General features: G+C 41.9%; 4 protein-coding genes, 1 long non-coding RNA gene and 1 other non-coding gene across 6 annotated transcripts; 5 read left to right on the forward strand and 1 right to left on the reverse strand.

Moving 5' to 3' along the window:
• Window positions 1-137,405: 137,405 nt before the first annotated feature.
• CACNA2D3 (calcium voltage-gated channel auxiliary subunit alpha2delta 3) lies at window positions 137,406-926,433 on the reverse strand. The gene is made up of 38 exons (XM_068557675.1): window positions 926,312-926,433; window positions 925,563-925,644; window positions 756,487-756,603; window positions 689,608-689,667; window positions 609,658-609,820; window positions 555,820-555,951; window positions 550,090-550,150; window positions 549,845-549,995; window positions 538,368-538,442; window positions 511,468-511,557; window positions 503,026-503,139; window positions 414,119-414,197; window positions 402,698-402,831; window positions 362,903-362,920; window positions 342,152-342,223; window positions 340,611-340,691; window positions 331,497-331,571; window positions 306,304-306,387; window positions 301,711-301,782; window positions 301,392-301,453; window positions 299,953-300,020; window positions 295,896-295,941; window positions 295,639-295,736; window positions 293,981-294,074; window positions 290,936-291,031; window positions 287,480-287,601; window positions 284,727-284,807; window positions 219,958-220,019; window positions 218,587-218,631; window positions 212,213-212,275; window positions 208,735-208,805; window positions 196,437-196,512; window positions 193,734-193,786; window positions 192,176-192,231; window positions 185,035-185,146; window positions 142,339-142,451; window positions 142,036-142,118; window positions 137,406-137,517 (listed from the first exon to the last, which is right to left on the reverse strand). The coding sequence occupies exons 1-38, from the start codon at window positions 926,431-926,433 to the stop codon at window positions 137,425-137,427; spliced, it is 3,276 nt and encodes a 1,091-aa protein (XP_068413776.1). The 3' UTR covers window positions 137,406-137,424.
• LRTM1 (leucine rich repeats and transmembrane domains 1) lies at window positions 253,475-269,931 on the forward strand. The gene is made up of 4 exons (XM_068557771.1): window positions 253,475-253,601; window positions 254,666-254,726; window positions 263,278-263,894; window positions 269,498-269,931. The coding sequence occupies exons 1-4, from the start codon at window positions 253,475-253,477 to the stop codon at window positions 269,929-269,931; spliced, it is 1,239 nt and encodes a 412-aa protein (XP_068413872.1).
• Window positions 891,681-891,753, forward strand: TRNAD-GUC (transfer RNA aspartic acid (anticodon GUC)). The gene has a single exon. It is a non-coding gene; the product is annotated as a tRNA-Asp (tRNA).
• Window positions 926,434-1,017,407: 90,974 nt separating the features above from the next.
• On the forward strand, window positions 1,017,408-1,064,091 carry LOC137773134 (uncharacterized). Its single transcript, XR_011075653.1, has 3 exons — window positions 1,017,408-1,017,442; window positions 1,023,442-1,023,523; window positions 1,063,856-1,064,091. It is a non-coding gene; the product is annotated as an uncharacterized lncRNA (long non-coding RNA).
• Window positions 1,064,092-1,109,577: 45,486 nt separating this feature from the next.
• SELENOK (selenoprotein K) lies at window positions 1,109,578-1,115,309 on the forward strand. The gene is made up of 4 exons (XM_068558502.1): window positions 1,109,578-1,109,685; window positions 1,112,993-1,113,083; window positions 1,114,526-1,114,609; window positions 1,115,219-1,115,309. The coding sequence occupies exons 1-4, from the start codon at window positions 1,109,667-1,109,669 to the stop codon at window positions 1,115,307-1,115,309; spliced, it is 285 nt and encodes a 94-aa protein (XP_068414603.1). The 5' UTR covers window positions 1,109,578-1,109,666.
• A 1,984-nt stretch (window positions 1,115,310-1,117,293) lies between these two features.
• On the forward strand, window positions 1,117,294-1,131,193 carry ACTR8 (actin related protein 8). Its single transcript, XM_068558554.1, has 13 exons — window positions 1,117,294-1,117,518; window positions 1,120,771-1,120,941; window positions 1,122,679-1,122,789; window positions 1,123,413-1,123,517; window positions 1,123,800-1,123,973; window positions 1,124,491-1,124,584; window positions 1,124,802-1,124,934; window positions 1,126,232-1,126,385; window positions 1,127,170-1,127,265; window positions 1,127,776-1,127,916; window positions 1,128,845-1,129,109; window positions 1,129,848-1,130,011; window positions 1,130,837-1,131,193. Exons 1-13 carry the CDS (start codon window positions 1,117,396-1,117,398, stop codon window positions 1,130,978-1,130,980), a joined length of 1,875 nt encoding a protein of 624 aa, XP_068414655.1. The 5' UTR covers window positions 1,117,294-1,117,395; the 3' UTR covers window positions 1,130,981-1,131,193.
• Window positions 1,131,194-1,132,936: the final 1,743 nt, after the last annotated feature.

Raw genomic sequence — 1,132,936 nt, forward strand, 5'->3', positions numbered from 1 at the left:
GGTGTCAAATGGAAACTGGGCAAGATATATCATCCAGTTCACTCCTTCAACAGCCCTACTTTTCCTCTTGATCCTGAACTTCAGCTGAAGTCTGTAAAATTTCTTCTTTGAGTGAGACCATTTTCTTCTTGGTTCTCAGTAATTGTAATAAACTATTAACCATCTGTTTGTTCCCTGAAAATAAAGCTAGCTGGTTTGGGTGACTCTTATCTATTCACAATCCAGCAGATTTTTTAAACCCAAGATTTCCTGTGCAAATACATTGTTTTGGATATTTCAAAGCCTCTTGCCTGAGTGATTGCAGAACTGCTGTTTTAATCAGGGGCAGTGCTCATAGAAACTATTTTAGTGGGACAAATTATATCTACAAACACTTACTGGGAAGTATATTGCATACAACGCTGAGTATTAAGACAAATACAGAAACAAATACCATGTTCTAATTAGGGAGACAGAAACCCTGTCCTCAAGTAGCTAATCAAGTACAAGGCAAAAAATGCTGGCACGTGACTAACTAGAAACATTCTTTGTTGTTTATAACCAGCTTGTGTTAGGAATTTATGGCATCCTACAAAGAAACATATAATACGGAAAAAAAAAAGAAAACACGAGTATGAAAGATCAGGGAAATGGAAAACAACGTTAACTAGTGACAAAATGGAGGCCAATTTACAGAATATACCCCCTGGAAACTGCAGAAAAGCAATAGCCATCTCTGCTGTGTGCACAAAGATATTCCCAGCGAATTGCACAGTACATGGCACATAGTAGATATTCAATAAACAAAGGATACAATGGGCATGTCTTCCATTTTAGGTTTTTTTGTAGCACCTCTATTAACTACACCAAAACCACATTTGGAGAATCCAAAATTTGAGACCACCTTCTCTGGACCAGACTACACTGAAAAGTTTGAAGCTGGAGACCCTGCTGCCATATCTTTCAATCTGGGATGAATGTGTCTTGTTTGAAGAAAGAGGCTGGAGGAATATGTTTTATAGTCTTATTGCACTGGTCTAGTGGCTATGACCTTTCTAAAGCATTTCTCTTGGAATGCATAATTATTACATTTTATTTTGATAGATAGGGTTTTTTCTCCATGTTTATGGCTTTCTTCTTCCCAACTGAAGACACCTAGAGAAGAGGAAACAGATAGTCTTCAACTATGCAAATTTCCCTGTTTCTTGAGCATATAGTGCAATACCTTGAATGTAGTAGCCATCTAATAATGACTTTAAATTTTTTTTATTTTGAATGAGGATTGGTTCAAGATGGCAGAGTAGAAGGACATGCGCTCACTCCCTCTTGCGAGAGCAACGGAATCACAATTAACTGCTGAACAATCGACAGGAAGACACTGGAACTCACCAAAAAAGACACCCTACATCCAAAGACAAAGGAGAAGCCACAGTGAGATGGGAGGAGCGGCGTAAGCACAATAAAATCAAATCCCATAACGGCTGGGTGGGTGACACACAAACTGGAGAACACTTATACCACGGAAGCCCACCCACCAGAGTGAAGGTTCTGAGCCCTATATCAGGCTTCCGAACCTGGGGGGTCCGGCAATGGGAGGAGGAATTCCTAGAGAATCAGACTTTGAAGGCTAGCGGGATTTGATTGCAGGACTTCAACAGTACTGGGGGAAACAGAGACTCCACTCTTGGAGGGCACACACAAAGTAGTGTGCGCATCGGGACCCAGGGGAAGGAGCATTGACCCCATAGGAGACTGAACAAGACCAACCTGCTAGTGTTGGAGGGTCTCCTGCAGAGGTGGGGGGTGGCTGTGGCTCACCGTGAGGACAAGGACACTGGCAGCAGAAGTTCTGGGAAGTACTCCATGGCATGAGCCCTCCCAGAGTCCGCCATTAGGCCTACCAAAGACCCCACATAGGCTCCAGTGTAGGGTCGCCTCAGGCCAAACAACCAACAGGGAGGGAACCAAGCCACACCCATTAGCAGACAAGCTGATTAAAGTTTTACTGAGCTCTGCCCACCAGAGCAACACCCAGCTCTACCCACCACCAACATTCGCATTATAGGGGTCCCAGAAGGAGAAGAGAGAGAGAAAGGACCCGAGAAAATACTTGAAGAGATTATAGTCAAAAACTTCCCTAACATGGGAAAGGAAATAGCCACCCAAGTCCAGGAAGCACAGAGAGACCCAGGCAGGATAAACCCAAGGAGAAACATGCTGAGACACATAGTAATCAAATTGACAAAAATTAAAGACAAAAAAAAATTATTGAAAGCAACAAGGGCAAAACGACAAATAACATACAAGGGAACTCGCATAAGGTTAACAGCTGATTTCTCAGCAGAAACTCTACAAGCCAGAAGGGAGTGGCATGATATATTTAAAGTGATGAAAGGGAAGAACCTACAACCAAGATTACTCTACCCGGCAAGGATCTCATTCAGATTCGACAGAGAAATCAAAAGCTTTGCAGACAAGCAAAAGCTAAGAGAATTCAGCACCACCAAACCAGCTCTACAATAAATGCTAAAGGAACTTCTCTAAGTGGGAAACACAAGAGAAGAAAAGGACCTACAAAAACAAACCCAAAACAATTAAGAAATTGGTCATAGGAACATACATATTGATAATTACCTTAAGTGTGAATGGATTAAATGCTCCAACCAAAAGACACAGGCTCACTGAATGGAGACAAAAAGAAGACCCATATATATGCTGTCTACAGGAGACCCACTTCAGACCTAGGGACACATACAGACTGAAAGTGAGGGGATGGAAAAAGATATTCCACGCAAATGGAAATCTAAAGAAAGCCGGAGTAGCAATACTCATATCAGATAAAATAGACTTTAAAATAAAGAATGTTACAAGAGACAAGGAAGGACAATGCATAATGATCAGGGGATCGATCCAAGAAGAAGATATAACAATTACAAATATATACGCACCCAACATAGAAGCACCTCAATACGTAAGGCAACTGCTAACAGCTAAAAAAGAGGAAATTGACAGTAACACAATAATAGTAGGGGACTTTAACACCTCACTTACACCAATGGACAGATCATCCAAACAGAAAATTAATAAGGAAACACAAGCTTTAAATTACATAATAGACCAGATAGATTTAATTGATATTTATAGGACATTCCATGCAAAAACAGCAGATTACACTTTCTTCTCAAGTATGCACGGAACATTTTCCAGGATAGATCACATCCTGGGTCACAAATCAAGCCTCAGTAAATTTAAGAAAATTGAAATCATATCAAGCACCTTTTCTGACCACATGCTATGAGATTAGAAATCAATTACAGGGAAAAAAACGTAAAAAACACAAACACATGGAGGCTAAACAATACATTACTAAATAACCCAGAGATCACTGAAGAAATCAAAGAGGAAACCAAAAATACCTAGACACAAATGACAATGAAAACACGATGATCCAAAACCTATGGGATGCAGCAAAAGCAGTTCTAAGAGGGAAGTTTACAGCAGTACAAGCCTACCTCAAGAAACAAGAAAAATCTCAAATAAACAATCTAACCTTACACCTAAAGGAACTAGAGAAAGAAGAACAAACAAAACCCAAAGGTAGTAGAAGGAAAGAAATCATAAAGATCAGAGCAGAAATAAATGAAATAGAAACAAAGAAAACAGTAGCACAGATCAATAAAACTAAAAGCTGGTTCTTTGAGAAGGTAAACAAAATTAATAAACCATTAGCCAGACTCATGAAGAAAAAGAGGGAGAGGACTCAAATCAATAAAATTAGAAATGAAAAAGGAGAAGTTACAACAGACACCGCAGAAATACAAAGCATCCTAAGAGACTACTACAAGCAACTCTATGCCAATAAAATGGACAACCTGGAAGAAATGGACAAATTCTTAGAAAGGTATAACCTTCCAAGACTGAACCAGGAAGAAATGGAAAATATGAACAGATCAATCACAAGTAATGAAATTGAAACTGTGATTAAAAATCTTCCAACAAACAGAAGTCCAGGACCAGTTGGCTTCACAGGTGAATTCTATCATACATTTAGAGTACAGCTAACACCTGTCCTTCTCAAACTCTTCCAAAAAATTGCAGAGGAAGGAACACTCCCAAACTCATTCTACGAGGCCACCATCACCCTGATACCAAAACCAGACAAAGATACTACAAAAAAAAGAAAATTACAGACCAGTATCACTGATGAATATAGATGCAAAAATCCTCAACAAAATACTAGCAAACAGAATCCAACAGCACATTAAAAGGATCATACACCATGATCAAGTGGGATTTATCCCAGGGATGCAAGGATTCTTCAATATATGCAAATCAATCAATGTGATACACCATACTAACAAACTGAAGAATAAAAACCATATGATCATCTCAATAGATGCAGAAAAAGCTTTTCACAAAATTCAACACCTATTTATGATAAAAACTCTCCAGAAAGAAGGCATAGAGGCAACCTACCTAAACAGAATAAAGCCCATATACGACAAACCCACAGCAAACATCATTCTCAATGGTGAAAAACTGAAAGCATTTCCTCTAAGATCAGGAACAAGACAAGGATGTCCACTCTCACCACTATTATTCAACATAGTTTTGGAAGTCCTAGCTACGGCAATCAGAGAAGAAAAAGAAATAAAAGGAATACAAATTGGAAAAGAAGAAGTAAAACTGTCACTGTTTGCAGATGACATAATACTATACATAGGGAATCTTAAAGATGCCACCAGAAAACTACTAGAGCTAATCAATGAATTTGGGAAAGTTGCAGGATACAAAATGAATGCACAGAAATCTCTTGCATTCCTATACACTAATGATGAAAAATCTGAAAGAGAAACTAAGGAAACACTCCCATTTACCATTGCAAAAAAGAGAATAAAATACCTAGGAATAAACTTAACCTAGGGAGACAAAAGACCTGAATGCAGAAAACTATAAGACACTGATGAAAGAAATGAAAGATGATACAAACAGATTGAGAGATAGACCACGTTCTTGGATTGGAAGAATCAATATTGTGAAAATGACTATACTACCCAAAGCAATCTACAGATTCAATGCAATCCCTATCAAATTACCAATGGCATTTTTTACAGAACTAGAACAAAAAATCTTAAAATTTGTATGGAGACACAAAAGACCCCGAATAGCCAAAGCAGTCTTGAGGGAAAAAAACGGAGCTGGAGGAATTAGACTCTCTGACTTCAGGCTATACTACAAAGCTATAGTAATCAAGGCAATATGGTACTGGCACAAAAACAGAAATATAGATCAATGGAACAGAATAGAAAGCCCAGAGATAAACCCACACACCTATGGTCAACTAATCTATGACAAAGGAGGCAAAGATATACAATGGAGAAAAGACAGTCTCTTCAAAAAGTGATGCTGGGAAAACTGGACAGCTACATGTAAAAGAATGAAATTACAACACTCCCTAACACCATACACAAAAATAAACTCAAAATGGATTAAAGACCTAAATGTAAGACCAGACACTATAAAACTCTTAGAGGAAAACATGGGAAGAACACTCTTTGACATAAATCACAGCAAGATCCTTTTTGATCCACCTCCTAGAGTAATGGAAATAAAAACAAAAATAAACAAGTGGGATCTAATGAAACTTAAAAGCTTTTGCACAGCAAAGGAAACCATAAACAAGACGAAAAGACAACCCTTAGAACGGGAGAAAATATTTGCAAACAAATCAACGGACAAAGGATTAATCTCCAAAATATATAAACAGCTCATGCAGCACAATATTAAAAAAACAAACAACCCAATCAAAAAATGGGCAGAAGACCTAAATAGACATTTCTCCAAAGAAGACAAACAGATGGCCAAGAAGCACATGAAAAGATGCTCAACATCACTAATTATTAGAGAAATGCAAATCAAAACTACAATGAGGTATCACCTCACACCAGTTAGAATGGGCATCATCAGAAAATCTACAAACAACAAATGCTGGAGAGGGTGTGGAGGAAAGGGAACCCTCTTGCACTGTTGGTGGGGATGTAAATTGATACAGCCACTATGGAGAACAGTATGGAGGTTCCTTAAAAAACTAAAAATAGAATGACCATATGACCCAGCAATCCCACTACTGGGCATATATCCAGAGAAAGCCATAATTCAAAAAGACACATGCACCCCAATGTTCATTGCAGCACTATTTACAATAGCCAGGTCATGGAAGCAACCTAAATGCCCATCGACAGACAAATGGATAAAGAAGATGTGGTACACATATATAATGGAATATTACTCAGCCATAAAAAGGAATGAAACTGGGTCATTTGTAGATACGTGGATGGATCTAGAGTCTGTCATACAGAGCGAAGTAAGTCAGAAAGAGGAAAACAAATACCGTATATTAACACATATATGTGGAACCTAGAAAAATGGTACAGATGAACCGGTTTGCAGGGCAGAAATACAGACACAGATGTAGAGAACAAACGTATGGACAGCAAGGGGGAAAGTGGCGGGGGGTGGGTGGTGGTGTGATGAATTGGGAGATTGGGATTGACATGTATATACTAATATGTATAAAATAGATGACTAATAACCTGCTGTATAAAAAATAAATAAAGTAAAATTCAAAAAGAAATTTATTTTATTTTATTGACCATCAACAAGTGGTAACTCGGTTTGAGATGGGGCTCTGCTGTGCAAACAGTGATGATTTTCTGCGAAGCCCTATTGACAGTTACATATTGACAGCTAGTAGCGTCCAGAAAGCCAGCATAAAGAAAAGATAAGTCAACGTGCACCTGTGCATCTTATCATTCCATCAAACAGAGTTCTTTGGCAACATGATTCGAGACTTTTGTGATACCAAATTTGGAGTCTGGGTAGAGGAAATTAAGATCAGAGTGTCAGGAGGAAGGCGGATGTGATATAAAAGGCAAAGACTAAGAGGTATAGGTTGCTGGACACAGTTTTTGATGGAGAGTATGGATTGGGTGCGGTGGCGGGGTGGGAGCTTTCAAGCAGCCATAGGGTAAAAAAGAAAGGAATAAGCAGGATAATTTAAAAAGTATTAGCATGGATTATAAATTAGATCTTAAAAATGTTCTTTAAGAGAGACAAAGTTAGATATATATTTTTAAAATTGTTGTTAATTTTGGCTCCTGTATCATGTTTGTTCAAACAAGAAATCACACTAGGACTAGATCACATGTGACCAAGGAACTACTCAGGTTACAAAAGTGATGCATTTTTACTTCAAAACACACACTCTTGGTTACACCAAGTCATAATTACACATTTAGTGATTTAGGGAATCATGTAGCCAGGAAGGAGTAGAACAAAGCAAAACTCTTCACACATTAATTTTTTGTAAAAGTAACTTAAAAGCCTAAAAAGTAATACATTTCATTAGTCAATTCAAAAAGCGATGAAATAGGGCTTCCCGGGTGGCGCAGTGGTTGAGAATCTGCCTGCCAATGCAGGGGACACGGGTTCGAGCCCTGGTCTGGGAAGATCCCACATGCCGCGGAGCAACTGGGCCCGTGCGCCACAACTACTGAGCCTGCGCGTCTGGAGCCTGTGCTCCGCAACAAGAGAGGCCGCGATAGTGAGAGGCCCGCGCACCGCGATGAAGAGTGGCCCCCGCTTGCCGCAACTAGAGAAAGCCGTCGCACAGAAACGAAGACCCAACACAGCCAAAAATAAAATTAATTAAAAAAAAAAAAAAAAAGAGATGAGATAGTATTTTCACCTAGCAAATATTTTGGAAAGTATCTACACATAGGAAGTGAATTCTAAGTTTTTAATACCCAACCCTCCCAAAACTTAAAAAACCATATATTACTTGTTGGGGTTACAAGTTGAGTCAGAGTTTTTGGAAGATAATATGGCAGCATATATTAAGAGACTTAAAACTATTTGTAACCTTCAGTGGAATTTGGAACCTTTAGTTCCACCTTTAGTGGAACCTGAAACAATAATCAAAAATGGAGTCAGAATATGGCCTATTATATACCAGTTGAAATCAGGTTTCAATAAATATGTAAAAAAGTAAATATCCATATATATAAAATGACTTCTATTTTGTAAAAATATCTATACTATAAACCCACATAGACAAAAGGCTAGAAGGAAATACTCCAAATGTCAAGTTTTATTGGACTGTTAGAATTAGGAATGAGGGTTTTTTTTTTCTGCTTTTTAAAATAAAATGTGTATGGGTGGGTATGGGTTTAATAATGTGACAAAAATAAACATTTTAGGAAAAAAAAAAAACTAGTCCATAACCTAAGCCAATCTCATTCACTTGGCCTAGCAAAGGATTCTGCTAAATTTTCTACCAAAGAAACTTGACATGCAGACCTATCAAATAGATTTGTCACTGTCTCTTCAAAGGAGGGAATTCTGTTTCAAATTCATCCTTAGCCCAAAGCAGCTAATTTGATTTTATCAGTCATCAGCAAAGCCCTTACATTAAATAATTTGTGCATTTCTTAGCTCCATCCCTACAGCGCAAGATTCAGTACTTAATGGAAACCATCACACCACTGGACTGTTAGAGCTCATCTAACATGTTGGCTTTGAGAAGCCTCAAGCCTGAAGTATTGAGTGGTCACTTAGAGCATGTTTATTTGATCTGACAGCACTAGAGAGGAATGCGGAGGTGGAAACAAGACAAAGAAATCACGATGTGTACATATCAGCCTTGGGATAGAAGGTCTGGAAAAAAAATGCAAGGACATGAGTGGCAAAAGCAGGTGCAAACATGATTGTCCGGTGGATGTCCATGGATGGGATATTTTCATAAAAAATTAGCTAATTGCCAGCACCAAAGTACCTCTTCTGGCTGCAAGACATTCCCAGATCAGCCTCCTCCCGAGCGTCTGCTGTCTTGAAAGGTCTTCGAGTATCTGTTTCTCGTTAACGGTCTAACTCATCTCCAGCCTTATCTAAAATCATACCGGGGCTTGCTCTTCTGTGCCTCTTCATTTCGCTTTCTTTCTGTTCCTGGCGTTAGAACTGAATTTAATTTGTTCATTGTTAAAGGGCTTTTCATCACTAGATTTCTTGGGAAGTTCTGACACTTGGTGTTTATTCCCCTGACAAGTCGGTTCTGAGGATGAATCAGATGTAGCTTGTCAGGTGCTTTGAAAACAAATCTCCTTGCAGCTAGGGAGTTGCTATGAGTGGTGTTCCCGGCTTTGTTTCAGGATCCAGTGTGATTCTGAGACAGGTAGGGAAATGAGGAGCCATTTTATTTCTAGAAATACCATCTCAGTTTCATGTCTGTTGGCTAGAGTAGTAACAGTAAACACACCGCAGGGATGCCTTAGAAGTACACGGGCTCCAGGGATTCAGGCAATGGTCTGTATTAAGAGAGACTTGTAAGAAGCTGGGATAAAATACAGATGCTGGAATAAAACCTTTCTACAGAAATGGCAGAGAGGAAAGGGTCCATTAGATACCTTAACAAGTCATCTCTCTGGTTCATCTACAGTCTGCATTTCACCCTTTTACCAGGAAGTATAAAATCAAAGAAGGTGAGGATACAAGCTTCTAGTTAGAAGACGAAGTTCTGGAAATCTAACATTCAGCATGGTGATTATAGTTAACAATAATGTATTATATACCTGAAAGTTGTTAACTGAGTAGACCTGAAATGTCTTTACCACAGAAGAGAAATGGCAATTATGTGACATGATGGAAGTGTCAGCTAACACTACAGTGGTAATCATTTTGCAACATATTAATTAAATCAAATCAACACATTGTAATCTTAAACATTGTATACAATGTCGTATGTCAATTACATCTCAATAAAGCTGGAAAAATATTTTAAGTGAAGAAGGTGAAATCCAATGTTCCACAGCCTTTATCTAGCTAGAAGAGGCAAGAGGGCTGGCCACAATCTCATGAGCAGCTTGCCACTTCTTTGATACCCTGTACCAAAAGTCATGCTGTAGGTAGAATAATATGAATTAAACACACATCCAACATGTAGAGATAAAAAAAGCATAGAATCTTTTTTGTTCTAGCAATTCTCAAATTTCAGGCATCTTTCTGGCGTTTCTGAAATCGACAGTCCACGCAGCCTTCCCTGTGGCTTGGCTACTGCTGACAGGACATGCACCACCCTCTAATTCTGTGATCCAGCTGTGGACGCTCACCTCCATTCACTGCAGCTTCATCCAGGGGGACCAGCCCAGGGGCACATGTTTCAGCTTATATCATGTCTTATTTATTCATTCGTTCGTTTGGGTTGTTTAGGGTGGAGTGAGGGGATCACCTTATTCATGGGCTTTAAAAAATTTTTTACCCATGCCATGGATTTGGGCTGGATAATAAATATGTGATTTGGGCTCCCCAGTGAGCTAAACTTCTTGTCAGTGTTACTCAAACATATTCCGTCGCTATGGCCGTTACCGTAAGCGAGGAGCGTGCTCTACTCACATCTTAGTGCAGAATCTTTCTCTAGCTTTGGTATGCATCCCAGTCAACGGTGGCTTGTTAAAAATGGTCTGAAGTCTGGTGCAGGGATCTGGACTTTAACAGGATTCCCAGGTGATTCTGATGCAGGTAATCTCTTTAATTTGCCCCAATATTGGCATAGTGGTTTTAAAAATCAAAGAACAGGGGATCCACAATTCTTACTGTTTTATTCTGAGAGCAGTTCTCACACTCTATCTTGGTGTCTCATCCCTCTGGGGTATTTTCTGCAACTGCTGTGCTCCTCAACCCCCAGGAATAGCTCATTGTCTTTCCTCCCATCTGCACGTGGGCATTTCTTAACATGGGCTGTGCCCTGCCGTTTCCTTTCTATTACCACCATAGCCCTTGAGATTTCTTATATTAAATGCGAGAAAATTAGGATCAGAGAGTCCTGAATTCAAAACCCAGCTCTTTTACTTTCTAGCCATGCGATTTGGGCAAGTTCCATAAGCTTTTCCAGCCTCCTTGTCTGTAAAACGAAGAATAACAACATTATTTACCTCATGGAGTTGCCGTGAACTATAAAAGAGTTACTGCATGCTAATATTTGCTGAATGAATAAAAGTTTGGCACAATGAAGACTCCATATACTAACTAATCATTTTCAATATTCTTGTTGTTTAATTCAATAGGTGTGCATTCAACTCTTACTATGCTTATTATTGCCTGTGAATCGCCCTTTAGGGGAATTTGTCATTTTCTTCCCAGGCAGAAGTGTTTTTAGCCTACATTAACATTTCCTCTTACCTTAATGTCTCCCTTTTGGATCATTGTCAGTTGTTTCCATCTTCTCTTATAGCTTTTCCTTTAAATTATTTTGCTAATATTTTTACTCTTTTTCCTTCTTCTTCCAATTCAGCATATCCCCATTCTTGCCACACGTGCTGGGAAGAGAACAGGAACTTTTAGTAAGCAAGTGACTGTGACGTATACAAGGTACATTCTTTCCTTTCAATTAAAAGGCACTCAGCTAGGGCCTCCTGCTAATAGGGAGGTAAATCAGTCACATTTCTGAGAAACAATTAGTTACACTTACATTTTCGTTGAATTTTCACTCCTCCAGTTTCATATATGTTGCCTGCCACTTTCCTTTTTGTTACCTCGTGCTTATGTAATTTTTCCCCCTTTTTTTCACCGTTACCTTCTCTTTTGATTTAAATTAAGCTTGGTTGGTATTTCTTTGAAAAGAAAACACAAGCTTGCTGGCTTGGGAGGTTTTTTCAAGGCCTCTCTGCTCTAGTAAAATCCTACATACGTAGGTCCTGCAAACCAACATTATTTTTGCTGTACAAACACCACGTGCATGTTCTAAGACACGAGCCCTCTGTGTAAGATCCTTTCACACATGTAAAAACAGCTGACATGTCAGCACTTCCATAGAGTGAAAACAAAAGGATCCTGGTTCAGAAAGGTCAGGGCTATTCTCCTGGGGCTGGTGCATGGCGTACCTTGACCTTCATCCCCAGCGTGAGCAATATGATGCTGGATATTCCAATTTTATACATTCTTATACATAGTCTGCTCCCAAAGATGTGCCTCAAATTGTGAATTCCTCCAACAGAACAAGTGTTAGTTTTCTATTGTGATGTAATTATACTACTACAGACTTAATGGCTCAAAGCAACAAACATTTATTATCTCACAGTTTCTGTATGCCAGGACTTCGGGCATGACTTTAGCTGGATCTTCTGATTAGTCTCAAAAGACTTCAGAGTTTTGGCAGGGGCTGTGGTCTCACCTGGGACTTGTGTGGGTAAGGACTCACTTCTAAGCTCACTTAAGTTGTTGGCAGAATTCAATTCCTTCCTCTAGTAGGACCGAGAGCTTCTTGCTGGCTGTCAGTTAAGGATGTCATCAGCTCCAAGAGGCTGCTCACAGCTCCTTGCCACATGGGGTTCCCCAGCATGGCCTCTTAACACCTCAAAGCTAGTGAGGCAGAGAGAGAGAGAGTGAGAGAGAGAGGAAGGTAGGGAGGAAGGGGGGGAGGGCGGGGGAGGGAGAGGAGAAATGAGCTGTATAGTAACAGAAGCCTATAAAACTCAAATGCTTTATGATCCCATAAAGTGTGTTTCAGCAAAAAGAAAATAAGACTAGAAGATCATACTTTTGAGTGCTAACAGTGGGTATATCTGGGTGATAAGTTATGAGTAATCTTGTTTACATTTTTACACATTTTTACATTCCAATGTTTCCAATAAGCATGCAAGAGCTTTGATTTTAGTTTAACATTCAAACTAATAGAAGCATATATTTTAAAAAGTAAAATATCACCCCAAGGCTTTAAGATAAAAGCAGCAGTCTTCTGCAGCTCCCCATCTCATCTCCGAATCCCACTTCCCAGAAAAAGAATTTCTTCTGGTGCACTAAATAAGATAAATATAATGCTATTTCTTTTTTTTTTCTTCTTTTTTTCAGTTTTAGATATTATCCACTGACTTGTTAGAAAGATGAAGATTTAGTTCTCCTTCCCCATTCACTGCTTATATGCATATATTTCTCTTCTCTCCAAATCCCCAATAAGTAATATATTTATGCATGATTAAATATAATAATAATTATTATCATTATTATTATTGTAAGTGCTGTTCATTGATAGCATATATGGTACTATGATTATGTGATTTTTTTTCTATAGAACTCTCTGTTTTTCTTGGAATTGATAATTGCCTCACTTTTCCCTATCTTTTGTTTTCTATCTACCCAGCAATAATTCATCCTCACACTCTCTAAAAGAACTCTTTACCTTCTCTCAACATGGCCATGCACATCAGCTAAATTGATACCTAATCCTCCAGTGCTGCTTTTAGAAGACTAATGCCATTCTGACTGCTGATTCTTTATGCAAGACTCATTATTCTGTCCAGAAGCTTTTAGGATGTTTTCTTTATTGTGATGCTTCAAACTTCACGATAATCTACCTTGTTGTGAGTCATTTTGTATTCATTTTGTTCAACACTAGATGTCCCTTTCAATCTGAAAACTTATACAGATCTAAGAAATTTTTCACATTGTTTTTAAATATTTCTCCTCTTCTTTCATTAACAGGCCTTCAGGGTTTTTGTTTGTTGGATTGGTTTGATATAGCTTTGTTTTTACTCTTATAGAAATTCTGCAATGAACAACCTTGGGCATACTTCCTTGTGCTCACTGGTAAATTTTGCTGTACAGTAAATACTGAGATACAAAGTAAAATTTCTACATTATAGAATATATATATTTTCAAAGTTTATGCAGGAAATGCACGCTTCCAATATGGAAAAATAATCCTCAACATAATTAGATAATTTTTTCAGTGCTTAATTACAATACGTCCACATGACAGTATCATATTTTGCTTTTTATAATGCTCACAACTTCATTTTTGACACCCTCCCCCAGCCAGTTTCTGAATCTCTCTTTTACAGAGGAAAGAGCAGGTAGAGCTAGTTCATAATCCTAGCTCTACCACTCCTTAGCTGCACGACTCTCAGCAAGGCCCTCTCTGAGCCTCAGTTTCTTCATGTGTAAAATGGAAATAATATCTATTTCCCAGTGCTATTGAAGGATTAAATGAGATGCATCTAGCACAGTGTCAAGCACACAAAAGATACTGAAAAATATTAACTCCCTCTCCTTAATTATCAATTCTATGCATTTAGAGACAATGGAATTAGCACCTGTGTTTAGAGATGTAACTTAAATCCCCACCATAACTACAACAGGAATCTACAATGACTCCAAGAAGACCCAAGTCTACATGTCAAAATCCAGATATTCCTTGAAGGTCATCTAGAGCCTACTCCAAACCCCGCCCCAAGAAGTAGAGCCTGGACAAGTCCCTTTAGAGTGGACAACCCACTTTGTATGTCCTAGCACCCTCCTACTCCCTGGAGGGGTTTGGGATTGTTCCTTTTCTACCCTGATGGACCTCCGTATATTTTTGAGCCAGAACAGGGGCTCATAGTCAGGGAGAACAGCTTCTATTCCATAATTCCTTTTCCTGTCTCATTATCCAATCCATTTTTATGAAGCTTCATGGCATAAAGTGACAATGAATTAAATGATTATTGCTTTTTTGATTATATCACGACTCAGGTAACAATTATTTCTTGAACACATGGGACTTGAGCCTGACTTTGTAAAAGTGAGTTTCCTTTCCTTCCCCTTCCTGACCCTTTCTTCCTTCCTTCCCCTCCTTATGCTATTGAATGGCATGCATCCCTTGCTTTGCCTCTAGCTCTCTATCCATGCCAGTGGCAGGGGCTAAAGTGGAGAGAGTATGGTGGCATCTTGCCTGTTTACTGCTCATGTCTCTACATCTTTCCCTTGACCTTGCCCCCCCAGAATGTCCATACAGAGTCTGGCAAAGAAGCCAGATACCCAGTCCCACGTTACAACCTTCATTAGTGACTTATCCTTATGCTGAGGAAGTCTGATATAAACAGGCCAAACCAGAGCAATTCCCACAGGAGCTTTAGGCAAGATCATAGGCCAGGATACATGGTGAGGATGGGTGCATAGTGACAACCTAGAACTGACTTGATCATACCCTGTGTTCTAGAATGTCTATCTGTTCATCTGTGTTTCTTGGCTTAACAAGACCAGTGGGATAACCTTACTTTTTCTACTGGGTATTTCAGAAAGTAGTCAAAAAACATTTGCCAAGTGAAGCTCAGTCCCAACTCAATGTACTGAAAGACCTGATCTATGTGATTCATCCCTTGAGAGAAATTTATTGAATACCTCTTATGCGTCAGGTATTGCACATGGGGTTGGGAGACCCTTGTCCATGGTACATTCCCCTCCCCGACTCTCTCAAATCCACAGTCACGCCTATTTCTACTGCAGTGATAAAGATTGAAATTCTAGTTTATAAACTAATAAAAGCTGTCATTTATTGAGCATTTATAATATTTCAGACACTATGCCAAGTACTTTGTCTACTTATACATTATTTCATGTAACCCTCATCTAAGCCCCTTGAGATAGGTACTTTATCTTCATTTTAACAGATGCAGAAAATGGGTTATAGAGAGGTTGAATAAGTTGGCCACAGACACACAGGTAGCAAGTAGAGATGCCAGGAAATGTGCTTTCAGTTTATGCCTGTAATGACCACCTGATTCGCCTGTCTCAGAGATCCCATTTCTCTTCAATACTAAAATTATAAGGATTCTCTTAATCTTAGGGATTCTCATCTCTTTCTAAGTTCTGCTTAAGAGACATATTTCTCTCAGAATCTCTATTTTTCTAGGTTTCTTCCTAGATCCTTTTCCCATCCTTGAGTTATTTCTCCTCCAAACCTTCTCTTCACTAAAGCAGGATGGGTTTTGGTAACTCATGGGTAATCTTATTCTTAACAAAAACCATGATGGTTCTTTATATAGGATTTCCAGGAACTGAAGAACATTCTTTTGCTAATCAACTTCTTGACCACAAGTGGTTCTGTGCAGGTATGCCTTTTTAAACAATGAACTGGCAGTTCAAAAATAGCTTAAATCAAATCCCACACAAGCAAGCACAGTTTTACACCTTGAGATCATTCTGTTGTTTGTCCTCTCTGCTTTGCGTAGAGGCATTCAGAACCTCAAGCCTGGGGGGTTTCCATAAGTCACCCTCACACAAAAGGATGACACTCGAAAATCACTCTGGCTCCGCGTCATCCATTACCTGGCTTTCAAGGTAAAGAGGGGGAGAAAAGGAGGGGAAACAAATCATCATTGATTCATTTCAAGGCATGTAAGCAGAAAAGTCAGACTCCTCCCATTGCCAAGTGTGGGACAGAATTAAATCTGAAGCCTAATCTTAAATCTGATAAAATGGCACTCATAAGCCCATCTGTTTGTGAGGAAAACACAGTCCATCGAGATGCCCCCAGAAGTGCATAAATTCTCTGACGCCAAAAGTAAGAGTGTGTTAGAAAGATCTAATTTTTTCCCTTGTATATGGGTCTAGCCTAACTGACCCCCACCCACCACCAAAAAACAAAACAAAACAAAACAAAACAAAACAAAACAAAACCTCGCAGTAGTTCACTTGTTAGTCCCGGCTCCATTTATCTATGGGACAGTTTGAACAAGGGCACGTTTTGCCCCGTTAATCATATACAGGTTACTGTATTTATTATTTTCTTTACGAATCCAGTTTTAATACACTTGTCCATCTCCAAGGAGCCTGTCACTGTGTCTAATAGCCTTTAATAGTCCCAGGTCACAGGGCACCTTGTTTCCAATTTTTGCATTATCCTTCCAACACGGCATAGGAGGGACATCTGTAGTCTTTGGGAATTAGCAGCCTAACAGAATTCCAAAGTGTGTGTGTGTGTGTGTGTGTGTGTGTGTGTGTGTGTGTGTGAATGAAAATGATTTTCTCCATCCAATAGCATAATATCTTGGTTTAATGTTACCCACGTAGGGAAACAGGAAAGAAATCGATGGATGAATTTATTATCACAGTTATTATCAAGTAACCACAAGCCCAGTTCTGGTTTCATGACCAGTACTAAATCTATACTTGGCAGGGTTTCATCACCAATGGGAAATCTGACAAGCAGGCAGAGAAACCAATAGTATTTTAAAATGTTTTTTGAAGTACCCTTTCAATATTCAAAAAACAGTTTATCTAAAACATAGTAAATCTTATCTTCTGCACAAACTTGTACTCATGACTTATTTCCCATACGCGTGGTAAATTAGCAAAGCATGCTCTACATTTGCTGACCTTTAATAAAGATAAATTCTCCAGGGGGATAGGAATGAGCTCTCCTTTGAAAATCCATTCCTGGGTTTCTTCTGGCCTGGAATGCAAACTGGGTGCCTCTCACATTTACATGCAATTGTTTGTGAGGGCCCCTAATCATGAAAATAAATCAAAGGAGGAAGTCCTATATCTTTATAGAGAGAGCCTTGAATTAGCATAATGCTATACTGATTAGAAAAGGAAAACATATTTTTCTTAATTTTCTCTCTCTCTCTCTCTCTCTCTCTCTCTATATATATATATATCTATATATACATTTCCCCACCCACCCCCAGTGAAGTCTGGCTGAAAGATCTCCTTACACATTAAGTGAATCCAGTGGGGAATAGGTCTGGCTGGAATGCTTGCTGGAGTTTTGATAATGAAACTGCTGCTGTGGCTGCATTTTGTGAGTTTCCTGTTGGGTCTTCAAACACACAAGAAGTCACCTAAAGAAATAATTTGAGGGCTAGTAAAGCTCAAGAACCAAAGGACCCTCAAAAGGACTCAGAGCTTGAAATTTGCAGGATATATTTGCATTAGTTGTTTATTTGAGTTTTATGTCACTTCTCTGATGTAGATGCTGCAAGTATTGTTTTTCATGTTTTACATGGGAGGAAACTGGCTGAAAGGGGACCAGCGGCTTGTTCCAGACCAACTCTACCAGTGGTGACAGAATCACAGTTAGAACCTTGGTCTCTCATCACAGATGTCTCAAACACACAGAGGAGGTCTTTGCAATCCAGCAAAAAGGAACAACCATCTGTCTAATGCATCTTAGTATCCCCAGCTTGTAGACTGGAATAAGTGCTCAGAAAACAGTTGCTAAATAAATGAAAGAAGCAGCAATTTGCAAAGAGGAGAAAAAAGCAATTATGGCCATGGTGTGCCACGTTCTTAAGCCTCTCCTCCATCTACTGCAGCCTAACTCATCGTCACTCACATGGCTAGTTTAAGGAAAGCATGACTGGCCTGGTGTGTTGTGGACTTTGTCATAAAACACAGACCTGCTGTTTCTAAACTGTCTTCCAATGTCCAATTCTCAAGCTTCAGGCGCTCACTCATGCGTACTGCATGTGAACCATCAGTGACACTGACATGGACCAAGCTGGGAGCTGTAATTCTCATCAGCACTTACTTCCAACAGCCATTTTCATTCAGCCAAACAGAAGTGCTAAAACACATTCGCACCTAAGTGACTATAGGTCCACCAGTTAAATGTCAACAGGAAGTATCAGACAGGGATTAACATATTACAAACTCTAAGCAAAAAATCACTCAGATTTCATGGGACTTCAAGGTGGGAGAAACAATAGCTATTCTCTATTATTATTTATGGCTCAAGAATATGTAATATGTGATGCCATTTCTTGAAAGGGCCTCAGGTCAAACGCCCTAGAAAGTGAACTCTATGCAGTAGATACTATAATTGGCTGGAATTTTCATTATTAATATATTTCATGTGTCAGGATGGAAGTTTGAAGCTCTTTACCTGACGCTGGTTCCATTTTCATTATTAGTATACTGCTAACCCCATTACCTAAGAGTAATGCTATTAGGTAATGAACCATAAGGGAAAGGTGGGTTGTACAAATAAAGAAAGGTATCCTGGGATGAACTATTACTACATTTAAATATAAACTGAAACAATCCACTCCTTTTTCCAACCTCTAGACCACAGTCAAATGTTTTTTTAAAAAAGTGACTTGTAACAAAGATTATTTTAAATAAGCATGTCCTTGCTCAACAGTCGAAAGCTTTGGCTGTACCACCCATTCATGCTCATGCCCTAAATTCCAGGCGTGAGCTAAGAATATTATAACTCACATGCAAACCTCTCCCTTGCCCACCATTAGAATTTTAAGTCCCAGGTGAAGACTAGCTCTCTAGTTGAGTACAAATTTCAGCAGGATTTGGAAAAATCCTTTAAATAGATTTTTATTGGTTTTTAAGAACAGGGTTATTTTGTGTTAATAATGGGCATACATTAGGCTTTAGATAATTGCTTTATGTAACTTAGAGTTTTGGCTTTCAGCTAAATAAACACTCTATGTGTTCACAGGTGTATTGTCCTCAAGGGCACTCCGCCTTTAAGGGTGGCAGCTGTTGCCAAGGTGTTGCTGATACAGCTCAGCATAATTTATTGGAAACAGGTGCTAGCTCATGATGAAGATAGACAGGAAACTAAAGCAGACAACATGTTTAACCACCATTAAAAAAGTTCAGGTTCAGAGAGACAATGTGTCTGAGATGTTTGGGGGATGTTGCCAGCATCCCAGTGCAAGTTTAAAAGCTCCTGCGGATCAGCATAAGGAAGAAATTGTACATGAATTTCAAGCAGCCCAGCTTAATGAGTGCCTGATGCTATGCTGCCAGATTTAATTGATTACATGAAAAATTTTTAGTTTGTGTAAGGCTAGCAAAAAATTATGAAATACTTTCCTAAGCTAATTGTTAAAGATTACTTTCAAATGAGGTAATAACTGTTACTTTTCAATGATCTGGACAGTGGATTAGGCTATAATATGTTTTCTTTATGCACAGAGTATTTGTTTTGGATTCTGTGTGTGGATCCTTGAGTGTTGGGAAAAGCCCAGGATTCACGTCCACAGGGCATTGGTACAGGTTAGGGCAATGAGACCGGAGACGAGTCATGAGATACAGATGCTCACCCTCTTTCTTCGGATATTACTCTGCTATGGAGCCGGTCAGCAGGCTTGGGGATGGCTGCCACATTCAGTCTTCTAGCCCCGTGGATGAGTGGGAATGGCCTGAAGTCTCCTCACTCTGGGAGTGGGCCGTGGGGAGCAGGGTTTGCCCCAGGGCTACCTCTTACTCCCTAGTAAAAAGAGGAGACAAATCAACTCACGCACTGTAAGACATTCCCCCCGTGAAGAGGCATTTGTATATTTTCCCAACTAATCTCCAGTCTAATCGGCGTGCTTCATAATACACACGTGCAATAAATATGCATACTAAATACAGCTGAAAAAGAAGTTGCTAAGAGTGCGTGCACAGTTTTTCAACCTCAAAAACCTAAATATCTTGGCCATTTACATGTTTAAAAAATACCCACAGGCATTAGACCACATTACGGACTAATGGCCTGCCAAATTTCATTTTTGGGAAAAGATTCTACGTTTGAGTTACAACACACGAGTGTAAAAAGAGCAACTGAAACAACAAAATTTGGTTAAAAACATTTCTTGACCCCCCAGGCTCAGCCCCCGTGTGCCAAAAATGTTGACAAAAATTTATACCAACACCAGCGGGCATGCACAGTTTAATATCTACTTTATGTGAAAAATCATTGACAATTTAATGCTTGCATTAATTTGAAAGAATTTTATGCAGTAGGTAGAAACTTTTACATTACCATCCCTAATCTCTACCAGCCGTCTTGTTCCCTTCTCAAAGGGAAAGTGACTGACAGGGCTGAAAAAACCAAATCTGCTGAAGGGCCCGGGCAGCTGCTTTTATCACCCTTCCAACAGCCCCAGCCCGGCCTGAAATGCAGGAATTCGGTTTGCATGCTGCTCAGAGCCTTCAGCTGAGGTTTAGCATAGGAAAGCAAATAGCTGATGTAAAAATAAACCTTTATTTAAAAAAAAAACTTTATAAGGCCCCTTTATTTAGAGGGAGAGTCACTCAAATAAATACACCGTTAACAAACTTCTATAATGAATAATAATATATACTGTAGCAAGTGATGAAATGGAATCCCACAAAACAAGTGCTGAAATCCGATGATTGATTATCAAACCTATAGGATAAATAAACCTTCTCCAATTAATAGCTAGTCTCGGGGATGAGTTTCTGGAGAAATGTCCTGCAAGGAAAAGCACCAGTTGCAGACAGTCAAATTCTGAATTCAGCTGGACTGGGCTGAAACGCGGCTCTCTTTCCAGTGTCGTTACGAGCTTGGTGTGTCATAGTGAGATGAGTCCAACTCACTGATGGAGAAAAAAGCTTTCTCCATCTGAGCTAATGAATTACCCAGCCCATTTGGGACCCACGTGTCTAACTATCAGAAGAAGCTACTTTTAATTTATGAAAAAGGGAATTGAAAATCAACCTGGTTTCCTTGAATGTGTTTCTTGCCAACAAACCAATGAAAGCACCCATTCAGAAATTTTTATTCTCTAGCTTTGGTTTCCTAACTTTGCATCCTTATTCTTCTTTCCGAGTCGATGCAGATAGCCCAGTCAGAAGTTTCTTATTAATTTTGGAAGGGAACTGACTTCATGTTTTTAACCAGCCATGATTTGATGTCTCGGCAGCAGAGTTATGGGGAATAACAGCTAATGTGAAATCCCAGATGGCCAGCTATGTTCCTACAATCTCCCTCCACATCATTTAGCAGGGCCTTCATTTTGAAGCAATGGAAGAAATATCTATCCAGGGGTTGCATGAATGCCACTTTGTGACTGTGCTTTATCCTTGATCTTCAAATAGGGAAGTTTCCACTGAAACAACCATTCGTGTTAGACTAGAGCTATGGACGTCAGGGAGAATAAACCTTACATATCTATTGGTCCATCTATCCATCCATCCATCCACCCATTCAACCTAATTGTGTCCTGTTTGCTCAGTTTCTTCTTATAAGGACAGCCTTAAGCCTACTCTCTTCTAGGGTGGTGTATTAGGCATGTCTTTTTATTTTGATTCTTTGACATCTTGGGGCCTTGTTGGCACTGGAAGGGACTGCTCCTCCACGGGTTAGCTAATTCCTAGCTATGGCAAACAACTCATCAGAGAATGCACCTTTACATGCAAATCAACCAGTGTGAAGCCCATACCTCAACCACTTCTCACACTGGGGCCACTATCCTCCTGCCCTAATCACCCCAGGGGCCAAGTATCAGACAACTAAGGACAGCCCCAGTGCCCCAGAGTTCACCAAGATTATTCAAACTAGCCAATCAAAAACCCACTTAGCTTCCTTACCCTGCTTCACCCATTCCTTCCCATGGAAACACCAATAAAGTTTCTTGCCCACTTTTTCCCCTCACTCCCTCTGCCTCCTGACTGACCCTGGTGCTTCCCTATGTAGCCCTGCATGGTATGGCATATCCCCTCCTCTTGGGAACTATAAGTAACAAACTATCTTTTCAATGGCAGCTGTGTCCTGATCTGTTTGCTTCATCATACCTGAATAATAATGAAACCTACATTTCCAAACAGGTGGGATAAATACATATAGTTTCCTTCAGAGCCTCAGAGAAGTTCTGGTAGAACGGAAATAGCCCTGAAATCAGAGGTCAAGAAACCTAGTCCTGGCTACATCATATGCATAACTGAGTGGTTTGGGCCAAGCCATTTGACCTTGCTAAGGTTCAGTTTCCACTTTCATCAACCTGGACAATTCCCATTTTGCTAGATTTTTATAAAGGTCACACAGATTTGCATACATGAAAGACACAGGCATGTGATAGGAACAGAATTGAATCTGTTATTATTCCCTCAAGAATCTTGTTCTTTCTTGCTCAAGTTTTATAAACACTGCCCCCCTTAGGACACTCTCCCTGTGCATTTTGCTGGTGGGGACCACAGGGAGGCTCATTTTTATGCTCTGAATGAGTAGTAGAGTTCAGGATAGTGGCTGAGAGCACAGAAAGTCCAGTCAGATTTCTTGGGGTGACTGCACACCTCACTGACTGGTGGTCATTGGAAAGTTACTATGCTTCTCCGGGCCTTGGTTTCCTGATCTGTAAAATGAAGATAAAATTCCCTACTTCATAGGATTGTTTTGAAGATAAAGTGAGTAACACACTTAGAAAATAGTGGGTGTTCTGTGAATATGAGTAAGTAGGAATAAGAGCAGGTATGGGGTAGTAACAGTATCACAGGTAGAAGTACAAGCAGACCGCTCATGACTGTAAATCATAATATACTCCTTTTGTTGCCAAGATGCCATTTCTTGGGTCAACTGCCTTATAGGCAATGGGGCAGCTGATTTAACCAGGCTACTTTTGACATAGACATGACACACCTCTTAGCTAAATCTAGAACTCAAAGATTATATGTTGATAGAACTTCAGGCCTAAACCATTTTACTGTTATGAATGAGATCTTAAAAACCAGTACCAAGTCCTGCAGGTTTATGAAATGGCTATACTGGAACATCTGAACAGTTTTTTAAGAAAACCTGATATTTGAGTTGAGTTTAACTGAGGCCACTTTGACTGTCCTTCCATTCAATTATGAAAGCTGAGCTTCTTCTCCCTTGCTCACTGCTCAATTCTTTTTCCCCTCAAGCAACTTCCTCCTGGTAGATATTTTCAAAGTATGCTGGGCAATAATGATAAATAGTTCTCATAAATACTGGAATAATAACCAACAGATAAACAACTGAAGTGTGTAAACGCTGATTGTAGCAGAAGCCCGTGGACTTCAGAGTTAACCTGACCTGCTTTTGAATTTAAACTCTCGTTACTTTTGCACAACATTTGCCTTCCCTGAGCCTTGTTTGCACACCAATAGAAAGATAGTAGCAGACTGAGCTTGCAGGGTTATAACCCCTGGCCGCATAAGAACAGCAATCACGACAGTTAATACTCACAGAGCACTTACCACTAGCCAGGCGCTGTATTAATTCATTTTAACCCAAGCAACAACCCTGAGGTGGTTATTATTATTATCATCATCACAGTATACAGCTGAAATTCCTCAGGCACAGAGAGGTAAGGTGACAGCTGCAGCCAGGATTTGAACCCAGGAGGCCTGGGCTGGAGCCTGTGTCCTTATCCACCCAACTATGGGGTCTCCCAGGAATATCTCCTCAGAGTGGTCAGTGCACGTTTTTCTTGGTTTCAAGTTGTTTTGGGGGCCCCTCTGGCACAAGGAGTGTGAAGACCCCTCCCATCCCATCCCGACCTTTTCCTCTCATGGCTCCACTGCCACCCAGCCTCACTGCTAAGCCCCTTCTGTCATCAGCTCGTATCTCTGGAAACACAACACTCCCTACATTTTCAAATTCAGGCTTTGGGAGCTGGTGAAAATGGGGGAGTCCAAAAGGCCAGGGAGGGAGACGGCTGCCTAGAGAAGGGGCCCAGGGAAACTTGGAAGCAAGGCCAGTATGAGTCAATCAGTCAGCAAGTATTTATTTAGTGCTAGGCAGCTTGGGGGATACAGAGAAATTATAAGACGCCATCCGGTCCCTGGCTGGATTTCTGGCCGGGTTCCCCGAATAAGAACCAGGCCCGGAGCTGGGGCCTGCCCAGCCCGTGGAAAGCTGCCATGGTTTGTGAGGCGGGCTGCCCCGACGAGCAGCCCCCAGGGCTGGGTAAGAGCAGAAGCTGGGAACAGCGGGCTGAGGAGTCCCTGTCCCCACCACGCCACACACCAGGAGCGAGTCATCTCACCACCCCGGACCTCGGTTTTCACAATGTAATCTGGGAATAACACCAGGACTTGCCCAGTCAGGTGCGGCCAGGTATGGATAAACTGAGGCATGGAAAGTGTTTAGCCCAGGGCCGGCACATAGTATGCTCAACACATGTGGTTTCCTACTAAGGGGCAAGGACTGCACAAGATGGCAGAAGCAGGTGTGCTCTGGAAGCCCTTTGGGCCCCGCCTCACGTCCCCAGTCACTGCTGTGGCAGCTGCTCAACCCGGCCGTACCTGACGGTGCTTCTCCCACATTCTGCCCGGGGGCTCCCCTGACAAGGTAGGGGTGGTAGTGGGAGAGACTTAAAACCTTTGGGGACCCTCGACCAGCAGGGGACAGAGCTGGTGGAGAAACACTCCCCCTTCCATCCTTCAGGTGGGCAATACTGAGGTGTGTTCCACAGGCAACTCCAAGGGTCTGGCTGGGTGGGATCAACCCCACCATGGAGGCAGCTGGAACACACCCTCGTATTTGCTTTCCCCCTGTCCTGTTGTACTCTTCCCGCTCCTCCCACCTGTTCCCTGGGACCACTCTCCAGAATGAGCCCCCTTTCTCAGACTCTGCTTTCTGTGGAGGAAGGTGGAGGGGAGTGGGTGTGACTTCATGGTGTAGCAAAATGGTCAAAAGTTGGCTCAGACATGGGTTGGATCAGACCTGGCTCTCCCAGCACTGGCTGTGTGACAGAAACCAAATGTCCCTGACCCTGTGTTTCGCCATCAGGAAAATGGGGCTATGGATAGTCCTGACTTCATGCGGTTTTTTTGAAGATTGGAGGAAAGAATGCACAGAAAGTACTTAGCCTGTGCCTGGTGCAGAGGACTAGCTTCTCCAGAAGCAGAACCTGAGACCAGGATTCATGGGAAAGTGATTATTGGGAGGCCATCCCAGGAAAAACCAGAGGAAAGTGGGAGAGGGAGGGGGAGGAAGCTAAGCAAGGATATCAAGCAGTTACATCAAGGGTAATACTGACTAAATCCCTAAGGAGCTTTGGAGACAATGTGGACACACCTCAGAGGGAGGCGGCACCTCACTGCACGTGATCAAACATGTGGACTCCAGTAGGCTAAGGGCAGCGCCGAGAAAGAGACGTGGGCACAGGCTTTGGGAGGCACACTGGACACTGTGTGCAAAAAAGGAATAAAGGAAGGAAATGATAATGGGATCCAAGGAAATACGGCAGACACTGACCATGTCAGCCAGAGCATACTAGTGGTGGTGGTGTTAGGGTTATTATACTTTTGTTTTTTAAAGAAAAGCCTTCTGGAATAACAGAAAAGCCACGCTTTAGAGCACGTGAAGCACCAGTTTCCCTCAGGCCCTTCCTTCCTGGAACTCATCTTCCCTAAAGTTCACACAGTAATGGCCTCTCCTCTGAAGTCCCAGCCTTCTGCCATGGGCCTCCTGCCATCTGTCAACAGAAGTTCAAGGATTTCCCAGTCCCCCAGGGCATCAGGAGGGCTGCCTTGAGATGCACCAAGGATGGAAGCAGTCATGCTTTCTCTCTCTCTCTGAAGCTTCACACACTAGATTCTCTCTAGGTCTCTGGTAAAAACTGAGCTGGAGGTGGCGGGGGTGGGGCTGGGCAAGAAGTGCAGCAGGGGGACCAGGTTGGAGCTGGAGGTAGCTGGAGTCTTTCAGGGAAGAGGTGATGTGGTCTCAACACAGGCAGAGGTGGGAGGAAGAGGGTCACGTGGGTAGACTTCAAAGTTATTCACTGATCGGTTGGATAGGAAGAGATGAAACAGACAGGAAGCATTGAGGACGATGCCCTGGCTGCCATGTTTTCCACTTGAGCCAATGAGGAGATGGTGGTGACATTCACTAGGATGGAAAACCAGAGGAGGAGGTTTAGTACTGAAAGAGAAGAACAGTTCGGGGACCTTTTTACTTGAAATATATGAGAGACAGGCAAATAAAACTGTCATTAGGCAGATGGCTCTGGGGGTCTGCAGCTCAGGAAAGGCAACTTGGTGAAGCCACACATTGGAGTTCTGAAAAGAGTCTGAGCTAGGTAGGACCTACCCCCGTGGAGGAGCAAACCTGTGGTGCAGCCTGGCCCACAGTGGGACCTGAGGGATGAACATGACTGCCAGACACCTCTGGCTACCATCTCTGTAGCTGAGAGCCTGGACATTGCTCTACATCTGCTCTACATTGCTCCCTCCAAAGTTCTTCCACAATCTTAATGCTCCTGGCAATGGAGTATTTAAAAAATATTGTTGACAAGGCATCCCTTTGGGAAAATGTGCTCAGGGAAGGGGGAGGAGGCGGCTACTGCTCTCCCTGCTCCCCAACTTCTCCCACCACCACTTTTCCCCTGACACCGCTGGGGAGAATGGCCCTTCTTGGGTCTCTCTGGCGGAGAGCTCAGGTACTGTTTCCTTTCATGTAGTGAACACTTTCAAATTCTTTAGTAGCTCTGTGACTCTCAAGACCTGGTTAACCTCTTTCGTTACTATCTTGGAGCTCTATTACTTTTCTTAAAATCATTGATCTCAGCTTATAATTATACTCTCCTTCATCTCATTACTTGGCCATCTTGCCTACTAAATTTTAAGCTCTGCTTTTGCTCACCATCAAATCCCCAGGGCCTTGCATGGTGCTTTCTGGCATGGTAGAAATTCAATAACTATTTATTGAATGAATGAGTCTCTCCTCGTTCCTTCTCTACTCTTGAAAACTTAGGTCCCAAACTAAGAATAAAGATTCTCAACAGTATAAACCATCCTGCTTCCTTATTCTTCTAATTAAAATCATACCAAAAGCATCTACTACTTCTCTTCCCGGTTTCTCTGTTCGGTTGTATGTGCCGTGGCATTCTTGGTTTCCAATGTGTTCCGAGTTTCCTGTTGGGCAGCTCGGAGGCCTACCTCTCCTCAGGTAGCCTTATGAAGCCTGTAGGCTTTCTCAGTAGCTTTGGATATGGATAGTCAACGCTAATCCACTGCTCAGTTGTCAGAGCCTGAAGGAACTTTAATTACAGAAAACGTGAATATCACAGAAGATGTTTCTAAGCTTTTCAAACTATAGGTCTCATCTGGAAAATTTCAAAAAGGTTGTCCATGTGGTATATTCCATGTTACATAACCCATGCCCAGCACCCTTGCTCATGTTCCCAGACACTCCACAGAAAAAATGTTCAGGACATTTTTACCCCAAAGTATCTGGAGTCCTTATGGAAAATCTTCTCAGAATGTTCGTGTTTATGCCCAAATTCAACATGTGAACCTTTTCCTTTGCTTTCCTCTTCAAACACCCATGTGGGAATAGGATCTTATGCTGTTTGAAGATTCCTTTAGTTGTTGGCCTGCCCCATGTCAGGTGGTAATCACCACTTTAAAACATTGAGATTAGTGCAGTAAAAAAGATTTATGAATATTAATTCATTTTATAGCAGGCCATAATGTGAGCTGGAGAACAAACAGAGTATGGTTTCATTCCAATGTTTTACTGCAAACAAGAATGGGATTGCGTGTTGTGGAAAATATTAGTTGGAGATGCTGGTTTGAAAACCAGTTTGTTCAGAGTCTTTGGCTATAATTTGCCAGACACCCTGAATTTGTGGAGAGTCTGTTCTGGAGAGTAAGAATCATGCAAGTTTATAGCTGTCATGTTTTTCATCATCGGCAGCATTCTCCAAAGAATTTTTAAAAATATATTCTTAAAATGCAAACCACAAAACACTAACGTGCCTAGAATTAAGAGAAAGGATGAGTCCTCCTCAAACTCTCTAGAGTTGTAGTTTAAAGGATTGAGCTGTCTTGCTTGTTGGTCACTTCTCCACAAGTCAGCACACCTCCGCCTGAAATAGTACTTGCAGAAGTCTCTGGAGGGACACATTCAGTGGTCTCTCCTCAGCATCCTTGCAGTACTTGACATCCTTGGCTCTTCTCTTCCCTATCTTGCTCCCCTTGGCATCAGCATGGAAAATCCTGAACAGCTGTGTAACCACAATTATGGGAACAGATTCTGGATTTGGCCAGGTTATCAGGGTTCGAATCCCAGCTCTACCCTTCACCAGCTACGTGACTTTAGACAAGTTTATTAACCCATTGTCCTCATCCCTAAAATGGGGGTAACAATAGTACTCAAGAAGAGTGAATGATTCAACATATATAAAGTACTCAGAACAGTGCCTGATACATAGTAACTGCTCAATTAACACTCTCATTGGTAAACTGATGACATTGCAGTGTCAAGAGTAAGCCTGACCCCTGCTGATAACTTTGTCTATGGTGTAATTTTGAGGGGAAATCTTTCATTTTGATACCACACCCATTAATTTATCTCTTTGGGGTTTATGTGTTGGAGTCTGGATTAAGAAGCTTCTCATATCCCAAGGTCATAAAGATTTTGTCTACATTTCCTTCATTAATTCTATTCTTTTAACTTTCAGTTTAGTTCTTACTCCATATAGAGTTTATTTTATTTGGTATGAGGTAATGATTTAATTTAAACTTTCCGTAGAGTGAGGCTATTTTTCCCATGCTATTTACCGAATAATCACTCTTTTCTCCCACTATTTTGTGATGCCTTCTCTGTAACATGCCAGGTCCCAGAGGCACCAGGAGTCGATGGGGGTGCTCTAATCTGCTCCCTTGGTCTACTGTCCTGCTCCTATTTTATTGCTGTACTGTCTTAATTACTACTGCTTTTTAATATGTCAATACCTGGCAAGAAGGATCTCCCTACTCTTCTATTTCAAAATACTCTTTGCCATTCATTAACTTTTATTCATCCACATATATTTCAGAAAACATTTTCCAAAAAAAAAATTCATGCTTGAATTTTTTCTTGGAACTGCATTTATTTTCAATGAATTCAGGGTATATTGATCGATATCATTTCAGTGTTTAATTGACCCAAACCTTAGGCAGAATATTTATGCACATCATTATTCATGTCCTAGAATAAAATTTAAAAATTTTCCACAAAGATCCTGTGCAATCTTTTTAAAATTAGCTAATAGATAATTCGTAGTTTTAGTTGTTATTGTACATTTTTTTATCATACTTTCTAATAGGAACTTGCTTTAGCAGGTGCCCACTACTGGTTTTTATAACTTAACCTTGTTTCTGGAAAACTTGCTGAACTCTCTTACAAATTCTAATGGTTTTCTCCTGATTCTCGTGGATTTTTATGTAATGAATATTTTGTCTTGTCCTTTGCAATTCAAAGGAAATTATTTATTTTTGTGATCTTATTGCTTTTCCAAATATTTGGAATAGCAGTTGTTACAGTGGTTAAGTTTTGTCTTGTTCCTGACCTCAAAAAAATGCTTATAAAATTTCTTTATGAAAGTGATGTTTTCAATGAATTTTGGATGATAAACTTTATCAGATTATTTCTACTTTTCTAAGATTTTTTTTTCTTTCAGAAGTGGATATTGATCTTTATCATCTGCTTTTCTCTATTTCTATTGTGACCCTCCAGTCTTTTATTCTATTTTTTTAAGGTGAATTATATTGCTAGTTTTTCTAATGTCGGGCCATCCTTGAATCATTTTAATATACTTTTGGAAATAAATAGGTAATATTTTATTTAATATTTTAAAAACTAACTTCAGAACTCAAATTATAGCACTTTTTTTGTCTTGAACTCTTTTCATCTGGTTTAGCTATTAAAATTATACTTGCCTCATGAAATGAGCTGCCCAGACTTGCCCCCATTTTCAACTTTCTAAGACAATGTATATAAGTTAGGAATTGTGTATTCCTTCCCTCATCTGTAAAACCTTCTGCAGCTGTCATTTATGTTTATATTGCCATCTTTCTTGTTTCTTTGGATCTGCTCTGTTGTCTTTTCCCTCTCATCTTTAGATGATCATTTAGCTTATTTATTTTTCAAATTTTTTATTTGTAGAATGTATTCATAGCTATAAATTGCACTCTAGGAACTGCATTAGCAACATCAAGCAAATGTTGACATGTACTACTTTTGTCATGTTTAAGCTGTAGAATTTCCCCTTTTGTTTTCTAGTTTCCCCAAGTTCTACCTGATAGTAAATTTTTTTGTTTCATTTTTTCTTAGTTTATAAATAAATTGATTTTTATTTTTAGCTAACTCAGTTTTATTAATTTTAAATTTTATTACATTGAAGTTAGAGAACATTTTCTGTTTGAGACTTAGAAATATATTGATATTTTCTTTTTGTCTCTAGTATATGATTTCTTTTAATGACCAATCTATTCTAGAAAAAAAAGTGTGTAGTCTATGTCTGGATGCAAATTTTAATATAAAGTTATATGCATAACTTCTTAATTATTTTATTAATGTCTTCTATATTCTAGTCTATTTTTATTGGATTAGGTACATCAGCTTCTGAGAGCAGTGATTTTAAATCTCCAATAGCTTTTTACCTCTCTCTTTCTCCCATTTATTTCATCTGTTGCTTTATGTATTTTGCTCTTATTATTATCATTGCTTCTGGATATATATCTATATCTATACCTATATATAAATGCAACATCTCTTTCTGTTCTTTATGATTTAAAAAATCTTACATATATTATTTCCATTACTCTAGGAGACAGATGCAAAAAGATATTGCTGTGATTTATGTCAAAGAGTGTTCTGCCTATGTTTTCTGCTAAGAGTTTTATAGTATCTGGTCTTACATTTAGGTCTTTAATCCATTTTGAGTTTATTTTTGTGTATGGTGTTAAAGAATGTTCTAATTTCATTTTTTAACATGTAGCTGTTCAGTTTTCCCAGCACCATTTATTGAACAGACTGTATTTTCTCCATTGTATGTTCTTGCCTCCTTTGTCATAGATTAATTGACTGTCGGTGCATGGGTTTATTTCTGGGCTTTTTATCCTGTTCCATTGATCTGCATTTCTGTTTCTGTGCCAGTACCATACTGTTTTGATTACTGTAGCTTTGTACCGTCTTAAGTCAGGGAGCCAAATTCCTCCAGCTCTGTTTTTCTTTCTCAAGATTGCTTTGGCTATTTGGGGTCTTTTGTGTTTCCATACAAATTAAAAAATTTTTTGTTCTATTTCTGTGAAAAATGCCATTGACGATTTGATGGGAATCACATTGAATCTGTGGATTGCCTTGGGTAGTGTAGTAATTTTGACAATATTGATTCTTCCAATCCAAGAACATGATATATCTTTCCATTTGTGTTATCTTTGATTTCTTTCATCAGTGTCTTATAGTTTTCTGAGTACAGGTCTTTTGTCTCCTTAGGTAGATTTATTCCCAGGTATTTTATTCTTTTTGATGCAATGGTAAATGGGGTTGTTTCCTTCATTTCTCTTTCTGTACTTTCATTGTTAGTATATAGAAATGCAACAGATTTCTGTGTATTAATTTTGTATCCTGAAACTTTACTGAATTCATTGATGAGCTCTAGTAGTTTTCTGGTGGAATCTTTAAGATTTTCTATGCATAGTCTCATGTCATCTGCAAACAGTGACAGTTGTTTTTTTTTTTTAAACATCTTTATTGGAGTATAATTGCTTTACCATCGTGTGTTAGTTTCTACTTTATAACAAAGTGAATCAGCTACACATATACATATATCCCCATATCTCCTCCCTCTTGCATCTCCCTCCCACCCTCCCTATCCCACCGTTCTAGATGGTCACAAAGCACCAAGCTGATTTCCCTGTGTTATGCTGCTGCTTCCCACTAGCTAGCTATTTTACATTTGGTAGTATATAGAAGTCCATGCCACTCTCTCACTTCATCCCAGCTTACCCTTCCCCCTCTACATGTCCTCAAGTCCATTCTCTATGTCTGCGACAGTGACATTTTTACTTCTTATTTTCCAATTTGGATTCCTTTTATTTCTTTTTCTTCTCTGATTTCTGTGACTAGGACTTGCAAAACTATGTTGAATAAAGGTGGTGAGAGTGGATATCCTTGTCTTTTCCTGATCTTAGAGAAAATGCTTTCAGGTTTTCACCACTGAGTATGATGTTCACTGTGGGTTTGTCATATATTTTTATGCTGAAGTAGGTTCCCTCTATGCCCACTATTGAGAGAGTTTTTATCATAATGGGACCTAATTAAATTTAAAAGCTTTCACTCAGCAAAAGAAACCATAAACAAAACAAAAAGACAACCTACAAAACGGGAGAGAGGGGCTTCCCCGGTGGCACAGTGGTTGAGAATCTGCCTGCTAATGCAGGGGACACGGGTTCGAGCCCTGGTCTGGGAAGACCCCACATGCCGCAGAGCAACTGGGCCCGTGAGCCACAACTACTGAGCCTGCGCGTCTGGAGCCTGTGCCCCGCAACAGAAGGGGCCGCGATAGTGAAAGGCCCGCGCACTGCGATGAAGAGTGGCCCCCACTTGCCGCAACTAGAGAAAGCCCTCGCAAGAAACAGAGATCCAACACAGCCAAAAATAAATAAATAAATAAAGTAGCTATTAATTAAAAAAAAAAATGGGAGAGAATATTTGCAAATGATGCAACTGACAAGGGATTAATCTCCAAAATATATAAACAGCTCATACAGCTCAATATCAAGAAAACAAGCAAAAAGTGGGCAGAAGATCTAAATAGACATTTCTCCAAAGAAGACATACAGATGGCCAAAAGGCACATGAAAAGATATTCAACATCACTAATTATTAGAGAAATTCAAATCAAAACTACAACGAGGTATCACCTCACACCAGTCAGAATGGCCAACATCAAAAAGTCTACAAATAATAAATGCTGGAGAGGGTGTGGAGAAAAAGGAACCCTCCTACACTGTTGGTGGGAATGTAAATTGGTAAAACCGCTATGTAGAACAGTATGGAGTTTCCTTAAAAAACTAAAACTAGAGCTACCATATGATCCAGCAATCCCACTCCTGGGCATATATCTGGAGAAAAACATAATTCGAAAGGATACATGCACCCCAGTGTTCATAGTAGCAGGATTTATAACAGCCAAGACCTGGAAGCAACCTAAGTGTCCACTGGCAGATGAATGGATTAAGAAGATGTTATATATATATATATATATATATATATATATATATATAAAATATTTATATAGTGGAATATTACTCACCCATAAAAAAGAATGAAATAATGCTATTTGCAGCAACATGGATGGATCTAGAGATTATCATACTAAGTGAAGCCAGACAGAGAAAGACAAATATATGATATTGCTTATATGTGATATCTAAAAAAATGATACAAATGAACTTATTTACAAAACAGAAATAGACTCACAGACATAGAAAACAAACTTATGGTTACCAAAGGGGAAGGGGGGAAGGGTAAATTAGGAGTTGGGGATTAAAATATATACACTACTATATATAAAATAGATAACCAACAAGGACCGACTGTATAGCACAGGGAACTATACTATTACAATACCTTTTAATAATGTATAATGGAAGAGAATATAAAAAAAGATTACATATATTATATATATAATATATATTATATGTGTGTGTATAATTGAATCACTTTGCTGTACAGCTGAAACTAACACATTTTAAATCAACTGTATTTCAATAAAATTTTTAAATTAAAGAAAATTAAAATTTAAATAAATCTTACATATATTACATTTCCTTTTGACTCTTATTTGTGTGGTACATTTTTTTCTATCCTTTATTTTCCTCGATTCTCCACCCTGTTATCTGAAGTGTATCTTTTTTAAATATTGTAGAGCTTGGTCTTATTTTTGTTTTCATTTTAATTCAATCTGGGAGTTTCTGTCTTTTAATCAGTGTGTTTAATTTATTCTATTTTTACTTAGTGTAATGTTGAATACATTAAGAAATTTTTGCTGTTTAACACTATAATTTTTTATTTAACATTCTTTATTTTTACTTTCAAGATTTTTTCCCAGTTTTCATTAGACAGTTTTTTTTTAGTTATTCAATTTTATTTTGCTCCAAACTTTCTAAGCCTCATACTTAATTTTTTTAAAACAATGCTTGAAGTGATATTTATATATTTTCCTTTTACAAGTGACTAGTCCCGTGTCATCTACTTTAGTCTCTCTCAATTCCCATTTTATATCACCCCTACAGGGAACTGCAACTGAAGAATTTCATTAATTTTGAATTATACTATAGTTCCCTATAGATTCATCTAAGTCCATAGGAGAAGATATCTTCTCTTTAATCTTCCCTTATAGTTTAACCATGCATTACATCTGCTTAATCAAATTTGTTGCGAGAGTAAAGTAAGAAAATTGGTATAAGTTATTTAAAACAACTCCTGGATTCCAGTAAGTGTTCTCACAACTGCTTATTAGTATCAAGCAATTTGTACAATATTTAAAAGCATATCACGACCCAGATGTCCCAATGGATTAAACAAATGGTGGAATCTCCATATTGAGGAATCCTGAATGAACTCTTGGTACATGCTACAACTTGAATGAATCTTGAATGAATGAATGAATTATGCTGAATGGAAATAGTTTCAAAGGGTTATATATTGTGTGATTTCATTTATATAAAATTCTTAAAATGAGAAAGTTATAGAAATGGAGAACAGATTAACAGTTGCCGGAGATTAAGAAAGGCATAGGGGATGGCAAAAGCATGGGTGTGACTAGAAAAGGCCAACGTGGCAGACAGTACTTCAGGATGAAGTACTTGGGAGGTACTTCAGGGTGTTTTGGAGGGGCAGAACTGGTACCCGGGAGTGCACCACCTGGAGTCAGGATCACGGTCACTTGGGAGTTAAACACAAATATGACCCCATTTTATCATCACTGGCTGATGAGGTTTGATAATTTGGTATATGACTACACATGTTTATTATTTTTTTAGTAGCTACAGTAGTTCCAGAACTTTGCAAGCAATAACTATAATCCTTACAAAAACTTTGTAGGACAGATATTGTCCCCATTTTACATATAGGACTATGGAGGCTCAGAGTGTTTAAGCAGTTTGCGTGAGGTCACTCAGCTACTTACATGGCAGGTCTGTCCGTTTTCAAAGGCTGGGCTTCACTGCCTCACTAGCTCTATACCAGATTTCCATTTCTGGGCTTGATTCCAAGGAACACGGGAATCCTGCAAATCAATGGGCATGTCACACTTTGAATCTCACTTAGATTCACCTGAGGGATGGCTCTTGACTCAGGCTGGCCAGTTATCACACTTCATCCTGCAGGGCTAAGGAGAGGAGCACTTGCATGACGTGGGGGAGGAGGAGTTTCCTAAGGGTGGTGATGCTCTGGGCAGACAAATCCATACCTGTCCACTGTATCTTCCTACCTGAGGAGAAGTGACATGTAATTTGGGGCTGTGGGGGTCATATGGGTGAGGAAGATTGCATTGTGCCCATGCAGAAGGTTCTGAAGGCTTGCCTTGCAAATGATTCATTGCAATTATCTCCAGAACGCGAACCCCTGAGATGGAGGTCATCGTCTCCTTGACAGGAACGGATAACAACCTCGTTTCTCTCCAGACCTGACACCTGAGACCAATCTCAAACTGACCACCCCTTCCTTCCCCTGACCTGGAAAACAGTCCTCATTGATGGATAACGGGATTGCCAATTCCAAGGACATTGATTCTAATCTGCCTTGTCAGTTTAACCCAGACCGATTTCTTTGTTAAAAAAAAAAGCTGCTCAGAAAATTGATTTCTTCTAACAATTGTATAGCAAGCATTTTCCATTCCCTTCAAAGAATAATGCAATAATAGAAGTCAGAGAATGGGGATCTACATAATTTTTGCTCCCCCTGTTGTAGGCAGTAAGAGATAAGAGACTGGGCTGGGGTGACATACAGTGTGTATTGCCTACATAGAAGTGGCAAGTTTCATTTAGCTTGAAATAAACGGTTACCATTTATAATTAAACTTTCAAAGGGTTGTCCGCTGATTGAAAAACATTATCCCCTGCTCTTGTTTCCAGCTGTATTTGGAGCTGATTGGCTAATTTAGGGGCAATATGCCTTTGATATTTGAGTCTGTCGTTCACTTTAATTTGAAACAGACATGCTGAGAAGAGGAAGTTAGGCTGGTGATGTGCTAATTCTTGTTTGTGATTTACCCCGGAGGATCTATAAGGAACCTGCAACTTGTACATTAAGAAACGAAACTGGAGACAGTCACATCTGGTTTGTTGGATGCCCCCCTCCCGTTTTAAAAACATAAAGCAGTAACCAAAAATGCTTAAGCTAGATAGTTTGATTAAATGGATAATTTACCATGGATAAAAGGTTGGAGACTAAAGTGCCCCAGAGAGAGAAGCTGAGGACATTGCAAGAAGGGTTATAAGCGTCAGTAAGTGAATGGAAATTTAAAATTACATATTATGGAGTTTCTCAGAAACAGTATGCACCAAGGTAAAGCTTTTAAAACGCATTCGTGTTTTGCAGTTGAAGGGCCAAGTGGCTCTGAGCCACTGTGGGGCACACTGCTTGGTACAGTTTTGGTCTCTCATGGGGTCCCAGGTCCTGAGGGAGAAGTGGGGATGTGTCGGAGGTAGGAAGTAATCAGCTTCATAAGGGCCATGTTGTGATCTTTGTGGGCCCCCCTTCTCTGTTAAAAAAATATTAAAAAGTATGTTTTTGATTATGTTGGTATAAAGACAACATATTAAATGTATTATATATTAAAACATTTAAATAAACTCAGTAATCGAAACACATAATAATTTATGCAGTATTTGTTAAAGAATCAAGATTAATGCAAAAACATCCACAATGAACAAAATACAAACATTTTAAATAAAGACAGGATCAGCTGTACCTTAAAGCTTTCTGAAGCCCCCAGCTGCATCCTCGGGATTCCAGGGAACATAGAGGAGGCACAGGAGGGAGGCTGGTGGTGCAGAGGGAAAGGTCTGGAGTCGAATCCTTGAGTCTGGGTCCTGCCTCTTTCTTCCCCATTCAGAAGTGTTGGGTATGATCTGACCTTTTTCTACCTCATTAACAAGTGATATTTCTGAGCAGTGATGGAGGAAAATATTCTTACCACTGGTGCAGCATAAAAGTTACTGGTAAAAAAAAAAAAAAAAACAAAAAAAAGTTACTGGTAGGTGGTATACAGATGAATTTTTAAATTTTATTTTATCATTTTTTCATTTAGTTTAATGTGTGTTTAGTTTCATGTATATTAGAAAATCTGAAACTAGCACATTAAAGAGAAAACAAAGAGCGAGTTAAAATAGTTAACAAATCAATATCTCTTAGCAAAATTGCTGTCAGACACTCTCAGAGTGTTCTCCTAATGACTTCCCAGTAAGAACCGCCTGGATGGGACAATGACTGAGGCAGGCGGGGGAGTCACACTGCCGGCTTCCGAGCCCAGCTCCCCTCTCCAACTGCGTGGCCTCGAGCGTGTATACATAACCTGGGAGGGCCTCAGTGTCCTCACATGTAAAAGGAGGTCCCAAATGATTGTACCTACTCCATGGAGCTGTAAAGACGAAATGAGATAACTCCTCCAAGGCATGTGGCCCAGGCCTGGCACAAAGTAGGAGCACAACCCCTGTGAGTTCTGTTATTATTATTGCACCAACGTATGTATTGACTTTGCTCTTATAGGGAGAAAGAGAAATAAAGCTATTTTTAACCCCTTTCTCCAGCACTAAAAAATGAAATGCATAAATGGTAAGCCAAGGTAGTGGGGTAGATTAGAAAGAACATGGGCTTTGGAATCAGCAATGGTTTGGTCTTGGCTCTGCCATTTGCTAGTGTGTCCCTAGATGAGACAGATAATCTAGCTTCTGTGACCTATCTAGAAATTAAGCAAAGTACCAGTGCTTAAAAGAGAGCTGTGAGTATTGCTGGCAGAAAACAAGTTTGTTTCGTCTGGTCAGGTTTAGCAAATTCATATTTCCCTCCCTTCTCTGCCCTCCCCTCCCCAACCTCTCCCCTCCTCACGGCCCCTCCTGCCTCCCCTCCCCCACCTCTCCTCTCCCATCATCTTTCCTTTCTTTGCTTTTGGTTTTGTCTTTCCGTAACATTCTACACAGTTTCTTATTCCAGCCACCTCAATGTCTTGCCTGTTCTGTTTTTTTCACTTGCCTTTGAGATGTTCCTTTGACGTTAATTAAACTCAAGAGCCTGGAAAATGTATTCAGTTCTGTCCAAAAAAAAAGAAATAGACAAGTATAATTTCCAGGTCATTTTCTTTTTCTTTTTCACCTCCTACACTCTTTTTAGGCTCTCGATGACTATAACCTCTTATTTCATACACTTTTTCTCACCAAAGTCAGCCAACTTGGCCTCTAGTCAATTCGACGTTGATTTTTTTTTTTTTTTTTTGATGCTAGGGATAAAGAGGCTGAACAGAATGAAAAGCATCCAGTGGCAATCAAAATGAATGGCCCCACATTTTTAGCCCTTCTGAAAATGATTTTTCATTTAAGAGATGCTTTTGACTCTAGTCCAGATCAAAACAAAGCAAGGTCAAAATTTCCTGAGCATCACAATGTAGTGAAGCCTGGGAATTATCAGGAAAATCTCTCATGATGAGATTTCCAGTTCATATTTCCAGGTGTGGAAAGTATTTTCCCAGAAGTTTAATGACAGAGCCAACAGAGTAGGTACTTGCCTGATTCAAACAGGTAAATAGATTTGTGGTCTCGCATCACACGTGGGTTTTATTGATTCTACTGTTGTTGGTGACATGGGATTAAGAAGATGTGGAAATGAACTCACCAGGCGCAGGTCCTAGAGAGACAATCCATGACTCACATGGATGAGTCTTAGCAAGTGTGCTTGGCTGCAGGACCGTGTATCTCCTGGGAGTCTCATAGCTTGGAAAAGAAGCCTTTCCTGAAGAATGGGGCAAAACATTTATGAAAAGTCCAGCCTTCATTAAGGAGCATAGGAGAAGATGGTGCAGAATAGTGAGAAACCAAATGGTTAGCAAAGGAAAGAAGTTAACATTTTCTGAGCTTCCACTGTGTGCCAGGCACATCACAAACAGCATCTCATTTCATTACCTCAAGAGGTCCCGCAGGAAGAGAGAATACCACCACCAATTTCACAAATGAGGAAACTGAGATTGGGAGTCTAAACAACTTGTCCAAGTTATATTCACAGTTGGTAGGTGGTGATGGCTAGATTTGAGATCAGGGTCTGAAGCTTAATATATGCGTCTTTCCACCATCTGGTGCTATACTGAAGAAAAAAAAAAATTACTGGAGTTTTTTAAGGCCAAGAAATAAAAACAAGAGAAATGGGAACTTATAACTCTACAAAATATTTTGACCGTAGTCTGGGTGGAAGAGGCTCTAGACTAAGGCAGACTTTGGTTCAGTTCTGGTTGGGCTGCTTAGGAGTTCTGTGACCTTGGGTAAGACAGTTGACCCTCATGAAGCTCAGTCTCTTCATACATGAAAGGAGGGGCTGGTGCCACTTGGGCAGCTGGGGGGTGGCAGGTGGGGGAGGGGGTAGACAGATGGGGGAGGGGCGCACCTATGGTGAGGATCCTGCTATCAGCAGTCTGCTCTGGGCATGTTGTCCCTCCACCTTTCTGGGCTCAGCACTGCAACTGCCACAGCAAAGCCTTCAAGGGGACTTATCATCATAAAGATGACATTCATCACTCCTTAAATGAAAATAAACCAGGGAGAATTATTAACTATTGCAATATCACATATGTTGTGTCTAATTTAGAACTCACCAGAGACTAAAACCACTGTTTACTAAAATACTCTCTGGGTGCCATGTACTTTCAATGAGATTCCCTATGCACAGCAAAAACACAACAAGCATGTTTTCTATTTGAATGCCAAACTGGAGAGGTTACCTTGTTAAAAATCCCAGTTCCCTTGTTTATGTAAATGCCAGGTGTTTATAAATATAATAGTTCATAAATATTCTTTCTATTGAGATCATCTCCTACTCACCCCATGCCTTTAACATGGTACCAGGAAACGTGTCAGAACTTGCAAAAGCACTTCGAATGGAGAATAAAGTATGGGTATTTTTTTTAACCAACCTAAAAACTCCTGAGAACCATGGAGACAAGCCCAAAAAATGGACTTGGAACCATGGAGACAAGCCCAAAAAATGGACTTTAGGAGCTTCCAGTGAGAAGGAGAATCCTCCACAGGGGCTCTGAAATGGGAGAAAAATGGTTGAAAATGGAACCAAAGGTTAACTCCTTCTCCAGGAGCCAAGCCAGGCCTGGAGGATAAATGGGAGACAGTCTTTGAATCCGAGCATCTATACCAAAGGCCTCTCAAGATGTGTGAACTAGTCTGATCCTCTCCCCTCCTGGAACGTGTTTTCGCTTCCTGTGTCTCCTGCCCTCCTCACCCCCACTCTAATACACCTGTGGAGTGGGGTAGGGGGTTCCCTTTCAGAGCCTAGGTTTGGCCCCAAGAAGGAAACTGTGTAAGAAGAAAGTCACTCTGGGCTTGTCTCATTAAGAACCTGCAAATTAAGCCTGACCCTGTCTTCCAGAATGGAGAAAAACTGGGGGGGAGACTTTGAACACCAACCTAGTTGAGTGGTTCTCACAGTGTGGTTGCTGGACCAGCACCACTGACATCATCTGGGAGTTTGTTAGAAATAGAAAACAGGTGGGCGTCAGACTTACTGAATCATACTCTTGGGTGGGGCTCCACATCAGTGTTGCAACAAGCCCTCCAGATTGTGTTGATGATGCTGATGTCACTGAAGTTTGAGAACCACTGGCCTGGGTCCTTGGGTAATGGTAACCACAAGGGCCATTGCTGACTGATCCTATGCATCCGTTTATGGATTGCTGACTAGCCTTTACGCATTTCATTGAGTTCTTTCTACAACTTCTGTGGTTGGCGCTAACATTTTTCCCATTTTACAAATGAGGAAACTGACATCACAGATGTTAAAGAGATGACTCAAGCTCACTCAGCTAGTAAGTGGGAGGGTCAAGGTTTAAATCCACATCTATCTCATAACACTCTTTGCATGCATTATGATCCTCTCAACACTGGAACTCCTGTCGCCTCAGAAATATCCGCCTTGTAAAAGGGAACTGCAAGAATAAAGTAAAGCCTAACACAGAACATCAGATTATAGACTTGGAAGAAACTTTAGAACTCACCCTTGGACTTATGCATAAGTTCTTTATAGCAGTGTCCTCCAAAGTGTGTCCCATCGACCACTGGTTTCACAGAACATTAATAGGCAGTTTTATTATAGAGCTCTGGGGCAGATAAGTTTGGAAAATGGTGGCTTAAATCTTGCCAAATTAGTTTCTTAGCAGCAGGACTTAGTACTGCTACAGAATCCAGTCAGGTACAAGGCGACTCTCCAAGGAGAGTGTGTACGGCATGTCTCGTTCAATTAGTTACAGAATTATTTTCTCACGGAGCATTTCTTGGATCTAAAAAGGCCACAGAACGACACTCCAGAAGCCCCGCTCTACAGTATGCTTTGGAAAGCAGCATCCAGGTGACTGCTTCCTTGGAGGTGTTCTATGCTGAGTGCAAACCTCCTCCTCAATAGCTGTCTGACATTGCTAATTATTCTTTCTTTGGCAGGACTGAGGGACGCCAGTCCCTCTTCCACATCCTCGCTATTTGGAGATAGGAAGACAAACACTACATTCCCCACAAAGACTTGTTTCTCCAGGGTTCAATTCCCAGGGCTTCCAGACATTCCCCCATGGCTCTATTGTCATCCCCTTTAGGCTGGACTGTTGCAGTAGCCTTAGAGCTGGCCTTTCCCCTTCTAATCTTGTGCCTCCTCTAATCCCACAGCAGCCAAAGCAAAGATACAGAATGGTCCTATCTTGCCTCTGCTTAAAACACTCCAATAGCTCTTCATTGAACTTGGATTGAAATCCAGCTCTCTAAAATGGCCTAAATGCCCTGAGGCATCTTCCTCCTTCTCACCTCCAGGCCTTTGCCCTTGCTGTTCCCTCTGCCTGCATTGCTCTTCATCACTGGTTGAGAGGCTGCCACCCACTGACCTCTTCTTAGGTCTCAGTTTAAATGTCATGTTCTTACAGGTCTTCCCAGAGACCCAGTCTAACCTAAGGATCCTGTTATAACCTACATCACCACTGTGTACTTTCCCCTCGTGGCACAGCCCATGTTTCCTAATTCTATGTTTGTGTAATCATTGATTTAACGTCTGTATACCCTGCTCAAAGGTAAAATCATTTGCATATCCAACAAAGACCACTGTGCCTTGCATATGGTAGGGTCTCAAAATTTTTGGATAGATGTACAGCTGTTGATCTCCAGACCTTTCATATCCTTCACTTCCATCTTCTCAGATCCTGGTGTGTTCTGCCTGGGTGGGTTAAATGGAACTGTCACCTTCCATGCCCTGGATATCATACTTCAACTACTGTAAAGCCAAAGACCAAATGAGCTTTTCCAGTGGCCACCTCCAAACTTGGGCTCACATCAGACTTACATTAAGTCTTCAGACACACCCCGTTCTTTCCATAGGTGTTCTCCTGTGGTATGATGTTCCCAGGCTAAACATACGCCGCAAATCCACAGGCCTCAGCACATGTCCTCCATCTCAATATGTGTCATCCACTTCTCTTTTTTTCAAGCATGAAGTCATGGCTCACACCTAATGGAGTCACTGATAACTTGCACAGAAGTATGTTGAGGAGTGAGCACTGGGCCCTGTGACCCAGGTCCTCAGGGGCCTCCCACTAGATTAGCACCATTCTTCAGCGATAGCTCCTCTTTCAGTGGAGGGCTAATGGTGGCGCTTCAGGTGTTATGTCATCTGATGAAAGGAGAGCTATTTGGGCAGACCCCCTACGTAGACTGACACTGACGGGGCCCAGTTTGAGCAGAGAAACAATGTCCCTCCATTCTCACTGGCACTTTCACTCCACCCATTTTAGGTCCTGGATCTCCTTTTCTGCCGCCTATCTTGGGGCATATATCCTGACCTCCTTGTTCTGGACCTTTCTGAACTAAGTAGATTTTCTCCTTCCACATAGTCATTTTTTAATTTAAAATGCTCTCTGTGTTGTCTTTAGTATTTACCATAGGAATTGGATTAAGCCGAAGAGGAGGAATGTAGTGTGATAGTTAATGATTCATGACTAAAATTGTGATCTTTAGATCCAGACAGAATTGGGTTAGAATTCTGGCTTCATCAATCATGAGATGTGACCTCAGGGGAGGTATTTAACCTCCTACAAGCCTCAGAATCCTCACACATAAAATGAATAGTTCAAATGCACCTTTCAGAACTGGGGCAAAGACCTAATTGGCACTGTGCTTGGTAGGATAAAAGGGGGCTGGAGCTGCTGTTGTTTCTTCTACTGTTTCTTCTTCTACTGTTTGATCTCTGGTAAGTCTTTCTTCCATAGCTAGTTGTTCTCTGAGAGGAGTGAACAAACTTTCTGTGGAGGTATAGGGATAGTAAATATTTTAGGCTTTACAGGCTATACCGTCTCTGTTAAAACTACTCAACTCAGCCATTATAGCAAAGACTTCCAAGGACAACACATAAACAAATGGCCACGTCTATGTTTCAGTAAAACTTTATTTACAGAAGCAGGTTCAGGTGGAATTTGGTCTACAGGTTGTAGTTTGCCAATACCTGTCCTAGGACATCACTTGTAGCTGCTTATTTGATTGCTTTGGAAATTGGACTCCAGGCTTCTGCACCACTTGACTTCTGGCCTGAGGGGAGGCAGGAATCCTTGTCACCATGATCATGCAATCTTCAGTTTTACCGGATGAATCTCTGTGCTATCTGTGGGAAACCTTGCAGATAGTCCAGGAAGAATGACTCCAGTCAGCCAAGAAAATACCCTTCTTGGGAAATATCATGGAGGCAACAAAACCAGTTTCTGGAAGGAGGACAGGAAATTTGTCCAGTCAGTTGAAGTGATAAGGATAAGGGCCTACAGCAAAGGCCAAATTAGAAGAGACTCTAACAAGTAGCCGTTTGTGAAGAGGAAGAATTCTAACGTAGCTTGCTGGGTTTCTTGGCTGGCTCTAAATTCTCTCCATTAACGAGGGTTGCATTTGGCTGCTTGTAGCTGAAATCTGACTATAGCAGCTGAATTAAATGGAGATTTAATATTGATAACCTAATGGGAAGTCTGGATGCAGCAGCCCAGGGAGGTATAGCTGGTCAAAGTTTCAAATATCTTGTCTCCTCCTAGCTTCCTGTCCTGTGATCCTTAGAATAATGGCTCTTGACTTCATAGTCACAAGAAGGCTGCTGTGCCTCCAGGCGTCAACTGCAAATTTTAGGCTAGAGAAAGGAAGAAGAAGCAAGGAGCAAAGGCCTGTCAGAATTGTCTGTCCGAGGAGCCTTAGGCATGTGACAAGGGAGTCTGAAGCAGTGAGTGTTTTTAGCTGGGTACACTGATACCTCAAACAAATCTGGGGTTTTCCTAGTGAGGAGAAAAGATGGGTGAATTTGGGAGAGACGATAGCAGTGCCTGTCATGTTCTCCAAAATGGCAAGTCTGGGCTGCACAGTCGCTAAGAGCAGGCCTCTAAAATCAGTTTTTCTCAGCCAGGTTTCCTCATTTCGGAAGGGGAGTCATAGTATCTCTACAGGGTTGTTCTTAGGATCAGATAAAACAATTCATGTAAAGTACCAAACATTATTGTCATTATTAGTTGTATTGCTACTATCCCCCTGACCTCAAAAATTACATTTTTCTTTGAGGTAAATTGTCTGATTCCATAATAGCCCTCCTGTGAACTTACCTAAGAAGGAAACCATACTGTCACCACATAACCTCTTAGCCGTCATGACTTTCAAAATAAAACAGTAGAGAATGCTTGGAGACACTGAGTAATTCTGTTTGCAAGAGACCCAAGGAAACACTTGAACTAGGTTCTGAAAAATAAGTAAGAATTTGCCAGGCAGAAAGGAGGGAACCAGAGAGAGCATTCCAGAAAAAGGGAACATCATGTACAAAAGCCTAGTATCAAAAAAGAGCGTTCTGCCTCATTATATCACCAAGTGGCAACCACTTCTAACTGCAGAGTATCAGTGGACTTTTTCCAACAGTCCCAAAGGCATGGCTAGAGGCCTATTAGGCAATTACAGTGTCGCCATGATCAAAGATGAGCTCTTTGTGAAAGGCTTATATTTGTCAAATGGAGATAAGCAGAAATTTGGGGCCACCCGTTCAGAAGCTTTTAGACCACATTTTATTCTGCACTTGTTATTCCTGTCCTGGAGTTAGTACTCTACAAACACCTTCACGTTGCACCATTCTGATAACTTTCTGAAGTAAGTGTTATAATCCCCATTTCATGTGTGAGCAAACTGGAGTTCAAGCAGGTTAAACCATTGCCCAATTCACCCAATCAAGAGCATCTGAACCTATGCCTGTTCTCTCAACCACAAATCTGTCATCTCTTCAGGCAAGCCACCTACCCCCTCTGTCATCATTTTTATATCATCTTTGTGTAGGAGATGGTAGCAAGGTTTCTCAAGACTTAGAATTTTAGGGTTAGAAGAGCCCAGGACTGCGCTATCCAATAGGATGGCTAACTAGGTACATGTGACTATGGAGCACTTGAACGTGGCCATGTGGCTAGTGCAACTGATGAGCTGAATTTTGAATTTTATTTCATTTTAGTAAGTTTTAGTTTAAAAACATTCAATTCAGATATTGGAAAACATTTAAGTATGTTCAGAATAACTTGGGTATGGGAATCTACTTTTTCACCCATAAACATTATGAAATTAAATACATATAAATATGACTGATAAAAATTTAGCCTCTGAATTGAGATGTGTTATAAGAGTAAGACACACCCTAGATTTCAAAGATATGGTGCAAGATGTACAATATGTCATTAATAAATTTTCACATTGATTCTATGTTGAGATGATGTTTTGGATATATTGGGTTAAATGGAATATAGTATTACAATTATTTTAATCTGTTTCATTTTACTTTTTAAAATGTGACTACTAGAAAATTTAAAATTACTTCTGTGACTCCTATTATAATTCTATTGAGCAGTACTGTTGTAGAGAACACATCTCACTTTTCAGGTGAGGAAAGCTGGCTTCTCTCTGTCTCAAAAAGAAGTTGACCCCTTGACAGGGATAGATTCCACTCACACCTTTGTCTCAAGTGGCACGACCTTGGGAAAGACACCACGCTTCCATGGACCCACTTCTCAAAAACTGGTAGAATTCTTTCACACTCCAAGTGTCTATGATCCCATGAAAATCTTCAGAGTTCCAAAGATATTAATCATCATAGGTTTACATAAAGAAAATCAGAATTTAAGATATAATATAGAAAACTGCCTGGTAATGAGTTATGCTAGTATTATAGACTTGATTCAAAATTTAAATTCATTAATAATTATCCTTGTTGGATACATACATATTACATACATATATATATATATATATATATATATATATATATATATATATGATTCTGTTCTTATTTCCGTATTTTAGATAGGAAAATGATAAATAACTTGCCCATAGTCACTCAGCTAGTAAGGGGTAAAGCTAGGATTCAGGTTGTGGTCTATTTGATCCTAAAGTCTGTACTCATACCAACTACCCTGTCATGTCAGCACCCAGAGATTCTACATGGCAAACCTCTTCAAAATGCCCTTTCCTTTTAGCACCCAGCTGTACACCCGAGGACCACAACGGGGTCTGTACCAACATGGGAAGGAATTTAGAGTCTGGATGCCCTGAAATCTGCACAAAATGATTTCAGGGAATTTCGAGGCGGGAGGTTATGAATTAGCCTCCCAGACCAAAGGGAGGGCCGCCCATTTGTTAATTTGATTTTGTTTAGGTTACTGAGCCATGATTCATCCTTAATTGCATTGTTTCGAATGACTAAATAGTCTAAATATTAACAAACTGCTAAGTCGTTGCCCAGCCTCAGTTTAACTAGGACATCTTCAGCTTAGGAGTTATTAAAATCAAAATGCTGTTGGCCCTCTGCTGGGTACTGGGTGATCTGCCCACTGAATGATGGCCCTGGAGCCTGGGGCCACAGAGCTCCAGCAGACAAGGAATGCATCCCTTTTGTCGCTGTTGCCCGGGTGGGATTTGGGCTTCCCCCTTCATTTGGGGTTGAAGATTCCTACAGAAGGAATGCCAGAAGAGAGACTAATCTGATTCAGTAGCTCAACCTTCCTTCTGACTGTGGACCTTTGCAACGTGCTCCACCAGAAAAGTTTTGAAACATGATAAAGCAGAGCTAGACTTCCATGTTAAAGGCACTCTCAGAACATATTCTACTGGGCCTCGGATTCCTTACTTACCAAATAGGAATAATAAAGTCAGCTCTGCCCTTTACTCCTCTAAAGTGAAATGATCTCTTAAAACGGGCTTTGGAAACATTTTTCAAACAGATTTTCAAAACAAAAAAGATCATTGGCTTAATACTAGTCTTTTCCAGCACATTTGTAGGTTTCAGTCTTTGAACATAGAGCTCATCTATGTTTAACTTCATATCACATTTCCAGCCCTATATTTAAAACAAATAATTTCAAAGTATCCCAGCAACTTGTTAAAGACTATCAGGAACTGAGAAAGGATGTAAACTTGGGCTCCATTTATGGTTAAGCTTCCAGAACACAAGCGTTGAAGGGAAAAGAGGTTATCATGGGAAAGATGGTGCCCCGTCAGTGGGCAAGCTTGGCTTTAACTATAGTTTGAGGGGATGGCACACCCCACACCTTAGATCAATGCTGCTCACACTTCAACACGCATGAAAACCATCTGGAGAACTTGTTGAAACATAGATTCCTGGGCCCGATGCCTGGAGACTAATTCAGTGGGTCTGGGATGAGGATGGAGAAAGTTAGGTTCTAACCCAGACCTAGTGAATGATGATGCTGTCGGTCCATAGGCTGTACCTTGGAGAGGACCGTCCCAGGTGAATCCTGCAGATGGTCACAGCTACTAGGGCCATTCTAATCAGCCTCAGACCCTTTCTCTACCTGGACAGCTGGCTAATGGCCCCTACCCCCAAGGAACTCCCTTATCCCAGAAATAGCCAAGCCCAAACTTCTCCCTTTCCATTTATCCTGAGTGAGTGCAATGGCCCCTTGAGTAATCCCCCGTCTCAGAATGATCTTACAACCACACATAAATTTACTTAAAAATAAGCACAGGCGCAAACATGCAAGAATCCACTTAACATGAAGACTGACAGATTTCAGAATAATGTCCTTGTACTACAAATACTCCCACCTGAGGATGGATTGTGGAGGTCTTAGAAAGGAAAGCCTGGATGGATAGCCACAGCTGTGAGCAAGAAAGGGAGAAAGACTCCGTCATTCCACCCGCTCACAATCCTTTGCCTGCTCATTGTGAAAGGGAGGTGAACTGAACGGCAGATCTGTGAAAAGAGCCCTTTTGACTCCTTCCACAGTCTGACTCCTGAGTTGGGCTGGTGTGCTGCAGACACAAGAACATTCTTAAAGGCAGAACATCTGAACGGGGCAAGAAAGGGATTGACCACATGTACTGGTGGCCGGCTCCAGCCGCCTCGTAGGAATGAAGATATTTCCTTCTGGAGCATCGGAGTAATCTGAGCATGGTGCAAAATGAGTTTTATTATGAATTTGAATATAAGTAAAATGTCCTTAAGTCAACAACATAACGAATTGCCACCAAAAGACTATGACAATAAAAATTGATGAGGAGGATGGTGTCTAGGAGAAGACATTGCAGTAAATTACAACTATGTTAGCAACCTCAAGCTCGTGGTGGAGCGTTTGGCTATGGGTTGTTTTAATCCAGCTAAGTATTAATATGCATATCTAAGTTCATTCACTATCCAGATTAGCACAGTATCATATTAGTCTATTATAGCACTATCCTAATTTAATACAGAAGTATTAACTCAGGGGAGTCCTTTCAAGGTAAGGTATATTTCTATAGCAACTTAGTATTTTATTGGTCTGAAACAATGAATGCAGTACCAATGTGCTTCTGTCCCAAAATACACCCTAATAAACATGGGCTTCTTTGTTTCCTGCTGTGGATTCAGGGCAGCCATTGGACAGACAGAGGATAAAGTCTTGGTCCCTCACTGATCAAACGTTCTGTGTCTGCATCACTGTCACAAGCTCCCTGGTATTGTTGATGATCTGTTTGCATACCTTTCTCTCTTGCCCAAGGGGAGTCAGATGGGATGGTTAAGGTCCTTCCCGACTGAAATCAGAGCTATAACGTGCCTGCTATATCCCAAGACAGGAGATGATTTCACCCTTCTGGTCTCCCTGGAATCCCTGTGGAACTAGGCTTCCGTTGCATTTAAGTGGAAAAGTACAAGCATGACTGAGAGGAAAATGTTGGTCTGGGTCAAGTCAATGTCAAGGCCCTAGAAGAATGCTGGAGGTCATTACAGTTTTCCCAGAACAGAAGCTTGCTGACCCATTCCCCCAGAGCAAGGCCCCTGCCCTCCTGCCCCTACCTAAACACAGTGTGAGTCTGAGACTCAGAGAGAGGCCATGCTGGCGTTGACCATGAGAGATGCTGGCAGCACCTGCCACCTGTTGGCTTCACCTCGCACAGAGACTCCTGCACATCTCCTCCTTCCAGGCCCCTGCCCCTGCCCTTGGTCAAGCCTTCATTAACTCTTGCCCAGGCTTTTGAAGTAGCCTTTCGATTAGGTGTCTTTGCCTCCAGTGTTTTCTCTTACAATCCAGCTTCTGCCCTGCTGCATTATAATCATTTAATGGTACAGTTCTGGATAATATACTCCTCTACTCCAAAGCTGTCCATGGCTCCCCATTGCCTTCAGAACAAGATCCAGGAATTCTGTCCCTTGTGCCTTTGGACCACTATTCAAACTTCGAAGGTAAGTTCAGATTCCCTCTTCTCCAGAACATTTTCCCCATGCCACCCATTTAGAATTAGTCACTTTCGGCCTTCTATTCTGCTTATATGTGTACTTGTCTGGCCTCCCCCATAGACTCTGTAGTCTTAAGGAAAGGGCCTTGTCTGGGTCATTTCTCAGCAAATCTAGCACACAAAATGCTCACAGTAAATCTATGGAGGCACATAAGCCTTGTACCTGCTCCATAGAAATTATTCTTACATGCCTGCACAGATTTCAATTACTTCTCATGATCTTCTAGACATCACTCGTGTTGAATATTGAAATCAAATCATTAATGCAGTCCTGATGGCTGTTTAGAGGTATTCAACAATGGTTAGGCAGAATCTCTGAGATTATGAAAGGAAAATTTCTCTGTTGTGTAGAAATTACCTCTGGATAACTTCTGTCTAGCATGAAAAAGGCTTTATGTATTATTATTTATGTATTATTGTTTATTATCAAAACCTTGACCTTTGACTCTACATGAGACATGAGGGTAGTGAAATACTGTGGTGAATACTGAAACCTTGGTCATTCCCAACAAGACTGCCTCACTATGAATCACAGCTCCGCCAACACTTTCTAGCTCTGCAAACTTGGTAAACTTATTTTACCTCTACGAGCCTGTCTCCTCATTTTTAAAATGGGGCTATAATAGCATCTCCTTCGAGGGCTTTTCCGAGGAATAATGATATCATGTATACATAAAACACAGAAGAGGGCTTGCCATCTAACTGATGCTCAGTAAACACTAGCTGTTGTTACTGTTATTATTTATTATGGCCATCATCATTACTGATATTTTCAGCTCACTCTAAACTAATGCTCCATACATACATGACTATCTTAGCATGGATAGTTATAATACTCAATTAGAAAGTGTGCAAATGACCCCCTAAACGTCCCCATATGGGCCATTTGCTAAATATCATGTCACTTAATTTATTTCTAGTCTCTTGTACTACTTAAGTATCTAAAGTCTGTAGCCTTTTATATCTTTATGTCTTTGAAAAAGTTATCAATTGTTTCCAAATAATATTTTTGCCTCCACAGACCCATAGAAGGTTTAAGCAAGAGGGATGTTAGCAACACTCAGCGAGTGTAGGTGATTGCATTTGGAGCTACATCCCTCTCTGTACCCAAGGCAGACACTGATAATCAATCATGGTGCCCTTTCCAATGACCCCAGATGCAACTTTCCTATCCTTCCAACCCAGTGCTCAAGCAGCAGCCGCTCATCAATCAGAACTGATATCCATTTGCCATCCCTTCTCTAGTCCTCAGCCCTCATGTTCTAGTTTCCATCCCCTTCCCCTTTAGGGCTGGCATTGCACAGAACTTCTACTGGAGGCCCTTGGGAAAGGTCCATGCTGCAACAGTTGAAGTTTTCCCTTCTCCTTTGGAAGCCTTCAGTAACTATATAGATTGGAGTTTCGACAGAAGGCTGATTTTCTTCTATTGAGATGATGCACCTGGTTCTCCTTTTTTGTTTTTTTTAAAGGAAACTTTTTTTTTTTTTTAATTATTATTTATTTATTTATTTTGGCTGTGTTGGGTCTTCGTTTCTGTGCGAGGGCTTTCTCTAGTTGCGGCGAGCGGGGGCCACTCTTCATCGCGGTGCGCGGGCCTCTCACTATTGCGGCCTCTCTTGTTGCGGAGCACAGGCTCCAGACGCGCAGGCTCAGTAGTTGTGGCTCACGGGCCCAGTCGCTCCGCGGCATGTGGGATCTTCCCAGACCAGGGCTCGAACCCGTGTCCCCTGCATTAGCAGGCAGATTCTCAACCACTGCGCCACCAGGGAAGCCCTGGTTCTCCTTTAACTCAAAGAAAACTCAGCTCAGAGTCTAGTTCAGCCAATTTTCTTCATTAATGAGGCTAAAACGAGATGGTGTGGGCTCATTTTCAACTTTATAAGATTGACTTGAGCCCATAAATGCCACCTTAACTCTTAAAACACTGAAGATTAGGCAGCAAAGAAGTTTTCTCCCTGGGTATGAAACTACCAGGTTTCTAATAGAGGAAGGAGCCAGTTTAGAAGAATTTTACAAGAACGTTCCTTATCTTTTCTGAAAATTCTACCTCCAGGTGTGGAAAAGCCCAGGGCTATGAAGGAGCCAGTGATACCTCCGAGGTGTGCTCAGCCCTGCAAATCAGAGCCGCCGGGAGGGCTGGGCGCACTCACTGGCTGTTGTCTCTGAAAGTCTCCATGAAGCCAAGCTCTTTCAAGTAACATGGCATGAGCAAGGCCAGAAAGAGCTATTCCACCAAATACAGATTTTCAACCATGTCCTGTGGTACTGGGCATAGAGGATTCTAGACAATTGTTTCCCTTTGTTTTGGCAAACCTGACAACCATGAATCATACTCTGTTGATAAACACTATGTTGATTCACACTAGTTGATCCATTCAGAGCCAGACGAGGCTTATGTGCTTGGAAATATGGCGATGATTTGCCCCAGAGAAATCCCTGTCCATGGAGAACCAATCATGGTTCATGGAATCAATGCATGAGCTAGTGACATTCACATTCAGGATTTCCAGAAAAGGACAAAGATCTAGGGCTTCTAACACCACTGCAATATTGCTTCCCATTGAGGTGAATATAGGACCTCCTCTGCACGCACCCTGCTTGGCTTCTCCCTTCCCTTTCCCTTGCTCGCTCCCATTCTAAGAGTCACTGCCCTGTGTACCATCTCCATGTCACCTCCTCTGTTACTTCCTGCTTCCCCAAACTGGTGAGCTCTCTCTGTCTCTATACTTACCCCTTATTTCCAAACGCCTCTGCTCTCCTTGAAATAGCACCTGTCCCAGCACCTGTCCTGCTGACCGTTGTCACTACATCACTAATATGTTGCTGCTGATACATTGTAATTGCTCGATAAATAAATTGCTGCTGGGTGAATTGAATTGGGTGAATGAAGCTATTTAGAGAAAACTTGAACTTCAGGGGGAAAATATTAGCTGAACTGCAAATCATTGAACTATCATTCAATTACATCTCTCTGCAAAAGAAAGACAAAGAACACAGTACAGAAAAAAAAAAACCACAAACATATAAATACTTCTTAACGTGAAGTTTTTTTGCAACTTTACAACCTGAATCTTTTCTTATCACCCTTGGTCAGAATTATCCTTTAATCTTATGCAGTTTGTCTGATCTTCTGTAGCAGGTTGTGTGTTCCTCAATGTCGGGGACTGGATATTTCATTTCACTCACAGCACCCTCTGAAGTGGAATGATCACATGTCTTTTGCTACAGAGTTCTTGAGTCTCTCTCTCTCCCTGTCTGCACAAGGATCTCAGTTAAAAAGTAAATGAAATGTGAGCGTTCAATCCTTTGGCTGGACCTGTTGACTTGTGGTGCCAGGAAAATAGCTTGGTGGCTTTTCAGATTGGTTTTGTCTTTTGTTCTCTGAATTTAGCATCATGTGAAGACAGAGCATAGCCTAAAGGTGTACTTAAAATGTCATCCTGTTCCTGAGCTTACTCAGACAGGCAATAGAAAATGGTACCCTTGATAATTAATGCCCTTAAAGAAATTCAGCACAGGCTAGCAACTGTAAACAATAAGTTATTAGTCAGGGAATATGCTTACAACATGAGCATGAAATTCTTATGCATCTTCACAGGGCAGGAAAGGGAAAATGCAAGACTCTCTGGATAATTTCATTATCATTTTTGCTTAATCATTTTATACACAAGCAGACTGTTCATCCCATCACCCCCATCTCTTCTGCCAGCTTGAATTCCTCAATTCATTTATAAAACAAAATTGGAGTGTTGACTGCAACCTTTAAATTTGGTCCACATTTTTGTTTAATTATAGATTCTACATAAACTATTCTAGCATTACTGGAGGTATATAAAGAAGGGATAAAAGATTATTATCTTATTAAAATGCCGATTAAAAAAACATTTTTTTAAAATGTACATTTATATCATGGGAAGAGACTGGGTTAAAATCGCCCAAACTCACAAAATGAGTTTTAAGAATGATGCCACTGCACTGCAGAAAGAAAAAGACAAAACTGGTTGAACATAATATTTGAGTGGTTGAAATATGGTTTAATTTTTTTTTCCTTCTAGCCCCTTTTCCTCCCTTTGTAAACTGATAAAAGATTTTGTATTTTCTAAAGAAATCAACCTCATTTTTAGTTTATTTTCTAGAAGCAGAGAGGTCTTTACATGTGTTTGAAAGTATGTCTGTCAAACCTTTGGAAGACTTCTCCACCAGAGCGAAGAAACCTATAAATACATATCTTACCAAACTGTTTGGGGATTTTCCACTTTTATGTGTTTGGGCATTTTTCCCTCTTAAACATCAAAACTTAATAATAGTGGTGGAAGGTTAAATATTTTCCATACTTTGTTTCTGAAATTTATTCCTTACAAAGAGCATATGGGGGAAAAAATTTACACACCCAATCTATTACTGATGATTTCCCTTAGGGTTGGGGAGTAGGATTGGGTTTGGGGGCAATAAAGGAGGGTTCTCACCTCTTTCTCTATTTTATTTACAGTGAAAATGTACACTTGGGTCACTTGTATAATCTCTATGGCTTTTAATAAAGAAGAAAACCTTGTATTTAGAAAAAATACCTATATGGCTAATTTAAAAAGTGATATGGTATCCCTGGTTTGAACACTGTATGTAGGGTTCCAGGATGGAAGAGCAGAGAGGAATTACTGTCTGCTCTGCTGGTAGCATCCACCCTCTAAAACATTTCTGTATATAAAGATTAAATAAAAATAGGGAAGGGGGAGCAGGCAGAAGCAGAATGAAGAATCTGATATCCAGAATGGAAGGTTTCTGTTGGGGAAAGCTTCAGGAATTAACACGTTGATTAGTTATATGGAGATCACATTGAATTCATTTTCCCTAATGCTGGTTTGCTTTAACTCAATATCCTTAAAAAAAAAAAAAAAAAATCCAACAACTATGCCTTTATGACATCATCATTCCATTTCTTGGAGCTTTAAAACAGAAACAAAGTTTACACGTCACAACCAAATTCTAGAGTACCTTATTTAAATTCTCAATTCTCTTAGGAGTTAGGAATGAAATGTAATGCTAATTTAATTTAATAATTTGTTCTCGGGACTTCCCTGGTGGCGCAGTGGTTAAGAATCTGCCTGCCAATGGGGGACAAGTGTTCGAGCCCTGGTCCGGGAAGATCCCACATGCCGTGAAGCAACTAAGCCCGTGCGCTACAACTACTGAGCCTGTGCTCTAGAGCCCGCGAGCCACAACTACTGAGCCCGCAAGCCACAACTACTGAAGCCCACGTACCTAGAGCCCATGCTCCGCAACAAGAGAAGCCACCGCAAGAAGCCCCCGCATCACAACGAAGAGTATCCCCCGCTCGCTGCAACTGGAGAAAGCCCGCGCACAGCAACAAAGACCCAACACAGCCAAAAATAAATAAATAAAATAAAAACAATAATAATAATTTGTTCTCTTTCCACCAAAACACACAATCATTGCTTGTGAAAGCCTCATCCCTTCCTTTCGTTTTTCATCAGGCTGTGATGGAACTAAAAGCTGATTTGAAGAGCAAAGTCCAGTGGCATCCCAGACCCTGGTCTCCAAACATCCAGGGTCAAGGGATATTTCAGGACCATGGTGTAACCATCATTTTATTTTCCAAACATGGGCTGTGGAGGTTTAATTGGGTGGAGCTTTTTATTCTGCTCCACCCCATTACTTCTGAGATTGAAAATTATGTATACATAAGCAAGCAGCTGGCACAAGTCTTTTGTGTGCGTGTGTGTGTTAGGAGAAAGAGTTGGATCAAATGAGTGATTTCCTGTTCAGAGCAGGACAAAAATTTCATTCCATGAAAGGAAGTATAATTGATTCCACTTCCATCAGCATATCAAGAGGATGGCCCCAACTGGGGGATGATGCGACCCAGGGGAAGGGACCCTTCACCAGGCCAGGGATGGGTCCTGGCTGGCTAGAGAAAGCACACACCCACGTGGCCCCTTGCCTCTCATGGTCCCCCTGGAGTCTGTCAGCATTTGAGTTCTGTCCTTTTTCCGCTCTTGGGAGGACACAAAATGTCCCTCCAGGTCCTACAGTCTGGGTTTGATTAAATAATTATAAACTCCCAGCAGCAGATCTATCATTTATGTTCCAAAATATGCCAGCATGTGTCTTTTGTGGCCATGCCAGCCAATCATCAAGCCACTCTTGTTATTGTCACTGAGAATGCAGCGGTTCAATGTTTGTGCTAGTTCCTGGATTTGGGCGATAGAATGTTGCCCAGCAGTGTGCTGGTGCCAACATCACTACAGAACTTCACAGTAAATCCTTTCTATATTTACTCAGTCCACCACTCTGACACTGAAAGTGCCTTTTATGAGCTTATGATTGGAGGCTCCCATTTTCCACTTCTAACTCTGGGAGATTATATATTCTAACAGCAAAGACGTCAAGGCCTGTTGTCTGTACGTGCAGCATGGCGCAGTGGCTACTAGCTGGTTGGGGAAAGTAGGAACCTGAAAGTGTGTAAGGGCTGATCGTTCATCCCACACAAAAGAAGCACAGAGACCATCTCTTTAGTCCGTTGGGTTAACATGTCTAAAATTTTCCACTTCCTCCACAGCTGAAGCCCAAAATAAAGTAGCAATATTTCATATTAATGTTATCCCCTACAAATGCACAAAGGGAGGTGGGGGACTCCTAATTGAGTTCAAAGGACATTTAAGGAGATATTTTTGGCTCTTTCCTTAATTGAGACACAAATGATCTCTAAATTGTTCCCATTTAAAGTGTATAATATCAGCCATCACTTGGAAAATAATCAAAATACCTGAATAGGAAGTCTCTACTTGTTGTGTACATGAATAATCATGCTAGCAATAATTTCCATGGCCAGAATTACCTTTCTATCCCACTATTCCACCAATGATAACACAAGAAGGAGCTTCGAGAAATGATGATGTATACAAACTTAGTGATGAAACACGAGCTATGTTCTGGAAATGGAAAGATGTGTCTTCTTTTGTTTTGCATAATTCTGTATAATAAAGGGGTTCAGAAAAACACTAACACACACAGCTCACGTGTGTTTTCATCTTTGAAAAATGATCAAAGTCACTCACCTATTGAAAGGAGTACAATGAAATGAGATAATACAGATTAGTGAGAAGAAGCTGTATAAACCAAGGGGAGAGTGCTAGAATCACAAAATCAAACTCACCCATCACTAGTCCATCATCACTGCCTTTCATTTGCCTTTACATGCACTGAAATGCCATGGACCTGAATTAGCACATAGAGGAAATGTGAAACTTGAAAGAAGAGTTTCTTTATCCAAAGGTATAATTGACTGAGGGTTGTATGTTTTTGGTTTTACTGCTTCCTTTTAAAGGATGATTAAGACATTTCCATTTAATGCAGAAAACGCAATATTCTATCATCACAGGAAAGGCTTCAGATATTTAATTTTATTTTTAAGGGAATGGGTTTTAGGAGAATAAATATTAATGAAAGATATTTAAAATATGTACAATTTGACATCATTTTTCCCAGATGAAAAAGCCTTATTTTCAAAAAAATGTAAATTGTTATTGTTGCTTTGTTATGACGATTGGAGAGCTAACGTTTTTCAGTGTTATAATTCCTGGTGATATCACATTCACCTCAATGCTCCTCAAATAATGTTTTATTATTTTTGAAAATGAAGTCTGCTATTCTTTTAAATAATCTTACACTTCAAAAATAGATTATTTCCAAATACATCAACTTAAAACTACGCTACTATCCCCTGAGGCAAACTCAGATTGGAGAAAAAATGGATAATAAAGACATTCCAGTGTGAAATACGTAGTAGTATCTCATGACAGGTTCTTTGGGTGAGTGTTCCTGGAGAAAAAAAAAAAAAGGTCAGGAAAAAGCAAAACCTTCAAATAGAGTAGTAAAGAGAGAAACAGAAATACGCTTTTGTTCTCCCTTAGCTTTACGTAGGAGTTCTTATGTTTGTAAACATAGAAAAGACAAAGAATTATTAAAAGAGAATACATGTTTCAACTGTAGAAGTTTTAGCCATTTGTGAGAAAAGCTGGTTTTTAAAAGTCCTTTTGACTGGTAATAGTGCTTAAATAGAGATGCATCCTGTGCAGGACTGTTTCCAGTTAAGCATTTTGGATGTGCTGACCAAGGAGAGACAGAATCGGTAACTGGCCACTAGGGGGCCTTCCTATTGGTCCTTCTTTAAAACAGGGAAAGTAATTAATAAAAAATTTAAACAAAAAAAACGCTGCAGGATGTACCACCAGTATTTTCTATAATACACATAGAAATAGCTGGTTGGGAAGTAAAAAAAAAAATCCTGTCATATGGCCATTCACATAATATGAAACGATTGATTTTCCCCTTCACTGAACAGAACTTTTTTTTTTTTTTAATCAACTGCTGGGTTTTGGTTTGTTTGTTTGTTTTGTTTTCCACTTCAAATAAGAGTTGTTTTACCATGCTCAGAGTTTGCTGTGTCATTTGTAATGCGTGGATGTTAACAGTGCCTGCTCCCCCTCCTTCACCAGATTCTGGGAGGATCAAATGAAGTGATTTATTTGAGAATGCTTTATAAAGGGACATTCAAAAGTTATGTGATTGCTCAAAACAACCAAAGATTTCTATTGACTGAATTCTTGACTAGAGTACTTTGATGGATAGGAGGCATTCTTTGTCCCCAGGTTTTAAAATATCTAATGATTTATTAGCCTGAAAAAATATTTCAGTATATTAAGTTAAAAAGATTTTTGTAAAACAGTATCTTTTATTGTAATATGGATACATACATGCATAAGAGGGTTGGCAAAGATATAATCCAAGGTTGATATTGCTGTTTAAATTATGAGTATTTTAATTTTTTTCCTAACTTTCTTACTTTCTGTAACTTCTGGTTTTCTTCAGTGACTCTGAAATATTTTACAATAAAATAATATTGTATTAATTAAACAAAATAGTAGAGAAAAAGAGATATTGCTAGGCTGGTGAAAAAATTCCATTTTCAGCCATGATGAAATTTTTCCTTGTAAATATTTTGTTAAACATTTATATGAAGAGACTTTCATTAAAATTTTTAGATAATTTATAAATCAGAAAAAAATTAGTATCAAAATATTTAAAAGATTTATATGGAATTATCCTTTTATAACATAAATATCTCTTTCACTGTCTATTCATCCCAAAAGGGAAATTTATAAAAATAATGAGTTATTTTCAATTTAAATATATATATTTGTTGACATCCATGTTAAAGCATGTTCCTTTAAGATTTGTATTTAGAATAGGTAGCTCTTCCAAATGACTCTGCTTCCGCATTGGATTTGGTGCACTTAGGGTGACTTCTGCTAATTTATATCACATTCCAGAGTACATTTGAAAAGTGCCCCCAACTGTACCCTCTCCACATCTCTCTGATCTTGTTTTAAGAGGCATTTTGTGCACTTCCACCTTGCTTTCATAAGCCATGCAACTTTGATCTATTACTCATTTTCTCTGTTTGAATTCAATTCCCTGGATGGGTTGAAATTTCTTTGACCTTTTACTTTTTTGCTTATTTTTGAGAACACAAGTACTGAAATAATTCCTTGGTTGTTAAAAATACAAATACGTCAGAGAATGTCAGGTTTCTTCCCTGCATTTTATCCTCTTCCCAGAGATCGCACTGTTGTAAGCGCGTTGAATAGCTCGTTCTGCATCAATTGAGATGATCATATGGTTTTTATCCTTCAGTTTGTTAATATGGTATATCACATTGATTGATTTGTGTATATTGAAGAATCCTTGCATTCCTGGGATAAACCCCACTTGATCATGGTGTATGATCCTTCTAATGTGCTGCTGGATTCTGTTTGCTAGTATTTTGTTGAGGATTTTTGCATCTATGTTCATCAGTGATATTGGCCTGTAGTTTGCTTTTTTTGTGACATCTTTGTCTGATTTTGGTATAGGATGATGGTGGTCTCGTGGAATGATTTTGTGAGTGTTCCTCTCTCTGCTATATTTTGGAAGGGTTTGAGAAGGATAGGTGTTAGCTCTTCTCTAAATGTTTGATAGAATTCACCTGTGAATCCATCTGGTCCTGGACTTTCGTTTGTTGGAAGTTCTTTAATCACAGTTTCAATTCCAGTGCTTGTGATTGCTCTGTTTATATTTTCTATTTCTTCCCAGTTCAGTCTCGTAATGTTGTGCTTTTCTAAGAACTTGTCCGTTTCTTCCAGGTTGTCCATTTTATTGGCATATAGTTGCTTGTAGTAATCTCTCATGATCCTTTGTATTTCTGCAGTGTCAGTTGTTACTTCTCCTTTTTCATTTCTAATTCTGTTGATTTGATCTTCTCCCTTTTTTTCTTGATGAGTCTGGCTAGTGGTTTATCAATTTTTGTTTATCTTTTCAAAGAACCAGCTTTTAATTTTATTGATCTTTGCTTTCATTTCCTTCATTTCTTTTTCATTTATTTTGGATCTGATCTTTATGATTTCTTTCCTTCTGCTAACTTTGGGGGTTTTTTTTGTTCTTCTTTCTCTAATTGCTTTAGGTGTAAGGTTAGGTTGTTTATTTGATACTTTTCTTGTTTCTTGAGGTAGGACTGTATTGCTATAAACTTCCCTCTTAGAACTCTTTTTGCTGCATCCCATAGGTTTTGGATCATTGTGTTTCGTTGTCATTTGTCTCTAGGCATTTTTTGATTTCCTCAGTGATCTCTTGGTTATTTAGTGGCGTATTGTTTAGCCTCCATGTGTTTGTATTTTTTATAGTTTTTTTCCCTGTAATTGCTATCTAGTCTCATAGCGTTGTGGTTGGAAAAGATACTTGATACGATTTCAATTTTCTTAAATTTACCAAGGCTTGATTTGTGAGCCAAGATATGATCTCTCCTGAAGAATGTTCCATGTGCCCTTGAGAAGAAAGTGTATTCTGTTGTTTTTCGATGGAATGTCCTATAAATATCAGTTAAGTCCATCTTGTTTACTGTGTCATTTAAAGCTTGTGTTTCCTTATTTATTTTCATTTTGGTTGATCTCTCCATTGGTGAAAGTGGGGTGTGAAAGTCCCCTACTATGATTGTGTTACTGTCGATTTCCCCTTTTATGGCTGTTAGCATTTGCCTTACGTATAGAGGTGCTCCTATGTTGGGTGCATAAATATTTACAACTGTTAATCTTCTTCTTGGATTGATCCCTTGATCATTATGTAGTGTCCTTCTTTGTCTCTTATAATAGTCTTTATTTTAAAGTCTATTATGTCTGATATGAGAATTGCTATTCCAGCTTTCTTTTGATTTCCATTTGCATGGAATATCTTTTTCCATCCCCTCACTTTCAGTCTGTATGTGTCCCTAGGTCTGAAGTGGGTCTCTTCTAGACAGCATATATATGGGTCTTGTTTTTGTATCCATTCAGCCAGTCTATATCTTTTGGTTGGAGCATTTAATCCATTTACATTTAAGGTAGTTATCGATATGTATGTTCCTATTACCATTTTCTTAATTGTTTTGGGTTTGTTATTGTAGGTCTTTTCTTTCTCTTGTGATTCCTGCCTAGAGAAGTACCTTTAGCATTTGTTGTAAAGCTGGTTTGGTGGTGCTGAATTCTCTTAGCTTTTGCTTGTCTGTAAAGGTGTTAATTTCTCCATCGAATCTGAATGAGGACCTTGCTCGGTAGAGTGATATTGGTTGTAGGTTTTTCCCTTTCATCACTTTAAATATGTCCTGCCACTCCCTATGGCTTGCAGAGTTTCTGCTGAAAGATCAGCTGTTAACCTTATGGGGATTCCCTTGTATGTTATTTGTTGCTTTTCCCTTGCTACTTTCAGTATTTTTTCTTTGTATTTAATTATTGATAGTTTGATTAATATGTGTCTTGGTGTGTTTCTCCTTGGATTTATCCTGTATGGGACTCTCTGCGCTTCCAGGACTTGAGTATTTCCTTTCCCATATTAGGGGAGTTTTCATCTATAATCTCTTCAAATATTTTCTCAGTCCCTTTCTTTTTTTCTTCTTCTTCTTCGAATGTTGGTGTGTTTAATGTTGTCCCAGAAGTCTCTGACACTGTCCTCAATTATTTTCATTCTTTTTTCTTTATTCTGCTCTGTGGTAGTTATTTCCACCATTTTATCTTCCAGGTCACTTACCGTACTTCTGCCTCAGTTATTCTGCTATTGGTTCCTTCTAGAGAAGTTTTAATTTCATTTATTGTGTGTTCATCATTGTTTGTTTGCTCTTTAGTTCTTCTAGGTCCTTGTTAAGCGATTCTTGTATTTTCTCCATTCTATTTCCAAGATTTTGGATCATCTGTGCTATCATTACTCTGAATTCTTTTTCAGGTAGACTGCCTATTTCCTCTTCATTTGTTTGGTCTGGTGGGTTTTTACCTTGCTCCTTCATCTGCTGAGTATTTCTTTGTCTTCTCATTTTGCTTAACTTACTATGTTTGGGGTCTCCTTTTCAGGCTGCACGTTCATAGTTCCTGTTGCTTTTGGTGTTTGCCCCCAGTGTGTAAGCCTGGTTTAGTGGGTTGTGTAGGCTTCCTGGTGGAGGGGACTGATGCCTGTGTTCTGGTGGATGGCTGGATCTTGTGTTTCTGGTGGGCAGGACCGAGTCCAGTGGTGTGTTTTGGGGTGTCTGTGAACTTACTATGATTTTAGGCAGCCTCTCTGGCTATGGGTGGGGTTGTGTTCCTGTCTTGCTAGTTGTTTGGCATGGGTGTCCAGCACTGGAGTTTCCTGGTCATGGAGTGGAGCTGCGTCTTAGCGTTGAGATGGAGATCTCTGGGAGAGCTCTCTCCAACTGATATTATGTGGGGCCAGGAGGTCTCTGGTGGTCCAATGTCCTGAACTCGGCTCTCCCACCTCCAAGGCTCAGGCCTGACACCCGGCTGGAGCACCAAGACCCTGTCTGCCACACGGTCAGGTACGTGGGGGTGTTTCTTGCCTTTTGGGAAGTCTGAGGTCTTCTGCCAACGTTCAGTAGGTGTTCTGTAGGAGTTGTTCCACATGTAGATGTATTTTTGATGTATCTGTGGGGAGGAAGGTGATCTCTACGTCTTACTCCTCCGCCATCTTGAAGGTCCTCCTGGGCAGAGTTTTTGAAAATCCTTATCGTTTCTCCAACAAGCACTGAGCTTTAACAGACTGATCATTGGAATAAAGGAGAAAGTTTTCTCCCTGAGACAATGAAAGCAATGTTTTAATAGACTGTACTATCAAATATGTTTTTAAAAAGTAGCATTTCCTAGTGCAATGGATCCAAAATGTCTGAATTATGAAAGATTAAGAAGGACTTCTATTTTTTTTTAATTAAATTTATTTTAGATATAGGAAGATGAGTTTTTTAAGAAAGCAGATACATCAGGAACTGATTATTGACATCACAGAAAGATCTTCCAAGGGTTGCTTTAAAATATAATATCCCACTGATGCCCTTATATTTTTATTTAACTTTTTTAAAGTCTTTACTTTTTTTCAGTTGTGTTTAGGAAAAAAATTTGTACTTAGGATCTTTGAATCATAAAATATTAAGTTATGTTGCAGGGATGTAACAGGACATCTTAATAGTCCTGGTAATTTAAGATACTTTGTTAAAACACTTGTCAACTAATAAATATAGGGTAGAATCCATCTCTGGCTAAGAAAATTATCTGTTAATCCATTTTTGTTTGGTTTGGTTTTAATTTGGACTTTTCTATAAGCAAGTGACATTTTAAGTCAATGCCATGTGCTTTGCATGCATAGTTATATTTTCCTCCTACACCAGAGACATGGGCAATCCTAATAAAAACCATGCTTTAAAGCTTGCTGGAGCTCTCTTGCCTATGATGGCCCTTATTTCTGAGTGCAAATGTTATATAGATCTATTCCAGCCCCCAGTCTATTCATATATATAATACGTTATATCAACCACTCTGATTTACTAACAATAGTATTTTTCATTTTAATTTATGAGCAGATGGTATTTATCAATTAGTTAAATGCAAATAAAGCAGTACTAAACTTTTACTTAATGGGAAGATAATTCTTCAAACCAGAAAACTTTTACCAAAATCACGTCTGATAAATTTGTTGGAAAATATGGCTATTCTTTTGACATCAATCAAAAAAGTCAAAGATATACAAATATGCCAGTTTGATTTTTAGCACCTCTTCCTTTGGATGTAACTCACTAAGAATTTGTTAGTTATAAAACATATTCTTGAAACAATTTGGAGTTTAATTTGAAGCAATTGAGCATTTAACCTGTATCACTTTCAGGGGTAGGGAGGTACGAGTTAAATGAATTTACTCCCCAAAATGCAAATAAGGCTTCCTTTAATTTGGGCTCAGCTTACCTCTCTCCAATAGTGACCTGGGGTTTGGAGAACACACCTTTGCTCACAGTAGCCACTCCTTCCGGAACTGTACATGACACTCAGAGCCTGTTTTCCAAACTTGAGTTGCAACCCTTTGGAGATTCATATGTTGCAGACAATGCCTGAGGGACCTTGTGCAGCAAAGGTGGGATAGAGACCACATGTGTTGAACCACAGTCCAGGCCAACGTGCCCTTGAGGGAGAGGGGCTAGTATAGGACTTTGAAGGCTGGGGAGAATAACGCATCTGGAAAATGCTTTGGAAAATAGCAAAGCAGTCTACAAAGACTTTAGTTTTATGTGTGTTTAGGAAAGGCCAAACAGACAGGATGTAATTTGACATTTAGATTTAATTCTGTTGACGATCCACAGCATTGGGAACATGCATCCTAGAGTGTCCAGTGTCACTGGGAGCTGGCTGTACGCAAGAGTGGTACTCGCGTATAAGAGATGAGCTATCAAAACAATTCGCTGTACTTTCATATCCTGGATCTCAATGAAAATGTAGTGGCAAGTTTGCTAGATAAAAGAACACAAGGCTAAAAGGCAAGTCAACCTAGGTTTCCACCTTATATCTACCACTGACTAGCTGTGTGACCTTGAGCAAGTGATTTAATTTCTCTGGTCCTCTGTTTTCTCAACTACAACTTGGTGCTATTATTAATAATAATGGCTTTTTTTCATGAAAGGTTTAATATATGCTAAGCAGGGTTCTAGAAAGATGTATTAACTCAGTCCTCACAGAAAGTTTCTGAGTTTAAAATCTCTATTATCTTTTTTGTCCAGTTAGGGAAACAGGCTTGAATGGGTTAAGTAAGTGACTTCAGCTCATATAGCTAGAAAGTGCAGGGTCAACCTCCAGATCAAGCTGCCCAGATCCAGAAACTGTGCTCTGACCCACAACACTGTGAGAGGCAGGCAAGCTTCAGCTAAGGACGGGACGGGGTGCCCATCAGTCCTCCATCACTTACCATCACCTTGCCAAAGTGCAGAGCCTCACTGTGCCTTACATCCCCTCCGTGTAAACAGGTAATAATAATGGCATCTGCCTCCTGGCATTCTTGTGAAGGTTAAATGAGTTAATGTTTGTTAAAAACTCTGAACAATGCTTGGTAAGGACTAGATCGGTACTTAAGTGCTAGTATTATTATATTAGAACTCATACTCTTCAATGATGTAGATTGGAGCAAAGATTAAATAATATGTGTAAATTACCTGCCTGTATATAATAACCACCCAATACATGATTCCTTCCAGGAGATTTAGTGCCAAGTGTGACACATGATTTAGGCGCTAGAGAGAGATGAAGACCATAGGGCACAGGGCCACCTACCAGAGAGCTCACAGTCTAGTGGAAGCAAAGTTTAGTTTTCTCACCTCCAGGTATCAGAATGTTCTGTCTTTAAGCAGCTGGCTATACCTGATTTCTCACTTGCCTGTAATGATGGCGCACGTAATGGGATAAATGGGCTGAAAAGCATTCATAGGTCCATCTTGTGTCCCAGCCCGGTGGAGAGAATCCTACAGTGGGTCCTCCGTTTCTCTCCGTCAGGCATCCCCTGTGAGAGAACAGAATCTGACTTAGAGGGTGGGAGAGGCTGAGTTAGTCTCCACAATAAAGCACCCAGTGTAGGGGGAGAGGAGGGAAGAAAGGTGCCATCCTCAGAGCACGGCAGGGGTATGTTCACGTGTACATGTTGGATGTGTATGCTGTGTCCACATGCATGTGTATGTGTTGTGAGTGTGTGTTTCTGTGTTTGTTGGGGGCTGCGGTGGTTCTAGTGTAGCTGCAGGGTCTGGGGAAGGTAGAAGACAAGAAATGGGATTGTAGTAAGTATTGCAAGGATTTGCATCTTCTTTCTTATTTTCAAAATACAGGAGTAAAGGAACTCTGTTCCTTTTTATTACTTTTGACTCATTAATTGTGTTTATGCAAGCCATGCCTCTTGGAGACCAAATAGCCATGTGGTTTTATGGGGTCTGGAGCACCTCTATTTGCCAGGGGCTGTGCTGGGTCCATTTGTTGAATAGAGGCTGTCAATTCCTGCCTGTCCTTGGACATGCCCTTTTAGCAAATATTTCAGGGCTGGCTGGCCTGGTCTCAGGGAGGCCACAGCCAGCAGCCAGAAGGACTGGCCAGAGAAGGCGGGGCAAAGCCAGACAGAAGAGAGCTCAGAAGCCAAAAGAGCTTTTTCTGAAAGTCAGCCTTCATCCTCCGCTGCCTTACGAGATCACACTGGGCTCCCTCCCCTGTTCACAGTTCTGGTGTACACCAAGGGGAAGTGAGGCTGCTTCTGCCGGCCCTTTCCAGCAGAGGTGTCATTCAGAATTGGAGCATGTGAGCAGATGGGCTTATTAAGGATGGCGTTTTAGTGGGGAGGGTAGCGGGTTGATGAGGAAGAAAGAGAGACTAAAGCCAAGACAGGAGCCAGCCTGACTGGGTTGCCTGGTCCAGAGGGAAACAAGGACAAACAGGGCAGGAAGGGTGAGGGGCTTTGGCTGACTTCCCCCACACCATGAAGGCTCAGGTGCATCCTGTCTGTGAACATCGATTTTGGTGCATGTGTTTTATTTCCCTAAGAGTCTTAGCAGAAGATGCCCTCCTGGAGAGTACCTTCCTCGGGTGTGTGGGTGGGCAATGGGGATAGTTAGGGCAGGCTCCTGACCCAGTCCCTTTGGGAAGTGTATCTATGGATCCTTTGCTGTAGGGCTTCTCTGAACTTTCTATGCAGTACTCAGGATTGGGGGAGGGGGGGGTGGTCTCAAATGGGCATCATATTCTAATCTTGGAATGCAGCCACCTCTCCAACATAGGGTAAGAACCATTGACATCATGCTGGACAAACTCCACAAACAGTCGTGTACAGAAGTTTCCCAAACTGCCCTGATGACACAAGTCACATGAGGGCTTGATGAAAGACCTGATTCCTGGGCCCAGCCTAGACCAACTGAAGCAGGAATTCCAAGGGAGAGTTCTGGAAATCTGGAGTTTTAACAAGCATCATAGGCCATTTTTATCAGTAAAGTCTGGGACAATCCCGTGGATATTTCCAGCATTACAGTCACTCCCTACTCCGTGGGAAGAGAAGAAACTAGCTCTCTTTCATGTGGTAACTAAAGTTGGAGCTGAGAGATGAAGACCTGTGCCCTGAAGCAGGCGTGTGCAACACCGAAACCCTCCCCGCACTCCCAACTTAGCAGCGTCAGAAATCAGTATCTGTGAGCCCCCCATTAGTTGAGGCAGAGTAAAGCTACACCACAGACACCACTCCAGAACAGAAGCTTCTGGCTGCCTCGGCCTTCCTGCTGCTCCACCTCACACTTCTCCCTGGGCCACCTGCCTGCTGCCTCTGGGCTCCCTACCGCTGTGAACTCCTGAGGCTGGCACCCTAAATATGATACCTCAGAGCCCCCATGTGAGCTCACCACTCCATGTCCTGAGAACAAATTTCCCAACAGAAAACATCTGCATCCTGGCAGGGGCTGGGGGATCAACATGAAACCTCCTCTACTGTGTGACTTCCTGCTGAAGGCTCAGAGCACCTCTGCAATGGACCATCAGGTGTGGCTCTTGTGCCATTCTTTGACCACCCAGAACAGTGTGGCCTTAGTTTGAAGGTTACGTTATAGGTTTTTACTGAGAAATTGTGACCCTTTTTATGTACCTTTAATTGAAAAATATTGTGTGGTTTTATTAGTTTTTGACTGCTGTGCAACAGTATCACCACAAACTTAGCAGCTCCACACAGCTTACATTTAATTATCTCACAGTTTCTGTGGGTCAGAATTTCCAGGCATGGCTTAGATGGGTCCTCCAAGTAAGATCTCACGAGGCTGCAGGCAAAGTATTGGCTGAGCTGTGATCTCATCTGAGACTTGATCGTTTCCCCAGCTCATTCAGGTTGTTGACAGAATTTAGTTTCTCGTGGCCATAGCGTTGAGGACTTATGTTTCTTGATGGCTGTTGACCAGAGGCCATCCTCGGTTCCTAGCATGTAGGGTCTCCCAACATGATCACCTACCACCTCGAATTAAGGGAGGGGAAGACTGCAGCAAGATGGATGCTACAATCTTATGTTACAAAATCATATACCTGTAATCACATACATCACCTTTGTCACATTCTACTGGATAAAAGCATGTCACAGGCCTTGCCCACACTCAAGGTCACAAACACCAGGAGATGAAGATCATGGGGTCACCTAATAAGTCTGTCTGTCATTAACAGTGGTGGCCAATTGGCATGTCTGCTCAAGCCCAAAATAACACTCCTTCTCTAAGAACAGAGTCAACTTGGCAGACATGTGTGTGCCATGGGAATCCACACCCTGACAGCATTGTCTGAAGTGTAGGTAGAGATCCGGCCCCAAGTGAAACAACCGGATACTTCCTTCCAGGATTTTGACATTGGGATTTACAGATAGCAATTAGTCTGGACTACTTCCTTTCAAGGAAAAGGGACATCGAGTTCTTGGGTGGGCTTTTTCCAACATATGCACCAGGGACAGAGGAGAATGAAGTTGGATCAGAGGGAGGAATGAAATTGAGTCATAGGAAAAAAAAAAAAAATGGAGATTAGAGGTGGAGAAAAAACGCTGTCTCAGTCTCCAAAAGCTATTAGGTTGCTGGTTCTATTTTTTCGTGTAACTCAATGATTTTTGAGTTTCAGAGTTCTTTTGATATCCTGTCCATAAAGTCTCTATTTTGTGTAAGTTTGCTCAAGTTGGCTCCTGTTACTTGCCAAGGTCAAGAACCACAACTAAGTAGAGATATCAGGATGGGCCTTATTTATTCTTCACTTAGAATCTCTCTATCATCCTGCCATTAACCTGCCATCCACTAAAAATTATTTCTGTACTTTTCATTACGCACTGTCAACTTTATCATGCATTTACCATCCAGGCACTGTCCTGGGTGCTAGGCTACACAAGCAAACAAGACTCAGAGTTCCCACCCTCACCAACCCGCAATCCATGGAAGCACCAGGCATGTAAGCAGAGTTACAGGCGGGAGGTGCTGAGGAGCACCCAAAAGGAACACACACCTGAGCCTGGGGAAGAGGCCTTCCAGAAATGCTTCCTGGAGGAGGTGACTAAGCTGAGATCCAAGAGATCAAGAGGAACTAACCAACTGCAGAGAAAAAGAAGAATATTCCAGACAATGGGAATAGCCGGTGCAGAGGGGCCAGGAGAGTGACAAAACTGAGAATCAGAGAGCTGAGTGTATGTGAAGAGACCTTTTATGGAGATGGTGAGGAAGCTAACATTTTACATGTCTGTCGCCCAAAACGATTACCTCCTTGAAGTTGGGGGCTGTATTTTTAAATTATTATTATGAAAATCTAGCTTGGCACTTGGGGATTTATTAATTAAAAATTGTGCGTGGGCATTTTATTTACTTTTTATTAATACATATTAAAGGTAACTCTTCTTGACGTATAGAGCTATGACTTCTGACAAGTGCGCACAGCTGTGTGTCCACCACCACTGCCAAGATACAGAGCAGGGCTTCCTTGGTGGCGCAGTGGTTGAGAATCTGCCTGCCGATGCAGGGGACACGGGTTCGAGCCCTGGTCTGGGAAGATCCCACATGCCGTGGAGCAACTAGGCCCGTGAGCCACAACTACTGAGCCTGCGCGTCTGGAGCCTGTGCTCCGCAACAAGAGAGGCCGCGACAGTGAGAGGCCCGCACACCGCGATGAAGAGTGGCCCCCCGCTTGCCACAACTAGAGAAAGCCCTCGCACAGAAACGAAGACCCAACACAGCCAGAAATAAATAAATAAATAAATAAATAAAAATTAAAAAAAAAAAACAAAAAAACAACTCACATTATAAAAAAAAAAAAAAAAGATACAGAGCAGATTCATCTTTCTAAAAAATCTCCTCATGCTGCCATTCTGTAGTCAACCCCTCTCTCCATCCCCTTCCCTTACTGGTATTCTCTATACACAGTATTTTGTTTAATCTTTGTACCTACCTACATGATGTATATATCACGTAGGCTTCTTTCCCAGCTTCATCCAGGAAGTTGAGTGATTTATGTGTGTGAAGATAAGGGAGCCCATTCTCTCAGATCACCACAAAAGACACTCAGATTTCTCAGATCAGGCACAGGAAAAGATCAATTCAGTTCAGAAAATCATACCTTGTTTCCCAAGACTCGGGTTCTGTGCTGAAAGGATATAAGAACAAAAAACCCAGCATTATCTGTGGGTCGGGTCTGCATTTCCTGGCCTTTTGCTAAGGGGCTAAAGGCACAGGTTTCACGGAGCCAATAAAATGCACCTTCTTCTCAAGAAATGTTACGACAGCTGGCTTCCAGATCCTCTGATTGTTATGTCTTTTTCAAGAAGTATCTATTAATTATTTTTCATCATGTCTTGATTTTACCATGAAGGCCATTATTTCTATAGGCAGTTCACTGATAAACTGGGCAATGTTTTCATGTTGTTTTTCCTGGGGTATGGTGTAACTTTCTTTGTCATCAATACATACATTAAAGCAGGCTAACCCAAGTGTTTCCACAGACACAGCATATGGCTGGGTCATGCACACAACCATCATAAATCCTCCTTGACAATGGCCCAAAATGATATCGTGACCTGGTCCTGTTGGAATCCAGATTTATGAAGATCTGAATGTAAAAACTGAGTGTTAGAAGCATGGGTTTTTAAAAATGTGCCACATGAATAGGCTGGTCTCTTATATGGCTACTTGCCTCCATATGTGGCAAGTGAATGAACAAATATATGCAGAGGTAGTTGAAAAATTATTGAGATGCCTCAATAAGCTTGCCTAGAGCCAGTGCAGAGTAAGCACCCAATAAATATTCATGAGCGAGTGGACGAATGGATGGATGAATGAAGTGGAACTGGAGCGAGTTATAAAATCATCTCGTTTTGCTAGAGAGCAGCTCATCCTAGGAAGCTGTCGCCTTTCCAACACCTTTTCCCCTTTTTCACTTGTGAATGCACGCCCAGTTTTGCTCATGAAACCTCTCTAACCTCAGCCCCAGGGGTAAATCAATCTTATTCTAAGTCAGTCAGAGAATGGGACTTCTCATGGAGATATTGACTAGTCTGGGAACAGGCACATGGCCTTTTTTGACCCAATCAGACTGAAGGGGATGAGTTTAAGTTTGTGGCATTGGGATAAACTTTCCATTTCTTCCAATAGAGATGGGAAAGGATGCGTGTTATTGTATCTGCTGCCCTAGAGTTTTCCCTTCCATGCCAACAAGACCCTGTCTGGGCTACCCTACTTACCTTATGACTTTGAAGGGAATCAGCTTTGGTTCGAGGCTGATGCTCTACAGGACAGAATGGGCAAGCATCTCATCCTTGACCACATAGTTGAGCTCATGGACCTTCCTGGAGAACACCCAGATTCTGGACCACCTATTATTTGAGAGAGTAATTTCTTTCTAACTTAAGTCACCCTGAGTTGGGATTTCTACTGCTTTCCCCTGAAAACAAAAAACTAAAATATTTAAAAGTTTGAAGTTGAGAAGAGAATAAGAAAGAAGAATGAGCTGTTTTGTGTTGTTTCAGTAATAACACCAACCTCTGCACGTAGAGCACATGTGAAGATCACTTTTAGGTCTTGTCTTTCATTGCAAGTACATTGGGGGGTAAGTATTGTCATGCTGGTTTTACTTACTTCCCTCAGGTAAGGCTTGCCCATCTGGAAAAGAAGTCCTCCTCCAGTTGGGGTAACTGTGTACTTTGTTTTCCTTAGTGGTTTTGCATGGTTCCTCTGGTAACACAGATAAAAAGAGATTTCTGTCATCTCATACTCCACAACCCTCCCAAATTTTCAGCCATTCATACTCTTTTCAAGTGCTCAGTGGCCACATGTAGCCAGTGGCTACCATACTGGACAGCGCAGAGAGAGAACATTTCCATTACTGCACAGCATTGGTCTAGAAAGCCAGCTGGAGCCACAGTTTGTAAAAAAGGAGCTCAGCCTTTATGCCATGGGGAATGATGAAAGGGTTGTAAGCTGGGAAGTGATGGTGCTGGGAGGAGTAACAATTAAATTTTTTGAAGAATTCTAATGTGCCCGGTAGTGTACTAAGTACCTTTCGGGCAATATCTCATTCAATCTTCATAAGAGTCCTACAAGGGGATAGTATTATTATTATCCCCATTTTATAGGTAAGAAAATTGAGGTCCAGTGAGGTTAAATAACTGTTTTTTTAGATTTTTTTTGATGTGGGCCATTTTTTAAAGTCTTGATTGAATTTGTTACAATATCGCTTCTGTTTTATGTTTTGTTTTTTTGGCCGAGAGGCATGTGGGATCTTAACTACCCGACCAGGGAGCGAACCCGCACCCCCTCCATTGGAAGGCGAAGTCTCAACTGCTGGACCGCCAGGGAAGTACCCTTAGATAACTCTTATAGTTCCAGGTCTGTCTGACTCCAAGATGTTCTACTCTATACCATGCTCCTCCTAGTCTATATCCAAATTAGCCTGATGATGAGAGTGAACTATTCAACAGATCAGAGACTGAGGTCAGAGAGGCCTATTCAGCAGCCTTAGAAATATTCTAGGCATGGGATGATAATGTCTCCAACTGGGGGGGTCAGGAGCTTCCTTTGTAGAAACCTTCAGATTCTTGTTCTTTGTTCCCAGCCTGCAGTTTGCCACGGTTTGCTTCCCCTCCTCCCTAACCATTCATCGCAATGGGCCACATTTTCTTTGGAATCATCTTTGCTTATCCTTTTGTTCCTTGTGTTGGTGTTTCCAGAGAAACTTGTGTTTGCATTAGGTTTTAACCTAATAAATTTTTATCCCTGGGAGGATATCTCCTGCTTCATCTTGCTGCTAGGCCTCCCGCTAGAGATCCCAGGACACAGCTGGAGAGGCTGTGTGGGCCCCACCACAAGCCAAGACCAGAAATCCCATCTGGAAACGTACGTGGCAGAAGCCTTCCCTCATCTCCCAGTTCCCCGGGAAATGGAATGCACCGCACCGAAGGATCCCACTTCCTGCTGGGACAGGGTTTCTTTTTGCTTCTTTGGCCTCCTGATGTTAAAGGTAAACTTTCACGTGGAGCAGTTCTGTCTTCATTGTGAGCTCCAGCAGTCCTGAGTTTGTGACTGATTCGGCTTTAGGTGAAGCCTGTCAAGCAATGGAGATGGATTGGCCCTCCCTCCGTCTTGTAAAGAAAACTGGTCTCCAGTATTTGCTTTCACAGCTTATGGACAAGTGGATCCCCATTAACCTCCCTGAGGAAGTCTGCGAAAGAAACCGGTGACTACTGATCTACGTGTGACAGCTGGGGAAACTGAGGCATAGGACGAGGGAGAGAATTTCACATGCATCAGAATGAACTAGAACGAGAAAGAAAACCATGACATCCAGGTTGCCTGGTCATGTTTTAACCACAAGCCACACTTGCCTATTTAGTTACAACAAACACAAAAGAGATAAACATAGATGGAAGTTAGTCTAAACACCAAATTTTAGAAGTTTTTCCTCTGATGTCTAGTCAGCCATCCTGACCTTTATTGGAGGATAAACCAAGTCGCAACAGCTGTGGACAATTATTTACTGTAAGTTAGAGACTAAAGAGTTTGGATAATGAAGTGAATTCAGCATTAGAAGGAGAGCAGAGTGCTTGGTACCAGAAAGTTACCTTTTAAGTCAGTTCTTGAATTCCAAAGATTGAGATACCAAGTTCATGATAGAAGAGGTCCTAGAAAAGCCCAGGATTTGTGGGGTGGTGGGCTTTGCTCCCATCTGAGGGATGTTACAAAAATGCACAGCCACACCTGGACCTTCCTCAGCCTAGACTGGTCCAGGAAGATACTCCATGCAGATGCTACCGAGATGACATGTCCCTTGCCGTCCATTAAAGCGATCTACGGCTGGCTGTGGAGTTACCCAAGCATCTTGGCTACTCAATAAGAAACAGATTTGGATTCCCTCACTCAGGCTGTCAGATTTTACAGCCGCCCGATGGTCTCCGGCAGGGCAGTGTGGCCTCTCAGTGAGACACTGCTGAGGGGGGGCTCAGAAACATTTGGCAGTCAAGAGAGGGACAAAAGCTTTGCATAATTCAGGGGTGAGTTCAAAGCCAATAACATTTACACTCCATGCCAAGAAAGCATTTTAAAGCCAGTGAGGTGCCTCTAAGCCAATAAGGTATTATTACCTTTAAGCATATTCCTTTTTACCCTTTGATAATAAGCGCTATTTTAACGTATTTGAAAATACCATCCTCAATTTAAAACAGGATATGTCACCTCTGCACTTTGAACTTCCAAGAGGAAAAGAAGCCTTGCTTGAGGCTGATGCACTTTATTACAGGCAGACACACATACACACACACACACACACACACACACACACACACACACACGCACACACACTCTCTCTCTCTCTCTCCCCACCCCCTCTCACTGTCTCTCTTATCCTCACCTGTGCTGCAAAATAATGGAATCTGGCCACCCTGAGCGTGGCAAGAGGATCAATGAGACTAATGAATTTCCTCCCCAGGGGCCTCCTGCCTAGAAGCCCACCCACAGTACAGGGGAAGATTTACTATAAACACTCCCATATTTTGAATGGGGTTCAGCGCCATGATGCTTTTCAGAGCAAGCCCTAGTCCTTAAGGAAGAAAAGCTGAAGACTCTGTGTTCTAGAGTTTTAACTAAACAGACCACAAAACCCACTTGCTCTCAAATTGAATTCTAAGTCTGAATTTGAGAACAACTGCAGTCCTTAAAATACAAATGACAACAAGCAGGGAACATTAGCCTTGTCCTGAACAGAATTGTTGGGCATAATAGCATAGCGACCGAATAAGGTTTGAAAGAAATAAGAGCAGAGTCTAGGACTAGATGACTTGGGTTGAAATGATGGCTCTGCTATTTGCTCACTGTGTGACCTTGAACCTATTACATAATTTAGGTGTTTGGTAAATCTTTGTGGCTTGGAATTGTGACTCAGAACTGGAAGAACCCTGGAGACCATCTTGTTCAACCATTACCCCACTAGTCTTACCCAGAGACTCCAGAATCCCCAATTCTCAGCCCTTCATGACTTGCATCAGAGAAGACCATGAAGGTGTGTCTGCAGTGGCAGAGGAAGAGGAAAGGCAGGAGGCCTACTGAATCTTTTGCCAAATACCTTGGTCTACTTTGGAAAATATCTGATAGTCGTTGAGGTTTTGAGGGTGGACAACAAAACTTAAAGCTTAGGAGCTTAGGAGGCTAACTGACAGCTAAGAAACTGCTTCTTATTCCTCTCCCCCACCTCCAGGATTCCATCCCCTTATTTCCGGAGTGAGTACTACCCTGCTACATTCCATTGTTTACTGTATAAAGCATGACGTTTACCATGGAATACAAGGTTCTTCTCCAACTCTTCTGCCCTGTTCATCCAGTCTGACTCTCACCCACATATACTCTCTGTCTGACCACACTGACTGTCGCCTACCATGTCACACACATTCATGACTCCAGGCCATTCATGCTATTCCTTCTGCTTGCAGTATCTTTCCCCCTTTTCTACCTGGCAAATCTCTACTCATTATTCAAGGTCAAGGCCAATGTTAACTCTCCAGTAAGGTTTTCTCAGACATTATCACTAATTCTAATGATAGAAAAGTTGAGTACCTACTAAGTGCTGAGAACTGTGCTCAATGCTTTGTGTGATGAGCTCATTTCATTCAGAAATCCTCACTACAATTCCATGAAGTAGATACTATTGTGATCCCCATTTTAAGACTAGGAAAGCAAGTCTTACTAGAGTTAGATAACCTGCCCAAGGACACAGAGCTAGTTAGTGGTAGGGCTAATTTCAAGTCCCGGTCTGTCTGATTCTATAAGCAAGCCCTTCCCCATCTGTCAGTACAACTCTTCCAATGAACTCATGCTTTGTTTACATCATTTTCCCAGTTTAACTGTACATCTTTTTCATCCCTACTAGATTAAAACTCAGGTTGTGTGTTATTCTGTTTTAAATCTCTAATACTTAGCCCACTGCTTGGCTCACATAAATGTGAGCCAAGATGCTTAACATAAATGTGTATACATGTGTTGAATGGAGAAATGGATAGATGGATGGATGGAAGGAGGGAGGGAGGGAGGGAGGGAGGGAAGGAATCAAGGAAGAAATGTTCAGTTTCCTTAAAGGTGCATATTCTAAACAAGCTAACCTTTTCCAAGTACACCAAACATTGTGTTTCATAAAGAATAATGTTAGTGCTTTCTGAAAAATGTACCTAGATATTCAATGCATATTTTATATTGACCCTGTGCCTTATTAATGGCAGGAAATTCAAAGGAAAGTCAAATCCATACTCTGTACACCTATGGCCACAGAAAAGAAGCCTGAAAATGTTGGACAAAGTAGAAAACATCTGGACCAGGTCATAACCTTGAAGAATGAAGATATATGCTCTCTGAGTTCAGTCTTTTCACTTAAAAAAAAAAAAAAACCTTAGGTACTTCTCATGACTTCAGTGCCTTGCTTTTTGATATGTCCTCCAAGGACGAAGTCTCACCCACAGACTTCAAATAGGTAAGCTTGCAGCTGCTACAAATCCAAGTATTTAGACTACATCAACTTGCAGTTATTAGGGATGCATAAAAAGATCTAGAGAAAATGAGAACAGATCTTAGCCTTGGGCAAAAATATATAAGGTGCCAAACAGACACATTAGGGGAGGTTCAGAAGTCAGTACTTGTGGCTCTGCGTTCAAACTGGCCTGGCCAGAGTGCAAGCCTTTCCTCAGAGCATATGAACCAGGGTAGCTATCATTCAGTATTTTCAAAGTCTGTAGGATGCAACCTGAGAGGAAAAAGTGAGTTTCCCGGTAGGGATAGAAGTAGAATCAGAATTCTGGGTGACATGTTAAAATACAATCTCATGCGGTATTTGTTTTTCCTTTTCTGACTTACTTCACTCTGTATGACAGACTCTAGGTCCATCCACCTCACTACAAATAACTCAATTTCATTTCTTTTTATGGCTGAGTAATATTCCATTGTATATATGTGCCACATCTTCTTTATCCATTCATCTGTCAATGGACACTTCGGTTGCTTCCATGTCCTGGCTATTGTAAACAGAGCTGTGAGACGTAAGAGGGAGGAGATATGGGGATATATGTGTACGTATAGCTGATTCACTTTGTTATAAAGCAGAAACTAACACATCATTGTAAAGCAATTACAACTCCAATAAAGATGTTAAAAAAAAATACAATATCATGGTCTACAAGGCCTAAATGCTTTGAAGCTGCATTCATGGTTGGAACCTCTTTGGGGTAGCCATGCCCAACTATGAAGTAATTGCAGGTCAGGCTGTGATGGGAGAGCAGCCCAGGGCCCTCTCTTGGGGTGTTCTCAATGTGGAGAGGCTGACTGGTTCCATGATTGGCAGCAGAAGGAAGGTTTGGAAGCTGGATTAAGTGGAAACTTTCTGCCATCTGTCTTTGATCCCAAAGGGATAAGTTCAGATGAGCTTCTACAAAGAACTCGATGATTTAAGTTTTCTATAGCTATCTCAGCAAAAACTGCTTTAGTTTTCTTGCTTTGGGTGGACCCCTGAAGCTGTTTTCTACCTTGATTTTGTCCAGTTTCATTTTGGAAGAAGAGGCTTTTATAAATTAGGGCAATGCCCTGTGCACGTTTCCACATCCTAAATGTGAGAAGCAATAATTGCTTCCAGTTACGGGGTGTTAATTAAGTGTAAGAGACTCTGCCACTGCTTGATATGACACTGTTTCATTTAATCTTCGCAAGCAGCCCTGAGAGAGACGTGCATGTTCAACTGCTCTATGGTTGAGGATAACGAAACTTGTCTGGTCATTTCACCATAGAGATGAGACTCACTTGCGGGCTTCCTTTCACACCCAACTCCACTCTTGCTCTGATGATAGTGCAACACTACCCAACTTTTCATAGTTATTCAAGTCTCCCCTAGGTTCTTGATGACTAGAACTGGGTTTCACCCTCTTGTGGGCATCACAAAGTGCAGTGTACATACAAACAGCTAAATAAGTTGAGGAAACTTTTTTTTTTTAATGAAAAAGACAGATACAGAGTTTTTCAGATACTGAATTTTTCATGCACTGAGTCCAACAGGAATGAATTAAGAGACGAGGTATGTCAGCAGGAGAGTGGAAGACTCCTGGGTGGGGCTGAGGTTGGAGGCACCTTCTCGTATCAAGATAGGGTGAACCTGGGAGCCAAACAAAGGGCATTTGTTGCTGGAGGATAAATGTTCTGTTCACTCAGGAAAGAAGACCACTTCAAAGACCATTTGTTGGCTTGGTGAGAAACTGTTGCCGAGGTGAAGAGTCCCTATGTCCCAACTGCCCATAAACATGTCTCCCAACAGCAGGAAGGAGCTGCACAAAATGGCTGTGGCTACCAGAGCAGGGAGCAGAGCCTCAGGAAGCGGATGCATCTCCCTCAGCAGCACCGACGGAGCCAGGAAGGGTTCCATGTGCCAACAGGCCAAGATAAACACGGCCCAGCGCTGCCGGGGGTCGGGGGCGGCCATCGGGGAGCAGCTGAACCACCACAGTCATGCAGCCTCTCGAAAGACTGTGGCCACAAGAGCGCAACCAGGGCCTGTGGTTTCCTGCCGTCCTCCCTGGTACACAGCTTGGGCTCCCAGTGACTCATGGCCAATGGTGTGCCAAGACTTCACGTCCCATCTCCGAGGGAGCCCAACCTGCGCAGAGCCATGGCCGTTCCCACTGTTTCCTCCCCATGAGGAGCTTAATAAGGGGATTAACGATGACCAGGATGTGAGTGGGCGACTTCACAGGAGCAGCGGGCTGTAAAAGCGCCCTGCCCAGGCACGTGAGGACAAGCGGAGCGCCAGGAACGATCAGCTGTGCCGAGCTAAGGTTGCTGTTTCTCAACTCTGCTGGTTGAGTCGGGGGGGCGAGGGGGAGGAAGAGAAACTAACATTTATTAACGTCAGGCCTCTAGAGAGATGGTGCGGTTGGGTGGTTAAGAGTGTGGCCGGGCGTCAGATTGCATCTGGCTTCACCACGTACTAGCTGAGTGATCCTGGGAAGTGGCTCAGTCCTCTGAACCTTAATATTCTCATCCAGAAAAAGAGGGAAAATAGTAGTACCCACCTCATCCAATGGTTCTGAAGATCAAACGGAAATTATAAATGCAAAGTTTGGTAGATGTTAGCTTTTATCATTGTTATTATTCCTGCCACTATTGCTGGTGGAGCTGAAGAACAGAAAGAGTTGTTTCAGAGGGAATTAATGCCACTTATTGAGTAGAAAGCTTTATGGAAGTTGAACATTGGGCTCCAGTTATAAGTTGGCAGTACAGGGTGCATTGTGTAGACGATGAAGCCTAAAGACCCTTTGGGATCTGCATGTACCTCAGAAGAAGTAGACTGACCACAGTTACCGTCTCACTCCCCACCTGGCACCATCATTAGTCATCCAAACCCCAACCACACACGCCTGCTATTCAGTTCTGCCAAAACCTATTGAAGACTTGTCACGTGCCAGACACTGCACTAGGCACTGAGGTGGGGGGTAGGAAGAGTTAACAACGGCCCCTGTTTTTGAGACACGAGTGAGAGACACAGACATGTGTGCACACAACTAATACTAGGGCAGGCAAATCATTGCTCTGGTGCTGAGACAAACTACATGTAGGGCACACGGGGGAGAGATTGATGCCAAGTGGGGATACCTGCAGCGTCTTCTTGGGAAGGTGTATGTTTTTAGATAAGTCTCAAAGGTTGATGTGATGGGAAGGAAAGCAATATAGAGAAAGGGACCATCTTTTGCAAAAGCAGTAGCCTAGATTGGAAGGAATGGATCAACTGGAAACTGGGAAGTTGGAAAATTGGGAAAAGACCACCTTTTGTAGAGTTTTGACTATCAGGCTGAAATTTATGTTGGGAAGCAATATGCACTGGGAATATAAACTCAGGCATTGACACTCAAATGAATGTGAGTCATGGCTCTCCCTCATGTACACGACGTGACCTTGGAAAAGTACTTTGCCTCTGAACTGCTGGCTCCCCACTGTAAAGTGCGGATCACGGCAGTGGCTAATTCACAGTGTTGTAGATATTCACAGGCTGCTCAGCACAGTGCCTCAACACAGTAGGCTCTCATAAACAATTAGCTATTTTTATCACTGTCAGCAATCAGGAAGCTGTGACAATAGCTTAGCGAGAAATGATGAGCATCTGAACTAGCACAGTGGAAAACAAAAGGAAGGGATGCATGTACCTTTAAGAGGCAGAATAGGGAAGTTAACAGGCTACTGGGTATAAGGAGCAAGAGAGGAGGAGTCAGCGATGCCTCAAGGATTCAAGCCCAGGAGAGGAGTTTGGGATGGTGTTACCAAGGTGGGGTCATGGAAAATGATCTTCGTTGGGGGTGTAGTGAAATTAAACGTGGCTGGTAAATTCTTTAGGTTGTTCTTTTTCATAGGAATTTCATATGCAAAGATCTAAATTTCAGTAGAATTTTTAGGATAAAAGACTCAGATTAGGGGATTATGTATATAGAAGTAAAAGTCAAGCCTTTGGAATGACAGGATGGTCTTCTAAGGATATTTATAAGCAATAGAGTTGCTGGGAAATAGACACTTTGAAATGTGTATTTATAAAAGAGGATAGAAAAAGGGAAACAGAAGAACTAAGCAGTTACTGTGTTCCAGAAACATCATTTGATGGGGGTTTCAAAATGGCTGTGGTGATCAGCTCTTCAGACAGAAATGAGGTCACTAGTTTAATGATGCCTTCCACGAGCATCTCAAAAGAGGCTAGGGAAGAAGCTAGGCTGTAAGGCATTAAGGAGAAAACAAAGGGAGGAACATGGTGTATGTTGCATTTATAAAGAAGTTCAGAAGTTAAAGGAATGTGAGAGAGAGTGGGAAGGAGGTTAAAACCAATCTAGCACAAGGCAGGAGTGAGTTTGGGGTGGAAACTATTTGAACAGGTTTGTAGAGTAGAGAAATACCCAGTGGAGAAAAACTGAAGATGCACAAGAGGAAAGAGGTTATTGATGATCTAAGGTGAGGCAGAAAAGTGTGTCAATCACCGACTCAGGCGGGATGTTTTTTGGAGCAAACCAGGACCACATCTTACGTAAATGCCAGAGCATGGGAGAAAGGCCATGTTTTAAGGCAAAGGAAAATTTTATTTGGGTAACTGGTTTGGAGTACTTTTATCTTCTAATAAACTGTATGTTTTCCTTTAATATAATGAATTTTCATAAGTTAAAAACACACACACAACAACAATGTGGGGGGGGATTTGTCCCCTGAATTCTCTTGAGAGGCAGAGAAGGGAAGCAGGAATAACCACAAGAGTTGATTTGAAGTCAGAAGTCCAGGCTAATCATAACCTCGTTAAATTTCAATAATCTAACCTACAAAAAGAGAATGCCCACCCAGGGGACAGACTGGGGTTCCAATGAGATAATCTATGGACCTGATTGGTAATTAACTAGAGTTTGTTATTTTTCTTTATCATATTTGTTCCTGAAGCTGTTTTTGGAACTTTGACTTGAAGAGATAACGATGACTAGGACATGAGAAAATGGAAAGTTTGTGCTGTGCTTTATTTGTGCTGTAAGTAGATAGTGTGTGATGCAGAAGAAAACAGCACGTATCTGGAGGTGTCTCTGTCAAGTGCTCTTAGAAATGTGCCACTATAACACTGGGGGTGCGTCACGGACTTTCCACTAAGAGAGGCCCCTTCTCCCCCAACATTTTTCCAGTGATGTCTCCAACATGGTTTTGAATGACTCAAGCTTTGGGACTCCTACCACTTCCCTTGCTATGCATGTTTACCATTTCCCAGATTTCATCATTAGGGCATTTCCTGAAATTCAGCCCAATGTGTTCCTTTTTTCTGATTTCAAAAAGGATTCTGTTTCAAGCCTCAGCTGTCAAATGGGGAACCCAACTGTGAACAGTAGCGAATTTGACTGTGACATCAGAGTTTCCAACGGGAACCTGACTTTCCACCCTGAGATCCAATTCCCCCCTTGATTCAGGATTTAAGAATGATGCACAGTCTTCTCCAGACCTCACCAAGGAGCCACTGCTGGAGCCAGCAGCAGCAGGACCCCTAACTGCCTTGGAGGCTGGCAGCCTGCAAGGACTGTCTGCCAAGAACCCCTTTGGAAACGCATCACCTTTCCAAGACCCTGTTTTTAAGCAGATCAAAGTACTTTCCTCAGACTGGTGAAAGTCAGAGGCCCAGGTCAAGGTGAATGAGTGTGGGATTCTGAAGGAAGCTGGCAGAACATCAAAGAAGGCTGGGTGGGACCTGAATCCTTTCTTTGAAAACTCTTTTCCATTGTTTCCCAGATTTTTCAGTTTGACGCATCGTTGAACTTGCCTCTCTGCTCCCACGCCTAGTCTCTACAACTCCCCATTAGTTCAATCATCTGATGCTTACACTTCTTAGGTGTTTGCATGTTCCAAAAGCCAATAAACATACATATGTACTGATCTATATGTGTGAATAAATGTCCATGTTCACCCACACTTACTAACCATCTTATCTTAAACCCTGAACTCATAATTAAACTTTCCTTCTTTTTATTCTGTACTTAGTTGTAGCCCCGTAACACTTAATACATAGTTCCGTGGCTCCCCACCAGACTGTACACACCCTAAGGATAGCAGTTGTGTCCTCCTAGTCATCTCTGTGCTCTTCCTCAGGCCTAATGCAGGGCCTGCTGCACTTTAAATATTTGAAAATGGTTAGTGATCGCTACGGGTAGTCTCAGACTTCCTCCTAATTTTAACAAGTATCTATTTATGCCACAGCCAGGACTTTTGGGGAACTGAATTGTCACTCTTGAAGGGCCAGAAAAAAGATATATTCAAGGTCATCGCTTCTTAGATTGATACAAAAAGCAAGCAGGCACTATGGATACAATAAATAAAATCATAAATATAGCCATCACAGGTAACATTCATTGAACATTTACTATGGGTTACACATGTGCAATGTGTGTTCTGCCATATGTTATCTCATTTGGCTCTTCACGCTGGACCGTCCTGGGCTCAATCTTCACCTCTTCTCCATCTGCACTCTCCTTGGTGATCCCACGTGTCAACTATATGCCACTAACTCCCAACTCCTCCAGACCAGATTTCTCTTCCAAACCCCAAACTCATCTATCCACTGCCTTCACTTGGATGTCACAAATTCAGCACATCCAAAACTCACTCCTGATCCCCCTGCAAAAGCTGCTCTACCTTCTGCCTTCCCCAGCTCAGCCTTCCGGTTGCTCAGGCCAAAATCCTTAGAGTCATCTAAATTCTACTCCTTCTCTTGTTTCTCACATCCAGTGCACGGGAAAGTAAATTCTGCTGACTCTCTCTTCAAGATAGATCCAGAATTCTGACATTTCTAACACTTCCCCTCTGTTCTAGTCCCTTCTTCTACCCTTGTGCCCTAAGCCATTGGTCCCAGCAAAGCAACCAAAGCAGTACACATTTTGTCACATTTCAATGACTCTCCCTTTCACTCAGAGGAACGGCCAGAGTCTTCCCAATGTCTGGCATGCTTTAGGGTCCATCTGTCCTCTGACCCCATGTCCAAACACTCCCCCATTGCTCTCCTGACTCCTGCCACATTGTGTTCCTTGCTCTTTCATGAATGTGCCAGCAGCTCCCGCCTCTGGGTTTTGCTCCAGCAATTCCCTCTGCCTCAAGTGTTCTTCCTGCAGCTACTCTTGGCTAACCCCTCGCCCCTTTCAAGTCTCACTTAGGTTTGCCCAAACCACCTTCTTAATGCCACCACTTGCTCACCCCCAACAATCCCAATTCCCCTCATTCTGCTCTACCTTGTTTTTGTCCACGGTGCCTCTCACCTTCTAACATACCATATAAAGTTGCTTATATATGACTTGGTTATCTTTCTTTCTTTCCCTTGTATAATGCAAGCCACATGAGGGTACAATTTTTGCCTCTCTAGTTTGGAAAGGTCTGGTTCACAGAGTGGGCACTCAGTGTTGAATGAGTGGGTGAGAAAGAACAGATGCTCTTGGAATCAGGATACTCAGGCTCCCAGCCTCACAGCTCCAAGTGGCTTTAATAGCCCGAGTGGAGCACATCCTTTCACCCATCATGCTGCGTCTCAGACTCAAAGCCCTACACCCTCTGGTTCTCTAAATTCCCTTTCTATAGCTCGAATCTCTGCCCTGAGAAACCACTCTGTCTGCCAGAGAGTGGCAAGGCACCATTTCATTTGCTTGAAACCAAATCCAATTAAGGATGGGGAGACTTTTTTTGTCACAAATAGCTGCTTGGTGAGTGGAAGCTAATAAAATATGACCAGCATGGGCAGCTCTCCTGGCAAGCGGTTCCCTGAAGAGAGACTTACAGCCTGGCACAGTTCCTGGCAAGCGGTTATCCTCTCTTGCTCCTGATGCTTGATGAAGAGCATGCTGGGAGCTGGGATGGGCTTCCAAATCTACAAGGGTCATGATGGTAAAAGGATGCTTACCTTTGGGGGGCATAAAGGAGTGTTTTCCATTTTTGAAAAGAGGGACCATCTGTTTTAGTACCTACAGTTCCATTAATTGGTTATAGTCTTGTATAGGGATCTTGATTAAGTAATACCAACTGAACTCAAAGAACTTTAAATTCATTCAGGATGAGCGTCTTCTCATAAGCTTCCCATTAGCATCAGAGGCACTCAGCAGCCAAATTTCAAGATGAGGAATAGCCAAACCTCAGGTGGAAAACTTCCATGGTGCCTGCTGCTGCTTCTTTCCTTTTTTTCTCCGCCTCCTCCCTCTCCTCCTCCTCCTCCTCCTCTTCCTCTTCTTCTCCCTCTCCTTCCTCTTCTCCTTCCTGTCCTTCCCCTTCCTCTTCTTCCTCTTAATATACCTGAGCATTGGGTGTTATCATCCCAGTATCTTTCCTGAACACCCTGGATGGATTGCAAGGGAATTTTGCCGAGTGAAAAAAAAAGCCAACCTTAAAAGGTTACACATTTGGTTGCACAACACTGTGAATATAATTAATGCCACTGAATTGTACACTTACTAAAAAATGGTTAAGGTGGCACATTTTATGTTTTCTATACTTTACCACAATAAAAATGATTAAAGGTTACATATTGTATGATTCCATTTACATATTCTTAAGACGGCAAATTTGTAGATATGGAGAAAAGATTAGTGGTTGCCAGGAGTTAGGGAAAAGGAAGAAAGGAGGGAGGTGGCTGTGGCTATGAAAGTGTAGCACTAGGGATTCTTGTGATGCAACTGTTCTGTATCTCGACTCTGGTGTGGTGGCCATACAAATCTCACAAGTGATAAAATTTCATAGAACTAAGTAACACATGCACAAGCACGCACAAATGAGTGCACGTAAAACTGGTGAAATCTGAATCAAATCAGTGGATTTTATCAACGTCTGTTTCCTGGTTGTGGTATTGGTCTGTAGTTATGTAAAATGTTACCATTGGGGGAAACTGGATGGGAGGTATGTGGGATCTCTGTACTATTTCTTACAACTGCATGTGAATATACAATTATCTCATAATAAAAAGTTACACAACAACAACAGAGGGTTATTTCTCACTTGTGCCACATGTCCTACTTGGCACGGCTGGGGATTTTAGTCCATGTGGGTGGCACAGGCTATTAGAGCCTCCACCATCTGGAACATCACCAGTCACCTCATCGAGGGAAGGGAACATAGCAAGTTACTCCCTGGCTCTTAAAGGTTTCCACCTGGAAGCGACACATCATTTCCACTCATGTTTCACTGGCCAAAGCAAGCCCTTTGGCTCTCCTAGCTTCCCGGAAGTAGGGAAATTCAGTTTTGCCGTATGGAAAAAGGAGAGTCAAAATATTGGTGACAGCACTAATGATCACAGCTGTTGCTTAAGATTATCTAAATGGTTAAAATATTCACAAAGCATTTTACATTTACCTCATCATCATGTGACCAAGGAAACAAGGGTCTCCCACTTAATGATAAATCTAATATAGGAAATGCAAATATGAATATTATACTGTTCATTGTGGATAAAATTTTGTATTGGGCCTGAGTTTCACTGTTTAGAAAAAGTGAGAGCTTTCTGAAAAGGATAATTAAAATGCTAAAATATAATTTTAAATGCACCCATGTAACAAAAACTATTTCTCTTTGGCTTTTGTTTTTACTTCCAAGTGTATGTGGAAAATAACTGCCTATTAAATTTTGATGGAAGCAGTGCTTGCAAATGACCTTTAACTTTTCAATCTGAAGGTACAAATGGCCAATTTAAAATGCAACTCAGGTGTGAGTAAAAATTTCTGCATGTTAAGGGAGGCCATGTGGAGGGCATTGGAAAGGGTGGGCTCAGGTGGATCAGACTGATAAATTTCGAAGGACATAAGTGTAGGAAAAATACCAGAGAGGCCAGGAATTTGCTAAGAAAAGAAATAGGACACCATTAATCAAAAAATAACCAGATTACTCCAGGAATGACCAACCAAATGTTGTGGTTCTTAAAAATTAAATCAGATATTTTGCTATTATGAAAATATATCTAAGATATAGTCTTTAACTTGTACTTTGTCAGAAGACAATTATATTGATCAGAGTTGCTTAGAAATGGGGACAAGGGGTAACCTACCCTTACTGAGCATCTATTATATGCCAGTCCCTGTCTATGCCAGCCACCTTTAACCTGCACGATGCTCTTGCACTCTTGTACCATTATTAGCACTCTATTTTACAAATGCATAAAGAGTTAGAAAGGTGAAATCACGTGCCCAGGACTGCCTGACTGCAGAGTGGGGTTCTCTCTGGTTAACTGTGCCGTACCCTTCATTCGTTATCAGTTTCCTTGGGGCAGGACAGTGAACAACAATCCCATGACTAGACTCCAGCTCCTTTTCCAGACTCTGTTCAACTGCTTCCTTCTATGACCCCTAAGCTCCAGCCAGAGGACACTTCTCACACCTCCCCAAGCCACACCTTCAACATCCAACCTCTGTGCCTTTGCAAAAGCTATTCCTCCTGCCTTTTCTTCCTGACCTCTGTACCCCAAATTTACCTACGCTGCAGGTCCTAGCTCGTATGCTGGAGCCTTCAAGTCTTCCTACGTCATTGCCTTAAAATCTTTCAGATATGAGGCAAGGAAGGAATGAATGAATGAATGCATGCATGCATGCATGAATAAATGAACAAATGATATCTTCCCCTAAAAGTAATGCTCCATTCCTTCTTTCTTTCCATTGCATTTATTGTGGTTGTTATATTCTACTGGAGGTTGGTAGCTATTTCATTTCCATTCAGAAAACATTGAGTTCTTCCTATCACAAAGCTCAGTGCCAAGTAGGGTGGGGAATACAACAATGGGTAAGACCTAGCCCAGCCCCAGCCCCTAGTTGCTCACAATCACACAAATAACAGAAACTGTTTGTGAAATGAACTCAGACACACATGAGTTCCCCTGCCAGGCTCTCAGCTCTTTAAAGGAGGAAGTACATTTTCAGGGAGGGGGACATGACTTCATGCCTTTTCTAAGAGAAGTCTGACTCACATCAACATACTTGATCAAGAGCAAAGCCCAGTGCAGAATGACCCCATTCCTGGCCAAGTCAAGACCCACTAGGCTATGTGATGGATAGCCTCAATGCCCAGGATTGCAAATAGCGTGTTGCAGCTTTAGCTGGCCTGAAGTGATAAGGTTAGAAAACCAAACAATATTGTCCTGAGTGTCCATAAAAATAAGCAGAAATTAGAGAAGCCTTAGCATCCTTAAGAATTATCATTTATTATTATAACCTTGCTCATTTCAAGAGTGATCCCAGAACATAAAAAAATTATGATAAAATAAGATGGCAACGTAATACTACTATTTAAAATAAAATCATAGATTAATACCAGAAAACTCCAGACTATTACATTTAACTTCGTGTAGGGGAGTCTTTGAAATTAGGTTAAGTGACTCCAGGCTTTTTATTTATAGAAACAACTTGGATGTTGGTCTGAGAAGTGAGATACCCAAGTTTTCAAATAAACTCAAGTCACAGAGAATTGTAAATAATGAAGAACCATGTGGATGAAAAATAAATCTTTTAAATACCCTGTCTAATTGATAGGAAAAGCATTTCATATTAGATAAAACCCAATAAAAAGATTCAAAGACAGGATGTAAAAATCACATGCACACACACACAAAATCACAAAACCTGCACCACCATTCTGTATCCTGAGAGAAAAAAGGAAGAAAAAAAGCAAATGGGAAAGACAGTTGCATTGCTACAATAAAAAGTAACACCCCCTCCTCCCCCACCCACCACAAAGAGGAACTATAGAAATGGAGCTACAGCCTGGCTAAGTGCCAAGCTAGCCAGTAGTGTTCCTTTGTTTGAATAAGCAAAAGGCGCCCCCTCTGGGTGGATACAGCATTTTGAACACACGACCTGGCATGTGAAGAGCCCTTGTGCTAGAAAAGGTGCCTGGCCTCCAAAGAATGCAGTCTCACCCAGGGACTGAATTTCAGCCCCCAGCCCCCTCGTAGCAGTGCATACATTGACAGCTGACCCTACCTGCCCAGCAGCATTCTGTGTAAAATGCCTGGGGAAAAGACACTGGGTCATAGTCTGTTTTAGTTTCTGGGCTAAACTTTACCTCTCTGAGCTCAGTTTCTTCTGCAAAGTGAGAAGGCAGTGACCACTCAGACCTACCGTACAGAGATCCATTGAGCTTACTTGTGGGGAAAGGCTGGCTTAGCTGCCAGTCATCACGCAGGAATAAAATTCTCCTTATTAAATAAGCCGTGTCCCATTTACATTTCAGGGAATAAAACGTTTTCCCTTTTTACCTGCTAATGTATTCTTATTTGACATTTTAAAGTATATTCATTTTCATTTTTGTCTTCATTTATGTTTGTTTCTTCAAGTAAAAAAAATAATAATTATTATTATAATAGCAATAAACCAAAACATAATAATGATTACCATTGACTGACCACTTTCCTGTGTGCCAGGCGTTGTGCCAAGCACTTCCTATATCTTTATGGTCTCATATAATCCTCACAAGTGGGAGTGTCATTTCCTCCATTATATAGATGCAAAAACTGAGAACCAAAGGTTAAGAAAAACAAAAAGCAAAAAAACAGCACAGCTAGTGTTTAAATCCATATCTTTGTGATTCAGAGCTTCTGGTCCAAACAAAAAAGCTCTCGATGAGTTCATTGCAGAAAATTTGAAAAGAGATAAAGAAGAAAATAGCAATCACCCTTACTCTGTCACCTCTCCATTAACATAATGCTGTTCATTCTCGTGATACTGCTCTGACATTGTAAGATGACCCCTTTTACAGAGTCAGTAGAAGAAAGAGGGAATTTTTTAAACAGTCGAGGATATAGCTGTTAAGAGCTAGATGCCACTACCAGTTTTAGGAAGAAGGGAAAAAGCCTAATATTGTCTGCATTGTAACTGTTTTCTCTTAGCCACTCCAAGTGCCATTATAATTCCTAATATCATCCCTAGAATCATTTATTCATGTTAATAATTGCAGCTATAACCATTCAGAATCTCTGCAGCTTTGGCAAAGACAGTCAAGGAAATATACACTGTATTTAATTAACTCTCTACTGAGAGTAAGTGGAAGGTACTTAATCATGTTCATGAACCTGTAACTACTCTCTTATCAGAGACTCCACTCGGGAGGCCCTGTAGCTTCTTACAACTGACAGGCAAATCGTGCCCTGAACTGCACTGCTGCTGCCTTTGAGAATTATCACCGGCTACTCGTACACACCATGCCTCCAAATGTTGGGCTGTAATTGTGGAACCCACCATGTACAGTTTGTCCTGATTTCTGAAAATCTTCCCAGTATCATAACATGGGCATCCCTTCTGTGTTTAAAATATCTGATTCCCATAGGTGGGAGCAATGCAAAGAGTTGCTCATCCAAAAGCCCAATGGCTTCTCCAGTGTTCTGGATAAGTGGTGACCAAGAGAATTTTTGAGAGATTACGGTGTGCCAGGTAGTGAATTAGGCATTTCAATTATCTCTTTTAATGCTCAGACCAATCCTACAAGGTAGTTAATACCCTCATTTTGTAAATCGGAAAACAATCAGAGTGATTAAGTATTTGTCCAGGGTTCCATTTCTCCTAAGCACACAATAATCCTAGTTGGCTTGACTCTAGCACATTTTTAACTACTAAATAATACTACCTCTCAGGTTAGGCGTCAGCCCCAAAGAGAAATGAATGGCAGAGCCCCTCCTCTATCATGCCCCACTCTCAAGTGAGCCCTCTGACTCCAGTGAGTCAAAAAAGAGCACTTTTCCAATAGCATTTTTCACAGAAATAGAATAAGCAATCCTAAATTTGTATGGAACTACAAAAGAACATGAATAGTCAAAGCAATCTTGAGAACAAAGAGCAAAGTTGAAGGCATCTCACGTCCTGATTTAAAACTATATTACAAAGCTATAATAATCAAAACAGCATGGCATTGGCATAAAAACAGACACAGATCAAAGGAACAGAATAGAAATCCCAAATATAAACCCACACATATGGTCAATTAATTCACAACAAAGGAGACAAGAATATACAATGGGTAAAGGATAGTCTCTTCAATAAATGGTGTTAGGAAAACTGGACAGCAACATGCAAAAGAATGAAACTGGATCCCTATCTTAAACCCATAAACAAAAGTCAACTCAAAATGGATTAAGACTTGAATGTAAGGCCTAAAACCATAAGACTCCCAGAAGAAAACATAAGGGGTAAGCTCCTTGACATTGGTGTTGGCAATGATTTTTCAGATTTGACACCAAAAGCAAAAACAACAAAAGTAAAAGTAAACAACTGGGACTACATCAAACTAAAAAGCTTCCGTACACCAAAGGAAACCATCAACAAAATGAAAAGGCAACCTACTTAATGGGAGAAAATATTTGCAAATCACATATCTGATAATGTTATGGTCAAAATACTTAGAGAACTTATAAAACTCAGTAGAAAAAAAATCTGATTAAAAAGTGGGCAGAGAAGCTGAATAGACGTTTCTCCAAAGATGACATAAAAATGGCCAACAGACACATGAAATGGTGCACAACATCATAATCATTAGGGAAATGCAAATCAAAACCACTGAGATACTACTTCAGACATGTTAGAATGACTATTACCAAAAGGACAAGAAATAACAAGTGTTGGCAAGGATGTGGAGAAAAGGGAACACTTGTGCACTGTTGGTGGAAATGCAAATTGGTGCAGCCACTAAGGATAACAGTATGAAGTTTCATCAAAAAATTAAAAATAGAACTACCATATAATCCAGCAATTCCACTTCTGGGTATTTATCCAAAGGAAAAGAAATTACTAACTGGAAAAGATATCTGCACCCCCATGGTCACTGCAGCATTATTTACAACAGCCAAGACATGGAAACAACCTGAGTGTCCACTAATGGATGGATGGATAAAGAAAACATTACATATATACACATACATACATATACACAATGGGATATTATTCAGCCACAAAAAAAGAAGGAAATCTTGTCATTTGTAACAACATGGATGGAACTTGAAGGCATTATGCTCAGTGAAATAAGCCAGAGAAGGACAAATACTGTATGATATCACTTATATGTGGAATCTAAAAAAAACCCAAACAAACCAAAAAACTAAAAATCATAGATACAGAGAACAGATTGGTGGTTCTCAGAGGCAGAAGTTGGAGGGCGGGGGAAAATGTGCGAAAGTGGTCAAAAGGTACAAACTTCCAATTATAAGATAAATAATTCGTGGGTATACAATGTGTACAGCACGGTATAACAATAGTGTACTGTATATTTAATAAAGTTGGTAAGACAGTAGATCTTCAAAGTTCTCATCACAAGAAAAAAAATGTAACTATGTGTGGTGATGGATGTTAACTAAATTTATTTTGGTAATAATTTTGCAGTATATACATATATCGAATCATTATGTTATATACCTAAAACTAATACAATGTTATATGTCAATATCTCAACTTAAATAAAAAAGTCACTCTCTCCAATAGAACCGGTATTAATCTATTGGTTGAGTCCATTTTCTTGATATATTACCATTCCAGATCTGAGCCATAATCCTCTCCTCTGTGCCATGCTCTGAAGGCATTTCAGGAAGTAAGAGAGGAGTCACGGAGCAACTGCAATCAACCCAGCATGGTTTATTGAACAATTAAAGGACTTGGACATTCGTTTATTTGCTTCCCCTCTTCGACAGTGATGTGCTACTTAGGAACAAGACCAGAGAGCAGGTACAACTCTATTAGGGAAAAGTGGCCCCTGGCACCATTTTCACCCAGACAAATTAAAGTAAGCTTCTATTGCATCCTCACTTGAGCTATTCCCAAAGGGGACAACAGGGGGTGGGGGGTGGGGGGTTGCTCATGATTGCCTGGTCCTCCTAGAGGCAGGCAACGCTTGGGTACTTGTGGGAAATTCAAGCACTTGTAATTCCAGCTGTGTAACGGATGTCATTCTCACTTTGTCTTCCACTGGTGCGGGATAGCTGAGGAAATGCTACACTCGTCATCCTTACTTTCAAGGGAAAAAAATGTCTCCATTACAAGGCTATCTATAGTTTTCCAATGTTTTCTCAAAGAAGGCAAAAGGGGATGTGTTGAAAGACATGGCTGCCTGTGGACACTGCTGAGTAAATTTTGGCCAGTTTAGCATAGTCATGAAGCTCCAAAAATATTTTTTTTCTGGTTCAAGGGAGAAGGAGATAGTTCTACCACTCTGCTAAAGATGTGCTGGACTTGACAAAGGAGAAACCTATTCTTGTGCTTTGCTCTAAAGTATTTCCATAAGCCCAAATTTCTGGGTGGTTACAAGTAATTTGCTTCAACTTGATTTCTTTCATTCAAATTTATGGAAAAAAATGTCTGGTATAGGCAATGGAAAATAATTAAGACATCAGCTCACTGTTGAATGTTCGACAGCAAAGATACATTAGCTTACATGTCAATGTTGAATTACAGTATTGTTGACCTTAAAGGAGTGAACGAAATTCTAGGAATGGGATGACCAAATAAGCCCCTGTCATATTTCACTCTTTAAGTTCCTTGCTTTTATACTCTGGCCTTCATCTTCTCCAGTACTCGGCTGCTATCTCTTGAATGAATTGATTTTGCCAACTTCGAGGATCCTCGTTAGTAATCTACTCAATATGTGCATTCCCTTTGGAAGAAATACAGTAGTCTTGTGTGCATTTCCTATCTGCTCCTAATTTCCTATACCGTGAATTATGTCATCTAGTTTTTGTGTTGTTGCCAGTGGGAAAAGGCTGTCTAGATCAATTTGGTCAGACTGCCTCATACCCCTAGAAACACCAATTAGATCACCACAAAGTTGACTCATGCCCAAGACCAACCCCAATTTCCTCTACTGTTCCTCATTGTTTAAACATTTAGCCTTCAGAAGGCTCTTGGATGAGTCATTTGACCCACAATGCTTCATCCAAGATCTAATACCATGGTGGGTCGGATTTATACACATCTTGCCAAAGCAATGGAAATTGAGGAGATATTAAATCTAGGAGGAGATCTATTCTGGTTATGGAGAGTGGATCTTGACCCAGGTGGTATTTTGATTCTCACCCTCCTGAATTTCCTCAGAGCACCTTCAGATAAAGTGGGAAACTTGTGATTTACAGGCTGAAGACATTAGGTTAGAGGGTAAGGGGTAATGTAATACCCACATCTACACAGCAGGGAAGAGTAAAAATACTTTCACATCAAATTACCTGGATAATTGCTTCCATTATTTAGTTTGATGTCCATGGGCAAAGCACATAATTTGAAGATTTTGAGAAGTATTTTAATGCAATCTTAGCCTTTTGGCAGAATCTAGCTGAGGAGACAAAAGATTGATCTCTAAAGCTCCCTCTGAATCTAATTTCCTAAGAAGGCACACCCATAATCAGTCACGCCATCCAGGAGAGAAACCCTGACTGCATGGGTATGTAAGATGGAATGTTCAGACACACTATGTAGATGAAAGGTATTTCCTTTTCTATGTCTCCACTATTCTGTGTTAATCATTTGATTATGGATACAGGTCCAGTAAAAATTGGTCTTGTATTTAGAAGTTTTGGAAGGGGGAGGGGGAGAAGTGTGTTTGGCTGTCCAGCAGGACTGGTGGAAGCTGGTACCTGCCACTCCAGTCTGGGGAGAGCAGGCACGAATATGTTTGTGTAGAACATGAACAGCCAGCATCCCTTATACCTCTGGCTCCCAGAGATCCAGGGGTGAGAACCCTGCAATTTCTGTGCCTGGACACTCATTACAGAAGCTCCTATCACTGTTCTGGCCTCAGAAACCAAATCTAATGCAATGAACAACTATGGTCCCATTAATTCAAGGCTAAAATCTGCTTTCATCTGGACCTATTGGACAGACTTTAGCTGCACCTGCAAGAAGAAAGGAATTTGTTCCTGGACTGTTTCTGGACTGTGATAAATGAGACCAAAGGGTTGGGTTATTTCACTTAATTATCCCAAACACTTAACTTTATACACCCCCTGCTCTGGCTTTCAGAGTCTCTTGGCTACCATCAGGAATAAAGATACTCAGTGGTTAACACAGAGTTAATTCCAGAACCATCACAGATAACTATCTGCATACACCAGATGCCCCAGTGCACATAGGATGGGATGTGTCCCCATTCAGAACCATCATTGTCATGGTTTTGTTTGTCCAGTTTACATAAGTGAGCAGCTGATTTACAATTTGCTGGATCATAATAAGAGTAATGTAGAATAATAATAATAATATCAAAACCATTTAATATCAGGAACAAGAAAATCTTGGTCACTGCCTGTGGTAGGCAGAATAATGCTCCCCCAAAGATGTCCACATCCTAATCCCCAGAACCTGTGAATATGCTACCTTACACGGCAGAAAGGACTTTGGGGATGCGATTAAGGTTTTGGACCTTGAGTCAGGGAAATTATCCTGGATTCTCCAGGTGGGCTCAGTCTAATCACATGAGTCTGTAAAAGTGGAGAGCCTTTTCCAGCTTCAGACAGAGAGATGAGACATGAGAAGGACTGGCATTGAGATGGAGTAAGGAGACCACTAGCCAATGAATTTGGAAGTCTCTAGAAGCTGAGAAGGCCATCAATCTAGAGATAACCACTAGCTGTAGGACCTCAAGGAACTGAATTCTGCCAGCAACCCAAACAAGCAAGGAACAGGTTCTTCCCTGGAGTCTCCAGAGTAAGGCAGACCTGCCTAAACTTGACATTAGCCCAGTGAGACTCATACTGGACTTCTGACCCACAGACCCGCAAGATAATAAGATTTGTGTTGTTTTAAGCCACTAAGTTTGTGGTAATTTGTTACAACAGCAGTAGAAAACTAATGCACTGCCCTCATGTACCTTGCAGTCTAAAGGGGGGAAGAAGAATGTAAATTGGCAGTGACAATACAGCAAGGTATAGCTTATGGGGCGCAAATGTTTTGGCCCTGGCTCCACACTCAAATCTAAATTTGGCTTTGTTGCCCAAATGATGATACAGATACATATGGCCATTGTCTTATGAGTATATTTGTGTGTATTAAATAAACCGATTTGTTAAATTTAAACAATTTAAATAAATGATTGTGTTACCCTTTTGAAGCAATTCTCCTTCTTTTTTTTTTTTTTGATATATTGCAGATGTCAGAGAGCATGGTCTGAGCCTCTCTCTTCATCTCTTGGCATCCACTGGGGAGGTGTGGCTCCTCTCCTGACATTGAAGTGAATGAGTCTGAGGCATGGGAAAGGATGCAGGGTTGAACAGAGTTGCATGGAGGCGCGTTGATGGTGTGTTCCACGAGAAAGGAACGACACATGCCAAGTTCAGTGGTAAAGACACAAGTCATGGGCACAGAGGGTCTGAGTGGAGACCATAGTGTCTGGGGCAGTGGTGGGGCAAAGGGGGCACAAGGCGCCTGGGGAAGCAGGCAGGGCTTGTTGGTGTAGCCCTTGGGGGCTGTGCTGGGAGTTTGGACTTCACCCTACAGATAGTGGGAAGCCGTGCCAGGTTCAAGCAGTGAGGGGAGGGGAGGGGAGGCTTATGTAATGGGAGCTGCACACTTAACTGTGTCCCCTCTGGCATTACTTCCCAGTTGTAACATGGATGTTCCCATTAGCTGCCCCTTTCCCCTCTGCGTCTTGACCCTCTTCTAGCAAATGCACTTAAATTGTTTCCTACTTTTTGGACTTTTTATTTTAAGACTTTTCAGACAAACAGAAAAGTAGAGCATGAAATAATGAACATCCAGAAACCCATTTTCTATATTTAGTAATGTTAACATTTTGCCATTTTGAGTCATCTGTTTTTTTTTTTTTTTTCTGATGTTAAAGTAAATTACAGACATCAAGATGTTTTATCCTAAAATAGTTCAGTATGAATCCCTGAAGAAGGCCATTATTCTACACAACCACAAGTCAGCATCACTCCTAACAAGGTTAATAATCGCCTGATACCATCTAAGCCCAGTCTATGTTCCCATTTCCCTCACTGTCCCCAAATATCTTTTAAAACTTTTTTGTTCAGTCTAAGATGAAAAGTCATACATTTTATTAGATTATTATTTCTACTGAGTCTCTTTTCATTAGAACAGGCCCTCACCACCATCCTTACTTTATTTTCCTAAGACATTTAAACTAGTTAAAGAAATCAGGCCAACTTGTCCTGTAGAATGCCCCACTTCTAGATTTGTTTAATTGGTTCCTCATGGTGTTGATAAACTTGTTCCTCTATCCCCTCTCCCCCGTTTCCTGTAACCTGGTTTTAGAATCCCATTAGTGTTTTTGGCATGAATACTTCGTAAGCAATGCTAGGTACTTCCCACTGCCTTCCATTAGGGGCACATCATGCCTGGTGCCTCCACCACCACATATGTCAAGATCAATCTCTACTTAAGGTCATGACAGCGATAGGTTTTCCTCTTATGAGATACAAGTACCTGTAGGATCATACATTACCGTCACGTGTATATCTAGTTCTCCATCAGTGGTTTGCCTAAAGATTTTTGTATCTATTCTTAATTTTTACTTAAACAGGGTTATTTCATAGGCATTGCAAAATGGTCAGTTGCTTTTTGATACAGAGGTGGGCTAAACCATGAGAACGATCAAATTCTTTTGCTTGGATCAACGAATGTGGAAAACTTCTAGCGTCCCCCACTTTCCTTTCTTACAGTTCTGCATCTCTGAGTGTCATCTGGAAGGGCCATGTTCAAGGTTGTCAGGCCTCATGTCCCTCCCTGCAGCCCATGCATACACACACTCACCTAGCCGACAAGTGAGGCTGTCTTTCAATTATTGACAGAATTGCCGCCAGACAGCCAACTTCCAAGAACAGAAGGTGTCCGAGGCGGCAGGAAGCACGGGGCCCCCACAGGGCCTCCTCTTGCATGCATGGCTCTGTCACGAGGGCAGTCAATTGCCCATCTCTTGTTTGTTTTATGGGGATCACCCAGCCGAGGAGGAATGGTGGTAGGAGATTCATTCAGCCCCAAGGTTATAGCAAGGAAGGACGTCCTAATTTGGGACTCCAGACATTTCTCATGACAACTAGAAATATTTCCATTGAAAGGCAAAGAAAATAGAACTGATAGATGGTTCCTCCTCTTAATGGACTCCTCACCTAGTCAATGTCCCTGCCTTCTCCTCCATGACACAGGCTCTTGGCAGAGCTGCCCGGCACTTTTCTTGTGAATGGAGACTCTGTTAATTAAATACCACTGTGCTTCCGGGAGACATTTTCTAGGCAATTATTGATCTCCATTCAACCCAGTGGAAATGTCCCCACATTCCTGGGAGATCTCCCTGAGATTCCAGCCTTTCCCCCCAATCTTTTTTTGTTTTGACTTTTTTAACCTTCCTTATACATTTGGATATTATACAGTCCTCTAATAAAACTGAAATGAAAATAATTGGGTTCCTCAGTGGATTCAAGTATTTGCTCATTTCCAAAAGTGGAGACATTTTATAGTTTTGGCTGCTTTTATCCTCTCTGTGAATTTAGATGTTATCCCTATTGGCTGTTATTTTCTCTAGTCCCCCAACCACTAAACAGTTACAAATACACGGATGCAGCTCAGGGGGCTTTTATGTGGCTCTTTTCTCTGGAAAACCACTGGCTTGGCATCCATTGGCTCAGCATGTTGGTCTAATATTCTGTCTGCTAAGGTAACATTGTGGTTTAGCAAAGGGAAGGAAAAAAAAATACAGGGGAAGTGGAATGCCACACTATAGTGTAAAAGACTTGTTTTGAAACTCAGACTGGGATTGACATATATACACTTATACATATAAAATAGATAACTAATAAGAACCTGCTGTATAAAAAAAAATAAAACTAAATTAAAAAAAGAAACAACAAAATCTAGCCACAAGTCTCATAACTACTGTAAATCTAAAGGAGAGTAAATGATATTTGGAGATATCTACAACTACTGTAGTAAGAAATGAAAATATCTGTGATTACCATACTCAGTATTATGTAATAACCTGTAAGGGAAAAGAATCTGAAAAAGAATATATATATGTATAACTGAATTGCTGTGCTGTACACCTGAAACCTACATGATACTGTAAATCAACTATACTTCAATAAAAAAATTTTTAAAAAAGAAAAAAAAAGACACATCAAGGTTCAGGAGGTCTTTGATTTCAGACCCACGAACAGGGGTCAGATGACTTACAAACCCCTAGACCTCATAAGCACAGTTTTGTGGGTCTTTGCACTTGTGCATTTTCCCGAGAAGAACGGTCATGACTTTCACCAGATCCCTGGAGGGGTTCAAGATCCAACAAACTAATGTGATTTTCAGTGCTCAAAAAGACACAGGAAATGGGAAGGAACTAAAGAAAAAAGTAAGCTCCACCATGTGACCTCCTCAGACACAGCCCAGGTTTAGAGAGCTGCCCCGGCATCACGAGTAACCTCTCCTCTCACTTTCCAAAGAGTCCTCCTTGGGATGGTCTCCCTATCGAGAACCCTGGTCCCCACTCTGTTGGGCTAAGGTTCCCACCCCTCTGCAAATTGCTGACACCATCCTTTTCCCAGTACATCTGCTAATGGGACTTTGAACTAAACCCAGATCATGTCTCTTTGGCTAAAATTGTCCTCGAAATAGTAATAATGTTCCAGATTATCAGATCATAAAATCCTGCAGGGTGAGTTGGGCTCAGGACCTGGGGGCACAGACGGGGCTACAGGAAGACTGTTGTATAATGTTGTCCTGCCCAGAAACCCTCTTGCGTGGGTGCAGGTCAGGCCTGTCATGGGGCAGGTGAGGGGCAGGGAGAGGACAGAGGAGAATGAGGACCTTGAACAGGTCTTCTATTCACAAAAGGTGGTACATTTAGACCTTAGAAACAACCCTGGGGGCCAGAAGGGAAATGCAAGAGACTCTACAATTTCCTTTGCTGTGCAAAAGCTTTTAAGTTTAATTAGGTCCCATTCGTTTATTTTTGTTTTTATTTTCATTACTCTAGGAGGTGGATCAAAAAAGATCTTGCTGGGAATACCCTGGTGGTCCAGTGGTTAGGACTCCATGCTCTCAATGCTGAGAGGGCCCGGGCTTGATCCCTGGTCAGGGAGAACTAAAATTCCACAAGCTGTGCGGTGAGGCCAAAAAAAAAAAAAAAAGATCTTGCTGTGATTTATGTGAAAGAGTGTCTGCCTATGTTTTCCTCTAAGAGTTTTATAGTATCCAGTCTTACATTTACGTCTTTAACGCATTTTGAGTTTATTTTTGTGTATGGTGTTAGAGAATGTTCTAATTTCATTCTTTAAACAAAAAGACAACCCACAGAATGGGAGAAAATATTTGCAAATGAAGTAACCAACAAGGGATTAACCTCCAAAATATACAAACAGCTCAATATTGAAAAAAAAAACCCAATCAAAAAATGGGCAGAAGATCTAAATAGACATTTCTCCAAAGAAGACAAACAGATGGCCAAAAAGCACATGAAAAGATGCTCAACATCACTAATTATTAGAGAAATGCAAATCAAAACTACAATGAGGTATCACCTCACACTGGTCAGAAAGCCATCATCAAAAAATCTACAAACAATAAATGCTGAAGAAGGTGTGGAGAAAAGGGAACCTTCCTACACTGTTGGTGGGAATGTAAATTGATACAGCCACTACGGAGAACAGTATGGAGGTTCCTTTAAAAACTAAAAATAGAGCTACCATATGATCCAGCAATCCCACTCCTGGGCATATATCTGGAGAAAACCATAACTCGAAAAGATACATGCACCCCAATGTTCACTGCAGCACTACTTACAGTAGCCAGGACATGGAAGCAACTGAAATGTCCATCAACAGAGGAAGGGATAAAGAAGATGTGGTACACATATACAATGGAATATTACTCAGCCATAAAAAGAATGAAATAATGCCATTTGCAGCGACATGGATGGACCTAGAGATTGTCATACTGAGTGAAGTAAGTCAGACAGAGAAAGACAAATATCATATGATATTGCTTATACGTGGAATCTAAAAAAACGGTACAAATGAACTTATTTACAAAACAGAAATAGACTCACAGATGTAGAAAACAAACTTACGGTTACCAAGGGGGAAGGGGGGGAGGGATAAATTGGGAGATTGGGATTGACATATACACACTGCCATATATAAAATAGATAAATCACCAAGGACCTACTGTATAGCACAAGGAACTCTACTCAATACTCTATAACGACCTACATAGGAAAAGAATCTAAAAGAGAGTGGATATGTGTATAACTGATTCACTTTGCTGTACAACAGAAACTAATACAACATTATAAATCAGCTATACTCCAATAATAATTAATTTAAAAAAAAAGAAAAAAAAAGACTATGAAAATTTCTCAGGTACCATGACACCTTTTTACAACATTTTCTTTTCTTTTTCTTAAGATTTTTTGATGTGGACCATTTTTAAAGTCTTTATTGAATTTGTTACAATATTGCTCCTGTTTTATGTTTTGGTTTTTTGGCCCAGAGGCATGTGGGATCTTAGCTCCCCGACCAGAGATTGAACCCACGCCCCCTGCATTGGAAGGCAAAGCCTTAACCACTGGACCACCAGGGAAGTCCCCAACATTTTCAATATAAAAGGAATCTGAAAAAAATGAAAACATCCCAGGTCATGCTCAACCTCTGGAAAGCCCGAGACCCGAGATATTTCACTTAGTCACTCAACAAATATTATTAAGCACTTATGATGTACCAGACACTGGGACTACATTGTGAGCAAAACAGATGTGAGTCCCCCCACCCTCCCAGAACTCATGGCTTGTACTTGTGAAGGGTGTAAAGAGGTGCCACCTGATGCCAAGATCCCAGCACACTGTAGGCACTCAGTAAATGGTCATTATTATTAGTATGTGGTCCTGAAGTTAGCAGACTGGCTCTTTGCTGTGAATAAACAGGCTAATATTGTTTCTTTTATTTTTATGACCAATAAATAACTGATATTTAATTGCTGATGTTCTACCTTTTAAACGAGAATCATCACAGAATTACAAAGAATTGTTTTTGCTATTGCTACAATAATGTATTTAACAGGCTAATTTCCATCCTGTGAATATTTAGACAGATAAATTAGGCATTAAGGAATTTCCTTCAATTTATATAAAAAAATCAACTACAAACACACACACACACACGAAACAATAGAAAAGAAGGAGACAGACACCCACACAACATTTTCGTAAGGAATATTAACAACAGAGGCTTGTTTCTCTTAAAGAACGTTACAGTTACTTAAAGAACTTCACAATCACTATCATCGAATAAAATAATTCAAGGATTTTCATCTGTTTTTGTTAGTAGTATCTGAAGCTGCTTAACTTACTCTTACCTTTTAAAACCAGAAGTGTCATTTTGAAAAATGGATGGACAAGGTTTTTGAGAGCATTATTCTCTGCAATTTATCTTTCTCTTTGGAAGGAGTCACTTCAATAATAAACCCGATCTGAAATGCGTTGTCTGCACTTGGTGAAAGCACTTTGCGGGGCCACAGATTTCACAACTCTCTAATCTACTGGAACTGCAAGATCTTTCCCAGCCCAGTGTGATAAATCAAATTAATGTCTCCAATTACAGCCCAGGAAAACAAGAGACAATTGCTTCAGAATGAGCTGGCCCCTTTGCAAATCACGACCTTTTTATTTATTGTGTATATCATGCTTGCCTTTCAGGCGTTTTTATTTGAGGTGACTGTAATTAATGATATGGTTCATTAGTTGGAGAACGACTCAGGCAGCTTCACAGCACAGTAGTTCACAGCATTGTGGGACTTAACTGATTCCACATGGCCCCAAATAGTTCCCTAATAGGGCCTTAGCAGGAATAGTTTGATGTGTGCATGGCAAATGATGTATTTTGAAGCAGGAGTACACAGCGGAGGCATGGTATGCTGAATGGTGTTGTTTTTGGCTGATACATAATTAATATCACAGGCTCCTTCTATTCCTTAGGCTTTTTCCGGCCTTTGACGGCTATCAAACTTAGGTGATACCGCATTTTAGGCTCTTGATTAGAATGCCTTTGTGCTTGAGTTTCTGAGAGTAAACCTAACACCTGCACCGGTGTGAGAGGTTTCAGTTAATTGTTTTCCTTTGTATTAAATGTCCCCCAACCAGCAGGGAAAAAAAGCCTACCCAGGCCCCATGCTGTGAGAGCTCCATTTTTCTCAATGGATCCCAGCTCTGGCTACACATGAGAATCACCTGCAGAGTGCCCCCAAAACACCCCGTCACAGAGATCCTACTTTAATTGGTCTAGGGTAGGGCCCAGGCATCGGTATTTTTAAAAATCTCTCCAGGGTTAAGAGCCTCTTATGTGTCTTGACCCCTGAGCCATCTTTTTAAAACGTAAGTTGGATTAAGTCTTGATGGCTCCTCATGTGCCCTTGAGACCCTGAATGACCTAGTCCCTGACCCGTCTTCTACTACACCCCCATGACCCTGGCTGTGCCATTCCTGTTGTTACTTCAACTCACAGCATTCTCGTCTATATACAAACATTTGTAGTATAGCAATGAAAAAGCAAAGAAAATAAAAGTACCTAATTGTGTCAATAGTAACTTGAAACATTTTTGCATACACAGAGGATATTCAGAAAGTTTTTCTCAAGGATAAAAACAAAACATTTCTTTAAGGGAATCATACTCCTGCAGTTTCTTTCCTTATGTTTCCAAGAAAATGTCTTGGAAATTAATAAAGAAAATGTCAGGAATACTCACCAGACAACTCTGATGGACACTAGCTGAGAAAGGAGTTAGCTGGTATTGATGTGGATGAGGCTGTGGAAGAAGCATCCATTCCTGTCCCATTAGCCAACCAACCGCCCCACCAGGGAAGCCACCCCAGACATTTGGACTCTGAGTTCTTCATCTTCAGCCCATATTATATATATTAAAGGTAATGCAGCCAAGTTTAATGAACAAAACTCTTCATTGCCTTGATGTTTGTCCTTTACAATTCATTTTAGATACAGCAACAATATGAATTTGTGAGGAAATATTGGGTATAATTTTAAGTACCCAGATTTTCAAATGAAATTGCAAACATAAAGACTGGTGCACTTTGCCTATATCCTCATGTTCAATTTGGCAACAGATGCTGTTTCCAAGATCTTCAGCATGAGTGGCAAATTTTTCGAGTCCCAAAGCCAAATTAAAAATCAGGGACCAAGAGGGGAAAGTGGCGGGGGTGGGGGGTGGTGGTGGTGGGATGAATTGGGAGATTGGGATTGACATGTATACACTAATATGCATAAAATGGATAACTAATAAGAACCTGCTGTATAAAATATAAATAAAATAAAATTCAAAAAAAAATCAGGGAGAGGGGATGTATAAAAATATATAAATGCAGATTTTTTTTTTTTTTTGCTTAAGTTATTGCTTGTTAATGAGGATCTAACTTGCCTATATCTTCCATGAAAGAAAACACTTAATTTATAACCCTACAGCTTTGAAGAAATTTTTGCCCCCATCCCCAGGTAACAATTCCAGTAAGAATTGTTTTTCCTAATAATCCATGGCTCGATTAGAAAGGTAATCCATACACTTGTCGAGGATTTCAGATATGTTCGCTGACTTGCACTGCCCTTCCTCAGAGCTCGTACCTAGACCCCAGTACAACACTGACCTTACACTAGATGTTCACTGTTTCATAGTCACACGTCTTAACAAGTAGCAAATAGGCTTTGGTCTTCTCCAGCTGGGAAGAAGTGAGCATCCCTAAATCTGGTCTTTTCTCCTAGCCAGCTGGCTCAACCATTAGCTCTCATGTAATATTTATTTTCCAGATTTGAAATCTAGACTGCCTCTGACTCTTGCCCTTAGCACACTAAAGAAGGTTATTTTATCACATCCCCCGAGTTTTTTGTGATGTCCCCATGCCTGGACCTGAATAGTGCTATTTCAGGTTTCCTCTTGGTTTGTATCTTGATAATTCCAGGGCTGCTTCCTCAGGCATTGTTAATGGCGATTAACTGCCATGGTCCCCTGTGTCATTTTTGACCCAATGGCCCTCACTGAGTCTCTCATTAATTCTGGGGCCTCTCTTTTCAGTGAACAGTGTTGCCTCCATTGTCCGTTTAGGCATGGCTTTATACACTTGTGAGAAAGCTAGTTTTCTCTTTACCTTTATTTTGGAGTCTTTCTCTTTCGGTGACGGTAATCCTATGATGAATATCTTCCTTTTGCTGAAGGAAACTAGCTTCTGGGCATGTAGCATTTGTCTCTGTTTCAAGGTTTCACACCCCTTTGCAGTAATCTTTTCCAACTGAATTGGCAATGTTCTTATCGTCAATGAAAACAATAAAGATTAATCATTGGTCCCTTCATGGTTTTTGGTAGATCATTAATCAACTGAGCTTCTGCATTGTGTAGCATCATTGGACCCAACCTACCTATTTCCATGGGACAGATCAATCACTACTGCTTAGTGAGAGCACACTCGCTCTTCCCCAGTGACGTGACTTGCATGTAGCCATCTGCTCCGGGCCTGACTCTAATCTGAACAATCTCTTTTGTATGACCTTTTACTTGCTACCTGATATAGAAAGAGCTTGCTTTAGGACTGAATGAATGAGACACCTTCAGTAGTGTCTGGCACATGCTGATCTAATTTGGATCTGAATTGGGTATGTGTCATCTATGCTTAAGCTTTAAGTCTTCTTAACTTTTAGACCAATTCTATTATTTTCAATAATAAGAATAAAAGGAGCTCCTGTTAAGGGAGAGCTTGTGACCTGCCCTTCCTATACATATACATGTTACATTCATGTTTCTGTTTTTCATAGCAGTCCTATGAAGTATGTGTACCACAACTGCATCCCGTTTGCCTAAGGGGGAGTGAAAGTAATGAAGAGGTGAAGTGATTTTCTCAAGATCACAGAATTAGTGTTGTATTTAGTTGTTATGGAAACAACAGCAATTCACAAGGCATTACAACTGAATCTGGACCTTCCATGGATTAACCTGTATGATTAAGGCAGTCATATTGTTCTCACATATTCCTGACTTCCCCGCCCTCCTTCCTTCCTGAAATTCATAGAAATGGCTCTTTACCCTCTCCTTAATCTTGAGGGCTATCACCCTTCTCAGCTAAAGATACTAAACCAGCTGACTCTGAGCCATATGCTCATGAAATTTTGTCTATTGCATTGGGTAGAGAACTTATGCACAACTATTTCTCAGGACTTTAAATTTCATAGAATGTAATGAACTTCAAGGCTCATTTAGAGCAACTTTGATCCAACTGTTCACATATAATTAACGTTTGAAATGGGCACCGGTCCCTGAGTACTGAAAAGTTGAGAAGATGCTTATGTGGCTTCCTTTAACCCTTTTCCGCTAATAAAAGTTTTCATCTGTGATCAGTTTAATATTGCAATTTTTTTCTTCCTTTTTTCAAAGTAAAACTGGTAATAAAAAGCTGAAATGTCATCCGGACAACAAACTCTTTGACCAGTCTTCAAAATCACCCAATAAGTTAAGGAAACAGTTAATGTATTAAACAGAGTGTCGGAAGTGGACATAAATTAACTAAGCTTCTGTATTTTGTTTTAACTTTAAACGATATTATGAAGGTTGTGAGCACCCAGGAAAGAAAACAGCCAGGTGAGGTCCCTTTCCCTTCATCAGCTCTCAGAGACCCTGTGTCCTGGGAGAACTTAATTAAACCCTTTTGTGTTATTCTCACAGTTGCTGCCTCCACCCCGACTCTGTTGAAAGAAGTTCTGCCCCAATGATGGGTCAAGGCATGAGTAGGCATAAATTAAATTGTAAGCCAGCACTGGGCTCTGGAGCCTGCGTTCTTATCTCCTACTCTGAGATCTCTACTGCCTCCCATGAAAGCCCATGGCATTCCAGGTAAAGTCAGCACCTGGAGGGAAGGTATAGAGATGGGGGATACAAAGTATGTTTGGAAGATAGACCTGTAAATCTAGAAAAGGATGGCAAACACCTGGCATTGGGCTGCCACAGCCCCCTCCAGGGCACACGGCGCTCTTCCTTCTGGAAATGCATCAGCCCTAGATCCCCTCTCAAAACTTGCCTCCAGACTGTCAGTGCCAATCAGAAGTTATGTTATCCTAGGATCGACAGAAGTTCTTCACCTGAGGTCCAAGGATTTCCTGGGTTCATGTTTAGAGAACACGATAAGAATATGCACTTGTACAGATGTGTTTATTCTCTGGGGAGACAGTACATGCCTTTCATCAGACTCTCAGTAAGATCGCTCGTCTAAGAAAGATCAAAACCACTAGTTAGAAATGCTGGAGAGGGTGTGGAGAAAAGAGAGCTCTCCTATACTGTTGGTGGAAATGTAAGTTGGTGCAGCCACTACAGAAAACAGCATGGAGGTTCCTCAGAAAACTAAAAACAGAACTACCATGTGATCTAGCAATCCCACTCCTGGGCATATACCTGGACAAAACTGTAATTCAAAAAGATACATGTGTATAAAATAAATAAATAAGTAAATAAAATAAAATAAAAAAAGATACATGCCCCCCTATGTTACAGCAGCACTATTCACAATAGCCAAAACATGGAAACAACCTAAATGTCCAGTGACAGATGAATAGATAAAGAAGATGTGGTACATATATACAATGGAATACTACTCAGCCACAAAAAAGAACAAAATAATGCCATCTGCAGCAACATGGATGTAACTAGAGATTATCATACTAAGTGAAGTAAGTCAGAAAGAGAAAGACAAATACCATATGATATGACTTATATGTGGAATCTAAAATAGGGCACAAATGAACCTATCTACAAAACAGAAGCAGACTCACAGACATAGAGAACAGACTTGTGGTTGCCATGAGGGAGAGGGAGACGGAGAGAGAGGGGGATGGACTGGGAGTTTGGGGTTAGTAGATGCAAACTATTACATTTAGAATGGATAAACAACAAGGTCCTACTGTATAGCACAGAGAACTATATCCAGTTTCCTGGGATAAACCATACTGGAAAAGAATATAAAAAAAGAATGTATATATGTGTATAACTGAGTCACTTGGCTGTACAGCAGAAATTAGCACAACATTGTAAATCAACTATACTTCAATTAAAAAAAAAAGAAAGACGAGAGGAACCAAGACGGCAGAGTAGAAGGACGTGCTCTCACTCCCTCTTGTGAGAACACGAGAATCACAACTAGCTGCTGGACAATCATCGACAGGAAGACACTGGAACTCACCAAAAAAGATACCCCACATCCAAAGACAAAGGAGAAGCCACAATGAGACGGTAGGAGGGGTGCAATCACAGTAAAATCAAATCCCTTAACTGCTGGGTGGGTGACTCACAGACTGGAGAACACTTACACCACAGAAGTCCACCCACTGGAGTGAAGGTTCTGAGCCCCACGTCAGGCTTCCCAACCTGGGGGTCCGGCAACGGGAGGAGGAATTCCTAGAGAATCAGACTTTGAAGCCTAGTGGGAACTGATTGCAGGACTTCGACAGGACTGGGGGAAACAGAGACTCCACTCTTGGAGGGCACACAAAAAGTAGTGTGCACACCAGGACCCACGGGAAGGAGCAGTGACCCCAGGGGAGACTGAACCTGACCTACGTGCTAGTGTTGGAGGGTCTCCCACAGAGGCGGGGGTGGCTGTGGCTCACCGTGGGGACAAGGACACTGGCAGCAGAAGTTCTGGGAAGTAATCCTTGCCGTGAGCCCTCCCAGAGTCTGTCATTAGCCCCACCAAAGAGCCCAGGTAGGCTCCAGTGTTGGGTTGCCTCAGGCCAAACAACCAACAGGGAGGGAACACAGCCCCACCCATCAACAGTCAAGCGGACTACAGTTTTACTGAGCTCTGCCCACCAGAGCAACAGTCAGCTCTACCCACCACCAGTCCCTCCCATCAGGAAACTTACACAAGCCTCTTAGATAGCCCCATCCACCAGAGGGCAGACAGCAGAAGCAAGAAGAACTACAATCCTGCAGCCTGTGGAACAAAAACCACATTCACAGAAAGACAGACAAGATGAAAAGGCAAAGGGCTATGTACCAGATGAAGGAACAAGATAAAACCCCAGAAAAACAACTAAATGAAGGGGAGATAGGCAACCTTCCAGAAAAAGAATTCAGAATAATGATAGTGAAGATGATCCAGGACCTCGGAATAAGAATGGAGGCAAAGATCGAGAAGATGCAAGAAATGTTTAACAAAGACCTAGAAGAATTAAAGAACAAACAAACAGAGATGAACAATACAATAACTGAAATGAAAACGACACTAGAAAGAATCAGTAGCAGAAAAACTGAGGCAGAAGAACGGATAAGTGACCTGGAAGACAGAATGGTGGAATTCACTGCCACGGAACACAATAAAGAAAAAAGAATGAAAAGAAATGAAGACAGCCTAAGAGACCTCTGGGACAACATTAAACGCACCAACATTCACATTATAGGGGTCCCAGAAGGAGAAGAGACAGAGAAAGGACCAGAGAAAATATTTGAAGAGATTATAGTCAAAAACTTCCCTAACATGGGAAAGGAAATAGCCACCCAAGTCCAGGAAGCGCAGAGAGTCCCATACAGGATAAACCCAAGGAGAAACACGCCGAGACGCATACTAATCAAATTGGCAAAAATTAAAGACAAAGAAAAATTATTGAAAGCAACAAGGGAAAAACGACAAATAACACACAAGGGAACTCGCATAAGGTTAACAGCTGATTTCTCAGCAGAAACTCTACAAGCCAGAAGGGAGTGGCATGATATACTTAAAGTGATGAAAGGGAAGAACCTACAACCAAGATTACTCTACCCGGCAAGGATCTCATTCAGATTCGATGGAGAAATCAAAAGCTTTACAGACAAGCAAAAGCTAAGAGAATTCAGCACCACCAAACCAGCTCTACAACAAATGCTAAAGGAACTTCTCTAAGTGGGAAACACAAGAGAAGAAAAGGACCTACAAAAACAAACTCAAAACAATTAAGAAAATGGTCATAGGAACATACATATCGATAATTACCTTAAACATGAATGGATTAAATGCTCCAACCAAAAGACACAGGCTTCCTGAACGGATATAAAAACAACACCCATATATATGCTGTCTACAAGAGACCCACTTCAGACCTAGGGACACATACAGACTGAAAGTGAGGGGATGGAAAAAGATATTCCATGCAAATGGAAATCAAAAGAAAGCTGGAGTAGCTATACTGATATCAGATAAAATAGACTTTAAAATAAAGAATGTTACAAGAGACAAGGAAGGACACTACATAATGATCAAGGGATCAATCCAAGAAGAAGATATAACAATTATAAATATATATGCACCCAACATAGGAGCACCTCAATACATAAGGAAACTGCTAACAGCTATAAAAGAGGAAATCGAGGGCTTCCCTGGTGGCGCGGTGGTTGAGAATCTGCCTGCCAATGCAGGGGACACAGGTTTGAGCCCTGGTCTGGGAAGATCCCACATGCCACGGAGCAACTAGGCCCGTGAGCCACAACTACTGAGCCTGCATGTCTGGAGCCTGTGCTCCGCAACAAGAGAGGCCGCGATAGTGAGAGGCCCGCGGACCACGATGAAGAGTGGCCCCCGCTTGCCGCAACTAGAGAAAGCCCTCGCACAGAAACGAAGACCCAACATAGCCAAAAATAAATAATTAATTAATTAATTAATTAAAATAACTTTAAAAAAAAAAAGAGGAAATCGACAGTAACACAATAATAGCGGTGGACTTAAACACCTCACTTACACCAATGGACAGATCATCCCAAATGAAATTAATAAGGAAACAGAAGCTTTAAATGACACAATAGACCAAATAGATATCCTATAAATTGATATTTATAGAACATTCCATCCCAAAACAGCAGATTACACTTTCTTCTCAAGTGCGCACGGAACATTCTCCAGGATAGATCACATCTTGGGTCACAAATCAAGCCTCAGTAAATTTAAGAAAACTGAAATCATGTCAAGTATCTTTTCTGACCACAACCCTATGAGATTAGAAATGAATTACAGGGAAAAAAACATAAAAGACACAAACACATGGAGGCTAAACAATACGTTACTAAATAACCAAGAGATCACTGAAGAAATCAAAGAGGAAATAAAAAAATACCTAGAGACAAATGACAATGAAAACACGATGATCCAAAACCTATGGGATGCAGCAAAAGCAGTTCTAAGAGGAAAGTTTATAGCTATACACGCCTACCTCAAGAAACAAGAAAAATCTCAAATAAACTATCTAACCTTACACCTAAAGGAACTAGAGAAAGAAGAACAAAAAAAAACCCCAAAGTTAGCAGAAGGAAAGAAATCATAAAGATCAGAGCAGAAATAAATGAAATAGAAACAAAGAAAACAATAGCACAGATCAATAAAATTAAAAGCTGGTTCTTTGAGAAGATAAACAAAATTGATAAACCATTAGCCAGACTCATCAAGAAAAAGAGGGAGAGGACTCAAATCAATAAAATTAGAAATGAAAAAGGAGAAGTTACAACAGACACCGCAGAAATACAAAGCATCCTAAGAGACTACTACAAGCAACTCTACGCCAATAAAATGGACAACCTGGAAGAAATGGACAAATTCTTAGAAAGGTATAACCTTACAAGACTGAACCAGGAAGAAATAGAAAATATGAAAAGACAAATCACAAGTAATGAAACTGAAACTGTGATTAAAAATCTTCCAACAAACAGAAGTCCAGGACAAGATGGCTTCACAGAGGAATTCTATCAAACATTTAGAGAAGAGCTAACACCCATCCTTCTCAAACTCTTCCAAAAAATTACAGAGGAAGGAACACTCCCAAACTCATTCTACGAGGCCACCATCACCCTGATACCAAAACCAGACAAAGATACTACAAAAGAAGAAAATTACAGACCAATATCACTGATGAATACAGATGCAAAAATCCTCAACAAAATACTAGCAAACAGAATCCAACAGCACATTAAAAGGATCATACACCATGATCAAGTGGGATTTATCCCAGGGATGCAAGGATTCTTCAATGTATGCAAATCAATCAATGTGATACACCATATTAACAAATTGAAGAAGAAAAACCATATGATCATCTCAATAGATGCAGAAAAAGCTTTTGACAAAATTCAACACCCATTTATGATAAAAGCTCTCCAGAAAGTGGGCATAGAGGGAACCTACCTAAACATAATAAAGGCCATATACGACAAACTCACAGCAAACATCATTCTCAGTGGTGAAAAACTGAAAGCATTTCCTCTAAGATCAGGAAGAAGACAAGGATGTCCACTCTCACCACTATTATTCAACACAGTCTTGGAAGTCCTAGCCACGGCAATCAGAGAAGAAAAAGAAATAAAAGGAATCCAAATTGGAAAAGAAGAACTAAAACTGTCACTGTTTGCAGATGACATGATACTATACATAGAGAATCCTAAAAATGTCACCAGAAAACTGCTAGAGCTAATCAATGAATTTGGGAAAGTTGCAGGATACAAAATTAATGCACAGAAATCTCTTGCATTCCTATACACTAACGATGAAAAATCTGAAAGAGAAGTTAAGGAAACACTCCCATTTACCACTGCAACAAAAAGAATAAAATACCTAGGAATAAACCTACCTAGGGAGACAAAAGACCTGTATGCAGAAAACTGTAAGACACTGATGAAAGAAATTAAAGATACCAACAGATGAAGAGATATACCATGTTCTCGGATTGGAAGAATCAACATTGTGAAAATGACTCTACTACCCAAAGCAATCTACAGATTCAATGCAATCCCTATCAAATTAACAATGGCACTTTTTACAGAACTAGAACAAATAATCTTAAAATTTGTATGGAGACACAAAATACCCCAAATAGCCAAAGCAGTCTTGAGGGAAAAAAATGGAGCTGGAGGAATCAGACTCCCTGACTTCAGACTATACTACAAAGCTACAGTAATCAAGACAATATGGTACTGGCACAAAAACAGAAACATTGATCAATGGAACAAGATAGAAAGCCCAGAGATAAACCCACGCACCTATGGTCAACTAATTTATGACAAAGGAGGCAAAGATATACAATGGAGAAAAGACAGTCTCTTCAATAAGTGGTGCTGGGAAAACTGGACAGCTACATGTAAAAGAATGAAATTAGAACACTCCCTAACACCATACACAAAAATAAACTCAAAATGGATTAGAGACCTAAATGTAAGACCGGACACTATAAAACTCTTAGAGGAAAACATAGGAAGAACACTCTTTGACATAAATCACAGCAAGATCTTTTTTGATCCACCTCCTAGAGTAATGGAAATAAAAAGAAAAATAAACAAATGGGACCTAATGAAACTTCAAAGCTTTGGCACAGCTTGAAACCATAAACAAGACGAAAAGACAACCCTCAGAATGGGAGAAAATATTTGCAAACGAATCAACGGACAAAGGATTAATCTCCAAAATATATAAACAGCTCATGCAGCTCAATATTAAAGAAACAAACAACCCAATCAAAAAATGGGCAGAAGACCTAAATAGACATTTCTCCAAAGAAGACATACAGATGGCCAAGAAGCACATGAAAAGATGCTCAACATCACTAATAATTAGAGAAATGCAAATCAAAACTACAATGAGGTATCACCTTACACCAGTTAGAATGGGCATCATCAGATAATCTACAAACAACAAATGCTGGAGAGGGTGTGGAGAAAAGGGAACCCTCTTGCACTGTTGGTGGGAATGTAAATTGATACAGCCACTATGGAGAACAGTATGGAGGTTCTTTAAAAAACTAAAAATAGAATTACCATATGATCCAGCAATCCCACTACTGGGCATATACCCAGAGAAAACCATAATTGAAAAAGACACATGCACCCCAATGTTCATTGCAGCACTATTTACAATAGCCAGGTCATGGAAGCAACCTAAATGCTCATCGACAGATGAATGGATAAAGAAGGTGGGGTACATATATACGATGGAATATTACTCAGCCATAAAAAGGAACAAAATTGAGTCATTTGTTGAGACGTGGATGGATCTAGAGACTGTCATACAGAGTGAAGTAAGTCAGAAAGAGAAAAACAAATATCGTGTATTAACGCATGTATTTGGAAACTAGAAAAATGGTACAGATGAACTGGTTTGCAGGGCAGAAGTTGAGACACAGATGTAGAGAACAAACGTATGGACACCAAGGGGGGGAAACTGTGGGGTGGTGGGGATGGTGGTGTGCTGAATTGGGCAATTGGGATTGATATGTATACACTGATGTGTATAAAATTGATGACTAATAAGAACCTGCTGTATAAAAAAATAATAATAATAATTAAAAAAAGAAAGACAAAGTAAAAAAACCCCACTATTTAGAATTGAAGAAAATTCTGGGGTGTATCAACAGACAGCTACAATCAAAACTGGGGAAATACTCCATGGGTCTTTAATTCAACAAATATTTATCAAGCATATACCATGTGACAATCTTTATGCGGGGGCTGGTGGTACAGAGACTTAGAAGTCACTTCAGTAAACATCTAGGGTGGGCTAATTTGGAGCTTTATTCATATGCAGACAGAAAGAATGGTTTTGTTGTATGGTGTTGCTATGTTGTATGTTGTTATGTTATGCTGTATGGTCTGTATCTGTTTCTGTCCCATGGAGTTAGCAATTGCCCATTCCCAGAAAGACATCACTCAAAAGTTCAAGGTGTATGTTTTGATTTATACCTGGGACACGGCAATGGTTTCTTCAAACAGAATGGTGGTATCATCTTGTTGGTGGGATAAAGAACCATCCCATGTTGAACCAAAGTCACGGTTATGGAGGCAGAAAACTCTGTACCTTCCGAACTGGTATGATCTCTCATACCTATCTGCACTGAAGCATTTGAACATATGTTCATTCAGGCTTATGAAAGAAAATGGAGGCAAAGATATCTGAAAATAATCCAAGTGTCTAAACCACTAAGATGGATAAATAGATGGTGGTATATTTATAAAAGAGAATACTTGGCTTAGAACACTGGCAATGAATTTTGATCGGGGCTGCACTGACTATATAGATCATTAATATTAACCTCTGTAAATATTGAGCCTTCTGATCTATAAAACATGTATCCCTCAAGTTATTTAGATCTCCTTTAACTTCCATAATATTTTACGATTTTCCATGTGGATGTCTTGCCCATTGTTTATTTCCCCTGGCTATCGGACGTTACTTAATGCCACTACAAATATAAAGTGTTAAAATTTTTTCTAAAGTTTTAAATTCTTTTTTGTAATTTTTAAAATTACTTTTTAAAAGTTTTAAATTATGTTTTCAGTATTTCCATAATTTTAGATAGAAAAACAATGTTTCTCTTTCATGTTATCCTTGTATCTAGTAATCTTGATAAATTCATTCTAGTGGTTTGTAGGTTCTATTGGATTCTATACATGTATACATATTTTACCTGGAAATAATAATAGCTTTTTTTTTCATTCATTACATATTTTAGTTATTTATCTTGCCCCTTTGCACTGATCAGGACACTGCAAAGGACAAGGACACAGGAAAGGTACAATCCATTTACATTTTGACAGATTAATTCCCAATTCATAAAATGAGTGGGAATTAATCTTGTCTGGCTAATTCCCACTCATATCAGGACTGGGTCACATTTCTCTATCGTCCACTCTCATATCACCACTTATCCGTCCTTTGTAGCACTTAATCACTATTATAAATTTTAGATTTATATGGAGGTTTTATTGATTAATATACATTTTCAGCACCACCTTTATGCATCAATAGAATTTTTAATAAGCCACAAGGATTAAGAAGGCAGCAGCTGGACTGTATAGCCCACACTGTATCCCCTTCTAAATCAGCACATGACATGCTAAATGTATAATAAATATCAATGGAGTGAAAAATAAAAATGGATGTACGGCCAACCATGGGAGGAAGGTACCATTATGTATTCCCATTTTTCAGAGGACAAAACTGAGGCCCAGGGAGATTACAGAGCTGGTCAGTCATAGCTCTGCAATCTGCTGGATTGTAAAATCGGTGCTCTTGGCCACTGCCCCCTGCTGCCATGACAGCACTTCAAAGGTTATGTATTTGGTAAGAAGGCCCGCTGTTCAGGGCGGGCATTTTCATATTAGGCTCATTTGTGAGTTGGAATTGGATCTTTATGAGAGATAAGACATTTGAACCACTGCTGGCCTCACAACCATTACACAAGCCCTTTAAACGCTTCATTTTGTTTTTAGTAGGCAATACCAGCTAGGAGATAAACCAGATTTATTACCTTTGTGTCACAGGGGGCAGAAAATGGCCAATTTGTCATCTCTTTCTTCTTTTTGACTCACGAATGATTGCATGTGGCAGGGGCAGTTTACATTCAGAAATTTCCCTTTCACACCTGTCAGGTCAGTTTCTCAGGGTCATTAATCCCTACCAACCCATGGCAGGCACAGAGCTGACTGCTCACTCAGCCTGTTCACAGGATAAAGTCAGTGGGGGACAAGGCGAGGATGGCCACAGTGTGGCCCGGTTGGCCAGTCAGAAGTTGACAGAGCAGCTGCCTGGCCAGGCTTAATCGTAAAGCTGCCTTGACTGAAATATTCTTTCACTGAGGTTTGGCTTTGGAGTCAAAAGACCAAGTGTGAGTTGTGGCCATACCTTTTACCAGCTGGGAGACCTTGGGGAAAGTTACTTAATCTGAGCCTCCATGTTGTCAACTGTAACATGGGGATGGTTGATGCCTAATCCATCAACTTCCGAGGGTTAATTTACAGAATCATAAAACATTAAAGTTCTCGGTCTAAAGGATTGTTGTTTTAGCCTGACCAGCATCAATTCTCTCTTCTCCAGGGAACAGTGCCCCATGTTTCCTTGGGAGAAACACTATTCCCTGACACTCAGGCTATGGGTTTCAGGTAGGCCTCCATCCATGGCTCCAGGAATAGAACATATGGCTCAGGCCTGGCCAATCAGAAAATCCCATCAGCCTGACCACACTCTAAAGTGATTTCTTCATAGACAGGCTTGTGACCAAGTATAAGCAGAGTGAATCCTGGACTTGGACTCAGACGGATGTAGGTGGGGAGCTGCTGTCTGCCATCTTGTGATCATATGGACCCTGTCATGGTGGAGATGACAGAGAACTTGAAAATGGATGGCACCAGGTCCCACTGACATTATTTAAATTCCTGTATTAAGCAACACCTGAAGGCTGTATGTGGACTTTTCCATTATTTAAGCCAATAAATGCACTTTTTCAACTAAGTAGTGCTAGTTGAAAATTTTAAAGGAAATGTTGTATTGTTTGGATGGATGTAAAACATCCATTTTAGAGATGATGAAATGAGGTTCAGAGGTGAGAAGCAGTGACATGTATCTAAGCATGTGGTGAAATGTAAAGTGTCTGCATAATAACAGACTGTATAATAAAAACTGCCTGTATGGCCAGGCCCCCTTTTCCTCCCTGCACCTCTGCTCACTCGGGCCCCCCCCCATCTTGCTTTCCTTCTCCCTTTGTTCCACCTAATTAAATCCACCCAATTGTCTAAGTTCAGCTCAAGTCCCATTCTCTCAGAATGTCCTCACTGACTTTGCCTCACGATGTGTCTCACGTAGATCTGCCTTTCCCACAAATGCACAGCTTTCTCCTTGACCTGTTTTGAACTCTTGGTGTCTCAAGGAGATGGTCTGAGTTGCTCAGAGGTATAAAGGAAATTTGAGCACTATAATTCTTGCTCCTCATGCTCACACTGGGAACCATTTCTTGCTGATGGATCTAAATGAGTCAGTCACCAATGTTAAAGTGATTCTTAGCATGAAGAGTTGATTAAAATTTAATTCATGAAGAGCACAAAACCTTAGTACAGTAGGAGAGGCATAGTCAGCCTGACCTCTTTCCCATTGTGGGTCATGCTATTTTCCCCTTCTGCTGCCAGAGAAAGAAATGACTGGACTCTGTCTTGCCTTTTGGACCTTGAAATTCTATGGAAATTCAAAGTATCTTGCCATATTTGCACTTTAAAAAATATTAATGGCAAAAAAAGACCCAAGTGAATTGAAGTATAAAAATAAACTATTTTCAAAGATGGAAGAGATAATGATGACCCTCTAACCTCAGAACTAAGCAGGCTTTCCTCAGCACAGAGACAAATATAGAAACCAGAGAGAAATGTTGAGTTATAAAAAGATATGTATATGAACTCAGTAAAAACAAAATAGAACAAAACAGAAAAAAAAAACACAACACTATAAGCAGAAGTAAATGACAATGACAAACATATGTGAAAGGTGACGATTATAACTTTCCAAGCAGTATGTTCTTTAACCAATAAGAAGTGAAGAAAAAACTTGAAAACAAAATTTACAATAAAGGGGGGCTATTGATGGCCAGCACACGTAGTCAAAACACGTTCATCTCCACATGGACGCCAGTGAGCCAATCAGAAAGACAATGTGTAGTCATTTTTTTTTGCCTCTGAAATTGAGAAAAATATACTAAAATGATATCTTGTATGAATACTAAGGAATGAACCCACAAATATGTTCCTGGTACAAACTGTGAAGGGTGATTTAACAGTAAATGTCAAGATAAAAAATGTGCATTCCCTTTGAGCCTATAATCCTGCAGGAATTTATCCTGAGAAAATAATCAGAAAAGATTCCCGCAGGGGAACTTTACTTTCCTTATCTCAGCCCTTCATAATACCGAAAAATGGAAAATAACTTAAAAGTCTACCAATTGCACATTGGTTAATTAAGTCATGATAAATGGTACATTCACATGATAGATACAATTATCAAAGGTGATGAAAGAGATCTATATTCATTGATTTAGAAAAATGTTCACAATATATTGATGAGTGAAAAAAAGAAATCCCCCATATCTGCAGGATCTCAAAGAAAAAAAAACTTTGTATTAAGTATTTGGAGAATAATGGCAACATAGGTAACAAGATGATAATAGTGTTGATCTCTGGATTGCAACATCATGGGGGTGATTTTTTTTTCTCTTCTATATTTTCCAAATTTCTGTAACAAATATGTCACTTTTAAAAATTAGAAATATTTTTTTAATTGCAAGCAGCATGCCTTTACACTTATCTTCACCAAGGCATCTGATGCCGGTATCTGACAGATAGCATCCCAAAACGATCTACATGCCATTGGGTTTGCATCATGTGCCAGCACATGGACCACTTGGGCCTCCTCTTTTTTACCAGCACTGGTATTTTTCGGCACAAAGAGAGATTTGTTTACTGCCTACTCCGTCCATTCACCAACTGGGCACAGGCACCATAAACACTGTCATTTCCCAAATGGAAGAAGGTATGGCTTTGAAGAGCGGAGCCTTTAATCAGACAAAACATCTCACTTCGCCCTAGTCATTAAACTGACTTCAGAGACAAAGGCCCAAGGCCTTCCATCTGTTTAGTTTGTATAAAGACAGTCAAGTGATGCTGAGCACTGGGGATACCGTGTGTTTATATTAGGAGTAACGAACTGAAAGCCGGGCATCTAATCCTTTCCCTAGCCAGGAGGTACTTCCAACATTTTAAAAGTCTTTTATAAAGAGTAATAGAACTTTATAAGCATATTGGTCCTTTCATCTCCCAGAAAGTATATGCAAGGCATAATTCAGACCTTTACATTAAATCATATTAAGCCTAATTTAGTTCTTCAGTTCAACAAAGAGCCTGGGGGTCTTTAGGAAGTTGTAAGAGTCATAGAAGTTAAAGAACCTGCCGGTTTAAACAAACATGCATCTTTCCCATATGATAATTAATGTGTTGAATGTACTGCCTGGGGGGTCCTGCCGACATACTGAAGGGTGCGTAGTTCCAGCAACAAAGGGATGTAAGGGGAAGAGCACACCTAGCTGATTGCCTCCCACTGGATTTCCATATTTCTAGAAGAGCTCATCTTCCTCCTTTTAAATTTCTAGGCAGTGGTCATGCTGAGGCTGCTTTTGGTGAGCCAAGGGTATAGGGCAACTGATGGCCCTCAAGTTGTCAACTGGCTTGCTCCAGGGAACTGACATTTGATTCTTAAACCAGGATGCTTGCTTTCATAATTTTCATATCTGGGATCTCAGATGATAGTCAGGATTCAATTCTTTAAAATAATTTCATGGCATAAACCTCGCCAACAGATATATCACATGTGGTTCAGTAGGCATGGGCTCTGGTCATAGCTCTGGCTGTAAATCCCAGCACTCCCATTACCTAGTCTGGGACAAGTAGCTTAGCCTCTCCAAGCCTCAATTTCCTAATCTCTGAGGGGAGGGAGATGGGAATACTCACCCAGCCTACCTCACAGAGTGGAGACAAATGAGATCATGAATGTGGAAATACTTTGTGAACTGTAAAAAGCTATTATCATGACGATAGTGCCCAGTTCTGTTGTTTTGCCAGCTTCTTATGCAGTCAGGTAGCTTCAAGTCTCAGAGACTGGAGAGGAGCCATGAATGCATCGCATGGATGCTCAGAGCTAAGGCTGGGAGCCCTCAAGAAATGTCTCTGAGTATATTGTAAACCTAAGTCCCACCCGTTGTTCGAAGTCATCATTCGCTTTCCAAAGCAGCAAACTCCTAGGACACTGTGCCTTGTTGGATGACCTAGCGTTTTGTTGCAGTAACTATTGGTCAGGTCCACAAAAGCTGGCTGCTCCTCTGGGACAGGGAAATCTTTACAGAGAGATTTTGCTGGCTAATGGGATCTTCTGAAGGGGTCTTGGATAGCGGCCACCCTCCTCTGCCTCCCTTTCTCAGGCTGACTCTGCCTCTATCAGCATGAAGAGTGGAGAATTAATTGGGCTTATATCATCCACAAGTTAGCTTAGCTGTTGGAATCATCTCTCTAGTGCACATATTCCCGAACACAAGTGAGGGTTCCCATTTGCTTTTCCAGTGAGGTCACCTTCCCTGTCTACAGCTTCGATTTGTAGCTAACCAGGACTCTCACCACAGGCTGCATGGTAGCAGAGAAAATAGCCTTTCATCCAGGAGTGACAGGCCAATTTTAGGCCTTCCTTCCCCTTTCTCTGTTCTGTTCTCTTGGGCTATGATCTCTACTTGGGCTGGACCCTTAAGCCTCAAACGTAGGCACCTCTCGGCCCTGAAATGTTCTTCCCCATGCGGGCCAGGGAATGCATTTTCCTTTATCGCTCATTTTGAAGCTTTGTTTTGCATGTGGTGTGGCTCACAGAAAGCTTTTCTTTCATTGACAGGGCTGCCTGTGACTCTCAAATAAAAACACAGGATTTGAACAAAAGGGATGGTCAGCCATGGAACCTCTGGTGGCACCATATTCAGAAACCCAAGTATGCCGGAACAAGGACCATACAGCTCATGACATCAGGAACCTGAAAAGCTCCATGCTGACTTTGCAATTCCAGGTCCCACGTAGGAGGGGAGATTTATTATCTTCCTACTAGGTGCCAAGTTATGCTAATTCATGCTTATCATCTTCACAATTACCCTACCCAGTGGGCACTCTCCATCCCACTTTTAAGGTGGGGAGGTTAAAGCCCAGAGAAGTGAAGCAATTCACCTAAGAACACACAGCCAAGAAATCAAAAACAGATGGGCAGTGCCTCACAACCTCTACCCTGTACAGCTCACAGATATTGCTGGGCTGTTCATTTATTCAGTTAGTTCACAGCCACTGAGCACTCTATGCTGGCGCACTTCCACCTCCTGGGGTATGCACAGTGCTGAACAAAAGAGACCAGGTTCCTGCAGAAATGAACAAGCGACGACACATGCAGACAATTCCAGGTGCTGGCTGGACTTCAAGGCCTCTACAGTGAGGCGATCTAATAGGAAAGAATGGCAGTGTGGAGCAACCCCTTCAGCCAAGGTGGTCAAAGGTGCCCCTGAGAGGGAACAGAGATCCGAGCACAAGGGTGAGATGTCAGCCATGCCATCGTCTGCAGAAAAAGCCCAGCAAGCGCAGAGGCTCTGAGGATGGACAGGAGCAGAAAGAAGGTATGTGGGACAGCCATGGTAAGCAGGGCCCCAGTGGGAAGCTATATTTGGAAAGGTGAGCAGGGGCCCCACCATGCTCTTGCAATCTACAATAAGGTGCTTGCATCCTCTTCTGAGTGGGATAGGACACCATCTCAGGGTTTGGGGTGGAAAACTTATCTCTTGTTCTAAAGAGATCACGCTAATCTCAGTAGGTATTATGGCTCTAGGCAGGCAAGAGGGGAATAGGAAGACCAGTAAGAGATTTGGCAAACACCATGACCAAAGATTTTATACCTTATTTATATCTAATTTAATTAATTTCATATTGTGAAATGCTTTTCCTTTTTCCATGGCTATGTGAGTAGGAGAGATTGATAGTTTAAACCAACCAAGGCTTGCTCCTGGAGTTTAGAGTTGCGTCAATTCCCCATGAGCTACTTGGCTGACAATGGGAAAGAAGTGGTTTCCCAAGGAGAAATTAGGATATTGTTTTAATAGAAAAAGGTGAATGAATATTGAACAAAAAGATAAACTAGGGGTATGTTACATTAGGATAGATAGAGATACTACTCTTAAGGAGCTTATGGTGTTAAAAAAAAAGCTTTAATGCCAAAGAGCATGGACTGTGTCTAGCTTGTTAATGGCTGTAGCTCCAGCACCTAGAAGGTCTTCAATAAAAATGATGGAAGAATTAGAAGACTAGGAAATTACAAAAAAAATACATATATATCAAAAAAGTGTTCATAATTCCATAGTCCAAAGATAATCTTACTCTTAAAATGTTGGGATCATACCTTCTTTTTTTTTCTTCCTATGTAAAGGTGCTTATAGTTATTTATACTTGGCAATATAATGTTTACTCATACTTTTTACCTTGCTTTTATTTTTCCACTTAATATTATACCATATACATATCTCAAGTGATGAAAATCACTTGAAAACACAATATTTAACAACCGTGTAACATTCAATCGTAAGGATTTTGTGTAATTTATTCAAACAATATTTGACTAAGAGGTATTTAGTTTGTTTCTAAAGTTTCGCTATGATAAATAATGCTGCAAAGAACACATACCTACTAAATCTGTGTGTGTGTGTGTTTAAGAAATGATGAGTAATAGGTATACTTTTTTGTGAGCACTCACAGTCTTGCCTTCACCGTGAATTCTAAGGTTTTCGCTGTTTGATTTACTTTGCTTGTGAGGATAATGGATAGAGAAAAGAATTGGAAGAAGAGGAAAGAGCTAAATTAATTTTTTAAAAATTTAACTTCTGTAAAAATTAACCTAAAAAAAAGACAAGTGGCTACTCAAGAGGGAAAGTTGGGAAGAGCTGGCTGAAGAATGGAGACGTTGGTTTTTAGAGAAGACTTGGGTGTGAGCAGCTAAGGTGATGCATAAGACTTTAGAAGATGGATGCCCAAAGAGGATTCATAGTTTTGTCGCGTATTGCATAGTACAATTTCCCCTTTGCCATCTCTCCAAAAGGCTTCAAAAAAGCAACACACTACAACTCAGTGTTTCTGGAGTTGAGCTTATTTTTCTTTTGGAAGCCTGAATTTGACTGGGGATGAGTAAAAGATGAGAAATCACCCTCTCTGGACCCACCGTTTTTAGTCTGATTTCAGTTTGGTATTGCAGGAAGGGTGAAGAAGGGTCTCCCGCTGGCAGAAAATAGAAGTGTGTTGTGTGCTCTTTTGATAAAAACTCTTAACATTTTGGGAAAGCAAACGTCCATGTGAATTTCTTTCCAGGCATTCTGGTGTGGAGGATGGATTTTATTGACGGGTGGCAAACTCTAAACTAGGGCATCGTTTGTTTCTTGTAGGTCTCGCTCATCCTGGTTTGGGCCAAGATCAAGAAGGAATGTCGAGAACATATTATGGCTTCCATAGTTGATCTGAACCTGGACTGCACTGCCTTACATACTTGGGTTCAACTATTTTTACTTCCTGGGGACAGTCTGGATGGTTTTGGTAAGAAGAACCACATCAAGGCAGCTTTGCAGAGACTTTTCCAAGAATACAATACAGATATATTCTACCTACTGTGCCCACAGTAAGGATGGAGGAGGAGGGCTATGGGGAAAGTCTCTACCTGCTCTTCCAAGAGCTCAGGAACATCTTATCCCGAGCGTGCTCGTGATGAGGAATACAGCACATGCTCTGAAACAAAGGGAGCCACAGAGGTATCCTGAAAGAGTTTGCCGTGACTTGTTTTTCTATCATTTCCATCACCTGCTCTCTGGGAAACCCCAACACACCCCAAAAGCCCAATGACACCCACATATCCTCCTGTTTCGGGAAAAGGCCAAGCAAGACAATATGCTCCATTTTGCTGCCTAGGACGTCTGAGTCATTAGACCTTTTTCTAAAGTAAAACCCAACTAGCAATGTATGCCCCCTTCTAATCTGAAACAGCTTCATCTCAAGGCTTCCACTTGAGACAAAATGCTTTGGTGCTCCTGGAGCTCTTAGCCAGGACTGTTCTTCCTGAGACTGCTTCTGAGCCTTGCTTGCCACTAAGTGCTTCTTGTAAAATATGGTAAATGTAGGGCCTCAGAAATGCTTTCCTTGGGGGAGGGAAGAAAAAAGTGTTGTGCAAGATAGACAGCTGAGCACACATAATGATTGCCATATGTCAAAGGATTTCAAGCCTTTAAAATGGACTTGGGCAGTACTTTGCTAAGTGTTCCCATAAAACAATGGCTTTTATAGGTTTCTGAGGTCTTAGCAATGGAAAACGGATTCCTGATCTTTCTGTATCTTGTTTAGTTTTACCATTCCTTTGTTTCAAGGACTTGGGGACTATCTCCCTTTGGCACCAAGCAGAATCTGATCTGGATCATCCAGTAATGGTCCGTGAGTTACAAGGAAGCATTTTTCTCATGATATTCCCAGTTTTAGTTAGCCTTTAAAATGTAGAGAAAATTGCCCTTTTATGTAAACCTTAGGGCCCTGGGAGAAAGACTGATGAAAATTCATGAGCAAATGAACCGTTTATCTGGCTTCCCATGTCTCTTTTCTCCTTCAGTGGGAAAATGAAGTGATTAATTTGACAATAAGGCAAAAATCCTTAGGTAGGGGGAATGTACATAAATTAATAACTTCCTTTGTATCTAATTCTTAATCCTGGAAAATTCCTCATGAAGGCTTCCCCACAATCTAAAATGTCTCAGTTGGCTTCTGTATCTTAGAAAGAAGCAAAGGTTCCTTCAGTGGCCCCAAGGAAGAGGTTTAAGTTCTTCAGATCGGGGAAACTGGGCACACGGAGTGCCTCCAAGCTCTCTCCATATACCTCTTTGCACATTGTAAAGTGCTGCTTTCCACCTAACAAAGACTAAGACAGTTTTTGTGTGTGTAAAGGAGAATCGACAAAGTCCTTGTTCTCCTGAAACTTATGTCCTGGACTCAGAGACAGAAATCAGAAAGTAGACAAGTCAGATCTCTATCTCCTTTATTAAGTGCTATTAAGGAGATAAACAGAAGGTTGTGTAAAAGGGTGATTAAAGGGTGAAGTGGAGTGGTCAGTGAAGGTCCCTTCCAGAAGCCATACTGAACTGACACCTGAAAAATGAGTTAGCCATGGGAGCAAACTCTAGATAATATTAAAGGATTCAAGGTACCTGAGCCCAGAATGGATCTTTGTGTCTGAGATTTGGAAAATCAGATGCCAATAATGGAAATTTGCATCATGAGAGGTGTCAAAATTATGAGTTTGCATAAGGAAGCAAAGGCATAGCACAAAAATACCATTTAAAATTGTCCCCTCTTATACAGATCTCTCTGTTAAACCTCAGCTCCTGTCCCAACCCAATGGGTCAACATCATTGTTGGTCTGTCTCATGTTGATTGTGTAATGTAAACACTGGACAACATAAAGCAAATACAAGGCAAATTGACTGCAAAATGAAATTTCAAACTTTGCAACGGATGCAAAATTTCTTGAAGTCCTGGGAAGTTGAAGAATCAAGTTAGCTATACCCAAAGCCGTGGACCAAGGAGGATTGGGCAGAGTTAAACCAAAAGAGAAAATCAACCACATTGAGGATGTAATTGGAGCTTTAAATGAGAATGATTTGAATATCAAACAGTAAGAGAAATCAGAAAATTTGTAAAACCCTTGAATAATTTTGAAAGGCAGAGATAGACACTTTATGACAGTGTTACACAAGTTCAAGAAAAGTTGAATTTTTCTATTATACAATTCCGTCAGAACAACTGAAAAAAAAATACTCAATTCATATTATATATTTTCTAAGAGGGTGGAGTTTTAATCTTGCCCTCTATTTTGATCTATTTTGTTAAACATGAAATAAAATAAGCTTCTTTTCATGATTGCTATCTTTGTTTCAAAGCCTCAAGTAACTGTTTTTTTACAGTTTATTTTCCAAATTTAGTCCCCATTTTTGATGGATTTATGTTAAGTAGTATTTTTCCAGCACCAATTATCTTCAGATAATGAAGACCTCCTGTGCACACAGTTAGGAATGTGCTGTCTCTGCATATTAAGATGACAGCTCTGAGTCACTCACCAATGCCCGAGTACCTTGAGTTACTTCTTGAAGAAGGAGATGACTTTCCTAAATATTCATATTCTCCTCTGATCCTTCACCCTGTGTGAGGAGCTGTCTGGGAAAGGAAGAAAGCTGGGTCTAAGATCCACTGGCTTCAGCCAAGTGAGTTAATCCGCCATAGTCCAACCAGCAAAGGAAAGCACTTACCCCCAAGGGAGGGATATTTCTGCTTAGCAAGAGCTTTCAGAAACTACATTTAAAATGTCCTTGTCCTAGGAATTTTCAGATGTCTGCATAACATTGTAAAGACTTCTCAGATAGAATATATGCCCCATTCAGGAATGACAAGTATGATACAAGTACTTGAAATTCCTTCCCACACTGCCTTTGAGAATGTCTGTGGATACCTCTTCAGAACCTTCCACAGGCAGAGCCAAGAGCTTAGAACATGATGTCCAAGAGACTTGAGACCATATCCAGGTTTCTCTCCTTCCTACTTGTGTGATCTTGGACGAATAGACTCACCATCTCATTTATCTCAGCTATGAAGCTGGGCACAGCAACACTAACCCCCTTATAAGGCAGACATAAGAATTAAGGTGGACAGTGCATAGAGTGCTTAGCATTCTGCCTGGTCGGGGTAAGTTCACAATACATGTTCTCTAGTGGTAGTAAAGCAACAATACCTGGAAAGAAGTTACACCTGATAATTCTAAACTCACTATCACATTTTGAAAAGTGAAGGTATAAAACCCCTGTAAGGATTTTGTGCTCACAGTAGCTCCTTCTCAGCTTATATTGCAGACCATGGAGCACGTTATGTACCAAAGCAATGCATTTCAACTTTATCCCATAGGTTAGAAAAGCCTTGGAAAAGTTTTCATTAATGGTAAAAAAAAAAAAAAAAAAGGAACTAATTATAATAATAAGATTAGCTAACATTTACTGAATGCTTATTATATCCCAGACACTGTTTATAGCATTTCACAGATAATAATTCATTTAATTCTCACACAACCCTATGAAGCAGGGACTATTATCATTCCCTATTTTACATATGAGAAACTGAGAAACAGAGGTTAAATGGAAGAGCCAGGATTTGAACTAAGAAAGTATGATTTCAGAGACAGTGATTGTAACCATTAGTATCCCACGGGAGTGTCATCATTGTTTTTGCATTTAGAAGGGCCAAATTGGAAGGCAAGGACATGGATTTGGCTACTGAAAGAGTCCAGAGAGACATGAGGAAAACATGATCCAGACTTTGATAGTAGATGATCAGGATTTCAAACACCTGGCTGCAAGCAGAAATGAAACATTACTTGGTGCATGAGAGGACCTGAGGTGGGTGATAAGAAAGAAGATTTAAGAAGTTACTTTCTGTCTTGGTTGACCAGTTGGCTGAACAGAAAAGACTTACAAAGAAGTAGATCTGGGATAAGAGAAAAGAGGATACAAAGTTCAGTTATGGACAGCACACAAGAGGTCTGAAATTCTTGGAAACATCCACAGAGAACCGTGGAAGCATTTTGTAACCCAGACAGATTCCAGAAATTTAAGAGAGGAAGCAACATAGTTTACCATTAAAAAAACAATCAAGACAACCCAGAGATTGTGAGAAAATATTTGCAAATGATGTATCTGAGAAGGGATTTGTATCCAGGATATATAAAGTACTGCTACAATTCAACAACAAAAAGAAAAATAGTACAATTTAAAAAATGAGCAAAGGATCTGAATACACATTTCTCCAAAGAAAATATACAAATGGCCAATAAACACATGAAAAGATGCTCAACATCATTAGCCATCAGGGAACTGCAAATCAAAGCCACCATGAGATACTATTTCACATCTACTAGAATGGCTACAATAATAATAAAAAAAGATAATAATAAGTATTGGCAAGGATATGGAGAAATTGGATTACTCATACAATGCTGGTGGGAATGCAAAATAGTGCAGCCACTTTGAAAAACAGTTTGGCAGTCCCTCAAAATGTTAAATGTGGTGTTACTATATGATCTAGCAATTCCACTCGTAAGTATCTACCCAAGGAAAATGAAAATATATGTCCACACAAAAACTATATACAAATGTCCATAGCAGCACTGTTCATAATAGCCAAAATGCAGAAAAGACCCAAATGTCCATGAACAGATGAATAAATAAATGTGGCCAAGTCACATTTGGAATATTATTCACCAATAAAAAGGAAAGAAGTACTGACACAGGCTATGACATTAATGAACCTCAGAAACTTTATGCTAGGTGAAAGAAGCCAGACACAAAAGATCACATATGATTCCATTTATATGAGATAATCAGAACAGACAAATCTATAGAGACAAAAAGTAGACTAGTGGGTGCCTAGGGATGGGGTCAGAAAGAGGAGAAAATGGAAGTGACTGCTAATGAGTCTGGGATTTCCTTTGGGGTGATTTGATTGTAGTGATGATTGCACAACACTGTGAATATACAAAAAACTATTGAACTGTATACTTCAAATGGGTGAATTGTATAGTATGTGAATTATATTTCAATGAAGTTGTTTACAAAAATTAATTGGGTCCAACAATAGAACTAAATACAGCATCTACATCTCCAACTGAATTATGGTGTTTAGACTTAGAAGTTTAATTGACACATCAAGGGCAAATTTTATTTCATCTTTTTTCCCCCTTTCTCTATTATCACCTACCACCAATGTTTCATTTTCAGCAATGGGTATGCTGAGTTCTACCCTAGAGTTTTTCCAAATAAATTCTTTAAAAGATTCATGAATGATACGTATGATTATAGAAAAAGCTCCAACTCTTGTAAGTTGCTGGCAACCAGAAAGCAAATAAGTCAAATTAATTTTAAACTGGCAACTTCAAATATTTACAAAGTCCGTCTAATTCCCATCGTGTCTGAAAGTGGTGTTCTGAAGGACTTACTGAATCATGATTGCATAATGGACCCAAGTGTTAGGTTACTGGTAACTGGAAAGGACTCAACTCGAATTAACTCTAAACCCATAATCTTATGAGTTTACAAACAAAGGTTGCACTTTAATTCTGGTGTGTTTAGACATTTTCTTCCGAAGGCCTTGTCCTTTCAAGAATAGCAGCACCTTTCACCTTCCCCACACCAGCTGATTTTCTATCATCAGATCTTAGAATAATTTCATTCTTTCTAAAACCAAAAGCAGTTCTAGTTCCAAACTGCAATTCATTAGGGGAGGTTCCATGGTGTTTGTCAGGCTTTGTGCCACTTGCTTTCACCCAAATGGGTTTCATATGCTTCCATGGGGCAATGGTCTGCATTCACTTAAGATGTCTACCACATGGTTGGGAATTTTTATTTGAGATTTGAAAAGGGAGCAATGAAAGGTTCAGACAAGGCCCTCTCAGCTTGTACTTGTGTCTGTGGGTAGCCTGGATGGGAAGCACAAGAGCTGGTTCTGGTTGTTAGTAAAATTCATTTTGATTGTATAAGATCTATACCATGACTCTGAATAACGAATGATATTAGTGTGTGCTTCCTGTGTGCCAGGAACCATCTTTACACTTGACCTACATGAAAACATTTACTCCCAATAATTATCTTGTAAGGAGGCCTTTTATTTCCCTGTTTACAGGTGAGAAGATTACATTTCAGACAGGTTAAGAAACTGACTCAAAGCTACCCAGTTTACTATCTTTCTATTCACCCATCAAGCCATCTTATATTTTTATGCACTTTGAAGTAAGTTGGTGATATCAGTGCGCCTCCAGTGAAAAAAATAAGCAAAGTGACACAACTTGACCTGTCTTCTCTGAGGAAAATGGATCCAGGGGTAGGAGGTGGGCAGTGAAGAGCAGCACAGAGACCTCTGAGTAGGCTACTTCATTTGTTCTATGAAGAGAGTCTCATGGCTTGTACTAAGGTTAGTGGTAAAGATAAAATATTGTTGAAAGGTTTTGAGTATGCTTTGAAGGGATAGTCAACAGGACTTCCTGGGGGATTGGAAGAGAGGAGTCAAAGGTGGTTCACAAGCATTTGGACTATGCCACTGGGCCGTGGTGGTGGGGACAGTGAGGCTGTTTACCAAGATGAGAAAAGAGGGAGTAGCAGGACTTGAGGATAAAATACAGAGATCTATTTGGGGCATATCAAGGTTGAGATGCCTCTACTACATCCAAGTGGGATGTAAAATTAAAATAGAACAGTCTGTAGGTTAAGCTATACAAATACCATTTTTTGTCAAGTTTACAGCCAGTACAAAATGACTCAATCACAGAGAGCCTATCGTAAGTAGTAATGGCTGAGAACTACCAACATTAGAGGTAAGGTATAATTTAGGATAGAATGGTATAAAGTTGTGGACAAAACAAAAGAGTTAAAATTACCATTAATAGTATTAAAACAGAAGAAAGTAGCGGAGATCAATGCAGCATAGGATAAGATGGTAGCTTTGCTTTTAGAAAATTGGTTCAAATAGTTGATGGCATATTATATAGTAATATTATTTCTAAGTAGCTTAGTAGTAGTATTATTACCAGAATGAGTATGCGGTATTAACATAATAGTAAAACTAATTAAAATAGTAGTAACTAATAATTATTGAAATCACCACATCTTGTGCAATTAGAAGCATTTCTCATTTAGATATGTCTCATTTAAACCTCAGGACAATACTGTGAGTTGGGTTCTGTGATTAGCTCCATCATATAGTTGAGAAACTTGAGACTTACAACTACCAGGTACTTAGAGCAAAATTACGTAAGGATTAAGCTGTGAAGCTGTGACTCAAACTTATGTTTGACTCTGTCTGACTTCAAAGATCGTGCCTTATGTAATAGTCATGTATTCCTCTCGGTAGCGTCAGAGTAGTATGTTAAATGCGACATACTGTAGTTACAGCAACACTAAAACTAAAAATAATACTAATGAAAGCTAAAATAATATATGATACTCATATAAAACTACAAATTACAAATATTAGGACTCTCATGATATGTGTGGTCTTTCAGAATTCTGTTTTATTACTGTGTTAAACCAAAATGCATTATGGTATATCAATTCTGTGAATACTTACTATTTAAGTGTCAGACTGGTTGTGTACTTCTGCTAAAATTATAGATACCACACACTAGTTATTGTAGTGGCAGAATTGCTTCCAAGTCGGAAGCCAGTGTGACATGGCTTAGCAATAATATCATAACAATGCTAAAATTACAGGACTATCATGTGGAGTAGTGCAGCAAAGGGATTACTTTCAATATCAGAGCTGGCATAGAACCCACGTGATTCCTAAGTGTGTTGGGCAAATTGCAAGCTTTTAGTGATGTGAAATGAGGAAGTCACAGACCATAGTCCTGCCTTTGAGGAGCAGTGATGCTTCTTTAACTATTTCACTGAAAACTTGCAGTCGCAATGGTGGTTTTCTAGGCATAGGATATAGTACTGTATAGACCACTGGGCTCCCTATTAGCACTTTTGCTGTTTCGACTAAAACTGCAGGCTGCACTAGCACGGTAGCTGTATTGTTCTCATAACTAGAAGCAAGGTAGGACTACAAACAAGGGAGGGCAGCGTTATTGTTAGAAAAAGTACAATATGTAGAGTGTAATTGTGTTATTGCGACTGAAATGATAGTAGAGTGGTCTTTGGTGCACCATACTGTGGAATAATAATATTGCCAAATTTTCTGTTAAGACAGTACATGGGATAATACAGTAGCAATGCTGGTGCCGGCATGACTGACAGTGTAATTGACAAGTAACGTTGACAAGGTGGCAAAGTAAATAGGGCTTTGTCCATCACTGCCTGTGCGACTTGGTCAAGTCCTGTAATCTCTGAACCTCACACCTGTCGTCTCCAACATGCCCCTTCTCATGGCTTGTGTGCACTCTTACTGTGAGGATTATGTGACATAATTATTGTGAAGTGCTTTTCACAGTCAGCACTCAATAAATGCTCCCCTCTCTACCCCAAGTTTATTGCTATAGCTTGGAGAGTATGTGATAGCATAATGCAATAGCACATTCAAGGACAATATAGAGTTACTGATAAATATAAGAAGAGTATGACTGTAATTTAGGACTCTTCTTGATGCTACAGTTAGTAGTGCATATCATGTCGCTGTGACAATATCTTACTGAAAAGGTGCCACTCAAATATTTATCTCTAATCACTGGTTTACTGTTAGCCATTAAGAGCCAGGGTAATTACAATATGGTGTCATTTGGTACAGGATTTTGTGGTAGGATTTTTGTTAACAAGATTCTTGGTAGCCTAACATCATGGGATATAGCAGTATGACACACAATATTATAGTTTAGGGCCACACAGTACAGCATAGGCTGAGGGAAGTAACTGCTTTAAGACAGCCAATGCTGGCAGCAGCAATGTGATTTTATGTTTCACTTTATTGCATTTAATTGTGGGGACAGAAATGATACTGTACTGTACTGTGCTGAACTACATTATGTCAGCCTACACCCTCACCTTACAATTCGAGTAGCAGTAATGCTAGCACTCTATAGTGAGCTATGCTCTTTATTTATGTTTGTAGTTACATGCATATAAAGGCATTAGATTATACTAGGGTACTTACAGTGTCTCAAACAGTACTAGTTTGTGTGATGTTAAAGTAAAAATCGTGTGGTCATATTTGTACTGTAGAAGCTCCCATACTGTTAGTGCTGACACAATTCTAGCATGCATGCCTGTAAGTTGCAAGGATATTCCTAATTTATCACGTAATGAGAGCCTTAAGAATTGTCACCCGCAATCTTCTAAATCAAGGGGTTGACCAACATGGCCCATGTGTCAAATCTGGCCCCCTGTCTACAGTTTTCAGGCTAAGAGTGGTGTTTACATTTTTAAATACTTGAATAAACCTCTAAATAATATTTTGCAACATGTGAAAATATATGAAATTCAAACTTCAGTGCACTTAAAGAAAGTTTTAATGGAACACAGGGGCTCTCGTGCTACGGTGGCCGAGTTCAATAGTTGCAACAGAGGCAGATGACACGGCCCACAATGTCTAAAATATTCACTCTGGCCCTTTATAGAAAAAGCTTGCTGACTCTTGGTTTAAACCATCCTGCATTACCTATAATGTGCATATGAGTAGGAAGGACTGTATTTTGAATATACTACAGATATAGCCACAGTGTCATATTATTCTGCTGTTTCTAACCATATTATACAAAAATATCACTATAATCTACTATTGTATATTGCCTTCAGTGTATCCAAATGCTGCTGAATTAGAGTATCCTAAACTAGAAAGTATTGCCATCCTGACTTCCTACCTATCCAAGGGGACCGGGGTCTGCTGCCATGTGGGACTATAGTACATTGTACTGATACATATGCATATGGTATATAGTATTGTAATGGTTAAGGAGGAAAGGTGTGGCATAAGGCCCTGCCTCTTACTGGCTCTAGCAATTTGGGTAACTTGCTTATTGAGCCTCAGTTTCCTCATCAGTGAAATGGGAATAGTAGCAGATGTAGGAAATGATGACGGAAAGTCCTCTGCATAGTAACTTGTAAATAGAAGGTTTTGATAAATGGTATCATGGGGGTGGTTTATTTATTCATTAAGCAAACACTTCCTGGGTGTCACTGAAGTTGAGGAGCAATTCTCAGCATCGGGAATCCAGAAGTGAACAAGACATTTGAGCTCCCTCCCACAGGTGTGGGGAGGGGAGACTGAGAGTGAATGGGAAAATGCCAGCGTCCCATGAGTACCTTGCTCTGAAGCAAACAGCAGGCAGTGACTGAGGATTCCCAGGTGTTCAGTGGCAGACTGCTGAGGCCTGGAGGACAAGAAGGACCCCATCATCTGAGTATTTTAACATATGATATACCTGGATTGCTACTGAATTGAATCTGTACTTTAGTATCTTACACTATGTAAAGAATTCCTAGCCTCGGTGGAGCAAGCGTGCACAATTTAGATGCCACGTGGGGATCCAGAAGGTCCGTGGCATCTATTTGTAAAGACAAAAGCTGATCGATTGTTAAAGGATTAGAGCAGGGTTTCTCAACTTTAGCTCTATTGAAATGCTTGGCTAAATAATTCTTTGTTGTGTGGTCTGTCCCGGGATTTGGAGGATGTTTAACAGCATCCCTGGCCTCTACCCACTAGATGCCAGTAGCACCTCCTCTTGTCTCAAATTGTGACAACCAAAAAATGTTTCCAGATAGTGCCAAATGTTCCCGAGTGGGCAAAGTTGCCCAGGATTTGTAATCACTGGATTCGGGGAAATGATGCCTGCAAAGTCCCCAGCAGGAATTACAGCTGCTACAAGCTGGATATATAAGACAAAGTCACATGAGTAGAAATGCCCCCAACAGGCTCCCCAGCATATATGTGCCAATTAGAGGCATCTTCACAAAGCTCCCAAACTGCAGACACTGCAAATGGCCCTCAAGGGTCTGCTAAATTATAACGACCTCTAATATTGATAGTAATAAAACTGTGTTCTTCTGCCTATGATTTTAATATTTTACTAAACTATACAGTCTCTTATAACAAGAGAAGTATTATCCCCTGTAGTGCTGTACTGCTCATAATTTGAATAATAATGCTACAGTTCCTTATTTTAAAACCACTTCAGACATTAAATAGTAGTTTTTACCACTGCCATTACTATCTTATTTTAGTGTCCTATGTCGTCTTAATCCAATCAATGTATAGCATATGGAGTTGCCCTGTTGTTAATTTTAGGACAGATAAAGGTATCACACCTTTATTCTTGTCTATGCTGTGTTTTATTAATCTACCTTCAATAAATATTGCAATTGTTCTATATTTTTATGAATTTTCACATATATGAAAGCTTTCTACATTTTAGGAAGACTATTGCTAGATTGCTACACTATGATTAGCTCTAGGTGCCTTCTGAATCTGTTACCAATTATATTAAATGTCAAAGCTTATAATTTTAATAACTAATTGTGCCATATAATGCTATGTTAAACTGTATCACTTTATAGTTTATCTTAATTATAAGCAGCAAACCAAACATTTTAATAAAATGCTGTGATAGGATACCTTTGGATAGGATTGGCATCAATCATTAATACTGCAAATAGAAGTCTTCAAAAATTAGCAATGGCAGGATAATAGAGAATATGGTATTACTCCTTGCTCTCTGCAGTAACGCGGATACTCCCACATGGCACTATACCACAGGGGTATGTATACACAATCACCCCCTACGTTGGTAGCACAACTCTTACTACTACTATCTCTTGCTTACTTGCTTAAATGTTTATTGAGGGTCTGCTCTGAGCCGGATACTCTACTCTTCTCTCCTTGGAGATGAGAATATAGCAGTGAGAAAATAAAAAAACAGCAAACAAAATCCTTGCCTTCTTGGTGTTTATATTCACCTGGGGAGAGACAAACAATAAACAAATCCAATGGTGATAACTGCTATGGCAGAATACCAAGCAGGGAAGAGAGAAGGGTGGAGGGGTGTGGAAGTTACAACTGCAAACAAGGAGGTCAGGGTGGACTGCCAAAGAAGGAAGGACCTGAAGCAGGTAAGGGAGGAAGGCATGCAGATATCTGGGGGAAAAAGTATCTCACAAAGAAGGAACAGCAAGTGAAAAGGCCCTGAGGCAGGTGCCCACTTAGCATGCTTGAGGAGCAGGAAGACCTTGTGGGTTGGAGGAATAGTAATTTAAAGAAGTATAACAATGTAGTATGGTTATTCCTATAAATGCTGGAATCATTTTAGTATAAAGTAGTATCACATCAGTTTTTCTAAAATATCAACAGGATAATGCGGCCTTTTTTTAAAGAGTTTAAGTTGATTTCTCCACATGACTTTTAGATGTCTGTCCTCTAAAGAAAAGCATTCTCATTTCTACCTAGGCATAGAAATTATTCCACTTGGAATGGTTATTTGGTAGTCATGATCCAATGGAAGATGTTTTCTTTGGTTCAGAAATTTAGAAATGCTTACAGGTCTGGGTAGTTTCATATTCTGTTATGTATAAGACCGAATTTCATCTCTTGTTTATGGGGAGAGCCAGAAGCCATATTCTCAAGCAATAAGGTTGAGAGTCATTTGTAGTCATTGTTCTTTTTTCCTCCTTCAAGTCTTCTCAGAACAAATTCCTAGGATTTATGACTTTATTTCTATTCCCAAATAGTTCAACACTTTAATATCATGGAAGCTTGTGTTCTCATCCAAATTATGATTTCTACTGAAGTTCTGTTCAACAAAATTCAGAGCTCTGTGTAATAAATTCTTCTGATGTAGATGATATTTTGATTTACTTCTGTAAATATTTTTATAACTGAGAGTGGAGCATCTAAACAGTTGTTAAATACTTGTCTAGAATCTGCTTTAGAGTGAAGTCTCTGCCAACAACCATCCTTTCTTGCTGTCTGGAATGGGTGACATTTTCATGTAGTTTCCATTCTGTATTCTCAGCAGTAAAATGATAATAAAACCCAAACCAGGAGATTATGATTTTAATATACTTTATTTAAAAAGTACACAGTTTTAAATTGGTTTCAATGGGTTTCAAGCAGAAGGGACACTGCCCACTTGCAGTCCCGTTTCTGATGAAGGATGATAATAACGTAGCAAACTCACATTTGCATAACTGGCAAAGTAAAAAGATAACTTTTTTGTCAACATATCTCTAAGAGTTTATATCACGCACAGTTTAATATCATGAGATGCTGATGGTTGGACTACATTTCATGTCTCCTATGTCGCACCATATTTTGGCTCACAGTTTATCCATACTTTAGCATGCCAAGAGAACATCTCCATCAGTGTCACCTTGAGAAGAGCATCAAAAGCAGAGGGAGCAGGATAAGGACCATCTTGGCCTGGAGATTCAGCGCACCCCCACACTCCCTCGCATTCTCCTACAGGGAAAGGCAGGGTTGGTTAGAGCCGAGGTGGATCCCAAGATGCCTTAAACTTCCCAAGGTATGTGGAGTCCCCAGATCCCTCCCTGCTCTCCAGGGTATGAACAAAATCATTTGGAACCTAGATAATGCCAGGAAATGGACTTGTCTACATTTCATCACGTTAGTAATGAGAATCTCTGGTTTCACTTGTCAATGCATAAAGTATTCAAAACGACTCTTTGTATACTATTATGCAGAACATTCAAGAGGCAAAGGGCTGTTTGTTGGTAGAGAAGTCTCTTGTGATTATTTTATAAAAGCAAAATACTGACCTTCTTAGTAAAAGATCACATCTCAGGGGGCTGATCATTTCAGATACTTGGCTATGGAAGGTTTTGTGTGTGTCTTCTTTTTAATTTGGGGGAAGGGAGGCTCTGTTTTACAAAACTCAAATCATATTATTTATTCCTTTCTGTACCGTGATTTTTATCTACTAATTGATGGAAATTTCTCTATCTCCATTGTTCTGGGTCTATTTTATTCAGTTCTTCTTTTTTGTTATTGATGGTCATTCATCTTCTCATCTGTTCTCTACTGCTACAAAGAGTGCTGAATATAGGTCCTTAGCAAACAATGATACTTGCTCCTGCCCTGGCCTTAGGTAAAGATGCCCAGGAGTGACAGTGCAGAGCTAAAGAGTATTTTTGCTTTTGATGGCTATTGCTAGATATTTCATTGGTACCTGTATTTTCTGATCACCCAGTAAATTGTATATTTCATGTCCTCGGTTTATTTTTATACGTAGTTGTTTGACTTATCAATTTAAAGAGCTCTTTATGCTTTGATTTATAAATATTTTTTCAAGTTCTATAAATTGGATACTGACTTAGTTATGTTTTTCCATCAAAAAGTTATAATTTTTATATAGTTAAATAAATCTGTTTTTCTTCTATAACTCTTTGGTCTTGGATAAGAAGGTCTCTCCAATCCCTAGAATTTCTTTTTTATTTATTTATTTTTAAAATTGTATTGAAGTATAATTGATTTACAATGTTGTGTAAATTTCTGTTGTACAGCAAAATGATTCAGATACATATATATTATATATATAATATATTTTATACATTATATATATTATATATAATATACATAATATATTATATATATAATATATATATATTTTTCCATTTTCTTTTCCATTATGGTTCATCTCAGGATATTGAATATAGTTCCCTGTGCTATACAGTAGGACCTTGTTATTTATCTATTCTAGACATAATAGTTTGCATCTGTTAATCCCAAACTCCCAATCCTTCCCCCACACCCTTAGCAACCACAAGTCTGTCTCTACATCTGTGTCTGTTTCCGTTTCATAGATATGTTCATTTGTGTCGTATTTTAGATTCCACTTATACTTGATAGGTTCCACATATAAATGATATCATATGGTATTTGTCTTTCTCTTTCTGATTTACTTTGCTTAGTATGATAACCTCTGGGTTCATCCATGTTGCTGCAAATGGCATTATTTCATTCTTTTTTATGGCTGAGTAATATTCCATTATATATATACACCACATTGTCTTTATCCATTCATCTGCTGATGGACATTTAGGTTATTTCTATGTCTTGGCTATTGTAAATAGTGCTGCTATGAACATAGGGTTGCATGTATCTTTTTGAATTATAGTTTTACCTGGATATATGCCCAGGAGTGAGATTGCTGGATCATATGGCAACTCTATTTTTACTTTTATCAGGAACCTCTGTACTGTTTTCCATAGTGGCTGCACCAATTTATATTCCCACCAACAGTGTAGGAGGGTTCCCTTTTCTCCACACCCTCTCCAGCATTTGTTATTCGTAGACTTTTTGATGGTGGCCATTCTGACTGGTGTGAGGTGGTACCTCATTGTAGTTTTGGTTTTCATTTCTCTAATAATTAGTGATGACGAGCATCTTTTCATGTGCCTATTGGCCATCTGTATTTCTTCTTTGGAGAAATGTCTATTTAGGTTTTCTGCCCATTTTTCAACTGGGCTGTTTGATTTTTGTTATTGAGTTGTATGAGTTGTTTGTATATTTTGGAAATTAAGCCCTTTCAGTTGCATCATTTGCAAATATCTTCTCCCAGCCTGTAGGATGCCCTTTTGTTTTGTTTATGGTTTCCTTTGCTGTATAAAAGCTTATAAGTTTGATTAGGTCCCATTTTTTTTTTAAACATCTTTATTGGAGTATAATTGCTTTACAATCGTGTTTTAGTTTCTGCTGTATAACAAAGTGAATCAGCTCTATGTATACATGTATCCCCATATCCCCTCCCTCTTGTGTTTCCCTCCCACCCTCCCTATCCCACCCCTCTAGGTGGTCACAAAGCACCGAGCTGATCTCCCTGTGCTATGCAGCTGCTTCCCACTAGTTATTTATTTTACATTTGGTCGTGTATATATGTCCATGCCACTCTCTCACTTCTTCCCAGCTTACCCTTCCCCCTCCCTGTGTCCTCAAGTCCATTCTCTATGTCTGTGTCTTTATTCCTGTCCTGCCCCTAGGTTCTTCAGAACCTTTTTTCTTTTTTTTTTTAGATTCCATATATATGTGTTAGCATACAGTATTTGTTTATCTTGCTTTTATTTCTGTTGCCTTGGGAGACTGACCTAAGAAAACACTGGTACAATTTATGTCAGAGAATGTCTTGCCTATGTTCTCTTCCAGGAGTTTTATGGTGTCATGTCTTGTATTTAAGTCTTTAAGGCATTTTGAATTTATTTTTGTGTATGGTGTGAGGGTGTGTTCTAACTTCATTGATTTGCATGTGACTGTCCAGCTTTCCCAACACCATTTGCTGAAGAGACTGTCTTTTCCCCATTGTATATTCTTGCCTCCTTTCTTGAAGATTAATTGACCATAGGTGTGTGGGTTTATTTCTTGGCTCTCTATTCTGTTCCACTGATCCATATGTCTGTTTCTGTGCCAGTACCATGCTGTTTTGATTACTGTAGCTTTGTAGTATTGTCTGAAGCCTGAGAGGGTTATGTCTCCTGCTTTGTTCTTTTTTCTCAGAATGGCTTTGGCGATTCTGCGTCTTTTATGTTTCCACATAAGTTTTAGGATTATTTGTTCTAGTTCTGTGAAAAATGTCATGGGTAATTTGATAGAGATCACATGAAATCTGTAGATTGCTTTGGGTAGTATGGCCATTTTAACAACATTAATTCTTCCAATCCAAGAGCATGAGTCCAATCCCTAGAATTTCTTATGAGACCATCATTTACCATGCAAGTCCATTCTATACTCTCCCCTTTGAATTGAACCTTTGTCATACATAAGAATTACTATTCTGTTCCACTGACCTCATCTCAGTGGGTCTAGAAACTTAAAGTAAAAAAATACTGATTTTTTTTTAGTGTTTATCATGTATCTAGTTACCAAAGCAAATTATCTTATTAACTCGAGAAGATTTTTACTCTAGTGACTTTAGTGCTATGTACGCAGTTCTGGTTTTAATTGAAGTGGTATTATTGCTTTTGGACTATTGTTCATATTTCTATTTTCATAGAAAATAGAAAGTTCATAGAGCTTTTATTAGAGGTGATCACTCAATTTTATCAAAGGCCCTTTCAACTTATGTTGTTATTGAACTCTCCCTCAAATACAGAAGGAAACATTCTCAATAAATGCCAAATTCTTTTTAATACTGTACTGACTTTAAAATATTTTCTAGGACTTGGATAGTTTAAATAACATTAAAATTATTTGCTATTTACAGGTGAGATTAACACTCAGCTGGCTCTGGTGGCATTTTAAAAAATGAATATCTTCCCAGTCTCCCTATAGTAATTGGTCTAGGCAAGTTTTCTATTTTTCAAGGTGGGGGATGGACTTAATTTTTAAATTGTAACTTTTCTTGCCATATTTAATTTTTTTTGCCTACAACATTGAAGGACATAATTCACCTACATGGGTGATAAGTTTACCTTTCTTAGTACTAGGTTTAATTTTTCTCTGATCATCACTTTTGGTGTAAATGTAGTGCCTTTAGAGTTGTGACTTCGTGTGGTTAGGGGAGTTTACAGGCTTATCATTCCACACTTATATATTGTGACTCTTGATCTGACATTAGTATTGCCACTTTTGCATTACATGAATTTCTTATAAATAAAAGGCTGTCTAAAAGTAAGCAGGAAAATAATTTTAACTACAATTTGAAAGAAGTAAAACAAGATGGTAAGAGCCACTTTATGTGTAATAGTGGAAAGTGGCAAAATTATAGCACATTTGTAATGGGGAAGATAGTAAAGAGACTTTTAAAAAATATACATGGATATAATAAGACTATTAAGCACAGACTAAATAAGAAGGCAGTGAGAGGTTGAAAGTAGAGTACCATTAGCCTTCCTGTATATTCTTCTTTGGTTTGCCTGAAAGGGACTGCTTTCTCAAGAGTAAACTTTTGAGCTATAGTTCTTTGACTACTGTGAGATTCTCATGGTGAATCTGATGGGAAAAGAGTAGGAAGCGTTCTCAGATTACCTCAGGATGGAAGCCATGACAAGATTCCGGACGCCTTCTGATCTTCTGAGCCTTTAAACGTTCACACTTAAGGGATTCGTTATGTTGACTGTTGTTAAGGCATATTTCCAAGATGCTCCTTTTCCTTACTCTGAATTTCAGAGCTCAAAACTTGGCACTAAACTCCCTTGACAACTTCTCTCTCTCTAATAGTGGAAAGGATATCATCTCCTCCTCTCTAAGAATTCTCCCCTAGGTTTCCTTACTGTCGATCCCCCTTACCAGCTTCATCAGTAGTGGCTGGACCTACACACAAAAGGATATACCTGATTTCAATGGGTGCCATGGTGATGGGGGCCACAGACTCACAGAGGCAGCTACTGTCCACCACCACCATGAACAGATTGCTGCTTGGGATTTGCTGGATGACAAAGGACCTGTTGGAACAAGAGGCAGAGAGACAGTGAGTGGTCATTTACCATCCCTCAACTTAATAGCTGTGAGGAAAACTTTCCCTGGGGTGGGGGAACTACTGTAATGTTTTGGAAAACAAGTTTCAGAGACTGCTTTACTAGTCAAGTTGCCTCCTTCCATGAGGCTCTTCACTTTCAAACATGAAGTTTCACTAAGAAGACAGTAGCCTATAACCTACATCTATGTCCATATATAGCTCATAAAACTCACCTTGGAAAGACTGGACTTTTACGTGTATGAAACAGGAGAGTCAGAGTTGGCTAAATCACCTCAGTTTCCAGGGTCTAAGAGGTTAGGCTTTTCCAAGACTCATTTTCTTCTCCCAGGGCCTAAACATCACCCCAAGTTGCATCTGATGCTCTTTGAGGTGTATTTTTCCTTCTCCCTCCATCAAGGATAGGTTGAAGCTATGTCATATTAATGATAAAAGATGAAGTGAACTTCCTAGACCTTTCCCTGAACCACTTTGCACAATGTCTGCCCACAATGGAGGTATTTTTTGGATGAAATTAGTGCTAGTTGTTTAAGGAGATCCATCCTTCTCAGAGACCAAGTTAAGCTGGTACTAAGGCCATATGGCACTTCTGACATTCTGGGTCTATCTGTATAGCTAGCCCAACATAAGTAAGCCTAATGACACCTCTTTCTCACCTTACCCAATACAATGAAATGACAAAGTAATGTCACCATAAAAATACTCCTTGAACCAGAAATACCAGTGACTCTTTGGAGGAACAAATTAGAGAACAAATCCCGTATTCTTCTATAGCCAACAGATTAGCTAAATATGTAGCCCCAGGCCCAGAATCCCTGTCACATAAATTTTCATGATATTTTACCAAATTCAGTTTAGTCAGATGAACTAGACTATAACATTAAAAAATGGTCAATTTCTCTGTAAGTTATCTTCATTCATCTTTCTCTCAAAAAATTTGTTCTGTTCTCTAGAGTGTATCTAGTATAACAAGATATGACATGAATTTTTATGATCATAGTATACAAACTGATAGAAATACCAAAATGGCATGATGAATGCATGACTTGTAAAATATAGAGCAAAAACTCTTCAGATCTAAGCAATAACAGAATACGTCATTTTCAAACGCAGGGAACTGCAACACATTCCAAAGAGCAGAAAGTATCAATTACATGTTCTTCTTTTACATTTGGGTAAAATTAGAAATTAATAGCAAAAAGATATAAGCAGTGGAAATAAAAGGTTAAAAACACATCCAATTAATCCTTGAGAATTTGAGAGCAGCCCAGACTCAAATCTGTGCAGATTTGAGTCTGGGCTGCTTAAATATTTTTACTGGGAAAAAAATTTGCAAATAAACGAACTGTGTTTTTGAATCAAGAAACTGGAAAAATAAGAACATAAACCTGCACCTGTGCCCTATACTCATTCTCCCCTGTGGTACACTGGGCTGAGAATTGATGCCCCTCTCCAAAGCCCAGCCCTCAGGCTTCTGCAAGGATGTGACTGATGGAAGAGGAGAGAGGTGATCATTGTACAAATAGTTTCTCTTGTCTACTAGCCATTTTCTTCAGCTTACACAAAACTCTCCCTTAACTTTACCTCCACCTACCACCCTGCTTCCCCGTCCTCATTTATAGTACAACTCCTAAAAAGAATTATACACAATCCCTCTCTCTCTCCTCTCTCTCTCTTCCTTTCTCTCTACTTCCTCACTTCTCTCCTTTCACAAATCTACTCCAATAAGGCTGTAGTCCTTACCACACCCTTGGATCGGTTCTTGTCAAGGACACCAACGACCTCACTGCCTTTCTTCTCAATCTCCTTTGCCTCCACTTCCTCCTTCCTTGCTCACTGTCTTCCCTCACAACAAACTGTGGTTTCCATAGGAGGAAGGCCACATGCGTCTGCCCCTGGTTATCTTTTATCCCCAGCAGCCAGAGTTACGCCTGGGACAAAGCAGATGCTCAGTAAACATTCACTGAATCAATGACAGGATGAACTTATAAAGATAAAAGCAGAAGAATAAGATGCAGACGAAAACGTGAAGATAACTAAAAGAATCAAACTCTGGCTTAAAAGAACAAGGACATAAGTCCACTTATGGCACTCCTGATCAAGAAAAAGAAGTCACAAAGTTACATTAAAACCCAAAAGATACAGAGGCATTTTAAACATTTTAAGTGAGTATTACGAATATCATTACAAACAATTTGAAAACTTAGAGCAAACACACTTTGGGGGATAAAGTATAAATTATCAACATTTGGCCAAGCTATAAAAAACACCAGCAAACCAACTGCATGAAAAAATCCTGAAATGCACATTGAGAATCTAACCCCAAGTGAATACTACCAAGTCACCCAAAGAACAGATAACACTGTGTTCATAGAAAATCGATGTGAACCCACTGACCAACTGTTAGAACCAAGAAAAGAACTAAGCAAGCTGCCCAGTTACATAATCAGCATATAAAACCACAGCCTTTCCCTGACACTGGCAATAACCAATGAAAAAATATTTATGAAATAAAGAACCATTGATATTGTCAATAATTACTATGAAATGCCCAAGGATAAACCTAGTAAAAGATGTTTCTTTATGAAGAAAATGATCAAACTTTACTGAACATAAAAGAAAAAAAAAAAAAACCCTAAGAAATCCACAGTCGTTGTGGAAGGGAACAGTTATATATTAAAGGTGTCATTTCTCCTTCAATTAACCTTTTAATTCAAAGTAATCTCAATAAAAATCCCAACAGGAATTTTGATGGAATTTGAGGTGATGATCCTAAGATTCATTCATAAGATTAAATACAAAGAACAGTCTGGACAATTGTATAAAATTGAGTTTTATAAAAAAAAAAAAAAAAAAGAGAGAGAGAGAGAGAGAAGGGAAGATGCTTGCCCCTAATCAGTATCAAAACCCATAAGATAATTTACAGAAGAGGAAACACAGATAGACAGCTGATATGTAAAAGGGGTTCAATCTCACTACAAATTAGGTAAATATAAATTAAAATGAAATTAAAATAATGAAATGCATTTTTCACCAGCAGAATGGAAAAATTTTAAGTCTATGGTAGTATCAAATGATGGAGAGTCTGAAGAAGTGAATATTATTCTACACTGCTGGTGGGAAAGTGAATTTTACAGCCCCTATGAGAACAATTCGTTATCGTTACAGTGAAAAATCATTTAGATCCTATTTTTCCAGTAGTTTTACTTCTCAGTAAGAGGAACTATTGTTCAAGAACCCAAGAAGACATACATAAAGATGCTCTTGGTAACATTGTTCATTGAGAGGAGGAAAAAACAAAACCCACCTGAAAGTCCATCAACAGAGGAATGATTAAATAAGCAACAGTGTGTCTGTTCTATGGTCTACTTGGCACCAGATGAAAGGGTAAAAGGTGTCCATTTACCATCATGAAAGATTACCCAAAACATAGTAAGTGGGAAAATAACGTTGCAAAACTATACATAAAGTATAAATATTTAAGAATATTTAATATTCTCATCTAAGAGTATTTGATTCTGCTACAGAGAACAAGAAAAATAAATGGGATGGATAAGACTTATCAGTTAGGTTAGGAATAGATAGTATCAGTAAGTGATCCATGACTCATGTTAACATAGAAGGAATAAATGAACAAGTGGAGCACATGTGGGTAGAACACAAAAAAGGACAGAACATATGAAGTGTCTTCCTAGTGATAAAAAGGAATGAAAGGACCAAGTGAAATTAAGTATTTATAAGGCACAGATCATGTCATCTCCAGATTGACAGTTGTCACCTATATCCTCCTTAAGTCAACCCACTGGCAACTCCCATGCTCTGCCTGAGACATGTAGATAAAAGTCATGGCTGCTCAACAGATTAGAGGCAATTTGCAAACTTGACCTTCCATCTCTCCAATAAAGCAAGCATGTATTGGCTCCAGGCACCTTCTGTCTACTGAGCCCCCATCCCTACCCTCAAGTCTGGTCCTCCTACCACATCATCAGTGAGAGAGAGAGCAAGGGAGGAGGGGATGGAGGGGAGGGAACAGGATGGCAGTGGTGGACAAGAGAAGACTGGGAATAATTGTCCGGGGAGACTTAAACTTAATCTGTAACATTGGAGTTCTTTACAAGGAGAATGTGTACGTGTATTCTTAAAACATTTATAAAATGGAATGTTATGCTAGGGGCAAAGAGTATTGATTTTCTCATTTCAGAAAAGAGAAAACTGGGACTCAGAGAACGTAAGTCAACTCCTACAGAAGTTGTACGAATGAGACATAATTGCGCCCATATTAGAGATCAGGAAACAAGAGATTAACTGACTTCCTAGAGTAACAGGGGCAGAGCTGCAAGCCTCTGGAGCCCCGGCCTGTTACGGGGCTGCTACCATAGGCAGCCGACTTTCTGTCTTGTACTGGAATTATTAGTGCTCAAGCTCCTCGAGGGCAGACCCAGTGATCACTTGATATGAATGGTTAATGACAACCAGTGCAAGATATTATTCGTTTTAACACATTCACCCTCCAAGGTGAAGGCTCCCCAAGTGTTCTCATGAAGCCCCAAGGGGGGGAGAGCAAACTCCCCCCCCTTTTACCCCCAGTCCTAGGAGATGGAAATCTCTGCAGGCAGCTATTACTACAGTGGAGGAAAACACCCCCTACCAAGGATTTGCCAGCGGAAAGATTAACTGCTTTTCCATATTTTAAAGACTTACTGTCTGCTTATTAACATGTTTTTTTGGAGGGGTCTGGCCAATGTTAGCTGTTCATTTATGTGCACAATGTGTATTTATGGCCCAGGGTGCAGGGTTGAACTTCATAAAACACACCTCCATCCAGCTGGGCCCAGCAGCCAGACTGACTTCGCTGTGTAGAGGGACCGTGGCCTGTGGGGTTGGCCTGGGGGCCAAACAAGGCGGAAGGGAAATGCCTCAACAGAGAATCACAGCAGCCATTTCTAAGCAGGGATAGGTCAAAATGCATGAAATAAATTAGGTCCTCAAGGGAAACAGAGTAGGGGAGAGGGAAGCAATTTTGATCTGTCCATTGCCGGAACTGAAATAACCCAGCCCTCCCTTTTCCATTCACAACAGACTGAGAAAGAACTAGAGGAAAAAAGATGATGCAATTTCAAGACAGCCTCCCTTGACAAGAGGGACTGAGGGGGCTTTGCTACCCAGATGAGGAAGGCGGTCACACTGCTCCCCTAATGCTGCCTGGACCAGTGTGTGTGGTGGGGGGAACCCATGGCCAAGATTCCCAGAGGACCCCAGGGTGAACATTTGAAGAGCTTGGTTGGCTTGCTTTTCATTAATTGGGTACAAAACCATGGCTCAAAAAATAATCGGGCAGGACAGAATCTTAAAACATTTTAAAGTCTTTCACCTTTTATAGATTTTCAACCTTTACAAATTGTCCATATTTTTTCTAAAGATAAAATAAAAGACAATGAGTAAGTCACAGGGAACCAATTTGAATTTGGCACTGATTATGTTCTAGGTTGTACTACTCTCCAGGTGGACTGGGTATGTGGATCTCCAAAGGACCCTATTCTCTTTGGAGGTGGGCAGACGCCTGTCTTCCCCCAATGTGCCCCAAAATGCCCTGCAGTGACCCAGGCCCATAAGTTGTGGAGAGCAAGCATTTGGTGATGGACCGCTTAAATTTAAACTAGAAATGAAATACTGAGGCCATGTTCTAATCCATAGTTGTGGTACCCTGTGGCATGGGGGAGGTAAACGGGGAACACTAGCACCTACTCATGGCTCAGTTCAAACAAGGTGAAAGAATAAACAGCAGGGCCTCCCCTGCTCACCCCCAAAAGTGTCAGGCCCAGGAAATTTCACAGGTGAATCATGTTAGCATGTCAAGGCACATGTAGTTCTAAAACATTTAAGCTGCTTCAGAGCACAGGGAAAGAAGGAAATACTTCAGATTTCTTTTATCAAGGACCTTGATATAAAACCTGACCAAGATTATACAAAAAGAAAGAAAGAAAGAAAGAGAGAGAGGGAGGGAGGGAGGAAGGGAGGGAGGGAGGAAAGAAGAGCTATGGAATAATCTCTTTTTGTGAATATTGATGCAAAGATCTTAAATGAAATGCAGCAAATAGACTTCAGTAGGACATTGAAATACAGCATGCAGCAGTGAGGATTAACCTGGGAATGCAAATGAACAAGCTTATTGAGTTGTCTCAGCTTAACAGAGATAGAAACATGAAACAATTTTTTTTTTTTTGGCCATGTGGCGCAGCTTGTGGGATCCTAGTTCCCTGACCAGGGATGGAACTCGGGCCCTCAGCAGGGAAAGTGCAGAGTCCTAACCACTGGACCACCAGGGAATTCCCGAAACAATTTGTTTTAAGTCTCTATTTTCAACCCTACTGTACTGAATTCCTGCTTTCTCATCTCTAAATGATATCTTGTATAGATTCCCTAACTTTCTGAAAACTTGAGGTTAATAAAATTAGTCCAATCTAGTTTAATACTTTAATTTCATATCTAGTTTGAAGCTCTACACTGTCATTCCTTCAAGCTTCCATTTTCTAGCTTCTTCAGTCATTTGGGGTGGGGAAAATGGAGCAGCAAAGAGGCAAGCATTTCCTACTCACCAGGCCATGGTGCAATCTCTCACCACAGCTTGTAACAGCTTGGCCTTTGGTGTCCTCTGTGTGGATCCAGCACCCCAATGTGGCTTTTTTGTGAGGTTACCGTGGATTCTCCTAAGAACCAAGAGCCCCTCAACGTGGCCCCAGCGTGACCACCCACACAGCTCTTGCCATCAGCATCTTGCCCTTAGTGTGGACCTCTCCTGGAGAGCAACGCCCTTGCTGAGTTTAAGCAAGATGATAGCAATCTTCCATATTGTCTATCTGCCCCCTGGGAAACAGGCATCTTTGCTGGCGCAGCCATAGGCCACTTCAGTGCTGCTCCTTCTCCAAGCCTAGCCCTCTCCCTCTAGATCTCTTTCCCCTGCTTGGATAGGACACGTCAGCACACCTGCCACCCAGCAGACATTTGGCCAGTGCTGGACCTCCCTTCTTTCAGATACCCCCAAAATATATTAGAGTCTTGGAGAATTCCCCACCACCCATCTGGATCCCAGCAGGAAAAAGTACCCCTTGGAGGAAAACGCCTCTTTCCATGAACCTTGATCTCTTCCTTGTTAGGCCCCTCATCAGTCTTCTTGTGGTAGATTAAAGGCGGGCCAGTTGTCAACCCTCAAATAAACTTGAAGGTGGGGGTCGGGGGGAGGGTTTCCAATTCTAAATCAGTGCCAGCTAAATGGCTGTTCTCTTTAGAACCTCTGGTGCTCAGGTCCTCAGTCTGGGGCTACAAGGAAAGCCTCACTTGACATCCTGTTGACATTCTTCCAGTAAATCTATTGGTGTAAGAGACCCTATCCAGAGTTGGAAAAGAGCCAGGGCTGTGGGACCTGTCCAATAGGTGCCTACAAGACATCTGACAAAAATCCCATCCCTGAAAACAAGTGATCAAATTACAATTGGAAAACTTAGGCGTTAGGGAGTTGAGCCCTAGAAACCATCATCATGGCTCCCACCAGGTATTCCTCTGATGGCATGCCAGGAACCAGACTGGTACAGGCCTTTCCTGCTCCATTTCACTAGAGTGGGAAATGTGTTGTGTTTTCACAGCTAAGAGCTGAGATTAAATGAGATGAGCATATTGTCTTCGTTATACTTATTTATTCAAAAATGTATATACAATGGACACATTATGACATTCCACTTGTGACTTGCTGATGGGAAGTGCACACAAAGAGCCCAAGTGATGCTTTGTCTGCAGGGCACAGTGTCCCACAGTGGTATTTATTATACTGCAGAAAGAATGAGTCCAAAAGACCCATAATAATGACTTTCACTCATCCTCAGCCCCGCCAAGGATTTGTTGAGATTTATGGTGCCAACCCAGAGCTTAAAAACCACTTGGGCAGGAAGTTCTTTGGCATTATCAGCCCAAGGCAGGTGGCAAGGAAAGCTATTTTGTGTTTGAAATATGGGGGAAAGAGCCCCATAGAATGAAATGCAAAAAGGATCCAATTTTCTTTTCTCATCTCAGAAGAAGAAAATCTCAAAAGAGCTGACAACAAAAGATATTTTTAAAACTTGGCTGTTACTTTAGCTTTTCAATCCTTTATTTATTCATTTATTTTTTTGGTACTAGAGTCTTCAGTAAATCCTCTTAATTATGACATGAAACATTTTCTTCTAATCCCTTAAGAAGAGTAAGGAATTTGTTAAATATTTTCACTGGAACTATTAGTGTCTTTTCTTATAAATAATGAGAATAAGAGCTAACATTTATGGAGTATTTACCTAGGGCCAAGCACTTTTCTAAGCACTTCCCCCTTTAATCTTCACACCAACTCAAAGAATTATCATCTTCATTTTAAGGATGAAAACATATATGCTTTGATAAGTTAAACAACTTTTCCAAATCCTAAAACCCATCAAATATCAAAGTAAAAAAAGCTCTATAAAAATCTAAGTCTTTATTTTAATGATTACACTCTAATCACCATCATCACAGTCATCACCATCTACCACTTACTGAGCCCTTACCATAGCAGTCATTGTGTGAAGGTCTTTTACCTAAAACTGGTTTATTTCACAACAACTCTTCGAGGCAGGTCATATTATTCCCAAGTTATAGAAAAAGCACCTGAGATTTAGAGAATGTAAGTAATTTGGTCCCATCTTGGTTTAAGATAGCACAGGTAATAGGTATCAGAGACAAGTTCTGGATTTAAGCTGTCAGACTTTACTCCTTCCATCTTACCCCATAAAAATCAAAATATCAGATGGAAAAGTGTTTGGGGCAAATTTCAGTGATAAACTGACACCAGAGAACCTGTCCCTTGATTGGAGGGTTCACACTGACATTACTTTGGATTCACAGTTATAATCTCCCACTTTCTAGCTTTACAATGTCTTCTACAATCTCCAAGTGAATTGTTGGGTTCATTTAGCAAAATAGAACAACATCATAATGAACCATCGGGAGGTCTAAACAGACGCAAAACTAAAAAGAATTTACTGGGGAGTTGAACATCTAATTTTAACTGGAAAAGTCACATTCTACCATCAGTAATTTCCTTCTAAAAGGTTGGACATCTTGCATTATATGAAAAAGGCATTTTGTCTACCACACTTTGTTAAGAGCAAAAAACCAATTAGACTAAGTATAAGTTTTGCATAGGAAAAAAAGCCGAGAAGGAAATATAGCACCATTTAAATACTTTTACTTATCCACAGTTTATAGATGAAGAAACTAGGTAACTTGCCTGAAGTTACTGAGCTAATAAGACATGGAGCTGGGATTCAGATCCAGACTACTTGGCTTTAGAGTGTAAGCATGTAATTTCTCTGCCTCAGTTCTGAGTGGTGAGATTGCATGTGATTTTTACTTTAGTCTTATATATTTCTCTACTGTTCAGTTTTCTACAATGAGTAGAAATTGCATTTAATAGGAACCAGAACCATGGAAAAATAGCTTTCTATTTTTTAGACTATAGACATACATATGTAGAAAACTAAATCTCAGTGATCAGCATTTGCTTTACAATTTCAGTTGCTAACAGAAAAACTAAAATCACGTGAAATTTCTCCAAGATCATTAATTGAAAGAAAAAGGAAGTACCTCTTTAGTGGTTTTGCTGCCCTCTTCCATGTGACCAATTTGACTATATATCCTTGGGGTAAGTCCCCACCAGGAGCCCTCTCTGAGTTTCTCTATAATATCATCTTTAACTCTGCCTGATCTACAGTTGAAACTCAATATATTTTCACTGACTGAAATAAAGGCGGAACCCATACTTTGTTACTTTGATGCTTTCTGAATAATATATCTTGTAGCTTTGAATCAATCTCCCAGGGAGAGAGTCAGACAAATCATGTAGTTTGGTATATTTTGAGATCTGACTTCTTAAACCAATGTTGCTAATAATTCCCACCACTATTAAATAGTTTCTTATCACAAAACAGCATAGTTATTCGTTTTGAAGAGTGTTAAGTACTGAGGTAGAGACCCAGAGCCATAGGGAAATTTCAAGAGAGACAGATGCATTCCAGAAACATTATATCTAAGGCAATGTTGTAGGTTTTAAAGATTAGTGTTCACACAGATTTTTGTGACTATTGGTGATATACTCCAACACAGAAGAAAAAAAAGTGTCCCAGAACAAAAATGAAAACTATTCTCCTATATCCACATAGACAATATCAATGTGGAGTAGATATGAGGAATAAAATGAAGGAGGTGGGAATAGCAGGGGATACTAGAAAGTTGACTGGTTCAAAAGTCAGTGGAGTTGAATCAAGCTCCCAGTTTGAAATTAATAGGCAAACCACCTTGGGAATTATCCCATTCCCTCTCTCAGCCTTAGTTTTCCTACCTCAAAAGTGATTTCTAAGGTACCTCCCCAATCTAACATCATAAAGTACTTGGCTTTCACATCATTGTTTCCTCCTTGCACAAAATTCTAGGTTGATACAACAGACTTTGATTAGTTGTCACTATCATCTTCTCTTTTGTTTAGCTCCCTCCACTGCCAACTCTAAAGAGAATCAAATTTTTCTTTTTTTAAACAAAAAAAAATTTATTTATTTCTTTGGTTGTGCTGGGTCTCAGTTGCGGCAGGCGGCCTCCTTAGTTGTGGCTCAAGGGCTCCTTAGTTGTGGCATGCAAACTCTTAGTTGTGGCATGCATGTGGGATCTAGTTCCCTGACCAGGGATCGAACCCAGGCCCCCTGCATTGGGAGGGCGAAGTCTTAACCACTGCACCACCACGGAAGTCCCGAAAATCATATTTTTCTTACTAAAAAAAAAAAAAAGAGGTGTTTTGTTAAAATCCAAAAATTCTGAATGTTAAATTAACCTAGGGTGACACCTATAATTCTAACTGATGCAGAGAAATGCTATACATGATAAAGGTAAAAAGTTTTAATGAATAAATACTACATTCCAGGGCTAGGAGCAAAGATGAAACAGACTAACCAATGAAAACCTAAAACCAAGCCACCCAAAGAGCATGGTGATCCACTGGTAATTTAAATGCAATGTACAATCAAGTTTATTCTCCAAAGGAAGATAACAAAATCCAGGGCATCTACAATGTACCATCCAAAATATTCAATGTGCAAAAACTACTATACATGTGAAGAAATAATAAAATGTGACAAAACATTCAGGAGAAAAATCAGTCACTAAAAAGAGACCAACATATGACTCAGATGTTAGAATTAGTAAATATGTAGATGAGAAAATATATTTATATGTTAATGAACCTAAAACCATGGATATATTGGTCAAAGGGTTGAAGGAATTTCGGCAGAAATATGAAAACTGTATAAAATAACCAAATGCAAATCCTAAAACAGAAAGAATAAAGTACCTGAAATCTAAAATACAATGAATTTTAGTTGATAAAGAACATGTGGTTCATATACTTTATATATATACATATATAACAGAATATTAATCAGCCATAAAAAAGAATGAAATATTGCCATTTGCAGCAACATGGATGGATGATGGACCTGGAGGGCATTATGCTTAGTGAAATAAGTCAGACAAAGGCAAATACTCTATGTCATCACTTACATGTGGAATCTAAAAAATAAAACAAATGAATTGAATTAATATAACAAAACAAAACCAGACTCACAGATAGAAAGAACAAACTAGTGGTTACTGTGGGGAGAGAAAGGAGGAGGGGCAACATAGGGGTAGGGGGACTAAGAAGTACAAACTACTATATACAAAATAAATAAGCAACAGGATATATTGTGCAGCACAGAGAATATAGCCAATATTTTATAACAACTTTAAATGAAGGCTAATCTATAAAAATATTGAATCACTATGTTGTACACCTGAAACTAATATAATATTGTAAATTAATTATACTTGAATACAAAATAATAAAATAAAATAAAATAAAATTCATTGAATAGACATTGAAAGCTGATTGAGCTTTTAATGGAAGAAAAGATCAGTAAACTTGAAGCCAAGTTAATAGCAACCACCAAATTAGAGAACAGAAAGAGAGAAAAAAAGATTGAAACAAAAATGAACAGAATTTCAATAAGCGATGACACAGTATCAAGCAGTCTAACAAACAAGAATCTGGAATCTCAGAGTTGAGTAAAGAGAGACTGGGCCAAAAAAATATAGAAAAAAATATCAGGTGGCTTAAAATGAGAGAGAAGAATTGGAAGTATATTATCATAAGGTATGTACACTACACATGAAACATAATATTATTTGAAGATAAACCATGAGAAATTAAAGATGTATGTTGTAAACCTTATTACAGTCATGAAAAAAAATCTACTTAAAAATATATAAATAATAAACCAGTAGCAGGAAAAAAATGGAATCATAAAACACTCAACAGAAAACAAGGTAGGAGAAAAAGAGGAGAAAAGAAACAAAGAAGAACAAACAGAACACAACCAAAAGGATGGTAGCTTTTAAGCCAAACATATCAAGAGCTAAAGTAAAAATTAATGGCCTAAACACACCAATTAAAAGATAAAGATTGACACACTGGATAAAAAAGTGAGACCCAACTGTAACTCGTCAACAAACGTTCTAATTATGAACACATAGATAAGCTCAAAGTAAAAATATTAAAAGATATACCATGAAAATACTAATTAAAATTTAAAAAAAGCTGGAGTGACTATATTAATATAAAGAAGGATATCGCAGAGTGATAAAGGAGTTAATTCATCAAAATGCATAATAACATATATATCAAATGTTGTTAGGTATATACACATTTAGAATTATTATGCATGAAGCAAAAACTAATATACCCTGAAAGGAAAAATAGACAAATCCACAATTATAGTTGGAGACTGTAACAGTACTCTTTTGGTAATCAATAGAATTAGCAGAATAAATGGACAGAAAATTGTTCAGGATATAGAAACAATTTTACCTAATTGACATGTATAGAACACTCCAATTAACAACAGCAAAATATACATTTTAAAAAAAATGGAAACACTCACCAAATTAAATCATGTTATAAGCCATAACGCAAATCTTTGCAAACTTAAAAGAATTGAAATTATACAAAGAATGTTCCCAAACCGTAATGAAATTAAACCCCAAATAAATGACAGAAAGATTTCTGGAAGACCCCCAAATACTTTGAAACTGAGCAACACATTTCTAAATAACCTAAGTTTAAAGAGGAAGCTTCATGGAAACTGAGAAAATACTTTGAAATATTCCAAAAATGTTTAATGAAAAACAAAATACACAACACATATCAAAATTTGTGAGATGCAGTTAAAAAACTGCTTCAAGGAAAATTTCTAGTATTAAATGCTCATATTATAAAAGAAGAAAGGTCTCAAATCAATAATCTAAGTTTTAACCATAAGAAACTAGAAAAAGAAGAGAAAAATTCAAAGCAAGGAAGACAAGGGAGGTAATAAAGCTAAGAAAAGAACAGCAAACTTGAAAACAAACAAACAAACAAAAACAATAGAGAAATTAATAAAACTAAAAACTGGTTCTTTAACATGATCAACAAAACTATTAAACCTCTATTCTGTTTTTTCTATTACCAAGTGAAAAAGAGAGAAGACACAAACTAAAAGTAAAACTACCAGTAATGAAAAAGGGAACATCACTAGAGACCCTACAGATATGAAAAGGATAATAAGGGAATACAAAAACACAACACTATGACTATAAATCTGACAACGCAGATGAACCGAATTCCTTGAAAGACACAAACTACCAAAGCTCATTCAACAAGAAATAGATTAACTTCAATAGTCTTCTGTTGAATAAAGAAATAAAATTTGAAGTTAAAAATTTCCCACAAAGAGGGAATTACCTGGAGTTCCAGTGGCTAGGACTCCATGCTCTCACTGCCGAGGACCTGAATTCAATCCCTCGTCAGGGAATTAAGATCCCACAAGCCGTGCAGAGTGGCCAAAACAAAAACAAAACCAAAAAAATTCCCACAAGGAAATCTCAAGGCCCAGAAGTGTTCAATCTGGGAGAGTTCTACTACATATTTAAATAAGAAATAATATAGGTTCTACATAAAATCTTCTAGAATGTAAAAGAGGAGAAAACATTTCACAAATCCTTTTATAAGGTCACAATTATACTGATACCAAAACCATACAACAACTTTACAAGAAAAGGATATTACACGTCAATAGACCATATAAAGCAAAAATTTCTCAGTATAATATTAGCAATTTGAATCCAGCAGTATATGGAAAGAATATTATATCTTGACCATGTATGATTTACTCCAGTAATGAAAGACTGGTTCAACATTCAAAAACCAATGCAATACAGTATATCAAAAGACTAAAGTAGGAAAACTATATGATTATCTAAAAGGATGAAAAAAAAAAACTTTTGACAAACTTTTATAAGAATAAGAGGGAATTTTCTTCATCTAATAAAGGGTATTAAAAAAAAAAACCAATAGCTAACACTAGACCTAATAATAAAGTTCTAAATCCTTTCCCTTTATGATCAGGAACATGACAAGATTGTCCACTCACACTTTCCTATTCCATATCACCCTGGAGGTCCTAGTCAGTACAATAGGCAAGAATAGAAAGATTGGAAAGAAGAAATAAAACTGTCTCTGTGCATATATGACATAATTTGTCTACACAGAAAGTCCTAAAGAAGCTACAGAAAAAAAAGTAAGTAGAATTAATAGGTCAGTTTAGTAAGGTGGGAGAATACAAGATCAATATGGAAAAGTCTATATACTAGCAATGAACAGTCAGAAATCAAAATGAAAAAGTATCATTTAAAGTAGTACCAAAGGAACAGGAAATACTTAGGTATAACTCTAATAAAATATTTGAAAAATCTGTAAGCTGAAAACTATAAAACACTGATGAAAGAAATAAAAGACCTAAATAAATGGGGAGATATATCTTGGCTATAGACTGGAAGACTCAGTAGTGTTTTGATGTCAATTCTCTCCAAACTGATTATAGTCAACACAATTTCAAACAAAATCCCAGCAGGGTATTTTACAGAAATTGGCAAGCTTATTCGAAAATTTAATTGGAAAGGCAAATGTACTAGAATATACAAAGGCATTTTGAAAAAGTGGAAAAGAGGAAAGGTTATGGATTCTTATTACCTGGTTTCAAGACGTAACAGAATGCTACAATAATCAAGACAGCTTGTTATTGGAGAAAAGACAGACACATAGATCAACTGAATAGCATAGAGTGCAGACATAGACACACATACATAAGGTCATCTGATTTTCAACAAAGGCACACAGGTAATTCAGTGGAGAAAGGATAGTTTTTTCAACAAATGATAATGGAATAAGTAGATATCCATATGCAAAAAAATCCCAATATGTACCTCACACTATGTACAAAAATTAATTCAAAATGGATTACAAACCTAAATATAAAGTTGAAGAGCATAAAGTTTTTAGAAGAAAGTATAGGAGAAAATCTTTGTGATCTTGGGTTAGACAAAGATTTCTTAGGTACAAAACTAAAGCACAATCCATCAAAGAAATCAGTTAATGAGATTTCAACAAAAGTGATTTCTGTTCTGTCTGAAAACAGTCTGAAAGACACTGTTAAGAGAATGAAAAGACAAGTTACAAGCTAGAAGAAAATATTTTCAAATCATATATTTCTACAAAATACTTGTATCTAGAACATACAAAAACTTTTCAACACTCAAAACACTCAACAAAAAGAAAACAAATAACCCAATTTTAAAAAATGGACAAAACACAGCAAAAAACCCCCAAAACTTGATTAAAAAATGGACAGAGAATCTGATAGTCACCTTTTTAAAGAAGACATACAGATAGCCAACAAGTACACAAAAAGGTGGAAATGTAAATTGGTGCAGCCATTATAGCAAACAGTATGGAGGTTCCTCAAAAAAATTAAAAATAGAGCTACCATATGATCCAACAGTTCCACTTCTGGGTATTTATCCAAAAGAAATGGAAACACTAACTTGAAAATATATCTGCACCTCCATAATCACTGCAGCATTATTTACAATAGCCAAGGCATGGAAGCATACTAAATGCCCACTGATGAATGAATGGATAAGAAAATGTTGTATATATAAAATGGAATATTATTCAGCCATAAAAAGAAGGAAATCTTGCTATTTAAAACAACATGGATGAACCTTGAGGGCATTATGCTAAGGGAAATAAGTCAGATGGAAAAAGACAAATATTGTACGATTTCACTTATACATGGAATCCAAAACAAACAAGTAAAACTCAAACTCAGATACAGAGAACAGACTGGTGGTTGCCAGAGGCAGGGGTTGGGGGTGGGTGAAATGGGTGAAGGTGGTCAGAAGTTACAAGCTTACAGTTATAAAATAAATAAGTCATAGGGATTAAATGCACGGTGATTGTGTGTGTGTGTATATATATATATATATATATATATATATATATAGTGATAGTTAATGATACTGTATTGTATATTTGACACTATCTAAGAGCATAGATCTTAAAAGTTTTCTCATCACAAGACTTACTGTAGTGATCATTTCACAATATTTATAAATATCAAATCATTATGCTGTACACCTGAAACTTACATAATGTCATATGTCAATTATATCTCAATTTTTAAAAATTGGCAAAACATTTGAACAGACATTTCACTGAATAAAATACATGGAGGGCAAATAGGCACAAGAAAAGAAGCCTAAAATCATTATTCAGTAGAGAAATGTTATATCACAATGACATGCCATCGTGCTGCTCTCAGAATGGCTAAAATAAAAATAAATCAATATAAATGACAATATCAAAAGCTGGCAAGGATGAAGGGCAACTGAAACTCTCATACACTGTTGGCAAAAAGGCAAAATGGTACAGCCATTTTTAGATTTAATTTGGCAATTTCTTACACAATTAAACATACAGTCCTGAAATTCAACTCCTAGGTATTCATTCAAGTGAAATGACAACTTATGTTCATATAAACAACTGTCTGTGAATGTTTACACTGGTTCTAGTCACAATCATTAAAAATTCCAAACTGTCCAAACGTCCCTCATCTGGAGAATGGATAAACTGACTGTGGTACATACACCGGAATACTATTCAATAATAAAAAGGAATTAACTGTTGATAAGATATAACATGAATAAATCTCAACTGCATTACATTAAGTAAAAGAAGCCAGATTCAAAAGGCTACATTCTGTATGATTCCACTTATATGATATTCTGGAAATGTCCTAATTATAGGGACAGAAAACAGATCACTGTTTGCTAAGAGCTGTGCTTGGGGGATAGTGCTGACCACAATGGGGCACCTCAGGAGAATTTTCTAGGGTGATGGAACTGTTATATCTTGATTGTGATGGTAGATACACAACTGTAAGTGTTAGTCAAAATTCATCTATGACAAAAAGAACAAATTTTATCATATGTAAATTTAAAATGTGAATAAAAATACAATAAAATATACCATAAACAACATCAAGAACGAAAGGGACTAAAGAGCAAGACCAAAAACGTATGCTGCTTCCAAGAGGTGCACTTAAAAATAAAGACACAGACAAGGTGAAAGTAAAAGAACGGTACAGGAGATAACATGCAAATAGTAACCAGAAGAAAGCTGGTTTGGTATATTAATATCAAAGACTGGGAATATCACCAGAGATTAAGATGGCCATTTCTTAATAGTGAAAATAAGATAATTAATCAAGAGGACATAAAAACCCTAACTGTGTGCACCTAATAACAGAATCTCAAAATAATGAAACAAATATTTATAAAATAAAGGGAGAAATACATAAATCCACAATCACAGGTGGAGATTTTAGCAACTCTTTCTCAACGCTTGATAAAATAATTAGACCATAAATTGGGTAGGATATAGAAGATTTCAACAATGCTATCAACATCTTGACCTGATTGACATTTATGGAATACTTCAAGCAACAACTGCCAAATACAAATTCTTTTCAAGTGCATGTGGAGTATTCACCAAGATGGCAATATACGGGGCCATAAAATAAGTCTCAGTAAATTTGAAAGAACTTAAATCATACAGAATATGATCTCAAACTGCAATAGAATTGAAGTAGGAATAAAATATATTAAGTAATCTGGAAACTTTCCAAATATTTGGAAAATTAAGCCACACACTTTAAATAACACAGAAGTCAAAAAGGAAATCACAAAGCAGATTATAAAATATTTTTAAACTAGAGGACAATAAAAAGACAACGTATCAAAGTCTGTGGAATATATTGTTATCATTTGTAGAGGGAAATTTATAGATTTAAATGTTTAGAGAAGAAAAATTACCTAAAAACAATGATCTAGGCTTTTACCTTAAGAAATTAGAAAAAAAATAGCAAATAAAACCCCAAGAAAATAGAAGAATATATAAAGTTAAAACAATAATCAAAGAAACAGAAAATGAACAATAAAGGAAATTTCTAAAAAATCAAAGAATAGTTTCCTTGAAAAAGTTAAAAGCCAAACTTTGGAAAATTATTTGCAACATTTTACTTAAAACGACAATATTTCTAACATAAGTAAAAAATCTGCACTATCACTTCTAGTAAGAGATATTAAATTAAAACTACAATAAAAAGTATTTTTCAATTGGGAAAAAAACCCCCCAAAAACCTAAGAGTTTGACAATGCTCTAATTGGAAAGATTAAAGAGTAACAGGCAATCTCATAACTTTCTAGAAGAAATGCAAAATGGCACAACCTCCATGAAGGAGAAGCAACAATTAGGAAAATGATACATGTGTTTATCCCTTCACCTAGAAATCCTACTCCTATGAATACATCCCCAAATATCTTGCCAAATATTTTAAATTATGTACGTGTTAAGCTATTCATTGCAAGATTATGTGTAAAAAGAAAAGACTGGAAACAACCAAAATGTCTATCAATAGAAAGCCATGTGGATAAACTCTCATACATCCATACAACAGTGCACTATGCAGCTGTGAAAAAGAATGAAGACAATCTCAATCCCCAATCCCTGGTGCTTACCACAGTGTCTGCCACCACATGTGTGCACAGGGAACACATAATCTCATAAACAAATGCATTTAATAAATTATATTTACTTTCATCTGAAAACAGCAGGGTTGTACTTCATAGTTTTTGCTTTAAAATATATTTAATGCTAGAAGGAAAAAAAAAGACTGCTTCAGAGGGAAAAAGTCACATCACAGAAGAATTTATAAAAAGAAATAAAACATACACTAAAATGAGAGGAAAAATGTATGTCATGATACACTAAACAGTTAATTTGCCTCATCCTTTAAAGATCACTGTGGTAGTAATCTGGAGAACTCCATTCCTGTCTACTTTCTCCCCTTTCTAAATTGATGGCAATGACTTAACTTCATGCATCCTAGCTTTGGTTCATAGTTCAGCACACCTTCTTACAGGGAGGTAATACCTGCTTTCTCCAAAATTCAATGACACAAGTTCTGAAATCCCTCCTCCCAAAGTGCTAGTGATGCCTGGGTGGATTCTGTTCAGGTTTTCCTGAAGCCCTGATCCACAGCTCATTTATGATTACTCATCCCTTTTTAACTGTCACTCATTTTCCATAAACTCAACTCGAAATACTAGGTTAGCCATTTTCATTTCAGCCTGGTTGTTTTATAACCACACCTCCCAGTTACAGCCCTGAACACACAGTGGTGATAACATCACCAAAAACAACCTCTGGATCTTTGGGGAGGGGAGGTACACATGAAACTTTTGGCGTTGCCTTGCCCTCAGTTTTCTTCTCTTTTTTAAAAAAAATTCTTGATGTGGACCATTTTTAAAGTCTTTATTGAATTTGTTACAATACTGCTTCTGTTTTTTATGTTTTTTTGGTTTTTTGGCCACGAGGCATGTGGGATCTTAACTCCCCGACCACGGATCGAACCTGCACCCCCTGCATTGGAAGGCGAAGTCTTAACCACTGGACTGCCAGGGAAGTCCCTCTCCTTTTCTTTTTTTCTAAATTATTTATGATTTTTCCCCTAGTTTATGCCAGTAAGGAAAAAGGAGAAAGAATCAAACTTTTGGCAGTGAAGTCCAGGAAAGTATCCCTCATCTGGAGAACCTAGCCAAAATATAGATTCCCAGACCCACCTCCTGTAGATTGGGAATCAGTAAGTACAGGGTGAAGCACAGGAACATCTATTTCCACAAGTACCACCAGATGATTCTGATGGGCCTCATCCTGTGTTTAAAAACAACTGCTAAATATTCTGACAGAGAAAACAAAGTAGAAAAATGACATCATTTTAAAAAGTAAAAAATAAAATTCCTTTGCTCATGTTGACTTAAAAATAAATCACAAGGGATGTTCTAATAATGTAAGATGGGAGATAATTGCAATATGGCTAGCTGGATTACTATATGGTTAATTGTCTAAGTCAAATGGTTTAATGAAACTGCCCACAAGCACAGGTGCCCCCAGAAGAACAGCCATCACCTTGAACCTAATTCACTTTTTAAATAACTTTAGACCACTGTTCAGGAAACACCTGAGACTGATGTTGTATCTACACAGCAAGGTTAAGTGGAGAATTCAAGCTGACGTGTATTCAAGACCTTTCTCTTGAGTCAGCTTCATCACTGGAGCTAACATATTTTAACCTCTACCCTAGCCCATGTTTTAGTAGATGGTTATCTGAAGTCACCATTTCAGGTAACATGTAGAGACTTAGATTGAAAGTATTGTTAGAATTATCCTAAGTACCCTAACTGTACAACTCTTTTCTAGCCTGTGCAGTTTCCAAACATAGAAAACAAGGTGGTATATTATTTGTTTTGCCTCCTTTCTTAAAAAACAATTCACTTTTCAGAGCTTGAGAGGCATGCATCCGAAGCCCAAGTCCTTTATAATGGAGACATGACATAAGAATAGATAAATGGGCTTCCCTGGTGGCGCAGTGGTTGAGAATCTGCCTGCTAATGCAGGGGACACGGGTTCGAGGCCTGGTCTGGGAAGATCCCACATGCCACGGAGCAACTAGGCCCGTGAGCCACAGCTGCTGAGCCTGCGCGTCTGGAGCCTGTGCTTCGCAACAAGAGAGGCCACGATAGTGAGAGGCCCGCGCACCGCGAGAAGAGTGGCCCCCGCTTGCCACAACTAGAGAAAGCCCTCGCACAGAAACAAAGACCCAACACAGCCAAAAATAAATAAATAAATAAATAAATAAATAAAAGAATAGATAAATGGGGGAAACCTTCAAGATGGCGGAGGAGAAAGATGTGGAGATCACCTTCCTCCTCACAAATACATCAAAAATACATCTACATATGGAACAACTCCTACAGAACACCTACTAAACGCTGGCAGAAGACCTCAGACTTCCCAAAAGGCAAGAAACTCCCCACGTACCTGGGTAGGGCAAAAGAAAAAAGGAAAAATAGAGACAAAAGAATAGGGATGGGACCTGCACCGGTGGGAGGGAGCTGTGAAGGAGGAAAAGTTTCCACACACTAGGAAGCCCCTTCACCGGCGGAGACAGGGGGTTGGCGTAGGGAAGCTTTGGAGCCACGAAGGACAGCGCAGAAACAGGGGTGCGGAGGGCAAAGTGGAGAGAGTCCCGCACAGAGGATCGCTGCCGACCAGCACTCACCAGCCCGAGAGGCTTGTCTGCTCACCCGCGGGGGTGGGTGGGGGCTGGGAGCTGAGGTTCCGGCTTCGGAGGTCGGATCCCAGGGAGAGGACTGGGGTTGGCGGTGTGACCACAGCCTGAAGGGGGCTAGTGCGCCACAGCTAGCCGGGAGGGAGTCCGGGAGAAAGTCTGGAACTGCCTAAGAGGCAAGAGACCATTGTTTCAGGGTGCGTGAGGAGAGGGGATTTAGAGCACTGCCTAAACGAGCTCCAGAGACAGGCGCAAGCCACGGCTATCAGCGCGGACACCAGAGACGGGCATGAAAGTCTAATGCTGCTGCTGTAGCCACCAAGAAGCCTGTGTGCAAGCACAGGTCACTATCCACACCTCCCCTCCCAGAGCCTGTGCAGCCCGCTAGTGCCAGAGTCCCGTGATCCAGGGACAACATTCCCAGGAGAACACACGGCGCGCCTCAGGCTGTTGCAATGTCGTGTTGGCTTCTGCTGCCGCAGGCTCGCCCCACATTCCGTACCCCTCCCTCCCCCCAGCAATAACAACTGACAGTAACAACTGACATTGCAGAAATACAAAGAATCATGAGAGATTACTACAAGCAACTATATGCCAACAAAATGGATAACCTGGAAGAAATGGACAAATTCTTAGAAAAGCACTACCTTCCAAGACTGAACCAGGAAGAAATAGAAAATATAAACAGACCAATCACAAACACTGAAATTGAAACTGTGATTAAAAATCTTCCAACAAACAAAAGCCCAGGACCAGATGGCTTCACAGGTGAATTCTTTCAAACATTTAGAGAAGAGCTAACACCTATCCTTCTCAAACTCTTCCAAAATATAGCAGAGGGGGGAACACTCCCAAACTCATTCGATGAGGCCACCATCACCCTGATACCCAAACCAAACAAAGACACCACCAGAAAAATAAAATTACAGTCCAATATCACTGATGAACATAGATGCAAAAATCCTCAACAAAATACTAGCAAACAGAATCCAGCAGCACATTAAAAGGATCATACACCATGATCAAGTGGGGTTTATCCCAGGAATGCAAGAATTCTCCAATATATGCAAATCAAACAATGTGATAAACCAAATTAACAAATTGAAGGAGAAAAACCATATGATCATCTCAATAGATGCAGAAAAAGATTTTGACAAAATTCAACACCCATTTATGATAAAACCCTCCAAAAAGTAGGCACAGAGGGAACTTACCTCAACATAATAAAGGCCATATATGACAAACCCACAGCCAAGATCATTCTCAAAGGTGAAAAACTGAAACCATTTCCACTAAGATCAGGAACAAGACAAGGTTGCCCACTCTCACCACTATTATTCAACATAGCTTTGGAAGTTGTAGCCAAAGCAATCAGAGACAAAAAAGAAATAAAAGGAATCCAAAGTATAAAAGAAGAAGTAAAAGTGTCGCTGTTTGCAGATGACATGATATTATACATAGAGAATCCTAAAGATGCTACCAGAAAACTACTAGAGCTAATCAATGAATTTGGTAAAGTAGCAGGATACAAAAGTAATGCACAGAAATCTCTTGCATTCCTATACACTAATGATGAAAAATCTGAAAGAGAAATTAAGGAAACACTACCATTTACCATTGCCACAAAAGAATAAAATACCTAGGAATAAACCTACCTAAGGAGACCAAAGACCTGTATGCAGACAACTATAAGACACTGATGAAAGAAATTAGAGATGATACAAAGAGATGGAGAGATATACCATGTTTTTGGATTGGAAGAATCAACATTGTGAAAATAACTATACTACCCAAAGCAATCTACAGATTCAATGCAGTCCCTATCAAACTACCAGTGGCATTTTTCACAGAACTAGAACAAAAAATTGCACAATTTGTATGGAAACACAAAAGACCCCGAATAGCCAAAGCAATCTTGAGAAAGAAAAACAGAGCTGGAGGAATCAGGCTCCCTGACTTCAGACTATACTACAAAGCTACCGTAATCAAGACAGTATGGTACTGGCACAAAAACAGAAATGTAGGTCAATGGAACAGGATAGAAAGCCCAGAGATAAACCCACACACATATGGTCACCTTATCTTTGATAAAGGAGGCAAGAATATAGAATGGAGAAAAGACAGTCTCTTCAATAAGTGGTGCTGGGAAAACTGGACAGCTACATGTAAAAGAATGAAATTAGAACACTCCCTAACACCATACACAAAAAATAAACTCAAAATGGATTAAAGACCTAAATGTAAGGCCAGACACTATCAAACTCTTAGAGGAAAACATAGGCAGAACACTGTATGACATAAATCACAGAAAGATCCTTTTTGACCCACTTCCTAGAGAAATGGAAATAAAAACAAAAATAATCAAATGGGACCTAATGAAACTTAAAAGCTTTTACACAGCAAAGGAAACCATAAACAAGACGAAAAGACAACCCTCAGAATGCGAGAAAATATTTGCAAATGAAGCAACTGACAAAGGATTAATCTCCAAAATATACAAGCAGCTCATGCAGCTCAATATCAAAAAAACAAACAACCCAATCCAAAAATGGGCAGAAGACCTAAATAGACATTTCTCCAAAGAAGATATACAGATTGCCAACAAACACATGAAAGGATGCTCAACATCACTAATCATTAGAGAAATGCAAATCAAAACTACAATGAGTGCTGGTTGTGTACTGGGTACATTAGGCATTTTCTCATTGCCCGGTGGAGGCTAGGAAGATTAAGAAAAGGACAAATTACTTAAAATAGAAATCCAACTTCAACTTCAACTTCTCTCAAAAAGTATAACACCAATGAAAACCAAAATGGCAAAATCAAAAAGCAAACAAACAAAAAACTACAATGAGGTATCACCTCACACCGGTCAGAATGGCCATCATCAAAAATTCTACAAACAATAAATGCTGGAGAGGGTGTGGAGAAAAGGGAACCCTCTTGCATTGTTGGTGAGAATGTAAATTGACACAGCCACTATGGAGAACAGTATGGAGGTTCCTTAAAAAACTAAAAATAGAACTACCACATGACCCAGCAATCCCACTACTGGGCATCTACCCTGAAGAAACCGTAATTCAAAAAGAGTCATGTACCACAATGTTCATTGCAGCTCTATTTACAATAGCCAGGACACGGAAGCAACCTAAGTGTCCATCGACAGATGAATGGATAAAGAAGATGTGGCACATATATACAATGGAATATTACTCAGCCATAAAAAAAGAAACGAAATTGAGTTATTTGTAGTGAGGTGGACGGACCTAGAGACTGTCATACAGAGTGAAGTAAGTCAGAAAGAGAAAAACAAATACCATATGCTAACACATATATATAGAATCTAAAAAAAAAAAAAAAAAAAGGTTCTGAAGAACCAGGAATAAAGACGCAGATGTAGAGAATGGACTTGAGGACACGGGGAGCGGGAAGGGTAAGCTGGGATGAAGTGAGAGAGTAGCACGGACATATACACACTACCAAATGTAAAATAGATAGCTAGTGGGAAGCAGTTGCATAGCACAGGGAGATCAGCTCAGTGTTTTGTGACCACCTAGAGGGGTGGGATAGGGAGGGTGGGAGGGAGACGCAAGACGGAGGAGATATGGGGATACATGTATACGTATCGCGGATTCACTTTGTTATACAGCAGAAAGTAACACACCATTGTAAAGCAATTATACTCCAATAAAAATGTTAAGAAAAATTAGATGAATAGGCTAGTCAGGAAACGTTTGGAATCAATAGCGTTAGCATAATTCATTTGAGAGATTTACTATAGACTGAAATAAGCATCCTAGAACACACAGGCCTGCTCAGAGAACCGTGTGACTTTATATACCCTCAGCACTTTACCCTGTTTTAATTAGCGGTCAGCAATCTCAAAAATTTTTCATGTTGTTTTAATTTTCCTGAATAATTATAGCCATGCTCACACATTCAAAAAGTGTTTCTGAAGCTCATTTTTCTCTGACCCCTCAACAAGCCTGTGTAATATCATTTCAGTGTTGCTTATTATTAAGTTGAAATAATTAACTGAACTTGGCACCCTGCTAGAAGTCAATACCTTTTGTTAAAACTGGACTTTTAAAAATAATGTAAGGACGTTTATAAATAACTACTAACAAAAGCACTAAATGTGTAAACCTGTCTATCACTACTGTATTTTCTATTTTTCTTACATCTTAGGCTAAATTACAAACCGGCTTATCCTATCACCTGAATATGAGAAATAAAAACTTACACCACTAAGGTTTCTACTCTCAGATGGTGTCATATCTTCATGAAGAAGGTCTTTTGGAAAATAACTTCTACCTATTATCTGTTCTTTATAAAAGTTATAGCTTATGTCCAAAAATAAGTAAGAGAAAAAGGAATCAAAAGAAAAATAAACATTTTTACCTATACTATGAACCTGATTCTTATCAAGATTTATCTTAAAACGGAATGGTTTCCAACTATTTTACTTGTAGGAATAGATACTAGAATAAATCATTACATAGATACACAGAGTTTTAGGAGTAAAGACATTCATGTATGGTGGCATTGCTTATATAGCAAATATTACAAACAGCCTAAGTGGGGCTGGTTAAAAAAACTAGTAAAGTCTATATGCTGTGTGGCTGTATTTAAAAATTGTGTTGCAGAAATATTTAAGGGCAAGGAAATATGCTTATGACATTTCTAGTAAAAAAAAAAAAAGGCATGTTATCAAACAGTGTTTATAATATCATCCCATTTTTGGGAAAAGAAAAAACAAAAAACTACAGGGACTTCCCTGGCAGTCCAGTGGTTAAGATGCTGTGCTTCCAGTGTAGCAGACGTGGGTTTGATCCCCGGTCGGGGAACTAAGATCCCACATGCCGCACAGCGTGGCCAAAAACAAAAACAAAGACAAACAAACAAACAAAAACCTACAGAAAACATGAGTGGAAGTAAATATACCAAAATTTTATCAGTAGTTTTACTTTTTTTTTTAATATATAAATTTATTTAGTTATTTATTTATTTTTGGCTGCATTGGGTCTTTGTTGTTGCCAGCGGGCTTTCTCTAGCTGTGGCGAGAAGGAGCTACTCTTTGTTGTGGTGCGCGGGCTCCTCATTGCGGTGGCTTCTTTTGTTGTGGAGCATGGGCTCTAGGCGCGCAGGCTTCAGTAGTTGTGGCGTGCAGCCTTCGGTAGTTGTGGCACGCGGGCTTCAGTAGTTGTGGCTTGCGGGCTCCAGAGCTCAGGCTCAGTAGTTGTGGCGCACGGGCTTAGTTGCTCCACGGCATGTGGGATCTTCCTGGACCAGGGCTCGAACCCATGAACCCTGCATTGGCAGGCGGATTCTTAACCACTGTGCCACCACAGAAGCCCAGTAGTTTTACTGTTGGACGATGAAACTGTAGATAATTTCCTACCATTTCCATAAAAATCACATATTACTTCTGTGATGAGAAAATAATTATGATGAGCTATGTTTTTAATGCAATACATAGGATAGTTAATTTTCTTACTACATAAGCTCAATCTAAAAGTCTAATATCTTAAAAGAAGAGACTAACAACATAGGACTAACAACTTGAGAAAAATAGAGGTAAGAATATATATATGTGTGTGTGTGTGTGTATATATATATATATATATATATATATAGCCACACCACATGGCTTGTGGGATCTTAGTTCCCCAACCAGGGATTGAACCTGGGCCCTTGGCAGTGAGAGCATGGAGTCCTAACCACTGGACTGCCAGGGAATTCCCAACAGAGGTAAGAATATAAGCAAAGGGAACTATAAATGGCTTTAAGACATATGAAATATATTCAACCTCCGTCATTAAAAGAAAAGCCACAACGATATTCCATTTTTCATGTAACAGATTGGCAAAGGGTGAAACATTTTGATAAGGCACTGTGTTGGTAAGAGTATAACTAACATATATTCTCCTAAATTGGTAGAAGTGCAAATTGGTTTAACATCTCCAGAGTGCATTTTTGCAGGATCTATCAAAATTACATACCCTTTGTCCCACTGATTCTTCTAGTAATTTATCATACAGACAAATAAATTACATATTACCAAGGGATATTCCTTTCTACTTTGTTTCAAGTAGCCAACATTCTGGAACAACCCAAAAGTCCAATTATAGTCAAATGAAAACATCCTCCAAAAGGGAATCTCAGGTAACCATTAAAAAAAAAAAAAGACAAACCTATATAATGACATGAAGATAGTTCCAGATCTATCAAGTGAAAAAAGGTGAAGTATCATATGTATAGTACACTGTCATTCCTGTAAGAAATGAGTGGTGAAACATATAATATACCTGTATTTTTGTATTACCATAAGACGTCCCTGGAGGGATATATTAGTACCTGGAAACTACTGTCCCCTAGAAAGGTTGGAAGGGGTCACTGGTGGGGGAAGACTTAATTCTCACTGCACATCTGTATGTGGTACTTGAATTATTTACCAAGTTTGTGTATGATACTTTGTATTATTATTTATTTTATTTACATATGTACTTAGCTAGTTAATAGTTATTTTTAAATTATCAGATATGAAGAAGAAGCACTGATGCAGAGAAAGATTCCTAAAAGGAGCATGGGGCTTTGAGTCTGGGATCAGCTGCTCCTTCCCTGTGGGATGTCAGGAAAGTCCCCTCCTTACCCTGGACCACCTTCTCTTTCCCTAAGGAAAATAATAAAGTTCTCTTTTCCCTCTTGGGAATCTGAGCTTCTAGCTGTTTTCAAAGCACATACTTGTTTTCAAATATCACACAAAATAACAGGTGTCTCAGCTACTAGAATAACACACATCCTCTGCCCTGTTGCTCACTCTTTACAAAGTAATTATCTTGGGAAACTTTGTCTCAAGCAACAATTTTCTGAGCTATTTTACAAACAAGGCCCTATGCTAAGTGCTAGGAATATAAGAGTATAAGACCTCCCAGCTATTGAGTGCCAAGTAAATGTCAGGTGCTGGATGAAGTGTTTTTTATAATTGTACTTTGTGATGTTCACATCAACCCAGTACGTGGTAGGCTCTATTAATATCTTCATTTTACAAATGAGCAGGTGGCAACTAAGAGGGGTAAGTTACTTGCTGGCAAAGGTCACCCAATTAGGAAGTGATGGCACTGAGAAATCAAACCCAGCTCTCTCTACATGACACCAAAGCCTGAACTACTTTTAACCATTATTCCAGCCCATGGTGCCTCATTTGGTAGGGGAGGAAGACAAACAGATGCTTGACCAGTAATGGGGTAAGTGCTCTGAGAGAACCTCCAAGTAGGTCCGATGGAGATTTGCATGAAACTGGCATTCAGGAAGCATATGGCTCTTGTCCAAGTGGATGTTCGTAGACTTCTTCCCGTACGTCAAGTGAATGGTGAAATTGTCAGTTTTCAAAGCAAACATTGACCATGAGATGAACTCAGTCTGACATGTGGGCTACACAGGTGACTTGGTACCATGACAGGGAGGCATTCACCTGGATGCCACAGGAATTCTCTCTCAGGCTTCAGAGTCAGGCAGACCTTGACTCAATTCAGATCTGGCACTCAGTAGCTTTATAACACCAGTTAGGAGACTTAACTCCTCTGAGCCTCAGGTTCCTACTTGGTGAAATGCAGATGAAATGAAACAATGGAATGAAAAAGGTGGAAATGAACATGAAGCACTTGGTATAAAGTAGGCATTCAATAAACAGTAATCACATGTGAATTCTCATATAGGCTTGGATCTACCAAAATAATCCAAGATTGCAGGGCAAGTACTTCAGTAGAAATGGAATCATTTGCGAAATACATAATTTGTTTTCCAAAAGTCAGTATAGTAGTGTTTTGTTTGCGAAGCATCTGACATAAAGATTCTACCCTAAGAATTTCTCCCACTTCCTTCTGACTTTGATCATCCACACCTCTAATTACTGTGGATCATGAGTGATTCTTAGTCTCATCTTGTACCCTCCCTCTCCACCCATTTTTCTTCCAAATGCACAGAGGTGTCTGGGGCTGCTGTGTTTGCTAAGGGTCTTGGGTGACATCTTCCTAGGCATGAAAACTGTACTGAGGTGGTGCCTTTCTCAACCTTATGTTGCCAAGGGGTCTTCTTGTCAAAATCATGAGCAATCCTAAAAGGAGGGGAGTGAAGGTCACCTGAAGAAAAAGAGAAAATCCAAGTCCCAAAGAAAAGCTGATGATTAAAAAATGAATTTCCTTCTTCAGTGTGCAAAATGTCTCTTGAAAAAGTGGTTTGTGTCTAGAAGTTTTATGTCTACATTCAACGTGCTGTATTTCAAGCAGCATTTCTTCTTCGATCCTTTGAGCTCCTTTAATACATCAGATGGGTTTTTAATACCCACAGGAATATATAAACTCTTTCCAAGCTAAACAAATGGAGGGTAAGCTGGAGAATTAATAAACACACATCTATAGTTTTGGCAACTTGCTAAGCCACTTCAGGTGCAGCACTGGGAAGCCCAAGGGAGGAACACAGACTGCTCTTTGAGGTAGGGGTGGTGGGCGTCACACAGCAAACAGCCATCAGGATGGAGACAATGCACTGCAGAAAGGCCGCTCGCAAACGTCAATAGTGTGGATACATCTCTGCACTCCTCCATTCTGCATGCAAATAAACATTCTAAAAATACTCCTTGGCTCTGCTGGTCTCCTACCCTCCGGCATGGAAGAGGAAAGCCTCACTGTGTCGTGAGCCCAGCCAAAGTTACATGTGCTCCCACCCAGGTTTCCCACACATTAAGAAATGTACAAATGGGAAACTGTTGAGACTAATTCATGTCAGGTAGAGATCTGCCTAGTCATTACAGACATGTGCCCCTCTCATTTTGCATCATGGATTCTCGAGGAAAAACAGTAATTTACAACATTTCCTGTACTAAAACCTCTCCAAATATGGCTTATCAAAGAGCAAGTAAAGATAGTAACATCTATACAACAATGGCCGTTCTATCTGGAGCCTCAAAGTTGTAATCATGGCTGCTTCTGGAAATAGGGCACTTTTTTCCTTTAAGCAACTGAGAAAGAAAATCAGTGAAATCCTGTCTCCAGTAAAGTGCTTCACTGAATTGAGACTCGGAAGAATTGGTACAAAAATCAATCAGAGGTTTTAATCCCAATTATTCTAATGTTTATGGGCCACATTTTCATCTTCTGGCGATGCTGCAACAATCCAAAATAAAGCTCCCAAGATAAGCGTTTATTTCCCCCTCCTCCTTTTTAAAGTTTAAAGCCAAGATGTTTTTAGTAAACACAAACATACAGCACTAACTAGGTTGTTCATTGTAAGAGCTAATATTAAATTATTCAAGCCTAGCTCCATACCATAATATAAAACGAAGGTAGCTCTTTATTAAGGAATGAGTGGCAGGTCATTAACATTTATATGACAAATTGTTGAAAAACTTTTATATTTGATAGAATCATATTTTAAATATTTTGCGATGGAAAGAAATTGCTTTTAGAATCCAAAATTTATTCCTATACCACCATCTGAGATGCATGGGCTTGACACTGTAAAATTCAAAGGGAGGACTTCCCTTGTGGTGCAGTGGTTAAGAATCCGCCTGCCAATGCAGGGGACACGGGTTCAAGCCCTGGTCCGGGAAGATCCCACATGCTATGGAGCAACTAAGCCCGTGTGCCACAACTACCGAGTTTGCACTCTAGAGCCTGCAAGCCACAACTACTGAGCTCGTGCTCCACAACAAGAGAAGCCACCACGATGAGAAGCCTGTGCACTGCAACGAAGAGTAGCCCCCACTTGCCACAACTAGAGAAAGCCCGTGTGCAGCAACGAAGGCCCAGCGTAGCCAAAAATAAATAAATAAATAAATAAATAAATAAATAAATAAATAAATAAATAAATAAAAATTCAAAGGTATAGGAACTATTTTGATTTCAGTGATCTATGTTCTGCTCATTACCAGCCAACATGGCTAGATCTAAGGGAGTAAACGACACCAAGGGAAAACCTGGAGAAAAATAAGGTGCACAACCCTCAATCTCCAAAGGGAAGACCTTGACCCTTGGTGCTAATTTCACTGCAGAGTAGGAAGGTTGTCTTGTTTAGAACTAAACTAAGACCGTATAAAAGGGCCAATGATTATTTCATGGGAAATTGAATCACATTTATTTACACGTTTAAAACAAGATTGAGTACAGTAGTTTGGCAAGAATCTACAGAGCAGGAGATACAAAAGTATTTCAACAAATTAGTGTATGCTTGCAAATTAAGTGGTTAAAAACTGTTACATTTTAACACATACAAATTATATTATTCATGACACTAATGTATTCCCACTGGCAAAGTCTGTATCTAATTTGTGTAATGAAGTATCTGATTGCTATTGAATATGTGTAGTCCCTAACTCAGAATTCCAAATTTTTCATGAACCAAGAGCTCAAGTAGATCCAGGAAGTGGCAAAACTCCAAGATCTATATTATCTAGAACAATCTCATTGGAGCAAAAACCTCACCAACTACTTTTTCTGATTGAAACTCCTAGTTTTACCTTCCAGGCTAAGAAATCTGGAAGAGGGGACTGACTGGAGTTCTGTGGTTTTCCTACAACACTGTCAACACAGATGGGTTTGTGGACTGTGCTGTATAAAAATATCTCCAGTTTATAAAGCATTTACTCTGTGCTGGGCACTGTGAGAAATATGAGGGCTGTAGTTTTTTTTAATCCCACATACAGATCCTGTGAGACAGGTATTATACCCCTGTCAGAGATGAGCAGACTGAAACCTACAATATTTAAATAACTGGTTAAAATCTTTGCATGGTTAAGTGCTGTAGCCCAGACTGCAGCCCAATCCCAGAGCCCATCCTCTTAGTCTTTACTCCAGGAAGACACCATGTCCCCTTTATGCAGTGGGTCCACTGTACAGGTTGTACACTTGGTAAGATCCACTTGGTAAGAACACCTGCAGGGCATTCACTGAGAACAGTCTGAAGAATTTGTGGTAAATCACCCACCCAGCATAAGCCCTCAACAGGAAATTGGAGTCGTTTGTAGGAAAATGGAATCCCTGAACCATGGTTCTCTGAACTGTAGCCCACGAAACATGTCAACACAGCTTCGAGACCAATTACTTTCTTTCAGTTTAGTGGATAAATGAAAGGCGCGTGGGGAGAAGTGATGAGAGAAGAAAAGTGTAGCCACAGCTTTTGGGGCTTCCAGGAAGATGAGCAAAACTTGTGTGCAGATCCCAAAGTGAAATTGATGGCAACATAATTCTTATGAAAAGTGATGAGTAATACTACCAAAAAAAAAAAAAAAAGGACACACACATAGACACACAAAACAACAACATAAAAATCTGATCTAGTTTGACTTAGAAATTAATATCTTGCCAGCACTGACATGTGACAAGAATTTTAAAGCTCTGGCATTAAAAATGTGACACATGTTTAATTTCATTCTTGATTAATTATTTTTTAAATCGGTTATAAGTGTTTAACTCAGCAATTGATTCTCATTCCAAGGGAACCTTTGTGGATCCCTTTCTCAGCAAAGGGCAAGGGGGGGTAACAAGAAAAAAAGCAATGTACTGGAAAGTAGTTAAAACATTGCATTCTTTTTAGATATCCAATTTTGTTAAGCTTGTTGACAGTCACAAATGCCCAGAAAATATGGGCTGAGTTGTTTTAGACTGCTGTTTGAATAACAGATTAATTTAATAATCAGTGGGATATTGAATGACGAAAATTATTGGTTAACACAGCCAAACCACCAACCCTAATGACATTCTTATGTAAATTCTTATTTTCTTTTAGGCTCCTGCATTCTTAATAAACCCTATATTTTTGAAAATCCTTTTTTAAACATTGCATACTGTCCCTCTGTTATAATGTATCTGTCTATGATATAGACAGATAAATGTCCACTTTTGGAGTTGCCACTGTGAAGGTTTCTATTTAGAGCAACTGAGTCACCTCTTGATGTTTTTTCCATATAAAGCCAACAAGGGATTCTGGAAACAGGACACAGAGATGGAGCTGGGAGCAGCCAGCCTTCAAAGATTGCTGGAGACCAAAAAGACTTTTACAATATGGCTAGAACCACCTGACATAGTTTCCTGGGTTCTAGCAAGATGTTTAGGCACCAAGGTCATCTGATGTCTTCTGAGAGATGGGAAGATTGTTCATGACAGTCCACGAGCAAACTGCCCACGAAGCACGTTCCCGTGGGAAGTGCACAGTCCTTTGGGATTGTTGCTCTATGGTTTGCCATTGCTTGTGGAGGAAAGTAATCGCTGCCTTGAAAATGGTTTGTAAAGGACACAGCTTTATATGTTCCATTGCGGGAGGCGAGATGTTTTTCTTTGAAAAAGATCTTAGTGCGTAATTTTTGAAATACTGTAATTTTCACCAAACTCAGTTTCCAACTCACTCATCGCCAAATACTGTAGAATTGTGTTATTTTTGAATGTCACTGCCCCTGACCTGAAGTTACCTACAAAGCTGGTCAAAAATTAGTAACTGTCTTAGAGAACTAGTCCTGCAAAATCTCATTCTTTGCAGGTAAAGGTTGACAAATTTCTACACGCATTGAATGTAAAGCAGATAGGCAAATTTAGCTGCCTGGCTGCCACCAAACCTGTTGGCCACTGTACTGAAAAATCTACCTGCCAGCAAGAAGGGAAAGCGGACAAAAGTCAAATAACATTATTTTCCTCATTAACATATTGCATTCCGAGAATACAAAGCTCATACAAAATGTTATCTTCATTCTTTGATAAATACTCACATATATATTCTAATAAATTTTATTTCATAAAATGGAGAAAGGAAAGCCAGAGAGAATGGGATATGCAAAAAACAAGAATAAAAGAGTTCAATCCTTCAAAAGCCTTCAATGAGACTATTCTTTATGAGTCTATTTAGATTGATAAGAGCATCATATCATAATTTTATAACAAAGCCTCACAAAACTTTTCGGATTAGGAAAAAAAAAATAGTCATGAATCGACTTCGCATTTAACTACTCACCCCAGCCAACCTGTCAATTTCTAATCCCTAAAAAGAGGAGGAGGAGGAGAAGAGGAGGAGGAGGAGGAAGAAGAAGAAACAGATGAGTTTGCTCTGTTAGGATCAGGGTGTGCGTACTGGGAGGGGTACATTCAGAGGTGCAGCAAATGGCCTGTCTGAATCAGGAGTTTCTGCTTCAAAGGTCGGTCCCACGTCACCATTATTGCTGTCATTTCTCCCATCATCTGGAATCTGATCATTTTTTCTCCCTTCCTCAAAACTTCTCAGTTGTTCCATATGGGTGTCAGGGTAGCGTGTGAAGTCCTTCAAAGCACTAGTACTCTGCAACAGGATCAAAGGGCCAATATGACTGGGGCCTTACTCATTCTTTGCCTCCTCCTCATCTTGCCTCACCCCCACCTCTGTGTTCCAGCTTCCCTGAACTTCCAACCATTTGTGGAACAAACCACAACTTCTTTTGCCTCCACAAGGCTCTGCCCCCTGCCTGGATACTCCTACCTGTTAACTCCTCCATACTTGGTGGTCTTATATTGGATGCTACTTCTTCCAGGAAGACTCTCTTGATCACTCCAAGCCTCCCTTCTGTGCTCCTGTGTGACATTTACTCTCTAATCCTGGCATGAAGCAGGGAGTGTTGACATTGCTTAGTTACTTCCTTGTAAACTCCATGAGGAAGGAACCATGTGTGCCTCATTCACTGCTGTCTCCCCACAGTGTAGCCCAGTGTCTAGGATATAATTCACAATCAAGAAATGTTCACTGACGTCCTAAGCTATCTTTAATTTTTTTTCCTAAAGACCTATTTTGCTTTCCAGGCAAATTCCTTAGAAACATCCTTCAAGGTAATTTATGTATCAGCCCTCATATCTTAAAAACTAAATTGTCATCTCACAAATTAGACATTAGAAACAGGCGAAGCCAATCTGTGATGTTAGAAAACAAGAGAGTGGTTATCTTATGGTAAGTGGGGTTGCATCCAGAAGGGGGTAGGTGGGGGGCTTCTTAGAGGGCTGATGATGTTCTTTCACTTCTTAGCCTGCGTGCTGGTTACACAGAGGTGTCCTCTTTGTGAGAAAACTAATCAAGCGACAAACTTACGATTTGTACACTTTTCTGTACACGTTATATGTCAATAAAAATTTTACTAAAAAAGAAAGGAAAAGCACAAGCCCCTGTTCCTCTCCTCACTCAGACCCCAGAGCCTTTACTGTTTGCCTCCACAGTTTATGACGGAGCTGCTGGGTGGTGGTCTTAAAGTAAAGCTTTGAAAGTAAAATCTTCCCAAGGCTACGGTATCTTTTCACTGCTGCCTGCAAATTGTATATGGCCTTACTCAACTTTCCAACCGCTTGTGGGTCTTCAACCCAGTGTGGAATTTCAATTCTGAAAAAGACTAGTCATGGGGGGTACAAATACCTTCAGCATCAACTTCATTATCTTATTCATCCTTGGCTTCCCCAAAGCACTTACACAGTTTCCGGGCTGTAGCAAGAACACATTAACCTCCCATTGAATGAAAGGTAGTCTTCTCTTTAGTTTGAAACCTTTAGGTCACTTATTTTTATCAAGCAGCATTCATATCTTTGGTTTCTAACTACAAGTCAACAAGGAAAAATACTGCTTGCCCTAGCAGTTGTCCATCTTGGTTCTATTTGTTTTCTCACTTAGAATGGAAATGAGAAACCTAACTTACTCTACTAAATATGATTGCCTATCATTTGCTAAGAGATATTGGCCACCTCATGGAGTTTGTAGTTATGATAAATGGGGAGATAATATCCCTCTGCTCAAAAAGGTTCATAATCAGGACTTCCTTGGTGGTCCAGCAGTTAAGACTCTGTGCTCCCAATGTAGGGGACCTGGGTTTGATCCCTGGTCAGGGAACTAGATCCTGCATGCCGCAACTGAAGATCTCACACGCCGCAACTAAAGATCCCGCATACTGCAACTAAAAGATCCCGCACGCCACAACTAAGACCCAGTGCAGCCAAATAAATAAATAAATAGTTAAAAAAAAAAAGGTTCATGATCATTATAAAACCAGTAGCATCCGCTTCACAGAGCCATGAATAGTCAACAATCCTTAAGTCATACATGAACTTTGGTCATCTGAATTACCTCTTTCTCCAGGGAATTCTACAGTAGTGAAGTGATGTTAGACTTTGAAAAGGAACATTTACTTTTCAACAGAATGGCTTATGGATGTTAAAAACTTTTTATATTAAGTTGGTATGGTATTATGTTTGTGTTAAGTGTGGCCATTTATTGAGTACTCACTCTCTTCCAAGCATTATGCTAAATTCACAACATAAATTTTCCCACTTAATTCTTATAAAAAGTCTATGATATGCTTTACCATTATTATCCCCCAAATTACTCAGGAAGAAGTTGAGTTTCAGAGAACTTAGGTTTTTACTCAAGGTTACACAATTAGCAATTAATGGAGTTAGGACTCACACTCTGAACCCTCTGACTCCATAGCCCCAGCACTAAACCACTATACTTCAGTGCTTTCCTCTGGTGGCTCTAAAGTCCTCAGCTGATGTAGTAAACTATGACATGGTGGACTGGGCAAATACAGAAGCTATTCTGCTCTAAACACTTAGACATGCTGGATGAAATAGTAAAACAAAACAAGTGTGTTTAAATGCAAAGGAACTTACAAGAAAAGACGCTAAAAGCCAACTTGTACATTTATAACTAAGTGTAAAAACCTGATAATCTGGTACTGTCTGGGGCTCTGAATGGGTAAAACAATGTTAGTGTGAGAAATCGCAATTTAAGCATAAACTACATGCTGCTTAGGAAAAATATTTACTGTAGTTATATGATAAAGGGACTCCTAATTACAAAAACTTACATAACAATTACTTCTGGGCAGTCAATAGCAATAGGGTACATGACTGAAGCCCAAATGTAAATCTACTGTGAAGAGAAACTCGGTCTCTATTCTGTTCTCACAAAAATAATCAATAGCAAAGATCAGCTCACAGTCAAAAATGACAAAACACATGAGAAAATAATCAACCAGGAAAGAAAGTAGACACAAGAAACAACAGGATTGGTACCTTCAAAATTTAAACTATTAAAATAATCTTAAAAGGCCTTTATTATTGGTTATAGAAACTTAAGAATAAGACTTTATGTAAAAAATATACAGATTTTTAAAATAAGCAAATAAAACTTCTAGAAATAAAAAAGACAAGCTTATTAAAATCTCAATGGATTCTTTGCACACCTGAAACTAACATAGTATTGTAAATCAACTATGCTTCAATTTAAAAAGAGAATGCAGTATTTTTAAAAAATCTCAATGGACTCTTTAAGCAGCAGACTAGACACAATCAAAAGGAAATTAGTGAACTCTAATATGCTTAAGGAAATTATGTAGAATAAAGTACACAAACAGAAATATATTTAAATCTAAATACACTTCAGTGATACTTCAGAACATTAAAGAGACACACTTTAAAAGCCATGAGAGGGGAATGAAAAGCCAGACTACTTATAAAGGTGCAAACCTAAAAGTCATAAGACAATGGAATAGGATCTTCAAAGTATCAATTTAGATAGTATGAAGTTAAATTATCACTGCAGAGTACATATTAAATAAGAAATTTCAAATAAAGAATGAGATAAATTATCACTCCCAGATCATTCCTGAAAATAACTTCTAATGTACTGTAGAACCAAAAACAATGGTTAAAAACAAAGGCAGTGGTAAGTAAACAACTTGGTAAACATCTCATTTACTATAGGCAGCAATAACAGTAATAAAATATTTGGTAGGTTGAGAACACAGTAGAACTAAAATGTTAGAAAATACTACATGAAAGAGATGAGATGTAATCCAAGTTAGAGGTTCTAAGGTTTTGTTTGTTCTGGAGGAAGGAAGAGATCCTGACCAACTGAAATATGTTTAAAAGGTTAAGGGTAACTAGCAAAAGAACAGAGTGTATACTTTGCTAGTATACACTAGTATACTGGTAAGGGAAAAAAGGGAATGGAGAAGACAGAATGAATACAACAGAAGGCAAAAAAGAAAGAAAAGAAAAGAAAGGAAAGAGGGAGAAAGAAAAGAAAAGAAAAGAAAAAGCATGGGGAAGAGAAAACATAAAATGACAACAGAAATAAATACAAACTTATTGGTAAGCAAAATAAATTTTAAAAGATTAAATCTGCAATAATAGAGATAATAAAATTTCAAATCCAGCTATATTCTATTTATAATACAAAATCCTAATGCAAAATGACAAAAAAGAAAAAAAATACTTGAAAATGGAGGGAAAGGGGTAAATATGCCTAGAAAATATTACCTAAAGAAGAACTACTAATCCTATGCTATTATCAAACAAAACAGGCATTAAAGCATAAAGACTTTCATATAAAGAGGGTTATTACACAATGATAAAAGGAATGATTTATTAGGAAGCTACACCAGTCTTGAACAGAAATATCCATGGTAATATAGCTTCACAATATAGAAAGCAAAACAAAGTGAATGACATGAAGAAATGGAAAAATCCATAAGCCTGGTGAGAGCTTGACATCTAAAACAGACCAAGAAAAAAAAAGTTTGAAACACATAAACACACCTGATCCAATGAATACATATTAATCCCTGTACTCAGCTTTTAGAGAATAAAACTTGCTTTCAAAAACATGAGGACAAATGCTAGAATACAAAGCAAGTCTCCACACATACTAAAACACATGTGTTATACAGACCACGATGTCATTTAATTAGATATCAATAATAGAAAAAAAGATAGCCTCAAAACCCATATACTAGGAAATCTTAAAACACTATTTAAAAATTTACAGATCAAAAAAATGGTGAAAGTTAGAAAATTGTTAGAGCTGAATAACAATGAAACTGTCTATATTAAATTTACAAAGATAAACTGGAATGTAGAGAGAAAGTTTATATATATATATATATATATATATATATATATATATATATATATATATATATATATAAATGAAGCTGAAAAATGAAATTGAAAAAGTTAAGCATCAAACACAAAATCATAGAAAATAAAAAACAGGGTAAATCCCAAAAACATAGAAGAAAGGTAATGATACAGATAAGAAGCAAAATAAATGAAATAGAAAGTCAAAGAAACAGAGAGAATGAAACAAACTAAATGATGGTTCTTTGGAAAGAAAAACAAAACAAACCTATCTGTGCCAGTATGGAGAGGGAGGGAGAGAGGAAAGGAGGAAACACAAGAGGGTGCGAAGGAGGGAGACAGGGGAAGAAGGAGAGAGTGATTTAAAAGGGGCAAAATCACAAATATGGTAACATTTTTAATGAAGAGAGAACACTATTTACAAATGTATGCAATAAACTTGAAAAGTGAGATGAAACAGGCAATTTTCTCAGAAATATAATCACCAAAATCATTTAAAAAAGAAATGGAAATTCCAAAGAGATATTACCTAACCACTAAGGAAACTGAGTGACTGAAAATTTACTCACAATACAAAAACAAACAAATAAGCAAAAACCCATCAGTCACTGACAGTTTTATAGGTAGTTTTACTAAATCTACAAGAAAGATAATTTAATCTTACACAAAATGTTAAAGATATTAGAGAAAGAAAGAAGACTCTTCAGGTAATTCTGTGACAATAAAATGACCTTAACAGCAAAGCCCAACGACAGGACAAGTAAGGGAAAGCATAGTCCATTCTTTTTTTTGAGCACAGATGCAAATGTTCACAATATAATATGACCAAATGAATCTAGTAATATGGTTTTTGTTTTCCGTTTTTTGTGATCATGACAATGAAAGTCCATCCTGGGAAAAAGCAAGTATGTTTTCATATTAGATAACCCATCTACTATTAAAGATATTTATAATATATATGATATAGTTCATGATTTAAAAAATTTTAAATTATATTAATGTAACAACATATTTAAAAATTAAAATTATTTTAATAATGGATGTAGAAAAAGTTTTTGATAAATTTTAACATCCATTCAAGTTTCAAACAGTAACAACCAGAGCAACGAGTACACTTGAAGAGGTTTTCTTTAACCTAATAAATGGTTACCAAAAACTCATAGCAATTTAGGAAATGGATAATAATTAAGGTTGCACAACACTGGAATGTGCTTGATGCCCTTGAATTGTACACTTAAAAATAGTTATAATGGTAAATTTTATATTATTTATATTTTCCTACAATTTTAAAACCCTCTATCAAACATCATACTTAACATGGAATTATTACAAGCAATTCCTTTAATTAGGAACAAGACACAGTTGTCTGCTCTCACAGCTTCTATTCAACAAATGTATCAGAAGTCCAGTTCAATAAAACAATAATTAAGTGTAGAGATTAGAAAGGAAAATTTTACAAATGGTATTACTCTGTACGAAAAAAAGTCCAAGAGAACCCATACACAAACTATTAGATCTAAAAGAGCAGTTAGCAGTTGGATGCAGGATATTTAACATACAGAAATCAGTGAGCTTCTCATATGTTAGCAATTACCGATCAGATAATGTAGTTTTAAACATATGCCATTTCTGATAGCAAAAAACCATAAGCTGCTTAGGTATAAATCTAACATAAAATTATAAAACTGTATTGATAGGTATGTAAATAAAGAGAGATATTCAGCTTATAAGTGGGAAGGTCCAGTATCATTAAAACTAGCACTTATCTTCAAATTAATCTATAACTTACAGCAATCTTAATCAAAACCCTAGCATAATTCATCAAAATTAATAAGCTGATTCTAAAATTAATACAAAAGAGTAAACAGGCAAGAATAGTCAAGTTGATTTAGAAGAAGAATAAGAAAAAGAGATTTGTTCTCCTGGCTATCAAGTCACATTAACAAAGATATAATAATTAAAGAGATACGGTGTTGACACAGGTTTTGGCAAACCATAAAACCTGAAAACAGATCTTCAAATAGATGGGAATTCAGCCCATGACACAGGTGTCATAATATATGTATCGGAAAATAAAAAGTACTCAATATAAAGTGCTGGTTAACAGGCCAACTATATGAAAAAGGACCAAATTAGACCTTACCTCATGACACTCACACAAGTAAATTCCAGAGGGATTAAAGTTCTAATGTGAAAGGCAACCCTTTAAAGTGTTCAGAATAAAAATATATGAGAATGTATTTGTTACATTAGGGCAGAGACTACTTTCTGAAGCACAAAATGCACAAATTGAAGAGAAAAATAAGAATAAATTAGACTACATTAAAATCAAATCAAAAAAAATTTTATGTGCATCTATAGACTTCTATAAAAAGTGAAGAGATAGACCAAGGAATAAGACACATATACAGAGGAGAGAACTGCAAAGAAATCATACCTGAAACGAAAGAATGCCCAAATCAGTAAGAATAGATCCACCACCCAGTAGAGAACTGCCAACAGGAATGAAGAGGCCAGAGACCCCAAATGACCAATAAAACCAGTGAAAGAGGCCTGACCTCATCAGTAATCAGGGACACTCATATTAAGCATCCAAGAAATCATTTCCAATATGTCAGATTTGGGTGAATCCTGAAGGCTTGGTGCCTTCAATAAAAACACCTGAGAAATTTCCCCAAATAGCTGAAATTGCCAACTGTCAATTGGGAAAAAAAACCAATCAGGACTTTTTCCACCCATCTACAAACTGGACTAAAAATCTCTTATATTCTAGGATATATTTTCATACATTTGAATGTTTCCCAAACTCTAAATGATCTCTCTAGCAAAGCCAAATGATGTGTCTTCCAAGCTGATGGAAATACTTCCTCACACAAGAGGGCAGCCATGTTTCCAGCTCTCAACGTAATCCTACGCATGCCAGCCGCACTGGCCTGTCTGGAAAAGTTCTATACTGAGCAGAAAGGGGCCGGGGGGGGGGGCTTACTTGGAGCAGTCTTCACAAGCAATGTTCCCTGAGGTTTCCTTGATGGTGCGCTCAGAGACGAACGCTGGATATTCAGTATCACAAGGCTCCAGGGTCTGTTTCAATTTCTGGGCTGTAGGAGTAAGGAAAAAAAAAAAAAAATGATAAAGCATACAAGGCACAGGCTTTGTTGTGACTGGCAGCCCACAGTAACTCAGAACGCAGTTCCGCTCCTGCTGCTCTGTGATTTTTCTAGGCACAGCATAATGCATTATTTTCTAATTAGTCAAGTGATTTCATCTGCCAAGCAACTCTATAAGCTATAATTCCTCAAGCAGTTCTGCTGGCGTGATCAACTATCATTTATGCATCACAAGAATTCTACTTTCTGGGACAACATCAGTCACTCGGTCTCTGACCTCATACTTACTTGAACTTAGCAGTGACAACAACACACACACACACACACACGTATATACATCTGAATAAATGTATAAAATACAAGTTACACCACATTATTTAGGGTCATGATACAATTGCATGGTTTTATTACAGAAACAAAATTGAAATATGGAATAGTAAAATACATAATGTCTTTGAAACACAGCCACGAACCTAATCCTACTATTATGAAGTTCCTTGTCCAGTAAGATAGTACTAAATAACCCTGGCACGTGGATGAGTACATACTTGGTAAGGGCTTGGTGGTGGATTAATTAGTTTAAACAAGTTATGTCCAGTGGGCAAATTCCAAAACCTAAGCCTCAATATTTTTAAATTTGTAAATTGGGATAATATAGTTCTTTTATTAGAGGCTGATGTGAGATTTCAATGAAATAATATATGTTGAGTACTTAGTGCAGTACTTGGAACATAGTGAGTGCTAATGTCAATTAATAATAATAGTAATAGCAACAACAACAACAAAAATAAAGCTAGCATTCTAATGAAGCCATTAGGGATGACGATAATGATGACAGATACTATAGCATAGCGGTTAAGGGTAAAGTCAGAGCAGTTTGGAGTACAACTTCCTGCTTCACTGCTTTTAGCTAATCCTCAGTATTCTCATCTGTAAAATGGAGATGCTAGTAGTACAGGTACTCTTCACAGGAGATCTACTCATGAACATTTTCCCGGTAGAATGCTTGCTTATAGGTTTCCAATACCTAAACTTTGTATAAAGTTTTTGGCTGATGTTTATATAGAAATATAAATACATATTTGTAACAAAGTCTCCAGTTACATTCCAAACGCAACTGGTTTGGATGTCAGAACCACCAGTAGATGTTTTGTGGAATGTCCATCTGGGAGGCTGCCGGCACTAAGTGAGCCACCAGAGGGTTACTGAATGCAACACAACTGTTTGGTAACAACCAGATAATTGTTGGGTGATCAGGAAGCCATGTTTTAAGCATTTGCATCCTAACGTGACTCTTTTATATACAGGCCTTTTTACTGAGCTTTAATTATTTTGAGGAAATTGGTTGGGGGTTTCGGGTTGAAGAATAACACCTTGTAATTTTTCTTATTTAAAACGAATGCAAGTAGCCTCAGTCAGCTTTTTATGCATAACGTGATTTTCAGGAACTGCTCACCGACATTAAGGGGAGATTCCCATGCTAACTCACAGGGTTGCTCTGAGGAATAAATAGACTAATGCATGTACAACTCTTAACAGAGTGACACACATGCATATTTTGACACACATGTGTGCCACCCCTCCCCAGCAGCCTTCATGTTACCATCTACAAGCCAGGAGTTGGGCTAATTTGTAGTATTGACAGGTAAGAGCAATTCTGGGTGTTGTGAATTCTGCCACTGCTGTATGACATCAGGTGGGTTTTTAATTTCTCCACACTGTAGTGTTCTCATCTGCAAAATGGGAACCAACTCCACATGGTCGTTTGAAGATCAAATGAATTCATCCACTAAAAGTGGCTGGTACGTTGCTAGTGCTACTTAAGTGTTTGTGCCTACTGCCAGCACCACTTCTACTGTGAAGGTTACTTCATTGAATCCTCAGACTGTCAGCCTTTTTGAGCCACTGCTGTTTGGTTAGAATGGCAAGCAGATGGCTGCCTCCCTGATCCTGACTCCACCGAGGGTACCACGTGGGTAGTCGTCATGTCCGCAAAGGGCCAGGTCCCAAACACTGTCTATCCCCTGAGCCTTCGGTGCTAGCTCATAGGAAGTGTCATTACATGCTTGCTGAGTAAATGAATAATTCTCTTGAATGGTGTTTTTCAGGCAGATAACACAGACAAAGGAAATGGGAGACTCTCAGTCCCTAATGGCAAATTGCCTGCCTTGGGTGGAAGGCAAGGGGATTTCAGGCGGCTGAGGTCCAACAGTAACAACACGGAGGCGCTGGGTGGGAACATCATTCTCTTCCCATTTCTTTGTCAGTGTCCTCGATTTTTGTCAGGAAGATGTCTTTGTTTGATGCTAGGGAGTTTCTTCCATCTTTCTTTCATTTGCTTTTTTCTCCTTTACCCTAGAGAGGCCAAACATGAAGCTCAGAGGACCTGACTACAATATGATAACATGGTTTATTTTCAGGGTTCTTATTTTTACAATTGATTTCTCTATATGGCAAACAAAACTGACTTTTAATTTGGGAAGCTTCCCTTTAATATTTAATTTATTTAACTTTCAAAAAGTCAGTCAGTTGAAATGAAATAAAGATTAAGTAAACAAAAGCATAGATTGTAAGTGGATATGGCTCAGCATGCAGATGGCATATAATAACCCAATGATGGTAACGGATAAATTCATTAAGAAATTTATATGCCAGATGTTGTTCTGCTTTACATGTATTTATTTATTTAATAGTACAACATGACAAAATTTTAAAAAAATCAAACTGTGAGGTAAGAACAATTGTTATCTCTGTTTTGGAGATTAGTGAATGGAGGAGAGGATGAAGTGAATTGTCCAAATTCATCCAGTGAGTATGTGGCAGAGCCAAAATTTGAACTTGAGCCGTCTGGCTCCAGCACGTGTATATATATTTAACTGCTTTATGAAGTTTGGCCAATGAGAGAAAGGAAGAAAGGTCTTTGGGGCAGGCTGAGATAGGCAGCACACGTGATTTAAATAACCCTGATAATTGCACCATCTCTAATTCTAATTGTCTGGGCCCAGTTACAATGGAATGAGTCCAGCGCTCTCAATGGAGAGACTCATTTGGCTCTGATCCTTTCTAGAGATGAAATTCTTATTCCTCTGACAACTGTAGGGCACCCGTACTGATGTGGTGATAAGCCATTGAGTCTATCTGCAGTATGACTATAGATTGGCTGGAAGTTGCTTGGTACTTTTGGGAAACACACAAATTATCATATAAAACCATGGCCACATTTAATCTAAATAACATGGTTTATTATAAAGACCTTTCTTTGTCTGGGGCGCTATGGAAAACACCACATATATTTGTTGGTCATTACTGTTTATCTATGCAGCCAATACTCACTAAGCGCTTACTACATGCCAAACACCGTGCTAGACCCTTTGATGGATGGAATCCTCACCATCACACGGTGAGCAAGGCCCTGTTGCTATCCTGTTTTACTGATGAAGAGACTAAAACTCAGAGAAGTGAAGTTAACTGCTTGCCTACAGTCACACCACTATGTTATGGAGCCCAAATGCACATGCACACGGTCACATGCCAGAGCCTCCGCTCTTGGCCATCACCCTGTCTGCCTCCCACCCCAGTTATACTGGACGTCTCAGGCTGAAGCCGCCAGAACCTATCACTCACTCACAGTGAAGCACCCAATGGAGCATACACACAATTGGATTTCTTTAATTTTCCCTTAGCAACAAATGTCCCTGATGTGAATAACTGACTTGGGTTCACAGTAATTATGTGCAGACAATCAGGAATGAATAGAGTTGCCATTTGAAAAGCTTTCCTCTTCTTTTGTCTCTGTGAATGCACCCCCTTCATAACCGGGTGCCAGCAAGCTCCATTCTCTTTGTGCAGCTTCGCCAAAATGATACCTTTGTGATAATCAAGCAGAAATGGCCTTCCACAGTCCCCTTCATTAAGGAAATGAAGCAGATAAACAGTGTAATTATGGATTCCATTTTTAGTTAAACGAAGATGTATGTCTCAGCTCAGGGTCTTTATCCAGTGAGGGAAGGGTAAATTTAGAATGAAGAAACCTCTCAAGGCAATACTGTTATGGTGCTTGGAATTTTCCCTGCTTACACTGGGTCTGAGATTCACATTTACCTCTAACAAAGATTCAGATGATTGCAGCTCTGTGGGCGAGTGCATTCACCACCTGAACCAGTTTCTTCATCTATAAAATAGAAAAAGTCATAGCCATGCCCAGCAGAGGGCTGCAGGTCTGAATGAGACAATCCACCTGCGGCAGCTTGCTTAACTTGGGACTCACAGAAAGCCAGGTGCGTCTCTCGCCGTCCTCCAGCGGAGGTGGCTGGCCTTGGTTTGGGGTTGAGTCCAATTCCTATTAGCTGTCTGACTTACGTGCCTCAGAGAGACTTAGTGACACATTCTAGCAGTCCCCACCTCTCAGGTATGTTGAAGGGATCTGAAGAGAACCTAGTGCCAGCTCTCTGGGAAAGAAAAAGCACTATATATTGGCACACAACTTGCAGATGATGTAACTATTTGACAAGGTCTTTGTGCACTCTGTCGATGGAGTGAGAGGACTTGGAATTACCTACTAAGGGTTGTTTAAAAAGCTTCCTAAGACAGAAAACAGAGACCTGAAGCATCACATCATTCCTCTCAGCTAAGGTGGAGGGGGAAGAAGGGAGAAGGGATGTGAAATTTCAGAATGGGAACCTTCACAAGTTTCTGTAACTGTCATGAGTGCCAAGACCGTATCCCCCTTCCTAATTCATCTCTCCTGCCCTACACCAGGGTTTCTCAAGAGTGGCACTCTTGACATTCTGAGTCAGGTAATTCTTTGTTGTGAGGGGCTGTCCTGTGTGTTGTAAGATGTTTAGCAGCATCTCTGACCTCTAACCACTGGATGCCAATAGCTCTCTACCATCCCCAGTTGTGACAACCAAAGATGTCTCCAGACACTGCAGTGACCCCTGGGAGGCAAAATCACCCCCAGGTTGAAAACCACTGGTCTAAGTGGAGATCACAGGGATGGGCACTCAAAAGAAACTCTACAACTAATTGTCCATGTCAAGGACCAGAACAAGAGTGAGGGCAGGTGCCTGTGGCAGCAGGGAAGGGAAGCAGGCCAAGGTGAGAATGGGGGGAGCAGCAATGGAGGTTGGCGTGAAGAGGGCGCACTCTCATGCTCACCACCAAAGCCCCTCAGCCAGGGTGGGCAGGCATGCGGATATGAAGAGAAATGAGAGGAATGCCAGAAAGTGAACCACTGAAGACCACCAGCCTGCTGCCCCAGCACTGAGCACACGCCTCAGAGAGAGCCAGATGTCTTAGCCAAAAGAGACACCACCACCCAAAACTGGAGCCCCGCCCACCACGCTGGAGACTCGCTCTGTGCCCCATCTTGCACGTGGGCTTTGCATGCACGGTCTAATCCACTGCTCACAACCACATCACGTCTATTGTTATCTCTGTTGACAAGCAAGGAAACCAAAGCCCAGAGAGACCAAGCGACTTGTCCAGAACCGCACAGCTAGCAAGTGGCAGAGGAAGGCTGCCTGACTCCAAGGTCAGGGTACTTCATCTCTAGGTGAAACAGAGTTCAAAGCCTGACTGGCAAGGAGTGGTGATTTGTCCCCAGGCACTGGTGCTGCAGAGAGCAGCCATCTAACCAACTTGCCATCCATTCTCTTGGCCTCTATTGATCACCTTTCTTCCTTTTCTCTCACTTAATCTCATGTACCTTTTTTTCACCTCTAATAGTAAAATTGTGGACATGCTAGCCAAATAAGAAAAATGACTAGAAAAAGATAACAAGCACCCATTATGTAAGTTCCTTCTCATCTTTCTTTTTCAAATCATGTACAATTTTAAACAAAAGTAGGTTCATGTTATAGGTAAAATTTTATTTGGGGTGCATGAAAGTTTTCCTATTTCCTATTTTGGTTCCTGCCTATTGACTTCCCATTGGCCTGACTGCTGATCTGATTTAACTCTACATCCTCCTTCTCCCCAACCATTGGGGGGTTTTGGCGGGTATATACAACTTTGCATATTGTTTTTCTTGCTATATTACTAAATTTCATAGGTATTTTCTATGCCTTTCTGTGAAGGGGCTGTCATTTTTTTGAGGTAACCATAAGTTTGTTTCCTATGTCTGTGAGTCTTTTTCTGTTTTGTATATAGATTCATTTGTATTATTTTTAGACTCCACATATAAGTGATAGCGTATGGTATTTGTCTTTCTCTGTCTGACTTACTTTACTAAGTGTAATATTATCTAGGTCCACCCATACTGCTGCAAATGGCAATATTTCATTTTTTTACAGTCAACATCATCATCACCATTATCATGAATTAATTACAGCTACCATTTTTGAGGGCTTACTATATTCCAGTTCTATGCTCAGCATATATCATGATTTATCTTACCATTAAATGTACACATACACACAAATGATAAGAGATAAATATTTTTTATTATTTTCTCTACTTCGCTTACTGTGGGGAAACTGAGCCTTGAGGAGATCAGCTAACTTGACAAAGGCCAACCTCAGAGCCAGAATTCAAATCCATACTAATCTAACTCCACAACTCAGGCCTCTAATAGTTTCTACTAATTACTGCTCAAATCATTGATAGTTTTGAGCAGGGAAAGTAATATGATCAGATTTATATTTTATGAAGGTAATGGTAAAAAGGTAATGGTTATCCATTCATTCAGCCTGAGAAAGGCAATGTGTCTGTGACCCTTAGATTTCAGCACTGCCCACTAGCTTTTGAATAATTCTCCTGTGCAGTGTATGACCTCAAAGCCTTAGTTAAGGGAACAGGTCAAAGTGTACATTCAACATGGGCTGAATGAAGCCTGTGGAATTTTTGTTAGACTGAACAGCACTACCCTTAGCACAAAGGATGCTTTTTGCTGACAGAGAGGAGAAATCATCACTTCTTTGTCCTGGGTAGTCTTACGTGAGCACATCCCTGGTGAAAAGTAGCCAGTGAACCCCGGGTTCATCACTCTGAGCAAGGAAAGAGAAGCCAGTTGCTGCTTACCTTTAGCTGTCATATCTGAGTGCCACCAACTGCAGAGGTTAAATTCCACCAGGAACCTAAACAGGAGATGGAAAAGCCCAACGTTACTTGGTCACCCACACCCTGAATTGAAGTGACATTCTGTGTTATTCAGCATCACTCACCTCATTTGGAAGAATAACATCATCATCTGGAGATATCAAGGTGGTTGGTTCAGTTACCACTGAATTTTCACTAGGTTTTGTCTTACTTGTGAAAGACTATTTTATCACCAAGGCCAGCCAAACCCTGAAATCAGGTTCACCTAGACTCAGGGACTCTTTTGAGAAATATCTGCTTTATAGGCAGAAATTGTTTTCTTGTTATAGTCTGAGTCTATAGTAAAAAGTCAACATTCAAAGGGCTTCCCCTGCCTTGGTTCAGAAATACAAATGGAATATTCTCTACTTAGACTATGATCTACACTATAAAGGATGTTTTCAAAATTTACACTGTAACACGAATGTATTCAGTTGTGTGTGTGTGTGTGTGTGTGTGTGTGTTTGTAGGGCAGGGTGGTGGGGACAGAGAAGACAAACTCCTTTTTATGAAATTATATCACAGTGCAACTCCACAAAAATCATAATTTCTCAACTGTTAGTAAAGAATGCAAAAGTAATATAAATCATCCTCTAAATAAATGGAAATAGATCAAAATTCAGTCATTTCCTTCTCAGGTTCATGGCTGCTATCCTCTAGCAGCTCACAATCAAAATCTCACTATTACCTGTATTTTCTGTCTCTTATGTACATTTAGAACTTACTCCCCACTTGAAGTTATAACTTTGTTACATAGGTTACATTGAAGCAATAAGGAAGACAATGTCTGTTCATCAAACAGCAAGAAATCTGCCTTAAACTCACAGAACTGGAAACCTAATGGGGAAAATAAGAATAAGAGAGTTTGGTGCAGCTTGAATGATCTGGTTTCCATGCTGGTCCATGGAATTCCTCCTTTCTGTGTGACACAGTGTTTCTGTAATGTGTCCAATATCTCATCTGGAAGTCAAGCCTTTCATCTTTGTGCCATTTCAAGTCTGACCTAAGTCACAGATGCATCCAGCAGGACTGTAATTTGACAGGGTAAACAATTAAATCACACCTGAGAAAGCCCCTGACCCATGACTGCACAGGCCCCCACGCCTGCACATGCCAAGACATCCAAAGTAGCACAGTGGACAGCCTGGCAATTTGTTCTTCTGACCACAGCCCACCCAGGCTGTATTAAAAACAGCCAGACATCTATGTTACATTTAACAGTAACCACAATAAATAAATTTGGTTTGTGTATTGCAAGCTGTTAGTCTGCTAAATGGTGACATAAGGGCATGAGCAGTGACCATGAATAACTTAATAAAAGATACTTTTTTGGACTCAACGTTCAATATTTCGAGATGTTCAATCAGGTTATCGCAGAGTATTACGAATGTAATGGTTATTGGAAGCACAGTCTCCCAATTCACTTTTTAACACAGAAAAGCAATAATACTTTTTAATAAGCAATAATACTTTTTTTAAAAATGCAGCAAATTGTACTTACAAGACAAGTTCTGTCATTATCCATTTTATTGCAGCAAGGAAGGCATTATAAGGCTGAAGAGAAGAATTCAGTACATTAAAAACAATGTATCACACACAAAATTTGTAGTTTAACTAAGGCTTTACAAAAAGACAATGTTATTTTTCTAGGGAGATTGATATCATGTCAAAAAAACAGTGAAGCTCTAGCTTAAAGAAGAAAATGGTTGGATACTGTATCCCAAAACTAACATTTTAAAACTTTGAACTCCCCTGTAGTGAGATGTGATTTACAAGTAAGATAAACATGATCTAATACAGGGGTTATCTCTGGGAGGAAAAAGGAAGTTCACCAAACGATGCTTAAACCTTTACTCTCTGGGGGCTAATATTTTGCAGCCTAATGCTGAGCGGTTGGAATCATATAACTAATTTCAAATGGTAATTCACAGGGCTGCCTCTTGGAAAGGTGATTGATTCCCTGTTCTCCATCACTGTATGTCATTCATTGAAATAAGCAAAAACTGCACGTGCTTGATTTTAATGCCGCCCATTAATTATGTAGGATTTTAGCTGCGTTTTCTCATACTTACAAATTCAGACTTGAAAAAAATGATAACCATATAAATATGTGATTTTATTCTTGCAGAAAATCCCCTTCACTCTATAAGAGAAGGCACTGACGGGCTAATCTTTATTTCAGAATACTTTAATTAAAAAAAGCAGTGGGATTGTTTACTCTGTGATATTTCCTATGTGGATAATTCAATTTCCTGAATTCTGGAAAATACCAAGTCTTCCCCTCAGTCGGTTCTTTGTACCTAGGTATGCTAGATATGTGAGCGGTGGGTGGACCTGAGAGACAGGTAATGACGTTGGCAAAGCCCGAGCCCCAAGTTGCAGGTCCAGAAAAATCTCAGAACCTTCTGTGGTTGTCTTTAGGTAGCAGGGAACTGAAATGCCCAATCCTGGTTTCTGACGTGATGGCTGCTTAATCCTACCTTCTAAGCATTTGGATGATAAGGACTAGAGCTAGGAATGGGAGGATCATCCAGTTTCAAATAAAACAAGGACAAATTTATATACCCCTGACCATTCTTAAAACTTGCCTATTCAAGCCAGTAAGCAACTGTACAGAACACAACAACAATCCACTGGGGTTACTCCCAGCCCACTCAGATTTCAGACTAAATCTCTTGCTCTGATTGAGTGTGTCCTCATCATTCCCTGAATCACAGGGCTTTCAGGGTCAGATAAGGATGTGAACTTTTAACTATTTCCTAAAACCAAATGCAGCCATGCGATCCTGTGGTTCTGCCATTACACTTCTTATGGCTTGAAAAATAACCATCTTTCTTTCAAAAGGACCAAGGGAGGTCAGACCATAGGACAGTTTTGTGTCTTTGTACGTGCCAGGATGGGTAGTGACATTTCAGTGGTCCTCCATAGTGTGGGAGGAGAGAATGAATAAAGGGATTAAGGAAGGAAGAGGGGGAGGCACAGGGGCAGCTCACCCTGAGGCCTGGGGAGGGGCCGGGGTGGGGAGGGGCCGGGGTGGGGCGGGGGGCGGGGGGTGCGGCAGTGGGAGGATACTCAAGCATTCCCTGCCAGATGCTGGCTCAATGCAGGGTAAACAAAGGGATTATGTAAATACGGGATTAAAAAATTTTAATGCACATTAGCATTCAGAAGGGTAAAGCCATTGAGCTCTTAAGCCTAATGATAAAAACATATCTTGGGAACATTTTAAGTCTGGAAATACTCATGCTAAGGATAGGGAAGCTGCGTTTGGAAATATGTGTTGATTCTCACTAAAAAGTGGTATTTTTCAAATCGTCCCATTTTTAGTTCCTACTTGCCTCTCAGAAATGTCCCAGCTCAGAATCATTTCTTGCTCCCTTAGTGTAGGAGAACCGTGTTAAATATTTGGTTTTTAAATAGTCCCCTTGCAAGATCTTACATCTGCAAATGAGAAGGTGTATATTTATATTTTAAAACCAAAATGACTCTTAAATTTTGTGTTTCAAACCAAATTTTAGGTTGATTTTTTGGAATTTACAAAATGATAACATGTAAGGGTTATATTTATACCCATATGCCAGACTATGCTGAAGTATCTGTATCTGTTTTTTCTGTGTCTTCAAGTTATTGGTGACCAAATTTATATTGCTTGCACATTGTAAATTATATTTTTAAACTGGGGGTAAGTTGTAACAGTTAATTTCTGGTGATCTGAAAGCCAGTTTCTAATGATACAAAGCTATGTTGATTGATCCTCAACTGTGACATCATGGATGGAATCAGCTCCAGGGAAAATGATGTTAAAATCAGCAGCATGATTAGAGTAGAGAATCTCTGATCAAAATGTGAATTTGGGCATAGGCTAACAGCTCTATTACAAACTAAAAGGAAGGTTTCTGTTGAACCAAACCAAATTCTCTTTTATTTGAGAATGAGGGAACTGACAAAACTTCTCCCCTTTTCTATCCATCAAAAGGAGGGGGGGGGGTTGCTGCATTAATCCATCAAATACTTTAGACCTATTTATCATTCACACAATCACTGGATTTCGGTTAAAACAGAAGTGATTTTCTTGACTTGACACATTTAAATATTCATGGTTTTGAAACAGATAAACTTGATGACTCCAAAGAAAAAGATATGCTCACATGCAGGGACAGACAAAAACATGCAGCTGTTTTCTGAGTGACTGCACTGTACTTACATCCAGTAGACCATGGGCACCATCGCTGCTCTCCTTGTTGGCCCTGCACATGGCTTGATAGTCATAAAGGGTAATTCTATAGAAGAGAATGGAAAGGAGCTTCACTAAATGGGAAAACACGAGAACCAAATGATGCTGTGGACCAACCAGCAAGGTGAACGGTCACTAACACCACCAGCCAGTGCAGCAGTGACAAACACAAATCAAGGCAGGCCTAACAAAGGTGACAAGCAAGGGACACAGCCAAGTCCAGGACTGGAGACACAGTCATGTCACACTTGGAACTTAAAGAATAAAGAGAATAAAGGTATCGTTGGGATGGAGAGTTGGGAGAAGAAACCCCCCAACTTGACCAAATAGTCATTTTGGTTTGAACAACGATGACTTGCATGGACCAGGATACTCCAAAGAAATATGCTCTTTTAAACTGAATTCTGGGCCCCTGATGAAATCCACATGGACCATGTCTCCAAGGTCAAGGAGAGCTGGGAAGGGCCACTTTGAGTTAAGAAATGGCAGGATCCTCTGTCTCTTTTAAGCACTAGGAAATAGGCTTGGACCAAGATAAAGCCAGGACTTTCACACTTTGTTGGAAACCAGCTGGCTCATTGGTTGTTAACCCCCCTTCCGTTACCACTACCATGGTAGTGAATATATATGTATACTCACTACTAAGTATGCTTTCGAAAACAGTGCAGTTTATGAAACAGGAAAATGGACATCTTTTTCTCCCTTGGTGATAAAAATACAGCTCTCATCCCAGTTATGATCTTTACTCATTTGCAAAGATGTTTTACTTTATAATTTTTACAGATACTTTAGTTTCCTCTTAACAAGGTAAAAAAGAATGGCAATTTCCAGCAGCAAGTTAAGAGCTTTTAGATGGCGCGAACACCTCATCCCAAAGGAGACATGCATTTCGTCCCTCCCCCAAGCTCCTCTTCCCACTATTCCTGGCCCCCCAAAGGAGAGACACTTAAAGTCCAGCCTAAGTTATGTTAACAGCTGCCAGATGACATGTTAACACTGTAATACATGAACTTCTAAATGACTGGAAGGAATTCTCCCTACAGGAATATCTTTCTGAAATAATACAGTGCGTAATGTGAAGCATACTTAACACTGTGCTGGAAATGTACACTAGAATAGAAGTTCCATGCTGCAGGACTGGGGTTGGATCTGTTTCACACCTAGCACAGCACCCAGTATGGAGAAGGTGGTCCAATTTAAAAGGTTGAATGCATGAATGATTGCCTGATTGCATGAATCTTGAATAGTCGATGACACAGCTGAGACTGAAGAGGTCAACTGCAAAATGTGATGTGAAGGCTTTCTCCCCTAGACAATAAATTAGAGATATCACACACACGGATTAAACCAAAGAGCATCTATGGGCACCAAGTAGAAAACTGGACACTTGACCAAATTGAAATGGAAACCAGCTCCTGACCAGCACCACACAGGCATCATATGCAGCAAAGCCCAAGAGGGTACCAGTGTCACACAATCTCCTGGCAAGTCCCCCAAAGCCCCTTCCTCTTCAGGACATTTCTAGTCTTGCTGACTGTCCTCTGGCTTTTTTCCTCCCTGCAGATGCAAGCAGAACCAGTGTATACTGAGACAGAAATGAAGCCTATGAACCAGCCAAGTGTCTGGCTCAGGGAACTCCCTGAACAAGCTTCTCACAGAAACGCTCATCATTGATGTAGCCCTGACACGAATTCAGCCACAAAATCAACTGCAGGCCAGGACGGACAAGTCTAATTGGCCCCTGACTGGCCTACCATGCCACAGTCTGCATCCTCAACAGGGAATTTCGGCAGGTGCCCCTGGAAGGGCTTTCTAGGATTTGGCAAGAATTATTATTAGCTTTATCCTTTTCCTACTGCCCAACTCTATCTCTGCAGCTGGAATTTGGGTCAGAGCTGGTGAGAGGCAGCATGGGTTGAGTGGAACTTGAATGTGTTTGGGGTCTTGTAGACATGGATGCAGTGTGGCCTTGGCTTAAAAGGTTGGTTCTGCCATTTATAACAGCAGGTTGCTTACTTCTGAGGCTTTATTTTTTCATTTATAAAGTGACTTCCAGAGATGTTCTCAGATTTAACTAATCAGGCATGTGGACGTATACTGAAATATACTATGCAATGTGCTGGCCTTGTTATGACAGAAGGCCTAATTTTGTTCTTTGCTAGATTTTGGACTCTTAAAGCTACACTATTCCCAAAGGCCCAAGTGACTGGTAGTGTGACTTAATGATCAGCAAGCTAGCTTTGAAGTCAGTGACCTGAGCTCAAATCCTAACTCACCCACTTATTACAATTCTTTTTAACCCTCTTTGTGCCTCAGTTTCCTCATCTGTAAAATAGTGAGAATAATGGCTGCCTTATAGGGTGGTCGTGAGGATTAAATGAGATTATACACATGTACTGCCTTTAGCACAGTGCCTAGTACAGAGGAAGCATTCAACAGAAGGCAGGGCTGCAGCTGCTGTTATAACTTATTAGTCTGGTTTTCACTGCCATTATTAATTAATGGGGGTGGTGTTAAATGCATTGGGAATTGACTCAGGCTTTACCCAGCTGGCTGGAGAATGGGTAGGCCTCCTGGTTTTCTTAGCTCATTGGCATATATGATGCAATGTAAAATTCACACTTCTTACGGAAGTAACAGACACCTTCAGAAGTCATGCTGGGGTTATCAACAGATGATGCGGCAACTTCTGTCCATGAGCTTCATAGCTGAGGACAAGGTAACAACAGCTAATGTCTACTGAAGTCTATTTAGCAACTGTGAGCAAGGTACTCTTCTAAGCATGTCCCTACAGGAGAGATTCTAATCATCCCCATTTCACACAGGGGCAAACCAAGTCTCGGCTAGCCTAAAAATGTGCCCAAGTTCACACACCTAACAAGCGGCAGAGCCAGAACTAGATGGGGGCCATGCTGAATCCACCTCACTCTGCCTTCCGCTCAGCAGCAGGTTCTGACAAGGTCCTAGGAAATGCTTAGAATTCAGCCCTGTGCCCCATCCCAGAGTCTTATTGGAATGTCACAGGGAATGCTACCCAAGATAAGGTCTCATACTCAATATCCAAAATCAACTTCCAACCCAAGCTGAGGTGCTGTGATGGGGTCACCAGACCAGGCTGGAGTAGCTGGCCAGGCTGGTGAGAGCCCCTTGCCACGGTAACCACCATGACAAACAGATGGCTAGAAGCTCAGGATTCTCCTGGGATCATTTTTAAAGGCTCCAGTTTACTTGTTGGGTCCAAACTCAATTGCTCTAGGGCAGCTTCCAGGCCAGGGTTCCTGCCTTTCATTTCACAAATAAGCTTTCCTGATCTGATTGCCACTGAGGAGGTTACAAAACAAACCTTCTCTCTCTTCTCCATGCTTAGACAGCTTTAACTAGATGTTGCAGAAAGAGACACTTCCAGATTGTTGCCCTTTTTGAAGTGATTTTGTTACTGTTTTAAATAACTCCATTTTGTGGCTACCTGTATCCTGTTCGGCTGATTATAGTTAAAGAACATGATAATTGCCTGCTTTCTTTCGGGTCTAAAATAAGCCCTGAGCGTCGTGCCCAGCCCAAGATTGGTGCTGTACTGCTGCAGTCAGCAGCAGGAGTTTATTCTTATTACAGATAACATGCCTTAATCCCCATGACATCACCACCAGGCCACGGCAACCGCGGGCTGCTGGGGAGACCTTATCATTAACATCTCTGTGCTCCCCAGATGGGTCTCCTTGAAACTTTGACAGAAGGCAGATACAGTCTCTGAAGAAGAAACTCAAAGCAATGCAAACCAAGCATGGGCAACCCTGTGTATCCTGTACTAGGTAGAGTCTTGGGTGTCAGGCTCATGACATTAGGAATTGCTTAAATCCGTTTTGCTGATTCTGCTCTTTTCCAACTAGACAAAAATCACGACCAAGAAAAAGATTTCTCCTAAAAATTAGAAGGTTGAATTTCAAAAAAAAGGCATGAGTTCAGCTAATTTAGGCTCATTAGTAACGGTGGGGACCAGCATTTATTAAACACCTACTTTGTGCCCATGAGGCCAGGTACATTACTTGCAACAACTCTAACTCACTTTGGCTAAAAATTTGCCTCAAAACCAGTCTTGAAACAGCTTCATGTTTGCAAATATGGCCCTAAAACAGGACAGGGAGGCATCTGACATAGACACCCGCCGAGGGACATGTTTAAGCAATTTTGAATCAGAAAGTATGAGAAGCAAAAGTGACTCACTAGGGTAGCATGTAAAAATATGTATCCTTTGTTGGGCTATAAAATGTGTTCTCTGGGGCAGTTTTCAACTTGCAAGTGTCAGGGCATGGATCAGGAACATAGGAAATTCTAAACAAAGGGATTGTCACCATGGGAAGTTTACTCATTCATACATCTTAGACAGCCAGGAGAATGGAAAGCTCAGTCAGTCTGTTCCATCTGAACACTAATAGTAGATCCAGAAGGAGCTCTCCCGTCTCTCCTTTTTGCCTTGGTGGCCATCTCATCCCATAGCATCTTCTTACAGAGATTGTACTGTTCTTTATGATCAACACAGCGCATCTAACACAGCAGAGGTGGTGAGTTGAAGCTGCCTTTGAACGCTCTGATGGAAAATCGCTAAAACAAATCTAGTTTATGAGCACCCATCATTAGAAGAGAATAAGTGCCATAAGGCTGCACCAGCTGAAAGCCCAGCACATAGGGTATTGGGGCCACTCAGGGTCCAGTGCAGAACCCTGAGAGGGGAGCCTCACTCATTCTATAGATTAAGCAGAGGGTCTATCAGCCCCAAATGCTTTTCATCAACAGGTGCTGAGACTATAAAAAGAAACAAAGTCGCAGATACTGACCACATCAACATCTCACCCAGGTAATAAAAGCAGTAACAATAAGAAATAATCAATTACTTTCTGCCAGTCAAGTATTATCTCTGATGTCAAGGGCATGGAGAGGAAACTAAGGCTCAGAAGGTGAAGTCACTGTGGCTCTCCCAGCCAAATTTGCTTCAATCCTGGGGCACAGGATAACACGCACAGGTGCCTAGTAGGTGCACCTAGCCAGTGGCTTGTCTGCCCATTCAACTGCCCCTTCCATGAATATTAGCTTTCCTTGTTAAACTGAAGGGGAAAATGCAATTATGATTAATCCCACATGGAAAAGGCTAAATTTCTTTTGCTTCTTTGTTTGAGTGAGAAATAGAAGGAAACAGCTAAATTCTGCTTGGGGAATGAGTGAATGCAAAACACACTTGAGGCGGGAAACTTAGATGCTAGAGGAGCATCCTTGGGCTCTGCCAAATGCCTGGCGCCATGTGTACATTTCACAACAACTGCACCATGGTAATGCCTGAGTTGCACTTAGCACAGCGTGGGGCACGCAACTGAGGCTCAGGATGTTAGAACCTAGGGATGTTGGTGTTGCCAGTGTCATTACTATTAGTCAAACCCAACAGGTGTTATCGAGTGCTCCTGCTGTCATTGCCTGGGGTCAGACATCACTGACAGATGCATTAGATGGTGGCTATGACCATCTGTGTTCAGGACTGCACGGGCATGTGGAGTGTGGAGAAAACTAGGAGTTAGGAATATAGCCTCATCTCTGGAAGGGTTTCAAAGTGGATGTCACAGGAAGCAGGATTCAATAGTTAGAGGACTTGGGTGGTCTGAAGCAAACTGGGGCATGGTGGATGTGGCAGAGGCTGTCACAGTCTCCCGACAGCCATTCTCCTCTCGCAATGAGCAGAACACCGACTTTTTGATATGCACGTTTCCCAGGTCCTTTTGTAGGTAGGTGAGGCCATGTGATTAAGCAGAAGTATTATACGGAAGCAAAAGTATTGTATGGGACTAAGTACTTAAATAAAGAAAGAAATTTTAAGAAGAAACTTTACTTGGCCTTTTGGAGCTCCTAGAATCCTCCTGCCAGCCTAGATTGCAGAATTAATGGCTGCAGCTCAGCAGCTATCTTGGATCATGAGGTAATCTTGAGTTTAAAAGCCAACTTAGAAGGAGGTAAAGAAAAAAAAAGATGTGGTCATGCGTCCATGATGACAACATGAGGCCCCCAAATTAGTATTTTCAGACTTCCTTCACATAAAAGAGAAAAAGACTCCTATGTTCTTTCACGCTTTGTTATTTTGGAATTTCCTATTATTTCTAGTAGAACCAACTACTAACCAATACACTGGACTTCAAGTTTGAAAGACTTTTTTACTTTCTCTCAAGGCAAAACAAGCATGAATATGAACAAATATCCCTGCAGAGAATACTTTAGTCTTCTCCAACTATGGGAAAAGATGAGTGGTGACCAGGAAAACATGGTGTAGAATCTAGAATCCAAGAGACACGAGTTCAAATTCCATCTTCCCACACACTACTGTGGGTGAATTTGAACAAGTTACTAAAACGCTTAAAGCCTCCACTTCCAGTTCCTCTTTTGTCAAATGGCAATAATGATAGTAGGTATTTCATGGATTTGCCATGAGGATTAATTAAGGTAATGCATGTAAGCTGCTTGGAATAATGCCTTGCCTGTACAGCTGACCCTTGAACAATGTAGGGGTTAGGGAGCTGACCCTCTGTGCAGTCGAAAATCCGAGTACAATTTGCCCTCTGTAAACACAGTTTCTTCATATCCACGGTTCTGTATCCACAGATTCAACCAACCACAGACCGTGTAGTACTCCAGTATTTACTATTTAAAAAATCCGTGTATAAGTGGACCCCCACAGTTCAAACCTGTGTTGTTCAAGGGTCAACTGCAATTAGTATTCAATAAATGAGGCCTGCTGCTATTATGATGTAGATGACGGTGGCTATTGTTATTGTTGTAATTGGGGATCCTCAAGCAGCAGCTTTCGGGTTTTAAAGAGCAGTCCATTGGAATCCCCATGTTTCTGCATTCCAGAAAGTTTGGCCCAGAAACACACTTGTCCAAGCCAATCCGTCTTCTTGTTCCCTTCAATGCCACCTCTGACAAAGCATACTTCAGTGGACACAGTCAGGTCAACAGGAAGCCAAGAGGCCATTACATTCCTTACATGAGTTGTTGAGTATTAGACATCGGTGGAGCAGTCAGTATTAGAGAGCAGCCATCCAAACATAACAGACTTCTCCTCTAACACTCTCTGGATTCCAAGGCCAGGGCATTCGCTGAAATGTAACACAATCACCAAAGACAGGGAAAGCTCCAGTCACCCGCCATGGAGCCAGTGCAGGTCCATCATATGGAGACAGGGGTAGACATGGTCCAAGTCTTGAATCCTACCTGACGAGTCACCGTTTTAGAAAGGCAATTTAGAAGGAGCCGCCACAGGGAATTCTACACGAGTTGACTATGTTAATGAATGTGTAGGGGTGAGGTGAGGAGGACATTCACCAGGCCCCACAGGGAAAATACGAATGGCCTTGGAGGGATGAAAGCTCAGGCATGCTGCGCCATGCACACAAAACAAACAGAACAGAACAAAACAGAAAAGACACAACCAAGAGGGATAGGAATTCTCAGTAGCTCCCAAAGCAAAAACAAATTATTAGCAAGCAGTTCTTTTCTCTGCAAGTCAAGGGCCAGGTGTGCCCCATGGGTCTTTCCTTCCTCGAGCTTACTTAAATACACAAAGAACAAGGGAAGACCCTTTGGCAGAAACCACAAGGATGTTTGGTAAAAGCATGCATTATTCCATTTAACCCTCACTGCAGGTATGAAAATCACTCCTTCAATTTCATTTTGCTGCAGAGAAAACCGAAATTATGAAGTTAAAGTTGCCAAAAGTCAGGCAACTTCGAAGTTGGGCAGCACCTAGACTGGCACCCGGTGCATTTAACTTAGTATTTCTTGACCCTGACTGCACCTGAGAATCACATGGATGCTTTTAAAAAGCATAAATGCCTGGGCTCCGTCCCCAGACAAATCTAATATGAATCTCTTGGGGTACAGCTGGAGCATGGGTGTGTTTTAAGAGCTCTCCAGGGGTGCTAGCTGAGTCCAGGCCCACAGGCCCACCCCCAACACTGTGACTGCTCTGCAGTAACTACCTTTCGGGGGTCATTAGTGATTTAAAAAAGAAGAGAAGAAAATTAAAAGAAAAAAAAGATTTCAGACATTTGGAGCTCTTATCCAAGAGCTAATCTTACCTCCTATTTGTAGTAGCGTTGCAATTTGCAAAGCATTTTCACTTCTCTTATTTCAGGTGATTCTCACAAAATCCCGTCTCACCAAAATTCCTATTTTGGTGGCCAAGAAACTGAGACCCAGAGAAACTGAGGAATCTGTCCACGGCCACACAGTGGCCATTCTGAGGCTCAGCCTGAAGTCTTCATATTTCAAATCCAGTATATCAAAGAGGCCCTATCAGGAATCTTGGACTCTGCTATGACCAGCTATATATATTTTTTCTCACTTTTCCCTGGATATTTGACATTGAGTCCCATCACTGGGGGCAAGAAGGGGTGGGGAAATAAATGAATTACTGTATAATAAAAAATATTTTGAAACTAGATTTTCTCTTAGTATTGTGAGAAGGGCAAAGTCACTGCCAAGGCCAGCAAGGAGAGCCATGGACTGTGGCTTTTGAGAAATATGAATACAAGGCTCTTACTGGACATGAACTTCAGTTAAAGGAGAAAAGCAGCTAAAATGAAAAGCCCTAAATGAGTCAGGGCCACTTAGGGAGTCCATTTACTTTCCATGGTAAGAATAAAAAAGTATTTCAAGTCCTCTGTTTGAAACACAAAAAGCTGACCTGGAATATGGTATCTTATGAGAAAATATGTGAAGCCTGGGGACATGGCTTGGTTTAACAATTTATCAACTTTAGTTAAAAGAAATCTGGGTGATCTTATCACTCGGCTGGCCTCCCATCCTGAAAGTTCTGCTTGCCCAGATAAGTCACTGCTGGGCCAACGTCCTCCTTGGCTATCCTTCACTTTGTCTCCAACAAAACTGAAGGAAGTTCCATGCACTACACAATGTTACTGTACATAGAACCAGGTAAAGGGGAGAGGCTAGAAAATTCTCCCTGTGTTTAGACTGCAGGATGTTTGAATCCAGCTCCATTACACAGAGACAAGTTCTTAACCTTTCCAAGCCCCATTATTTCCATCTATCAAATACGTATATATATATACCCAGATCCAGCTTCATGGGCACGTGGCCTGTGTAACTGGACAGAACCCTGCACTTAGAAGGGCTGCGTGCTTTGTTTAATGCTCTGCTGTTGCCATCTTGAAACTCTCAGTAATTTTTGAGCAAGGGGCACCACATTTTCATTTTGCACTGGTCCTGTTTATACCTGTCTCACAAGTTGTTGGAAAGGACTGCAGGAAGTAAGATCTGTCAGTTGCAACCTAGGCCTGGTATGTTGGTAGGTGCTCTGGGAAGGTAGCCACTGCTACCTTCATTATTTTCACATTGCTGAGGCTATTGGTATGTTATTTGGCCCTGGGCACTATGTCATCTGTAAGTGGGGTGGACAGAGTCAAGTCAGAGACTCAGCCTAAGTGACCAAGAGTGACCACTTTACCTCTTAGATGGTTTGCACATGCTGCTGAAGAACTTTCTCAAAGCTCCCTCAAGTTGGTAATTTGTTCACACAAATCAGTGACTTCCCTTCCTCCCACATGGCACTGTAGATGCAGAAGTGGATGTTCTTTCCCTCTGATGGCACCTAAGTAGAATGGCCATCGGGTCACCAGGTAAGTGGCCAAACAATCAAGGAAAGAGTCCATGCCAAGTAGGCAAGCATCGCCTTGCTTTAGAGAGAGAGGCAGTGACTATGGACCACTGGAGAGAGAGATAAAAGGGAGGTTGATAAAGGGAGATGGCGTTCTTTACTTTGAGCTCTGTCTTTCTGAAGAAGATGGTTTGTAGGGCTCCTGCATATGAAAGATGTTTCTTTAGAAATGGGTGTAAGCAGACCAAATTAAGAAACTTTGTGCCAGGGTGCACTGTCCAAGATGCTGAGATGAGATGTCTGCTACGTGAATGGATCCTGAGCTTTACCAGGGCTCAGCCATGTCACCAAAGCAACTTAACCTCCATGTATCCTGTGTTTGGGGGTGGGGTACAGTTTAACATGGTGCCTGACATCTGTCCCAGGGCACTGTTACTTTTGGCTACATCCTTTCAGTGCTTCTGAAATACAGATCTTCTCTGAATAAAAGGACTGTCAACCTTATTTTCTGAGTAAACATGCTGGAAAGGGCAAGGGCTTGAACGTCTGAGTTCCAGGAGGACCTCAGTACCCCAACACTGGATGGAGACCCCATCACCAGGTGTCATGGGAAGCCCATTGAGAAATGTGTGAATGTAAAATAAAAACAAAAGCATCACCTGGTGCAAAGTAAAAGGCTAAGTCAAAGACCCACAACAACAAAAATCATAGCAGCAGCTAGCAACTACTGACCCCTTATATATGCCAGGCACCGTGTCAGAACTTTATGCTTATTATTATCTCATTAACTCTGACAGCAACCTTTGCAAGTAATTATTATTATCATCTTCATTTTCCACGTAAGGAAACCAATGCCTGGGGAGGTAACATGACTTATTCTAAGTCATGCAGCTAGATTTGAAGCCAGTCCATCTGACTCCAAAACCCAAACTCTCATTGCTGTCCTGGCCTCATGAGGGGGCCTTTCGAAGAAGCCTAGGAGGTTTGTCAAGTAATTCCCAAATGACAGCAGTCGCTGTTAAAATTTAGTAGAGAGTCCCAGCACTTCTCTTTTCTCAAATATGCTAGCTACTCTTGTGAAAGTTCTAAATTCATGTCAACTAGACTTCACCCACATTAAGGAGAAGTCTAGGAATTTAAAATTCTGCTACAACCTTTTTCTTTCTCCCACCAAACTGTTTGAAAGGAATATCTAAGAGGGAAGAGGAAAAAAAAAAAGTCATTTTGTTAAAAAAGTTGAAAAATATGCTTTCAAATGAGAAACATGTGTGTACTTATTCTTCCTCTTTTGTCTCTCCCTACCCCCACCAAGTTGAAAACAAGCTAACACAATACAAATGTACATATCCACATAAAGATACAAGAAACCAGTGGTGCCCTGGATGGCAGACAATCCAGCAGAGCAACCCGAGCCCAGCTCCAAGCCCAGTTTTCAAGCTTATGTACAACGACTCCTGGCAAAAGAAGGAAAAAAATGTACTTGAATTTTAAAGAGGGACTCAAGCAGAGGTGAATACTCAGGCAGGATGGAGAGCAAGTGTGTCAGAGATTGCAGAAGTGCTGGAGTCATGCCATTTAAAAATATCATTTCTTGTTTCCTTGCTTCTGGCACAAACAAGCTACGGAATCTCAAAAATTGGGTCATCATTTTTGAATTCCCTGCTTTCAGCACAGCACTCAGTTGGTCGTATTGACTAGCTTAAAAGTCTGATTTCCTGAGCTAACACTTCCTGGCCATTCAGCTGCGGGGGAGTAATAAATTGGGGGGACTGTCTCTCCCACTGGCAACCAATGTGCAATAGTTCTCACAGGCGAGCCTAGGTCCATCCTTGTATTTCCTGATATCATATATTTAACAGCATCATATATGTCCAGGAAAGCACCACTAATGGGCCACCATTCTCCCTGGGAGGCCAAGGGAAGGGAGACAGGTTGACTCCTGAGGGGAAAAAACTGGCATCCTGATCTCGCAGGGTGATGATCTTTCTCATTGGCTTTGGTGTTCCCAAGAGCATGGCTGGCTTGCCCACGGGGGATGCGGGGCTGTGAGGAAATCACCCTATACGAGCTTCACTTAGGGTCAACAAGAGCCCTCACAACTCAGTTGAGTGGTCCCTACCACCAATTTTAGCAATTCTAGCAACAGATTTAAGCTTACCTCCACCTGGGAGCAGGTTTTGTGAACTTTTACATGATTTTCTAAAATTATATCGAGTCTCTAAACATCACTTCCCATCCCTGAGTTCCAGATTTCTAGCAAGCTGCCCCAGCTTGTCAGTGTGAGACAAGACTCCCTCCTCCTTTTGACCAGGTGAAAATGCTTCCTGCTTCTCTGCAATCACTTGTTTCAGACCAACATAATCACCTCCCAGTGCAGGCTCCGACTTCAGGACCAGCCTCTAATAAATGCTATGCTAAGGGAACAGGGAATGCATTGTGAGCTGAGTTTCTGAGACTCTTAACACTCATGCAAAAGGCATCGAATTTCAGAAGATCTGCTGGAGCATGAACACAGCCATGGGGTCAAGTCTGGGCTTGCTTTATTTGACCTTGGTTTGTTTTATTTTGTTTAGGCAAACTTTCTCGGGGGACGCAAGGAACCATAAAATCCCTTACCTTTTAAAAGAGCCCATTGTTAACAATTTGTTCATCACAGCTCCCTCCACCTCACCAAAAAAGTCTCCAGTCTGCAGGGAAGAAAAGAAGACCCATGAGGAAGTGTAGATAAATAATGTGCCCAAACACCAGAGAAGAAATAAAAATGGACACACTCTGTGTCCTGGAGCTGACGGGGGCAAAAAAGCAGGTTTTCAGGACTACTGTTACATAACAGCGGAAAAGGTCTTAATAGCCATGAGAAGTTATGGGATTACAGAGCAAACTAATAAGCAGATGTGAATATTCCAAATACATGGCAGGGGCGGCGGGGCGGGGTAAGGGTGACATTGCATAACACGTGCTGAGTGTTGTAATTAAAACACACATGCACACGTGTGCACACACATGCGCACAAGCACACACGCATGCACCATTACTCTTGGATAGAGGGAGTAGGCGTTAATCTGCTCTCAATCCCTTGTGATTAAAACACTACTTCATACAGACAGAAACAGGCTGTGAAAGGGCTTCCTAAGCAGTAATAAAAAGAATTGTTTATAATTCCTAAATGACCTGTTTAGGGATATATAGCAGTCTTCTTCATCGGTTCTATAAATTTCCTACAGCAGAGAATATGTCCTTTCTCTAAATTACTTTCTGAGGAACACCCTCATTTTGTCCATAGGCAGTTAATACGTTGACCAAGAATGAAGCTGTCCAGCCCTGCGAAAAGAAGGCTCGGCCAATCAGACTTCCAATGGCCGACCCCAGCTCTGGGGCTGTCTTCAGGGCACTGGAGGCCTAGCAGTCCTTCCCCAGCGCCAGGCTGATGCTTCTGCAAGTCCAGTTCTTGGTGCTGGCCGAGATTTGCCAACTCTGAATGGTGGAATGAAGGATTAACATCCTCGGGCATCCCTCCAGATTCCTGGAGCCACTATCATCAGTGTCCCAAGGGCGAGGGTGTATCCAATGCAGCAGAACAGAGCTTGGAGCAACAGCCTTCCTCTGCCAACACCCTGGAAGGGGCTAGTGTAGATCAGTAGAGAACCCCCATCTGTACTGTGGGTGCTCTGAGGATTTATAGCTTATGTGGAGGTGGGTGGACGGCATTACACTCAGAGCCCAAATTATATAAATTCCATAGGCTTTGTATGATATTAACTAAATCCTGATTCCATTACAACGCAGTGACCTCAACAAGGCTCCTAGGAGTTTTCAGGCAGAAAGGCACATACAGACTTCGCCAAAAAGTCAGAAAAGAGAGGAGGAAAGAAAGAAATGACATTTCACTGACTGAAGGTCACGCATTGCCTTTTTCACTCCAGGGACACTTGAACATTTGGCAAACTCTGTGGGTATGTGCTGCTGCTGGGAGCAAGAAGGACATTTGCATTTCTGGTGTGTAAATATGCCAGTATCAATGGAACTGGTTGTTGATGAAGAAGAATTAGCCTAATTGGAGTACAGGAAACAAGACATCAAACAAGCTGAGGCAGGGCAGGCCCGCAGGCTCCCTGGGCTATTCTATCCAGAAATAAAGCACGGATCAGAGCCCACATGTAGTGGCCATAGCTTGGGAAAGGGTCACTATTTCAGTGGTTCACTTTGTTGGTTGGTCCAAGACTCACCACTGGAAGATACTGTCATGTCCTTCCTCCCCCAGGATCAGGTTCCCACCCTCAGCCCTCCATGATTATGGCAGGATGACAGAGCTCCTCCTCACAGGGGATAGATTTGGTTTCTCACTCCTCCCAGACACACGGGCATATTACTATAGGCCTATGGCCAGTCCTGCTCCCAAGAGACTGGCCTTGTTTCATGGGCTCACCTTTCCTATCTAACGTCCATCAGCTGTCCAACATCCAGTGATGTCCAGCATCTGAGGAGACCATGTATGGGCAGCTTGAGTCTCAACTGTGTAACTGTCACCCACCAAAGGTGCATTTAAAATCCCACAACATGGGCTTCCCTGGTGGTGCAGTGGTTGAGAATCCGCCTGCCAGTGCAGGGGACACGGGTTTGATCCCTGGTCCGGGAAGATCCCGCATGTCGCGGAGCAGCTAAGCCCCTGCGCCACAACTACTGAGCCTGCGCTCTAGAGCCCATGAGCCACAACTACTGAGCCCACGTGCCACAACTACTGAAGCCTGCACGCCTAGAGCCCATGCTCTGTAACAAGAGAAGCCACCACAATGAGAAGCCCGCACACCGCCACGAAGAGTAGCCCCTGCTCGCCGCAACCGGAGAAAGCCTGCACGCAGCAACGAAGACCCAATGCAGCCAGAAACAATAAATAAATAAAATAAAATAAATAGACAAAAAAAAATCCCACAGTGTTCTCATAGATAAGGGGGAAAACTGAAGCACAGTTCCACATGTTACCTGGAGCCAGTGTTCACAAAGTAACAAGCCATTTGAGCTTAGACACTAAGGAGTCATACTTAAAGACAATTAATTAATTTATTAGGCATTAATGGGTCTATCGCACTGTTGACTATTAAAACATTTTAAATGATTTAAATGACACTTCATTATAAAATGCTAGAATCCTCAAATATTAGAGTTAGGAGAAGCCTTGTTTAGTCAACCATCCTCCTTTTATAGAGCCCGCCAGGAGTCCCTGGCAGGTTAAGTGATGCACCCAAGATCCCAAAACTAGCTGAGGAAGAGAGCCTGCATCAGAAACCATCTGCCTCCACCTCTGGTGTTACTTTACTACACCACACTGCTAAACTTGTCTTGATTTGACTTTCTTTTAACATGCCAATTTCATTTCTAATTGCAGAAAAAGTTGTCAGTCACCACGTTTTAAAGGAGAAACCCGTGTTTCTCTATTACAATGCTATTGATTTTAACTCTTATTTTGATTTCCAAATATCAGTGGAGCTTTCTTTGCTGAGCACCCTAGCTTGGTTTCTGTCCATCTCTCCCTCCTGCCCCTGTACTGCACACAGCTCGATCAAATGAAAAACATTCTTCCTCTATATGTGGATTCTTGTCCCTCTGTGTTGAGAACCCAAGTTAATCCCTGAGCTCAGATAACTAATTTTTAAAAAGTAAAAACCAGAAAGAAAGCCATAAAGAATAATTACTTTGACATACATAAATACATACATATATTTGTGTGTATATATAAATTATATAAAGATAAAATATTAAAAAAGGAGGAAACCTCCTTAAAATTGCCCAAACTCTTTCAGGCACCACCATGCTCAAGGCAAAGAGCTCCATAAATTGAACATTTTATGAGTGAGGGAGCAGACCCTGGGCTCTGCACCCCTCCCCACCTCTCCTCTCCGGAGGTAAAATCTCTTTGGGGCCTGCTGAGAAGTAGGCTGTGACATTCTTAAAGGGATGGAAATAAGGTTTTATAATCTCCTGCTATTACCTCTTAAATACAGATCATGTCTCAAAGTTTCAACACCATAGTTTGTTCCCCCTGACCCAAGCACAGTCTGGGATCCTTACTTTGAGTAGGTAGAAATTTCTCACTCACTTGTGTGTAGTCTTCAGACACCAGAATAAATCCATTATTGTCTATGAGGTAACAGTTCACAGTCTAGAAAATAAAAACACCACAGTTTCAACTTTGGGTCCTCAGGCTGCTTTTACACGAAATGACATACTTCCAACCTGAGAGACACCTATTTTAGGCTGTTTTGGGAGAACTGGAAATGCCTGCTGGCTCTAGGAGTTAAGGCTATGGTTAAGCTAACCCCAGCATTTACTCTGCAAAACTAATGAACAAAAATAAAACACGAAGCAAGCCTTGAACATCCCAGATTAGGATAAAAAGAATATACATTTTAAAGTTATGCATTACAGTTTATCTTCCTTTTTAAAAACTTTTATGACCTGAGTAATATTTCCCAGGAACAAAGTGTCCAGAGGCCCCCGAGCCTGTATTCATGGTGGTTGAAGTGCAGCCTGTTTTGAAAGCAAAACGCCAGCACAATGCCATTACTCTAATGATGTATTAATGAAAACACCGTGTCAGCTCAGAAGACCATCAGGGGACCAGGTAATATTTTTTAATTTGTTCATAGACTTAGGCAGGAGGGAAGGGGCAGAACTTCTGTTAAAGGGTCCCCTCAGGCCTCCTAAAGGTTTTCAAACTGTGTTTTTAATTGGGAGCTGGATTTGGGGGCAGGGCTGTTAGCTTTTGGTAGCTCAGATTTATAAATTGTAGCAAGGTAAGCCCAAACCTCTGCTTCCCCCATGCTACTTTAATCTCAAGTGAATGATTTGCTACAGGCTAAGTCTTAATTACAGTGCTGTGGAGTTTAAATTTAAGGTTTTATTCCGTCCTTGATGTAACTCAGTTTCTATTTATTGCGGCTTTACATACCGACTGCAACATTTAATTTGTAACATATCTTTACCCTGAGCTAAATTCCCCTAGCTCCAGACCACTGCAGGGCTGGTGTTTTCTGGGACATTTACCTATCTGTGTAGTCGATTATGGTGAGGCACAAAAGTATAGCAGTAAGTTGGTCAGAAAGATGCATCCTTTATTAGTAGGCAATGGTGGAGAATCGGCAGAAAATTAAAGGCCTGCTAGCATCTTTTAGAAACGAGTCAGCTGCTTTGGTGACCAAGGGTTTCTCTCGGTTATCCCAAGGGGCCAGATGAATGACTTGGTCACACTCTTGCTGTTCAAAGAAGCTCTTAGCTGTAAGGAGACTACTTTGTCCCTGGTGGGAGTCTTGACAAACTTTCTCCTTTTTTAGGACACAGCACTACAAAAGCACTCATAGAGTTCTACTGTCCAATATGGCAGCCACGAGCTACGTGCAGAGTTAAACTTAATTTTAAGTTAATTGGGTCATATCAGACAAATCTATACCCTTGTTTATTTGAGGATCCTGATTGTCATTTTGCAGATATAGACCCTGATGCAAAGGGAGGTTAACCTCCTTTCAGTCATACATGTTGAGCATAGGAGTGGCCTCCATATTAAAATACTGACTCTCCAAATCCTTGCAGTTGCATAGAGATCCAAAGTCATCATAACTCACCCTCTATCCCTAATTATAAAGTGAGTTCCTACTCAAACATCCCTAGCCAACTGGTATTGCTGCTATTAGACCTATATCTTTGGTCAATCTCTGTTCGTCTAATGTTGTAAATATTAGACAGTACAAAGCAAATAGATTATAAAGTCAACTGAAAATCTTCGGAAAGAGGCAATATTTCATGAAGCCCATGAAAGTGATATTGGAGATCAGCTCCAATCACACAGGAAGCCGTGGGCACATCAGTATCTGTCATAGGTAACACATGAAGAAAGAAAACATCACCACAGATAACATGAAAGATGCTTCCAAAGAGAATGATTTCAAAAGCAAGGGACTAAGAGAAGCTCCTGGGGAAACTGATCAAGCTCCACTACATTTGACCTTCCTTGTGATCACTCTGTGAAAATCAAATATAAAGTGAAGGATTCTATATTGTGATTTTTATAATTTTATCAGAAATGTTATACTCCCTACTCCCAAACCAAATGTGTCCTTTGTTTATAGAATTAGAGTATGACTGCAATTATAATTTAAATTTGTTAAATAAAATAAATGTATTTTCACCATTTCCACTTTATTTAGAGACAAAGCTTCAATGAAATGTTTCATTATTTGCCATAAATGTTTGGTTCTTTCTCATTTCTTGGAAATGAGGACCTCTGTGCTCCTTATAATGGCCAGCACTGGGTGGAATCAAGGTTGGATTGGCCATTAGGAGACTCACTTCTCAGGCATCCACCTTTGCTCCCACTCTCTTCTGGTGTGGAAGGCACAGAGGGGAAAGTAAGAAACAGATATTGCCAACACTGTGAGTGACAAATCACTGAGAAAATCACAGGTCAGAAGCAAGGATGCTGTGTCATTGATGTAGAACTGGGCCCCTTAATCTGAAAGGTGTCATTTAGTTTTCATTATAGGCAATATTGCTATGTTAGGTATATTTAGTCTCTGTGAAGACTTCATAAGCAGACCTTCCTTGATTAAATTATTGGGAAGTATGGTGGAATGGAGTAAGGCCACTGGAGTAAAGTGAGCAGGGTACTGGGTTATGAAACAGGACAGAATTAGCCAGATTCCAGTCTGATAAATTGTTTTCTCTATGTCTCTTTACAATAAATAGCCAATCACCTTCTCCATACTCCCTCCTCCAGTAAAAAGAAAGAGAGGAGATATTTTCTCAGCTTTCCCTCACTGTGCTAGTTCTGCCCCAAATTAAGCCAAACCTCTCAGAAGGAGTCTGCCCAGAGCCCTGTCCCAAGGGTAGGCTGACAGGCTGAAGGGCTTGGGGAAACCAGGAGCTCTAAGTTTTGACAGATATTGTAAGCAACCACTCCACAGCCACCTGTGACAAAACATGTAAAGACGAGGCTGTTTGAAAAATGCAGAGACAAAGACAGAGTGGGTGAGAGAAGTTGTCTTTTTTTAAAAAGGCATCTTTCTTCAACTACTTGATGACTCAGTATTGCTCAGAGAAGTCCTATTCCAGGCCACAAAGGCAGGTCAGGTAGATATCTGAGGTTCAGAGCCCCAAACCAGGCCATGGGAATTGGGCAGTCACAGATAGTAAGGAAAGCTGGGGAGAAAGGGTACTTGGGGGTGAGAAGCACAGCACCACGCCTGTGTTACCTGGAAGGTTACCTGTGTTACCTGAGGCTAAGATACTAGCTTGAGAATCGGAGACTTTGACACTTGGCTATCAGTGTGACCTTGAGCAAAGCCTTTTAACGCTCCCAGTCTCAGTTTCCTTATCTGAATGATGGAGACAGCAACAACTATTTCAGAGGAGTGGTGAGAAGATTAAGTAGGCCAGTGAGTACAAAGTGCTGAGCACAGAGCAAGGTGCATAGTGAGTACCTGAAGGACCTGTGCTTGTGTCTATTCAGCAAATGATGTTTATTGGTCACCTACTATGTGCCCTCTTTATAAGTATCCTACTGCTGCAAATTGAGTTTCTCAGAAAGGGAAGTTGTTACATAGTTTATAGCAAGAGGCTGGGGAGGCAAGTCAGCTGATAAGCGTGTGCGCTCATCTCCCCTGCTAACCAGTTAACTCCTGGAGGACAGGGGCCATTTCTGACTCTGCTTCCCATTGACTCCCCGGGTGTTGGAGGTACCAGGCACGTAAGGAGGGCTCAGTAAACGTGTCTTGAAGGAATGAGTGAGTGTGTGAGAGGTTGCCTCTCAGGTTCTGAAGTTAACATTTGCTTTGTGTGGAATGGAGCTCCTTAAAGTCGTCAGTCAGGCCCATGGCCAGGCCCTCCATGAAGATGTATCTACAAGCCAGGAAGACATCTGGCCATACCGACTCCACCCACCGGCCCAGGGCACTCTAGCCAAGGCCCAGGGAGGCCATTGTTGGGAGAGACAGAGGGGCTGGAGTGGATCCAAGGCAAAGCATGTCTGATAAGTCTGTGGGAGTTGGGCCAGGTCTTCAGTACAGAGGAGAAGCCAGAAGCATGTGAACTTAATGAGCCCCCACAGCTGTTTTTAATGGGGACCTGATCACTCGAGGGCAGTTCGGGGAGTGGAGGGACATGGCCTCAAAGACTTAATTAAAAGCTATGAAAGGGGAATGACACGTGGAAAGAGTCTGCTGAAAGGATGGAAAGGGGCCTGGCTTTTCCATTTAAAACGATGTCAACTGCTTGCCTGAAGCCAAAATTTAGAGTCAAAATGGGAAATGGATGATAGTTTCAAAGTGCAAAATGAGCATCAGATCAAGTTCAGCAATCCAGCAAATTCCATGCTTAATTTTCAAAGTGTGTGAACTTTTAAAATGATATTTGAATGGGGGTCCATCCCAATGGCTGCTAAAGGAGATCATTAGTAGTGAGGAAGGCATGCCCAGTGGAAACTGTCATTGCCTGAAGTGTGTATGTGGTTGCCGTCTGAGGTTTTAGGTTCAGGTGAGCCACTACTCTAAGGGAAGAACATGTCTGCAGACGTTTTTGTTTGATAGCTAATGTTTATTGAGTGCTTACCATTCGCCAGGAGCTGTGCTATAAAGTTGTCATATATTATCTCATTCATCCTCATCATTACTCTGTGAGGTAGGTGTTTCTACCCCCATTGTATAGTTGAGGAAACAAAGGCAAGGCTTATTACTGTCAGAGTCACAGTTTGAAGCTATTCTAACTCCATAGCCTGTGCCTTTAACCACTATGCTAGACCACCTGTGAAATCAGTTACTGAACAACTAATATATATTGTATGTTTCGAAGTCTAAGTGGGAATCCATTTCCACTTATTTTTAGATATGAGAATGCACAGAGGCAGTGTGGGTTGTAGGAACACTGCCTCTAACTTTATTCATCAGATTATTCAACCAACTATTCATCCATCCATCCAACCAATCAACTAGAAACCAATCAATCAACCAACCCAACTATCCAAAACACCATCAATCACACTAGCCAACCAACCATCCATCCAGTCACCCAACTAACCAACCAACTGTCCTCAGTTCTTTTACCACAAATAGGGATTAGTAATTGTACAAGTAAAGGGCTTAACATAGGGCCTTGTGACACTGATTAATCAATATTATTGTTGAGCTGAGTTGTCTTGAGTTGAACACTCCAGTAAGACAATTAATGCCTCAAAGACAGAGGAGAGGTTTGAAGCCACTTGACTATCCTATGAATGGCATCCCCAAACTTACTGAAAGGGTGTTGATCATAAAACATCATAGGGTACTCTTTCCTACAGGAAAATTAATTTTGATCTGATGGTCAGGAAAAGTTGGGGTTTTGCTGAAAAGCTGATTGATTAGTTTTTACTCTTTGGATAGTAACTCATACAGCAATTATGTTTTTTTTTTTTTTCTTTTAAAACTGGCAGCCAGATCTTTGGGGACTGAGCATTTTGTACTTTAGCTTCACCCTGGACTCCCTTTCATATTTCTCTACTTGTCTTTGCTTCACCTACTTTTTGGAAATATACTTCTAATCTATGTTTTCTGAGTTAGAATTACGTTTGGTTAGGATTTCTTTAATCCCTGTGGTAACCAGAAGGAATATGAATGTGTGATCATTTATAAGTTCCAGTTTATGTATTGACTAATGGTTTGGCTGACTCAGAGAGAGGAAGGCCGCCTAAGCCAAAGTGAAAGGCCACTTCACACCTGCTTGATCCAAAATGTGGGGCAGAAGATACATGGGATTGGATGCTGTAAAAACTTAAATCTGATGGACAGACTTAGGACAGTGGTACATCTTTTTTCTTCTATTGCTCATGTGTGGAATTCAAATTCCTCCTCCCAAGATTGAGGGAGAGGGAGAGAGATAAAGAGAAAGAAAGAAGGGAGGGAAAGGGAGTTGTAGGAGGGAAGCATTATGCTAGAATGAAACATTCTGAGTTTTCAACTCTTAGATTTTTGGCTTATTACATGAAATTAAGCAAGTCATTTTACTTCTCTGATCCTCAGTTTCTCCCTCTGCAGAATGGGTCATACATTCCTATCCATTTCACCGGGTGGTTAAGAAGATGAAAAGAGGTACCACATGGGGAGAAAACTTTGAGAGTTGTAACATGAGTTTCAAATGGCAGTAATTTGTATCATTTTTTTATAAAATGCCGAAGTCCCAGTAGTGCTGTTCGTGGGACATTTATATCACATTTCTCTAGCTCTCATAAACTATCTGATTGGGAGAAGAAAGAAAAAGAAAGAAACAAAGCAAATGTCCTTGGGTTTTTGGAAACTGGTCCAGAGCAATCTGTTAGACCTGGCTCTGTGAGACATTCCCCCTGTGAGAAAACACCCGTAGTCATCCAACCACTCCACCACCACCCGCCTCCGCCCCTGCCACCCCCAACTTGATTAGGGCAGACACAGGGCCAGGAGGCCCTCATACCTCATCATCACAGCTGATAGAGCATTTGCCATCCAGAGAGGCGCACTGTGGGGTGAGGGGGAAACAAAAGGAAACGTGTCATTTGGACACACCAGCGTCTGCTATGGCTGCCACATAGTTACTCAAGGACAGCCTATCAAAGTCCTAGCCTGTTACGTAAATACCAAATTTCATCCAAAGGGAATGCTCCAGGATGAATTGGCCCATTCTCTCTAGGATGAGTACCAGCTCCAAACAGTAATATAAAAGACAATTTGGGGACTTCCTGGTGGCACAGTGGTTAAGAATCCGCCTGCCAATGCAGGGGACATGGGTTCAAGCCCTGGTCCAGGATGATCCCACATGCCCCGGAGCAACTAAGCCCGTGCGCCACAACTACCAAGCCTGCATTCTAGAGCCCGTGAGCCACAACTGCTGAACCCGCGTGCCACAACTACTGAAGTCCACGTGCCTAGAGCCCGTGCTCCGCAACAAGAGAAGCCACTGCAATGAGAAGCCAGCCCGCTCACTGCAATTAGAGAAAGCCCGTGCAACAAAGACCCAACGCAGCCAAAAATAAATAAATTTATTTTAAAAAAAAGACAATTTGGGGGCAACAGGGCCCTTTTTCATTTTAATTTATGTTGTCCACTTTAATTTATGCTTCATTCAATATTGATGTCTTTTTAAGACCTCAAATCTTTGAGTAACAAGAAATATAATTATGTATCCATTTAATTTTAAATTAACCCCCAGTGACTTTTTTTTAAAACTCCTGTCTGTGTTCTTGGTACATAGTTTCCTAAAGTATCTTCATTTAAGAAATGATATACCATTTCAACATTTAGAATTGGACAGATGGAGGCAACTCATGTGTTGCCATTTCTGCTGAATTACTGAACAAATACCACTGAGATTACTTAGTACAGAATGTATAGTGCAAGTAAAGAATGTTCCCAGATTATCCAAGGCAGAAGAGCCCTTGGCCAAAGAAGGCATGCTTAGTCTAACCTAGTTATGCAAAAGCCTTCAAAAGAGATTCACAAATAAGTAATTGGGCACCACAAGATTAAAAAAAAGTCACTATGAAAATCTGCAAAAGTCCCCAATACTTAGAAGAAACACTTCTCTTTTAGAAGGGCACTAGTTTGATGTCACAATTACAATTACTACTGTTTGCAGGAGCAAATTCCCTGCTTTCCCAGCATGTGGTGTCTAACACGCTGTCAGCCCTTTATTTTGCAGTGAAATGAAAGGTAATCTGAGCAGCCCAGCAGTTCATTTTACAAACATTCATCGGAAATCTGGTACTTTTAGGCTCCGGGTACTCAAATGTGAACACCTGTATAATAACAGTGTCGCTAATGCTTCAACATGCTGATTATAACTTACCTGTCTGCTGGCAGTCCAGAACTTCCTTTGGAAAAATTCAAGTTTCATCTGAATGCCTACAGCTTGGACAAATTATAAATAAAACATGGCATTAGAGATCTCTTTACACAATTATTTAAGATTATCATTGAAAATTATCTGTCAAGGTAAGATGCTGATGTAAGCACATCAGATAAAAACACTTAAAAACAAAATTTACGGTGAAGCATACAACTAAAACATTTTGTCTTTCAGGTAAGGAATTTTCAAGGTTACCTGTACTCACAGAACTCTTGACAGAACAAACTGAGCACAGTGCAGATGGCTCTTTGGAGAGATGTTACTTGAGTGTTTCTAAAATTCATATACTTGTGGTCACCACCCTCCCCAGCACAGCTGAAGACAGGAATGGAAATAAGAAGGATATTCAGAAGATCATGGTTTCTTCAGGGTTCCCACTTCTAATATTATTGCATGAACTTGCATGCCTAAAATGTGTACTCTGCATATACTTTTGAGATATGAAGCTTGAAAAGTACTTGTCCTGAGGCTGGTGTTTGGAAGCGAGTCACTCGGCCATGACATGACTTTGTTGAACTGTCCCCCAGCATCCACATCTCAGTGATCTTCTCTCCCCAGGAACTCTGGTGGAATTATATAGTTCTTTGCTTGTCTGTGGAAAGTTCCCTAGGGCAACAGTGAATGCTACTTCTAGTAAGAGAAATGTACAGAAATGGAAGAGGTTAAGAAAGTGATTTGAAACTCTGGAAAGAAGAATTCGGTGGAACCTCAGAACTAGGCAATGAACAAGCTCAGAATATTTCTCTCTATGAAGTCAAGACAAAGTAACTCTTGAAACTGTTTTCGAAAGTACTCAAGTCAGGGGAAAAAGCTCATCAGATGGTGAGAAAACTTTAGAGGAGATGGAAAGAAAGAATGAGACTCTGTGCTGGAAACACTGTCCTCCCCAAGGGGACACCATTTACCCCTGGGCAGTTTTGCAAACTTCAGTCCACTGCACACAACTTCCCCAATTTTTGCCATATCCTTATACCACCAGTATTGTTATTTATCTTTCCACATGTTTTTTCTTTTGCTGAAATACCTACAGTAACTTCAATCTACATAATAATACCTATCAAAAGAAATACACAATTACCAAAAAAAAAAACCAACAAAAGAAAACTAAGTTCACTCATATACTTTTATGTGGCCACCATGTTAGATGCCCCCCACCAACTCCCACCCTGGGTACACATTCTTCTGCTGGCTTCAGGAACTTGAAGATTTATGAAGGTCTTGGGCTGTTACCCTTATAAGTACCAAGTGCATTTCTACTTCCTAAACAAATTGTTGGAGCCAGACCTGAGAGTCAAAGTTAACTGGGATATGTACACTTAGAGAGACTCATCCTCTATCTTTGCACTTAGAACGTCAGACTCTAGGGTAAGACTAGAGCTAAGCATGGCTGCAACATGCAGAACGGAAGACTCTGCAATGCACCATTTCAGCACTCTGGGTTCATCCCGCTTTGCCCAAAGTGTCTTCCATCTTCTGGAGCATAAGCTCCCCAGGGACAGGGACATGTTCTTGCTCCCCACTGGATCCCTGCCTCCAGCAAGGTGCCAAGCACATAGATGACTCACTGGTAAATGCTTGCTTTTTTAGAAAAACTGTTCAGGTGATAGTATAGTTAGTAGATGGATGGATGGATAGATAGATAGACAAACATCAGCGTGAATTATAATCATACCGAATAAAGGTTTTTCAGTGGCAGTTCTCAACACATTAGAACCATCTGGGGGACTTCAAAAAAACATTCTGATGCCTGGTGCCTTCCCCCTCCACACTAAGACCATTTAAATCAGAATTTCTGGGAGTGGAGCCTAGGCATGGGTGTGTTTAAAAAGCACTTCAGGTGATCTATATGTGCAGCCGGGGTTGAGCTAGGCTACTCCACAGGCCTTACTGTAGACAGTAAGTTGGCTATGGAGGGCCTACCACGACATGGGCCATTTGGTCAGACTATAGCATAAACTGCTCTTCCTAGCCCTGGAGAAAATTTCAGAGGATACCTGAAGGAAGCTGATACTGAAGCCTGAAGGCTATTCACTGCAGTTTCAAATGAATCTTGTCTTCCAAAATGCCTGACGAGCCATATCCCTATTGGAGAGGAACCAACTGAGGAAGCTGTAAACCAAAGTGCTGGCTGGGTTTTTAGTCAGATCCACCAGCAGGAAGAGGTAAGAGCCTGACCTGGACTTAAGAAGGGTCTTGAAGCAAGTATCTCTGGTTCTACCAAACACAGGGAGGGATGGCAGAAAGCTGACCTCAGAGCAGAAGGCCTTAAAATTGTTGTGACATTCAATCACTGGTATCTAAGGGGAGGGAGGAAAACGAGTTTTCTCTCTTCCTCCGTGTGTATCTCTGCAGGCCAAGGTCAACAGCCACGGCAGGCTTCGAGACACAACAGGATAAAAGCAGAGGGTTCCTTGAGAGAGTCACCCCACGGTGACCTTTCTATGGTGTTTCTATTCCCAGCAACCCAGAGCTGCCCCTGGCCCACCCATCGTCTACTGAGTTCCCCCGTCAGTCACCCATGCCCTTTCTGAGCACCCTTCCCATTCTCTGATGGAGGCCCCGTTTTTACCTCTCTAATGAAGCTAGCTGCTCCCTCCTGGGTGTTTATCCATCTCACATACTTGCAGCCTGCTATCATCTGCCCCTTTCGGTCTGTATCCCAGCTCCTCAGAGTGCTTTAATCTTGCTTCATGAGTCAGTCCCTCCATCCCATTAATCATGCAGGCTGCTCCTCTCTGATCTCCCTCCAGCAGGCTGCATCCTCTCCCTGGTCCTGATGCCCTAAACTAGACACTACTTCCCTCACTCCTCACTCACTCCCTGTCTGGGCCATGAGGTCGATGCCAAAGGACTCCCAGACAGTCTTGATTATAATGGATCTGCTCCATTTTGCCCTGGCTGTGTTTTTTGTTGCCCACACCCCTTCCAGCAACTCTGGCCCATGGTTTCCCACTTCTGGGTTTGTAGTATGTTCACCTACAAGTTAATATACTTCTCTATGATTAAGAGATTCACAGGCCCATTGGTGGGTCAATTTCATGACCATTTGTTGAGTGGTGCTTTCTATGCCGGGCTCTAAGCTGGGTGCTAAGGGGAATGAGACCACATGCTCCCTCAGAGTCTATGTGGGGAGTGGCCACGTGGTAAAAGCAACATCAGAGGCTTAAACAGAGAACTGTGGAGCACAGAGGATGGGGCAGACTTGGCCTGGGGGAATCGGTAAGAACTTTGTGTAAGATAAAGCATGGAGATCTGACTCATAGAAAAAGTAAGAACAGAGGAAAGATGAGAATCAAGTGCAGAAACAGCACAGGCAAAAGGATGGAGCCTTTTCAAAGACCATACTGTCTTCTGAGGCTTGAAAGAATGTGAGTGGGGGAGATGGTTGTGGGGGCTGAGGTCAAATGGCAAATGGTCTTGAATGTCAGGCCAACACACCTGAAGAGTATCCTGTAGGCCAGGAGTTGGCCCAAGAGCCAAATTTAGCCTCTTTTTATCAATAAAGTTTTGCTGGAACACAGGCACCCTTACGTGTTTACGTACTGTCTGGTACAACAGCAGCGCTGAGTAGTTGCAACAGAGGCTGAATGGCCCACAGAGACTAAAATACTTGCTGTTTGGCCATTTACAGAAAAAGTTTGCTGACACCTGCTTTAGGGTCTGAGGAGCCATTTAAGCTATTTAAGTAGAAAAGTCAAAGGACTTCAGATCTATATTTTAGAAAGTCCACAATGAAAGCCCTGAGAAGGAAGGACTAGGGAAATGGCCCGGACAGTGGGAAATAGGAGAGTGAGGTGAGTCAGGCAGCCACAGCCACTGGGTGCGTTTGGCTAATTATCTCTTAAGTACAAATTGATTTAAAGCAAAAAACAAACAAACAAGCAAACAGCAAAAAACCCTCAAAAAACCAGAATAAAAATTCCCCTCCACAAACAAACAAAAATGCTTAAGGGCATTCCTATGGCTAATTCTATTCAGAAAAACAAATACAAGCTTCCACAAACAGAAATTTAGCTTCCTCTTGCTATTTTCCTTTGTTTTGTTCCAGTTTTATTTTTCCTTTTTTCAACTTTTATCAGAAAAAAGATCATCATTACTTCAACAACTCCTCCTCTCTTCTCCCATCCCCCACACATCCCAAATGGAACCTGAGATATTTGTCATGCCCGTCTACTTTGTTCTTTCAACATTTCAAGCCATAGCGGTATATTCTGATTCAAGTCAATCCTGCTAATTTAATAAGAAAAACAAGGACTGAAAATGCTTTAGCGAAACCCAAGTCCCAAAGAGAATGCAGAAAATTAAAACACCATTCCTGGGGTTTGAAATTTTTTAGACAGTCCAGAAAATCATCAACATATTTCTCCTGGAGTTCACGGTGCTCCTCACTTCCATTTGATTATAAAGGCTCCCCGGCTCCCTGCTAGGAACTTTCAACACAAGCATGGAGACAGAGTCCCTTTTCCATGACTGCATCTGGTGGTTCCTTACTCACCTCCCAGGAGCAGAACTGACCCAGAAGAAAGTATCTCTGGGGACCCTTCCCAGCACTCCCATATCGTGTGAGCCTCCTAGGACAATGACCTTAAGATACTAGGATGGTCTTTGGAAACCAACAAAACAGCCAAATCATCGTTATGAGAATTGCCATCCCAAAGAGCCCCAGAGCCTTTCATATGAAATATTCATGCATCTGGAGCACTGACACCTCATAATTTGCTTTGAATTAGTCAGGTTACTGCTGCCATAACACACCTCAATACTCTAAAGTATGCCTGAGTGCAGATTTTCAGCTCAGCAATACAGACCACAGAGCTTCCATGAAATATCTTCCTTCCAGTCTTCCCCTTTCCCCAACTCTCGAACTTCCTTCCTACCTACTTTTCCCCTCCCTCTCTTCGTCTCATGTTTATCAGAAACCAGATACGTGACAGGTGGTGAATGTATTGAAATGAAGACATAAGGGATGCAACAGCCATGGATGGAGGCCTGGGAGGGCAGTCAAATCACTGAAGAGAGGATCACACTTCAGGATATTCAGAGCTGACGGAGTCGAGCATCATCCAAGCACCAAAACATAATGGCACTTCATTTGCAGAATGTCAATGATTAGTGCACTGGAATTGGGACCAACAGCTGACCTCAAATGCTGCAGTCCTATGTTGTCCAAATTGGTGGCCACTAGCTACATGTAGCTATTTAAATCAAAATTAAATAAAATTAATAATTTAGTTCCTAAGTTGCACTGGCCACATTTTAACTGCTCAATAGCCACATGAGGCTAGTGGCTACTATACTGGACCCAACAGATCCAGAACATTTTCATCATCGCAGAGAGGTTAATTGGACAGTCATCACTGACAACAGGAAGGAACACAGAGAGGAACTGGAGACTGGTGTCCCTTGAGGATGAAAGTTAACGTTCCCCACAGACCCGTCCACGCTACCCACTACCTGGAGGTGAAAGAAATGAGGATGACTTAGGTATGGAGGATCTAGAGCAGAGAGACCTGCCCGTGTGAGAAGACCTGGATTTGCAAGGGGAAGATGGTAATTAGTTTGAGAGAAACCCAAAGAAATCAATGCAATATGCTCAATGTGGCTACCACCCTCAAGATTTATTTATTTTGCTTTATAAAATTTGAAAATACAAATTACATTTCCAGTGCTATTATATTCAAATGCATTCAAGATGAAATCATGCATGCATCTCATATCAGGTTAATAGACATGCATTCAAGTGTAATCCGAGACTCACCAAAGAACAATGTTACATGTAAAATTAGAAATAAAATAACTTTTTCATATTGTATTCATTTAGAAATAATTTTCTGTGGGCTTGGCCTCAACTGGCAACTTACCCCCAGGAGCACAAATCCGGTTTGTAAAACAGTGCTCACCACGCCTGGCACGCAAGCTCACACAAAACACCCCTACCTCCATTTGCCCAGTTCTCCAGCCATGCGATATACTCACATACACATAGAGAGCTCATCCAGGAGACAGAAAAACAACCCTGCCGCCATCAACAAATTATAACCAGGAAAGTGTTTACCAAGAGCTCTGGTTGTGAACACTGTTTCTAAGACAGCTGAGTGCCCATGGTACATCATTTCACTTCTCTGTCTCTACAAAGAGAGTCACACTGGCTCTAGCTTCTGAACAGCACTTTCGTGGGATGGGGATAAATGACACAAAATAAAAGGATGTGTATCGGAACACTCTAAAGGGTTGACAGTGTTGTCAACATTCATGTGATGATTTGTTCCTAGTTTTCAATCCTTTTTGCTTGTATTTCACAACCAAGTACACCTTTTGTGCCAATATATTGACACTGAACAGAAGATTCATCCACGATAAATCCATACTGTCCACTGCTACCAAGGTCCCTTAGGATGTAATGTTGGTGGGTAAACACTCTACAAAATTATAATACCTTAGAAGGGGGGAAAGGCCATGTGAGCACTGGCAAAATGAAGCAGAAAACAGAAGGCAAAGATTCCTTTCCAGCTGAGCAAGCTTGAAATGGATTTTTTTCCCTTCAGGATTAATGAAAGGTGTGCCACTCTTCAAATGCCATCACTCACCCCTCTGGAATTGTGATTATCCATGCACACTCAGGACAAGGTTAGACAGGTCAGCATATAGAATCCAAGAGGGTTTTGTCCCTGATACTCTCACCATCAGCTCCATGTGCTCATCAGCCAGCCTACCTGGTCACAAAGCTTCTCAACTGACTGGCTACTGCTGGCAGCATGGGGACAATTATTTCATTCCAGTGCTCAGGCAGAAAATCAGATCCCAGAGCTCCCCTGGGCTGGCTTGGCCCACAAACAGGAGTGTTTTCTTCTAATAGATTCCAATTCATGGGTAGGAATATGGTAGAAACCCGTATCCTTATTAGAGAAAATAAAACTCTAATAAGTTAACAAATAAAATACATGCTAAGGATTTCCTTTGTATCTCATCACTTAGGAGTGGAACAAGTTTTCTTAAAATCCAAATTCTACAAGTTCATGCTGGCCATACATTTTCTCAACTAGAAAATGAGCTCCTTTCTGGTCATATTTCTCAAGCAGGGTAGTGGCTCTTTTTACACAGCTGGGTTAATATCTCCCACCTTGTCCTCAGCCCCCCTCTGACAGAGTCCCTGAATTTTCATTCCTTTGTGCCCAACAGCAATGATGGCTTGCAGTGACAGTAACAAGGCATGGCACATTTGGATTACAACTTGCCTTAATTAACGGTCAACTGTAATAGCTGCTAGCCAAGCCACGTTTGTTTAAATGTTTTCTTCTGTTTGTTTTCAAAATAGTTAATTGCAAGTAGAACTAACAATGAATCTCAATGTCACTTTTTTGGAATATTTCATGATTAACTGGGGGTTTGGGAAAAGGCCACTGTCCTGCAGCGCTGAGGAAAAGAACTCTAACCTTCCTTACATCAAATACAAGCCCATTCCAGGGGTCTGCTAATGTCCAGGATAAATGACTTACCACATGAATAACAGTTTAAAACTGTAATGTGAATTATGACATAACTCATCTGTTAAATATTTCATGTGAAGATTTTAATGATTTGCATGATGGAATGTTGGACAAAAAACACAACTGAAATCCTGGGACTAATTTGGGCGAAACTGAGAACAGAGTATCCTCATGGAGATGAGGGGGAAGAAAAGGCAGCTGCATTTATGCCCCCCTGGGTGTCAGACTGGCAAGTCCAAAGGCTTTCTTAAAAGATTATAGGGACGGGAGAATGATCAGCAACAACCTTTTGAAAAATATTTAGATCAAAGCCATATTTGTTTATTATAATCTTGGTAAAGCCTGAACATTAATCTCCAAGGTATGGTATTATTTCAGAAATCAGGGGAAAAAAAACCATTCTCACAGGAGCAGACACACCTCATATTTTAGCCTACGCCGAGAGAAGAAATACAATGATAAAAGGGGAGGAGGTATTTTAAATATAAACCCCTCACCGATTGCATATTTCACTTCTGAAGTATATATACCCTGTGGTATTGGGGTGGAGGGGGGGTAATCTTTCTTATACATGCTTTTAGGTAACAAAGAGCTACATGATATATGTCTGTGGTGAGAGGGAGGGAGGGAAACAGGACTCATTATCACTCGATTGACAATGCGATAGCAGAAGATTTTCTTTGAAGACTCATAGCTGCAGAGGCCTGTTTTAATCTGGGACTGGCTTCCGGGAATGTGTGTAGGAAGGCCTGATCCCTTTGCCTACACATTTCTTTTGTAGTCACTTTGTTTTTGTCCTGTCAGAGCTTCTTGGGAGCAGTCACCTTTGGTAAAGTATAATAAATGACAATTATGAATGTTTCCTCCATTTAGATTCTAATTACTTGACAGAATCAATGTTGAAAAGAATTAGCAGGGCTGTGGAATGGAATAATAATTTTCTTTTCACCCCTGAGGTAATCTGGAAGCATTTTTCCAGACTTCATCTGAAGAAACCTATATTCCCTCAGCTTTCTGAGGCCACTGGAGCTGGCATCGAATAGTTTTTGTCAGATCATTTTATGCTCACAAAACTCTTCAAATAATATTATTTCAATAAGGTTTTCAAGCCAATACATTTTTAGAGTCAATTCCCATCCTTTCAAACTTTCAGAATAAAACATTTAAGCCTCAGGCTTCATTGTATTTTAATCAGGGTTACGCAAATCAATGTCCATTAAGAAAATTATAAGTTTCCAAATTATAGCTCCCCAGTTAATAATTTCTTATTAGGTCACCACCTAATAACAGTTACCAAAGAGATTATAACAAAATCAGGGGTCACATTTCCAAACATTTCAAAACCCATAATAGAATGGTCACATATATTTGCCAAACACCTCTGAGCTGGATGTTGATGACTGTATTCAATGCAAAGCAGCATTAAAATATCCACATCAGAATGTAAATTGGTGCAACCACTATGGAGAACAGTATGGAGGTTCTTTAAAAAACTAAAAATAGAACTACTATACGATCCAGCAATTCCACTCCTGGGTATATACTTAGAAAAAAAGAAAACACTAATTTGAAAAGATACACACACCCCAATGTTCATAACTGCACTATTTAGAATAGTCAAGACATAGAAACAACCCAGTACCCATCTACAGACGATCTGGTTTAAGATGATGTGGCATACACACACACACACACACACACACACACACACACACACACACACACACACACTGGACTATTACTCAGCCATAAAAAAGAATGAAATATTGCCATCTGCAGCAACAGAGATGGACCTAGAGAATATCATATGAAGTGAAGTAAGTCAAACAGTGAAAGACAAATATTATATGATATCACTTATATGTGGAATCTAAAAAATAATACAAATGAATCTATATACAAAACAGAAACAGACTCACAGACCTAGGAAATAAACTTATGGTGTTACCAAAGGGGAAAGGGAGGAAGGGAAGGGATAAAATAGGAGTATGGGATTAACAGATACAAACTACTATACATAAAATAGATAAGCAACAAGGATTTACTGTTTAGCACAGGGAAGTATATTCAATATCTTGTAATAACCTACAATGGAAAATAATCTGAAAAAAAAATAATCTGAAAAAATAATAATAATCTGAAAAAAAATATATATGTATAACTGAATCACTTTGCTATTCCCCTGAAACTCACACAATATTGTAAGTCAAATATACGTCAATAAAAAAAAATTCACATGGACAGTTCACGGAGCTGGAGGAGGGTGTCCAGTTACTCTGATTCTCCAGCTTATGTTCCAGGGCACAGAGAAGGAAAGGGACTTGTCCAAGCACACCCAGCTCATCCTAGGAATTCTGAGTCCATTCAGACCCCCCAAAACCCAGGACTGGGTGGGAACTGTGGTGAACGAGAGACCACCCTGTGCTGGTGTCAAGGGAGCATCTCCGCTCAGCTGATGCCTTGTGGGAATATCTTCTGGATCCTGCAAGTTATTCTGATGCTGCAGGAGAAGCTGAAAATCTAGAATTAATATACAGACAATTCACTGAAAAATTCACAGCACTCCGACAGGGTTGCCAGATAAAACATTTCTGATTTACTAAATCTGGCAATCCTACACTGAGGGTCACATGGCACATCCCAGGCAATAACCTGGGGTGACCTCTGTTGCATGTTTAGCCCTGAGAGCACTGAGATAGCTTGTGTTCTGCAGTGAAATATCAGGATTGGAAACCAAGGTCGCCTCCATCAGCATGACTTTCGTGATTTTACTGTTTACTACAGAAAATTCTTGCCCAGAAAGATAAGGCTATAAACCAGTAAAAATACTTTATGATTTACTTGAGAAACTTCCCCTAAATCAACTTATCTGAACAACAGACTGATCAAGAACAAGAGAGGGCTCAACTAGAGAAACTGCTCACTTATCAAACGACTCTGGATTTATCAAGACTCAAGAGGTACACCATTCTTAAAGGAACCCGATCCCGATCAGATCCCCACACTGAGAGACCCACCCAGACCCCAGAACCCTATCAATACCTACCTGACTGCCCTTTCTTGGACACTCATGAGACCCTGTCAGGGCGGTGTTCTCCCTCACTGAGATAGGGAATAAACCTGATTTTGCTTGGTCTACTGACTCTTCTGATGGTCTTCTTGTCAATAGTCAAACCGGCTTTATTTTTATCAAAGCATTAATCTGTATTTGGCATTAAATTATATTATGTAGTATTTATTGTGTTTAATTCCTACCTGGCTAGCGTTAAGCTCCTGGAGGGCAGAGGCTGTTTGTTTACACCTATATTCTCTGTACCTAGAGAAGTGCCCGGCCCAGGTAGGTACTTATGATACAGGTCAAAGGAATGACCAGGCGGTTTGATGCTGTGCTGATGGTGATGTCAACTATTCTCAGACTGTTTTCTCTCTCAGGAGACCTACCTTTGCCATCCAGGTATCTTGGGCTCTGTCCTGAGGGAAATGAAGAGCCATGAAAAGGTTCTCAGCAAGGGATGGATGTGAGATGTGAACAGATCCGTGCTTTGGAAATATCTGCAGGTGGAGGTAGTGGGCTGTACAGTTTGTGTGAGGGGCTGGTTAGGATTTGGTAGCATTCATCGAATCAGGTGAGAGATGATGGACTTCCACCCAGCAGAGGGCACTTGGGATTGGATGGTGAGGTGTAGTCTTGTTTCTAATCCCTCCTGGCTGAGTGAAGCCTGGAACCCTGAGTTTTTCCACTGGCACATCAATCTCATCTGCGTCTTGCCAGACACTGTCCACCTTTTCCACCCCAAGGGCCCATCATTTTAGCTTGGTAAATTTCAGCATGTTTTGATTTTGCTTGTAAATGAATTATTTCATGAAACATGTTTGTCTGCTCACCAGGCATGTCTTGGAATTACTGTTCTCTTAAGATAGTATTAGGGAAGTAGTCAATAAAGAGGGAGAACCTATAGGATGGGTAGGAATTCATGAGGACCTAGTGACCTGGTGAAGAGGGAGGGTGGAAACAGCATTTTAGGCCACATGCAAAACCCCAAGCTGGGAATAAGCTTGAAGTGTCTGAGAAAACTCCAAGACCATCTGCATGGCCAGTGCAAGTGAAGAAGGTACACTTCCCTAGTCTCTATCAGACAACAAGCAGGGCCTAACAGGGAGGTTCAGACAAAATCTGGTGAGCATTCTGGGGATAGCTCCTCAGAAGCAGAATTGCCCTCCTGATGGTGGGTCAACAAGACCATTATCTCAGTCTCTATCGACAACAGCAGAAACAGCCACGGGAAGAACATGTGCTTATGAATGTGCTCACGCGGGAAGGCAGCCTGCAAAGACAAGACCAGCACACCATTGGGCCTGGTTCCCTCTCACCATCTAGACCCCCATTCTAAAGTCAAATACCTGGGTGGTAACGTGTTCGGCTATGGCAAACCTGGACTAGGTCCTCCCACAATAGCTGCATACAAGGTGTTTTTGAGCAGGGAGGCAGAAGGGAATGAGAAGTACAAGAGGGGTGAACAGCATTTTGGAGTAATCAAGCCTTTTTTTCCCCTCCAACCTCTTGGAATCTCAAGAGCTTGGAATATTTGGGAATTAGCCGTGGGGTGAAGGATACCAGTTTTGTCCCATAATTTAACTAGGCAGATGTTGAGGATGGAAAAACCATTTTCTGTCATTAAACAATTGCTCCCAAACACCTACTTGGCAATACTTGAGTCTCTCGTTTGGGTTCCTGAACTGGCTTTCAGAACAGACTGCACTGGTCATGTTACTGTGCGGGGCCAGGGTGGGCTGTGGAGACAGGGTGGGTGCTTCCTCCTCTGATTTCGTAGGAAATCCAAATCCTTCTCAGCAGGGTAGAGACCACTGTAGACAGGCCTCAGTGGTAAGTAAGGCTGCCTGACCTCAATGCCCCTCAACTCAGGCAATTATTCTTTCTCCAAAGGTTCCTTGGCGCCCAGTAGCCTTCAGTAAAGGCTGACTGACTGACTGAATGAATGAACAAGCAAATGCACTATATTTCAGGCACTAGGCAGTTAATCAGTTGCCTCTTGTGCTTTCTTTGCGGGATAACACTTTGAAAGACAGTTGTTACCAACGTTCTTCCCAGAGTTTCCTGGCACACCCTGGCTCTTCTCCATTCCCTCAGCTAAAGCATTCCATGCTTAGGGCCTTGGGGAAGGGAAGCACAGAGGAACTCGAGTCTCCAAAGCTGAGGCCCAGAGGAATCTCAGGGCTGGAAGGACAATGTGGCAACTGCCCGGGCCAGTTCCTCCCCTCTCCACCCTGCCTCCAGCCCCTAAACTGACTGCATGGGAAAGAAGATCTGACTGGAAAGGGAAGCCAGAGATGTGGCGGCCCGGAGGAAAGACCTGCACCAGGACGTCCTCGTAGGTGTCAGCCATCCCTGCTCCTACCCTGGGACATTGGAACTTGGCTTCTGCTAGCCCTGCTACTGCTGCCAGAGGCTGCAGACAGACGGCGCAGCCCAAGGCTCCCTGCTGGCTTGTCAATAAGGCCCAGGGGGCTGCTGACTGACTCTAGGGCCACCTTGGGCTGGAATGAGGACGCCGTGCACGGCACTGACCTGTAGCTGAGTCTCCACATAGTTTTTCCAAGACTGATATACTGTGCATCACTCACCAATCTAAGGTGTTGCCAACCCTCCATCACAGGCCCCAGATTCATTTCATTTCCTGGCCTGGACTCCTTGTAGATTCCACGTTACCTGCAAGGACCTTGGGTTTCAAACCACTGTGGAATGTTTCATCTTTTTTGCTAAAAGTTAAACAAGTTGGACCTGGTGTAATCACAACTACCCAGAACATCTGCAGCTCTGCTGAGAGTTTGTAAAATCTGAAGAGTCGATAAAATCCTCACAGGTAGATACTGTCACTATCACCTCTGTTTTAATTCTGAGGATACAAAGGTTTCTGAGTGGTCAACCTAGAGGTCAACCACATGCTTTAGAAGCTGGGAGGGACTCTGGAGGAACTAGGATTTGAACCCAGATCTTCATGACTTCAGAGACCTTAAAAAACAAATATCTAAATGAATGAACTAAAGGGAGTCACCTAAAATTACTCAAAAAGAGTATGTATTTAATGAGCCTATCCCTGTAGAAAAGACTAACACTTTGCTTAATATGAGATTGGTAAATCTACATAATTTCTCATACATTTTGCTTTATGTTTTAATTTTTCTTTCCAATTCCTGTGACCCGATCAGTTTCCTGCAGGCCAAAAAGAGTTCCTCAGAGGCTCCTGGCATCTTTCAATGCCTCCAGGCCTTCGTGCTTGCTGCCCCTCTCTGAAGAAAGAAGACAGGAGAGAAGCCTCCTTGGAAACAAGGCAGTGGCCCAAAGGAAACCCGTACCCACCTCAGAGCAGAGACAACAGCCTTTGTCTCTAAGGAAGCAGAAAACAGAGAGAAGAAATGGCCCAGGACATGAAGGGTTGCAGGAGCTGGTCCCAATAACAGAGGACACACAGGGCACACACTGTGGGCCAGGCACCCAACTAACATTATCCCACTTAACTTTTCAGCAATCTCAGGGAGACAGTGTTCTTTCCATTTTAAAGATAAGCTGCAGGCGGTCAAGTGACTTAACTAGGGCCACGCAACTGCTAGAACTTGATGGAATTGGGATTAGAGACCACAAGCCTGACTCAGGAGCCTGCTGCCCATTTTCCTACATGCTTCTTCATGCGGCTGCATCACCCCCTAGGGGACTGTTTTGGAAGGTTGTAGTTTGATTGTCACAGTAACTGGAAGGCCTACAATTCACAAGACAGACCCCAGCAAAGCATGGTTCCATGTCCCTCAGGGCTTCAAGTGCTCTGCCCGGTATTACTGTGCTTGGAAAGCATGATCCATAGCTGGGCCTTGAACTGAATTCTGTTCTACATCTAAATACAAAGTATGTCTTGCACATGAAAATTTCTGAAAATGTAACCTCAGTCCTGTGAAAGAGAGAGACAAATACACTCTGTTTTGCCTGAAACTTGACTATTTCAGAGAATCCCATCAGCAAGGAGGCATGGTTTGTGGCTGAGAGGCCCACACAGCAGCCATTGCATTTACAGAGATTCCGTGCAAGCTTCTGGCCTCTTCCTTCTGTCTCTTCTTATAGTTCTGCCCAAACATTTACACACTAAAATATATATTATCCTCTTATAAACTACTCTCCTTTTATTTCTTGATATTATAGTGAGAGCATTCTATAGTTTTTTTGTTTTTTTTTTTTGGCAGCACGTAGGGAAACAGGTTATATTTTCTATGCATCTCATTTTGGGATAGTAAAGGGAATATTCCAAATTATTATGAAGAGGGATCCTTGGGTAAGATAGGACTGAAAGCTGTCCTGGCTTCAGTTTTTCCTTTGCCAGTGAGTCTGGTGAGCACCCCTCAACCACATACGCCCCCCCCCCACCCCCCACCCCCAAACTCCTTGCTTTTGTCTGTGGCTCCCCTCTCTCGTCTTGCCTTGAAAGCATAGATTTGGCTGGGCCAAACCTCACATGTCGCCATGGCTTCCTCTGTGCTTCCCTTCCCGTTTATTTTTGCCTCCACCAAGGTGCAAGATATTGGTATCTGAGGCTCAGCTCAATGGATGGATTTCCCATCTTGGAGGTGAGCAGTAAAGGAACAGCTCCTTCTGTGCTTCCTTTCTATCTAGGAAGCATTTCCTAGATAAGGAAATGCTTCTCTTGGGGCTGCTCTGCTTGAGTCTGGAGCTGGGCAAGTGGGCTCTGTTGCTGGTACGTTTTCTTTTATCAAGCAGTGTTGTCTCTGAATTCCAGGCAGGCTGTGCAAGGGAACGAAGCCTTGCAAATTGCTTTTTCTTTCACAAAGCATTTTAATTATAATTATTGTCAGCACTTATGTCACTGCCTTGGGAGATGAAGAGGGAAGGAGGGAATACTCTGCAATTTCACAGCATATACCAGTTTTCCCTAGAATGCGGAGGAGGGTTGCAGAGAGTAAAAGAGCAAGGAACAGAGCTCCCAGTAGATTAAAAGGGGCCTTTGTAGTGGCTGCATCTGTACATTAAAATAAATCTCTCCTAGCACTATAATAACATCTACATTCATTTGGGACAGTGCCACATTCAGCATTTAAGAAATTTGACAAAACACTGCTTGAGCATGTTGAAGTTTGCCAGCTCACAACAAAACAAGAAAGCTACCTCGGCCGCATGGAAATACTTCTCCCGGTTCCCTACTTTCACTTATGACTCCCATTTTCCGGCTGCACTTAAAAGAAAAAGACTGCCCTTTTTTCAGGTGCCAACCACTTAACATGGCCCTGAAATGGGCAGCAAATTGCCGCTGGAGGTGGTAAACTTCAACGGGAATCTTTTTCTTTTCCCCTAAAGGAAAATACTAGAGAGGCTTCATGCGTGATAAAGCCTTTAATAGCTAGAGAAACATCATCTGAGGTGGCCCTCAGGTAGACTAGACATGAATAATGCCCCATAAAAGCAATTACTTCTACCCAGAGCACAGCACACCAGATGAGTTTGGCGGGGGCCCTTTTTCCAAGAGAATTGCAGGCAAAAGAAATCTTCTATCTAGGATCCAATAGGATGGCTCTGTCTGTGGCAGAGACCATGGTTGCTTCTGTGGAGTGTGTCCCTTCAAAACCCACTCTGAACTCTTCTCAGACCCCGACCAAAAACATTGGGAGATTTTTCAGGCTGCTTTTTGCTGCTTTACAGCACAAGGAGGCCTGAAATAAGTAACCCATTCACTTGCTGAGAATGTTGCTAATGGACCCTTATCCCAGTGCAGTCCATTTGGTTGTGGCATAGATGGACAGATTAGCACAAGTTTAGAGCTGGAATGGTGGAGTGGACCATTGAAACCAACCTACTTATTACACAAATGAGTGACTAGAAGTCCAAAGAAGCTAGCAACTTGACTGAGATGATTCAGAGATGGCCCAGACTGATTCTAACTCCAGCTGGGCTGGAATAACATACAGCTGTTGCTTCTGCCAGCTGGGCATGCATGTCCCTTTTTTGGGAGAGGGGTTGAAGAGCCCCACTCCCCTTACCCACACCCACACTATTTCCTTTAGGGACATGTCCTGCCTCCAATTTCAGTCCATATGGTTTGCATAGGGTTTGCCCCACCCCCCCACAGGCACAGGAATGCATCCTCCCCTCCTCCGTCATAGTGATGGCCATCTACCCACGCTTTGCCAGTGAGAGCCAGCCCCAGAACTTTGAACTGAAACTTTCAGGAAAGAGGAGGCTTTTCTCCACCGAGTCTGCCAAGGTGGTCAGATGAGTGCTGGAGGCAGAGCATGAAGAGGGTCTGCTTGAGAACTGGGCTGACACAAGGACAAGTGAAACAAGAAACTAAGAACCCTGGTGACTTCAGCTGAGCCCTGGAGCCAACTGTATCTGAAGCCAGATATAGCTTTGGACTTTTTAGTTAAGAAACAATGAACTTCCACCCACCCCAACCAATCAAATAATTAACTTCCTTTAATTTACTGATTTTGCTTAAAGCGACTTCGAGTTTGATTTTTGTTGCTTGCAATGGATGGCAGCCTGACAAATGCAGCTGGAGTCTAGCTTGGTGTTTCCTTCTGATGGGAGATGGGCAACTTATCTTCATGTACAGAGATTCATCGCATAAGCACCTCCTTGCAGACAAATACAATCACTGACGTGGAGGGCAAATCTGTGGCATACATGCTGCCCTTCCTGACTTCATGTCAAGAATAACTAATGAATCCCGGTACTCCTTCCTAGGGAGCCTCACCATCTACCCAGTGCAGCTCCCCACGCAACCATGGCCATCGTTGAGTGGTGCCAGGTCAGCATGACCATGCTGGGGCTCATAGTAGAACCTTTACAGGAAACACGGTACCTTTTCCTAGACCAGCTGAACACTCAAAGCCCTTTAACTGCTCTCAGTAACCACACTGGATAATGAAGAAGGCAAATACGTGCATCTGCATGAAGGGCCTGGTTGCTAACCTTTCAGGAGTATTCTCATTTCTTGTCATGGGCAATTATCAAGAATCTTACAGTTTTTACTGAGCCAGGGTATGAGCTGATACAGTGAGAGAACCACTTAGCTTGCTGGGATCTCAGGAGGTCACCTGGAATGGACCCTAGGCTCACACATACCTAAACTTTCCCAGGTTAAAAGTTTCTTATCTTACCCATCACCAAGACAACCAAAAAACAGTGGGCATGTCGGTGGCGGGAGGGGGTGGCCTGGGAGGGGGATAGTGGTACAAATAGAATGCCATTGTAACTTGAGGTCACAGGAAGTTCCAGGGTATTGGTGGGTGATATTCAAGTTGACATCACCACCTCCTCCTTAGGAGGCCTGTCCTGCACTGAAGAAGAAAAGCTAGGACTGCATTTCCCAGAATCTCCTCCACTTGTGGCTCTGGATTAGGGTTTGTCAACTAGAGAGTTGTCAACTAGTTTTAGAGGCAGCAAAGAGACAGACGCCATGTGGCTTTGGAGGCAGTTGCAGGCAGATGTGCTGGCAGATGTGAAGTTTGAAGCAGCTCCCATGTGAATTCTTAAGAGCCATCTGCATGGATGCTTCTTGACCCACATCTCTCCACCCTTCAGTGATCGTAAAAGCTTCTTATTCCCTGTATTCAAGTCCTTTATACTTGGAATACTTAGAGTAGCTTCTGTTCCTAGGACCAAGTCCTGGCTGATAGATTGAGGACCTCCTATTTGCATGGGGTACAGTCAGAGCGAGGACTCCCTTTACATACTGTTAGGTCTCCACCATCTCCACACTGTGAGTAGGGCCCTTCCCCAGGGCACCAGGCAATTTGGGGGGATATCTAGCACTCAGGATGCTGTGGATCCATGCTGCTATACCGTAGACACAATGTTCTCCTGCAGGTTTTCGGGCAAAAATGCCCCAGTGACTCCTGCAAAGCCCTACTCTGTATGGGTAGCCCAGCCTGACTCTGCAACTCCTTTCCTTTCTCCCTGTCCAGCAAGTCCCAGCTACAGCATTTTGTGCTCCTTGTTTTGTGCCTCTTAGGTTTGCCTTAGTACTGCTTGAAAGATTACTCTACCCTTTTCCTGTTCCTTTAGTCTACTGAAAGAGTCAAGAGGCAGCACAGACTAATGGTGGGCTCAGGGTTAGAATCCAGCGTCTAACCTCCCTCTGCTTGGTTGTAAAAGCCGGGATGATAAAGTCAGATAGAGCACAGCGTCTGGCACATAGTGAGAATGCAAGAATTGTTAGCTTTTGGTCTGATAGTAACCCCGAGAATGGAAGATCACTTTCCTTATGGGGCTCCAGAAAGGATTAATGATGACCCTTCTGCCAGCAACTTACTGTCCCCTCCCCAGCAACAGGTTCTCAGATCCATAAGGTCCCCTTGGAACTATCTCACTATCCCCCCTCCCCCTCTCACCAATTGATCCTATAACAAAACATTGAACTCCTCCTTGAATTGTCACTGCTTAGAGCAGGCAAGAGCAAAGAGCTGCCGATTCCCTGCCTAAGGCTCTCCAGATAACTCTAATCATCTTAAATGCACTACTGTCACAGGCAGATTAATTTTTCACAATGCTTAACTATTTTTATCCACAGAGTATTACAATTACAGCTGAAGATCATTCATCCTAGAGCTCTGTTCCTTAAGAGTAATCTCAGTTGGGGACTAAGCAGTCCCAGGGATTTTTTTTAATAAACCGCATCTGCTTCCAAAGCTGCATTTCTTACCTTTTATCTGTTCCTTTGTTTCAAGTGTTTAAGAAAGGATTGGATTCTTCGCATTCATTGGAGAAGAGAGCAAAGCAAGGTGTTTTTCCAATGTTGGGCAAAACCCTTGTTCCTCCTAGGTCTGGAGCCAGTTTCCCTGAAGTCACATAGCCGCTGTCATTATTTTTTGGTATTCTGGAGCAAGGCATTAGTGCATGTGAACCTGCTTTTCTTCTTTGTTAAATTACACTTCGAATTTTTCTTATCCACTGGAATGGTTATATTCATCTTCTTTCCTGCTGTTAATGGTTCCTCACATTGCTTCTATCCCTCACACTGCTTCTGTCCCTCACATCGCTTCTACTTTTCCCCTTCTGGACCTCTTTTCATTCAACAGTGAGTCTTAGAGTTGCTAGCATATTCCCATTCCCCAAATTGGCTGGGTTCCCATTGATTCACCCAACAGTAAAGTCCACTGGTGGGGAAATTTTCAATCAGCATTTTGGTGCCTCACTGCTAAATAAGAACTTAGGCCACACATATTTGTGGGGAGACTTTAACACGAGAAAGAAAGACAGAAACCAGCAGGAAAAAAATGAGTTCAAGTTAATAGCACAAATAGCAGGAAAACAACCCAACAACTTTAGAAAATATATTCTGAGAGATCAAAGATGGCATTGTGTCCTTGGAACAACAGAAGTCTGCTGTAAAAAAGAACTCTTGGAAATTTAAAAGAAAAGTGTCAAACATGTTTAAGAGCAAAAAAAAAAGTTGGAAAAAGAAGATCTCTCAGAAAAATACATAAAACAAACAGACTTGGAAAAATAACATAAGAAGACTTCCTAGAACTGAAGAATATTCATTTCTAAATCATAAGAGCTTGCAAAATGCCCAGCACAATGAGTGAGGGGGACCCACAACAACACGGTATTTCGGGACACTAGAGACCCAGAGTACATTCTGAAAGCTTCTGGGATGGAGGTTGGGCAAACTTGGTCATATCAAAGGAATCAGAATGGCATCAGACTTCTTAACAATAACACTGGAAGTCAAAAGAAAATGGAGCAATGCCTTCACAATTCTGAGGGAAAATGATCTCCAGTGCAGAATCTTATACCCAGCCACATGATAATTATGTATAGGAGCAGAATTAGGGTGTTTTTAATGCTATAAGGGCTGAAAACATTTTCTCTCCCTTTCTAAGAAAACTACTGGAGAATGTGAGCAAAATGAGTAATTAAGTCAGAAAAAAAGGAAGACATGGCTCTAGGATAAAGAGGGTTACAGCAGAGGAAAATGGTGAAGGGAAAACTTAGGAACCCAGCTGCCCAGCAGGACTGGGGGGCAACTATCCAGACTGGAACAGGATGGCAGCAGGTGCAGGGAGCAAGGTCTCTCCAAAGAATGATGAAATAAGCAGAAAACTGAATATCTAGGAAATAGTCATAATAGGCATTTGAGATATCTGATGATACACGTGGGGAAAAAATAGGGATGGGTTGAAGGAAAACTAAGCAAATAAAAAGGCACACAGATTTTTCAGTCCAGGTAAAAATATCATAAAAAAGAAAACACACAAGAGCATACAATTTAACACAGTAGGGGATATACATACATGGGCTTAATAATATAATCATTATCTAATTAATCAGAAACTATGAGATAGGTATGCAGCTGTGTTGGTGGAATAGTGAGAAGGTAAGAAGAGCTGGTCTAAGAAATCCAAAGTACCCGGTATTAAAGGAAGTAAATGAGTAATCTCATTAAATAAATAAAACCCAGTAATTAAATAAAACCCAGTAATTTCAATTTGCTAATGAGAAATAGAGCTGCTAAGAGAGGTGGAAGCTGTTGTCTCTAGGAAGTGGGGCTAGGGGTTGGGAGTGGAGGGGGAGTGGTGGGTCAAGGGCCTGCTTTTTCTCTTTGTAAGCTTCTTTTTAGTACTATTTAATTTTTAAAAACTGTGTTCATACATTATTTTGCTATAAACCCAAGTTAATTCGAAATAAGAGTGAAACGTTAAGGGGAGTAAATAATCAGCAGATTCAGGCTCCTGGCGCAATTCTCAGGCCTGACTTAACTTTTCTCATTGTTTTTTCCTCTCTGTGCCCAAATAAGAAGAGGTGTGCACACCTGGAAGGCAAAACCGCTCTGGGAGGTGGATGGGAGAACATAGGGAGAAGTCAGTCTCTGCTCCTTGGGTCAGGGTCTGAATCTCTGAGCTTTGTCTGACTCTGCTTAGCACATCTCTGTCCAAAAAGTAAATCTCAGACATGCTGTGACCTTAGAACCCATGCCCCACACATCCAGGGACTACACTGGTGTGAGATGTACGGACACACCTGTTCGGGGATGCATTCGCAAGTCACTGCCCTATCACAGAGCCTTTCTACAGATGCTCTAGGATGCGAAGCTAAGGTGCAAATGATTGCCGGGCTCTTGCTAATAATCACACGGTAAACCCCACCTGAAGTTCGTACATGACCAAGGACGTAGTTTTTCGAGAAGGAAACTGATCCCACCAATACCACCCGTGACTGTCTCTGGGTGGAACAACTGCCAAATAAATCAAGTAAGTTTGCTGAAAGACAGCTGTCTTTGCTATGGTACCAGGCTGAAGTTTATCCCATGGTGAGCAGTTTCCATTTTTACTACAGCCCAGACAGGTGCAAACTGAGCCGTGGAACTGTGTGGCGGGGAGGCCAGCGCATGTCCCTGAAGTCTCTGCCCAGAGTCCCAGGGACACTCACCCCAACCCTCGGCATGGGCCCTTTCCCTTAGAGGTCAAAGCCATTCATTTGAAGCTGAATCGTTAAAATTCGGTTGGAATAGATCTTCCACCAAGATCCCACTAGTGGGAAGAAATTATTACCTTAATAAAACCTAATCTCGTAACGTCCCACAAGTGGTTAAATAATATGGGTTATCTTCTTTTGTCAAAAAAGACAATGAAAGCAACATGGAGTGTTGTGTGGGGAGCAATGATATTAAAAAATCCAAATGGCATCAAGACTTTATTTACTGCTCCCCCGCATAATTCCAGCATTATAAAAAGAGGAACAATGAATGAAGGGGGAGAAACGCGACAGACAAAACCAAAGTCTTAACGGTCCATCCCTGCGCCAATAAGTAGTTTGAAAATAACGTCCTTCAGGATCCATATGTTTTCTGCATGTGTAAGAACACTCTTGCACAGGGGGCTTACTTCATAACTGAGATTCTTTTTCATTTAATTCAGTCATATTAGATTATGGGGCTGATTATGATCATATCCACAAATCAGTATTTTAACAGAGTTTCCATGGAAACACTATATGCCCCTGTTTTTTAACTTTTTGGACAAGGCTTTGCCTGTTTAACAACTTGAACAAGTTTGACGAGGACAACATGTTTTGTTTAAGTTACATTAACTGGGGCCAATATTTCCTAATTGCATTACCAGGAGAAACATTCATGGCATTACTCTTACCATGAGAAAACCTCCCCTAGTCTCAGCGTTCGATTTGCTTTAATCACTGGAGAACAGGAAACATACCAGGATTGCCTTGTCTTATCAAGTTTTAAATGTGTTAACTGGTTTTAAATCTATGAAATAATCTCCCTTATTAAATGACGAAGTTAGTCTTGTTAAAAGGATCGGCATTTATGGCTATACCCATCGATTTTTCAAAATGCAAACATACAGATACCTTTAGCTCCCTGCTAGAGAGCTGATCTCATTGCGCATAAATGCATACACTTTTTTGCATATGGTTTCAAAAAAATTCCATCTCCCCCCAAAAATGGTGAAAGAATAATAATATCAAATACAGAATAAATGTAAAAGTGATGTCCAGGAAACAAGAACTTTTCATAAAACAATCTTTTTTTTTTTTTTTTTTTTTTTTTTTTGCCTTCTTAGGTATTCACACCCACACAATCAGAGACGTTTACTTCCATCAGTCCACAATTTGGGTGTAGCCTGTAGCAAAGTTTTTGAAAATGCTGCACTATATAAAGATACAGGGGAAGGGGGCTTTACGGACTAAAGTCAGAGTTCACCCTGACAGCATATAAAACATATGGCCCGAAGCTCTGTGAGATGTCTGCATGTGAAATGCTGGTGGAGCTTAATAACATATCAGCGAGGGATAGTTTAATTTTATAGCAATAGGCACCGAAGCAGTAATTTGAGTGGGGCGAGCTGTATTTTAATACATCAAAGTATACTATACTACAGGGAAGTCGAATATATTTTTAAAAGACAAATGTTCCCTATTCAGAATTACTTGACTCGAAAACTTTCCTTTGTGAAGGAGGATAAGTAGAAAAGAGTCACAGTCTCCCAAGAGCTACCTGTCTTACTTTTTAAACTATGGACATATCTCAAAAGCTAGCTGATCTGTTTCCAGGCCGACACCCTTTATTCAGGGCGTGGAGTTGCAGATCAAGCCTATAAACCAACGTGGCAAGTGTGTGGTTCTTTCTTGACCCCGGAAGGCCAGCTGTCCAGTGGGATGGCGGTCAGGTCACCGCCATCCTCTCCATCTTCTTCCTTTTTTAGAGCTGCTTATCTGCTCAGATCTGAGTCCCAGTATCCTCTCCTCTGCATTATGACCGAGAATCCCTCAGTGTGAAGGCAGTGACCGTGACACTTCTACTTTCTCCCATGCCATGCTCCTCTGTCTTGAGTCTGGATGTTTAAAAGCCAGCGTGACCAAGGGGCTCTGTTCATGTGGCTGTCCAAACAACTGCCTGGCAGAGGGGCAGGAGGAAGCCCACGAAATGTCATGCTTTTCCTGCTACCAGTCTAGAGATCAAAGGGAGTTCTCCCCTAGCTGCCCAGCGATGAAGAGAGGGTGGGGCCTGTGGGGGCAGCTTCTGAACAGGGGAGCAGCCATGACAAATACGGCCGAGATCTGACTGATAGTGCCATTCAGGGGATGGACCAGATTAACGCTAGCTCCATGCACAATGTGCCCTGCTGTCTTCACCTCTGGCCCCAGGACGCTTTCCCAGAACAGACAGGCGGCAAGCTGTCCTCTTCTCTTGGTGGCCCTTGGCCCCGAGAAGCAATGGGAAATGGAGACCTACAAAGGCAGAGGTCTTGCTGGGTAGGGGTGAGTGGATTATTCTACCAAGTCCATTGTGTCTGAGCTAAGTCTCTTTTAGGGCCCTTCCTTTGCTGATGAAGGGTAAGGGGCTGGGAAGAATAAGATGCAATAAAAGAACACAGGAGTTAAAAGGCTTTGAAATCAGGCAATGCAGCCTCAAGTCCCCACTCTACTACTCACAAACTGATCTCTGGCAAGTGACACCCTGGCTAAGATTCAGGTTTTCCTTCAGTAAGATGTAGAAAATAATAGTTTCACTCCTGGAATGGAGGAGGAACTCATGATGGTCTCCAGGTAAAGCACCATGTGCCAGAGACTTTCTGAGTCTTCTATGAGTTTTAGGTGTTTCAATTCAGCCCTGAGAATTTAGGGACTTACTGTGTCAGTAAGAGCAATTGAACTTCAAGATAGAGGAGGAACTAAACAAAGAATAAGCTGCTAATAATAACACTCTGCCGCCTCTAATGTGATGGAAGAGTAGAGAAAAAACCGGGAAATTAGATTCAGTTTCCTCTTGGTCCCAGTGTGTGGTCCAACCTTTGTTACCCTTTCAGATGGACTTCTTCTGGACCAGGTACTTCATTTTCTTAAGCCAGTGGACCTGCTCTGCTGGGGAAGTTTCAGCAAGATAACCCACATGAGCTCACTGCTGACCTGCCACTCCCAGCAGACACCTGGCAATCACAAGGAGCTCTACCTGGGGATCACCCCCATCCCCAAATTGAGAAACACAAAATGCCTGTGCCATCCCCTGACTTAATCATATTTCTAGTGCATGCCAGGGGTTTCCTGTGCAAATGCACAGACCACAAACCTAACTTCTGTTTGAGTGTGTCCTAATAATTTGTCTGTCATTTTTGAAGTCCATTTTAAAAAATAAAGAGCTTATTTTTATCACTGTAGAAAAATTACCATGTTCACAAGGACAAGGAGAAAATACCAAGTTTACATCAAGATGTAGAAGCTGGAGGGGTAGGTGGGCTCAGTCAGTAGCTTCCTAGGGTGTGATTCAAATTCTCCCCTCAGCAAATTGGCCCTTGGCTTTGTATTCCAGACTTATCAGTCACTTCTGAGAATGGCAAGGATCTGCTTCAGGAACAGCAACTAGGATTATGTTAGCAGGATGCCACCAGTTGTCTGCTCTTTGTTGTCTGTCTCGACTACTGGGCTGGAAAGGATTCTAAGGCCATGCTGGGCTCCATGGGGTTGCTGCGTGGGACCACCTGGGCCCACAAATGTTACCTCAAGCACCTATTTGCCACCCCTGGACTGCTAGGTATCACATCCACACTTACATGCACAGGATTACCCAGCAGGGAAAGTTCTGTTCCATCAAAGTAGCCTCAGTGCCCCAGCGGGGCCGACTCCTCCTTGACTCCCTGTGTGGGGAGGCTGACGACTCCATCCTGCAGCCCCTCAGGCATGCGTGGAATGGATTCGCCCACAGCCACAATCTATAAGGAAAAGCTCAGGGTTTGAGATATGTGTACTGAGATTTCATAATGCTTGCAAAATTGCAATCCTCTCTACCTCTCCCAAGAAGCATATGAAGGACAGCAAGATGCATCTCTTTAGTTACGGTGAGATGGCGGAGTTGACAAAGGACACTGCCTGTGAAGTGACAGCACCTCCCAACATACAGCATAGGGCTCAGTGCAGGACTCTAATCCCGACCCCCACAACAGAAAGCAGCATTCTTGCAGAGGGGTGTGTGTGTGGGGTGTGGGTGTGGGTGTGGGGGTGTGTGTGAGGGTGGTGGGGAGAGGGAGAGAGAGCTTTTCAAAATCAATAACACAGTAATAGTGGAAGAGGGGGGCATGGGGCTCCACAACCAGCTTCTTCACCTCTTCTCCAGGATCTGCCTGCCTGAGCTCTCCCTTCACCCTCTATGCTGTAGTCACACTGGCCTCCCAGTAGCTCTAGGGCACTGTGCCATCTCTCTGGCCTGTCAGCCTTACACATGCCATGTCTTCACCTGGAATGACTTTACCTCATCATCGCTTCTCTTTTCTGCATTGAAGTCTAGCCCATCCTTCAGATTTCAGCTGGTTAAAACATCCATAGGGATGGCTGCCCCAACCTCCCAAGTCAGATTCCCTGACTATATTCTCTTACAATGCCATGTACCTCCTCTTCCTAGCACTTTTCATGGCTGTAGTTTTTCATATATTTGAAAATATGTATGTCTCCTTGTGAGACTGCAGGGGCCATTTGGACTGTAGGTCCATCTGTCTTGCTGCCTTATTTTCATGCCCATAATATCCTCAAACACAGAGATTAACAGGTCAGGAACACTCAATAGATGTCTCCTTAATAAAGAAATAATACACAACGAAATTTATAGCAGACTTTCAGAGAAGATGAGATGAGATAGGGGTCACAATGAGAGTCCCTCAAACATACCCTATTTTTATACAAGGGTGTTTTCACTTTCAGGAACATTTAAAGTCTCAAAAAATAAAGAAACTCCAATCTCTAAGAAGTAAACACCTACATTGCTCATTCTTAGTAATGTCCCAGTAGATTTACCCATCTTAGCTCTTCATCACACACAGCAGCAGCACGCAGCTGTATTTCCAAATGCCTTCATGGTAGGAGCAACTCAGGGCCATGGATAGAAACTTATAAACATCAGCTACAGCAGTGGAGAGCAGTACGCTGAGTTTATTTTCTCCTCGGCCCTAATTAGAATCACAAATGAAATGTTGACAACACATGGAGGAGCCTGCTTGTTGAACACAAATGTTTCCACTCCTATCAACCTCGAAACTCTGATAGTCATGCTTCATCATGAAAGCTAAACAGCCCTGGGGAGATGACTACATGTTTTCTCTAATTACTCAAGGATGGGGAAAAGGGCCTCCTACCAAGGACGGACTAACTAGAGGAAAGATTGGTAGGTAAACCTTAAAAAAAATAACAGCACGTGCACATAGTAGGTGACCCAATATGGGCTTCCTGGATGAAATGAAAGGATGAGACCATTACTGTTGCACCGGAATGGGAAGCTGACTGTTACAAACCTGGATGAAAGCTGCATCAACGTCAACGCAGGACCTTTATCTTGTTAACAAAAGTCCCACATGAAGGTTGCAGTCGCACAACACCAACAACCAACTTTCTTTTGTTTGTGGAACTATTTTGATGACAAGCAGAGATACGTAGAGCACAAGTTCACTCAGACAATGATTCCAGGCAAATACACATACACATACATACATGCTTTATAATCCTAAAAGATGGAGAACTCTGTCACACAGGCAAAATGCTCCTTTGCATTTAATTTGCTTGTTTTTGTTCCAAACAGATTAGTGCAAGTAGATACAGCCTAAGTGCCTAGTTGATACATGTCATACAGACACATTAATAGAGAATGTATTGTTAGGTGCAAAGGCATTTTTTGTTAAGATTCTTACATTAAAATATTATTTAACCCTCCTTACAAATCTGCCAGTTGGGTTCCTTTGTACAGACGATGAATTTGAAGATCAGAGAAATTAAATAACTCATTCAAGGTCATGGAGCCAGTTAATGTTGGAGACAGCATTTGAATCTAGATGGTTTCACTCCAGATTCCACGCTTTTAACAGGGATACTGTTCTAAAATGAAATAATGGGGCAGATGAAGCCTGGAATAATGAAAAGGATTCCTAAAGTTTGGAATCTATAATTGGTGAGTTACAATGTAAATCCTGCCTGAGACGACTGTGTTTTCCAGAACATTTTCAAGCTACATGTAGCAAAGAGCCAACATAGAGCAAACTTTAAAGAGAAAATGGCACAACGCAGATTCATTATTTCATCACAATATACATATACTGCTATAACTTGAAAATATGAAAAACACATTGTCATCTATTTCAAAAACTGGACTTTTATCATGTTATAATAAAAGTACAAAAGCAAATAAAAAATTACCAAGAAGAGCTGCACAAAACACTCATTTTATGTGTAACATAAGTAAACAATCAAACATGAACATGAATTTGATTCCAATTTATATTCTTGGGGCAAGGACAAAAGTAGCCAATCAAAAGATCTAAGTAAAACAATGTGTCAGTGTGAGTCCTTGGCCAGGCTTCCTAAGCTGCCATATTTCTTGATCCTTTTGTTTCTTTCATTAGCTTTATATCAACCAGCATCTGCCTGTGTTTATTCCACCAGCTGTATGAGCTCACTAATTACCTCTAATCATACTTATCTGAAATGCATCTTTATCTTCACATACGTCCAGTATGCAGGCAAACCAAGTGCTGGGAGGCTGAGGCTGGGAAGACATTGGAATGGGAAGTCTACTTCCTCTAACCTTGACATAGTGGATGGACCAAAAACAAAAAAGCATCTAGGTCTGCCTCCGCTACCAGCCAAAGGACTTCCGAGACTTGGTTCTCAGAGAGTTGGACAGTGTCGGTGTCCAAGCAAGTCATGTACAGTTTTCACATGGGTTAACAGGTGCAAGGTGATGAGATGATCAGCATTGACTGATAAAATAAGTAAGAATCGCTCAACAGCACCCTCCAAACTGGTAAGTTCTTTGAAGGCCAAGAGCCAGCGTGCTGTGTCTTTCCTAGTTCCCACGGCCCCTAGCTCAGACCTGGGCTCACTAGACAAGTGGGTGCTAAGAAGTAGTCTCACGCATTCTGGCCACTGTCTTCCTTAGCTTTAGGGCGCTTGGAGGCTCACATTTCATATCCACTAGTCCACTCATTTTATCAAACATCTCAAGGCCAGATAAAAGGAATTTAAACTCTATGGATAGTCATATGAAGTAAACTGAATGACCCTAGGAAGTCCTTGAACCTGAATTTTTACCTTATCCAAAAGGCAAGAAAGAATGAGCAGGCAACACAACCAAAAAGAAATAAATAAATTAAAAAAAAAAAAAAAAAAAAAAAAGACCCAACACAGCCAAAAATTAAAAAAAAAAAAAAAAAAAAAAGAATGAGGAGGTACACATATCCTTTCTACCTTCTTACTAGAGAAACCATATGGCAGCCTTGATTTTCGACCGAATGGCTCAAAAGGAACCGTGTTTTTATCTTCTGAGCTAGTTAGAACTTCCAGATAATAAAATTTGTAGCTTACCATAAAAAAGAATGGATTGTATTTTTTTAAAGAGATCTTAAGCCATGAAATACATAAAACTATAGGTTCCCTGAATATTTTACCTAATATGGAGGCTCACAATCCATGTGTTTGCAATAAATACACTGGAGACTTTGAGCAAGTTGCTTAACTTTTCTGTGCCTTAGTTTTGTCATTCACTCATTCTACATTAATTTAATGTGCATACTACATGGTATTGCAGAAACTATGGGAAGAAATCAAAGAAACCATCTTAAGCTTATAGACTAGTGAGTTATTGTCAACTTTAAGTGATATAATGCAAATAAAATGTGGAGGCAGAGACTGCTAATGCTCTCCAACACCTGTGACTCCTCTTCTTCCAAAACACACAGCTCGACTACATTTCCCAGCCTCCCTTGCTGTTAGATATGATCATGTGATTTTATTCTGGCCAGTGGAATGTAAGTGCACTGATAAGTACCATTTCCAGGCCTGGCCAATGCCGGGTCCTCATCTTCTTCCACCATCAGTCAGCTAATGGTGAGAACGCTGAGAACTAAGAGGAAAGCACAGTGGCAAGATGGAAGGAGCCTGAGTCCCTGAATGACTGTATGGGAGCCTGGCCCCTGTCAATCTGAGCTAGACTGTGATAAGAACAATAAATAAGTTGTTGTGTGGAGCCACTGAGATCTGGAGGTTTATTTGTTACAGCAGTTGCATTACATTAAGGATTTATAATTTACCTAATATAAATCCCTAGCAATATCTGGCCCATTGTAAGCACTGAACGAATGATATGATAGCCATTTAAAATATATATTTCTAGTTCTCGTGCTATATGTTTCATAAGACCAAAAAGAAAAAGAAAAAAAGAAACAAGGAAGGAGGGAAGGAAGGAAGGAAGGAAGGAAGGAAGGAAGGAGAAAATAATACTGAGGTCTTTTAAAAAGCTCTGTATAAATTTTATACCTAGGTGCCGTTTGGTCATCCACAACCCTAGGGAAATATTTTCCAAGTGCCAAATCTCTCTTCATAATTAAGTGAAATTTCTGCATGGCTCTGTGGTACCAAGGGCCTCTTCCAGGCTATGCTGGGCTGCAGCTGTCACTCGGCCTGGCTGCCTACCCCACGTCAGATCACCACAGCACCTGCTTTGGATGGGGCCCACTGATGGGGATGGGGGGAGCACTTTGCCAAGATTTCACCAAAGCAGACATTAAAACTGGGAGAAGTGCTCCTATGAGTTATAAGGTCTGGTCACATGTGGAGATCATTTGGCAGAGAAAGACAGATGTCACTTTTGGGGCTAATCTTCCTAGAGTGAGAGGAGCTGAACTCTAAGGATGTTATTTACACATATAACACAGCTAGTCACTAGAGGATAAGCCATCTCAAATATTCCAGTAAACAAAAGGAAGCTCTTTTTGCTCTTTAACAAAAGTCAGCTCATTTCCTTTGTATTTTTAAAATTACAGATGTAATACATGTTTGTTGTAGCAAGTTGAATATGCAGAGGTATAAACAGAAAAAAGTTAATTTTCCTCTCTTTCTTCTTAAATTACTGCTGTCCTCTAGATAAGCGGTATTATCAATTTAGTGTCTATCCTTCCCCACTTACTCCATCTTCAGACAAACCAATGCACATTTTAGAGTTAATCCTTCCACCTTTGGTTTGTTTTTTTTTTTTTTGTTTCAACATAAATGGGACTATACAATGTTCATTCCTATTCAGATTGCTTTATTTAACCTAACAATTTATTATGAATATCCTCCCAGGTGGATATATTTAGCTCCAACTTATTCTTTTAAAATAGCTGTATAATATCACCTGGGAGAAAGAGCTATTACATATTTGCTGGATTTTAAGACACCATCCATTTTAAATGTTAATAATTGTTGATTTTTTTTTTTTTTTGGAAGGAGGTGAAATGTTAAATAGACCAATTTATGTGAGGAAATTTTCTGATTTAAAATGAGCAAAAGGATATAGGGAAACTTTCTGACTTAAAACGGGCAAAAGCACATAGGAAATATATTTATATAAAAATATACAGAAACTAGGAAATTCTTGAAATTGCAGTGTAACGACAGCCACCATATTCCTTTGAGGGTGTGTCTGAAGCAAGGTCTGTGTGGGGAACTGGGCTCTTGACTAAATCTTGGTACAGGAGCCCCTCACGGGAGTCGCTTGACCTCACCTGACGTGTGGTGTCACTCCTAGGTGATTCTTTTGCGTGCACAGTTGTCTTGCCACTTCTGGGCTCTGGCTCACCGAGGGAGGGAGGGACAGAAGGCAGGCGCTGCAGGTATTAGCATGCAGATCACACAGCCTCCCTTTGTTCTCTGGGCTGAGGTCAGAGGGAATAAATCAATCAGCCCCTGCATCTGAAGTCTTTCTAGGTCCAGGAGCCTTCCACTCCAAGTGTGCACTGCCCATTTTGAATCACCATTAGAGTCAACTGAACCAAAGAGCCCCTTTGGGCAGTAGGCCACTGCTCCCAGGAGCCCAGCAGTGGTGGGGGCTCTCTGCGTATTCCCAGGGTGCTCACAGATTAGCTGGGAGCCGTCAGTCAAGACTCTTTGAGGGCCGAGAAGACGCACTGCTTACAGGAGATGCCACGTCTGATTATCTGCTCTACCAGACCTGTACCGTGCACTTAACATGTACCCCTTGATCCTCCCTGCCTCCTGTGAGGTAGGCATTCCACAGATGAGGAAGCTGAGGCTCAGAGAAAGTGAACGGTTTGCCCAAGACCACACAACCTCAGGGTATAAGCACCGCGAAAGTACACTTCCTCCTTCAGCCACAGGGCCTGGCTTTAACTGCAGGTATCCTCGACTGCCTGCAGTTTTCCTTTAGGTGTCCTGGCCTCCTACGACCAGCTATGCTGTCAACAGGTACATCTTTTTCAGGCCTCTGAGTCCAGGACCCTAGCTGGGCCCTGCAGGACACGGCTAAATAGCTCTGCTGTAACCCAAAGAGACACTCAATTTTTTTGGCCAAGCTCCCGTAAAGTCTGTAAGCACAAAGCCTTTCAAGCCCACTCAAGCATTCTGACCAGAGTGACACGGTTGTAGATATCAGAGGGGCCTAAGGATCATCCTCTCAAGCCCTCTCATTTTGCAGACAAGGAGACAGGGTGGTGGATGTGTCCAGTGGGGCAGTGGCAGTTGGGGTGGGTAACAGCTGGCCGTGGTGGAGCAGTGACAGTAGCGGCTAGACAGCAGGATGGAGCAGGGTTTGCAAGCTATGGCCTGTGGGCCGATCTAGTCCTCTACCTGTTTTGTCTCTGTAAATAAAGTTTTACTGGGGCTCAGGCACACCACTTGTTTACAGATTGTCTGTGGTTGGCTGCGAGCTATAGCATCAGAGTTGAGTAGCTGCAACAGACGTCGCACGGCCCTCAACATCTAAAATATTTACTACCTGGCTCTTTACAAAAGAAGTTTGCTGGTCCCTGGGAAACACAGAGGCATGCAGGTTGATACAAGTCACTGCAAGCTTTCCAGTTCTTAGAATGAGTGTTAGATTCACAGGTGTTTGTCATATTATGACCCATTGATGACTGAATGCTACATACAAGCCGTTGATGGTCATGTATCACACACGAATAATTATTATTAAATTCTGGGCACCTGAAAGTAGACAGATAGGAAAAAGGGAGGGAAGGAAGGGAGGAAGAAAGGAACCATTTAGCCCTTATTAAGATTTAAATGGCTCTTTGTTGTCTACACCTCACTTTTCCCCACTCTATTATCAGACGCTCAAAGAACGTTGGAGAGAAGGACGAGGGATGACAGGCTGAGTGAAGCAGATTTTTCAGGAAGGAGGCAGGATGAGTGTCCTGGGCTCTGTGAGGCTGGACGGGGCTTGTCCAAAGGAGGAAAGGGATCCCAAAGAGCAGGCCGTTAAGGATAGTCACAATCCAAATGTTCAACTTCATGCCCAAGGGTACCGCCAGCGTGGCACGAGGGGCCAGGCCTCCTGGTCTTTTGTCAGGACCCCCTCCTGCCTGTGAGTCAAGGTTGAGTCGAATGCGAGCAGCACAGAAGCCTTGGAAAGCACTCTCCTGGGCAATTGTGACCATTTATTAAGGCACTCTGGGCCATGACATGTATTGCTTCACGTAATCCTGGGAACAATCTTATGAAGCAAAAACAACTGTTACCCCATGTCAGAGATGAGGACAAGGGGTTTTCAGTGGGCAAGTTACTTGCCCAGAGACATCGAGCTGGTAAACGGTGAAGCCGAATTCAAATCCAGACCCAGCTGATTCCAAACCCCAAACTCAACTGCTCTATTACACTGCCTGGGGCCAGGGATCCCACTTCACACTGCCTCAAGAAAAGCACGGGGGCTTCCCTGGGGGCGCAGTGGTTGAGAATCTGCCTGCTAATGCAGGGGACACGGGTTCGGGCCCTGGTCTGGGAGGATCCCGCATGCCGCGGAGCAGCTAGGCCCGTGAGCCACAAATACTGAGCCTGCGCGTCTGGAGCCTGTGCTCCGCAACAACAGAGACCGCGACGGTGAGAGGCCCGCGCACCGCGATGAAGAGTGGCCCCCGCTTGCCGCAACTAGAGGAAGCCCTCGCACAGAGGCGAAGACCCAACACAGCCAAAATAAATAAATAAATAAATAAATAAATAAATAAATAAATAAATAAATAAATAAATAAATAAATAATGAAGGTGCTAATAATTAAAAAAAAAGAAAAGAAAAGCATGGTTTTTTCACCACAGGCATGTGGAACATTGTGGCATGTTGAAGGGCAGCTTTGACATTGAAATCCTACCTCAGCAAATGGCGGGGCATTTGCACATTCAAAGAAATGTTCCAGTCCCTGGTGGGAAAGCTTCCAATGGCTTCAATTAGAGAACAGTCACAGTTCATTGACGCCTGATGCTCATGGGGGGCGGCTTTATTGTTTTATATGTGAAAAATGAGGAAAGAGCCAGAACCTCAGCATCAGGGAAACGATGAAAGATTGAGAAGTATTTCCAAAGGCATGCAAACCGAAAGGTCAATTCAATGAGGGGGTGAGGGCGGTGGGGTGGCGGGGAGCAAGCAAAGAAGCAGCTGAGAAGTCTTTGTGGCCCCAGGGAGAAGAGGCAGTGATGTCCACGAAAGGAAACCATGGCTATGAATTTCAGGGCATCAAGGCCCTGTCAACACAGCTAATCCCTGCGGATGTTGGCTGAATAAGCCTTCGGTGACCAAACAGTGCACTGTGGAAACCGTGTCAGCCTCCAGCAGGCCAATTGGTCCTCATATTACACACTCTGCTGGCTCTGTTGCTAGACCCCCAGATCGAGGATCCACAGCGAGTGTCCCCCAACTCAATGAGGGTTGACACAGTGTGGTGAGTAAGTCAACAGAATTCAGAAACCAGGACCGGATTAAATAGATAGTTTTATTTTGGTGCCCTGGACTTCAAGCAGATTAAATAATCAAAAAGCCTGAGCCACTGGGGTCATGTTTGAGTGCTACAGCTGTTCACCGAGGTTTGACAAACATTTTTTCTCTGGCTCGTCGGCTCAGTGGGAAAGGCAGCGATGATCCTGGGGAGGGCGACGCTTTGAGAAAGAAGCAGGGAGCACAATCAAAAGATCCTCTTACGGAAAACAATCCCAGCCAGATGGAGACAAGCTAGGGGTTGTCCGGAAAGCGACAACTGTCCTCTACATTGAAGAAAAGCACTAGTAGGATTCAGAAACAAAGTGAGTGAAAAGCTGGACTTGGAGTTTGCCATGCCCTCGGTGTGTTGATCTGCAGATTAATAAAGGTGGGCTTCGGGTTCAACGGGTAAGCTGGTGGAGACTCAGTCATGGAAGGTGAGCCATGATTAATTCCCTCGCGCCTTAGAAAGGGGGACGCCCCTCAGGAAAGTATCTGTGGGAAGCCTGTTTTCAAGTTGTCTTTCTCAAAAGACCAAACAGATGTTAAAAATTCTCTCTGATAGAAGGATTTATGTTTGTGCCATGCTGGGTCAGAGGAAGGGGGAGGGGACCAATGTACACAGTCATGAATGGGTATGCAGTTGGCCGGTCACGGGCCATTTCATAGAAAACACAGTCCTTCAGGTTGGAGTTCATATATCATCCACTTGGAGGGGGTGGGTGGGAGTGGGAAGACTTTCTGAAACTAATTAACGCTTGAGACCCACAGCTAAATTGAGGGGTGGTAACTCTCCTCTAACCGGAAGATGCTTTGGCACTGAGATTTATATTTATTTACATTATAGAAAGGAAAGCAAGGGTTTTGCTCTTTGATATGCTGGAAGAGGGAATGGGACTATGATGCTTTGCATCCCTTGAGCTAGACTAAACTGAGCAGAATCTCCTTCGGAAGGCTCTCCAAACATCTTCCCTCTTGCCCTAAAGAATTGTTCGCAGCAGCGGAGAATTGAAAGGACAAAGGGGAAAAGGCTCCATGCATTTGACAGCCACACTGTACATTTCCCCAGTTAAGGCCAAAATCAGACAAACAAATAAACCAAAAAACCTCTCTCAAGAGCTTTCTCTATGAGTAGATAACCATCTTGAGTTTTAAATATTATTGTCTGGCTCTGTGAATTCCTCTACCAATTTAACAAAATGTCCTTGATGGATGTTTGCCATATTTTGAAATTCAAGTGTTAGGAAAAAAGAAGGGAGTGATAGAGCTACATTGGAGATTGACCTAGAAGCACCTAGGAAAATGTCAACTCAGCATCCTCTCTGAACTTGGCAAGGAGGTTCCTGTTGATTCTAGAGACCCCGTACACATTTCCGCATGGCCAAAGAGCTCTGAGTAAGGATGTCTTCTGCAGCATCATTTGTCATGAAAGAAACTGCAAGAACTCAAATGCTCGTCAGTATGGGAGTGGCTAAATATTAAATCTGGCATGGTCTCACCATGGACTACTCCACAGAAGTTAGAAGGAATTAATGAGCTCTCTATATAACCATGTGGATGGATCAGTTTTGAGTGACTAGATTAAACTGAAAATTAAACATGCCCATGATTATATTTATGTAGTTTTAAAACAACCACTATGCAAAACATTATGTAGTACGTGTATGTATGTGTGTGTATGTAAAAGTATTTACAGGCAGTAAAGCACAGCAGGTAAGGACCCTGACAGACCCTGGAAGCAGACTGCCGGGTTCAAATAATGATTCTACTACTTCTGTGTGACCTTGGGCAAGTGATTTAGCTTCTCTGTGCCTAAGTTTCATCACCTTGAATAGAGGCATAATAATAGACCCCAAATTACAAGATTAGAAGGACTAAATTAATATATATAAGGAACATTCAATAGTGCCTGGATCAAAACATGAGCTATAAGGCTATTTCCAATTGTTGTTCCTCTTAAGTATTGTTTTTTTCTTAACATCTCTATTGGAGTATAATTGCTTTATAATGGTGTGTTAGTTTCTGCTTTATAACAAAGTGAATCAGCTATACATGTACATATATCCCCATATCTCCTCCCTCTTGCGTCTCCCTCCCACCCTCCCTAGCCTACCCCTCTGGATGGTCACAAAGCACCGAGCTGATCTCCCTGTGCTTTGCAGCTGCTTCCCACTAGCTATCTATTTTACATTTGGTAGTGTATATATGTCCATGCCACTCTCCCACTTCGTCCCAGCTTACCCTTCCCACTCCCTGTGTCCTCAAGACCATTCTCTACGTCTGCATCTTTATTCCTGTCCTGCCCCTAGGTTCATCAGAAGCATTTTTTTTAAAAAATTCCATATATATGTGTTAGCATACGGTATGTGTTTTTCTCTTTCTGACTTACTTCACTCTTTATGACAGTCTCTAGGTCCATCCACCTCACTACAAATAACTCAATTTCATTTCTTTTTATGGTTCAGTAATATTCCATTGTATATATGTGCCACATCTTCTTTATTCATTCATCTGTCGATGGACACTTAGGTTGCTTCCATGACCTGGCTATTGTAAATAGAGCTGCAGTGAACATTGTGGTACATGACTCTTTTTGAATTATGGTTTTCTCAGGGTATATGCCCAGCAGTGGGATTGCTGAGTCATATGGTAGTTCTATTTTTAGTTTTTTAAGGAACCTCCATACTGTTCTCCATAGTGGCTGTATCAATTTACATTCCCACCAACAGTACAAGAGGGTTCCCTTTTCTCCACACCCTCTCCAGCATTTATTGTTTGTAGATTTTTTGATGATGGCCATTCTGACCAATGTGAGGTGATACCTCATTGTAGTTTTTGATTTGCATGTCTCTAATGATTAGTGATGTTGAGCATCCTTTCATGTGTTTGTTGGCAATCTGTATATCTTCTTTGGAGAAATGTCTATTTAGGTCTTCTGCCCATTTTTGGATTGGGTTGTTTGTTTTTTTGATATTGAGCTGCATGAGCTGCTTGTATATTTTGGAGATTAATCCTTTGTCAGTTGCTTCATTTGCAAAAATTTTCTCCCATTCTGAGGGTTGTCTTTTCATCTTGTTTATAGTTTCCTTTGCTGTGCAAAAGCTTTTAAGTTTCATTAGGTCCCAGTTGTTAATTTTTGTTTTTATTTCCATTTCTCTAGAAGGTGGGTCAAAAAGGATCTTGCTGTGATTTATGTCATACAGTGTTCTGCCTATGTTTTCCTCTACGACTTTTAGAGCGTCTGGCCTTACATTTAGGTCTTTCATCCATTCTGAGTTTATTTTTGTGTATGGCGTTAGGGAGTGTTCTAATTTCATTCTTTTACATGTAGCTGTTCAGTTTTCCCAGCACCACTTATTTAAGAGGCTGTCTTTTCTCCATTGTATATTCTTGCCTCCTTTGTCATAGATTAAGTGACCATAGGTGCGTGGGTCTGTCTCTGGGCTTTCTATCCTGTTCCATTTATCTGTATTTCTGTTTTCCTGCTAGTACCATACTGTCTTGATTACTGTAGCTTTGTAATATAGTCTGAAGTCCAGGAGCCTGATTCCTCCAGCTCCGTTTTTCTTTCTCAAGATTGTTTTGGCTCTTCGGGGTCTTTTGTGTTTCCATACAAATAGTGAAATATTTTGTTCTAGTTCTGTGAAAAATGCTATTGGTATGTTGATAGGGAGTGCACTGAATTTGTAGATTTCTTTGGGTAGTATAGTCATTTTCACAATGTTGATTCTTCCAATGCAAGAACATGGTATATCTCTCCATCTGTTTGTATCGTCTTTAGTTTCTTTCATCAGTGTCTTATAGCTTTCTGCATACAGGTCTTTTGTCTCCTTAGGTAGGTTTGTTCCTAGGTATTTTATTTTTTTTGTTGCAATGGTAAATGGGAGTGTTTCCTTAATTCCTCTGTCAGATTTTTCATCATTAGTGTATAGGAATGCAAGAGATTTCTGTGCATTAATTTTGTATCCTGCAAATTTACCAGATTCATTGATTAGCTCAAGTACTTTTCTGGTAGCATCTTTGGATTCTCTATGTAGAGTGTCATGTCATCTGCAAACAGTGACAGTTTTACTTCTTCTTTTCTGATTTGTATTCCTTTTATTTCTTTTTCTTCTCTGACTGCTGTGGCTAGAACTTCCAATACTATGTTGAATAATAGTGGCGAGAGTGGGTGACCTTGTCTTGTTTCTGATCTTAATGGAAATGGTTTCAGTTTTTCACCATTGAGAACGATCTTGGCTGTGGGTTTGTCATACATGGCCTTTATTATGTTGAGGTAAGTTCCCTCTATGCCTACTTTCTGGACGGTTTTATATCATAAATGGGTGTTGAATTTTGTTGAGAGCGTTTTCTGCATCTATTGAGATGACCATACGGTTTTTATCCTTCAGTTTGTTAAGATGGTGTATCACATTGATTGATTTGTGTATATTGAAGAATCCTTACATTTCTGGGATAAGCCCCACTTGATCACGGTGTATGATCCCTTTAACGTGCTGTTGGATTCTGTTTGCTAGTATTTTGTTGAGAATTTTTGCATCTATGTTCATTAGTGATATTGGCCTGTAGTTTTCTTTTTTTTGCGACATCTTTGTCTGGTTTTGGTATCAGGGTGATGGTAGCCTCGTAGAATAAGTTTGGCAGTGTTCCTCCCTCTGCTATATTTTGGAAGAGTTTGAGAAGGATAGGTGTTAGTTCTTCTCTAAATGTTTGAAAGAACTCACCTGTGAAGCCATCTGGTCCTGGACATTTGTTTGTCGGAAGATTTTTAATCACAGTTTCAATTTCAGTGCTTGTGATTGGTCTGATTATATTTTCTATTTCTTCCTGGTTCAGTCTCGGAAGGTTGTACTTTTCTAAGAATTTGTCCATTTTATTGGCATAGAGTTGCTTGTAGTAATCTCTTATGATCCTTTGTATTTCTGCAGTGTCAGTTGTTACTTCTCCATTTTCATTTATAATTCCATTGATTTGAGTCTTCTCCCTTTTCTTTATGAGTCTGGCTAATGGTTTATCAATTTTGTTTATCTTCTCAAAGAACCAGCTTTTAGTTTTATTGATCTTTGCTATCATTTCTTTCTTTTTCATTTATTTCTGATCTGATTTTTATGATTTTTTTCCTTCTGCTAATTTTGGGGTTTTTTTGTTCTTCTCTCTCTAACTGCTTTAGGTGTAAGGTTAGGTTGTTTATTTGAGATGTTTCTTGTTTCTTGAGGTAGGATTGTATTGCTATAAACTTCCCTCTTAGAACTGCCTTTGCGGCACCCCATAGGTTTTGGGTCACTGTGTTTTCATTGTCATTTGTTTCTAGGTACTTTTTGATTTCTTCAGTGATCTCTTGGTTATTTAGTAGTGTATTGTTTAGTCTCCATGTGTTTGTATATTTTACAGATTTTTTCCTGTAATTGACATCTAGTCTCATAGAGCTGTGGTTGGAAAAGATACTGATACGATTTCAATTTTCTTAAATTTACCAAGGCTTGATTTGTGACCCAAGATATGATGTATCCTGGAGAATGTTCCACAAGCACTTGAGAAGAAAGTGTATTCTGTTGTTTTTGGATGGAATGTCCTATAAATTTCAGTTAAGTCCATCATGTTTAATGTGTCATTTAAAGCTTGTGTTTCCTTATTTATTTTCATTTTGTGTCATCTGTCCATTGGTGAAAATGGGGTGTTAAAGTCCCCTACTATTACTGTGTAACTGTCGATTTCCCCTTTTATGGCTGTTAGCATTTGCCTTATGTATTGAAGTGCTCCTATGTTGGGTGCATAAATATTTACAATTGTTATATCTTCTTCTTGGATTGATCCCTTGATCATTATGTAGTGTCCTTCTTTGTCTCTTGTAATAGTCTTTATTTTAAAGTCTATTTTGTCTGATATGAGAATTGCTACACCAGCTTTCTTTTGATTCCCTTTCATGGAGTATCTTTTTCCATCCCCTCGCTTTCAGTCTGTATGTGTCCTTAGGTCTGAAGTGGGTCCCTAGTAGACAGCATATATACGGGTCTTGTTTTTGTATCCGTTCAGCCTGTCTATGTCTTTTGGTTAGAGCATTTTATCCATTTACATTTAAGGTAGTTATTGATATGTATGTTCCTATTACCATTTTCTTAATTGTTTTGGGTTTGTTATTGTAGGTCTTTTCCATCTCTTGTGTTTCCTGCCTAGAGAAGTTCCTTTAGCATTTGTTGTAAAGCTGGTTTGGTGGTGCTGAATTCTCTTAGCTTTTGCTTGTCTGTAAAAGTTTTAATTTCTCCGTCGAATCTGAATGAGATCCTTGCTGGGTAGAGTAATCTTGGTTGTAGGTTTTCCCCTTTCATCACTTTAAATATGTCCTGCCACTCCCTTCTGGCTTGCAGAGTTTCTGCTGAAAGATCAGCTGTTAACCTTATGGAGATTCCCCTGTACGTTATTTGTTGCTTTTCCCTTGCTGCTTTTAATATTTTTCCTTTGTATTTAATTATTGATAGTTTGATTAATATGTGCCTTGGCGTGTTTCTCCTTGGATTTATCCTGTATGGGACTCTCTGTGCTTCCTGGAATTGATTGACTATTTCCTTTCCCATATTAGGGAAGTTTTCAACTATAATCTCTTCAAATATTTTCTCAGTCCCTTTCTTTTTCTCTTCTTCTTCTGGGACCCCTATAATTCGAATGTTGGTGCATTTAATGTTGTCCCAAAGGTCTCTGAGACTGCCCTCAATTCTCTTCATTCCTTTTTCTTTATTGTGCTCTGCAGTAGTTATTTCCATTATTTTATCTTCCAGGTCACTTATCAATTCTTCTTCCTCAGTTATTCTGCTACTGATTCCTTCTAGAGAATTGTTAATTTCATTTATTGTGTTGTTCATCATTGTTTGTTTGCTCTTTAGTTCTTCTAGGTCCTTGTTAAACGTTTCTTGTATTTTCTCCATTCTATTTCCAAGATTTTGGATCATCTTTACTATCATTACTCTGAATTCTTTTTCAGGTAGGCTGCCTATTTCCTCTTCATTTGTTGGGTCTGGTGGGTTTTTACCTTGCTCCTTCATCTGCTGTGTGTTTCTGTCTTCTCATTTTGCTTAACTTACTGTGTTTGGGGTCTCCTTTTCACAGGCTGCAGGTTCATAGTTCCCGTTGTTTTTGGTGTCTGCCCCCAGTGGGTAAGGTTGGTTCAGTGGGTTGTGTAGGCTTCCTGGTGGAGGGGACTGGTGCCTGTGTTCTGGTGGATGAGACTGGATCTTGTCTTTCTGGTGGGCAGGTCCACGTCTGGTGGTGTGTTTTGGGGTGTCTGTGACCTTATTATGATTTTAGGCAGCCTCTCTGCTAATGGGTGGGGTTGTGTTCCTGTCTTGCTAGTTGTTTGGCATAGGGTGTCCAGCACTGTAGCTTGCTGGTTGTTGAGTGGAGCTGGGTCTTAGCATTGAGATGGAGACCTCTGGGAGAGCCTTCACCGTTTGATATTATGTGGGGCCGGGAGGTCTCTGGTGGACCAGTGTCCTGAACTCGGCTCTCCCACCTCAGAGGCTCAGGCCTGACACCCGGCTGGAGCACCAAGACCCTATCAGCCACTTGGCTGCCAGTGTTGGAGGGTCTCCTGCAAAGGTGGGGGTGGCTGTGGCTCACCACGGGGACAAGGACACTGGCAGCAGAAGTTCTGGGAATTACTCCTTGGCATGAGCCCTCTCAGAGTCTGCCATTAGCCCCACCCTACATGACTCTTTTGAATTATGGTTTTCTCAGGGTATATGCCCAGTAGTGGGACTGCATTGTCTTTAAAAGGCCTGGAGGGATACACTAGTAAATGGTAGGGAAGAGGGGCTTCCTGTTGGAAAACACGATGTGGGTGCTAATCAAAGGGAGTTCAACGGTATCAGTAATGCACTGTTTCTTTGAGTTAAAGAAAAAAGAGATGAAAGAAATATGGCAACCCATGAATAACCGACAGAACTTTGTTATAGGAACATGGGTGTTTATTATATTATTTTTAATGCTTTTCTTTGTTTTTAAAATCTCTTGAATAAAAAAGGAGTAGAGACGGTCATCATTCATAGAATTATTATACCTGCAAAGATGAACATCAATTTGTAAGAATGCTTCAGACCTGCCCTATCCAATATGGACCACTAGCACCATATGGCTATTTAAATTTTAACTGATTAAAATTAAATGCAAATAAAAATTCAGTTCCTTGGTTGCAGTAGTTACATTTCAAGAGCTCAGCAGCCACATGTAGCTAATGGCTACCATATTAAACAGTAGATATAGATCATTCCAATCAGCATAGAAAGTTCTATTGGACAGCACTGACCTGTGGCATACTTGTAAGAAATGTGAATATCTGAACTCCTTATCATTCTTCTAAACTTCTGGTCCCAGATAATTCTGCTGCATTGTACACAGGGCATGTGCCCCCCCAAATTATTTTTTCACATTTCTACTTGATATCCTGTTTCATCTACCTTCCAGTTACCTGTGAATTTAAAGGGAAGCAAATGCTGACACCACTTACAAACTGGTTCCTATCCCAGTTTCTTTCTGTTTGTTGTAGGTGAACTGCTCCTGCTCTCAAGTATGATTTTCCTGCTCCCAGTGGTGTGCGGCTGCCCAGAGAGGTGCCGCTGTCACTCACCTTCGAATTTTGTAGACTGCAGCCGGCAGGGTCTGGCTGAAGTCCCTTCCGACCTGCCTCCGCAGACTCTAACCCTGCACTTACAAGATAACCAGATACGTCAGCTTCCGGCTTCTGCATTTAAGTCAGTGCCACAGCTCACAACCTTGAACCTGTACAACAATTCTCTTTCAAATCTGACCTCCGGAGTTTTCCATGGACTTCAGCACTTGCGGGTCTTAAACCTAACCCAGAACTCCCTGCATTCCCTGGAAAGCAGACTTTTCCATTCCCTCCCACAGCTGAGGGAACTTGATTTATCATCAAACAACATAAGCCACCTTCCCACATCCCTGGGTGAGCCTTGGGAGAACCTAACTGTATTTGCGATCCAACAAAACCAGCTTCAGCAGCTCGACCGAGCCCTCCTAGAATCCATGCCCAGAGTGAGGCATTTATTTCTCAAGGACAACCTCTGGAAATGCAACTGCCACTTGCTCAGTCTTAAACTCTGGCTGGAGACGTTTATCTATAAAGGTCAGTAACGCCTATCTGTGTGTTACCAGCCTAGGATGAACCTCATCTGTTCTCTGCATTAGAAGGGATGTTGAGGAGTGTTTGAGGGATCCATGTAAGCTTTTTCACACTGATGTCATTTCATGGTATGGCAAAAGAGGCAAGTGAGTCATTAGAGGGTGTTTAAATTCAGGTATTTAAATTCATCTACAGATACGATTCATGGAGATAACTTTCCACTTTTTTTTTCTCCCCACCCCAACTTTCCACTTTTTGATTAACAACACCATTAAGTTATTAATCTGGGAAATGTAGGCCCTTAAGAAAGAGGGAATTTCAAGCATCACCTAAATAATTACTCAACTCTGAAGTGACACCAAATTTTGATTTTCAAGTGTGATCCAAGTGGGCATGTTATCTCTCCTTAGGACTTTCCCCCCTTCTTTGTCTGCTTCTGACCATTTGACAGCTGTGAATATTCCCTGAGATTATCCATTCTGCTTTAGCAAACACCACTGTTACTGACACTGGATACAGTAGGGTACCCTCTCCAAAGGGAACTACTCTTTCTTTAACCAGGTATCAAAAGCAAAGCAAGAGATCCCAGAATATAAAAGATGAGGGGATCTAGAAATCACTCAGGGGTCAGCAAACCATAGCCCAAGAGCCAAATTTGCCCCACCTCCTATTTTTGTAAATAAAGTTTTGTTGGAACACATCCACACCCATTTATTATCTACTGTCTGTGGCTGTTTTGCATTATAAGGGCAAAGTTGAATAGCTGGGACAGAGACTATGGCAAGGCTTAAAATGTGAACTATTTCTGGCTCTTTATAGAAAAGTTTGCCAACCCCTTCTAACTCAATGCTAGCCTATTATCAATGGGAAATGGAGGCTCAGAGATGTTCAGTGACTTGACCAAGGTCACAGAGTAGAAGCACAGACAAGAGTAGAATGAGTGGCTTTAAGTCTTGGCTCTGCATTCTTTCCTCTACATCACAGTGTTTCTTTCCTCCTAACTTTTAAGTATCATTCATTCATTCATTCATCCTATACTTGAGTGAATCTTATGTGCCAGGGACATTTCTAGGCACTGAGAAAAGGCCACTGAACAAGAAAATCCCCACCATCATGGGCATTACATTCTGACAGTAGAAACATGTTAAAAAAGACAAATATATACCATGTTCAGATAGCAGTTAGTGCTAGAGGTGGGGTAAGGGGAGCGAGTAATGGGATGGGGGTTCCACTTCAGATGGGAAGGACAGGGAAGGCCCCTCCAAGGAGGTGACATGGGGGAGAACTGGAACAATGAGGGGAAATGAACCATGAGATAACTGGGGGAAAGAAAAGCAGTGGAAGGCCCTGACGGGAAAGTAAGCATGGCTCCACTGAGGGACAGAAAGAGGGACAAATGAGTGGCTAGAACAGAGGAAGGGAGTGAGAGAGGATACGGCAGCACAAGTACCCAGGAGTTGGGTCATGTTGGAACGTAGAGAGCAGGCTGAGACATTTGGATTTTATTTTAGGCGAGATGGAAATCTCTTGAAGAATTTTAGTCAGGGGAGCAATATGATCTGATTACATTTTAAAAGGTCACTCTGGTGACTCTAGGGAGAGTAGACCAAAAGCTACAGAAGAAGAAGCAGGGGGATGAGGGAGAAAGTGATTTCAGTCATGCAGGGAAAAGATGACGGTGGCCCAAACCAGAATGATGAGAAATTATCAAATTTGGGAGATATTTAGAATATTGGACTGATAGAAATTACTAATGGGTTGGCGTGGGAGATAAAGAAAAGAGAGTATATTATAGGAAATTCAATTTTGTTTTGTCCTTCAGGAGTAACCAGATAAATGGTGATGCCAGTAGCTGATAAGGGGCAGGCTGGGGAATAGGGGAAATGGGCAAGTATGTGTAGGAGGTGGTAAATCAAGAACTCAATGTGGGGCGTGTCAAGTTTGAGATGCCCATTACATAGCCAAGGAGTGCTGTTGAGTTGGTGGCTATATATTTGAGCCTATAATTTGGGAAGATATCAGAGCTCCAGACATGAATTAGGGAATCAACAGGGTCTAGATGGTTGCAGCAGTTACACAGAAGGAAGCGGAAGAGAGCACAGGAGTTCAAATAAATAATATCGAATTAAGAATCTCTCTCAACAGTATAATAGCCAGCTATCAGTATCATTACCCAGCTGATCTTCAAGCTGACCTACAACAGAGGCCATATAATGTGACAAAAATCTTTCTTATAGGAGGTTGCAAATAAAAGTGTTTACATCTAGAGGTGAAGTGGCTTCAGCTATTGTGTTCTAGACTAAATGGTAAGCATAAGCCAAAGCATCAGAGAAAGATGGTTTTCATCAATTAAAAATATTTCTTGACAAAAAATATTTCTCAGGTCTAGGATATTAGAAGCAACATAGGGTGTGATATAGCTCCCCCTACTCAGCCACAAACTCACTGGTGATCTTCAGGCAAATTAATGCCCCTCACTAGCCCCCAGTGTCACCAGATGGAAACTGACAGTGTTAAGCCAGGGAGTTCCTAAGGCCCGTTCTGGTCCTCAGATTCCACAGTGCAGTTCAACGCTCCCTCATGGCGGAGCTGCCCCGTCCAGATGACAGTCTTTCTCTGGAGGAAGGCAAAATTTACTTGGGATAGCAAGACTTGGGTGTCCCAAAATAACTAAATAAAACCCCCGAGTGAATGTAGGAGACAATCTGACTACTGATGCATTGAATAAAGGCAAAATAAGGGAATAGGTATTGGTCAGGACCTTAGTTCCCACGACAGGGGAACAAAGTATATGGAGGATGAAGCAGGGGGTTTTGTGGCCTGGAAGTGTCATTCATTGGTTCCATTGGCCAGAACTCAATCACGTGGCCCCAATCTGACCACAAAGGGTGGGGAAATTTCATCTTCCTGTGGACCCAACAGCCAAAAAACATGCTTTGATGAATACCTAATAATGTCTCCTCCACAAAAACATGCACATAGATTTCGTAATTAGCATTCCTCTCTCTCCGTTCATAACTAAACAAATCATCTTTATGCGGACAGCTAACTGTATTAAACATTTATTCTGGGCTAGGAATTGTGCTAAATACTTGATATACTTTATCCAACTGAGTCCTCAAAGCAATCTTGTGAGGTGGATTTCATTATTACCCCAGTCTCCCACTTTCCAGATGAGCAAGCAGAGGCACAGAATGGTCAAGTAACTTGCTTAGGGTTGCACAGCAAAGTAATGGTCAGACTCAAGATTTGAATCCCATTTCTTCCCAAGACAGGGGTTAAGAGCTGCTAGTGGACAGATGATGAATAATGAGAGCGCTTGGAAAGCTGGAGCTTCTTGCACTGTCAGCTTCTCTGAATCCAGAAGAGACTGAGACCCTCAAGCTATCATCTGCAGATTTGCTTCCTGGGGTTATGGCTGAGGAGATGGTGGTGGAAGGCTGGGAAGTGAGTCCTGGCTAAGGACACAGGAGGCCACGGAGCTCTTGGTGGCCATAACCCCTGCCTTCCAGCAATATCCCAGACTCTAGTCTGTGTATTCTCCTGGCTCTGTGTCCTGAGGCCATGCCTCCCACCCTAATATTGAACAGCAGGAAGCCTGGAACTGGAGAAAGACAGAGCTTACCCCTGAAGTTACTGGGTGAACCGCCCCAGTCTAGGTCTAGGTCAGCTGGTGGAATTGCTGGTCCCATGGCAGGTGGCCTTTCTTCCCCTGATTAAAGTCTCAGTGCTCTTTGGCTGGGTTAAATATGGTTACTTCTTCTCAAGCCCCCACACTTCTTTCTGCTCTCTGGCCTTTTGCTTTACAACCAGCTTCCAGGCAGAGTATTGAAACGGTCTCTGAGACAGGGATCCTTAATCACGGTGCAGCCTGATGGCGCCTTGGGCTCATCCAGAACAGGCACCCCGCACCTCTGGCCTCCTGCACCTCAGCTCAGGAAAGGAGAAAATTCCTGTTATCTTTTTCACTTTAGAGTTGAGGCTCTTGCCTCAGGGGATCACTGAAGAAGCCAGGACGGGCCCAAGAGACTCTGGCAATAGGTGACTCAGTTCAAGCAGTAAGAGCAAAAAAAGGTATGAGTTGAATTTTGTCATGGCCACTAACCCCAGTGTGACCTGGGCCACAATAACCCTTAAACTGCAGAATGGCCCCATCTACTAATACGGCCATGGTAAGACTCGGCTTATAAGGCTCAGACAGAATGGATGTGAAGGCATTCCCAAAACTCTGAAGTGTTATACAAAGGAAGGTTCTAATAACATTGAAGTGACAAGCTCCTGCACAGGAACTTCTGGTATAGTTTCATAATTCACCTACGATGTGTACAAAGAATCTCCAGTCTAACTTGGCTAAAATTGGTGCCAGGCTTCATGGGGGTGAGATTCTACTGAGGGTCACGTGTTAACTCCACTGACCTCAGGATGCTCCAGAGAGGAGGAAGTAGAGAGAGGCGGTAAGTGTAGCGGGGGAAAACTGGGATCACAGGAGAGGGCTGGGTTTCGGTGTTGATCTATCCACTTATGACCTGAATGACCTTGGATACGAATTACCCATTAGAGCAGAGTTGTGAGGACTTATCTAACAGTGCTTTATAAACTATCAAGTCAGATACAAATAGGATGTTTTCATGGCGAAAAATTTAGTCAGAGAAGTTTATCTGCCTGAAGTCAAATAGTAAATTGGTGGTCAAATTTGGCCAGGATGAAATCTGTTAGCTCAGTGTTCTTTCTAGAAAAGAACTTCTAGGCACTCAAATTCTCCCTGAACAATAGTAGTCCACACACCTGAGGAAATTAATCCCCTTAGAGAGAATGGAAATTGAGTCTAATAACCCATTAGAAAGTTCGATACTTGGGACTTCCTTGGTGGTCCAGTGGTTGAGACGCCACGCTCCCAATGCAGGGGGCTCAGGTTCCATCCCTGGTCAGGGACCTATGATCCCGCATGCCGCACGGCAAGGCCAAAAAAAAAAAAAAAAAATTGAGAAAGTTTGGTACTTGAAGTACTAAACGTTTCGAGGTCTGAGGAGACACGTTAATTGTATTTAATCCCATGAACGTAACTCATATTCCCGTCAAACCTTCAGATACACAAAGCACTCACAGGACCACTGACCTCCCGGTTTGGTATCACTGAAGAGTGTTGGTAGAGACAGAGGGTCTTTGTAATTAACACATAACATCACAACGAAAGACATTTGTTTTATTTATTTATTTTTTAGATCTCCGGTGGGAATTTGGCATAATAGGTTTCTTGCGTGGCAGGGCTCATTAGGGCATGCAACAGTGCCCTCAGGCTGGCCTCCAGCGCCCCTTCCTGTCAGCTTTTGCATTGTTACTCCCTTGGCATTTATAAGGTAAAGGTGACTTGGCCTCTAATGAATTCTTGGTCATACATAATTGTCCATTTAGTGTGTGGCATTTTTAGCATTTAGCCAATTTAGAAATCCTAAAATCATAAAATACGGTTGTTAAATTCTTTGACTCCAGGAAAAAAAAAAAAAGGTGTTTTATAAATTCCATCTGCCTAAGTGTTTACAGGTTGAGGATTTGGGAGTTTGGTTGTATCAGGCTCTGTTATCATTCTTTGCTTTTGTTTCTCAAAGGGGGAATAACAGACAGCATCATCTGTGCCTCACCGGACACCTGGAAGGGAAAGGACCTCCTTAAAATCCCTCACGAGCTGTACCAGCCCTGCCCTTTTCCTTCTCCAGACCTGCAGTCTTCACAGGTGCAGCAGCTAGGTGCTGCCCACCGGGCTGTCCCCAGGCCCCCTGAGAGCCACAGCTCAGGGGAGCGAGACCACTGGGGGTGTGAGATCAAACCCAAGCCGAGGCCAGCCAATCTGCGCCACGCCGTGGCCACCATCGTCATCGCAGGGGTGGTGTGTGGGATCGTGTGTCTCATGATGTTGGCGGCTGCCATTTATGGCTGCACCTATGCAGCTATTACCGCCCAGTACCATGGGGGACGCTTGGCTCAGATCAATGAGCCTGCGAAGACAGAAGGAAAAGAGCTGTTTGACAGCTCAACGGCCTGAGAGCTTTCATCTCAAATAGAAATAATCATTATAGGCCAGAAGAAAGTTTCTGAGTAGGGCTGATATCAGGTTCACTGTTACTGCCTCATTTTCTTTTTCCAAAAGGAAAAAAAAAAGAAAAGAAAAAAAAAAGAAGATGTGTCTGTAAAAAAAGACAATATTCCTGGGAAGAAATTTATGTTGAGATTTTTTTTAAATGCCATAGTTGAAACAGAGATGATAACTTGTGCTCTGCGCCTGAGAAGTTATGACAATATTCTATGTGGGGAAGGCTGTCCACAGAGAAAGGGAAGATTCATCTCTTTCAAGGTACTCTTCCCTGCATTAAGTTGCCTTTACAGGGCAGCAGAAATACAAACACGCGTGCCAGCATTCCTGGCAGCTTTATGGTCCACTGGAAAACTGCCCAATTTTGAGTGCCTGGGAAGAAGTTGGCAATCTTACCCAATGGGCACTGAGTGCTTCTATAGTCCAAGTTCATGCTAGACCGGTGATACTTTTAGATGTTAGGTATGTTATATATTTAGCGAAAGCGTCTGTTGGTTGGGAATCTTGTAGCTTGCCACAAGAGTCAGATTATATTTAATTTTCTAAATCAGAAAACCATTTGGGGCTTTCCAGGCCTCAGAAGAAGAAGAGAGCTCCATGACTGGATAATAGGACTCAGGCCCAGGGTCTGGGGAAGTTTTCTGATGCAAGGGTAAATAACATATAAACAAACACAAAGAGGATGGGGTGGCGGAATTCAAGGCACATATTACCCAAAGGCCATATCCACCAGGCGATTGGAACCTTCCATTTATAACTCTCACAGCAGGAATGAATTTAGGGTGGGCTGAGAGCGAGATAATGGCTTATGTGTATCCGTATCTACGTACATAGTGTGCAGAGTGCATAGGCTTGTTCAACCACACCCACACATAAACATACTCAGAGCAATCAGTTTACCCACTAATGAAATGCAGCCGCGGCAGGGTGGAAGCCAGCAGCTGTTGACCACCACCCAGATTGTCTACTCAACACTCTGGGATAGGAAGTCAGAGGAAGTCTGAAGAGAGTGGGAATTATCAAGAGGCTGGAGATACGTGGCAGCAGCCGTCCTGAACATTATTTAGGCTGGGGTTTGAAAAAATCAGGTGTGGCTTGCTTGACTCCACAGACACGGTCCTGAAGAGCTGCATGCAAAGGAAATTTTTGTAAATTGAATCATCATTTTAATGCAGTAGGGGAGCTCGCTATTTAAAGGAACCTTTCATGGAATCTTTCTGTAATGGCAATAATTGGCTCCAGATTTATGTATTTTGTAAATTTGCATTTTCTCATGCTAGGATTTCTTAAAGTAGAATCTACCTGCTCTCTCTCTCTCTCTCTCTCATGATGTCCCATCTCATACTTAGTCACCTGTTAGTATTAAAATCATTTTACACAGAGGAGTTAAGGACTTGGCAGAAGCAAAGAATAGCAAATACAGGGCAAGCTGTCCCTCCAGAGGCCTTGACAGACATCACTAATCAATCCCAGCACTCCTCCCTGAGCCCTGATGCACCACAGATGCCTTCTTAAGATAGCACTGGAAGGCAACCAGAACTAATCAACTGGAATTGGTTCAAAGGATAAAACATATTTGTCATTCAGGGTACTGGCCCTATGTTCACTCTTGCAGGCCATGTAAAAGTTGCTTGGATCCTAAATCAGCAGTCCATTCCATAACCTGGCATGTGAATGGGCGGTCCATTCAGCCTGGAATATTGTTTCCCGGTCTGATGTGGCCAAAGCCTTGCCCAACAGTATAAAGAGGCCAAGGGAAAGACGGATGAACCTACCCTAGCCTACCATGCAGGACACAGAGGCCATCTATACCTGCTCACAGTGCCTCACAACTAGTGTGGGCTGCCCACACCCACAAGTTAAAGATGGACCATCTCTTTGGAGCAGCAACTTTGCTAAATGATTCTTCTGGGGAAAAAAGTATAAATTTGATGTTAATTTTTTCTGAGTATTAAAATAAACCTGGGTACGTTAAAGAGTAGTTTGAAAAATTAGCATGGATTTTAAGATCAAAAAGAGATTCCAGAGAAAGTCAGTTGCTGCATCAGCTCCATCCCAAGCCTGGTGCCTCCTTTCTGCTCTGCTTCGTGCACCACTTCAGTGGGCGAGACTGAGCATCCGGTCTAAGGTTGTAGGGATTACTTTCCAGATGGAAAAAAAATCTTTCTTTCCCTTGCCCTGGACCATGAGTCCTTGGCCAAGAAAGCACTATGAGAAAGGAAATCGAGAAGATCTTTTTATATGTCGTCCTCATTTCACCAAATGTTTCTGGAGTTCGTACTACGTACCAGGCATGGTGAGAGGTGTTCTCGTGAACATTCATGTAATCTTGGCAACCATGCTGTGAGATCCTTGAACAGACATTACATAAGCTGGGAACTACTGAGGCCAACCACAAGAGCCTCTTCTCATTGCTGTGATTTAAGACATGCAGTGCACTGTGCTCTGCCGGAGGCCTGGTGACTGTACAGGTCAATCCCGTCCCCCTGGCCACAGTGATTACATGACAGAGCTTCCAATCCACCGCTGAAAATCCTGAATGTGGCTAGAACCCTCACTCCTCAACACCCACGTCCTATTAGATTTCTAAGCACAGATGATAACTCAGGCAAACAGATTCCTGCTTTATGAGAAGCCTTTAAGGAGAATGATTAAAATGATGCCTTCATGTATTCAGATTTCTACCTTTTGCCTATAGTCACCACAAAGAGCAGTTAACGATGAAAATAATTACCCTAAAATATCAACAATTCTCTCAGCACAGAAAAATATAAATCAAATTGTTTAGATTAACAATTCAGTGTTACCATTTGTTAATACGAGAAATGAAATGTTTTCTCTGTTAAAAACATCACAGATGAAAGACCCAATTTGCAGGGTATTCTGTGAGAACCACAAATTATCTTTCACATCCACTACAGCTCATGAGGGGTAATTTGCAAACGCCTCATAGATTATTTTCAGCTGTTTATTGCTGCTGTCATATTTATAAATTCCCCTATAAAAATGCCCTTCCATCAAAGAGTCATAGAGCCTTACTGAAGGAATACTGTGAACAAATATCACGTTTAGTGTTGATTGTTTCTGAGAAAATCATGTAAAATATAGTTTCTTCATTATATTTAGCGGAACAGTATCACTATATTTGCTTTGCCAGAGATCACAAATTCACAATAGCAGGACCCAACAGACATGAGGCATATAAAGAGGGCGTAGGAGGAATTTCTGCCACAGAGATCGTGGAGAAAGGCCTAGTGTCAAATCTATACCTGGAAAGCTTTTAAAATTAAGGCAAAAATCCTTGACCCTGGGGGAACAATCTCGTGCTTCAGATGATCATATGCCCACAGACAACTGGGTATTTTATTTTTTTCTTACAAAAATGGAAGACTGAAAAGTGAATCACAGGATTTCCTCCTGAAGGTTCATGAAAATCAAATATCATTTACTCAAGTTAACCAAGTTACCCCAGAAATGTCACACTCGTCTTAGATCCAAAATATCAAAGGAAGTGGCTCAATTTCTAAAATGATCTATCCATAGCACCCATTATCATAATTATACAACGGTTAGAAACCTGTAACTTTCTATCACAGATCAGGAAATAACTGTTTTCACTTGGGTCAAACCCACCAGTGTATCCATTGCTAAATGCTATTAGACAGAAACCTACCAGGCAAATGATATTCCAACCTCACATGGCATCACTGGGGTGTGGTTTATATGCACAACTTCAGGGAACTCTCCTGTTTTCCCTTGTGATGAAAATGTTTTATTTATTTATTTTTTTATGCGCAAAATGCAATAAAATCTCAAAGAAACCTCCCTCCCATTGGGAGAAGCAGCTTTGTAATCCCTCACTTTCTTTTCAGATTCTTGACTGGAGTATCCACACCTACTTTTCACTCCAATGACACTGAGTATTCATTTGGATGGATAGGATGTGACCCAGTTTCAAAGACTCATCAAGAAGAGCCAGAAAAAAGAAAAAGGATTGGGAGTTGGGAAGGTCCTTGGAGAGCATTTAGTCTAGGTCTGGCAAATTTCAGAATAGCTGTGACCAGCCTCCCTACCTGTTTCAGACATTGCTAATAGATCTTGGCAAACTTATCTACTGAGGCAGCTGGCCTCAGAATCCTTTTTAATCTGTTTTCTAGGTACCTACTCCTGATCAACTGGAGTCGACTTATGAGACTAAACCTATTTCTACCCTCATATAGTTCCATATTCTTATTTTACAAATAGGAATTGGAAGCATGGAAAAGGAAAGGAATTATCCCAAAGTCGCACAGATAATTAATTGCAGTTTGCAGGAGCATGGGGTTAGAATGTATAATACAACCCAACCCCTGCCATTCTTCATTCATTCTGGTGAACCACAATATGAAGACTATGGAATTATTATATTAATTATTTGGAAAAGAACAATTATAATACCACCATCAACATTTATTGAACACCCAGTTTTGTGCCAGTTGTTTTCAGTGTAGTATTTTCATTTTCCTCTAAGTCTCAAATTAACCAAAAATGTGAGCATTTTACTGCCACATGACAGACGAAGATACATAATCATTGGGTTTGGGTCGCTTGTTCAAGGTCATATCATTAATTAGTGGAGTAGGGGCTTCCCTGGTGGCGCAGCGGTTGAGAATCTGCCTGACAATGCAAGGGACACGGGTTTGAGCCCTGGTCTGGGAAGATCCCACATGCCGTGGAGCAACTAGGCCCGTGAGCCACAACTACTGAGCCTGCGCGTCTGGAGCCTGTGCTCCGCAACAAGAGAGGCCGCGATAGTGAGAGGCCCGCGCATCGCGATGAAGAGTGGTCCCCGCTTGCCGCAACTATAGAAAGCCCTCGCACAGAAACGAAGACCCAACACAGCCAAAAATAAAAAATAAAAAAAAAAATTAATTAGTGGAGTAGGAATTTGAATGAAGGATACATGGGTTTCTTCTTATGCATCTATCTACTTTTTAGTATATTCAATATTATCCATAATAAATGTTTAGAAAAAAAGAATGACTCCAAAGTTTTTAGACTGAATAACCAGATAACTAGAATGACTTAAGTGTGGAATCGATTGCATTTGATGGGCCTATTTGAGAGGCAGGGACACTGAGTAGTCAAGGGAGAGTCAAGGGAGAGAGGTCTGGCTTGGGAATCACCAGCCTACGAATGATGTTTAAAGCCTTGAGAGTGGACAGGAACCCTGGGGCCCTCTGACATGTACAATCAGGAGATGAACAAAATCAGCAAAGGAGGCCTAGGAGGGTGGTCAGTGAGGTAGGCAAAGAATCAAGTAAAGAGGTCTGCAAGGAGAACGTGATCAGCTTGGTCACGTGCTGCTCACAGACCAAGAAAAATGAACATCTGAAGTTCAATTTTGGATTTGGTAATGTAGGAGCTACAGGTAACCTTGATGAGAAATGATTCATTGTGGATGAAACCTGGCTGGAGTGGGCTCCGGAAAGCATGAAAGAGAGGAAGTGAGACGAGCATAAAAAATAAGGAATAACACAAATAAAATAATTTGATAACAAAAATAATTTTGGCTTAAAAAACCTGACTATATCAGCAAAAATCTGGAAGTTGATAGACGAAGGCTAGTGAAGTAAAAGCATATAAAATGCCCATGCACTATGTTTTCACTCTGAACTTTCTTCTTATGTTTTAAGACAATTGTACACTCCAGTCTGCCTGAGCCTGGTCACATATAATTTGGCCTTGAAGTAGGAATGACATTCAGACACTGATCTTGACCTCGTGCAGACCTTTTCACCCAGAATAGAACGTGGGAGCTCTTGGTGAGTGCAAACTGTGTGAGGCCATGGGAATCAAGAGCCTTTGATCAGCACTGTCCCTTTCCCACCACAGACTGGCAAAAGCATTTTCCATGAGCAAGAGTCCACTGACTGACTGTCAAAGCATTTATGCTGCAGCCTCTGGTCATGCCCCCTCTTCCCAGGGAGGGGAAATGTACGTCAGATATTTATCCTCTCTGGCTCTTCACTTAGCCTGAGTCATATATATCCTAATCTTCACCGAGATCAAAATCCCACTAAGGTCACTAGGAGATTTGCCTGGATAAGGGTGGCTAAATAAATCCCCAAATCTCTCATGAGCCATGTTGGGGGGAAAAAAGTATCCCAGAAACTGTTTTCCACCGAAGTATGTGAGGGCATTTCCAATGTTCTAACAAGCATTATGCTGATTACACTGTTCAGAGGTTTATAAACTAGAGCGAAGATTAAGTAAATCACTCTCTTGACTGACAAGTGAGAGCATATATTTTAGAAAGCTCAGGATCTTTGATTGGAATTTCTCTGTAACCACATATATAAAAACATTAGGCACAATGATGGATACCTTCTGATACAGGAAGCTCTGTCTTTAACATCTACTTACACAGCCTCTGATTTAAATATTCCCTTCATTTTCATAAGATAAAAAGATGGTGAAATAAGTGAGTGAAAAAATTAGCATTTTAGGTGTTTTTTTTAAAAAATGGACTGTGACATATTTTTATCTAAAGCAGGAGTTGGCAAACGTTTTCTGTAAAGAGTCAGGCAGTAAATATTTTTGGCTTTTTAGTCCGTGTGCTCTCTATCCAACATTATTTACAAAAACAGCTGGTAGATATCTGACAAGGTACTTGTATCCAGCTTATATAAAGAACTTATATCTCAACAATAAAAAGACAAATAACCTAATTATAGGCAAAAGATCTGAACAGACATTTCCCCAGTGAAGATATGCAAGTAGCTGACAAGCACATGAGAAGATGCTCAGTGTAGTTAGTTATTAGGGAAATACAAATCACTTCACGCCTACTAGGATGGCTAAAATAAAAAAGATAGACAATAGTAAACATTGGTAAGGATGTGGAAAAATTGGAAGCCTCATATGTCGCTGGTGGGATTATAAAAAGGTGCTGCCACTTTGGAAAACAGCTTGTCTGTTCTACAAACTATCAAACCTAGAGTTACCATATGACCAACAGTTCTATTCCAATTTCTACCCAGGAGAAATTAAGACATATATCTGCACAAAAACTTGTACATGAATGTTCATATCAGCATTATTAATAATAGTTAAAAAGTGGGAACAACCCAAACGTCCATTAACTGATAAATGGATAAATAGGATGCTATACATACATACAATGGGATATCATTTGGCAGTTTAAAAAGCCAGAGTAGTGACTTCCCTCGTGGTCCAGTGGTTAAGACCGCCCTTCCAATGCAGGGGGTGCGGGTTCGATCCCTGGTCAGAGATCCCACATGCTGCCCTCATGGCCAAATAAATAAATAAAATAGAATTTTAAAAAAAGCTAGAGGACTGATCCTTGCTACAACATGGATGAATCTTGAAAACATTAACCTCAGTGAAAGAAGCGAATCACAAAAGGCCACATGTTGTATGATTCCATTTATCTGCAATGTCCAGAATAGGCAAATCCACAGAGACAGAAAGTAGATTAGTGGGTTTCCTGGGGCTGGAGAGGGGAGTGGGATATCAAGAATGAAGGAGTGTGCGTGCGTGCGTGTGTGTGTGTGTGTGTGTGTGTGTGTGTGTGTGTGTGTGTGTATGGGGGGTTTTGGGGGGGATGTGACATTGTTCGAAAATTACATTGTAGAGATTGTTGCACAACCTGCAAAATACCAAAACCCAATAAACTGTACACTTGAAATGGTGAATTTAATAGTATGTGAAATATATCTCAATAAAACTCTAAAAGAAGGACACAGGTAGCACCCTAGATTTGCTCCTATGGGCTACAGTTTGTCAACCTCTGTTCTAAGGAATAGCTACATGAAAGTGTGAGCTTCAAGGTTTTACTATGAAACATTTCAAGATACTATAATGACATTCCCTACGCAAGTTTTTCACAGGGGATGGCACATGGCAATAAGCACTGACTAATGAGAGGTGGTGGGTGTAACATAAATCATTCTTACCAACGGTAACAGCTGCAATAATAATTTAGCAGCTAACCATTACTGAGCACTCAACTATAAGCATTCACTAAGCACTTTATTTATATGAATTCATTTATTTCTCTCAAAAGGAACCAGAGGGGTCCCCCCAAAGTCAGACTGAATCTGGGTGCAAGACATACTCCATTATTGGTTAATTCTTCTCCTTTTCTGTGGTGATGAAACAAATCTCTGTCTTTAAAAACTAGGCTGTTAGAAATCCAACCAAAGCACCAATCAACCTTGTTTTATAAATGTGAAAACTCAATCCCAGAGCAAGAGGGGAGAAATGGCCCTCACTCCTAAATCCTTGGCTTACATTAGGGTTAATGTCCAAACCCTACTATGACCTCAAAGAGGAGTCTTGTCGATACAGAACTCGAAAACCGGGTATAAGGACCTGTAACTCCAAAATTCTGCGGCTGATTTTGGGGTGGAGAATGTGTTGGGGCTTTTGATAAGGTTTATAAAAGGACAGTGGCTCATGGGAGTGAGTGTCCTGGAGAGTTAGCACAGAGGATCCAGTTTCTCAAAACTCTGGGCTATTTTTATTTCTGGAGCAATGATCCTCAGCGTGCTCTGTCACTGGCTACCGCAGTATGCAGAGCAGCTGTTCTACGTGGCCAACCCTAACTCAGATTCTGTTGCAGACTTGAAATACAGCATAATTGGTAGCTACGTCACTAATCCATTTCTATGAAGTTTGCTGTTGTCATTCCTACCGGCCCTGACCTCCTTTTGTCCCTTCACTGCACCCACCAGTCAACTTAAAAAAGCAAATGTCAAATATATAAAAAGCCCCACCTCATAGCTGACATTTAGAGCAAAGACTTGCCTTGGGTTCCGCACCTCCCCCTGGGGCATCTGCCCATCTGCCCATCAGTTGTGCGTTTAGATCCTAGTAAATACCACCCAAACCTGAGAAACTCATTTGGGTCTCACAGAACCCATCTAGACACAACACGTATGGGGGATCTCATTCAAGATTCCTGGAATCTTGTTCCCTCTGCCTGGAATGCTCTTCCCACAGATCTTTGCATAAAGGCTGTATCTCATCATTCTGGTCTCTGCTCATGTCACCTTCTCAGGGAGGCCTTCTCTGAGCCCCCATCCTCCCCCAATCTGGAGAAGCACTGCCTCTGTCACATGCAAGTATGAACATGAGTGTTCTTCCCTGCCTTTGCTACTCCCAACCACACTTCATTTTCTACAGAGCATTAGCCACTGCCGGAAATTCCCCCTCCCTCCCTCCCTCCCTTCTGCCTTTCTTCCTCCCATTCGTGCCACACTTGCCTGTTGTCTGTACCTCCCACACAAGTGGAGGCTCCCCTCCGCTGGCAGCAACTTAGTCGGAATGGGTCTTCACTGGGCAGCTGCCACCCCAGCCTCAGGGCGGGGATGCCAACAGCGCCCTCTCACTGCATGAATCGTCATCCCCTGACTCGCTCCAAAATGCCCTCTGGGATGCTTGTTCTCAGTGGTTATCCTCAGCATTAGGTACGCAGTCGATGCTAGATATATATATATATTCATTGAATTATTTAATTAAAAAATGAAGAAATGCAACATCTTTTCGTAAATGAGCCTATAAGGGAAAACACTGAATTTGAAAGCACCAAGAATTGAAGTTTGTCTGTCAGTTTAATCCAGCATTTCTCAGCCTCACCTCTACTGACATTTTGGACTGGACAATCCTTTGTCGTTGGGGGCTGTCCTGTGCCTTGTAGGATGTTTGGCAGCATCCCTGGCCTCTACCCACTGGATGCCAGTAGCTCCCCTCCTAACCAGTCGTGACGATCAAAAATGTTCCCAGATGTTGTCAAATGTCTCCTGGGGGTCAAAACTGCTCCTGGTTGAGAACAACTAATCAGTAAGTATTAATTTCTGCTATGATAAAACATTCCTTTTGCTCAGATCTACAGACTAGAAGTTTATCCATGTAGACTTGACACATAATTCCTAAATACTAGTTAACTCATACACACCAAATATATGAAATCCCACCAAAGGAATGTTGATAAGCTGAATATTTGCCTATAACATTTTGGCAACATTATTTACCCAATTCTAAGGAAAGCTGAATATTAAATAGTACACTCAGTTTAAACAGCACGTACCTGACAATAGCTAATGGTCACTGATGTTAAGCAATCTCTTTCTTAATCATCTGGTTAAAATGAGATCCTTTGTCCTAATATCAAGCATCCCCCTTCATTACACTGCCCAGAATTATGCAAATGAGACCACTTAACCCACATTTTCCAATTTCCCCCAGTGAATGAATCTAATGTGGTGTGTGTTCCTTGCAAAGGAATAGACCGTCAGATCGGAGCCCCCCCCCAATTTACTAGTAATCATTAAATTTTATACTTAAGACAGGTGAATTTTTGGTATGTAAATCATATCTCAATAAATCTGTTAAAAATATTAATTTCTATAACCAATGCCTCTAATGCCTATAATCTCTGTTGCTGATCAGATTAGCTATTCTAAGCATCAGGTTAGATGCTTGGACCTCAGAAAAGACATCTGCTGATGCAGGGACAACTACTGGGCTAACAGTTGCCATTAGGAATGGACACTAAACAGTTTTTCTACTCCTTAAAATATCCATATTGGTCTGTATCATTTTGCTATGGTGTGGATTGCAGTTTTAGCTGCTGAGTGACTCTCTTAGAGTTTTGGTCAAGTACTGTGTTCCTATTGTTTGGTCAGTAAACTGTGCAAGTGTATGTACCTACGGAGAGCAAGTAAAAATGAAACCCATCTTTCTCAAGTCACTTAGTCAGTATTTTGACATATTTACCACATCAGCCCTCACACTTGGCACTAGGACTAAAAAGGTAATTGGGATGGTCCTTGCTTCTGGAGAGTTTACAATTTATTCAAGAAATGAAACTAGAACATCTTAGAATAGATTTTAGATTTTGATATGCTAAAATTTACATTTTAAAGCAAATGCAAATAATTCAGAATTTATTACCTAGTACTTAAAAAATTCAGAAATATGAACTTCTTATCAAAAATTGAGATTAAGTATTTTGTATTTGTCAGAGCGAGAGTCTAGAAGGAGAATACAGAAGGTCAGACAAACACCCCAAGGAGGGGAAGAAATTCCCTGCATGGTTATACCTTCCAACTTGGCTCAATTCCTCCCCTCAATGCATTTCTTTTCTTCTCCAGGTCATTTCCACCCTAGCATGATGGAAACAGTGTCTATGACTCTTGTTCTACTGGGCCTGGTCTCTCCATTGAGAGTGGAGTGGAGAATTAACACCATGATCTAGGTAATTTATGGAACTCAAGTCAATAACAACTAAGTAAGGGCAAATAGGTTTCTGCAAGTTCAATTCAATTTATAGAATCCTCACTGAGGGTCCACTATGCTCCAGGGACTCCATCGGGGTAATGCTGTGAAGGACAGAAGATGAAAATTACGAAGTCTTTGAGCTCTAGGAGCTTCTAGATGACTGTTCAGCTTTTCAATTCACTTGTCCTGGGTAGACATAGCTTTAAAAATAGCTGCTATTTTAAAGTTCTCTGGTGGGGAGGGACAGGGGGCTGTGGGAGGAACTGTCAATTACAGGGCCCGGTTATTATTCACTTGTATCTAGAGTGCTGGCAAAAGCACGAGGTCAGGAAATATTTATTGAATAAATGGGTGAATGAATGCATAGGTATACTGCCAACTTGAAGATAAAAATGGGCCACCTCAAATCCTAGCAATTTTATACTTCCGCATATCCAGATATTTTCTTGTTTGTTTTCTCATTTTATCCCCAAATCAACCCAGAGTAAGGTGAGGGAAATAATAATCCCAACCCTGTTTTAGATAGAACTTCAGGGACCCAAGGCCACACATTTAGCAAGTTATAGAGTAAGTGACAAACCTACGTGGACCTTACAGTCCCAGGCTTGCATCTCCAATAACAAAAGAAAAATGGATTAGGGGCCTGACACACACAGCAGGTTCCAGGGCTCTGGAGAGACTTGGTGGGCCAAAGAGAAAGTCATACCACTTCTTCCTTTGCAGTGGGAAAGCAATTAAGCAAATTTAGCATGCTAGTGGCAGCTGGAGAGTTGGCAAGTTCCTCAAGAGAAGGACTGTAAGCAATGTCACAGGCCAAGAAGATGGATGGGGCCCATTTATGCACAGAGGCTGACGTATAAATGGAATCCGGCCCAGTCTGACTGACTGCCCTTTCTTCAAAGATGTCATTGACAGATGATTATCTAAATGTTTTTGTTTGGAAAAAAAAAAAAAAGAGAAAGAAGAGAATAACACACACACACACACACACACACACACACACACACACACAGATACACACACAAAACCAAAACAAGAAACTCTTTCTATCCCAAACAGACATATGTAGCCAATGAACATGAGAACACCAGATCAGATCTGGGAGCAGTGCAGGCTTTTCAAAGTAGTCCTTGATAATAAACTGCAAAATTGTACACCTTTCCTTTCAGATAAATTTCAATTTAACACAAGGATTTCATTGAAACCCCAAATTACTGCCCGTTGGCTGTATCCCATCTGCTGTTGGAAATACACTGGTGGGGGACAAGCCTGCTCACCTATTCATCTTCACCTGCCAAAACAAGGTTTCTTCCCCAATTAAAATGGGCTTTTAAATTTTAGGGTAGTAAACAATGTCTACTTAATTTGCGGAGAATACACAGAAGAAAGTGACCAAACCTAATTACCCAGTGACATGATGGGTGAGTCAGAGTCAATGAAATTTGGGGGAAGTGCTGAAGAGGACCCTCTGCTTTTGGAGACATAAAGGACCTTTTGAAGTCATTGCCTTCACGGTGTTGCATCCATGTCAGCCTTCAAGATCAAAATTGAGCAGTTCTGTTTTGTCTTATGTCTATAAGACCCAGTTTAAAAAAGAAGATTAATAATCACCAGATTTAAAAGGTAAGGACTAAATACAGTTCCTTGGATAACCTTGTTTCTTTGTCTTGCTCTGTAATTATCTTCTGAAAATGGGCACCAGTTGACACATATTGAGTCGTAGCAAACAGGAATATGTCTCTTCCACCCACTCAGGGTGGGCCAGCCATGTCTCATGACTTGCCTGTGGTCTCTGGCCAACTGTATAACTCAACAGTAGACAAGCACGCCATTTGGAAAAGTCATGGTCTTCTCCACACTGGATACACAGTGCCCAGGCTGAGTCCATGTTTTGCCCATACTCAGCCAAATAGACACTTATGAAATATAAGCCATTTGGAAACATTTGAGCACACAGTTTGTAAACTTGGACAGATGTGGCTGGGATGGGCACAGTGATCTTAGGGCCAAAACAGAGCATCCTTCATGATGACTTAATGAGAAATTCAAGGAAAAGGTTTTAGAAATAAATTTCAAACAGACAGACAGATAGTTTGGTTCAGACCATGTCGTTATCAGCTGTTGCATGTGGCCCCAACTCCAGGGAGATAACATGCCTCCAGAACTAGCTGGCTGGGTCAGCCTGGAGGCGAGTAAGGCTGACCTTTAAGCAAAAATAAATCTTGCTGAGTTAAATGATCCTGTCTCCTATTTTCCTCAAGGAACATGAGACAGTAAGAACAGCAGCCCTGAATTTTCACAGTCCTTATCTCCTGGCTGATTAGTTATAGGTCTGCATAGTTCAAGATGAGCTTACAGGCCGGATACGTAAGACTGTCTTCCTTGCTATACCCAATAACCCAGGAATAACCAGGGCACAACTGTCCCCAAATCTTTCAATCCCTGCTAATCTATGAGAATACAATTATGATGTATAGGCTATGTCAGAAATAAAGTGGGGGGAAAAAGGAATATTTCCTAGCCAAAGAACAACCACTTCAAACATGTCTGATCCATTTGAATTCCTTCCCACAAATATTCACAGTGTGTGGAGCCACCGCAGAAGCTGATGTTCAAAACCACCCTATGGTACAACTTACTGAGAGAGGCTACTGAAAACAAAATGACTCCCTTTGGTAAATCTAGCCAATATCAGGATGACACTTGGAGTGTCTCACCTACCCGTCAACCAAAGGCTCCAACAATTATTTATCAGAAATAGACAATGTGCCAGACACGCTCTTAGGCTCCATTTTCTCAGCAGCTGTCCTCAAAAGAGGGCTTGTGGCAGTTTCTGGTCCTTTAGGCCAAATACCACCAATGAAAGCCGCCAGCCAGCCACAAAAATCTACTGACACTCCTGAGAGTGAGAGAGATGGGAAAAGCCAGAGACAGGGTTTCTTTGACAATTCGAGACTCAATCATAAAATGTTTTGGCATTCTCCTGGTCCCAAACCCAGCACCTGCAGATACATCTAACTCTAATCACTCAGGGGGATTAGGGCGATGAAAATCTCACGCTCTCCAGAGAAGTGCACATTTCAGCTTGTATTTGCCTAAAACAAACCCACAATTTCCTTGTATGGCCCCTGTTATCCTAATGACATAGAAGTGGAAGATCTGGAGCTTACTTTAAGTGTTCATGGCACCTACTGTCAAGAAATGATCTTCTGCACGTACCAACAATTTCTTACTGGCTCAGAGTTTAAGAATAAAATCCTGGGAAATATTTCTGCTTTCACATCAAATTCAACCAGCTGTCAGAGCTCTCGATTGGAGGAGATGATGCTAAGATGAAGAGGAAGTAGTTTTTAATGTTTTTTACCTTTCAAAGCCAAGTTTCTGATACGTGGAAGTAGTTGACAAATGATGAATGGACACCATGCTTACTTTATATTCATTGATTGAAAACCATCATTCACCTGCCACCACGGGAGACTTCCGTTCATCCAGGAGCTGGATGGAGGTACTTGCTGTCACCACATTGCTTTTGTTGACTGTTCCTGTAAGAAGAAACAAAACAAAACATGATGACAAAATGAAGATAGTCATAGAGCTTATGTTAACAGAGTGATGGTATTGGTTTGCAGTCACCAGTTCTGCAGACTGTGCTGGGGGCTTGCTTCCCAGAACTCGGAGCTGGTCGGCCCTGTTAGGTGATAGGTGCTGGATGGGCGGTCCTCTCAGCTGAAGGAATCACTGCACCGAGTTATGACCACCCCCAATGGGGAATGTCCAGCCGCTTCACATCAAAATTATTAACCACCATGGAGGGACCACATTTTTAAAAATTTGTGGTTACTAATATCAGTGTTTACTTGTGTCAGTTTTCATATTTATATTGCCTTTCTAAATATAGCCATGGAGAGCTGCTTGAGATAAAGTTCTGAAATTATTTTACAGTGAGTTGAGAACTTTAGCTCTGATTTGTTGGTTAAAACTTTACTGATCTATAAAATTCTAATTTCAAGCCAGGTTTTTCTGAACAAAACCATTCTAAACAGGGATAGAGCTGGAATGCAATCCTTACCCCAAACTCTTATTAATGTGATAACAATATGGTATTAGTATAAAGAGATTTTTAATTACTAACAATGTTTCTAATACTCATGAATTAAAAGACGCTGAGCACAAATTCCTAATGCCCGTAGCTAATAATTGTTAGTCCAGTGCCTGCCTTTTAAAAGGTTCAATGAATGTGAGCTGAATGGAATCCAACTGAATTTAGAATCAGGGAGAAGGCAGATCTGAATCTGAATACACTTATGACCAAAGCAATTAAGAATTCTCTGGCCCGAGTCTAAGCTGTAATAAAAACCGGCTTCTTTTCCAGTGTGTACAGGTATTCAACACACAGGAGAAAAAAACGAGGGAGAGCTCCACCACAACACCTGCATGTGGTGATTTTTAACATTTTCTCCAAATCTAAAGGGGCCACGAAATCTCCTAAGATATTATGTCATCCATAACTTTACCATGAACAAGGTAAATTCCTTTTTTATTATGCGATTTCATTGAAAGTTCAGTAAAAAACCCCACCTGCCAAAAACCAATTAGACAACAACCTTAATTAATCAGAATTTTTTTCCAGACATAATTCTTTGTAGGAAAAATGGTGAATAATAACAAAGCAAACTGACACGAGGAGCCATCTCACACACACACAGACACACACACACACATACAGCACTTCTGGGAGATGCTCTCATTACCCATAGCTCCTCCTCTCTGTCCAGTTTTGGGAAAAAGCCCTTCTGGATAACCTGATGGCTCCTGTCCAGATCTAGCAAGCTAAGTTCTAGCTTTTTCTTTAGAAGACTACGAAAAAGAAAGTATCATGAGACTGCACGATAAAAGAAGACATTATTATTGACAGGTTTGCAGTAGAATCAGAAAGTCCACTGTCTCTTAGTTGATATTTTCAGCAATGAAATGTGATACAGATAAACATATAAAGAAAGAGCCTTAGTACCTGGAAATTTATATTTGAGAACACATGTGTGTGCATGGCCGTGGGTAAACACAGGCCTGTCACCACAGGAGCACAGACTCCAAGAATCTTGGTCCTTAAAGGAACCTAATTGATAATCCCCTCTAAAACCCCACCTAGGGCGGGAATTTCTACAATAACACTTGGCCTTTCCTTGAATATCTTCATTAATGAGGGACCCTCTTCCTAAGGAGTCCATTTAAATAGTTATTAGACAACTCTTGTCAACATTTCTCCCACAAATTTTGAAAGCCTTATTTCTAAAGATGTTTTCATTCACGGAAATGAGGAAGTGCCAAAACTCAGGGAGGGGCTTTTGACACTAAGCGTTAGAGAGTCTCCATTAGGGTTGACTTGGGAATGCTTGCAAGAGATTAATACAAAAGGCCCTAATATAAAACATAAGTATATATTGAACTGTCCAGAGCAATCCAAGTTTATAGAACTATGTCTTATTCATCTCTGAAGTTTCTACAATGCACGGTAAAGAGCCTTACACAGAATGAGCACCAAAAGTATCAGATGCATGAGACAAGAAAAAGCCAAGGACAATTGAAAAGATTTTCCAGTTTGTCTTGCTTCTAAAACTGGTTGAAATAAGGTAATGTTCAGTTCTTTTTTGGAGGGAGGTGACCTTAGTTTTTTTGGTAATATCGTAAAACCTTAAGACTGGAAGAATCATTGGCTACGTGCCTCTCGTTGGTCACTGCAGCTCCCTGTCAGGAGAGCACGAGGCCATACAAAATCTTAGTCCTTACTCTTGCGTGTTGATTTAAATCAGTTCTGATGGGGAATTGTGGGCCTCCAGAGTGATCTGACTTGCTGAAGGTTCTGGCAAAGGATGTTATGGCTGCATGAATTTTCTCTAAGTAGGGCCATGATCACATTTTAGATAAACAAAAATCTATCAAGAAGTTTGTATTCAAGTTCCACATGGTACAGAATAACGGTCCTGCTTCCTGACATGCTTTTTACACAATCTGGGTAAGTTACAGCTTCCTTTTATTCGGAGCAGCAGCACTTATGGAACTGGTCACTGGTTCAGAGCTAGGCCAATATTCAACATTGGCTCTCAAGACTGAATTTGGCTCCCTTAGCATCCAGGCTGCTCCCTCATACTCTGCATGCAATGCCCAGGCCAGCAGGACCAAAGGGACAGAGCCGGCCTCCAACAAGGGCACCCACCTGTGCTGAATGGGATCGAATAGACAAAGCTCCATGGAATCTGCTCAGCGGCTCTTCGGTACCAGAGAGGGAAATGGTCTGCATTAAAGATGTTCTCCTTGTCTCCAGCTTTCAGGAAGTCCCTTGAAATAGAAAAGAATAAGAAGAGCATGGCACCACTCAGCAAGGAAAAGCCAGACGCGAGTGCATGCCAGCAGCTTTTGTTGGGTAAAAACAGTGTTGGCTTTTAGAACCCCAACCTGCTTTTCTCAGTACAGAGAGGACCTGTGTAACATTGTGCAGCCCAGATTACTCGGAAATATCTTGTAGAGTCCTGGCAGTCAGACTCCAGTGGGTGAAATGATTTTTCCTAGGACATCTAGTGAACTAATAGTCTTAGCATCTGAAGCAAGCAAAGCCTCCAGAAATCACACCAGAAGACCAAAGGTAGTCAGAAAGCTTTGTCTCGCCTTAAAATCCAAACACAGAGATACATATCCTTGAGAGGATCAACATCTTAGGTAGAGCTCTCTCTCCTTATAAAAAGGGTAAAGGAGGTAAAATGGGTCCACATGGGGATCTTTGCTTCTTTCCTTCCCTCCCTACCCTCCAGCCAAACAGGACTGTTCTTACTTCTGGATACTAGGGGCTGTTGTGGTGTTGGGTGAGACAGGTCTAGGTTTTAGGCAGAGCTGAATAATCTTGGGTGAGTTACTTCGGTTAGTTACTGAGTCTCTGAGCCCCATTTGTTCACCTACAAAGTGGGAATAATAATATTACACTTACCACGATACTATCAGAATAACATAACACCATGTGTGAAGGGGCTAAGTAAACTGAAAGTGGCTCACACAAACATACGGGATTCTTAAAGCCCAAGAGTTTCTTTCATTCTCTATGGTTTAAATGGAAGCTGTGAAGTGGTAATTTCTTAGACTTAGGACTGTCTTAGGACTGACTTAGGACTTAGGGGGAGTGCAGTAACCATACAGTGGAGGCTGACATCACAGGTTGCTATATGTGTCCTACTACACGGGCTCCAAAAGGCCACACTGAAAGCACAGGATATATTAATATTGGGGATGGTGGCAGGTTACAGAGGCCATGAACTATAATGGATCTAATTCCAAAAGCAGGTGGTGGGGACAGGAGATAGAACCTCAGTGTAGGAGCCTGATGATAGTATAGCTCTAGGATGGGAACTTTATATTATCCAGACCTATCACCAATGCTTTGAACTCTTCCTTGTATGCTCTCTTTAAAAAAAAACATAGAAATTCTAAAACCTTTCTAGCCCTGGCTAATAGAGTGCATCCCAATAGTTGGGTATCAACAAATATCATTTGATTGGAGTGGGTAGGCAGGTATAAGACCCTAAGACAATGGAAGTCAAGGTGCCTCTACATGAATCAATGATAGGATTTTCCTGAAGACAAGAATTGTTTCATCCAACCAGATAACCAATGAGTATTCACTTTGAGTCACAATAATGTCACAAGGAATAGAACTCATAGTTGTAGATATTTTTAGCTTCCCAAAGCAGTTTCACATCCGAAGGTTTTCTGATGATCCTCACAGTAAACCAGGGAGATCATTAACCCATTTTTCAGATGTAACAAGTGAGGTGAACCAGGTACACATCCCAGCAGTCCTGAGTGTGGTCCTGCCATATTTCAAATCCATCACAATCACCTGTATATCAGACTAGCAAGGTGTTATGTTTTGTTGCTGTTAGTACTTTTCTTGTTTGTTTGTCTTAATCTCAAAACATACAACAGTTATTCTCTCTGAGCATTAGAAAGTCTATTCCTGTGTCTCCCTTTGCCTCTCTGGGTCCTAAAAGGAGAAGGCGATGTGTATCCCAACACTTGTAGTCCTTCCTAGGAACTTGCCTTCTGTTAAAGTAATTGTTTGGGGGTACAGGGGTAAAGAGGACTTGAAAAGAATCAAGTCACAACTATAGTCAACTTCATAAATGACAAATTTGAGAAGCTGAGGAAGAAAGAGTCCTCAGATGGGAATTAAAAGCCAGTTCATAAAACATCCAAAAATCTATGGATCTGCCACTTACCAGACCTGGTCTTAAAAGATCATATGGTGGGTGTCCGGGCCTCATCTAAGAGACACAAGAGCACAGCTAAGCTGGGCTTAATGGGACAGGAGTGTTTCCTCATTGGGCTCCTGATGGGCCAAGCCCTCTCAAATTGGTGGCCACCCTGTGCCTTGGTTATTCCCACCTCCCCCCCCCACCAGGGACCCTGAAGGTCAGGATTTGTGAAGTTCCATGGTAACCTCTGGAATCACGAACACACACTTTGCAAACTCTCTGAATCTCAGGCTCCATTCATCCCTGGCCTAATAATGTCTCTTACTTCAGAGAAAAGAAATTGAGAAAACATATTAATGGGCTCAGGAAAGACTTCCCAGGCTCACACCAGCTCTGGTCAAACACCAATTTGAAGAATTAAGACCCTGTGGCTCTCTGAAGACAGACACAGGGGCCGAGCAGTGGTTTAAAAGGGCATCTGAGGGCTTCCCTGGTGGCGCAGTGGTTAAGAGTCCACCTGCCAATGCAGGGGACACGGGCTCAAGCCCTGGTCCGGGAGGATCCCACATGCCGTGGAGCAACTAAGCCCATGCGCCACAACTACTGAGACTGCGCTCTAGAGCCCGCGAGCCACAACTACTGAGCCCGTGTGCCACACTTACTGAAGCCCGTGCACCTAGAGCCTGTGCTCCACAACAAGAGAAGCCACTGCAATAAGCCTGCACACTGCAATGAAGAGTGGCCCCCGCTCGCCGCAACTAGAGAAAAGCTCGCATGCAGCAACAAAGACCCAACGCAGCCAAAAAAATAAATAAATAAATAAATAAATAAAAATAATTTAAAAAGGCATCTGGGTACTGAACCTGGTGACACTCTGCCCACTGTCCATCTGGGTCTCTTTAGAAGAACAAGGAAACATTGTCAAACCCGAGAGCCACCAGAATGCCTGCTCCCGAGTGTGGGGCTCTACAGGCCCTCAGGCTCCGAGCTGAGGCACAGAGATTTACTAAAACGTACACAAACAAATAAACACCAGACTTGAAACACTGCTTCTCGGGACAGGCAGGAATTCCTCAGCAGACCTGCGGGACAGCTGAATGCCCTCCAGTCATTTGTCAGGAGGTGAGTGAGTCCTCCCACTGGCTGCTCCCTTACCAGCCACACCATCTCCAGAGCTGAGCGAAATGACTCACCAGGGCAGGAGAGGACTCCAGGACAGTGGACAGAAGCCAACAAGCGTGAAAAACACAGAGTCGTGGAAGGGCCAACAATGGGCAGGTGAACACACACACTGCGGCCCCCGAGGTAGAACGGAGAGGAAAAATGTCAACAGGCCTGGGGTGGCCTGAATTTTGTTTCTACTGCTGGTGGAATCAATAAATGGTAGAAGCTTCCCTTTCAATGTCCCACTTCAGGAGCTCCCTACTTACTGATTGGTGAGCTGCTCGGCCCCAACAAACAGGTTGATTCTTGAGAGGCCCGTGCGAGTGCCGAGGAAGGCCACCTCCACACCCTTGTCAGAATTCCTGAAACAGAGCAGAAGGAATCAGGGGGATTCTGCCAGACAGTAAGCAGATAATGGCTTCTGCATTTTAAGACTCATGGAATGTTTTACGAAATAACGGTCTTGAAGCCTGAAATTTTGGGAGAAATGATAGAAACATACGCACACATGCACACACAGGATGCAAACTCTTTATTCCTTACAAAAGTTTTCGTGGTAATTCTTGCCAGAAAAAGTAAGAAGTCCATGACCAAAAAAGCAGCATGAGGAAATAAATGCATCCCGAACGCTAAAGAAACACACCTTTATCTCAAGGTTCTGGGTGCAAGTTCAGAAAGAGCAGGCCAACTTTAAGGAGAGGAAAAAAAGCCTTAGAGCTAGCTTTTTGCACTGATGCTACCAAGTCTCTTCTTGGTTCTGAGACCGTTAGTGGAATCTGCCATTAGCGAAAAGAAGCAACTGAGTCACTGACTCAAGTCTGTAGTATCCCACAGCCTAGAAATGTTTAGCACTTGAATTCTACACCATTCTGGGGGCACCAACTGGTAACTTCTACTAAAGAATAGGCCTTATCCTCACCACCAACGCCAGAGGGATGAGTAAAGAAATGACTTCTGTAAATAGCCCTACAGGATGCCACACATAGGAACTCTGAGGACAGCCTTAGCAAAGAAAACTCATTTGAAAATTCACCAAAGATTTTATTCCAACATTCAAGGCAAATTTTATACGTTTGAACATGTTCTTCAGGGTTTTCTCAGTGGATACTTCTTCAAAAAAACAGCAAATGGTCTTTCTCCACAAATATACAATTTTATTCTACAAAAAAATATGAAGAGAATACTGATTCCTGAGTTTGCTTCCCTGCCCTAGATGCTAGTAGCAATTTGATTCAAAGCTTTATCCATGTCGTCTTCAGTATAAGATAATTTAGTTACTTGATCTCTGATGGTTGTCAAAGTGGTCAATACTACCTTTAAGTATTTAAGGGATGAATCAAAACAAACATTATGCATTTGTTTCTGCTTGTAGCCTACACCAAATTGGAAAGCCAGGCTGCCCAATCAGTTACAGATGTGGACTACAAAGCAAGCTACCATTTTGGAAATCCTTAGCATCTGTTAGGGGTGAATCAGCAATCTTTCCAGAGGATTTTGTGTTTCATGAGAACCTAAAAGAAACATTTCCACTAGAGAATGCAATCACAGGAAAGGCTTTGACTCTTTCCAAACCTCCCAGGGAATAAGATCCATGCAGGTAAGCAGTCCAAGGATACCCCCAAATATAATGAGAGTGGTTATATCTTTGGGAGTCCAGACTCATGTGTTAAACTACCTACCTTACATCTATGCTTAGGAGTCATTTTAACTATAAAATGTCTAGAAAAGAATTCTGGCCATGTCCAGTCCCAAACCTGCTCTTCCTTCATTGTCTCCTGTCCTAGGAAATGGCACCACTATCTACCCAAGTATTGATGTCATTAACCTGAGAATGATCCTTGACAGCTCAGCCTCCCTCCCCTCACACCATGAACCCATCACCAAGTCCTGGGGGTCTTACTTCCAAAGCATGCCACAAGTACATCCCTTCTCTCTGTGCCCACTGCCACGGCCTTGGTCCAAGTGGCAAATCCCTTGAACTGCTGTAGGAGCCTTTACTATTTTTCTTACCCCCATTACATTCTATTATCCACATAGCAGTAGAAGGGTCTTTTTTAAAAATGCAAATCTGATCATCTCCTTCTTAAAATCTTAAAATGTCGTTCTTAAAATTCTTCAATGATTTTCCAGTATCCTGAGTATAAAAGCCAAAATCCGTAATCTGATTCCCAAGGTCCTGAACCACCAGGCCCTACTGTACCCTTGTCTCTTGACATCTTCCAGCCTACCCTCTACATTTCAGTTCTGTTGGCCTTCTTTAAATTCCTCAACCATGTCAAATACTCTCTCACCTCAGGGCCTTTGCACATACTGTTCCAATTCCCCGGAATGCTCCCAGGGAACCCCTGAACTAGTTCCTGCTCAGAAAAGCCTTTCTTGTCTTCTGTCTCCACTCTAGTTCTTGTTACTGTCTACATGTCTAATTTTCCTTCATAGTTATCACAATTCTTAATCATATAGCACACTATATATCACAGGTACCATGCTGGTGAGGACTGTGTTTGATTGAGTTACCTCGATTTCACCAATACCTAGCCCAGTGCCTGGAACATAACAGACGTGCAGTCAATATCTGATGAATGAATGAATGAAAATGAGAACAGAATGAATAATAGACCTGATATAGGAAAATATACAAAAGGGAAGATAAAAAAAGGAAAGGAACTAATAAAGAATAAAAAAGGAGAGAGAACTGAATAATGTATGACATGAAGGTATAAGGAAAAAGGAATAATTTTTTTTCTTATTTTTAATTGTTAACAGCCTACTTAAAATAGTAAAATACTAGTATTAATATTAAAAATAAGCTGCTGAAGCAGTTCTCACCCTAGTCTTTGACAACAACTACCGTTGCCTGCCCTCCTCCCCCTACAACCTCCACTTCAGAAATAGAACTGCAGGGTTATATCTGACACCCTAATGAAATAGAGCTCTCACTTCCCTGTCCTCCTCGCAACCTAGCCTGGCCCAGATCCCAAGTTCCCTCTAGACGGTGAAGGTGAGAGAGCCACGGCAGGGCAGGAAGCAAAATGCTCCTTCCGCCTCCCTCTCTCTCGGAAGTGTCACCCTACCTCAGCATACCAAATTTCATGTAATGTTAAAACTCAAACAAATTATATGTCAAACCCAGGAGCTTGCCATCCAAGCCAGAGCCGCTAATCTGCTCTAGCTCTTGTGGTTTGGAGCTTTGGGGAAAATTAAAGAACTTTAACACCAGCCTCCTAAAACAGTTTAGTTCTTTAAACCATAACCATATTTCGGACGGCTTGTGGGGAAATGGCCGTGAAAGGGGGACACGTGCAACCACTTACTCAGATTTGTTGAGGGCAAGGCTGGTCCAATAGGCTTCAATGGGAGCACTCACCACAGCATCAAAAAGGACTTCTTGTATCAATTCTTTATCACCTGTTGGGAGGGATAGACTTGAGAAGATGGCTTTGGCTAGACCCGAAATTGTAGCATGAGAAGTGCTCACTGGGCTCATTTTACAGTATCTACAGGCTACTTTCTCCTATGGTGTGTTCCTGCGTTAACCTCCCACCAGCTGAAAATATGAAACAGTTCTGACACCTGATATGCTGCAATACAAGGGCCCCCAAAGCATTTGGATGAGACGATAGTAAGTTGAGAGTCTTGGGTGTCTCACGCTTCAGTTTTCTACTTTCCCTCCCCATCTAGTAGTTCATGCCATAGACCAGCACGCCAACTCTGGGATTCGGAGATCAGAAGGCAGCACTCCTCAGTTTGCTCTTTTCATCCCCATTTCTGTCCTCTATCAAAATTTGCAGTTCTTCAGGGCCCTGATCCTGGTTGTAAGGGAAAGGGATATGATAGCTTAAGAACTTCTGGGACTCTTATTTTGTCATTCCTTCCATCTAAGATTTTTTTTTTTTTTTTCATTTTATAGTAGGACATCTGTCCTTATCCAAATGAATTCTTGATAGAGCTCTGTGGAAGAGGCCAAGGAATCAGGAGGATATCATGAGTCTAGCAGAGGCGTCCTAAAGCCCTACAGCTTTATCACCTACAGCAGGCCAGTCATCACCTTAGCTGGTGGCCAAGAAGACAGTGCAGCTTTGTTGTAAAAGCAAAAACTGGAAACAACTCACCATCAAAAAGACAATGAATAAACTGAGATATATAGTTACGTAGTAGAATACTATATAGTAATTCAAATAAATGCATCAGAGCTAAATGATCAACACAAATATATCTAAAAAATATAATGTATAATGAGTGAAACACAAGTTGTAGAATAATATATATTATACCATATATATAAATCTTAATATACAAAGTAATGACAATAATGGCACATACTGTATATGGATATATATACATACATCCATATATTAGCTACTGGAACTAATTTATGCTCGTTCAGGGACCGTTCTTGCACTCGGTGAGCATCAGGCCTGCTGCTGCTCTCTCCCTGCCCCACTTTCCCTGCCCCCCTCACCAGCTACTGGCCATTTCTGACTCACTGAGCTCCCTCAGAGGGCACTCTGTAGGAGGAGGGGCAGCAGAATATACAGTGCAAGAAGCAACATGTCACAGTGGCAATCCCACACCGGACAGAACCAGGAGGCCTAGATTATGGCCTTGGATGAGACAAGTCCTGTTTCCAGCCCTTGTTTCTCTTTGTAAAATAAAAAAGCAGATATTGACAGTCCCCTCCCAGTTGAAACATTTTCATGTTACTCAGGTGCTTGACTAAATGGTTTGGGAAGGGGACAAATCCAATGTGAAGGGTTAAACTGGGATTGGGGATTCTGCATGACTCTTGGTAACCCACATTCCTTTTCCTGTTCCTACAGGAAGCAGACATTTGGCTGGATTTAATCATCTCTGCCAAAGCAAAGCTTCCCATGAAAACTGAGGGGAAATATGGTCTTGAGTTCACGCACACACCCCCCACCACCGTCTGACCGCCATAGGCACACACACATGCATCTGGAAGCACACTCACACTGGAGCAGAGGTTCTTTGCCTTTGAGGTAGAGCTTAATAGCTTCTAGTTGAGACAGATGACGGTGCTCTGGGTGTAGGTCAGTGTTGCAGTAGGACCTAGGAATGTGACATGGCCCAAAACAAGAACATGTACATATTTATGGCATCACTTTCCTTTGCCTTTGAACCAGGAGAACTGGGCAAGGGAGTACAGACAACTTGAAATCAAAGAGGGCGATAAACACCAATGCTGAGGAAGAATTGTTCCACTCTTACCATTCGTCTGCCAAGGACACATCAGGGTGTTCTAAGTCATGCAGGCCTGGAGGTCAAGGAGAAGGGAATCATGAGTAAGTACCATCTGTGTGGGGCACTGACCACCCCCCTCATCCTCTCCTGTGCTTCAAATGGGCAAGGCCATGGGGGGTGGGGGTTAAGGGTAGACATCAACCCCAAAGATATCTGCCTGAGAAAAGGGACTTTGCACATAGGAAACAAGTTCTCTTCCCAGGCAGAACCTTCCCCCCATGTCCACCTCACTCAGCCACCACTGCAACTTTCCCTGGCAGTCTCCCAGGAAAGCCTTAGCTCCCTGAAGATAAATGATGCACCAGTGAGTCCTGGGAGAGAAGCTTAGCAAGACGGTGGAGACACCAACTTTGGAGGCCTGTACAGTACAGCCTGAGTTGGGAAATTGGGTGGGCCACTAAACTCCTGTGTGATGTTAGCAGAGGTTGATTTACTCGTTCTTCATGTGCAAAACAGTAATAATAATAGTCCCTAACTGACAGGTGGTTGTGAGGGTGAAATTATAGGTTGAATGATATGAGATTGCCAATACTCAACTGTTTTTGACCAGCAAAAATTGCTAGTTGATACAGCATGCTAAGTTAAAATGAATCATCAGTCTGGAGAGATAGCTAGGAGAACTGAGGCCTGCAGGGAATTGGGGAGTTTTTATATATAGAATACCCGAGACACCCTAACTCTGTGAAATCACTCTTTTTCCTTGTGTCTTCATGTGACTTCATTTTGATGGGTCATCAGCAGACAAACACTTCTGAGTGACAACCTCAGGAACTCCAATTTTTGAGATGTCAGTTTCCCAAGTGACCAACAGTATCTTACTGCACTCAGGATTCCAGTTTCCTCCTCAAATACAAATGTACAAAGTAAATAGCAAAATACTAGAACTATCATCACACACTCCTGTTCGATTTTATAGGAAGTAGGCAATGAATTATATAGAATATCATACCATATGACCCAAGTGGCCATATCCTGGCTCCAACACCTTCTGGTTGAATGATGTTGGGAATGTCGCTTCAACTCTTTGACTTATACCAGTCAGAAGATGTGGGTAATAGTGCCTAACTCACAGACTGCATGAGAGGGTTGAATGGAATAGTGATTAGTCCCTAGGACAATCTATGCATCCATCCATCCTTTCTTCCCTTTCTTGCTCCCTCCACTCCTCCCTCCCTCCCTCCCATTCTTCCTTCCATATATTTACTGAGCATCCACTATGTGCCAGGTACTATTCTAGGTCCTGAGAACATAGCAGTGACCAATACAAAAATCACTGCTGCTCTCATGGTATTTACTTTCTAGCGGCAGAAAAGAGATAAGTAAATAAAGTTAAAATACATAGCCTATCAGTAGTGAGGGCTATGAAGTTAAGAAAGAGAATGAAGCAAGGAGAGGGGGTACCAAGAGATGGGGAGGGATGAGGGAAAGAGTTTCATTGTTAACTGTGGGAGTCAGGATGCTTCACTGAGACAGTGACTTTAAGCAAAGACCTGGAGGAGGTGAGGAGAGAACCACGTAGTAACTGAAGTGCTTGTAGCAGAAGAAACCACAGGTGAAGAGGCCCTGAGCTGGGATCTCACCTTCCTGGAATACTGGGTTAATGATATCAATTCTATATATAATATATTTCTAGTTTCTGTTCTCATCAACCTTCATCTGCAAAGCCCTCTCTGCCTATATTTCATAGGACCTATCAATGAGACCCTGAAGGGAAGATCTTTTTGACTGCTTCCTCTCTGAGTTCCTAGGCCACCAAGGAAATATGACTGTTCTCTAACTCTCTCACCTCCGATTTTGATCCTCCTGACAAAATCACACCTGCTGTTTGATTGATAATGCTGACAATAATGACATAAGCTCTAATTTATTGAACAAGTACTGTGTACTACAAATATATAAAGACAAAGTGTCAAGGAGATTCAGAAGAGAAACGATTTCAGCAGGTAGAACTACAGCCTATACCTTCAACCTCAGTAGCAACTCCTTACATTTTGAGCAAAATCAGCCTGTTCACCATCTTTGTAATACCTGCCATTGTCAAAGCAGGTTGAAAATTCCTACTGTCTATGGGAGAGCATTTTTCATGGGACAACCTTCAGAAGCGGTCGCCATCCCCAAGAAACTCCTGCCTTCTTTAAGAACAGAGCAGAATGGTAATCAAGCCATGGCCTTTACGGATGACAAGCCCCTCTACTAGTTAGCCCAGGGGAAGCAGCTTTCTCAGGCTCTGTCACTCAGCAAAGCTGGCAGGATTGGAAGCCCTCCTATTTACAGAGGACCAACAGAGAAAGGAAGATCTGACCTCATTTGTGTGGATAACCAGACACTCTTCCCCTTGCCTAGGATTCAAACTAATTTCTTGCATGATGGTTGCAGTTGGCTCTGAAATTCTCTCTGTGTGAGCTCTTAGCCTGACAGAAGATGATAGTGGCTAAAGAAATGAAGAAATGATCCAAAAAACAATGCAAAACAACTCTGTGTGTGTGTGTGTGTGTGTGTGTGTGTGTGTGTGTGTGAGGGAGAGAGAGAAGATGGAGGGTCAGGTCCATTGACTAAGGGAATGAACACAAGAGAAGCGAACAATCCATTAACAATCTCTCCTTTTACTGTTCTGACCATGAGCTATTTCCTCATCTTGACCTCAGATGGCTTAGATGTGAATTTTCTGTCTTCATGAGCAGTGACATCCACAGAGCCACACATGGCTCATGGAGCCAGAAAATTAAAGAAGTTAAAAAAAAAAATGATCCCTGAGAATACATCCTGTTGAGTATCTTGCCCAAATCACAACGTTGCCTGTTTTTTCTTGCCTGTCTCTAGGAAGAGGGAGCACATGATTGATTATCTCTGCAGTGGGCATACTCTGGGTTCTGCCCCGGTCAAGATGACCTCTTCACTCTCCTTCCTGTTCCTTAAGATCTCACAGTCAGTTGGGAGACAAAACCCAAAACCCATGAAACAATGCAGGGACACTCAGGAGTAGACCAGAAGGCCATCTATGAAACCTGGCATCTCAGGGACTTCCAATCTCCTTCTTCATTCTCCACTGCATCATCAGAGTGCGCCACAAGGCGGTCTAGCTTCTGGAAGTTCACCAAACTCATTTGTAACCAGCTCTAACACATTAAAACCCAGCTTGTAACTGACCTTCCCACTCTTGGCCACACTCCCTGAGAATACCCACAAAGAGCACGGGTCTGGTCCAACTCCTTCTCTGTCAAGATGCAAAACAGAACACCTAGGCTGGGCAAGTGACTAACTCAAGGCCACTCTGGGAGTGAAGCCTTTCAGAGGTCAGTCCTACTCCTCCTTGTGAGCTGGTGATACTGGGAAAGATAACTTCTCTGAGCTACTAGGTTGTTGGGAGATGAAAAGGACAGTATGGGGGTGAGAGCAGTTTTAAAGTTTAAAGGGCTGTAACAACTGCTACCATTTACTGGGAGTTTCCAGTGCACTGGTGCTTTATGAAGACAAGAAGAGGGACTTCCCCGGCAGTCCAGTGGTTAAGACTCCACACTTCCACTGCAGGAAGTGCGGGTTTCTGACTTACTAAATCATTTGAATGATCACGTTTCCCTTGGACCCAGGCTGCCTTGAAACACAAGTGAAATTTGTGGCTCAACTGTGTAGAAGACTAAGGCTCGCACACCTCTCTTTTCTTTTTCTTTTCCTGGGCTTGAGTTTTTACACTAATTCGTATTTTTCTTGGTACTAACTTTTTTTGTATGAGAAGAATACAGTTGGTGGATGGATGATTCCTATGAGTTGCCTCAACAACTTTGTGGATGAAAGCAGAACATAAATAAATGGAATCATAAGGAAGGCCACCACTAGTTGGGAGTCCCACCATTCTGAATCAGTCTAGGAGAGCAAGGTAACATCAGGTGGGTAAATGGTTGAGTCACATGTCCAGGGATTGGAATAAGGGTTGGATAGATGAGCAAATTCTTCAGCTAACCCAATAGCTGGCTTCAGGGCTTTCTTCCCACACAAAAGGATAAGATGGATGAAGGCAGCATCTCACCTTCTTCAATGGTTACATTCCCTCGGAAGAAATATTTCCCATGGCCTCTAGAGAGCGCCACACCTAAACTGTGCAGAGAAACAAAGCAGACCTTGAAATCCATGACATTGACTGGAATAGACTTGCAGGTGAACTTTATTTTCCGTTTTCACATTTCCATTTCATGTTCTGTAAACAATTTTTTTCAAGTTTACTTTCAAAACCCCACTGATTATAGTTGGCGTTGGTGTTTCTTAGATTCAATCAGCTGCTTCAGTGTAATTTCTGATTGGAAGTGCAACAGCAATGGGCGGCTCCCGCGTGTGTTTAAAGAGGTGTGGCAACTCCTACAAGCCCTTCTAGCAAGCCCTTCTTCTGGATGCTCTTGCAAGAGCTACGTGTCCTGCTCTTCACTACCACCTTATGCACCCCTGCCCTACATTCAGCCACACACGGCTCTTTCCAGACTGTAGAGTTTGGGACGAGGGAAAATTAACCCCTTCTCAATGGCAAAAATGAACACTTCCACTGCCACTTGAACGTAGCTACATGACTGTATGGTGGGCTTCTCTGCCCAACCTTCTCCCTTGTCTGATAGATTTTTCACACTCTCACACTCTCAAAAGTCTTGATTTAAGCTCCTTCCTTCATTGCCTAAAGTCAGAGAGTATGTTTTGATAACACAGTCTCTTCGTTTGGTAAACCCACTTAGCAGTCATGTGTTCCATCAACTGTTCTGGCTCCAAATGGAATCCACCCATGATCCCTGGCCGTATACAACAACAATGCCACATTTTTTTTTTTTTTTTTTTAAAGATTAATCTATAGTTAGTAAATTCTTTCTCTCCTTAGCTCTGCAAGGCACCAGTTCAGGAACACAGAGAAGCCCTACCAACGTAACTTTTTACGAAAAGTGTTATCACACTAAGTTAATAGCAGGAAACTTTAGAATGCCACATACACTTCTGAAAGCAGGCAAGGGGGCAAATGCATTTTTCAGGATTGTTACAAAGAGAAATAACAGGATTCAAAGGCAGACAAGCACAGAACAGTTCAGAGAAACTAAAACGGAAGCACAACATGTAGGGATGAATATGCTACCTCCAAGTGTGAAGGATCATGGAAATAAAAGGCAGCAAGTTAGATGGTTAAGGACCCTGGTAACCCTCTGAATTTATCTATCTACCCTTAGTTAGAACCCCAGAAGCTTATTTGCTTGATAATGAGATGCAAAGCCATGACAAATTGAGTGAGTTCTCCTAGGTGAGCCTGAACCATCTTCCCCCTTCTGGAAAACAAAAGCAAAAGCAGCCTGGGAAAAGCCCCTTCCTCACTCTTTCCGGCCTTTCGGCAGGGTGTTTGGTTATCTTCAGATGATGAGCTCTGAAAGCGTCAGCAGGTTTTGTACAAACACAACTGATGGGTCTGATGGAATGTCCATGTATTATGGTCAGCTCTACCTGAAAGGAGTACCCTTGATGTCTGTATAATAGTAGTCATTTGTCATCACCAAAACCCGTTTCTAGATTGAAAAAAAAAAAGTCGTAGAGAAAAGAAAACATGGTTAGTCTGCTAGGTGAAGTTTTCAGAAATAAATAAAAATAAATGGACACACTATGATCAGGTTAACAGTACTACATGAATCTTGTTTGAGATAAGTAAAGACAAGAGAAAAATGATCTCAGCGAAAGATATTTACTCCAGATAGAGCTTTCAAAGCTAATTTTTCACAGTGGTTTGTTTTAAATTAAGCGGCAAGAATGTTTGAGAAAAATGTACCCCTTTGTCCACTGTCTTCTTCACCTCCATGGAAAACTTCCCCGTCTTCCTATTCACCATGGCATTTCTTAACTAAAACGATAAAAGAAAATTGGAGTTAGTTCTTCCCAGGGTTACCATACTGTCTTGGACACCTTCCACCCTCCAGCTTGGGAGCACATTTGGTGGCTTGTGCATGACAGAGCTGGGCTGTTTCCCCATTGACTCTTGGGGTACTTTTGCAGTAAGTCTGCATACTACACTCAGACCTCTGAAATGGGGCTTCAGAAGAATAAACACCCAACCGCTCTTGTCCAGGGGGAGAGAGGTTAACAACAATAAATAAATGACCATCAACTTCAATTTGGGGTGCTCGTGTAAACCTCTGGGCAACAATGACCAAAAAAGCCTGTACAATGTTGACAAATCCTGAGAGTCAGAGAACGGACCCCCAGCAAATGCTAAAACACTCAAGAAGCAAGGGGGAAAAAAAAAAAAAAAAAAAAAAAAGCAGCAAGGGAGACGAGTTACTTTTTCAAAAAGGGTATTGGTTTGTCATGGAGAAATCATTTTTCAAAACATAATCAAGTTAAAGATATTTTCCTACACAGTAGTTTTTTTGTTTTGTTTTGTTTTGTTTTAAAAAGCCAACCATTTGGAAGACAGGGATTAGTTTTTCACAGCATGAATCATCTTCAAATACTCTGAGAAACCTGGGCCAGTGAAAGGCCTGGCTGAGGCCGATGGGCAGTGAATAGGGCGACCCTGTATTTGATTTTTGGAGGTCCCATCTGGGAACGGTGAGCCTCCCTCCCTTCCCCCACCCCTGGCTGATCTCTGCTAATCACTTGTGGCCCTTCCGTGAGTTCAGAGAAGGACAGCAGACACAGTGATGAAAGATGTGCCGTCATGGGCACCAATAGGAGACGACGGGAAAGCCATTTAATGAAATAGGAGCAAATGCTGACATGCCACAGCCTGTCAGGAAAGGCTCTTTCCCAGCCCCACGGCTTGTTTTTATTTTCTTATTTTTATTTTTTAATTCTTTCCCTTCTTTTTCTCCTTTGAGGAGCTTGAATAAGATCTGGCTGATAGAGAACTACAGTGCTTGCAAGCAACCTAAATTTGATGTGGGGCTGTCTAGATTTGGGTTCATATTCTCATCTTCTGTGAGAGAGGGTAAAAGCATAATTTTTAGCTGGAGGCACGTATAAAATAAAACATATATTTTACTCTAGATATTTTTTAACAACACATAATGGGCATTTCTGGAAATATTTTCCCATTTTAACTTTTGTGGTTTTGGATGGGGAGAGCTGGTCCTAATTAAGTCTACTTTCTAACTCTTAAGAACGGCTCGATTTATCTTTGACATGGTTTTCATTTTTCCTCTTTCTGGTGCCTGCCTAAAGCCATTTGGGACCTTCCCCTCTCACATTCCCCAGGCAAGTCAGAGATTAGGTAAGCTTCTCCATGCCTCAGTGCCACCCCACCCCCAACTCCCAGTAGCACAGAACAATCAGCGTCAGGACCTGGGAGGGTCCAAGGCCAGGGTCACTAATGCTTTCTGGAGGCAGATGCTTAGATGATTAGTCTAGTCTTTCCCTTTTCTTCAGTTATAATGGAAATAGATTACACTTATTGAACACTGAGGCAGGATAGCCCTGGAGTTCAGAAATGGACTCTGGGGCCAGAGGTTTATGATCTTGAACAAATCACTTACCCTCTCTGTGCCTCAGATTCTCTTCCTGCAAACTGGAACTAATGACAGCACAGACTGTCTCATCAAGTTGTAGTGGGAACTAGATGAGCTCATATGTAGAAGAGTGCCTGGTAACCCCTGAGCATTCAATAGATGTTACCTGTCCTGTGTCATCATCCTCACCAGCATCATCATCATCTTCATTATCATCCTCCTCCCTTTTCTTTAATGTCAGACCCCTTTCAATAGCTCAAAATATTAGGATTCAAACTCCAGTTTGTTTGACACAGATATGACCTCACATCTTTTTTGGAAGTACACAGGGTCTATGTTATAAATGTGGTCATTAAATTCAACAAGATCCTAGCTGCCAAGAGAAGTAGGATGGTCCTTCCAAGAACTTCTCTGCAGCTGGGCAGACTCAATGCTGCTTCTTCCTCAGCGGGCTCTGCTTGTCTGGTCTTTCCCAGATCTTGACCTAAAGTCTGCCCTCTGCTACTTACATGCAAACCCCACTGCTGGACACATGGGCATGTGGGATCTTGTGTAGCCTTCACAGAGATGCTTTGTATAGGTTCCAGAATTCTCTAATCAAGGTAGTGCAAATCCCTAGGAGAGACATGGTGACTTGGGTTTTCCCAATCAAGCACGTTGGTAGTGAAGGAATTCATGTCTCAGATGTACCTTATTTCCAAGGAGACAAGAGACCGAAACCAAAGAGACAACCAAAGGCCAACAGGTGAAGAATAAGAGCAATGAACTTTCTAGAGGTGTGGGAACTCTGAAGGTAGACACTCAGAACCCAGTCCTGGGAATCAGATGAAGGTAAAGAACATGGCACAGGCTGGGAATCCGATGACAAAGGAAGAAAAGGGCAAGGAAACAGAAAGCATTTGTCAAATCATTGTTAGTAAAAGGAGATACCAGCTCATGGAAAATTAACTTGGGCACAGGTGATGATGACTAGACAACTGGGGTACAGATGAGCCAAGTAATAAATCTCTTCAAGTAACTTGCAAAGGAGAAGTGCGAGTGTCAGCCTAGTGTTAACTAGCAGAGGGCCTGCTTCCTGGATGCAGGGACTCCCAAGTATGAATGAACATCAAGCTTGCCTCCCATATCAATTAAAATGTAAAAGATGAAAGGACGGAGAAGCATGTTGATGACAGGGTTCAAACCTTCTGGGAAAGAAAACAAAAAGATCCAGTGAAGTCAAAATAAAGCAGCTGATAAAGTGAAGAGGAAAGAGAAAGGAAAACAACGGAATGCACCCTTTAAAGTTTCATGATACAGTTTAGCAACTGACATTCATTAATGTGAATGAGGGTTGACGATGCTGAGAATAATACTAATAACAGTTACCACTCAGAATGCTCACTGCGTCCATGCAACGATGTTGATGTTGACACTTTTCACTATAGTAACACATTTAGTACTCACAACAGCTCTGTGAGGTAGGTACTAGGCCATCATACTCATTTTACTGAGGGAAAAAAAGGAAATAAACCAAAATTGAGATGTAGAGAAGATAATTGCTTACCTGAGACCAACAGCCAGCAAATAGCAGAGGTGGGGTCTGAACCAAGGCAGGCTAATACCTGAACTGCATTCCTCAGGACTGTGCTAGCTTGCTTCTTGGTAGAAGCAGGTTGAAAGGGTAGGACATGTACATTAGGCGCAGTACAATTCAAAGACCCAGACGTGAATCCTGATGACAATGTTTAAAGAACAAGAAGATATAAAACTCTACCAGGTCACTGAGCTGACACAACGTCAGGTCACTGGCACCTGGGAAAAGAGAATGGATGAGGAAGTAACTTTTTATCAAACAGCGAAGTTACTCTATCTGAATGGGGTTTAAAAAAGACTGAGTCCAGATGAAGAAGGAAATAAGTTAAATTTCTAAAACAGATATGACTCTTGCATTTTATAGGCAAGGAAAAAACTCAGAGATTTATGCTAGCTGAGACATCCAGGTTGCAGAGGATGTGAAGAGAAGAAAAGCAAGCAGCAAGAGGACTGTGATGCCAGACATATTTCTGAAAGCACGAGAGCCCAGCCTGCAGGTTTCAAATGGTTCCCCTCAACATCCCTTTGGAAAGCAAGACAGAGGGAGGGATAGAAACACTGCTGACTCAATGATGAAGCTCAAGAAAGGACTCCAGACAAATCAGGGAGATGCAGGCAGAGAAACATAGCCTGGGCATGAAGAATCCATAGAGAAAGGGAAGAGCAAGTGTCCAGATAGGAACACCTGGGAAGTTAGGATTTAATTAAGGACAGTCTGCCTGCATTCACAAAAGGTGGCATGTCTAACAAATCTGATCTATTGAGGCAGGAACAAGAAGACTGACGGGGCTAAGTCGTGGGCATAAGGAAAGCCTTTGATACAGTCCCACAGACTGAATCTGTGTAGGAAACAAGCATGTGTTACTGCAGTGTGGCCTGGAAAGGGGAAAGGCTGGGGCAGCCCTGGAAACAGGGCGGCCAACCAAGCAGGAGGAGAGTGGCTCTGCCAAGCCCTGGGCTGTCACCCTGACAGGTGAATTCTGGCCCTGACTGTGCAGCTGCCCGGCGAGGCTCGGCCAGGCTCCCCTGAGGGAGGCAGATCCCATTAATGGCACTGAGGAGGAGTCTGGATTAATCGGCTGCAGAAGAGACTAGAGCCTGGAAAGGGATGGTTTTAGCAGGCTGCACAAAGCAGGCAGGGTGGCTGGCCCGTTTGCAAGTGGCCCTATGGGTGGGAGCATTACAAAACTCCAAACGGGTACAAGGGCCCGTGCTCTCCGCGACCCTCTGGCGGCCAGGTGTCCCTCTGGTGGGACTCTCGGCTGGCTCCCAGGCAGCCTCTAGGTACAGAGGAGGGTACAATGGAGCTCCCTCCTCACCAGGCTAGAAAACAAATCACTTACCACATCATCGCGGTCCTCCCACTCCACCTCGGAAAGGTCAACACTACTGTAGTTAGGTTTCCTCCGCTTCTTCCCTTCTTCATACTGGCAGGAGGGGAAGAGAAAGAAAACAAATGACAAACAAAGAAAACATTTCCGTGAGATCACTGGCCAGGGCAACCTTCACCATCCGAAGTCGTGGTTCACGCCTGAGGACTGTGAGTGGAGTGTACTGGTGAGAAGCCCAGCAGCGGGGGCGGTCCTGGGGTTTCCGTGGCAGGAAAACCAAAGCCAGTCACCTGTAAACATGTGCTCCCAGCTAGGGGGAGTATACAAGCCAATTCTTTTCTCCCTATGAATTTACCTAGCGGACTCCTTACCTCTAAACATGCCAGATGCAAAGCAAAGCTTTTCCCCTCCTTGGACATCCTATGTGTGGAACGCAACCTTCCTCCTCGACTCCAACGCTTTTAAAGCCCACCCCTTCAAGACACAGGAAAGGGCATCTCACATAGTTTACAAAAAAATCTAGTTATATCCCTCTGTGTTTTATAGTTCTCCCATCCCTACCCTCCTGCCTCATACCTACCTCATACTCCTTGGCCAGGAAACAAAAGTACTGATCTCCACATTTGGGCTCAACATACTGGTTAACATTTCACAGACACACAGAATCTTCTACTTGCTATCACACTGGCCACAGGAGTGCTGAGCTAAGCACAGCTACTTTACCTGGAGCACATGTGGGTATTGGGAATCACTACCAGATTTAATGGCCATTAGGGCATTTCTCTGGAAAAGCTGATGAGTGCATTAATAACAGAGAAAGTGGTTTTAGTTTTTTTCCCCCTAAATCACTGGTGTTAGTCACCTGGAAAGCCTACATTTTATCAACTGGACAGTCCTGCGTCTGGATGTTCCTGTATCTAGGGCCTTTAATGCTGTGTTTATAATGTAGGAAAGTCTGCCCTCTGCTGCAGGCTCAGGATAAGCGACCCCTTTGCCAGTTCATGAGACATGGCTGATGGCATATTGGAAAAAATACATATGTATGTATAGTTTTTTTCTCTTTTCCTTTTATTTCTAAATTAGTCATCTTCTGATTTGGTTCGTAGGATTCTAAGTGAGACGCAGCATCACTCTAGGTGTTTTAAGAACCCCAATCCACAGGTTACCATTTTGGACACTGCTTGGCTACCATGGAGACAGGTGCTGAAGGCACATGGTGTGAAAGAGAAAATCACTGCTGGTGTACTGAACCAAACAGGTCCAAACTGGCCCCCAGTGGAATCTAGGGGAGAGTGGCCAGACAGGGTAGATCTCCCGTCACTGTGAGGCCAAACAGGGCCCAGTGGTTTTCCTGCCGTCTTGTCTTCCCTCAGGGCTGCATTTCAGGAACCCTGAGATGTCCTTGGAGAGCACCCACCCTCACCACCCAGGAAGGCTGCCTTGCCTCGAAGGGGCAGTGGGCTCTGACCACCTTGGTCCACTGCCCTTCCACTCCCTTCTCTCAGGTTTCCAATTAACAGACAGTCACGGTCAGTTTTATGACATCAGATCCACTCCAGATGAAGGGGAAGCGAAGTGGTTCCCTCAGAAGCCGCTGTAAACGATAGCGGATTCACAGTTGGATCCTGTTATGGAAAGTTCGCTGTGCATAGAAGCTTTGGTCCTCGAGAGAGTCAGGCTGGGGCTGAGCCTGTGGGACAGGAAAGAGGTCAGCAGGGCTGTCACCCTCTTCTCAAGGAGAGGAGGTGTGATGGGGGAGGGGCACATGATGCTGAGAAGCCCACTTGTCCCCCGAGGAGCTAGAGTTGGATATTCTTGGACCTCTGTTATCTGTGCTAATGGCCCCCAAGTCCCATATTGGTAAGAACCATTCCTGGGAGCCACTAGGCACCCCAGAAGTTCCTACAGCCCAGCTTCTGACCATTAAAGGCAGAACTTTCACAGTTTCTTGGATAGCCTAGTGCTAGGTATATACTGTCTTTTGGAGGAAGTTCTTCCACTGGTCACTTCAAAATCCTCCTTTATTCACTTATTCAGCGTACATTTATTGGACACCTAGCAAGCACAAGGTCCTAAGGAGATAAGTAAAGTCAATTAAACGGTGCTTCGTTCTTTCCCAAGGACTTGTTTGTCGTTTATCACTCTTAATTCTGCCTATCTACAGTCAATTTATTGCCCATGATGCCTGTAGCAAGTTAAATATCAAACTAAACAGCAAGTTAAATAAGATCACAGAGCCAGTATGGAGGAGGACACCCCGACCTACCCACAGCCCCTGACCAAATTTTCACGGCTAAGCCTCATGTCATTTCAACCGCTGCTGAAGAAATTAAAAAAGACCCCCAAGGTCCTTCATCCTCAGAGAAGGTGTCCCCCTGTCTTTGTTAAAAGAGGAGAGCACAGTGGTTCTGCCACTTACTGGGCATGTGACACTGAGCAAGGCACCCAGCTGCTCCGAGCTTCCTTTTTCTCAACTGCAAAATTGAGAAATACCTCCACAGTCAAGGTAGGTTGAGACAATTAACTAGCTACTGTATGTAAAATGGCAAGCACGTTCCCGGCACAGCATGGAATAAACCCTTAATATGCATGTAGCTAATGTGAGTCCTGAAAAAGTCATAACCTTCTTGATGAAGACACAGGCTCACTGTATACAACTGGCTACTATGTCATTTCCTTGACATGAAGGAGACCCATTCAGTAATTTGTTGGGTCACCCTTGCGCAAGCCATAGGGAGGCAGAAGATGTTTGTTGAAGATGATGGTGCCAGACAGTCACACTCATATGCCTCCTCTTGGTACATAAGATACTTGTGTAGTAAACATCAGGTTGGGACTCAAGACTCTCCTGGCAGAAAACTTCATAACTGTGCTAAAAAGCCCAAGTCCTTTTAGATGACAGGTGGCAAAAGTGGAATCCACAGAGATAGATCCCTTGACTTTTGACCATTCCTAGATATCTTTCTTCATTGTTGGTAATAACCACTCAAGAAATTCAGTACACTGCACTACTGGTATTCAAGAAACTGGCAGAGATTAGAGAGTGAGGGGAAGGAAGATTTCCCAGCACATCGGTCTGTAAGTCACCATATTCCAGCAAGTCTCTAATTTAACTGCACTGAAAGAAACACACGGGACTGGGGATAACCCCTCTGGAACTCTACTTTAGGAATGCCCCTCTACGATGTCTGCTTAACCAGTGAAATAGGTATGAAATACTTTCTATTTGGGTCTTTATTAATGAGTGAGCTCCTTTAAAATATAAACAGTAGTGTCGCAGAGTGACTACTCTGAGTAAGAAAAGAAAAACTCAGTAGGCTGTTGCACAGATAAAACAGGTCAAGGACAATGAGCAAACTCCAGCATGATGACCCTAAATCCACCTAATCTTTTCTCCCGTTAAGAAAACTTACCAGATGGCTAGAGACTAGACCTCCCCTCGGAAGACACCTGGGCTGTGGACCACCACTACCCAACCCCCACATTTTCCAGGGTAATCACCTTGGCTTTCCTACAGGGAATCCCCTTGGACCCCACACTCAGTAAATATAGTTCTAGCGAAGGCAAGACCATCCTGGTTCAGAAGGAAGCCAGTGACCTGAGTACGTTAGGGACACCCACAACTCTCCAGGACACAGTGATTGGTTCAGGATTGGGGATGTAACTCATACCAACCCAAATGAGACTCAGTCTGGTATGCTTTCCTGGATTTATCCAGAAAAAGTAGCTCTCCATCTACTAGCATCACTAAGGCCGTAGGATGTGAACTTGAGCTCCTCGTGGCCATCTCTGCCACTACTTGGAGAGAGCCTTCCTGAGAATGAAACCAGTGCAGAGAAGGCAGAGAAAGTACATGAAGAGAGTCCTGAAAGCACCGTGTGTGTCCCTGGATCAAGCTGTGCCTGAAATCTTTATACCCTTGGGGGTGTTTCACGTACCAACACATTCTCTCCACATTACCCACCTTCCCTTTTTAAAGATTGTTTTAAAGCTGGCTTGGGTTTCAAGTGTAAGTATTCATCAGAGTTCCAACTTGTATATATTTAGTATCTTTATTTTTTTCTTTTTAAATGAACCATTTTTAAAATACATTTTAAGTGACGTATTCACAAACTCTGGTACTTTAATGATTATTTAGAAACAAGTGATTTGCAAAATACCTCACTGCTAATCAAGATAGTCCACTGTGTTTGAGCATGGCTTATCCTCTGTACCTGCTTTCCCCCTGGGAGGACATAGGTGTGGCCACAGTGTCAGAGAGTGACAGAAAAAGAACTAAACCCTCGAACCTCTGACTCCCAGGCCAGATTGCCCCTCTCCCATGGGATCTGGAGTGGGACGAGTCCCAGGTCCCCCAGCCCCACTCCCTCTTCCCCTTCGTGAGGATCTCGTTACTGGGGCTGAGGCATCGGATATGGCATTTGTTAGTGTATCTATAAACTGTAACTTCCTTTGAAAATATGATTAACGAATTGCAAACGGTTTCCAAAGGTTTATAAACAGATACTTTGAGAGCCACGGGTAGGTTTGTAGTTTTTGGTGCCTGTTTTATGAAAAAAATATGTGGGGGAGAATTTAATAAGGAAAGATATTCTGTGCTATGAAATACTTTGAGGTGGAGTTTCAAATAAAGGCCAGATGTGGTGAACACACAAACCAGCCTGTGGCCTAGGAGGATGGGGCAAGAAGGACACCTATCTGAGGAGCCAGCAGGACCATCGGGGGTCTGCCGTTAAGTGCCAAAACCTTTCTGGCAGTGTTTAATTGTCTGGATGTGAGTGCCCCTTTGTGTTACCTACAGACTGACTGTGGAAGCGGAATGGGATGGGCTAAGGTGATGGCCATGTTCATGTGGGTTTGAACAAAACAAAAATGCCTTTGCTTTCTCTGTGTTCCTTTGGGAAGGACTAAAGGAAGTCAGCTACACACATCCATGCAGCCTCTGTGAAACAAATATTATGTGTGCTAATAATTGATAAACAGTACGTGCTGTTCCACGCTGCCAACAGGAAGGAAGGAGTTGGGGGTGGGAGGCCCACAACTGGAGAGGAAGAGGCCTTGCCCAAAGCCAATGCCATCTGGAGAAGGGGTGTGGCCAGGGGCTGGGAGCCAGCCTTTGTCTGGGCAGATGTTTCTCTTGGGAGGCAGTCACGGTCCTCAGCTGGTGAATACCTTCACCACCTCCTCCGAGGCCCCGAGTCTCCTCTTGTCTCAGAGGCTGAAGTGGCCATTTCAGAAGAAGGAAGGGAGGCACATCTTCTTTCCTCCATGTACAAAAGAGGAGGACCTAATGGCCACTGGGCTCTTCATCCCTTCACTCTTTCATTCAATCATTTGTCCGTACGCATATCCAAAAATACTGTTGGACACCGATTATTTATCAGGCCTTGAGCAAGGCCCAGGTGAGCCTCGGGAAAGCATGGAGAAGCTGTTTGAGAAGGATCATCTTCCGCCCTCCAACTGCAGATCACGATTCACCAGGCCAGTTAGGAGAGCAGGGAAAAGCCAGGGCCCCAGAGGGAAACTCTGGTTCAAATCAGGTCTATACCTACAGGCTGTGTGCCCAGGGCTCACCTGCACTTCTCTGAGCCTGCCTTGCTCCTCTGCAGGATGGAGGTAAGAGCACTCAGCTCACAGGGCCGCCACGAGGAGCAAATGGGCACAGAAATGGTTGAGCAAAGCAGATGTCCTGACAAACAGGGCTGGGGCAACCTGCCACCCAGACAGCGCGAGTAAGCGCTGATGTTGCCCCAACTGATGAGACAGGGCAGTGCACGTCAGCATGCTCATGCCTAGAGACGACGTTCATGGGGTAAAATGGTTGTTAACAGTACAGCTGTTTATTAATACTTCTAGTCCCTTAAAGAGGCAGTTCAGCTTGGCTCGGGGGCCCATTCTTCTCAAAGTCAAAGGGAAGGGTCTCAAACAAGGACGTGGTCCCAAGGCCAGGTGGCCAGATGGGCCTGTGACAGACTGATGGTCTCTTCCCCTAGAATTTGCAAATCAAGGTCTCTGACTGTCACAGCATGTCCTGCCCCAGAGGAGATGGCCGTAGGGAAAGGGAGTCTCAGTGGTATCAGCCCCTGCTCTACTGGCTATGGTCTAAATGGTTTAAGCGTTTACAGTTTTTTAAGATCCCCCCCACCCCGGTTATACATGTAACAACTGCTCATTTTAGAAAATTTGAACAATAATGAAAAGTGCAAGAAATGGAAAAAATATTGCGCTCGCTACCACAACCCAGGGATCGCCACCCGACATTCTGCTATCTTTCCCAAAGGGCAAGTATTTTGAAGCGGTTACTGTTTTCAGTTTTCTGAGCTCATTGTTTCTCCAGCAAGGAATTTATAAAATGTAGCAACCAATCTGTTCTGCTTTCCAACTGACTGCTTTAAAAAAAAAAAAAAAAAAAAAAGCAAATTTGTTTTTTTTCTGCTGGCTAGCTTCCCCCTCAACTCCCTATCATTCTTCTTGAAGAGGGTATTTCTTGTGCCAGGCACGGTGCTAAGCGCTGTGTGTGTATCTCCTGCAATTCTCACAACTCCAAGAGAGGAGTAATTCTTCACAGACGGGAAAGACGCAGAACCCAGGGATGTCGGTCACGCAGTGGCATGGCTAGCAGGCACTGGAGTCTGATTCCTTCCTTCTGCCTGCTTTCTGAGCCTCCAGTCTTCACCACCCTCTGCACTGCCTCCCTTAGCTGGTCCCTTCTCATAACTCACTAACTCAGGGCAATCACTGATAGCACTTCAAGTAGCCAGCATGTTAATGGTGGCAGAACCGCCTTGGAAACCAAATCCCACCAGCCATTCATGTCTCTGTTAACAGCCAGCTCACTGCGGCTGCCTTGAAACTAACCTTGATGGCCAGGGGTGCAAGAATCAGCTTTAGGTTAAGAATAAGTACACTACTGAGTGAGTACAGTAAGCTAAGGATCATGCCACATGTCTAACATACAATATGTATTTACACGATACCCAATAACCAATATCCAACTCAAGGCCTCAGAGAAGCCTGGTAGCACCTGATGGTATCACTGATAAAGGATTTCCAGCAAAAGTGTGACCCTCTGGTTGTGTGACCCCACCACAGCTCAGATAAGCACATGGTTGGATGTCATAGGCACTACGGCAGGAGAGAAATTCTGATGAATCTGTATTCAGAGCTGAAATCCTTTGCATTCATGGGAAGATGAGACGCCCAGATACACCAGAGGGAAACAGGGCCACGAGGGTGTGTATAAAGGCAGTCAGAAGGTGGGAGAGAGGCAACAAGGGCATGCTGAGACAACAAGCTTTTCCCTTTTTCTAAAAGGCACTGTGCTCTTATTAATGAATGTTTTTAAGTGTCTCGAAGACGAAAAGTTCTACATGCTCTCCTAGTGTGATTACAAAATCCTTTTGATTGCTGTAAAACTATAACAGCTCTGCTGGGGTTTTTTTAAAACAATTAACTGGCCACTTTGAAAATCCGAATGACCTTTATCTTAAACAGTGTCCTCTGAGTTGCTGGAAATGAGTCACACACGCTGTGAGTGGGGAGGAGGCGGCCAGCCCCACCACCATCGTTTTTGCAGGTCAAATGTGGTTTACTACACAGAGGTTGGATTTACATTCTCCTTCTCAAAAAGCCAGTCTGTCTTGTAATAGCAAGCTCGTCATAAACATGAACATCACGCTGAGTGGCTGGGGTGGGAAGAACTTGCTGCACTAGCAAAGGGACAGGGGACGGGGACTCTGATGGGACCGGAGAGAGGCACCTTCAGACCTGCTGACTGAGGTGCAAGAGTGATGCTGAGGAAAGACCGCCTCCCCACAGAGAAGAAAGAAGAGGGTACATGAAGGCTACATACAAAATAAAAATGCATGTGGGCGCCTGGGAGACAGCTACTCTAATAGGTTACAACACTTTTGAGACAGAATGCTCTTAAAGCTTCCTGGGCAAGGGTTAGACGCAAGACGGCATTCAGAATGAATTTCAAAGTTTCAAAAAGTTGCATCAAATTCTTTAGCATGGAAATGTGCCATGTTCCAAAGCTGATTTGATAGAAAGATTTCAGAGACCACTTGAGTCATTAGGAGATAATATCTAGGGTAAAAAGAGGACCTTTATAATTTGAGAGTATGTCTGTGACTTTTGACAAGCCACTTTTTTTTTTTTTTTTTTTTTTTGCATTTACAGAACTTTATCTGGTATTATTCCTTTGAGAAGTTAATTATATATCAAAAGACTCTTGGGTATGTGGAACCTGTCAGACCATTTTGAACACGGGGTACAATTAGGCACCACAAATTGATTCCAGTTTTGGTTTTTTTTTAATTTTTATTTATTTATTTATTTATTTATGGCTGTGTTGGGTCTTCGTTTCTGTGCGAGGGCTTTCTCTAGTTGTGGCAAGCGGGGGCCACCCTTCATCGCGGTGCGCGGGCCTCTCACTATCGCGGCCTCTCTTGTTGCGGAGCACAGGCTCCAGACGCGCAGGCTCAGTAACTGTGGCGCACGGGCCTAGTTGCTCCGCGGCATGTGGGATCCTCCCAGACCAGGGCTCGAACCCGTGTCGCCTGCATTGGCAGGCAGACTCTCAACCACTGCGCCGCCAGGGAAGCCCTGATTCCAGTTTCGAAATGGCAAAGACAATGAATTTCCTTATTCACTCAAGTAAAATCACAAATTAGTATCAACCTGCACTGTAACACAGTAATGTGTCAGCCTTCAAATGACGCTGCAGCTAACTATTCACTGTAGGGTGAGTTCTCTGTGGTGCTGGCTTTTCTCCTGCCCTCAGTAACATTCCCAGTGCCTCTGCCCAGCTCAATCACTGGGAAAAGGACTCTAGTCTCATCCCTCGTTGGAGGGATGGCAGTCGGAACAGAGAGATCTCTCAACTTCAAGGTCCTTGTGCTTACGGACATGAAGGGCAGGAAGCTGGCAATGATTTTGCAAGTGAAGTAAACAGAGGGATGCAGAAAAGAAGGAAAGGAACCATTCCTTCCAAGCCAGCTGCCATAACCCTGGACTCAGGTGTATGCCTTATGCCAGTAATGGTATCATCCTGCATCACACTGCTGAGCCTTCATCACCCGTGCATGCATGAGTGTATGTGTGCAATTTTGGGAGCTGCTTGGCAGGATAGCTTTATTTTGTTTTGCTTTTTTCCTGATAAAATTTTTAAAGATACTTGTGAAGGAGGAAAAGGCATGTAGAGATCCATCTTTGTGGCCACCTCTTCCATGGAAGTTTCTCTGATCCTCCCAGCTAGAGTCTCTTTCCCTTCTTACTCAAGGTAGCCCTCGTTCTCCACTCCCCTGAGGACACAGGGCTTTGCAGCATAAACATGCATGTGGCTATTTTTCCCACTGACCTGATCTCTGCTCTAGCCACGTCCTGACCACCAAACACAATGGTCTCATCAACCATTGGTCCACCCAGCCCTCTGGACTGGTGACTGGGCAAAATGTTTAGTTTTGATTTTTTTTTTTTTTAATATATGATTCTCAATTCTACTGATGTATCTTTAAAAGAGTGTTTCTGAATGCATGCTGGTCTGAATAAGCCCAAGAGACTTCTGATATCATTCATAACTTATAGGAAAACCAAAGGTCCCCTGCAAGGCTGACTGAGTTTTCTTATATTTGCCTGTGACAATGGAGATATGGGCAAAGGCTGGAACAGGTGACTATAATAAAGAAAGAGGCCAATGGGCCAGGCAAAGTAGCCAGGCTCATCAAACTATCACATCCATTGCTTCTACTAAGTGTCTCCTAGAATTGAATTGCATCTCTCCATCCCTCTTGCCACCACCTTAGTGTTGGCCACCATGATACTGGTGTTGATGAGGGCGCATGTCCCCTAAGCACCCATGCCTGGACTCCACCCTCCAATCCATTTTCCCAAGTCCAGCCAGGGGGATTCTTCTGCAACCCTACTCGGATTACACATCACCACTCAGTCTGCAATCCCTGTTACTTCTCATAGGATGATGTCCAATGTTCCCGAATGCCACACATCCCCATCACCCTGCCTCTGCTTGCTGCTCTGGCCTCTCACCACTTCCTGCCTCTCACCCCATACTCCCCAGCTAGACTGCGCTGACTGCTAGAAGGGTCATTGTCATTCTTGCCATCAGGTCTCTGCACATGCCACTCCATCTGCTCCCAACACCCTTCAACCCGACTCAAGGGTCAAGCGGCCACTCAGCACTCAGCCAAGACATCAGCTTCTCTGGGAAGTCTGCACTGGCCTGTCCCCAGTCAGTTCAGGTCCTTCCTGTATCCCCTTCAGCGTCCCGTGGTAGCTCTATCTCCATGACTAACACACAGTACTGCAAAGTCATTGCTTCCTTGCCCATCTCCTCCACTATGTCCCAAGCATCTTTGGGAAAGAGGCTCCTTCTTGTTCAGCATTGAACCTACATTGCCAGGAGAGTGCCTGGCAAAGAGTAGTTTCTTCATGAATATTTGATGAATGAGTAAACAGAGTGAATGAACAAATTAGGATGGGTCCTTACTTAATAAGTACACGTTATAACACCAATCACATGCCTGGCCTATTCTAGGCATTTCGTGAACATGAACCCACTTAATCCCCATAACAATCCCACGCAGTAGGCACTATTTTTGTCCTCATTTTTCAGTGGAGGAAACTGACTAGAAGGAGGTTGAGTAACTTGTCCAAGGTCACACAGCTGATAGTAGCAGAGCTGAGGGTGACCCTAGACATGTGGCCTCAGAGACTGCTCTGCTCCATGGAGAAACATGTACTGGTGAACCTCCCGTAGGTGGACCTGAGTTTGCTGCCCGGTGCCTGCCTAAGATGTGTCCTTCGAGGACACAGCAAGGGGATCATGGCAAAGTGGCCTGTAGTCGTCATCAACCAGCTGCCTAGAATTCCACCTTGAGCAGAGCTGAGTTTCAAATTATTAACTCTCAAAGGAATCTTCCCATGAAATATATATGAATGTACTATTTATACTTATATTTGAACCTGGATGAAATAGGCATCAGTTAAGGGCATCCAGCCCGTAGCACTCTCAAACCTGCTGCAGTACTGGGAGTCAGACAAATGTCTTTACCTGTCCCGGTCACACGCAAACCCTCTTCCTGGAGTGTAGCTAGAAACTTAGAAACTCCAGAGGAGGTTTTTTGGGGGAGAGTGGGGGGAGAAGCAGGCATCTGGGAGAATTAGAAAATTTTAACTGATTCTAATACCCAGGATACACTTCTGAAATCCTTACGTTTCTTCACTGGGGAGAGGTAACAGCACCCCTTGATGCCTGTCGGCTTCTGAATGTCCCAGATAAACTCTCCACAGGATTTTTTCTCCTCTTTCCTCTGTTTATCCTTCCCAATCCCAAGAAATTAAGCTTAGCTCACTGGGCACGTCTTTCTACTTGGGCACATTTCTGCCAAGCAGGGTCCTTGTCTATTTAAATCTGCCTTGAGCATTCCTTAGCAGAAGGGTTCTTGGGCTTTTGATTTAATTTGGAGTGTCTGTATGTGTGTATGTGTGTTCCTTTTAGAGGATGTTCTAGATTTGTTTCCTGCAGAGTCTGGCCACCACTCTGCATGGGTTGAATTGCGCGCATTTATCTGTGGGACTTCGGTTTTGTAGTCATTGGGTCCAAAAAGAGGCCATTGTGACAATGCTAAATGCCCCTTGACCTGCTCCTCAGGTGGTCTCAGTCCTTCCAGGGAGAGACAGGCACACAAAGCATCGAATTTCAGACTTGAACCCAGAGATCCCTGGGGTGAGGCTGGCAGGCCAGCCTGTCATTTGGGATTTCTGGCCCTGGCCAGCTGGGGCACAAAAGCACTCCATCCTATGAAATCCCCAGCCACAAACCAAAGAAATGCCAGCTACTGCGGGGGGGGGCTGGGGGGGGGTGGTGGTCACCCGGGTCCTGTCCCAAAGAGAAAGGGGCAAGTGAGGCTGAGAAAAGCTTTCAGCAAAAGCCCTGCCTGGCTTAGGCAAACTGCTTTCTGGCCTCAATATCCCAAATCCACTCGTGATTCCCTTTGCTATGAAAATATCCATGGAGAATGTGGAAATGGCACCTGGGAGGTGTTCAGAAATACATGTGGCCTGTCACCTGATTACAAAAGTTGAGTGAAGATCATAATCGTTTGGGCACCTCCTTAATGAAGGGCAACCGGTCAGTTCAGGGGTGTGGTGGGGATTAAAAGACTGTGCCCTAAAGCCCATGTTCTCAACCTTTTTATTTGCATTCTTTGCGTCTTATCATTTAGGATTATGTAAAAATGACAGCTGCTTATAATTATTTGGAGGTTTGAGTTGCAATAATTAAAAACATCTGCCTTTATCTTACCGCTACCAGACTTCACCCCTCGAGGTTGGGTCTATTGAACTTCAAAGAGGGAAGCAAAAAATAAAAGAAAACTCCACACATTACTAACAAATTTCTAGTGATTCATTTAAATGTATAACCAGTTATTCCAACAGCCTTCAAACCTTTAATTATCTCTGAAATATATATAATTTGGGACTGCTAATTAGATAGCAATCTAATGCTCTCATGGGGATTCAGATGCACTGTCTTTCTAAAATGTAAACTCACAGAGGAATCATCACTGGCATTCAAATGACTGAATTCTTCAGTTATTCAAATGAGGGTGGGCGTTTACACTGTTGAATCATTTGAATATTCTGCTGTCAGCCCCAGCTGTAGGTTTTACAGGGGTCCTCAATACACTGAGGGTGAGGCTAGATTTCTCCCAACTCTCTGGAGAGAAACAAGTCCAGCTCCTCCTCGAGGAAACCTAACCTCAGTCTCACAGGCCAGTCTGGCCTCTTCTTAGATGAAGATGGCTCTGTTTTCCTATTTTAAGGAGGAACAACCTTCCCTGGAATTCATAGTTATGAAAGCTTTAATGCTTGCTTCCCAGCATTCTTCATGCTGGTCTGCCTGCTATTGTCTGGGCAGTTAACATTTTAATTAATAACTCTCCCTACAACAGACTGCTGCAGATGGAGGAGGTGAGGGTTCCTCTTTGCCTTGAGCTTCCACTTCCTGTGTATTCCTACCCCCGTTGAGATGGTCCTTTAAATTATATAAAGATGTGCATCACATGGAGAAAAGCAATTGATCAATTAGATGACATTGGACAATGATGGAAGCCAGCTCTCGCATCTCAGTCTCACAATGTGGCTAGGCTTTGCATTCCTGAGCCCAGGCTAGTAGCTAGCAGCTGAGGCTCATTTCCCCCACAAGGGGAAGGAGGTGCAGACAAATCTATAGGAATTTTTAACAGATCATTATTCAACACATTGCCTGTAATTACATTTTGATGAGCCTTTTATTGCTAATTCATCATCCAAGATGGGGCACTCTAGATATGAAATTAATCTAGTAAAACAAAGGTCAGAGTGTGTCCAGTGAAAAGAAAAGCTTTGTCCTCATCAAATCCTTTTGCCAAACAATAAAGCAGCAGAGAATCCTATCTCTAAACCATATTTCCTTAAAGTGCCTTCTCCATTATTAACAGCATAAAGCTAACACTCCCTGGTGCTTCTCGGCGCAAGCAGGCCAATGTGAGGCGAATACACATGCAGCGCCCTGAAATAGAAATGGGAAACGTGCCTGACACCGTCACTTTAAAGCTAAGGTATGTACGCACACAGAACTGTATTTGAAGCTCTAGTCTAGAGCAATCAGTTTTTGCAGAGACATATCAGTCCACTGGTGTCTTGGCTTGAGTCCCCTCTGAAGCAGACCCTAAGACCAGGATTCAAGGGCAAGGTTTTTACTTGGGATGGGTTCCCAGGAAATGCCTGTAGAGACATGGCAAAGTGACTCAGAGACAGAGATGATGGGCAGGCAGCCAACACAAGTTGTATCATCGAGCATGTTAGCGCTGTGGGCACCCCAAGCTGAATCCCACTGCAGGGGTCTGGGAGCCAGTGTGGAGTAGGAGTGTGGTACAGGTGTGGAGCCCACCTGGGAGGTGGGAGTGCTCACCAGTCTTTGGTGGAAGGATGCTAATTCCTTGGCACATCTCGTCGGCTGCGTGCAGGAGAGGAGTGAATTCCAGAAGTCAGAGAAAGTCTTCACTAGGGTTTTGGCAGCCGCAAGCTAGGCTGGCCCCCACGGAGGTGAGGGCCGAGGGGACATGGGTGGGGCATCCACAGAACTACTCCACTAAGCATGTTCTCCAATAGGAATTTATCAATAAAACCTCAAGGCACTTTCCCTTGTCCTTTGGAAGTCTGTCCTAAATCTACCCAGATTGCATACACAACATCTTAAATCTCCCCATGCCTCAGGCTCTTTGCATACTCGGTTCCCTCAGCCTGAATTAGTCTCCACTCTCCTGGCACAGCAATTTCTTCTCCCCCTCAGGGCTACAGGGCTCAGCTTAAAATGTCGTCCCTAACAAGGGTTCTCCTTGACCATCCAAATACAGGTAGGGCATGTCCCTACTTTTTTTTCTCAGGTCCTTGTTTCCTTTGGAGAGGTTATCCAAAATGTGTAATACTTTTAATTTGCTTACTTATGAGCTTAAAAAAGACATATCTTCTCCATGACCAAATGAGGGAGGAATTATGTCTGTCTTATTACTTGATCCCCAGCATCTAAAAGAGTGCCTGGCACAGGAGAGGTGTTCGATAAATACATGCCAGATGAGGGAAGGAGCAGTCGGAGGGAAGGTGGGCTACAGCAACACAAGGAGGAGCAAGCTACACATCTAGGTGTCTGAAGAGCCTTTGGTTGCTCCCTAATGTGCCGGACTGGATCACCAACTGTGAACTGAAGCTTACAGGATGCAGACTAACTCCCTGCAGACTTCTCTAGCCGCCCCTTCCACAGCTAGACACCAAGTCCTTTTATAAATTCTCCTTCTTGTCAGTATTCCCACCCTGGTACTTAATAATATACTGTGTCATTGTGTAATCAATTTCCTATACGTGGGTCTTCTCTCCTGTTTATTTATTATTCCACTTCATCTGCTAGGTATCTCTCCAGGCCCTGGATATGCAAGGGTGAATAAAATGCTATCTGATTAGTGTCTTCAGGTTACTTGCAGTGCAGTGAGGGGACAGATGTGTCCAGGGATTTCTATAATGTAGTGTGGAGCCTAAACTCAAAGGCCTGTGCAAGAAGCCTGCTGGGATGAAGGGGTAGGGTGGTGTGGAGAGGAAAGTTTTGTGGGGTGGGAGTGGGAGAGAGGGAGGCAGTAGACAGCAGGGGTCAGAGCCACACCCAGCAATGGTTCCCAGACTTGGGGATTTCACAACTATATCAACCAGGCTGCTCCGGTTGTAAGCAACAGATACCAATTCTTTATCACGTGAGCAAAAGAGGAATTTACTAGAAGTGTATATGGAAGCTCTCTGCTCCTACCACAATGAGAGATTAATGAATTAATTAATATGAATGAATAAATAAATAAAGGACCTGATAGAGGGCCTTTTGCTCTTGTCTTTTCTTTTCCTTCCTTATTTCCTTCCTTCCTTCCTCTCTCTTTCCTTTTCTTTTAATTCTTCCTCTTTCCTTTCTTCTTTTTCCTTTCTTTATTGGCATACTAAGGACTTGAGAAGAACAAACCTTCCATGTGTTCTTACCTTCGTTATCAGTCAGGGGCCCAGCAGGGAGCACATGGCATAGTCAAGCTGGCTAATTAAGGAAGGTTTAATAAAGAGGCTATTGGAACAGTGGGGCAGGGTGTAGGAAACTATAAGAAATGGTGCAGTACCCTGAAGCCAGAAGCAGTGAGGACCTTCTCTTCCACTCTGCATGAAGGGACAGAGGAAGGAGCAGTCACAGGAGCCCACAGAGAAAAGGAGGCTAATGTGGCTTTAGATTGGGTGCAGCCAGTCCCAGAGGACACAGGGCTGAATATACAACCCCACCCCACTCTCCTCTCTCCATTTCTTCTGAGTGTGTGTCCCCCACTAGCTAAACTCCATCCATAGCCGAGAGCAAAGGAGCCACCCTGAGTGCCATGCAGGTGGTGTGCGGGGGCAGAGAGCAGAGGCACAAAGGAAAACTGTCCACAGGAGCCAAGGGAAGTCCTCTAGCCCAACTCTCATTTTATAAAAGAACCTTATAACACTGCTTCAAATTAAGGAAGTTTGTTCAACTGAATAGGTTTAACTTTATGAAAAATGACACTGTTCATAGTTGTCTTTTTTTTTTTCTCTGAAGATTGAGCCAAATTTGCTTTCTGACTGACAGAGTCCTTGGCCTAGGCATCAGTTAATCTCTCTGAAATAAGCACTAATGCACAGGATGCTGTGAGGACTTAAAGAGGCAAAACATACAAAGGTGGTAGGCACAGACCCTGGTTCTTGACACTCTAAGTAACAACTGCATTGTCACTGTTAGTCCCCTCTCCGCTAAACCCCATCTATGCCCTATGTGTCCATGTACACACCCAGCCACAGAACTTGGGGACCAAGAGGTTGTTGAGTTCTTGAGGTTTGCAGAACAGAAAGCCAGGCACCCCTCTAATCTACTTAATTCTGAAGCTCACGAGGTGTAAGCATTCCCTGCTCAGGGCTGCAATGCTTCCAATCAAGTGTCCAGACCCAGGCAGTTCCAACCGTTGCCCTCAACAATTTCATCAAGTGGAAAGCACGCAAGGCTCTGTTTTCTCCTTTGCCAAATGATGTATTTCAAAAAGAACAGGCTCGCTACGTGGGGGTCACGCAGTCTTGTTTATTTTTTCTCCGAGCACACACTCCTCTGAGCAGACACACTTACTAAGCATCTGTTCATTCCTTCTTTTAAACTAAATGGGATGGATTCAGACCTGGCGTTAAGAGGAGTCTCCTGGGCTGTGTTTTGAGAATGTGCTCAGGGACCAGGCACATTGCGGTGCCCGCGCGCCACCTACTGGCCGGTCTCGTTCAGTTCACAGCAGTCTGAACAGAGAGTGGCCTGAGATGGGATTCCAGCCTTTGGGAGCCATAGAAAGGACTATAAATGAGGCTAGGTCCCTACCCACTACACCACGACAGGCTGGGGCCAGCATAATGCATGGTTCTGAGACCAGAGAGAAAAGTGCCTGGTCCAGCCTGAGGACAGAGATCCCGGGAAGCGTGTGGGACCCCCCCCACTGAGTAGGAAGAAATGGCCTCCAAAGTGGACTGTGGATGCAGTCGGTGTGCATATCACCTCCTCTGGGAAGCCCTCCAGCATCTCAGGGCACCCTTTCTCAAGAAAAGCAGATGCTTCCCCTGCGAGCACATAGCTCTTCTTGGCCTCTCTCGCTATCAAGAACTCTTGCTTTGCTCAATGAGTTCCCTGTGGGCAGAGACATTCTTCTACCTGCTTCTATGTCTCCATCAGCTAGCACAGTGCCTGACAAGAGGAACATCTGATGAATGTTTGCAGGCCAGCAGGAGGGCAGAGGCAGGGGCGGAAAGAAAGGAGGGCTTGACCAATCACATGAGCTTCAAGTTTTGCGTCCAATGTAGCAAGGACTCAGTAAACGTTTGATGAGTAAACATGTGACACCTGCACTTCTCATTTATTGTAGGAAATTGGTACCCAGATATTTAGTCCCCAGCATCCTTCAAACATCATCAAAATCACTCAATAAATATTTACCAACCACGCCCTCGATACAGCAGCAAAGTCACAGGAAGTCACAAGGGATGGGGCAGGAGAGGCTGAACATACAGACCTTTCCCAAGAGTGATAAGTGATCCTGAGGAAACTAAAATAGGGGATGTGATGGGGAGTGATGGAGGAGATGTGTGGCTCCTTCGGTCAGAGAGCAAGGATGCCTCTCTGTGGGGGTGACATCTGAGATGAGACATGGAAGCTGAGAACAAGGCAGTCACAGGTGTATCCGGGACAAGATTCCAGGTAAAGGGAAGAGCAGGCACAAGGATTTGGAACAGAAAGGAGCTTGGTGTTTCTGAGGAACGGACAGAAGGGCCGGAGTATACCTGGAGCACGGTGGGTAGCCACACAACTCCGGCAGGTCAGAGGCGAAGCCAGATCTGGCAGGGTGCTGGGATCATGGCCTGGAGTTTGGGTTTTACTGTAAATGCCAAGGGAAGCCAGACCATCTGAGTGATGCCTGTGAAAGCCCCTGCTGACTGCTGAGTGAATAATGCTGGGGTGGGGGATGGGGTGAGGGGGGTACAAAAATAGGTGTCCAGAGCAGAGCTCAAAGGGAACTGAAGTCATCCAGGAAAGACAGGACAGAGGCCCTGTCAAGAGTGACAGAGGGGAGTGGACTTGGGGTGCATTTTGGAACCAATAGGACATGAGGGTGGATGGCATGGGGAGGGGGTCCAGAAAAAGTCAGTGCTGGAGGCCACAGCCACACCTGTTGAACTACAAAGAACCCATAGCATTTGCAATGAGTGGGTGTGGATGGGAAGAAGAAATGAAGGAAGATAGTTGAGGCATTCCTGGTCCAAAAATTACACAAAAAAGAAAACGATTAGATGTGTGGGATAGAAGCTAGTCCTTGCATGATTGAGGATCTGCATCATGATATAAAAATCACATTTAAACGTCACATTGAACTTTTTGGGAATGATACAGAATCTCCTCACATGGCCCATTGCTTGAACTAAGTCAGTGGACTTCAACAAAGATTCTGATAGCGGTCCTTCCTTTCAAGCTCGCATTTAAACTGGCGTTTGACATGCGCTGTCTGCTTAGCATTTAACATATTTACATGTGTCCATAGGAATGTTCATTTCATTCCTTATGAGAGGACTTTGGCATAAGAATATTTACATTTTTTAGCATGTTCACGTGTCAATCTGTGTTATCAATGACCTTCTGCCAGGGTCCATCTATAACCCATGTGCGATAGCAAAAGGGCACAGAAAAATGAACTGCCTGGGCGTCCATGAGAACAAAGAAACAGAATCAACATTTGGAGTGGGGCGGGGACAGTCAAGGAGTAACACAGGGACTTGCTGGCGACATCAGGCAGAACTCAGGCTGTGGGAAAAGCAACAACATTAACTTCCAGAGGGAGCGGGGCAATTCTGTAATGGGAAGATGACTGTTATCTGCAGAACTTGGGCTCGTTAAAGAGTTAAGCTGAGTTTGACAGGACAACAGAAACAGTTTGGTGTCTGAGTATTCTGATGTAGATAACCTGACAGCTCAGTCTTCCCACCCCCTGGCCTGGGCAGCACAGTTTGGTTTAGGGCATCTACATGGGTTAGGTGGGAGCCCGTGGGGCTGAAACAGGCAGAGCCAATCTGTCCTGACTATCGACTCGATGACCTTGAATTCCAGACAACTCCCGACAGCCTGGGAGGCCACAATGGAGGAGACTACGTAGCCCCTGACTGTTTGCACAGACTCCCAGGATGAAAGACTGGTGGTAGTGGTGGAGCTTGTTCTAATCCACTTTAAGGAAAGAGGAGGTGCTACCATCTGTTTACACTCTAGACTGGGTTTAAAACATCTGGTTCAAAACGTCTGGCTACACTCTAGACTTGTTTTGTTCCATAGGGCAGCCTCAAGCCACATGTGGCTCTTGAGCTCCTCAAATGTCGGAATTGAGATGTGCTGTGGGTGTAAAATATATGCCAGCTTTCAAAGATTACTATGAAAAAAATGGCCAATAGCTCATTAATAATTTTTATATTGATTGTAAGTTGAAATAATGTGACTTGGGATATACTGGGTTAAATAAAACATAGCCTTAAACTTAATTTCACCTATTTCCTTTTTAGATGTAGCTACTAGAAAATGTTAACTTACACAGGCAGCTCATGTTTGTGGCTTGCATTACATTCTTCCTGGACAGCGCTCGTCTAGACAGATTCTCACTATAATCGCCTGATGATGACCCTGTTATTCATCCATGTGGCTGCAAAGACCAGGCTTCTCGGTCACTCCATCCTCCAGCCACTCTGCCTCCCATTTCTTGAAGAACCAACCAACGTAGCACAGTGAATTTAGCACATCCAAACTGATCTGGGGGCTCCTGGTTCTGGCTCTTTCTAGTCATTTTACCACCTTATCACTTGGTGTCTCACCTTCCTGTTTGTAACGTGGGGATACGCACTGCCTCATGGAGAACCCCAGCTCCTCAGCCTGGCACCCCCAGTTGTCTACAATCTGACTCCAGGCTGCCTTCTAGACCCACCTTCCACCCAGGCCTGCCGTCATGCACACCCTTCCCTTGAGCCTCTGGGCCTTTCTACTACTCCAGCATCCTAGGCTTGCTATTAAATTAGTTAATGATTAAAAGCCTTAAGAACTTAAAACACTTTGAACAGTGTCTGCCACACAAAAAGGAATCAACGAATGTGAAAAATATGACTAAGACCAACAACAACAATAACAAATACAAAATGCATCTTCCCTAGTTGTGTCTATGGTTACTCTTACACCCTACATATAAAATCGCATCCATTCTATTTGATTTTGAGTTCTCTGAGGTGGGGCACTTCTCTGCAACCACTCCAAGCAGCTTGCTCAGCCCTAGAACATGGTGGCCATCTAGCAAACGTTGAGGGAAGGAATGAAGATTTCTCTCCATCGTTCCCAACTTCCATCTCATCCACCACTGCACCCAGTGGCCCATGTGACTGGCTAATTTTCATCCAGAAGAGAAACCCTTCAGCATCCTTCCTCATCTTCCGGGCTTGAAGATACAGAGCAAACAGCTTTTGGCAAATGTCAACGTGGGTTTCGTGGAAGTGAGTCCTAGATTTTGCCTGCCCCAGGCTCCTCTGTGGAGGCTTGCCTGTGCTGTGGCTGCTGGAAGGGAACCTTCTTTGTGTTCTCTTGGTGGTTTGACTAGGCCCACATTCCAGGCCTCCTTGGGAAAGGCAATCAACTCAGATGTCCCTTTCTTCTAAAACCGAGGGGCACATGGATTACCAAAATCTCAAAGAAAATAAGATCATGGCAAAGGTGGTCCCTGCCTAGTCTTATCTCCCTCAATGCTCTGTACGGCAAAAGAAAAAGAGATATTAGGGGCTCCACATTTTAAGAAAAATTCATAAAGCTCTCAGAGACATGGGAAGAATAAAGTGCAAGAAGAATCAATTTAGACAGTAACTCTAAGTAACTATGCTTTGAAATAGTTTTAACCTGAATGTTAAAGAGGGGCAGAGAACAAGAAAAACTTCCAGGTGTTTAATAACTACTAAAAACGCGTTCCTCAAGGTCTGACTTGAATCCTTCTTGCTGTGCTACTGTCCTATTCCCCGCCCGTGATATGGCCCCCAGCCCACGTTAAGATAGCTCCATCAGCCCCCAGTCTAACACACGGGACCCAGCACACCGGGAACCGGGTAAACGTTTGTTGAATCAACATCGGTTAGTCTACCAGAAGTCACAAGCAGGTGGCAAGGACAGAGTGGCTGAGAAACACCTGGACAAAGACTACAGAGGGCCCACGTATCAACAGAAAAGTCTTACTTGAGCAGCTTTGCCAATGAAACCAAAGCCAGTCTGCTGAGTAAGGCTCCTACATCTGAGCTGTTTTTGGAGACACTTCATGATTCACACCCAAATCATACAAGATGAAGGAAAATACTGGATAAAATCAAGCCAAATATTAAGTTTGGGGGGAAAATTTTATTAGACAAATAAGAAAAATATTGGTACTGTGCTTCAGGAAACCCACTTCTTTCCTCTGCCTGCAGGGGCAGAAACAATCTCAGAGGCAGATGGAGAGGGAATAGGAGTTATTTTAAGTGAGTCTGCTCCATCCTCTGCACTGGCCACAACCTCCCACTCGCACCCACCGTGCTAAGCTAGCAGCCTTGGCCAGAACCGAGGGGAGCATCCATTTGTAACAGGGATTCGATTATATGGCTGGGCTTGGAGAAGGCCAGTCAGGCTGGAGTGAGGATTCCCTGCCCGAGCTGGCCAAGGAAGCTGCTGGCGGCTGGCTCTCCCCAGCCGTGCGTGAGGGTCTGACCGGGTGCATTTACATCTGGTGCAGACACCGGGTTTCTGGGGGAAGCACGCCAATTACATTATCCCGAAGGAGCCAAAGTAAGAGAAAAGCGAACAGTGGCTTTGGAGGATCCCTTCATCCATTCCCCTCCTGAGTTCCTCCTCTGTGCTGAGTGGCTGGTGGTGAGGGAGAAGGAGGGATGAAGCGTTCTGCTTCTGTTGCTCACATGAACAAGACAGAGAGAAACAAACCACTTGTATGTGCCAGAGCTGGGGTTATTCCCCCCATGTGGATTGATTCTTAACTGTCATTCTTCAGTTACTGCAGCTGCTAGTATATCCTTATTGCTACTCCGAAAACAAACAGACAACAATAGCAACAACAACAAAACCCTTCAGTTTCCTCACGTAGTAGGGCTCACACAGAACATCCCAGTGTAGCTACTGTCTGCTTGTCTTCTAGCTCAGAGTTGGCCCAGAAAATTGAGGGTGTGTGTGTGTGTGTGTGTGTGTGTGTGTGTGTGTGTGAGAGAGAGAGAGAGAGAGAGAGACAGATACAGAGAGATAGAGGGAGGGGGAGAGACAGCAGGCATAAACAGGCTTAGCTGAGGTTGCACAGACTAAGTTGATACCAGGTTCAAAGTAGAACTGCATGCAGACTGCATGATTCCAAGGACTCTGTATCTATTCACTTGTTTGTGTGTGTATACAATCCCTCACCAACGTTTATCATAATAATCTGAACCAATTGAATAATAAAATGTGTTCTTTAAATCCACCCCCACCCCCAAGCGTCCACCACCACCATGTCCTCCCAACCCTTACAGCAGCCAGGCATAGTTCAATAAAATCACCAAAACACAAACAGGGTGCCGTATAACCGCCACTGTCCGCAAAATGTCCTGGGGCCTGCTTTGTCACACAAAGCTCTTTACTTGCATTATCCCATTTACACTGACAACCAGTAATATTATATACATTGGTTATGGCAAGATTACAAGAGAAAATGATGCTCAGAGAGGCTGTGTGACTTGCCCAAAGTCACACAGCTGGGATATGGTAGGACCAGGAATCAAGGACAACTTGTGTCCTGCTGAAGTGGAATTCCTTCCACTTCACCGCTGTCTTTTTCCCAGTAAGAAAATGCAAAACTCAAGGCAGGGTCAACACTCACTACTGATCACATTCATATGGGTTAGTTCATGTAATCCTCAATGGTGGGCATCACGCCAAACCTCTTCTAAATATGTCAGGGCCTCAGGGTCACAGACTGATAGATGGGATAGATGGCTCACTGACCTGGCCACTCCTTATGTTCTTATCATGGTTCAATTGCAAAATACTTCATCTGGTTTGGGCTTGGGTTCTCACAAGTGAGATGTGCAGCATTCGCTTGGGTCACCCCATTTATGGGAATTCGACCCCAGCTACCATTTCCAGTGAAATCATTCAGTGCAATGTTTCAACAGTGAGAAGAACAGAAATGACTTGTATTTGTGAGTATTTGCACTGTCAGGAGATGATCAGTGTTGACTGGTTGGCCTGTTTTTACAAGAGCCTTTTGGCTGCCCTCTCAGTGGCCACAGCTCTGGAAAGTGCATGAGATGGATTATTTGCAAACAGACCATTTGCTGCATGACCAGGAGATATAAAAGACCAGAAAGACTTCGTGAGTTGACTGTGCAGATGGGAGCTGCTCATTTCCATTGCTATAGAGAAAGGAAAGGTACCTTGGTGACTTCTGACATCTGGTTCCATTTTGTTCCTTCTTTAAAAGCTGATACATAGAAAGTTAATTCATTCACTAGCGGAAGATCCAGGTTTGATTGTTTCATTTACTCTGATCCACTCCAACTTGGAATAAATAAGCACTAGGAGCCCATACTCAGCCACACCAAATACATAACTCCTACCACCCACCAACAGGCAACCCCAACTGGAAGGCTTAGAAATGGGTAATGTGTTAAGCTTTTTAAACTTAAATATGTTTTTAGACTTAAATATCCTTAAAAAGTTAGTAGCTTTTTCAATCAGACTTTTCAATGATTCTGAGTTATGTTTGGAATTAGCTAACCAGTGAACTCAACCCTTTTTTTGATAAAAAGATTGTTGAAGTCAGGTATTACCTTAAGTCCCATCCTGAAGCATGCATATGGGATCCACATGATGTGGCCATGACTCCATTAATACCAGGGCAATTAGACCAAAGTTGGATGATGATGGAGCTAAAACATGGACTTTTTCTAAACAATGATTCAAGCGAGAAGCAAACTGGTCCCCACGATGTTTCACCAATAAACATTTGCATAGCAGGCACTGCTGCTATTTTCTAATTTTGATGAAAGGGAAAAAGACATGTGGGGTGGATGTGCGTGCGTGCGTGCGTGTGTGTGTGTGTATAGCTATAGGAAATGAACTACACTTTCTTAACATTCAAAAGCAGAGTTTACTATATTACTCTTTATACTTTTATATCTTCTTTAAAATTAGCTAACCGCAGACCGAAAGGGATGTCCTTTTTTCAACACATTATAACTAGTCCAGGGATGGCAAACATGTGGTGCACTCACTGCCTGTGCCCCTCCAGAGTCCACAGTGGACCAGGGCCTCCTATCTGACAAGCCTGGCTGCCCTTCAGAATCCTCCTCAACACAGTACTCCAGGCAGCCTCTCCCCAGGGATCAGAATGGACTGTGATATTCTGGGCTGTCCTGGATTTGACCTAACCCCACTCACTTCAGAGAGAGTGAAAACGATGCTGAAAGAAAATGGTTTACACGTCAGCTCACCAAACTATGCTACTGGATACAGCTTAGGCAGGACAAGGAGAAAATCTCAACTGTTTCAATTAAACACAAAAGGTACTGTTGAATACCTTCAAGGCAGCAGGCACTGGGCTTGGGTAATGTATTTTGGGGGCAAATCCCATCAGAATAAATTTCCAGGGATCTTGGATCTAATCTGTTGTATCAAATGTAACTTTCAATAAGTTGGTCTCAGACTGAAGTGTTAGAGACCATTTGCTATATAAAGGTATCTATTATGATAGGTTTCAAGCTGTCCAGAGTTTAAAATTTTTCCGTACATTGGCAGATGTGAAATAAATATATAAGTACATATAGATATATATGGATTTATATACAAAACCATGATAGTAAATATATTTACCCTACATTATTTACATATTTTATGTCAAAATGCTAGTTATAAACTATTAAAACAACATTTTAGAGACGGTATTATGAATTGAGCGTTTCAAGTGAAAACTGCAAAGTGTAATTACCGTAGAACGGAAGAAAATCTTTTAAAATCATAAAGGGATAAACACAGAAGTAAGTATGTCTCTTACCAGTGGTCTGAGTTCTGGATGCGTCAGGATATATCCATTATTTGTGATTGCAAAGGCATAGCCGTGAATCCCTAACTGTAAGAAGAAGTGAGAAAGAAACCTTCATTAGCTTGCTCCCTGGTGAATTCACAAAGCAGAAAGCAGCCCGACATTTAGTAATTTGCAGCTTAAACTTGGCATTCATAACCCTTATCAGCACAATATTTCATTAAAATGAATGCAAGGCACTGATCCTTGACATTTGGTGGAAATGAAGACCTGTCACAGGATAAGCTCAGCAAATAGCACAATTTAAAATGTCACAGACCCACGTTGGCATCCAAAACCCTTACTCTGATTTATTTAAAACAAAAACAATTATAGTTTTTAAAAAGCAAGTGGCTAATGTTTCTGGAGACCCTATGTCCAAGTGAACAGAATTCTGTCAACCTGGGTGTCTTCTCTCTACCTGAGATAAGGCAAGAGGGGCCTCCCTCTGAGGCACATCTAGGCTCCCTACAATTCCACACCCCTAGGGGCCATCGCAAGCATGCACTCTCCTAGGCAGTCATTTTCCATAATTCTTCAAGGATAAAAGTGTCCCCACCGGCCTATATAGGAGCCTGCCAACCCTTTTTATATCCTTTCGTCTTTAAATTGTGAGGCTGCCAAGCTTTTCCATGCATGCTTCCATCGACACAAAGCCTGGGTAATTTTCTATGCAGAGCCTCACTTAATTTATGTTTTCTGACTAAATGGGACTATGGGAAATAGTTTGAGAGCAATGAAATGTTTTACTAGCTTTAAAAAGTATGTAATCAAATTTAACACTGCACTTATTTAAATAATAATCCCAGCTTTTTGACAATATTTCTGTTACACAGTTGACTGCACCCATTGGCTACAATAAATTTACCTACAAATCATTCATGTATTAAAATGGCCTCTGGCATAGAACCCATACTGATCTCTCTCTCTGAAGAAAGAAAATGTAACCCACTTTTGCCAGAGCAGTGAAAGGGGAGAAGAAAAAGAAATCCTCCGTTTTTTTCCAACGAGTTATTTCATAGTTCTGAGCCCTCACTGTTACTTTTCTTGGAAATTCTCTGCTGCTCACATTCTTGAATATGATACTATTAAATGATCCAGACAACAGAGTTTACAAACCAAGAATGACCCTGTCTGCTTGTTAGCTTAACGTCAAGGTGATGTGAAATTAACTTCAGAGAATGTAACACCAGAAATTAAAAGTTTTCCTTGCATTACATAAAGTAAATACGCACATGGTAGTCAAGGGCAACAGGCATTTTCTTCTGGAGTTACCTTGCAAAGCAAGTCTTAATAAGATTCTACTTGATTCTAATGATAAAAGTGTATTTCATTATGCTGTGAAAGATAAACCAGCTATCCTCTGAGATGTGTATCATCTCTTTCATCTTGTCTCTTGGAAAAAATGTCAGACACAGTCAACACTGCATTAATTACCTTTATTTATGTCCCAGTTTAATATGGACTGCAGGGGTCAAAAAAGACTCAGAGAGTTTGACTTTTTCCATTAAAGGCAAAAGTGGTATTTGGTTGGAAATTCAAACTCACAATGAGACCAAACAAATAATATTTTATAGTCAACTAATACATTCAGTGCCTTCTAATTTACATTCCTTCACTTCTTGGTTTGCTTGTAGGAAGTAATACTCAAAAGAAGGTAAAACTCCATGCATATGCCCCCCTAATGCCCTCTACTTTTCTTGTGTCAAAATGATAATAATCAATTATTTGTGAGGTTGACTATAAGTAATCAAGGCATCGGTCAAGGCCTTTAATTATTTAATGCCTGTCTCCCTGCCAGAATATAAGTTCTGTGACAGCCAAGGTCATACCATGTGGTTATGGAGGGGTGGCTGGGATGGAGGGAAGAGGGGTAGAGAAAGGAGAAAGCAGAAAAGGAGGAAGGAGGGAAACAAAAGACACTGAATTGAGTGCAGATCCTACAAAGCTATCCTAAACTCTCCACTTCCTCCCTGGGATGCAGAGACTGAGCTGACCTTCCCACACAATGTCCTCTACTCACTGTTCAACTGCCATCTCTACTTCCTTGTTGCTCACTCATGCCCGACCCTACTAGAGTCTGCCTCTGCTGTGACCGAGGCCTCGCCTACCAAGGTGCCACCAGAACTCCTTTCTTTACAGTTGCCAGTGGCCTCCTAACTGCCAAACCCCATAGAAAGCTCTCTCTCTTCCTGGTTGTATTAGCCAACTGCCCCCTCCTCCTTGACACTCTCTAGTCCCTCAGCTGCCAGGACCCACATTCCCGGGTCTCCTCCCTTTCACAGGACCCTCATCCTCCACCCACCCTGGAAGCATTCATTTTCCCTAAGTTTCTGTCCCCAGTGTCCCTTGTCTGCTTTAGCTCTCTCTCCCCCAACACGATTCATTAACCACCTGGATGCTGTTGATCTCCAGATCTGTGCTCCAGCCTTGGCCTCTCCCCTCAGCGGCAGATCCCAGTATCCAAGTGTGTGTCGGCCATCTCTGCCTGGACATCCCACGGGCGCCCCAGACTCACCCAGTCCAGCATGGTGGCTCTTTCCCTTAGCGCTGCTCTTCCTGCTCTTCTCTCTCAGTCGGTGGCACCACCAACCACCCAGACTCCCGAGCTGCAAACTCCTTCTTCTGTTTCATCCCCAACTTCTTGACCTAAGTAATTACTAATTTTTCCTCCAGAAATCACTCAGATTCAACTCTGCTTCCCCACCCTACCATTCATGTAGATTTAATATAACAGATTGCCATAATGGTCCTACCTGCTCTTCCTGCCTCAAAGCTTGGCCCCAACAAAGTCATCCTTCAGATTAATCAAAGTCAAAGGTAACTCTGACTCTGTTGCTCCCCTTTGTAAAACCCACTAAAGACCTCTTTCATGTATAAGATAAAATCCATGGGCCCAGCCATCAAGTCTCTCTGGGGTCTGGCCCCTACCTAGTTACCCAGCACTGCCTTCTTTCACTCATTGCCTCTCAAGGGCACACGACAGCGACACCACCACCCCTGCAGTTGTTTTCTCCCACTCAGACTTTTACTCACACAGTGTGAGCTGCCCAGAGCACTGCTCCTTCCCACCTCCCCTGAGCTAATTCTCACCCATGCTATGAGCTCAGCCTCAGGATCTTCTCTTATAAAAGGTCTCTCCTGTTGCACCGTCCTTTCCATACCATGTCTCCATAAAACCCTGAGAATTTTTTCCATGATTACCTTCACCCTAACACATGAAAATGCTACACTTACTTTTCTGCCTGCTTCTCAACCCTAGCTGGTTGTCTTTCTTTCCTCTGCCTTGTTCTAGATAAGGCAGCGCCTCCCCCGTAAGAATGGGCTCTTTGTGGGGAAGGAATCATCTCACTCATTTCTGACTTCTCCAGTCTCTAGCATAATGTCTAACACATGACAGGTGCTCCAGTTAAGGTTTGCATGTATTTAAGACATTCACTACTTTACCCAAATATTACCTAGTTCATCTTTAAAGTTTGAGCTAAAGTAAATATTGAACATGAGCTGAAAAGTAGAAGCTGATTTGCTGTCGGAGGTACATAGTCAGTCCTCCTCAAGCCTGTACCTGAGAAAGTCTTCTGACATTCAGAAACTATCTGGTTAACATCCTTCCCAGGAGAACAGTCTGAGAAAACAACATCAGAATGTTTTGTTGGTTGGTTGATGGCATATGGATATAACCTAATGTAGATGTAAGAACAGAAACTGAGCAAATCTCAAAACACATTCTGTGGATGAGTCTCTCAGAAACCTTAAACTTGTGTATGGCAATGTCCAAAATTTGCTTTGGATCCCAAATCAATATACAGATGAAATCTCTAATTTTTGTTTCATCTGAAATAGAACCAGTCTTCCTGTCCATTCTAATGTGCAGTCCCGTGGAGTAATAAGAGAACAGATGGGACACAAGGCCTTCCAGCACTTGGGGCTGCCAAAGGGGCCCTCGTCCTGAATCATACTCTTCTGGAGGCCAGGAGCCTCAAGATCCAACAGCCCGGGGAAGGAGGTGCTTCCCTTCCAAGTGCAGAGACTTTGGGCTAATGAAGTGAACCCAATTATAAAATGGCTCATTACATTAACAGGGGCTGTGGTGTCTGGAAATTATTGCTGGGATGTCTGGAATTCTTAATAAAAAGTACAGGAAGTCCGATTGCTTGTGGGAAAATCTATGAAGCTAAGGGAAAAAAAAAGAATTCTATCTTCTGGGAAAACCCCAAGAGCAGACTCGTCTTTACAAGGTGTTAATCAAGAGAAAAAGGTGTAATTTGCACTCTGCTCCCTGGAGCGCTCCTCTCCTAGATGAGAGAGCCATGTTCAACCATGGCTCACTCTGCCTGCCATGCACACCTTTTTCCCAAGGCTCTTGGGGGAACCAGAGGAAGGATAACTTAGATTAAGGTATGTCATAGCTGGGTCTCTTGTTCCCAGACCTTAGGAAAAGCCTAAAACAGAAGTGCCTGTATTTCAGACACTGCTGGTTAATTTTCTGTAGCTGATCTTCCTCTATCCCCTTATTATACTTTGTTTCATTTATCTTTTACTAGCTGAGTTATACGGAGAAAGTTATTTCACATATCCTCATCTAAAAACGGGGCCAAGTGGTACCCACTTCATGGGAGTGTAATAAGGATTCAGTGGGAATAGTGGATATAAAGCACTTTTACCATACCAAACACACAGTAAAAAGTTCAATGAATGCTTTATTGTATTATTTTAGCTACTAATATTATTTTTAATATTTTAACTATTATTTAAACTATTACTATTATTGTCCTTTATTGTTCCTAATGGCTCTAGGGTAATAAAGGCTAAAAGTTTGGATTGCTAGTTGTGAGACTTGGCGAGATATTTAAACCTTCTGAGCCTCTGTTTCTTTAGCCAAGGGTAATAGCAGTGTCTACCTATTATTAAGTGAGATATGCTATAAAGAGCTTAGTACATTGCCTAGTAGAGGAAGCTTTGAGAAACAGACTCACAGGGTAATTGTTATCAGTTCCTATATGTTCACACTTTCTTGATTTACTGGGCATATATTAAATAGTGGCCCTATATATGGGCTTCTACATCTTCTTATATGGTGCAAGAGGATTAAGAGTGGTAAGGAAGGTGGGATGCCCTTCCTTAAACAGTAAGCCAGCAATTCTGGGCACCTAAGTCTGGGGATTTCAATAAAAGTAAAGTCCACTATCGGTAGGGGCCTCAAATACCTCCCTAATCCCCTGAGTTTCCATCTCGGGCAGCTATACTGTTTCCAACATGTGCTTATGTGAGTTTGGATCAACCAGATGTCCTATCATGCTCCGGAAACTTAACTGCAACTGTAAAAGCCTTGTTGTTGAATGAACCTGGTTGTCAGGGCTCCAGGGTGACAGTAGGAAGACTTTTGTCATCTCAGTAAACCCAATCAGGAAAGTTCTTTTGTTAAGGAGGCCACCTTTTGTAAGCCTGATTTTAGATTAGAGTTCATTTCCTCTTATCATGAAGGTAGCTTTCTAATTTGATCACCTAAATGGAATTAGCATATGGGAAGAGACATGCCTTGCTTGTTTAAAGAAGTTTCCTCTTCTAGGAGTGGAGCATTGCTAAGGACCAGCTAGGAAGCGCTGGGAAGAACTTAACCTTCTGGGTTCTCTGAGAAGCCTGGGCCAACAGGTGAGGGTGCAGCATGGGCTTATGGAGGGTGGTGATGGCGCTGATGTCCAGGGCTAAGGGGAGCCCTAGGAGGCAGGGATACATACCCCAAGTCTGAACAATCCCCTATGGTCCTCACTCCTCAGCCCTCCATCATTTTCCCATGGCCTATTTTGCTTCCTTAGGAAAAACAGTGTAGAGCGAGATGATTTTAGGTGGCATACAGGGCCTGTGTTAAACTTTATAGCCAGAACCACTAGTAAGAGTCAGCCCTTTTAAAAATTTCTTCCATCCTTCTAATTATATCAAAAAAAAAACTTTCCATTAGTATATCTTTAACATTTGCCTTTAATGCTAACTTCAAAGAAAAAGAGAGAACAGACTTCAAGTTCAGAACCTTGGAATCAATCAATTATTTAATACTATTATTTTGTTTTTATAATTTTTTTTACAATTATCTTCTATAGTGCAAATTGACATTAGCTTTTCTTTTTAGAAATGATGTGTTTCCTATCAAAATTTAGTTAAGTGAAGAAAGTTTCAGGCTGATTTACAAGTCAAGTATTAAGTAAATAATGGTGCAGAGAGTATATGAAGTAGTATGTGAATGGCTTAGATCTGCTCTAAGAACGTGGGTCTAGGCTCAAATCACACTCACCACTTCCTACTTATGTAGCCCTGAGCTCTGTGAACATAAGCCCTGCAAACCTGAGTTTCCTTATGAGTAGAATGGATACAACAGCACTGCACTTACCTGAGGAAGGTTTCACAACATGATGGGGGTAATGTTCTTTGCACAGCACCGAGTACTGGGCAAATGTTATCTGCTAATATTATACCTTGAGACATCCCATTTTGTACCACAAAATGGTGCTTTTTTAAATAGGTGTTTTCTGCACCTGTCACTTTGCATCCAGCCCTCTGAGGGGTGACCTGATCAATTTGGCTGTAGTCATCCATTTAGCTGACTTGCTTGGATAAGGGTTTCCTGTGATGCCTGGTGATCTGTTCTCTTGCTCTTACCCTGGCCCTCTGTCAAAAGGTGGACCTATCCTTGTCGTCAAACTTAAGAATCTTGCCTAACACACATGACCTTGTATCATAAGCCTTTCCCCGTGTCTTTCAAAATTCTTGGAAAACCCCATTTTCAAAGGTGGCTGAGGATCCCAGCACGTGGCTGCCTAGCCCATTGTTCAGTTAACCCATCGTTCTGTTGGGCATTCTGGGTTAGCAAAGGACCAGTGGATGTGAAGCCACAGGTGTCAAGAATCTGGGGTAGGAAAGGTGTCAATAGCTCTCTGCAAGCAGTATCCCCTGTGGAAGAGGGCTGCAGGTACCAGGGGCCGGGGGTCAAACCTGTCCTCTTGACTAGTGTGTTACCATTGCTCCTGACTGATGACAGTGGTCAATGCTTCACACAAGTCTACAAGCAGGTTCTATTGTTATCACCATTGGACAGAGAGGAACTATGGATTTGAGAGAGTTGTCCATACCCAGCTCCTCAGTGATGGAGCTGAACTCCACATGTATCTGCTTCCAGAGCACTAACCACTGCCTCTTCCTGCCAAGGCCCAGGAAGAAAGGCCTCTCACAACTGTGGTGAGGCAGGCTCAGCACATCAGGGAATGAGGTGGTAAGGGAGGGGGCCCTGCCAGTTAGCCAAGAATCTCAGATTCCCAGCCCAAAGGAGCTTGCCTCCCTCCAGATGGGAACAAAAAGAACCCTCGTCAGTCTGTGAGTGGGCCAGAGATGGAGATGGGCGAGCTGGTCGGCTTCGTGTTGGGGGAAGAGGGGACAGGTATGGTTTCAACCCTTGTGCAGTCAGGGGAACCATGTCAGTCCATGAACTCCTCCTAGGACAAGGAGCAGGGGCTGCTTTCTGCCCCCCTGCACTCCCATGCATGCATACACAGAGACGACTCCTGGGCAGTTCCATAGCACTGGGATAGGGCTTAAGGGGACCTTCCTCTTCTCACCTCTTGATTTGCCTTTCTGGGGAGCCCCCACTAGGGAACAGGTGAGAGTTTTCTGCATGGGGTTCAAGGACTCTCTGGGCCATCTTTTTAAAAGGAAAACCTGGTCATGTTACTCCCCTGGCTAACCTATGTATCAGAAAAATATAATGACCATATCTCAATTTACGACTTCACATGTGGCTGTTCAGGCTGAGGTTAGAAGAGATAATTAAGAAAAAGTGCCAGTCAAATGAAATTTAAAAAGATCTGTTCAGTAATTGTGCAGGTGGTACAAAGAAAAGACAATGTGTTACGATGGTGGGAAGCAAAAGGCTGAAGCTGGGACAACACTGCTCTAAAGGTAGTGGAGTGTGAACTTGACTTGGATGGAAACCAGGCTCCTGGCATGTCCGTTGCTCTAATTTCGTTAAAGTGCTTATTTAACCATAGCAGCCAAAGAACATAAATACCAAGTAATATCATCCCTATGGACCACAAAATGGTTACTGCCACCATGTCCCCTTCATAGCAACTTGCCACCTCCTGCACCCAGCCTAGGTGGCAGTGCAGTCTGTCACTGTGTGTGCCTGCCTGCCCCAGACAGGGCAGATCCAATCCGCGGACCTCTGGGAAATCATGTGGAGCTTGGGATGCTTGTTCTCATGGAAAGACGTTGGGCTGCGGGTGGCACTGGGATGACCCGTTAGAGCCCCTCTTTCCCCAAATGTGGAAGAACTAAATAAACCAAAGAGTAGTTCTGGGAACAGAGTGCTGGGAATATAGCCAGGTAAGGGGGAAAGCATGACCCTCTCTCCCGAGGCAGGGCTGGCCTCACACGCAGAGCTGGTTCTAGCATATCCACCCCCCGCCCCACCCTTTTCTGAGCCCTTTCCATCTAGTGTTTCTTTTCCATGTTGTTCTGAACTCCCAAGGCAGTGGCCTACCAAGGCCTGCCCTAATCTCTTTGTTCCAAAATTACCTACTCCACCCTCTCAACTATCCCCAGAACTTAAAACAAACTTACAATTCCCTTAGTGCCATAGGTTTAATGCAGCATTAGGAAAGGAATATTAATTTGTACCCCATCACCTTCCAAGATAAAGGGAATACGTAGTCGAGAGTCAGAGACCCCTTTTCTTTGTGCCTCACTGGGTTCCTGTTAAGAAGTAACAGATACTAGAGGGTCCTCAGATTGGGGTGAGTCAAGATGGGCTTAGAAAACCATCAGAGATGTGAGACCTGTGGAGAACTGCACAGACTTGTGTAGATTTCCACAGACTCACACAAACCTGGGTAGGCACATGTAGACCTAATCAGACCTGCCTGGACTATTATTATTCTAACAAAACAAAACAATTATTCTAACAAAACAAAACAAAGCAGAGCCCTCTAGAAAGACAGTAGAAGGGCCTCTCTCCTTCGTGTTTTCCTTGTCACTATGGCAGGTTGTGAAATTATCTTGTGCATTTGGCCCTTGACTATTAATTACGTGATGCATTACCTTGTATTTGGGGATGGTCTTCAGAAGTTCTTTCACTGGGACATCTGTGCCGACCACACCCAGAAGAATGCCTTTCGATCTCTGTTGAAACGAAACATTAAACAATACCAACAATGGTATGTTAATTTGGTAGAAGAAATAGAACCTCCTGAAAAGCCACACACCATATATCACTGTCTGGTGCCTTCTTCAAACTGAGAGAGATTGAAGATTAACCTGGATCTCTATGAGGGAACCTCTTCTATACCCCATCCGCTACCCAAAATATTCCTAGGCAAGAATGGTAGCTTCTCAGGCCAAACATTACCTACTGTATATCCCTCAACACACACCCATACCAAGACACCCTAAAAACTATTTTCTTCTCTCTCCTGAAAATCAAGAATCTTAAGAAGCTAAGGACTTATGATCATTAATCAGTTTCTCTTATGGAAACTTTTTATAGGAAACACTTAACATGTTAACTACTTTCTCAATTTACACTGCCATCTGGTGCCCATGAGAGAGAGACTAAATAGCCAGAGAAAGATGCAATAACCCTAACACATATTTAGCAGCAAGTTGGAATCAAGGACTAAGGGGAAGGAATAGGCCTCCAGGGTCCCAGGTCCCAAGGTCAATGTGGTGTACTAAACTTTCTAATGTCAGAAAGGGCCTTCTAGAAGAAAATACACATCGTTGTTGTCTGTTGTTTCCCCCCAATTCAAGTGTCCCCAGAACCTCAGGCTGTGTTATTTGGAAATAGGGCCTTTGTTGATGTAACTAATTAAGGATCTCAAGGTAAAATCATCCTGGATGTAGGATGGGGCTTATATCCAATGATTTGTGTCGTTATAAGAAGAAGAGAGGACAGAGAGATAAGGAGAGAAGAAGGCCACGTGAAGACAGAGGTGGAGATTGGAGTTATGCTGCCACAAACCAAGGAACTTCTGGGGCCGCTGGAAGAGGCAAGGAAGGAGTTTTCCCTAGAACTGACTCCTTGATTTTGGACTTCTAGCCTCTGGAATTGTGAGAATACATTTCTATTGTTGTAAGCCATCCCGTTTGGGGCACTTTGTTGCCACAGCCCTGGGAATCTAATTCAAGGCTGGTTCCTGTAAACCAGAGAGAGGTTAACCCACCACAATCAAGGATTCTTTCTGGGGGTTTCCTTCCCCTGGTCATTTAAACCCTTAAATTTTGGAAGAGTGCTACAAACTGTAAAATGATGCCTGCTTGAATTCCTCTCATCTATTCTTTTTTTTCTGGCTGTGCTGGCTCTTAGTTGCGGCATGAAGGATCTAGTTCCCTGATCAGGGATCAAACCTGGGGCCCCTGCATTGGGAGCACAGACCGCTAACCACTGGACCACCAGGGAAGTCTCATCTCTCATCTATTCTTGATTTCATGATGCTACCAGCAGGATTAAAAGTGAGGAAAAATTATACACCCTCCATCCTTAAATTAAATGAGTAAATAAAGAGCACCAAAGCTTGAGTCAGAGGGGGTCTGAGATAACAACGCTCCTAGCATCAAGTAGGAAATCCAGTCACTGTACTCACAGTTTCGTTCTGCTTACTAAACACAGGCATGGCGACTGTGGTCATCAGGACGGGGCCCTGATCATTGGCAAGCTGGATGGAGACAGAAAAGCCAGTTACCTGAGAATGATCTGGGATAAAGAGTGCTGGAGGCCATACCCTTTGACTATCTCATCCTTTCCTGACCAGGGGCTGTTGGGAATGGACCAGGGTCCACTTGAGCCTTTATAGCGTAGGTGGGAGTGCAACATTCCTCCACCCTGACTTGTAGGTGAAGATCCCAGCCCCTCCTCCCCAGCAGGGGAAACAACGTCAGTTACCATCAGTCACTCCAGCTGATCTGTTTACTGCATTCAGCTATTTGAGTTCAAATAAAGCCCTGTTTTAATCTCAGTGATTCATTTTATTTTATTACCACAGACTGATTTTACTGTTTTACTTTGCAGACTTTTATGTTCAATATGTGCAATATTAATGCTTCTCCTTAATCTGGAAATTGAGGATCAGAAAGCATGAGCATAAGGGGTTTTATGAGTTGCCCCTGCTGGAAACAATGGAATCTGGAAGCATTTATTCTCCCCAAGGTAGCTGAGTCATGGCCTTTTTGAACTTCTGCATATCTCTGTATGCCAGTCCCAGATGGAAAACAAACAAAATAAAAAAAAATAATTTGATCAGCTCATCTTTAAATCACTGGTAAGAAGCTGAACATCCCTCCCAGAAGAACAACCCTTGAAATTTGGCACATAATACACTTCTGTAACTCACTGAATTGCATACAAATGCATTGAGACCACCATCACACCCGTCCTTCACAACAGTGTTAGGAGAAAGGCAGGAAGCCCTACTCTGCCCCATTAACAAATGGGGAAACTGAGTCCTGGACCACAGTAGGCTTTGGTCCAAGACAAACCTCGCTCTAATTCTCAGCTTTGAATCTTTATGAACTGCATTATCTAAGCCTTCATGTCCTCATATGAAATAATGCCAACTACTCCCCAGCATTGTTGCCATGAAGATAAAATGTGAAACTGCCCAGCAAGGTACCTGGCATCTGCAGGTGCTCAAAAGATGCTAGTTTCCTTTCCCTGCCTTCAAGGTCACATGGCTAGCAAGTAGCAGAGTCTCCAGTAAGATCAAGGCATGTGGCACTGCGGATAGAGACCAAAACTGGCAAGTCTGGTGGGAGAGGTTTACTTCCTGGTTTCACAGCCCATTCAAGCTTCAAATGAAGCAATCTGTGAATAAGAATCCACTATCTTCAGTCTAGAGTGTTTTCTGATGTTTGGGCACTTCTCTGTCACTTTAATTCCATAGAAAAAGCAGATGTTGCTCCCTCAGTCTTCTTGGGAAAAGGCATTATAAAGAGAAGATCCTAAAATTTAGAGGTCCCCATGGACTGAGGTCCCCACGGACTGACTGGCCTCCTGAGAAAAGGTCATTAAACTCAGTCAATCTTCTACCAGTCTTGTTCTTCCAATAGGTTATTTGAGCAATAGGACCTCATTACTTGTAATATGGTACACAGAATGGCAGTACCTCTGGCACCTGAGGGCCCTAGAAATGCATAATCCCAAGCCCTCTCTCGATTCTCTGAATCTGAATCTTCATTTCAATAGTTAGTATGCATATTAAAATCCAAGAAGCACTGTTAAAAGGCAATGCTCTCCACCATCAATAACCATGATAGTTAAAGAGAAACTTATATGCGTTGGGAAAACTCCTAACAGGGATAGAGGAGGCCATGTTTTTATTAGTTTTACCTCTATATCAAGATGGGCCTATATTCCTCCATGACAAGCAAAACAACACAAGAATCTCAAGATCCCTCAAGGACTGGGAATTCATGATGTGATGGTTAATTTTATGTGGCAACTTGGTTAGGCAACGGTGCCAGCTGTTTGATCAAACACCAGTCTAGCTGTTGTTGTGAATGTATTTTTTAGATGCGATTAACATTTAAATCAGTTGGTTTTAGAGATGGCCAAAATGGTGGAGTAGGAAGACCCAGAGCTCGCCTCCTCCAAAAGGACACACCAAAATTACAACTACTTACAGAGCAACTATCTATGAGAACAAACTAAAGATAGCAGAAAAGATCTTCCACAACGAAAGACATAAAGGAGGAACCACAACGAGATGGATAGGAAGGGCGGAGACGTGGTAAAAGTCAAGACCCATACCTCCAGGTCAGCAACCTACAAACAGGAGGAATATCACAATCGCAGAGGTCCTCCCCAAGGAGCCAGTGGTCTGAGCTCCACAGCAGGCTCCTCATCCCAGGGATCCTACACTGGGAAGACAAGACCACAGAACGTCTGGCTTTGAAAACCAGCAGGGCTTATGTTTAGGGGAGCCACAGAGTTACAGGACATGGAGGCTCTGCTCTTAAAGAGTGCTCGCAAAATCTCACACTTTCCAGGTCCCAGCACAGAGGCAGCAGTTTAAAAGAAGCCTAGGTCAGACCCATTTGCTGACCTTGGAGAGCTTCCTGGAGAGGCAGCAGGCAACTGGGACTCCCCCTGCAGATAGAGATGCTGGCAGCAACCATTTTCAGGAGCTTGTTCCACAACAACACTGGCACTGGCAAGCCCCGTTTTGGAATCCTCCCTCTAGCCTAGAGCAACAGGGACCCAGCCCCACCCAACAGTGGGCTGGTAGCACCCTGAGCACCTTGGGGCTGTGCAGAGAGCCACATGCAGGGATAGAGCTGGAGGGGTCATGCTCCCTCATTTCAAACTATACTACAAAAGGTACAGTCATGAAAATATTATGGTACCGGCACACAAAAAAAGACACATAGATCAATGGAACAGAATAGAGAGCCCAGAAATGAAACCACACTTATATGGGTTCATTATATGAATAATTATATGGGCAATTAATCTATGACAAAGGAGGCAAGACTATACAATGGGGAAAAGACGGCCTTTTCAATAAATGGTATTAGGGAAACTGGACAGCTACATGCAAAAGAATCAAACTGGACAGTCTCACATCATATACAAAAGTAGACTAAAAATGAGTTAAAGACTTAAATGTAAGACCTGAAATCATAAAACTCCTAGACAAAAAACAGGCAGTATGGTTTTTGACATTGGTCTTAGCAATTTTTTTTGGATGTGTTTCCTCAGGCAAGAAAAACAAAAGCAAAAATAAACAAATGGGACTCATCAAACTAAAAAGCTTTTACAGAGCAAAATAAACTATCAACAAAAAAGAAAAGGCAGCCTACTGAATGGGAGGAGATACTTGCAAATTATATATCCGATAAGGCATTAATTTCCAAAATATACAAATAACACATACACTCAACATCAAATAAACAAACAACCAGACTGAAGAATGGGCACAGGACCTGAATAGACGTTTTCGCAAATTAGACAAACAGATGGACAACAGGCACATGAAAAGATGCTCAGCATCGCTATTACAGAAATGTAAATCAAAACCACAATGAGGTATCACCTCATCCCTGTTAGTGAATGGTTATTATCAAAAAGATAACAAATAACAAGTGTTGGTGAGGATGTGAAGAAAAGGGAACCCTTGTGCACTGTTGGGGTTGTAAGTTGGTGCAGCCACTGTGAAAAACAGTGTGGAGGCTCATCAAAAAACTAAAAATAGAACTGCCGGGAATTCCCTAGCGGTCCAGTGATTAGGACTCCATGCTTTCACTGCTGAGGGCTCAGGTACAGTCCCTGATCTGGGAACTAAGATCCCACAAGTCACGTAGCACAGCCAAAAAATAAATAAATAAATAAAAATAGAACTGCCATATCATCCAGCAATTTCACTTCTGGGTAATTACCTGAAAAAAATAAAAATACTAATTCGAAAAGAGATATGCACACCAATGTTCATTGCAACGTTATTTACAATAGCCAAGATATGGAAGCAAACTAATTGTCCATTGAGAGATGAACGGATAAAGAAGATGTGATATATACACACAATGGAATATTAGTCAGCCATAAAAAAAACTTGCCATTTGTGACAACATGGATGGATCTACAGAGTATTATATTAAGTGAAATAAGTCAGAGAAAGACAAATACTGTATGATCTCACTTATATGTAGAATCTAAAAAACAAAACAAGCAAACAAAATAAAATAAAAACAGACTCACAGAAACAACAAACAGTTGGTTGCCAGAGTGGGGGGCGGGTGGGAGCGAAATAGGTGAAGGGGCTGAAGAGATACAAACCTCCAGCTATAAAATAAATAAGCCACGGGGATATAATACACAACATAAGGAATATGGTCAGTAACATAATAATTTGTACAGGGACAGATGGTTACTAGACATAGTGATGATCATTTCATAATGTTTGCTAATCACTATGTAGCACATCTGAAACTAAGATAATGTTATATGTCAACTATATTTCAATAAAAAATTAGACTTTGATAAAGCAGATTATCCTACATAATCTGGGTGTGTTTTATCCAATCAGTTCAAGGCCTTAAGAGAAAAAAAGGTTCCCCAAGGAAGAAGAAATTCTGCTTCCAGACTGCCTTCAGACCCAAGACTGTAAAATTCCATCCTGCTGGAATTTCCAGCCTACCAACCTGCCCCTACAGTTTTTCAGATGCGTCAGCCCCCCACATTCATGTGAGGCAATTGCTTAAAATAAATCTCTCTCTCTCTCTCCCTCCCTCCCTCTCTCCCTCCCTCCCTCTGTGTGTGTGAATGTGTGTGGGTGTGTGTATACTTACCTTACATTTAAGAAAAAAAAATACATATATATCTCATATGGTTCTCTTTCTCTGGAGAATCCTGAGTAATACACATTGTAATCATGTAATCTATTATTTGGGACAGCCTTATTTTGGTGTTAGTATAAATAAACAAACTTGATGTATCATATTAAGAACCAAATAATATTAACTATGAGATGATGCTGACAGTTATTGTTGCCAGGAACCAAACCAACTGGTATATAACAGTTTGTGGAACCATGGTTCCAACATCTTGCTGAAAATACTTAAAGTATACTATGGCCATCAATGGGGGCATGCAAGGCCATTTTCAAAGGCAGAACCAACCCACGATAAACATCTCCCTCAGAATCAGGAATCTTCCCATATTCTGACTCCTTGATTAATCCTTAATGCTACAAAGAAAACTGAGTTGAGCTGATCCATAACCCTGGGCAACTTCCACTTTGCAACTCAAATCAAAATTTCAAGCAATGCCAACATGTATCACGGATAAAATCAAAACATACCATTGACAATAACGAGCAATGAAGCTTTTTTCCTGTAAACAGTAAAAATCAGTTATAAATCACTGGTACTTGTCCTGGCATAAATACAAGATCCCGGGAAACTAACTTCCAAATATTAAGGCCAGAATATAGTAACAACTTCACTCAGGGGCTAATTCCAAATATAATTACTGCATCGTTACTTAAAATTTTCAAAAAACCCATAATATTACATTTGTACAGAAACCACTCATTTTTAACCAGCCCCAGGTAAACAAGGGAAATGCAGTGAACTCAGTCTAGCCACTGCTAGGAGCTCACATGTTCCTCTTTCAGGGACAATTCTGGCCCAGATTTGCACTGGCTTGGCCAGAACCCTAACCTGTAGCCTTTCTGATGTTATACCAGCTCATCGGTATGGCCATGAGGGCTGGCAACACTCTGGAAATATGACTTGCACAACATGAAGATGCTCTTCTGCACCCACCAGATCCATCTTTCCCACTTTCCACTGGGTCTGGGTTCTGTGAATCTTAAACATTTTGTGGAGAGTGAACATCAAATTGAAAGTTAATTTGCACAGTAAGCACTTTACGATTGAAAGGCATTCTGTACTCCTGCCATAGGAAATAGCAGCTGGTGGCAAAAGGTTTTTTTTTTTTTTTTTAAGACCACCAAGCAGGAGTTATGCAGCAAACCACAGCCAGACACCCTCTGTCCCCACACTACAGTAGGGGGTCCCTGCTTTCCTGTGGCTCCCTAACCTGTAGTAGCCACTGAGGCAAGAGCACTGCTTATGATTCATAGACATGGCTTCCAAGAGAAACTCAGAAATAGAGTCAACATTCATTTTCCAAGGGTAGGAGTGGGAGGTGGGGTGGTCACGATGGTCCATCTGGGCAAAATCCCATTAACTTAAGTCCAAGTGGGAATCCTAAAATGAACTGCCATTCAATTACACTTGCCCAGGCTTTGAACAGGCCTCTGAAATGCTTGGTTGTGGTGTTCTGCTGTATAATAAGTGTATATTATTCCATATCCTTCATTTCCTATGCTACATAATGGAGACCATTCTGGTATCAAAGGAAATGATGAATAATAATACCAAACATCTGGTTTATAAAACACAAACTTGCTCAACAGATTGACTGCTTCCTGTCAGCTTCCCAAGTTAATCATGCATGTGGGCTCATATGAATATGCATTTGTGAGGTACATGCAGTGATGCCAGGCCTCTCCTCCTAATGCCTGATTAGTTTCCCACCAGTGGCACTAGCTCGATGCAGGCAGCTCTAGGGTGTGGCCCCAGATACGATAACAGAACCAGATTTGTGGTCTATCAATTTTGCTGCAGGTCTAGTCATTATTATTCATTGATTCCCTTGATAAACATTCCTTGAGCATCAGCTATGTGCCAAGTTCCATGCCATGTGCTGGGAAGACAACCAGGATATAAGACATAGGTCTTAGTGGGGACAGGAAAGCTAATGAGGCAAATGGGGAAGAGCTGGCTGGGGCGGGTACACTAGCTCTCGATACGTGAGCAGAAGGCGATCTTCTTTATGACCAGCCTTAACTAAAATAAAAATGTCCAGCATTTACTGATATCTTTCAGGGCTTATAGGACAAATGCAGAAGCTTTCTGAGAACCAGTTTAACAGCACTAGGAACAAGTTCCCTGCCGCACAGCAATTTCATCACTTACTCTATACTTAAAAATATTTACAAACGGAACAATGCAGGGGAGACCTTTTTAAAAAATTGCCCGGCACTTTTCTTTTCCTTCTTTTGCAAATATCAACCCCTTCCTTTAGGGAAATCTTCTTCACCCCTTCCATTCACAAGGTTTTCTTGACAGTTAACCTCTCCCATCCTGCATGTGTGGCTGGGTATCCAACCCAGGCTGTGCCAACCACAGCACTACACACACACACACACACACACACACACACACATACATATACATATATACATACACACAAAAATACACACAAACTCTGCCCAGGCCACAATGATTGGTTTATTAATTAGACACATGATTCAAAATGGGCTATTTGGGGATTTTTCCTTTTTTCCATCTGGAGCAAATAGGAAAAACTCCCTACACTCCTTTGTGTGTGGTTTTAGGAATGTAAGCCTGACAACTATGTCCCCTCCTCACAGAGAAGCAATGAGAAAATAAAGTCAACCCAGAGAGATGAGGAGAGATGAGAGAGTGTGAGTGTGAGTGTGTGTGTGTGTGTGTGTGTGTGTGTGTGTGTGTGTGTGTATGTGTGATGAGGGAAAAGCAGAAGGAGAAGGAGGGAGGAACGGGGAGAGGGAGGGAAGGTACCAGTCCTGAATGCCTTCATCCCTAAGATCAACTCCATCCATGCTTTCTGCTATTGGGTTAGTTGAGGCAGTAAGTTCTTTCTCTTTGCCCAAATGAACATGGATTGGATTTGTGACTTTTGGAGGACATCTGCTATGTTGCCTTCTTTCATATCTCCAATCAGAGGAAGGTTGCCAGGGCCAGTGGCAGAATGCTCTGTTTATTCTACAGCTGGAGACCCCTGGTGGTGAGTGCCAAGCCCCAGAGAAAGGAGGCAAGCAGGACTCCTGGCCCTGAGGAGGCATCTGAGTGAGTTAAGGGCAGCAGGCTTGGAAGCCCGTTTGAGGGCTGCCAGGTAGTTTTCAGCAGAGCCTCCTGCCAGATGTGTTCAGCCCTGGAGGCTGGGACTCAATGAGAAGGTTGTGCACAAATGGGGAACTCAGCTTAGGAAGAGAATGGCTCTAAGCCAAGAATAAAGGCCAACTCACTAACTCTCTGCAAATATATTTCTTCTATACTTTGCTCCTCCTATGTTTGTATGTTTTTCTTTTCTTATTAAAGTTGATCAGCATATTGACTACATTAATAGAGTATATCATATAAATATATAACAATACATAAATATTTTATATATGTTTATGTAATTTGTGAGTACACAGCTGCATTTCTTCTGTGTCTTCCTTCCAACACCTGGTATGAACACTAAATCGCACTCCAGGAAAAGACACTACCACCATCTAGAGGCAGTCAGGGTGAATTGCAGGCACAAGGTCCTGGGTGATAAGCCATTTCCAGAGTATGGGCCTTACCAATAAAAATGTATTTAAACTGTAACCAATGTCACTTAGTTCCCCACTGAACTGAAACACAGATAGGCGATATCAACTATTCCTTCTGTCAATAACCTTTGGTGGAAAGATGCAGCTGTGTACATTTTTAAATATCAGATGAAACATTTTGAAAGGAGAACCACTGTTTCTTTAAAGTGTTCAGGATCTTAGAATGTGATGAGGGCATGCAGGAAAAGGGGGGTTCTTTCACACCTACCTTCTCAAACACAGATTTAACAGAAGGGAAGCCAACTCCTTGGCATCCTCTCCTTTCTACATGAGCTCAAGTTTACAAATGACCTCGGAATCCCCCAGGGGCCATTCTCTGGCTAACACATGATGAGGGGCAATGTGGGTGGGACAGATGGCACCCATGTTCTCCAGTTTTCACACTCCATGGTGAGGGGAGAGCTGGAGAGTAGAAAGTCATCAGAATAACACTCTGTACAAATTAGTTGGTGAGACAGCACTAAGGAGAATAGCAAGGAAACACAGATCTAGAAAAGAGGGCATGTGCAGAGTATGTGGCTATGTAGAGATCACCACCCCCCCACCCCAACCCTCTGGTCACACACACAGAAAAGACACAGAAAAGATCCCTGGACCTTTCCACCTATTCCCAGATCAAAAAAAGTGCTCTGTACCTACTCCTTTTCAATGTCTGCCTACTTCCCCTCCCCCAAATCTCCCTCTCCTTCTACCATTACAACATCCCTTATCCTCAGTACTGGACAGAAGTATCAGGGCAAGAATATAGTAAGAACCATACTCAATGATCTGTTTTAACTTTTTGTGCTGGGTATATGCAGAAGGACCTTTTCTCTGGAGACACATATAGACACACTTCAGAGGTAGAAAACAAGTGAGACCCACTGAGACATGGAAACTAAATCCTACTGGTGCATTTTATGCCTGAAGAGGGAGCACAGTATCAACACTGTCTGCTTGGCTAATGTTAACGTTATCTGACTCTGGCTGTGAATTTTACTCTCACATTACTTAGACTGCCACAGCTATTAGTGATGATCATGAAATTTGCTGGCTATTTCAACAGTGGTTAGTTTTAAATGAGAGGATTTACATACACAGGCACATTTAAAAATTCATTTTCTCAATAATCTAAGAAGTCATTTTGAAATGAGAAGGGAAAGCAAGAATAGCTTGCTTCGGTGATAAAGCCAAAAGATTCCTAAATCACTATTGGCTCTGTGTGTGTGTGTGTGTATCTTTGATTAAGTGTTTTTAAAAAATTTGTCTCTTTTCTGTATGATTGTTTTAATAATAAGAACATCCCATAAATTCTCACTTACAGAAAACATAAATAAAACCACCCAGTAACATATGCTTGCAATGAATATTAATGCCTTAAAAATAAATAAATATAAACAAACAAATATATAACAGTAATCCTATTTTTAAAATCCCTTTTTGCATAAAGATCAAAAAGTCCTTTAAACAAACCATGGTAACACTTTGACATGGAAATGCTATCAGAATAAAGTTTTTATATTCTGGGTTAAACATATTATATTTGATTATCAGTATTTTGGATGTTCTTCATAACAAGAGATTTAGAAAAAGCAGGCATTATTATTTTTAATTGAGGAGTTGATTCTTTCAACGTAAGCAATATGAATTACCTGTCTTTTATGATACTACTCAGATGAACTGCTTTCCTTTTTAAAATCTAGACAAATTAAGAACACCAACCATTGTTTAGATTCCCATTTTGTACTGGCATTTTTCAATATTTTTGCAAGATGCCTGAACCCTGAATAATTTAAGGCATTAAGAAAGTAGCAGTGGAGGGACTTCCCTGGTGGCACAGTGGTTAAGAATCCACCTGCCAATGTAGGGGACACAGGTTCGAGCCCTGGTCCAGGAAGATCCCACATGCCACGGAGCAACTAAGCCCGTGTGCCACAACTACTGAGCCTGCGCTCTAGAGCCCGTGAGCCACAACTACTGAGCCTGAGTGCCACAACTACCGAAGCCCGCGCGCCTAGAGCCCGTGCTCCGCAACAAGAGAAGCCACCGCAGTGAGAAGCCCGCGCACCTCAACGAAGAGTAGCCCTTGCTTGCCGCAACTAGAGAAAGCCTGCACGCGCCAACAAAGACCCAACACAGCCAAAAATAAATAAATAAAATAAATTTATAAAAAAAAGAAAGTAGCAGTAGAGAATAAGAATAATAAAGAAGAAGTAAACCTTCCAAGTAACATTTCTCCCTTGCTTTGCATTTGACTGTCTTGGTAAAGTGTCATCACTCAGTCCTTGAGAATGCTACGTAAATGACACTTTGCTTTTAGCCAAAACTTTTCCTCTTTTTATTGAATCATTATCACTTGCATCTGAGATTTGGAAATCCTGAATTCTTATGAGATTCACTGTATTTTAGGTTGTCTAAATATAAAAGTAATCAGATTTCCCTCTTTGAACTTTAACTGCATCTTGTATGAACTAAATTGTTGTATTTGTTTGTTCTCTCTTTCTCTTTTTAACAACCTAAAGACAACTTTGTGAATGATACTGCTAGATAATGTCAGATCATCTGGATGAGAATCTCAAAATAACTTTCTTCTAATAAAGTTGTTATTATTCAGGAAAATTTTTATGTTGTTTCTTTTTCTCCCAGTGTTTCAAAGATCTAAGTCATTAAGCAGGGAATACATTTTATGGGTAAATATCTAGACAGAGGGAGGATGCTGTCTTTGACCAGGGACACATATATAAGCAAACCCATGGACGAGAGAATATTACAGATTAACATATCTGAAAGTTGTCTTAGGGAACTGCTTTATTAGTGTACAACATGCTTACTTCAGGAATGCCCCAAAATAAGGACAATAGGAATTATTATGGGGCACGGGACTTTGGCCAATACTCATGATCAGCTATGACACATAACTGACCCCCCATTGTGGCCAAAGATTTATATTTTCACAAACTATGGTTTAGACGCCTCCCAAATAGATGCCTGAAAACAGTGCCAACAGTCAGGGCTTCGGGGCCCTGGGACGAAACCTTTCCCTTGTTTAAAGACCCCCTGAAATGCTGCTTCCTCCATAAAACCTTCCCTAACAAAGTGGAAATGGGAACCAGATGTTCTCAAACTTCACTACAAAGATAATCATATTTACTCTACAACCTAAGATACAATCTAGGACCAAATCTGTGCAAACTGTTAATACAGCTAAGTCACTGAACACTGTGGCTGGAAGAAAAGCTGGGGATTCTGTAGAGCCTGTGAACTCCAAGGGCAGAAGTGGGAATGGTTCCTCCTTTTATCCATAGCATTTAGCACAGAGCCTGGTACATAAGAAGCACTCAGCAAATGATCCTTGAATGAATTTATTCTAATCCTGTCCTTTTATTTACTTTATAAATGAGGCTCAGAGAGGAAGAGGAGTCACAGAGAACTGGTACCAGAATCTGGACAAGACTCCAGGGCTACCGCTGTCCATTTTATGTTGTGCATCCTCTACTTGCTCTTGGCTCCTTCTCTTACTATCTTTCTTTGTGTATCTTGCCTGTGCCAGTGAGGTCAAACGTAGACTGTAACGAGAGTCTGGGAGGCTGGTACCTACGTGCAGCTGCTGCTGATAGGGGCAAAAGGTTTATGATGTCACAGAGGTAAAGGAAAAGGACTTAAAACAAAAACTGCTTAGTTGAACACTATGATTTCCTTGGAAAGCAGCACAGAGAGAAGAAATGAGCTACAGAAGCAAAGAGACCTGAAATATTCCTGAACAGGTTACTCACTTCTTGAGTCATTTGTATTTATCCATCCTTCCATTCATTCATTCTTCTATCTGTCCATCCACCCATCCACTCAGCCATATTCTATTTCCAAACATGTTTTGCTATTACCAAACATTGCTTTAAACATTTAACATCTATATAGCTTTAAATTTAACCCTGTAAAATGTCTATACCCATCTTACAGATGAATCAATTAAAGATAAAGGAGCAAAGTACCTTGCTCTAGGTCACAGAGGGCAGCAGGGTGGGGGGTTTGAGCCTTGGCCTACCTGACACTAGAGCCCCTGTCCAAATCATTCTGCCCTCAGCCTCCTGTTTTAGGGGTACAAAGACAAATGTCATGTTTTGCCTTAAGGATCTTGGAATGAAGTAAAAGAGGCAACCAAGCAAAGCATCCCTAAAATAGGAATATCTCCAAGAGTTTTGGGGAGAATTAAATAGAATTGTAGATGCAAATCATCTAATACAGTGCCTGACACATCCAACAAGTGCAGCTGTTCTCATAAAGACCATTCTAGGCTAAGCTTCTCTGAAATCCATCCACTGCTCTACCAAATTTGAACTTCATCCATCTCTGCATTCAAATTACATATACAAAATAAAAAAATACTTCTCCTTTATTCCATGATATAGACAATATGCTTTAGAAAGCAGCTGGGGGTGGTGGTAATTGTGAATATTAAAGAAGGTTGGGGAGGATGCATGTTGGGAAGGAAATTGTTGGAGAGGAAGGGGGTCAGAAAAGAAAGGACAGATGCTTCAGAAGCACCCGGCCAAATCATCTAATGTGTCCCAGGCCTGGGCAAACATGGATGGGTCCAATCCAAGCACACAGGGCTCATGATTCAGCAAGTGGTTCAATTCCATGAGTCATTTCTGGAAAAAGAAAGTCCATACCATGGCATTAGTCCTTTGCCTGACATTTTTCTACCTCATGAAACTAGGCTAGGTTTTCCAAAACCCTTCCAGTTAATTTGAAGGGATAAACATCTAACTTTCTGCTTTTGGACTTCTCAGTAGTGTTGCTGTACACGATTGCACAACTGCTCCAGTTTGCCCCAGAGGGTCATTTCAGTTGAATCCTTTGGCATGTGATGCCTGGAAGCTTGCACAGAGCCGTGCCTCCAGTTCTCATGGAACTGGGCTACATTTGGGTTTGTAATCAATATATATCCATTAATTGGGGGGTCTGACCTGGGAATAATGTGACTGGAAAAAAGATCAGGCAGCTGAGCTATGACCAGATCAACAAATACATGACGTTAGTACAAAAAACTGAAAAGGCAGACCAATTTTCCAATTTTGATGTGCAGAAACAATAAAAGTAGACAAATTCTGTTGATGAAAATTAGAATTGTTTGTATCAAAAAAATTATGCCAAAAAAAGTGAAGGAAGAAAAGGCAATGCCTATGAGTATATAGTGCAAGTGTATGTTTTCTCTTGAGTAATTCATGAGAGTTACCCACTACATCTGCCACTCAGGAAATTCCCTCCTGTGAGGAACTATATAGTCAGATTAAAATCACTGATGGTTATTTGCCATTGATTTGATATAGATTCGACTTATATTTTGACAGAGATTTAGTTTTCAAATTAGTCACTGAATTATATTGATTTTGCTTAGTCCTGTGTTGAAATGTTGTTCATTGTGTATTCTCTCTCCCTCTCTCCTTTGAGCTAGTGGAAACATAGTAACACAGTCAGAAACAATTGTATTTCTGGCTCAAGTTCACACATTCTAGGTTGCTTAATTCTTTACTTCATTAAGCTATTCCATGCAGCTGTCCTTTAAACGGTACTCTTTTCCAGGGTCTTGACCAATAAACTGTAGATTCATATACTGCTTTTTCAGGAAACACATCTAGTGTGTCAAGTGATGGATACAGGTGTTCTAAATCTATCAGTAAATACAGAGGGGGGCCTCAAAATAGCAATCCAGTTCTTTGAGTTCAATATTGCCTGAGGATCAATAAGAATGACCTACAGAATTGCATCTAGAAGCAAGGAAATCAGAACATCGGGTGTCCTGTAATACCCTCTTCAAGACTGTCCCAGGCTTAATATGGGTTATGCTGACATTAACGCCACAATACCCCCATTCATTGGGCTTTTTGAAAGAACTTTTCTCAATCCTCTGCCCTCCCTTCTATACAGAAGGAAGAAGGGTATATAAATTTCTTTGGTGCGGGTGGGGGGTGGGGAGATGTAAGAACAATTTAAGTTTTAAAATTCCACTGTTTTTATTTAGATTTTTTTTGACTTTCAAAAGAAAAGGCAATTTCATTTTAGCAATATTATGAGTAGAGTTTGTATTGTTTTAACACCTCAAGAGAGTCATATTTTATAGTTGTCCTTAATTTAAATAAATAGTAGAAGACATTCACATATCTTAACTAAATGAGAATTTTTTGAAAGAAGACTTTAAATTTCTAAGACACTAAAAAGTAAGTCTGGGACTAGAAAGCACTGATATATTAGGGATTTTTAAATCAATTCTTAGTTTTTGACTCTACAACGTCTAGTCTTTTTTTTTAAAGAACACATTATACCAGTGTTTCAAAACCATTTCTGCTTTATTTGTATCAAATGTGTCTCTTTTAAGGTACAATGGACTAGCATGATCAGTACTATTTCGTTGAGTTAAGCATTCATCGTGGGTGGGGCTTGGCAAGTGCTGCTCATGTACTTCTCGGTTGTCACCTTGCTCTTTTCCTTATTATAAAATAGTACAGGACTTCCCTGGTGGCACGGTGGTTAAGAATCCGCCTGCCAATGCAGGGGACACAGGTTCGAGCCCTGGTCTGGGAAGATCCCACATGCCGCGGAGCAACTAAGCCCGTGCACCACAACTACTGAGCCTGCGCTCTAGAGCCCACGAGCCACAACTACTGAGCCCACGAGCCACACCTACTGAAGCCCACGCGCCTAGAGCCCGTGCTCCGCAACAAGAGAAGCCACCGCAATGAGAAGCCCGTGCACCGCAACGAAGAGTAGCCCCCGCTCACCGCAACTAGAGAAAGCCCACGCGCAGCAACAAAGACCCAATGCAGCCAAAAGTAAATAAATAAATTAAAAAAGAAATAGTACATAATGCTACAGAAGTTCAAATACATATGAAAATGGGTACAAATTGGACATTTTTTTCCAGATACACAAGTAGACACACATTATGAGGTTGTTTAAAATTAACAAATTTTTTCTCTTAAATAAGAAATGCAAATAGCATCCTGCTTCCAAAATGGAGCTCCCTGGTCCCCCATCAGCCCATATAGGGGTTCAGCCAGAGCCCCTGTGCACTGTTCTGCTGGTCATCCCGCCATCAGGAAGCCATACGCTTTGAATCTGAGGGTCTTGCATTCATTTATTTATGGTCTCAAACACACAGTTGAACAGGGCCAATGGGAAAGGGACTGGCCAAGATTCACACGGCTGTGAACCTTGCAAAGTTCACCTCCTTTCTCAGCAGCAGGGCAGCTTGTCTGGAATGCCACAGATACACACTCATATGGAACTACTGCAAAGAAGAAAACGTTTGGTTCTGTAATCATCATTATGGTGGACCAATATGTTGTAATTCAGATTTCCACAGAATCCATCACACTGACCATGGGGGGAGCTAAAGTGACTGGACTTGCTCCGCTTTCTATTTCCCTTGCCTTATTCACAAAATAAATCTACTAATTTAAGATGTAGTTATCATCTTTTGGACTCTGAGGATAGTCAATCTTAACAGCCCCAGCTTGGGAACGCGTATAAAAGATGTCTGTATGGGTTCCTACAAAACAGTAAATGATGAGGAAGAAAACAGGAGTATCAAAACAAAATATAATATTTTACACAGAAAGCCAGTCAAGGTAAAAGCAAATGAGTCATAAACCAGATCCAAACGTAAATAGTTATCACCTCCCCATTTTGCACTTCATTTGCATCGATTTAGCTGGTTATATAACTGTAATGAAACACTAAAATCACTAGACCTACAGTTCTCTGAAATCAGCAGCTTTGCAAACTTTCAAATTTCTGTTTTCAATGACAAGTCAACATTTCAAAGTGCAGAAGTTAAAAGAGACAAGGAATGATAAATGATGCCCCACAATTGCTGAAATCTGATTACAGTGAGATAAGAGCTGGCCAAATACTGCTTGCATGAGTCTCTACCTAAAGAAAAAGAAAAAGAAAAGAAAAGAAAAGTCTTTAGATAAATGACTGCTTCCATTTATTCCTCCTAAATATAATATAAACAAGGAAACAAAGAAAATGCAAATGGATTCAGGATCCCATTTACACTTAGGGGGAGAAGTTAATAAAACAGTTCCATCCTGAAAGAAAAACCAAAAATCGACACTTTTTTAAGAAGCTAATTTATGCACTCCTGAGTCCTCATACAAGTTAAGCAGCACAGAATATCACAGCAGGCATAGAACAACAGATCTCAAGCCCTGCTGTGTTTGTTCAAGAAGGCAAGTTAAGCTATTCCTAACAGGAAACAAAACACACGGTCTGGCTATTAAACAGGGATCGTTTTGCCATACTGTGCAGCCCTGAATCCATCAATTGCTGTTCCAAACAGGATTAGAGATGTGGTTTTCTTTAACTATGGTTTTGAGAAAAATGCTTATGCCTGCTCAGAATTTTCAGGCTGATATTAACTAATATAGTGCCAGGCAAGACATGGAGTACCTTCAAAACTTTCAAGACACTGTCTTTGACAAATTCCAAAGCTGTTTGAAGACAGCACAAAATGAAGGGGAGGGGAAAACCTGTGTGTGGAAAAGTTAACCATGTGAACAGCCAAATTTGGAATACCCCAAAGAGTATTTTTTCCTTTAAGTATTCAAGGCTCCATGCTATAGTGATTAATCACACAGTGAACAACTGATGTTTAGTCCCCATAGACAGAACCTACGTGGATGAATACGTAGTACGAAAACTGGACTATTTTTGTGACTACTGAACCTACATTTGCAAAGGCTTTGGGTAATTCCGTTATTATTATAAAATGGAATCTCCCAGCCATTTTTGTAGAAGTCAAGTACCACGTAAGGGAAAAAAGGCAAACCTTTCCTACATATGGACCTCTCTTCATTGTTGAACTCAAGAACAACCAATCCAATGGAGAAAGTGGTTCAATTTTCACTAAAAAGAACAGTTTTGTGATGGCCTGAAGGCATCAGGTCTGTATTGCTACATGTTTTTTTTAACCAAGATTCAGGACACTGCCTATGTATTTGGTGAAAATATTTATTGGTCAAGTGTATAACCGGTTAGTACTACCCCTATTTTGTATTAAGGGTTGAAATTTATAGAGTCTAGAAATTATCTCAGAGGTGTTTAAGAATCACAGGAAAAACAAAACTTTTTTTTTTTTTTTTTTTTTTTTTTTGTGCAAACCATTATTCTAGAAAATAGCCAAAAGGGCCAAAAGAGAAGTTTTGGAAAACCCTCAAATTATTAGCATCACGAAAATGATAATTTACAGACAACAATCATTAATGACTGCTACACATAAGAGGGATACCCAAATGGGACATTTTTAGTTGTAGATCAGCCAAGAGATTAAAATAAGCATGTTTACAGAGACATAACTATTTAAAATATTTATAGAGAAAACAGTTGCAGATGATACAAAGAGAGATTCCAACAAAAACATAGCACAAATGCAGACGCCATATGGTGCAATGTATGCACTCATGACCTCATGTGAAAAGCTGGCCAAAGACAGAGCAGCTGGAGCTACCTCCCTTTTACCCCCAGAACAACAAACTCTTGGGTTTGGAAGGGACTCATTATAATCATGGCCATGGATGGGTGAAATCTATGGGTAACGTCAAAGGCTTTGGGAAGAAATCTCTCAAAACAATTGTTTCTGAAAGCCTTTGCTTTGTTGGGATTTCAAGTCCAGTCTCCATTTCTTTCTGACTCCATGTAGGAGGTACAGGCAGGTGATACACAGAGTTTTTAATGAACCAAGAGAAGCATCACATTCCTTCTAGGCTCTTTTGACATCTCCTGATTATTCATTAGGCTTGAGTCAGGACCACAAAACACTATGGAGGTCCCAGACCACCGCATCACGTCTGACTGCACTCTTCATCTGCTCTAAAGCACTGGGGGCCAAGCTGAGCAAATGGTAATAGGAACTCTAAATTTTGTGAGTTCCAGCATATGTCAGGCTCTGTGGTAGGTGCAAGTAAGAGAAATAACTCTCATGACAAAACTACAGAGTTAGTCTCTCGTTCTTGTTGAATAACGAGAGGTTAAGTGACTTAGAGATGTTACGTGACTTGCTCATGGTCACAAACAGATAAAGGCTAGAATGGAACCCACCATCTTCTTTTGCTGGTCAAGCAGCAAGACAATATATTTGAGGGGAATTGATGATTGTAAGAACCTTACTTAACCTTCTAGCAAAAGCCTTTGGTAACATTGGGGAGGGCAAGGGAAGGAACATGAGGGGCAGGGATGCTCATACATCAACAATTGAGACTAGTGGTCCTGAGGGAGAATGCCTTCAATCAGCAATGTGTCTCTCCTCAACCCTCCTCATCTTCCAGCCCGGATACCCGAGGTTTATAGTCAAACTCCTTCTCCAAAGAGCTGAATTTCCCAGAAACTATCCAAAGAATTCTGAAATCATTTCACACACGGCTCTTAATTTTTTGTTTAAGGTAAATACCTTTCTCTATTATAACAGAAGACCATTTGTAGCCATAGTGAGGAATGGGAGGCAGGGTGATTCTTTGTCATCTAGGGTTGCAGAACAAATCTGCTGGGCAGTCAAACATCTTTTTTTTTTTTTTTTTTTAACTTATTTATTTTATTTTTATCTATTTTTGGCTGCGTTGGGTCTTTATTGCTGCAGGCGGGCTTTCTCTAGTTGCAGAGAGCGGGGGCTACTCTTCACTGCGGTGGCTTCTCTTGTTGCAGAGCACGGGCTCTGGAGCGCAGGCTCAGTAGTTGTGGCGCACGGGCTTAGTTGCTCCGCGGCATGTGGGACCTTCCCGGACCAGGGCTCGAACCTGTGTCCCCTGCACTGGCAGGCAGATTCTTAACCGCTGCGCCACCAGGGAAGCCCAGTCAAACATCTTTGGGACACAGGAAAAGCCCCTGGAGCATCTTCCTCACTTCTGAACTTTCAATGATCATAATAATAAGCTTCACTTTTCAGGGCATATGATGTGAGTCAAGATAAGATATGATGATAGAAGAAAAGAGTGTGATGAGCTAAGTGCTATTGAAGAATCATACGGCCCAGCAACATTTGTTCTTACCATATTCTGTGTTGGTTTGTTTTGAAATTTGTTTTAAATTCCATGGCTGATGGCACCTCAAATTCATGAGGAATCTTTTACAAGCGAATGCTTTTGTCTATGGATCAGTGGAAATTTGATGAATAAATACTAGTAAGTTGAGGCCAGTCCATTTTTAGGCACTGAGTTTAAGTCGCTTTGCAAAGAAATTGCAAATGTGGGCAATTAAGCAAGCATGACCTATCAAAGATGCCGAGCCTTCCAGATAATGTGGAATTCTGACCATATATTTACCCTGGAAGCTGTTGCTCTACTCAAATACTTTAACTTTTAATGAAGTGTTCAGTCCTTTTGTGATGGCACTGAAGTGTAATCAAACATTACCACAAGCCAAGTCACACACTAGCATGTCTTGCCTTGTTTAAATATCTCAAATATATTTGAGTAATTGTGTAATGATTTCTGGGCCTCTGGTTGTCCATGTGGTCTGAACAGACTGTCTTTTGTAGAGCAGTTGTGATATCTCTCTTAGTGAGAAAAAACCAAATCATCTCTGATTTGGAGAGCTTAGGAGGTACTGCTTAAATTTCAGGGTGGCGCCCTACCTCAACTCTTGAAATGAAACCAACTCACATCTGGGCCCCAGAAATTACTCTTATCTTCTGAAAATCTTGCTTGTGTTTGTGAAATACACAAGAACAATGCAGCAGGCATCACGTGACATGTTTTCTGCCATAACTGTCCTTAGGATGCAGTGACATGCCAATGGGAATGATACAGCAAAGCCAGCACTGCAACCACATGGAATCTTTCTGGACAGAGAACATTCTAGATGGTGGCACCAGATCATCTCAGACAGATAATGAGGACCAGTGAAAGGGTCTGACCATTGGCAAGAACTCTGCTTTAATGCTCTCTGGGTGGTATGGGTGTTGAGGCAAGCAAAGCAGCTGTTGATTTTGCAATTAACGAAACCCAAGGTGAGTTTCAGGGATTTGGATTAAGAGCCCAGAATCTAAACATGGTTACTGGGCTTAATTAATTATTCATATTATCTGTCTCCCTAGGAAAGTATCCCAGGGAAGATCTGGAATGCTGTGTTGGAAGGAATGTGCCAAACTTACTCTTGACCTATTATTTGAGAATTCTTAGCAAAATGGTTGGGCATAGATTCATCCCCAAACCACTGGCCACCATACGGCCAGTCTCTGGTGGGACTAAGTTGGCAAGGGGCTAGTGGACAGCTAAGTCTGTTGGCCTTTCTGTTCCTGCCCAACTTCAGGCTCCCGAAGTCCTAAGAGGAAAACCATTTCACTGGTCATGAACAGTGCCGAATGCACAAGACCATGGAGGCATGCACAATTCGTGAGTTCTGGGGATGACTGGAATGTGATGGAAAAGAGTTTACCTTTTGTGCCTGAGGGAGCTGAAAAATAAGGGGGAAAAAAAGAAGAAAAAACAATCATTATATAAGAAGTCAAGAGTAACTGTAAAACTTCATTTGGCTGTCATTGGCAAATGGAAAGACCAAAACGGGGAGAAAAAGAGGAAAATAAAAACTAAAGCCTAGTCACTTCCCCATATAAAGCTATGGTGCTGGGACTTCCCTGGTGGTCCAGTGGTAAAGAATCTGCCTTACAATGCAAGGGACTCGGGTTTGATCCCTGGTCAGGGAACTAAGATGCCAAATGCCGAGGGGTAACTAAGCCCGCACGCCACAACTACTGAGCTTGCGCACCTCAACTAGAGCCCGCGTGCTGCAAACTACAGAGCCCATGCGCTCTGGAATCTGTGCGCCACAACTACAGAGCCCACGCGCCCTGGAGCCTGCACACCACAACTAGAGAAGAGAAAACCCACACACCACAACTAGAGAGAAGCCCATGCACCACAACGAAGAGCCTGTGCACAGCAACAAAAGATCCCACATGCCTAAACAAAGATCCCGTGTGCCACAACTAAGACACAACACAGCCAAAAATAAATAAAGAAATAAAAAATAAATCTTAAAGAAAAAAATTTATGGTGCTGATTATTCCACCTGCTATCTGAATCTGCTGAATCTGTAGAGTCAACAGATAATCTGTGAGTTTGACAGTGCGTGTTTTGGGTAGTTCTGGACCTGCAAAGCTAGACCTGAGCTTATTCTGTCCAGTGGCCCAAAGCACACACTATGAAGGCCGAGTTCTTTCTTCCTGTATGCCAACAGTTCCCCAATGCGGAGGACTGTCTGAAGACATGTGGGGCTGCCAAAACTGGGGGCAGTGGAGGGAGCAAAAGCTACTGGCCTCTAGCAGGTGGAGGCCAGGGAAGCTGCCAAACATCTTACAATGCACAGGACAGCCCCCACTACCAAGAATTATCCTGCCCATCTGTCAACTGTGCCGAAGTTGAGAAACTGTACCGTACATAAAGGTAAGACCATTAGAAGAATGTTGTTTTTAAAGTCAATTTTTCTTGCTTTGTAGCACAGTTAACTGTTCCCTTTATTGGTGGTTAAGGAAGCATGAACAAGGATTTATGCATTTGAAGTAAGGCTGATATTCTAAGAACAACAGAAAGGCAGTCAGTCAATCCATAAAATAAGATATAATAGCTTTCCCAATGGCACAGGCAAGGAATTGAAATTATAGGTATGTGGAGAAAGATTGAATATTTATGAGATATATTTATCTATTTTTCTATATTGAGTCTATTAGGCTGCGGTTTAATGTCACGGTGTTTGTGATTGCCATTACAGCGTGCAGTGTTTCGAAAAGCATTTTCTAATCTGGAATGGAAATAACATTATCCATATATTAAATACCAAATCTAAGAATTACATCATTTTCAAGACTTACTTTTCACAGAGACTAACAGTTATTGAGTGTGAAACTTGTCACTAGGCACTTTGTTAAGCCCTTTATTTGCATCACCCCACTAAATCACAACAACCCAATACTAGGTACTCTTATTATCCCCATTTTACAGATGAGAAATAAAATGGCATTTAGAGGTTATGTAATTATACGATGTTCCATAGATAATAAATTAGAGAGTGGGGTTTCCTGATTTTAGAACGTACAAAATCAATTCAACTCACACGTTAATAAAGGCCACAAACAGTTGGGAATTGTGATGACAAACTCCCTCTGTCTCTCTAGAGTTTATAACCCTGCAAGTGCCAGAAGATGCAAGATAACTAAACGAGATATCCTATGGTCTTCATTTGAATCTTCTGCCTTTTCCATTCTTTTCTCCCTGTGAACAATGCTCTCTCTTCACAGACACTAAGACCGGGGCTTTCTTGAACCCATCGTAAGGCCCTGCCCTGTGGATGGAGCCCAACAAAGGCTAGAAGGGATAAACGCAAACCAACAAGGTGTCTTGGATCTCAGAGACTTCTCCAGAATGGTACAGAGAATGTCCACAAAGGGCGGACCCCAACCTCCCAACAATACATTTCTAAGCTCTTTTATGCCGAAAGGTCTCCCAATTTAAGAAGACAGGAATGCAATCATGTTTTTCTGATTCTTTGCTCCTACTTAAAGCTGCCACTATTAAAAAGGAAGCTCACATGTTTCTCTAGCACTTCTCAAGAGTGCAGAAATGTATCAAGAGGTGAGAAATTGAGCCTAAAATGAAGAATCACTTAAAGAAGGGTCTCTTAAATATTAAACATCTTTTCACACAACGGAAAAGAAACCTTGGAGATATGAACATTAATAGAATGATAAATGTATGTTTCCTTAGGAAAGCATTTGTGTTGAATCACAGCTTATGTCATATGAAATGCATTGGGGAGCCATGAGAATTACAATTGTTTGATGAATTAAAATAAATACCAAAGTTAAGTCCTGCACAAATTGTGGGACTTGACAGGCCTCTTAAAAAGGAGAGCTGCCTGCCCTCTCTCTCTCTCTCTCTCTCTCTCTCTCTCAGTTTTATCTTGGTGGAGCAGGAAACACCTCTTTTTGACTCACCCGTTTAAGCACATGAGAAGAAATCCTGGGAAGGAAAATGAGAGAACAGGCCTTTGTGGTAATGTCCTCAGTTTAAGACTGCCCTCAAGTTCTCCACAAAACATATATTTTCCTCAAGAAATAACTCATGAGAACAAAGAGCAACTTTCCTACCAGAGCTTTTAAATAACATAAATTACAGCTTGCAATGCCCTATACAGGTTGCACCTCAGAGAAGGAGCCTCAGAATAGAACGTAACAAATTAAGATGCGCTCACTGGCAGCCACAGACTCTACTGCTCGGGAGTAGGCTCTTCTGATGACACAGGGTCACCGAATATTCACAGTGTGTAGAGTCCTGAACTGGGAGCCAGACCAGCTGGACGTTAGATCCACCCTGGCCTCTGGCTAGAGCCTTGAGGCATGTGCCTTCCAGCCTTTAGCCAGAGTGCTTATCCTTAAAAAAAGATGAGGGAGGGAGGGCTTGGGAATGGGCCAGTCCTTGTATGGCAAGAAAGGTTAGCCTCAAGAGCCAAGTCTTACTGATTGGTAATAGATTTCTATAGGGTTGTGTTGAGAAGGATTCTGAAATTATATCTGAGTTTTGCTGTAAAGAATATTATAACCAATTAGCAATGTCTGCTGTGGGCTCAAAATAAGGAGTGGCAAAACATATCCCTGGACACGATGATCCCTAAAGGTCTCATTGTACTTTTTCTTTGTAGTTCTGAGCACATCTATAATTTGTATGTAAGTTAGTTTAATGTCTCTCCCCTGCTAGGTCACAAGCTCCATGAGGGCATGAGGGTACCTGCTCTGTATGAAAGTCTCTATTAAGTTCTCTATTTGTGACTGTGATATGGTGCTCACCTGGTTAAAGAAGGTAACTTATTATTAGGGTACACCTAGGGTGCATGCCAGGGAAAGACAACTGGGGTAACTGACTGCAGTCTACACCCCCCCCAAACACAAAGACCATGTTGATAACCCAAGATAATGGCTTTCAAGAGAAAAAGAAATATCTCTGCCAGAAGGATGGATATGAAACTCAGATTTCAATATGCTTGGTACAGACTTCTGCAGATGTGCAGATTGTCTCACTGACCCATGGACGTGCATAAAACCAGCCTGGGAACTTCCCATCATCACTCAGCCTGAGGCAAGGCAACTTCTCTTCCTTGAAGACCTCTTCTTCTTCAAAACCACCTTGTCAGGCATTGTCAACTGGGCTCCACCTCTCTGGGTCTGTTTCCTTACTTACTACAACAGGGTCTGCACAGGCAGCTTCAGATTCCTTCAGGCCAAATGCCCCCTGATTGTATGACTCTATATCCAACTATTCACATCCTCTAGTCACTTTTTAAAAGGAAGGATAAAGAAAGAAAGAAGTTGTAGTATGTGATGGGCTTGTACATTCCTAGGGAAAATTCCAACAGTGTAGAATGCATTCATGGGACACTTCACATTCAAACCTGGAAAGACTAAGAATATGTCATCCAAGAGAGTGACAGGGATGAAAGGCACAGTAGTAACAGAAGCAGCCACTCTTGAGTGACTGCTCTCAATAGACCAGGAACTTGCCTAAGTGCTTTACCATCTTGAGCAATTTTGGTCCTCACAGCAGACCTCTGGGTTATATATTAGTATCATCCTCAGTTTATGGATGAGGAAATAGAGACTATTTAAAATGGCTAAGAACCTCGCCAAGGTCACCCAGTCAGGAAATGCTGGAGCTGAAAGTCAAGTCAGAGTCACGTCTCTCTGCAGCCCTCACCTCTGCTTTAACTGTCAGGCTCAAGGTTCTGCTTCTCATGCAGACCAAGGGCGCTAGCACCAACCCAAGGTTTTGGGGGCCTCTCAGGCCATTCCATCCACGAGTCCCCCATATGAGGAAGGGGGAATGAGGAATACTGGCACCACCCCTTACAGAAGAGTCTGGATGGAGGATCTAGCCTCCCACGCTTCTCAGCATGTAGTGTATGATGTATGGTGTAGCACAGATAGTTACCATGTCTTCTCCTGTCACAGACACACTTGTTCTTCCCTCATCTTGGAATGCTCCCTCCTACCCTCCCCCCTTGTCCAGCAAACACCTACTTCACTGGTCAGTTGTCACTGTCTTAACAAAGCCCTGTCTGACGTCTCATATCAAATGTCCTCATCACATGCCCTCATAATATCACCTATTGCCTATTCATAGCACAGTTACTGCTAGTTGCAGTAACTGCCATTCTGCCCTTTTTTGGTAACAGAAACCCACCTTTTAGCCAGGCTCAGCTAAACGACCCTATTAGAACTTGGTGTGGCTAAGTGATTCAGTTGTGGTCAATGAGATATCCATGGATGTGGTTTTTCCAGATAGTACCCTTGAAAGGACTCCTTCCATCCTGCTGCCAGGAAGGTAGATGTGATGGCTGGTGCTTTAGCAGTCATTCTGGACTATGAGGTTGTCTTGGATGGAAACCACATGCTGCGATGTTGACGACAGCAGTAATGACAGGCAGTTATAACAGCTATGGCATACTATCCACCATTCTAAGTGCTTTACCTATATTAATTTATTGCAAAGTCACAGAAACTTTATTAGGTAAGTTCTATTATTACCTCAATTTTCCATGAAACTACAAGGTCACATAGCCAGAGAGCAGCAAAGATAGTGTTTGAGAAGGGAGACCAGTAAGAAGACTATTGAATAATCTGAATGAGAGATGAAAGAGACAGTGCTGGTAGTGCAGGTAGCAGGCAGTGGTCTGACCCTAGATCTACTTGAGAGAAGAGATGATGGACTGGATGATAGATAATAGGAGAGAAGGACACATATCAAGTCTGCATCTAAGGCTTTTGGCTCAGGTAAATGCAAAAATGGAGCCTCTGTTTACTGAGAAGAAGACTATGGGAGAAGCATTTTTGAGGAAAAAAACCCCACAGAGTTCAGTTTTGTCTAAAACGGACAATTTGAGCATGTCCCCTAGTCTTGCAGGCAGAGGTGTAGGGTAGGCAGCTTGGTCACCGTGAGCATGCAGACAAGGTCACCCAGGGAGTGAGTACAGGGACTGAATCATGGGGTAATTGTGGGGCACCAGTTAGAGGCCTGTGTGCTAGGGTGGGCCAGGGAAAAGAGCTGTGAGGAGCCACAGGGGAGGCGGAAGAGATCCGAGTGTGACTGGAGTCCCTGATGGTAAGTAAAGGTGTTTCAAAACGCAAGACATTTTCTGCACCGAGGGGAAGGGAATGTTTTTGTTTTAACTTTCCTCATTTACTTCATTTCTATCTCAGAGTCCCATAGAGAGCCAAAGGGGCAAGCGAGGGGACATCCATCACTCCAGCTCAATGAACTTCTGGAGTTGAGTGGACTCTTTTTCAAAAATAAAACTCAATTAAAGATCTATTGATCAAAACAACACATTCACTATGAAATATGTAAAGACCAAATGGGACATAAAGTATTTTCCTGCCAACTGTATAAAACGAAACAAAACAAAAAAAGCCAGGTCTACATATGTTTATTCCATTTGTAAAACTGGCCCTTTGCCTTGGGCCTTATGAATGAGTGATAAATCCCTGTTTGCTGCAAAGGTTCCCTGTGTTCATTTTTTTTTTCTTTTTCTTTTTTCCTGTGCATGTTTACATTTATAATCTTCCATTCTTCTTCATTAAGCAATGTGGACAAAGATTCCTACTCCTATATGTATCAGAGGAAGTTCTGTTCATTGGTTCAAACTCCAAGACCTACACCAGGCGGAGAAGGCCTCTGATGAGCTAGGATCCAGTGGTAGAGGTTCTGTCCACATCCATCCACTTCTGCCACCCCACACCAAGCCGCCATTGCTGCTCATCCATCTCCTCGGTTTCACTCCTCCCCCTGGTCCTTCCTCTATACTGCATCCAGAACAATCTAAAAGTATAAGCCTGGTGCTTTGCTGGCCCTGTTGTCCAAGCCTCGCTTGCCTCAAAGCCTTCATGTGGCTATTCTTCTGACTGGCTGATGCTCTCCCACCATGTCAATTCCCTGACACCCCCCACGACCCCCGCCTCACTGATTCCTATCCATCTGTCAGATGTCAGCTCTGAAGGCACCTCCTCTGACAGCAGTTCCTATCTCAACCCCAAGTACCTTTCTATGACATCATCTTGTTTATTCCTGTCTTAACATTTATTGCATTCTGTAATCTTGTTTATATTTTTACTACTTCTCCACATAAGAACTCAAGATCCATCTAGGGGCCACATGAATGAACAATTTATTCATTGCTGTATCACCAGCAATGTACTGTACCTGGCCCTTGGTAAGAATTCACGAAGGAGTGTTTGTTGGAGAAAGAGAGGGAGGGAACAAGGAAAGAGAAAGGAAGGAAGGAAGGAAGGAAGGAAGGGAAGGAGGGAGGGAGGGAGGGGGGGAGAAAGGGAGGGAGGAAGGAGGGCCTTTGAGTTTAGTAGAACAGGTTTCCAATCCCACCTCCATCTCTTATGAGCTGTAAGGACTTAGGCAACAATATATCATCTCTGAGCTCTGGATTTCTCATCTGTAATATTATAGTAATAATACTATTTCATGGAATTAATGTAAGGATTACATGAGATAAATACATGTTGAGCCCCTGTGAAAGCCACTGGCCCACAATGGCTGCTGTTTTTACCCCATGACCTTGTAACCTCTAGAGTTTTCAGGGGTGCCCCAACCTGGTGTTGTGTGAGAAGTATACTAATAAGCAAGGGCCTCATGGTCCACAGATAAACCCACAGACCTAAGATCACAAACATTCTCAATGGGCCATCACTTCTTCACAGTGGGTTATGTGAAGAAGTGATAAGGCCTGAATAACGTGCTTACTCTTTACAGTGGACATGTGTCTCTTTGCTCTCACCATCAACTCCCTTCTTTCCTAGTAGTGGCCCTAGTAGTAGGGCAGTGGTCCCCAACCTTTTTGGCGCCAGGGACCGGTTATGTGGAAGACAATTTTTCCATGGACGGGGGCGGTGGGGTGGTTCAGGTGCTAATGTGAGCAATGGGGGGCAGGGATGGTTCAGGCGGTAATGCGAGGGATGGGGAGCGGCAGATGAAGCTTCACTTGCTCGCCCACCGCTCATCTCCTGCTACGCGGCCTGGTTCCTAACAGGCCACAGACCGGTATCGGTCTGCGACACGGGGGTTGAGGACCCCTGTAGTAGGGTAAGGCTCTACTCCAAGCCCCATGATGTGGGCAGTGCCCAGACCTCAGTCAATCAATTCATCACTGGCCCCAACAATTGGCTCAGGGTGGACATGTGACCTCACCTAGTCTACTCAGGACTTTTACAGAAGTAACCAAATATCAATCCCCCATCCTCCTTTCTCTCCTCCTCCCTTTCCTCTCTCCACTAGAGTCTGAGAGGATGTGCTGCTGGGGACAGATCATCAAATGGGACCTGAGAGTGAAGCCAGCACCATGGAAAGCAGGGCAGTGAGACAGATAGAACTCAGCACCAGTGGTGTCACTGGAGCCCATGTCCATCCATGAGACTTAGCTTCTAGAGGCTTCCAGCTCAGTACGAGGCATGGGGACATCCTGAGTGGACTGAGTTTTTCTCATTATTTCCACAGATACTTGTAGCTGGCCATCTCTAGGTACAGACCATGGCTACTCAGAGCTAGATTTTACTCATACAGATCAAGAGACTTATCAAAATATTTCTGTACCATTTGCTCAGCTTCAAAAATACTCAGCAGTAATTTCCTCAAAAGATTTCCAAGGGTATGTGTGAAATTTCCTTACAAACACACAGGACATCATATTTCTCCAAAAAACAGAAGCTATTTTGGCCTCTCTGAGAATATTGGGCAAGTCAGGAGATAAAAGGGTATCTCTCTGTGTCATTTTCCTTCTTAGAATCTCCTCCTCCCTGGGCTTTATCATGAGTGTCAATTTACTCCCACTGCCCCATATTCTTTCTCTAGCTCCTTAAATGAGGACGCCAGGCTGCTCCCTCTACAATCCCTAGTCCCGTGGCTTTATCTAGTCCCTTATGGCGGTGGTGAAGAAGGATGAGGAGGAAAGAGTAGGAGTAGAGGTAGAGATAGATAACCCTGCAGAGTGGAAGACAAGAACAAAAACAGGGTCAATAAAAGAAGATAAATATAACTGACTTTTCTACTTTGAAGTAATTTAAGTACCCATTCCAATTTTCCCTTCATACCCTACAAGTTTTTCAAACCTTGTTGGAAAGATCATGAAGAGAATGGTATGTATGTATTCCAAATTGTCTTACTTTTATTGGTTTGGGTATTATCTTGCCTAACCATATATAATTTAATAGTGATTTCTCAACATCTAGTTTGGGATACAGATGGAACTTTAACTTCTTTTTCCAACATCATATTTAAAGTCAAGAAAAATACAGACAGAAAGCCCCATCTTTGTAATACACATGTTGTTTAAAATGTTTTTTTTAAAAAAAAATCACACAAGCAATGCATGTTTCTTATAGAAAATTAGATATCAAAGATAAGCAAAAGAAGAAATTTAAAGCCACTGATGATGCTAACATCCACTGTTGATTTCAGTTAATGCCAATTATTCAATTATTTGAATATAAAAATATTGCTTATTGAATTCCTCATTATTAGCTATCTAGGCTGTATTCACCTTGTCACTAAATGGATGACACTGTAATAAACATCCTTGTAGTGAAATTTTTGCATACACTATCAACTTTTCAAGAAGTTGAATAATTGATCAAAGGGCATTGCGTATTTCAGTGCAAGTGTTCTCAAGGAAAGTTGTCCTGATTTACACTCTGACCAGGATTCTCTCTTTCCAATGTCAGTTTCAACACTCCAAACCAACACATAGTATTATCATCTTAAAAAACCTCCCAGGAATTTAAAAATACAGATTATATGGATGAGTCTTTTCCATGTTCCAAATGAGTTTAAAGCAGAGAAAATATTAAACTTCAAAATGCCTAAAGGGCGAGGGCTCCCTCTGTTTCAGGTCTCCAGAGAACACTGTCCTGGCCACTGCAAACTAGCATCCTCAGGTTATTTAGTAGAAAAGACGTAGACTGATAACTAAGGGTCAGGTTTTTCAAACTGAACTCTGAATGAAAAAATCCAGTTTTTTTTTTTTGCAGCAGTAGAGCCCTGCCTAGATGAAAGGCAAGCCCGCATAAATTATTCACTTGATGGCAGACATTTTTGGGGACATGGAAAATGTGGATTATTAATGGGCAGACCAGAACAATTCTCACATTACATATAGCTGAGGACTATCGGCTGGGGGAAAGCCCCAGACATTTTTGCTTGTTATAAAGGTCTGAAAATTCTCACAATAAGAAGTTATTTCTCATCAGGCATGAACTCTGCACTGTATCAGAAAAATACATTTCCAATTAAAATTGTCATTCTTCAGCCTTATTTTGGGTGGCCATCTTGCTGAAAAATTATCTGGAGTTCTGGCAATGTGGGAGAGCCCAAGGTCCTGACAGTTCCCTGTGAGAACATGGAGTTGGTAGAATCAAAAAGAAATTTGGCAAAGTTCAGATAAAACCACCACCATGATGTGCATGTATTTCCTGCTTGGAAACCACATTGTTCCACATGGCAGGCCAGGGATCAGTGTAGATTAAGGAGGATCTGATAGAGAAGGAAGCTCTTTTCTGCAGGATTCATTTTGGAAATATCTGAACAGGATGCAAACCCACTCAGACCTTCTCCTGAACTCCCACCCTACCAGTGTCACTTTTCAACATTGTGACTGCTTCCAGTTGGATACTCTAAGCTGCTGGTTTTAATTAAAACTTAATTTGCAAAAATGTTTCATAATTTATGCATGTCATGTAATTCCTCTGAGATGAACTTGGAGCCAACTCAGGGCCATATAAGGAGACACTATACTGAGAAGGATGGGGGAGGAAAGGGATGTAGGAAGAGAAGTACCAACTGGCTCAACAGAGGAAGGTCCTGATACTTTGTTTCAGCCTCCCACCACTTGGATCTGCAGACACCTCGGAGAGACATGGGCTGTGATATCTAAAAGCAGGGAGTCATTTGGCAGGTCATAGACTCAGAGAACCAGAAGGGTCAGAAATGACCAGAATGGCCCTCCGACAAAGGCCTTACCAGGGGAAATTGTGAGCCTAAGAACTTGAAACCCTCCAAAATAGATGAATGTGTTCCTACCCTCCCCACAGAAGGAGACAAAAAACAAAACAAAACAAAACAAAAAACCCTCAGAGGAAAATTAATGAAAACTCAAGAGTCTGCAATGAAACCGTTACTTCACTCAACAGATGTCTTCAAGAGAATTTGCAGGGATCTGCCAAACTGGTGAACCACAAAGAAATCTGTGTGGCAACTTAACTAGAAATATTGGGCCCCCAAGAAAGACAACTTCCCCTCAACACACATCCTTTATTAATGGCAAAATGAATGATGTGCAATCAACCTCCATGTCTGCAGTGGAAAGAGTATATGGACAGTGTTTGACATAAAAAAAGAAATCGATGGAGCCCGAAATAAAGGTAAATGAGTGGTCTGCATACTCACAAAGGATGGGCCATGTCAATGCTATATTTTTAGTGGCCAATCTGGTAAGTTACACATTTCATTGATAGATTTATTTCTATCTTTATTTCTATCTCTATCTCAAAGTTTCATCTTGGTCTGTCCATTTCCTGTCACCTATGAAAAGCTTAATAAGCTGTTAAGTAAAAGCAAGAGACTATACAGTTCTTTCATCCATCAAGCCTGTATCTCACAGAAGTGGACACATTAAATAGAGAGTCAAGGGTAAAGGTATGAGCTGTGGGTGACAGATGATCTCTGATGACATTCTCAATTAGGGGATCCTTCAGGAAACCCCGAGCTCTGTGATTCTAGTCTATGAGAAGTTCATTTCTATGAAAAATCCATGAAAATTTCCTTCTCTTACATAATTTTTTCCCCTTGGCCCATCAGTGCATATATTTTTCACCTGAACAGAGAAGGAATGGCCAAAGTCATGTGTTGAATGATATTGGTTCTCTTTTTGCATCTAAGCACTTCTCAAGTCAAGACTGGATCCTATTTACTAATGATGAGAGCTTGCACATGCTGAGTGCTCATGCTAAACCAGGCCAGGAGCTAAGGGCTCTGAATGTGTCCTCATGAAAAATTCTCAAGACAACTGTAGGGGCCAAATACAGTCATTTACATTCTAAAGACAGGAAAACTGAGTCTGACCCCAAACCCTGTTTTTTGACCCAATAGGATTAATAAGTCAAATAATCCTATTAGTCTTTCTCTTAAAACTTAGAATAATCTATTAGTGCATAATTAAGGGAATATGAAGTAAAAATAAAAATGAAACAGTCTGCTTGCCAATAGGGTAGAAGAGAGCTTTGTCCTCCACTCAAGCCTGCTGACACACTGAGCACCATACTACTTCAGGCTTATTTTTCTCATGTCTAGAAAGGAGATCTATTAATATGCTGGGACTGCTAATCTCTCAAAATACACTTGCTCCCCACCCCACCAAATCTGGGATTTGGCTATCTTTTTTTGCCAAACCCCAGATTTTTTTTGCCAAACACGTTTGGTTTTTTTTTTTTTTTTGGCCAAACACATGTTTTTCCACATTTTGCCAAACACATGTTCCTATAATATTGAAGTCCATGTGTATTTCCTAGGGCCTTTTTTTCTTGTCATCTTACAGAATGACAGTTTTACAGTTTTTTTTTTTTTGTCTTAGTTAAGAAAGTCAAGTGCTATCAGTGCCACTTCAGTTCAAATCTCAAAGAGGCCAATATGCTTCTGAAGCTCACCTTTAAAAACCAGAGAGGGGACTTCCCTGGTGGTGCAGTGTCTAAGAATCTGCCTGCCAATGCAGGGGATACGGGTTCGAGCCCTGGTCCGGGAAGATCCCACATGCCGTGGAGCAACGAAGCCCGTGTGCCACAACTACTGAGCCTGTGCTCTAGAGCCCATGAGCCACAACTACTGAGCCCACGTGCCACAACTACTGAAGCCCATGTGCCTAGAGCCTGTGCTCTGCAACAAAGAGAAGCCACCGCAATGAGAAGCCTGCACACCGCAATGAAAAGTAGCCCCTGCTCGCTGCAACTAGAAAAAGCCTGTACACGGCAATGAAGACCCAACGCAGCCAAAATAAATAAACTAATTAATTAAATAAATTTATTAAAAAACAAAACAAAACAACCACTAGAGGAATCCAAATGCCAAAAGCTGAACTATAAAATTCTGCCATTCATACTGAATACATGAGTTATGTAAGAGGATCAAGAAATCAAAAGAGAAGCATAAAAAAGGGCTATCTCACAATTAAACTGACTTAGTATAGTATCATATTTAAATAAAAATTATCTCACTGTCATATCCAATAAATTGTCATTGTCTTTACATTTATAAGATATGTATTACCTTTTGGTAAAATTAATCTAAAGCTAACATGTTTTAAATCTTGAATATGAATAAACAAACAGAACAATTTAAGTAAATAATCTTGAAGATAAAACAAACTAATATTCATGTCATCTTTTATTTCTATTTCTACTGTGGTCACAATGGAATAACTAGTACTGCATTATCCCTCCTAACACAAACAACTAGATAACTGGATATAGTACAAAAAAGAAACAAATGTCCTTTGATATTGCTCAATAATCAGCACTGACTTTGCTTCCTGAAAGAAGGCAAAACAATAAAGTGAGACTCAAGATCACTCTAATACTCTACCTGGAGGCATTTATGAGACCCCAGAGCAGGGAAGGTAATGCCAAGTAGAAACTGGAAGTTGCACTGAATTGACAAGGAATGAATCAAAGTTTATAGATGCTGAGGTGGCTGGAATTTGCAAGGTAGAGCACTGGAGAGAGAAAGCTATACAGAGAAAGAGCTCCAGAAATCTACAGAGAGGGTCTCTTAGGTCTTTGATTTAATACTAAAATGAGCTAGGGGAAGACTCCATGAGGCTGAGAAAAGCACAATTACAGGGGGTAGGAGAGGGGAACTACAGTGAAGTTGTAAGCTAAAAAAATCTATTGGGCCTCAAACAAGGCTGAGTATTTACAAGTTCCAACCAGTCAGAATAGAACACCTTGTTAAACACCTGGGACATTCAGTAGGAATCCCAGAAAGATTGTGCCTAGCATTAGAGCTAAACCAGACCTAGAGTGAAAGGTACACCATACCTGCCAACCAAAGTTTAAAAACAAGTGTTTAAAGGGCTAAGCTGATACATAAGCAAATTAACTGTCAGGACATAACTCAACACTCCTTAAAGGAAGACAACAGAATCCAGACACTCAACAACATAATGCCCACTATCATGTGTCATTATGCTTAATGCCTAATAAAAATTTACTAATATAGAAACCAAAAAAAAGGTGACTTATAAGAGGAAAAACAATCAATCATACCCAGAAGAAGAAAATGATTTATAAAGAAAGAAAATATACCCAGAAATCACATAATTGGAAAATATAAACTTTAAATTAGCTACTACAAATATAATCAAGAATTTAAAGGAAACTTAAACATTATGAAGGGAGAAATAAAACTAAAAACAATGCCAAAAACCATTAAAAATGGCTAAATATCTCAAATTTGATAAAATTTATAAACACACCAACCCAAGAAAGCTCAATGAACCTGAAGCAAGATAAACACACACACATACAGAGAAAATACCAGAGCACATTATAATAAAATTGCAATTATAACAACAAAATCATAAAAGCGACCAACAAAATAAAAGGACATAGGTAAAGGGCATCAAAGATAAGATTTATCACTGACTTCTCATCAGAAACAATACAAGCCAGATGATAAAGGAACAACTGCTTCAAAGTACTGTAAGAAAAAAAAAGGTAAACTTAGAATTCTTTATCCAGTGAAAATACCTCTTGAAAAGACAGTGAAATAAAATGTTTTCAAGTAACAACAAAAAAATTTTAAGAGAATTCATTGCCAAGCAGAGCTGCACTTTAGAGAAGATTAAAGGAAGTTCAGGTGAAGTAAAATGATTCTAGATGGAAGTCTGAATCTATACAAAAAATAAGTAGCATCAGAAATGAAAAATATGTGGGTAAGTATGAGATTTTTTCCTCACTTTTTAATTTAAGCAAAAGAAAAATAATGTATTGTGTGGGGTTTATAATATATGTGGGAGTAAACAGTATGCTAATAATAGCACATAGAATGGAAGGGGTGCATGGCAGTATACTGTTGTAAGTTGCTTCCATCATAGGGAAGTTAGACTCTGAGAAGCTGAAGATGGAAATTGTTACACTAGAGCAACCACTCAAAAGACACAACTAAGAGGTATAGCTAATAGGCCAATAGTAGAGATAAAATGGCATTTGAAACACTAAATTAATTCAAAAGGAGACCAAAAAAAGAAGAAAAATATAAGAATGTATAGCATAGTATACAGAAATATAGTATATTTGTTTATAACAATATGGTAGAGTTAAATAAAGAAGAAAAATAAAACAACAGAGTAGATACATATTTACAACAATATGGTATATTTAAGCCAAAAAATACAGATAATTACATTAAATGTAAATGATTAAATGCGCCAGTTAAAAAGTAGAGATGGTCAGGCTGGATAAAAAGGGAAAAACATACAACTATATTTTATGTACAAAAAGTACACTTTCAATAAAAAGATATGTATGTCAAAGGTAAAAGAATAGAAAATACATACCACGAAACAATAATCATAAGAAAGTTGGGGTAGCTATATTAATATCAAACAAAATAGACTTCAGAACAAGAAATATGGGAGATAAACAAAAATATTTCACAATAACAAAATGGTCAATTCATTGAGAAGACATTGTGTATATTCCTAATATTAAAGCTTCAAAATATGTGACACAAAAATTAGCAGAATCAAAAAATGAAACATAAATTTAGAATTTTCATTGGTGATTTCAATAATCCTTTCTCAGTAATTCATAAAGTAGTTGCTTTCTAGTTGTAAAGAAAATAAGTAAATATATAGAACACTTGACCAACACTATTTCAACCAATTTCATCTAACTGATTGTTCTTGAACAATATGCACAATAACTGCAGAATACACATTCTTTTCAAGTACATATGAAATATTCACCAAGAAAGTCCATATGCTGGGCTATAAAACAAGTGTCAAGAAACAAAAATTATTGAAATCATAGGATATATTCTCTGAACACAAGAGAATTCGTAACAATAATTAAATTAGAATTAGAATTTATAACAATAATGTATCTAGTAAAATCTGGAGTTATTTGAAAATAACACATTACTATAACCCAGAAGTCACTAGATCCCTAAATCACAAGTGGCATTAGAAAATATTCTGAACTGAATTAAAATGAAAACACAACATATCAAAAGTTGTGACATGTGGCTAAAGTAGTCCTTAGAAAGAAACATACAGCTTTAAAAGCTTATAGTAGAAAAGGAGAACGGTTGAATGGTCAAAGCTTCACCTAGGGCTTCCCTGGTGGCGCAGTGGTTGAGAATCTGCCTGCCAATGCCGGGGACACGGGTTCGAGCCCTGGTCTGGGAAGATCCCACATGCCGCGGAGCAACTGGGCCCGTGAGCCACGACTACTGAAGCCTGTGCGTCTGGAGCCTGTGCTCCACAACAAGAGAGGCCGCGACAGTGAGAGGCCCGTGCACCGCAACGAAGAGTGGCCCCCGCTCGCCACAACTAGAGAAAGCCCTCGCACAGAAACGAAGACCCAACACAGCCAAAAATAAATTAATTAATTAATTAAAAAAAAAAAAAAAGCTTCACCTAGAAAGGAGCTAGAAAAAAAGACCAAATTAAACACAATATAATGAGAAGAAAGTTTAAAAACTAAAAACAAGAGCAAAAAGCAATGCAACCAAAAACAGACGGAAGAGTAAAATTGGTAAAAAGCAAAGGCTAGTTCTTTGAATATATCAAAAAAATTGAAAAACATATAGCTAGATTGATAAACAAATTGCCAATATCAGGAATGAAAGAGGAGCTATCATCAAGGATCCTAAATACATTAAAAGGATAAGAGAATATTATGAACATATTTATGCCAATAAATTCAACAACTTAGATTAGGTGGACAAATTCCTAAAAAGACAAATGAGCAAAATTCATATAGAAATATAAAAATCTTTAAAGCCCTACATCTATAAAGAAAATTAATTTGGAATTAAAAACTGACCCCCCCACCACCAAAAAATCTCCAGGCCCAAATGATTTCATTAGTGAAGTCTAACAATATTCATGGAAAATACAGCAATCTTACACCAACTTTTTCAGAAGATAAAGAAGGAAATTCTTCTGAACTCATTATTTTAGATGGACATTATCATAACTTAACAAATTACAAGGAGAAAAACTACAGACTGATATCCCTGGTGAACATAAAAAGAAAGATCCTTAATAAAATGTTAGCAAGCTAAATCCAGCAATATATATAATAAATTATGACCAAAATGTGTTTATCACAAGAATGCTAAGTTATTATGATATTCTTATAATTGATATCAATCAGTACAATTTGCCACATATGGAATATTTTCCAAAGTGGGCATAACAGTATCTCCCATGCCATGCTCTATTTACAATGCAATGTTGACATTCTTCCTATGAAGAGTTGGAGTCTATGTCCCCTCACTTTGAAACTAGGAAGACCTTTGTGATTGCTTCAATCTAGAGAGTATGGGGGAAATGGCACCATGTGACTTCCAGGGACAGATTATAAACATGTCATGCAGTTCTGCCTTGCTCTGGAAACCTGGCCACCATGCTGTGAAGAAGCTCAAACTACCCTATGCATAGAGGCCACATGGAAAGATAATGTAGATGCTGCCAGTGTAGGTATCCTGCCGATAGCTCACCTGACGTCCTAGTCACCAGCCAGTACTAAGAACCTGACAGGTGAATAAAGATGCCTCCAGGTGATTCATTCCCCAGCCATTGAGTCACTTGAATTTGACTCTTTACAGCTAGGACACTAGATGTCCTGGAGTAGAGGTAAACCAGCTTTGATATTTCCTGTCCAGATTCCTGCCACAGCATTTGTGAGCATATGAAAATTACTGTTTCACATCACTATGTTTGGGGGTGTTCAGTAAGCAACAATAGTTAACAGATGGTAAATATCATGATCCCTGTTTTACAAAGGAGAAAACTACCTCATGAGAGTGACTTAAACAGATTAGGGTGGGTGGCAGTGGCAGAGCTGGGGTATCAACCCATCTTTCTCTGCAAAGTCACTGCACACCCTGACCTAGACAGAAGTCCCAAGTGTGATACCACCTCATTCACCAGGGTTCTGGGCTCAGGGCTGTAAGAGGCTTTGGCCCCTTCATCACCAAAATAATGATCTGGCCCCGGTAACGCTGCTTCTCTCAGAAAGACACTTGAAGTCAGGGTTTGGTATGCATGGGTTACACAGCCAAAACCATTCACTATTAAACCTTTAGCAAAGATATATACCCAATGTCTACATTTACAAAGCTCAAGTAGCTCAATCAGCCATGAATTCTGGGCATTTATACAAGAGTTGGTTGAAACACGAGCTTAAGAAGACTCTAGCCAAACAGCTGCAAAGAGCACAGGAAGTAAAGGACTAAAACTGATTAGAGTCTTGGCTCCCACTTTGGTGCAGCACAGGAGATATCAGGGGTTGAACCAACAAGTATTTATGATAACAGGACAAAAATAATTGATTCATTTCCCTCCTAGAAAGATGACTGATCTCAGGATGGTTGAGATGGGTTGGCATTTTCTATTTGCTGTCATCATGTCCTCTGTTCCCCCCAGACTCTCACCAGTCCTTTTTCCCTTTATACAACACGAGTTTATTCTCTGTGGAGGTGTAAGTCCTATCACCAGACCTGAACACAATCTTCACAGATGCAGAAGAAAAGTAGTAGGATTTGCTTAGATTCATAGGTCATTAGATCTGGAAGGGAGATGGACAGAACAGCTTTTTGCCTGAACAGAATTTGTCCCTTCTTTTGGTAATAGCACTTTATTTGCCTGTGAGACAAAACCCATCCCCTACACTCAGGTCTTGTCATAAGAATGGGGCTGACTCCACCCTCCTCCAAATCCAAGGGTAGACATGTGACTCACGCATGGTGAATCAGAACTCTCCATCCTATTGACCACTGTGATTGGTTCAGAAAGAGATAACACATGGCTGAAGCCATGAGAGTCAGCACCAGGGTCTTAGCTAGAACCATAGGGAAAGAGATTTCTTTCTTCTGGGGGCAAGGGGCTCCACTAGTAGGGTATAAACCTAGAGCTGCTGATGGCAGTCATGACACCACAAGGGGAGGAGAGTCTCACCTGAGAATAAAGATATACAGAGGAAAGCAGAGCCAAGAGATGGCAAGAGGCAGACTCCTGACTGCATTTGGGCATGTAGATCCAGCCATGCCTGAAGAGATCTACACTTTGACATTTCAGTTTCTCCTTAATCACATAAGTCTGACCGAGCTGCATTTCTGTCATAGCCAAAGAGACCTCATTCACTAAGACAACATATTATCAACTATCTATACCAGTGGTTCATGAACGCTGCTTTGTGGAACCCCCAAATTCTGTGAACCGGAGGCCCTGACCCCAATTTAATCAAGCTGCTCTTATTTTACATATGATTTTACTTGAATAAAATAGCTTTGCTAATTAGGAAGAAAAAAAAGATGGCTATTCAGTTCAACCACCTTATTTTAGAGGTCCAGAAAAGCAAGTTTGTGACAGGAATAGGCCTGGTCTGTACCAATCCACCCAGCACACAACCCATTATCCCCAAACGCCAGTACTGCTCACATCAGTTTTGGGTCTTGCTTCTGGGATGGAAGCAGGTCTATGGCTCCCAGGCACTTCACCCCAATACATGGGAGGGTCCGACATGGACTTCTGGCACTCCGTACCTGTACACCTTAAGAACAGAGCTGCATACCTGCCATGCTCTGAGCAAACAGTCCAGGTGTCACCCTTCCCAGAGTATATAATGGGGCCATAGACATTCAGGGAACTAACCAGTGAGTAAAGGACAATAACATCCTGAAATCATGGTAGGTTTCATTGAAACAGCCTCTTTAACTACAGTGAATGGTGTCTCCTAGAAAAGCACCAAGCACGTACAATGTTTGGTATTTTTGTACAAACTGGTATTTTTAAAGATCACAGTATTGGAGAGCTTTGTTTAGAACCACCTTCTTTGACTTGTGCTGGGCTTGTGAGGAAGTCCCACATGTTTGCCAGGGAACAAATTTATTTCTGTACCCACTGCCTGTCAGAGTAAAGGGTAGAATTTCTTTTCAGTATTCTGAAATGATGGTTTGGTTTTTGAAAAGGCTTTTGGAATCTATCTTCTTTAAAATTAAAAAGAAAAAGCAAAATCTGGTCACTTTTGAGACAAGTCAATTAATTCCCATCTGTCTCAATGTGGCTGTCCTCTATTTTGAATTGGAAAAAAGAGAGAGAGAGAGAGAATCCAAACAATAATGTCCTTTTAATTGAATAAACCAACAGTTTTTTCATTCTAATGTGCATAAACTGTTTACAGAAAAGATTTTATTTAAATTACCCAGAGTGATTACTGTTTAAATGCACAGTTTGGTTAAAAGCTACAGTCATAAATAATTAATTTTTCTTTTTAAAAGAATTATGCAAATTTAAGCCAGAAGGCTAAAAATGGAAAGTGTCTAATCACATGTGAACTGAGCTTGCATTTCTCTTCCTTGCTACCTCTCCTCCATGTTTCTGTCTTTGTACCTGCTCTGAACACAAACAATGCCTGCCCTCACGCTGCCCTGCCCATGGTCTAGGGTGGTTCCTACGCCCTCTGCTAATTCTTTATATTCCTACTGAACACTGAGTGAGACCAAGAAATGGGTGTGAACAGCTTTGGGTCATGCCCCAAATAATGCCATGTGCATGTGAACAGTAGCAAATTCTTGATAATGAAGGGAAGACAGAATCAATTGATCAGAACATGTTTCCTAAGCATCTATCCTGTGCAGGCATTCTGCTGAGTGAGCAGAGCTCAGAGGAATTAACTTCATAGACTATCCATAAGAGCAAGTGAAATAAAAATACAAGGATAAAGACTAGACAGTAAAATCTTCAAGCGCCCAGAGGCAGTGGCTGGTTAACGGTGCACAGTGGGAGACACCATAGAAGCCAGGATTCTGAGCACTGAGTGGGGGTTTTCAGGTCAGACAATCTGAGATTCCACAGTTCCTTTCACCTTGTCTGCCACTGCCTAGCAACAGAGACACCCCTGAGCAAGCCAAGTAAGAGAAGGTCCTTCTAGACAATAGGCTGCTGCCACAGGACCACAGGACACACAGAGCAGTGCCACCTCAACGTGGCAAAGGGAGCACAGTGGCAGGCAAGAACAGGCGCCAGAGGTGTGAGCACTGAGGGACATGAAGGGTGAGCTCTAAGTGCAAAGACTGAGCTGTGTTCTGCCACCATGCTCGCTGCCAGTGGTCTTGTGTACAGGAAGGGAGGTGCCTTCAATAATTATCTTCAATAATTTGAGGAAGATAGAAGCAGATTCTGGAAGGCAGGAGGTGAAGGGGGGCAAAGCAAAAGTTGTGAATGACATAGTCAGGCATAAGGAATTCCCAGCTCCTAGCAGATTATGCCCGTAGAGCTTCATTTGACCATTGGCTGTTTTCAAAGTTTTGAAATGAATACATTTAGGTGGTGCGTGCATGCTCTAGTTCACCACACTCCCCCCATCCCAACCACCATTTTCTTCTACCCAGAGTTCTCCACGCACTTAGTTCACCAGCCTGGCTCCTGAGAACATTTATGGTTGCACCTCCTGGCGTGGATGATCAACAGCACATGGATGTTAAAAGTGTTGGCTTGCAGTAGCAGTGGACAACCCTGCCTCAGCTGCCACAAAACCACCCATGAGAGGGGAGTAGGCAGGCCCCTGGAGAGGACACTGTATCAGTTATCCCTACAACATCGCAATGGGGTAGAGTCTATAATTATCCTTCTGTTACATATGATAAAACTGGAGGCACAAAAGGGTTAAGTAAACAGTCCCAGATGACACATCTGCTAAGTGGCAGAGAGGATTTGAAGCAGCCCCTCACTCCACCACTGTGTCTTCAACCAGCATGGCAAACCCCTGCCACCTCCATAAGTGACATATGCAGTTTATTAGGAAAGAAAAAGAAGACATTCCTCATTACAGTCATCCCTCAGTATCTGCGGGGAATTGGTTCCAGCCCCTGGACCCCCAATAACAAACTCCGAGGATGCTCAAGTCCCTCATGTAAAATGGCATAGTATTTGTGTATAACCTACATACATCCTTCCCTACACTGTGAAACATCTCTAGATTGCTGATAATACTTCAGACAAATCTAAATGCTATATAAAGAGGTGCTGGCACAGTAAATTCAAGTTTTGCTTTTTGAAACTTTCTGGAAAAAAATTTTTTCCAATATTTTCAATTCGAGGTTGGTTGAATCCATGGATGCAGAGTTCAAAGATGAGGGCCAACTGCATACAAGAAGTTCGATTCTTTCTCCAAAAACTCCATTTTGCAATTCTTTGGGAGAACAAAGGGGGTGGATCTCAAAATGCAGAGCAATAGGCCATGGTGCCTGACACAGTCTTTGTGCCTTCACTTTCTCAGCCTAATGGAACCCTCAAGCCCCAGCTAGGGCTCACTTTAGTCCTGACTCAAATTGGCCTCACTGAAGGTGGCCATAGCCCACTTTTGGTTTAGAGGAGCTTTAGAGAAAGCTCTAACAGCTCATGTAGCTAGAACTAAATAGCAAGTTAATGAGCAATGAGTAAATGAATCAGAGGCACAGATTAAATTTTCATCCAAATAACCATAGGTTTCTCAATTAAGAGGGGAGAAAGCTTGCTTGGCAAAACAGTTTGATTTTGGTCATAGCCACATGGATTTTCCCAGCCTATTTCCTGAATACGGCAGTGCACCCAGATCCAGGAGAACTCAGGCCTTAGGTATACTCACAAACTTTATTCAGAATCAAGCGTATGATGATAACTTTACAGTGTCAGAAATCTCCACTTGGTTATCATAAAGGAATTCCATCACACCACTCAATGCTTACGTAGAGAGCAACCCAAGGGGGTTCAGGCACAAGGCAAGTCTCTTAACCATCAAATAGGTCACTGGTTTTATTTTAAAATATTATATTCTACTGAAGAGAGGACAGATGTTGTTATTTTTTAAAACAAGTATCTCATGTGGTGCGATGGGGGTGGGGCAGCAGGATGCCCCTGACCCAGGCTGGCAACCTAGAGGCTTTCCAGTGAAGCAGATTCTGGTGTCTTCTCCCCAGACCTCGTGGAGGCTAGCTTCATTCTGGGAGTGATGCAGGAGGACTTTTACCCTCCAGTGCCTACTGTGTGCCTGGCCCATGCTGAGCACTCATGCTACTTGCCTCCAGGCCTCCCTGCACCCAGGCAGGGTCCTCACACTTTTCCCATTGGAAGACACTGGCTGGGAGTCACCAAGGCATGCCAGGCCGAAGGGCTAGAATCTCTGTAAAATGGACAGGGAAGGACCCAGTGTCTTCCTCTTCCTCGGTTTACTTCCTTGTTTGGATGAAGAACATCCTCCAGTGGCTTCCTGAGAAAGAATGCCTGATTCTGATTTTGGAGTTGGGAAGTCTCATGCTATTTTGATTCCCAACATTTTGAATTCACTTTCCCCCACCCCTACTTTTAGGACTTTCTCTGTTATCCCTGATATACTAAAACATCACAATATATCAGCATGGGTCATTTTTCATGGCACTTCATAGGTCTTTTTAATCTAACAGTGGTTTTCAAAATGTGGTCCCCAGACCAGCACTACCAGCATCACCTGTGAGAAATATTAGATGTGTTAGAAATGCAAATTCTGAGCCCCACCTCACATCTACTGAATCAGAAATTCTGGTGATAGGTCCCAGCAATCTGTGCTTTGTTGTTGTTTTTCCTGAGGAATAACTGACACATAACATTATATTAGTTCCAGGTGTACAACATAATGATTTGATATTTGTATACATTGTGAAATGATCACCACAATAAATCTGGTTAATATCAGTCACCATACATGGTTATAGGAAACTGAGGCTCAGAAAAGGGAAGTGATTTACATAAGGGCACATGGCCAATGAAGAGCAGAGCAAAAACTTAACCCTCAGTCTTCAAACTCAAAATTCAGTGATTTTTTCCCCAATTTCCATTCAGTTGTCAAGAGTCTCAGAAATTCTTCGGAGTGGTTACTGACAGCACAGTGTTGAGAAGGACAAAGGTCAGTTCCTCAGTAACCCCAGGTTTCCCATTCCTTCTCATTGGAGGAATTTCAAGTGCTTTTTTTTTTGGAGACACACCTGACTCCCCAGTGGATACTAAGAGTAAGGCAGTCACTACAGAGACATCAGGAGTCTTGAGGGCAGTGAGGTAACTGGGCCCCCCGACAGATGTTCCCCCATACTTAGACACTGAGTACTGGAGTGGAGATGGGACCTTCCTGAATAAGCAGGCAAGGAATAAAACCCGTAGAGTCCTTTCAAATAACAATGGCTTCCACAGCTCCATATTAGAAAATTTGAAAATCTATATCATAAAAGCAAGTTTAAGTCATATATTTATGAACTCAATCACACAATGAACATTCATGAGTATTGGGTATGCAGGCCACATGCAAAGATAAGGAATATGCAGGCTCATTGAGGTATCACCACATTGTCCCCAGTTTCAATATCCCGTATGTAAAATCAATCAGTTGTGCTTTTTTTTAACCATGCATAGATCAGATGGATGTGAAATTGCAAACTGTTTATCCACTGGGTTATAATTAAGTGATAAAATCATTACAATTTTTTTACTTTTAAACCTATCAGAACAAATAATGTAGTTCTTTGCTTTTTATTTACCTACTAAATATCTATTAAGCATCAGCCCTTAGGCCATGGAAGAGTGGTAGACATAAGAGATTTAATTATTACTCTGTGCTGGGATGCTACAAATTGGGGAGACATAGGAATAAACTAAAGATAACCATACTGTATAACTGGGCCATGAACTCAGAGCAGGAACGAGTCCCCAGAGGAGGCAGTACTTAAAAAGAGACTTTAAGAATGAATAAGTGTTAGGCAAATAGATTCAACTACGACAAGAATCAAATCACGTTCCTTCAAGTGGAGACTATTTTACCTATTTTATCAAGGGGATCAGAGTATACCACCCTGGAATATGACACTTTGGCATATGGATTATCTTGAGCTGAAGGCAATTGAGAAACGGCAGATGAGATGCAGGAAAAACTCTGTACCCTCCCTCTTTCTGTCTAAAGGCAGGGTATAAATTTCCTTTTGTGGACGTGTCCCCCCTCCATTCCCTCTCCCATACCAGGAATAGGAAAACAACTCTTAATCATGGTAAATGCTCTTATCACCTCAGAGACTGCATGAGACTGAGTCTGCAAAGTAATCCTTACTAAAGTAACCCTTCCATTCCATTAGTTTTCCCCTGTATATTTACCCTCCCATACTTTACCATCCCTAGAAGCCCAAACACATTTTCCTTTGTCTTGTCACTTCTCCACAAATTTACCTCTCTCTGTTAAAATGGTATATACAAATCCCATCCCATTCTCCCATCCCCAGATCTAACTGCCTCTTTGATTCTTTACTTCTTTTCTATGAAGACCTCCATATGCACGCATAGCAAACCTTTTTTCCTGTTAGTTCATTTTTTGTCAGTTTAATTTGCAGGGCCTGTATCATTAAACTTAAGAGGGCAGAGGAATAAGTTTTCTCTCCTATATACCATTAATTTACCCATCGTACTATTTGTGTGGTACTGTGTTGGATATGGTGAATACAATGGCAAAAAAAAAAAAAAAAAAAAGTCACTACCATGTATAAGTTAGAGTAAGCCAGAGAGACATAATCTTAAAATTAGCCCAAGCAATATGCAACAATAAGCTGGCTAAGTGCTACCTAGCACAAGAACCGATTCTGTGAGAGAGTAGCAGGTGGCCTCTTTCTATTTGGGAAGTCATGGAAGGGGTTTGTAATTTAAGACCCAAAGATTAAATAAGAGTCAGCCAGGAAACAAGTGAGGGCCCCAATGGCAGATGCTGGCTGGGTGCTCACCTCCAAGGAACTGAAAGAAAGACAGGGAGAAACCCAGAGGTATAATAGTGAAACCAGAAGACCAATTAGGAGTCTACAGCCATGGTCTAGTCAGGGTAGAGGGTGGATGGCACATTACAAATGGCGAGAAGGGAGAAGATTTGAGATATACTTTGGGAGCGGAATCAAAAGGACTTGTATCTCAAACCCAGTGACATAGGTGTTTGCCTCACTTGCCAAGAATAAGGAATCACAGGGTTCACTGGATATTCTGGGCCACTGTCCTTTGGTATCAACCAGGGCTGTCTTCAGTGGGCCTATCTCCTGTCAATGACATCGTTGTATAATAAGACATGCAATGCAGGATCTGCATTTGGGCTTGCTGGCTTCTGCACATCCCTACAGCAAATGATTAATGTGTTTTACTTGCCATTTAAGTAGATAACGTGAAACAATTTACAACAAAACAAGACAAAAACAGGCCTATATAGCTAGACTAATAAGTCTTAGAGATCTAGCCCAGTGGTTCTTAACACTGTGGGGAAATGATGGAGAAATTATACATGTTTGTGGACAGGTTTTGATGGGAGGGACCTCAGACTGCTTGAAATTCACTCATGGCTGGATGTCAGATTTTGAGATGTCCTGATCTCGAACAATCTCCCCATTTCTCAGTTGGAGAAACTGAGGAGCAGATGTTATATAACATGGTAGGAGATAGAAAACTTAAAGTAATATCTCCTGACCCTTTCTCTACATTTTGTAACCTACTGAACTTCTGGTAGAAACATACATTTCAGCCAAGATATTCTAACAGTGGGACTTAGATACACCTGACCCAGACCCATCTCATATTGAGGGAAGCTGCTTGGTGCTGCTGGAGTCCTAGGGGAAGATAGTGCTTCTGGATTCCAGCCACCCTTGTTCTGAGCTCCTGCTCCTGCTGGATTCGTTCTATTTGTGGACTACCTCACCATCCTACGTGCACAACCCCTCATTCCCTTCCCGGGAGTAAACGGATGTAGAAAACTGAAAAATTCCCACAGTTTCCCTTCAAAATTTCTCTGAGGCCTGAGAAAATGTAATGGACTTTTGGTAAAACACGGGACGTTACACTGCATCAGAGAAAATAACATAAAATTAAATAAGAGTTATCCCTGCCCTTGAAAAGACCTTAAATTCCTTTGCACTTCTGAGGTCAGGCCCCTACCCTCTTGCTAAGGCTGCTGTCCTCCCTCTTCTCTCAGGAAGCACGTCTGCTTTTTCATTTGTCCTATTTTCTTATACAGAACAATTTTGTTCCGCACTCTTTCATCCCAGGCTCTGCCCTGGGGCCTCTCTTTCATTTCCTAATGGTCCCAAATCCTTCCTGAGGAGTTTTGATTTGGAGGGGAACATTTGGCAGTGATTGGGCATGGAGGGAAGAGGTTAAATGTGGTCATCTTGTCTTAAAAAAGAAAAAGAACTTAAAGTTGATTTGAGGGGGTTAGAAAAGGCAGAGTTCTGAAAAGAAATGCCTGATGAGGTCACTGCTTCGCCTCCTGGCCCATCCAAAGCAGTCTGTGAGCAAAGATTCAGGCCAGAGGCAAGGTCTGAGAGAGACGAACTCTTAGCCCCAAGGTTAATTAGACAGCCTCCTGGAAGGCCTCCAGCGTGAACCACAGATCCTGTTGCTCTGGGCAACGCAGGGTCTCCTAGATTGCTCAGCTTCCTAAATCCCAAGGTTCAAACACCCTGTTATGGCCTGCCTTCAGGACACCCTGTCTAGTTCAATTTTGTATCTGAAGTTTTGATCTACTTATTAACTCACTGCTTGGCTTGCCTGACTACCCATCAAGGTGGCCAGACTTTCCATTCAAAGTCATTAGTAACGCCTCTAAGGAGTCTGATTCAGGACCCTCAATTTCCTTCAGGAGAGAAGCTATACAGATCAGGAATAGCATATCATGATTTTTGACATAGTGACAGCAGTTGGCATTATATAAATTACAGGATGTGATTACAGCCTTTGCTGTGATAACACCATCAAAATCCTTTTGTGATGTATAACACATTCAAAATGCAAATTCCAGGATATTTAAAAGCCCATCAGATAGAATTGTTATGACTCCAGATTTAAACCCAGGAATGCTGCGGTTTCTTTTACAAGTGTGATGAGCTGAGTTCTCCTTCTGTCATTTAATACAGCACAGAGAACTCTCCATGTGAGAGATGCATGTTACAAAACTTAAAGTTTCCTATCTTGGGTTGCCAATGCTATGCGGAACCTAATTCAGGATAAGTCAGGCTCCCTGTCTTCATATCCCAAAGCAGTTCCGTGAGTTTTTCAAAATTCAGTAGAAGCAATGTAACTCAGGCTTGTGGGAATGGGAAGGACATTTCTAAGCTCACATTAGGCATTTTAAAGACTTTGGCATCTGTAATGTAGCCAGTGGGGCTAGCTCCTCATGACAGCACATACATAAATGTGAGACGCCCTCCCATGCCCCATGGGAGAGAACAGGCCTCACACCCAAGCAGGCAACCTAGGGTTGAATCGTATTTGTTCCACTAATTATCCCATCTCCTTGGGCACATTCCTCAATCTCCCTAAGCCTAGGCTTCCTCATCTGGAGAATGGAGATAAGGCCCACCTGACAGGGATGCAAAAGCACTTAGTACAGGGTCTGGGGTGCATTTTAACTGCCCTAAACCGATGGCTCTAGCATTCCGGTTATTTTTACTGTGCTGCTCAAAGGAGGCCTAGCTAACTGCACTGTTGGGAAGGATGCTTCTGAAGATCACCATTAGTTTTCTCAGCTCAGCTTTTCCTCCTAAGCTTCTTGATTCATACCTGCCGGCCATAGCATGAGATTCTGGCACTGTAATTACTTCTTACTCTAGTTGTTTCTAAATGACACAGTCATAAAGACTTCTGAGACAATGAGGGGCAATGGCATGTAGACCACGTTTTTTTTTTTCTCTCTCATTCCCAAGCATGGAATGGAGCTTCCAGGCAGGACAAGCTGGACACACCACTCAGAGTAGGCATGTGGCTGCAAAGAGCAAAGGCAACTCGAGGATGCCCTTCTGCTGGGAAAGGAAATAAATGCATGACCAACTGTCTCCCCCTTTCTTTTGGAGAATGTCAGAATTTGGCAAGTCTAAAACAAAACTAAGGCAGAGTTCATTCCATAAGACTCTGTGTATGGAACAATAAATAATGTTATTTGGAATTTCTAGATAATAATGATGAGCATTTATGGAATACTTGCTATGTGCCTGACATGGTACTAAGCAGTCTTATCATTTTTAATCTTCACTCTGTGAGATCAGCACCGTTATTATTCCCATTTCACAAAGAAGAAACCCTGATTGTATATAATATACAATTGTTATGTGGTGTATAATTTACTGTAGAATACTTCAGCATAGATGGTGTGATATAGATGTGTATGCTCATTGCAATCTATATCTCAGAGGTAGTCAACTGCCCTAATCAGGAATACATATTCCAGCTAGTATGTAAGCAGAAGGCAACATATGCTACAGTTATTTATCTCTGACTAACACCAGAGGTTTTGTCAATTACCATAATGGGCATTAGAAATGATTTTCGTTGGTAAACTGGAGGTATCCATTCTTTGTGGATTGGTTCCATAGACTGCAGAGGCCCCACCTTCCTCTGCATGAACCCACATAAAGGCTTTGGGAGCTCAGCGGCCTCTGTCTTTAGGAATAGTGCCCCAGGCCTGATTGTTAAACAGTCTCGCCTCCAATTGCTGACTCCTGCTTCTTGGTCACCTGACTCCAAATAGAATGTTAAACTGACTCCTGCAAATAATGCATTTGTTCTGATGCAAGATGCCATCAGACCACCTAAAAGGATAGAGAGCTGGGGCTTGAACTTTCAGAAGTTGGTTGGCTTTTGTGCATGCTTCCAATAAATGTTCCCATGGATGGCAGAATTTGTCTGAGACTTGTGTTCACCATAGCCTGGTAGATTATGAGTGAAAGGATGGATAGCCCTTGCCCCTAAATGTTGGAGGCTGCCAATCCCTACCAAAAATAATCTAATAATTTTAAATTACCTAATTGGCTTGGATTGTTCACTGAAGGGACTTAAACCGTATTTCCTAAAAATGAAAGCTATGACACCCTAGTGCCCAGTATAGGGACTGACCCTCAGCTTAGGAGGTGTCTAGTCAATGAACTAGGTAAGCAAACATCTGGTTCCACAGGTATCCCTAGAACAAATATGGTCAGAGTAGATGATCCTATTTGCTGACAACTACAGAGAAGGAGCAATACAGCTGCATAAGAGGGTGTAGGGGAGCAAAACTTGCCATGCTAAAATGTCTCTTTGGCATGTGGATTATTTTGAGCTGAAAAACCTCAAGTCCCAAATGACTCAGAAAGAAACTCTGACTTTCGCCCTAACTGCCTAAAAGAATTTAGATAGAGGACCTGTTCCCAGAAGAGAGCTATCACTGGAGATACTTGCAAAGATATGGACTAGGTGTGGTAAGGGAAACTCTTAAGAGATCAGAGTCTATTCTGTGTCCCATTGTCTCTGCGTGGCCCAGCTAACATTTAACATTTGTTTGTTTTTCCATCTCCATGTCACTTGCTTTCCTCCCCTTTGAAATCCCAAACCACTACTCCCAACATCCTCTTTTGTCTTTAGCTGAAGATGATATTTAAGGTGAGGATTTCGGCCATTTTGGTAAGTTATTCAGTTTTCCTCTCCCATGTATCCCTGTTATTAAACTTTTGTTTGATTTTCTCCTGTTAATCTGTCTCATGTCAATTTAATTCTTAGACCAGCCAGAAGAACCTAAAGAAGGAAAATGTATCCCTCCCCAACAAGGGCCATAAAGTCCATACACTCTGAGTGCTCCTAATACAGCCCCTAGGTTGGCTTATCATGGCAAGAAAAATGGGGAATTGACAAACTTGGTCTAGATTCCATGAAGTCTGGGGAAATCAACAGACCTTCAAAAATGTATGGTTCTGCCAATATAGCAAAGGGCCGCTGTGAACCTATATATTGTGGCCAAGATATAACCCTCAACACATTTCTGCATTCCCAGCCACCAATTTTCTTCTCCAAGTTTGTTCTTGTTTGCATTCAGTTATACTTGGTTGAAAAATCTGTTCTTAATAATATTAATAGTTAAAATTAAGATTATTTTAACCTTTAAATAACTTATGTTTAACAAAACAACACTATTTTCGAAGTAAAATGACCCACACATTTTAATAACAAAATAGAGTCAGTAATCTCACTTTAAAAGGAGAGCTTTTTCAACACAATACCGTTTTTTACATACGTATTGTCATGCAGTGATCAATATTTCTTAACTTGAGAATTCCATGCTTTCACATAACAGAAAACTAAATAAGAAGCAGATTGTCAAGTGCTATGATGGTGAACAGCTGCCAAGAATCTATGATTTTTTTTTCCCTCTCATTCCCTTAGTATCCTGTTGCAAAAGTTATATTGAAACACTAATTCATTAAGCATTTCTCAGCATCTTCAGAAAACACACTACCATTCTATCATATCAGACTTTCTGGGAATTTTCCTTTCCAGTCTGGGCCAGAGTAATTAACTTGGCCTGAATCAGGACAGTAACTTAAAGCAGACAGCATTTATATTTTGATGGAGAATTGAGTGCTAATGCTAAAGAATTTCCATGGACGTGAATATTTTTCCCAACCTCTCCCAATATCAAGTTTCCTTGGAGTCCACCTAAATTATGATGATGCCCTACCAAAAAAATCACATTCCACTCTTCATCCATAAACCATATCTTTAGCAAGAAAACCACCGTTAGGAACTTTTCCATCAGACCTAAGTAATGTAGTATAAACAATATGCCTCAAGCAATCAGCCCTTTCCCCAACATATCGCTTTTAACAACATGCATAAAAAGGGAGCACTGCAGAAATCTGGTTCACTCCCGGAAGTTCCCTGTTCTTCCGTCTGAAATCAGTGACTGCCACTGAGTAGTTGAAGTTGGCATTCAGAAAAACCAGTTGCTTGAGACTTAAACTTCATCATTCAGCTAGGTATTCAAAAGGAAAGACAAATATTACAGTTGCATTTCGGGAACAATATTTTAAACTCTATCTTGGTACCACCATTTACTTTGCAGTCAATATTCTTTATTATTTCTTCCCTAATTCTTGGCGTCTCATTGTACTTTTTAAGGAGACATGTAGTGCAGAATGGAAGAAACAAACTCCAGTGAGTAGTAAAAAGAGATTGGTGATATGACTAAAAACAAACCACTTAGCTTCCCTGAACTAATACTGAGTGTGTGGTACTGTGTGCCAGGCAGAGTGCTAGATTGTAGGGATACAAGACAGACTTTGCCCCCGTTCCTTACATTGTCATTGGGACAAACCAAAAAAAAAAAAAAAAAAAAAAGATTTTTAAAGAGGGAAAAAATATCTAAGTACTTAATTGAAATAATTATAATAATTATAAATGATCATACTTTCTATGAAGGAAATAAGGATCTGAAATAGAAAGTCAATAGGCATGTGAAGGGTGACATTTTAGCTGAGAGATAGTGAACGGGAATAATTCTCCCCCCAGTAAAGGAGCAGAATGGGAGGGCAGTCTTTCCAGTTCAGAAGAAGATTGTTCAAAAGCCCAGAGGAGGGAGAAAGTTTGGGGGTGTTCAAGCAACAAAAAGGCTACGAGCATGGCTGATGTTTTGAGAGGGAGGGAGAGAGGTCGGCGATGGTGGGGCTCTGTTGATGAGACACTTGGAGGCAACATACAGGAAAGCACATTGAAAGCCAGGAAATGCAAAACAAGTATAAGGGATTATTTTTAAGGACTTCCTGAATACTCATTATATACCCACAGCCAAATATAATTCTGACAGTGCCAAAACCTTTTTTAAATGTTCCTTTGTATTTTAGTAGTGGGTAAGGTGTGAGGACAGTCCTGCCCACTGATCTCTCCCATTGGAACACCACGAGAGGTCAACTGATGAACAAGCAGGGCATTTGAATCCTGTCCTTCTCAAAGGAAGGATCCTTCCCATGGAAACATGTGCTCCTTAACCGTGGGAGAGAAAGGGACTGTGGGATGAGTACTCAGCTTTGCTTCATCTCAGGCCACCTTTAATTTGATCACTTCAGAAGAGATATCAATTATAAGAGTGCTTCACAGTTGTTTCCATCCACCAGCAAAGATGGTGATGTTCCAGATTTTTTGATTAAACATATTAGGAATTGATTTGAAAACGTGTTCCTTTTGCCTGAATAAACTGTTGCCTTTGCTTTTCCTTTCTTTGTTCAGAATAAGAGAGAATTTCCCCTTAGGAACTGGCACAGAGCCTCATGCTTGGTCTGGACATCTAACGGGAGTGCATATCATCAGCAGAATAAGATTGAAGGAGCCCCCAGTTGCCATATCATTCACAAGCAGGTGTGAAAGGCCATGAAGGAATAATTTTTAATGGCAAGAGGAAGCAAAAGAGTGGTTGTCTGCCACTGTTCAATAGCAGCAGTTTAAGAGCCCAAGTCCGTTGAGATACCCTTATCTACAGTATCTTTGAGGCATGGCCTCATAGACAATACATTTATATTTGGCACAACAAACCTTAAGTTTTAAGAGTGAAAGAATTAAATCTTTTACAGGGGGAAAATCCTGTGCACAGCAGGAGAAACTGGCAGCTGGTATCAAACCACAGGCTGATTCTCTGGGATTATTTTAATTGTTCTTCATGCTGGTAATAAGAGGAATGTGTTCATTTTAGTTTAAACCATGTCAAAGCATGAGAATCAGCTCTGAGAATCGAAGTTGCCTAAATATCTGGGTCATGAAGGGGGAAAAAAGCAGTACCGATTTGGTTGTGGTGGCCAAAATACCTCCCACCTCCCTTAGCTCTCAGAAGGCACAAGGGAGAGGGCTTCCTACCACCCACATAGCAGGATGGTGGGTGGAGGAAGGGCAGGGTCAAAGATGTGGGAGGCAAGGAGAGGACTGGGGGGCACTTGTTTGGGCATATTGGGCTAAAAGGAAGCCATGAGCCTAGGAATAAAAGAGGAAAGAAGACATGCTCCCAAGAGTTAGTATTAGAGCCCAGCTGGGGATGCAACTTACAGAAGCCTTAGATGGAAAGACAGAAATCTAGAAATGCCAACTCCTTGAGACTCCAGTCATTTCCTCCTACCCACACCTCGTTCCTACAGAATCTGCTATTCACAGCCTTGGCTGACCTGTTTCTGTCACATGTCCTTTCCCCAGCCCTGGCTGATTGGATAACGGGTAGACATCTGACCTCAGAGGAACCATGGACTAGAAAGTTATGTACTTTGCTCAGAAATGAACTCAGATACACAAACACTGAGTTGTTCTCTGTTGGGTTTGAACTGGGACATATGTAAAGTAGGACTTGGAGGAGACCATGTTTCACCCATGAATGAGGATTGACAGGAGAACTGGTCTCCAGAAAATATGAAAAATACAGCAGGCATTTGAGGAAAAAAAGCACAGACAATTTGGTTTTCTAATACAACCACAGACACAACCTCCCAATCTTTCCTAACCGAACCCAACCCAGTATCTTGTTGTAAAGGCACAGTACATAATCCACAGCAGAGAATCCCATTTTGCCATTCTCAGACATTGACTCAACAATAACTCGGTATACTACTTAGGCTCTGCAGGGTCAGGGAGGAGCAAAAAAGTGCTTCTGAGCTTCCCTAGGCATTCAGGAGATGGCCAAGCAACCAGGGTTCCATGCCTCCATCCCCCAATGTCTACAAGAGTACTCTGCTTCTGTATGTTTGTTTCTTCAACCATCCATGGAAACATTTGACTAGATAAAAAGCTCCAGTGCCTAAAAGCATGGTACCATAATGAATACCATACCGATGGGAAACACGATCTTGGGCATGGATTAGTTTTGGCTTCTACAAACAAGTTGTATGCAGGACGCTGTTACTTCTCAGTCCTTCCAGTATCAGTTCCCTTTGGGACTGGTTTCTTCCCCACTTTGTGAGATTCAGACCATTAGTTAGCAGCTCCATCTCACCTCTCAGTATGGGGTTGTGACTCAAACAGCCTATCATAGACTTGACATAGATGCTGGAAGGGAAAGGGCTATAAAGGGCTATAAAGATAATGAAAGTTAGTGGATGGTAGAGACCATCTTTGCTACTCAGTAGAGACAGTCTGCTGGGAATAAGCATATAAGAATCAAGGAACAAGTCAAAACAAATGGGATTGATCCCTAAATCTAGTCATGCCTCAAGAGAGAACTACACAGATATCTTGCTTGCAGGTCAACAAATTCCCTTTCTGACCTTTGCTACTTTGAGTTGGGTACTGTCACTTGTAAACAAAGACTGCTGAACAATCTATCATGCTAAATTATTATTCAGGCTTAGTGATTTTATTTATTTTTTAAGGGCTTATCTATTTCGAGAAGCTGCCCTTTTATTATAGATAGTTGAAAATTACTATACCATAATAGCAGAAACAACAATAAATCTAAAAATCTAAAAAAAGAACCACTTGAAATCTAAAAAAATTTTTTTCATTTTCAGCCCTAAACTTTTCTACTAGTTGACAGTCATCGATACAGGGTGTTAGAACAGCTCATCTTTCCTAAAGAAAATAATTTTATACCTTTGATTCATAGTTTTGTAACACCAACTCAAAGTAGAAAAAAAAGTGGTGCTAAAAAAAAAAATCCTATTTAATACTGAAATCTAGAATCAAATGGAAGAGGAAAATATTTGGATGAATAGAAATAGCACCTGAAATCAAGAATGCACCAATTTTTAACATCACCATCTCCTGGTAAAAAAATAATTATTAATAGTAATCTGTTTCAATGGAAATAAAGTACTGGAATATTTATGGTCTATGCCAGAGTTATAATGACTGCAGGGCCAGAAGTGAAGTGTCACAGCATGCTCCGCATGTTCTTAACACGGTTTCTAAAGGCTCTGGAGGCTATTAAATTTAATGAACCCATCTGCTATGAAACAGAGGTCCCAACATAATCAGTTTCCTCTATGCCATGTAATGCAGATGGCATTCTCTGTTCCACAACCCAGCAGGATGGTTTATGTTTCTCTTTAAGAGTGTCTTTTTGTTTTGACGATTTGAACTTCTTTGATATGCAGTGGTGTCTTGGGGAAAATACTGTGAATTCAGCTTCCAAGCCCCAACAACTTCCTTATGATGGCTTCAACCCCCTGAGTAATTGCTTCTAGGCAGTAAGATGTTGTAGCCTAAAGCAATCACCCAAACGACTCCTAAATGTCCTAGGTGCCATTCTGAGATGGGAAACCAAAACAAATGTGCAATTTATCACATGCAAAGCATTTTCTCTGCGTTGGACTTAGTGGGGGGTGAGGAGGAGGGATACACGTCCAATTTGCAAATGCAACTAAATTGGTTTGAAAGTTCCTACAAATTTCGTACTGAATTGTATTACCAGCAGAGGGGAGGGGCAGGGGAGCTTGGTAATGAATTCTCATTATTTTAAATGGTCACATTCCTGCTGTTTCTAAAAGATTTCTTTGCTTCCCTTCTACGTGTCACTGTGGTCTGTGCAAACTCCCCTGGAGGGATTGATCAGGGATGCTGATGCTTCTACAGTCTGATGCATGTTCTACTCTGCATACCAAGTTGGGTAGCATTCCCAAGATGATTAGGACCCAACTGGAAAACGTAAGTCATTTGCTTACAAAATAGAACAAATTCCATTGTTAATGATTTTTTGCTCTGCACCTAAGAGATAATGACTGTGCAGCACAACTTGTATTCAGATGAGAAGCCCATGAATTTCAGAATTCTGGTGTTCGCCGTTTTGTCAATTAATACATGAAATCTTATTAGATTAAACATAATTAATGCTGTTAACATTAATTCATTTATTTGGGCTTCACCAGGAGAGCAAATTGAATAGAACAGCCAGGCAGGAAACAGAATATTTAATCAGACTGGTAGTAATAGTCAGGGAGGATGGACCCTGAAAGGAAAATTCTGTCTGTCTTGATTCTAGGTCAGGCTGGATTAAACACAACCCTGGACTCTCATGTGCAAAAATCCTAACTCAGCTTCTGTTCACCAACTTTTATCTTGATCTTGTCCAGACCCAGAACTGTATGAATTAATGTATAATTAATAAAGAGGGAAAGTACTATACTCTTAGGTCATTACAAGCTATTCACTTAAGTATTAAATCAATTATATTATTATATTTGTTGCTGCTGGGTCTCCCACTGGATAGATACTATTCTTTTTTATTTTTTCCTCCTAACTAGTCAAAAATCTCTAGGGAAGCACTTTGAGACCATGAAAATATCCTGCTCATCATCAAAATTCCCCCCTAGATTTAGCATCCATGGATGACCTTCACCCTAATCAATCTTTACTAAAATCGTTGCCCACTGGTGATTTTCCGTCTCAGGACTCCCTCCCTCCACACCCACCAGGCAGCATCCCATTGCCCACTGCACACCGCACTCCCTCCCATCCATTTCATCATCTTAATTTAGTCCATCTGTTTGAGATTTGTTTACTTATTTAGAACACATTGATTTGTTTTATTCAAGTTATAGTCCATTACTCTTCTATTTAATTTTGAGGCTCAAATAATCCCAGAGTTGACCAGTGAGAGCCCCTTCACGTTGATTCTTGGGCCTCTTGATGTGACCTCGTGGTTTTGAGTGCTTCGTTACTGTCTGGCACAAAATATGCCAGGCTTTTTGTTTGTTTGTTTGTTTTTAACATTAAGACTCCATTACATCCATGTACCACAGTTTATCCAATTGATCTCTTATGGTTGGGGATTTAGGTAACTTTCAATATTTTGAAATGACAAGCAATTCTGCAGTGAACAAACTTATGCATGTGTATTTTTGGATTGTTGGAGGTTTATCTTCAGGGTTAATTCCGAGAAGTAGAATTTCTGGGTCAAAGGGTAAATGCACATTTCCCCTTCCTATACCCCAATTCTGTCTTCCCACAAGCATGTACAAGCGTCCCTTTCCCACAGCCTCACCAACAAAGTTAAGCTTTTCATTTCTGCCACTCTAATAGATGAGAGAAATGGTATCTCAGACCATACTTTAATTTGCATTTTTCTTACAATGTGTGAAGTTGTACATATTCCATATGTTTAAAAACCATTTTTATTATTTTTGTGTGAATTGTCTGCTCATGTCTTTTGCTCATCTTTTTCTATAGGAATTTTGGGGTTTCCCCCTTAATTTTTGAAAGTTCTTTATATATTAGGATTATTAGTTCTTTATGTGTGCTATATGCTGCATATTTTCTCCTATTTTACCATTTGCTTTTTGATTTTGCTTCTTTTTGACTGTGCTTGATTTTTTTACTTATAAAAGTTGGGTTTTGTTTTGTTTATATTTTAAGTAGTCAAACCTATTTTCATTTATATTGCATCTGGATTTTGGAGTCATTGTTAGAAAGCCATTCTCTGGACTCAGGTTATAGAGGAATTCACTAGATTTTGTTCTAGTGCTTATGTGGTTTCATTTTTTACAGTTTAGCTCTCTGATCCCCTTGGATATTTTTCTCCGGTGTGATGTGAAGAAAATAACTAATTTTATCTTCTCCTAAATAGCTATCTAGTTTTCCCAAAAGCATTTATTACAAAGCCCATCCTAGCCTTACTGATTTGAGATGCCACCTTTATCACAAACTAAATTTCCATACGTATGTGGGTCCTTTTTTTTGGACCTTCTACTCTACTGATCTGTCTGTTTATCCAGGTGCTAGTCCCATAGAGACTCTGTTTTATATTTTTTACATTGATGAAACAAATAAGGTGACAGGCCCAACTGGCTGTTCAGGGTTTGTACACAGAGCCACTGGGTGTCTGGATCAGTCTGTTGCTGGCTGGCTGCCCTCCTCCTCTCCTCTTCCCCGGCCTTACTCAACCACACATATGAGGAAGAGATGAAACCATCACTGTTGTTGCTCTGTTATTACTGTTAGTATGGTGCCGACACAAATGGGGTGGCTTAGTTATTTCACTTCCATGATTCTAAACCAAACTGGGTCAGACTCTGAACGTGATAAAAGCCCAAGGTCTCCCTGGCAACCAGAGATGGTTCTTCAGCTTAACACCCATCTCCACTCAGGGTGATTTCGCCTGGGGACGGGCTACCCCTTCCTGACAAGTTTGTATTTCCATGGTCCCACTGTGTACTTTAAGGCTGTGTGTGGGGGGTGCAGGCTGTTTTGCTGGCCCCCAAGATGGGTTCCCACATGCTGCTCCTGCCCTGTATCTGCCTGCAGCTGCCAGAAGAGCAGCAGGAATGAGAGAGCTCGTGGAGAGAAAAGCCGGCCCATGGCAGCCATTGAGATCACTCTGGAGGATGGCTGGTCTGGGTTACAGCGATTAATGTGATGTTAATCCCGACACAAATGATAGGAGAGGGGCCCTCTGGGAACATTTACAATCAATAAATGAAAAATGCCACTCCCATCAGATTCATTATCACTATGAAAAATCACCCAGCAACTACACAAGAAACCTGGCCATTGAGCCATTATTTGATGATTGGCAACACTCCTCCTTTTAAGGTAATTCGGCACCAGAATCTTTTTTCCTTGGAATTTGGCTTTAGAATGAGCCCATGGCCAGAGTTGCAACAACAATCAGTGCCTATATAACCACCACTGAAGCATTTTCTCACTTGTTCAAGGGAAGAAAAGGCAGCTGTGGCCTCTATGGTGGCTCCAGTTCACTGTCAGAACTGAAGGTGGTCCCACCTTCCCAAGCTGAGACCCAAGATTCACCCCCAGGACTGGGCCTCTCCGATGATGGCAAGGACCAAATCTTACACACCTGTCATCATTGCCACACTGACAGAACTTGTACACTTGTGAGAAGGAAAAAAAGGTAGAGAAGACAGAAACCAAAAGTGAGTTTTCTGTGCTGACCAGACACCTTCCAGAAGAACCTGTTACATTCTCTGATATTAGGAGTTGTCACTAACCTTGCTTGCTAAGAGACCAACGCAAACCATACAAATATGGAAGATGTCAGTGAACCTCGTTACTGAGAAGGAATGCTACAACCACCATCTTCTGGAATAAACCCAGGGAAACTCTCCCATGGTAGGAGGAACCCTCAGGCTCTCCCCTGGGGCTCCGGGGACTCACAGTGCTGTCGATGTACGCTTCAGTCCACACCACGTCGTGCTCCTGGTCGATGACTTTGGGCCGGCTGAGTACGTGGAGGTATTCCATGACATTTTCCTGCACATCAGCCAAGGTGGAGATCTGGGTGAAAAATCCTGCCAAGGGAGAACCACGTTTAGTAAAGACAGGAACAACTACAACTGGCGAGCAGACCTACGCTATGCCTTCTTAGCCTCTAGCTAATTTCTTTCTTCCCTTTTCCTTTTTAAACATTGTCTCCTCTCTACCATCACCCACTTAATGAGCAATGTGTTCATGTTAGAAAACAGAGTCAAGCAAAAAGAATAAAATGAAGATCAACCACAAACCCACCTCCCAGAAGAAGTCCCTGTTAATCCTTTGCAGAATCTCTCTCCAGATGTTTTCTATACATATACACATAGACTTTCTCTGGTAGATATGGGAGTCCTCTCTACATGCCATTTTGTAACCCCCCCCCCTTTTTTTTCATTTTAGTGTATTTATTTCCAATGGGAAAACTAAAAAGCACAAAATTTAAAGGCTGTCCTATTTTTATAACTATAATAGTTATAATAATTTTTTCTTTTTTTAAAAATTTTTATTGGCGTATAGTTGATTTACAAGGTTGTGCTAGTTTCAGGTGTACAGCAAAGTCAATCAGTTATACATATACATATATCCACTCTTTTTTAGATTCTTTTCCCATATGGGTCATTACAGAGTACTGAGTAGAGTTCCCTGTGCTATTTTATATATAGTTGTGTGTATATGTCAATCCCAATCTCCCAATTTATCCCTCCCCCCTATAATTAATTTTCGAGTGCTTAATAAGGGGCACAAAATTTGCTAAACACCCGATAAGATTTGCCTCATTTATTCCTGACAACATGATGAAGTGGGGATAACTTGCCCACTTTACAGATAAGATGACTGAGGCAGACCGAGCGTATGTGTTTCGGCCGTGTTCTCACCGGTATCAAGTGGCAAATACAGAAGGTGAAATGAGGCTTGAGTATCTTAATCTATGCCTTTTGCTTCTACAGAATTTTGCTCTTTGTGTGTTTAAGGCTGAAACTCCAGCTCAAACCCTCATGTAGTTACCAGACCTGCCTTTTGAATATGCTGGGTAGACGTGGTTTCTCAGTAACATAAAAAGTTCTAAACATGCTATCATCTTGTGGGTGGAGAGGCCATTTTGATCTCGAGTTCAGGAACTGCTATGCTCCTCTTCAGCTTGGGGTCCTGTTGGCTTTGCTGGGAGTTAGGAGATGTTAGAAGAGAAGGGCTGAACTGAGCACAGGTCTGGATCCCCAGGAGGGGGCCCTTCATTCAAACATTTATGGAAGGCTTTCTTGGTGCCTACCACTGGAGCAGCAGGAGTTAACTAGATGAGCATGACCCCTGCTTCCTGGAGGCCTGGGAGGTCTGAGTAAGCTGACAACTACAAAATAGCACAGTCAACATTATAGAGAAACACACAGCATGGACAGCCAATCACTTGGCTACCCTGAAGAAGGGTCAGTACAGCTGAACCCTGAAGGATGAGGACCAGTTAGCTAGAGGAAGGGGGGTTAAAGACTATGTCCGGCAAAGCAAGGAATGTAAGTAAAGGCCCAAGGTCAGAATTAGACCCATTCTAGGAACTGAAAAAAACTCAGAATGGCTGGAGTGAAAAGCTGGGGGAGAGTGAGTAGAAGTAGGGTGCTATAAGATCAGAGGAATTAGCAGAGAGACTATCACATAAGATCTTGGGAAGGAGTTTAGACTTTATCCTACAGGCAAGTAGTCATGGAAGCATTTTAAGCAGGGGGACACTGGATGGACACAGATTCATGTTTCCTCCCCATGCCTCTAAATAAGGACCTTTATAACTAAGTTTATGCCAGCCCCTACTTGCCAACAAATGAGAGAGGATATGTGTGCCTCTGAAGCCAGATCTGTCACAGCACTTGCTGTAGTGTTTATAGAACCTCTTAGTGTTTAATACAGGGCTCAGGGTAAGGAAACGCCAGCCCTTTTGTTGTCCAGAAAGGACCAGGACCCTCCCAGGGCATTTCCAAACAAAAGCCAGCTGGTTTGAATTTGGTATACCAACCCCAAACCAGGTTGGGACCATGTGGCTTCTGGCTTCCCGGTGACAGCTCTGCACAGTGCTAATTAACATGCACTGTCACTCCTGTCCACTCCACCCTCCTGGCCAGGGCCAGAGCCTCGCCCATCCCAGTAGAAACTGAGCCCCAAAGGCCTGTGAGACCCTGCTCTAGCTCAGGGCTCTGGAGCAGGGCCCATGTGTACCTTGGCACTCCCTCAGAGGCCAGGCACTACAGTTAGGGATGTCCATCTGGGTCACTGCTCACGCAAGGCTTCCAGGTGGCCCCTCTTAGAGGCATAGTGGGAAAGACAAGTTTTAAAGAAGATTGCTGGATGACAGCAAGCATCATAGTTATAATCCCTCCACAAACCACGACTGCAATCAGTGTTTGAATAAGAAAGAAAACATTTCAGCTCTTCTCTAGTAGGTAAACCTTTGGCTCTGCATGAAGGGTCTTAGAGAGACAAACATGACACAGAGGACACACCAAGAGAGGTGTTGCCACGTTGATAAGAGGAGGAGAGAACTCCATGGTCCTGAACCGTGAGGATACCTGGGTGAGCAATTCACAGTATAGCACTATTCGTACTGTGGGTTCCTGTACCAAATGTGCAGTAAACACAGCCTCTCTTGGGAGTTTTTCTTGGTTGTCTGTGTTTTCATTCTAATCCTCAAAGCCAACAGTAAAAATCCCTGATTTGGCTTTTCCAAAATAGGGCCAAGAGAAGGGAGGGAATAAATAGAAGGAGGGAGATGGGAGAGATAGATTCTCAGCATTCAAGGGGAGTGGGAAGGAAAAACAATCACACATTTGGAAGGGGATGGAGCTGAGGGATCATCCTCACTTGGCCTTGCTTATCATAATCAAAGTTCTGAAAAGTTACAAAAAGCTGGCTACAGACCCATAGCCAACAGTATACCTGACACCTCCATAAGGATGACTAACAGGATTCTCAGACTGAACTCGTCCAAAGCCAACTCCTGATTTCCCTGGCCAAACCTATTCCTCCCACACTGGGTCTTTCCCATCTCAGCAAATGACGCCACTGCCAAACTAGGCCAAACACTTAAGAATTATCCTTGATAGCCATCATTTCCTCACCCCACCCCATAGCTAATCCACCAGCATGTTCTTCTGGCCCTATCTCTAAAATATGTCTCAAGTCCAATCCCGCATTTCCACTGCTCCCACCCTACTCCAGACTCCACTGTCTCTCCCCCAGGGTACAGCAACAACCACCCTTGCCCCACAAATCCCCCTCCTTGTTAACTAGACTCCTGACAGCAGTCAAAGGAAAGTATAAAGCAGACCATCTAAAGTATAAAGCAGACCATCATCTCCCTGCCTAAAATCCTAAAACAGCTTCTATTTAGGGTTAGAATAAAATCCAAATTCCTTACCTGACCTCTAAGACTCTCCCTCACTAGGCCCCTGCCTCCCTGGATGAACTCATCCCCTTCCATCCTCCCACCAAGCTCATCCACCTGACCCTCCCCAGGAGCTTGCACCTACTATACCCTCTGCCTGGCACACCATTTATCCAGTTTTCTACGGATGGTTCCTTTGGATCATTCAGGGGTTAGCTGTCTGAACTCATTTCCTCTTGCTTCACCTTGCTTTCACTTTCTTCTGAAGATTCATCAATGCTGAATTCTGATTTACATGTTTACTTTGTTCTCTGTCAATGGAATATTGGCTCCATGAAATGTTACAAAAAGCTGGTGCCTGTCTTGTCCAGAGTGATATTCCCAGAACCAGCACATGGCTCTGTGAGAGCCATTACTGAAGCAAGGACATTCACCAAAGTCTTACTGTGATTCACACTGTCGCTCTACACTTGGGTAACACAACAGCTCTACATGTGTGTGTGCTCGTTGTATAGGGAGGAAACAGAAACAACAGAGTTTAGTAATTTGTCTTGGATCAATTCGAATACAGATTCATTTGATTCCGAAACCTTTGCTCTTAACCACTGAAGACACTGCCTCTTCCTGTAATGGCAAAGGACAGCATGGCGGCTGCTCAGACCATGGTCCTCCTCTGTAAGGACACCCCTAATGGGCTGTTTGAATCTCTGTGGCTGGGAAAGTTTGAGGCTGGGGTGGGGAAATATGTGGTTGCCCTATGAGGTTCCTGGCAAATGCACAGTAGTTAGCACCAAAGGTCTACTCAAAACCCATACCACAGTTCTAACTTATATTTCAATATATAGACCAGAAATGCAGATGTATAAAAGGTAAGAAAATCTAGAATTACAAAGATAATATTAATAATGTACACTGCAAAGCTTAATGCAAATCATGCAAATCAGATCGTCTAACCCCAACCCGTTAAACTGTAAAACTTTTCTGAAAGAGTCTCTTTTTGTTTTTAAATGTTTTTCATGTAAGTTTTAGTTAACAAATGTACCTTTTGATGGATAACAGGAAGTCGCTGAGGGCTGGACTCTTTGGCTGTAACCATAGATGCTTCCCTCCTTCTCGCTCTGCATCCTTTGAACTGGCCACTTTCCCTCCCCTTCCCTCACTTCTTTTTATTTCTTTTAAATTCTAGCTCTTGAATGTTTATTCTCTTCCTTAATGTGCATTTTTGGACTTCATATATCATGTAAGAAAACAGAATCAGCAATCTTTTGGTAATTATCAAGGAGTAATTAATGCTGAAATTAGCCACCTATTATAAATGATCTGCTCATTTTTCTCCATAACATCAATTTATTTACCTATTCCCTTACAGAATCTCCTGTGAACTCTGAGTTACAACTACTCAGTGTGATAAACCACATGCAGCCTGGTGCTTTGCATTTCTGATACTTTACTACCCTTACTTAGAGATTTCTTAAGAGTCCCTTGTCTAAGTGGTGCCTCTGCATGAGATGCTCCATCAGTACATCATTCAACCCTCCACTTTGCAATGACACCAGATCTGAGGGACCCCGGAGTCTGCGCCTCAGTGGGAGACCATGGCTGTCTACCTCACCAGTAAGGTCTGGGTAAGGTCCTCGTTCTACTTTTGGTGTGATGGGCACTGCTCCCTTGAGTCTTTTCAAAGACTCTTTTCCCCTCTGACATTAAGGCAGGCTGAAAACAAGAAAGCCAGTGATCAGGTCCCAGTCTTCTCAAGGCAATAAGGTAGGCAGTGATGTTGCTGGTGTGACCTGGTGGGCATCCTCTTACGGAACAACGGTGTTCTTGGAAGACCCTCACAATATTCTGTCCCATCTTCGTCCTCCCCATCAACATCACACACTACTGAAAATCGCTTTTTTCTATAGAAAAATGCAGAATTGATAAACAACTTTCTACCTCCATATCTCTTTGGACCATTACAAAGAACAAGTAAGAGGTCTGTTGGGCCCTGAGAGCTGAAGGGCACATGTCCGATGAGTTGGAAAGAGAAGACCAAGGAGAGAATGACCACTAGGGCAGGGAGCCCAGGGGCCTCAGTGGGCATGTGCCACCTGGAGAAGGGGGCTCCCAAGTGTGAAACTATCAGAATCAGCCAGAACCTCTGATTTAGGAGCAAGTCTTTTGTGTGTGAATAATATTACATTTTTCTCTTTTTTTTTAACATCTTTATTAGAGTATAATTGCTTTACAATGGTGTGTTAGTCTCTGCTTCATAACAAAGTGAATCAGCCACACACATTCATACATCCCCACATCTCCTCCCTCCCGCATCTCCTTCCCACCCTCCCCATCCCACCCCTCCAGGCGGTCACAAAGCACCAAGCTGATCTCCCTGTGCCACGTGGCTGCTTCCCACCAGCCATCTACCCTACACCCAGTAGTATATATAGGTCCATGTCACCCTCTCAACTTTGTCCCAGCCCACCCTTCCCCCTCCCCGTGTCCTCAAGTCTATAATATTATATTTTTAATTTCAAATTTCATGCTAGAAAAAATAATTTAAAGCAGGGGTCCCCAATCCCTGGGGACCATGGCTACTGGTCCTCGGCCTGTTAGGAACCAGGCCGAACAGCAGGAGGTGAGCAGCGGGCAAGCTAGTGATGCTTCATCTGCCGCTCCTTATCGCTCCCCATTGCTCTCTTCACCGCCTGACCATCCCGCCCATCGCTCGCGTTACCGCCTGAACCATCCTCCCCCACCCAGTCTGTGGAAAAATTGCCTTCCATGAAACTGGTCCCTGGTGCCAAAAAGGTTGGGAAGCTCTAATTTAAAGGATCACACTGTGGAGCTAGGAATGCTGGCTTGCCTGCAGCTCTATCGCTGTGCCCCATTCCACCCTGCCTCGTCTCCTCGGAGAGCCTTAATATCTCCATTTGTAAAATGTCAGAAACTGGACCACATGCCTACACAAGCTGAAGCAGGACAATTTCTGGAACACATAGGCTGGGTACAAATCCCAGCTCCAGTCTTTATTAACTATAGACCATTAAAGTCCTTTCTCAACATCTAGATTCCTTTTCCTAGATTCTCTCAAATCATGGGAAATATTCCTCTATGAACCGTGACTTTCTTCTCCCCAAAGCGAAGCAACCTCACACCCTGGTGAAGAGTTAGGCTCAGGCTTTGGATCAACTGGGCCTGAATCCTGGCTCTGCCACCTGCTAGCTGGTAACCTGGGGCGAGCTGCTCGTCTCTCTGAGTCTCAGTTTCCTTCTCATGCACTTTATACAGCTCTAATGAGGGTCAAAAGAGATAATACATAAAAGTACTTTGCACTTTACCTGGCACTTAGTAAGAAGTTTGTCATCCTTAGTTGCTATTAACAACAGTAGCACCATCTTCATCTTCACAACTATTACCCTTTCCACTCAAATTCTCAAGTTCTATGGAATCTACACAAAGAATGTATACAACTTAAGTCTCCATTAATGGAAAAATGGATTAAAAAGATACAGTGTATACACACACACACACAAAGGAATATTATTCAGCATGAGAAACAAGGAAATCCTGCCATTTGCAAAAACATGTATGGACCTTAAGTACATCTTGCTAAATAAGATAAGTCAGACAGAGAAAGACAAATACTGTATGATATCACTGGTATGTGGAATCTAGAAAAGTGAAAATCATAGCCACAGAGTTGAAAGGGGATTACCAGGGGCTGGGGGTTGGGGAATTGGAGAGCTATTGGTTGAAGAGTACAAAAAAAGAATTATACAAAGGTATCTGAATAACTGTCATTTTTGCCTTCTTCCACCTTTTCTGAAACAGCAAAAAATTTTAATTGCCAGTTTTCCCCTACTCCAAACAACCATTCTGGCCTCATAAATTTGACACTTGGAAAGGTATAGTGAGGTTAAGAGATTTCTAGTGGGAAAAGGCTGTGGGTCTGAACTTCCAAGGAGGTCTCAGGCCGCCAGTTCTCTTTCAAACAAGGAGAGACTGACCATTAGCCTATCAAAGAGGGACAGGCTGAGCAGATAACCAAGAGAGACTCATGTGGCGTTTCCATTCGATCTAATGATGACAGATAGGTTGAGAACCAAACACAGAGACCCTTCTTTATTTGCACAGCTGGAAAACACTCCATTCACCGTGATTTTTGAAGGAGAATCAGGCAGTGCTTATTTAAAATCTTGGCACACTGAACATTACAGAAGGTCATCAAGGCTTTATGGAGTATCTGGGCTAGTTGGCCCCTCTTTTCAGTTTTCCCAGTTCACTTGTTTAACCAGCAGTGTGAATGCAGAATTTTAAGTTCTATAAGCCATTCTACAGTGGCAATAATTGTTTTAATGTATTTTAAATGGTTTGCTGCTTTGCCTCATTAGGGCTGGTTGCCTCAAGATAGGACCTAGTTATGCATAAAATGAGACAAACCAATGAGCTCCAGGCCTCTCTGGATTTTGCTAGTGGATTGGAGGAGGCAGAGAACTCCTGTGAGGGCTATGAATATGCCCAGACATCCACTTCCAGAGGGCAGTGTCAGAGGTCCACCGACTGAGAACTGTCTCCATGGCCACCAGACTTCCAAACAAGAAGTTTCGCACCGATAGCAGGTCCTTGACCACTGACCCAGGGACAATGAGCTGGTCCTGACAACTCCTGCTCCTCCCTAGGGTCACTCTGGTCAGTCAGCCAACAGGCTTCTCCCTGGGCTTCCCTGGGTCTGCTCTGGTCCCTGAATGGTAATGCTTCATTTCACTGAAGAACTTGGCTGAGTCAGGGCAAAAATATGTAAGGAGGGGGGCGGGCCCTCCCTGGACCTCATGTCACTTGAGATGAAAAATGTTACGCTGCCTCCATACTATAACAATCTGAGAGTATAAACAATGATTTAATTAATGACCATAGAAGAATACTTGCTCACCGACGTTACGTTGGTCTAAACCCCATAACTGACGCAACATGAAGCCGATGTTTATGTGGGCACAGATGACTGGAACCTGACATTTTGATGGCAACTGCTACTTTGAAGAGTGGCAAACAATGACATTTTATTCCCAAGGCCCTTTAGAAGAGAAGCAGAGGAGGAAGGTGAAACTACTGTGAGGGACTGACTCTGGCAGGGAAGGAAACAACTGGATTTGGACAGGAAGAGAAGGAGAATCACTGCGGAATCCAACGGCTGGGCCAGCTAAGCAGCTACTATTACCTCCTTGGATTTTCCAAGTTGCTGCGCTCAGAACTTATAAATCTAAAGGGCTATATTCTATGGCCAGGCCCCGAAATACTCTGAGTTGACCAAATTGTCTTCAAAAGGATTCTTCAAAGATTCTTATAAACAATGACTAAAACTAAATTATGGTGTAATATTAGTTGATTAAGACAAGACTTCGATTTGAGTAATTTTCATCAGCTGGACACAGACAGTGGTAAAAACAATAACCCATGACTAAATGCATACTCGCTGATGGGAAGAATCGCAGTCTGATGTGGCAGGAATAACATGAAAACTTTTAAAAATTAAAAAATGGAAAGGAACTCTTTCTTTCAAGACCACAGAATCAAGGAAAAAATTGAGAAAGTGTAGCTCACTCAAATGTCAGTGAAGTTCCAAAAATTATCTCAATGGTCTCTTTTCTCAGAGGCAACCTAGGATCCATTCAGCCTCCATCTCCTCATGCCTACTTTCCTTCTATATTCCCCCTTCAAATGAAGCCAAATGCATTACTCTGAGACAATCAGAATTACTGATACTTTTGAGTGAGGTGAGCCATCCAATAAACTAAAATAATTGCAGAACATGTTATTTTAGAGCTTCAAGGAAATGTTCAAACCTTTCATGCAGTTCTCCATTATTAGATGAGGAAATTGAGACTTGCTTCAAAGATTTCTCCAAGTAGAAGCAGATAATAAAAGACAATGCCAAACGAAGGGAAAGTGAGGCAGAGGTTTACTTGCTTGGCTAGGCACCTATTCCCTGAGAACTTCCCGTGTCCATCCACCTGCAGAGCACATATATTTTTCTTTGTGGGCTTAACTCTGCCTACATGCAATTCGGCAGGGGAAGACCTGTCCCAGGCTGGGTGTCAGAATCATTTTTGGGAGAAGATATAAACTCTCCTTTCTCCACAATAGGTGTTACGTGGATAGATGGGTATGCACAGCGTGGGGTAGCCATTTTTGACATGCACATGCCCTAGCAGAGAAGGTCTATCTACAGAGAAGAAGAATGCCACGGAATGTAGAAAGAAACCAAGAAGGAAAAGAAAAACAAAAACACAGCCCCTGGTCCCTCATGAGACATAAGCTTCCCTTCCCACTCTGGGTTCTGACTCACTCTCCTCTCTCTCCAAAACACTCTTCTTTTTAATTTCAGGGAGCAACTTTGGTTGCTTGCAACTAAAATAACTTTGTCTTAAGTCACCAAAACTAAAGCTGAGATCTGCCAACCCTTCCCTGAGTCCTCTTTCCTCCACTAACATACATATATTGGAACTTTTATAAAGGACGGCATAACAGGCAATGTAGAAATAGACCACCTACATCCACCAATACCAATTTACTGTGCAACAGGACATATCTTCCTTTATTAGTATTTATAGTCAATTTGCTCATTTTTCAAACCTTAAAGAAGCAGCCACTCTACATAGAGTAGGAGGTTGGGCTGAGTGCTCAAGAGGAAATCAGAGTGACAGGCTGCTCTCAGGGACTGTATAGCCTCTGAGCAGAGATAAGACATAACCACAGATCAATATAACACTAGGAAATCATATGGGGCATTTCTGTGCCAGGCACTGAGCTGCCAGCTTTACCTGCATGGCCTCATTCGTGCTCACAGCATCTGTCTGGGGGCAGGTATCATCACTATCTCTGTTCTGTAGGTGATATAACTCAGACCCAGGTAGGTATGGTAACATCTACCACCGTGATTGGTATTTGGTAGAGGCTGGATTTGAACTCAAGGAGTTTGGGTTAAGACTCAAGGAATCTAGAATATACCACCTATTTGCCTCCTATGCTTTGCCTTCTTGGTTGTGTGTAGACTGAAAAGAAGCCCTTCATAAGACTGGAGGCCCTGTTCCTTCCCTCCCTGTGCCTTCCCTAAAGCATTGTTTCCAACACACATCAGGGCCTGTGAATGTAGAAAATTAACCTGTGAATGCAGAAAAGCCAACAATTATTGAGCACTTACTAGGTCTCAGCACTGAACTAGGCACCTAATCTGTACTATTTCCTTTTTTAACCCTATATTCAATAAAAATCAAAAAGAAAAGCTATTATCACCCTCTCCACTTTGAAAATTAGAACACTGAAGCAGGTTAAAGTTAACTAAGTTAATTAGTTATGTAGGTTAAGTTATGCTATGGGAACATATCAAACTGGAAATCTCACTGGCTTAACACAAAGGTTTATCACACAGACTATATATCCATCATCGGCTGGCAGATGGCAGAAGACAGGGTGAGTGGAAAGGCATCTGCTCCATGCGGCCACTCAGGAACCCAGGCTATTTCATCTATTCCATCATGTAGCTTCAGAGTTCACAGGAGCAGAAAAGAATATAGATACCACCAAACCAGCTCTTAAGTGCTTTAGCCCATAAATGACCCAGGTTGGTTCTGCTTAAAGCCTGTTGGCCAGAACCAGTGCAAGGGGGCTGGGAATGGTGAGTGAGCACATGTATATTTGGTGCATGGTAAATGGCTCTGCCATAGTAATTCTTCCAAGGTCACTCAGCTACTAAGCAATAGAGTGGAGAGGCTTAACCACTCCACTTGACTATGTCCTCAAGGTTTATAAACACATTTTGGGAGAAGTTGTTACAAGTCAGTCATAATCATTTAGAAACATCCAGACCTTATCTTAGAATTCACAGCCTTCTGGTAGAACTCTTCACTTTCTCGTGACTGTCTCTGTTTCTACACATCCACGGAGAACTTATTCAGAACTGAACCCATCCAGGGACCTACCTTTATTGGCACAGGCCATCCACTTGAGATTGTCTGCAAAAGCAGCCTCTCTTCCAATAAGGTACGTGAAGATGCGAACCTGAGAGGAAGAGGAACACCCGGATCAGTGGTTTTCACTTTTCACCCTCCTGCCCAGACCACAAGCATGGCTCACACACATGTGGTTTACCTCTTTAATGCTCCATGCTTCCCATCCTTAGAAACATATTTAAGACATTTGAAGTAAAGTCAGCTAGAAATATATTCAAAACTGGGGGCTTTGATCTTTTAACCCATATGGCACTGGTGGTGGTTGTTTTTCTGTGTGCAACTTGCGACAGAGAAGAATAACTTGAAACGGGAGACTGGCAGCATCGTGGGCCTGGGTTTGCTACACATATATGGACAAAGATCATCCAGGTCTGGACCAGATTGGCAACCATTTTCCTCATCCGCACAGGAAGTACAGAGTGTGCTCTTCTTGGGAATAAAAACGCCACCAAAAGAACTTCAGCATGCCCCCCACCCACCCAATGGTGAGAACAGGCTGCAGACACTCTCTTACTGTCTGTGGTGGTAATTAATTGGGATGAGAGGCGCAGTCTATAGCCAGGAGACCAAAGGGAACCCTCTCTAGCTTTCCTAAACTTTGGCTCCTAAAGAGCAGAGAACACATATAAAACCTTGGATCTCTCACTTTCTATTGCCTTCTCAAATTTCTATTATGAGGCCAGAATTCTTTGAAATAAAGTACAACCCACCTCCCAGAGTTGTACTTGAGGGTTAGATGGAAGAAAAACCAGAAATTAAAAGGGTTAAAATCCTTTGGTTCACATTTTAAATGGCATGTGGGTCAATACCGCACAGTCCAAACAAAATTCTTCTGGCAGGTGAAGTCAGTACTTCGGCCACCAATTTATGACTGAGTTAAATGCAGACATGGTATTAGATGAATTACATTCAACATGTGGTCCCAAAGTCTTTCCAGCTGATGTCTCCTCCACTCAGCCAGACTGGGTCAAGCACCCCTACGGCTCCTTCAGAGCCTTTATTGAGACTGTTGTTAACTAGTATCTTGGTGGTTATATCTGTGAGGTTGATCTCCACTAGACCATCCACCTGACAAGGGAAAGGATGGCTGTGCTTTGATGGGGCACAGTGCTTGGAACATTACAACTCAAGAAATGAATGGATAAAAATGTAAATGCACATAGCTGACTGAAAATTAAGATTTTGCTTTAGTTACGAGTATCCTCTTAACTGAGACATATAACTGGAAGACTAGTTCTTACGTGATGGTTCATTTCCAACTTAAAGAGATGTTTAAATATACATTATCATTGTGTAGCCTTAGTCTGTCCTCATTTGTGTTCAGTAAGGCAGTTATTTCATCCATCAACAGCTCCTGCAAGGGGGCTTCCGGGGCAGATGAGCAGACACAGAGGGCTTTGCCTCTTTCATTCCCCCAGCTCTTTTCCACACTATTCCCACTGGAATCACATTGGGAGGAGGGATTTTTTTTTTTTTTTTTTTTAATTGGGAGATTCTGACTCTCTTGGGGAAAAAAAATAGAAGATGCAACCTCATAGGCCCAAAGTGGTCACCACTGACCTTCCTACACAGAGCTGTCCCCTGTTCACTTTTCCTGCCTGGCCACTGTTGGCTTTTAGCTGAAAATGTCTGATTTAGGCGGAAACTGAGGCTCGGTTAAGTAAAGGGATTTGCTTAGTTTCATCAAGTACTGATCTAATGAGAGAGGTCTTCCATGACCTCAGGATAACACTGGGGTCTCCCCTCAATTTCCTGGAGATGCTGGTTCTGTCAACCCAGCCAGCTACAAGGCCCTGAGCCAGCACTCACGGGAGCCAGACCAGCCTCAGGCTTTTTTCTTCAAAGATCTTTACCTTTCATTTCAAATTCAATTTATTTAAAAGGAAAACATCAGATTAATAAAAACCTGCACAAAGCAAGTTCTTAACGAAGCAGAAAGCATAAAAGATAGCTCTTAGGAAGTGAAGCTGTGAGTCTATCTTTGCAGGCAAAGAGGAAAAGACCTGACGCAAAGCAGCCTATTTGTTCTGAGCAAAGGTACCTGCAGGTGCCAAACCTCCTCTGCCATCCAGGTGATGAACCTGAGGATAAACTGAGTTCTCTCTTGGAGGCATAGTTAAAACCCCAGAACAGTGCTGTGAACCATTCAGGAAAACTTACACAGTTTCTGATTTTAAAAGATGGCAACCCGTTTGGAAAACCAGTAGGATTGCACCAAACTTCAGACCAGACATGATTACACAGGAATAATGTGCTAACAGTAACCACAATCATGAAAACCAGCACCACGACCCCCTCCACCAGCACCGCTGCCCCTACTGACAACACTACCGTGGCTTCTTCAGTCAGCACCATCCCCTGGGTCAGGTATGTGCAAAGACATTTATAGCATTATACTCGTTTTGTTGGTTTGTATTTTATTTTATTGCTTATGAAAGAAAATCAGAATCATGTTAAATATTTCCATTTATGTGCAGCCCTTGGCTCCCAGTGAATTGGCCCCCTTATTTGAGTAGAAATGGCATGGAAATGACTCGTTGCCTCTCTGCATATAAAATAAACATAATCAAACAATACTGGGTTCATGCCCTGGATTTCTCACAATAATGCCTTTCAACTGGCAACAAAATGAAGGGACTTTACTCCAAAATAAATATTCTGGAGATCCATTCAACAACAGCATTTTATATTTGTAATTTTTTCAGACTCAGTAATTCTAGCTCTAGGCATTTATCTATAGCCAGGATAACAAATAAAATGTCTGTGGGGGCCAAGCAGGTAACAGAGATGACACGAAGTCATAGATGTATGGAGAATTGTAGAGTGCATATCTTCTTAAAGCCCTATAATTCGGTTTTAGACATTTTCACAAATACACAAATATGTAAAAAACAAGGACCTTCACCTTTATTATTTGTAATGGTTAAAACCTGTTAAATTCCAAGTTTCTCTTGATAGCTGATTGGCTAAAAAACTCATGGGACATTCATGTAGTGGAATACCATGCAGCTATGTACTCATGAGAAAGACATCCATTATAACTTAGCAAGGGGGAAAGCAAGTTGTGGGATACTGTGTAGCACAGAATCCTATTTTTTTCTAAAAGGGGACTTACACGTTTTACTCTGTAAACTTCTATATCCTTTGAATGTTTTTACAAATGAACAAATATTGCTTTAATAATTAAGGATCATTTTAAATGAAAAGAAAGTAATGACACTGCTACTTCCTGAACCATTCTCCAAGGACATAGGAAAAGTAAATGTATCAGTGAAAATCAAATAGGAGAAGAGATGACCTGTGGAAATTAAGTTCTGGCCTTGCATCTTGTAGGGTGGGCTGCCTTACTCCACTGCTCAATGAAATGAGTGCAAAACCTCTATGCGTAATAGAGTCAAACTGCTCCTCATTTCCATCTCTGACAGATTCTGTAACCTTTTGGATTTTATGGCCAATAATTGGAGATTTCTTTCCTAAGAAGCTCCATCAAACAAACTTTGACAAGTCTGCCTAGAGCCCAACTACTTTTACTATATGGCAAGCCTCCTTAGCAGAGACAGATGGGGATGGTTCTGAAAGCCAGGTTCAGAGCACAGATGATCATGGGAAGGGGCCATGGCACAGTGCAGACCAGGGCAGTCATCAGGACACACCAAAACTCCCCAGAAAGCCAGGCTTTTGTGCTCATCATCCCCAGGTATGAATGCATCACTTTCAATACTGCAGCACAAAGGCAGGAGGCGGGGGGAAGTCTACATCAACCTATTAGTTCATTTTGATCTCCCATTTGAGTTTGGATGGTCTTTAAATATTCTACAAACCCAATTAAGCTTAATAAAATGTTAGGATGTGGACATTTCAAAGTTCAAAGTCACTTAATTTAACTTAGTATAAAACTTCCCAGATGACACAAAGAACTCAATCCAGTTTTTCCAAAACACAGATTATGCTTCTTACTCATTTAGATACAATTCCCTCCAGAAACTTAGAGGAGCACTATTCCTCTCAACCTTTAGTGCACATAGGGTAGTTTGAGTTTGCAAAAATAATCAATCAAATTCTCTCCTTTCTACAGCCATTAAACAGGGGAAGGAGAGTGGCTGCCAGCAGAACTATAATGGGGCAACTGTACAGCCAGGAAACAGGCTGCTGCTGCCTTCACAACTCCCTTCAGCGTTGAAGGAGAAATAACCAACGCCCATGCTTTTGAGACAGTCCAAGGGTAGCATTCATCATCTGTCACAAGTAACTTCTGAGCACCAAGTATGTGCCAGGGACCGTTCTTGGTGTTGGGGATACGACAGGTAAAGAGAACAAACTCTCTGTCCTCAGGGAGCCTACATTTTCATGAGAGTAAAACAGATGATAAATGGCAGATTCATAAAACGATTATGTATTTGTTGGATTAAAAGCTTATAAAGAAAATAAAGCAGGGTTATGCAATGGAGAATGATGGGGGCTGCTATCTTAGAAAGGGAGGAAGGGAAGGCCTCCCCAATAAGGTGATGCTTGAGCAGGGATCTGGACAAAACATGGGTGGAGCTGGGGAGCAAGGCGTATGGCTATTGGGGAAGAATGTTCCAGGTGAAGGGAGCAGAAGGTACAAAGCCTTGAGATAGGAATACTCAAGGGATATTGACAAGACCAGTATGGATGACGTGGAGTCAGGTAGGAGAGATTGTACAGGATGAACCTGGACAGACAACAGGTGCCCTAATCATGTGGGCCTTGCAGCCTCTGTTAGAGCCTGGGCTTTTTCTGTAGCAAGAACAGAAGCCATAGGAGGAACTGAGTAGAAGCCTGATGTGGATTGACACATAATCCTGTGAAAGGATCATTCTGTCTGCAGTGTGGAGAACAGGCCTTAGAGAGTTGTGCTCATCCTGGCTGCCCGTTCAGCTTTCCTGTGATGTTCTTACAGTTTTGAATGCCCGGGGCCCAACCAAGACAATCAAATCAGAACCTCTGATTTGGGCAGGGCCCAACTTTTATTCTCCCCATGGAGAGCCCAATTTGCATCCAAGTTTGAGGACCACAGCCATAGGGAGATAAGAATAGAAGCACAGACACTAAGTAGGAGGCCACTGAAACACTGCAGGTGAGATGACAGTGGCTCTGGCCAGGTGGGTGAGAGGTCTCAGACTTCACTGGGCATCGGAATAACCAGTCCCCAGCACCCATCCTCCAGAGATTCAGATTAAGTAGGCCCAGGGATCTACATTTTTTGGAAGCACCCATGGTGGGTCTGAAACAGGTGGTTGGAGTCCAACACTTTAAAAACATATCACCAGGGCTCCCCTGGTGGCGCAGTGGTTGAGAATCTGCCTGCCAATGCAGGGGATACGGGTTCGAGCCCTGGTCTGGGAAGATCTCACATGCCACACACCTAGGCCCGTGAGCCACAATTGCTGAGCCTGCGCGTCTGGAGCCTGTGCTCCGCAACAAGAGAGGCCGCGATAGTGAGAGGTCCGTGCACCGCGATGAAGAGTGGCCCCCGCTTGCCACAACTAGAGAAAGCCCTTGCACAGAAACGAAGACCCAGCGCAGCCATAAATAAATAAATAAAATAAAATAAATGTTAAAAAAACAAACAAACATATCACCAAAAAGATAAGGCCTGAACAAAAAGAAGTGGCATTGGGAATTAAGAAATACTTGAAGCCATTGCCAATAAAGTGATTCTATAGATTGCAAAGGATTGAGGCTAAACTTCAAGGAGTTTACAATCCATTGGGTGGTTAAAAAAAGAAACAGAGGAGCTGGATCAAGAGGACATTTTTAAAGAAGGCTGTGTCAATCCAACAAGGCAGGAATATCAGACACCAGCTAGACTGGGCAAGCAGGATCAGCCAACTGCACTTTCTTCTTTCCCCAAGAAAGGGCAGATCTGTACCCAGATGTCTGTAGCTGCTGAGCTGGGTGTTCACACCCAAAGTATTGCTTCTTGAAATTACAATAGCCCCACTACTGGGTCCCGATACAGAGGAAAGGGCTGGGGACAGGGCACTGAGGAGCCTCCAAATATACAGTCTTTACTTTTGTTTTTAAAAACGAAGGCAATCTTTTACTTTAGAATAACATTTAACTATAAATTCAGTATCTCTACCTTTAAAAACATGCAATTTATGGATTATAAGTATAAATAAAATTTGCTAAAAGAATCATCCAGTTACATATGGTTGCCCACACCCATGTGTTCCATATTTCAATTCAGCTAAGTTGCAGCCTCTGCAAACAAGCATGTAGACTCACCTTCACATCTTCTCACCTATTTCTGTCCCTTTTGACTCACTGTCCAACTCAATTATTCCCTAAAATATACCCAGGATTTCTCAAAAATGGTATACAACTTCAGCTTTAGAAAGAAGTCTTCTGATGTCTTTGTGTTTTAAAGTCAATTGTTACTATGTTCTTAACCTGTATCTTCACAAAAAATATTCCTAACCAACTTCTATTGTTATTTGCTCATTTCTATGATTTCCGACGCAGGGAAGCATTTCTGAATAAAATCTTTAATCTCTAAGCAGAAAATGAGAGCTGGAACTTGATTAACCACAAAAATGCTTCATAAATCACTGCCAATATTTGTCTTCATGAAAATGCTGCAAGAGTAGAGGTGGGCTCAGAGAAGGTGGATGCCAATAAAAACAGTTTTATTGAGCAGGCTGCTTTAATCTAGAAGCCATCATGCTCATAATAAAAGAAGAAACATCTTTATCCAGAAGGACAAGAGAGGCAAATAAGGTAACAGTGCCCTGAGCAGCAATAAAATGGGATAAATTGAATTAACTTACAAAAGTAATAAAATTTCAACAAATGAATATCATAGACCATTACGAAAAATGGACTGTCATTTTGGGGATGCTCTAAGAGTCTGTATAATCTCCTTCCTCTCAAGCACAGTGCCTGATATCTCATGTGTGGTACTGAAAATATCCTAATTCAGAAAAAATTGCCATTTGTAATCTTCTGGCCAGGGGTGGAAGTCCAGTTTTATGGCCATGTATTTTTCCAAGTGAAGGAGATGGCTGTCTCCGGGTCACCCAGAGACTGTTAACTTAGGTTAGCACTGTGGAATAGAGATTACACACCACTTCAAGGAGCAGTAAGAAGTCAAGCTATAAATATCCTCAAAGGTGGGTGATACAACTCATTAGACTATCCAGCTCCATTAACTTCATTCAGGGGGTATTTCTGATGCTCTGATATCTGGGGACTTACTGTCCTGGAGAAACTGCCCATCCCAATTGGTTAGCCCATTTTGGAGATAGTAAACAATTTGCCTTCAAGTGCACCTTTGATATGTAAACCAACCAATCCAGACCCCATGTCCCCAACTATCTCCTTTTATCAGGTGTGCACACCCAGGGCCATTATCCACCTGCCCGAATCACTTCAGGGCCAGATAGGTACCAGACAGCTAGGGACAGCCCCTACATCCCTGAGCCCACTGAAATTATTCAATTCTAAGCCTGCTTATCCTGCTTTGCCTCTTTCTTCCCACAAAAAACACAATAAAGGCTTCAGCCCATCAGTTCCCCTCCCCACTGTCACTCATCTTGTATTTGTGCTTCCCCGTGTGGCCCTGCATAGTATGACATGCCTCTTGCTTCCAGGGGTCTATGAGTATAATAAACTTCTTCCTTCATGACGGTCATTTCCAGGTCTATGTGCCTAACTATATTTGATTAAAACGAATACTGAGTACCCTTAAAACAGTTGGGAATCAGGAGAATTGGGTTCCAGGTGAGTCCAAATCCATACTTACTGTCTTGGCAATCTTGACTAAGTTAGTGAAACCCTCTGAACTGTGCTTTCTCCACCTACACATGGATCATTCATTCATCCATTTACTGTGATCAACGGTAAATGAGATAATAAATGAAAAGACAGGTTGGAAGCAATGAGTTCCAGTCAGGTAGGGTTGCATTCCACTTGTGTTTCAGGCAGTTTGTTGCAGTAAAACCAAACAAGGTGAGCCCAGGAAAGCCAAATCTCCTATTCATGGATGCCTCCCTAACCGTACCCAGAGGTTTGATTGAAGAGGAAACTGACTTTTGTGAGTAAAGAAGAGGAGTTTTCTAAGAGAAGGGTTTTGACAAGCTAAGGATAATGAGATTGAGAGTTCCTAACACAATCAGAGTAACATCAGAGGTATAACATGAAACCTTCTATTAACCTTTGCAAAGTCATGAGATCCACCAAGAATTTGACAAGCGCTATGGACCTTCTCCCCACAAAAAAGGCTGAAGGATGTACATTCACAATTTCAGGTAAGATTCATGAGGTCTGAGGTATCTCCTCCACCAAAGTCCAAACTGGGATTCTCTAAGAACCCTCTGGATTCCAGGTTAAAAACTGCTGTCTTATATAATTCTTGTATTCTGCACTATAAATTTCTCAAAAGTAGATTGTGTTCTTTGGACAAACAAGATGGGCACTTTCATCTTAAGTGCTTGCCAAATTGAGAGAGAAGTTCATTCACTCATTTGCGTGCTTATTCTTTGATGATTCAGTGAGTACTAGATACTGGATATCCATGGTCAGATCCAGAAAAGTCACGTGGGGAATAAGTCCTCAACATGGAGGAATAAGATGTCAAGAGCCCTGAGACAGAATGGGCACCACTGTAAACCCTGAGTTTGTATGATGACATCAAGTCATGGAACCTTTGAAGAAGCACATTTAAAGGAGCAGGGATGGAATGGACAGACAGACATGACTCCTGTCTCATTCATTTTTGAATCCATAGAATCCAGCACAATGCTTGGCAAAGAGCCAGCACTCAAACACTTGTTGATTGGCAATGCCATAAAAGTCCCCTTCTGCTGATAGGAAGACTCTTGAAAAAAAACTCACCTCCCATGGGTGAGGTGAGGTCAGCTGGGAGGTCCCTCTCTGCCTCTCTTGCCCTCTTAGACCTGGAGAGATCAGGTGGTGACAGTTATTTGTTAACAAGTATGCCCCATCTTCCAAGAAGGCTTACAGATTCAATACAATAAACAAAAAGAAACTCATGTATGTAAAGTTGTTAAATTAAGCAAAACAGATCAGAAAATCCACTTATGGAAAGAGAAGCTAATTGTTCCACAAATTGGGATGGCAGTATTTTTGCTCATGAAACATCATGGGATCGTGTGACTCCCTGGGTTAGAACCCTCTGATGTCTTCCCATTGCACTTAGGATATACTGCAAACTCCTTATCACGGCTAGATGCCCTGGAGGATGTGGAAATATGACAAAACCGTTTTAGCTTTAGTCTTCGTCTCCACCTTTCCCACTGCCTGGAATACTCTTCTCCTCCCACTTTTCATGACTAACTCCCTCTGACCCCAGTTCCCCTCCTTTGGATCACTCCATTTGTCTCCTCCATGGTGTTTGATACATTTTGCAGTTATCTTTACGATTTGTTTGTTTATTTGATTTACATCTATTTCTCCCTCCAAACAGAAATATAGATGTTGTGAGGGCAGAATGAGGCAACTGTGCCCAACTGAGCATCCAGCATACGGTAGATTCTCAATCTATATCAGTCACTCACTTTCTCTTCATTTCTTTTCACAAATTTTGGAAGTCAAAAGAAGTCAGCATGGGATATACTAGAATTTATCAGAGTTAGAGCCCTTTCCTTCATTACTAACTCCATTTTAAATACTTGCCTGTTTTTCCAGACTGGTCTGCTATCAATCAGCTGAAGTTTTTACTTTCCCTCTGCTCAGTTCCCTTGGTTTCTTTTTACACTGAAGCTCAGTGATAAAACAGGAAGAAATGGAGAAATGAAAAAGCTCTGGTCTTTGTTATTACAGTCTCAGCTTTAGGGGCCATAAAATGGTGTCTTATTTAAGGCCGTCCATGGGTGGATGATCAGGTTTATAATATGTTTCTTCCTAGGTTCTGCCCCTTGATTCTAGATGAAAACCATGCAAAGATTGAAGCCAACTGTATTTTAAATTACTGCCTGCTTCAGAGATTACCTAGCAGGGAAAAGACTACATCTTAAAATAGTGATGTGACCCTTGCTATTCCAAGCAACTTTCAGTGGAATTCTCTCCTTTTCCCCCATAGTTTGTGACAGTTTGGACAGATGGCATCATTTCATGGAAAACAGAGATGACTGGGTGGGCAGGTTAGCAGAATGCAGTGGGTACAAGACAGGGTTAAGAATTAGGAATTGGGCACACCTAGTCTTAGAATCTGGGTCTTCTCTGAAGGAGCTGAAGACCGTCTAAGCCTCCTTTCCTTACTTGTAAGATACTATGGTTAACATAATAGGACCCACATGGCAGGATTGCTGTTAAATGAAACAAAGTAAAATGGTAGGGGCTGGGGTGCAAAAGAGTGTGTGTGGCGGGGGATTCTTTCTAAGAGGAGACCTCCAATGGTCCTTCTTGCCTGGACCCTAAAGAGAGTATTGATTGGGGAAAAGCCTAGGAGTGCAAAGATTGAAGACTTGACTTGGGCCTGCCTCTCTGGACCTTAGAGAAAAGCTCCTTTTTCCTTAATGTTCCTCCCCACAAGTTTGTCTCTCTTTGCCTTCCTCTACCTCTGGACTGGGGAGACTACGAGGGCCCAGATCAGGGTACAGGACCAAGGCCCACTTGGCCTTGGGCACAAGTGTGGTCCTTGTGTGTTCTCACTGGGATTTGTAGCCAAAGCCCACAGAAGCAGTAGCATGATTTGGATAGAGCACCCCCTCCACGAACCATCCTGGTGACTCAGTACAGTGGCAGGTTATAGGTCAAGGATGTAGGAGTTTGGAATTCTGCCCAAATCATTCTCAAACCCATTAAAACCAACAGCTGTTGTGAATTCTAAGCTAGCACTGTTGCTTTCTCCCAAGGTTCTTGTCACTTCTATTTCCCCAACCAATCCATCCTGTCACTAAAAATTAGTACAAAATAGCAGCTTCTGCTGTCATCTCACCTACTGCCTTCTGGGGCTTATTGTCAGTAAGAAAAGTCAAGGGCTTGTCAGAAAACTGCAAGGATATTGTTGAGGACAGGGTTCATTCCATTTTACCTGTGATTCCCCAAGAGGTAGACAGGTAGGGACAAGGCTCCTGGGGAGAGCTAGGGTGTGTGTGTGTATCAGAATCACCTCTGGGGTTTTGGCCATCTATGTATGTTCATTATCTACACCAACCTCTGCCCCCTCCAGGGATTCTGGTGCACCCTAAACCTAGAACTTCCATTGTGAGAGCAAGCCCCCAAGTTCTTTGAGGATCCTACTCTAGAGAGCCACTAAATTGACATAAATGAGTAGAGGCCTCAGGTGGACGGGACAGGAAAGTAAATGAAAGTTCCATAGGGATTGGGGAGCCATTGTCTTCTTTTTGAGAAACTCCAGGGGAAAATTTATTGTCTTCAATCAGTAAAAGTTGTATTTTATCCTAAGCAATTGTTATGTTTTATTCTTACAGACTGTGAGCCTTACAGCTGTCCTGGGTTCCTGCTCTGCATTGGCTGCCTCAAGCAGAGGGCTACAACCCCTCTGAGATAAGTTGTTTTTGGCTCTACTTTTATACCCCTGACTTTGGTGTCCCTTTTTCTTTCCTACTGACCTCTAATCTGTTTTACCTTTTCTGTTTTCTGTTTCCTATCTACCCACCCTCCTATCTACTCTTCCATCCATCAGGTATTAATGGGGTACCCATCATAGTACTAAACCCTCTGCTCAATGCTGGAGACACTATGGGGAGGAAAAAACCATATGGTCTCCACCCTCACTGAAGTTGTAAGTTTTGAAAATACATTTTATAGAAAGAGGAAGGCAAAGAGATATAAAGAAAAATAGAGAGAGAGGAGATGGGCCTGTTGTTCTGTTACTCACTACTGCCGACTTCTCAAAAGTTGCTGGTTGAAGACCCTCCCCAATTTTTTACACTATCTCTGTCCTAACTTTGTGAGCAACACTGAGGACACGGGTTTGTTTTTCTCTCTGGTTAAGGGGACCATGGTAGAGCCCTAAAAAGCATCATCTTCTTTCAGAACTGCATCACTTCTGCACTTATCCCCCTAAACAGCTTAGTTTCCTGAATAGGAAACAGGCCATCTTGAGCCCTGTAGCCCAAATGCCAGTAGATAAGGAGGAACTTGTGGGGTTTCTTCAGTCTTTTACCTGTAGTTTATTACTTTATGCATTGTACAAAGAAATGTACATTTATTTATTATTTAAATTGATAAACTAAGCATTTTTTAAAAATTTAATTGTTTTTCCCCCTGCTTCATTGAGATATAATTGATGTATACCATTGTATAAGTTTAAGGTCTATAATATGATGATTTGATAAGTGGATATATTGCAAAATGATGGCCATAAGGTTAGTTAACACATTCATCACCTCACACAATTACTACTTTTTTTTTTCTAGTAAGAACATTTATGATTTACTCTCTGCAACTTTCAAGTATATGATACAGTATTGTTAACTATAGTCACCATGCTGTATATTAGATCCCCAGAATTTATTTATATTGTAACTGGAAGTTAGCAGCCTTTGACCAGCATCTTCCCCATTCCCCTCACTCCTCTCTCCACAGCCCCTGGCAACACCATTCTACTCTCTGTTTATATCAGTTTTGTTATTTGTTTTTGTTTTTTTTAGATTCCACATATAAGTGAGATCATGTAGTATGGATATTTGCCTTTCTCTGTCCAACTTATTTCACTTATCACAATACCCTCAAGATCCATCCATGTTGTCACAAATGGCAGGATTTCCTTTTTTTATGACTGCATTTTATATATATATCACATTTATCCATTCATCTATAGATGGCCATTTATGTTGTTACTATGTCTTGGCTATTGCGAATGATGCTGCAATGAACATGGCGGTGCAGATATCTCTTCGAGATAGTGATTTCATTTCCTTCAGAAAAATTCCTTCCTGCAGGAGTGGGTACATATTGCCAGATTGCTGGATCACATGGTAGTGTACTTTTAATTTTTTGAGGAATCTCCATACTGTTTTCCATTGTGGCTGCACTAATTTACATTCCTGCCAATAGTGCACAAGGGTTCCTCTTATCCATACCCTTGCCAACACTTGTTATCTCTTGTCTTTTTGATAATTACCATTCTAACAGATGTCTTACCATAAAAACTTTCTACCCCTGAAAGTCTCTCCCTCTTAATGTTATCTAAAATAAGTCCCCCTTTTATTCTGTCTCAGCTCCTATCGGTTTTCTGCATAGCACTCAGTACAATTACATTTATTTGTCTGTCATTTAGCTATGTTCTGTTCCCTGCACACACACACACACACACACACACACACATACACACACACACACGCAGAGAGAGAGAGAAGAGTATACGCTTCATGATGGAAATACAGTACGTTTTGTTTCACCATTGTTGAACTCTTAATCCAGCACCTGACCCATAGCAGATACCCCCAAATATTTGTCAGATAAATGAAGTAATGTGGTTATTGCAAGCAATTAAAAGGTATAAACACAGGTTAAACGGGGATAACCTATCATGACATACGGAGTAGGAATGTGCCAAGAGAAATAGAGGGATTAAATGAGTATTGACGCATAAAAACTGAGGATGTTGAGCACTGGCCCTTTGCCAGATACCATACATGGTAGGATTGCAATGGGAGGGCACTATCATTATTCTCATTTAGCAGATGAGCAAACTGAGACCTAGAAAGGGTAGGAAACTGTCCCAGGTCACAGAGCAGATAAGTGACAGCTACTGGACCCTTTTAAGGCACGTGGGACTCCAAAGCTCATTTTCTTAATTGCAACACTGTGATATGAGAACACAGTAATAGAGCAAAGGACATGAACTGCCAGGTCACAGAAGAAGAAACACTCATGGCAACAAAACAAACAAAAAAACATAGAACAAAGTGTTTAAACCCACTTTTAAGCATAAATACAAATATAAATTAAAATAAAAATAAGAGTTTTGAGGTGTTATTCTGGTTTGTTTTTGCTATTAAATTGAAAATGATTTGTTAATGACAATAAAAATATTAGGAAATAGTCTTTCTACTGATGGGAATATAAATTATTGTAGCTTTCTGAAAATAACTTGGCCATATGTTTCAAAAATGTAAAATGCATATAACCTTTGACATGGCAATTCCATTTCTCAGAAATCACTTCTAGGAATTTCTTTTTTTACCACCAAGTTGAAATTTTTAATTTTGCTAAAATGTACAAATAGAATTAATGTAACAGTCCACATTTTATGGCTTTTAAACACTTAGCCAATGATGATTTCCATAAGATGATGTTGTCCTTCCTATTTTAGAAAAAGTTCAGGTGCCTTATATTCTGTGAAAGCCTGATTTGCCTTCCTTTCTACCCACCAAATTAATTTGTCTTTTCAGAAGTCTTGCTGGATATTTTCTTTGTTTGTCTCTCCATGTTGCCCAAGGACACCATCAGAGAGTGAAGCAAAGACTTAACATAAAGGATGTATGTTGCAGCACTGTTCATATTAGAGAAAAATTACAATCTAAATGTGCCCACAGAAGGAGATTACCATACATTCGTTCAATGGCCTTTAATGAAGCCATTACAAATAATGGTAAAGTTGATGGCTTAATGAGTTGGAAAGACATCAATAACCAAACAAAATAGGTTCCAAAATGCCATGGACAGTCTTATCCAATCTATAAAAAATTAAAAATACACATACATAGAAAAAATAATGGGAAGATATATGTGAAAAGTATCTAATATCATAATCTCTGGCAGTGCTTTTTTACAAATTTTCTACTGTGAACATGTAATACTTTCGTTATAAGGAAAATACTTTTCAGAAAAAGACAGTCAGAAATTTCCATTCATTTCCATTCAGTGGATATTTACCAAGCGTCTACTATGTGTCAGGCTTTGTGCAAGGCACTAGGGTTTCAATGTTGCCACAAGACCTGACTCCATACAGATGACACTCAAGTAGGAAAATGCACAGTTTAGGGCTTATGTGTTAGAGATGATATGCTATTAAATAGGTCTCATAAGTATGTTCCACTGAAAATTGGAAGCAGCACCATTCCACAGGTCATCAGAAATGGTCTGGACCAATAGCTACATGAAGGATCACCCAGAGCTGTTGAGAAAAGGCAAGCCCTGATTCATCTGTATATTTGCAGTCCAAAGCTTATTTCCATGGGTATTCAACCATCATTTCATTTTATGTTTCTCCCTTTTGGAAACTGTAAGTGCTTGAGACACTACAGCAGAGCCTCCCAGAGATCATGCCCTCTGAAGGCCCACCCTCTACATTTCTTGAATCTAAAAAGAAATGATACAAATGAACTTATTTACAAAATAGAAACAGACTCACAGACTTAGAAAATGAACTTACTGTTACCAGGGGGGAAGGGTGGGAGGAAGGGATAGTTAGGGAGTTTGGGATTGACATGTACACACTGCTATATTTAAAATGGATAACCAACAAGGACCTACTGTATAGCACAGGGAACTCTGCTCAATATTATGTAACAACCTAAATGGGAAAATGTATTGTATAACTGAATCACTTCACTGTACACCTGAAACTGTCACAACATTGTTAATCAACTCTACTCCAATATAAAATAAAAAGTTAAAAAAAAAAAATCTAGTCTGCCAAGAGGTGTTGGGAAGGTCCACCAAATTCTATGACTACTGAAGACTGCCCAAGAGGTAGGCCTGCCATTAAGAAACCAGACAAATGAATAAATAAGTCAATACAGCTTTGTAGCTGACCATAGGTTAATGCAGTATACTTTGATTTTCTTTAGAGGTGGAAAATAGAGGAGAAATGCTGGTAGGCTGCTTGTCTGTCTCCCTGCTAGAGTAGAGAAGGACTGGACGTAGTGGCTTAATAGTTACAACCCAAGCCTTGCATCCCCAGGCCTGAGGCCAGCCTCCTGCCTCAGCAGATAATGAGTTTGGCAATTTCTGACAGTCTTTTCTGGATGCTAATCCTCATCACAGAACTTCTATAATGCATAATATAATTTAATACACCTGGCAGACTCACCACCAGTTCATTCTTTTGTTATGTAATAGCCCAAAGTGAAGTCGAGGGTGGTTAATGCTCTGACAATCAGTTATTATCCCCAATAACAGGCGATTTTCAAAGGATTATTGCCGTCAGAAACCATTCTGTAATAACTGGCAACTGGAAGCCAATGTAGCAAAGTAAGACAGTCTTTGAGAGTTGTACAGATCTGTAAAGACGTTTCAAGCATCCCCCAAATGAAATAACTGCAGTTGTGATGGGATTCACCAGCCACGATAAATCACCTCCTCAGAAAAGTTAGAGAAATGTATGCCTTAGAGTTACTCTTTGGAATCTTTCTATTTTTCTGACTTTTCACCATTTCCCCTCATCTTTGCCCTTTTACAATATTCTGGCATCCTAACAGCCTGCTTCCGGGTAAGTTACAGGAGTCCTGGGAGCTATCTTATGAACTGATTGCACTCTGAAGATACTTTGCCCTTGTGTCAGGCCCTGGAGAAAAGATCAGTCATGGGACTGGATCTGAGGGATTTCTTTCTGATACGTACATCCTGACTTAATTGAATCTCACTTTAGGAAGATAATTTGGATTGGGTTATGACAAGAGAAGAATGACTTATTGTCCTCAGCATGCAGGAGTTTAAGTATCAGTTTATGGCAAAGTCAGACTTTATTCCGCACAAGGCTACCCCATTATCATAGGGGCCCTGCCTCATGGAAGATTACCTTTCAGGGAGAGGTTTCATTAGACAGGAGTCCTTTCTTAAAAGAAATGCCTATGAATGATATATCTCCTTAGGATGGTTCCCAAAAACACACTCATGTTATCCAATCTCGAAATCCAAATTCTGAAACATCCAAAAGGTGGTTTTGTTATGTCACTGCTATGATAAAAATCATCGAATTATTTGTACTTTATGCAGACTGCATAAATCCCACCTGTCTGAACTTGGGAAACGTATTCAGTAATGAAATTAAATCGACATCATCTTCCTTTATCTTGGCAGTTCAGATGGTTAGAGGCAATTGCCGCTCTGGCTGTCGGGTTAGGACCGTCAGTGTTAAAATTATTATACTGCCTTTAAGTTTATCTTTGATTAAAAATTAAATTAAACTTCCCTTTATCATTTTCCATACCCCAACAACATGCATGTGTTCTCCAAGTTAAATCAAGATGGACTAAATATTTAATACCCTGTTCTAATTAGCTACAACTGTTACCTGATTTCTCTCTGTAAATGAATGTGAAAGGGCCCGGGAGGCCTAACGTTAACCTTCATCCACTCTCGTTATAGGAGAGAAATTACAGGCTCTAATTAGATGCTTCAAATTACAAAGAAATAGAATGTTCATAACCAGCTTATTAAAATCCTAGGGCCCCTTTGGGATAGGGCAAATTGCTTCTACTCTGATCTGCTTATCCTGGTACAACACCACACAGAAGACTCATGTTGTCTGCCGTACACAGCTCGTATTTCTCCCAAATTAATGAGTACTCAAATTATTCCAGCTGCCCTCTTGGCACAAGGAAAAGTTGAAAATCTATAGCTGCCAAGTGACGTGGATAACTCAGCTGCTAAATAAAATATGCTTAAGGGGACACAGCTGCTGGGGTGCCTATTTACATTAAAATTACTAAATCCATGAACAGAGGACAAATGTCCCAAGGCAGCTAAACAGTGTTCAGCACTTGGGTTAACTCTTTTATTGGTCCAGGACCCTCAAGGTGCAAGTGTGCCACCTAGTAGGGCAGACATAGGAAGTTTTTACCAGATGACATTTTTTCCCCCAGGATGGATCCCTAAGCATTACAGTGGGAGAACCAGTGAGTCCCTGCTTTTGGAAGTTCTAATCAGTTTTACTTCCTTTGATGTCTTCATACAAGCTAATCCAAACTTTTATTCTTACTAAAATTAAACAGATCATCTATTTGTTAAATTTTGACGTTTCATAAATCCTCAATAAGATTCTCTCTTCTCTGCTCTGATCTCTTTATTGTTTAAAGGGTCCAATCAAGTTCAGATGACCAAGACATGTAGGTTTTAGGAAATGATGCCCCAACTGCAGCAATGAATCGTATCTCAAATTGAAGTACTCAGCCATTCGGGGGAGTTCTTAAGGAGGCCCCTGAATAACCAATTTACACAGAATGTGACACCATGGGAGAACAATAAAAAACAAGAACAAAGCATGAGGGGAAATGATCCAAGCAAATATTCATCACTTATTAATATGAAATTAATACGACCATCTATTACTGTCTCAAAATTCCAGTCACTAAGGGATTTTATTCAAGTGTCTCCAAAATCCCTGATCATTGATACTAGCAATGACCTAGTCCAGATCAAAACTGTTAACACAGAGTTCAAAGGCTGAACCCCTATGCAGACCCATGTCTCAACCATACACAGCATTCAAGCAACCAAACACCCCTCAAAAAATTTATCAGCTAGGACCATCTTCTCTGGTTGAATTTGTAAGTGGGTTACAAGTTATAGCCTGGGTTCTCTGGCTAATGACAAAAACATGTTCTGTTTATCGTCCTGAACATTCTGCCCTGTGCACTCTGCATTGTCCAAATCATGTAAAATTATAGAATGATGTCATCAATTAGATCAGGCTCAGAGGAAACAGATGAAGATTTTATAAACACTTTTCACCCTTAAACACATAACCTAAACAGAATACTTCCTCTCTCTATAAGAGAAAAATGGCAACAAATGAGATTTAAAAAACAGAGTGGGGACATTTGACAAACATTTGAAGATGATTAAGGAAACACAGACCTAAGTGAAGATAAGAAGGAAAATGCTGTTCTCAGAAAGAAAAAGAACGAGCCTTGACACTGAAAGAACCCAATACAAAGTCAGCTGCAATTACACAGCAATGTTTTGATCCATGCCACTGCCATGCATACTTTTACTTATACCAAACTGTTTCCCTATAAGAAAAAAAAAAAGTGTTCCCCTATATACATGAGTGTCTCCACAGAAGACATTACCTGCCTTCGAATAGTTCTGTCTCATCTAGAATCTGAGGACTCAGACATTTTTACACAGTCACAGAGTTCTGGATCCTGCTGAAAACCAAAAATTTTGGAGATGTGGGCTTTGCAGTTATTTCCCTAGGATGACAGTCACACTCCCCCTCAAAAGACAGAATTCTCTCAAATTCTTCACTGTCATTCTCATCATGACACTTCTGACTCTTCTAGGGCCACTGTGAGCTCTGGACAAGTTCTGGAGGACATGAAAAATCAGCGCACAAGGTGTGACCCTGAAGAAAGAGCAGAAGATGTAAATGACCGTGACTTGGAAAAGCATGTTTACATTTCATCTTGCCTTTGACACCTTACAGTGTAAACACAAAAGTGATCCTCAACAACTTTGGGGGTTACACAGAGTCTTAATAAATAGCTCTGATATATGGGGTCAGGCATACCTGTTAAATTAGAAAGATGGAATAAAGTGTCAATTATGCACACTGATAACAGGAAGAGAGTCATGGATAATATTAAGTGTCAGACGTTCTAAGTGTCCGTTTCAAAAAGCAGTATGACTGCATAAAAGTATACCTTTCCTAATTATCTAACAGTCAGTCTAGGAATGTGGAAAAAAGTATGTGTACACAGGTGTATGTATGTCTATATAGGCAGTCATTTATGTGTATAACCACATAAAACCACAAGACAGATTTACATGCAATAACTAACTGACTCTTCAGATTCTTTTATTTTTTGCTGAGTGGACTCTTTTAGGATAATTGCCAACCTAGTTCTGTATGGTAGATCAAATGGGCTGATAGTGTTTAAAACACAGTTCCCTATCTTTTGATGTAATGACACTGTTACTTGATCTCTTGACAGTTTCAATTTAGAAAATCAAACCAAAAGATATGTTTAAAGAGAATTTAAATTAATTTTATTTCAGTAATGCAGCAATGCTTGTTGAAAAATGTGACAATGCACTGCTAAGAGTCAGACTCACTGTGGTAAGTTAAATATTCTGTTTCAATCTGATATATTCCCTAGAGGAAGCAAAACACTTCAAAATGACCATGTCCATTAGATACTCTTTCATATCTACATGCACTAGCTAGCATTTGAAAATAGTCAGTAACCACTGGAAGCAGAAATAAGGCCCAATGGATGTCCATAGAGACTGGTCTAACACAGTGTTTCACAAGCATGTGTTCCGTGATGGTGATGGTGCGCCTATTGTGGATTCCACAGGAAATTTCAATCCCCCCAAAGGCTGTTTTCTGTCTTGTTCATTACTGTATTCTCAACATCTAGAACAGAAAAGTTGAACACATAAGTGTGAAAGATGCTGGTCTATGCCTTTAATATGCTAATACTATGGAGTGTATTTTTTTCCAAGTCAAAACTGGGGCTTTTAAAGCTTTTCTAAAAAAAAAAGCCTCTATGAACACTAATTTTGAAAACGTAGAGCACCTTTAAAATTAGCATTCATAGAGATTCATATTTTACGAAGAAGTACTTCATGACTGTATTGAGATAAAGGCAATACTCCTACCCATAACATATGAATGGAAGAAGCTGGCGTTTCTGTACTAAGCATTTCATCAAGAAAGCTGCATCTGGATGCCCACCACTACCTGGTGACTCTGTACACAATCAAATAGCAACAGCAGATTGAGTCCAGCTTCCTGAATGAAAGAACTTTTACAACTAAATTAAAAAGAAAGTGTTAACTGGAAATTCTACTTCTAGCTATGATAAACTAGCTACTGTCAGATGAATCCTAACCCTGAGAACATCTATTAAGATTGGATAAATTACAAACAAACAGCTATTTGGAGGCATCAGAGAACAACTGTGGAAACCAGGACTTGAATGTACTAGATCCTAGAGTGAAGAGAATTGCATGGAAAAAAGCTCTATATTCACCACCATTTGCCTCATCATGGCATTTGCCAATTCATGGAGCAGGGCATGTAAGCCAAACATAAAACAGAAACGTAGAGTTAGGGGCAGCCTCACTAAGATAAGGAGGCAAAATGGGGTTCAGGTCTACAGAGAAAGCCATAACACAAGGGAGAAATATCCCAAAGAAAAGGGGACCCTAGAGAAGTAATTCCATATTCAGCAGGAAATTTCTCCTTAACTTAAGGCATTTGCTAATCTCTAAGTTGTGCACGTGTTAGATAAGACTCCATGAAACTAAGCAAAGAGCAGCTGATAAGAGATTGAAACATTAAGTAGAGAATTTCACAGTTGCAAAATGCTAGGAAAACAGAAATTGAAGTTAAGGGTTCACCAAGGAGGATGGGGTACAGATAGAAAGCACAGACTTTCAGTTGAAACCTCTGAAAGGGCTATGCCCCCAAAGTAAAGACAAATCATGACTAAGTTGTAATTGGTTCAAGATACTCTGCCTGCATTTTCTCTGCCTGCCAAAAAATTTATTCCTCTCAAGAGGAAGAGTCTCCAAAGCCTCAACAATTTTTCATATACACCATCAGGCAAGCAATCAAGAATTGCTAAGCATGCCAAGAAACAGAGTCAAATAACTAAAAATGAAAAAAAAAAGAATTACAGGTGATCCAGACATTATAGTTATCACGCATGGACTCTAAAATAACAATGACTAAAATGTTAAAGAAAATAAATGAAAAGATGAAGCATTAAAAAAAGGATCAAATGGAACTCCTAGAACTGAAAACAGTGACTAAAATTAAGAATTCAACATATGGTTTAATAGAAGATTAGACACTGTACAAGAGAAGATTAATGAACTAGAAAATAAATCAGTAGAAAACAACCAGACTGAACTACAGAGAAAAAGATCATGGAAAATTTTTTAAAAGGTAAAGAATAAATATGCAGTCTGGTCAAAAGGTCTGACATGCAATTGGAATGCCAAAGAAATTGAGAAGGAATGGGACAATGACAATATTTGAAAAGAAACTAAGACAAACATTTTACAAAACTGATGATACAAATCTAGTCATAGATTCAAGAAGATAAATGCTTTCCAAGTGGGATGAATACAAAATAAAAACATATTTAGACATATCATAGTGAAAATTGTAAAAACTAAAGATACATACCATTAAGTCAGCTAAAGAAAAAGAAAAAGACACTACTCCCTAAGGAACAATAATAAAACTTACAACTGCCTTTTCAATAGAAATAAAAGGCAGACACACACATCTTTAAAGGGCCGAAAGAACCTAAGTCTCAAACTGGAATTTTATGTTGAGAAAAAGTATCTTCTAAAATGACAACAAAATCAAAACGCTTTCAGAAAATTTGTTATCAGCAGAATTCAAAGCAATACTCCAAGCAGAAGGAAAATTATCCCAATAGGAAGCATGATAATGCAGGGAGGAATTATAACACAGAAAAAGAAAAACTGTATGAGCAAATCTAAGTAAATATTATCTGTTTAACATTACAATAATCATGGTTTGGGGGTTAAAATAGCATGAAGGACACGAGAGGTTAAACAGAGCTAAACTGTTTCAAGGTATGTGCATTATCTGGAAAGTGACAAGTAATAATTTAAGGTAGATTCTAATAAACTAAGGAAATATAATTTCTAGGGTAACAACTCCAATAAATAATACAATAATTTACTACTAGCAAGCTAACAGAGGAGAAAATTGGGTAATAAAACATTTTTGTCTTTTTTCAGATTAATCAACTAAAGAAAAAAAAAAACAAAGAATAGATGGGGCAAATAGCAAGACGGTAGGTAAGCTCAAATATATTAATAATTACATTGAATATTGACTATTTTTTAGTACATTTTGCCCTATCTTTTTACTTTCAAGCTTTGTAAGTACAATGTAATTATAAATAACACTATTTGTCTTTAATAGATGTAATAATAAAAAGGCTGATTTAACAGGAAAAATGCCAACCCTAAATATGTATACTGATAATAACAAAGATATAACAATATATAAAATAAAAACTGACTGAACTAAAAGGAGAAACAGAGGAATACAACATCACAGAGGGGTATTTTAACACACCTCCCTGTAACTGACAGAATAAGCAAACAAAGCAAGAAGTAGAGACAAAGGACATCTGAATATTACAATTAGTCAGTTTGACCTAACTGACATATGTAGAACACTGTATCCATCAACTGCAGAATGCGTTTTGTTTACAAGTGCTCAAGGATCATTAACAAAAATACATCATGTACTTGTCTATAAAGTAAGCCTAAATGTATCTGCAAGAATGGAAATCATACAGAAGCTATTCAATATCTCAGTGGAATGGGCCAAAAATAGTAAAATATTAACTAGGAAATTTGGAATCCAAATTACTTCAAAATTAAATAATACACTTTAAATATTCCATGGGACAAAGAAGAGTTACAATAAAAATTAGAAAATAGTTTTCATTCAATAATAATGAAAATATGATATTTAAAAGCATGCAGGGTATCACTAAAGCAACTGAAGGGAAATTGATAACTCTAAATGCATATAATAAAAAAGAAGGATAGCTGAAAAATCAGTTATCTAAGGTTCCACTTTAACAAGCTTTAAAAATGTCAAATATATATGCCAAAGAAAGTGGAAGGAAGGAACTATAAAATAAGAATAGAAATCAATGACACAGAAAACAGATACACCATGCCAAAAGTTGCTTCCTAAAAATCCAATAAGATTGATAAATCCTTAAAAAGACAGATTAAGGAAAAATGAGGGAAAATTACCAGTTTACCATATTAGGAATAGAAAATGGAAAGGCCTAAAGATCTATTATATATTTTTTAAAATGAAGGGATTTTATAAACAACTTTAAGCCAATAAATATGAGAATTTGAGAGATATGGATACATTCCTTGAAAAGCACAACTTACCAAAGCTGATCTAAAAAGAAATTTTAAAATAGGAATAGCCTTACATATATTAAAGTCATTGAATCTATAATGAAAAATCTCCCCTCAAAGTAAACTACACTTCCTTGTGGCTTCAACATTGAATTCTTACATACAATTAAGGAAGAGATAGCAATCTTAGACAAATCCTTCCAGAGAACAGAAAAAGAAAAAATACTGCCCAACTCAATTTGAGGCCAGCTTACTGATCATAAGTTGAGAAAGGCATTACAAAAAAGGAAAAAGGCATTACAAAAAAAGAAGTCTCTTTCTTGAACAAAGACTCAAAAGATATTAAAATCACAGCAAATCAAATTCAGTGAAACGTGAATGCTTAGCATATTATGACAAAGTTGTTTTTATGCCATGAATGTACGGTTAGTTTAACATTTGAAAATTGAACAATGTAATTCACAGCATCAAAAAAAACTAAAGAAGAAAATATATGATGATCTCAATAGATGCAAAATAAGCACTTGATAAAATTCAACACCCATTCAGCTAAATTCTTACCAAGCTACAAACAGAATAGCACTTCCTTAACCTTAAAGAGAATATGTATAAAACCCACCAGCAACATAATACTTAATGGTAAAAACATTAAAAGTGTTTATCCTGAAATCATAGATAAGTTTATCTGCTAATCCTTATCCTTGCAATTGTACTGGTGGTCCTAGCCAGGCAATAAGATAAAAGAAGTAAAAGGCATACAGATTAGAAAGGAGGAAATAAAACAAGTCATTATTCAAACAAAAAAAAAAGATTTTGCACACAGAAAATCAAAAAGGATATATAGATTATTAACAGAGTTAATAAGTGAACTTAAGTGAAGTCACTGGACACAAGGTCAATATAAAACAATTTTGTTTTCATATGTTAGCAAATGAAAATTAAAAGCTGTATCATAAACTGTATCATTTATAATTGCAGCAAAGCCCTCAAATATCTGTTAATAATTCTAAAAAGGTATGTGTAGGACTTCTGACACAAAAAACTGAAAATTATTAAGGAAAGAAAATAAGTGAAGGGAAGGACCCAGTTCATGGACTGGAAGACTCAATATTGTAAAGATGTGTCAATTCTCCTTTGGTTGATTTTTACACTCAACTCAAGCCCAATCAAAGTACCAGCAAGTTATTTTGTAGAAATCAACAGATTGATTCTAAAAGTTGTATGGAATTCTAAACAACCAACAAGAGAAAAGACAATTTTCAAGAACCAAAATAATACTAGAGGACTTAACACTACCAAACATCAAGACTTATAAAGCTCAAGTAATTAAAATAGAGTGGAATTGGTACAAGCTTAAACAAATAGACCAAGAGCATAAAATCAGAGTATCTAGAAAAACACCCTACTTTTAAAAAAGTGCTATTACAATACAATGAGGAAAGGCTTATTTCATAAATGTTGCTGGATCAACTGACTATGTGGGGAAAAATAAACCTTAATTAAACTTCTAACAGAGTTTAAAAATGAAGCTTAATAATAAAGCTTCTAGAAGATAACATGGAGAATATCATCCACCTTTGTCATAGGAAAATATGTCTTAAACTGTTCATTAAAAAGTACTATCCATAGAGGAAAAGATTGATACAGTAAACTTTATCAAAAGACAGCATCATAAGAGAGATAAAGGAAGCCACGTAGTGGGAGAAAATATTTGCAGTGTATATATATATCCAATAAAAGACTAGCATCTAGAATGTATAAACAACTGTTAAAAATCAATTAAAAACGACTAATTTTTAAATGGGCAAAAAATATTAGGCACTTCACAAAAGAGCATATCCAAATAGATAATAAACGTATGAAGAGCTGATCAATATTAGCCATCAGGTAAATGCAAATTAAAATGACATACACACACACACACACACACACACACACACACACACACACACACACACACACACACACACACACACACACACACACACACACACACACACACACCCCAGAATGGCTAAAATGAAAAACATTGAGAATATCAAGTGTTGACACACAGGAACTACAACTCCCATTGAATCTCACAGACATAACCTCGAGCAAAAGAAGCCAAACATGAAAGAGTATATACCAGATGGTTCCATTAATATAAAGTTCAATAATAGGTAAAACTAATCCATGGTGATAGAAATCAGAAAAGCAATTATGTTTGGGGGACACAGTGACTGGACAGAGGCATGACAAGGGAGGCTCTCAAGGTGCTGGTAGGTTCTACTTGATCTATTTGATCTCTCTCTCTTCCACTCACATGGGAGTGGTCACTTGGCGAAAAAATCACAGAACTGAACACAAATTTTCTGTACCTTATCACAAATATTTTGAAACCTTCAATAGATGAGGTCTTTAAAAAGTTAGCTGACTATGCCTATGTAAGATTGTATCACTAGGGGAAGTTGGGAAAAGGTACATGGGAACACTCAACACTATTTTTGCATTTTTGTGAATCCAAAATTATTTCAAAATAAAGGTTTTTTTGCTTTTTATTTTTAAAGTTAACAGTATTTGTGATAACCCAGTGCTACCATCATCCCCATGACAACAAGTATAAATGATCCACAGGTAAAAAGCTGGTCTAGTGAGGAAAGAAGCTATGGTTGCAATATTTTTGCTAAAAGTGTGAACATTTCTGGGTACCTGGAAGAGTGGGACCGGATCACAGTAGCTCTAGGTGAAACCTACTAACCTGTCCAATTTCCACCTTCCAAGCATGGCCACTGCTCTCACCATTAGAAATCTAAAGAATCTTGGGGTGCACCAAGCCTATGAAGGAATCCTGAGTGTAGCTAAGAAGCAGAAAAAAGGTGGACTCTAAGGCTTGTTCTCTAAGGCATCCTGTTAAGACAGCTCGCTCGGAGAGATGCCTTGTTCACAGAGCACAGCACCATTCCACCTCCGTCCCAGAGTCAGTACAACGTGCTCCATGAATGAAAGAGCTTCAGCTCTGAAGACTTCCCTTCTGAACTGTAATCTTGAATAAATTAATGCCACTGCTAATCTCACATGTATGAACAAAGGCTGTCTGCAAACAATAGCACTCCTGTATCTAGGCCTGAAGACATTAAAATATCATCTTGTCTTTCATCATCTTTGTCTTTATCTTCAGTTATTCCCACGGTGGGATGAAAACAGCCCAAGACAAGGGATTACTTTTGCTGCATCCAGGTCCTGCAACATATCTCTTTCCAACCAAGAAATCATGGCTTTCTGCTGTCTGTCCCTTGGCCAAATTGTCATAATACACTTCAAGCAACAAATCCAGCCTCCACCCCACAAGGAAGATTCAAAAACCATCAACGCATGTGTAAAACTTGAGCAATGGCTACGTTCATTCTCCAGACAATGTTTTCATCTCCTAATTACATATCATGCAATCTGGGGAGGGACATTTAATGGAATAAATATTCACTCTAAGGTTTAACTACATGAGAATAGGATTTTTAAGATAACGCTCAGAATCCCTCTAGTTTGGCCCCAGATTAGCGAGAGAATGGCTGTCTCAACTCTAATTACTTTCAATGAGGTCCTTAGTGCATATAAAACATCCCAGAGCTATTCACATCTAGCATTTACTGCCAGGCCTTCCCTGTGCCAAGCATTTCAGCTGTGTTAATTCATCTCATATTAAGGTAGGCACTACTCTTCTCCACATCTTCCAAATGGGGAAACAAAGGCTTGAGGTCTCCCAACTAGTGAGAACAGAAGAGAAAAAATTCCAACTCCAGTGTCCATTAACTTAACTACACCCTGGACTCCAGCTCCTTCACAGGCTCATAAAATGTGATTCCAGGCAGAGTAGCTCTTCACCTTTCTATTGGCCACTTTGCTGTGAGAATAACACTATCTATTTGGATCTTGCCCAGTTTGTTTCATTCTTGTGACTCATAAAATTGGCTTTGTACAAACCACATGCTTTCTGTAGAGTCAAATAATCCCAAAGGGATTTCAGACCTTAGCGTTGGCTTTGGAAAGCAAAGTGCAGGACTCAAGGAGGAACTGGCTCTTATTCTTATCTACATCCTTTTATCATCCCTTCCAGCAGTGAACAAGGGTAGCATCAGATTCTTCCTCAAGACAGTCTGCCCCTCTGCAAAACGAATTCATTAAACAGTCTGACATAATGGGGTCAGGTCTGACATTTACTGAGCATTTGCTTATGTGACTGGCACTGTTCTAAGCCACTATAAGAGTCATCTCATTTAATCACTGCAACATTCCTATGGGATAGTGTGGGAGGCAGAACAATGCTGCTGGCCCACCCCCACATCATGTCTACATTCTAATCCCTGGAATTTGTGATTATGATGTTACAGGACACAGGGGACTTAAAGTTGCAGATAGAACTAAGATTGCTAGTCTGCTGATTTCAAAATAGAGAGACTATCCTGTATTATCCCCCTGGGCCAATGTAATCACAAGGGTTCTTTAAAGCGGAAGAGGGTGTCAGAGTCACACTGCTGTGATCTGAAAAAGACTCATTTGGCCGTTGCAGGCTTTGCAGATGAAAAGGGGCCATGAGCCAAGAAATGGAGAAGTCTCTAGAAACTGGAAAAGGCAAGAAAACAAATTATCTCTTAGAGTCTCCAGAAAGGAATACAGCCCTGGTGAAACTGAATTTAGCCCAGAGAGACCCATGTCAGATTTCTGACCTTGAACTGTAAATTAATAAATTTGAGATGTTTTAAGTCACTACATTTGCAGTAACGGTAATTTGTTACAACAGGAGAAAAAAACCCACCTAATAAAGGTAGATTTTATTATGATGATGATCTCTATTTTACAGATGAAGAAACAGGCACTGAGAGTTTTAGAATCTTGCCTGTGGGCATCCAACTAGTAAGTAATAGAGTCAGGATCTGAGCCAAACTGTCCAGAGCCCTCACTCTTTTTATACTATGGCTTCCCTCCAAGGCAGCTCCTCTTACTACCAAAATTTTCCCTATTATTTCTTTCATTAAAACAGAGGCTCTGTTTAACAAGTTTACAATTCCTTGTGTAGCATCTGAAAGGGAAAGGAGGAGAGAGAAATAACCTAAGTCTTTCACCTCCTGAGTTAAATTTATTGCTAAGGATCGTTTTCCTAATTTCCTTTTCAGATTGTTAGCACATTGTTAGTGTACAGAAATGCAACTGATTTTTGTGTATTGATTCTATATCCTGCAACTTTATTGAATTTGTTTGTTGCTTCTAATAGTTTTCTTTTTTTTTGAAGTCTTTAGGGTTTTCTTCATATGAGGTCATGTCATCTGCAAACACAGATAATTATATTTCTTCCTTTCTGATTTCAGTGCCTTTTATTTCTTTTCCTTGCCTAATTGCTCTGGCTAGGACATCTATTGATAGATCCATGTTGAATAGAATTGGTGAGAATGTGCATCCTAACCTGTTTCCTGATCTTAGAAGAGAAGCGTTCGTTTATTCACCATTGAGTATGATGTTAGCTTTGGGTTTGTCATATAAGTACGTCATTATGTTGACTTATGTTCTATACCCAATTTGTTGACAATTTTTTTATCATGACAGGGAGTTAAATTTTGACAAATGTCTTTTCTATATTTATTGAGATGATCATGTGATTTTTATCCTTCATTCTGTTAATGTGGCGTATCACATTAATTGATCTGCATAAGTTGACTCATCCTTTCATGCCAGGGCTAAATTTTACCTGATCATGGTATATAATTCTCTTACTGTGCTGTTGAATTTGGTTTGCTAGTATTTTGTTGAGGATTTTTAATCCATGTTCATTAGGAATACTGGCCTGCTGTTTTCTTTCCTTGTGGAATCTTTGTCTGGTTTTGGAATCAGGGCAATGCTGGCCTCATAAAATTAGTTTGGAAGTGTACATTCCTCTTCATTTTTGGGGAGGAGTTTGAGAAGGACTAACATTAATTCCTCTTTAAATATTTGGTAGAATTCACTAGTGAACCTACCTGATTCCTGGTCTTCCTTTGTTGGGAAGTTTTTGATTACTGATTCAATCTCGTTACTAGTTTTTGGTCTGTTCAGACTTTTTATTCATGATTCAGTCCCGTAGGTTGTATGTTTCCAGGACTTCACTCATTTCTACTAGGTTATTCAGTTTGATGGCACTGTTCATAGTAGTCTCTTATGATCCTTTTTATTTCTGAGGCATCAGTTGTAAGGTATCCTCTTTCATTTCTGCTTTTACTTAAGTCTTCTCTCTTCTTCTCCTAGTCTAGCTAAAAGTCAATTCTGTTTATCTTTTTGAAAAAACAGCTCTTAAAAACAGCTTCCAAAAAACAGCTTTATTGATTTTTTTTTCTATTCTATAGTTCTTATATTTCTGCCCTTTCTTCTGCTAACTTTCAGCTTAGCTTCTTTTCTTTTTTCTCTAGTTCCTTGAGGTGTAAAGTTAAATTATTTATTTGACATCTTTCTTCTTTTTAAATATAGGCATTTAGCACTATCAACTTCCCTTTTAGTTCTGCTTTTGCTGCATCCCATAAGTTTTGGCATGTTGTATTTTCATTTTTGTTTGACTCTAGATATTTTCTTTTTTTTTAAATTTTATTTATTTATTTATTTACTTACTTACTTACTTATTTATTTATGGCCGCGTTGGGTCTTTGTTGCTGCGTGTGTGCTTTCTCTAGTTGTGGTAAGCAGGGGCTGCTCTTCATTGCAGTGTGTGGGCTTCTCACTGCAGTGGCTTCTCTTGTTGTGGAGCATGGGCTCTAGGCACGCAGGCTTCAGTAGTTGTGGCATGCAGGCTCAGTAGTTGTGGCTCATGGGCTCTAGAGCACAGGCTCAGTAGTTGTGGCGCATGGGCTTAGTTGCTCCGCGGCATGTGGGATCTTCCCGGACCAGGGCTCAAACCTGTGTCCCCTGCATTGGCAGGCAGATTCTTAACCACTGAGCGACCAGGGAAGCCGCTTACTCTAGTTTTTTTCTAATTTTCTTGTTGACTTTTTTATTTGAACCCACTGGCTGTTCAAAAGTGTGTTGTTTAGTTTTCACATATTTGTAAATTTTTCAGTTTTCCTTCTGCTATTTATTTCTAGTTCCATTGCAATCTGGTTGGAAAACATAGTTAGTATGATTTCAATCTTCTTAAATTTGTTAAGACTTGTCTTGAGACCTAGCATGTGATCTCCTGGAGAATGTTCCACGTGCATTTGAGAAGAATGTATGTTCTGCTAACGTGGCTATACTGAATATTCTAATTACTAGTTTAAAATCACTCCTATAGAGAGATTTTCCTGGAACCTCTAGTCTAAATGATGTATTCCACTTAAAGCAAAATGCTCACCAGTCCCATTTCCTTTCTCTGGGCACTCAGAAGGACTGTGTTGTCTAAGAGACCTCTGGGACAACATTAAACACACCAACGCTCGCATTACAGGAATCCCAGAAGGAGAAGAGAGAGAGAAAGGATCTGAGAAAATACTTCAAGAGATAATAGCTGAAAACTTCCCTAACATGGGAAAGGAAACAGTCACCCAAGTCCAGGAAGCACAGAGTCCTAGGCAGGATAAACCCAAGGAGGAACATGCTGAGACACACAGTAATCAAACTGACAAAAATTAAAGACACAGAAAAAATATTAAAAGCAACAAGGTAAAAATGACAAATAACATACAAGGGAACTCCCATAAGGTTATCAGCTGATTTCTCAGCAAAAACTCTGCAGGCCAGAAGGGAGTGGCATGATACATTTAAAGTGATGAAAGCGAAGAGCCTACAACCAAGAATATGCTACCCAGTAAGGTTCTCATTCAGATTTGATGGAGAAATCAAAAGCTAAGAGAATTCAGCACCACCAGACCAGCTTTGCAACAAATGCTAAAGGAACTTCTCTAGGCGGGAAAGAGACCAGCAACATAAAACAACCTTGTACATATATAGACTGCTATATCAAAACCTCATGGGAACAGCAAACCCCAAAACTACAACAGATACACACACACAAAAGAAAAAGCAATCCAAACACAACGCTAAAGATGGTCATCAAACCACAAGAGAAGAAAACAAAAGAGGAAGAGAAGAAAAAAGACCTACAAAAAAAAAAAAACCAAAAACAATTAAGAAAATGGCAATAGGAACATACATATGGATAATTACCTTAAATGTAAATGGATTAAATGCTCCAACCAAAAGACACAGACTGGCTGAATGGATACAAAAACAAGACCCATATATATGCTGTCTACAAGAGACCCACTTCAGACCTAGGGACACATACAGACTGAAAGTGAGGGGATAGAAGAAGGTATACATGCAAATGGAAATCAAAAGAAAGCTGCAGTAGCAGTACTCATTTCAGACAAATAGACTTTAAAATAAAGACTGTTATAAGAGACAAAGAAGGGCATACATAACGATCAAGTGATCAATCCAAGAAGAAGATAAAACAATTATAAATATATATGCACCCAACATAAAAGCACCTCAATATATAAGGCAAATACTAACAGCCACAAAGGGAGAAATTGACAGTAACACAGTAATAGTGGGGGATTTTAACACTGCATTTTCATCAATGGACACATCATCCAGACAGAAAATCAATAAGGAAATACAGGCCTTAAATGACACATTAGTCCAGATGGACTTAATTGATATTTAAAAAGCATTCCATCCAAAAGCAGCAGAACACACATTCCTCTCATGTGCACATGAAACAATCTCCAGGATTGACCACATGCTGGGCCAAAAAGTGTGCCTCGATAAATTTAAGAAAATTGAAATCACATCAAGCATCTTTTCTGACCACACCTTTATGAGATTAGAAATATACTAAAAGAAAAAAACCCTGTAAAAAACACAAACACATGGAGGCTAAACAATATGCTGCTAAACAACCAATGGATCACTAAAGAAATCAAAGAGGAAATCAGAAACTACCTAGAGACAAATGAAAACAAAAGCACAATGATCCAAAGCCTATGGGACGCAGCAAAAGTAGTTTGAAGAGGGAAGTTTATAGCAATATAATCTTACCTCAGGAAACAAGAAAAATGTCAAATACACAACCTAACCTCACAGCTAAAGCAACTAGAGAAAGAAGAACAAACAAAACCTAACGATAGTAGAAGGAAAGAAATAATAAAGATCAGAGCAGAAATAAATGAAATAGAGATGAAGAAAACAATAGCAAAGATCACTGAAACTGAAAACTGGCTCTTTGAAAATATAAACAAAATTGATAAACCTTTAGCCAGACTAATCAAGAAAAAAGGGAAAGGACTCAATAAAATCAGAAATGAAAAAGAAGTTTACAATTGACACCACAGAAATACAAAGGATCATAAGAGATTACTACAAGCAACTGTATGCCAATAAAATGGACAACCTGGGAGAACTGGACAAATTCTTAGAAAGCTACAATCTCCTAAGACTGAACTGGGAAGAAATAGAGAATATAGACAGACCAATCACAAGCACTGAAATTGAAACTGTGATTTAAAAACTCCCAACTAACAAAAGTCCAGGACCAGATGGTTTCCCAGGCAAATTCTATCAAACATTTAGAGAAGAGCTAACACCTATCCTTCTGAAACTGTTCCCAAAAATTGCAGAGGAAGGAACACTGGCAAACACTTTCTATGAGGCCGCCATCACCCTGATACCAAACCAGACAAGGATACCACAAAAAAAGAAACTTACTGGCCAATATCACTGTTGAACATAGACTCAAAAATCCTCAACAAAATAATAGCAATCCGAATCCAACAATACATTAAAAGTATCACACACCATGATCAAGTGGAATTTACCCCAGGGATGCAAGGAATTTTCAATATTTGCAAATCAATCACTGTGATACCACATCAACAAACTGAAGAATAAAGACCAAATGATTATCTAAATAGATGCAGAAAAAGCTTCTGACAAAATTCAACACCGATTTATGATAAAAATTCTCCAGAAAGTGGGCATAGAGGGAACATATCTCAACACGATAAAGGCCATATATGACAAACCTACAGCTAACATCATACTCAGTGGTGAAAATCTGAAAGCATTTCAAGACAAGGATGTCCACTCTTGCGACTTTTATTCAACATAGTTTTGGATGTCCCAGCTAATTTAAATAGATATAAACAATAGTTATTTAAAATTAGTCTCATCTTATTATAGCAGGATTAGTGGAAAACTAAAAGAAAACATGTCTTTTTTTTTAAAGATATTTTATTCTTCACTTTTAAATCTTTGTGGCATTTTTAAAAAAAATTAATTTACAAGCATTTATTCTACTTTGTTTATTGTAGAAAGGAACTCTTCTAAACCACATTTTCTTTGGGAATTTTAAATGTAACATCCATAAAATACAGAAATATACCTAAGTAAAGAGATACATTTGGTATGTCAAATAACAACATGTCTTTTTAACTGATGGAGTTACCAAAAAAAGAGGGAAACTTAAGACCCAAGATTTAAGCCAAAACCAAACTGGGCTGGTGGAAATTAAATGAGTAACTAAAAGCCTGTGTAAGCTTGTTAGGACATTACTCCTCCACCATGAGCTCAGGTGTTAGAGGAAATTCTAGGGTCTCCCGGGATGTGGGCATTTAAATTATGGTCTAACTTATAAATGTGCATTTGAAAGCATTTTTCTCTCTAAAAAAAAAAAAAAAAAAAGCCATAGTTATCTGTCTTTTTAGCCCCAGCCCTCTGCCTCCCACATACTTGGGACAAGGCGGGGGGTATTCAGCTTTCACGAGTCTCTGCTCAATCAACACATATCTATTATAAACAACCCAAAGTCCACTTTGGCAGTAATCCCAAGGTTTCCAATCAAAAGAATCCTATTCAATTCCATCCTTTCGAAGAAGTGTTTATTTGGGTTATTTTTCTGTCACTTTGTCTTTGGTACCTCTATAGACTGTTACTAATCTAAACCTTAAAACTTATCTCACTGAATTGAAATTTCCATTTTTTACTAGAACACATAGGCAAAACAGTGGTGGGCTGCCATCAAATTAGATAGGACCTTTGCATATATAACGTGATACCATACAATTACTTCTTACACTCAGAGGTTATAGATCAGTGAATTGCAATGAATTATCGTGTCGCAAACCCAGAAAAGTTTCACTTGATTGTTTTATATGTTCTTCAATTGAATTGAGGCAAAGAAGATAAGGCCCCTGAGCTCCTTAAGTTATGTCTCCCACATCTCTGACTTTTGTCTTCAAATAAACAATTAGCTTTCAGGCCATAAATCTTGTTCATTGTTAACATGAACAGTACTTCAAAGCTTTAAACAATGTATATCTATAGCCTCTCTGTGGATACAGGTGGACTTGAAGTCACACACCAAAGCCTTGATTACTATAGCTGGGATCTGACTGCAACAGAAAAAAGGAAATGAAAACAGGATTTGGAAGAGCCTTTCCATCAGATGAATGGTTCCTCTGATAGACAAATAGAACATGCTACTCACTGTTTCTCACTTCCCTGCTGAAGTCAGAAAAGCATATTAAAATTCAGGTAGCAGTGTGCCCCTGAATTTCCCATCCACTCCAGCTACCCCACATGGTGAAATTCTGAGATGAGTGGACCATGGAAATTCAATACGTCTGCAAGAATCCTATGGAGAAATGCCTTTACTCAAAGGCTTTTTTATAATACAGCTTCCATGTGAACTTTGGAAATATTAGCCACACCCTGATACTAGGACTGCAAAGAAAATTCTCCAGTTGAAAGACCGAGTCAAGGTTCTTCTCTGGCCAAAAAACCAGTGCCAATCTTAACCAGGGTCTCTTTCCCATTCAAACCCTAGGCTGCTCTGTGAATCCTTTTCATATATAGGGACGAGGGTGTACACGTCTTTTGCATTGAGGCACTGGATTGATGGTATAATGAGCCTGAGTTGACCACTTTATCTGACCTTCATCCAGAAATTAAAAAAGCAATGGGGGGACTTCCCTGGTGGCACAGTGGTTAAGAATCCACCTGCCAAATCAAGCCTTGGTAAATTTAAGAAAATTGAAATTGTATCAAGTATCTTTTCCAACCACAATGCTATAAGACTAGATATCAATTACAGGAAAAAAATCTGTAAAAAATACAAACACATGGAGGCTAAACAACACACTACTAAATAACCAAGAGATCACTGAAGAAATCAAAGAGGAAATCAAAAAATACCTAGAAACAAATGACAATGAAAACACGATGACCCAAAACCTATGGGATGCAGCAAAAGAAGTTCTAAGAGGGAAGTTTATAGCAATACAATCCTACCTCAAGAAACAAGAAACAACTCAAATAAACAACCTAACCTTACACCTAAAGCAATTAGAGAAAGAAGAACAAAAAACCTCCAAAGTTGGCAGAAGGAAAGAAATCATAAAGATCAGATCAGAAATAAATGAAAAAGAAATGAAGGACATTGTTGCTTTTGTTGTGGTCATCCATGTACAATGCTTGGTGTCAGTCTATTTATCTCTCGTAAAATAAAATACAGTGTGTGTGTGTGAAAAAAACACAAACAAACAAACAAACAAAGAAATGAAGGAAACAATAGAAAAGATCAATAAAACTAAAAGCTGGTTCTTTGAGAAGATAAACAAAATTGATAAACCATTAGCCAGACTCATCAAGAAAAAAAGGCAGAAGACCCAAATCAATAGAATGAGAAATGAAAAAGGAGAAGTAACACCTGACAGTGTAGAAATGCAAAGGATCATGAGAGATTACTACAAGCAACTACATGCCAATAAAATGGACAACCTGGAAGAAATGGCCAAATTCTTAGAAAAGCTCAACCTTCCGAGACTGAACCAGAAAGAAATAGAAAATATAAACACACCAATCACAAGCACTGAAATTGAAACTGTGATTTAAAATCTTCCAACAAACAAAAGCTCAGGACCAGATGGCTTCACAAGCAAATTCTATCAAACATTTAGAGAAGAACTAACACCTATCCTTCTCAAACTCTTCCAAAATATAGCAGAGGGAGGAACTCTCCCAAACTCATTCTACAAGGCCACCATCACCATGATACCAAACCCAGACAAAAACGTCACAAAAAAAAGAAAACTACGGGCCAACATCACTGATGAACAGAGATGCAAAAAGCCTCAACAAAACACTAGCACACAGAATCCAACAGCACATTAAAAGGATCATACACCATGATCAAGTGGGGTTTATCCCAGGAATGCAAGGATTCTTCAATATATGTAAATCAATCAACGTGATACACCATATTAACAAATTGAAGGAGAAAAACCATATGATCATCTCAATAGATGCAGAGAAAGCTTTTGGCAAAATTCAATACCCATTTATGATAAAAACCCTCCCAAAAGTAGGCACAGAGGGAACTTTCCTCAACATAATAAAGGCCATCTATGACAAACCCACAGCCAACATCGTCCTCAATGGTGAAAAACTGAAACCATTTCCACTAAGATCAGGAACAAGACAAGGTTGCCCACTCTCACCACTATTATACAACATAGTTTTGGACGTTTTAGCCACAGCAATCAGAGAAGAAAAAGAAATAAAAGGAATCCAAATCAGAAAAGAAGAAGTACTACTGTCACTGTTTGCAGATGACATGATACTATACATAGAGAATCCTAAAGACGCTACCAGAAAACTACTAGAGCTAAACAATGAATTTGGTAAAGTAGCAGGATACAAAATTAATGCACAGAAATCTCTTGCATTCCTATACACTGATGATGAAAAAGCTGAAAGAGAAATTGAGGAAACACTCCCATTTACCAATGCAACAAAAAGAATAAAATACCTAGGAATAAACCTACCTAAGAAGACAAAAGACCTGTATGCAGAAAACTATAAGACACTGATGAAAGAAATTAAAGATGATACAAAGAGATGGACAGATATACCATGTTCTTGGATTGGAAGAATCAACATTGTGAAAATGACTATATTACCCAAAGCAATCTACAGATTCAATGCAATCCCTCTCAAACTACCAACGGCATTTTTCACAGACCTAGAACAAAAAATTTCACAATTTGCACGGAAACACAAAAGACCCTGAAGAGCCAAAGCAATCTTGAGAAAGAAAAACAGAGCTGGAGGAATCAGGCTCCCTGACTTCAGACTATACTACAAAGCTACAGTAATCAAGACAGTATGGTACTGGCATAAAAACAGAAATATAGATCAATGGAACAGGATACAAAGCCCAGAGATAACCCACGCACATATGGTCACCTTATCCTTGATAAAGCAGGCAAGAATATACAATGGAGAAAATACAGCCTCTTCAATAAGTGGTGCTGGGAAAACTGTACAGCTACATGGAAAAGAATGAAATTAGAACACTCCCTAACACCATACACAAAAATAAACTTAAAATGGATTAAAGACCTAAATGTAAGGCCAGACACTATCAAACTCTTAGAGGAAAACATAGGCAGAACACTCTATGACATAAATCACAGCAAGACCCTTTTTGACCCACTTCCTAGAGAAATGGAAATAAAAACAAAAATAAACAAATGGGACCTAATGAAACTTAAAGGCTTTTGCACAGCAAATGAAAACATAAACAAGATGAAAAGACAGCCCTCAGAATGGGAGAAAATATTTGCAAATGAAGCAACTGACAAAGGACTAATCTCCAAAATTTACAAGCAGCTCATGCAGCTCAATATCAAAAACACAATCGACCCAATCCAAAAATGGGCAGAAGACCTAAATAGATATTTCCCCAAAGAAGATATACAGATTGCCAACAAACACATGAAAGGATGCTCAACATCACTAATCATTAGAGAAATGCACATCAAAACTACAATGAGGCATCACCTCACACCAGTCAGAATGGCCATCATCAAAAAATCTACGAACAATAAATGCTGGAGAGGGTGTGGAGAAAAGGGAACCCTCTTGCACTGTTGGTGGGAATGTAAATTGATACAGCCACTATGGAGAACAGTATGGAGGTTCCTTAAAAAACTAAAAATAGAACTACCATATGACCCAGCAATCCCACTACTGGGCATATACCCTGAGAAAACCATAATTCAAAAAGAGTCATGTACCAAAATGTTCATTGCAGCTCTATTTACAATAGTCAGGACATGGAAGCAACCTACCTAAGTGTCCATCAAGAGACAAATGGATAAAGAAGATGTGGCACATATATACAATGGAATATTACTCAGCCATAAAAAGAAATGAAATTGAGTTATTTGTAGTGAGGTGGATGGACCTAGAGTCTGTCATACAGAGTGAAGTAAGTCAGAAAGAGAAAAACAAATACCATATGCTAACACATATATATGGAATCTAAAAGAAAAATTGGTTCTGAAGGGGCAGGACAGTAATAAAGATGCAGATGTAGAGAATGGACTTGAGGACATGGGGAGGGGGAAGGGTAAGCTGGGACCAAGTGAAAGAGTGGCATGGACATATATACACTACCAAATGTAAAATAGATAGCTAGTGGGAAGCAGTCGCATAGCACAGGTAGATCAGCTCGGTGCTTTGTGTCTACCTAGAGGGGTGGGATAGGGAGGGTGAGAGGGAGACGCAAGAGGGAGGAGATAAGGGGATATATGTATATGTATAGCTGATTCACTTTGTTATAAAGCTGAAACTAAGACACTATTGTAAAGCAATTATAATCCAATAAAGATGTTTAAAAAAAAGAAAAGTTACAAGTCAGTAATAAAATAATACTGAATTTTATACATACCCATTTAAAAAAAAAAAAAAAGCTTCCACCTGCCAATGCAAGGGACATGGGTTCGAGCCCTGGTCTGGGAAGATCCCACATGCTGTGGAGCAACTAAGCTTGTGTGCCACAGCTACTGAGCCTGTGCTCTAGAGCCCACGAACCACAACTACTGAAGCCTGCGTGCCTAGAGCCCGTGCTCCACAATAAGAGAAGCCACCGCAATGAGAAGCCCACACACCACAACGAAAAGTAGCCCCCGCTCACCACAACTAGAGAAAGCCTGCGTGCAGCAACGAAGACCCAACGCAGCCAAAAATAAATAAATAAATAAATTTATTTTTACAAAAAAGTCAATGGGCACATCCAGTGAATGTAATAAACAAACTTAAATAGAACATGTGGGAAACACACATGACAAGCTTCAAATAAAATCTCTCCTATGACCTCCAAAATGCCAAGAACGTCCCCCTTAGAACTGGACTGGACCACGGCCAATTAGGTCTGAATTCATTATACATGTTTTGGGAATGGGGCTTTTGCCTGGACTCACCCTAATGAATCACTGGGTCTTCATGGAAATGCTCTAATGACATCAATTTTCAGGAAGTTGCTGGCTTTTGCCTCCTTTCACCTGTTACCCCATAATACACCTTCCGTGTATTACTTAGATTAAGAACTTTGTAAAGGAGGCCTTTGTGAGAGAAATAACTCGGGCAACAGTGCAGCAGAGCATGAAATCCCAATCTGGATGGTTGGCTGCTTCATAAAATGCTACCAAGAATGGAGAAGCCAAAAACGGAGGTAGAGAACAGAGTGATGGAGCTCACAGTAGCTGATGGAAAGCTTCCCAACCATATCATGACAGTTGGCCCGTGCAGGGCTCTGAATGAAATCCATTATGTTGCCCACAGAGCATGGGATTCTGGCATAGTCAGTGCAAAATGTTTCCCTCTGTAAGCTTTAAAAGTTATCAAAGCCTCCTACTGCTCCTCACCCTGAGAGTAAGGGTCTAAAACTGGAGAGCGTCAGTTCCCACCATGCCCCTGAAAATCAGTTACCAGAACACTTTCTAAGGGAACCAAACACATAGCACTTCAGGAAAAGGTTCAGTCTCCAGAGGTATTGTCACTCAAGGGAAGCTGGTCTCAATGGCAACCTGCCAAGGGTCATGGGTGATTAGAAACTAACAAAAGTCCAAGCACCAAAGTTTGTGAATAGATAACATTTTAATAGACAGATTTTAATCATACTACTAATAATGTCAGCCCACCCACTTTCATTCCAAAGGGAGTTCTGGACGGAAAAGAGGTGACCGATATATAACTTTAGGCAAGCATTGGCACCTGTCAAATATGGCAACGTCATGTGTTACTTATTTCACGGTTGAAGATGTCGGGGGTGAAGCACCCTATGCAAACCTTCTGCTGAAATGTCAGTCCCAGAAACAGAGCAAGTGCACGGTTTTACTCAACCTCCATGTTAGCTGAAGAAAATGGGGGGAGTGATCTCTGTGTGTTAAAACACAGCTTAACTTGGATACAATGAAATAATGCAGTCCTGGGTCTTTTTTTTGTTTTGTTTAAACATCATTATTAAAATTTTTTCAGTAGAAATTTAGGACATACTTTGTTTACTTGAAAATCTTTTACAATAATTTTGTTTCTAAGTAATTCCTTAAATTATTATTTATCAGTGAATCGAATAAAGCAATGTTATCATTACTAGCATTATTGAATGCTGTCTTCTGCATACACCACTTCTAGAAATACAGAATGAAGACTGTGTCTTCTACAATCTTTGTATATGAAATAAAACAATGAAGGAAGATTAATCAATAGCATACATTTATCTTTTCCTTTTTGGTCACATTATATTTCCTGACAAACTATCTTTAATATGTATATAGCTAAAATGTGCCAAACTCCATAATAGGTACAAGAACTTCGAAATTTCAGAGAAGGGAGAGTTGATATTCCATTCGGAGGACTATGGAATAAGCAGATGTGATAAGATCAGAGAAGACTGGCGAGAAGAAAGTGATATTTGAGTTTAGCTTTGTAAAGTAAATGGGGGTTTCTAGAGTCAAAAACGGTAGAAAGATAATACAGAGACTAAGAATTGAATCCAGGCTCCCGACTCCTCTTCTTTCTTTTAGTAATAGAACCCGTTCTGCCATCCCACGTATCTGCAGGTTTTAACAGGGCACATGGCTCCCAGCCTGGAGGCTACATTTCCCAGCCTCCCTGGCAGTGAGTTATGGCCATGTGACACAGTCCTTGCCAATAGGATGTGAATGGGAATGATATGTACAATTTGGGGATCTTGCCTGTAAAATGATTCAACATACATTCTCAACAGCCCTGTCTCTTTCTCCCTTCTCAGCCCATCTTCTACCAGGCATTTAAGGAAAACATCCTAGGAGATGGTAAAGTAGAAAGAGAGGAAGAATTGTAGTCCCCGGACAATCTCATGGGGCAGGGCAGCATATCCACCACGGACTACCTACTACCTCGAGACTATTGTGTAAAAGAGAAATAAATGTCTAGCTTGATTGAGCCATGGTGCTTTTGGGGTCTCTTTGTTACAGAAATGAAATATCTCCTAAGAAGGGCCTTCCTGTCAGAGGAACAGAGTGTATAAGTAAATGTGTGGAGAAGAGTCTGGAAGATAGGGGACCAGTGACCTTATCATGAGATGCATAGAAATGTGAATAAAACTAGCAAGGTAGATGGAATTTGGTACTTAAATGCTAAGCTGATTTATTTAGTCCTGGGTCTTGAAGGCAATGCTGCTAGTCAAAGGAACACTGGATCCATGGAAGAACTGGACTTAAATGTGCAAATGAGGTTCTAGTTGATTTGGCTTTATAGTGTGTGAACAGGATGGTGCTTAAAACAAATGAATGAGCTAGCAATGCTGTCTTGAAAGAGGCATGAGAACTAGATGATGAGAAAAGGGGCTGTGGTCATCATCTCATCATCACTTTATTAAGGGTGAGCTTTATTATCACTGAAGTGCTTGTTTAGGACAACGTCATTGTCAGGTTTGAGCAAGACCATAGTTGTTAGACACAAATCCTCATACCAAATAGCAAACTCATTAAGTTAGGATCAGCACATTACTTGAAGCAACTTATATACTTGTACCCAGGAAGATGTCCGATTATTTTATAATTATGTTAGATAATCCAAACAGGGTTAATTCAAAGGTTTTAGTTATAGAAACATTACTTGGAAGGCTCAGACTGTTGAATTAAATAAATCTATGATCCTGTGCTAAAACACTCATTAAAAGTATTGGCCATCAATGAGAAGAGAGACTGCCTGCGTGTTCTCTGAAGCTCATAATTTCACTGATTTTTCAACTATGGAGTCATTCACTCATTCAAAACAACAAACAAACAATAACAACAAAAAACTCACAATGACCAACTACAGTGCTAGCCATGTCACCAGGGGGTGGGGAGACAATAAGCTGAAAAAGGTCAAATTTTTGTTCTCAAGGAGTGTGGAATCTGGAAAGGGCTACCTTATAACTCTATTTCAATAATATGATTCCTAAGACACTGATACAAACAATAAAATTTGGCAGCAATAAGAGCTAACTTTGCCTGGGAAAGGAAATAACATGACCCCTGGAAAAGGAGAAAGGAAGTGAGGACTTAAAATAAGGCCAAAGAGTTGAAATAAATAAGGCAAAATGTGATTATTTGCTAATTCCAGGTAGTGGGTATTCAGTACCTTTGAAATATTTCACAAATTAAAAACAGTGACTCAATCTTTTGTAGACTGATCCATATTTAGAAAGGAACAGGTAGGAAGACCTGTACACTGTACAGGTGACAGTGCAGGGGCTGTGCCAGGGTCCATGGTAGCCCTGTGCCTAGCAGAGTACGAAGAACACTGGAAGCCCATAGGAAATGCATGTTGCCTTGACTTCAATTCACTCTCCACTCTCTCAGGGATGTTTCCCTTGAAAAAAATCTTCCACTTGGCTCAAGAAAATAGAACTTTCTGGGGTGGGGTTTGGAGGGGACTGCCATTCACATCAGTAACAACCGGACTTGGGTCATTTCTTTCTCAAGATAATATAATAAGAGATTTTAAACAATGGGAAGGGAGTCTCACGGTTGGGTCACTGCCCTACACTGGGTGAGTTTTTTTGTGTGTCTTCTGGCCTAAACGCTTCTTGTTAAAGGGATTCCACCTCAGTACAGCTGTGCGATATTTCTGATCAACAACAAGTGGGTGATCAGCAGACTGTCCTCTACCAAGTCAAAAAAAAAAAAAAAAAACTCGCTTAAACATTTATTATCAAGACACATAGCCCATGGACATCACTGAGCCTGCAGCAAGCAACAGATAGAGGGGAAGGGCAAAAACCCATTTACCAGGTATCAAAAAGTAGGAAAAAATAAAGAAATGGAAACTATTTATGGACTGGGGATCCAGCATCCCCCCAGTAGAAGATTTTAGCTGTCCTTTCAAGTCAGTTAAAAATGTTTAAGAAACATACTTGGACTGCAGCATTTCTAATGCAGCTGTCACACTACACTTAATGCAGGAAAGATGTATTTTTAAATGATCTGGTTACTCTGAGGGCTTTGGCTTATAAAAGCCTTTTTTATTGAGATTCTAAATTCCAGTCTGAATAACCTTTCAATTTGTTCCAGTAATTTTTTCTCCTCCTGCATTTGCATTGGCAATACAGCTGGAGTCATTTCAAAGCCCAGGCCCTGAGCACTGAGCCTTTTGTACCAAGTCTCCCCCTTCAGCAGAGACGGTGGGTGCCAGATTTGACATTGCTATGAAGCTGTTTGCACAAGAAAACCACTTGCTTTTCAAAGATCAAGATTAAAGTGAGCTTCGGAAAAGAAAGGGAGCATGTCGTATTTTTCATCACTCTTGTGATTACCTGGGGGTTGAGGCAGGGGTTTGGACCAGGAATTAAGTCACTTCAGGATTCCTTGAGTAGTTAAAAGTGCTGCAAACAAATGTGACTTTTGATTAATATCTCTTTCTACATCCCAAAGCCCGTGTTTTCTTATCAAACCATCGCTTTCCTTTGGGGTCCATCCTGAGCTCTCTGAGTTGAACATTTTCCGACTTGGAGTGTGAGTGACACTCAGGACAAAACTTCAGAGATGTGAACAATGTGTAAACTCTACTGCTTTTCATGTGGCACCTTCTTCCTAAATGTTGACAAGAAAAAGAGACCCTTGCAGTGATGGGGAATTCATGTAGGAGTTCTAGGTAATTCCAATCAAAACCTGGTCAGAGGGTAACAAATGTTTATTAAATCCCTGCTATATGCCCAGCATTGAGCTGCACACTTTCAGGAATAATTTTGTCTAAAACAAAACACCTGAGTAACTGGTCACCATTCCAATTGTACGGACACTAGTTATTCTGAAGAAAATTTAACACCACCTAAGAATCTAGGAACTATTTTTATATTTATTTTGTTGGCGTAGGATTAAGCCTGTAAAATTCTTAAAGGTAAATTCTAGCCCCAAATGGCTGACATGAATCTTGTGTAGGTTAGTAAGAATAATGCAAACTTCATGGCACCTTGTCCACCCTAAAACTTTTAAATGACTTTTACAGGGAATAAATGTTTACGACATATAATCCCATCCTTTAAGCCCATCCTTAAGCTAGGTACACTAGGGTATGGAGAGAATGGGGAGGGAAACCCAGCAAAATCCCTGCAATATTTTTGCAAACAGTTGTTAGGCTTCTTGCACAAAGTAGGGCTCATTTTATTTTCATTAAGATCAGTAGTTTTAAAAACCTTGATGACACAAGCAGTTTTTCCTATAATTTGTTTCTGACCTGCTTTTGAACATCAGATGATCTTTTTTGGTGGGCTGTCCACATTTTCACTGGTAGTGATAGGACCAGAGATGATTTTTAAAACCTAGAAGAAAATTTCAGCTCAGTTGCCAAGCTGGTTTCGTTTGAGAACCAGAGGCACTTAGGCACTATGAAAAGGACCTGACTTCTTTCATCCACTATGGCTCAGTTCCATTTAAATTTAGAACAGAGAATTCTGCAGGCTCTGCCTTCAGAATAATTACTGACAACTCATACTTTTTGAAAACTTGCTATGACTTTTGAGGGAGGCAGTGCAAAGGACTGGTGTTAGGTAGGTCCATGTTTCTCCACTGGACTAAGAGCAGGTGATGTTCCAACCCTATAAAAAGGGACAAGTGATAACTTCTATCCCAATGGGCTGCTATGAGAATTACATGAGACAACTCCTAGAAAACACTTCTAATGCAGCCCAACACGTAGCATAAAGTCAATTAAATCAAACTTCAATCTTTTTATAGTGTAACTACTATTCTTCTACCAACTGCTTATCCAATGTCTCATAAATTATAAAAACTAAGGCTATAACCATGTATGTCAGAAAAAAAAAAAACCTCAGCAACTTGACGGTTATTTATTGAAGGCAGACCATGGAGCAGCATCGTCCAATAGAATTTTCTGCCACGACGAAAATATTATACATCTGTGCCGATATGGTTGCCATGAGCTAAACGTAACTACTGGAACCTTGAAACGTGGCTAGTGCGATCCAGAAACTATATTTTGAATTTTATTTAATTTTAATTAACTTAAATGTGAATTTAACAGTCATGTGTGGCTTACGGCCACCACATTGGATAGCACACTCATCCCTGGAGTAAGAGAAAATAGGCCGAAGAACATAAATAGACAAAGAAATACCTATCAGTGCGAAAAGCCACATTTGGATGAGAATGGTTACTTAGCACTTACCCAGCAAACATTTGAGGGATCGCATGGGTTTGGGCAGGTGACGGTGAGCTGGGAGTTCAAATTCTGGATCCACCACTTACAACTTGTATGAGCCTGGTCAGATCTGTCAGCTTCTCTGAGCCTTGGTTCCCCACCCCCGGCTGTGATTAGGTGTTGGGAGTAGAAAATAAAGGCTAGAAATGGGTTTTGCTACACCGGGAAACCAATCAGCGACAACCTTGTGTGTGCCTGTGTTACACACAGGTTACAAACACACATGCACTCATGCAAACACACAATGTAACATCATGCTTAACAGGATGGTTTGCATATTTTTGGTCATTCATTTACCAAGAGTCTAAACTGTCTAATAAGCACCCTTGCTAGGGGGTGGGAACTACAGGGATAGAGGGAAAGTTCAACTAACATTACTTAGCACATGCTAAGTACATACCCAGGATGAAGTCAATGTTGTAAACTTCACTTTACATAGACAACAAACTGAGGTATGCAGCAGTTAAACAGCTTATCCAAAGGCACACAGCAGAGCAGGGACTCAAAGCCAGTTTGATAAAGTTTCAGTTCAAAAGAACCACTGCTGAGAAGTACAACAATAAATGGAGTATGCCCATATAATAAGATGCTGCTAGTCTAGTAAGGGTAAAACAAACACAAGACACAGGGGAAAGGAAAAGAGGCCACAAGGAAATGCTGGCTTCTGGGCAATTTGGATACGGAACCAGTGGCCAAGTGAGCAAGCAGGTTGTTTTCCAAAGGAGGGAATGGCTGTGGTTCATAACGACAAGAATGGGACACTCTCTAGCCTATTAAACCCGTGTCAGCCCCATCCTCCCTCGCTCCTCCAGCATCGTGCCCAGTCTTCCTCTCCTTCTGGTCCTCTCCTGACTGCTGCTTCTCCCAAGCATCCTATCACTGTCTTGCTGTATCAGAGACTGGCCGTCACGGGGTCAAAAGGAAAAAGCAAAACTGTAAAACTGGTAACTAGGAACCACCAGCTACCTATGACTTGAGCTACTTTTTTACACCCTTTGATTTTGTCATTTCCCAGACGCTTCTGTCTTATATTCATCTTAAGTCTTTTGGGCAAGTTCAGCATCTTTTATGTTTCTAATGAAACACACTGTCACATTCAGTAATTGTTAAATGATAACAGTAATTACACCCTAAATGCCTTCCTATGGTCTCAATAATCTTCCATTCCAGTCTTGCTGAACTGCCTGCATTTACGTGGTTTTTGGTGATTTGTATAAGCTTTCACTCTCTCTCCCACACATCCTCATACTTGTATAAATGGTTACATTTTGCGGAAAAAACACAGGGTGGGAGAGGAATATATGATGGCTATTGCCCATGTATCAATTTATAAAATGCATCATAAGAGATGGAAAGTGTTAGGCAAATGTTTTTATTATTTCTATGCTGTTAACATTTTTCCCAGTCACATCGCATCTCCTTCCCCGAATGTTCTAATCATGTTTTATTCTGACTGTAAGAATTCTGCTTACTTGAAGGTTTTCATCTCTTCAAAGACGATGGCAAGCAGGAGGCAGAGGTTCTGTTTTAATCTTTTGCTTGCCCTCCCGAATGTCAAGTACTTGTGTTCAGCATTTTAAAAATCAATAGGGACCGAAAACATATCAAAATGAATGTCAGATAGTTCAGAGTAGAATATTAAACATGTCTTATGTTTTTCTAAGACAACTTTTAAAAACAGGACTGGCAACAAAGCAAGTTGAAAGTTTATGAAAACGGACAACTCTCGCTGTATTCTATTTCCCTTTGTCTGGAAGCCAGCTCTTTTGAAAGAGTTCAAAGGAAAACAGAATTGTGACTCATCTTCCATACAAACAGCACCATCCCGGTATGTCAGTAAGTTAAACGTCCCCCCAGCTCCTGATGTCCAAACTTAGCCCCCAATTTGCTATTCACATTCCTGAGACTGCTCCTTGGTTACAAACCTCCTATTGTTGCTATTTAATTCTATATCCACAAGGCAGTTTCCTGGGAAGCACCATGAGTAATCAATTGTCACTATGATCTGACAATAGCTTGAAAATATTATTTGGATTGTTTGCAGTTGATTGTTTTAAATGAAGGTAAGGAGAGAGCAGCAAACATGACAGTATAGAGTCAAAAAGGGCAAACATGATTTACTGTTTGTGGAAAGTGTTGCTAAGATAACATACTGATTGTGCATAATTTAAAAAATAAGAATGAATGACAGGCCAACAATGCAGATCACCATGCCTACCAGCCAAATGAGACTCTGGAAGAAAAAAAAATAAGTCTGGCTAAGGGAAAAAGGCTAAATGAATTAACTGCTCCAGCTTAAAGATATTTAGCAAATATCCTTCCTTCGTCCCTCCCTCACTCCCTTCTCAGCAGTGGCTTTGGCATCCATTAAAATGGATGATTTGAATTCATGGAAGGTAGTTAGGAATGGCCTAGAAGTATCTTGCCTACAGCACTCTTGCTGCAACTCCCTCTCTCTGGAATGCATGAAAAATAAGTTAAGCGTGAGAAGTGCTCCATTCCCTTCCAGGACATGGGAGAGTGGGGCACCTTGTAGCCAGGTAGAGGGAAGGAAAAGGAAAGGGGAGAAGAGTCCAAGAAAGGGTAATGGACATGTATAACTGAGAGCAAGGTCTCCATACAAGTGGTCGGAGGGGGATTTTTCCCCACAAACCAGAATCTTTACTTGTCCCCTGAAACTGGTGGGATTAGGAAGAGCTGATGCTACTGCTACCAAGAGTCCAGCTTGGAAGAGAAGGCTGTTTTTCCCAAACCTGCTTGGAGGAAATTCAACTGAGGTTGTTAAGATCCTCCCTGGAAGCACAAAGACTCTTCGAGTCTCATGGGGGGATTTCATAGAAGATGCCAGGGGTCAGGCTCCCCACAGGAGGTGTCTCCATCGCTTGTTAAAACTGGAGCTTCTCTCTCCTGTGAGGCCCCAAGTCCAATGTCCTAAGTCCAGTCCAGGTGGAGTATGTGAGAAAGGAACTGCATTGACCAATTAAGCTTATCCACTTAGGCACCATGCCCAAGAATTGGTCCCTTGACTTCTTTTATGGTTCCACATACCTGTAAATACTGAAAAGGAGGCATGAGAGAAGAGCCACATGACCTCAAAAGTGCCCCAAACCCTCATCACCCATACATCTTCCCCAGGAGGGCTTTGTTAAGGGAAAAGCAGTAGGGCCACACACCAGCTTCACAGTAGGATGGACCTGAGTCTGAAGGGGCTGGTGGGGTGACCCCGGAAGGGGGTGTGGTCCTGTTCTTACCCACATAATCCTCATGAGGAAATGACAGTGAGGAAAACCATCCCCTGGAGTTGGCACAGCTAACCCTGCAGTGGTAGGCTGGGGAGGGAGGGGCTGGCTGGCTCTGTATGCAAATGAAGGGGCTTCTCTAAAGCAGTGGGTCTCACCCTTTATTGTGGATAATTATCACCTTGGGTGCCTGTTAAAATGCAGATACCTGGGACTGACCCCAGACACAGAGTTAGAAACTTTGAGGCTGGGGCTTGGAATCTGATTTTTTTTTTTAAACATCTTTATTGGAGTATAATTGCTTTACAATGTTGTGTTAGTTTCTGCTGTATAACAAAGTGAATCAGCTATATGTATACATATATCCCCATATTCCTTCCCTTTTGTGCCTCCCTCCCTCCCGCCTTCCCTATCCCAACCCTCTAGGTGGTCACAAAGCACGGAGCTGATCTCCCTGTTCTATGCAGCTGTTTCCCCCTAGCTATTTATTTTACATTTGGTAGTGCATATATGTCAATGTCACTCTCTCACTTGGTCCCAGCTCACCCTTCCCCCTCCCCGTGTCCTCAAGTCCATTTTCTATGTCTGCGTCTTTATTCCTTTAAAATGTTGCCTGGAGAGTTTAGTCCTGGGGCAGAGAACTAGGGTCTTTCATGAAGTGGAACCACAGAGAGACTGGGTATACAAGTGATGTGGTGATGATAGGTACAGCCTGGATAAATTCAACCAGAGAAACAAAACCATCTCTGAAGGAAACATCCTATGACAAGGAAAAGCAAACAACGTGAATTATAAAATGAGCTGATGAAGGATGGCAAATGCGTTTCTATGCTCTGCAGATAGCATCAAGCCTCACAGGCACTCGGAAATAGTTTCTGAATGTCAGTGTAGCAGGAAGTAGCCTCCTCCCCTGCCATGAAGAACGTCACTGCTCTCAGAATGGGGACCTTCTCACCAACCATCTCAAGATGAAACATGAAGGCTGCAGGAGTCCTCAGAGTCTGCTGACTTGTGGAGGCACTGGCCCAAAGCACAGATAACACTAGTAATTATTTGTAAAGTTACAGCTGTCAACAGCTATCATTGAAGCTTCTAAGAAGATTTTTATCTGTATATAATGATGGAGTCACTAGAAGCCAGAAGCACAGAGATTTGAAAAGGAGCAAATCTCAAAGCAGTGGAGGAGTCAAACCAGAGAGAAAAATGACAAACAGGAAATGCACCTGCTCCTGGACTTGGCCATGCCTTCCTCCTCTCTCCCCAGAAGTGAGGAGAGAAAAGAGAACGAGAGGCAGAAAGAAGAGGAAACAAGAAAGCAAAGTCCTTTTCAGGAACTTTAGCCAAAGCAGAAGCCATAAAGGAAATAATTGATTATCTGACTCCACAAAATTTTTAAATTTTGACATGGCAAAAGCCACCGTAAAAATCAGAAGGCAAACAAAAAAGCGAGAAAAATACTTGTGGCTGATGACAAAGGTTAGTATTGTCATATAAAAAAGGTCTCTTACAAACTGATAAGGAGAAAGATGAATTTCCTGGTTTAATTCCTTGATTTAAAACAAAAGGAGGCAAAGGGCTTGATAAATCATTCACAGAGAAGGGAACACATATGACTGTATGAAAACATATTAGTAATAAAAGAATTGCAAATTAAGAGGAGGTTCCACTTATTCTGCAATTGAATTGGCTAAGGGATTTTATTTAGTTTATTTTAACAGCTTTATTGAGATACTGATATACAAAGAACTGTATATATTTAATATGTAAAATTTGATGAGCCTGGACATATGCAAACAGCCATGATACTATCCCCATGATCAAGGTTAACAGAGAAATCCAACAGTTAAGGTTTTTTCAAAGCTGAGGTTTCGTCTCTAGGAACAGCTAGTGGGTAATGGGAAGATGTGCATAGAAAAAAGGCTGGGAAAACTACATCAGGATTTTGGCTAATTAATAAGGGAGCCAGCAGAGGAGCAGGTGGGCAGAATGGATCCTCTCAGAGGGAAGGTACCCATCCCAGCCAGCAGAACCTTGGAATCTTTCTTAAAGTAGCTCTTTGAGTCTGTGAGTTTTGGCACTTTGAGTGTAAAGCATGGCCCAGCAGCCTCGTCATAGGATCTGAGCAGTAGGCCGACAGAATCCTCTCCTAACCGGTCCTGCAGTCGCCAAACGGCAACAGACAGGGCAGCCAGTCTACGAGAAGACATCTTCACCATTCCAAGGGAAGGGAGGAAAATAGCAAGAGCGTACAGAGTTTTCCATAAGGTTGAATGTATTTCATTCAAAGAACTCTTTTATTCTGAGACAATGTCCTGCCTACATTTTAGTGCTAAAACGTCCATTCTTCTATGAGATGATAGATAATAGACAATGGTTGTTCTGTTTTGTTTTTCTTAACATTCTGACCAAGCAAAATAAAACACTGCCAATTTTTCTCTTCACATTTTACTGGTCTATGAAATCCAGATATCTAGTAGACAACGGTCCAACCTATAAGCCCTAATTTAAAAGAGTTGGCAATTTCATTTGTGGGAGCAAAACTTCAATGGCTTTGTCCTTCAGGCCCTTGCTGGGTGAAGTCTCAGCAGAGGATGATAGATAACTGCCTTAGCGTTGAACAGGTTTGGCCAAGCAGAGACATCTGTGGAATAAGAGTAACTCTTTCCAAAAGGGCTGCTAGAGACACGCAAATCTGCCTGCAGAATGAAAGAACCTGGTAATTGGGCTGTAGTCCATCCTGCTTGTTGGTGATTTGAAACAGGTAACTGAGCTGAACTCCATCTTGCTTGTTGATGGGTTGTATTCAGAGAGCTGAGACCTGGGAGTTTCTAAGAAATTCTGGTAGGATGCACAGCTGAAATGCAAGCTCAGTTCTAACTACTATCTGGAGAGTCATCTGACCCTGACCAAGGTAGAAAGAAAGCAGGGAGCTTATGAGCCTGCAGCCCCGCACCCGGGCCTGCCACCGACACGGCTGTTCATGCCCCCTGCTCCGTCTACAGGTGGTGCTGGCAGTGCCGGTGCAGCAGGACAAGGAAGAGCAGACAAGTGAGGTGGTCCTCTCCTGAAACACTCTCCTGAAACGCTCTCACCAGATGGACCTGGCTTAGAAGAAATTCTTCAAGGGAGAGAAGGAAAACAAATCTGACCACAGGATTGACAGAACTTAATGTTACTAATTTAACGAGTTATCAGCTGCTTGTGATGAACGGCATGGTGGCAGCTTGTGGGCTGGCTATTCAGAGTCAAAATTAAAAGATACAGAAAGATTGATAGAGACCTCTACTGAAGTCTCACCCAAGAATCAGCTCTTGAGGCTTAAAAGAAACTCCCGCTCACATGACCATTTTACTAAGCACACAGTGAATAAATTTAAAACTGTCCTACACACAAAGACAGCAACACCCCACCCCCACTCCCACACACCCTAGAGCTGCCCCTTCTCCATGCCACAGGGATCTGAAGGAATTCACCATTCGCTCACTTTCATGTGAATAAACTAAGGACTTTGAGCTAGAGATTAGTATAATTACTTTTCTTTCTAAGCCCTCTGCTGGGAATGTACTTTCAGCACCTTCCTTTGGGGTTCTGATAACCTCTTCCTGGCCAGGCAGGCGGAACGCGGCCAGGCCTCCATCACACGCCCCTCTTTCTTCCCCTTCTCACTGAACAATCCTGTCGTGTGTGACTGGAAGCTAATTAGTGAACCCCCCAAATATGCTCTTTTGCTGATTATACCGTCGCACTACTTGTGTGGCATCTTAGAGCCCTTGGGAAGTCACCCAGCAGCGCTGAAATCTGGACAGGATACCCCAGGGAGGAGGGCAGAAGAGTCAGCCCAAGGTGGGACCACACTTTTAGCTGAGAGGGAGGCCGTATCTGTGGCCTGACGTTTATTCATGAGTATTTCAAAGCCTTGTAACGCTCCGTGATGTGGCTTCATTTTCTTTCCTTCGGGGGAAGCCATCACAGGGCTGCAGAGGGCTTTGCATGGCTGGAATCCAGTCTCTCTTCCTAAGAACTGGCACAGCCCGACCCATTAGGGTAGAGGGTTACAGTACTTGTAAAGTCATCTTTAAACGCATCACAAAAATAGGGAAAAGCTTAATTCACAAACTTTATACTTTCTTGTCATTTGTAGGCAACACAATACCATGAAATAGAATCAATCACAGGGTGAGAAAGAAGGACAGGTCCTCAAATGAGTTGGGCTTTGCTATATTACTCCTAAAAGGTAGCTTTCTCCAGAAGACTAGCCAAAATCCTTCCAGGGATTCTATTCTAGACACAGTGTAAATGAAAAAGCAAAACAAAAGAGTCAAACGACACAAAATTGTTCCATCATGCCCTGATAAATAATGCACCAGAAAAGGGGACTGAGAAGGAGAGGCTGAGGAGAGGAGGAAAACCAAGAGACCTGAGTGTCCTGGCAGCCAAGTAAAGAAAATACTTCAAGGAGGGGGAGAGAGCAACCGTGTCAAATGCTGCTGCTAAGAGAAGCAAGAGAAAGACAGCAAATTGGCTGCATGGTTTAGCAACTATCACTACAATTATTAGCATGAGTAAGAGCAGCTATAACTTCTGAGTGCCTTCTCTGTGTCAGGAGCCATGTCACGTGCTTTATGTCTATTACCTCATTCAGTCTTTACAACAATCCTTAGAGCCCATTCTACTGTCAATATAATGCAGGCTGAAAATTGAGGTCTAGAGAAGTACAGTGTATGCAGCCAAGTGGGAGAAAAAAGATACAAATATAAACCTCACTGAATCCAACCTTGGTGCTCTTAACAGCTGTGCAAACTGCCTTCCTTCTTCCTCTTTCCTTCTTCCCATATCTCCTCCCTCTCTCCTTCCTGTCTTTCCTCAACATCCACAGGAAAGAAGCAAAAGGGAAGGAAAGGAGAAAGTGAAATAGGTAACAAATAAAAAATGAGTATGTAAAAGAGGGAGGAAAGAAGGAAATAAATGAAGGGCTCTTGATGGTTACAAATGGCTTCTATTTGGGCTTAACCTCAGCAGGCTATTTGGAAGACGTAGGATATTTATAATGAATATCTGACCAATTAATAGAAGGTAAGGAATAAGAACTCAGTGCTTGGGGACAAAGAGCCATGTCTGCCATTAATAAGGATTTATCCGCTAGCCCTTGTCTTCTGTTTTTAAAGGCCAGGGTGATTCTTATAAATAATAAGAAAATATGAAACATCAGAATTTGCTTATACAACATGAAAGATAATAAAACTAGGAGGGAAATCCACACATATCATTAAGTGAGAACATTCTAGTTAATGGCAATGCAAAGACAAAAAATTCACAGAGTTTTTCTCATGGGTTAAAAAAATAGCTGTTGGACAAGGTGTAGAGACAAAGGGTGCCTGTAGACAGGAGAATCGTTCTCAGTAATGAAGTTTTTCTAGTGATTGTGTGTATCTAACACCAGTATGATTTCTACAGAGGAGCAGATTGCAAAGCACTGCTCCAAATACCTCCTTGAAAATCAAATTCAGCCAGGTATGGGGTATGGGAGAGACTCATAGCGCTTAGGAAGCCAAGTTGCTTTGTGAAAATGATTCCTACAATGACTCCTGCAAGCACACATCTTTCTGCTCAGTGTCATGTCTCCAACACATAGTAAGCATTAAATTATTATTTACTGAAGAAGCTGAATCAAAGTGATTCCTTTTGGTTTAAATAATTCTTTCCAAAATTTTTGGATATAGTTACCAGCTAGTTTTAAGATGGTTTCTTTCCTGTTTTCCCTTCTATCTACCAGAGTTTCCATTTCCTTAAAGGAAAAAACTTGGAAGTTGTTTTCCCAAGAAAAAGAAAAGTCCCACTTGAATATCAGAATATATTGAGTGTTTCTTCCTGGCATCTATAAAGACCATAGATCAGAGGTTCCAAAACTTTCTCAATTCACCATGAGCCTACGCCAGAAAAAAATTCTAATATTTTCATTTATTAAGTAGTTATGTCCTAACAACTTAATAGACATTTGAAAAAATAATAATATTTTGTATCATTCTTCAACAACTATGCATTTACACCTGATGGACCAGGCACAAATTTGCAAGTCTTGAAATCAGACGGGGTGGGTATTAACACCCTCATTTCCTGTTCCACATTGATTTTCACGTGGTACTTGCTTTTTCAGCCACAGCAACTGCCAAAAACCCATCCTCACAAAGATGTCACATCACTGAAAGGAAAGTAGTGTGATCCACTGAAGCTAGTAATTCATGCAATGTCAGTGTTGAATGTTACTGTGCTTCCCTTGGAAATTTAAAATATCCGGCAGAGCTCCTGGGACTTTGCTGCCATGCCCTCGGGTGCCCTGGCATACAATTTGGGAACGGCGGCCAAATATTAAGCTTAAATTTTAGTGTGTCCAAAACCCAATACAATGTAAATTGGGAAGACATTTAAACCCAAACCCAGTAATTAAATCTTTCTTCTATCCCCTGTTGGTCTGTAGATTCGGTCTGACTATTACTTTAACACTTGACCATGAATTTTGAGATAGGCAGACAACTTTATATCTCTGTGCACAGAGTCTGAAGTACTAGGTCTGAATCACCTACAGTTTAATGGCAAGTGTTAGGGTACTAAGGAAGGGTTAGCCTGAAGTCAACAAACTTTCTCTGTAAATATTTTAGGCCTATTGGGCCATATATGGCCCAACTACTTCACTAAGCTGCTTTGTGAAAAAGCAACCATAGACAATGTGTAAATGAATGAGGATGGCTGTATTCTAATAAAATTTTTATTCTCAAGAACAGGTGGCAGGCCAAATTTGGCCCACAGGTTGTATTTTGGCAAACCCTGTCTAGCTAGATAGGGAGATTGCTCTATTTCCTGATTTGAATTAATATAGCCCTGCTATGAGAAATAGAACCAATTCACAACCTTAGTAAGAAGTGTTTCTGTAACAGACAGGTCATTCAGCAAGTACCTGCTGAACACTACTTGGGGCAGGTGCTGCAGTGGGACACAGAGACACGAGAGCTCACCTTGCCCTCCAGCATCCCACAGACTACAAGGATGCCCAGGTAAGTTGATAATTATAGCATGAAAGCACAGAAGAGAGTGTGGTGATTTTCACCTGAGGGGCTGGAGGAAATAATCAGGTGACAGAAACTGAAACAACCCCACAAAACACAAAATGATCCAAAGGGGTGGCCTTGACAAACAAGAAGTCATTCTGCAATTGTTTGTAGTCACAGCTAACTGCCAACAATTATTAGGGAGTTGTTACAGGTCAGCCACCACGCTAAGCATTTTATATGTATTACATTATTTTACCAGAGGAGAAAACAGAGCTTACAATTACTTTTCTAGTTAACAGCAACAGTGGGATTTGAAGCCTGGTGTTCTTTCTCTAGAATTCAGCTCTTAATCGCTGTACTGTATAGCTTCTAGAAAAAGGAAGGAAATAAGTTTCTAGGCAACAGAAGAAAATATAGGAAATAGTTTCTAGAAATCAGAAGGAAAATAATCAAATTGACTGGCTCATTCCAGGGGTTGGCAAACTATGGCCCTTAAGCCAAATCTGGCCCACTGCCTGTTTTTGCAAATAAAGTTTCCTTGGAACACTACCACACCCACACCCTTTTCTTTATATATTATCTATGGCTGCTTTCATGCTATTGAATAAAATAGCAGAGCTCAGTAGCTGCAGCACAGACTGTAATGGGCGGGAAAGCATAAAACATTTACTATCTGGCATTTTGCAGAAAAACTTTGAGGACCTCTGATTCATTCATTCAATTCAAGGATTTTGTTTGTTTGCTTGCTTGCTTGCTTGTTTGTTCACTCTGGTTGTTTCAGTTCTTCTCTTTTTTTGGAGCCAGTCCATGACCTCTCAGCCTCCTGGGGTCCATCCCTCTGCACTGCCAGCTGCTGAGCGGTCCACACGCCTTCGTGCTCCAGAACACTGTCATTTTCCACATTTGGCCCAGCTGCCCAGACTCACATGCAGGAGCTGATAAATCGTAAGGTGACATTTAATCAAAATCAGGGCTTTCCTGTCTTGCTGAATTTGAAGGTGAGTAGATATCGCTGCAGATTCCTGTGCTCCAAGCAGATGGGGAGCATGCATCACAGCCAGCAAACAGAAGGGATTGAAGGATGAAGCGACTTTGCAGACCCTCCTCTTATCTGGCTGAGATTCACTCCATCCAGCTAATGCTCACCCTTATCATACTGGGCTCACTGGACTGCTCTCACCATTTCTGTAATCAGCTGAGAGCTTCTCAACACAGAGGAAATTGTTTGAACATGACAAACATTTAATAACAGTTTTTAATTTTCCATGATGTCTCCTGGGCCTCACAGGAAATGAGGAAGGTAACAGTATCTCCTGCTGTTTTATCAGATATCTCCAATATCTACTCAAACCACAAAATGCATCAAGGGAAAACAAGACAGAGCAAGTCTCATGAAGCAATTGCTAAGCAAATGTTAACACCGTCAGCAAGGTCCACTCATGGGCAAGGAGCAGAAGGTACAACAGCTCGCAAAGCAGGCGACTTTTTGAGGATGTGCCAGATCCAGGATGAAGCCTAAGATAAAGATGCTTTGTTGTATTTTGAATTATATATCCCAAAAAGGTATGTTAAAGTCCTAAACCCTGGTACCTGTAGTCCTGGCCTTTGTTGGAAACAGGGTCTTTGCAGATGTAATCAAGTTAAGATGCATTCACACTGGAGTAAGGTGGCCCCTAGTCCAATGACAGGTGAATGAAAAGGGAAATTTGGGCACAGACGTACACAAGAAAGATAGCCGTGTAAAGACAGAGGTGGAGGTTGGAGTTACGCTGTCACAAGCCCAAGAACACCAAGCATTGCTGGCAGTTTCCAGAAGCTAGGAGGGAGGTATGCAACAGAGTCTTCTCTAGAGCCTGTGGAGACAGCATGGTCTTGCTGATACCTTGATTTGGGACTTCTAGACCCCAGACCTGAGAGAATAAATTCCTGTTGTCTAAGGCCACCTAGTTTGTGGTATTTTGTTACAGCAGCCTAGGAAACTAATAAATGTTGATGGTAGTGGTGGTCATAAAATTGGGAGAAGAGGAAGAATGTCAGCAATCACTGAGGGAGAGCTTTCCATGTCCCAAACACCATGCTAGGTGCATTGTGTGCATTATTTTAGTCCTCACCACTTTTGAGATAAGTATTGGTTATTTCCACATTCCAGTTGAAGAAATTCCTCCTGGAGAGCTTGTCCACGGTCTCAGGGCTAGTGAGCAGCAAGGTCTGGATTCGAATGCTGGTCACTGGACTCTGAATCCAAGCTCATAACCAGTACTTCATACTGCTGTCCACGTCCACCTGGAGGGTTTTGGTTTGTGTGTCTGTTTCTATGTTTTTTATTTTGGGACCTAGCAAGCTGGTCGACACAGAGAAGCTCTTTCCAAGAGCCCTTACCCAGCGGAACAGAGGGTTCAGAACTCCTCCTTGTGGGGAGCCCCCCTCTCACACAAGTCATCGTCCAGCAACTTTAGGCAGGAGAAGGTGGGTGGCATCTAGGAAACTCATGGAGAAATCTGATGCTGAGTGTTCCATTTCAGAAATGAACTGCCAATTCTCTCTTTTTCCTTTTTATTCATGTCAGAGAGAAACTTTCCAGAAAAGAGTGAGACTTGAAGAGGATACAATCTATATTGGTTTGTTTGCAAGAACCTTATCTAGTTGCCTTTGCAAGGTAACCAGGATTCAATTTTCGCTTTTCATATTTTCACTGCATGTTTTGTCATAAATTTAATCAACTTGGAAGCTAAAATTAATAGCTCAGCTTCAAAGATGTCACCAGGGTTGACCCCAAGCTGTGCAGGTCTTGGGGCGGTAAGTACACATTTAGTCTCAACTTGGTCTCCCCAAGCAGGGTACAACACAGCTGGTCACCCTAATCCTGCTGCTTCGGAATTGCTACTGACAGCCTTGTGAGAAGAAGATCTAGCTTTTCAGGTTTCCAGACATGTTTATAAAAAAGGGCATATTTAAAGGCCGTTCTGAGTGCATTAACAACATTTGGTTTTTGAACTTAAAATTCTTTAATTTTATTCCTTATTGATTTCATTCTCAGAGTTCTAACAACATAAAACATAGAAGAACTTCTGGTCCACACATATAATTATGCTTCTCCACTGTCTTCTCATCTTATATGGAAATATGTTTCTTTGTCATTATTATATGATTAGGGTTTTGGGATGGATGTGTGTGTGTGTGTGTGTGTGTGTGCTGTTTTGTTGTTGTTGTTGTTGTTGTTCTGTATAAACAAGACAAAAAGGAGGCAGCACAACACAGTAGAAACATAACACTTTGCAATCATGCTCACGTGGATTCAATTCTGAGTCCCCATATGTTAGTGCTGTAACCCTGGACAAGTCACTTAGTTTCTAGGACCCTATAGTCTCATAAACTAGAACACAAAGGGTAAATTTACAAATAAGAACTTCATATAGCTATAAGGTTTGGGGGAGGAGGGAAGCCATTAGATAATAATCAAACAAGCAAACAAAAAAGATATGTTCTCTCTCTTGACATCAGAGCTCTCCCCCTTGGAGGCACCTATACCTCCCCTAGGCTGTTGCCCTATGCCCCTCGTGGCCACCACAGCTTTTGACACACAGGGAGGGAGTGCTCACTACACACTGAGGGAGTAACTGACCCAGAGGAAGGGCTCTCTCACCTCTACCTCCTGTTGATTATAATTCCATTTTTAAGATTTAACAAAATGGCTGTAACTCCCCCAAATGTCCAAAGCATTCAAAGGTCCTTACTGCAATTTTGAAGTAAATGTTCTTTTCTGTAGAAGATGGCATAATGAGATGCACATTGAGGACCACTCTGTTGGGTCAGTTTTTGCCAACCAAGAGGAAAACCATGAAGAGTGAATCCAGCATCTCGTGGTCCTGCCACTAAACTCACAAATGTCATTTTTCCCTTTTCAAATGTTTTAATTATAGTAGCATATACAGGCACAGATCAGGAAAATGCTAAGGATACTAGGACAGTAGAATAAGTTTCCTCAGGTAAGAACCAGATTGGGGTAGGGGGCAAATTGAAGAAGCCTAAGCACATTTTTACTATCTGAAAGCTACTTATAAATTCAATAAAAACTCTATTCATCAGCACAGCCTCAGAAACTTGCAAACATATAAACACACCCGAAAAATTAATAACATCTGTGTAGCCAACAGAACAAAACCTTAAGATGAAGAGAAACCTCGTTGAGCTGGGCAAGATTATCAGCTTCTCCTTTTCCACAATTGTGTGAAGGCATACCTTTGTGAAAGATATCTACACATTTGATCCAGGGATATAACTGGTGATCTTTTTTTCCTGGTAAACAATTTTTTATCCTCTAAGTGAATTTGGAGGCTATATTACAATTCCAGCCTGCCCCAATCATGCCCTACAACCCACCCTTACAAAAGTGATTTGCACGATAAAACTATCTTTTGTTCCTACATGAAAGATGAAGAACTAAAATATCTCTTCCTACCGTTATAAGCATTCATAAGGTATAGGTTTTAGAATTTAGATTAACAGCAACAAAAAATTTCACTCATATCTATCACACTGATTCAGGGTCAGACAGGCAATAAAAGATTTGATTCTGCATTTTTAAAGTTTCAAAATTTAAATTAAGACTATCCCTATAGGGCTTCCCTGGTGGCGCAGTGGTTGAGAATCTGCCTGCCAATGCTGGGGACACGGGTTCGAGCCCTGGTCTGGGAAGATCCCACATGCCGCCGAGCAACTGGGCCCGTGAGCCACAACTGCTGAGCCTGCGCGTTTGGAGCCTGTGCTCCTCAACAAGAGAGGCCACAGTAGTGAGAGGCCTGCGCACCGCGATGAAGAGTGGCCCCCACTTGCCGCAACTAGGGAAAGCCCTCGCCCAGAAACGACAACCCAACACAGCCATAAATAAATAAATTAATTAAAAAAAAAAAAAAAGACTATCCCTATAAAGGGGCCAGAATTTAATTGGGTCAGACTGACAAGCAATTATTTCCCCAGGGCATTATAAAAACTAATAACTTGCAAATTTGGCAATTGCCAAAAAGGTCGTTTTATTCACTACAGGAAGTAGTTAGATTAGATTTGCCATTTTATTTAAAAATGAGAAATGCTTTCTCCTTTGAGTCCAACTTACTTTCTCAATGCTGAGCAGGTCTCCCATTTTGTTGACCTTGAACCCACCATGAAGCACACTTTCAAGGAATGGTTTACATGGACTCCTGAATCCATTTCTTAAGTCAGCAAACTGCCAGCAACAAGAGTTTTCTAAGTGCGGACTTGTAGGATGAGTAGGGGTTTGAGAGAGAGATTAGGGGTCATCCTAGGCAGAGGGTATGGCATTGAACAAATATTTGGAGGTACACGTTTTGAGAAACCACAGGGGACTTGACCATGGCTTGGACTCTTTGCTGCTCCAACTCTCTTGGGATTGATGCATGTAAAGAGGCTCCTCGTTCCAGATTTGGAGTCCTCAGTCTCTGCCTCGACAGTCCCTGAACTTCCTATTCCCTCAGCCTCTCTCCCTGGCATCTAAGGCAGGATAAGAAGAGTGCACTTTAAAAAGGTCTAGGCAGAGACAAGCCTCTCTGAATGTAACAATACCCAGGAATATGCTGAGAGCAGGCCAGTTCTGGCAGCCTTGCAGGTCTGATTATTTTGCAGTTTTTATATTTATATTCGAGGATTCAAAGGGCCTCAAACCCCTCCACTTCCATTGTGGAGTTTAAGGGAGCATTAAGGAGGCTAAGAAAAGGACCTATGGGGCTCAAGTGCAGGGGACCCCACAGACAAAGGGACTTCCCTACAGAGCTTGAGGAGGTTCTCTACAGAGAATGACTGGCAGGTAAGTCTTGAGCCATTTTACCCATCTTCTCAACTCTTAGTGTTTCTGGCTGGCCAAATGTAAGCATCTTTCATCCTGACTTGTGCCACTCTCCACTAAGAAGAGACTTATACTTGAATTTTGAATACCTATGTTTAAGAACCAGTTTCCTCAGGATTCCAATACAGCCCCTTACTTGAGCTGCCACTGTATGTTTTCCCCATCTGATCGTAATGTCAGTGTCTTTGCCTTCAATTCCCTGTGGACTGTGGGAAACATCATCATTTATAATTTTAAATGTGAAGAAAAAGCAAATTTTCCCAAATGCAGAAACGTCTATGCAGTTAATTAACTTGTTCATCTACTTTTAATTTTGTTCTTTTCCCTCCATTGCAGTTCTGGGATTTCCTCTATGTCCCTCTTCTCTTATTAAAATCTCTTCCTCTTGAATTCTTCAACTGGCAGTCTCCCTTCTTGCCTCCTTATTCTACACAAACAGCAAACTTGAAATCACACAGTCACTGAATCTTAGAGAAGGCACTTTAACTTCTGCCATGGCCAGACCACTTCACTCTTAGAAACCTCTAGCCAAATTAGAAGGGCTTGTCTAAAACGGGAGAAAACCTACAGTCCTAGGCCCCTCCCTCCCCACTTGGGCCCCTCCCTTCCCACTGATCTAAGTGCCTAGACCTTTATTCAGATCCCTCAGATTCAGATTATCATATTCAGTAGAAGTCTTCAAAAATAAGGCCTATCTATAGCCACCTGCATCTACTCCTTCTTTTTTTTAAATAATTTTTCTGAAAAATTCTGCGAAATTTTCACCTCTTGCTTCATTTCTTTCTCTCATCACAAATTTATCAGTGAAGGTTCTAAAGGTAACTCAACTTTCACTTTTAAATACTGTGGCCCACTGCTCTTTCTCTGACTCTGATGAACATGTACTTGTTTTGTTGTTATGACAAATTTTTCTTTATTTTTATTTTTTTGTGTATGTGAACATTTTAAATAGTGGCTGTTGCTCCCTTTCCTAGCTCTTATCTCTTTCTCACCACTCTTTAGTTGTAACTCCAAAGTTAACAGAGTCATTTTGATTAACCATGAAAATGTTGCTTTAAAAGCCCCTTACTATTAGTTGAAATAAAAATATCAAAGCATACAACTTTCCAGTCTAAGAATTTGAGTTATAAAATCAAGTGATTTAAATTGATACCGATAAAACAAAACTTCCTAAGCTGCTAAAACTGTGGAGGAGTTGAACCTTGGCCTTCATTTTTTTTTGAACATATATTTTTAAGACTAAAATTCCTCTCTTTTCTCCCGCCTCCTCCAAGGCTTAATCAATCAAGCTCTACCCCTATGGACAATACAACACAATTCCAATACTCTCTTTGGTTCAGAGATTTGACTTTTTTCCCACCCAAATAATGAATCGACTGGGATAAAAACTATAGTATTTCATAAAATAAAACATCATTTGCAACATATTCCTGGGACAGAAGAGTATAAGAGAAAATACTTTGGCTACAAAAGACAATTCTTCAAATACCATTACTATAATTGTCTCAACCATTAATTGAATTTTCATCTAGTCACACTACACAATCCATAATGAACACATCACTTTTGAAGTTATGTTAAACCCTGATGCTTATTTGAAGAGAATTTACGTTTTGTCAATTTACATTTGTCTTGAAATAGAGGCCAATACTTTTTATTGAAGATAACCATTTGTAACCTCAGGTGAAGAGACATAATTTTTTTTTCTTAGTCCAAATGTCAAATTAATCTTGCCATTTACAGCTCTTGGCCATGAAAAAGAAAAAACTTGGAAGATATCACATATGCTCAGGTCTGCCTTTCCTTTTTATTTTTCCCTCTTGTAGAACTACCAAACCTAGGCTTCCTTGTATAAAATAAGCCAGCTGAGTTTACCTTCTAGCAAATGGCCGTAAGGCTCATGATAACAAGTACTGTTACTATTTTCCATTCAAGAGCATCCAAAATTTCAACAGTTTTAAGTTTAGCATGTAAAGTTACACAAGTTGGGGTACAAAAAGGAAAACACAAGCTTCTAAAGTAAATTGGGTAAGTTATGTTCTTGGGACCACATCTATTTATTTAACCAGGGGGCTGCGCTCAAGGGCATATGCATATATATACATATATATATATATGTATATATATATATATATATATATGATATATGCATATATCAACTCCTTTCTGACTCTCAAATACCACACATCATTTGAGTTTAAAAAAGAAAAAAAAATTCCTTAAGTACCACCTCCCTAAATGTGCTGAACTAGCACTAACGCAGTATGGACATCAGACTACCTACCTGATGCCAAAAACAATTCCTCTACCTCAGTCATTTTAGGGGTCAAAGTTAAATGCAAGGGAGATGGCCTCAAAATTCTTAGCTCTGGCCAGTCTATCTTCCCTCCACCTACAAGAGCAATTCCAGTCAAGGTTTATTTTTAGTTTCAGTTAATCCACTCTGCCCTCTCTTTGGCAGGCAGCTGGCAGTGCTCCTCTGACCTTCTTTGGCTAACAGAATGTCAGGAGTTCTCCTTGGAGAAAGAAGGTTGGGTCTGTGCTCACTGGAATTCCTTCCAGCCCATGGGAACGGCCATCCCAATGACCTAGATACCAAGATGAAGCAGCAAGTCATTTTCCCAGATTCCGTCCATCTGGCTCATTTATCTGAACTCCTCTGTTCTGCAAACAGTCCAGCACGTAGGGACCAGCACACACCCCTGTTCACCACCCTACAACATACACCCTGCTGCAGGAGGTACAGAGCAGCCCAACAGTGCCTAGGTATAGAGTCGGTATCTATCAAGGTCCTACCAAGACTCAGGCACAAGTTGGCAATGAAACCAATGCATCCATTCCAAACCCCCATTTACTTTTCCTTCAAACAGCTCTGTTATATGTAAGGAACACAGTTCCTTTAAATGGGTTCTAAGGAAGAAAGAAAAAATGACTCAAAGGCTAGGATATAAAACACGGGAGTAGGTGTTTGAAGTGGGTAGAGGAGACTACCTTTGGGAGGGATGGTGTTAAGGAATTTAGAAGGCAGATGATCCACCTGTGTCAATGTTAATGTCAAAGAATGACAACAAGATGGTGGAGAGAGAGGCAGTGAGCCCAATGCTAAAGTATTCATGAATGATCAGGAGGTCAGGAGATGGCATCCACAAGAGGGCACATGAATGGTCTATCCAGTCTGACGAAAAATCATTGCCACTGTCCATACTTTCTTATTGTCAATACCAAGTTACCTCCAAAATCTCAATTTTCTGTACTCAATTGTCAGACCACCAGCTCACCTCCCTCCATTGGGACCTCAAAATAGCTGATCCTCCATTGTCTGACACCTGCCTGTTACCCTCACTTCCTTCCTTAACCCACCTGAGATTCCAAGGCTCATTCCCTTTGAATCCACTCTCAGTTCCATTAACTCTCCTTCCATCCAACTTGCACCCCGACCCTGATTAAATCCAAATTTCTACCTCCTCTGTGTTGCTAAGCAAGCAGCTAAACACATCTGCAGAAAAACACATAACTGTGTTGACCAGTTCCACTTTAAATTGATCATTAAAAATCTCAAGTGGGTCCTCCCCATTGATGGGTATCCTACTTTTCTACTGGTCAGTTCTTTGCCCAACTTTCCAGAGACAAGAGCTCCCCCATTTCTTTCATCAAAATTCCATCCCCCTAACTTTCTCACTCCTAACCTCCAACATTCCCTTCTCCTCTTTTACTTACTCACTTGTGAACAAAGGAATGAATGAATGAAAGGGCCCTGTTCTCTGTGAGACCGCTTTGGGGAAATAATGCAGCAGAATAAAGGAACACTGGGGGCCATATCTATGTTCCAAGCACATTCTAAGCTTTTGCTTGCTAAAAGAGACCAATTACCCAAAGTCACCGCATGGCATTATTGCTACCAAAAAATTGTTTCAACAACCTTTGGGGATGACACAAAAGTGAAAGTTATTTATTAATGAGAAATCAACACAAACCTTTAGATTTCCAGTGTCATCCTGGCCACTTCTGTTGCTATTCCTCACCTACCATGGAAGACACAGATGCTGGCCTGTCAAGTGTAAAGACAGACTGGGGCTTTCCTTTGCCTCTTAGGCAGGCTAGACAGGTTGAGGAGGCAAATGGAGTATAAGGTGGAGAGGAGAGAGTGCAGTGTCTCTCAGAGGACAGGTCCTCAGAGCACACCAGTCCAAACAGGAAGGTTAAACATTGAGAAAGAAGTGTTTTAGCCAAAGAGTGAGCCAAATCCATCAGAATGATTTGCAACTGAAGCTGAGATTCCGAATGAAGAGTTTATAAACATTAAGGATTAATGTTTTACCAAACATTACCTTTGGTATTTTTCAAAGTTGTTCCAACCAATGTGTTCCATACATTTAAATGATGTGTGAAGCCACATCATTTAAATGTGGCTCTTCAGAAAAAGTTGCATTTCGATGAGAGGTGAAAAGTTCATGGTGGGGAAAGGGAGTCATTAAATTATCTGAGCTTTTGAGACAGATTTCAAGACTTTGGAGAGAAAGAATGGACCTTGGGAATGATCTAATTTCTCAAAGTCCATTCTGTGCAACACTAGTCTCACAAGTTGCTGAGGCTATGAAAATAAATGTATTCATGATCAGCAAGTTTGGGAAGAATGTCCCTTCTTGGAGTTTTCAAGCAGATTAAGGGTTCTGAGAAGTCCTGCAGTAAAGAAACCTGCCTCAATATGTTAAATTATACACAGCATTTCCAAAACCTACCCTAAGAATATTTTCTACCTTTACCCCCAACATCTTCTAACATTCAGCTGAACACTTCCAAGAAAACTGATCTGGCCTAACCTTCCCATGTTATAGGTTAAAAAAATAGATTCAAAAGAGGTGAATTTATTCCCAAATTACACAGCTATTTAAGGCAGCAGTGAAACATCAGAGATAGCACCATCACCCTTGATTCTATCTCTCATTAGGCAGATATCCCTAACTGATTTCAGTGTTCTCTCACTGAGCCCATAGGCAGTCTCGGAATCTTGCTCAACACCACGGAAGATGGCATCTGAAATTAAATCTATTTGTCACCTGTAAACTAGCGTCCAGGTCTTTGGACTCTGGGTTTCCAAAGTAACAATGTTGCCATCATTTTCCTCATCACCACAGTTATCATCTATTGAGTAGTTACTTCATGCAGGCCACCGTGCTATGGCTTTACATGCATCATCTGCTTTAACCCTCACAATAACCCTGGGAGAGTTAACACAAACATCCTTATTCACACACAAGAGACCGAGGCGCAAATGCCTTACGCATTTGCACAAGGTCACCCAGTTTGAAAGTGCCTTAGCTGGCATCTTGGCTATGCCAAGCTGTCACCTCCAGGACACCTCCACAGTCCTGTCCGAGCCATAAATGTGATGCTGAGTTACAAAACCAACATATTCAGGTCTGGGATGGCACAGACTATTCCCAACAAACCCTTTTTATCTTTCATTTTTATTCTAAGATGAGGTCAGAGTCCACATCAGTGCATTTTAGAGACTAGAAATGTGATCTATGATCAAGTTTTGGGATCTGCCCAGGATCTCAGGGGAAGAAAAAGCCCTTTGCAGGGTTAGAACTTGCATGGTAGAGTTAGAACATGGCAGTAAGGGTGGGGCACTGAACTGAGACCCTCAGGGTGTTTTCTCAGCTTGGCCTCATCCCAAGGGACACACAGCATCCCCTTCTCTCTCTGTAGACTCTTTTACCAAGAACTACCAACTGGTCAACCTGATTAAGAAACCAACCAATAAAAGTGCCACTTGTTCCAACAGCAAAGGTGCTAATTACCTGCTATGGCTCAGCCGGTTTCAAATGGAAACCTTAAAAAAAAAACAGGGCTTCCCCGGTGGCGCAGTGGTTGAGAATCTGCCTGCCAATGCAGGGGACACGGGTTCGAGCCCTGGTCTGGGAAGATCCCACATGCCGCGGAGCAACTAGGCCCGTGAGCCACAACTACTGAGCCTGCGTGTCTGGAGCCTGTGCTCCGCAACAAGAGAGGCCGCGACAGTGAGAGGCCCGCGCACCGCGATGAAGAGTGGCCCCCGCTCGCCGCAACTAGAGAAAGCCCTCGCACAGAAACGAAGACCCAACACAGCCAAAAATAAATAAATGAATTAATTAATTTTTTAAAAAAAGTAGGTAAACATATATATTAAAAACAAAAGCAAAAACAAAACAGTTGTGTGTGTTCAACATCCTATACCAAATGTGGTCTCCTGATACAGACTCAGCAGCCCCAGAGCCAAGCTGAAGACAGAGCAGGTGCCTCATTTGCTTCTGGGATGTTGATAAAGCAGGACGATGAGAGAACTTCCAGCTTACCTGGAGGCTCCCTTTGAAGGGTAGACTCTTTTTGCCCTTGGCAGAGCCCAATCATCTCAGTCAATGCATTAATGTCCTTCTGTGACCCCATCAAGTCTCACTAACTTTCCCATGACAGCAGAGCAGATGGGCAGACCCACTCATGGTCAATTACTGACTCCTCGAGGATTTGACTTCCTCCCCAAGTCTTGGGGTGCTGGGCCTTGGCAACCTCCCAATTTGCAAGCCACACTTGGCATTGAGTCTACATTTCCAGAACTTCTTTAGCTAGGGAGTGACCTTGCCTCCTTGCCTCCTCCTCCATGGACTGTTGCATAATTCTGCTGGGAGAGAGCCCAAAATATTCCCTGTGCCTGCCCCTTGCAGCTGTATTTCTGTGCAGAGTCTGTGAACCTCACCTGGCCATCTGCTGGGGAAAACACTGGAAGGAAGGTGTTATGTAAATATGAGGAGAGCTGAGGCTGATGGAGGAGCTCTGTTCTCTTTGTCACTTTTGATAAATCGCATGCTCCCTCACTTGCTTCTCCTCTGCCTTCCCAGTAGCAAAGTGGTTACTGAAGAGGCACCAGGCAAGTCTTTATGGAATAGAAATTGCTGGATATACTCTCCCCTCCAAGGGCTCCCAGAAACCTCTCTGTAAACACAAATAAGCAGCCCAGGCACATCCAAAGTTTCTCCACAGCCCTGCAAAGGGCAGGAACTCAGACCAACTAGGGTGGAAAAAAGCAGGGAAAAACAAGTTAAGTCTTTGACTTAGCTAGATGTAAATTTTCCTCCAATGAAAACAGATTCCAGTTACTAGAAACAAAGGAAATGATCAATATTTGTTAACTTCCAAAATGGAGGATGGCTTCCCTTGTAAAAATGCACAAACATCAAAAACAAATTCATCACTTATTTCTAGGCACTGTTTTTAATGTGACTCATACCCTTTTTTTTTTTTTTTAAATACATCTGGTAAACCTCTACTAGAGACAAGTTGATTTCCTAGCCAGAATAATGCATTTCTGTCCATCACCACATAATTAATAATAATTTCCATATTTACTTGGCTTTCGTCACACATCTCTTTGCACTGGTGAAGGAAAGCAGAGAGAAGGTGATCTCCCCTTCCTCTGCTTGGCAACAATTTCCAGTTAGCTGAAAGCGTACCTTATTAAGATAACAGAATGTAAATCAAAGTGAATGGGTCCACATGCCATGTTGCAGGTGTGTGTCTACTTGTACTGCTTGCAAAACATCCAACAGGTCTGGAAATTAAATGTGAAAAATCAGTGAAGACCCAAGGCCCATCACAGGAAGGGAGAACAGGACCCTGGCAGTCCCGCTAATGCCTATAATCACAGTGATAAAGGCTCATAAATGGCTTCATTCCACCTTGTCACTCACAGCCCTAGCTGCCACCCCTTGCTCTTGCTACCTGCAGTGACCTTTGTCATGCTTGAGCAAACAGCTCCTGCTGTGAGTTCTCTCTTACAGAGTGGCCAGATGGGGCGGTTTTGCTCCATTATTTACTTCTGTAAAGGGAAAATGCCAACAGAAAGATTCATTACGGTCCAGCCCATCTCTGCAAAGCCTCTCTGATTTATTAGGGCATAAACTACTGTACGGGCTGTAATGAGACATAAATGTTCTGGAAGGCCTATGAACTCCAGGAGGAAACGCCTTGCCATCACACTTCTGTGCCCCTAATTTATTAACAGCTTGTGCCGGCACAGCCTGGAAAATCCTGCCAACTCCGCAATCTGCAGCAGTCACCTTTGGGGTGGGCAAGGGAGAATGGGGAAAACGTGTCCAACTCAGACAAGTGACAGAAAACTTATGGGCACACTGTATAAAATGGTGACACCTGTCATTTCTCCATGAACTCCTCAGCAGATATTTGGCCAAGCTTGCTGTATGAGACAGCAAGGTTTCCCCAACTACATGATGCAAAGATCAAACTGGACATTTTGTTATTTCAGGATTTCCTTGGCCTTGCACAGGGGAAAGCGTTATATTTACTTCAGAGGAGCCCCAGTCACTGTTTCAACTTCCTCTACCATTTGAAAGATATTTTCTCCAATGCAGTGTTTGCCCCAGCTTATTACAGCACTCTTTGCAAGACAATTAGCATTTTGGCTCTCTAAACATTACCCTTTCAGTTCTAAATATAGAACAAAAAATTAACAACAGGCCAGCCCATTTTTATACTTCCTTTTATACAATCAATTATTTTTTTCTTAGAGCAAAATATGCATGTCTTTTTAATTCAATTTTGGTTGCATTTGCCAAACTTATGAAAAGAATAAGATTAAGTAGTGAGCTGCCAAGGAAATATATAGCATCCTGACTTGATATGAGGTATTAAGCATTTTATACTGCAGGCCTTAATGAGAGGAGACCATCTTTTGTCACTGAAACATTCCTTTACAAAATATGTCTTGAGCATATACCACATGCTGGAAATCTGATAGAAACACATGGCTCCAACCCAGGACCTACCATATGATTTGCAAAATTAAATTGTGAGGGCCATTGTTCAAAAAAGTATAAAGGATTTCAAGATGGCAATAGCAGAGCATTAAAGCCAAGCACAGAGCCCTTCTGAATGAGGAGCCCTGAGCAGCTGCCAGTAGCAAGCCCATGAAGATGGTCCTGCTCTACTGTGTGGAGCATACGGTTTAATGAAGGAGTCAAAGAGTAAGACAATTCCACTGATGAGAATGTAAGAAGTAGACATCAATGCTCAGAAGGAAAGGAGTACTGCCCCACGTGAAAGCAGGACAAAAGAATATGATCTAGGCAGGGGCACAGGGGACAAGAGTTAAAATCTGAAAAGTGTGTGTTTTTTTGAGTAACGAACAGGAGGATCTCCAGGGGTGGAGCAGCACCTGCAGATGCCCTCTGGGGGAGGGAGAGAGGTATCCTGGCACAGAAAAAGGCCAGGTTTGCAGTGAAGCCTGGGAGAGGTTAAACGCCAGACCCCTGCAGGGCCTTGCGGGCCACGTGAGGACGGCAGTCTTGAAGGAACGCTAAGAGCAAGCACACAACTGAGTGGTTCCTTATCAATGGTAGGGTCCTCGTCACCTGTGTCAAGTGGCTTAAGTGGCAAACTGATTTACCACCACAGCAATCTGTGAAGCTTTGGGGAAGATATTTACTTTTGTAACATCAGAAGAAACAGAATGATTTTGTTTTTAATCTAAAAGACAAAGAATTCCCCTTGCTGCAAAGCAAATGCCAGGAGTGAGCTCAGAGTACATTTCTACACCTGAGGAATAAGCCTGTGTAAACAGTGACTGAGGTTTTGTCACTATAATTAAACACAGCAAAAGGCCAAGGATGCCTCCTTGAACAATGGCGGAGCCATATCCACACTCTGACTTCATGGTTCTCCATCCCCAGTGTTGGACCAATCACCCGAGAAGCACTCCTGCTGGTAGATCCCGGCCTCCTGGACTCCGCAGGCTGTTCACACTTGATTAAATATTACTATTAATATTGTTCTGTGAAGGAAAAATAAAGACTAGGGTCTTTTCCCTCTCAGTCACATGCTAATGACACAGCATGAAAAAAGCATAGGAATTCAAGGTACTCTATGTTTGATTGACCCACTTTATTTTTTAATTAGACCTAATTTATTATTAATAATAAATTCCCTCTTTTTCCTCATAATTTTCTGTAACAATCAAATCCACAATAATATATCCAAAGGCAGACTTTTCTGAGTTAGTTCTTTTCCATCTATATCCCTTTCTGATTAAAAATTCATGCATCTGTTCAAGTACACATCTGCCCTCTCATCCAACCATCCACTCATCCACACACCCATCTATCCATCCATGTCTCCAACTCTTTTACTAAGTATTAATGTCACAGATAATGAAATTCAGAGTCAAAGAACTTATTCCCTTTGGCTTTGTCATTATTCTCTTCCTATCTCTGGCAGTTTTGTGAGATTATGAGCCTTAGTAAGGCATTGGGGTGGGGGGGGGGGAATCTTAATGTTCTAGGATTAGTACAGCTACTTTACACACGGCTCTTTACGCAGTAGATGAAGCTAAGGAAAACTGATTTTCCTAGAGGCAATAAAAAAGAGGTACATATAAAATAAGTTTGTATTTCACTTCCAAGTTCTGTGGCTGTAAATAAAGCTTCATTGGTCAAGCTAGAAGGAGAACCCCAGAGGACTGACTCAGAGCTCAGTACTAAGAGACAGATGGCTTGCCAGAGAGGTGAATGCATTTCACTATCTTGAGCTTATTCCACAGGCATAATTAGAACTCCTTTGAGAAGTCAACTGATTATGTAACAGCCAACAAAATATGTGAGGATTTCATTTTGGCATTAAGCAGAATCTATCAAACTCTGTTTTAATTTATGATTTCCTATTAGAAGAGGACCGAACAGGACAAGCTGCTTCCACAGCAATAGTTTCTGATTAGTACCACTGGATAACATAAAGGTAGAGTATATATCTCCCCCTTGGGGCATCGCTGGAGAAAAGGCAGCTTAGATTAGCCCGAAATATTATTAGACATCCCTGTTGTCCTACAGAAACACAGCTGCAGGTATATTATTTCTGGCTGGGGCAATGCTAATGTGAGGTATAAGGAGAGACATCAAATGAATAACCTGTACTAGCTGGCTCACTTTTTTCCCCTTTCTATACACAGCCTGTATGAAGCAGGGAGATCTGGTCCCAGCATCAGAGCCTACAGCTGAAGCCTCACAATTCCCAGCCCACAGCCTGCACCTCCATCTCCAGCCATCTCTCCATGCTGAGCTTTCACTCCAACAAGGAACTTCAGCAACCTTGCTGGCCTCCGGGAGAAAGCGCCAGTCTCTGGACCCTCTTGCTCTGCTTTTGCCCATCTAAAGGGGATCTCATCTCCCAGTCTAGGCCCAGGAAATGGCTTTGTCACTTTTTTTCCAGAAAGCAAGGTAAGGAAAATAACGTTACTTAACTCTTTAAATGGTAATCCTGAGCGATTCTCAAGAAAGGCAAAAATGGAGTAACAAAGACATTTTCAACAAGAGGAAAATGAGAGGCACAACCTCTCCTTTCATTTGCACGTAACTTATAAAACGAATGTGACTTTTCCCCCCAAAGCCCAAGTTACTCCTGGATAAATTAGCTTCAGATGATGTTTTAAAAAAAAAAAAAAAGGTGGCGAAGTAAGTCATCCAGCTGCTATGTGACTGCCAAGCAGCCTAAAATGGTTCAATAGACTTAAAAATTTCTAATGACAGTCTATTTTGGAACATGTAGATATGGCTTTCCAAGTCCAGAAAGGCAAGGTGAGGCCTTTGGGATATGAAGAAACCACAGAGGAAAGGGATGGCAGACATGGCGCATGAGGGCCACCACTGGCCTTCTTGTGCACAGCAGACTGCCCACTGGTCATGGCCCTGCCCCTTTTCCAGCCAGATGGGCGCTTGCAACCCTTCCCAAGCTAGCACTCCAGAGAGCTGCCTACAAAGGCCTGGAACTGGCCCTCAACACAGAACCTCCTTGCCATCTGGGATTCAGTGCAGGCAGCTGGAGTTAGTGAAAGAGTTAATGCGATTTTCCACTCTCCCTACTCACTTTGAGGGACTCTAGTGAGAACTGGCCTGATCAAATCGCCTTTAGGAAATGGAAAAATCTAACTCACCACAGAGAAAGGCCAGTGCAGAAAGGAATGCTGGAGATGAACCAAGGACGGGCTGAACAGAGCTGTACCATCAGGGCCACAAGAAAGGGAAACACAGACCCAGGGAGAAAAAAAGGTGGCAGCGAAGCAGCACCTTCCTAACTGCATATAGACGACCCCCCCTCACACGTCCACACCCCCATCCTTGGGGTACGGAGTTCGAGGCCTGGCGTGCACGTGGGAAGGAGGGGGCTCAGCCACCATTACCTTATGCGTCTCACAGATGCATCAGCTGGTATGAGTTAGCCAGGCAGTGTTCACATTTTGGGGAGAAATCATCCATTGATTTATCACAGGGGGCACAAATCATAAATGCATTTAGTTGTCTTCATCGCCTTTCTTGTCATCCTGCCCTTCTGAAGTGAAATTAAGAGGCAGATGTATTATCTGGGATCAATTCCAGATCCCGTTTGTGTTTGTAAAAAAAGGAAGCCAGGAAGGGTTTCACACAAACCTTCTGCCACAGGTTGATCAAAGTCCTGGCACCTCGAAGGCCAAGTCACCAAACAGAGAATGCAGAGAAGCTGGGTGATGGGAGGGGTAGACAATTCACCATCGCCCCTTAGGCCCAGCTGGGCTGAGGACAACAGGAGGCCCTGCACTGTCCCTAACCCCCTCTTGGGCTCACGACCCTGAGGCCTGCAGAGCTCCCCACCATGAACTGGTAGGTTGCAAAGTCAATGGGAGAACAGAAGGTGGTTGGTTGCAGCAACAGTTTTAAAATTAAGTCAGTGAAGACAATGGCCACAGCAAGGACAGAAAGGGATTCTTCCAGAAAGGTCTGGAGGACTCCTCTCAAACACTTTTGCATTCTCACATCTCAGGTCCCATATAGGTCTTTTCAGGGATCCTGTCTCGTTCACACTGCTGCCTTCCTGGAGAAGTTTGTCCAATTTCCCTCTGATAACCACAAGGTACCACCACATGGCTTTTCTAATGGTTCTTGCAAGAAAACTGGGAAGGAGCTACAACAAGCTACAACAGCTACAAGGCTGTTTTATAAATTAGCTCAGAGAGCTCCACCTCTTTCTCCTGATGTCAGGGGGCCAATTGTCCATCCCTTAAGATTACTCTCGCTGGATTTTTTATTTTTTTTTGGAAGGGTTAGTTCCCCTTTTTTAGTCCTTTTTTTTTTTTTTTTTAATGATAAAAGCACATAACAGGCCATTTCCTAAGTCCAGAGGAAGAGAAAGGATCAGTATTTTTAGGAGGGTTGAGACAATTATTCTGTGGGGGAAAATAACCACATTTCAGTTAAGTATCTCTTTGGCTCGCACAGACATCCTTCCGTTTGGAGCATAAACCGGAAAAGTCTTCTTCAAAATTCCAAAACCATCACTTCTTGTCTCTGTCCCACTGAGGCACAGAAACAAATCATGTGAAGGCAAATTAATATGATCCAAATCTTAAAAGCCCTAACATTTCCATGAGTTCTGAGGATCAGATTCATAGAACCAAGGATGAGAGTGCCAAAAATTCAGGCTCCAACCCAAAAGGCTCCAAATCCCTGCCCATAGAGAGGTTAACCCTCTCCAAAACAGAGGGCACCTTGGAAATCTGTTCCAGGACCTAATGTAGCCCCAGGAGGCTGTGGGGCCAGGCAGCTAATCCTCCCTGTACGTCTCCAGTTCAGCTGGCATTCCAATGCGACTGGGCCTCCACTTGGGCCTCTTTGCTTTCTAATAAGGCACATCAGGCAGCAGGCTTCCTGCTGGACAGTTAACATGCAGTTCATACAAGTCTCCCCCATCAGTCACCACCACCAGCTGCTTTGTTTTGTAGATGGGAATCTCCAAGGAGTGAAGAGGATAGGACCAAATCGGTTATTACATATGGAACAGTGAACAACGAACCAAAGGCAGCTTTAATGTGAAGACCCTGGGAGGGAGTGGAAAGGCTCCTATGGGAGGCTCTGAGCCGAGAGAAGTTTCTAAAGTGCAGGGCTGCAGTGACGGAACATATTCGCTAAGCCCTATAAATCTCCTCCCGTTGTACTTTTAATGTAAATCATTAAGGTAAGGGTAGTCGGATGGATAACAGGTCGATGGCCAAAATTATTTGGCATTGGGAGCCTCAGGTTTTATCCCCAGATGTTTGAAGGGGTAATGCAAGGGTCAGCCTATGGAGAATACCGGATTTCCCGAAATCTACTGGAAGAAGGAGCTTCATTTATGAGGCATAAGGGTGATTTCTCTACCAATAAAGTTAGCTAAAAACGCAAAGGGCTCCTCTGGGATGAAGACCTATCAACATGAAACAAGCAAAACGTACCAGAAGGTGCAAGGCTCAGGGTCAGGTATGGGACTGGGGATTCTTCCTGTTGGGCTTTTGGGATCAAGTTCTGCTTCTGATGGATGGGACAATGAACACAGTTACTTTCTTGGGATGTTTATCTAATACATTACAAGATGAAAAGGCTATCACCAAAAGGAAAGCAGTAACTAAGATTGCTGGAGGTCAGGTCTGTCGGGGGGTAACTTTAAATCAAGTAGTCAGGGTAGATCTCATTGAAAAGGTGTGTCTGGGCAAGGACATGATGAGAGTGAGGAGTGAGCCAATGTGGAAAGCTGGGGGCAGAGTGCCCCAGGTGGAGGGCACAGGAATTGCAGACGTCCAAAGGCCTGAGAGTAGTGGGCTCTGAGAGGAGAGAGTGGAACAGAGGTCAGAATGAATGGGCACCCATCAAACCAGGCCTTGAGGTACTCTCTTGGGACTTTGGCTTAAACGTGGCACAAAGTGGGGAGCTAGTGGAGGTTTGGAGGCTCACTGGCACAATCTGCCTCCGGTTTCCATAGTGTCTGGCTGCTGTGTGGATAACAGGCTCTGGAATGCCTACTTCCAATGAAACCAATCTACCTGAGAATTAAGAAGAGATGTGGTTTGACTGCAATTTATGTGCATGTATGAGAGTGGCAGGGGTGGAGAAGCATGCTGGCCTCCATACCTGGGTGCTCCTAACTCCCAGCACGCCAGGGCATCTTTCCCTCTTCTCAACCCTGTTAAGCCCCCTCCTTGGCCCATCCTACAAAGGAAATGCAGAAAAGGGGGCAACAGCTCACTGGTGAGACGATGAACATGCAAGATGGGCTCAGCCTGAGCAAGGCTCCCCCAGGAGGCCAGCTTCTGGCTACCTGGGGTGAGGAGGCTCTGTTGGAAGAGACTTTTGTTTACCTGGCCAACAAGTTCCCAGTCCTCAGTGCCTCATGGACCGGCTGTCAGGGGCCTTCCCACCAAACCACCTAGAGGGGAGTTTTACGAAGGGGGCAAATGAGGACTTGCTAGCCTCTGGCGCTACTCATCTGGCCCCCACAACAACCCTGTGAGGGCGGCATGGTGCTTGCCCCCTATTTCCTAGATGAGGAAACTAAGCACAAGGAGAGTCAATCACTTGCCCAAAGTCACCCAGCTCAGAAACAGTATATCCTGGACACCTGCCCAGGCTGTCTAGGCCTTCACTACCACTCTAGAAAAGGGACAAATAATATAAGACAACACTACTTTTCAGATCTCCTTTTTATGTTTCACCAAGACAGCCTGCTCATCTGTACTGAAGAATATTAGCTATTGTATATCATTAATTAATGATACTGAACAGTCAAATATATCTCAGTATATTTTCATAAGTGCCAGAAGTTTAGGTAAAAAGGATACTGCATATATATATTTATTCAGGAAACAGGTAAAATGAAAGGCCTGGAAATGTTTTTTTAAATGCAGCTGAATAGTTTAATCTTCTTATAAGTCAACCAACACACCACGTAGGAGTGATCCATATTCAAGGATAAAAGAATACTTTCTATTTTCCACATCTGAAAAATTATTGCTATACCATCTTGAATTCATCCAGTACAACTACATTTTGGCTGTAACGGAGGGATTTTAACAATGTGAATGGTTGTCAATCATGGTGACAATGATGATATAGCATCATGCAGTCTTCCCACTCTGTGCCCAGCACTGAGCTTAGTAGCACATCATCTTTAATTCTGAACAACACGACAAGGAATTGACACATGAAATTACCTCCATTTTACACAGATGGGGGGAAACAGATTTGTCAGCATCCAGATACCACCCTCTTTCCTTTAGGCAGCACTGCTTCCCTACCCCTGCCTACTCCCCAAGGGCCCTATTCAATAGTCTAAGAGAAACAAAAATGCAGAAAATAAGAACTTGACATGTCAATAGCCTGCAAATGATGTTGAACTTATTCATCAAGCTTCCACTTATTGCTGGGCGTGCCAGTTAATAAGCTAATGTGTCTCGCCACCAAATTCTCTGGGCTCTGTGAGACTGGGGCTGGAGCTCTGCAAACCACATTTCCGCTTTGGCAGCTGTTTCCAGTGAGGCTCTGCCAAAAGGGTCAGTGTTGGGGAGGCCGCAAGGATGAAGGAAAGAGAAGGGACTTGCTCCCTCCGAGTGCTCCCTCTTGGCTTCCTGGCCCCAGTGCCATCACTCCAGTAAGGCCTCTTCACCCCAGCAGGGGCAGTTCATTCCAGCAGCAGTGAATGAATCCAGTTTGCAGCGTTCCCAACACTCACAGAATCCATTTTATTGCATCCCCCTCAGAGACCCCAGAACCCCCTCCTCAAGAGTCTGGATCCTGGCCGCACAGGACCCTACTCTGGGTTCAGAGACCCCGGCACCTTCGAGCCGGTGTGTCCCCCTCAGAGGTCTGGGTCCTAGCCCTTTGAGTCCTCTCCTCCCAGCTTCTAAGTTTTAATAATGACCTTCTCTTCCCCTCCCCTCTTCTGCCCTCCCCCACCAGCCACAGGGGTGGCAGCTTTTTCCTGCAGTTGCTACTGCCATGATATCCTAGACTGTTTGCCCTTTCTGCTTAATGATTCTTAATATTAAATACTCTTTGCTAAAATAACTAGCGGATTTCTGTTCCTGATTGGACCCTGCCCGATCCACGGGGCACATAACCCAGGCAACTGGCATTTCTCAGTGGCCCCAGCTTCCCTGAGCAGAGGAGGGTCTAGGAGCCACCTATCAAAATGCCAATTCTAGGGCTAGGCCTGCAGAGAATGGAACCTAGGAAACATTTTTAGCAAGTCCCCCCAACCACGCACCCCTCAGTTTTTGAGCACAGGTGTGAACGGTCTGATGTGGATGACGATCAAAGACCCCGCAGCTTCAGAGTGGTGGGCTCCTGGGCTAGTGGCTTAATCCCTCTGAGCCTGAGTTCCCTCAGCTATGACATGAGAGTGGTAATAAAGAGTGTCTACCCATAGGGCAGAACTAAGAATTAAATGAGAAAAGCAAGTGAAGTGTGTGACTCTGCACCCAGCACGGGGAGCAGGGAGGGACAGCCATTTCCAGGAGGATGTGGCGGTTACTTGGGAATGTGCACTGTCCCCCGCCTGCCTTCGGAAGACAGCGGAGCCTGGGTGGAGGCCAAGGCCCCCACGCTGAGCCCACCAAGAGGAACAGCACCGGTGGCAGCGGGGCAGGTGCCCACGCAGTTGTTCTGAGCCCCTGACAAGAAGTGCTTTTTCAATGGCTGGCAGCAGGCACGCATCAATAGGCTTCGTTCCTAACTTGTCTCGTCATGTTCTTCTTGCTGGAGTCACAAGATGTCTAATAGCAGCAGAAGTAATTAAAAATAAACCGGGAGACAGCGAACCGTTTCGACTCTCCCTTCAGCGGTGAGGAGGGCCTGCGTGAGCTCTTACCACGGTGACTGGAAATGTCTTTTCCTGTCATACCACTGACTGACCACAAGAAATGAATGTTCCTGCTATTTTCCTAAGACAGCTGTAGGACTGATCACCCTTGAGAAAATACAGCAACGACACAAACTCACACAAAACTTTCAGACCAAAGGTGACTTCAGTTAGGGAGGGAGAGGGAGGGAGAGGGAGGGAGGGAGGGAGGAAGGGGACAGAGAAATGTAACCACCAGACTGAGCCCTGAAGTAAAACAGCAGTAAGAAATAGGCGCATCTGGGAACTTTCATAGGAAGTTTTAAAAGTCTACTACCTAGACCATCCTCTACTGAAATTATTTACGATGAGGAGAGCCAGTACCCAAACCACATGCCCAGCCCAGGGCCATGCCTCATAGGCTGACTCCTGTACATCAGCCAGAGAAAGGTTCTGACGACAACCTGCTCGTGCCTCTCCTCTGCTCAAGAGCCTGCCATGGCTCCCCACTAGCCTTGCAACACAATCCTAACTCCTTCTGTGCCCATCAAAGGCCAGAGGAGCTGGCCCTGCCTGTCCTACCAGTACCCCACCGCCCATGTCACTACCCCCAGCACACCAGGCTCAGCCAGCGGCTCTTTACCCAGCTCCTCACACACACCCAACTTCTGCTCCTCAGGGCCTTTGAAAATACTGTTCCCTTCACCCTTCCATGCTCAGCTCCTTTCCCCACATGCACTCTGCTTGGAGAGGGCTCCCCTGGCCACCCCATTACTCTGTCTCTGGCCCTTGCTTGTCTCCTTCAGAAGATTTATCGTAGTTTCTAATTATTGGTCTTCTCACTTGTTATCTGTGATGTTATCTGCTCTGTGAGATCTCCTTGAAGCCGCCACGTCAGCCCCATACGCCTTGGCTCTGGTACAGTGGCCTGGGACACAGAGGGCCTTCAATAAAAATCTGTTGAATGAATGAATTACTGCCCCCCCGTTTGGCTACTCCCCATTATATCCCCTTCCAACAGCCTCTGCCACCCTCAGCCCCCACCTTAATCTGGTTCTATGGGATGAGGAATGACAGAGCCAGAGTGCAGGTGGGTGGGAGGAGAATGTCGAGATCCCTCCTCTATGAGCAGTGGGACTTAACTCCTTTCCCAGTTGCCTGTGGTCTTGGGAAAAATCCCTCTCCTCTCAACCGGCTCAAAGGAAGGCTAAAAAAAAAAAAAAAAAAAAAAGGCTTTGTAAAATCATTTGAATGTCAAAGGGAATAATGTAGTTTAGGAAAAAAGAAAGAACAAAAAATTCCTTCCAAATCACTTAAGATTATTTAAAGGTTGCACTCTTAAAAAGATAAGCCCTCACTCCTCACTCACTCAGCTCAGGAATTTTGCTCTCCAGAGTGGCACCTGTCCCCAGAAAGATGAGGAGAGAGGGATTCCTGGGCTTTCCAAAATCACCCCAGAGCTGCCGAGGCAGAGCTAAGTCTTTCAGTCCCTCTGAGGCCACTAGGACACGGTGGGATTGAGGCTTTAGCTTCCAAATTGTGCCAAGGGAGGAAGGCCTGGGGCAAAACTCCCAAGAGAGCCCCTTCTTAGAGATCGATGTGCTACCAGTTCAAAGGACACAGATTTCCAACAGTTCCCAAAAGTGCTCCAAAGCCAGGTCCCCAAACCATTCTATGATCAAGGGCTTCCCTTTACCCCCACACCAAGAGCTGCTTGTGTCCACCCCTCCTTGCAGCCCCACCAGGCGTCTTCCAAGGCCCCTGAGTCCTGGTTGTCTCTTGAGGGGCCTCACAGCTACCACCTCCACTTTTGTTTGGGAGGTAACAGATAATAAAACAGACAACACTCAACTGAAATTGCATTCACCTCTGAGGTTGCCCTGTGCTTTTAGAAGAGGAAAATCATTTAGGTGCACCCAGACAGCCTCGTCCTAAGGCTGCACAACTGGCTTTCCTCTTACTCTCTGCGTGCAGCCCCAGTGGGTTCTGAGATCCCCAAATCTCTGACACTGCAGATTCTCTTGCACTTGGAGGTGGGAAGGCCAAGAAAACAAACTCATTGTCCTGATGACAGCATTCTCAGTATGGACAGCTCTTTCTCTGACTTACGGCCATTTTGTTTTGCTTTTGCCCTTAAGAAGTGTGCATCCTGGTTAAGGGCACAGCCTGAGCATTCAACTGCTGGGTTGTCATTCTGACTCCACCAAACACTGTTATGGAACCCTCAGTCAATTATGTAGCTTCTTGCTGCCTCAGTTTCTCTCAATTGTGAAAAAGGGATAATAATAGTACCTGCCTTATGGGGTTTCTGTGAGAATAAATACAAAAGAAACATTCAGAATGGTGCCTGACAGTCAGCATTCAGTAAGAATTAGTTTTGTTTTATATATTTAAGTACAGGAAATTGGTTTAAAACTTTCTCTTATTGATGGAGACCTGGGGAGGGGGAGTAAACTGAGCATTCTAATCCAACCTGTGTTTCTCATCACAGACCCACATGAAGCACAGACACAGTGGCATCTAACAGGTACAGAAGGGTCATTACCCACACTGCATACCCAGGCAGGGTTTCACAGTTTACCTACAGCAGAAGTGAGTTAAGACGTGGTCAGTTATGTGACAGCTGCAGTCAAATCTCTCTCCCTGAAGAATAACGCAGAGCAAAATAAGAGGTAGGAAGCCATGAGTGGGTGGATTCTGACCCCACAGTGACAGGGATTCCAGGAATTCCATTTCGTTTGGATTCAGGGAGTCTCTGGTTTCCTGGGTCTTGGCAAAAAAAGGGAATCTGATTCTCTCCAGGGTGTTCCCTCTTGCTCCAGAGAACCAAAAGCTGTGACACTCTGCCACGTGCCGTGTCACCACCAAAACGGGGTTCCAGGGGCAGTTACATCTCACGTTTATGAAGACCCGACATTCCGGGCACGGGGTGCAGTCCCAGGCTGGGTACCTGTTGCTGGCTCTCCTTCTGGACCACCAGGTCACCAGGTACTGTGCCCCAGCCCTGGGCAGCCCTGAAGGAGCAGGCAGGCGCACAGAAGGACAGAACTCACTCACGACAGAAAAAGAAAGGGTCGCGCAACATATGGGGGAGAGACACCTACAGCATGCAGAAGTATTTGCCATCAAGTCTCCCGTCATGTGGTTCGTCTCTTTATTTGAGTAGAACAAAAGCAATGGAAAGGCAGGAAGAACTCACCATTACCATCTTCTGTTGAATTCAGCCAATGCATAAATTTCTAAAGGCATCGCAATGACTCTCAACTATACCCTGGTTGGTCTAAATTTCTTCAAAGATTCCTTTAGATCAGGGGGTGGCAAACATATTCTTAAAGGGCCAGAAAATGAATATTTCAGGCTTTGCGGGCCAGATGGTCTCTGTCACAGCTATTCAACTATTTAGCAACAGACGACATATAATCAAATGGGTATAACTGTGTTACAATAATACTTTGTTTACAGACAGTAAAATTTTAATGTCATATAATTTTCACAAGTCATGAAATATTCTTCTCCTTTAGTTTTTTTTTCCCCCCATTTAAAAATGTAAAAATTATTCCAGCTCAAGGACTGCCCAAAGCAGGCAGTAGGCCATAGTGTACCAACCTCTTTTTAAAATCTCTAACTTATCATTTTCTTACCTATCCACTCTGTCTTACACATCAAGGGAGGTAATGATTAATAATTCCGAGACCTTTTTCTTTTTTTTTTTTTTTTAAGTTCACTTGAAAGAGCAACTATATAAATGGCAGGTATAGCCATTTTTCTTTTTTTTTATATATAAATTCATTTATTTATTTATTTGGCTGCGTTGGGTCTTCGTTGCTGCGTGCGGGCTTTCTCTAGTTGCAGTGAGCGGGGGCTTCTCATTGTGGTGGCTTCTCTTGTTGCAGAGCACAGGCTCTAGGCGCACGGGCTCAGTAGCTGTGGCGCACGGGCTTAGTTGCTCCACAGCACGTGGGATCTTCCCGGACCAGGGCTCGAACCCGTGTCCCCTGCATTGGCAGGCGGATTCTTAACCACTGAACCACCAGGGAAGTCCCATTTTTCTAATTTAAATGTAGAAATGTAGGCAGCTTTATTTCTGAAGCAGATCCTGGAATGAGTCCCTTTCATACTGAGGAGTTCATATTTTATTCCAAGTGTGTAAAGCTGCCATGAAGCCACTAACCAATGTATATTAGGCAAAAGTAAATGGCATCCAATAAACGAATAAATAGCTCCTCATTTCTGTTCCCAGCAGTAACATGCTGGCAAGGGACACACTGCATAGGCGATCATGATGTCGCCTTCACAGACTCATAGTTAAATCACCAGTGATGGCTTCCTTCTTCCAACTCATTCTATGTTTTATCAAGCAGTTGCCTCGCACAAGGCCCTGATTAGGTAGCATTAAAACATGACACCCACAAGTGCTCCCCTGGCCTGCTCCCCATTTCCTTCTGCTTTCCTTTCTTGGACCCCAACTGCCATACTGTAAGGAAGTCCAGGCTACTGTACTGAAGAGAGAGGACTCACAGGGTCACCTGGAGGATTAGACACCGCATGGAAAGAGAGCCCTCAGGGAAGAGAACCAAGGCAGCTCCGCCAAGCTCACAGATGAACACAGCTTCCTCAGTGACCCCGCTGGACACCACAGGGAGCAGAACCAACCACCCAGTTAACCCACAGAACTGCAAGAAATAATAGATTGTTATTTTAAACCACTAAGTTTGGAGATGTTCCATAGTATTGCTACCATGAAATGATTCTCTTTCCTTTCTCCCTTCACCTTGTTTCTTCCAATATTGATAGTTTTCTATTGCTGCATAAAAAGTGACCACAAATGCAGTGGCTTAAAATAGCACACGTTTGTTATCTTACAGTTTCTGTGGGTCAGAAGTCTGGGCACAGCTTAGCTGAATCTTCTGTTCATTGTCTCACAAAGCTGCAATCAAGGTGTTGACTGGGTTGTGTTTTCAACTGGAGGCTCAACGGGGGAAGAATCTGCCTCCAAGCTCATTCAGGCCGTTCACAGGATTCATTTCCCTGTGGCTATAAGACGGAGGGCACAGCTTTTTTCTGGCTGTTGGCTGGAGGCAGGCTGCCCCCAGTTCCTTGCCACATGGAATTCTCCAAACAGCTGCTAACTTCATCAAACCAGCAAGGAGAGTCTCCTGGCTTCAGGGAGTGTCTAATCCCTCTTTCAAGGGTTTTCAATTAAGTAAAGCCCACTCCTGATAGTATCCTTTTAGTTAGCTAAAAATCAGCTGACTTGAGACCTTGATTACATCTGCAAGATTCCCTAACCTTTACCATATTCTATTGGTTAGAAACAAGTCACAGGTGCAAACTACACTCAAGGTGAGGAGCTTATACAGGGTGTAAACACCAGTGGCCAGGAATCATGAGACTGCCCTAAGGACTCAATGCTATACTTCTCAGCAGGGACATGACAGAGTGCATGGTGGTGGGACTGGTCAGAGGTTCAGAACCTGTCCTCAAGAACTCACCAAACCAGTGAAGATCAAAAATAGGCCCAGAAGTGATTACAGTACTGGACATTAAGTTATACACTTCTCTTATACAGCTCTGAGGGAGTGTAAAGTGTAGGGCTCAGGTAAAGACAAGATGGCATCTGGCTGGAGAAGAAGAGGGAAAGCTTATGGCAGACCTAAGAGAAAGGAACAAATACCTAGAGCCTGGGTTAATCTGGAGCAGTGGTCCAGAACCCTACACCTATGGGTATGTAAAGAATTTAAGTGAAGTGGGCTGAGAGGAAATAATGGAGCGTGATGGAGGCCATGGCCAAAAGGAGCAGGCATTTGCCATTTAAGGGAGCAGCCATTCCTCAGCTCCAGCCGTTTTTTGCCATATGAGAATGCTGGCTCCAAAGCGCCATGTGTACCCCTTTATGAAACTAAAACTTTAAAATTTTATATTCTATCTCCAGATTTTAAAATCATGATCAGTAATTGACAATTTTTTAAACAAAGTATGAGCCAAGAAACACATACCTGTGCACTGAATTTGACTGAGGGAACAGGCCCTCGTAAAGGTAAACAGAGGGAAGCAGAAGTGGCAGAGCCCACCAAGTAACCAAACCCTATCCCTTGGGCTGTTTCTGTGGCAGTGGCTCCCAAGTGCAGTTCGCCCACCTGTGGCATCCACATCACCTGGGAACTTGTTAGAAACGGACATTCTCAGGCCCCACCAGCCCTAATGAATCTGAATCTCTGGAGGTGGAGTGAGCAATCTGTGTTGGAACAAGCCCTCCAGATGATTCTCATCCTCACTCAAGTTTGAGAATCACTGTTTTATAGGAATCAGGTTCCAGCCTTAAGATCATTTTACCCTCTCCATTTCCTGTTTCTATAATCTTGAAGATAGCCAACGACAGCATGACCCAACCCTCTACTAAGTAACATTCAAAACAACAGAGAAAAATGACAGCTTAGACATGACACAGCATCTCTCTTTAACACAGTGCTAAATCACATTGGGGTTTTATGTAAATTCATTACCCGCACCTTCACAGAGAAGTCCTCAAGAAGAGAATGTATATGCATATGAATGTCATGGAACTCTCCAGAATGGAGCAGGAGGGGCGGGATCCTGCTATTAATTTCTAATCATAGACAAAGGCCCTCTTGCTACAGAAAGAAAGTCTGCTTCTGCTTGATAATACTTTATAAGTAGATCAAACTGCTTCATGTAATGTTGAAATTTCCAAGACCCTGGTTCCAATTAATCCAAGAAAGCACCTGGCCTGAAGTCAATATTGTTCCTTTGGAAAGATATGTTGAAATTTGTGTTTTGTCTTTAGAGTTATGACTTTGCAGCCTTCATCCTATGCCTCTCCCAGCAAGTAAGGATAGGATGTTTAAATTCCAATATTCCTGGTCTACAGCTATCCATCAAGTATCACCAAGCAAGAGGGATTCATATGATTCAGCACATGAGTCTCACAAGATAATACATTTGGTATTAATGTAGCTGCTTATTAAAAGCCCCTTTTACTTCCTTCTTTTATTTAAGATGGTCCTAAATAATGTAAAATATCCTTCAACATGCTGTGAGGTGTCACAGCATCTGTGAACATCTTATTTGACCACAAAACGTCCATGGCCCTACCCATGTTGACTAGTGCTGTGGCCTCCCCCCCAGGCCCCTCAGTCACTCAGCCACGCCTCAGGGTTGTGCCTTAGGTAGTGGCCATGTGCCCAGCACTGTGCTGTGTGCCGCGGGGGTGCAAGCACAGCCAGCATGCTCCTCACTCTGCATCACGTACATTTACCAGGAATGAACTCTGGCCTCTACGTGTCCTGGGAAATCATCACCTGAAATATCTCATTTAAAATCACCTTGTCCAACAGTGAACTTCCATCTTATTCAAGGGTTGGATTCTAAAGTCAGTGCTTATTGTGGGAGCTGCATTCAGCCAAACTTATTCCTGGATCTCCCTCAGGCAGGTGCCATGCCAGAGTCCCACCTACTCTCAGCAAGCTCAGCACAGCTAGTTTTCCTTCCAGCTTCAGAAGTGGTGGCTTTCTCTAAGGTTGAGCAATAGGGGAGGCATCCATTTGGGGACCATGTTGTACAAAATATACATGTATCTTTAAGCACCAGAATCATGCTTGGTGAGGTGAGATGCCTGTGTTAACAGAGACACGTGGGGATCAAGAATGACTGAAAGAATGTGCAATGACAGCTCACGCTGCCTCAAGGGTACATGCTTTCTGGATACAGCTGAGTGCACAGCTGTCATTTGTCTTCTGTTTCTTTTTGCCATGGGTGTGGTTAGTTCAATTCCCAGAAATTAAACATACAGAGTTGAAGAAGCAGAACGGACTTGGTCTCGATAGCCTCATGCCCCAACAGAGACAGTCAGAGTAATGCCACTGGCACATAGGATAGGAAAGCGCCTTTGTGATACCCCCAGGATAACACCCTCTCTGACGCACCTCTTTTTCTTGCTCAAATTTCACCATTTAGTTGAGATAGTGATCAACAACTGCCAATCTGCCGATTGGTGTCCACTTGAGGAACTTATTAAAAACACAGAATCCTGGGCCACACCCTCAGAGATTTTGATTCTGTTTATGTGTACAATAGGATCCACAATTTAAAAGATCTCCATAGGGAATTCAAACTGGCTAACAGCTTGAGGAACTCTGGATTAAGGGACTCAAAAGACACCAAAAACCTTGATATCTGTCACTGATACCCTAACATATGCGTTTATCAGATAAATAAATGCTAGCTTGGAAACCAAAGAAAGAATTTGAACAGAGAACAAACAAGCTTTGACAAGAGAGAGGAACAGCACTGGGGGGATGGAAAGGAGATTCTGGATGGTAATGAGGGCCCAGGAAGGAACTATACGAACACGGAAACATAAAGGAGATGGCTACAGGGCCACCATGGCTGCCTTCACCATTCTATAGATGCTGGGTCCAGCAAGCAGCCCTGGCTCCATGGAAAACAAAAACAAAGAGAAGCACTGTCCATTAAGGACAAAAGCATACTTCACAGCGAATCTTTTCACTGAACACACTGAACCTGTCTTCATGGGTTTCTTTTCTCTTCCAAGGAAGTTTCACTTTGAAAACAAGAAAAGCCATAGTATTCAGTTTTGGTCAACCAGAAAACACAAGGCTGAGAAACCACAGGTCATGATGAGATTAAGTCTACATGGGGTACCTATCCATGGACAATCTGGAGGTTACAATGCAATACAGATTCTCCACACATGGCACTGCACGGACGCCATCAACATCGACTTACCTTTCGATCTGGCCAATTGTATTTTGCAAAGATAGTATCATAGGTGTCCACTGCCCCATCAGTGATGAGCATAATGGCCTGGCTGCAGATGCTTCCTTGTCCAGTGTGGTTGAACTGTGGAAAGAAATGAGTTCAAACTGAAAAACTCATCAGAGGGCTCTGTATATCCATGAGACTTCAGAAGCATGAGATCTTGGGCTTAGGAAGCCTCTTAAAATGAGAGCTCATTCTGCATCACCAGAAAGAACCTACAGGATAAGCCTTTCCCCACTTATGGATTTCCGTATTTGCTCTGAAAAACTGGAACTAAATATGAACCACAGAAGAGATTTCCTAAAAACACACACAAGGCAGGAAGTGAGATTCTAGGACAGTTAACCTCTCTTATCTTCAAGCATGGATAACACTTCAGAATACAAGTCCAAAGGAGTTGGCGCAAGAACCCTTTAGAAACACATTTACTGGCAGCAGAATATGTGACAGGTAACATCTCTTTTAAAATCTAAATGAGTCTAGTTTGAATGAGTCTGATGGATGCAGACTGTGCTATGTAATAAAATCAAGGAGGTTTTGTACACATAGAGAATAAAGTCAGGAACATGCCAATTCAGATTACACTGTAAGAACCCCATTTTTAGGGTTTGTTTTAAACATATATTTGTTAACATGTAACATTATATATTTGTTATGTATGTTAGTATGTACAGCATGCTGAAATTCCAAGATTGTGCCCACTGGGGTACAAAACTCTAAATTTCAACTTTCAGTTTTACATAGCATTTCAAAAGTCCCCAGCCTTTGTGCGTGGTAGCTTGGGTGACCAGACTATGGTTGTCAGAGACTCCTGTCCTTCCCCTGAATCTGGTGATGAATCCCCTTAATGAATGCTATTAATGCTACAATTCAAAGCAATGTCCTTTAAAAACCCTACAATTATATGACAATGGGGAACACACAAAATGACTTTAACCTTCAGTAGTGAAAACTCCCACCACTACAATCTGTGAAGTTTATTCATTTATTCTAAAATTATTTCTTATGTGCCCACACAGCGCTGAGGATGAAACACAAAAATCTCTTTGCTTGTGTAGTTTGTATTCTATTTGATGAGATACCAAAGTAAGTAAGTAAATTATGTTGTAAGTAAATTATGTTGTATGTTGGATAATGGTGATGCTAAGGTAAAAAAAAAATAAAGCAAGAAAGGGGATAGAAAATGCAGAGGGCCAACTTTAGAAAAAAACAGTCCAGGAAGATCTCAATGAGAAGGTGGCATTTGAGTAATACCTGAAGGAGGTGAGCATCTGGGGTAAGGGCCTTTCAGAGACAGCAAAGAGCATGTACAAAGGCATGGAGTGACAACATACAGGCACATTCAATCTGTTGACCATGACACGGGGGAAGGATGGAGGCAGCCCTTGGATTTGCTGCTGGCTCCTGATGAACCAGAGCTAAAAAAGCACTCACATTGAAGAGTAATGCCCAGTCTCCATGGACTTAGAATTCTAATGAAGAGTCTGAAGTTGCAGTAACTTGAAAGAAGACTGGATGAATGGATGGATGGATGGATGGATGGATGGATGGATGGATGGATGGATGGAATGAATTGCCTCATGGCTGTATTAGGACAAAGCAAAACCAACTCAGAACATGCATGGAATACCATAGTATAGCAGAAAATACTCAAACCCATCTCAGCACCACAAATTGGTGCCTAGGATAAGGTCTCTTTTCAGAATATCTTTTTCTCCATTTATAAGATGGCAATAACATGCTTATATGGTTGTTACAACACAGGTTATATGTTCATTATATGCTGGGCTACAAGTATTAACCTACTTAATCTTTACTACCCTCTGAGATAAGTACTATCATTATCCCCATTTGACAGGTGAGGAACAGAGGCACAGAGAGATTAGCTAACTTGCCCAAGATCACACAGCTAATATCTGTCATAGCTGAGATTTGAACCCAGGCAGTCTGGCTCCAGAATCTACTCCCAGATTCGGTACATTCTACCTATGGCGCCCCAATGATGAGATGACATTCCTCAATCCAATGGCTCCACAAATGTTCATTTCCTTCTCCTGCTCTTCCTCCCTTTATCCTTTCCAGTGTTCCAGGGTGGCACGGCAGTCACCAAGGCCACTACCCTGAGAGTGAGTGAGTGCTCCTTAAATTCTGTGCCCTTGGAATGTGCCTCACTTTAGTCTTGGCCCTGGCAGCCATCCCTGCAACTCAGACTGGACAGGTGCCCTTAAATTAATGAGCAGACAGGGCCCATGATACAGTATCAGTAGGTAGAAATACCTGAGAACTAAGGCCATCGGACCACAAAGCTTTCCACGTAACTCCTATTCTACTGTCTTTATTGACATAACTTACTATTCTAGAAAACTCTTGCTCAGGAAGATGGAAACTGCAAATAACTTTATTGCTTATTCCAGGAACTTCCTGAGAGACCCATCAACTCTTCAACAGAAAGCATCAAAGGACAATTTATACCCTAAAACTCTTTGAAACCCTGACCTCAAAATCTTCCCCTTGCTGCATCCACCAATCCTAAACTATAATTTAGGATTCGTACCCGGTCTCAACGAAGCCTCTTCCCTCTCCTCCACTTTGAAGACCCACCTCAACTAGACTTTCATAGTCTCAATAAATGACTTTGTCCTTTCCTCTCTGAGATGCTACTAAGATTCTACCAACATAGTGTAATAAGCAAGAACAGCTTTGCAGCCTTGTCTTAACAACAGGTTGTTCTGGAGATGTTTTGGAGAGCCTGCAATACAACACAGCCTTCACGGCATTGGATAAACCCAGTGACGTGCCACTGAATACAAGCGATGTATGCATTTGGTCACAGAGGCTGCAGAACGGAAAAAAATCAGGACACCCCGGGACTGTTGTTCATATAATTCATTTGAAAACATCCTGGAAAAACTCTCCCAAACAAAAGGCAAGAAAGAGAGGGAAATAAAGATATCTGAATACTGCAGACTGGAAGAAGGGGCTGCCCGGAGCTATTTACTCAGAACCACTACTTTCCTTCGTGGCTGAGTCCCTGGTTTTCTCTGCAGCAATCTGCAGTTGGAGAATTTTGAAGAATGCAATTAAATTCAAATGCTTTGATGAGTAATATCTCTTCTCTTCATATTTGTCTAGAACTTATTTTTATTGAATAGCGAGAGCGATGGAAGTGTTTTCCATAATAATAACAATGACAAGGGCCTGATGATGAACTACAATTAGCTCAGTGATTCATCAGTTAGCAGCGAAAATTTCAATGCATCCTGACATTTAGAGCATTTGGTTGTGATTAACAGTCTTTGAAATGTCACCAAATTTTATTTAATTGGCTAAGAAAAATTTTTAAAAGGTAATCACTGCAAAGATTGTATTCATCGCCAAAAAAGATAATTGCAGTTGTCACATGACAAGGTAGATGCTAAGTACTGTAGCAAACCGGCTCTGTGTTCTTAGGGAATCTAATGAATGCAGCAGAGATCAATAGCTAGGAGGGTCTCGGAAGTTTATTTGAATGCGCCTTTCAAAGCCTGTAAGTCATCTGAGCAAATACTGAAACTGAAATGCAGGTAATTGCAAAACAGAATGAACTTCATTTAGTTATAGTAACCTCTGAACCATTCTAAGCTCTAACCATAATCGTCATTTCAAATTGTGTGTGTGTAAGAGAAAGAGAGAGAGAGAGAGAATGTGTATTTGTGTGTTCAAGAAATAGCTTTTTATTTCATACTGACTTGCAAAGGCAGGCATAATACACAGGAAGAGAATTATATCACTAAAGGTCATATTGATGAAGTGGAAAATAGCTAAAGCTTCATTTTCACGGGAGATTAACCATCTCTGTTTTTCAAAGTGTTTGGCTATTTAAAAGCCCAATGGCAAGGGATGGGATGGAAATGTTTCTCTCTCTGGGATAAATGTACACTCAAAAGAATATGGTGCCAACTGTCAACGAATCTCAAGCAGGGACATTTTGTAACATTTTTGTTCCTTCCATTTCTCGCTTTCTGGAATTTACCCTCGACCCCTCAGACTTTCTGACTGGCCAGACCCCAGAGGAGTTTTACAGGTGAAGACAGAGCAAGCAGGTGTGTGGAAGGTTTCCCTGGTTCAAAAATACTTCTCTCACCAGGTTTCAAGGGAAAAAATCCACCACGTGTTGGAGATTTCTCTGGCTATTAGAGGTGTTGGGAGTGCAATACACCCTCTTAAAGGACAAAAAGATATTATGCCTGAAGGTGTGCTTGGTAAGCTGTGACTTCTACAAGATTCTATCCTGAGGTTGTAATATGATGTAAAGAGTTCCTGGGTCAATAAGTTTGAGTGCTGGTATAGACACACTTTAAAAGGTCTGATCACTGTGGGACTTCTAAGGCCTCTAGTAGCACAAGAGTATTGTGAGTCTCCAAAAGGAGGATGGCATCCTGCACCTTGACCACAACACCTATGTCGGAGCCTTGTGGCAGACCAGCATTCCACTGGGCATGCAGTGGGATCACTGACTTAGGAGTGTCTCTTTTTTTTGTTGAATTTTTTAATTTTATTTTATTTATTTATTTTATACAGCAGGTTCTTATTAGCTATCCATTTTATACATTTTAGTGTATATATGTCAATCCCAGTCTCCCAATTCATCACACCAACCCCTCCCTGCCACTTTCCCCCCTTGGTGTCCATACCTTTGTTCTCTACATCTGTGTCTCTATTTCTGCCCTGCAAACCGGTTCATCTGTACCATTTTTCTAGGTTCCACATACATGAGTTAATATACGATATTTGTTTTTCTCTTTCTGACTTACTTCACTCTGTTTGACAGTCTCTAGATCCATCCACGTCTCTGCAAATGACCCAATTTCATTCCTTTTTATGGCTGAGTAATATTCCATTGTATATATGTACCACATCTTCTTTATTTAGGAGTGTCTTAAAACAAAACTGATAAGTGAAAGGGATGGGGAGAGGAAAGGTGCCAGGGCAAGGAAAAGAAGAAAGGGTCAGATGAAGAGAAGCAGATATTCCTGAGGATTTGGGCAGGGAGTAGTACCAAAGCATCAAGAGTGGGAGCTCCTTCTAGAAACCACAGGCAACCTGGCAAAAGCTGAGGCTGCCTAATGTCTCTGTGGTCACGGAGATGGCACTTCCCACCCAACCCAGCACTGCTGAAAGGGAGCAGGGCACCACTTCCTCATGCTGAATCCTCAGCCCCCATCCAGCAGGGCCAGCTTCATGGCATGTGATGTGCATAGCTGTACAGGGCCCCACACTTGGTTGAACACTCTGCTGTCACTCTCCTAAAATTCTTTTTAACTTTTGAACAAGGGCCTGCATTTTCATTTTGCACTGGGCTTCACAAATTAAGTGGCCAGTGCTGGGTCTATTCCTATCCCCATTTTACAGATGAGGAAAAGAAAGGTAAAACCGAGCAGAGTTTTTTTCAAGGTCACACAGCAAGCTCTGAGTCAGGCTTCTCAGCCCAGCCTGCCTGACTCCAGAAGCCACAAATTTAAACACAAGAAGCATCTCCTAACTCTTCACTCCTTTACCACTTCTGCCAAAGAGCAGGAAAAACAGAAATCTGCAGGGCACATTTCCAAGCAAGGGACTCCCCAGCTCAGAGTAGCCGCCTCCCTGCACTAGACACCAGGTTTTTGAAATAAAGAGAGCCAGTTTCCCAAATGTGGCAAGTCCTTTCAATATCACCCCCTAGAAAAAGCCTGCTGAGATGAAGAGCTCGGCATCTCCCAGCCCTGAGAAGGTGCCTGCCCAGGATTCAAAGCAGAATTTAAAGATGTAACTTGGTCCTTGATTCTGGCCAGGTATGTTTATTAATTATTAACATGCTGTTAATAGGCATGTGCTGTCTCAAACACCGAGTTGTACGTAAATGCTAATTGTCTGTAGCCAACGGCCCTTTGGAGCGAGGTGAGAAGGAAGGGCCTCCAATTTGTATGAAGGAAGCTGAAATGACACCCTCCCTCCTTATTTTTCTCTCCTCTGCAGTTGTACATGATACTGGCTCAGGACTGAGATGTAAATGGCCTTCTATGTGTGAGTAGATATTATTGGTAAAAGAGTCTAGAATTAGGGCCTACCCTTGGCTTGAGAGGCCATTGTAGCCGAGTGGGAAAAACTCAAGTTATGGAGTCAGGCATAACTGACCACCAAAACAAGTGCAGTGCTGGGTGAATGCCCACCTGGAAACTGACAGCAGGCCACCCACAGAGCTACCTGGAGGCGAGGCCTCTGAGCCTCCAGCTGGTCTCCCATCTCCTGCGACACCTCAACATAGCTGTCACTTGTTTGCTTTCAGCTCCACCCCATGTGTTTTTCCTGAAAACCACATTTCCCAGGCTCTCCAACAGTTTTGACAAGTTTCGTCTTAAGGAGAACAAACACTGAAGGACACAAGGGAGAAGCCAAGGTATTTCTAAGTCATTTCTCCCTTTCTCTCTGCTTTGGGGGCCTGGGCATTTTCCAGCAATAGCAGCATCTCCTCCAAGGCACTAGTTTCCACAGGACAGGCCCTTCTCCCCAGGATTCCAGCTTGTGCTGGGCGGCCCCCTCCATGGTTTTATTCCCATCTGGACAGCCACAATGAGGAGGCTCTGATGGCATCCCTCCATCCTGTTGTCCTTCCTGCCCTAGAGGGGAGCTACCTCCTGCTGGTGCTAATCCATGGATTGTTTCATTCTTCGTTTGATTTCTCAGCTTTTCCATCCCCTGTGCAACCAACTTTCTGAGTTCAACTTCTGCTGTTTGAAATACCTAGAGTGGTTTCTATTTTTCTGCTTCTTCACATCTTAACCGCTACCTCCCTCGTCCAAAGCCACCATTATATGTCACTTAGCTAATGTCCTTCTGGCTATTGTCCTTGTTTATCAATACAGTAGCCAGCGGATACTGTTAAAATCCAAGTTGGATTGTGTCATTCTCTGCTCAGACTTCAATGACTTTCCATCCTATACAGAGCAAGAGCCAAAGTCCTCACCAGTGTCTATTAGGCTCCACATGAACCTGCTACCTCCGTGATCTCATTTCTCAGTACACTCTTTCTTCCCCACTTTGCTCTTGTCACACTGGTCTCCTTGCTGTATTGTAAATATGTCAAACATCCCTGCCTCAGGGCCTTTTCATTTGCTGTTCCTCTTGTTGGAAATTTCTTAAAGATATCCATATGGCTGCTCCTTCACTTCCTTCAGGTCTCTACTCCAACATCACATAATCAGAGAGCTCTTCCCTGACCTCACTGTGTAAAGAAGCAAGTCTTATCACACTGAAACAGTGGTGCTATTGTTCTCCATAAGGCTACTCACTTCATATGTCTCTTCCCATTAGAACTGGGGTCAGCAAACCTCTGTAAAGGGCGACATAGTAAATGTTTTAGGTTTTACAGGCCACACGGTATCTATTGAAAGTAATCAACTCTGCCATTGTAGTGCAAAAACAGCCATAGTCTGTACATAATCAGGTGGGCATGGCTGTGCTCCAGTAAGACATTACTTACAAAAACAAGATGCAGGCTGATTTGTCTCCTGGGCCATAGGTTGCTGACCTTTTCACTAGGATGTTAGGTCCATTAAGGCAAACCCTTTGTCTATTCTGTCCACTGGTGTATTATTGCCAGTGTCTGACACTAAAAAGCATGCAATATATAGTAGTTAAATAAATGATACAGAACCTGCATTAATATAGTCATTTCTTTTCCTACTGCCCTCCCAGAGTAAAAAGATCACAAAAGTTGCATGTTGTTCTAGCCTAACACAACTGCATTCGAGGGGCGGAATAACCAACCCAGGCTTCCCCAACATACTTCACAGGATGTTAACAGGTGCTACTTGAAAAAAGGATTCTTTGTTCAAAGAAGTGGGAGAAACAGCAGGTGAAGCGGGATTCTTTTTTGCAGTACTTACCGAAGCCTTGAGTGTGCACTGCATACTGTGAATCTCCAGGGGGCTGGAGGGAGGGATAGGTAGAGCTTGTAGCACTCCCTAAACACACCACACAGAGAAGCCCTTCTCCCTCTGAACAGCGCCACAGGCAGGGACTCAGTGTGACACAGTAAGAAGTGAGTTTACTCCATGAAGAAACTGAGAGTTTTTCAGGTGAAAAGAAATCTGCATTAGATGGGGCTCTAGTGTTGAGACACTGACGGCCCCAGAGTCAATGAGTGTGTCAGGTGAGTCCCCTGACCAGACTGCACCATCAACTCTGCCCAGCAGGGGGCTGGTATGGCTTCACCAGGTGGGCCTGGTTCCCCAGATCACTCATATGGCCAGCCTTACCCTCCCCCATTCTATGCCTGTGGATACTGCTCAGTGACAGCCAGGGCTAACAATAATGCTGGTCCACAACTTAAAAAAAAAAATCCCATCTATTCTCCTGGAGAAGAGAAAGGCGAATCAAAGAGGAGCTTACATCACTGAGAATGCTGAAGGCTTCATTCAGAGCTACATCCAGCATTCCGATTCCTTTGGCAAAAAGTTTGTCCAGATGCTCCCTGAAGTGCTGAAACAACAAAGCAAAAAAACCCATTAGCATCTGTCCTGTTATATGAAACACCAACCTTGAATGAACAAGCACATGCCAAGGCAAAACCAATGATTCTCAGACCCAAATGGTCATAAGTTGGCTTCTGCCTTTCAAATTCAAAACATAAGAACTTATTCAATATAAAATTTACCTTCCATGTGTATTTTTTTAGTTTTGATTACGTTTTAGGGGAAAAGAAGTTCAGATTTTGGTGAAAAGTATGTAATTTGCTGAAAATTCCTGCTTTCCTCTCCAGTTTCATCTCCCATGACTCTCCACGCTCCCACCCTCTATTTTCCCACTCTTGATGATTTTTTAAGACTCCATGCATGCCCTCCCTCCACTGGGAACACACTCTCCATCCATTTTTCTGCCCTCCCCTCCCCATCGTGATGGTCTCTCTTACCTACTTTTGGGGTCTCAGTTTGAACATCACCCCCTCCTGCCCTGGGAATCTTCCCAGAACACCCACCTGAGAGCTTGGAATGCTTCCTTGCAAGCCCAGGCTGGCACACCAGGCTCAGATCCACCATGCACTTAGCATGGTGTGTAATCGCCTGATTAGATTCTCTCCCCACTCAAGACTGTGATGTTCCTAAGACACGGCATGTCTGGTTGTCTATCGCCCCCCACATCTACCACGTTTCTGATACACAGAAGGTGCTCAATAGCCACCTCCAAAGAGCCAAAGAGTGAGGCTAAAGACTGGATCACAACATGAGAACTGTGCCTATGGAAAGGAAATCCAGGCTACAAATAGAGAGGGCTTCGAGGAACAGGCAGATGGGAAGAAGCCTCTTCAGGAGCAGCCCCAGGCCCTCCTGCTATGTCGGTTCCACAGAAGCCCAGCATCAGCTGGAAAGTAAAGGGGACAAAGAAAGTGACTGTGAAACCCAAACATTTCTGCTTCCCAACAAAGAGGCAAGAGCGGGCCCAGGCGCATGCCCAGGTACACGGGAATGTACATGATGGTCACTGGCCCAAAGCCTATGTCCACAGCAACACAGCACCTGGCATCACTTTCCAACTGACCCATTCCAAAACCGTATCTTTTCTATTGAAATGAATTATTCTCTTTCCAAAGGCATCTATACTCTTGTCTACTGGGGAAATGGCTGGAAAAGTCACTAGGAGGGAGAGGGGCAAGAGGGCTGGGTTAGTGGTAAAGGTTTGCCAGTGACTTCCTGGCCTAGGAGTGGCTTCCTTTCTCCTACTGTGCCTGAGACCCAACAGTGCTCAAAGTGTGCCATCAGCATCCACATGGTGACACCCACTCATAATGTGTCTGCCTGAGGACTCCAAAAGTGATCGAAGCATCATAGAGACTGATCCTAGGACATGACTGATGGTTCTAAGATGCTGTTCTGCCTGGGGTTTCTGGTCATCAGGATGGACTGCAGCTTTGCTGGCAAACTGGACAGGAAAGCTTGAGTGGGATCCTTATGGTGATCAGCTTTATTTATTTTTTAAAAAATAAATTTATTTATTTTATTTATTATTTTTGGCTGTGTTGGGTCTTCGTTGTTGCACACGGGCTTTCTCTAGTTGCGGCGAGTGGGGGCTACTGTTTGTTGCAGTGCACGGGCGTCTCATTGCAGTGGCTTCTCTTGTTGCAGAGCATGGGCTCTAGGTGCGCGGGCTTCAGTAGTTGTGGCGCGCGGGCTCTAGAGCGCAGGCTCGGTAGCTGTGGCGCACGGGCTTAGTTGCTCCGCGACATGTGGGATCTTCCCGGACCAGGGCTCGAACCCGTGTCCCCTGCATTGGCAGGTGGATTCTTAACCACTGCACCACGAGGGAAGTCCTGGTGATCAGCTTTAATGACACCTAAGCCTAACATGAATCAAGGCTGGATGTGAAGTTGGCAAATCCCCCTGGGGATACTCATACCACCCACAAGACCTCTTCCCTGGTCCAACCCTTCCAGCAACCATGCTGTCATGCTTACCAGAGCAGCCCCGGTTCTGGAAGCCTGCTCTGTGTTAGGTCCTTAACAAACACCAGTCAACTGGATCACAACAACCCTGTGAAGTTCCATCATCCCACTCTGCAGATGCTAAGACTGAGGTCCAGTACTGTGCCTAAATTCACATACCTCCAAGCTGCCTGGCCCAGGTTCTACCCAGGTTGGCTTCAGCTGCTCTAATGCCCTCCTTCTTTCCACTACACACCTGCTGCTCTTTTTTTTTTGGTGGGGGGTCGGGGGGATAGCCTGCATGCCAGGCACTGGCTATGAGCTTGACATACACCTGGCCAGTTTGTCTCCAGTATGGTTGCTCTTAATCCCTGCACTTGGGCTGCAGCTGAGTCTACAGGTGATTATCAAGTGGCATGCTGAGGACCAGGGACCCAGGCAAGCCACACATCCAGGAACCAAGTTTCCTGCTTCTCTGTTCTTCTTGCTCGATGCCTAAGGCCCCAGCAGGATGCCGAGCTCATGGCATGTTCTCCATGAGCACTCGGTGGACAAACCTAGGAAGTTGACTGAATCTGAGGAAGCCCATGCATCCCGCTGCAGGTGGGCAAGAGGGGATCAGAGCAAATCAGTCTGCCTTCTCCAAGAACCTCCACCCTTGGAAACCCGACTTGTGGGTGAGTGGTGACCACCAAGAGGACTTAGGCTTGGCGAGCACCACCTCAGGGTGGCCCCAACACACCCTACAGGACACAGAGCAGGATGACAGGCCCATCAGAGAGTCTGGTCTTTAACCGGCCCCAGATTCACATCCCAGTGACCGGACGCTGCCTTGACAAGTTCGTTCTATTCATTTGATGTCATTTCTGTCAACTGCATTTAATTGTGCTCAGTCACACAAGTTTACACAGTTTTTTTAAATAACACGCCAATTTTTCTTTTACTCCATGTGTAGCTGCATGTCATGTGCAGAATGATGCTTCAGGCAATGGTTGCTTTATTGTTGGACATTTAGAGTAAAATGCAATAACATGTCATGGAATTCCCCTCAATTTGCTATTATAACAAGGTCAATTATGATTTTGTTTCTTCCTGGTAGAAATTGGGTTCATATATGAGACAGAAAAAATATTTCCTCAAGTTAAAGGTTTCCAAATGATGTCATCCAGATTAAAGTTTCTCTCTTTATTTCTTCCTCCCTGCCCTCTCCCTCACGACCAAACTCCCTTTCCTCCTACTCCACAACCTAAACCAACTCAACTTCATCATCCCGGTCTTCCACGCTCTGCATTTAACCCTCAGCCCAACTCTCCTCCAAAGCGGGGACAGGGGGTCTTGCCTTCCAGGGAACCATCTCCTGCAATATGACCTCCACTAAGAGCTGCTCTGTCCATTATGGTAGCCATGAGCTACGTGTAGCTATTTACATTAAATTTAATTAAAATTACCTAAAATTAAAAACTCAGTTCCTTGATCACACAAGCCACATTTCAAACGCTCAACAGCCCCATATGGTTGGTGGTCACTGCATTGGACTGTGAAGATTAAAGAATATCTCCATCATCGCATAAAGTTCTATTGGATAATACTGACCTGGAGACACAAGGGCTAGTCTGGTCCTTCCTCTTGACTAATGGTGAGTCAGAGGAAACTCTAAGGCCAGTGGCTATGTGTGATTTTGCCTGTCCAGTATCCTTTGCCTTCTTCTGATTTTCCTTCTTCCCCGCCATCCCATAATTTATATAAATTGGATGAGGCTAACATCTCTCTCTCTCCTTCCCAGATCAAGGGGTGGGCCCTTTGATCAGCCCTGTCCAGTCTGTGAATTCCATCCCAGAGGCCACAGTTGGGCTTCTACTGGAACGTGAGGAAGAAGACTCTCTCTCCATTGAGATTACTGAGAGGTCAGGGAGGCAGGCTGGTCCTGCCAGCAGCCATGAAGCCACTGCACAGGAAGAGCTCATCTGAATAAAGGTAACAGCCAAGGAGAACAGAGCCCACAGTGGAAGGGGGTGAGATAGAGTCACGACAGCATGGCTTGAGCCCCTAGATCCAGCCATGCTTAGTTTTCTCAGGTAAGCGAGTCAATAAATTTGCTTCTTTGCCTGACCAGATTTAGCTGTATTCAGGCCACTCAATCCAAAGGACCTTGATGACCAAGCCCATCACAATAACCCTGGCTGAGACAATACCTCCCCAAAGACCCCCTTGCATTACAATGATCCTTCTCATCTCATCTATGCCCCCCTCCTCCCCTTCTTAATCACTGTCATTGCATTTCCTGGTTTGCACATTGTCTGAGTGCCCATGCCAGACAAAGACAGCCACTTCCTACACAGCACACTCGTGGGGCACAAGGATGGAACAGCCATGGCTTTTGCTCCCCATGGCCTGGAGTAACTTGCTGAAGATGAACTCTAATTGTGTGCACTCCAAGCGTAGTGTCTGAAAGGGAACGAAGGGGCCTGGCTGACTGCCCTGCAGCCTTCTTATCAATACAGATTTCTTTACCTGTTCTCAGGTGTGGCTACTTACTGTAAGATCAAAAATGTTTATATTTAATGCAATCATATTATACTTGTATGTTAGCAACTTATATGTTAGACCCCATGGACTCTGCAAGAATAAAACTGAACTGGGATTCAAGAGACTGAGTCCTAGTTCTGGCTAGTCCACTTACCGGCTATGACACCCCAAGGCAAGAATCTTTGGCTTTCAGGCCTCAGTTTTGCTCCCTATGAAATGGCGATGGGAAAGCTTCTGTGTATTGGGTAGAAAAGTGAGAGCATCAGTGCCTTAGAAGCAGCAAGCAGGAGCCAGGCATCTTGAATTCCAATTCCCACTCTGCCACTCACCCCCTCTACAAGCCTTAGTAAAGATACTTCCTTCATCTATGCCTTCTTTTCCCTCTTAATGCAAGAGGTATCAAGCTGACCTCTCACTATTATTACAGGAAAAGTCATCTGAAAGAACTGCAATGACAGAAACATGTGAGACTACTTTAATTTCATATTTGCTAAAAGAAATATTTGAAAAAAAATCCTGCAAAACTTTACACCTTAAACACCTATGCCAACTTCTTGGTTTACAACTTTACAGTCTAATCCACCTTGAAAAATGACTTATTTCACTCTTTAAGGGCCAGGTTTTATTAAATGGAGAGACGCGTGGTTGATTTTACTGACACCAAGGCCTCAGTGTCTTTCAGAGCAAGCTACCAAAGAACAGGAGGTTCAGAATTAGCCGAGCCAGGAAAACAGTCCTCAACAACTGTGTGCCAGAAGGTGGCCAGTTTCCATTATTTTTCTAAATTAAAATAAACAATTTATTGGGAATGGTGACAGTTCCATTTTATTATTAAACTTCAATAAAGGAGGAGGCGGCTGGCTTTTTATCTTTGCTTTAGGCACTCATGCAGCATATGCTGCTGCTCAGGAGAAGGCCTCGCTTCCAAAGCAATTAGTGCAGCTTAAAGCCTGGGGAGATGAACCAGCACGAGCGCCACGGCTGCCTATGCCCGATGCCAGCAGGCACGGCGAGGCCGCTTATCTCTGTGAAACAGTCACAACATCCAGGCCAGTGGAGGGTCCTGGCGAAACAACCCTCTCCCTCCACCAGCATTTGATTTAGTTGAATCACTACTGATAACTCTCTCTGTGATAATAGCAATCATGTTTTTTCCTATGTAATTATAATGGAATGTTTGAGTCCTCCCAATTAAAAGCAGGGGATTAATATAAAAAGTGGCCATCGGGAGACAAAGCAATTCCCCATCCGCAGAGTCACTGAGAGCCAGTGGTCCTGGCTGGGGTTACTTGGGGGAAAGGCTAACAACCACCTATCAATGATGCCCATCCAGGTCACTTGAGTTCAGCAGACCCAAATTTTGTGCCCATTACATCTGGACAAGGGTTGCTGCAGCCACGGGAAGGCTTTCAGAAATTGCCTCACCCAGTTCCTCCAATGGCAGCCAGCACTGGCCGGATGATAACTGTTTGCTGGGCACTGGGTATTTTTCACCCATAACCTCACTTGATCCCCCTAAACACCCCTGAAATGTACTATTAGGTTCCTATTTTACACGTAGGCAAATGGAGACTTAGAATGGTGAAATACTTGCCCAGGATGGCAGAGCAAGTAAGAGGAAGGTGGGTTTCAAAGTGCAGAGCCCCATATCTAAACCCATATGCAATCGGCCCCTTCCAATACACAGGGTGCAGCTCTCGACGTCCCTGACAAGATGCAGCATACAGAGCCCTAGGGATCTCACGCAGGGCTGGTTTCATGGGTACATGACGTATGCAGCCACACAGCGCCCCATGCTCAAAGGGCCCATGCTTGGTTTAATGCTACGCTGTCACTATCTTGAAATTCGACGTCCCTGACAAGATGCAGCATACAGAGCCCTAGGGATCTCACGCAGGGCTGGTTTCATGGGTACATGACGTATGCAGCCACACAGCGCCCCATGCTCAAAGGGCCCATGCTTGGTTTAATGCTACGCTGTCACTATCTTGAAATTCTTAATAATTTTACTGTTGAATCTATGTTTTTTGATGAGATCCAATGGAACAAGATTGTGCATGTGAGCGAAGGAGATATGGGAAGTGTGCAGGTCCCTGTTTCTTGCTGCCTGGGTCACACCTAGCATCTGTCAGTGCCCAGGGAGTGCAGAATTCTGATAGATAGCTAGAGAGCAGGTGTTCATCAAACATGCTTGGCTTTGTTAGGTTACTTTGTATTGTGGCCACCAGGTGACAAACTAAAATTAAGGAGCTAAAGGTATGAGTGCTCTGTGGAAGCTCTCCAATCTTCAGCTGTATGAGTAACAGACATGGTGCCACTCGCCTTCTCCTAAAATAGGGATACTGCTCATGTCAATATAAAATCAGACTGAATAGAGGGGCAGTGTCCCAGTGATCATGTCTGTCTCATTCTGACGCCAAACTCCTCATGGAAATTTCCAAAAAAGCCTTCACACATTGCAATGGTCGCATCACCAACAAGCTCCAAACCCAAACTGCAGCAGGTTGTTTGTCAGAGACCCAGAGGATCTCCATTCCTGCCTTCCAACCTGACTGATACTAGGCCACGAGATGATTTCATATAAATATGGACTCTTCATCATGATGTAATTCCTCCTGACAACAAACCCTCCTTCATCGCCAACCCTGGGATAATTCTCCCATGCTCCAGTGGAGTCTGAGAAATCCCCTGGCTTAATTTTACACCATCTTTTGGGCACATATGTCACGGACCTAGGGCATGAGTACTTAAGCTGAGGCTGATGTATATAAAGCACCCAATAAATACTATGGTCATCAGTATTACCTTCTCTTCTGTCTTGGGTACACTCTTTCTGCTAGGTCTCAAACCACCCCCTGGACCACCTATTTTCCAGAAACCCTTTTCTCTAACTCTTTAGGGACATATTGTGATTTTTTTTTTCTGGGGAAAGCTACCCTTTGTTTCTTATCTCCTCACTACGTGTGCTCCCCCTCTACATGCTGCAGAGAGAAGCACTTGTACATATCTTGTGACACCACTACCTCAAAGTGAATTAGACTGTCATTAGATTCCGGTTGGGAAGGCAGACTGTGAGATTGTGTTTCTCAAATGTGAAAACACAATAGCCCAATAAAGCTGGTTTTAAAGAGGCAGGTCCAGATGTTTGCAATTTGGGGGAGAAAGTACAGACCTGATAGAACTGTGTCTGAGTCAGTCCCCGTTTCTCCTTAACGGTGTATATTACAAATTGAAGTGTCTGGAGGTAGCAGCTGTTTAATACTAGCGCCAAATTAGAGACAAGATGGATCTCCTGGATATGAACAATGAGTATTAATTCATACCAGGTAGTCAGTTGAGCTACAACCTCATTTCAATGGCAGAAGCACTAACTATCCCACGTTAAGATGATGATGATGAGCCCAGAATTGGATATTCTCTGCAATCTGGAAATACCTGAAGTGGAACCGGTGCCTCCACAGAAGCTTTGCACAGCAGGGCAAGGCGGGGTCCAGGAGGACTCCCTGCCGTATCAGTTCATCATCCTCCTTGTGAGGCCTCTGAGGGAGCCAACTCTGAGAACCTTCCAGAGACTGAGGAAAGCCACAGTCCAAATGCTACTTGGACAGAAGCACTCGCTTTGTGTCTCGCTTGGCAAGATGCCGTTGTGTGTGTGTAAACAGGCAGGCCTCACTCTTCACACCTTTCTGACATTTCTGAAGGTCCAAGTTCATAAACTTTATAAAAACCTTGATTTGACTCAAGTTTGCTTCTTGGAGGAAGGAGGCTTTCATCAACTGTAGTATACGAGACCAGACAGAAGTCACAGCTTTAGTTCATTCCAAACACAATGCCAAGCTCTGGAAACTTCAGCTATGAAGAGATGTATATTTATAGTTGGCATCTCCATGAGAGAAAGGACTTCATTTGTCTTGCTCACATTATGGCCCCAACACCCTTACGGTGCCTAGCTAGCCCAAGGCAGACACTCAAATACTTGTTGAATCAATGGACAAACTAAAATATACAAAAAGCCTTATATGAATGCAAAAGTTAAATATGATTGGACCCAAGTTCAATTCTATGAATTTATTATAGGGAATTAATCAAGCAAATATGCAAATATTTATATACAGATGCTCATTACAGCATTATTTATAAAAGCAAAAAAAAGGAAAGCAAACTATATTTTCAACAATAAGGAGGTTGAAATGCTCTGTAGCCATCTAAAATATTGTAGAAGAATATTTCAGGGACTACAAGGGTTATCACAACTTGCTATTAATTTTAAAAGACATTTAAAGAAGTTACAATCCACCTTTTTTTAAAGCACATATATCTGATATCACGGCCTTCAGGATAAACACAATGGCATTATAGTGGGTTCTTTTGGTAAGATTACATGTGACTTTTAAAATTTTCTTCCTTTTGCCTATCAACATTCTTTATTATTTTGTATAATAAGAAATGTTAAAAATGAAAGCATCATTACACAGACAAAGCCTCAATGCTGTAGATGAGCTCCCTCTTCCTAGCATGTCCACATTTGTGGAAGAATTCCAAATTTTGGAATCAGCCTTGAAGCCACCTTTCAATTTGCAGAAATACCAGGTTGCTCCATACGACAGACAGACATGCTATCAAGTGCCCATTGGGTGCTTGACTCTTGACCTGGAGCAGTAGGGACAGTGGAAGAGATGGTCCCTGCCTTCAAGGGAACCAGAAAAACCCACACAATGACACCTCAGAGGGGCAGGCCCTTGAAAGAAAGGAAGAGAGTGGATAGATGAGGCAGAGAGAGCCTGGCAGATAGGAGGAATTCTTGGAAGATAAAAGAACTGAAAACAGTTGGGTGAAATAAGCAGTCTTGGAGCCTCGTTTAGGAGGCGGCCAGGGACAGCCTCTCTTCCTCTTCGGTGGAGCCACCTACCTACATTCTCCGGGCTGGGCGGATGGCAGGGCCAGTGCTGTCTCCTAGCCCAGCTCCCTAATTGATTCTGCCTGTGCTACAAATGCAACTGACTCGCTAATTAAGGCAGAGCTGATTGAAGCTTGTCCTCATCTGTGGTTATTTCTTCTTTCCACACGTTTGTTGATAGTGACACCGAACAGAGGGGGACCACCCACAAAAACCTTCAACTTCAGACAATGGAAATGTCTAAACAACAGCAGGCACTGCACTGCTTCAACTCCAGTTTGAAATCTCAGATTATGCGGCTGGTGTTTTTTAAAAGATCCCAATGAAAGCTCCTTCTGGGGTGGTAGTAAAGAAGAGATATACCTCCTCTAGTGGTCAGATAAACTTTCACATCACCACAAGTGAAGCAGAAACAAATTTAACACTGGTTCAAAAAAAAAAAAGACAGAGTCCTAAAACTCAGTCTACCTACCTCAAAACTTTGTACAGTAATTCAGAACTCTTTTCTTCTTATTATTATGTAGATGTTCTTTTGAAGCCATCTTATAAACAGGTAAAAAAAGAGGAAATATTTATTCTCAGAGCTAATAAATGAGACCAATTCCAGGGTTGGCTTCGTACAGGAACCCATGTTTAGAAGGGCCCAGGTTTAATGATCTGCGGCCACCACCTTGCAATTCTTAATTTTTGGACAAGCGGCCCCTCATTTTCATTTCCCACTAGGCCCTGCAAATTATTTAGCCAGTCCTGATGTCAGCTTGGCTTGGGGCAGACATAGGGACAGGAACTTGGCATTGTATTAGAAGACTGTCTCCATTCACAGACTTTTGTCTCTACATAAATGTCTACTCCCGTTCATCAATGCCTGGTTTTATTTCCCAGTGTCCTAAAAGGCTAAAACAAGAACACAGCATTTTATCCTTAACTGGGAACTGTACACAGAGTCCTTCACAGCTATTAGTTTGATAAGCCAGCTATTACAATTAGCTGGTGTCAAATATCAGGAAAAATGAAGAGTTTTAGAAGGCATCTCCTAACCATAAAAATATTTAATATTTTAACTCCAAAAGTAACTCATACATTTAAGTCAGGCTCCCAAGGCTTGGAATGGAAACAGTAATGAGAGATCAGAAGGTACATGCTCATGAAGCTTCCACATCCAAAAAAATCCAAGGAGAATCGCTAATTTCTGTGGGGTGACTGGAGCAAAAGTTTTGGGGTGTACTAGATCCCAATGATGTCTAATAGTAGGTTCATGGACGGACCACAACAGAAGTACCTGGAAACTTGTTAAAAAACATTCTGGGGCTGGGCTTCCCTGGTGGCGCAGTGGTTGAGAATCTGCCTGCCAATGCAGGGGACACGGGTTCGAGCCCTGGTCTGGGAAGATCCCACATGCCGCGGAGCAACTGGGCCCGTGAGCCACAACTACTGAGCCTGCACGTCTGGAGCCTGTGCTCCACAACAAGAGAGGCCGCGATAGTGAGAGGCCCGCGCACCGCGATGAAGAGTGGCCCCCGCTTGGCGCAACTAGAGAAAGCCCTCGCACAGAAACGAAGACCCAACACAGCCAAAATAAATAAGTAAATAAATAATAATTAAAGGTGCTAATAATTAAAAAAAAAAAAAAAAGACTTTAAAAAAAAAAAAAAAAAAACATTCTGGGGCTCCAGGCTGACAGATTCTAATCCAGTAGATCTCCAACGGGCTTAGGAATCTACACATTGTTTAATATTGTTCTTGGGATTCTTAGGCCCAGCTGCCAAGTTTTAATCATTCACCACCTGATGACCAGAATGGGAATTTAGAAATTATTTAGGTCAAAATGCTTTTAGCCAAATGTGACCAGTCTCATCCAACATGATATGTCCATGATGAAAATGTGAGTGAGTGGTCTTGGTCAGCTACTCTGGATCACACAAATCCAAGTGTAAGACATTGGATACACGATCTGGGCATCATCAAAAAATATAGACAGATAGATAGATAGATAGATAGATAGATAGATAGATAGATAGATAGATAGATAGATAAGCATTTGATTATCAACAAAATTGAGTGAAGAAACCTCTGGGCAAGGAGGTCCAGTGCAGCATCCTGGGAGCAGAATGACAGGGAGGGCTCCAGACATTGGGTCAGAGCTGCACTCAGTGAACTGCCCCTTCTAAGACCTGCAGCTTCCATGCACGGCTCATTAGATGTACACACGATGAAGCCACGGTGTGGGAGGCTCATACAGCTGGCAAGGAAGGAAAGCCAAAAACAAGTACAGCAGGAGGCTCCATTTATGAGGCAGCTCCCTCAGTGCCTCACAGCATACCCCATTATCTTGGGTACTCGGCAGTCTGTAGTTCCCAAAACCAAACCAGTCCTTGAGAAAAAGCCAGGAATGCAACTTTCTAACTACCCTAGTGGAATGATCATGAGATATCAGTTTCAACCAAGGCACACCGATTTGTGCTAGATGCTCTCCTCCAAGACCCAGCTAGCTGCTAAATGAGGTCAATCCAGCTCAACCCAGCAAGAGTTTGAGGCAAATACCCTAGAAAGCTGCTAGACATAAAGCAAGTCTTTTAAGTATTACAGATAGAAGAACATCTTCTCTCTCTAAAGATAAGAAGAGGCAGCTACACAAGCGAAAACACCTTCTGCTTTGTGCACTGAACACGTTTAATGGAGAGGAGACTGATCTTCAATTAGCAACAGGGCACAAACAATGTGTAAACGGAGCAAGGCTGCAGGAGCTTCCTTCTGTTAGTTTTTGGGTCTTCTACCCAAGTGTGCCATTGTACCTCACTCCCCCAGGGAGGGGACAGGTTGTATCAGACACTGCTTGAGAATGCAGAACTGGCAAGGTTCAGGTCAGACAACAGCTCCTTCCCGAGAAATGCCTTCCGTGCCAACCCTTGATTCTAAAGTGTTTCGCGCAACTAACTGGCCACAAACTCGAGGGTTGTGCACACTCTGTGCCAGCTGGCTTACACCACCAGGGCCTTGGCAGGCAGAACAGAGGGTCTGGGCCTGGCATCTGGATGATCCTCCCCAGGCTCAGTGATGCAGCTGAGGCAGAGACCCTGGCAGCTCCCTACTGTCCCCAGGCTCTGCCCCTGTGGCCAGTGTGCTAATTAATCCTCAGATGGTCTGGCATCCAGGCCCAGACCTAAGGAACGAGCACAGAGTGAAGTCATGTGGCATTAAAACCTTCAGGGGGTTTCTCATAGCTCATTTTAACCATGTTTGGCAAAAGTAACAGGTTTAATCCCTCAGAAATAATTGAAGTTAGAGGGCAGACCTAAGGGCTGCTTTCCCACACTGCTGCAGTAATCTGCATATGAAAGTCCATTGTTCTGATGACCAGGTTGTTTTTGGTTTTTTTCTTATTAATTAGTTACTTTATTTGCTTTTAGGCTCCTGTACAGTTAATTTATACATTTAATAGTGATTAATTGAATCAGCTGTACAACCTATTGGGCGCATACAGGCTAATGTGTTACACCTGAGGTCGCCTCCCAATTAACAGGGACTGGCCGTAACACCTAAGAGAAATGCTGAACTATCAGACCATTTTTTAACCTACAAAAATAGCAATTTAATAAGGCTGCTCCTAATAGTTTTTTATTCTGATCAAGTCGCCCTAGATTCATTTCATCCAATATAAAATATGAGATTGCAGGGTGTGACTTCCTCTCCTAGAGTTAGTGATGATCCAATGAAAGGAGAGAGAAGACGAGGTTTTGGAAAGTAAGGAGTCGCAACCGAGGTGTGAGGGAGGCATGACTGGGTTCCCATTACCCTGACATTCACAGTGTTCTAAAAGGTTACAGAAGAATAGCTAAGGTGGCTGCACCTGCCACTCAACAAGGCAGGATTTTACAATGTACTGCAGGACCTCTTGCCATTTCTACTTTCTTTTCTATCTTCCCATCAGTGACACCTGCCATAAAAATAACTTGGGTTTTGGGACTTCCCTGGTGGCGCAGTGGTTAAGAATCTGCCTGCCAATGCAGGGGACACGGGTTCGAGCCCTGGTCTGGGAAGATCCCACGTGCCACGGAGCAACTAAGCCCGTGAGCCACAACTACTGAGCCTGCACTCTAGAGCCCATGAGACACAACTAATGAGCCCGCGTGCCACAACTACTAAAGCCTGTGTGCCGAGAGCCCATGCGCCACAACAAGAGAAGCCACCGCAATGAGAAGCCTGCACACAGCAACGAAGAGTAGCCCCCACTCGCCACAACTAGAGAAAGCCTGCACGCAGAAACGAAGACACACGCAACCATAAATAAATAAATTTAAAAAAAAAAAACCAAAAAACTTGGGTTTTAGTGTAAGACGGGTTTCTTGGACATTAGATGCTGGTCAAAAACCTAGACTACAGTCACGGACAGTATTATTTTTATAAGTGCCTGAAGCGGTCTCTAGGGTAGCCCAGATGCTCTGGGTCAGTCACATTTTACTCACAGATTGTTATATTTACTGATGGCCCAGGACATGTGTGCATCCAAGTGCTGAACTGTTTCTGTGCCACACTGCAAGGTACAATTCCCATGATTGTTAACTAAATATTTGTGAAATCATGGACAGCACATTCTAGCTTAATGGTTTGAGTGTTTCCATTAAAAATGTCAAAAGGTGGATAGCTTGGTGGTATATATGCACATGAGAACTTCATGCAGAAGGGCTGGTCTCTCTAGGAGAGATGCTCTGGGAAGTGGCCTGTTCTGAGAACTGCAGTTTATCCTTCAAATTCTCTATCTTTCTACATGTTAACATTTGGGGCAGAAAAACTTCTTAAGATATCATTAATTATCATTATTACTTAAGTGAATAATCAATTACTCAAATTTGTTAAGATGCTGGCCCTGCAAAACGCCCTAATGCCATTCTCCCGTTAAACTTTCCCAGAGTCCTATGTGATAGTACAGGAAGGAAGGGGACAGTGGATGCTCACCTGTGGATGGGAAGGAAAAGGCAGCTTACAGAGGTGAGGTGACACACACACTGCTCCACAGCTGGTCACCTTGGCCAAACTCACAGCCATGTTAACTTGGTTCTTAACCGTTAGGCATTTCTACCTCTAATATTACTCTTCTCTCTCCAAAATAGAGACTATTGATCTGAAATTAAATTCACCCAATAACTCAAAATTGTCATGCTGAACAGTAACTCTGGTGGATATAGATATATTGCTGTAACTTTTATCAAAATCCTTGACGTTGCTTATGTACTCCCAGCTCTTTTATCTAAACCGGTTTTGGTCTTTCCCCCCCCCAAAATTAGACTATCAGCTCCCATTTTTCAACTGTCAGTTTGCCTACCTCTAGCTTTTTCTTTTACTCTCAAGACCTAAGACTTCATGTTAAACTATAGCAGGATGAGAAAATGAATATTCCTTTCTCCATTCATTCACCTATTTAGTCAGTAATATCTGAGCACTTTTGATGGGCAAGGTCTCCTTCTAAGAGAGGCAGCAGTGATAAAACACAGAGTATGAGTGTCCACAGAGAGATCTTTCAGGTTGTGGGTGAGAGACAGACAAATGAACAAGTAAATAAAAAGAAAGGAACATCTGTCACAAGGGCTCACATGAGTCAGAGCAGGGTAGCATGGAGCAGGGGTCAGGGAAGGTGACCTCTGGGCTGAGATCTAACCAAAAAGGAAAACTTCTACTTCTTTCAGGAGGAGGAGTTAGTGCTGAGGCCCTTAGGAGGTGGGAGTGGGCATGGCGAAGAGCGGAATGACAAAGAAATGAACTCCATGCCCAGAGGGGATGAAGAAAGAGCGTAGAGTGGTCGGCAGGCATTGCCCTCACTGAAAAGAAGGTTAGGTTTCATTCTAGGTGGAATAGGAAACCTTGGGAGGGCTTTGATCAGGAGACTGACTTGATCCGATGTGCTCCTTCCTTCCTCCATTCAGTGCTCTTTATGCACAGCCCGGCCCTATGCTGGATGCAGTAGAAACAGTGGTGAATACAAAATCAACCAGGAGGCCCTGGCTAGTGGGAAGGGCAGAGAGAAACCAGATCGCCACGTGGCATCGTGGGGAAACCACAGAAGGCACTGTTATTCTATCTGAGCTCAAGAGGATGAAAAAGTTAATTGGGCAAAAGAGATGTGGGAGAATAGGAAGGAAAAAAGTTGTATGTTCCAAACAGGGAAAACAGAACACATGTAAGGTTTCAAGAGGGTGCACAATGACTTCTAGGCTATAGGAATTTTAATATGGCTGGAATAGGAAAGAAAGAGGGAAGGAATGAGGGAGAGAGAGAAACATGATGGAGGGCAGGGCTGGGGGGAAATGTCATAATAGCAGAAGAGGAGAATGGATAGGCAAACAGGAGGCATATGATGGAAGACTTAATGAGGAGGGGCCCAATAATTCAACATTCCAAGATAAGTTCTAGAGATCTGCTGTACAACGTCATGCTTTTAGTTCACCTAACTATAGACCATCGTCACTCTTTTGTGGTAATATACGTAAACCCACCTTATTCTTGTTTAGAGCTCATTGTGTTATTTTGGATCTAGAAAAATTTATTTACATTTAAGTTATTCCAAATTTTTCTCTGTATTTTTAAATGTACTGTGACATTTTTTAAGGCAATGCAATTCTCACTACCTTTTATTAATTCTGAATTGAATAAAAATGGGTTAGTGTTTGTTCTCTGTGCAATTTTGTCTCCCTTGGTGTTTGGGCAGGCAACATTCACCAATGTGCAGCGGGCTACTTTCTGCTTACAGTTCATAACATAGCCCTCACTCCCGAAACACTGGCAAATCTGTACAATGTATACCCATCTGTACACTGGATGCCCATAAAGCCATGGGAAGTGGGAAGTGTTAGAATCCAGGATGACTCTTTTGACAAAGTTCAGGCTGGAAGAAACAATACTGGGGAAAATCCAGCAACTCTGATGTGTATTTTTGTTAATTCATGGAAGTTCAGTGTCTCCTGATCCCGTGCGAAAAGATCAAAACTGTGGAGGAAGATGAGAGTGACATGGGTTTCTAAGATTGGTTGATTTTGCAGCAAATACAAATGAATCTTGAACAGAGCCAAGAAATTCAGTGGATTTCAGAACATCTTCATTATAAAACCAGAGAAAAACCATATCACTAATCTTCCTCCCTTCCCCAAAAGAGACCACAGGAGGTTCATTTTAAGGTCTGATGAACGGTTCAGGAGGTCTGAAGTAGATTAGGACGAGAGTTTACTCATTTGAATTCTATATTTAAACTCCAGGCTCAACCAATTTGTCATGGTTACTCTTTCTTTAAAGAAAGAATATTTCCGTTATTTGGTACATAAAGCAGCAAAGCAAAATTCTCTCTAGACAGTAAACAATACTTTGAAAGACAAAAACAAAAACTTAATAGAATCTCAAGATCACTTGTTCAGGGATGATGTATCATGGGCCATGTCAAGCAAAATCACAGGAAATCTGTGAAACAGGACTATTTAGTCTGTCCAAGGCCAGTGTTTTTGCCCTAACATTTTCTTTTATTTCAAGACATCAAGATTCTCTCACTCCTCTTTCAAATTTTTAAGATGAATTTTTATCAAACTGTTTTAATTAAAATTATCCAGTTTTGATTTTTCAGGAGGTCACCTAAATATTGGGAAACCAGAGTTAACTGTCATTGGACTGAAGGTACATGACATAATAATCCCAGATGTCACCTTCTAGAAGCCCTTTCATACCCTTTCATTAACTGCAAGTAGCATTACAGTGGCCACCAGGGAAATCGTCATAAGATGAAAAGGTAAGAAAGACATGATATTTGGCTGTTATGAGAACTTGTCAGGATATATATGGATATTTTGAGTGAAGAATGAAACATCCCAAAGGATTTGGCATATTTTAGTCAGAATTATTTAACTCACAGGATGGAAGGCTGGCATCAACGTGCAGGCACACTGCCCGTTGTACACAGGTTTATACAGAAGGTCATAATCCCCATTCCTATTTCACAAAGAACATGAGAAAATGGCTTCAAAGCTGCCATTCAAGGGATTTGGACTGAACTGGACAGAGTGGTGAGGAATAACAACCCTGGAATCAGATAATTTCACTCACAATCGAGTTCAGGTTATCCTGATTATATTAAAATGTAATGCATTTCATGCTTTTGTTTTCAGTGTTTTGTGGGTCTTCTACTGAAATGAAAAAAAAATTTTTTTCAACCAGAATCCTCCCCCAGGTGGCTTATCTATTCATTCATTCATTCATTCATTCGTGGTTCTACTGAGCATCAACCTCATAGGTACTGACCTAGTTGCCCAGTCTTTCCCTTCTGGAAAACCAAGCAGGTCTGTCCAACACAGGCCTGCCTCCTTACCACAGCTGTAGACACTGGGACCAGGCTGCTGGCTGGGCTGCTCCAGCCACTGGAGATGCAATTATGGATCCAGAATGTGCACCTAACCTTGCAGAATCAGAGTCCATAAGAAGACACATAGAGGAGGCACTGGAGGGAGTGGGGATGACTCCTGACACCATGTTCAAGGCCCTGGGTGCAGACTTTTCCGCCCCAGGACTTTGCAGTTAGGTGAGGTGATGTAAATTGTCATTTTGCTTTTTATGAATTTGCTAGTCTGTGTCACATCCACAATGCGAGTCCTTAATGTATGTGGCCTAACATCTATTTGATGATAGAAATGGAAATTGGTTGAAATTAGCCAAAAGAGCTCATCTTTGCTTAAAATATCCCAAGATTCCAATGAAAAATAAATGCTTTGTCTTCTGAGATTTGAGGTAAGAACACTGAAATCCCCTGCCATTAGAAACTGAGCTACAATCAGCACCTTTTTTTAAGACAACTAAAGCAACCTAACACACATTGTTCAACTGCTTGCACTAATTTGATAAAGCCCCTTTTTAAGATCAACTTGTATACTTCATAATATTTTTAATTAAACCCTTTATTTTGAGGTAAGTATAGATCCACATGCAATTGTCAGAAATAACACAGAGAAATGCCTTATACCTTTTACCTAGTATTCTTCCACTGACATGATGCAAAACTACAGGATATAGTGATATATATATATACACTATCTATATAGTATATAGTGATAGAATATCACAATCAGGGTATTGACACTGATAAAGTCAAGATACATAACAATCCCATCACAACAAGGTTCCCTCATGCTGCCCTTTTATAACCACTGACCTCTCCCCACTCCCAACCCAAACCCCTGGCAACCACTAATTTGTTCTCTGCTTCCATAATTTTGTCATTTCAAGAATGTTATAAGAATGGAATCATGCAGTATATATTATTTTGGGATTGGCTTTTTCCACTCAGGATAATTCCCCAAATATTCAAAGATTTGTCCAAGTTATTGTGGGTATGAATAGTTCTCTTTTTTTAAAATTGCTAAGTAGTATTTCATGATATGGCTATATCATAGCTTGTTAACTATTCACCTACTGAAGGATATCCGGGTTGTTTCCAGTTTTTAGCTTCTACAAATAAAGCTGCTATGAACATCTGTGTACAGGTTTTTGTGTGAACGCAAGTTTTCATCTATCTGAGATAAACGCCCAAGAGTGCAACTGCTGGGTCACATCGTAATTGCATGTTTAGTTTTATAAGAAACAGCCAAATGTTTCCCAAAGTGGTTGTATCATTTTATGTTCCTTTCAGCAGTGTATGGTATGAGTGATCCAGTTTTTCCACATCCTAGCCAGCATTTGGTGTTTTTTATTATTTATTCATTTATTTTATTCTAGCCATTCCAATAGGTGTGTAGTGATATCTCATTGGGGTTTCAATTTCCCTAGCTAATGATCTTTTCGTGAACTCACTTGTCACCTGTATATCCTCTTCAACAAAATGTCTCTTCATGTCTTTTGCCCATTTTCTAATTATGCTTGGACTCTTGAGTTGGCATTATTTATGTATTCTTTATATACTTGTACTCTGTCTATACGTGGTTTACATATAGTTAGTATATTCATATAGATTGCTAGTTCCAAACTATATCTTGGGAGCAGGTATCCGCAAACCACACATTTTTTCATCCTTTCAGCAGGGTCTTTCACATAGAAAAGGGTTTTTTTCTAATTTCAGTGAGATCCATTTTATCAAATTTTCCTTTTATGGATTGAGCTTTTGGTGTCAAGCCTAAGAACTCTTTGTCTAGCCCTAGATTTTCTGAAGACTTTCTCTTTTTTTTTCAAAGGGTGTCATAGCTGTACATTTTACATTTAAGTTTTTGATCCATTTGAGTTAAATTCTGTTTAAGTTTCAGTATTTCAGCCAAGGTTAAATTTTTGTTTGTTTGTTTCCTCTTCCTTATGGATGTTCAATTGCTTTGGCACTATATGTTGAAAAGGATATTGTCCTCCATTGAATTGTCTTTGCACTCTTATAAAAAATCAGTTGAGCATATTTGTGTGGGTATATTTCCGTGTTCTTTCTTCTATTCCATTGATCTATACGTCTACTCCTCCATCAATACCACACTGTCTTAATTACTGTAACTATGTAATAGGCCTTAACATTGGGTAAATTGATTCCTCCTACTTCCTTCTTTTTCAAGATTGTTTAATATTCTAGGCCCTGTGCCTTTCTATGTAAACTTTAGAATACTCTTGTCTATGTCTATAAAAACCTTGCTGTGATTGACAGGAATTGCATTAAATCACAAAACATTTATTGATTAAGTTCGCCATCTTATATGGGCCCAGGTTGTAGCATCCCAAAGCAATTACAATAGTAATATCAAAGATGACTGATCACAGATCACCATAACAAATATAGTAATAATGGAAAAGTATGAAATATTGTGAGAATTACCAAAATGTGACACAGAGGCATGAAGTGAGCACATGCTGTTGAGGAAATGGTGGCAATAGAATTTCTTGATGCAGGGTTGCTACAAACCTTCAGTTTGTGAAAAACACAATATTATTGCAAAGTGCAATAAACTGAAGCAAAATAAAATGAGGTATGCCTGTAATTAATTCCTGCTCTTTATTATTTCCTTCCTTCTGTTTGCTTTGGGTTTATTTTGCTCTCCTTTTTCTAGTTTCTTTTGTTAGGAAGTTAGATTATTAATTTGAGGCTTTCCTCTTTAATATAAGAATTTAGTGTTATAAATTTCCCTCTGGATGCTGTAATAGCTTTGTCCCACATATTTTGATACACTGTCTTTTCATTTTCATTCACTTTTATATTTTTAAAATTTCCTTTAAGACTTCCTCTTTAACCCATGAATTATTTAGTAGTATATTGTTTAATTTCGAAATGTTTAGAGATTCTTCTGACGTCTTTATGTTAATGATTTCTAATTTGATTCCATTATAATTATAAAAAATACTCTATCATTTTAACTCTTTCAAAGTTGTTGAGGTTTGTATTATGACCCAGGATCTGTTTTATCTTGGCTAATGTTCCATGGGTACTTGAAAAGGATGTATATTCTGCTGTTGTTGGGTAAAGCCTTCTATGAATGGTATCTGTATCTTACTGGTTGATGGTGTTGTTCAGTACCTCCATATCGCTGCCGATTTTCAGTTTAATAGTCTAGCAATTCATGACTGTGAAGTGTACAAGTCCCCAACTATAACTGTAAGTTCTTCTATTTCTACTCTCAACTCTTTTAATTTTTGCTTCATGTGTTTTGAAGATCTGTAGTTTGGTCCAAACATATTTAGAATTGTTATTTCTTCCTGGTGGATTGACCATTTTATCACTATGTACTGTCCCTCTTTGTCTCTAGTATCTTTCTTTGCTCTGAAGATGACTTTACCTCATATTAATATAGTCACTTCTATTTTTTAATGTTTGCATAGTATATCTTTTCCCATACTTTTACTTTCCACATAACTATGTCACTGTATTAGAAGCAAATTTCTTGTAGTAAGCATATGGTTGGGGCATTTTTTTAAAATCCACTTGGCCAATCTCTATCTTTCAATTGGTGTGCCTAGATCATTTATGTTTAAGATAATTAGTGATATGTTAGGGATTAAGTCTGCCACTTTATCTCTTTTTCCTGTTCATTTCCTCTGTTTCCCATTTCTATTTCTCTTTTCTTACATTTCTGTGAGTTACTTTTTAAGTATTCCTCTTTTTATTGTTTTCTTAATGGTTGCTCTAGGTACTATAATATAAATATGTAATTTATCACAGTCTATTGGTATTAGCATTTATCACTTACAGTGAAATGTAGAAATCTTACTTCTAATTAGGTCCCTTTACCTTCCACACTTTCAAATATAATTGTCTTAAGAATTTCCTCAACAAACATTGGGCACCAGCAGATGATGCTATAATTTTTGTTTCAACTATCAAATATGATTTAAGAATCTCCTGAGGTGTGGAGAAAAGGGAACCTTCTTACACTGCTGGTGGGAATGTAAACTGGTGCAGCCACTATGTAAAATAGTATGGAGGTTCCTCAAAAAACTAAAAGTAGAGTTGCCATATGATCCAGCAGTCCCACTCCTGGACATATCCCAGACAAAACTATAATTTGAAAAGATACATGCACCCCTATGTTCATAGCAGCACTATTTACAATAGCCAAGACATGGAAACAACCTAAATGTCCATTGACAGATGAATGGATAAAGAAGATGTGGTATACCTCTTGCACTGTCGGTGGGAATGTAAACTGATACAGCCACTATGGAGAACAGTATGGAGGTTCCTTAAAAAAACTAAAAATAGAATTACCATATGACCCAGCAATCCCACTACTGGACATATACCCAGAGAGAACCATAATTCAAAAAGACACATGCACCACAATGTTCATTGCAGCACTATTTACAATAGCCAGGTCATGGAAGCAGCCTAAATGCCCATCGACAGATAAATGGATAAAGAAGATGTGGTACATATATACAATGGAATATTACCCAGCCATAAAAAGGAATGAAATTGGGTCACTTGCAGAGACGTGGATAGACATAGAGTCTGTCACACAGAGTGAAGTAAGTCAGAAAGAGAAGAACAAATATCATATATTAACACATATATGTGGAATCTAGAAAAATGGTACAGATGAACTGGTTTGCAAGGCAGAAATAGAGACACACATGTAGAGAACAAACATATGGATACCAAGCGGGGAAAGCAGGGGGTGGTGGTGGTGGTATGAATTGGGAGATTGGGATTGACATATATACACTAATATGTATAAAATAGATAACTAATAAGAACCTGCTGTATTAAAAAATAGCATAAAATAAAATTCAAAACAAAAAGATGTGGTATATATGTGGTACACACACACACACACACACACACACACACACACACACACACACAGTGGAATATTACTCAGCCATTAAAAAGAATGAAATAATGGCATTTGCAGCAACATGGATGGACCTAGAGATTATCATAATAAGTGAAGTAAGTCAGAAAGAGAAAGACAAATAGCATATGATACCACTTATATGTGAAATCTAAAATACGACACAAATGAACTTATCTATGAAACAAAAACAGGCTCACAGACATAGAGAACACACTTGTGGTTACCAAAGGGGGGAGGTATGGGAGAGGGAAGGATGGGGAATTTGGGATTAGTAGATGCAAACTATGATATATAGGACGGATAAACAGCAAGGTCCTACTGTACAGCACAAGGAACTATAATTTAATATCCTGTGATAAACCATAGTGGAAAAGAGTATGAAAAAGAAAAAGAATATGAAAAAGAATATATTGATATGTATCAATGAGTCGCTTTGCTGTACAGCAGAAATTAACACAACGTTGTAAATCAGCTATACTTCAATAAAATTTTTAAAAAATCTCCTGAGAATTAAGATACTATATCATACTTACTTCTATATTTAACCATTTCTATATTATTTCCTTTTTTTTTTTTTTTAATTTTTTATTTATTTATTTTTAGCTGTGTTGGGTCTTTGTTTCTGTGCGAGGGCTTTCTCTAGTTGTGGCAAGTGGGGGCCACTCTTCACTGCAGTGCGCGGGCCTGTCACTGTCGCGGCCTCTCTTGTTGCAGAGCACGGGCTCCAGACGCGCAGGCTCAGCAGCTGTGGCTCACGGGCCTAGCTGCTCCGCGGCATGTGGGATCTTCCCAGCCCAGGGCTCGAACCCGTGTGCCCTGCATTGGCAGGCAGATTCTCAACCACTGCGCCACCAGGGAAGCCCTCCTTTTTTTTTAAATTTTTTTTTTAAATTTATTTGGCTGCACCGGGTCTTAGTTGCAGCACATGGGATATTCGTTGCCATGTGTGGGCTCTTAGTTGCGGCATGCACACGCCGTATCTAGTTCCCTGACCAGCGATAGAACCCGGGCCCCCGGCACTGGGAGGGTGGAGTCTTAACCGCTGGACAACCAGGGAAGTCCCTATATTCTTTCCTTTCTGAAGTTTCAAGCCTTTTTCTGTTATTTCCCTTCTGTTTGGAGAAATTCTCTAACCATTCTTTAAGGGTAGGTTTGCTGGCAACAAATTCTCATAGTTTTCCTTCTGAGCATGTCTTTATTTCTCCTTCATTCATGAAGAGTATTTTCACTGAATATAGGATCCTAGGTTGACAGTTCATTTCTTTCAGTACTTGAAAAATGCAACGCCACTTCCTTCTGGCCTCCATTGTTTCATATGAGAAATCTGCTGTTATTCAAATTGGTAATTTAAATAATGTGTCATTTCTCTCTGGTGGATATCACTTTTTTTTCCTTGTGTAATTATATTTAATTATAATGTCTTCCCATGGATTTACTTGGATTTATCCTATTTGGAATTTACTCAGCCTCTTGAACATGCATGTTTATGCCTTTCACTAATTTGGGGAGGTTTTCAGCCAATATATCTTCAAATATCTATCCAGTCCCACTCTCTCATCTCCTGAGACTTTTGTGACATGAATGCTAGCCCTTTTGCTGTCCCACATGTCCCTGAGACTCTATTCATTTTGTTCCAATCTATTTTCTCTCTGTTGCTCAGGCTGGATAATTTCTATTGATCTGTCCTGAAGTTTACTAATTCTATCTGCTGTCATCTCCACTCTACAATTGAGCTGATCCAGTGAGCTTTTTATTTTGGTGACTGTATTTTTCAGTTCTATAATTTCCACTTGGCTCTTTTTTATAACTTCTATTTGTTTACCGAGATTCTATATTTTTTCATTTATTTGAAAAATAAATGAAAAAGAGAATTCTTAATTGCTTTTGAAACAATTTAATTTTTAAAAAAATTTTTTAATTTAATTTTAAATTTAATTTTAATTTCAACATCTGATTCCTGTCAATATTGGCGTCTGTTGATTGTCTTTTACATTTATGTTATGACTTTTCTTGTTCTTGGGATGACAAGGAATTTTTAACTGCATTCTGGGCATTTTGGATTATAGACAGTGAGACTCTGGGTCCTATTTAATCCGTTTTCTTGGCAGTCAATCTCTCTGTTGAGGTGTGGCACAAGGGCCAAGTGGTTGTGGGTGGGGTGGAAGATCAACTTCCTGTTTAGCCCTGCTGAAACTGTGGACAGCTGGTCTATTGGTTGCTCCATTGGTGTTTGGCTGGAATAGGAAAGGTACTGTCACAAAAGGATTTTATTGTTAGGCCATTCTTTCCCTGGTCCTTTGACTAAAGGAAACAGGCTTTTCTTGGAAGTTTGTTTTTCTGTTTGTTTGGTTTTGTCTATGCCTGTTGTTGGCCCAGGTGGGAAGCTTCTGGAGTGCTCTATTTGGGAACAGATTCTATTATAAAACAGATATTGATTCTATGGGAATCAATAAAAAACCCAGGGAACTCACCTCCATGTCTTTAAGTCTAGGCAGTTCCCCTTCTTTCTACCTTGCAGGTCTTCCTATACTCGTTTGTGGGGTTACGTCCAGGATTTTTCAGTTGTAAGGGGAGGGATCTGATTAAAATATGGCTACTCCATACTGGCAGAATAAAAAGTCTGGATTAGTTTTAATACAAATGACTTCAATCTTCAACATTCATAAGTTCAAAGGAGATTTTAAATAAATTCTTAGCTCACTTTCTCTAACAATTTTTTCATTCATTAGACTTCATATCTCCAAATATCACACTGCCCTTGTTCATCGGGGAAGCCATCTGAAGGAAGCATTTTAAGCATCTTATCTATTTAATGTTGTAAGCACCATCAGTGGACACCTATTTAAGGTTCTGGGAGATATTCCAATGCTACAAAATTGGGAAGGGGGTGAACTCTAGAGCCAGGCAATGGCCAAACAAAGAGAAAGTTTCTAGAGAAATCTGGCTGTAAGTTTGTTATTTTCTTCCTACCTTGGCCGAAAAAATGACCATGAACAAACATTCCCTGGATACACTTGTTCTTTGAACTATAATGTACTTGTTTCTCTCTCCTAAAAGCAAAGCTGATTATAGTGGTGCTTCCCCCTCAGATTGAAGTTTGGACATTAACTCTGGTATAATTTGTCCTTCTCACTCCGTGTTCCAGTTTTAGTGCATTTCTCCCAATCCTCTATTGTTCACTCCCTCAGAGGCGCCCAAACTTCTACCACCTGCATCTAGGATAGCAATGGCACTCCCTGCCCATCTGGGCCAGAGGTTCTTCCCAGCACATGCACAGTACATCACAGAGAGCTACCTTGGCCATTGTCCTCAGTCACCTCATGGGGATCTGCTCTCCAGGGGAGGAGCATTATTTTATTGTACCCACATGGCAGGTACAACAAAACAATGTGAGTAATGATAGCTATGAGTCCCAGGACGTGTGACATTGTCGCAGCCACAGCTACACTTTCAACCTAAATTGTCATTTGGCCCTGTAGGGGTGATTGGTGGTGGCTGTGATGGTTGTACTGACAGATTTAAGGGTAGCCAAAGGAAAACAGAATTTTATAGAAATCCACTGTGCAAATTTTCCAAGAATGCTCCAACTGGAAAGGAAACTTGTATCCCATTTCCTAAGTTCCTCCATTAACATATCTTCCTTTTGTTCCAGGCAATATATTTATGAAGCAGGCAATGCTCGGAGCATTAAGGATACAGCAGAGAGTGACATTGTCCCTATCCTTGTAAAGCTTACCTTCTAATCCAGGAGTCAAGTTACCCCAATATCTACCCCAACAGTTACTTAATCAATTTTATTGAGTGCAAGAAGAGATATAACAAGTGGGTTCAACTTTCTTTGAAATTACGGCAAGAGCCATATTCTTTCAATGGTGTCAATATGGGTGAAAAGCACAACACAGGATGTGCTTAGAGCAAAGAAAAAGAAAATCAATGTGATTGTTTCAGAACTAGCGAGCATCTGAACTCAATATAAGTATTTTACTTTCATGACTTTATTTGGGCCTCTTCATAAATGTTCTACACACTGGGGTTCCAAGGCCCTAAATGAAAGGGCAGTACATTTGGTGAATTTCTAAATACTAGGACAGAATTACTGTAATTGATCACTGTGAGGGAGATGGGTGTGCCATGACCCCTGATGCACCCGTCCAGCGGCAGGCCCTACCTCCTTGTTTGTCCTGTCAGCTTGCACCAACGTTCCATTCAGGCAAGGTTCCACGTAGTGAAGCTCCTCGTTATACTGCAAAGGGAAAAACAGCCAAGAGGAAACACTTAATTAAGCATTTAAAGGGTACACAATAATTTAAGGATACACACACACACACAAACAAAAAAGCAGCACGATCACAGGCTCATTTCATTTACTTAAGGTGACTTTCTCGATCAGTGCCCCTACAAAAAAATTGTGCTTAAGTGCAAAGACATACTTTATTCATTTCTTGTTTGAGGGGGAAACGTGTAGAGCACATATTGGTAGATGGCAGTGTTCAGGGTGTACACAGTTAACTGATAATCCTTCAGGGGTGACTCCAAACGTAGGGGCTCCCGGGGCATGGTTAACAGTGCATGGTCCAGCTGAGATCTAAAGAGCATTCCACAGAATTCCCCGGCGGTCCAGTGGTTAGGACTCTGTGCTTCCACTGCAGGGAGCACAGGTTCGATCCCAGGTCAGGGAACTAAGATCCCATAAGCCGCATGGTGAGGCAAAATAAATAAATAAAGAGTACTCCAAACTTGGGCGGATAGGGCTCCAGCTCTGCCTTTGGTTTCATGGAGCTACGGAACCCATGTGCGGGTCACATGTGAGTGAGTACAGAATGTTGGAAAGGAGGGGCCTGGATGTTCCCCTATAAGAGGCTTTGCAGGTGTTGGTCAGAGCACTGCACATGCCCAGTGATACCACTGTCCACAGAGGCCAATGCCAGCCTTCCCATCATTTTTGATTCCAGAATACCCAGATTATGAAAGCTTGTTTTTGTCCAAAGCTCACAGCTAGGAAGAGAAAATTTGAGTGGTCTTATTTCTCTCATCAAGCATGGTTCTCTGCACTGTAGCTAGATTGGGACATTCCCAAACACAAATCTAATCATGCCCCCTCTTGTCAATGCCATTCAGAGCTCCCCACTGCTCTGCAGAGGAACCTTCCCAGGGCTTGGCAGGGCTCTGGCCACTCGGCCCTGTTGACCTTTCTAGCATCTTCACTCATTAGCCCTCCCCATAAACTCGGCACCAGCCAGCCCTAATTCCCTTTCTGTCCTCTGAGATGACCCACCTTTTCCTTCAGGCCTTCCACAACTGGGCCTTCTGCCTCAAGCCCTCCTTTGGCATCTCCCAGCTGACGCCTGTTCATCTTCTGGGCCACCTCACTCCTGCCTCCTCTGGGAAGCTGCCTCTGTTGCAAGAGAGGCTCCGCTCCTATCTATTCCAAAATTTTAATTGCCTGGTGCCTGGATCCTTCATCACAATGTGGGACCACATCAGTAGGGTCTATGTCCGGTTCCTCAGTGTATTCCCTGTGACAAGCACAGGTCTGGACCCAGAGTAGGTACTGGGGAACAATTTGTTCAATGAGAGTATCATGGCATTTCCACTTTAGGGACCAAAGGCCCAGCCCAGAGCTCCAGAGGGAAGGGACCAAAACCATCTCTCACAGGGCCAGCCTGCGAGCAAAGTCTGGCTAAGAAGTTTGGACTTTAAGCCTAGAGGCAGTGAGAACCATAGGCTGTGGGCAGGGGAGTGGGTGAAATAAAGAGATCAGCTTGGGACAACTACTCTAGACACACTGCAGGGACAGACTGCAGAGGACCAGACTGGCAGCTGCTACAACAGTGACTAAGATGTATCAGGTTTCACCTACCAAGATGTTTAATAGCAAGTACGGGTAGTGATGACACTATTATTTGCAACTAACTGTTAGTGAGCATTTCCTTTATCTAGACACAGGCTAGACTTCATTCACAGGATACTTCAACCTCAGGTAGTTAAGTACTTCCAATCACTCCCCCTTTACAGATGGGAAAACAGAGGCCGAGTAAGGATGATCAACTTGCCCAAAGTCACTGAGGAGTACATGGGGTGGAGTCCAGATTCAAACCCAAGCAGTTTGACCTCCCAACCACTGACCCCAGGACCTCAGAGCCCCCAGTTTCTCCTCTCTGGCCCCTAAGCCTATGTTTCCTATCAATCTGACTTTTCCTCCCTCTTTCATCTTTGTTTTTAGTCACATAAAACCATCAGAAAAATTATAGCTCAGTGGACTTAGAGCTGAGATGAGGCATGGAGAAAAAATAGATTTATGCAATTCTGCAATCAGCTGTCGACAAATGGAATGTCATCTCAGGATCCAGGAAGCAACTGCACAGTCTAACCTGAAGAAATGCTTCTCCAAAATTCTCAGTCCAGGGAATTCCCTGGCAGTCCAGTGGTTAGGACTCCGCACTTTCACTGCTGAGGGCCTGGGTTCAAACCCTCGTTGGGGAACTAAGATCCTGCAAGCCGCACAGTGTGGCCAAAATAAAATAAAATAAACAAAACTCTCAGTGCATATAAAACTGACACTGGAAGTTGCTGGGGAAAAAAAAAAAAAAAACAGCCATTTTTCCCCTCCTCCACCTCCCTCACTGACTGATTTGGTTCAGGGTGATAATATGCCCATTCCTAAAGCTTAATTCCTTTCATTCCTGAAGCATAATCAGTCTTAGGCAATCACAGCTATTTGGTCCCACTCTGTTGGATACAGGCTTTCATAGCATGTCTTGCAGCTGGGGGTGGTCAAGTAATCCATTCCCAGCCAATGAAAAATAAGGGGTAGTTTTCTGGGCAGTTTCAATGAAATTTTTTTTCTTGCCATTAAAGGAAAACTCTTCTACATCCACTGCCTTCCTTCCCTCTTGAGATGCTATTGTGGAGCTGCAGCAGCCATTTTGCAACCATGAGGTTGCAAAGGTTGACAAGGTTAAGAATGGAGAGCAAGGCTCAAGGAAGACAGAGCAGGAAGATAGAGCCAATGTGGGGTCTTGTTGACACTGTTGAACCACTGTACCAAACTGCAGCTGCCCTCCTTGAGGCTTCTTCCATGAGATTATGAAACACCTATATACTGAAGCAACTTTTATTCAATTGTTCTGTAACTTGCAGTCCAAAACTTTCCAACTCCATTTTCCAGGTAAATTTTAAAACTTTATCTACATTCTACCTGATACACATTCACAATGTTGATTCCTGGGGTTCTATACTCTGAGGTAGGAGTCAGGACACTTGGGTCCAAGTCCCGCCCCTGCCATACACTCAGTGTGTGGCCTTGGGGAAGTCACTAAACCTCTCTGATCCCAGGTCTTATGCATAAGGTGCTAATTCATCTTCTGTTTACCCTCCATGGGCCCCTGTGAGGATCCAATGAGGCAAAATACCTGAAACTGCTTTGTTATGTAAAGGCCTGTATATGTGGGGGACCAGAGAGGGGCTTACAAGTAAAGAAGACCAAGAAGTTCTTGCCCTCATCAGGGAGGAACATGTGCAGTAATCAAAACCATGCTCGCCGTCACTGTGCAAGCCCTGGCCACAGTGGAGGAATCTGCTCTTCTGAACCCCCGCCAGCTTGTTAGTGGCATCATCCAAGCTTGCAGTTAACTAATTTCCCTTGACTGCATCAGGACAAAACTATGCTGAGCAATCTGGACTGTATCACCAAAGGGAACGGGGCTCAGCCGTCTGTGTGAGGGAATGGTGCACACCAAGCAGCTGTGCCAAAGAGGCCCATGGGCTGTGTATGCTCACCACGCTACCCAGCATTCCTCCAGAGGGGGACACCAAGGGTGCCCTGCATGTAGAACTGCTCCCAGGCTCCCAGCAGTTCTCCTTTTGGAAACCTTTCCATTTCTGCATTTTAATGGATGGCCCCTAGATTTCCACTTTGTGAAACAATGTGAGATGGCCAAGTCAATTTACAACTGAAGATCTGGTCACCTCTAGTCCTAAGATACAATGGCCTCCTTCAGCTCTCCTTCATCCCTACTTAAACAATCAGATATCAATGGTCTAATAGAAAAGGATGCAATGCACATCATCATTAGCCAGATGCAATGTTCTTCTGCCATTTGTTTTTGCTCCCTCCCACTACCAAGAGTGAACCCCAGGGAGGCACTCAACCACCCCCTACTCTCCCCAAACATTTTAGTCCTTCCTGCAAGTTTCTGGGAAATGGGAGGAGTATCTTAGCAGGATAGGAGAGAGCCCAGGCAGCCCTAGAGATGGTCTAGCCAGCCCACTAAACATGTGGTGAGGAGATGGACAAAGAACTTTCACCCTTTAAAGAGCTTAGAATCTACCACATAGACTCAGGGCCTCAGTCACTGTCAGTTATCTTCTCCCTTTCTCCTGGCTGGTTGGCTCTTCTCCTCTGATTCACACAAGGGTAGAGCAGTAGAGCTAAAGCAACTGCGGCAAACAGGGTGGGTTCAAATCTGGGCAACTGCGGCAAACAGGGTGGGTTCAAATCTGGTCACACACTAGCTGGGTGACCTTGGCCAAAGCATCTCCACTCTTTGCTGTCAGTGTTCGTATTGGGGGGATGGGGATTGTAACTGCATCTTTCTAACGAACTCACCATGAGGATGAAATGAGATGGTTCAGTAAAGAGTCAACAGAGAAGCCGCATGTAAGAAAGTGTCTGGGTGTACGAGCACATGAAAGAAAATATTTATGTGAGTGTGCCGTGTGCTACACAGAAAGACTGACAGCTGGTACTTGCTAAGTAGGAAGGGGGTGTTGGGGCGATGGCCATGACTTACTCTTGGGAACAGGGCTCACGTACCCCTGACCTCTGCAGAGAGCACAGACTGCATTCGTTGGAGAGAAGTGCTGCTTCAATAGGCACGTGTGACTTTCTAAATACCTGAGACAGAAACCACCACATTGTGTGGCTGTACACTGCCCCACCCCAGGCCACACTCTGAACCCTCCCAATCACCTGGGTCTTTGGCAGACAGGGAGCCAAGACAGAGCTGCCGGCCTACTGCCAAATACCAGCCGGGAAGGTATCTGCCATGAAACCCTTTGTTCGTTTGCTCCCTGAATATTAACTAAGCACCTGCCATGTGTCAGGGATATCAAACACTGGCTAAATTTGCACATGATCATCACTGTGGAGTGATCATGGACCACTTTTTCTTACTTTTATTAGTAAAAGAATGTGCTCAACAATGTTTGCTTTTCCTTTTCATGACAAAAAAGTGCTTATCTGTGATGTTGCCATGGTCCATCCAAAAAAAAAAAAAAAAAGCCTCAAGAGAAACCCATGCTATTCAGGCCAACCACCAAACTCTAGGCTCCGACAGCAAAGAATACATCACCATCTGCCTTTTCTTTCCTTTTGCCCAATCTCTGGAAGTACTCCCAACATCTCGCATTTTAAAGACACAGCAAAATCCTCAATGGGAATTTTAATGAGGAAAGCCAAGTTTCATTCAATGAATGGCCAGAACTTTTGGGAGAAGAATCTAAAAACAAAGAACAAATGGGCTGGGCTCACCCACCAAGATTCATGCAAGCTTCGGCATTGGTGTAGAACAGTGTCACATGTTGGTTTCATGTAAATCTCAGCCCAGAGACTGGAGAGCAAAGGACAGCTGACTGGGCTCTGGATGATACTGGGGATTCTGAACCCTGCTTAACGTTGGAAGCTGGACATGATTAATGAAAGCAATGCAGCTTTCAGGCCTAACAAAAGAAGATCAACAGTTGCCTTTAAGGATAATGAGGAAAGACCTCATGAAGAAGGGAGAGACGTTAGGGAACATGTGGACACTTCACCCTGCAGCAGAGACTCCTTCCATGTCTTCCACTGCCTTCAGGGGATGTACCAGTTCCTCTACGTGGCTGACCAGACTTGCTTGATCTGGACCGCCCCTCTCAATCCAGTACCATGCTTTTCCCCATCACCCCCACCTACCCACTCTCTCTGCCTCCCACATTCACCCCCACTCCACTATGTCCAGTCACTGAACTCCTTTCGGTCAAGCCAGCCAGGCCTGTACTTCCTGGGGGTGGGAGAGAACTTACTACAACCTGAAAATAGCACTTTCCTCCTCAATTGTTATTCTCCTTTTTCCTGCCCTACCTCATTGCATATGCCTGGCTAATGCCTACTTATCTTAAAGTGTTCACTTCGTCATCGCTTCTTCCAAGAAGCCATCACTGAGCCCCCTGTTGGCTGCATGTTCCACCTTTGTGCTCTCTAAGCCTCCCCGCCCCGACCCAACCCTCTCTGAGACTGCTCTGTCCACAATCGACCGTGAGCACCTGCTTCCTGGTTGCATCCACATCCAAAGCACACACATACACACAAAACCTCAAAGTCCATGCGGGAAGACAACCTGTCTTCCTGATCTACAAAAGCAGCCTCAGTACTTAACTCTTAGCTCTCAATAGTATTTGTTGAATAAATAAATAACCAGAACAAAGAAATGAAAGGCAAAACTGAAGATCACTGATGGAAAAGATTAGAAACAAAGCCAAGAGAAGAAAAAAAATAGTTGACACAAAGACAAAAAAATAAATAAACTAATAAGAATCTCTAGCCTCTTTGAAAAACAGGTAATAAACAAAAAGTAAAGGAAGTAAATGCATACGTTTTAGAGAAGCCTAAGTTCCACAAAAAAAAAATATATATATATATACACACATATATATATAGAATTAAAATACTGGCATGCTCATACAATGCAAGAATCTGATGTAGAATTGCTGGAACTCCATTAAATATTTTTATGGTTTTATTGGTGCACTTTTGATTAAATAACCTTTAGAATGAAAATGGGTAGAGTTTATGTAATGAAGCAGATGAATCCACAATATTTTCACCAACACAAGGCATCCCAGGGATCTTTTGCATTACAAAAGCTTCTTGTGTAATTTGAAACACGACTGGACGTAATTAGCAGTACAGAAAAAATGAGCACCGAAAGAAAATACCATCCTCATACTTTTAATACGGAATCGATTACTTTAAAAAGCAAATCCACAGCAGGCAAAGCACTGGAGAAACGGTTCTAAAGAAAATTCTGCAAATTAAAACCAGGGCACCAGAAAGTTCTGGGTTGAACTAACAAATGATGCTCTTCTCTATTCAACTCTGCACAAACACGGGCTACAGGAGGCATTTAAATTGATTTAACAATATCAGCCCAGTTAATACTGTGTTCATTTAATGCATGGCTTAGGCTTCTGTAAAATCATTTTTCTAACTTCAGCATGGAACAGAATTAGCACCCTCATTTTTATGATAATATTGTTAATTTAATGCATGGCTTGGAGTTAGACTTCAAAGTGAATCAGAAAAATATGGCTTTTCTCTTGTCAGAGACATCTCTCTTCATGCACCAGTGGTCTGATCTTAAATTTTAACTTCAACTGCACAAAATCACTCTCATATTTCAACTATTCTTTCATAATTCAATCATTTAGTTCATTGGTCTTAGATTGATTTTGCAATATCCTGCTCAGGAAAACTAAAACAAGTTTTAACATTATCTTTTCACGTTTATTCTCTGGAAAGATATGGATTGGACACTTCAGAATACACTATAAGATGCACTTAGCAATGAAGTTAATACAAACATGCAAAAATGGCTAGAATGGGCAAGGAAAGTCTTTTCCACCATTTAAATTCTTTTCCTCCTTTCCCCATTATGGCACTGAAAATCAAATGGCAACGATGAATTAGATTTGTACAAACAAAAAACCTACAATGTACAAGAGCTTCCAACATTAAAAATAAAGATTGTATTTTTTACTTTCTCTCTAAAACACTGAAATGTCTCCTCAAACATCTACCCAGCAAGCAAGAGAAAACTGACAGTGTAATGAAGGGTGAAATGATAATGTCCTCTCCCGTAAATGGAATCCAGCCAACTAGAACAATGCATTCAAACAGATTTGCAGGGCATTCTGAATGGAGTTTCAAATATCCCAGCCCCCTGCACTTACAAGAGCCTGCAGTGGGGTCTCCCTCTAGACGGGGGCAAGTGACCATTTTAGACAGATGGAGGAAAAATGTACATCACATTACTACAGCAATTTTGCCACTGTGGAAATAGGAAAAGGAGATGGAGGAAAAAACCACCACCACAATTTGGCAAGGCAAAACTGGTGAAACACACTTAGGGTTGGAAGAGACAATTCAAGGGAATGTAAATGAAGACTTGTCAATTACAAATCTACTATTTAGGACCCTCAAAATATTGTTGTTATGGATTGAATGTTTGTGTCCTCCCCTTAATTTATATGTTGAAGCCCTTAACCCCCAGTGTGGTGGTATTTGGAGATGGGGCCTTTGGGAGGTAATTACGGTTAGATGAGGTCATGAAGGTAGGGATCTTGTGATGGGATTGTATCCTGATAAGAGGAGATGTGAGAGAGCTTGCCCTCTTTCTCTTTCTTTCTGCGTAAGCACAGGGAGAAAAGGCCACGTGAGCAGACAGCAAGAAAGTGGCTATGTGCAAGCAAGGAAGAGAATTCTCACCAGAAACCAAGTCCTGCCAGACCTTGACTTTGAACTTTCCAGCCTCTAGAACTGGGATAAAATAAATTTCTGTTGCTTTAGCCACTCAGTCTGTGGTATTTAGTTATGGCAGATGGAGCTGACTAATACAGTTTCTAAGTATGCAAACATTGTACCCTGCTTAGTGGACATTCTGATAATACCTAACTCTGTGCAGACCCTCCTTCGGGGCAACAATTTCACTTCTAGAGTTTACTCAACAGAAGCACACCCAATCCTGCAAAAATATATGTACGAGTCCATTCACTGTAGCACTCTTGAGTAGAAAAGAGATTAGTAACAGCACAGTGTCCAGCAAAGGGGGACTGGTTAAAAAATTAATGCCAACTATAGAGGATGGAATGCTCTGTTCTTCAGATACACTTGATACAATACAAGTATAGAAGCAAGTTGCTGAATAGTCTGTGAAATAGGATTCTATTTTTGTGGGAAAAATATGTGTTCATATATATACAGAAAAATTTAGAAGAACATGTGCCAAATGGAAAGGGAATGGAAACATTTCTGAGTTGTTTAAAATTTTTACATATGTTGCCTATATTAAAAGCAATCAATACATTAGAGTTACTGCTAATTAGTGGTTCCTTTTATGACCTCAGGCTTTTAATATAAATTCAAACATATTTGATCCCATTAAGGGAATAGAGTTCATGATTTTACTATAGAGGCTTCAAATGAAAAAGTTCAGAGTATCTTTCTAGTTGTCGAAATAATTACGTAAATAGTCTTGAAGCTGATCATTTATGTTGAAAACTAACAAACAGATGTACAGTGAGGGTTAATGGGCCCTCTAATGGGTTTCTTTATATAAGGGGCCAATTTGGGGTAAAAAAGAATTTTTTTTCCTTAACTGTTCTATAATAACTGGCATGTCTACTTTTAATTATCTTAATCACCCTCTCTTCATTATTGAGTTGACACTGTTTGTATATCTTAATGAATTTACAGAGATTATTTCAATCGATTGGTTTTGTTAACAGAACAATAAATCCTGACTGATAAAGGATTCACAATGTAATTAGCTAGCTCTTCTTATTATGCAAATTTCTGATACTTCTGTAATGAGTAATTAAAGATTAATAAGAAAGATAGTCCCAAATTAGCTGCTTCTTATCTGTAAATGCTTCAGGATGTGTGGGGATCAGCCCACGTTCTTCACATATTCACAGTGAGCCTGGTAACTAAAGTAACTTTTCTTGATTTGGAAACCCAAAGTTCTGCCTGAAAAATCTCCTTCAAAGAGCTATGCCTGAGGCCATACAGTTTCACAGTAAGATGGGTGAGTGGTTCAACTACATTTTCTTCACTTCTGCTCAGGAAACAGGACAAGGGGAACCTAGACAGTTTCTGAGTCCTCACTGTGCCACTTCTTCTGAGTGTGTGACCTAAAGGCAGTAGCTGCTACCTCCTGGCGCCTCTGTCTCCAGGCTACGCGGTACAGAGCTCGGGTGAAGATCCAATGAGATCATCTACACTGGGACACTTGGCAGTGGTGCTCCATGGAAAGCAGCTGCTGGTATAACTCATTCAACAAGGATTTAAATTACTATTTGCCAGGTACTGTCCTAGGCACTGGGGATAGTTCAGTGAATAAACAAGACCAACCTCTGTTCCCACGGAATTTATTATTCTCTTCCTTTTCTTCTTTAGGGCTTTTTAAAATCTGAAGCTATTAAATCATGGTGCCCTGCTGTTGTGCTGTTGTGCCTTTTTGCTCCAAGTCTCATCAGAAGCTGGCAGGACACTAATCGAAGCAATCCCCTCTGCAAGCCCAGTGTCACTTCAATACCCATGCCCTCTGCCCAGTGAATAAAAGTGGATGTTATGCCCATGCAGAAGGCTGCCCAGAAATAGGGTTCCATGATGACACACTCTGCTCAGGGGCCCGGAGAAGCCATGCAGACACAGGAACAGCATTCTTGGAGCATGTCCATGCCACTCATTCTTCAAATAGCAGCCCTTCTTTCATACCCTAACACTGGCCTCCTGTGTACCAGCTTGGGTTATCCTGGCAGGGACCCTGGGGGCGATGTGACTGCACCTGCATCACAGCTGCAGGCTGAGGCACAGACTCAAGTGGTTCACCCCAAGACGCGGCATTGTACGTGGCCAAATTAGGATTCAAAACTAAGTCCCATCCCTGAAGCCAAGCTCTGTCCTCTCACCACACTGCCTCCACTGCCTGCTGCAGCCACTCTGTGTCCCAGATAGAGGTGATGTGGAAAAGCACAGGTGACCATCACACAGGAGCACCCAGCTAAGTATTCAAGGAAAACAACCAGGCTCATTGCGGCTATCATCTTTGGAAAAGAGTGGGACGGAAATAAGGAACATGATGAGACTCATACCAGAGAACGGGGGAGAAGAGGAAAAAGAACTGGAGGTGGACTCCTGAATTAGGGCTCCTGCCCAGGCAGTGTGTTCATACCCGGCTTGGTTCCCGGATCTCCCACTTCCCAGCTCTGTGACCTCCGCAAGTTACTGACACTCTCAATCCCTGCAACCTCACTTGAGAAAATGCCAAAACCACCCCAAACACGCTACAGCTGCTGTGAGGAATGAAGATAATACCAATATGAAGAGTAAGCAAATGGCACACAGTAGGCACTTAATAAATGCCACTTTTGTTTCTGAAGCTGAGATAAAGTACTCTATGAGCCTTAAACTGCTCTCTACATTTTCGTTGTCTTACCATCATGATTACTATTACTATCATTGCCATCAGACTAACCTAGCTTAAAATTAATTTCCACATGAGAAAATCTAGTAGTTTAAGGAAAATCTTGCTAGGTCTAATTCCCCAAGGTTCTGAAAGGGCTGGTTCTCCAGGAAAACTAAATCTGGTGCTACTCTTCCAGATAATAGTGCCTGAGTGCTAGGTGAGAAAAAATGTGCTCAACTGCTTTCCCAGTCCCCGAAACCCCTCCAATACCACGATTCAGTGAACTCACATGGGACTAATGAGACCTCATCCTAGGGCATCTAATGCTATGTATACAAAAGCAATAAGAATGTTAACTGCTTGCTGATAAAAGATCACATGAACTCAAAGTGCAAAGAAAGCACAAAACAGCTGCAATTACGGCAATTATGTTGAAGAAGTCGTCATCCCCCAGCGTATCCAAAATAGATGAGACTGTTTGCTTTGCGATCGTCAGACGGAGCCCTTTCATGCTGCCACTGACATCCACTAAAATGACCACGTCTTTTGGAGAAGTCGCTGCCTGGATGTACCTAGATCAGAGGAAAATTAAGTAAAAATGAATCCTGAATCTCTCTGCAAGTTTTCTCTTTTAAAAAATAACTAAGAGGTTTGACCGTTTCCTACCATTTTCGGTTCCTGCAGTCAAAGGCAATGACTCCATTCTCATCTGGTTCCCATTTAATCCCTAGAAGAAAAATGGAGTTATAAGAAACCCAGAAACTTCAAATATTTATTCACAGCATTTCAAGGCTGCTCTGCTTTGCTGACTGAATGAACAGGGTGAAAAATCACATGCAAACACCAACCCTGGAGCTCATCACATGCTCCATCACCAACTCTGGGAAGGTGCTTTAGGGCTGGAATGCCATAGCAAACACGGCCTTAGCTCAGGCACTCCAAGATCTGCTAGAGAGTGGTGACATCTTTAGTAACCCACTGTCCATCAAGAAAGGACATGACTCCAGCCCCTTCCCATGGCTAATGATAAAAGTTAGCCAAGGTCATTTCTCACTGTCCTTCAAGTTGCTGGACCCGGCTGCATCATTCATGGATCTCTGGGCAGAGTCAGGCCCCGTCCCTGGACCCAGATAGGTAATGTCTAGGGCACGGGGCGTAGAAAGCATTCAATATGTTTCCATCTCAGAATATACACAAGTCTGTTCTCTTTTCAGTTCTGTTTTGTGTTGGCCTTCTACACTGAAATGAAATAAAATGGCCCTAACCATACTGCATAATAAAATTTGAATTTCAGTCTTTGAAGCCTGGGGGGTTTTCTCCTTACGTAAAATGGGATCCAACATCCTTAGTCTCATGGCTTGCAGACTGGTCAGGATATGTCCAAGGTTCACATTCTCTATTTACAACTTAATCTTTATGAATAAACTTTCATTTAAAAAGAAAGTGTTTGCTGCCTAAAAATAAGATAGAAAATCATTGTTTTCAACCATCAGTACTGCTCAGGGATGGAGGATTAGAAACACAGACTTTGGAGTTAAGAAAATAAAACAGAAAAATTATTTTCACAGGAGAAAATCCTGACTTTGATTGTAGCATTGAGATTCTCCTTTCCAATTAATAAGGGACAGTTTTCTGGACCACACTGGGCTAATAATAGGCACATGCTTAAGATAACATCACTAAATTATTCCAGAGATAATCATGAGATGGCAGCTTGTAAACCAAAGAGTCATTTTGTTTTGTCCTCCTTGTACCTACATTTCCCACGTGCAAATGGACCTAATTTAAAGGTTCTCTGTAACAAATCGGAAAACAGAAGTATGAGAAGCCATTGCCAACTGAAGGTTATTAGGTAATGAAGATAAAATAAAAGTGCCATAATATATTGTACACTAAAGGAGAAGAATGCAATTTATTTTAAAAACATCTGACATACTACATTTGTATAAAGCCAAGTACAGCTAGGATGACAGTCTTCACACATAATGAAATTATATATATAGTGAGGCTAGGTAATGTTCCAATGTGTAATTCCACAAAGAACTGGTTTGAGTCCAAATGAAGAGAATTTTTTTTAATGTGTTGACGCATGGTAGACATTCAGTGGACATTCCTTGAGTTGAATTGTGGCCAGTGTTCTTAGACCACAACCATACCTGATCATCCTCCACCTCACCCCTACTCTGCCATCCTTCCTCCATCACAGCCTTATCACCAAGTGCTCCACTGGGGGAGAAAACATGCAATTCTGTTTTACTGTCCTAGCATTTAGGCCAGGGCCTAGGAAGAAGGAATTAATGACACTCAATGCTCTCCTTTTGGATTGAGGTCCTTTCCCTGCAAATAGGCTTGTAACTCCACCCATGCACTGCTGAAACTTGGTGCTTTTCAAAAAGGCTCTAGGGAAAGAATCCTTCCTTGCCTCTTCTTAGCTTCTGGTGGCTCCCAGCAATGCTTGGTGTTCCTTGACTTGTAGCTCATCTTTCCAATTTCCTACTCCGTCTTCACGTGGCTGTCTTCCCTCTGTGCCTGTATGTCCTCCCTTCTCATAAGGATACCAGTTACATTGGATTTAATCCTAATCCAGTATGATCACATCCCAGCTATATTAGATCTATTTCCATGAAAGGTCACATCTGAGGCTCCAGGTGGACATGAATTTGGAGGGACGCTATTCAACCCACTACATGTAAAACACGTAGGACTTGTAAAACAAAAATGAGGGGTGGCCACAGGGTAAAGAAGACAACCCCCGGGCACAGAGAACCATGTCTGCCAAGGTATGAGAAGAGCATGTCAAGTTCAAGGAGCTGAAGGAAGGCTGGTGTGGCTGTGCAGAGAGGATGTCTATACCAAAGAAAGAGCCTGGTGACAGCAGGAACCAGGAGGCCCACGCCCTTCCTGGTCAGGACAGGAGGTACACACTAAGGGGATGAAGACAGTACCTCAACACAGTTCTAGGCACAGCTGCCCTGGATATAACAATAAAGGTCACACTTTGACTCAAAGACAGGGCTGTATGGGCCCTGGAGGATAATCTCACCCACACCTAACCTTTGGGCCCAAATCTTCATTTCATAGCAGGCACTCCAAGGCTCTGAAAGTTCAACAGATTTTCCTGAGATTCCTAGTTAGGACTGGGACTTGATCTCCCAAATCCCATGCCACCATTCTCTTCCTTACACAGGCAGTATAAGGAGGTTCCATGAGAATTTTCTGTATGTTAGTGTGAGTTAAGTGTATAAAAGTAAAACTGGTTTCCATGCCATGGGAGGAACATCTGAGGGCCTTTAATCTGCTTATGTTCATCTTGAACCTTTGCTGCTGGGGCAGCAAGAGGCAGCATTTACCAAACTAATCTGACCATTGAGCCTTTCCTTTCCCAAGAATCTCACAACAAAATGATTTAGGAGACAAACTTCAGGAAACCCTGTCCCAGATGGTACTATCTCTCCTAGGACATTTCAGCATTTTAGTATGTAATTTTTTATACACACAGATATTTTGAAAATGTTCAAGTAATCAAATCCCAGAGAAATAATAGTTGGTTCATCTTAAATCTCTGAGATCCAAGGAACTGTCACTTAACCAAGGAGTACCCTCAGGAGCCGTATCATTTCCGGAAGTGTCAAATGCCTCATGGGATCCCACCCAGGCTGGCTGGGGCATGAATCTCAAGATAAAAGGAACAATGCAGGTCAGCAGCAGCTTTCACTGCCATTCAGCCTTCTCTCGGCGGCACTCCAGACTTCATGACCCGCATCAGTGATGCCTAGCCTGCCTTCCTCAGCTTTCATAGGACAAGGTCCCTAGAACATTCAGCATATCCACAGGTGAAACTGAAAATAATGTCAAAATCTCTACTGCAGACTCAAATGCTCAAATCAGATTAAATGTAAAATATTGTGCAATATTCCTATATACTATTGTTTCTCTCCCAAAGGCATTATAAACTAATATTGGAGGGAAATTAATTTCATCTAAGGCAACATATGTCTTCAAAATCTTCTCGGTACATGAAAATGAAGAGTAGGGCCAACAGAGCAGGGCTTAACTCAGCATCACCTGAAAGTCAGGTGATTCAATGAATGTGTTCCTTGCTAGAGCTGGTTGGAACTGGGTTTCTGCCACTGGCAACCAAAATCTCTGATGAATGCACTTCCCCACAAGAGGAAGCTTCGCGAGGGCAGTGACCATTTCTGCTTAGCTCACCATTTTATCCTCAGGGCCTCACACAGGGCTTGGAACAAAGCAAGAACTCAGGACACACTTACGTAAGAATGAAGGAACGTCCCTTCTGCTTACGACATTTACACCTACCACTGATTCATACTATTGTACCACTCTAAACATGAAAAGAAGCATCCTAAAAAGAAAAAAAAAAAGAAATCCTAGCAATAAAAGCCCATGGATCCCTCATCTAACAATCATTTTATGTCCAAGAAACAAGAGGCGTACTCTCTGTTCAGAACCAAGCACTGAGTGAGCACTGACATGTATCAGGGCAGTGAAGCCCTTTGGAGGACTGTGACCTATGTCTTTATTCACAAAGAAAATATGCAGAAATTTTACAAAGTCAGAACTCTGCCACCAATATCATAAAAGAACTGTAAGCATTTCTGAGTCAACTATTCTGATTCTGACTGATAAAAATCTTGTACATAAATTAATCTCTCCAATTAGAGAAACACTTTATGAGGATTTTCTTTTGTTATGGACTGAATGTTTGTGTCCCACCAACATTCATAGGTTGAAGAACCCCTATGTTCTGGTATTGAGAGGTAATTTTCTTTGGGAGGCAATTAGGTTTAGATGAGGTCATGAGAGTGGAACCCCCATGATGGGATTAGTGCCCTTCCAGGAAGAGTAAGAAACACCAGAGCTTCCTCTCTCTCCCATGTGAGGACACAGGAAGAAGGCAGCCGTCTGCAAGCCAGGAAGAGGAGTCTCACCAAGAACCAAATCTGCCAGCACCTTGATCTTGGTCTTCCCAGCCTCCAGAACAATGAGAAATAAATGTCTGTTGTTTAAACCACCTAGTCTGTGGTGTTTTGTTACGGCAGCCCGAGATGACTAATACATCTCTATTATCAGATTTCAAATTTGAAACTTTCAATTTAGTTTGAAGACTTCCTGCTGGTGGAGACAACAGATGATCTGTGGTTTCTTCTTATTTGCTCCACCTTCATCCAAATGCCACGTGGTAAGATGTCCTTGTGGCTTCCCTGATGGATCAGCCCCCCACCATGCTCTATTTTCACAACATCTGCATTAAATTTACTCTCTGTTGAGTGTATCAAAGCAGATTGCAATTTGGTGACACTGGAACTTTAATAGACCACTGTTTATTATAATGTTATCTTTAATAGAATGCTTATTGTTTAAATTTCTGTGAGCTCCAGGAGGAGTCATGCATGCCCTGCTGAACACAGCTCTTGGGAAATGTTGAATAATCTGGCAAAGCAGGCACTTGGCAGGCAAGTCTCAGGGGACAGATGCTAAGTGCAGGGCAAACAACTCCTGAAGGCAGAGGCTGGCAGTCTCTGTGCCTCAAAGTGGGAAGACATCAGGTGCCTAGCCTTACTTAATGAAAACATAAAAGACTCCACTTAATTGCTCCAAGATTATGCAGGGCGTTTTTTTCCTTCTTTTAGGTTGAGCTTGTTAATTTCTACAGCTGTGATATTGGCACAATTGCAGCCTCCAGTCCTGTTTTCACAACTTGTAAGCAAAATTAAAACTTCCTTTTTTAATTACAATTCAAACCAAGCCAGAATTAAATTCCTGTTGCAAAGCAGAGGCCTGGGAAGACCCTAGAAGGAACACTTGTTCCAAAGTCATGATGGACAAACTCTGACAAACACATTCATTTGAAGGTGCTCTTGGTGGCCCTGATGTCAGTAGTGCTTTGGCCATTTCAACCTCTCCCTCTAGGAGCAGTCAGCTTTAGAGTAGGGAAACCTAAGCTCAAATGTTTCCATTTCTTACATTTTTCAGTCAGAATTTAACTCAGCCGATTATGGATTGCTCCTTTCCCTGGTAATAATAACAACAATAATAGTAATAGTAGTAATAGTAATAAAAGCAACCTCTTGTCCAGAAAGATGAAATATGATACTTTTCACACTCCAATTCCTCACTTTAGGTGGCGGCTCTATGACTTACTCTATTGAGGAAGATGCTGAAACCACATGTAGATCCAAATGTGGGTGTGCACACGTATGCAGATGCCACACTGCATTCCTGTCCTGTACCCTGACAACAGATTTAATAGATTTGGACTTAATCTTTCATTTTCTTCTAAGGGAAGGGAAAAAATTGTTAACCCTGAACCCTAAAGGAAAATATCACAGGATCAGTAACTTGATTCATAATTCTCAATGCAGGGATACTCACCTGGATACTGCCTAAAAAAGCCCTTTGCACTTCCAAAGTACTGCCATATGAGACTCGGGTCACGATCAAAGTTATCTACAAAAACTTTGTTTAGGGATTCGGACCAATAAACCCCATTGACAATTGCTGGATCTGGGGAAAAAAGTGGGGGGGGGAGAGAAGAGGAGTGTTACAAACCAAAGTGAAACAGAACCCCAGCTGGCATCCCACGTAGCTGGCAGATATCACCATGGGGCCCGTCCTGCAGGAAGCTGTGAAGAAAGTAATAGCTCCCGAAATGTTTAGCTCCTGGGAATTCCATACATTAGAGCTTCCCCATCCCGCCTGAGCCCTCTAAGCCACCCAGGAGCCTCTACTGATGACTCCTTATTTGAAAGGCACATCCCCTTTTGGGTAACTTTCAATCTGGCTGAGCAAATAGTTCCTGAGAAAGCAAAGAGAGACCTTCTTAGCATTCTGTTCTACTTTTCGGCTCCTGAGTCAGAACTCAGCATTGAAAACAGGAAAAATGTGTTTTCTGTCACTGCAGTCACCTCAGCCAACGCAGCCCTGTTCCAATTCTCTCCACCTCTAACTTAAAAGTATGCTTTAAAAATAAATAAATAAGTAAATTGGAATTACATAACTAAATCTCTCTACCTCTTTTATTCAGCAGATTAAGAGCTCCATAAGGGCAGGAACAATCTTGCTTTGATCTCCTGCTGCACACCTTTGACCAGCACGTGGCAGAAACTCCAAAAATGTATGGATGGATAAAGAGATGAATGGATGAATTGATGGGACGGATGGATTGATGAATAAAAGGCTGTTCTCCAATTCCAGACAACTATCTACTCTCTGCCCTGTCATCCCATGAGCAAATGTCTTTTCCTCACCCTTGGGAGCCCAAAGATAACCCCTTGTCTTTTGTCCACAGATGAGAATTAAGAGTGAAGACGAAGACAGAAAATATATATTTCTTGCATACTGCTCAAAGCATGGTGGATCACTGAGGATACTCTTTAACTGTCCACTTTTTTTTAACCTCGGAAGATCCTGTTTCAAAATAATGCAACACTCAGCAAAATTTTGTTGCAAGAGTATAGATAATTGTCCAGTCCCAGTATGATGAGGGTAAGGATGACAACAGGATGAGCATGTTAATAATCAGGAAGAGGAGGAGGAGGAGAAACCTTTGCTGAGTCCTTCCTGCAAGGCAGGCACTGTGCTCATCTTCACTCCTGTCACCCCACCACAGCCCTCCATAGCAGGTCCACTGATGTTCTCCATGCTATACAAGTGGAAACGGAGCACCAGGAGGTCAGGTTCTTTCCTAAAACACCCAACTAGCAAATGGCAAAGCCTCTTATCTGTGATTTCCTTATTTGTAAAATAGGGATAATAATACCCAATTGTTTGGCCTGTTTGGAAGGTAAAACACATTGACAGAAAGGGACTAATGGCCATAGGCATTCACAAAGTCATCAATGGAGCTAGTCCATTCCCCTGGAGTCCAGCATCCTCACCAGAATTCCCTGTGGAACTGTGAATCACAGTAACCCCACTGTGGCGTCCTCATTCCAAAGATCCCTCCATACTACGCAGACAGGGGGTATGGGGACAGTTTCCATCAGTCCAGCCCATAAGTTGCACAGCAAGCCACCGAAAAAAGTAACTCTAGGAATGCTTATGTAAATTAGGTACACTGCAAGGAAACTCACTGTTGGCACTGTGCTAGCCACTACTCCTTCCCAGCTGCCTGCCCTTTGCCAGCTGGCTGCCCACAAGATGTGGAGGATGAGACAGAGCCACGATATGACGCCTGACCCAGTGGACAGACATGGCGCCTTGTCTTACTGTCTTAGCTCCAGCCTGTCTCATTCTTTCAGACCGCTTACCCAGATTCAACAGGCAATTGGGATTCTAACTCTCATCTCAAGGGCAAATGCTCTAACTCTTGTAAACTATAATAAACCACATCATAGACTGGGAGAGTGAAAATGATCAAGTCAACTTTTTCCTGTAAAGTAATTTTGAGTAAGACTATCCTCACCATCCTGGAAAATGGAGTTCTTTATTGTTCCTGTCCAAGCTTGACAATAATTACCGTGACTCACTCTTTGCTATGAAAGCCACTTAAATTAATCCACGAAGGTGCAAATACAATAATGACAGTGAAAAATCCACGGTTCTTGCCCCTTCCATCAATAACTTCAATTATAAAAACCTTCCACAATTAGAAGCGAAAATTCCATTTCACTGGCTCTCTGTCTCAACATGTTAAGGAGTTCACCAGTTTCCAGTTAGACAATTCTTTTTTCTTGAGCATGATTTCTCTGGGGGTAGTAAAAGGCTGCCCATATCTCCAGATGGCCCTAGTAACCTAAGATTGTTCCTCCCTCTGGGAACTGTGAGCACCTTCAGAAATGAGAAAGAACTGTAGTGCCTGAGGATCATTTCATCCACTTCATTTGGATACCACATCTTGCTCTGAAATTATGTCTCTTTAAGAAAAGAGGGCTTCGGTTTTCCCAGGGTATGATGAATAAGGGAAGTAGAATCACTAAAAAATATGGTCTAGTTAAAATAATCTAAGGGGTTTAATGGACTGTATTAGCTTCCTGTGGCTGCTGTAAGAAATTACCACAAATTGGGGTGGGGGTGGGGGCTTAAAATAACAGAAATTTATTCCAGAGGCCAAAAGTTCAAAATCAAGGTGTTAGCAAGATTGGTTCCTTCTGGAGGCTCTGAGGGAGAATCTGTTCCATGCCTCTCTCCTAGCTTCCGGTGGTCGCCAGCAACCCTTGACATTTCTTGCCTTATAAACACATCATTCCGATTTCTGCCTCCATCTTCACTTGGCCTCTGTGGGTCTCTGTGTCAAATCTCCCTCTCTTTTTTCTTTAAGAAAACCAGTCACTGGACTTGGGGTCCACCCTAAATTCAAGATGAGCTCATCTCAAAATCTTTAGCTTAATTACATCTGCAAAGACTCGATTTCCAAATAAAGTCACATTTGAAGGATGTACTGGAGGTTAGGACTTGGACATATCCTTTAGAGGCCACTATTCAACCCATTACATGTACTCATACTCTCTTAATTATCCTATACAATATACCCATATTCTATGGTTGTTAATGTACTGTTTTTAAAATCTCAGTTTAATAGATGCAGGCCTTTTTCCTAGTGAAGGACGTTTAAAGGCCTTCTCCCTTTTCTTCTTTATGGGAACAATTCAGATTTTCACATCTGCATTGTAATTTTATGAGCTTACAATTCTTCCTGACCTCTTTCAATGGGTCCTACCTGTAGTGCAACAAACTGGACTAAAATCATTTTCCTTAATGTTTAGTGTTGTGTCAATGCCCAGCCTCTCTGCTCAATAAAGTGAACTCCACGTAACATGGTCATTTTCCCAATGTTCCTGTCCATTATGCATCAACTTATGATTCATATTGGTCAATATCAAGTCCAGGAATAGCAATTCTTCCTCCTGTTTCCTCTACCTTCTGAGAGATTAAATTACCTCCAATGCCAGTCAAAAATCTATCAGACGTTCAGCTTTTAGTAAAACAGACTACTAGCAGAGGTTTAGAGAGTAAGAGTCCCACACCACCTTTCTGATCAATTTGCAATTTGTATCTGAAAAGCACTCACACATCCCTGCTCTGTCTTTATAATACATCATACAATCCATCAAAAAATCACATTTGTAGCTTCCTTTTTTATTTCCACCCAGTAACTGCTCTCATCTGTGCTTTCCTCTGAAGCTTGCACTTTGCTACATAGGGGTCACCTGATGTTGCAGATGGCTAACGTTCTCTCTGCACACTCCCCCTTACACACATGCACACACATTTCCTTTTAGTTCTATTTCTGTGAATGAGTAGCCATCGCATTTCAGTCCTGAGTTCCATCCTCCTGTGACCTATCTGAGATGATCAGCCTCAAGCAAATTAATGTATGTAGAGCATTTAGCACAGCAACTGGCACATACAAAACACTCCATACATACTGGCCATTATTTGCTCCATGTCTTAGCAAATAAATAAGGTTCCAAGAAGACTCCCAACTTTCCTCCCTGTTCTCTGCTGCGTGCCTCTGGGCAGCACCCCAACATTGCAGTCACCAGTCTGGAACTTGGGCTCTGGAGCTGGAATCCCAGGTTTGAGACCTCACTCAACACTTGTTAGCTAATGGCTTTGGACTTGTGACTTAACTTTCCTGTGTCCCAATGTCTCCATCTGTGGAAGGCAAATGAGAGCAGCCCTCCCTCAAAAGCTGGTGGTACAAGGCACATAGGTGCCCAGCAGCAGGAGGGCTCCACCAGGAGGGTACATCACCAGTTGCAGCTCTATGGTGAGCCCCCGACTCCCCACCCAGGGCAGTCCAGCTGTCCTAGGACCATCCAGGTAAGGCTCTACCTATGTGTCTTCCTCCCTTCCTCAAATTATCAGGGTCAGGCACTCTTGATGATTCTTCCATTTGTTCATTCGATTAATATTTATTGAGCACCTACTATCTCAGGCATTCAGCACTGAACCAGATAGATCGTGGAGCTGACATTTCAGTCTGAGGAGGGGAGACAAGGGAAAAGAAATGAGAATTCCAAATAGAAATGGGTGTGGTGAAGACAAGTAAAAGGGATGGTAGGCTTGAGAGTTACCCTGTGTGATTAGTTGGGGAAAGGGGAGTTACTCAAATTGGGCGGTCAAAGATGACCTCTTTGAGGAGAGCCCTGAATGCTAAGAAGGCATCAGCTCAAAAACCCCTTGGCCAGCAAAAACTTTCTAGGCAAAGAGAACAGCAAGTTCTAAAGTCTGGAGCTGGGAAGAAACCCATGTCTTAGGGAACAAAACAACAAAGCCACAAGTATTACTGGAGCCTTGTGAGCAAAGGAGAGAGTTACAGGATGGGGCTGGAGAGGTGGGCAGGCCATGGTGAGGATTTTAGCAGATCAGCAAAGTTTCCTGCCAAGTATACATTTTCTAACAGACGTAATCTGTGCTCCACCAGTGCCAAGGCCCATCACGCTTTTATTCATGGTTCAAAGATCAAATTTCTTTTCTTCTGAAATCTATAGCCAGCATAGCCTACTTCCTTTTTCCAGGACACACCCTTCAAACAATCAGGATCTTTATGGATGCCTTAGTATTTGAGTTTCCTCTCCAGACCTCAAAGTTACCTGATACTCCCTTCATCTTTTTTCTCAATATCATTTATTCTCCAGTGAATTAGCAGCACTGTATTAATTTAAACTTGCCATTTTCTACCACAAAATATGGGTCCATTTCTAGAAAATCTGAGCATACATGAACAATTATAGGCTAATACTGAATTACAAACTACTGTTACCCAAAAGCCATTGTTTGAAGGGAAGGGGCTGAATTCATGTTCAACTGGGTTTTGAAGTATGGCCCTTGTAAAGAAGGTATTTATTTCCTGCCTTGAACAAGCTGGAGGAAGGATCTCGGGCTTTCCTAAAGGTCTTTGAAGGTGTGTGTCTCCTGGATATAAAATTACACCAGCACAGGGATTACTGGGGGCACTGAGTCCACGCAGTTTTCCTCAGCCCCGCATGCTGGACCAGATTCAAGAGGAGAATGGCTGGAGAGGTTTCATGTCTCCCATTTCAGCAAGCAAATGACGTCTCTCGTTCATTCTAAATAGATCATAGATTAAATAATGAATACTTTTGATGCTAATTATCAAGCACTTAATATGTATTGGAAAATAGCCCTTAATGTGTGTTGAATTATAAAATAGATTTATTAGCAAAACATTTACCCTTCCTCTAAACTTAGTGATGTGCTAGATATTAAATGCAGCTTGCTTTTCCCAAATCTGGAGGCGTTTTCTGGCAGTCCTGGGAAGAGAGGGATGAGGAATACTCATGGCCCAGTGCTGAACCACTCTGGATGGAGCTGGGAAGCAAAGTGAGTGGGGAACACAGCTACCAGTTTGGCAAAACCTAGAGGGTACCTTAGACTCTCAGCCCATTGCCTCGATGTGCTAGACTTCAGGAGCTCATTCCCCAGTGGGATTTCCGGTCAATGATGGAACTTGTTTGTTCGGATTTTTTGCCTTAAATATATCAACTTTAAATAGTCCTCCTCCCTTAACATATTTAAATTTTTGTGGAGAAACTTGCATTTCTTCCTCCTTGTCATTCCTTATCCCCCTGGAATAAACCATTCCTAAGTCTTCGTCAGAGATACTAAGAAAAAGAAAATTATGTGATAGAAATCAAAATAATAATGATACTGATAGCAGCAGAGATTGCCATTTCTGGCACATTTATAATGTGCCATGTACTATGCAGGACAGTTACAAACTACTCTTCCTAGCCCTATCTGACAGATGAGGAAACTGATCCTCAGAGCATTGAAGTCCATTGCCCCAGTACCTCACCTGACCAAGGTAGAGATTAGCTAAATTGCATGTTGTGTCCAAGCTATTAGATGGAAGAAGACTGGAATGGAGGCCTCGAACTCTACTACTCACCAGATAGTAAGGGGTGGGGGGAAAAAGGTGGCATGGGAGGTGCAGTCAAGGTAACACGTGGCTCAGAGCAGGCTGTCTGCCCCCAGCTGTCAACAAATAAATGAAGTGGGTGGTCCCTGGAGGAGGGGGCTGGGATCAAGCTTTCTTGGAGACCCTGACAGCATCTTCACACCTAATGGTCCAGGCATGTGTGTAAGTTGAAGAGGACATGGTGGATAAAGATAAGGTAGAGCCCGTCTGCAAGGGTCCCCTAATGCATCCCCCTTGGGGTCTCTGCTGCAGAGCCACAGTGAAGCTCTTTCATCACCATCAGCATTTGGATTTGGGGGCTGCTTGCAGAGGGGACATTTACAAGGCATAAAATCTTGGATAAGACACTCTAGAGTGAAGATAAGCATATCTCATGGGGCTTTGGATTCTAAAGTGGCATCTGATAAACTGTAGTTAAGCTGGTATCACTAATTTAAAACACCTCATTTGATATGTGATCTTGTCCCATTAACTGAGTCTCCCTTGAGGTCTCTAACAAAGAGCTGAAGAATCAAAGCCTACTTCCTCCCTGAGGTTTTGCTCTGGTTAGAAAGGGAATAAAACTCACCTTGGACAGGTTCAGAGATGCGGTGAGCACAGCCACCCCTTTCCCACCAACAAGTACTAGAATAACACCAGCCTTGCAAGACACTTGCTGCAGCTCTCTGGAACCTGGCATCCTGATTGCAAATCTGTGCTGAATTCCAAGGCAAGATCGTACACCCTGACCCAGAAGTTTCAGTAGTTTCTGCTAACCCATCACTCAGAGACTACATCTCACTGCCCAGTGCTCTAAGATGCTCTGGTCTGGCCCAGGATCCATTTTCAAATCTGCTTCTCCTCCAATTCCCAACTTACACCCACATCCCCACCCTGGACAATCTTATTGAGGCTTTTCTTTTCTTGTTTCATTTATAGTAGCTGTTCCTACTGCCATTGTACAACCCATTTAAAGTGTGTAAATCATGTCATATTTTCTAACAGTCTCCAAAGCATTTAGCCCCTGTACCGGATGTAGTATGCATTTATTCATTCATTCAGAAAATACCTGCTGAATGACTACTGTGTGCCAGGCACTGTGTTAGGATCTGGGGACAAAGCAGTGGGGAAAACCAGGCAAAGCCTTTAACTCAAAGGCATGTATAGTCCATTGGGGAAAGCAGAAAACCCAATAATTATCAAATTAAATGTAAGATTACAGTTATGATTAGTATCAGAAGGGGCAAAACATGATGTTGGGGGACATGTTCTTAAGCAAGGTCTTCCTAACACATTATTGATCAAGCTGGAATTTGAGGAATGAATAGGCATTAAAAGTGGGGCCGGGGGTGCAGGTGCAGAGTGGTCCTGGCATTGCCAACTGCAAGTTTAAATACCTGGAATTCAGAGGACAAAAAGCTTGGGTGGGAGGGATCGGGGATGAGAACTTAGCAGGACCTTGAAGACCCTGGGCTGCAGTCTGCTGGCAATCTCAGGAACAATGGAGGCCCCTGGATGGTTTGAAGAGAGGGCAGGTACACACTCCTGCCATTTGGAGAGCAACCAAGCAGAGGCAGGAGAGTGGGGGTGGAGGGACTGTTTAGAGGCTCCTACTGTCCTTCCAGGGGGACAGGATGGTGCCTGCACTAGGGTGGCAGGGTGGCAGAGTGAGAGGAGCCACTGGTGTAGAGAGGACAAGCTCACCAAACAAGTTTTGCACTCTGAAGGCAGGTGTTTATTCCAGAGGTAGAAGCTCTCTTCTGCATCGTCCCAGCATCCAAGCAGGGCGTCCTCCACAGTAGGAAGCCTGGAGGACAGTGCTTCAGAGTACTGCATCCTAGGGGAGTTCACCCAAGGGGAGCTGGCATGCTTCTTAGATGGCACACAAATGGGAAAATCTACTGATGGAAACAGGGAAGAGTTTGCCCTCCAACAGCTGGATTGTCACAGATTTGCAAACACCAATTTCTCTGTTGCAACAGTCCTCAGAATGTACATCCCAGCCAGCTGTTCTTGCAGTGTGTCCCTAATTGATAGAAGTTATTCATAAGCAGCATGAAAGAGTGGGAACCACAAGAAAAAGAAATCCTTGACCACACATTTGGGTGCTGGAAACCTTCAGCATGACTTTTTCTGGGCACTGCTATGGGCTCACACGGTGCCAGCTGCCCTACATGCCTCATTCACCGTCATGCTCACAGCTCCTGGGAAGGCGCACACTATTTCTGAAGGGTGGGAGAACCGAGGTCCTGTTGGGGAAAAGCTACACAGCCTGAGATGGGCTAGGCTGTCCTTTCGCCTAAAGTGAAAGTGTCCCTCAGAAGAGGCAGTGCAGGGGGTATGGGGAGAGGGTGGGGTGGGGCTCAGAGACACTTAGTCCCAGGCCTCTGTCCTAAACACACACACACCCACCCCACTCAAAGTAAAGCCAAATAAACGTACCCATTCAGTCAACAAGCATTTAAAATTACCTAGGGTATTTGAAGGCTTGTCCTGTGTTCCATGGTGGGGGGCATGGGGGAAGTGCACAAAGAAACAATTCTGGAGAAAACTGATGTTATGACAAGTCACACACACAAAAAGACAACTCCCAGCTAGAGTATAGAACCTATAGCTGTCATTATTTGGTAAGAACCCATTCCTGATATTCACTCAGAAAGTCTCCTCTCATTCCAAACTTTCAGAAGAGAGAAAGGAATTTAAACATTCCTCCCTTCCATCTTGTGGCTCCCAGTAAAATATGATTTTGTGAGCCTGCCGTCTGCACTGATGCTATCAGCTTTTTATTGATATTTAGTATAAACACAGCCCCGAGGCTAGCAGGTACCCTGACAGGGTCTGAAATATAATTGTTAGGGAACTGTACAAACGCGTGTAGCAATTAAGGAGCTGTCAGGGATACTGTCGGTGTGAAGACACAGAACTGCGGCTGGACAAAGGAAGGAGCTGAATCGGAGGCCGAGGGAGCAGAGGGCTGCAGAGGAAACAGGGTAGCGTATCACCATCAGCGGGCCCAGAAGCCACAGACAGGGAGATAAGTGGATTGTGGACATTCAAAAAGGGAAACAGAGCTAAGTGTAACTTCGCTGTTTGTTTTTAACACCCAAAGGCAGAGAGCTGACTCTCCTGCATTTGCTCTGAGATTTATATGGAGAGACGACATGCAGCCTTGAGCCTTCTGAGAGAGGCCCGGGTTGGGGCACGGAAGGGAATTAGTATTCTGCACTGCTTTTAAGAGATGTCACAGGGTACCAGCCTGAAAAATTGGCTTGTGGGTAGGAAAGATGGGGTGGATATGGATGAAAGGTGAGTTCTGAGTGAGGAAGAAGGAAATATGAGCCAGCTGGAAGAAGAGGCACAGCAGAAGGAAGATTTGAGCTGAGCCTTGAGGAGGACCACAGAACTCTTGATCTGCGTTTCAGTGCAAGTCCTGCCCATATCTACACTGTCATCGATTTAACAGGCCACTCAGTGGTGGCAGGATGGGTATGGTCATGGTGATGGAGGTGTAGACACGTTCTCCTCTTGGTACCAGGATCTCGTCATCCTTTGAGATGCTGGAAGCCTTGGTCTTTGTAAGTGGGTGCAGTGGGGTGAGGAAAGGCAATTGTCTAGCGAATGGCCTGGGTTTGGGGATCAGAATGACCAGGTCTAGTAATGGGTCTTTTATGCCTTAATTTACTTTTAAGTTCCCAGAAAAGAAGCACCCTTTTCCAAACTTGGAATGCTGCTGCCAGATATCTGAGCTACAAGTAGCCATTGAAATAGCAGAATAAAATTTTAATCTCTTATTTCTTGAACCATGGATGGAAAGGGGCTTATGCCCTGCCCTCACTCCCTTCTCAAAACACACACACACACACACACACACACACACACACCACATGCCACCCTAGGTAAGTACTTTCAGGTAGAACACAAAGGAACTTTTAAAGACTTTAGCCTTTGTGTACTTCATTATGTTAGAGTAATTTTAAGCAACACATCAAACCCATGGGTACGCAGATTATTGCTCAGAACGAGGCTAAATTTATTTAGGTGAAAATAAAGAGTGAGTCAGTTTAAAGAAAAACATCAAGTAATCAAATAGGCATTGGGCAGAAACAGATGAAGACATGAGTGTGGCCCATGAATGACTGGGGCTGGGGAAATGTAGCTCCAGTGGCTCAAAGCTGCCATGCTCATCACCTCTTCCCAGTTTCCTGCCTAAGTAACTCACATCTCAACCTTAACAGCATCTACACCAGGGTGTAGGATGGCAAGTGAAATGTGAACACATTCCTTGTATAAAGAAAACTGTGGTTTTTCTTTTCTTTTTTTTCCTCTTACTCCCCTCAACAGACACACACACACACACCCCTATACCTGACTGGTCTTCATTACGTTGCTTTTCTCTGACGTTTTCTTGAAACATCTCTACCTGAAGACATCTCTGAAAAACCTTCATAGCAACATTGATAAATGGTAATAAATGATAGCAAGCAGGTTACATAATGTTTACTATGTGTCAGGTGTTACTTCAAGGGCTTTGCAAGTATTATCTCATTTGATCCTCAATTAGGTACTATAATTTTTTTTTTCACACACACACACTGTATTTTATTTTTACAAGAGATAAATAGACTGACACCAAGCATTGCACATGGATGACCACAACAAAAGCAACAATGATTGCAATTACCAAACATGAAACACACTCATACTATATCACAATATTGACATTCAGTCCAGTAATCCTCCACTGTTAACAGCTCCTTTACTTTGCAGTGAAAATTGATTTGTATATTCTTTGCCTCTGAGTCCTTGTGGGATTTATTTTTTTTTCATTCAGACAGAAAGTCGCAAAAATTATACTCATCCTCATCAGTTCACTCAGTCCCATGTAATTAATTTTTTTTTCATCTTGATCTTTTGTTACCACTTTTATGAGCTCATCAGTTTTTCATTAGAGTTCTGCAAATGCTTATTCATTCAGTTCAGCAGTACAGTCAGTTACCAGAAACCTGTACTTGTCAGAGTCTTTTCCATGAATTTCTTGAAGATGAAACCCTTTTATAGGAACATATTTGCAAAAGCATCAGAGTACACCCAGAACTGCCTGTAAACGACAAAAGACTTAAAAATGACCACAGTTAAAGATTTGATGAAAGTTCATAATAATGCAGTTGACAAGAAAATTAGTTATTTCTGAGATATACATTTTAAAGTAATAACTAGGATTATTACTTATAACATTACACCAGAACATATAAGATTTTTAGAAATTTCATGTAATGTCTGAAACATTTATATTAACATATTTCCATACATATTTCCATACAAATACAAATATAAGATTTTTAGAAATTTCATGTAAAGTCTGAAACATTTATATTAACATATTTCCATACAAATAACCCAATGAAAGTTTAGTATTAGTTGTTTTGTTTGTTTGTTTTTTTATACTGCAGGTTCTTATTAGGCGTCATTTTCATACACATCAGTGTATACATATCAATCCCAATCGCCCAATTCAGCACACCACCATCCCCACCCCACCGCAGTTTCCCCCCCTTGGTGTCCATATGTCCATTCTCTACATCTGTGTCTCAACTTCTGCCCTGCAAACCAGCTCATCTGGACCATTTTTCTAGGTTCCACATACATGCATTAATATACGATATTTCTTTATCTCTTTCTGACTTACTTCACTCTGTATGACAGTCTCTAGATCCATCCACGTCTCAACAAATGACTCAATTTCGTTCCTTTTTATGGCTGAGTAATATTCCATTGTATATATGTACCACAACTTCTTTATCCATTCGTCTGTTGATGGGCATTTAGGTTGCTTCCATGACCTGGCTATTGTAAATAGTGCTGCAATGAACATTCGGGTGCATGTGTCTTTTTGAATTACGGTTTTCTCTGCGTATATGCCCAGTAGTGGGATTGCTGGGTCATATGGTAATTCTATTTTTAGTTTTTTAAGGAACCTCCATACTGTTCTCCATAGTGGCTGTATCAATTTACATTCCCACCAACAGTGCAAGAGGGTTCCCTTTTCTCCACACCCTCTCCAGCATTTGTTGTTTGTAGATTTTCTGATGATGCCCATTCTAACAGGAGTGAGGTGATACCTCATTGTAGTTTTGATTTGCATTTCTCTAATAATTAGTGATGTTGAGCATCTTTTCATGTGCTTCGTGGCCGTCTGTATGTCTTCTTTGGAGAAATGTCTATTTACGTCTTCTGCCCATTTTTGGATTGGGTTGTTTGTTTCTTTAATATTGAGCTGAATGAGCTGTTTATATATTTTGGAGATTAATCCTTTGTCCGTTGATTCGTTTGCAAATATTTTCTCCCATTCTGAGGGTTGTCTTTTCGTCTTGTTTATGGTTTCCTTTGCTGTGCAAAAGCTTTGAAGTTTCATTAGGTCCCATTTGTTTATTTTTCTTTTTATTTCCATTACTCTAGGAGGTGGATCAAAAAAGATCTTGCTGTGATTTATGTCAAAGAGTGTTCTTCCTATGCTTTCCTCTAAGAGTTTTATAGTGTCCGGTCTTACATTTAGGTCTCTAATCCATTTTGAGTTTATTTTTGTGTATGGTGTTAGGGAGTGTTCTAATTTCATTCTTTTACATGTAGCTGTCCAGTTTTCCCAGCACCACTTATTGAAGAGACTGTCTTTTCTCCATTGTATATCTTTGCCTCCTTTGTCATAGATTAGTTGACCATAGGTGCGTGGGTTTATCTCTGGGCTTTCTATCCTGTTCCATTGATCTATGTTTCTGTTTTTGTGCCAGTACCATATTGTCTTGATTACTGTAGCTTTGTAGTATAGTCTGAAGTCAGGAAGCCTGATTCCTCCAGGTCCGTTTTTTTCCCTCAAGACTGCTTTGGCTATTCGGGGTCTTTTGTGTCTCCATACAAATTTTAAGATGATTTGTTCTAGTTCCATAAAAAATGCCATTGGTAATTTGATAGGGATTGCATTGAATCTGTAGATTGCTTTGGGTAGTATAGTCATTTTCACAATGTTGATTCTTCCAATCCAAGAACATGGTATACCTCTCCATCTGTTGGTATCATCTTTAATTTCTTTCATCAGTGTCTTATAGTTTTCTGCATACAGGTCTTTTGTCTCCCTAGGTAGGTTTATTCCTAGGTATTTTATTCTTTTTGTGCAATGGTAAATGGGAGTGTTTCCATAATTTCTCTTTCAGATTTTTCATCATTAGTGTATAGGAATGCAAGAGATTTCTGTGCATTAATTTTGTATCCTGCAACTTTACCATATTCATTAATTAGCTCTAGCAGTTTTCTGGTGGCATCTTTAGGATTCTCTATGTATAATATCATGTCATCTGCAAACAGTGACAGTTTTACTTCTTCTTTTCCAATTTGTATTCCTTTTATTTCTTTTTCTTCTCTGATTGCCGTGGCTAGGACTTCCAGAACTATGTTGAATAATAGTGGTGAGACTGGACATCCTTGTCTCATTCCTGATCTTAGAGGAAATGCTTTCAGTTTTTCACCGTTGAGAATGATGTTTGCTGTGGGTTTGTCATATATGGCCTTTATTATGTTGAGGTAGGTTCCCTCTATGCCCACTTTCTGGAGAGTTTTTATCAGAAATGGGTGTTGAATTTTGTCAAAAGCTTTTTCTGCATCTATTGAGATGATCATATGGTTTTTCTTCTTCAATTTGTTAATATGGTGTATCACATTGATTGATTTGCGTATACTGAAGAATCCTTGCATCCCTGGGATAAATCCCACTTGATCGTGGTGTATGATCCTTTTAATGTGTTGTTGGATTCTGTTTGCTAGCATTTTGTTGAGAATTTTTGCATCTATATTCATCAGTGATATTGGTCTGTAATTTTCTTTTTCTGTAGTGTCTTTGCCTGGTTTTGGTACCAGGGTGATGGTGGCCTCATAGAATGAGTTTGGGAGTGTTCCTTCCTCTGCAATTTTTTGGAAGAGTTTGAGAAGGATAGGTGTTAGCTCTTCTCTAAATGTTTGATAGAATTCACCTGTGAAGCCATCTGGTCCTGGACTTTTGTTTGTTGGAAGATTTTTAATCACAGTTTCAATTTCATTACTTGTGATTGGTCTGTTCATATTTTCTGTTTCTTCCTGGTTCAGTCTTGGAAGGTTATACCTTTCTAAAAATTTGTCCATTTCTTCCAGGTTGTCCATTTTATTGGCATAAAGTTGCTTGTAGTAGTCTCTTAGGATGCTTTGTATTTCTGCAGTGTCTGTTGTAACTTCTCCTTTTTCATTTCTGATTTTATTGATTTGAGTCCTCTCCCTCTTTTTCTTGATGAGTCTGGCTAATGGCTTATCAATTTTGTTTATCTTCTCAAAGAACCAGCTTTTAGTTTTATTGATCTTTGCTATTGTTTTCTTTGTTTCTATTTCATTTATTTCTGCTCTGATCTTTATGATTTCTTTCCTTCTGCTAACTTTGGGTTTTGTTTGTTCTTCTTTCTCTAGTTTCTTTAGGTGTAAGGTTAGATTGTTTACTTGAGATTTTTCTTGTTTCTTTAGGTAGGCTTGTATAGCTATAAACTTCCCTCTTAGAACTGCTTTTGCTGCATCCCATAGGTTTTGGGTCGTCGTGTTTTCATTGTCATTTGTCTCTAGGTATTTTTTTATTTCCTCTTTGATTTCTTCAGTGATCTCTTGGTTATTTAGTAACGTATTGTTTAGCCTCCATGTGTTTGTCTTTTTTACGTTTTTTTCCCTGTAATTCACTTCTAATCTCATAGCGTTGTGGTCAGAAAAGATGCTTGATATGATTTCAATTTTCTTAAATTTACTGAGGCTTGATTTGTGACCCAAGATGTGATCTATCCTGGAGAATGTTCTGTGCGCACTTGAGAAGAACGTGTAATCTGCTGTTTTTGGATGGAATGTCCTATATATGTCAATTAAATCTATCTGGTCTATTGTGTCATTTAAAGCTTCTGTTTCCTTATTTATTTTCATTTTGGATGATCTGTCCATTGGTGTAAGTGAGGTGTTAAAGTCCCCCACTATGATTGTGTTACTGTCGATTTCCTCTTTTATGGCTGTTAGCAGTTGCCTTATGTATTGAGGTGCTCCTATGTTGGGTGCATATATATTTATAATTGTTATATCTTCTTCTTGGATTGATCCCTTGATCATTATGTAGTGTCCTTCTTTGTCTCTTGTAACAGTCTTTATTTTAAAGTCTATTTTATCTGATATGAGTATAGCTACTCCAGCTTTCTTTTGATTTCCATTTGCATGGAATATCTTTTTCCATCCCCTCACTTTCAGTCTGTATGTGTCCCTAGGTCTAAAGTGGGTCTCTTGTAGACAGCATATATATGGGTCTTGTTTTTGTATCCATTCAGCAAGCCTGTGTCTTTTGGTTGGAGCATTTAATCCATTCACGTTTAAGGTAATTATCGATATGTATGTTCCTATGACCATTTTCTTAACTGTTTTGGGTTTGTTTTTGTAGGTCCTTTTCTTCTCTTGTGTTTCCCACTTAGAGAAGTTCCTTTAGCATTTGTTGTAGAGCTGGTTTGGTGGTGCTGAATTCTCTTAGCTTTTGCTTGTCTGTAAAGCTTTTGATTTCTCCAACAAATCTAAATGAGATCTTTGCCGGGTAGAGTAATCTTGATTGTAGGTTCTTCCCTTTCATCACTTTAAGTATATCATGCCACTCCCTTCTGGCTTGTAGAGTTTCTGCTGAGAAATCAGCTGTTAACCTTATGGGAGTTCCCTTGTATGTTATTTGTTGTTTTTCCCTTGCTGCTTTCAATAATTTTTCTTTGTCTTTAATTTTTGCCACTTTGATTACTATGTGTCTCGGCGTGTTTCTCCTTGGGTTTATCCTGCATGGGACTCTCTGCGCTTCCTGGACTTGGGTGGCTATTTCCTTTCCCATGTTAGGGAAGTTTTCGACTATAATCTCTTCAAATATTTTCTCGGGTCCTTTCTCTCTCTCTTCTCCTTCTGGGACCCCTATAATGCGAATGTTGTTGCGTTTAATGTTGTCCCAGAGGTCTCTTAGGCTGTCTTCATTTCTTTTCATTCTTTTTTCTCTAGTCTGTTCCGCAGCAGTGAATTCCACCATTCTGTCTTCCAGGTCACTTATCCGTTCTTCTGCCTCAGTTATTCTGCTATTGATTCCTTCTAGTGTAGTTTTCATTTCAGTTATTGTATTGGTCATCTCTGTTTGTTTGTTCTTTAATTCTTCTAGGTCTTTGTTAATCATTTCTTGCATCTTCTCAATCTTTGCCTCCATTCTTATTCCGAGGTCCTGGATCATCTTCACTATCATTATTCTGAATTCTTTTTCTGGAAGGTTGCCTATCTCCACTTCATTTAGTTGTTTTTCTGGGGTTTTTTCTTGTTCCTTCATCTGGTATATAGCCCTCTGCCTTTTCATCTTGTCTGTCTTTCTGTAAATGTGGTTTTTGTTCCACAGGCTGCAGGATTGTAGTTTTTCTTGCTTCTGCTGTCTGCCCTCTGGTGGTTGAGGCTATCTAACTGTGGTTTTTCTTTAATAAAATATAAATGATATATCCTCTATGTCTTCCAGCTCTGAAACTGACAAACTCCTGAAGGCATGCAGCCCCAAGAATAAGAAAATGTAGTTGTGGTCACATAGCCAAGGGCATTTCTAGCTTGACACCGCTAGAAACATGCAAAGAGGAGTCAGAAGTAGGCCTGAGAAAGGGCAGAAAGATGCTCTAAGAAGCAGACAATGTTCTCCGCAAATAAACTGCGGGGAAGATCCACCCCCTCACGAAGCTCTGTGGAGGAAACCAATTTCATGCCAAGGTGGTTTTGATGGATATGGCACCAGGGGACTGGGTTCACATGGCTAGAACATTATAGGAATTTGCTTTTGATGCTCATTTTCATGTGAAGATCCTCTGGTCGTAAGCTCTCCCCACCCCCAGCCCAACTGTACCACGGCAAGTTCAAACTGCTCCCAAAGAGCATGATATCCACTAGGAGTAATACCAGCTTCCAATAATGTTGGCCAAGAATTATCAACAAGGATGTTCCAGCCATCTTTCCACCAGACCTCATTCACCCCACAAATGCTTATATCAACTATTTTTTTGGCTTGTTGAACAACAGCAGTTGGGCCCAATTAATTGAGACCAAATGATTGAGTTTATGGACCTTCAGCGGCTAATACACACTAGATCCTGAGTGGCAAGGATGGGTGTTTGATGGTCCCCTCCTCTTGTCAAATAAGCTCGTGAAAAATCAAAGGGCATAGGTTTAATTCTATTCCATGATTTGTAACTAGATGAGCATATAATTTATTATCCAAACTGGATCACTTTTGAGGGGGGGTATTTTTATTAATACAGAGAGATAATTAGTGTAAGTAGGTATATTGTTGGCAGAACAGAATGGACAGACACTCCATTTATAACTCACCCCATTCCACAGGGAATGGAACCGAATGACTCTGTGTGTGTGTGTGTGTGTGTGTGTGTGTGTGTGTGTGTGTGTGTGTGAGAGAGAGAGAGAGAGAGATCTCTGATGTGATCACGATGTGTATAACCAAAAAGAATCAGAGCAAGGAATCATTTTTATAATAATACATAACACCTTCTTTTAACACTTCGCCAATCAGTGTATGTAAGGCCATGGCCTTTTAAGTACTGGGGGCAGTTGGCTAGCTATGGACATTCAGCATGCTCCAGACATCAGCCAAGGTGTTTTATTGATGGGAGAAGAAATGGAAAACATTAATTAATCCACTAAATTGCTTAACTGGATGCTACTTAAGACTGTTGCTACTGTAATTATGTCAATACACCCTCTACTTCTTCAAGCTGGGAACCTTTCCAATTTAAGGAACCAAAGGGCCAAATTAAAATACCTTTAAAAATACTGGCCCATAGAACTAAAAAGATTAGGGGTAGAAGCGGCTTCAAGGGTAGGTTGGTCCAGAGATTGCCAATGGTTTCACCAAGGCTGTGGTCTCTGTCTTTCTATTCTGTGTCCGACTGAGCTGGCTCCATCCTCAGACCCTTCCTCTCACACATCCCGGCCTTTCACCCTACAACCCTTGCCCCAGCATCTCCAACGTTTCCCCTTATGGGGCCACAGGATTGCTGCAGCACTTACAGTCATCAAACTTTTTCCCACCATACTCACAGGTAGAATGTGAGACCTTCAGATGTCTCCTTACTTTTATTGACTTTGAGCATTGTACACCCATCCCTGAGCTAACCAAAACAAGAGTGGAATGAGGCATGCTGACTGATTGGCTTAAACATGCTAAGTCTTGGGTCTGATTTCAAGCCCAGCAGCCATGAAAGATGGGTTTCTGAAAGAAATTCAGAGTGGCACTGGCGGGAAGAGGAAAGAGAGGGTGCCAAACCAGAAACATCTCCTCCAAGTTTCCAATATGGTCACAAACACCCAAAGAGTCATCTCAGAGGCCACAAAACCCACGTGACTCGGGATTTCACCAAGCACTAATTCCGCTAAATAATTTAAATCTGGCAGGATCATTTTCCAAGTGAAGCATTTCCATACCACACCGGTGTACAAGAAGTCTGTTCAGTGTTCTAAAAGTGCATGGCAGATAGAAGAAAGTTTATCAAGGAAAGTTTAATGCAGAAGATAGATCTCTTGGGATGCAAAGCAAAAAATTCAAAGAAGAGAGAAAAGTGCTTTGTGGGAAATAATGCTGCAAGTTCAGAAGATTACATGCTACAAATAACAATGAAAAAGAAAAAAAAATGTTATTGCTACTAAAATAAAACCAACAAGGCCATACATATTTAACAGGAACTTCACCAAGCAAGAAGCCAGCTGCTACGAAAATGATGTATGACAAGGATGGGCCTTCAGAAACGGAAGCTGATCTCCAAAACTTTCAAGGACAGAGCTACTTAGAGATTTTAGCTGGAATTGTTTTAATAAGAGCATGCTTTTAAGTCAAGGCTTGACAAATCTTTTCTTAAAAATTTTAGTAGTCCAAACTTTATTATTTTCTTATTTGTGGAAACATTTATTCAGAAAGGTCTTCTAGCAATAAAGATGCTAAAACTTTTATATAGTGATGGTGGTTTATTTAATCAGTTTGATTAAACAGTTTCAAACATATTTTAAACGGCCAGAAGTAGAGTAAATCAAAACTCCAGTAACATTTTGAAGTCCTAACACATTTGATGACTAATTTTATTTCAGCAGTTAACTAGAAAGAAGACAAGCCATCTATGCAGATACTATCGAATTCAGCTTTCTTATTTAATCTGCCATGATTTCACCCCTTGGTCTGTTTGATTATTTTTAAATAGCTTGGTTCTATTTTGTATGTGAATTAAAGGGCACGTAAATTTAAAGTTGCTGCTATTTCAATAGCATTTACATGATTAGAATACAACAAAGTGTGTGTGTAAGAACTGAAAGCTATGTTACTCATGGAATGTCCCAAAGCAAGGACCATCCATGATGCCAAGTCAAAGTTTACAAGGTCAAAATAAAAAAGGCTAGCTTGGTCACTGTGAGGTCAGGAGATGGGTGGACTCCACAGCAAGAACAAGAAAAGATGTGAAGAAAGGATAATAAAGTTTGTTTCAGAACTATTGTTCATCATCAAAGGTAGAATTGTTTAGAGAAAACGTTACTTAAAACAAATATTTAATTTGATTTAAAGTTGTTCAATATTTGTTCTCTAAAACATATTATGTATTTACCATGTATATATGGAGATCTTTTCTCTTACAATTGAATTAGGATAAGACATAGTTAATTAGCATATGGGATCAGTACAAATTCATAGCAGAGGGTCAATCCAATCCTTCTGAGCAACACAGACTATATAAGAAGAAAAGGAAAGAGAAGAAGGACAAGAAAAAATGGGCCCTTTCATCTTAAAAGTAGTAGACTACAGTGCACATAGGGGTACAAAAAAATTAATAACTTTCTGAGTCCTTAACTTTCTCCAGCCGTTGTCTTTAAAGCAAGGGGGAAAAAAGGTTCAAATGCTTAAAATCTCTCCAAAACTATTAGCAAAAACAATATGGAAATACATACCAGATGCACAAAGGCGTCTTGGGATGAATATATTGTGGACCCACAACTGCAAATTCTAAAATCTACTTAATTGTGCCAAAGAGAAACATACGAAAGACCTTTTGATAAACAAAATGCAGACAGTGTTTCAAAAAAAAAAAATCTTGACGTCTTGAGCCAAGGACTATTCCTCAGCTGGATATTTCAGACTCTGACTAGACCACCAAAACAGGCTCTGCTGTCACGTTGGCCACCTTTGAGAACAGTAACATAGCTCAAGCTTTGGTCCTACATTGTGAGAGAGTGGAATAATAAATGAATTCTGCAAGAAGATTCCACTTGGGGCTTTTTATCTTAGACCAAACATAGAGCTCTTTTCTGGGGGAGAAAGTGGAAATCACCCTCTAAAAATAGTCTTATTCTTTCCCTTAAAAAATAACTTTTCATAATTAATAAAAATATCCTCAATATTTGAAAAAATCAAATGATCAGGGAGAAAATTAAAACCACCCTAATCCTGTTGATAACCATTGTTTACATCCTGATGTTAAAGCCATCTATTCCCTTCTCCATACATTTTATTTGTATAAAATGGAATTGTGCAGTATGCACTCCTTTACAACTTACACCCTTCCTTTTTGTTCCATTTATCAATTTCCCAAGACATATACATCACCCTCATCTGTAACAGCAATACAGCATTCCGTTGAAAATGGGGAGAAGTAAAGGAGTCTGTTTTCATGAGTGACATTTGCAGTACTCAGAGTATTTGGAGGGATTCGCTTTAAAATAAATGAATATAACTTCCTCACAAGTGTAAGGAGAAAAGTGTTGGTGAACAGAGAAACAAAGCCTGTGTTTTCACTACAGAAATGTATACACATTAGCCAGTTCACCAGCTCGCCGTTCTTGGCATGCACAAATGATCCCCCCAAACCTTTCTCTCTCATCTTTCTCCTATAAACAAACAGTATCTCTGTTTCAAATTTTCATTATGAAATACTTTCAGACTTCAAAACATTTGCAAAAATTGTAAAAAAAAAAAAAAAAAAAAAAATCCCATATACCCTTCACCCAGTTTCCCCAAATGTTAACCTCTTACTTAACCACAGTCCAATAATCAAAACCACACCTCATACAATATTAGCACCTAATCTACAAATCTTATTCAAATTTCATCCACAGGCCTAGATCCGATCCAGAACCACACATTACAACAGTTGTCCTGTCTCTTTAGTCTCCTCTAAATCAGGACAGTTCCTCAGCCTTTCTCTGTTTTTCATGACCTGGATGCCTTCACCTCCCCCTGCAGTCCTATATGAAACTGTCTACTGGGACTCAGAGGAACCCTGGCTGGTGTGTTGGGCAGCCATAACAAACTCCTCCAACTGGGTGGCTTAACACAACAGAAATCTCTTCTCTCACACTTCTGGGGGCCAGAAGTCTAAAATCAAGGTGTCAGCAAGGCTGGTTTCTTCTGGAGGCTCCAAGGGAGAAACTGCCCCATGCCTCTCTTCTACCTTCTGGTGGTTGTTGGCAATCCCTGGCATTCCTTGGCTTGTCTAAGCATAACTCCAGTCTCTACCTCGATATTTACATGGCCCTCCTCTATGTTTGTCTCTGTGTGTCTTCCTCTCTTCTTAAGGATACTGGTCTTTGGATTTAGGGCCCACCCCAAAATCCAGTACAATCTCATCTCCAGATCCTTAACCGATAATATCTGCAAAGACCCTATTTCCAAATGAAGTCATAGTCTGAGGTTCCAAATGGACATGAATTTTTGAGGGGAACATCATTCAACCCACTAAAATGTTCTTCACCTCAGTTGTTTTAAAATGTATGTTTTTGGACAATGACAAGGTTAGGAGTCCTGTTAGATAATTTTTCATCTTTTTATGAGACAGCATGAGTAGGTGAAAAGGATCACTTAACTTCTTTTTCTTTTTTTTTTTTTTTTTTGGCGGGGGGAGACGCACCACACAGCTTGCAGGATCTCAGTATCTTGACCAGGGATTGAACCCGGGTCACGGCAGTGAAAGCCCAGAATCCTAACCACTAGGCAACCAGGGAACTGCCAGGATCATTTAATTTCTTAAAATAGCATTGAACAAACTCAAAACACCCTTGGTATCTTAGGGGAGATAACAGCAAATTATATTTAGTCTTACCTTTAGCATTTCAATTATAGATACAACTCAGCAGCAGCTTCACAGTTCACTGTTTGTTACTCTAGGTGAAAATGTACCCGTAAACAATCTGTTGACTAGGGGAGAAATGCAAACACTTCTGCTTATGAAGGCACCGGGAGCCTGAAGCTGCTACTAAATTGGATGTTCTTGTATGAGGTCATTATTTCCAAGAACTGCCAAGACTCCAGCTCTGCCTCACAAGCCAAGTGAAAAGGACAATTGGGACAATCACCATGTTCAATAGCCCAGCCGCCACTTGATTAGGGACAGAGATGAGGTTCACTTGCAGAATTTGTGCTCTGCAGAAATTCACCAGGGGAGAGACAGCAGCTTGTCCTTTCCAAGATGACTGCAAATTGAGTCAGTGGTAATTTCACTGTTACCCAGAGGGTTTCCAGGCTCACCTCTTTTTCTCCTTCTGAGTTACACTGATGGGGGTTCATCTCTTCCAGCCCAGCAGCAGAGCTGGCTCCCGGCAGGTTGTCATGCCTGGTCCTGAGATGCCCGGCCACAAACTGGTGGACTCTGAGAATGTTTGCTAAGACATCTCATCTCATCTCATCGGTCTCAGAGTTTAATGTATTTCTTTCTTCACAATTTACTTAAACAAAAGGAGGAGACCCCTCATGCTCACACTCTGTGAGCTGCCTGCTCCAGCCTCGAGTTAACCAATTTCAAAACTTTGGAAAGAGAACTAAATATCTAAAGCATGCACACACGCTTAACCCATGTAAGCACCATCCTACATGTGTGTCCGTGTGGAAGTTAACTTGGATTGAGACGTCTTTGGTCAGGGAAGGCAAAGAAAAGGAGGGCAAAGAGATGCCAGTTTTGAGATGGAAACAGGGTGCAAACCACACAAATACCCAAGTAGCAAAAGAAACCATTCCACATGCACTCACATCATACACACACACACACACACACACACACACACAATACAACATAATATAAGCAATATTGATGGCCCTGGAAAAGGCACCATAAACTGTTCACTAGGCTTTATTTGAGAAGAAATTAACACAGGAAAAGAGAAAGATGAATTCAATTTTAAAAACACATCTCCCTAAAAATAATGACACTGGCCACATATATGCTCTTTCCACTTGCCGAATAAGCACTTTTCATGCTTTGGGTCACTTAATCTTCTGTGATATAGGTCCTCTGTGCCCATTTACAAATGAGGAGCCTGGGGCACTAGAGACCTTAAGTAATATGCCCAAAGCGACACCTTTAAAAGATAGTGGGCCATGAACAAAGTCAGCAGTAGTGAGCACTCAGGATGTAGCAGGAACTCCTCTAAGACATCTACGTATAGTAAGAGATTTGATCCTCAAAACAACTCTAGGGTGGGTGCTAGTGTAATTTGTATTTTACAGATGGGGAAACTGAGCTTAAGTTGCTGAGTAATAAGCCCAAGTTCGCACTGTTAGTAGCAGAGCCACTAGGTACGTCTTCTAGACCACATTTTATTGACACAAACCAATCCAAAAAGAGAATAAGTAAATTATTGGGGTCACATTTCCAAAAGTTCAAAATTTAAAAAGTCATACAGGCAGAACGTGGGCACTTCAGGTCCCATGGCACAAATAAAGGGCCAGCTTTAAGAGAGGTGTGCCTGGGATCTCGTACACACATGGGTGTGCCTTGAACAGAACCAGATTGAGGACCCTGAGAATCCTGTGCATCTTTGTATGATGGCCAAGGGGAATGAAAACAAAACAGTGCAGAATGACAGCCAATTCCTCAGAACACTGGCTAAGTGTGTTAGAATAAAGCCAGTCTTCCCTAGAGGGAACAGCTATGAATGCCTAGAAACTCTCTCACTGAGGTGTGGTAGTAACAGCCTCATTTCACAGGTGAGTGAGCTTATGTGCTTCCCCAGAGTTAACACGATGCAGGGCACCTGTGAACACTCAATGCATGGCAGCTGCTCTTGTAATGTTGATAGTAACAATAACAGAAAAGGCTTCAGTGTTCTACCAGAGTAAGAAAAAAGCAAATGAGAGAAAGAGAGAGGGAAAGGTCCTTTCCAGAAATGCCCAGGGTCCTCATCTCCTCCGGTTCCCTCCCAGGGTCTCCGCTCCCACACATGTGGCATTCTGTGCTGGCCCAGGGTCAGCCTATACACTGGCCATCTACCCTAAGCTGGCTCACAAGGCAGCAGTAAAGTGAGCCATGGAAACGAAAGTGACATCAGGACATCCGGCTACCTGTGGAGAACACACTCATTCATTACCAGTCTGCTGGCATGGCTGGTTTCTGAAGGAGTTTCAATCACGGGAGCTTGGATGATCTACGGTGGGGTGAGTCCAAACTGTCCTTGAGATTGTCCTGCTCACTCTCTGCATATCTCACACACAAATGGAAAGTGGCCTGGCCTAACCAGATAATTTTCCCAAACACACCCACATGATCTTTAAAAAGTGTTCACTGTAGAAAATCCAGAAAGTACAGAAAAGGGCAGAGAAGAAAATAAAGCAACTCACACATAGTCTGAAGGCTCAGGGTCATCATCTGTAACACTGGGAACCGCCCATCTCTCCCATCGGCTCCCCAACCCCACCACATTCAGCAATGAAGTTAGTGCACGCAACATGCCAGCATCAGCTTGGCAAGTTTTTATTAGCTTTGTACTATAGGATTAGAGTAGATTTGGAAAACTGGATGTTTTTAATAATTTTTTTTTCTGCTCTATGGTAATTCAGTGGAAAGCCCACATTTTTAGTTGGAATACATAAAGTACAACCATAAATACTCATGTGTAAATAGCTCTCAGCAATGAAATCTCCAAGAGAGTCTCTGTAAGTTGAAACTTCTAATTTTCCAACAAATAACTGTTTAGTCCCCTTTGCTTTGGCCATTCTGCCTGGTGGCCACTTCATCTGCTCTCCAGTCAAGAATGAGTTCAGATCTGACAATGACAAACTGATCAGCGGAGGTTCTGGTCTCACCAGACATTACTCAACATCCTGACAGGTAACCTGTCCACCTGGAAGCCTCTACTGTTAGCTGGGCAGTGAGGCCTGATACGAATGTTGACTCGGGCCAATTTACCAGCTCAGGACACAGTCCATTTATTTGGAAACATTCTCAAGCCTACAGAAAAGTTGCAGGAATAAAAATAGCATGAAGAATACCTGTATTCCCTTCTAGATTCTCCCACTGCTAACACTTTATCCCATTTGCTTTAACATTTGCACACTTTCCCTAGAGAGATACATACAAAACACAACACACATACAAACACATGATTTTCCTTTCCAAACCACTTGAGGACAAGCAACATACGCCATGGTCCTTCTTTTCTAAGTAACTTAGAACTACGATGTTCTGAGCCTGATAACGTCCGCTCATACTTAACGTAGCATCTCCTTTTCGTGGTCATGACACTGAGCTCAACAGAAAACACAGCATCAGCCCATGACACAACCTGGCTAGGAACCGGCACCATCAGAATGATGCAAATGTGGTCTATAAATACAGTGGAATATTATTCAGCCTTAAAAAGGAAGGAAATTATGAATTATGCTACAACATGGATGAACCCTGAGGACATTATGCTAAGTGAAATAGTCCATCACTAAAAGACAAATACTGTACAATTCTACCTAGATGAGGTACTTAGTGTAGTCAAAACCTTAGAAAATTTTTTTAAAAGGTGGTTGTCAGTCTTGGAGGAGGAGAGATGAGGAGTTACTGTTTCATGGGTAGAGAGTTTCAGTTTTGCAAGATGAAAAGCATTCTGAAGGTGGATAGTGGTGATAGGGTTGCACAAAAATATGAATATATTTAACCACTGAGCTGTACACTTAAAACAGTTCAGATAATATACTTCATGTTATGTTTATATTTACCACAATTTTAAAAAATTAGAAAAAAAAAGTAAGTAAGCCCTGGGTTGCATGATTCCACCAACAAGCCGTGCAAGTGCTCTGAGGAGAAGGTCATCAGGATACGGGAGGCTTGCAGGAACACGGCTGAGCCCGACAGCTAGGTGGCTTTGAAAGTAGATGGGATGAGGCTAGGTGGCTTTGAAAGTAGATGGGATGTAGACAGACAGGAGAAAACATGGAGGAGCTGCCAGGAGGGGGAGGGCAATCTGCAGAGACTATGAGGAGAAAATGGGTATCTTCGCACAAGTGACAGAACAAGGCCACCCTGCACTGGGGGGAACACGACGGCACGGGTAGAAAATGAGGTCAGAAAGGCAGAATGGGCACATCAGAGAGAAAAGGCACTGACAGCCTGAGGACGGACTGACAAAGGAGGCAGCTCGGGGTCTGCTAGTTCCATGCACTCTGATCACCTGTCGAAGGATTTTAAGTTTTGAACAGGAAAATTGACAGAGACAATCAAACAAGTGGACCAAAATTCCCTTTCCTACATTTGCCAATGTTGCAAATTTCTAATATTACCTCCTTTGCCTCAAAGTCCTCTTGGACAGGGTCCCACCCCAGCAATTCAAGTTTCTCAGTGACTAGCCAACCCTTCTGCCTGCATTTGAATGATGACTTCTGACATTCCCACTTTCGACTTCACTGAAATGCACTTAACTTTGCTTCTCTTGAGCTCTGCGGAACAGCAAGCAATGCTGTCCTCCTCTAAATGACATTTCCAGAGGCTGGCTCTCACTGCCATGCTCAGAGACAAGCTTATTCACTCAAAGTTGATAAATGCCCACAGTAATCAAAAGTTTTGCTTGCACAGGGGAAAAAAATCTTCTGAGGGTCTAGAAGCAGCTCAAAATGAGACTGAAATGTGATGAACCACCTCCATTTTTTTTATTAAGTAGGGTTTTTCAATTTGCCACTTAAAGGGAGCTTTGAATATCCTTCTATCATACCCCCCTATCAACTTCATCCAAGAGGCAGTTGGGCCAAGTATACCTGTAATTCTGAAGCACTGGAACTCCCACTCCAAGTTTATCCCCAACGGGTATGCAGAGATGATAATCTACCACAAGCAGGTATGTAAAAATCCTCTTCTGGAAGGTACATACAGAATGCAGAAATCAGAAACAGACCAACTACTAGAGCATGTCACCTGTTCCCACAGCTTTTGATAATCCATCCTCGACCAGAACACAAGGCAGAGCAAACATCTTGAACACCACTGCAGCTGCCAGCCTCTGTTCTATAGGCTTTTAAAGGGCTTTAATTCTGGTATACTGAATTCTGTGTTATATGAAGCAAAAGGAGATCTATCCCCTCAGGATTACACACAGGAGCAAAGTATTCTCTGGCTGGTTAAACCTACCTGGGCCCATCTAGGCAGTGCTAGAGTACGTGTCTGGGGAATGGACCACAAAAGGACACATCTATTCTTTTCACAGGCCAGCCAACACAGCACAATCTTCCAGGTGTCCATTTCCCACAAAGAATTTCACATTCAGGCAATATTGCATAGGTTGAGTATATCAAGGGGCTGTATGACACTGGGAGAGTTTTTCAATGTTGCTGAGCTTCATTCTTTTTTTATTTTGTGATTCAGAGTTTTTTTTTTTCAGATTATATTCCATTATAGGTTATTATAAGATACTGAATATGATTCCCTGTGCTATACAGTAAATCTCTGTTGCTTATCTATTTTATGTATAGTAGTTTATATCTCTTAATCCTACACTCCTAATTTGTCCCTCCCTCCCATCTTCTCCCCTTGGCAGCCATAAGTTTGTTTTCTGTGAGTTTGTTTCTGTTTTGTATATAGATTCATTTGTATTATTTTTAGATTCCACATAAAAGTGATATCATATAACATTTGTCTTTCTCTGACTTAATGCACTAAATATAATATTTTCTAGGGCCATCCACGTTGCTGCAAATGGCAATATATATTCCTTCTCATGGCTGAGTAATATCCCATTGTGTCTATACATATAAATCTTAAGCCAATCGTCTGTTGATGGGTACTTGGGTTGTTTCCATGTCTTGGCTATTGTGAATAGTGTTGCTATGAACATTGGGGGAGCATGTATCTTTTCAAATTAGAGTTTTCATTTTTTCCAGAAGTGGGATTGCTGGATCATATGGTAGCTCTATTTTTAGTTTTTTAAGGACCCTCCATACTGTTTTCCATAATGGCTGTACCAATTTACATTCCTACCAACAGTGTATGACAGTTCCCTTTTCTCCACACCCTCTCCGGATTCTTCACCTATAAAATGGGGATGAAAACAGAGCTGATCTTCATAGGGTTGCTGTGAAGACTAAAGGGGATGTAGATTTAAAACACTTTGCCTGACACATAGTAAGTAAATGCTTCTAAAATGTTAATATTATATTAATTGTGTTCAACTTTCCATTTTACTTTGAAGACACAGGAAGCCTGGTCTGGACTCCTTTTGTGAGGAGGTGAGGAAGGGAAGGAAGGACTTCCCATGATTTAAAAATTAATAATAATAAAAAAATAACACTAAATAAATAGGAATAGAAGACAACTTTCTCAACTTAATGAAGGCCTTCTACAAAAAACCTATAGCTAACATCATATCTAATGGTGAAATACTGGATGCTTTCCCTTAAAATCAGGAACAAGACAAGAATGTCTGCTTTCACCACTTTTATTCAGCATTGTAGTAAAGGTTCTAGCCAGGGTGATAAGAAAGAAAGAGAGAGAGAGAGAGAGAGAGAGGAAGAATCCAGACCGTAAAGGTCAAAGTAAAATTATCTCGTCGTTGATGACGTGAGCTTGTACACAGAAAATCCTAAAAAATCCACTAAAAAAAAAAAAAACTATTAGAACTAATAAACAACTTCAGCAATATTGCAGAATATGAGATCAGTATATAAAAATCAACTGTATTTCTATACACCTGCAATAAGCAACCCAAAAATGAATTAGGAAAATAATTTCATTTACAATAGCATCAAAAATAATAAATACTTTGGAATAAATTTAACAAAGAAATGCAAAACCTATACTGTGAAAACTACAAAACTTCACTGAAAGAAATTAAAGATCCAAATAAATGGGAAAATATCTCATGCTCACGGACTAGAAGACTTAATATTGTCAAAATTACAATACGTTCCATGGCAATCAACAGATTTCTATAAAAATCTCAGCTGACTTCTTTGTAGAAATTGATATGCTGATTCTGAAATTCATTTAGAAGTGCAAGAAACCCAGAATAGCCAAATCAATCTTGAAAAAGGACAAAGTTGTAGGACTCACATTTGCCAATTTCAAAACTTACTACAAAGCAACAGTAATCAAGACTAGCATAAGGAGAGACATATAGATCAACGGAATAGGATTGAGAGTCCAGAAATAAACCTGTGGGTCTATGGTGAAATGATTTTTCACAAGGATACCATGACCGGTCATTCAACAGCCGAAAGAATAGTCCTTTGAAACAAATTGTGCTGAGACAACTGGATAGTCACATGAGAAAGAATGAAGTTGGACCTTTACCACAAACCATAAAAAAAAATGAACTAAAACTGGATCAAAGACCTCAGTGTCAGAGCTAAAACCATAAAACTCTTAGAAGACAACATACGGCTAAATCTTCATGAACTTAGATTAAGCAATGAATTCTCAGCTATGACAACAAGGTTGTCAGAAACAAAGTTTTTAAAATGGACAAATTGGACTTCAACAAAATAAAATTCCTTTTGTGCTTCAAAGAACACCATCAAAAAAATGAAAAGACAACCCACAGAACAGAATAAAATATTTGTAGATCATATGTCTGATATATAATAAACAAATCATGTAACTTGTACCTAGAACATATGAAGAACTCTTACAACTCAGTAATAAAAAATATAATAACACAATAAAACATGGACAAAGTATCTAAGTATACATTTCTCTTAAGAAGATATACAAATGGCCAATAAGCACATGAAAAGATGCTTGAAATTCTTAGTAATCAGGGAAATTTACATCAAAACCACAGTGAGCAGAATACACATTCTCAAGGGCTCATGGAACATTCTCCAGGATAGATCATATCTTGGGTCACAAATCAAGCTTTGGCAAATTTAAGAAAATTGAAATCGTATCAAGTATCTTTTCTGACCACAACGCTGTGAGACTAGATATCAATTACAGGAAAAAATGTGTAAGAAATACAAACACATGGAGGCTAAACAACACACTACTTAATAACCAAGAGATCACTGAAGAAATCAAAGAGGAAATCAAAAAATACCTAGAAACAAATGACAATGAAAACACAACGACTCAAAACCTATGGGATGCAGCAAAAGCAGTTCTAAGAGGGAAGTTTATAGCTATACAAGCCTACCTTAAGAAACAAGAAACATCTCAAATAAACAACCTTACCTTACACCTAAAGCAATTAGAGAAAGAAGAACAAAAAAACCCTCAAAGTTAGCAGAAGGAAAGAAATCATAAAGATCAGATGAGAAATAAATGAAAAAGAAATGAAGGAAACAATAGCAAAGATCAATAAAACTAAAAGCTGGTTCTTTGAGAACATAAACAAAATTGATAAACCATTAGCCAGACTTATCAAGAAAAAAAGGGAGAAGACTCAAATCTATAGAATTAGAAATGAAAAAGGAGAAGTAACAACTGACACTGCAGAAATACAAAGGATCATGAGAGATTACTACAAGCAACTATATGCCAATAAAATGGACAACCTGGAAGAAATGGACAAATTCTTAGAAATGCACAACCTTCCGAGACTGAACCAGGAAGAAATAGAAAATATGAACAGACCAATCACAAGCACTGAAATTGAAACTGTGATTAAAAATCTTCCAACAAACAAAAGCCCAGGACCAGATGGCTTCACAGGCGAATCGTATCAAACATTTAGAGAAGAGCTAACACCTATCCTTCTCAAACTCTTCCAAAACATAGCAGAGGGAGGAACACTCCCAAACTCATTCTACAAGGCCGCCATCACTCTGATACTAAAACCAGACAAAGATGTCACAAAGAAAGAAAACTACAGGCCAATATCACTGATGAACATAGATGCAAAAATCCTCAACAAAATACTAGCAAACAGAATCCAACAGCACATTAAAAGGATCATACACCATGATCAAGTGGGATTTATCCCAGGAATGCAAGGATTCTTCAATATATGCAAATCAATCAACGTGATACACCATATTAACAAATTGAAGGAGAAAAACCATATGATCATCTCAATAGATGCAGAGAAAGCTTTTGACAAAATTCAACACCCATTTATGATAAAAACCCTCCCGAAAGTAGGCAGAGAGGGAACTTTCCTCAACATAATAAAGGCCATATATGACAAACCCACAGCCAACATCGTCCTCAATGGTGAAAAACTGAAACCATTTCCACTAAGATCAGGAACAAAACAAGGTTGCCCACTCTCACCACTATTATTCAACATAGTTTTGGAAGTTTTAGCCACAGCAATCAGAGAAGAAAAAGAAATAAAAGGAATCCAAATTGGAAAAGAAGAAGTAAAGCTGTCACTGTTTGCAGATGACATGATACTATACATAGAGAATCCTAAAGATGCCACCAGAAAACTACTAGAGCCAATCGATGAATTTGGTAAAGTAGCAGGATACAAAATTAATGCACAGCAATCTCTTGCATTCCTATACACTAATGATGAAAAATCTGAAAGAGAAATTAAGGAAACACTCCCATTTACCACTGCAACAAAAAGAATAAAATATCTAGGAATAAACCTACCTAAAGAGACAAAAGACCTGTATGTAGAAAATTATAAGACACTGATGAAGGAAATTAAAGATGATACAAATAGTTGGAGAGATATACCATGTTCTTGAATTGGAAGAATCAACATTGTGAAAGTGACTCTACTACCCAAAGCAACCTACAGATTCAATGCAATTCCTATCAAACTACCACTGGCATTTTTCACAGAACTAGAACAAAAAATTTCACAATATGTATGGAAACACAAAAGACCCCAAATAGCCAAAGCAATCTTGAGAAAGAAAAACGGAGCTGGAGGAATCAGGCTCCCTGACTTCAGACTATACTACAAAGCTACAGTAATCAAGACAGTATGGTACTGGCAGAAAAACAGAAATATAGATCAATGGAACAGGATAGAAAGCCCAGAGATAAACCCACGCACGTATGGTCACCTTGTCTTTGATAAAGGAGGCAAGAATATACAATGGAGAAAAGACATCTCTTCAATAAATGGTGCTGGGAAAACTGGACAGCTACATGGAAAAGAATGAAATTAGAACACTCCCTAACACCATACACAAAAATAAACTCAAAATGGATTAAATACCTAAATGTAAGGCCAGACACTATCAAACTCTTAGAGGAAAACATAGGCAGAACACTCTATGACATACATCACAGCAAGATCCTTTATGACCCACCTCCTAGAGAAATGGAAATAAAAACAAAAATAAACAAATGGGACCTAATGAAACTTAAAAGCTTTTGCACAGCAAAGGAAACCATAAACAAGATGAAAAGACAACCTTCAGAATGGGAGAAAATATTTGCAAATGAAGCAACTGACAAAGGATTAATCTCCAAAACATACAAGCAACTCATGCAGCTCAATATCAAAAGAACAAACAACCCAATCCAAAAATGGGCAGAAGACCTAAATAGACATTTCTCCAAAGAAGATATACAGATTCCCAGCAAACACATGAAAGAATGCTCAACATCATTAATCATTCGAGAAATGCAAATCAAAACTACAATGAGATATCATCTCACACCGGTCAGAATGGCCATCATCAAAAAATCTAGAAACAATAAATGCTGGAGAGGGTGTGGAGAAAAGGGAACCCTCTTGCACTGTTGGTGGCAATGTAAATTGATACAGCCACTATGGAGAACAGTATGGAGGTTCCTTAAAAAACTACAAATAGAACTACCATACGACCCAGCAATCCCACTACTGGGCATATACCCTGAGAAAACCATAGTTCAAAAAGAGTCATGTACCAAAATGTTCATTGCAGCTCTATTTACAATAGCCAGGACATGGAAGCAACCTAAGTGTCCATCGACAGATGAATGGATAAAGAAGATGTGGCACATATATACAATGGAATATTACACAGCCATAAAAAGGAACGAAACTGAGTTATCTGTAGTGAGGTGGATGGACCCAGAGACTGTCATACAGAGTGAAGTAAGTCAGAAGGAGAAAATCACCGTATGCTAACACATATATATGGAATCTAAAAAAAAAAGAAAATGGTCAGAAGAACTTAGGGGCAAGACGGGAATAAAGATGCAGACCTACTAGAGAATGGACTTGAGGATACGGGGAGGGGGAAGGGTAAGCTGGGATGAAGTGAGAGAGTGGCATGGACATATATACACTACCAAACGTAAAATAGACAGCTAGTGGGAAGCAGTTGCATAGCACAGGGAGATCAGCTCGATGCTTTGTGACCACCTAGAGGTGTGGGATAGGGAGGGTGGGAGAGAGGGAGATGCAAGAGGGAAGAGGTATGGGGACATATGTATATGTATAACTGATTGACTTTGTTATAAAGCAGAAACTGACCCACCATTGTAAAGCAATTACACTCTAATAAAGATGTTAAAAAAAAAAAAAACCACAATGAGATATCATTTCTCACACACTAGGATGGCTATAACCAAAAAAAAAAAAAACAGATAATAACAAATGTTAGCAAGAATGTGGAGAAATCAGAACCCTCTTCCATTGCTGTGGGAATGGAAAATGGTGCAACCACTTTGTAAAATAATCTGGCAGTTCCTCAAATGGTTAAACACAGAGTTACCATATGATCTAGCAATTCCACTCGTAGGTATACACCCAAGAGAAATCAAAACATATGTCCACAAAAAACTTGTACATGAATATTTCGGGCAGTATTATTCATAATAGTAAAAGGTGAAAACAACCTAAATGTCCATCAACTCATGAATGCATAAATAAAATGTAGTATATTCCTACAATGGAATATTATTCAGCCATAAAAGGAATGAATACTGATACATGCTACAACGTGGTTGAATCTTGAAAACATTATGCTAAGTAAAATAAGCCAGTCACAAAAGATGACATATTATATTACATTTATATGAAATAATCTAAAAAAGGCAAATCTATGGAGACAGAAGGTAGACTATTGGTTGCTTAGGGCTGGGAGGAATGGGGGGCTAGGTGGGTGATCCCTAAAGGGTACAGGATTTCTTTCTGAGGTGATGAAATGTCCTAAAATTGACTGTGGGGATGGCTGCACATATCTGTGAATATACTAAAACCCACTGAATTATATACTCTAAGCAAATTGTATTGTATGTGAATTATATCTTAACATACCTGTTTAAAAAAAAGAAGCTCTGAGTGATTTTAATCAGTAAGTAGACTGAGATGAAAACCATTTCCCCACCCTCTGCTGCCTGGACTCTCCCCACGCTCTCTCTCTACAGCGCAAATAGTTACTCTGGTTCCTTTACATCTTCATGATGCTGGCTATGAAATGAATCAGTTCTGGACTTTGTGAACTGCTGTTATTTGGGCCAAATACACTGACAAGTTAGCTGTGTGAAGCCCCTGCCTCATCTGCCTCCAAGACTAAACACTAAGGCCAGCCCTCCACTGCTGGGCCAGACCTTTCAAGCTCTCAGGACGGAGAAGGGCCTCTTCTTGGTATCCTAGCGTGTTACCATGTGAGAAAAGGTGGGCAGACTGCACTAAGGCACTTGTGAAATATCAGCTGTTGCACATGTAAACAATCCCAGTCCTCTTAAATATCTATGTGGAGAGTTACTGGAACCATTAAGAATTTCAACTATACTTTTAAGAACCCAGCCTCCTCACCACTTCATCATTTCCACTTCCACAGTACTGCAGTCCCACATCTTAGTGTTTTTATTTTCAACTCAGACACACCAAAACATTACAGATTTGTTCAAACACCTTGCTTTGCTTTTTGGCTGGCATTGCCTTGGCCCCAGGTATCTCCCCACCTCCATCTGAGGCTGGACAAGCCCCTAGTAGCCTTGACTTAAGCCATTCAGTGCCAGCACATGGTTGTACTTCTCACCAACCAAGTTAATAATCACTCCCCATTTAAAATCGGATCTTGGTCTCCATCCTTTGTCAACAGAATATTTGACTTAGATTTCTGTCAGCTGAGCTAATATAAACCACATCCTTGCAGAGATAGAGAATCTCTGAAACAATTCCTCCTAGCTTGGTCATTCATTATACAGAAATATATGCCACAGGCCTGGAAATGGAAGATAAAGCTCTTTCTGGCACAACCTGAAAGTGCATTACGTGCTTCCTATGACTAAGCTATTTATTAAGAAAAGGGGGCTGCTTAAAATGGGAAAAGCATATTATCTCTGCTGCCGAGTTGTCTGAAAAGGGGCCAAAGCTCAGAGCAGACTCCCACTGTTCAAAGGTCTGACTTCTTCATCTGGAATTTGCTCTGGTGTGGGTCTGCTGGTCTTCAGATTTTGGTTCCATGAAGATTTTGATCCCATGGCCATGCCTGCCTTTCAAATGCTGTCATGTATGACCAAGAACACAGTGAGATCCTGGCAGGTGAAGGGGAGTGTGCACCTGACTGCATCTGGGCTGAAGGCGATCCAGGTCCAGTCCCACCTCCGTGAAGAGTGCTCCTTCCTTGGCAAGAGTCACTGCTGTTAGCACCTGGAGACGGACCTCTAATTTATTACCCGGTCCCTGAGGAGCATCTTTCTTTAGTGATGAACTTGGCACGTGTGGAACAACTCATCGTCACAACAGACACATCGCAGATGTGTGCCGGTGTCTCCTTTCTCACCACCCGTCCCGCGATGAAAGCTAGCATGCAGAGGTCCCTGCCTGCAGACCCACGGGGAGCCACTCATCACCCTGTCTTCTGTGCGGGCGGCATTAGGGCCCTGCACCCAGGAAGGTTCATTAATTTTCCACCCTCAACCCCCGAGTCCTTTTCTTTACTCAAGTGACAATGTACTTGTTAATTCCTAACATCAGCTAATAAATGTCATTTTCAAATATTTTATGTGACTCTGAATTTGACGGATGAAGATGGCTTTTCCTGTATAAGTAAAAAATAACCACCAACCCCCCCGTCCTGCTTCCTTTTTTAGTAACTCAAGTGAGACTTGGGAGGGAAAAATAAAAAGGTGAAAAAGTGTCAAAAGATATTTCCTAGCTTGGCAGCTGAAATAACTTCTAGTCAAATCTTCTTCAGTGAACTCCTTAGAATGAGCTACAGAGGGAAAGAAATCCAAAACTCTAGAATGAAATGTGTCAGGGTAAGTGGAGAGTGTTTCTGGAGTCAGATGATCAATAATACCAGTCACAGAAGGAACTAGCCAGTGGCTGAGGCCCAGAGGAGCCCCTCCCTCCCCTCTTCCCCTTTCCTCCTCCCTGCCCTCCCTCCTTTGTCCGCATTCACTCTCTCTCTCTCTCCCTCTATCACTCTTTTCCTTGCTCCATCCTACCGTTCTCCCAGATAGCCTCCCCCATCCTGCCACTGGGATCCCAGGCCTGACAGAAGATGACTAACTCTCACAGAGGTTAACAACTTGATCAGTCTGACAGCCAGCAGGTGGAGGAGTGGGGACTGGACCCCAGGCCTTCACTCAAAACCCCCCAGGATACACAGCAGCCTTAGTGCTGGCTCTACACTGGGCAGTGAGAGAGTCTACCCCCCACCCGACCCACCTTGGTTTAAAACAAAGAAGTCTCCACAGACCCAGTCACTTCCTGGAAAGATTCCACCCAGGACATTTATGGAAGCCTGTTGTGTTTTGTTAGAAGGATGCCAGGCCTTTCTAACCTCCATATGAGAACCCCAGCGATTGTGAGGGATACAAAGCTGGGATGTACATAGCCATCCTCGTGCTGCCAGGATGCCTGGGGCAACCCTAGGCTCATTCCTGGGCCGAGTTGGGTCCTGGCCCACTAGCCATGAGAAAGCCCCAGAGGTCTCCTCAGCCAGCTCCGAAGGTGTGTGGACCAAGCAGAGTGGCGGAGCTGCAGGAATGCGAGACCAAGGCCAGGAAGCCATGGAGTGAGTGCATGGAGAGCCAGGAGAGAGGAGGCAGAAGGCCTGGGCCCACTGCGAGGTTCTCAGGATTCTGCTCAGAGAAGGGTCAGAGCCCCAGGAGCAGAGAGCAGACACATTTACCCACTCTGAGGTCACTGCCAATGCACCTTGTTAAATTGTAGCCAACAAAATGCAGCACCGCTACACCTGGGCAATACTGTGTCTGCAACCTGTATGGCAGGTGCTAAGCAACTATAATGCACATCAGCCTCAGCCCTGCAGCAGGGCCCACCTGCGATGCCAAGCCCTTAGTTGTAAGGAGATACTGGGGTGGACAAGGGGCACTGGGGAGGGGGCCTTGGAGCAGTGGCTATTCACCAAGGACACACATTGTTTCAATATTCGAGCCACTGACTCAGCCACACCAATGCTTCCTGGCTGGAGGGTGGTCCTGGCAGCAGGAACTGTCATTAAGAACTAGCCATGGTGACACTCTGATCTGGTTATAACCAGCTGACCCTCATTGTGAGTGAGGAACTGCCAGGGTGCCAGGCTTCTCTGAGGTTCCCTCTCCTGGGAGGCTCTCGTTGCTCATTAAAGCATGGCAGATAAGGCAACTGACTTGGCAGTCAGGCAGACCTGTATCTGAATTCAGACTTGGACAAGTAACTTAACCTCCCTGAGCCTCAGCCTTCTCATCCATAAAATGGGTGCGCAATGGCAATAATGGTGGCCAAGACTTTATGAGCCTTCTGATATGCCAGAGTGTCTGTCTGTCTGTCTCTGTCTCTCTCTCATCTAGTCCACAAAAAAACTGCACAAGTTGAGTTGGGTACAGTTATTCTCCCCTGAGACACAGAGTGGCTAAGTATTTTGCCTGAAATCACACACGGCTGAGTGGTGGTGCCTTGATTCTAACTCAGGCTGTCTGGCTTCAGAGCCCATCCACTGACCCACCAGATCTGATTACCTCCTGCTCATGGGGGTGCTGAGGGCATCCAGGGAGACGGTGTAGATGAAGCACTCACCACGGCACCTCCCCACGGTCAGCCCACATGGGGCGGCTGCTGTCTTGATTATCTATTGTTATCCCTTAGGAGACAGGAGCGTCTCGGTGGATTTTATGTTGATACCTGCTGGATTTTTCCCTCAAAAAGAGTGAACAAAATGAAGCTTCTCTGTGAGTTCAGTGTTTCTTACTCACAAAACTGACAGTTCTGTTCTTTAGTATCCTTCTTTTCATTCAACACAGTAGCCCCAAACTGTACTTAAAAAACAGTGCCTTTGGGATGAATGAATATGAATGAATATGAATATCACTCAGCTGTTTGCTGGACTCAGTTCAAGAGAGGGTAGAGCAAGAAGGACAAAAGAAGAAAAGACCATTTGGCCTGGTGTGGGGATGGGAACAAAGTTGATCTGGCCACTTTCAGTACACCTGCTTCAAGTCTTCAAGGAGAGTAAACTGGCAAATAGGAAAAGAATAAAATCCTTATAAATGGATGCATTTAAGACACTGGGATATTCTGTCTCAAAAGGGAGATATTCCACTGATGAGTGACGGGTGGGGAAGGATCCTGAGACAGGTGTTAACAACGAACTTAAGAAAACAACAGAGATAAGAGCAGAGAGTATGACAACCTATTCTTGAAATCCAAGAGCATATTCCAGAACACTGTAAAAACTTACTAAGCAAAGAGCCTCTAGTCAGCCTTTAAAGTCTGGTTTAGGAAAAAGCAAACCACTGCCACCCAATTGTGTGCGCACCTTAGGAGGGAAGGCTCAGCCAGGTCTGCCTTTTCTCAGGGCTCCCGCACCAGCTGAGGAAACCTCCCCACTATCTTCCCATTGATGGCCCATCGCAGGTACCTCTTCATCTGGGCTCCCAAGGCACTCGGTTCTGCTATTTCCCCTCTTTCACTCTGCCTTTGATGGCAGTGAATACATGAAAACCCAGCCCAGAAAAGTCTCTGAAGGACAAGAACGGTCCAACTTCCCAGCACCCATCACTGGCCTTTGAATAAAGCAGACCCAAGGGAGGACAAGCCCACATGGACTCAACTGCAGAGGCTCTGCTTCAAAGCTCTAGTGGGAAAACCACAGATTTGGAGCCAGAAGACTTTTAACTCCAGTCTGAGTTCCATCACGTAGAGTTCTATGCCTTCAGTCTCTCTAAGATGTGGATCAATCCACCTGCCAAAAGATAAAGTCACAGTGTATTGCATTTACCTGAGTATGGGCTAGGAAAATATCTACCAACGTAGGTATGAGACAGTGCAGGAGCAGCAATTGAGGCAGAGACCACTCAGGGGCTGTCCTACTGCCACGGAGTAAGAGGGAGAAAAAGAGAAAAGATCAGCAATGTTCAAAAGTGACTCTCCCACTTCAGAATGGAGAGAGAACACATGATGGTGGCCCTTTAGAGATAACAAAATGGAGCTGCCCACATTGTGCAGAGAATGACATCTTGGAAAATAAGGCAACCACCCTGTTCTTACTAATACTCTACCGGAAATATATGAGGCATGGATTTTTGGGTGTCACAGGATTCACAAGCAGGCATTTGGAGGAACTGGTAAGCACTGAACAGAGATACACCTGAGAGCTGGTGTCCTATCCTCACAGCCCACCTGTGCTGCCAACACTCTTCAGGTAGTGAAGATGCAGGCCAGGCATGAGGAGGGGGCCTGAGACAGGGGGTAGAGCAGAAGGGACCAGATATCTTAGTCCTGGGCCTCCGTCAGACAACCCCTCACCTCCAGAGGGTCCAATGAGGCTCAGGAACAGCTGCTTCATAAAAAGCCCTCTTGCAAGGTACCTGAGACAGTGCCGATGAGAGCACAGCAAGACTGCTCAGCTGCCTGCCTTTGGCTGGAGAATAGAAAACCTCACTTCTATCAGTGTGACTCTTGGAAACACTGAGATATTCTTTCCCAAGTGCAGAATGTTCTTCATATTTGAGGCAGGGCTTCCCCATGTATGTGATACCCATCAGTGGGTGACTGAAGCATCATGGAATCACTTTAGAAGGAAACCAATTCTCTTTTCCCAGGCCAACATCGTTTGTATGAAAATAACTGCTGCCACCATAGGGACACAAGATGACACTAAATACCAACTCCAGCAAAGGCAGTGTCTGCAGATGAACGACTTACTCCATGGTCCTCCTACCTCCAACAAAACCACTGTCAGCCACATCCACCACAAGCTGAAAGGATTAGCAAGTGGAAAGCCGTTAGCAGTGTACACACAGATGTGTTTCCTTTCATCAAATAGATGTGTACCTGAAAATTACTTGTAGTTGAGTAGCTTTTGTAAATCAAGTTCTTTTGTTCTTTTGTTTTTAATTCCTAAAAAAGCAACACATGTCCCTGGTAACACATTCGAACTGAACAGAAGGGTAGAAAGTGGAAGGTAGGTACTTTAATTTCCTATACATCCCTCTAGAAGTGTTCAGTATATTCAACCGTTTATGTATATCCTTCAAATACACACACACACACACAGACACACACACACACACTCTCTCTCTCTCTCTCTCTCATGCATTGTACTATGCATTTTCTTCTACATCCTTATCTTTTCCTCTACATCTTGGTCACTTATTGGCGTACCCTTGAGACCTATCACCTGAACACATGGAGCTACAGTTCTGAGTCTCCGAGTCCCAGGAACACCAACTCTTTCTGAGATGTTAGTGGTTGTTCCAGGATAAAAGGACGCCCTAATCAAATAAGTTTGGGGAAAGCTGCCTCATATAATTAAATGTCTTTCTGTCTGATAGAAACTCCAATTCCTTGAATATCTCATGGACACAATGGACTGCCAAGAGTGACAGACTTTACATGGCACCTCCTTCCCTTATTTCATCCCAAAACATTCTTTCAAGGACTGCTTACCGACATCTTGTGCAACACGATTTCTCTTTGGGATACTCCCAGCCCTGCCCCAGCCTTTAGCTAAATTATTTCCTACCCGCCCTTCAAGCGTCAGGCAAGCTCATCTTCTTCAGGAAAACGTCCTCAGACCATGGCTGTCCCTCACCCCTGGTTCACCCCTGGTCCAGGCTGAGATGCTCTGGGACACACTCTCTCTGGACCAAAGCTCCCTCCACTGCACTCCTTCTGGTTGCATTAAATGCTCAGTGATGTGATTACTCCCCATCTGTCTCCCTGCTGGCCTAGAAATGTCACGAGAGCACAGGCAGCGTCTTCTCATTCATCACCACCCCTAATGCCTAATGTCTGCCACACCAGAGGAGCTCTGTGAACATCTATTAAATAAATACATGAGGGGCTTCCCTTCCCTGGTGGTGCAGTGGTTAAGAATCCGCCTGCCAATGCCGGGGACACGGGTTGGAGCCCTGGTCCAGGAAGATCCCACATGCCGTGGAGCAACCAAGCCCATGAGCCACAACTACTGAGCCCGCATGCCACAACTACTGAAGCCCACGTGCCTAGAGTCCATGCTCTGCAACAAGAGAAGCCACCGCAGTGAGAAGCCCGCACACCACAACAAAGAGTAGCCCCCTCACCGCAACTAGAGAAAGCCTGCGCGCAGCAACGAAGACCCAATGCAACCAAAAATAAATTTAAGAAATAAAAATAAAAATAAATACATGATAGTGGTGTCCCCAGAACCCAACTCTGCAAACGCCACTCCAGTCCCTACAGAGGAAGAATTCACTTCTCCTAAACCTACTACAGTGATGTTTCTGGTGAGGCAAAGAGCCTTTTTGCATGTTGAATCACTGCTTCCTTACTCACTGGTCTCATGTGCACTTTGGTACGGCAGGTTTGCAGGATTAAGTGTGGAACCGCCTCATCTCTGACAGAAATATCCTCAACACGTGAGCCACTGGGACATACTGACATTCTGATACAGAATTTGCTTTACATTTTTAAAACAACTTTCTGCTGCAACATTTATTTTGATCAGGGGAAGAGACTGTGAGTGTTTATGCAAAATAAGACATGTTTTCATTTATGATAGATTTCCATATGGTGGGAAGAAAATAGCACGATTTGACAAAGAAAGGGTCTTCCATTTGCCTCACACGTGAAGTGTGCACATAAACAGGTAGGACACAGCTAACTGAACATGTGGGCACAGCCACAGGGCGGTGGATGTAGTGGCATGTAGGACAGAGTCTAAAGAGGCAGGGTATCCAGGAGGTGCTGAAGGCAGTGTTGGGGATGCAATGCTGACTTGCCCATTTTACTAGCTGAGTCATGCTGACCAATCTCTAAGCCTCAGTTTTCTCATCTGGAAAATGGGAATAATAATTGTTTCTACTTCACTAAGTTGTGGGTAGAATTGTATTATATTAGATCATGCTTGTGCCTGCACGTCATAAAAACCACATAAATGTTACCTAGAGGAAGGAAACTGAGACACGGGGACATGGGTGGACTAATGCACAGGTGAGTGTCTCCAAGGGCAATGGCTAGTGTGTTCTGGACAGAAGAAACCCTAAGCTTGGAGCTGGGAAGAAGGGAAAGAAAGTGAGAAGTGAACAGGAAGATTTCCTTTACTCCCTCTCTCCCCTGCAAGAGGAGGCTCACCAAACAGCTGAGGCCCCCAGAGACTTCTGAGAGCCCAGGGTCCCATACAAAAGGAAAGCAAAGAGTGTTATCTCAAACCCTACGGCATTTAACTGACAATGACACCAAGGTTCTTGGCAGCTGAGCAGAAGGACATGAACACAAAGAGCTGCCCCCGCCCCCCCCCCCAATCCAAGCACGATGAGCAGGGGGAAGATGGGCGCAAGTATCAGGGACTGGCCGTATGCAGAAGATACTCATGGGCTTCCCAACCCCAAGCAACTCTGGCTCCACACTGTTTTCTGTTCATTGAATTTCTTGATGTACAACTCCAGTGATAAAAGGGTTTCCAAGGTGCAGGAGGAAAAAGAATGTCAATTTGTTCAGTGTCATAGATACTCCCAAGCATAGGCCATGCCATTGTGGGCTTTACACTACCACCACTCTTATAACAGTACTAACAAAAGTCACTCTTAGTAAGCTCTTACCACCCACTAGCCACAGGGCTAAAGATTTAATATATATTGTTTTCATTTAATCCTCACAAGCCCTATGAAATAGGTGTTACCATAATGAGTACTTAACAGATGAGCAAACAGCATAGCCTGAGCCCTTGTGGTGGCAAGGGTCAGCATCAAGGCAGCAACCACACATCACACTCACACCCAGACCCCACGCCCCTGAACAAGCCCCTGACCAACCCAGCGCATGCCGGGGAGGGCTGCTGAGGAGCCCAGGGCCGACTGCAGGACTCTCTGTGTGTCTCCCGTTTTCCCAAAATCCTGAAGGCCCTACCTGCATTTCCTCAGCAAAGCAATCTCTTCCTTATTCTTGAGGACCTGTGGCATAGCATGGCTGATTGAGTCAGTCCAGGGATAGTGGTTCTTAACTATTTTCCCCACTGGAACACATCTGACCATGAGCCCAGGCTGCAACATTCACTGCTGTCATTTCCAGAGTGTTGAAGATGGTCCCTCCCTCCCAATCAAAATACAGATCGGAAAGTAAGCACCTAAGTGTGACGTTAGCATAGGAATGACCTTCAATTCCCTCTAAGTCATCAAAAAAGAAAAGAAAAGAAAAGAAAAACAAATCACCTACAAACTCTGACTCTCTACTATTTACTGTGACATTTCACAAATGTCAAGACACCAGGTGAAAAAAGAAAACACTGTTAGTATATCATTTCTGCTCCTGCATTGTCCTTTACTGCCCTGGCCCCTCCTTTTAGAATTCCTCTAGCCTAGATTCAGCTCCTACCAATCGCAAGCCTCCATCCTGATTTCTATTACTCTGGAAGAAGAGATAATAAAAAATGCAAGCATATTAAAAGACCCTGAAAGTAGTATTATCTCATTAGACAGACATCTAAGACTATTGTCTTCAAAGGGAACCCCACCCTCAAAAAATCAAATGCACAGAGAAGTAGAATTGACAAACCAAAAGCAGAAAAAAGAAACCCAGCAATCTGTTTGTCATGACCTATAGTAGCGTAGGACTAAAGTACTCATATAGTGACGCAGGTTCAAGAAACATCTGTGGAAGATCTTTTCTATTCCAGCCCTTCTGCTAAGTTCCAAAGGGGATGAAGAAAACACAGCCCCTGCCTCCAAGTTCAAGGGGGAGAGAGCCCAGTGAAAAGGAAAGCAGCAAACCATGGGGACATAAAAGAAGGACAGGTGACTGTTCTGGAGAGGAGGGCTGAGGCCAGAGGGCAAGACCAGGCTCTAGGAAGCTGCGCTGTCAGGAAAGCGGAAGCCTAGCTCTGCAAGAGGAGAGCAGGCTGGGGGGAGGGCAGAGCCCAGGGGTAGGCATTCAGGGAGTCAGAGTCCTGGTCTCATGACCCGGAGGAGGTGGAAAGGGGAGGCCAGTGAAAGAGGGCAGGAGCCGGTGTCGGTTTGTGATGATTTGCACGTCATCCTGCAAACAGTGCTGAAGGGAAGGGCAAGTGTGTGCTGGGCTTGGGCAGGGCCACATGGAACCCCCGCCCCCGCACCCAGGAGCAGGAGCTGGAGACAGTTTGGCATGAGGAGTCAGCGCGTACCAATCAACTGTCCCAAGGTATGGATGCTGTGCCGGGCCCACACCCTTACCTCTGCTAATGCCCAAAATGACCCTTCACACCTTACAGATGGGGAGACTGAGACTCAGAGCATGAAACGCTTTTCCCCAGGCCACTGAGCTGGCGCTCACAGAAGTTCGAGGCAAGTCCAGGCCTGCCTCACTCCAGAGATTCCCCAATGGTTCTGAAAAGAGCCTGGAAATGATTCAGGACAGGGACAATGGGGAATGTACAGGTCACTACCAGGGTGAAAGGGGACCAGAGGGACAGGAAAGTGTTTCACAGAGCCTTAGGTGGGAGCCTTAGTGGGAACTCCCTTCTCACTTGCTTTTCAGGAAACCATCCACCAGCACCTAAAGTCATGCATTTGAGTTTCACCCCATTTAACACACCAGACCTGACCCTAGAACAGAGTGTGGGAGGTTGGTTTGGAATTCTCTCACAGTAGGTTGTGGAGGATGGCAGTCCCTACCTGCTGCCTGCAACACACCAGGTAGTGGTAAGTGAGATACTGCAGCTAAGGTGCTCAGTACAGAGCATGCCTCTCAGTAAGTAATCAGCTCATTCACTCATTCATTAAACAAGTTCAACATCTGGGTTAAACATAAGCCTAAGCAGAGGCCACAGCGAGCCACAGGACACCCTCCTTCCACTAACACCACCTCTGATGAGATAATAGAGATAATAGAGACCCAAACCTACGCGTACACACATACACATCTTCACAGACCTATGTTTGTGCTATGCCCACACACACAGTCAGAAATGTGAAGGAACTGCCAAAAGAACTTGAACTCAGCCACTCAAATGGTGAATTTTAAGACAGAGATAGTCACTCTAGGACATAAAAATATAATTTCCAAACTAGAAGAGAAAAATGATGAGTACTTTGGGATAACGACGGTGGGGTCACTTCAGTGGCACTATCATCTGTGTATCTGGCCAAACACTCTTGTCCTATCGTGCTCTCACTGATGAAACAGGGTTGGGGACATTCATCTGGCCGTGGGGGGCCTGCAGGTGCCAAAGGGCCATGTGATGGGGAGGGTCCTGAATGCCCTTCTCTAGAAGCGAAGCAGTGTGTACAGGCCTGATCCTCTGACCCTTACTCAAGATTCCAACTTATGGCCATAGCACCATCACCTTCAGTTAGTGCCGAAAACAGACGCAAAAGCAAGAGTCTAGCCTACTCCAAATGTGTAGCTCAGAATTCTAAGGAGAAAACAAACCATTTAGAGTCCATATTTGTTTTTGACATCCTGGAGTCAGTTTCTTTCTTTCTATCCTTCTTTCTCTCCACCCCCCCCTTCTCTCTCACTCTCACTCTCTCACACACACCCCCCCAAGCAAAGGGAAAAGAAAGAAACAATTTTTAAACACAGCTTTTAAAAAGGTTCATGAGCCTTCTTGCACATCAAATGGCTCCTAGAAAACAACCTCTTAATGATTTCCATGTAAATGAATCAGAAACATATGGATTAAATTTCCCTTAAAATATACACATGTAATTAAGGGGAAAAGTGCTTGGCAAAATGCATTTTGCATTTTATCAAACCCAGCATTGGAAAAATAGGTTGAGACATCTGACAAATCCAAACCCAGCAATTCTGCCCATCCCTACGGCAGCCCAGGACCCAAGTCCGCCAGGCTAGACCTTCCCCTTCCTTGGGCTTTTCAGAAGAACCTAATGGACTGTAACACACAGGTTGGTTCCTCAGGCTCTACAGTGGTGGTTACGGGTCTCCCTTTTGCTGGACCTGTGTTCATCTTCAGGGGCTGGGCCCCCATACACAGGAGAGCTTGCAGCCCATGCTGGCCTGACTGGGCACCTTCCTGGGATGTCTAGAAGATGAAGGGGTGGCCTCGGTCACGCCCTGCAATTCACACCTCACTCCACCTCTGCCAAGCAGTGAACCTCTCCCAGGCCCTCCATTACTGGTGGAGGAAAGGGAATCGAGACTGAGAGCTATTCCCAGAGTCTTTTCTTCACCTGTACGAGAACCAAGTGAGAAGTTTTTCTAAATTGCTCCCTTCATTCATTTGTTCACCTGGCAACAAGTATTTATTGAGCACCTACTACGTGCAAGTACCACGTTGAGGCTGGCAAGTCATCAGAGAAGAACACAGAGGAGGTCCCTGCCCTGGTGGAGCTGATGTTCCTGCTGGAGCTCACTCTCTGGGGCCCGAGGCCCAAGGGCTTGCACCTTCACCATCCAGTCTGGGCCACACACCATTCCTCTCCACTGGGTCTTCTCCGCACCAGGCCCTGGACTCCTCCTCCTCTCCCTTCTTCCCTCTTCCTCAGTGTCTGGCCCCAGTGTTCCTCTGCAGACCTCTTCCCAGCAAAGCTCTCAACCATATTTTACCTGTCTCCATGGTTTCCATGAGCTTCTGATGGCCTTCACAGCCTCTCACCACCTGGCCAGCCCTTGGAGGCCCCATAGCCTAACCTTTCTGACTCCTCCCCACCCCAAGTCCCCTTGGACACCACACTCCCTCATTGTTAGCGTCCCAGCCCCATGCCCGCTCCCCTGACACCTGCTCACTGTTTAGTCCTTCTGCTGGACATGCTTCCCTCCCAACCACTCCCTTCCCGTCTAACTCCCTCCTCTCCACCTCCTCTCAGGGAGGGCTTTCTTGGAGCCCCAGGACCAGGCCCGGCCCCCTGCTACATGCCCCTTAGCACCATACTCTGCCTTCCCGCCACCTGATCATGACTTGTTCAGCATCTGTCTTCCCACTCTGCTCAAGGAGAAGGGCCCACGTCTTTCCTAGTTGTGGGCGTATCTCTAGAGCTCGGCACAGTCAACATTTGATGAATGAAGGAAGGAAGGAAGGAATGAACGAATAGATGAGCGAATACTTTATAGAGGCAATATTCTGCTTGTCCTCCCTGCTATGTCCCACTTTCTGTCCCAAGCAGAGTCACATCAAGAATGTTTGCAGGGCTGATATGCAGACGCTACATGAGTCAGCACCTCTTCCAAGCTCACGTGGGAACCTCAACTCATTGGAGTTATGACACTGGGTATCACGGAGGGAAGAGGAGGCACGGCCAGAGAAGGGTCTGGGGTCTCACTATAGGCAGCAGGGCCCAGGAAGAGTTGGAGCTTCAGAAGGAAGGCTGGTGATGGATGGGCCCAGGGCTGGGGTTCTCAGCCTGGGCAAAAGTTCCGAGATCCCAAGGTGACCCAGAAGTAACTGAGCCCCAGACACTTGCGGGAATAGGTACCCATCCTCTCAGAGCTCATGGTCAGAGAGGCAGCCAAGTAAGCTGGACTCATCAGAAAATCCAGGTCCACTTGCCATGGACCTTCCTACCTATGTGACTTGGCCTCCCTGACATTTAGTTTCTTCATCTGAAAAAGGGAGATGAGAATATTGCCTAACCTCCCTCAAGGGGCTGCAGAGGGAAATAAAATGAGGCCACAGTGGTAAAATGATACCAGAGTTTAAACTGGTTAACTTCTAAAATTCACATTTTCCTTTATCCAGCCTAAAACTACTGGAGAATAAAGCTACTACTTTTGCCTCTTTTCTGCTTGGGTCTAAAACACTGACATGCTACAGGATTCTTTCCCTCCCCTCTCTCCCCCAGCCAAACTATAGAATCATTTGTGTTTAATGTTACCTGTGGGCACATTTTTAAGCCACCACCTTTTTTCTTCCACTTTTATCATGTCTTTCCTCTGTCTCGACAGCACCATGGTTACAGCACAGTTATGGGGAGGAGGAGGGCGGGGAAGCAAAATGGGATAAGGAGAAAGGGGAAAAACCCCAAAACAACACAGAATCACCGCAACTGCCCTTTTGTGTTCTTTAGCAACCACATGAGACAAAAGAAGCAGAAGTTTAGGGTCAAACTCTGGCCAATTTCCAGTTCTTGGATTTCAACCACTTTAAAACAAAAATATTTGGGAGCCAAAGTATTGTCTTTTCCCTTATATACACCCTTGAGAATAATGGCTCACAGACCAGCAGCCCAGGCACCGGGGCGGCGTGTGGTCCAGAGAGGACACAATTAATGAAAATGCTGGGTTCTAATCCTGCCTCTACCAGCTGGGGAACCTGTGACCTGTTGTTACTCCCTCTGATTTCAAGTTCTTCCTGTCTTAACCATAATTGCCTGTGAGACTCGAGCAAGTTAATATAGTCATAATCACAACAGAATGCGTTGGTCTTCATTGAGTACCAGACTCTCTGACAGGCTACCTGTGCTATCTAACTGCAACCCCATGACATGGGCCTTATTTCCCCTCCAGCAGGTGACAAGAGACAAGGTCAGTGGGCTAGCCACTGCACCCCAACCCACATGAGCATTATTCTTGCTGTGCTCATGATAATCCTATAAGGTCAGTACTGCCATACCCATTTGACAGCTAAGGATGCTGAGGAATGGAAGGAAAGAAAAACTTGCCTAAGCTTGTGTACTGGGTGGCCTTCTCAATGTCTAATCCTCACCAAAACCCCCTGAGAAGGTGACTGGGATTATTATCTCCAGTTTCTGAATGAGGAAAATGAGGCACAGCTGTTTCATGCAGTCACAGATGCATGGCTGGGGTCAGCCATGGTGGCAGGCGGTCCTTACCAGGCTGGCTCTGGTTGTGGCTCTGGCCCCTGGCTGTCCTCTCTCACGACCATTTTCTAAGCCTTATTCTCTAACTTTCTGGGAGAGTCTGTGAGCCAACCAATGTCCTTTCAAAAAGTATCTTTTCCATTTAAGTCAGCCAGGGTAGGTTTCTGCTGCTTGCAGGCACCATGGAAAAATGACAGCCCAGGTGGCATTCCCTACCTCATCCACTGTAGAAAACCCGTTATGTAAAGAGCATGGTGCTCGGGGCAAAGGAGGGCACCAAGCAGGCTGAATCAGCAGAGCCCCTGCCCTCAGAGAAGGAAAAGAATGCATGCAATGTACTTCTAGAACAAAGTGATACCAGAACAAAGGACCAGAGTCACTTACAAAACAAAAGCGTAAAGGAATTGAAGAGGTTGTACTGAGCTGGTTTTTAAGAATGACAATTTGGATAAGCAATAAACAGGGAGGCAGGGATAAAAGAAATGAACAAGAAAGATACAATGGAGGAAAGAGAAAGGCGTACTCAGTGAACAGAAGGGGGTCTCACCTGGGTAGATGGAGGTGAGCGGCAGGGATGAAGGGGTAGGTTGAGGGCAGAGCATATTTCTTTCATACACACATATACAAACACACACATACCCAGATACACACACACACACACACACACATTGTGTGTGTAGGTGTGTACATGCACCTACATATGCGCCTGTGTAAATTTTATACCACTTCAGTCTAGAAATTACTTAAAAGAGTTCAGCTTCATCTGAATCCACTGTCAGACCATCCTCAGGTCTCACAAAAGCATCCTGCCCCATGCTTTACTCCTAGAGGAAATGGATTGTTCACAGCTTCTAAGGCATGGGCAGCTAGTCTCCAAAGCTGTCTCAACAGATGGTAAGACTCGCGGGCCGGGGATGCCAGAGCAGCCGCTCAGCAAACATCTGCTGGCTTCAGAAAGAAGCTGCTACATCAGGCACCATGAGGACCCTAAGACACATTTCTAAAGACTCCAGAAATATGACTCTTTGAATTCTCGTGGCCAATAGGTCAGTTTGCCCTCATGTCACCAACTCTGAACCTGCAATTTCTGTCAGCGTCTTCGAGAAAGGCACCTCAAGCACAGAGGTGAGCGCTGACCTGGCTGAACAGCCTGGTTGCAAGGCCCTGCTGAGGAAGCAAAAGAAAAGCAGACTGCAGAAAAGAGGTAGATTTTATCAGCAAGTTTCATCTATGCCTAGAAGTTATGCCCAAGAGCACAGCACACAGCAGCTCCTAAGCAAGTATCAAACCACTCTGCTATGTGCCCATGGGGGTTCAAGCTGCCAGGGGAGCATGGCCCCCTATACTGGTTTCCTTTGTTGGGGGCAAGATTTCTAACCCAGGAACATCTCAGCTAGTGACCAATCTCTGAGCATGTGTTTTGAGTACATGTCATCAATAACTAGATCTGAGCTGGAGAGCACTCTAAACATGAAATACATTTCTGCAACATGAAAAGAAAAAAGACTATTCGGGGCTGGTTTGAATTAGGTAGAATGAGACAGGAATTTTCCTGAAGTCCCCTGCTCTCTTCCTTGGGCAGCTACTCACTGCCTGGCAGAAACGAGACACAGTGCCTGGGGGACTTTAGCCCATGACCCACTGCCTGGCTGGGGGACCACTGTGTCTGAGTAGGGGTGGTAGGCAGACCTCATGAGGGGTGCTGAGGATGACGTTAAATAAAATTATGTACCTCTATGGCTCAAGAAATCTGACTATCTATTATGATTCTGCCTAGAGAGACTTGCAGTCTGTGTGATCAATGGCAGTGCTGGTCCCCTAGTGCTGCCACCATGGAAAGGTACAATTATGTCTTTAAAGCTCAAGGTGCAATTAAATCTCTATAATGGGGGCTAATGGTTCAAGCAACCTTGAAGCAGTTGCCATATTTTAAAAGATCATTCTGAATTGTTTTATGTCTGGAATTGCTCTGTAAAATCTGAACTTTTCATCTTCCATTGAGAATGTATTTAATGCTGAGAGAATGGTCTTCTTGCAGCCACACTGCACAAAAGGGGGTTTCCTTCTCATCTGGCAGGATCCCCCGGAGGACTAAACTCCACCGGACAAAGCTGAGTTCAGCCCTCTAAGGCTTGGGTTCTTAGGAATTTGCTTTCTGAGGAAGAGTCCAAAGTGAAGATTAGGTCACAGGATACAGTCCAATCGAGAGCCCACTAGGGGCAACTCAGACTGACATCTCTTTCTCTGAGAGAGAGAAAAGAAAAACATGTGGCAGCTCACAGGAGCAAGTGGTCAGGTCCCCTCCCTAGAGCTCCCACTGCCCGGTCTTTCAGTAACTGTGGCCAGCAGGTGACACACGGTATCCTAAGATCTCTTTTACCTGTCTGGTCCCTAAGTTTACTATGAACCTCTCAAGGAAGGGGCTGCATCTGGTTCACCACAGGGGCCCCAATAACCATCAGAATAATTAATGGATGGGGTACTGCCTCACAGAACATTAAGGACGGGTAACAGGTCAACCAGGAAAGGGAGACATTAGATATCCAGACCCAAAGGACAGGCACGAGAAGAACACTATAGAGATGGTGAGTTGGAAGCTCTGTAATCACTGACCAAGCTCTTTAAACAGTAACCTAGAACAATTTAGAAATGCAATTTATATTCATGTGATTTCCCGATAATAATGATGACAACTAAGATGCACTAGGCAGTTTCCACGAGCAACAGTTGTGCTGAAGATGCTTAGGCATCATTTCATATCCTCACAATAACCCCCTGAGGGAGGCAGTATTCTTATCCCTATTTTACAAAGAAGGAAACTGAGGCTCGGGGAGGAAAAGTTACTTGCTTAGGATTACAGAGCCAGCAAAAGGATGAGCAGGATTCAAGCCCAGAGCCCGTCTCGTGACCACTGCTTTCCTGCCTGTGATACTGAAACTGGCCCCCGATATTTCTAAAACATCAATAGCTTATAACAGAGTAGATTTTTACTTTGAAGATGCCCTGGCTTTCTAATTTATTTTTTGGGGAAGACAGCTCTTTGTTTAGGATCCTCCCAGGTATGACAAAGCAGAGCAAAATCCTACTCCGTAATGGTGAGGATGAGGAAGGTAACATCCTTAATTAAACCCTTTGTACTCATCATCTGTTTCATCCTCACAACTACCCCGTGAGGTAGATGCGATTATTATCCACATCCTAGATATAAGGAAACTAAGGTCTAAAGAGACAAGGTGGTCTCAGCCTTTCAAGGTCACAGCCAGTAAGAAGTAGAACTCAGGATCTAATCAGAGGCCGTCTGCTGCCAGAGCCCAGTCCTTGGCTATTATAATCCCAATTCAAAGGGGCAGATGGGAATTTGGGGAAAAGAACTCTAGAATCTATGAGAAGACTGGATTTGAGGAACACAAGCCTGAAAACAGGGAGCCTCATTAAGATTCATGCTGCTTTGTACTCTAAGACCACAAGTGATTCCATGGTAACCCTAGGAGCTCCAGAACCCTCAAATACCATCACAAGGAATGGAGGAAGAAGAGAGAAGGCTCTGTACACTAGCGCCTGCAGGTCCAATGCAGCTATCTGTTTTTGTAGATTAAATGTTTTCTTGGAACCAGCCAATTTACATAGTATCTGCTGATTTACGTATTACCTATGTATGGTTGCTTCTGTGCCAGAACAGCAGAGCTGAGTAGTTGCAACAGAGACTTTGTGGCCCACAAAGCCTAATTAAGATATTTACTATCTGGTCCTTTAAAGAAAAAGTTTGCCAACCCCTGGACTACAAGTTAGAGGGCCTGATGCAAACAGGAGCCAGGAAAACAGCAAGCCCAGAGTGTCCAGGCGGAACAGGCACACACTTCACCTATCCAGCTGGTGCCTGACACACCCAGCTTATAATTGTTTTTCAAAAAAGCATGATATCCCAAACCAGCCAGCCCTGCCCCTCACGTCCTGCCCTCTCTACCCTCCAAAAGGAGCAGCAGCAGTGAGCCTTACCTTTGTTGTACATGTTCGTTGGCACTTGAACGTCGCTCAGGCTGATGTTCACAGGCAAATTATTAAAATGGTCATTTGGGGCTAAGATGAATTCCTTCCCCAGCTCCAAAAAATTCCCATCTTTGTCCCTTTCATTTATCAGCACGGCATTGAAGTATTCATACTGAAAGAGAAAGTCAAAAAACATGACATGTGGCTTAGGGAAGAAGGCTGTGAACTCAGATGGACCTGGGTATGGCTGCGGGCGGGCTGTCCCCTACACTTGTGGATTCTGTTCTAGTCACGTAATCTGTAAGTCTTTCACACCATCTATGGCTGCTTTTGCACAGGTGTGATAGCACCATATAACTATTTCCCAATGTCATTAAGTACTCTTGAAAAACATAAATTTAAGAAGCTGCTTAGTACTTCCTTATGTGAATATAGAGAAAACTGCCCCAAAACATTTTAATTCTTTAAAGTTTGAAGACAGACCCTGCCTTTATTCAGCCTACCTTTAAGTAGAAGGAGACTGGAAAACAACAAAAATTAAGTAAATATATAATATATTAGATAGTCATACTTGTTGTTCTAAGTGCTTTCCATATGTTAACTTATTCAATTCTCCTAACGACTCTATGAAGTAGGTTTTATGAGTATTCTAACTTCACAAATGAGGAAATTGAGGTAGAGAGAATTTATGTACGCTGTCAAAGATTACACCACCGATAAGCAGAACCAGAATTAAAACACAGACAGTCTATTTCCAGAGCCTGTGCACTTAACTGCTGTGCAGTATTGCAAGATGGTAGATGGCAGGTGTGGTTGGAATTATCAGAGCAGGAATTTAAAACAACTGTAATTAATATACTAAGGGCACTAAAGGAAAAAGTAGAAAACAGGTAAGAACAGACAGATAAGTAGAGAGACAAATATTCTAAGAGAAATAATCAAAAAGAAATGCTAGAAATCAAAAACACTGTAATAGAAATGAAGAATGCCAATGGGTCATCGCCGGCCTGGATACAGCTGAGGAAATAATCAGTGAGCCAGAAGCTATGTCAGTAGAAACTTCCCAAACTGAAAAGCAAAGAAAAAAATGAATGGGAAAAAAGGAATAGAATATTCAAAACCATAGAACAATTACAAAAAGTGTAACAGATGTGTAGTGTAATGGGAATACCAGAGAAGAAAGAGAAAAGGGAACAGAAGAAATATTTGAAGTAATATTTCCAAAATTAATGACAAACACCAAGCCACAGATCCAAGAAGTCCAGGGAAAATCAAGCACATGAATATTAAAAAAAAAAAAAAAAATCTACACCTAGGCATGTCATATCCAAAGTGCAAAAATCAAAGACAAAGAGAAAATCTTAAAGGAAGCCAAAAAGAGGAAAAAACCTTACCTACAGAGGAACAAGGACAAGGATTACCATCAGACTTCTGTTCAGAAAACATACAAGCAAAAAGAGAGTAGCCCGAAATACTTAATGTTCAAAGAAAAGGCCTACCAACCTAGTATTCTAGAATCCAGAAAAATTATCCTTCAAAAGTGAAAAAGAAATAAAGACTTCTTCAGACAAAAATTAAAGAAATTTGTTGCAAATAGACCTGCCTTGCAAAAAATGTTAAAATTTCATTAAAGGGAGGGGAAACTACACAGGTCAGAAACCCAGAAAAGAGTGTTACAACAGGAATAAATGAAAGTAAAATATTTAATTTTCTTATTCTTAACTGACCTGACAAATAGTTTTATCAAAATAATAATAGCAACAAATTGGATTATTATAGTTATGGATAAGTGAAATGAATAGCACAGTGTTATACTACCCATGAAGTGGTACAAGATTGACAGTGGACATGAATTAGTTGTAAATGTATATTGCAAACTATAAAACAACCACTAAAACAATTTTTAAAAGAAGTATAAATGCCAAGGAAGGAGAAAATACTACGTTATGTAATACGCTCAATTAAAACCAGAGAAGGCATAAAAAGAGTAGAAGACCAAAAAAAAAAAAAAACACAAGGGCAATGAATAGAAAACAGTTACAAGTATGGTACATATTAATCCAACTATATCAATGCTCACTTTAAATGTGAAGGGTCTAAATAGATTAATTAAAAGATAGAGATGGTCACAGTGGATAAAAAAGAAGAACCAACTATATGCTGTCTACAAGAAACTCACCTTAAATATAAAGAACACGTCGATTAAAAGTAAAGTGATAGAAAAAGATATACCATGCTAACATTAATCAAAAGAAAGCCAGAGTGGCCATATTAATTTCAGACAAAGCAGACTTCAAAGCGAGGAAAATTATCAGCAAAAAAGACTGGCATTACATAATGATAAAGGGGTTAATTCTCCAAGAAGACATAACAATCTTTAATGTGTATGCACCTAACAACAGAATATTAAAGTATGTGAGGGAAAAAAATGATAGAATTACAAGGAGAAACAGATAACACGCTACTAAAGTTGAAGACTTCAGTACCTCTATCAGTAACTGATAAATCCATCAGGCAGAATACTGGTAAGGATACAGTTTGAACTGAACAGCACAGCAATTGAATCTAATTGACTATAGACTAATTCATCCAACAACAGCAGAATATACATTTTTCTCAAGCTCACATGGAACAATCAAAATGACAGACCACATTCTGGGCCATAAAACACACCTTAACAAATTTAAAAGAATAGAAATCATACAAAATGTGCTCTCAGACCACATTGAAATTAAACTAGAAATCTATAATAGAAAGACAGCTGGACAAATCCCAAAATATTTGGAGATTAAACAACGTATTTCTAAATAACACATGGGTCAAAGAATAAGTCTCAAGAGAAATTTTAAACTAAATTAAAATCAAAAAATAACTTGTCAAAATTTGCAAGATGCAGCAAAAGCAGTGCTTACAGGGAAATTTACAGCATTCAATGGATGTATTGGAAAAGAAAAAAAGATCTAAAGTTAATCGCCTAAGCTTCTATTTTAGGAAACTAGAAAAAGAAGAGAAAATTAAATCCAAAGTAAGCAGAAGGGGAAAAAAACACTTTTTAAAAAATTTTGCTGAACAGAAATCAATGAAATTGAAATCAGGAAATCAATGAAACTAAAAGTTGGTTCTTTGAAAAGATTCATTACAGTGAAAAGATATAAAGCAAAATCATCAAAGGAAAAGAGACGCATGTGCTGAAGTCCAGAGCAATCCAGATGTGAGCTTCCAAGATTTCTCTCCCAGCACAATTACATAAGATGTACAAATTCTTCCAGCAATGAATGGATGACAACACATTCGAAAGGCTGCCTACCAGAGAGGCTCAACAAAAACTCAGTGCTGGGGCTTCCCTGGTGGTGCAGTGCTTAAGAATCTGCCTGCTAGTGCAGGGGACACAGGTTCAAGCCCTGGTCCAGGAAGATCCCACATGCCGCGGAGCAACTAAGCCCATGTGCCACAACTACTGAGCCCGTGCTCTAGAGCCCGCAAGCCAAAACTACTGAAGCCTGCGCACCTACAGCCCGTGCTCTGCACCCAACAACAGAAGCCACTGCAATGAGAAGCCCATGCACTGCAACAAAGAGTAGTCCCCACTCGCCGCAACGAGAGAAAGCCCACGCACAGCAACGAAGACCCAATGCAGTCAAAAATAATAATAATAACAATAATAATAGAGATAAAAGCAGAAACCAATAAAACAAAACAAATAACAGGGAAAAAAATCAATGATATCAAAAGTATAAAACCCTAGCTAGACTGATGACTAAAAAAGTAAGAAAGCACAACATACGAGTCAGGAATGAAAGAGAAAACATTATTAAAGAGCTGACAGATAATGAAAAGATAAGAGAATAATATAAACAACTTTATACCAATATTTGACAATTTGAGTTAAATGTCAAATTCCTTGAATAACTGAAATTACCAAAATTGACACAAAAAGAAATATAAAATATGACTGGCCCTATGTATACAAGAGAAATTGAATTCACAATTAATAGCCATGATAAAACAAAAAACTCCAGGTTCAGATGGCTTAAATAATGAATGCTATCAAATACATAAGGAAAAAATACAAACTATCTTACGTAATCTCTTACAAAAAATTAGAGGAAGGAATATGTCCCAACTTATTTTATGAGGGCAGCATAACACTGACACCAAAACCAAACAAGAACAATTTTTGGAAAAACTACATGCTATTATCACTCATTAATCTAGATCAAAAATCTTAACAAAATATCACATCAAATCCCCTGTCATTAAAAGGACAATCCATCATGACCAAGTTGTATTTATCCCAGAAATTCAAGGTTGGTTTAACATTTGAAAAATCAATCAACACAGTTCACCATATTAACAGAATTTTTTTAAAAAAATCATATGACCAAATAAATGCAGAAAAAAGCATTTGAAAGAATCCAACTTTTGTTCATCATAAAAACTATCAGGAAATTTAAAATAAGATAAAAAGTCCTCAACCTGATAAAGAGCAACTATGTAAAACCTACAGCTAACATTATATTCATGAAAAAACACTGAATATTTTTCTCCTAAGATCAGTAATGAGGCAAGTATATCTTATCACTTCAATTCAACATTGTACAGGTGGTTCTGGCAAATGCAGTAAATTGCATGAATGAATGAGTGAATGAGTGAATGAATGCCATACATATTGGAAAGGGAAAAAGCTATCTTTTCCTGCAGACAACATGACTTTCTATGTAGAAAACCCTAAAGAATGCACATAATCTTCTGTAACTATTGAGTTTAGCAAGGTCACAGGATATAAGATCAATACACCAAAATCAATTATATTTCGTTGTACTAACAAAGAACAACTGGAAGAACGATAGCATTTACAATAGCATAAAAAGCTTGACATACTTAGGTATGAATTTTTAAAAACATGTGTGATACCTGTATGCTGAAAACTACAAAATATTTCTGGGAGAAATTAAAGAAGCCTTAAATAAATAGAGAGATATACCTTGTGCTTAAGGATTGGAAAACTCAGTATTAACATGTTAATTCTTCCCAAATTGATCTAAAACTCCAAAGAAATCTCAATCAAAATCTCAACAGGCTGTTTGTAGGAATTGCTGAGTTAACTGTAATTTTATAGAGAAATGAAAAGGATCTAGAATATCAAAAACAATTTTTAAAAAGAAGAAAAAGGTCCAATGACTCACATTTCCTGAATTTAAGTCTTACTCTAAACTTAACTAATCAAAATGGTGTGGTATTGACATTAGAGCAGACAAACAGATCAATGGAACTGAAGAGAGTCCAGAAATAAAGCCGCACAGATACAGTCAACCAATTTTCAATAAAGGTGCTTAGAAAATTCAATGGGGAAAGTATTTTCAACAAATTGTGGTGGAACATATGACTAACCATATGAAAACAACATCCTCAACCCCTAATTCACAACATACACATATTCATTCAAGATGGCTGAAAGACTTAAAATGAAAAAGCTAAATCTATAATATTTGAAAAAACAAAAAAACGATGAATAACTTCTACTGCCTTCAGGTAAGCAATGATTTCTTAGGTTTTAGAAAGCACTTACAATTTTTAAAACTGATAATTTGGACTTTATGAAAACTGAAAACTTCTGATCATCAAATTCACTATTAATAAAACAAATAGTAAAGCCATCATTGAGGAAAAAGTATTCATAATACATATATCTGACAAATAACTTGTACCAGAATATGTAAAGAACTCCTGGGGCTTCCCTGGTGGTGCAGTGGTTGAGAATCCACCTGCCAATGCAGGGGACACGGGTTCGAGCCCTGGTCTGGGAAGATCCCACATGTCGCGGAGCAACTGGGCCCGTGAGCCACAACTACTGAGCCTGCGCGTCTGGAGCCTATGCTCCGCAACAAGGGAGGCCGCGATAGTGAGAGGCCCACGCACCGCGATGAAGAGTGGCCCCCGCTTGCCGCAACTAGAGAAAGCCCTCGCACAGAAATGAAGACCCAACACAGCCAAAAATAAATAAATAAATAAATAATTAAAAAAAAAAAAAGAACTCCTGTAACACAACTTAAAACACCAATTAAAATATAGGCAAAAGATTTGAACAGACACCTTACAAAGGAAAGTATACAAATGGCGAATATACAAACCAAAAGGTGTTCAACATCATTAATCACAGAAGTGCAAAATAAAACTCCGTCATTGCTCCAAAATGCAATTTTACACCCACTAGCTAATATTAAATTTTCTGAAAATAGTAAATGTTGGCAAGGATGTGGAATAACCAGAAATCCCATACATTGCTCGTGGAAATATAAAACCTTTCAAACCCTTCGGAAAACCATTCACAGCTTCTTGTAAAGTTAAACATGTATCTACCATATGATCCAGCAAATTCTACTCCTAGGTATTTATTAAGAGAAATGAAAACATATAAATTAACAAAAAAGCCCAGCCTGCTTGGTTAAGGCCAGTGCCATTATGGTTCACTCATAGGCTCTCCAGAGACAGCTTCAAAACTGCCATTTAATTGAATAACCTGCACAACCCAGAATGAAACTGAAGGAAGGATGAAAACATAAGCAGGATTTTGCTCAGTGGTGCCCATCCTTCACCACAGACGACTGTGTGTTCTGCTCCTCCCTAAATCCATTTGTCCATTCTGTATTGATTTTGAAAAGGCTGACTCAGTGCAAACAAGAAGAATCACTTCTCGGTCCTTGGAATTCATTGCTGGAATTATGAAGCTCAGTGGCTTTGTCCATAGGAGAGAGGAAGAGATGTGTTAAGCCTAAGTCACCTCAGTATTTCTGAGTCCCTGTCACCCAGGAGGTAGGAGTAAATTAGTTCTTTTGTGAGTATATCTGATCACCTACCAAGTGTGACGGGCACAAAGGAAACTAATCCAAGGGACGAAATGTGGCAAAGAAAACACCAGGAACAAAATGGTAGGTGTGCTGTTTCCCCAAACCTGGCTTGGCACCAACTCAGGATGAAGTAGTCCAATGAGTAAGCATCTAAAAGTGACTCAGTGGGGCAGGGGTAGGAACATGTTTTGTGCGAAGGGTCAGACAGTCATACTTTAGGCTTTGCATGTTATACAGTCTTTGTCACAACTCTTCTACATTACTGTTGTAGCACGACAGTGGCCAGACAGTACATAAAATAATGGGTCTGGCTGTGCTCCAGTCAAACTTTATTTACCAAAGATTTACAAAATTACAAAAAGGATTTGGCCTGTGGGCTGTAGTTTGCCAACCCCTGAAGGAGTGTGTTATGAGATTTTCAAGAGACAGAAATAAAAAAAAAAAAAAACCTCTGGCTGGAAGGAATCAAGCATTACTTTCATTAAAAAGTATTTGAACACAATACTAAACAAGAAGAACAAAGTTGGAAGACTTCAAGACTACCTGTAAAGCTACAGCAATCATGACAGTGCTGAACTGGTGAAGGAATAAACAGATCAGTGGAACAGAATAGAGCCCAGAAATAGACACTCCCATAAATATTGATACAGTCAACTTATCTTGGACAAGGGAGCAGATAGTCTCTTTAACAAATGGTGCTGGAACAACTGGACATCCACATGCAAAAAAATGAATCTAAACAAAAACCTTATACCCTTCAAATTTAACTCAAAATGGATCATAGACCTAAATATAAAATGCTAAACTATAAAACTCCTAGAAGATAACATGGGAGAAAACTTAGATGACCTTGGGTATGGTGATGCCTTTTTAGATACAACACCAAAGACATGATTCATGAAAGAAATAACTGATAAACTGGGTTTCATTAAAATTAAAAACTTCTGCTCTGTGAAAGATAATACCAAGAGAATTAGAAGAGAAGCCACAGACTGGGAGGAACCATTTGTAAAAGACACATGTGATAAAGGACTGTGATCCAAAATATGCAAAGAACTCTTAAAACTTAACAAGAAAAATAAGGACTTGATTAAACAATGGGCTAAAAAGACCTGAACAGACATCTCACCAAAGAAGTTATACAGATGGCAAGTTAAGCATAAGAAAAGATGCTCCACATCATATGTCATTAGGGAAATGCAAATTAAAACAACAATGAAATACCACCGATTAGAATGGCTGAAATCTGGAACACTGACAACACCAAACGCTGGCAAAGACTTAGAGCAATAGGAATTCTCATTCATTGCTGGTGGGTATGCAAAATGGTACAGTCACTTTGGAAGACAGTTTGGTGGTTTTTTATAAAACTAAACATACTTTTACCATACAATCCAGCAATCGTACTCCTTGGCATTTAGAGTTGAAAACTTATGTCCATACAAAAACCTGAAAACAGATGTTTATAGCAGCTTTATTCATAATTGCCAAAACTTGGAAGCAACCAAGATGTCCTTCAATAGGTGAATGTGTAAATAAACTGTGGTAGAGACAGACAATGGAATATTACTCAGTGCTAAAAAAAAAAAATTATCTATTAAGCCATGAAAAGACATGGAGGAACCTAAATGCATATTACTAAGTGAAAGAAGCCAATCTGAGAAGGCTACTGTATGATTCCAACTATATGACACTCTGGAAAAGGCAAAACCGTGGAGACAATAAAAAGATCAGTGTTTGCCAGGGGTGGTGGGGAGAGGAATAAATTGGCAGAGCAGAGAGGTTTTATTTTTTTAGAACCATGAAAATAGTCTGTATATTATTGATAATGATATTGATTATAATAATGAATACTTGTCATTATATATTTGTCCAAACCCACAGAATATAAAACACCAAGAGTGAACCCTAAGGTAAATTATGGACTTTGGGTGATTATGTGTCAATGTAGGTTCATCCTTGATATAAAAAAAAGTACCATTCTGGTGAGTGATGTTGATAATATAGGAGGCTATGCATGTGTAGAAGCATATGGGAAAACTCTATCTTCCTCTGAATTTTGTTGTAAACCTAAAATTGCTCTAAAAAAAAATAAAGTCTCTTTAAAAAAAGTTTTTGAGTAGTATCTCCCTACATATTTATTTATAACTCATGTGTACTACCTACCAACTATTATACTAACATGTGCACATTATACTATAAAAATTATAATAGAAATTACAGTGAGTAGAAATAAAAGCAATGTATTCTTCTTGGGCATCCCAATGGCTCATTTTGTGTACCCCTGGGTGCAGCACTTCTCTGCAGTGTCCCAAAGCAGCATTTCCAAAGTATGATCTGTGTAAGAGAAAGCCATTCCATGGAATACTGATAAGGAATAATTTTTCTGAATGTGTGCCATGGTGAACAAAGTTTGGGGAAAAAGCTGGGGTTTTAGAAAAGGTAAAGAGATTTTTCATTTCAGGAATTCTCAAGGCCTTTAATTCATTTAGAGAGTACTCTATGTGCACTTTGAATATCTTGGGGGAGGAGTGTTGTATACAGCCTTCCTCAAATATAGCTGATCATGCAGTTGTCCTTCTCAGCATTTACCGTAGGGGTCACTTGACAAATACTCTCGTGATTGTTTTATCAATGCAACTCCCCCATGAGACTAGTTCTGCAACTACAAGAATTGTGTCTCTCTTTACTCACTGTTGTATCCCCAGCCCCTGGCATTTATTGGTTGCCTAACTGATGAAAGGACCAATGTCCAAATCCTTGTGGTTACCAGGTCTCTCACCTGAGCTGCATTTCCACAGACCTGTATTCAGAATCAACTCTTCAAGGTCCTATGGCAGCAGGGAAAGTTCTCAGCAGGTTAGGAAGATCATGCTGTAAGCAGTGTCTCCTATGGCCTGGAGAAGGGAAGCTGTAGGAGACCAAGGTCATACTGCTGTATGGCCTCTGTCACAAATCCAGACAGAGGACTGTGTCCAGAGTATGGGGTAAAGGTGACTCCAGAAGCTGCTGGAATTGCTGGTCTGTGCTAATCACCTTAAGATGAAGAATACAAGGCAGGAGCTCTGTGATACCTCCATGACCCTGCAGCTCCCCCAAGAGCCACCTGGTCATCCCCCTGCCATGGACTCCCTCTCCTTCAACACCACTGTCACAGAACATGTCAGTCTTCAGTTCTTCCTTCCTTCCTTCCTCCCTCCCTTCCTTCCTTCCTTTCTTCTTTTCTTTCTTTCTTTCTTTCTTTCTTTTTTTGGCTGTGTTGGGTCTTCGTTGCTGCGCGCGGGCTTTCTCTAGTTGCGGTGAGCGGGGGCTACTCTTTGTTGCAGTGTGCAGGCTTCTCTTTGCGGTGGCTTCTCTTGTTGCAGAGCATGGACTTCAGTAGTTGTGGCGTGTGGGCTCAGTAGTTGTGGCTCACAGGCTCTAGAGCACAGGCTCAGTAGTTGTGGCGCACGGGCTTAGTTGCTCCGCAGCATGTGGGATCTTCCCGGACCAGGGCTTGAACCCGTGTCCCCTGCATTGGCAGGCAGATTCTTAGACACTGCACCATCAGGGAAGTCCCAGTCTTCAGTTTTGATAGGGATGCCATCAAGGAAAAGAATTCATTGCTCCACCCCTCCACCAACTGTAGAATCCAACTGCTCAGGTCTTCTCATTGACTCAGCTAAGACTCCTGTCACCAACTAGGGTAAAGCTTCAGATTCAACAGGAAATATCGAGAGATGACAAAAAGGCTTCAGTCTGTGTGCCCTCTCTAACTGATTGGTGTGACTGCCTATATGTGTTAAGAAGGCTTCTGAGGTAGTACCTCAACCCAAGGAATGAATGTATGCTTTCCTTTTAATGGTGGCTCAGCCTCTCCCACACCATCCACATCCCTGAAAACTCATTACTGGCTGGTTTAGCGGTTGGCAAACTGTTTCTGTAAAGAGCTAGATAGTAAATATTTTAGGTTTTGCAGGTGAGACACTTTCTTTCGCAACATTCTATTCTGCTGTTTTAGCAAAAGTAGCCAAAACATTAAAAAATGGGTGTGGCTGTGTTCTAATAAAACTTTATTTACAAAAACAGGGAGCTGGCAGAAAATGCCTGCAGACCTTTGTTTCCTGAATCCTGTCCTAATTCTCTCTTTAACTCTTTCCAGGTGAGAGGCACCTAATCACAATGTCTTCAGGCAGTACTTCTCAACTCAGGCTTCAGAGCTCTTCAACATCCAGATGCCCAAGCCAAACCTCAGAACAATTAAATCCGAATCCCAAGGTGGTATTTTTTCAGCCTCCCCCAGTTATTCCAACGTGCAGCCCAGGCCAGAGGCACTATTTCCAAGGGCAACTTCTGCTTCCCCTTCCTGCCGGGTAAGCTGCAGAAGAGAACTGCAAGGCGCCACCACAGAGGGCCTGCTTCATGGGTGGAAAGTAACTGCTCCACACATTTTGGCTTTAACGAAATCCTGCCTGTAAAGTTATCTAACTGTTTTCCTGTGTGTGCGGTGGAACCAACCAACTGTGAACTCCCCAGGAGGTGGGCCTGTGCTTCTCTGCTCACTTACTCCCCACGGAACCCAAAGACAACTCTGACTTGGAAAATACAGCCCAAGGGTTGGACCCAGAACACAAAGACACTTACTGAGCACCCATTCAGTAAGTAACTAGATTGGTCAAGGTTCTCCAGAGAAACAGAACGGGGAGGCAGGGAAAGAGAGAGGTATTGATTATTGATTAGAGGAACTGGCTCATTTGATTTCGGGGACTGCCAAAGTCCAAATCTGTAGGGTAAGCTGGCAGACTGAAAATTCAGGTAGAAGATAACATGGCAGTCTTGAGTCCAATTCCACAAGGCAGGCCAGGCAGGCTGGAAACTCAGGCAGGCTGGAAACTCAGGCAGGGTTTTCATGCTACAATCTCAAGACAGAATTGCTTCTTCCTCAGGGAATCTGTCTTTGCTCGTAAGGCCTTCAGCTGACTGGACGAGGCATCCCCTCATTATGGAGAATGATCTACTTTACTCAAAGTCTACTGCTTGCAAATGTTAATCACATCTAAAAAATACCTTTACATGGCTACATCAAAACTGGTGTTTGACCAAACAACTGGGCACCATGGCGTCATCAAGCCGACACATAAAATTGACCATCACAGTGACTGTCCCCTCTCAGTGGACTGTGGCCTGCCATTGGGCTCAGGCCGTCTCCTCATCCTCTGCCATCTACCCAGGCAGCAGCCAGAGTGATGGTTTAGAAACATGAAATGGACTGTGTCATTCCCCAGTGGTTTCCTGCCACCCTCAGAATAAACCCTTCCCCAGGCTTTGAAAGACTCTGTGGTCCGGCTGTGGCCCACCTTGCCCAGTTGGTCTCCTCCACTGACCAGCCTCTTACTCTACTCCAGCCCCCCTGCTCTCTTGTTACTATCTGAACAACAAGCTTGTTTCTACTTTGCCCCAGTCTCCAACCCTTCCAGGCAGTCTAGACCAGTGCCCTGGGATTGCCTGAGGCAGTCACTCCCTCAGTCTTTATAACAAACTCTGCTATTGGCCCAAGTACGTTTCTGTCACTGGCGAGCACTGAGTCCTAACCAGTACACTCATCACATCCTGATGGTGAAGGACCTCCAGGAACCTCTCGGGAAGACATGTCTTCAGCATCCCAGGCCCCATGTGGGCACGTGCCTCCAGCCTAAGTGGGTCCTTGTCCTTAAGAACATCCCCACCTGGCCCTATTACTGGCTTCAATCTCTACCAACCCAGTCCTTTGGACCAATTATCACCCATATTTCTCTTCCTGACCTTTTTGTGCCTCAATTTACTCACCTATAGAGTGAAGCAACTATGAATTCTTCACTGCTGCATGTTAAGCTCCCCTCACAGTGTCCAGCACAGGTAGGAACTCAATAAAGGGCAGGTTAAGGGCTCAATCTCAGCTGCAAGGCCCAGGGCTCTCCCATCTCCCAGAAGCCTTTCTCCTTCCCTGTTATCCTGCTTTCTCTGATCTCCTTTCCCCTCAGGAAATCAGTGGGTTTTTTGGCCCTTTTCATCATGGTATTCGTTTCCCTGGAACCTTAGAGGGTTTGTTTTGGATGGTGAGCCCTCTAAGACAAGAAGGCACCCACGTGTCCCTGGATTTCAGGAGCATTGGTCTATCCCAGAGACACAACGCCTCTGTCATCTCCACATCCCTGGCACCAAGCACAGTGCCTGGAGGTCTTTGTCAGGTGATGGGACGAATGAATGGATACATGACTCCTTGTCTGTACCACTTAGGGAGACATTTTCATGTTTCACCACCAGCTGGGAAGAGTCTTCCCACTCCTTGCCCAGAAGTTAGTTCCAAGCCAAGGGAGGAGTCTGGGTGGGCCTCCTGATTTCCATCACGGTGCCTCCCTCTGCCTGGGTTTCACCCTGAACAGGGTTCCATTCATGAAGCAAAAAGCCAGTCAGTATGCCAACAAGAGGAGGGGTTTTGGAGCCCGATGCCAAGGGTGGAAACTATGCTTGCTTCCTAATGGCACCCTCACGTGTCTGTGACTCAGTTTCTTTCTCTGTGAAAAGGGGATGGAGATGCCTACCTTTCTAGGTCTTTTGGAGAACTGAATGGGGTAAACGTACAAAAGTACGTTTTGTAAGCACAGTGCCCAGAGCAGTCTCTTAATATGTTCTGGTTCTTTCTTCTTTTCCTTGTTTTTTCTCCTTCCCTGCTATGGGATGATGGCCAGCTTTTCACAACTTAGATTAAAAAATAAAATTAATAAGAATATTAGTTCCAAATGAGCCAAGCAATACCAAACTCCCTATGCATGTGTATCCTGTGGGGAAGTGACATAGATTACTACTCATCCAAGCCCCTCTCCAAAGGTCTAGTGCTATCCGGTTACTACTTAGTAATCACATTTTCCCCTCATATGTGAAAACTGATTTTTTAATGATCTGTTCCAGAATATCTCTAGGTATTAATGTTACATTAACTCATTTATAATTCCCCAAGTGTCACATTTCCTTTAAAAAACCAGATAATGAATATCCCTCTCCCAGCCATCTGGAATCTCTGGCCTCTGAGAATACTCAAGTACGAGTATTAAAGGCCTACTTAACAAGCTACTTATGTAGGCCTCAGACTGCAGCTCACTGCAAGGCTAGCTAGCCACTGGCATTTCATTTTAAGAGCTGTGGAGTGGAGTGTTTAACTCCAGCATGCTCGGTTCAAATCCATAAAATGGTATCACAACCACCCCCCATAACAGTGGAGTCATCATGAGGAATAAATAGATAAGGGAAAGAGAAAAGAAAGAAAGAAAGGAAGGGAGGGAGGTTGGGAGGGAGGGGAGGGCGGAAGAAAGAGAGAGAGGGAGAAGGAGAGAGAGGGGGAGGGAGAGAGAGAGAGGAGAGAGAGAGGGAGAGAGAGAAAGAAAGAAAGAAAAAAAGAAAGAAAGAAAGGAAGGAAGAAAGAAGAAGGAAGGAAAGAAGGAAAGGAAGGAAGGAAGGAAGGAAGGAAGGAAGGAAGGAAGGAAGGAAGGAAGGAAGGAAGGAAGGAAGAAAGAAAAAGAAAGAAAGGAAAGAAAGAGAAAGAAAGAAAGAAAGAAAGAAAGAAAGAAAGAAAGAAAGAAAGAAAGAAAGAAAGAAAGAAAGAAAGAAAGAAAGAAAGAAAGAAAGAAAGAAAGAAAGAAAAAGAAAGAAAGAGAGAAAGAAAGAAGTGGTCACTACTGAGGTGGAGCTGACTGGCATACAGATGGCAGAGGGAAACGTTTCAAAAGACAAAGCAAGAATACCGTCATCTCCCACTCACCAGTGGGGGCTTCCTCAGCACCCACTTTGCCCACCCCCCACCTAGCACCATGTCACCTCCATTCCCTCCACCCAGCCTCACTGGTCTCTGTTATTCCCTCCACTGCTCCTTGATCCTCAGTCCTTGTGACCTCCGCCCACGCTGCTCCCTCCGGCCAGAACACTTCCTCCACCTGTCACCTACAGAATCCTCATTCCTCCTTAAATCTAGCCCAATTATCACAACGTCAGGGCAGCCACCTCTGACTTTCTGGACTGGGGACATCCCTATCAGGCGCTCTTGAAGTCTCACGGGACTCTGGTGCGGAGCACTTAATTGCAGGGGTCATCATACACTTATCTGATTATTTGATTGACACGGCCTCCACTCTACAGTGTGACATATGTTTTCAAGGATCATAGCTGTTTCTTCTTGTGCCAATGTAATCCCAGCACCTAATACAATACTTAGCACAGAACAGGTATTCAATAAAGATAAATGAAGGAATATGAAGGGGAAGATATCTCACTGCAGCAGTGCCTGGCACTGGTTCCCAAGACACGGTGGGAACTCAGAGGGGCTGAGGGCAGCCAACAGTGAGCCAAGCTGTGGCCCAGAGAGAGGGGTCTGAGGGTCCAGGCTCCTCTGTGGCTTATCTGGTTGACTGCTCAGTCTACCACTAGGATAGGGGACCTCTCAAGGCAGCTGGGAACCCCTCACATGACACATGGACACCACAGCCTGCCTGGGTCTTCCATCAGTCTTTTCATTAATCAAATGATTTTTGAAGGCCTTCTAAGTGCTACTTCTAACCTTGCCACCCAACATCCCCACCTGCAGCCGAAATGATTCTTCGGAAATTAAATAAAGCTGTCACTACCTTGCTTAGACAATGGCTTCTCATTGGCATACAATAAACCCCAAGGCCATACCTGATCTAGCTTTTTCTTGCCTCTCCAACTCAATCAGACACACGGGCCATCTTTGGATCTTCACACAGGCCAAGCTCATTTCCATCTCAGGGTCTTTGTATTTACTGTTCACTCTGCCTGGAATGTTATTCCTCAAGAACTTTACATGGTGGCTTTAGGTCTGAGCATAAACACCACCTTTGCCACAAGGCCTGCTCTAAACACCCCCAGATATATCCTTCTCAGTCACTGTCAAGCCCAGTATAACAGAACTTTGTGCAATAATAGTCATCTTCTATGTCTGCACTGTCTAATGCAGTAGCCACCAGCCACTCGTGGTTATTGAGCACATGAAATGTCACTAGAGTGACTGACTTTTTAATTTGATTTCATTTTAATAAATTTAAATTTAAATAACCACACATGGCTAGTGGCTACCATACTGGACACCAGGCCCAATACCCTGTTGTATTTTCTTTCTTGTACTCAATATCTTAACTCTTTTGTTCATAAATTTATGCCAATCTTCTCCCATTAGAATTTGAGCTTCATATAAGACAGACACTTTTGCTGTCTTCATAGCTGGAACCCCAGTGCCTACAAGAGTGCCTGGCTGTTGGGAGTCACACAAATGTGCTTTATATAGGTATGCTTGTGCCCGAAAAGGTGTTGATACAATTATCCTCATAACATCCATCCAAGAGCAGGGGTTTTCACCCCAGCATTTGTGCCCCAAGCAATTGTGAGATGTGTCACACTTGTTACTGCTAATAGTGGAAGTACTCACATTTGCAAAGGACTGTATTTTTCTAATTCGTTACGAGTAGATTTAAGGTTATCTGAATAATAAGCTCATACCTAATCATTTGTATCCAGACTGATTTTCTTGAGTGGGAGGGAGAGTAGGTGACTAACAGCTGGAAGAGAAAAATTGCATATGGGAGTCTGTCACACATATGAGCATCATCAGTCATTTCCACTCAAGAAAAAAAACAGCAAATATTGGTGAATAATATTGCTTTGGTCTGCTCAGCATCTCTTCTTCCTTGTTTGGTAATGGAACCCCAACACTCCCATACAGGGGAAGATGTCAATCAAGGTGGGGGAGCTGTCAATCAAGGCAGCCCTGTCAGCCACACTCCAGCATGTGACCCAGGCTGGCCAATCAGAGTCCTTTGTCAGGCAATGCTGTGAATGTTGGGAGAGATTCCTGCACTTTTGGTCAAGGATCACAAGTTACAATGTTCCTGCTTTGGGCTGCCAATGGCCATCTTGCCCCCAACACAGAGATCACTCTTCTGAGAACAAAACCTCATAGAAACTAACAGAGCCAAGAGCTGATAAGGAAGAATGAACTTTGATCAAATGATTCTGGTCAAATCCTTGACTCTAGTCATGCTTAGAGGCAGAGTCACACCTTGGAATGCCAAGTAGTAAGTCGAAAGTAACGCCCTTTTGTTTTTTATTCTAATTTGCCTGGGTAGCTGAAGTCCTGACCAAGAGATCAGACGCTGTCATCAACATCTGCAGTAAGATTGGCTTCCCTGAACCTCAGTTTTCTTCACATGTGAAAGAGGGACAAAAACTTCCACTTTGCTAGTTATTCTTTTAGAAGTGATGAAATTTATCCTAAGATATGGAAGTGCTTGATGGAATTCAAAGGACCGAAGGAAGCCAGGCCTCAGGAAAGGCCTGGTACCACAATCAAGCCATCAGGCTCCTGGGCCAAGTTCCCTCACTTCTTTCTGCTCCTTTCTGGTGTTTGCACCAGTCTCCTCTATACAGACTGGCTTTCTTGGCCCACTGGTTCACAGAACAAAGAGAAATACCCATAGCTTCTCCGTGTTTACACCTTTCTATTCAGACATTGGGCCAAAATACACTGAAATTTTTGATCCAATTCCCAGATCCTAGGAGAGGGAATCTAATTGGTCCACCCTTTGTCAGAAGACCACTAATGATCCAAACAACAATAATGGGGCAGGTGGAAGGGTAATGGGGTCCAGTTGTACAGATACTGTTCTTGGGCTCACCCTCATGATTGAAGGGGCTGTAGAGCATTTTATATGGACTTACTGAGCTAACATACTGTATATGAAATCATCAGTAAGAAATAGTGGATGGTTACATGGCTCACACTCAAGAACTATAAGTTGAATCTGAACATGTGGCCTCTAGGTCCAAATGAGAAAGCCAGCTTATAAGACTAATCATCCTATAATAAGCTCCTTTAGTGTCCAATAACGAGACTTCCTTGGTTCAAGTAAACAAATTCCCCTATGAATTTGAATCCATAAATAAGTAGCAAAATGTGAAAGAACAAGACTCAACTAGGGCACTGGGTTTTAGAGCATAATGCTTTATGCGTGACAATGCCCCTGACCCTAAGGCAAATCCAGATTTTGGGTGCTACATATTAGTAGTATTAAACTATATTTAAAATAATCTGCCCAAGTTGTTCTTCAAAGGAACTCTCACAGTTCCCAATAGACTAAAAAAAAAAGTTTCTTCACAAAGCTCAATTTAAGTAAGAAATAAATCACCCCCTAGTTTCTACATCATAATAACTTTGCCATTCCCACTTAGAAGAGTTAAGAAGCAATTAAAAGAGAGACACAGACTACTCGGACTCATTATCATGATTATTACTGCAATTTAGAATGTTCTAGCACTTAATACTGCAGTGGTCCAGTTGCTCTGGTGATTTACTTCTTCATTTCTCACAGGATGTTAATTAGGGGAAGAGACATAAAGGCCACAGCATACACCACACAAAAGGAGGTGACATCCATCTCCAGTTACCAAGGTAACAAATTATACTAATGTCTTTTCCATCACTACCTAGCATCTTAAACACAGAACTGCTTCTCTGATAAAGAAAAAAAAAAGTGATAAGTGAACAAGTGTTGTTACCAGTATTGTGCCTACTGTGCAGTGCTGGGTTTCCCAAAGACTAACTTAGTATATGCTTGAGGTGGGGATTACATGCAGGGGAGGTTAGACAGGGACAGGTTAGAGAATGGAACAGAGAAGAAATATAAGCTTTTCTAGATATATCAAGAATATCTAGAATTTTACAAAATCTAGAAAAATGGTATTTAATTTTCAGCACACAGAAAGTTCTGTATCATTTCATAAAATGCCAGTGTTATTTGAAGGCACATGGAGGGAGATGTGCCCAGGTACCGTACTGTTTCCTTGCTTAGGATCTCTTACGGTCTTACTCCAACTCTCCTTCCCATCTTACTCCATGGGGACACTGCAGCTCAGCATGATTAAGGAATTGTCTGAAGGTCCTACAGCGAGGAGGTGGCAGAATCCACACTGGAAACCTGATGTGACCAACTCCAACACCTACTGCATTTTTGGTTGTTCTGGGCTGCTTTCCAGAACTGCAGCTTCACAAGATATCATGGAAAAGCAGTCATCTATTACAGCATATAATATATTTTCTTGTATTTAGTGAGTGTTCTGATTATGTTTGAGTGGACTAACCTATTACCTGAATCATAACAGAGTACAGAAATGAGATGTCATGAGTCAAGAAAACAAAAACTAGAGATTAAATGCAATGATACTCCATAGGATTCTGCACCAACTACTCAGGAATAAGATGGAAGATTGTGAGACTGTGATCTTTTTCTCACTCAGCTTTCCCTGTTTATTTTTGCGTTATTGTTTTCACTTCATATGACAATAAGTAAGTGGGATAAAAAAAATTAAACATCAAAATAAAAAATAATACAAGATGGTAAATCCATTTAGTGCCCTGACACCTTATTTGAGATAATGCTCTGGAGAAAATGGATAAACTCCCCTATGCTGACAATACAGACTGGGAACTACTCTGTGGCAAGAGGAAATGACTTCAATTTCGTCTTGTCAATGGAGGTTAACCTTCTCTGTAACCTTAACACGGTCCATTCCCACCATGCACACTGTGAAGGCTGTGCAACACTTCACCTAATCAACTGCACCGTGTTATTTGCTTTAGAGGCCTTTAAGATCAGAAAATGGAATTTTTTAGGCTCCATGTGTCAGGACATTGAAAAAAAAATCATTGTGTGGCATAGCAGAGATATCTAGACTTAAACTAGCAACAAGCTCTTAGAGCTGTCAATGATGTAAATATACACACAAAACCCTCTAAGGTTAATATTTTAAAGCCATTTCAATCCTTCTTCTATCAATTTAAAATAGTAATAGCATTCTCTGAGTGCCAAACTGTTTAACAGGATTCATCACACATTTCATCCATTCATTCATTCTCAGTATTTGCTAGGCTCCTGTCATATATTGGGTGGTCAAAGCAGTAGTGCCCACTAAGTATCCCATGTAATCTACATTTTTTAGCATCCCTTATAGCTGGTGTGGGGCGAGTAACTAGTTTGGTCAATGGGATATGAGCAGATGTGATACATGTCACTTTCTATCTAAAGTCTTTGAAAAGGGGCTATGAATACCCTGCACTGTCTTTCCCCTTGTCATATTCCAGATGACAGGATGGAAGATGCCTGGGTCCCTGAGTCACCCACTGAAAGATAAATGCCCAGGAAAGCTCCTGGTCCCACAATGGCATTTATATAAGCAAGAAATAAACTACGTGTTAATTCCCTGAGGTTTCAGGTTTGTTTGTTATACTGACTAATGCAGTTGAGCACTGGGCTAGGCATGTGAAAAGAAGAGAAATAGTATAAATCCCCACCCTAATTTACTGAAATCAAAGAAAACGGAAAATAAACGTAAATTATGGGTATTAGTCTTTTATAAAAATGTTTTCTTAGATTAAACCACCTCAATGCACATTCATATCTCCCTGCTCACTAGTAATGAAGGCATTCTATTTGGTTGAAAGCCTTCCATTAGTTTAAAAGCTCCAATTGTTGAACCATCAACATCTATAAGAGTGTAATAAAGGACGAAATAACTAAGTGTTATGTAAGCGGAAGCTATAGCCATATTAACATTCATGAGTTTACCCACCACAGTTCCATTCAGTCAATTTAGAAATACAAATACAATAATAAAAATTTCAACTTACAAAGAAGCCAAATGCTTCCCCCCTTCCCCTCCCCACTCGGCCCCCAAAAGACAACTAAGTCTGGAATATCAGTTTCTTTTATAACATCTCAATTCTGCTCTAATTATTATGGGAAGAAATACTATTAGAGGGTTACCAAACACAGCAAATGCAATTTGTTGGGAACTGGAATTGTAACTTACATGCTATTGATATAAATTTCTCCCAAGTGTTACCCTTAAAAGGGAAAATATATTTATCTGCCAACACAACCCAAAGAAACATAAATGTCTTACTGTTCAAAAGGAAAAACTCGTTTTAGAAATCCCCATGTATATATTTTAGCATCACTTAATGAAAATTTAGTATAAACTAATAGAGGCGATGTGGTAACGTGCTGTGAGTATGTTTGTTCCCATAAAGATCCACTTATAGAAACTAACACAGACATTGCTTAACCCCTCAAAGCGTAACCTGTCTCTCCTCAGAAAGCTACACATTAATTCAAATTTATTCACTTCTTAAGGCCTAGACAAATGGAATTCAGATAAAATCATCTACTGATAGAGTTGCCTGTAGTCGGGGGTGGAATAAGACGAGAATGTCTATTAGCTTTTCAACCGCTCCGGAGAATGAATGCTGTGTACAATTTTTGGAAAAAGATGTAAGGCTGGGCTTGCAAGAACAAATCACTGTGGAAGAACCAAGCACAATTACCAATCATTTAACAGGCTTGGGCTGTTTTGAAGTCTTTTATCTCCCCCAGAGAAGCCACAGAAGCCAGGTCACCAAGAAGCCACCCCAAATTCCAGGGCCATTGTGAAATATTAGCCCCAGGTTTTCCAGAGGGTGGTAATAGAGATCACACCACTTATCCATCTGCTTGAGGTTTCCAAGAAATCCTGCAGGCATCCTCGGAACACACTGAAAACACAACTCCACTTTGGCTGTGCATCTGAAACACCAGAAGGGAGTGAAAGTTTGGGGGAAGTTGAGGATTATCCCAAAGCTTTGAAAGAAAAAATACATGTGTGGCTTCTCATCAAATGTTCTTCCTGTTTCATTACCCAAGGGCAGCCTGGCCAGAGGCCACCCTTTCATGTTTGAACCCTACATTCTCTTCCTAGAAGCAATGGCAGAAGTGCTGTCCATCTCCAGGGAACCTGGATTCCAGGAGGCCATCAGGAAATGAGCATCTCCAGACCTTGCTGGTTCTCCGCAACAAAGCAACACACAGAATCAGACAGTGTCCGAGGACCTGGGGACTCCTGTGGTCATCACAGAGAGGAATGATCTCAGGCCTATGAGTCAGAAGGCTTGGATTCTCTTCTCTGGATTGTTTTCTCACCTGGACAAGTCTCCAACTTTCAGAGCCTCTGTCTCGCCATCTGTCAACAAGGGATTTCCACCAGATGACCCAAGGGGTTCCCAACCAGCTTCCATGAGCTTCAGATTCTGGAGGTTGTTCCCAGGCTTTTCAGGCATTTAACACCATCCATCACACTGGATATGGAAGCACAAGTCCACATTTTCCACTGAAGGGTCCGAAATGGAGAAGAAATTAAAATATCCCTGGAAATCAGGAGGCAGCCCAAGTCGACCAGTCATAATCATTAAATTACTGAAAGTGCCATGTTTAAGCTTAAATTTTCCAGGCACATTTTATATTCTATAACTCATTTATTTGTGACCCTGCATTTATGATTTTTTCTTACTATAAGACCCCCCATTTTAGCAACAGGAACATGGATTTACCACCACCCGTGAACTGAAAACAACGCTGGTAGTGGGCCAAGGTAGTAAAATAGGAGGAGAAAGCATAATGAGGTGATCCAAGCAGTAGAAAAACATTTTTGATTGTGAGATGCAGGCTCCATGACTGCAAATCCACATGGCTCTGTATCGAGCAACAATCTCAGAAAAAGCATTTTATCTTCAAAACTCCAAGAAGAGGAAGGATGAGAAATTTTTTAAAAATGCATGTTCCGAGTCAGAAATTCTCAGTGCAAGTGTTTCAGGAGAAGCACTTGTATTATAACTTTAGGATTTAGCAGGAAGTTCTAAGCCCTATTATAGACTCTACTTGTGTGAATCTGTGCAGGTATGCAAAGTTTGGGAATGAACAGTTTCCTGTGACTTTCAGATTCTGAGAAACAATTGAGAGGAGAAAAAATTCTCCTGGATTTTTATAGAATTAACCCCAAAACGATAAGACAGCCTGCTAAAGATGGTATGATGTTCAAATGAATAAATAGCTATAAGAAAGCTTAACAGCTTGCCCACTGAGCATGTATTACTATAAGATCTTAAAATACATCATCTAACCATTTGCTTTTAAGTGTCTGGACACATGTTTTACAACACTGTTCAAACAATTTCTTCTTTTAATGAAATTCTTTAGTAAGACAATGTCTCTCAACGACAGTTCTGTGGCTACAGGACGCATGGAGTAATAGGAAGCATTTTCTGCTACTGAGTTATGACGTCTCCAAGAATGGAGGGAGAGAGAGGTTGGAGCCACCGCACAGCTCAGGACTCTGTCAGTTTCAAGAAACAAAATCCAAAATGGGGGGAATATGGGAGAACTGAGGCTGGCAACACAGGTAGGGAGTAGGTTCCAGAAAGTTCTATAATTAAGGTTTCCCGAACTCCGCTCTTTTTTGTGCCATGATCAATTTTTGCTATGCTATAGCACCTGTTATGTTCACTAATTAATCATTTGTATTATGGGCACTTCCCTGGTGGTCCGATTGGTAAGACGCAGGGCTCTCAACGCAGGGGGCCCGGGTTCGATCCCTGGTCAGGGAACTAGATCCCGCATGCGTGCCACAACTAAGAGTTCACATGCCATAACTAAGAGTCTGCATGCCACAACTAAGAAGTCCACATACCGCAACTAAGAAGCCCGCATGCCACAGCTAAGAGCCCGGAGTGCTGCAACTAAGACCTGGCACAGCCTAAATGAATGAATGAATGAATGAATGAATGAATGAATAAATAAATAAATAAATACAAAACTACAGTGAATAAATATCAAATCATTATGCTGTACATGTGAAACTAATATAATGTTATACTCAATTATACCTCCATTAAAATATTTTTAAAAAATAATTTGTATTATGCTGTTATTTTAAAATTTAAATATACTCCTTCTAAAAGGTAACTCTGTAACACTACTATAACTGGGGAAACATATCACAAGCCATAAAAATACAATAAAAACAAGCAGGGGTATTAAATTTTAGCTAACTATAACGGCTTGCTCTCTCTAGGTTAAAAATTGAGATAATGAAGAATTAGAAAGATGTTGAACATACATTAATACTAAATTGAGACTTTCTTCCTGAGGTTGTCAGGGGGATTACTTGAAAAACAATAACTCTATGACTGTTAGGCCAATGTCCTTCCCTGTGAAAGTCCACCCAAAATCCTCTCGGGTCCCACCCGTTAAGTGATCACACATAAGAAGGGACACCATAAGAAAGACCACTCTGTGTCATGGAATGGAGAATACACTGAGGAGTTTTAACCTCAGAAAGGGTCATATCTGAAATCCAAAAATCTCAAGAGACTATGTGGAGATCAGATTGGAAGAGAGACAACTACAAGGCCAGCTAGCAGACAGAAATCCAGGCAAGAGACAATGATGACTTAAACTAAGAGAGTGGCCATTTGGATGGAGAGAAAAAGATAGGTGAGAGAGATAGTGGGGGTGTGAAGTTTGACAAAATTTGATTACTGGTTGATGTAGGGAGCATGGGAGGAAGCAAGTCAAGGGTGAGCCTCAGATTTCTGGTTTATATAAATGAATGGATGGAGGAGCTGTTCTCAGAGAGAGGAGACACAAGAAGAGAAGCAGGTTGGGGTGGAGGAAAGGACCAATGTTTGGTATTAAATATAGTATAATGGGAGACAGTCTGGCATGGTGGATAACCATGTAGGCCCAAGAGTCCGTATGCATGGCCTCAAATCCCTGCTTTGCCACTTACTGGGTATTTTTGTGATGGTCTTGGTCAAGCTACTAATTAATTTGTGCCTCAGTTTCCCCATCTCAAAAAATTCTTTTAGTATTCTTTAGTTGATCTTGGTGAGGCTGGAGCCTCTGCATCTCCCCCATGACCCCAAGAGGAGCCCAAGGAAACCAATGAGACCACTCCAGCATGTTGGCCAACTTTCTTGAAAGGAGATTTCTTCTTTGTTCTAAATTATTTCAGTACTAAAATCTCAAAGCAAAACAAAGCAAAAAGTCCTTTATTCCTGTTTTTCCCCTTGCTGTAACTGAAACTTGCCACACCATTTGCAATTTCGCAGAGGAAGGTAATTCAATTATTTTATTCTCCAAAAAGCAAAATCACTGGCAAACCTTGAGATATCCTGCCTCAGATTAAATCAGGACTCTGTTGATCATGAAAATGTGTTCCTTTCTTTGTAAATGACAAAGGGGACAGTTGCTCCTGAATCTAGGAGCACTGGGAGAGGAGCACACCCTTGGGCTTCAGGCTCCAGGGGGACACTCTCTATCCCCCAAGTCGCTTCATTCATTCCCAACTTGCCATACTATGCGAGGGAATATTTTACTTAGATTTCAGTTCTCCCGAAAGCTGGTGCTCAGAGTCAGAGTGAAAAGTTTGATGCCAACATCTTCAGTGTCAAGTAACTTTGCAAACAAAAAGACTGCTGGTTACAAGATACTTCCTAGTCTCTACTAGTATTAACACTGGATTACAGAGACATCCTGTGGGCTACCTTAATCAGTCCCTTAAAGCTTCAATCAAAGGATAGAGAAACCTAGCATCTCAAAGAGATGTAAGCAATAGACAGTCTTCATCCTGGAACTCAACTTCACTCAGAAAGTGAAATAATTCAATTCAAACTTAAATTATTCTTCTAAGTGCACTGAATCCTGGTGACCTAGACCACCCTCCTGCTTCTGTCTGCCTCTAGTAGTCTCCTTTTCCCCTCTTCCCTTTCATCCTTCTATTATTTCTTTTTCTGTCTCTCTCTCTCCCTCTCTGTCTCCCTCTCTCTTTCCTGCTTCCTTCAATTACAGCCAACATTTGCTAAGTACTTGTATGCCAGGTGCTCTGCTAAATGCTTTTATTGCATCACTTGATATAATCATCCAAAGATAAAGGTATTGTCTTGGTCCATTTGGGTTGCTGTAACAAAATACCTTTTATAACACTGGGTGGCTTATAAACAATAGAAATTTATTTCTCACAGTTCTGAAGGCTGGGAAGTACAAGGTCAAGGTGCCAGCAGATTCAATGTCTGGTGAGAACACACTTCCTAAGTGACTCTCATTCTGCTGTACCCTCACATGGTGGAAGGGGCAAGGGAGCTCTCTGCGGTCTTTTTTATAATCCCATTCATAAGCGCTCCACCCTCATGACCTAATCACCTCCCAAAGGCCCCACCTCCAAATACCATCACATTGGGAATTAGGTTCCAACAGATGAATCCAGGGTGGTCACAAATATTCAGTCCGTATCAGAGATTATTGTTGTTGTTGTTGTTATTATTATTATCTCTATTTTGCAGATGAGGACACTAGAGTTTAAGAGATAAGGCAACTTGCCCAAAGTCTCACAATAACTTGCCAAGTCTTGTTCAAGCTAAGACTTGAAGCCTAGTATAGCTGACTCCATAACTACTCTTCTCAACCACTAACCTCTCTCTTCTTTACCTCCTCCTTCTCGCCTTCCACAAGCCTACATGGGTTCAGGCAGCACTGATGTATTACCAAGCCTCCTCCCAGGTTTACAATTAACAGCACAGAAGGGAGCCCACACGGGTTGTCAGCCCACAGAGTTGGTGCCTCTTGCCAGTTCCAATTGGTTAGACCCTTGTTCAGATGCCATTTGGTACTTTGTTTTGAACTCATTTTCTTGGAGACAGATCAACTGCGGCAGTGGTCTATGTCCTTTTGCCAGCCAGGACTCCTATTGTTATTTATTTGATATAGGGAAAATCCCACCCTGGACCTCTCATTCTAAGACAGCACAAAAAAAAAATATTTGCTTTTCAATTTAAAACCTAATTAAGGTTGATTTTTTTCTACTGAGAACTTTATGGTGCTTCCAGCAAATAGGCTACACGCCACAGTGTGGCAAATCCACCAGGACTATACAAACTTTTCTTTTTAGACGATCCTGTTTCTTAACCCAAAGATAACACCACAAAATGATGAAGCAAACCTTTCAACACTGGATTGCCTACAAAACCCCAAGCAACTGTCCCAAACTTTTAAAGAGCACCCACTTTTCCAGTTATAATTATAGTGTTGGGCAACTAATGAAACTGAACATGGTTCAGAATCACAACATTATAATGAAGTGGGTCACTTTTTACAACTATTTTATATCGATTGTACTTCCCTTCTTCTTTTAAATTTTTCCACATGTTTAAATACATTTTTTTAAAGTAACTTTGTTGCCCAGGACCCCAAAAGAAATGAACACTATATATAAATAACACTTGTAATGTTACTGAGCAGTGCCAGCCATTGAGGGGAAAGAGTTGGCCCAGATCAGCAAATTTCTCTTCCTTTCAAAAATAAAGAAGGCAACAACATCAGCATAATTACTCGTTGTTGTTTTTTTTCTCTGTTAGATTCTGATTGTCTTATTTACAACAATGGGCAGTTTAACCAGAGTAACACTGATAGAATATTGAAGGAATTAGCAGAGTAAAACTCAATTAATTTAATGCTTTATTTAAAAACTTCTTACTATTCTTTCCTTGATTCAATACCAAATTAATAATAGTAGTAGTAGTAGTAGTAATGCACACACTATGGTAATCAGAATTCTAAAGATAGCCCCATCCAAAATTCCTGTTCCCTGATTATTCAATCAAACATTAATCTGGATGTATTTTGCAGATGGAATTGAAGTCCCAAGTCAGATGACCTTAACATATGACATGGGGGCCTGACCCAGACAGGCAAACTCTTTAAAAGCAGAGTTTTTTCCAGCTATTGGCAGAAGGGGAAGTCAGTCAGATTCAAAGCACAAGAAGGAGGCAAGCCCTTGATGGCTTTGAAAAAGGAGGGGCCACATGGAAGGGCCAGAGAGCAGCCTCTAAAAGCTGAGAGCAGCCCTCAGGGACAGCCAGCTAGGCAGTGGGGACCACAGTCCTACAACCATATGGAACTGAATTCTGCCAACAACTTGAATGAGCTGGTAAGTGGATTCTTCCCAGAGCCTCCAGATGAGAACCAGCTCAGCTAGTACCTTGATTTCAGCCTCGTGAGACCTAGAAAACCAGCCAAGTCTACCCAGATTGCTGACCTACAGAACTATGAGATAATAAAGTGATATTATTCTAAGCTGCTAGATTTGTGACAATATTATGCAGCAATAGAATAGTAACGCACCTACCATGTGCATGGCTCTGTGCTAGAGGGTTCAAGATGAAGTGTACACATTTTGATGTGGTTAGTAACTAAGCAGTTTTCCTCTCAGAACATAAACTAAGAGCATCCCTTCCTTCTACAAATCTAAAGAGCCATGTGACATAAAGTCCTTTAGTGAAGCGTTATGAGAAAGGCCAAAAGCAAATGGAAAAAACAAAAGGGTTCATTTAGATGACAAGAAGCATACTGAAATCCCTCTAGGATGCTACAGATTGAAGGATGACAGAATATGCTGGAAGAGTAAATGTTTATTGAACAACCAGGATTAGTCAGGCCCTGGGCTTGAGAATTAAGCTTACAGATCTATTTTAAGGATTAAATGAAAATAAATAAAGCTGTATCAGTAATTAGAATCAGAACTCTTGGGTCTAATTGGCTTAAATGATAGAAAAATGTATTATGTGACATAACAGGACGTCCCAAGTTAGGGCAGGCCAAGCTGGTTCCGTCAGTAACCCAGCTTCTTTCCATCTCTCTGCTCTGCCAGTCTGTGTTGATTTTGTTCTCCAGTTGGTAGTAAGATGGCTACAGATGCTTTGCCCTTTGCATTCAGAAATGATGCCGTCTAGAAGAAGAAGATTAAAATCAAGGGAATATTTTCCCAGTCACCTCCTAGTAGATTTCCTCTCAAATATCACTGGCCAGAGTCTGGTCTCATGCCCAAGCCTGGACCACATATGCAAAGGAGGGAAAACAAGGATAAGCTTCTCCCAAAGGGAAGAGATGCCTGGGAATGCATACAGGGCTTCCTGGAGAAGGAATAGATTCCTGAGCCAAATCAGGTTTCCATTAGGATGAAACAGAGGGGTAAGAATGCTGGGTGGGCAACCGAGTATCTCATGTAGACGCTCCAGGTCTGGCACAAAATACACACTTGAATGTTGGTTGTAATGTTCATTACTTATGCCTTATCTCACTTAATCCTCACAGTGATTCTAAAGGAGAGTTGTTGTTATTATGTTATTTATTATTATTGAAAATATTAAAGATAAATAAACCAAGGTTCAAAGGGATGAAGTTACTCATTCAAGGAAACACTTCTAATATGCAGCAGAACCAGGATTCAGATCCAGGTCCAATGGACACTAATTCAGAAAAAGTGTTTGCTCTGCTGAAAAACTATAGCTCCAAGAGTCTAGTGTAAATTTTTCTAGCCTCTTTCAACGAGGTTGGGTGACTGTGACATAAATCCAAATGAGAATTAGGACTACTAAGTGGGGACAGATCATTCCTGAGAACCCATGACATATATCCAGCCTCATCAGGAGAAGAGAGTACTAAAACAGACTGAAGGGGAAAAGTCAACCTTTGTGGGCACAAATCACTCCCAAGTGGAACCCTAGGGCTTCCTTAGACTACTTCCTTGACCCCATCTTGCCCTCATAAAATAGGAAATACAAAGTCCATAGTACCACTGATGTTTCAGTGTTTCTTCAAAGCATTATTATAGCTTAAACTATAGATTGAAGCGAAAGGATTTTGTTTTTCTTTAAAATGCTTGTGTCTTATCTTAGAAAGTGCTAGATTTTCTCTTCATTATCAGGCTCAACGAAGATAGAAGATTTCCTTTTTGTTTGGATTAAAAGGGATGCATTCTTACAACATTTTTGGTTTTGATGTCTATTGAGTACATATTTTAAATAACTAATTTCCGGAGACAGGATCATACACATATCTCCTTGGGATGGCATGCTGTAACAGACAGGAATGATGCAGTTGTATGTGACAGAAAAAAAAAAAGTCCAATTGGCTTAGGCAAAGAACAGGAATGCACTGGCTCATGTAACTGAGGAATCCAGAAATAGGTCTCACCCGAGGCACAGCTGGATACGACAGAGACTCGAACAATGTCATCTGGATTCTACCTCACTCTGTCTCATAGCTCTACTTCCTTCTATGTGAGGCTTTGTCAGGCTTTCTCCACACAGCAGCAGATGGCTCTCACAGCCCTGGGCTGACACCTTTGCTGTAGAAGACAGCATGTCCTCCCTGATAGCTCCAGCAAAATCCCAGGGTTGGGCTCTGATTAGCTCTAACAGGGTTCTATATATCACACTTTGATTGACCAAACAGATCAAAGCATGTGAACCCTGTGGGCTGAGTTGGGGACCAGTGGGTCCCCAAGGAAGATCTGGGGCATATTACTAAAAGAGGAAGGAATGCAGGCTGGGCAAGCAAACCACCCTCAAAATGAGAGCTTCCTTCCTACAGTGATAACCCACTCCTCATCAGATCACTGTGAGCCTGGATGGCAACCCAAAGTGCCATCACCAAGCACGAGGCCATATGTATCAAATGAGTAAAAGACAAGGGACAAAGAGGTTCCACACCAAATTCCCTATGCACCAACTATTAGGAGTAGTTTGAGGGTTTTTTTTTTTTATTCTAGTCTTATCAGATTGAACCTTGAAAAGCTGTCATTTTTCATAAGTTAAAAACTATTGAACATTGGCAGTTTCATATGGTTCATCCTAAAATGAGGAATGGCTTCTGCCTAATTTCACCAAACCCATCCATATTAATAAAAGCTAATGTTTACCTAGAATTGTGCCTTTAACTCTAGCCCTATAAATATTTTAATGAATTATTTTTTAAAAAATCCCTATGCAGAGCTATAATATTAGAAAACAGATCAGCAGTTAACAGGGTGAGGGACTAGGGTGAGGAAACTGAATATCAAGGGGTACAAGTGAACTTTGGGGATGAAGGAAATGTTCTATACAGTCATTATGGTGGTCATTACACAACTGAATGCATTTGTCAAAATTCATCAAATCATGCACTTAAAATCAGTGGATTTTATTGTACATAATTTATACTTCACCGAAGTTGATCATCCAAAAAATTAAATTAAAAAAAAAAAACCTTATGAAGTCATGTTTTATTGACAAAGAAACTAAAGCCATCCTATATAACTATTTGGCCAAGAATCAGTGGAGGGTGTGTAGTAAGATTCATAGCAAAGTTAGAGCTAAAGGGCCCATAAAGACATGCTAGTTAAGCCCCTTCGTGTACTGAGATGGACATCTACCTGTGTTAGCTGGGTAGGTACTCACCACCCACTCCCTCCCACCTTTTGGTAACAACAGATGGATTTCCATGATCTCAGCCCAAGTATTATGATAAGAGATGTCCTTTTCTCTGAGATATAAGCAGTTGGGAACCCAGTGGAGGCAAATCCAGCATAATCTACCTGAGAGTGAAGACAACATGGAGGAATAAGGAATTGACAGGGAGTAAGAGGGTGCAGGTCCTCATGACACTGTTTGAATCCCTGGATGAGGCCATGCCTGAAATCTGAAGTAGCCATAACTATACATCAGTTATGAGAGCCAAATGGGCTCATTTTGCCTAAGCCAGTTTGTGTTTTCTGTCATTTGCAATTAAAAAGGTCCTGTTTGTACAAATGTGGAAACTGAGAAGTCTCAGAAGGATGGCGTTGTGAGTTGTAGCATGTCCCCTCAAAAGATATGTTGAAGTTCTAACCTCAGGTACGTGTGAATATGGCCTGATTTGAAAATAGGGTCTTTGCAGATGTAATAAGATGAGGTCATGCTGGCTTAGGGTGAGACCTAAATCCAACATAACTTGTGTCCTTACAAGAAGAAGAGAAGACACAGAGATGTGGACCAACACAGAGGGAAAGTGACCATGTGAAGACAGAGGCCAAAATTGGAATAATGTAGCTGCAAGCCAAGGCATACCAAGGATTTCTGGCAACCACCAGAAGCTAGAAGAGGCAAGGAAGAACCCTTTCCTAGAGCCTTCAGAAGAAGTAAAGCTTTGCCAACATCTTGATTTCAGACATCTAGCCCCCAGAACCATGAGACAATAAGTTCCTATTGTTTTAAGCAACCAGTTTGCAGTACTTTGTTATGGCAGCCCTAGGAAACTAACACAGATTCTGGTACCAGGAAGAGGAGTACAGCTGTCACAAATACCTAAAATGGTGGAAGTGGCTTTGTTACTGGGTAATGGGGTGAGGGTGGGAGAATTCAAGGCACATGATAGAAAAAGCCTAGATTGCCCTGAGGTGACTGTTAGTGGAAACATGAAAAGCAATTCTGGTGAGTGGGATCAGAAAGAAGAGAGCAGTATAGAAAAAGCTCCTATCATCTTAGAGAATACATATATCATCATCAACGGAATGTTGCTAGAAATAGGAATGTTAAAGGGAGTCTTGGTGAGGGCTTAAGAGGAAATTATGCACACCACTGTAAAGCAATTATACTCCAATAAAAACGTTAACAAAAAAAAAGAGGAAATGATGAACATATCATGGATACTGGAGGAAAGGTGATCCTTGTTATAAACCAGCAAAAAACTTGGCTGAGCTATGTTCTACCGCTGGGTGGAAAGTAGAATTCGTAAATTATGAACTTGGATATTTACCTGAGGAGACTTCAAAGCAAGGTGTGGAGGGTGTGACCTGGTTTCTCCTTGCTGCTAATAGTAAAATTCAAGAGGAAAGAGAGAAAATGAGAACGGAATTGTTAAACAAGAAGGAACTAGCACTTGCTGATTTGGGAAAATTTTAAGCTATCCAGATAACAAAATCAGAGAAAGCAGGCTCTAGAGGGAACACCAAGAGTGTGGGCTGGACAAACTGTAGCTGGAGAGATTAGGTGTGTGACTCATGCATCTAATCAACCATCTAAACAGAAGCAGGAATAAAGATGGGATTATCCAGGAGGAATCTGTGGAGAACCATCCTGTCTATTGCTGTGGATCCTCTTGACATTCACGTAAGACTGACAAGGTTTTGAAGACTGCTGTATCAGTAGACATATCTGTTTTCAGATGAAAAGAGACAGATGGGATGAAATGAAGGAAAAATGACTCTGAGCCACAGCTTGAGGCCAAAGAAGGTGGGACCAATCAGGTGGGGTTGCTACCTGGGGCCCAGAGGGTGGAACCTCAAGCCACAGAGTATTATTCGCAGGCCTTGAAATCTATGGAACTTGCCTTGCTGGGTTGCAAACTTGCTTGGGACTCATGACCCCTTTATTCCTTCCAATTTCTCCCATATGGAATGAGAATATCTTATCCTATGCCTGTCCCACCATAGTATTGTTAGAAACCGATAACTTGTTTTATAGGTCCACAGGTGGAGAGGAATTTTGCCCCAGGATGGAACATACCTAGAATCTCACCCATGCCTGATTTAGATGGTTTAGAAGATGAGATTTGGGACCTTTTGAGCTAATTATATTTAGGTGAGATTTTTGACTTAGAGTTGATGCTGGAATGGGTTAAGATTTGGGGGATGTTGAGATGGAGTTGAATACATTTTGTACATGAGGAGGATATGAATTTGGCTGGGGTGGAGGGGGAAGGGCAGACTTATGTGAGTTGAATTGTGTCCCCTCAAAAGGTGTGTTGAAGTCCTAATGCCAGGCACCTGTGAATGTGACTTCCATCCTCCAATACCATGAGATAATAAATTCCTGTTGTTTTCAGCCAGTTTGTTGTACCTTGTTATAGCAGTCCTCAGAAATTAATACAGGTAAAGACTCATCTAGCTCCCCAGAGCCAAGCAGTGGCAAAACTGTGAACTGTGAACCTGCTTTACAAATTGATTTAGCTAACAAAGGGGAAAAAACCCAGAAATTACATAAGTAAACAATTTAATAACTATTTCTTCCACAAACAAGTGGTTGTTCCAATTATTGCATTTATAGGTAGAATGCCTAAGAGAGAGGACAGTTAGTAGAGTTTGTGGGTGTATATTTATCTAGATACAGACTGACATAAAATTGGCACTGAGGTTATTACTTTTCCTTAATATAAAGAAAAGCAAATTTGAAACATAACTTAAAATGCAAAATTAGTAAATCTTTTTCACTGAAAACATGAACACGTTATATTCATTAAATGCAGTGAATCTGACTTGCCCCATATATTCAGCTACACAGAGGGACAAATTCCTATATTTAGCCAATTCTTCAATATTAGCCAACAAGAGCAATTCTTTCCTTTTATACTGTTTATATCAAAGCCAGAGCTCTCTCTCCTGTGTTTTGCACAATCCACTCTATAACAAATATTCACTGAGTGTGATTAATAACAGAACATGTACTGATTCTTGGATCCAATTCGTCTGTTCCACATTATTCCAACATAGCACGCAAAAGTTAAGGATTCAAAAATACCATTCAACTACGACACTAAAAAGTAGTTTTCTTTTTCTTACTTTTCACTGAAGGGTTGATTGACTGATATCAACCACTCTAAAATAAATAAATACAAGATAGCGTCTCATATGGTTCCAAAGAACCCATTATTAAATTCATTTTGAGTCAAACTGAGACATGAAGAGACACAAAATAACTAAAGATGAATCCATTTCTGCAGAGATGATGTATGGCTCCTCTGACAAACAGAAGGACATAGGTCGCCTTGCAGTTGGAAAACTAAGACACTGTACTGATGAAATAATGCAGAAGTGAAGCACCTGATACAAAGACTGAGTTCTGGGCAAGAGAAACAGCTGAGTCCATATGGTTCACAAACATACTAGAGGTCTGGGGTGGTTTGATACATGGTTCAGTGGTGACCACAGAGGTGAAGAGCATGAGGACTTGTTAGTTCACTGGCACTTCTCTATAAGGGACGTTGGGAAGTGTGGGCCTTTCAGCAGCCCTGGTCTTACCTCTTGTTTCACCCTGCAATTTTGTGGTGGAACCAGACATCTCATACTTTCCGCTGGGGACCTGGTGGGGACATAACTTATCTGAGAGTGAAGACAACACACAGGAAGAAGAAACTGAAACATAGGAAAAGTGCACAAGTCTTGATGACATTGTTTGTACCCCTGGATGGAACAAGGTCTAGACTATGGGTCTGGAGGAGATGGTTCCTCCTCTTCCCAGTGAGAGGCTCCCAGTCCAGGCCTCAGCAACCAGTGCGCAGTGATCAGCTCAGACTGGCCATGTGACTTAGGCTAAATTTGTCAGGCCAATCCAGGGGCAACGAGTCTCAGTTCTAAGACCCTTGTGTTGAGCCTCCAGGGAAGCAGATACTTCTTTTTCATTTGGCTTTGGGCCTGGTAAGTGGAGTTGGTGCTGTGGTACCTCAGCCCACTTGAGAATAGACTGGCCTAGGACTATGGGACTGAATCATGAACACAGGGAAGCAGGATTCAGGTGTTCTTTAACATCATCTGAGCCCCTGTATTCATCCTTGCTTGAAGCCAGATCTCCCCTTGAACCTGTTTGTAAATGTCCTTGTTGCTATGCTACTTTGGGTTGAGTTTTCTGTCATAACTAAAATAGATATAATAAATAAACAAAGTCTTTTCTATTGTTAAATTCAACATGAGCTGGTTCTTTCCAGAAGCTCTCCCAGAGGTATTACTGAAGGACTTGAATCCATTTACCAAGGACTCCAAGAATAGAATGATCCATCCTGGCATGACCGGAAATGCCATCTAAAATAGCTCAAAGGTTGGTTCACAGGAATGTGTGTCATTATAAGAAAGACATCCTCATAGCTTTCTTCCACCATTGCCAAAGCACCACTTGTAAAAGAATAGGGAAGTTGGGCTCTCTGGCCCATATTTGCCCTGGTATCTAATTATGACTTAGTAAGAACCAAGCAGTGTCTTGCCTGGGTGTCAGTAGAAGCAACAGATGGGTGCCCTCCTGTCATTGTTCAAGGCCAAGAAGAATCTAAACAAACAAAAGCTCTATACTGCTCGCCAGCCACGAAGGCCCCAGCATACCACATGAGATGGAGAGCCTTCACTTCTGTGGTCTGGCTTACGAGCCTTGTGTATTCTACGTTTGACTGACATGAAAACAAAACACTGGAAATAGTTCATTTTCTGGAAACTTCTTCTTAAAGCCATTTGAGGTTCTTAGGCTTGAACCAGTCAGGACCCCTCCTGAAATACAGCCTTTGAAGCTACTGATGTGCTCCTCAGACAAGTTGCTTTTCCAGGATTTCTCTTCTATTTTCTTTTCATACTTCCCCAATTTTAATCATCTTGGCAAAGAATACATTGTTAATACTTTCACCCAGCATAATACAATTTCTCAGATTTCTCCCCTCCCATATAATTTTTAAGAAAAACAAAACCTACAGCTGCCATTCATGTGGTGGTTTTAATCTATTTTGAATTGGAACAGATTAGCACTCAGAAAAGTTGTGTAACACTGATCAAAGGAAAATGAGCTCAGAACGTCTGGTTCACAACATTGGAAAACAAGGACGGTCTTGTTGGCTGAAAAAAGTGTCTATTGTGTAATTAAGCGAGATGTCAGCACTGGGCTTGAAAAACGTTCTTCCTGGGGCGCCCTCCTCCCAGATCCCACCTTGAAGAATCTGGAATGTGGAAGAAGCCTCATCTGTGGAGCAGACAGTTCAGAGACACTCTGTTCCAGGGGAGTGGAAGATGCAGAGAACCCTCGTAGGGGGCTGGGGATGGAATGCCAGGGCAGGTGTGCCAGACCCCACACACTGCAGGAGCCCCAGCTCTGCAGGAGAGATGGAAAAGTCATCTGCAGCCTGAATTCTGAGATGGCTTGGACATCACCACCATGATGCTTCCTTAAATATCATCATTTAGGAATCCCATCATTAGGATGAAATGCAAATACGATTTGATCAAAAAGAAGCAGTACTCCTTAAGGATAGGAAACAAAAGGACACCCCAAAATGTGAAAAATGACAAAAGGTGAACATCCATTAATTCTGAGTGATAATCTTGGTGTTTGTTATATTACTCATTGTCCTTTCCTGAAAGTTTTTTTTTTTTTCCTTAACATTTTTATTGGAATATAATTGCTTTACAATGGTGTGTTAGTTTCTGCCTTATAACAAAGTGAATCAGTTATACATATACATATATCCCCATATCTCTTCCCTCTTGCATCTCCCTCCCTCCCACCCTCCCTATCCCACCCTTCTAGGTGGTCACAAAGCACCGAGCTGATCTCCCTGTGCTATGCAACTGCTTCCCACTAGCTATCTATTTTACATTTGGTAGTGTATATATGTCCATATATACACTACCACTCTCTCACTTTGTCCCAGCTTACCCTTCCCCCTCCCTGTGTCCTCAAGTCCATTCTCTAGTAGGTCTGCATCTTTATTCCCGTCTTGCCCCTAGGTTCTTCATGACCTTTTTTTTTTATTTTTTTAGATTCCATACATATGTGTTAGCATACGGTATTTGTTTTTCTCTTTCTGACTTACTTCACTCTGTACGACAGTCTCTAGGTCCATCCACCTCACTACAAATAACTCAATTTCGTTTCTTTTTATGGCCGAGTAATATTCCATTGTATATATGTGCCACATCTTCTTTATTCATTCATCTGTCGATGGACACTTAGGTTGCTTCCATGTCCTGGCTATTATAAATAGATCTGCAATGAACATTGTGGTACATGACTCTTTTTGAATTATGGTTTTCTCAGGGTATATGCCCAGTAGTGGGATTGCTGGGTCATATGGTAGTTCTATTTTTAGCTTTTTAAGGAACCTCCATACTGTTCTCCATAGTGGCTGTATCAATTTACATTCCCACCAACAGTGTATGAGGGTTCCCTTTTCTCCACACCCTCTCCAGCATTTATTGTTTCTAGATTTTTTGATGATGGCCATTCTGACCAGTGTGAGATGATACCGCATTGTAGTTTTGATTTGCATTTCTCTAATGATTAATGATGTTGAGCATTCTTTCATGTGTTTTTTAAAGACAAAGCAATAGCACAGTATGGAAGAGGCCTGACTTGTGGGCCCAGACATCTGCCTCTCACCTCTTCCCTCCCCCTCACCACCTGTGAGGCCTCACCTAAAGCAGCTCCCTTTTGAGGCCTCACTTTTCCATCTGTGTAGAGAGAGGTCTTTCTTCTCTATGCTCTATGGATTTGTCCCCCATGAAACTTTTTGACCAAATTGGCCAAAGTTTAGAAACTGAGAACCTGAACAGGTAAGGGCATTGATTCTGAGCGTGTGTGGATGTCAAAAGAAGATAGACAGCAGATTAATCAGGAGACATGGAGGGTGTAAACTTGAAGCATCTTGTAAAACTGCAGATTGGCAAAGCAAGACATAAAAATGTCCCCCTTCCGTGAACATAGGTACATGAAACCCAGCTCTGAGGTGATTATACAATTAATACAGGAAGTCCAAACCTGCTCTGAAGTTTCTTTATTACTAGAGCTGCTTCTATCAACCTACTTCACCACTCATTCAGTCCTCGCAGGGCAAATACACCAATGGTCACCTACACACTGGGGCAGCTTCTAAGACAGGCACTGGAGATGCAACAAAAATGAAGTGGTTCCTGCCTTCAAGGAGCTCTGCGATAAGGGATGAGAGGACTTGTAAACACCCATCCCTATAAAACAAGGGAGTTGCTGGGATAACCGTACAAACACAGCACTATCAGGCCCCAACTCCTCTCCTCCCATTTTAGTTGTATCCCCTTTTTTTTTTCTGACTACCAAAGTTAGATGTTTGTCACTAAAAACATACACATTACAGAAATGGGACATGAAAATTGTACATGCCCCAATGCTCCCCACCTCCTTCCCTCTAAGAGATAATTACTGGCAATAATGATGTGGATTCTCCACTTTCTCCCCATTCATATATGAATGTGTGTGTGTGTATGCATGTATATACTGTATGTGTATATATACATACACACATATATAGATAACTATAGCTGTATCTGTATCTATATCTATATACAGATAGATGGAGATACATTCTAAGCATGATCTTCTGTAAGCTGTTTTTCTCTATGAATTACTATAGCTCAGAGTATACAGGTCAAGAATTCTTGAGACCCCAGGCTAAGATCGTCTGTAGGCATGTTTTGTTTGGCCCAAGTAATGAGGTATGCACGATGTTTTAAATTTCAGTTTGCTGCCAACACTTTTTTTAAATGGGATGGTTCACTTCAAAATACAAATTTCCAGCTCTGACAACAGTGGGCCTACCTTTGCACATGGCAGCAGCAGCTGGAGATGAGCAGTGGTGAACTAACTTGGAGGGGCCGTGTGTTATGCTTGTCCCACTCTCTTCCCCTGCCACTGTATCCCTGACCTGAGGCTCAGAATCACTACTGCTTATCATGTGACACCTGGCTGACTGGACTCCTATCTGCTACCTGCCTGGCTCAGATGGGTTCTGGAGTTTGCAGCCTCTGGCACATTTAGTTCTAAGTCATTCATGGTCGCCACAGGCTCACTTTGTTCAAGGGGGAGGGGAGGGGTGAGGAGAGGATGATTTCATGGAGGAATGAGCTTAGGTAGACTATTCCTCAAGAAAGAGAATATCTATCTCTAAAGCGTTAATAAAAGGAATTCAGTTCTTTCTAATAAGGAAATCCTAAAAGCAGTACTGAGTAGTAAGCAAGGTTCTGAGTAAGGACTCTATGGTCACGTTATTCAGAAATATATAGCTCTTAGGGTCTCAACATTCAGGTCAACCATTAGCTTAAAACCAACAAAAGTGAGAACTATGTGCTCCTGGCAGCTCTGAGTGCCCCCTGGGGAAGAGAGGTTCAGCTCCACCAGGCCCTAACTCATGTTACTTGGCCTCCTTGATTTGTCTATCGTCTCAGGATAGCTGCTCATGGACAAAGTCAGATAGAAAAGTACAAGAAAAGGAACAGGTTAGTTTATGAAGAGGCCCACTGCATCAGCCAGGGTTCTTTGGTCGTAAGCAAAATATATTCACTATGGCAATTTAAACCAAGAGGGAATGTTTGGAAAGCACTCAGAGACCTCACAGAATCAACAAGACTGGAGAGCAAGACTCGAAAAAGAAGGAACGAGGACCACCGTGGAGTTCCAAGTGGCAAGAATTATTCAATATCATGGTCAGGAAAATGCCAGAGAAAGAGCATCTGGGACACTCTGCTTAATTTGAAGTCCTGGGAAAGTCTAACAGGCCAGGTTTGGGACAGGGGCTTCCCTCTGGCTGGGGGGAAAACTAGGCACCTTGGTTAATATATTCAAACAAGGACATTCATTGAGGAAGCATCCAAATGAAGGTGGGAACCGATGATAACGGGGAAACAGTGTGCCATACTCATCATCTTTGTGACATTCTATGTGGCCAAGCCTCCACTCTTTCCTTGCCTTGCTGGGATAAATTGGTAGTTTCAAGTTCATTGCCAATGTTAAATAACACAATGAGGACATCCAGAAGCAAAGAGAATTAGAGTACATAAAAACCAAATCGTCAGCCTGCTCTCCCCCTAACAAAACAAAACAGCAGCATGTTTTGCAATAGAACTTTGTAAAGCAAAGATGACTTTGTAGCCATTTTGATCTGTGACCCATGACTCAGATCAAAGGAAGAAACCATGAAAGTCCTTTTCCTTCCCAATCTCTTCTGTCTGCCTGTGTTAAAGACAAGACGTGGCAAGAGACAAACATGAAGGCTGAACACAATCCTACTGACCCTATAAGGAAAGGATGCTGTATATGGAGAGCAGACCCCAGGACCAAGCCATCTGTGCAAGATGTGTCTGCTCCTCCTGGTAAACACTGGGTGGACATGCCAGGTGAGGGGAGGAAAGCATCCCCCATGCTGGTCCTTCCCCCTCCACCTTTCTAATTCTTTCTAGCAAAGAAGCCTCAAAGAATTAAAAGCCGTAGTTGTGCGTTCCCTATATGGCAATCCAGTATATGGAAACTGGAGCCTGCCAGTCATGAGTTTTGCAACAAATTAACCACAACCTAAGGCACTGCCCAAAGGGAACTGTGCCTCATTATCATGGCCACTCACCACACAGACACTCATACACTAAGGCGACAAAACTAAACAACCCAGAGAAAAGGCAGATGGCTGGTGGTAGAGAAGAATTCCTGGTGTAGCCTGAATTCCCCAGAGACTGGTTCTGGTGTATAAAGATGCCACTTATCCCCCTCACTATATGTAGTCTCTTTCACCAATAAAATAAGAGGAATTTATTCAAGGTGCTTTTCTTCATCAGTTCCCCTTTGCTTCCTTCCCCATGGACTTTCATTCAGCACTTCTGTGTGCCAGGACAAATATTCCATCTTTAAATGTCCCAAGCAGCCCTTCTCTATAGGTAGGTATTAACAGCCATTTCTGAGACAAGGCAGAGTTAGAGAAAAATGGATCATGTTCAAGTTCCCAAGCAGTCAGCAAATAGAGGGATGGTTTCACATCCACCAAAAGCCCAAGCTCTTTCTCTGTTCTGTCTCTGACCTTCATCTCAGCAACTCATGAAGTCGCTGACCACAAGTAAGATGGGAACTCTGTTTCTCAGAGGATCTGGCCCAGTGCTGTACATACAGTAGGCCCTTGCCCTGTCCATATATATCAAATGGATATAGACATGGTTGACTGGATTAATGAAGGATGGATTCATGGGTGAATAAATGCTGACTTAGGGAGCAAATGAATTAAGCTATTTCAACCAAGGGGTATGATTCTTAACACTCTTCAGCTAAAGATTTGGTGCTGCTGTGTGAATCTCAGTCCATGACACTGCATTCAACTCAAGGAACAAAAAGGCCACCCAACAACTGCTTAAACAAGTAAGAGGTTTATGTCCAGCAGTGGGCAGTTAAGGGCAGGTGCAGCTGTTCAAGAACATTCTCTGAGGTATCAGCTTCTCCCATCTTGCTAGTCTACCATCCTTAGCCTATGGCTTTCATCTTCGTGGTAGCAGAATGGCTACTGCAACTCTAGGCATAGCATCTGTGTTACAAGTAGGAGAAGGCAAAAAGGGAAAAGTTTTCTCTTCACCCATCTTTGTTTTTAAGTGATGGGAGAAATCTTCTCTAGGAATGTCTTCCAATATCTCATTGGCCAGAACTAGGTCACATGGGCCTTCACAGATGAAAGGGAGTCTGGGAGATCAAGGAGAGGAAGGCAAGGGAGAAGGGGGTTAAAATAGGCTCTGCAAGTTATCCTCTAGAGTCTACCATAATGGATTCATTACATAAGCCATTATCAATAATTTAAGCAGATTCAAGCAAAAAGAATGGTTCTTTGTGATTTTCTTTGTTCAAGAGCCAGTATAAAACCATGCATAATTAGAAACTTGAAAGTAAAAGTGTTTGTGTCCTACCATGCCAATCAAATATATCATCCTTCATAACTTATTCACCCCATGGGCCCTTGTTGGGTCAAGGATAATTTTTTCAGTGAATGATATCTGGCACATAAGAGGCACTTAAAAATGTTCACTGAGCTAAACTAGATCTCTTTTATCTAATAATGAAGAAGAAAAGCAAGTACTAAGTGCCGAGTGCCATAGACTAAAAAAAAATTAGAAGACACCATTCCTACCCTTAAGAACTTTGCAGTTCAGCAAGGGGGACCAGGAACACCAGTACATACTACAGAACAGTTACTTGCTAGACTTTGGCAATGAGATAGAGGCAGCTTGAAGACAAGAAGGAGGAGCACGGTTAGGGTGAACTTCCTGGGGAGGATGGAGATTGCTGGACCTTAAAGAAAAACATCTCCAGCTGCTGACATCACTCCTAACACCACTGTCAGCCCCAGGAGCAGGGCTCAGAGCTGGCTGCTCTTCACACCCATCCCGCAAGGCAGGTATGACCGTTCCCAGTCTAGACGCCTAAACCCAGGTCCACCTGAGCTGAGCTAAATCTCTGGAACTGGAGAGGAGAGAGGTGGGGAGCACTTCAGACAAGGAGCACAGCAGGAGCACACATCTAGGGTATGGGTAAGAAAAGGGTGGGTCACAAGCCAGCCCGGCTGGGTGCTGGTAAAGTCTACAGGGGAGTGAAGACAAGGCCGGCCTGGGAAGATCCAAGGGCCCTCTGAATGCAAGACTTGCCAGTCTGATACTGGATTTGCCAGTATCAGAGTATCAGAAAGACCGTAGTTATTAAGTGTAACAGTGACGTGATGTAAATGTTACATTGGAGAAGCACATCTGGACAGCTATGTAGCAGGGAAGAGGGAAAGGGGCAGGTAGGAGGGGAGGAAAACAGTGAGAGCTGGTTCCACCCTTCCTGATGTGAGAGGAGGACTTGGTCTCCCATGGTGAGGAGAGCATATGTCCCAGGGGTAAAGGCACACTGACTTAGGGAGTTTGCCAGTCAGCAGTCTTCTCTAACTGCCTCCCCTGGGGCATGTTTTATGACACAAACCTGTCCCCTGATCATGGCTTGTTGAACCAGGGGTGGGTACACGATGAAAACACAGCCTCGGTTTCTCCCTCCTAGGAACGTGGGATCAGGACTCAAACTCTCTAGTCCATCAACTGCCAGCACTGGCCTCAGAAAGGCACATCAGTTCAGGGCTGGGGCCCACATCCCTGGCAAAGCAGAGAAACCAGGTCTGCAACAAGGCTGAAAAGAAAGCAGCAGACGCCAGTGGGTAGGAGAGAGACTGCCTTGTTTGCTAAGAACTCTCCCCTTCCTGACCGCAGACCTTCAGGAGGCCTGGCTATTCTGTTGCCCTTGGGTTCCAAAAGCTAACTCTCTACCCTGATTTACACACACACACACACACAAAACTCCTTTATGCAGGCTAGCTTGAGGGGGTTTCCTTCACTTACAAGCACAGTAACTCCAATGGAGACAAAGACATTTCAAAATAAGACACGAGGTGGGCTGGACAAAGGTGAGAGATGGGCTGGACAAAGGTGACTCCAGGCTGCTGGCTGTGATATCCAGAAGATAGGAGGTGGGCACCTCCAGTTGCCATACGATCAATATGATAGGAGGCACTGGAGAGAGTGATGAGGCTGCTTTACAGCTACTGATCCTGAGACAATGGCAAGGTTTCTCACCCATGCCAGCTGGAAATATGGACCCAGCCAGCCAAAGTGGCCAACCCATACCTGGTCAAAGATTGGGTACTGGTATCCCCACGTATCTTGTGCAAAGTTATAGGACAGGCACAAGATGTATGCTTGCTCCTTCATTCCAATATTCAATTCTTAACAGAAGCTACCAGAAAACTACAAGAGGAGAGCATGGAAGCTCTGAGTCCTTTCCCCACATCTTGCCCTACACATCTCTTCCATCTGGCTGCTCCTAAGTTATATATCCTTTAATAATAAACCAGCAATCCACTTACATATCCTCATTTTACCAGCTTCTAAACTCCTCAGTGAAAAGCTCAAGATAATGAGCACGGAAGGAAGCAGTTCTTAGCATGAGAAGGCCTCGCCTTGCAAAAGGATTTAGTAAATCAGACATAAACCCCGGTCGGAGATGTAACCCAGGCCCTAGACACAGGTCCAGTCCCCCGATGCTTCAGAGCAGAGACGGTGCCGCCAGGCCCCCAGCACACAGCGCCCTGGGTGCCTCAGACTTGAGATCTGCCCCTCAGGTGACTCCATGACCCTGAGGAGCCCCTGACAGGACAGCCGCCCCCGACATATGGATTGGAGACAAGATGGCAGAGAAAAAAGACCTTAAGCTCACCTCCTCTCGTGAGAACACCAGAAAACTAAAACAAAATGTATATTTTACCAAAGTAAAAATGGCAGATTAATCTTTTTGATGTTATATAAAGCTTAGATCAAGTATATCATTTGTAAAGATGATCACCAACATACTAGTGCCTCTCTTAATGATTGTTAAATTACCGCTTTAATGGATAATTAATGCATTTAATGTCTCTTACTATTATGATTACTTTTATGCAAATTTAGAATGATAATAGCTGACAAACACAATACTCCCTTTATCATAATTTAGCCATCTAAATGCCCTTGCTACAAAAGACAGGTCGCCTTAAATGCTTTTAGTAATAATTCAATCTTTCTTTTAAACAAAGAAATATGCACTGACTTCTCAAAGACTTTTTCCATCTCCCAGGGAGTTGCTCTGAAAATCAGTGGCAAAAGGTCATCCTGATTTCCTAAAGCAACATTTATTTAGGAAGATTTTCACAACTGAAAATTGTCTGTAAGTCTTCATGCCCCTTATTTGGAGACTGATAAAGACAAATCACCCATCCTGAGGAATATCATAAAACACAAATTAGTAACTAAAATCCCCTACATGTCAGCTTCCAAATTATTTTTCCACCATATTTTGGAAGTAACCCACAAGAAAGTTAAGGAGAAAAAAGATTTACTTAGAAACCAACAGATTTTCCATATTCAAATAGCATTAGTAGCAATAAAGGAGTGACTCTGCCCCTCTTCCTACTACCCTTCCCATGGAGTTAACAAAGCCTTTCTTGTCCTCAGAGAAACTTTAGTTAGCCATTTGATCATCACTAATTTACCTTGATTCCATTTGTCTCTAATATTTTCCTTAACATGACCGCTACAGAACTCATATATACAGTGCGTGTACATCTATATATATGTCTCTTCCCCACACCCCACCAATGTGCTGTCAAGCATCCATAATGTCTGTCCACTTCTGGCCAGTGAGTGACAGTGTAGCAACCTGCAAACACCCTTAGCCAAAGAGCATCTGTCTCCCTTGCTACCTGAGTGCAGTGTTGGCACCTCTGTTGCCATTCACTGGACCTCCTGACTAGCTGTGTTTAACCATCTTAACTGACCAGAGACATGCAGGGAATTCATGTCCATCCACGCTGTAAAAAATCAAGGAAGAAAAGAATGGAGCGAGTTTTCTAGTGGCCCCAGGAATCCTCAAGGAAATGGACCTGTAGGCAATCAGGGATCCTTGAATATAATGAAAAGATTTCTTAAAGATCCTTGCGGTCAGGGAGGAGTCAGTGACCAGCAATGTCTGAACCCCTTGGCTGAAGGTCTACCATGATGTACAGGAGCACATCTTCTGATTCTCTTAGAGCTTGCATTTCCAGGAAAGCTATCCCCTGCTAAGTGGGATCTCCAAGAATCTGATTTAGCACATGGGCCAGAATGAGCCAAGGAAACAATACAGGGGAAAATACCCAAGGGGTTTTATTTCAATTAGAAAAATTCAAAACCAAACACACACATACTCAAGGAACCTCCAACAAGCATGCCCATTATGCATTGCTTGTAGTGGCTAAAGCCAGGAAAAAATGTGTCTCAATAAAGGAATAGAAAATTAAAGTGGTGCATTCACATCTAACACGGTGGTTATGAGGAATCATTGTAAAAAAAAAATATTGAATAAAAAAGCAAATTACAGAATGCCATGTAAAATATGAAAGCATTTATGTAAAATCCTCGTAAGTCAACACTCTGCATTTTGTAAGGTATGTGTACAGGTATGTAATCATGTTTTGAAAAAATGTCAGGAAGGAGAATCACCAATTTGAAATACTGGTTGTTATAGGTATACAGATGCATAATTTATCACAGTCTACTAATAGAGATGTTTCTAGTGACACGTAGAAAGTTTACACGTATTTAACTCCCTTTACACTCCCCACTTTGTAACTATAATTGTCTTGTTTTCTCTACATACACTGAGCACCACATTAGGTTTTAAAATTTTTGCTTCAACGATAAAACATGATTTAAGAAACTTATGAGAAGGACAGTCTATTATATTCATTTCTATTTTCACCCATTCCAATGTTCTTTCCTTTCTGAAGCTCTAAGCCTTCTGCTATAATTTCCCTTCTGTTTAGAGAACATCCTTTAGCCACTCTTTAAAGGTACCAAAAAATTCTCTTAGCATTCCTTAGCCTGAGAATGTCTTTATTACCCTTTATTCCTGAGGGATATTCTTGCTACAATTTCAGTACTGAAAAAATATTCTACTACTTCCTCTGGGCTCCATGGCTTCAGATAAAAAAATCTGTTGTATTTCAAGTAGGTGTTCCCTTAGAAGTAATAAGTCAATTTTTTCTTTGCTTTTAGTTTTCAGAAGTTTAGTTCTGATGTATCTTCATGTAAATTTCTTTGGGTTTATCCTATTTGGAGTTTATTCAGCTTCAGCTTCTTGGATCTGCAGGTTTCCATCTTTCACCAAATTTAGGAATTTTTCAGCCATTATTTCTTTGAATACTTTTTCAGTCTCACTTTCTCCTCTCCTTCTTGGTCTCTGATGATATGAAAATTAGTTCTTTTTTTAATTATCCCACAGACTACAACTCTGTCCTGGCTCTATTCTTTTTTTAACAATCTATTTCTCTGTTTTTCAGCCTGGGTAAATTCGAGGATAATTTCTACTGATCTGTCCTCAAGTTCACTGATTCTATGCTCTATCATCTCCACTCTACTATTGAGCCCATCCAGTGAGTTTTTCTTTTATTTTGGTGGTTGTATTTTTCAGTTCCATAATTTCCATTTGATTTTTTATAACTTCTATTTCTTAGTTGAGATTTTCCAATTTTCATTTGTTTCAAGAAAATAAGTAATTGCTTGTTGAAGTATTTTTATGAAGTATTTTTATTATTATGAAGTATTTTTATTTTTTAAAATCACTGTTTGATATTTTAGATAAAATCCAACCTCTGATTCACTCTTGATTCATGTTAGTTGTTTTCTCATTCAACTTGTGATTTTTCTTGGTTCTTGGTATGATGAGTGATTTTCAGTTGTATCACTGGACATTTTGGATATTATGAGACTCCAAACCCTATTCATCCTTCTCCTTTAGCAGTCTCTCTCCCTGTTGGGTTGTAGCTGGAGGGCTGGGTGAGTGTGTATGTAGCTTCCCACTGGGCCCTGTCAACACTATCTCAGCAAAAGTGGCACACTGAGTCACATCAGCTTATTGCATTCAGGTGGGGTGGCAGTTCAGCTCTCCCCTCGGCCCTGCTGATATCTTCCCAGTGAAACTGGGGCTCCAACTCACATCACCTTTTTAGCTCTGTGCAGATGTGTAAGCTTAGCTTCCTGTTGAACTCCACTGCCACTGGAGGAGTAGATGGGAGATGTGACACACTATTTTATTGCTGCAGAATGGACAAGGAAGCCCAGCTCCCCACTGGGTCCTACTACCTCAAGGGAGGAGAGAGCAGAGTGCTAACTAGCCCACCTCCCACACCCTCATTCCACTTTGTTGATGTCAGTGGAGGTGGAGGCTCAGCTGCCCACTGGGTATACTCTCACATGGGTTGGAGAGACTGGAGTACTGATATCTCCACCTCACACCATCCTCATCAGTCTCACTGATGCCATATGGGACCCCACCAGCACTGGAGGGGTACCAGGGTAGGCCAAAACCAGAGGGCCAACTAGCTCTGCTTTACACCATGTCCTTCAGTCTCATTGCTGCTGTGTGGGTGGGGAAGTAGAGGGTCAGCTTCCCACCAGGTGGGAGAAAGGAGAACACTGATGAGCCCCAACTTGCACTGCCTCACTTAGTCTTGTTGACACAGGGCACTGGTGGAGACTCAGCTCGCTCTTGAATAGGAGCACTGCCTGTGTCCCCCTAGCAGGGGCTGGAAGCTCAGGTTCCCACTCAGCCACACAAATACCACACAGTGGGAGCAGCTGCCACTGCCTGCTTCAGTCAGGCAGGGAATGGGAGACCAGCCTCTTGCTCAGTCCTGCTCACACCACCAGGTGGGGGAATTGAAGCGCTGCTGCTTGATTGTACAGGTTGGAAGCATGGGGTGGAAAATCAGCTCTCTACTTGGCTCTGCTGAAACCATAGGGGTGGTGAGGGACTATTTTTTTCATTGGTATTTGGCTGGTATAGGGTGAATATTGCCTAAAAGGTTTTCTGCTCTTAGGCCATTCTTTTTCCTGTCCCCTGTCTAGGGGAACAGGATTTTCTGGTAGTCTCTGCTTATTGGCAGTCCAAGTGGGAGGCTTCTGGCATGCTCTGTTCACGATGTATGAGAAGTAATAAGGAAACCCAGGGGATCCACAGCCATGTGGTTCCTCATTTCTGAAGGTCCTTAGGCCATCTGTCTTCTTCTTTCTACCTTTCAACGTCTTCCTATGTTCATTCTTTATGTGATGTCTAGAGGTTTTTAGTTGTACGTAGGAGGATCTGGGTATAATGAGGTTACTCTATCTTTCCTAGAACTGGATGGATCAGTAATGCTCTAACATTTTTAAAGGAGGAATGATTCAGGTATTACTTTGTACAATTCAAATTTTAATTTTATAGTGCCCTAAAGAATATTTGGTCAAAGGAAAACTAACTCCAGCAAGAAATATCTGAAGGTGACAGTTCTACCATTTCCAGAACACATTCATCCATTTGACATTAATCTATTGAGCATCTACTAAGTTGCAGGCACTGGCTAGTTGCTGTAGCTACAACCACCAAGAAGATAAGAGACACTGTCTCCATTCTCACAGAGTTTACAATTTGAAAGAGAGATAGACATTGAACAAGTAAATAAATACCCAGCTAGTCACAACTGTGATAACTGTCCCACTGAGCTGTATTTGCTCCTCCCCTTCCCAGCCTCCAATGTAAATTAAGCTCAACACAAAGTCATTTTATTATCCATTTCACAAGTGGATTTGTGTTCATTTTTTGCTTTGAATCAAAACATCAGCTCTATAATATTCTGATTAAAATGTGTTAGCCTATCTAAATTAAAACCTCTTGATTTTTTCTTAAAGAATTCCATCACCGAGCTGGGGGAATCAGGCTCCCTGACTTCAGACTATATTACAAAGCTACAGTAATCAAGACAATTTGGTACTGGCACAAAAACAGAAATATAGATCAATGGAACAGGATAGAAAGCCCAGAGATAAACCCACACACATATGGTCACCTTATCTTTGATAAAGGAGGCAAGCATATACAGTGGAGAAAAGACAGCCTCTTCAATAAGTGGTGCTGGGAAAATTGGACAGGTACATGTAAAAGTAGGAAATTAGAACACTCCCTGACACCATGCACAAAAATAAACTCAAAATGGATTAAAGACCTAAGTGTAAGGGCAGACACTATCAAACTCTTAGAGGAAAACATAGGCAGAACACTCTATGACATACATCACAGCAAGATTCTTTTTGACCCAGCTCCCAGAGAAATGGAAATAAGAACACAAATAAACAAATGGGACCTAATGAAACTTAAAAGCTTTTGCACAGCAAAGGAAACCATAAACAAGACCAAAAGACAACCATCAGAATGGGAGAAAATATTTGCAAATGAAGCAACTGACAAAGGATTAATCTCCAAGATTTACAAGCAGCTCATGCAGCTCAGTAACAAAAAAACGAACAACCCAATCCAAAAATGGGCAGAAGACCTAAATAGACATTTCTCCAAAGAAGATATACAGATTGCCAACAGACACATGAAAGAATGCTCAACATCATTAATCATTCGAGAAATGCAAATCAAAACTACAATGAGATATCATCTCACACCAGTCAGAATGGCCATCATCAAAAAATCTAGAAACAATAAATGCTGGAGAGGGTGTGGAGGAAAGGGAACACTCTTGCACTGTTGGTGGGAATGTAAATTGATACAGCCACTATGGAGAACAGTATGGAGGTTCCTTAAAAAACTACAAATAGAACTACCATACGACCCAGCAATCCCAATACTGGGCATATACCCTGAGAAAACCATAGTTCAAAAAGAGTCATGTACCAAAATGTTCATTGCAGCTCTATTTACAATAGCCAGGACATGGAAGCAACCTAAATGTCCATCGACAGATGAATGGATAAAGAAGATGTGGCACATATATACAATGGAATATTACTCAGCCATAAAAAGAAATGAAATGGAGGTATTTGTAATGAGGTGGATGGAGTTAAGAGTCTGTCATACAGAGTGAAGTAAGTCAGAAAGAGAAAAACAAATACAGTATGCTAACACATATATACGGAATCTAAGGAAAAAAAAAAAAAAAAAAAAAGGCCATGAAGAACCTAGTGGCAAGACGGGAATAAAGACACAGACCTACTAGAGAATGGACTTGAGGATATGGGGAGGGGATGGGGTGAGATGTGACAGGGTGAGAGAGTGTCATGGACATATATACACTACCAAATGTAAAATAGATAGCTAGTGGGAAGCAGTTGCATAGCACAGGGAGATCAGCTCAGTGCTTTGTGACCACCTAGAGGGGTGGGATGGGGAGGGTGGGAGGGAGGGAGATGCAAGAGGGAGGAGATATGGGAACATATTGTATCTGTATAACTGATTCACTTTGTTATAAAGCAGAAGCTAACACACCATTGTAAGGCAATTATACTTCAATAAAGATGTTTAAAAAAAAAAAAAAGAATTCCATCACCTCCTTAATTCAGCCCAAGCAAAAGGAGTGGTTTAAAAAAACAAAAAACAAAAAACTATGGCATCAAGCAAGACTCAGTAATTCTTGGTCATTATTTGCAATTGGAACTTAGAAGATACAATGCAGACAGCATGAATGGGGAACTTCCAAACTGTCAACCTTTACTATATCCTCATTTTATATTTTAATTAAAATAAATTAAATCCAGGCAAGCTTCCTTAAAATTAACACCTGGAGTGATTTAGAAAAAGAAAAAAATCATAAACAGCAATATGCATATGCTGAAAGCCTCACAATCCTAATATATTTGTAATATTTCAATAAAACTTTAACAGAATCCTAACCAAGCCTTGTGAGAAGAAAGACATGAAATGGGTCTACTGGCAGTGAACATGTAGAGAAAGTGATTTCAATGCTTTTGTTTTCAGGGGCAAACTCACAGATAAAGAGCATGTTTTTACTTCCTCCTTTAAAATGAAGTCCAGTATCTTGAAGAACGGCATTGTATTCTAGAATCCACTTTGTTACAGAAATGCATCTGCATTTTTTTCTCTAGTTACATTTTGATATTAGCATCTGAAAACACACAATGAATTGAGAGATCCAAAACAAACACAGACTTTGTTTATCCCCAGCAAGAAAAAGCTTCCTTATTTATTTTGTGATAATAAAAGTAATATAATTCCATCATGAAAATTAGAAGGCACAGAAGGATCAAAAATTTTTAAATAGCTATAATTCTACTATTCTAGTGATAAATAGTCATAAATAGTCTTTTAGATGTATGTCTATGAACACCCACGTTTGTAAAAATGGGACCACAACAGTACAAAAGCATTTTAGTTTCTCTTTTATTTTGTTTTGCCTGAGAATGTAGCATGGCCTTCTTTTCACATTAATGAACATAGACTTTCAACATAGTTTTTATGGCTATAATTTATCTCAACCCCTTAACGATGGACATTAGGTCTGAACAACTAACTTTATCAATACATTTCATAAGTACATATTTTGATAAAGCTACAAGTTTAGGTTTATTTGAAGGACATAAATTTAAATATATATATAATATTGTACTACATATAGTACAACACATAGTACAATATTTTATATATATATACATACATATATATATATATATATAAGTTATTGTGTGAAAGAATTAGTTCTCAAGCAAATTTCCACAATAATCAAATAAATGTAGAGAAACCTTCCACTGACAGTGTCTTCATAGATTTAAGGTATTCACTCTACTCTGAAAGTGCTGGTTGCTGAAGTCATTATAGGTCTGGAGGAAACTCAACAGTCTAGCTGGTTTTGGACTTTACTGCAGGGTAGACCCTGAACATATCTGAGGGACCCAGAACACCCAAGATCCATCAGGAAACCAAACCATGTTCAGAACTAGGCCAACTTCCCGGTATGTTGAGTTGGAAGAGGAGCTTTAATCAAAGATATAAAAAATGGTTACTTGGTAGTTTAAATTCTAAATGCTGGCTCTGGGACAAAGAGTTATAAATTACAAAACTCAAACAATTCACTGGGGATCTTAATAATATACGCACAAATAATTCTAAACGAGCCCAACAACTCAATCAAAGTTATATAACTGACCCAACCCCCAATACTTTTAACATTTTGATTGAAGGGGAGGGGAAATATCAGTAATTTTTCCAAAAGTGAAAAATAGCAATACTGCATCTTGGTAAAGCTGCAGAGAATAATTTGTATCGAAAAGGATACCTAGCAAATAACAAATCACATATACAAGCTCATTGTAAAACTTGCTTGGGGACTGGAAATGTTTTCACATTTTCCCACAATTTACACAGGAAGTTGATGTATAGCAAGGACACAATTAGTATCAAATATGATTAATTCATACTGTGGGGAAATTCAGGAAGTGTTTTGTGTTTTGGTACTGCATTGAGGCTTCTTTTTCCCCAATCTCCATCCACAGGACAGTCAAGCAGACATTTACAGAGCATTCGTTCCCTGAAATTCTAAACAGAATGTCAGATTATAACCTGGGAACTTGGGTCTTTTTCTTCCAGAGGCTGGGAAATCTAACCTTCTTATGATTACATTATTCTTACTTCATGGATGTTACATTTTCTGCAATATAATGAAATCCATAGAAGATTATTTTAAAAATTAACTCAAGCAAGTGCTTCATTCCAAGAAAAGTCCATGGCAGAAAAACCAACCACTTCATATTTTAGGATGCTTCATCTTTCTGGGTACCAAGGTAGGCATGGGAGATGAGAAGGAGAGCTTGGCAAAGGGCCATTCCATTCACTCTACTGTTGTCCATAAAGCACCACCATGGTATAAGTCCCCGGAAATCTACTAGTTCCTTTCAGCTCTCACTGAAATCCCAACTACAGCTGAGAAGCATAAGACCATCTTGCAGAAAGTACTACACCACCAGGGCTCCTCTGTGTTGAAGACAGTATCTAGACCAAATTCTCATTCTAATACAGGGCTCTAAAAACCCCCCAACACACACACCCACACCAGGTGGTTTGTTGTTTAAAAAATAGGAGATTTTCTTTTCTCTTTAACAAAAAAAAAAAAGAAAAAGAAAAGGAAGAAAGGAAAAACAGCTTGCCGTTATAATACTTATAAAATAACTTTCCATGAGTCTCAAGCTTTTCTGAAAATCAGTTTTATGAATTTTTGTTGTTGTTGTTTGATTAAAGCTATCCTTACTTCCTTTTAACATTCCTTTTTAAATTTGATGATCTCGTCCCCTATTAGCCATGCTCTGGGGGAAAAAATGTAGCTCATTAGGACTGGAAATCTATAGCAGCTGCCGGTCTTTCTGCTTTTGCTGTTATTGTCCAGCCTAGAACTTACTCTGTATACCAGAGGGACTGGCTTCATTCCCTCCACATCCAACCATCCCATCTTCCTCCAGGAGCGTCCCTCCAGCTTGAGTCTTTAAGCCAGAATGGCTGACGAAAGACTTAGCCTCCTTGGACTACAAGAAGCAACTGATCCCTCCTATTGTCAGGGGCAAACCCCCAATGGTAAAGAAATATTACTCCTTTCTCAAAGTAAACCAAGCATAGACCTGTAAAAGGCAAACCAACTTTACTGGGTGCAGGAAATCTACAGTAACTAGATAAGCTATATTAATATACACTAACCAAATTCATCAAGGAAATGAAGTCTGAGAAGTTTCCAAAAAATTCAAAAACAACAACATACACAAAAAGTAGATGGTTTAAATAAAAGAACCTATCTTAACCTATTCAACATGTCGTTTGCTCAATTTACAAAGGTAGAGAGAGATCATTGAAAAGAAAAGAAGGTCCATTTGGATGAACACAAAGAAAATATTAAAAAGCAAAAGGTAAAGAAAGAAATACTTGGAAGTTCCAGGTTTTTAGCTCTCGCTTGACATTTTTAAGGACTTTTAACATCCCGAAATGGGCTCACAGTTGCACTGGTGTGAATCATCAGCGACATCTAGTGGATGACAATATTACGGTGTCTGGCGGCAGCTTAAATTCAAATCATATCTCGGACTTCAGTACCTCACCCTATCTTAACATTTTTCGTTGGCAGAAAAAAAAATATATAGGTGACCTCCATTTACTTTAATTCAATAAGTCTGTCTGAGTTTAGTCTGAAGATAGGAACGTGGAAGAAACTGTTAAGTTGCTTAGTCAACCTGGCAAGGATCATGCTTAGAAAGAACCTGAGAAAAGCTGACTGCTGTACAGGCTGAGACCTGGGTTTTATAAGGCTGTGTTGTTGCTCAGATTGATTTAATTAGCGTAGAAGAAAAAGAGGGCTGCACGGTAAACAAACACTGAGGTAGTAATTACGTGACTATGGCCGATGCTATTTCACCCCTGTCAAGCACATTATGCTTCAGACATTTTTCAAAATGACTTGACATTTTTTCTGCATGACATGTTTCGGGTTTGATACACTGAAAACAGCTGGTTGCCTCCTGCTGCCTGGAAGATCCAGCAGTGGAGAAGCAGCCTTGAAGGCTCTTCACTTTCCTGCAGGACCTCTTTTAAACCTTGCAAAAGGAGCTCATTGTTGTCACATGCTGGTTGAAAGGGAGGAGGGCATGGGGTGGAGGGGGCACAAGCTTTGCAGGTAGAAGGATCTGAGGTCCTGGCCCTGACTCACCGTTCCTTATCCCACCCTGCAGGTCCTAGCTGTCTGACCTTGGGGATGTTATTAACCTGTTAATCATCCCCTGTGAAGTGGGAAAGCACCGCCCACCTCCCAGGGTTGTGATTTGTTAAGTAATCAGCCTGGTGCCTGAGATTGATAACCTGGTTATGATTACTGGACCAGAAGCACCCTGCAGGCAGGGAGCATGTCCCACGTGTTTATGACTACAAATAGGGTTGCCAGGATAACAAATAAAAACACAGGACTCTCAGGTACATTTAAATTTCAAATTCAACAAGGTGTCCTATATTTTACCTGGCAATCCTACCTTTTGCCTAGGGTAATCCTGGTTTATAACTGTTGTCCAAGAGTAATTATCAATAGCCCCTCTTCCACTTTTAAAAGTATCCTGATTTGAAGAAAACTACTTTTGGGTCCCTAACTCCAAGCCTACGCCAAGCACAATGCCATGGATGTTAAGAGGCCCTCTGATGCGCATCTTAAACAACCAAAGGAACAGCTATTTTCTGGAAAGGAGACCCAAGGGAAGCACATGTGTCCAAGATGTTTGCTGATTTAAAAGCTTCTCTCTGTTACAAACTTTGAAAAATCTGTTTTATGAAAAATTTTATTAGTCTATAGATATGTATTGATAATCCAAAAGTGTCAGGACTCTCCAACACTCTACAAAGCCAAATGACCAAGCAGAAAGCATTTCCGGTTCATCCTGGGCTGAGTAGAGCATACACACAAGTCAACAGTCTCAGTTCTGACTTCTGCTAACACATTCCAAAACAAAGAAAGGAACAAGAGAACAGAAAGGAGGGAAGGGGAGAGGGAGGGAGGGAGGGAAGGAAAAAGGGAGTTAGAGAGGGGAGGAGGGAGGCAGGGAAAGATAAAGCCTTGGTGGGGAGAGAGAGAGAAAAAAAAGGAAAAAAATCAAGAGTAAAGAAAGACACAAAAGTAGAGACAGTACAACCAGACATTAATAAGGAGCTACACAGCATAATATCTTTGAATCGAAAAAAGGATTTTCTGACTTAACGGAATGCAACGAAATCAAAGGATAAGATTTTGCAAACAGACATCACCACCAACTGTGGTTACAAATTATTCTGTAAAATGGGGGAAAAATCAAAGAATGCATTTTTACACAAAAAGAACTATTAAGAGTTCAGATTTGACAGTTGAAAAAAATTCAGTTGTTCCTCGGAGAAAGACACAGCATCGACTCTTTATTTGCTGCACATACATTCCGCTCCTCAACTGATTTCATTTCTGCACACTAATTGGGGCTGGTATTTATGATGGGTTAATAACAGAGACAGTCAGGAAAGCTGAAACACTATCATTAATATCACTAGGGAAGAATAGCTCAGCAGAGATGTGCATCATAATTAATGTCACCTAAGAAATTATTTTCAATATTCAGAATATTTAAGAAAAGAATTGATGGTACGTTTAATGTGAGAAACAAAAGCATTGTGTAATTGATTCCAAAATATCCTGACCCATTAAAAAGGAATGGAAAGACAAATATTATGACAGACATGTAAAGTACAGTTGATAACAAAGATGGAAAGCTGGAAAAGATCAAAATAATTTGAAGCTATAAAAATTATTGTTCTTTTATGGCATTCTTGAAACATAAATATGTTTTATATGAGTTTGGTGCCTGAACTAAACTTTGCACACATCCTGTATCTTTAGAATACAAATAAAAATGTGTCTACCAGCTCTCTCCAACTATCAAATCTATGATACAGACATGTTCCTGGGCTCTTCTCTTGCCCACTATAAGCCAGAAGTCAACATCTGTCTGAAAAGTTATCCAGGATACACACCTAATAATCATTAAATTTAAATCATTAAATTTAATAATCATTAAATTGAATTGTCTGAGTAGGAGAAGAAACTCAACTTTCATTCAAGCCAACCAACTTCCACTGTGCTCTAAGGTGGCTGAAGTCTCCAAGGCTAGGAATATGCTGGTTTGAACTGCTTGGATGAAAGCTGGGCTCCCAAAGACCCCATGTGTCCATCTCCAATGTACATCCATGGAAGGACATCAAGATCACTCAGTAAACCAGGTCTCCCAGAGGCTTTACTCTCTGCTAGTTAACAAGGCAGAGCTGTGAGATGCTCAAGAACTGGTAACTGGCCCTTCCCTGCATCCTCAGTGCCTGACACTGGCCTGGTACCTCAGAGGTGCTTGCAGCTCAGCACTCACTCACTGAAACCACAGGGAATACTGAGGCTCCCCATGAGTGATAATGGAAGATGTGTAAGTGCATCAACTTATCTGCACTTCAGAGGAAAATCCAAGCCCACTCTTCTTTGGCCATTTCTGGTATCCCCAGAGATGTTCAGATTGGGTAGAGCTGACGGTGGGAGAGGGGACAACAGGGATACTAGTAGAAAATTCTAGAAAAGGAGATGAGCAGCCGAGTGTGAAGGTGCTTAAACAACCCTGAGTCTAGTGCCTTAGATCTGTTTCTCATATAATCCTCAAATTGTGCCTCAAAAGAGCTAATTAACTTGCCTAAGAACTTACCCAGCTATTAAATGGCCACACTGGGCTTTGACATTAGATCTTACTCCTAAATCCATATTCCTTTATTAGCTAAACTGCTTTAAGGAGGAGAATAAATAGCTGTGGGTACTTCTCATCTTCTCCTCCTGTATCCCCAGGACCAGCTCTGTGAACAGGACAAATGGGATGCAGAAGTGCAGGGGTGTGGGGCATGCAGAGATGCAGGGACGAAGGAATGCAGAGATACAAAGATATAGAGATTCAAGTTATTTGTGAGGTATGGAGGATACAGAGATGTGGGTGATGTAGGAAAGTGGGGATGCAGAGATGCAGGGATGGGAGGGATGAAGGGATGTAGGGATACATAGATGCAGAGATGCAGGGATGTGTAAGGTATGGAGGATGGAGGTATGTGGGGAGAGGATGGAAATGATGAGGAGAGCAGTGTAGACAAATCCAAGTGTTATGGACCACAGCACACAAGAAGCTGCTGGAGATGTGATGAAGGCTGCCTCCTGGCTACTTGCTCCATCACCAAGAAAGCAGAGCCCACCAGAGGTCCTGGCTCCATCTGCGCTCAGGAGCTGACTGACTGAAATGCAAAACAGTCATCTACGGGTAGGATGAATGCCTCATCATCTTCAGCAGTCAGTGGTAATGCTTCCTTCACAGACTGCGGGCCCATCAGGAACTCTGGTCTAATGTGCATTCAGGCACAAAAGGAAGAAGTAGTTGCTGCCTTCAGGGCAAAAACAAACAGATTCCATGGCCTCCTTTGAGGAACTTGAAAGTCCACACTGTTATGAAGAGCTGCTTCTGTAGCTTCAATGTCAGAACCATCTGCTTTTCATGGAGACACAAGCCAGGATCTTCTCCTCCAACCAGGCTCCAGGGTGCTCACCAGCTCTCCTCACAGCCTGGTCCAGGGCAGGCCTCAAAAATCACTCTAACCGTGGCTGGCTACATAACTTGCAGGGCCCAGTGCAAAGGAAGATGCAGGGCCCCTTTTTCAAAAATCATTAAGAATATCAAGAAGGCGGAGAGATTGGTTCAAGATGGCAGAGTAGAAGGACATGCTCTCACTCCCTCTTGCAAGAGCACCAGAATCACAACCAACTGCTGAACAATCATCGACAGGAAGACACTGGAATTCACCAAAAAAGATACCCCATATCCAAAGACAAAGGAGAATCCACAATGAGACAGTAGGAGGGGCACAATCACAGTTAAATCAAATCCCATAACTGCTGGGTGGGTGACTCACAGACTGGAGAACACTTATACCACAGAAGTCCACCCACTGGAGTGAAGGTTCTGAGCCCCACATCAGGTTTCCCAACCTGTGGGTCTGGCAATGGGAGGAGGAATTCCTAGAGAATCAGACTTTGAAGGCTAGTGGGATTTGACTGCAGGACTTCGACAGGACTGGGGGAAACAGAGACTCCGCTCTTGGAGGGCAAATACAAAGTAGTGTGCACACCAGGACCCAGGGGAAGGAGCAGTGACCCCATAGGAGACTGAACCAGACCTACCTGCTAGTGTTGGAGGGTCTCCTGCAGAGGCAGGGGGTGGCTGTGTCTCACCATGAGGACAAGGACACTGGCAGCAGAAGTTATAGGAAGTACTCCTTGGCGTGAGCCCTCCCAGAGTCCGCAATTAGCGCGGGTAGGCTTCAGTGTTGGGTCGCCTCAGGCCAAACAACCAACAGGGAGGGAACCCAGCCCCACCCATCAGCAGACAAGTGGATTAAAGTTTTACTGACCTCTGCCACAAAAGCAACAGCCAGCTCTAACCACCACCAGTCCCTCCCATCAGGAAACTTGCACAAGCCTCTTAGGTAGCCTCATCCACCAGAGGGCAGACAGCAGAAGCAAGAAGAACTACAATCCTGCAGCCTGTGGAACAAAAACCACATTCACAGAAAGACAGACAAGATGAAAAGGCCTCTAGAGGGCTATGTACCAGATGAAGGAACAAGATAAAAGCCCAGAAAAACACCTAAATGAAGTGGACATAGGAAACCTTCCAGAAAAAGAATTCAGAAAAATGATAGTGAAGATGATCCAGGACCTCAGAAAAAGAATGGAGGCAAAGATCAAGAAGATGCAAGAAATGTTTAAAAAAGACCTGAAAGAATTAAAGAACAAACACCTAGAAGAATTAAAGAACAAACAAACAGGGATGAACAATACAATAACTGAAATGAAAAATACACTAGAAGGAATCAATAGCAGAATAACTGAGGCAGAAGAACAGATAAGTGACCTGTAAGACAGAATGGTGGAATTCACTGCTGTGGATCAGAATAAAGAAAAAAGAATGAAAAGAAATGAAGACAGCCTAGGAGACCTCTGGGACAACATTAAATGCAACAACATGGGCATTTTAGGGGTCCCAGAAGGAGAAGACAGAGAGAAAGGACCCGAGAAAATATTTGAAGAGATTATAGTCGAAAAATTCCCGAACATGGGAAAGGAAATAGCCACCCAAGTCCAGGAAGTGCAGAGAGTCCCAGGCAGGATAAACTCAAGGAGAAACACGCCGAGACACATAGTAATCAAATAGGTAAAAATTAAAGACAAAGAAAAGTTATTGAAAGCAACAAGGGAAAAACGACAAATAACATACAAGGGAACTCCCATAAGGTTAACAGCTGATCTCTCAGCAGAAACTCTACAAGCCAGAAGGGAGTGGCATGACACATTTAAAGTGATGAAAGGGAAGAACGTACAACCCAGCTTACTCTACCCGGCAAGGATCTCATTCAGATTCGAGGGAGAAATCAAAAGCTTTACAGACAAGCAAAAGCTAAGAGAATTCAGCACCCCCAAACCAGCTCTACAACAAATGCTAAAGGAACTTCTCTAAGTGGGAAACACAAGAGAAGAAAAGGAACTACAAAAACAAATCCATAACAATTAAGAAAATGGTAATAGGACAATGTTCATTGCAGCTCTATTTACAATTGCCAGGACATGGAAGCAACCTAAGTGTCCATTGACAGATGAATGGAGAAAGAAGATGTGGCACATATATACAATGGAATATTACTCAGCCATAAAAAGAAACAAAATTGAGTTATTAGTAGTGAGGTGGATGGACCTAGAGTCTGTCATACAGAGTGAAGTCAGAAAGAGAAAACAAATACCGTATGCTAACACATACATATGGAATCTAAAAAAAAATTAAAATGGTCATGAAGAACCTAAGGGCAAGATGGGAATAAAGACGCAGACCTACTAGAGAATGGACTTGAGGACATGGGGAGGGGGAAGGGTAAGCTGGGACAAAGTGAGAGAGTGGTAGTGTATATATGGACATATATACACTACCAAATGTAAAACAGATAGCTAGTGGGAAGCAGTCACATAGCACAGGGAGATCAGCTCGGTGCTTTGTGACCAGCTAGAAGGGTGGGAGGCAGGGAGATGCAAGAGGGAAGAGATATGGGGATATATATATATGTATAACTGATTTACTTTGTTATAAAGCAGAAACTAACACACCACTGCAAAGCAATTATACTCCAGTAAAAGTGTTAAAAAAAAGAAAAAAAAAGAAAAGAAAATGGTAATAGGAACATACATATCGATAATTACCTTAAACATGAATGGATTAAATGCTCCAACCAAAAGACACAGGCTTGCTGAATGGATACAAAAACAAGACCCATATATATGCTGTCTACAAGAGATCCACTTCAGACCTAGCAACACATACAGACTGAAAGTGAGGGGATGGAAAAAGATATTCCATACAAATGGAATTCAAAAGAAAGCTGGACTAGCAATACTCATATCAGATAAAATAGACTTTAAAATAAAGAATGTTACAAGAGACAAGGAAGGACACTACATAATGATCAAGGGATCAATCCAAGAAGAAGATGTAACAGTTATAAATATATATGCACCCAACATAGGAGCACCTCAATACATAAGGGAACTGCTAACAGCTATAAAAGAGGAAATTGACAGTAACACAATAATAGTGGGGGACTTTAACACCTCACTTACACCAATGGACAGATCATCCAAAATGAAAATTAATAAGGAAACACAAGCTTTAAATGACACAATAGACCAGATAGATTTAATTGATATATATAGGACATTCCATCCAAAAACAGCAGATTACACTTTCTTCTCAAGTGCACACAGAACGTTCTCCAGGATAGATCACATCCTGGGTCACAACTCAAGCCTCAGTAAATTTAAGAAAATTGAAATCATATCAAGCATCTTTTCTAACCACAACGCTATGAGATTAGAAATCAACTACAGGGAAAAAAACGTAAAAAACACAAACACATGGAGGCTAAACAATACATTACTAAATGACCAATCACTGAAGACATCAAAGAGAAAACCAAAAAATACCTAGACACAAATGACAACGAAAACACAATTATCCAAAACCTATGAGATGCAGAAAAAGCAGTTCTAAAAGGGAAGTTTATAGCAATACAAGCCTACCTCAAGAAACAAGAAAAATCTCAAATAAACAATCTAAACTTACACCTAAAGGAACCAGAGAAAGAAGAACAAACAAAACCCAAAGTTAGCAGAAGGAAAGAAATCATAAAGATCAGAGTAGAAATAAATGAAATAGAAACAAAGAAAACAATAGCACAGATCAATAAAACTAAAGTCTGGTTCTTTGAAAAGATAAACAAGATTGAAAAACCATTAGCCAGACTCATCAAGAAAAAGAGGGAAAGGACTCAAATCAATAAAATTAGAAATGAAAAAGGAAAAGTTACAACAGACACCGCAGAAATACAAAGCATCCTAAGAGACTACTACAAGCAACTCTATGCCAATAAAATAGACAACCTGGAAGAAATGGACAAATTCTTAGAAAGGTATAACCTGCCAAGACTGACCAGGAAGAAATAGAAAATATGAACAGACCAATCACAAGTAATGAAATTGAAACTGTGATTAAAAATCTTCCAACAAACAAAAGTCCAGGACCAGATGGCTTCACAGGTGAATTCTATCAAACATTTAGAGAAGAGCTAACACCCATCCTTCTCAAACTCTTCCCAAAAATTGCAGAGGAAGGAACACTCCCAAACTCATTCTATGAGGCCACTATCACTCTGATACCAAAACCAGACAAAGATACTACAAACAAGAAAATTACAGACCAATATCACTGATGAATATAGATGCAAAAATCCTCAACAAAATACTAGCAAACGGAATCCAACAGCACATTAAAAGGATCATACACCATGATCAAGTGGGATTTATCCCAGGGATGCAAGGATTCTTCAATGTATGCAAATCAATCAATGTGATACACCATATTAACAAATTGAAGAAGAAAAACCATATGATCATCTCAATAGATGCAGAAAAAGCTTTTGACAAAATTCAATACCCATTTATGATAAAAACTCTTCAGAAAGTGGGCATAGAGGGAACCTACCTCAACATAATAAAGGCCATATACAACAAACCCACAGCAAACATCATTCTCAATGGTGAAAAACTGAAAGCATTTCCTCTAAGATCAGGAACGAGACAAGGATGTCCACTCTCACCTCTATTATTCAACACAGTTTGGAAGTCCTAGCCACGGCAATCAAAGAAGAAAAAGAAATAAAAGGATTCCAAATTGGAAAAGAAGAAGTAAAAGTGTCACTGTTTGCAGATGACATGATACTATACATAGAGAATCCTAAAGATGCCACAAGAAAACTACTAGAGCTAATCAATGAATTTGGTAAAGTTGCAGGATACAAAATTAATGCACAGAAATCTCTTGCATTCCTATACACTAATGATGAAAAATCTGAAAGAGAAATTAAGGAAACACTCCCATTTACCATTGCAACAAAAAGAATACAATACCTAGGTATAAACCTACCTAAGGAGGCAAAAGACCTGTATGCAGAAAACTATAAGACACTGATGAAAGAAATTAAAGATGATCCAAACAGATGGAGAGATATAACACGTTCTTGGATTGGAAGAATCAATATTGTGAAAATGACTATACTACCCAAAGCAATCTACAGATTCAATGCAATCCCTATCAAATTACCAATGGTATTTTTTACAGAACTAGAACAGAAAGTCTTAAAATTTGTATGGAGACACAAAAGACCCCAAATAGCCAAAGCAGTCTTGAGGAAAAAAACAGAGCTGGAGGAATCAGACTCCCTGACTTCAGACTATACTACAAAGCTACAGTCATCAAGACAGTATGGTACTGGCACAAAAACAGAAATATAGATCAGTGGAACAGGATAGAAAGCACAGAGCTAAACCCACGCACCTATAGTCAATGCTGTATTCTGGTGCACAGGTGCCAGTGTTTCTGTAAGCAGATGCAAGATATGGAGTTGATGGTTCCCAGGGTCTGTGCATTTTCAGTTTTACAAGCTTCTGCAAAGCTGACCTGAAGGGTGGCTGGACCAGTGGAGTCCCATCTCCCCAGGCCTTACCAACATTTGATATCATCATCTTCATCATCATTATTATGATTTTGCCACCTGATCGGTAAAAATTGTATTTCACTGCTTTAATTTGCTTTTCCTTGATGACTAGTGAGATTGAGTATCTTTTCTTCGTCCATATAATTCTACTCCTGTTGACTGACTGCTCCAATCCATTGCCCATTTTTCTACTGCTTTTTTGCAGTAGGTTGATATGGACGAGTTTTTACTGTGATATTTTGGTGACTGCTATGGATGAGTTCTGTCTCTAGCCTAGATACTAGTCCTTTGTTGCCTGTATTGTAAATATTTTCTTAAACACCTCAAAATTGAAAACATTCTCTTCAGAAGTCCCTAGCACCAGAAAGCAGTACACACTCAGAAGAGGTCACCAACAGGACTGCAATTTGGGTCTGCAGTACAAGAACTCCAATCTGCTGCTTCCTTCTGGAAAATCCTCAGTGTCCCAGCACGCTAGATGCTGGAAATCGCCATGAAGGACGATGCCCTGGGACCAGCACCACCCCCAGGTATTTCTCACAATAATCGTTACCAGGTCCAATTAACTGCTTTACAAAAGCAGGCGCATTCTCTCTCTAACCAGTGAACCCTGACATGCCGACACCACAATTAGAAGCAAAGAATAAATTAAAAACACATCCTTTCTGTCATGTGGGATAATGCACACAAGGGCAGGCCTAATTGTATTTTTTAAAGCTATATGTGAATTATAAAAACAAAGACAATGGACAAACCTGAGAGGTGATTATAAGGCTCCAAGCGAGGTGGACCACCCCCCTGCTGTGGGAAACACCAGTTAGGACATATCTCATCCCAATGCCCCTCGAACATTTTTTCTTCCATGATCACCTGAAATTTACTCCGCTAAATATCTCACCATCCTGAAATGGGAAGTGGCCTAGGGCAATATGCTGCTCAGTGGCTTGAATCTCCTCTTCTCATATGTATTCATTAAATCCTTATTGCCAACATGCCCTGGTTCCCAAACCTTGACATGATAACCATGCAGCAGGAAATGGTTGCCTCTCTCAGAAAAGCAAATCTGCCAACAACAGCCCTCCCCCTGTGGAGTCCAGATGAACTTTTCAAATCCAGAGTTGGTTTCTGCCACATTGGAAGAATATACATCAATAACTTAAATCCCATCTGCAGACACTCCCAAGGGACCGACCTCTAAGGCCCTCCTTGCTCAAGAGCGGGTGTCACCTGCTCTGCCGTTTCCCCATCTTTTGTCTATTAAACGTAAAGAGAATAGAAAAAAGGCAGAGGAAGCAAACAAAGAGAGTACATTATGTGTGACTCACTGTATCAGGCACCTCCAATTGTTGCTGGCACCCTGGCTGCTGTCCCAAGTCCCAGGGAAAATATTCTAGAATCTTTTCCTTTGCAGGTAGATCCAAGAAAGTAATGAACAAATGAACAAATGAATGAATGAATACTCAGGGCCTTTGGTATAGAAATACTGCAGATGACAGATGTTCCCACACTACCACCAAGCTCACTGCAGAATCATCTTGCCAGAGGTGCTTCTTTCTTCATCTGGGAGCAGAGCCCCCACCCTGGAAAGAGTATCATGTGGCTTATAAACGGTGACTTCAGAAAATATACAACAATAGCATCAAATACTGAAGGAGACAATTCTGTAGTCCAATGAGGCAAGAAAATAAAAACAACAGCTACTGACTCAACTGAATTCAACCTGTACCTTTGGTAGTCTGCTTTCCAAATTCCTTACAATTTCCAATCACCCACCCACACCAGACCAGACCAAAGAAAGACCTAGAAAATAAATATTCATAAACAAATGCTTTCTGAAAAGCGTAATATTTAAGCACTGTTCATGGAATCAAAACCAGTTAGTTTCTGATCCAAGGGTTCACCACGCTGTACCGTGTGACTGTGCGTAACTTTTTAACTTCTCTGAATGCCAGTTTTATCATTCATGAAGTGAGGTTATCATAGTACCTACCCTCACCAGATTGGTATGAAGATTAAATACGATAGTCATAGCCCCCCAAATGCTATTTCACCTGACAGTCTAAAGTTTAAGGCGTACCTTTTGATTCTGAGTCAAGGTCTTGCAACTCCTCTCAAATAACCTGAGACTGGATGTGGACCCAGCTGAGATGTGACCGAGATTCAAGATCAGAACCCAGAGTTGGGGTTGGGGCGTATGAGACCTAAAAAGTGGAATATAGCTGGCTCCAAAGCAAACAGAATTTTGCTGATTTTTAATCTGATAGTTATGTTGTCTTTGAAAGTGAAATGAATAAAGGCCCAGACTCCAGACATCTGTTTCTGCTAAGACATTCTAAGAGCATGGTGGTGCTCCTGGAAATTTAAATGAGAGGGCATGCTCCCAGAACCACGTGCCCTACAGTTCAGTCATTTTAAATTCAGAAGGTCCCAGAAAAAATGGCACACAGAGCCAAAAAGAAGTGTAGAACATAATAAATGGCTGGTATTTAATAATAAAGACAGAATGCTTAAGGCAATTACAAGAGAGATTTCCTTTAAAACCATTAATGAAATTGTAAGAGGAATATAAAATATGTTCTAACACCAGTCTCTTGTTTGTGTTTCTCTTCAGGCAGATAAAGGACCCTTTTTAAAACAACAATGAAAGCAAAAGTGAACAATTAGCTAACCCAGTGCTCCAAAATTGGCTGATGATTATGAAGGGAAATTGTTCCAGGTCTTTTGCTCTCTCTGCCTACTTAGATAGGGGCCTCCCACCATCTGCCTCACACACCCAGGAAGGCACAGGTGTGACCAAAGAGAGTCTGAGTTCAGTCCCTCCATGGACACAAAACACCCAATCCCGTCACCCACCAAAGTCCCAAAAAGGCTAGAAATGGCTCAGGCTCTGAGCATGCACAGCCCCCCTGCTGCTCCCAATTCTGCTAGGAGCATCGCATTTTTTTCTCTTGAACAAATGATGCTTTTAACCTTCTTCCTAGCGGGGATCTCACTCTTGGGATGATCCTCCATTTTTTTCCATCAATCATTCACCCCTTCTTCAGATATTTCTTGAGTGCCAGCTGTGTGCCTAAGCTCTGATCACAAACTGAGAAACAGATGTGGTCCCTGCCCCACAGAACTCACAGCCCTCACAGGAGGCAGAGACTAAATAAGCAATTATGAATGTAATCAACTTCTTTGTATTTCAAGAGTATTGGTCAAAATAATGATCATAGTAATGATAATGGTTACCCTGAACTGGGATCATGTTCTGTACCAGACAGTGTGCTCAATACTTCATGTAGATCAATAAGCCCGTGGAAACCTGACACCATTACAGGGAGAGTATCATCACCCTAAATATACAGAAGAAACTGAGACTCCAACAGGCTAGGAAATTTGCCGTGGGTCTCACCACCAGCAAGAAAAAACAAGCCAGGATTCAAATCTGTGTCTTTCTCTCTTCAGAAGACAGCTAATATCTACCTCACCCAGAATATTAATCAGCAAATATAAGCAGACATAATGAATCCTTTTGTATCTTCTTGTAATCAAAACGGCATTTTGACCAGACAAAAGCTGTTTGTGGCCCATTGTTCTTCTGACCTGGGTTTCAGAAAATATTACTAATAAGCTGTAATTCCTCCTCCAGCTCTCCAATCTTGCTCCTTTTAATCAGAACAACTTCTACATTTCAGCCAATCTCATGTAGAATGAGAGGACAAAAGACTTTAAAACCTAGAAAAAAATTTTTTTCATGGTGTTTACATGGTCTCAGCCACCTGAAAACTTTTAGGAAGAAGGATCAATTATGAATACATTCACATGCACGACATAATCACTGCTAAATAAGGCAAAAGCAAAGGTTTAATTTGGTTCTGAATTTCTTTAACCATACAGAAACTACGGTTTGGGGTCAAGTCATTTACATTCCAGGGTTAAGTTCTTAAAATCACACACCAAAAAAAAAAAAAAGTGTCCTTTATATTATTCAAAAGAACCCCTTTAAATCTAAAATGATAAAATAATTTACGGGGGCGGGGGCGGTCTGTGAATGATCCAATCTAGCAATCTTCCCTTGAAATTTCTCTGTTCCAGCTTTAAAGTAGGAAGTTTATATCTATTTGTGGGGAGGAAAGAATTGAGAGATTTTCTTCTCAGAGGTGTTTCCCTTAGGACAATGCTATGTCTGTAGACGTTGCTGGATTTCCTAAAAGAATACCCTCACTCTACGGAAAAGTAATTGCTATCCTTTCCCTGTAAAAAATCACAACCTCACAGACCTAGGCAGTTCTAGACCAGGCAGGAAAATCAAACCAGTCTCATGCCCTCATTTACCAGAGGTAACATGAAGTCTGAAAGGAAATGTGATTTAAACCAAGGTCACATAGCTGATTAGCAAAACTTCAAGGCCGCTAGCTACTAATGCAATACTCCAAGGGAAAAAAATTACTTTTTTCCCCCTCTATTAATGACTACCAGCATGAGAAAAGCTGTTTTTGTTTTGAAGCCTGTTTATTTATTTTGTTGTTGTTTTATTTTGCTATGGACAAGTGAAATGTCAGATCAAGGATTTTCTGTAAGGGGCTGACTTTTATGGCTTTTAAAGGTATTCTAAGGAGATTATAATGTTAGATGTTTGATACCTGGTAGACAAAGATTTCACATACGACCTCAAGTCACGCCCATTATTGCTGTCAAATACTCATTCTTAAAGGCTGATTATGTCTCCTCTGAATTCCTACTTGTGTTGTAAGAGGCTACTCCTGCCACAGACATATGGTGTCTGTAGCGCTGATTATGGGAGCTAGAAAGGTGGGTGGGGACCTGCCCAAGAGAGGAAACTTGAGTTGTAAGAGCATGTTTCCCTTCTAATTTTTCTCCTTTCCAATTTTAAAGATGTTTTCTCTATAAGAACATAACTCTTTAATAAAATAACTTGATACTCATTTAACATAATATTCATTAAATTAATCAGTTATCTTCTTCATAATTAGTATACTCATATATTTGTAACTACATATTAAATGGCAGAAAAATCTCATTTAGATTAAGAAAATTAGCCATTTCATGAATTTATTATAAGTAACAACAAAAGCCAACTGCTTCAATAAAAGCTGCCATTAATATATGAAAATGTCTTTGAATATTACAGCAATAATTTAATCACTTCTGGTCACGCCATAAGTATTTATTTTAAGAAAGAATTAGCTTTTTCTAATTGAAATAAACAGATGACAACTTCATGAACTACCAACGATGCTGGTGATTACCAGTCAGCTGCGGATTTTAGTGATTGTATCACCATTATGAATTTCAGTTAATTCTAACAAATATTTGTGGACATATGACTAGATGTCAGGTGCCTGCTCTCATGGAGCTCATGTTTTGCTGGAGGAGACAGAAAATAAACAAACAAATCGTATAGGCGAGCTCAAAGAACAGAAGGAGTAAGGCAGGAACATAGCAGACACGAAGGAAAGGGAAGTAGCTGCTAATCCACCTGCAATCTTGAGAAAGTTGTGTGGCGCTCTGTAAGGTATGTGGGACATCCAGACTTTGTTCTTAGTATAAGCAAAGTGTAAGTAATAAGTAACTTGTATTTTTAAAAAGTCACAGTGGTTACTATGTAGATAATAGATCCAATTACCAAATGAGGGATGTCTCCCTTATGTCCGTTTCTAATAATATCAGTAAAGTGATGCTTAATCATTTTACTAAATCATTATATCTTATTAAGAGATTTTTTTTATTACATAGGTTCATGGGTCAGAATTTACCACTCTAGAAAATTTCTTTTTGATGCATTTGATAGACCTTCTTTTTGTTGATAGACCTATTAAATAACCCACTATAACTTTCTTCTTAAATTTATTTCTTTATAAGATTTTGTCCAGTGCAATTTAAGGTCAGTGTTAAAATTTGTGATTCCATGAGGCAACATAACTGATTGGTCTTTGGAGCCAGACAGTCTCAGGCGTGGATTCTGGCTGGTCCACCCACTGTGGTATAACCTTCGGCCCAACGTGTGGCCTCTCAATCTTAGTTTCTCCTTATGTAAAATGGAGATAATAACAGTATCTCTCTCACATGACTGTGGGGAGAAGAATTAAATGAGATAATGCCTGGAAAGCATTTAAGTCACTGCCTATACCTAATACATTTTAAATAATGGCACCTATTACTCTTATCATTGTTCCTATATTCTGTTAGTATTAATTAACCAGCAAAGAGAACTATCCTAAAAATGTCAGTCATGAAATTTTTTTAATTTGAAGAATTAGGATTACTATACCAAAGGCACGTACTTGGAGTTATTTATATTATAAAGACCTACCTCTCAAACTAAACTGAAAGTAGAAAACATGAGAATTAATTCATCTGTGTACATATCAGGTGCTTTATTAACAAACAGGCTTAAATGAGATTACAAAATTTCTGTTGAGGTGTCTACTTTCTACATTGCCACCAGATTCAAGTTTTACTTTAAAAATTCGATAGCAGTTGGCAAATTCCTAGACCACAAGACCCTTGATGAAATCAGCAACCTAAGGGCATTCCAGCATCCCTAAGGGCTGCCAAAGAATTTGCTGGAGAAAGACCCCAAGGTAACTTCTGGGATCTGCCAATGACCTCTGCAGTCAGCCATCTTAACGAAAGACACTAAGGTTTCTGGCAATGTACTGTGGGACTCTGATATTATGATTAACAGCACCACTAAGTGTTTATCTAATTATAACTATAGATATGCCAAGAGGGCCCCGATGTCCCAAAATGTCCCCTTTCCAAACTGGCTGATATCTGAAACATCACAATCACACTGTGTATGTGGAAACAATAAAACTGTGCTTTAAAAGTGTTTGTTTAATTGAAATGTTTAATAAAGTCTGAATTGGTGGTGTTTTACTATGTTTAACATATATTTAAAACAAATATGTTTTAAACAAATATTTATTTTAAATAAACATTCCCAGTTTTGAGAAAGCCCAATTGAGAAAACCCAAGATAAAAAGGAATCACAAAAGAACCAATGACTTGATAGGAAAAGAAAGGGCTTTCTAAAGCAACATTTCAGACTTCTCTAAACACTATTACCTACAAATTAAGGTATACATGGTCATGGTAGAAAAAAGAATGTTGTAACAAGAAAGACTAGGACAAAGGGGAAACACACACAGGGGTTTTATTAGATTATTCGTTATTGATAAAATTAAAGATAAAAGACCTAGGTTTCTAAACATCCAAGTAGCAAAGAAAAAAGAGAGTCACTAATGTGAAAACATTCCACAGACAAATAAATGATAACTTTGGGAGGAGCAAATAATGTCATTTTTCCCCTCTGAACTATTAAGTAAGGTGACTGTTCAAACAAAACCAAATCAATTACCATTGCTATAAAGTTGTACTTTTTGTCTTTAAATTTGTTAATATTAATATTTTTATCTGGATTTAGAACAGGGGATGGTAGCAATATAATTAAGCTACAGAAATTATAAACTTTTGAGAAACAATGTTTGTGGTCCAAGATTCTATAACAGAAATGCATTTTTCTCTTTCTTTCAGCTAGAAGATGGCCTTGTGGTATTTCTGGAACAGAGAAGTCTATGTTGTACTCACTACTTACATTGTTAGAGTGCAGAAGATTAAACCACTGGAGTCTTCCCTATTATGTATAGTTGATCATTCTCTTCTCTTCATCTCTTTAATAACTGTTTCCTAAATCCAACTTAATTGGATTCAATAAATTTGGTATTTTTAGGACATCTACAACATGAATGGAACTATACTAAGTTACAATGAGGAAATTTATAAAAATCATTCAAAGACATAACACAATGCCTGACCTACAACAAAAATTACTAGACATGTGAAGAAGCAAAAAAAATGGGGCTTCAAAAGAAAACAGCACTCAATAGAAACAGAAATGACCCAGATGCTGGAATTAGCAGAGAAGGAATTTAAAACAGCTATTGTAGATATGTCTGAGGACTTAAAAGAAATCATGAACATAATTGGTGCATAGATGGGGAATTTCAGCAGGAAATAAAAACAATTTTAAAAGATTTGATAAACAACAAGGTCCTACTGTATAGCACAGGGAACTATATTCATTATCTTGTAATAACCTATAATGGAAAAGAATATGAAAAAGAATATATATATATATCTGAATTACTTTGCTGTACACTAGAAACTAATACAACATTGTAAATCAACTATACTTCAACTAAAAAAAAGATTTATTGAAAATTCTAGAACTAAGAGTACAATACATGAAATAAAATATTCCCTGGATGAGTTTAACAGTAGATTGGAGACCACAGAAAAAAAAGGGCTAGTAAACTAGGAGACCAATTAATAGAAAATAGATTGGAAACAAACTAAAAAAAAGAGCCACACTGATCTGTGGGATGATATTAAGCAATCAAACATAGATGTGACTTAAGTTCCAGAAGAAAATGTAACAAGAATGGGGCAGGTAAAATTTTGAAGAAATAATTGTTAAAAATTTTCCAAATATGGTGAGAATATACAAGAATCTCAGCAAGCTCCAAGCAGAATTAATATAAAGAAAATCACATCTAGTAACACCCTTAACCTATCACACTGTATAGTATACTGAAAATCAAAGATAAGGAGAAAAAATCTTGAAAGCAGGAGAGAAAAATGACTCAGTGTATCCAGAGGAACAAAGATAAAAATGATGGATGACATTTCATCAGAAACATTAAAGATCAGAAGAGAATGGGATGATATCTTCAAAGTGGTAAAAGAAAAATATAAACTGTCAAGTAAAAATTCTGTATCCAGCAAAATTATCCTTCAAAAATGAGGGCAAAATACAGATATTTTTAGCTAAACAAAAGCTGAGGGAAGTTGTTGCTACCAGACCTTCAATGCAAAAATGAAAAAGAAAAAAAAAAGCTAAAAGATGTTCTTCAGGCTGATGAGATATGGTAACAGAAGGAAACTCAATGGAATGAAGAGTGCCAGAAATAGTAAATGTGTAGGTAAATATCAATACATACTACCTTATTTCTTATTTAATTTTTTAGAAAACAGCTGTTTAAAGCAAAACTAAAACAAAATAACATCTTACAGTGTTTATAACACATATAATAGTAAAATATATGATTACACGAAGGAAAGTGGTAGGTAGAAGTACACTATTCTTGTTTCAGATGGAGTGGTACTTCGCACAGTAAATTAACTCAAGATACACTGTGCACTTAAGTTAAAGATGCCTATTGTAATCCTTAAAGTAACAACTAACGAAACATATCTTAAAAAGGGAGATTAGAACTTTCCTGGAGGAAGAGGGTCACATCTCAGTTTATGGAAGTCCCACAACCTAGAACAGGGCCTATCAGGTGCTGAGTTCTGAATAAATTTAAATTAAGCAAAAAATGGACACATATGAATAAAACTAACAGGATAAGAAATGATAAGCATCATTAAAGAGGCAACAATAAAGTATCACTAGGTGAGAAAGACTACTATATGGAAAGCAGATAAAATAATTTTAATTTTGCATTTATGGAAAATACAGGTATTATGGGTTCTCGTTACACACACACATAGATGCACCGGAGATGCACACACTATTGTCTTTGTTCCCCTGGCTAGAACTTATAACTTTGCAGGGAGATTTCTTCTAGCCCTGGAGGAGGTAAATCTAGAATCACCACTCAGTCAAGACTCACTCTTCAGGGATTTGCACCAAGGTCCCTTGAACTCCCAGACCAGGCAAGGTCTCCTGTCTTGTGCTGTAATTATGCCCTGTGCTTATGTTTCTTTTCTTCCTTCCTTCCTCCCTCCCTCCCTGCCTTCCTTTTTATGGCTGCATCGGGTCTTAGGTGTGGCGCGTGGGCTTCTCTCTAGTTGTGGCACGTGGGTTTTCTCTTCTTTAGTTGTGGCGCGCAGGCTCCAGAGCACGTGGGCTCTGTAGTTTGCAGCACGCAGGCTCTCTAGTTGAGATGCGCTAGCTTAGTAGTAGTTGTGGCACACGGGCTTAGTTGCCCCACAGCATTTCGGATCTTAGTTCCCCAATCAGGGATCGAACCTGTGTCCCCTGCATTGGAAGGCGGATCCTTTAACACTGGACCACCAGGGAAGTCCCTGCTTATGTTTCATGTCATTCATCATGATCAAAATTTTAAAATTATTTCTATCATCATGTCTTTAAAATCTGTCACTCGCATTAGAGCGTGAGCTCCATGAGAACAAAGATAGCATCTGTCTAGCTCTTGGCCATATCCAAAACCCAGTGCCTGACCCACAGGATATCACTGATAACTATTTGTTGAATGAATCTTGGCACATGAGAGATGAATGAGTTCTTAGATATCATCTAGATATCACAATCTGTCTTTTTATGGATGAGCAATCAGTTCCTTGAGCAAGTAAATGGTCCAGTTGGGACCAGAACTACCAGAACCTGCATTTTCAGACCTCTAGACCAAAGCTCTCTCTGTAAAAGTTATAACGTTCTAGCCAAATGCACGAAAATGACAGTGTGTGTGCATGTAACAACGAAGAAATTACTTTGACTTTTAAATGCTCACACTTAAAGATTCCTCAGAAACTATTTACATATCAGTCTTGTGAATAAATGACATATGGCAAGTCCTAACTAAGAAACATCTAACGTAAGATCTTAAAATGCAGAAGACTGTGAACCCTGGCCAAGCTGATAAAAAGAAAAAGGAGGAGAAAAGAAAAAAAAAAAAGCATCCCCTGATAAATTACATCAGAAAAGAGGGGCTTATTTTAATACAAAAAGTGTGAAAATTTCCTTCTCTTTTCATTTCTTTCTCCTATAGATGTGAACCCTATCTTTCTTGTTTAGTGCACAAAAGTCAATGAGCTATCTCTATAAAAAAATCTATTTCCAGTTTTGGGGTCTGGGTCTTCCGTGTTCCACCTCCTCCCTCAGCAAGGAGTTCAACACCTCACTCAGTCCAAGAGAGCAAGGATGGATTGGGGCTTAACAGAAATACATGAGAAACCCCATGAGGACAGTCATCTCCTCCACCCAGCAAGTACTTCTGCTAAACCTGACCTTTGCTCTCCTTCACAGCATACAGTTTTTCCCCAAGGCAAAGCCTCACTAGCCAGCAACGAGACACTGTCAGGAAAAGGACAGCTCTACTCCGCTGTTCGCTAGATGCCCTTCCTAAGCCTTCTGAGAAACGCTTCCTTCTCCCAGTGGCTAATGTTGGATGTTCTAAAGGGAATGTTGGAGCTCCAGAGCCACCCCTCTCTCCTCCCTGGGTTCTCCTTCAACACAGCCTCCCAATGCAACAGGCAGTGGCAACGAGGTGGAGGAAGATGCTCTAGCAAGTATCACAAGCCGTCCCACCCCGAGATTTCCCATCAGTGGTCTCTACATCACTTCCAATCCAAACCTCTCACCCCAAGTCTGAAATCAGGACATTGTGTGTGCAAGATAGGTGACAGCAGCTCGGCAGTGACCAGGAGGGGATATTCAGGACACTGCGTCCCCCCCAGTTCCCTTCCACTCACACTTTGTTATCCCTCTGAATGTCATCAGGCTTTTTCCCCCTACTACTTACAAAGCAACAAAGAAAAATTATTGTAGAAAACTTTGTAATCAAAAAGCTTTCCGTAGGATACACAATTCAAAACCACAATTCTTTTTTTTTCCCCACTGTGCACCAGCTCTGTGCAATTGGCACTTATTTAAGACAGCTTTCAAAGAAAATATGTTTGCAGTTCAAAGATAAGCAGGTTTTTAGTAAACAGTCAAAAGGACTTTTTTCTTCTTCGCTGCCGGTAGAAAAACCCCAAAAGAAAGAATAAGTAACAGGAGAAGGCTTCTCTCTGAATTATACTACATGCGCAGACCTAGTTTTCTGGAAATTCATCAATAGCTAGGATAATCAGGGCTAGGGGCTGCCCCCACCACCCCACCCTTGCCCCATCAACATAACGAGAATGAAATGCTCAAATGATCATATGTGATAATTCAGACAGTTTTTAAACTCTTTTCTTATAATTATCAATCTCATATGTGCTTTACATTAAAAACCTATGTTAATTCAAAGCATGCAGTTAAAAAAAGGGAAGATGCCATTTTAACAAGGCCTGTGTTTGCATCAGTTCTAACTGAAAAGTGCCCTAATGGAAATATCAGGGAACAAAGAACAAAACCAAGAGGCCAGTCTGGAATCCATAGGACACCATACAGGGGGACAAGCCCAAGGGCTAAACCGACACCAGTGTCCACAAGAAAGTTTTCCAGCCAATGAACCCACACAGCTCTGGTTTGTGTGCAGGACACTGCATTGTGGGTAGTTCACATATGCTACCCTTCAAAGGCTGTATTTTGCCTCTTGCCCCAACATAGTTTTTGTTAAGAGCTAACAACCTAGTGCCATATTTAAGGACCTACAGAAGGGACTACCAATGTCAAGGCTATAAGCTCATAAGGAAAAGGCTAAACCTCTGGAGAAACTGTAAAAGGAAATTTAAATGATAAATAAAATCCTGACAATAAGGAGGCATGACTTTCTTTTGGTAATTTTTGATGATTCTACCAATGAAAAACAAATTCTTCACTTTTAAAGCACATGATGATGCAAAGACACGAAGACTCCAATCTAACGTGAAAGAAGAGGCAGATCCAGCATTTCTTTTTTATTTTGGAAATGGGATGGTGGAGTGGGGGCTAAGACTATGTAACTTGAAGCTGTACAGTTTAGGAAACGTCACAAAAACATTTTTGTTTCTGTAGGAAAACAGACTCCCCGCTCCCTCTGCTCTCCCCGAGCTAATAGCACGGGAACCTCCTCAACATTACTTCATGGTGAGCAGATGGTACTCTTGATAAAAACAATCCACTGGCAGGTGTTGTAGAGAGGTCAGTGGAACCCAGATTAACAATTGATCAGTTCTAATGGACTGTCGTAGCAATAAACTCAGAGCCTGTACACAGACCTGCTACCCCAGGAAGAGCAACGGGGCTGACACCCAAGCTGTTAACAGACTTGCGCGTAACAGCATCAATGTTTCACAGCTTCAAAACCTTCATCTAAGCAGACATACATTCTTTGATGCATATCCACTTTCTCCAAATCATCTATTTTCCAGGTTTCCACAAAAGTGCACATGGTTTACTCTGACCCAGAGAACATTCTGTCATGGTCCAGATAGTGAATGACACTCTGTAATATTGACAGATTATTTCAACATCTACTCTGTGCTCAGACCACAGCTGTAGCCTCTGATATTCGTCTTGTACTTATACAGAACAGATGACAATGGGGGAGGAAAAACTGGGCCCATCTTCTTTGTTCCCAAGAGAACAAAAACTGTAAGACTCCAGAGACCCGTTCTCTCAGTCTCTATTTTTTTTGAGAGGCATACTCATGCTGCATTTGTGTTTCCATCACCACATTTGACAAGGGGATCAGTGTGCTGCACCAGAATTTTACTGTAAAGGATCAATCACAGGAAGGAAGTCAGAGCACTCTTAGAAAATAACAATTGCTTCAGAGGGACAAAAAAAGAGCGCTCTAAAGTTAGTTAAGCTAAACCACAGAACACGTTTTCTCTCCTGAAGGATAAATAATCCTGCAAGTCAATTAATCATTCCCTCCCTCACCCAGTTACTTTTTGTAGACAACTGATCTCAAAATAAAATTGACTATATGAACATAAACACCAGATTTTCCAAAAGAGTCCTTTGGAAATCTTTGTTGTATTTTTTCTGGTCATAAACATCTGAAGGCACTTTGTTTCTTTGTGTCATTATTGATGATATTACCTTTGATTACCTATTTAAAATGGTTTATCCATAATAAAGCTGCTATAATTCCCTTTGTAATTAATAAGCAATTTGTGGGCAGATACTTTGAGATTGTCAATGTCCTGTTCTTCATCAAACTTTCACCTGCTAGCTTTAGCATCTATTGAAGATTCTTGCCTGAATCAATTAGTACCATAATTTTATAACTCCATCATTTCTTCTACATTTAGTAGTTGGCATTCTACTGTAAGAGTGTTTCCTTCTCTTTTATTTATGTATTTATCTATTTATTTACTATCAGACTGGACTCACAGATTCTTATCTAATTTAAGTTGATTTGAGTTGAATTTCTGTCATTTACAACCAGAATATTCCTGAAAAGGCTTCTGGAACTCCCAAGGAGACATAGTTTCCCTTGGCAATGCATTCAAGAGATCCTTACAATCTTCAGACCTAAAAGGTGCTTCCTGATGCTTTCATCAAATCCCTTCTGGTCCACTCTAAGAAGTCCAAACCCTCTGAAGGGGAGGCACACTTAAGACAAATGTGACCAACAAATGGACCCTGGTGTGGCTATAGGAAGGCAAGGTGCTTCTTGCTATTTTCAGCTGACTCCTCTGCTCCTTCTCTGTAGCTCTGCTCTAAGAGCAGGGCTGGCTTCCCCACTCCTCTCCAGGTATTACCAACAGTCCCCAGGGCTTCTCCGCCTCCCCCTGGAGCCTCTCATGCTTGGCTACATTCTTGGTTCTATTTGCTTCACACGTTGGGTGTTATGACTGAAAATGACCCCAATGGTGGGCTTGATATTTTCTGTTTCCCCTCCAGACCCATTTTTCACCCTTTTCCACCCAAAGCCTCAGAAAGTCTGAACCAAATCAACTACACCAACAGTTGGGTTCAGCCAATGGTGGGTACCAGCAAGAGATCAGAAGGCTAGAGACAGTTATCGGTGCATCTTTTTCCCCAGATTCTACACTTACTAGCTCACCATCTCTCTATCAATTACCCTTTCCATATAGCTACTCTCCCTGGGTTCTAGAAACCACTCCCTCCTCTTGCTCCTTCAGGCCAGGAGTGTGGCTTGCCTGGGGGTACAACACCATTGCTTGTTGGTTTCTCTTACCATACATCTGTAAATATTTTCTTTATTAAACTTTCCTCCATTACCCCATTTGAGTGTGCATTCTTTTACAAGAGGTACAACCATGGGACAGAGACACAGCCAAAGGCTATCTCTGGTATCACCATCTTTTTCTGTGCTTGAAGATTTATCTTTTCCATATAAATGAAAACATAGCAAAATAAACACTACTTCCTAATTGTGACCACATGGCACTAAAAGAGATATGTTCTAGCAAGGCACAGACTTAAGGAATTAAGATTCACCCCTGTTTTGCTAGCAGTGAGGAAAAGTCACAAACCCAAAATGACAATACAGATGAAATTTCCTTCTGGAGGGACCCAAAGGAACCCCCAAGTGTTATTCAATTCACTTCTTGCCTTTAACTATGTTTTATATATACATGACAGCATCAAAATCCTTCTCAACCAGACACAGGTGTGCCATGATTAGATATGAGATCCACAACAAAAAGTTATTAAGCAGATGTTCAAATCCCAGGTCTGTGAATGATTTAATTTTTAAATATAATTAACAGTCAATTCAAGGTTAGATCTATACATAACAACATTGCTTTCAGTCACTTAAAATGCAGCTATGGAAGAGGGATTTGGATATATTCTGCCATCTATCTTACCAATTTACCATTAAAATCTCTGGTGATTATTGTCAGCTGACTGATTAACTCCCCCAGAATTAGAGAGGAAACCTGGTTACATGCATGTAAATGTGTGTTATCACCTATTGTAACTTGCATAGTGGAAAATGGTTGAGGATCACTGTCCTGTCTTGTCAAAAAATAGGCACATTTATTTCAACCCTGTACCATTCTCTCAAGAGCCTTCTCTCCAAACCTCTGAACTCTGGTGTTCCCAGTATACCTAGTGTTTCTCCTTTGGCAACAAACACACAAAACAATTTAACTCAAACTATAATCAGTTACCTGCAAGTCTGCATCAAATTCATGTTTCAGGTGTGCTTCCTCTGCAGCCTCCACCAGACGCTGGCAAGATAGAAAGCAACACAAAGGATCAGAACTGTAGCCTCGACCCCATTTCAACAACATGAAAAGACCGAAGTTTCTCCATTGCCCAAAAATGACAGATCATATCATGGCATGTGAACTGTGACCTGGTGCCGTTGCTTCCATGAAACTGAAAATAACATCAGTGTCAAAGTCTCGTTTTTGCTTTCATCATCCAATCATATGTGTATATAAATACACGTATGTTCTGCATCCACTTTCGTAAAAATTCAAAGACACTGGCCCTTGAGGCCAGATATGGACTCCAAAACCTACCTAGAAAAGTGCATTCCTTAAGCAAAGAAGGCCCTTAGTCAAGATTTATTGAATTGAATCCAGTCTAACTCTAAGTGGGCTTTCTTCCCCAATGGTTTAGACATAGTACTTAATTCCCTCAATTATTTAAGGCCAATTCTTTCTGCACCCAGCTCTGGTACATAATTATCAGGTGACAGTTATTTGAATTTAATGGTACCTCAATGCCACTTTGACAATCTGCATCCCAATAAGAAAATCACTAAAATTAAATCAATATGCAACACCTGTAAGTACACAACTCTTGTTATTCTTCTTAGCTAAGTAAATTCAACCAATTCATATTATGAAAATAATTTCATAAAATTCCATTTAACATCAAATGAGTCAACTATCAAATCATTTATTCTTTAATTTGAACTTTCCAACAATAAGTTATTTCCCACCATGAAAATGTACGCTACAGGATATTGCAGAAAACTCGTTTGGTGAAATAATATTTCACTGAAATTTTATTGAACTGAAAGCAAAACCTTAGATCCAAGTAAAAAATTCAAACATTTCTATTTTTTCCACAGTTATTCTTGTAGCCTATGCTGTCTTTAGCTTGCTTTTTCTTGACATATTATAGAACTGAGTTTAACAGACCCTGTTTCAAAAATGATGACATTAGTATTAATTTCTAAATGATCACAAATCAACAGACAAATGTTCCATGAATAATTATAATATTAAATTGGACATGGAAATAAAGAGAGTGAAATTTATTTGGGTAAGTTAGGCACCAGTACGAGCACTAAAGCCCTCTCTCTCCACCAGCGTTGCCCATAGATCGGAATCTGGGAGAGGTGGCCAATCTGGTTTCCCACATTCTCTTCAGATAGTCAGGAAGAGGCTTCTCCTCTGGTCAATCAAAGAACAGACCCCAGGAGAACATTACAGGGCCAGAGCCAGAAGATCCAGTTCTAATTCTAGTGAAGATGCAACTCCCTACCACTGCAAAATTTGGGCGAGCCCTTCCTCTCTCTGATTCTCAGTTTCCCCATCCCAAACACATGAAAAGGCGATCCCAGATCAGTGGTTCTCAAAGTGCAGTCCCCCACCAACAGCATCAGGTTCACCTGAGAACCTGTTAGAAACTCACATTTTCAAGCCCCATCCCAGTCCTACAGAATCAGAAGCTCTGGGGCTGAGCCAAGGAATCTGTTTTAACAAGCTCTCTGGGTTATTCAGAAGCTGCTGAAGTTTGAGAGCCACTGACTACAAACAGCACTCACCCCAGACTCCCTTGATTTATGAGCACCACCAACCCTCCAAGGTTTCCTAAATCTCATTTATCTCTTTAAAATCTGTATATATATATATGCATTTCCACTATAAGACATAAAATACTTTATAGAAGAGAGGCATAAAACAAAGAGGACGGGAAACAGAGAAAAAGCAAAAGGAGAGACACTATCTGTGTAGACTGGACACACTGGCCCCAAACTTTCAATGGGTTGTGGTCTTCTTGGAACCATCCTAGTCAATGAAGCTTGTTAGTGTCCTGTGATTACTTGACACAATTTGCAGATGTATCAATGTGGACCCTGAAAAATAAATGACTGACAGTGATTTAAGAAATCTATGTGAGAGCTTATTTTCTTAATCATTGTAACAGATTTAGAATGTATATGCATGTATCATGCATAAACATTCTAAATTACATTTAGATATTGAGCTTTACAGAGTGTGTATAACAAATAGTATGCATCTCTTAACACTTACATATCAGAAAAACCCATTCATTCTGACTGTATTTACTTAAACTCATAGAAGTTATTTTCTCATGGTGTCTAAGCACTCTGAGAACCCAGAGAAGAAATGTCGATGAAATGGACAAATGACCAAAAGATAAGAACAAAATAAAATTTCTCAACTATCAAGACAGATAATATTGAAAAAAGTGAAAAATTGGAAATGCAAAAAAAAGAAAAAGAAAGCTGTATAGGACCAACAAATAAGAGAACAAGACAGAAATAATTAGCAAGTTAAAGTTATGAAAGAACATAGCATGAAATTCATTTCATATATAACGTTTTATTTACATTTATATGTATGTACATGTATATCACACATACATGCCAATAACAAATTTGTGTGTAACATAACATGAAATGTATTTCAACTACAAATATTGCAATACGAGCCATGGGGCACAAGAAGATAACACATTGGAAACAATTCTTTAATATTGTACAAACCACTGACATCAGCCAGAACACTGTTCTTTGTGTGGAGCTGTGAGCCCATGAGAATTTTAATCCTGCTGGCCAGTTTTTACGTTCATTTTCTAGTTAAATTTGCTACATGCCTTTTTTTAACTTAATTTATCTCACATATTTGTTGTTTTCATAAAGATATTTTCCCATCATGCTCACTACAGAGCTTTAGGAGATATGATTCATAAAAAGATAGTCAACTGGCAGCCACACATAATACTGCCGCATGTGAAGCACAGAAGTACTTTGGAACAGGACTCTTTGAAAGGACATAACCTTCTTGCCATGGGGTTATCCCAGTCTGCTCTCTTGATGCCAGCAGGAGACAGGCCTACATTCTATGGGAGAATTCAGGGGGAACCCCCCCACACACACACCAAGCACAGGCTCAGCTGCTATGCACAATGATGACAAACAGAACATCAAGAACTAGGTACCTTTTGGAAAGAACAAAGCATAGTCGATCTTCTTGAAACACTCTTATAAAGATAAATGAATTAAAAGAAATGTTATTTAATAAGGAAATCATGTGCCATAAATTTACCTAAAACAGAGTAGTCCTGGGGACAGAGTTCCTATTGTTAATAAAATAAAAATAAATTGAATCATCATTAACAAAATCAAAACCACTCAACTTCCAGCTCTGATGCTTGCCAGTAGAAAATAACAGCCCAGAATGTCTCTTTCTGAACAAATATCCTTATCATCTAAGTCAAATTAAGTACGTTTTTAAAATAAGTTTGATCATTATTTGCAAGCATGAAAAATCAATTTAAATGTGCTAATATTTTAGTTATTATATAAGGAACTGCCACTGAGCCTGAGAACTGTTACTCTATTATATCCATTAGAGAGGCAGTGTTCTTTTAATAATAGTAAGTTAATTTTCTCTTGTATGAATTCCCCTTTTGGATCTGCAGATTGGATTACAGAACTGTGAGTGTGGCTTTTAATTAGGACTGAACACTGGAAATAAAAACGGCTTTGAAGACTAATATTCAAAACTGACCTTTGAGGTCAGGGAAAGCAGCAGTTTTGTCCACAGATATTCCTTCCCCCTTAATGACCAAACATTTCCTTACTCAGTAAAAATGGTAACAATATAGCGGAATATACATCCTGGCCTTGGAACAAAGCACCTACAAGCTAAAAAGCTGTAATTCATCAATTGATACACATTACATTGACTTTTAAGATTTCTAAATAACTCTTCCTTTTTAGTGGAATCAATACAAACAAAAGCTATCTTTATATATAAGAAATGCTAGAAGCCATGGACCATGGATAGTATTTATAGCTGTGGGTAATAGTGGGGATATTAAAACATTTCATTTAAAATCACCTCTTATTTCTTGTTACAATGACCCCACGTACATCCATGCAACAATACAGAAGGCACAGTCTCCCATCTCCTCCCCTGAAACACTTAAATCTCTGTCATGCTCCAGAAGGGGGAAAATAGGACACCAAGTCAAAGTAAAAATTGGATCAGAAGAAGAAAATGATTTTTTGTTCTACATGTATTTCATTTTTTGGTTCCTGATCATTTTGGCTTAACAGGAGAAAAGAGAAAGAAATGTGCAATGAAAAGTGGGAAGCATAATGGAAAATATGGTTCCACAACCAGAGTAACTTATTACTGGACTCCTACTGATTCTATCAGATGAACAAATTGTGTACAAGTGAAAAAAATTTTAATAAAAATCCCTAAAACTGGAGCAGGGGCAACTATGGCCAAAAATCCTTAAAACAGAAATATAAAAACCATATGAAAAGCAAAGAAAAAAAGTTATTTTTATTTCTCATGTTAAAGCTAAAAAGCTTTTGCTTGTAAATTCTGTGATCATGGGATGCTGGAATTTAACAAAGATTTCAAAGCACTTAATATGTTCAGTGATTTTCATTTTGTGTTTTGCAGTAACACATTTAATACTCAAACCAGGCTTTTATTGCCATTTTTTACTCAAAAGAGTACTCTTTCTCAAATAATGCTTAAATTCAACTGAAGGGATTCTAAGGAAAATGTGTAATCATTAACATGGATTTGGGCTGCATCAATGATTAAATTAGAGCTAGTTATCAAATTGTCATTAATACCAGAATGAGAGATCACATGAGTCTTCCTTCAAATCAATAAGAACTAAACATGTAGAAAAGCAGCCAAATGGAGCGATCAAGCAGAAGTAATAATTACTGTCACAAACACACCCAGTGTGGCATGGTTCATCTTTTCCTTACACAAGGGTTAGTGGCTTTTGTTTTAATGACTAGAGTTTGATGGAGTAAGAGTTATACCTTTTGCCAATCAGTGTGTATATTGGGTGAATACTATCCTAGCATCATGTTACAGGGCAGGACTTGAACCTGACATGCTGACCATCTGAAGAGGTAAGGACAGAGGAAACCCAGGTCCTCTCTACAGTCACAGATTTCAAACTCAACTGATCCTAAAAATAAAAATGAAAAATCTCTTCTCTCATTAAATGCCATCACTGCATCAAAAGATGTGTCCAGAAATATGGACAAAATGAGATTTGTCCCAGGACTAAATTCAAACACTCCTTTCTTGTATGAACAGTCAGAAACCAACAGTTTAAGAATCATTACACTGGGAGAAAAAAGTAAGATATTTAAATTTACGTTTTCATTCCATCTGGTGTTTTAATCCCTTCCCTTCTGTAATCCGGATAGAGTTTTTATCACTCCGTAACAGTGTAGATTAATCTTTGATGCTTCTGTAGCTAGAGTAATTGAAGGACTTGTATCACCAATGAGCCACCGCACATCATGAGGTGGTCTACAGAAGGATGGAGGACATGCACAGGAAAATAGCTATTTCAATATAAAGGGCTAAGTGATAAACTATGGTAAAAATAGGCCACGAAGCTTCCCAGAAAAAGGCACATTTAAGCTGAGCCCTAAAGGAAAACAGGACATCGCTAAAACAGTGTTCCAGCCCAAGAAAACATTGTAAACAAAGTTTTGGAGGCAAGAAAACTTCCAGGACTTTGTTCTAGAAACAGCTGTATCTCAGAGACCTACATAGAGACCACATCAATGGCTGGATGACCATCAGGCAATAAACCAGGGCAAAGGAATAACCTGGAGAGATAGACATCAACTAGACAAGAAGAAATCCAAGACATCTTTCCCTACACTCTGAAACGCTGAAACTGCAGTTACAGTAATATCTGAGAGCTTAATAATATTCAGTAATCCTTATTGATACAAATGTTTTCGCTTTTCAATTCCAATAGGAAAGGCACATATAAATCACCAACTATCAAGATGATCATTTCTTTAGAGAAAAACAACTTTTAAGGAGCCTTCATTATTTCTTTGATCCTGTAGAAGAAATAAGCTTTGTTGCACAAGAATGAACATTTTGTATAAAATGACCTTCTGCTTGAAAGCTGCAAAGATTGCTTCTGCTTTAAAAACAGCAAACATTTCAAAGTGGATTATAAAAGCTAATCTATAAAGTTTCCAGAGAAAACAGGTAACGGAACAATAGAGCAAAACACATCTTGTATATGTGGGGAGGGTTCTCTTCCCTTCCTCTACCTCCCTCTTCCTGTCTCTTTCAGATTGCATAAGACTACACCAGCCTTTTACAGACAAAATAAGCCTAGAGTTTACATCAGAAGACTTGATCACAATCAAGAAAAAATTATCTTTGTTTCCACAGGAGATACCTGTTATCAATTTGAGGCTGATTAAATTAATAGCTATTATCAACATGAGTGGCCAATTTCCAAACCAAAGTCATCTCATTCTACATCTAAGGCTACATTTGCCAAAATGTAACATTTGCAAAGCTACTGAAGATGGAAACAGCCAAACTTTGCTCAAAAGGCTACCCAAGGGCCAAGGCAGCTGGGGAAGAGACAGGAAGAAAAGACAACCTTATCTTTCAGCCCAAGTAAACTTTTCCAAATGATCCAGCATTTTAAAACATGGTCTTCTGCTTATGTAGTCCTCCTGGGAGTGGTTTAGAGTTAAATTACCAAAATCAAGGCTATTTAACCATAAACCCTGTAAACTCCCCTCCAAACACTTCAGTTCCAAGATAACTGAACACTTTTCTTTGTGGGCAACGGTACTCCCATTAACTTCCTGAGAGGACAAGTCCAAGATGAAAAGAACTATGACATTATGTCAGTTTGAGGATGAACATTTGTTTTACACAATGGAAGTCACCCATCACTGAGGGCTCTGACAGTGGTGAATGAAATTCTGTTCCAGCCCTTAGCTACATCTTTCCAGAGCTGACTCAGAGGTTTTGACTGCAACCCACAATGGCAGAGCATTGAAGGTACTGTCCAACTAGCTAAGGAAGATGTAAACATCTGCCTAAAATAAGAAAGATAACGGGACTTCCCTGGTGGTCCAGTGGCTAAGACTCTGCGCTCCCAATGCAGGGGGCCCGGGTTCGATCCCTGGTCAGGGAACTAGATCACACATGCCTGCCACAACTAAGAGTTTGCATGCCGCCAACTAAAAATCCCACATGTCCCAATTAAAGATCCCACACGCCGCAACTAAAGACTCCGCATGCCGCAACTAACGATCCCGCATACCGCAACAAAGATCCCGCATGCCGCAACAAAGATCCCGCGTGCCACAACTAAGACCCAGCGCAGCAAAATAAATAAATAAATATTTTTAAAAAAAGAAGAAGAAAGATAAGGTGCAGCCAAGTTAAGAAGGTGATAGTACTGGAGAGGATGTCTACCCTACAGAGAGTTTCCAATCCTGGTTGTAGCAACAAGTTTCCATCAATTCTGTTCAATTTAGTTTAACAAGTATTTGTTGAGAACCCATTCAGTAATCAGAACAGCAACAAGAACTGAGTGCGACACTAAGGAGGAGATGACTTAGTCTTGGCTCTCAAGAAGCTTTTGGTCTTTTAAACATTATGGCCCAGTAGAATCAGAATAGTCTCAGAGCCCAGGAACAAGGGTTTGAATCCAGATCTTCCTACTCAGTAGCTACTTGACTCTGGGAAAATCTTTACTTCTCTGAGTCTTGGTTTTCTTATCCGATCTTTAGCCTGTATCTCCATGTGTGAATTTGATGAGCATGTACACAAAAAACATTTCCTGAAGGATTCCACACAAATATAAGATATCATGATGAAGGGGCAGAGGAGGAGACAAGATTTGCAGGCATAACCCAGCTTGACTGGAACAGGAAAAGACCACAGAGTCTGTGCCACCCACAGTTGGCTCGCATGTGGGGAGAACTTGGAACAAATCCTCAAGTTCACGGTTACATGGAGGTTATGTGAGAGTAATTCTGCTGCCAACGAAAGGACTCCAAACCTTGTGTTCTCAAACACAAGGCTGTGCACCTGTTCCTTAAGGACTGGCTTTCAGAATCCACCACTCTCTTTTTTAGCTTCAGCAGCAAAATCTGTGATCAGTCAGGCTGAAAATGGAATGAGGCAAGCGCCTTTATCAAAGGTTTGACCGATGTCCTCAGAATGGCACAAATACAGAAATTAAGCTGTTTGCCAAAGCAAGCTCTTCTGATGGATGGTACCTGTGAGACATGGAACTGGACAGCGAGTGTGGCAGCTCCCAGCCCCTGGGCCCCAACCGTAGCCAGGGAAGGAAAATTCTCTTTCTCCTTGAAAATAGAGAGATAGGGCTTTCCTGGTGGCGCAGTGGTTAAGAATCCACCTGCCAATGCAGGGGACCCAGGTTTGATCCCCGGTCCGGGAAGATCCCACATGCTGCAGAGCAACTACGCCCACGCACCACAACTACTGAGCCTACGCTCTGGAGCCCGCAAGCCACAACTACTGAGCCTGCATGCCACAACTACTGAAGACCGCACACTTAGAGCCTGTGCTCTTCAACAAGAGAAACCACTGCAATGAGAAGCCCACACACCAACACGAAGTGTAGCCCCCCCCTCCATAACTAGAGAAAGCCTGCACGCAGCAACGAAGACCCAATACAGCCAAAAATAAATAACTAAAATAAATAAATTTTAAAAAGAAGAAGAAAAGAAAATAGAGAGCTATGTAACAATTTCCATGTCTAGTCAGATTATTACTTACTCAAGATGGATTTTTATGTAAATATGACGCAGGGGAAAAGCTATTTCAATTCCATTGCTATTCTCTCCTTGTATCCATCCATCCAGATGTTTACCAGGCAACTTCAGTTTGGAAGGGAACATATCATGTTGGTCCAAGAGCAGGCTCTGGGGTCAGACAATCTGACTTTGAATCCTGGCTCCAGCTACTTCATGAGAGTACTCTGGGCAAAAGTTCTTGGTACACAGTGAATGTCCATTAATGTTAGCTCTTATTATTGTTGATGATGATGACAAGACAATGCTGATGATAATTAAGTATATGAGAAGAATTATGTTAGAGGCTTGGGCCATGAAGATGACCAACACGTTCATAGTTCAGCTGGGAGGAGAAGCAAGTAATTAGACAGTGTAGTGTGGGCTATTACAGGAGGTCCCACAAGGTGATAACAGCACATTATTTAGTTTCACACTTCCTATCCCAGTGCCAAACTGTTCTAAGCGCTTTAATCAATTAATCCAGTTAATCCTCACAACCATCCTATAAAGGAAAGCACATACAGTATCCCAACTTTACACATGGTGAAACCAAAAGCAGAGAGGTTTACGGTGTTATGACAACTCAAAGCAGGGAGCAGATAACTCCGCCAGGGAATGCGGCACCATTCCCTGGCAGAGTTATGTGTGGGGAAGGTTTCATAAATGATGTGACAGTAAGTCTAAGTTAAAGGATGAGTGGAAGTCAGCCAAGTGGCCAAGAGAAATGATAGGAGAAGGAGCAGGAAAGGCTCCAAGGAAGACGCCTCATGTGTCTGCAAAGCTGTAGGTAGTTTGGAATGGGGAGATCAGTGATGTGGGGAGAAGGGTGCAAAGAGGCAGGCAAGTAGGGTCCAAATGAGCAAGGCCAAGGAATACTATGCTCTGTGCACTGCAGTGGGGGTAAGGAGCTGAAGAGGTCTAACTGGGAATAAAAGCAAAATAATCAGTTCTGAAATTTAAGTCATCTTTCAATTAATCTGGTAGCAGTATTGAAAAAAATAGATTAGATTACTACATCTAGACTGGAAGGAAAGAAGGGAGGAGGGAGGGAGGGAGGGAGAGGCTTAGGGCGTAGCAGGAAGGGAACGCAGAGTGAAGGAAGGTTTTAAGATGAAAACATGCTCACAGTATGTGAGCAGTAATAAGCAAAAAGCAGTAATAAGAACTGCCATGGGAAGCTCCCTGCAGACTCAGTTCAGGGTAGCTTTGGGATACTTCCCATGGGCCAGAAAGCCATTGGGCCCAGGCCTCCAATTCAAAGAGCCTTAAACTTAGACTTTCTACACTAACTTCCTAAAAAGATCACACGTACAGTCACAGAGAACCATAGCACTGGAAGGAGAAGTTCTTTTAAGTTGCATCTCTTTCCTGGACCACACAGCCTATGGTGCATTATAATTTTTCTTTACTGTATCCTTTACTTCTTGAGGAGAGCTCAGTTACACTGTATAAGCACTCTTTGTTAAAACAAACAAACAAACAGTAATGTGTTAAATGTAAATATTTAAAATATAACACAATTTTCAACTATGTTTTGTCATTTCTTCATTTCATAACAGACTGGGAACCTTGAAAAATGAAAATGGCCTGGGTCCCTCCTGACTTTTGAAGAACCCGGGGATATCAGACCAAGCTGGCTTTTTACTCCTCTAAGGTAAAGTTAACCGCTTATACATATGTGTGAAGCTGATTTCAAATGAAATCAAGAATGAATGATGAAAAATAAAGACTCTTCCCATGATCTTGGTCCCCAAACATTTTATGCAAGTCCCTTGCTTCAGAGTGCTCAGAAAAGGCCCTCCTCCAGCAATAGAAATAAGATCCTGAAGCCAGCACTCTCAACCCTGCCCAATACTTTCAAGAAAATGACTGCTTCAACTTAAGACACTGTGCAGCAAGGGGACCAACCCTGGGGGCAGATTCCTGTGTATATATGAACTTTTAAGTCCATGGGGAGCTGAGTAAACCAAGGGGCTGGTTCTGAATGAAGTGTGTGTGCCTTCAACTCATTTTTTGTTATTTTTCCTTCTACTTTATATATGTTCCTTTTGCATTCAAGGAATGACATCTTCACTCTTTGGAACTAGACTTACCATTTTAAAATTTCCAAGGATGAGAAGCCAGCTTAAACGATAAGCTGGTTCTCCCTTTTTTAATGCCCAGGTAATGAACTGAAATTACACAGAAGGTTTGAATTTTTGGAAAGTTATTCATATACTTTATTCTCTCTGCTTCAACTCTCTTTCTGCTCTGTCAACCTTTAATTATAACTTTATTTCAAAATGACAATCAAGTAAGCAGATATATGAACACATGCTAGTGGTAAAAGATTCGAGGATTTTTTTTAATGAAGAAAAGACAGAACTAATGAAGGACTAAATCCATTTTACATAAAAGTAAACTAAGACCAAAAACTTAAATTCTCTCAAATGTCTATGCAATTCATTTGTATACCAGGCTTGCTTTTGACATTCATCATGCTTTGCTCACACATGCTCCCTCCTCATCGGCCATGCCCTGCAGTCTGGACTCTTGTAATTTTCCGATGCTCTTACAGGACCAAACAAAATGGACAACACACTGACACTCTATGTTTGCCTTTCTCCAAATACCCAGCCCCTTCTTGTACTGTAAAATAGACACACAGAGAAGTAGTAAGTTCAACCATATAAAATGTCCACTTTGTGAATCAAAGCAGTTGAATCTCAGCAAGTCTACGCAGTTTCAGTAAATTCATAAAATACATTTGGACTTTGGTGGGTTTTAAATTCCCTTTAACATTCTAAAGGAGCTAAATTATTTTGAGCAAATTAAGTCCAAGGAAGACATAGAAAATGGAAATGAACACAATCAAGGCCCTTCTTTATGCCAACACTTTACAAATGTTTGCCTATTTAAGCTCTACAATAAGCCCCTACGGAGCTATCACATCCTCATCACACAGATGAGAAACAGTCTTAGAGGGGTGAAGGGACCACCCCAAAGTGACCAGAGAATGAGTTATGGGGTTAAGAATGAAACTCATGACGCTCCCAGTTGGCTAAACTGCTATAAAGACTCGGACCATCGATGCCAACGTGGATGCCCTCTAGTGTGACATAGGCCCTTGGAACCATGGTCACTAGCAGCTGGCTCAACTGGTCCTTAAGCAAAGACTTAAGTCTAACAAGCAAATAAACTGACGACATGATGTCTTGATTAGATCCTGACTACCACGAGTATTAAGCTTCAAAACCAGGTATAAAGAGAGGGGCATAAGAGCTAGATTGGAGGAAACGATACACCCTTGTATCTTTTGCATTATATCAGAAACCGTGCCTACCACCTATTTATCTGGTGAAAGAAAAGGAGACTGATGTTCTGGTCACAGCTTTCTTCATGTCCCCAAAACATGGATGCAAATCTATCATTGAAGAAAAAAAAAAAAAAAAAACAATCTGGAGGCTGACGACTACCTAATATCTCTCACAGTTGAGCTACCCTCCCTTTCAGGCCTGGAGACCTTTCAAAGAACTTTCTCCATGGTGACAAGGGGTTAGCACAAGAGTCAAGACCAAACATCCAGTTTTCTCTGTGCTGGGAGAGGCAACAGCCTTATGTGGTCTGATATCAGCTGCTCAGAAGTGTCCTTTAGGTCAAGTTCCACTCGATCCCCATGGGGAACCGAGCAGAATCAGCTCAGTAGCAGCAGGACACTGAGCAAGGACAAGCTGCCATAGCCAGGAGGCATGGTCTTCACACTGCACTGCTCAGTGCCTCCTGAGCATCTCCACAGTGAAACAACAGCCAGGAACCTAGCCTTCACAGGCTTATGTTGGAAGAGACAAAGACAGCAAGCAAAGGAACAAATGCATTAGATCACATCAGAATGAGTGCCATGAAGATTACAAAACAAGATGACATGGTAGAAAGTGACAGGGGCACAAACATTTGTGATGGTCAGGAAAGAGATTCCTGCAAAATCAACATGTACCTGAATAAAAAGAAGGAGCCCAGAGGCTATCTGGAGGAAGAGCTTCCCAGGAAGAAGAACAGCAAGTGCAAAGGCCCTGAGGTGCTGACTGCTAAAACCAAACACAGGTCCACAAGATCATACCTGAAAACTTTGGCGCCAGGTATGCTATGCTAGTTCAGTATTATTTGGGTTTTAGAAAGGTAAAGTGATTTTACAAAGGTAAAATGATACATGTGTATCACATATTTGTTACAAATCACCCCCAGTGAGGGCTGAGGCAGCACCCCATAGTCAAATATTAATATTTCTGTAGTAAGATATATGATTATTCACATTAAGTGGAACAAATAAATATTATACATATCCACCTGTCAATTCAGATCAAGTTTCTACCAAATGAGTTATGAAAAAAGTTTCAATTTTCAGGGCTATCTGGATTACAAAATTGTAGTATGAGTTTGTGAACCTACTCAAACTTAAAAAAAAAATTAAGTTGATAAACATTTCTCAACTTTATGTTTGTTAGCCACAAAGTTTACTCAGCCCTTTGGCTCAGCTACCACATGCGCCAACAAATCGCAAAATTAAATGAGTAAGGATAAGTCAAATAAATGGGAATGGGAGGAGGGATCTTATCGGAGTGATAAAAATGTACAATGTGATGTGCATCAATTGCCACATTATTGTGATGCACTCACAACTTGGTAAACCTACTAAAATCACTGAAGTCTACACTTAGAAGAGGTGAATCGTATTGGATATAAATTATGCCTCAATAAAGTTGTTAGAAAAAATATCAATGGGAGAAACTCAGAAATGTGAATTAATGTACTCACAAGTCTGCAAATGTAGAAACCCTTTTATCTATAATGTGATCCATTTTCTCACAGTAAAAGTGTTCCCAGTAATGTAAAATGATACAGCCACTTTGGAAAACAATCTGGCAGTTCCTCAAAAGGTTAAACACAGACTCAACATACAACCCAGAATTCCACTCCTAGGTAAACACTCAAGAAAAATGAAAAACTAAGTTGACACAAAAACTTATACACAAATGTTCATAACTGTGCTTTTCATAATGGCCCAAAAGTGGGAACAGCCCTAATGTCCAAGAGCTGATGAATGGATAAACAAATGTGGTATATCCGTACAATGGAATATAAGTCAGCAATAAAAAGTAATGATGTACATTAATACACCACAACATGGATGGAACCTGAAAACAGTATGCTAAGTGAAAGGAGTCAGTCACAAAAGATCACATATTATATGATTTCATGTATATGAAATGTCCAAAAAAAGGGAAATTCATAGAAACAGAAAGCAGATTAGCAGATGGAGGGCTGGGGAGAATGGTAAGATTGAAGGACAATAGCTAAAGTTATTGGGTTTCTTTCTGGGGTAATGAAAATGTTCTAAATTTAATTGTGGTGATGGCTGTACAACTGTAAATATACTAAGATTTAATATATATAATAAACGTACATAACATATATACTAAATATAATATATAAATATACATACACTAAAACTTAGAGTGAATTTACACTTTATATGGGTAAATTGTATGGTATGTAAATTATATTTCAATAAAACTGTCACCAAAAAAGAGTGTCTTTGGTATATTAGGATGGAATTAAATATGTATTGTTGTCTGATGTTCCTCAAAGCACAAATGACTCCTTGACATCTGCCAGCTTAGCGAGTATAACCTGTCTTCACAGAACGTAACCTGGTGATGGCCAATCACCATCAACAGAGGGAAAGTTCTTGTCCACCAACTGTGACACTGGGCAAGTCTGTGAAGAGATTTAAATCTCCTCTAAAGACTTACTTATTTACTTGATCCTTAACTAGGATATCTGATGTACTTTTAGCACAACGCATTTCAGATTAACTAGCTAAATTACTGTCATTTGCAATAACTGTGACAAGAAACACTAAATAAATATTATTGAGATAAAAGTAAGTATATTAAAATGATCCTCAGAAGTGCGTTGTAGCGTGAACACTCAACCACAGGAGTCTAAGAATTATAACTAATGGTATCTAGCATAATTCTAGGTCAATCCAGAGCTAACATACAAACAGTGCTAATTAAGATTTTTCTTGATTCTTGAGAAAGTAAACACCAAATGGAGGAAAAGCTCATAGAGTAGCAACAACATTTTGGAAGGCTTATAATATTTAACTTATTATTGTTTATTTATATCTCAACACATTCCAAATAGATTTTTCCCATCTTTTGTATGATACATCAAGAAGAAAAAATAAAATAAAACCTCTATTGTTAAATTAACTAAGAACATCTGATTTTAAGGAACATGAAACCAACTGGTCAACAAATGTTTATTAAGCATCTACTATATACAAAGAACATGGCCAGACACTGAAAGGAGCTGCAAAATACTTATGGCAGTCTCTGCTCTCTAGGAATTTGTAGTCACATCTCACAATAATAAATAACTATTCCTGATGCTATTTGCCGGATTTCATTTCAAACAAGGGGTCCAGCTAATAGGAGGTGTTAAGAGAGGAATGGAGTGATGACTCTCCAATACTGCGGCCAGGAAGAGACTGGAGATGAATTCTAAACTAACTTTAAGAGGTGCCTAGGATTTAGGCAGGTTCCAAGGAAAGAAGGCAGATATCCCAAGTGGGAAAAGCTGTGAAAGGCCAAGGCGCGGTTTTGGGAATGGAGGGCACACCAGTCTGGGCAGTTAGACAAGGCCACTGAGCAGAGCTGGGGCCAGTGTGGGGTAGGAACCTGGACTAATTCGTGTAAGCACTGAACTTCATCCTAAATGAGTTCAGAAAGATGCTGGAGGAAAAGTGAGCCAAGACAATCAGGGGCCAGGGTCCACTGGGGACGGCGACGGCACGAAGGGAAAGAAGTTATGAGAAAGCACAAGGCCTCAGCTTGCCCATGTCAGCTGCTTGGAGCAGTGTGTACAGCACTGAACACCATGCAGATGGTCCCCAGTACAGCCATGGCTCTATCACTGCCAAGTCTAATCACACCTAACAATAGAACTTAGTCCTATTCTATACCACTATTTTTTAAAAAGGTTTGTGTCATTAACTTATTTTATAGCTTTTTTTAAAAGAAAAATGTTCTTTTGTAAAGTCTTAGGCCTAGGGGAAAAAAAAAGACAACTCTTTCAGTGACCTGCCATAGTCCTTGAATATTGATACATCATATGTATACATATCTGTGATTATTTCTATTATGTTAATTAAGTTTTCACTGGGGGGCGGAGGGTGAAGTAAGCAGGGTGATTAGCATAGCAAGTGAAACAGGTTAAAAGGGGAACACACCCCCAAATATTAGCTTCAGGACACATATGATGATTATTAAACTGATTACAGCAGATATGCTGGTTATATGTTGAAAATTAAAGCTTATATGAACCAGAAGAGATCAGTGACTCACCTGGGTTTTCCCTCCCTCTCTGTCTCTCTCTCTCTCTCAGAAGAAGTTCAAGTATTATTTAGTAAGCAAAGATTAATAAGACACAGTCCTCCTCTTAAAGATTGCACAAAATAGGAAAGGAGACAAATATGTAATCAAATAACTACTATTTGATATGATGAACGTGATAGGTATCTCAGACGTGGTACCTTTAAAATAAGCATTAAAATAATAACTGTTAATAAGTCAAAACAAGAATACCAACTTGTGCCCATGTATTCTAATAAAATCGTGCTCTTTATATAATTTCCCTCATTTACCAATATTTCGTTAAGACAAACCACTTAGTTTATGCTGTTTAATACATTATAGTTCTTAACATGCAGGTACTCAATGAAAACCATCAATAATGCTTTTCACTTTGCTGATAACTAATCTCATAAGCAACAGTCAGACAATGGGTGGTGAATCATAGGATAGACAACTACCAGAGGTCAAGGTGGGCAGGCATCTAAACCATGCAGATGGTAGGTTATGTTCCACAGGGTCAGGGACAAGGAAGGAGCAAAAGAGTGTTACAAAGACCAAAGGGGCCAGTGGGCACATAACCCAGGACACTCTGGGAAAACATGATGAAGATCCTGGCTCAATTAAGGTAAGTTTATTGGGAAGGCAAGTTAGCAAGGCTTAAAAAGAGACTACTAAAAAACAGGGATGAGCTCTTCCAGGTACCAGGTTAGGGGGCAGAGTGTGTGGTCAGGGCTCTTTCAAAACCCTCTAAAACTGTACTTCTCTCTTGACTTATTCCCCTGGAATGGTGTTTTGCCACCATTCCCCATGATCCCTGCACTTCCCTTGAACTAGCAGCATTTGACAGAGGCTTCTTGTAATTATGTTATGAGTGGTCAGAAATCAACTATTCAGCTTCCCCTTTTCTAAATGCTGGCTCTCAGGGAGGCCACTCAGGGCTGGGAACAACATCCCTGGAGACAATAACGTAGGAGCACCTCAAAGAAGACAGGGGCATTTGAGTACTGATGGCCAGAGAATCCCAGGACCCACAGCGCGTTGGCAGCAGAGCTGACATTCACAGGAGTTGTCTGCCTTTGCTAATTGATTGTAAAGAAACGTCTTCCTTGGTGAGGATCAAGTGAGTCCACTGAATGAAACTTAGTGCACAGAAACATTGGTTAGTCCTATCATTTAAAAAACTCTAAGCAATATGACTGGACAGCTGTTAGAGTGGAAACGTATTAGAAAAGGTAAGTTGGTACTAAGAGAATTAGACTTGGCAGTTTATCAAATGTGAACTGGAGAGGATGGATGAATTCTAAGTCAATAACCATTAGGGTCACTCCTAACAACTTCCATCTGGCAGGTGCCTGGATTTCTGCCACAACATTTACTTGCAAAATACGTTTGCTTTGTTGTCCCTGTTTTATTTGCTCTCTGCTTTGAATTTGTAGCACCCTTCTGTTTTGAGGTTGCTTTTCTCTTTATAACCATTGTAGCATCTTCTAAGAATCTTAACCATAATTGTAAGATCACCTGCAATAATGCAAATATGTATGGAGTTAAACAGCTGCCTTTTTCACATGGAGACATCTGGGAAAAGAAGGAAAAGGAAGGAAAGTTAAGAAAAGCTTAGTCCAAAATGCAGGAACCATGTCTATTGAATAGTTAAGCTAGTAGTTTCCAAGGTGAAATACATAGGCCCTTCTCAAAGATTTCTTAGTTTTTCAGCTGTATTAAGAAGACTTACTCCACTTTATGAGCAAAGTGTCTACATCATTTCCAAAAAAAATAATCTAGTACACATGTGGAGCTTGCATATCTCCTGTGAATCCAATTTAAATCCCTAATCTTTGCATCCTAATGGGTTTAAACATTTTCTGACCTAGGGAAAAATGTATTTAACATTTGCTTTCCAAGTTTCAGAGCAAACTATTTTCTAGCCCTAGGGCTATTCTCAAAAGTAAGCCTAACTCCTCTTTTATTTCCAGAAGTCTTCTAGATAAAGTACAGAGTAGTGGCAAAAGTAATTCCCATGCCATAATAATTGAACATTACACATTATTTAAACCAACAACAGGCAGGTGTGTCTTTTCTATATGTGGTGTCTCTGGCTAGACTCATCTCATCCCTGCCCAGCAAGCTCCTATTCCTCCTTCAGCACCCTAATCAAATACCCCCTGTTCTGGGAAACCTTTGCTGAACACTCCAAAGCAGAATAAATGACTCCTTACTCTGGGCGGTCCCAGACCCCTTTCACTGCAAAATCTGACAAACCTGTATTAAGCAGAGAGGTCTGCTTCATCTGCACTGTATTATAAACATCACCCACAGTGCTGACCCTTCCCTCCTTCTATCCCTGGCTACCTTGGGCTTGTCCACAGTTGTATGCTTAGGGCTTAGGTGAGTACCCCTCCCACAGTGGTGCTCCATCAGCATCTGTTGAACAAGTAGGGATACTTCCCGTATTTCCCTGGCCCATCCCTCTCCCATAAGGCTGAACTTGAGGATGGTAGACTGTCTTATCTACCTGGCTTTCTCCAACCTCTAGCACAGTCATTGCTCAGTAAATATGAGCTGAATGTATGAGTGAATGAATGAATGAACAAAAGAAAAGCAAACACTGCCCAGTCCCCTTCAAGCATTCAACACAGTTGTTGAATTAATGGTTCCCTCCTTAGAACTTCCTTATCTGTGTATCCCTCCTGTCACTCCACATTTTCTACCTTGTATTTTACAGGTTTATAGACACATCTTATCTCCTGGAATGGAAGCCCCCTGACGTCCAGAACTTGCTCAATTGTTCAGTGCACACAGTGGAGCTTACTGAGCCTAGAAGTCACTCAAATGTCTGTTGCCTAAATAGTCAGCAAAGATTACATGGGATTACAGGACATCTGAGGTGGCTGTACTTCACTCAAAGAAGAAGGTCCTTTTTCTGAGCCTCATCAAAGTTTCAATAACATAAGTTGGTGAGTTGAGTTCAGGTTTCAGAAACACAAGTTTTACTATCTAATACCAGACCACAAACCTTAGTGAGTACTGCCAGCCATTTCATTGTCCCATTTCTCCCCTATCAGACAGAAATGACATAAAATTTGTCTTCAACCTTCTATAGAAAATAAAGGGAAAATAGATGAGATGGTGCATATGAAGAAATCTAAGTTTCTCTGACAAGAAGAGTTCAATAGGTTATTAGTCAAATACAATGCTTAGAAAAGCTAAATATGATTATTTACTCAATGCTTATTCACTGATGTCAAAAATGCTGCTTTTCATTCACCTCCCTCCTCATTTCACTCCCTCACACTTATTTTTAGTTTAGAACAAATTCAGTCTGTGAATTATGATCTATATTGTAATAAACAGCTGAAGAGAGTCACTGTAATCAAGCAAAAAATAATCAATATTGGGAAATGCAATGGTCTTACTTCAGAAGTCTGAAATTGCTGCATAATTGGCTTTCTTCCATTTGCTATCCTTTTTGTTCACAATTTTTTTCAACTGAAGGAGTAACTTGACCTACATATGTTAAGAGGAAAAGAAATCACTTAAGCAGCAGCAAATGAGATACTATTATCACAGTTCAATATAAAATTGCCGTCCATCATTTAAACAATTTGATCTGTGGCAGGGACAGGAAATTTCCATAGACATTCTTAAACACTACAAACATTTTTCAAGCTATCAAATAAGAGGCACAGAAATAATTAGACATTGCCCAAGGTCTTTCTATTCTGAAGGGAGAGATTTTTCAGGAAGATAAAATTGTGTGTCCCTATTGTTTTGATATTTAGCCTTAATGAAAACAGAGCCATGTTTCAGACAACGACTGAGCTACAAAGTGTCAAAAAGGTCTTCACTAATTATTTTTTTTAGGAAGCTAATCAACATAGGGTACATGTAAAGAATGTTAATGTATCCCCTTGAGGTCTACACATGGGTCAGTTTAAAAGGCATTCTGCAGTGTCTGTCCAGCCCACAATCCCCCTCTCTGAGAACTGCTGAAAACCCAGCTGAGGGGACCCAGATGCCACTTTGTACGACTCAAGCCTGTCTCAAGAGTGGACATCTGAACAAACTGGGCTCCTCAGATACTCCTCCCTGAGAATTTGGAATTGGAGGTTGAAGACGTTCATCAGCCTCTATGGGACATTAGAAGTAAGGCATGTGAGCTTGGGAAAGAAGTGGTAGCCGCCATCAACAACAGTACACAGAGACCCAGAGAAAGCCAGGTGCTGACAGGAGAATGGAACAGGAGGTGGAGCAGCAGAGGGGAGAGACAAGGGCAGCTGCCTCAGCTCCTACTCACTGCCAGGCCCCAACCTCTCTGTCAGGCTCCATCACACACCTCTGATGCTTCACCATCAAATCCTCGTTTTCACCAGCTCAGTTTCCTGTGGGTTTTGGTGACTTGCAACCAAAAGAAGCTTGAGACGACTTTGTCAACTAACCTTGACTGCTTGGCAGGTCAGCAAGACAACTTCTCTATAAACTCTAAAAACAATGACACAGTAATGACCGTCAGGGGCTTCTGAACATTCTGATTTAGAAGGCACTGCAAAATCCTTGGAAATTCAGTTATAGTATTTTTAGGCTTGGTTTCACAAGAAACAACGTGCAAGAGCAACTGACCAGAAAAAGTTGTCAAAGATCTCAGCTACTATTTTAGCCCAGGAGGCCAATGTGGTCACACTCCCCAGGTGGATTCTATTCTTAGCTCTAGAGCAAGAAGCACTGGGCCCCATTCGATGACAGTAAGATTGACAAACTGTGTTCTACACCAGGGCTCCTCACACTGTAAATGGTGAAGGGCCAGCTTTCGGTTTATTGGTTTTGTTTTTATTTTGTTGTGTGTGTGTTTTCCAATTCACTGCAGTGTAATACTTTCATAAAACACAAAAGTATAGTGTGTTTGATGTCACACCAATGTCATATTGTTATAAATATTTCTCAACACTTGCTCTCAATTTCTGTTCTTATCTCACGGCGATAATAAACAGTTCCTAAACCACACCAGCCTGTGGTCCACACTTTGAAGAGCTCTGGTCTACACTGCAGCTGTCTTAGTGCTCAATATACATGGCTGTTCAGTTGTCCCCACCCAGGGCTTTGTTGAAGACATTGTGACAGCCCACCTGGTACAAAATGGAGGTTCATCCTGCCTGGAAGGCTGGTAGTAGTCAAATTCCTGCTTTGTAATTACTGGCTTTGTGATTCTGGGCTAGGAATGTAACCTCTCTGAGAATTCCTCCCCAACTGCAAAATGGGGGTGTATGGTAGGCAGAATTCTAAGATTGTTCCCCAAGTGCCTCCATTCTCGGGCAATATACCCTACAAAATCCCTTTCCCTTGAGTGTGGGTAGGGCTTATGAATATGATGGGATAGCCACTCCCTCAATGAAATTACATTATATAAGATGTTTTATAAGTAGAAATGGGAGAGACTGAGTCACTGTTGGTTTTGAAGAAGTAAGCTGTCACACTGTGAGAAGGCCACGTGCCTGGGACCTGTGGGTGGCCTAAAGAAGCTGAAAACAACCCCTGGCCAACAGCCAGCAAGAAACAGGGACCTCAGTCCTACCCCCTCAGGGGACTGAGTTCTATCAACAACCTAAATGAGCTTGGAATAGAGCCCCAAGCCTCAGATGAGCATGTAGCCCCTGCCAACACTTTGGTTTTAGCCTGGTGAGTCCTGACCAGAGAACTCAGCTCTGCTGTGCCCAGACCTCTGAGCTATAGACAATAATACTAACTGCTTGTTGCTTTGTTATGCAGCAATAGAAAACTAACACAGAGTGCCATACCTACTAACGCTGGGGCTGCTGCAAGGATAAGAAGTCATTTACGGGAAGTGCTGAGTATGCCGAAATCGTTCAGCTCACGGTAGCTGTTATGCCCACATTGATAATTAGTTCTCATGACTCATATAGGCCTATTTATACGGTGAATAAAGTATATGCACGTACAAACACACATATTCGCACGCATAAAATTCTAACAGACTTCATGAGTCTCCCTACAGAGAACAATCTGCCTATCATTTTCAAAAACTGGCTTATATCTCTTGAATGCCTCTCATGTCTCTCTCTTTTGATAACTGTCATAAGCCTGGGAGGTCAGTAAGGCAACACTACCATTTTCATTACACCAGAGAAAAACCTGAGGCTCAGACTCCACCCAAGGTCACATAGCCAGTTGGCTCATAGCAGAACCAGACCATAAGCCTATCTTTTCAAAATAATCTATAGTAGTCTCATTTTTAAATGCAAAGATTTCTTTCACTGCAATAAGCTGCCGCCTACAGTTTCAAAAAAGATTTTTGCAAACATCATAGATGTTACTGATTATAACATAGGTCTCTGTCCTGCCTAAAATCACAGAGTAAATTGTATTTTCTAGTTTGGAGAAAAAAAAAAGTAGATATTCCCATAAGCAAAATCCCAGAAATTGAATTGGGCCTAAAATTCATAATTTTTAGATATTGCCTTTTGCAATGAGAATTAAAAACCAGACCAACTGTGTTGGGGATATGAAGATACACAGTGCACTGGCCAGACCTGCTCTGTTTGACCTGCACATGACTTCAGAGCTCCTAGCCAGGTATGCAATGTTTTCAATCCACTTCACAGGGTCCACATCAACTTTTGCACTTCATTTATGACCCCCTATTTTATAAGCTGTGGAATTCTTCTCTGGTACTTAACTTTCTATAAAAGCAAATATTCAAATCATGATTGGGGTGAACTTTTTCACTGGCATGTGTCACAGCTAAGAAACATTACACTTTTTATGTTTTGTATGCAGCTCTCTGAAAATATGGGATTCTGTTAAACACTTGCTACCACAAATAAAGTGACAGATATTAGCAATGCTTATACATCTTCCCTTTTTTCCCCCTAACTTTAGTAGACTCTCAAAGGCATCAATACCACTGAAATAAAACATTTTCAGATTTTTGGACAGCTGCACAGATGAGACAAAAATAAAATAAAACATATACTGGGTGTTGGGCAGCCCAGGCCTTGCACGGACCACATACGTCTGTCCTGTGGGAGTAGTGGAGTTAAATGGCTCCACTCTACCTTTTGGGACAACCACACACTTTATCATCACAAGACTTTACATTACACATGGTATATAAATATATATGTCCCAAGAAATATGTGTAGAAAGTTGCTCCCCAAGGGAGAGAGGAGACAATGTCTGCCAGTATCAACAGCGTGTGGAGGAAACCGGGCTCAGAGGAACCAGAAACCGCAGCTGGATTCCTAGGGAGGTGTGACATAGCCCAAGGCAGTGCCAAAGGTAATGACTGATAGCTTACAGGGCTCAAAATTCAAAGACACAAGTGGCCTCTTGATGCCCCTGCAGCCTGGGTCCCACCATGGGAGCGGTAACAGAGCCTACCAGACATGAAGGTAGGTCTTCAGTTCTCTTGGACCTTCAGAGCTGAAAAGGCAGAGGACAATCCCAGTCTCTGCTACTTGTATTCAACACTCAAGTTAGGGCTAATTCCTAGAATTTGGTATTTGGGATTTTGAGTCTATAAATATACATACATATATATATACATATATATACATATATATATATATATATATATATATTTTTTTTTTTTTTCCATTCATCTGTTTGAAGAAACTGGAACTGAAAAAAACCCAGATAGTTCACTTACGCTGGCAAAACCGAAACCAATCCAACCAACCACCCAGATCAGGAGTCAACAAGTGTTCCTAGAAAGGGCCAGATGGTCAGTATTTTTGGCTTTGCAGGCCACATGGTCTCTGCTCAACTCCTCAACTCTGTCGTTACAGTGCAAAGACAACATGTGAGGGAGCAGGCATGGCTGTGCTCCGACACAACCTTACTTATAAAAACAGGTGGTAGACCAGCCAGATTGGGCCCATGGGCTGTCGTTTGCAGACTCCTGACCTAGGTCTCAGAAAACATGGCCAGGCCCCTCATAATGTCTGCACTGGCACAGCCTGTGGTTCTCAGGATGGTGTTCCAAAACATGTCCTTCTTCCCACTCCATCCTCCACCTGCCTCCAGATCCTTACCCCAGAGATGTGAGCAGGCCCCTCTCCTGTCAAACTTTAGTGTGCCCCCACTGGCTAGAGCAGCACCCCAAATCTACACCCAGAATACTCTGGTATTAGCCCAGATACCCAGGAGTGAGTTATGCACAGAAGGGTACTACTATCTTCAATACCATTTGTTTGAGAAATGCCCGCTTCAGCCTTGACAAAGTTAAGGAATCCTTTACCGCAGGACTTCTGAGGACCGTACATTAATGGTACCAGGCAGCTATCAAGGAGCAAGAATCATTTCCTAAACACGTGTGACCACAGAACCCTCCATTCCCACAGAGTATCACTTGGAACTTGCGTCCCAGGGGATGTACCTTGGGAAATACTCCGTGATACATTCCTTAGCATGACACAAGTTATCTTTGATAATCTAGCCCAAAGCTATACAGAGTTCCCATTTGGCACTTGCCAGGACCCTTTCAGTGTATCCTCCACCCCACTCCCTTGAGCTGCACATCAGGGTTTTTTATATTTCTACATCGCAAAACATGCCGAAACACCCCCATGCCTGACAAATTCTATACTGCCAGGACCAGCTCAGTGTTTAAGCAGCCTCTCCCATAAAGTTTATCCCCCAGGCCTTTGTGCCCAGAGAATATTTGAAATGATAACTCAATCATCCCATACAGTTTGATTTATTCTAAACCTGGTGCTAAGCAACATAATCCTGGAGGAAGCTAGACTTCCCGTTTGAATTCATGACCTTGGATGACTAATTTGAGGACAGACTCTGAATCCTTTCCTATTAGTTTCTCAAATCTGGTGCAATACATTCCATTTAATACGAGGTTATTTCTCCCATAATGCATATATCATGCAGATACTAAATATACTTCCCTATCTCTCTCTCCACCCCATATTATTTACTGGGGACTCTTCAGACAACATAAAGGGATGACTGAGTGGAAGGATATGGGGAATGTTTATGGGAGGACACAAAAGAGGGAAGCAGGGAAGGAAATTATCCTAAGACATATCCCACCAATACCAAGTATAAACCATTAAAATTAATTATCTTATTTGCTTCCCAGATTTTTCCCTCTACCTTTTGACTTTTAATAACTGAATACTGGTCCTCTTACTTGCTTCTGGTTGATATCCAATTTGCCGTGGTGTTGATTCATATGCAATTTCACACACTAAGTACCAGCATAGGAATTACTGAACACCAGGGCTGGAGGGAACAACAGGATCATTTTTCAATAAGGAAACCAAGGGCCAGCAGGGAGGTGCCTCGCCCCAGCAGCTCTCCCATGGATGCCTCACATTTCAGGAGATTGTTCAAGGGCCATGAGGCACCCCTCTTATGCTTCCACAGGCCTCTGATTTTAAGTATCCTCAGGCATTATTGTCCTAATTTTAAAGATGATGAAACCAGGGCAAGGAGAAATTGAGTGGCCTGCCCAAGCAGCTCACTTGGACACTGAATGTTAATGCCAAAATGTCTCAGTCTGTCCTTCTTGCAGCTGTGGCCTCAGAGGGAGAACATTTTTGTTACTTAAATGAAACCACATATTCTTCTTCACAAAGAAATAATTTAATGAATTCTGGCTGAGACATAAATAATACTTTAAAAAAAATCCAGTGACAAAAAGACATGATCACTCCTCTCCTTGCAACCTCTTATGTTTCTACAGCATTTTACTTTTTTAAAAATAAATTTTACTTTTAGAGAAGCTTTAGGTTTGTAGAAAAATTGAGGGGAAAGTACAGGGAACTCGCATCTACCACCTCAACCCCCACCCCCTGCCCAATTTCCCCTATTATTAACAGCTTGCATTAGTATGGTACATATGTTACAACTAATAGGCCAATACATTATTATTAACTAAAGTTCATAGTTTACATTAGGGTTCATTCTTTGTGTTGTATATTTTATGGGTTTGGACAAATATGTAATGACATACATCTACCATATAGTATCATACAGAATGGTTTCACCACTCCAAAAATTCCCTGCACTCCATCTATTCATCCCTCCCTCTCTCCAAAGCCCTAGTAATCAATGATCATTTTAATGTCTCTATAGTTTAGATTTTTCCAGGATGTCATATATCTGGAATCATGCAATATATAGCCTTTTCACACTGGCTTCTTTCACTTAGCATAAATAGCTTGACAGCTCATTTTTTATCACTAAATAATATTCCATTGTATGGATGTACCACAGTTTATCCATTCTCCTACTGAAGAATCTTCACTGCTTCCAAGTTTGGGCAGTTATGAAGAAAGATACTATAAATAATTATGTGCAGGTTTTTGTGTAGACATAAGTTTTAAGTCATATGATTAAATACCAAGGAGCATAATTTCTGGATTGTATGGAGAGAATACGCTTAGGTAAGGGAGGAGGCAACTGTGGTCATCTTTCATGGTGAGCCCTCAATCATGGCAGCCCACAAGGAAGGGGTCCTACATACATCTCTAGGATGACAAAACAAAGGGCCTAAACTTTCTGCAACTGTGTTTTTGGAAAGTTGCCAGGAAGAATTTGGTCTGCCAGAAAACCCAGGGAGAAAAGTGACACAAAAGCTAAAATAAGGAAGTGCTGGTGGAGATTTCTGAATCAAGAGTGTATATCATCCCTGAAAGTGTTTTGACTAACACTAACGCTGCCGGAATGCAATTTTAAAAAATTAATACCACTGTTAAAGATTTTTTAGATTCATATGGTCCACTTTCAATAAACAGCACCAACAAAAATTGTTCAATATTTTTGGGAGGATACTCATTGACATTTAGTACTGAATACTCCTTATATTTTAAGGCTACCATCCCATCCACACCTTATCCTTTAACATTACTCACAGACTGTTGTGCTGGTAGCATCTCTGAGCCAGCCCACATTATTTACAAAGGGTTTCACAGGGACAGGAATGCAGTGCCTAAGAGTGGCTGCCAAGGAATAACTCACCACGCTGTGTCAAAGTTAGACCTCAGTGCCAATAAAGATTTATTACGTTCAAAAAACTGAATCAGCAGCGTCTTTGCAGTGACCTGAGCATTCATGTTGGCACAGAGTTCTGGAAGTTCTCAGCAAAGAGAAAAAGTGAGACTAAAAGACAGTTTTTCATTCTTATACAATGCAACAAAGGTAGGGAACAGCAGCCTAAACACAGATGACCAAAGAAGAAAATGAAAATTATTTTAGGAAACACCATTAGCTCAGCTCAGCTTCCTTCTATGAGCTCTCTCTCTGGGGACAACTAACCTACATTGCGTTGATCCTAACCTTGCAACAAGCTGTCCAGATTTCATTCTGGGACCTGCCCTCCAGATCTGGACATTGGGGGATTGTCATCCCAGAGCACATCAGAAGGGACCTCTGCAATTTGTAATGAAATCATACCAGGATGATCCAGCCAGCCCTTGTGGACCTCCAAATATCCTACTGACCAAGAGCTAAGCAATTCCACAGTCACTGGCCCCAGCCTTCAGAGCAGTCAATGGGAGCAGGGCAGTGAAGAGTTTGGCTATATGTATACTTGTAAAATGGAGTTTCCAGTCTAACCAGAGTGAATGAGGTAAAAAAGATACATAGGCCAACTGGGCTCTTTTCCCCTTTCCTCCACCTGCAGACTCTTCTCAGTAACAATGATTTAATATACCACCTATATGCCAATCCTCCCAAGCCTCCATGACCAGCCCAGACTTCTGCCCTGGCTTAATTCTCATAGAGCCAATGGCATCTTTTACTTCTCCACTTACATGTCTAATATATATCTCAAATTTGGTTGGCCAGAGCAGAACAGAGGATGTAAAGCAAAGACTAGGAGTTATCATTTGTTTCTCTCCTTCCCTCAACCTTCCCACACACAACCCCCAGGGCCAATCTATGAGCAATTTCCAATGACTCCAACTTAAAATGTACCCTGACTGTACCTCTCTCCATCTCTACTGATACTACCCCATTCCCAGAACTCTTCATTGATGAATGTAGACATAAGTTTTCAACCCATTAAAAACTGATGAATGTAGGCGCCCCCTAGCTAGCCTAGTTTCCACTCTCACCCGCTGCAGACTAGTCTCCCCACAGCAGCTGGAGTAACCGGAATGTAAATCAGATCATATCTCTTACTGCTTGAAATCTTTCAATGGCCTCCATTTGTACCTCAAGTAAAATCCATCCTCCTAGTCCTGGCCTGCAAAGCTGTTTGTAACCCAAGCTTTGTCCATCTCCTCAACCTCATCCTTCATATTGATCCCAGTGTCTCACTGTCACATCTGCAGAGACTGTCCCTGATCCCCACTCTGAGGAGACCACCGCCCAATCACTCTCTTATATGCTGTTATTTTCATTCTCTGAAGCATCCTTATTATTTTTCGTACACGTGCATACACGCACACACACACACCTATAAAGTTTGTTTACAACAGTATCTCCACTGTCCAGAAGTATATGCAGGTCAGAGAATGTCCTCAATAAATATTGTTGAAGAAATGGAAACTGATAAGCCATCACTCAGTAAGTCCAACAGAGTCATTTTCCTCTCTGCTTTTGCAAATGATTTTTGTTTGTGTTATTGTTGAGTAAAAGATAAAGTAATTGGCTTACATTTGTGGACCATGTTGTACAAAAGATATGTATCATTAAACACCGGAATCCCACTCAAGCTCAGGGAGAGGCATGTGAGAACCCAGTAGCCCGAGGACATAGGTCTTAGATCTCACACTCTAGCCACTGAGGAGAATGACAAGTGGAATTAAGTGTAATATTTAAATACTTTTGCCCATTTTTTTTTTCCTTTTGGCTGATTTTGCATGAGTTAAACTGACTTTGTTGAGAAGTAAAAGCATTGACGGAAACCCTAAATGCACAATAAAGAGACTGGAAGACACTCAGGAGGGGCACATGGATAGACACCACTGGAACCCCATTAAACTTGCAGCTCACCACAGCACTGTTTGTCATGTTTTATTACACTTGCATTTTTTTTCTTTTTTGGTTTTAGGCCTTAAAAATATCCTTCATAGTTTATAAGCTTTAAAGGAATGGGAACACTAGTCATTGTTGACTTTTGCCTATGCCTTAAATTCAATTTAAAGAGATATCATCAGGGGAACTAAAAGGCCCTGTGCTGTACTTAAAACAACAGTGAACTGGATCATGTCTCCTTAATTCCCTGTGTTAGTGTGCTTGTGGCCAATAATTCTAAAGGGAAAAATTCCTCTATTTCCACCATCCAATCCAAAGCAAACACTGCATAGCACATATGAGTAGGTGTTGAGGGGCTGGAAGGCTAAGATTTACTTGCAAAGATGAAAAGATCCTGAATGTGTGTAGCTTGGCTAAAGAGACATGATAACTGCCCTTAAGTATTTGACAGAGTAAACACCAAAGGGGAAAGAAAATAATGGCCTAAGCTAGACAAAGGAGGCAATTAGGGGTAATGGGAAACTTGGACCAACATGATAAAAAGCACCCTGGCAGGAAGACTTCTAGATGGAAGAATAGTTCTCCTTATTCAAGGTTGGAGCACTACCTGGAGGGGCCTTTTCTGGGGCTCCCCCACCTCACCTGGAGTAAGGCTAGTTGGCCTGACTTTTCTACCAGGACAAGATGGCAAAAAGCCCAAGTCTGCAGGGAGGCAGCTTGGCCAAAGCTCCAGAATCTCATCACCCCACTCCACTGCCCTCCCTGAAGTCTGCCAGGGAGAGGTGGACATTTCCAAGGGGTCATTTCAGATTCCAGAGCTCAGGCTGGCGTCTTCAGACATCACTCTGGTCTACTGCAATGCTGGGGGAGACAGTGTGCTAGGTTACTCACCAAAATGCCCTGCCACTTACATCACCTTTGTTAGAGCTGTGGTTCCCAATCTTAGCTGATAATCAAAAACAACTGGGAAGTGGGGGCAGGGTGGTGGCTTTATAAAACACCGTTCCTGAACCTCCACACACCCACACCTGCTGAACCAGGGCCACACCACTGGTCGGGGCAGAGGCAGGAGTCAAACCTACGTCAGCCTGGCTCCAAGACTCTGCATTCAGCTGCTGGTCACCGGCCAGGAGGGGACAGCTACCTTGCCTAACAACTTCAAATTTCCATCTCTGAGTTTCTTTCAGAGCGTCACAGAAATTCTGCTGCCCTCATTGTCCTGCTGTTTCTGGCTTTGAGGAAGCAGCTATATCCGTAAGTTAACCACATGACTTAAATGAGGTGACTAGAAAACCACCAGATTTATTGGCCAGAACTTTATTAGGATTTACTACCACAGCTGTATTCCAAACTTCTGGAACTGGCTGTTTCTAACGTTTATGGATACCTTTGAGTAAAGTACCACTGCTTTCTCTCCCACTCACATTTGAAAGTGACATATTCGGGAGACACATGGTAATTTCTGGAATAACCCCAAATTGCTGGAGCTGTGTGCCATCCCATCCAGGGTGTCCTCTACTGTTGCCCCAGGGACAAGGACATGCCTGATCTGGTTGGGAGGAACCTTTAAAAACCTTAGTAGTCACCAATTTTTTGTTTGTGACCTTTCCGCACGTTGGCTTACGTGTTGGTGACCCCATGAGTTACAATCGACATTCCCCGGGTTTATGTCTGTGATTGACACAGACCAATTTCTTCAGATTCAAATCACTTTAACAAGTATTGACTGAATATCTTGTAGAAGTAATAGTAACACTAATACTAGGAGTAATCATACAACCAACAACACCACACCACTGTCTTTAATTGTACTGGACCCTGGACTCTATCATCACAACCATCCTATTAGGTAGGTGATACTCTCACCTCTATCTTGCAAATGGCTCAATAGCGGCTCATGGAAAAGAAATAGCTTGCAGAATGAGGGGCAAAGAGGCAGAGGCAGAACCAGAAATCAGGTGTCCCTGCTATGCTCTAACCCCTGTGCTGTATGACCTTCCACTATACCAAGTGCAAGGGCATTACAAGAATAAAGGAGAATGCCCTGGGCTCATAAAGGGCCTGTCCTCAACTGGGGAAATAAAAACAGCACATATATTCATGTATCAATGCAGTACAGGTCATCAAAAGCAAAGTGCCAAGAGCCATGAGGACCAGGAGGAAGGAGACTTCACTCCAGGCTCCGAGAGAAGTGCAGCAAAGGGGAAATCAGACTTTGTAGAGGAAACATCCAGCATGAGTTAAGGTGAATAGGATGAGTAGCTGAAGACCATACTGCGGGAAGCCAAGAGGGAGCTGAGCAAAGGATGATGTAACTGGGATGTGCTTTACAAAAGTCACCTGGCAGCAGGCATGGCTTTGAATACAGGGTGGTAGGCAGGGGGGCCAGTGCTCTGTTTCCAAGAACTGTCTCCACAAAAATTAATATGCTTGGTGGTGAGAGTGAGTCTAAAAAGGAGGCTACAAACTGGCTTGTTGAAAGAGTTTCTTACCTTGTAACACAAGGTAAACCCACACAAATTGTTGGGATTAATCACTCTTTAAAGTTATTACATCCCAACTACCCTTGGTTACCTAGAATGTTCAAAATGGAGACAAAGCTGAGAACTAAAGGGTTGTACACAGCAGGGAACATAAATGTGTGAAGGTCTTTTGACTTTTGAACACCATTCTAACAAAATAGAAAATGGCAGCAAGCAGCAGCAAGAAGCCACCAATGACTCTATGACAAGAAAAAGGGAGACAGAAAATGTTTAAAAATCAAACTCAAGAACTCAAAATCCATACCGGTCTGGCAACCTCTGACCCAGAAGCAAACCACCTCTGTTTGCCTTACTAAATGATTGTGTCACAACCAATGGATGCTAAAAGTCACTGATGAGACTACAAAGGAAATATTAAATTACATTAGCATTCTCTACCTGTCTGCAGGTAGGCAGACAGGTAGAGAATACCTTCAAGACAGAGGTCCCACAAAATTCACAATATTTTACAAGACTCGATGTTTCAAGGAACTGGAAAGCTCCCTCCTGCGGATCATCTACCTGGGATGTGAGCAAGAGGATACAACAGGCTACGCTGAAAACAGAAGTGTTGAGTCAGTCATCCTGAAACTTCTAGATGTCTCTGACTGTGCTCCAGGAAAGCATGCACAAATTGTGAAAGTGTGAATTATTTTGCAGCTTAGATTACAAGAACCTAAAATGTTCTACCCCTTGGGAAGATCTAAATAGACATTTCTCCAAAGATGACACACAGATGGCCAACAAACACATGAAAAGCTGCTCAACATCACTAATTATTAGAGAAATGCAAATCAAAACTACAATGAGGTGTCATCTTACACCAGTCAGAATGGCCATCATCAAAAAATCTACAAACAATAAATGCTGGAGAGGGTGTGCAGAAAAGGGAACCCTCCTACACTGTTGGTGGGAATGTAAATTGGTACAGCCACTACGGAGGAAAGTATGGAGGTTCCTCAAAAAACTAAAAATAGAACTACCATATGACCCAGTAATCCCACTCCTGAGCAAACCATAATTCACCCAGAGAAAACCATAATTCAAAAAGATACATGCATCCCAATGTTCATTGCAGCACTATTTACAAGAGCCAGGACATGGCAGCAGCCTAAATGTCCATCAACAGAGGAATGGATAAAGAAGATGTGGTACATATATACAATGGAATATTACTCAGCCATAAAAAGGAACGAAACAGTGCCATTTGCAGAAACGTGGACAGACCTAGAGATTGTCATACAGAGTGAAGTAAGTCAGAAAGAGAAAAGCAAGTATCATATGTTAATGCTTATATGTGGAATCTAGAAAAATGATACAGATGAATTTATTTGCAGGGCAGAAATAGAGACACAGATGTAGAGAACAAACTTATGGATACCAAGGGGGCAGGGGGGTGGGATGAATTGGGAGATTGTGATTGACATGTATACACTACTATGTATAAAATAGACAACTAATGAGGGACTTCCCTGGTGGCCCAGTGGTTAAGAATCCGTCTTGCAATGCAGGAGACGCCAGTTTGATCCCTGGTCAGAGAATTAAGATCCCACATGCTGCAGGGCAACTAAGCCCGCATGCCACAACTACAGAGCTCATGCGATCTGGAACATGCATGCCACAACCAGAGAGAAGCCCGCACACCACAACTAGAGAGAAGCCTGTGCGTCGCAACGAAAGATGAGAAGGCCACCCGCTGCAATGAAAGATCCCGTGCGCTGCAACTAAGACCCGACGCAGCCAAAAAATAAATTAAAAAAAAGATAACTAATGAGAACCTACTGTATAGCAAAGGGAACTGTATAGCACTGAGTACTATATAGTACTGTATAGTACTCAGTGCTCCATGGTGACCTAAATAGGAAGGAAATCTAAAAAAGATGGGATATATGTACACGTATAACTGATTCACTTTGCTGTACAGCAGAAACTAACACAACGTTGTAAAGCGACTGTACTCCAGTAAAAATTAATAATAAAAAAAAACAATAAAATGCTCTACCCCTCTGTGGTACAGTCTCTGTACACTTATCCTAATGTCATAAATTACATTGAGTCCCCAGATACCCAGAGCTTAAGCTCAATGAGGGAAAGGCCATGTCTATCATGTTCATTTCTCTATCTCAGGGCCTGGCACAGCACCTGAAGTATAACAGATGTTTAATAAAGGTTGGATTAATAAAAAAATGAACAGAAAAGTGATTAGCCTCAATCAGGAAAATACTACACTCATCAGAACTATCCATTTAAACAAATAAAATAAGAACTAAAGTTAAATTGGGCAACTGGAAACCCAGTTGGAGTTTCTAGCAAGAGTGCAGTTATTTGAACACCTTTTTTTAAAAGGGGGGAGGGGGGCAGTCCACTTCCCTTTCAAAGGCCTTTCTCTTTACTCTCTCACCATAAAGTTGTGAAGCTTGAACAGGCATGGGGAAGGGACCCCTGCTCACTGGGCGGAACTGTTAACTCTACCCTGATGTGCAGTCAGAGCTGAAGGTACAACTGAATTCAACTACTTTGATCATAAGACATCAAAAGCTGCATCAAGAGCCAAAACACAAGACAACTGCACAGGCAATTTCCAAACCCAAGGGCTCTCTGTCCAGTACATCATGGTGGCCAGCACTCACAGACACGTCTCTGAAGGCAAGCACCTGAACAGCAGGGTAAAGAACAGAGGTTCCTGATGCTCAGATGCAGGAGGTGTACTGACGTTGGAAATGGAGGTAAGAATTTAAGGAAGCCATGATTAAACAGAGAGAGACATCCATCTAACAAAGAAGAGACTCCAGGACGGGGCAGAAGGTCCCCTAACAAAGCCAGGCTATGGGCTGCCATGATGGGCGCCTGGGTGGTGTGATTTTCCAGGAAGCTTTGTGGACAAAAGAGCCTTAAATCTAATTAAAAAGAAAAAAGAAGCTCATTGATGATTTTAAAGATAAGGAAGCGAATAATGAGAAGTCAGACAGACAAAAATTAAAGGAGCATAGTGAAATAAAGATAAACACAGCAATGCTCTGGAAAGATAAGGAGCAAACAGCTTGGTGCAGAGTCAGGGGAGCCATTAGGGGTAGTGGGGAGGAGGAGTGACAGATGGGCTGGTACTGCTGATGGGCTCCAGGAAGTCTTTGCTTCAGAATTCCTAAAAGGAGCTGCCTCTTAGGAATGTCTCTTAATGAGAGATTCCTAATGAGAAAGCGCAATGTTCAGAACGAATGGTTGTGAGAGGCCAGTCCTGGACAGATTCAATCCACAGGCTCAGTGGGCTCAGGGTGTGGGCGCTTCTTGCTCTGTTTCATACCATACTCCTCAGTCCCTCTTCTTTAATCCTGCAGTGTGATTGTGGAAATAAGAGTGCCAACTGCAAAACAGCTCAGAAACTCAGCCCCCTGCTCCCTGAAATGCCTTTTTGCCCTTCCCCGGCCCATCACCACCATCCTCATCACCACCCCAGATCCATTTTCTCTCTCCCTCCCTGGGACAGAGCCAGGAGCCTCTTACTTCCTACTGCAGGATGCTAATCGAAAAAGCCACAGTGGCAATTAGGTGTCTTTCTAACACAAAAATATCTCTTCTTGACAGAAAAAAAGGATGAGCAAATAATTTTCATGCCATTTGCAATATCCACAGAATGAGAAAAACTTGAGTTACAGGTAAAGAAATAGCAGCGTTTCTTCTGTGAACAAGAGACTCCTGATAATGTGCCTTGAATTTCCATTTAAAAGGAAATAAATGTCTGGGAGTTCAGAGAATCAAGCATTTTCTAACTAAAACATAATATTGTAGATATCAGAGGACTGGCAATAAAATTACCAGAAAATTACCCATTTTGACCTGAATATCGAGATTCTGTCAATTAAAAAATATTTTATCTTGCAGTTAAAATGTTTCAATGAATCACGATCACAGTTCTTTTGGCCACAATGCCAGCCAGTGAAATAAAAAAGAACCCCACCGAAACGTGTCAATACTTACTCAGGTTGAGAACAGTGAAGGCCAAATTCCAAAAAGAACAATAATTGTCTACGTTGAGCCCATTCACAGGCAGCAAAGGGGCCTGTGAATGGTTAGAGAACTGAGCTATGGTCCAGGTGCATATCCTGGCTGGCACACTGGGTGTTCTTGATCAATCAAGTCTTGTGCTGCAATCAGCTTATCACTCTAATGAACCCAAGAGCAGAACAATCTAGGAATTTTCTTTCAAGAAACATTAACTTCTTTGTATTGACATATGAGAGTTGAATAAATGTAAGATGCAACTTTCTATATACAGGCCTGCTTTGAAAAGCCAATAGCCCTATATAATTACATTTATTGAATATACATTTATTAAGTGCCCACAGTGTACCAGGCCCTGAGAGAGGTTCCTGCCTTCTAGGGGCTGAAAGTCTGGGAGAGGAAGGTGGGCCCACAGTCAGTGCACGGAAGGGCCCTGAGGCAGTGTGTGTGTGCACAGTGGTCCCCAGGCAATGACGCAGAGGTTCTACCTTGGATGGGGCAGAGGGAAGCCTTGAGTCATCTTACTAGATCCATGGGGTCACCTGGTAAACAGACCCCAAAAGAGCCTTCAACGAAGAAGGAGTTGGTGATTTTAAAAACTCAGCCAAAACAAGTTATTTCTGATTCTTTATCTGTGCCCCCCAAACTTCTGATGTTTAACACAGAAATAAGCAGGTTCTGTGTTAAGGGTGTTTATTACAAGGCATCTATCAAATCTGATAGAAACATGGGCAGCAGAAAAACTGAAGTTATCATCTTAAGTTATCATCTAAAGGACTTATAATTAATAAGGCAGAATAAAGATCTCTATTTCAGCTGATCTCCAAAATGAAAGGGAGTAAGTATTATAAGCCTAAGAAGAGCATTTAAATCACTTCTTCATCAAGAGCCCACACCAGCAGGAAAGTGCACTGATGAAGAGAGGGAGATCTGGGGTTGAGCAGATGGGGATTTAATCCAATCTTTGCTATTTGCAGGCCCAGCTACTGGCCTCCCTACCTCTCCCTCCTTATGTGAGTGATTAGGAGAGGTGGGGGTGGGGGTGGGGGGCTCAGGGTGACCCCACATGGAAAATATACAGCAGGGCTCTCCACATGGGGTAAAGGCTCTACCAACACTCCACATAAGACAAGAAGGCACAGGACTTCAGAGACACAAAATCAAGTAGATCTAACCACAGTTCCAAAAAAAATTATATGAAAAGACGAAACTATAGAGACAGTAAAAAGATCGCTGGTTGCCAGGAGCATAGCAGATTTTGAGAGCAGTGAAACTATTCTGTATGATGCTGAAATGGTAGATACATGACATTATACATTTGTTAAAGCCCATAGAACGAAATGTTTGTATCTCTGCAAAATTTATATGTTGAAATCTAATCCCCAGTGTGATGGTGTTTAGAAGTGGGGCTTTGGGGAGTGATCATGAGGGTGGAGCCCTCATGAATGGGATCAGTGTCTTTATAAGAAGAGGACAGAGGGCTAGCTTTCTCTCTTTCCACCATGTGAGGATGCAATGAAACATCAGCTGTCTGCAGCCAGAAAGAGGGCACTCACCAGAACCTGAGCATGCTGGCACCCTGATCTTGGATATCCAGCCTCCAGAACTGGGAAAAATAAAACTTCCATTGTTTACATGGCTGCTAATCTATAGTACCTTGTTATAGCAGCCCAAACTGACTAAGACCCTGTACAACACAAATAGTGCACTCCAATGTAAACTATGGACTTTAGTTAATAATATCATATGAACCTTCATTCATTGATTTTAACAAATGTACCACACTAATGCAAAATGTTAATAAAAGGAGACACCGGATGCAGTGGGAGGAGGGAAGAGGCATATGGGAATACTCTGTATTTTCTGCTCAATTTTTCTAAAAATGTAACACTGTTCTTAAAAGTAAAGTTTCTTAATTTAAAAAGATGCATGAGAAGAACAACAGGTAACAATTATGTGATGGCAAACCAGTTCACAGAGATCCCAGATACAATTAACATCTAAATATTATGAACATGAAACAAAACTATGGCAAAGGCCATTTAGTATTCTAAAGGAGAAGTCAATTCCATGTTATGCTCCTTGATGCAGGCTATTCTGACAGCCCCAAAGGATCTCTTCAGACTTCTGTCCTCCCTGGTGTTAGGCTGGACCAGATGCTGGATGAGACACATGATACCTGTAACTCAGGGAGCCCTCTGTGTCCCGTCATCTCTCCCCACTGCCATGCACTTCTCAAGAAGTGACACTTACAAAAGGATCACTATAAATCAGGCCTAAACTAACAACAGTCCAACTTCAAGGCAGGGTCATCAAACCTCTTGAGCAAGGATATGGCTTCCCCCTCCTCCAGGGTGGGAACATTTATTTTAACCCTCCTTAGCCCCCAGCAAGGGTCTAAGGCAGGAAGTACACTCAGTCCATAGATACAAGGCAGCATCCTATAAATCCTGGCATGGGAGGACAGATGTCATGATACGAGTGGGATCTTTCCAAACCCCTATATTTATTTAAGCTGAAAACAGCTGTAAGAGACACCTGGTTTCCTGGGAAGCTGTGATTCAAACACTAAACATGCAATTTTGCAAAAAGAAAAAGAAAAAAGGGTAACATGAGAGACCCAGTAACTAATCATGTCCTAGCTAAGGTAAAAAAAAGCCTGGACTCCTGGAATCCTCCAGGGTCAGAGGCTGAGGTCAGCGGGGACCATGTAGGGATTCAGGTACTTTGGGAAGTTACAGTAGGTAGTCACTAGACAACGTATTAAATAATACTGAACCTCAGAGAGAGAAAAGTATTTCTTTTGTACCTCCCCTTCCAGCTTCATGACTGAGACAAGGAGAAGGAAAGTCTCAGCCCAGTGTTCTGGACCTCTAAGGCCTTTCCAATCTGGACTCATCCCCCTCTCCCCACGGGCCCTTGGCTCCAAGCCCTGCGGGCCATGGCAGTGGGCTAGAACTGAGCAAGGCTGTTGCGGGTTCACTCTACTGCCTTACGTGTCTTCTTTTATGGCCAGCTGGTTTTCCTCCAACGCTAGTGATTTTAAAAAGGCTGCTTTTAAAATAAACTTAAGGAATTCATTGTAGTAAAGAAAAAATCCTCTTCAACATTTCAATAGGTGATAGAAAAATTATGAAGGCAAAACAGGAATCCCTGGAGTTTGGGACGCTCCAACTCCCTTATTTCACCGATGGGGAAACTGAGACACCCACCCCAACCCCAGAGGAGGAGCAAATTATATGAAGGTCACAGCAGAGCTGGAACCCAAACCAGGTCCTGTGAGTCTATGTCTCCATCCAAAGAGAAGTTCCCTAGGGAACAGAGACCTTCTGGTCAGATGGCATATTAGACTGAAAAGAACTGTATAGAGAAAAACCATTTATCTTTGCCAAAACACAATTTGTTCTTGTTTATGCCTCCCATTATGCCAAGGACAATGATGGAAAGCAAAGGTTAGAGTCCTTCCCTCCCTCTCTCCTTCACTTAGTTACCAAACATTGGAGGACCCAGACACTGTGGTGGGGATAGAGACACAAAGCTGAATAAGGACACACTGGCTCTGCCTCGGAGGAACTCAGTCTAATCAGAGGTCCAGCTACCAGGTAATGAAGCACTCCCTGCTGTAATCACAGGGAGATGGGCTCCTGGAAACAGAGAGGTGAGAGACGGGCAATGCAAGCATAACTCAGCAGTGCACCTTAATAATAACACTTGGTATTCACTAATTATAAGTGAAGTGTAATACCTGCTACAACTTCCTCTAATTATCTGTGACACAATATGCTTGGCCTATTTCAGCAAGATAAACCCCCAAAATTTCCTTTAAACTGTCTGAATGTTTTTAAATGCACAGTCTTATTAGTAAAAAAGTTAGCATAGGGGCTTCCCTGGTGGCGCAGTGGTTGAGAATCTGCCTGCCAATGCAGGGGACACGGGTTCGAGCCCTGGTCTGGGAAGATCCCACATGCCGCGGAGCAACTAGGCCCGTGAGCCACAATTACTGAGCCTGCGCGTCTGGAGCCTGTGCTCCGCAACAAGAGAGGCCGCGATAGTGAGAGGTCCGCGCACCGCAATGAAGAGTGGCCCCCGCTTGCCGCAACTAGAGAAAGCCCTCGCACAGAAACGAAGACCCAACACAGTCAAAAATAAAAAATAAATAATTAATTAATTAATTAAAATAACTTAAAAAAAAAAAGTATAACCAAAACTTAAAAAAAAAAAAAAAGTTAGCATATGCCTGCAAACCGGTACATTTATATACAAATTACATAAATATCACTATTGTGTACATTATCTTGATGTACTATTCCTCTACTATGAATTGATATATTATAAAACATACACAAAGATAGATATTTTAAAAGACACATTCTAATATTTTCTTCCTGCTCAGTAGAGGTATATCTTATATACCCTCATTCAGAAATTTGTGCTCTGGCTCATGGCTTCTCAAAATGAGATTCTACGATCTCCCTGGCTAGAAACTGTCTGGCAGGTGGAGGTGGGGAAGAGATTTGGATAGTTTTAAAATTTCGGCACCCCAGTCCTCCTCCAAGTTTACTGAATCAACCTTCTGAGTGGGGCCCTCGAATCTGCATTTAAAGCTTCTCACGTGAGCCTTAAATTCACTGAAGATATAGAAGTACTTCTTTGGATTAAACACATTTTCCCAAGAGGAAAAAACAGTTTAAGAACTTCTTTAATGCAATAAATCTGTTTAAAGTGCTCACTATCCAAGAAGGGTTCACTCCAAAAAGTACGGACAGCAAATTGTTTTGATGTGTGGGGGTGTCTGTGCACACACAGCTGCACAGAGGCGGCCTCCCCAGACACACTCCTCTCTGGGCCCCGTGGCTTCCTGCTCAGAGCCCCAGACAACCAGAGAGCCACGGTCTGGTGGCTCCCCTTCCAGGCAGCTCTAGCCCAGATTAGGCTTCAGAGGCACATCTCCATGTTTGCCGGGAGCCAGTTATCCACCTTGTCAACCTCAAACCAGTCCTGGCCAATCACCTTAGACACTCTCTTTATTGATGTCAGTTTTACCTCCTGGGATCCAGGAGATGTTTTCAAAGTTTAAGCTGGTCAGTAATTTGTTCAACGCTGTTCTTATCAATGATTTATCATCTAATCTACTGGCTTGGAGGGAACACAAGGCCTCAGGTTGTGAAGCATCAGCTTCACACAGGAAGATGCCCTACTCCTAGGTCAATGATCACATGGTTCTCCCTCTCACTTGCCTGCCTTTTCCACCTCTTCTCAGAGCCCTCTCTTGGCAGAAACCGGCATCAACCACCATGTCCTATACATTTCAACAGAACTGTATCTCTACTATAATACTCAGTCCCATCGCCTCACAGGACCTCTTTGTGAATAGATTTCTATCGCTAACTCTAGACTGTAAGCTTCTCAGATCCTGAAGCTAACTTACCCATCTTTAAATCTCTCTAATACTTATCATTTACACATAAGCATGGTTCAGTAAATATGCAGTAGGTAAGCAGCCTATGACACTCTGTTACAAACATTCTAATATATGTTTAGGTGACACAGTAAAAATATACGACTACTGTATTATTTTTGCACATTATTAAAGTGAATACTGCATAGATACATATAGGCCCAAGTCCAAGCTCTTCCACTTGCCAGCTGTGTGATTTCTGGCAAGTCACTAAATAGTTCTGTGAGCCAGTTTCTTCATCTACAAAACAAAGAAATAGTACTAACTACCCCTTAGTATTGTTATGAAGATTAAATAAATTTATATATGTAATGGGATTAGAACCATGCCTGGCCATTGTAGACAGTCAATAATTGTTACTTATTATTCTATTAACTTGACAGTTATCAACTATTATTATTGACTGAGGCCCTATGCTACATATTTAGACTATAAAAAAACAGAAAAATAAAAAACAAAACAAAGAAGGCCTCATTGTAGCTTGGAAGACAGAGGGAGTACAGGGAATTAAATACATTACACAAGTGCCATTTCAAGAGCTAAGACAATGTAAAGATTTGCATTTATCAGAAGTATCGGCAGATGGATGAATGGAGAAAGCTCTCAGTACCTATCCGCTATCAGTTGCTGGAGAGGTTCCTAACATATCCAGCCTCTCAGGGCTTTGAGCTCCTGGAGAATGGATTTTAGTGGTAATAACACCAGGGCCCCTTTCCTACACTTTATATCCCTGCCACGTTACCCCATGTGTGTATACCAAATGACAGGGTGAGTGAACCTTCCTGGCCCCTTCAGGTCAGAGGGAAGTTTGGGTACCCCCACTTGGAATTTGTCTCTACTTTACACATCCAGGCACATCATCTCGCTGCATAGCCTCCCACTAAATCTCCGTTAAGTTACCTGGCAGAGAGCAGACAGGCACTGTAGCTCCAACTCAGGCCTAGGTCAGGGAACTACCCAAGGGCTCTACTGTGGGGATGCTGGACCAGCCCCTGGTGAGGTCAGAGTGCTACGACCTTGGAGCAGAGCGAGAACAAACACTGAAGGAACTTGAACAAAAGCAGCATTCCCATCTGGACTTCTTTACCAGTGAGGAACAGAAACCTAACTCAAAGGTGCTTACACAAGGTAGGATGTATTAGCTCGTGTGACTAAAAGGGCCAGAGATGCTATCTTACTGAGGGTGACCAGGGAATGTCTCTTTGAGAACTGACATTTGAACAGAGACCAGAATGAAGTGCAGGGCAAACCATGTGGCTGTCTGAGGAAAGAGCAGACCAGGTAAATGGAATCTGCTCCATCCAAACCTTGTGGACTGGGAGTTAGGAAGAGGCAGATTCCATGGAAAATCAGAAAGTAGAGTACCAGGAAGTAGAGTAATGGATGTTGCCTAGAAAAGAAAGGGCGTGGGAGTGCGGGGGGAGGAAGCACAGCATCTATTACGAGAAAATCATAGGAATCCAAAGCCAAGTTCAGCTGGAACAAGCTCCACTTTCCCAATCACATCACATTTTACAATTGCACAGCCTGGTGATGATGTGGGGGTCTTGGAATCATAACGCTAACACAGCTCTCCCTCTATGTAATGCAAATTTGAATGAACCGACTCCAACGCCCAAAATGGAAAACACACACACACACACACACACACACACAGAGTCTGACAAAAATGACTTGATGAAAGAGACATTAATAAGACCACACAGTGATTCTCTCATGGCTTTGTTCTTGCATGCTTGTAATTACTTTGCAACCCCCTTATAAAGGACTGGAAGCAACACATATTTATATCTGTTTCAATTTGGGCACTGTTATTACATGATCTGATGGTGGCCAATCTTCACACTGGAGATTGAAAATTAAAAAGGGATTTTGTTTGTGTGTGATCTGAGCCAGAGGCATCAAACAGGAGTAGGTTGGTCAAGAGTCACATTAGCTTGGTGTTCACAATGTAGCCAGGAGGTATAGGAACCTTAAGCAAGTTCTGAGGCCGAGGTGACCCGTGCCGAGGACATCGTGCAGGTGAGGGTCGGGGACCCCTAACTTCTACGGAGCTTCAATTAGTCACAGCCCAGAAGTAAATCCGGAAAGCAGAGAGAGGAGCTATTTATTCATTTAAAGTAGACTCGATTCCTGCTATGGAGAGCTTACAGTTCTGTAAGGTACTGAAGAAAAGGGTGCCAAGTCTGCTTTTAGGGGGTTACAGCCCAGGTGGACACCAAAAAGGGAGGTGGGGTGGCAGTGTCTCAATGCAGAAACATCTAAGTCCAAAAGAGGTGCCCTATGGTAAAATTATATAATGGACTCAGGTTTTTGGTTTTTTAAATGAGTGGTGTGTAAGACGCATTTAGTTGCAAGTGACAGATACAGCAAACTGACTCAGCTGAAAGAAAAAAAAAGTGTGTGTGGGGGACTAATTGGCTCATAAAAGTAAAATGCCCAGCCTAATGCCAGCTGTAGCCACAGCTGGATTCAGAGTATAAACCCTATCACCATATAGCTCCATGCCTGCATGTGTGAGCCTGCACACACAGCCTGTATCACTGCGGGGCTTTGTTCTCAGCAAGCGCTCCCCTTATAGGGCTTAAGGGAACATAGCTGTGGCACCTCTACAGTGTATCCCAGCAGCTGAGCCACACTAGTGAAGAGAGCCTCTCTGTCCGCATCTTTCCAAATAAAGTCCCTAGTGGGGTTTCTTCAGGCTGACCCAAGTCAAGCACCCATCCTGAGATAAATGACTGTCCGAGAGAGAAATGCACAGACTGCCCAGGCCTGGGCCATGTGTCACCCATCACCCCACCCTCACCATTGTCTAGAATGAGGAAAGAAAGTCAGGGTGCATGCAGCTGCCCGAGCCAGGGGGTTGGATACTTGGAAGGCAGAACACAGCAGACATCCATGCCAGAAGGGTCAGGTGTCCTTTGAGCTCAAATCTGTCCAAAATGTGTATTAACCTGATTATGCATTTCTTACATGGAATCCTGGAGAGCCCTGGGGGCAGGAGCAGGGCCATAAATGATTCCACAGGGCTCCAGGCCAGACAGTCCTTCCCAGTAAACACAACTCCATGTTGTGTCAGTCCATCATTTCCCTGTTCTCCTTTGCACTTTGGAAAGATTCCCACCCCTGGCCCCTTAAGAGATGATTTGAAAACATATATTTTGGGGATGCATCATTATATAAGCTCTTTTTCCTCCAGTCATGTGTCCATCCGCCCAAACACATTTGTTTGGTCAGTGAGAATTTATTAAAGTTTAATAGGACAGGATACAAGTCATGGATTTTAATTCTGAACATTTGCAATAGCAAAATACTATCATTTGTATCACCAAATGACACTAGAATACTGTATATATTCCATGAAAAACTATGGAAGTGGCTAACTACTTTTCTCAACATGCTAGATAAAGAATTATATATATAAAGTTTCCTACTGGTAAATACCCTTGTGCTTATTGTTGGTAACGCCCTTGGCCCTGTATAGCAGAGGCTTGTAGCCCAGGAGCTACATTTCCCAGAATCCTCCAGGAAGGGTCTAGGTTAGACTCAGCCAATGAGAGGCCTCCTGGGAGACACGGGAGAGCAGGAGAAGCAGAGCAGTCGTATTGACTCTAAAGCAATGAGCCACAGGTATTAGGGCTTCAGCTGAGGGCAGCAGGAGGCATTGCCAGCAGCTTCCAGCATGTTCCAGCAAATCATCCATCTCAGTACTTCAGGCAGCTGAAATCATAGGTGGCACATCCCCTGGGATCCCCACACTTCCTGGTTTCCTAAAAATTAGAGTTGGCTTTCTCTGATATTTGTTCCCTCAGCCTTGAATTCTCCGTGTTCAAGCTCTTCCTGTTTGAAATACCTGGAGGGATTTCTGTGTCTTTCTTTACACTTTCAAAAGTTTAAGATGTGTCAGCAGTGTATCTAAGATAGTGCACGTGATAATAACATATTTCAAATCTAAGGACAGAGCCCGGGAAGACTTTGGGTCCTGTTTAATTAGGCTGAAAATTTCACTAACTCCACTTCAAACTTTTGCATGCAATATATTAGACTTATATATCAACCCAACCTCCACAAAACATGTTTCTTTTCCAATGAAAAATGGATTGTTAAAACTACTACCAAGGAGTCTGCAATTTGCTTTGAACTGCACCAAAAATAAGATGTTTTAATAGATGGTCAGAGGGATGGGTAGATGGACAGATATGGGTGATGAGCATACAGATGTTCGTGGTAAAACTATTTCAATTTTGCTGTATGTTTGAACTTTTTCATAATAAAATGTTGGGGAGGGGTACACTATCAGCTCAAATCTAAAGAATAACATTGGTGGAAGTAATATTTCTAAGTGTTTTTTAAAAGTCAATAGGATTTTACTTGTCTATAACCTAACTTTTCTAAAATCATTTCTCTTGCAATATTGTCACTTTTCTTTGTCCTTTGTCACAATCAAAATGAGTTAAGCACTGTTACTCATCACCCTTGGGGAAATCTTTCCTTCAAAAAATAGCCCTACAGTATCATTAAATACATGCATGTAAAATTCATAATTAATTATTCAATAAATATTTACAGGTCATCACAAATTATACTCTTTAAAGCCATGAGAAAATTAGGGTTTGACAATTAAATCGCATATTACTTTCCACCCTGTAATTACCAGGAACCAGTGGTGTCATTAGTAGTTTTAATTCTACCCACTAGAGTGCATCTTACAACTCACTTGACAAAAAAAAGTGTTGTGTATCCTACTTTAAAAGGCTGTTAATGAGGATTTATTTAAACTGAGTTTCCAATATTTTCATAGGTAAAATATTCTGATCTGATCTCCTGCACATCAGCAAAACACTTGTTCCTCATTCAAGGAATAGTTTTTGGGTATCTGCCCTATAGAAGGCACTGTCCTAGGGGAACAGGTTACACAGTCCTCCTAGAATTTAAATTCTAGGGCTTAACTTCTAGTGGGGAAGGAAATAAAAGCCAGATACATTAAAAGGTAATTTCAGATACTGATGAGTTTCATAAGAAGAGGCATAAACAAGCAATGAGAGGATGATGGGTAGGGGAGGAGAGTGAGGGTGGTGTTTTGGGTAGGGTAGGAGGAGGTTCTATCTTAGGCAAGCTCGCCAAGGAGGGCCACCTTAAGAAAAGGAGAAGCTGAGCTGAACCCTGAGTAACAAGGAGGAACCAGATCCGGCAAGGAAGATTCCACTCAGAGAGAACCCCACATGCAAGGGCACTGCAGAGAGTACTGGGCTTGGCGAGTTCAAGGAACAAGCAGAAGGTCCACATGGGAACTCAGCAGGAAGGGGCTAGGAGAGGGGGGCAGGGCCAGAATCTTGCAACAGCCTTGCCAATGAATGGGTTTTGATTTCATTGTAAATGAAATGAGGAATAATGGAGGGCGATAAGCTCTCTGCAATAACAAAATGAACTTCCACAGTTAACACAGTTGCCTTTATGCATAAATTCTGGACTGCAACATAATGCCAAGGTTAGTGAAAATAGCACAGCTACTACAAAGGGATGCCTGAGGATCTGTGGTGATGCTGCTAATCGCTGCTGCTGCTGCTGCTGCTAGACAATAATAATGAAAAGAAACAATTACTAGGCACTTCCTGTGTCTCCAGAATTGGTACACGTGTTTTATAGGCCCCCACAAGTGAGGTTAAGTCACTGCTGTCATTTTGCAGTCGACAATCTCGAGGCTCAGAGAGAGAAATGACCTTCCCTAGATCACACAGCTGTCAAGAGGCAGTCAGGGTTTCAACCTGGATTCAGGGAGCTCTTCTTCACCACTGAATCAAGTGACCCATCATATATAAGCCCTTTTGATGGCTTGCTGAGGAACTTGAGAAAGACAGCATCTGTAAGCTGGTCATCACTGAGACGGCACTGCTCTCTGGTTCATTTTATCCTAGCCCAAATAGATATAACCACACACACACACACACACACACACACAAACACAGGGGTGGTGAGAGGAAGGGAGATGGAGAGAATATAGAAAGAAGAAAAACATAGTTGGAAGTTGTCTTCCAGGCAGGTTTATCATCTTTCCTTGTGGCAACAGCAACACACTCACAGCCTGCCTGATACATAAAAGAAAAAGAGAGTGCTCCCATGCAGTGGGCTACAGTTCATATTTTCCTTTCTGGCCCACAGTAAACAGGTTATGATGTTTTATTCCTGCACACCCATCACCCAAGCCTTAGAAGAAAAACATTGTTCCCAAATGTTTTCTTACTGCAGCGTCTTTGTGCACTGGTGATTGCTGTAATTTAACCTCCATAAAAAAACAGAATCATCACTGGATGACAATTTATAGCACAGTTTCAGAACTGTTTTCTTCTTCACTAGTGCTCCATTGTGATTACGATTTACTGGCATTGTCTGCCCTCGGGGTGCACTCCCAGAGCCCTGCCAACAGCCACCAGGTCAGACAAGGCTCTCACTTAAGGCACCCAAACCCTTTGGATGCAAGACTATACATCTTAATGACCAGGACGGGCCCCATGGCTTGATGTACTCATGTGGGCAGTGAAATAAACTATAAAGCATTCCAGGTGATTCGGCTTTCCACAGTTGAGCTGTGCATCTTCCTGGTAAATCACTTGGAAGACACACATACAGAAGCCCAATGTTATATAATTATTTGCCTGGCTGGCTCATGGGGCAGAGGGAGGGGGTGGTGGTACAGGGAATGACATTGGGGCACTACTGCAAATGACAAACAAAAACGGGAAAAGACAATAAGACTTGGGACTTCAGAGGCATGAAATCAAGTTACCAGGAGTAGCAAAAGGGCTGCAGCAACAAATCCTCCTCCATCCAAAAGATCTAACCTAGTATTCCCCACAGGGCCTTCAACTACTGTGGGACGACTCTGGTTTCAGCTAATGTAGAGACAGCAGAAGTCAAGCAATGCAGGCATTAATTAGCCAGGTTGTTAAAGGTGCACCCATTTAAAAGGAATTCTTAAGCTAAAGGGGGTTGTGCAGCTACAGAAATGATGGACAGGGGCTTTGGAGTCAGATGGACTAGGTCTGCATCTGCTCTGCCATGCTTTCCCTCCATGACCCTGGATCCACCGTAGTTTACTCATCTGTGAAAAGGGTAAAAATACTACCTACTTCATAAGGTTGTTGAGAAAACGAAATGCAATACTGTGTAAAGCACAAGGTGGGGCCAGATACAAAAAAAGTAAGAAACGTTCATTATAAAGGTTATCATTCTACCTTTACGCTACTGCTCAAACTTCATACGTTAGCATACCACCATACTATTCACCTTCTCAGTCTACCACCCTGTGGACAGATCTATGTCTATCTATAGCTCACTGTGTGTGTGTGTATGTGTGTGTGTACCTACAACTTATACTGAAGGTTGAGTTACTCATACACTTAGCGTATTATCATCATGCAAAGCCCCCTCTTGATTCATACTTCCCCCTCCAGCCCTGACCCACATGCTTAACCCCTGCCCCCATAGACACCCACTCTAATGAATATGATAGACATCCTGAACTGTATGCGTGTTTATGCAAAATGCACGCTGTTTTACATTGCTTTTAATTTCTATAGATACTACTATGCTATAAGTCTTGCTCTGTTTCTTATGCATTGTTTCACTCCAGATCAGCATGGGTTGCTTTGTTTACATCCAGTACATCTCACCTGTCCCCTTCCCTAATGACAGAGTCCTAGAGAGTCTACAACCACCCCAAAAACCATGCCCCAACCAGTCTCCTCATCTCACTTTTCCTGACTACATTTCTTTAAATCAACTCACATAGCTTAGATAAATTTGTTTTAAAGGGCAGTTATATCTGTTCTATGAAGGATTAAAATATACATATAACTATTAAAATTGTCTGGCAGCTATGTCTGTGTGACCCCTGGGCTTCCCACCCACGTCACTTCATTAGAGGCTGGCCTAAGGCTGCCCACACTGGACACCAGCCTACACCCTACTGAAAGTCTGGGGCTGATGAGCTCAGGTTACCAACAGAGTTTTCTTCCCCAAATGTTCTCTCTAATCTGCATCTTTGCCTTCCCTCAGACAAGCCAGGGCTGCAGGAAAACCAAGCGAAGCCTTGGAGCATCGCCCCCTGGCCCCTGGGAAAACACTGCAATGCCAGGAAGATCCACATCACCTTTCTACCGCAAGGAGCTGACACCTCAGAGGGGTGGGTCAGACTCCCCAAAGTCAGACAATCTGAACTGATCTGCTAAATGTAGGTGAAAATAAAGCTGGGCTCTTGGCTTAGTTCTCTCCAGCCACCAAAGTGTACTCAGCCAGAGGAGAGGGACAGAGGACAATGAAGCCAAGTCTCCCACTGAGATTCGGAGGAGCCCTCTCACAGCACCGCTTCTGATTACTGAAAGGGCAGAAAACTTTTTTGAGGGGAGGGGTGGGTGAACATAAATCAAAAGCAGAGAGAAAAGTGGGGAAGACAGCAGTGTTGCCCTCGCCACAAAGGGAAAGTTAGACAGCCAATGAGTGATGCAGAGACAGAAATGCAAAGCCTCCCGCAGCTTCCTGCATCCTCAGCAGGACACCACAACTCTTCAGTGAACACCTACTGGCTCCCCAAGCCTGGTAGTGAGGTGCTGGGGTGACGCAGGGAGCAAGATGGACCCAGCCACTGCCCCGGTGGGGGGTGGGGGAGGGGGGGGGGTCAAGGGAGGCATTCAAATAACCACACAAATAGATCTCGTTTATCCCACTGCAGCAGGCCCCGAGTGGTCCCATCAACTCACAGACCACCCAGCGTCCCCCTGTCTTGCTCTCTCCAACCCCATCCCCCATTCCACCGTCCTTTCAACTTCATCAACTTGCCCTGTGCTCTGCCCCCTCTCCAGGTTCACATGTGTTGCTCCTCCTTCCCACAGCCCCTTCCCTTTGCCATCTCCTAGGTCCTGGGGTATTTTCCTCATCCCTCCTCAGCTCCCTGGGTGGGCACCACCTGAGCAGCCTGGACTTCTCACCTCCAAGCCTTCCCCACTCCTCCAGCTTCTAACTCAGTATCTGTCTCCCCCAGTAGCCTTCAACTCCTTCTAGGGAGGCAGCCAGCATTTCCTAATTAGGCTGTGAATCTAGTTCCCACAGGAGCCAACCCAAGGTCCCAGGCTGTCCACGTCATGGGATACAGCTCACAGTCCACAAAGGACATAGGATGGTAAAGCATCCAGGGCTGAGGACGGACAGGGCAGGTGAGGTGAGTACTCAGACCCACACGCAGGCCTTATAGGGATGGAGGTGGCTTAGGGGAAGAAGAGAAGACAAATAAATTGCACCCCTACTCTCAAACCTTTATTTTCTCCTCCTTGAAACCATAGGGATTCTCAAAGAAATAAGCATTTTGTCCCACTCCCAACAGGCTTTAGTTGAAAGCATTGCTCACCCTGCCCAATTCCCTCACGAAGTAACCTGATAAATGAGAGAACGCAAACTTGATTTAGAGAGACTGGGACACCACATCCAGATCCTCTTAAAGTGGCAAGAAGTGAATACCTGTACCCAGGTCCCACAGGCACACCACATGAGAACACAGCCCCTGCGTGGGGAGGGCATGGGGGTGGGGGGGCTTAGCAGCCCAGGGGCACAGGTGTCGGATGACCCTCTCCAAAGGCTCACTGAGACCAGGGGACGTCGCCCACTTCATTCAGGCTCCCTTTCAAATTGCCTTCAGAAGGGAAGCCACTGTAGGGTGCGATGTAAGGGTTAGGAGCTGGACTTGGAATCAGATAGGCCTGGACTGAAATCCCAGCTCTTCCACTTAGTAGCCGTGTAACCCTGGACAAATTAGTTAGCCTCTGGAAGTCACCTCTAAAAGTAGACTCAAATGGCTACCCCTGGAGCTCAATGCAGGATGAGATGGCACTGTTCAGACTTGGTTGCACATTAGAACCTCCTGGGGAGTTTTTGAAAATTCTCCCTGCCAAGGCTATACCCCAGACCAAGTCAATTAGAATCCCTGATGGAGAGGTTGGGCATAAGTATTTTTTCAAGCCTCCAAGTGATTCCAGTGTGTAGCCAAACTTGAGAACCAATAGGCGAATCCCTTTCTGCCTGGAATGTGGTCTCTTGACCAGCCGTAGCAAACTCTTAGATGAGCTCATAGGAACTGCAAACTCTTAGATGACTGAAATGGCATCTTCTTTTTTTTTTTTTTTTTTTTTTTTTTGTTGGACCATAGTTTATTCCAGCAAGTCAGATTGAAAAGAAAAAACAGCTAACGTGGAGGTGGTGGGTATATGCTGTTGATAGGATCTTGCACCACTAAAGTTTTCCATGGCACAAATTATACCCCTTTTGTTGTCATAATAGATATACATAAATTTTTTAAATTTAGAAGTGTGAAATGGCATCTTCTTTATAACAACCTTCCTGGGCTATTCTGATGAACTTTGTGCTCTGAAAAGTACTGAGATCATTCACCTTAAGTGCTTAGCATAGCTCCTGGTCCCAGGCAGCCACTGTTTATGGGATCTTATTAAGAACCTAAGGACAGGCAGTACAGCACAGAGGTTGAAAGAAGCCTGCCTGGGTTGAAATCTCAACTACCTACAACCTATAGTATAATAGTTTTCTTATAATAATAAGAAGTTGGGCCTCAATTGCTTCACCTGACACATGGGTTAATAACTGGTAATAACTCGACCCGTCTCAGAGGGGTTTGTGAGTATAAAATCAGACAACACGTAAAGTGCTTACGACGTGCTTGTCAGAGTCAGCCCAATAGTGCTGTTGTGATTACAGCTGTAGGGATCCAGCTCTTTAGGTAACAGTACTGGGTCGATTAAATGTCAGAGCTGAAAGGAACTCACCTTAAATTGCAAGGGTACTTTTCAACAAATGATGCTGCGACAACTGATATCCACATGGAAAACATGAAGTTGCACCACCACCTCACACCAAATCCAAAAGTTAACTCAGAATGGATCAAAGACCTAAATGTAAGAGCTAAAACTATAAAACTCTTAGAAAAGAACAAAGACAGACCTTGGAATTAGGCAATGGTTTCTTAGATATGATACCAAAAATACAAGCAACAAAATAGGAAAAATAAATAAATTAGACTTTGTCAAAGTTAAAAACTTTTGCACTACAAAGGACTATCATCATGAAAGTTAAAAAGACAACCCACAGAATAGGAAAAAAATATGTTCAAATTGTATATCTTATAAGGGACTAGTATCTAGAATACATAAATAACTCATAAAAAGACAAATAACACAATTTTTGAATGGGCAAAGGATTTGAATAGAAATTTCTCCAAGGAAGAAACACAAATAAGATATACAATAAGCACATGAAAGATGCTCAACATTATTAGTCATTAGGGAAATGCAAGTCAAAAACACAATGAGATACCACTTTACACTCACCAGGATGGCTATAATCAAAATGACAAATAACAAGTGTTGGCAAGGATATGGGGAAGTCAGAACTCTCACATACTTCTGGTAGCAATGTAAAATTATACGGCTACTTTAGAAAAAGTATGACAGTTCTTCAAAAGGTTAAACACAGAGTTACCATGTGACCCAGCAAACCCATTCCTATATATACCCAAAAGAAATGAAAACATATGTCCATGTAAAAACGTGTACCCAAATGTTCATGACAGTACTAGTCATTATAGCTAAAAAGTCAAAGCAACTCAAATGACTATCAACTGACGAATGGATAACCAATAAATGGATGTGGTACATCTATATGGTGGGATAATATTTGACCATAACAAAGAATGAACTGTTGATACTTGTTGCAATATGGGTAAACCTTGAAAACATCATGCTCAGTGAAAGAAACCAGTCACAAAAGACCACACACTGTATGATTCCATTTATATGAAATGTCCAGAATAGGTAAATCTATAGATACAGAAAGGAGGCACGGAAAGGAGGAACAAAGAGGACTGATAACGGGTACAGGGTTTTCTCTTTGGGTTGATGAAAATCTTGGGGTGATGGATGTACAGATTCTGTGGATATACTAAAAAACATAGAATTCTACACTTTAAGTGAGTTAACTGTATCATATGTGAGTTATATGTCAGTAAAGCTGTTAAAAAATTGTAAAGGTAAACTGGGCGCTGTGTTTTCAGGGTTGAGCCAATGATTAGATAACTGTTTTTGAAATGCTAACAACTCAGTTATTAAGACAAGTTATACACATGACAAACATCAGAGAGGAAATGTGAGAATCTAATTTAAAATCACTGACTATGCAAATGTGAAATTTCAAAATATGCAAATGTACCACACTGTGATAAAAAGGAAGGATACATGGGGCTAATTTCTTCCTGTTAATTCTGGTAAAATAACTCCTTTATTGTCCCATTCCTGCCATGGTGAGCTCTTGATATTGTTGTTGATGAAGGCTTAATGCTCTTTTTTCTTGAACAAAGTTTGATGAATTATTTTTTTCTATCAGGTGCCTGCACAGAGAGATAAGTGCCCCATATTCAAATGTAACCACTCTGAACATTTTTCATACCCTTCTTCATGTGTGATATTGTCCCAGTCATCATTCTAATAGGAAAGTGTGTGCTGGGGGGAGGGGGATTTAGGGAGAGAGGGGATCACTCTGATTTCTGTTTCTTGATTCTGTGAATGATACCAGATCGGGAATTATTTACATGGCTCAGGTCTTCTTTGAGCTGGGAGAAAAGGCACAATGAAACAAATAGGACTTATGGGTAAGAGACCAAAACAAAGGCTAAAATTCTAAAATGTTAAAGGTGAAGAAAAATCTCAGAAACAGTCCCATCCGGTGGATCACAAACTTGAAAGAAAAAGAAATCCTTGTCTCCTTATAATGCTTTCTTATCCTGTGTCCTGTGAAACAATCCTCGCCTCCAGCCAAGAAGTTTTTAATCCAAAACAGGATGGTAACATTTAAATGAGATAACAGATGTAGAGCATAGCATAGTGGCTTAGCAAAAGAGAAGCCCTCCATACTGTGACAATGACAATGACTACTGCTCACTTTCTGCAGAGTAAATTGTAAATGCTGCGAATATCCTGCCTATGAGCTTTCAGACCTCATACACCAAAACACTCTGCTATGTTCACTAAAAGAGGCTGTGGCCCTAATCTAACTAATCCAAGGATTGCCAACTCAGCACTTTGGGGGCACAGAGTGGCAACATAAATGTCAGGGAAGCAGCATGGAAATCAACCAACTGGGCAGTTCACTTGGACTGTCACTATGTGGGAATGGGGGTCTCGGGTGGCTACACCTCTCAATTTTTCAAGCTTTAAATCTGGACATTTTTACATCACTTCATATTTGCATATGTGATTTCATTTTTTTCTCAAAGCCCACGGAGATCAAGTAAAACCTGCCTATGACTTTCCCCATCACCACTGAAGCAATTCCTGTGAGTGTGAACCACTACCCACCCCACTCTATGTTCATTTTGCCAAGAGAAGAAGGCTAAATACACTTCCCTAGAGTCAGTTCATCTCTACCATGTCTGATTTCCCCACGTGGACCACAGACCATGGCCACCGAGACTGTAGTGACAGACTCCCAGCACAGCAACGGAAGAGGTTCACTGAGCCCTTTGGGGAAAGTTCTCAAGAAGATAGGCTGAATGGCTACAAAAGCCCCATAACAGAGGCCACCATGTAGCCGGCCAAACAGCTGCCTACAGGCTTCGCCCCCCTGCAAGTCTACTTGTGCTTCTGCCTGGGGCTGCTTCCATCGTCCCTCGGCAGCTGGCACCTGTCTGCTCACCTCTTGGTAAAAGCACTGCCAGTACCTTTGCCTAGTCCAGAGACACCTGCTTGGGGGAAGGAGACGGCTGGTGTTGGCATGTTGATAAGCAACTTCGCACCATGACTTAGATGGGGATCTACTTGCTGATGCCACCACGGACTTCTAGGGCCCCTGAAGAAGTCCCTCTCTGCAAAACCATCAAACACCTGATGAGATGGATGCTTGGGAATCACCAAGTGCACAGTGAGGGAGGCTTTCTAAGTATATTCCCAAGGATATGATTTTCCTCCCCAACTGACACATAAAAATATCAATTAAAAACCACACACACACACACACACACAAAATCCCCATTTGCCCTCGATTGTACAAAGCTCTATTTGTCTGTTCAAGCAGCCTGTACAGCTTGGGATAGGCAATCAAGGATATCCCAGCTGATTTTTAACAAAGACTCTGATTATTCAAAAGGGCTGTCAACCTTCCCCTGAATGCAGTATAAATGAAACGCCATTGAATTCCTAACTACCTTTTCATTTTCCCCTCATAACCTAATTTAGAAAACATACACAACCTCGCTGTGTTGCAGGACCAGCTGCTCCTTACCTCCATGTGGGAAACTGAGCAAAGACCAAAAAAAGACAACGGACGCCGGCAACACATCCCCAGTTAAACATCCTAAATACACATTCAAAACATTTCTGAAAACCTTTCATTCACTGCCAGTAATTTATACAATTATAGCTAGTGGGTTTGTATTATTATTATTATTATTATTATCATCATTATTATTATTGCTTTATTCTGTCATTTGGATATATTGATGGTGACACTTCAGTGATTCACCATAATTTCCCCCCACCCACAAACCTTTTAAGATTTCTTTCACCTTGCCTAGGTATCAATTAAGTGGCATTATTTTCTACGTGGTCTGTTTTCTTGGAACAACCATGTAATAATCTGGAAGATCAGAAGATTTTTGATGCGATTCTGCTGTGTTCAGCTCTCCCTGACCCATCCACTTTGCTTCAAAGTGTCATGCATGTCATCTACTTGCACATGACACCTTGTTCTTCTAGTTGCAGTGAGCAAGGCAGTCAGAGCACCACAAGGCGAGCCCAGCATCTCCACATGGGCTCCCAGATGGGGTGTAATTGTTACTTGGCTAACAGCAGGGGCCAGCACTGTAATTTCACACAGGGTCTCCGTGGCCATGAGCCCCTCTTCTCCAGGCTGCTTGGTCCACTGCGTCTTGACCTAAGTGACAGGAAATCTTTCAAAACCAATTTTGTAAATGGAGAATAAAAATAGGCAATGAAAACAGGAAATACGATTTTAAGTGACATTTCACTTTGGATGCGAAAGGAAATTGTTTTTCTTTTTCTTTGTTATAAAGAAACATAATATAAACCATGAACAAGATAAACCAAATCCAAACTTCACATGTGAGGCAGAGGAGAAACGGATCATTTGGTGGGGAGCAGAGGGCAGGGCAGGCAGAAACACACGGGAAATGCCTGAGACCTTAACCAGCCCCGTGTCCTGGTGCTTAGACACTCATCCCAAGCAGGAGCATGACAGCATCACTACCAATGTGGCCAGTTCATTCATTCACAGACACCCAAGTGCCCTGCCTGGGTCCTGAAGATATAAAAGGAAGCATGACCATCAAGGTCCCCGCCCTCATGACAGTGGAGTTCTAGGGTGGAGACTGACAATATGCAAGTCAAAACTGAGATAAACAAAGTACAACTTTCAAAACATGTCTAAAGAAATAAGCAGGATGCTGTGACAGCTAATGCTGGCAGGGGTGGGGCAGGGCTCTAGATGGGTGCCCTGACCCAGACAGACTACAGCTGGGACAACACCAAACCCAGATGGGGGGAAAGGGTTTGGCAACTGCTCTCAGCATCACTCCAAATTCTCCTTCATGACATCACTCCCTAATTTACGAAAAGCCTCTTGAACTTGCTCATAACATCAGTTTGTTCCATTTCTTGGGGGTGGTGAGCTGCCCATGTTTACCATCTGCTACATGAAGAGAAACATGTGCCAGGCCTGGAGGCACACACCCTAGTTCTAGCACTGAGCCTGTGCGTTACAACCAAAAGCTCCTTCAGCCAGGCACAGAGAACACTGGGGAAAGTCATGGTTTTTCTGCTAAGTCATGGCTTCACAACACTCACTTCCTCCTTGCCCTGTCCAGAAATCAAGTCTTCCTTCATCAGATCCAACCAAATAGGAAGGAGGGGAGGGAGGGAGAGGTGTGTAGCCAAGATGGCAGAGTAGGAAGACCCTGAGCTCACCTCCTCCTATGGGCACACCAAAATTACAACCACTTATAGAGCAACTACCTACAATGATCTGAAGACTAGCAGAAAAGACTTTCCACAACTCAAGATACAAAGAAGGAACCACAATGAGACGGATAGGAGAGGTAGAGACACAGTATATAGTTCAGACTCACACCCCCAGATAGGTTATCCACAAACAGGTGGATAATCGTAACTGCAGAGGTTCTTCCAAAGGAGTGAGGTCTGAACCCCACATTGGGATCCCCAGGCCAGGAGTCCTGCACCAGGAAGATGACCCCTCAGAACTACTGACTTTGAAGCCCAGTGGGACTTGTGTACAGAAGGGTCAGAGGGCTATAGGAAACAGAGACTCTGCTCCTAAGGGGCACATGCAAAATCTCACATGCTCTGAGTCTCAGCACAGCAGCAGTAGTTTGAAAGAAGCTGGGGTCAGAACCACCTGGTTCAATATCTACAAATCAATCAATGCGATATACCATATTAGCAAATTGAAGAATAAAAATCATATGATCATCTCAATAGACGCAGAAAAAGCATCTGGCAAAACTCAACATCTATTTATGATAAAAACAAAGTGGGTATAGAGGAAACATACCTCAGCATAATAAAGGTCATATATAACAAACATACAGGCAACATCATATTCAGTGGTGAAAAGCTGAAAGTATTTCCTCTGTACTCTGAAAATCATAAGACATTGATGCAAGAAACTGAAAACAACATAAACAAATGGGAAGATATACCAAGCAAGTGCCTGGGCACACCTCTCTATGAGATGATGAGGGACCAGCACCCAGGCCGCCTTCTCTATGTTGTGGCACTGCACCCATGCTCTGTGACATTGTGTAATTTGCCTCAAACCCTGGTGTAGGGCAGGTAGGGAGCCAGAAAGGACCCACCATGCCAAACAGTGAGTAGTTACAGAAAATAAAGTAAAATGAGATGCTGCTTTTTGTTGTAAGATTGACCAAGACCAAAAGACTAATAATAGTGAAATGTGAGGGAAGAAAGTGGAGTAATAGTACCTCTCCAACCACACAGGTGGGAGCACAAGCAGGTGGGTGGTATCTGGAGGACAAGCTGGCAAGGTATAACAAAAGCCTTGATTTTACTTCTAGGAATACATCCTAATAAAAGCATCAAATAAATGGAAAAAAGTTTCTCTGCAAGAGAGTTTATCATATTATTGCTTATAATACTGAAACACTAAATGACATCAATGTTCGCCAAGAGAGAACTCCTTGATTGAAACGTCTAGAAAGCAGATTATTATGCAGTCATGAAAAGGAATAAAAATATATATTCATTAATGTGGAAAGATGTCCACAACACATAAAATTTTTAAAAAATCTGGTTACAAGAAAGAATAAGCCAATGTTTTGGAAGTTTACATATATACATGTATATGCATATACACATATACAAATAGAAAGAAACCATCTGGAAGCATAAAAGTTAAGATATTTAAAAACAAAAGGTATTGAAAGATGTCACGTGCCTTTCAATACCTCCTGGGGCTGTGGTATCTAATCTTTCCTTTATATTTTTCTGCACATTCTTTTTTCTTTTACAGTGAACCTGTATAGTATAATCATTAAAAACAAAGCAAAAAACATAAGAAAACCAACATGGGTAAGGTGAGCTACATAGAAACCCCAAAACAAAGTCTTCCATAGCTTTGCAAAAGGAGGTTTTAGGTCAAATATTTGGGAATGGGACAAATAACCATGAAGTTGGGGAGGGTTTGGTACAGTGGTTCTACCCACAAAGAACTCTTTCTACAGGCCAACAGCCCCAGAATAGGCAGGAAAGCTAGGATGCAGTTCACCAAGCCAACCCAACTCCCCATACAGGCTTGATGGAAAACGAAGGGCTTGAGGAGACTGGAGATGAAACGGATACAAAATGCCTGGCCTTTCTCCTTCCATCTCTTTACAGGAAGCGCATCTCCCTCAGGAGATGGGCTGGTTGCTTACTCTCAATGTGGGCAGGAAAGCAGCCTTCTGGGCCTCGCCGTGAGGCTCAGGTTGATACAATCTGAAGTATGTTAGAGGAAACCCCAACCCCATTTGGGGTGAAACCCACGAAGACCACGTGGATCCATGTGGTTTTGCCCTCAACCATTAACCAAGGATGGTTTGCTGAACTCATCAAAACTGGTGAATCCAGATTGTCGCTATTTTTTGTTTCTTCTGGTTTGAGGTTTCTGCTCTAAATTTCCTTACACATATGTATGGAATTTTGCAAAGCAGTTTGCCAAAAACAAACAAAAAAAAAGAATGAAGAGAGGAAGGGAGGGAAAGAGGGAGGAAGGAAATAGGGCAAATAGGTCACAAGATACAGCAATACAAAAAAATAATAGTCTTTTCCTTCTCCATTTGTGACTGAAAACATATTTTTTTCTGAAACAAATTCACTCCTTTTTCAAGGAACAAGTTTTGAAATTTTGAGATAAGATCAGAAATGTACACAAGGCAGAAAAATATTTTTAGATAAGTACAGCTACCTCCATTGGTTGATAACTAAAGTCCATCCTAGCAATGTTCAGTATATTCAACTCCCAAGACCTCAGTTTATTTTGGACTTAGTATTAAAAGAGTCCTTATAACCTAAGAGTCATTTTATACAGGGAGAATCAGTTCCATCTTAAGAATCTTTCCTTAATTCAGAAATCTGTAAACAAAATGGTTGATTTCATTTCCAACTTAATGGGTATGCTTTTGAAAGCAGCCTCACCAACAAGTTTCACAATGCCTACCGATATAGATGAGTTTTTACACCACAAGTGTTTGCATAGTCCCTGTAGATATGAAACGCTTCTGCAGCACATATTTTTGGTCAGAGCATGCCTTCCTTGGGTGCATCCTGCTTTTCATGCCTCAGTGTATATATTTACATAAAAACATAGATGTGTTTTATAGTCATACATATGTAGACACGTACCAGTCAAAAAAACAGCTAGAGGAAGTCATTTTAATAGTACCCTCTGGCTTTTTGGAAGTTTGGCGTAAATCTCTTCTGCAGGGGAAAAAAAACTCATTTTTCTGGGAAGGTAAATGTTTATTAAATGCAAAAACTGATATTCGTTACCTAGGAAAAATGTCTTGCTGCATGTGGAATTTCTCGATAAAAAGCTTTGAAGTCCCAGGTTTCTCCAGATAAGCCCGTATCGGTGAACTGATGCGTGAATACACTGAAATTGAATTACTGTACAACAGCAATTACTTTCCACAGTACAGCTATAATGGGAATCAGTTCCGCAATGAACAGCAGGTAGCTATAGGAAGGGGAAAAACCTTAATATATAATCTAGTCTCTTTTAGCTTTTCCCAAGAAGCACAGATGTTTATTTTTAAGCAAAACAGTCTTTTTCAAGGGCTCAATTTATCATTTTATCAATATAAATCAGAAAATAAGTGAAACAGGATTAAGTTTATTTGCAGGTATGAGCTTCAGAGTGCTTTTAAAATTTATGAAATATCTTACCCAAAGTTTGGAAACAACAGACTAGACTCTTCACTTAGTGAGTTTCACTGCAACTTGCTTGCTATGTCTTTTCATAGTCCCCAGTGAAGTTTGTTTAGCCACTTCTAATTAATTGTTTGGGGGAGAAAATAAATTTGAACAGCAAATAAAATACTTAATGTTTTGCCTAATATGCTACCAAAATAGATACCATCCTAGAATCCTTTCTGTCTCTTTGAAAAGTGTTTAAGTTTGTGGAGGCCTGCACTCGGTACAGCCCAGCAGAGAAAGCTGTGTGGACCAGTGCCTGGCCCGAACCCAGGAACACCAGGGAAGTCAGAAGGATGTTACAGTTCTGAAGCAGATTAGTGTGATAACCCCAAAGTTGCTCCACACAATCAAAGGCAAAAAACCATGCTGGGGGGGCTTCCCTGGTGGCGCAGTGGTTGAGGATCTGCCTGCCAATGCAGGGGACACGGGTTCGAGCCCTGGTCTGGGAAGATCCCACATGCCGCGGAGCGACTGGGCCCGTGAGCCACAACTACTGAGCCTGCGCGTCTGGAGCCTGTGCTCCGCAACAAGAGAGGCCGCGATAGTGAGAGGCCCGCACACCGCGATGAAGAGTGGCCCCCGCTTGCCACAACTAGAGAAAGCCCTCGCACAGAAACGAAGACCCAACACAGCCATAAATAAATAAACAAATAAATAAATAAAAAATTAAAAAAAAAAAAAAAAAAAACCATGCTGGGGAATTCACCCTTAGAAAACCATTCTGGAGAACACTAGTATAAATTCATAAATTCTCCAAGAAGTCATTCTGTTTGTCATTTCCTTGGTTTATCTACTTTTTTCAGGGTGTGCTGCTAATCTGGGTTATATGGACCACACGGAAATCAGAGGATCATTACTTCCCACTGGCTGTGTTGGAATCTGTCCTAAAAGTCTACCTCTATAACCAGAGATGCCCGCAGTTATCCAGATCTACTTCCTACAGATTCTCCTCCAACTGCACGGTTAGTTGTGCCTGCTTGGAATTCCCTGGAGCCTCAGATGATCCTTCCATCTGTGTGATGGTTTGTGCTACTTCTACTGAAGGCTCAGATTTTAAAGACAAAGGAAAGGCAGTGGCAGCCTGTCCCTATCACCACTGCCATGGAATGCACATCCTTTGCCTTCTCCCTTCCCTCAATCAGGGAAAAGAGTTTGTCACCATCAGCAGAAAAAAGGGAAGCTGTGTCAAATTTGCCTCCTATCAATATTTCAGATGAGCTCTGACTTGTAACACAGCCGAGCACTTCCAGGTGTCACTTAGACACGGCCCAACGGGAGTGCACAGCTGGCAGAGAACATATCACTTCCTCCATGTCCAGCATATGAAATATCTCCCTTGAAATGTCAATGAACTGAAAACAAATTGATTCCATTTCCTGTCCATTCATAGGGACTTAATACTTGATAAATTGCTCAGCAACATTAATCGAGGGCTTGGTAGCATGAATATGTTTGAACAAAGAAGTTGGGAGATGATGCTTTGGTTGCAATCTTTATACACAAAAGCAAAGAGCAGCATTGCTGCATCAAACCTGATGTGGTTTAATATTAAAACAACCTACATCAAGTCTCCGAGTGGAATTGAAAAAAATTATTTAAACCAGTGGCATTAAAAAGTGCTAGAAAATATTAGTTAAGAAATGCTACCATAATGATGGCACCATTATGTTAATGGCAATTACTGAAGCTAAGGTTATCTGTAATTTGCTAGCCTGAAAAATAAAAGTTACATATAGTCCATTATCCATCAGATGGCAGAGGTTATGTAATAGGCAGGCCACTCTGGCTTTCACATTTACTTCAGACATCTGATGGGGAGAAAAATAGGATTTTCTGTGATAGGATAATTGCATAGTGGAGAGTAATTCAAATAGGGGATGAGTATGATAAAAATCACTCTGATTCAACTAATCACTGGGAAAAGTGATGGGGGGAAATGATGAAATCAAGCCCGAAGAGACAGAGAAAAAGATCAACACTGTTTAACAACCAAGAGGTGACAGGCATGTTAAAGGACTGCGTTACCCTAATACTCTTTTTTTTTTCCCATAGCGCTAACTGAACCTCCCTCTACCAGACTAAAGGTGTTACTGCAGTTTTCTAAACTGCTACTGCCAGTCTCATAAATATTTTATGTACATCAATGGAAATTTTAATAATCAGCATTTTTTGTGAGCTAGTTTTTTCCTCTGTGTTCTTGAGTCCTCCCAGCCATCCACCATCAATGAGCACTTGGTGCTAAGTCAGTTATTGGCAGGAAGGCACTAGGGGAGGTACCAGGGCCTCTGACCTGACTCGGATTGCTGGGGACGGGGATGAGGATGGGGGCTCGGAAAGGGGAGGTTGCTAGGCACAGTGCATGACAGGGATGGAGCAAATTCTAAGATCCGGTGTTTTCCTGGGACATTTGAGAAGGGGGTCGCTGCTCATTGTGTGGCATGGACTGGAAAGGCAGGGCCTGGTGCACAGTGGAGCATTCTACTGCAACGTGGCAAGTGAAGACTCCACCGCAAACGCACCAGCAAATTGGAATTTGAGGTCTTTGCACTTCAAAATATCACAAGTCCCATGGGCGATAGCAACCTTTCCTATTGGAGAAGTGAGGTGTAATTGTAGTATGAAAAACAGTCACACCCACCGCTCCGCTGGCCTTAATATAAGCCAACATCCAGGAGGCCTGTCAGTGGCCACCTCGTCTCACTCCAAATGCCACATGGTCTGTGACTGTTGCCAATGGAGACGCACAGTCCACACAGGGACCAGGCCGATCCCAATGACGAAACTGTCTCCAGACAAAACCCCAACTTGATATACAAGCCCTCTTTCCTTTTTAAAGATTGGGAGCAGGGGAGAACCACATATTGCTGGACCAGTTACCCTAAATTTTATGGCATCAAGTGTGCTTACAAAGGGCCTTGAACTCTATTTTAAAATACATAAAATATATAATTCTGAGAATCTTGGATAGCTTTACTCTGGGAACATTTCAATTCAAATAGAGCAAAAAAAACATTTTTCCATCTCCAAGGAACCACATCAACCATATCAGTCTTTTTTATTCTCACCTCACTAATTTAAAGCAAAAAGGTTTCAAAATTAGGTTCCCTCCTGTCATCATCCAGGGACTTCCTGAGGCTTCAAGACTCTCTCACTATTACATATTCACAAACTGGGAGGTCCTGTAACCAGCATTAAGAGCAAACATTTACTGAACCTTTACTGTTTGCCAGGCCTGTGCTAAACACTTGACACAGATACACACAGAGCCACTATAATCCTACAGCCTGGGTGCCAACGGAACTCCACTGAGCCTGCCCAAGTAACCGGGGCCAAGCCTGTTTGCTCATCTCTAAACCAATGATAGTAACGTGTCTCATTCCCAGGGCTGATGCAAGAATGAAACAAGATGGCATGTGCAAAGTACTTGGCACAGGACCTGGTGCCTAGTGAACTCAATAAACATAGCTAAGGATTAGTAAGTCATCGAGTCCTAACGTCTCAAGGGAGCTGAGTGAGGAGAAGAGGTCCAATGGGCTTATTCAGCTTTTCTCACCAGCCTCACACCTTGGGGCAGAACTGAGATTCGGAACAGTTCTCTCTATTCCAGAGCCCATGTCTCACCCACCACATGGGCCCCTGCCTCTGAGTGTCCAGGTCCAGGGTCTGCTGCCGATTAGAACTCTGCATGACGGTAGCATGATGCACAAGCCCCCATGAATTCCAGACACCAGGCCTTCCTTGTCTGTCAATTGCAGAGGCAGAACCTAAGGATATTTATGTCCCTTTCTACTCCAAAATTCTGTGATTCACGAAGAAATCCAATTTGGGACAATAATAGCATTTCCTTCTCTCAATTGACGATGTTGTTACTAGTATTTAAAACAAAACAAAACATTTGTATTCATTTTTTGAGGATTCAGGAAAACGTGCATTCACACACCACTCCTGCTAGAAGGACTGTGGATTGGCATGACCTTATTTGGACAGAAATATTTTCATATGCATAAAGAGCCTTCAAGATGGGTTCAGAGCCTTGGAACTATCTCTGTGTCTGAGAATTCATCTTGAGGAAATCAGCATACACTGAAGGATGCAATGCTGAGGGCATGGAAGTGATGAAGGAAGTGGACTCTGGGGTCCCTGTGCCTGGGGTCCATACCCCACTCCCCAAGTAACCTCAGGGAAGTGACTTAACTTCTGCTCTGAGTCTCCTCTTTTGTAAAATGAGGATAATAATAGTAACTTCCATCACAGGGCCGTTATCAGGATAAGGCCTATATATACTTTATGTATATAAAGTCCTTAGAGAAGCACCCAACACGTAGTCGGTGCTGTCTACTGATCTGCTGTTAACATACAAGAAGATTTACTTCAGCATTATTTATATCAAAGCTTACAAACAACTTAAATATCCAGATACAGAGGAACGTCAAATCAATTATGACACACGCGCCCATAGATTGGAATGTTATGTAGCCATTTAAGAAAATCTCGAAACACAGTGACACAAGAAAATGCTCACACTATAATGGGATAAAGAAGTGGAAAAAAGCTGGATACAACAAAAGCAAACAGGCAATACTATTGCTAATTTGATAAAAGAAAAACACATACAAGGACATGCACAGAAGTGTAAAGAAAAAAGCCTAGAAGGAAGAAAACAAGCCTTGGTTTCCTGCTGGGTGGTGGGACTTTTAAGTGATTTTTTTTCTCTGATACTTTTCAGTATATTCTAAAAGTTCCAACAAAGGGGGTGTTCATTTTATAAATAGAAAATAGTAATTGTGTGGGGTTTTTTTAAAATTTTTATCTCAGGGTTCTCTGACTGTTATATTCAAATGCCTACCATGCTGCCCTGTCTGTGAAGAATACCACTTGCCTCAAGGGAGTGATATAGAGACACACCAGAGGCCACCATGCAGCTCCCCGGAATGGCTGTCAGTGCAGTATTTCTGTGGCAGATAAAAGCACTTTTTTTCTTTTAAGGCACTTCAGAGTTTCCACCAAGAAGTCTCATCTTATTTAAATTAATAATCACAGTAAGAGCAGAAGTTACTATTCACTTAGCACTGCTCATGTGCCAGGTTCTGTGCTAAATGGCTCAAAACCACAACTGTGTTTGATCTTCACACTCCCTGTGAGAGTTTTCCCCATTTTAAAGATGAGGAAATCGAGGCTCATGAACGCTGTTTTACAGAAGGTTGAAGTTCAGTAAGTGACAAAGGCAGATACTGAACCCAGGTTCAAGCTCATGCTCTTACCTAAACTACAGCCCCTCCTTCCCTAAATCAAAACAGTACAAAAATGTTTTAGAAACAAGAAAATGTGTGGGATTATAAGGTCTAAAGCAGAAATATCTTGTGGAAATTTGGTTTGGCCAATTAAGGATGAGAAAAACTAAAATAGGATATGGACTTTTATAATAAACTCATTCTGGAAATAATAAAACTAAAAGGTAAGTAAACTATACTTTAGAAATAAAGAACTCTTCAGATTGCAATTCTTTCCCATAATCCTGTGCCAATATGGTATTAACATAGGATATTGCAACAGTCACATGTCCTAAATCAAGAATTCAGATGCCCTGTTTTGTCAGCAACAAGGAATAAAGTTGGAGGTCATCTTGGAAATCCAAAACGATGCACATGTGCACTGCAGTTCCGTTCTTCCTGCTACTATAAAACTTCAGGAGTAATGGCCTATATGGGTAAAGAATCTAAACAAGAGTTGTGGATATATGTATATGTATAACTGATTCACTTTGCTGTACATCTGAAACTAAAACAACATTATAAATCAACTATACTCCAATAGAAATTTTTAAAAAATTTTTCAGGGAGCTCTTGCCAGTCAAGATAAACATTATAGTAACAGTAATATTCCAATAGAGATAAAAAGAACTTCCAACTTCATCTAGACTCATTTACCCCACAGAAATTTTCAATTCCATATTTTGGCAAACACTGCTTAAATTTTTTTACAAGTGCTTAGTTCAACCACAACGTACCCTTGAATGTACTTTGGCAATTAATGAATGCATTACACAGCCAGAGGCCATCCTCTGTGGATGTGCAATTAGGGACACCTCCACTGAAGGCATACGATCATAAGACGAAAACTGGCACCTAAACCTTACGTGGAGAAAGGGTAATTGTGCCCCTAGTAACTGCTTATCCTAGTTAACCAGACTTAAGAAAGTGTGTACATCATGGCTGAGTCAACTTTGATTTCTGAGAGTTGGGTTCATCAATGCCAGTTGCCTGCAGCTGCCTTTGTGTCTTCAGGCAGTACAGAGCAGAAACCAGAGGCACTTACCCGCACTGCTTCAGACTTCTTGTGAAACATCTCTTCCATGTTCTTTGCCAGCTTTTTCACCAGTTGGAGACCATCGATTTCTTCTATGGAAACGTCTTTCTCATACTCTTTGTATTTCTGGAAGGAGGGAGGACAACATTAACATGGCACATGATACCATAAAACATCATGCCTACAATGTCAGAGCACATTTACCTAAAAGGAATAAGTAAAAATAAAGTTACAATATGGCTGTCTCTGTTGGATTTGGGGAGATTGGACTGTATTTCAAAATTATTAAACCAACTAGAGAGAAATGTGAAAACTGGCTCTGGTTCTCTTGAAGCTTAGCTAGCACCCAGGAAAAAAATAAACCCTAAAGCAATCAAGGCACAGCATCTTACAGACATTTTATAATGTTAAAGTCCTTGCTGTCAATTTTAGTAATTCAATTCAATTCATTTCAATTACTGAGGACTTCCTATATATCCTCAAGGAACTTGCAAAAAGAAGCATGTACACTAAGTACAAACAACATTAAAACAGCAACATTTCTTATATAAAAATAACCATTATATAAGATTTCATAATTTGTTAGTCTGTTCATAAGCGACTAATCTGACCCACAGTATACTCAAATTCTCAAAGACAACTTTTCATTTAAAACCTATCACATACCCTGGTAATTTATCTGTCTAAATCGGCAGTTCTCAAAGTGGCCCAAGAACCTCTGCAGGGTCCCTGAGACCCTTTCAAGGGTCGATGAAGTCCTCCTTTTTTCCAACAGCTTATTTATATGAAGGCATGTCTTCTTACTTGATTTTAACAAATCACAACAGATTGACCACAAAAAAAGATATGAGAATCTACCTGTCTTCTCTTAAATCAAACCTTGAAAAGATTTGCAAAAAAGAAAAAAAAGCCACTCCTCTAACTTGTTTTTTAAAATATAGTTATTTTTAATAAAATATGTTATGTACAATATGTTAACATGCAATGAGTTTTTATGTTTTGAATTTGTTAATTTTTAAATTAATGAATTCTTGGTTTTAATTTCAAATGTGGCAAATATTTATACATACAACTCGCATAAGCTCTTGGGAGTCCTCAATATTGTGTAAGTGTATGAAGGAGTCCTAAAGCCAAAACGTTTGATATAACTAAACATTTAATTTTGTTTCCACTGGAAAGAAATATTGCTTATTAATTAAAAAAATGTTCCAAATGGAGCTCAAAATACTTTTAATGTCAAGAGGAATCCTTTACATTTATGTAGCTATGAAAAGTCTGGAGAACTAAAAATATTGGGGGCCTTGTATTTACCCTCATTTGGAGGGAAAACCTGAATCGGTCACTAACCCCTTACCCCAAGCTCCTACTTAGGAAAAACAAAAGGCTCCACATGTTATCTGGGCTCTAGAGACCTTGAGAGCAATTTCTGAAATGGAAAATATAACAATTTTTTAATGGCAGTTGTTTTTAATATAACAACTTTTTAAATTTTTAACATATAAATTTATATTTTCTCCCCATTTCCTCTACTTCTCCTTCAAATACATAAACCGGGAGGAGGCTCAGTCTTTCCTTGTCCCAAGGAAGGGAGTGTGTGAGTCTTTGTGTGTGTGTGCGCGTGCGCGCATGTGCGTATGACATAAAACGCTTCCCTTCTTAGCTTAGATTTCCAAGTCCTTTGAGGCAATAACACTGGGTGTCCTAAAAGGACAAGATTAGAGTTTAAGCACAGAAGAGAGTGACTCTAAGGAAACAAATGTAGAGAGAGGATTCTTTCAATCCCTAAGACTAAAATGAAATCCCTAGAGCCTGGAGGCATCTGGCCACAGAGAGCTCCCAGTGCCCATTGGGCACTGGCAGAGCAGGAGGTCAGAAAAGCAGGAAGAGACCCTTGGACTGGGCACTGGGGCCTCAAACCTGGATGTCAGGTGCAGGGCTTGGAGTTTCTCAGAATTAAAGTGATCCTGAAGAAATTTTAAGAAGTGCTATCCTGGAGCACCTGAGTCTGGACCAAGACAGACATCTGCTACATGGTTTAAAAGATGCTCGGAAAGGCTCTGCATGGTCCTATAATGGACCATGAGTCGTAAGTGACATGCTTCTCTCTGCTCCCTGAAAATGTCCATAAAAATCTTATGTGTTTATGTTGAGAGTCTTTCTCTTCCTTCTTCTAGCCTTCCCCTCCTCTTTGACAAGGCTGTCCTGGTTCCCCAAGGTGAGGAGGCTGCACCCTCCCTCCAAGCTCCCAGAGCATTCTGTGCTCATATCTCCTGGCATCACAGCTTGCATGGTCCAGGAGCTGAGGTCCTCATGGTCACCCCCCAGCCCACAGCAGACACTCACAGAACTTCTCTGGATGAAGCTTGTTGCAGAACAACTGCAATGCTACAATACAAGGAAGACGCAAGTAAGGATGCAGCTGCACTGTCTGATGGTCCTGTAAGCGTGACCTCCCCACTCCTTGGGAGGTTGATGGGCTTGGCCCAGGATGTGGGACTCCAGCCAGCCCAAGCCTGGCTCAGGCTAACAGTGTCCTCTGGTGTATGAATAAAACTTCAATAACACTCACTGGAAACTTTCCCTCAGTTCAAATGCAAGCCAATGATCTCTTTGGAGCCAAAAATTCTGGGGGTTCTCTGCTGCCTGCCAGATGTGCTCCAAAAGCCAAGAGCCAAGGCCAGCTTATACGCAAGGTTGATTCACTACCAAAAATACATAGTTCAAGAAGTGAGTAAAACAAAACAAAGCTAATGTTAGCCTAATATTTACAGTCAGTGAAATAAATCTCTGTCTTAAGTAATTGTGAAACTAAAGGTGATCTAGAGGCTTAAGATAAAGAAAAAGAAAATGTATTTAACAATTAGCCTTTACCTAAATCTTTTGATCTTTATATTGGGCCCCATTATTCTGGTCATATCTATTATTTACATGTTTTTTTTCTCCCAGTAGACTTCTAGAAGGGAATCAATTTATTCAACTCTGACTATCCACCGACTTCTCAATGAGACCTTCCCGCATCCTCTCTTCTTCCGAGTCTGCTCTATGAAAAGGAGCCGCCGATTTTATGGAGGGCTGTGCGTCTCCCAGGCCTCCTTGTACCTGGTGACCTAGCTAAGTAAGCTCAACACGAAGCTCTGTGCCAAGCCAAGGATTCCAGATCTGGGACAAACTCAGTAGTTCACTGGTTCTATTCCTCTTCCAGCCTCAGCCCTCTCCCTTTAGGACATGTGACAATGGGTCCTCTTTGCCAATGAGCCAAGCCGCATACTACTTTCTCACCACCCTGGGGAAGTTATCCCATAAGCAAAAAACACTCTGCTTTTCAAGATGTGTTAGTGGCTGTTGGAATTGGGTCAGAATGACGTAATGTCTTACTCTTACCAGGAAACATTACTCTTTGCTAGAATCAAAGGATTTTGAAGAACAGAGAGAGTAACCAACTGATAGTCATTAATCAATTGCAAACGCTTAGCGGCTTAGAATGGTGATATACACCAAAAGCATCAAAAACGTACCTACTGTACGAAACCAAGCAATATGACCTCCAGCAACTGGATAGAGTAAGCTACAACGGTACAAGTTCCACACAGCCATCCCAAATTGTGCAAAAGAATGCAGGAAACTAGCATATAGAATGTTGCAATAGGTTACAGACAGTAATGGGTGATTAGTAATTTGTTTTAAATTACTAATCTGCCTACACGTACGCACACACACACACACACACAAACATACACACAAACACACTGTGAGGACGGATGCCAAATGCTCACAGTTGGCTGTGCTTCTTTCTGCTTACCTGTATTTTCTAATTTTTATAATAAACATACTTTTTTTTGGAAATTAGAAAATATAAGAGGTGTAGTTATATGTAGAATAGAATATGGGCACTTAAAAACAAAGTTCTGTTGGGGAAATGTGGCCCCAATTAGAATCTGTGTAGTTAAGCAGGATGTCTTCATTAGCAGAGCCTAAGGAAGTCAGCAAAATTAGTCCTGCGTGTGTCAAAGGCCCAGCACGGCGCCGGAAGATTTTCACATATTAATTTGTCTAATCCTCACAGCTACCCTGGGGGGCACGTGTCATCCCCGTGTTGCAGATGGGGAACTGAGGCACAGAGAGGTTTAGTCAGTTGTTTAAAGTCAAATGGTTAGAGAGTGAGTTTTAAACCTAGCAAGGTCTGACTTTGAATTGCTTGGTCTTTTGAACTTAGGGAGTAGGGAGTGAAGGACTGATAGTCTAAATATTTGTGAACTTGTTTCAGAGGGCCCATTTCACTGCCATCACAATGCCTATTTCATTGATCTTGTAGCCAACAGTGGCTTGGACTCACCAAGAGAGAGTCAAATACCTAAAACCAGAGACATCGTCAGTTAACAAGGGCGGCAGCTGCTTACGAGGCTGATCCAAGGGAGCAAAAGCCATGCGGCAGGGCACAATGGATGTCACAGGTGGGGACGCTATCCCTCCACTGGGCCTCTGAGGGCACAAGCTTGGAGCCTCACCCCAGAGGAGCAGACGCAGCTCTTGACCCCTGAAAGCGGCCCAGGGGACTTAATTATACATTAATACCGTGGCTGTGTTTGGGCTACAAACCGTCTGTTCTCCAAGGTACCAAGAACGACCTGGAGGCAAAATACCCCAAACTCCTCCTCCTCTGGGGTTTGCCTCTGCACACAGCTATGACAACAGTAAAGCTTTATTTTCTACAGCCTCAAGGACTGCTCTGGCAATTACTTTGTTTTGTGTAAAAACAGTAAAACAAAACAAACAAACAAAAAAACAGGCATCCTTCAACTGGGAAAAGGAATTCAGAAAGTATCAGCGGGTTTCTGCCAACACACAAAATGAAGGTAGTGGGGAAGACCAACATGGAAGAGACACTATGCCACCTAATTAAAGATTCAGGCCGGTCTGCAATTGACCTCTGTCTCCAACACTCCATTTATTTGTTCCACAAATGTCTATTTTGTGTCTATGGTCTGCTAGGCAGGGGACGGGGCACCAAGCACAACATGATAAGTAATGCAAAGTCGAAGAAAGCTCATGGTCTAATGATCTGATGAGTAAACTGGCAAAGATACAACATCGTGGTAAGTACACTTATGGGGTGGTCAAGGCAGTCACTCAATCTTGCTGGAACCCTACAGGATGATTAGGCTGGGAAGAGGGTAGATGCAACAGGGGATGAGCAGAGGGAGCGGTAGGTGTGGAGTTCAGGGCAAGAGGCTGCCTGGAGCTCAGGGAACTACCCCTGTTCCACTTCACTGGTGCATGGATGACCAGGACGAGGGACTCTGGTGAGAGACGAGGCCAAAGAAGTGAGCAGGGCCAGGCCATCAAGGGTAGTGTGCTAGGATGAAGAGTTTGGACTTTATCCTGACTTGGGTAGGAGGCTGAGGGTGTGGAGACAGACAACAACCAGAGTCACTGAAGGATTTAAGGGGAGGAAGGACCCAATGACTGGATTTGTGGTTTTGAAAAATCTCAGTGTGCAGAGCGGGAAGGAGGGACATAAAACTGGATGGAGACAAGAAATTGGGAGGCTGGGGTAGCTAGGACTTGGGAGACAGCACTGGAAAAAAAGTTAGAAGAGTCAGAGAATGAGAGGTGGGCTCCCTGGGAGACATCAACAGGTCTGATGGTCAGACACGGCAGCTGTTTGGGCTGGTTGGCCATGCCACTTTAAGGAAATTGCTCAGCCTCCTGGGTCTCAGTGTCCTCGATCAGAATACCAGAGATAATGATGCCCATCTTCCAGGGCTGCTCTGGAGGGTTACTGGGAGGACGTCTATGAAAGCTCCCAGCACAGTGCCCGCACAAAACGGGCCACTCTAAACCTTCGTGCTCCCCTGTTTTTCCCTCCTGGAATTTCTGCTACAGAGGATTCTAGTACATGTTGTATTTTCATACCAATGCCTTCCTGAACTGAAGCTTTTAATGGAGCAGACAAATTCCAACAAGGTGGTTGATGACGCTGATGTTCTTCACTCTGCCACCCCCATCCATCCTCTGGGCCTCCCCCTGGATTGGGGCAGTAGCTAGTGACACCTGAGTAACACAGCCTGTGGCTTTAGCCAAGACCAGGGTCGAGGCAGAACACAGCCCTTCGCAAGAGCACCTCTCAGCGTTCATGACACAGAAGGAAGGCAGCCTTAGAAACTTTTTATTCCCTCTGTCACAGGGGAACATCTGAAGCTTCCATTCCTTCTGTTAGCAGAATCAGCATTTGGCAAGAAATCTTGTGATGAGCCAAGAACATTTATCATTTGAGAAGGGAGACAGAGAAATGCATTATTTCTGTAGCATCTATTTTGCCAGATCATTTCACACAAACACCAGGAAGAGAAAAGCACTACTTCACTGTCAGAACACTTAATGTTGTTCATACCTTTGGGTTATTTTTTTCCTACAGGCTAACTGCATATCTAGGAGTGAGTCACCTGAAACAGTCCCCAGAGAGGGGGCTCCAGTCAGGAGGCTTCTGATCAATCACAATTAATTAGTATAGAAGCCCAACAAAGAAGAGGTGCTCTGAGTGTGCTCAGCACCAGCAAAAAATACCCTCTTGCAGAGGATGGATGCAGGAGTACCATTAGCCAAAGAGCTGGAACATCTGAGCATGGTCTCTTGGCCAAATTTTCTCATCACAAACTGAAATTACATCTCTAGAGTCAGTATAATTAAATCACTCAATGAGGATTGACAGAAGGTCCAGGGGAGGAGATGATAAAGCAAAGACCTGCTTGTCCCCAAGTGAGAATCTGGAGAGCTTGCCTCAAAGCCCACGACTTGAAAGAAACTGGCCTGCTTCCCCATCCCACCCCTAAGCCTCCAGCACTTCCCTTAAAAGCCCCTGACCCCGTTTCCCAGTAAACCCTATTACTGGGAAAGCAACCCATACAGGCTAAGCCCAGAACCCTTAAAGGTGGCTTGTTACATAAAAGTGGAAAATGCCTCATGTTCCTACCTTAAGATTCAATTTTTGGTCTTATTCTCATTCCTTCAAGTTCTGACATAGCCACAGTACCAGAGGTAAAATCATTAAACCAACTACTGAAGTAAGGATCACACCAATACAAAAAAGGAACCTAAACTGAAATCACTGCTATTTTCATTCATTTAACAAATATGTACAAACTGCCTACCATGTGTAGGCAGGTGGGGGGAACAATGACAAATATACATGTTCCCTTGGGATACAAGGAGGCTAATTTTTTTGTTCTTTTTATTAAAAATAAATAATAAATAAGTTGGAGCAGAGCCACACGGGTTATTTCAATTGAAACCTGAGCCCTGATATCCCACACAGCCGTTCTGTGTGTGTCCCTCCCAGGGTCACACCTGTCTGCAGTGCAGGTATGTCACTTCTGCCAGATGTGGGAGAGTGTTGTGTGTCTTCTACTAAGTGCAGAACTGTCTATAAAGCACAGACATATATTTCTCCCTGAGTAGGGAGGGGTGAGTAGCAGGAAATCTGGGCAACCCAAACTGATCTGTAAACAATGAAAAACTGGCCAGGAACAAGAATGACAGGATGGTCAGCAGGTAGGAAGAGGGTCCCAGGGAGGAATGTAAAACAATGAATTAGCCATGGGTTGCAGAAAAGGAGATGACTGTACAGCATATATCATTCCCTGCCTCCTGGGAGATGAAATTTACAAAGTACCCTATCAGTGTAATGAGACAGTCATGAGCCATCACAAGGTGGTTGGTCAACAGAGGCAGGACATCTATGGTCAAGGTTTGATGAACAGTGGGAACAAGGGGAGGTGGGGGAGGTGGGGGAGGTGGGGGACGGGGGAGAGTGGGAAAGGTAGTCTCTTTAGATTGCATGTAAGCTCATCACATGTCCCTCCAGTGGGGAGAAAGTGATGCAGTTCCTGTTCTGTCTCCTCTGTCTTATTTGTAGCAAAGGGGACTGACAATGATCAGATGGGTGGGAAAGCATCTGAATGGATTTTGCTGGCATGCTATTGATTTGGAGCCTGGTGGCAGCATCCTGCTTGGCTTAGAATCACTGGCCAGGATTCAAGTCTGAGGAAAATCAACAATGTGCATCCCACTTGCTAGGCCACTTGGTGTGATGCTAAGGACAAGGACTCTCCATTCAGATGTACTAAATTCAAGTCCTAGCAATGTGACAAGTTGCTCAGTCTCCATCGGCCTCCTTTCCTTCAATAGTAGAGTGGGTTATACCAGACCTCCTACTGTTCCCAGGATGATCAAATGAGGTCGAGTGCGTAAAGTCCCTGGCAGCACCCTGGACACAAAGTAAAGCACTCAAAAAATGTTGATGATGATGGCAGAAGTGGTAACACATGCCAACACTTGTTCTATAAGTTCTGAAAAAGGAAATTCTCTTGCCTCAACAAGAAAAAACTCTCAGCCAAGGTCATAACCTAACAGATGAACTACCTCTGAATGTTGCTGTGGGCAATGGCATTTTTCAAATACATTCCCAAGGCACTGAGGGGGTCTTCAACAGTAACTGTGGGGATGGCTCCCTTCTGGCAGAAACTGGATGCTAGAAGTCTGTATTTGTGTAAGGGTGGATGACAGTTTTCAGATATGTTACTAAAGATGTTGCAATAAAAACTAATCATCTACAATTTCTGGATTCTCTCCTTATAGGCAGTGTCATTTTTTTATTATGACATAAATGTACTTAGTATTCCTCTCCAATCAATTATCGCATGTGGAAGTGTCACTTCAAAATACAACACTCCAAAGCAATTATGTTTCCAAGTAAATATATTTCTAAATCCTTTAACCTGATGTTAGAAACACTTCTTTTTAACCATAACAACAACAAACCTAGCTGAATTCATGAAACTCTAGGTCACAGAAGAATATTTTTCTATTCGAAAATGGAAAATGCCATTTTGTACAAATCATTCTGTTTCAGAGATATTCCAATCAAGTGTCTCCAGGGTCAAAACAAAACCCCACCCATTATTAATGCAGTGCTCTTCCAGATCTAGTTAAGTCTGAGGAACATCCTTGAAGAATGCAGTTTTTCTCTGTCAAAGCCATCAGAACAAGAGATAATTTGCATAAGAATGAGGGACCCTGTTTAGGAATGACAGAAGAGAGAGGAGGACAGGGCACTAAATTACCACCAAAGAATAAGCAGAGAGGAGGCAGGCAGCAGCTGGACCCTGACTTCTGCAGGGCTGCGGCAAACGTGGACCACTTGAGGAATCTGGAACATCACCTATAGGCAGTTCTTGTTCTGTGGGGTGAGAAGCATGGGAATGAACCACCACTGAAGGCGGTAGTTTTCCTCAGCATGTTTTTAAGAACTTCCAGCTTGAGTGGGGTGGTGGGGGCGGGGTGGGGAAGGCTGTCAGGGGAAGGAGTGGTGTGATCTAAATTACTTCTCAAGGTGCTTTCTGATACTCATCTCAAGAAAGCATTGTCACAAGAAGTATTGGGGTCCCCAGCCCCAGTGCCCCTGGAGCCTTTGTTCCCAGCAAGCTGTGTGGAATGCCCTACTAAATCAAGAGTTCCAGAGAGACTGCTCTTCAGAGCAGGTGGCTCTGCTGTGGGTGGTCTCTGACAGATTTCTACTACTTTCAGACTGTCAGGTCCTGAATTAAAAGATGGATATCTCTCCTCTCCCTGTTTTACTGTCTATACTCTTTTTGTTTTTTAAGTCCAAATAAGTCTCGTAAGCTTTTACTGTTTCACGTAGTCAACTGGACAAATGCCACTGATAAATTTTAGCTCTGTGGTGATAAAACTGAGTGTGAATGCTGCATTAGATTCCTGTTTTATACAAGGGAAATTAAGTCAGAGGCAAGCTACTAAACCTGCTGTTGATACAACCATCTTTGCCCTAGCATGGCAGTGTAACATACTGCTTCAAAATTGGGAAATTCATCTGTCTACTGAACAAAATCAAATGGTCTCAATGCTTATTAAAAAAAAAAAAAAAAAAAACTCCAGTTCCTGGATATTTTCTGGATTACTGCATGGGGATCTGAGGTTCTGAAATATGAATATTTATGCTGTACATACATCCTCACAACACGAAAAGCCAAAATAATGATTACAGGACCATGCGTGTTAGAGAAGATAAATCTCATTGTATGCATTTATGAGTGTGTTTTACGTATACCAACAAATTTAACTACAGCCAAACTGCAAATAATAAGCCATTACTTTACAAAGCCTGGACTACTTGTATAGATTATTTCTTGTGGCTTACTTTTTTCAAACACATTTTTCTGATGTTCCAATTTAAAATAATTCATTCTTCCTACTCCCCAAGGATCAGCGGGAACAATAACAACAACAATAATCATTTATTATTAATAATAGCAACCAGCATTTATTACTTACTTTGGGTCAGGTAGATATTATTTCCCCCCATTTTACAGGTTAGGGAACTGAGGCACAGAGAAATAAGGTAACTTAGCTAAGGTTGGACCGCTAGTAAGTTGTTGTATTAATTCAGGAGACACTAGCTACTATAATAAAAAAATATCCCAAAACCTCAGTGGCTTAACACAATAGAGGTTTACTTCTTGTTCATGTAACCCTCCCCTGAGGGGGTTCTTTGTCTCCAGTCTTTCACATAGTGATTCAGGGACCCAGGATCCTTCCATCAGGTGTCTCTGCTCTCCCCTCAGGCACTAGAGCCTTTTGCATTCAGCCAGGAGATGCAGGGGGAAGGGATGGAGAAGATGCACTTGCTTCTCGAACTCCTTAGCCTGGAAGTGACATGCATCAGCTCTGTTCACATTCCACTGGTAGTAACCAGCCACCAGCCCAACCCAAAGTAAGAGGGCCCTGGAAATAGAACAGGCGGTTGGAGAGCCATTTCCAGGCTCTAAGTCAACACCGTGGAAATGGGAACTTAAATCATCATGGGTGTGTGTTAGCTGTCTGGATTTGAATCCAGGCAGCATGGCCCCAGAGTCCATGCTTGTAACCACCACACTTTAAACACCTGATATAAACTGTTGCTAGATGAAACCTCAGATTAAAACTTGGCTGGGAACCATCTGCATGATGGATACTTTAGAGCTGGTGCAATCAAGTCACAATCTACCCAACCACTTGTATGTGTAATCATGGTCAGGTGCCGATGGTAAAGGCCAAGATCTTGCAACACAGAAAGGAACACATTATAAACAATTCTTAGACCTTTTGTCCAATTTCTTTAATCCCAGCTCAAATAAAACTGCTTTTTCAATAACATCAATGATCTTCTTTAGCATAGGATATTCGTTGCCCAGGTGCCACAAAGGTAATTGGCTTAACTAAAGTCTTTTTAATTCTACATCTGAGATGTCCTGGAAATCGAAGGCAATCAATGAATAAGTCTGGAAGACCGTAACAAGCTTAGAGCTAATACTATTTGCAGCTGCTCAAGTGGTTTCTGTACTTACAGAGCCAAAAGCTGGAAATGAGTGTTATGACCCTGCATCTGAATGAATCTTTAACTCCATCAACTCCAAACTAACTCCATCAACTACAAACTGAATACGGAGATGCCGAGCACAGCTAAACCCTAGCTTTTCTTTGGTGAGTGTAGAGAACCATGGTGAGATGGTGCTTAATAGTTATCAACCCACCCTCCCTCCTGTTGAAAGGAAGAGATGAAGACTAGGTCTCCCTTCTCGTGTTTAAAGCTTCCTTTGTAAAAAGATTCTGGTATAGAATTCCCTGCTGCTGATATCAGAGACTAAGAAAAATGATCCGTAGCATCAGCATCCTTCACAGAAATACTGCCTTCCTTCCACCTGTCCACAGGTGCTTGAGGAGTTTGCAGCAGGTGACCCCCTCCCATTTCACCCACCATCAACAAAAGTGCAGACATTATACAGCGCCTCCCCTATGCCGAGATGCAAAAACATAATCTGAGCCCTCTAAATATTTAAATGTCACCAACTTCAGAATCAAATGATTTTCTGACATCCTTCACAAAGCCCAGCACACAGGACTTTCCCCCAATATCTTTAAAGTCACAGTGTTAGAATCCAAAAGGGACTTAGGAATAATCCATTTCAGAAGCCATAATTCAAACGCCTCCAGAGGCCAGATGGGTCATATCAGGCGACAGACTTGGGCCAGTCTGGGGCCTGCAACAAACAGCAGAGCTTCTGTCTCATCCTAAGTGGTGGCCACTTTTTAGCTTCTGCTGATCTCTGTAGGGTGAGGGGCACACTGTGGTTACCCAATCTTCCATTTGTTAAGAGAAGCCAGAAATCTATGTTTTTCTGTGAAATCTCCCACTGAGTCCATTTCTTTGAACACTCTGGGGCCCAGATACAGAATGTCTCTAAACATCTTCCTCCTCATTCATCTTCACATGAGGAGCCTGAGACAGAATAACATGGGCTCACATCTCCCACAGGGCAGTGATGTGCTGGACAGTGTGTGGATGGCTTCTGGCATCTACCGCTAATCCTTGAAGCAGGCACTGCTATGAGCATCACCGAGTCTAAGGTATCTAGTGGGCAGCAGCCAGCCCAGGCCAATAAGGGACAGATGCCCACCTGGCTCACCAGGGTCCCAGCCAGTGCGGAAAGAGCCCGGGTCCTTTTCACCATTTGGGGTTCCCTGGCCATGCAGGGGCTCAGGACCTGAGGCTGCCCTCCCTTAGAGACCCCCATGTATGACCAAAAGCACTTTGATTCCTCATGCATTGGGGGTTGCTAGGCATGGAAATAAGACCCTGAAGTCGAGGAATCTATAGGCATGTTGAGAGAAGCCCACACATTCCTCTTGAAATGGGGACTTTTCTACAGCGCTTTGAAGAATTCTAGAGTCCTAGGATATGTTAACTAATGTTCTGCTCTCTCTCTCTCTCTCTCTCTCTCTCTCACACACACACAATCATTATGCTACCAATATTTTTTCTCCTAGAACGTATTTAGGAAAAAAGAAGGAAATTAATCAATACATCCACCTTATTCTTATTACTATACTACGGTATGCCTTTAGGATGGTAATTTGTGGGTGGGGGAGTTGGGGGAGTGGCTGCTCTGGCATCTGGTGAAGCCCATGGACCCCTTCTAGGAATATTTTCAAATGCAAAAGAGGAAACACATAGGAAGGAAACCAATTATATTGAAATTCAGTTTTCAAAATGTTTAAACCATCAATTTGTGATGCAGTAATGTAGACGTTTCTTCATCAGCGCATTAAATAACAAGAACTAGTGGTAAGACTATACTGCCACAGCCATGGATGTCAAGGATAAGCATCAACAGCAAAGAGATATCTGCATCAGCTACGATATGCCATGAGAAGATTTGTGATTTCTGTTGGTGACAAAGTCATAGGAACTGCTGTGGCTTGTTACCTACATTTGTAAGCTAAAGTAATAAATTTCAGTTAGAGGTTGGTGAAAATAAAAGGTGTTGCTTTTTTCCCACCCAAGTTCATAGCCCCCTGAATTCCCTCCATGGCGGGGACACAGGTTAAGCACCCCTATGCACTCCCCAAGAACAGCAAGAGGTCCCAGAAAAGGTCACCCTATGTGTGAATAGTGACAGGGCATCTGCCCCTGATTCACATGCAGCATCAGGATATACAATGCCTGTTTTTGACCACTGGTATATGTCACATGCACTGTCTGATCATTAGCATATATTTACAATCCAATTTAAGGTTTATGTATATTAAACATACACACCAAATTATGGACATTTCCTGCAACAATTAATTCTGGCAGATGGCTTTGCTGTCTTTATAAGTGTAGATTACGAGTTTCCCTGGGTGCTCTGTAAATAAATGATGATTTCTCAAATGGATCAGGGAAGGGTAAACACCAAACTGGAAACAATATTTATCTCAGGCCAGGGTCTTCAAGCAGAGCTGAAGAGAACTATAATTTTTTCCTTACGTAACCACTGGGTTATTAGAATTCTTCACAAAGAGCATACATTCATGTATTATTTGTGTGATTAAAAATACATAAAGTGTCAAGTTCAAAGAAATTTAGTAATCATTGGTATAAAAATATAATAAATGCCTCATAATCTGAAAAGAGGAATGTGACTGGCTCAGAAGGCCTACACTTGAGACATGAATTAAACAACCCATTGAACAAGCCTGACCTTTGTCCACAGCTACTAGACGACTGTGTCAAAAAAGTATTTCACCCGATGCATGTGCAACTGCATACCATCATAGAACCCTGCTCATGAGATAACTGCTAAGTGACGCACATTACGTCTATAATTAAAGCCATGTAAAAACACAAAGCAAAAGACACTGGGAGGGACCACGACAAAATTCTAACCATGGCTGGGTTAGGGTGGCAGAATTTTGGATGAATTTTTCCAGTTTTCTAAATGTATTTTGCAATATTGCTTTTCAAATGGGAAAAGTAAAGTCTAAGATGGAGAAAAATAGAACAGTAAGGGTGAAATTCAAGTGCAGGCAGGCTGGATCCAGATCCCATGCTCTGACTTCCCCTAATAACTCTCCTAAGATAGTTGAGGGTAAAATGAGACTTTTTTCTTATTCTAAAAGCAAAATGTTCTCACTGTAGGAAGAACAACCAGAAGGTGGATGTAAGCAAATAAAAGAAAACAAAAAACCCTAATCTCACTTCCCCAAAATACAAGGGGCTACCCTGTGATTAAGATCCTTACAGATATTTTCCATTTTTGAAATGTAAGATCATAAGTGTAGTTGTTTCTTTATAATCAAAGTGAGATAATCCTATACATACCTATGGGGTATATTTTCAAATTATGTCCCCAGGAAGTGTAAGTACAAAACAGTTCATCCGGACTTCCCTGGTGGCGCAGTGATTAAGAATCCGCCTGCCAATGCAGGGGACACGGGTGGGATCCCTGGTCCAGGAAGATCCCACATGCTGCGGAGCAACTAAGCCCATGCGCCACAACTACTGAGCCTGCACTCTAGAGCCCGCGAGCCACAGCTACTGCAGCCCGTGTGCCTAGAGCCTGTGCTCCGCAACAGAGAAAAGCCACCGCAATGAGAAGCCCGCGTACCGCAGCGAAGAGTAGCCCCCACTCGCCGCAACTGGAGAAAGCCCACGCACAGCAACAAAGACCCAATGCGGCCAAAAAATTAATTAATTAATTAATTAATTAATTTAAAAAAAAAAAAAACCAGTTCATCCTTTAGACCACCAAAATAAATGCCAAGGGAAGAAAGAGGTCTGGCAGCCTTTTACAGGATCTACACCATTCCACGTTCATCAACCATGAGAGTTTCACTGCGGGCACAGCTTCACTGGGTAAAAACCAGCAACAAAAACACTTACAGGTTTGAATTACCAAATATTTATCTTCCAAATAAATCTTGTTGTCTTCTAACCCTTACAGAAAATCGATTTGTTAATTCACTTCTATTTCATTCTATAATGTCTCCTTTTGTTAATCCTCTTTCCCTGGGGGGACTCTTTTCAAATCTTGTCACTTACTCTTTACTGAAAAAGTTCCCTTTTCTGAATTCAAGGTAAATTGTACTTAATATACGAGCCCTGAATTCACTTACATGCCGTTTTTTGCCTGCATTTTGTGTTCCATGGTCTCTCTCAGTAATTGAAATCTTTTTTTAGCTGTTCCATTTCCTTGTTATCACCATGTTTCCCTTAATTCATTCATCTTTCATTAAATACAGTGGTAGGCTACAAAAGGTTAACCAGAATAAGGAAAGGAAAAGGAAAAAACTGGAACATCAACCAAAAACAGAAAGTGAGAATTAACTTTAAAAACACGAAGTACACATTAGTTGAAGAAGCACCCAATGAAGGCACTTACTTGGCCCAACATTCTCCTTGCAAACAGAATGGGGGGCAGTTATCCCACAGCCCTGGACCAGGAGTGTGGTGCATGTCCCTTTAGCCTTGTCCTCATTATTATGATGTTTCAGTTAGGCTATAAAGCACTGACTACTTGAAAAAATATGGAACCACATATCTGAAGGTCAAGAAGCATGAACTTCCCAGTGAAGTATCCAAAAGCACATGTCACAAATGAAGACTCCGAGACTCACAGAGGCTACCAACTGGCCCAAGTTTCTTCCCACAAGTGGCAAAGTCTGGATCCAGTCCCAGATGGAGGACTTCAAAGTCCACTCATACACTTCCCTTCTTACTCCCAAGGAATCAATCTGAAAGTTGAGTCGTCTCCTTGCAGAGTGGTAATACCTCTCCATCTGTCTGTTTTATGAATCCCCATTTCATATATCAGAGTTCGGGAAGCAAAGTGCTTCTGTGCCGTCCAAAAATTATTTCACATGACCCAAGCACACGCCCTGTGTGAGTGCTAAAAAGGATCCAGGAAACAAAAAGCAACGGCGGGCCTTCCCTGGTGGCGCAGTGGTTGAGAATCTGCCTGCCAATGCAGGGACACGGGTTCGAGCCCTGGTCTGGGAAGATCCCACATGCTGCGGAGCGACTGGGCCCGAGAGCCACAATTACTGAGCCTGCGCGTCTGGAGCCTGTGCTCCGCAACAAGAGAGGCCGCGATAGTGAGAGGCCCGCGCACCGCGATGAAGAGTGGCCCCCGCTTGCCGCAACTGGAGAAAGCCCTCACACAGAAACGAAGACCCAACACAGCCATAAATAAATATATAAATTAAAAAAAGAAAAAAAATCATTAAAAAAAAAAAGTAACGGCGGCAGTTCAAATGATCTTGCCATAATGGGCTTTGTACATCCAATTTTTTTTTAGAAGCTCCTCCCTCTCTCTATTTGCTCCCACCCTTCCCTCTCCCCAGCCAACTCCTGCTCCGCAGTCAATACCCTGATCAAGGGTCACCATCTGTAGGAAGTCCCTTCATTCCCCAGGGTAAGACTTTGGTCCAACTAACTTACTGATCCCTCCTCCAAATGAGAGTGAGATACCACAACACTTTACATAGTTTAATATGCATATGAATCTCCAGAGGGGGGTTATTAAAATGCAGATTCTGATTCAGATCTGGAGTGGGGCTGGAGATTCTGTATTTCTAACAAGTCCCCTGATGATGCAGGTGCTACTGGTCCCAGGACCACAAACTGAGGTCTAAAGGAAAGAGATTGTGGGTTTCACCTCCATATCTCCATGCATAGAGCTGCAGGAGAGGAGGTGAGGAGGGAGGCTCACTGAGGAAATAAAGAATTCCTACATGGGTATGTCAGGAAAGCTGTGTTGCTGCTGTTTGTTCAGTTTTTTTTTTTGAAACATTCAGCATTAATACACAAAGTACACTGATTTGAGAACATGGAACTTATAAACCAAGGCCCCAGTTTAACTTCAAAGTTATTTCCTACCATATTCCGTAGATTCAAAATATGACACCATCTTCAGCAACTCAGGGAGTTCAGAAGTTAAAAACAACAGGTGAGAAAACACAACACTCTGAGAGAAAATAAATGAGGTTGTCAATGTTCTTTGTAATTTATGGCTCCAACATGCCGGCTCCCTTTTCCTCACTACAGACTGGGTTATGAAATAATACTGCATCTGTCCTAAACCCTCTGCTAGGACTCTCCCTCAGAGGCTAATAATAATAACAATAATAACCACAGCAGCTGTAGCACCCCAAACTTAACTGAGCATTCACCCTGTCCCATGCACTAAGTGCTTCATATAAAAAGTAAGTAGTTTAACCCCACAACAGGTAGCTACTATTACCACCTCCATTTTACCAAAGAACAACCTCAGGTTATGAGGAATGACATGGTTTGCCCAAGGTCACGGAGCCAGTTCACAGCAGGGTAGGATTCGAACCCAGGCTGACTCCTAAGCATGGTGTCTGAGAGATATGCTACCAAGGTCATTTCAAGGTACAGTGAAGGAAAAAGTGACCCTAAAGACAAATTCTGAGACCTGGATCACAAACTCTAGATAGGAAGCAGGAGAGATATCCCTTTGGGTGTGCAGAAAGGTCCCCCTGACCTCGAAAGATGCTGAACTCAGCCCAGACACAAGCTCGGCTCTGCCGAAGTTGGCCTGATTGTCGGGCATCCACTGATCTCCCATTTTACTCATCTGCCCTTTATTCTGCATGAAACACATTCCTCTCCCTTTTCCCCACAATACAATTTGTCTCTCTCTCACTGGGCTTTTTAGTTAAAAACAAGAGAGATGAAGCTTGAAACCTAATTAAGGAAATGGCCCATGTACAAAGAAAACAGCCAGGGATCATTATTCAAATGGCAGCCTCTCCTTTTGTTTTTGAGGGAAAGCTAATGACTGCTATGCAGCCCAGTGGCCTCTATATCATATCGCGTACACATCCTATTATTAGAGGGTAATGCCAGTGATTGGAAAACACGCCAAATAAAAGCATGCATGGATCCCTGTTCTCACTTAAATGCTGTTTTGATGATTTAAAATAAAGACAAATGTTATCCTGGGAAATGTAGACCTCTCTGTGTCCAAACTCATCCATCTTATGTTAGTAAGATTCCCTCTCCAGCAGACCTGGGTCCGTGCGATGGGTGCCCAGGGTGAGAAATAAGAAAGCAGCAAGACGGATCAGACCTTCCTTTGAAACTGCTGTGGTGGGGAACGGGAAAAAGGAAAAGGAGGGGAAAAAAGAAAGCAAAAGAAATCCTCTGAGAAAGATCTGGTTGGATCTTCCCCCTGGATTTTGCTGAAATCTGTTCACTTCTAACCATCCCAACCACCAAGTCCAATTCACACCCATCTCACTACCTCAATGCCCCAGGTAGCTTCCCAACAAGCTAACTGTAAACAAAAGTTTGTATCTGGCACACAGCCTGCCAGAATGTTTTCTATCCTCCTGGGTATGTAGTACATGTTTTATTCACATACTCCATTATGATCTCCTTTTTCCACATATCAAGAACATTATTAATGTCAAATACATTTGACACTATCATTTTTATTGCTGCAAAGCATTCCAGTTTATTGAAGGGCCTTTATTTATTTAACCAATCCCTTATTTGGGAATATCTTTTACTTGTATAAATAATGCTGCAATGAACATCCTCCTCTGATTCTGACTTTAGGAAAACTGCTGAGGCAGGTAATCTGATGATTGTTTTTATTAATAAGCTCTGGTATTGAAGGAGCTTTCTTCCAACCAAACTGATATTTTACACTTTATTCTCACACTGAATTTGTTTATCAAGACTGAGATGTTTACTACTCAGGGTATATTAGATATCAACCTTACAATTAAAACACTTTAATAAAATTTTTTACTGAAGTTGGTTTATTTTGAAGTAGTTCTAGATTTACAGAAAAGCTGCAAAGGAAGTAGAGTTCCCATATACCCTTCACCCAACTTTCCCTAATGGAACATAATACCTAACTGTGGCACATTTATCAAAATTAAAAAAATTAACAGTGGTACAATGAACTTTAAGGGTCTATCTCTTCCTGTTCAGAAGGAGACTTCTGACCCCAGAAAGGGAGGGATTTGCTCCAGGGAGGTCAACAGCTGATATTCCTGCGAGAATTAGGACCCAGAACTTGCGACAGCTGGACTATTATCTTTTCATCTACACAACTCTGCCTTCCCTATTAATTCTCTTTGGACAAGATTTTTTCTCACTAAAACTGTGCAATTTGTATCCTATAATTATAATCACATGTCTAAGTCCAAATCACTCTCTCTTCATTTTTTTAAGGTAAAAAATAACCTTAGTGTCACATAAAGCCACAGCCTTCAGCACAAAACTACTTCATCACAAGGTAAATTTGCCTTCAGAAATAAAGACCTATTTCTCACATACATGGCTCCCTGTTTGATAATAAGACTTTAATCTACAAGCACAAACAATGCTAACTATCATGACATGGTTTGTGATCTAGCTAATAATAACTGTATTTGATTGCAAAAAGCCAAAACTGAAAATTTGCACTCATCTTAGAGGGCTAATTCCTAGAAAAAGTGATGCCTCTTATTCTATCACCTTGCAACCTGTTTTCTTTTTCATAACACTTATCACAATTTGTAATGTTTACGTATTTATTTGTTTAATGTCTTTTAAATCTTAACACTGTACGCTCATGAAGTTATAAATGACCACTGCATCCTCAGGGCCCAGGGCATAGGTTGGTGACTTCAGAGTCGTGAGGGCAGTACATCCTCCACACACTCACTCTTTTCCTAGATCACTTTAGACATCTAGAAATGCACATGATGTTAACATGAAGATGGTGACGCTCCACCGGCAGATATGACCACTTACCATGAGGGTGGTAAAGCCCCAGAATGCCCCACGCAATACTGCTGTGTCCCTACACTGATATTTCTGTTCTTCACACCTAAAGGTTTATTACTTAACCAATGGCTACTATCCAGAAGGGAGATTAGCAAGTGAACTTAGTCTTAGAAGGTGACCTAAAGAGTTCATACTTAATTCCAAAATCGACTTCTCTATACCTTAGTTTACTTCTAAACTAATAAATGTTTATTGAAAAAAATCACAGGTAATCAAAATAGAAAATCCAGTAATAATTCCATCAATCCACTACCCACCACACCAAAAAAGAAAAAAAAAAAAACTTAATATTTTGATGTGTGGCCTTAATTTTTCTCTACGCTGAACACATATTTTAACAAATTGGAATTGTACCATATATGCCATTTTATGGAAGTTTTTAATGCATTATGTGATGAAAAGCTTTCTATGTCAATAAGCACTTTTGTTGTCACCATTGTTATAGTTAATCATAGTTTGGTTTGCTGAGACCACCTAAGGAATCAATCTTTTCTGTTTAATATTATAAACGTTGAGAGAGAGAGTGACTGGCTGACATTAACACATGTAAGCAAGCCTCCACCCAGTGCTATCTGGTGAGCAGTGTTAACTCAGTTCAGGACGACATAGTAAAAACCTCCTGTCAAACAGTCACATCAGACCCACTGGGACTGAATGCCCTCCAGAGGCAAATATCCATTCCTAAGTGCCAGGAGGTTCTATTGATTCAGAGCTGCTTCACCTCCTAATACCTGTACTAATACAGAGCTTAAGCTCTTCACTTGGAGCTTTATTCTACACAACAAAATAGAATTCATTTATTCCCAGCAAGAATCTGCAGAGGAAGGGAAAAATCAATAAAACACAACCTCACCAACTGGATGTTCCGTAGGTTCTCCGAGTGCGTGAGGCGCCCCGTGACCACCATGGGCACACATCTGTGTTGTTCTCCCTCAGCAGTTTAAGGAATGAAGAATCACCTCATTACACAGCTGCCATGTCTGAGTGAGCTCCGGGGTCTGGGGTCTGCTTTCCTGCCTCAGAGCTTGGCCATCCCTTCCTCTCAGGGTCCATCACAACATGGGGTGGGGAGAGGGGCGGGTTGGCCAGGTCTCCCTGTGCATCCCTGCCTGGTCACACACAGTTAGGTTGCCGTGTGCTTTTTGGCTACCTGCATGCACAGTGGAAAAGCTGAGGAGTCACAAAATGTGTGAGAATCTACACAAAAAGGGTGATGCCTTCCTGTTTCAGAAATTGTGAAACATTCCTACAAGCTCCAAGCCAGAGGGAAGGGCACTGTTTTTGACGCTGTTTTGTTCTACAGTGCCTTTCCCAACCTAACTGAGATTGGGGAGCTATGTGCATGCACTGTCAGACTTCCTGCCACCCCCTGGGAAGCTACCTTTCTCCTTTCAACTCCACATATTTCAAGAGCCACAGACTGAGCGCGCCAGACACTCAGGGTGGCCGCTGGAGATATAAGAATGAATGAGATACCCACAATCCTCATCCTTTGGGAGCTCACAGCCTCATCAAGGAGGAAAACAAGAAAGCAGGGCGCTCAGCACCACGATGAGGGAAGTACGGGATGTACAATCTCTGGGAGTGGCACCCACTGCAGACTAGAGGGTCACAACGGGCTGTTCTAAAGAACGGGGCCTAAGCTGAGACCCAGAGGATGAGTAGCAAGCAGTTGGTTAAGAAAGATGAGGTGAGAGGGAATGAGAGAAAGATGCACAGGGAACAGCAGTGCAAAGGCTAACAGGCCAGAGATTGAAGGGCACAAGACAGAAAGTCTGGGAGGACAGTTATCTCTTGAGCTCAAGGGGGAAACGGGCAGTGTGAAGTTGCAAGGAAGGCACAGCCCAGAAGGGGACTCATAAACATAAACTCATAAACAGTTATTCTATGTCACCTCCTCTCTGAGGCCCGCCCTGACTACCCCCCTTCTTCACTCTCTTAGTGCAATGTTCATGGACTTCATAGCACCCCACACTTGGTATGTACCTATTTACTGGTGCCCCCCATCACTAGATTATAACTTTCATGAACACTAGAATTTTTGTGTTTCTCCCCACTGCACACCAGCACCCAGCCTGGGTCTCAAGAGGCCTAGGTGCTCAACAAACGTGTTAAATGTATATGCGAGTCATCTTTGTTGGTTTCATTTATGCCTAGTTGTTCTATTAAGGAAATCATTGTTAAAATTCTCTGCAGGTGGAGGCAACCTTGCATTGCATCTACTACTGAGCACTGAGGATATGAAATGGAATGTGGGAAACCTTTGCTTCTTGTAAAAATGACACTGCAGGCTGCACCAAATCCAAAAACTAAACAAATAACTCGGTCATATGCTGATCACAGCCTCCTGACCACTGTGAGTAGTCAAGGCAGCTACTCAGAGCACCAGCCCGCCAGCCAGGGTCCTCAGTCCTCGATTTGAGGGCAGAGACAGTTCTATGCACAAGACGCTAGGGCTCAAAAGAGTTTCAATTATTAGCACTAACCCAGAGTTTCGTGCCTGTAGGTGTAGTGTTCTCCAGTAGCTAAGACAGTAGGATGGAGAAGGAAAGTTCTAGAAAATCAAACATCCTCATGTCACATGCAGACAAGGCCTCTCTGGGAAAGGCCCACTTGCCAGGTGTGAGCTGAGCACAGTCTCAGCACAGCCCAGGTCATCTCTGGGCAGGACACACTGTCAGAGAGAGGCGGGGACAGAGCTTGTCGAGATTCCAGTATTTAATAAATCCACTGTCCCCAGGATACCCATAATAGTCAGCCGTCCCATTTGGTCCACCCTTGTGAACACACAGGGAAGGTCATCGCTACCCTGCCCGCAGCCTCGGCTGAGAGGAGCTGCTGAAATGGCCTGTGATGTTTCCTTAATCACAATTCACACCTCGCCCTTGCCTTGGACTTTTGCATTCCACCCCTGTCCCTGGAAATTAAGTGAGTCATCAAGGTGACACAGCCAATCTCTGCATCGATGGAGCCTCTCCAGGGAGGAGGGGACGAAGCTTTGGGTAATGAGGAAACAAGTTCATTTATGGCGGTGAATTAGATATCTTTTCAGGATCCATGTACATTAAAGAATGCTAATTTGATTCTGTCAGCTCTGTAGCTAGGCTGTCGATACCAGCATGTTTGAAAGAGGTAAGGATAGTGCCAATGTTTGTTAAAATGGCAGTGGCACAGCCCTGCAGGGCAGATTTGTGCTAGGGCATGAGGACCTGGAAGACAGCAGGTGCAGGAAGTTCCCCAAGGACACCCACTTTGGTCTTTGTCTTTAAGCACCGCCTCCAAGCTGTGGAGCAGAGCTCAAGCAATGCAGCATCCAGAAGAGCGCTGTGCCCCAACTCTGAAAACTGGAGCTGTACAGAAACAGGTGGCAGGCCAGCTTTGGCCCACTGGCCATGGTACATCAGCACTGGCCCACATAAATAACCACAGTACAGACCTTATTTTACTGCACAGCAAGGCAGGTCTCTGCATGCCTGCCTCAAGTGCAAGATGCATTATCTGACTAAACTGTGGAGATCAGAGATATAAAGGTGATTGGGTGGGACTCTGCCCAGGATGCCACTCAGTCCAGTGTGCTGGAGACAGCAGGTTCATAAATAAGCCTGTCTGTGGTAGGCGGCTTCCAGGATGGCCCCCCAGTGGTCCCATCCTGCTTCCTCGTATGTGTGCCTTTGTGTAATCCCCTTCCCATGAGTGCGGCTGGACCAGGTGACTTCTTTCTATGAATAAAATATGACAAAAGTGATGTGATGCCACTTCCAAAATTAGATCATAAAAAGACTCTGGCTCCTCTCTTGCTTGCCGTGTGGTAAGCCACTCTACAGAGAGGCTCACATGGCAAAGACCCAAGGGAAGCCTATGGCCAAGAGCCAGCAAGGAACTGAAGCCCTCAATCCAACATCCACAGGAGTGAACTTGGAAGTGGGCCCTCCCCTAGTCGAGCCATCAGATGAGACTACGGCCAGGCTGATATTTGACTGAAACCTGTAGGACCTGAAACCTGAGGCAGAGGACTCAGTTAAGCTGTGCTCCAATTCCTGGCACACAGTGAGATAACCAACGTTTGTTGTTTTAAGCCACCATATTTTGGGGTAGTCTGTTATATGATGACTCAGACCACACCCAGTGATGAGCAAGAACGTTAACATTCTAGGGATGCTGAGGAAGACTTCATCTCTTTTAGCTAGGAGTGACTGCACAAAAAGCTACCTGAGGATACTTGCGCTTGAAGTGGCCTCAAAAATGAGGATATCACACAGACACTCAAATTCATCAGAGCTAAAAAAAAATAAAAATAAAAATAAATAAGTCAAGAGAAAATGAATCAAAATAGTTATAGTCAAGGGATAAACTTATGGGTTTTTGCTTTCTACCTTACACTTTTCTATATTTCCTAGATGTTTTTATATAAATAGAAATAAATCTATAAATATAGAAATGTATCTCTGTCTATTTTCCAGACTTTCTAGAATTTATACATGCTGCTTTACACAAAATGTTTTTTAAAGAATGGGGAAGATTTTAGACTTAGATGTTGTAAGAGAAGATCTTTCCCAGTAGACTAAATACCACAAAGAGAGGAACACAGAAGGCACAGAATGTGATTTAATTTATGTGGATGATAGGTAGGTTAAAGAAAGCAGTGGGAAATAAATCAAGGAGGCGAGAATGGGATTGGAGGATAGATGAGTGTGTGTGTGTGTGTGTGTGTGTGTGTGTGTGTGTGAGAGAGAGAGAGAGAGAGAGAGAGAGAGATCTTTTTCAACTTATGAACAGTTGAGAAAGGAAGAAGGGCCCAGCAGCCAAAAGTAATGAGACGGATCCAAACCCTTCTTTCCAGCCAATGAGCACAGCTGGATGAGAGAAAAGAACAAACCTGAGACCTTCACAAATTCCACAACAAGCTTCCTCACCAAAAGATATCCCTGTGTTGTGCATGCACAACCACAAAAATCTGCTCTCCCTTCTCTAGTGACATGTTTACAATGAATGAGACAGGATAAGAACTGAACACATGATGAAGAGAGTCATATGCTAATGTATTAACCAGGAGGAGAGGCTGGCTCTGCTCACAGCCGCAGCAGGACCCAGAACAAGGGAGTCCAAGGCCTGGCTTTAACTTCTCAAGCATAGAGCTCAGGATGAACAAAGCCTGGGAACAACAGGGTCAGAGGCAGCTGGAGCCACTTCTTCCTGTGCATTGTACTCACCCATGGGCTTACCGGTGCCCATGACGAGGGCCAGTCCACCTAGACTGGAAATGCTGGCGAGTCCTCAGGAGAAGCCAGGGAGTGCCCCGAAGAAGAGTGTGTGGTAAGGAGGCCTGAGTGTCCACCACCCCACCTTTGTCAAGTCAGGGATGGCAGGGGGGAACAAAAGAGGCCCCATGTAGGTTTAGGGAACCAAAAATAGGACCCTTGCACCTTCTGCTCCCACAGAAGCAGTGTAGGAAGCCAGCAGAGTCCCCCGCTTCTCCTACAACCAGCACTTTTTTTTAGTAGAACAAGTTTATTACTCCCACTGAGTAGTTCTTAGGGGCTTCGATGTTAAGTCATCCATAATTCATGAAATAGCAGGAATCCTCCTAATCTCAGTGATCTTCTTTGACACCACCCCTACACGGATCGCACTGCCAGGTGCTGCAGGTAGACCAGTCATGAAATCACTAGTAGGAAAGGTTCAAATAACCAAGATCTCTGGCATGAAGGCTGCTTTTGAAGTGGGTCTCCACCAAAATGTAAAGATTTCAAAATCACCAGCATCTGGCTGATTTTCCCAGCATGCCCAAGCTCCCTGAGAATGTCATAGGCTTCAAAACCAGCTTGGCGTAACGTACTGAACACCCCTGTCGCCAAGAAAGTGGGCAAAAGGCATAGGTATATGGTACAGGTGGGTAGAAGATCAAAGACAGCCCCAAGCCCAGCGAGGGACAGGAAGAATACAAAGCTTCCCTCACTGGCTGAGAGCAGCTTGAGCGGAGCATGGAGAGTTGACAACCTGCTTAGGACTTGCAGGTAGGATGAGAAAATGCAGAAGCAACTCAAAAGGAATAAACAACTGCGGTCGCTACTGGTAATGCTTGCCTGACATCCACTTGTCAGCCCACACACATTCACATTATCCAGCCTCCCTATGGTTGGGTGGGTTCATGTGTCCAGCCCTGGCCAATGGATATGGAAAAGCATGGGTCACATCCTGACCAATGCATTTAAGAGCCACCCAATGACCTTCCAGCTCTCTTCTCCCTGCCTGGGTGACTAGAAGCTTAACACTGAAACAAGACAGGAACAGCTAGTTCCTTGACCACTGTATGGATGAAAGATGCCCTGGATAATTGCCCAAGTTCTGGAGGATTTTGCCTGACCAGAAAATAACTTATGTGTGGCTGAGCTTTGGAGGTTTATTTGTTAACTCAGCCTCTCTTGAACAAAATCAAAGACAACCATTAGCAAGGATGTCTCCATAGATGCCATCACAGACAGGTGACAGCAAAGTACCAGCGGTCCTCCACCTCCATGCCTGGGCCCTACATGGGTCCACAGAACTTGGACACGATGCCAAGGAGAGCCAGAGGGAGTACCACGAATTGACTGAGATTTCGCTTCAACAACTTGGCAGAACAGGGGCTCAAACTAGAAATGAAGTTCAATTAGAGGGAAAGAAAGTGGCTTTTCCTGCACACCTCAATTTGTGGTTTGAAAACTGAACCCGCTCCCCAGATGTCTGTATGACAAGCAAAGCCAAGGCCAACTGGCTCTTCTCTGGCTGTCTGCAACTTGGCCAAGGGAGTTGATCATTTCTCATTTCAGAGAATCGCAGCATTTCGGGATGAAACGGGACCTCCAAGTGCCAGGATGAAACACAGGTTTCACCTCCAGTGCCAGCTCCAGTGGATTGCTGGTGACTTCCTGGAGGGCCATGTCAAAAGGATTCTAGGACTGTGTCCAGGCTCAGTGGGGAAGAGTAAGCGTGGATGATTAGCGAGGGCTGCCAGAGGAAGGCACAATAAGAGCATGTGAGCAGGCCAAAAAAAAAAGGAAAAAGAAAACTGAGCTGACCCTAAGAGCCCAGCTATCTCATTTTACTGATGGGAAATCAAGGCCCAAAACTCTCTGGACACATGGTCCCAGAACCAAGACTTGAATCCTCATCTCTCAATTCCTATTTTTTGTCATTCTATTACCACCAGCTGTGGCTGAGAAAGGTTGCTTCTAAAAATGCGAATGAGATGAAGCCCTCCTGCCTTTTTCCAATGACTCTTGGCAGCCCAGTGTTCCTGATGTTAAACATAAAACTAAGTAACCTCTTAAAGGCGGAGAACTTTCTCCAACTGGTGACAAAAGGGAAAGTCAGAGACTGGTAACTTGAGAGGGCCTCAAGGGACTACTGCTATCTTTGAAGATGAGCAGCCTTAACGTGCTGAAAAACATCCATGACTCAGAGCTAGCCAAGAAATAGAGACCTCAGTCCTACCACTGAGGAACAGAGTCCAGTGGACAACCTGATTGAGCACAGAAGAGTATTCTTCTCCAAGCCTGCAGATCACAGCCTAACCAAGATGGCACCTTGATTTCGGTCAGTGAAACACTGAGCGTAGAACTCACAGACACATCTGGACTGCCAACCTATGAACTGTCCAATCATCAGTGGAAGTGGTTTAAGTTGCCAGGTTTTGGGCAAACTGTTATGCAGGAACAGAAAGCCAGCAGACTTGGCAGCTGAAACGTGTCTCCTGTGGATGACTGGCAAAGCCACGTTTGAAGAATGAGGACTGTCAGAATCTTGTGGAGGGGTGGCAATGGTGGAAAGAGATTTACATGGTAAACTCAAGGAAGGCATCAAGGTAATGACTGGACCAGGTCAATGAATTCCTGCAACACTCACTATACAATATTTCTGTTTTATATTTAAATGAAACAAGGTTTGTATGGTAACAACAACAGTGAAAACAAAATCACCTCCAAAGTGGAGGCTAAACAAGGCAGAGAAAAGAAATTCTTTTTCTCATTCATATTTGCAAATTCAGCACGGGAAGGTTTGCTAAAGGCTGCTTTAAAAACTAAATCTGCAGTATGCTTGAGGAGAATGCTAGATACAGGTAGAATAAGGTGCTTGCAAGCTCAGGATCACATGGTCTGAATTAAATGGTGTCCACCTATGACTTTGTCAACCCTCCAACTCAGACTAGCTGCTTCTGGTCTGGTATAACAAGCCGAGGAAAGCTTTTACTTGTCTGTTCCCTGGGACCAAAATCTAATCACTACTAATATTATAATTACTAAACAAAGACAACGCAACAGATACCATGTATTGAGGTCCTTCCTCACGTGCCAGGCACTTTCCTAAATATTTGACATAGTTTTAAGTGTCTTTCATCAATCAAACTCATGAAACCTAAAATGATTTCAGAACCAGTGCCTCCAAGGTTACTGTTCCCAAGTGCTTTGCTTCTTGTATCCTATTACGTAATGGTTAGAATACAAAGAGAGGCCTGGGTTCAAGTCCTAGCTTTGACGCTCACCAGCTGAGTGACCTTAGACAGGTTCTTTTTTCCTTCTCCAAACCTCAGTTTTCTCATCTCTAAAACACTGACAATAATTGTCCCTCATTCACGAGGCCACTGTGAGGGCAAAGTGAGATCAGGCACACATCTCAGTGCAGCAACCAGCAGGTGGTCACAGCTCAGTAATGGCAGCCATTGGCCATGACATCAGCTGAGGTGGCATGACCCCTTGAGTGGCCCCTATAAGAAGGCTGTGCCACTCAGAACAGACGAGCAATATTTCTTATCCACAGGCAGCAGCTTCTTTCCTACTAAAAATTTGTCCTATGACCTCTTTCTTTAAACTTCTTTTCCAAATTCCCATGCCACGACTCAGAATATCAGAATACTAATAGTTCCTGACTGCCAAAGCCATCACCCTGTTCTGATTCTGAATATAAACTAATACCAACCTCAGGTTTCAGACCATTAACTTCCTTCCTTTTCCTTCTTTTTATGTTATTTCTAACTTGGAGCAAGCAAAGAGATTTATATTTTAAACATTATAAAAATATGCCCAAAACACCCTCCTCCCAGGCTGAAACCTTTTTGTGCCCTTAGCTTAAGCCCAAAAAATCATTATATGAATGACTTGCAAACCCCTGAAAATCATACCTGTTTGGGATGGAAAAAATAACTCAGAGCCCTGGGCTCTGGAATAATCACTTAGAATACCTTGCCCCATTGACACCAAAACATTACATGTTACCTCATCTTCTATATTTCATTTAGGATATACTTTCTCAGGTTTAAGAAAAGCTTGACCAAGATGGTGGAGTAGAAGGACGTGCTCTCACTCCCTCTTGCGAGAGCACCAGAATCACAACTGGCTGCTGGACAATCATTGACAGGAAGACCCTGGACTTCACCAAGGAGGATACCCCACGTCCAAGGACAGAGGAGAAGCCACAGTGAGACGGTAGGAGGGGCGCAATCAGAGTAAAATCTAATCCCATAACTGCTGGGTGGGTGACTCACAGACTGGCGAACACTTATACCATAGAAGTCCACCCACTGGAGTGAAGGTTCTGAGCCCCACGTCAGGCTTCCCAACCTGGGTGTCCGGCAACGGGAGGAGGAATTCCTAGAGAATCAGACTTTGAAGCCTAGTGGGAATTGATTGCAGGACTTCGACAGGACTGGGGGAAACAGAGACCCCAATCTTGGAGGGCACACACAAAGTAGTGTGCGCATCGGGACCCAGGGGAAGGAGCAGTGACCCTGCGGGAGACTGAACCAGACCTACCTGCTGGTGTTGGGGGGTCTCCTGCAGAGGCGGGGGGTGGCTCTGTTTCACTGTGGGGACAAGGACTCTGGCAGCGGAGGTTCTGGGAAGTGTTCCTTGGCGTGAGCCCTCCCAGAGTCTGCCATTAACCCCACCAAAGAGCCCAGGTAGGCTCCAGTGTTGGGTTGCCTCAGGCAAAACAACCAACAGGGAGGGAACCCAGCCCCACCCATCAACAGTCAAGTGGATTAAGGTTTTACTGAGCTCTGACCACCACAGCAACAGTCAGCTCTACCCACCACCAGAGCCTCCCATCGAGCCTCTTAGATAGCCTCAACCACCAGAGGGCAGACAGCAGAAGCAAGAAAAACTACAATCCTGCAGCCTGTGGACCAAAAACCACAGTTACAGAAAGATAGACAAGATGAAAAGGCAGAGGGCTATGTACCAGATGAAGGAACAAGAAAAAACCCCAGAAAAACAACTAAATGAAGTGGAGATAGGCAACCTTCCAGAAAAAGAATTCAGAATAATGATAGTGAAGATGATCCAGGACCTCGGAATAAGAATGGAGGCAAAGATTGAGAAGATGCAAGAAATGATTAACAAAGACCTAGCAGAATTAAAGAACAAACAAACAGAGATGACCAATACAATAACTGAAATGAAAACTACACTAGAAGGAATCAATAGCAGAATAACTGAGGCAGAAGAACGGATAAGTGACCTGGAAGACAGAATGGTGGAATTCACTGCTGCGGAACAGACTAGAGAAAAAAGAATGAAAAGAAATGAAGACAGACTAAGAGACCTCTGGGACAACATTGAATGCAACAACATTCGCATTATAGGGGTCCCAGAAGGTGAAGAGAGAGAGAAAGGACCAGAGAAAATATGTGAAGAGATTATAGTCGAAAACTTCCCTAACATGGGAAAGGAAATAGCCACCCAAGTCCAGGAAGCGCAGAGAGTCCCATGCAGGATAAACCCAAGGAGAAACACGCCGAGACACATAGTAATCAAAGTGGCAAAAATTAAAGACAAAGAAAAATTATTGAAAGCAGCAAGGGAAAAACGACAAATAACATACAAGGGAACTCCCATAAGGTTAACAGCTGATTTCTCAGCAGAAACTCTGCAAGCCAGAAGGGAGTGGCATGATATACTTAAAGTGATGAAAGGGAAGAACCTACAACCAAGATTACTCTACCCGGCAAGGAATCTCATTTAGATTTGATGGAGAAATCAAAAGCTTTACAGACAAGCAAAAGCTAAGAGAATTCAGCACCACCAAACCAGCTCTACAACAAATGCTAAAGGAACTTCTCTAAGTGGGAAACACAAGAGAAGAAAAGGACCTACAAAAACAAACCCAAAACAATTAAGAAAATGGTCATAGGAACATACATATCGATAACTACCTTAAACGTGAATGGATTAAATGCCCCAACCAAAAGACATAGACTGGCTGAATGGATACAAAAACAAGACCCATATATATGCTGTCTACAAGAGACCCACTTTAGACCTAGGGACACATACAGACTGAAAGTGAGGGGATGGAAAAAGATATTCCATGCAAATGGAAATCAAAAGAAAGCTGGAGTAGCTATACTCATATCACATAAAATAGACTTTAAAATAAAGAATGTTACAAGAGACAAGGAAGGACACTACATAATGATCCAGGGATCAATCCAAGAAGAAGATATAACAATTATAAATATATATGCACCCAACATAGGAGCACCTCAATACATAAGGCAACTGCTAACAGCTATAAAAGAGGAAATCGACAGTAACACAATCATAGTGGGGGACTTTAACACCTCACTTACACCAATGGACAGATCATCCAAAATGAAAATAAATAAGGAAACAGAAGCTTTAAATGACACAATAGACCAGATAGATTTAATTGACATATATAGGACATTCCATCCAAAAACAGCAGATTACACGTTCTTCTCAAGTGCGCACGGAACATTCTCCAGGATAGATCACATCTTGGGTCACAAATCAAGCCTCAGTAAATTTAAGAAAATTGAAATCATATCAAGCATCTTTTCTGACCACAACGCTATGAGATTAGAAGTGAATTACAGGGAAAAAAACGTAAAAAAGACAAACACATGGAGGCTAAACAATACGTTACTAAATAACCAAGAGATCACTGAAGAAATCAAAGAGGAAATAAAAAAATACCTAGAGACAAATGACAATGAAAACACGACGACCCAAAACCTATGGGATGCAGCGAAAGCAGTTCTAAGAGGGAAGTTTATAGCTATACAAGCCTACCTAAAGAAACAAGAAAAACCTCAAGTAAACAATCTAACCTTACACCTAAAGAAACTAGAGAAAGAAGAACAAACAAAACCCAAAGTTAGCAGAAGGAAAGAAATCATAAAGATCAGAGCAGAAATAAATGAAATAGAAACAAAGAAAACAATAGCAAAGATCAATAAAACTAAAAGCTGGTTCTTTGAGAAGATAAACAAAATTGATAAGCCATTAGCCAGACTCATCAAGAAAAAGAGGGAGAGGACTCAAATCAATAAAATCAGAAATGAAAAAGGAGAAGTTACAACAGACACCGCAGAAATACAAAGCATCCTAAGAGACTACTACAAGCAACTTTATGCCAATAAAATGGACAACCTGGAAGAAATGGACAAATTTTTAGAAAGGTATAACCTTCCAAGACTGAACCAGGAAGAAACAGAAAATATGAACAGACCAATCACAAGTAATGAAATTGAAACTGTGATTAAAAATCTTCCAACAAACAAAAGTCCAGGACCAGATGGCTTCACAGGTGAATTCTATCAAACATTTAGAGAAGAGCTAACACCCACCCTTCTCAAACTCTTCCAAAAAATTGCAGAGGAAGGAACACTCCCAAACTCATTCTATGAGGCTACCATCACCCTGATACCAAAACCAGACAAAGACACTACAAAAAAAGAAAATTACAGACCAATATCACTGATGAATATAGATGCAAAAATCCTCAACAAAATACTAGCAAACAGAATCCAACAACACATTAAAAGGATCATACACCACGATCAAGTGGGATTTATCCCAGGGATGCAAGGATTCTTCAATATACGCAAATCAATCAATGTGATACGCCATAGTAACAAATTGAAGAATAAAAACCATATGATCATCTCAATAGATGCAGAAAAAGCTTTTGACAAAATTCAACACCCATTTCTGATAAAAACTCTCCAGAAAGTGGGCATAGAGGGAACCTACCTCAACATAATAAAGGCCATATATGACAAACCCACAGCAAACATCATTCTCAATGGTGAAAAACTGAAAGCATTTCCTCTAAGATCAGGAACGAGACAAGGATGTCCACTCTCACCACTATTATTCAACATAGTTCTGGAAGTCCTAGCCACGGCAATCAGAGAAGAAAAAGAAATAAAAGGAATCCAAATTGGAAAAGAAGAAGTAAAACTGTCACTGTTTGCGGATGACATGATACTATACATAGAGAATCCTAAAACTGCCACCAGAAAACTGCTAGAGCTAATTAATGAATATGGTGAAGTTGCAGGATACAAAATTAATGCACAGAAATCTTTTGCATTCCTATACACTAATGATGAAAAATCTGAAAGAGAAATTATGGAAACACTCCCATTTACCATTGCAACAAAAAGAATAAAATACCTAGGAATAAACCTACCTAGGGAGACAAAAGACCTGTATGCAGAAAACTATAAGACACTGATGAAAGAAATTAAAGATGATACCAACAGATGGAGAGATATACCATGTTCTTGGATTGGAAGAATCAACATTGTGAAAATGAGTATACTACCCAAAGCAATCTACAGATTCAGTGCAATCCCTATCAAATTACCAATGGCATTTTTTACGGAGCTAGAACAAATCATCTTAAAATTTGTATGGAGACACAAAAGACCCCGAATAGCCAAAGCAGTCTTGAGGCAAAAAAATGGAGCTGGAGGAATCAGACTCCCTGACTTCAGACTATACTACAAAGCTACAGTAATCAAGACAATATGGTACTGGCACAAAAACAGAAATATAGATCAATGGAACAAGATAGAAAGCCCAGAGATTAACCCACGCACCTATGGTCAACTAGTCTATGACAAAGGAGGCAAAGATATACAATGGAGAAAAGACAGTCTCTTCAATAAGTGGTGCTGGGAAAACTGGACAGCTACATGTAAAAGAATGAAATTAGAACACTCCCTAACACTATACACAAAAATAAACTCAAAATGGATTAGAGACCTAAATATAAGACTGGACACTATAAAACTCTTAGAGGAAAACATAGGAAGAACACTCTTTGACATAAATCACAGCAAGATCTTTTTTGATCCACCTCCTAGAGTAATGGAAATAAAAACAAAAATAAACAAATGGGACCTAATGAAACTTCAAAGCTTTTGCACAGCAAAGGAAACCATAAACAAGACGAAAAGACAACCCTCCGAATGGGAGAAAATATTTGCAAACGAATCAACGGACAAAGGATTAATCTCCAAAATATATAAACAGCTCATTCAGCTCAATATTAAAGAAACAAACACCCCAATCCAAAAATGGGCAGAAGACCTAAATAGACATTTCTCCAAAGAAGACATACAGACGGCCACGAAGCACATGAAAAGATGCTCAACATCACTAATCATTAGAGAAATGCAAATCAAAACTACAATGAGGTTATCACCTCACTCCCGTTAGAATGGGCATCATCAGAAAATCTACAAACAACAAATGCTGGAGAGGGTGTGGAGAAAAGGGAACCCTCTTGCACTGTTGGTGGGAATGTAAATTGATACAGCCACTATGGAGAACAATATGGAGGTTCCTTAAAAAACTAAAAATAGAATTACCATATGACCCAGCAATCCCACTACTGGGCATATACGCAGAGAAAATCGTAATTCAAAAAGACACATGCACCCGAATGTTCATTACAGCACTATTTACAATAGCCAGGTCATGGAAGCAACCTAAATGCCCATCAACAGACGAATGGATAAAGAAGATGTGGTACATATATACAATGGAATATTACTCAGCCATAAAAAGGAACGAAATTGAGTCATTTGTTGAGAAGTGGATGGATCTAGAGACTGTCATACAGAGTGAAGTAAGTCAGAAAGAGAAAAAGAAATATCGTATATTAATGCATGTATGTGGAACCTAGAAAAATGGTACAGATGAGCCGGTTTGCATGGCAGAAGTTGAGACACAGATGTAGAGAATGGACATATGGACACCAAGGGGGGAAAACTGCGGTGGGGTGGGGATGGTGGTGTGCTGAATTGGGCGATTGGGATTGACATGTATACACTGATGTGTATAAAATTGATGCCTAATAAGAACCTGCAGTATAAAAAAACAAACAAATAAAACAACTAATACTAAGCTTTCATTGGGTTATTTGTATGGAAATATGTTAATATAAATGTTTCAGACATTACATGAAATTTCTAAAAATCTTATATTTGTATTTGTATGGAAGTATGTATGGAAATATGTTAATATAAATGTTTCAGACATTATATGAAATTTCTAAAAATCTTATATTTGTATTTGTATGGAAATATGTATGGAAATATGTTAATATAAATGTTTCAGACATTAAAAAAAAAAAAAAAAAGGAAAGCTTGAAACAGTGAGATACTCGGTGTTCTTTTCCCTGAACATCAGCCTTCAGTGTAAAAAGCATCAAATGATTTTAGACTCACATCCAACTTCGAGCTCCTGAAAACAGTGACTAAATTCTGTCTGGTTCAGAAAGGATTCTTTCAATTCTCTTTTAAAAAATAAAGTATTGAGTATCTCCTATATGCTAGCAATGTTTCTGAAACTTGACAAGTTCTCATCCCAGTGACTAGGGGAGAGGGTCCACCCTGCACCTTCAATGGAGACTTATGAACACCCTAAAACCAGGTTTTGTTTTGTTTTGTTTTGTTTTGTTTGGCCGGGTGACATGTGGGATTTTAGTTCCCTGACCAGGGATCGAACCTTTGCCCCCTGCAGTGGAAGCACAGAGTCTTAACCACTGGACTGCCAGGGAAGTCCTAAAACCACGTATTTAAATTGGCCTGAGTAACCCAAAACAGGAGGTCCTGGCTTGTCATTGCCTCCATTATAACTCCAATAAGTCACTGTCATTAAAGAGTATTCACAGAGGGTTATTTAAGGAGGCTGAGTATACATCCTGCACCAAAAATAACACTTTGCAAGACCCAAGCTGTGAGAGGTAAAAATACACATGATTTGATTATGAGTGAGTACGCAAAGACAGTGCTTCCCAACTTCCACTATTTGAGTTGCACTGTCACCAATGAAATGTCTGAACACCGCCTGTGGTGTTTGTTTTTTAATAAACTCACATTTTCTTCTTACTGGCTACTTTAGCCTTACCCTTAAGCCCAAATGACAATGATGTCATGGTTGTGCTAGTTACAGTTTCCCCCCCATTTCACATTAAGATAAATACAAACGACTAAAATGTAAGCCGTCTGTGGTCCACGCTCAGGGCAAGGCTGAGATGAAGTGTATAAAAGGACCAGGCAGAGCCGCTGAAAATGAAGCTGTGGACCCCCTCCATGCTGTCCTTACAAGGGCTGCTCTGCCTGCTCTTGTAAACGATTGAAATGTGCCCAAGTGTCTGCTGACTGGGTCACTTGGTGCTAATGGCCACTGACATGACAGTGGAACAAGTCAGGCACAGACCCATGGTAACTGAGAACTAGCAGGAGGCCTGGTCAGGCTGCATGTCACCTGTGTCACCACCTTGTCCTTTTGCCAGTGGTGGCCCTTCCCAAATTGGAATCTAAGGTAAGAAGGGCATGCACTGACTCTGCCAACGTCACTCCCTCCAGCCTTGAATTCTGCTCCTTACACATGGACTAGGAACTACTGCAGTCACCCACTCACTCATTCAGCAAATAGCATTATTACATAAAAGGCCTCTGTGTGAAAATGGAGACCTTGATGGCAAACGAACTGGCCGTAAAGCCCTGTGAGGTGCATGAGTAAGATGTTTCACTGGGCCCTCGTGTTTGGGTTCCTAAAGAGACGGCCCACTTTGAGCCAGCAATACAACAACAGAGCCTTCTGTTCTCCACAACTATAATCCAACACCTTTAGCCAGAAGGCAGAGTAACTTCAAGCAACATTAAACCCCAAAATCCAAAACATGTGAATTCAGGAAATTGGCGTTCTTAGGAAAGGTTAGAGGCCTCCTTGATGTCCCATCTCCTCTCTCTCAACCTTATTTTCCATTTCAGTTATCCGGAATAACAGCCAGAAAAATATCATTAAATACATTATTGACAGCAGCTAGCAGGCTATCCAATTCCTATTATAAGAAGTATTACTGAGATCTCATGTTCCAACATCTCTCATATTCATTTCATATATCACAGCAATGGCTAAAGAACTTTCCACTTCTACAAGGCTCAGGCCAAACCCAACCATTTTCTGGATTTGGCAACAACCAAAATTTTCCAAGAGTCACTGATTTAAGCTCCAACTCTCTAGACTTAAGAACTTTTTCCACTGCTTTTAAACATGATTATATGTAAGAAAAAAATGGCTCATATTTTTCTCATTCCTGTGTCCTTCATTCATCAAATGCCTTCTCTGAGAGCTATTTGATATCCAAGAAGGCTTTTGAGTATTTTATAAGTCTTTAAATTTTCCCCTCTCTTTGAACTAGGAAGCTGCCTTTTTTGCTAAGAACAAACCAAACTTGAACCTCAAAAGGTTTTAGGTCAGTCTGAAATTTAAACCCCCTCAAAGTACAAGTGGGTTCTAACCGAAGAGAAAAACTATGCTTTCTTCTCTTACGTATATATTTCTTCCATTTGTCCCTCATATGCATATCAAAATGAGAAAGATGTTATTGAGAAAGACGCAGCTCTTAAAAAATGTGCTCCTTAAGCAATGAAAGCTTCAAAAGACTAAAAAGTAGAAGGCCATAATTTAATTTTCCCAAGTGTTCCCAAATAAATAAAGATATAAATAAGAGGCATATATCTCTCACAGCAGCTGGTATAAATCCACTAGCACATTGAGCCCATTACAAACGAAAATACTGGATAAAAACTCTGGTCAACATCACCTACGGGCTCCTCTTCCATTTCACTGTTGATAGGAAAAAAAAAAAAAAATCAAGAAAAAGAAAAGGATGAGACATTAAACCTTTTCCACTCCTAAACTGAAAGATTAATTCTAGGTCCAAATAAAGAGAAAAAGATGAGCATGCCCCCTTCATCTGAGCCTTCAGAACAATTAATGCATCTTAGAGTTCAAAGCCAAGTGGCTTACTCTTCCTTCTGTCCTTAACTGTTCTCCTGATTTTCAAAGAAAAAAATCACAGGCACTGTGATCATCTTTCATCATTACACACGACATGTTAAATATAAGAGAACCCTTCCCTTACTTCTTTTTTCAACACAAGCACAAAAAAAAGCTACCCCCAGAAGTGATAGGAGGACAGGAAATAAGACCAGTTTCCCGAAAAGCCTGAGCTGCAATCTTTGTAATCAGCTGAGGACACCACCCACCACATCTGCGTAGGCACCAGAGCCGATTATGCTAATTACGATTGAGCTGGATGAATAGCAAATCTGTCATATTGTGGCTGGGCAGCAAGTGGGGAAGAAACACCAGCAACCAAGACATGCTGCTGGGTCCTTTCCTTCTGACTGCACAGACGTTAACATAGAAGGAAGGCAGTGATGTCACTACAGAAAGGCTAGTCTCCTCCAAATACGCCAATGGATCCACGTTAATAGCACAGTTTAACAAACGCCATCTAAAATGGAAGAAAATTAAACAAAACACAGGGCACAGACCATGTAACCCCAGAGGGGACAATATTCCTGCTCTACCAGGTACGGACATCATACATGCCTTACACAGGTGGTCACTCAGCATCATCCTAGATCTCTGTGAGCTTCGCGGGGCAGGGTTGTGTCTTCTCTGTGCTGTGTTGCTGGGGACTCGCATAGAAATACTCAACAGGTGTTTGCTCAATCTATGAACTGATAAACGTGAAAACCACCCACTCAGCCCCCGAGTGAGTCATGCACCATCCTGTCACACCCTGCTTCATAGGTTGCATTTAGCATCTAAAGTCCCAGAAACCATAGGTGCTCGAGAGAACCAAGAAATCTCAGGCTCTGGCATTGCACTACCTGGCTTCAAATCTTGGCATCACTTCCTAACTGTGTGACCGTGGACAAATTACCTTCTCTCTCCATGTCTCACCTTCCCTCTCCTGTGAAATGACGATAAAAACAGCACTTAGCCCACTGAGTTGCTCTCATGAATAAATGAGATAATCCATGCAAGAGACTTAGAACAGTCTGGCAAACATTAAGCACTCAATACATGCAAACTATTTCTATTTCTTTTACTACTCTGGGTCAGTAGACAGTCACCAACATACAAGCTTCCAAGAAGAAGCACAACTCTCAGTAATTAAAATTAACCAACCACATTTCCAGGTATCAACATGAACTAATGTAAAAACAGCCTATGGAATAAAAGAAGCAAGGTGCATGAAGATATATGCACAGCATGTGCTGCAATCACGTCAGAACAACAGTAGTAGCACATACACATGGGGTACACACACGTGGAAGTACGAGAAAATGTCTGCAAAGTCAAATCTATCACAGTGGTCACTGGGGTGGGGGAGGTCTAAAGGAACTTAAGCTTTATCTGTAATATTCTAAGTATAAAGAGAGTGAATTCCTGAATTATTTTCTTAAATTATCATTAAAAATTTAAAACAGACTTTTAAAATGTATACCAAAAATAAAAATGAAACAAAAAAAGAAAAATGGTTTCCTCTGGCAACACCACTATGAGGGAGCTCTCCATGGGGCTGCTGGAGGAGGGAGCTGTAATTACTTGGATAATGGCTTCTTCTTGGCTGGATCACAGGCTCCACCTGGCAAAGAATCCACCTGCCTTGTCATTATTCTTGTGTCCCCAGCACTGATCACAAAGCAAGGCACACAGTAGGTGCTCAGCATGTATCTGCAGACTGAATGAATGCGTTTAAGAAAAAGATTCCAAAATCCTTTCAGCAATTTGATAAGTTCTTTCATTTTTCGGTATCTTTTTTGACAGTAAGCACTTTTAATTATTTAACTTTCAAACTCTGAGGAAGGACTTCTGATTAGTCGGGGTTTTAGCCAGTGCATTTAAATCACAGATATCTGGGAACACTCCCTGCCAAAATAGTGCTCCTTTTATCATGCACCCCTCCCATCTCACACTGTGACCTTGGAGGCACAATAAATAGCCTTCCTTCCCGCCTCCTTCCTACTGAGGCCTGAGATGGTGATATGATATGCAGACATGGTCAACCGAGTCTTGCAGGCTGAAGCAAACACGTCAGCAAAATCTGCCCATCGTTGCTATAGATTTATGTCGGTCCAGCAATTATACAGGCTGTCACGGGTTCTGGGAACACGCTAAAGTGACACACAGAAGAATTCCTTAGAGAGCAGCAGCAAAAAATCGAAACTCCTGCTCCCTTACCCCAACCCCCTCTCCTGGACTAAGGTCACAGCCCCCAAGGAGACCCCTGTGGGGCTATAAAGAGCCACCCACCTTAACTGGCTTATTGGGGTGGGTCATATTCTAGCACCATGAGGCATTTGTGCAATGCCTATGGGGTAAGAACAGGACATTTCAAACATTCCTGCATGTTGCCCCTTAAAGCACACGCGTGCATTTTCGACCACGTACCCAACTTTCCCCCTTCTAAAACCCAGGGTAGTGTGGGGTAGAATCTAAGACCCAGTATCACTAAACACACAAGACCACGGAGCTTTCTGAACTCAGGCAGCCTGTGCCGGTGAGAAAGACTTTACATTTCTTTCAACTCCTGCAGAAGAACAGGTGAACAAGGAGTTTTCAAATGTTCTTTCAGCCATAAAGAAACAGAATTTGTTCAGAAGGAGTTGTGGTTGAAAACTCCTGTGTCCAGACCAGGCAGAGTAAGGGGTTCAGCCAGGAACTTTCCTCTACTCCTATCATTAGCCCCACTATGTGCCTTGAGCATCCACTATGTGCCAAGACCTCCCCAAGACTCAGAGGATTGAGCAGCGAACACAGCAGTCCTAGAATGGGCTTAAGGCTCCAGCAGCGGAAGAAGATCGTATACATAAAATTAAAAATTCGGGGGCTTCCCTGGTGGTGCAGTGGTTGAGAATCTGCCTGCCAATGCAGGGGACATGGGTTCGCGCCCTGGTCTGGGAAGATCCCACATGCCGCGGAGCAACTAGGCCCGTGAGCCATAATTGCTGAGCCTGTGCGTCTGGAGCCTGTGCTCTCCAACAAGAGAGGCCACGATATGTGAGAGGCCCGCGCACCGCGATGAAGAGTGGCCCCCACTTGCCACAACTAGAGAAAGCCCTCGCACAGAAACGAAGACCCAACACAGCCATAAATAAATAAATAAATAAATAAAATTAAAAAAAAAAAAAAATTCAGCTAATCCCCATGGTAGCAAGTGTCTGGAAGAAATCTAGGTGCCAAAAAATGAAACCAGACTCCAGCAATGGTAAGAAGATAAGCTTGAGTCTTGTTGGTTCCTAAGACTTCTGTAAAAATTAAATGAAATCATTAAAGCATCCAGCTTAATGTGGAGTCTCAAACTTGAATATCTCATTCTACCTCCCCCTCTATATCAGAGAGCTGGAGAGAGATGCTGAAATAAATTGCTTAACTTACTTGAATGAGCTCACTGTTCAGGGGAATGGGTAAACTACTCAGCAATTTATTCTTTCTAGAAATAGAATTGAGCATCTACTATGTGCCAGGACACAGGTGACAAAAATGCCATGGGGGATAAAATGGATTACGCCCTCACTCTCATGATGCTTATATTCTAGTGGCGAGAAAGAACACACAGGACATGAGTTCAGATTTCAGATAAAGCTACTATGAAGAAAAGGAGGCAGGGTTGTATGGTACAGAGTTAGTCACTAGGCAAAGGACACTAGATGGCCTGGTCAGTGTGAGCTCCTTTACGGCGATGACATATGAGCTAAGACCTGAGTATGAGCCAGGTCGGGGAGAAGAGTGTTCAAGACGGAGGGAATGTGAGAGTCAAGGTCCTGAGCAGGAAGAGGTTAACATGTTTAAGGAACAAAAAGGCTAGTGTGGCCAAAGCCTTGTTGAGCAAGGGGGAGAGTGAGCAGGAGACATAGTGGGAAAAGAGACACATCCTGAGGGCTTTGTAAACCAAGGGAGGAATTTAAGGCACTCAATTCTAGGGGTCTGCTCCCCAGAGGAAAAAAGATATCAATATGAGAGGGTCCAAGGAGTGACATCTCAGCAGAGATACAATAAATATAGTTTCCGTTAGAAGACAGACAAGTTTATCACATGCCAATTCCATATAAGAAATGGCTCAAGTAACTAACAGCTAACACATCGTTTACAAACATCAAACACTACTGGATTCAATTCTTGGAAGAAGTTAAGGCTAAAGACCCAGGATCCCCAAGGAGGAGAAGGAGAAAACACATTTATTCAAGACCCCTCTGCCCATATATTACTGAATCTTAGCAGAGCAGCTGGTCCATAAACACAAATGAAAATTCCTGAGCATTGCAAAAGCTGAGTGGCTAGAAAGTAGAACTTTGCTTAAGCAGCTGCAAATTTTGTCTTTTCTCAGAAGACCCTATTTTCCAGCTACATCAGTGTATTGGCAGGCTTCTGTTTTACTAAATGGACTTATAATTTTGTATGTTTCCTCCACAGAAAGCCTTTATGATATATACTCATGATGCTGGCATTATAAAAGTTACTTGAGAGAACTCTTGCAGTCACCGTAAAAGACGACACAGAGGCGACGGCACAGACCTCACAAGACCTGAAAACAAGCGGCAGGGTTTCAGCTCAGCTGTTCCCTCCTGGAGGAGGTCTTGCAATCCCACTGCACAGTAAAAGCACTTCTAGAGCCAGCTCTCCATACAGCAGAGATGAAATCTCACTGATGTGGCTTAATTAAGTGGAAGCACATTTCAATTTTTTTTTGTTTTCAGGTGATTTTCTTCCCCTATTAAATACATATACTGGTTTAAACAAGATAACCTAAAGAATCAAGAACTCACAACTATGGATTGTGTCTACATATACTGTTTGTTTCTCTCTCCATTATAGCTTTCAGCTCTGCCTGACCTCCTTCCAGATAAGCAGGCCATTCCAGTGGCCTGTTAGATCCATGTTACCATGCCAGACTCTACCCCATCAGCTTAGCCACATGGTAGAAAGAACATCTTTCTCACTGTTTCCTGGACAGAAAGCCAGGGAACGCTCTGATTGGCCTAGTCTGAGTCACAAGCCCTTTCTGGGGCAATTCCTGTGTCCAGGGAGATCCAGGGCCTTGGTAAACCAAGCCTGGGCATTCTTCCCACCTTGTGGCTGGAGCTTATAGGGCTCCAGCATCAAAAGGAAGGAGATGATTCCCAAAGAAATACAAAACTAGGAGGCAGAAAAGCATAATAATCAGATTAATACTTTAGCCACTTCAGTCCACTATGGTGGAGATGTGAGTTAACAAGGTTACATGCTACTGTATCTAATCATATGCAACTAAGTACTGTGGAATCCTCCTCCCTAGCCAGCCTTGCCTGGAACTTTGCAATTCTCTTGAGTTTTGCTTTTGTAGGTTATTTATTATTACTCACTCCTGGTCCCTTCAGGTGTTAGGAACGTTTTCAATCAATACTTTCAAACCCTTACATGACTGAGCAGAAACAGAACCACTTACCTCCAGAGCCATCCTCAACATTCTCAATCAGGTATTTTATACTGGCTCGGTCCCCTGCACTGAATGCTGATAGCATAAAATCCAAAGTATAAAAGGAAAGTTCTGCTACTAGACTATCTCAAAGGCAAACCAAGTTTAATGGTGAAGGAGGATTCAAGCCATGAGCTGGGTTAGAGTCAAACCTACCTTACTTACTCTTTCTTGACCTTTGTTAACCAACATCAGAGTTGCTGCCTTCTGTCATCCACCATCTCAAACACTGTCTAACATTACCTGACATGTTTGAGTGTACATTACTGTCTGTCTTCCCAAACTTCCCACGAGAGTATAAGCTTCAGGGGTCCAGGGTTTCATGCACTTGGGTAATCCCAGTCTTAAATAATGCTTACATATTGCAAGCACTCACTATATATGGTTCGGCTATAGGATTAGTTGTTTATAGAATCCCTTTTTCTGTAATCAATTCCCATAGGCTCCATATTGGAATGCTACAATAAACAACTCTTAAATTAAAAAGCATTGCCTGCCTAGAAGTATTAGCTTCTGATTTATCCCTAGAATCTAAGAGATTCCCACCTCTAGTAGGATATCCAACTAACCAGGGTTTCAGAAAGCCCTTGAGGCCATGAAGGTTACTGTGCTTTGATGCTCCTGTTTCTACAGACATTTTACCTTCCTGTACCTGTTTTAAACGTATGCACTTGATTTTCTCATAAAAATATTTTATAACACTTCTCTCAAGTTCCACTGAGATCTTGCTTTTATCCAACTACTGGTCAGCTGGTTGATGAGGACTGAATGACCAGCCACTGTTGGGACTATCCTCATCTTCTAATTTCCTCAGTTGTCCTTGACTTCCTATCTGAATTGCTCTAGTCATTTCTCCAGTTACAAGCTTTTGAAGTCAAATGTATTCAGAAGAATCTCAGCAAAATGGTCCTGCTGCTTTAATTAGCCTATTGCAACCATGGAAGAACACGGGATCCACTGTCATTTGCCTAATTATTCTTATACAGTCATTGAAATGTTTTTGAGGTCTTCTTGCTTTCATGTTGGCCAACAAAGCCCCTCTTTTTGTAAACAAACTTTTCATATAAGACATTTACTCTAGATGCCATCAACCTTTCTAGAAGGAAACCATTCTCTCTGACATGACAAGACCCACTAAAAAACAACAACGGCAGGAACAGCAGCTATACAACATTGCTGACATCTAAAAGAGTAGGGGAAAAAAATAGCTGGTGGGGGAAAAAACTAAGTCCATAAACATTGCAGAGAGGCAAGGCTCCCCCAGCTCTCATGCTACATGCGGCAACCAATTACTCTCTCAAAAGAAGAATGCAGGTCTTACATGAAGTGGAACAATTAATTTCACGCTTGTCATCCTGGCCTCAATACTAAGTTGATTTGAATCAGATATTTGCGGTACATTACAGCTTGCAGGGGACAGTTCTGGTGCCTCCTGAACTGACGGACTGCCTTGATGGCTACCATTGTAAAACAATCCATCAGTAAGAGTAATTATGGTATTGATCAAAGCGGTTGGCTGCTTCAGATTAGAATCAGTTCTCAGGAGTTCCTGGGAACAGAAATGTCTAATGGACTATTCCATCACTAGTCACTGCAGCAACTGAAACAGCTAATATTCTGGAAAGTTCTTAATAATTACTCATTGAATCTGCATTTCTGCTTCGGTGGTCATAACTGGACCCTGCTTAGTGTAGCCTGACAGTCAGTCCAAGTGGATGAAGAAAGGGCCAAACACAGATTTATAAAGTGCCAGCATAGGCCAAAAAGAGTAGAATAAATAATGTGGAAAGCTACCTTTTGCTTTTTTTTTTTTTTTTTTTTTTGGCCGCACCATGCAGCATGCAGGATCTTAGTTCCCCCACCAGGGATCCAACCAGTGCCCCTGCACTGGGAGTGCACAGTCTTAACCACTGGACCACAGGGAAGTCCCCAACTACCTCTGATAATTTTATTCTGTCCTGTTAATCAGAGAAGCCCATTATTATTTTTTTTTAATAGAGTTTCTGGGTGAGAAAGTGCACTGAGAAGAAAACAACTTATTTAATAGATGATGCTCTTACAGGGATGCCTGATGAGAAGAAAATTCTGCATTTCAATGTTGATGGCATCAGTAACAAAGAGTACAATGTCATTAATTTGAAATTCTCATGTATGTGTCATTCACCATATTCTAGCTTATGTGGGGAAATTTGGACTCTGGGAAGCAGAAACTTGGGAAGACCCACAATAGCACATAAGCCTAACAAACCTACTCTCTTCTCCCTCACTCAAATGCCTATTGATTCACAATCAGGCTCTATATTTAGGGCAGCCCCTACATGGACTAGGAAGACCTCAGAAGCTGCCACATGCCTCATCAGATGGTCGCTTGATTAGAGAAAGGGTGGTTGTTCAATCCTTAGGACTCAGCAAAGCACTTCCTACCACAAACAGCAGGGAATGCACACCTACTAGTGACACCAAACCTCAGGCTTAGGGACTTCCCTTTCTAGGACTCAGAGAATACAGAGAATACAACCTTCTTTCAGCGTACAGTCCACTGATGAGGTCTCACAAATCCTATTTTTTGTCCCTATATTTGACACTGACCTTCTCCTCCCAGAGTTGGGAGCTTTTGCATTTTCATTTTTTTTTCAGGAAGTAGTTCATTTCCCACCCCAGCTCTGACACTTAAAAGATGTGTAACCTTGGGTAAGTTACTTAACCTCTCTGTGCTTCCATGTATCACCCAGTAAAGGAGGAGGAAATGATTAATTCTGAGGGTAGAGTGACTGGAAAAGGCTTTACTGAAAGACATTTGAGGGGACCTGAGGGATTCCCCAAGTGCCAGAGTCCTTGGCAGTGGAGGTGGGGAAGGCATCCTCAGGCAGAGTAAACAACTTCAGCAAAGGCTGTGAGAGATGAACAGGGGGTATACAGTGTTATTTATAGCACAGCAGTGTTAGGAGAGAGATGGCCAAGTAAGGTGGAAAGCAGATAGGGAAGGGCATGGAACACAGAGCTCCAAGGACTGTGCTTTAGCTAGAGGCAGTGGGAGCTACCCTGGGCTTCTAAGCAAGGGAGTGAGCTGATGGAAACACCATTTTAGAAAAGGTATCCCAGGAATCATTGTACAAGATGAACTGAAGTAAAAAGGGAAAAGGAGCATGGAGCCCATTTAGGAGGTTGCCACAATCATTCAGAGGAGAGATGATGACAAAACACCAAATTCTTCCCAAATAAGTCTTCTGTAATTGGGACATTATTTCAAACAGCAGGTTGATTAATACTCACGTGGACATTTGCCGACGTACATCCTTACGCCGAGTTTCGTTGTGTTATTTGCAAGCTGCAAGAGTGGCCACAACGTTATTAGGAATTTACAAAGTCATTATTTGTCCTTCTCTTATATATCAAAGCTCTGTAAGATGCCTGAGTGAATTCTGAGTTCAGTTTGGAAAGTTTCAAGATAACAAAAATATATTTATTTAAAGGCTTAGAAGGTTTTAACGCCAGAATGACTCTTAACTCTCCATAGCGCTATAAACACTACCATTAAATCAAACATGATTCCTTTTTTAAAGAGGAACATCGAGTTTAGACAGTTTTTAACCTCAGAGAAAAATGTGGGCAATAGAAACCAAAGAGCTATTCTAGAAGGGAAAAGGTACAGGTGTTTGTCTTCCTTCAGCAACCAAATATTAATTTCCCTGATGATGAGATTAAAGAGGCAGACAGTAGTCACTGACACTCTGGTGCTTTTATCTGCAACTGGCAGCACCTTTGAGCTGGGCGTGGAGTACAGGAAAATGTCCTGGTAATGCTCTCCATAGTAGATGCATTGATAAAGCCTCCACATTACAGATAAGGACCACGATCATCCCAAACGTTGCACTGACTCCCTTAAAGCACGCAAGCCGCAGGTATAGGGTTCTCCCAAATCTTTGTTATTGACACCTATGAATTTCTGACAAAGAAGATTTTTCACTTTAATTCAAATAAGATAGTAACAAAAACAATAATACTAACAGCAACTAACTCTTATGTAGTACTTATTACATATACTAGGCTCTATTCGTAGCATTTAATCTTTATAACAATCTGTTCAGTAGGTACCATTATCATCTCCATTTTGACAGAGGGGAACTGAGGGTCAAAGAGGTCAAGTAATTTGCCCAAGTCTTATCTTCCCCCTTTAACACACAGGCACACGCACACATCACCACCAAGAAGCTACCAGAAGGCTGTATTTGGTGGATACATCATTACACTCCTATAAGTATACTGTGTTGTTCCAAAAATCAACAGTAGTTTATTAGAAGCTAACTGACAATTCTCAGTGGTCCCTAAGTCAGCCCCTAGAAGGGGAAATGGGTAGGTAGGAAGAAGTGAATTTTGAGATGGAGATGCCATTAACCCCAGTTTCCTATCTGGAAGTGGAAAATGACCCTCGAGAGATTGGACACATCCCTGGCAAACCCAAACCCGTCATTTAATGGGCGAGGACCCCTCCTCAGAGAAGTACCTCTCAAGTGACTCCACCAGCATTGTCTAGGAAAATGGAAAAATTCATATTTCTGAGCCCAGCCCAGACCAAGCCCAGTGACTCACTGTGAGGAAGCATGAGAAAGTACATTTAAACAAGATCTCTGTGTGATTTTACGTAGAATCCCTGGATTAGAGACTGAAGTTATCCCCATCTTGCTACCCATGGAATCCTCTCAAAAGCCACACACATATACAAACTCACAAATATTTCCTCCAAATCAAAACATGGGATAACAGGAATAAAGAAACGCAGCCATAACCTCTTACTCTCAAAAGAATTAACACACAAGGCTTGTTGAGCGGAGCAAAGAAACAGCTTAAGAACACAGAGTTATTGTATTTCAAAATGTCATACCAACACGAAGATTCTCTGAGCAAGAGTACCTGAGAGAGCTGGTCAAACTCAGGGCAGTTTGAATCTTTCATATTAAAGGTCCGATACCAGAGCCGCGTATAAACAAGAGGGGCACAAAATGATTCAGTGAGAGTATTAAATCAAGTCCTGACCTTCAAAGACCAGCGGAAAACACAGGCTCATAGAAAAGGCAAAAGTTGTGTGACTCTAGAATGGCCAACCAAGTCTCAGGAAATGTGGACAGGTTGCTGAAGCCAGGAAAGGATTTAACATAAGAACCAGGATGCCTGGAATTAATCCACTGTGTTTTCTTAGGTCCTAGTCCTCCTGTTGGCTCTGCTCTCCCGGTTACCCACAGATTTCTCCAACTCAACAGCCCTCTCATGGAGCCCTTGGTCAATAGCAGGCTCTAGGATGGGAGATACAGGAAGTGTCACTCACATCCCTGGCATAAATGAGCTGGGGGGCCATTGACATATAGCAGGGGACAGGTGGCAAATGCCTGGTCCCATGAGATCAGAGCAGAGAACAGAGAAAGGCAGCTCTGTGCCCCACGCTGGGCAGCCTGCACAGAAAACACCAGAAAGAGTAGAGAGACAATAAAACTCCTGGTGCAGAGTGTGCAGGACTCCCAGAGAGAAAAATGTTTAACTTTAAGGAATTGTAGCCAAGTCCTAATGACATAGTCTCTAGCCAGGTTAAGTCTTTACAGAAGCCCCTAAAACACTTCTAAGACAAAGGAAAGAAAGAGTAAAATTAAAACCTAGCAGACATGAGACAGCCAAGATACCAGCCCACCACCGCCCTTGACCACAGAGCTGATCCCGTGCTCCCATCACATTTCTGTAATAGGTGGGGCTGACGTTATCTACTAGTAAGTCTATGTATACCCATATTATGATTAAGTTATTCTCAAATAATTTTTAGTGTGGTATCCAATACCAGAGGCTCAACCTAAATCCAGGGCTAGTTTTCCGACAATCTCATCACCAGACCATCCTGCAAAAAAGCAGAGGATTTTTCTGCAAGGATCTGCTTGTCCTTTAGCAAAAGGGAATTCTTTTCAAGAAATGAAATGATCATGCCCAAAAGGCAGCTTTGCAAAAACAGAAATCGAAATACTGGGATCCAGGCACTTTACATACATGTATCTTGGGATCCCAATTAAGGAGAATCTCTGGAGAGATTACTGCATGAATAAAAAATTTCAAAAGCTGCTAATAGACAGTGCATAAATACTGGAACCAAGCAGAGTTCAACAGGAGAGCTTGAACAGTAAAACACCAGGGCCTCGCTATAACTCAGTGGGTCCTCAAATTTCACACTATTGTTCTGCCTTATAAATGAAATTATTTTATGACAATATCATTTTGATATTTATCTAACTAGCTCCTTGGAGCCAGGTCACTTGATACTAATTCTGCTCCGTATCAGTGCCATACCTATGTTGCAAAGAAATAGCATTCACTTGGATTTAAGAGAAAGATAGAGATTTCAAGGGCCAGAGCGGACGCAAGTCAAACATTGCTCAGAGAGGCAATATCGCTACTCCATTTCTGAAATTGCCATCAGAGCTGGACCAGATGGGATCAGTGTAGAGAGGACCAAAATAGGTTAACATTTGAGATTTACACTCATTCTCACTAGTGAGTGAGAATGCCACAGTCTACAGATTCTAAATAAACAGTGGCAGATAGCAGTAATAATGCTTCCACAAAAAATCCCGGATTGGTCACCTTATTCCATCCTAAATAATCTATGGTTTCAAATTAAGTTAATTATGCAAATATACTTGTTATCTGTTAACTCCAAAATACAAGAATACTGACTTGCATTGAAGAGTTGTACCATGATGTACAGTTAACAATACTATGATATAAATGCCAATACATCTTACGCAACATGACAAGGGGAAAACAGAGGGAAGAAAACAAAGATATTTGCTATACACACACACATTCATAACAAAATAAGGAGGAAATTCTCAGGACAATTATGGTCCTCATTTCTGTAACCAGTCACAGGGTCATAGTTGGTATTTATAACTACCTTCCTCCACTACCTATGCTGTATCTATTTCACCTTCAGCAACCACCTTAGCTGGTGGTGTTTCTTTACTTGATGGGGTGACACAAACCTTAAAATCTGTATTAGTCAGCTAGGGTTGTCCTAAAAAAAATACCACAGACTGACTGGCTTAAACAACAGGAATTTATTTTCTAACAGTTCTGGAGGCTGGAAGTCCAAGATCAAGGTGCCAGCAGAGTTGGTTTCTAGTGAGGCTCTCTCTTTGGCTTACTTATGGCCACTTTTCACTGTGTCCTCACGTGGCGTTTTCTCTGTGCCTGTGCATCCCTGGTGTCTTTTCCTCTCCTTATTAAGGATATCGGTCCTACTGGATTAGGACTGATGCCCTCATTTAATCTTAATTACCTCCTTAAAGGCCCTACCTCAAAATACAGTCACATTGAGGCTTAGGGGTTCAACCTGTGGATTGGAGGGGGGACACAATTCAGTGTGTAACAGCTTGTGATAATATTCTCAGTCTCATCCAGGGTAATATTCAGCAAGTAATAGTTAAGGAAAATAAGATCACTACATTTTCTAGGCATTTTAGAGAATCTTTTATTTATTCACCAAACATGAATGCATTTGGCCAACAGTTTGAGCACCAACTACGCACCAGGCATAGTTCTGGGCATGGCAGATATAAGCAATGATCGAACAACACACCAGAGTCTGTCTTGGGTGCTGGTCATAGCAGGCCACTCTTTGCAGATATGAGGTCCCGATGTGGAATTTCAAATCCTTCTCATTTCAGGTAATTTTTCTTGAATTATAGATTTAGTGTTAGTTCTGTTCCTTGCTCTAGTTTTTTCAGGGGTTCCTATTAGTTATATGTTAGATCTCCTTTGCTTCTCTTTAATACTTGTCCCTTCCTCTTGAATTCTTTTTTCTATTTTTTCTGTTTTAAATGTTCCTAATTTTCACCTTCTATTTCTTTTAAGGCATTATCAGTCGTGACTGTTTGCTCTTGTGTTCCTTCTAGTTTAATCTTTACTTCTAATACATTTCTTTTTTTATTTCCAATGCTTTCCTCACTTCTGTCACTTCATTTCATAGATTTTTCTATTTTGGTTACATTGTTCTCTCATATCTTTTATCTCTTTCTTAATGCATTTTGGTTCATTCTAACAATAATAAGATACAGTTCTAATCTGTTTTGTGAGCATGTCTATTTGGTGTGTTGTGTGTAGAGGTGTTATTCTGCTCCTTATTCTTTTTATCTTATTTTGTCTCCGTACAGGATTTTACCTCCATCCTTTTCTATGTCTTATATTTATATGAAATTAAATTTCCCCTAAACTTTTAGGGGAAAGTATAGTTCACAATAGCTTTTCTAACTTCAGAGCTCCCTCTTCTGTTGTTTTCACGTAGTGTTTAAAAATATATCGGTTGCTTTCTGAGATATTCTCGCTCTATTTCTACCCCAGCATCCACTTTTATCACTAAACCTTAAGGAGAAAAAAAAAAAAAAAAAATTCTCTGAGCATCTGAGAAACAAAACCCAGTGACTTATAAGGGAAAAAAATATTATAATCAGACTTTGAAAGTAACAATTTTTGCAAAAGAAAATAGAGGAACATATTTAAACTACTCAAAGAACTAAAATATGAGCTAAAGGATTTTATACTCAGCAAAATTATTTTCAAGTATAAAGGACCCAGGCAATACATAGGAACTCAGGGAATATGGTTCCCCTGAGGCATTTCTGGGGAATATACTAGAGAATAAGCCTCAGACAATCAAATGGCTATTGAGCAGAGATCAAGACTGGTGGTGAAGATTAAATAGGTTTTTGAGAAATTAAGACTAAATTAAGGGCTTCCCTGGTGGCGCAGTGGTTGGGAATCCGCCTTGAGATTAATGTTGTTTTCATGCCTGCTAATACAACATCCAGTCCATGAACAAAGGAGTAATTTTGACTTTCAAATCTTATTATTTAAGAAATACAGGGACTTCCCTGGTGGCGCAGTGGTTAAGAACCCACCTGCCAATGTAGGGGACACAGGTTCGAGGCCTGGTCTGGGAAGATCCCACATGCCACAGAGCAACTGGGCCCATGCGCCACAACTACTGAGCCTGCGCTCTAGGGCCCGTGAGCCACAACTACTGAGGCCCATGCGCCTAGAGCGCCTACTGAGCTCACATGCCACAACTGCTGAGGCCCGTGCGCCTAGAGCCCGCGCTCCGCAATGGGAGAGGCCACCGCAGTGAGAAGCCCACGCACCGCAGCGACGAGCAGACCCGGCTCGCCGCAACTAGAGAGATGGTCTGCGTGCAGCAACGAAGACCCAACACAGCCAAAGATAAATAAATAAATAAATAAATTTATTTATTTTTAAAAAAAGACTAAATTAAGATTAAAAGTAATAGTATATAATGGCTACATGCTTCCAAATGTAGATATGATAAAAAAAAAAAAACTTTAATAGAGAGAATGGGAAAAACAAATGCAAAATAAGTGTTTTAAGTATTTTGAATAATCATACTCATGGTGATAATATCAGTCTGAGATGTTTTATATGTAATATGAGACCAAGCAAATGACTTATTATGAGTTATGAGATATTCTATCATCCCTAAGTCCTTAGAACTAAGTTTCTTGATATGAAAGACAGAGATACAGATATGATATATCAGAAGCTAAAAACGCTATGGTCCCATATTTTAACTGAAAGTATAAATATGAACTCATAAAGTATCATATATATATATATATGCCTTCAGATACATGCCTGTTTCAGTCTCTTTATGAATGCAGTGAGGAAGGCTGGGCAGGCATTATGATCCATACTTAGAGCTAAGGAAAATGCGGCTCAGAAGGATCAGTGACTTGTCCACAGTCACACTGCTAAAAGGTGGCAAAGCCGAGTCAGAGCTCAAGAACTTTCTGCCAGGTAATCTACAACTTCTAAGGCCCCACCTCCCCAAGGGGTGCTTTATGTGTGTGGGAGGAGATGTTTTGTTTTGGTTTTGTTTGTTTTTCCCCTTTTGATTCTAATTTATTAATCATTTTTAGGGAGAACTATCAATTGCTTCTCTGACCTGAGGCATGAGTGTAGTGAAGAAAATACTATCATTTGCACAGCAACATAAAAGACATACACAAGCTCCTTGGGCAATACGAACAATCCCCAAGCCTTCCATTTTGTTCTAACCCAAACATGGCTTCCAGGCTGTGGAGATGGGTCAACACCTTGGCTTTAGGAACAAGAAAGCAGTGAAAAATCAAGGACTCAAAAAAAAAAAAGAAGAGTGCTGAAAATAAGGTAGAACCATGTGAACTTACAATAGAAGACTAAACACTGAATATAATCAAGAGAACCCATTCCATTTTTGGACCAGATTCTTCTGGCATCACCTGGCATTTGTCAAGCACCTGACGGCTCCCTAGGTCTCAAGTCTCCCCAGGTAGGGAACCCACGCTCTCAGCAGCCTTGGGTTTCCAGGTGTCGACAAGGGCACGGGATGAAGGGAAAAGCACTGCTGAGCTATAGAACAGAGGAAGTGGAGGCAGAAGGCACAATCTTGGGGAAGATTTGGAAACAGAGGGCACCTGGTTTACGATCTGAAATTGGGGTTCAGACTAACTTTGACTGCAATTCACCCAGACCCCAATCTCCTCCAGTATCTCTGATGTTAGGAAAAAATATTTTCCACAGAGCAGTTCCATATTTTGACAGTTGGTGGAAGGTGCTTTATTTACTGTCAGTTATCTTCAGAACTCCTCCCCTTGCCCCAGGAACAACAACCAAACAAAAGCAATCACCTCCACCATGGATTGCAAATTTATCATGTTCCAGGCCCTATGTTAAAGCTTTTACTTATTGTTCTCTCACTAATCCTCACGGCAGCCCTATTTCATAGGGTTTTTGTTTTTTTTTTTTTTTTTTTTTTTTTTGGCGACGCCACACAGCTTCTGATATTTTAGTACCCCGACCAGGGATTGAACCCGGGCCCTCGGCAGTGAGAGCATGGACTCCTAACCATTGGACCGCCAGGGAATTCCTATTCATAGGTATTCTTATCATCATCATATTTTAGGTGGAGAAACTGAGGCTTAGGAAGTTGACGTAACTTCCCCAAGGTCACACTGGAAGCAAGTGTTGGAATTGCTGACCAGCTACCACCACCAACACTGAGCATTAGAAGCTGGCTGCACGGTCTCCAGAGGCCAACCTCTTAATCACTGGCCCACACAGGAGCTTTCTAGATATTGCCACCTGCCATCCACTCCATCCACCTCCCACCTCCAAAACAGCCACTAGAGCAGCACACAGGTGGTATATCAGCCTACGGTATCTCACAAGTAATTAAGAGTCGGGCATGCCAGCTGGGTCTCCATAATGCCCAGTTGGCTCAGACCTTGTCCTGCAGGCCATGTCTTCATCTCAAAGCTGTCCCAAAGCCCCTTTGTGGTTAATATGCTTCCTTAGACTATAGACTCTGGAGACCCATGGCCGAGGGTTGAAACCTGGCTCTACCACTTAGGAGCTGTGTGGCCTCGGGCCACACACACAGCCTCACTGTGCTACTTTTTCTCATCTCTCACATAGGTACTCATGAGAGTAGTAAGACTGACCTTTCAGCATGCTATGAGAATTATATGAAGCTCTGCTTGTGAAGAGTTTACATTTGTGCCTTACAGGCAGGAAGCCGTCTGTCATGGTCACCTAGACAACCATGGTCACCTAGACAACAGCCATGTGAGATTTTCTGGATAAATGTTGAGATTTCTCTTACAAACTGAATGTTTGGAAGGAAATAAAAGCAAAGATACAGAGTGACTCCAAGGAGGCTGGATCTTAGTTGTTAGGCCCATTTGCCACTGGATTCAAGTTCCATTTGAGGTCACCCAAAAGAAAGCAGAAGTGGGCAAAAAAATAAAGACTCCAAACTTTATTTTTAGATAGCTTTCTTTCCAGGAGTTGTATGATAACAACTGGCACTGGGTTCTAAGTTCATTTTTCCTTTGTACTAAGATATTTCCAAATGACAGCACCTCTAACATTTCAGAGGGAAAACCCAGCTTTCTCTCTGCTGTGGTTCTTCCCAGCATCTCTTTACAAAACCAGCAGATGAGAAGAACTAAAAGCCTGAAATCAACATGGAGAATCACATCATGAACCATAACACAGGTAAGTCACATTCTTCCTCTTCCTATTTCCTTTCTCATGTTCGCTCACTAGAAAGAAATGCATCTCTCAGCTGTTGATCCATATTCCTCTTACTTCACCTAATTAGCATTCTGCATGGATGCCTCTCACAAGGAAAACCATCCTGCAACTTCTGTCGTTCTGATTATGCTGAAGCAGCAGAGGGTTTTCAGTAACTGCTTTTGACAAGCATGATTATATCTGGTAATGACTGTCCTTGTGGGTAGGATGGAAGAAAACAGACTTGCTTATCATCGCTGATCTTTCAACTCAAGCTGCTGGGCTTCTGACGTGCACCAACCAACCAACAGAATCTGCCAGTCCCCTTTGTGGCCCCTGTCTGGGGCCACCTAATAAGACCATCACCAGTTAATTCCTCTCTCATATCTTGATGCGTTGAATATTCCAAATTCCCTCTTACTTAGAGAGCTCCTCTAACATCTTGGAACACCCTAGGTAGTTGTGGATAGTTAGCATAAATGCCAAAAGAATATTTCATATTTAAAAATTAGAAATTAGGTCCTTTAACTATATGTTTCTATTGCCTATTCTGTAAACTTTATTCCTGGCCCCAAATAAGACTCCACAGGTGTTGTTACAGTAATTCTTATAGCAGGTGATGTTTAGTGAGACTTTACCAAGTACATACTAGCATAGTGTAAAGTGGTCTTAGTTTTAAAGTGTTATCTGATTTTATTCTTACAGAAACTCCATTGGTAGTTATTATAGTTGTGTTATATTTTCACTATCCCTATTTTAATGATGAATAAAGTGAAGATCAGAGACTCAAATAACCTGCCCCAAATGCCACCTAAGTTAGACTTGAAGGCCTGATATTTACCCACTATATTTTATTACCTCCTATGCTGATATATTGAGCAAGGTTCAAATTTTCAGCTTTTTCAGGAAGTAATGTTATGATTCTAAACTATGGCAGCTAGTAGAATCACATTTGTCCTCCCCAAAACTCTTCCACACATGATCTTTCTTCTTCTGACCCAGCCCTTTGGCTTGGACTACTGATTTGGCAACTGGGATCAAAACAGAAACAATAATGCTTTTCAAAGGCAGTTACTGAAAGAAAACCTCAGGGTGCTTCAGCAGTCTTTGATTCTAGCATTGGCAATGAACTTTGTCACTGAGTTTACATCTCATCCCTCTAAATGAATTGTAAAATCACTGAAGACTAGAAGAGTTGGGTTTATTGCTCTGCATCTGTCCTTTGGCATAGTGGTTACCCTATAAATACCTACTGATTTATTTCCACATTTAACTAATATAGTAACTGCATTCTGGCTTACAAGGTTGAAAGCAAAGCATCTCAAAAATTCAATCCCTACACTTTCCTGTTCTTCAGGAGCCTTTGAAAGGTCTTGATCCCACTCCAAGACAAGTCCCTCCCCCAGAGCCAAAGTGTAAGGGGATTTTACACTTTATTTACTTAACTGACTTAATAATTATTGTCCAATACTGCCTTGTGTCCTATACTTTAGCCACAGGGCCAGACACCCACTCCTTTTTGCGTAACAAATAATAACATTTTGACAAACATTAGAAAGAATGACTGATAATGCATTTATAAGCATCACATCCCTAATATGTTTACACTTTACAACAATAAACACATCTGTTGGTTTATGTTGCTAATAAATAAAATATTCAAAACAATCTAAAGACCTCAAATGAGTTTATTAGTGCTGTGGCTTATATTTTTGGTAAACAACATTTTGAAGGCATAAGAAAATTAATACCCTTGAACCACAGGAAGAGAATTGATTTGTACCATGTCCCAGTTGACCCTATCATGGGCAGTTTAGACCACAGTAGAGAGGTAACTGCCATGTGTTTCAGGGTCTTCTCAGCAGCTCTTGCAAAACCTCTTTTTACATTATTTAGACTTAAGTTGGAAATGATCTCTAGTGTTTTTCCTCCTTAGGAGAAGCAGGATATTTTGCTTAATTGTATCTACTTCTCTACCAGGTACTGTTACATATAAAAACTGACACCATAAAAACTAGGTGACTTGAAATTTACTGTTTTCTCCTCAACAGTAAGAAGCTCTATGATGATAGAAAGAAAATATCTTAGCAAGTGCATTAATCTTTTGAAGGTCTTTTTTTTTCCTATTAAAGTAAGTCCACATAGTGGGACTGCCACAAGAAAGCAATTATAAGACTCAAATTAGGGGACCTCCCTGGTGGCGCAGTGGATGGGACTCCTCGATCCCAATGCAGGGGGCCTGGGTTCGATCCCTCGCTGGGGAACTGGACCCCACATGCATGCTGCAACTAAAAGTTGGCATGCCACAACTAAGGAGCCGGTGTGCTGCAACTAAGGAGCCTGCCTGCCACAACTAAGACCTGGTGCAACCAAATAAATAAATAAATAGTTTTTTTTAAAAGTAAGACCCAAATTGGATTTTTTGCATAACCATTTGAGGTGATTTGCTCTACCTCTGGATTCAGCAGCAATTTGCTTATGCCTCTTAATATGCATAGGTGAGTGACAACTCACCAATGCCAATACAGGAGACGACGTGACTGAAATAAAACCTGAATTTCTACAGAGGTTCAACTATGCTATTTAAAAAATTACAGGGCTTCCCTGGTGGCGCAGTGGTTGAGAATCTGCCTGCCAATGCAGGGGACACGGGTTCGAGCCCTGGTCTGGGAAGATCCCACATGCCGCGGAGCAACTAGGCCCATGAGCCACAACTACTGAGCCTGCGTGTCTGGAGCCTGTGCTCCGCAACAAGAGAGGCCACGATAGTGAGAGGTCCGCGCACCGTGATGAAGAGTGGCCCCCGCTTGCCGCAACTAGAGAAAGCCCTCACACAGAAACGAAGACCCAACACAGCCAAAAAGAAAGAAAGAAAGAAAGGAAGAAAACTTAAAAAAAAAAAATTACAAACGTATATATATTGGGAGGGGGGGAATCATATGAAGGAAAAATTTAATAGTGTGTAAATTATGGTACAGATGACTTATGGACACAAGTCTGATGAGGGCAAAGCAATTGAAAAAAAATAGTGTAAAACAGTGTTTTTCAAGTATGCACCTCCAAGCACTGATCCCTGAGCATCAGGCTCCAGAGACACTACAAGGAGGCAGGTTTCACAGGGGTTTGGAGATGAGCCATACCATACACAGTCTTAAGAGACTCACAGTGCACATCAGGGAAGTCAAGCCTCTGAAAAGTCCTGTAGTAAAGAAACTTGCTTAACTTGGCTTAACTCTGTACAGCTATCCCTCAGTACCCACAGAGGATTGGTTCCAGGACACGTGCGGATATCAAAATCCACAGATGCTCAAGTCCTTGACATAAAATGGCATAGTATTTGCATATAACCTACAGCATATCCTCCCATATACTTCAAATCATCTTTAGATTATTTATAATACCTTATACAATGTAAATGCTATGTAAATAGTTGCCAGTGTGCAGCAAATTCAAGTTTTGCTTTTCGAAACTTTCTGAAATTTTTTTGATTATTTTCGATCCATGGTTGGCTGAATATGCAGATGTGGAAGCCGCAGATACCGAGGGTTTATTTCCTAAACACATCTGTGCATGAAGCCATTTTTTTTCCCCACTTAACACCTATTAAAACTAGCTGAATTCAAATAGCTTTGGGGAAATCCTGCACTGGAAAGGAAAAAAAACTGGGAAATGCAGCGGAGGCGGGATTGAGCCAAAGCCCTCATGCTCTGCTGCAGCACATGCCAACTGCAGAAACACTGGGGTTTTCAGTCGGCGTAAAAGATGTTGAGGTAGTAATTCCTGAGAGGCAGGAAAAAAAAGGAATTAAAAAGTTGAATCCATTAGATGAAGTCTTGGTAGGTCAGCTAGCATTCCTCTTCATAACAGTCAAGTTCCAGAGACCTAGCTGCTTGGGTAAAGATTAGTCTGTATCCTGAAAATCTGTAAAAATGCTTTTGACCTACATTTCATTTGTACAACTTAGATAAATCCAAACTGCATGGATACTTAGATTAGCAGGGGATATAAAATACTAACTTCCTCGATAAACAGCACAGGGCCATCCCTTGGCAGATGTAGGTGGATTTGGGAAGTAAGCAGTGGGGACTCACCCTCCTCTAGGAACACTTTTCTCCCCCTCCAAACCTTTGCCACAAAGGTTCCAAGGCTCTGGTGTGCTCTGTTTCCCTTGCATAGCAAACCTCGTAAGCCCTTTCACACCAGATGTGTTATTCCTCCTAGGGACATGAGCAGCTTGAAAGGGACATGGTAATGTTTAACACAAATTATTTAACACAATTAATTCTCCCGAGGGGAAATATAGGTGTTGACAACAGATATCTTCTCATGATTAGAGTGGGATTTATGGGTTTTGAGGAGGAAGTGCCATTCTCATCATATCACATGACTTAATCACTGTTGCCGCTAACCTTGATCACCTGGCTGAGGTGATAACTGTCAAGCTTCCCCACTGTAAAGTTACTCTTTTTTTTTCCTCGCTTTCCATACTGTATTCTTTGGAAGGAAGTCACACAGCCCACAGCCCACAGCTAAGCAGTAGGAGTTACGCTCCACCTCCTTTAGGGCACAGTAGCTACATACATTATTTGGAATTCTTCTGCATGGGAGATTTGTCTACTCTCCCCCTACCACCCGCTGCCGTTTACATATATCATGGATATTTACTTCATACTTTGGGTTGCAATCCAATATTACTTTATTTATTTTGTTATTCAAATTATTCCAGTTTGGCCATTGGGAGCCAATAGCCAGTTGATTCCTGCATCTCTTTGGCATATACTCATCATTCTGTTTCTTTTTTTTTTTTTTTTTTAATTTTATTTTATTTATTTATTTATTTATTGGCTGTGTTGGGTCTTCGTTTCTTTGCGAGGGCTTCCTCCAGTTGCGGCAAGCGGGGGCCACTCTTCATCGTGGTGCGCGGGCCTCTCACTATCGCGGCCTCTCTTGTTGCAGAGCACAGGCTCCAGACACGCAGGCTCAGTAGTTGTGGCACACGGGCTCAGCCGCTCCGCGGCATGTGGGATCTTCCCAGACCAGGGCTCGAACCCGTGTGCCCTGCATTGGCAGGCAGATTCTCAACCACTGTGCCACTAGGGAAGCCCCCATCATTCTGTTTCTATTGTTTGGTTTTTGGAGCACTTCCTTATTACTTTCTGACACTACAAATGCTCTAGGCTCATCTTAGAAATTTCCTGCCCCAGTCCTAAAATCTGCCATTTCTCCAAGGAGCCTTGGTTCCTTTCATTGGAAAATGGTATTAGAAACCAAGATCTGGAAAAGTATGTTTTATAAAAACCTGCTTGGTTCTGTTTTTACCAACAGTCAACCCATCTTTAGTCTTTTTAAATAGAATCAATTCCTGTCTAATGTGGCCATACAAGACGACTGAAAACAAACTGTATGATGATCAAACAGAGAATTTAAGTCCTCCGTGCCTAATGATTCCCAACTTCCCTTTGAGCTGAGAAGGGGTCCAGATCTACTGCTGGCAGACGAATCCTCCTCGGATTAGATTGTCAGGTAGTTCATTGTGTCCAGATTGCTCATTTTCCCAACGTTATAAGAATTTTGTCCCCAAAATGAATGCTCCTACACTCTTTCAGAAAACGGAGCACAAAGAGCCACTGACCTGCTTTACCAGTGCTGTGTCACTGGATGCGTTTCCAAAGGTATAGACGGCCACAGAGGCCAAGAAGGCAAGGTAGTAGTCTCTTTAAAAATACACAGTCAGGATACATCCATCTATGGATGCTGAGACATTGTGCCTTTGCATTACCTGCTCCTATGGCCTGACAATGGCTCTCCCCGCCCCTGTGTGGGGCTCACCCTTGTCTAACCAGTAACCTCTCATGTAGTATCCACAGCTATGGATGATTGCTCTGAGGCTCCATCTATCATTCATCCATTCCACGCTGTGCCAGGCTAGTCCAGGCCCTAGGACCTGGGATACAAGAATGAATGCCGAAAGACTAAGGCCCTGTTCTACAGAGTAGATATTCCAGGGGAGTGCAAGGGGGACAGAAAAATGTCAGACGGTGGCAAGTGCTGAGAAGAAAAGTGGAGTGAATAAGGAAGTGGACACCTAGTCTCTGTGTAAATGCCACCTTATCAGAGGGATCTTCCTGAGCACGCCACTACCACTCTCCCCCTCCTTAGCCACTATATACGTCTTTCTAGCACTATCAGATCATTCACTACATTGAATATAACTATTTGTCTGTCTGTCTGTCTCCCCCAGTAGACTGCTAACTCCTTGAGAGCAGGGATGAGTTAGGTTTTCCTCATCAGTACAGCCTTTTACAGAGAGCCAGCACCTAGACAGGATCCATCAAACCCCAAGGCAACTGATTGTCATGAGATCCTGCAAACAACAGGGGCATGGATTGCAACATGGCTTTGTACCCTAATTACATAACTTGAAGTCTGCCTCTTGTGCTATCATAAATCAAAGTGCCCACGTGTTCTACATCTGCATTTTGAGGAATAGCTATTCAGTATTAGGAAAAGACTTATGAAGAGCCACGCAGGGAAAAATCCAAACAACAGAGGTAAAAGGAACAGACCTTGAAAGCGTGGTGGGGAGGCAGAATATATACAATATGGGGGTGGGGGTCAGAGATTGTCTAAAATGAGATTTCTTAAAAGAAAGTTCTTTTGGTCAAAACCAAGAAACACAAATCCTCATGCAAATCACCACTTGTGACAGGTTTCCTTTTGGTCTTTCCTTTCCACCTCACAGTATTGTTATGAAAATTAAGAAAGATTATGTGCATAAGAGTCTTAGTCCAGGACCCAGCTCCCAGTAATCCCACAGTCAGTGATATTGATATGAGAGCAGCAACAAACAACACTCACTCTCTTGCACATTCAACCACCCAATTCGCTAAAAGCTTGTGGGCACTAACTCATTTACTGCTCACAGTAACCCTTTGAACCAGGTGCTATCACACCCTCCCTGTAGCTGAAAACCCAATGGCTGGCCCAGGATTGGAACCGTCGAGCTGTTTGACTCTATAGCTAAGTTCTTCATGTCAGACAGACACACACAGCACACTTGGTATATCTGGTATATACACACACATACATGTGTCTGCACACTGGAGGCCACCCCCACCACAGTACAGAGGAGGTCATTCCAGTGAAACATGCCTGTGTTTGGATAACGAAGCAGTGGACCCAAAAGCTGGGGTCTGCACCAAGTCATGCCACGTGGGTACAAGCAACCCCAGGTGCACCAAGGGCAAGGGTTCACATCCAGTGCACAGCCTTGGCACTACTACCTGAGTTCTCATGAACTCCCCTCCCACCCTGCCTCAGGACCATCCCTTCCATTCATCACGCAGCTGCTTCACTTTAGGCAGCTGCCTGTCTCTGTGGAATAGAATACAGCAAATATGCCTCTACAACTGTGAAACCTATAATCTTGACCTTGACAAAACCATGTACTACTAACTATAACACCTGTGCAAACTATCCATTCATTCATTCATTCAACCAATTTTATGGAACCACCAGCACATGCCAGGTACTTTATCTGGCAGCATCTAAAAGCATTCTTACAACATGACTACATGTTAGTTACATGAATATATAAGCCTCCTGCTCATAAGGTTGGCCCAGGACAGGACAGGGCCTGTTCTCCAGCAGATGCTTACAGGGTATTTCATGAATCAACTAACATATTAACTAATATACTGCTTTCGATTTTTCAAACCTTGACAATCATCACTTCTAAGGGCTCCCTATATTTATCCTGCAAGGTAGAGACGAGTAATATTGCCCCTATCTTACAGATGGTGGATCTATAGTTCCATGTGGTTAGCCGTCAGAGTAAGGACCAGAAGGCAGGCTTTCTACTTCCTGCTTAAGAACTTTGTCTACCCAACCAAGGTACAACATTGGATTTCAACAAACAGAAACCCAGATATTTGGAAGCTATGACAGTTGAGCCACCCATTTTCTAAAGAGCCAAAACGCCAACCACTAAGCATTCCCCTCTGTCATCTCAATGTGGTGGCACCCTAAAGACACCACGCAAAACCACTGACCACTAAGCCCTGGCTTATATGTTGGAAGAATGGATATTTTTTGTAAACCACAGCCTGTGGCCAACACACTCAGGCAGAACCCAGAGATGGAGTCTATCCAAGTCACCATGTGTCCCCATCACCATCTATCATGTTTACCAGAGCTGGATGTCTTTTGGCAACAGATTCAATTTACACAATTAAAAAGAAGCTTGGAAATTTTAGATCACTTAATTAATCTTTATGTATTTTGTCCTATTAAGCAGCAGAGAAAATGTTTACAGCTCAATTGAACAAATTAGCATTTATAATTCTTCTTTTTGCAGAGAGATTTATTATCTATATCTAGCTATATAAAATACTGTTGAAACAAAAATGTCAAATCTAGATTCTTTGGCAAGATAGAAGGAATTTTATAAGACTGTGGCAGTGACATGTGGCCTGAATAATCTCTCATACAAATTTATTGAATTTCTTGAGCTGTAAGTATAACATGTGTAATGAAGCTCAACGTTTGCAGCGTCTCCCACAGAGTCCGGCAGAGTTTGCCTCTAGAATCTCCTGTGTCTAACTGTGGCTCAGAGACTATTTACAAGCTAAGATGAGCTCATTCATAGATGATAGGACATATTCTTTGGAATTATCTATAAAAATTATTATGCCTTTTCAGACATTAATGACCCTCACAATTTACTAATTTAAACATGTGTTGGCTTAGGTAATTCTTATGAGACTTGAGAAACATTTTCTTGAATATGAGAATGGTAAGTCTCAGTCAGTTTGGGTTGCTATAATAAAATCTGGCATAAACTGGGTGGCTTAAACAACAGATATTTATTTCTGACAGTTCTGGAGGCTGGGGAGTCCAAGATCAAAGTGCCAACACAGTCGGTGTCTGGTAAGGGCCCTCTTTCTAGTTTGCAGGCAGCACTTTTTTGCTGTATTCTCACACAGCAGAGGGGGGTGGGGGGGGGAAGAGAGAGAAAGGGGGAGAGAGACACCACAGAGCTGGTCTCTTTATATAAGTGCACAGATCCCATCACGAGGACTCCACCCTCATGACCTCATCTAAACCTAATTACCTCCCAAAGATCTATCACATTGGGGTTTAGGGCTTTGACATATGAATTTCCAGGGAACACATAATTCAGGCCATAGCAGTCAGAAAGGAGAATTTTATAAACTCTTGGATCTTCAACTTTTGTGGTGCCAAAGAGGCCAGAAAATACTCCACTGAGAAGAATGGAGAAAAAAAAATGAAATCTGGCATATTTTCCCTACAATAAAACTATACTACCTTTTAAATTCATGTCTGTTTTTAGAACCAGAAACTACAAACACTAATAAGTTGAAAATACTTTAAACCACAAGGCAAAACAATTAAAAATTCTTATAGTCAACACTGTGAGTAGGCCTGACTTTACTTATTTATTTTTTAACTCTTTTGCTTAAAATTAAACTTACCTTTGGCAAAGTTTCCAACTTGCATAATACTTTGTCATGACTGATGTTTCTTCTATCCCAGATTATTTAGAAGCATCGTAAGTTGAAGTGGCAAAGAATAGATGACAAGAAGTTATATCAAAATGACATGGGAAGCAAGGCCTCTGTAATCTGTACCCATCCAAAAGATTAAAATTTCCCTCTCTCTTGAAACAAGTGCTCTGAATAAGATATAAGAAAATGGATCCCAGAACAGTAAATTTGGTGCATTATATGAAAAGCTTGCCAAGGCAACTGATACTCAGGGGGAAAATAGGAATTTTTATAACTGGGTAAATGCCACGTGACCAAAACAGAGCAAAGAAAGAAAAAAGCAGAAATGAATCTAGCAAACTCCATGAAGGCTTCAAACTTCCTTAACTTATCACTAATTTTCAAATCCTGAATAGAAATCACTGGCCCTTCAGGCCTTACAGAGATCAGATAAAACAGAATCATCTGTTACAGAACAAAAGCCCCAAACAAGACAGAATGAAGTCTCCCCAGACTGGATGTCAGCAATGTTGCTAGTTTAAGAAATGTCTGATTCATTCCTGATGCTTCAAGACAACACAAAGGAAGCTCTGACACAGTGGGAGCAACACCTTGGAGGTGTCCCTGACATACAAGTCTGCAGGTGCACCTGGCCTCCAGAAAGATCTAAGGGTCTTCCATGGAAACAAACATGAGCTCCCAGTGGAGAGAACAGAATCAGAGCACATGTACCTAAAACAACACACTCTTGGCATGTCTGAAACCCATACACGAAAACCCAAACTGAAAACCCAAACTCCACTCATGAAAACATAGGCAATAATGTGGCACCTCCGTCCCTTACCTGTGAAAGTGATTCTGTCATCTCTCAATTCAGACAGGATATTATCTGGTCAACACAGTGAACATCTTAATAAAGATTGGTAGGGACCTCCTGAGAGCAATAATGGGGGCAGAATAAAGTTGCAGGTAAAATAGGTCACAGGTCCTTGTTCTCAGGGTTCTGACTTCGAAATAAAAGGACTTGAAATAAAAGACTAGAGTCCCTATGAACTTGCTAAAGAGATCACTGCTAGACTGTGGCCACCTCCTCAAAGACAGGGCCCATGCTCCCACCAAGGAGTCTGGTCAAAGTCAACAAATATTAGTTCAATCGTTTTAACAACACTCAGTGGTATCCAGGGCTAGGTGATTTATATACATTAAGTCTAATTCTCACTGTAAGGCAAATGTTATTCCCATTGTACGGGTGATGAAATCGAAACTCAAAGAGGTCAGATCTCTCCATAGGATCACACCCAGTTAAGGGCCAGAGCTAGGTTATGAACCCAGGTTTCTGCCACTCCAACCTGCTAAGGAAACCAAACTGAAGATCAATTAAGGCTCAAGATGTAGACTTTTGAACAGGTCTCAGTTGTCTAATCTATAAAGTTAGGAGAATAAGCCAAGTCTCTCTGCACCATGGAAATTCTGAAAGTCCACTATTTGTCCCTGGTGTCTGAGCTACAAAGTAGAAATTAGGTCTGGTTCACATGACATCCTCTGATCACAGAAATTTTAAATTGAAATAAAAGAGCTCCCACAAATAGTTCCTGGAACAAAGTGGGACCAAGAGCATTCAAGTCAGTTCCACTTCGTCCAAGCTTCTGGTTCAGAAAAACAACTTCTCTCAAGATTGGTGAAAGGGACTAGGGGAGTTAACCAAGAGTCCTGGGCAATAGCTGAATTGTTTGGCTTTGCTTTGCCCCCATGTAAAACTCCAGCCTGAATAATGCGTGTATGGGATTGACTCAAACCAGTGAAAGAGCCCTTTTGGAACCAGTTGTCACATCTGAGAATGGCTTGATTTTCTAAGCTAATCATTAGCCATTCTTTTTAGGCTACAAGAGTATCAGAGCTTTTGTAAATTTAGCAATATTTTGGTCAATCTTCATTTTTACAAAACTTATTTTAAAACTTCCTCTATAAAGGGAATATTAGACAATAATCACATGCCTAATTAATGAGGCTTTACTGAAAACCTAACTGATAAGAGCAATTATGTCCCAAAACACGCTTGCAGTCTGTGTGAAGAAAATACTATTCCTATCAGAGCAGGCTGACTGAAAACAAAGTTGGAGGAAACATTCATAGCAGTCACCAGGAAACAATTAACTAAATGTGGACATCAAAGGGGAACACTGTAATTTTTTAATAGTTTAGATAGCTCGTTGTATGGAAGTTCTTGATCAAAAAGCTGCTTGAAATTCCATTAGAAAAGAGAATAAGCAAACACAATTTCAGAGATTCAAAAGACACAGTTAACATGATAAAATGCCAAGTGCAAAAACAGTCTTGAGGATTTGTTAGAATATTTACTCTATGAGAATATTTCAGTTAGTAAGTAAAGATATCTCATTAAGCAAATTCCTTAATTAATTGCCACCACCTTGTCAGCATGCTTCAGGATGTGCCGTATTCCACCAGGGTCTGGGGATTACCAAGGAACATAATCACCAAGCTTTCAGTGGGACTGCACACATCCATCAAATGTCAAAACGCTGGGAGGGATACATATGGTCCCCTAACAGTGGAATTCACAGGAAATAAGCCCAAAGTGCTTATGGAGGGAGGAGGTCATCTGTTTAAAGCCAACAATTATTTATTATTTCCCTTGTTCAAGAAAAGGAGAATTGTAATGCCAGCTAGAAATGAGAAAAAAAACAAACAAACCCCAGATTCCTTTGAAAGAAGGAAAACCCAAAGGGCACATGTTTATTATTCAAACCTATAAAGTTTAAACAGGTGTTAATAATGGTCTCCGTACCAAGATCTCCATAATTCTTCCTATTCATCCACATCCATCTCCCCAAACGTACAATGACAATCCATAGAACAATGGAGAGGGTGTCCTAGAAAACAGGCATCTCAGCCCAAATGAAATAGGCAAAAAGAATAGGGGGAGGAGGGTAGGAAGCCCTGAATTGTAGCAATTGCTGATTTCCATGGTGTAATCTTGTAAACTCTACCCTGACCGATTCCAGGCTACCTATGTAAAGTCACTGCTCATGAAACCAGGAAGAGATACTGGCTCTTGAGAGCTGGTATCCGTCAGCTCCATCACAAACTAGAATGGGCGAGAGAGACAAGGCAGCCAGGGGGGTTTCTTACATGCAGGGCATGGAGATCTATAGGTAAATACTGTTACTGACTGACTACGGAAGGCATTGTAATGGCCCCTCAAGGATGCCCACGTCCTAATCCCCAGGACTTGTGAATGCCTTACCTTACATGGAAAAAGAGACTTTACAGATGTGGTTAAGGATCTTGAGATGGAGAGATTATCCTGTATTATCTGGTAGTCACAAGGGTCCTTATAAGGGAGAGAAGAGATGACAGTCAGAGAAGGAGATACAATGATAGAAGCAGAGGTAGGAACACGCCATGGACAGGAGCCATGAGCCAAGGATGGCCTCCAGAAGCTGGAAAGGGCATGGAACAGGTTCTCCCCTAGAGCCTCCAGCAGGAACACAGCTCTGCAAACACCTTGATTTTAGCCCTAAAAAGTCTATTTTGGAACTCTGAACTCTAGAACCATAGAATAATATGTACTGTCTTAAGCAACTAGGTTTTTGGTCATTTGTCATAGCAGCAATAAGAAACCAATGTACACAGACTAAAAGCCAAATCAGACCCTTAAAAATGAGGGTGGAGGTTAAAATGCTAACCTCTGGGACAAATAAAAACTGTAAGACAAAGGTTACAAAACAGAGCCCTGCACCTCACCTTAGAGTCAAATCAGACCTACAGACTAAAATGCTTGAGCCAGATTTCAACATCAGAAAATTCCATGTTTTCTTTTTTTAAAAATTCAGATTTTTTTCAGGTTTGTCTGGGAAACTAGGACATCTGACCCCACTGGCACACATCCCATGGGGCAACATCAGCTGAGGCGCTGTGCTGCTGCCCCGGGCATGTGCCAGTCCAGGCTGCCAAGCTCCCCCGCCACCACCCTCATCCACAAAGTATAGACAGTCTGGCCGCTGGACGTATGAGAGTGGACAACCCCTGCTCTAAACCGAGCTTGGTCGTAGTGTAAAGACAGGGGATGTGAGCAGACAGTCTCACAGAGTGGGAGGGAGGGTGGGCTCTCATCACCCTCACCCTTCTTCCCCTTCGATCACCACCCACCATGCTGGGGGTTTGGGAGGTCCAAAGAAGAGAGGGACTGACACCCCTCCATCCCTCCCTTTCTCCTTAGGGCCTGTACTAGTTTCCTGTGGCTGCCATAGCAAATTACCACAAACTGGTGGCTTTAAACAACAGAAATTCATTCTGTCATAGTTCAAGAGGCCAGAAGTCTGAAATCAAGATGGCTCTCAGGAAGAATCCATTCCTTGCCTCTTCCAGTTTCTGGTGGCCACTGGCATTCCTTTGTGTTCCTTGGCTCTGTCTTCACCTCCTCTTCTCCTCCGGGAGTCTGTACCTCCCTTGGCCTCTCTTTGATAAGGACACTTGTGATGGCACTTAGGGCCCATCCGAATAATCCAGGGTAATCTCTTCATCTTGAAATCCTTCCCTACTCTTGCAAAGACCCTTTTTCTCAACAAGGTGATGTTTACAAATTCCAGGGATTAGCACTTGGTCTCTTGGGGTGGCCAATATTCAATCTACTTCCAGGTCCATCACCAACCTCCCTAGCCCAGGGCACTGTCTGGGGCGGCTGAGACAGAGCAAGGAGAAGGGACCCTGCCCCGCAGGGACGAGGTGGTGGGGGACACTCAGAAGCCACGTTCTTTATGCCCTGAGACCCCACCAGCGCTCTTAGCCACTGCCCCGCTGAACAACCCTCTGGTTGCTTCCCCATCGCACCAGAGATAAAACCCCACCTCCCTCCAAACTCCAGGGCCACCCTCCCCCTGTGCCCCACTCCCTTCAGCCAGTCAGCCCCCTCTGACTCCCCAGCAGGGCAGGCTCCTCCCACTCCCTGCCCAGATGGGACCTCCTTGGAAAGGCCTTCTCCATCACCTAACCCAACACCATCACTGGCTCACCTTCCCTTTTTCCTGGCCTTGTCACTTCCTGGAATCACTAATCTCATTCTGTTTCATTCTCCTTCACCTCCCTCCACCAAACAGAAGCTCCAGGAAAGCAGGGAGCTTTGCTGGACTTATTCCCACAGCATCCTCAAAGCCCACTGGGCAGCTGCTCGGAAAAACCAAAGCTAAATGAACGCTTGCCCCATTTCGCACCAAGGATGATTTTAAGTCCTGCTGGGCACTGGTGTCTTCCACCTGGACTTATTTTTGACAAACACAAAATAGTTAATGCATTTTCCTGGGTTGCCTCAAATGTGGTCCGTTAAATCACTGATGTTAAAAAAATTTTCTAACCAGACAATTATATTGTTCTGTCTTCCAGCTGGAGTGCAAGAAACCATTATATTTTCTTTGAAATGCTTTTTCCTCACCTAATTAGTTTAAAATGTTTATAGTAATCCAGAAGTTTAATTGTAGGCCCAGCACTTTGGTGCTGCAAGCCCACCCCCACACACTTGGGGGAAAACCTGGATAACAACCTGTTCATGCAAACTTTAAAGGATATTTCAACAATTATACGAATATTAGCTTTTGTTTTTTATTATATAAAGTATACATATTTGAAATATTTAAACATCTCCATAACATAGATTTTTCAAAATTAATGAATTGTGAAGAAATGTATTATTGCAAGAAGATGATATTAAAAAGCCTATTAGTTTGGAATACAAAGATTCCATCTTTCAAAGCCTCTGCTTCATCAGTTGTAAAATATCTTCTGCAAAGGGTGGCTGTTGGCTTCTGAAATTGTGCCACACCCTCACCTCCCTGAAACTCAAAGTAGGAGCCTAGGAACAGAGGGAGCATCTCCCAAAGGGCTCCATAACCCAAAAAAGGAGAGGACCACCTAATTTGAGGGACCGGCCCAAGACTGTCGGGTTTTTATTTAACAAAGTAAGGAAATTAAAGAGGGAATAACCACATGTGCGCACACACGCGCACACACACACACACACCACCATCTATTACCGTGGTCATTTCATAAAGGATGTTTTAAATCAAAAAAGAAGGGACTTCCCTGGTGGTCCAGTGGATAAAACTCCATGCTCCCAATGAAGGCGGACGGGTTCAATCCCTGGTCAGGGAACTAGATCCCTCATGCCTCAACTAAGAGTTCACATGCCACAACTAAAGATCCCACAGGCGGCAACAAAGATCCCGTGTGCCGCAACTAAGACCCGGCACAGCCAAATAAATAAATAAATATTTTATAAAATAAATAAATCAAAAAAGAAGCGCAAGCTCAGAATAAAAAAGCACAGCCCTTGAATGGAATATGTTTACATGTCTGCACACCTCCTGGCATTATTCTTCTTTCTCTTTGGTCGACTGAGATCAGCAGAAATAAATTTAACACCCACAGGCACTGGGCTGTGGAACCAAGATTGGAAATTATATGGGAAAGGTCAAATGACAGATGAAAAGTAAAAGAATGTGTTGACCCACCTCTCACCCTGACCAGCTTTATTCACTTGGAAAAGAGGAAGTCCCCCCAGGCAAAGCACGGCATGCCCAACAAACAAAGATAAATCTTAGCTTCTAAAATCAAAAGGTCAAGTTCACATGGATGGAAGAAAATCTGAAGGGAGATAAGGTGAGGCAGAACCTTTTGCTGTCCCATCAACCCAAGGCCTCTGAGCTCCATGGCTGCTCTGAGGAGCTGACCTCAGCTAAGGGGGAGGATACAGCATGCCTGGGAGGGGACCTGAGGGGATAGGATGAGGTCACAGCTGTGTCTCAGCTGACGGATCCTTGGCAAGAAATCACATCTGAGGATCCCTCCTCCAGGGCACTGTGTTTAATGCAGGACGATATGCTCCCATCAGACTTGCTGGAACGACTCCAGCCAAAGGACAGAGGATCTGGGTCCTGCACCCCAGCCCTCGTTGATGTCAGCACCTGAGTATCGCATGATGAGAACCATGGTGACCACTTCTCACACAGTCATTGATTCTGGTATTTAGGTATTATGAAACACAAAAACACAAGTGCTGCCATTTTGGTCTGGTCTTGTCACCTCTGGACACTGGCATGGGACATGAATCCATGAGAGCTGCTTCTTCCTGACTCTGCTGGGTCAGCCTCTCCACACCCTAGGATGCTTCATGGCCACAGAACCGTGAGCTATTTAGAACAAGAATGCCAACCATACCTTTCAACTCCAATGCAGGCATCTTGCGTAGTTCAACGTAAGCCCTGAAATGGAAGCACTGCCTCATCCATGACCACAGCCACAGCACGTAAATCCATTCACATCTCCAACCCACCTTTAGTGGCAGCACAATGGGCACTGACCAGCCCTGCCCCTCAGCTCCAGATTTGGTCCCTTAGAGACCAGGGAAGAAGGGCTTCCCACTTGTCTCTCTCAGTTGCTGTGATGTAAAGGTGAATTTTAGATCTCCTCTGGGTGTTTCATCATCAAAAGAAAGGCCTGGAAGATATTAGTGCAGTGGCACTTGGAAATACTTGCTAGACAAGATGTTAATACTGGATGCTTGAGGCATGGTGAGTGATGGGTCTAACGAATTGATTAACTCAGCCAGAGTCTTCTGGAATATGAGAATATGAGACTTAATGAATGCCAGTTTCGTTCCCGCCAGAGGCATCTCGAGTCTTTATGGGTCATCATGAAGGCCCCATTCCAACAAGGTTTCAACTCCAGGGTCCAAGGGATCTCAGCAAATGCCTTCATCCCAGTACTTCCATTTGAAACGCCAAGACTCTGAGCATCCCCAGCGTGGCAGTGTTGCACCAGCAGTGGACCAGGTGTTTATCTGACTCTTGTACTGAAAAAGCTCTATCAATAGCAGGTGCTGGAGAGGGATTCAAGGCCAGAGGCATCAAAGCTTTAATCTTTCTTTTGCCTCCTATCCCTATCCAAACCCCCCAACCCAAGTGGACAGCAAGATAAATAAATCTCCCAATTTGATACCATTTTTACTTCTATCCTAATGTCTTCTGCCATTATCACATGTCCCCATTATTAGAGGAAAACATGCTATTTGACTCTATCTGCTATTGACTCTGTTTGTGGTGTAAAACAAGTCTGGGGGTTCTGCATCCAATCCCTGCATTCAGCAGCCTGAAGGCAGCAGGCCACCCCTTAGAGTTAGCAGCAGTCACAAGGAATTCCTTAATTCAGCCTCCATCCTCTGAGTAGTGCAAGGAAATGAACCATCCTTTGGGTGAGGACCACAGAAGAGAGACAGAGTGCTGTGATCTTCCTCAAGAAGACTCTGATGGAGGCATCCAGTAAAGAAGAATGAACTACGACCCAGGAAAAAGACTGAGGTGGCAATTGTTCCTGTCTTATCAACATGGCTTGGGGCAGGAGGGGGGCCTTTAATGGCTCAAACCCACAGTGGTAAATAGCTGCATTAACATAATAGCAATATACTAATTAATACAGCCAGACAGGACCAGAAGAAAAGAGGTTTTATTATTTCTATTTAAACTATCCCATGAACAACCTTTCAAAAGGGTGAAAAATAAGGTTTTCAGGAAGCAAATAACCTGAACATTTTGCTAAAGGAAGGAAATGTTATCTAGTTTCAGTGACCAGGAGCAGTTTATGGAAGCATTTGTTATCTCTGGGCCCTTGTCCCGGCCACCGAAGCAGGTGATCTGCAGGCCTCCACAAGGAACAGCTGACAGTGGATATTCTGACCTTGGATCATCAAAGTGGGAGCCCCAATTCTGTGCACAGGTTAAAGGCTGTTTGTGGGGAACCATGACAATACAAGAGCCAGCATGTAAGGAGGGGTAATAAGGAGTCGTGGAGGGCCTCCAGAGCCCAGGCGCTGTATGCACTACATCACGCACCATCTCATTAATCCGAGTGGAATATCCTGTGAGGAGGGTAGTATCATCATGCCCAATTCACAGGTGAAGAAACTGAAGCCTCGAGCCAGAGGCTAAGAGCTCCCTTCCCTCCACACCTGTCTGAGTACAGAACAGACACTCGAAGCTCGCCTATCTCATGACTACTGGTGAGGCTTTTTTTCATTCCCTGAGCCTTGAAAAGTAAGGCCTCAAAGGTGTCTGGGGGATGCCTTAGCAAGACAGAGGTGGATGGGGTCACGATTTCTATAGCATCCCCTGCAGCCTTCCTAGATAAACAAATTCATTTGGTTTCGATGGTTCCTTTACTTCATTGCATACCTCAGTTTCCACTTTTTTTTTAAACAAATCTAATACCTAAAAACCTAAAATGTAACAAAATATAAAAGATGAAATCATTTACATCTTCCAAATATAGTTTTTAGAAAACAATTTGTAAGTATCTTTAAATAACAGGTTCTCTTTCATTAATTAGGCATTAATTCATAGATGACTATCTACTGTGGTAAGGAAGCTAATGACGGAAAATTAAAACTAAAGAACTGAGTCGTTGTCAACTAAGACAGCACTTAAGAACGCCTAGACAGGGGGAGGGAAGTATTTGGTTTGAAAAAAATATAAATGGGTCTGAGTTTTACATACAAAGATAGGGAATACATGAAGTAAAGAGCAGATTATGATGCTGTCCAGGGGTGAGGTTCCCAGGTGCTAATAACCTGCTCTCCTGGGAGGATGCAGAACAGAGAGGAGCTGGCAGTCCAGGGGGTACAAGGGGACTCAGGAAATCCCTCCTTCTCAAAACTGCATCCCTTTTTATCTATCAGATGAGCAAAAGCCTAAAAGTTCACTAGCACACCATCCTGGCAAGACTGTGGGGAAACATAGGATTACCATTCATGGCTGGTGAGGGTGTAAATTGGTACAACCACTCTAAGGGTTAATTTAGCAACATCTACCAACACTACCAACACATACAGCCTTTATCCCTACATTTCCACTTCTAGAGATTTATCCTCAAAGAAAGGTGCCTACATGTGAAATGATGTCTGTACAAGGTTTTTATGATGGCATGCAGGAAGAACAGCAAAAAGAATGGTGTCTGAAAGGGACTGGTTAAAATTATAATGAACCATTCATAAAATTCCCTACTGCGCAGCTGTAAAGGGAATCAAGGAAGTGTTTGTGCTCTAATCTGGGAAGACTTCTAAAATGTACTCTTAAATGGAAAAAAGCAGGGCTTGTAGCAACATATATAACATGCTGGTACAAATGAACCTATTTACAAAACAGAAGCTGAATCACAGACGTAGAAAACAAACTTACGGTTACCAAGGGGGAAAGGGTAGGGGGAGGGATAAACTGGGAGACTGTGATTAACATATACACACTACTGTATATAAAATAGATAACTAATAAGAACCTACTGTATAGCACAGGGAACTCTATTCAATATTCTGTAATGACCTATATGAGAATAGAACCTAAAAAAGAGTGGATATATGTATATGTATAACTGACTCGCTTTGCTGTACAGCAGAAACTAACACAACATTGTAAGTCAACTATATGCCAATTAAAAAAACATATATAACATTCTATCACATATAAAAAAGAGGGAAACAAGAATATATATTTGGAGTGACTTTTATATGCATAAACACAGATCTAGAAGGACAGATAAGCTAACACCAGTTACTACCTGTTTGGGTAGGGAGTGGGAATTGGGCAAATGGAAAATAGAGGTGAGAGAGAAATTTTTTTCTGTGTTTTTTTTAATCCTTTTATGATGCTTAAGACAAATATGTTGCCTATTTTAAACATTAAATAGTATTCAATGATCCCTCCATTGTTATCTACCTAATTCTATTAACATATCCTTCCATTAAATCATTAGTACAGAGCCCCCTTTCTGAGGATGCAGCCTATCAGTCATTTACACACTATCAAGAACTAGTGGACTTGACTACCTCCCTCCTCTGCCTGACTCATAGCCTTGGCACAGGGTGGAGACAAGAGGGCAAATCTGGATGGGAGATGCTTCAGGGGGCAGGCAGGCCTGGGAGGAGGGCACATGATGGGAACAATGGACAGGAGAAGGCCCTGGAGAGAGGAACCTGAAGGATACACTAAGTCCTCCCCCAGAGGCTGATGTGAATTACTGTGAATCCCACATGGACTCACTCCAGGACAGGATGAAACGCATTTCACAAAGTCTTTTCATGTCCATTTACTCCTCCAACACCCAATCCATGTCTGACAGAGGAGGAAACTGAGTCTATGGAAGTCAAATGCCCTTACCAAGTTGACATATAATGTCATATGAAAAACACAGATCTTTTTTGTAAAGCCAATAGGAGCTTTCTTATACCATGAGATATATATTTTTGCATAGTGTATAGATTTTTAAGGTATATTTGGTAATTTTCCTACAAAGAAATACACTAGACAGTCTTATTACCTAAGAAACAGCAGCTGTTTAGTTAAGCTTACAGGACAATTAAAAAACAAAGTCTACCTCTTGTTCAAAAACCTTAGAAGTCAGTTCTCAGCATCCTAATTTTACATGATAGAAAATCAAGGACTGACAAGATGGGCCACAGGTGCCACCTCTGGGTTGTACATTTCTATCTCCACCACCCCTACATCCCCAGGTACTCCTAATCTTCCTTACCTCTCTGCTTTTTTTCTCCATATCATCTGCTAATAAACTTTGTGTTTTTCTTATTTATTATGTTTATCTTAATTGTCTGTCTTCCCCTCACTAGAATATAAGCCCCACCAGGGCGTGGATCCTCTTCTGTTGACTGATGGATCTAAGGGCCTAGAAAGTGCATGGTGCATAGTAGATGCTCAATAAACACTTCCGAAGTACATCTCAAATTCAGTAATTAAAAATCCCCATAGAGTAAAAGAGATATACATGTGACATTCATCTCTAAAGGGATTTTGATTTTTTTAAACAAACTGCTTAGATATTCAGTGAAGTGATACAGGCAAGAGCACAGAAAACACAGCAAAATTTAAAAGTTTAAGATCAAAGATACTTAGAGAGAACTAACATACAATTTAGATTAACCTCTGGAGAGGTCTATTAAGGTTATGTTCCATTAATATAATCCAAGAGAATGCTTGAGTCCCAATTTTAAAAAATCTTTGTTCTTAGAGCAGATGATGAGAGATTCTACCATTACTGACTAAGGCTCCTGTCTTTCTTCCATCAGAGTTAAAAGCCTTTCACATTATGCTTTCTTTAAATAAAGTTGTAAAGGAGCATACACTGGAACAGAACACTGAAAATGTAATTTAATGGGTGAACTCCTTTCAGCCTCACTCAGTACAGAATGGATACAGAAATAATTATTTTTGACCTCTATTTTCATTAGCTAAAAGTTCTGTAGAAAGTTCTCTCATATCCTTTGAGTCACAACCCCAGTCAGAGCTTTAGTCTGCAGCAAGATCACCAGGTGCAAACAAAGGGACGGGAGGGCAAGGCATAATGGACAACTGACATTATGAAAGGGCTCTTCCAAGGGCCAAAATTATGTCCTAATCTTATTTTGTTACATCCTCAGGGGTCTCCAATTATTTCAGTGCATGTCTTGAAATCCTCTAAAATTTGTGTGAACTCTTAGTTCAAATCTTGGGATAATTAGAAAAAAAAAACTTTTTTTCATTGCCACCCACACAGTGATGCTCTAAATCAAGGAAAGGAAACCTGTAGAGGCCAGAACTGGATACCCCTGTCCAAAATGAAAGAAGCAGTGAGCTCACTGGAGGGACTCCAATTGCCAAGAGAAGAGGCACTGGTGAGTGACAGGGGCCTGGCACCCACAAGGCCACACTGGGACTAGGACCAGATACTCCCAACCTGGAGAGAGGTGGGGCGAGGTGGAGGTGGCACCGAGGTCCCTGGGCAGGACTGCAAGCGACCCAGGACCCAGGAAGAGGCCACTCAAAGCCCAACACCCCACACACAATGGGAGCCTTCTCAAGCCAGTAAGTGGGCTTGCTGGGGACCCAGCTCTCCCCAGGTGGCCCCTGGAGCAGATCAACATGTTGAAGGGCAGTTGGAAACAAGATCAACCAATTAAAAAGATCCAGAACACACTAAACTCTCAGACTTTTTAGAAAAAAGTAGAGGAGATGCATCACCAAATCAAGTCAGTAACAGTAAGTTACCCCAACTTCAAAAGGGGCTGTGAATCACTGGACTGGACTGACAGGGGACATGAGAAGCAGCATTCACACCTAGGCAGTCATTCGGCCAGCTGGGCTGTAGATCCCTTTCCTAGATAATGGATAATGTCCTGAGAACAGATGCACCCAGGGAAGCTAATCGAAAGTAATCTTGTGGAAATGCTTTCTGTCAAGCAGCTCCATCTCAAGGCTCCCATGATGAGGTTACAGACAGGAGAGATTTGTCACTTTCCCTCATGCCATCAGCACTCTCCTCAGTGTCCAGTGACCATGGTCCCTGGCCCACTCCCCATATGGCACAATGTGCACAGAGCGTGGAATCTTACACGAATTTCCATTCATCCAGGAAGGTTAGCAGTGGGTTTGTGCAAGGGAGAGAAATGCATAGCTCTAAGTCTCAAACACAATATGGAAAAGAACTTAAGAATGGATCCAAGAGAGATTTTAAACATGATCTTAAATTTGCTCATGATGCTCCTTCTTTTTAAATAAATGATTAAAATGCAAATAGAGGACCATTCAGGATACAGTGGTGCCAGATCATGGGCAAACCCAACTCTCCCACTTGCCAGCTGAGTGACCTTGGCAAATGGCAATGTCTCTGAACTTCACTTTCCTGGTGAAGAAGATGAGGACCTAAGAACACATTTCCCAGGATTTGTGAGACAGTGTATGTATGTGAATGGCTTACTATGTTGACACCCTTACAGTGAGTTCAGCACACAATAGCTTTTGTGGCAGACATTGCCTTCAGGCTCACCTAAGCCCATTCTTCTTCCTGGGAACTCAAGAAGACTACGTTTCCCAGCCTCTCTTGCAGTGACGTTGGGGTCACATGACAGGATTCTGGCCAGTGAATGGAAGCAGAAGTGATGTACATCACATCTGGCCTGGCCCCTAAAACATGCTCTCCTATCCTATATCCAGTCACTCTTTGCTCATAGGTGGCTGTCAGAGTGAGTCCTGCCAAGGGCTCTTTGAGTACTGAGGGAGCAGCGGAGCCTCCAGATGAGAGGAGCCCAGGTCCCCCAGTCACCCCATGGAAGAGAACTGTACCAGACTGTAAAGAATAAGAAATAAATTTGTTTTATGTTCAGGTCCTGAAATTTCAGGGTTACTTGTTTCAGCTGCCCTAATTCAGCTACTACATGGATCTTCGCTTTTCAGAATCAACCAAACCCCCACACCTAACCAGTGTAGCGCCATCCAACATGGTTGCTGCAAAGCTCAGCATTAGTTTTATACTCTCTCTGTGCTGGGTAATGGCAGAGCCTCACTATTTTGTTTTCAAGGCCAATCAATATACCTCAGGAGAATAAGAATGAGAGAGGGGGGAGGAGAGAAGATGGCGGAAGAGTAAGACGCGGAGATCACCTTCCTTCCCACAGATACAGTAGAAATACATCTACACGTGGAACTGCTCCTACAGAACACCCACTGAACGCTGGCAGAAAACGTCCGACCTCCAAAAAGGCAAGAAACTCCCCCCGTACTTGGGTAGGGCAAAAGAAAAAGAAATCACAGAGACAAAAGAATAGGGACGGCACCTGCACCAGTGGGAGGGAGCTGTGAAGGAGGAAAGATTTCCACGCACTAGGAAGCCCCTTCGCGGGCAGAGACTGCGGGTGGCAGAGGGGGGAAGCTTCGGAGCCACGGAGGAGAGTGCAGCCACAGGGGTGCGGAGGGCAAAGCGGAGAGGTTCCCGCACGGAGGAGCGGTGCCGACCAGCACTCTCCAGCCCGAGAGGCTTCTCTGCTCCCCCACCGGGACGGGCGGGGCTGGGAGCTGAGGCTCGGGCTTCGGTAGGATCGCAGGGAGAGGACTGGGGTTGGCGGCGTGAACACAGCCTGAAGGGGTTGGCGCACCACAGCTAGCCGGGAGGGAGCCCGGGAAAAAGTCTGCAGCTGCCGAAGAGGCAAGAGACTTTTTCTTCCCTCTTTGTTTCGCTGCGCGCAAGGAGAGGGGATTCAGAGCGCCGCCTAAACGAACTTCAGAGACGGGCGTGAGCCGCAGCTAACAGCGCGGATCCCACAACAACAGGGGCGCAGAGGAAAAAGCGGAGAGACTCCCGCACAGAGGCTCGGCGCCGAGCAGCGCTCACCAGCCCGAGAGGCTTGTCTGCTCAGCCGCCGGGGCGGGCGGGGCTGGGAGCTGAGGCTCGGGCTTCGGTCTGATCGCAGGGAGAGGACTGGGGCTGGCGGCGTGAACACAGCCTGAAGGGGTTAGCGCACCACAGCTGGCTGGGAGGGAGACCGGGAAAAAGTCTGCAGCTGCCGAAGAGGCAAGAGACTTTTTCTTGCCTCTTTGTTTCGCTGCGCGGCAAGGAGAGGGGATTCAGAGCGCCGCCTAAACGAACTCCAGAGAAGGGCGCGAGCCGCGGCGATCAGCGCGGACCCCAGAGGCGGGCGTGAGACGCTGGGGCTGCTGCTGCCGCCTCCAAAAAGCCTGTGTGTGAGCACAGGTCACTCTCCACACCGCCCCTCCCGGGAGCCGGTGCAGCCCGCCACCGCCAGGGTCCCGTGATCCCCGGACAACTTCCCCGGGAGAACGCACTGCGCGCCTCAGGCTGGTGCAACGTCACGCCGGCCTCTGCTGCCGCAGGCTCGCCCCGCCTCCTCTGTACCCCTCCCTCCCCGCGGCCTGAGTGAGCCAGCGCCCCCGAAGCAGCGGCTCCTTTAACCCCGTTCTGTCTGGGCGGGGAATAGATGCCCTCAGGCGACCTACACGCAGAGGCGGGTCCAAATCCAAAGCTGAACCCCAGGAGCTGTGCGAACAGGGAAGAGAAGGGGAAATCTCTCCCAGCAGCCTCAGAAGCAGCGGATTAAAACTCCACAAACAACTTGATGTGCCTGCATCTGTTGAATACCTGAATAGACAACGAATCATCCCAAATTCAGGAGGTGGACTTTGGGAGCAGGATATATTAATTTTTCCCCTGTTCCTTTTTTTTTGTGAGTGTATATGTATATGCTTCTGGGTGAGATTTTGTCTGTATAGCTTTGCTTTACAACAGCTTTATTTTACTTCACTATATTATAGCCTCTTTCTTTCTTTCTATTTTTTCTCCCTTTTACTCTGAGCCGTGTGGACGAAAGGCTCTTGGTGCTCCAGCCAGGCATCAGGGCCGTGCCTCTGAGGTGGGAGAGCCAACTTCAGGACACTGGCCCACAAGAGACCTCCCAGCTCCACATAATACCAAACGGCAAAAATCTCTCAGAGATCTCCATCTCAACATCAAGACCCAGCATCACTCAATGACCAGCAAGCTACAGTGCTGAACACCCTATGCCAAACAACTAGCAAGACAGGAACACAGCCCCATCCATTAGCAGAGAGGCTGCCTAAAATCATAATAAGGCCACAGACACCCCAAAATACACCACCAGACGTGGATGTGCCCACCAGAAAGACAAGATCCAGCCTCATCCACCAGAGCTCAGGCACTAGTTCCCTACACCAGGAAGCCTACACAACCCACTGAACCAACCTTAGCCACTGGGGACAGACACCAAAAACAACGGGAACTACAAACCTGCAGTCTGTGAAAAGGAGACCCCAAACACAGTAAGATAAGCAAAATGAGACGACAGAAAAACACACAGCAGATGAAGGAGCAGGGTCAAAACACACCAGACTTAACAAATGAAGAGGAAATAGGTAGTCTACCTGAAAAAGAATTCAGAATAATGATAGTAAGGATGATCCAAAATCTTGGAAATAGAATAGACAAAATGCAAGAAACATTTAACAAGGACATAGAAGAACTAAAGAGGAACCAAGCTATGATGAAAAACACAATAAATGAAATTAAAAATACTCTAGATGGGATCAATAGCAGAATAACTGAGGCAGAAGAAAGGATAAGTGACCTGGAAGATAAAATGGTGGAAATAACTACTACAGAGCAGGATAAAGAAAAAAGAATGAAAAGAACTGAGGACAGTCTCAGAGACCTCTGGGACAACATTAAACGCACCAACATTCGAATTATAGGGGTCCCAGAAGAAGAAGAGAAAAAGAAAGGGACTGAGAAAATATTTGAAGAGATTATAGTTGAAAACTTCCCTAATATGGGAAAGGAAATAGTTAATCAAGTCCTGAAAGCACAGAGAGTCCCATACAGGATAAACCCAAGGAGAAACACGCCAAGACACATATTAATCAAACCGTCAAAAGTTAAATATAAGGAAAACATATTAAAGGCAGCAAGGGAAAAAAAACAAATAACACACAAGGGAATCCCCATAAGGTTAACATCTGATCTTTCAGCAGAAACTCTGCAAGCCAGAAGGGAGTGGCAGGATATACTTAAAGTGATGAAGGAGAAAAACCTACAACCAAGATTACTCTACCCAGCAAGGATCTCATTCAGATTCGATGGAGAAATTAAAACCTTTACAGACAAGCAAAAGCTGAGAGAGTTCAGCACCACCAAACCAGCTTTACAACAAATGCTAAAGGAACTTCTCTAGGCAAGAAACACAAGAGAAGGAAAACACCTACAATAACAAACCCAAAACATTTAAGAAAATGGGAATAGGAACGTACATATCGATAATTACCTTGAATGTAAATGGATTAAATGCTCCCACCAAAAGACACAGGCTGGCTGAATGGATACAAAAACAAGACCCATATATATGCTGTCTACAAGAGACCCACTTCAGACCTAGAGACACATACAGACTGAAAGTGAGGGGATGGAAAAAGATATTCCATGCAAATGGAAATCAAAAGAAAGCTGGAGTAGCAATTCTCATATCAGACAAAATAGACTTTAAAATAAAGACTATTACAAGGGACAAAGAAGGACACTATATAACGATCAAGGGATCGATCCAAGAGGAAGCTATAACAATTGTAAATATTTATGCACCCAACATAGGAGCACCTCAATACATAAGGCAAATACTAACAGCCATAAAAGGGGAAATCGACAGCAACACAATCATAGTAGGGGACTTTAACACCCCACTTTCACCAATGGACAGATCATCCAAAATGAAAATAAATAAGGAAACACAAGCTTTAAATGATACATTAAACAAGATGGACTTAATTGATATTTATAGGACATTCCACCCAAAAACAACAGAATACACATTTTTCTCAAGTGCTCATGGAACATTCTCCAGGATAGATCATATCTTGGGTCACAAATCAAGCCTTGGTAAATTTAAGAAAATTGAAATCGTATCAAGTATCTTTTCCGACCACAACGCTATGAGACTAGATATCAATTACAGGAAAAGATCTGTAAAAAATACAAACACATGGAGGCTACACAATACACTACTTAATAACGAAGTGATTACTGAAGAAATCAAAGGGGAAATCAAAAAATACCTAGAAACAGATGACAATGGAGATACGACGACCCAAAACCTATGGGACACAGCAAAAGCAGTGCTAAGGGGGAAGTTTATAGCAATACAAGCCTACCTCAAGAAACAGGAAACATCTCGAATAAACAACCTAACCTTGCACCTGAAGCAATTAGAGAAAGAAGAACAAAAAAACCCCAAAGCCAGCAGAAGGAAAGAAATTATAAAGATCAGGTCAGAAATAAATGAAAAAGAAATGAAGGAAACAATAGCAAAAATCAATGAAACTAAAAGCTGGCTCTTTGAGAAGATAAACAAAATTGATAAACCATTAGCCAGACTCATCAAGAGAAAAAGGGAGAAGACTCAGATCAATAGAATTAGAAATGAAAAAGGAGAAGTAACCACTGACACTGCAGAAATACAAAAGATCATGAGAGATTACTACAAGCAACTCTATGCCAATAAAATGGACAACCTGGAAGAAATGGACAGATTCTTAGAAATGCACAAACTGCCGAGACTGAACCAGGAAGAAATAGAAAATATGAACAGACCAATCACAAGCACTGAAATTGAAACTGTGATTAAAAACCTTCCAACAAACAAAAGCCCAGGACCAGATGGCTTCACAGGTGAATTCTATCAAACATTTAGAGACAAGCTAACACCTATCCTTCTCAAACTCTTCCAAAATATTGCAGAGGGAGGAACACTCCCCAACTCATTCTACGAGGCCACCATCACCCTGATACCAAAACCAGACAAAGATGTCACAAAGAAAGAAAACTACAGGCCAATATCACTGATGAACATAGATGCAAAAATCCTCAACAAAATACTAGCAAACAGAATCCAACAGCACATGAAAAGGATCATACACCATGATCAAGTGGGGTTTATCCCAGGAATGCAAGGATTCTTCAATATACGCAAATCAATCAATGTGATACACCATATTAACAAATTGAAGGAGAAAAAACATATGATCATCTCAATAGATGCAGAGAAAGCTTTCGACAAAATTCAACACCCATTTATGATAAAAGCCCTGCAGAAAGTAGGCATAGAGGGAACTTTCCTCAACATAATAAAGGCCATATATGACAAACCCACAGCCAACATTGTCCTCAATGGTGAAAAACTGAAACCATTTCCACTAAGATCAGGAACAAGACAAGGTTGCCCACTCTCACCACTATTATTCAACATAGTTTTGGAAGTGTTAGCCACAGCAATCAGAGAAGACAAAGAAATAAAAGGAATCCAAATCGGAAAAGAAGAAGTAAAGCTGTCACTATTTGCAGATGACATGATACTATACATAGAGAATCCTAAAGATGCTACCAGAAAACTCCTAGAGCTAATCAATGAATTTGGTAAAGTAGCAGGATACAAAATAAATGCACAGAAATCTCTTGCATTTCTATACACTAATGATGAAAAATCTGAAAGTGAAATTAAGAAAACACTCCCATTTACCACTGCAACAAAAAGAATAAAATATCTAGGAATAAACCTACCTAAGGAGACAAAAGACCTGTATGCAGAAAATTATAAGACACTGATGAAAGAAATTAAAGATGATACAAACAGATGGAGAGATATACCATGTTCCTGGATTGGAAGAATCAACATTGTGAAAATGACTCTACTACCCAAAGCAATCTACAGATTCAATGCAATCCCTATCAAACTACCACTGGCATTTTTCACAGAACTAGAACAAAAAATTTCACAATTTGTATGGAAACACAAAAGACCCCGAATAGCCAAAGCAATCTTGAGAACGAAAAATGGAGCTGGGGGAATCAGGCTCCCTGACTTCAGACTATATTACAAAGCTTCAGTAATCAAGACAGTTTGGTACTGGCACAAAAACAGAAATATAGATCAATGGAACAGGATAGAAAGCCCAGAGATAAACCCACACACATATGGTCACCTTATCTTTGATAAAGGAGGCAAGCATATACAGTGGAGAAAAGACAGCCTCTTCAATAAGTGGTGCTGGGAAAATTGGACAGGTACATGTAAAAGTAGGAAATTAGAACACTCCCTGACACCATGCACAAAAATAAACTCAAAATGGATTAAAGACCTAAGTGTAAGGGCAGACACTATCAAACTCTTAGAGGAAAACATAGGCAGAACACTCTATGACATACATCACAGCAAGATTCTTTTTGACCCAGCTCCCAGAGAAATGGAAATAAGAACACAAATAAACAAATGGGACCTAATGAAACTTAAAAGCTTTTGCACAGCAAAGGAAACCATAAACAAGACCAAAAGACAACCATCAGAATGGGAGAAAATATTTGCAGATGAAGCAACTGGCAAAGGATTAATCTCCAAGATTTACAAGCAGCTCATGCAGCTCAATAACAAAAAAACCAACAACCCAATCCAAAAATGGGCAGAAGACCTAAATAGACATTTCTCCAAAGAAGATATACAGATGGCCTACAGACACATGAAAGAATGCTCAACATCATTAATCATTAGAGAAATGCAAATCAAAACTACAATGAGATATCATCTCACACCAGTCAGAATGGCCATCATCAAAAAATCTAGAAACAATAAATGCTGGAGAGGGTGTGGAGGAAAGGGAACACTCTTGCACTGTTGGTGGGAATGTAAATTGATACAGCCACTATGGAGAACAGTATGGAGGTTCCTTAAAAAACTACAAATAGAACTACCATACGACCCAGCAATCCCACTACTGGGCATATACCCTGAGAAAACCATAGGTCAAAAAGAGTCATGTACCAAAATGTTCATTGCAGCTCTATTTACAATAGCCAGGACATGGAAGCAACCTAAATGTCCATCGACAGATGAATGGATAAAGAAGATGTGGCACATATATACAATGGAATATTACTCAGCCATAAAAAGAAATGAAATGGAGGTATTTGTAATGAGGTGGATGGAGTTAGAGTCTGTCATACAAAGTGAAGTAAGTCAGAAAGAGAAAAACAAATACAGTATGCTAACACATATATACGGAATCTAAGGGAAAAAAAAAAAAAAAAAAGGCCATGAAGAACCTAGTGGCAAGACGGGAATAAAGACACAGACCTACTGGAGAATGGACTTGAGGATATGGGGAGGGGGTGGGGTGAGATGTGACAGGGTAAGAGAGTGTCATGGACATATATACACTACCAAATGTAAAATAGATAACTAGTGGGAAGCAGCCGCATAGCACAGGGAGATCAGCTCGGTGCTTTGTGACCACCTAGGGGGGTGGGATGGGGAGGGTGGGAGGGAGGGAGATGCAAGAGGGAAGAGAAATGGGAACATATTGTATATGTATAACTGATTCACTTTATTATAAAGCAGAAGCTAACACACCATTGTAAGGCAATTATACTTCAATAAAGATGTTTAAAAAAAAAAAAAAAAAAGAATGAGAGAGAGGAGAGCCATCACAATTTGGAAACGCCAGTAGGAATGAGACCTTCCTCACAGGTCATAAAGTCTGTAACGCTCCTCCAAACACAGCCTCAATACAGATACAGTTTTCATCTTCCTCATGGTGACCTTACCTTGAGCTGAGCTAAAACTTTCCCCATGCTTAAACCTCCTTGACCTCACCTCCCAGCATACACAGAGCCGCCCCTTCTCATGCCCTGTAGCTCTCAGAACATGCCTCAAGGCATGTACACCCCAGTCAGCACTGTCATTGTCTTGAGTTTCTACGACTCCTTCTTTACTCCCAAAATTAATACATGCTTGCAGTAAAACAATTCAAATATGGAAATGCGAAAGAAGAAATTGCGATCACTCCCCTTTCTCAACGAAACACCCTAGAGGTACCTACAACTAAGTTAGATACATCGTCTTTGAACCTTTTGTAATCTATATATAATTATAGATTCTATTTATTTTTATCAAGGTAATAGATACACATAACCTAGGGTTGCTTGATTAAGCAACAAAGAATACAGGTTGTCTAGATACATTTGAATTTCAGATAAACAATGAATAAATTTTTAGAATAAGCCCATCCCAAATATTAAATGCGCATACTTATTCTTTTAAAATATTCATTGTTTATCTGAAATTCAAACTCAATTGAACATCCTGTATTTTATCTGGGAACCCTAACATTACAATGTTGCCTGTTTAATAAAAAAGATATACTCCACCCCAATCCTCCTTACCTCACTTTCTGTCTCCTGCCCCATTCTCTGCCCCACTGCAGCCCCATTCCAGCCCCAGAAACAACTACTTTCGACTCTTTTAGTTTTTTACTCTGGCATTTTCCTCTGTGTTGCTAAATATCAAGAAGTAGCAATATAGGCATATTATCAATTTTAGACATTATCAGTTGATGCCCTGTTGTGGCAAACAAAGACTTAGCTCTCACCACAATCCCCTGCTTTCCCTCCCTCCCTCCATCTTCCCAGTAGAGTCACCATAATTTTTAAAACAGTCAATGATGTAAACTCTGACCATGAGCACACCGTTCACTGCTAAGCCAAGGATGCCACTATCACATTTCCTCTCTTGTGGAGCATTGTTTTACCTAGTGTTAAGAGCTGCCCTATATTTTCATTTGCTGACTGTTTATACTACTATGACCTCAGATGATCTACCAGTGCCATTTCCGTTTTCCTGGAGACCTCACTCTGGTTCCCTCCTTTCTCCTGCTCCAGTCAAAATGGAGCCTCCGAACCAGCTGTCATGCTGGGACTTTCCTGGGGTCCACACTGGATTTTGTGAGTCCTACGCTGGGTATCCTGCATTTGCTGATGAAGAAAAAGGAGGAGCCCATGCTCCAGTTAGTTCTGAGCATCATTACTCTACCCTTGCTCTTGACTGAGAGTTTGTCAGGGTACCAAAGTCTAGACCAGAAGTTATATTTCCATCTAGATTGTCTCCTGGCTGCCACCATTACTGTTGAGAACTTTGACACCAATTGGATTCCTCATTCTTTCTCTAAATGCTTTAGGAATGTCTTGTACCTGGTATTCCAAACCTCACTCCTACGTGCCAAGGTACGGGCTCCCCATCTATTGCCATCCCCCTCTAGGACAGGTGAGCGTTTCCCTTCTTAAGACTCCAGTCTGCAGTTCAGGAAAACTGCCTTTTATATCTCTGACGGTTTCCTCTCTTCTATTCATTTCATTGTGGGGCTGCAGTTAGTCAGATGTCAGACCACCCAGATCAATCTCTTGGCTTTCTCTCCTCTAACCTGATCCTATATCTTTGCTATTAGTCTACTTATGGGGAATGTCTTTAATTTTATCTTCCAAACCATCTACTGAATTTTTTATTTTGGCTATGACTTTTCATTTCCAGATACTTTTTCCTTCTTTTCCATATTTTATAGCTTTTATAGCTTCTTACTCTTGTTTTTTTTCATCTTCAATATATTCTTTTATCTTTGAAGATACTGTAGGTTTCTTAAATGTTTTCTTGTCTTCCATTTCTGCATTTCCCTGGGGTTCCTTTCTTCTGATTAGTTGGCTTCTCTCTTTCATGTTAGCGACTTGCTTTAAGTCTGGTTATCCTTGGGTGTCTGTTCCTATAGGACTGGGCTCACAAAGCCGACTAGAACCTCTGTATGTGTGTCACTGCCAGTTTTCCCCAGAGCCAGTCATTTTCTTCAAAGAACAATTCTCCCACCTCCTACCTATGTGCTCACTCTCTGCACGTAACAACCACCCTCCCCTAGGCCTAGCTTGACCATCTAATTTCCTATCAGAACAAAGACCCCTTGGAGAGTAAAGTTTGGGGAGAGAAGAGGGACGCTATTAACAATGACAATTAATAAATATTAATAACTATTGAGACATCAGGCATAAATTGGGACTGTCCTAGGACATACAGTCTTCTTACCTACATCTATTTTCCCCAACTTCCTGGTTGCCTGCCAGGAACTGAGGAATCAGAACTCTGTGTACAGATTATTTTTCTCTCAACAAAAATGAATCTGTCCATTAACTGGATAATTAAAATATGTGTTCCGATTAAGGCTGCCTTTCTATTAATGATAGAAACAAGATTCATTTATTTTAGAAGATGGTATGAAGAAGGTGTCATAACTGGGACCTAGGGTTGGATTCCTCCACTCTGTTAACTGCCTGCAGCATGAGGAAGCCTTAGGACACAGAGGGGCCCCATATTCCGGGAGGCAGAGATGAGGTGCAGGGTTCAAAGGGGGCAATTGGTTGAAATCCTTTTTGCAGGGCAGTTGAACCCCAGTTTCCTTCTCCACCAAGCCCAGCCAAGTGACTACTTAACTCCTACTCCTTCCTTCTCCTTCTGCATACTGGAGGTTGGGATTCAGATAAACAAAAAATTTATTTTAGTAAAAGTAAGTTCCGAATATTGTTTGGGACATGATTATACTAAAAGTTATCTGTTGTTTATCTGAAATTCAAATTTAACTGGATGTTCCGTATTTGTATTTGTTAAATCTGACAATCCTATTAATGAACAGAAAACTGGCAGGGATAAGGCCAGTTGAATTCACAGAGCTCTAGTGTCCATTAAATGTGAACTTCTGAACACTGCATCTTCAGGAAATCAGAAGTTTAGAAGAGTTCCCTTTTTTTTTACATCTGGCTTGTTCAACTTTTTAATTTTATCAGATTTCTTTAAGGAATAAAACCTGATTTCTCTGTTGTCAATCTCTTCCTTTACAATTTCTTCTACTGCTTTCATTCTGAAATCAAATTCACATTTGACTAGATGATGTTCTAATTCTTTTCAATAGTTTCATTTCCTACATTTATTTTCTTAATCTATCTGGAATTTATTTGGGGGGTATAATATAACATAAGGCTCAAACTCAAATCTTTTACCAAATAGTGAATGAGTTCTAGACTGTTTATGAAATAATCTTACATGTCCCTAGAGATCTGAGGCCACCTTTACATTTACTCAATACAAACCTTAGAGTTGGTCTCTAAGCTAGATGTTTTGTTCCATCAATCTATGATTCTTGAGCCAATGCTCACTCCTTCTGTTATTGTAGCTTCAAACATTATAGCAAGTCTCCAGTATCAAAGAAATCAAGCTTCTCCATCATTGCTCTAATTGCTCAAAATTTCCTTTTTCTCATCCTAATATGCAGCACTTTCCAAAATAAACATATAAGTACACGTGTAATTTTAAATGTTCTGGTAGCCACGTTAAAACATAAAAAGAAACAAGTGAAATTACCTTCAATAATATAGTTGGCTTAACCCATATATCCAAAATATTATCATTTCAACATGTTTTCAATACTTTTAAATGATGAGATGTTTTACATTCTTTTTCTTGTACTGTATTTTCAAAACCCAGTGTTTATTTCACAGTAACACAGCATCTTCAGTGATACCAGCCATATTTCAAGTATTCAACAACCAGATGTGGCCCAATGGCTATCAAACTGGACAGAGAAGTTCTAAGTAAACCACAGAATCATTTTAGCAAGTTGCCTATACCACAGAATATAATAATACTAATTTTGAATTATAAGTAAAGAACAGGGTTTCCCTGGTGGCGCAGTGATTAAGAATCAGCCTGCCAATGCAGGGGACACGGGTTCGAGCCCTGGTCCGGGAAGATGCCACATGCCGCGGTGCAACTAAGCCCATGCGCCACAACTACCGAGCCCACACACCTAGAGCCCGTGATCCGCAACAAAAGAAGCCACTGCAATGAGAAGTCTGCGCACCGCAACAGAGTAGCCCCCACTCACAACTAGAGAAAGCCCGCGCGCAGCAACGAAGACCCAATGCAGCCAAAAATAAACAAATTAAATAAATAAATTTTTAAAAAAATAGGTAAAGAACAATATTTTCACCTCAAAATCTTAAAATCTCAACTAAAAAAACCTTCCTATTTTCTTAAACCCTTGCCTAAAATGCAGGAAAATGGGAAACATCAGGAAAGCCTATGGGTCGATATAGTCTCATGGATAGTCAACCCTAAGTAACTGAATGATACAAAACAGAATAACATTTGTGCCTGCAAATTGTCCTGACTCTGATAATTATGGCAGGAATCAACCCTGAAATGAGAAAATCACAAGTATCTGCTACAGATCTCTTTTACATTTTATTTTACCTTGATGCTTTCCTCCCAGCTAGATATTTGCCACTAAAGCTAGCGATGAAATTGATATCCCTGAGTAAAGTCAGTCCAGAATTCTATGTTAGGAGACCTTCAGTCTATTTTATTTGGTGGTAAATTACTCAACTTCAAAAATACCCTTCTTGTGTCTTTGAAATTATTTGTCTCCTAGTCAGTTAATAGTTTGAGGGGCCACAGAAACAGAAACTTAATACAAAGCATTTTGTACTAAATTACTAAAAACTAGAAATTATTTCTGCTCTGGAATGAACAACTGCCCAATGTGAGGCCTGGAACCAATGTGAAATGCTTACAGACATTAGCACAAGGCCTGGGGCAGTGTGTTATGGTAGGGAAAAGCTCAGGGATGGGAGCTAGTAGAATTGGCTGTAGGATGGATTTCCCTCCTCCCACCTGTGTGGCCCAGGGCAAACCTCCCCTCCCTGGGTCTCAGCTCCATCAGCTACAAAGCACAAGGCTGGATCTGACTGGCATTTCCCAAACTTTAGCCATTCATGCGCCAAGGTCATGATATATGCTCCATCAACATACTTCCTATTCCATGGGTCGGCAAACATGTTCCCATGAAGGGCCAGATAGTAAATGTTTTCAACTTTGTAGGCCAGACAGTATCTGTCACAACTACTCAATTCGGCCATTGTCAAAGCAGCCATAAATAATATGTAAACAAATGAGAAAGGCCATGGTCCAATAAGACTTTATTTACAAAAAACAGGCAGTGGGCCAGATTTGGCCCTCAAGTCTTAGTTTTCTGACCACTTTCCTATACTAATACTTTTATTTTAAAATTGATTCACTTTATTAATGTTAGTATAATAAATGGAGTAACAGTATCACTTGCCATAAAACAGAGTATATTCAGGAAAACAAATATGTAATAATTTTCTTAACTATTACATGCCATCTCTATCACCGTGTACACTGCACTTTGAGAAACGCTGCTGTCAATGACCGTTAACAGCCTCTGCGTAACCAAGTTTCTGTGATGTTCTCCTTTAAGATTCTTTCATCTAAAGAAAAGCGAGAACAAGAAAGAGTCCTTCTCTTAGAGACACACAGTGAAATACTGAGAGATAAGGTGATATGATACATAAGAACTGCTTCAAAATAATCCAGGGGGCAGTGGAGCAGAATAATGGAGGTACAGATGAAACCAGATTTGGCCAAGAGTTGGTAACTGTAGAATCTGGATGATCTTAATATTCTGTGTTTTGAATATGTTTAAAGATGTCCATTTTTTAAAGTTTTTTTTAAAAAGAGTGTATCAAAATAGGGAATATAATCCTTAGCCTAAGAAGGAGGGGGTCAAGGACAGGGTGAGGAAGGAAAATAAGGAGAAGATAAGAAATAAGGGCTTAATAGGGAAGAAGAGAGGGGGGAAAAGTAGGATACCAGGAATAAAAGAAATGGAATAAATTTCATGAAGCCAATAGCTTTCTATTCCATAGCAAATGTAAGGATCCAGGCACAAAGAAGCTCATGGCAGTAGCCATCACTCAGCACAGGAAAATCAGCTGAAGAACAAAAGCTTTGGTGAATGACCTGTGCCAACCACACCTATGCACTCAGGGTCCAGATGCAGGGAGGCCTCACCAAGCCTGGGGCTGCAGATGATGCTACCGGATAAACCCACAGAGCCCGTCACCAGCCGGGGCCTGAAACCCTGAATTCCACTGGGCTCCCAAGCTGAGAGTCTTCCTTTTACACAATTCCACATGAGGCTCAGTGCCAAAGCAGGAGAACAAAGCGATTCACTGTGCTAGAAATGGGCCGGTTTGATTTCATTGTCCAAATGTACTGGAACTAAAGCATAAAAAGTGGGCAAATCGTATAAATTAGCAAATAGAGCCCCACAGAGCATCTGGCCCATCAATACTCTATGGAGGGAACCTGGCCAGCAATTTCCAGCTGGTTTACAGAAATACCCTGGGCCACGGGAAGCCAAAGGCTCTGGCCTCACACCAGGCTGCTAGCCCTAGGTGGTTCACGTGAAGAGTTCAAGACACATTAAAATGCCCTTGGAGAGGCTGAGCCGGCGCACAGAAGTCAGGCCTTTCCGGCAATGGTGGGTTCACTGCATCAGACCTCTGGTATCAGACTGGCAGAGCCACAAGGAGCCTATTATGATGGAGGCTCTTTTAGACATTACAAAGACAAAGACACAAAGAAATACAAAGACAGTAGTTCGCCCTCTTCTTTGTTATGCACAGGTACAGAAAAGAACCAGCCTTTTAGCTCTTTTAGGTTAAAAAATTAAAAGTCTGATAAGAAAGAGGCATCAGTTTAGCTTCTGACATCTCTCTTTCCTTGGAACTTCACACAAGCTGTTCTTTCATCGTGAGTGTGTCCAAAGATACACACAGCATCACTTCACTAATCAAAGCCCAAGCCCAAGATTTCTCTCCTCAGAGAAAACACGGTTCCCAAGTGCATCTCTAACACCCAAAGGCTAGAAACTTCTAACTCCAGGTTGGAGATAACGAGGAAATGGGGAAGGAGGAATTGCAGACAGGGCTCATCAAAGAATATGGCTAGAAATGGAAGAATGAATATGGAAAGGATGGCTCAGTGACCCACTCCTGTTCAGCCCCATTCCCTCCAGGGCCTGTACCCACCCACAGGTCAACTCCTCCCTGCAGCCTGCGGATCAAAGATGCTCACACACAGAAGCAGTTCTGAAACTGCAAGATCGCAAACAAGTGTAAGATGTTATCGTTATGATCTGCCACGAAAAAGCAACACACACATCTCAAGGAAGGAATTTTATCTGTGGGCTCACCTCCTTGCTTCCCTCAAGAGATCAGTGTAAGACCAGAGGGAGGAAAAAAATGGTAACAAAAAACAAAAAACCAACCAACAAACAAAAACACCTCTGATAAGTTTTGATCAGGAGAAAATGCTGAAGGTGGATCCACACTGGAGTTAGGCATTACATATTGTCCTGAAAACCGAGAAGGGATGAGGACATACTGTAGACGGCAGCTCCTTCCCGTAGATGCTCAAATAACCATGGCCAGGACTAGCAGACGTGGGGTCAAAGAGAAGACATTTCCTGCCATCCCCAAGTTCAGCTTCTCCTGGACTTTGCTCAGGCCCATGTGACACATGTGCAATAACATTTTGAACAGATCTGCTTTTCTGCCTAAAGAGCTCATGGATAAAGATGAGGAAACCTGGGCTAGAATTGCCTTTCAAAGTTGGCCCTTTGTATAATAAATGTTAAAACTGTTTACTAACAAGTCCGACAATGGCTTTTATGTAAACATGAGTGGGGAAAAGTGAAACACAGTTTACATTGGCTCTCATAAATAATTCAAAAGGTCTAATTTACCATAATCACGTCTGGCATTTTATCTTCATTCGATAATGTATCGGGCACACGCGTTATTTTATATGGAAGCAATCACAGGGCAGTAAGACTGCCTCTGCGTTTGGAATCAGGTCAATTCCAATGCCCCTTGAGTCCATGTGCGAAAATTGCTGTCTCTGAAGACATTCACCTAGGCAAAGGCTGGAAATGTCATTATTTTCTGTGGGAAATTAAGTGGGAAATTACTGAAAATGCAATTTAAATGAGGAATTTTTTTTCCTGAGACATAAATATTCATAACTTGCAAACCGACAAAGCCCTGCAGATACCATAGGAACCACTTTATAAGAAGAGCTGATTCTTCCAGATTTCGTTTGTCAGTGACAAGATAATTTTCCTAGCAACAAATTAACATCTCAAAGAGAACTGGGAGGGCTGTGATGTGTGGGCAGGAGGCAAGCTGAGGTCTAGCAAAGGCATTCCAGACTCAAGTTTCCTTTGAACAACTTTCCCTTGAAGATCCATCCACTTGGTTTCCCTCCTGAGAACTCACTGCCCTCCCACCCCTTAAGAGGCTTGATTTTGTAGAGCAGTGGTTCTTCATCGATGAGACCAAAGACTCCTTTTTAAGCAATCATTTTGCAAAGTCTCCTTTATTACCCTGAAATGAAACTCAGATAATATCAACATATAACATTAAAAAAATCAGTAGGCCTGACCTATAATATAAAAAAGAATCAAAGGCAGGTGGTTTATAATAAAGTAATATGTATTTCAGTAGGTAAACACTTAGGCACAACTACACTAAAAACATAAACAGTCAGATGCTCGACCTTGATGTAGAATCACTGAAAATTCAACAGCTACAAATACAAATACACACCGGTATGTCTTTTTTTTTTTTTTTAATATTTATATTTTATTTTTGGCTGCCTTGGGTCGTCGTTGCTGCGTGCGGGCTTTCTCTAGTTGCGGCGACCAGGAGCTACTCTTCATTGCAACGCGTGGGCTTCTCATTGTGGTGGCTTCTCTTGTTGCGGAGCACAGGCTCTAGGCATGTGGGCTTCAGTAGTTGTGGCACGCAGGCTCAGTAGTTGTGGCTTGCGGGCTCTAGAGCACAAGCTCAGTAGTTGTGGCGCACGGGCTTAGTTGCTTCGCGGCGTGTGGGATCTTCCTGGCCCAGGGATCGAACACGTGTCCCCTGCACTGGTAGGCAGATTCTTAACCACTGCGCCACCAGGGAAGTCCCCACACAGGTTATGTCTTAATGGCTATTAACGTTGCCCTTGGTGATGTGACTCCTCTAAAATACTGAATAACTCTTGATGATTTACAGTGGTCATGCTCCAGGAAAATCCAGTGTTTATTAAAACCATGAAATTTTTAAAACCGTGTGTTTAGATTAGATTCTAGGCTCAAATCATTACGGTCAGGTTTTTTACCTGCAGGAAAGCCCAGCAAAATATCTGCTGCTAACCTACACAGTAAAGCAGGTCCGACTCCCCTGAGCCCTGCGCACTGAGTACCAGCAGTTTCCTCCAATCACTGTGATGTTGGGATAACCCAAACCAGTGCCACAAAAGTCCAAGGGAAGGTGCCTCCCACCCACACACCCCGCCAAGACCTGGGCTCCTCCCCTGCTCACTGGCCACCGGCTCCACAGCAAATTATACCCGCTTTCCCACACCTCACTTTCCACACGGACCAAAGTGGGGACAACATCAGTATTGACCTCACAGGGCTATGAGGAGTTAAAGGCTTAATTCTTGTAAAAGCTTCCCCCAGCATATGATGAGCCTTCAGTGAATACTAGATATTATGATTATCTCTGCCGTTGCTTCTTCATGTCAGTCCCTCTCAAAGCTAAATCTTAAAACACAGAAGCCAGGTCAAAAGGGAAGCAGAGGCAGGGGACAGAGTGGGCAGCCTGGCAGAGACACAGCGGGAGAAATAAGCCAGACTGAGGAGGCAGGTAAAGGAACTTGGACTGATTCTCACTGATCAGTGTTTCAGTCCAGATCTCACGTGCCAGAATCGCCTGGCATAACAGCCGGACAGCATATTCCTGAGCCTAACTTAGACCCACTGAACTAGGCCTCTTGGGCATGGGACCCCAGGATGTGCATATTAGGTGCCTTCCTCAAGTGATTCTAATGCCCTGTGGGATTCAAGAAGAGCTGACTGTAAGTGACCGGGTACCACTCAGGACTCTTTAGCAGGGAAGTGACCGGGTCAGATGTGCTTTGCTGGCAGAGCAACCTGGTGGCCATGTGGGAAATGGATCTGAAGAGGCACAGCCGGAGACTGGGAGGCCAGGCAGGAGGCAGCCCTCTCAAAGGAGATCATGGGGTAATCAAGTGGAGAGGAAGGACAGCCAGGAGGAATATTGCAGGAAAACTGTCAGAAAGATGGGGAAGTGGAAGAGGCAGGAGGGAGAACTGGTGTGGGTTTCTGGGTTCAGCAACTGGGGGATGGTCCCACGTCACATCCTTGCTTCTCAATTGTGAATTTAATGCTAGCTCCCAAATACTGTGAGCTGACTATGGGGCAGACCCTGAGCTCTCAACATCCCAGTGAGGTACTCTTCTCCTGTCTTACATAAAAGGAATAAGGCACAGGAAAACAGTGACTTGCCCATGGCCACATGGTCTGTAAGTGAGGGAACACAAATTTGAACCCAGGTCTCTCAGGCCATGGAGCTGGTGCTCCCAACAACACACCCTAAAATCAGCCCTGAGGAACATTCTTTCTGCAACAAAATCTTCCAGGTTGGGGGGGTCCCTCTCGAGAGCACACAGCCCAGTGCTTATGGGTAGGAGCTCTAAAGACAGGCCGTGCAGGTTAGATGGCCACCTGCTGGTCCCAAGATGGCAGGCAAGTGACTCAGTTTCCCCATCTGGAAAATGGGACTAATCATAGTACCTGTCTAATAGATCAAATGAGACAATATTTGAAAAATTCTTACCTAGAAACTAGGGTTCAGATGTTTATTATCATTATGTCATCTGATGCTACCATCGGGGACAGAGGAGAAGCTGTAGTTAATCCCAGAAAAACTGGACCTTGGAAAAGGCATTGCCTACAACAGGCAATTTGCAAGAAGGTGTGCAAGAGCCCTCCTCGCTGTTTTTCCAGATGTGTGATTGTGGACAGTGCAACACTCATTCAGAGCAGCCTCACTGGTCCCACAGCCACAGTTCTAGCCACGAGGCCAAAGGCAAGGATCACAAAGTCCTACCGCCTGGGCTGGAACCAGCCTCCCCAACTTACCTCATAACAGGGAGTGTCACTTCACCCCTCCAAGCCTCATGCCCTCACCTGAAAAATGGATTCCATAATAACAGCTCCTTCCTCAGAGGGTTGTTGTGAGGATTAAACATGAATCATTTAGCACAGTGCCTGCCAAGGTCACGTGCAGAATAAATGTTAACTAGAATCACAAATAGCCTCCTCAGCACAGTAACAGGAGAAAGGACATTTGAAGGACAATCTACTCAGTCCAACAGGGCTACAACCATACTATTTCACTACCCATAATTCTTAGATCCCTCCTCCCCATCCTGGTTCTCCTATAATGACGGACTCTCTGAGTCTCTGAGTTTCTCTGAGGCTCCATAATACCTGCTCAATTAAAAGTCGCTTTCCCTTGCACCAGCTGCAGAGCCGTCAGTGTGCATCCGTTCTCACACCTTTTCTCCCACTGAGTTACCTGGAGGGCAGCATCAATGGTCCCCAGAGAACAATCTATAGCCAGCACAGTGTGTGCACACACACGCGCGCGCACACACGCACACACACACATGCACACATAGCCCTTGAGTGTGGGGACAAGCGTGTGGGGAGCTGAGGTGGCCTCATGTCTCTTGTGTGACTTTACTGGGGAAGAAACACACTCGGAGAAGAATCATTTGCCCCAGACCCCACAGTGATGGCAGCACTGGGACCTGACGTTTAGACAATCAAAAGCATGTGCTCTCTGTGGGCTGCTGCACCCTCCTTTAGGTCTCTGGTTTTTAAATGCCCCAGGAGTCTGCTGGAGCATTGCTGTGGTTTCGATGTGTTTACCAAAGATTAATGGACCTATCACACCAGCCCTGCCTCAGTCAGGAGTTGTCTCCACAGGTTGCATGAGGGACTCAAGTGTCAATGCCCTGTTTGCTGAAGGAAAAATAAGCACTGTTTGTAAGAGCAAGCATTTCCCCTTTAGCATAAACTCACCACAGTGATATATTTTTGTCAAAATACATCATTTGTGTTAAAAAGAAAAGTCTTCCCCTCCACCCCCAAGCAATCTTTAAAAGAACTTTCTGGAAGTGGGAGGACGAAGGGTCACCCACTCTTGAGTCACTTGGCACTGCTGACTGACAGGGAATACAAAAAAAACACTGCATCCCAGGTTCTGTCATTATAGATGGCACAAGACATTCTAAAGAAAACTCGCAGGGAGAGCATGAATGCACTAGAAGGCAGCTGGCAGATCCCAAACATCCAAACCTCCTCCAGACAAACCCCTCAATGTCAATGCATCCTAGGACCCTCTAAGTTCAGGACAGAAACGGAGGATTACATATTACTGTATAATAGCATCAGCAACAGCAGCAACTAACATTCATGGAGCCCTTCCTCGCCTGCCGGCTCTGTGCTCTTCATACATTCTCAATCTTCAGCCCTATGGAGGTAGGTATCATTATCCACCATTATCCTCAAGTATCAGAAAATGGAAGCCCAGAGAAGTTACACAACTTACCCCAACTACACGGCCCTGACACCCAAACCCAGCTCTGCCTGACACCAAAGCTGAGCTCTTCCAAGGCAAACTGTCCACAGAGGGGGTGAACACGCCACCTACCCACCCACCCCAGAAGCAGAGAGCGTGTCACCAAGTTCCAAGTGCTCGGTCAGCTTAATGTGGAAACACAGACAAAAAAACTGCCTGTCCCCTTCCAAGGAGCTCCCTGGATACCAGATTACGAAGTCCGTTTAACAGTTTAGACTGCTCAGCATGGTTATAAAACCAAAAATACTAAACTGAGTAGTATTATGATGATGATGCTGTTGACGATTATTTTTAAAGGCGTTAGAACATTAAATACGGCCAGAAGGCAGAAAAATGCTCATTTTAAAATCATTAATCTGATGTGATCTCCTATTACAAAAAGATATTCAAGATTACATGTGTGTCCCCAGACACTGCCCCTGCTCCTTGAGGCTGCCTGAGTTCTGCTTCTCTTTTAGTGAATGTAAAAGCCTGCTGTATCTAAGCCTCAGGATTATCCTCCATTTCCCCAGAGCAGATGTGTTTTGGCTCCATATGAGTTCTTCACAACTGTCTTTGAGTAAGTTCACTCGGATTAATTAAAATAAATCCAACTCAAAAAAGGGAAGGTTTTCTTCAGCTTCCACCAACATTGATCAAGCAGCAACCACACCAGACACCATGCCAGGCTCTGATATTTACCCCCTTAGGGTCCGAGTGACAGTCCTTGGAGGGTTGTTTCTTCTTTGTGTTTTAGACAGAGATTCCCATTTTACGGATGAGAAAACTGAGGTGCAAGGAGGTTAAGTGTTTTGTCCAAGATCATATGACGACTGAGTGGCAGAGTCAGGATTCAAATCCAGCTCTACAGGTCCCAAACCTGTGTTCTGTCCACAACACCTTAACAGCTCTACAACTGCAACAGGATGGTTGGAAAATGTTTCTAGAATATTGTACTTAAAATCCTATATAATCTTACAAGGTGAATCAGAAGAAAGAGATCTGCTTTCCCTGGAAGAAAAATGGCTTATTGCCAATGTCATCATTGTGAAAGAGAAGATGAGAAAGCACACCAGGGGATTGCTTTGAGGTTCACATTCAAAGGTTTCTCTAGACAGAAACTCTGATAGTGACATGCTTAGAGATTTAAGCTGGAGCTAAAAATCAAAGGTTACAGGGATGTGAGGTTTTAAATCTCTAGATTTCAGGCAGGGGGAAGTGGTGTATGCACTGATGGCAGGGCAGGGAGAGGTGTCACTCGCCTAGAACATAATCTTTTAACCGTCAGCAGTAGGTCCTAAACCCTGTATTCTCCCACTATCTCTTTGCCTTCTGTTCAGGGAAGAGGTTTTAAGAAACATTTGCCCTTTCTGGGTACCTCCCCTTCCCCGCTGCTAACACTTTGTCATAACCCTACATTCCAACGAGGAATAATGGGGAAAGCATTTATGAGGATGGGCTGTTACACGTGAAGACTAAAAAGGAGAAAATTATGTGTATTCATTTACCTTAATGACATAAGAATTAAAAGTTCCTTTTTAAATCATCTAAGGTGAAGGCGCAGAGGGCCTAGAATCAGCTGATAGGGCAGACAGGCCTGCCTGTGGGGTCCAGCTACTGGCACCAGGCCTCTGGCTAACCCTGCCTCTCCTCCATGCCCAAGGGGGTGAGAAAGGCCTTCCAGCAGATCTCTTCAAACTCTCACAGCTCCAGAAAACTTCCTCCTGAAGCTGGGCAAGAATAAACCCACATCCCTATAACTCGCCAATGCTACGCCCAGAGGCACAGCCTGCCAGCTGCTCCATCTCACTGGGACATTAATCTAGCACCACCCAGCAGGGCTAAGACCCCTCCTCATTGCCTCCTGGACTCTCAGTCACAAAGGACAGGTTGGGTGCTGGGGGAGTAAGGGATAAGACTGCTTGGAGAGACACAAGGCAACTTACTGCCTTTGTCTTTGACTTTGGTTCTGTCCCTCACTGGCCTTATGCTAAAACTATCTACCATGGAGGGCAGTTATGCGACCTTTATTAATGAATAGAACATTTATTAAAGTCCCTTCTACCCTCTATGGACTCAGAACTCTTCAAGTCTCTACAAGGTCCTTGTACTCTAGTTGTTATTCTCTTTCCATACTAGAATATGCCCAGGACCAGCTACATAATTTATGGAACTGAGTCCAAAATGAAAATGTGGGGCCCTTTGTTCAAAAATTATAAAGAATTTCAAGAGGGTGGCAACAGGTCATGAAACCAAATGCGGAGCCTTCTAAGTGCAGAGCCCTGTGTGACTGAACAGGACACACACTCATGACACTGGCCCTGATTATGCCAAACCACAAAGGTCCATGAGCACAGTTAACTCTAGTGAGTTTGTTTTGAAATAGTCATATGAAAATTTTTTTAAAAGACACCAGCCCTTTCAGACCAGAGAAACCACACACATGATCCGTGGGCCGGTTCCATGGAAAGCCTCTTCTTAATCCTTCTAGCTATGACTATACAAACAAATATGACTCTCCACTGCATGTCTTCAGGGAGCCAAGTACACACACAAAGGCTTCTCAGTCAACAACCTGGCTAAGTGGGAGTGGAAAAATCAGGAGTTAAGATCACAGTGTTAAGATCACAAAACCCAAGAATTCCTTCAACAAAGTTGAGCCATCATTTCCAAAGGTAAAGGGGTTATTTTAGCTATTGCTCCCAATAAAATATGCAGAGTCATGCTGGAGGCTCAGACACCTCAGCTTCACTTCTGGCTGAGGCTGGAGTATTGGGGGAGGGGTGGAGAAAATTCTATCAACTTGTTAAAGTCAGTCAAAGGCCAAATCCACTATCCTGAGTTGTTGTGGGACAAACACCACAAATGATATTGGAGTGGCCTGCCAAGTTCTACATGAGTGACGCTCCCTATGCTACATAATTCGCAGCTTATATCACCACTAATGTCACTCTACTGATAAACAGAAAAACGAGCCATTCTGGAAATGTGGGATCTGTGGGTCTATTAGAAAACCTATGACCTGGAAAAGGCATGGAAATTCCTCATGCATAAAGGAACTGAGAGCAAAACTATAACCTTGGGCCAACTGTCTGGCAGAAAACACAGCAAGCATGGCCTTCCACTTGTTTCAGGAGCAGGACCCTCGAGATCTGATCCCAACTCCAAGGGGTCTGTACCAAGGGAATGTGGACTCAGACACTTGGCCTCCAACAGAGGGGTAACATAGCCTAACCTATGACAGCCAGACAAGCTCGGCTTGGGTGCAGTCCTAAGGGCACAGTGAACACAAACTCTCTGTAAAGAATGCCATTCCTTACCACACCCAACACCAGTGAATCATCAACAGAGGAATTACCAGGCCCCAGAGCTGGGCAGGCTGCTTGTCACTGTCCTTGGTGCTGAATCATCACTGCTCTCCTCAGCGGCGTCATCTGTTCAGGGTAATTCCTGCACAGCTTCTCCTGCTACTCACAGTTTTTCTTGGTTCATCTTTTATACTTGATAAAAGCAAGTGTAGCAATGGAAAAGATGGAAAAAGCACAACCATGACCCATGTTTAGCAATCTACATCATGAGTTCCATGTACGTATATTCCACAGCTGTAAATGTTCTGAGCAGCTGGCTGGAAAAACACAACCCCCTGTTATTCCCCTGATGCTGTATCTGTGGACCTGAGAATTATCGGGGAGTTCTGCTCTCTTTATGAGGAATGCCCAGCACCCTGCCCCTCTATATGGTGAACAGCAGGTCATGCTTAAACACCTAAGTCGATCATGACCCCATCTGGGAAACTCTTCCTGACTGCCTAGTGCCCACTCCAGACAACCAGTGATGCCTTCCTCCACACCCCCACAGTGCCTTACACATGCCGTTATCCCCCAACCCTGCAGCTCTGGGTTTGTGTGTCCACTTCCCTTATTTAGATATGAGTTCCTAGAAGAAAGGACCTGTGTTTTAATAAAATTAGGAACACTAATGTGGTATACAGTTATTTCAATTGTTAAGGCTTTGAAATCTCTGTCATTTCCTTCTACCCAGTTCCTATAAGATTAAAATCAGAAACAGGCATGGTGGTATTTAATATTCAACTGGGTACATGGAGTTTTATTTGCTAACATCGAAGACAACCCAGGAGGCCAATCGATCAGATACAGATGGAGTCATCCGGAGAAGGCCAAGATGTCAAGTGACTCTCCCAACGTCACTCCACTCATCAGCAATGGCACTGAGATAGGACTACTCTGCCTGACAAGACTCTGAAAGTCACGACATCCTGCAGTGGTCTCCAGCACAGCAGCAGAGGGGGATAAATTGCTGAGAGATTCTCGGATGCCCAACAGTGGACTCTGGGATGGTCACAATGTCTCTTCTAGATGAAAAGGCCCTCTTCTAGGGTCTTCTTCAGTCCCTAGGAAACAGCAGGCCAGCCTTTCTTTTCATCCTCATCAGGCCAGTTCAGGAACATGGCCACCCCTGGAGATGAGTGAGGCTTCCCATCAGGAAAGGTAGGTGAGAACAGGGCTCTCTTGGCTTCAGAGATGAGGAGCCCAGCTGCTGAATGAGCATTTGGGTTGGATCTGAGATTTTAAAGTCTCATTCCCTTTTTTTTTTTTTTAACATCTTTATTGGAGTATAATTGCTTTACAATGGTGTGTTAGTTTCTGCTTTATAACAAAGTGAATCAGCTATACGTATACATACATCCCCGTATCTCCTCCTTCTTCCGTCTCCCTCCCACCCTCCCTATCCCACCCCTCTAGGTGGTCACAAAGCACCGAGCTGATCTCCCTGTGCTATGCGGCTGCTTCCCACTAGCTATCTATTTTACATTTGGTAGTATATATAAGTCCATGCACTCTCTCACTTCGTCCCAGCTTACCCTTCCCCCTCCCCGTGTCCTCAAGTCCATTCTCTACGTCTACGTCTTTATTCCTGTCCTGCCCCTAGCTTCTCCATAACCATTTATTTTTTTTTAGATTCCATATATATGTGTTAGCATACGGTATTTGTTTTTCTCTCTCTGACTTACTTCACTCCGTATGACAGACTCTAGGTCCATCCACCTCACTACAAATAACTCAATTTTGTTTCTTTTAATGGCTGGGTCATTCCCCTTTAATTCACCTCTTTATTTTAGTATTAACTCAGTTATATTTTTTTCAGGAATAAGGAAGAAGAGATATCATAAATCCAGATAGAGCAGACAGCACATTAAAAATGCAGTTCTATTATCTTAAAACTAGAGATGTAATTAGAGCAGTCACGTAATATGAAGAGAAATTACCAGAAAAAAATATTTTACAGGCCTGGGTGAAAAGAGAAAAAAGGTCTATATCATTTAATCTCTAATACATGGAGAAAGAAGGAGAAAAATACGCCTTCAGATCTTTCAAATACTCCCCCATTGCCCCCTAAATTATCATTTTTCACTCGGCTTTTCTGTTCCACATGCATAATTTACCACAGTTCACAGTAGCCTCATTTCTTCCTTTACCCGAGAAGCATATATTCTGGGAGGATGTAGAATTCATCCCCAGATTCATTCAAATGATCTGCGTCTTTGGGGGTGTTTGAAATTTTCATTTGGAAAGAGCATTTCCTCCTGCTGTATTTACTATTAACTCTAAAAGTTCATCCAAACAAAACAAGATAAAACACTGTATCAATTCACCATATTCATCCAACAAGCTCCCAGTGAGTGCCTGCAGTGTGTCTGGTACACTGTTCATCCTCATTATCAGAGCTGGAGATACACAGTGGTAATGAGGTCTCTGCCCGCAGAGCTTACAGTGGGGTTAGGGGTAGGGAAGGAAGTGACTGATGACAGCACATTGCTTAGGGATATGAGAGAGGAGAAGAGCTATGGGAGGACATAGGAGCAGGTGCTCAAGCTGTCCCAGGAGTCCAAGAAGGCCTCTAGGGAGTCTGAGCAGGAGTTGTTGAATCAACACATGCATTACAGCCAGAGGCAACAGCACAGAATGTGCAGCAGAGTGATCTGGGGACCAGGGATCTAAAACAGGATGGGCAAACTACGACCCACAGGCCAAATCCAGCCTGCCATCTGTTTCAATAAATAAAGTTTTATTGGAACACAATTGTGTCCATTTGTTTATGTATCGCCTCTGCTTTCACGCAACAATGGCAGAGTACAGTAGTTGCAACAGAGACCTCACGGCCTGCAAAGCCCCAAATATCTACTATCTAGCCTTTTAAAGAAAAAGTTTACTGATTCCTGGTATAAAGGATTTGGCCTTGAACCTGTAGACTGTTCATGAATAAATATAATTTAACCTTTATATGTTGTGTGACTGACCTCTAAGTATCTAAAACCCCATTTCTAGAAATGTGCTTCAGGCAGATTAAAATTCGGCGTGCTAAATAAGGTTTGGAGATGCCAATAAGGTTGGTAAAATTAAACAGGCTTCGTTCTCAGGACTTCTCAGAGCCTTTAATATGCAAATGTACAATTGCCAAGGTGGGTAAAAGTTGAGAAAGCAGAGTTTCCCAAAGTTATTTGTTCAAAAGACTCTTTCTGTGAGGAATCTCTCTTCTGCAAGAAAGTCATTTAATGCTAAGGTATTTCTTTTTGTATCCTAAAAAGGTTAGGACAAAGCAGAGCTTGGAAACCTCTGGACTCTGAGCCATTTAGAACTATAATCTGAAAAGTACAAGAATCCCAACTTTGTGGTACTGAAATAGGTTTTTCCATGATTTCACCTTCCAAACCAATGGGTTCATCAATGTTCTGTCATCAGAAGAATTCCAACATTTATGAATAGAGTCTATGGGAAGTGCAGACAAACCCCTCCTGCTTCCAAAGGCATGCAGGCCTCTGCTCAGGCCCTTTGGGTAATAACACAATGCCACTGAGTTCTCTCCATTTCGGGCTTCTCTGCCTCAATCACCGGTAACTTAGAAGTCATTCTCCTCACCAGAACCAGTCATGGTTGGGATTCTTGCCTCAGAATGTTGCTGACAGAGACAAACCCTGCAGCCTTCTGCTATTAGCTCTGGAAAACTCCGGAACCCCAGTTCCATAGAAAACCTTCATTTTGCCCACATTCACTACTCTGAATCAAAGGAAAAATAGAAATGTGAGCCAAGAAGAGATGAGAACATGCAGCACGGTCAGGAAAGGAGCCCATCTCCCAAAGTGAGTTCAAGTTGATCAGGTATAATAATAACCTGTGTAAATCATAAAGGGCTTCCACATGTGATGGCTCATCAGCCAAGAGGGCAAAGGAAAGATGAGGCGGGGGAGGGGGGGAAGGGGGATGGGGATGCTGCACCAGGGGGCTCAAATGTCCTGTGCTCCCATTGCCGGTGCTGGGCAGAGCCTAGGATGGAAGCCAGACTTAGGGACTCCAGGCTGGTGATCTTGGGCAAGTGACACATGCTCTTAGACCTCATTTCTATGCCTCTAAAATCAGAGAAGGGAGGTCATAAGGCCTTAGCACAAACAACAATCACAGAAGTGGGTGGTATTCACTCAAATAGGTCACGAATGCCAATCATATCCTGGGGACGCGGCAAAGACCAAGGCAGCGACAAGGATTTGACATGTCAAGGATTTGTCAAGTGTGCAGCAAATGTTCAGACAGAAACTTTTAAGGCCCTGGCTTTTCCCTACCAGCCTAAATCTCTGATCGTTTTATTTCCCCAGCTTCATAAGAGCACTTGTTTCCTGCACTCAAAGAGACTGACAACTACATGTTCTTCTTCTCATGACAACTATACCGCCTTTGAACTTGACCTCTGACAGCTGAGTCTCATCTAAAAAGACCATCACAAACGCACAGGGACAGATGCCCTGGAAAATGCAGGTGGCAGTCGAGGCAATTCCACATTCCCTAAATTGAAAGGAAGTGAGTTCAACATGAGAGAAGTGCTCCCATCAGTCACTGCTCAAGTCTCTGGCGGAGAGTTATTTATTTTGTGGCTCCTCTTAAGCAAATATGAATCTAGAAACTGAGAAAACAGTACACTGAGGTATAAAAAAGAAAAATCTACAGGCTTCACGAAAGAAAAGTTTTAGAGAGGCAAAGGGCACCTTGGCAAATAGCCCCCTGAGGTACACGGACCAGGATACAGACCCCACCCTGCCCTCAACCAGCCCTGTGACTCTCAACAGTTTGCCTCTCCCTCCCAGGCTCCAGGCTCCTCTCAGCCAAACCAGGGGGTGGGCCCACCATAAACCCCACAACCATCCACCGCTCTCAAACACACACTGCACTGTGAAACAGAAATGGGTGCAAACTACCATGAAATTATGGGGTACCCCATCATCTCCTTCAGTATATTTATTCTTTGAATAGCAAAAAAAAAAAAAGTTTCATTTTTTATCCCTGATTCTCCCAAACCCAAATTCACTTTCTTGCTCACTGGTACCTATAGTGGGTTTTATTCCAATTTTGTTGGGGTCAAGTAAATTACATTTCACAGTGTGAAAAATGTTCTTTGAGGACACAAGGTCAACTTCAGGAGGGGAAAAATACAGTCAAGCTTTGTCTCTGATTATTTCCCAGGAGAACATGTAGATTATACATTTTAAATGGAGACGAATTGTAATTTAAAGAAATGTTGTCATAATATGCTGTGAAATAAACTCAGAAATGCGCTTTCCATCCAATGCCTGACAGATGAGTTCTTCTGTTTGTTAACCGAATCTTGCTTCTCAGCCTCTAGTCACTGCTCTGATTGTTATTTTCAAATTGTCATTTGAGCTATATGGTGCTTCCAGGATTTATTTTCTGTCCTGTGCCACGATAAGCAGATTCTGCCATCCCAAAAGAAACCCACAGTGAGGAAGTGATCGCCAAGGGCCCACTTTCCCAATGATCATCCACTGTATGACTAAAGCACTCAGCTGTAGCACAGTAAAACCCAACCACAATTAATTGTCAAAGTTATCTAATCGTAGCCACTCTGAATCAAATAAGGTAGTAACATTCATTTCAGAATTCAGTCTCTGGATTTTCAAAGGCAGCATCAAATTTCTCCAAAGTTACCATCAACATCCTCCTCCTCTCTGTCCAATAAGAAGGGATGCTCTTGTTTATGCCAATGACAAGCGGACTTCTAGAATCTGATTTTATTTATTACACCATCTCACTGCAGAAAGCTGTTTGTCACCTCTCCTATAGACTTTTAATAAAGGGTGACAATATCAGAAAACTCATGATCATGTGAGACAAAAAGCTAAAAGTGGATTTTCCAAATAAAAATAGCAATCCAGCAAAATCTCATATAAAGCTAATAGACTTTTCCACTCTGCTGATGAGTTCTCCTCGGTGAGTGCTGGAAAAGGTAGCACTGCTAAGTGGCTTACCCAAAACACCCTCATTTGTCCTCAGTCTTGGCATAGAAAACACAAGTATTTGCATTAAACTTACTTTATAACTATAGCTTTGGGGCAAAATAAAGCTTAACTTTGATGAATATTATTGCCTGGAAACACATTTCCAGAAGGGTGTATTTATCGACCTTTCAAGCCCACCAGATTATTTAAGGTATCAAAACCAGCTTCCAAATTTAGATATTTGCTTCAAACCACTAAAAATACCATTTTAAAAATAGCCCACATATTAGCGTAGTATGTGCCAGACTCTGCACCCAGGACATCCACGGTTGCATTTCCCCCCACAATCATGCCAAGAGGGGCCCCTATCACAAGAACACTGGGACAGAAGAGGGAATCCACTCCAAAACTTGTGTCCACAGACAACCCCTTTCCTCTTCAATAAAACATATGCAGGACTTGGCCCAGCTCACAAGAACTGTCTAAATAGTAAATGAGACCATTCATAGCAAAACACTTGAAAAGCATTTTGAAGTATAGGTGATAGGTTCAAATCCTAATCCTGTCGCAACAGCTGTTGACCCTGGAGCAAGTGACATGACTCTCTGATATCATTAAATAAAGCATTCTTTATTTAATAGAGGTCTAGATTAGGACAGATTTTAATAGGAGCATACATTTTAAACCCAATAATTTATTTAGAATTAATTGAAAGTAATTAGCAGTGTCTCCTTCTGTTGGTATGCCTAACCACAGCTACTGTTTAAATGCAGGGTTATTACTAACTTTTTAAAAAGTCTAATTGTAAATAGCCAGTGTTCTTAATGGGAAGTTAATCATCAAATGGTATAATTCATCCTTGGGAAAGTTTATTTACTTTTACAATCCCTCATGGTAGCCGTTACTGCTAAATATGAACGTCTTGATTAATAGCAGCAACGTAATTGGTGTCCAATATCTATTCATCACCAAGTCTCAATTTCTTTATAAAGTACCTCCTTATATATATAATAAATAAGACCATCATGTTTTACCTGACAGTTTGATTAACAACCCTACAATCAAACCCTTTTACACAGTGAGTGAAAAGTTAATATTGTAAGCGTCAGCTGTTCTGTTGTTTCCACTCAAGTTAGAACCATCCACTGGTCACAGATAAGAGAGCGGATTCCAGCTATACATCCTCTAGGATCCTAGGAAGCCTTTATTATTCATCACTACGGGGTCAACCAGATGGTCTGCTAGCTCACAGAATCTACCCAGAGTTAATATCTAGAGGGTACCCTTCTTCCACAAACGTCTACTGAGCACCTGCTGGATGTTAGGGTGGAAGAGGCAGCCCTTGCCCTCAAGGACCTCCCAGGCTGGGAGGCTGGACACACAGTACAGGCTTAGTGCATGTAATACACCCAGCTCTGGGTCACTGACTAAGCACATCCCAGAACATCAGCAGGGGAGCAGCCAGGCCTACTGAGACAAGAGGGCAGACATGGTTCTTCTGTGAGGAAGTACGCACAGAGGAAGTAACACATAAACTAGGCCTCCAAGGACAAGACAGTAACTACACAGAGAGCTACTAACAAAGGAAGCAGCAGCTGGTGCTCAGAAGGCCTGGCTCCTAATCCCAGTTCTGTGGCCCAGGCCTCCTTGGACTGAGGTAAGAGTCGGGTGAGACTCCAGCCCAGCAGTGAGTTCAAGTATTTCAGTGGCTGTGGGGCTTTGAGGTTTATAGCGCAGGGCTGACACCAGTCATGAGCCTCAGTTTCCCTGTCTATGAAATGCAGATGGTAACTGCACTATTCACTCACAGGACAGATCTTTGCCTCAAGCCCACTCAGGGTCATGGCCACGAAGCAAGGTCACTTGGTGTCCCACTGGGCACAAAGCCAGTGTGCAGCAAATGGGCCGTGTGTGGTCCCACCTGGTAAACTCAGAATCTCATGAACTCCATCCACCTCCCCACGTGGTTGGGTGAGAGTCTCAGAAATGCAGTTACTATGTCAAACTAAGGCTGTTCTTCATGTTACACTCATTTCTGGAAGATTTTCCTTTTCCTTTCCCAGTTATGGCTTAACAAAAAAAAGCAAAAAGAACATTAGTAAAAACATAGAACTGGGAAAAATATCTTTCAGAAACTAAAGTTAGGAACATCCAAGGCACAGACAGAGATAGCCCGGGCCATAAAGAAGCCCAGCCTGCACACCCAGCTGAAGAATTTTGGAGGATCTCAGCAAAATTCCACCAAGGTGAGGTGCCTCCACCATCAGGCAGGAAGTGTGGAGATGCAGACAGCTCAGCCAAGCACCCTGAAGAGTCAAGAGCAACTTGGGTCAGAGTTGAAGAACAGAGGGCAGGTACCCCAAGAGCAGCAGCAGGACGCCCCTAAAAGGGGCTACCCCAGGGAGCAACTCCGCCTGAAGGCCCGGCTTTCAGATCTTTCTACACATCGGTAATCCGCACCCAACTACTGAGATGCTGGCAGAAGATGCAAGTCGTCACATTCCCACTTTGGACCAAACAGTGGAATCCTCAGTAAATCCGTGGCTATTTCTCATTCCCTTTTTTATTCTTTTGAAATCAAAAAAGTGCTGAACCTCTGAGGAGGGTCAAGTGACTTCTTGATGAGCTATATACAGCCTCTAAGGGAAAAGTTTCAAGCCTCTACAGGTATCATCAGCCACCAACTCAAAGCAATCTGGTGCTAAAGTTAAAGAGACATGTTTGCTATTCCAATGAAGCTTCAAGACCGGCACCTAAAGTACCTTCCAAACAGAGGAATCTGGAGATTCTGGAAACCAACCACTCACCAGGTGCCCTCAACCCTTTCAGTCCCACACTCTGCCCTTCCAGAGCCCAGCACCAAAAGCTCTGGATCCAAAAGCGTAGAAACCCACTCAAACATCCCATTTCATTCTCATTTATTTTAAAACTGCTTTCTTCAAAAGACAGCATTTTTTTTTTTTGACAGATTATTTCTGTTAATGGTATGGGTCGGCTCCTGACCAACTTTTCCGGTAAAAGTTGGTCAGACTGATTGGATTTAAGTAAAAGCAGAAAGCCAATTTCATAATTTCCAGGCAAATAACCAAGACAGCCCTCAGAAACAGCAAAGCGTGGTTCGTGACAATGCCACTCAACCTTGCCTTTTTGTTCCTGTGTCTGCTTACTAAAAGCAGATAGAAAATCTGAAAGCTTCTGCCAGTGTATGGACTCAGGGAGACTGAACTCCTGGCAGACAAAAGCCGGCTTCTCTCTTCCTGCACACCTTGGGAGACCACGGCTACCAAAATCGCCAGGTAATCAATGCCTGATTGTCTCAACTGCTTTAGAGACGATGCTAAGAAGGAGGCAGGGGTAAGTATCCAGGAGGGCTGACGCTGTCTCTGAAGATGGTTCTAGAAGACAAAGTTAAGTGTGAAAACAAGAGAGCCTCCCATCGTAGGGCCAACGTCATTTTCTGAGTATTATCCTCTGAGCTTCCAGTAAGTACTAGCATCACAGAGAGTTCATAACCAATCTGACCACAAGGTAACCTCCAGATCAGAGTCTGGACCACAGTCCACATGGCAGCTCACTACTTTATGGAATCCTTTTTACCTTGTCTTCACCAGCGTGCTTCCATCTCTATGGAAACTGGAGTGGGAATCAGGAGCCAGCCCTGAAAATGCTCGTCAGAAACTATCTCCTAATTCTATTTCCATGGAAACAGATGACAGATCAGTGGAAATAAGGTAATATTTTTAAATAAGGTAATCCTTTTTCAAAAAAGTTCGCCTTACCTAATTTTCCACCAATTTCACAGAGCTGAAATTTGAGTGTACATTGCTCATGAGCTACAAAAGCAGCAACGTTCTCTTGAGATTACAGATAAATGTTGGGGACAAAGAAGCAAGAATCCAACCACACAGGAAACCAGTGAAATTAAGATGACATTGTCTCGGCAGCAATCACAAGAGCCTGAAGCAGAAGATTCCACACCCGGCATACAAGCTTTGTCTCAGGCCCTTCATCAACTTCTATAATAGGATTACCACCATGTGATAATGGTTTTCACTAAGTAAAGATGTTTCCTGAAAACTAAACACTCATGGAAGCTTTAAAACAAGAAGGATTAAGTGTAGGGACAGGATTGTTTTCTGAAACCAAGAATTCTCCAAAGCTAACTATTGCATAAAAAAGCACAAGGAACCTCCACTGTCCAACAAGATTGAAAAAACACCTCCTAGGTGACCAGGGCAGCAACCCGGTTGTGAAATGTGACTGACTGTTCCACCTACCATTTCTGTTACAAGGAGTGAAACTGAAGACATCCTGCCAAATCCTTCTTGTGAAATAACTGTGGGTCCAATACCCAAAATAGCCAGCCACAGATAAAGAACCTGAATTTGCAGGACGAAAAATATAATGAATCGCAGCATTTCAGGTTGGAAATAGGGCTTATGGGAACTGGCATATTCAGATAGATGGTATTTCTTCTTAAGTAGATGGGAAGGGATTCACGCTGTGGAGGAGAAAGAACAGATTCATCCACCTTCTGATTATCATGGTAACAGCTCCTGAGTTTGGGGACTGGCTCTCCTGCAGGCATATGCAAGACATTTTACATGCATGGGATACAACCCCGTCCCAGGGAGGTACTATCATCCCCATGTTGCAGAGAAGGGGCCTTAGGCTCTGGGTCACCCAGCCAGGGAGTCCGGGCTGCTCTGGATATCCAGGCCCTGCTAACTCCTACCCGCTAAGCCCTCACTAGGCTGCCCGAAATGGTCCCTGAAAACACCTCCAACCAAAGGAGAAAATACAATCTCTATGGAGCAGGTTAATAAGCAAAGTCCATGTAAATGTGTGGAAGGACATTTGTTGTCCACAGAAAGCACTGGGTAAATGTTTTCTGGATGAAAGGTAAAAATACATTGGAAAGAAAAAATTAAAAAAGAAAAATCAAGAGTGAAAATGACATACAACACAAGCAAAGCATAAGTTTTCATATTTAAAAAAAATATAAAAGCCAAGGCTTCTAAAAAAATAAACAACAATTAACAAGAGAAGGCTTTAAATTGCCTTGTGATAAATGCAAAGTAGTTTTGGAAGTGGATATAAATATGTGAAAAGAAAATGTTCTTGTATTTGATAACAGTGAGATGACAATGACATTGCAAAGCTACACAAGCTAATGATACCACAATATACAGACATGAACCATGTGGGAAACAGATTTTAAGGCTGAATCAAAGAGAACAGCTCAGGTGTATGTGCCATTATGTTTGCAACATAAGCTGCAGTATGAGCGTAACTAAATTAAAACATTATAAAATGCACAAATTGGCCACCATCATTATCCCTTCAAAAGAAATCAGAAAATAAGATAATAGCAAGGAACTGCTGTGACACAAAGAAGAAAAGCTTCAAGGATGTGGAAAGCATCTGAAAGCAGCGTTAGTCGGTGCATTCATGGCTGTGGTCCAGAGGAACTATTTCTTCCTTAAACACATAAAAAGAAAATTTCAAACTGAGCAAACCATTTGGAAAAACAGAATAGTGGAACAAGGGAAGCAGAAAAGCTCATAATCTGGTCGGATGTACACAGTTAGGACGATCGAACCCCACACCCAGTGTAACACAACAAAGCATGGAAGCATACATTCTCTAATGCTTAGTACCAACACTTAGAAAACTGGGCTCCTTTTCACTTCAAAAGCCTTTTAAAAGCAATGAAAAAAATTAGCTACAAAGAATGTAACACAGAATGTGGCATTTGAAAACGGCAAGAAAAACTCAAGTCGCTGAACTTATTTGGACTCTGAGAGAAGAGTTCAATGTTCTACGAAGTCAGGGCATAGAGGCAAATCCAGCGCTGAGGATAGGGGTGGGTTTGCCTGACTCCAAAGGCCAGGCCAGACAGAGCAGGAACTCTGCAAAAGGGGCCTAAACAACAAGTGGGGCAGAAAAAAAGAGGGGAAACGGCACCTCTCAAACCAACCCCCCATCACCACCAAACTTCCATCACCTCCTTCAAGAAAAACCTGAGGCTTTTCCTCAAAACAGTCTCAAGTCCATCAATTCAGTTCTGTCCTAGCTCCCAAACCAGGAAATCACCTTAGCCACAATCAAAGATGGAGATTCCAACCCACTTTAAAACTCATGTCAGCAAGTATGGTTGTCAAGAGAACCATTTACCATTAAAGCACTCAAAACTCACTCCCTCCCCACTCCCAGCAACGGCATAATCTCCTTTTGCCTATGTTCAAGCCAGACTGAAGGAGATATTAGAAGCATGGGTGACTTTTAGCACAAACACCATTGAAAGCTGGAATTCCATTAAATGGGCAGCACTTTGCAGATCCCAGGGCAGGGGTCAGCAAATTACAACCCAAGAGGCAAATCCAACCACTGCCTGTCTGTAAAGAGAGTCTGCTGGAACACAGCCATGGCCATTTTTTTACGTATTGCTTATGGCTGCTTTCGCACTATGATAGAGTCAAAAAGCCTGAACTATTTACTACCTGGCCCTTTAAAAAGTTTGCCCTGTCCTAGAGCAAAGCTAACTCCAGTGAGCAAACATCAAACTCAGCTGGGGTGCTTGTTACAGAATCAAATTCCAAGACCAGCCTAAGATAGTCTGTCTCAGGGGATCTGTAGAGAGGCTGAAATCTGCATTTTAACAAGCTCAAAGAGGGTCACAAACCACACTCAGAAACTCTGTAGGCTTAAGAGACGTCTTTAAACATTTAAATGTAAAAAGCCAATTACCATAACATTAAAGGATGACTTTCCCTTCTGAAGTAAGGAAAGACTCCACGCCTGAGCCTGTTCAGCTCTATCCAAATTAAAATTTTCTAGGGCTGGAAAGTGCAAAGGCCAAGAAACACCTGTTCAATCTTTTAGGCTTACCTGTGCTTTGCAAAAATTAATCGTTACCACTGAAGTTTACTCAGCCATGCTCTCTAATTATTACCAAGGCACTGTTCTCGGGCAGGGGAGACCGTTTCCGTTTCCATAACAACTTGGTTAAGCCTTCTATGCAAAAAAAAAAAAAAAAAAAAAAAAAGCACTTGCAGAAAGAGGTGAGCGGCCAGCCTGGTTCTGCGTACATCAGCCAGATAAAATAGCCCTGTGGTACTCGCAACCCTCCACCGCACATTAACAACGCTTCTGAAAAAACTTTTAATCCCAAGGTTGCATTGTTATTAAATTTTCTTGTGAAGGGCTATTTTGATACTAATTATTGCCTGAATCATGGATAAGACCAATAATATAAGGTAATAATGTGCATTTTAGGATAGAGAATGATGCAATTTTTCCCCAAAGGACAAAGAGGGGCGAACCCAAAGATATTCACAGGATGTTAAGTGCAAAGAGTTCCCAGGTCAAATAAATTAGAAAAATCCTGGTTGCACAAATTCAGCTTTATCTGCTGAGACTTCCAAGATCCTTTATTTTTCTAATGTGCTTCTTGCCTCTCGAAGGAGTAAGGGGTGGGCTTCATTTCCAGTCCTAAACTTCTTTAGTCACAGAGTTTCTTTCTTTTTTCTTTTTTTTCCCACAGAGCCATAACTGCCACTCCTGACTCCCCCCACCTGTGCCCTACAGTAATCTGGTCCCAGTTTGCTCAGGACTTTCAGTGGTAAAACTGGGACAAACCACGACAAACGGTCACCCCACCGTGCCCTCAGCACACTGACTTTCCTTAGATCACCTGACACTTGTATTAGAGTTGGCTGAGTGCTGTCTTCCTGGCTAGAGGGCAGAGAACGGACTCGATTTCTCTTTGTAACCCCAGCACCTACCAAAATGCTCCATAGGTGTGTCTTGAATAAATGAACTAATAAAATAGAAAATGTAAAGTCCTCTTAAACAAGGCCCACTCCTCCTATTCATTCAATACTACTATGAAATTGCCATTTTTATAGGTCAAAAATGGTCATATATGGGGAGTTTCATGTTTCAACCTAATTTACATACTTTTATTCTAGAAATGAGGTTTTCATATGCAAAATAGAGAGCTGGCAGCCACCTTCTCCACTTGGTCAGCATTAGATACCCAAAACCTTGCCCAAGTATGTTTACATCACTTTAACCGACATTTAAAGGGCCATTCAGACAGTGAGACCAACCTTCTGAGATAGGAGGGAAGAGGGCAGGGCACAACCTTTAAAAGAATGACACAGCCCCTGAGGGGTACCACATAAACTGGTTAGAACCCACTAGGCCCAAGATGGCAGGAGAGCCACTTCCAGTAGACCTCAAGCCTCATTATACGCTCACAATAATACATTAGCTCAATGACACACCCACGGGCGCCAGGCCAGTTCCACGGCCGACCATAAAAGGCCAAGAAGTGGGCAGTGACCCAATTCCGGCAAATCCCTGCCCCGTGCCCAAAATAGTTGGAAAAATCCCCCCACTCATTAGCTTATAAAATTACCCAGCCCATGAAAACTAACCACCCCCCATACCTTGGGGCTTCTTTCACCTTCGGACATGGTCCGCAGTCTTCCGTGGAGCGTATCTCTCTCAAGGCCACTCTCGCCCTCTGAGACGGTCCACACCCCGTCTAAGAAACGTGTTTCTCTCAAGGCCGCTCTCCCCTTCTGAGGTGGTCTACACTCTATAGAGCATGTTTCTCTCAGGGCCACTCTCGCCCTCTGAGACAGTCCACACTCTATGTAACGTGTTTCTCTCAGAGCCGCTTCAGCCTTCGGAGACGTCCACACTCTGTGGAGCGTGTCTCTCTCGGGGCCACTCTCGCCCTCTGAGACAGTCCACACTCTATGTAACGTGTTTCTCTCGGGGCCTCTCTAGCCTTCGGAGACGTCCACACTCAGCGGAGCGTGTCTCTCTCGGGGCCACTCTCGCCCTCTGAGACAGTCCACACTCTATGTAACGTGTTTCTCTCAAGGCCGCTTCAGCCTTCTGAGACGTCCACACTCTGTGGAGCGTGTCTCTCTCAGGGCCGCTCTAGCCTTCGGAGACGTCCACCCTCTGCGGAGCGCCTCTCTCTCTCTCAGGGCTGCTTCAGCCTTCAGAGACGTCCACACTCTGTGGAGCGTCTCTCCCTCTCTCTCGGGGCGCTCTAGCCTTCAGAGATGTCCACACTCTGTGGAGCGTGTCTCTCTTGGGGCCGCTCTAGCCTTCAGAGACGTCCACAGTCTGTGGAGCATGTCTCTCTCGGGGCCACTCTCGCCCTCTGAGACAGTCCACACTATGTAACGTGTCTCTCTTCAGGGCCGCTTCCGCCTTCGGAGACGTCCCCACTCTGCAGCGTGTCTCTCTCTCTCTCTCTCTCTCTCTCTCTCTCAGGGCCGCTCTAGCCTTCGGAGACGTCAACACTCTATGTAACGTGTCTCTCTCAGGGCCACTCTAGCTTTTGGAGACAGTCCACACTCTACGGAACTCTCAGGGCCGCTCTAGCCTTCAGAGACAGTCCACACTCTGTGGAGTGTGTCTCCCTCGGGGCCGCTCTCGCCCTCTGAGACAGTCCACACTCTATGGAACGCGTTTCTCTCGGGGCCGCTCTAGCCTTCGGAGACAGTCCACACTGTGTGGAGCGTGTCTCTCTCCGGGCCGCTCTCGCCCTCTGAGACGGTCCTCATTCCATGGATTATGTTTCTCTCAGGGCTGCATCGACTCAATATGAATAAAGTGTTTTTTGCCAGATCAAATGAACACCTTTCAGCGTGGGCTTACACTGCCAGCCCAGTGTAAACAGCATTGCTGTGTTTGTAAGGGAAGAATGGAGGCAGCAGATGCCTGGAAAGAGACACCGGAAGGCAGAATTTCAGGATCACTTTGCTGTACAAAGGCACATGGGCAATGGGAATGTTTGATGGACCCATGGTGTTTTCTCGAAAAAGAGGCCATTCATGAAAGCGAGAGAGAGCTTTCTCGTTGACCATTGAGAGGATACAGGAGAGGAGAAAGGACAGAGTGTGATCTTCTTTGGACTCTGGCTGAGGGAGGAAGGATACTAAAGACAGACAGAAATGAATGTTAGAGAAGAAAGCAGGCAAGAAAAGCAGAAGAGAGGGAGATGGACAGAAAAAGAGAAGGAGGAGCAGAGAGATAGATGCAGAGGGAGAGATAGAACCAAGGGTTTCAGCCTAGAATACTTCAAAGTTCAATGGAAAGACACCCCATGGGAGTTACATGCCATTTCTTCAACAGCCAACTGTCCTTGGCCGTGCCAGCTAAGCACTCTGAACTGGAGAGAAATGGCTCTCCTCAAACTGGCTGGTGGCTTGCATGGGTTAAGTTTTCAAGCTATTTGAGTCCCACCTTCCCTAATCATTTGTGCTTCAGATGTCAAGAGACATCTGAATTTCTTTAATCAACCTTTATGCTAGATGATCATTTCTCAATAGTTTAGGACACAAAACATTTCATGTCTGGAATGTGGATATTTGTAAACAATCTGTGCTTTCTCTCCGATAGCAATGTGTGTATGTGTCAGAATGGCTTCTGAGGGCTTGGAAGGCATCTTGGTATGAATGTCCCACCGCCAGGGGTCAGCCCTACCCCCAAGAAATTGCAACCAAATAGATTTCAGGGCCTGCCAGATTGTACCCTAGAGCCTCAGAGCCTTCGGTTTAAGAATCACCAGAGCTCTTCCTTTGGCACCTCTCACAGTAACTCATAAAGATCATTTCCACACAGCAAACAAACTGACATTTCAGGAGAAACATCGAAGTGTTTGTTACAGTACAGTTACAGAATTCAGAAAAGCCCTCATCAAGTTAACTTCATCACATCACTTTCCTAAGAAATGGTTATAATCTCTAAAAAGTTAAAAAAAAAAAAAAAGGCTCATGAAACTGTTCCACGAACATGCCTAAAACAGAGAAGCCTCAAAGTTCCAGACTGTAAGGTCCTTTAGGAACTTTTGGTCCACACACCGCCCCCTCCCCCCAACCACACTGTCAGATCACCTGTAGAAGAGTCTTTCCAGCAACACACAAGATCTCCTATTATTCAGTCTAAGATCTCTTTTTATAAAAACTACTCCACCTGTAATTTTCGTTTAAAATATCTGACAAAGCCTATAGAAAGACTGAAGTCTATTGACATGGCAAAAATAAAATTTACTCATCTTTCCAGCTGAGTTCAAGTTTGACAAAAATTTGCTTTCTTAAATAGAAACTTTAAAACGTAGACTTGCTAGATTTCACATAGAAAGCTTTTACTGAAAAAGTTGATTCCAATAAAGAAAGGTTTACTCACTGATCTGCCTTTGGGTAATATTGCTGAACTGAAAGGAGGGAGGGAGGGATGTTTCTTGACTCTACGCAGATAAAATTATCAATACAGAAGAGGTCCACAACAGCAATATTTTGAAATTCCAAACTGCGCGTCAGAGTGTCCTAAAAGCTGGCCATTAAGACTTATCTGAATAAGGAATGTTTATCACATACATTGTTTAATTTTTAATTGTACTTTGAATTTTACTCTATCTATTTTGTACTAGGAATCGGCAAACTTCTGCTTCTAATGGGCCTGATGAGGAAACCTCTACCTAAACGATGAATTGTCCTCGTCCCCTTCTCACTGGGTCTATTGGCAAAGCCTGTTGCTGAGTTGGCTTATTCCCAGGCCACCTTCTCCCCGGACTCTTTATCTGAAAAGCTCATTCTCATCATTCACTTCTTGGCTGAAATGTCACCTCCTCAGACAGAGCTCTTCCTTCATTGTCTTATATAAGAAATATTTCCATGCTCAATATCACTAATTATTAGAGAAATGCAAATCAAAACCACAAAGAGGTTCCACCTCACACTGGTCAGAATGGCCATCATCAAAAAGTCTACAAATAATAAATGCTGGAGAAGGTGTGGAGAAAAGGGAAACCCTCTTGCACTGTTGGTGGGAATGTAAATTGGTGCAGCCACTATGGAAAACAGTATGGATGTTCCTTAAAAAACTAAAAATAGAGTTGCCATATGATCCAGCAATCCCACTCCTGGGCATATTTCTGGAGAAAACTCTAATTCGAAAAGACACACGCACCCCAATGTTCATAGCAGCACTATTTACAATAGCCAAGACATGGAAACACCTAAATGTGCATTAACAGATGAATGGATAAAGAAAATTATTTTTATATATATATATATATATATATATATATATATATATATATATTTATATATATATATATATATATGCACATACACACAATGGAATACTACTCAGCCATAAAAAAGAATGAAATAATGCCATTTGCAGCAACACAGATGGACCTAGAAGATTATCATACTAAGTGAAGCAAGTCAGACAAAGAAAGACAAATATATGATATCACTTATATGTGGAATCTTAAAAAATGATACAAATAAACATATTTACAAAACAGAAATAAACTCACAGACATAGAAAACAAACTTATGGTTACCAAAGGGGAAAGCGGGGGAGGAATAAATTAGGACTTTGGGATTAATAAAGACACACTGCCCACTCAACAAAATGTAACTCGGTTCCCTATCCCTTTCCAGGGACCATGAGGCATTATTCTCAGTCTTGCAAATGGACCTGGTTCAGTAACATCTGGAGTCCAGGAAAAAGTTCTATATGCTAAAAATTAATACCCTTTCCTTGAGCGGGTGTGTGTGGCCTTGCCACCCAGAGGGCACTGCTATTTTCTTTACAGGTTCAGGTTCGGACACCGATTATTTTTCAGCCTGGACACACTGGCTGAATTTTGAAGAACTGTGTTTTTGTTTGTTTTGTTCTGCAGCTTTTCGGTTTTATGTTTTTGAGACCCCCTCGGGGTGTCTCTTTCCACAACACACTGACAGCTCCCAGTTTCCTATAATAAGCGACACCCCCTCTGCTGGTTTTGAAGTCCTTTCCTGATCATATTCCTGGTCATCCTTAAACGTCCATTTCAATCTCACGGTCTTGGGCACGACGAAATGCAAACCCAAACTGGCAGGGAATTTCAGGCCAGTGAACAGAAGAACCTCCTAGCAGGACAGTGAGCGCTCGGCATGGAAGCCTTGGGCTGCAGTACTTACATCAGATTACCTGGCATTGAGTAAAGTGTAATAGGTAAGGCCCCAGAGGGTGCTCTCCTGAGCTTTTGGACTTCTCGAAGCTCTGGGCCAGGCCACCTGAAGGGGCCTTCCTTCCGCCTTTCATTTGCATCCATTCGTGCTTTCATTTGCATAAGCGAACTCCAGAGAGTCAACAATAACGCTCTAAAGTAAGGCCTGGGCCAGGTGCTCCCGGGTCAGCCTCAGTAACAGGGACAGGAGTGCTGAGAAGGCTGCAGATCTTGGCAAATACGCCCGGAATCTCATCTGGATTGTAAACAGAATTAAGCCAGGTTTCCTAAGGCAGCTTTGGAAGCACCCACAGCAACGTGGGAGGTGAGCATCCTTGCATTCCAAACCTGGGCTCTCCATTTAAAATTGCAAACAACTCCCACCCCAAAATCATCCTGACTTATTAGGTTGTTCGCTCATCTTTACATTTTAAAAGATAAGCACCTCAAACAGGGAGAAAATTCAAAGGATATTTTTGCATGAATTAACAAAACAAAACTTACCATTATGCAAATATGAAATAAGGCTAGCACAAGTGAATGAAAGTTACAAACTCATTCATTCCACAGGCATTTATGGAGAACCTCCAGTGTCCCAGATTCTGTGCAGGAGGCTCCCACTGACCTCATTTTCACCACTCGCTTTAACTCTTCCACTTCTCAAGGTCTATTCTTTTCAATCATAAGGAGTCAAATACAGCAGTCCTGCATTTGCTCTATTGTAGGGCTCACTAACAAGCAAAATAAAGGAAAGGAGAGAAAGAAAGAGAAACATAGATAAAAAATAAAGAAGAAAGGAGTGAAGGAAAGGGCTTAGGGCAAAAACGAGGCGAGACAGAGAGAACTGGAGAAGAGGGTCCTAGGAAAAAAGGAAGACAAAAAGAGACTGCCATTTAGGGAGGGAAAAAAGTGAAAGCAATGAAGAATGTATAAACCCGGCACTCATCCATTAATTAGGCAAGATTTGAGCAAATCGCTCAGAATCTAAAAGGAGCCCTTTAAGATCCTCTGCTCCAACCCTGCTCCCCCATACTGCCTCTCCCCAGGATGTGAAGCCTCTCCCAACAGTCCCAACCAAATGGGCTTCTCTGCCTGAGCCTCTCTAGTGAAGGAAGCTCAGTCTCCCACCAGGCAGCCCTGTCCATCTTAACTACACCGGGCATCCATTCCCCAGCATCAGATGAAGGTGGTGTACAAGATGAGCTCAAGGCCCCATCCCCTGCCTCCCACACTCTCTAGTTCTAAAAGTTGGTCCTCACTTAATCAAAAACCCACAGATTTGAATGTGGTCCTCCTTAACCTCACCAAGACTACTGGAGCCAACCGTCTTGAACTCACTCTCTCCCATGCTTAAGCTGTCATTGCAAATTTCCACAGATGCTGGTGCGTATAACAACAAATCGTACAGGGGTGTAAGGAACCCACTGGAAGACGCTATGTCTTAATGAGAGAAAAGCAGAAAGCTGGGGGTGAATAATCAGAGCTGGAGGGTATCAGGTCCACTCTGATGGCTGGTGCACAGCAGTGCCTTTGCAGGGCTAAGGAAATCATACATTTTTCCATTTGACAAACCTTTCCTAAAAACATTCTACTGTGTGCCAACTATGTGCCCCGTTTGAAGACATCTAAACACCCAATGGAGAGCTTATGACCTAGAGGGGAACACAGCTGTCCCAATAACTCAAAGAGACAATGGAATAACTCAATAAGAAAACAAGGTAGAGGGAGTTAAGTGCAAAACAGGAACCCGCACACTGTGTCAGTAGAAATTCTCATTCTATGCATAGGGAATGAGAGAAACACCCCCCCAAGACCCAAAGACTGTATCACAATTCCTTTCCCCAAAACAATCTCACTAGACTTCTGTTTTTGTTTTTGTTTTTTTAACTTTAAGAAAACTGCAATCCAGGTAATATTAGAACTCCTAAAATCTTCCCCAAAGTGTTAACTTGCATCAGGATATCTTTGATAGGAGAAATGACCTAAAATCTATCATCAGTCAAATGTAAATAGAGATGTCAGAATTTTTCAGACCATCAAGTCAGCAATCTTCATCTCTCTGCGCTAAAGAGATGCACAGAATATTGTCACAGAAAGTCTCATAAAAACTCATTAAAAATGTTCCAAAAGCATCATAAAATTATCTGATAAAGGCAACAAACTCTTCAAAATTCATCTTCTATAAACTGAGCACCACAGAGTGAGAAGCATCACAAACATCTTGTTAACTAAGATGCTTACAAGTGAAGGTACAGGAGAAGAAGGGAACGTCTTCCCCCAAATTACCAGATTTAAATAATTTAATTAGGGGCTTCCCTGGTGGCGCAGCGGTTGAGAATCTGCCTGCCAATGCAGGGGACACGGGTTCGAGCCCTGCTCTGGGAGGATCCCACATGCTGCAGAGCAACTAAGCCCGTGCGCCACAACTACTGAGCCTGCGCGTCTGGAGCCTGTGCTCTGCAACAAGAGAGGCCGCGATAGTGAGAGGCCCGCGCACCTCGATGAAAGTGGCCCCTGCTCGCCGCAACTAGAGAAAGCCCTCGCACAGAAACGAAGACCCAACACAGCCAAAAATAAAAATATATAAATAAGTAAATAAATAAAATTTTTTAAAAAAATAATTTAATTAGATGAACATCCAGGGATAAAATAAAAATAAAACGGGGGGGGACAAACTCCCATATTTCTAAATTAATGGCACTGTATTCTTCTGCCACATATTCAATTAATAAGGGGCTCTTGGACAGTAGGGTAATTTTCTTCTCTATTCACAGGATTTCAAGGTGAGCAGCTAATAACTTGCAGTAAGTTGCGTGCTTAAGATTAATGGTATTCAGCAAGGAGCATTATAATTTAGGGCTGTCAACCTCCGGAGAATAAATGGGCAAAGGGCCATGATGGACTCAGGCTGCCAATGGTCCTCAGGACCACAAAGCACCAGCTGGAAAAGACAAGTCCACCAGGGTCAAATCTCCAGCCTTGGACTTCCTCTCTGAAATGTGGAGACAGTCTGAAAGGAAATGCAGCCAGCTCCACAGGGATCCACGCTGCAAATTTTAAGGGTTTAAACAAAGCCCCTGCCCACCTGGATGGTTCTTGGCAAACAGGGAGACAAGAATTTCAGGAGACGGGCTGCAGTCACTGCATGCCTGGGATCCTCTCTTAGGGCACTCAAGGCAGCCTCTCTTTGTGGTTCCTTTTTCTGGGTAACAGACTTCAAGTTACACCACTGGAGGTCGAATGTATTTTTGGTGATCACATGGCCACCTCTCCACCATCCCTGGAGGGTGAGCCGAGAAGCTTCTGCATCAGAGGAAATGAAGCCATCTCAGAATCCCAGGGCAGAGGGACCCAGCGAACTGTTCCTTGTCTAACCGCCCCACTGGATCCTCCCTCCGCCCCCCACAGGACGTCAGACGGGATCCAAGTTCAGGATAAGCTGGTTCAGTGATTCTCAAGCAGGGGCAGCACCATCACCAAATCCCAAGGACATTCAGGGGAAGGACTTGGCATTTACTGTGGACACACACCAGAAACTGTCCCACACGATAAGGAACTATCCCTCCCCAAACGCCATTGAAGTTTCTTTTTAAAAAGACCGATTTCCTTCATTCATCTTGTTGGACAGAAAAGAAAGATAAGATTCAGAGAAGTGGTGCATCCTGCACTTGGTCACCCAGCTAGTTAAGAGGCAGAGCCAGGACTAAAACCTGGGCTTTCTGGCTTCTTCTCTCTATTCTGCCGTAAGGAAAGGTGGAAGCAGCAGGAACAGAGATGATGGGTATTGTTTACTGAGGCTTCACCATGGTCCCGGACCTGGGTTAAGCGCTTTGCACACTTTCATTGAATCTGCACAAGCACCCTGATTGAAATCTAGGTCTCAGAGAGGGTAACTAACTTGTTGGAGGCCACACAGCCTGGAAGTGGCAGGCTATGGCCCTCACTGAGAGGCCTCTCCTGCTCAGAGCTGGGCACTACCGTGTACACCACACAAAGGAATGACAGGCAGAGACTGAGGATATACCAAACCACTCCTCCCCTCGTCACAAAGTGCCCGCCCCCTAAGGCCTTCGGGAGATGCATCGAGGACTAGAAGGTTACCAAACCTCCCCTTCCAGAACTTTCAAATGACTGGAAAATTGATCCCAGAGGAAAAAGTTCCTTCCAACGCTTAGGAGCTGTCTGCAGAAAGGCCAGATACATGGATTTGAAAGGAAACTTTGGAGTCAAAAAAGCAGAATGAGGGCTTCCCTGGTGGCGCAGTGGTTGAGAATCTGCCTGCCAATGCAGGGGACATGGGTTTGAGCCCTGCTCTGGGAGGATACCACATGCCGCGGAGCAACTAGGCCCGTGAGCCACAGCTACTGAGCCTGCACGTCTGGAGCCTGTGCTCTGCAACAAGAGAGGCCGCGATAGTGAGAGCCCCGCGCACCGCGATGAAGAGTGGCCCCCGCTTGCCACAACTCGAGAAAGCCCTCGCACAGAAACGAAGACCCAACACAGCCATAAATAAAAATAAATAAATAATTAATTAATTTTTTTTAAAAAAAGAAAAAAAAAAAGCAGAATGACAGAAGTAATCCCAATCGATTCCCCAGGAGGAGGGGAAGGTGGGCAGAAAGCCCAGTCTCAGGTGAGCTCCAACTGCTTGCTCGGTGCGTGAATCCCTTGCCATGACAGGGAACTGATTGTTCCAAACTTCGGTAGTGGAGGGAGTATTCCTAAGGTTGGGACTTGCAGGTTGAATGCGTGTGGAATCAGCATGCCTACCATATAGACACGGGAACTCCCGGAAGGACAAAGGAAGAGGGAGGGCAGGTCCCACAGGAAAGGCAGGGGACACCTGGGTCTCAGCTCATTCTCCTAATACACAGAAAAGGTGGCACGAAGCCATCTTTCTCACCTGAGGGCCTTTGTTCATCCTGGTGCCTTTTCCAGAAGCATCCTATTCCTGTCTCCCCAGCGTCTCCTCCTCATCCGGCTAACTCCAACTTAATGCTGAGGCTCAACCAAGGGGTCGTCTCCTCCCTGACCTCCTGATTGGGTTAGGCACCCCACTGGGTGCTGCCCTAGCCCTCTGGGCTGACCTCTCTCCAAGAATCAACCACACGGTACTGAAATTGGGTGTTCACTAGTCTTTTCCTCAACTAGATCATGCAGCCTGTATAGGAAGGGGCTGAGCATCTCCTGCAGCACCTGACATCGTGCCTGTCATGCTGCATACAGACAGGCATTGACACCTCCCCATCCTGCAAGTCTCAGCCCACCCATCACTCTGGGGACCACACTACCACAGCTCTCTCCTATCCAGGTCTCATTTCAGTGGCAGTATTACACTTGCTTCTCCAGGGGATCTTCCTAAAAAGCAACCTAAATGTCATTACCCACTCAAAAACCAGTGACTCTCAGGTAGAGTGTGTTTCTTGCTTATAACTGTTCTACCCCTTCCTCTGGGAGAACTGTCACTCCTACCCCACTAACATCAGACTTGGCCGTATGATTATTTTGGCCAGTGAAATGTGAGAAGTGACATGCCCACTTCAAAGCAGGAGCTTTAGGAGCTATCGTGGATTCCACCATTGCTCTCTGCCTCTGCCACCAGGACAGCACTCTCCCAGAGCAAGGGGACTCCCTCAGCTTGGATCCTGGGATGCAGAGGATGTGGAGCAGAGCCATAGTCGACCCATGAAGGTCAAGTAACCATGTGGGTCTTGGTTATATGTTTGAAAGGTGGACTGCAGCCATTCCTTAAGGCTTTCCTGAGATTTTTTTCCTCACAGTACTTATCACAATCAGTTGTTGCAGGTCACTGAGATGTGGTTGTTACTGCAGCATAACGCAGCAAAAGCTATTATAAGCTCCCATTGCACTTAGTATCAAATCCAAACTCATCACCACAGCCTGGAGCCTACACCATCTGACCCTTTACTGCTTCTCCAACCTCACTCTCCTCCTCACTCGTTCCGCTCCAGCCAAACCAGCCTCTGACCATTTCTCAACATGCCAACAAAATTCTGCCTCCAGACCTGGCACTTGCTCTCCCCTCTGCCTGGAATGTACCTAATCAGGGAGGCCTTCTTTAACAGCCTTGTCTAAAACAGCACCTTCCATTGTTCCTTATCCCTTTACCCTCTTAAGTTTTCTTTATGTCACTTATCGCTACATGACATTATATTATATACTAATTTTAACTAATTCTCATCAGTTTCTACCACCAGCAGGTACGCTCCATGGTCAGAGAGTACATGCATCGTATTTATCTCTGAATCCCCACAGCTTAGAACAGAACCTGGCGCACTGCAGGCACTTAATAGATACTTGTTGAATAATTCAACGCCTGACTGCCTTACCCACTAGGTTATAAGGTCCATGGGGGCAGCAGCTGGGCCCCTCTGAGACAGACGGTATTTTCCAAAGATGGCCACAACATTTCCCATCCTACATGTTCTTTTAAACATCTTACCACTCCCTCATCTTGAATGTCGGTGGATCTTTAACTGATTCAACCAATGCGGCAGAAATGATGCCAAGTGATGTCAAGACTTTCCAGACTAGGTCCCAAAGTGCCATTCACTTCTTCCTTGTTCTCTTGGAACTCAACTCTCACATTAGGAGGATGTCCAAACCATCCTGCTACAGAGACCATACAGAGAGGCCACATGGAGGGCCCCCGCCCATAGCCCAGCTGAGGTCCCAGTATATACACATGAGTGAAGCTGCCTCCAGACAATTTCAACTCCCAGCTGCCAGGTCATCCCAGGTTCCAAGTCTTCTTAGATGACATCCTAGCAGAAACAAGTCACCCTGTTGTGTTCAAATCCCAGACCCCAGAATCCATGAATAGGACAAAATGGTTGTTCTTCACCATGAAGCACTGGGGTGTTTTGTTACTCAGCAACAGTGACTAAAACATCTCTATGACCACCCAGCACATGACCCAAACCCAGCACAGAGCAGGCACTCAGTAAATATCCTGAGTGAAAAACTGGCTCTGGCCCAGTGTCCTTGTCTTTAATTTGAGGCTAAAATCCATCTTTTGCCTTGTCTCCAACAAGTCCTGGGGAAGGGCACTGTCTGTGACGTGAGCCCCTCCAGGATTCCTGGGGGTCCATACACCTCAGAAATGGCCATGACCGTGAAGGTGAACCCAGATTATGAGCCAATGAACATCTGCCCATGGCTGGGAAGCCATAAAAACACAAGTGGCTACTCCCCAAGGAGCAATCGTCACTGTCTTAAACTCAGGGAATGATGAGACCCAGAAACCCTCACCGGCTGGCTTTGGTTCAGCCTTTATTGTATTTCCTAAAGGAGCCTCTCTCTTGTCAAGGTACACAATGGAAACAGAATGGCAGCCTAAGAATGATGATTTTCATATCATGATATCCTAAAGGCTGGGAGGCTGCTGCCTCAAACAGTCATTTCTCATAATGAAAACAGAAGGAAAGGCACAAAAGCTTGAACTGTTTTTAAGGTCCTGGGGCTGAACCTTTGTCATCAGTAGCTCTTTTATTCCCTCTTAAGCTTCAATTTGACCAGCACACATGACATTCAGTTACTAATTCCTGTGCTAAAGCAGAGGTTGATGACCTGTGAAGCGAAAGAGACCCAAGCTTCAGGGCCCCTCCCAGGGGACCCAGCATTGTGTTCACATGCATATGCTTTTGTCAAATTAACAAAAGTGAAATATTTTAACCTCAATTGGTTAAGACCACTGTCTCCTTCACTCCAGCCTGCCCTCTGTCACACTTCTCTCCCCATCGGGGGACAATGGTGTGGCCGGGGGCTTGTAGGGAATGTAGTGAAGAGGAATTGTGGGGGGGGGGGGGTCCATTCACTTGGGGTATAGAGGGCTCTGAGTATGTCTTATTTCCCTGTATAGTCAATGCTAGTTCAGTAATTAGTAGTATTTGGGATTCACACAAAGTTTTGCGTGCCTCTGAAGGGAATAATCCCAACACCGAATGATATTGTGCTTCATATCCTTATTGTTCCCTCTACCTTAATAGCAGATGTCTACCCTCCAGCAATTGCCGGTAGGTGGCACTCTCCCACCTGTACCCAGGGTCCCTTTCCAGTCACCTCCACCACGGCTGCCCCACCTGCCACTGACCTCCATCCACACTGGCCTTGCCTGCTGGACCGCGCCTTTGCTCACATGCTTCCTTCGTCTAAAATGGTCTCATCCAATCACATTTCTTGAGGCCATTTAATTTCTTACACCTTAGACACAAAATACTGATCTTAATGAAAACCAGCATAAATCTCATTAAAATGCATGGAAAATGAGGATACCAATGACAAACTGGTTAATGAGTGTCTTCAATTCAAAGGATATTTAAGATTAGTCACTGCACAGAAAATTTGAAATGCCCTAAAGTCTCACAGCTCATGAGTGAAAGAAGTTTCATAGGCGTTTTCCCAAATTTGACATGCCTAAAAATATATATGACAATACCAGTAACAACTAGTGAAGCTGAAAGTTTTCTAAACCATCAGTAATAAAAGTCAAATTTCCATCATCCATTCCAGAGCTGTGGTTCTCACCCAGTGCTTTTACAAAAGACTAATGCCTGGGTCCCAGCGATTCTGATTTAATTGGTCTAGGGAGCATCCTGGGCTTCAGGATTCTTAATAGTTCCCAGATTATTCTACTGGGCATCCGGGGCGCAGAACCACTGCCAAAAAAGAATGCATCTTTCTATTTTCTCCGCAGAAAATGATATTACAAAATCATCATCTTATAAAGAGTGGATCAATATATATTCAACCAAAAAGTGTAGGGAAAAAAAGGAGATTTTGGAGCATGTCAGGCTATCAATTAAAATAATAATAATAATAGTAATGATAACTTTATGTTATTTTCTGGATTTTGCAATGTTTGTGGTATGTTTGTTACATAAATGACACAACTTTTAAATTAAATAACGTGTTATGATTTCTTTTCTATTCATAATTTTGTGTTCTGTTTCATAAAGTGTACTCCCCAAATTGTATAAGCTTGAGTTCTCCCCTGGAAAAAAGAGCAAATTTTGTGTGTGTTGTTTTTCAAAATAGGTAGATTCCATTAGCCAAGGAAGGCAAAGAACTTGATGGGTAACAAATCCAAGAAGATTAAATATAGAATCAACATTCATCAGCACCAGGCCCATAAGAATTTGATAATTCTGTCATATTTGCCTCCATATTCAGCACAAGCCGGGTACATGGGAGGTACTAGTGAGAAATCTGTTAACTTTTTTTTTTTTTTACTGATTCCCTCCTTGACTACTGGATATATTATGGCTATGCAGAATATAATTTTTTATGATTTTGAAGTTTAAAAGTTTTTTATTTAAACTGCATCCCCTATTACAGTCATTAAAACGGACTCTTATTAAGAGTGTGTATTAACACCAAGAATGATAAAGGACATAAAACTGTACATCCCAAATCACTGAAATCAAGTTAAAAAATCTGCACTGAGCAAGAAAAAAGTCTGGAAGGAAAAAAATGACAACATGTTAATAGTAGTAATACTAGCATATAAAATTATGGATTATTTTTTCTCTTCTTTCTCTAGGTCCCCATTTTCCAAAATTTCATGATTGATCATGTACTAGTTTAATGATGACTGAATCAACCAGGACTCCAATAGGAAATAAATGACAAAGGCAAATTGTTATCATTTGCAGAGCGTTTCCTTAAGAGGGATGATTTAAAACGGAGAGATTGACAGAGCTTTTACCCTCTGAAACACTGCAGTTGCTATGCAGGGTGATCAGATACATGACTCTTACAGGCTTCTTCCCAGAAGTGACACACATCACCTTCACTCATATTCCATCAGCCAAAAGCAAGTTATATGACCACACCTCAACAGGGTGGGAAGTATGATTTAACATGCACCCTGAGGGAGGACAAAGGAAATATCTGTGAACATCACTAGCGACCATCATGGGGGAAAGATCCAGACAGCCAATTTCCTTTGCATTTCTGCAGATGAGTGAGTCTGACCCAAAGCTCCAAGCAGCACAAGTTCCAGAAGTGCTTGCTGGGTGAACAAATCAAAATCATTGCCCCAAGAGGAATTGCCCTGTCTCTACTACCTCAACACAGAAGCAGCACAGTGGGTGATACCATGTGGGACCTAGATCAAATCCTCGAAAGGAAAGACAGAAAAAAACACCACCAACCCTTGAAAACTGAGCATGGCCATCCGATTCTGAGAAGCCAGTTCTGCATCAACACTCTTGTTATTCAAGATTTGACGTAAGATGAATGGGTAAAAAAGATGTGATATATATATATAATGGAATACTACTCAGCCATAAAAAAGAACAAAATTTTGCCATTTGCAGCAACATGGATGGACTTGGAGGGCATATGCTAAGTGAAATAAGTCAGACAGAGAAAAACAAAAAAATATGATATCACTTATATGTGGAATCTAAAAAATAAAACAAACTGGTAAATATAATAAAAAAGAAGCAGACTCACAGATACAGAGAATGAACTGGTTACCAGTGGGGAGAGGGATGGAGGGAGGGGCAAGATAGGGGTGGGGGAGTGGGAGGTACAAACTACTGGGTGTAAGATAGGCTCAAGGATGTATTGCACAACACGGGGAATCGAGCCCAATATTTTGTGATAACTATAAATGGAAAGTAACCTTTTAAAATTGTATAAAAATATATTTTAAAAGATTTGTAAAAAGGAAAAGTCAGTTTATCCTGGAGAGAAGACGCAGCACATGATTCTGCTTGGGAGGGGTCAGATGCAGGAGGCCAAGCACACACTGCTCTAGAAGCTAGCGATGGGCTCCTTTTTTCCTGGCGAGCGGTGAACTCCAGTATATTGTTCAAAGACAGAATCGATACTGAAAACATTTTCAAGTTGGTCTGGAGCAAAATTTCCACAGAAGGCATCTGAAATAAAATAGCTCACAAAAGGAGCTAAATTAACAGGTAGGGGGATTTTTGTAGCTGCACCCAGGGTGACCTCATAGCTGCCACTGGAAGATAAACCCCCTAGAGAGCCAAATAAAAGCCCACAGAAATAGCGAGCCAGGGGTCTTCTGATACCATCCCACCCCCTGCCAAAGAATTACAAAGCTCTAAGTAGCCAGACTGCAGGAAGCAGAGATTATAGACAACACAGCAGAGGGGACAGTCTTGGTGCAGCACCATGGAGCTGGTATGCCTCCCACCCTGGCTGGCAATTTCCTTCTGAAATAGCGCAGCTCCTTTTAAAATTATATGTTGCTTCTCCCCACCTCAAAGAACTTCTGAATGTAATGATTACAAGGAAGTTGCTAACTGAAAAGAGCCTTTGCACGGAGAATTTCTCCTCTTTCTTCTTACTGTTCCCACCCAAGTCATCATCTTTGTTCAACACATCCATCATCCCTCACTTGAAGAGGAAATCACTCCAACAAAGGGGCTGGGGGCCTCTGCTGACTTGCAAAGCACTCAAAGACTTTGGTGAGTGTGTTAGTTACCTATCGCTATATAACAAGTCACCGCCAAAACCTAGTTGCTTAAAACATTAATGGTCATTTCTTATTTCTCATGGTTTCTGTGGGGCAGGAATTGGGGAAAGGCTCAGCTGAGCGGTTCCTATACGATGTCTCGCAACTGACTGCAGTCAGATCTCAGCTGGGGATGGTGTCACCTGAAGATCAAACCAGGTTAGAGGATCCATTTTTAAAGTGGCTCACCCTCCTAGCTAGCAAGTCAGTGTTGCCTGTTGGTCAAGGGCCTTAGCTTCTGTCCATGTGGGCCCCTCATGGCACGGTGACTAGCTCCTCCAGAGCAAGGGATCCTAGACACCAGGGCAGAGACCAAGCCTCGGAAGTCACGAATCATCAGTTCTGCCAGGAAGGACTAGCCCTGATTCAGTGAAGGAGAAGACCATACAAGAACATGAAGACCAGGAGCCATCTTGGAGTCTGGCTGCCAGGGAGTCAAAGAGACTGACCATTAGGCACTATGGGTGTAGCAGATGCAATTGATGCCTTACCCACATTCACCCAACTTCCAACTGGGCAGGAAGTTCTGAGGATTGACCACCTCCCAGGAGCAGCCCTGAATCAATGGCTGATGTGCATCAGTGTATAAATGTGCCAGCTCCCTCACCCTTTGAGTGGGAACCCCCAGTGAATTACACTCCAGTTGCACAGTGGCGACTGGCTTAACAAAGCACCCTTTCTCACTTCCCCACTCCCCAGCTGGTGTTTCCTGGGTTCATCTTATAAATAAACAATATGCACTCAGATCACTAACTCAGGTTCTGCCTCTGGGACCCAACCCAAGGCATGGAGGGCAATGAAAAGTTTCCTGTATTCATGGAGCTTTCTTTGAGTTGGGGAGGCACAACAGATGCGTATAAATCAGGCTTCATAGCCTCAAAAAACAAGGTATAAGCTAATACCAGCAATTATGTTCCTAAAGAAAATACTATGTTTGGCAAAACTTCAGTTGGCAAGATCACATGAAAAATAGAGGATTAGTTGGGTAACAATAAAAGTGACACTCCATGTATTTTTAAACTACAGTAAATAAAAGTTCTGGAAGGTATCAATTTCCAAAACAAACAAAATGTGTTCAGGTTGAAGATTTGCTCCAGGAAGCAGCCCTGCTCCTGAATGACCTTCCTCACTTGCCCTACAGTCATGGTTCTGGTGCTGGGACCTGCTAACACAGGTTTTTCTGCAGACTGGATGTCCCACATGAAATAGCATTCATCCACACCGTGAGGGAGTTTTCCTCTCTACAGCTTGCTTTCCATTCTTTTGATCATGTTAAGAAAAAAAAAAAAGAAACCCAATGCTGTGTTCAAGGTTATCTTTAACAAAATACCCACAGGAATTCCCTGGTGGTCCAGGGGTTAGGACCCCGCGCTGTCACTGCTGAGGGCCCGGGTTCAATCCCTGGTTGGGGAACTAATGAGATCCCAACAAGCTGCACAGCCCAGCGAAAAAAACAAAAACCAACGTGATCCTCTTTATCTCCCGATGTCCCTTGTCCCTAGACTGAGGCCATGATCTGGTTCTGGCCGATGGAGTTGAGCAGAAGTGATGTGCGTCCCTTCCAAGACGAGGCAGATAGAGCCAGGGTGCATCCTCACCCTCTCTTCCATTTCCACAGCAACCTACAGGCATGTGATGTGATGGTGGAGCCAGGATGGAAGTGGCCTGCAGCCCTGAGTGGCGATTCAGGACAGACACTGCCCCAGAATGTTGTCCTCCCTCAGCAGGCTCTGTGCAAGTCCCTTTGTTGAAGGAAGCCAGGAGATTCCAAGGCGTATTTATTAGTGCAACATAGCCTAGCGCAGCCCTGACCAATAAAACCACCTCCCCAAAGTCTTTTTCTAAGGCTTCAAGCAAAGAGCCTTCAGAAGGCAAAACTATCCAGCTAGAATTTAATACAACTGTTTTGTTTTCTTAGCAGTTACTTCCACTGTGGCAGGTGATAATGGTTTGTGATTTATTTATAGTACCGATACAAGATTTCCATTTAAATAATTGTATTGAAGCTTTTAAAAAAAATAAGTCCGTTTATAGAAAAACAGTAAAGCCATGAAAGTACAACCAAATGACTGAAATGTAGGAAACACGGCATCAATCTCACAGAGGGAGAGGAAACCACAGTGGCGTGTGTTTTTGTTGACAGCACTGGACTGTCCATCTGCAACAAGATCATAGATTTTTTTAAATGTGGCTGTACAACATAACACCACGTTACTTCAAAATCGTGTTGGACAAAGCCTCATTTGGCCAGACATAACAAAAGAGGCTGGGTAAACAAGACCAGAGGGAGGATCAAAGCAGAGGTGCTTGGAGGTTGATGGCTGACTTTGGGACAGCTTCCTAGAAGAGAAAAATTAGACAGGCATATTGGGTGCAGTTGGGAAAACAATAATAATTTGGGGGAAGAAATAGTAAGAGGCATTTGAGGCATAGAATATACTATTTGCAATGCGCTAGCAAAATAGCACAATGTTTAAAAATACAGGTTCCTAAGCCCAAGAGCTCTGGATTCCAATCTGACTCCAGTGCTTGATCTTGGGCAAGTTACTTCACCTCCCTGGTTTTGGTGCTTATTTGTAAAATGTGGATAATAAGAGTACCTCCCTAATCAGGTCGTTGAGAATATTAAATGAGTTATTACCCATAAGTGCTTAGATTAGTGCCTTGTACCCAACAAATGCTACAGAAGTATTAGCTATGTCTTTTTTAAGAAAATGGTACATAGTAGATCCTTAGTAAAATTGTTTGAATTTGAATGAAAGAAAATAATGATTTGTATGGGGAATAGCATTCAAATTAGCTAGTTGGATTAAAAGAGCCATTTTGTTCATCTATTCTGGAGATTTAAATACATATATATATATGTATGTATATATATATTATATATATACATATATATATATATATATATATATATATATATATAATATATATATATACATATATATATATATGCCCTTCCAATCATATCCTAATACAAATCCCCATAGTTTGCAGCTAAAAAGCTGTGACTAGGTCTAGAATTCAGTATTTGATTGTCTTCTACCGCGTTACTTAGCCTCTAGTTCTTCGTTGGCTGAATGCCTGTGCTGCCCCAAATGGAAGTTCTGAAAGGGTGTTAGATCACATTTCACTTTATCATGAGGATTTGCACCAGCCAGGTCCCAACAGAAAAAGTTAAGTATCGTTCTACAGAACTCTTTCAGGCTGCAAGTAGCAACCCAGTAGTAAGAGGTAATATCATTAATTTAGTGGGTTAGAACTACCATTTTTTTAAATAAATAGAATAAAAAGGGTCAGTGCAGTGCACACATAAGAAAAAACAATTGACACACACACACACACACACACATGCACAGACACACCACTTTGCCACGTAAATATATTTCTTACTGTGGGTCATGTTAAAAAGTTCAAAAGATGGACTATAGCCCCTTTAAGTTTTCTCTTCATTAGTCATTATATCTACTCCTTTATTTAGCATCTATCCAACCAGCAACCCCCAACCATATTCCTTGAGACCGCGTTTGTCTTCATTGTTCACAAACAATAACACGAGCACAGTGCCTGACAAACAGCACATATTCAATAATGTTGATGGGATAAATGAGATTTAAGTTATTCCACAAGCCCCACAAACCTAGAGTCCACTTATTTCTCACTAAGTATATTTATTTTGACTCCAAAATACATATGTGTGCATATCTCCTTCCCTATTTCCTTTCACTGGCTTGAACTAAGGGATTCAGGTAGGCTGCTGGCATTGACTGGTTGCTCTATCAAATGTGGTCAGTGGCCAGTGCTTACAGATATGATCCCAAACTTCCCCAAAAGAACAATGTCCTCTTTTTACAAATGGGGACACTGAGGCCCAGAGTAGTGTCTTAACCTGCCCAAGGTCACAGAGCTACCATGTGTCACTTTAACCTGATACCCCTTGCCCTGCACAGTCTATGGTTACTCAGTACAGAGGAACTTGCCTACCTTCTCCTCCAAAGGGAGACTGGGGTCACAGTGGACCTGTGGCCCATTTACACAATACAATGAGCTCATTAGGAAACTGAGTGTGATGAAGCTCTCCCACAACCCTCAATTTCTGGCTACATCACTAGTAACACCTATACGGGTCCAATTTAGATAAAACTCCTTCCCAGGGGACCGCTTTGCTTCTCTAGCAAGTGTGTAAAACAGGAGGGGCTGTCTCAGCAATCTGATCACAATAAATAAGCATGGAGTCCCACAACCCCACATTTTTTTCTCACACTGAGATAAAAATTCTTCTGGTATTAAAAAGATCAATCACAGGTTGCACTTCAAAGTATCCATAAATGTCTCCTTAAAATATTTTACCCACGTGTTTTTTTTTGTTTTTGTTTTTGTTTTTGTTTAATTTATTTATTATATTTATTTTTGGCTGTGTTGGGTCTTCGTTTCTGTGCGAGGGCTTCCTCTAGTTGCGGCAAGCGGGGGCCACTCTTCATCGCGGTGCGCGGGCCTCTTCACTATCTCGGCCTCTCTTGTTGCGGAGCACAGGCTCCAGACGCGCAGGCTCAGTAATTGTGGCTCACGGGCCTAGTTGCTCCGCGGCATGTGGGATCCTCCCAGACCAGGGCTCGAACCCACGTCCCCTGCATTAGCAGGCAGACTCCCAACCACTGCGCCACCAGGGAAGCCCTACCCATGTGTTTTTGTTCTATAAACACTATTAAAAATTAAGAAGGAAAGATGGAACAATTACATTCTGAGGTTTTATTTTGCCTTTGCCTCTCCCCTTTCTGGAACCTTGAGTGATTCCCTTCTTTCTCAGTTTGTCCATCTCCCATCCCACAGTTCCTTGGGCCACAGTGTGGACAAATGACCAACTTCTGAGAACAGGTATTTATTCTTTAAAAGATATTTGAGGCACCTACTATGTGCTAGACTGTGTGAGACTTAGGTTCACATGCATTTAATCAGAGAAGGTTTTGAAAAGAAGCCAAACTCTCTCATGGATTTTTTTTTTTTAATTAAATGACCAATTGGATGGATGGGTGGATGGAAGGATAAGCACCATTTTAAAGTTTTACCAAATAAGAGGATCTGTCAATAGAAATGCAGCTTTTAAAGAAACAGGCACCAGCTCAATGGCCAAAACATCCCAGGTGTGGCATTTAGTATAAACTCAGCTTCAGAACAATGTCCACTCTCCTGAGATGAGAATGTTTCATTTAATATCATTTGCTTCAAGTATGGAATATTAACCACAGCCATCCTTCCATTTACCCATTCATCCATGCATTCATCACCTATTCAACAATCCATCCATTCATCCACCCAACCACCCATCCATTCACCCATTTCTCCATCCATCAGCCTACCTACCCAATCATCCATCTACCCAAACATCTATCTAGTCCTTCACCCAATCAACCATCCATCCTTCTATCCAACCCTCCCTTCCTTCCTCTCTCCCTCCATTCATCCAACCACTGATCCAATCCATTCACTCATCCCTACATCCATCCATTCACCCATCCATCCATCCACTCATCCAAACGATTCCTTCATCCATCCAGTCACCCATCCCTCTATCTCTTCCTCTCTCCACCTATTTATCCATCTATCCATCATGTATTAAGTACTAATTCTGCAGCTACTTCAAGAGCTATCTCCTCTCAGAATACTCCCCAATCCTGGCTGAATTATAATTATCATGTTTATTCCTCTATAATGGTTTTATTTTAATAGGTGACTCATGCCTCTCCCTGGGAAATAGCTCTACCATATAAGAGAATTAAGTTATAGTAACTATAATAATAGAAATAATAATGATGTTACCATTTATTGAGAATTTACTATGTCCAGATTATTTGATGAACCCTCATAATGGCTCCCAGAGACACCAGAATCACCCCCAGCTTATACACCATGGGCACACTGTGTTACAGAAGCAAGGCCAGAATGGGATGCCCAGGCCTGTCCAGACCCTGCCCATGTTCTCATGAGAGGGAAGGGGGCTGGGGAGGGATGCCTGGCTTTCATTCTTTCCCATTCTCCTCCTGCCCCTGGAATAAGACCATCCCATCTGTCTTTCACTTTCATTATATTTTTCCTTTAAAATCCTCAGAGCAGGGCTTCCCTGGTGGCGCAGTGGTTTAGAATCCGCCTGCCAATGCAGGAGAGACTGGTTCGAGCCCTGGTCCGGGAAGATCCCACACGCCGCGGAGCAACTAAGCCCGTGCGCCACAACTACTGAGCCTGCCCTCTAGAGCCCGCGAGCCACAACTACTGAAGCCCGCGTACCTAGAGCCCGTGCTCCGCAACAAGAGAAGCCACCGCAATGAGAAGCCCTGAGAAGCCCGCGCACCTCAACGAAGAGTAGCCCCCACTCGCCACAACTAGAGAAAGCCCGCGCGCAGCAACAAAGACCCAACGCAGCCAAAAATAAATTAAAAAAAAAAAAAATCCTAAAGAATAAAAAAGAAAAAATCCTCCGAGCACTTCCCAAAGCTTATACCTTTAACACCTAAAGTATAAACTAAAAGGGGGAAACTAGAAAATGACAAATTCAGCTCCCAGTAGGCAAGCTGCATCTTAACTCACTGGAATTTTAGGGACTTTTGTGTTTTTGTTTTTTCTCCCCAGGAACAAACCAAAATCTTATTTTTTCCACATAGGAAAGCAGGACTTCAAAACTGAACTTTCCCAGGGAAGGTCAAATCTGCTTCTATTCTTTATGTGTTTGTATGTGTCTCCACATAAGACAGACAGACAGACAGACAGACAGAAGTTTCTTCAGGAGAGCCCCTCTGTTACTAAAATAATATGAAGTGCATTACCCATTCAAGAGCCAGGCACCGAATCTATCTTCCCCTTACCTGGACTTGTGGTAAACCCCAGACCATGAGCAGGTACCCTAGGATATCCTGTGGGCACCTGAAACTAGGCATATCTGGAACCATATTTGTCACCCTCACCCTACAAACTGGTCCTCTTCTTATGTCCCTTGCTTGACTCTGGAAACCATCTGATCACTGAAGGCCCTGCCCTGGGCCCCAAGCATCAGAGGGCCCCCTCTGGCTTTCCTCCAGCCATGTCCCTCCCAAAGGGGAAAAGGGTCTACAGGCACAAGGGGACATGACCCCCACCCCACGAACAACAGTCTTCCCCATCTACACTTTGCTCCAGCACCTAGAATCCTGAAATTCCCTGCCCAAATACCTGCCCCAAGTCTGCTTCCAGGACCTGTGTGGGCCCCTTCCCCAGTGGTCCCCCCTGAGGGCAGACAACACTGCCAGCGTGTGCAGGCCGAGGCCCAGGGTAGCCTAGAGGTGGCTGGGTGCAGAAAGGGGGTGTGGAGGTGGCACAGACGTGCAGGCTGGACTGTCCACAGGTGTGTGCAAGACCCTGCACAGTCCCAGTTAGAGCCGGGGTGGGTGGGGAGAGAATGGAGTCAGGCCACAGGCTGGGGACCTCAATTTTGCTCCTTCCCTGAACCCACAAATGTTAGGGACAGGCCTGGATTCTGCCTCTGAAACATCTCCCAGGTGTCCATCCTCCCGGTTCTCACTGCCCTGGTATAAAACCTTCATCACTAGACTTCCTAGCTCCACCCAGGATCCCCATCCCTTCCTGTGACCTATACCGGTTGGTGTTTGAGTTGTCCTAAAACACAAAACTGGTCCGATCCTGCCCTCATCCTCCACTCCCCTCATGGTTCAAGCCTCCTACTTAGCATGGAAACAAGTCCACCCATCCCTGGGTTCCTACCCACCTCACCAGCTCCACTTTCTCTTCCTGAGCACCCGTACGCAGGGCTCAGACCACAGCAGACTCCTTGCCCTCCCCCCGAACATGGTGGTGCCCAGGCTGCCCTTCAGCCTGGGAAACAACCTCTACTTGACAAGCCTGTTCCAGCTGCCAGGTCCTGGTTGATTTTCAACGGTCCCCTCCTTTTCTGAGGTCCTCTGCAGCCCAGGAGATTGAACCAAGTGGCTGCTCTCTCTCTGGGGCTGCAGTCTGTACTAGGAGGGGTTTCTGACTGTTCTGAAGTCTTGTTCTGTGTCTACCTGTCCCGCGGCACCGTGAGCCCCTAGCTTGGTCTCTGCATCCCAGCCCTGTGCGTAGCACACGGAGGAGCAGGGAGAATGGAGGAGACATCTGAGGCTGAGAGCCCCGGGTCACCCCAAGGAGCATATGTGAAGCATCACAGAAGTCAGTCGTATAAGAACAGTCTAAGCATAACTCTTCCTGTGAAACCTTTGGAAAAGCTCACCTTGGCCCTCAGTCAAGCAGACAGTCAAGCAGGACAACAAAAGCAAACATCAATACAGTGCTCACCATGTGCCAGGAGGTACCTGTCTTAACACTGTAATCCTCACCAAAATCTTACAATAATCTTCACTTCACAGATGAGGAAACAGAGGCACAGAGAGGTTATGTAACTTGCCCAAGATCACACAGAGTATGGAAGAGTCAGGATCTGACCCAGTTTGGCTCCAAAGTCTGTTGTCTTTTCTTCTATATAACACCACCGACAGTAGCAGAGAAGGATAAAGAAGGAAGGGTCTGTTTTGGTCTCTCTTTTACCAGAACCTAGCAGGAAATTCTCCAAGCAAGGGCTTCCCTGATGCCTTTCACCTGCTAATGCTCTCTACACCAAATACTGGTTTTTAAAGAATCAGAGGAGCTAATGGTTCCTCTGTGCCACACACTACAGTGATTGCCTTAAGTGCATGAGTTCCTTGCTCCTCACAACAGCCTCATGACGCTGAAGCTATCATTTCCCCATTTTACAGATGGAAACACTGTGCCCCTGAAGAGTGAAGCCACATGCCCAAGCGACAGAGCCAGTAAACAATGCAGAGGGGATTCACAGCTGTGCCCTCATCCCAAGCTCTTACCCTGACATTTATTTTTCATCTTTTTGGGTAGCTATGCACTGGTTCTCCCGGAAAAGTGTGGGTTCTGCATGCATAAAGAACTAGCTAGAAATCAAAGTATATTATTAGCATTATGCACTCAAGAGGAGAAATTTTCATTCCTCGCTGAACTTGCAACGCAGGCAAGAAAAGGCCATGAGTGACGCCGAGCTTCGTCCATGGCCATGGCTGGGCCGTGGCTGGGACGGTGAATCCCCAAAGCGAGGAGGAGCCCATGGCCAGTGGCCCTGTCCACGGCAACAACGGAGCCCAGCTGCAGCCTCGCATCTGACTCTTGCTGCCACCCTGTGACGAACTGCTGCAATCACAGGCAGGGAACACGGGCCCCATCAGCCGGGTTGAAGACAGAGGGGGGCCCCCAACACTGATTCCCCGAGAGAATCCACTGGGCTTGCCCCCTGAGAGATTCAGAGGCTCAGGCAGCTCAAAAAGACTGGTGGGTGGAACGTGTCCCCAGCCCCCAGAGAAGAAGATTCCAGCCGTGGGTGAACAAGCCACGTGGCCAGCGCAGTGTGGGGACCCAGGAAGATGAGAGGGTGACAGGCCCCCAAGGAAGCCCTCGCCTCCTCTGCTGGGGCACCCAGGCTCAAGGGGTGATGTCCCAAGGCTCCCGGGCAGGCTCCTGGGTGCACAGCCAGACACTGTGCCCGAGACCTTGGAGACGCCAGGACCCTGCTGTCTTTATCCCCCCGGGGAGCGAGAAGGCCGCCGCCGTCCTTGCAGGGGAGGTAGTGGGCACAGAGCACATGTCTCAGGCGGGGCCCTCAGCTTCTTGGAGGCTGTTCTCCTACCACACTCTTTCTTAAACATACTCTGAGTTGTGAGCTTATTTTTCACAGCGAGATGAATCAGACTGTGTTTCTTTTGGAGCCAGAGTAGGGAGTCCAGAGCCCCCAGGTTCAGGGAAACATCTCGCGTGCAGACCCAACACAGAATAGCAAGGGGCTGAAGTTCGGCCTTTGGAGTTGGACAGATCTGAGTACAAACTCCTCCTGTGGGTCACGCCCGCCCTGTGTGACCTGAGCCGGCCCTCCCTAAGTACAGCTCCTGGTCTGTAAGATGGGGATTATCACACCTGCTCCCTGGGGTCCTCGGGAGGATTCCGTGAGAAGAGTGTGGGTCCTTCTAGGCAGTGGTGAGCAGTTATGGGCTCCAAACCATTTACTGTTACCTTGTTATTACCTGTGTCTCCCTCCGATCCTCACGCTCCAGGTTAAGCCAATTACATGACCCTCTTGCCTCCACCTCTCCAGAGTTACTTACTGACTGTAGAACCTCGAGCAAGTTACTTAGCTGCTCGTGCCTCGGTTTCCCCATCTATACGACCGGCAAAACAGGAGCACAGCTCTCTCAGAGGGAAGTGGTGAGGATTAAATTAAACAGTAAGTAAGTTCAGGGTAGAGCACACCGCCCTGCCCAGAGAAAATGATCAATAAATGCTACCTCTGATGGAGAATGCTGCCCCCTCTGAAATGCAGGGTGCTGGGGAGGGGACCAGGGATGGGGGCGCAAGCTGCAGCCCCTGCTGGTGGTGGAGGAGAGCCTTGGGCCAGAATTCCTCTGCAGAGAAAATGGGGCTCCAGCTTCATGTCGGCTCCAAAGGGGCTCCCACCAAGCTGACAACGGGGTCCTCAATTTGTCCTCAGCTGGAGAAATGAGAACAGTCTCCCTGCCAGGCTATAAACTGTCTCAGCCAGATTTCCTTCCAGAGGAGAGATTTACATAACAGAGCAGCAGAACATCAGTGGGAAGAGAGACAAGTCAAAAGCTGATCCAGGCAGCAAAGGGCATCAGTCACCTGTAAGGGACTCGGGGGGCAGGAATCCAAAGAGAAAGGGCCCAGTTTGGCTTTACACAGTCGGTCTCCTGCTCTCCTGGTTTCTGCTGCTTAATCCATGGCAGTGGCGTGAAAACTAGCCACACGCTCTGAAGAGTGGGTGTTGCCAGGTCCAGCTTGCAGGAAAGGCAAGGGCTCTGAGCATGTTCTGGGGAGCCCGGGGCCACCTCTGAGCCTCTCCCCAGGGCAGTGGGGCCACTCATGTCCCTAAGAGACAGCATGGCTGCAGATCTGCACAACCACCACTGAGGTCTCAGCCCCCAGGGCATCTTACAAAGCACCACTGTGAGTCGCTTCATCCTTGCAGCAACCCCCTTCCAGGCAGGTACAACCAGCATCTTACTCCCTGAGATCAAGGTAACAAGGCTGAGAGATTCAGTGACTTGTCTAAAGATAGGCCCCACCTTCCAGGATCGTTTATCATTCCCTGGGGCCCTGCTGGATACATGGAGGGCGCTGTGGTGCACGGAGCTCACCATGAAAAGGAACAATGTGAAGGGGCCCCATCATCACCTGGCCACACCCAGCCACTCTTCCTCTCCCCACAGCCTCACCCACTCCTCTTCACAGAGAAGTCTAGTCTCTCTTCCCACCGACATTCTCTTGCTTTATTACGTCAATCTCTTTCCTGGAGAGTCCCATGAGACACAGGGACATTCAGTGGCAGGACGAGGGTCTGCTGTTTAGGACCACCCACACTCAGAAAGCACCTGGAATTGTTCCTCTTCTTTCTTATACATTTTAGCGATATTAAACGGATAGGGGGACACTTCCCCAAAAGAAAACACACAATTCTTAACAGTGCCTAGAGAGCCAGTTTTCCAAGCTAGCAGTAAACAGCGTCTAGTTTGGCACCCAGGCTGCAGAAGTCCACGTACACGCATCCTGGATGCTGTCATTTTCAAAGTGCTACCCCCTGGTCTCCTGGGAATTGTATGCACCACAAGTCGTATCTGCAAATATCTCCATTTCCTCTGGGGTTGAGGTACCGCCACATAATTGGCAACACACCCCATTTTATAATTAGTCACTGGTAATTCCTATTATTACTGTTACCCTTAATTTATTTGACTGCAAAAACAACTGCACTGGGGAGACTAAAGAGGCAGCTTGTGTTCCCCCAGCCAACACTCAGATCCTGGTCTGTCTTTTTAAAGCCAGTCTTCTAGAGTAGGAGCCAATCCAAAATCTCAAACTCTTTTAAAGAGACGTCTGACACCCTAAGACCTCCCTGTAAACTACACAGAGAGTAGCTAAAACACACACACACAACTGATCTCTAGAATATTTTAAAGCTCTATTGGTATGGACAGTAGTAGTTTTAAAAATGAATCAAATTCCTATAGCCCTAAGGGATGAAAGCTGGAGTTAATAGTAAAAATAATAACAATAACATTTGCCATTATTGAGCCCTTACTATGTGTTCAATTCTGTACTAAGCACTTGACATATACCATGTGATTTAATACTTCTAACAACCCCAGTAAGTGGATATTATTTTTCCCTTGGCCAATTGAAACTCAGGGAAGTTGGATAATTTGCTCCAGTCCGCATATCCAGTAAGCAGCAGAGCCTGGATTGGAACCCAGGTACACCTAACCCCAGAATCTTGCTTTGAGCTCCACGTCAATTGTCTTGCACATGTAAGGAAAAGTCAAGGCCGTTTAGTCCAACCAATGTTGTTTGGTCTCCCAGGTAAGCCTGAGCCATGGAACAGAGCTGGATGCTATGGGAAAAACAAGGAGGGCAAATGAGCACACCTCACGTGCACACGTGCACACACGCACTCACGCACACAGACAGCAGCAGCAACGGCAGCAAGAAAGAAGAGTGCTTACAAAGCCCCGCATCCTCTGGCACTGGGACTCCCCCTGTAAGACTGTCTCTGAGGGGCATGATCAGGAACGGAACAGACAGACAGGAATGTTCAACAAAGCACTGTTTACACTGGGGGAAAACCTGGGCTTCAACCTTCGTGTCCCACAGTGGGAGAAAGGTGACAGAAGTTACGCCACACCCACGTGGTGAAATGTTTTGTAGCCAGAAAACAAATCATTTTGAAGAATAGTAAATGAAAAGGGGACACGTTCATGAGATAAAGTTGGGGGGAAAACAAAATAACTTCATATCGACTGTCTGATTCCAATTTCAAGCAGTCCAAAGGAAATGCTACAAAATTTTGATGTGGTTATTCCTGCATCATAAGACTAGGAGTAATATTTTTCTTATCATATCATTCAACACTTCCCAGTTTTTCAAAGAAGAGGATGAATTGTATTTTTCATAGGAAAAAGGATTATCCCTACCCTGCCAGGATCCACTCTGAGATGTCTCGCCATGATAAAATAGTTTGTACAATATGATCCCATTTATGTAAGATAAATATACATATGTGTATATATACATACACATATTCAAAAGAAGAAATACACCAAAATATTAACAATAATCAGGCCAGGATAATGGGATAGCAGTTTGTCTTCATTTGCTTTTTATTTCTCTATATTTCCAAAATTTTCTAAAGTGTTATAGACAACACTTTGTAATTTAAAAAGCTATACTTTCCACACAGCTATTATTTCTTCCCAGGTGGTCATACAAACATCTACATTTCAATACTGCAGTGCAAGGACATTCTTGTCTCTAGCACCATTTGAAGCCCATGTGTTCACACAGAAAACCTGTACCTGTAATAATGAACTGGCATTTCTGTTGAGGGGAAGTTATTCACACAACAACTTGGACTGTTCTAGGGACTGCTTCAATCCTGGGAAGAAAAGCAATTAGGGAAAAAGAATCTGCTCAGAGCCTAGTAGGGATACTGGCATGACCAAGGTGCACATAAACCTTGCTCCCTACTTCCTGTAATGGGAACAAATTCTAAAGCACAGAAATCTAGTCATGACCCCGCCTCTCCTGGCACCTGGAGGACCAGCGTTAGCTAGTTACTCCTTCATCATTTAGGGCTGCTGTGCTTGTGCACACTCTGGGAGAGAGACGTATTGTACCTGTCACCATTTCACATGTATTACTTGACTAATGCAGGCCGTGCTAGGAAGGAAGTGTGGTGCAGTGGTTACAGACAGAGACACGGGAGTCAAAATGCCTGAGCTGGAATCCTGGCTCTATCACTTCCTAGCGAAGTGACTCTGTGAAAGTCATTAATAGTCTCTGTGCCCCAGTTTTGTCATTGGTTAAATATGGATAATAATAGCGTAACTTGCTCTCAGGGTTGCTGTGAGGATTAAATGAGTTAACGTGTATTAGGTGTTTTGAATCTGTCCCTCTCTTGGTAAACGTTCAACACGTATATGTATGTCGTCATCATCATCATCATCATCACAAGGCTTTGTCCAAGGGAGCCACAAGGAAAACAAAGATGATAAAGACAGAGGGCTTCAAACAGCTTGTGGAGAGGAGGGGAAGATCCTAATGATGGTATGACGGGAATCAGAAACCAAGGTCAACTCTGACGACCACACGGAGGTATAAAAGGGAAAAAAGGTAGAGATTGGAAAAGGTTTCCCAAAGGCAGTAGCAAATTGAGGGCCCAGGACTGAGCCCCTGGCAGAGCAGGAGCTCAACAGCTGTTGGTTAAATTAAAGAAGGAGGCCGTGAAGACTGAAAACTCAACAGGAAGCTCTAGGGACAAGGGCAGGAGTTTAGGGCAGTGGGAGCAAGAAGAAGCAAAGGTTGAGAAGAAAGTAGGGAATGACCTTTGGGACCAAGAACCCATGCAAGGCGCTGAAGCATGAGCCCAGGCAAGGTGCTGAGGCTGGACCAGGATCCAGGGTCCCTTCTTCTATCTCTCTGTCATATTAATTCCTGCCACCCTTCAGGTTTCTTCTGAAGCTCATCCCCTCAGCAAAGCCTCCTCTGACACGGACCAGAGCAAGTCCTCCGGTCACATGCTGTCAGTGTGCTTCCAGAGCACTGCAGGAACACTTGCACACATTAGACTAATTCTTTGAGTAATGCCTGATTCCTGCACTAGATGGTAATCTCCACGAGGGGGCAGACTGTGTCTTATTTCCCTTGTCCTCTACCCCAAGCCCAACACAATACCTGGGACAGAGTAGCAAGAGGTAAAAACATTTGTTGAATAAATGAATGAATGAATGAATGATGAATGAATGAATAAACAAAAGAAACCATCAAATTAAGATTTTCTCCTGCTCCTGCTAGGGACCAGCCACGGTCCAAGGCAGGGATGTTCTCTCTGGAGATGTTCTGTACCACCCCCATACACATGAAATGGAGAAATGGAGAAGGAATGTGTTATTGATGTATTTTGACGTCCTGGACTACGTGCTGCTACACAAGAAGCAAAGTATTAACAGCCATCATCTCTCAAACTTATACTGCACTACTCAAGGGCTGAATTCAAGGACTTCTTAAAAACAACAGCAAGTACTTCTCTTCACACTTCAGCCCCTCTGTCCCTCCTTCTCTTCTTCTCTTAACCTAGCAATCTTGCCCACAAAACGGATCTGAGAAAGAAGATAAGCAGTGAAACTTCGTAGCCCATTGCAATGGGAATCTTAGGGGCTTGGGGGTGAGCTGGGAGGTTTAAAATCACCACTGCAACATACAAGAGAAAGATGACACCTACACATGGAGCTCAAAGGGAAAAGCTTTCCCTTAGCAAGACCCAGAAAAAGCACCTCAAATGTGGCCTTGATGGATATGAACTATTTCAACATCCTAGTGGGACTTTGCAGTATTTCAGAACATAAGAGATTTTAAGGTGTTTTTCCCAAAAGAGAGCAGGGTTACCAGTCTGCTATTTTGCCCCGGAATGAAAACTGACCAGTTAGTTTCTAAACAACCAGGAGGCTACATCTAATATGACCTATCTTCTTGGATGCCATCCTGGAAAGTGTGCGTGTGCGCACACACACCCACACACACACACTTCACCTTCAGATCGCAGGGGACGAATGGTATTGCTCCCAGGAATTTAGCTAGCGCTAAAGAGAGGAGCCATCAAGCCCCCAGTAGCTGATGGTCATGGCTGAGGACAAAGCAGACCTGGTGGGAATCTCTGTTCTGTCCTTTATGATCTGGTCAGCCTCTCTGAGGCTCAGTTTTTTCAGCCTGTAAAGTTCATTCCCCGCACTCATTCATTTGCTCCACAAATATTTACTGATAAAGACTATTGTGGGAACCAAAAATAGAGACATGAACAAGCCAAAGGTCTTGCTCTGGGGAGCTGATGGCCTCTGGATCCGGCAATGCCAGTGACCTCAGAGAGTGGGTGCATGACTCCAAGATGGTAAGAATTAAAATAATGGTAGCTGCCATTCATTGGATTCCTTTGACTGCCAGACCCTGAGCTAAATTTTAGATTCATGATCTAATGTAATCTTCACAACAGTCCAGTGGGACAGAGATCACTTAAAGAAGAGGAAAATGTAAAATAAGAAGCTAAGCAGGGCTTCCCTGGTGGCGCAGTGGTTAAGAATCTGCCTGCCAATGCAGGGGATATGGGTTCGAGCCCTGGTCTGGGAAGATCCCACATGCCACGGAGCAACTAAGCCCGTGCGCCACAACTACGGAGCCTGCGCTCTAGAGCCCGTGAGCCACAACTACTGAAGCCCGCATGCCTAGAGCCCGTGCTCCGCAACAAGAGAAGCCACCACAATGAGAAGCCCACGCACCACAATGAAGAGTAGCCCCGCTCGCCACAACTAGAGAAAGCCTGCGCGCAGCAACAAAGACCCAACGCAGCCAAAAATAAATAAATAAAATAAATAAAAAAAAAAAAGAAGCTAAGCAGTTCTCAAGGCCATATACTAGTCATAGGTGGAGTCAGGATTCGAACTCACAGCCAGCTTCCAGTGCCATAAACTTAACCCTAAGCTCCACTGCTTATGTCTGGCCCAAGTAGCTGGTGTTCCCAGGATGTACAAGTCCCTTTCCTGAGCTGGTCAGGTTATGTCTCAGCCTGCTCTCCCACAAGAGACTTCAGCTCTTCTTTCCTGGCTCCAGCCAGAAATGATCACAGCACACTTGTTGAATGAATGCTGGCTTATTTTTTTTAATTTGGCAGTTTAAAGTAATTAACGTCATTTAGACAGGCATGTTATTAAGTCAACATTCAAGGGAGGGTGGATCAGGGGAAATGAATATACCAGGCTATATAAATATCAATTTACTCACTGACTAAAATATCACAGAACTTCATCATATGTCAAATATTTTAGTCCCTTTTATTTTTGCCTTTTACATTCAAAGATGACTCCATTCCCTGACACAAGTCTAAGAACAAGTCTATGGTACAAAGACTCCCAGGAAATAACGTTAGCAAAAATGTAGAGGAGAATTTACCAAGATGGGATGTCTTTTCTGCCTCCCCCAACATGGATGTGACTCTGTCTTCTCCTGGTCATTTGGCTAAGTCTGCCTTGTCTTCTGAAGAGTTGCACTGGTGTGAGTCACCGCCCCTAAGAGAATCTAAGCACCTGGAGGTACGGGCAGCAGCCATCTCCCTACCTCCATTTACTCCAGCAGGTGCCTGGTTCGGAGAGAGGCAGGGCAACAGATGTCGGTAGGACGGATGGACACTGGCAAAATGGTAAGAGTACCACTCATCTCATGGTGGAGCCGACGGGAAGAAATGTAGGATCTGCCATCCTCTGGAACTCTGCTGAGTCTCAGCACCGAGGGTCCTTGGAGCTCTATGGAGTGCAGGCTCAGGGAGAAGCAGTGAGCTGACCCAGGTCTGAGAGCTCAGCAGTGTCAGAGCCAGAGCTAGAACTTGGACCTCAGACTCCCAGCCAGAGCCCTGACCTCTCTAGCCTTGTGACCCTCTGGTCCAGCCACATCATACCCAAACAACCAGAAAAAATAGGAAACAAAGTCAGCTAACCCAGATCGAGATGGTAGGAAGATAAATTCTTGGGCGGAGGTAGGATTACCAAATTAATCTTCAAAAAATAGATAAATACAAATATAACAGGCACTTCTGCATTTGTTGGGGGGGTCTTCCACCTGGCTCTTCCAGCACTAGCTTTGTGATCTTGGGCCCAGTCTCCTCAAATGCAATACAAGGATGGAAAATTACTCAGGGATAGTTGTGAGGATTAAGTTAAAGGATCTCTTCATGCACTTGCTCATTCACCAAACACTCAAGCAGCATCTCCTTGGGCCAGGTGCTAGGCATGCCAAGAAGGACAAAGCATCATTCCTGGCCTCTGAACAATGACCCCTGGTCAGAGAGGAGATGAGGAAACAAATAACTGACCATCGGGTACAATGACAAATACCAGTGCAATGGATGCTCTAAGAGGAGGAGGCCAATATAACACAGATGCAAAAACTCTTTGTAAATTCTCTAAGTGCTAAGCAAAATATCAGGTGTTTTGAAGACCATTGTTCACCTGTGCTTCCCAAACTTCCCTCTCCCACTCTCCTCCCTTTCCCTCACATTTCCTCCCTGTTGCCCCCCATCATGCCACCCCCATATTGCCTCTAACTGGGTTTCCCACACAGCAGTCCATTGGTAACACTTGGGACCAATTAAGGTGGCTGCTGGCAATAGGAAGAGGCAAAGGCAAACACAGGTAGGAATACAGGTGTCACGGTCAGACAGCCCTGAGTTCAAGAACCAATGTCACCACTTGTATTAGCTTTGTGACCTTGGGCAAGTCACTTCCCCTCCCTGAACCTAAGTGTCCTCATGGAGAAAATGGGGCTATCAGAGCATCTAACACATGGGGTTATTGAGAAGGTAAAATGAAATTTATACAGAGAGCTTAGCATTGCAACTGGCTGAAAGACATTAACTATCACCATCTATCATTTTTATTGGAGAAAACACAACTTTGATCTCAAAGATCAACACTACACCTTCCAGAATAAAATTAATCTAGCCAATAATTTACCCTGGTAACATTTAGAGCACTGTTTTTTTTTTTCTTAACACATTTATTAGGTTGTGAAATCAATTTATTGTTCACAGCCAGCCTTCTAAAATGAATAGAGTAGAATAGGTTAGGTTAGGTTAGGGTAGACTAGGTTAGGGTAGAATAGAATAGAATAGAATAGAATAGAATAGAATAGAACAGAACAGAATACAGTAGGACAGAGTCCTGTTGAATCAAATAGACCAGATTGCATTGGAGGGAATAAAGCTAAGTGGTTTCATAAAACTTGTGTTTCCCACGTGAAGTTGTGTGGAATGGGTTCATTCAGGAACCATGTATTCCTCACTGTGGACCATGGTTGAAAAAGTTTGAAAGCCACTGACTTAAAAAAATTCAGTTTTATGCCCAACAGGCCCCTGGGGGAGCAATTCTTGTACCAGGAGATTAGGAGCAGCCTTTATGGGAAGCAGATGGCGTCCTTCATATTGATGTTCACCAAACAATTTTCTGTTAAAGGGCTGGTAACCACAGGTCTCCGTAACCTATTTGGTAATAAGAAAAACCATTGGCGACAGGTCAACAAATTTCTCTCCATCTTACAAATTGGAGAATGGCCATTTCAACTCTGCTCAGTGATTTATAAATAAACTGCTTCAACAATCAGACATGCTCCTGGGTACCTTCTGACTTAAAAGATAAAATGCCTGACTTGCTCCAAAGCCCCCATTTCTATTGCAGAGAAAATCTCCAGTCACGCCACGCACGCTGAGGAAGGCTGCACCGGTGCCAGCTTTAGGCTGGGTTCAGAGGCTGAGTAGCCACCGCTCTTGGCCCATGATGGAACAGACTTCACGCACACAGTTATGGAAGCAAACCACGGTGGGAAGATGTGCACATTTCTTCCCAGGAGGAAAGAGAGGGAATGACTGGGTCTCTTTAGGGGAAGCCAGCAGCCTTCCCAGAGGTGGCATATAATAGCATTTCTCAAAGCATGGTCCCTGGAGCACATCAGAATTACCTAAGACATTTGTTAGAATGCAGATTTCTGGGCCCTGGGTCAAGCTTACTGAGTCCAAATCTCTTGGGCTGGGTCCCTGGAATCATGCATCTTAGCCAGTTCCCCAGGTGATATTTCTGCATGCTGAAGTCTGACATCCTCTAGAGTCAGGGCTCAGCAGCCAGACAAGGGCAACAGGGTCAGCAGTGTAGACAGCCAGAATGGCCTCGGCCGAGGCACAGAGGCGTGACACAGCCTGATGTGTTTGGGACTGAGCAGTGTGCTGTCACTGAAGCATTCAGGGCGAGGATGCGAAAGGTGGCCACAGCAGCAAAGGGATTTTCGCACCCAACACAGCTCTGCACGCCTCACTGAGTATTCAACGAGTGTTTGCTGAAGCAGGAAGGAAGGAAGTGAGGGAAGGAAGGAAGGAAGAAAACATTTCCAAGATTTAGTCAAAAGCCAACGTGTTCTTGTAAGTCTGTTAGGACAGCTAAAGATTTTCCTAAACCATGATATTCTCCCCCAAAAAGAAGCTTTTGGTCCTTTGAAACTCTATTGTGGAAAAGGAGAAAGTTGAGGCCTCCTGTTTTCAGATGGGTTTATTAGTAATGAATAAACACTTGACTAATTGTTCTGTCTCCTACTCACTTCACTAATGTAGATCATGTTACTAGGGGGATGTTCCCCAACAATGCACTGGGACAAAATATTTTGGCTGTTAAAAAAGAGAGGCATTGGGGGAACATTTTCTCTAGGTGAAATTCAGGCTTAAATGCGATTTAATAGGAGGAAATGTTGCAAAGGCCTTTTTGCCTGGAGAGTAGAGAAGGTTTCCTGTGGAGTGCAGCAGGGGAGATTTTAAAGGCATGGGGCAGGGAGGAGGGGGACATGGGGCTAGAGGCTGCCTCCCTCTGTCCTGGGAGAAGCCTGCTCAGGGACGTGGAGCCTTCCTCCCCTCTGTGGCCTCAGTGCCCTGATCAACGCACAAGCCAGGGGCTGGGAGGGGAAACGCCAGTGTTCCATGCATGGCCCATTCCTGTGACCCCTGGGGCGTGCCATCAGACCCCGAGCACCCACCCCCAAGCTGGAAGGGCTGGTTCCCAAAATCTGCCCCAAATAAGAGATTTTCTCATTTCCTTCTAGGTGAGTCATCAGGCTCAGCAGGAAGGTAGAAGGTGGGCACCAGATTCCGGTGACTGTAAGACCACACAGCAAATTCCGGATATGATAAGACACGGAGTGCTCCACAGAGCAAAAATCACGCAGGAAGCTTCACGGCCTCCATAGAATAACGTGCCAGGGAGGAGCCAGACTCGAGACTCTCCAAAAACCTCAAAATGCCATACTCTGTCGGGTCTGATACTGGGAGGAGGGGAGGGGCTGGAGCTAAACATCTTTTGGCACAACTGCCCCCCATTAAATCCATATAATTTAGTTCCCGCTTCCCAGCCAGCTGCTCCCCCTTATCTCAGAGGGGCTGTGCTTGGTGCAGGCTTTCAGCATATCCGTGGGCCAGGCAGGGGGAAGAGAAAGGACAATTGCACTTGCAGGATACAAATGCAAATCACCCAAACTTGCTTTAAGCCCTCTCACAAGTTTTCCTCCTGTGTGGAGGTGCTGGAAACAGCTGGTGCTGCCCAGGAATGGGTATCGCTGCTCCGTGGACGCTGCAGCAGACAAAGACGCGGCCCCCAAACCCCTGCAATGCACAGACTCAGAAACCCAGTCCCAGGGATGTGCAAAATAAATAAACAAACAAGTGTAAAATCAAAGGAAGCTGCACAGAGAAGGTGACATCATGCCCAGCAAACACCGTGCAGCATCTTGATGCCAGCAGGGCTTCTGAGAAGGCCAGGTAATGACCCCATGTGAAGATGAAAGGGATAGAAATTAAAATTCACGTTTCTCCCTAATGTCACTGGGAATGTGGTGTTCGAGCGCTTCATGGAATTAGCTGCAGCAGCTTCCTAATTGCCTTTGCCGAGTTGCCGCCCCCAGGTTGATGGTGGCGGCTGCAGCGGCCCCATCAGTCTCGCTTGGTGCTCCTCGCACGCCCGCCCGGCACTGCGGTGCTCCCGCCACAGCTGCTCAGCTTGGCGCTGCGGAGGCGCTGGGACCCCTCTGCCAGGCTCGGAGGCTTCGGAGTGGGGAGACTCGGCTGTGTTTTCAGGGTGTTGATGAGATGGGCTGGGATGCTCCCCAAGGGCGAGGAGAGGGGTCGTGGGCTGGGAGAAACGAGGACCAGCTGGCTCGGATGTCTGGCAGTCCCTGCTGGCACCAAGCAGGCTATGGGCAAAGGACCCACCCGCAGGGCTTCAGAGCTGGATTGCTGAAGCTGGGAGGCGGCCCTGACTTTTTGCAGCATCTATACCTGATAATAGGGGCTCATAAAACCCAGCACTGGAGGGTAGAGGGGGAAAGGAATGTGAAGGACCTAGTTTTGTGGCCTGTGCACAAGAGTGTTATTCCCATCACCAGTGTGTGAACACCAGGAAAAGGCTCCTTTGTTTATCCGTACATTCATGCATTCCACAAACAGCCCTTGAAGCCCACCCCAAAGGTAGCTCTGTGCTAAGTGCCAAAGGAGGACCGTCTCCCATCAGAAAGAACAAGCCTGCCCTCGGGGAATTTCAGCTCTGGCTCACCTGCCTCCTTCTCCACACCCACCACCCCCACTGAAAGAGATAAGGGTCCTCAGGATATCACACTTCCCCAGAATGGCCTGGGCACGGACAGATCTGCCAGACTCATACCATGCAAAATAAAACTGACCCTGTGGGTCCAAGGGCTATAGCCTTCAAGCTAGCTGTCAATCATGCAGAAAAACAAACTGTGGCTGCCCTGAGGGAAAAAAAAGAAAAGGAAGAACCAACAAATATCCAGGAAAGACAGACAAAGAGTGGGGATAACAAAAAACGAGGAGCTAAAATTTACTGGGCACTTTCCAGACATCCAGTTCTGTGCTAAGACTGTTACCACATGTTGACAAAGCTAATCCTCACCATGACCCCATTTCACAGATAAGGAACCTGAGGCCCGGAAGTGAAACTAACTAGAGCCAAGCTGGATCTCAAAGTCAGATCTGTCTTGTACCAGGGTCCCAGAGCCCAAGCTGGCTCTTTCACACAATCATCCATTACCATGATGGGAAATACACAAAGGGAAATTTAGCCAAATTCAATGAGATTCTCAGAAAGGCTTCTTAAAAGTCAGACCTAATGAGGGGAGGCCTGGCTGACCCTCAAAGGAAATCAAAAAACAAGCAGCATCGTTTTATTATAATAAAAGGGAAAACTATAGAAACCTAGAGGGCATACAGGGCCCGCCCCGCCTCATTCCAGCTCTTGCTCCTTTTTAATTCTGTATTAGGAAAGCAAATGACAATGCACCAAAAGCTAAGAATTCCACTGGGGAAAGGATTAAGGGCAGAGAAGTTTCCACCAACCAACCTGATAAGCCAACAGCAGGCTAAGATCAAAGCATGGGGAACATGCTGGTCCAGGGAATAACCAAATGTCCCTCCTCAGACCCCACCCCAGCCCAGGCAGCTGAACAGGATTCACAAGACCCAGGTTCCAAGCCTGCCTTTGTCACCTGGAGCTGAGTAGCCTTGGGCCAAGATATATTCTCTGTCTTTGTTTCTGCATCTCTAAAATAGAGATGATGACAGAACCAAACTCAGGATTTTTTGTGAGAAAGTAAATGAAACAATGCAAATAAAGCACATGGCACAACATGCAAATAAAGTACCTGCATCATTATTACGATTACTTCCTAAGAAGACCTTTTGGGGCTCAGTGGTGGGCAGCTCTAGTGGAGGGCTGTAAATAAGACCTCCGGGTGGCCTGATATTCTCTCCCCCCATGCACAAACTACTGTCTTCAGCAGCCAACCTGCCCTGATATGTGGGAGAGCTCCTGGGGAATAATAATAATAATAACAACCACAACAGCAGCAGCAGCCCACCTTTTCTAAACACTTCCTCTGAGCCACTTATTACCAAGCATTCTGTGTGTATCTTCTCATTTGCATCCCTCAACTCCACTCTAGAAGTTAGTACCATTGTGCCCATTTGACAGATAAGAACACTGAGGTTCAGCAACTGACTTGTCAGGGTCATGAAACTAGTCAGCAGTAGCACTGGATTCTACCCTGGAGAGGCCTGTCTCAGATCCAGACTCTTACCTCTACACAGTTCTACCTTCCCAAGACCAACTGCCTCCTTTTAAGGTAAAATTTTAAAAACCAATAATCCTCTAATTTCTTTCTCAGTTTATATATTTTTCATATCACTCATAGGGCATTTGTGCATTTGTTTCGTGAAAAAAAACTGAAAATCTTGCTGTTTAAGTAGGAAGTCTAGCTATAGTTCCATAATTCTGAAACTCCTGTTCTGGAAAATGTGTATTGTTGGCTTTTTTCAAAATATTAGTGAGCTGTCGGACTTCCCTGGTGGCGCAGTGGTTAAGAATCCACCTGCCAATGCAGGGGACACAGGTTCGAGCCCTGGTCTGGGAAGATCCCACGTGCCGCGGAGCTACTAAGCCCGTGCACCACAACTACTGAGCCTGCGCTCTAGAGCCCACGAGCCACAACTACTGAGCCCACGTGCTGCAACTACTGAAGCCCACGCGCCTAGAGCCCGTGCTCTGCAACAAGAGAAGCCACCGCAATGAGAAGCCTGCGCACCGCAATGAAGAGTAGCCCCCGCTCGCCACAACTAGAGAAAGCCCGCGCACAGCAACGAAGACCCATTGCAGCCAAAAATAAATTTAAAAAAAATAATAATAAGATTAGTGAGCTGTGAGCCCTTTCCTGGGAGGATTACATCTTACTTCAGGGTGACCAGATGACTCCTGATGTTCTGAAATACTGGAACTTGGCTACAGACCCTGGGATTTTAAAGTAGTTACTAGTTTTTAACAAAGGGAAACAGCCCATGTATATCAAAACACACACACAGACACACACACACACACACACACACACACACACAACCTTTTACTGGTTGCCTGACAGTGATTCCCTCAAGGTGTGCCCTCAAAAGCATAGCTTTCTGACAGGGGCCCAGGCCAAAACCGAGAAGAAAGAACATTCAAACTTGAGCTTTACCATCCCAGAAGCCAAACGATCACCATTTATGTCAGTGGGGCAAAAAGCTATGCTCGTTGAGCTGTTTGTACATGATGCAGCATATTGTGCTAATAGAAATTTCACTGATAATGGAAACTGGTAGGAGGCTAGGAGGAAAGCCATATGTTATGACTCGTGGCCAAAGACTACCTACCTCCAGTGGATTTACTGCTTCCCCCACCTATTGTTCTTTTTATACTATTTTTCCGCCTCTGTATCAACAAGGCACAATGGAAAAGGCATTTCGGATGGCGCAGGTACAAAGAGCCAAACGCCTGCCTGGTATTTCTCTCACCTTGCTTTGCAAATTACAGTACAGCATGAGAGCAAGAACAAAAGTGAATCCCACAACTGCCCCACATGTACTGTACGAGGGACAAGATGGAAAGAATTAGGGAAAGAAAGCAAAAAAACAAAAATACCTTCATGGGGACATAATAAATGCTTCTGTTTGCCATTGTGCCCCTGTCACATTAAATGTGTGTGACATATACTGCCTTAATCTTATGAACTCATTGTGGGATCAAAGTGACTAAAATTCCAGGAGTTTCTCTTGCTCTTCATTAATAATGAAGCAGACACTATAAACAAGAGAGTAGCCAGAGAACTAAGGCTTCCCATGTGCCACGTATTGTTCTGAACTACTTCATCTGTGTTCTCTCATTTAGCCCTCTCCAAAGCCCTATGACACAGGAGCTTTTATTATTAGTTCCATTCTGTACTAATAGAATGAGTAAACCACGGCCCAGGTAGGTAAAATTAGTGACTTGCAGAGTGGAATTCAACTCCAAAGCCCATGCTCTTTTTAAAAATCTCTTTTCAGCTGTGCATGGCTCACTGTAATAGAAATCTAGATCCTTCTAAAACAGACAGGCTCTTTCCTGGGAGCCAAGAGTTATGGAGGAGGTGCAGGGTCAAGTTTATAGCATGGGAGGTTCTAGACTTGGGGGTATTCCAAGGGCCAATTATACCTTTGATTCCATTTTAATGCAAAACACTAAAGTCTCAAGAAAATGCATCAAACCATCAAGTGTAAAAGGCACACCCTCACGAGCCAAACTTAGGGACCTGAGCAAACAGATGAAGAGCAGGTTTGACTTTCGGAGGTAAATGTGAGGGGAAATGCTCCCTGCTTTTTGCAGATCAGCCGAGTCCTCTTGTCTAAGCCGAGACTGAATCCTGCTCAGGAGTTTCGCAAGGTTGTTCTCTTCCTTGGCAGCCCTGCCTTCCAGGCTGAGCAGAGGTATAAGGTACCTGACACCCACACCTCTCTACTGCCAGTCAGGGCTCCTCCAGTCAACCTGCCCACTCTCCCTTAGGAACCATTCCTGTCCCATCATGGCTCCAAGCCCCCTTGGAGCGGGGGGGGGAAGTCCTTCCCCGCCTCATAGGGGCCGAACACCCACAAAGCCTTCGCTGCCAAGAGAACACCTCTTGAAACCCCACCTGAGGACAGCACACCTGGGGGAAAGAAACCAGAGACAGTGCTAGCACCCCACCCACCTGGCCCTTCTCATCCTGCTGAGGTCCTGACTGAAGCTGGTGCTCAGGTGGGAGCAGCTCACACGGGTGACTCACGCTGCAGAGAAAAGTCAAAGGCTTGGGGGTCAAAACGCTCCAGTCTGAGTCCAGCCCTACCACGTGGCAAGCGCACCACCTCCCTGAGCTGCAAGCCCCGCCTGTAGGAGGTAGATAACCTGGGCCATCTCCCAGTGCAACTAAGGACCACAGCAGATGCCTTGCGTTATCTACTTTAATATGAAGAATGCTTGGCTCATTAATCACTCCCCCCACAAGTCCACTGCCTCCCTGTCCAGCCCCAGTGAACAGTCTGTTCACCTGAGCTGGTTATGATCTTGGTGGATTTTGAGAAGCCACCAGTGCAGACCCTGTAGTTCCATAACAGTCCCAGGTACAAGTGGTTCTTCGGTGCTTTTCTTAACTATTTGGCCCAAGTGGAGCAACCAAAGCTTTTGCACATTGACTTTCATAACTGATGTCTCAGTGACTTTCACTGCTGACTATATGGTTTATGCATAAACAATGGTTAAAAGTTATGCAACTACAATAGCATCATCTCCCCCAGAGTCAGTACCAATGTTTACACAAAGAGGGGCGGCACGTGTCACTCATTCAACATCTTTAAGGAGATCACAGAGGACTGCAGATGCTCAAAGGCCAAAACACAACAACAGGCTGTGCCAAGGAAGCTCTGAAGAGGAGGTGGGCGGGGCCAGCAGGAAGGGCCAGGGAACCCAGGATGCCCTTCAGTGCCTCCCATGACTTGGTGGCTGACGGCAGTCCCCATGCGCTGCTGCACCTCCCTGTCACCTGACTGTGGGAAAGGACACCCTGCCAGTGAGGTGCCTCATCCCCTGTCTGGTCTCCAGCACCACTCCCCCAGGAAGCTGTTAGGAGAAGTCTAGAGTCCTCCAAACCTAGCGGGAAGAATTCTCATGGAGGAAATGCCTGGAGAGCACCAGGTGTCCGCGGCTGGCTTCTGGACGCACTCCCACAGTGGGGGAATCGCTGGGTCCGCCGTCTCTCCTGCGGCTTCAGGCCTCACTCCGAGCACTGGGGACCCTCGGCCCTTCCTCAGCTGACCCACCACCTGCACAGCAGGGTGAGCCAAGGAGGGGGTAACAGGAAGACCCTGAGGAGGTTCTTCAACCCCGATTCCTCATGTGGGCATCGCCCTGACGCTTGGGGGAAGGGAGCTGACCTCTAGGAGAAGAGTGAAGGTCTAGGCAGAGGCTGGGTCCACTGCAGCCTCCTCCTGCTCCGAAGTACCTGATTCCCCAGGCTCCTCCCTGTCAGGTGCCAGGTGGGACCACCTTCCTACCTGCCAGCACTCGGGCCCACTCCCCTGTTCAAGCACTCGCTCATTCATGTCTATGGAGCCAGCCCCACAGATGCTCAATGAAGGTTATCTTAAGAGCTTGTCTTTGTCTCACACCACCAATAATGACCTCCACAGCTCGATGGCAGGAAGCTTCTACATGCCAGGTACTATGCTAAGTGCTTTGCGTATTTTATTTCATTTCACCTTCACCACAGCCTGTAAGGTAGAAGGCACTGGTCTCCTCTCACACTGGAGGGTGCAGGTTCAGAAGTGTCACACCGCAGATCTGGGACTCAATGCCAAGTCCATCGGACTCCAAACCCTGTCCTCTCAGCTGTTTTCCCAGGCTTTGATTGTTTCTGAAGTAATTCCCCAGATGTTATCTCATTTAACCCTCCCAAACACCCGAGAGGTAGGGAAACACAGGTATTATTCACATTGTTTTCAAACTAGAACTGAGATGGAAAAAGGTCACACAAAGATGAGGGACCAGGCAAGCGGACTCCAGAAGCCCAGGTCGGTCACCTGGGAGAGGCTGCTTAACTTCTGTAATCCTCAACTTCTAAATCTGAAAAATGGGGTGAATGGTAGTTCCTGACTCATCAGGTAGTACAGAGAATTCAGTGGGATGACATATGTAAAGTACTTATCATGGTACCTGGAACTCGGGTACTCCAGAGTGAATGCTACATGTTTTTACTATTAGATTAGACCATTTGCCCAAGGCCATTCAGGAAATGCCTACAGAAAAGATAAGAAGACAAACACCAGGGCTCCTAGGCTCCTAGGCCAGTGACCTTTTTCTTTGCTTTAACAACACTGCATCTCCCAAGATGTGTCTCTGAAAATGTTCCAAGCTCTGCAGTTATTATGATGATGAAGAAAGATGGGCAAAGGATGCCTCCCCAACTGACTGTGGCCAGAACATTGAAATAAAATGAGAGAAAGCAATTATACTCCAATAAAGATGTTAAAAAAAATAAAAATTAAATAAAAAATAAAATGAGAGGATGAGCTACCCAGCAGGGAAAAGAGAAAGCCGAAATGAGCACGGCCCATCCTTCAGGGGACTCCACCCAGGCCCAACGGGCCCCGTGCTCCCTGTGATGCTCTGCTATCATCATCTTGAAATTCTTCAGAATTTTTTAACAAAGGGTCCCCGTTTTGCTTTCGCACTGGGCCCCACAAATTATGTAGCTGCTCCTGGTCTCAGCAGACCCTCCGCTGCAGCTGCCTATAAAATCTCAGAAGCTGGACAAGCCGAACTTGGTGGACTGGGTCATTCGGCTCTGTCCTAGCACCCTGGTTCACTCCCTTAAGCCACTCTCGCTAGCAGCACAAGAGGACAAGAACAACCTTCCCCGTTAGCAGGCAGCACCTGGTGCATTCTGTGATGAGCAGCATTCATTTCTACTGGCATACGCACGCACGCACAAACTTAATAAGTATAACGGTAATGACACGTGCAAGCCCAAAATACCGACTGGCAGTTGCTTCACCTAAAATGGATAACCAGAGGTCTGGTTTGTGAACCCACAGCCATTTGCAGCTCTGCCCAACTTGTCTGTCCAGATCGTTTACATGGGTAACAGCTCTTTTAACCTTGGGAGAGTATTGTTTTCCAATATCGGGTGCCAAGATAAATACTTGGCAGTGCACAAAGTGACAAAAGAGCCATCTATTTCTTGTCAAGAGATAATGCTCTCCTTCCCAATATGGCCTTGAAATGCCCATTAATAGTTTGACTCTTGAGTTGTTTATTTCCATAATCTTGATCTGGGGTAACCGAGAAGCTCTGCAACATATAACCGTAATACACCTTATAAATGTAATGCCTTATTTAAACAGCCTTGGAATGAGCACACAATGAGTGTTGTTCAAAGCGAATGGAAATTAAAATGTTTACCATTTATTGAAGACATCCTGGACCCTTTTCAAAGTTGTGCCTGTAAAATAACTTTCTTCTGAAAAGCAGACATGCTGGCTATGCAAAGAGAAATCCCCTAAAACACATCAGCTGTACAGATCTGCCTCATCTGCTGAGGGTGAGCTGTGGTCCAGGCTGGACTGTGTCAGAGAGGGGTCTCTGAGGCTGACTTTGCACTTCAGGAACGATCACCTCAGTTTGCTGGTCAGTAAATACTCAGGGAAATCAAGCATCTTCCTCTTCCTCTGCATCATTTTCTTCTCATGAAGGAGAAGCTCACTTTTGTTTAATGGACCAAAGAGGGCTGATGAAGATTCTATCGATGTTGCCAGGAGCCTGACATGAGGAACTTCTCCTCTTGTTCCATGATACACAAAAGCATCACTGCAGCCACTGAAGATGAAGCATAGGCCATTATGTCTCTTGTATAAAAACTACATTAAAAGAGGGGTCGGGGGAGGGAGAATCTCATATACTAATTCATAGGCTGGCATTTATAACATCTATTTCCTTTTTTCTCAGTCTCAGCCACAGCAAACCTCTAAGTCCAATCTGAGTGTCCCAGGGAACACGCAATCTGCGAAAAGTCTCTGTCTAGAAGACGCTGTGGGTCTCAACACGCACTGTGACTGCAAAAGACGGGGGGGCCCCCAATATAAATGCCACTCACTTCCGACAGAGGACGTGTATTTGGATAAAGAAAAAGCCTAGTTGTTGGTATCTGTAATGACAGATCTGGATTAATGACAGACCGGAAACAAAGGATCCTTGTGAGAATGTACGCCTCTTTCGATAAGCCCAATATACCAAGTCATTTATTGCTCCACGTATGTGGGAGCACTAAACACCTAGGCGAGGATTGATCAAAGACTGAAAAGCCTAAAACCCCAAACCTGACTTCCACAAATATGTGATCCAAACTGCAGGACAATGGGACATCTTGCAGGGCCACAGGTACTTGGGGTAATGGTTTCACATTTCTTTCACTTTTGTTCATCATGATACACGGCTATGTCTTCATCACAACTAGAAACGTTATTTGTGCTTGCCCTTGCCTGACAGACTTTATAATTATTAAGTGGTTTGGTACTCATGTGTTTGCCTAAATGCACACTGGTATTAGAATATATAAGATAAAGTAAAATAAAACCCGCCTGAGATCACCTGAGTAATTGATCAAAATTAATAACCACATTGGAATCAAAAGTCTGAAATTTGCCTCCAACAAGAAAACCATGCCTATGTTTTCATCTCCCTTAATTTTGACTAGCATTCGTAAATCGGAGCAACTCAGGCTGCAGCAGTTACTAATGAGAGAAAAAGCAAAGCAGAAACATTTCTGTCAGAAAAGAAACTTTGAGAAAAAGAAGGAAAGAAAAAAATGAACAAAAGAGGCTCAGACAAAAACTTAGTAAAGCCATACAAAAAGAACTGTATCTGGTCCTCAAGTGACCAAGCATGAGTGTACAAATGCAATAAGATATATATGTGTGGGTAAGATGCGCGAAATGAATTCTAACTGGTTTATCCTGCTCTGCTGATGTCCTGGTGACTGGGCTAACGAGACCAATAAACTGCCCAGAAAGATTGAAAACTGTCATTTCCGAGATTTCAAGACTTTGAAAAATAATCTGCCAGGGAAAAGTACAGTAATTGAAGTGGTGCCGTGAATTAAAACACTGGCAGCACAGGTTGAATGCACTAATCTCGTGGGATGACAAATAACCGTGTTTATTCAACAAAAATGTTCAGCCTAGTAGCGCCTCCCCAGTAAAAACAATCCATAGAGCGTCAGGCTTCCTACAGGCAGCACAGCACTGCTACCCAATTCCTGATAAATGAATCCTCCTATTTAATTATTTAAAAGACTATCAACTTCCACATTGATAAAAAGTCATAATTATCAAAATGGCTTAAAAGAACCAACGTTTTACTTTGCTGACTCTGTCCTGTGGAAAGAGACATCACATTCATGTATTAAAGCCGCTCTCTCAATAAATAGTTGATAACGCAAAAACCTGGTCATGCATTCCAAGGAGAGCACGTTTGATAAGTGCTGCATGAGGCATCCAAAGTAAATGTCAATTCTTTTCTAGCATTAATGGCAGAGACACACAGTACCTGTAATTCCGCTGTGTATTTATCATCACGATTCCGGAAAATATAATTGGAACCCTTCATTCCCATGAACATGCATTCCCTGAATGCAGAAATAAACGGAATGACAAACCCAGCTCCTACCAAATTCCCCTAAGAAGGATGAAATGAGAATCATGCCAGTTTAATACCTTTTATTGTGAATGTTAGGGGTGTGGAGCCCATGAGTTTAACAGCCTAGATTACTGGACCTACTAGAATGCTTCTCACTGAATCCCAAAGTAGAGAGGTAATGAAACTATGCCTCCCCAAAAGAAGCCACACAAAGCGCATTCTTTGGGGAAAATGAAGCAAGATAGAGGCAGCTGAATACTGGCATGAATATGTCAAATAGGAAAGTTAATTAAAAGTTGAAGTGAATGGAAACCCCTGCAGTATCTGCCAGCTAAGAAGGCAGGACACAGGCGCAAAGCCACACTCCAGTGCTTCGCTTTCAGGGGCCCGCTGTCCTATAACAACTAAAGCCTCTCAAGATCGACTCCAACTCCAATATACAAGTCCTACGTTCTTCCATTCTGTACTGGAAACACAAAACTTTGCCAAAATGTGGACTACAGCATTTTATACAATCAAAAATATCCTCTTTATAAGGAACAAACAGATTGCTATTCCTGTGCTCAGCAAAGAAAAAAATAGAAAAAATAGGAAAAGTCTGGCACTGGATACCAAATATATTATCATAAGCTAAAGTAATGAAAGCCATGGTATTAAACAAAGAAACAACTGATGAAATCTTCTCCTTTCTAAAGCCATGGCAGTGAGGTACATTGTTAAATAGCTATATTTACATTGAGGAAATCAGTGATAATACTGCTACCTCGAATTATATTACCTAATAAAAACCTGTTACCAAAATGGCAGTTTTCCCAGTCTCCAAACACTTTAAAATTGGTGGCCAATTACTATTTAACTTATATTAACAATTACTATTTTGTAAAGTGTTTGCCTTAGTGCAAAAATTATTAAACTCCCATTCTAAAAATGAACATCCCGCATCAATTCACAAAATAAAGTGTCAATTAGAAAAACTACATAGAGTACATAAACTTGTACAGTGGTATACGATATACCTTACTTAACTGAAAATCAAGTTTAAATGTCCATGCCTTAAAAGTATGATTACAGACTCTTACGCAACACCTTTGAGTCCCCTTACTACAGTGTTAATGCATTTATCAACCAAGTTTTCTAACTCATTTCGAGGTATCTTAATTGTCAAGGATGCAGTGATGTGATGGAAGGGTGCATAGAGTTTTGACTCAGAGGAGTAATTCCTCATGCAAATGGCCAGAAACTTGAAAATAAGCAAGAGAAAGGCAACTGTCTCCTTGCTTTTCCAAATCATGTTATGCCTCCCCCAACTCTGAGCACCTCACATCCTTTCTCATTCATACTCTGAGCTCTCGAAATCAATTTTCTTTGCTGATTATAAAAATACAATCATATTTGGGGCAATGGACCAAGACAGCCAAAAGGTACCTCCCCAAGTTGTCTAACATGCCCTGCCCCATCATTCATGGAAGTCCTTGCCTAGCAAGCCAAAGCCATGGGTATCGCAGGACTCCATGGCCAGGTGACTGCAATCCAAATGCAAGAGCAAATGCCCACCCCAGAACCTAACGCCCACCAACACCTCACCTTCCCCATGCATCAGATTACAAAATGCCAGGCAACAGCAAGAAATGGCAACAAAGCCACAAACAGCTGGAAATAATTACCCAATTGTCAAGCTGCAAACATGACAAAAGCAAAGCGAGGCTTGTGAATACAGTATCAGAAAGGATGCTGATAAGGTAAGAGAAGCATTTTAGCTTTTTCCAATTTGCTATTATAGAGTAGCCAATAATATGGTTGATGGGATTTTGTGCAGTGTGTGTGTGTGTGTGTGTGTGTTGTGTGTTAACTTCGGAGAGAAGGATGAAATATATTTCACATGCTCCTACAAAATGCGAGATACGAGATATGTAAGCACAGCCCCCCGGCAAAAAAAACGTTCACAGGCTCTCAAGGGTTACTTTCAGAGTTGTTACAACTAAACTACAACGTGCAGATGAAAAATATTTCTTTAAAGTTATACAAAATGTTCTCTTCTTTAAAAGCATAAGCAAAATACACAGGCAATGCAATAGGCCAGAACTCTTCACATAAAACATCTGACACGCAGGCAAAATGCCAAAGCTGAGTACAGACTGGTCCAGATTAAAAGAACACTAGCAAAAAAGGCAACTCCTAAAAACTGAGAGGCAGGTCACAGGTATGTAAATTATCACTGACCATAAAGGCACATCATAACCTCAAGTTTTTATCAACTGCCTACAATTCAATGAACTCCGTCCCCAAATAACAGAGTTGTGATAACAATCTTTCCATGGTTTCAGAGAATATGGCTATTGGCAATTTTTAAGCCAGGCTAACTTCTGTCATTCCATTGTGGGCTGATGCTTCATTACGATATTTGGATTTCATGTGACAAACTGTTTCATATGATGTCCCCAAAAACGCTACTCTCTAAAGCAGAATGCCATAAATAAAATACGTACTTGGTTACCAGGCAGCATGCATGACACATATGTTACATTGGCCCAAAAAGCACATTTTAAAATACTTAAAAGTTAACTTAACAATTTAAGCTTTTTGTACCCATTTTCAGAGAATTATCCCCTAAAGGCCAATTTTATTTTCTATCTTTGAGAGAATTCTTGGATTAATCCTGTTGATTTGTTAACTTGAAATTCTTTTAACGCCTCTAATCTCCCCTCCCCAGCCCATTTTTTCCCTTTTTTTTCTTGGAGGGGAGGGCGAAAGACCATATATCTCACAATGTAATTTTAAGCATAATGCTGCCTGTTTGAATTAAAATTGATGCAGCTTCTGATAAAAGCCTAATAATCAATTCTGCATTCTCATTACTCTCCAGAATATATGGATGCAGACCAATTTCTTAAGTTTGTGGACTACTCTCATAGGTTATTACCAGCAGTGCAGCTGAGTGGAAAGATAACCACATTCATTCTCCTTATCTGTAATGATGTAATGCATCCCAGCCCTGAGTCTAGATGATTGGGGAATAATGGGATTGTACAACTGCGGGGATGACAAACAATAGTGCAGCATCTTTCTCTGATATACTGAACCCCAGCCTCCAACGCAGGCAAGGTGAAAGACATCATAACAGGCACTGATTCTGCCCCTTGGATGAAGTTAGCGTTTTTTGGCCAGAGGAGCATCTGCTCTCACACTGAAACAGCAATACCGACACTGAGAGGAGAGCCATGCAAAAACACTCAGTTTCCGAGCCCCAGCCAGGACAGTGCCAGTGAGTATCCTGCTTTTCTTTGTGTTTAGAATCAAGTGTCATCTAAAAATAACCGGTTGGTAGGGAGAAGTCACTGCACAGTACATTGCCAAGAAACGGAGGATCAGAGACACCTCTGATAACTGATGCTGCTCGGGGTTCACGTTTGTTTGTAAAACTAAATCTGCCTCCATTTTCTGTGCTGGAAAAATCATCGCTTCCTGCCACCACAGAAACCTTACCTTCTGCAGAAGCTGGGAGCCGGAGTACTTAGCGGCAATAGATTTTATCTCTCCCCCAAAAGCAGAGGCCCAGAGCTTCACCCTACAGGGAGAAAGGGCACAGGAACAAATGTTAACACCGTGTCACAGTCAACACGCACGCATACGCACACACGGGGCTGTGGCTGAAGGAGCCAGGCGGTATAACATTGGAGAAAAAAAAAAAAGACAGAAAAAGCGCCTTGGTAGAAACTGCCAGCACCAAACTGCAGAGCGCAGTGCGGGAGGGGGCCTGAGGGGGGTCACATAGTTCAAAACGCGCAAAGTGTCCAAGCCTCTCCGGAAAGATCACTGAATTTTATTTGAATAATTGCCTGAGAACTTGACCACCCAAACTGAGCATCACCTGGCAAAGATTAGTCGAAAGAAATCCACCCATCCCCCCCTCCCCAAAAAGAAGTGAGATGGCAAGATAGCAAAGAAGGGGTAAATAAACGGCCCATGGAAGTTGCATGCGGTAAACAGGCTTCAAAGTTGGTGCTGTCGCCGGCGGTGAGCCTCTCCAGGTCTCACTCGCAGCCCGGGGAGGGGGCGAGGGGATCCCACCCCAGTCTCGCCGCCCCACGCGGGTCCCCGCCGGCAGGTGCTAAAGGCGAGGCCGACGCCCGCGGCAGGTCCTGCCGGCCGCACCTGCAGGAGCCCAAACTTGGGCACAGAGAGTCGCGGGCGGCAGGGTACCCTCCCCGGGCGGCGCAGGACCTGGCACTTACACGGAGAGCGGGATCTGCTGCTCCGAGCGCACCACGTCCCCCAGCGCGGCATAGAGAAGCGCGGCGGTCAGGAGCGCCGAGGCCCCCCGGGACGCGCGCCGCTGCGAGCCCGGCCCGGCCATGCTGGGCTCCCTCCGACGCGCCGGCGGCGGCGACGAGAGCGGCCGCGGGGAGCTGCGCCGAGCGGGCGGTGGGCGAGCGCGCTGGGTTGCCTGCTCCACGCCGCCCCGCCTGCCTCTCGCGCGCCGGGCGCACTCGGGGAGCAGAAAAAGGAGCGGGGCGGGGAGGGCGGAGAGGAGGAGGGAGGGGAGAGAGGTGGAGAGGGAGGCAGGCGGGGGAGGAAGCAGGGAGACGCGCCTTTCGCAGCGGCGGCCGCCCGGCCCCGCCTCGGCGGCTCAAGGAGTCCGGCCGGCCGCGGCGGGAGGGCGGGAGGCGCCGCGCGGGCGGAGACTTGCAAACTCCAGTGTCCTTGGCCGCGGCTGAGCGCGCCCCGCCCCACCCGGCCCACTGCGGCCGCCGAGTTCTTTACAACTCCGCAGTCCGCCGCCGCGGGCGCCACTCTCGTGCTGACCCCGGGCTGGACCCCGCAACCCCCCGCCCCGAGCTGGTTGGGGGGCGGGGCGCAGGCGGGAGGCTAGGGCCCGGCCGGGTAACAGGCGGCGGCGGGTCGGGTCCTGCGGAGACAGAGGTGGCGCGACCCCCGGCCCCGCCGCGCAGTTTCCCGGAGGGCAAGGGGTGCAGGGAAGAGGCCAAAGTCTGAGGAAGGGGCCGGGGCTCGCGGCGGCGGACTGGGTCGGGTGGGGCGGAGTGCGGTGGGGATGAGAGCGGGGCTCGGCTGTCTGGCGCGGGCGCTCTGCGTGGGCGCCCGCGGCTGCTCCTCCGGCCGCAGCGCCGACCAGGGAAGGCGCGGAGGGCGGCGCTGCCGGCGCGGCGCTGGCGCACGAGCGCGGGGCTCCCGGTTTCGGGCCGCAGCGGGGCCTCCCTGGCGCGCCTGAACCCGGGCCGGGCTGCCGAGCAGCTCGCGCTCTGGCCCGCTAGGGCCCGGGGTCCGCGCGACTGCGGCGAGTTGCGGGGTCTGGAGGGGAAGCACTGCTGCTCCAAGTCTATCCTGACTGGCGGACTCCCTGGGTTTCGGGAGTAAGAGAGTCCTCTGAGGCTCGGGGGCTCACCCGCTCCCCACTCGGACCCCCACCCGCTGGGCAGGAGGCGCGGTCGAGCGGCTAGCCTAGGCGGGGGCGAGGAGGAAGGAAGTCGGGGAAGCCCTAGGCGTCCGGGGAACCAGGCTTCGCCGCAGCCTCTCTCGCCGCCGTCCTCAGCCCGGGACCCGGCTTCGGAGCCCCGGCCTCTGCGAGAGGTCTGGGTGTGACTGGGAACTTTGTGGGGCCCTCGCGCCGACCGGCAGTAAAGACCGACCCGGGCAAGGCTGAGTCATCCTTGACCCGCCGAGCGCAACTCGACTGACCCCCGGCAAGCCGCGCGCTCCTGATGCCGCGGGGTCTCCCGGGGCGTCCGCCGCCTGGGTTCGCCTGGTTTGTATGACTCCCCTACAAGGGCTTTGGGACCTTCCCCGTCACCAGCCTTCTGCCTCAACGCCCTCAGCTTTAAGGGGAGAGAGCAAGGGTGGGCTCCAGTTTCCTTCTGGTGCTTTCGGGCTAGAATCTAGGCCGGCCCTCCTGCCCAGCATCCCTGCAAAAAGTTACCCCAGCAGATGTGGGGCTAGATCTCAGAGTTGCCTGAGCTGGGAGAAGGACCGCCCAGGGGCCCTTGGTGATTTTGCTGAGTGTGGGGAGAGCCCGGGCTCCAGTGGGCGGGTCGTGTTCCCACCTCGGGGCGCAGCTCTGGAAACAGGCCCCACCCGGGAAGCGCCAGGTGCTTTCCGCCCACGGGCAGCATCTACAATCTCCATGGATGACTAACCGGTTATAATGAATTCTCCGCTTCTGTGCACACCTTCCATCTATGGAAGTGTGCTAGCTGTTCCAAACGGAGACAAGCGCGGCCTGACCCCAGGGCAAAGGGTCCGGATGCCTTTGCCGCTCAAATTGGGGGCTGGGAGAAAAATAATTTTCCTCTCAGACCCCAGGAGCCTTCTTTTTAAATGAATGAATAAGTGTGTGAGTGCGTGAAAGCATACTAGTCCTTATCTGTAAGCCTACAATCCACTACCAATGTAATATCTATATGATAATGGCCTTCATGCGTTCCCTCCTTCATCCAGTGAATAACTGTCGAGCGTCTTTGTGACAGGACCGTAGGGTGTGCGGGAGACACACTGGTGAACAAATCAGACACCTGCCCTCAAGGAGTTTATACACTATCAAGGGAGACAGGCTTTACTCCAAAAGCCATAATGATAAATGCATAATTGTAAACTTTGACAAGAGGTCAACTATAGTATGCATGAAGAAAAAGTACCTGTAATGTCTATATTATTGTTATGCCTATTAACTGATGAGAAAACTGAGGCACAGCAAAATAATACAGCTTAGTCATATATAAACAACCACTTGACTGCTGGACTATATTGAGGACCACTTGGGCATCAAGGTCATGACGACATTTTATGATGAAGTCATTATTCTCTGCCAGCCTTATGCAGGTGAACATCACAGGCATTTTGGGGCAACTGGAGAGGAACCGGGAGAGGAGCCCTGGCACAGGGAATCACAGCCCCAGAAAATCACAGCACCCTGAGCATTTATAACTTATACATGGACCATCTTAAACAGAGCATTATGCACAACACATTTAAGAAAGATCCCACTAAACACTTCCCACTCTCTCAAAAATAAAAAATATTTTAACTGTCTGATATTAATAAAATCAGAGCTCAAAGTGTCACAGATTTGAAGTCCTATCGGTTACTAACTCTATCATCCTTTCCAGAATCACAAAAATCAGTGCTGAAAGGGATCTCTCAGCTTTCTAGTGCCATACTCTTTTGTAACAGAAGGGGCTCAGAAAGGTTTAGCCAGTTGTCCGAAGACACCCAACCACTTAAAGGAGGGTCTCCAAACCAAAGCAGGGGGTTCGTACAGCCACTTCAGGACAAGGGACCAAGAAAGCCTTCGATTTGCCAAGTGCAGCCCCAGGCATCTGGTCCTGCTTGCCATTTTCACCCAAAAGCCTATATTTCAACACCCAGCTCTCAATGAAGCATTGAATCCAGCCAATGAACATTTCATTGGCAGACCTACAGACTCTGTCCCATCAGCTGAGGATATTGCACTTGTTCTGCCACAACAATGAGCTGCTGGAGGGGTTTGAGCAGAAGTGAAACATGATGAAACAGAGGTGAGTGTTTTAGAAATGCTCACCTGGTCCTGGTCTAAGGAATGGGTTCTAGAGGAGACCCCAAAGCAGCCATTCTCAGAGCAGGAGAGGGCATTGCCCCTGGGGGCAAAATGAATCATTGGGACTTCTCTATTTGACACAACGACTTGGAATCCTACTGGCTTTTCATGGATGGGAGCAGGACAGTCCCACACAAAGGAGAATCATCCTGTGTCCCACTGGACTTTCAAAGGACCCACTAGACATTCAGGTAGGAGAAAAATCTGCTTATAATCACCTGAGGCTAGAACTTAAACCCATTTTATACATAAGTACAAAGGAGTTTTTGCATGGTTTTAATAAACACTGAATTTTCCAGGAATGCAACTGCAGTGTAAATAAAGAGAAAGGTGTCTTCTGTTTTGTTCAGAACCTTACCAAAAGGTTTTGTTTGCTTGTTTGTTTGGTGTTTTACCGTTTTGGAAAATCACTTCTCCAACTGCAGCTGTGCTCATGGATCCTGAGTCACCAATAGAGCACCTCTGTATCAGTCTGCATTTGGGGGTGTGGCATTCCTAGTTTGTCTGCTTACAGGCACAAGTACACAAGCACTTCACATAGTGAAATGCTTCTTATTTTATTATAAATTACTTTTATTTATCTTTGAGATTACCAGATGAAGCATCATATTGATTTTTTGGTTTTAATTCTGACTTTGAGTAGGTTATATTGTCTCAGAATTTCATATCAGAATGGTAATGGGGGGTGAATATCTATTGCTCTATATTAGAAACACCAGTGAAAGGCTGTGATGTTGCCGGTGGGGATAAAAAATGGTTCACCCTGAAGGAGCAAAATGACAAATGCTTTAACCTTTGACCCAGCAATCCCTCTTCTGGAAATTTATCTTACGGTTGCTAAATGATGTACATGTGCAGTTATTCATTACCGCATTATCTCTAAGAGCAGAAGACCGGAAGCAACCCAACTGACTATCAGTACATAATTGGTTAAAGAAACTGGTGCATCCACACAATGGAATATTATGCAGCTATTTAAAAAATGAGGATGATTTCTATATATGGATGTGAAAAGACCTCTAGAGGGACTTCCCTGGTGGCACACTGGTTAAGAGTCCGCCTGCCAATGCAGGGGACATGGGTTCGATCCCTGGTCCAGGAAGATCCCACATGCCACGGAGCAACTAAGCCCGTGTGCCACAACTACTGAGCCACTGCTCTAAAGCCCGCGCACCTAGAGCCCGTGCTCCACAACAAGAGAAGCCACCACAATGAGAAGCCCATGTACCATGACGAAGAGTAGCCCCCACTCGCCGCAACTAGAGAAAGCCCGTGCACTGCAGGGAAGACCCAATGCAGCCAAAAATAAAATTAATTAATTAAAATTTTAAAAAAAAAGATTCCTAGAGTATATTTTTTTAAAATTTTTTTAAAGCACGGTACATAGCAGGGTATATGGCACGTTGCCTTTTTTTTTTTTAATTAATTTATTTATTTATTTATTTTTGGCTGCATTGGGTCTTCATTGCTGCGCACGGGCTTTCTCTAGTTGCAGTGAGCGGGGTCTACTCTGCGTTGCGGTGCACTCATTGCAGTGACTTCTCTTGTTGTGGAGCATGGGCTCTAGGCGCACAGGCTTCAGTAGTTGTGGCACGTGGGCTCAGTAGTTGTGGCTCACAGACTCTAGAGCGCAGGCTCAGTAGTTGTGGCGCACGGGCTTAGTTGCTCCATGGCATGTGGGATCTTCCCGGACCAGGGATAGAACCTGTGTCCCCTGCATTGGCAGGCAGATTCTTAACCACTGTGCCACCAGGGAAGCCCCACATTGCCTTTCTGTAAGAAAGGGGGAAAATAAGATTACATATTTTTACTTGCTTAAGAAAACAATGGAAGATACACAGAAAACTACTAATAGTTACTCCCTGTTGGGAGATTAGGAGGAACAAAGTAGATGGGGATGGGATTCAGAGTGACACTTCACAATATCTATCATTTTAAATCATTTTGATTTTTGAGCCTTGTTAACCTATTACTTATTCAAAACAATAAGAAGACAAATGTTCATAGCTCTTGGAACAGTTCAGACACTGGGGCCAGAGCTGGAGTGAAGGGAGTGGTCATTGGGATGAAATGTGCAAGACACTTAGAGTCCTAGATCCCCTACAGAGGTGGTTCTCAAGCCCTCAGAGGTTCTGATTCAGTAGGTTCAAGTTGGGTCAGGAGATGGAGGGGCATCTGTGTTTCTAATAAGCCCCTCAGAGAATTCTGATGCTGGTGGCCATGAACCACTGTTGGCAAGCATGCAGTTTCTTTTACATGAAATGTAGTGTAAAGCCTGGTGGCATTATGGACTTTGGGTTCAAACAAACATACATTCAAGTCATGGCTCACCCTCACATCAGCCGTGAGAATTGGGCAAGTTACCCAACCTTTCTGAGCCACACTTTTTCAACCACAAAAGATGGATAACAACAGGACCAGAGAGCAGATATCACACAGACATAAAGAGGGTGCAATAGGACGATGCAGCTAATAATTCAACAAATGTTCATTACTGCTTCCATTCTGCAAATACAGCAAGATTTCCACACCTGGGCTATTGCCCTGGCTCACTTTGCCTTGGAGTGCCAAAGCTTCCTGCTTCACCATCACCATGCACACACATACACACACACGCACAGAACCCACCTCTCCATCCCCACCACACTGCCCAGCCCACACTGCTCTACCCCATCCTCCATAAAGACATCCCTTCCCCTCGCCCCTCTCAAATACATTCCTTTTTCTTCCTATGGTAGCTAGAGCCATCTTTTCAAAGACAAAAATCAGACCATAGTCATTCCCCTGCTCAAAATCCTCCAGTGGGTTTCTGTTTCCAATTAAAATACAGGCTCCTTACCAAGGCACCCAAGGCCCTTGACTCCCGCCCCCCGCCCCCCGGCCCCGCCGCAGCCTCATTTCCATCTCTCTCCCCTTTGCTCACTGTGCTCCAGCCAGTCTCCTTGGAGTTCCCATCAAACGCTGAGCTCCTTCCCACATTTGGGCCTTTGCATATGCTGTGCCCTCTGTCTGGATGACTGTTTCTCACTGTATTCAGGTCCCTGCTCAAATGTTTCCTTCGTGGGGAGAACTTCCCTGACCCACCCCCAAACCCCAGTAAGGGAGAAACACATACACACACACCCATCCACACACATACCCCCATACTCACACACTCATACACCTCTGTGCTCTTATCTTGCGTCAGTTTTCTTCCTAGCAGTTATCACTACTGATAGAGTGATTTACTTGTTTACACCGTGTCTCCCCCATTGGATGGGATGCGCCCATCTTCATCATTGAGACTATAATGACTTCAGCAAGGCCTTTGATATTGGGTGGGGGGGGGGGTCGATAAACATCAACTAAATGGCTAGAACAGGTGTCAGCTTGAAATTCCTTTCTCCCAAGTTCCTGCCTGTTTCCGTCTTCCTCAGGCTCTAGCATCCATCTCACACAAGACAGAGCCTTTTAATAGGCACTAGATTTGCCAAGAAGGAGAGAATCAGGAAAACTGTTCTTCTGGGGAGAAATGCTCAGTCACATCTCTGTGGGAGGATGCTGGTTGGAAGAAGAAAAGAAAGAGAGACAAGGAAGACTTCTCAAAAGTTTAAAAACATGATGAGAATGGGTCACTGAATGCTGGGGGTTTTTTTTGGCTACGTTGGGTCTTTGTTGCTGCACGTGGACTTTCTCTAGTTGCGGTGAGCAGGGGCTACTCTTCGTTGCAGTGCGTGGGCTTCTCATTGCGGTGGCTTCTCTTGTTGTGGAGCACGGACTCTAGGCACTTGGGCTCTAGAGCGCAGGCTCAGTAGTTGTGGCACGCGGGCTTAGTTGCTCCGCGGCATGTGGGATCTTCCCGGACCAGGGCTCGAACCCATGCCCCCTGCATTAGCATTCAGATTCTCAACCACTGCGCCACCAGGGAAGCCCTGAATGCTGTTTTTTAAGCTACCAGAGGAAAGAAATTTACTTGTCATCTTCAGAATTCTATTTATTGTACAATGGTGACATTATTTCCAGGTCCGCAGTGGTGTTCAGGGTGCAGGCTTGTGCCAAGGAGAACACTGTGAGCCAGAAGTGTTCCACTCTTAGAAGATATATTCTGGTCTTTGGAGATGTCTGAAATGCAGCCCTTGGAAAAGATAGCCCTGAAGACAGGGTCAGATTCACTGTGCCCAACCTCCTTGCATGGAGCAGGCATTAAGGCAGCTTCAGCTGAATTGCACCAAACTAGATGACCCTTTCAAACATTTCTGAATCTTCCACTGGACTGAAAAGAGCTCTTGAATTCCCAACACAGGAAAAGGCAATGGGTGGGCATGTGGGTACTTTACCCACCACATGTGGGCATGTGGGTGGGCTAGATGTGTCCCCTCTATCTAAGAGCTGTCCCCACCTCTGAGAAGGTTGTCCTTGGTGAGTGGCACAGGCCTATCCCAGAAGAAGGAACCGGAAGGAGCAGCTGGCCCTGGAGCAGCTCATCCAAGCCTAGAGATGTTAGAGGCGGCCGGCCCCCTACTACTCAGGCGTGCGGACTGAGTGTGCCAGGCTGTGTGCTCCCCCAGCCCTCCCCTGTCCACCCCCAAACCCACACTGGGAACCCCCACAACTTTTTTTCATGGAAAGCAGGGTAAATGTGTATTTAAATGATTTAAATGATTCAGTGATTTTTTTTTCACTTTTTTTTTTACATCTTTATTGGAGTATAATTGCTTTACAATGGTGTGTTAGTTTCTGCTGTATAACAAAGTGAATCAGCTATACATACACATATATCCCCATATCTCTTCCCTCTTGCGTCTCCCTCCCTCCCTCCTTATCCCACCCCTCTAGATGGTCACAAAGCACCGAGCTGATCTCCCTGTGCTATGTGGCTGCTTCCCACTAGATTCAGTGATTTTTTAATTGAAGTATAGTTGATTTACAGTGTTGCGTTACCCCACAACTTTTTATCGAATACGTGATTCTCTGTGTGTCTATGTGAGTATACATTATATATATTGTAAATATATATATAATTATACACTCATATTGAGACGTTCTGCACATATATACATATATATACATTATACATTATGACCATATATATATATATACACATATGTATATTATACACGTACCCACACATGTGTATGTATATGTGTGCAGAATATCGCGATATGACTGTATGAGTGTGTGTGGGCGGGTGTGCGAGTCTGTGTATGTGACTGTGTGAGTGCCTGCATGCGTATGTGATTGTATACGTGAGTATATAGATGTGATGTTTTGTGCATGTCTGTGACTGTGCGTATGTGTGCCTGTGAGTAATCATAACATCGCAGTTATCTGGTCTGCAAAAAGCAATCAGTCCTAGGGCAAGGCAGGTCTGGCACTCAGTTGAGGAGGTTCCTTTAAACCAGCTCTACCTTGGTCCTTGGAGAACAGTGGCCTCACACCCACACTCACACACACGGTGACACAGCTTCCCAGCAACCACTCTCCAGGCAAGAGAAGAATGCTCGCGTGAAACGAGAAGCCCTTAAATGAACAGTTGCAACATATGCCAAGCCTACTATTCTGGTTTTGTTTTACATTCAAAACATCAAGCCAAGTGGAGAAAGAGAAGAAAGTGTTCACGCATAGCACACCTTCTAGTTATCTGAATCTAAAGTTGCCTGTTTTCGTAGAGGGCAGACTGCCTTCTGGAGGTTAGAGATGTAAGAAAATGTCTTTCCAGAATTGAACTCATTTCTTTGGGAAAATCTTAAAAACAAGATTTCTAAGTGTCCACCAAAGAGAACTGGTTAAATTAATCACAGTTTATCACATAATGGAATTTCATAAAGCCATTAAAAAAGGATAAGGTGACTTCTGTGTACTGACATGCCCACGTGCCAAGTGAAAGTGTTAACTGGAAAAAAACAACAGGTTGTAGAACAATATGTGCAGTATAAACCCATTTCTGGTTTTTTTAAAATGTAGCTATAGGTATAGGTATAGGTGTAAGTATAGGTATGGCTGTATCATACTATATATCTTCTGAGTGTGTAAGCATGGAACAAACCAGAGAGTCACATGCTAAACTATCAATGCTGGGTACCTCTAGAAGAAATGGTTGGGAAGTTGAAGTGAAACATTTCACTTTTTACTTTCAGCATTTTGGCATTGTTTGAGTCCTTGCAAAAAGCATGGAGAGTAAAAGTATGAGTTGGAGAGTACAGACAGTTAAGTGGAGTATGTCTGGAGGTGTTAGCAAGGCAACATCCGAACGACACAGATGTTCCAAAAATATGATGTGTGTGTCATCACCTCTTTTCAAAATCATGATACAGGGCTTCCCTGGTGGCGCAGTGGTTGAGAGTCTGCCTGCCAATGCAGGGGACACGGGTTCAAGCCCTGGACCGGGAAGATCCCACATGCCGCGGAGCAACTGGGCCCGTGAGCCACACCTACTGAGCCTGTGCGTCTGGAGCCTGTGCTCCGCAACAAGAGAGGCCACGACAGTGAGAGGCCCGCGCACCGCGATGAAGAGTGGCCCCCGCTTGCCACGACTAGAGAAAGCCCTCGCACAGAAACGAAGACCCAACACAGCCAAAAATAAATAAAAACACAAACAAAAAACAAAAGAACTTAAAAAAAAAAAAATCATGATACAGTAGGAAAGGAAGGTCCATCAGTGGTAACGAATGAGCGGCTGGTGGGGACAGGTCGGGGAGGGAGGTCACTCCTCAGAGCTGGAGTGGATTTCAAATCAGGAGGAACCGATACATGTTTTCTGAGTGGAGAAAATGACCACGTCAGCAGGACCAGATGGCAATGTAGCCCGGATAGTGGCCCCTGACCTCCTTATAGTGCATGCATTTGTGGCTTTCCCCTCATTGAGTTGTTTTCACTGATGACAACTGTTTTTTGAAATGTTGAATTGCAGTTGTGCAAATACCTATCATACAAGAAAACATTTGTTTTCATGACCGTGTCTGGGGGACGAAAGGTATGTAAACTCCAGGAATATCAATAATCAAAAAGTAGATTTTCTGCTATATTACTTTTATAATAAATATAAATATCATATTCAAAATTTTGCATGAAATAATCAGGTTTCAAATATAAATGGTAAACCCTCTATTTGAAGCCAGTTTTTGGAAGATCCACCCTCAGCATCTCATTGCAGGTCAGCTTCTCCAGTGCCAGTCAGTAACCCCTCACACTATTCAATAAGGCTACACTTTGGAAAATAAACTAACTTTTAAATAAGATACGTAAAAATCATTTAGGTTAGTACGTGATCTATTTAAACACATATATTCCAAAGGCAGATGTAAGTGTGGATGAGATTAGCCACTGTTTTAAGTGCTCGTTGTCAATAGTTCTCTGTCTCTCTCTGTCTCTCTCTGTCTCTCTCTCTCTCAGAATGGACTAGAGTTGGCAGTAAGCACTGAGCATAACTTCCTGTTGGGAAAAGAGGACTCTAGATCCTCAGCTCATTTATTTATTTATTTATAATTTACTTCTTTTATTTATTTATTTTTGGCTGCACTGGGTCTTCGTTGCTGCACGTGGGCTTTCTCTAGTTTCAGTGAGCGGGGGCTACTCTTTCCCCCTGTAAAGGTAGCGGGGGCTACATTTTCCCCCTATAATTGAAATACGGCAAGAGGTCTACTTTTACCACTTCTATTTAATGTCGTACTGTAATTTTTAACAGTGCAATAAGGAAAGAAAAATATTGGAAAGGAAGAAGTAAAATTTTCATGATTTTCATATGACATGGTTGTATACATAAAAGACCCCATAGAATCTATTTTTAAAAACATACTAAAAAATAAAAACCACTAAAACTAATAAGTAAACGTAGCAAGGTCACAAAGTCAATATATAAAAATCAACTGCATTTATATATATTAGTAACAAACAATTAAAATGAAATTTAAAAAATAACACAGGCACATAGGAACAAGTCTAAGAAAAGATATGTAAAACTTTTATATCAAAAACAACAAAACATTCTTGTGAGAAATTAAAGAAGGCTTAATAGAGTTAAACCATTAATATTATTAAGATGTCCATTTTCCCAAAACTGATCTCTTAATTCAACAGAGACACAATAAAAATCCCAGAAGACATTTTTATAAAAGTTGAAATACTGATTCTAAAAATGCAAATAAAAAGCACCTAGAATAGACAAAATGATCTTGAAAAAGAAAAACAAAGTTGGAAGACTTACACAAACCAACTTTGAAACTTATAAAGGTACAGTATTAAGACAATATTGTAACGATGTAGGTATAGACATAAAGATAAATAGAATGAATAGTGAGCCCAGACACAGACCATACTTATAAGGTCAACTGATTTTCAACAAAGGTTCCAAGTTAATTCAATGGGGGAAAGAATAGTGTTTTGTACAATTGGAATCCATGTGGAAAAACATGAACCTCAGCCCTTGCATCCACTGTACACAAAAATTAACTCAAATGGATTATAGATATGAGCCTAAAAGCTAAAACTACAAAACTTCTAGAAGAAAATATAAGAGAAAAACATTTATTACCCTGGTGTAGTCAAAGATTACTTTATGCTCACAATAAACACTAAACCAAAAAAGAAGAAAATGATAGCTTGGACTTCATCAAAATTAAAAACACATGCTCTTTGAAAGAAACCTTAAAAAAGTGCAAAGACAATATTGAAGAGAAGACATATCTAGAATATATAAGGAATTTCTACAACTCAATATTAAGAAGATACACAATTTATAAATGGACAAAAGATTTGAACAGACACTTCACAAATGAAGATTTGTGGACGGCAAAAAAAAAAAACAAAACACCTGAAATGATGCTCATCATCATTATCAAAAGGGTAATGCAAATTTAAATCCACAATGAGATACCACTACACACCCACTAGAATCGTTAAAATTTAAAGGCAAGATAATACTAAGTGTTGAGGCTGTGGAACGACTGGAACTCTCATATATTACTGATAGGAGGGAATATAAAAGAATACAATCATTTTGGGAAACTTGGCCTTTTTTAATACACATAGACCTTTCCTGTTACCCAGAAATTCCTAGGTATTTACTCAAGAAAAATGAAAACACATGGCTACAAATTATACACAAATGCTCCTAGCCCCAAACTGAAAGCAACCCAAGTGTCCATTAACAGGTCAGTGAGTAAACAAATAGATTATTCATATAATGGAATGCTACTCAGCACTAAAAATGAATTACTAATACATGCAACAAACAACATGAATGAACCTCAAAAGCATTATGCTTGTATAGTATACAAAAAAAGTGTATACTATAATAATTCCAAAATAAAATATGGAAAAAACAAACAAAAGCTAATCTACCATGACAAATCAGAAAATGCTTGCCCAGAAGACCTAAAGAGACATTTCTCCAAAGAAGATATACAGATTGCCAACAAACACATGAAAGGATGCTCAACATCACTAATCATTAGAGAAATGCAAATCAAAACTACAATGAGGTGTCACCTCACACCAGTCAGAATGGCCATCATCAAAAAATCTACAAACAGTAAATGCTGGAGATGGTGTGGAGAAAAGGGAACCCTCTTGCACTGTTGGTGAGAATGTAAATTGATACAGCCACTATGGAGAACAGTATGGAGGTTCCTTAAAAAACTAAAAATAGAACTACCATATGACCCAGCAATCCCACTACTGGGCATATACCCTGAGAAAACCATAATTCAGAAAGAGTCATGTACCACAATGTTCATTGCAGCTCTATTTACGATAGCCAGGACATGGAAGCAACCTAAATGTCCATCGACAGATGAATGGATAAAGAAGATGTGGCACATATATACAATGGAATATTACTCAGCCATAACAAGAAATGAAATTGAGTTATTTGTAGTGAGGTGGATGGACCTAGAGTCTGTCATACAGAGTGAAGTAAATCAGAAAGAGAAAAACAAATACCGTATGCTAACACATATATATGTAATCTTAAAAAAAAAAAAATGGTTCTGAAGAACCTAGGGGCAGGACAGGAATAAAAACGCAGGCGTAGAGAATGGACTTGAGGACTCAGGGAGGGGGAAGGGTAAGCTGGGACAAAGTGAGAGAGTGGCATGGACATACACTACCAAATGTAAAATAGATAGCTAGTGGGAAGCACCCGCATAGCACAGGGAGATCAGCTCGGTGCTTTGTGACCACCTAGAGGGGTGGGATAGGGAGGGTGGGAGGGAGACAGAAGAGGAAGGATGGGGATATATGTACATGTATAGCTGATTCACTTTGTTATAAAGCAGAAACTAACACACCATTGTAAAGCAATTATACTCCAATAAAGATGTTAAAAAAAAGAAAAGAAAATGCTTGCCCAGCTGGGAGGCACTGGGTAACTGTCTAGAAAGGGCACAAAGACACTTTCTGGGGTGAAGCAAATGATCCACATTTTGTTTTGGGTGGTGTTTGCACAGGTGAATACTATCAGCAAAACTCATAAAACTGAGCACTTAAGATCTGTGCATTTTATTGTTTGTAAATTATGCCTCAATTTAAAAAAAAACTTATGGTTATTAGATTTCTCTGTGCAATATTGTTGCCCAGCAATTATACCGTTGTTATCAAGAGATGCTGATGGACTACCGTGCATTGTAATAACTGCCTTTTTGTATTACAACTATTTGTAACTTTATGAAATCTTCATAAATATGATCAATTGCAATAATAAAGTTATGAAACACTTAAAAATGACAACTGGCAGAGGGAAGTATTTGCAACTCATCTCTCGGATAAAGGGCTAATCACCCTTATATACAAGAATTCTTAAAAACTTATTTTAAAAATACTGTAAGTTGCCAAAGTAAAGATGGCTTTATTCTAGGAGTGAAGTGCTTTCATCACAAGTAGATTCCACACTTGGGTGTAGCCACTTTACCTCTGGTTTTACTTCCATGTCTAATGGTAGTTTGGAAAAGGGGAGGGAAGGAGTGAGAAAGAGATCAGCGAGAGAGGAGGAAGGATGGGAGGGAAGGATGGAAGATAGATACATACCTATGCTTGGAAAATATACTAGAGACATATATCAAAATATTAATAACAGGCAGTGAAACTATTGGAGATTTTTTCTTCTTGTGGATTATCTGTGTTTTTTACAATGACCATATATTACTTTCTGTTCATTTATAGGAAATGTTATCTTGCAAATGAGAACTATTTCTGGTGAACCTATTATACTTACAAGTACTTTAAATAATTTTCATGGAGCTCAATTTATGAGTTGAAATTTTTTTCCTTCAACAGGCAGTGCTTTTATTATTCATTTATCCCCACCTACCCACAGAATATAGATGAATTAAGAGAGCTTCATGAACTTTTACTTATAAATGCTGCATAATTTTATATTCCAACAGCAGAGAATATTTTTTAAAACTCATTTAAATCTACCTAACTTATATTTGGAGTTTTCTTCTACAGTTTCCATCAGAGATGGTGCCCATATTGGTTTCTTAAAATAGATGTAGGAAAGGAATCTGCTGACAAGTTATTTGTCCTTTAAAAAAGCCTTTGTATTATATTTCAAACATGCATAAAAAATAGAGAATTAATTAGTGAGCCTTGTATAACCATAACCTAGATTGAACAAATATCTTTGCCATATTTGCTTCATCTTTTTAAAAATAAATTAGACGTTGTGACATTTCATCCCTAAATACTTCAGCAAGCATTTCTAAAAAATAAAGACATCCTACATAACCACAAAACCATTTTCACATCTAACAAAATTAACTATAATTTCTTATATCATCTAATATTTATTTTTTTTAACTTATTTATTTATTTATTTGTCGTTAGCTGCGCTGGGTCCTCACTGCTGCGCATGGGCTTTCTCTAGCTGCGGCGAGCGGGGGCTACTCTTCACTGCAGTGCACAGGCCTCTCATTGCAATGGTTTCTCCTGCTGTGGAGCATAGGCTTTAGGCGCGCGGCCTTCAGTAGTTGTGGCATGTGGGCTCAGTAGTTGTGGTTCGTGGGCTCTAGAGTGCAGGCTCAGTAGTTGTGGTGCACAGGCTTAGTTGCTCCGCAGCATGTGGGATCCTCCCGGACCAGGGCTCGAACCCGTGTCCCCTGCATTGGCAGGTGGATTCTTAACTACTGCACCACCAGGGAAGTCCCAAATATTCAGACCGTATTCAAATTTCACCTATTGATCCCCAAAATGTATTTTTGCAGATATTTGTTTGAACTAGGATCCACATAAGGTCCAACCAACCATTTCTTTTCTAAAATCTAGTCTTCTTTAAATCCAGAACAGTTTCCATCATCACCACCACTATTTTCTTTGTTAAAATAATGTCATTGCTTAAAGAAACTTGGTCAGCTATTCCATAAAAGTGTTTTCTGGCAATTTAAAGAAAGATTTGAGAAAACCACCAAAGAACTGGTTGCAAAAATTGTCATCTCTAAACACAACATCAGATTCATATTTTAACGTCTAAATTTTCTAGATCTTGATCTTGGACATCAAGAACGTAATGCGCTCTTTGAGGAGGGAAGTGGGAGAGGGAAAATTAGAAAAAAATGCCTTAAAACTAGCATACAAGTTGATTGATCTAGATCTTATTTTTTTTTATTAAACTCTGATTTTAGGAAGAAAGCTGCCTTGCCATTGGAACCTCTAAAGCCAGAAGAGACATTACAGTTTCCCTTCTGGCCTGGAGGAACACAAGCTTAATGTAGCTTGCAGGAAGCCTGAATTCAGCTAGCTTTAACACCCCCAGAAGGAGATAAAATGTAAAAGAACAGCACTTTCCCTTTTAGGAGGCCCATCTTATCACAGACAACAGGGGTAAGAGAAAACATTTTAAGCTAATGATGTTTACAGCTAACCAGATTTGGTTGAAGCAATCCATTGGACACCAGTCTACAAGTCTCATTTCTTATAAGGTTCATTTATCTTAGAATGCTCAACCACCAAAAGTACCCTGCCTTCACATTTCTCTGAATATTAAGCTAGACGACGAATTCTTCTCCCAGCTGTTTAACTATCTTTAACCCCCCAGGCTGCTACAGTATTGTGTGTGTTAATTCAACTGCATTACAAATTCTCTAATATTGAAAAGAACAACAAAAGAGACAAATATTAAGCATAATGAAAGAAATGTTGTTGCTAGGGAGATTTTTACAGGATTCAACCAAGAAAGTCCTCCATGTATAGAAGGAAGAATTCTTAATTCATCCAAAATATAGTAATTGAACATCTGCTGACTGGGTCATGCAGCCATCTCTATACTGGCCTGGAAGAGTGTACTGCTTTCCTTGCCATGTCTGGGTCACAAGCAGACCTGAGGTCAGAGGCAAAGTCAACTTCATCCAAACCTAAATCTGAGAGTGGTGAACAGAGCTTCCCACAAGGAAAATCAGAGAGCAGCTATCAGCAGAAGATGGAATGGCTCCCGGGAAGGCAAAACCAACAGATGGGCATCCATAGACCCAGGACTAAATGAAAACAGGCTCAACAAACATAGAGAAGGGGTCCTCACTTGTGTGTGTTCCCTCTTTCCATTCGAACGCCCAGGTCCCTGATACTTCTGAACTAACCAGCCTTGGCCCTTCTCCCACAGGCATCCCATTCTCTTAGGACTCTGGGTCCACCAGGCTTGTTGGCCTATTGGGCAAGCTTGCTAATCTCCTCTCCCAGGCAGACAAACCTCATCTCCAGCTAAATGCATTTTATAAAGTCCTTAATGGAATGGCCTTAAGGGAAAGAGTGTTTTGGTCCCGATCCCTGGACACACATCATAGTCCAGCTAGCTATCTAGGCTTCTGAGTCCAGCCTTAGTGGGAGAAATCATTCATTTCTCGATTTGGTTCTTTTAGATGTTGGGAGGTAACAAAAGAAACAATCATTTAATTTTTCAGTGAAAGATTAAATGAAGGCAGAGGGCTTGTTTGTTTTTGTGTTTTTCTTTTTTTTTGTAAAGACTTTGCTTTTAAGAACAGTTTTAGTTTTACTACAAAATTGAGAGGAAGGTACAGAGATTTCCCCTGTAACCCCTGTACCCACACATGCATAGTCTCCTCCATTATCAACATCACTCACTAGAATGATACTTTTTTTTTTTTTTTTACTGAGAATGATGTTTACATTGAAACATCATAATCACCCAAAGTCCATAGTTTACCTTAGGGTTCACTCTTGGTGTGTATATTCTATGCGTTTGAACAAAAGCGTAGTGATGTATATCCATCATTATAATGTCATACAGAGTATTTTCACTGCTCTAAAAATTCTCTGTGTTCTACCTATTCATCTCTCCTATCTCCCCTACCCCAATTCCCCAAGGGCAGGAAGTTTTCAAATCACTACACAGACTTACCTTTCTAGTAAAAAGAGATCCCCCTCAGAGCTTTCCTAGCCCAATGAGGTTTGCTCAGTCCTGCCTTGTAGGTTTTTTTCTTTTTTGTCTTCCCCTCCTGCAAGCAGCTCAACAGCAGAGGGAAAACTATAAACATGCATAAGACAACACCAAGGTTCCTCTGGCTCTTTCCCAGAGTCACTTATCAGAGCCTTCCAGTGAGGGCCACATGTGTGCTGAAAGGTGAATGGCAAATATTAAAGGATAACAAATAAAAAATAAAAGGAAAATGAGTAATGTTTGCAAGTGAATTTATGTTTACACAACATATTTGTGGAAACATGCCTTTCCACCTTGGAGATTCTGCCAATACATCACCATGACACAAATGTTGCAAGAAGCAGATCCGTCAGGTGGTGGCGACCATTACTTTTTAATAGACTACTCCATTTTCAGTAATCACACTAACAAAATCAGGACAGAGGTCGGTCTGCTTGCAGGAGATGCAAACTCAAGAACGCTTGACAAATGTTCCCCTACACACACAGAGGCCTTTCTCACGGGTAGTCTAGATGCCGGACAGGAGGTGAAAGTCAAGGGAACATCCTATATAGGTGGATTCTTCCAGAGCCTGGCTAGCATCTGTGTGCTGCCTAAACAACCAGTACTGGGTTTTTCATCATACTGTTCTCATTTTGCCCAGAAAGTTTCTGCTCGAGGCCTGGGTATATGGCCTTTGCTTTCAGGTTATATAAGATGCTAAAACAGATGATCTGGATCATGTAGGCCAGAGTATGATTTTAAAACTGCTTACCAAAGGACACTAAGAGAGAGAGCCTTTTTTGTTTGTTTGTTTGTTTCTGATATATTTGTGACTACACCAGCACACAATTCATTCATTCACTCATTTAATGAGTACCTCCTCAATGGTGGGAACTGTGCTTAGTGTTATGGAATATGGATATTCATAAGTCATGGTCCCTGCTCTCAAAGGAGAGGGAAAGGCACAATTGACCATGCTAAATATCAGAACTAATTAAGTGGGAAACCAGATATACAAGTAAGGATCTACGGGAGCATAAAGAAATAAGTGATTTATGAAGCTTCGTATGAATCCAGAAAAACTTCAGGGAGGGGATATTTTGGATCTTGACTTTGAAGGTTAGCTACAAGTTATTATTTATTATTTTTATTTTATTTTATTGCCTTATTTCATAAGTAATATATTTTTATTGTAGAAAATACACATAAGCAGAAGCCCCATAATTCTACCACTCAAATATAACTATCATTGGTATCCCCATTTTTCCCCCTAGGAATATGTGTTTTTCACAAAAATGTGATCATACATCATGATTTGATTTGTAACTTGCTTAACCTGCCATGTGTGCATGTGTGTGCACGTGTGTATGTATTGTAATATTACAGCAGAATTTCTCTTATCTGACATAATCAGAAGTACTAGATAGTTGGTCAGTTTAAAAAAATCAATTAATGAGAGGCATCATCAAATATAAATAAAGACCAACGCCTGAAATGTCTTATTTTAACCGAAAACAGTCATGTGCCTTCATTCACCACTCCCTGATGCAGGGCCAAGGGTGTGACCCTGCGAGGGCAGCGCCGTGTCAGCATTCTTATGTAAGTTGTCCTCCTAATGCATTACGTACAATTTCTAACTCCAAACTCTTTACCATGGAGGAATAATTTAGAGATACTTGCAGAGCAAGCTCATTGAAAAAACCTTCTAGACATTTACAGTTCTTTTCTGGGCTTCTAGTTGCTTCATCCACCTAATTCCATAGCATTTGTTAGCAACTACTGTTTATCTAACTTTATTATTTATTTTCTTTTGGCCAAGCCATGTGGCATCCTAGTTCCCCGAACAGGGATCGAACCTGCACCCCCTGCAGTGGGAGTGCAGAATCTTAACCACTGGACTGCCAGGGAAGGACCTAGTGACTACTGTTTATCATTCCAAAGCATTCAATGCTATCTTCATAGAAAGGTGGACCCTCTTCATGTTCACTCTCCTACATCCCCAGTTGACATAATGCTTTTAAACATATATAAATATGTAATTATAGTAGCCAACACAACTAACCATCAGCAGGTTTGAGAGCAAATGACTCAACCAGCAGAAGAGGACAGGAGTACTTTCAAGTTCAGGCTGTCGTAGGTTTTATTCAGCAATTCTTACAAATTGGAATCTTTTAAGTAACAAGCCCAGCAAGTTGGTTAAAAGTAATTTCTAGTCTGTCTGACAACCCTGTTTCTATGTCCCTGTACTAGTTTTCTATTGTTGCTATAACAATCACCACTAATTTATCAGCATAAAACAACACCCTCATTTATCCCACAGTTCTGTAGGTCAGAAGTCCAGGTGGGCTAAACTGGGTTCTCTGCTTAGGATCTCACAAGGCCAAAATCCAAGTGTTGGCCAGCTGGGCTATGATCTGGAAGCTCTAGGGAAGAATCCACTTCCACACTCATTCCGGTTGTTGACCAGATGCAGTTCCTGGCCATTGTAGGTCTGAAGTCCCCATTTCCTTGCTGGCTCTCAGCTGGGGACTATGCTTGGCAACTACAGGCTGTCCACGTTCCTTGGCATGTGGCCTCCTCCAGCTTCAGGCCAGGAATGGTGTGTCCAACTCCCCTTGTGCTGCAAATCTATGACTTCCCCTTCTGCTACAGAAGAGAAAACTCTCTGCTTTTCAAAGAGCTCATGTAATTAGACCAGGCCCATCCTAATAGCCTACCAAAGTCAATGGTGCCAGGTAACAAAGCACAGTCATGGGAGTGAAATCTCACCGTATCAGTGGGTTCCAGGGATTAGAGCAGTGGAATCTTGGGAGCCATTTTTAAAATTCTTCTTACCACAGTCATTAAAGTGGGGACAGAAGGAAAGAACATTCCAGGCTACATGAAGAGCATAAGCAGAGACACAGGAATTACAGGCACCAAGTAACTGGGGAACAGCAACACTGAAACCCACTTCAGTCCCAGCTGTGGCCTCCTCTACTTCCAACACCCCAGCTAACGCTGGACAAGAGAAAGTGAGGGAACATGAAAAATTAAATTATGCTGTCTAAATAATGTTTCCTTGGGTTGCTTCTTTCCCCGGAGAGCAAAGACTTCCATGTATCTATTGACAAAGAATGATATAATGATATCAAAATGCACCCACTTTCCACCCATTCAAGAAGGAAAAGATTTAAATGAGAATTCCCGGTGCTAACTGGTAAAACTGATATATGGTCAAAAATTGCAGTGTAAATGAGTACAACTCATTAAGAACACAAATTTGGACTATACTATAAAGGATAAAAATATTCATACCCTTTGACCTCACTTTGGGGACTTTATACCAAGGAAATAATCCAAAAGAATTTTTTAAATTATGCAATAAAAATACACTTTGTAGCAATATCTATAAACTATAGTATATTTTATCTGAATGTTCAGAATTGAAAAATGATTAGGTGAATTGTGGTCTCACGATATTCAAAGGAATATTATGCAGATATTAGCATTTTAATTGTGAAGAGTAAAATAAAATGTGTATAAAATGTATATGACACCTGAAGTTTAAAAGTAAAATACAAAGCCTTATCTATCCTACTATTATAACTCTGTGGAAAAATACTTCTGGGCATAACCAGGATTTGGGGGGGAACTTGGAAAATGAAAAAAATTTTGAATAGGTTTGCTTTTTCTTTCATTTTGATTTATATGAACAGTGCTATAAGATTGTGCAATAAATAATGATAGCTTTTTAAAAAAATCATATATGAACTCCTAACGACTCTGACTACCGTGAATGTCACTGCACTCTCACTGGTTTTAAAAGGACCAGAGACAGTTAATCAAACAAAGAAAATATAGATTACAAGTCAGGGCCATTGCAAAATGAGCCCTCACCTCTGAGCTCAATGCCTTGAAGCAGCCGGACAACGTGGAAATACAAGTACATTTCCTTTCTATCCCTTTTTCATTTTATTTCAAGGAAAAAAAAAAAAAGCACATGTGGTATTGAAAATTGTGTCCTCTGCCGCGAGAAGCAATGAGGAATGTGAGGAGGTAAAGAGAATCAGTACAGTTCACAATTCCTGGAGAGAGAGAAAAAAACTTGTTTCTTTGCAAAACTGTGTTACAAAAGACCCATCATCTAGAGAGTTATTAAGAGATGGTTTGTTTTTCATTTATCTGTTAGGAATTCTGGTTAAAAACACCTCTTAAATGAATTTGCATTCCTAATCTGAACTGGGCAGGCCTTCTATTCAACTGCTGGCCAGTGATTTAAAAAGCAAACAAACCCCAAATCATGCCATTTAGCCAAAAGTTAAAACAAACTAAACTTCCGCACCTATTGTATAGACTTCATTATTTGCAAATACACAGTCTCACCTACCTCTTTCCTCCTAAGACGAAATTGGTTTTCGTTCTGTTTTGCTAGGGATTGGCTCTCTTTCATAATGGGACTTGCACTGCAGAGCCCTGAATCTTGACTGTGGAGGTCCACTGGAGGGGAGGACCTGCCATAGGGAAGAGAAGGCAATGCCCATTAAGGTCAGAGATCGATCAGGGAGCATGGACCTCCCTCACCTCTGCTGGCTTCTAATTCCCTCTGGTTTTACTTCCATCACAGAAGCAAACATTGTGAGGAAGTAGTTCTATTATTTAAAATTCCTCTGCTAATCAGCAGCACTCAGGAAAAATTCATGTCTCTTCCAGCTCCAAGGGATCTATTGCAAATCCTTTAAATTGTCATATTATCCTCTCATTTGCTTCTATTTTAGCAAAGCAAATGATTAAAAATTAAACTTTCATTTAGAAGCATAATTATTTTAAAGGATGTCAAGGCTTCATGTTAAACAAATTTACTTCGGCAAATAGAATGAGGATTTAGAATTCGATTGAAGAGTTAATGAAATAACCGTAATTTGGTTAGGTGAATAAACCTACGTCATCTTATTTATTTAAAGATTTCTCTCCTTCTTCGCCTGTCGTGTATATAGCTATGTTTTTTATTCCTGTAGTAAACGTCTTAGCTTCACAGAGTGAATCAGAAACATTTTTTGCTTTCAATCAGGAAGAGAATTTTCTACATACATGAAAATGAAAATTAATTAATGTGACATCCCTCAGAGTGGGAATTTATAAGTTGTGAAAGTGGCAATAATACTAATCTGAATTTCTAATCCTTAAAAATTCCTCATGTAACATAAAATTTTGTTCTGAGAAACTGAGATTAACTAGTTTAGTGTTATTAGTTATGAGGAAGGCCAATGCCCAGTGCCTAGAAAGCTCTAGGGTGAATGAGTGAATGGACAGAAGAACTAACTGTGATGGGCAGTGATGGGCAGCATATTGTTTCCTCATATCGTTTCCAGAGATCTCTGCTTTCTGGAATTCATACTCTTATGTAATCTCCTCCCCTTGGATATGGGCTGGACCTAGTGACTTACTTCTAAGGCATAGAATGTGGTAAAAGTGATGGCATGTCACTGCCAAGACCAGCTAGCTTGCAAAAGACTACAACTTCTATTTTGCTCATACTTCTCTCTCCCTCTTGTGGAGTAAGAATGTTGCCTGCCATATCAGTAAACAAAGGATGTTGCAGCCATCAAACCAGCAGCCCCCCACCCCCACCCCGTGGCCACCCCCAACAGTGCACCCTGAGGGGATTCAGGATGGATAAAAGCAGGATACTGGCCCTACACAGTTAAGGTGCATATCAAAGGAATTCAGTGAACCCAGACTCTGACATCTTCCCATACATAGAAAAGTGCTAAATTCATTAACTTGAGATGTCTGGTTTTCTTTAATTAACAGTATTCTTCTGATGCTCTGACTACCTGTTTTTTGTTGCAAAACTCCTATATCCTGGCTCCTCCCTTACCTCTTCAGGGCAGTTCCTCAGAGCTATCTGAGAGGCTGTCTTCTGGGCTTAAGTTCTCAATTTTGTCCGCCAAATGAAACGACTTTTAGATTGTGCATTTTTTTCAGTCGAGACTCCGATAAAACAAGCTGTTTTGAGCTGCCCTATGGAGAGGCCCACACAGCAAGAAACTAAGGATGTCCTCCAGCTGATGGTCAGGGAGGAACTGAGACTCCATCCAGTAGCCCACAAGAAACTGAATCCTCTTAACCACCATGCGAGAGAGTTTGGGAAGCGGGTCCTTCTGAAGTGAAGCCTTAAGATGACCACAGCCCCAGCCAGTACTTTGATTGCAGCCTGTGAGAGACCTAAGCTGTGCCCAGATTCTTGACCTACAGAAACAATGAGATGAGACGATAAGTGTTGTTTTTTTAAGTCACTAATTTTGGAGTAATTTATTACACAGCAATAGATACCTGATGCACTAATAAATTCATGCATGGCAGAGCATCTCTCCCATGGACACATTCATATTGAAATGCGGGGCTCAACCTAGCAGGTGACTCACAATTGTTTCAGATGATACGGTCTCCATGTAAAATATATATGCTCATCCCGTCAACTGTCTAGGCAGTTTGTACCATGGTGATAAATCCAGGAGCTGGGGCTCCAGAGGGAGGCCATGGTGGAGATCACATTAGATACACAATGGAAATGCCACCTCTTTGTCTCTTCTACCTTAAGATTGTATCCCCCTGGCAGTTCAAGAGGCCTAATAGATTTTATTGGGGGCAGGGGATAAGGGGGCAGTGGTAGGCAACCTGGCTCTAAATGTATGGGTGTGAACCAAGAGTACAAATGGAAGTCCATATACTAAATGTTTACATATTTGAAAGTTATAACCACACTACACCCACAGGAAGGTGCATGTTCTCACCAAGAGCTCCCCCACTCCCCATCCACACAGCCCTCTTCCCAGGAGGCCAAGGGAGTTTGCTCTGTATTACAGAGCCAACCCTTTACCCTGTGCACCTGAGTGGGAACACTGATAGACTGGGGCAACGGAAGCCAGGCTGGACTCTTGAACTGCTAGACTGGCCCAACTAGTGATGGGGAACAACCCAGTACAGCTCCCCAGGGAGCTGGGTCTGGCAGGGCAGCCAATAACAGTTCTTATGCTGAAAGACCGAGCAACCAACCAAGGGCTGAAGCCCTACCAGCTCCTGGAGAGATTTATACAAAATCTTCAGCAGTCCTTAGCTAGAGTAAAGCAGGTTCAATGAGCTCAGTTCTTCCCAACAGTCACCATGCAATCATCATCCACAATTAAAAGGCCAAAACTAAGGAAAGCCTGAGAGGATTTCACCACACAGCAACCAGTTGCTTAATTATGCAGAGTACAGAACAGCAGTGCACAGTCTGCTGTGTCCTTCTGCACCTGTCAGGTGGGTGTTCTGAAGGACCCATGCTTCCAGCCTCCAAAGTACCATGCACAAAAGTCTACTTTTATTCAAGAGAAAATGAGTTTTAGAAAAACAATAGTAATAGCTAATGTCCACTGAGCACTTACTGCATCGTGCTGGCCACTGGGCTGCCTGCTTCCTCTGGATGACTTCACCAAGTCCTGGGAACAACTCTGTTGGGTAGAGACAAGTATTGTTAGAGGAAGAAGCAGAGGTCCTGAAGGGTTAATTCCTTGCCCAGCCAGCAGCAGCGCAGGGAACTCAGCATCATTCAAGAATTGTGTGCTCTTAGCCTGCACACAGACCCCTTTGGCCAACTGCACTTCAGAAGAATGAACTGTCCTTCAGTGACTTGTCCTTGAATGAAAGAATCTAAACCCAAAGAGAAGTGATTTGTCCTAGGCCGCACATCTCCCTATCTGTCACCCTTTATTCTCTCCACCTACCCCTGCCCCAGCCAGGGGACAGAGCAGAGCCCTTGACAGTGAGACCACCCAAGCCCCCTGCACAGCCAACCAGCTGAGAGATCCTACGAAGGTTAGTCATCCCATTTTTGTCTAGCTTTCCATATCCACCATATGGGCATGGTGGGATTATGGGTTCATTCACCTAAAATGCAAGTGTAATTGGTCTTTGTGCAAATGCACATTCCCATTTTACAGAATTACTTATTTTACTTTTGAGCACCAAAAATATATAAGATACAGGTTTGAACAAAGTTTCCCCGTAAAGCCCAATGTTTAGCATACGCTGCTAGTCGGTAATTTATAATATACAGAAGAGGAATCTATGACAAAGGGGCTAAATCACTTTCCTAAAAAAGTTAATGGTAGGGCTATATTTATGTCTAGCATCTGGCAGACATTACTAAAGATTTAACGAATGAAAAAAATAAGTTTAGATTATATACAAAGATCTATCTAATTATATTGTATACAATATTGTCAAATATGTATATTTTTATTACTTTTAATATTTATATAATATTTGATTAATATCACTTTCCCAATAAACTCTAAGTTCCAGCAAGGCAAGGCCTATCTGTTTTGTGCACTAAGACTTAGAATACTGCCAGGCACATAAAAAAACTCAGTAACTGTATATTCAAATATTTATCGAATGCCCCTAAATATCAGGCACAGTGCCAGGCACTCAATTGTTATTCCAATGAGTCTCTCTTTTTCCCAGGAGGAGAGAGTTTAATGAAAAGAGCATTAAGGATCATGATTCTGTTCCTGCTTCTGCACTAGCTCTGTGGCCTTGAACAAGTCACTTAACGTCTCTGAGCCTTACGTAGGAAAATTCTTATCTTGAATAGATCCTTCATAAAGCAATATTTCTAGAACCTCCCAGGTTTAATGTGTTTCTATCACCTCTACTGAGTACAGATAACATTGCTTCACATGTGGGAAACATACCAAGGGCAGCCTGTGAGGTGATTTTAGTGGAAGGTGGACATGTTATTAAATTGATTGTCTTTTAATTCTTCATATTACTTCGGGAGAAAGGCTCATTTGACATCTCCCTAATAACTTGCTAGAATCTGATTTTAAGGAAGAGAGAAGGAGCCTTAGGCTCAACAGCTGTAGCAAGAAACAGGATCAAACCAGAATTTAATAATATGGCTTTACTTTCAATATACTCATTTATGTCAAACAATACCATTTTGTCATTTATGATAAGGATATTAAGTTTCCCTTCATTTAAAAAAGTGTGTAGCTTTAAATAAAATTATTAAGCCTTGAGTCTGTCACCCAGGGCTGGCTTTCTCCCCACTTCCCTCAGCCTCCAGTCTCAATATTTCCTAATCACCTCTCCTTGAGTCAAAGGAACCTTTTCTCCCCGGACGGTGCGGCCATTACCCTGGACCCGGCCCTGATCGGCCTATGCTGCTCACACTCCTTCCTTGACGCAATCCCTATGGCCAGGGGTGGGATGACTGATGGATTTAGATCAACTGAGTCCCCCCACCCTCTCGTCAGGACGCGGTCACCCCCATGCAAACCTGCTGGGTGTAAGGGAAGCGAATTCCCAGAGAGAAAGATCCGAAGAATGGTCTCCGGAGAAGCCTGGAGCTACTCCTGACCTCCCTGAGCCATTTCGCTCTGATCCCAGGGTGTGATGCACGCACCCTGGAGGACTGTGGGGAGGACACAGGCAAGTCACACTCCCATGGCCGAGAAAGAGTGATAGCTCAGCAATGCGGAGCTGGTCAGAGCCTGTCGCCCATTAAGTGCTCCGGAAGAACGCGTTCCATCCATCAGAGAACGCAGAAGTAGTCCAACGCTGGCGGAAGTCGCCTTACTGCCTGTCTCTGCACTTTATGGGATGTTGACAGCTCTGCTTCCTTCTAATAAAACCAGGGATAGTGCTTCAAATCTTCTGGAACTGCTGGGGGACTTCACACACACAGCCGCTGCGGGAGCCCCAGACTCGGGGGCGAGGGGCGGGGCCAGGGGCGCTCCCAGGAAGACTCGCTGCTGCCATCAGGCGGCGCCCTGTGCACCCCGTCTCTGGGGTCCTACAGCCGGCCTACACGGTAGCCGCTGCTCCGCGGGTTGGGACGGTAGGGACGGGTCCTAGAAGCCAGGTCTCGGGCCGAATGCGAAAGAGGCGGATAGAGTCGGAACGTGCCCTGCAGGGAGGAAACGGGACGCTCCTCCTGGGGTCCCAGATGGTGTGGGGAAGAAAAGCTATTAGCAAGGAAATAAAGAAAACAGCAGGTCAACTAGCGCTGCTCGAGCAGCCCTGAGGGATCACCCGAGGGGGCATCTAAAGGCTGTGCCGGGACACCCCTCGGCGCACACCCGGCCATCCCGGAACCCCCGCGCGCCCCGATGGACTCGGAGCCGCGGTGTGGACGCACTTCATCTCTAAGCCCCCTGGCACGAGCGGGCAAAGCCGCTGGGGATCCGGCTTTTTTTTTTTTTTTGTAAGAGCTAGTCAGCCTGGCATACTACTTTTCTCCCCCTTTCTTTTCTTTGTTTTTCTCGTTGTAGTCTTCTTTATCCCTGCCCCAACGTTCTCTTAAGTGCCTTTAGTTGAAGGAAAATTTACCCCTAGAAGTCTCTTTGCATTGTACCCGGGACAGTAATGGAACTTCCTAATGACATTAGGAATCCCCTCAGGGCCCTGCTTCTAATAAGCAAAACCTCTGAAGTGGAAGAAAACAGTCTTCTGACCCTGTTAATAGTCTTTAAAACTGAGATTCAACTAGAGGGCCGGCTTGGGCCATCTGGCTCATAACTGTGCCCGCAGGCCTGGGACCTGTGGCCCTCAAAACCCGGCACAAACGGAAGGAAGAGGCAAACCAGCTTCCTCCTGTTGAGCATTTACTAGGCCCAGGTCTGGCTGGGCATCCTAAAGCCTAGGGGTTGTTATTAAACCCATTTTACAGAGAAGAAGGTGAGGCTTGGGCATGATTGACTTGCCCAAGGTGCCCTCCTTTGTAAGCTGAATCCTGGTCTGTGGTTCTTCAAATGCTCTCGAACCTCTTCTCATGCCCCATACGATTCTCACTGGTTATCAGCAATTTTAGCCACCACTCAAGATAATAAAATCAGCTATAAACAGAGTGACTGTCATTTTCGGTTGTGGCTGTGTTAACCCTTTGTAGACCACTTGCAGGCAGTTGCAGCTTCTGGAAGTCCACGTCAAAGAAGACTGTATTTCATTTAGTCGACTAGGCAGTAGAGGGTATGGCACTTGTCAGTTTTCCTGCAGGCTAGTAAATCTAAGTGCAATCTGGCACTCACGTGTGTGCACTTTACATAAAAATGCATCTGCCCACACTAATATCAGAATCACAGAAGGTTTAGCATCAAGAAAGCATATTTCCTTGCTTACATTTTCTGGTGCAGACTTTTCTCTTTTTCAGTGTCCTTGGGCTTAAAGCCTTCATAAAGCATTGTAATCTTAAGTCACAATGACAATATGTATTTCCTTTTCACGTGTGAGAAATGAGAAAAGCCATAATCATAGATTAATACTATACAGTTTAAAATAGTGTCTGTCCAAGTTCAAGATTCAGAGCAACATCTTTACCAATTCCGTTTTCCCCTCGAAGAAAAATTTCCATTCTCTTAAGACCTGCTTATTATGTCAGAAGAAAATGCACCTATTTCTTTAGCTGCACTTCTCTCTCTCTTTTTTTTTTTTTTTTTTTGCCTTAATGATGTGGGCAAAAACTAAATGTACTAATAAATACCTAGATGTCATAGAAGCAGGACAAAAAAGAACAAACAACCTAAGGTTTAAAAATTAAATTGAGAGCCATACCTTCTAGGCTGTGAGAAATAAAGCTCTCACCTCCCCCTCTTTATGGAGTATCCATCATGCGCCAAGCCCAGGGCTAAGCACCAAAACCAAAATAGACTCAGTCCTAGCCTTCATAGACTCACATAATAGTGGGGCAAACAGACCTGAGGCCAATTGTTACTAATTAAACCATCCAGGGGAATATGGGAACATATAGCAGGAGAATCAAATCTAATCTGGGGTCAGGAAAGTTTCCCCAAGAAGGAAGAATCTCCGCTGAGTTGAAACGGAGAGAGCCAGGCAAAGAGCACTCCAAGTCATGGAGAGCGTGTACGAGGAGCAGAAGACAGGAGAGCCTGGTGGGATGGAAAAACAGAGGATTCCAGAATGACTGAAGGGGAAAGATAAGGAAGAGAGTGGTGCCAGGTGACACTGGAGAGGTCCTAGCCTATTATTGGACATGACCTGTGCCAGGGATTCTTCCCCAGTGCTGTAGACCACAGAGGGTGAGAGCCATGAGAACAGGGACCAAGTCTGCTTTTGCTTGCCATACTTGCTAGCCCAGGGCTAGCACATAGTAGGTTCTCCTAAAACAGCATCTATTTCTACATTATTGTCACAAATCCTCATGCCTAGTCATCCCCCTTTCTAATTTCCTTCCCTCCTTTCAAACTAAATGTTGCTCCTGTTTCTCCCATTTTCCTCTTCCTGATTTGAAGGTCATGGATTCTACCTTCCATATTCTTCCTTCTTCTTTCTTCTCATTCTGTTGTATAATGTATTTAACAATTCCTTGCAGTGCCAAACAGAAGGAGGAAATCATCCAGCTAGATTACAAAGGGGAAAAAATCCAGGATACTCTTGCCTCTTAAACAGACATCCATTCACTCCAAGGGTGGCTCAAATCTGGGCAGGGCTAGTGTATATTTATACAACCAACTGGCAAAATAAGGAGGACTTCCTAGTTTGGGCTTTAAGTGACAGGTAATTTATACCCAAAGGGAATGTTGTAATTCATCATTAAGCTCCTCTTCCTTGATTTCCATGCCAAGGCTTGAGGTGGCACATGGAGAATGTTGTGTGCCCCGAGTGCCAAACTGGTCCCTCTGGGACTGGAAAAGCACTTCGGAGACCATGTTCAAGGCTGCTGTACACACAGCTTTGAGCTGTCAAAGCTCATCTCTCTACTGTAGCAGAAATCACCAGTAACCTTGGCTTCTCAAAAAAATTGGCACGACATACTCTCCAGACACTCATGCATATGTTGCATTTTGTTTTGTTTTGTTTTCAAGTACTTTGGATTCCAGGAGACCTTCCTGGAAACCTACTTAATAAGCAACTCATCCTGAAGTTTTATTTGAATTTGTTTATTTGAGTTCCTCAGCCTTCTGGGACAGTCACCCTTGGCTTTAATACCCAACAAAGACAGCTTACATTGTCATCCCACTGTTGTTCACACTTCCAAAAGCTTCCCCAATAGCTCAAGGACACACGTTCCTGTCCCCTCTTGCTCTTGAGTTCCTGCTTAGAGCTCACACCTCCAGCCCCTTCTGCTCAAGCATGAGCAAAGCCACCTCTCTTTCATTTCCCAAGTTCCACCAATCAAGGCTCTGTGTGTAACTGACCCGTGTAAAATCTGGAGTCAACAGAAGGTGATTACAGCACAGGGCAGGGGCTGAACACTAGGCATGGATAGTTCCCCAAAATCCACCCACTGTCCCCTGGCCAAGACTGTCTTTTACTTATTGTAGTCTCTTTGGGCCTTGGGTCACTGGTCCCTTTTCTCTCATCTCCCAAGAGCTTTTCTCCCTCTCTTTTTCTCCAGATGAATTCCACTATTACCCTATCATTCAAAAAGCAACTAGAGACATTTTATCTTTTCAAATAGCAATTATTTCCTCCCCTTTGCAGGTTTACTGGAGACCCTTCAAGAAGAGGAGTCTGCCTTTAAAAGTCAAAACCTACAACTTCTGTTTCAAAATTCAACAGCTCCATTAGACCTGAATCTTCCTGCCTCTACACATCTCTTACCCCTTGAGAATGACATTTCTAATATAGAGAAATGACCCTAAGACTATGTTATGAGAACTTTCTAGGTACCAGCTACTTAACAAGTCTTATTCAATTTCATCTTTATAATGGCCCTATATGATTGGCTCATTCTCTCCATTTTACAGATGATCATCATAATGGAGCTAAGATTTACTGAGTGCCTGCTATGCTTCCAGCTCTATGCTAAGCACTTTGTATGGATCACCTTGCTGAATCCTCACAGCTCTACGAAGTTGGGCTCATTACTATCCCCATTTCATGGAAGAGGAAACTGAGGCTTGGAGAGGAGAAATGATGGCTGTCAGCAGCACTCAAACAAGCATGGAGCCCAGGTCCCCATGACTCCAAAGCCTGTGATTTTTTTTTTACTACACCATAGGCCTTCAGTCTGACTGAGCTTCAGGAGTTAGAGAAAAATCCCTTCGAAGACCATGAGCAATGATCTTCCTGAACTAGCTCTGAGCTAGCCCAGAGTGTGCCTCAGAGCAGGTCTTCAGTAATTAGTTGTCAAATGAAGGAGGGAGACTGGTTCTGGATCCAGTCTGCAGAGACTCCCAGGAGCACAGCTCCTGGTTAAGGGGGCTGGGTCTTTTCTTGGTTATCATTTGGCTTCCCCTGAAGTGGTACAGTGGCGGGAGTGCCCATCAGTTAAGATGCATTAAATTTTCATGGGGAGAAAGAGGGGAAAATAGTAATTGTGGCAAGAATAAACTAAGCTTTTTTCCAACAAAACTCATGCTGTAATCATCCCCGATTTCCTTGGATCTTTTGAAGGCGGGTTGGATGGTGGTATGATGAAAGCCCGAGCTGCCACTGAGAAACATGGGAATGCCCAGTTCTCTCCAGTCTGCTAACAGGACCTACCCTTTCACACTCCCTCTGTCTCCACACTGTGCCAGGAACCCAGCATCCTAAGTGGTTAGAGGAGCACTGGCTTGGGACTAAGGGGAGAAGGAGGTAATTCTCCTGGAATCTGAGACTGGAAAAATGAGGTTGCCGGCCTCTCTAATCCTAGGAGCCAGGTTCCTCAAGAGAACTTGCTGTTCTGGTCAGACCCATGTCCAGGAGAAAAGTGTCCTTGTCAGGGAGCTTTATGCAAAAAGACAGGAGAGACGAACATGGCCCCTTGCCCCACACTGTTGCCAAGGCTACACCTCCCTGCCCTTCAGATGGGCAAAAGAGAAGGAAAAATGATGACACTCAGTATTGGAGATGGGGCAGAGGGCTGGGCTCTTTTGGGGGTAAATACCAGCAGTCAGACTGGCAATGTGTGTCACAGAGCTTTAAAAGCATGCATTTCTTTGGACCCAGCAATTCCACTTCTAAGAATTTACCCGACGGAAATGATTTCAAATGTGCAGTATTTTAACTATAAGGATGTTCATTCACTCAGTGTTTTTGTAATAGCGTAAAACTCAAATCAACCTAAATATCCAACAACAGAAAATTAGTTCAATTAATTTTCGTTCATCTCTGCAACGGAATACTCAGCAGCCATTAAAACAATAATGTACAGCTCTATTTGTTGGCAAGGAAAGATAAGACACAATGTTAAGGTGAGTTAAATCAGTATGGTTCTGTGTGTGTGTGTGTGTGTGTGTGTGTGTGTGTGTGTGTGTGCGTGTGTTAGCGGTGATTATTTCTTAGTGGTAGGATTATGAGAGTTTGCTTCTTCTTTATATGTTTACGCATCCCATATAAATTTTGTAAGCACAGAAAAATTATAATCAGGAAAAGAATCAATAATGATTTTATTTCTTTATAAAGAACTATTTATCAAGAAACCTAAGGACAAAGACCAATCTAGCAAGTTCCCATACAACCTAAAGGATAGAAATCAGTTGGCTGCTGAACATGCAGTTTGAACGGAGTTTGCACCTCTGCTCTTAAACAGTAAAGCATTCCCTCTTCCACCAGACCATACAGCCAGCATGAATTATGGGCAGGGGTCTGTGATTTCCCACCTTTCTGTCTTGAGGCCTGGCTCAAGGGTTCAGCTACCCTATTTCTCAGTGCTACACCCTCCACAAAGCCATTCATCCTTTAAGGATTTACTGAGCGCTCATCCTGTGCCAGGAGCTGAGCTGAGCAGAGCATCTGGGATTCAGAAGACAGGAAGATATAGTCCCGTGATTAGAAGAGAAGCCTTTCCTCACTGTGAGCATTCCCCCCTGGCTCCCTCTACCATATGATCTGCATCTCTTGGGGCATCTTCCCTGCCCACCTTGTTTTACCCTTGTCTTCCGCTTCAAATCCTCTTTCAATCAGGCCATCTGTCCCTCGAGGGCTGCTTCTGAATCTCCTGCAGCACGTAGGAGATTGAATGGCACATAGCAGAAGCTCAATAAATGTTTATGGAATGAAAGTAGATGTAATTACTACCAGAAAAGCATATTTCCTTTATTTAGATTTATGCGAGTCTGATGTCTGATATCCTGGGTCACTTAGAACTCTTCTCATATGTAAGTGACAAAAAAATGCAATCCAAATCATCTTAAGCAAAAAGGGGGATTTATTGTCTCCTATAACTATGAAGTTTCTAAGCATAGCTTCTGCTGGGTCCAAAGCTCAGAGACTTGGTCTCCCTCTACTTCTCAGCCCTGTCTTTTCCTTGTTGGCTCCATTCTCAGATAAACTCTTCCCTTGTGAAACCAAGATGGCTCCTAGCAGCTCCAGGCTCTCACAGATTCAAGTCTAAGAGGAAAAAAGAAAGAGTGCATCTCTTTTGAAACCCAGGCAAAAATCTCCAGATTAGGTGATGGAACTTGACTGGTTGGCTTGGGTCATGTTTCCTTCCTAGACCAATCCCTGAGCTGGGGGATATCATGTCTTGATTGCCGGGCCTGGGTCACGTGTCTGTCTGCATGCACCATAGTGAGGGGTGGGGGTGGCTGTCTCCCCCAAACACTGCACTGTTACCAGAAGAAGGGAGGGGGAATTAGGGGAACAAAAAAATATGTAATCCTCCCCTCCCAGCAGAAAGCACATCTTGCCTGTTTCTTGAGCCCAAATCAAGCCATTCCCTTCTCAGCATTAACATCTTTGTTTTTTCTCCCTGCCTAAGCAGCAGAACTGTACCCAAGTCTATGCGGGGAAGATAGAACTGTTTCAAACTAAGCCTCCTCGCTTTAGCCAGGTGCTGCCCTTGGATTTGAGTTTGCATCTCCCAGGGTGGTCATTCTCTACCAACCCCAGCAGCGCATGGGATCACCCAGGATGAGGAGGGCTTTGCAGATGCCTGGGTGTGCCCCCCACGCCAATTCTGATTCAGGTGGACTGGGTCGGGCTCTTGATGTCAATCAATCACCATCTCCCCTGTGAACTGTAGAGCAACCAAGGAGAGACGGCCTGGGGTTTGCATTCAGATAGCTCGGAGAACAGGACCCTGCCCTGCCACCTATGACCCAAGTCATAAGTGGACAAGTTAACCCATCTCTCTGAGCCTCACTTTCCTTATCTGTAAAATGGAAACTGTTAAAAATTCTTTCAACCAAGTAAATTTTAAAGATCTAATTGCCTTTATTGAGTGATTCATGAATTGGGCAGCATCCCATCTAGCAAGTAAAAAGACACTCAGAGGAGCTGTACAAAATGAAAAGCTTTTATAGGTAGAAGGAGGAAAAGAGTGGATTGTTTTGGGCTTAGGGAACCTACCCTATGGGGGACAGAAGGGGGCTACGTGGCAGATTACCTCATTAGTGCTGACCAGAAAATTCCAGACTGAGGGTTAAGACTACATTCCTGGGAGAGCATGTACCTTCAGTTAGGTTAGGTGTTAAGTCTTGGTTTGCTGTTGTGGTGCTTAGCACAAGTGACTCCATTTTGGGCCTGACTTTTTTTTTTTAACAGAACGATAACCCCTAGTTTACAGGGATGCTATGAGGATTAAATAAGATAAGGCAGACAAAGTTCTGGCACTAATACGTGCTTAAAACTTCTCAGATGTAGGTTCCAAACAAGATTGCCAAGGGGCATCTATTACTCATCCATGCAGAAGCAAACCTTGCTTTGTTCCCAACTAGTTTTTCAAATGCCAGCCACTCATTCTTTGCCTCACCAAGGAAGATCAGTTTGTCAGGATGCTTAATGTAAGAAATCCCTCTTCATAGTATCAGAACGTGAAAGGATATTTTTTTTTGAAAAGTGAGTGTGTGCCATGCTCAGATAGCATGAAGTACAAAAGAGACATGCATATGCAAATTAACCTTATAAAAGAGATACTCCAAAGATACTTTCTGAATAATGAATGTGACTGATGACAAGAATGCTGGCTTACCCAGACACCAAAATCTGTCTTGGAAATTTCAAACATTTATTGTATATATTGTTGACATTTTATGAAAGGAAAGGTCACAGGTGAAATGTAAAGAGATTTTTTTACTATTTGAGACTGTGTTACAAGAACAGCTTCCCTCTAGCATAAGAGTATCTAGAAGGGTTTAAATGTCACTAACGGTCTCAAAATTATTGCAGTGGATTTGCAGCAAGAGGGGTGTAAAGGGACTTTTTTCATTAAAAATGTTCTTTGATTTTCAGTTATAGCTTTGGCGGCGTTATTGGCAAGAGAGCCATGGTGGGGGAACGTGTCTCAGATGGTGGTGGGGGACAAAGTAGGGAAGGCTTTTGCGGCAGATTATACATGAAAGGAGTTTCTGCTCAAAGAGGAAGTGCCGACCTGACAGCTGAGCGCGCATGTAGTCATTTTGTTAATTTCTGCACAGACAGGCGATTGAGACGAATACTTCAGAGCACTCTCCCCTGCAAGGAAACCAGCTTAAAAGTGCTCTTGGGCACCACCTCAGCGTCACAGACTGCACCTGTTTGCTCATCCCACGAACACGGACGGATGCTTGGCGTGGGCCCCGGGATCAGCAGGGCATGAGGCCGGGCCCCCAAGGAGCTCAAGGCCTAGAGGGGTCCAAGGCCCTCAACTACGTAAGCCTTACAGACCCCCAACTGCAGGGAGTGTAAAGGATGGAAGACCCTTACACAGGATCCTTTATGTAAAAGCATCCGACCCAGTGCTGGAGGGGTTGGATCAATACTGGTCAGGGAAGGCTGAATCTGAAGTAAGTATCATGCTACTTTATCTTTCTCAATCAAATTAAATCTCACTCCAGTTTCCCACTCCTCAGGATGAGTCCTCCTCCCAGCACCCCTCTCTTCCCACCAGTGCTGTTTGAAGGTTCAGGTCATGTCGGGTCTGGAACATTCAGGAAGACCTCTGGTCTTCGGTCACCATGGTCACTGCTGCTGCTCAGGGCCAGGCCAGCATATGGTCAGTGGAGGCAGAGACTCTTCTGCTCCTGTGTCCAATCCAGGGGTCCAGTCACAGTGCGCGGGGCTGGGGGAGTCCAGTCTTCCAGGACAACCGTGCAGCCGTGTCCCTCTGCAGCTCTGTCATCTCACATGTCCCCCAGGAGTCAGGCACAAGCTTCCCACTGACACATTAGGGCGGATAGTGAGGACACTGTTCCTGAAAGGCTGGAGGGTGGTTGAGCTTCCCAGCTGGCTTGGCCTGGTGGAGGAGGGTGGTGCTTCTGGGCTGGGGTCGACCCTGAAGTTAGAAGGCAGGCCAAAGCCACTGATCAAAGAGCCCCACAGAGGGAAAACTCAGGAGGCTCTGGGACTTGATTCGGGATGACCAACCATTAACTCCGGACTCTCCGAGCTGGCAAGTGTAGTGGATGCTGCTGTGTCCTGGCCACTTTATCCTTCCTCTGTGAATGGTGGCTCAATTTCCTTCTGGTGAACTCACCTCACTCCCACATGCAGCCCGTGTGTTTTGCATAGAGTTCAATCCGTCTCTGATCAAATTACCCTGGCAGAAATCGTTGGTTCAGGAGTGAACTTGGGACCTGATCAAGTCAGAGAGATGTGGTGGGACTTCAGTGGTGACTGAGAGAGAAGTGGGCTCTGCTCTCCCACTGGGCTGGAACCCACCCGGGTTCAGACCCCGAGCCATGGGCAGTCAGCTTGTCTCAGAGGAAGCCAATAGGGAGAACAGAACTGAGAGACGGTAACATTGTTTGAACCCCTGGATTGAAGGGAGCCTGAAACTGATGTGCCCCTGGATTTTTCAGTTACCTCAGGCAGGTTGTGGTGGGTTTCCTATAACTTGCAATGGAAAGCTTTTCACCTGTTCAATCTTCCCTCCTACTTTTAGTCTGTGACTCCTAACTTTCCCACCAAACCTCTCATCCCTGCCAAACAAAAAGCTGCCAGAGCTCCCTTTGTCTTCCTAAATCCTGCATCCTTGCCTGTAGGTAACTAGAGTCAGGACAAGCCAGCAGCACATCTGGAACCTGCCTGCTGACCACCTTCCAGGAACACTGGTGACACTGGAATTTAGCCATCCTGCAGAAGAGGCTCAGACTCAGCACTGAGCCCTGAGGTTCCTGCCGGAACTAGCTGCAGGGGTTCTCTTCCTTAGAGACCACCCTCAGTGCTGGCTATGAGGATGGCAGACGTGGGACTGGAAGAGCAGGCTGTGTGCAGGGTCTCAGGCCATAGGCTTTTCACTAATGGGAGGTGGGGATGCACATTTACAGAGCAACAACCACATGCCAGGCACGGGGCTGAGCCCTCATCCCCTCACATCACCTTGTGATGTCAGTGCCATTATAACCCCATTTTACAGATGAGGTAAAATGATACTTAGAGAGGAGGGAGATTTGTGGACCTTTCTCATCCTTTTCCCAATCCATTAAAATTCTGCTTATGTAGCATTATTTTTTTCACCTTTAAAAATAGGTACTATAAACATACGATCTTAAAAAATGGAACCAGTACAAAAGATCTTAGTGTGAAATGTCCTTCTCCCATCCCTGGCCCCAGCCCCAGTATTTATCTAGTCCTTGCAAGGTGCCAGGCCCTCTGCTAAGCTTTTTAAATTCTCCATTTAATCCTCAAAACAACTCTAAGTGGCAAATGTATTATTCTTATCTCCATTTAAGATGATGAAACGGAGGCTTAGATGGTAAGGACAGACCAGGACGCCAAACCTAAATGTTGGCCTCCAAAGCCCATCCCCTCGACCTCGTCTGCACACTGAGGCCCCTCCCACTTGAGCCAGGACTTCTCCACTGCACATTCTGTTTGCCAATGGTACCCCCAAGCCTCAAAGTCACTTGGCTTCTGTGGGTTTATTTCAGATATTAAAGCTAATTTCTTCCCAATGCACCAGAAAAATATCTCCCGCCACTCCCAGCTCCTTACTACAAGCCATGTCTGTGCCTTTCCTCAGCCCACATCAGCCAGTTAGGGGACACACAGCAACATTCAGAGGCTTCCCTGTCCACTGCTCCGGGGAAGATATTGGTCTGCAATGATAACTGGGGTCTTATTTTAAAGCTGCCTCCCACTTTGCTATCTCTACCCACTCTGGCAGCCCAGATATGGATATGGGAGATAGGAATAGGCCAGCTGATTAATATTCTCCAGGATATCGCAACTAATTTCATCCTATCCCTCTGGGTAGAGGGGCCAGCAGGTGGAATGCCTGGCATCCCTCCAGTTCACGGTTGGCAGGGCAGAGACAGGGTCTCAGTGCTGTCTTCTTGGTAGGGGTGAGAGGAAGTGTGGAGTTGTTTTCCCATGAAGCCCAGTTTGTCCGCATGCCATCTGCCCTTAGCAGCAAGTGGCCCAAGCACTGAGGACTTCTCTAGTTTTTGCTTAGACAGTGCCTCAGGCGAGCGAGGAGAGAGAGAGAGAGAAAAGGAGCATCTTGGCTGCTCCATATTAATTAAATTGTAAAGAGTCAAACAGGAAAGCAGTAATGATAATAGGCCTGTGGGTGAATCAAGTGTATCTGCCTCTTAGGGACAGGCTGGGAAACCTTTGCTGGGAGGAAATTATATTAATAAATGGGTGACAAATACAGAACAGCTTCCAGCCTGCAGGCCACACTGACTTGCTGGTGGAACTGAGTATGGCTTACACGTTCGCCAATAACGCATCTTGGAGAAGCCCGTCTTCTCCCGGTGCCTAAAGGCAGTGGGGTGCTGTCAAATATTTAACAACCAGCTCTTGGAGGGGGGGAAGCCTTGATTTGTAACATCTGCTGATTTCCGAGGTATAAATACTCCCGCCATGCCTAATTTCAAGCTACCAACATGAAGTCACTGAACATAGAGTTGGGAAGAGCTGTGCACACCAGTATACAGCTAAAATAGATGCAAATAACCTCAAGAGCTTGACCATGGGTAAAATGTATAACTAGGAAGTGATGCGTTTTGAGTATTTATTATCTTTGTTTTTAATATAACTTATTTAATTGCAAGTACCTATAATTTCAAGTTTTATAATGGCTGTGCTTAATAAGTGACTCATAGAATTCCCCAAAATGTAACAAATCAGCTCTGGCAAGGCAGTATGAGCCAGCCTAGCACCCCACCAACAGGTGAGGAAAGGCAGTTGTATTTGAGTTGTAGAGATTTCAAGGAAGAGTCAGACGCGGATTATCCTAGCGATGGGGGTTTAGCGTAAAGAAGTCCTCAGTGAATGGTTTGTGTGACAGCACTGGATCAGTGCACAGTCCAAGATAAAGACTGCTTCAACCCGCAAAGATGGGAAGAGTTAGCTCTGACTTTCCAAGAGTATCTCTGCCAGAATAGAAATTATATGATTATGTCAAAGTTCTCATTCATTTGACATTTTTCATCTGTGCCGCCATTTCATAGATGGAAAAACTGAGGCCCAGAGGGTCTAGAGACTTCCCCAAATCACACAGTAAGTGGTAGAACCAAGGAGGAATCCAGGTTCTTTACGTCTTGTTATTTTCTATCTCACCAGCTGTATGGTCAGGCCACTCAAGATGGGTGTTCTCTTGCTCTCTTTAAATCCCCTGCTTCACCTACACCCTACTCATAGGACTGACCTTCCTACATACTTGCCCCTGCCTCAGCTGGTGATTGTCCTAACCTTTAAATCAAAACACCTGCACCATGATAGCTTATCAAATGGGCCCGTGGGGGCGTGCTCCTCTGCTGGTTTCCCTGGCAACCAGTGAGCCAGCCTGACATCAATTTTGCCTTTAACTGGTAACCTCCTCTTTCCCCCAGCGTGAAGACTGCCGCCGTGTCCTGCCCGCCGTCCACCGCTCACAGTGGGATGTCGCTCCGGGACCTTGCTTCACACAAGTAAGCTCCCCATCCATTAAACCACTGATGTCTCTGTCACCGACTCTGGGCTGTTTCTTCGGTCTTGAAGCTGGGCAACTACAGGGCTTGTAGGCCTGCCTTGTGCAGCCAAACAGTTGGCGGAGCAGCCAGGAGACAGAGGAGACTCCCAAGAGAGCACCGAGATGTTGGGAAATAAGGATGGGGAAGTTATGGGGGCCATCCACTAGCATGTGTGGTCCAAACGTTGCGAGGGTGATCCCTAAGGTGGCGGGGAAATCCTGGGGTGGCTGTCCACTAGGATGGACAGCCCTGTGGCGGCTGTCCCTGATGAATGGGGACCGCCAAGAGAGTACGGGGGACTCATAGACACCCCTAAGGCTGTTGTGGAGATACTGGCCACAATTACAATGGGAAAAAAGAAGTTAGACAATAAGGCAGCTGTGGGCTGGCCATTGCTCTTTTTTTTTTTCTTTTTAAAGCAGAAAATAAAAATGCAACAATTTTAGTATCTTGTCTATTTTCCCCTTTTTCTTAAATTTGAGAGTATTCTTAAACAGATCTTTTCTTCAGAATTTTTCAAATATTTTTTCAAATTGAAATATAGTTGATTTGTAAACGTTTCAGGTATACAGCAAAGTGATTCAGTTATATATATATATATAATATATATATATATATTATATATATATACACACACACACGTATGTATTCTTTTTCATATTCTTTTCCATTATAGGTTATTATAAGATATTGAAGATAGTTCCCTGTGCTATATAGTAGGACCTTGTTGTTTATCAGTTTTATATATAGTAGTTTTTATCTGCTAATCCCAAACTCCTAATTTATCCCTCCCCCACCCCCTTTCCCCTTCGGTAACCACGAGTTTGTTTTCTGTGTGTGAGTCTGTTTCTCTTTTGTAAATAAGTTCATTTGTATCATATATTAGATTCCACATATAAGTGATATCATATGATATTTGTCTTTCTCTGTTTGACTGACTTAGTATGATCATTTCAAGGTCCATCCATGTTGCTGCAAATGGCATTATTTCATCACTTTTTATGGCTGAGTTGTGTATTATACCACACCTTCTTTATCCATTTATCTATCAATGGACATTTAGGTTGCTCCCATGTCTTGACTATTGTAAATAATGCTGCTATGAACATTGGGGTGCATGTATATTTTCGAATTAGAGTTTTCTCTGGATATATGCCCAGGAGTGGGATTGCTGGATCATATGGTAACTCTATTTTTAGTTTTTTAAGGAGCCTCCATACTGTTTTCCATAGTGGCTGCACCAGTTTACATTCACACCAATAGTGTGGGAGGGTTCCCTGTTCTCCACACCCTCTCCAGCATTTATTGTTTGTAGACTTTTTGATGATGGCCATTCTGACCAGTGTGAGGTGGTACCTCATTGTGGTTTTGATTTGCATTTCTCTAATAATTAGCAATTTTGAGCATCTTTTCATGTGCCTGTTGGCCATCTGTACATCTTCTTTGGAGAAATATCTACTTAGGTCTTCTGCCCATTTTTTGATTGGGTTGTTTGATTTTTTGATATTGAACCATTGCTTTTTATATTAAGAAAGTCCACAGAGGCTGAGCTGACTGCTGCGGTGAAAGTTAAGTTGAATGTTGATTCACGTTCCTCTGAAAGGGAGGCATGTGCATATGAGTGAATGATATGTATTATTGTCTATTACTATTATTTGTTTTAAATGAATTGCTATTTAGAAACTGAAAAAAATTCCTGAAAATGGCCAAGATGGGAATCTTTTGACGTTCTTAAACTGTTTTTTGCATATGCCATGAGAGGAAGTTAGCTTTCTGGACGGAATTGGTATTTCTCTTCCTGTGCCTTTGAGATAGGATATAAATGATCTACCTGGGATCTCAGGATCTTTAATCCCTGAGAGTGAAGAAAAAAAAAAAGAAGGCTTTTAAACTCTAGCAGGAAAACTGTGAGGTCTCTGTGTCTATATAGATATATATATGTCTATGTGTACCTTATAAATATGAGGTGTCTCTGTCTCCAAATGGCATTGCCAAGATTCGTTTGTGGATGAGCTCTGTTTAATTGGCATAAAAGAAATTACCTGCTTATGTGAATTCTCAGAAATATAAAAGAAACTGGCCAGAATGAAGTTCAGGTTCACATGATCTAGAAAGTACTCAGTACTGAATCGATATCTGGTATTGAAGCTAGCTTAAGCTTGTTGGTTTGATTAATGTAGACATGTCTTTAGAGTCATCAGTGTTAAGTATAATATTGCTATTGTACATAGGTTTACTAGAGATCAAATAAGACCTCATTGTATCTGTTGCAAATTTGTAAGCAAGGAAAATAACTCGATAGTATGGAACTTTAAGTAAATGTAAGTAAGGTAAGAGCTTTTAGGTAAACTCTATAGGAATAATTACATTTTGGGAATGTCTATCTAAAATAGTCTCTCCAGATTTTGGTAACTTGAAACTAAACTATGTTAAATGAGGAGAATTAACTGACTATTTGGGTCATTTCAAATAGGATAAAATATTGGAACATTAATTGCTGGGCAGATCTAAGCTTACCTACCTTTGCCTTCTTAGGGGAGGAAGACTAAAGCATAAGTTTTCCAATCAGGAGATGCTGGTATGACAAACAGTGCACGATTACTTGCTTCTTGGTTTTTGCCAGAGATTAAGGTTTTTAAGGGTTGAGATTATAATCAGTCATAATTCTAGTTATTGTAACCAAGTTTCTTTATTGATTACATTGTAATCAGGTGTTTAACATGTCAGTTTAAGTCTTTTGTCATTTATAGGCAGTTATTGTTGTACTCTGATGCTTTTGCAAAATTTCCTCATCTTCAAGAAGATTCATAGGAAGAACTTTTGACATATACAGGTCTCTGATAAATTTCAGATCATACTGCTGAACTGGGTAAGAAATTAAAGAGTCCTAATGGAAAATCTGATGACTTCATAAAAAGTTAACAAAAGGATTGGTTACTGAGTGAACTGGTGAATATGGTTATAATTTTTATGGATTTTGTCTGGGATATTACTGGGTTTGATTTGTGTTTTGGTTTCTGTTTTTCCAGATACAGGGAAGCCCTTCCCCTTAAGTTAGTTATGACTTACAGCAATTTGGTAAACTTTACCTGTGGGTAAAATTGAAATATTTTTCTTTTCTCGCTGCCTGGTCCCTCCAGAAATTGGAGACGCTTGGGTTCCGAGCATCCTTGTGAGATGAATGGGAAAGACTGTCTCCTGGCATGTGCAGAAATCTCGATATTTTGGGGACCTCTGGAAGAGAGAAATCTACTGAGGCAGAGCTTGATGGCAGGCCTTTGGCATGGTTTTCTGGCCTTGGGAGGCTTTTCGGAAATTCAGTCTGAGATTCCTTCTGAGGAGTTCCACCACAACCAGTTTGGAGAAGCTTATGTGGCCAATTGACCAGACTTATTTTGCAGACAAGTTAGTCTTGATTTGACTGTGTTTGGTAGAGATGAGGATAGCTTTAGAGAGAAAAAGATTATGTTTCAGTGGATATTAAATTCTAGTCCTGTTAATTGAGGTCTAGGCTTATGAAATTTATTGTGTAGGCCACACTTTTGCCCTGATATTCAGGAGGAAAAGAAAATTCTCTAGTCACAGAGTGTAACTACTCATGATCTGTAACACTACTTGCTTTAAGTCTATTGCTAACAGCACATGTACTGATACAACGTTTTTGTAAAAATTCCGTATAATTGATAAAATATATAGTCTCTAAAATATTTCCCTGTTGACATACTTCTGAGCTTATCTGATCAGTTTTCCCCCAATGTAGATAACTAGGCCAATATAAAGAAGGCCTAGCATGGAGGGACACACACCAGACCCAGGGCAGGACCCTGGCTTTGAGGGACAAATATTTTGGCCTATTGAAAGATTTGCAATCAAAAGGGGAAATGATGGAAAAATCTTCACATTTGGAGGTATGGGGAAGTAATTCTGGCTTATAAATGGTTTAATTTAAACCATGTGACAGAGTCACCTGTTTTGTGGCCCATTGAACATACATTGTACATCTGCTTTGGCCACTGAGGAGGGGAATGCATTTGAAAGTCAAAATGGAGTAGCTGTGGTTCAGACATCCAAGGTAAAACTAGGTGGCCATTGTAGATGTGATTTTAGGCACATTCCTGTATTACTGAAAACTTGAGTTAATGGAACTGTATTGCAGACCCGACAAAAAACCACAGGCAGGGGTGATGTTATCTCAGAATGCGGCTACTGCTTGTATTTTGCTTAATGGTCATGATCTTCCCTGTGTTGTGCTTGTTAGATGTCTTACATTTCACCTGTAGCCTGAGTGAAGGAAATCTATTTGAGGAGTGGGAAGCAACAATGGCCTCACTGTGAAATGAGTCTAATTGCTGGGCCTGCAGTGAGATGCCGTTGTCATCCTCCTCTAGGTTTCCATGAAAAATAGACCTAACTAATGCAAACATGTGGGGATGACTGACAGTGGGGGAAAAAGACTCTCACCATCTTCCTGTCCCACATGCCAGTACATCAGAAGGACCCCTGTTGGTAAACATTGCTATACAGCTGACTGCCCATGAGCACGCCTGGGCTATGCTGTGTGGAATGGAATAGGCTGACTTTTGGGCACATGAGTCCAACTAGTGGGATTAACTCGGTTTTGTTTGGAAAGACCTAGTGGGTCTACCACTAATGGCACTCAATGTAACATGGGGTGGCAGACCTGTACTGTGACTTCTGACTCCTGGCTAGGCCACCAGAATGTTTCTTTTAGAGCTGGGGCCTTCCCCCTCCTCATGGAGGGGCTCTGGGTTTGTGAAAACTAGGGATGGCCTTACCTTCCTTATAATTGGACAGGACGCTGCTGCCATTGACTCCCCCTCCATTGACCTGGTAAGTGCTTGGCTCCAAAATTTGCCCACATCCTGGTGAATGACTGTTCTGAGCATACCAGGTGTCTCTTGATGCTCTCTGGCTGCTGCTGTCTATACTGTATTTGCGGTGTCTGGTTGCTATGCCCCTCTACGTACCTAACCCCAGGGGTACGGCAGAAGAGGGGCAAACAAAGATTCTAAGGGTCGTGCAGGATATGTAGGGGTGGAGTGTACGGTCAGGCCACTCAGGATGGCTGTTCTCTTGCTCTCTGTACATCACCTGTTCCTCCAGTGCCTGCTTCACCTACACCCTATTCATGTGACTGACCTTCCTACATACTTGCCTCTGCCCCAGCTGGTGATTGTTCTAGCTTTAGATCAGAACATCTCCACTGAGATAGCTTATCAAAGGGCCCATGAGGGGTGTGCCCCTTTGCTGGTTTCCCTGGTAACTGAGGAGCCAACCTGACATCAATTCCCCCATAACTGCTAACCTCCCCCTCCCCCCAGGAGCAAAGACCGCCACCCTGTCCTGCCCCACCGTCTGCCGCACATGGTGGGGTGTCGCTGCAGGACTTTGCTTCAGACATGTAAGATCTCACCATCCACTAAACCATTGATGTCTCTGACTCTGGGCTCTTTCTTTGCTCTTGAAGCTGGGCAAGTACAGGGCTTGCAGGCCTACAGGGTGCAGCCCAATACCAGCTAAAAGTATAGAGAGAAAGTACAGGAGGCTAGATAAAGATAACAAAAGTTTGCATTTATTGAGATCTTCCTGAGTGCCAAGCCCTTGGTTGGACCTTTCTCATGTATTATCTCATTTAAGCTATACAACAAGCGTGATTATCATTCTCATTTAACTGACGGGAAAACCGAGGTTCAGAGAGACTGGGTAACCCTCCCAACGTTGCACGGCTGGCTGGTCCAGCCTAACCTAGCCTGGGTCCAAGCCCCTGCAGTATTAACAGCTCAAGAAATGGAAAAGCAAGAGCTGGACGACGTGGAAGTGCTACCTTCAAGGAAGGCACGGGGCCCTGGAGGCTGTGTTCAGATTAGGTTGATGACAGGCAGATCAAGGGATGGCTGGGGAGCAGGAGGCTGTGCTGCCACCCCAGGCGGGTCAGAATCGCATCGCTCTCTGACAGAAAAAAGCTGAGGAGCCAGTTAAAGCTCGGCCACATCTTGCATGCTTTTTTTCTTGATTATTTTACTTTCCTACCTTCTTTCCTCTGTTGGCTTCTCTCCTGCCCTTCTCCCAACACTGCTGGACTCTCCTCAGTTCTGAGCTGGGATGGTGGCCTCTTGCCCAGAGCACCTTCTAGGGAGGTTGGCTCTTTCCCCTTCCATCTCTCACTTCTTTGCTCAACACGGGACTCCTTTGTCTTCTGGTTGGAACTTAAGTCCTAATTTGAGCATCCATCTCGTCGCTCCTCCATATAACCGAGTTCATCACCTTTGATGGCAGCTCCCAGGCCCTTTTTCTTTTGCTACAATGACCCTCTCTTTCTCTCCCTATCATTGGGAGCACAGGATTCCAACAGCCCTTCTTATCTCAGCTTCAAATCCCTACCATTTAGGAATCTTTGTCCATTAGTATGATGGCCAAAACAGAAGCGTGTCTAGTCTTGCATAAAATAGTTACTCCAACTTTACTAAAGTTTTTAAGAGGGAAAATATCCCCAGAGATAAGTCTTAGCACAAAAATCACTTTTCTGTACTTAAGAACTTTGCCAGGTCCTTGTGTCTGAGATAGAGCAGTCCAGTCCCTACCCAGTGAGGCAGCGTGGTGTACTGACAGTTTAGCAAACCTGGTTCTGCTGCCTCCCGGTTGTGTAACCTTAGAAAAGAAACAGCTTCTCTGTGCTGTAATTCTCTCATTTACACAATGGGATGATCACTTCTGCTCTGCAGGGCTATAAGAGGACTCGAGGTGATGGCCTGCGCAGAGCAGGTTCTTAAGAAGAGCTGCTCTGGGTAAATTCTTATTCCCTAGTTCCCTAGTGAACCAGTGGTTTATATTGAGGGCACTATGTACTTTATGTTTTTAGGGCATCTTCACTTCTACTGTGTAACTTAGGCCCATATACCCATCAGGGTTTGGTTGTAGAGCGTAGAGTATACTCTAGTAAATATAAGCAGAAAGAATTTATTTTAAAGTATTATGTGGCTTACAGAATCATTAGAGACTTGAAGAAAATGACCCTAGCTTAAGTTTTCTAGACTGGCAGAATTGGACCTCCCAAAAGGCTCCTGCCTCTTCTATGACAAGGAAGAGCTGTCTGATCCAGAAACTTCTATTACAACTGTTGGCCCTGTACCCATGCAATTACTACCGTGGTCAGAGAGCCACCAAAGTCAGGAAATCTCCACTATTGCTGCCAACTCCACAACCTCACTGCCTGCTACAATCTGCACCACCAAATGGGTGCCCTATACACTGCTTCCCCCCCAGCACCTCCAACCACAGCCCCATCACTGTTAGTGTCAGCAGAAGCTGTAGAAACATGGCCTCTGTCTCATCTCTGTCTCCTGACTCCCTCCTGAGCACATATGTTTGGCTGATGTTGGAGCACATCTGGAAACCTAGCTGCAAAGGAGTCTGGGAAATTCCATCTTCCCTGTTTCAGCCTTTGCAGGACAGGACGGCACTTTGGAAGGAGGTCAGAATTGATGCCAAGCACCAATCTTCCATTTTCACAACAGCCTGACAAATGATCTCCTGGTGGAAATCTTGTGGCATGGCTCCCTGTTCACTTGCTCTTCCCCTGGTGACTGTACTGCCTGGTCTGGGATCTTAAGGAATCTCTGAGTACTGCCTGCTTCTGAAAGCTGGCTGTCACTGAGAGCACAGATTTCCTGAAAGTCTCTCAGGTGGAAACTGCTTTATGTCCCAAAGGTGGGGTAGGTGTCCTCTTTGCTTCTCATTGCCACATCCAGACCACTCCTCCTTTGTCTCTCAAAAATCCCGACTCCTGTTGTGCCCAGACCACCCTCTCCCTCCGTTTTTGGACACTTTTTTTTTTTTTAGAATTGTTTGACTAAAACAGTAAGTTTAGACCATTATGACTCTTAAAGATTTTAGCACCTTGTTCACTGTCTTCGTCTCTACCTCTACTCTTTTCACCATTCTTTTCGACTTCAGCACCTACACAGGTGATCATGTAGCACCCTAGCACTGTTCTTTGATCTTTCCTTCCAATGATCTTTTCCTCCACCCCACCTCAGACACCATCTCTCAACACACCTTAGACCTTGTCATTTCCAATATCTGGACTGCCTCAACATCTCAGCTGCTGAACATCCTAATATCCTACTTGCTAAACATCATTTCCTGTGTTTCCACCTCACTTACTCAGTGATACCCACATTCTCTTAACCCACCAGAAGCTGAAGTCCATTTACCTTTTTGCTGTTTTATTATTTGTCATATCCTTTCTGTATTTACTTCTCTGCTTAGGTACCACAGCCCATCACTACATTAATTTCTTCACTCTGTCCTCAGATTCCTACCTCTCTATCACTTTTATCAAATCACTTTAGCAAAACCCCAACTCTAGCTAAATCCAAACCACCCCAACTCTGCACATGAGCAGCTGAATTTGGCTGTAGGGAAATATTCCATGTTAACAGGTCTCACTGCTACTACATAACTCTGTATCTTCACACTGCCTGGCAGTTTCACTAGGAAATCTGCTTCCCAGCCCTAGACAACATTTTCAGAACTTCTCCTTTTCCTTTAGATCATCCCATTTTCTACCCTTTCTCCTTCGCAGCTTATGATTGTTTAGAAGGACACTTGGAAGAGAGGGACACTGTCATCCTTACATCTAGTCCACCAACCTTGTTAGCTGGACCATGTGCACTGCCCTCCTCCTTCCAGGGATGGCCTGTCCCCCTCATTCCACTTCCTCACCTCCTATTATTTTCTAACTCACTTCAGTCAGGGTGAATTGCATTGAATCTACTCTTGTCAAAGTCACTGGTGACCTGCATCTTGATAAATCCCATTATCTATTCCCTGTGCTCATCTTACAATTCCAAGCATGGAATATTCCCCCTCGGCACCCCTACCCCAAACAGTAACTTGCCTGCCCTGGGGGATGCCACCCTTCTTGCCTAACCTAGGAATACCATTTCTTCCTAAAGACGTTCCAGACGTTCCAGAACTGGATACTCCTGCCCATAGGGTCACACACAGAAGCAGCTAGTAGGCTCCAGTCTCTTCAGGAGTCCCCTGTGGTGGAGATGGAGACAGTGGGAAAAAAAAGTTCACACTCTCTGGGAGCCTTCCCACCAGGCGCAAGCTGCCAAACCAATGTCCCTCTTCGGGCACAGCCATAAAGCTATCTACAGACAAATGGATTTTTAGAAAGTGGAAACGTCAGTGGTGCTCAGGACTAGAAGAGGCTCTGGGGACCATCCAATTTATTCCTCTCATCTTTCAGAGAAGGGACACGAGGCCCTGAGATGTAAGAGACTTACCCAAGGTCATACAGACAAGGTGATACTGCTTCAGTGGGAAGGATGCCTTCAGCAAATCAGCAGACTTACCAGGAGCCAACCTTGTGTAGTGGCTGTCTTTGGTCAGGCTTCCTAGAAGCAGAGCCTGAGAAGGGGTTTGTGTAAAAGGCATTTATTAAGGGAGTGATCTCCAAAGAACCTGTATGGGAAGGAAGGAAGAAGGATAGGGAAGGAGAAGAAATTAAGCAAGACTGTATGGTTTCAGGTGACCTCTAATCATAGCTTGATCCTGCGGAGAGCTCTAGACCACAAACTGCATTACAGAACTTGAACCACCTCAAAACAAGGTTGCTGGGCTTTTATACTTCTACATCAGCTAGTTATTAGCTATGGGTTGGTCCAACGTGGGGGCCGTTATTTTCAGGTATTTCCAGGAAAATTGGCTCTTCTCTCTGAAGGGAAATGCTCCCAAAAAGGCATCAGGTGTGCCCTATTAACAAAAGCACCTCCAGCAATTGGGGAATGGGTGCAGTGAATGGTAAAAAGGGTCCCAGGAGATCTAGGTGGGGCACCAAGGTGTCTGCTACAGTCCTTAAGAGAAAATTCTCTGGATCCCAGCATAACAAGTGGGATTCAGTATGAGCTGTGTGACCTTGAGCAAGTCACTGAACCTCTCTAAGCTTCAGGTGCCAAATCTGAAAATTAGAGAAAAAAATCTTCCCTCTTAGGGTTGTCTTGAGCATTCAGTGAGCTAATGCATGTGTAAAGTACTTAGTCCAGTGACTGCATTTAGTATTATTGTAATTATTAGTACTTATTATTGATTATAGCAATATAATTATTATATGTTAAATATATAATAATTATAGTAACATAATTATTATAAGTACTTACAGTGATGATAAAAGTTGACTTCCCTGGTGGTGCAGTGGTTAAGAATTCGCCTGCCAATGCAGGAGACACGGGTTCGAGCCCTGGTCTGGGAAGATCCCACATGCCGCGGAGCAGCTAAGCCCATGCGCCGCAACTACAGAGCCTGTGCTCTAGAGCCTGTGAGCCACAACTACTGAAGCAAGCGCACCTAGAGCCCGTGCTCCACAACAAGAGAAGCCACCGCAATGAGAAGCCCGCGCACCACAACAAAGAGTAGTCTCCGCTCGCCGCAACTAGAGAAAGCCCGCGCACAGCAACGAAGACCCAATGCAGCCAAAAAAAAATAAAATAAAAAATGACTACCTAAAAAGTGGAGCTGTATGAGGTCACCATCCGTCACTTACCATCCAAGGGAAATGGGAATGCATTGTCCGCATCTCAACAACAAAATCAGGATCATCCAAGGAGTGGCATTATTTTTATCCACAATATGGATGTGAATGTGTGCCTTTGGTGCTCCCAGCTCACCACTGAGATAATTAACCAGAAACAATTACAGTGCACTTGGCAAATTGCAGCTTTGCCCTCTTTGCAAGGGACATGTTTTATTTATACTTCCTCCCTTGTGGCTTGCTGATTGATCACATTCCAAGTCCAATATTTAAAGGTAAGATGCTGACATGGACTTCACCTGAGTTTCCCTCAGGGTTCTCACACACTGGGGCCTGGGCAGGAAATTTCCTTGTTTTTTCGGACACAGCCATCTCTCTGACAATTGGCATATCTGGGCAGATCCCAATGTCCCCTACCCAGGCATAATTGCAGCGTCCTCCTTTATTGAATGTCGCCAGTGAATCAGTGCAATGTCCTGAGCTAGACACCTCACCTCCCCTGCTTATTCTTCTCCGATTTCAGACCGGTGGTAAGCCAACTCACTTTTAGAACATTGAATTCACAGAAGGCTTTCAAAGCTGGACATTAAAAGGAGAGATCCCAGTAATGCTATTTCTGAGGATCTGTCTGGAGGACATAACCTGGAATGTGGATTTATGCTGAGATGGTCATCTGAGAACTACTCACAAAGCAAGAGATGGGGGGAAAATGAAATGTCTTAACTTAAGGTTAGATATGATATGTTCAGACATGAGGGAGTAGGCAGACATTAAAATAATATAAACAAAGAGTGTTTAAATATATAGGAAAATACTAACCAATGGTTTTTCTGTACAAAATGGATTTCTTCTATATATTCCCTCTATGACCATTTGTGTTAGTATTTTTATTGATAGATGTTTGATATTAATTCTTTGAAACCTAGTGAGTTATTAGCATTCTAGTAAACAGTATTCTTCATGAATATTAAAGGTTTGAAACAAACTCTTTAATTTCTTAACACAACACCTATATTTTTTTCATTAGATGAAACAGAAAAATACTACCCACAAGAAACTCCATATCATGACTGTATTATTTCTTATCATAATCTATATATCCGTGGTTATCTGTTTTCTCATAGAAAAAAGGAGATTCCTCAGGTGACAAAGTAACCAAGGGAAAAGGGGATATGGCACTATCTTTTGTCCTAAGCAATCCCATGAGATCTGCCACAATAATGTGTTAAGTTTTCATTTAATCACCTGGTATTGCAAACAGTTGGTACATCCTCTCTAACCCCCAGCCTCCACATCCTGAACACCTCCTATTGTACTATCTCCGTTACTCTGTAAGAAAACACTTGAAATAAAAATGAATAGGGCTTCCCTGGTGGCGCAGTGGTTGAGAGTCTGCCTGCCAATGCAGGGGACACGGGTTCGAGCCCTGGTCTGGGAGGATCCCACATGCCGCGGAGCAGCTGGGCCCGTGAGCCACAACTACTGAGCCTGCGCGTCTGGAGCCTGTGCTCCGCAACAAGAGAGGCCGCGATAGTGAGAGGCCCGCACACCGCGATGAAGAGTGGCCCCCGCTTGCCACAGCTGGAGAAAGCCCTCGCACAGAAACGAAGACCCAACACAGCCAAAAATTAAAAAAAATTAAAAAAATAAAATGAATAAGCACTTACTTGGTGTTTTGAACATTAAATTTCATCTTGATATAGTGGCATCTAACCTCTATTTAAAATTAGCTTCGGTTGCTCATTTTTTATTTAGAAATTATATATTGAGCACCTTACACATTTCAGGCACTATGTTAGGGCCAGGAAATAAAATGGTACATTCATCTCTTCCCTGAGGGAGCCTAATGTTAGTGGGAAAAAATAAATACTAGCCTAAAAAAAAAAAACCACACTATTCACTAAAGACTAAACACTAACAAGTGCTAGAAAGGAGAAGAATAAAGGGTTTGACCTAGTCAGGGTGAGCGCTGAGCTGACCCTTGAAGAATGAGTAGGAGTTAACTAAGAAAAAAGAGAAGTGAAGAGCAGCCCAGGAAGAGGAAATAGCATGTGCAAAGGCCCCGAGGTAGAGAAGATGACCACCTCATTAGAAACTGGAATCAAGAAAGAGGTGGGAGAACATAGTGCAAAGTAAGACTAGAACATGACTAGGGTAGGGAGACATTATAAGGGGCCTTTTCACTGAACAATTTCAGATGCCTATCCAGCATCTATCCTACCTTTCCCAGTAGGATTCAAATTTCTTTAGGTATTCGACCTCCTCCATACAGCTTAAATGATGCATCCTCAGCTCCAAGGATGGGTTCCAGCAGATCTAAGTCAATCCTTCCCTATCCCAGGTTTAAGCCCTGCATGAGACAACTGCTAATGGTACCAGGTAACCTAAACTGGACTAACTGGACCCCCAAATGATGGGAGGGATTTCATTCCTTTTTTAAAAAATTAATTAATTAATTTTTATTTTTGGCTGTGTTAGGTCTTTGTTGCTGCACGTGGGCTTTCTCTAGTTGCAGTGAGCGGGGGCTACTCTTCGTTGCGGTGTGTGGGCTTCTCATTGTGGTGGCTTCTCTTGTTGCGGAGCACGGGCTCTAGGCATGCAGGCTTCAGTAGTTGTGGCTCACAGGCTCAGTAGTTGTAGCACGCAGACTTAGTTGCTTCACGGCATGTGGGATCTTCCCAGACCAGGGATCGAACCCGTGTCCCCTGCATTGGCAGGCGTATTCTTAACCACTGCACCACCAGAGAAGCCCAGGATTTCATTCCTTGATGGGGAAGAGGCCTTTCTCTCTCCCTCTAGGCATAAAGCAGGAAGCCTGTTGACCTAATTGCTGTTGTCAGCCATGGGATAAAGCCAGTTGGGTGGACAGCGAAGAGGAGAGATGGGAAGAACCTTGGTCCTTGACCATGCTGTGTCGCTAAATCAAGCAACACTGAAGGCTGAATTACCTCTAGACTTCTTATAATGCAAGATAATAAATATTCTTGTTGTTCAAGCCAATTTCAGCCAGGTTTTCTAACGCTTGCTCCCAAAAGCAGCATGCTGTATACATCCTTGTGCATAAGGATTGTTGCCTTTATCCCAAGAAGAACAGTGTCCTGAAATTTGGGTGCAGAGTGCATAATTCTGAGAAAAAGTTTTTGGAACAGAACCTGATACATTCCGCACTACCACCACCACCCAAAATATTCTAATGTTAAATGAAAAACGTAGAAAATAGAACTCCTCACACATGATCCCAGTAGAGTTAAGCGCCTATGAGCGCACAAACATACACATACAAACACACACACTAAAGGAAAGACTGGTAAGAAAAATACTATGTTAAATGCTTGCTCCTAGGTAGGGAGATTACTACTAGGTTTTTAATTCTGTTCGGCTGGGCTCTTATGTTCTTCAGTACTTCCTGATTTTTCTGCAATGAATATTCTTTACTTTATAATTAGACATCAAAGGCAGTAGAACAACGTTTTCCACCTAAATTTACATCACCTATCACAAAAGAAGCTAATTTCATTTTTTAAAATATAATGGCCAAAATAAAACTAAAAAGTAGCATATCTAACATAGTATATTGGAAAAGAGAAACATTTCTAGTCTTTATGTACTGTATCCAGACAGTTAAGGATTTATCATTGGTCTTATAATAGAATAAAATATCTTGAGAGCATGAGTATGTCCAATTTTCATTTTAAATCCTCAATTTATAAAATAGTTATGCTTGCTCATTTCAAAGTTCCATTATATAAAAGAGAGACACTTGCAAATTTTGAGACCCTCAGGAGATATCATTTAGCATCTTTGGAAAACATAATATTTAATTATCATAGCATGAGGTACTCTTAATGGCACATTTCAACATTGCGAATGAAACTGATTTCTGAGAGGAAAATTAAATATTTCCACTCACATGCCTTATTTAAATACAAACTACATGCATAATTATCCTTTATCCCCACTGACACTTAAAAATAAAATACAAAACTGAAAATACTAAATACTCATGGAGGTTTCTTTCCCTCCATAACTATAGTTACCAAAAAATTAATAATTACCAAGCACCCCTGAATGATCCATGTACCTCAAAGGATTTTGGAGCCCTGTTTGTTGACCAGTATCTACTACAGGATTCAAATTCCAAAGCTTACCTTCCTACTACCAGAGTAATTTGAGATAAGCTCTATTGTAGGAGGGAAGATCGTATCATGTTTATTAATTCTCTTTAAATATAAAATTTGCATTTTTGTTCAACCTTTCCTCAACTATGTACTTCTTTTTTTTTCAAAAGTAATAAATAGACCTTGTTATTTTCACACTAACTATTTACTTTCTAAGATGGCAGCGGCATTTTTGGATAACAAAGCCAGACAGCCTAACAGATACATCAGTGGCAATACCTCCTCCTGCAGGTCCTGCCTCTGTAATGAGTGAGAGATGATAAAGGAAGAGGTAGTGGACCCTAGGGTTGGCCACAAACATTCTAGTTCTCCCCTCTGTGAGCACGTGGTAGGACTACACTACTTCTTTGAAGTTAGGATGGCCATGTAACTTTGTGGCCAATGGTTTATGGATACAAGTAATTGTGTCACTTCTAGGTTGAAATTTAGAGAACCAAGCATGAGTCATTACACCCCATCCCCGAGCCAGGGAGATGGTGGAAGCACATTTCAAGGTCAAACCTCCATCAGCCTGAATCCCTAAGGGACCAACAATGAGCAGAGGCCCACTTCCAACCAGCACTGGAGAAATGCATTTTGTTAAGTTAAGCCACTGCCCTTTGGGGGTTATTTGTTAGTGCAGCATAACCAAGCCTATACTAATTGTATAGAAGGGAAAAAAAGGAAAAGAGAGCTTGAATTCCTTCAAAGACCTTTTATGCTCCTGTTGAAACACTCATTCCCCATTTGGTAAATGATAAGTAAGCTGAATGAAGTCCTTATACAAGTACAAAATCATCCTAAAAATGTTCATTGTGTTATAACCAAAACCTTTTCATTCTAAGCTTGAGTTAAATAGTTTAACTCTACACCTATATTTACTGGGTTACTGGAATGAATTCATAGGTACCTATGAACTTTCTAAAGGGGAGTTTTTAATTTGGGGTTTTCAGGTTGATGATAAAAAATATTAATACTAACATATTCTGTATTACCTGGATGGCCAACCTATACAAGGCAATGCCAAAGCCCAAATTTGCATTTGTGGTTACATTTATCTTGGTACCCAATAGTACTACTTTGTCAAGGGGTAGGCAGTAAAGAACCAAGTTGGGCATAACACTGAAGGGCTGCATTTGTGCCAAAAAAGCTCCCAAAAAGCCAAGGTGGTCAGCATCTTGTTTTGAGCAGTGATTTAGTTCCAGAAAAACTATATCATCTTTCACATTAATGTTGTTAGTTTGAGTTTTATTCACTTGATTGATTGGTTTTTAACCTGTAAATTTGTTTTTTCTTCTATTGTTTATAAAAACTACAAACATAAATTTATATCTATTTTTCTGCAATATACATTTAGGTAATATTGTAATACAAATGGTAAAACTCCACACTTTGGTGGTGTTAAGAGTGTGGTTCTCGGATCATTTTTCCTTTAAAAGTCCCCATAGGGGCTTCCCTGGTGGCGCAGTGGTTGAGAATCTGCCTGCCAATGCAGGGGACACGGGTTCGAGCCCTGGTCTGGGAAGATCCCACATGCTGCGGAGCAACTGGGCCCGTGAACCACAACTACTGAGCCTGCGCGTCTGGAGCCTGTGCTCCGCAACAAGAGAGGCTGCGATGGTGAGAGGCCCGCGCACCGCGATGAAGAGTGGCCCCCGCATTCCGCATCTAGAGAAAGCCCTCACACAGAAACAAAGACCCAACACAGCCAAAAATAAATTAATAAATTAAAAAAAAAAAAGGACTAGAGTATGGAAAACTCCAAATCTAAAAAGAAGAAAAAAAAAAGTCCCCATAAAGAAAAACAATAGAAGTTTAAAAGTTAAATTTAAAAATAATTTTTCAATATTTAAAAGAAAAAGGCCACAAACATTGTTCATTTCAGAACAGGCTCAAAGCAGCTCTCTTCCTTTGAGTAGGAGTTTCCTTTGAGTAGGAGTTATTTGAATTTACTCACCCAAGTTTACCCAAATGAGTTATCTGAAGACAAAAGAGCTAGCTCTAGGACTACATGAACCTCTACTTTATACTTTTGATGGAAGAAGCCAAAGAGAGAGAGTTAAGACCTTTGAAAACCAGGAAAGAGTCAGAAATGATGAAATAAAGGCATTTGTGGCTCTTTTCAAAGGCAAGACCTGTTGCAACAAAATATATCTTTCTTTGCCCTGACCTCAGTGGGATGGGAAGGTTGCTTTCACCATTAGTTCTTTGTTACCATGTTAAGAGTGATAAGGGATGAATATGACATTTAACAATTGGGGCATTTCTGCACTGTAAACATTGACCACAACAGGGTCGATGCACAGTATTCCAACCAAATACAATGTAAGTTTAGTCCCTTTTTTAAAAATTGGCTTTTGTTTGAATTATTTATTTTTGCTAAGTGACTTAACTAATAAATACTAGCTTTTGTTTCCTGAGACATGTCACCTAGCTACATCTAAAGCTGCCCATGCCTGAAGATGTGCCTGGAGCACCAACAGAGCTGTTGGCAAGAACTGAAGAGTGGCAAGAAAAGAAGGGCCAATGCAGACCACTCTGTAAATTCTAACCACAGCAGATGGAGAGCACAAACATGTACCTCCAATGGGATCATGCCCATGACTGTACTTAGAAATTGGAACGACACTATCTTGACATAAATGAAAGCAATAAAGGAGAAAAAATGGTGATGATGAACGTAACGAAGATGATGATGGCCTAGATTCTTTCATGGCTTCAGAATCATTTAGTGTCACATGCCATGCACCAGTCACTCTAGGGGAGGAAAAACCCAAGTTAGACATGTACTCTGCCCTCAACAAGCTTCCAGGCCAGGAGAGGAGGTAAAGCAAGAAAATACATACATTTTAGGAGAAGACCATAGAAAAGACAGGGATTGATCTTGCTCAAAGCAAAGGTTCTTAGCCTTTTGGTTTTCTGTCCTAATTTGAAAGTAGGCCTCTTGACAGAGCTTAGTCTCTTGGTCACTGTGATGGTTAATTTTATGTTTCAACTTGACTGGCCATGGAGTGTCTGGATTAAACACTATACCTGAGTGTGTCTGTGAGGGTGTTTCTGGATGAGATTAGCATTTGACTCAGTAAGTAGATCACCCTCCCCAGCGTGGGTGGGCATCATGTAACCTGTTGAGGACCTAAATAGAAAAAAAGGCAGAGGAAAGAGGAATTCCCCCCCCCCGCCCTTTTTTTCTGCCTCACTGCTTGAAATGAGGCACCTCATCTAATCTCCTGCCCTTGAGCTGGAACTTATGCCATCAGCTCCCCTGGTTCTCAAGCCTTCAGTCTCACACTGAATTATGCCACCAGCTTTCCTGGGTCTTCACCTTGCAGAAGGCAGATGATGGGACTTCTCTGCCTCCATAATTGCCTGAGCCAATTCATCATAATAAATCTCCTTTTATAATATTATGTATAATAGAATATATATTTTGTATATAAATATATATCCTATTGGTTCTGCTTCTCTGGAGGACCCTGCCTAATGTGATCACCCTTGGCTGCCGTATGACTGGTTTATTCAATCTTTCTTTCATGTGACCGTTAATGATTTGTCATTGGGCTAACTCCATGCTGGCAATGGGCACCCAGTTCTAGAGGAACCCTGGAGCTTCAACCTTCATGGAAATTACAGCAGGGTTCTTTGAGGAGAGCTGTGTCTTGCCCTGACCACACTCTCTTATATGCTCACGAAGCAAAAATCTCACACTGTCCCCAAATTACTCAATCTTCCTTTGGTGCCAGTTTCCTGTTAAATTGTACCTGGTACCTCCTTGCAGCAAGCAGTAGCTGTGCAATCAGCTTCCTATTCTGTCTCTTCAGTGTCACTGTGTTGGGAATTTCCTCATTGCAGGACAAATTAACCTTACACATTCATCAAAATTTGAAGGTTTACCTAGAAGGAATTGAGGCCATGCACACCAGTTGAGAAACACTGTCCTAGAAGCATAGAGAGGCAAATTCTGTCCATATTGACTGCCACTCAGGACTCTGGATCTGAAGAACACTTTTACAAAACACTTCCCCACCCCCTTAAATCTCTTCAAGTCTGTATTTTAAAGGGAAAATGTAATTCATCTGATCCTGATTTGTTTGCACTTAACTCATCACAATGTTGTTTTGAAGAAGCCGATGTGCAAAAAGGCTTTTCATCAGCTTTTTGAAGAGCTTTTCTTTTCAAGGGGAAAAAAGAATCAGACAGTGTTTACCAAAGGTAAACACACCAAAGTCTTGAAAAAAAAACCCAAGTTTATTTCTAAATTCTGAACTCACCAGAGGTCAAGAAGATTTGAGACCTGCTCTCTCACTTAGAAAAAAGAGTGCGGCCCAGAATCAACGGCCTGGCCTTCCAGGCGGAAGCTGGCAAGGCCTCACTGAATGCTCCAGAGCTGCAATGTGTGTTTGCTGCAGCCAATAAACACTCCTAATGATGCTCTCAACAAAAGCCCATATTTTGAGTCTTGTTTTCTCTTTTCTTTTCATGTTGTTTCTCTCAGTGAAAGGATCAAAGCAATGAGGCTACTTTTCCTTCACTCAGACAGGAGTTCTTTGAAGTAAATGTGTGTTTCTCTTTTGCCTTTTTTTTTTTTTTTCCTTTCTCCTTAAGGAAGAATCCTTATAATCAGAGGCTGACTTTGTAAATTTCCCTAACACCAGTCCCTTAGCAGGTGCACGTGTGTCTCAGGAAACAGAGCCCTTCTTGGATTTCCCCTTCTTGCGCTCCATTTGATGAAAGCCATCGGGTGGATTTTAATGTGCCGAGGATGGTTGAGAACATCTAAAGACAACATCATCCATTCATCAAAAACATATAAAGACAAAGACACAAAAGTTCAGCTGAACAGAAAAATAAATCAGGGAATTTTGAAAAAGCATTTGTAGTTACAGCTTAAGGCTGTCTCGTAAAAAAAAAAAAAAAAAAGTATCAAAATAACTCCATTAATGATCATCTCAGAAGCAAAATGAAGCTGAAAGCTTGTTACTATGGTTCTTGCTTCCACAGGGAATTCAAAATATCTTATAAAAAATAATGGGACGGTGAATAAAAAAGGCTGCAGAAGTCAAGTTGAGCATGATTTCTTCAGGGGCCTTTCAGTGGCATATAGTGTATAAAACCAGTTATTCTCCAAGAATGGGTATTTTGCTAATGGACGATAAATAACTAATAATAGCAGCTAATGGAAATTAAGCACTTACTAGGTGCTGGTCATTGTACTAAGTGCTTTCATGCATTATGTCTTTTAATGTTCGTACTAACTCTAACAAGTAGGTGCTGTTATTAGTCCCACTTTGCAGAAGAGAAAACTGAGGCTCAGAATACCCAATGTTAACATGGATTGAAAATGGCAGAGCCAGAATTCAACCCCAGATCTATTTGATGCCAAAGCCTAAGCTCTTAACCATGGTGTATGTGGTTTACCAGGAATGTGGTACTTATGCTCATCCTGGAGCCTGGAAGTACTCTTGCTACTCAGGCTAAAGTCACACCTGTTCTAGTTAAGCAAACTGAAGCATTAATCTAACGGTTTTGGACAAAATTCCTTCTTCACTATTAATAAACTCAAAGAAAGAGAAATTGTTTTACAGAAGTTTCCAGACATTCCCTCAACACTCTCCTTGGTATAGTGGTAGTATAGACCTACTTCCCTGGACACTTTCCTCATCAAAAAATGTAATAAGGTTGTTAAAACCCATCAAACTATACACCTGAATTACCAGCATTTTATCATGTGTAAATTATACCTCAGAAAAGTTGTTTCAGAAATAAAGATCCCCGAATACTCAATGGAAGTTACTCCCAATATGTTTTCAACGTCACCATGTCCTAGATTTCATGTTGAATTGTCATTAAGTTGAACTATGTGAAATTGCAATTTACGCAGGTCAACTCCATATGGATCAACTTTAATTTTTTTAATATTTTTTTATTTTTAAAATTTTTATTGTAGTATAGTTGATTTACGACGTTGTGTTAGTTTCAGGTGTACAGCAAAGTGAATCAGTTATACATATACATATATCCACTCTTTTTTAGATTCTTTTCCCATATAGGCCATTACAGAGTATTGAGTAGAGTTCCCTGTTATACAGTAGGTCCTTATTATCTATTTTTGGATCAACTTTTAACAAATTTTAAATAATGTTAGCATGTAATCTGCAGCTATCCTCACCTATTGTTTTAGTAATACATTATAATTTAGATGAAGATTTTCTTTATCAGCAAATGCACTAGGTGAATGGAATTTCTTTCATTGTCTTCCTTCCTTTCCTTTTTTTTTTTTAACAATCAAGCTTTATTCTTTCTAACATCAGTTTTATTTATTTATTTATTTATTTTTATTTTTGGCTGTGTTGGGTCTTCATTTCTGTGTGAGGGCTTTCTCTAGTTGTGACGAGCGGGGGCCACTCTTCATCGCGGTGCGCGGGCCTCTCACTATCGCAGCCTCTCTTGTTGCGGAGCACAAGCTCCAGACGCGCAGGCTCAGTAGTTGTGGCTCACGGGCCCAGTTGCTCCGCGGCATGTGGGATCTTCCCAGACCAGGGCTCGAACCCGTGTCCCCTGCATTGGCAGGCAGATTCTCAACCACTGCGCCACCAGGGAAGCCCCTTCCTTTCCTTTTTTATGGCTTCTTTTTTCCTGGACACTCTGCTCGACGACATTTCCCAGTCTCCCTTCGCAGTTAAGGCATAGCCTTGAAACTGAGTTCTGCCCAACAGAATGTGAGAAGTGATATATAGAAAAACCTCCTATAGGCAATGCTCCACTCTTTTTCCCATCTATTATCTGGAAGTGAAGAATTCTAGGTCTTTGGCTGAGGCACAAGACAGAAGAAACCTGGATCTCTAAAGCAGAGTGTGATAAACCACCTGCCAATCCAGCCCCTTTAGAGGAGCAAAAACTAACTTCTGATGTGTTCAGTGCTGAAATATGGGGACTTACCATTACAACTAGTGTTACTTTTACCAATGGTCTTTCTTTCAGTAATATTTATTGTGGAGTCTCTGTGTCCCTTAGGGACAAGTTCAGTGGGCCAAAATTAAACGGCTCTTCAGAGAAATGCTACAGAACTTTGAGAAATGGGGATATTCAGGTTCAGGGAAGAAAATAAACTTTCCCTTTACAGAGAACATCTGTTATCTACTACCCATCACTCATTCACCCTCTTCCTGGGAAACCATCCTCCTTCCTGCCCAGCCATGTGATTTAGGTGATGCTGAAACCCCAGACTGGCTTAGGCCAACAAGTACTCCTGACCCTCTGCCGACAGCACTTAGCCAGTGAAACACAAGGGCGTGAGGAGGAATCTCTGAGTCTTTCCAGCAATGAAGAGATTTCTCTTCTTCTGCAAAAGCTGGTCCAAGAGACCCTCTCTCTCAGCCTTGAGAGTACATTGCAATGATGTTAAAGTCTGGAACTCTGTAGCTATCATTTTTTTAAGATTATTTTTTTCAGGACTTCCCTGGTGGCGCAGTGGTTAAGAATCCGCCTGCCAATGCAGGGGACACAGGTTCGAGCCCTGGGCTGGGAAGGTCCCACATGCCACGGAGCAACTAAGCCCGTGCGTCACAACTAATGAGTCTGCGCTAGAACCTGTGAGTCACAACTACTGAAGCCCGCGCACCTAGAGCCAGTGCTCCACAGCAAGAGAAGCCACTGCAATGAGACGCCTGTGCACTGCAACGAAGAGTAGCCCCCGCTCATCACAACTAGAGAAAGCCCACGTGCAGCAACAAAGACCCATCGCAACCAAAAATAAATAAGTAAAATAAATAAATTTATTAAAAAAAGATTATTTTTTTTCAGAACAGTTTCCAATTCACAGCAAAACTGAGAGGAAGAAACAGATTTCTCATATTGCCCCATACATGCACAGTTGCCCTTGCCATCAACATCCCACACCAGAGTAGTACATTTATTACAATCAGTGAACCCACATTGATACATCATCATCACACAAAGTCCACAGTTGACATGAGGGTTCACTCTTGGTGGTGTACATTCTATAGGTTTGGACAAATGTACAATGACATATATCTACTGTTATAGTGTCATACAGAGTAGTTTTACTGCATCCTGGGCGGCATTTGGTGTTGTCAGCGTTCCAGATTTTGGCAAGTCTAATAGGTGTGTAGTGGTATATCATTGTTTTGTTTTTTAATAAATGTATTTATTTATTTATTTTTGGCTGCGTTGGGTCTTCGTTGCTGCACGCAGGCTTTTCTCTAGTTGCGGCGAGTGGGGGCTCCTCTTTGTTGCAGTGCGCGGGCTTCTCACTGCGGTGGCTTCTCTTGTTGCGGAGCACGGGCTCTAGGCGCGCGGGCTTCAGTAGTTGTGACTCACAGGTTCTAGCGCAGACTCATTAGTTGTGACGCACGGGCTTAGTTGCTCCGTGGCATGTGGATCCTTCCTGGACCAGGGCTCAAACCTGTGTCCCCTGCATTGGCAGGTGGATTCTTAACCGCTGCGCCACCAGGGAAGTCCTATCATTGTTATTTTAATTTGTGTTTCCCTGATGACATATGATGTGGAGCATCTTTCTTTCTGCTTATTGGCCATCTATGTATCTTTTTTGGTGAGGTGTTCTCTAGCCATCTTGCTGCTGCCCAAGAGAAAGCTGGCCTGCCAGGACTGCTGAGTGAAGCCTGCAGATGCTGCTCTGTGAGAAAAACTGGAGGAATTGGGAGAAGTGGGCCCGGGAGGATTGCATCTTACTATCTGGATCAGTACTGACCTCACATCTGGTCTTCTGGACTTCTCAGTTTAGTAGGGCTATTACTCTCTCCTAGTAACCAATTTGAGTTGAGTTTTCAGCCCTAAATTTTGCAATTTTGCTGTTCATTCATTCATTCTGAATTTGGCTGAGTAAGGAACTATCACAGATCATATGAATTTGAAATGGACCAAGGAAAACTCAATACTGAAAATACTTACTGAAATATATGTATTATTTTCTGCCTTATAAAGACCATTTTTTCTTCTCTCACAATTACTAAAGCTTCCAAACCGAACCTAACTATAATGGTACAATCACTCCTGCAATGATAATCAAGCCTCAGCATTCAGAAAGAATTCAAGCTAGGCCACTGCTGATTGTCAAAGAAAGCCATCAAATAATTTACAGGTTTTGCCTTTATTTGTACATCCTGTATTGTAATACATATGCATTATGTAACTTAAAGTTAAAATCATTTGCTCTAATACAACCCATTTTCAAATGTTATATAGAAAACGACTCAGTAATGTAACTTTAAGACCTTTTACCAACTGCCCTAGTGTTTTGGCTGAATCGTCGTTCACTCTGCCCATGACCCCAGCCTCTATGGCCATTCATTCATTCACTTGTTCTGAAATTGAGTGGATAAAGATGGATGACATAGAAAATGTAGAAAATTGACCCTCCTCATCTTTACTGCCTGTATAAGTCAATACTCTTGGTCACAAGTGACCAAAAAACCCAACTCAAGATAACTTAATCAAAAGAGGGATCGAATTTATTGGTTTAGGCAACTGAAATAACCTTGGGCAGATCAAGTGTGATTGAACCCAGGGTCTTAGGCAGTGCCAGTAGGTCACCCCAATCTCACTCTCCTTGTCTCTTGACTCTGCTCTCTTCTAAGGCTACTCTCTCCTCATGTGGAAGCCCTCAGCAGCTTGCATTCTAATCATAGCTTCAGATCCAGTAGAAAGACTCTGCTTGGTTCAAATGCCCATTTTAAAACCAATCACTATGGCTAGGGGGATGCAATGCTCCGATTGACCAGGCCTGTATTACTTACATATTCTCTGGAGCATATGGACAGAAAATGATGCTATGTCCCTCAGAAAGGGAAATGGACACTGGATGGCTGTATTAGTCAAAGTGATTAACAATAGCTGCTATGACAAGCAATCCTAAATATCTTAACATTAAGATATCTAAAGTTGTATTTGCCTTAACATTAAGTTGTATTTTCCACTCATACAAAGTCTAATGCAGAGATGTCCTGGTTGGGCAGCTCCCTTGGCAGCTCTCCACCAAGCACTGACTCAGGAATCCAGTCTTCTTCCATCTTGGGAATGCCGCTATCCACATCACATCATCTCCAAGCTTGTTGTGGAAGGGGAAAGGGGAGCTGGACAAGGCATAACTGCTCTCAGCTGCCTTGGCGTCAGAACGACACATCAATCAGCCCTTGCATTCATTGGTGAGAACTTAGTCACATGACCCCACACAGATGCAAGGGGGCTGGGAAATACAATTCAGCTGTGTGCCTAAGAAGAGAAAGCAGATTTGGTGGCCACCTGGCCAATCTGTGATACAAAGGCAAACCCAACCCGTATCTAACACACAGCCAGAATGGCCCACTGGCTCTCCTCTGGTACAACAAACATTAAGTCAGGGCCAGCAGGGTCCTGACAGGTAATCTGGTTCTACCATCTACTCGGACAGATGGGGGCAGTGAGATAGAAAGGGCGTTTCCCAGATCACTCAAAACTGATGTAGTGAACCACAGGTTTTTGAGACAAAAAAAGAATGAGAAGGAATTCCTCCCTCCCCAGATGCCAGAAACATCTTCCTGTCCTGCCCCCACCATAGCTACCAACTTACCGAAGTTTGCTCTTACCAAGCATGGGATAGTAGAAATGTGGTTGGTTTTACAGCCAGACAGACCTGAGTTCAAACCCTAGATTCATTTGTTTCTAGTTTGGACAAGCAGTTAAGCTCTCTGAGCAGCACGTTACTCATCTGTTCAGCTTAAACTCATACTCAACAAGCATTATCTGAGGGTTTCAAGTGTATAGTGTGTTTTCCCAAAGTTTTGTGGGTAGGGCACTAAAACTAAGTATACATCCAGGGAAACTGTACAAACTCTAAGAGCTAGAGAAACTATCCCTAAATTTTTAGAGGTGAATTTACTTTCATGTCGTAAACATTTTACTCCCAGAATGTGCTTTGCTGATTTAATGATCACAGTTGTACAACTTGGCTAGCTAAGGTAAAAGTGCAGAAATGGAGATAGACTAGCTCATCTCCAGGACTCGAATGAGGATAATATCACTTCCTGGGAGGAAGGGGCTCCATTTTCAGAGGTGACTGAATTCTAGGTGCTATGCAAGCCCCTGCCTGGTAGAATGCCACCTATCTGGAGACCCAAACTTTGCCATTTGAACAGTAAGAGCCTAACTCACACTCCTTGGGTCATAAGCATCATGCCTGAAGCTTAAAGCAAACTAACTTCAAGCTTCTATGTACTTTCAAAGGAAACTAAGCTGTTGGCAAAAAAAGTTTGACGAGTCCCCGTAGGGCCAGACCTGGAGACTGGCTTGGTTTTCAGTACCCCAAATAGCCACTCCGGTGTTCCTCACTGCAGAGCTTCCCCACCCCAGGCAGCCCCCCAACCTCAGGATTTTTGTTCCCTTCCTTAACTTGTCAAAATTTATTTGTCGTATGTCTCATTCCCCCAGATCTTTGCCGAAACAACTCGTCAGCCAACCAGCTTGATCATGTAATTCATGGTTAACCGTGATAGCATTTCCCAAATAACATATATTCCTTTAAGCAGAGGCCTCTTTGAGACAAACTACCTGCCTCAGCACAAAAAGTACATCTAAATATTCTAGTGGAGTAAGTTTAGTTGAGAAGACATTTCTCTGTCCTAGAAATTCTTATCAGTTTTGGTTAAAATTTGACCATACCATAAAACTTGACCAAAGGTCTTGAGGCAGTTACGATTCCATAAGAAACGTGGCTGTGGACACTGTCTAAATTCTCACCACATTGCATTAAGCTTCTGGGTAAGGAGCATTATAACTGTAATACTTTCATTATTTTGTGCATTTGCTCTCCAGGTTACAGAAACGGTCATTATAAAGATTTTTAAAATTTCATTTGAAAATCTCCCGGAGGAAGTCTCCATTTTATCAGTCCACACTTTTAGAAACAGCATGGTTTTGTCTTCCTAGTACAAGTCTTTTTTTTTTTTTTTTTGGAACTTCTTTTTTTCTCTTCTGTTTCCTTTAGCTGACCTTCAGAGACTGACCCCTAAAGTGTGCCTGAATTGCAGAAAGTCAAAACTGAGAAGAAACATGAATCCATTTCACCTTGGTTACTCTAATACTTTAACTCCTGCTTTTAAAAAGTATGTAGCAGTATTACTATGACCGAGATTGCTGTTCAAGATCCTATCTGATAGACTATAATTCAGGACTTACTGAAAAAATATTTAGGGAACACTTCCTGCAGGAGCTTAACACCCTCCCACGGGCCCAAAACCTTAGTGATTTGCACCCCAAAATAGACTGATGCACATACCTCACTGCTGCCTAATTTATGTTCCAGTCACACCTGGATCTTACTTGCATTTCATAGACACTTGAATATTGGGGGCGTTTCTTAGAAACAGACCTCCTTAAATTTCTGTTAGGCTGGCCAGAGGGAAGGCACTGACATGGCTGGAGCTGAGGCAGCCAATTCTGAGAACTGACCTCTAAATAGCAAGGACCTTGTGTTGGTCCAGGATGGGAGGCTTAGAACCATTGCTTGTTCAAACCTCTGCACCCCTGTGCCTGGGGTCAGCCCATACAGTGGAGAAAACCCTGGCTGAGGAGTCAGGAGACCTTGGACTCTGCCAAGGACCAGATGAGGTGTGATTTCGTACAAACAACGTTGAGCTTCAGATTCCCTGCTTGCAAAATGAGGTGGGGGCGGGGAGAGCTTGGCCTGGGTCAGACTCAACCTTTTTGTTGTTGGAAGGTGGGGAGGGCCAGGTTCACCCCTCCAAGAAACAGATGAGAGGTGTGGATCTTCTCCCTAGAAAATACACAGAGATACAAAATGGTACCTAGAATTGATGGCCCAGGAGTATCAGCTGAAAACTGCCAAGCAAGATACTTTCAAAAGGTCTCTCTTCTAATAAAATGACAACAAAATTAATAGTTTGTTCTTCTTTCCAAAAACCTGATGATCATGCTTGAGTCTTCTCTCCCTCTTACCTCTGCCCCCTCCCTATATCTCATCCACCATGATTTCCTATCAGTGCTAACAACGCAAGATGGATCCAAAAGGTCCACTTCTCTCCACCTCCTCTAACTCCATCCTGGTCTGAGCGGCCACAGCATCTCTCACTCTGACCTCGTACAATCCATTCCCTATCATCTGCCGGGGAGGGCTCCTTCACACATGTGACTCCTCTGCTTCCCCGCTTCCCGTGGCCCAGCGTGATGAGGCTCCAACATGATCTCCCAGTGGATGGTCCATCATTCTCCACCACCTCCGCTCTGTTCCCTGAGCTTCACATGGCTTAAAGTTCTCAGTTCAAAGGTCCCCTCCTCGGAGAAGCCCATTTGCAGACACTGGCTTTCCCATTCTCCTATTCTGGTGTCTTCACAGCATTTATCATTGACTAGAATGATTCTGTATGTGTACGGTTTCCTTGTTCACAGCTGGGCCCTCTTCCCTCTGTCCCCATCCCTGCCACCAAAATGTGAATCCTACCAGAGGAAGGCCCTTGCTGGTCCTATTCCCTCTGTATCTGGGCCATTGCAGCTGCTTACTATATATTTGTTGAGTTCATTAAATAAAATAATGTTTAAATCCTTCCTTTGATATTGCATAATAAAACTAGCAGACTGGTTCCTGTTTTTAAAATATTTTAATTGATTCTCATGAAGACATCAGTGGTATGCCATTAATTTAGCCTCTAGAATTTATTTCTCCAGATTAAATTACTCTTATTCCTCTGAGCCTTCTCACCAGTCTTACTCTCATCCTCTTAATCACTTTCCAGGACCTTCCCTGGAGGATCTCCAATTTCTCCTTGTCCTCCTGAGAAGTTGAATAACCTTGTTCTTAGCGGGACCCATTGTGAACCTTCAGAGGAGTTAGGGCAATAATTCTGCATGAGTTTGGGATTTCTAAGCAGGGGTGACTTCAGATCCAGGCACTTTCTAGGTGACCTTGAGTGAGGTCCTCGCTCAGCCTGGGTTTCCTCCTCTGTAAAACAAGGATGACAAAAATATCTTATAGGGCTGTCTGTGATGAAGCTTCCAGGCACTTTATCCTACAGAGCATTGAGCACAGGGCCTGGTGCACACTAAAAACCTCAGTAAATAGCAGCTATTATTATTAATCATTAAGCTAAAACTATAACCTCTTGAAATAAACAGGACAGCCGTGAAAGGGAACTGAGCTGTATACAGAAATCACAACGTAAGATTTTGGATTTTGTAGGGGAAAAAAGGATGAGGGAAAAGGTTATTTATTAAAACTCTAAATAAAGCGAAGGGGAAATGAAAGAATATCTGCAGCCTGTTATTGGTGTGGCACACATCAAACAGACATCGCTAATTGTAGCGTGCACAGAGAAAGAGCCGGCTGAACACGAAACAGAAGCAAGTGTGGGGGCAAAAGCTGAGGCTGTTTGAAAGGAAATAACACCTCCTTTCATTTGGTAGGAGATGAGCTAATACAGGGATGTCAGCCAGGGTTTCACACACCTGCCTCTTCTAATGCAGAGTTCCTGCTTCCTCCGAGGAGCAGCAGGGGCTTGGCTGCATTTCCTTCAGTGGCCCCAGGACCTCCACAAAGACAGCTGGGAGCCATCCTTGTTAATAGAAGGCCTCAGAGGCCTCATTTGGAGTCCTTGGGGGATACACATACACCAAACTCGGAAAGACTATTTTGAGGAGGCTTATATTTAGAGCACACACTTCCACGACAGCACAGCCCAAGGGGCCCACCCCGAAGGTCCTCCACAAATGATGCCCTTCAAACAAAGATGGGATGGCCTCCAAAGACCTAGAGCTCAAGTTCTATCAGGCCATCCATGCAGTAGAATACTAAGCAGCCAGAAAAAAGGATGAATTGGATCCCTGTGTTCTGGCCCAGGAAGACGTCCAAATGCATGTCTAGTGACAAAAGCAATTCTCTGTAAGACACGGGTCAGGGAGAACCTTACCTCTCCCCCTTCCCTCCGCTATGCACATGAGTGGAAGAGACCTGCAGCCAACACCTCCCATCTCTTTCTCCATCCCTGACTCACGCCTCCCCAGGAGGGCCATCCCTTGTGCCATGTTTTCTAGAGGGCAGGGAAGTGAGGAAGAACTCCAGGCCTCCTAGACCTTGAGTTGCCTGCTTCTGGGTGTGGCAGGTGCTCGTGGCATTTCTCAGGCCCTTCCCTGGGCTTCCTGTCCCCAGGTGAGAAAGCAGCAGCTGAGAAGCAAGAAGAGGTGAGCAGATCCAGCCTTCCCTCTCTGGTCCAGCTCCTTCTCCTGCATCAGGGAGTGGGGATCAGACCATCCCTGCCCTGAGCTGTGAACCTGGCTGCCTCCAATTCAAGGTGCCTTCTTGGCCTTACCCTAAGCCAACTGCTCCAATCCAGCCATTACCAGAGGTTTGTCAAAAATGTGAAAGTTAAAAATAAGAGTAATGTGACAGACTCTAAGAATGACCCTCAATGATCTCTGGCTCCTGGAATTCACACACTTGTGTAATCCCCTCTCCTTGATGTAGACTAGTTTGGGGACTTTTCCAACCAATAGACTATGGCAAGAGTGGTGAGATGTTTAGGTTACATCAGATAATAATCTCCATCTTTCTGGCAGACTCTCTCCTGTGCTGACTTTGATGAAGCCAGCTACCTTGTTGAGAACTGTCCTACGGTGAGGCCCACATGGTGAGGAACTGAAAGGTGGCCTCTGGCCAACAGCCAGTAAGGATCTGAGGCCCTCAGTCCAAGAGCCCACAGGACCTGCCAACAACCATGTGAGCTTGGAAGTGGATCCCATCCCAGTCAAGCCTCAGAGGAGTCCCTGCCCAACAACTTCATTAAGGGACCAGGGTCTGGAGCTTGACTGCCTGGGTTCAAATCCTGCCTTCCCACATAACCTCTCTGTGTCTAAGTTCCCTCATCTTTAGAATGAGGGTAGAAGTAATCCTACCCCATGGCCTTGTGGAAATGGCTCAATGAGTTAAAACAATCTGTGTTCGGTAAGAGCCAATAAAGGTTAATACTTGCTGGCTTGTACTTGGGCATACCCTCACCTCTAAACTATTGAGAGCAGTTATCTCTAAGGAGAAATATTGCAATTTTCACATTTGGAGACATAGATTTTTCTCTCTATATATGTATTTTTTATAATGAACATTTATAATTTTGTATTTTGAAAAAAAATTCTTTTAAAAATTCATATGAGCTTTCTGTTAGGCCTTTCTAAGCATCGGATCTCAGGTTCTTATAAATAACAAAAATCCATGCAAACCAGCTTAAATGAAATGGAGAAGGAGTTACAGGATGGACTCTGGATTGTGGCACAGACTAGGAGGTTAAGAAACGTCCAGGGGCCTTGGAGGAAGTGGAACCCGGGCCAGATAGCATGACCGGCCACAGTAGACAAGGCCTCAGCCTCTCTCTTTGGCCACGTGGTCTATCTTCATGGTAGGAGATGGTGACCCACACTGTTTATATGACCAGTCATCTCTTTAGACAAGAGATGGTGTTTGCCTCAAATACTGGAAACCACTAGAAATCTCTCATTTGGAGAGAAATTTAGCAAGTTCTTTTAGTTGGTTGGATTCACCCTTTTCTCCTTGATACCCTGATCCACATGAGGTTGCTGCTTCTCTCTCGGGCATAAAATATCAAAGGTGTAAGAGGGAGGCTCTGCCTGATTGATACTCTGCCTCAGTGTGGCAACTCCAACAATATTTGTGGGACCCCAGGAGTTGGTACTTACGATGCCAGTTAGTGGGCCAGGGTGCAAGTTATCCATAACCTAACTCAAAGGGAATGTGTCCTTCCTTGCTCTGTCCTTGTAAAAGTAACAGTTACAAACCAAGTACAGATGTAAGTCCAAGGCAAACTCTGTGTCTCACAAAATGATGCTAAAGACAAAGAATACCTTTCAACTTGAAATTATACCTCACTTAGTAGAAACATTATCTCCAATTAGTATAATTATCTAATGAACATTCAAAGGGGAAAAACTAATTACTAGAATCATAGGCTCTCTGTAAATGCCTGCCCTCTCACAGGTCAGTCAGTGTAAATGCCTGCCCTCTCTCCCCACCTTCCACAACCCTCAGCTGGTACAAGAATCCCCCTTACCACGTCCCTACCAGGTAGATGCTAATTCTGCTTCATATCTCCATAGAGGCAGCACCTTCTAAATATTTCTGGATAACTACAGTTATCAGAAAATCTTGACCCTAGTAAAACTAAAAATTGGCTTTCTTATAACTTCTACCAATTGACACAACATTTGCCCAGTTTTTGTGTTTGGAGACTCATAAACTGTTTTCTGCATACCAAGAAGAAATATCTCCTCCGATTTGAAAAGGAAGCTATACCCAGTGGCAGATACACTTGGTTGCCCACCCAACAGCCATTCCTCACATCTCTTTCTTCTGAGCTAAAAGAATTCCTATTTTGTTTGGCTATGAGATGGGCGGAAATACACTCGAAGAAAGATATCTCTTCCCCAGCCCCAGGTCTAGTTAGTCTTTGAAACTAAAGAGCCAAAGGGACAGCAACGTGACACAATCTGGCCAATGAGATATAAAGGAAGCCTGCTAAGGAACTTCTGGAAAAGTTTTTGCTTCCTGATGGAAGGGTGAGATGTTTGAGAAGAGCTCCCTGGCTCTGCCTCTGCCCACTTCTCCTTTGCCTTGAACGTGGTTGTGTAAAGCCTGACGCTTGGAGTCATGGTGATCATCTTGATAGCGTAAGGCGACAAACCTAAGAAGCCAACATGCCAGAGACGCAAAACATAAATCTAGGAGCCTGGCCCTCAGGTGGTTATCATTAAGCCACAACTTCCAGTTGTCTCGTTCTGTGAGATAATCACGTTTTTATCACCTAACCGCTGCTAGCTGAGCTTTCCCTAAGTTGCAGAGGAACATGTTTCAAGCAATAATGGCTCACCAGAGCCTCAGGTCTCTAGGCTCCCTCCGCGGAGATTCTTATAACATTTCAAGTCCCGACCTCAGCCCTACCACCCTAACTTGTCTCCTCAATATGATCCCTGTTTGTCAAGTGTGGGGAAGAAAACTCAACACGAGCCCCCGGTGACAGCTGCCCAGGACAGAGCTGTTCCCTCTCCATCCTAACATGTCCAATTTCGCTTTCTTGGCAGCCATCACACACCTTGAGGTTGCCGTTTGCTACAACGCATGGCTCTTTCCCAGATGCTTAGGCTGAGTCCCTCACCTGCTGTCCTCCTGCAAGTTGTCACTTGTACTCAAGAGTTCGACTTTACATTGGTCTCTGTGATGGTCCAGGTTGCTTTCCAGACTGTCAACATTGCTTTGGCTCATTATTCTTTCACCCATTTTATTAGCTCTCATCACAGAGCCATGGCAGCCTGGATATCTGATCAGCATGCCATCAATGTGCTCACCCACAAAGCTCTAAAAACAATCCTCTGAATAAGACAGCAACCAGAGACTAAATGCAACACAATCCTAGCAGTTGGTCTGATAATAACAGACATACCAGTGTCTCCAAAAATACACCAACTTGATACCCATTTGGATTGAACTTTTTCTGGTATATTATTATAGCAGAAGGAGGAGAAGGCTTGATTCATCCCACAGGAACTAAAAGTGCTGAGGAAGGAATGGTGATGGGAGGTCAACAGATTCCATGGTCATTATTATGACAGTTATCAGTCTCTCCATTCTGGATGTCCTACAATGGCAGCTTGTTAGGTCATGTGCAACAAAACACAAGTTGAAAAAAGTCCCAGAGATGTAAGAGCTTTGCTCTAAAAAGACTGCATTTTATAGAACACAGGTGTTTGTTCCAAAACAAGAGAACACAGTCATGATTTACAAAACAAAGCAAAGATATATAGCCTGCTATCCTAATAATATATTTTTTTATTCTAGACATAATAAGCAGATTTGAAGTAAAGCAAACTCCTAGATGAAAGCAGGTATCTGTAATACCAAGAATGTGGGGGACAAGAGAAGGAAAAAAAACAAAAAAGAAAAAAATCAGGGGAAAGAAAAATATATTCTGGAGAAATAACCAGAATAACTGCTTTTGCATTTCCTAAACTCTGACTTTTGCTTTTAGGAATTTTCTGGAATTTAAAAATATATATATTTTCCATCTGGGTTTGGTTGAATCTGCAGATGCAGAATCCATGGATATGGAGGGCAGACTGTATACAATAATGACTGTATGAATAGAAATCCTCTTATCTGCATATCTGCTTAAACTCTGTACTGCCTTAAAATGTGATCCGAGGGGTAGGATTTCTAGTTCAAACTCACATGAAGACTGCCCTCAAAATCAAAAAGTTATCCAAAATGTAGATTCTTGTTACTAACTTAAAATTATTCCCACAAAGATTGTACCTGTGCAAACTTCTGCCAGCACCACTGCCAACTCCAGAATATTAATCATTGATATAAATCTTTGACAACTTGGTGGGAGAAAAATGGCATCTTGTTGTTGTTGCCTTCCTTTGCATTTCTTTCATCATTAATAGAGTTTTTTCTTAATCCTTATTTTAAATGATTTTTCTCTGACTTTCACAGAGAATTTGTAAACTCGGTGAGTTGAGCATTCATAAAAGGGATAAGCACCATGTATTTCTAACTTAATTACTACACCATTAAAATGAGCTCTGCACAACATATCAGGAAGTGGGCTTTTGTCTGAGAGACAGAGAAGATGTATGTGGTTTCTTTTCCAAATCAGGCAGCAGAGAGCTTTGCCTGCAGAGCTGTGTCCTAGAAGCACACACAACCTCCACATCCCCACCCATCCTGGGTACAGACCCTGCCAAGTGGCTCTTGCTCAACTCATGACAGTTCCCATCCTAATTGTTTAAAGCACAGTCATTTTTAAGATAAAGGAGCAAGAAACAGTTCTCCAGTTGTTTCTATGGCTAATTTAAGTTGTAGTAACCCAGTAATACTTTTCACTTGAATAGCTTTTAAGATTCATTTTGAAAACAGCAGTAGCTACCTTGAGACATATTGATTGTGAGTTTTCAGCACTGCACCGGTGGGGGGTACAAAGTAAAATTCTAAAATAGCTACTTATAATGTTTAAATGAATTTAACTAGACTGTTCAAAATGAAAAAAAGTGCTGAACTATAAACCATTGTAGACATGATTAATTACATTTGTGTTATGCAAAAAGCACAGGAATGAGACCACCCCATGGCTTGCTCCTCCCAGATTCGGAGGTATATGTATTGTTTCCAGCAAGACAGCTCCCGGTGGAGGCACATCTAGAGTGTGTCTGCAATCAAAGCAGTGAGAGTCTGATCAGAAAGGGCCCCTGTGCCTCTGCAGACTCATGACCAACCGTTACTGATGAGTCACCTTCCTTCAAGGGGCTGGGCCCTGCATCCCTTCCTGCAGCATCCCCCTGTCAGATTCCGGCCTTTCTCGACGGCAGGTCCTGCCTTTCGTCATTCCATCCCAGCCCCTCTGCACCTAGACATACCATTGTTTTTGATCTGTGCTGCCCAACTCTCATTATAGTAGGTGCTCACTAAGTAAGTGCTAGATGAGTGGATGAATAAACACAGATAAAGTGAGCTCCCCTCTGGGGAACAGAATGACACACAAGTCAAGATGTCCATGACACAGTAAGTGGGAAAAGGCAGATTTCCAAATGGTGTGTAGAGAGGATAATCCTATTCTTAATTTTATAAAAAGTGTGTAAATGAAAAGAAAAAAATTCTGGAAAGATGCCCTTACATCAACATTTAAAAGTGAGAAGCTGAGGGTAGATGCAGACAAGACACTGGTTTCCTCTCCTAAGAGGCCTCTTTCCTTTAATTGAGGAATAAAGGTTTTACTTAGAAACTCCCTGGCAGCCTGGTCCTCTGGGCGCCCACAGCTGAAGGTAAACTGGGAAAGTGAAGACCTAGGTCCTTCAGTCTCCGTCACAGGAGGTGGGTATGGAAGAAGGGAGTTGGGAATAATCAGCAATGTTTGCCCCATATATTCCCAGTCATTTATTCAACAAGTATTTATTGAGTACCTGCTATGTGACAGACATTGTTCTGGGTGATGGGCTACAGCAGTTATTAACACAGATAAAATCCTGGATCTCACAGAGCTTACATTCTAGTGGAGAGAGCCAGGCAGTAAATATAATATTGATAAAATAATAAATTATATAGTATGTTAGATAAAGCAGAAACGTAAAGAGTGCCAGGAGGGGCAGGATTGTAATTCTAAACAGAGTGGCCAGAGAAAGCCTCCAGGACAAGTGATTCGACAGACAAACGGGAGCTCTTCAGGAGGCCACATGCGGAAGGGTTTTCTCCAGGTGAGGGGACAGCCTGGGCAAAGGCCCTGTGGCAGGTGTGTTCCTGGCACATCTTGGGCACAGTGCAGGTACAGTCAGAAAAGAAACTGAAGGCCAGGTTACCAGGGACCTTGCAGGGCAACATGGGTCATGAGGATGTATGTGGGTCTTAAGCTAAGGAGGGTCAGAGAAAAGAAGTGACAGAATTTAATTTGCATTTTTAGATGGTTTTATTGAGATATAATTTACATATAATATAATTCACCCATTTAAAGTATGTAATTCAATGATTTTTAGTATATTAACAGGATTGTGCAACCATCGCCATTATCCAATTTCTGAACATTTTCATGCACCTTTCTCCCCAAAACACAGACCCATTAGCAGTCACTTTCTAGTCCCCCCCTTCCTCCAACCATAGACAATCACTAATCTCTTCTGTCTCTTTTGATTTGCTTATTCTGGACATTTCATACAATTGGAATCATACAATATGTGGCCCTTCGTGACTAGCCTCTTTCATTTAGCATAGTGTTTCCAAGGTTCATACATGTTGTAGCAAGTATGAGTACTTGCTTTTTTTTTTTAAGAGAATTTTTAAAAATTAATTTATTAATTTAATTTTGGCTGCACTGAGTCTTCATTGCTGTGCACGGGCTTTCTCTAGTTGCAGCAAGCAGGGGCTACTCTTTGTTGCAGTGCACGGGCTTCTCATTGCGGTGGCTTCTCTTGTTGCAGAGCACGGGCTCTAGGCACGCGGGCTTCAGTAGTTGTGGCACGTGGGCTCTAGAGCGCAGGCTCAGTAGTTGTGGCGCATGGGCCTAGTTGTTCCATGGCATGTGGGATCTTCCTGGACCAGGGCTTGAACCCATGTCCCCTGCATTTGCCGGTGGATTCTTAACCGCTGCGCCACCAGGGAAGTCTCTTCATTCCTTTTTGTTGTCAAATAATATTCCATTCTATGGATATACCACATTTTGTTTATCTGTTCACTAGTTGATGTATATTTGGGTTGTTTCTACTTTTGGGCTATTATGAATAATGCTACTATGAACATTTGTAAGATTTTATGTAGACATAAGTTGTCAATTCATTCTGAAGAACTGCCAAACTCTTTCCCAAGGCGGCTGCACCATTTTACATTCCCATCAGCAGTATATGAGGGTTCCAGTTTCTTCATATCCTCGCCAATGTTGTTATTTCCTGTTTTTTTGATTATAGCCATCCTAGCAGGTGTAAAGTGGCATTTCATTGTGGTTTTGATTTGCATTTCTCTAATTACTAATGCTGCTAAGCATCTTTTCTTTTTTTTGTTTTTTAAAAATTTATTTAAATTTATTTATTTTTGGCTGCATTGGGTCTTCATTGCTGTGCATGGGCTTTCTTTAGTTGCGGCGAGTGGGGGCTACTCTTCGTTGCGGTGCGTGGGCTTCTCATTGTGGTGGCTTCTCTTGTTGCAGAGCCCGGGCTCTAGGCGCACGGGCTTCGGTAGTTGTGGCACATGGGCTCAGTAGTTGTGGCTTGCGGGCTCTAGAGCGCAGGCTCAGTAGTTGTGGTGCACAGGCTTAGCTGCTCTGTGGCACGTGGGATCTTCCCAGACCTGGGCTAGAACCCATGTCCCCTGCATTGGCAGGTGGATTCTTAACCACTGCACCACAAGGGAAGTCCCTGCTAAGCATCTTTTCAAGTGCTTACTTGCCACTTATATATCTTTGAAGAAATGTTTACTCAAATCATTGCCCATTTTAAAAATGGGGTTATTTGTCTTTTTATGACTTATGTTATAAAAGGCTTATTCTGACCACTGTTGAAATAGTGTGTACAAAGAACACAAATTACTTTTGAAAATGTAAGAAAATTTTTAAAAAAATTTTTTTTAATTTTGACAATTTTTATTTTTCAATTTTTTATTTTTAAAATATTTATTTATTTTATTTATTTATTTTCCTTATATTTTTTGGCTGTGTCGGGTCTTAGTTGTGGCACACGGGATCTTTGTTGAGGCATGCGGGATCTTTTCATTATTGTGTGTGGTCTGCTCAGGTTTCTCTCTAGTTGTGGCGTGTGGGTTTTCTCTAGTTGTGGCGCGTGGGCTCCAGGGCACATGGGCTCTGTAGTTTGTGGCACGCAGCCTCTCTAGTTGAGGCATGCGAGCTCAATAGTTGTGGCATGCGGGCTTAGTTGCCCTGCAGCGTGTGGGATCTTAGTTCCCCAACCAGGGATCGAACCTGCATACCCAGAATTGGAAGGTGGATTTTTTACCACTGGACCATAAGGGAAGTCCCTTCAAATTTTTTTTTTTTAATTTTCTAGATTTGAAATCAAAAGAGCTGAGTACATGTTCTGGCCCTCAAAGTCCATCCTTAACCAGGGCTGCAGTCCAGAAAACCAGATCCTCTCTGACTCGCAGTGTCTTAATCTATAAAATAGACCTCCTGGGCCCTAATTAAGACATAGTGCTGATGAAAGTCTCAAAATTAGGAAACTAGGATGCTTGGGCTTTGCATGTCATAGCACAAGATACAAGGATAAGTTTTCACGCTTACACAAAGTAGAGAGATTGCATTACCCTACAGTCTTAAAAACCTTGGACATATTTGATGATACTCTGGGAACTGGATTTTGCCCCACTGAGTGTCTGAGACAGAAGGTCTTCTCCAGCCACAGGAGAGGTAGGGAATGGGTGATTTGTATTTGGATCATCCTTTTTAATAAATATTGTTGTGGAATTGGATGGAGAGTCTGGACTCACTGATCCTGAGAGAGGACCATGAAATGTGAGGAAAAGAACAAACATCTCAGAGGGCCAGGGTGTAAAAAATGACCATACACATATTCATAGGGAAGAAAGTTAAAAGGAAGCATACTGTAATAGTCAGGGAAAGCTGCTGTAACAGAGAGGTGCAACAACACAGTGACCAGAAAAACAAAGAGCTGTATTTCTTTCTCATACAACAGTGTCAAGCTGGGTGGTGCAAGAGTGGGGCACCTCTCCTTGCATTATGTGCCCCCCCACCTCCTGCCACTGTCATCACAAGCACTGGTTGACCCTGGGTGGCTGCACAGGCAGGTTCCAGCCATCAGGAAGGAGAAAGAGCACTGAGGACTCGCCCCCATCGTCACCACAGCCATGTGGATGGTCCACTTCAGCTCCACTCACGTTCCACGATGACAACCACATCACCTGTTCACATCTAACTGCCAGGGAGGCTGGGAAAGGCCGTCCAGCTCAGCAGCCAAGGCCTGGCTATAATTCCATCCCTGTGGAAAAAGAAAGAAGGGCTTTGGTGGATAGCCCACAGTATGTGCTGCAAACACCAAAATGCTCTCGTCACTATGACTGTGAAGTGGGCTTAGGCGTATTTTTATCTTCTTCTTTACATAGGTATCTGGATTTTTCTGAAATTTTCATATTGCTCTCAGGACAAACTAACAGTCATGGGTATACTCTTGGGTTCTGGAGCCAAACTGGATGCAAATCAGCCTTACTAACTGGATGACCTTTGACCAGTGACTTTTCCTCCATGACCCTCCACTTTCCTCAACAGTATCAAGGGAACAACAGTAGAACCTACTCCCCGAGTAGTTGTGAGCATTGAAGGAGTGAAGACCTACAGCGTGCTTTGCCTCGAGCCTGGAACACGGTAACTGCGCGAGAACAGTACTGAGCGTCGCTACCGAACCACAATTATGACTGTGATTATTAGCATCAGACCACCTAATACACAGGCCCCGATTGTGTTTGGAGCACCCCTCCCCATGAACTTCCTCCTTCTTTTTCTTCTCTCTCTCCTTCCTCCTCCTCAGCCCCTTCACATGTTCATTAAACACTTGAGGCTCCTCTCTCTCATCTCTCCCACTGCCTTTATGATCGCTCTCTCACTCTGCTTCCTCCTCCACCTCCCTGCAGATGGCCAAGGGTTAGGGGGCGCTCATGGGTCCTGCGTGGAGATAGAAGAGGCTGACTTTCAGGTCCCTGAATTATTTAGATCTGACTGTGAAGGTGCAACAGTGGTCCCGTTAGCACCCCTGGGACGTCCTGTAGAGGCGCTAACCCGCTAACCCTTGAGCTGGTCCCCTTCCTGTCCCCATGTTAGCAAGACTAACCCGTCTTTCCCACCTTCCTTCTTCCTTTCCTTTCCTCTCTGCTCCCAAACGTGTGCAAGCTTGGATGAGCACAAGTTAAACAGCTCATTAAAACTATTAAAAGCTGAAAATTGACCTTGGGAAATGACTGTGCAATAGCTTTATTAGATTTCTTGGGGTAAAAAAAAAGTTAGAAAGCCTGGCTGTCTTACTACTGATTTCTCGGGGCTCTCCATACAAGCTTCTAAATTTGGATCTTGAGAATTATTGAGCTTCTACTGGGAAAAAGAAGAATTTGAAGTCCTGCCAGAGCCCAGAGTAATTCTCCAGCTCTTTGTCCCAGAGCCCTCGGAGAGGGAAGAGGCCATGTCTTTAGATTTGGGGGAAGGAGGGAGGGTGGTCGTTGTTGTTTTTGAGTTTCTGTGGGGCAGGAGGTGCGTGGAGGAGTTGAGGATCTTCTACTAAACTGATTCCCCTCTTCACAACCCTGAAATGAATCTTTGCAGGCGTTCATGATTGATAGAAAGCGGGAGGTGGACAAAACACCAAAAATCCACCCAGTAAAGAAAAGCAAGTGATTCAAAACCTATTTCAAAGACAAAGGCGCAGATGCAACTCTTTCTTCCGTTTTCTAAAAGGTACGTGTGGTGGGGCTGGGGGCTTAAGCACTAGTGGAAAGGAAATGGGAGTGAACTGCGAACACACATGTGCTTGAAGGATCCAGGGCTGGCGTGGTCCAGTGTGGCAGTGAGGGCCTGAACCAGGTGTCAGAAGGCTGGGTTCCAGGGCACGCCTTGCCCCTAATCAGAGCAGGGCAAGGCACAGTGCTCCTTACCACCCGTAACTCCCAAGGATAATGAGAAGAATGAATGCTGGCCCTCCAAGATCCTCTCACTTCTAGCAGTCCTGAGGCATACTGGATCAGATTCTTTTTTTTTTTTTTTTTCTTTTTTAACATCTTTGTTGGAGTATAATTGCTTTACAATGGTGTGTTAGTTTCTGCTTTATAACAAAGTGCATCAGCTATACATATACATATATCCCCATATCTCCTCCCTCCCACCCTCCCTATCCCACCCCTCTAGGTGATCACAAAGCACCGAGCTGATCTCCCTGTGCTATGCGGCTGCTTCCCACTAGCTATCTATTTTACATTTGGTAGTGTATATATGTCCATGCCACTCTCTCACTTCGTCCCAGCTTACCCTTCCCCCTCCCTGTGTCCTCAAGTCCATTCTCTATGTCTGCGTCTTTATTCCTGTCCTGCCCCTAGGTTCCTCATAACCTTTTTTTTTTTTTAGATTCCATATATATGTGTTAGCATATGGTATTTGTTTTTCTCTTTCTGACTTACTTCACTCTGTATGACAGACTCTAGGTCCATCCACCTCACTACAAATAACTCAATTTCATTTCTTTTTATGGCTGAGTAATATTCCATTGTATATATGTGCCACATCTTCTTCATCCATTCATCTGTTGATGGACACTTAGGTTGCTTCCATGTCCTGGCTATTGTAAATAGAGCTGCAATGAACATTGTGGTACATGACTCTTTTTGAATTATGGTTTTCTCAGGGTATATGCCCAGTAGTGGGACTGCTGGGTCATATGGTAGTTCTATTTGTAGTTTTTTAAGGAACCTCCATACTGTTCTCCATAGTGGCTGTATCAATTTACATTCCCACCAACAGTGCAAGAGGGTTCCCTTTTCTCCACACCCTCTCCAGCATTTATTGTTTGTAGATTTTTTGATGATGGCCATTCTGACTGGTGTGAGGTGATACCTCATTGTAGTTTTGATTTGCATTTCTCTAATGATTAATGATGTTGAGCATTCTTTCATGTGTTTGTTGACAATCTGTATATCTTCTTTGGAGAAATGTCTATTTAGGTCTTCTGCCCATTTTTGGATTGGGTTGTTTGTTTTTTTGATATTGAGCTGCATGAGCTGCTTGTAAATTTTGGAGATTAATCCTTTGTCAGTTGCTTCGTTTGCAAATATTTTCTCCCATTCTGAGGGTTGTCTTTTCGTCTTGTTTATGGTTTCCTTTGCTGTGCAAAAGCTTTTCAGTTTCATTAGGTCCCATTTGTTTATTTTTGTTTTTATTTCCATTTCCCTAGGAGGTGGGTCAAAAAGGATCTTGCTGTGATGTATGTCATAGAGTGTTCTGCCTATGTTTTCCTCTAAGAGTTTGATAGTGTCTGGCCTTACATTTAGGTATTTAGTCCATTTTGAGTTTATTTTTGTGTATGGTGTTAGGGAGTGTTCTAATTTCATTCTTTTACATGTAGCTGTCCAGTTTCTGGATCAGATTCTATCAGCGTTTCCTGAACATATACTCTGCGCGAGGCACTGCCCTAACCATGTCATCTGGCCCTGCTATATGCATTTCACTTTATCTTCACAGCATCTCCCTGACAAAAGGATCATCAGCCCCATTTTTCAGAGGGGGAGACTGAGACTTAAGGAGGGAAAGTGACTTGCCCCAAACCACCCAGCCATGAAGTGACAACGCCAGAGCTCAAACCCACCTCTTCTGAGGCTAGTCCAGTGTTTTTGAACTGTGCTGGGTAAATATGCGTGTGTGCTGGTTTGTGACTTTCTTTTTTAGTCACCTAATTGTATGCCTCCCTCTCTTCCTCTCTCAGCTCCTTGAGGGCCCTGCACATCGATCCCCACTGTATCCCCCAATCCCAGCCTGGTGCTGAGGAGTGCAGAGGACAGAAGATGGAGAAATTGGGGTCCCAGCCCTCAGGGTGCTAAGGGAAGCAAGTGAGGACATTTCTTCCTAAAGTTCAAACTTTGACCAAAATCCATTTTGTAGAGGATCCTGGCTAACATTCCCTGAAGGAACTGCAGTCTTGGTCCTGGCTTCTTCCACAGCCTTGGAGAGTCCCTGAGATGACCTGTCACTCAGTCTCCTCCTCTGGAGAGTGGCTAGAATATGTGCGAACATCCTTGCTCATTGGGGTCTTGTTGAAAGGCTAAAACGAGATAGTCTGTTCTCACAGTGAATTGTGCAAAGCAATATTTCAGTAATCAAAAGGTATTTGACAGAAGGATGCTCACTTAGAAGTCTGAATTTGGTAGGTTCCTGTTTCTGGACTCTACCTTCCTTGTAGGGTTGGGAGGATTGAGTACAATAAAATAATATATGTGCTGAATGGTAGTTGGCAATAGTATTATTTCTATGCAAATTGTTTCTTTACTCTACAGACTTAGACTTCTCCCTGAGCTCATTTTCTTTTGAAACCTAATTTAAAGAAATGAAAAGTACAATGAGATACCACTTCTCATCTATCAGATTGGCAAAAATCCAAAAGTTTGACAGAATAGTCTGGTGGTGAGGCTCTGGGGGAAATGGCCACCCTCACCCATTGCCAGTGGGAATGTAAATGACTACAACCCTAGCAAAATTACACATGCCCTTGATCTTTGACCCAACAAAGTCACTTCTAGCTATCTATCCTGGAGATATGCTGTCAAAAATACACAAAAAGACATAAGAGACATATCAACCAATTGCAATGTATGGGGCTCATTTCGGTCCAGATTTGAACAACAAATTGTAATAACAAGAAAAGGAAATGTGAACACTGGTTGGGTATTTGATAAATTCTAAGGAATCATTACTAGTACTTTTAGGTGTGTTCATGGTATTATGGTTATGTTTTTTTTAAAGGGTTCTTATCTGTTAGAAATACTTATGAATGGAATACAGTGTCTGGAGTGCGCTTTAAAGTAATTCTGGAGGAGGGAATATGTGGTTGACAGGTACTTGGGAGCTTATTAGAGTTTTCTATTTTTGTATATGTTTGAAAGTTTCCACAATAAAATTATAATATTACAGATAAAGCTGAAATCCCCCCTGACCCCACCTAAGGGTCCTAACCCTAATCCTAGGATCCTCCTCAGGTAACCACTGTTTCCAGTTTGCTCTGAACCCTTTCATACATTTTTCTGGGCATTTAGAACTATATATATATATACTCACAAGGGTGGAGGAATAGTATTTTTTTCCATGTACACCAGTGACTTAATGTCCTGCCTTGTGCTTTCTCCTAGTTGTATGTCTTGGAGAGTTTCCACGTAGCACACAGAGATTTATTCTGTTCTTCCATTGCTGCACAGCATAGCATGGTAAGTGTTTACTATAGATTATCTACCCATTCCCACAACGATGGGCATTTATGTTGTTTCCAGTTCTTTTGTGATTACAATCATTGCTGCAGTGAACATCCTTGGATGTATCTCCTTATGCAAGAGAGAGTGTTTCCATAGGGTAGATAGTGAGAAATGGAATCGTTAAGTCCTAGGTTATTTTCAGCTCTGTGTTAATAGATACAGACCCTGCCTCCCTGTACCATGTTTTCTATCACTGAAGTCTCAGAAACTTGTTTCCTCATAGTCAAATGGGGCACTCACTAATAGGAGATGGTATTTTTTTATTATTACCTGTTTGCCAATTATTTTATAATTCTGTCCTCAGCTCACCTCCTACCTCCTTCATCTCTTAGAACTGTTGCTCTAGGCTCACTCCTCTACTCCCTGCTTTGTGATCCAATCAGCCTGGCTCTCCTCACTCCCACACCTCTCCCCCCTTCCTCTGGAAGACCCCTTGCCATGGACCTGCACACTCGGTCCCTCATACTTTGCTGCCCACATCCCCCCTGCTCTCCTCCAGCCACATGGGTCTGTCCCTCTTCAAATGTTCTCTAATCCCTTCAAGGCTTATACATGCCATTTCTCCTGCCTGGGATGCCCTTGTCCTGCCCCGTTAGTGACCCGGTTTAACAGTCATTTTCTCAAGACAGCCATCTCCTGCTCTGGAAGTGCTAGATACCTTTCAGTATAGCACTTGGAGCAATTTTTAATAATATATGTATTTTAAAATTAATCTGATTAATGTCTGTCTTTGCTATTAGATCTCAAGCACTGTGAGGGCAGAAATTGAGTGCATTTTTGCTCACCACTGTACACCCAGCATCTACCCCAGTGCCAAGAATGTAATAGGGCCTCAATAAATAGTCATCAAGTGAATTAATAAGTGAAGGAACTATAGGAGGCCTGGTCACACATGGACAACTCCCTTCATTGGCAGTTTTTTACTTGACCCCTACTTCTATCAAATGACAATTCACCCACAAGGTCCACTGGTAGAAGAGATTCAAGCATCTAATTGGGCCACTGGCCAGGATTCCCTTCAAGGCCCTTTTGCAGATCTGAAGCTCCATGTTTTCACAACATAGCAGCTCCTTCGTGAAACACTCCTCTGGCTGGAAGAGATGCCTTGCAGTTTCCTCTCAATTCCTATAGCACCTCTCGGAGCACAATTAGTGTTGAATCTGGTGTACAACTATTCACGGACAAGCCTCCTTTGCTATTGGACCCAGTGGTAAGGGTCGGAATCTTAGTCGTCTCTACCTCCCCTGGGCTTGATAGCTGCACATCTCTTAGTAAATATTCAATAGAACATCACTGACTGAGAAATGAAGGAGTGATTATGGGACCCTAAGTACCAGTTCTCTTCTAACTGTGGGGTTGCACTGAGTGCTGGTCCAAAAGCTAGAACATACCTCAAATGCTTTCAAGAAAAAAAAAAATCCTGGCCCTGCTGCTTTCTCTCTGTGGCTCATTCCACATCTTCATGGTTGGAACGCCATCCAGAAAGCCTCTTTATTCCCACAGTGCAATGTGAGCCCGTCTCCTTGCTGCCACACCTGCCCTTGTCAGCAGGACAGAGTCCCTGAAGGTGTCCGCGAGCTCTGGGCATCTTCTTCCCATGCAGTTCCTCCTTCAATTTGGCTTCCAGAATGTTGAATGCCAAGTTTTTCTGGGCAAGCCCAGCAACTTTTGTGGGTAGCACATCTGTTTTCCTCCTCTTAGTCACTACTTTTCCATTTGAAAATTGCTAGTTCATACATTTTGTTGTATGAAATTTTTTGGTAAGTTGTTTCAAATTCAATTAAGGAGGGAAAAGAGCCAGATACGTATCCTGAATAAATTTTACTTAGAAAGTCTCCACTTTCTGGTTCTACCACATGAATTTGGAAAGAGTCTCAAGACTGAAATGACTTCAGGAAATGTGCGCCTTCAGGAAACTGCACCCTTCTTTGAAGAAACAGTGGACTCCAGATCTGGGGCACAGAAATACAAAAGGAATTTGGGACATCTTGTTGTGACAGAAAGTAAAGAAGAGCCCAAAGAGTGATAGGGGACATGTCAAAATACGGCCCAGCTGGAAGGGCTGATAATAAGCCAATTAATTGATTAATTAGTTGGGGGAGAAGTTGTCCTCCTGACAGAAGAAAGACAACAAACAAATATAAAAGGCATGATGGAATTAGAAAATCACCATTTGGCAACCACCATATTAAGAACTTTCAGGAAAGAATCATCATTGATGAAAATATTAGTGGGCGGAAGTTTGGGGAGTAACAGAATATTTCCACCGTCTCCGAAAGCATCAAGTAATGAGCGGAATCGATACCATGTGCTTTTCTGATATGATGCACTGAGAAGAATGCAACATTCCTTCTGTGGTATTTCTGCTAAAGGATCAGAGTCTGAATCTAATCATGGGGAAACATCAGACAGATCCAAAGTAAGGGCCATTCCATAACATCACTGGCCTGGGACTTCCCTGGTGGTGCAGTGCCTGCCAATGCAGAGGACACAGGTTCGAGCTCTGGTCGGGGAAGATCCCACATGCCATAGAGCAACGAAGCCCGTGCACCACAACTTCTGAGCCTGCCTTCTAGAGCCTTCTAGAGCCCGCAAGCCACAACCACTGAGCCCACACACCGCAGCTACTGAAGCCTGGCGCCTAGAGCCCGTGCTCCGCAACAAGAGAAGTCACCACAATGAGAAACCCGCGCACCGCAATGAAGAGTAGCCCCCGCTCTCTGCAACTATAGAAAGCCCACACACAGCAACGAAGACCTAATGCAGCCAAAAATAAATAAATAAATTTATTTAAAAAAAAAAAAGATCATTGGCCTGAGAATTGTACATCTAAAAAGGGTGAATTTTACTGTACGAAGATTATACCTCGATACACCTGATTTTTAAAATATAACTGTGAAGCAACTGACAAAGGATTAATCTCCAAGATTTACAAGCAGCTCATGCAGCTCAATAACAAAAAAACAAACAACCCAATCCAAAAATGGGCAGAAAACCTAAATAGACATTTCTCCAAAGAAGATATACAGATGGCCAACAGACACATGAAAGAATGCTCAACATCATTAATCATTAGAGAAATGCAAATCAAAACTACAATGAGATATCATCTCACACCGGTCAGAATGGCCATCATCAAAAAATCTGAAACAATAAATGCTGGAGAGGGTGTGGAGAAAAGGGAACACTCTTGCACTGTTGGTGGGAATGTAAATTGATACAGCCACTATGGAGAACAGTATGGAGGTTCCTTAAAAAACTAAAAATAGAACTACCATATGACCCAGCAATCCCACTACTGGCCATATACCCTGAGAAAACCATAATTCAAAAAGAGTCATGTACCAAAATATTCATTGCAGCTCTATTTACAATAGCCAGGACATGGAAGCAACCGAAGTGTCCATCATCGGATGAATGGATAAAGAAGATGTGGCACATATATACAATGGAATATTACTCAGCCATAAAAAGAAATGAAATGGAGGTATTTGTAATGAGGTGGATGGAGTTAGAGTCTGTCATACAGAGTGAAGTAAGTCAGAAAGAGAAAAACAAATACAGTATGCTAACACATATATATGGAATCTAAGAGAAAAAAAAAAAAAAGGTCATGAAGAACCTAGTGGCAAGACGGGAATAAAGACACAGACCTACTAGAGAATGGACTTGAGGATATGGGGAGGGGGAGGGGTGGGATGTGACAGGGTGAGAGAGTGTCACGGACATATATACACTACCAAATGTAAAATAGATAGCTAGTGGGAAGCAGCCGCATAGCACAGGGAGGTCAGATCGGTGCTTTGTGACCACCTAGAGGGGTGGGATAGGGAGGGTGGGAGGGAGGGAGATGCAAGAGGGAAGAGATATGGGAACATATGTATATGTATAACTGATGCACTTTGTTATAAAGCAGAAACTAACACACCATTGTAAAGCAATTATACTCCAATAAAGATGTTTAAAATATATACATATAACTGATCTGCTCTCTTTAAAACTATCAATGTCAAGGAAGAAAGACTAGGAACTATTCCAGATTATATGAGATTGTATAGACAAGACAAGTGAATGCAACATGTGATACAGAATGTCCTTTTGTTATCAAGAACATTATGGGGATAATGGGCAAAATCTGAATAAGATTTGTACATAGACAATAATCATGTGTAAATGTTAATTTCCTGATTTTGTTAAATATACTATGGTGATATAAGAGAATTACCTTGTTTTTAGGAAATAGACTCCAGTATTTAGCTGCAAAAGGGCATTATATCATGTCTACAACTTAATATCAAACAATAGATAGATTAGATGGATGGGTGGATGGAGGGATGGATGGTGTTAAAAGATCATAAAATGGAGACCAGGCTTGAGGATCCCCCAAGTAGATGAAACCAGTCAAGCAAAACTTATTCTAGCTTATTTCATGAACATAAAGAAAAACTTCGCATATTTCCTGTAAATGCCTCTGATAATCATAAACAAAACTTGTCATCCTCCTAAAATGATATAAGATAATCACTTTTAACCAATCCCCTGCCATCTGGAAAACCTCATTGAAACTACCAGTCATTGTAAGGTTAAGCAATCCTCATTTTCACTTTGTAAACCATACTGTAATGAGCCTCTGAGCTTCTTACAATCTTCGGGTTTGACATCTCCTTGTTTGTGAACATTTTATTTCTCATTCAATAAAATATCCATATCTAGTAAAGTTCTTTGAATTTCCTTTTGACAAAAGGGGGGTGGATGGATGGATAGATAGATAGATAGAGGCAGGATGCATATAAAATGTATCCTTGAATACATTTCCAGGCTATATACGAAACTGAGGTCTCCAGCAGGCAAACTTTTTGTATAGATAATTGACGTGGGCCTTCATGAACCAACTCGGAAGGGATTCTGAACTGCAAGGGCTCCAATTCCCACCAGGCAGTAGAGACAATGAGCCGCCAACGCTCCACTGCCTCCTCCCTCAGCTGTGACCACGGACAGGTCACCCTGGGCTCTGGGACGTTCTGAATCTCCATGCAGGGGCCCAGCTCCTGCCAGCCTCCCCTCACAGTTTCCGTACCTCCTGTTTCCCCCACCCCCTCCTCTGCAGTCAGTCCTGGTAGAGAACACTCTGAGCCCCCAGCTATGCCAAACTGGGCACCGAGGCGATGCCACCAAACCCCTTTTCACTCGTGACCTACATTGCCATTGGTTCCATGGACTGTGCATTCTGCAAGTCGAAGGGGGCAATGTTGCTATGACAACAGTTCCTGGAGCTGGAGGGATGCAGAACACCTACTTAAAAAAGTTCCCTTACCCATATGGCAAATGGACTTCATCAGTTGTTTCTAAATCAAATATCCAAACCAGGTGGGCTGAAAAGGGAATGTTCTTAGAGGGCTCATTGAGGTCACAGCTCTAGAGCTACCCTTTAAGATATCAGAGAGTGAAGAGTGAGCAACACAGCTTCTTTTAATTTTGTTTTTAAAGACAAATATGATTACAGATTAGCAGCGTGCTCTCTGGCTGCTGTGATCTTGTCGGAATGAGAAGGAAACAGACATCTACAAGCAAGGGCTGATTCTCTCTCTTCTAAAAACCAACCTTGGCTGGTTCCTATCATTTTCTCCTTGTGACTGTCTGGGTTTCTAGCTCTTTCCACTCCTCCATCCAGCAAATGCTGTGAGTGTGTGTGAAAGAAAGAGGTTGAGGTTCCTAGGTCTGATTTCCAGCTTTGCTGTGTATCAGCTGTGTGACCTCAGGCACGTTCTTTCTTTTCTGAGGCCCAGTTTCTTCACCGGAGACACTCGTTTATTCCTTCCTCCAAATGTTCACAAATGCATCTTGAACGCTGACTATGTGCCTGAGGAATGATACCGCCCCACCCCCGCCCCAGGGGCTTGTGTGGCTTTAGACCACTCTTAAGGGTTAAAATCAACGTCAAAATCATGATCACTGGTTACCTTTGCTTCTCTTCCCCCCACCCCAATGCTGGGGCCCCCATCACAGCCCAATTCGATGGGGTTACATTATTGACTATGTGTCTGGGTCACCCACTGAGACGGAGAGGGCTCCTCAAGGGCAAGGATCGGCTTCCAACCCAGCCCTGCCTACCCAGGGCCTGGCACCCAATCATTGTAAGCCAGCTCCTGTACAATGAAAGATGTTAGAGCCTGTGTCAGTAACGTGGTTTTTCTTTTTCTCGTGTACCTCGTAGAATCACTGAATTCAACTCACAATCACCTTTCAGTGTTGGCTCCAGGAGCACTCTCTGGGGAGGTGCTTATGAGCGGCACCTGGCTGGGGGCTGAGCCGCCCACGTGATGAGCCGCGCTCTTGCTTTAAGTGGATTGCACCAGCATGGCCACCCGGGGAGCTTGAAGTTGCGTCAGCACGGTAAGCACTCTGGTTTTGCTTGGGTTTTTTGTATTCGGGGTGACTTGGGCAGCGTGTGCATGAAGATTACGAAGGCGCTTGACCGTCACCCACCACCTTTGGAGCCCCCGGTCCTCAGCGCTTTCCAGCCGAGCCTCTCTTTTCTGAGTCTGTGCGCCCTAGAAAGTGACCTGTGACAACCCTCACTACCGCCCTCCAGAAGAACAGCTTTCTTTCATTTCCTTTCTCAGCTGAAAACCTGGTCTCACAGGAGCTCCTACAGAGAAGAAAAAAATCAACATGAAACAGGGCATCAAAACTCTGGGGACGTGAACCCACACCGTGTCACCCTCTCTCAATTTCAGAGTCTCCCTCCCCGAGGGGCTTGGAGAGAAATGTGGAACATCACTCTGGTAATCCCTTCTGGACACAATTATGTTTAGTTACTGCCTACTAGGACCTACTTGGTATGTCTCATCTTACGCTGATTGCATTCAAAACTTGATTAGATTCTATTGATTCTGTCATAAAAAATAAAGGCAGCCTTCGTTCCTGCTGTAAGCTTTTGCTTGCTTAATATAAAACATCCCACCTGTGCCTCATAGGCTTCTACCTGCCTTTCTTTGCTCTGCTCCACTTCTAGCCCTTGCCCTGCTCAAAGCCCACATCTCCCCTCAGTCTTGTGCATGGGCTTTAGTTTTTATTACTGTTATTTGCTGGTCTCTGTTAAGGCTGTTTGCTCTCCCAGCTACCAAAGGGGAAAGGAGAAATATTTCTCCAATTCCCAGATAGTGCTGTTATTGGCCAAACTGTTTTTCAGTGAATTCTTCTATATTTACTGCCCCAAGTGTTATTTATTCCCATTACAAGCAATTTCCCTTATAATAAAGGAAAAGCTGACTGTGACCTACGAGGAGAGTCAGGCCCCTTGAGGCGTCTCTATACCCACTCTCTATTATGTGGCAAATGCTCACACCTTTTAAAACCCAGCTAAATGTCCCTACCATGTGAAGTCTTTCCTGGCTCCTCCAGGCAGTTGAAAGCAGATGAGAAGGAAGAAAGCAAGCCAGACTGAAGACCCAAAATGGGTCCATGAATGATAATCATACAAAGATACAGTTGAAAAGAGCTCACACTGGCCAGGGGCCAGGAGACCTCGGATAACTCACTTTTTCCCCAAATTTCAGTTACTTGTCATGATTTTTTTGCCATATCTGAGTATCACTGTTTACTTATAATTTTCTTTGCTATCTACTTGCTTTTTCTGCTTTCTTTACTGACATTTATTTTTAAAGAAATCTTATAAGGATCTCTTGCCATAACCAGGAGATAACTACAACAGGTAGTTTTTTAAAATGAATACAGTGAAAATGAAACAATGGCACTGCCAAGGCTCTGACCCTGATCCAACCCTGAAGTCTCTCTCCTTGTCAACAGGGGAAGTTAGAGGGTATCCCAGCATCAGACTGAGAATGGCTCCTTAAAAAACATGAGGAGGACTGAACAAGGATTGAAAAGGGAATGTCTTTCTCATCACGTGATCTGTGCTCATAGAAACCCACCTAAAACTCATCTCCTGCACCATCTTGAATCCCTCCATATACCAGTGAGGCTTATCCCACAATTTAAGGATGAGGTTAAGGGACTCCCCCGGTGGTGCAGTGGTTAAGACTCCATGGGGCACAGGTTCAATTCCAGATCAGGGAACTAAGATCCCACATGCCATACAATGCGGCCAAAAAAAAAGGATAAGGTTAAATATTCATAGAAGGGTTGATTCCACACTACTCACAAATTGCTCCCACATTCCATGAGTTTCCTAACACTTGCCTGAGGCTCCTGACCCACAACCCCCAGAAAATTTAAGCTCAGCCGTCCTAGAACACCAGGCTCCTCTTGCAGTGGCCAGGAGCTAGGTCAGAATTCTGGCCACAGGTACACAAGGTAAAATAAAGTGTTTTTAATTTTTAAAAATCCAATTCAGCAGCAAAACTATCCCTTCTTCCTACCCTTCTACTCTGTTTATCCTTTTATCCTTTCTCTTTTTCTGGAGTGTTCCTGAGTAACAGGTCTTTTACTAGAGGTTAAAAAACACTCATGGAGAATCTGTGCAGATATTACTCTTTAGGAAAACTGACCTTCATGTGATGGGATGTTTTAGGGGGTGGGCCTTAGTTAGCAATAATAACGTTGGCTCATTAGGAGAGACAAAAATAGGAAAAATCCAAACCCCCAGCAATAAGATATTGATTCTGAAAGCCTTGGGACCTTCATTCAATAGAATTCTATGCAGTCATTAAAATTTATGTTTAGGAGTGTGTAATTGACATGGGGAGATATTTACACCATAGAATCAATTCAGGCAGTCTCTCTAGTACAACTATATAGATTAAATATGGTCTAGGACTTAAGCTCCGTATTCCTCAGCTTTCTTGTCTTCCATGAAAACTTGCATTAGTTCCTTGAGTTATAGAAATTAAGGATTCCATGCCCAAGTGGATTGGAAGAACTCTAGATTAACTGCAGTGAAATGAGCTTTGCTACTAAATTCCTCAAATTTTTGAATATGCCAATGAGCATCATGAATTTCCAAGAGGAGGTGCTAATGTGAGCCATTTTCTAAAACTTATTTAATCATGAAACTGGTGTCCTGAGAGCCACACTTTGGAAAGATGGATAGATGGATAATTGAATGTATGCATTAATGAATCAATATAGAAGTCTAGAAGATACACACAAAATGTTAACAGTGATTCTATCTGGCTGTTGGAAGTATGGGAAGCTTCTATCTTGTGATTTTTCCCACAAGAAACATTTCTGTTTTGTAATATTTAAGTAACAAAGTTGTTTTGTAATTGTTTAATTTTTAAAATTTGGCTGGAGAAGGGATGGAGATAGGGGAGAGAGTTCTCGTTCTCAAAGCCAGCTGTGTGACTGCCTTGAACACATGCCAGTGTGAATTATTGCTCTTCTAAAGCAATGAGGCAGGTTCCCTGGATGGCTTTCCCACAGTTCCCATTGGCCGTCATGGGAAACACTCTGTTTTCAAATAGAGCCTAGTCATCACCATCACCATTATCATCATCAAAGTCATTTGGTCACCGATATGCTTTTCTTAAGGAAAAAAATTTTTTTGTTGAGATAAAATTCACCTAACAAAATTAATCGTTTTAAAGTGGCATTTAGTTCCTTCATAAGGTTGTGCAACCATCACCTCTATCTAGTTCCAACGGATAGGCATCTGATGAGGATGTCTACAAGAACTGAGGTGGCCTGTCAAAGGAACAGACACGTAACAATGTTAATAAAGCAGAAAATCAGGGCCATAAAAAGGAGAAAGGGATAAATATACCAACCATGAGGTTAATATGATGCTTGTGATTGATTATCAAGAGTATCTCTGGGGACTTCCCTTGTGGCACAGTGGTTAGGAATCCGCCTGCCAATGCAGGGGACATGGGTTCAATCCCTGGTCTGGGAAGATCCCACATGCCACGGAGCAACTAAGCCCATGCGCCACAACTACTGAGCCTGCACTCTAGAGCCCATGGGCCACAACTACTGAGCCCACGTGCTGCAACTACTGAAGCCTGTGCGCCTAGAGCCCATGTTCCACAAGAGAAGCCACCACAATAAGAAGCCCACGTACCACAACGAAGAGTAGCCCCCGCTCGCCGCAACTAGAGAAAGCCCGCAGGCAGCAACGAAGACCCAACGCAGCCAAAAAAAAAAAAAGAGTATCTCTGAACTTCCTGGCAGCCAGGGCAAAATGGGAAACACAATGATAAATGGCTATTATCAGAAAAGAGAAAGCTTGGTATAACTCAAATGAACTAAAGTATTTTTCTGGAACTTAATTCTAGAAGAAACTTTTCATGTGGATTTCATACATAGAACATTAATATGTAAAATAGGCAATGCCCTTGACTATAATTTTATAGCAAATGCACGAGGAAGGATTTTCCTATAGTTGTTTTTCAATAAATATTTACTAGGTTAATTAATAAGTAAATAAATAATTGAATAAAAGATAAATCAGCTCATCTGCATTCTTATCCCACGAATCCTTCATAAATTTTGTCCGTACGATAGAACTAAATGCCAAAGATTGAAATCATTGCTAAATTAATAAATTATTTTTTTTTAAAAAACCCTCAACTGGAAGTTATTAACTATTTTCTTTTTTTTTTTTTCCGCCTCCCGCCCCCTCGTTCCATCCCCCTGCCCGCCGGCCTCCCGGCCCCGCCGCGCCGAGCTCCGCGGAGAGAATCGCGCGGGCCGCCGCCGCCGTCGCGTTCCCGGGAGTGTGGGAAGCGGGTCGAGGCAGGCGGCTCCCGAGCCGTCTCTCGAAGTCGCTCTTCTTCGACCCAGGCCCAAGTGTGCGTGTGTGTTTCCTTCCCCGTAAGCACTTTGATCAGCGTTTCCTCAGCGCCGCGGAGGAGCCAGGGCGAACCGGAGCTTTTAACCCCCTGCGTGCCGCCCCACGGTGGGCTCCGTGGGGAGGGTGCCGCTGGGAGACTAGTCGACACGGGGGCCATCGGTTTGGTTTGGCAAGCCAGTGTCTGGAGGAGCCCGACCGGATCCGAGGAGCTTGCCCAAGCGCGTCAGGCTCTCCTGGGGAGAGCAGGCCTCGAGGCCCGGGGCGGCTCGTTAATGTTCCAGCCTGCCCGGGGGCCGCACAGCAACCCGACCTGACTGGCGAGGCGAGGGGCGGGCTTGAAAGGCCCGGCAGGCGTAGGCTTCTGGAGGGGATCTGGAGGCCCCGGGGGGACCCACTTTCACGCACCCTGTCCGCTGGTGCGTGGACGGCTCCCAACCCGGGGTGGGGGCCTCGCTCTAGCCCCGCGGACTCGGCTCTGGCCGCCCCGCTCCCTCCCCTGGCCAGGCCTTGCCGGGGAGTTAATGATTGATTTACTGGCTCTGCGTGGCCGGCGCCCTCCCAGCTATTTGTCCAGGCTGAGGAGTTGCTGGCGACTAACTATTTTAATCAAATGAAAATATTAGGAAACTCTGGATTATCTTCTGATAGCACTAACAATGGAAAACCATAAGGCTTTGGGCACTATCTAATTGCTTTATAATTTTACAGAGATTTTAGGATAAAGGGGTCTCCATTCTTCATTCCAGATATGCATAAGTTGTTTAAAGATCAAAATTTAGTTAAAGAGTTGCAAGAGTTCCTAAAATCTATCTACTCCCCAGATCATGGAAGTATGAGAGTTAGAACAGTCACGCGAGCATAGCATTTTTCTTCACCTGCCTAATTCTGTCATGGGGGTAGACTCAGTCCATCCAAGCTCCATTTCTTCAGTCAATCCCATCTTAGATTTCAAGAGAGGAAATTTTGCCCCTCAGCAGTAGTTTCATGAGTTTTCTAGGCCCTAGTCCCAAGGCTAAGGCTTAAGACATGCACCCCAATGTTTACAGCAGCATTATTTGCAATTGCCAAGATGTGGAAGCAACCTAAATGTCCATCAATGGATGAATGGATAAAGAAGATGTGGAACATATATATACAATCGACTACTACTCAGCCATAAAAAAGAATGAAATTTTTCCATTTGCAACAACATGGATGGACTTGGAGGGCATTATGCTAAGTGAAATAAGTCAGACAGAGAAAGACATGTATGATATCACTCATATGTGGAACCTAAAAAATACAACAAGATATTAATGTAACAAAAAAGAAGCAGACTCATAGATATAAAGAACTAACTAGTGGTTACCAGTGGGGAGAGGGAAAGGGGAAGGGGCAACCTCAGGATAAGAGATTAAGAGGTACAAATTATTAGGTATAAAATAAGCTACAAGGGTATATTGTACAACATGGGGAATATAGCCAATATTTTATAATAACTATAAACAGAGTATAACCTTTAAAAATTCTGACTCACTATACTGTACATCTGTAACATTGTACATCAACTACACTTCAATAAAAAAGTGCCATCAAAAAAATAAATAAATAAAGACTATGGTTTAAGAACAAATATTTCTCCTCCTTCTCTACCTCCCAGATGGGGAAAACATACCAAAGGTCCTAGTGAGCCATTTGCAGGAGGATCACAGTGGCGGCCGTGAAAGGAAATGACCTGGAAGGTATGTCCACAGATTGACAACGGATTTCCCAGGTTTTGTCATTCAGACTAATTTTTATCTTAAAAGTTTTTTTCTTTCTACTATTCTCTAATTGTTCTATAATAAGCTTGTATGATTGATTCATGAAAAGTTGTTTGGTTTTGTTTTGATAAGAAAGAAGCAGTAGATAAGAGAACAGGTTTAAAGTGACAGGAGCCACAGTGCGGGAGGCCACTCGGCTGTCCCCTCAGCATCTGTGCCACTTGGAGAGAATCCTCCTCTCTTGCCCGTACACCAGGGGTAAACATTCCCACCTTACAGACGTGTGGGGAGGATTAAATGAGATAATACAGAGCTCAGCAGTTCAGACTGAGCATGTGTTTATTAGTACGTTGTGAATATAATATTAGAAATGGTGGCTATTAACATTACTAATTGATATTTTTATTTTGCATAATGGCAGAGCATTTTCACAATAGTAAAAAAAGAAGAAAAAGTTGTCTCTAATTCCATCATCCCAACAAATCAAGCTATTGTCATTTGTCTCCGGCCTCTTCTAGTCCTAACCCACATGATTCATACATAATTATAATCATATTGTAAATGCAATTTTGTATTCTGATTTCTTTCACCTAACATTATATGATAAGCACTTTCTGCCATATATGAATCATTAAATGGCGATTTTAAAAGCCATACGTATTCAGGGACAATAAGATGCAGTGACTGTCTATAGCACAAGTGGTCTGCTTCATATTTTCTGAATTAAAATCCCTCAGAATGACCAATACTGGCCCTTGAAGTAACCAAATTCAGTGTAATAAAACAAATGTCACAAGGAGGCGAGCAAATCAGGGCACTTTGGGTGAGGAGAGAGCATTAACCTTTTATAAGCTTGAAAGCTGATGGGTTTCAGTTGGCTACAATGTACAAATGTACCTCGGAATAGATCTGAGGATGTACTGCCTTTCTGAATGTGAGTGCAGGATCTGACCTCCAGAACCAAGCCCAGAGTATCGGAAGCCTGAAGATCAAGGAAGGCCAACCCTGGCATGCAAGCTGCTGCTCTTCCTCCCCCATGCGCTGAAGTCTGGGCAAGCAGAGGTGGGGTAGGACAGGGCCAGCCAGAGCGAGGAGGTGAGAGGACACAGAACTTGCTTAGGGACAAAGATAGAGCACCTTTAGGCAGGAAGATCAGGTGTGGATCAGGAAAGAGTGGGGAAACATGTTGTCAAAATCGCTGGCCTGGAAAATGGAAAGCCTTGAATTCTGCTAAGGAGCTTTGAATGTAATTGGGTGGGAATTGGCAAGCCCCTGAGAGTTGTTGAATAAGGAAGTGGGCCAGCCAACGTGCTGAGTGGGAAAGAGAAGAGAATAAACTAGTGCCGGTAGACAAAAAAGAAAACAACCTTGACAGGGGTGCAGAAGAGGAAGGAATCACAAGAGAGATGGCGGCTGATGGGTCCTAAGTGCCACGTTCCGGGCTCTGTTCTGGGTACTTTGTGTGTACTCACCAATTCAATCCTTATAGCAGTCCTCTGATTTGGGTACTATTATTATCATTCCTGTTCTCCAGATGAAAATTATTAGATGATTTGGGCAAGTTGCCAAGGTCACAAGTAACCCCAGCACAGAAATCCAAGCAGGTTTGTTCTGGAGAGAGGCTACCAGGCAAGTGGGGAAAGCACTCCAGGTAGAAGCGACAACACATGCAAAGCCACAGAGATGAAAAACAATGTGCTCCTTTGGAGTAAGGCAAACGTTCCAAGATGCAGAGAGTGGACAGGCCAGAGAAGAAATTCTTGGAATTTCTGTGACTGGCAGTGTGGAGGGGGGCCAGTGACAGAGGCTGAGAAGCTCTGTGCCCCTTCTTGTCCCCTGCCATGTTGTCCCCAGCAACCTGCACAAGAACTTCGTTTCACACACTGTACTGTTTACAAATTAGTTAGGATTATTTTGGTTGAGCCTGCCTCCGTTCTGGCTGGTCTCAATACTCATCCATCTAACAAACACGTATTGTGTGCCTCTCAGTGAAGGGTGCTGACTTTACAGAGATTAGCAAAATTGGCACAGTGCCTACACAAACCCACACCTGGGGTGAACTTCCTTCCGCCCAGCACGTAAGTAGTTAGGACAAAGGATCTCCGCATGTAACACCTCAAACCTCTTTGTTCTTTCTTGTGAAAATCTCATCCTACAGAGCTGTGAGCTCAAAAAAGCTGCTTCCTGCTGGAGAGATCAGGTTTTACTCGCTTGTCACTGATAAAATTAACAGCTGGCATAAGTGATTTCATCTTGATTATAGCTGCATAGGAACCAGATGATCCAAGCTGATGTTTTCCTTGTTAGAGTCAGAATTCTTTAACCCAAAGCATATCCAGGATGCCAGCCTCTCCTTCCTCCAGGTTCCCAAGGGAAAGGCCACTAAAGATGGTTCCCAGCATGAGCTCTGAAGATGGAGATGCTGGAAGCCAGGTTCCTCTAAGTCTTGAGGGTGCTTATTCTGGGAGAACTTGGAGGTTCTCTCAAGGGTGAACTCTAACGGGGCAAAGATATGGAGATCAGTGGGTTTTCCCTGAAGCTGGACAGTCTATGGGGCACAACTTGAACTTGCTTTGTTCAGTCTCCTCACTGCCCCGTGTTGTGAATATCCACTTGTCCATTCTCAAAGCCATTGGATCAGCTACAACCTGGCTCAAGGCTCTACAGGAGGCATTTGTAGGACTGGAGTAAACTTGCAGTGAGTGGGGGATATACTGAAAATTGCTGAGCATCTGTATAAGCAGCAAATGGCTCAGATGCAACTTGACACACTGATGAGCAATTATCAGGGAAATAGAGGGGCATTTAGGAAAGTAGCAGCAGCAGCAGCAAATTTTGTCTAACACAGGTTTGCAAAAGGACCTACATCTCTATTCAAGAAAGACTGCTTCTTATGCAGTTAAAATAAATCCTCCATCTGTCTAAAAACCACTTACATAAAGCGCCCCCTTCTCCCCCGCCTCCGCCGGTTCTTCATCTGTGGGCCAGGTCAGGCTTTTGGCCAGCTACACCAGGCCAACAGCTAACGTGTGCATAGCCATGCACAGCCCAGAGCTAATTGCTAGAGAGAGAAGCCCCTTAGCGGATAGCTTGCTCTAAACATGCATAGGAGCAATCCCTGTGTGGGGAGCATGCTTCCCTAATGTCCGTTAGCATAGTTCCATCTGCACCCCTGCTGCGAGCAGTAAAGTCTGAAAATATTACATATGTATGTCTGTACACATGCTCACCCAGAGCATGTCCCTGAGCAGAATGGATGAGAGGTGGCTTCCCTGGAAAGGGCTCAAATCTTCCATCCCTCTACCTACACACAGACACATGCTCATTTGTTCCTTTAAAGGATGAGGATACTGAGAGGGCTTTTTCCCAGGATGGACTTGCAGACTCCAGGATAACGCTGGTGGCCTGTTTGCCACCTACATCCCAGAGGCTCCGGAAGTGGCAACGCCAACCAGCCAGCAGGGATGAGAGGGCACGTGTGTCTCAGAGGGCAGCAGAGCTCCCCCACAACAACCTTCCAGGCTGACCTCAGGCTCACACCGTCCCACTCCCACTCTGTGCTCTCGTCTGCGGCAAGTTGTAGGATGAGGACATAAGTGAGACGGTGAAGCCACCAGTGGCCTGGGCTTGGGCACCAGGCAGAGATGAACTCAATTTGAGCTCTGCACTTGCTAGCTTTGTGACCTCCACACAGCTCATGTAATTTCTCCAAACCTCATTTTCCTCATCTGTACAATAGAGACAGCAATGCCTGCCTACCAGGTTTGTTGCAGGGATTGAATGAGATAATGCACATGCAAAAACCTCCATTCAGTATGTAACCACACTGCACAAATGCTAACTCATGGCATTTGCTGTGCTTGGTTTTCTTACCTGCTTAATTACACTTAATAAATAGTCAGTTCTTTGAAGGCAGGGTTAATGACTTATTGACTGCTGTATTCCAATGGATAAACATAGTTCCAGGCACACAGTAGCCCTGTATTTAACATTCATTAAATATTTATTGAATTTGTCGAATTCATAATTAATTATAGACCCATGCCTGTGGTACCTGTGATGGTTAATTTTAACATGTCAACATGGCTGGGCCCTGGTGCTCAGATATATGGTCAAACATTATTCTGGATGTTTCTGTGAGGGTGCTTTTTGGATGAGATTAACATAAACTAGGGATATTCTCACTCTTGGTCTGCCATTGCCAAGAGAGCAGGTGCAGGCTAGCATGCTTGAGGATGGGAGATATGGGGCTCAGAGTCGAGACACCATTACCCCAGCCTAGGCCATCCTAGGTTAGTGGTCAGCTAACCCCCATATATGTAAATAAGCTCATTAAGATCAACAAAGTTGCCTAGGTGGTCACCCTGAATCATGAGCAATAAATGCTTTGTAGGCCATGGAGATTTTGGGGGGGTTTGTTCCACTGAATTATTTTCACAGTAGATAACTAATACATAGAACTCATGAGTCACCTGCCCAAGCCTGTCTACCTTCACAGTCTGTACTCTGCCCGGTGCATCACACAGTGACGGATGTCACCTGAAGGCAGGTCTCTTGGGTGGGACAAAACTTTTAAAAAGTGGAGAAGAGGTTCCTCTGCAATTCAGCCATGTGAGGATGGCATGCCCACCAGGCACCGGGCTGCCCACTAGGCAAGCTAAGCACAGGTGCCAGGCAGAGCCTAGAAAATCAGGGCAGCAACACAAAAATGAGAAACTTTTTTTTTTTAAGAACTTGATATTTCAAAAAATAAGCATTGAAGTAGTCATCATAATTTTTTCAGAATTCCTTATGCTATTTTATGGTTTAGGTTTTTTTAATGAGAATTACATTTTGGGAGGTGGGTTTGTCTCCAGAATCTGTGATAGGTTTAGAGCCTCTGGCATGTCCGTGGGCCCCCTCCTCTATAGGGATGTGGGGGACCTAGGACTGCATTTAGCTGGAACAGCACTGCAGGGCATGCAGGAAGGAGCATATGAAGCATCTTGGGGGGCGGGGCGTGGGGGACACCCAAGTAATGGAGCTGGGCTTCTGCAATCTGTTTCCAACTGCTTGTGCCTATGAATCATCTACATCCACACTCCCTCACAACCCGCATGTTACATAAATAATATACAAAATGAGCAAAATCCAGCCACTGGCACGGATGAGCTTGACCTTGGGTAGTCATGGAGGAGTTAGGAGAAAGGGTTGCTTTAGAGAGCTGTGTGTGGGCTCCCTCCAGAAGGACGAGCTTTGCTTGGCTTCTCTACGTCACTAATAGCTTTTAAAAAGTCAGTCACCTTCAAGGCCCAAGCCCTTAGGAAACTGCCTTCAGTGCCAGTTTCTCACCCAGTAAAATCTCTGAAAAGGAAAATAAAAGTAGGCTTGCATTCCAAGAAGAAAAAGGAGCTCAGAGGGAATTCCCTGGTGGCCCAGTGGTTAGGACTCCACACTTCCACTGGTGACCTGGGTTCAATCCCTGGTTGGGGAATGGCTGGCACAACCAAAAAAAAAAAAAGGAGCTCAGAGCAATCCCAGAGGATTTGGAATACTTGTGAAATCCAACTTAAGGAGAGGGTAGGTGTAGGTGGGGAATTGTCAGTAACTAAATGAGCAAAAATGTGAGTGCTGGACTCTTTCGTAAAATCTAGGGATAGAAATCGTTGTTTCCTCTCTGAATATTCAAAGGTGATGCAAAATTACTGCCAGGTGGGGCTGAACAGTGGCCTCCAGAAACTTTCCCTGGATTCTAACTTGTTTCCAGGAGAGTTCAGCTGAGAAAGTGAGCAGGAGACATCAGCAGTGCCCAGGTTAGTTAGCAGGGGGCAAAGGAGGATAAAGAGGAGAAGGAAGAGGAGGAGGAGAAATTTTTACTGAGCACTTGCTTTGTGCCAAGCATTGTCTCATTCAATCTTCCTCACAACCCTGTGAAATCCATTATTATTCCCATTATATAGATGAGAAAATTCAGAGAGCTTAGGTAACTTAGCCAAGACCACTGAACCAGTATGTGTCCCAGCAGGGTTTAGATCCCAGGCTTTTTGACTTAAATCCCATTGGCTAAGTCATGGGCCTATCCTGACTCTTAACAAACAGCTCAATTACCTTAACACTATTTAAATGTTTCCCATTTACAGAAATGCATCTACAGCTATAAAGCACTTTATTCTGTATCCACACAGGAACTGGTTGATTCTCAAAACACAACATTTATTTTTGAAGTAAACTTATTTAACAGAGTCTTCCTTAGTATGCCTTAAATGAATACCGTATGAACTTATTTTGGTAGTGGAGGCCTCCTCCATTTTGGAAATGCTGTTAACTTATGTTGTCCTTCATTCATCATTCATTCATTCAAGAAACATTTATTGAGCACCTACTAAGTACCGGATACCCTCCTGATTCCTAGGACTTAGCTGATGAGGTTACTGCCCTGAAGGAGCTCACAGTCTGTACCTGGGATTGTTCAAAATGAGGCGTCCAGAACTCATGGACTATTAGTGGGATTTTAGGTGTCAAAAACAGATTCACAGTGCAAGAAGAGAATAAGTAGATTCTCTAGATCTGGAATCTTAATAACTGAATGTAGCTGCCACTAAGTGACCAAAAACTATCAGACCTCTAACCAAGTCATTCATATTAAAAAAAAAGCATTGTGCTCACAAATCACTGCTTCCTCAATTGATTCCACCAGTGTAGCACACTCCTAAAATAAAACAAAAAGAGTTAAACATTTCAGCTTTCCAAAACTGGACCAAAGCCAGTACCCTGGACTTCTGCTTTAGAATAACCAAGACCCTTTCTGTAAACCTACAAATAAATTTCAGCAGATGCCTGAACTCAAAGAGTACAAGTAGAGAGCCAACCCTCTGGTCCTCAGAAACATGTGCTGCCTCCTTTCCTGACCCCTCGCCAGCTTTAGAAATCTGTGTTTTGGGAAGCTATTAGTGAAGAAAACAGTATTTCCAAAATTATGAGTTACCCCAGAAAACCCTACAAAAATAGGTAGCTCCAGAAAGGAGTGAGTGAGCTCTGTGTCCTAGTTCCAAGAGGTCTCTTCTACCCTGAGGTTCCAAGGGAAGTTAGGAGTGAAAGCCTCTAGACAGGCCTCTTTCAAGACACTATGATGAGCTCCGCTGAGCTGTGCCATCTCCATCACTGACCACTCAGAATGCCAAGTTGCAGGCTGTAAAAGCCAACCTCATCCCACCTCAGGATTAGAATGGATGTCAAGTCATCAGTTTCCAACTCTGGTTTTGCACCATCACGGGGGGAACCACATATCTAAAGGATGGCACATAATTTTCAAAACAAATGTACTTTAATTCATTTCATTTGAAAAGGTAAGGAGCTGGCAACCCTTTTAGGAGGCGTAGGAGTAGAAAGAGACCCAATAATGAGAATAGTAAATAACAATAATAATTAGAATAAACTAGAATATAAGCTTCGTAAGAACAGAGACTTTTTTCCATCCTGTTCCCTGCTGAATCCGCAGTGCCTGGTCATACACATCTACTTCAGACACGTCTACTGAATGAACGGATGGATGATACTCATAGGAGTGTTTACCGTGTCCCAGATTCTGTGCTAAATACTTCATCCTCATGATCTCCTTTAAGCCTCTTGACCTATTCACCAGGAATCGGTACGACCCCCAGTCTGTCGTGAGGAAACTGAGACTCAGAACATGCACTTCACCTCTTCAGGGTCATCCTAGCTCTAGGGTAGATCCAGTTTTGTGGAGCCCGAAACTTATAAAACTTGAGGATTCTTGCTTTAAGGAAAAGAATACATAACTCCAAATATAAATTTATGTATGTAAGTAAATATTTATTTAGAATGAGGAAAGAAAATGCAACAAATTACAAATGTAAAAGTATTACAAGTATCATAAAATCTGGAAAAATAACTAATTTTTATCATCTGTCTGACATACCTCTATTATATTTTTTTCCGATATTTTTTGGCTGCATTTTTTTTCTATAAAGAAAACAGAAAAATAATTTATCTTTCCTTATTGTGGTTGATCAAAATTTTTAGTTAAGGAAATATCTTTCAGCTTCACCACTCAATAGAGATGATAGCAGATAAATCCTTAGGGTTGTCAAAGGTGGGGACAAGCTCTATCAAGTTTCTTTCATATCTGAGCCCTAAGACTTCAGGGCATTTCAAGTTTTCTTGTCAGTGATTAATCTTGAATCAACGTCACATTAGACAACACTCATTAACCTGTTTGCTGTCAACACACATCTTCACTACAGTGACTTAACGAATTTCATGTTATCTTTGTTCTGAGTCAAATTAGCACGTAATTGAAATCTTTTCCCAGTGTGCTCATATAATTCACCCCCCTTTGTTAATTGGATTATCAAAGCTACAAGTGTTTCTTCATTATTTCTAGTCAATATTTCTTTCTTGCTAAATGAATGAATTTTTTCTTTCTGTTGAGTGCATTGGATATAATCTGAAAATTTTTGTTATAATTTGCTTCTCAGTGTCTACTGATTTTATTGCTCATCTGTGTCAGTTCTATTTCATGTTTTTATCTTTAAATGAATTTTCTTTCAGTTCTCTAGTGAATTTAAAGATAGCCACAAAAAAAGTACCATTCACTTATATTCAAATCAGGAGTCTGTAATTTCTCACTTATTTTATTGACACATTCCAAAATGACTCTCCAAATTGTAGTTGAAATGGCATATTCTCCACTCATCTTCCCCTTACTCAGATCCCCAAGATGCCCTTGGGCATTCCAGTGACACTCTGCACAAGGTAAACAGAGACCAAGAGGAAATCAGAGTGGAAAGAGACAGTAGTCTTAACTGATTGACTATGTTGGTCACGTGGCTAGGGTCCCTCTAGGAAGGAAGCGAATCTGAAATTTAATTGTCAGCTTCATGGTAAACTGGCCTCTGCACAGTTAGTACATGATAGAGCCCAAATCCAAAGTTGTTCTGGCTCCAGGCCCTGAGCACCTGACCTCTGCTCTACATGCTAACTAAGAAGTTCACAAAATAGAGTATGCAGATCCAATTCAGCATTACTTCTCTAGCAGTGGTCTTCCATGAAGTGCCAAAGGATTATCCAAGATTCTTTCTGTAAGGTCACATGCACAATAAAATTTCCAGAGAATCCTTGAGTTCCAAAGGGTTAAGCTAAAAACCAGGTAAAGAGTCCTCAGACAAATTCAAGTTTATCAAACACCAAAAGATAAATAAGAACAGAAAGGGAATAGGAACCATCTCTGCATTCCCTTGTGCTCTCCTTTGGAGAAGGGCAGTTGGGAGGGTTTACTGATCAACAGGGCCACAGCCAGACCTCCCTTCTCCCTCTAAGTACCTCTAAGTACCAGCAGGGTCCTGGCACCAAATTCATCACTTGAGAGCTGCGATCCCCAACCCTCTGGGAACATCAAAACTTCTACTCCGTGCTGGTGTTGGGAATACATGTTCCCTTCCCACAAGGGCACCATGGGATCCTCACTTCTTTCAAGGGTTTGTGCGTATATGTGTGTGTCTTTCCATTTTATATGTGCCCTGGGAACCATAAACAAATACAAGTAACCAAAAAAAGAAAAAAAAATGTTTACAGATGAAACACCCTTTCTGCTTACAAATTATTAGAGGTATAAACATATTCTCCATCTCAGGGTCACCAAAACATCCATTCCATGTGAAAAATCCTCATTATAATATATTTGATAACTCAAAAATTTTTTTTTAATTTTATTTATTTATTTATGGCTGTGTTGGGTCTTCGTTTCTGTGTGAGGGCTTTCTCTAGTTGCGGCGAGCGGGGGCCACTCTTCATCGCGGTGCGCGGGCCTCTCACTATCACGGCCTCTCTTGTTGCGGAGCACAGGCTCCAGATGTGCAGGCTCAGTAGTTGTGGCTCACGGGCCTAGTTGCTCCGCGACATGTGGGATCTTCCCAGACCAGGGCTCGAACCCATGTCCCCTGCATTGGCAGGCGGATTCTCAACCACTGCGCCACCAGGGAAGCCCCTGATAACTCAAAATTTTTAAAACATATTCTTGAAATAAGAACTCCACCTACTCATGCCACCAGCAAATTCACTGTTAATAACGCATATACAAGTATGGGTCTACTCTAAATAAATTTACAGTGAAACAAGGGAGTGAAGACATGGACACAAATACCGATAACACCATGTAGAAAATGAGGAATGACCGAAGAGTGGACCTGACACAGAGCTATGGGGGTCCAGAAGAAACACTTCCAAAGAGGGAATACCAGAGGCGCTTAAAGCAGTATCAATCATCTAAGTCAGAACTGTATTTAAAAAACAACAACAACAGCAACAACTAATACGGTTCAGAGAACTTGAAAATATCTTTAAAAATAGAAACGAAAGGGAAAGATGACAAAGCACCCTCCTTTTTTTCCCCTTCTGTGGGTGATTTTTACACAAAAGTTGATATTGTATTTATTCCGTGTAATTGTGCTTGACTAATCAGAGATCCTGTTCTATCATCCTCTTGATTATCTTGTTTTCCTGCCTCATTTGTTTCTGCTTCCAAAGTCTGGCAATATTATCCTACAACATTATCACAAAGTAAATTTTAACTGAATTTGCAGTTTGAAATCATTGATTTTTCTAAGTTTAAACAAACGGAAGCAACTGCCAGATATGTCATACAGAAAATCTTCTGAAAGAGAGTATTAGATGGTTTCATGGCATTCCATTCTAGAAGGAAAAATGCTGAAGAGTGAGGAAAATAAAAATTTTAAATGTGTGGAAAATGATCGATGAGCAGAGGGGTATGGAGAAGAGAATTCTCCTATAGCAGAGGATATTTGAGATGACCCTCTTTGATGTTGTTTTTTTACTGAAGTATAGACTTACAATGTTGTGTTCATTTCTGGTGTACAACAAAGTGATTCAGTTATCTATATATCTATATCTATCTATGTATATTCTTTTTCATATTCTTTTCGATTATGTTTTACTGTAAGATACTGAATATAGTTCCCTGTGCTTTACAGTAGGATCTTATGGTCCATCTATTTTATATATAGTAGTTTGTATCTGCTAATCCCAAACTCCTAATTGATCTCTTCTCCACCCCTTTTCCCTTTATGTAACCATAAATTTGTTTTTTTTTTTTTTAACTTTTTACTTTATATTGGAATATAGTTGATTAACAATATTGTGTTAGTTTCAGGTGTACAGCAAAGTGATTCAGTTATACATATACATGTATCTATTCTTTTCCAAATTCTTTTCGCATTTAGTTGTTACATAATATTAAGCAGAGTTCCCTGTACTAACCAACAGGGACAATAGGTCCTTGTTGGTTATCCGTTTTATTTATTTATTTATTTATTTATATTTTTTTAAACATCCTTATTGGAGTATTATTGCTTCACAATGGTGTGTTAGTTTCTGCTTTATAACAAAGTGAATCAGCTATACATATATGTATATCCCCATATCCCCTCCCTCTTGAGTCTCCCTACCCCCCTCCCTATCCCACCCCTCTAGGTGGTCACAAAACACTGAGCTGATCTCCCTGTGCTATGTGGCTACTTCCCACTAGCTATCTATTTTACATTTGGTAGTATATGGTTATCCATTTTAAATATAGCAGTGTGTACATGTCAATCCCCAACTCCCTAACTATCCCTTCCCCCCACCCTTCCCCCCTGGTAACCATAAATTCATTCTCTAAGTCTGTGAGTCTGTTTCTGTTTTGTAAATAAGTTCGTTTGTATCATTTTTTTAGATTCCACATATGTGATATCACATGGTATTTGTCTTTCTCTGTCTGACATTTCACTTATTATGATAATCTAAGTTCCATCCATGTTGCTGAAAATGGTATTATTTCATTCTTTTTTATGTCTGAGTAATATACCATTATATATATATATACATATATATATATGCCACATCTTCTTTATCCATTCATCTGTTGATGGACATTTAGGTTGTTTCCACATCTTGGCTCTTGAAAATAGTGCTGCTATGAACATAGGGGTGCATGTATCTTTTTGAATTAGAGTTTTGTCCAGATATTTGCCCAGGAGTGAGATTGCAGGATCATATAGCAACTCTATTTTTAGTTTTTTAAGGAACCTCCATACTGTTTTCCATAGTGGCTGCACCAATGTACATTCCTACCAACAGTGTAGGAGGGTTCCCTTTTCTCCACACCCTCTCCAGCTTTTATTATTTGTAGATTTTTTTGATGATGGCTGGTGTGAGGTAGTAACTCATTGTCGTTTTGATTTGCATTTCTCTAATAATTAGCGATGTTGAGCATCTTTTCATGTGCCTATTGGCCATCTGTATGTCTTCTTTGGAGAAATGTCTATTTAGGTCTTCTGCCCATTTTTTGATTGGGTTGTTTGTTTTTTTGTTATTGAGTTGTATGCGCCGTTTGTGTATTTTAGAAATTAAGCCCTTGGCAGTTGCATCGTTTGCAGATATTTTCTCCCAGTCTGTAGGTTTTTTCATTTTGTTTATGGTTTCCTCTGCTGTGCAAAGGTTTGTAAGTTTGATTAGGTCCCATTTGTTTATTTTTGCTTTTATTTCTATTGCCTTGGGTGACTGACCTAAGAAAATATTGCTACAATTTATGTCAGAGAATGTTTTGCCTATGTTCTTTTCTAGGAGTTTTATGGTGTCATGTGAGATGACCCTCTTTGACTATGAGTGGACAGAGAACTTTTCCATGAGACAATTTGTAATTCACGCGTCTTGCAACCATGCTTGGCAGTAACTTGTTCTTAAGTTCATTGAATGGGGAGGCTATAAAAACATTAGGGAGCAAAAGATACTATTTTGAAGAGCCAAGTCAAAGTTCAGCTCTGATGGAGAGAGGGCTCCCTACCTTGGCAGGGATGGGTTTGGCATCAGGATCCACAGTGGCAGAAGCACCAACACGGCTGTGAGAAACTGGAGTCAGTGCAAAGGGAAAGAACAATTAGGTGAAACAGCCAGTGTATAAGGAAGAAGGAAGACAGTGAGAAAGAGGGAGCAGCCCTGAAGGGGCAGGTGAAACACTTTAATGACAACTGGAAGAGAATTCCAGAGTGGGTGTTGGATTCCAGAAAGGACAGTGGATGGGGACTCAAGACCAAAGACTGTTATCATTGCCACATACCCCATAATCCTTGGTTACTCTTCTCCTTTTTTTTGTTTAATTTTTTTCATTGAAGTATAGTTGATTTACAATGCTGTGTTAATTTCTGCTGCACAACAAAGTGACTCAGTTATACACATATATACATTCTTTTCTTATATTCTTTTCCATTATGGTTTATCACAGGATAGTCAATATAGTTCCCTGCGCTATACATTAGGACCTTGATGTTTATCCATTCTAAATGTAATGGTTACTCTTCTTCTTGATGAAGGAAGAGAATTCAAAACAGCCTGAGCTTCCCCAGGCACTGTGCCAGTCATTAAGAGCCCAAATTCACTGGGTCTTGTCCCACGCAAAGTCCTATCTAGTTACTTCTGAGAGAACCTGAGGTATCTTGCTTGAGTCACAGACATCCCTTTGGTGTTCTGCTTGAGCCCCTAGTTGATGTCAGCTCCCTACAAAGCCAAGTGAGGGCTGGATTCACCCCTATCATTGCTGCTGGCCACCCTGAGTGGTGATAGCCCTCTGGGTGCCAAGGCCAAGCCAGGTTCACTGAAGTTTTCACTATCAAAGCAACTCTCTGAGGCACTCCTCTGTCCCGCTCTGCGCTGTCCTGAGTCCCCTAGGCCCTGAAGTGCCTCAGCTGTGCTACCACGAGCCACCATCCCGATGAAAACTACTGTTCGGCTTGTGCCTGCAGCCCTCTCCAAAGGGCTCAGATGAGGTCTGGGGTCCCTGTGGGATAACTCATGCATGAAACATACAACATCCTCTTCTCCGTCTGCCACATTCCCATCTCTTCCCCGGTATACAACTTCCTCTCTGAGCAAGTCTCTCTTGTCCATATAAATTCATTCTTGCAGAGAGACACAGGCTGGCCACCTGCCCCCCTAACTCAGCGGACACATCCTAAACCACCAGAATTCCAACCACAGGCCCAGCCTGGGACTTCTGCTCCTCAGTTAACAACCATCACTGTGAAGCCAGGCACTCTGATAAAATGTGGAAGACAGGGATGCAAGGGGAGGGTGGTTCCCAAGGTCCCTTTCTGCAACACAGAGAGTGAACATGAACTCCGGACTGCTACCAAGAGCTTTTTACCCTATGTGTCCCCAGGTAGGGGCTAGGGATGGTGGAGGTGAGGGGTGGTATTAGAGCCAGGATGAATTGAACCAATTAAACTGCTTAAGCATTCCACGAGGATAAAGGAGCCAGAGCATATTTGGCTAGTGCCAGAGTAATTTTTTTCAATTCTAAATTTATTAATAAATGTGTGAGTCAAACTATTTTCCCAGCATGCACCACAACCCACCCACTTATCACACAAATGCGCATTATATGAACTTCCTGGAGAGTAAACAAAAGCTCCAGATCAGTGAATTCCAGCTATGAAATTATTATGGGTATTTTGCTTGTAAACTCATGGAACCTGCCAGGCCCAGATGGGTAATTGATAATTGATGTTTATGAACAGTATTCCCCACAGCTGGGGGAATCTGGCTGGCACATGGTTGGTCACCCACTCCCAGCAAACCTCACTTCCACGCCCCCTCCTCACCCATCTCGGCAGTAAGAGGCCCATGAATGGTTTTTCTGAGTCCTCAGACTGGCGATCAGCCCATCTGCTGGAAGCCGATGTGGACTTTGGGGCCTGAGCAGCTCACCATGCATCCCCATTCCACTCCATGGCACCCAGATTCTGTTGATGCTTCAAAATCTGAATTCACAGGAACACCCTGCACTGTATTCTTTGGAGTTCTCAGAGATCTGGGATGGAGAGTCAGCTCTGCTGCCAAGACCTCAGAAATAGCACAGAATGAAATCTGCCAGCATATGGCTTTAAAGAGTCCACTCACCTTTCTCGAGAGAAATTAGCTCATAGCAAATGAAAATCAGTAATGTTCCTATTCATCTGGCATATTATTCCCCTTGGATACAAAATGGCTCTTTTCCAGGCTGCAACTAATGATGTCTTGACCTCTGCCGCTCAAACTTGTGAGCGACCCATCGTGTCCACTCATCAGCACCGAAGGACTCGGAGGGAGGGCACGGGCTGGAGCTGCGGAAGCTGCAGCCCTGGTTTCAGCTCCACCACCGACTGCACATTTCACACAAGTCTGTTCTTTCTCTGGGCCTCAGTTTCTTCAGGTCCAGCCAGAGAATAAACAAAAGCCCCTGGCCCTCCCCTCCTCAAGGATATTAAGATCCCACTCGGTCTAAGAGATCTGAACAATTTGATGTTCCGACTATCTGCCCTTTTTTGCAGAACTCCTATATATCCTAGCTCCACACCTCTCCTCCTTGGAGCAGTTCTCTCAGGGTTACTTGAGATGCTACCTTCCGGAGTTGAAGTCCTAAAAATTCCCTCCAAATACAACATAACTCTCAAAAAAAAAAAAAAAGAGAGATCTGAACAATTTGATTTCTTAAAAGTCAAGAGAAGGAATCAGATGTGGGGCTGATTGCTGGCTCACTGACCTGCTAGCTCTTCAGCCTTGGGTAACACCTATTCACCAATTTTCCCCACCCCTCCCTAACCTCCCATTAACTGGAGTAGATTTGAGGGCAAAGGAAGAAGGGAGGGTATTCTAAGACTGGGTTCAAGGTAGAAGGGTAGGAGCACAGAAGGTCAGAGCGGTCCTGTTATTTTTCGGCTACCCTAATATTTGAAAATAGGAACCACCAGACAGAAAAAGTAGAAGGTGATTATTTGCCTTGTAAAGGAATTCTTAGTACCAAGGACAATATCAAGCACGGATACACTTAAAGTCTTCAGCTTCTTGGCAGATTGGGGAAACATCTGTTGATGGTCTTCATCACCATGAACTAGTTATGGTGCTAGGTGCTTTCGCATTAATTATCTTCTCTAATCCTTTTACTGCCCCAAATACACTGAGACCCGTCCAGGTCACATAACCTGCCTAAAATTCCGTAAGTAATAAATGTTGGTAGGATTTCAGCTCAGGTTGTTTGACTTCAAGGCTCATGTTCTTCCCACAATTCCATAGTTTCTCAGACACAGGGAGGCTCCATTTGAATTAATAGTTAGGTGTCTAGTTTGTGAAATATTTCCCTAAGATTAGGCATAATGTAAGTAAAAGGAAAAATAGGATTCTAGTGAAACAAATATGTCATTTACATTTCAGTCATCAGAAACATAACCACTGCAGGTGAGATTCACTTATGCTGCTTTATTGTTGATGTTCATACTCAGATTTTTCCCCTCAGGTAATTGGCACAAGGCTCTGTGCCAGGAGAAAAGAAAGGAGGTTACTTCTTCACTGACTGCCTATTTTAATGGCTGGCTCTCAGTACTTAGACTTTAATTCCGAATGCAACACGGAAATTGTTAATTTGAGAAAATAAAAAATAGTTTATTTCTCTTAAGTGTTAGCACTTACGCCAAAGGGGAAGCCTTAAAGGAAAAGATAGATTTGAGTGTACAAAGTTTTAAATTTTTTACATGACAAAAACACTGTAAATCAACTTAAAAGGAAGTGACAACTTGAAAAAGTATTAGAACATATGGTAATTATCAAGTAACTATTAAATATATGAGCCCTTTTAAGTTATTTTTAATGAGCACCCCTTTAGAAAAATAAGCAAAGGATCTCAAAAGGCAATTGGTGAGTAATCAAAGTACAAATTAATATATTTCTTACTTATTAGATTAGTTGATAAGACAACAGGGCCAGAGGGAACTGGTAAGAATATAGGGAAATTGCCCCCTTGGTTCACTGCTAATTAATGTGGATTGGCACATTTCAGAGTGGCAATATGTATTAAAACAGTTCACATTTCTACTATTTTGGATTTTTTTTTAACAAACATACATTCCTTTGCAATAACAAAAAATAGTAATAATATTTTAAAATGTGCTCACCTGGCACAATTATTTCTGCAACATAAATTCTAAGGAAACAATTATGGATGTGTAAAAGTATTTAGCTAGAAGAGATACATGACAGCATTGATTATAAGGGCAAAAATCGGTGTGGCAGAAACCACTAGTTGCTACCCAATAGCCATTCTTCCCCCTTTTCTTAGCAATAGAACTCTTTTAAGTCCCCTTCAAAGCCTCCCTTGCAGCTGAGTATGGCCAACTACAAGACAGCAGAAGTGTTGTACAGGACTTCCAGGGAGGCTATTTAAAGGCAGCTAATTTGGCTGGGGAGGAGCCTTTTGAACTCTTCATTTCTCCTCTGTATTACCTAGAACTTTGGGGATTTTTTTTGAGGGGGGGGGTGTTTTTTTAAATTTTATTGAAGTATATTTGATTTACAAAGTTGTGTTAATTTCTTCTGTACAACAGTGACTCAGTTTTATATATATACATATATATGTATTCTTTTTCATATTCTTTTCCATTATGGTTTGTCTTGTCCCAGGATATTGAATATAGTTCCCTGTGCTATACAGTAGGACCTTGTTGTTTATCCATCCTATATATAATAGTTTGCCTCTGCTAATCCCAAACTCCTATTCCTTCCCTCCCCTACACCACCTCCCTCTTGACAACTGCAAGTCTCTTCTCTATATCTGTGAGTCTGTTTTTGTTTTGTAGATATGTTGATTTGTATCATATTTTAGATTCCACATATAAATGATATCATATGGTATTTGTCTTTCTCTTTCTGACTTACTTAGCTTAGTATGATAATGCTGCAAATGGCATTATTTCATTCTTTTTGATGCCTGAGTTTTATATATATATATATATATATATATATATATATATAAATAAATATATATATATATATATATATATATATAAATAAATATATATATATATATATATATATATAAAAATATATGGCACATCTTCTTTATCCATTCTTCTCTTGATGGACATTAGGTTGTTTCCATGTCTTGGCTATTGAAAATAGTGCTGCTATGAACATAGGGGTGTGTGTATCTTTTGGAATTATAGTTTTGTCTCAGTATATGCCCAGGAATGGGATTGCTGGATCATATGGCAACTCTATTTTTAGTTTTTTAAGGAACCTGCATACTGTTTTCCATAGTGGCTGTGCCAATTTACATATTTACATTCCCACCAACAGTGTAGGAGGCTTCCCTTTTCTCCAGACCCTCTCCAGCATTTGTTATTTGTAGATTTTTAAATGATGGTCATTCTGACTGGTGTGAAGTGGTACCTCATTGTAGTTTTGATTTGCATTTCTCTAATAATTAGTGATGTTGAACATCTTTTCATGTGCCTATTGGCCATCTGTATGTCTTCTTTGGAGAAATGTCTATTTAGGTCTTCTGCCCACTTTTTGATTGGGTCGTTTGTTTTCTTGTTGTTGAGTGGTATGAGCTGTTTGTATATTTTGGAAATTAAGCCCTTGTTGTGCACTGTGTAGAACGTTGATGTGATGTCTAGAGCTTCTGCAGCCATTTTGGGCCAACAAGTGACCCTAAGAATGGAAGATATCCAGAAAAATGATAGAGCAAAAAGATAGAAGAAGCCTGAGTCCTTGATGACTGCTATACCAGCCCTGGACTGCCCACCTCTGGGTTATTTCACATTAAGGAGAAATAAACATCCATCTTATTTAAGCCACGGTTCTTTGGAGTTTTCTGTAAAAAAGCTGAACCTAATTTTACCTAATACATACAATTAGTAACCTAAAAATCCAACTGTTGAAGTCTAGTTAAATAAAATATATGGAATCCACATGATGAAAGCTAAGCAGCCATTTAAAATAACACTATATGAATAGATGTTCACAATATATTGGTATTTGACAAAGCAGAGTTTTTAAAAGCATGTACAGTATAATCTCATTTTTGTAAAAGATAAAAATTGATGTTCATGTATGGAAAAGTCTGGTGAGTTATATGCCTAAATGTAACAAAGTTATTTATGAGCAGTTGGACTGTGGTGATTAGTCTGTGTTTCTATACAAAGTATCTAATTAATTTCATAAAAGGGGCAGGTATTAGGCATCAGCCCTGGATGAGACACTAAGTACCACATGAAAATCTATTTACTTCCAGGCGACCAGAAACCATGTACAGGAGACATGGACGGAGCTAAGGTTGACTGTTAGGAAGTGTGTTCAGTCTTGCAGATCATTAGGGAACCACTAAATAAATTAAATTCAACTCCACAAAAGAGTTCCTTGAAAGACGAAGAGTTAAATACAAAGGCCCATTATTTTTCAGTGGCCACATGTGTCTCAAGCAAAGAAAGGAGCCTGCAGAGTTGCTTCCAAATGTTCAAAGGACACGTTTCCAGGTCTATAGCTGTGTTTTATTAGGGAGCTACAGTCAATATCCATAAGAATTTGGCATAAACTTATTCTAGCAAATGTTAACGTGCACTGAAAGCAGATTTCATGTGTATGGGGAGCAAGGATTGGTCATCCACTTTATGGAAGACAGAAATCAAACAGTCCAGCAGATGTGTTTAAATGCTTTCTGTAGGTCTTTTCCAACTTGGTAGGTTTCTTCCACTGCTCTCACCATGGAACTCAATTTTTCCATACATGACACAACAGACAAGGACACTCAGCTGAAGGGAATTGTCCTGGAGCCCTGTAACAGGCACGTCACCTCAGCAACGCCGTAATTAAAGGCCTCCTCAGAGGCTGCCAGCGCAAGCCTCCTATTTTCAAGGGTTACGTGTTTTTGCTCTAAAACACTTCCTCTTTTCCTTAAATGGTAGCCGAGGAACTGGTAGCAAGAACACTTGGGCAGCTCCTCTGTCCTGTGGTCAAATAATTTTCCAGTCATATGAAAATCAACCAGAAAAGACCCGTGGGGTTTCAAACAGCTTTATGTTCCCATCTGCCGTCCAAAAAAGGCTCATTTAACTTAACACAGACACATTCTTCAAACACCTGGTTCTTCATTGGCATTCTGTTGAAAAAAAGTTCTTCCAAAACAAGAACAAAATCTCAGTTATCATTTAACTGTCCCTCAGTGTGTGTGGTGAGAAATATTCTTCGTGTGTTTGAGTTTCTGGTGGGGCACTTCAGAGCCAACAAGAGGAATAACTTCCTACCACACTGTTACCGCCACATCTATTGAGTGCTTACACGTGGTCCTAAGTACAGGCGCGATGACTTACATCCTACCTACCTAGTGAGTTAGGCAGTATCACCTTCACTTTTAAGAAGAGAAAATGGAGATTCAGAGACTTTAAGTCATTCTCCCTGTTCACACCAGAAGGAGGCAGATCTGGGATTCACACCTACATCGGCTTGACTCTTTTCATCATGCCAAACATTTTTTTTAATTATAGTAAAATAGGGGCTTCCCTGGTGGTGAAGTGATTAAGAATCTGCCTGCCAGTGCAGGGGACACAGGTTCAAGCCCTGGTCTGGGAAGATCCCACATGCCGCGGAGCAACTAAGCCCGCGAGCCACAACTACTGAGCCTGCACTCTAGAGCCCTCAAGCCACAACTACTGAGCCTGTGTGCTACAACTACTGAAGCCCGCGCGCCTAGAGTCCGTGCTCCTCAACAAGAGAAGCCACTGCAATGAGAAGTCCGTGCACCGCAACGAAGAGTAGCCCCAGCTCGCCACAGCTAGAGAAAGCCCACGCGCAGCAACGAAGACCCAACGCAGCCAAAAATAAATAAATAAAATAAAAATTTGAAAAAATTATAGTAAAATATACATAAATGAAGTTTACCATTTTAACCACTTTTAAGTGTACATTTCGTGTCATTAAGTATATTCACAGGGACTTCCCCAGCGGCCCTGTGGTTAAGACTCTGCCTTCCAAGGCAGGGGGCAGGGGTTTGATCCCTGGTCAGGGAACTAAGACTCCATGTGCTGCAGGTGCAGCCAAAATTTTTTTTAAAAAAGAGGGGGGAAGTATATTCACAATGTTGTATAACCACCACAACTATTTCCAAATTTTTTTCATTACTCAAAACAGAAACTCCGTAACCCAGTAACTCCACATTCCCCCTTCCCCAGGCCCTGGTAAATTTTGTGTTTCTGTACATTTGTCTATCTGGGTACCTCATATAACTGGAATCATACAATATTTGTCCTTTTGCGACTGGCTTCTTTCACTTAGCATAATGTCTTCAAGGTTCATCCATGTAATAGCATATGTCAGAACTTCATTCCTTTTTATGGCTGAATGATATCTGTGATAGAGACAGAGATAGAGACATCTCACATTTTGTTTATCCATTCATCTGTTAATGTGCACTTGGGTTGTTTTCACCTTTTGGCCACTGTGCATAATGCTACAATGAACATTAGTATACCAATATCTGAGTTCTTTTTTTCAATTATTTAAGTATATACGTAGGACTGGAATTGCTGGGTTTATGGTAATTTCATGTTTAATTTTTTTTAGAAATCCAGACTTCCTCCAGTTATAGATTATGATACCAATTTTATATAGCTATATTGATAAATATTGATATATCACTCACACACAATCTTTTGTTGATTCAGGGTGGAAAGAAGATGCCCTTTGAATCAGATAGACCTGGGTTTAAACCACGGCTGTACAACTTACTAGATCTTGGGCAAGTCACTTCACCTCTCTGAGCTTCAGTTTCCTCATCTGTAAAATGGGAATCATAAAATGTATCTTGAGGAAGTGAAGATTTGATTTCAAATGAGCAAAATGACTAGCATGTGCCTGGACAGAACGGGCAGTGGATAAATAGTTACTGTTTTCCTTAGCTTTATGAAACAGAAGAATCAGCCAGTACTTTTTATGTGTAAAATGTAGTGCCTCTTTAGGTCCAATTTACAGGTGATGAGCAAAAGCAAAGCCACATCAGATCAAGTCTGGGGACTTTAGATGCCTCGAGGAGATCCCTGGTCCACTGGTTCCTATCCAGGGAGGCCATGAGTGGGATGGACACACTTGGCTGGCCATTATTAGCTCTCTCTTGTGCCTTTCTTACAGCCAAGTGATTGTGAATCAATCAATGTAGTTATTCAATAAAGCTCCTTGACCACATGTGGCTCAAAGCACTAAACAACTAAATCCAATTTACCTGGAATACAAGACATGTTACATCTCCCCATGTGAGATGAAAGCTCTTTAAATACAGAGATTATTTTTTAATATATCTATGAGTCCAAATTCATTGGAGTCAGTGGAACCACTGATGTCTTCAGCAACGTAAATGGAATCCATGTGGTCAAGGATTCTCCTCTCTCTCCTCTCTCTCAGCCCCAACCAAAAACCAGGGCTGCTTCCAGCTCTGAGTCTGTTGTCCTTGAAGGGATGAACAGCCTGTGTTCAAGAGCAGTGATAACTTGTACCCAGAGGTACAGAAATGTGACTTGATGAGGGTGATTAACTCTTGTGATCAATTTTGTTTTGAGTTCATATGCGTATAGTGACTTTTTATTCTGTTTAATAATAATAAGGCTGTTAATGCCATCACTGTTCCTCAGTGTCAGTTTTGCAGCTTTCATCTTGCTTTGTCAGTTTCCTCTGACTTTCTTAAAAGATTGCTATGGAAGGGTCTTCACTTTCTGTTGGTAAAACATGATTGCATATTGAGAGATGAAAAATATACTTAGTATATAAAATTGACTGCAATTCAAGAGTGTCCAATTCACTCATTACAGCCACAGAGAGAAACCATCTTTGAAGAGTCCAGTTCTCACCTGAAATCTAGAGGGCTGTTTATTTATATTTGAAACTATAGCACTAATCAGACACTGATTGGTGAATTGCTTCAGTAACTTCCTCTGTATACAGAATCCCTGTCTTGGCTACTCTGCCATCAGTGAGGCCAAGAGAGGAATGAAACTATCCCGAGAAGCTGGATGCCCAAGTTTGGGATAACAGGGTTCAGCACTTCATGTTTTGTCTTTTCTTCCCTTCTCTAAGGCTAAAGATGCAGGCTGACATTTAGAGCGCGTGAATACAACTTCAACCTCCATCTGTAAGCAGAAAATAGTTCATTAAATAAATGTCTGTCAGTACTACTGCTTGAGCATAAAGTCTGGTGTTTTATTCGGCCCTGAAGTTTTGTAAAATGATAATGAGCTGGTTCACGAGAACCCTCGTTATGTTAATCCAGATTCCTTCAGGAGTGACCAGGATAAAAGCTGAGGCTGACAGAACCTATTGGTAGATGAACAGGAGTCCCTGCCCTCACATGTCTGCAGTGCATGTTGATGTGACCGAAATCCTTTTTTTCCCTAAGCTTCTGAGCTGTTCCTTCATTAGGCATGTAAAGCTTGCCCTGTCTTCATTTGGCTGGAAACACCATGCAGATAGTTCTTATTTTAAGAAGGGCAACGAGCACCCAGAAATGTGACCGACATATTACTGCTGGGCTGATTAGAGAAGTTACAAAGCTGCCTGTGTGTACTTTGGACAATTGTAATACAGTGATTGCTCTTGTGCTGATGCCTTGAGCAGCTGGCAAGCATGGAGAGGAGGATCAGAGCATTTACAACACCTCAATCATAGTTTCCATACTCAAACTGGTAGGGCAAAGCCAAGTAAATATTGTTATTTGGGGGAAGGTTTTGAACTCTGAAGATTTGCAAAGAGAATTGCATTTTTCAGTTCCTTGACTCAAGGATTTCATTCTTTAAGTATGCACAAACCGAACTACTATTTGAGATCTTTTCATTCATTCACTCAAAAATTTTATTTTACTTCAAAAATTGCACACACTTAAGATGCGCCAGGCACCATATTGGATGCTAAGAATAAGATAATAAGAATGTCACATCCTCTATCCCCAGAGCACTTACAGTTCTGCAGATGAGAAAGATAAGTAACCAGCTACAGTGGAGTCACAAGTGCTGTGACAGAGGTGGGCACCCAGAGGATATAATGAAGCACATAAGGCACACTAACCCAGAGTGGGGTCTGAGAGACAGGGGTCAGGGTGGGGGAGGTCAGGAAAAGCTTCCAGAAAAGGGTGAAAACTGACCTGATTCCTGCAGGAAAAGCAGGCTTCGCTCTGGGGTCTGCAGGGCTGAAAGAACAGAACTAGAGGGACAAGGATGGAGGCAAGAGCGTGGGGTCTGGGAGCCACAAGTGAGTGGGGCCCTGTGGCTGGACATGAAGGAGGACACCTGGACATCGTCCAAAGACCACGCCTGCATCATGAAGGCTCAAGAGATTCAGTGATAAGATCTACATTTGGGAGAGAGGATCCTGGGAGATTCTTTTAGCTGGGAGAATAGCTAAAACCAGTAGATGAATCTCTGGGCAGCCAAATCTGACGCCACCAAGTCTCTGAAATAACGTTTCCCCTTAACGTTAGGAGAGCCCACTTAGGAGTCTTACTTCAGCCTAGCAGCCATGGCAGTTCAACTTTCTAGTTCACAGACTGTGAGAGAGAGGAGGAAGGGGGCAGGGTCAAGCCTAAGCAGTAGCAGCAACACAAGGTGCCATTTATGGGATGGCAACCCTGTGTACTGAGTGCTACCTCTCCACAATCACTTGGGGTAGGTATTATTATTCCTTCCATTAGACAGATGAAGAAACTAAATTTCTGAGAGGAAAAGTGATTTGTCCAAGATCACGTGGCTGGTAAATGATGTCAATGGGGCTGGCACCAAGGTCTTTGGAAACCAACAACTACATCCTCACCGAATACGTTACTTGGCAGAAGGGAAGAGAGAGCTGGAAGCCAGAACACAATGGAAAGCAGACAGCAGTATTTAGAAAGCAGACACCAGACACTGGGTAAAGATGGCAGACTGAACACACCTACTTTTGCTCTCTCCTGAGACCCTACTAAATTTACTATTAAAAAATTACTACCAGGATCTGGAGAAGGAGAAAGGAGGCAGGTAACTTAGTAGCCAAGAGAATGCTGATTCCTAAGTCAACAGAGAGGAAAGCAGAGAACCAAGTCCATTTACACAGAGAATCCTCACCTGCAAGACCTGTCTAGCAGATCCAATGTCCAAATAATGTTTCCAGAAAGAAAAAGCAGAGAAGAAAAGGAGGGAAAATAAAAGAAGTCATTCAAGAACATTTCCTAGAACTGAAAGGGCTCGCAAGTGCCCAGTCTAATGAATGAAAGTCAATCCACAACATGTAAAACATCTTACAAGTTTCCAGAAATAAAAACAGGTCCCATAGAAAGGGTCTGGCACCAGAATAGTCTTTCACTTCTTAACAACAACACTGGAAGCTGGAAAACAGGAAAGCTTTCTGAACAGAAATGAGTTCCAACCGAGAATTCTATACTCAGCCAAACAAGCAGTCAAGAGAGTGACACGAAAACGTTTTCATTTTTTGACATTGGGATCTCAAAAAATTTCTTTTCTGCACACCTTTTTCCAGGAAGCTATTGCAGGATATGCTCCATAAAAACAAGGGAGTAAATCAAGAATGAGGCGGGCATGGGAACCAGAAAAAAAGCAGGGCAAAGAGAAGCCTGAGGCTTAAGGAGGAGAATCCAGACCCCTTAAACAACTGTATACCTTGGTATACAGAAGGTAACCAATTCATAGTGGCATGTCAGAAAGTGCCAAGGAGCCTTCTTCAAGAAGACAAAACTGACAGAATACTCAATATGTTTAGATGTATTAACAGGCAATCTGACAGTGCCACATGAAGTAAATACAATCAGTTTCTTGGGGCTATCCATGAACTGTTCTAAAAATATATTTTTATTATATTTTAGAAAAGCATCTATCTGAAACAGATTAGAAATTTTTTTTAAAAAAAAGCTAGTCCTTCATCACAGATAGCTTGAGGAGCACTACTGGGTTGAAGCAGAAATAAATACACAGAAAACTGAAGCAAAAAAAAATTTTTTTAAGACAGTTATTGAGAGAAAACAAAATTGTGCAGGAAAAGAAAAGTGATTGTTTTCTACATGGTGAGCTCTGAATAGTATATCAGGTCATAGTATGTAAACACTGAACATTGATTTAACTAAAATTATGATAAATCACCTTAGGAGTATGGAAAGTGACCATGTGTTATAGGGACGGGAAGAAGCAAGAGTTAAATCCTCATCTTCCATAGTGGGAAGTCAATAGATAAAGCCAAAAAGAGAAAAATAAACAAGGAGCAACCCGACCATGTTATTCATAGATATGGAAGGAAAATTTTTTAAGTCAGTTAAAAAATGTAAATGTGGTTTCCTCTGGGGAAGGGAAAAAGGGTGCAAGGCAGACTGGGGACTACTCTTTTTCTTAATCAGACTTGAAGAACTTGTCTCTTTGAACTACATGCCTATATAACTCTATAAAACCAAAACTCTGTAGTCCAAGGGCAAACAATTCTGCATATACTTCAATAGTCAATAAGATCCCCTAGAGGACTTCCCTGGTGGCGCAGTGGTTAAGAATCTGCCTGCTAATGCAGGGGTCATGGGTTCGAGCCCTGATCTGGGAAGATACCACATGCCGCGGAGCAACTAAGCCCTCATGCCACAACTACTGAAACCGGCGCACCTAGAGCGCACGCTCCACAACAAGAGAAGCCACAGCAGTGAGAAGCCCGTGCACCGCAAGGAAGAGTAGCCCCCGCTCGCCGCAACTAGAGAAAGCCTGCACGCAGCAACGAAGACCCAATGCAGCCAAAAATAAAATAAATAAATTTATAAAAAAACAAATAAGATTACCTAGGCCTAAAGATTATTATTATCATTAAGGGTTCAAAAAATTCTTGAATATACATAATGTATATATTAAATATATATTACATATAATATAACATAGTTGTATATATATACAAGACTGTTATATTACACATAATACATATATAGAATATACATATTTTATATATATTTTTTATATTTATATATATTTTATATATATATTCTGTGAGACGTGACTTCTTAGAGATAAATTCCTGGGGATGTTTAATTAACCCTCTGTTGTAACATGAAAGCACAAGTTCCACTATATGTTCCCTTAAATGTTGTCCATCTATTTGGTACAGATTTTTAAAATATTATGAATGTGTCCTAAACTTCTCAAGTTTTACAGGTGACATTATAGCATAATCCATATTATCATAATTAGGCATTGTTAAGCATCCAACTGCATTATAATACAAAGACTGAGACAGCCTTTGCCCCAGGGAGTCCACTCTAAAAAGATGGCCCCGGGGACAAGACGCCACGCTTCCAATGCAGGGGGCACAGGTTCCATCCCTGGTCGGGGAACTGAGATCCCACATGCCTCACAGCATGGCCAAAAAAAAAGAAGATGGCCTGGGTAATTTAAAGGGAAAAGAAAGAACACAGCAACTAAGAAAGTCAGCATCATTTTTATCCTTGTTTCTTTGGCAGAGATAAGGTAATTTAAAATGCTAAAGAGGGCATGTCTTTGTTCAAAGAATCATAAAATTAGAGAATTTAAGAGCATGAAAGTGCTTCAGAGACCATCTAATCTGTGAGTATGGAGGGGGTGGAAGGAAGGAGGAGTCCCATGAAAGGGTATGTAAATGTTTCATGCATTTTCCTGGGGAGAGGGTACTTGGTGTTCATCAGATTATCAGAGAAACTTGTGAACCTTTGTCTAATCCAACCATCTTATTTGGCAGATTTATGTATTTTAGAGCTACTAGGACTCAGGCTTTTAGTGTATGTTTTTATTTACAAGAGAAGGGAGGCCTGGGGAAGAGACAGGCTCTGTCTAGCGGGCAACTAGAAAGTCATTGGCAGAGCTGGGAAAAGAACCTTGTTTCCTGACTCCTAGTTCTGGGTCTCTGCCCCATCTCATTGCCCCTAGCATGCTGCATCTGCCTGTTTACAAAGCAACCCATGTTTGGCTAACTAAATCTGTCGCACATAAGGAGTTAATGTTTTATACCTGTCAGTGATTTTTCATAAAACATATTTCTACTGATTTCTCCAAGCCAAAAACCTGGGCAGTCTCTCTGACTCCTTCCTCTCCCCTCAACACCCTCTGCCCAACACCTAATCAGTCATTAAATCTTACCTGTCTTCTGCTCTAAGTAGCTCTGAAATCTTCTCCATCCCTACATTCAGGCCACCACCCCCTCTGCCTCTCACCAGGACAGCCTCTTAAACTGAGTCCCTGGAGAGGTTGTCAAGCAAAATATATAAGGAATCCAATGGGATGGTAAAGACATTAATCCAATCAAGTGGTGACAAGAGTTGAAGGAAATTAAGGGAAATCATCAGCGATGCTGAAAGACTCCCCAGCGAAATAGAATGCACTGAGCTGCAATAAATCCCAGTGCAAGGAATGGCCAGGAGGCATCTGCCAGCAATGGAAGACAGAAACTGATGCTAACCAAGGGCCTGGCATGTTTTCCAGTGGCATGGGTGGAATTATCCAGGAGGATGTAGTATCAGGTCCCAGGTCACAGTCTCAAATATGATTGGTGAGGAACAATATTGCGGTCCTCATTTTTTTTTTTTTACCTAGTACCCTTGGCCTGCCTGAGGTGGCAAAACTGCTCTTCTTACTTGCATAAGTGACTTTACAAACTGAGATGGTTTACAGATAAGTACCTTAGCCTAAATTTAATACTGGTCATTAGAGAACTAAGTTTTGTGATCTTTAGGACAACCTGTGTACATTTGTTATTTAAAAATGGAGCAGTTGGGACTTCCCTGGCAGTCCAGTCTTCCCTGGTTAAGACTCTGTGCTTCCACTGCAGGGAGCTTAGGTTCGATCCCTGGATGGGGAAGTAAGATCCCACATGCCACGGGGCACAGCCAAAAAAAAAAAAAAAGGAACAGTTAATAAGGCATGTTGCTGAATCTATGTGATTTATTTCAGATGTGGGGTTTTTAAAAAGTTTTTAAAGGTGTAAGTCCTCCCAGTCAGACATGTGGAATGCTTTAAAGAAGTCAGATATATTAAATAAATCTATAAATATAGTATAATGTAACCGAAAGTGGGGTCCGGCTGCTTGCTGCTCAAAAGCCAAGAAAGAGGCCAGGTGGGTGGAAAGGAGAGTTTGCTTCATCTAGGATGCCAGCAACCAGTAGGGGTGCGGCGGGCCGCAGGGCAGACGCCTGTCCAAAGGCTGACTCCCTCCACTGACAATCAGTGGGCAAGAGCTTTTACAGGCTGAGGGGGAAGGGGCTACGTGCAGAAACAGCACAGTCAGCTCTGACAGTCATCTTGAAATTGGTCATCGGTGGTCTGATCAGCGTCATCTTAATTGTTTTAGGTACAGTTAGTCTTCAGTTCCAGGGTCGGTTTGTTCCCATTTCTTTGAGGCCAATTCGTGGAATTGTGGCAGCTTATGTCATGGCTACACTCTGGTCATCATGTAGTTGACTTCTTCCACCTGGTCAGGGTTTCAGTATCTACAAGACAGCTCACAGGATATGGGTCAGAATATTATCTATAACCCTTGAGGAGGAACTAAAGGTCCTGAATTATGCTTAATGACTAAACTATTATTATTTAATCTTGTTGGACTGTTTTCTTTGTTTTTGCATTTTCTCACTTCTCTGATTAAACTTATTCTTTGGCTAAAGTTTTTCCACAGACAAAAGGCAGGCGGAGGACATGGGGGGCAACGTGACCGTAGGGTCCTGCTCTGTTTCAGTGTGTCTTAGACCATTACAATTAATTGACTAATTATATAATTAGGAATAAATATTTAGGGGAGTTTAATACACATTAATGAAAGTGATTGCTCTTATTTGCAACTCTAATTTAAATACCTGCAACTGTAAATACTGTAGTTCTCCCTGTTGATAATAGGAAACTCAAGCTTTCCCCTTTTCCGAGCTATAAAGCCTTCCCACTCCTCTACCTGCCTTCGAGGCTCTACCAAAATGCAGGTGATGGTGGCTCACTCCCTTGTATAGCAAGCTCAGAGTAAATAACCTTTGCTTATTCTCATTTGGTTGGTCTTCATTTATCTCCACAATAAATGCTCGCTTGGACATTAAAAATCCAAACTGATCCAAGTATTGGTCTCTCAGATTCATCCTCCATTCTGCAGCCAGTCACCTTTCATGTTTCCCCTCCCCCTCCTCAGTATCCACTCCAAAGTCTTGCATGTAGGTAACGCAGCCTCTGCCAACCCACCCTGGCCAACCTCCCCACCGTCTCTGCCCTCTCTGAGGCTTCCTCTCTAGCGTCTGACCCTGCCAAATTTCAATTCCTTGCACCCAGGTCCTCTTTCCCTTCTGCACTGCCTGCCTAACTCCACCCTGTCCTTCTGGTCTTAGTGCAAACATCACTTCCATTCCTGCCCTCTGCTCTTACCAGGACTTACCATGCTGTTGTTATTTCTCATCCCTCTGCCTTGTCCCCTTGACCATAAGCTCCACAGGGGCAGAAACCCCATGTGCCTTGCTCACTGTATCCCTACGAACTAGCTCAGTGCCTGGTACATGATAGATATTCTATAAATGAATTCATCACTGGGAAGCCAGAGTTCCTACAGATAGCCTATGGCCAGGAACATGAAATAATTGTTTTAATGGGCTATACTAATGAGAGGAATTTTACAAGTACAAAAATCCATACTACTTCCAAAGAGGGAAACTTGTATTTAGCTATTTCAGTTCAATAAATATTTTCTGAGTGTCCCCAAATGCCAGTCCCCAAATCAGGTGCCAAGGATAGAAAGAAAATAAGACATGAACTCAGCTGTCAACAACCCTACTGTATATTGGAGATACACAGATGATTAAGATGTGCTCCCTGCCAGCAAAGGACTCACGCTATAATGGCAATAACAGACAGGAAAACAGGTGATCACAACATATAGAGTACAATAGATCAAATCATAGGATCTGTACAAGGTTTGGAAGCAGCACACAAGTTGTGCCCATGCAAATCACACTTGTCTACCTTCCTCTCTACACAGTGTATTTTCCATGAAAGTTTGTGTGCCAATCAAGTGTTTGTAAATCAAATAATGTGAAATGCCTCCAAGGTACCTCTCTGTTTAAAGAAAGCTTTTGGTGAGTTTTTTAAAAATCAATTCCTAATTTAATACTTTTGTAAATTTGACAATTAAATAGAATAATCTTTTTCCACCAAGCAGATCACAATTATATTACAGTCTAAGGAGCCAGAATGACCATTAATTGGGGGTGGGGTGGGGTGGGGGGTGGACAATAAACTTTAAGAGGAGGAATTTTCTCTTGGGAGCATCCTTATCTGCATTTATTAATTTATTTTATTTATTTATTTTTGGCTGCATTGGGTCTTCATTGCTGCACATGGTTTTTCTCTAGTTGCGGCGAGCGGGGGCTACTCTTTGTTGTGGTGTGTGGGCTTCTCACTGCAGTGGCTTCTCTTGTTGCAGAGCATGGGCTCTAGGTGTGTGGGCTTCAGTAGTTGTAGCACGTGGGCTCAGTAGTTGTGGCACACAGGCTTAGTTGCTCCGCGGCATGTGGGATCTTCCCGAACCAGGGCTCGAACCCGTGTCCCCTGTATTGGCAGGCGGATTCTTAACCACTGCGGCACCAGGGAAGCCCTTATCTGCATTTAAAAGTACCACTTAGAAGAGGCAGTTGAATGGATGTGAGGAGGGAGAGGCAGTACAGGGTCTGAGGGCTCTTAGTGCCAGCTCTGCCCCGCCTCATTGAGTCACCTTCAGCAAAGCGTGTGCCACTCCTGACAGTGACCCCTCCCTCCCTCCCTCTCTCCAGAGGCTGCAGTGAACACCTGGAAGCCTGCAAAAGAACACTGTCAGCCACCATGTGCTCCAAAAGCACACGGGACCTCCCACATTACTCCTCCCAGGGAAAACTGAAATCCAAAAAGCTGCCTACCAAGGCTGGGGTAACTCTTCCTAGGGTCTTAAAGTCCAGAAAGCAGAAGGTCTTAGTCTCCAGGCTTCAAGCATTTTAGGTCTGGCTGGAGCATCTCACAGGAGAAAGCATGACTGGCCACATGCAAGCGAGAAGGCGCTGCCCTACTTCAGATGGAAAGACTGGGCAAAGGGAAGAGAATGGCTCCAGTATCCTGGTCTGATGCAGCGCCTAAGAGAGCACATGCTTCATTCCACTAGCATACAGAGCACAAGACATGAAGCAAAGCAAATCTTTCTCTAGTATGCAATAAACTTAGGGGCTCATGGGGAATCTAGTTCTGTGTGTGTACCGTGCCTGGTTCTGTTCAGGCTGTTATCACAGAACTCTAGAGACCGGGTGGCTTATACAACAAACATTTATTCTTCACAGTTCTGGAGGCTGGGAAGTCTAAGTTCAAAGCACTAGTGGATTCGCTGTCTGATGTGAACCTGCGTCCTGGTTCATACATCTTCTCACTGTAACCTCCCATGGTGGAAGAGGTAAGAGAGCTCTCTGGGTTCTCTTTTAAAAGGGCACTAATCCCATTCATGAGGGCTCCACCCTAATACCTAGTGACCTAATTGTCTCCCAAAGGCCTCAACTCCTAATACCATCACCTTGGGGATTAGGTTTCTACACATGAATTTGGGAACGACACAAGCATTCCGTCTATATCACTGGTGCTACTTTTACTAAGGTGGTCAGGAAGACCTCTCTGAATTATAAGCACAGCCAAGTGCCCAGAGATTGAAGTTTCTTGCAAAATACTTTTGTGCAAAAGACACCACCAGCTATTCCACTCTTTGCTTTGTAGAAATGATTCCAGTTTTGTAGAAACACATGGGCATGTTCTCAAAGGCTGGGAGTTTTGGAAGGATGCATACCCAGCTGTTCTAAGCCATCACCTGTGGTGAGGGATGATTAAGTGGGGGTTGAGGGATTTACTCTGTATTTTTTAAACTTCTTCATTGTGTACATTTTTAATAATGTTAATGTTCTGACTCTTTCAAGTCCGGGTCCCAAGAAGGGTCCTCCTGCCTGGTATTGCTTGCACCAACAGAATGAGACTGAGTTTGGTTCAGACACAAAGTCAAGTTTTAGTCTTTGATAAAAGAATGGACAGGTGTTGGCTCCCACTATAGAGCACACACTCTGCCCAACGAGCTGTGGGCAGGGCTGCGTTACAGGGTCTGGTCGCGGGGAAGGGGGCAGCGAGCTTTCTCACAGGTTGGGCGCAGGCGCGTTGCTCGCGGCTCCAGATCTCAGCGCCAGGGGCAGAGTCTCTGCTGACGACAACGCCATCTCGAATGGAGGTATCCTGCGCCGCACTTCTGCCTATGGTAAGCCAACTTGGGGTGTCGGGAGCATGGGTTCTGTGCTGGGAACTCTAATCCGATGTGTTAGGTGCAAGGCCTCTGTACACAGCCCCCTGTAGGCAAGTGAAACTAGACTAAACCCAAAAGGTTAGACATTATGACCTACATTCCATCTGATTTTTCCTGGGGATCCCAGTGAGCTTTGCTGGTGACAATAGCAGGAAAGTCCAGTGGCCTGGGGCCCATCTCTGTTCTGAGAAAAATTGATTTTTGTTGTGTAAATGAGGGAGCAGGGAGCAAATGAAGAAACTGGCCTGTGGAGTGTGGGTTCAAACTGGACACTGCCTAATTTGGGGCAATTACTTTCTTTGTGCCTTAATTTCCTTCTACAAAATATGAGGATGAAATTAAGGCCTACTTAATTTGTGTGTGTGTGTGTGAAGATTAAATGAGCTAATCCGTGTAAAAGATTTAAAACAATGCCTGCACGTAGTAAGTGCTCATAAATATTAATGATTTTTATTAGCGGTAGGGGATATAGGAATTCACTGTTTGGAGAAGGATGGTCCCTGGAAGGGGTCAGATATCCTGGGCCTTCCTGGAGGAAAAGAACCAAGAACATCTCTGCAGTTCAGAGTCACAGGCACCTCTTAAGGCCTGGAATGGCTGTAGCCAAAACTGAGGGCTAGGGAGGGGCAGTGCGATTCATGCCAGCTTGACCCTCGGGGTCTACACAACCAAGTCCAGGGGGCTGGCTCTTCAGCCATGAGCAGAGAGGCATCAAATGAGGCCATTCTGCTCTGCCCTGGCTGTCCTGGAGATGGAGACGTCACTGCCCTGAACAGGACCATCTCACTGGAGAGCTGTAACCTGGCTCCCTACTGCCCCTTTGGCCTGCAGTGCCCACAGCTGAGAGGACCACTGACAAGGGGGAAAGGAGGCTTTCTCCTTCCCCCAAACCCTGAGAAAACTGGCAAGACCCTAGACAGCAACATGCTGCTGGACTTCCGCCATGCCGCCTGCACTGGATGGGGGCTGCCCGGTGTTGGGGAAGAGAAAGTTTCCCTCCATCCTTTTAGAGTCCCTGGCTGGGCCTGAAAAGTCAACTGACAAAGGCAGATTAACAGGAGAAAAGCATACATATTTACCTAAAGTAAGTTTTACACGGGAGCATTCACAGTGAAATGAAAACCCCCCAGAACAGCTGGACCTGTGTATTTTTATGCTAGGTTTGATGGCAAGTGGACAGTCATGCAGGAATAGGATAACTTAAGGAGTATAAGTGCAGTAAACTGGGGGAAACTTAGCAAGGCTCGTTTGTTCAGGTTCTTCTTGGCATCCCTTTGTCTTCAGAGATAAGGATGCTCCTTTCCTCCAGATATAGGGAGGGGACCTCTCACGGGAAGGTTTTATGATCTATTTCAGGGAAGAAGGGCAAGGGGGGAGGAGGTCGGAGTGACCTTCCTGCTTGAAATATTCAGTATGCCAATGTGTCAGATTTGGGGTAGCATGTGCTGAACTATATCACCAAGACCGGTGGACTTTCTGCAGCGACACCAAAGGCAATGAATACTGAACCCTTTGGACTGAGTCAGCCCTGGGCTTTTTGACTTAGAAGAAGGGAACCTTGCAGAGCGGAGTACCAGACTTCCTCCCCATATGGGACTGTGGGGATAGGACCCTCCAGTGTTTTCATTTGTGACATAACCCTGGGTCACTATTTGGGCCTCAAATTGTAGAGCAGAAGGTCCCAGTTTCACAAGTTGAGGCACTACTGTCCTACCTGAGGATTTTCAGAAACAGAAAAATCTCACTGCTTGAGATTAGTGAATTCTGTTTTTCCCATTTCATAAGTCAATTAGACATCATGTCTATTGATTACTTCTTTTCTACCCAGACAATATGATAGGTGATTGCCTTCTTACTATTATATGCTCATAACAACATATGCAAAAAAAATGGCTTGTGAAGAGACACTTTAAAGATGTAGCTGACTTATAAAGAAGAGGAGAAAAAAAGCATTCGCCACCCATCTCCTTGGACTCAGAGGCAGGTGCCAGATGTGCTGTGGAGCTGCAATTCCAGCATCACAGCAACAGCAACAGCAGCACATTTTCTCTCTGCCCCGTAAAGTACCAGTAACAAGTCTTTAATCAGAAGGCCCCATCATCCAAGAGGAGGCTCATGCCTTGACGGGCACCTGTGATTACGGAACCTCTCCGCTCACAATGAATGCCTTTCTGTGAAGGGAATTGGCTCTTTTTAGAGGGGCTTGCCTGGCAGAAGCAGCAAGCAGCACCTGTCTGCCTGCTGGCTCTCTCTCCCCAGCGCTCACAGTATGGGGGAGGGTATTCAAGAGGAGGACTTGTCTACATGACCCACTCCCTCCTCCAGCCAAGCACTTATCAGTCACTCTCTGCCCCAAAGTGCCAGGGACGGTGCTGGCAAAGGGATCTAACAGTGAGTGTCACCTTCTTTCCCCTCACTGAGTTCAGAGTCTAGTCGAGCCATGGGCAATTAAAATAAGGCTCTTGAGGAGCCTGTGTGCCCACCAAAATTTGTGCTCTTCCTTCCACATTATAGCACTGTCAGTGGACAGTAGCTGCCCCTGGCAACGACATGACACCATGTTCATGCCGATGGGATCGGCGTGGAAGGGACAAGGGACGCCCTCACATCGAAGCAGTAAAGTGCATGTGTGCCTTCCAGCCCCCGTCTCTCCTGCCCCATGTGCATGCTGAAGACTCAGAGGCCCTAGAAGATGGCAAAGCAACAATATGGAAAGAGCTTGGCGCCTTGAATAACCCTGGAGAGAACCACCTGACAGCCAGGAGCACCTGCATTGGATGGTTAGATGAGGGAGAAATAAAATTCTTTTGCATCAAGCCACTGAAATGTTGGGGTTTGTCTCTGCAGCTGGCATTTTCCTAACACAATGCTGTGTTGGAGAAGGCAAAGGATGCCGCTGGAGCACCCAGCAGAGGCACCTCCAGGACCACTCCCCGCAGGAATTATTTTCTGGGCTGTCACCTGAAATAGAAGTAGGAGTAAGTCAGCCGAAAGGATGGAAGTGTGGACAACTGTAGAGAAGCAGTGGTGACAAGCGGAAAGGAGGAGAAATGGGGAGGGTTGAGGCTCTAGAGATAACTGAGAATCTGGCTGACCGTACTCAAACCTGCAGCTTTATCCTGAGGGGCATGGAAAGAATGCGCAGGTTTTCATCAGGGAAGTGACATGATGAGATTTATGTTTTAGAAAGAGCACGGGGACTGTAGTGTGAAGAATGAATTGGAGTATTTTTGCAAGAACACATGTTCATTATTTCCTCTTGCTGCCAAAAATGTACAAGGACAATGCCGCTAGAAAAACGTGAGTGGCCACTGCTGGAGCCTGGAGGGGTTCCCAAACCTCACTGAGGCCTCAGGAGTTTTTGAGAGGCAGGTGCTGGGCTGCTGGGGGACAGCATCAGTGATCTTTGTTTACAACATGTCAGGGTGCCAGGTGAACACGCAGAGCCCCGGAGGAGGCCTGCATGTGGGAGGGAGCCCGAGATGAAGACAAATCCTCACCGATGGCTATGGGTCCCCAGCACACAGAGGGGAGCTTGCTCTGCCCAGTGACTCCTGGACCCAGGCACCCTTGAAGGCAACAGCATAAAGAGCTGAACTGCTTCTTTTTTTTTTCGGCCACGCAGTATGAGGGATCTTAGTTCCCTGACCAGGGATTGAACCCGTGTCCCCTGCAGTGGAAGCGTGGAGTCTTAACCACTGGACCGCCAGGGAAGTCCCAGAGCTGAACTGCTTCTGCTGCTGGGAGAGGACTGTCCACACCCCAGAGAAGCCTGAGACCCAACACCACCACCACTCCGCCTCCAATCCTTTGTAACACGTCACACATAGCCACACACCCTTCCTTCCTCCTGGTGTCTCTGCTGGGCCTGAGGGGTTCCCCTCTTAAATCTCCCAAACACAAAAAAGGGAGACTGAAGCCCTTTCCCAAACCTTGAAGTTCTCTGCAAGTGCTTTGGCTGTTCACCCTTTCACTGAAGCACAGGAAAGAACATACACTTTTAACTCCAGCAGGGTCCAGCTGAGAAGAAATGTTTATGGAAGGTGCTCACCCTCTTCCTCTAGACCCTCTTAATCTGTGTGGTTAAACCAGCAGTGCATAGAGTACCTGGAATACGTCCCTTTGATCCCCGGGAGAGAGTTTTTCCTCTTCTTTTTTTCCTTTTTTTAAAATTTTTATTTATTTATTTATTTATGGCTGTGTTGGGTCTTCGTTTCTGTGCGAGGGCTTTCTCTAGTTGTGGCGAGCGGGGGCCACTCTTCATCGCGGTGCGCGGGCCTCTCACTGTCGCGGCCTCTCTTGTTGTGGAGCACAGGCTCCAGACGTGCAGGCTCAGTAATTGTGGCTCACGGGCCCAGCTGCTCCGTGGCATGTGGGATCTTCCCAGACCAGGGCTCGAACCCGTGTCCCCTGCATTGGCAGGCAGATTGTCAACCACTGCGCCACCAGGGAAGCCCTGGGAGAGAGTTTGTGATGAATTCTGCTGGGGGATGACATCACAGGCCGATACTGAAGGCTGTACCAAGACATAGCCCTGAGGAATTTGTTGTTTCTTCCAGGTGGGGAATTCCACAAAGGTGCTCATTTCAGAGCCTTATGAGAGACATTTCTCTCTTGTCTAAATTCCAGGAATTATTGCGCTGCTTCTGACCAAGTAACTGACTTGTGACTCATGTCACTGATCGCTTTCCCCCTTTTGAGTTGACTGCTAGAAAGCCAGGGCCAAAATTGGGGTCCACGCCTGGCAAGGGCTCATAGCCTCACGGAGCATATTTTGTACTCGCAGTTTCTTATTCTTCCCACCTTTATCTTCCTTTTGCCTTAATTTCTTCGCTATAGTAATCTTTGTTTCATCTTGCTGTATTGCATGCATTTTTGCAACCCACCTTAAATTCTTTTTAGAACAAGGTGGTAGTGAAATAAATAAATAATAGAACTATTAGCGATCTTTTGCCATCGTTATTGTAAAGCAGCTACTAATGGCCGAAATATAACACTCTTGAGTAGAACACGGCTCCTGGTAATTAGGAGAGGAAGTGGGGAGGAGAATAATGGTAAGTGGCATAGGTTAGCAGAGAAAGAAAGGAGCTTAGGAGTACTTCTAATTCTGATCAGTGCAGAATTTTAGCAAACAAAATAGAAAAGGATGCTTGTCTATGGGGATCTAGTAAAAGATAATGATTGTTAGCAACCTGTCTAGTTGGGTGTCTACCATTGGTAATCTTTCGGGCCATTCATTGAACAGTCTTCAACAGTTTTTTATTCTGAGCCAAATTCTTGTCTCTCTGTATGTGTTCTAGCTGCCGGTTATTCTAAATAACAACTTTGTTGTATTTTACGTTCTTTGGGGATCTCTTCAGGGGAGCGAAATATATGCTATATATATTCATATGTATGTATATGTTCACATATATATGTTTATATAGAGGGCCTGTAGAGTCATGCATTAATGCAAAAACAGGTTTTTTAATGGCAAGCACAATAATCCTTGGAAAAGAGGAACTTTCCTATTCACCTTGACTACACCCTAGATTCAAGGTAGTCTGGTTGTACACATTATCCATAATTCCAATCTTCTTTTTCTTAACCAAATAAAGCATCATACACAAAGTCATCCTCTAGCATATCAACCTAGACGTCACCTGTTCCAAAGCCATCCATCAGTCACTCCTCTGAATACTTGTTCTGCCCTAACCTTTCTTCTAGAGAAGGCATGGAACATGTGTTAGTTTCCTACTGTTGCTATAACACATTACCTATACTTAGTGGCTTAAAACAGCACACGTTTATTATCTTACAGTTCTAGAGGTGAGAAGTCTGAAATGGGTCTCATTAGGATAAATCAAGGTGTCAGCAGGGCTGCATGCCTTCTGGAGGCTCTAGGGGTGAATCCATTTCCTTGCCTTTTACAGCTTCTAGAGCCTGCCCAGTCTTGGCATATGGTCCCCTTCCTCCATCTTCAGAGCTAGCAATATTAGCCCAAGTTTTCCTGTGCTGCCATCTCTCGGTTCTGACCTCCTCTTCCACCTTCCTCTTCCACTTTAAAGGACGCTAGTGATTATTTGGGGCCCAGCCAAGTAATCCTGGATAATCTCTTTATCTTAAAGTCAGCTGATTAGATTTTGTCTTCAACCTTAACTCCTCCTTGCCCTGTAACACAACGTATTCATAGGTTCCAGGGATTAGGACGTGAACATTTTTAGGGCACCATCATTCTGCCAACCACAGTACATGAGTCCTCTAAGAAGAGGTGCAAATATGATCTCCCTTAAGGAGTATAATAAGTTCATATTTCTGAAGATACCAACATATATAGATTACTAATAGTTACTTCTAATTTTTGTGACACAGTCACTTCAATAATCTGGAAGCATTTCCCACATTTATTTCATCACCCTCACACTAAAGAAAATTTCATTCAGGGACATTTATTTGTTTTTCGAGTTCACTAGTCAAAGGAAAGACAAAAGTTCTTCTGGATTTTCCAATGGCCTGAAGTCGGCCAACAGGCAAGCATTCTTTTCATCAATGCTCAGGCACCCTCTACTTCCAAGCTCATGGAAGGGTGAGCTTACTTCCTTAAAGATGAACATGGCCAAGTGACTTCCTTGCAGTCCTTCCATGAGCCTGGAAGTGGCACACATCTCCTCTGCTACATTTTATTGGTGGAAGCATTTAATGGTCATTGCTCCACTCTTCAGTCCTCTGTTTCCCTGACACAGTGATCACGAAAGAGCATGTCAGCAGCATGGACGTGGCATAAGATTGACACATCCTGGAATGTTTCTCTGATATCTCCTTATCTGCCTAAAGACAAATCCTCCAAAACAAACTCAGTTGTCATAAATCCCCTGCCAGGGAAGACTGACTCTTATCACAGGAGAGAAGACTAGAAGTCAACACTACGCCCAGACAAACTTTGTCACAAACTGTCATACCTCCCATCTATTCTTCTAAGGGCCCATTCAACTTTCCTAAAAATAATTTACTCTCCCTTAATAGTCCTACATTCCTCCTCCCCTTTCCTTATTAAGATGGCATTTTATCCTGAATTCTAAGCCACCTCAGAGTTCCTCAATTTCCCTGGGTATCTCCCATGTATATGTGAGGTGTACATATTTATAAACTTCTGTTTGTTTTTCTCTTTGTCTTTTATTACAGGGGCCTAAGCCAAGAACTCACCAGAGTGGAGGGAAAATTATTTCTTCTCCCTTACAATAACATAATATTGCCTACCTTGATTGGTACATGGCCTATCTATGAAATAGAAGTATCGTCCTTAAATACCACCGCCAAAAGAAGGGAACATCATTTAAGGACATCACCGGCATAACACCCAAGCTGGAGTTTATGTGATGCACTCCCTAAGCCATCAGATTCTGCTCTTGATGTATTTATGAAAGTCCACTACAATATGGTAAGGAACAAATGTTAATCTTTATATTCTTGCGTTGACAGAAATCAGCTTTGGTACTCCCATTATATAAGAAAATATTCTTTGCTTATTAATAGAATATTGATGATGAACTTAATCATAATTAATAACCATAATTGATGATGAACCAAAGGTTCAGGGGAAAGACCTCTTGGTTAGAAAGATGGTGACAAATGTCAAGCAACCGGGGGGTTTCAAAGCATTGACAATAGTCTGCACTTGGGATCTGGAAACCAATTCCATATTAAAGCAGAGTTCAAAGTTTTTGTTTCCTTTCCTGCAATCCTAACAACCATTAGAAGCACCTAACACAGGTGCTCTGGGCACGGTGGTGTATACACTGTAGGAATCTAACAAATATCTGTGGCATGATAGAATGATCTTCATGGCACCTGGGATTCAGGACAAGCCTGTCTTTACAAAAGTGTCACCAAACAATGAAAAATGTGTGTGTTATATGGCATGAGGGTCAGATTTATTTCCCCTTCCATACTAAATGAACCCAAGTCATAAAACTACTCAGCAGTAGTGAACAGGCAGGGAAGATCTCCAAAAAATTGCCAGGCCACACATCTCTCCATCTGCCACAATGTAGGGATATGGTGGTGAATGTTCATGGGGCAGAAAACAACATCTATACTATATGCTGGTAGGATAGCAAAGAAGGAAGGTCAGTGAGAAATCTGGTTCAAAGCAGGAGAAGTTTGGGACACATTCACACTTAGCTGATAAGAATCTGCCTAAGTGTCAGCTGTTTCACAATCAACTTTTCTTCAGATAATGCTACTTATACATTGTAGTTATAGAGTTAGTTGTGCAAACTTTACCAGTATTGTGTTGAAACAGCGGTTTGAAAAGTAAAGATCTCTGCCAAAAATTAACTATTTTTATTTACATTATGTCCGAAAATAATGTGGCTGGCTTTTGAAAAAATTGAACTAACTGCTTTGGGAGCTGACTTGCCTAAACTACTAGATATATTGCCAATATTTGCTAAACCTTGGAATTTTGATAGGTTTCCTCCTTTGTAGCAGTTAACTGGAAGTGGTTACCTGGGGCTCAGTATTTCAAGGGATTCTGAGGTCACATGCAGGGTCAATGGAAAAACATTTGCTAAATGATTAGTGATGCCCATCACAGATGTGTGGCACAGTGGTGGGGGGATGGGGAAGGACTGGGGGGGCAGGCGATAGAGAGTGGGTGGGAGTGGGATTGGAGGGGATGAGGAACAGCACTTGTACCATACATGGTGTCATATTACCCTGTTACGGGCATCGAACCGTGATAATGCATATTAGAGAGAGGGTACTGAATTATTATTACACTTAAGGGAATCCTTGGTCCTTTGATTAAAAAAAAAATTGTTTCAAAAATGCAAATGTCTTGGGACTTCCCTGGCGGTCCAGTGGTTAAGACTCCAAGCTTCCACTGCAGGGGGCGTGGGTTCAACCCCCAGTCGGAGAACTAAGATCCCGCGTGCCGCACGGTGTGGCCAAAATTTTTTTTTTTTATTAAAATTAAAAAATAAAAAAAATTTTTTTTAAATACAAATGTCTTATTTACATGTCTCCACTAAAGGGCAGATTGTTTTCTAAGTACATAGTTTTCTCAATTATTAAATTAAATTATTAAATAAATATGACCAGGAATACAACAGCCTCCTTCCCGCCATGCATGGTAACCATGAGTCAGCGCTGCCTGGCTTTCCTAACATCTACATCTGAACTGGCTGTTTGTGTAACTTGATCTTTTTCTTCCTATGAGCGGGTGAAGTTGAAGCATTAAGGAAATAGCAAAATTCATAAAAACTACAAGTCAGAGTCACTGTTTTCTGAGAAGACAACACATTTAAAAAGCATCACTTGTAATTATGAAGCTATTATAAATACATTTTAAGAATGTGGAAGTACATTAAATCTACTCAAGAAAGCAGATAAGAACACGGCCTAATGTCATCTCTTGGAATAAATTTAATGTGTTGAAAGTTGCTTCATTTAAAAATAATAAAAATGTCCAAAATTATATAAGTTATTATATACATTATTAAAGTTAAAAAGTCTATACTCAGGAAATGAAGATACTTTTTGGAGACTGCCTTAATGACTAATACAAATTATCAGATAATTGAGTCGTAATGAGATTGGAGTCAAAATGAACAAAAGATTCTTCCTCATACAGGCATAGAGCATAAGCTGTGATGGCCTAGAATAAAATCTTAGGTAATTTTGTCTACTTCCAATTCCACATTTCAAATTGCTTTCAATGCTACACGGAATCATAAATTTAAAAAATGAAGGCCTAGAAAAATGGGAATTTGATCCTGAACCTCTCCAAAATATTAATAACAATAGTGGCTTGCATTATGAATCCTGACCATGTACCAGGCACTGAGCTAGGCATTTTATATATATTACTACAGTTAACACTCAAAATAATTACTTAAGGCAAGGATTATTATTATCCCCAAATTACAGATGAGAAAATCCCCTTTCCTTCAATGGCTTTCCCCAAAATCCCACAATTGTAATTAAAATTGTCTATTAATATCTGAGAACTGAATTACATAGGTCTGGACTCAATGGTGTACACTAGAAATGAGAAAGAGCTGCAGGCCTGGCTCAGCTCTAAACTGAATTTGTTTGGGCTCCTGCTAGAATTCAGAGAATAACTCAAGCCCAGTTGTGAAATTTCTTCTCAATGCATTCAGACACATGAGTTATTCTCTTATGTTCATCTTCTCAAAGACTAATAAATACCATTGTAACAATTTAAACTTTCCCATCCAAAACTATCAACAGTTAAGTTTATCAACCTAGACTATTTTTCGAGGTATGCACATATAATATATACACACTTTTTGCTTTTACAAAATTGGAATCGTACTACACATAATGTTTGGCAACATACTTTTTTTACTTTATTGCATATGTGCCTATCTTTCCACATCAGTATACATACCCTCTACCTTATTCTTTTCAATGACTGCCTATATTTCCACTGAATGAATGTACTTTTACCTATTTAACCATTTTCTTACTGTCCAACATTTAAATTGTACATAGTTTTTTGCTGATATTAACATGCTCCACTAAACATCCCTGTATACCTACATGAATATTTCTGTCATATAGATACTCAGAAGTACTACTGCTGGGTTAAAGAGTTAGGAACGTAAATATTTGATAGATACTGTCAAATTGCTCTCTAAATGACTTTCTTAACCAACTTCTTTCTCTCTGCATGTGTTCCTCTCCTGCTTTGGGCAGTGGTATTTAGTCTACATCTCCCCACCCTTTACCCCTCTTATCTGTCTTCTTCACTTTTGCTGGTCTACTCTCTGCTTGTCTCTACTTATATCTCACCATTGTTTTTACCATCTTGTTTAACTGACTATAAAATGACATAAAAACATATTTAAAAATTTAATTTTTAATGTTTTCTGTTCCCACTTGTTAAATAAATGATCAGGTAGTTTTATCGTTCATATATATCTCTTCCTTTAAAAAAAGTAATAAAACACAGTAATTAAAATACTTTCATGTGGTCCCTGATTCCAATGACCCATGGCAGGGAAAAATGCCCCACCTCTGCCCTAGGTACACAACTCTAGTGTGCAAAATGTCAAAATCCATCCATATAGAAAAATTTAAACTTCAGTTCATTATCGGGAATTATTTTTGGTCAATAAAATTTCTCAGGTTTTAATTAGATATTCAGTTTTAGTAGTTAGAACAAGATATAGGCAATCATGAGCACAGAAAGCACCTGCAGGAATAACTCTTTTCCAGTGAATCTTTTGAATAGAAGAGTAATGGTCATGGAGAATCTGCTTGACTTACATTTCTGTGTAACCAGTCTCTCCAAGAACAGGTCTCCGCTGGGTCTCATATACTTACTTCCTTTTAGTAATCAGTGAATGGCCCTTGCGCAAACACAGAGGGCAGTTCAAGGACTTAGAAGACCATGGGAAACAAATATTGGGGGCTTTCAATTTATTTATCCAGAAAAAAAGAAAACCTGATTTTCTATTTCCCAGGTAAACACTATAGAGAGAAATACAAAGAGCTAACAATGATGGGGAAACAGAAAAAAATAAAATCTATATGGTACGCAAAGCAAACAGCAAAGTTAAAGGAAAAAAACCTAATAAATAGAAAAGATGAGATTTCCTTTAAACTGCATATAGGACAAAGGATGGAAAATTACATAAGCATGTGTGTTGGGGTAGAGAAGATGTTATGTTCCTTGAAAAATTCTAGAAAGACAAATGCTAATATCGGTTATCATAGGGGGTTGGGTTTTTAGGTAGTCTTTGTTCGTCTGCTTGTCTAAACTTCCTAATTTTTCTCCAGTGAATACAGGTGACTTGTATAAAAAAAAAAATCAATAAAAGTTAAAAATAGAAATGTTTGGGGATTTCCCTGGTGGCACGGTGGTTAAGAATCTGCCTGCCAATGCAGGGGACACAGGTTTGGGCCCTGGTCCGGGAAGATCCCACATGCCGCAGAGCAACTAAGCGCGTGCACCACAACTACTGAGCCTGCGCTCTAGACCCCGAGAGCCACAACTACTGAAGCCTGCACAGCACAACTACTGAAGCCCACGCACCTAGAGCCCGTTCTCCACAACAAGAGAAGCCACCGCAGTGAGAAGCCCACGCACCACAACGGAGAGTAGCCCCCACTCACCACAGCTAGAGAAATTCCGTTCGCAGCAATGAAGACCCAACACAGCCAAAAATAAAAAGATAAATAAATAAATAAATAAATAAATAAATGTATTTAAAAAAATAGAAATGTTTGTAAAGACTCAAGACACTTAAAAGTCTTTACAGGGACTTCCCTGGTGGCACAGTGGTTAGGACTCTGCACTCCCAATACAGGGGGCCTGGGTTCGATCCCTGGTCAGGGAACTAGATCCCACACACATGCCTCGGCTGGGAATTCACATGCCACAACTAGGGAGCTGGCGAGCTGCAACTAAGACTTGGCGCTACCAAATAAATAAATAAATAAATATTTTTTTAAAAAGTCTTTGCAAAATATATCTAGGGCTCTATCAAACTCCAGATACCTGACATTTGACTTGATAAATTTTTTTAGACCCCAGCTTTCCCCACTTTAATAATGAAAATGAAATGAGTTGATACAATGAAATGGAAAGTCCCAGAAATATTAATTAAAGATAGTCAAAGAATTTGGTTGTATGCAGGAAGCAATCCAATATTTACATATTGGATTTACATATTGACAGGATGGTCAGTAACAAATGGCATCTCTATCAAGGATTTGTTTCCAAAACATTTTAGCTTAGAAAAATAAATAATTTCAAAGTGATTTAAACTAACACGTAGTCCAAATGGAATTTCATCACAAACAGTATTGGATCAGTTATATAAGCCATAGCTAGCTTGGTCTGCCGAAGGACAAACTCATTCAGATGCCAAGGAATGTTCATAGTTTGCACCTTAAATTTACAGCAACTTCAAGGCTATGCATTGCAGCATTATGAATAATAGTAAAAAACTGAAAACAATCTAAATGATCATCACCAAGAAACTGGCTGAGTAAACCATGGTGCATTACACAATGGAGGACTATGCCACTGAAACAGAGGAATGTCTACCACATGGCATAATCACGAGGATATATTGTTAAGTGAAAACAAGAAGCAGGGGGAGAAGGTTTATATTGTGGTATCTTTTGGTAAGAAAGGGGATTTCTTTATAGTTTAAAAAAAGAAAAAATTTGAGAGTTAATTGCAAACCCCCCCCACCCCCCCAAAAAAAGATTACCTATAGAGGGAAGAAGGAACAGGGTAGAGGAAATGAGTATAGAAGCTAGACTTCCTGATGTACTTTATAGTGTAATTTTGACTTTGGAACCGTAAAAATGTTTCACATACTTAAACATCTTAAATAAAAAAGAAAAACATTACTGGGTCTTGATTGAAGTTTTCTTTGGCTAACAAAATCTTTCACTTCTACCAAGTTGGAATTTCATAAAAAGAAATGACAAATATTTCTAGTTTTATTATCCCTTAAAATGAATTTTTTGCCTATTTGACCTGTTAAGCCCAATTTTCTGTTTCCCACAAGTTATTTTCCCCTTTCCTACCAGTTTTTCCATGCTACAGATAGAAAATTTAGGGTTGGAAAAGAGATAAGTGGGTTTTTTTAATTATTATTAAGACTTTGCTTTTTTAGAATAATTTAAGTTCACAGCAAAATTGAGAGGAAGGTATAGAGAGTTCCCATATACACACCTTGCCTTACACATACATAGCCTCCTGCATTATCAACATCCCCATCAAAGTGGTACATTTTTTACGAGTGATGAACCTACACTGACACATCAACCAAGATACATAGTTCACATTACAGTTCACTCTTGGTGTTCTACGTTTTTATGGGTTTGGACAAATGTATAATGACGTGTCCATCGTTGTGGTATCATTCAGAGTATTTTTACTATCCTAAAAATCCTCTGGGCTCCACCTATTCATCCTACGCCACACCCTACACCCGACCCCTGACAACCACTGATCTTTTTACTGTCTCCATAGTTTTGCCTTTTCCAGAATGTCATATACTTGGAAGCATATGGTATGTAGCCTTTTCAAATTGGCTTCTTTCACTTAGTAATGTACATTTAATAAGCACTCATGTCTTTTCAAGTGGTTTTTAATATATCAGTATCATTTATAAATGAAACAAACCTCTTATTCCTTCAGACCTTTTTTCTGATATTTCAAAATAATCATAGAAACTAGTATTTCATTGAGTGTTTATCATGTGATAGGCAGTCTAACTTTAAACATTATATATTTGTTTTCTCTCTTGATCTGTCCAATGACCCTGTAAAGTAAATATTTTCATTATCCCCATATTACAGATGAAAAGCTAAAGCATCGAGAAGTTAGCCACCTGCCCAAAGTCACATGATTTTCTTTAACAACTTTATTGAAGTATATTTCACATATCATAAAATCATCTCAATTCAAGTGTATGATTCAATAATTTTCAGTAACTTTACCAAATAGTACAACCATCAACATAAGTCAGTTCCAGAACATTTTCATCCCTCCAGTAAGGTTCCTCATGCCCATTTAAGGTTAATCCCTGTTCATTTTATGAGTTTCAGGCAACCACTAATCTACTTTCTGTCTCTATATCCTGAGCATTTCATATAAATGAAATCACACTATATGTGGTGTCTTGTGTCCGGCTTCTTTCACTTAGCATAATGTTTCTGAGGTTCACTCATGATTAACATGAGTCAGTAGTTCATTCTTTTTTTATTATTGAATAGTACTCCATTGTATAAATATACCATATTTTGTCTATCCACTCACCAGTGGATGGATATTTAGGCTGTTCTGGTTTGGGGCTATTATGAATTACAGTGTTATGAACATTTGTGTACAAATTTTTTGGTAGACTTATGTTTTCATTTTCTTTCATTTCTCTCTAAGAATGTAATTTCATATTATATAGTATTTATGCTTATCTTTTTGAGAAACTGCCAAAATGTTTCCAAAATGACTGCACCATTTTACTTTCCCCTCAGCAGTTCCCGTTTCTCCAAATTCTCACCAACATTTATTATTGTCTGTCTTACTTCTTATAGCCATTCTAGTGAGTATGAAATGGTATCTTATTATGGTTTTAATTTGCATTTCCCTAATGACTAATAATGTTGAGCATTTTTTCATGTACCTCTCAGCCTGTTTGTGTGTGTGTGTAATGTCTGTTTATATCTTTTGCCCATGTTTTGGTTATTTATCTTATAATTCAGTTGTACTTATATGTTTGTAAATTCTTAATATGAGTCCTTGATTGGATGTGTGTTTTACAAATATTTTCCCCCAATCTGTTTCTTTTCTTTTTTTTTTTAGAAATGTATTTATTTTATTTATTTATTTTTGGCTGCGTTGGGTCTTCGTTGCTGCATGTGGGGTTTCTCCAGTTGCCGCAAGCGGAGGCTATGCTTCGTTGCGGTGCGCAGGCTTCTCATCGCGATGGCTTCTCTTTGTTGCAGAGCACAGGCTCTAGGTGCGCGGGCTTCAGTAGTTGTGGCACGCGGGCTCAGTAGTTGTAGCTTGCGGGGTCTAGAGTGCAGGCTCAGTAGTTGTGGCACACGGGCTTAGTTGCTCTGCAGCATTTGGGATCTTCCCGGACCAGGGCTTGAACCTGTGTCCCCTGCATTGGCAGGCGGATTCTTAACCACCGCACCGCCAGGGAAATCTGTCCGTCTGTTTCTTGTCTTTTCATTTTCTTAATGGTATCTTTTGAGATGCAAAGTTTTGAATTTTGATTCTTTTGCATCTTTGCCTAACTCATGATCTTGAAGATTCTCTTGTATGTTAGTTCTAACAGTTTTGTGTGTGTGTGTGTGTGGGTGTTGTGTATGCCTTAGAACAGGGGTCCCCAATCCCCGGGCCGCGGACCTGTAGCGGTCTGCAGCCTGTTAGGAACCGGGCCGCACAGCAGGAGGTGAGCAGCAGATGAGGGAGTGAAGCTTCATCTGCCGCTCCCCATGGCTCCCCATCGCTCGCACTACCGCCTGAACCATCCCCCCACCCCACCCCGGTCCGTGGAAAAATTGTCTTCCACGAAACTCATCCCTGCTGCCAAAAAGCTTGGGGACTGCTGCCTTAGAATATTCTGTATACGGGATTATCTCATCTGTGAATAAAAACAATTTTTCTTTTTCCTTTCTAGTCTTTATGCCTTTTATTTCTTTTTCTTGCCTGATTTCACTGTCTAGAATCTCCCATACAATGTTGAATAAAAGAGGTGACAACAGATATCCTTGCCTTGGTCCTAATGTTAGGAGAAAAGCATTTAGTCTTTCACCATTAGGTATGATGTTCAATGTAGGCTTTTCATATCACCCTTTACCAGACTGAGGGAGTTCCTTTTTATTCAAAGTTTGTTAAGAGTTGTTGGATATTGGCAAATGCTTTTTCTGTATCTATTGAGATGATCATGTTGTTTTTGGTGTTTCATATTAGTTGATTCTGGGTGTTAAACCAACCTTGCATTCCTGGGATAAATCTTATTTGATCATGGTGTATAATCTTTTAGATAAATTGTTGGATTTGGATGGGTTTGCTCATGTTTTGTTGAGGATTTTCACATCTATGTTCATGTGGGGTATTGGTCTTTAGTTTTCCTTTCTTATGATGTCTTTTTCTGGCTTTAGCATCTGAGTCATACTGGTTTCACAGATGAGTTGGGAATGCTTTATTCTCCTCTATTTTTTGGAAGAGTTTGTGCGGTATTGGTGTTATTCCTTTACTTCTTAAAGGTCTATCTAGATTTTTTACTTCTTCAATCAGTTTCAGTGATTTGTAGCTTTCCAGGAATATTTTCATTTCATCTTAAATTATCAAGTTTGTTTGCATAAGATTGGTCAGCAAAGTCACATGATTTTAAAGAGTGGATCTGGGATTTAAACAAAAGGATGTCTAATTCAAGCCCCCAAACTGTACTCAGAAGCAGTAGCAATGACCTGAGCCATCAATGAGGGGCATGATTTTCAAAATAAACTGGAACATATACTTTGCAAATGAATCCTTCTAGTTTTAAAACTCTTCCTAGATGGCCCCAGATGTGACTTCTTGACTGCTTGTGCTCTGAAGTCAAAAGCCTAAAAATCATTAGGGTTCATGCAACCAAATGGGTGACCCTGAGTAGGAGCAGATTGCAAACATAGTATGTGCAATGGTGGGCATTCTCTGCGATGGTAGCTTTCCATGAGCAGTAGATGCTCTGATTTAGTAATTTTGTCCATTCCTGTTAGCCTAAATGGAAAACCATACTTGTGAATAAACATAAAAATATGAATTCCAGAATTACACGGTTAAGACCTTAGAGATCATCTAACCCAACCCCATGCATTTTCTTATGGCTAGAGAAACAGAAACCCCATGAGGGCAATAGCTTTTGCCGAGATCTCCAAGGCGGTTGATGGCAAGGCCTTCACTGACACGTAGCCAGGTTGGTCGGGGAACAAATGTATAGAGGAGAAAAATAAAAGAAAAGGAAGGTTGTTTGGGATGACACAGTTATTTTCTTGGTGCATCAGTATCTTTTACCACTAGGATGATTTTAAAATAAGTATAGAAATATTTAAGAATCTCATATGTGTAGTATTAATATTTTCAGGTTAAGGAGTCAGTGCATTTTTGGCATTTATGGACTTTATATACTTCTCTGATGTTTAAGAGAATTGGCCTTATGAAGCAAGGAGTCACCTTTGTGATTCTAATTTTAGGTATGTACTTGATTTAGACTTGTGATTTTTAAGTTCAAATTTTAATAAGTATATTACAGACCTGAATAACGTAATAGAACTGAAGGTTTACCATATTTATGAGTTTAATGTATTAGATTTACAGGAGTTACTTAAATATTCAGGAAGGTGTTGTTAAGTCAGACTATTATAGTACTTAAAAGGAAATTGAATATATTAAATTTATAAAAGCAGTTTAAAAGGAGTTCAATCAAGTTTGTAAATGGGATAAAACATTAACCAAAGGCCCCTTAAAAGTGACTGTTAGAGCTTGCTGGACTTATCAACAACATAATAAGATTTGTAATCTAAACTTAAAAGCTTATGAAATGCAAGGCTTTTTAAATTTTTTAATTTTAATAAATCAAGGACTAATTTAAAAGTCAAAAAAATTCATACTTATGAATAAACTCTGTTGTGGATGAAAACTACCATTGAGGACCTTAAAAATCACATTTAACAACTTGGAGCAGAATATCTCTTGGGTAAGGTAGGATGTCATTCAATAGGCATGTATGAAACGCCTACTGTGTACCAGACAGACACCGTGCTGGGTGCCAGAGACTGAGAAGCTCACAGGCTTCTCTTGGTGGTGTCTTGGTGGTGCTCACACGAGAATCCTGAAACAGCAACCTGTACAGGTATTAGCCAGGCAACAAAAGAGATTGAGTTGCTCAGCATTCTCCATAAAATAAAGCCATGCTACCACAGCAGGATACTGTTCTGAAATAGGGGAACTTAACAAACATAGGGATCAGTGCTTGGCTTTTGGGTTTTAAAAGTCTCTCCTTAAATTAGTTAAAAGATTTGCAAGAGAGTGTGGTAGAAGACAGATTCGCTGTCCAACAACTCCCCCTCCCCTGCCCCAGGATAGATCATAATTCCCTCTGCTTGGTAGGAAGGAGCAAGTGGAAAAGAAGGGAAGCCAAAAAAAGAAAAGAAAAGAAAATCATAATGCTAATGCATCCCTGAGAAGGTACCCTGCACATCTTCCCTCTGGGCCAAATTCCCGGTGAAGAGGAGGACAGATCCGGACATTTGAAAAAGGGAGAGCTATGCCCTTGTCCGCAGCAAGCCTGGTCGGTAGCAAGACCCAGAGTTCCCCAGACCCTAAGTGGTGAGTCAGAGAGGTCCCAGGTAGCCTCACCAAGATCCGTGGTATAGCAACATGATCCCAGGCGGCCGTGAAGAGCACAGAGTGGAATTGCCCCCCGAGTGTCGGCACCGTGCAGAGTATCCTCCTCGTGCCCATCAGATTCCAGCTGACAACAGCCCTAGGAGGGAGGCCGTCTCAGAATCCGTGCTTTGCAGACGAAGAAACCAAGGCTCTGAATTAAATCACATGCTCAAGGACACACGGCTCGACGGGGTTGGAGCCAGGATTGAATGCATCCTCCTAACCCGCACGCTATGTTGCTCCCTATTAAAATATGTATAATATCTACCACCTTTCTTGAGAGATGGATGAGGTGGAGACCTGTCTTCATGCCTTGTAGCACGCAAAGAATGGCAGCAAGCCAAAGACAAGAACCCAAGCAGAGAAGAAGATCATTCAAGCCCTGACTCAGCACTGTTCTTGATGACAGTTAAGGTAATGGAAGCTACAAAACACAGCCAAGAAAATTCTTTTTTTTTTCCCTTTGCTGAATAGGATCTGGCTGTTTTGAGGGTCATTTAAAGGCCCTGGCTCGTTCCTTTAACAGTGCATTCCTTCCACACTGCTCGTGTGCTCTTCTTAGCACCACACCCCTCAGTCTGCCTGGCTCTACAGGGAGACTCCTGCAAGAGGGAAGTGAGGGATTATCTTAAAAATGAAGATAAACTTTCAAGTGTATTGCTAAGAGAAAAAGAAATTACCAGACAGTACATGCAGTAGGATCCAGTTTTGAGTACAATATGCACGTGAATACATTTTCACAGAGAATGAGCTCTTTCTGGGCAACAGAATGAGGGGTAATTCTATTAGCTTCAGGTCTCGAGAGCTAAGTGGTTAAGGGGCAAGTTCCTGAGCCTGGTGGCCTGGGTTTGAATCCCTGCTCTGCCACTTACTGCCTATGGAACCTCAGGTAAAATGAGTGAAGCTCTCAGAGTCTCAGATTTTTCATCTGTGAAATAAGGGTGCTAGCAGAACCTCTCCTCACAGGGCTGTTGTGAGGATGATACCAAATCATCCCTCAGCTGTGCTCAGCATATTGTTTGGCACATGATAAGCACTCAATTCTCATATGTGGGAAATACCTCCACCTTCTGCCAGAGGTCATAATCCAGCTCCTGGTTTCATACCTACTTAAGAGACCACCTGACCCGACCTCCTTCTACAGATACGGAATCCCAGAGGTGGCAATGGCAAAGCGCCGTGGGGGACCCAGGGCTCCAGCCACCGTTCCGGCCTCTCTCCCTCCCTTCAGGGACTTCTCCCCAGAGCATTCTTTGCGTGAGGGTCTCCCCGTTACCACTTGTCGGTCCCCTCAGGTTCTGGGCTTTCAGACATGGAAACTCTGACTGTAAACAGCTGTGTCAAGGGAATCCAAACAAACCCTGTCAGAGACTCATAGTCTGAAAGGAATTCTGTTCCACCTAATTTAAGGCACTGACAACTCAGACTATAAAGAATTGCAGAAACTATTGCATTGTTACAAGAACCACGTCACAAATGTATGTTCTAATGAGAAATATTACATTAGATAAAGAGAGGGTAGATGGAATCTAGATCTAGAGAGACAGAGACTTATCTTAATGTGAAAGTTTGTTTTTTACTTTGAGTCACATAGGTATTTGACCAGGAGAAACAACTCCATGAGACAAATTTCGAGGACCTCCTATGGAATTTCCTTTGAACCTGTGCACCAGCAGGGGGTTTGAGGAAAAACAAGACAAGACTGAAGATGACTAGAAGTTCTTCAGAACTGTAAGTCTGAGTGCTGTGGAAGTAGACAGACCTCAGTTTAAATGCTTTCTCCTCCACTTGCTGTGCTGTCTTGGACAAGTTACCTAACATCTCTGAGTCTTGGTTTCCTTGCCTGAAAGATGAGAACAATCCCTAACTCACACGGTAACTGTAAGAACATAAAAGACACAGCACACAAGGACCCAAGAATTCATTGAAATCAAACAGATGATGATCCCTTCCTTACTTAGAAAACTACATCCTAAAATCAGCAGTTTCTGTTTAAGGCTTACAAATTTAGTTTCATGATGATTTGCCTCAGAAGAAGAGGTATATGCACAAAATTTGGAAACTGAAATTATCCAGATGAGTTTAAATCCTATCTCTGCCATTTACTACCTTGTAACCCTGAATAAGTTGCCTCAGTTTCCTCAAGTCTGAACTGGGACTGATCATAATAACTAACTCAAAGGGTTAAGGATAAAGCTTGTAGAGTGCTGGGCACAGCCCCTAATATTCTAAAAATGTTGGCTATTTACTTTTGTTTTTATTTCTGCTTTTCTAAGATTTATTCATATAATTGCCCTGTACCTTTCTTCAATTTATGCTTGAAGTCAGAGCCACAGATTTTGCATTTTACAACAAGGCACGTTTCCACTGCAACAATTTAATCCATATAAAACTTAGGCAAAAAAAATATGGAAATGTTTACTTAGATAAGCCCAAGAAACTGACATGAAAATAATACAACCAAATAGTTGTTTTCATTTTAAAAGCACCCTAACCCAGTCTAACACAGCTCAAACGGTCCATCTGCAGACTAAAATGGAGAGATCACAAATACATCCAGTAGGAAATTACTGCTCAGCCTGCTCAGAAAGAGTCTATAAAGCCCCTGGCAGCCCAATTAAGTACGAATGAGGAGAGAATTAATGTTTATTAAGCGTCTACTATGTGTCAAGGGCTACACTTATACGCTCCCTCTTATCAGTTGCATGATTGTGGCCCCTGCACACCTCAATAATGGATGCCAGTTCACAGTGGGGTTCTTTATTCTACTGTGTTCTTTTTAAACATTTCATTGAACACAACAGATACCAACTCGTCCAGTCCTCTCAATAACCCTTCAAGGTAGGATTTACCATCACTTATTTAAAAGGGAGCTGAGGCACAGAGAAGCTAAGTAGACCTGCCATAGGTCACATGACTAATAAGTAATGGAAGCAGGATTTAAACCTCAGCACTAAATTATGCTGTCTTGTCAGTAGTGGAGCTGATCCTGGTGTGGAGCTGCACCACCGAAGTGAATTAGCAGTGGGTCAGGCTCTGCTGTGAGAATATTGTATTTTAGACTGCTACAGTGATTATCATATGCTTTGGGGGGGGGGGGTTGGGGGGGAGTGGGAATCTGGCTATTATTAATATTACTATTTTTCTTGTTATTAGATTAGGTAATACATTCATGTAGTTCAAAATTCAGAAGGTACAAAAGATATCGAGTAAGTGCCCTCTATCCTCGCCCATGTAGTCAGTATCTTGCCCTGGAGGCAAACAGTGATATTAGTTTCTTGGGTATTTCTCCAGAAATTTCTTATGCACATAAAAGCAGATAAATAAACACACACACACTCACTCCCTCAAGGTAACATATTATTCACGCTTTTCTGCACCTTGCTGTTTTCCTGGGACCCTATATCTGCAGACCATTCCATCTATACAGAGAGAGTTTCCTTATTCCTTGTGAAAGCTGCCAAGTGTTCCATTGTGTGATTTGTCCTCTGTCAGACATTTAGGTTTTTTTCCAGTTTTTTGCTGTTACCAACAATGCAGCAATGAATAACTCTTGTCTACAGATCATTTTTCATATTTGAAAGCACATCTGATAACATCCTAGAAGTGGAATTGCTGGGTTAAACAGTACCTCCATTTGATAGATATTCCCTTCTCCTCTTCCACAGGGATTACCTAAATTTCAAAATCTGTGATTCCTGCCACTCTTATTTATGAGTGTCTGGATCCGTTTGATTTAAAATGCTTCTGAGTGAATGGATAAAGAAGATGTGGCACATATATACAATGGAATATTACTCAGCCATAAAAAGAAACGAAATTGAGTTATTTGTAGTGAGGTGGGTGGACCTAGAGACTGTCATACAGAGTGAAGTAAGTCAGAAAGAGAAAAACAAATACCGTATGCCAACACATATATGTGGAATCTAAAAAAAAAAAAATGGTTCTGAAGAACCTAGGGGCAGGACAGGAATAAAGACACAGACGTAGAGAATGGACTTGAGGACACGGGGAGGGGGAAGGGTAAGCTGGGACGAAGTGAGAGAGTGGCATGGACATATATACACTACCAAATGTAAAATAGACAGCTAGTGGGAAGCAGCCGCGTAGCGCAGGGAGATCAGTTTGGTGCTTTGTGACCACCTGGAGGGGTGGGATAGGGAGGGTGGGAGGGAGGGAGACGCAAGAGGGAGGAGATATGGGGATATATGTATATGTATAGCTGATGCACTTTGTTATAAAGCAGAAACTAAGACACCATTGTAAAGCAATTATACTCCAATACAGATGTTAAACAATAAAAAATAAAATAAAATGCTTCTGAGATTTCAACTGCTTATCTGCATGATCTGAGATGCCGCTGAGGGCAACTTTCAACCACAACTCACAATTTAGGACCTTAATTTTCATCGAAAGGGTATTTCCCACTGATTGGCTTTTAAATAAAGGTTCAAAAGTAGAATGTACAATTTTTCATATCAATAAAATACTGATTTTATTTGCTTTATATTTTGGGGTGCTGCCCAGGCACCACCTATGGTTACAGAGAAAACATTGCAAATGGCACCCCCTAGAGTTGTGCACAACTGTATATGGCAGCTCTGGTTTTGCCTATTTCATTTAGGAGAAGTGGGGAGGGGAAGGTGTTCTATTTCGGGTAAACACATTTGAGACCCTCCCCCTCCATGCTAAGTTTGACACAGATAGTTTATAAATGCTGCTTGATGTTAATGATTGCAGCTGAATCTCAATCTTCCTTCTGAGAGCTTGCGAACTCCCAGGACATTTTAATAGCAATCTCAGATGACCTAGCTGAAATGAAACTTTAAACCTTGCATCAAAAGGAAGGCCAGATGTCAGTGGCAACTTGTCTTGGTCAAAGAACAGAACACAGAGTAATCACTGACCCACCAGCTTCCTGATTCCTGGTTGTTAAATTACTATCCATAGGAAGTTAGGTGGTGGTACACAGGGAGACCTGTCTGGGAGATGGAAGGGATCAGCCTCATGGAGCCAAGTGTCATTAGATTTAGATACATTCGCAAGTGTTTATCACTCATCCTGGGAGATACGTCGAATTAGCTGGGCTTTGCTTTCCACCGAGCATCCTGATATCCTAAATTAGATCTGAGATCAAGCTGAAAATCACGGGCCTGGCCTGCAGAGGCTGTTGGAGGTTGGGGACTAGGGAGAATCTTTATACTAGCAGTGGGACAGCTTGTCAGCTGGGGTGTTGGGAATGAAATGCCGCAGAGGCTGCCACGTTCACTCCCCCCTTATCTGTGGCATCTTATCTTCCGCCTTCACAGAAGAGTGACCACAGAGGAGGCACTGGGAGGAGGAAGGATGTGAAAGTGCTGTGGATAGAGAAGGATCATGTCTAATCCCCAGCAGCCGTAGGAGCTCAGCTTGGGTGATAAAGGGATCTAGCAGTAATCCAACCTCTCAACAAAGAGATTTAATATCCTGAGGGGTGAGATCCACTCAGCCTTTGCAGGGTCATCAGCTGATTTAATCCAGCCAGGTTTTTACCGATAGAGTGACTGTAAGCTCCTCTCTGCTTGGGTTTCCAGGACTGACAGCATTTTAAGAGAGTGAATGAACGAGGTAACTTACTTTCTGGCCTGACTATATGTGATTTTTATATCTTAAAGATACAGTTTATTAAATAAACTAATTAGGCCCAATTTGCTGCTAACCATTTCTTTGAAGTCTAGAAGCCTATCACTTATGTCATTTCCCTTCATTACTGTGTAGTGTGGTGACATCTAGTGGGAGAAAGAAGGGGAGTGGCCAAGCAGGAGCCTGAAAAAAAATTGTATTTTTAGTGACTCTATTTCCGTGAAGGTTAGAGAACTTGGGGTGGGCAGGGCCCAACTTAAAAGTCTCTTGCGTGTTTCCTCCATTGCTGATAACAAGTGTAGCCTTATATCCTTTTAAAACCTTTGTGACTTGATAAGGCAGAGAGGTGAGAAGTTAATAAACACTGTGCTGTCCAAAACACTTCTCCTACAGAAATGACTCTTGTTTTAGGCCTGAGAGAAGCCTGAAGAAAGCCATTCAAAGACTGGAAATAACTATGTCACTTAAAGCAAGTAGCCCCATGGCTGTGCTTTTGGACAGACTAGGAGACAGCCTAGTTAATCTGATGTTAGGGAAGCTGAAAAGACTTCTCTGCCTCCCAGATGCTTCCTTCCTCACCTGTATCAATACCTGGGTCTCCATCACTTTGTAGCTCATTCCTTTGGTGCTGGAAAACCTTCTGCAGCCCTTAATAACACATACTAAGAGCTAATAACTCTGCCGTGGGTCGTAGTTTAAGCCTTGCTAACATTCCGAAGAAGGAAGGTAAATTAAAGATGGGACCAACTGACTATTTACTAAAGGAGTGAAGCCATGGGTAATCACCAGTTAGATCCATTACACCTGTAACCTTCCTTCACTGATCCACCTGGCTTTCATTGTTGCTACAAAACAAAGTTGCATGTCCTCCCAGCAGCACGGAACCTAAACAATCAGATGTTTGCCCAACTTGTTTTCCAAGAATTTGGAGTCAGCTGTGTCTAGTTGGAGCTCAAGCTGGTTAAGACTGGGTAAGACTGCTGACCCTCCAGCTGGACATGTGCAAGTGTCCACTCGGTGACCTTTTGACATCAGAAGGCTAAAAACTCCACCCTCAGAGCACGTGACTCCACCATTTTCTGAACATGCGTCCCAGGAAGAAGCCTATAGCTTAGTTACGCCTGCGTACAACGATGATTGCCTCACCTTTTTCTTATCTCCAATCACCTTTCCCCGCACCCCCCATGCCTCAGACCGCCCGACCTCTTTATCCATAAGTACGCAAGCCCTCTTGTCTTCAGGGACATGGACTTCAGGCTTGTCCTTCCATCTCCTCACTTGGCTGCAAACCTCGGCGTCTCAGCGTTTTGGCTGGCTGCATGTCGGGCAAAGGGACCTGGTTTGGTAACAGGTATGAGAAGGAGAATTTATATATTGGATCAAACTAGATGACCTTGAGAGTTCCTTGTATGGTTACGGCAACTAGCTGGGATCTAGATCTTGATGAAAGTGGAGCAGACGCAGCTGTGGGTAGAAGGATAGAGCCTAGGAAGGGAGAGATGGGATGGAGAGGAAAGGAAGGAGGAGCTTGCGATGGTTTTGTCACCTCCAAACCATTTTTACTCACGATACTTCTGTCACCTGATAAAGAGGAAAACCACAGGCCCAAAATGGGGTCGCTTGTGCTAAAGTGCACGATTCCAAACTTAAGTTTAATACCCGAGCTAATTGCAGCTTTAACCTTCCCCAGGAATGTAATCTTAATCGGCCAGCCTGGGATTTTCTGGTCAACATCAGTGAGGTAATCTGCATGATAGACCCTAGGCATTCCCCCCAAATAGGGTGACCTGGCCTGAAAAAATCCTTTCTTTTCTTTTGCTAATAACTTCCTTGCCCCACCCTTCTTCTGCCTATAAAAATCTTCCGTTTTGCACAACTCCCTCAGACCACGCTTCTATTTACTGGACTGGGTGCTGCTTGATTCAGGATTTGTGAATCAAGCCAATTATGTCTTCAAATTTACTTGGTTGAATTTTTGGGTTTTTTTACACACCAAATGCATGGTGTCTTTTCCAACACTTCTCCGACTCTTCAAAACCAGGTAAGCGTCCTATAATTCAGTTTATTTATTTTTCTATAATTCACTTTAATGCTAACACCTTCTACCTGGAGTTAGCTTCGGATTCCACAGGTTAAGGGCTCAGTCCACAGGACTGCCCCCTACTTCATATGCCAGTTCCAAGACCTAGGCTGACACTTCTGACTGACCAGCTATACATTCAGGAGGTTCTCACGACCCCCACTTGAATGATTCACCAGAATGCTTTATAGGACTCAAGAAAGCACTTTACTTACTATCACTTTACTTACTATTACCAGGCTATTATAAGTGATATTATAAAGGATACAAATTAACGGCCAGATGAAGAGGTACATAGCATGAGGTCCGGAAGGGTCAGGAGCACAGGAGCTTCTGTCTCCTGGGATTGGGGTGGGTCACCCTCCTGGCACGTGGATGTGTTCACCAATCCAGAGGCTCGCGGAACTGTACCGTTTAGGGAGTTTTATGAAGGTTGCATTACAGAATCATGATTGATTAAATCATTGGCCATTATTGACTCAACTCCATCTCCAGCCCCTCTCACCTGCCCAGAGGTCAGGCGAGTAAGGAGTAAGGCTGAAAAGTTCCAACCCTCTAGTCATGCCCTGGCCCCTCCCCTGTGGTTATGCGTCCATCCTAGGAGCCCCCAGCCACCAACCATCTCATTAGCATACAAAAGGCACTCATCATTTCTGAGTTTCCCAGGGCTTTAGGAGCTGTGTGACAGGAATTGGGGACTAAGATCAAATGGTTATTTTTTATTATATCACACACCCTCACACCTTGCTAAGGTTCCGACTTTAAGCACTCCAGGATAGTTTTTTGTTTTTTTTTTTAAAAAAAAGACCTTCCTCAGTAAACTTTGCTGGGACCAAACTACTCCACTGAGCCTTTTAATTTTTTATAAAAAGAGAAAAATCTGCCCTCAGAATCTGAAGAAGAGACTTGTGAATTATGTGACACATTTGAATAAGAAAATATAGAACAGAATAATACATTATGATCAAGGGTGGCTTCTCAAGATGCAAAGTTGTCTTACCATTAAAAAATTAATCAATGTAAATTCACACCGTTAAGATAATAAAGGAGAAAATCCATACAATCATTTGAATATATGTAGAAGAAAGCACTTGGCAAAATCCAATTCATGATTTTTTTTGAAACTTTCAGAAAATTGGGAATAGAAGGAAATTTTCTCAGTCTAATAAGAGTATGAAAAACCGGGACTTCCCTGGTGACTCAGTGGTTGAGAATCCGCCTGCCAATGCAGGGGACACGGGTTCGATCCCTGGTCCGGGAAGATCCCACATGCCGCGGAGCAACTAAGCCTGTGCACCACAACTGCTGAGCCTGTGCTCTAGAGCCCGCGTGCCACAACTACTGAAGCCCATGTGCCTAGATCCCATGCTCCGCAACAAGAGAAGCCACCGCAATGAGAAGCCCACACACCACAATGAAGTGTAGCCCCCGCTGGCCGCAACTAGAGAAAGCCTGCGTGCAGCAAGGAAGACCCAACGCAGCCAAAAATAAATAAATTAATTAATTTAAAAAAAAATAGAAAGGAGTGGATATATGTATATGTAACTTATTCACTTTGCTGTGCAGCAGAAGCTAACACAAGCTAAATTAACTATACTCAAATAAAAATTAAAAAAAAAAGAATACACCATCTATGAAACAAAGAAAAAAGAAAGAACGAATAAGTCATTAAAAGCTCTGATGCTTGTATATCAGTTATCTGAAGAATTTACTACTGTGGGATAGCTCAGTCTATTTCAGAATATCATATATTAGTAAATTCACTTCTGGATACAACTTTTTTTTTTAATAAATTTATTTTTATTTTTGGCTGCATTGGGTCTTTGTTGCTGTGCGCGGGCTTTTCTGTAGTTGTGGCAGGAAGGGGCTACTCTTTGTTGTGGTGCGCGGGCTTCTCATTAGGTGGCTTCTCTTGTTGCAGAGCACAGGCTCTAGGCGCGCAGGCTTCAGTTGTTGTGGCTCGCGGGCTCTAGAGCGCAGGCTCAGTGCCTGCGTGTGGCGCACGGGCTTAGTTGCTCCGTGGCATGTGGGATCTTCCCGGACCAGGGCTCGAACCCGTGTCCCCTGCGTTGGCAGGTGGATTCTTAACCACTGCGCCACCAGGGAAGCCCACTTCTGGATACATCTTGACATTTTGTTTCTTCTAGCCTGGGATATGATCTTCAGGCTAAAACTCCAGAACATCAGCTATCTCTATAGATATATTGATAGACATCACAAAGTGCCCATCAGAAATTTATTTTCTAGTGGCAACAGGATGACAAAGAGAAAAAGACTTATATTTATTTCTGTTTGAACAACTCATCAAATTGATAGTAAATCCATTGAAAAGACAGTGTCTCCAAATGATGTTCTGTGGAGTTTGGTATTTGCAACGTATTCCTGAGAATAATGCACTTGATGCAGTAGCTGTAGATGATACCTACATGGTTAACTCTCTAACATTCACCCTTTTTCATCCCTAGGATTCTGGTAAGGATTGAAGGTGACGACATTTGTGATACACTTAACACAGTGCCCAACACATTAGGTAAATGCTTAGGAAATGCAGGCTACTGTTATTTTTTATGGAATGTGGGGACAGCATTTTAAAAAGTGTAACATGAGAGGCAGGAAGGAGAAAACAAGAAAATTATGTTTCTGTTAATCAGTCCACTCCCACTTAACATTTTCCAAAAAAGCATCCAAAACATTTGGTGTTAATTACCCAAGTATTTTGGGTTTTGCTTTCAGTTTAGTTCAAGATTTATATTTTTATCTTCCTTGATAAAATGAATACATAATACAAATATTCTCATTTTCAAAAAAATCAAACTGAATTGAAGCATGTAAGATAAAATGTGGAAGTTCCCCTAACTGCCTCCTACTCCTGTTCCATGTCCTCCCAAAAGATGTCAACCTGTATTTGTATCCCTCCAGTCGTTCAACTAGCTATGAAATGGTTTTCACATCCATGGCCTCATCATGAACATTTCAATGTAAGGCTTAGTTGTCTTAGTCATTGCATAACAACAAGTCCTCCCATAATAAAGTTTCCTCTACAGCTTTGGTAATCATCTCAATACATTTGAAAGGATTTGACAAACCCACCCACCTCCATCCTCACAAATACACATATCTCTGGATTAATTTAGGGATTACGGAGACTCAGATATACCAAGAGATTTTGGAGGCCCAATTCCATCAAAGAGCCTGGATACAGGAGACTTGAAAGCTCACTGCCATAGCCAACCAGGTGAGTCATATAATCAGCTGGAACCAGTTAATTTCTTGAGGCCTGCTGTCTGTCTGTCTGTTCTGCTCTGAGGAATCTAGTAAAAGGTAGACCACAATTTTTAAAAAGTGTCCTAAAGGGGTTCCTCAAGGCTGGGAGGCCTCTCTTTCTTTGTCAATGCAAGTTACCACACAGGCCACTGAAATGTAGGATGAGGCTTTCAAAATTAAATGATTCCATAGCCAATATGCCAAGCAGATGATTAAAATGCAGCACATTACACTTGTTGCCCTTCTCCAGGTGGTTTTCTAGGCAGTCATTATATTTTGTGGGCTATCTGTCCTGTAGCTTTTGATATTCCGGAAGGATTGACGACATCCATTTCCTTTCAAATAGGGCAGTTTCCAATTTAGCTCCATTCAGCAACCTACAAATCAGTCTGCAAGGCACTGTGAGGAAAACAGACCTTGGCTATGTTGCAGGTGATTCTGCCGAGAAGCATGAAGTACAGAAACCTCTGAATCCTTTGATGAGAACAACATCAAAAGTGAGCTTCCCTTTGAGCAAGATACATGAAAGTGAAAACTTAGCTGACAGCATCACATCACAGGATTCTTTTTAAATAATGAGAAGAAATGAGACCAGGGCACTATTTATTTCCTCATTGCATGAAATTAGATCTCCACTAAGAAAAAATGCATGCATAAAAATAATCTGTAAATTCTTGCAAACTTTAAAAATCACAAAACATAAGCAGTCACAAAAATATTCACATTTCTATAGCCTTCTATAGTTTTTTTTAAAGAGTTGGTTGTCTTCAAAAAAAATCATACAAGTAATGTATTCATTTGCTGGGGCCACCATAACAAAGTATCACGAACTGGGTGGCTTAAACAATAGAAGTTTATCATCTCACAGTTCTGGAAGCTAAAAATCCAAATTCGAGGTGTCAGCAGGGTTGGTTCCTTCTGAGGGCTGTGAGAGAAGGATCTGTCCCATGCCTTCCTCCTGGACTTGTAGATGGCTGTCTTCTTCCTATGTCTCTTCATGTCATCTTCCTTCTATGTGTATCTCTGTACCCAAATTTCCCTTTTTATAAAGACACCAGTCATATTTGATTAAGGTACTCTAATGACTCACTTTAACTTGATTACCTCTGTAAAGACCCTATCTCCAAATAAGGTCACATTCTGAGATACTAGGGTTAGGACTTAAACATGTGGATTTGAGGGGGCTACACAATTAAACCCATAACAAGTAATTTAAAGTTCTAAAACTATCTTTGTGATATAATGCATATAGCATTTAGTGATATAATGCATTTCATCTTTAGTAATATAATGGAATATGATAAGACATTCCAAATTTTCCTTTGGAATCTATTTATAAACATAATTAGATTCAACAAAATCACAGTTTCAAGCTAGATAATAGTGCCTCACATATAGTAGATGTACAATAAATGCCCTGATTTGAATTTGATTCTCTCAGGACCTTAATAATGAATCTGCCAAACAGTGATTGGATCCCATGGAGTCAAGCAGGTTCCAAGTGACTACAAAACACTTTATATCTCCAGCTGTTCAGACACAACATAAATTATCTGAATGCATCGGCCTGTGAACCTTTATTCTGTAGAGCTTTACGGTTAAATATGGCTATAAATCACCAAATTTTTTTCTGCCAAGATAATTGAATGAGACCAGATGAGAGAGAAATTTTGTTCTTTTAATTGCCACTGAAAATGCATGGTGCCACTTAAACCATGAAACTTATGTTGAGTCTACCAAAAGAAACAAAAACTTGCGATAAAATTGCAGTGCATCTGCAATTGGTCATAAAGGAGTTTCTGATCATCAAAAAGGAAAGGGGTGGGGGGAAGGGGAGAAGAAGGGGAGGGTACTAATTAACTGAGCCATGAAAGTTTTTGTAGTGGCCAAAAGCCTCCCAAACTTGATAAAAGACACGACTAGGAGCATCTAAGAGGCTCAAAGAGCTCCAAGTAGGACACTACTTGGAGTGACTAAAGAGAACCACACCAAGAAACATAATCCAGTGTTTGAAAGGCAAAAACAAAGAATTTGGAAAGCAGCAAAAGAGAAGTGACTTGTCATGCACAAGGAATCCTCAGAAAGATTATCAGCAGATTTCTCATAAGAAAATTTGGAGGCCAGAAGGCAGTGGACTCATATATTCGAAGTGCTAGAAGGAAAAACTGTTAACCAAGACAGGATTCTTCAGATATAGGATTGTCTGGCAAAACTGCTCTTCAAGAGTGAGGGAGAAACTAAGACATTTTCAGATAAACAAAATCTGAGTGTGTTCACTCCACTGTATGTATATACCACATTTTGTGTATCCATTCATTAGTGGATGGACATTTGAGTTGTTTTACCTTTTTGGTTATTATGAATAATGCCGCTATACACATTTATGCACAATTTTTTGTATGGACATAGGTTTTCAGTTCTCTTGGGTATATACCTAGGAGTGAAATTGCTGGGTCATATGGTTAATCTGTGTTTAACTGTTTGGGAAACCGAAAGTGTTTTACAGAGTGGCTACACCATTCTACATTCTCATCAGCAATGATAAATGTTCCAATTTCTCCACATCCTCATCAACACTTGTTATTGTCAATCTTTCTTTGTTTTTATTATAGTCATCCTAGTGTGTGATATCACTCACCTAGTATGTGAGATACTTCATGTGGTTTTGGTTTGCATTTCCCTGATTATTAAATGATGTTGAGCATCTTTTCATGTGCTTATTGGCCATTTTTATATCTTCTTTGAAGAAGTGCCTAGTCAGATCATTTGCCCATTTTTAAATTGGGTTATTTGTCTTTTTATTGTTGAGTTCTTTATATATTCTGGATGCTCTTATCAGATATATGAGTTATAAAAAATTTCCCTATTCTCTGTCTTTTCATTTTCTTGATAGTGTCCTTTGATACACAAAAGCTTTTAATTTTAATGAAGTCCAATTTACCTGTTTTTTCTTTGGTTGCCTGTTCCTGAGATGTCATATCTAAAGACATCACTGCCAAAACCAAAATCACAAAGATTTACACCTGTGTTTTCTTCTAAGAGTTTATAGTTTTAGCTCTTAGATATTTAGACCTTTGATTCATTTTGAGTAAATATTTATATATGGTATAAGTTATATGTCCAACACATTCTTTCACATGTGAACATATAGTACCATTATTGGAAAGACTATTCTTGCTCTGCATTGAATTGTTTTGGCACTCTTGTCAAAATCAATTGACCATAAATACATGGGTTTATTTTTGGACTCTGAATTCTGTTCCATTGATCTCTATGTTTATCTTTATGCCAGTCCTGCATTGTCTTCATTACTGTTGCTTTGTAATAAATTTTGAAATCAGAAAGTGTGAGTCCTCCAACTTTGTTCTTTTTCTAGAATAAAGACTATTTTGGGTCCCTTGAATTTCCATATGAATTTTGGTATTAAATCATCAATTTCTATAAAAAACCATTTGGGATTTTTATAGAGGTTTTGTTGAATGTATAGATCAATTTGGGAAGTATTGTCATCTTAATATTTAGTCTTACTATCCATGAACGAGATATCTTTACACTTATTTAGGTTTCCTTTCATTTCTTCCAGCAATGTTTTAGAGTTGTCAGTGTACAAGTCTTGCCCTTCTTTTGTTAAGTTTATTCCTATTTTATTATTTTTGATGCTATGATAAATGAAATTGTTTTCATAACTTCATTTTTGGATCATTCATTTCTAGTGTATAGAAATACAGTGGATTTTTGTATATTAATCTTGAATCTTGCCATCTAGCTGAACTCATTTATTATCTCTAAGTGTGTGTGTGTATGTGTGTGTGTGTACAAGCATGTGCATGAGTGTGTATTCCTTAGGATTTTCTACATACAAGAACAGGTCATTTGCAAATTAAGATAGTTTTATTTCTTATTTTTCAATCAGAATGCCTTTTACTTATTTTTCTTGCCTAATTGCCCTGGCTAGATCTTCTAATATAATGTTAATAGAAACGGTGAGAGTGAACATCTTTGTCTTGTTGCTGATCTTATGAGGAAAGCATTTATTCTTTCACCCATTAAATGTGATCTTGGCTGTGCTGTTTTGTTTTGTAGAGCCCTTTATCAGGTTGAGGGAGTTCACATCTATTCCTCGTTTATTGACTGTTTATCATGAAAGGTTTAGATTTTGTCAAATGCATATTCTGCAACTATTAAGATGACATATGGTTTCTGCCTTTATTCCATTAATATGGTGTATTACATTAATTTTAGATGTTAAACCAAACTTGCATTCCTGGGATAAATTTCAATTTGTCATAGTGTATAATCCTTTAATATGTGGCTGGTTCAGTTTGTTAATATATTTGCTGAGGATTTTTTAATATCTATTCCTCAGGCATATTGGTCTGTACTTTTCTTTTGATGCCTTTATCTGATTTTGGTATCAGGATAGTACTGATCTCATAGTATGAGCTGGGAAGTGTTTCTCCCTCTTCTGTTTTACGAAAGAGTCGTGAAGAATTGGTATTAATTCTTTAAATGTTTGGTAGAATTTGCCAGAAAAGCCGCCTGGTTCTGGGCTTTTATTTGTAGGAATATTTTTTGTTACTAATTCAAGAAGATTGTTCAGTTCTTCTTGCCAGTATTGAAACTGGGATATTAAAGTATCCTACTGTTATTGTTGAATTGTCTATTTCTTCCTTCCATTTTGCCAGTTTTTGCTTAATATATTTTGGGACTCTGTCAGGTGCATATATGCTTATAATCATTATATATTCTTGCTATAGTGACACTATTATTATAAAATGTCCTTTTTCTCTAGTGACAAATTTTGTCTTAAAGTCTGTTATGTCTAATATTAGTATAGCCACTCCAGCTATCTTTTGGTTACTGTTTGCATGGTTTATCTCTTTCATCCTTCTACTTTCAACTTATTTGTATATTTAAATCTAAATATGTCTTTTATAGATAGCATATATCATGAGTTTTTAAAAAACCCATTCTGCTAATCTTTGCCTTTGAACTGGAGTGTTTAATCCATTTACACTTAATGTGATTTACACTTCTATTATTTGTTTTCTATGTCTTATGCCTGTTTTTTTTTTTTCCTATTCCTCTATTAATAACTTCTCTTGTGTTAAATAGATACTTTCTGGTATACCATTTTAATTCCATTGTTGCTTCTTTTACCATATATTTTGAGTTATTTTCTAATTGGTTGGCATGGGGATTATGATCAATATCTTAACTTTTAACAATCTAGTTTGAATTCATACAATCTTAATTTCAGTAGTGTATGAAAACTTTGCTCTCATATAGATCCATTCCCTCTCTTCCTTTGGGCTGCTATTATCATATAAATTACATCTTTATTCATTATTTGCCCATCAATACAGATTTTATAAATATTGCTTAATGCAGTTGTCTTTTAAATAAGTGGGGGAAAAAAAGAAAAGAGTTGCTGAAACTGTGCACCTCAGATTGGGACTTAAACCCACGTGCCGGGACTCAAACCCAGCCTTAACCCTGCTTGGGACTTGAACCCCCATGGCCAGGACTGAACCCAGCCAAAACTCAGATTGGGACTCGAACCCAGGCAGCCAGGACTCAAACCCTGCCAAAACCCACCATCTTCCAACTGAGATCACACACCTGGTTTCAGGACTTAATGAAGCTCAGGTTCTTGATGTCTTGAGAGACAAAGTGATAGGTAAGAAGTGGATTTATTTACAGAGAAACACACTCCATAGACAGTGTGGGCCATCTCTGAAGGTGAGAAAGGCACCAGGGTATGGGATTGTCAGTTTTTATAGGGGTGGGTAATTTCATAGGCTAATGAGTGGGAGGAGTATTCCAGCTATTTTAGGAAGGGGCAGGGATTTCCAGTAACTGGGCCACTGCCCACTTTTTGATCCTTAAGGTTGGCCTTGGAACTGTCTTGGTGCCTGTGGGTTTGTCATTTAGCTTGCTTATGTGTTACAGGGAGTGTATACTGAAGCTCAAGGTCTAGTGGAAGTTGACTTGTCCACCATCTTGGACCCATTTGATTCTAATCAGTTTATATCAAGTCCTTGGGCTATGTCATTCTTTCAAAGGTTGTGCCCTGCCCCCTTCCCTCCTGTTTCATTACCAACAAAAATACATTTATACTGTCTTTTATATTTACCTATGTGGTTACCTTTATTAAATTGTGGAGAGGTGATCATCTTTGATTATCCAGGTGGGCCCTAAATCTAATGACAAGTGTCCTTATATGATACACACAGAGAAGACAAAGAGGAGAAGGCGATGTGAAGACAGAGGCAGACATTGAAGTGGTATGGCTACAAGCCCAAGAACACTGGGCAGCCACTGTAGGAGAGCAAAATTTGCTACCCAAAAATGTCTCTCTGGCATGTAGATTATCGTGACGCCAAGCTGTCAGGGAGGAAGAAGTTTTCCTCTACACTTCTAGGTTCCTCTGGCTGGTCTAAGAATTAAATTGACATGAGACAAATTAACAGGAGAAAATCAAATGCTTGATAACATATATACTTGGGAGAGAACCAGGAAAACTGACTAACTCCCCAAATGGCTGAAACCCTCACCTTAAATACTATACTCAGCTAAAGACAAAAGAGGATACTGGGGGTCGCTGTCTGGGATTTCAAAAGGGAGGAAGGCAATTGACATGGAGAAGGAAAAGCAAATGTTTGGTAAACAAATGTTTGCTGGGACAGGCAAAGACAATGGGACACAGAAAGGAATTTTAACTTTGCTGGCTCCTCCCTGTTTACAAACCTAGTTCACACTGTAGTTATCTATGGTGATAGCTCCCTTCCTGGGACAGGCTCTCTGTCTACATTCTTTAGGCAGTTGTGGGGAAGGTCAAAGTTTCTTACTGAGTCTTTTAGACCTTGATTTTTTTCAGTGCAAAGCAATCTGCATGCCAAAGAGACATTTTGGGGTGGCAAGTTTTGCTTCCTTACACTGTCAGAAACTGGAAGAGGCAAGGAATTGTTCTACCCTAGGATCTCTGAAGTGAAGGTCTTCCAGATTCTGGCTTTCTAGCCTTCAGAATGTGAGAGAATAAATTTCTATTGTTTTAATCTACCCAGTTTGTGGTCATTTGTTACAGCAGCCCTAGGAACTAATATACCAGAGCTCTTTATTTCTTTATATGGATTTGAGTTACTCTCTATGGTTCTCCTGCTTCAGTCTAAATGGCAATGTTCATTATTTCTTGTCAGGCAGATTTCATAGCAATAAATTCAGTTTTGTTTATCTAAAAATATTATCTTAATTTCTCCTTCATTTTCGAAATATAGTTTTGCTGTATATACAACTCTTGGTTCACAATCCTTTTCTTTCAGCATGTTGAATATATCATCCCATTACCTTCTGCACCCATGGTTTCTAATGAGAAACCAAGTGTTAATCTTATTGAGGATTCCTCATGCATAAGTAACTTATCTCTTGCTAGTTTTAAGATTCTCTGTTTCACTTTGGATTTTGACACCCAGATTAATTATTATATATCTATGTGTGGATCTCTTTGATTTTATCTTACTTGAAGCTATTTTAGTTCTTGGATATATAGATTAATATTTTTCATCAAATTTAGGGAGTTTGGGGCCATTTTTTTCCTTGAACAGCTGTATTTTTTTTGAAGTTTTTGAAAAAAATATATTTTCCTTTATTTATTTTTATACAGCAGGTTCTTATTAGTTACCTATTTTATACGTATTAGTGTATATATGTCAATCCCAATCTCCCAATTCATCCACCACCACCCCCACCCCCATCCCCGCTTCCCCCCTTGGTGTCCATATGTTTGTTCTCTACATCTGTGTCTCTATTTCTGCCCTGCAAACTGGTTGATCTGTACCATTTTTCTAGATTCCACATATATGTGTTAATACACGATATTTGTTTTTCGCTTTCTGACTTACTTCACTCTGTATGACAGTCTCCAGGTCCATTCACGTTTCTACAAATGACCCAATTTCGTTCCTTTTTATGGCTGAGTAATATTCCATTGTATATATGTACCACATCTTCTTTATCCATTCGTCTGTTGATGGGCATTTAGGTTGCTTCCATCACCTGGCTATTGTAAATAGTGCTGCAATGAACATTAGGGTGCATGTGTCTTTTTGAATTATGTTTTTCTCTGGGTATATGCCCAGTAGTGGGATTGCTGGGTCATATAGTAATTCTATTTTTAGCTTTTTAAGGAACCTCCATACTGTTCTCCATAGTGGCTGTATCAATTTACATTCCCACCAACAGTGAAAGAGAGTTCCCTTTTCTCCACACCCTCTCCAGCATTTGTTTGTAGATTTTCTGATGATGCCCTATTTTTTTTAATTTTTAAAAATTTTATTTTATTCATGTATAGTTGATTTACAAGGGTGTGTTAAAGGGCCATTATTTTTTTCAAATGTTCTTTCTGCTTCTCTCTCGTCTCTCCTTCTAGAACTCTCATTATGCATAAGTTAGTATGATTGATGGTGTTCCACAGGTCTCTGAAACTCTGTTCACTGTTCTTCATTCTCTTTTCTTTATGTTCCTCAGATTGGATAATCTTAACTAATCTATCATTGATTCTTTCTTCTGCCTGCTCAACTCTGCTGTTGAGTCACACATTCTAGTGAATTTTAATTTCAGTGACCATAATTTTCACCTTTAGATTTGTTTTTATCTTGTTTAAAAATAATTTCTATGTCTTTATTAATATTTCTGTTTGTTGAGACATTATACTTTCCTTTAGTCCTTTTGACATTGCTACTTTTAGCTTTTTGAACATATTTTAAATAGCTTATTAAAGTCTTTGTCTAGTAAGTGTAACATTTGGGTTTTGTCAGGATCAGTTTCTTTCTTTTGTTTTTTTTTCCCCCTATGGGTCATACTTTCTTGTTTCTTTGTATGTCTTATAATTTTTTGTTGAAAATTGGACATTTTAAAGAATATAATGTTGAAATTCCACAAATAAGATTCTTCTTCCTCCTCCAGTTTGTTATTGTTGCTGTTTATTGTTTGTTGAATGACTTTTCTAAACTAATTCTGTAAAGGCCATTGTAGCCCCTGAAGTCTCTGCCCAGTTAGCTTAGTGGTCAGCTCAGAGATTCCTTTAAATGTCTGGAATCAATACGTTTCTGACTCTTTGCTGAAGCACCCTGTATGTCTTGGGGCACACCTTCAATGTTCATTCAGGCAGTTAGCAATTCTCTCTTACCCTTCACTCACTGCTTGTGCAGGTTCTCAAGGTTGAGAGCTTAGGGCCTTGTAAGGTCTTTCTTGAGCATGCAAACAGCCTTAGGCATGTGCAGAACCCTAACCCCTACAGTTGGCCTTCTAGATTCCCAGAAACTTGTCAGAGCTTTTCAAAGTACCTATGGGCTCATTGCCAAGTTTTTCCTTTTAAGTTTTTTGGTTACCCTATTGTTGGCCCCAACTGTTATTCCCTGTCTTCGGCAGTCAAAAAGTTAATCAATTGCTTTTAATTGTTTTCAACAAATGCCCCTGGGAAAAATCTTTTCCACACTTTGTGAGTTCTGCTAGCCTTGCAAATGGTGTCTTCTAGGGAACCTCCAGACAGGTCAAATAATGACAGTTTTCTGTGACTGAGGCTTTAAAGGTACTCCAACACCATTCTGCTAGGCTGTTGGCTCTCAAGGCTACTGCGGAACTGGAGAGGTGGGACTGGGAATAGGTCAAGTTAACATGCCAGAAAGATTGCTATTCTTACTGATATTCAGCCATTTTTGAATAAAGGCTATCCAGATTGCTGTAAGCTTTTGGTTAATTTCCACAGTTTTGAAAAAGTTGATTCTGACATTTTTTGTCAGTATTCTTATTGCTTTTCTGGAGGAAAGAATTTTTGGAGATCCTTACTCCACCATTTCTGCTGATGTTTTCTTAATGTATTATTTTTATGATTTTTTAACCTAAAAAAAAAAATTACGTTTTTTAAAGTACTCTGGTAATAAGGTGATGGTGAAGGTACTTCACTTACATGATTTGGTACTTTCCTAGTTACCAGAAAATATATCACATTATTATTCATTACATCACTAGAACAGTAGATTTTTCTCCCATGGACACAAATTTTGTTGGTTTTCTCTTCTTTATTCAAAAGTTTTATTTTTATTAAAATGTTGTGTTCCTCTACAGATTAAAAGAGATTTATCAAGACATATCAACCAACTGCAGTATATTTCAATCTTGATTTGAAAAATAAAAGCTGTAAAAATATTTTGTGACAATTAGGAGGGGAGTTTTGAACATTGGACATTTAATGATGCTAAGGAATTATTGTTAATTTTTATTGATGAGAAAGTAGCTTTAAGATTATATATTTTTAGAGAGATTTTGTCTTTTAAAGATGCATACTGAAATATTTATAGATGAAACTATATGTGTCTAGGATTTGCTTCAAAATAGTCTGTGGAAATGGGGGAAAGTGGGGGGCAGTATGGATGATACAAGACTAGCTATGAGTTGTTAACTGTCTAAACTCCATAAAGGGTACAAAAGGGTTCATTATACTAGTCTACTTTTCAGTGTTTGAAATTTTCCCTAATAAAAGGGTTGGTTTTTTTTTTAAATTATTTTTTAAATTTTAATTATTTATTTTATTGAAGTATAGTTGATTTACAAAGTTGTGTTAATTTCTACTGTACAGCAAAGTGATTCAGTTATACATATATATACATTCTTTTTCATATTCTTTTCCATTGTGGTGTATCATAGGATATTGAATATAGTTCCCTGTGCTATACAGTAGGACCTTGTGGTTTATCCATTCTATATATAATAGCTTGCATCTACCAATCCCAAACTCCCAACCCATCCCTCCCTGACCCTCCCCTAGGCAACCACAGGTTTGTTCTCTCTCTTTTTTTTTTTTTTTTTTTTGGACGGATGCACTGTGTGGCATGCAGGATCTTAGTTCCCGGACCAGGGATCGAAAGGGTTGGTGTTTTTGTTTTTGTTTTTAATGTATGCTTCTTCAAGCCTGGGCCTGTAAGGAATTTCAGCAATTTCTAGTGGGTATGTTGTAAGCAAAGGTTTCAAACAGGTGACTCTTGGGCTGTATTCGGCCCATAGACATGTTTTGTTTGGCTAGTATCATGGGGGTTTTTGTTTGTTTTGTTTGTGTGTTTGTTTGTTTGATTTTGTGTTTTTTGTGTTTTTTTTTTCTCTCCACGCCACATGACTTGCAAGATCTCAGTTCCCTGACCAGGGACTGAACCCAGGCCACGGCAGTGAAAGCCAGGAATCCTAACCACTAGGCCAACAGGAAACTCCCCCAGTATCATGTTTTTTTTAAAAAGTATGAATTAGTTACTAATATTTTAACATTTTAAAACAGGGACATTTTGGATAGTCATCCAGATTTCAAGCTTCTCTTGAAATCATCAGAAGCTCTGGCTACAATGGATCCTCATCCCACATGGTGACAAGTGGCTAGAGCTGAAAATTTTCTGTCCCCTTTAGAGAGGAAAGGTACTCTCTGTCTGCCACAGTTCCCACCCAAGTGTGCCACTCCTGCCGTATTGTGCTTCAAGGGCTTGTTGGTAATAGGAGATGACATTGAACAATAATCCAAAAGTTTATTTGAGTTTAGTCAGTGTATAGTGCAGCTATCCATTTGGTTCTGAAGAACAAAAATGACTTAAGACATAATATGTTGCCAGTATACAAAGCATTCAAAAGAGGCAGGGAAATATCCTCTGCAACTTGATGCCAGTTAGAACATTTCTAATGTGAGTCTACCAGCTGGGTTTTAACAGGTAGACAACAAATCTGAGTCAATGACAAAACAATTGTATTTCATAAGATAAACTATGGAAACAGCATGCTTAAAAAAAATCAGCCAATTCAAGTTAATTCCATCATAAGTCTTACTAGGTTTAAGGTATGTGATCGTTTGGAGATTCAGCTGAAGTGAAAGGATTTCTGGATGACAGATGCAATCTCATCATACATCCTTCATTTCATTTCTAGCTCCTTACTGCTCCTGTCAAAATACTCTTTACCTCACAGGATATACTTCAACCATCACTTCTCAGGAATCCTTTTCTGATTCCCTCCAGGTAATGCGTGCTCTCCCTCCTCCTCACCCCATGGGCACTTAGCGTGCAATTCTCTTAGGGCACTTGACCTTCCTCAATCTTATATTATGCATTCTCTTAGGGCACTTGACCTTTCTCAAGCTTATATTAGTCATTTTTGCTTTCATCAACCCCCCTCCTTCTTGTGGAGAATGAAAGGGACTCTTTAATGGCAGGGACTCTGCAGCCAGACCGCCTGGGTTATGATCCCAGTTCTACCATTTGTTAAGAGTGAACAAGGTACTAAATGTCTCTAAGCCTCAATTTCCTCATATAGAAAATGGAGACAAGGACATACCAACTTCCTAGGGTCGTTGTGAGGGTTCAATGGAATAATACATGTGTATCAGGATGCTAAAATGGAAGTCTTGACTGAGGCACCTGGATAAAATAGATCTGATATTTTAAAACAGGAACTAGAGCAACCTGTATCTTTTCTTAAAGTAGCCATCTGGAAACCAGTTTCTTAACTCTTAAGCTGTTCATGTGGGGATACAAAAGTAGAGATTGAGGAGAAGTTTTAAAAGAAGACTTCTGTGGAGATAGCTATTCTGTGAATGTCACCCACTCTACGGAGAATGCCCTCCCTACTTTCATCTCAAGTCATGAGGAAACCACCTGGACAGATGAATATGCATCCCTAAATTTTGGAAGGACTGTAATGTGCTTATTATATTATTTAAGACTATGCAATTCTGTTATAGAAGACAAGAAAAATGAATAGGATGGAGGTTAAAAAGATAGTATATTAGTAACATCGAAGACATGTTAAGGATAATAAGTGGATTTTATGATTCTTAAAAAATGGAACAAGAGTATGTTTTCTGGATAGAAAAGGATGGAAAGACCAAGTCATAAGGTAATGGATCATGCCACCTCCAGACTGACAGGTATGTTACCCCTAAATTGTTCATCCGCCTGTGATATCCATTACGGTCCCGTTATGAACCCAGTGTGCTCTTCCCAAGAGACACTCATAAAATCCATTGCTGCTCAACAAGCTAACTGGAAAGCTATGGCTAATGGCCAGGACGCTGTGTCTCTGACAGAGGAAGCATATTGGCCCTAAGCACTGTCTACTGAAAAACATGCACAACCTGAAAGTCGAGAATTATGTTTTATTTGGTGGACTTTCTGAGGACTTCAAGCCTGGGAAACAGCCTCTCATATATCTCTAAAAGACTGCTCCCAAGGGGTAAGGGAGGAACCAGGATATATAGGAGTTTTGCAAAAAGACCAGGTAGTCAGAACATCAAAAAATTACTGTTAATTAAAGAAAATTAGATATCTCAAGTTAATGAATTTAGCACTTTTCTTTGTATGGGAAGATGCAAGAGTCTGGGCCTATTGACATCATTCCTTTGATATGCACCTTAGCTATCTAGGGCCACTATCCTGTTCTTTCCCATCCTGAGTCTCCCCAGGGCTCACTGTCCTGGGTGGCTATCGTGGCTTGATGGCTGCAACATTCTTTGTTTACTGATATGGCTGGCAACATTTTTCATTCACACGGGAAAGGAAAAAATATCTTAATTTTCAATCAAGATCAGGAGTTTTACTTTTACTTAGCACTGGACATTCTTATTACTAAATTGACACCAAGCATATGACCTATGAGAAACCAGAGAAGTCATAGGGCTTGCCTAAGTTTTCACTTGGGAACATAGAAGAACTAGTCCCACTGAACAAAAAGAAAGGAGTGATGGAAGAAAAAAATAAAATTATTGATCACAACCCATAAGTTTTGCTTGTTCAATACAATGTTTACGTATGGAAACTGCTTAGAACAGTACCAAGCACAAAATACTAAATAAATATTAGCTATTATTACTATCTGTGCCATTGCTACCATGATATCTTGTACACAGTGACAGCCTGATAAATCTTTATCAAGTTAAACTGAATTCAATTCAAGTATTCAAGGGGTTGTTGCATATTTTATCGGATCTTTAAGGTCCAGAGCAAAAAGTAAAGTGCCTAGAACATTTCTGAAGCTCTCTCCTGAAATCCACAGCTCATTAAAAAGAAAAGGGAATACCCTAAAGCATCCAGAGGTCTTTTTTTTTTTTCTGGGCTGATATCATAAAAACCAGGCAAGCTCTTAAATAGGTGTCATAACATCCAGAGGATCAAAGGAAGCCATTTCCTCTACTAGTCTTAGATTTCAAAAATAATTTCTTTATCCCTAAAGCTGAGATCCTGCTTATTTGGGAGTGAGAGCTAAAGGAAACAAATTGCTCATAGAGAATAGTCCAGAGCATACTTGTGGGCCCTATATGGACAGACCCCCACCTCGGCCCTCAAATTTCCCTGACCCTTGTAAAGCCTAGGCATAAACCAGGCTTTCTCACTCTGTTATCGAAGGCAGCTCAAATTTACACTTCACTATATCCATATTGAAAAGAAATTACTTATTTTCAGCATTGATTCCCTGCTTTCTATTTCCAGAGAGTGCCTTCCAGCAAGGAGGCAAAAGTCATTGAGATGGACTCTAATTTCATCCCCTGAAAATAAGGCTCAGTTGCTTAAGGCTAAATTCTATTTTAAAGAAAGGCACATTAGATGAAACACTCATATGGGAATTTTTTGGATTTTTTTTTAAATTGGAGTATAATTGCTTTACAATGTTGTGTTAGCTTCTGCTGTACAGCAAAGTGAATCAGCTATACGTATAAGGATTTGTTTTTGTTTGTATATTTTGACAACTTTTTTTTGCCATCATATCAAATACTATAAATTTTCTTGCTTCATGGGCCTTTTTTTTTTTTCAGCATGGGCAAAATACTGGTAAGATGATTCTACCATCTATCGACAATCAGTCAACTGCCCAAAAGAAGGTCTAAAGATCTATAAAGGTCCACATCCCCGTTTGAACTCTTTTTAAAAGGATTTTATTTAGCAGTATGATAGAACTCTCTGAAAAAGCACATGTCTAAAATGAAGGTTTTTATTCAGTAACCTTGCCAATAAACCATTCACAAAATTAACACATAAGTCTTCATTTTGATAAGCAGTCAGAATTATTTTGAGCTAATAGCAAGGAATCTGAAACTGTTTACTTGATTCTTACTGGACTCTATTCATCCTAAGAGAAAACCAAAAGCACTGACTAACTCACTTGAGTGGGGTTCCCATGTGTATGCTGTGTGTACTAAAGCAATCAGGCAAAGCAAAGACAACCTATTAAATAAAATGACTTTAAAATGTACTCTGAAAGTTAACAACTACCTGAGTAAACTCTTTGGTTATTAATTTTCTATCACTTCTACTAGTAAAAAAAATATTTTTAAGAATTACCCAATCCGTTAAAATGAGACTAGAGATAAACCCTCAGTTTCTAACAAATGTATATTTAGGGTGGGGGAGGGATGGACTGGGAGTTTGGGGTTAGTAGATGCAAACTATTACATATAGAATAGATGGACAAGATCCTACTGTATAGCATAGGGAACTATATTCAGTGTCCTGGGATAAACCATAATGGAAAATAATATAAAAAAGAATGTACATATAGGTGAAACTGAGTCACTTTGCTGTATAGCAGAAATTAACACAACATTGTAAATCAACTATACTTCAATTAAAAAATATTGATGTTTATTTCTAATTAGAAAAGGAATACATGTTTATTGTAGAAAATTTGAGAACTGTAGAAAAACACAAAGAAAAAATTACAGCTCCCATAATTTTTAGTGTATTTCCAGATACACACATTTTTTTGCATTGATATCATACTTTACATACTGTTTCATAAATGCTCCTTTCACTCAACATATCATAAATAATTTCCCACTATTTTAATGTACACTATGCTATGTATTCCAAAATTTAGCTAATCTCCCACTATTGCAGTTACATGGCTTTCATTTTTTCTTTCCATTTCAAATAACACTGGGGTAAATATTCTTGTAAATCTGTTTCAACATCTCTCATTGTTTCTTTAGAATGAATTCTAGAAATAGAAATGTTGGATTATGGATATGAACATTTTCAAGGCTTATGATAGAAAATGTACTTTAGTGGGATTTTAAAAAAAAATTTTACATTTCTAAAAACAGTGACTCAATTGAAATGGCTAGAGTCATGTTCTGGGTGGCTTCCTCATGCAGGAAGGGTCCCAAAGCTGAGCTCCCCAGTACCCCGTTAGCTTATAAAATGCTGGTGTGAACTGTTTACGCTGCCACCACCATTGCAAGCAGTAAGCCTGAGCCTGTCTCGTGTGCCAGCACACCTGCTCCCCTCCCTTGCCAGCCTGCTGACTATGGCAGGGAATGAGAGAGACCAAACAGGTCAGCAACCCAAGGTGACTCTAGCCATTTCCACTTGCTTCTCCACTTTTCTGCACATATGGTCTCCAACACACTTGTGAAATGTCTCTGTCTGAATGTGAAAGACTGGGGGCCACTAACGAGTAGCTAAATACATTCAAAATGAAATGAGAAAATAACATCAAGCAACACTTTGGCAGTTGCCAGATTCCATTTTCAGAGTCTCTGCTTCATACTTCTCATCAAAACCAAGTTAGAGTTTCACAGCAAAAGAGACAGATTACTGATAATTGTGAAAGATGACTTTTTTGAAGTTAAGAACCATATTTGACCTCGGGTGATATTAACCAAGCTGCTTGTGTTACACAATTAGTAAGAAAAAATAAAGTGGGGCTTCCCTGGTGGTGCAGTGGTTAGGAATCCACCTGCCAATGCAGGGGACATGGGTTCGAGCCCTGGTCCGTGAAGATCCCACATGCTGTGGAGCAACTAAGCCCGTGTGCTGCAAGTACTGAGCCTGCACTCTAGAGCCTGTGAGACACAACTACTGAGCCCACGTGCCACAACTAGTGAAGCCCGCGCACCTAGAGCCCACGAGGCACAACTACTGAAGCTTGCATGCCTAGAACCCGTGCTCCGCAACAAGAGAAGCCACAGCAATGAGAAGCCTGTGCACTGCAATGAAGAGTAGCGCCCACGAGGCACATCTACTGAAGCCTGCATGCCTAGAACCCGTGCTCCGCAACAAGAGAAGCCACAGCAATGAGAAGCCTGTGCACTGCAATGAAGAGTAGTGCCCACGAGGCACATCTACTGAAGCCTGCATGCCTAGAACCCGTGCTCCGCAACAAGAGAAGCCACAGCAATGAGAAGCCTGCACACTGCAATGAAGAGTAGCCCCCACTCGGCCGCGTGCAGCAACAAAGACCCAACTCAGCTAAAAATAAATAAATAAATAAATAAATGGAAAAAAAAAATAAGGTGATGTTGAGGCATCAGCAACAGCCCGCCTCACCACCTAGTTGAGGCAGCAGCAACCTCCCTAACAGAATCCTTTGGAGCCTCGCTAACAATCTTTCCAAGGAACAGTCATCGCTGGGCCATAAATAACTTTTCCCTAGGAGGCCACAAAATGAATCTATTTTCATTGAGCCTTTAATTAAAAGACCGAGACTATCAAACCAAAGTAAGGTTTTATTCATCTATTTGGTTGTGGAAGGATTAAAAGCGGAATGTTTATTGGCAAAAGAAATATATTTTTAAATCACTCACACATTTTAATTTACTGTTTACAATAATCCTTTCTGTTCATAAGTAATAATGTTCTGACTGTATTCGAAAAGATAGCAGTTGTTCTGGAAATTTTATTTAGATACAAATAGCAGAATTTTTAAAGTCAAAGGCAAAATAGTGCTTAATCTAAGACCTAATCTGAATGGCCATGTGGATTTGGTTAGATAAATGCATCACCTTCCACTTCATTATGAAGGATGAAGTAATCTGTACTACCTCTTCTTCTGAGCACAACTTTAAAAACCTGGATAAACAAATGAGGGAAAAACATTTTTAAAACATTAAAGATGATAGTAAGCGAGTGAAGAATTGCTTAGCCAAGATCCCAGAGAAGATGGAACTTCAGAGAGGTGAGTCTGTCACTGAGGATACTATTGCCCAAGAGGAATTTGCCAGGCAGTGCTATTAACAGCTTCTCTAAGCTAGGGGATGGAAGTTTAGAATTCTGGCTTACAGGGGAAGACAGGAGACTTGTTCTTCATGGAATATTCATTTGTATCTTTTGACTTTTATATTATATAGAGGTATCACATTAAAACAAAACAAAAAGATCTAAGGACTATCAAATGCTCTGCTCCAAACCATTTAGAGAATAAAAATAATAAATCATATGTTTCTTAAAGTCAACAGGCATATATCTATATTCTAATTTTTCAAATATAAAAATCAATGTTATCTTGAGACTTATGAACACAGTGCTAGAATGTACACTTCTGTTATACTTTATTCCACTTTTAGGAATCTAGACATAAGGCTTGGAAAGCAATATACTTTTTTTGTACTATAGAATATAATTCTAAAAATAATAAAAATTTGTTTTTAATAATCAGTTAATGCCCCTAGGATAGAAGGCAACCAACACCTAAGTCTCTGATGGTTTTACTTTACAAATCTGTACAAGTATTTCCTTCCATTTACCACTGTTAACAGTTTCCATTACAGTTACCATCTTACTAAAATCAGATCATGAGTTTAAAAGGTTAGAAATTATAATTGGAACAGTATTTCTCTTCCTGTAACAGAATCACAGGTAGAATCTAGATATTCCTTATTCATTTAAAGATAGACTGTTTAGGGACTTCCCTGGTGGTCCAGTGGTCAAGACTCCCGTGCTTCCACTGAGGGGGCGCAGGTTCCATCCCTGGTCGGGGAACTAAGCTCCCGCATGCTGCACAAGCTAGACTGTTTAAATTGAACCTCACAGGCTCACTAATGAAACTAATAATATCATTAACTTTGTGATATACTTTAGACACTACAGATGAAATCCCAAACTTTTTAATCCACCAGATTCTCCCAGGAAGATAGCATTGTGAATTTCTAGTAACATTTTTCCATTTTGATGCAGAAAATGAGTTCAAGTGGTTTAAGAAAGTGACATGTAGAGCAGTAAAACTATCAGTTCAACTGAAGGGATGAAGTGCTTATTGGTGCAAAAAAGTAAGCCCCTGATTTGCACAGCATGTCCAGTCTGAGATTACATACCTTGAAAGGAATACAAAAAAAAAAAAAAGTTACTGTGAAAGACATCAGTAAAGAATATAAGGTAGAAAAATGAGACAGCTAAGATATGAGCCCAGATGAAATAAAGAATACAGAAGCAATAACTGTAAGAACAAACACATAAAAGATTAATGAAGAACATAAATGCCATCTGTTTTCCATGTTCCTTAAAGGCAGTATTGAAGGCATCTTATTGTTTTGATGTAACCCAGCATTCCTTCTCTATACTCTGGTAAACACCACCTCTCTCCACCCATGTGGTTTAGGTGGGATTCACTCCAGTCCCAGCTCCAGAGGTAGCTGTCATTCACAGTAGCCCATCCCTCTGGGCTTAGATCAGAACTGAGATGGCTAGGTAATCAACTTAGAGATGCTTAGGGGAATTTTATGCTTAGGGTATCTAGAAAAGAAAAACTGTGGGAAGCTATTTTGTAACTTTGAGAAAACTGATATACATTTAAATTGTCTCCAGAAACCACCTCCCATTCTATATTATGAGTACCACACTGGATTATATCCTATTTCAATACCTCTGCTTATGTGTGGAGAGGCAGTACAGCACAGGAGTTTTATTTCTGTTTGTTTTTTGGGGTCATGCAGCACAGCTTGTGGGATCTTAGTTCTCTGACCAGGGATTGAACCCACGCCTTTGGCAGTGAGAGTGCAGAGTCCTAACCACTGGACTGCCAGGGAATTCCCTAGCACAGGAGTCAAGAGCACAAACTATAGAGCCAAACTCTTGGTCTTAATCTCAGCTCTGCTTCTTACTAGCTGTGTGACCCTGGGCAAGTCATTTGAGCTCTTTGTGACTTGTTTCCTCATCTGTAAAATGGGAATAATAGTAGAGCCCACTTAATAAGGTTGAGGTTTAAATGAATTAATACATCAAAAGTACTTAGAATATTGCCTGAAACAGGGTAAGTAGTATATAAATGTTAGCTATTGTTGTTGTAAGGACGAATAAGTAAAACATGCTTAGAACAGTGCCTGACACATAGTAAACCTTGCATAATATTACCCATTATTAAGAGCATTCATTCAGCGGTTCAACCAATATTTACTGAGTACCTTTTCTGTGCCAGGCCAATAATGTCTTCACTCTAGACCAGTGGTGTCCAAAAGGAATATAATGCAAAACATAAATGTGCGCCAAGTACGTAATTTAAAATTCTCTAGCAGTCGCGTTAAAAGAGTAAAAAGAAACAGGCAAAATTACTTTCAATAAAATATTTTAATCCAATATCCAAAATATTATTTCAACATGTAATCAGTATTAAAAATTGAGATATTGGACATCATGTCATTCTAAATCTCTTCATCTAGTGTGCATTTTGCACGTACAGCACATCTCATTTCAGACTAAAGCCATATCTCAATGCTCAACAGCCACATGTGGCTGGTAACTAACATGCAGTTCTTGACATGAAAGGTTAGGGAAAGGCGGGAAATGTTCTTTGTCCTCCGGCCCATCCTGCTACTAATTATCCATATAATCTATCTATCTGAAATATATATAGTATAATATACATATAGTTATATATAATATATATATTTTTTCGGTTTGCAAAGTCCTTTCACATTTGCTATTCGTTGTTTCATTTAATAGGAACATGCCTCGCCTTGAAGGATGGATTAGATTTTAAGAGATGGGGAAAATTCCCATCAAGAGGAAACAAATGAGCAGAAGCAACAAGGAAGGAAAAGCAGGGGTCTATTAGGAAATTAGTCACAGAGATAAACCTAAGAAAATATATCAAGGAAGCCCTCAATGCCAGACCATGGAGGCTGGGGTGTGAATTGTCAGGTGGTAGGGAGAAACCGAAGATGTGAGCAGGAAAGAGGCAAACTTGGATTGAACAAGTGGCTAAACATAGCATGAAATGGAGTGGGAGAGGCTAGAGGTAGTTCATTAGGGAATCACTGCGTTAAAATCTCAGGAAGAAATAATCTAGATAGAGGGATGAAGAGGAAGAGAGAGCCTAGCAGTGTCTGGTACTCAGGAGATCCCAATGTTAGTTCTCTTCCTCCTTTGGTGATTGGGAGATTTTTAGGGAACTTTTAGATAGATCTCTCTCTCTTTCTCTCTCAGTCTGTCTCTCTCCCTCCCTCTCTACCAACAAACATCTGAGTACCTACTACCTGCCAAGGACTATAATAGACCTTGAAGATATAAGAGGGAACAAAGCAGGTAAGATTCCTGACCTCTTACATCTTATATTTTCTGGAAAGAAACAAACCGATTATGACATAAAATATTTTCACATCGTGATAAGTACTATGAAGAAAATAATCATGGAGATGATTGGCCAGGAGAAGGAATTCAGAAGTGGTGACAGTTAAGCTGAGATCTAAAAGATGAAAGGAGCTGGATGTGCAAGAAGTCAGGGGAAGAGTGTCCCAGGTAGAAGGAAAAGCATGTGCAGAGTCCTGCAGGCATGAAAAAACTTGGATGCTTGAGACTAAACATCAATGTTGCTAGCACAAAATTTGGGTGGGGATTGTGGCAGGAGGTGTAGCGAAGGGGGCGATCAAATGGACAGGTCATGAAGGGCCTGTAGACCAGGACAAGGAATTGGATCTTAAGAGCAATAGGAAATCACTAAATTTCAGTATCTAAAAGGTTGCAGGCAATGATTTCCATTTTACGATCACTCTTGCTACAGTGTGAAAAACTGCTTAAGGCTGGTAAGGGTGGAAGCTGGGATTTCAGGTAGAAAACAACTAGAGAAGAGCAGTTAAGAGATGATGGTGGCATGGCTTATGTTAAGGAAGGTACTTGGGAAAATTAATGACCCCACTCCAATATCTGTGCAGAAAAAAACCCTCTATGATTGCGCTGCAAAAATTTCAAATGAAGGATGTCGTTTTGTCCTATTATGCACTTTTTGGGGGAAAACTGCTACTGAAAAAGTCACCATGAAAATAAATATTTGTTTATTCTAGGTATTGGAACATACAATCTTAATACACATTGTTAAATGTAAAATATTATTTCCAAAATGGAATTTTCAATTTCATTTTAGTTAAGGTGATTAGAAACTTTCTGAGGAGACAATACATGACTTGAGAATTGGGGAAATTTTTGTACAGCCAAGTACAAAAGCAAAGGGGCAGGAATGAGACTACCATGGTCAAGGACCAGAAAGTAGCCCAGCGGCTGGAGCCGAGTAAGTACCCATCAGCACAAGGTACGTGGGCCATATTTAATCAATGACCACGAGACAGCTTCTCATTCATCTGTCACCTCCACAGTGCTGGCAATATCACGAAGTAGCCAGTAATAAAAAACAAGAAGAGAAAGGTCTCGAGCTACCCGGGCTACAGTATTTTTCAGCCGTCTCACAAGAGCTGATAAAAACTCCATCCACTTCTAGCGAACCAAGAGCAGAAACACCGGTTCTAAAGAGAATGAGTACATCGTCTAGATAGGGCCTGTGTATTCCCGAAGTCTTGACCGTAAAGCTCTTTTCGGATTGATCACCGCCTCCGCCCGCAAGGCACTTCCCTGCACACCTTGAAAGATCCACAATTCTGGAAAATTCTCAGGAACCTCCTCCTGCCGGCGGTTCTCCAAGTCACTTCACACGTGACCTTGCCTCACCAACCCAGGGCCCTTCAAACAACTAGAAAGCAGCATAACTTCTCCCGGCAGCGCAAACGAGCTCTCCAAACTCCACTGTCGAAGGAGCCAGGAAAAGCCCGCGTTTACAGGCTAAATCCGTAACGTCACATCCGATCACCTGCCCCAGCCTCCACCTTACGTCGAAAATCACCAGCTTGACGAGACCAAAACGCCCGTCGGGGGCGTGTCTCCACAGAGCCAATGGGCTCTGTCCACCTCCCTCCTCAGTCACTGTTTTGTCTGTTCGTGGCCTGTGACGTCAGAGGGAGGAGCGCGGAGGGAGATACGGAAAGTGAGAGGGGCCAGACCCCACTGTCGCTCTGGAGGCGGAGAAGGAGCAAGATGGTTTACATCTCGAATGGTGAGTTGGAGGGGCTACGCGGGCGACCTCCGTCCTGGGAGGCCGAGCCCCGGGTTTCTTCCATCCTCGCCCGCCGTCCCGGCGCCGCTTTTCCGGGCACGCCCCGCGGCCAGGCGGAGCTGGGGGCGAAGTCGCCCGGGCCTGCGGCTCGTCGGCCGAACGTCCCTGAGCCGCGGCGGGGGCCAAGGTCCCCGTGGTGACGGCGGTGCCGAGTGCCCGGCGTCCTCGCCCTCCTGGAGCTTCTGCTTGTGGGTCTCGGAAAGTGGTCTTTCCTGTCGGGCGTCAGTGTGCTGAACTAGAAAAGACCGCACTGTTCACGCCGTTGCGTAGCGCTTGTGCCTCGGGCACTTTTTTAAAGCGTTGTTCGTTTGTCCGCTCATTGTCTTTAATGTCGCCCTATCCGGGTGATACCCTATTATCTGTTTTGCGGGTGGAGACTGAGGCGCAGCCGGATTAAATAGCTTGCCCAGTACCACAAAGGTAGTTCTAATGGCTCAGCCGGGTTTCTAACGTAGGTAGGCTGACGTCTGCGTTCTTACGGTTTTCTACTACGCTGCCTCTTTCTGTAATGTGTAAGAGAGTTGAAGAAAAGCTTTGGATAGGCTTTTTCTCCCGGCAGAGGGGTAGCTCGTCACGCATGTAGCTTTCTGCCCTAATTTCAAGGGGCACAGGAAGTAGCATTACTCCCTGTAGGAGCAAGCTTGATTATTCCTGGAATGGAGAAACTGAGAGAGACTTAATTCAGTGACTCCCCAAAGACAGTGAATGGAAAGGAAAGACACAGTATGACTGGGTCAGAACAGTGTCAGAACTGCCTGCCCACTTGTTTGACTCAGGTGAAATAAACGCCTTGGTGCACTCTTAACTAGTTCTTGCATCACTGGAACCAGGTTCTGGTTCTATTTAAGTCATCTGTTTATCTTCAGAGACCGTGAAGGTAGTGAGAAATCTTCTGGCTGAGTGCACTTTGCATTTCTTTGCTTTTCAAAATCTCACTTTCTCTTCCTCCTTGTCTCTTACTTAAAGATCTTTGAAACAAGTAGGTTGATGGACACTAAAGATCAAAGTTTCATATTCGTTTTGGGCACTTGCAGACTTTGTGTTATATTCTTTGTGGTTAAGGCTGGCAGCTTCTATTATTTATTGAATAATTCTGTGTATTTGTAGTGTGTCTTTTTGTGTATGCATTGTTGTTTTTGATCTACATAAATAACATAAAGGTCCTACTAGGGCCTCTAATCTCACTTTTATAGTTGAGAAATGGCCAACTGCATTCAAGCAACTTATTTCTCTCTGAGGATATTGGGAGGGGAGGTTTCTGCCTTCAGAAACTGGGAAGAAAAGCGCAAGAAAGTCAGAATGGTACAAATGCATGCAATATGTTCTTTAGAATCGCAAAGGAAGAAATTGACGGGTTCCAATTAGATCTGTTTCCTCCCTCCCTCCCTTCTTGTCGCTGCCCGCAGGCTTTCTCTAGTTGCTGCGAGCGGGGGCTACTCTTCGTTGCGATGTGCAGGCTTCTCATTGCGGTGGCTTCTCTTGTTGCGGAGCACGGGCTCTAGGCGCGCGGGCTTCAGTAGTTGTGGCTCGCGGGCTCTAGAGCGCAGGCTCAGTAGTTGTGGCACAGGGGCTTAGTTGCCCTGCGGCATGTGGGATCTTCCCGGACCAGGGCTCGAACCCGTGTCCCCTGCATTGGCAGGCGGATTCTTAACCACTGCTCCACCAGGGAAGTCCTAGATCTATTTTCTTAGAAGGACTGTACCAGCATTTCATAGTTGACAAAAACTTTTTCTTACTGTCAAAGTGACTTTTTTTTTTTTTTTCTCAACAATTCTGTATGATGACTATCCTTGGAATACTTTTTCTCAGAGAAGGAAAATGTCACGTCACCCAACAAAGCAGAGCTAGTAAGAGGCAGAACCAAGCCTATCACTCACACTCTGTCTTTTAAGTGTAGCCCCTTTTTCTCAGTAGCTCTGTGAGGGCTCACGTCCAAGTGGATACCTGAAAGTAAGCTGGTCAAGGAAAGAGGAGAAGTAAACTGGGCATAGCAGTGAGTGGTAAAGCCCTTGGGAAAATGGAGAGGAGAGGTAGTTGACAGATGGCTCGTCTCCCAAAATATTCTAACCTGTTGATTTGCAAGACTGAAACTCTAGAGTATTAACTTTTCCTGATGTAGCTTCTATTATTTAAAGTGGTTTGAAAAATATATCCATTTTTCTGTAAGATAAAACTGGAGTCTGTAATTCGGATCAACAGCATTCTGTGAAAGAAAAATAGTGGTCATTTTAACGAACAAGCCAAATTCTCTTTAGTACTTAGAGCCCACGAATTCTTTGATATATAAAAATTTTAACATAACAACTGATTCTGAAGATTTTAAGGGTATTTATAAACAGTCTTTTTATATAGGCAGGAGACTTTGCAAGTGAAAGAGATACTCAGAACACATTTAGGAAAATGGAAGTGGTGTGAGCATTCTTTATATTCGCTCATCTCATTTGTTTCCTCAAAATACTTGAATAAAGGTATTGTACACACATGTTCATAGTGGCATGTTCCCAGTAGCCAAAAGGTGGAAGCAACCTAAGTGTCCATCAATAGATGAATGGATAAACAAAATGTAGTATATACTTACATTGGAATATTCATCAGCCTTAAAAAAGGAAGGAAATTTTGACATATGCTACAATATGGATGAATCCTGAAGACATTGTGCTAAGTGAAATAGCCAGTTACCAAAGTACAAATATTGTATGATTCCTCGTACAAGGTTCCTAGAGCAGTCAAATTCATAGAGATAGAAAGAATGGTGGTTTTCAGGGACTGGGGGAAGGGAGAAATGAGGAGTTAATGTTTCATGGGTGTGGAGTCTTAGTTGGGGAAGATGAAAAAGTTCTGGAGGTGGCTGACGGTGATGGTTGTATGACAGTGTGAGTGTACTTAATGCCATAGAACTATACACTTAAAAATGGTTAAAATGGTAAATTTTTTGTGTGTGTATTTTACCACAGTAAAAAAAAAAAGAGAAAAAAAAAAAACTTGAAATGTCACCCAGCAGAAATTACAAACTATAGGAGGCATAATTTGACATATTAAAGGAATGACCTCTAGACCACAGAACTTCACTTCCCTAACCTTTCCTTAGAATGATGCACACATAACACACCTTTCCTTGTGTAGACCATTTGGAACAGTGAACAAGTTGAAAACTGAGCCTATGATTGTTACCTAACTGATCAAATGTAATGCATCTTGTGTCAGGGATTTGTTGCAGTAACTGAAGTGTCTTTATTCTTGTCTATAGGACAAGTGTTGGACAGCAGGAGTCAGTCCCCATGGAGATTGTCTTTTATAACGGATTTCTTCTGGGGAATAGCCGAGTTCGTGGTTTTGTTGTAAGTATAGTAGTCCTCTTAATAGCCCTGATATTTAAGTTCAGCTTGCCTGAAGCACTTTTTAATTGTAATTTTTATTAACAGCTTTTCTAAGGGAGATGAAGACTTGTGTAGTGATAAAACTGCCCCAAACATCTTTTATGATTATGAATATGTTCCTTGAGTTAGTAAGCTTGACCATGTCTTAGCCGTAGTGGTAACCATTTCAGCCTGCAGCTATGGGGCCAGACCTGCTGGTTCTGCTGCCAGATGACAGCACTTTGCTTTCTCTCTACTGTTCCTGCCTTTAGTGTGTATGTGCAACTTTTATGGCATAGTATACAACAAGCAAACAAGGGGAATCAGATCTTGATTTTTAAAAGCTCCCAAGGCATAAACTTTTTTTTAAATGAAGGGTTAGCATCGATACAGAGGAGACAAAAATTTAAACTTCACCATAATTTCAAGCAATTCTTAGTTAAATTCATTTTTTGGTCTTTCATATGCTGTTTGTTTTATGAAAATTGTTCATCTACTAACAAGTCTTACTCATCCAAAGTTTGAATATACATTTGAGTGTCTCGTGGGCAGAGAACTGCAGATATGCAGAGATGTGGGATGTCTCCTTCCTTCATTGATTTTAATATCAGTAAATGTCTTCTTTTTACAAGGGGCCTTGGGGTGGGCATGATTGTGGGAGGAGGACATCAGAGGAGGTTATTCCAGGTGGAAGAGGCACAGCAAAGATGGCAGAGAAATTTGAAAATCAGCCTATGCTCTTTATACTTAATTTGATTGTAGCTCTGGTTTAGAAAGATTAATCTGATGGCTGCATGTGGCATAAATTAGACGGGGTAAAATGGAAGAAACCGTTCCATAGAGAAATACAACAGGGGACAGAGAGGCCTAAGTTAAGTTACTCATTGCAAAACTTCTTTGCAATCTCTTACAAATTTCACCTCCATACTGTTTATTTAAAATATTGTTTTAATTAGTTAAATCTTCCCTCTCCACAAATAAAATTCCATTTAAACGGATTCCCAGAAAGCCCTGTGCCTCTGGCACACCACCTCAGCCCCTCCTTCCCCAAGGTAACATTAGGTAGGCTGTTGGCACAGGAAATGGACATGCAATACTATAAAAGCAGACTCTGGGACTTGACAACTGATACAGAGCAGAGGAAGGAAGTTGGAGATGACTCTGGTTTCAGAGTCGCTGCTAGACTCTGTCTAGAAGAGTTACAGCAAATAAGAAAGACAAGGAGTGGTGGCTTTGGCACGGAACATAGCACTGTTTAGACTTGTGCTTGCGCTAGATGGTGTTGTCCAGCTGGCTTCAAGAAATGCGGGTTTGGAGCTAAGTTCGGGTAGTCATCCTCCCACAGAGATGATAGTTGGAACCATGGAAATGCATTTTATAATGTTGAAAGTGGATCTTCTGTTGTTTTCTGCCCCTTGTTTCAGTTTCAGAACTCTGTTTCAGCAAGATGTGAAAAAGAGAAGAGGCTACGGAAGCTCATCTGATTCCAGATATGATGATGGAAGAGGGTATAACTTTTTAAATTGATAAAAGATGTTTTTACCCCTCTGTGTAATATAATTAAATTAGAGATAAATAGGCAGACAGACATAGTTAGGCTCATGGTAATTAAAGGCTTAAATTCTATTTCACAAAATTAATGTATTACTGTAAATTAAATCAAGTTGCCTTTGATTTGATAATCAGAGTTAATCTGACAAAGCTAAAATGTATATCAAATATCCTATGGGAAAAGTCTAAATTAGAGGATGAAAACTGATGGCCAACATTAAAATCTAGAGGTTTCACTTTAGAATCTGGATTTCCAGCTGCTAATGAAAACCTCACGATCCAGCAGCACTGGGTGGGGATTGTGTTTCTATATGGCAGATATCAGCTGGAGCTGGGTTTCAGTTGGACATTTATAGGAGGAGCTGTCCCGTTTATCCTAACCCTTGCTTGACTCACTTTCCTCGTGCGCATTATGCAGCTGGTCTCTTTCAGTATTTGAATTTGTGACTCGCGACCTAAATGGTAGTTCCTATTTTAAATAAAGAAGAGGGTCTATTTGAGTGTTTAAAAGGAATCAATTGAAGTAGTGTCTACTCAACAGTAGAAATTAACTTTTCTTATCTTAGGCCACCAGGAAACCCCCCCAGAAGAATGGGTCGAATTAATCATCTGCGTGGCCCTAATCCTCCTCCAATGGCCGGTGGATGAGGAAGGTAACTTAAAATCTGCAATTCTGCAGGGATTTCATTTTGAAAATGCCTCCTTAGGCAGGTTTTCTTTAGGAAAGCAGAAGTCACAACATTTTGTAATTACTCAGACATCTTATTTGGAAAAATATTTTTATCTTATCCCTTGAAAAATTGTCTTTTGAATCAAAATGTCTTTTGAAGAAGGTTTTATAATATGTAATGACTAGCTTTTTCATACAGATCCAAATTACTAACTACTAACTATTATAACATTTTCTTTTAGGTAAATGTCTGCTCTAAGAAGCAGACAACCGGACAAGCACATTCATAGCAGAAGGAAACCATCAAGAAATGGAGCGTTGACCACACTGGACAAGTTAGATGAATGTGTACTCTAAACAAGGATTGCTCTGTGTCCTCACAGATGAATGAGGTCGTGCTGGGAATTCCCCCCGCAGGGATCTGGCATGACTGACAGGCAGTTCTATAAATGCACGTGTTTGTCTCATCTTTTTTGTATCGTTTATGAAAGTATTAATATAGTTTTAATAAGTATTTTTAGGTTACAAGACTGACTTCTCATCTTTATATAATTAAAACACAGAAAGCTCCAAATTTGAAGAAGAATAAACAGCTGCGTATTGAGTACCATTAGTGTCACCTTTTTCAACTTCTGAAATACTGTTCATTGCTTTTTTTTGTTGTTCTTTATAAATAAATCACAGTGTATTTCAGTAGTATGCATATGATATCTGTGCTTTTGAATTAATTTTTATCTTAAAACCTATTTGTCCCATGGATCTTTAATACAATGTGTCTTACTTGCTACCAGATGTAATTATCAGGGTATTTGTAAAGCCATAACCAACAAACCTGAGCTACAAAATGTAGATTTGCTAGGTGGTCTTTAAAATCAAGGACTTCAATGCTATCTTTACCAATTTTAATTCTAAACCATTGCTTAAGATATACTGCCTGTTGGCTTTAACCCCATCTGAATGCTGGTAACTCTCATTCTTTCACTAGAATGAAAGGTCTGTGAGGTTAGGGATTTTGTCTTCTTTACCCCAGTGCTTTGAACAGTAACTACGTGTAATAGGCACTGAAATATTTATGGAATAAATGAATAATACAGATAATTCTACTTTGTGTTTAACAGTCTCTGAAACCAAAGTGTTCAGTAAAAGCACTTTTATATCCATTTATAAGTATTTATTCAACTCTGTTTGCCAGGAAATGGGGATGTGGTGGCATTAATAAACACTGGTCTGTATGAAAACCAGACTACAGGCGGACAAGACTGGAAGCAGGGAGTTGGGTTTAGAGGATGTTGTGGTGGTCCAGGTGAGATCGGACCAGGTAGCGGCAGTAGGAGTGGAGAAGTGAATGCATTCAAGGCATATCTGAGGGACTGTGGGATTTGCTGATGGCTTTGGATGTAGAAGATGTGGACAATTGAAGAAACAAGTGAAACAGAATGGTGAAAATGGGAGTAGATTTTTTTGGGGGGGAGGCGGGGATCGAGTTACATTTTGGATATATTTAAGTTTACAATGCCTTGTAGACATCTAAGTGGAGATACTAAATAAGCAGTTGGTTATCAGGGCGAGATCCAACCTGGAAATACATATTTGGGAGTTATCTTCATATTTAAAGCCATGAAACTGGATAAAGTCATCCAAGGAGTGTGTAGAGAGAAGCCCTAACTCCAGAGAATGCTAACATAAGAGGCCGGACTGAGCATGGCTAGTGAAGTACGAGGAGAACTAGAACTACGTATGGTGTCTGAGAAGCCAGAAAAGACAGGTGTGATGACGAAATGAGACACCAGTTATCAGCTGCTCCACAGTAAGCACGCAAAACAAACCACAAGTAGGTTGCGGGCATGCTGCAGCCAGGAGCAATCACAGCAACATCAGCCAATGCACCCTCCCACCTCACCCTCCTCCGGGCAGCTCCGCCCTTCCTCTTTCCCGGAATGCTCTGGGCCGACTCCCGGCGGCCATCTTGGTTGTGGGCAGTCGGCCGAGAGGTTGCGCCTGCGCCGAGGCCTGTTCTCTGGCGGTCGCGTTGCGTCCTTCAGGCTAGAGGCTGGAGGGGCGTCGGCGGCCGAGATGACCCAGGCCGAGAAGGGGGACACGGAGAACGGGAAAGAGAAGGGCGGGGAGAAGGAGAAGGAGCAGCGCGGCGTGAAGCGACCCATCGTGCCCGCGCTGGTGCCGGAGTCGCTGCAGGAGGTGAGGCGCCGGGGGCGGGCCTCGGACTCGGCTTCCGGGCGGGGCGGGGGGCCGCGGAGCTGGGCGAGGGGAGGAGGCTGGCGAACGGCGGGAGTCTTCGGGCGCCCACCCAGGTGGGTGGTGCAGGGGGGTCGTTCCCCGCTTGCTCCGAGGGCACAGTGCAGATGGCCAGGCCAGTGACACCAGCCACTGTGCGAACCCCAGCCTCCCGGGCCATGAGACCAGCCAGCACAGGGCTGTTACCTTCCTGCCAACTAGTTGAGGGGGCAGACTGGATGGTGTGTAAGGGCCTTGCCAGTTTCCACTCTCTAGGATTCTCCCACTTGGCGGGAAGGGGGAGCTCACGGTCGGGGGTGGGCAGTAAGTATCTAGGGCATGGAGTGGGATGGGCTAGTGCAGAGGACCACAGGGGGAGGTATTGGGCACACACAGCAGGTACCTCCTCCAGCCCTGACGGTCTGGGACAGTTTCTCCAATGGAGGTGACACCTGGACAAAGACCTAAAGGATGATTAGGAGTTAGCCAGGGGGAATGTGAGGGCAGGAGAACAGCATGGGAGAGACCTGGGCCAAGGGAGGATATGAAATGTTGGAGATGAGGATGTCTGGAATTGAGGGAGAAGAGGGAGCAAGACATGAGACTGGAGATCTTAACAAGGATGGCATCAAGAGGGTCGTATAAGCCAGAGCCTGGCCTCTTCTGAAGGGAATGCAGAACTTGCGAAGAGATAGCCAGACTCCGAGCTACATGATTAACTCGTTTAATCCTCACAGTAGCTCTCTGAGGTAGGAACTTTATCTAGAGCAAGGAAGTGGCACAATCTGAATTTCGAGCCAGATCTGTGAATCCGGAGCCTGGGCCATTAGCCACTATAACCACATTTGCTTAACTTCAGTCATGTAACAACTTTTGGTTTTTCCATAACTTCTGAGAGACCTCTACCATTATTTGCTGAATAACTTTTTTTACTCAATTCTGTCTGAAGCAGTAATGTCCAGGAAATGATGTGTAGGATGTATTGGCTAGTTGTTTTCTAATATGTTAAGGTAGATATGTAATTATTAAAAACTGCTTGTCCACACTCTGGAAAACTGCGTTTGCTACCCCAGAGCTTCCCAATCAGTGTGCTGCAGCCTGTGTGCTATTAATGAGGTACAGATGTCCCTGATGGCAAGCCACCTCATCTGTTTAACTCAGTTTGCTAGATAAATGTTGTCTGCCATAAAACGCAAAAGCTTGAGAAGTGTGCTGCAGAGCACCAGGCCATGTGAGAGTGGTGCCATGGGCATTCAACAAATACCTACTAGGCTCCTGTATGCCGTGCACTAGGCACAGAGTAGTGAACAAGACAGTAGTAGTCCTTTACGTGAAGGTTTTGTCTTTTGAGAGAGCAGACAGTGAATCATTACAAGAATGATGTGTCATGAAAAGGAGGGGTGCCATAAGATTTTATTCCAGGGGGACAAATAAGCCTGGTCTGATGACATTTAACTTTAGACCTGAAGGGAGGAGTAAGATTTAACAGGGAGAAAGAACATTGCAGGCAAGGGGAGTTGCGTTTGTGAAGGCCTGAATGTCAGCACGGTGAACTAAGAAATCAGGAGACATCTGGATTGGGAAGATTAAAGAGACTGAAAAGTAAGTGGTTCTAGAGTAAAGCTAGAGAAGTAGGCAGGGTCTTGATCTTGGAGGTTCTGGACTGTATCTTATTGGCAAGTTACGGAAATGTTTTAAATAAGGACATGCCAAGAAGACACAACTGTAGCTTAAGGGCAGAGCAGAGTAGGTGCTGACTTAGGAGTCACACTGGAATGGTGATTCTCAACAGAGGCATCCTGTTGTCAAAGGGATTGTTGGAGTCCCTTCTTCCCCCACTCCCTCCTGAAACTCTGGGTCCCTCAACAGGTTTACGTGGTAGAGGTTCCCGAGTGATTCAGGTTATATTCTGCCCCCTTGAGAATCACAGATCTAAAAGCCCACAGTCATTACTCCACTGTCCTGATTTGTGCTGCTTTGTCAGTCCTTGTTCACTGTCTCCCAGTAATGGATGGTGAAATGCAGCAGAGCTTTCTGACCTGTGAGGATAGAATTGTGAACTCTGGCTTTTTAACCCCAGACTCGTGCCAGATCAGGTAAATAGTACAGAACCAATAAGGGTAAAGTGTTTAAAAAACAATGACGAAAATACAGTTCATGCACATTCTCGGAAGTTGTCCATGTATAAAGTCCACTTACTTTCCAGCATTGCAAAACAGTGATTCTGATCTTAAATTTACTTCTTCCCTCACCTCTCAACCAGTGTTGTCACATCTGAGCGATCATACTAATTACTTCAGGAGCTTTTGTAAATTGCAGATTCCTAGGCTCTCTCTTCCTGGAGATTCTGAATCAGAAAATTTTTAGTGAAGCCTTAGGGTCTTTTTTGTTTTGTTTTGTTTTAACAAGGATCTTTAGGTGATTCAGATTTAGAGAACCCCATACTTCACAAGTCATAGTATTCCCCACACTCTTATTCATTGTTTAACTCTCTTCTCTAGTAAATGGGAAGGAAGTTCTCTAGTGGTCAGGACTTTGTCCTGGTCACCGTTGTACCCACAGTGATTGGCACAGAAATGCCCCCAAATTTTAGCTTGATTTGCACTGGGTACTTAGGATTTCATTCATTTAAACAAATATTTGTTGACCTATGTACTGTGAGTCAGATCCTCTGCACACAGATACAAAAAGAGTTTGCATTCAGGCAGAGAGCAGTATTTGGAAGCCTCTCAAGAGAACTCCCTTTACTGAATTATTATTATTATTATTATTATTTTTAATATTTTATTTATCTATTTATTTATTTATGGCTGTGTTGGGTCTTCGTTTCTGTGCGAGGGCTTTCTCTAGTTGTGGCAAGCGGGGGCCACTCTTCATCGCGGTGCGCGGGCCTCTCACTATCGCGGCCTCTCTTGTTGAGGAGCACAGGCTCCAGACGCGCAAGCTCAGTAATTGTGGCTCACGGGCCCAGTTGCTCCGCGGCATGTGGGATCCTCCCAGACCAGGGCTCGAACCCGTGTCCCCTGCATTGGCAGGCAGATTCTCAACCACTGCGCCACCAGGGAACCCCCCTTTACTGAATCATTTTGATACCTTTGAGTTTGATAGTCATTACAGGATACTAATTTCTTAGTCTAGCCTGTTACCTCTGTGTTATTTAACGTGTTACCTGCATGTTATTTACTAAGGTCACACTCCTATGTTTTGTATTTGCAGCAAATCCAGAGCAACTTCATCGTTGTCATACATCCAGGTTCAACAACTCTGAGGATCGGTCGAGCCACAGACACACTTCCTGCCAGCATTCCTCATGTTATTGCACGAAGACACAAACAACAAGGGCAGCCCCTGTACAAAGACAACTGGCTCCTAAGGGAGGGACTAAATGTAAGTCAGAAATGGAGGATGCTGGCGTTCCAGTGGTTAGGACTCCGAGTTTTCGCTGCCGAGGGCCCGGGTTCAATCCCTGGTCAGGGAACTAAGATCCCACAAGCCGCGCAGCGTGGCCAAAAAACCCACCCGCCATCCCGCCCCAGCACACACACACAAAAGTAATGTAAGACCTAGAGAGAAAGCCCAGGGTTGTCTCCTTGGGAGGGCTTCAATATTCAATGTATGCCATAATCTTGAACGACATCTTCATAGCTTTAATGTATTTTAAAATAACGACATCATTCAGGGTTACAAATATCATTTTTTATCTGAGCTATCAATTTTAGATTGTACAGTAATAATTATCACAAAAGTAAATCTAATTTTTTTCACCCATCAGGATGAGTTGGGTATTGATGAAGATGATCTTTAGTGGAACATACAGAATTGTCACTCCCTTAAAATGATGCATCCAGGTGTCTATTAACTGACTGCCATATTTTCTCTTCCAGATACTTAGAGTTTAAATTGAGCTCATATTTTCAATCTAGCAATTGAATTGCTACAGTAAGCACTTGTTACAATCTTAGATCAAATCATAATTTAAAGGCAAAAAATAGTATTTCCTTGGAGTAAGCGTTTACTTAGGATGCAGTAGGCATCCTGTTTTGCAGGTGATAATTAACAGGAAAATTTTTGTGATAGGTGTTAAATATGTGTATTGCATTGTAATCTGCTTTAAGTTTTTTTTTTTTTTTTAATTATTTATTTTTGTCTGTGTTTGGTCTTCATTGCTGCACGCGGGCCTTCTCTATTTGCGGCGAGCAGGGGCCACTCTTCGTTGCGGTGCACGGGCCTCCCATCGCTGCGGCTTCTCTTGTTGCGGAGCACGGGCTCCAGGCGCGCGGGCTTCAGCAGTCGTGGCATGCAGGCTCAGCAGTTGTGGCTCGCGGGCTCTAGAGCACAGGCTCAGTAGTTGTGGCGCACGGGCTCAGCTGCCCTGCAGCACGTGGGACCCTCCCAGACCAGGGCTCGAACCCATGTCCCCTGCATTGGCAGGCGGATTCTTAACCACTGTGCCACCAGGGAAGTCCTGCTTTAAGTTTTAAATCAAGGGTAGTTGTAGGAACTTGCAGTTTCTATAATTCTTATAGTAAGCCTTAGGGTTCCATTTTTTAGCATAATTAGAAGACTCTCCTTAAGTCCACTTCTAAGCTTAAGTATAACTTGACAGTGTAAGAATCTAAAATTCGCATATCTTTGGATCTTACAATTCTATTTTAGGAGTAAATCTCAGGAATAAAAATGGAAAGAAAACAAAATATTTTATAAAAATATAGAGTGTTCTTTGCAATATCACAAGAACTTGAATACTCATTAATTAAGTGAAATAACACATGAAGGAATAAAACATTGTTATAAAATTGTAAACATGAGAATTATATAGATATATGGAAGAGTCTCTCTAATACTTTGTAAATATAAAGTAGCAGTCCTCTGAAATCAGTCAAAAGCCACTTGAGGTTATAGATTTTTGCAGATAGTTTTATGGTGATGGCTCTTTTCTGATTTTTTTATTTATAAATAAGATTACTTTGAATTCTTAAGATTAATACATGTGACAAAGGTGAAGGACATGCTACTCGTTGATGAGGGAACATTTGCTCTTGCTGTATTAAATTAGTATTTTGCCATTTCTTTCTCTTTTTCACTAAATTCTTTATACTCTTCATCTCTATTCTTTTTCCCCAGAAACCTGAAAGTAATGAACAAAGACAAAATGGCCTTAAAATGGTGGATCAAGCAATATGGTCTAAAAAGATGTCAAATGGTACAAGACGGATTCCTGTGTCCCCTGAGCAGGTTCGGTCTCAACTCTTTCTTCAGATTCATTCTTTGACCACTGCTATTAAGTCGTAACCATTCGTGTGTGCTCCCTATTTCCTTATGCAAATTAAAGATGGGATTTCCTTAAGAGAGGAAGAAAAACCATTCTTAACCACCTACAGAATACCTGAATTGATGTTGCAAATGTCTAGGCAGGCCCAATAATTTGTAAGGTGGTGTTTCTTGTATCAAGTTGATGAAAATTTAGTTTATCTGAGAGTCTTAAGTGTGTAATTCCAGGATCTTGATGGGAAGCTGTATTCTTACTACATTTGTCATTTTAACGTGATAAACCAGTACTGCTAGGAATGGACATGAGTCTATATGATATATAAATCTGTATTCAACTTTCAGCAGAGTACAGTACTAATTTTGGACTGACTAAATCACTGCCTAAGTGTTAACATTATGGGAGAAATCAAGATTGTGGAAAAGGGCAGGAGAATCCACTTGTGACCAATCAATATTTTGTCACATATCTTGGATTTATGATTAAAATTTGCCACTGTATCTGGTCTGTGAGAGAGGAGAAAAGAGGACAACCCCCTTTTTTTTTCTTGCATGGATTCAGAGAATTTTCTGATGCTCTTTTATTTCAGGCACGTTCCTACAACAAGCAGATGCGACCTGCGATTTTAGATCATTGCTCTGGAAATAAGTGGACAAACACATCTCATCACCCTGAGTTTTTGGTAGGAGAAGAGGTAGGAAACTTCTTTACAGTGAAATGGAAGAAGAAAACCTAGAAACTATTTATAAAATTAATTTGCTTTGTCACCTAGTTCTAGTTTTTCTCAGCATTCTGTAATCCTACCCTGAGGACCAGATATTCACACTGGCTTCTGAGATGTTACTTACACCTCTCTCAACATTAGAACAGTCAGCAAATATTAATGATAATTTCTGGCCTTAGGTCTTTGAGTGTGAATCTAGAAAACCCTGAGAGAAGAGTTTTAACAATGTATTCATCTCCCTGTCTTTTCTAGGCCCTGTATGTTAATCCTTTGGACTGTTACAATATTCACTGGCCTATCAGAAGAGGTCAATTAAATATTCACCCAGGACCTGGGGGCTCCCTTACAGCTGTTCTGGCAGATATTGAAGTAATATGGTCTCATGCAATACAAAAATACTTGGAAATCCCACTGAAAGATTTAAAGGTAAACTAAAATGACCAGTTATTGGATTGTCTTTAAGATTCTTGGTCAATAAAAGTATACTATACTCAGTTGTTTGTAAGACAGTGTCCTTGAAGCCTTCTTGACCTTAAGGTGTTAAGGATATCTTTTTTCCTTCACTGAATTCCCCTCTGGTGCTTTCTTTTTTTTCTCATTTTGTTTGGTTCTTGGTGTTTCTCAGCTGCTCTGCAATCAGCAAGCTTGCTCATGTTTATGCCTTCTCTCTGGACCTTTTTCGGTAACATCGGTTGTCTTATTTTTCATTTTACAAGTGTTAAATAACTCAAAGGGAAAAAAGCCCACAAAACTTCAACATTTTCTGTTTCTTTTCATAAAACCTAAAGGATAGCAGAGAGCTTTGAGTTTTTATTTTGGGCCTCTAGCCATTGCTGCTACTGCTTTAGAGAGAATCCTCTTTGATGACAAGTGTGGTGAAATTTATTTTGACCTGACTTGAGTGTTAACCATTTTATATTTTTTTCTTTGTTCTTCTTTTTAGTATTATAGATGTATCTTGTTAATTCCTGATATCTATAATAAACAGCATGTGAAGGAATTAGTGAATATGATCCTAATGAAGATGGGTTTTTCAGGTATGTCTGATATCCCAGTGAAATCTGCCTGAAATGCGATTGTTTTTGTTTTTTCCTGACAAAGTTAATCTGATTCACTGCTTTATTGAAATGCTTATTCTGGGAGGGTCAGTGATACTTGGATGATTGCCTGGAGGTTCCTAGACTTTAATTGAATATTTGTTGTAGGATCTTTCCTGCTCCCCAGCTGTTCACCCCTCTGCCTTTTGTTTTTCAGGAATCGTGGTCCATCAAGAGTCTGTGTGTGCCACCTATGGAAGTGGTTTAAGCAGCACGTGTATTGTAGATGTTGGAGACCAAAAGACAAGCGTGTGCTGTGTGGAGGATGGGGTCTCTCATCGGAACACTCGGTGAGGAGCTTGGGAGGAGGTATTCCCTGCTCCTTCTCCCCACACAGCCTGTTCAACTAAAAGCGTCATGAGTTAGAAAGAAGTTTTTGTAAGGAATTACATATTCAGATTTTTCATATGAAACCAGTAAGATTGTGGAAGTGCAAATTCTAACACGGCTATAAATAGCCGATTTTACCCTTCCCATTGGAACTCTCTAACATGAGCTCACATTAGCAGCTCCTGAAAGCCCTAGTGTGTGTTGTGTGCTTTCCCACAGAGGAAGTGTGTACGTTAGCTCTGTGTCTTTCACTGTGGTGTGGCAGAGAGATACCAATCACATTCACAGCAAAGCTTTATTTGGGCAAGTCATGTAGGAGAAAATAGGTTTTCAGGTCTGAATTCTCTAGCTAGCTAGCATTTTGAGTATTTGCTTTTCTTGTCATAATTGTTTTTGGTGAGTGAGGAGTAACTTTATGGTGGTCAAGTCCATTCATTATGTCATCACTGATAGAAGAGTTAATAAAATAACTAGCAGGAGCAGGTTTGCTGCTTGTCTGTCCTGAGACAAGCCCAGCACAGGTAAGCACGCTCAGGTAGTGCACATACCAGTTCTCTGCAGCACTTTGTGCTTCCAGCATGGCTTCTTCAGGATGCTCTAATTCTTCCTGTCACTCACATAGGAAGTTTGACTCTTAAGGCATAGAAACAAATTTAAAAGAGGGTCCAGCAGTCCATGAGAAAGGTTAATTTGTTACCTCCCACCCCAAGTTACAGTGCATTCTCAAACCCAGATTGAGTTGTTTGGGCTCATCCATTTGTAACACCTAATGCCATTGGTTTTCAGAGTATAGAGAAAACACTGGACCCAGGTCTTCTACCACTAAAACAACACAGCAGTGATCTTTCCAAATCGTAGAAATATTCAGTTAGTGGATAGTATTCGCTAAGATTTTCTCCCATAAGTTTGTCTTACGGTGTCACTGCCTGCCATTTCTACATGTTGGTGAGTATAGACAGTCAAACAGCTGTCATATGCTACACATATGGACTTGGAAATGAGCTGGATTTAGTGTGTATTCTGTTTCTTGGACATTTTTTGCAAATAGCATTTTTTGCTTCTAGATGTTCACCACTGTTTTTTGCTAGTTTCCTTTCTCTCTCCCTTACATCCATTCTGTCCTTTCATGCTTTAATTTATCTCTGCAACATTTCTTGAAACTTGCTGTGTTTCACTGTGCCTAACTGAGTTTTTGGAGCACCCTTTGCACCTTCTTAACGGACAGGTTACCCATCTGCCCTTTTCTCTTAACACTAGGCTCTGTCTTGCATATGGTGGATCTGATGTGTCAAGATGTTTTTACTGGCTGATGCAGCGAGCTGGGTTCCCTTACAGAGAATGCCAGTTAACAAATAAAATGGATTGCCTTCTTCTGCAGCACCTTAAAGAAACTTTTTGTCATTTAGATCAGGTGGGAGCAAAATCAAAATTGCTGATTATTTTTGTTTTCAGGAAAAATTGAAGATATTTAAAGATAATTAAAAATTTAACAGTATTATGCAACCTGTTCAACCCAAGTTTATAAAGCCTTGAGGCTGAAGCTGTTGAGGAGTGAGAGTTTTTTGGTAAGGTCAGAGCTGTACGGATGTGTCTCAGGCTCTGGAAAACAGCTAGTTTTTTTAAGAGAGTTTAGCAGATATCTCTCTCCTTAGGATCTACAATCATTCTAATAAAGGATAAAGATAAACCTTTGGATGTAATGAATAGTAGCAGGTAAATACATAGGTATAGACAGTTAATAAAATGGTATCATTTGAAGCACTTTCTTGGTATTGTGAACAGTCAACATTTAGTCATTGCTGTATATGAATTGCTACCTTTTTATGCTATTTGTTTTAGACCTTTCTTTTTCCAACTTTTTTTTAAGCATTTTTCAAGTAATGTAATTCTGAATAAAAATTTTTTTGAGAAACATAAGACGGGGTAACATTTCCCAGTTACTGAGGGAATTTGCTTACTGGTTTGGACATTGTATTGGTGTGTGTTGATAATGAAGCAAACAAAAATGCACATAGTGGGAATTTCAGAAATGTTGAAAGAGAATCAAGGTACGGTTGAACTCTTGTTTTATTAAGTTCCAGTGGGAGTGGTAGGAAGTTGTAGGGCAACCCTTTTATAGGTGAGATTTAGATGGCATTTGAAGAGTTTGCATGCACTTTTACTGATTCACTGACAGCATCTTTTCCTGGAATCAGGACATCTCTGGGCTTCAGGACCATGAGTTTCAGATTCGACATCCAGATTCCCCTGCCCTTCTTTACCAGTTTCGATTAGGAGATGAAAAACTCCAGGTAACACATCGGTATATATTTCCATGGGTAGAAAGAAAGTCAGCCAGGTTCAATCAGACTGAGAGAATATGTACTTGTTGGAAACCTCATGAGGTGAGAATGTCAACTGGTTGTAAATTAGCTGCTAACCCAACATTTAAACCACTGGTAGAGTACAGATTAGAACAGATCTGAGCCATTATTTTAATTAGCCAGTATGTGATGAGTTGTTATTTAGAAAGTGGCATCATTCTTACTAGGAAATTATAAAGTAGATTCCTAGGCACTTATCTTACATTTACTTTGAGATTTCTGGTGTTATATCACCCATTCAATTTGATGATAAGTGAGTTTTCTGGCCTGTCATGCACTGAAGAAATAATGTTACTTCTGAAAGAGAATGCTTACTCGGTCTAACTTACAGGATCTGATCTGCCAGTTTTGTTTTTGGAAGAACAAAATTTATTTAATGAGTCAGTTTTTTCAGAAGGCAGTATCCTTGGTTGGTCATTCTTTTCCTTCCATGCACAGGCTCCGATGGCTTTGTTTTATCCAGCAACTTTTGGAATCGTTGGACAGAAAATGACAACTTTGCAGCACAGATCCCAGGGTGACCCTGAGGATCCTCACGATGAACATTACCTGCTGGCCACACAAAGCAAGCAAGAACAGGTCTGTGGTAATTCTGTGTGAGAGGAGACAGTTTTGTCCCTGTATGAGAAGTTTGCCCATAATTAATGGATCATTGCAGTGGCTGCAATCTGACAGTATACTAAAGCTGATACTGTTTCGAAGACCGTAGATGAAATGAAGTCTGTGTTTAAAACCCAGATGACAGATTTATTTATTCAGCAAACATCAATTTTCAGAATACCAGTCTATAAGATACTTCCCTTTTGGCGTGTATTATTTATGTACTTTATGTATAATATTTTATCTACTTTTGAATATTTATCCAGTAGTATTTTCAGTGAAATCTTAACTTATTTTTAAATTATCATGTAAAAGCTGGGTGGCACAGGCAAAGAGCTGAATTGTTTTGTCCAAAGCTGATCCTAGTTATAGGATGTCTGATACAAATTAAAGCTCTTATCTGCTAATGAAACAGCACCTCATGATGGAGAGAAGAGGGCAGTGAACCTTTTCTAGTCTTTGTTCCTGTCCCAAAGCTGAGCATGGGGTGCTTAGATAAGGTCTGAAAATGAGGACCCATAATAGCCACTGGCCTAAGAATTCCAGTGAACTATTACACTTAAAAACTCAGGGGGAAGAGGTTCATCTGCATTGACATTTCAATCTTAAAAATCCAATCAGTAATAGCGAAGTTCTGTGATCTGCGCTGCCTGCCTGTGATTGCTTTGGAATTGTCAGCACTTCCTCATCTTCTGCACACCACCCCTCACTCCCAGTTATCCAGGGGTGGGGACCAGATGCTTGGTCATAGGACTATGGTGTGTTTCCTCTCTGCAGCACAGTGACAGACCTTCGTTTTATAGAGTGTAGAGTAGTGGGGTAGGGAGGGGGGGATCTAGCTGGAGAACATCATAGGTTCTATCATAGCCTTACCATCCATTTGATTCTCCTTTTGATTGATTTAAAGTCTGCAAAAGCTACTGCTGACCGAAAGTCTGCATCCAAACCCATTGGATTTGAGGGGGATCTTCGTGGCCAGTCCTCTGATCTTCCAGAAAGACTGCATTCCCAGGAGGTGGACTTGGGATCCTCCCAGGGAGACTGCTTGATGGCTGGCAATGATTCTGAGGAAGCTCTCACTGCACTGATGTCCAGGAAGACTGCCATCTCGCTGTTTGAAGGGAAAGCCCTGGGCCTGGATAAAGCCATCCTCCATAGCATAGACTGTTGTTGTAAGCACGTCTGGGAGCCGGGAGAGAGCAATTACAGGGTTCAGGCTAGGGTGTAGTTTTGCCCTGCAGCATGTTCATGCAAAAGCTATTGAGCACCTGCTTTGTGCCTACATTGTCAGGTGTTAGGATCTGGTTCCTGGCCTCGCTGAGCATGGAGCCTAGTGGAAGAGACCAAATCAAGTCAACTTACCACACAAAGATGAAATTACAACTGTGGCAGGTGCTACAGAATTGAACTAAAGGGTTCTGACTGACGGTTTCTGATTGAGGGATTTAATAAGGGGTTTTTACTCAGGAGGAGCTGTGGAGGGGGGGAGGCAGGGAAGGCTTTCCTGAGGAAGAGCCATTTGAGAGAGAGGGATCTAGGGGGAGAGTGAGGTGTTACCTTGGCATTCCAGGTAGACGAAGAAGCCTGTGTGAAGGCCAGTGTGGCTGGAAAGCAGGATGCAGGGTGAAGCTGTGGGAAGTGGTGGGTACACACCACGCTGGACTTGGTAGCCCCCCTAGAGATTCTGGTCCTAATCCTGCTACTAGCAGGGTCGGGGGTGGGACAGCAACATGCTCATGTTTGTGTTTTGCAAGGTTCCTCTGGCTGCATGGCAGCATTGTCTGGGATGGGTTGGGAGAGACCTTTGAGAAGGCTCCTGCAGTTATCCAAGCAAGAGATGATAGTGGCTTGGCCTGGGGTGGTGGTGGATATGGAGAAAAAGCGTGGAAGGGATTTCACTGTCTTTTCAGCGTCTGATGAAACCAAAAAGAAGATGTACAGCTCCATCCTGGTGGTGGGAGGTGGTTTGATGTTTCATAAAGCTCAAGAATTTCTGCAGCACAGAATTCTCAATAAGATGCCACCTTCATTCAGGCGAATTATTGAAAATGTGGATGTGATCACAAGGCCCAAGGTATGTTGTACACGGTGCAAGTTGTACTCTTTGCCAGTGAAACAGCATTATTTCTAGTTGTAATGTATTGGACAGAGAAAATCCTGGGAGGCGTGGGTTTCTGTCTGGGGAGTTCTTAAGGGCTTGATCAAGTGGAAAAATTACTTCAGCAGGTCACAGATGTGGTGAAAGGAGCTCTGGACTAGGGACTAGATTACTGGCTTTTAGTCCCTGCTGTGCCCTCCAAACTAGCATGACTGATTTCCACCTTTGTCAGAGGACTGGATGGGGTGAAGAGAAGACTGACTGTTCTCACGCTGTCAGCCAGAACAACTCCATTTTTATCTCTTTCATATTAAGAATCTCCTGCTGGTCCCTAGACCAGGTGATCTTCAAGGATCTTTTTGGTTTGAACTGTCTTGGCAACCATAAACGCAGGAATTTAGAAACAGATTGTGTCTGTATTTTATTATTCTCACTGACAATTCCTGGGAATATTTTTATTTAATTTTAATTCTGAGGGAGGGATTGTGGGATATATTTATTCCAGTCAAACTTCAAAATAAGTTATGTCCTTACATATGTTCCTGCCTATAGAGACTGTGGAATAATAGTAAATAGTGAATAGTAGCATTTTCAGTAATAAAAACTAAAAAATTTTCTTGTGAGTTGAAATAGAAGATGTCTGTGGTTCATGGATCCTTCATGAGTCTTTAATGCAGATTGAAAATCTGGTTTATTCCATATTGACTCAGCAGGGTTTTTTCTACCCCCAAATTCAAGTAAATGATTAAGTATATATCTTGTCTGCTTACACTGAAATATCTTTGTTTATCACCTGTCTAGGACATGGATCCCCGGCTGATTGCATGGAAAGGAGGGGCAGTGTTGGCTTGTTTAGATACGACACAGGAGCTGTGGATTTATCAGAGAGAATGGCAGCGCTTTGGCGTCCGCATGCTACGAGAGCGAGCTGCTTTTGTGTGGTGAAATGGACAGAAAAGTCACTGTTGAAGACCAACACATAACCTTGTGGTATAAAAGACTCTTATAGAACATTTATATTCTAATTTATTGACCTAGGTGCTTAAGTTTTATGAATTTTAACTTTTATGTTGAGAACATGACATTGGTGTAAAAAATAAGCTGCTTTTGTAGTCAGGACATTTGAGAATAAATATGAACTTAGTCTTCAGTGGTAAACTCTCCTGCCCCTTCTTCAGGGTCTGTAACTCCCAATGATCTAAATTGTTGCGGTAGAGTGGTTCTCAGGTGGTGAAGCCCTTCATTTAGGCTGGCTTCTGAGAGTCACCAGGCAGTCTCACATAACCATGAGGGGTGGGTGTGTGACTGTGCACCTGAATTGTGAGAAATGTCTGGTCACGCATTTTCCCTCTTATCTAGTACAGCAAGCACGTATGTCATGACTTGTGTATGCTGCTAAAATTCCAAATAGGAAAGAAAGTTTTCTGTTTTTTTAAAATTTTCTCCTGTATTACAAAAAATATTGGGGCACATTCAGGTCTAGATTTCCAGAGGCAAAGATTTAAGGCTGGGCTGGCTGGCTTTTGTTACTGACATAATCTTGGGTGGGCTTGGGGAAGGAAAACAATCATTGACCAAAACAGAACAGAAATGAAAAGGAAAACTCATTTGCTTCCTAAAGCCAGATAGAAATGATTTAGGTTAATGATTTTCTAATGTGTCATACAGATAAACAAGGAGACTGCTGTAATTTCTAACTTAAGCATCAGGTCCCCAATTTTCCTTTACCTGAAAAATGAAGTGAAAGTTCTTGGAGTACTTTTTGTTCAGTATGATCAGTTGACCTTAATCTGTGAGCAGTCTGAACCAACGTTTAAATACAGACAGCTATTACCACCAGTGGTCCAGGCCTTGGTCCAGCCTTCTGAGCCCCTGCAGAGGAAGGGAAGGAGGTTTGGAGACTGGAGCCAGCCAGCACAGCCTATGGGCTCAGAGACCTGGGAGGATGGGGAGGATGCCTGATTCCTGCCACTCCCTGCCAGGGACCATCTCGCTTCTCTAGAACTGAGGGTGGGAGTGGGGCTGGGGGAAAGACAGAAGTAGATGCAGGTAAGTGGAATATAGAAGCAGTAAGGACGGTTGGGGGGACTTCCCTGGAAGTCCCGTGGTTAGGACTCGGCACTTTCACTGCTGTGGCCCTGGGTTCAATCCCTGGTCGGCGAACTAAGACCCCACAAGCTGCGCAGCATGGCCAAAAAAAAAAAAAAGGATGGTTGGAAGTTTTAGGACTTGGAGAAATGCTGTTACTAGAGCATTTTAAATAAATAGGATTATTTTGCATATCTGCTCAGTAGGTTGGAAACAAAGAAGAGTCTGCCAGTATAACAAAATTTTAATTTGCTAGTATTATTTGGGATGTTTGCCTTAAATTTGAAAATTGTATGCTTTTATTTTTTCAGTTTTTTAACAAAATAGTTAAATTTATGCAATACTGATTTTATGTTTCTGGGCTGTTTCAACACAGTTTAATACTGGCTACCTAGTTCTAAAAGCATAATGTATTTCTGTTTATAATAGTTTTTCACATAATAGCATATTGCTCTTATAACTGGTAGATGTTGATTCAGAGGAGGTTGGTTTCTGGTCCAAGTTTTGACATAAGCCATCTTCTATTACCAGCACTTACAAGCACCGTGAAAACTGATCATGACAAGTAAGTGAGCTTTACCACGTTAATTGTATTGCCTCAGGCATTGCTAAGTACTTGCTTGTGAAGCTGGACACTCTATGCTTCCTTATTTTGGTCTTTATCTGTAAGACATGTATTAGAAGGAGTGGCATGGTCCTTTAAGGATAATCTACAAGAACATTTTAACAGTCATCCACCTGAAACTGACCCACATTCTGGAGCAGATGCAGTCTTGCACTGTGCGAAAGAGACAAGCTTTCCTAGAAAAATAT

Source organism: Eschrichtius robustus, chromosome 12 (genome assembly GCF_028021215.1).
Source record: "Eschrichtius robustus isolate mEscRob2 chromosome 12, mEscRob2.pri, whole genome shotgun sequence".
NCBI classification, from domain to species: domain Eukaryota; kingdom Metazoa; phylum Chordata; class Mammalia; order Artiodactyla; family Eschrichtiidae; genus Eschrichtius; species Eschrichtius robustus.

What these genes read in the sequence shown, in the direction of transcription:
- ACTR8 (XM_068558554.1), top strand. Translation starts at nt 1,117,396, where the DNA reads ATGACCCAGGCCGAGAAGGGGGACACGGAGAACGGGAAAGAGAAGGGC. An exon ending in CTTTTTGTCATTTAGATCAG is followed by an intron (nt 1,126,386 to 1,127,169) that starts GTGGGAGCAAAA and finishes TCCTGGAATCAG; the next exon opens with GACATCTCTGGGCTTCAGGA. An exon ending in CACAAAGCAAGCAAGAACAG is followed by an intron (nt 1,127,917 to 1,128,844) that starts GTCTGTGGTAAT and finishes ATTGATTTAAAG; the next exon opens with TCTGCAAAAGCTACTGCTGA.
- CACNA2D3 (XM_068557675.1), bottom strand. Translation starts at nt 926,433, where the DNA reads ATGGCCGGGCCGGGCTCGCAGCGGCGCGCGTCCCGGGGGGCCTCGGCG. An exon ending in GTGTCCTTGGCAGACGAATG is followed by an intron (nt 295,737 to 295,895) that starts GTAAGAGTGGAA and finishes TCACATTCCTAG; the next exon opens with GTCCTACTGCAACACTGACC. An exon ending in GCCGAGCAGCTCACCAATCA is followed by an intron (nt 287,602 to 290,935) that starts GTAAGTAGGGAG and finishes TTCTATTTCAAG; the next exon opens with GGACTTCCTGAAAGCTGGAG.
- LRTM1 (XM_068557771.1), top strand. Translation starts at nt 253,475, where the DNA reads ATGACATGTATTGCTTCACGTAATCCTGGGAACAATCTTATGAAGCAA. An exon ending in TGCCCAGAGACATCGAGCTG is followed by an intron (nt 253,602 to 254,665) that starts GTAAACGGTGAA and finishes CTCTGTTGCTAG; the next exon opens with ACCCCCAGATCGAGGATCCA. An exon ending in ATGAGGGTTGACACAGTGTG is followed by an intron (nt 254,727 to 263,277) that starts GTGAGTAAGTCA and finishes TTCCTATCCCAG; the next exon opens with TTTCTTTCTGTTTGTTGTAG.